The sequence below is a fragment of the Bos mutus genome, chromosome 28 (genome assembly GCF_027580195.1).
Source record: "Bos mutus isolate GX-2022 chromosome 28, NWIPB_WYAK_1.1, whole genome shotgun sequence".
In the NCBI taxonomy this organism is placed as follows: domain Eukaryota; kingdom Metazoa; phylum Chordata; class Mammalia; order Artiodactyla; family Bovidae; genus Bos; species Bos mutus.
The window spans coordinates 7910122-9063554 of NC_091644.1; the positions used below are offsets into that span (position 1 = coordinate 7910122).

At 44.6% G+C, this 1153433-nt stretch overlaps 24 protein-coding genes, 3 long non-coding RNA genes, 2 other non-coding genes and 3 pseudogenes across 74 annotated transcripts in view; 18 read left to right on the plus strand and 14 right to left on the minus strand.

Moving 5' to 3' along the window:
- The first annotated feature begins 1321 nt into the window (after nucleotides 1-1321).
- C28H10orf71 (chromosome 28 C10orf71 homolog) lies at nucleotides 1322-52589 on the plus strand. 9 transcript variants are annotated; one of them, XM_070364672.1, is made up of 4 exons: nucleotides 1429-1444; nucleotides 23950-24055; nucleotides 43073-43175; nucleotides 47471-52589. In XM_070364672.1, the coding sequence occupies exon 4, from the start codon at nucleotides 47615-47617 to the stop codon at nucleotides 51917-51919; it is 4305 nt and encodes a 1434-aa protein (XP_070220773.1). In that variant the 5' UTR covers nucleotides 1429-1444; nucleotides 23950-24055; nucleotides 43073-43175; nucleotides 47471-47614; the 3' UTR covers nucleotides 51920-52589. The 9 variants fall into 9 exon arrangements, with proteins under 9 accessions (XP_070220780.1, XP_070220773.1, XP_070220778.1 ...); XM_070364673.1 differs by lacking the exons at nucleotides 1429-1444; nucleotides 23950-24055 and adding exons at nucleotides 26096-26332; nucleotides 37858-38037; XM_070364677.1 differs by lacking the exon at nucleotides 43073-43175.
- Nucleotides 23369-26199, minus strand: LOC138986101 (uncharacterized). The gene is made up of 2 exons (XR_011462998.1): nucleotides 25536-26199; nucleotides 23369-25210 (listed from the first exon to the last, which is right to left on the minus strand). It is a non-coding gene; the product is annotated as an uncharacterized lncRNA (long non-coding RNA).
- Nucleotides 52590-77276: 24687 nt separating the features above from the next.
- On the minus strand, nucleotides 77277-110925 carry DRGX (dorsal root ganglia homeobox). The gene is made up of 6 exons (XM_005900614.2): nucleotides 110892-110925; nucleotides 106722-106819; nucleotides 105777-105878; nucleotides 102211-102389; nucleotides 102010-102122; nucleotides 77277-79460 (listed from the first exon to the last, which is right to left on the minus strand). Exons 1-6 carry the CDS (start codon nucleotides 110923-110925, stop codon nucleotides 79195-79197), a joined length of 792 nt encoding a protein of 263 aa, XP_005900676.1. The 3' UTR covers nucleotides 77277-79194.
- A 17487-nt stretch (nucleotides 110926-128412) lies between these two features.
- On the minus strand, nucleotides 128413-204621 carry ERCC6 (ERCC excision repair 6, chromatin remodeling factor). Of its 2 annotated transcripts, none has more exons than XM_070364931.1 (21): nucleotides 204506-204621; nucleotides 198825-199260; nucleotides 196930-197050; nucleotides 194980-195091; nucleotides 189225-189936; nucleotides 172749-172877; nucleotides 168572-168730; nucleotides 161527-161662; nucleotides 150973-151143; nucleotides 150293-150469; nucleotides 146820-146936; nucleotides 145522-145617; nucleotides 140932-141147; nucleotides 140373-140483; nucleotides 139765-139884; nucleotides 139120-139214; nucleotides 138624-138769; nucleotides 137841-138539; nucleotides 135672-135876; nucleotides 134982-135060; nucleotides 128413-133887 (listed from the first exon to the last, which is right to left on the minus strand). In XM_070364931.1, exons 2-21 carry the CDS (start codon nucleotides 199244-199246, stop codon nucleotides 133465-133467), a joined length of 4446 nt encoding a protein of 1481 aa, XP_070221032.1. In that variant the 5' UTR covers nucleotides 199247-199260; nucleotides 204506-204621; the 3' UTR covers nucleotides 128413-133464. The 2 variants fall into 2 exon arrangements, with proteins under 2 accessions (XP_070221032.1, XP_070221033.1); XM_070364932.1 differs by having other exon boundaries at nucleotides 198825-199256; nucleotides 204506-204605.
- A 15213-nt stretch (nucleotides 204622-219834) lies between these two features.
- On the plus strand, nucleotides 219835-219941 carry LOC138986139 (U6 spliceosomal RNA). The gene has a single exon (XR_011463040.1). It is a non-coding gene; the product is annotated as a U6 spliceosomal RNA (small nuclear RNA).
- A 21959-nt stretch (nucleotides 219942-241900) lies between these two features.
- On the plus strand, nucleotides 241901-243473 carry SLC18A3 (solute carrier family 18 member A3). Its single transcript, XM_005900628.3, is given in 2 exon segments — nucleotides 241901-243288; nucleotides 243290-243473. Coding segments are annotated over 2 exon segments (1572 nt in total).
- Nucleotides 243474-252866: 9393 nt separating this feature from the next.
- On the plus strand, nucleotides 252867-310280 carry CHAT (choline O-acetyltransferase). Its single transcript, XM_005900612.2, is given in 15 exon segments — nucleotides 252867-252932; nucleotides 263456-263576; nucleotides 263579-263646; nucleotides 264248-264366; nucleotides 265858-265911; nucleotides 269445-269625; nucleotides 272549-272726; nucleotides 290018-290187; nucleotides 292633-292733; nucleotides 293882-294010; nucleotides 296726-296848; nucleotides 299881-300025; nucleotides 300178-300240; nucleotides 304322-304459; nucleotides 307318-310280. Coding segments are annotated over 15 exon segments (1926 nt in total). The 3' UTR covers nucleotides 307588-310280.
- Nucleotides 310281-316320: 6040 nt separating this feature from the next.
- Nucleotides 316321-325635, plus strand: C28H10orf53 (chromosome 28 C10orf53 homolog). Its single transcript, XM_005900611.2, has 3 exons — nucleotides 316321-316417; nucleotides 324785-324904; nucleotides 325571-325635. Exons 1-3 carry the CDS (start codon nucleotides 316321-316323, stop codon nucleotides 325633-325635), a joined length of 282 nt encoding a protein of 93 aa, XP_005900673.1.
- Nucleotides 325636-345540: 19905 nt separating this feature from the next.
- Nucleotides 345541-362893, minus strand: OGDHL (oxoglutarate dehydrogenase L). The gene is made up of 18 exons (XM_070364481.1): nucleotides 362583-362893; nucleotides 361737-361883; nucleotides 359933-360023; nucleotides 357215-357394; nucleotides 356938-357066; nucleotides 355882-356061; nucleotides 355469-355621; nucleotides 354649-354751; nucleotides 354393-354521; nucleotides 353206-353356; nucleotides 351514-351641; nucleotides 350455-350633; nucleotides 349028-349099; nucleotides 348783-348908; nucleotides 348603-348675; nucleotides 347212-347375; nucleotides 346873-347027; nucleotides 345541-346234 (listed from the first exon to the last, which is right to left on the minus strand). Exons 1-18 carry the CDS (start codon nucleotides 362702-362704, stop codon nucleotides 346111-346113), a joined length of 2406 nt encoding a protein of 801 aa, XP_070220582.1. The 5' UTR covers nucleotides 362705-362893; the 3' UTR covers nucleotides 345541-346110.
- A 41100-nt stretch (nucleotides 362894-403993) lies between these two features.
- Nucleotides 403994-515427, minus strand: PARG (poly(ADP-ribose) glycohydrolase). Of its 2 annotated transcripts, none has more exons than XM_005900605.3 (18): nucleotides 514963-515427; nucleotides 510701-510767; nucleotides 509132-510118; nucleotides 508092-508275; nucleotides 503038-503160; nucleotides 502819-502902; nucleotides 497930-498004; nucleotides 471366-471458; nucleotides 467568-467725; nucleotides 456242-456321; nucleotides 452426-452486; nucleotides 447016-447091; nucleotides 439390-439537; nucleotides 429379-429457; nucleotides 427866-427974; nucleotides 418083-418188; nucleotides 405707-405835; nucleotides 403994-405025 (listed from the first exon to the last, which is right to left on the minus strand). In XM_005900605.3, the coding sequence occupies exons 1-18, from the start codon at nucleotides 515180-515182 to the stop codon at nucleotides 404871-404873; spliced, it is 2934 nt and encodes a 977-aa protein (XP_005900667.1). In that variant the 5' UTR covers nucleotides 515183-515427; the 3' UTR covers nucleotides 403994-404870. The 2 variants fall into 2 exon arrangements, with proteins under 2 accessions (XP_005900667.1, XP_070220693.1); XM_070364592.1 differs by lacking the exon at nucleotides 514963-515427 and adding an exon at nucleotides 514722-514859.
- Nucleotides 515428-515514: 87 nt separating this feature from the next.
- Nucleotides 515515-536314, plus strand: LOC102273731 (mitochondrial import inner membrane translocase subunit Tim23). Its single transcript, XM_005900603.3, has 7 exons — nucleotides 515515-515762; nucleotides 518414-518472; nucleotides 525881-525974; nucleotides 526197-526281; nucleotides 528717-528775; nucleotides 530462-530572; nucleotides 535812-536314. Exons 1-7 carry the CDS (start codon nucleotides 515657-515659, stop codon nucleotides 535925-535927), a joined length of 630 nt encoding a protein of 209 aa, XP_005900665.1. The 5' UTR covers nucleotides 515515-515656; the 3' UTR covers nucleotides 535928-536314.
- LOC138986153 (small nucleolar RNA SNORA74) lies at nucleotides 527988-528187 on the plus strand. Its single transcript, XR_011463053.1, has one exon. It is a non-coding gene; the product is annotated as a small nucleolar RNA SNORA74 (small nucleolar RNA).
- A 953-nt stretch (nucleotides 536315-537267) lies between the features above and the next one.
- NCOA4 (nuclear receptor coactivator 4) lies at nucleotides 537268-559803 on the minus strand. 4 transcript variants are annotated; one of them, XM_005900602.3, is made up of 10 exons: nucleotides 559678-559803; nucleotides 545044-545198; nucleotides 543687-543827; nucleotides 543419-543507; nucleotides 543011-543119; nucleotides 542367-542456; nucleotides 541690-541833; nucleotides 539695-540714; nucleotides 539155-539295; nucleotides 537268-538812 (listed from the first exon to the last, which is right to left on the minus strand). In XM_005900602.3, exons 2-10 carry the CDS (start codon nucleotides 545182-545184, stop codon nucleotides 538807-538809), a joined length of 1881 nt encoding a protein of 626 aa, XP_005900664.2. In that variant the 5' UTR covers nucleotides 545185-545198; nucleotides 559678-559803; the 3' UTR covers nucleotides 537268-538806. The 4 variants fall into 4 exon arrangements, with proteins under 4 accessions (XP_005900664.2, XP_070220694.1, XP_070220695.1 ...); XM_070364593.1 differs by having other exon boundaries at nucleotides 541690-541836; XM_070364594.1 differs by lacking the exon at nucleotides 559678-559803 and adding an exon at nucleotides 551754-551880 and having other exon boundaries at nucleotides 541690-541836.
- Nucleotides 559804-561999: 2196 nt separating this feature from the next.
- MSMB (microseminoprotein beta) lies at nucleotides 562000-609035 on the minus strand. 2 transcript variants are annotated; one of them, XM_070364738.1, is made up of 4 exons: nucleotides 608906-609035; nucleotides 568228-568324; nucleotides 566704-566809; nucleotides 562000-562257 (listed from the first exon to the last, which is right to left on the minus strand). In XM_070364738.1, the coding sequence occupies exons 1-4, from the start codon at nucleotides 608942-608944 to the stop codon at nucleotides 562128-562130; spliced, it is 372 nt and encodes a 123-aa protein (XP_070220839.1). In that variant the 5' UTR covers nucleotides 608945-609035; the 3' UTR covers nucleotides 562000-562127. The 2 variants fall into 2 exon arrangements, with proteins under 2 accessions (XP_070220839.1, XP_014335225.1); XM_014479739.2 differs by lacking the exon at nucleotides 608906-609035 and adding an exon at nucleotides 572259-572302.
- Nucleotides 609036-612017: 2982 nt separating this feature from the next.
- LOC138986129 (uncharacterized) lies at nucleotides 612018-613211 on the minus strand. Its single transcript, XR_011463024.1, has 2 exons — nucleotides 613094-613211; nucleotides 612018-612798 (listed from the first exon to the last, which is right to left on the minus strand). It is a non-coding gene; the product is annotated as an uncharacterized lncRNA (long non-coding RNA).
- A 61-nt stretch (nucleotides 613212-613272) lies between these two features.
- Nucleotides 613273-659474, plus strand: WASHC2A (WASH complex subunit 2A). 7 transcript variants are annotated; one of them, XM_070364888.1, is made up of 31 exons: nucleotides 613273-613414; nucleotides 613500-613622; nucleotides 614400-614564; nucleotides 620160-620222; nucleotides 622064-622237; nucleotides 624447-624540; nucleotides 626355-626416; nucleotides 627658-627705; nucleotides 630410-630520; nucleotides 631090-631177; nucleotides 631783-631854; nucleotides 632561-632679; nucleotides 633383-633443; nucleotides 634462-634521; nucleotides 634903-635076; nucleotides 637200-637327; nucleotides 638380-638466; nucleotides 640437-640538; nucleotides 641923-642054; nucleotides 644293-644456; nucleotides 645061-645163; nucleotides 647294-647449; nucleotides 649280-649462; nucleotides 652164-652292; nucleotides 652417-652497; nucleotides 653080-653202; nucleotides 654150-654212; nucleotides 654566-654778; nucleotides 656425-657030; nucleotides 658159-658336; nucleotides 659129-659474. In XM_070364888.1, exons 1-31 carry the CDS (start codon nucleotides 613412-613414, stop codon nucleotides 659266-659268), a joined length of 4005 nt encoding a protein of 1334 aa, XP_070220989.1. In that variant the 5' UTR covers nucleotides 613273-613411; the 3' UTR covers nucleotides 659269-659474. The 7 variants fall into 7 exon arrangements, with proteins under 7 accessions (XP_070220989.1, XP_070220990.1, XP_070220991.1 ...); XM_070364889.1 differs by having other exon boundaries at nucleotides 633386-633443; XM_070364890.1 differs by having other exon boundaries at nucleotides 626358-626416.
- A 3112-nt stretch (nucleotides 659475-662586) lies between these two features.
- On the plus strand, nucleotides 662587-715148 carry ZFAND4 (zinc finger AN1-type containing 4). Of its 7 annotated transcripts, none has more exons than XM_070364824.1 (10): nucleotides 662587-662697; nucleotides 668493-668793; nucleotides 688231-688306; nucleotides 689206-689273; nucleotides 693368-693554; nucleotides 700200-700347; nucleotides 705237-706412; nucleotides 707062-707116; nucleotides 712679-712796; nucleotides 713774-715146. In XM_070364824.1, exons 2-10 carry the CDS (start codon nucleotides 668610-668612, stop codon nucleotides 713907-713909), a joined length of 2148 nt encoding a protein of 715 aa, XP_070220925.1. In that variant the 5' UTR covers nucleotides 662587-662697; nucleotides 668493-668609; the 3' UTR covers nucleotides 713910-715146. The 7 variants fall into 7 exon arrangements, with proteins under 7 accessions (XP_070220925.1, XP_070220926.1, XP_070220928.1 ...); XM_070364825.1 differs by having other exon boundaries at nucleotides 662620-663010; nucleotides 700203-700347; nucleotides 713774-715147; XM_070364823.1 differs by having other exon boundaries at nucleotides 662621-663110.
- MARCHF8 (membrane associated ring-CH-type finger 8) lies at nucleotides 693534-839478 on the plus strand. Of its 14 annotated transcripts, XM_070364831.1 has the most exons (11): nucleotides 730482-730630; nucleotides 749235-749599; nucleotides 755122-755244; nucleotides 761694-761774; nucleotides 774781-774879; nucleotides 781853-782032; nucleotides 814276-814326; nucleotides 828840-828922; nucleotides 831408-831588; nucleotides 834857-835004; nucleotides 835850-839478. In XM_070364831.1, exons 6-11 carry the CDS (start codon nucleotides 781931-781933, stop codon nucleotides 836152-836154), a joined length of 870 nt encoding a protein of 289 aa, XP_070220932.1. In that variant the 5' UTR covers nucleotides 730482-730630; nucleotides 749235-749599; nucleotides 755122-755244; nucleotides 761694-761774; nucleotides 774781-774879; nucleotides 781853-781930; the 3' UTR covers nucleotides 836155-839478. The 14 variants fall into 14 exon arrangements, with proteins under 14 accessions (XP_070220935.1, XP_070220944.1, XP_070220938.1 ...); XM_070364830.1 differs by lacking the exon at nucleotides 774781-774879; XM_070364833.1 differs by lacking the exon at nucleotides 755122-755244.
- A 6623-nt stretch (nucleotides 839479-846101) lies between these two features.
- Nucleotides 846102-892739, minus strand: ALOX5 (arachidonate 5-lipoxygenase). Of its 2 annotated transcripts, XM_070364653.1 has the most exons (15): nucleotides 892478-892739; nucleotides 885962-886160; nucleotides 883959-884040; nucleotides 869942-870064; nucleotides 866934-867074; nucleotides 864028-864134; nucleotides 861930-862102; nucleotides 857976-858122; nucleotides 852353-852556; nucleotides 851537-851623; nucleotides 849753-849931; nucleotides 849327-849448; nucleotides 848858-848958; nucleotides 848367-848537; nucleotides 846102-847266 (listed from the first exon to the last, which is right to left on the minus strand). In XM_070364653.1, exons 1-15 carry the CDS (start codon nucleotides 892625-892627, stop codon nucleotides 847087-847089), a joined length of 2166 nt encoding a protein of 721 aa, XP_070220754.1. In that variant the 5' UTR covers nucleotides 892628-892739; the 3' UTR covers nucleotides 846102-847086. The 2 variants fall into 2 exon arrangements, with proteins under 2 accessions (XP_070220754.1, XP_070220755.1); XM_070364654.1 differs by lacking the exon at nucleotides 866934-867074 and having other exon boundaries at nucleotides 846105-847266.
- A 41803-nt stretch (nucleotides 892740-934542) lies between these two features.
- OR13A1 (olfactory receptor family 13 subfamily A member 1) lies at nucleotides 934543-935529 on the plus strand. Its single transcript, XM_005906594.1, has one exon. The coding sequence runs from the start codon at nucleotides 934543-934545 to the stop codon at nucleotides 935527-935529; it is 987 nt and encodes a 328-aa protein (XP_005906656.1).
- Nucleotides 935530-948749: 13220 nt separating this feature from the next.
- On the plus strand, nucleotides 948750-949694 carry LOC102279779 (olfactory receptor 6C75). The gene has a single exon (XM_005906598.2). The coding sequence runs from the start codon at nucleotides 948750-948752 to the stop codon at nucleotides 949692-949694; it is 945 nt and encodes a 314-aa protein (XP_005906660.1).
- A 16309-nt stretch (nucleotides 949695-966003) lies between these two features.
- Nucleotides 966004-967038, minus strand: LOC102279502 (olfactory receptor 6C74-like; annotated as a pseudogene).
- A 6226-nt stretch (nucleotides 967039-973264) lies between these two features.
- Nucleotides 973265-974230, plus strand: LOC102279217 (olfactory receptor 6C74). Its single transcript, XM_005906597.2, has one exon. It carries the CDS (start codon nucleotides 973265-973267, stop codon nucleotides 974228-974230), a length of 966 nt encoding a protein of 321 aa, XP_005906659.2.
- A 17607-nt stretch (nucleotides 974231-991837) lies between these two features.
- LOC102278932 (olfactory receptor 6C74-like) lies at nucleotides 991838-992803 on the plus strand. The gene has a single exon (XM_014481752.2). It carries the CDS (start codon nucleotides 991838-991840, stop codon nucleotides 992801-992803), a length of 966 nt encoding a protein of 321 aa, XP_014337238.2.
- An 11331-nt stretch (nucleotides 992804-1004134) lies between these two features.
- LOC102278655 (olfactory receptor 6C74-like) lies at nucleotides 1004135-1005063 on the plus strand (annotated as a pseudogene).
- Nucleotides 1005064-1013293: 8230 nt separating this feature from the next.
- Nucleotides 1013294-1014260, plus strand: LOC102278374 (olfactory receptor 2AP1-like). The gene is given in 2 exon segments (XM_014481751.2): nucleotides 1013294-1013389; nucleotides 1013391-1014260. Coding segments are annotated over 2 exon segments (966 nt in total).
- A 33331-nt stretch (nucleotides 1014261-1047591) lies between these two features.
- Nucleotides 1047592-1048487, minus strand: LOC102276956 (olfactory receptor 6C75-like; annotated as a pseudogene).
- A 30762-nt stretch (nucleotides 1048488-1079249) lies between these two features.
- On the minus strand, nucleotides 1079250-1086969 carry ZNF22 (zinc finger protein 22). 4 transcript variants are annotated; one of them, XM_070364583.1, is made up of 2 exons: nucleotides 1086947-1086969; nucleotides 1079250-1081862 (listed from the first exon to the last, which is right to left on the minus strand). In XM_070364583.1, the coding sequence occupies exon 2, from the start codon at nucleotides 1081771-1081773 to the stop codon at nucleotides 1081096-1081098; it is 678 nt and encodes a 225-aa protein (XP_070220684.1). In that variant the 5' UTR covers nucleotides 1081774-1081862; nucleotides 1086947-1086969; the 3' UTR covers nucleotides 1079250-1081095. The 4 variants fall into 4 exon arrangements, with proteins under 4 accessions (XP_070220684.1, XP_005906655.1, XP_070220682.1 ...); XM_005906593.3 differs by lacking the exon at nucleotides 1086947-1086969 and adding an exon at nucleotides 1084268-1084400; XM_070364581.1 differs by lacking the exon at nucleotides 1086947-1086969 and adding an exon at nucleotides 1084008-1084137.
- A 2458-nt stretch (nucleotides 1086970-1089427) lies between these two features.
- Nucleotides 1089428-1092143, plus strand: LOC138986131 (uncharacterized). Its single transcript, XR_011463027.1, has 4 exons — nucleotides 1089428-1089758; nucleotides 1090601-1090646; nucleotides 1091097-1091128; nucleotides 1091936-1092143. It is a non-coding gene; the product is annotated as an uncharacterized lncRNA (long non-coding RNA).
- Nucleotides 1092144-1092296: 153 nt separating this feature from the next.
- On the minus strand, nucleotides 1092297-1126419 carry RASSF4 (Ras association domain family member 4). Of its 3 annotated transcripts, none has more exons than XM_070364917.1 (11): nucleotides 1126280-1126419; nucleotides 1115657-1115750; nucleotides 1113224-1113299; nucleotides 1103845-1103978; nucleotides 1102408-1102499; nucleotides 1101350-1101507; nucleotides 1096976-1097077; nucleotides 1096655-1096706; nucleotides 1095953-1096074; nucleotides 1095032-1095129; nucleotides 1092297-1093801 (listed from the first exon to the last, which is right to left on the minus strand). In XM_070364917.1, the coding sequence occupies exons 2-11, from the start codon at nucleotides 1115716-1115718 to the stop codon at nucleotides 1093741-1093743; spliced, it is 957 nt and encodes a 318-aa protein (XP_070221018.1). In that variant the 5' UTR covers nucleotides 1115719-1115750; nucleotides 1126280-1126419; the 3' UTR covers nucleotides 1092297-1093740. The 3 variants fall into 3 exon arrangements, with proteins under 3 accessions (XP_070221018.1, XP_005906653.1, XP_005906654.1); XM_005906591.3 differs by having other exon boundaries at nucleotides 1115657-1115747; nucleotides 1126280-1126407; XM_005906592.2 differs by lacking the exons at nucleotides 1092297-1093801; nucleotides 1095032-1095129 and adding an exon at nucleotides 1095133-1095319.
- On the plus strand, nucleotides 1106530-1108013 carry DEPP1 (DEPP autophagy regulator 1). Its single transcript, XM_005906590.3, has 2 exons — nucleotides 1106530-1106795; nucleotides 1107328-1108013. Exon 2 carries the CDS (start codon nucleotides 1107355-1107357, stop codon nucleotides 1107979-1107981), a length of 627 nt encoding a protein of 208 aa, XP_005906652.2. The 5' UTR covers nucleotides 1106530-1106795; nucleotides 1107328-1107354; the 3' UTR covers nucleotides 1107982-1108013.
- An 18339-nt stretch (nucleotides 1126420-1144758) lies between the features above and the next one.
- TMEM72 (transmembrane protein 72) overlaps nucleotides 1144759-1153433 on the minus strand; it is a 20866-nt gene continuing 12191 nt past the window's right edge. Inside the window, exons 2-5 of the mRNA XM_070364687.1 lie at nucleotides 1149943-1150009; nucleotides 1148183-1148254; nucleotides 1146526-1146665; nucleotides 1144759-1145189 (exon numbers count right to left, since the gene is read on the minus strand). Coding sequence (XP_070220788.1) covers nucleotides 1144759-1145189; nucleotides 1146526-1146665; nucleotides 1148183-1148254; nucleotides 1149943-1150009 — 710 coding nt within the window. The remainder of the gene's footprint in view (nucleotides 1145190-1146525; nucleotides 1146666-1148182; nucleotides 1148255-1149942; nucleotides 1150010-1153433) is intronic.

Here is a 1153433-nt window from a genome sequence, read left to right on the forward strand (position 1 = left end):
ATTTCACTCAGCAAAGAGCATGAAACCGTGACAGCTGACCAGGCTCTGTGAGTGTCACAGTGGCCGAGAGCCAAGCTACAAATCACGCCACGTCACCACAAAAGCCAAAATAACCAGCGCCTATGTGTGGTCTGCTTACTCCAGCTGTCTTAGCTCAACCGGATCTATTGACGATTCACTAATCCAGCCAATAGCTGAGTGCTGACCCACACACTCAGCTGAGCCGGAGACAACACGAATCTGTTTCTGAGCCCTCGGCTTTGCCGGGGAGAGTCTATCATTAAAGTCTCCTTCAGAAGCAGCGGGATTTACCTGGCCTGGCCACAGGGGAGCCCTGGACAGCAGAGCCAAAGACACCCCAAAAGGTGTCTGTAAAAAGCCCCTTTTCTCAGGGTTCCTCATTTGACCCACCTGTCAATGGCCATCTCAGTAAATTTCATTCGTGACAATGAGCTGTAGTGGCTGAATGCTGGCCCCTAAAAGATACGTCTGTGTCTTAATCCCGAAACCTATGAATGTGGCCTTCTTTAGAAAAACGGTTCCTACAGGTGGAATTAAGGATTTTGTGCTAAGTAGCAAGTTCGGTAGCCCCTAAATTCAATGACAAATGCCCTTTATAAGAGAAATAGACATTTGAGCCAGAGAGAGGGGGGCAATGCAACCACATGGGTTGAAGAGATGTGTCCACAAACCAAGGAATGAGTGGGGCACTAGAAGCTAGAAGAGACAAGGAAGAGCCCTCCCCTAGAGCCTTCAGATAGAGCTACCCTGCCGACCCCTTGATTTCAGACTTCTGACCTCCAGAACTGTGAGACAATGAATGTCTGTTGTTTAAGCCACCCTGTATGTGGTCATTTGTTTGGGCAGCCGCAGGAAAGTAGCCTCTGACTGTCCAGTGTGCGTTGCTATTTGCAGGAAAATCTGTGATCTCATCCTTCAGGCCCATGAGCCCGCCGGGTCCTGCTCTGCCCTTGGCTGGAAAGGGAATCCCGAGGTTGCATCTGCCTCTTGGGTGTGGAGCTCTGGGCTGGAGCAGGATGAGAAATGGGCCTATTTATAAACGAACAGAGCCAGAGGGCGGGAGCCGGGTCAGCCGAGGGCTTCACCAAGGTCACAGACCCAGTCCCTTGGGATGGGGGCATTGCAGAGAAGGGCCAGGCTCCAGAGGAAGCAGGGGGCGGGAGCACTCAGGCCTCTCTGAGCGGTGGGGCCGTGGTCCATTTCTGAACAGCCTAACAGGAATGTCCAGCTGGCTTCCAAGTCAGATCTGGTGTCTCGGGCGAAGGGCAGGCCCAGCTGGGTGGGAGTGGATTCTTTCCCACTGCCTCATTGCCGCTCCGAGAAAGGAAGTGTGAGCGCCCGGGGCAGGCGCCCTGCACGCAGCCCATGACTGTGGGCGGTTGTGTCCTCCACGCTCCTGCGGCTCAAGGAGGATGCTGCTATGGTGAGTAAGCCTCCATGCTCCCCTCGCTTCTCGCTGTAAAGAGCACTCTCTCAGCAGGGCCAGGCTGGAGGGACTTAACCGGGTGATACTTCAGCCCCAGGCTGTCTCTTGGAGGGCAGAAAGCTGGGCAGTAGTACCAAGGATGTGGGTGGATAGGGACTCTGCCGATTAGTGGCTGAGTGGGACCAGGGTCTACTTCCAGCGTGACTGGTGCCGGGCAGAGTTGTCCAGAGGAAGTCAGAGCACACAGGCTGCCGTACCCGGCCCCTCCCACAGGCCTGGGCCTGGGGGATGCTCAGCTCCACAGCACCAGGAGTCTTAAAAGCCAGCAGAAGGCTTTCCTTTACAGCAGGAACAGCTTCTGATCCAGCTAGGATGCCTACCTCAGTCACATCTGTGACCATATCATGTCTCTTGAGTCTTGTATGTCTTTAAGCACTTCTCCCTATAAGAGTAAATTTCTGAGTAGCTATCGCAGGAAGAAGAATGGGGCAAGATTTTTCACCTGCTTGTGTTCTGAGCCACAAGCTTCAGGAAGCATTGAATCTCAGCTGCATCTTCTTCTTGCTGTGTTATTCTGGACAAGTCAGTTAACCTCCCTGAGCCTCATCTCCTAGTCTGTAATGTGGAGATAGCCCAGTCTATTTTGCTGAACTGCTGGGGAGGTTATACGAGACAGTATGTGTGACGCTCCCATCTCCATCCACAGAGCCTGGGCTCATTTCCCAGGACTTTGGACATCTTTTCTGTTTAACCTTTCCCGTCGAGAGAGTTTGTTGGAGCTTCAGAGTCCCATCCACTCCAGCTGGGCACCTGGTCACATGGAGTGATCAGCACAGCCCCATGCTGTCATGGGGACATTCATGCAGCCCACGAGGGACTTACAGGGCTCAGGTACCTGCAGCCTACAGACTCCTCCTCTACCCTCCTCCCCTGACTCTGGACTCTGGCCTCTGGCCCAGCTGCTCATGGTCAGAACATTCAGATTCCAAGCCTGAAACCAAACCTGTATCCTTTTCATTCACTTGTCAAGCCCTGTCTTTCCTGCAGAAGCCTGCCTGTGACCTTCTCAGGGTTAAGCTTATACTAAAGTAGAAACAGAACCAGCATGAGGTAGGGATTGTCTGTGGAGAAGGACTTACTGCCTCCACTACGGAGGCAAGGGGGGCTGGTCCCCGCTGCTGATGGGACCTTGGACAAGTTGCTTTTTCCTTTCAGTTTCCTCATCTTTAAAACAGGTATGTGCTGTGCTTAGTCACTCAGTTGTGTCCGACTCTGCAAAGCCGTGTACTTTAGCCTGCCAGGCTCCTCTACCATGGGGATTCTCCAGGCAAGAATACTGGAGTGGGTTACCATGCCCTCCTCCAGGGGATCTTCCCAACCCAGGGATCGAACCCAGGTCTCCCGCATTGCAGGAGGATTCTTTACTGTCTGAGCTACCAGGGAAGCCCTAAAATGGGTATAATTTTATCTAAGTCTCAGAATGACTGTAGGTTGATCGTCAACCACCTGGCCTTGCCCCTGTCATGTATGAGATGCTCCCCCTCCTCTTGTCCTGAGCCCCAATTTGCATGAGTACAGCAGTTGGCTCAGTCCCCAGATACAGAAGCAGGCTGGCTCAGGGAGGGCCCAGGACTCAGGAGACCCAAGGAATAATAAGGGGCATGATCTCCCCTTCCTGGGAGCTGACAGTCCTTGCAGAGGCTCACCAGAGGGGTCTTGCCCCCAGGAGGGGGATTACAAGGGTGAATACTCAGGCCCACAGCAGGAAATGGGGATGAGTCAACTCAGGACCCCTGAGAGGAGCCTTCTCGGACTTCATATCCATTCCCAGGAAACCCGCACACCATTCTTTTGTTAATCAGATCTGCAAAGCCGTGGACAACATGGCAACAGCACCCTTAGGAAACTCACTTGAGCCTCTTGGCTGCTCTGCCCACAAGGGGAGGTCAAGGGTGCTGCAGGAGGTTGTGTCCCCCAGACTGCAGTGAGAGGGCAGGGAAGACCTGCTTGAGGGTCTCCTCGGGAAAGGCCCGGAGCTGAGGGTGGTCGCTGGATCCACCAGCGCTGTTGAAACCTGTAGCATCTGATGGAGCGGATGCTGGGCTCAGACAGCAGGAGACCCTCGGGGCAGACGGCCGGCACCTGCCGTGCTGAGCGTCAGCCCCTTCTCTCCCGCCCTCTGGTAGGGACGGATCGGTAGATGGGTTCTGTGGGGCTGTCTCCAACCGCGACTGGGCCCGCAAAGTACAGACAGGAGAGAGCCATTGTCATCAGACAAAGAGGCCATTAAAACCAAACGTTTAAAATATGACTCCATGTATATAAAAAGATATTCAGGCAAATTAAATGCATTTAGGCCAAATGCCTGGGACAGAATCCCAGCTCCACCACCTGGAAGCCCTGTGACCCGGGGCCAAGAGCTGGTCTTCCTTAAGCCCTGGTTTCCTGGCTTCTGTGGACTGAATGGTGGCTCTCAAAAGATACGTCAACATCCTAACACCACAACTTGTGAATGTGACCTTACTTAGGAGGAATCTCTGCAGATAGAATGAAGTTAAGAATCTAGAGATTAAGAGATCATCTTAATTACCCAGGGGAGCCCTAAATCCAGTGACAAAGTCTCTGACAAGTCCCCTTTTAGAAGCACTCAGAGGAGACAGACAGACAGACAGAAAAGAGAAGGTCATATGCAGACAGAAGCAGAGATTGAAGGGATGCGGCCACAAGCCCAGAAACACCTGGAGCTGCCAGAGGCTGGTCAGGCACTTGAAGGCAGCTCAGCCCTGCCAACACCTTGAGCCCAGATTTCTGTCCTCCAGAACTGTGAGCGAATAAATATCTATTAACCCTCCCTCACCACCAGCTTGTTACAGTGACCACAGGAAGTATTCTTCAAAGAAAGAAGGTAAAGATCTGACAAGAGAGGATCAATATAGATCATGTGCATTTTTACATACAATAGAATTGTATGCAGTCATGCAAAGAAGCTGTGGACAGTCATTAAGGATGAAGCTGGTGTTGGGAATATCAAGCCGGAAAAACAGAGTACCAGAATACTAATTTGTAAATGTTTAGGAATCGAATTTTGTTTTTAAAAGTATGCCAAAACAGGAAAAATAACGTTGATCATCTCCAGGCCATGTTATACAATTTCCTTTATTTTCTTCTTTGCTATTTTCTGTATTTTCCAAATTTCTTCTCAGTGAGTGCATGCAGGATGCTGTGTTGAATCACTTCAGTCGTATCTGACTCTTTGCCACCCTGTGAACTGTAGCCTGCCAGGCTCCTCTGTCCATGGGATTCTCCAGACAAGAATACTGGAGTGGGTTGCCATTCCCTTCTCCAGGGGATCTTCCCAACCCAGGGTTGGAACCCACATCCCTTAAGTCTCCTGCCTTGAAAAGTAGCTTCTTTACCATTAAAGAAGCCACCCAGGAAGCCACCCGGGAAGCCCCTCAGTGAATATAACTTTTACTGTCAGAATATAAAGAGCCATTCTAAAATTTTCTTCCACAAATGTGACTTAGCTGTGCAAGAGCCCCCGAAGGCCCACTTTCTTTCCATCTATAATCTCATGAGAACCTTACAACAGCCCCACCATAAACTCACCTGTGATTCCATTCTGTAGGTGAGAAAACTATGCTTCAAGAGGTAAATAGTGAGTGCAGAGCCAGCCTATGGCCAGAGTTGGGAAAGGAACACAGTCGCCCTGTCTTCTGAGCCTTGTGTGAGAAGCCACACTCCCCTACCCCATCGAGACAGCCACTGCTCTGCCCTCACCTCCCTCTCAAGGCCACAGCCAGGATCTGGCCTGTCCTTCAAGTCAGAATGACTGATCAGAGTCTCAAGTGCCCTCCAGGCAGAGATAAATAACAGAGAGCTAGATCCGGGATTCCGGTTTTGTATTTTTAAATGGAAGGAGAGATAAATCATTTCTGCTAACTGTTTTTACCTGGCTGCAGGAAATGATGCATCGCCATCTTTTAAAAGAAAATTAAGCCTTTAATTCCATGGCACATGTAATAAAATGATACTTCAGCTCTCTGCCTTGAATATATGGCCCGTCGTGTCCTAATTTACTATTTCAATGCTGCCTGAAATGTTCTGAAGTTATTAATGTGGCAATATATTCAAGCACCAAACCTGGCCTTCAAATGCTGTTCAAGCGTTCAATTAATACAATGGATGGCCAGGCGGGAGCCAAAGGGGTCACATCGAGAGGGAGGCCATGCGGGTGGGGTGCACGGTCGACCCTGCTGTAGAGGCCACTGTGAGCCGGAGCGGGAGGCCATGCAGGTGGGGTGCACGGCCGACCCTGCTGTAGAGGGCTACTGTGAGCCAGAGCCCCGTTTTCTTCCTCTTGGGGGTGGAGATTATGATGCCTCACTCACAGGGCAAGGTGCCAGGTACAGATCTGTGCCTGGGTCCCCAGTGCCCCCAATGCCACTCTCTTTATTCTGATTCTCTCGTGGCCCACAGGAGAGCTGTGGTGCTTCCACACACACACCAATGCTTAGCATGTGTGCACAAGCTCACACGTGGGGCACTTCATCCCAAGACTCTGAGCAGGCACATCCCATTGCTCTTAGAAGAACAGGCCTTTATGACCAGGGAACTGCCCAATGATCCATGCAAAGATATACTGGGGGGAAGTTTCAATGGAAGATAAAGGGCAGGGGCCTGGGGGCTGCAAGGCCCGTGCTCTTCACCTTGTGCGCCTCCCTCCTCTCCTGTGAGTGTGTGGTGCTGACCGGAGAGCACGTGCTAACGTCAGCTGCCCTCACAAGCCCTGCCCACTGGCACATGGCAGAGCCACTGCACGCGAGCATCCGGATGGGACCGCTTGAATGAGAGCGCCCTTGTTCCACAGAAACTCCCGAATGGGCTCAAAAGACACTGCTGGGGTCTCTGGGGTCAGGGACTTCAGGTCTTTCAGTGGGCCCCTCAGCAGGAGCACCGGGTGCCCTGGGAGGTTCAGTGCAGCCCCACATCCTCTCCAGGGTAAATCTCATCTGTTTCAGAGACAGAGTTGGGACAGTTCATTTAGCTTTTAGCAAACTCACAAGGGGAATAATCGCAATCCTATGTCTAGAGGTGAAGATATACATGAAATTCTCCAGTGTGGACCAGATCCCTCGGCAGTGGGCAAAAACCAAGCCCCCTCTGATACTCAGAGCTGGGGGCCTGAGGGAGAGATGACAGCGATGGCTGAGACTAATTCTCTGGAGGAATCAGGGTGATACTCAGAGCTGGGGCCTGAGGGAGAGATGACAGCGATGGCTGAGACTAATTCTCTGCAGGAATCAGGGTGCTACTCAGAGCTGGGGGCCTGAGGGAGAGCTGACAGCGATGGCTGAGACTAATTTTCTGGAGGAATCAGGGCGCTGGGGCAACCAGACAAGTGAGCTGAGCAAGTTATTTAGACAACAGTAGCGCCTCTCTTGGGCTTCCCTGGCGGCTCGGACAGTAAAGAATCCACCTGCAAGGAGGGAGACCTGGGTTCCATCCTTGGGTTGGGAAGATCCCCTGGAGGAGGCCATGGCAACCCACTCCAGTATTCTTGTCTGGAGAATCCCCATGGACAGAGGAGCCTGGGAGGCTACAGTCCATGGGGTCGCAGAGTTGGATACAACTGAACGACTAAGAACGACATAGCACAGCACCTCTGTCTTGTAAGATTGCTGTAATTATGAAAATGAATCAACAATGCGATCAGTCACACAGACGTGCTCCTGTTAGCGGCGGAAACCAGCCCACTGCAGGTGGCTCCCTAAAACTTAAGCTGCTCCTGTGGCAGACAGTGGGAGTGAGCACTCGACGCCGGGAGTCCTGCTGGGGTCTCCTCTTCCTCATCACTCATATTCCAGTGCCCAGAGCCAAATTCTACCCCAAATAACCTCCCCACTCTCCTCTCCTCTCTGACCTTCCAGGCCACTTACTCCCCTCTGAACACCTACGAAGTCCTTCGACTGGCCCTGCCCCCATCTCATCCCGCAACATTCCATTTTCCATGCTGCAGTCAGAGAAATCTTTTTTACATTTATTTTCTCATTGAAGGATAGTTGATGTATAATATTACACAAGTTAAAGGTGTCCAATAAAGTAACTCACAATTTTGAAGGTTATACTCTATTTATAGCTACCGTAAAATGCTGGCTCCATTGCCCGTGTTGTACAGTACACCCTGTAGCTTATTTTATACCTCAGTCTGTACCTGTTAATCCTCTGCCCTCCATCGCCCCTCCTCCCCTCCCTCTCCCCACTGTAACCGCTAGTCTATTCTCTATGCCTGTGAGTCTCCTTTTTTTGTTCTATTCACCAGTTTATTGTATTTTCTATGTTCTACATGTCAGTGGTACCGTACAGCGTTTGTCTCTTTCTGTCCAGCGCACCTCACTCAGCATAATGCCCTCCAAGTCCTTTCATGCTGCTGCAAATGGCGACATTTCGCTTTTTATTGCTGAGTAGTTTTCCGTTGTGTGTAAGCATGTGTGTGTATGCATACATATGCCACTTCTTTATCCATTCATCTGTTGATGGACACTTACCTTGCTTCCATATCTTAGCAATTGTACATAATGCTGCCATTAAAGCGTCTTCAAATGTTTATCAGATCCTATTGGCCCTGTGGCTAAACCCACCATTGGCTTCCTATAATACTGGATAAAATGCAAACTCCATGTCTCTGGCCAGCAAGGCTCCACATGGCCTGGTCCTGTCTGCTCTCTACTCTCATCTAGACATCCCCACCCTCAAGCCCCAAGTGTAAGTTCCATGAAAGCAGAGATCCTGTCTTGTTCACAGCTGCATCCCATTGCCGGGCCCATGGTGTTTACAAAACAAATGTTTCTAGAATAAATGAAGGATTCAAAGCCAGGATTCAAACTACCTATACTGCGTTGTACCACTGGATGGGGAAACAGACACTAATAAAAATGAACCCCTTCAGTTAAGCAAATTTCAATCCCTCCTCCTAAACTGGGAGCCTGTGGAGCCCAGAAGGCTGGAGAAAAAGTTTGAACACACCCAGCCTGCATCTTCAAGGGGCCAAGACAGCCTTGGGAGAAAGTGACCCTACAGGGACCGCTGTACTCAGCTGCACAGGCTGAGGGTGGCCCAAATCGGGGATGGCACGGACACAGAGCGACGCTCCCAGGGTTCTCAGCTGGACCAGCGCAGCAGTCCTGGGCCCCTAACCTGCCGCATGAGGACTGAGCCCCCGTTGAGTCCCTCCCTCAGCCCTGCCCCTCTAACTTCAGTTGGTCTCCTCCTTAAGAATTCGCAGACCAGTAAACCCGAGGGCAATACAAGTGGTGTCCCTGGGTGAAAAGGGAGGGTGGAATGTCAGGTGTGCATCTCCTGTCTCTGCTGCATCCTGTCTGTGTGTCCTTGAGCTCATTATTTTTTGGAGCTTCAAGCTCCCAGAACACAGAGATGCTTAAAACAATTTGTCTGAGCTGAACCAGATACCTGCCTGACATGGCTGATGGAGAGATGGCAAAGCCTGTATCGTGTGGCAGAGTCTAGTTCCACCAGTGTGAGGACCTTCAACAGAAAGCACTTTCTTGTTTTCCTTTATTCGCTATAGCAGCGAGCATAAGGTTACCATGACTCTTTCCCACACATGAGGCCACTGTGGCTCAGAGGCTCAATGGTTGCCCAATTGCGCACACTGCTGGTGATGAGCCAGTGACTTACCCTGGCCCTAAAGATGGGCCCGACAGCTCCTGTGAGGCTGCTGCGTTCCCAAGGCTGTTGGGCACAGGAACCCAAGACTCTGGTCTTGAGGACTCAGCTTGCTGCCACGCTCAAGTCTGCAGGTCCAGGCGCTCTGCCCCCATCCGACTTCCCCTGCCTTCTAGTCGGCCCTATGGGGTCTGTCCCTGGGTCTACAATTTAAGGGGAGGAGGGGAGGACTTCTGAAAACAAAATCCCTGCCCCCATAACTGAGTTTAACTGAGAAGTTCCAGTCTGAAAACTTTGGACACACTGCTGACAGTCCCGATGACAGCCCAGCTGGGAGGGCAGCTATATTTAGCCACATGCTTGACCTACCATGTTATCGGGAGCAGAACCAAAATGTTGGGGAGGGAGGTAGCAGAAAACGCCTCCACCCTGTACCGCCCCAGCCGCGCAGCCTTAATGATCTGCTCAGCAAAGTTTCCTCTTTCTGAACACATGTTTTCCCCAATGTTGGGGACATTTGTGACTTGCCCAGTGCTTTGGGCCTGGAGGTAGAGGCCAAAAGCAATCAGCTCCATTTGTAGCAGGAGGAATTTCTGCACCAGGTAGTTAAGAAGCATGTTGGTTGTGGGTTACAAAGCCAAGCTTTCCTCCTGCATCCCTGGGTGCCTGCAACGATAGGAGGGAGTCCATGCCGACAGTGCTTGGGCACCGGGAAGGGGACTGAACCGTCAACAGGTGAATCTTCATCCCAGATAATCATGCTCCCCGACTCGTGGAGCTTCTGAAAAGAGTGAATGAAGCATAACGTGAAAAGCACACAGCAGAGCAAGCACCGTGCCTCCCTCTCCTCTTCCCTTGATCCTCACAACCCAACAAGCTGAGATTTAGCCAATGTATCCCCATTCTACAGACAAAGAAACTGAACGCAACACTCAGAGAAGGTGATTTGCCTAAATGCTCAGCGGGGGACTCAGCGATAGATGTGTTGCAGACACATGGATATTTCCCATCTCTAAATTTGACCTGTGTGTTCAATGGCCCAAGGAAATCAAGGCTGGGGGCAGGTGTGATGGTGCTAATTTCCCAGAAGCAGTCTTACCTCTGCTCTTTGAAGTGTCACAGAATTGGCTGGAAGCTGCTCCTGTCGGCAGCGCTGCGCGAGGCTGCTGAAAGTGCTTTTAGCACCTGATTAAAAAGGAGCCTTATTTTCCTGAGCAATTACCAGGCTCGGCTCTCATGATCTCATCCCAAAGACAAGGAAGAAAAATGATGGAAGGCTGGCCTCGAGACACTCACCCCACAGAACACTAAATGGCCTGGCCTCACCCATGTGTGGGGTATGCCAGGCACAGCATAGGCAGCAACGTCCAGAGCTGCAGGGCAGCAAGCAGGGCTCGCCACAGGGGTGGGCTCTGTCCTTTCCAGCTCCAATGGAGACACTGCACTGGCCTGCATCCGGCTGTGACCTGACTCCTGGGGGATCTGGGAATGAAGCAGAAAGAAGAAAGGAACTAGCCTTTCTTGAAGTTCTCCTGTGGGGAGGTTATCCCTTTTATATCCCCAAACAGCTGTTCCTGGGAGCCTTCTAGTCTTGAGATATTTATTATAGAAAGCAGAGACGTAGGAGGTGACTTCGTGCCCAAAAGCACACAGCCAATAGTTTAGAGAAAAAATGGATTCAAACCCATGCAGAGCTCTAAACAGCCCCTTGCATTATACCGTGCTGTCCCGTAGCATCCCTGGGCCGCCTTAAAGAGGAGCTTGGGCCCTGCGCTCACCTAGGCTTTCGCCCTCTGGTCCCAGTGTGGGTAACAGCAAGGGCGCCTCGCCCCGTGCGTGGCTGAGAACTCCTGCCCCATTTGTCCTGTAATCGTGTCACCCCAAGGGCACTGTACCCCTGGTCTAAGTTGTAACCAAGGCTGTCTCTTACACCCATAGTAGCAAGGAGCCATAAAAAGCAAATGCCCTTTGCTGCCAGAGATGTGGTCAAACAGGCAGGCTTACTCATCACTGGTAGCAGTGGAAAGCCATTTGGCAAGATGTATGCGTACAGGGCTTGATAATGTGAATCTCTTCAATCCAATAATCACACATCTGCAAATACATCTTGAGACAATAAATCCAAATAAAAAATCTTACCTATAAACATCTTCATTGTAGCATTTCCTAAAGAGCCAAATACACTGAAATTCCATGATTTGGAATATTAAGCCATTTAAAATAATATTTTAATTGCAAATTTTATTTTAAAATAATATTTGGATTGCAAGGACTACATTGTCAAAATGGCCATGCAACCCAAAGCAATCTATAGGTTTTATGTAATCTCTATCAGATTACCCATGACATCTTTCACAGAACTGGAATAAATAACTCTAAAAATTATATGGAGTCACAAAAGATCCCGAATTGCCCAAGCAATCCTGAGGAAAATGAACAAAACCAGAGACATAATCTTCCGAGACTTCAGAAAATACTGCAAAGCTGTAGTGATCAGAACAACGTGCTATTGACACAGGAACAGGCGTATGGATCAAGGGAACAGAATAGAGAGCCCAAAAGAAACCCACACACCTACGGCCAACTAATCTTCAACAGAGGAGGCCAGAATGGAAAACGGAGAAAAGACAGTATCTTCACCAAGTGCTGCGGGCAGGCTGGAGAGCTACATGTGAATCGGCGAAGCTAGAAAACCATACCCACCACACACAGAAATAAGCTCCAAATGGCTCAACTCCAGTATAAGACAGGACGCTATAGAACTCCTAGGAGAGAACACAGGCAAACGTTCTCTGACGTAAATAATAGCGATGCTTTCTTAGGTCAGTCTCCCAAAGCATTAGAAACAAAAAGCACAAACAAACAAGTGGGACCTAATCAAACATAAACTTTTGTACAGTAAAGGAAACCATAAAGAAGATGAAAAAACAATCTATGGACTGAGAGAAAATATTCACAAATGATGTGACTGAACAAATATACAAACAGCTCATACAACTCAAATAAAAAAAAATAAAAATAAAAAATCAAATTGAAAAAAAGGGCAGAAGACTTTAATAGACGTTTTTCCACAGAAGACGTACAGATGGCAAGCATGAAAAGACGTTCAACATCGCTGATTATTAGAGAAACGCAAATCAAAACCACAGTGAGGTGTCACCTCGCACAGCAGTCAGAGTGGCCCTCATTGCAAAGTCCACAGGCAGTGAACGCTGGGCAGGAGGCGCTGACGAGGGAGCCTCCAGCACTGCTGGTGGGAAGGTAGGTTGGTGCAGCCACTATGCAAACAGTATGGAAGTTCCTTAAAAAACTGGAGTTACCGTATGATCCAGCAATCCCATTCTGGGCATACATCTGGGAAAAAACACTCTAATTTGAAAAGATACATGCACCCCAATTGTGCGGGCAGCACGATTTACAATAGCCAAGAAACAGAAGCAGCCTAAAGGCCCATCAACAGATGAATGGATAAAGAAGATGTGGTCCATATATTCAATGGAATCCTACTCAGCCATAAGAAAAGAATGAAATAATGCCATTCCAGCAACATGGACACACCTAGAGATTATCATGTTAAGCAAGTCAAACAAAGACATGTATCAAATGATACCACTTATAGTTGGAATCTGAAATGTGATACAAGTGGTCTTATTTTCAAAACAGACTCACAGACATAGAAAACAAACTGTGGTTACCAGAGGGAGAAGGGGAGGACGGGTAAACTAGGAGTTTGGGATTAGCTGATACAAACTACTATTTATAAAATATAATATGCAAGCAACAAGGTCCTACCATGCAACACAGGTAACTATATTCAGTGTCTTGCAATAACATAAATCAAATATAATATGAGAAAGGAGTATAATCTGTGTATAACATAATCTCTTTGCTGTACACCAGAATCTAGCACTATATTGTGAATCAACTATACTTCAGCAAAAAATGTTTCAAAAGAATTCATAATATGGAAATAAATGCTTTTGTTACAAAGTTTAATGGCAAAAGAAAGTTAAGAAGTTGTCCAGATGGTATGATCACAGCTATGTCCAAAAAAAAAGTGAATGAATAAATAGTACATGGGACTTATGGGTAGAGGGTGGTTTTTGCTTTTGTTTTTAACAGACTTTAGTTTTAAGAGCAGTTTTCTTTCAGTTCCTACCAAGATTCAGAAAAAGGTCTAGGAATGTCCCATATACCCCTCCCAACAGGCACAGCTCCCCCATGTCAACCTCCCTGGGTGGGTTTTTTCCCCTACTTTCTTTCCCCCAGTCCTAAATTGTCAGATTGTCTGTAACGAGAAAAATAAATTCTATTAGGAAGGAAGGAAATACAAGAGGAAGTGAGGGCAGAAGGAAAGGCGAGAAGGAGCCCTCACCCCAAAGGGAGAGTGCAGATGGCTTCTCAGCCCTTTCGATTTCCAATACACCTTTTAATTGCACGAGCTGTTGGAATTTCTCACCATTTTAAGGTTGTGGCATCATTTCCCCTTTCCACATACTGCTCACAGACCATTTTAATGCTTTCTCATCCCCGAAACCACCCCTCAAACACCGAATTCAAGCCAGTCCCTGATGGATGCCTCCTCAGCTCATTCTCTGCCTCCTTGCGCCTTAGGCAACTTTTCCTATAGAAGCTGAGCTCCCCGCGACCTGGGCAGAGATTCTCTGGCTTTACCACATGCACACACACACAGATCTCCCTGGTGATGGCGAAAATACGACCTGCAGTCCCCGCCTCCTGCCAGCATGGAGTGAAATGCTGAGCCCGGGTAGGGGTCAGGCCCAGGTGTGCATGTCAGGGCCTCCAGTACCCAGAGCTATACAAGCACAGGCACTGAAGGATGAGCGGACGCCTCTGTAAGCCCATTTTCTGGCACTCTTTGAACTTTAAATTGAGACTAGATTTTTCCAGGCAGTGATGGTGGAGTTGAAGTGTTAGTCACTCACTCGTGTTCAACTCTTTGCAGCCCCCTGGACTGTAACCCGCCAGGCTTCTCTGTCCATGGAATTTTCCAGGCAAGAACAATGGAGTGGACATCCATTCCCTTCTCCAGAGGATCTTCCTGACTCAGGGATCAAACCCGGGTCTCCTGTATTGCAGGCAGATTCTTCACCACCTGGGCCACCAGGGAAGCCCTTGGTCATAGAAGGTCATGTAGCAGGTGCCAGGTATACATTTACAGAGGTGTCTCGTTGGTTGGCCCCTTAGTGCTTTTATTCATTTATTTACTCTTTCACTCTACAAATAATGCTCAGGCACAGAGTCCAGGTAGAATCCAGAGAGCCCAGCCTACAGGCTCTCTCTTGGCCAGCTCATGACCCAGCAAGTCCTTTTAGGGAGAAGCGGCCCAGCGTGGGGAAAGACAGAGGAAGATGGAAAGGGGAGCCAGGGAGACAAGAAGCCCGGACTTTCCAGGCTATTCTGGAGCAGTGGGACTGAACAGATGGAGGAAGCTCCCTGTGGGACCTTGTCCGGGGACTGACTTCCAGGAGGCCTGAGGCTGTGTTTGCTTCCCTTGGCAGCCCCCATGCTAGCACGGAGACCCAGCCTCAGTTGGCTTGTGACCTGGCCCAGTGCGTGTGTGTAAGTGCTCAGTCGCTTCAATCGTGTCCGACCCTTTGCGACCCCATGGACTACAGCCTGCCAGGCTCCTCTGTCCATGAAATTCTCCAGTCAAGATTATGGAGTGGGTTACCATGCTCTCCTCCAGGGGATCTTCCTGACCCAGGGATTGAACCAGTGTCTCCTGCATTGCAGTCAGATTCTTCACCCAGTGAGCCACCTGGGAAGCCCTGACCTGTGAGAGCAGGGGCTAATTTTACAGGAAGTACAAAAGAAAAACATAGTCTGGGCCTGGGGGTGAGTTACAAATGCAGAGGAAGCTGCCCACACCTATTGCCCCAGGGGCCCCAAGAGGAGGCCACAGCTGTGCTTACCCTTGGGTTCTGAGATGCCTCGTTTGGGGTGGACAGCTCCTCTGCACGCACACCCATCTCTTCTCTAAGCCAGCGATGGATTGTTTTCATTTCATTCCAATTGAACTGCGAGACTAAACTGGGCCCAATTTCTGATCAGCGTCATTTCTCTCAGGCTTGCTCAGGGAAGACAAAATCCATTAAACTTCTGCCTGCTCCCCTATGAGAAGCGCTGAGCTCCCCATGGCAGCAAGATGGCAGCTCTGGAAGAGAGAGACTCATTTTATGTGGATCAGTGACTGGCTTATTGTAGGTGCTTAATAAATATTCAATCATAACAATCTTAATTACTGGATTACATCATGTCTGTCTTAGGGTAGGATATAAATAAATAATGCCATAATAATAATGAGGCTCTAAAGGAGGGCTGCTCGGTTTGAGTTCCCACTTAGACGCAGGCGGTTTTAATAAATTTGGGAGGATTTCATATTTCATGAAGACATATCTGCTCACAGCAGGTAAATGTTCCTGAAGATAAGCCTTATTTAGTATTAATGCTGGCAGAACACTTGCTAGTTTACATGCTCTTCAAGGTTTAATTCAGCTCAACGTGACACCCAGTTCTCTGAGTGTTTGAGGGTGCCCAGTGGCAAAGAGGTTGATGGGCAGGGTGTTCAGGGTCCGGCCCCCCAGATGGCTTTTGGGGAAACATTGAGATGTGTTAGCCATCCCTCTCCAGCACACCCTAAGCCATCCCCTGCTCAGAATGGAGTTGCAAACAGTCCTGGCAGGTATGAAAATGATGAAGTTAGCTAGTGGCCAGCAGGAGGGCACATGCCTCGTCTGCAGGGGCAGCCCCACACATCCCGCCACCCAGTGGCGCCCGACCTTCCGTTTGAAAAGGAGTCAGAGATGCCACTGTCCCACCCCGCCTCCCAAATCTCCCAGGCTTTAAAGGCTGCTACCCAATCCAAGTGACTTTAGAGCAAAAGCCCCCTGCAGCCTTTGGGGCCCCTCTGCCCATGGGCTGCACTAGGTGACCCTGGGTCTGGAGCTGAGAGTGAGGGTGTGCAAGGAACGGTGTGTGCTGGTTCCTCCAAGAAGGCCAGGAGACAGCCAGAAAGCCCCTGGCAGGCTTGTTGGGTGCCCTAGATCTGACCCCAACTCTGTTATCTGCTGGACTCACCATTTGCCTTTCACAAGTCCCCAGGATCCCGCTCCCTCTGCAAGAAAGCAGGACATGATGAGGCTGCATCCAGAGCCCTCCTCTAAGGGCCGCATGAAGAGCCAATGCCCCGTAAACAGTAGGATAGCCCTCTGCATGCCATTCACACCAACAGAACTCCAACTAGTAGACGCCCGTTTGTGTGTGTGTGTGTGTGTGTCTGTGTGCTGAGTCGCTCAGTCACGTCCAACTCTTTGCAACCCCATGGGCTGCCAGGCACCTCTGTCCATGGAGATGCTCCAGGCAAGAATACCCATGAAGTTGTGCAAAAACCTCACAGCTCTCTGAATTTGGGCTGCTGGAAGCTTCTGGAAGCAGTAGTAGTCTTGGAGGGTTGAGACCCAAATGTCAGGTAGTGAACCTGGAGCAGACATGGTGACTTGCAGAACTGCTCATCTCAGAGCATACAGTCTGGCTCAGTCCCAGCCTCCCAAGGCACCTGAGCCAGCTCCGGTCCCACCATGGGTATCTGCTTCCCCCACTCTTCTCTAAAACTGGACAGGACGATGTGAGAGGACCACCTGTGGAGGAGCTGAGGATGGGCAGGGGTCTTGACACCTTGCATTCCCCAAAAGGAAGCCAGAGCTCTGATGGGATTACAGGTACAAGAGCTGGGCAGCCCCCGTGGTTGTGAGCATGCCCTCCTCACTCTGAGGGCCCGAGGTGACCCTCTGCAGCAATGCCTAGAAAAGGTCCTTAACATGTGCAAGGGTCCAGAAGCAGCTTTTACCCCAGAAACGGTTATCACCTCACAGCACTGGCCACTGGAGAGTGACCTCCCCAGCCCTCGGGAGAAAGTAGACAGCTCTGGGCTTTCTAGAGAAACTGCCCCTGCACTGGGATATTTTTAGCTCCACCACCCCATACATCCATTCCAGGGGTGTTAACATCACCAGTGAAATTAACCATCCACCTTGGCCAGGCAAAGGTGGCTCCAGCCGGGGGTGTGGGGCGGGGGAACGGAAAGTGTCTCACTAAAACTCTGGACTCAGGTTTCCCTGCAAGTTGGTCCGACCATAATCTCTTGTCAAAAGTAGTAACAGGTTTTCTTCACCCTGTGGCAAATCATCTCAATGAAAAATACACCATCATTTAAAAGAAAATAAAAGGAAAAATCAACACATGCACGTATTCTGCTGACAAAGCAATATTTGTTGGTTTTAGGCATCATTTTACCTATCGCTTGGCTATATATTATTTGAGAACTTTTTTCCCTGTAACTACATTTTTACAGTTTTAAAGTTTTTTCCCATGAATATATACACATTTTTACATTAATTATATAAACTCCATCTTTCTTGATTACTTAATGGAAACATGGAACCATCTGAAGTTGCTCAGCTGTGTCCAACTCTTTGCAACTCCAAGGACAGTAACCTACCAGGATCCTCTGTCCATGAGATTTTCCAGGCAAGAGCACTGGAGAGGGTTGCCATTTCCTTCTCCAGGGCATCTTCCCAACCCAGGGATCAAACCCGAGTCTCTGGAATTGCAGGCAGACGCTTTACCATCTGAGCCACCAGGGAAGCGATTGATTACTTAATACTCTTCCGTAAATATTTTCTTCTATTTTAAATGTGTTAATGTTTAAGTCTAGCCTTAGCCAATCAAACTCTAAAATTGGGCATTTGGCTGTTTCTGATGCTTTGTGTACCTGCCAATATTTGTAGAGCTGTTGGCCTCGCTAAAGCCACTTTATATCAGATAACCCTAAGTGAGGTTACCAGACAGACTGGAGTCTGAGGGACGGGCCAGGCAGGCCCAGGTGCCACCTCCTCGGCCACGTGGCTCTAGGACAGTCTCAGGTCTCGCCCTGGCTCCCGTGGAGCCTGCCAGCGTCCTCCGGCTCCCTGCTGTGTCTCTCGTCTTCACAGGAGCTCCCACCTCCCCCTCGGTTCACTCTGACCTTCTCATTCTCTCCTTCCTGCCCCAGGGAATTTCCTATTTTCTTAAAATTATGGAACATTTCAAATGTATACACAAGTTCAGAAGACAGTGTAACAAATACCCAACCCCAAAAATCTTGCTTCATATACTCCAACTCATTTCTCCATACACTGCATTACTCAGAACTAAGTCCCAGATGTCACATCATTTCATTCTTAAGTATTAGCGTGCATGCGTGCTAAGTCACTTCAGTCATATCCAACTCTTTGCAACGCTATGGACTGTCGCCTGCCAGGCTCCTCTGTCTGTGGGATTCTCCAGGCAAGAATACTGGGATGGGTTGCCACGCCCTCCTCGAGGGGATCTTCATGACCAAGGGATCAAACGCGCATCTCTTAGCATCTCTTGCGTCTTCTGCATTGGAAGGCGAGCACTTTACCACTAGTGCTACCTGGGAAGTATTAGCGTGGATCTTGCTAAATAATAAAGCTGCTTTTTTCAAATACCGTTTTCATGTCTGAAACATTAGCAGTAATTCCTGAATGACATCAAATACCCAGGAAGCATTCAGATTACCCAAGTGTCTTATAAATGTTTGCTATGGAGGGTGTGTTAGAACCAAGATCCAAAGAGCGTCTGTGCATGGCACTTAATCCCTGTGTCTCTCAGGTGTCTTATAATCATGGCTTCCACCTACTTTGATTTCAATGGCTTATTTGTTAAAGAAATTGGTCGCTTGCCCCCTGGAGTTTTCCATACCCTGGATTTTGCTGATTACTTCCTCATGGCATCATTTAACCGTTTCCGCTGTCCCTGTTATTCCTATAATCCGGTAGTTAAACCCAGAGGTAGAGATTTGTTCTGATTTAGGCTTGTTTTTGTTTGGCAAGAGCACATCATGGGTGTTGTGTGTTTATATAGGAGTCCCTCAGGGATCATTGTTTTGATCATTATTTGTCAGGGGTTTGAAAAATAATAATCTTCTAGTTCTACCCTTCCTTCTTTATTGGGGCTCCCCAGGTGGCACCAGCGGTAAAGAATCTGCCTGCCAGTGCAGGAGATGCAAGAGACAAGGGTTCAATCCCTGGGTCGGGAAGATCCCCTGGAGCAGGAAATGGCAACCCCCTCTTCTTCACTCGTCACTTGGCTCTTTGGACTACTGGGTATCGTTCACACAGGAAAGTCAGGTGAGGCACTCGGCCCTGTTCACCTTTTCAGAAGGATGAACCTGCTCTCTCCATCCTCCAAGAGGACCATGGAGGGTTGTATGAGTTATTCGGGTTTTGATTTGGGGTTTTTTTCAGTATCATTATGAGCTCATGAGTTCAAACATGCTCAGTGTTTCGATCTACCCCGGCTTCTATTTGTACTAATGTAACCTGCTCCATCTGTCGCTGTGGGAACCTCTTCAGTTGACTCCGCAGTTATTTTGATATCATCCCAGCCATCTTTCTGAGCCTGCCTGCTTTGGTGTGACCAGAGGTTTCAGACTCTTCTTACACATTTTCTGTTAAGAGAATGTGTGTCCTTTTTAATGAGCTATCTTCAGAGACAGAAATGTTGGTAAAGAGGAGAGTCATTGCTCTGATGTTGGTTATTATTTTTAGGCCTTTTAAGAAATGCTTTTCATTTTTTAAGAGAAACTATATCTTGATTTCACACTTTTGCATATTTGATTTTATAGAATTTATATTGATATCAAATAAACGTTACCAAGTTTTACTTACCATTTTGCTTTTATATTTGCAGCTCTTTTCTCTAACACTAAAAAATGACCTTGTTTTCTCATGACACTAACATACTTCCTAATTTGCTTTATCTATATCTATCTATATTTCTGAGAACAATTTAAGATTTTACTTTACAGTTGATTTTATGTTCAGGTATATCCTCCTCATGAATGTTAAAACAAACTAATGTAGTTTAAAACCATTTGAAATAATTCCCCTTAGCGAAATTATGCCCCCTACACATTAGATTCATTTTGCTCTTAATTTCTCAAGACTGCCTGTTTTAACTTTCTGGTTTAGTTTACTTCGGTCTTTAGGTAAGGTATGCGCGCGGCTGTACACGGAATCCACCAAACAAGGCAGACTCAGACACCTAGCTCCTCCTCTCATTTGCACACCTGTGCCCTCCTGTCCCCTGAGGTACCCATTTCAGTTTAGGGTTTATTCTTAAATTGTTTTCCTTTAATATAAGCAAATACATACAAATGCACATACATATTCTCTCCTGTTTGGGTAAATGGTAGCACACTTTTTTAATTTATTTATTTTAATTGGAGGCTAATTACAATATTGTAGTGGTTTTTGCCATACATTGCCATGAATCAGCCATGGATGTACATGTGTTCCCCATCCTGAACCCTGCTCCCACCTCCCTCCCCATCCCATCCCTCAGGGTCATCCCAGTGCACCAGCCCCGAGCACCCTGTCTCATGCATCAAACCTAGACTGGCAATTTGTTTCACATATGATAATATACATGTTTCAGTGCTATTCTCTCTAATTATCCCACCCTCGCCTTCTCCCACAGAGTCCAAAAGACTGTTCTATACATCTGTGTAATTTGGGGCAAGGGATTTCTCCTCTTTGACCTTGTTCTCCATCTGGAAAGAGAAGGGCATGGCTTCCTCCCAGGGTGACTGTGAGGATCAAAATACACACCCTATACAAGACAGCTAGCGATCCTAACAGTATATTCTATTAAAGCCAAAATATTCAAAGTATCACCATTTCAGCATCATCAAGATCACCAATGTCACCATCATCAATGCAATATTCAATACAGAATACTACTAAGAAGATATTTTGTGGGTTTTGGTACTAAGTCTTTGAAGTGCAGTATATATTTTACACTGACAGCATTGCTCAGTTCAGACCAGCTAGGTTTCAAGCGCTCATTAGCCACATGTGGTTGGTGGTGACTGAAGTGATGGAGGGGCTCAGGTTTGGCACACCATGGCCCAAATCCACCTGCCCCTGTTTTTGCACAGCCCTGTGAGCTAAGAGTGAGCTTCCCAGGCGGTGCCAGTGGTAAAGAACCACCATGACAAAGGAGCCTGGTGGGCTACAAGTCACAGGCTCTAGTAGCAGTAGTGAGCTGAGAGTGGATTTTATGTATCTAAAGAGGAGAGAGAACCAAAACCAGAATATTCTGTGATATGTGAAAATGACATGAAATTCAAATCTCCATGTCCATAAATAATGCTTGATTGGAATGCAACCCCACCTCTTCATCTACAAAGTGTCTCTAACTGGTCTTCATGGCTGAGTAGAGCACTAACGCGGAGAAGGCAATGGCACCCCGCTCCAGTACTCTTGCCTGGAAAATCCCATGGACAGAGGGGCCTCGTGGGCTGCAGTCCATGGGGTCGCTAGGAGTCAGACACGACTGAACGACTTTGCTTTCACTTTTCACTTTCATGCATTGGAGAAGGAAATGGCAACCCACTCCAGGGTTCTTGCCTGGAGAATCCCAGGGATGGGGGAGCCTGGTGGGCTGCCGTCTCTGGGGTCGCACAGAGTCGGACACTACTGAAGCGACTTAGCAGCAGCAGCAGAGAGCTAACAAAGGCGGTCTGATCCACAGGCTAAACACATATACTCTCTAGCCTTTTACAGAAAAAGTTTGTCAGAATGTGCTCCAGAAGCACAGCTGGAGCACAGCTCCTGACCCCTCACACTCCTCCTGACCCATTTCCAGGTCCCTCCTAGTGGCCAACCTCTCAGCTGGTCACCGTGATTTTGTTAGTGTTTGGTCATATTTTAATAAAGTGGATTTACTTCATTTCTCAGGACAGGTTCTGTTTTTTTCTTTTAAATCTTTTATTGCAAAGTCCTAAGCCAAGAGTCCCAAAGCAAAGTCCTCAAAGAGAGCTCCCAGACCATGTATCCCTCAGCTGACTTTGACAGCCACCAATCTGGCCCCCGGTTTGTCAGACAGGGGGAGCATCTCTAAGGAAGGGTCTTCAGTGACCTGGGCCAGCGGCCTGTTTTCCAGCCACGAGTTGCAAACAGGGCCCCCAATTAAATCCAGCCCTTCTGAGCTGGGCACCATTATCATGCCCCATCCCTTCACAAAGCCACTAACTCTGAGTTCCTGGTAAGGAGATCCATCTGATGAAAGGGTCTGAAGGTGAGAAGTGTCCTGCTGCCATGACACCCCATTCTGCCATCAGCCCTGAGGACACCCTTTCACTGTGCTGACACTCAGGTACAGAATCCCACAGTTAACAAAACAAATCAGTAGCCAAGGAGATGCCCTGGCCAGACTTTACTCTCTCCCCCAGAGGGAGGCAAGCAGAACAGGTGGATGGAAGGAAGCCGTGTTCCCTGTGCTTAGGCTTAAAGAGTGATTCGCTAGAGCGGCTAGGATGGCTGCAAGGGACCTACTGTCTAGACAGGTCAGAGGACAAACCCTCTTCTGCGTCCTCAGAGCCAAGCTTAGTCATGTGGCATCCAGGACCTCTGCAAGCCTCAGTTTTCTCATCTGGAAAGAGGGCACGTGAACAGTCATTACATACAGGGAGAAAAGATGCCAGACAGTGCCTGCCACACAATGGGTGCTCAGCAAGTAGAGGTTCCCCCGTCTTATCTTTCCCCAACCCTCCAGCAGGGAGCAATTTGCAGTGAAGGAACAAAATGGTGCTGGGCCCCAAGACAGAGTACAGTGGGAGGCTCATTTGCATAAGGGCTCAGAATGGTGCAGGCCACGGAGTAAAGGTTTTCTGTGTGCACCAACAGTACTATTGTGTTGTTATACGTATGATTATTAAGCTTTGCGAAAGCACCAACTTCCTGGAGACATTTATGGAAACAACTCATAAAGAAGACTGAGCACTGGTAAAGAGAGCTCAGACAAGCTGTTCAGCACAACCACATCTCGAGAGCGGAGGATCAGGGGAGCTGCCTCACATTATGTGCAGAGATGTGAACTTCAAACACCCAGAAGTGGAAACTGGCCTGAAGGACCCATTCCACATTGCCCTCCTTTACCAGCTTCTCAATGTTTCTAATTAGTACAGATGAAGAACAGAGCAGATCTGTCCCCAGATTAAGTTAGCAGCATCACGCACGTCCAGACGGGAGTGAGGCCATTTCCACCCATGCTGTCAGGCAACCAGGCAGCTCCCACGATGCTCCAGAGGTTCTGTGGAGAGTCGGAGCCAGTGAAGTCACCGCAAGGAGTGGACACCATAGCACGCCGCCTGAGGACAGCTTTATTTATGCTCTTGCAGAATGTACAAGCAGGTCTTGTTTTTCTGGATGATCAGGGAGCCGGCTCACATAGCGTTCGTGATTCTACATTTAGAATTGTGTCTTCATTCACATTCTTTCCACGCAGCTCACAGCTCCTGGACTGGGAGAGAGTGGCCACTTTGCCTGGGCCCGTCCCCTGAAAAGATGCCAGCTCCGGCTCACGCAGACCCCGCGCTCTTGGTGGAGCTTGGGCTGAGTCGTCTGGCTGTGTTTTGTGCTTGAGGTGGTCCACACCGCTGCCCCACCAGGAGTGAGCCAGACATGGGGTCTCTGGGACAAGACAGCTGGAGGCACATTTTGGGGGAAATCAGATTCTACCGTGGTCAGCTATGGTCAGCCTAGCTGGATTGGGTCCCAGGCCAAACTCCGAGAGCTCCTGCTCCCAGGACAGGCTTTTGCCACGTGAACTGCGTTTTATTGTTCTCTCTCGACCCCTCCTGCTGACGTCATTGACAGAGCTGCCAGCCACTGCCCTGCCCCCAAATGTTCCCTGAACCATCCTTACGGTTCTCTTTTCCCAATCAGCCACTCCAAGCAAACACCATCAGCACCTGCCACACAGCAAAGCTCACCACTTCTAGGATCCTAAACCAGACATGAGGTCATGTTCTCCACCTGTGAAGAATTAAAAGTAAGCTGGGGAAGAAACGTTCTGAGGAGCGGGAGGAAAGTAAGGGGCCCTGTTGAATGGTTTCAGCTCAGGTTACTCATTCCTCAAAACAAACTCCTCCTTAAAATGGGATTTAGAAATACAACTTTTCCTAAAATCCAGAACAAAATGATTTGGGGCAAAAGCAGATAGCATACAAACTGGCTGTATATTTGTTCCAATGTATAATTGTAGGGGGTGGGGGGTGGATTTAAAAAACTAGAGCATCAAATCCAGGATTTCTCAGGTATTGCTGTTGACTCCAAAGCTCTGTTTTTTAAAAAATAAGTCAATCTGAATGCTCTTTACCGAAAGATAAGTAAACGATGGTACAGATGGTTGAAGATGTGGCAAAAATCAGGGAAAAAAATAACAAGTGAATGCCTACCATTTGAGAAGCTTTGTAATATAGAAGCATGTCTGTATGAGCTTATCTGATCTTCAACCCCACAGAGCGCAGGCAATCTGTCCATCTTAGAGATGAGTAAATTGAGGCACAGAGAGGCTAAGTGATTTGGCGGAAATACAAGGGGCTGGGGCTCTAAATCCCATTTATTGTTTGGTTTGTTTTGTTTTGTTTAATGCTGGTTGATCTCTCAAATCGATTCTTTTTATCTGCCAGGTTGGCTAGCATTGATTTTGACACTCAGGGGAGGTAAGTGGGGTGGGTAGAATCAAGGGGTTCACTTTGGGTGTCCCTCAAACCATCTCTGAGTGCTGATCAGTGAGCAGGAGTCCCCACAGACAGGACCTCAAAAGACAAGTTTAGAGGCTCCCAGGAGGAGGAAGGGCTGGATCGTCCTTTCGTTGGAGGTCTTGACCACTCCATCTGCAGGGCCACGAGGAGCTGTTCTTTGTGACTCGTTTGAACTGAAGTGCATAGACCCGTCTCCCTGGGATTCTGCTACTGGTAGGTTCGAGGCTGGAGGTGGTGCCAGGCCTTGAGTTAGGGCTGAGACTGAGGTCGCTGGCTGTGAGTAATCCACCGGGGCAGGCAGGGCAGTCCACAAATAGATTCAGAGGTACAGTGCAACACAGACTTCCAAAGGCTTTGGGCATCCACAAAGCAGGACACCAGTCTGAGACCAGGCACTTCGGCCTTCCCAGGCCCCAAGGAAGGGGAGTGTGAGAAAGGATCTTGAAAAAAAGAAAGAAATTCCTACATTAAAACTCTTGTGCTCTCCCAGGGTCAGCTTGGGGGAAGGTAAATAGAACACCCAGGAACTGGCATGGTGTGAGAAAAGGCAGGGGGTTGGAAAAGGTCTGGGGGGTCTGTGGGCAGTTTGGGGAACAGGTGACCCCAGGCCAAGATAGGAAGTGGCCATGGGAAGGCAGACATAAGCCCACCTCAGGGCTGTGAGAGGCCTGCCCTCCAGAGATGAGGAAGGGAGCTCTAACCTGGCACCTGGGCCTTGCCCACAACCACATCTGCCATGGCCAGGCTCACCCAGTGGGCACTTACCTTACCTCTTCTCTGATTATTTCATATCCTTCAGCAACTCTCATCCTGAAACCCCAGGCTAGCCTTCCCCCAGCCTGCAGCCAGGCATGTTATTTTGCTCCAAAAGCACAGCCCAGGACGGTTCCTTACTCGAGGAATGCAGGCTGCGGTCCTCCGAGCCGATGATGAAACGGGCTATTTCTGCCCCGGGGCATCAGCAGGCCTCTGGGCTCTGGTTCCAAGGCACACACCACAGTGTTTATAATGTTTCCCTAAACAAATGTTTTCCTTTGCATCTTGGGAGATTTTTATTCAAATCTCAGCACTAGAACAGTATTAAAAATCAATCTGAATAGAAGTTGGAATCCTGGGTTAGGATCCGGCTAAGAGGCAAGCAATTTCTCACTCCCCAAGTTATCTATTACCCGTGGCCGATCTGGATGTAAAAATAGCTGCTGAGGCTGTTTGTTTAATCTGACTGTTACATGACACCACGCGGGTGTTGCAGTGGGGACTGTTTGCCTCTTCCCCACCAAGAACACCATTTGGTTTCCCCCGGCTGGGTCTCTATTTAGGTACGCTTCCCCAACTTCCAGTGTCTGGCCAGCTTCTGGTCACTGATTTTCCTCAGGTGGGCAGGTTTGTGAACATTAAGAGATCTGGGTCTTGCATCCATTCCCCTCTATCTCTGGGCAGTCTGGCTGACAAGGGAAGAAATTTTGGCTGCTGGGCAAAGCCAGGCTGCTGGAAGAGTCAGGGTCCTGTCCGGTTCCTGGGAGGCCCGGAGAACAAGCAGCACGACTTGCGGAGAGCAGAAGGTAGGGTCAGATGCCGGTCTGGTTCCCTCGCAGAGGCTGGGAGGCACGAGCTCCCACGGGCCGCAGGGGTGTGCGCTCTGGGCCGGCGGGGCTGGGAGGCTGCCCGCCCTGTGTCAGGGAGCTGTGCAGGGCGCTGTGAGTGGCCAGGGCCATGTCGGGGCTGAGTTTCTCCGTGTGCTGCGTGTGCTGTGGCGACGGACTGCCGTCTGGACCGTGAGGAAACAGAGGATATGGTATAGACGGGTGTGACTTGGTCCTTCTGTGCATCTGTCAGGACACGCTGCTCCCACATGGCTGAGTGGGCACAAGTCTTGGGTGTGTCCAGGGCGCTATGTTGTCAAACGGGTGCGACCTTACAGGTTCTAGGGTGGGAGCCTGGCTCTCTTGTGTCCCCCACTGCTGGGTCAGGCGGGAGCCTACTAGTAATAAAGAGGACACTTGGTCCTCAGGACCTCATGGCCCGTGGACTCCGAGCGCACGTGTGGCTTCAGCAGGGGAAGACCCCCAGGCTGCATGTTCTTCCACACCCAGGGGTCCCCAACCAGACAGGTGGGCTGGCCTGAATCTACCATCGTATCTTTTCTCCCTCATGGAGAATTGATCCTTAAGAAGAACAAAATTGAATACGTGTGTAAAGTTAAATAGACCTTAAGAAGTTATTAACCTTAAGAAATTAAGAAGGATTTTTAACACCCCCGTGGATATATTGATAATGCAGAGGGCTATGCATGGTGGATGAGGGACTATATGAGAAATCTCTGTAGTATAAATTTTGCTGAGAACCTAAAACTGCCCTAGAAAATAAAGGCCATTTTTAAAAAGACTGAATTATGAATCATTTCTTTCAACATATCTAGTCCAATTATAACAAACAATATTTGCAGTAATATTTTTTAAAACCCAAAATATAAGAGTCCTGGAGAGTAGATTAACAAATGTTTGTGTTAAACGAGGTCTAATTTTCCAGTATTTGTGCTCCCTTTACTACAGCGGTTGGTAAACCAAGGCTGTGGGCTGGGCACCTGGTTTTATAAATAAAGTTTTATTGGCACGCAGCCATACTCGTTCATTTACATAATGTCTTTGGCTGATGCCCACAACTGCCCCAGGCTGTGTGGCCAGAAAAAACTAAGCCTTTACTACGCAGCCCTTTACAGAAAATGCTTGCTGACCCCCGTTGTACCACTCCTTAAGACGGATTGTTTTCGTTCACACACAAACAGCAGTAAGCATTCCAGCTTGTCCAGCCTGTGAGCTGGACCCTGCAGAAGCAATGACTCGCTCTGGAGCTCCTTGCCCCTCCACTGGGCTCGTCTTTCCAGTCTAGCTGGTGCAGGAAATGCTCAGCTTGCCCCTGGGAGAATTAGCTTTGCTGTGGAATAAGGCCTAGGTTGAGCAGGGCAGATTGTGCTTATCGGGATGGTTTATAAATAGACACGTCCGGGTGAGCCAGGTCCAGCCTGCATCTGCCCCCTGGTCTTTGAGAGGGGAACAATTGTGCCTGCTCGCTGGTGACCAGAAGCTCATTGGGGTGGGAGTGACCATAGCCTGCTGGGAGGACAGGGGCTGATGGAATGCTGGGTCCTAACAGTATAGGAACCTGGATCCCCTGGGAGCCCAGGAGACAAAGGTGTGCAGATGAGGCGAGGGAAGGCCCGGTGGTCCTGAGGCCCCTGAGGAAGAGTATGTCCACCCTGATGTCTTTTCCCTGGGACTCCAGCAAGTGATTTGGTGTTTTTGCCTTTTGCTCCTGACCCTAAGGAAGCACAGGAGACCCTTACAGAAAGGGGAAGCCCCACGTCTGGAAATAGCCCTATTCCTCCAGCCTATGCCAGAAATCTCAGTAATTGAAACCAGCCAGCCAACAGAGCCAGGCCTGGGCCATCTTCCTCCTTGGCTTTCAGGCCTTCGCTCCATCTGCCCGGGGTTACTGGAGAGATGAAAAGGGCTTTCAGCGAAGACAGCCTTACGGAGACACAAGTGCTGACGTTTTCCCAACAGGCTACAGTGGTCTTGGTTTTATCTCTGTCTGAGAGTTTAAATCACATTTCAACAGACCCAGCCAATCTGTAGCCCTATAATGCAATCTCATGTCTCATTTCGTCAGTTGGGAAAACCCAAAACACCTCTTAGTTTCTGCTTGATCCCAGGGGTTGCAGAATGAGCTGGGGGTATGGGGAAGGAGAGGACAAGACTCATTATAAATGCACAGGTCGAGGCCCGAAAATGGAATGTGTGGAGCACTGCTGAGCTGTGTCACCTCCAATGTAGGTCATCCCCATCATTCTGGAACATTTCCTGGAGGGGGCTGCGCGAGTGAGTACTACGTGGCAGCAATGTCAAGGCTGAGATGGAGTGGGTTCTTGGCTGCCCTCGGTTCCCAGGGCTGAAGAAGGCTTGGTGCGAAGCGCATTCCCTTCTGAGGTGCGGCTGTCAGAGTGTCTACAAATGTGATTCCAAGAGGAGCCAATGGAGCCAACGAACAAATGGCTTTCTCCCCAGGACTTGCCAGACCACTCTTCTCATCGAAGGAGAAAGCAACCCTTCTGGACCACAGCCCATCAAAGCAGGGAGAGAACCTTCCGCGTAGCCTCCATTCTCAGCTCGGCTCTGAACTGCAGCCCAGAGAAGACACTGCACAGTGAGGGGCCTCTGAACCCATGGAGGTGCCCACGCCTGGCATCAGTAGGAACCCTTGGTTCCTTTGGGTCTCTGCACCTGGACACTGTTCCCTGGCCTCAGTGAGTCCCTTCTGTCCCTGAGTGGCCCCTTCCCAGGTGGGCTTCAGCTGCTGAGGACTTCAAGGCTGAGCTAAAAGAAGGGTTTCATCTTAGCCACGTCCCATCTTAAAGCCTTTACCTGAAGCTTGATGAGGGAAGAGCGGAGGGGAACCTGAGATTCGCTTGGGCAACCAGTGCTTTCTCTACTCTCTGCCCAGTCTGGAGGTCAGTTTCATGTCTCTGAGCCCTGCCTGCAATGGCCAGGTCGTGTTAGAGCTGCCGCCGGGCTTGCCCTGGCCTGGGGCGGCCTGGGCACATGCAGCACCACCAGCAATTAAGGGGCAGGAACTCAGACCCACTTGCTAAACCCACGGGCTCAGACCTGCTCCTTGCCCGCAGTGTCCCACCAAGTTCACCATAGGAATCTAGCTTCGTTACTCTGTATGCAAAATGCTTACACAGATCGCCTGGTTTTTTGTTTTGGTTTTCTGACTCATCTAGCATGCAAGATTTCCTCAGACTGGTTCCAGTGATAGCTTAGGAGACGCAGGCATAGTTTTCAGGGAAAACAACCGCCATACAAACACTGACGCTCTTAACGTTCAGCCAATAAGCATTCAGATGAGGGAACTGAGCGGTTTGCTCAGTCAGAGGAGCCAGTCAGAGGGCAAAGGTGCGAGCTGGTTCCAAGGACAGGCAAGCGTTGGGGGCTCTGGGCACTCGCTGGCTTGCTTCTCTCTCTTTCATGTCGGGGAAAGGCATTGTCCTCGTGACCTCGTGCCCCTAGCCCTGGCTTGGCGTAGATTGTACGGCGAGGAGGGTGATGAGACTGACAGTTAACCAGGTGTCAGCCGCCTCACAGACACGGATTCGCTGGGAGGCGGGTATTACGTTAGGCTCCTTTTGCAGATGAGGAAACTGAAGCAGAAAGAGGTTTTGTAATTTCCCTAGGGCCACTCACAAGCAGTACAGCCAAGAACCATGCCCCGGGAGGTCTGGCCTCAGTCCACGCCCTTCTCACTGTGTTATAGCGCCCCCGTCTGGAGGTTAGAAATGTGGCAAGCGGCATTCAGCGAGCACCTACTAGAGTCTTTCCGACAAGGCAATGGCATCCCACTCCAGTACTCTTGCCTGGAAAATCCGGTGGATGGAGGAGCCTGGAAGGCTGCAGTCCATGGGGTCGCTGAGGGTCTGACACGACTGAGCGACTTCACTTTCACTTTTCACTTTCATGCATTGGAGAAGGAAATGGCAACCCACTCCAGTGTTCTTGCCTGGAGAATCCCAGGGAAGGGGGAGCCTGGTTGGCTGCCGTCTATGGGGTCACACAGAGTCGGACACGACTGAAGTGACTTAGCAGCAACTAGAGTCTTTACATGCTGGAGCTCACCCTGAAAGCCTGTTGGCGGGTGTTAGCACCACAATGATAGATATGGAATTCCTTCTAAGGGAGGTCTCTTTCAAAAAGCCCAAGGTCTCTAGTGGTGTAAACTTCCATTTACTGAATCGTCTCTCTGTGTAGGTCTCTTCTGGGTCCTTGACACTTTTCATCTCTACCCTTCACCATCACCCACAGAGGTGAGAACAGCTGCAGAGAATGAAGGGAGGCTCAGAGAGGTGGAGGGAACTTGCCCAGGTTGCACAGCGCTGGGAAACGGGACATAGTCTGGCTCTAATCTTTCCACTCCCCTGCTGGGTGCTGAGGCTGAAGCCAGCTGGGTGCCTGCACACAGACTGGCAGCAAAGCTTCCTTCCCAACTGCCTTCAAGCAAGCACTGCCTGGAGAGACCACCCTCTTCCCACATCCTGAACCCTGCAGATGGCACTGGTCTCTGCCTGTTCTCCCCCAACAGGCAACTGTCCCTTGGAGAGGAAAGCATTTCTGATTCATCTCTGTACCCTGCATATGCACAGCCTGCCCAGAGCCAGGTCTAGAGCCAGGCAGACACAGCCCAGACGGGTCATTGACCCGCATGCACCCCAAGTGGCCCAAGAGCATAGGACTCACCAGCACAACCTCCCAGAAAGAGGTCCAACCTCCAGTCGCTCGAGGCCTAGGGCAGCAGAATTCCAAGTGTGGTCCCAAGTGTCCCTGGATGCTCTAGCCCTGCCCCAACATCCTGAGAGAGCATCTCTGGGGTGGGCCCAGAACTCTGTTTAACAAGCCCTCCAGGGCATTCTGAGAAGCAAGGGCCACTGTCTTATGAAAGAGGAGAAGAGATTCCTTGTTTATCTCAGCAAGGAGAATTCCAAGAAACTGACTTTTTCCACTTCAACTCAAGTCATTGTTTTAAATAATCCTGTCTGTCTAAAGAGCACTATTCAATTTTTTTAGAAGGATTGCCTGGATGGTAAATTCTTTATCTCACCACTCTAAGCACTTCATAAGGAATTCTGTGAAAAACAGATGCTTGTCAGTTCTGTGACTGTGTCCCCAAAGCAGAGAAGTTCCCTTTCCTTCCCTGGAAGAGCTGGTCTCACAGCTGCCACATGGGTTGGAGAAAAGACAGCTGTCACTTACCAACCAGCCATTTCCGTTCTACGTCCTAGCCTCCAGCAGGAAATGAGGAGAAGGCCAGGGACAGTGGGGCTCTGATGTGTTTGTGGGGTTGGGGAGGGGTTAGAGATTCCCAAGGGCTCTGTGGGACACCCCTCCCCCAGCCCAGATACTCATATTCCTGACACTTCAGGGGCAGGATGCTGGATGCTGGATGCTGGATGCTCCTACGGGATGGCCGTGTCCAGCAGGTGCCTTCTCTAGCTTTACTAAAGCATATGCTCTCTGGTGGGGAGAGGAGGTGCTACAAGAAAGACCTCCACCCCTTCCTACCCTGTGGGGACACCATGGCAGAGGGAGACACCCACCCCGTAACCTTTTCTACTTTGGCTGCTCAAGGAGGGCAAAACTGCTTGGCAGAGATTGGGGTCTGAATCCCAGCTCTGCCACTCCCTGGCTGTGTGATCTTGGGCAAGTTGCTCAGCCTCTCTGTTTCTTGGCTTCTACACCTCAGATTTCTTTGACACAGGTCCTATCTGACTTGGCCAGTGGTTGTGACCCCTGAGAAAGATGGTGGATGTGAACTTCATGGCAGTTAACAGGAGCTGGGTCAGCTGTGGTGGCTCTTGCAGCTCTGCTTCTCTGCCTTTGCCACCCAGCCCTGTGGCACCAATTTACAGATGGGGAAATGAAGTCTGCAGATGGTGAGGAGAGCCCTGTGCCTCTCTGCCCTCTTTGTGGTTCCAGGAGCTCTTCCTGGAGCTTCTTCTCTCTGCCCAAGCCTGGGACTCCCCTCAGGGCTGCTTTCCAGGGGTGTCCTCCCATATGGCCTGGCTCTCTTCCCAGGGGCTGGAGAGAGGATGGTTGCCTGAGGGACATCCCAATCCCAGCAAACCCACATGCCTCTTCCTCTGGGAGTCTCTGAAGCAGCCTCCTCTCTGAACAAGGCTCTCCAGAGTGGAGTTACAATTGCCCCTGTAACACCCACTTCATAGTCCATAGAGGCTTCCTCAAGGACCAGGCTGTACCTTCCCATCAGCCCCAAGGCTGAGGCTCAGATTGAGTGATTTGTCCAAAGTCTAACTGATTCCGCAGCTCTTAAGTGAACAGTCAGGTGTCCATCTACTGAAAGCCTTGCTGGGTGGCCTGCCAAAGCTGGACTCCCAGGTGGAAAGGGATGCCCAGGACAGAAGACGGGATAGAGTGACTTTGGGTCTTAAGATGAGCTCCAGGGAGCCCTGCGGGTGACAGCCAGGAGTGGGGGACTACAGGGTGCCCAGGAGTGGGGTGGGGTGGTGCCGAGCACAGTTTCTCGGCCTGAAGCAGAATCTCCTGGAGATGCCTCTTTAAATGTAGGATGCAGAGACCCTATCCCTCTCTAGCAGCCCCAGGTTCAAGCTCTGCACCACCAAGTATTAAATGTCTCTGGATTCAAGGTCTTCCTCTGTAAAAAAAGAAGCGTAATTTCTACTTTGCAGACTTGCTTCCTAATTACGTAATAAACAGGAAGCAATAATATAGTATATAAAGTGCCTATCTCATGCCAGGCCCTCTGTAAATGGGGGTTTCTTTTACTCATTCGTCCACTTGCTTAACAAATGAATGGCCCTCTGTTAGACCTAGGAGCTGTGCCGAACGAGGGAGGCAGCAGTGAAGCAGAAAGGCAAGGCCTGGCTCGTGGACCCAGCACCTGGTGGTCTTCTCCTCTCCCTAACAGTATGAATACGGTCAGACCCTAACAGTCCCTGTGTTTGGGCCTTGGATCTCTATTTCTCCATCCAAATGAGAACCTAGCATCACTATAAACAGGGCAACCCCAAACACAGCCTGATTAGGAATGATCAGATTCTGGTCTCAGTTCAGTTCAGTTCATTTCAGTCGCTCAGTCCTGTCCAACTCTTTGCGGGACAGTTTAAAAAAAAAAAAAAAACCACTACAGACTATAACTGATTATTGAGCCCTCAAATCACTTACTATGTTGCACCTAGATTTTTTTTTTTTTTTTAAATGAACGACTACTATGGAATAGGATGAAAATATCAGAGTGGTCCATGTAAGCAAAGTAAGTTTGCTTCATGAATTTTCCTTGTTTTGTATTATATGTCTCAGCTGACTGTATGCTGTAATGTAGATGTATTTCTTGCTGTGTCTTGAGGGGAAAACGAGGGAAACCTCTGCTCCTGGAACATACGCAGAGAAAGACTGCACACATTCCCCGTTGCCCAGTAGCCTGCGTGTGGGTAAAGTGCACGGGAGGGCGGCTGGGGCTCACAGGGCTCAGGGGGCCTTCTTCTGTGCAGGCAGCCCCCCGGGCTGGGGGAGGACCCGGGCCTGGGGAGTCTGGTGGCTCTGAGCATCTCGAGCAGTGGCTGCCTCAGGGGCTAATTCCATGACCATTCCTTTCCTCAGCCCACTCCAGCGCAGGAAGCTGCACACACCCCCCGACCAGGGCTGGGGGCAGAACTGAAGTTGCTGTTTATTGTCCCAGTTGCACACGCGCAGGTAGAGGTGACGCTGCTTTGGAGCAGGACCTCGCCCTGGTCTCCAGCTCCTGCTGCCCAGAAGAGCCTAGTTTACTCCTATCTTATGTCACTTCCTACCATTTCCAGAATACAGGACAGGATGTTCCTGGGAAAGGTGGAAGGAAGGGAGGGATGAACTTACAAAGGACGCTCCAAAGGCCTTACTAATGTTCTTCTCCTTTCTGTAAAGCAGTTCTCAGCCGGCAGTGATCTTGCCCCAGGGGCCTTGGCAAAGTCAGTGGTACAGAGGCTGAGAAGCCCTGTTATTAATACACAGATCATTAGCTCCATTTTACAGACAAGAAGCCTGAGGCTCACAGACTCCCTGTAAGTTAGCCAAGGTTGTAGTCAGCAAATGCAGGGTAGCAGTGGGATCTGGCCCAGATGCCAGATGGGCTCAGCATTTCAGTGGCCCCTGTATTTCTGAAAGAGCTTTATGCCCGCTTCTAGCAGCTCCCCTGCCCTGGCCTGGCAGTGGTGTGGCCCCTGGACTTTGGGTTGCATCTAGCAAGGAGGCCAGAGGGTCACTGGGCTGAGCATCAAAACCATTTCTACCAGTTTCGCGCTTCTCGTTTCTTAGCCTCTCATGGCTCCATCAACTCCCCTAAGGCCCCCTCTGGCAGTGGCTGGCACTGACCCCCCTCTCTGGGAAGGCATGAAGGAGGCAAGGGCAGAGTTGTTTAGGCTCAGGTCTCTTCTGCTCCTACTTTTACCTTTGATGGCAGCATAGTCACTCCTACAAAAGGTAAACTGGGGCACCTCTGAGCTCACAAGAGAGCCCAGTCCCCTCATCCAAGGAGCATCTGGCCACCAAGGCTGGTCCCCCAGTGTCTGCAGAGAGCTCTTAGTGGAGCCGTGCCAAAAAGCCGGCCAGTGCTGGACCTGAGCTCCTTCCCGTGGAGGGGAGGGTACAAAGACTGCACTGACCAGGAGGCTTAAGGAGTGATTCTCAGCAATGCCAGCCATCAGGAATGATCAGAAACAGTGCTTCTGTTAGCCTTTGTGGGGTGAGAGCCCTGCCTGAGGATATAAGAGCAACTGCAAATCCGATGGGAGCCTGCAGGATTCAGAGGCTCCACAAGCCCATGTTCATGCTTCATCCCAACTCTGCCTCAGATGCCAGGTCATAGCAGAAATCAGCCATGGAAAATCAGTCCATGCTACACAGCAGGGCTTTTGCCCCAGAGAGCAAAACATTGCTCTGCCCACCATGGCCACACAATCAGGAAACAGAAATGGAACTGAAAAGCAGGTTGCTGGAAGCCAGCCCATCACTTCATCGTTCTCCTCCTCTCCCTGCCTCTGCGCCTTGCCTCTCTGCTTACCTCCTACAACTAGATGGCCCCGGGTGTGTGACGCCAGGTACTGGCACCCTCCTGTCGTGGGGAGCGCTGGTTGGGTCAGACTCAATCTTCCCTGTGCCTCCAACTCCAGACATGGCCCCAGGTCTGGGCAATGCTCGGAGGTTCCTGAGGAAGCATCCCATCCAGACACAGTGGACCAGGGACCAAGGCTGGAAGCAGGAGTCAGGCTGCACTGAGTCCCAGAGAGAAAGCATCTCTGCTCCCCAGCTCTCTCCCAAGGGCAGGAGAACACCCACAGTGGCTGTGACCACAGGTCACAGCCAGCTCCTTGCACCTGGCAAGCCCAGGCGGGCTGGTTTCTTCAGTCACATCCCTGGGATCCCCTGGACTCCTACATGCTGCAGGGCTCCGAGGCCCCTGGCAAGCCCAGGCGGGCTGGTTTCTTCAGTCACATCCCTGGGATCCCCTGGACTCCTACATGCTGCAGGGCTCCGAGGCCCCTGGTGAGCCCAGGCGGGCTGGTTTCTTCAGTCACATCCCTGGGATCCCCTGGACTCCTACATGCTGCAGGGCTCCGAGGCCCCTGGCGAGCCCAGGCGGGCTGGTTTCTTCAGTCACATCCCTGGGATCCCCTGGACTCCTGCGTGCTGCAGGGCTCCGAGGCCCCTGGCGAGCCCAGGCGGGCTGGTTTCTTCAGTCACATCCCTGGGATCCCCTGGACTCCTGCGTGCTGCAGGGCTCCGAGCCCCTGTGCGTGTGATGTGATTCAGGAAGGATTTCTATGCATGCCAACTTGGCACTGCTGCTGGGGCCCCCAGTGCCAACCAACCATGTTCCTGGGGTTGGATCAAGTGGGCCCTGTCCTCTCCCAGCACTTAGAAGCCTCAGGGTTTGTGTGAGAACCCTTGGTTTTCCCAGTCTAGCCCCTAGGTTGGGCTTATTTAAGCCAGGCTGGGCCAGGATGCAAGCAGAATCCCCTACCCTGGAGTGCCAAGAGCCACACCAGTGGAGCCAAATGGTCAAACCAAGTGTGCGATGACCTGTGTGCACATCAAAGGTGCATTTTTCATGGTTAAGAGGCACTGCCCAATGGAAACCGGTCCAAGGCCGTCTAAGTGCGGCCTAGCGCCATCCCTCGGTTCGTCCAGCTCTGCAAGGAGAGGGCGCAGGTCAGCCCTGCTGGGCTGGATCTCCAGCTCTAGAACCCAGAGGAGTGAACAAGGATTGAGTGGATGGATGTGGGAACAAGGTTCAAATGTGGCTTCTGAGAGTCCATGTCGACCTCTATTAGAATACAAATGATCTTGAAGTTTCTGATGTCCAAAAGTCCAGAGGAGTTATAAGAAGAGAGCGATCGTTGCATTGGGAACTAGCTAGGGAGGAATCATCAAAAGCCAGACTGCAGGGCCCTGGAGCCAAAGGCGGGTGTGATACAGCTCCAGCGATCTGTATGGGACAAGCTACCCAGGGAGCCTCAGTTCCAGCCATAAGGAAAAAAAGAGGACAGGGAGATGGCAGTAGCGGGCCTGCCACCCCGTAGACACTTGACACAGATCTACACCCCTTTTCCAACCAGGAAGTTGATTTTGCTATGTAAAACGTAGGACATAGACAAGGACGTTCCTCTGAAACAGGAAGACTGTTGAAAAATACACAGAGAGGTCAGGAGCTTGCCCCGAGAATGGCCAGCAGGGCATTGCCCAGTGTGAAGTGGTGGAGGCTATGTGTACAACATCTGTGATTCACAAGCTGGAGGAAGCCAACTGTCATGGTTCACTATACTGAACTGCTCCTCAAGGCAACCCCGAGTCAATGTCTCAGAAAACCACCCAGAAAGAAGATCGAGAAGAATCAATTCCAACCTGTTAGGGCCTCTGGGTGTGATAAAGCCAACCCCTGTCATTTCCACTGGCTTCCTACTTCCCCCTTTACTGAAAACTGAAAACACCATTCAATTAAGGTAATTAAATCCACCCAAAGAGCTCAAGCTCAAAAACCACACTACAGGCAAGTGGTCAAACCCAGCAGCCAAGCAAACCCCAGCGGCTTCCTGTGCAATCATGGGACGGACACAAGGAGAAGGGAAGGGCCTGCCTGGCAGCCGGAGAGCAACCCTCCCAGCTCTCAAGGACCAGAGCCTCCCCAGACAGGAGGGAGCCTGTGCCAACCCGCCGAATGGTCCCTTCTGCTCCTGTTGTTGTCATGAAAAACTGGGCTGTGAAGTTCTTAGGAGGTGAACAGAATGATAAACCATCCTTTTCTCCATGGATCCTCAATTCTCCCTTGAGCTCCAGTCCAGGAGCCGGGCCACGCCCTTCTGTGCCTGAGCCCAGTGATCAGAGGGGCCAGGGCTTCATGCTGGAGAAAGTGTGGGGTGGTCAGGCGGTGAACCCGAGCTGAATCCCAATCCCAGTTCTCTTTTTTACATGCTGTGACACTGAGCAGTATCTGTACCTCTTCGTGCCTTTCTTTCTCTGCCTAGAAAATGGTGCTGATAAAGACCTGTTGAACCCATTCCATCAGGGTCACAAGAATCAAACGTGATTATGGATCCCAGAGTGTGTCCTGAACTGCAGAGTAACACGCAGCGATGAGTCATCCCAGGATTGACTCACCGGACTGGCTTCCTCTGACTGTGATCCACTTTGGGTACTAAAAGCTGGTGAGGACCTCAGGTTGCCAGATGAAAAAACAAGACGTCCAGTGCAATTTGAATTTCAGATAAATACAGGGTACCTATTTTTAACATAAACATGGGATGATTAATTTTATAGAGAAATTTGACTAATATAAAGTATGGCCCAAATATAGGACATACTTATACTAAAATATGTTCATTGTTCTATCTGAAATTCAGATTTCTCTGAGTATTCTGCATTTTCAGTTTGCTCAATCTGGCAACCCAGCCATGCCAGACCACCAACTGAGACCTCCCTTGCCGCGTCTCGACTCCAAGCCCAGCCAGGCTGGGGTCCCAGGCCCTCTGTCACTCAGCAACGGTGCGACAGGGAGTATTCCGAAGCTCTGTTATCTCAGAACTCTCAGTGTGCAGCCACGTGGAGGAGTGAGGGGCTGGGGCCTGCCGGGGGGCAGTCTGCTGGGGTTCTGTGGACCCGCCACGGCCGCTAGCCCTGAGCAGCTGCGTGCGGCAGTCTGGACCAGGGTCTGTAGGGGGCGCCAGCAGGCTCCCTTTCCCTGGCCACTTCTGTCCTCAGAGCCTGGTGGGGTGTAAGGTGGGGCTGCCTGACCCGTCAGGCCTGGGCTGGCTGTGGGCCAGGAGTCCCGTGAGAGACCAGGAGAGCGTGAGGCACCGGAGCTTTCTACTGCCTTCCCAGGCCGCACACTCGCCGCAAACCTCTGTCATCACGTCCTTCTGGCCCAAGAAGCGTACTCAGCAGCAGCAGCTGAGAGCCTTGACGAATGGCCACCGTGACACAGGCACCCTGTCAGTCAGAGAGGAACCAGCCGGGGAACTCACCCCTGAGGAGCTCAGAGCTTGGTTGGGAAGATGGATTCATATCAGATAAAGTGGAATAATGCAGTGACTTTTTTTTTTTAAGAATTCTATAAGGAATAGGGGAAGAGAGGAGGAAGTGGTCAGGAACTGGTGAATGGGGAACACAGAGACACATTCCAGGCAGAGGGACTACCGCCCCAAGGAAGTAAGCCAGGACCAACCCCGAGGAAGTAAGCCCAGGGCACCGCAGGCCTGGCGGGAACGGGAGTGAGGGAACTGCTGGCTCGCCCGCCTAGAGGGCCTTGAATGTGAGACACTCGAGAAAGAACGAGAGAGAGAAAAAATGATATCTGTGCAAAATGACTTATTCCAGTCCACAGTAGTTCCGCAGCATCATTCAGGATGATGTGGGGAAAAGCATCACTTGAGAAAACATTTTGGAAGAGTCAGAATTTAGTAACAATCATGCAAAGGCTATTTCATTGCTCACGGTGAGAAAAAGCTGATTCATGGGGATGCTCCCACAGATCTGGCTTCTTTGACATATTTTAGTTCAAAAAGATGATCCTTGCAATGAAAAGAGGACGAAACACTTCTTCAAGTACAGTTCTCCCTGCCTCTGGCTGCAGCAGCAGTGCGTGCGCGCCCCCGTCTGCTCCATGCACGTCTTCTCTGTGGTTGTATCACCTCAGCCTTTGGCCCCTCCCTGAAGGCTGAACTGGAAAACCCCACTGATGCCTTCCTGCTGGGGACCCCATTTCCCCTTTTGTGCTCTGGTGCTTCGCAGGACCCATGCCCAGCGTCCAGCATCTGCAGATGGAGTGTTAGGAGAGCAGTTCTCAGAAGTCTGTCTAGGCTCCAGGGTTGCCTGTATAAGGGCAGATGCCAATGCTCCACCTGCTGACACCCAAAATTTAGGCATCGTCTCAGCTAATGACCATTTGCAATGTGTCTGTAATCAACACCACAGTTAACGTATGCAACAATCATTTTCTGGACGCTAACCCTCCAGAGAGATTCAAAACCGTTCCCCAATGTGGAGCACTGAGTGCGGTTAGAGACTCTGACAAACAGGAAAATGGCAAAGTCGTGAAGTCACTTATTTCTCCCTGATGTAAATGCTAGCATACATTCAGCCTGAAACTCAGCCCTAACTTCACTGGCATATGCCGTGGTGTGAGTGAACACCTGCCAGCCAGCCTGTGGGCCAGCATAAGGATGATCTGCTCAGCCTGCTTCCAGCTCCCACCACAGGCAGATTTTAAATCTTTTAGGGCTTGGAATCAAAAGGAAAAATTAAAGTCACCTGGGTTCAAATTCACTAATTTGAAATTTGTGATAATTCTAGAACTACTGGACTATAAGTCACTTTCAGTAATGTCCCACTAAGCCAGTCAGTAGTGCGAATAATATCATGACAGAAGCCGAGGGATTTGCTAATTTGTAAACAGATATTTCTGTGCTATGCACTGTGCCACAAGGGGAGATAGCCTGAGAGCCAGATAGACAGGGGCCCCTGCCACAGTGAGGCGTCCAGCCTGGCAGGAAAGACAAGCGTTCCACAGTCATCCAGTTAAATACGTAATTACAATTATAATAAGTACTTCAGAGGAGAGGGGTATAGCGTGGTGCGAAAGCAGACAGCAGAGAGACTTAGCCTGAGGAATCTGCCTTATTGAAGGGGCTTGTGAGGTGGGTTCTGAAGTATGCATAGGAGTTACGCAGTTAACAGGAGAAAGGTGGAGTCAAAGAACTCTAAGCAGAGGGAACAACCTGTGCAAAGACCCTGAGGCAGGAGGTAGCATGGCATATCAAAGAAGCTGGTAAAAGTCCAGGGTGGCTGGAAAGCCAAGCATGAAGAGAAAAATAGTCCAAGATAAGAATGGAAAGGGAGACTTGTTTAAGGAGATTGATTTTCCTTCTTTCAAACTGGGAAGTCATTAGGCAGTTCTAAACTAGAGGTTGACATGAACAGGTTTGTTCTTTAAAAGCTGCTTCTGGGAGTGGTGCAGAGAATGACAATGGGCTCCTGCCATCACCAAAGGGAGACATGACAGCAGCTGAGGCCACACAGGGACCATGGCGATGGGAATCATGTGCAGCGGGTAAGAGGCCTTTCAGAGATGAGACTTGTGGGACCTGGAAATGGCTCGGTTTAGGGAAGGCATGGAAGAGGGAGAGGGAGCAGTCACAGGGAGTCAGATTTCCGGGCCCCTCAAAGGAAGAACTGGCCTGTGGAAAGGTCGTGGGTTCCATATTAAGTGTGTGAGCCTGTGGAGCTGTTCAGGGGACAGATGGAGACAGAGGCTGGGCCCAGACAGGTGACCTGGCCTGGACATGCCATCAATGCATGGAAGCTCGTGGCAACCACGAGTGTGGCTAAAATCCCCTGGTGAGCCCATCAAGGGAGAGGAGAAGAGGTCCCGGGGCCAGGTGCAGGGGAAATCCAACCGTCCAGGAGAGGAAGATAAGGGATGAACCATTAGGCTGAGATGTAAAGTATGTACATCTCCCAAATCAAGATGGGAGAGCTTCCCAGGAAGATAGTGGCCAACGGTCTTGATTGCACCTTAGAAGTTAAGTCAGATGAGGAGCCAAGTTCCCCCTTGGGCAATCCCTTGGGGAAGGGGAGACTAAAGGCAGAGTAAACGAGTCAAGGGAATAATAGGGGGTGAGGAGTCAGGAAGCATTCAAAAGAACAAATTGATTTTGAAGGCATAGACATAAATAGGAACTTACCACACCATGAATAAATATTCATTCTTGTTTCTATATATTCATCAAGGCAGATTCCAAGGCCTTGTTTACAGCATGATTTGAGAGTATGCTGTTTTGCCTCATTCGTGTTGCCTGAGGGAAACTGCACTCTTTCACCTGGAAAATGCTCTTATGAGCCAGACTTTTCAGCCACTGAGGTTGGCTTCCTTCAAACAGTCGAAAGCAGGGAGGAGGATGGTTTTGTGCTGGCCTCTGAAAAATGTGTTTCAGCAGCAATGACAGTGAGTCTGTGACCCCCAGCACGGAGCGATGGCTCCCTAAATGTCCACAGAATAAAGGGCAGCATGGCCTTCTGCACCTCTGTCTTGTCCATACGTGACATGCACTGATTTTACCCTCATCCCGAAGTTGCACCCAGGGGAAGCTGCAGACAGGAGTGTGCTCTCTAGTTAGTGACACAAATCTGAGCTTTCCAAACCACCTTAAGACCCAAGGCCACGGGTCCTGCTCAATAGAACTTCTCTCTCTCTCTCTCTCGTTTCTTTTCTGTGTCTGCTAGCCCTCCATCAAAATTCAAATTGAAGACACCCAATTCAGAGCATTGCCACAAACATTTATCCGACTTCTGTGTTGGTATGTTTGGTACATGAGAGCAAATAAGACTCCCTTCCTGGACTCATGGAATTTTCTAACTGAGGAGCGAATGAAGCAACCATCATTCCTACGACACATGGGTTATGATGGGTGACAGTATGGCATGAGCTATGGAGAAGGTGAACCCAGAGCGTGGTCAGGACACGAAGGACGGCCTCAGTGTCAGGGAGGGCGCAAGCCAGATAGTGAGCAGCACAAAGTGCCTCTGGGCATCTCCAAAGACATGCGCTCCGCAAAGTTGAGCTATCATGATTATTAATATTATTAATAAACCACTGCAGACTGGATGAATATCCAGGAGCTACAAGATGAGGACAGGCTTCTGGAAGCCCTGGTGGTCTGCATTTTTAGTGTGCACAGTGAATTTATTTTAACTAGTTCACACTTCACTCTGAATACTCTTAAAATCCTCCTGGGCAGCTTTTGGGTTCTTTTAGCTGTCAAAACAGATATCCAAATCTTCTGCCAACAATGAATTGAACACTTCTTCCTTGTGAGTGGATTCAAGTTCAACCACTCTAGTTCTCTTTACTGCAAAACCTGAGTTATTAATTCACAGGGGAAAAGGGACTTTGGGCCAATGTAACTAGCAAAAAGTGATTCACAACTAAGCCAGTCATATTAAAAATCCCAAAGGCTTGAAGCAGGTTCCTTAAGGTTTCTTGGGCCAGACACAAATTCATGATCACTGGAAGGGATATAAAACCACCTTGCCTATATTTGGAATTTTGTTGAGTTCAAATGTGAAATTAAAACTAAAATTGAAAGCCAATTGTATTACTGACATTTAAAGGTATCTTTTGCACTGAATACCTGCTTGGTTTTTTGGCCTGAGGGGTTCCAACAAGATCACTTTTCTTCTCTCTAGATGGGTAGCAATGTCAGCAAACGTCAGCGTGAAAAGAAGTTTTAAAACTACAGTTCCTAAAACGCAACAAGGCAGGCACCTGCAGCTCCCACTCCTGTAGCAGGTACGGAACTAATCCAAGAGCCGGGCCCTGGACACCTCTTCAGTTTGAGTTACTCTGCTGAAGGTTCCACCGGGTATCTGGGAGATTAGCGGGTGGGAGTGGGGAAGCTGAAGCCAACTTTATGATCATCCCATTGAACCCAGGTCAGTCAAGTAAGAGTGCAAGAAAGTATCTGAATGAAGCCAGCAAGAGGGACGTCTCTCTTCTTCCTGAGGCAGAAGGAATGTGGTTATTTTCTGAATACTCTAAATACCAGTGATCAGCTTTCGTTAACTGTTTGGAATTCTGACACAAACCCTAGATCATTTTGGGTTTTTTGGTCACATGCAATAGAAACAGAAACTAGACAAATAAATCAGAAACAGATAAGTACTAAAAGGAAATAGGAACCCTTGTAGACTCAAGGTGAAGGCTGAAGTTCCAAGCTGGGAAAGGACACAAAGAAGGTGCTGCCGCTGACAAAGATGGGCAGGGAGGCTTCATCCTTACATCGCTCCAGGAGAAAGCGTGCCATAGGCTGCCTTGGGTCTCACATGCACCCTTAGCTCTGAGAGGTCTCTGCAGGCTCCTTGACTTTCAGCCCCATGAAGACTGAAGGCCAAGAGTGGAGGAAACTTCCCAAAAGGTATCACGTGTTCTTGCTCAAAGGAGGGGATGGAAGATGAGTGTTTAAAAAATAATAAGTATCTGCTAGTAGTAGGTGGTATTTAATTGACTGGGGGTGTTTATTTAACTCTAAGATTCTAATTTGGATCCCCAAGTATCCTATTTCCGTGCTATTGTGGAAGTAGAGAAAGCCCAATGTTACTGAGTTCAGTCTTATTGAGGTCAAAACCCCAGCATTCAGGATACCAGAAGACTCCTGACTCTATTGTTAAGACCTCAAGATACAGAAAACTTGACTTACAGTGGCTGAAGCCACGGAGGGCCCCTAACTCACCCCAATAACACAGATTCCAGAGGAGGGGGTGGTTCTGGCCCAGGCTCACAGCCCTGCAGTGTCATCAAGGACTCAGGAATGTTCTTTTGTGTACCAGGTGGTCCTCAGCAAATTGACCTTGAGTCAGCATTGTTTCTCCCTCAGGGTTGCAAAGTGAACACCTCAGTGTTACAAGTTGAACTGTGTGTGTGTGCGCGCGCGCGTGTGTGTGTGTGTGTGTGTGTGAGCGCGCACTCAGTTGCTCAGTGCTGTCCAACACTCTGCAATCCCATGGACTGTAGCCTATCAGGCTCGTCTGTCCATGAAATTCTCCAGTCAAGAATACTGGAGTGGGTTGCTCTTTCCTAGTCCAGGGGATCAAACGAATACAGTTTCAGGCTTCTCGTGTGCAATAAAGCGAGAAGAAAGGGCACCAAGAGAGCGGAGACGATGGGGATCGTTCCTTTGATCAGAAAGGCAATCATTTCCCCAGACATCAGAATGCTTCCAACCCCTGTGGTCAGGAGTAGCTGTGTGGGGGTCTGAGATCATGAGCATTAGCTTCTGCAGGTTTTTGAGCCAAAGTACACAAGGGAACAGGGGATGGGGATGGGGTGAGGTAGGCCAGGTGAGGGGGCTAGGCTGCAGCTCTCCCCTTTCAAGTGCCTCCTAAACGGCACTTACTATTCTTTCTGGGGAGCAAGAGCGCAGATTTTCAAGGCACATAAGGACAGTCTTTTCCAGGGCCAGTCAGTGGCGCCTCATCAGCTCATCCAGTTTACTAGAACTTGAGGTCCTTTGCTTTCTCTGGCAGCCCCAACTCAGCCCTTTCATTCATAAAAAGAAGTCAGCCTGTCCACAAATCAGCATTAGAAGCCTACCAGAGTGCTGTGGTCCAGAGACAGGAGGAGAAACCTCCGAGGAAGGCCGGCCTCTGGGATCAGATCAGTGCGGCCGGCATGGTGGCATCGGCCATAGTGGGACACCCTGTAGGTGGCCTTCTCTGAGGAGCCAGGATGGGACTTGGGACTCCCGACCTGCGGCCCTGCCACCCTGGTGGAGCATCTTCATCCTCCATCCCTAGCAGACCTGTTCAGGCCCCGTGCTTACTGTGCAGGCCGGCCAGGCTAGCAGGGCGTGCCGCCTCTCCAGCCTCCTCTGCTAACATGAGTGGGGAGGCTGTGTGAGTGTATCACCTGGCAGCTGAGGCTCACAGCACCCTGCTGGAAGTTCACTGTCCAAATGCCCCCCACTGGAGCTCAGTCTAGGGTCCATACCTGGTATTTTATCTAACGTTTGACATACTCGCCCCGGCCCTGGCCAGGCCTGCTCTAGGCTTCGGAGGTATGTACCCCTGGTAGTGATCAGGCTCCCCGTCAGGAAGCAGCATCCTCGCGAAGAATCCAGGAGGGAATGCAATGAACCACCTCACGCATGTTAGGATGGCTACTGTAAAAAAAAACAACCACATCATCGACTCAGTGGACGTGAGTTTGAGCAAACTCCAGGAGAGAGTGAAGGACAGGGAAGCCTGGCGTGCTGCAGTCCATGGAGTCGCAAAGAGCGGGACATAACTGAGTGACTGAACAACCGCAACCACAACTATCAGGGAAAAAAAACAAAACAGAAATTGGAAAAAAAACAGAAATTGGAACTCCTGCGCACTGTTGGCAGGTGTACAAAATGACACAGCTCATGTGGAAAATAGTATAAAGACTCCTCAAAAAATTAAAACTAGAACGACCATGTGGCCCATCGATTCCATCTCTGAGTATGTGCCCCCCAAAACTGAAAGCAGGATCTTGAACAGACATTCAGACACCCATGTTCATAGCAGCATTATTCACAACAGCCAAAAACTGGAAGCAAACTCGGTGTCGACTGACAGATGAATGGATAAACAAAATGTGACATATGCATACAATGCAACGTTATCTTAAAAAGGAAGGAAATTCTGACACATGTTACAGCATGGATGACCCTTGAGGATATGATGCTAAGTGAATAAATTGGTCACAAAAAGATAAATGCTGTCCGATTCCCCTCAAATTAGGTACCTTAGAGTAGTCAAATTCGTGGATACAGATAAAAGAATGGTAGTTTCTAGGGGTTTGGGGAGAAGAGAATGGGGGTTATTATTCAGTGGGTACGGAGTTCAGTTTGCAAGATGAGAAAGTTCTGCAGATGGATGGTGGTGGTGACTGCACAACAGTATGAAAGCACGTAATACTATTGAAGCGCACACTTACAATGGTTAAGAGTGAACTCTGTGTCCTGTGTACGTCACCACAATTTTAAAAGGAAGGAGAATGTAATGAAGGGGCTATAACAGAGGTGGGGCAGAAAGGGGGAGACCCCAGGAGGTGGAGTCATTCGGGAAGTGACAGCCGGGTAAGGGCAGCAAGGAGAATCAGAGCCCGGGGAGGGGCCGTAGTTAGAGAAGACTGCAGTACTGCCCGGACCCCACCCACAGTCAGAGCAGGAAGCAAGCAGAGGGACGGAAATGCCTGGCCTGCTGGGTCCCCCTCAGTCCAGGCTCCTACCAGCACCTCCCGCTGGCCACATCCAAGGGCACGTTGGAGAGCGAAGGATCCCAGGCTGTAGGGTCTGTGCCCGCTTGGGGTGGCTCTGGGACCAGGGCAGTCAGCAAGCAGACAGTCTAGCGGCTCCTGAGCACCTGGTTCTTATAGGCTAAGCAGAGGCTGGTCAAGAAAGAAGTACATTTTATTTTAGATTGTGCTCAGGACCACAGAGGAAATAAACCAGGCACTGTGACAGGCGGCGAGGAGGAAACATGGAATGCCAGGGAAGCTCTCTGCAAAAATGACACATCTGCACTTGAGGCACTGTATTAGTCAGGGTTCTCCAGAGGAACAGAACCAATACACACATATACACATGCATAAATGCACACACACACACACACACACATATCCTATTATTTATATATATATACACACACACACACCCATGTGTATATATGTATGTATATGCACATGGAGGGAGAAGGAGCTTACTGTAAGGAGCTGGCTCGTGTCGCGATGGGCTGGCAAGTCTACTGTCTGCAGGCAGCCAACACGCTGGACCCCGAGGGGGAGCTGATGTTGCAAGTGCAGTCCAAAGCCTAGAAGTAGGATTGCCTATTGCTCAGGGCTTCTCAGCCTTGTGGACAAGGCCCACTCACATTGTGGGCCTTTAAAGCAGTATAAACTGCTTCACTGGCATTTGGCCAAAACCTGGGCATCGTGGTCCAGCCAGGCTGACACGTAAAATCAACCATCACGGGCACCCTTGCCCACCCACAGCGGCGTGTCATCTTATATGATGCCACTAAGTTGGGTATCATATTCATACCCTGCACTTCTTTCCTTTGCAGAGAAAAAGAAATTCCCACTTTGCAATTGCATCTGATCATCAGGAAGCTCTAGTTTTGTGGGAAGAGAGCTGCATCCAACCCTTCTGAAATCATCCCCAGAGGCACCCACTGGCTGACGGGGACAGGCTTGCTGGCTGGCGGACGATGCAGGGGAGCAAGAAGTGCATGGACGGCTTCAGCGACTCCTCAAGCATTGGCAGCGTGCTGGACGATGCAGACAAGGAGGTGAGCAGCCTCACGGACCGCGCGTTCCGGAGCTTGTGCATCTCAGAGGACGCATCCTTCCATGACTCTGACCTGGCCCTGTCCCCGGATATCACCCGCCAGGTGTTTGGGAATTTTCACCAGGGGACGGTGAGCCACACACACAGGAAAAGCGGCATCTGGAGTCAGTTACCATCCCAAGGCACTGAGCATGCAGGCTGGGCGGCCACATTCCAACAGCTGCCCAAGTATGTTCAAGGGGAGGAAAAGTACCCCAAAAGCAGCTCCCCACTGACACCAGCCCAGAGGCGACTGGAAGTGCCAGTTTCTGGCCTGAGGAGCAGCAACAAGCCTATTTCCAAAGTGTCATCTCTGATCAAATCTTTCGACAGGACCGAGAGCCAGCGCTGTGACAGCGGGCCTCCTACCAGCAAGCCCCCAGCTCTCAAAAATCCCCCCAAATTTGCCCCTCTTCCAGAAAGTGGCGTCAACTTCTGCTTCGATTCTGCCTTTCTGACTGTCAGGAGGGTGCCTGCCGAAGTCTCCAGCACCCATCAGGCCAGCCACCAGCCTGGCCGGAAGCACGGGGAGCAGGAAGCCCCCAAGAATCCCGAAATGGCCAGTCATGGCCCCAACAGCTTCCTCCCAACATCTGAACATGCAGCCAATTCATTCGAGCCAAAGTTCCCCTCTCCTGCCCACAAGGCGGCCACCAGTGAGCCTGGAAGGGGCCAGGAGTGGGCTCGCAAAGGGACCTTTCTCCATAGTGAGAACAGTGCTTTTGAGTCATGGAATGCCCACCAGCCGAGGCTACCCGAGAGAAAGGATGCTGCTGACGCTGTCCCAGAAAGCAAGGCTCTCAAGCGTTATGAGGACACGCCCTTGTTAAGAGAGCCCCCGGCTTCTGAGCAAAAAACCTCCCCCTGCCATGTCCGGGCCAACTGCAGTCAGGAAGAGAACAAGATGGCTGCAGGGACTCTCTCCACATCTGGAACCTGGGTGTCGAGGGATTTGGGAGCCCAGATATTTGCTATGGAAGAAAAAGCTTCCAGCTCACAGGCTGACCCTCCTCCGTTGAAACCGACCCATGCCCCCTGGAGGAAACCAAAGCCTGGCAAGGGAGGGAAAGACAATCTACAAGATGCTTCGGAAGAGAAGAAACAGACGAACTGGAGAGGCCCAGCCTTGTATACAAAGCACAATCCCCAGGTGCAGTTTCCAGAAAAGGATGCTCTTGATATGCCTGTGGAGCCCCACGAGCATTACGATCCTCCTTTCAACATCAGTAAGCTTCTGACCCCTGTCATACCCACCAAACAGGTCCTGGAGTCGTCTGACAGCCAGCCAGCGGAGATAACCCCTACACCCCCAGGACAGCTAAATGGATACCAAGAGAAGGATCCCAGTGATTGTCAGTCCCGGGACAGCTACAAATCTAAAGCCCCCAGCCTGCTGTTCAACCTCAAAGATGTGCGGAAGCGTGTGAAAAGCACATACAGTCCCTCGCCTCTCATGAAAGGCCCAGATGAGAAAACCAGAGGCAACCAAGAATCCCTGAGCAACGGCGGACTCCTTCCCAATGGGCTCGAGGAAAACCCTCCAGATGAGTTCTCTAAGGAGACACCAGATGACAGCCCTTCTGTGCCACTCACCAGTACCCAGAAGGACCCCAAAGCTGACCCTGATGCAGCCTCTGCAGACACCTACCTAACTCCCACCTCACCATCAATTATCACCAAAGCCCCCTTCTGTGTCAATGGCGAGGCTGCCAACAGGAACAACTATGAGAAGGATGATACCAATGGAGAATCAGAGATGCATGATGCCAGGCCCAGCTGGCGTTCAGACTCCAGGCAACGCCTCCGCAGGAAACATCTGTCCCTGAAGCTTTGCAGCGAAGACCCTGAGGCAGGGAAGGCTGCAGAGACCCCAAAGACCTCCGGCCTAGAGAATGGATTCTTGAGATCCATCTCTCAAGAGACAGAACCCGAGAGACAGGCAGGACTTCAGAATCCAAACTTCAACCCGAAATTCTCCCCAGGGCCCCTTTCTCCCGAGGAGGAAGATGTGTTTTATAGCGACAGCCAGTCTGATTTTATGCCAGGCCTCAAAAGTAAGGCCAAATTCAGCACCAGCTCTTCGGATCAGTCCTTTGCCTCGTTTGAGGATCAGCAGAAGACGTGGTTCGCGGAGACCCAGCAGGAAGACGGCAGGAACAACATGAATGCAGGTGACGGTTGGAAGGATGAGCAGGAGAAAGTGATGGAGGAAGATGAGCTAGAGTATGGTGCCGTGAGTAATGGGAATGCGTGCGTGGAGGAGCACAGCAAGCGGGAATCCTTGCCAGAAGAAGAAAGTTTGCCAGGAGGTAGCCCCAGGAAGGCGCCGAGGGAGGAAGCTGATTTCAGACGCACTGGGACCGGGGGAAGTAAGTCAGATACAGCTCTGCCACATGCCAGAGGCCTCGCCCCTTCACCAGGTTCCACTTCAAACAAGCACATACTCTTCGCAATTAAAGACAACACGCTGAGGGCCACCCCCGTGATCAAACCCATCATGCTGCCCCTCTTGAGGTCCGTGTCCTCGGAGTCCCCACTGGGCAGTGGCCACAAAGAAGAAGAACTGCCAAGGTCAGGCTGGGGCGGGGATGCTGGTCTCTGTGCCGCTGAGAGCCAGGAAATGCCCAGCACGCTGACACCCACCAGTGCCCGGGGCACACACGTGAAGGGGGTGGCCTGTGAGGGGCTGGAGGACCAAGAGAGGGTGCCCAGCGCCACCAGGTCGGAGGCCTCCCAGGCAGCCCCAAAGTGGCATGTTCCATCTTCTCCACTCACAGGAGAGGGCCAGGGGATGAAGCCACCCCAAAAGGCCACACAGAAAGTTACGGTGAACAACGGCAAGAGCGGTTCAACAGACCCGGTGAAGCTGGACGCTCCAAGGTGCATCCCTACCATAACTTTGCCGGAAGATGACCCAGAAGACCAGCTACCCCCACAGCAGCTGGGAGCTTTTTGGGAAGAGCAGGTGCAAGGCTTCAATAGTCACTTTTTATCTACTCCCAGAGCAGGGCCCCCGGGGAGAAGATGGGTCACCGGTGAGCTGGCGGCTTCCCCCAATGCCAGCTCCCTGGAGGAGAACAGTGCGTGCTCCCCTGCTGCCAGCAGCATTTGGGACGATGCTTCCCAGGCCCTTAGTGAGCCTGGTCTGCTGCCAGGGGAGCCTCCGCGCAGCAGCCCCTGGGCCAGCCCCAGCCCTGGCAGGGTGGCCCGGAGGGAAGACCTGACGCATGCCCTTGCGTGGGAGCCTGGCTCCGACCCCCAGCTGGAGCCATCAGCCGAAGACCTCAGGACGCTTTCTCCAAGAGGCTCACTGCTGGACGTGGCCACCAGCTCGGCTAGCCTCCTGGAGAAGCCAGAGCCTCCTGCTCAGCTGGAGAGGGCGGCTGGCAAGCCACCTGCAGTCCCGCCCAAAACAGAGAAGGCCCTGCGGCGGGCAAAGAAGCTGGCAAGCAAGAGGAGAAAGATCGACCAGCCACAGGAGAAGCATGGAGAACGCCGGGAAGAAAAGCTGAACCCTGAGGACTCAGAGCGACGGCCGCTGTCCCCCGGAGAGAGGCCCCGCCCCAGGCTCCCCGTGGTCCGCGCCCTGCCCCCTCCCGCGCACCGCCACTCGGTGTCAGCCCTTTCAGAGCCAGTCCAGAGGAGGCCTGGGGGGCCCCAGTCGCTTACACCCCAGCCCCCTTACCCTGCCACCCAGAAGGTCCTCCAGGACCCCCAGTCTGGAGAGTACTTTGTCTTCGATCTGCCGCTCCAGGTGAAAATCAAGACCTTCTATGACCCAGAGACAGGCAAATACGTCAAGGTCTCCATCCCATCCTCTGAGGGGGCCTCCCCTGAGCCAACCCCGCCGGACGCCCTTGCTGCCCCCTACGTGCTGTACCCCGGCTTCCGGCCCCTGCCCGTGACGGCTCTGATGCCCCTGCGCTGCTCCTCTCAGCTCTCTGCCCCCACCTTCCTAAGGCAGCGCCCTCACACCGCCGAGGCAGCCGGCCTCAGGCCCCAGAGCGTCCACGAGGTGGGCCTGCAGCTGGCCTCTGCGGCTCCCAGCAACCCCACCCAGCCCTCTGCAGGCCAGCGCCCCGAGGGGCCCCCCCAGAGTGCAGGGCAGGAGGGGGGAGATGCTCCAAGCCTGGGCATCATCCCCACCAACGACCTAGAGGACTTTGCCACAGAAGGCATTTCTTGAGCATCGTAGTGGACAAACCAGCCCCCGGCCCCACAACAAAACCAGAAAAGCTACTTCCCTCTCCCCCTGAACAATCACACACACACATACACACATCAACTCATACTCAGCCATTTGAGATCCCTGAAATTTGTGAGGAAGCTGGGATCCTGAGCAAACCCAACCTGAGGGGCTCGCCTCCCTGGGAGGGCGCTGCTCTGCTCACATAAAGAGTCCCTTCAGAGTTCCTGGATCCCGGACCCACTCCTCTTCCTTTCTCCCTCCCTCCCTGCCTCCCTGTCCTTCTCCCCTGACCCTGGCACCCATGTGTATCCGGCCTGATTCCTAACAAGCCTTCCCTTCAGCATCCCATCCACTCCTCCTCAAGGGCCGGCTCACAGCCTGAGCACAGCTAAGGCCCCCAGAAACGCTGTACCCCGCTGAGCCCTGGCTGGCAACACACCGCCCAGCACATCCCCTTCTAGGTCAGGTCATACAGGGCCCACCCCACCCTCGCTCAGACCCAGCAGCTCTTCCGGCTCACCTTAGGGGGGAAATGGCTGAGAAGCAACCCAAGGCAATCTTGCAGAAATATTTATTTGAATAGAATGGGTTTTCTTTACTGAAGAAACTTTCCTCTGAAGGCTATTTTCTGATCTTCTGGTAAAAAGTGAAACAAGTTTGCAGATGAGGTGTTGTCCCTGGACTCTTATCTTTCTTCTGTGGCAGAGACGGGTCTGTGCTGGTGAGTAAACAGTCATGCCCTCCAGGTTTGCCATCATGATTGGGCAGCTACCCAGGGTCTCCACTCGGAGCAGAGTGGCCTCAGCACTCACCCACCACAGTCCCGGTGTCCCTGCCTTCTCGGGCCAGGCTCTCCCCCTAGCACTGGGCAGCAAAGATGAGGGAGACCCTACCCGCCATCAAGGATGACTGGGACCCAAGTCAGGCCCTGACAGTCCCGATGTAATCACTGGTACCTGTGCCCTGTGCTCAAAAGGAGATCACACTCCTCCCGAGTCCCTCTGGGATTTGGAGGAAAGACTCTGAATCAATTCAGGGTAACAGGGTGCAGCAACCGCCTCTGCACCGCTGAGAGCAGTGAGGGTCTGTAAGCCGATGCCCACTGTGGACAACATGTTGGGAAAGAATCAGGCCAGCCTCATGGGCCTCTCCCTGGGGCTTCCACGGAAGCTTCTTAATTTTTGTGCTGTGGGAAAGACGGGGGCTAGAGTGCCTTCGTTCTCGTTTAGAAGGGGCAGCTGTCGGGACAGCTGTCGGGACAGCACTGCTCACGTCCCAGGGGACCACACAGACTGCATTGCCCTGGACCCTTTAGCAAACATGCCATTTCTAGGCTGGGAAGACGGGGAGGCCCCCAGCTCACCGTGTCCCAGACTCACACAGATACTGGGTCTTTAAACATATTCTGGGTTGTGATTTGGACTCAGAGTTTTATATACCTGCTTGTTTTCCACAAAAGTGCAATCACACCTGAATTTCATTGTGAAAATGCTCCACAAGCCCCCGGCCCCAGCCCAATGCCAGGAGCCTTGTCTACACCTGTGAGTCAGCTGGTTGGTTAGCCGGGAACTCAGGCAGGCCGTTGTCTGAGAAATCCGGTTCCCACGAGTCACTCACTGGGATGCCAGTGAAGAGAACCAAGTTGTAATCTTGGCTCTGCCAACAAATCACAAGCATGCTCTCACCTGTTTTCCGTCTTACTCAAACAGGAAAGATAGTATCTCATTTCAAAATTCTTAGGACCCAGGAAAAGAATTACCTAACAAGAGTCCCCCACTTAAAAAATAACCATAGTTACAGTAACCATGTCCCCACAAAGAAAAATGTACTTTATATAAGGAGAGTTCAAATTTGGGCACCGGGCTTCCCCAGTGGCTCAGTGGTAAAGAATCCTCCTGCAAAGCAGGAGATGTGCGAGATGCCGGTTTGATCCCTGCATTGAGAAGGTCCTCTAGCAGAGGGCACGGCAACCCACTCCAGTATTCCTGCCTGGAGACCCCCATGCACAGAGGAGACTGGCGGGCGACAGTCCGTAGGGTCAAAAGGGTTGGACACGACTGAAGCAACTGAACGCAGACACACGTTGGACTCCAGTCACTTTCTGGCCGAGGAGCAACGTGAGCAGGGCCATTGATGGAGCTGAAACCATAAAGATGGATGCTTGGAGATCAAGAGCAGCTCCCAGTCCTCTCTGCCCCTGTGGATGTAGAAGAGGAAAGCGTGTCTGCCCAAATGCAGCATCCACTCACAGATCTAGAGTAAGGATTCCTTCCTTGGGCATCTGGCCCCCCAGCAAGTCAGCTGGATGGAAGGCCTCCAGCACTCACAGCAAACGACCTAAGTTGCTTAGAAGCAGATAATGCCTCCAGAGACAGTGAGGACCAACTCATTTGCAGGTAGATTCCTTTCTGTTTCTGCGTGGGGTTGGGGGCAGTTACTGCTGCCTCCTTCCTTCCTCCCCCCATCCCTCACTCTTATCCTTTTTTATTCTTTTCTTTCCTCCCTCTCATTACATTTCCAGAGATCCTGCTCTGTGCCAGGTGCTTCACTGGGCACCAAAGATACCATGACAATGAGATCTGATCTCTGTGCCAGGGAATTCAAATCTGACAGAGAAGAAAGACAAGCCCACATGGTAAGGGATTTAGCACAGTGGTCTGAAGGGCATCTGGCTCAGCCTGGAGGGAAAAGGGGACTTTTGTGGGAATGACACCTGATCTGAGCCAGGAAGTACAAAGCAGTGCATCAGCTTATGAGGAAACAAGAATTTCCCCATCTTTGATCTACCAAACAAAGATAGACATATATTAAATACTAATCCATCTGTCTTGCCATATCAAAGTGTACTGGCTTAGCTAGTTGTTCAGGGCTTCCCTGGTGGCTCAGACGGTAAAGCATCTGCCTGCAATGTGGAGACCCAGGTTCGATTCCTAGGTCGGGAAGATCACCTGGAGAAGAAAATGGCAATCCACTCCAGCACTCTTGCCTGGACAATCCCATGGACGGAGGAGCCTGATAGGCTACAGTCCACGGGGTCGCAAAGAGTCGGACACGACTGAGCAACTTCACTTTCATTTTAGCTAGTTGTTCACTAGCATTTCTAATCAGCACGAGCACAGAACCAAGTGTAGCCTGGTAGAATAGACCTTTGCTGATATAGTTGGATGGCATCGCCGACTTGATGGACATGAGTTTGAGTAAACGCCAGGAGTTGGTGATGGACAGGGAAGCCTGGTGTGGTGCAGTCCGTGGGGTCACAGAGAGTAGGACACGACTGAGCAACTGAACTGAACTGATACGTTCATCAGCTTCTGAACTGACGCTTTGCTCACCTGAGTTGCCCAGAAAAAGCGCTATTTCTCCCAATCTGTTTACTAGCATAGTGGTGAGAATGGTGAACATGCTTACGGAAGCTGTAGGTAAAGGCCACGCCTGCGTCTTCCGTCTAGTGCGCTGCCCCTTTACGATGACGACGGCTCTTCCAGGCGTCTCCCAGGGAGGAACAAGAATGCGGAGCACTTTGAGTGAATGATCAAAGGTCCTAGGGCTCTTCAGTGGAGAATGACCAAGAGCTCACAATGTCCATCACACAGGCTGTGCCAGCCCCTGACAGAGGAGCCTGGAGCTTGGCCTCAGACCTCGCCACAAACCTACGAGAGGGACCATCATTAGCGTCACTGGCGAAAGGGAAGCAGAGCATGGAGATGTGGAGCAACTTCCCACAGTCAACAGCCACGGAGTGAGGAGCCCACTCACACGCCCACTCTCTCACCTCGGGTGAGGAGCCCACTCACACGCCCAGCTCTCACCTCGGGGTGAGGAGCCCACTCACACGCCCAGCTCTCACCTCGGGGTGAGGAGCCCACTCACACGCCCACTCTCTCACCTCGGGGTTAGGAGCCCACTCACACGCCCACTCTCTCACCTCGGGGTGAGGAGCCCACTCACATGCCCAGCTCTCACCTCGGGGTGAGGAGCCCACTCACACGCCCAGCTCTCACCTCGGGTGGGCACTCAAACCCTCAGTCATGTGTCTCTAAGTGTGGTCCACGGACCAGGAACCTCCACAAGACCAGGGCACTTGTTAGAAATCCAGAGTCTCCATCTGTATCTCCAAAAGATCCCCTAGTGATTCGTTTGCACATCAGACTTTGAGGAGTGTTAGCAGCCCCTGTTCAGCCTGGAAAGGAGAAGATTTAGGGAAACAAGTTGATGTCTTCTTGTCTTTCAATGTAACTGTGGGTGAAGGAAGAGAAAGCTACATGTCAGGGTGGGAGTTGAGGGGGTGCTGACTCACTGACTGAGAAAGGCGTCTCTAATGATGACAGCTGTCTCCACATTTGGCACGAGTATCCTGGGGAGAACTGAGCTCAGTGTCACTAGGGATGTTCAGTAGAAGCTGATGACCCCTCTCCCAAGACTGGGATGGATGCGGAAGTCAAAAGGGACCTAATGCCAGCTTTTGAGACCCCGGGTTACATGTGGGGCTGCAGCGTGCCAGTGTCATGAATCCAAAGTCTACGCAGAGGTTGGCCACATGAAAGAATGCTTTCACTCACATGAATTCTTTCAAATGAGTGAAATAATTGCATATAAATGAGGGGAGGTCAGGGCAAAATCTGGACTCTAAGCACGTGGAAAGCCTTTCGGCCCAGATAACAGACACGCTCTCGGTGGACACAACTGTCTTATGTGGTCCTTCCACATCACTGGCGTCAGTGAAGCCCCGTCTCTGTGCTTCCTTGCACTGATACCCCGTCATGCATCTGTGTTAGGAGTACATCCGAGAGCCCTCCATCCAGGGAAGTGTGATTTCAAAAGGCCTCCGCATCTGTCCTGATCCACACATGTTAACTACACTTCCACTGCCAACTTTGCCAACTTCCCAGAGGATGGATCCTCTCTGTTGGAAACCTTTTGACCAATGTTCAATGTCACTAATCACTGGGGACATTCAAATTCAAGCCATAATGTGGTGTCACTTCAGACCCATTAGGAGAGTGACTATAAAATTAAAAAAACAGAAAACAAGTGTTGGTGAGGATGTGGGGAAAACTCAAGATTTTATGTATTACTGGTGGCAATGTAAAATTGTGCAGCTGCTGTGAAGGCAGTTAAGGCAGGTCCTCAAAAAGTTAAACAGAATTACTATGTCGTCTGAAAATTTCATTCCCCTGTACGAAAGAATCAAAAGTATACAGATCTCCAAGAGATATTTGCATACCTGGATTCATAGCAGCATTATTCACATTATCCAAAAAGTGGAACCAATCCAAATGCTAGTCAACAGATGCACAAACAAAATGTGATATAGACATACAACTGAGTATTATTCAGCCTTTAAAGGGAGGGAATCCTGACGCACGCTGCTACACGGATAAACCTTGAGGACATTAAGCTGAGTACAACGAGCCACAGCACTTCATGGTCCCACCTTTATGAGGCACCCGAGTAGTCACACTCCTAGAGACAGAAAGAAGAATGCCAATTGCCAGGGACTGGGGAGGGGGTGGGAAGGGTGGGGAGCTGATGTTTAATGGGTACAGAGTTCCGGTTGGAAAAGGTCAAAAATGGCTAGAGTTGAATGGTGGTGAGTGTACTTAATGTACACTTAAAAGTGGTTAAAATGGCAAATCTTATCGTATTTAAATTTTGGAAAACAAAACCAAAAAAAAAGCTATTGAGCAGCACAAACATCCCACTAACCCTGAGGCCCCAGCGCCGGGTTGGAGTTGGCAGAGCCAGTACACATGCCTCCACAGAGGATCGAGGAAGAGGAAGCTCCGGGGCCCTGCCTCCCAAACAGGTCCTCATCTTCCTGGCTCCCACGCTCAGCAGCCCACTCAGCAGCCCACGCTTCCCCTGGTGGCTAAGCCACAGTTCCGGTCGCCATCCCTGCTGCTCTCAGTCTCCTGCCCCCAATTCAGTCAGACCCCAAATCTGTCGACTCTACCTCCAGATATCTATCAACGCATGAGCCATCTGCACCCCACCACCCCTCACCCCCACTCAGAGCCCCCTCACTGCCACCACTCCCAACACGACTCCCTTCCAAACCGCCACTCCCCTCAGGTAGCCCAAGGTCCCACCTAATACCCGAGGGCTCCCTGCTCACCCCAATAAAGAGTCGGGCTCCAGAGCAGGGTGTGCAAGGCTATCCCATGCTGCGGGACACCAGTCTTTCCGGCTTCATCTCCTGCCTGTTCCTACAGCTCCCTTGGACTCCCACCACCTTGAGCCTCTGTGAGTTGGTCATATGGGCCATTCCCAGCCCCTCTGCACACTCTTTGGCCCTGCCCACCGACCTGTGCCCAGCAGAGTGGAGTTGGTGTGTGAGTTCAAGACCAAGTCAGAGAGCACCATGCCACTTCCACAGGTCCCCTGGAATGAGCGCTCTGTGCGTCCCCAGCTCCCACAGAGCAGTCCACGTACTGGGTCACTCTGCTATCGAAAAGCCCACCCTGGCCCACATCAAGATGGCTTAGAAAGACCCTGAGATGATAACAGGAAGAGAGAGAGAGCCCCGCCCTCCTGTTTCAGCTCCAGCCTCTGGCTGTCCAAGCCAGAACCACCTTACCAAGCCATTCCCAGATTCTGGATGCACAAAACTGGGAGAGACACTGAAACAGTGAGTGCTGCCGTTGGAGGCTCCAAGTTTCAGAGTACGTATTACACAAGAGACAACTGGAGCCTCTCTCCCAGCCTCCCTTCCCTCTCCACGCTCACCCTCTCCCTGGACCCTCTGGACCCTCAGCCCTCCCCACCAACCTGCCCGTGGCCACTGCTGCCCTGGGGTCTTCCCCTAGACCCCGTCTTCTCTAGAAGGACAGCCCTGATGCCTCAGCTCCTCACCGTGCACCTCATTTTCCAAGTTCATGGCATGTTGTACTTCCCCACCACAGCCCATATTATAGTTGCCTGTCTTTCTTGCCCACCCAACCATCAGGTTTGGAGGGAGGGATCTTGCCTGTCCACATTCTCCCTGCATCCCCAGCAGCTAGCATGGTGCCAGGTCCAAGGTAGGCCACAGGTAAACATCACTGAAACTCCATGGAATTCTTCTTCAAAATTCTATAAAATATATTTTGGGAGATGCAATCAATGCCATTTTGATCTTCTTTGCTCACTTTCCAGATTGTTAATACCACCTAGAAGAGTTAAGCCACTACCACACCAGAGCAGGCATTCTTCTGCCCCTCTCCTGTGATACGGGCAGCCAAGGAAGGAGACTGTGGCCCCACAAATGGGGTCTCAGGCCCCCAAGGCCCAGGAACAGATGCTCCACAATGTAACACATAAGTCGGCATTCACATTTAGCTAATGTTCTTTGATGAGAAATTCCAGGCCTGCCAACAAAAGGGGGCCAAAAAGCTTGTCCAGGACTGACAACATCCAAAACCCAAGTCAGAACCAAGTTAATCTCTGGTCTCGTGGCGCTAAAGTGATGACATTAGACAAACCGCATTAAGTGAAAGTGGCAAGTGTTTCTGAATTCTATGTATTGATACAGGGAGCACTCGGCATCAGACCACAGTCTTCTGAAGTATTTCATCATATCTGGCTGCCAAGTGGTAAGGCCAGGTTAGTACACATGTGGGTTTAACCTGTAAGTCACCTAAAAAAAAAATCAAAGGTGCTCTCCTTCAAGACAAGAAGGATAGTTTCCGCTGGTTTTCTTTCTTCTCATTTCCCCTCAATCCAATGAAACTAACTGTAGTTCCATAGACAGAGAAACTAATATTATTACAAGAAAATTAAGTGGCTCTAAAAGGTAAACAGCATCACCACCTAAGGTGTCCACACATCCATTTTAACTCTGTAAGTAGAATTTGAAACTTATCAAGCATGGAAGAGCTTTAGAAAATTCTAGAGGAAACATTGTTTGACATCCTCACCTCTCAGTGAATTTCTCTATGAGTTTTTGAAACAAGGTAACTCTGAAGGTTGCTAGGAAGTCAAACCAGCCACGAAGAGATTTTTCATATTCCCAAAAGTTCCAACAACTTCCTTTTGAGCATGTTCTTGGGGCTTCAAAAATTTAATACTAGCTGATCCCAGCTAAGCACATTTGCTAAAGGAACCCTGACCACATTATCTTTGCTAACAGGGAATCCACCACTGAGGAGACCTTTAGGTCTTATTCTTGGCATGGCAGATGGGGAGAGGGACAGGGCAGAAGCCACCAGAAGCCAGGAGGGAAAGAGAAGCCATATTCGATCCTCTCCAAAAATGTCTATAGCATACTTGAATCTAATCTGAATCCCCCAGGCTATTGGCAGAAGATGCTAAGAGAAAGGGTTTTTCTAAGTAAAGCTGAGCTCATATTGGTGGCCTTGGTCTAAAGTAACTCTCAGTACAACTCCCTTCTCTTTGCTGCTTGAGCAGGGAATCCAGCAAATCAGAAAATATGTGTCCCTCCAAAGACGTTGGACACCTCTGTCTTCTCTTAGTACAAAACAAGGTTTTCATAGACAAAAATTAGGGTAAAATAAAATAAATAAAAATCAATAGAGTTATAATAGAGTTCAATAAATCAATTGAACTAAATTATAGTTCAATCAATTATAGTTCAATTTCATATAAAATATGAAATATTCCTATAACTGAATATCATATAGAAAGAAGTATGAATAAACTTAAACCAGACGTAGAAACACAGATGACTCTTACTGGCTAAATATTCACAGCAATAAGATCAAGCCATAGAAGGAAAACATTTAAATGAAACTGAATTAGTTATTATCAATCAAATTAGAATAAGGAGTAAATAGAGACACTTCATAACGGTGAAAAGGCCAATTAATCAAGAAGACATAATGATCCTAACTATATGAATCTAATAACAGAGCCACAGTGAAATGAGTAGCATTACCCAACAGATGGACAAAATTAAACATTCTGACAATCCCAAGTGTTACCAAGGATACAGTGCAATGAGAATCCTCACACACTGCTTGCGAGACTAGAACTTGGTACAAACACTGTGTTAGTTATCTATTACTGTATAATGAAATAACACAAAACAAAAACTTTTTAGAAAATTAGTAGTTTAAAACAACAAACCTTTATTTTCTTGTGATATTGTGGGTCAGGAATGTGGGAGTGGCTCAATGTCCCCCTTGACACTGAGTCAAGATGTCCTGTGAGCTGTATATATCTGGCCTTCCTCAGTCAAGCAGTCTGAGGGAAGATGGAAGGTGCCCACTCCCACCCCCTCCCCAGGAAAGGGGGCCCTGCAGACTTGCCAGCCACATAAGCAGAGGGGCAAACCACCACCTGTGCCCACCCCACAGAGGTACCTCTCAGGCACTGCTGACAAGAGGCCCCCATCTGTCCAGAGCTAAGGGTCAGGCCTGGAATCAGGGTTCACACGCCCACTGGCCCACTTGTAATCGAGGAAGTAGGCTTGTAACAGAAAGACCAAACACCAAAACAACAGTCTTTTGTAGAGATGAAAGCCTTTATTACAGGGAGGCCAAGCAAGGAGACAGGAGGCAAAGCTCAGCTCTGTCTCTCCCATCAGCTTTTTGAGCAGGGTATTTATCGTGAGAGTAGGGAATAGGAGGGAGTCGGAGCTAAGCACTGCCTCTTGGACGAGTAAAGGGAAGTTTCAAGAGTCCTCTGTGCGGGCATGACTGTTTTTCCTATCTGTTCATGGGACACAGTACGCATTGAGGAGGGTTCTGTGTGTTACATGTGGATTTTTAGCCTGTGACATCCAAAGTTCACTGATGGGTTATTCTGGTCCTTCAGAGCATCTGCGCAGGTGGACTGGAAGAAAGTCATTAGCAGGCTGCTTCCTCATCTGAGGTTTCTTAGGTATGCTGTAAAACAAGAGATCATGGTTAACCATCTCTCTTTTATGCTGTGGCTGTGGAGGTGCTACTTCATTTTTCCCTTGTTTCACATTTGGTGACTGAGCAGTCCACTCTGACCCTCAGTATCTTTATCTGTAAAGTGGAGACCATTCTAATTCCAGATTCCTATGATGGTAATGAAGATTGGGTACTTTAGTATGCAGAAAGCACTTAGCCCGTTGCCCAGCACCCACTACGTGCTCATCAGCCTGGTTCCCGGGACCACAGCCCCTCATTGCTTAGTAGAGGTCTGTGGGTGGCCTTACAGACTCAGGGCTTGGCAGTAGCCAGCTCCAGGATGGGTGAGGGGTCTTGCTCACCGCACCCACATCTCCCATTCCCGAATGCTGAGGATGTCATTGTTTGTGGGTTTCCTCTCACCAAGCAGGCCTGAAAAAGCTGCAAGAGGAAAACCTCCAGGAACACAGGGCCTCCTGGTACCTGGGGGACGTCTCCTGATTTTGCTGCAGCTGCAGTTCAGGCCCAAGTTTAATAAAGGATAGTTCCTAGACTGAGGGACTAAAGGGGAATTGGATTCAGTCGACAAAGCAAATGCAGCTTAATTGGAAAAAAGTTGCTCCTCCCTCCCTGTGCCAAGTCCAAGACCAGAATCCTAGAAGCGAGCCTGGTGGGAATCGTCATGGCCTCTGGGAGTGAAGGAGGGAAGGGAAGGCTTGTCTGCTTGGAGTCCTGGCACAGGCCACGGGCACAGTCAGGACGACCCGCTCCCTGAGAACAGAGGCCTGTCAGAGCCTGTCCGAAGCCCCTGCACCAAGAGGGACAGGGCTGAGGGAAGTGACAAAGCTCCCAAATGCACACAGGAAGTAACAGCCAGGAGTCTGGATATGAGCATCAGGAGGTAGACCTCCAACCACGAAGCAAAGTCCAAGGTGCCTTGCAGTCCAAAAAAGAGGTCCGGACAGCTTAACAGGCTGCAGGGCCTGCGGGCAGCCAAGCCCAGGCAGGATGGGAAGGTCACAGTCACAGCCGGGTGGAAAAACAAAGGCTGGACCTCTGCAGAGTCCATGGGGGAGCTGTCAGAAGGACAGCGGAATGAGAGCTTCCTGTCCCTGCTCAGACAGGAGACTCAGCAGCCTCTGTGGGGCCCCGGGATGAAGCTGCATCCCGGCTGGACCACCACCCCCTGGCTGGCCAGTGGGGGAGGCCACAGAGTCAGTCCGAATGCCTATGATGACAACAGATCTTTCTAAGTCGAGGAGCTTTCCTGATGTCAGTCATGGGGGAAAATGTGGGTCCTTCCAGCCACGGCCCCTGTCCCAGGGCAACCACACGAAAAATCCAGAGCCAGAGCCACCAGGCAAGCTGTTCTCAACTTCCTGACCCACTGAACCCGTGAGATGTAATAAAGCATCAGCATCTTAAGCCACTAATTTTAAGGTGATTTGTCACTCAGCAAGAGATCACCAAAACAATGGAACCTTCCAGCTGGGATCCTCTGTGCTCCACTGTGCTAGAGAGGACAGAGGAAGATGGAGTGCTCTGCTTGGGTTAAAGCAGACAGACCCCTCAGGAGGAGGTGGCTGGCCAGGAAGAGAGCAGAAAGGAAACCTGGCCGGGTACAAGCTCTGGCAGCCAGCCCTCCCTACTTCAAAGGGCTGGGCTCACTTTTTAGGAGCCTGGTGAGTGCCTTTCAGGTAGGCTATTATGATCGCCATTGTACTGAAGAAAACCCCGAAGCCAGACAGGTCAGGACACACACACACACAGAGCAGAGCTGGGATCCAAACCCCAGGTCTGTGCTCCCACAAAGCCCACTGCAAAGAGCTGCTTTTCCAACACCATGGATCCCCAAGGGAGAGCCCAGCCACACTGTTCAGCCTGCAAGTGTACGGGAAGGGTGGGGAAGGGTCCTGAAAGCAGAGCACCCCAACCTGGCTCCTCCGCTCCCTCCCCTAAGCAGAAGTAACTCCATCCATCCACAGAAACATGCTCCTCCCCACAAACCCATCCCTGCCCACCAGCCCCATCACTGAAGCCCTACACAGACCTTCAGAGGAACAAGAGGGGCTCACTTTATGGTCTGTTTAGCTCTCAGCAGTCAGACAGAGAACAGGCACAGAGATGCACCATGCCTCAGCAGGCTATACTGCAGATGACCGTCCCACAGCCTGAGGCTTAGTCTTGGGATCTGCAGGCTTTGGGCGAGGCCCAGAGGCAGAGCTGTCATCTAGGGACACTGCAACAAAAGGTCAGGCTCCCCCAAAGTCAGAAAGCTCCACTCCTGGGACCCGGGTTGGGTGGGCAGCAATAGCGAGACAGGCAATGAGGAGCCTTAGACTGCGGGGCTGTCTATGCAGCAAATGACCCTTACCCCCAGGTCTGCTACAGGGCCTCTCCCCAGCTTCCAAAGTCTCCTAAGAATGTGGGGTTAGAAGATGGTGCTGGGATTAGGCAGAGAGGGATGCTCAGAGGCTCAGAGGGTGACAGGATGCTAAGTTTCCCTAAGTGAGATAGGGGGAGAGGAAAGCATGAAGAGATCCCCAGACTCCCTTCTCCCAGAGTCCCTGGTAACGATGAAGCTGAGCTGAGCCTGCAGGTGTGTCTGAGCTAGGAAGGGAGGCAACCTAAGATGGTGGAGGCACCAGGGGACCTGGGCTGCTGGGTGAGGCGGGCCAAAGAGGGGATAGGCTCCTGCACCCACAAACCTCCTCATTCCAAATTCATCCCACCAGTAAACAGAGAGGCATCTTCCCCATAAAGAGGGATTCCAACTGCTGCCATTACTAATCACTGGCAATAAAACTGCTAAATAAAGACGGAAGACAATGATAAATCTACAGGAGGGCTGCCCAACAGAACAATTATGCTTGGGAGACAAGCATTCATTCATAGACATCATCACTAGGCATGTATTATTAATAAAATAGACATTGAGCTCAGTAGATAATGAAAGGAAAGGAGACCCCAGCCTCCCCCACCCCAATAAAGTCTCCCACCACCCCTCAACCTTGGCAATGAGCTCTATCATGAGCTCTCTGAGACTGGTGAGGCTGCCAGATGGTGCCCCGGCCTAGTGAAGGCATGCCCTCTGTTTCTTTCCATCCTGGGGACAGGCACAGATCCCTCAGTCTCCACTGCTGACTCATGCCTGGGCCCAGCTCCTCCATTCCAGGTTTCAATATCTCCCCTCCTATACGGGCTTCCCTGGTGGCTCAACGGTAAAGAATCCACCTACAATGCAGGAAAACCAGGTTCGATCCCTGGGTTGTGAAGATCCCTTGGAGAAGGAAATGGCAACCGAGTCCAGTAATCTTGCCTGGGAAATCCCACAGACAGAGGAGCCTGACAGGTTCATGGGGTCGCAAAAAGTCAGACACGAGTGAGCAACTAACACTTTCAACACTTTCACTCCAGTTGTTACATAACAAATTATCCCCAAATTGAGCAGCTTAAAACATTTACTATCTCACAATTTCATGAGTTAAGAATTGGCCCTGCTCAGGGTTGCCGTTGAGCTTCGGCCAGGGGTGCAGTCTCATCTGACGACTGCTGGGGAAGGGTCTCCCCAAGCTTGTCTGGGGGCAGGGGGCCTCTGGTCCTCCTGGCTGTTGGCCTCTCTTGGTCTCTCACCACATGGCCCTCTTCACAGGGTGGCCTCTCCATTCCCTCAGTGGCATTCCTAAGCCCCACAGTAGCAGCCCCCGAGATGGGAGCTGCCATCTTTTCATAGCCTAACCTGGGAAGCCATACCCCACAATTTCTCCTGTTCTTTTGAAACGAGTTAATGTATGCAGTCCACACTCCAGGGAAGGGGATTACACAGGAGGCAGGGATCACTGGGCTTCCCTGGTGGCTCAGATGGTAAAGAATCTGCCTGCAATGCAGGAGGCCCAGGTTTGATACCTGGGTTGGGAAATTCCTCTGGAAAAGGGAACGGCAACTGACTCCAGTATTCTTGCCTAGAGAATCCCATGGATAGAGAAGCCTGTGGGCTGCGGTCCATAGGGTCACCAACAGTCGGAACGACTGAGTGACTAAAACTTTCACTTTCAGAGATCACTGGGGGTCATTCATAAAGTGCTTGCCATACCCATCCATGTGGGAGAGTGGGTGTGGGGGGATGGTGATGAGATGGGACTGAGAGGCAGAGGGGCCTGCAGGCTCAGAGGAAGTGCAGAGCCAAAGAAGGTGAAAGGAGGAGGGAGGGAAGGAAGGAGGGAAAGGAGGGGAAATGTTTTCTCCCAAGCTGTGTTTGCATCTCCTCCAGCAGAACAACATGCTGAGAAAGTGACAAGGAATTTGGGGATACGTGTCAACCCCACACTGGCTCCTTAATTCCCCAATTAAACATAGTGATGCAGATAAAAAAATAGGGAAGGTGAAGAGGATCCTTGCAGAAAGTGGGGCAGTGACGTGTGGTCAGAAGTCCTGTTCCAGCTGTCCGGCACCTGCTCTCTTCTCTCTCAGCACTTCTCCACCCATGCCCATCACCCCTGCCCCCATGAGAAGGGGTGGCCCGTGGAGAAACAAGAGCCCAGCAAGAGAGCATCTGTTCAGGACAGGAACAAGCCAGCACAGTGTGGATGGCAGTGGGCCCCACTGCCCTCAGGCTCCATCACACTGTTGCTCTGCCTGGCTCCTGGGAGGAAGGAGGTCAGAAGGACCAGCACCGGGGTGCCAGCTCAGAATAGACCTCTAGAGAAGGAGATATGGACATTATCGAAAGCAAGAGAGTGGATGTGCCACCCATTTCCATGAGTAACTGATGACCACTTAAACTGTGAAGGAAGGGCGGAGCCGGGGCTCCAGAAACTAGCAGAGCCAGGGAGGCACACTGCCTCAGTGGGCCCCAAAGATGGGATGCAAGGATCCCAAAAGCCCTTGTAACTGCGCACACTTTCTTCCACCACCTACCCACACACCTCCAAGGGACTTTTCCTCACCATGCTGGATCAGCAGGAGAACTAGCTCAGGCAGGCTGCAAGACTGAATTAGACCCAAGTGCCAGAGGCACCAGAGGGGTGGTGTGCTGCCTGGTCCCCAGTCAGCCTCCAGCCCACTCCGCTCTACCGACGATCTCCCCGCCCTCTGCCTTCCGCCCAGGCGATGGGGAACAGGCAGGCAATGGGAAGCAGGAGGAAGCGGGGGAGGAATAATTATCACCCCAGCTCTCTTGCCAGGAGACTGCGGGGTGGCAGTGGCTGGATCCCTCTTCTGGGCACCAGTGCCCCTGCTCGTCAGTCCCCTCTAGGGGAAAGCAGAGCCCACTGGTGGCAGCGCCCTCTCGTCAGGCCCAGGGGTGGGAATGGCTCTCCACGGTTACCAGCCCTTCAGGTCGTCCACCACCTCTCGTTGGCCCTCTTTTATCACACCTACGTGCTTGAAAACAGTCCCTCTCATAAGGTCTCCTCCATCACCCATGGGAGTGTGCCAGCTGGGCCCTGACTGATGGAGATGAGCTGGAATCAGTCAAAATATGGGAGCTGATGGAGATCAGGTGGAATGATAACCAGACAGAAAAGGAGGAAGGCCTTGGGAGTGGGGGCCATGGGCTGAGCCACACGGGGTATTTGATGGCTGTGCACGAGTGTCTAGCTGCTTCAGTGGGCAGTGAAAATTCCAGGGAACTCTCTGTAACTCCATGCTTGGAATACCAGTCTGCTCACAGGGAGGGGCATGATGCCTGCAGCAGCCTTGGAGAAATGGGAAGTGGGGTGCCTGGCTCACCATGTCAGCACACAGGGAATCAAGCTGTCTGCCTTGGTGTGGGCAGGGCTGAGGAAGTCTAGAGAAGGTGCACCGTCCAATCTGCTGACCCACTTTGCTTCAGCAGGATGCTCTTCCCCTCCAACAAGGCAGGAGGGCTCACAACACCTTGGAGTTCACCAGAGAACATACCTCTGCCTGGAGACCGTAGTAGTAGGGAAGGAAGTGTAGCAAAAGGCAGAGCCGGGGCTTTGCCATCAGAGGACCCCATGTAAAAATTCCAGCCCCAACAGTCACTAGCTGCTTCACTCTGGTTGGTACTTAAACCTCTGAGCCTCACTTTTTTCAGATGGAAAATTAGAAAAACAATAGTAAATTTCGTGAGCATCAGAAATAATAAGTGAGAAGCATCTGATAGAGTGCCTGGCACATGGACAGTATCCATTAATTATCATTATTTTTATAATAAAAGATAAAGTCAACCCAACAGCCCTTCATAGTCTGATACTGCCCTGCATCTCCCATAGGGTGGAGCTGACTCTGGCTCACATGGCCTCCTGCCTGTCCTCAGCCTGTGCTCCCCAGTCTCCCTCCACCCCAGTCCTCCTTGGCTTCGCTCTTCTCACTGTGGTCTGCACTGACTCTTGACATGAAGACATCAACTTTCCCACAGGCAGAAGTTCCATCCATTATACTGAAGCCTCTAAATCAAATTTCTCATGCTAAGACTTTGGAACATCAACTGATGAATGGACAATTTAAGTTAGTCAGGGGTTTAGTATCCACATATGTATCCATACAGCAGTGTTTGTGTTATACAGACTATTGGCCTTTATTATCTTAAAAAGAAAAGTGTAATGGAGATCAAGTTGCTAAGTGGAATTAAAGCAGGAAATGATCAAAATCCTTAGGCATGCTGCCACAAACAATGCTGTGCTTTCACACTGGTGCTGACTGGGCCAGTCTGGACACTGGGTGCTCATCTGTGTAAGGAATAAACCAGTTGAAGTGCATTTGCTAAATGCTGAGAGGAAACATGAAGAGAAGCTTCTAGAGGCTAAGGGCATCAGTGGAGGAAATGCAGGCATGTGGATTGAGAACTCACTTCAGAAGAACATTCCAGAAGCAGAACCATATATGCTAATACGGAATGTTCCCCAAAATAAATACTTAAGAGAAAAAAGCAAATATCAAACAGTATGTATGATATGCTGCTACTTATATGACAGAGGATACATACATATTAATATCTCTGGACAGATAAAAAGAACCAGATTGCAGAGGGCATCTCTACATAGAGAAACCAGAGGAGGGAAGAAGATATAATTTACCCCACTTTTTTTCTTACCATGTGATTGTAGGTTATAATGATTTATATGCATAGAAAATTCATGCATCCATATGTTCTGCTTATAGCTTGCTATAGATTTCTTAGCCAAAGCAAACAGGCTGGCATTCCATCTCTTCTTGACAAATTATTCCAAAAAGTGAATGAGTCGTCACCAAAGTCAACTTCACTTCTCCTACTCAGTCCTTTCCAGAATCCCTATCAGCAAGGCTTTTGCACATTGAAAGATGTTCAACAGACTCGTGAAAAAATGTTCAACACCACTACCATTAGGGAAATGTAAATCATGAGTATGTACTCAAAAGAATTGAGAGAAGGGTCTAAAAGAGACGTTTTCACACCCATATTCATAGCAGCCATATTCACAGTAGCCAGAAAGTAGAAGCAACCCAAGTGTCCACTGATACATGGATGGATAAGCAAGACGCGGTCTGTACACAATGGAACCATGCTCAGCCTTAAAAAGGAAATAAACTCTGACACTACAGCGTGGATGAACTTTGAACACATTACGCTGGTGAAATAAGCCAGTTACAAAAGGATAAATACTGCATGATTCCACTTACACGAGATACTTTGAGTAGTCAAGCTCACAGAGACAAAGGATAGAAGGGTGGTTTCCCGGGACTAGGGGGAGAGAGAAATGGGGGGTTGTTGAATGGGCAGAGTCTCAGTCATGCAAAACGAAAACTTCTGCAGACAGTTTGCACAAGTATTATGTTAAGAATATGTGAATTTACTTAACATTACTGAACTGTACACTTAAAAAGGTTAAGATGATAAATTTCATGTTGTGTGTACTTGACTACAAGTGAAAATAAAATAAATTTCCTCTGTCTTATAAATGTCAATGTAGTTATCTGACAGAGCCCCTTAGAAGTTACGTTCAGTTCAGTTCAGTTCAGTTGCTCAGTCATGTCCGACTCTTCGCGCCCCCATGAATCGCAGCATGCCAGGCCTCCCTGTCCATCACCAAATCCCGGAGTTCAACCAGACTCACGTCCATCGAGTCAGTGATGCCATCCAGCCATCTCATCCTCTGTCATCCCCTTCTCCTCCTGCCCCCAATCCCTCCCAGCATCAGAGTCTTTTCCAATGAGTCAGCTCTTCGCATGAGGTGGCCAAAGTACTGGAGTTTCAGCTTTAGCATCAGTCCTTCCAAAGAAATCCCAGGGCTGATCTCCTTCAGAATGGACTGGTTGGATCTCCTTGCAGTCCAAGGGACTCTCAAGAGTCTTCTCTAACACCACAGTTCAAAAGCATCAATTCTTCAGCACTCACCCTTCTTCACAGTCCAACTCTCACATCCATACATGACCACAGGAAAAACCATAGCCTTGACTAGACAAACCTTTGTTGGCAAAGTAATGTCTCTTCTTTTGAATATGCTATCTAGGTTGGTCATAACTTTCCTTCCAAGGAGTAAGCATCTTTTAATTTCATAGCTGCAGTCACCATCTGCAGTGATTTTGGAGCTCCCCAAAATAAAGTCTGACACTGTTTCCACTGTTTCCCCCTCTATTTCCCATGAAGTGATGGGACCAGATGCCATGATCTTCGTTTTCTGAATGTTGAGCTTTAAGCCAACTTTTTCACTCTCCACTTTCACTTTCATCAAGAGGCTTTTTAGTTCCTCTTCACTTTCTGCCATAAGGGTGGTGTCATCTGCATATCTGAGGTTATTGATATTTCTCCCAGCAATCTTGATTCCAGCTTGTGCTTCTTCCAGTCCAGCGTTTCTCCTGATGTACTCTGCATAGAAGTTAAATAAGCAGGGTGACAATATACAGCCTTGACGTACTCCTTTTCCTATTTGGAACCAGTCTGTTGCTTCCTGACCTGCATACAGGTTTCTCAAGTTACGTTACATATAGTTAATGTTTGTTGTTTAGTAGTTAAGTCGCGTCCAACACTTTTGTGACCCGTGGACTGTAGTCTGCCAGGCTCCTCTGTCCATGGGATTTCACAGGCAAGAAAACTGGAGTGGGTTGCCATTTCCTTCTTCAGAGGATTTTCCCGACCCAATAATAGAACCCAAGTCTCCTGCTTTGCCAGGAAGAGTCTTTACCACTAAGCCATCAGAGAAACCCAGTTAATATTTACTTACTCCCTCTAGTTGGTGTTTTAAATCATGATGACTAGCACATCATGTTGAACTCTCAATTTTTAAAAAGCATATAGCCACTCTATGACCCAGATACAGAGCAGCGTGAAATGACAGGGAGCAGAGGTATAAGGGTGGGGGACAGACCGGTGGTTGCCAGGTTAGGGTTGAGGGAGTCTCTTAGGGGCGATGGTGAGTTCTGAATCTTGATTGTAGGAGATGTTTACACAAAAATATACATGTGATAAAATGCCATATCCTTCCGGATAAAAAGTCAGCATATGTAGAAACAAGTAAAACCTAAATCAGGTCTGTATTTCCGAGTACTATCCCAGTGTCAGTGTCCTGGCTTTGACCTTTGTACTAGGGTTCTGTCAACATTTTCTCTGGCGGAAGCGGTGACAGGAATGAGAAAGCTCTGTGCTGTGTTTGCAACATGCTTGTGAGTCTAAAATTATTTAATAATATAAAGATGTTTTATCTTTTCTCACGATTTTAAAACAATTTTTTTGGAGTATTGTTGCTTTACAATGTTGTATAATTTTCTGCTGTACAGCAAAGTGAGTCAGCCTTACATATCCCAATATCCCTCCTCTTGGATTTCCTTCCCACTTAGGTCGCCACAGAGCATTAGGTAGAGCTCCCTGTGCTATGCAGTAGGTTCTCATTAGCTATCTATTTTATACAAAGTGGTACATACACATATATATTTCAGTCCCAATCTCCCAATTCATCCCACTCCCTCTGACCCCCCTTGGTGTCCATAAGTTTGTTCTCTACATCTGTGTCTCTGTTTCTACTTTGCAAACAGGTTCCATCGTAGGAAAAGAAAAGGGTTTTTTAAAAATTATGTATCCAGTATTTTGAGAATGGGTGGTATTTTGTAGCTGTCCAGAAACAGAGCCTACTTTGTAAGAGGTAAGGTGCAGCTGGACCTCTGTCCACAGGACCTCCACGTGACTCAGGCAGAAACAAGGCCCGTCTACACCACACGTGGGGTGTTCTGGTTCATTGTGCTCTTGTGTCCCTTGTCCCTTCCACCTAGAGGGCTTTCTCCCTCAGCCCAGAGGGCTGTTCCACCCTCTTTGTCATCCTTTTCTGGGAGAGCTCACAGCCCTCCTGGGCAGCAGTAACCCCCGTGTGCCAGGCACAGTGCCCCCACAGCTAAGCCCCATTGTCTCCATTGACAGATGAGGACACTGAGGCTTGGAGATGACGAGGGACTTGCCAAGGTCCCACAGACAGTGGGTGGATTCAAAGCTACCCCCTAGCTGGCCTCCTGTTCCCCCTACGGGCCACCTCAGCTGCAACCTGCAGACTGGCCTCTGGCAGCAGGTGCCAGGCAAGCCGATGGCGACAGGGTGCTAATTCAGGGATGAGGGCAGAGCAGCTGTTCTCTGAGTCCTGGTGGCCTGGGGCCACGCAGCTCTTATGCTCCCCGTTAGATAAAGTGCTCCACTTAGGAGAAGCTCTCTCCCGGCTACGGGGCCATTAGCTCGCTGACTCCTGGAAAAGCCGTTTGGCCGGCACTGACAGATGTGGCCATTACACAACCACTTAGCCTCTCCCTGCCCCATCCAGACCTTTGCAGGGGGAGGGGGCCTTGAAGCAGGCAAGGCCCAGGGGAGGGTCTGCAGGATTCACTTCCTGGCCACCCACCTCCTTTCTGCTCTTAGGCTGCATTCTGCCCAGCCCACGCTGCTGCAGCAGGCGGTGGCTTCAGACAGCGCGGTTTCAATGTGCCGCAAAGGACCTTGTTATCCTGAGAGTTGTTCACAAACCGCCTTCACATGCACCGTCTCCCTTGATCCTCACCAGAACCCTATGAAGTCAAAATTAGGATAATTACTTCCTCTGTGCAGTTAAGAAATGAGACACAGGAAAGTTAAACAGCTTGCCCAAGATCACCAAGCTAATAGAAGGCCTTGACCTCAGGCCTCTGATTCCCAGATCTGTGGTGCTTCATCCACCGCACACTGCCGTGATCCTGCAGGGGTGTTCCCACGGATGCGGAGCTCAAACAGCCTCAAAGCAGGGTCTCCAGCGCCAGGGGGTAGGACAAGGGTTCTGTCTGCCTAGCAGAGGCATCAGGCCAGAGTCGCAGCTTTGCCCCTAGCAGCAACTTCCCCATTGGCAGAACCCGGGCAGCCCTTGCCCTGGAGGTACCCTGGCTTGGGTCATTTACCTCCCACGCTCTCTGGACCTTTTGTTCAAGCTGGATGAGTGCCCCCACCACCCGCGTGGTACAGCCATTTGACAGCTGGCAAACCTCCTCTTCCCTCCAGCAGCACAAGCTTCTCTGCACAGAGGTTGCTGTGACATCTGGGGCCCCCAGCTGATCCAGACCAGGGCTCCACGGCCAGAGCCGCAGCCTCAGCACTGTCTGATAGCGCATCTGGGTCCCTGACCCTGCACAACAGCCAGGATGCACCCAGCAGAGTCAAGCAGCCAGTGACCGGTGGGAGGGGTCAGTGCCCACGTCCAGAGGAAGAGCTCTAAAGAGCAATGGCCCATCTCCTGCACAGAGCAGGCTCAGAAAACAAGGAGCTTTGCTCTGCAGAGGCCGTCCTCCCAGCCCAGAGGCCCGAGAGCAGATGGCAGACAGTGGTGGCAGCAAGAGAAGGCTCAGTCCTGAGGCCCAGCCTCCAGTGACCTCTCTGACAAAGTGCAAAGAGAACACCCTGGGGTGCTGGGTATGTATGCCCTTGGATGATGCTGCCCTCCACTAAGATGCCTTGTTTTGCCCTGAAGTGACTCAGAAAAAGGTGGCTTATAAATATCTGTCCAGGTAGGGTATAGAACTTTTCTCTAAAATATCCTTCCTGGTGGTTATGAGGATAGATCCTGGTTTATCCAAACCTGTCACCATGCCTCCTGCCACAGGACTAAGGGAGCATGTGGGCCTGGCTTGTTCAGGAGGACAGCTCCTGCAAGGGAAAAGATGCTGCTCTTCACACAGACAGAAGACCCCTGGGGCCTGATGCCCCACCAGCACTGAGCTCACTACCCACCTTAGACAGCACCAAGTAGTGCTGGGACCGTGACATGAAAGTTGCTCAGTCGTGTCCAACTCTTTGTGACCCCATGGACTGAGGCCCGCCAGGTTCCTCTGTCCATGGAATTCCCCAGGCAAGAATACTGGAGTGGGTTGCCATGCCCTTCTCATGGAGATATTCCCAACTCAGGGATGGAACCTGGGTCTCCTGCATTGCAGGCGGATTCTTTACCATCTATACTACCAGGGGGTCTAAATGCTGAATCAATTCTGAGCTTTATTATCATCAGGAGGGGATTCTAGACAAGGACAGGCAGTGAGGATGGCTCAAGGGGACGCCTAGCATGTCACAGCCCCAGGATCCATGACTTTCTTGGGCACAGGGCTGGGCACACCTCCATCTTTATGTTTGTACACAAGTTCACCACCTAGGTGTTTAGCCAAGTCCCGGAGAAAGTTCATCAAATGTTGGACTCTCTGGAGTCTGGCTATGCCCAGGAGTGGAGCCCAGGAGTGGAGCCCAGAATTGGAGCTATCTTTTTTTTTAAGAGTATTATAAGTCCTTTATGGTGCCTGTCTCTAAAGAGCATAAATATCCTCCTTGAGTTTAAAGTGTCTAAATGAGTTGGTTTTTTCACATCTGAGCCCTGCTCTACTGCTGGTGTGCTCTCCAAGGAGGGGGCATATTTCCAGTGTCCACCCAGATGGCATGTCCCAGGGCAAGGCCAGGACCACGACAATTGATATCTGATAAGACCAGAGGTGGACACCCAAGCCATTCTCTTTTCCTGTCCCCTAAACAACCCACACCTGACTCAGCACCCCAGCTCTTACTCCAGGCTCCCATTCAAGCTCTGGGACCCCAAGACCCAGATGGCAAGATACATGGATGTGAGTCTGCAGAGGAGTTGGGGTTTGCCACCCCCGCTTCCTAGGAAAATCACGTGAGCTGTGGGAGAGTATGACCTCTAGGAGAAGGCACATCCTCAGGCTCTGAGAGCCAACCAACCCTGTTTCCTTCTTGAGAATATGAGGTTTTTACCCCCAAAAGGTCTTCCAACCCTTGATATGCGTGGGGCTCGGTCGAAGAAGAACTAGTGTTTACATTGCACTTCCTCTGCGCCAGGCAGCACTTAGCAGTCGATTCATGTAAACTTCAAAGAACCCTGTGAAGCTGGTACCATAATTTTTCCCACTTTACAGAGAGAACCAAAGCACAGAGAGGCTAAGGGACTTGTTTAGAGTCACACGGTCAGTAAGAGCTGGGATTCTGAACAGGTAAAACAAGCTCTTAACCACTTCAGTCAGGTTCTGAACTCACCAGAGCTCCACTCTTCCTGGTGAGGCCAGGAAACAAGAAGAGAGAGTGCGGCTCTGTGATGCGGAGTGGGGGCCCTTCTAGGTGCTCCTCTCCCAGTGGCTCCAGGCACCATCAGCGGCCCCAGTCCCTGCTGGGCGGGCCCTCTCCCAGTGGCTCCAGGCACCATCAGCAGCCCCAATCCCTGCTGGGCGGGCCCTCTCCCAGTGGCTCCAGGCACCATCAGCGGCCCCAATCCCTGCTGGGCGGGCCCTCTCCCAGTGGCTCCAGGCACCATCAGCAGCCCAGTCCCTGCTGGGCGGGCGGGCCCTTGGACAGGTAGACACGATGCAAGGGCCAAGTGTGCTAGCCAAGGGGCAGATAAAATGGGTTCAGGCTGACCTCTGCCCTGCGAGACTGGACCCAGGAGAGGGAGAAGCTGGGGTGGTATCTCCTCCCCTCCACAGGCCATCCCCACCTGGACACAGTCCATAGATGGTGAAAAACGCAAAGTAGTTACCCCAACTCTCCGCCTGTCACCTGCTTCCCTGATGGCTCAGAAGGTAAAGAATCCACCTGCAATGCAGGAGACGTGGGCTCAATCCCTGGCTTGGGAAGATCCCCTGGAGAAGAGAACAGCTACCCACTCTAGTATTCTGGCCTGGAGAATTCCATGAACTCTATAGTCCATGGGGTTGCAAACAGTTGGACACGAATGAGCAACTTTCACTTCACTCACTCACTCTACCTGTCCAACTGGCCCTCATTACACCTCCATTGTCCTCTTGGGGTCCAAAGACTGAACCCAGTTATTCTCATGAACCCATATATTCAGCCCTCTCAGGGTGACAGGCAATGAGGCCAAGCTCTCCCTCTTCCCGCTGAAGGCTACCATCCATGCAGCTTTGGAGAAGTTGCCCAAACTTGCTCTGCCTCAGTTTCCCTATCTATGAAATGGAGTAGTAATGTTTACCTTGTGAGTTGTGAGATTAAATGAACTAACTTCTGTAACGTTCCCAGACAATGAAAGGGTGGCAGAGTCTTAATAAAGGGAATTATTTATTAAGGGAGATCCTTCTACCCAACTGAGAGACCAAACACTGGGTATTCCTAATCAAGCACTAAATCTGAGAGATGGAGAAGGGAGCCCTGAGTTCCATAGGAGCCAATGTCGTATGCCCAGGCCACCTACCTCCGATTCCTTGTCACCCTCACTGGTGCTCAGGTGCCCACAGGTCATCACCCCCAACAAGACTGGGCCACTGACCCCATCATGCCTCCAGATTCCTTTCCCATAACCCAGAGAGCATTGAGGAAAACGCTTCCGAGGGCTTCAACCAACAGAGGGATACTAATAATTAATCAGTCACTCAACCCCAGGGGCTGCACCTCCTTCCCAGCTTGAGCCCAGCTTCCTTTCTAGAGTGACATTATGAAACCCTGCAGATGGGACAGCCTACAGGGGTTCCAGTGTTCCTGGGTGGCTTAGCGGTGAAGAACCCATTTGCAGTGCAGACCCGCTCCAGCAGGGTGCTCTTGCCTGGAAAACTCCATGGACCGAGGAGTCTGGCGGCCACAGAACACGGGGTCGTAAGAGTCGAACACAGCTTGGTGACTAGACAGCAGCAGGGACTCCATCAACGGCTGCCCTCACTGCTTCAGAGGGCAGTTCTCACCAGGGAGGGCCAGCGAGGGCGTCCAGTGAGGCCGTGTCCGTCCAACCATCCCTCCGTCTGTCCCAGGACACAAGAGCTGACTCCTACGTGCGCCAGAACCGGGGAGGTTCTGGCCTATACAGAGGCCTGTCTTGTCCCAGAATCTGCTAAAAGTTTTCAGAGCCGAGGCCTCTAAGCCCTCCCCTGGAAGCTCCAGAAGGACTCCATTTGCAAGCTGGCCCAAGTGGAGAAGCTCGCCTGCCCGGGCCTGTGGCCGGGGAGGCTAGGGGAAACAAAGAGAGAACCTGAGCTCTTTGTATCTTTCTTTTTAACTCTTCTAAATTTATTCAGGTATTTAAACAAACAGAAACTACAGCATGCAAGGTGATTTTCCCCTTTGTACAACAGAACTAAGTACTCCATATCTCTGCAGAGGCTTGCTGCTTTTTTTTTTCCTTTCTTTCAGTAATATCAGGCAGACTTTTCGATGTTATCCAGTTTTGCACAGTCACTAGAGTGTCGCATCATGAATTATTAAATCAGTGCTTCGTGGTAATACATAATTTCTTATCAATTATTCATGCTAATGTGTGTGTAGTTTACTTAATTGTGTTATTGACGATCAAAAGTAATTTCCTGAAAGTCCTCAAGGACACAAAATTTAATCAGCGTAACTACTTTTCAGATGCAATGCTGTTAAGTATTCTTAATTTGCTCAACAGTTCACTTATTTATGTTCCTTTCTGGAGGAAATACGAGTTTAATCAAACAATTAGATTGAAGAGTTAGTGTACATAAGGGCTTGAGCTTACATCGTTCAACGGAACATTCGTAATTACAGAGAAACGGAAGCAACTTTGCCGCTTTTTGGCAAATCGTTTCATCTTTGTACTCAACAAGCAGAATACAGCAGGAAGGACTTGATTTTTTTTTTAAGGAGACAGTGTATTTTATCAAACGCTTTGTGGTAATCAGAGAACGAGGCACAATACATTAAGAGTGTTATTTGGGGGGCTTCTGGAAGGGAAGGTAAAAAGGGGGGCAGGGTGATCTGAAGCTAGAACCTTTGATTATAATAACTGAAAGAAAAACAATCATAAAAGCAATAACGGTTTGCATGGAAACACCATGAGCAAGCCATCAGAGACTGCAACCTTTCTGGGAACAGATATCCCTGCCAGGGAGCGACAGGACCCACGTATTGCACATTTCCCCTGTGATCTCTTCAAGTTCACTGTCCACACAAGAAAAAAACAGACACGCCCAACCGAAATGGAAACTTCTAGGAGATCTGGCCCTTTGGAATTAATTCTCTGCACACCGAAAGGGAGCCCTCTTCCCCGTGCTCCACTTCTGCACATACGCCATTCTTTTTTCCTACTTCTTTTCCCTTCCATTTAAAAAAAAAAAAAAGAAGAAACAGCTAGGGAGCCCCTTCCACGTGCCAGAGACCTGCAGACAGGAAGTTCATCCAGACGCGCACTTTTCAGAGGCATTCCCGGGGGTTCGTCCTCCTCTGAGGACTCAGTGTCTCCTGGACCACAGCACTGCTTTCCAGATGGTCAGCGTCCCACCAACCTAGAGATCCAGTCCAGAGAGGCAGGGGCTGCAGGCGGGTGCTGCTGTTACGGGGCCCACACTTGCTCTGGGGCTTCAGCGTCAAGGTGGCAGCGCCAGTTCTTGGAGCTGACGGCCCGTGTGGTTGGCCAGCAGTGCCCAGTGGCAGAGCTACCACGTCCCCCCAGGGACAGGCTCTGTCCTGCTGGCACCTCCCTACTCCACAGCTTCTTACCTTCCAACCCAACCACGCCCACAGCCAGCATGGGAGAGAGGGCACTGCTGCTCGTCTTGCTGGAAGGGACAGAGCTGGCTGGGATCTCAGCAATTGCCTGGCTCTTAATGTCAGGCGGACAGTCCCATTTCATAACATAAGACTGAGCCCTGGGCATCTCTCAAAGATGACCCATGCCACAGTTCTCTGGGTTGATAAGACCTCCAAAGGCGGCCCAGGAGAGGGACAGGTAAGTGAAGGGTGAAAAACTCGCCTTCTCTCCAGACTTCTGGGCTGAGATGGAAATCCCAGGGGTCTCACCACAGAGCAGACTCTGGTGCCCACGAGTACCGTCGGGGCCTGACACCAGAGAAGCCAGGACAGAGCAGCCCCACTGGGGGGACTCCAGAGGCACTCTCCACTCACTGGGGGAGCTGTGGTGCTCGCTTCCTTTCCTGAGTCTGTGAGGAGGCCCAGGGCAGCAGGCTTCTTCCTCGCTCTTTGGAGAGTTTTCCGTGGGGGCCGAGGCTGGGAGAAGCAAGGGGGGAGGGCACGGCGGGCTTGGCTACTCGGGCCCCTCATACGCTCTTCTCGCGCTCACTCTGTTCCTTGCTGGGAGGGGTCTTGTCCTGGCTGCCGTCCGGGGGTGCCGGCTTGGCCACGGGGCTGGGGCTGCTGCTGGTGGATGGCAGGAGGTTGGCCGACTGCAGGACGGCCTCCGAGTGCTCACGAGCCTTCATGCGCAGGGCGGCCACGCTGGCCGTGCGGTTCGTCTGGCAGCCGTAGGTGGGGAGGAAGGAAAGTCCCATGGGGTCGGGGACACAGCACGAGCACAGAGGGCCCCCTGGAAGAAGGAAAAACAACAGGCTGCCATCACTGTCCACATTCCAGTCTCTCAGACTTAGGGTTGGGGTCAAGGGGTTGATTGATGCTGTTTATTTCCAAACACTTTAGGGAGAGCTGACAAGACCTCGGGATTGATAGGACAAAGGATTACTACCAGAGCATCAGGGAGAACCGACCAGCCTTGGTTCCCTTACCAACAGGTTGTGTGGCCTTAGACTAGTATCTTGACTTCTCTGAGCCTGGGCTTGTCCTTCTATGAAATGAAATGATCCCCACCTCACAGGATCATTATGAGGATCCAATGAAGTAATGCCACACGCTCCAAACTATGTGCCGAAGCATCCCCAAGGACTCACAAGGGCCCTGCAAGGATGTTTAAATTTTCAAGGGCAGGCGGAAGCCAGCCACATCTATCAGATGCCACGCCAGCTGCCACACGAGGCAGCCCACGGCTTCAGCAGGAGACCTCGCTGCACTCCTTTCAAGGATGTCATATTTCTGTGAAGCCAGATTTTGCAAACACCAGACAAATAATCCACACGGAACAGAAAATGAGGAGCAATGCCATCCAATGTGATTCCAACTTTAGAGAAATCATGCAGAGCTCACTGATGTGCTTCCCATTAGAAAATAATGGTAGCTCTTTAAGAATAAAAGAAAACTATTATTTTTCGTTCAATACATGTGTTATTTTCAAATGACTACTAAGCTTTTGGGACAGAAACACTTACTGAGTTGCTTGGACCTAACCATCTAATGAACAGAACTGCAGGTATTTTTTATAGCCCAAGAGAGACATGAAACATTAACCTGAGGTTCAAGGGACACTCAGGGCACCGTGAACTAAAGTTTGAGAAGTTCTGAAGGTCTTGGTTGGGAAAGGACTCAGTACAGGTTCAGTGTGTGGAAGGGGGCTTTGGAACAATTGTCTGTCTCCAAGGCTGCCGGCCAGCACTGCATGAAGCTCTCCAGGGCCAGGGCTGAGAGGAGACCTTTCCTTTCATGGGTCACCCTCGACTGTGCACTTAACCAGTGGCTGTCTCACGGGCGCCTGGCACTGTTCTGAGCCCTAATGACCGCTCAGCAGGAATAAGGCAGCAAGAGCACCGGATCATGGAGCACAGTTCCAGGGGAGAGGCACAGTGTAGTCCAGGCACGCTTCATGTGAAGGCAGGCAGTGGCGAGCACTATTTAAAAAGTGAATGGAGTGTGATGCTTGGTAGACAGCTGAGTGCAATGTCAAAGAAACAGGGACAGGAACACCCAGGAGAGAACATGACAGCTAGGGAGAAGACCAGAGCAGTGGCACTGAAGTGGGGACAGAAGTCACCTGCAGCAGGCATTCAGGTGACCAAAGCCAGGGCTGCAGGGGAGGACGACCGCCAAGGAGCCAAGGAGCCACCAGGGCCAGGCAGGACGCAGGAAGAGGAAGCTTCAGCAGACTTGAGTCAAGTGTCTGGAGCGTAACTTCCTTGAGGAGAGGATGGGGAGGCTGCTGTGATGATGGGGTCCCAGCTGATGGCACTCTTAGCTCAAGGTGGCCAGAGGGGAGGTGGTGAGAGATGGCCAGATTCTGGATTTATGCTCAAGGTGAGCGCCTATACACATTGCTCACAGACTGTAGGTGGAGGGTGATGGAAAAGAGAATTCACAGATGACACCTGAGTTTGAATGAATGAACGGAGGTGCCATTTCCAAGATGGGGACCAACAGAGAGAAAGGGGTGTACGTGTGTGTGTGTGCGTGCGTGTGTGTGTGCGTGTGTGTGGAGGAGGACATGGAGAAGCTAGCCATGGAATCCTGAGGTCCTAATGACCATCCAAGCTCTGCAAACAGAGCTGAACCATGCTGGCACCCCTACAAGGGCAGGCGTGGGGGCAGGAGACACACAGACCTGCCTCCAGACTGGGTGGGTGGACTCAGCTGCTGGCCTGACGTGATTTGAGAGATTTCCTGAGCCTCTGGACAGGTCAAATGGCGCCCCCCACCCACCACAGCTTCTGCCCCAGCCAGTCTGGGCCAGCTCCAGAGACTATCCCACCAGGGGAGCAGGAGATGGGAGTCAGTGCCTGTCCCTGAGGCCTGAGCCCAGGAGCAGGCAGCAAAGCCAGCCCTTCTAGGTTCCACCCACCCCTTGGCTCTTCTAAAAGTGCTCAGCAGCTTTGGAGGGAGCAGCATTGCAAACAGGGAGTAGTTTTGGACCAAAATCCACATCTGTTGAATGAATCGAAATTCCCCCCTGTGGTCTTCAAGACCCTGAGTGCTGGGGCCCCCAGTGCCCTCTCCTCGTGCTTGTCATGCGCTACCCACGCTTCCTTTCGGATGTTCAAACCACCATCACACTGAAGCCCTGCACAGGAGCTGTGCTCACGGGAGCAGGCCCTGTACGTACCAGCACCGCAGCTCTCAGCACATTGTGACTTTGTGCACCTCGGCTTTGGAGCACTCCTAGGCAGTGGGCTCTATCCCCTTTTGCAGATGAGGAAACTGAGGTGGAATAACAAGCGGCAGAGCTGGACCTCACACTAAGTCGCTCAGTCGTGTCCGACCCTGTGCGACCCCGTAGACGGCAGCCCACCAGGCTCCTCCGTCCCTGGGATTCTCCAGGCAAGAGCACTGGAGTGGGTTGCCAGTTCCTTCTCCAATGCATGAAAGTGAAAAGTGAAAGTGAAGTCGCTCAGTCGTGCCCGACTCTTAGCGACCCCATGGACTGCAGCCCCCCAGGCTCCCCGTCCCTGGGGTTCTCCAGGCAAGAACACTGGAGTGGGCGCCATCGCCTTCTCCACTAGGCAGAGGACTGGTGCCTTAACAACCATGTCCCTCTGTCTGGAGAGAGGACACACTCCTTCCCCTGTCTTGGACCCTTCATCGGGTTCTGCCTGGGAGTGAAGAGACCTTTCCTCTGACTCGGGGTTCTTGTCTCTTTTTAGGGCTCCATTTGACCGTCGTGGCCTCAGGGAGCCCCTCGGGACCTCCCGTCCAAAGCAGGTTCCCGGGTTATACTCTCCGTCAGAGCCTCATGCTCTGTCTTCACGGCACCGGCCACAAACAGCAGGTGGGTCACTAATGGTTTGGGACTGGCTTGTGGTCTGTCTGCCCCATACACCCCCAAGGGGGCCTCAATCACTACTCTGTCCCCAGCCCTTAGCACAGCACCGGAACGGGCCAGGCCTTTAGAAATAGCTGTGGCAGGCAGAAGGGAGACAGGCAGGGCCACCAGGCCTGGCACCCGCTTGCGGGATCAGCCTTCAGGAGGCAGCCTCAGCAGCATCAACCATGCCCGCAGCTGGGGCATGCCCAACCTCCTTTCCCAGGGACAGGCTTCCCTGTACTGGAGTCAGGCTTCTTTCTCTCCCCAGAAGCACATTTGGGCATCTTTCTCTTCCTCTCCAAGCCCGCTCAGAAGGAAAAGGAAACTCACCCTTACAGCGCCCACTGTGGCCCCTTGTCATCATTCTGGCCGCCCTGAGCGGAGGGCATCATTCAGCCCCACGTTCCAAGCTAGGAAACAAGGCTCCAGGAATTGCCCAGGTCCACACAGTTTATTACAGAAGGGGGCCTTCTCCTGCAGGTCGTCCCCTTCTCCTCGACTATGCTGCTGCTGCTGCTGCTGCTGCTAAGTCGCTTCAGTCGTGTCCGACTCTGTGCGACCCCATAGACGCCAGCCCACTAGGCTCCGCCGTCCCTGGGATTCTCCAGGCAAGAACACTGGAGTGGGTGGCCATTTCCTTCTCGAGTGTGATAGGAGGTTAAAATGCAGCCGTCACTTCCTGCCTCAATTTTGATGGAGGGGCCGATGCGGCAGGCAACAGATGGCGAGACGAGCGTGAGCGGATCACAAGCGCCCAGTTTACACACAGAACTCTGAGAGCCCATTCCACAACTGCACCCCCAGCTGGCTTTCGCCTGGTCGCATTTCCAGCGACAGCAGGAAGCAAACAAAAAGTTAAAGGGTTCAAATTCCACATCCTGCTGGTTCTGCTTCTCCCAGCGTGCTCACAGGCAGCCACACACTGACAGCAGTCTTGGCCTCAGTGAGACCGGGGGTCGAGATCTTGGGCTGGAACAGTGCCTGTGCCCTGAGCCCAGGGGCCACACCAAAGGCCAGGACTCACCCAGCAGGGGAGGTCTTCCTCCCCTCCAAATCCCTCCAGGGGGGAGCCAAGCAGGAAGAGAACAGAAGACGAGCACAGTGAACCCTCTCAGCAGTGGAAATACTGATGATTTTCCTTTCTGTGCCTGCTTAGAACATTTCTCATTTTTCTACAATACCTGTGCATTTCTTTTAAACACATAAGTTTGATTTTAAATTAATGTTCAAAAGAAGGAAGACTGATACTAGACCCCCACCCTCAGCACATTTGGGGAGGGGCCACGAGGGGCTGGGGGTCTGAGGGCAGCTTGACTGGGGCTGTAGGCTGCGGGGGACCCTCAAGAGGCCACAGTCCCCAGAGCCAGGCCTGGGCAGCCAACCCCATGTCAGACAAGCCCCAGAGGGGCAGGCTCAGCATATGTGTCTCGGGCTGGTTCTCGTCCCCAGCAAGGCCTTACTCTGATATGACACCAGAGAGGGCGTTGATCAGGCTATGACTCGGTGAAGAGCTCATCACCTGCGAGATGAAGAAGTGCCACTTGGACAAGACACAGCCTCCTGGATCCGCAGCCTACGCCTGCTGGTTCACGCCTGCAACAGGCAAGTCCCCACAAAAGTCACTGATAACTACGTTCCTGGCCCACAAAACCCAGATTCAGAGGTGGAAGATACAAGTTAGTTCATGGAATGGAGGGAGGGACAGAGTCTATGCGGCTTGCCCCCTTCACCCCGACACTAGACATGGGGAAACTGAGGACCGGATGAACCCAACGACTCTGGGAGACTCTGCTTATAAACGCTAAGGGCTATGCGTACAGCCTTTTTAAAAAAAAAAAAGGAAATTCCAACCTAGGCGACAACATGGATGAACCTCGAGGACATTATATTAAGGGAACTAGGACGGTCAGAAGAAACACAAATTCTGTTCGATTCCACTTGTATGAGGTACCCAGTGGAGTCACATTCGTAGAGACAGGAAGTAGAATGGTGGCTGCCAGAGGCTGAGGGGATGCGAGCGAGGGGTGGGGTGTAACAGGTGCACAGTTCAATTTGGAAAGATGACAGGGTTCTGTAGATGGATGGTGACGATGGTTGTACAATAATAAGGACATATTTAACACTTCTGAACTACACACTTAGCCGTGGTTAAGACAGAAATTTTACCATATGTGTATTTCACCACAATTAAAAATAAATTCTTCAAAACAAAACTGTAAGAGCCAAGGGAAAGTGAGGTCAAGGTCCTCGAGAGGATGAAGACCGCTCAAGACTGGGACTCCTTGTTGGCCCTCCAGTGGGTGAGGACCCCCAGTGCGTCTCAGGCCACCCACACACACATGTCCATGAGCAGCACCCTCAACCCACCCAACCCCCACACCTCTGGCCGAGGAAGCATCATGGTACGCACACCTCCCTCGAGTCCTTTCTCTGTCCCTTGACTGTACAGTACCGGTCAGGTGGGGACTCCCAAAGCAGGACATCAGACCCTGAGAGATGTGCCCAGGCCAACAAAAGTCTTTGGCATGAAGCCGTCACAGACATCTCCCTCTTTCCTCATCAACACCCCAAGTCTGGAGAGCAGCTGACTGTCTATCAAAGGCGGGCAGGGGGGGTGGCCGCCGATGCTCTTTGTGAAGTGAAAATCACTCAGTCTTCTCTGACTCTTTGCGACCCAATGGACTATATAGTCCATGGGATTCTCCAGGCCAGAATACCAGAGTGGGTAGCCTTTCCCTTCTCCAGGGGATCTTCCCAACCCAGGGATCAAACCCAGGTCTCCCGCATTGCAGGCTGAGTCTTTACCAGCTGAGCCACAAGGGATGTTCTTTGGTGGAGACACAAATGTCTGAAAGCCACACGGAGGAGTGCTGAAAAAAATGAACCACTGCAACTCACCTCCTCTCTGCTCTGCCCTGCCCTCCCTGGACGAGAACACAGAAGGCATGCCGATACAGAAGGCAGACACAGACAAGACCGAGAGAGGCCATCTGAACCAACAGACGAGCTCAAAGGCAAACACGGAAACGAATAGAGTTCAATGATATTTATCCGGGAAATGGGTAAAGTCTACGATCTGTGCCCAAAGACCCAACTGTCCAGAGGGGGATGTATCTCAGCAGTAGAGCATGTGGTCAGTATGGCTTCCCAGTAAGTTCGCTGTGACACCGTATGGTTGTGGGTTGCCTTAACAGAGGCAGAACCTGCAGAAAAAATGGAGGGTAAAGTCACAGTCAGACCGTCAGGCCAGAGGGAGGAAGCTGTAGGGAGGAGTAAAAAGTGAAAGAACGGGGCCTTTTAGGCACAGTGGACATGAGGAAACTGCGTCTCCCTGGTTTAGGGCAGAGTAGAAGCAGCAGATGGAGGGAGAGAAGGAGGGGTTTCTTTTCTTTACCATCAGTGTGGATGGTGGTCTCTCTCTGAGGGTGATGGGTTTCTGGTCATGGACACTGAAGCCCCCTTGACAGGATGTTGTAGAGAATCTTCATGCACACTATGGGCTAACAGACACATTTTTAAATCCCCTTCAACAAAAAATGAGTGGTTTTAGAATGGGATGTGAATTATAAAGCTACGTCTTCCTTCCAACTTAAACATGCTTGCAGAATTTCAACTGATTTCAATTGAACTTAAATTGTCCAAACACCAGCGTCTCCCTTAATTTCCATAACCATTTTTTAACATAGGGGAAAAAATGATTTCTACAAATAGGATCCTTTTAGACCTAACTCTTGATTTCTCCATGATTTCACAGAACCAACAGCAATGAGATTTCTCCAAGTGTTCTCCTGCCCGAACACCTTCATCAGCCTGGAGCACTGTGGACAACAGAAATAGCAAAGTATGAACGCACGCTTTGCAATGCTCAAGGCAGCAGATGACCCCATGGTCACCAGGTGAAAACCCAGACTCCAAAACATGCATTTTGCCCTCAGAAAACAGGCTCAAGGCCCTCACCACATACGTGAAGACTTCCAAATGCACGGCTAACATCACTTTTCTGTCTTACAAGGCTGCCACAAGCTAGAAAGCAATGAGACTGTTAATAGCAGAAACATTGATGGACAGTACTGAGATAAAAGACAAAAAATCTATAAAACAGCCAAAACATTCAACATGCGTGGTAATCTGGAGCCATTTAGTACAAGGCAAGCAAAGTGTCAGGCTTCAGAATGGCCTGAAGCCGTCGGTCCCTGGCCACAGGAGCCACCGCAAGGGACAATGATCGAAAGGGCTCTGCAAACCACACCAGGCCTGTGTCTGCTAGTGATGGGGTGGCGTGGAGTCAGCCACGAAAGAGACTGTCCTCCTCTTGTAATGTCAGGGTGGTAGCAGATACTTTAGCAAATGTCTGTGCCAAAACCGAGTCAGAATTATCAACATGCTATCAGATGAGAACGGTGACAGGCCACCTGGGGTCTGACAGCCAGTGGCAGCCTGCAGACGAGGAGGAAATGGGCTCTGAAGTTTGACTCCTGGTTCCACTGTTAACTGGCCATGGGACGTCACACCTCTTTCCAAGCTCCAGCTTCCTCATTTATAAGAGGTAATATATCCACCTCTATAAAGCACCTAGTACTAAGTCCTCCAACAATTAGGATTTCCATGACCACATGCAAAATCAAGGGCAAGAGTAAGTTACAGCACACAGCTTGTTCTAGTTAGCAGTTCAGTTCAGTGACCAGCGAGGAACTAGACTTGCTGTGAGCATCCCCGGGAGGACACACAGATCCTCCTCGAGATGTGTGGCTGTGCTGCGAGCATCCTCCACCCTGCCTTACACACAATCCCGACACTGCTCTCACAGCTGGGGGCTTCCCTGATGAGCCCATTCCCATCAGAGCAAAAAGTAGAATAGTTTATAGTGGGTTACCATTTCCTTCTCCAGGTAATAATAATTTATTAATAATAAATAATTAATAATAAGAATAATTTATTAAGAATAATTTATTCTGCCAACAGAATCTTGAGGAGTGAGCCAACAAACTTTAAAAGTCTCATCTTTTAATGTCTGGATTTCCATACTTGGGGCTCTAGTTTTCTTTTGCTTTTTATCTGTCAAAAACCTAAAATCATGAGTGGTATAAAAATTAAATTAGTACAAACAAAGTCATTCCCATGTGGCAGATAGCAACAAAAAATTATGAAGAAACTAACCACCCAATTCTAGAGAATTGACTGAATAAGTTATAATCACCTTATTGAATGCACTAAAGCTATGACAAAATTATATTGTAAGAGGATATTTGGTGCAAAAATACAGTAATAGTAGAATATTAAATTTTAAAAAGTAGGTTAAAAAAACAGTAGGTCAAAATTATCCCATTTTGTGTGTGTGTGTATATATATACACACACATATCTGTATATACACACACATACATATATACATAGTACATACGTGTATATGCACACGTGCAGCCATGTACCATATCAGTATAAGGTCACAGGCATGTATAGTAAATAACACAATTTAGAAATAGAAAATATTTATAAATTTAAACATTTGATTTTTTAATTCTAAATAAGCTTTAAGATACATAAATTTATTGGAGATACATATTTGTAAATGGGAAGAAAACAAATGTACCAGTAACAAACATTCATCGTGGCTGATGCTGGGTGCTAAGATTATGAATAAGCTTTATATTTTTGTGCTTTGTGTTTTGTTGTATTTTCTGCTTTTTCTAAACTGACCGAGCATTACTCTCACAACAAGTGTCTTTCTCGTGACTCCTGATTTCCCATCTCCTTTCATTCAGATGATGGGAGAGATGCTCTCCTTTAGAAGGGAGTTCCACTGAGGTTTCTAAGGAGTAAGAACTGTGTCCTCAGCACCCAGCCAAGACTCCATGGCTGCTAATGGCCTCAGTCTGCACTGGAGCTATTGACTGGCAAGCATGGAGCTGAGGCCTGGCTGTGGAGGACCCACCAGGAACATTTCATCCATTTCCTGTTTGGTGGGGATCGAAGTCAGTGATCCCTTGCATGGGATGCAACCCAACCTGCCAGCCAGCAAAGCCCCTACAAGGCCAGGACTTCTTCCCTCTCACCTACCGTAGGTGCCATCACCCAAGCCTGTGCAAGAGCCTCCTGCTCCCCAAATGCAGACTGAAAATTGTTTTGTTTGGAGAACTTACTACCTCCTGGACACTAAATTAAAACACACAATTAGATTTCCATTAAGTTACAGCAAATTCTGCTGAATTGATTTAATCGGCCTACATTGCTATATGACATCATGCTTTAAAGGCTTGGCCTGAACATAAATACTTAATGTAATAAATACAGTCTGAAGCATTTGATCTCCTCGGCAGTTTAATTGATCTACTACAGAGTCTGACAGGAAAGATTAAGTTAGTTCTGTCTCGTGTCTGCCAATAGCATATTTTCATCATATGAAGGCACAAGAACGACAATTTCGGTTACAAGTAGAGCTGTTGCACACCAATTTTTTGCTAAATGTTCATGTTAAGAGTAAGACTATTGAGCAAGTAAGTGCGCAAGTGGATTTATGAAACTTTTCATATACATATAGTTCATTTCTTTTTTGCTTCATTGCAAAGTAGAACAGGCATGTTCTGTGATTCCTAATACCAGATCCTTACAGTTTGTAAAGAGTGTGGGGTAACAGTGTTGGCAGACGCCTATAATATTTAAGCAGAGATTTTTCAGTGCCATGGCTAAGTGTGTTCACCAATAATCAAATATACAGTAGGGTCCAATTCACTCAGGTGACTTCTTTCACAGAACTCCCAAAGCGCTTTCTCCCATCTCTGTGTTACGGTTCTTATTGCCTCTTTAACAGGAGTTGTGTTTATTTTTGTACCCACCTCACCTCCCAAACTTGCAGGGTAAGAGCCTTCACCTGTCCTCACCCCACAGCCCTGATTCTAGAGCTAAAACGTCCACTCTGGATACAAAGCAAACACTCGATTACATTTGGGGGAGGGAGGGAGGAAGGGGAAGTCTGTCTTTCCGGATCTAGGAAGCACATTTTGATTCCTCAAAGTTGCCATCTCCCAGGTCCTAATCTGCCTCAAAACCCCACGAAAAGAAAAACTATGGTCACCACAAAGCTACCCAACCTGATTAATGCCCAAAATCCCCAGGTTCATTTGCCAGGTTACCCTGGGGTGGTTTAGTTGCTAAGTCATGTCTGATTCTTGCGACCCCATGGACTGTAGCCTGCCAGGCTCCTCTGTCCATGGCGTTCTCCAGGTAAGAATACTGGAGTGGGTAGCCATTTCCTTCTCCAGGGGATCTTCCTGACCCAGGAATCGAACCCAGGTCTCCTGCAGTGCAGGCAGATTCTTTACCAACTGAGCCACAAGGAAAGCCCCTACCCTGGGGGAGTAGACGCTAAATCCCTCCCCGTCAACCCCACGTGTGCACGCACTGTCCCAACATTTGTTTATTCACCCAGCAAATGCTCCCTGATGGGAGTCAGCTCAGCCAACCACTCCTTGTGCTGTGGCCCAGTCTGGGGCCAGGATTGATGTCCCGTTTCTGCTTGGATGCCATTGTGGGGGCAAGCAAATGATGACAGCACCCAGAGCCAAGAGCCCTGCTCAGCAGGGGAGCGGCGGGACAAACACTCTAGGTGGTCTGATGCCAGTGAGTGCCACCCTCCCTCCTTCCAGCAGCCCCCAGAATGGGCAACCTGCCCCCCTGCTGGCTCTGGGCATAAGCCAGGACCTCTGCTCAGCTCTGCACTCCAGGGCCCCATTGATTAGCAGGAAGGGCAAACCCATCAGCACCCATAGGAAATGGCTTCTGGAAAGTGAGTTGCAGTTTTTAAAGCCAGAGAATGACAGCAGGGGCCTGTAAAAGGAACAGAATCAATATGGGGTGTGGGGAACTGGACACTGGGGCACTTGGGTCCCTGGCCTGTCTTGCCTCTGGCAGGCACACTATGCGACCTTGGGCAGTCCTAGCCACCTCTGAGCCTCAGTTTCTCCCACTGTATCCTGGAGAAGCGGGGGTAACATACTCATCAAGGAGATTCCTTCCAAATGTTAAGTGCTGGCGTCCTCCACCCCCGTCTTCCTGACATTGGCTAGGCACAGAGGAGCTGGGGCTGACCCAACCACGTCCCCCACGAGGACAGATCACGTCTAGCCCTCGGGCGCCCTGCTGCCCCCACACCTGCACCTTTGGAAATAAGCCAGGGCTCCTGCAAGGCGGCGCTGCTTTTCTGAAGCTGCACACACGGTGGACCTTAGGCCAGGAGCCTCTCCCATTGAGCAGTCAACTCTGCAGGAAGTGGGATCCTCTGCCTAGTCAGACTTCACTACCTTCTACTCTGCACCAGCCTCTGTGTTAAGGGCAGAGGTGAATGCCTTGGAAGGATCTACAGGTGAGTCAGATAAGGACCGTGCCCTTAAAGCACTTATAGTCAGGACTGGAAAGTTAGGTGAGTTCAGAAACAAGCCTCTCAGGGCTTCCCCGGTGGTCCACTGGCTAGGACTTCCCACTCCCAATGCAGGGGGCACAGGTTTGATCCCTGGTCAGAGAACTAGATCCCACGCGCCACAACTAAATTCCCACATGCTGCAACTAAAGCCTGGTGAGGCCAAATAAATAAATAAATATTTGTTTAAATCCCAACTCACGTCACAAGGCCAGAGTATCCTCAATACCTGCGCAGTCAGTCTCCACAGAGGGCCTTCAATGAACCACGCTTCAGTGTTCACACCTGTGTGCAATTCCCTCACTTGCATCTGAGCTGGCTCTGTGAGCAGCTTCCATCAATAGAATTCAGCAAAAGTAGCACTGTGCCTGTTCTGAACGTAAGTCTTAATAAGACCTGGCATCTTCTGCTTTTATAATCTCAGAATCCAACCAACATCCAGCTCCCACCAAAGAGAGAGAGAAAGAGAAAGGCAGGGCACTCTCAGCATCCCTGCCAGGGCACCAGGCACAGAGGCCTTGCCATCCTGTATGTATCAGCCCCAGCCACCATCTGAATGCAACCTCATGAGACACTCTAGGCAAAAGCAGCAACAGAACCATCCAGCTGAGCCCAGCCCGTCCTTGGAATTGGGAGAGACAATAAAACCGCTCCCTGCAGCCGCTTTTATTATACTAAGTTGGGGGGTAAAGTAAAACAGTGTGGAAACTCGGAATAGAGGTTATCAGGGAAAAAATTTATGAGCCAATTTCTTCAGGATCGTAGACAAAAAAGCCCTAGACAGAATACCAGCCAGTCCATCTATATATAAAAAGAATAATATGTCACCTCTAATTTGGGTTAATTCCAGGAATGCACAGTTGGTTTAACATTAAACAATCAACCAATGCAATTTACTGTATTAATATTTGAGAAAGAAAAATCCTGTGGTTTTCTCAACAGCAGCAGGAAAAAGTATTCCATGAAATTCAACATCCCTTCATAGTCATGATTTTTTAAAGTAATAATTAAAATAAAACTCTTAGAAAACTAGTGCAAGAGGAAAATATCTTCGCTTGATAAAGCGTATGTTAAAAATAAAAAGGCAGACAGCGAACACGATGGTGAAACCTTGGTGAGGCTGTGAGAGCTTTCCCCTGAGATCAAGAATGAGGGCATAAAGCCAGGATCAGTCACAAAGCCCAGCTGTTGTATGATATGATTCCACTCAGTGAAATATCCGCAGTGGCAATGACAGAATGTCCACAATCTGCAGAGACAGAAATATTAGTGGTAACATGGGCCAGGGAGGGTTGGGGGTGACTGGCTGCTAAGAGGTCTGGGGTGATGAAAATTTTCTAAAGTCGATTGTGTGATGGTTTCACAACTCTTGTCTATACCAAAAAATCACTGAGTTGTTCGTTTTAATGGATGCATTGCATGGTATGTGAATTGTATTTCGATAAAGCTGTTACTGAAAAAAAGAACAAGGCAAGGATGCCTATTTTCACCACTTCTGTTCAATACCGTGCTAGAGGTTCTGGCCAGCACAGCTGGACAAGAGAGAGAAATAAGTGCAGTCTGCCCTCTCGTATCCCCAGGTCTTACATCCTCAGGTTCAACCAACCAACTGAAATCTATCCGCCAATTGGTTGAATACAGAGATGTGAAACCCTCAGATATAAAGGACCAACTGTACTCACTATATTACCACATTTTCTATAAGGGACTTGAGGATGGGCAGGTTTCAGTATGGCAGGTGGGGAAGGGCACCCTGGAACCAATCCCCGTGGATACCCAGGGACGACAGTATAAGAACTGGAAAGGGAGAGACGTATTATTGTCGTTATCTACAGATGATCTGATCATGAACAGAGAATACCACAAAAAATCGACAACTAAACCTAATTACACAGATAAATCTCCCACATATGCCGAGTCAAAGGAACCAGGCAGGAAAAAGACATCCCATGCGATTCTATTTATATGTATATACATGTACCATTCAAAAAATTCAGACTGGACAATAGCGTTTCAGAACGCCTACTCAGGTGGCTGGCAAAACCGCATTACCATTGCAGTCAGCATGACAGTTTCTTTTAGGGGGAAGGAAAGTGACATGGGAAGAACGGGGCTTCTAGGGCACAGGCAGAGCTCCAGAAGAAGGCTGGCACATGAGTGCTTAAAAGTATTCAGCAAGTTCTACATGCATATTTTCTGAATTTTCCTGATTATCATAGTTCATAACAAAATAATTTTAATTGCTTACTAAGATTGTGATTTTTCTTTAAAAATCACAACACACAGGAAAAAGTGATTAAGAGAATTAAGAGGAAAACATTTCCAGGGGCTTGAAAGAGGAAGAGGCTGCCTCCAGCTGTGAGTTTAAGCCTGATGGGGAAACACTTATTGGCCAGTAAAGCCCTCCCAGTCTCAGATTCTGGACGCTTTACCTTGGCTTGGAAGCCCAAGGGCCAAGTCGGGAGGGCACATTCTGGGGTAACTACGGGGCTTTGTTCCCAGGAAGGACATGGCCAGACCCTTTCCCAGCACTGGATGCCCTGCCCCTGGCCTCTCGCCTCATCCTCACACATGTGATACAGGCTCAGGAGGCTACTCTGCAGAATCGACTGAGCACCCACTGCATGTCAGAATACCCTCATCTGGAGGGACCCAGAGGGATGGAGCTAGGCTAGAGTTGGGACCAGGTCTGGCTGCCCCCGGGCTCCTCCACACCTGGGCCGCCCATGGGACCAGGGCCTCACCTGGAGTGGGTGGAGAGGGGAGCGTAAGAGGAGGTCAGACCTCCTTCCTCAGCTCTGCTGCGCTTCTCTCAGCTGAGGCCTGACTCCAGGGCTCCACAGACGACACAGAGCGTCCCCACAGGACTGCCTTGCCACGCAGGCGGCCCATCTTCCCCCCTGTCCCCATCTTGTTGAGGACGGTCAGCTGCGATGCCCCGCCTAGCCAGTAACAGCGACTCCATGGCTAAATTATGAAAGCTGTCCCCTGGCAGCTGTAAGGAGTTTCCACCTCACACCCAGCTCTCCAAATCACAGGCTAGATACAGCCAGGCTAAGTACACCAGGGAGAGGGCCTCCGCGGACTGTGGCCCGTCCTGCGGCCAGCACTTCCCCGGAACAAACCCAAGCACTTCCCTCGGCCATTAATAACCTCCTCTGCGTTAATGAATTGTGAACACGAGGCTGGCCATTAAGACAGTGCAGGAAAACTCTTTGTGTTGCAAAGGCTTTTTCTCTGGACACTCATTACTGTTACGCAAACCCTGGCTTCATGGGGTAGGGTCCTCCTGCCTTTTTCTTTTCTGGTTTCCATGGGACATCCAATACAGAAATACCCTCACTGCCTGCCTGGTCAGGATGGGCCCTCTCTGACCACCCCGGAGTACAAAGCACATCACTGGCTGCGTGAAACCCCAGGGAGGGAATGAGTGCCCTGACCAGCAAATCTTACCAGGGATGGGAAGGAGCCACCATCACCGCCAAAAATCAGGACAATGGGGGTTACAGGAAATAGGTGAATGTCAGCAGTAACAAGGACTCCCCACGTGGCACGAGTGTAAAGAACCCACTTGCCAAAGCAGAAGACACAAGAGATAAGCGGGTTTGAACCCTGGGTCAGGAAGATCCCCTGGAGGAGGGCATGGCAACCCACTCCAGTATTCTTGCCTGGAGAATCCCATGGACAGAGGAGCCTGGCAGGCTACAGTCCATAGGGTCGCAAAGAGTTGGACAGGACTGAAGTGACTTAGCACGTCTGCATGAAAGTGATAAAGTTCACAGAAATAGGAGAAGCTTGGAAGAAAAGACGTTTTATTGGGTCTTAGAAATATGAGTGGGACCCAGTGACTTGGAAATGAGAATGGAGGAATCCAGTTAATAATGATAGTGTTAACTCACACCTCCCACTGGTCTAGAAGCCTCAGGTATTCTAACTCATGCTCCCCCCACTTATTCCTATAAATTCAGTCCTATAATGTCAAATCCCCAAATTTACAGATGAGGAAGCAGAGGTAGAGATTCCCAGTACTTTACTCAAGATATACATGGCCAGGGACTTCCCTGGGGGGCCAGTAGTGAGAATCTGCCTTCCAGTGCAGGGGACACAGGTTCGATCCCTGGTTGGGAAACTTAAGATCTCACATGTCACAGGGTGACAAAGCCCACAAGCCACAACTAGAGAGCCTGCATGCCAAAACTAAGAGCCAATCCAGACAAATAAATCGATTAATTAAAATACATAAGTAAACTTCAATAAAAATTAAAAGATTGGCATGGCTAAAGAATGGAAGTGTGAGAATCCTCAAGGCCACCCAGAGCCCTTGCTTAAAGCTACGGGGCTAGTTGGCTGCTTGGTAATTAAAGGAGGGAACTTTCACAAGTGTGTGGTTTTCAACCACCTGGCTCTGTCACCACTGGACAGCCTCCTGGCCCCTCTGTTGGACTCAGCCCAGTGCCCACCCAGGGGCCTGCCCAGCAGAGACTACAGGCTAGTCTGCCACACCTACACACGTAGGCTCTCTGTTTAACCAGCCCACCCAGAGGGTTCATAATCTCGTGTCCTTCAAGGGAGCCAACCCCACCTCACATGCTTCCTGGGCTCCTGATTGCTTCAGCAGCCTTGCTGACCCATCTAGCTACATCTCCCCGTGAAAACCCCTCCACTCACCCCAGCGCTGAACCTGCTGAATGGCTGTCCCCAGTGCTCCAGCCCCAGAGCGGCCCCCCAGCCTCCTGGGGCCTGGCAGCAGAGCCGCCCAGCCCAGGATGTGGCAGGGGCAGGACTCCAGGAGGCCTCTGCCCTCAGCCCCTGGCCTGAGGCAAGTCCACCAAGCCAGCCCAGGGTGTACTGTGCCAGTTCTGAGCTGTGCATATTTTCCAAAGCCAGGGGTCCTTTCCAGCTTCATCTTTGTTTTCCCAGCTCTCCAGCTGCTTCTGAACCCCAGGACTCTACCCTCAACACGTCTCTCCGTGCAATGAAAATGAGGGCCTCTAATTTCCTAAGAAAACCATAATCCAGAGTTTTCTCCTACTGACTTCTCAGTCTGGGTACTAAAGCTTTGCTAAGCAGCTGGGAGACCTGTTCCCCTTCATCTTTTCTGGACCACATTCCCCCTTAATAAAAAAAATTAAAAGCAGAATCTAGACACACCGGCATGTGCTAAGCCACAGTGAAAGGGCTGCCAGCACTCAGCCCGTCCACCCATTCACGTTGGAGGCAGAGCTTGGCGACACCCCACAGCTCTGTGCTCTGGCACCCCCACCTAGCACAGTCCCTCTGTAACTAGCTCTCTGCATCCACTCTTGCTTGCCTCTTTCTCCTCCAGTGCCACCTGCTCCCGGAGGAGATAGTCAACATTCCAAGAATGCTTTTGTTCTCAGAGCACATTCAAAGCCAGTGTTTCCAGGAAAGTGAGTTCAACAGTTACTTTAAGGACCTAAGGACTTGAAGGACCAACAGCTAAAGCAACTCAGCGCGCTGCACCTTGCCAACCTCCAAGCTGCCCGCAAACACTCCTGGAGGCTCTCAGCGCGCTGCACCTTGCCAACCTCCAAGCTGCCCGCAAACACTCCTGGAGGCTCTCAGCACGCTGCGCCTTGCCAACCTCCAAGCTCCCCGCAAACACTCCTGGAGGCTCTCAGCACGCTGCGCCTTGCCAACCTCCAAGCTCCCCGCAAACACTCCTGGAGGCTCTCTCAACGTTCCCCAGGCAAAGACTGCACATCTGTCACAAGAGCACCTAGAACCAGAGGACCAAGACTCCCTACTCAGAGTCCCTCAACTTTATAGAGAATGCTCTGCAGGCAGTCAGCTCTAGAAGCACTGGCCAGGGGTGCTCCATGCGCCTCCAGGGAATTGATCCTGCCTGGGCACAAGCAGCCCGCATCCCCTCACACTTAGGGCGAGCTCTGGTGCATCCTTGGCTTGGATCCTCAGGCCCTGGTCTGGAGTCTTGGGAGTGACACCAAGAGCACCGTCCAGAGCAGGGTTGGCACAGGGCTGGCTTTAGTCCGTGGCTATACGATCCTACCAGGACCACAAAGTCTGGGGAAGGAGACACGAGCACTGGTCTGAGTCCAGAAGCTGAGATTCCCTTTGATTCCTTTCCTGGGGTCATTTGCAAGTTGCCTCCGGCCTGGAGGAGTGGGTTAGGATCTGTGGGCTGGAAGGGCTGTGGTGCTCAGCTGACAGTGGTCCTGGTCTCTGGGTGAGTCCAGACTCTCCCCCACCAGGGCTCATACCCAGTGGATTCCTAGCTGCTCTCATTTGCCAGGGAGAAGAGGTGGGGGGGGGGGTGGTCCAAAGCCCCTACAAGCAGGTGCCCACCCAAAGGAATGAATGAATACATCGTGTCTGGAGGAAAGAGCGCATCAGGACCCATGGCGATCAGCCCTGATCTGAAAGGGGAGACCTTGCTGATATAAACGACATGTGAGCAAGTGGTTTTCCTTCCTTGAACCTCAATTTCTTGTTTACGAAAAGAGGGATGGGCGTGGAAGTCCAGGTATACACCTTCTAGCGCCCACATGCATCAAGTTCCCAACATGAGGGTGCCCCCTTTTTGCCAGAAGCCCCTGAGAAGCAGAGTTCAGGGCACCAGCTTTGCCAGCACCTAGCTGCCCAGCCACCTGTGTGGGTGAACTCAGGAGAGGGAGGCTGGGGGACAGCCCAGAGGTCCTGGCCCTGAGCCAGGCCTAGAAAATTGGGATTGCTTCTCTCTTGGGTCCAGACTGGGCCACGCACTTAACTTCTGTAGCTCGAGGAATCCTGATAGAAAGAGACATTGGCTTTAAGAGTCTACAGGTCATAGGCCTCAAACCACTGAACAAACATTCCACAAAACAGTCAAGGGTTGAACCCCGGGGCATCCAGAGCCCACTTTCAGATACACACTTGTTACCCCAGGTCCTGAGGCAGAAGTGAGTCTACCAAGCACATCTCCAGGGATGGCCAAGCCCACCTGGACTGGAGCAAGGCTGTGCTGATCAGCTGACGTGGTGGAGACTTCTAGCTCAAAAAACCCCAGTGTGGCAGTGCCACCTCACAGGTCAGGCACTTTTAGAATGCGAAAGAGCCCCAGCTAGTGCCAGCTGTTACCTCAGAGCCATCCCAGCCCCACGGACCTACTGTGCTGCTCTAGAGCCTCCCTGATACATCGCTGACTCCACTGGCCTATGTGAGAACTAAATGGGACCAACCACGAGACGGTTTTAAACAGCTAGATTACTGGCATGGTTTGCTCTTCCCTCCTCCAGAAAGAAGAAAGAAAGAAGGAAAGAGGCAGAGCGCGCAGAATCGATGCTTTCGAACCGTGGTGCTGGAGAAGACTCTTGAGAGTCCCTTGGACAGTAAGATCAAACCAGTCAATCGTAAAGGAAATCAATCCTGAATACTCTTTGGAAAGACTGATGCTGAAGCTGAAGCTCCAGTACTCTGGCCACCTGACGCGAATAGCTGACTGATTGGAAAGACCCTGATGGTGGGAAAGACTGAGAGCAGGAGAAAAGGGTGACAGAGAATGAGGTGGTTGGATGGCATCACCAATTCATTTGATATGAACTTGGGCAAACTCTGGGAGACAGTGAGAGACAGAGAGAGCCTGGCATGGGCGGTCCACGGGGTTACGAAGAGTTGAACGTGACTTGGCAGCTTAACAACAGCCACCACCAGGCAGAGCACAGAAAAGGTTTTTGATAATCACTCACTTCCCTGCCTTTCCAACACAACTCAGCTTGCAGAGACTAACAAGCCAGCTGCTCAAAGAGATCAGATAGTAAGGGCCATGGCGGGTAAGGAGTAAGGATGAGCAGCGAGAGGGGAACTTTGCTGGGAAGGGCAGAACTGAGGAGAAGCTATGACTACAGGGAGAAGAACACAGAAAGCAGAGGCGGGCGGGATGCAGTAGAAGTGCCCCACAGGGAGGCAGGCCACAGGCTGGCCTGGCCAAGGATGTGCCCATTCGGCCCAAAGACTTGGAAGCCATGTTTAAAACATGCAATTGTTCTAAAAAATATCTGGATTTCCAGCTTCTCCTGAAGTTTCAGTAGTTCTGGCAACGTTGGTTCCGTATATCCATCTGCCTACCAGGGGCTGTCTTGAATGGCAGTTGACACTTGAATGGGCAAATGCTCCCCAGCCCACCCCAGCCCCACCCAGTTCTGCTGAATCTCCAGGCGCCCCTTAGCGTGATCCTTGCATAACTGCTGATGGTAGGGAAGCGTGCCTTTTCCCCACCCCTCGCTCAAAAGTGGGAGAAAGACACACAGACTGAGCAGCTTGCGTGTTTCAAAAGATCAAGAGCTCATTAGTATCTGGGGGAGCGAAGGCAAAGCCTCATGTGCTCGCTTCGCTCACTGCCTGCCTCGCTCTGTGAACGTGGAGTGTGCCGCCTGCCCCAGCACACCTCGTGTCCCTGACTGCAGCCAGGAAGGCCCTCCAGTGAGGATGCCCAGGTTCCGAGCAGGTGCCACCACAAAGCCAGGATGTGCCCTGGCATTGTGTGCACTGTGGTTCCCACCACCTCTGCAGAGCCGGCACACCCAAGCGTTCCCCTCCATCAAAGGAGAGTCTGCTTCCAGCCAGGCAAGTTCAGGGCAGGCCCCAAGGGTGTACTGGGGTGGGGGGAGTACCCACAGCAGAGGAAGAAGAGGAGGATGACAGATTCGCCTGCCCCTCCCCCCGCCCTGCTTCCTCCTGAGCTGTCCTGCGTCCCCCTCTCGCCACTGCCTTCGGCCTCTCAGGGACAGTCAGGCACTCTCTCCTGCTCCCTGCCAGCAACCTGGGCCTTTCTCCCCTCCTTCAGCCACCACAGGCCTCCACCAGGGCCTCAGCTTGCCACAGATCCCTCAAAGGCTGTCCCAGCAAAGAAATGTAGGATTCATCTTCAACTCATGAGGCTGGAGTGAGGCAAGCAGAGAATGTTGATAAAATAGTCAGTCACTCCCAGGAGCTGAGCTGGCCCTCACCAAAGTAGAGATGATTCAACAGACACAGGATTGCTCCTCTGTCTGGACAAGCTCCCTGAATGATGCCTACATCCCACTGGTAATCTCTTTCCGGAACCTCCTCGTAATTGAGACCCCCACCTTCACTCTCGGAGCCCTGTCAGTCTATTAGTCTGTGACTGTGTCCCAAGGCCACTCTGCAGAGGGCCTCTACATGGCCCCTGGAGCTGAAGGAAGCAGTAGGAGGGCACAGGTCCAGAGATGGATGGCGCTGAGCCTCATCCTCCCACACCAGGATTTGCCCAGCTGCCTGGACCACTCAGAAGTGGCTGCAGGCCTCAGGCCCCCACCTCCTACAGTGAAAAATCCCACTGTGGGAGTGCGGTATCCAGGGCCTGCAAGCTCTGGCCCTGCACCTTATCTCTCGGCACCATCCCATGAGCACCCAACATACGGGCCATTCTCCAGACAAGCCTGGATCTCCTCCCTGCTGCTCTGCATGCCTGTTCCCTGTGCCTAGAACACCCTTCTGCCCTTCTCACCCTTTAGGAGATTCCCCAGGGAGGCTCCATCATGCCCTCCTTCAGACTCCAGAAACTACATTTGCAATGCAGATTGCCACGATGTGCGTGTATGTGTGTGTGCATGCATGTGTGTGTGTGTGTGTGAGAAGAACCTGCTGGAGGGAGACCCCCCTGAGGCCAGGAAACCCCAGACCCTAAAAGAGAACTCACAGGAAACACCCCGGGGGGCCTCTCCCACTACTAAAAGGCCAGAGCCCACACCTGCACCTCTACCTCCGAGACCCACTGTGACAGACAAACCCCAACACCAACTTGCTGCCCACACCCACTCTGGGGCCCAGCCCTGCTCCCGGCCATCACAGCTGCCTGGCTTCCTCACAGAGTGGCTTTTGGGCCAAGAACTAAAAGACACTGGATGGACCCATTCATCCAGTGGGTTGCCTGAGAAACCCCCAACGGACAGTCCCACCAGAGTCCCTCTCTGTCGGCCTGACAAAAATGCCCCAGATGGTTTCCACCCTTCAAACCATAGCAGCCTTTGAAAAGAGAGCAAATCTAAGAAAACCACAGCTTTAACAGTTCAGACCTCTGACCTGGAGTAGGAAATAGCAATCCACTCCAGTATTCTTGCCTGGAAAATCCCAAGGACAGAGGAGTCTGGTGGGCTTACAGTCCATGGGGTCGCAAGAAGTCAGATATGACTGAGCACGCATGCCGATCTCTGACATCAGGAGGCCCCGGGGAAGGCTGGTGGGCGAGCTGCGTGCATGGAGAGGGTCCTCACAAGGTGGGACAATTGTCCATCGCAGGCCTCACCCATGAGCTGCAGGCTAGCACCTAACACTGATCAACTTGAAGTGGGGAAAGGAGAGGGTGGGATGAATTGAGACAGTAGCATTGGCACATACACACTGCCACGTGTCAAATAGACACGCGGCGGGAAGCTGGTGTGCATCACTGACAGCCCAGCCTGGCGCTTGGTGATGGCCTAGAGGGGTGGGGTGTGAGGAGGGCACGAGGCTCAAGAGGGAGGGGAAGTATGTATATATACAATTATGACTGATTTGCGTTGTTGTATGGCAAAACCCAACACAACGGTGTAAAGCAATTTTCCTCCAATTAAAAAAATTTTTTTTCGCTCTTTGAGGAAGACGCGGTCGCGGCTGCAGCGGACTTGTGTGCCGCCCGCTCCTGCTCCTGACTCACCGCTGTTCGCTCTCGCCGAGGAACAAGTCGGTCAGGAAGCCACGCGATTTAAAAAAAAAAAAAAAATTTTTTTTCAATTAAAAAAACATAAAATCAGTACCAATGCAGTGGCCCCTCCTGAAATAGCCACCTCTCAGCCAGTCCTTTGGCCAGCGCACTGAAACTTAATGACATTCACCTGTATTCTCAGGACATATAGAAATCAGGCAAGATAGCACGTGTGCAAGGGGATGCTGTTTGCAGCCCTGGCGGAGCCTGAGAGAAGGAGAAACAGAGCTGCACCCGCCCCAGGCGCAAGGATGGGCCAGACCAAGAACAAGCTCCACGATCCCCGGGGAGGAGGCGCAGGCCAGCCGAGTCCAGACTCACCTTTCAGGGAGGCGACGTGTGACAGGGCCTGGGCGTAGGTGGCTGTATTCAGGAGGGTTCCCGGCAAGCAAGAGGGGAAGAAAGGCCCTGTGGGACCCACAGTGCGTCCCAGGCTGGCAGAGAAAGAAAACCACAGGGTGAGTTCTCCACCCGGCGTTCCCGCCAGCCCCCGCCCCCAGGCCCGGGGTCAGCCAGCCTCACCTCTGCTGGGCCTCCAGGGCCTCCTTCTTGCTCCGGGCCTGGTCCCCCGGGGGCGGGGAGTTGAGGTTTCTCACGGGTGGAGGCGTCACCTCTGCCATGGGTTCCTTGGCTCCTGGCTCCTGGTCAGAGGCCCCTCTCTCCGTTTTCCTCCATTTGGCTCTTCGGTTCTGGAACCAAACCTGAGTCCATGAAGGAGACACACACACCCGGAGAAGGCAGAAAATCAGACAGAAGGAAGCAGAACCTAAACCCAAAGGCCTGGTCCCCATGCCTGGGCCCGTAGACACCCAACAGCAGGTGTGTGGGAGCACAGCCTCCTCTCTCCAGAGATTTAGCAAAGCGATGCTCCCTGAATTGCAGCTTCAGACCCACAGGTGGGTCGGAAAATCAGTGTAGAAAATGTGATAGGCATTTTTAAGATTTTATTTTTAATGTGGACCATTTTTAAAGTCTCTGTTGAATTTGTTTGGAGAAGGCAATGGCACTCCACTCCAGTACTCTTGCCTGGAAAATCCCATGGACCGAGGAGCCTGGTAGGCTGCAGTCCATGAGGTCGTAAAGAGTCGGACACGACTGAGCGACTTCACTTTCACTTTTCACTTTCATGCATTGGAGAAGGAAATGGCAACCCACTCCAGTGTTCTTGCCTGGAGAATCCCAGGGACAGAGGAGCCTGGTAGGAGGCTGTCTACGGGGTTGCACAGAGTCGGACACGACTGAAGCGACTTAGCAGCAGCATCGGATTTGTTATAATATTGCTTCTGTTTTATGTTTTGGTTTTTTGGCCATGAGGCATGTGGGATCTTAGCTTCCTGACCAGGGATTGAATCCACATCCCCTTGCATTGGAAGGCAAAGTCTTAACCACTGGACCACCAGGGAAGGCATTCTTAAATGAGGATCACATCACAGCAAGTATCCAAATGCACCGCCCAGAGTAAGGGTGAATTACCCTCTTGTGGAAATTCTCAGTGCATGCAAGTTCATTTATTTGATGTGGAATGTGTTTCCTACGGGGAGTAGGGGGGATTCATCATCAAAGCAGTTTGTAAAACACTGCCCTGCGGTTTCCTCCTGCAAAATACTCATTCTCTCTTCCAGCAGGTGTGGCCTGAGTGTGTCTGGACTCGTGCATGTGATTTAATCCTGACATATCATCACATCACGACAAGTACATCACTTGTGCACCGAATAGAAACACTGACTCTGGAGCTGGGTCCGGCTCAGAATCCTGGATCCCAGTGAATCTGATTCAGAATCCACTGCGATCTTTTCAGGCAGGAAGCTCTTCTACCCCCATTTTACAGATAAGAAAACTAAACACAAAGTATTTAACCTGTCCAAGATGATTCAAGTGCCATGTGGCAGATCCACAATTTGAAGCCCAGTGGCTTAGCTGGGGACCGTGATCCAAACTGTTTGGGAGTAATAATAGTGCCCCCCCCCGCCACCCGCCACAAGCATTGTTGAGAAAAGAACACGGAGCGCGGCGCCTGGCACAGAGCAATTAATCACGCAGTGCACATGGGCTGGTGTTACTGTCTGCACCATCTTCAGGTTAGGAGGCAGCTCACGATTCACCTCCTCTGAGCGCCTTCTCAGAGGCGGGTGTGGAGTTCTTCAAGCCCTGGGAACTAAGACTGTGTTTGTAGGAAAGCCTCAGGGCAGCCAGGCAGACCGGGCCCAAGGTGTCCCCAGAGGTCAGGGAAATCCTGCTGTTCTTAACTCTATGCAGCTAAACCTCTTTCCCCTCTTTCCTGGGAGATTAGTCCTGGTTTAAAAAAAAAAAAAAAAGCTTGGTAGACCTCCTCCTATTCCCCTGGGCATCCTCTCCTCCTGTCGACAGACTGGCCCAGGAGAGAGCCTGGGAGTTGAGGCTCACCCCACCTCCAAATTTTCATTCTCCTTTAACTGCGTTTCTTTCTTTTTTAATCTAGTTGGTTTTTAATTGCACATATCAGCAACCATTGAATAATGATTTTATCTATATTCTAAATTTAGGGCAGTTAAATGCAAAGCAAAATGCAGACACTTTCTGGCGTCTTAATTGAATGAAGGTCACAGCTATAACAACATTTAATTGAGCTATTTTTCATTATCATATTTTAATGACTTTGCACTGACAGTTCGCCTGCTTCTGAGGAAAGAGCATGATGGAGTCGTTTATTTCCCTATTTAGTTATTGTTTGACAACATCAGCTTCGATTAAGACCCTGCTTTATAGAACATTAATCATATTTGAATGAGCAAGGGGTATAAATGTAAACACATTTCCCTTCCCGCCAGCAAAGCCATGTCCCCACATGGAGGCTCACTAAACAAATGCTTCACAACCATCGTCTGTTTGCATAACAGCCAACAATAGCCCGAACAACAATCCCCAGCTTTAACTGTCACCGCCCCTATCTCACCCTTGCACCTTTCAGGGAGAAGTTATGATCCTGCACTTCTGAATGCTCAATAATTGTGTCATTTATCTCAATTTGCAGTTCAGTCTTTAGGCAGCTATTGGCAAGCTGGCATTAAAAAAAGAAAGGATAAACAGCATCCTGGCCAAAGGAGATTTTCATTTCCAAATAATAATCAGTTTAATTTGCCCGCATATGACCAATGATTCATGTTCAGATTTAATAATCAGGATCACATAATCTGATTATAGGGGAAATAATTTGTTTACAACCCCCAATTTACTGCTCAGAATTCCATTATCTCTCTTCAGCCATTGGTTTTTAAGAGATACTAACATGACCCAGGGGAACCGAAAGCAAACTATTATATTTCCTACAATTAGATCTTTGCATAGTCTTAACCCCAAGCCCCTACATAAAAAAGAACAGAAACAGCATGGAGGAAATCCCATAAATAAAATGAATATATAATTGTGCTCAAAGAATAGCTCTCCCGGAGAGGCGGCGCTGCGAATCTATTCCTCCTGCATTCGGGCACATCTGCTGGGCTCGACGGGCTTGTGCACTTAAATGTAATCACCATGGAGCTTCTAAAAAGAAATCCTGCTTAGAGACGGTCACCGCGGGCCACACTAGGCTCAGAGGCAGCCCTTCGATGCTGCCGTTTAAAGATTTTTAAATTGCCCATGTTCTTCACATCCACTTCACTGAAAGAGTCCACACACTGGAGAAAAGTTGGACATGATGCAATTTCTGGAAAGCAGATCCTACCCTGTTCCCATATGAAAACAGAGTTCTCTGCAATTGACCGGCCTTACCCCAGAGCGGTCAGAACTGCTTTGAGAATAGCATCTCAGCTCTTTTTTTTTTTTTTCCAAAGCAAGGAAATGGATGTGCATTGATGTAATTTAGTACCTTAGAGACGCGGACAAATTAGTGTAGAACATTATCACTAGTTAATTATGAATGACCGATTAATCAACCTAATCTAATATTCCACATTATGTTGATGTTATTAAAGTGCATCATGAAAATGACAGATAGTCTTCATTTGCTTTCTTTGGCCAAATGTGCACTCTGCAGTCATGATGTCAAAAAAAAAAAAAAAAGTTTGCCAGTTTTAATATTAGAGAGTTAAATAATTAAAACGAAGGTTTACCTGCACTCTGGCTTCTGTGAGGTTGATTTTCATGGCTAGCTCTTCTCTGGTAAAGACATCAGGGTAGTGTGTTTGGGCAAAAACTGCCTCCAGAGCTTCTAGCTGGTAAAAGGAAAAAATATTTACTGGTGAGAGGTTGCGGCTAGGTGAGAGGAAACAGAGGCATATTTCAAATTTTCTATGAGTGGTGAGGAAGTCATTTCACAGATCAAATAGGGGAGGAAGAGGAAGAAAAGAGCTCTTTGAAAAGATCCCACAGAATTCAAATTTCAACTGCGATGACTTAGGAGCGAAGACTCACTAACAACCTCAGGGCTACGCCAAGAGGTAGGAGAGAGCAGCTAAAATGTATATGCCTCTACATTTAAAGTGCAGCCTGCGGGGCTTTCACTATTGGGCTTGGAACAGCAGAAGCAACTTGCACAAGCCCTCACTGCGTCAGCTCCACGGAAGCCGCCCAGGCTTTCTGCTCCAGGGTGCTCTGGGAGAAGGACAGGTTTAAGGGCCCTGGAAACACTATGTCAAGGCTCCAGTTGTAGCCCTTCCACCGATGGACAATGATACCGTCTACAATTCCCTCAACCTCTTGGGCTTTCTCGTCTATCTGCTGGGGGTGAGAATACCTGACCTGCCTCCCTCAGGTTATTTCGAGGTTGAAATGATATTGCTACATGGCTGATGTGAACATGTCCCCGAGATTATCAGCCTGACACAAATGGGCACCAGCATCACTGCCTCTTCATTTACTATCTAGGATGACAACAAGGTCCTCTGCCCTCTCTCCAAACAGATTCCTCGACACACAAATTGTTCAGGAAAACAGAAAGATCCGGTTTAACATAATTAAGTCGGCGGCCTTATTTTAAAAGACAAAGAAGAGCTGCTCAAACTCTGAGTGTTTTGGAGGCAGGAAGTGGCTGGCTCTCAGAAGGGGGACATCATCACCTGCTGAAGAGTGAACGTGGTCCGGTTACGGCGCTGTTTTCTCCGCAGAAATCCATCGTCGAAATCTCCCGTGGAATGGTTGCCAAAGGGTGCAGTGCCTGCGGTGAGCGAACTGGGTCAGTCTGAACACAGCTCCACCCCACGGTCCTCACGCAGAGCCCCTGCTACGCACCCTCACTGGGAGACCGTGGCCTGTCCCCTCCAGACGGAACCTCGTCTGGCTACAAGTGTTTTTCTCTGCTCCTCTTTTCCACTCTCGCATGCACTGTCTCTTTCTGTCCCAGTAATCTCTGACTTTAAGCTCAACTACGCCTATTTCATAGGGTGATGGCAACCTTGCTCCCCTAGACAGCCAAGCCCACTTGTGAAATTCGGGACCCTCTGAGTCAGGAAGGGTCACTGACTTGAGATGGAGCCTTCATCAGCTTTCTGGCTCCAGCTGCATCTCTGCACCTTCAGCTCATCCCTTCTACTTCTGATCCTTTAATAGAAACCTTGAAGTTTCCCTTTTGCTCACCTGTTACTTTACTTTTCCTTGTTTCTATAAACAATAAGGATTAAAGGCTGGGAAAGGGAGAAGAAAGAAATCTCCAAGAGATTTCCCCAGCGCTCCTCTCCTAGAACTTCAAGGCATGAGCAAGAAAGAAGTTTATAAATGAATATTAATACCATTGGTCACAGCTCATCGGCGCCATAGTGGATCTGTTATATAGATGTCAATTAATAAGAAATCTGCTCTAATAGTGACTGTCCTGAATTCCAATCAGACTTCAACAGAACCATTCTCAAAGGGCATCCCAGCCTCTGGCCAGGCTCATAAAAGACCCACTGCTCCTGATTCTCTGAAAAGAAAGGCATTCTTTCCACAGTTCTCTCTGGCAGCCTCCAAAGCTCGTATTAAGCCGGAACAGAGTTTGGCCCCAAACGTGCATTCAGATCATTTTCCAAATGTGCATCATTTACTTGACAGTCCACAAAGACTTCTTAATAAAACAAATGAGCAAGTTCCCATTAGCCAATGAATGCTGTACCTGCCATGGGCTCCGGTCTCAGAACCACTGCATGCTCGGCATTAGGAGCTGACAAGTCACACCGCCCAGGCATTATCCCTCTGAAGGACCCCAGGCCCAAAGTAGCAGGGTCCTTCGGGCTTTTAAAAATTCTATGTACTAAAAGGAGTCCCTCCTACTCATTACGCTACTCCCCTCATCCTATGCCACGAGACCTCCACTCTCTGGTGAAGACTTCTCCCTCCATTGTCTCATCCAAATTGCTTTCTTCCTTGAAATCCTCAAAATATTTTTCTCTAGCTCATTGGAAACTTCAAAGAGACAGACTCTAAACAGTCTTATTCCCATTATTTTGTGGGAAACCAAATTGTCTCCTTTTAAAACAAAGCACCTGACTGGTGAGGATGAAGGGTAACCTTTAAGACTCTCCAATCACAATCAGCCTCACAAATTTCTGCTTGCTTGTCCCAAATTGTATCACAAAGTGTACATATAATATCTTTAAATGAAACCCTTTATGCCATACTGGATCCTAAAAAAGGGTGACAATTGATCAAATTAATAAGAACAAAGATTGACAACCTAATAGAAAAGAAAAAAATATGAGAACATGTTTTTTACTTAAAAATAAATAGAATGGTTGATAATATTATGAAAATTTAGACCTTTAAATAATTAAACAAAATATTTTTGCAAAAAAAAAAAATAAGATGCACAATTATAACCAGTACAGATAAAAGCCTAATGCATTTTACACGCTCTTCACCATTCGTAGGAGCACAAATAGGTAAAGACTTATTAGAGGATAATTTGACAATATCTGCCCAAAATTTTAAGTGTATATACAGGTATTTAGTCTATAAATATACTTAAAAAGTGTGCCAAAATAGAGAGAGAATATTGTTCCTGGTAACATGATAACAGAAAAAAATGGAAACAACCAAAGTGCCCAACCGTAGACATTTTCTGTGCAACATATAATGGAATACTACACAGCCGTTTAAAATAAGCCAGTAGATCTGCATACGTTAACACAGAAAAATCACCAAAACCTGTATTAAGAAGAGGAAAAACCAAGCACTGAGTGATGTGGCAGTATGATCTCAGTACAAAGAAGGCATAACGTATACAGGCAAAAATACATACATGGGGGTAAATGCAGGTAAAAACATATTTTTCTTGAATGAATCACAAGAAACCAACAATAGGGAGTATCTTTAGAAACAGAGATAGAGAAGGAGGATCTCACTTTTCAGTGTACAAGTTTCTGTTCTATTCGAATTTTCTGAGCAGGTAGATGTAGTCCTTTTTAATTTAACTTCAGCAAAATTAACTGAGAAGTGAGACTATGAGCCATGTTTGCTCTCACCTGTATGACTTTCTAGATTAATAAAAATTAAAAAGCCAATAGGCAATAATGAGATGTCAGATTCCAAAGATCTGTCCTCAGCCTTTCCATCTGCAGCAGTCACCTCCTCCCCAGCAAGACTAAACTAAAACACCCCTTTCTGTAAAGCTGGCTTTGAAACACATCTGCCAAGGAATAAAAAAGTTCTTAAAATCCCATTTCCTTTTCTTCTGGTCACGGAAATCAGAATCACCGTTGAGGTGGATGTGCCCAGATGCAGGAAAAAAAGATGAGCTGAGCCGAGGGTAGCAGCAGCTCAGTGCTCTGGGGCCACGACAGGCTGGCCAAGGCTCTCCCCAAGTGACTTCTGCAACCCACTCTGCCGGCTGGACTTTCCCCTTCAGTCACCCTGGCAGCCCACCATGCGCTAAATGCCCAAACCTCAACCATCCCACTTTAACTGGAGAGGTGAGCTGCCGAATACCAATCAGTCCAAACCCGAGATTCAGATATGCAGAAAAGGTGTGTCTACTGCAAAAGCAGAGGCTCTCCCTGCAGTCCTAGGTCAGGGGATGAATCTCTCAGACCTTTATAAAGCCCATCAGCATGGGTCCTTGGGAGTAAAAGGAGGTAAAATGCAGTCACGTGTCTGTCCTTCCCTTCTTAGGAATGCTGATCAAGCTGGCAGGGCTTCAACACTGGTCTTCCTTAGCCTGCTTTAGAAAATCTTACTGAACTCTTAAAAGCTTCTATGGAAAAAACAAAACAAACTTTCTGAAATCCCTTGCGTATGGCCCAGCTCAAGCCGGCTACTGCTGCAGGTAACCAGCGCAAGGTGAAGGAGCATGCTCTGATATTTCAGGTCCTCCACCATCTCACTACCTTTCGCCCTGCCCCATGCCTTTGATTTCTTTACCTCCAAAACTCACTCACCTCCCCCACCCCCAAATAAATCAGAGGAGTAGGTTGCCACCAAGTCTTGGTATTGCTCCCAGTTATACGTCATGAGACTACTGGTCTGAGGAAGGTGCTGTTAAAGGGCCAGAGTGTGTGGCTTTGCATTTGCCTGAGGCATTAGTAATCTCCTCAGTTTGTGGAGGGCCCACCCCTGAGGAGTCCTCAAGACTAGCCATCCAAGCTCTCCCCTTCTCACCAACTTATCCCCACCTAACAACCTACGGCAGGGGCCATGCCAAGGTTCCTGAAGGGAAATTGATTCTAAGAACTGGAGACCCTCAAAGACCCAAACCCTGGCCATGGGATGCCCATGGGAGTGGGAACTGGTTAGCATTGGGGGTCAGAAAACCAGTGAGTCACAGAGGAGGAGCCATGCCAGGGCACTTGGTGGGCAAGGCCACCAGACTCCTGAGGGCCACGTTGTCCTGGAGCAGACCTTGAGGACCCTGAGCAAGACTGCCTTGGGCAGGGAATGAGAGCAGCCTGGCAGAGGGTGGTTGGGCCATGCAGGCCGCCTAGTCCACCGTGAAAGATTGATGCAGCCCCCTGGGCAGGGGAGTCTCGATTAGAGGCGTGACACCAGCATCTGTGCTAGGAGGATCCGCCCGTCCTGGCAGGGCACATTGCCTGGGGCTGACCAGCCCAGGCAGGGATGGGGGAGGTAGGAGGCAGGTGGCCACGGGGGCGGAAGGCTGGAGCGGGATGTGGGGAGGGGTCTAGGGGGCCTGTACCCAACTGCGGGTGGCTGTGCCCCTCTCCAAGCGGGGACCTAACCTAACCAGCCCCAGCTGCCGCTTGGGCCCTTTCTGGCGGGCACCGGCTTTTTGGAGCAGCTTCGGCTCGGCGCTTACTCACCCTCTAGCTGTGGTGGACAGTGGAAATAAAACATCGCCGACGGCCAGGACTCGGGAGGGTGACCGCAGAACCGCCAAGGCACGCGTACGCGTCGATCTGGCCCGGCTGCAGAGCAAACAGCGATAGAGTCGAAGTCTCCCTCTGCCTTAGCCTCCACCCGGCCCGGGAGCGCACTGGGCGCTCCCTTCCTGGAAAACCCCCTCCCAGCGCCTTCAGCCCACTGTGGGCACTGGAGGGGAGGTGGAGTGCCGTCGCAAGCCGGAGACCCTGTGGGCAGCCCTTCCGTTCGAGTCCACCACCCGGACAGACGTCCCCCAGCCTCGGCCCCAACACCAAGCCTACGCAGTCTGGTTCCCGGCTCTCAGGGGTCCCCACCGCAATCCCTGCTCCCAAGCCACCTCCGCCGAGTCGGCGAGCGCGCCAGGGCGCACCGGGCTCGGTGTGTGGGTGGGGAGCCGCGCGTACCTCGGCGGGCGGCGGGAGAGGAAGGCCGGAGCGCGACCGCCTCTGGTCCGTTCGCCGGCTCGACTGGCAGCGGGCGGGGCTGCGCGCGGCTGGCGCCCGCAGGACCAGAAAAGTGACTCGGGAAGTGGCCAGATGTCTTGCTGTCTGTCTACAGCGCGCGCCGCAGCTCAGCACTCGCCTTTATAATCTCACGCATAATTGGCCTTAATCTGATTATTTCCAGCGCTGTCTACAGCGAGTAACTTGGATAGGTCTACTGGGCCTTACAAATGGCCCACGTGGTGTAAAAAAAAAAAAAAACCCGTCATTTCTTAGCAAACATCAGGAATGTCTTTCCTCTTTTTCTTTAGAGGGTTGAAACAATCACCACTACCACCACCCCCAAAAGGCATTATTCTCTGACCACTCCACCCCACCCCCACCCCGAGTTCCCTCTGCCTCAAACCTTTTTCTCCGCAGGAGCTTGACTTTAGGCTCCCCTTGTCAGAGGCCTGGTGACTCCCGGGCTGCGAATTGACAAAGAGCTGCTAATTGTCGCCACCGGATGGGTTTTGGGGGGACTCTTTGCACACGGCTTCCCTTTCCAAGCGACCGTACAAAAGGAAAGTTTGATTTTGTTCTCAGCAAGGGGTCCCTGAATTTATGTTCGCTTCTCCATGCAAATGATATGCGGTGGGACCCTTCGCAATTACTTTTAAAATGCATCCGAGGCAGTCACTCAGCGGAGAGAGACCGCCCTTCCCTCTGCCTGGGTGAAAATTAAACTCTAAAGTACCGGGCTGAAATTTTCAAGTCAGGGGCGCGGGATTGGATCAAATCACATAAACTGCAAAAAAAGCAAGTCTAATGGCGCATAATTGGTTCTGTAATAGCATTACACTAGGATAATAGCCCGTTACGGCCCCCTGCACTATTAAGTGCTTCCCTGGCGGAAAGCCTTTATGATATTAAAGGGGGAATATAATGATATTTTGGTTATTAAATGCGTGTAATTAATTTATGCACCACTGAAAATAAAGTTGGTATTATGACCCACTCAAGATGCATCAGAAGATGCAAGTCAGACAACTGTTGATAAGTTCTGGTGTCTGTGTTCCGTCTAGACTGCTGATTTTATTTTGGGACGATGGCTTCTTGGACAGACTGCATAAATTGAATATTTTATAAACATTCTAATGCTGTGTTCAGGATCCCTGGTGAGGCAGTAGGTCGGGTCCTGCATCGCCTGGGATCCAGCCTTGATCTTAAAGACACAGTGAGTGGGAAGCAGAAGGCCTGGGGGCCCACACATGCACACCCACCCCCAAGGAAGGTGCATCGAACTGGAGGGCAGATTGGCTGCCAGGGCCCTGGACCACCCGTGGATGGCCCTCTGAAAACCGCCAGGAAGAAGAACCAGGACGGCTTCCTCAGAGACAAATCGGGCCGCTACACTTCAGAGGCCCCTCCTGGGCTCAGCCCACCCAGGCGCAGAAAGCCGACCTCATCTCAAGGAAGAAACCACTGGAAACGCTGGCTGGATTCTGAGTGGAGACAGCCTGCAGCGCCAGCTTCACCAGGGCCACCCACTCCAGGAGTCCAGGCAACCCGCCAGCGGGGAGCATGCCTGCAGGTCTGGGCGGCGGGCGCAATAGCAAGCTGGGCTGGTGGGGTAGTGAGAGAGCCATTTCCACTCCATCCGGAAAGGGCTAGAGCCCTGAGAAGCGACCCTGTTTCAGCTCAGGCCAGGAAGCTCAGTGCGCTCTCTCTCTTTGTCTCCCTCAGAGCACCCGTGCTCTCTGGAGTTCTTTTCAAGAGTCGGAGTCTCCCCCTTGAGTGTCTGGGCCTGCCAAAAGCTCCCTCAAACTCCTACTTACCCTAGGCGGCCTCCTGCAAGCACCCTGCGCGCTTCGGAGCCGAGTGCCTGTGAAACGAGGTGAGGAAAACATCTGGGCTGGCTCCACAAGATGCTCCAAGGAGCACCTGAGTATCTGTGTAGGAACCCTAGGAACCAGGCGCCCAGCGCCGCGTTGGCCCCAAAAACCAACTAGGTCCAAGCCCATCTCAGGTCCCCATTCCTGACATCGGCCGCAGCAGTTTCCTGTCAAGGCCCAGAGATGTCCTAGGCGCTGGACAGGCTTGTCCTGGGTCTGCAGGCGGGGCGCTCCCCGAGCCTCCCTGTCGGTCAGAACCCTGGACAGCGGCACCTGTTTCCACCGGGAGGCTAAAGGACGCGACCAGTCACAGGGTCCCCTCTGCGGCCCTGTGCTCCGCGGCGGCGGGACGCACCCCGCCAAATTCTGGGTGTTGGGACCCGATCCCCATCCTCTTCTTGTCCCAAACGAGAAAGTTACTTGGGACGCTCGCTCAGTGCTCGCAGCAGGGGCCGAACTCTCCGTTCCGCAGCCCAACGCCCAGCTTCTGCCCCGCGGCGCCAGCCGGGAAGCCTCCCACGGCCGCTCTCCGTCTCCCCGGCCTTCCCAGCGTCCCGCACCCGAGCCTGGCTGTCTCCCCGCTGGGACGCTTAGCCGGGCTCCCGCAAAACACTCACCCAGAGCGGGGCTCAGAGCCAGCGGGACCCTCGGTCTCGTTTCCCCGAAGTTCCTCTCCCCCAGCCTCGAGGCCGGGCTCGTTCCTGTTGGCAAAACAGCGAATAAACAACCAACCAAGCAATCACGGAAAGTAAAGGCTACAGCAAACTTTGATGACGGCTCTTTTTTTCCTCGGATTGTCTCCGACCCTCCGGGCCGGGACCGGAAAGAGGTGACTAACACGTATTGCTACCATTTCCCTCCCCTCTAAAAAAGAGCTTCGGTAACGAAAAGGTTATTTTTTCTTAATTCTTGTGCGGTAAAATGTATTTTCCAATTAACCAAATTCACCGATCTGTCCCGCTTGGACACTCTGATAATTTACAACCTAAAAGTGTACTTTCTTTATCTAAAGACCAAGGTGACTGCTTTTAATTTTCTCTAACCTCTTTACACTTGATGTTCACCAGACTCATAATGTTAATTGGCTTCATATACGGATCATCAGTTTAATGAAGAAATAAATCCTGTGTTGCTTTATGTTTTAACAGTGATTGCTTTAATGAGGAATGTGACGTGTTCCAAAATCAAAGCTGCAGGAGACATTAGAGGGGGCTTCTATTAGGACGGGAATGCTTATTTAAAGTTAAAACCACGGGTCATATTTCAACAGATTCTATATCAGCACGGGCCTTCCTCACTCCCACCTGGGTTGCTTCTGTCTCTAGAAGGATGCAATTGTGTGGTTGGTCTTCAAAGGCTCCTTCTCTGTATTTAATACACAGCAGCCGCAGTCTTCATTCTAAGAATCATTTTCTAGTTACTAAACAAGCATGCTACCTTACCTCCTGCCCAGCAGAGCAAAGAGAAGCTGGAACAGAGTAGTGAGTCCAACTTTCAAGGTTGTTCACTTAAAAAAAATAAAATCAAGTGGGAAGACAGTACCACACACCCTAAGATTTGTGTGCAGCTGTTACAGAGCGGTGCCCCTAGCGCAGCGCATCCCTACCACTGAAAATTCAAGCCTCCACTCTTAAAAGACAGACAACTTCATCTTGGGCAGAGTGGGCAGTTGCTGACCCAGGCTCTGGCCCCTGAGAATGTCTACAGGGGACGCGCTGGGCTCCCGGCTGGGTGATGGTAGCTTTCCATCTCTGTATCAATTAATAGGAGAGTAAATCTGCTTTCTCTAATGGGTGTTTGATTTTTCTAATTTTAAGCTTGTTCTCTATGAAGAGAGAACTGTCATCACAAAAATACTGAGAGCAGCAATAAAATGCTGGAAATTGGAACATCTATACCTGGAAGCCCTAAATTGTCCTTCTGTTGAATTATGAGTTATTTTTAATTGATTCCTGGAAAGAATTCCAAATCCTTAAAAAATGTAGGGGGTTGAAACTCCAGGTCAGTGTCTCCAACATCACACATGGTATTTATTTCTTACCATTTGCTCTGTTTTAGGAAAATGGAAAAACATTTGGAGACACCACTGTCAACATCTTTTGAGTCCGGATGCATTGTGTTGGATTTGACACTTCAGCTGTACTCAGAAGAGATGTTTCCAACCTCCCTTTCAAAACCTTCTTTAGCAGAAAAAATTTCAGTAAACGCAGTTTAAAACCATAACAATGGGGTCAAGCAGATAAAAATACTTCAATTTTCAGGGAGGAAAAAAGAACAACTGAATTCCTGTTTACGAGCTTCCAAAGTGTCCGGATGATCCGTAACGTTGTTTCCCTGTTTAAATCCTTTCAAGCCTCTCAGGCGTAGCTCCCTGCGGCCACACAGCTTTCCCAAGACAGAAAGTGCAGGACGCGCGCGCTCAGCAGGGCCCACACACCCTCTGCAAATGTATTGTCATTTGTAGTTTTGGAAATGGCCAGCCAAGGAAGTTTGGTTTGCCAAACGTGATGGAATATGTGGGGGAAATAGCAGCTAATTGAAATTCCAGACGAATGGGGTACTATGAATAGGATAAACACACACACACCCATACACACACACACACACACCCATATATACACACACACACCCATATACACACACACACCCATATACACACACACACATATATACACACACACACCCATATACACACACACACACCCCCCATATACACACACACACACCCATACACACACACCCATACACACACACACACACATATACACACACACACCCATACACACACACACACCCATACACACACACACACCCACACACACACACACACACACACACACACCCGTATACACACACACACACATATACACACACACACCCATACACACACACACACCCATACACACACACACACATATATACACACACACACCCATATACACACACACACACACCCATATACACACACACACACCCATACACACACACACACACCCATATATACACACACACACCCATACACACACACACACACCCCCATACACGCACACAAACACACACACACACAACAACAAGGAAAAGACAGGCATTTTATCATCTTGGAAATTTCCCGTCATTCGTTAGTTTCACTGTCATGTGAAAGCAAGAGCAGCTGCTTAAGCACAAGCCGGCGTCCAGTAACTCCACCTGCGATGCTGCAGGACAAAGCGTGTCCCGTGTGGCTCTTGGGGCTCTCCTAGCTGGCTCCAGTCTGCCTGATCCTCACGAGGTGAGAAAGCATTGCACCCGAGGCAGGCCCGCTGCCTGAAGAGTCTGTGCGTACTTGTTGTCATTCAAGCAGGCTCCAGTCCTCAGGAGCAAGGTGAGCTTGAGCCGGTCACACGCCCTTTAAAGACCCCCATGACTTTCTACACAAAGAGGGGATAAAAACGCCTACATCAAGTTCTGGTGGGAAGATTAAAAACAGTGCTAAAGGGCTCAGGGCAGTGAAAATATTCTGTATATCACAGTGATGGACAGGTGTCACTATACTTTTGTTACAACCCAAAGACTGTACAACACCAAGAATGAGCCCTAATATGAACTCCGAGCTCTGGGTGATTATGATGAGTCAGTGTTGGTTCACTGACTGTAACATCTGATGGGGGTGCTGATAATGGGGAGGCTATGCATAGAAAATTGCTCTAAAAACACAAAGGCTATCTTGTTCAATTAAGGGGAGGAGAGAAATACTGAAAACAATGCCCAGCAGGTAACAACCACGCGTTTGCGACAACAGTTACACTATCGTTATTGTTGTCTTGCCACTACTGTGATCCACTAGGGGGCCACGTTCCTGGAGAGATGCTCCTCTGAGCTGCTCTGGAACTCAGAGATGGCACATGCCTCTTCTGGCTGTCTCTAAGATGAGCCCACCTTGGGCTGAAGCAGCACCACGGGGAGAGTCCCTCTTTGGCACCTTCTCCTACCCCATCTGCCAGTCGACCAAGCTTGTTTCCTTATATTTTTCCCTTCATGCTTCTTTGCTTGGTTTGCTGAGTATTACTCAGCACACGCCTATTAGGCTAGAAAACCTAAACCAAGGCCCTTTAAGCTATATCAGAGGTGTTTTACCTGGCCAAGAGAAATCTTTTAGAAATTCAAATTGAGTGCCTTTAGCCTGGGCGTGTCAACTCTACTTGCCTACAGCCCTCACTGTGCCACCCTACTTTCCTCCAGGTTGCCTCTCATATTTGTGTGACCCACCAGGTTCCTGCAGACATTTGACTTTCCTACCTCTGACATAAATTCTGTGAGTCTAGCATAATTTCCAGACTGTTAATGCATTCTTATCAAATATTAGGATAGGAAAGGGGTATATTGAGGAAGACAGAGTCCACAGTCCCTGGAGTTTCAGAATCTAGTTCAGTCCACTTCTGTAAACATTTATCTAGCAACCCCTCTGTGCTAGGCACAGGAGACGCAGACCTGATCTCTGGCCACAGGAGCCAATCTCTAGAGGTTTTGGATAGGAAAGGAAATGGGAGGGAGCAGGGAGAAGGGAAACTGGCACCATCTGGTACTGCTCGGAAAGGCACTGGATTCACTGGTCTTCTCTCCTCTGCCCTAGAGAGCTCTCTAGAAGGGCAGCTCTCATGGTATAGCCCACCTCCTGCTGGGGGAGGGGCTCCCAGGATGCTCCTGCATCCTTTTGCAGCTTCAGATGGAGAAGCACCCTCTCTGCCCAGAGCACACAACCGAGTCTCCCGTTGCTCCTCAGCATCCTGGCAATCACACCGGAGCCCAAGGGTCTTGACAAGGCTCAGTATCAGCCCTCAGCCTCTTGCTTCCCAATTCCTGCTTCAGGGAAAGTCTCAGGGAGCTGGACCATAGTCTGGGATATGTCCTAAAGCTGAACCTACAGGAATCAATTTCTAAGATCCCGACATCCAGGACTACTCTGCTGGATCTACTGAAGTCACTGACTTGGAGCAAAATCATTTTAGCAACATTTAGTTGTTAATTGTAGCTGGCTATTATTAAAGACATCATAATAAGTTGCTGAAAATAAAATGAAATCAATCCAAGCCTAAAATAGAAGAAAGATCTGTCTCCAAATCTAAATGATCTCACCAATAAACCTCTAGGACAAATAGCTTTCAAGGTCAACCCTTCAGTGTAAAACAGTTCTCCCCATAAGAATAAAATAACAGAGTTGCTGAACGTTAAGGGGAAGTGGGGAAGTGGCGCCTGGATGGACTGGTTGACAACAGAAGCAGGACTGGAGTCCGTCTCCCAGCCACAAGCCCTGCGCTCTTGACTGGCCCTCTTTAACAAGGCATGTTTCTCCTGAAACAAAATACAGTCAATTGTCCATGCTAAGTGTTCAGTAAATGTGTAGAATTTAATTGAAATGACTATTAAAGAGATGAAATGTTTGCAACATGAATATTAGTAAGCACAATAAAAGCTTTCTAATTTCTAATAGACTCGAATTACATAAACATCTATGGTGCAAAGGGAGTAGGTTTGTAATCACACAGACTTGGGGTTAACTTTGGCTTCTTAAACCCCTTTCTTGTCTATAAAGCAGGATTGACAATGCCTGCCTTTCAGTATCTGGCTGGCCATCAGTACATCAGAACATCAGTACCTTATTCTCTCTTGCTGTTTCTGTCTCTCTCTCTCATACACACACACACACTCACACACACACACACCCAGTAGGTGCTTCAGAACTGTGACTTCTCTGTGACATCCTTGCAAACCTGGATTTAGAGGTAGCCCCTCCTTCTCTTCTGACCAGCCCACTGCTTTCTGTGGTCAGACCCCGCCTCTTCCAACCTACTGGCCCTGCCCCCACAGCCAATTCACAGTTCCTCTCACACTCTCTGGTTCTGCCTTTGTGACTCAGCTCACCACGATCCTGCCCAGCATGGACACGCCCTGGGTGTATGGAGCAGAGCTTCTCAGCACACTCCAAGAGGAGGGCCCACTTTGCCTTCCTTCCCTCCTGCCGGCCTCATTCGGAGGGAGCCTCTCAGAGCCCATTCAGATTTCAGCATAAATATTCACTGAATGAAACTGACTGATGTCTGAGCAAGGCTGGTGCAGGCAATTCCCCCGACTCTGCCCCATCACCGATCAGCCCACAGCGCCCCACAGGCCAGCCTGGCGAGTGGCAAGCCTCAGCTTGACATACTGATACACACTGGGGACATCCTCCGTGTACCTGTCCATCCATCCGTTTCTTCATTCATTCCACAACATAGCTGTAGAGTCCCAGTCTGTGCCAGGTGCCTTCAGGGGATGCATTTGTACACAAAACCCCCAGGGACTGAGGAGGTTGCTGTGTCAGGAAAGCCTCTCATAACCACTGTAGCAGAGCTCACCAAAGTCCAGGTTCCAGTGACAGGCTGTACCCTGGAAGGACAGACCCCTGTTCCCCAAGGCTGCCCCCTCCCAGACCCCCAGCCGCATGGTCCAGAGTCCAGCCCAGAGAGGCTGAGCCCAGCTGCTGCAGGAGGGCAGCTGAGGCAGCGATGGACAGGCTCAGCTTTGCCGGGAAGTTGGGGCTCCCGCAAAGCTTCCCTGATGCCATGCTGAAGCTCCAGTTTTCCTCTTCTTCCCCTCTCACTCCTCCAGCAGTTGCTCACTGAGAGCCGTGTTGTGCAAGAGATGGCTTTTCTTTCACTATGCTTAAAATCTCTTAATTTTGTTTGTGTGATTTTTTTTCGAATATTACCTCCCCAAGTAGACTAAAAGCCTTGAAGGTAGAAAACAGGTCCGCGTGGGTCCATCATGCCATTCTCTGCCCTTAGCCCGGTGCCTAGCACCTGCCCCTAGACGTGCAATGCAGAACACATAGGAATGAGACAAGCTCTACGCTCAGGTTCAGGAGGACAAGGACGTCAGCAGAGCATGTGGCGACCAGTGCCTCTCCCTCCAGGGCTCGGCTGTGTCCTTCAGTGTTCCCTAGGATAAGCCGGGGCACAGATAAGTACCTGAATCAAGGGCCAACCAATTGTCTCCTCTTTCCTGTATCTCTTACTAATTGCTGCAGAGGGCTTTTGAATAGTCACAGGCAGTCGCTTCTGAGACAATCACGAGCAAAGTGGCCACGCCGTGCAGTTTTACAGGAGGAAAGCTCTTCTAGGCTGTTTTGCCCAACTTGACTCAAATCATTTGAGGGCTTTTCGCTCTCCCCACTTCACAACCGCAGTACTAGAATGTACATGGTGCCTCGCGTCTGAAATCCCCTGTGCTGCTTTCCAGCTCCTGAACATCATCTCCTCATCCGCAGCAGATAAATGATTTCCATCTCAGAAGAAGTGCCTTATGATGTGGTAAAAGGCTCCGTAGATGTGGTGGTGGAGCTTAGCATGTGTGAGGCCCCGGCCCTACAGAGGAGCGGGCTTGGGAATTGGGTAATAGCCTCTCTGCTTTTGCATCTTCCCCATCTCTCTCCCTGTTCCCTCCCTCCCTCCCTCTCCCTCAATGTCCTGTCTGGTCCAGCCCCTAACTGGCAAAGCCTGTGCTAAATTCTGTCCTATCTAAGGGATGCCCTGTATGCCTTAGCTATCCCAAGATTGTCTGTGTGGGCTCTGACCTCTCACCACCTTTGCCCCTTTAAGCAAGAAATAGAGTTCGGATGGGGGGGAGGTACCAGTGAAGAAATGGGGGAAGGGGAGAGGATCCTCAATTTTTAATTTCTGAAGGGGTGTCCACTTGGCTATTGTGGAGAAAGTTTTGTTGTTGTTCAACCAGAATCGATATTGGCTTTATTACGTTTGAAATGTGTAAATGATTGTCTGGAATACCACTGACCAAGGTCCACACCCTGCCTCTTTGTAACACTGGTCCCTTTACACAAAGATCATTTCTACCTGACATCTGAGGGCATCTGAACTTATAATAGATTATAAGTTTTTTTAAGTGAATAGATTTTTTTGAAGTGATAGGTTCCTTTTATTCTGCTCCTCAGAAAAAGTGTTTAAAGGAAAAATCAATGAATTGAATGTGAAGATTTTTAAAAAGCACATAAGACAATGCAATTTAAAACATCCACAATATTACAACCTAAGAGAACCATTATTAACATTTTATTGTCGAGCTTACAGATGTTTTATATGAATTTGTTTTATGTATACTTTTTAAAGAACAAAAGTGGGACCATAACATTACCTGGTTCTTACTCACTTCACAATATATTGTGAATGTCTTTCTGTGTCATTAAATGTTCTTCCACAATATCCTTAGTGGTTCTACACGCAGTCAGGATGTATGTTCAGTTGTTGGGCTAGAGACCTTTAACAGTGGCTCAAACAAGACAGTGCATTTCCCTCTCATGTGGATGTCCACTCTGCTTTGATGGCTTCCTCTCTGAAGCGGCAGGGCTCCTTTAACCTGCTTTCTCCACCATCCCTCAGGTGTGGCCCTTGTCCACATGGCCCCTCCGCATCTGCCTCACAGCCAGCAGGGAGGGTAGAGAAGGAGGGTTGGTGGCACACCCTTCACGGGAGGGCACGGACCTTCCAGCGTCTGGAAGGCACACGTGCTACTTCTGCTTGTATCCCTGTGGCCAGGAGCAGGTCTCCACCCAGCTGGCAGGGAGACATCTGTGTGCCCAGGTGAGCATCACAGGGTCTGTTATCCTGGGAGAAAGGAGAGTGAGCACTGGGGGACAGCCGTCAGCATCCGCCACAGTGCTGCTTCAGTGAGGGACTGTGGTGGGACATTCGTACAGCCACCGTTTTTCTCCTAAGATAAATTTTCCAGTAGACAAACCGCTTGAACAAGCAATAAACATACTGAAGATTCCTGAGAGTCATTCGTGCGTATTCAGTCACTGAGCTCTGTCCAACTCTTTGTGATCCCATGGTCTGTAGCCCACCAGATCCCTCTGCCCATAGGATTTCCCAGGCAAGGATGCTGGAGTGGGCTGCCGGTTCCTTCTCCAGGGCATCTCCCCGACTCAGGGATCAAACCCACATCTCCTGCAGTGGCAGGAGGATTCTTTTACCACTGAGCCACCTGGAAAGCCCGAGTCTCCTGTACTTGCTCCCAATTCTGTGAAAGCCTATGCTGCTTGGATATTTTTCCTTTTGTCTTCCCTTCTACCTTGAGCAGGCTTCCCTGGTGGCTCAGCTGGTAAAGAATCCGCCTGCAGTGCAGGAAAACTGGCTTCGATCCCTGGGTTGGGAAGATCCCCTAGGGAAGGGAAAGGCTACCCACTCCAGTATTCCGGCCTGGAGGATTCCATGAACTATATAGTCCATGGGGTCACAAAGAGTCGGGCACAACTGAGCGACTGAACTGAACTAAACTGAGCGCCTTTCACTTTCAATACCTCGAGCCCTCTTCAACCCTCATCCTTTACCAAGGAGACCAGCCCGCATGAGTGGTAGACATCAGTGACCACCACCCCAAACTGAAAACTGTAACACAAATCCCACAAGCCTGCATCAGCCCTCTCTAGTCTTGGGTGGCAACACACAAACCAGACAGGGTCTCATCACAGCCCAGAGAGTCAGATGCAAAGACACTCAGGCCATGGGACAATCTGGATGAAGACCCTAATCCCCTAAACAGACCCTTGGGAGGCTGGTTGCGGACTCAGTCAGGAAACCCAAAGCCAGGGGACACTGGGGTGGGAGCTGGAAGGTGGTGTAGGCAGGTTCTGGGAGAGGCATGAGGTCAGGGCTTTCTTTCCCAGGCTAAGGAGGAAGATAGTCACAGGTCAAATACCAGGGGAGTCAGGACTCTAGCACTCTAGCCTGCTGGCTAATTTCTCCTAGAGCAGGGGCATAAACAGTGGTCCTCAGGACTCCCCAAATCTCCTCGGCTCCCCCACCACCAGGGCTGCCACCAGCAGATGGGGCTCTGTTCACACACCGACAGAATGGCCGTACATCCTGGGTCACAGGTCAGCACTAGTGAGTTGATGAAAATGTGAGCTCAGCTTAAAAGGAGAAGAGGGGAAGTGGGAGGAAGGCAGGAAGGAGAACCTTGAGCAACCCCATCTTGGGGACCAGAAAAGGGGAAGGGGAAGGGCTCTCTCTGTCCCCAGGTGGCTCAGCCCAGTTTCCTCAGATTGGGCTGGCGAGGAAGTGTTACCCACTGGCTGAGCTTCTGAGAATGCTGCTGTTATCCTGACGTCCCGTGGCGCTGCCCCAGCCCAGAGTCGCCCCTATTGAGCCAGAGCCAACAACTTGCCACTAGGTGGCACCAAACTGCAAAGACACTCGCCCCTTCCTCTTCAGCAGGAAGTCCTGTACAGACAGCTTTCCAAGGAAGACTGGAGCCCCCGCTAATTTATCCGGGTGCTGCCTGCTCCCATCAAAGCCCTGGCACAGGGTAGGGGCTCAGAATGTGTGAATGTCTTCTGGCTGCAGGACAGACGGACAGATGGACGGATGGATGCATGGATAGAGCTGATACCCCTGCAAAAGCTGGGCATGTCTTCTCCTCCAGGTGGGCACTACAGATGAAGCTGGGATCCACCCTGGGCCTCACAGGTAGCTCTAGCTCAAGAACGGGCCTTTCCGGATGCTTCTGCCTCTGGCTCCTTCTGGGCCCACAGACTGGGCAAAGGGTCTTTATTATACAAATTGGTGGTTTACCTGCTTATGGGGAGGAGGGTGAAGGGGGTGGGAGGTTGAAGAAAAAGAGATCACTGGGAGTGTCCTAATGATCTCACCCAGGGCGGTCAGAGAAACCCCTCCTGTACCCAGTCCCCACCCCAGCCTGGCCAGCCGTCTTCCCACCTTCAAAGCTCCGGCCTTCCCATTATTCATTCCCAGCTCAAAGTCATCTCTTCAAGAGAAGACTCCCAGGACCACCACAGAACTCTCCCACACCCCCAACTCTCAGCTCTTCTCCTGCTTTAATTGCCTTCTTAGCCATCAACGCTGTGCCGTGTCTTTTGGCCCGCCTCCCTGCTAGCATGCAAGCTCAGTGGAGCATCTCAGTGTCTGGAACTGCATGTAGCAGACAGCATTCTGCTAACCAAGCAGACTCCAGCTCTTCCCCTGGTCCCCTCCCCCACCCCAGCCAGGACTCCCACCCCCAGGGAGAGCTCATTACCCCTAAGAAGTGCTCCTTTGCACAACAATAGGCAACTTCCCCTTAACTACTCTGCCGATTTAGGTCTTACATACTTGTAAGACGGTAGGTGTTGCGAGAGGGCATCAGAGGGCAGACACACTGAAACCACACTCACAGAAAACTAGTCAATCTAATCACACTAGGACCACAGCCTTGTCTAACTCAATGAAACTAAGCCATGCCCGTGGGGCCACCCAAGACGGGTGGATCATGGTGGAGAGATCTGACAGAATGCGGTCCACTGGAGAAGGGAATGGCAAACCACTTCAGTATTCTTGCCTTGAGAACCCCATGAACAGTATGAAAAGGCAAAATGATAGGATACTGAAAGAGGAACTCCCCAGGTCAGTAGGTGCCCAATATGCTACTGGAGATCCGTGGAGAAATAAGGAATGATGATAAAGCTGAAACTCCAGTACTTTGGCCACCTCATGCAAAGAGTTGACTCATTGGAAAAGACTCTGATGCTGGGAGGGATTGGGGGCAGGAGGAGAAGGGGACGACAGAGGATGAGATGGCTGGATGGCATCACTGACTCGATGGACGTGAGTCTGAGTGAACTCCGGGAGTTGGTGATGGACAGAGAGGCCTGGCGTGCTGCGATTCATGGGGTTGCAAAAAATCGGACATGACTGAGCTACTGAACGAACTGAACTGATTTTAGGTCCTACAGTCCTAGCTCTGCACCAGCACCATTGCAAACTTCATTCTCTTACAAAGTCCAGGATACACAAATCTATTTTGTTTTAATTATTGCTGTTTAATGAGCCATAGTGAGACTACGGTGAGGGTGCACGAAAGGAGATCATTTAGGAGAGGCCAGTGCGGAGGTGTTGGTGGGTGAGAGCCTTACCTGAAGTTTCATCTGCTGTCGCATGGCTGCCTCTGCCTGATGGAGAGCAGTCGCAACCCAGGACCACAGGGACAATGGGAGCTCCCACAGGCCAGGTGCCTGGCTGGCTCCCCATACTCAGAGAGGCAGCAGACAACTTTTTAAATAATTTCTGACAGTCTCAGATATTCTCAGATAAGCCTCAAACAAAAATGGCATCTTGTTTTCTCTTTTTTTTTCATTTTTGGGTGGTTAAACAGTTTCTTGTACATATATTCTGTTTGTTGCTTGGTGGCTAAGTTATGCCCCACTTTTTGCGATCCTATGGACTGCAGTCCTCAGGGCTCTGCTGTCCCTGGGATTCTCCAGGCAAGAATACGGGAGTGGGTTGTCATTTCCCTCTCCAGGGATTGAACCAGCGTCTCCTGCATTGCAAGCTTATTCCACTGCTGAGCCCCCAGGAAAGCCTATACTGCTTTACTGTAATGTATTTCTTTGGGATTTTTAGGGGGGCTCTGAGTATTCCATGCTTACTTTCCTATTGGAAGGCTCACGATTCCTACTGGAGGACTGATGATTTGTAAGAGCTGTAAATGCAGTAAGATTTTCCCCTTCTGCCTGTCATCTTGTTGTATATATTTAGTTTACTGTACGGCAGTGGCTGTCTGTCTACCCAGGACAATCCCACCTGCTCTGGGCCTTCACCTCAGTGAAGCAAGGCTGTCCTCTCACTGCCCTGGCGATGAGTCGGGGGACGCAGAACCCTCGTTCCTCCTCAAGGCATTGCTTCTCTGGCTACCCAGGAAGGGACACCCCTCCTCCCTACCCCAGGAGGACCCCATTCTCACCATCACCTACATCACTTTCTCTCCGCCCTGCACGCCCGCTCCCCTGTTTCCTAGACACTCCCTCTATTCTAGTGTTACATTTAGGCTCCTGGATCCATCAAATGTTTGTTTCTGCTTAGGAGGGAACAGGAGAAGGAAAAGACAGCCCTGGAGCAGCACTGAGAGAATTCAGGGGAAAGGAACTCTCCAGAAAAACCACACACAGAGGAGCCTGAAGGCTCCCTGCGTGACAGCTGGCCTTACTTGTCGTGTTCACCTTCTAAAGTCAGGGTCCGTCCAGGAGCGGGATGAGTGGGGACTGCTTTCAGCATCTGCCGCCCCCTCAAAGGAGCCTCTGATGGAGGATTCGGGGAGGCATTGTCAGCTGCAGAGAAGGCGGATGGGCCTTGGAAACAGCTGAGGCCTCCCTCAGGTGACACTCTGCTCTGCAGAGCCACAACTGCTCACTCACAAACTGCCCCGACCATTGCAAGAGCTGCAGCCCTGGGAGGAAGGCGCAGGTACCCCCCTCCTCCCCCTTGCGTGGGGTTTCCTGGCTCAGCCTGACCCTGGTCCTGGTCACACAAAAGCATGGAGGGGAACAGAGGCATGAGAGAGGCTTGTCTGCCCACCACCAACTACAGACAGGGGATTATTTGAAGAAAGTGGGCATGGGTGGGCTTTCATCTATTCAGTCCACAAACTGTTGCCAGGCTAGAAGGGCCCAGATATACCCAGAGGTGTCCTGCATGTCCAGGGGTGTCAGGGCATGTCCATAGCAAAACAGCAGAAGGCTCTGCAGACTTAAAGAATTCTTTCCCATTTGGATCTCCAGACAGCCAGTGTTCCCAAAGACATGTGCCTATGCAGTTGGGTTTTCCTGCACAATGATAAGCTTTTGTCTGTGATGGGGATATTGATGTTTGGGAGCTGGGGGGGCTCATGAACCAGGGTCTCTGACTGCCAAGTGGCTCTGCAGGTTCCAGCCCCACAAAAGGGGAGAGAGGAGGATAAAACCTCAGAGCCACGGAGGGACTGAGCTGGGGCACGAGGCGGTGACAGTCCCCCCCAACCTCAACTCCACCACGATGGACTGATGGAAAAACGGCCAGGCAAGACCCTGCAGGGAAAGTGATCAGGAGAGAGGGGAGGGTCAGAGTCCAGCGAGAGCTGGGGAAGGACTCTGAATGCAGCTTCTACTCCATCTGGGCCAGTGGCCAGCATACCCATGCTTTGGTCCTGCTCATTCAGGGTTTTGACTAAATCCTCAGTGTGCAAAGGGCTAGTTCCAGACAGCTTTCATCTCTAATGTCCCCCCTGCCTGTCAGAGGGGCCGTGACACTCAGGGCACTGTCAACAGAGCGCTCGCTCTCTCAGAGTGTGAAGCCATCCGCATCGTCGGGCAGGGCTGGGTGGTGCCCCAGGGGGATTCTTGCCCCTGTTGGTGTAGATGACACACAAGGGGCTCCTGTTCTTTCCTGTCCACTTCCAGTTGACCTTGCCGTAGCTGTCCTTCTGCAGCATGCCCACTTTGTTTGTAGTCAGGACCACAAAGAACAGAAAGCTGCTGGCCAAGGCCTTCTTCTAGATCCAGACAGACACCTGGAGATGCCAGGATCCGAACAGCAATCAAACAGGATGGCCCCGCAGCCTTACAGCCTGGGTCCAAACTCTGGGTCTTATTAGCAGAGTGCTTTTTCCCCCAGTGGTTAACATTCTACATGCCAGACACTTAATATTTTGCATTATCTGAAACCAGTCTTCAGAGTAATCCCATAAAGTAGGTGCTGTATTTATTCCTATCTTACATATAAAGAATCAGAGACTTAGAAATAAGCTGTGTCGAGATAAGTAAATTTAATACGGACCAGTTCCCCATAAGACAAACCAAATGAGCAAGTCATGGTTTTCTGCCTGAGCAGACCCAAGCCAGTGCATGCTTTTAATGCATGCCCCTCTCCCATGAGATACTATATTCCTTGACTGGAACCTGAAAGAGGGAACCCCATTTTCTAGGATTACAGATTACCTGGATTATAGAATCTGTCATCACACTGAGACGGGGAGGAAGCAGGGAAGGAATAGTCTGTGTCAGAACTCACAGACTTTAGCTGTTCTTACCAATATTTAGCAGATTTCTTGACTGTCTCTTATTTACAATATACCCTCAGGATTATTTCCAGAAACATTACATTTTCCAGGGAGGGGAGAGGTGTTTGTCTTCTGGAATTTCATCCACTTACAGTTCTTTTCTGGATTGCACTTCTGCACAGCCCTTCACACTGCCATTCTAGGAGTCTAAAAGATGTTTTAATGTTGGAAAATTACTGTGAACTTTACAACACTAAGAGATTTAAAGGGGAAAAACAACACAATTAAATCAATAGACGCAGAAAAAGCATTTAATAAAATTCAGCACTGGATTCAGAACTGGAAAGAGCATTTCTTTAACTGATAAAAATCATTTGCCAGGAAATAAAAGCAACCACATGTTTAATGGTAAAACTTTGGAAATTTAATCTTCAGTGTCAGGAATAAGGCAAGGATGCCGATCATTATCAAATATATTCATTATAATATTGGAAATATGTAATCTAAGTATTGAAATGAAAGAAATACAATTGTCATTACTTGTAGCTGACAAGATTGTCACATACAGGACAATTTATAGACTTACTGGATTTAATAAAAGAGTTCAGCAAGGTTGCTAAATACAAGACCAGTATGTAAAATCCAACAATACTCCAGTTCATAAACTAAAAAATGGAATATTTAAAATGTCACGATAGCAACCAAAACTGTAGAATTAGGAATAAATGTAAGATGTGCATGACCTTATAAGATGTAAGTGAAAGACACAATGGAATTATGTCTTTATAATATGTATCATAAATAGACTGACGTGTTCTATTCATAGTTGAGAAACTCAGTATCCTAAACAATCCTCCACGAGCAACCTGTACAGTCATTATAATTTCAAAAACAAGATCCAAATGTAACAAGCTGATTCCAAAACTTAGGAACAAAGGTCCAAGAAGTAAGAAATTTCTTAGAAGATGAAGGGAATCATTCTATTATATTATGATTGCCAATTATAAAGCCACAATGATTAAAACAGTGGGTTATTGGCAAAATTAAGTTAGTAGACCAATTTAACATGAGTACAAAGACCAGAAATATTCCCATAATTACATGAAAATCAGATATAATGTAGATGAAGGCTTATAAATCAGGAGGGAAAGGATGAAATATGTTTTTAAAGGTGCTAGAAAAAGTAACTATCCACATGGAGCTTACAAGAGAATTTATGAGAATGTAATCATGGCTTTAGTTAGGAAAAGGGTTCTCAAGGAAAACTAAATGAAACTGAGTTTGACTATATTTAAAAGCTTCTGTATAATATCATAAATTCTCTGTTCTAATTCTCCATTATCTTTATGTAGAAGTAAAAAAATCCCTAACAGAACAGCTAATAAATAGCTGCTGCTGCTGCTGCTAAGTCACTTCAGTCGCGTCCGACTCTGCGCGACCCCAGAGACGGCAGCCCACCAGGCTCCCCCGTCCCTGGGATTCTCCAGGCAAGAACACTGGAGTGGGCTGCCATTGCCTTCTCCAATTAAATAGCTAGGAACATTTTAGGAATAGGAATAGGAATCAACCTAATATGAACTGTGCAAGACCTTTGTGAAGAAAGTTATTAAAATCACTCTAAAAAAATGAAGCCTATCATGATACTAATGGCAAGAAGATGAAGAAGATGAAGATGAAGTCGCTCAGTGGTGTCCGACTCTGCGACCCCATGCACTGTAGCCTACCAGGCTCCTCCGTCCATGGGATTTTCCAAGCAAGAATACTTGAGTGGGTTGCCATTTCCTTCTCCAGGAGATCTTCCCGACCCAGGGATTGAACCTGGGTCTCCCACATTGTAGGCAGACGCTTTACCGTCTGAGCCACACTAACGGCAAAAATTATATTAAGTCTATTATCCTCAAACTCATGTATAAACTAATACAATCTCAATCAAAAGAGCAACACAATTTTAGTGGAACTTAACAAACTGATTCTAAGCTTCACCTGGAACAGAAAATGCGTAAGAATAAGACAACAGCAGTGAGGGAGAAGGAAAGGACGCCAGCCTGCAGACAGCCCAGAGCTGTGCGAGTCAGACGGTGACGCGTGCAGCCGAGGGAGCAGAGTCTGGACCCACTGTCCAGAAACAGGCAGGGGAACGTATGATAAATCTGGCATTCTTCAAATGCTCGGAGAAACGACTGGACTATTCAATAATAGTAGGAACAATGGCCTTTCTGCCTTAGAGGACGTCTAAGACAGAAAAGAACCTATAGTAAAACTAGGTAAACGTAACACGAATGGGTGACTCGTAAAGGAGGATCTACAAATGGAAATGTCTGTTTTATAAGGAATCAGAAAAATTGAAGTTAAAACAAGGTATTTTCAACCACAACACTGGCTAGGAAAACAAACTCCCGAGACTGACGTGGGCTACTGTTGGCAGAGTGTGGAGGAACAGTCCTTTGATGGGGTGTGAACTGAAGGAGGTAGTTCCACAACATCCATTACATTTAAAAATCCACCTAATTTGAAGTCCAGCGATTCCATGAAGGTAGAATTACACTTAGAGAAATGAAAAGGTGTCTAGCATGTGTTAAATGAGAAGTTAGTTCTTAAATAATGAGGCTGATGATAATTGCATTTTTATAAATCACATGTAAAACAAAACAAGCTGCTGTAACAAAGAGACTCCAAAAGACAGTGGTTTAAACAAGTCAGGAGTTTATTTTGCTCTTAAGTAACAGGTGAAAAGGAAGCAGTTTGAGACTGGCAGGCCAGACTCCCCATCCTCAGCACACAACGCTGACCCTCTTGTGTCACTGCTTAAGCTCTCACAGGCATGTTGGCCAGCACGAGACGGGAATGTTGAGTGAAGTGGATACACAATTCCTTATTTCAGGGCATAGTCTGGACATTCTCTTCACATCCCACTGCCTGTCACGTGGCCACATTTAACCATTCAGCAGAGTGTTAAGTGAGCAGCCTTGGTGTCCAGGTAAAAAGCAGGAGTCTTAGTAGGAAAGGAGAAGGGAAAAACGGACATTATAGCAGCAGCTGCTGCCACATGTATCTGCAAAGGCATGGAAAACAGCTTGCAAGAATACACACCAAATATAGTACTTATCTCCGGAGCAGGAGCAAGAGGAGTGGGAGGCAGAGTATTGCCTGAAATGTTTTAAACAGTGCTCGTGTTTTAACTAAGGAATTTTCCACATTTCACAAAGATTTTACAATCCTTTATTGTAGCTTAATACCAATACAACCATAGTTGTTAAAATTATGATACTTGGAGCATTTTCACCTACGTTATCTCCACCCAGAGGCATGATGACAAAGCTTACCAATGTCCACACTGAGACACAGGCAAGGCAGTGACCAGCCAGGGTCTCCGCTGCTGGTAGGGCTGAGACAGGCTGGGAGTGAAGACCATCGCCCTGTGACTGCATCATAACTTTTGCCAGCATTTTCTACTTGAAGAGAAGGCTACAAGTTCCCTTGCTCAGTAGGCTTTAGATTTTAGACAACAGAAGTATGATGCCCAAGCACTTCATACTAGTGAACAGCATCAGTACTTTAATCTGAGAACAAGAGGGATGCAATTTTCTCATAGGTTAAAGATAACAACAACAACAAAAAGAACTTCCCAGAAACAAAATTCATGAGTTTTGACTCCCTTCTGAGCCAAGTAGTTAAGTCTAGGATGTACCGACCCGTTTAAAAGTCTATTATTTCCAATGACGGCAGAATGAAGACGATAGGATCCTCTTCCTCTAATAATAAACCACTCTAAAAATTGAATGAAATGAACAAGCCAGAATCCAGAAAAAGAAGCAGAAAATCCTGCCGGGAATTATGACTCTGACTATGACATTTCCTGTCTAAAGGGAGGGAGTCCATGGAGCAAAGTTAACAAAATCTCAGAAAACAACTAAAACCCAAGTCTTCAGTCAAAGGCTTCACGTTGCCCAGTAGAGCCTCTCCTTGACTCTGAAACCCACAGCCCTCCTCCCTGAGTGGCGGAGAAGAGCACAAGAGAGCTGGGCCCCGCTGCTCACCTTCAGTATGAGCTAGACGGGAGGAAGGCAGACGCAATGCAGAGAAATCAGAAAGCGCACAAACAGCAAGCCGGAGAAAACAGCTCTAAGGAAGAAACAAACTGGACCAGGACAGATCTAGAGGACACAGGAAATCTGGTCAGTTTAGAAAACAAGACTTCAGAGCTGAGATGATAAAAGGAACAGTGAGAAGGAAAGAAAAACAAGGGTAAGAAAACACCAAGGATCGAAACGACAGCGTAACAGAACTCCAAACACACAGGCAACAGCCAGAAACAGCTGCAGATGAAAAGCAGACCTCTACAACAGTAGAGTCATGGTGAACGCAAAGGGGAAAGAGAGACGAAAAGGCCTAGACAGAAGGAGAGCAGCGAAGCCTGACAGAATGCTACCAGCGTCCTCGGAAAGGAAGACCACGAGTCACAGAAACAATGTTCGAGGTTCGCTCCCAGCACGCCAGCGGTCTGGGAGGAGACGGCGGTCACCATGTGGTGACGGCGGTCTCTCTGCGTGTGTCCGGAGTCACATTCCTGTGCACGGGCACGTGTTGGTGGTTTTATCTGTACTAACTTTTGGTTAACCTTGGGCTTTCTGTTTTTTTTTTTTTTTAAGATAACACATTTCATTTTCCTAAAACCAAGAGTCAATGTAGGAGGAAAAAGGTGTCCTTTGCTTAAAATAAAGCAACTTTAAACTGAGAAAACTATAACCTTCTGCAAATACACACCTCATCATTTATTACCAAACTATTCCATGTTTTACAAATAAAAAACTTGCCAATTTAACAGTACCTTAATGGAAGATTGTTTAAAGGCAATCGATAGGATTCAAAAGGTAACAAATTTGATCTCTTTTTTGAGTGGCCAATGATCAGTTTAAGCATCGGTATCGAGGTACCCAAACAATACTGTTAATAGCTACTGATGAACTGATTATCTGAACAGGTCTAACTGAATATAAGACATGTTTTTAGCACCAATAACAAGAATTCTTGCAGTTCTGGTCTATAAACTTCCAAGGAGTAGTAAGTAATGTGTTCCCTGATAGCATCTTCTGGGTAAAGGAACAAATGTGTTCCAAGGATTAACGGTTAGGTCCCTGATTTTGTAACATAATTTATTTGGGGGAAAAAAAAAGTCAACCCAGGTATTTTTAAAACAAGTTTTGGAGAAGAATTTCTTCTTCTCTAAAGTTTTGTTTATGAGGTAGCTATCATTCAAAGTAAACGTCAAATACAGCCAGCTTCCACTGACAAACATGATGATTAAATAATTAACGTTTTCACCGGAAAAAGTCAATTAGAAGTCCAGAAAGTAATGCTGCTCAGCAGTATTCTGGCTTGAGTTTCCAAATGCCTTCGCCAGCAGAAGTTCTATGAAAAGTGCACAGACTTCTCAAGAGTTCTCTAAAGACACAAGACTGTGATGCTGATAACTTGGACTCGAACTCCTGCAGAATCTCCCGGGTGCTGGCCTGGCCATCGGCTTGGGCCTGAAAGGCAATGAAGTTTCTCATTTCCACCAGCAGGTCATCGTGTTCTGTGCTGCAGGGCAGCGGAGCAGCGGCTTCTGGGAGGCGCCCACTTTCACTTTCTAATCGCTCTGGCAAAATCAGGTGGTTTCTAGCTCTCATTTTCGCCAACAGTGAGGACGAAGTGAGAGCCCCGGATGAAGACTCTACGTCTTCAGCTTTTCCACTAAAATGCTCCGAAACATGATCTTTTCCCTCCTTCTTCACAGTGCTGTCCTGGAGAAAGAAGACCAGTGCATGGATATATTTAGTCTCCTGTTTATGCTCCCACTTAGTTCTCCAAAGGCTCTGAGGGGCCATAAGATAACACACATGCCCAGGGTGCTGCGGCTGATGGGGGAAGAACGAGACACCGTCTGACGTAAAGGGAAAGGAGGAGAATTAAGTGTCTAAATTCACCTGCTCTTAGAGAACATTTCCTAAAAAAACCCCAAACTACACTATTTATTTCATCACTATCTTGAGTGATGAGCACAGAGGGAGGGCCAGGATTCCAGAAAACTGTCTCCAGGAGGTACGGGCTCTGCGGGCTTTTCCTGTTCTTCCTCCTAAAGTTTCCCTGATCTGGGCACCATGGGATAAGAAACAGTATCAGAGCTGTACTTCTTTTCCTTCACTTTTAGATCTTTTACTCCTGTATACCTCATGTGAGTTTCCTCAGAACAGCAGCAGAAATCTAGCTTTTCTTCGTATTCCTACTGCTAAAAGAACGTAACGTGGGAAGTCAAAAAAAGCTTCTCTACTTCTAGATGTGTTCAAATTAATCTAAAAGTAGGAATCTCAACCTCGGAGTTTTCAAATTTCATAAATAACACAACCCTTAAACAGAAAAAAAAAAAGAATTAAACAATACGAACATGGCCTATTATTTACTCTGAGAGAAGCACTCCAGGCCTTTAGGGGTTGCAGGGCAGGGAGAGACGGATGTGATGCTCAGCTTGTAAATTACAAGCAACACTCAGGTGATTTTCTAGATCTTTATTCTAGACAGCAGTGGTCCCTCGAGCTTGCACGTCACCTCCGAGTGGGGCAGGCAGTATGGGCAGCAACACCTGTCACCTACCCTGTGTGAACTTCTGGAGGACAAAACAGAGATTCTGCCACGGATCTTGGGTCAAAGGCTTTGTCTTTTCTAGGAAGTTAGCCGGCCCTTTTAAATTCACACAAAAGTGCTTCATAAATGCATGAAAGTGCATGAAATACAAATAGTAGATGTCATTATGCACCTTACATGTGGAATTGAGTGAGATTTCCATGGCAGTTCAATCAAGTGAATCTTGTGAGTGAACGCAGAAAGGCTATCAGATTACCTGGCATTTCTCCTTAGGAGATGTTGAAGAGGGACGCTGCACGGAGAAACTGGAGTTCCTCTTCTGACCGAACCTGCTCCTAAGGAAAGAGAGAGTCATAGTTGATAAAGTGTTACTTTGTGAGTTAGAGATGAGAATGCCCTTCCACACCTGAACTCTTCTTGGAGGAATTTTCTTCTGTGTGGTTATTCTCTCATAGCTGCGATGTGTCTGCTCTACCCACCTAGATTCCTACACTCTACTTTTCTGGGAAATTACTACTGCATCCCCAGGTAAGAACCACTCAATACGCTTGCTCAAGTCACAGTGGAAACCACCCTCCAATTCCAGGTAGGAAAACTCCTCCAAGAGCAGAGGAATTACTGATTGCTGAAACACAGCTAATCACCTTATTAAAGTTTAATTGCTATTCTACACCTCTATTTTATAACATCACCTCTTAAATCACCTCAAAAGAGGTTTCTCCTTTCCCCAGAAAATTAGCTCTGGAAAGGAAGGAATGAACGCAAAGAAGGTAAGACGGCAGGTGTATTTCTCTTAAGTTATGCACATCTGGCTGGGCCAATCCCTCCCTGAGGGACTTTCTCCTCCTTCAGATAAACGGCAGGAGTGTCTCCACCTGTCCCAATTTTATTCCCAGCCCAACCAGTCTGGTCTCCTCACAAGCATGTCAGGGCGGCGACCTCTTACTTTTTTCCTGCTGGTGCACCGGCAAGCGCTCTGTGGCCAGTCCACGTGGGGACACCAGACGCTGCTCCCAGACACTGCTGCCGAGACAGCCTCAGAGCTCTGAGGGCATCCTGAGCCACGCGGTTGGCCTCCGCCTCCACCAGGACATGGTCTGGACTGGCTCCGTCCATGATGGCGTCGTGCTTCATGACGCTGTGCACGCCCGCTGGCAAGAGCAAAGCGCGCCGTGAGCGTGCATTCTCAGCTCACACACGACCACGCGCACTCCTCCATCCAGGCTAGTGTGTTGTGTGTGGAGAAAAAGCCAGGAACATTTTTGGCTGCTACTCACCCACGACCACCAGGACCCACAAACTTTGACAAACGTTGCGGATCTTCACCTGCATCTCTACCCAATGAGGGATGGACTGTCAACTATCACTGCGTTGTATCATCAAAGCATAATACTTTAATCACCACACTTCCACAAGCTCTTCCCTGCTATCTAGAAAATTTTTAAGCCTTCTACTAATCTATCCTTTATTGAAGGGGGAAAATATAAAAGTATAAACAAAAATTACACAATTTCTAAACAGTAATGATCACAGAAACACTACACACCAGAAGAATTCAATAGTCATAGATGGAAAATTCATAGACCTAAATATTTATATTAATAAAAACAAAAGAACAAAAATAAGTGAACTGAATTCCAAGCCAGTTTTATAAAAATTAGGACCAAAAACATTAAAACAACAACAAAAACAAAAAGGAAGAAAGTACTGAAGATAAAACCAAAAATTACGGAGGCAGAGAACCACCATGGATCTAATTAATTAATCAAACTGACCAAAAATTACGGAGGCAGAGATCCACCATGGATCTAATTAATTAATCAAACTGACCAAAAATTACGGAGGCAGAGATCCACCATGGATCTAATTAATTAATCAAACTGGTCTATTGAAAAAAAATCAAGAAACAATCCACTGGTTTAACCTATCAAGGAACAAGGAGAGAAACAGATAATAATTGGAAATGACAAAAGGGAAATTATCTTGAAATAGTCAATTAAAAAAAATTATTACAAGAGTATTTTCTACGCCTCCATGCAAATAAACTTGAAAATTAAATGACACATAATTTCTTAAGCAAGCAGATCAGGAACTGTAGGAAAAAACAGAGAAAGTTACCAGTGAACTACCTTACAAGAAAGCACCAAGCCCAGAGGCTTTCCTTCTGAGACATTGTACGTAAGCCTGCTTTCCTGAACAGAGACCCATTCGGAGACCTTTGGTAACTCAAGACCACCACCCTGGGAACACAATGACCTGTGAGATCTGAGCAAGGCAGTCCCAGGGATGATTCAGCTGTGCAGGCTGGCCTGTCCTACAGGGTCCTGAGCAATTGTTAAATCTGTTTTCCTAATTTTTCTCCCTTTATATTAGCTATCAGCTTTCCTCATTCCAGAGTGCCTGCCTCTGGCCACGCCCCTTCCTCTCCCCATGACCTGTCACTTGACTGTCCTGTGGCTGGAAAATCAGACATATAGAGATAAATCAGATATAATCAGATACATGCAGAGAAATGTTCTATGAATATTCAGGTGGTGCAAAGCTGTCTCAAGCACTGCACCCCTCCTGCGTGTGGTCAGAAGTCAGGTCCCACTACTCACCCAAGATTCAAATTCTCCTAGGAAAGAGAGGTGAAAATGATTTTTTTAAATGTCAGCACAGGGCTCCCCTGGTGGCTCAGTGGTAGAGAGTCTGCCTGCTAACCAAGAGACAGAGATTCGATCCCTGATCCGGGAATATCCCACATGCCTTGGAGCAACAAAGCCGGTACGCCGTAACTACTGAACCTGTGCTCCGCAGCCCTCGAGCAGCAGCTACGGAAGCCCGTGCGCCCTAGAGCCGGTGCTCCTCTACAAGAGAGGCCGCTGCAGTGAGCAGCCTGCACGCCACAACGAGAGAGAAGCCCGCACAGCAAGGAAGGCCCAGCACAGCCAAACATGAATGAGCACACACAATTATTTCTGAAGCGTCGGAACACTTCAAATCTGACTTCTAGAAGGAAAAACCCTTCCAGTTGCGTGCGCATTCCGCTCTGTCAGGGATGCCTGCTCCCACAGAAGCAGCGCCTCGGCTCTCTTCCTAGCACACCCGTGGCAAGTTCGGCAAGAGGAAGTACCTGACTTTCTGAAAAGCTTCTCCAGGACGTAGTCGTCGTGGCTGTGCTCCTTGGCCTCGCTCTCAGTCGCAGGGTCTCGCCTCCGGTACTGCCTCTTCTTCACCAGGTGTGGAATTCGAGTTCCCTCAAACTTGGCGTCTCTGCGGTGCTTAGAGCTCTTCGGCTTCTGATTCGGCCTCAGGTGTTTCTCCATGGGCTCTTCTGCCACGTGATGTTTCATTTTCGACTTGTGCTTATAAAAATTATTTTCCGTTTGCTCATTCTCCCAAAGAGCTTCTCTCTGAACCTGGCAGCTTTCTCTTTTATCAGAAAGACTCTCCTTTTCATTGATGCTTTCCTCACCAGACACCCCGCACGTTCTGCTGACTCTTGGGGAATCTGAACTGTCCCCATTTCCATGGATCACTGAGGACTCCCGTGGTCTGGAGACTGCGTCTGCCTCTTCTCCAAGCCTCTCACTGCTGGTTAGACTATGAGGTGTCTGAACGGCATCATTCAGAGGAATGCCTTGGTCAGAAGTTACTGCATTCACTTCACTGACCGATGCTGCACATACCTCTTCAGATGACATGGCAGCACTTGCAGACGTCTTACAATCAGGGAACTGTTTGTCCACTGGGACACTCTGGTCTGTTCCACAGGCCTGTTGAAGTCTTCTTTTTAAATGGCGTTTGGGTGTCTGAACATCTGAACCAGTTCCTATAAAAGAGAAAAACAAGCTAATGTCATACTGCATAATCCTTACTATTTCATTACTTTAAGTTAAATTATTTCATGGAATACCTGCAAAAATAGCACTTGTTTCAGTGCTCTGGGATGTATCAGGACTGCTCAGAGTGAACAGCTCATAAAGATCATTGGACTTGAAAAATCGTCTTTGCTTTGGATCTTTCAGCACTCTATTTGTCAAAAACTGCTTGAAGATTTGTCTAAAAAGATAAAAATTAAGCTGGTATGAAACAATGTTCGGCTGCACCTCAGGATTCTAAACTTACAGCAACTGTTTATTAATAAGGTTAAAAACAGACTCAGAGACATTAAAAAAAAAAAAGCATACACAATAAGCCATCTAAGCTTATTTTAATGAGAAAGAAAAAAAACAAGAAATTATTAAAAAAAAAACATACATCTCTCAGGTTACAGCAACTACTTCAAGATTTCTTGAAGTAATACTTCTTAAAAATCCCCTGCTCCAAACCCTGGCAGCATGTCTCTCCCGCTCACACAACCACAGCCTGGAAAGCAGCTGTGGTCAAGGGGCGCAGCTGGGTGCACTGACCGGTGGTAGATCTTTTCTTCAATGGTGCCTGCGGTTAGAAGCCTGTACACCGTCACTTGCTTCTTCTGGCCAATCCTCCACGCTCGCTCCCGGGCCTACAGCAGAGAAAACCACCAAACAAAGAAAGGGAAGTCGCTTAGTCGTGTCCGACTCTTCGCGACCCCATGGACTGTAGCTTAACAGGCTCCTCTGCCCATGGGATTTTTCAGGCAAGAATACTGGAGTGGGCTGCCATTCCCTTCTCCAGGACACAGCAGAGAAATGTAACTCAACAAGGGCCCTTCTCAGCAACAAGCGCTGACTCAGAGCCCATCACTTCCTTCCACTCCCCAAATTAGAACTTTGGCTAATGAGGCTAAATACACCCAAGGGCTGCTAAGGAACACAAACAGGCAGGCGACAAAACAGACCAAGCCAGCTCTGCCTGAGACACAGTGGTGTCAGTTCCCTCCCACGTCCTTTCTTTACACAGGTCTCGTGCGGATGCTGTGGACACACTGAGAAGACCCTCCCTCCAAGCAGAAGACAAGACATAGCCAGGACGTGAGCTCTAAGCTGAGGCTAACGTGGCGTGGAGGGCTGCTCCTGAGGGTAAGCCATCAGACAGCATGTCACCAACACACTCCTTTCAGAAAATAAACAGACCTGCGTGTCTGTGCTTGGGTTCCAGTCGGGGTCATAGATGATGACGCGGTTTGCCCCCGTCAGGTTGACTCCTAGGCCACCCACCCGAGTGGTCAGAAGAAACACAAATATGGACGTGTCCTGGAGGTGAGACATATGACACTCAGTACACACACAGTCAGCCACAGCTGTTCACCTCGGCCCCACACGCTCTACACACGGAAGCCTGGCTGCAGGGCAAGCGAGGGGCCGTGCCGTAGAGACCTTTGGGAGGGGGTTGAACACCCTGGAGAAGCAGGAAGGGATGAACAATGTGCACCCCTCCCCAGGCCTGAGAGCGTGGCTGCAGGGCAAGCGAGGGGCCATGCCGTAGGGACCCGTGGTCAGTCAAGATGGCAACTCACAGCCTCTGCTTTTCACAGCAATTACATTATCAATGTCTGAAAACTGGATTTTTAAAAAGGAATACACATTCTTTGTTTAAACACATACACACATCCCAGTAACCCAGAAACGCATCTAGTCAACAGCTGCCCAATCCCAGACGTAGGCACCGCGGGCGCAGACCCCTGCTTCCGTCCCCTCTGCACAGCGCCACCACGGACTTCACGGCTCTGCTCACGTGTTACCTCATTGTATCTTGTAATCAGTGGCTGTCTGGAAGCTATCGCCGTGGTGCCATCCATCTTGAGATAAGAATACTTTTGGGCTCTGAGGAATACTTCAAGGATGTCCAGCATCTGTTTGGGAAAAGTGGTGGAGGATGTAAGAGTTTAAAAATCAAAGGTACGCCTCCATGAGTATGCGACACTCATGCAAACAGCACCACACCTTCCCCAACAGGCTTAAATTAAAAGGGGTGGATAAAGAAAACTACTACAACGGTATTTTTGGTATTTCCATACTTTTCTTACAAATTTTGTAAAAAGCAGGACATCTGAGTTCAGACAAAACTCAACCACACCCCAAAATCACATGGTAATAAGTCTCTTTTTAAAAAAGCCAACGTCTGGGCACCAACTCTAGAGAAAGATCCATCTCCTGAAGAGCTTTGCAGCTTCCACTTCAGTATCAGTGGGTGGATGTGCCTTTGGAACCATTTTAAACCATATCCTTTTTTTTTTTTTTATTATTGATCATAAGTCATAAAGAACCAACTCGCTTCTTGTACGAGGCTTGTACACGCACCTGTCTGGACTGAGAAAACAGCAACACTCGTTGGCCCTGCTTGTGCCATATTTTTAGCAAGGACTCAACAACTATCATTTTCCCAGAACGTTTCCAGTATCCAAACTGATCTTCTCCTAGTTCCTCGTCTGGAATGCCTTTAAGATTCTTGGGGCCTCCGGAAAAGAGATCAGGGTGGTTGCAGATTTTTCTTAGGGCTACGAGTCCAGAGAAAATCTATGGTACAAAAGAATTATGTCCACTCAGATCACCCCATGGAAAATAATATTCACTTGAGAAGGAAAGGAAGGAGGCTGTTCAATACATAATACAGATTAAGAAGTAATCTTTCATCAGCTTTTTAGTTTTCTCCCCACTCACAGCATATTAGGAATGGGAAGAACCTTTACACATCTTTTCCTGACAAAGTTCTCTAAAAACAAAAAGTCCTGTTGGACCAAACATATCTACTGGGGTCATATTCAATTGCTGATGATTCTCCCTCTAAAAAAAAAAGGTATGCGTATATATTCACAGTATATCAAAAATTGGTTCATATTTTAAACATAAATAAGAAATATCATACCCATTCTCAACAGAAATATGGGCTTCCCTGGTGGCTCAGATAGTAAAGAATCTGCCTGCAATGCAGGAGACCTGGGTTCAATCCCTGGGCTATAGCAAGATTCCCTGGAGAAGGGAACAGTAACTCACTCCAGTATTCTTGCCTGGAGAATTTCATGGACAGAGGAGCCTGGCAGATTCCAGTCCATGGTGTCTCAAGGAGCTGGATATGACTGAGAGGTTCCAAATAGGAAAAGGAGTACATCAAGGCTGTATATTGTCACCTTGTTTATTTAACTTATATGCAGAGTACATCATGAGAAACACTGGGCTGGTTGAAGCACAAGCTGGAATCAAGACTGCTGGGAGAAATATCAATAACCTCAGATATGCAGATGATACCACCCTTATGGCAGAAAGTGAAAGAGGAGAGTGAAAAAGTTGGCTTAAAGCTCAACATTCAGAAAACTAAGACCATGGCATCTGGTCCCATCACTTCATGGGAAATAGATGAGGAAACAGTGGACAAAGTGTCAGACTCTTATTTTGGGGGGCTCCAAAATCACTGCAGATGGTGACTGTAGCCATGAAGTTAAAAGACGCTTACTCCTTGGAAGGAAAGGTATGACCAACCTAGACAGCATATTCAAAAGCAGAGACATTACTTTGCCAACAAAGGTCCGTCTAGTCAAGGCTATGGTTTTTCTAATGGTCATGTATGGATGTGAGAGTTGGACTAATAAAGAAAGCTGAGCACTGAAGAATTGACACTTTTGAACTGTGGTGTTGGAGAAGACTCTTGAGAGTCCTTGGACTGCAAGGAGATCCAACCAGTCCATCCTAAAGGAGATCAGTCCTGGGTGTTCATTGGAAGGACTGATGTTGAAGCTGAAACTCCAATACTTTGGCCATCTGATGCAAAGAGCTGACTCATGTGAAAAGTCCCTGATGCTGGGAAAGATTGAAGGCAGGAGGAGAAGGGGACGACAGAGGATGAGGTGGTTGGATGGCATCACCTACTCGATGGACGTGAGTTTGGGTAGATTCCAGAAGTTGGTGATGGACAGGGAGGCCTGGTGTGCTGCGGTCCATGGGGTCACAGAGAGTCGGACATGACTGTGCGACTGAACTGAACTGAGTGACTAAAATTTAGGGAAATCTGCCATGTAATTTAGCAAATGCATTTAAGTATTACACTCCTAAGAACCTCACTATAAGTTCTATAGTTTACTATGTGAGTCAGAGGTTGAAGTCTATCAGAAAACATGCCACAGAAAATACACAGATGGAAACAATGTGTGGGATGGCTCACAAGAGGGCTTCGGAGCCCCAGAGTGAGAGCGCCCACCTGGCCACCCGCAAGCAAGCAGGCACCTTCTACAGCTTTCAGCCCGTAACTCAGGTCACACTCACAGTATAAAAGTTCAAATGAAAACGATAAACCACAAATTGAGCAATAATCAAAGAGTACGGTTATTCTAACTAGTAAACAGTTCAATAAATAACACATGATGTGAACAAAGCAGAAACACCGTCAGCACTGATCTTTCTTCCTTGAGATCTCTGCTGTCCAACACAGCAGGCACGAGCCACATGTGGCCACTGAGCACATGAAGTGTGGCAAGTTCAAACTAAGATATGCTAGCAATGTAAAATACCCGATTCTGAAGACTCAGTACAAAAAAAGAAGAGTAAAGTATCTCAGATATTTAAAATCTGATCACATACTAAAATGAGATTTTAGATTTGTCAGGTTAAATAAAACACATTATTAAAGCCGACTGCACCTGTTTGCTTCTCACCGTTTTTAATGTGACCATTAGAAAATTTAAAATCACACACATGGCTTGCATTCTCTCTCCACTGGACAGTGCTGATCCTACCCACCTAAGGCTTCACAACTCGGAGGCACATGAAGGTAAGTCAGGGGAGATACAGGAGAGAGGAATAATGTGAATGGCTTAACACCCCCTACAGATGCCAATGATAGATGAAATAAACTGTTAAGAGATGGTTAAAGAAAAAAATGACTTGATCTGGGGAAAAAAACCATGTAGATGTTATGGGATAAAGAAAAAAATGACTTGATCTGGAAAAAAAAACCATGTAGATATTATGGGATAAAGAAAAAAATGACTTGATCTGGAAAAAAAAACCATGTAGATATTATGGGATAAAGAAAAAAATGACTTGATCTGGAAAAAAAAACCATGTAGATGTTATGGGATAAAGAAGAAAATGACTTGATCTGGAAAAAAACCATGTAGATATTATGGGATAAAGAAGAAAATGACTTGATCTGGGGAAAAAAAACATGTAGATGTTATGGGATAAAGAAAAAAATGACTTGATTTGGAAAAAAAACATGTAGGTATTATGGGATAAAGAAAAAAATGACTTGATCTGGGGAAAAAAAACATGTAGATATTATGGGATAAAGAAAAAAAATGACTTGATCTGGAAAAAAAAAAACATGTAGATATTATGGGATAAAGAAAAAATGACAAAAAAAAAAAAAAAAAAATGACTTGATCTGGAAAAAAAACCATGCAGATGTTATGGGATAAAGAAGAAAATGACTTGATCTGGGAAAAAAAAAAAAACATGTAGATGTTATGGGATAAAGAAAAAAATGACTTGATCTGGAAAAAAAAAACATGTAGATATTATGGGATAAAGAAAAAAATGACTTGATCTGGAAAAAAAAAACATGTAGATATTATGGGATAAAGAAAAAAATGACAAAAAAAAAAAAAAAAAAAATGACTTGATCTGGGAAAAAAACCATGCAGATGTTATGGGATAAAGAAGAAAATGACTTGATCTGGGAAAAAAAAACATGTAGATGTTATGGGATAAAGAAAAAAATGACTTGATCTGGAAAAAAAAACATGTAGATATTATGGGATAAAGAAAAAAATGACTTGATCTGGGAAAAAAACATGTAGATATTATGGGATAAAGAAAAAATGACAAAAAAAAAAAAAAAAAAAAAAAAATGACTTGATCTGGGAAAAAAAAACCATGCAGATGTTATGGGATAAAGAAGAAAATGACTTGATCTGGGAAAAAAAAACATGTAGATGTTATGGGATAAAGAAAAAAATGACTTGATCTGGGGAAAAAAACATGTAGATATTATGGGATAAAGAAAAAAATGACTTGATCTGGAAAAAAAAAACATGTAGATATTATGGGATAAAGAAAAAAATGACTTGATCTGGAAAAAAAAAAACATGTAGATATTATGGGATAAAGAAAAAAATGACTTGATCTGGGGAAAAAAACATGTAGATGTTATGGGATAAAGAAAAAAATGACTTGATCTGGAAAAAAAACATGTAGATGTTATGGGACACAAGCAGTCTTGCCACCCATATTCACGTCCATCGCCTCCATGTTGGGGCGGGACAGTGGATTTCAGAGCGTCCTCTGCTCCTCAGCTGTGCCTCCAATGAGGACGAACCAAAGACTAAGGAATTTTACATGTCAAATAAATAAATAAATAAATAAAATACAGTTCACACTTTAAGATACTGAAGCACAAAGAAGCTGAAGAGTTTACATGGAGTTTCTGAGTAAAGCTGATGGTAAAATTACTATGTAGGCTTAATAAAGAGACATTTACCCACATATATTGCTGAGTATGGCCAATAACTAAAACGCTATTACTTATACAAAAATGCATAATAATAATTCTTCCTCCATGCACCCAGCAGCCCCAGGCTGCTCCCGACATTCTTCATAGGACCAGCAATCGCTGTAGGACCCCCCGTTACAGACCCCGTGGTCTAGTGCATTTTCCCACTAGACCACACAGTACTGGGTTCAAATGTAACAGTGCTGCAGTACAGATAAAAAGGCAGCTTCTCAAACTGTGTGTATCTGACTTCTGGAAGGGCTTCACAGAAGTAAAGGTTCACACGCGAATGCTTTCAAGACGGCAACAACAGTGAATCTCTGAGGAGTACTAGTCTCCTTTCCTCCCCCGTGTCCCTTGGTCCACAGTTCTTTCTCTCCAGCTTCTATTAATACTATTTGGCTGACCTGCATCTCTCCATTGAGAATCCTGTAAACTTCTTTGGAATCAATGAAATTTTGGTAGACTTTATGTTGTTCATCTGTAAGACGGCAAAATAAGACCTAGGGGGAGAATTTAAAAAAAGACTTAAAAAAATTTAACAGTACAAAATAACTAAAATAACAAAATAAACTAATCAAAACAAGCATGATGTATATAATTTTTACAATGTGCTCTTAATAAGAACAAAACAAAACAAAAATACATCTTAGAGCTGAACAATGAACAGGCCCCTCCTTCACAGCCCCTCCATTTCCGTCATCTTTCCACCTGTGATCCCCAGGCCCCATGGTCCCCACCCCACTGTCTCTGAGTCTCTGAAGCCTGGCTTCCTGCTCCCAAGGAAGCTTAGGACCAGGTCCACAGCCCTTCCCCCATGCCCGCCTCCAAGGGCTCAGACCCTCTCAGCTCACAAGCCGCTCACCCAGACTCCGCTTCAGCAAGCCCGACCAGGCTCCAAAACGTTGCTTGGCGCCCTTTTTCCTTCATTCTAAGCCACACACAAGATTACCAGACTGGTCTCTTGACACCACCACCTACCCTTCCAGCCAACTGCCCCTACTACTCCACGCCACTGCCTGTCTCAACCTCTGATTCATGTTGATGTATGGCAAAAACCATCATAATATTGTAAAGTAATCATCCTCCAATTAAAATAAATAAAAGAATTTTTTTAATCCAACAAAAACAATAAAAATAGAAACTGAACTATCATGCCTGATTTCCTAATCATCAGTCTCAAAAATAATCTATCAATACTTCTTCATCTGCCACATGTGGTTATTTTCCTTTATTTTCAGACCAACAGGTCCCTACGTGAGGTCCAGGACAATCCTTCCATCTTTGCTGCTGCTGCTGCTGCTAAGTCGCTTCAGTCGTGTCCGACTCTGTGCGACCCCAGAGACGGCAGCCCACCCGGCTCCCCCGTCCCTGGGATTCTCCAGGCAAGAACACTTCTATCTTTGCACTAGATCCAAAAACCTACTCGTCCTCATCAGGTCAGTGCTCCATGCCTTAGACGCTCCAAAGTCCAAGGGGAAAAACTCCCTGAAAGAATGTGCACAGTGGCCACCTCTTCTTGCCTTCCAGTCCCTCCTGAGCCCAGAAGGTTCGCCCGTCACAGGCAGGGGCTACAGCAGGCCCACCTGCCCTGCAGCACCAGCAACCACACCCGTTAGCCTCACCAATTCTACTGCGAAAAGCAGAAAGAATGACAGGCACATCGTGCTTTAGTAATGTTTTGATAATGCCTGGTTTTACAGACCTGTTCGTTTTTATCTGGCAAAGAAAGGCTCATTTTGACATCCGACTTCATTCTCCGCAGTAGGTATGGATTTATGGTATCTCGTAAGACACACGCACACTTATAAGCAGTTTTAACCTTTAGTAAGAGAAAAGGGAAAACAATTACTCTGTCTAAGGAATGCATTTGCTCTTACCTCACAACTGATTCCAAAGTTTAAATTCTTTTTAAAAAAAGGATGATCAATGGTTGTACAAAACTATTGGAAAATGGTTTGGAAAAATTTAAGTTCCATACACTCCAGGATACAATAGCTTTCGTAAGATGATCAGTAAAAACAAATAAACAAAAAAAACTTCTCATTAACCAAAAATGTACAAAAGAGCAACCAGGTAATTTTGTGCCCTCTTCCACCTCTATTTAATTACTGTTATATACTTAAACCCTAAAGTAGAGATTTATTCAGTGCTTGACCCCACCCCCCCCGCAGGGAAAAAACTGCTTTCAAACAAATCTCAGTTTATAATCTTATATTCTCCAATGGCCACAAAGGGGCTGCTACTTCACAAAACTGAAGATCAAACGCTAACTCTAGGGAAACGCCGCAGCAAGGGAAACAGCAGATAATAAGCAGAGATTACTGCCCACAGGAGATTCAGAGCGTAAATTCAAGGAAAGCCCTATGATCCCAGAAATGAAAGGTCACTCACTGCAGCCTAAAATGCAGCAGATGGCTCTGTAATGGATCTTGGCCACAGGAGATGGGCATTAACCGCCCAGAGAAAAACAAAGACCCACAGCACAGGAAACCACACCCCTGCCATTTACTTAAAGGCAAACAAAGACTTCAATAAATTATTGATACTTAAAAAAATCTACATAGGCTTAACAATCTACTATATACTAGTTAATGGAACAAGAAAATCTCCAACCAAAGCTTAAACAAGTTACCAGCAAAATGAATAATAAAAAGAGCTTGACCATAATATATTAATACAGAAAAATTCATGTTAAAAAATTAACATGGTAGAAAACACTTCAAAACATCCTAAGAACACCTCACTCAAGTGTGTATGTGTGCTAAATCGATTCAGTCATGTCCAACTCTTAGAACTGCTATGGATTGTAGCCCGCAGGCTCTTCTGTCCATGGGATTCTCCAGGCAAGAATACTGGAGTGGATTACCATACCCTCCTCCAGAAGATCTTCCCGACCCAGGGACCGAACCCGTTTCTCTTATGTCTCCTGCACTGGTAGGTGAGTTGCTTACCGTCTGAGCTACCCAAGAATGGCAACTATGGCATTACCGACTCGATGGACATAAGTTTGAGCAAGCTCCAGGAGTTGGTGATGGACAGGAAGCCTGGCGTGTTGCAGTCCATGGGGTCACAAAGAGTCGGACACGACTGAGTGACTGAACTGAACTGATGATCTTAAACAAAAAGGAGCAAATAATAGCAACACCCTTGCTCCCAAGGACTTTACAATCTAAAAAAGGAAAAAAGACAAGTGCACAGACTTCTGAAACAAAGACTTCAAGGAAGAAACGAGACTATTTACATCATCCCCAAGTGTCCCCCCATGACTTATCAACTATACAGAAGAAGAGGTAACTGCAAAGCGTTTAGAAATGTGGCACGCTCATCACCCTACCCAAGTAATCAGACCACCACCAACAAAGGGATAAACCCACAGCACGTGCCTCCAGATAGGAATGGAACGCTAAGAAACGTCATTTCTGGGATATTCTTGCCAATAATGTGTAACCTGATTCCAATCATGAAGAACGGAAAGACAAACCCAAGGTAAGGGACATTCCACAAAATAACAAGCCTATAGTCTTCAAAAATGTTAAGTCAAGCAGGCAAAAGAAAGATTAGAGGAACTATGTCAGATGAAAGGAAAGGGAAGAGACACGGGACTTACTGGACAACCGACACAATGTGAATGGCACACAGGTCACATAACAGAACCACGCCCCTGCTGCAGACCGCCTCCTGACTCACACTCCTGCTTACAAGGTGGTGTGACATCTCTGTCCTTAGTGAATACAACTGAAGGACACAGAGGAAGGGGTACAGTGTCTGCAACTTACTCACATGATTCAGAATAAAAAAGATAAACTTTGTGTGCGTGTGTGAGAGGTAGGGGAGAGGGTGGGAAGGAGAAATAAAGCAAATATGGCAAAATGTCAGCAAAATGCTAAAAACCAGGGAATCCGGGTGAAGAGTGTATAGGTGTTCTTTTTACAATTCTTGCAACTTTCTCTTAAGTTTGAAATTATCCCAAAATAAAAAGTTAGGAAAAAAAACAAAAATCAGGATACCTAAAGGATAATGGGGGCTCAATGGAGGAAGAGAACTCTTATAAAAGTTAACTGAAGATCAAAACTCATTTAATCTCAAAATTTTAAAGGTATTAAAATGGTTTTCGATAATCTTCCAACTTTAAAAATCTAATATTCTTTTTCTAGTTTTAATATTTCAAAATCTGTGACCACCTCTTTTGGTGGCAGGCTTTATTTCTGTCATAACCTGGCAGGTACAGGCCCCGCCTAAGGCTGTGCAGAGACTCTGCCCCCAAATGCTACAAACTGCCCTCCAGTTGGCCCCATGTTTCTGTGAGTGACAATTCCACTCTGTCAGTCAGCCAGGCCTGAAAGCTCAGGGGTCAGCTGCAGCAGAGCTCATCGGGTCTCCCCCACCCAATCTCCTTTACCAGCTTCCTTATCTGCCTCCACGTCTTGTCTGTTCTGTCTAGAAAAGGCCACCTGGGACTCTTGCTCTCCACCTTCTTTTCTCAGGACCGCCACCCACAGCCAGGTCCAGGCTCTCTTCACCCTCACTCCCAACAACTCCAGCAGGTCCCTCAAAGCCAGCCTCTCTCCCACCACTACCTGCAGCCGGAGCAGCCCTCCGAGCACAGCTGTTCCCAGCCCCCTGCTCAGACGCCTTCAGCGGCTCTTCCCTGCCTAAGCCTTTCTGCCTCCCTTCACGACCCCACTGCCGGCGTCCACAGCCTTGCTGAAACTCCCCAAGCACCTCCAGTTGCGGCAAGCATGCCTCTCCACTGCCCGGGGCCATACAGAGTACCTGCATGCAGACAGCTGCTCTAACCTAGAATGCTCCACTCTTTCCAGCCTGTTTTCCCAGCATCAGGTTAAAGGATATATGTCTTCTTAAATCTTTCCTGGTTTCCCCTTTTCTAAGCGTTTACACTACTTTATAAGATGCACTACCCCAATTTGCACCATTATATGCTGTCCAGAACGAATTCACTCGTCTCATAAACCTGACTGCTCTTGAATATTTTACGTGATTTTTTAAAAGCTCATCTGGAAAATTATGTGCTTTTGAGCAAAAATAACTGTGATTTTTATAAGCTGGGCCATTGGCCTTACATTCTGAAAGACTTGGCTACAAAGCATAGTACTTAGTAGGACTGTTTGTTTTAAGTATTAAAATGACAGAAATGTTACCTGCCCAATACATTACCTGTACCGGGGAGGCGTTTGAATACCCCCCCATGGTGATGGGGACTGAGAACTGCTCCATAAACACAGGCAGTGTACCCAGCTTTCCCGGGAAGATGAAGTCGAAGAGAGACCACAGCTCTCGCAGGTTATTCTGCATCGGTGAGCCAGACAGGATGATGCGATGAGGCGTGCGGAACTATTACAGGAAAGAAAGGACTTTTCTATTAAATTCATCTTTTAACACATGATCACCAACCCTACCCCAAAACACTCCCATGCAATCCTGTCATTTAACACAACTACATATCATTTTGGTCTCCTCTAAAATGTAGACATTTCACGCAACTTCAATTCTTCAATTACACATAGATAAAATATATATATACATAGATAATGTATATATATGGAAGAATTTTTCTTACTGTTCAAGTTGAAGACTATGGACTAGAGTTGGATGTGGTTACACTCTAACAACTGATCTATACAAGAGACATTCAATAACATAAACAATTAGAATCTGAGGAAACATGATTAAGGGTAAGAACAAAAAGTGTTCAGCTTTAAGGCAAAACATGTATTTCAAACTCCTTATGCAAAAGCACGAGGAAAGATTCCCTAAGTGTGTTATTAAAAGCAGAGAGTGTATTCTCAATGAAATATCATCCACCTGGATACCCCCCTTGTTGTAAGAGGTCACACCTGTTTGCAAGCAAGGGTGACGGCAGCATTTGGATTCCGAATTTTGTGTCCCTCATCCAAGATCACATAGTGCCAGTCATGCCTGCTGATATCATCTTGCATCAGTCGAATGTAGGAGTAAGAAGTGATCAAAATCCCGTGACAACGAGCAATGTCTCGAACTAGTTTCTCCTACAACGATGACAAAACGGCAAAGCCAGTTTTAAATAAGTTAAATGAACGTGACTGTTTTTTTCAATTCTTTTTTTTTTAATTGGAGGATAATTGCTTTACACGTTGTGTTGGTTTGTGCCATACAATGTGAATCCGCCATAATTATATATATATATACATATGTATACACATACACACACACACACATCCCCTCCTTCTTAAGCCTCCATTCCCTTCCCATCCCAAGCATGACTCTTAAAATCTACCTTTCAACCATGATACAGTCTAAGGCACTTTATAAACATGTACATAAACATAATACATACAACCTAGTTACGTACTATCACACTGGAAATCTACTTTATGTTTCATTAATCTGTAAGCTGTAAATGCTGATAATATATTCACTATTATGGGGGAAGAGAGTCAAAGAAAACCAGAAAAAGATGTAACATGTAAACACTTGCCCAAATTTTATTTTTCCAAAACATCCTTTGTGTTACTCCATATTAAACTTCCTTCCATATTAAACTGGGCTTCCCTGGTGTCTCAGACAGTAAAGAGTCTGCCCATAGTACAGGAGACCTGGGTTCGATCCCTGGGTTGGGAAGATCCCCTGGAAAAGGAAATGGCAAACCACTCCAGTATTCTTGCCTGGAAAACGCCATGGATGGAGGAGCCTGGAAGGCTACCATCCATGGGGTCACAAAGAGTCGGACACGACTGAGCAACTTCACTTTCACTTTTCACTTTCATATTAAACTTAAAACAAGGTAGATGAAAAATGATTTTTGATTTTAAAATGAAAGCAAGAAAATGAAGGAAAAGTCAAGGCAATAAGAAGGACAAACCCAGAAGCTCTAACGATGTGTAACATGGATTCAAGGAGGACAGAGCACAAGGGATTACAAGAGGTGACTTTTTAAAATGATACCAAAACCTTCTGAGAAGACTAGAGTCCATGGAGCAAAACACTGCTGAGTGCCAGGCAGACACACTGAAAAAGCCGCACACCCACATATATGCCGACTAGATGTCTGAATTCCAAAAATAAAACCAAACAAGAGAAATGCTGCAGCTTCTAATTAGAACAAAACAGATTTTTTAAAAAGATTCCCTTCAGAAGAAAAGGACTCTACCTGTGTTGAATATCTTTTCTGCAACACTAAAAATGTCAAAGAGCAAAGGGAAAATCTTTCCATAATTCTAAGGAGAAAGCAAAGATTCTGCAGTTCTGCACTGATCCAAACTAGCAGTCATGCTTGCCAGAAAAAAAGTAAATTCCACCTTCAGACAGTCAAGGACAAAAAATAAACCAGCAGGAGGTGGCCTTGCAGTGGCGTGCTACATCCAGCTGGTGCGGGGCGCCGCCACTGTGAGAACACGGTCCCTTTGCCTGGTGGGAGGAGGGAGCTGAGGACTCCACACTCTGCACCAGAGTGGACAGCAGAGCTCCCCACCCGAGGCTCAGCACACACGGGGAGCTCACAGCACCTCTGAGAAAGGACGGAGGTCCTTACCTCAACTTACCGATGACAGAACTGTGGCTTAGAGAGAGTAAATGATATTATCAGGCCACAGAGCTGGGAAGAGGTGGAGCAGGATTTGAGAGTAAAAAAAAGAAGCCAACTCCAGAGCTAGTATTAACTAAGCATTAGGCAACACTGCGGAGAAGGCAATGGCACCCCACTCCAGTGCTCTTTCCTGGAAAACCCCATGGACGGAGGAGCCAGGTGGGCTGCAGTCCATGGGGTTGCTAAGAGTCGGGCACGACTGAGCGACTTCACTTTCACTTTTCACTTTCATGCCCTGGAGAAGGAGATGGCAACCCACTCCAGTGTTCTTGCCTGGAGAATCCCAGGGACGGGGGAGCCTGGTGGGCTGCCGTCTATGGGGTCACACAGAGTCGGACACGACTGAAGCAACTTAGCAGCAGAAGCAGCAGGCAACACTTCCTCTTAATAATGAAAGAAAATATTTTTAAGGGATGATTACATGTAATATACGTACCAATCTTAAATTACTACAGCAATAATTAAACATTAAAATAGTTAAATAATTAAATGTTAAAATATTATTTTAAATACTAATGAAATGGCTAAGGATCTAAAATACAGATCCTATATATATATATATATGTATAAAATATATATATAAAGGATGTATTTTTGCATTACTGCAAGTCCAGTATAACAACCAAGAGTGAAAACAGGAGAAAAATAAGAGTGTACTAAAAAAAGAAAAATCCCTTCTCCAAGGGTAGAATGGGGTGTACACAGGTAATGAATACTGTTCAATTCTTTACCGTGACAGAAAACAGGCTAAAGTACATTTGCAAAAAACGCAAGCCCATTTGCTGATTAATAGCTGCTGCTGCCGTTCAGTCACTAAGTCATGTCCAACTCTTTGTGACCCCATGGGCTGCAGCACATTGGGCTCCTCTGTCCATGGGATTCCCCAAGCAAGAGTATTGGAGTGGCTTGCTGTTTCCTTTTCCAGGAAATCTTCCCAACCCACAGATAGAACTCGGGTCTCCAATTGGCACGCAGATTCTTTAACACTGGGAAGCCCTAATAATGGTGGTTTAGTCATGTGTCTTCGGCATAAATATCAGAAAAGAACCAGACTGTAGGACTATCAAACCACTGTAAGGCAAAGAAAGGAACAGGCAACAGACAGGTGGTTTCAGACCTAACTGGAGAAGGCGATGGCACCCAACTCCAGTGCTCTTGCCTGGAGAAATCCCGTCGACGGAGGAGCCTGGTGGCCTACAGTCCATGGGGTCGTGAAGAGTCAGACGCGACTGAGCGACTAAACTTAAAAAACTAAACTTCAGACCTGACGTTTATTTCGGGGTTGCCATGTGACAGTGGGCTGGCAGCAGTGACATCTTCCACTAGGAGAGCATGGCCAAAGCCCAGACTGGCACTGAGAATCGAGTACACGGGACGATTAAAGACATACCAAGGAAATGCAAACAAAAACCTGCGGGACACGCCACTGCTTCTCAGAATTCCACCTCAGGAGACAGAGGAAGACTAAAGGCAACTGAAAGTGCAAAAGTTAGGTACAAAGGAGCCGAGGCTCACCGTCAGTGAGCTCCTTTTGACGACTCTTAGCAGAGCCTCAGCCCACATACAGGCCCTCATTCCTCACACCCCACTGAGGCAGAAATCAAACCTAGCAGCCATAGCACGAGGTGAAAAAGGGACAGTGAGACAGTGAGATAAAAACAAAAACCAGGGACGCTTAAGGACAAAACTCGCAGAACTGATAGAGAACGCATGTAAACAGCTCTTTGAAAAGACCCCAAAAGAGAGAGACCCCTGTAAAGTCAGCCTGCAGAACGGACTGACCCGGCAACGTGGGGGACGTCAGTTACACAGAGGCAGCACACAGAAGAGCAGCCACGCAGCGTGCGATCTCACGCCGCCCGAAACCTGAGAGGACGCGCACTAAAAATAGATAAGTTACCGAAATGGACCCAAGAGAAACGAAACAAACCCATCAGACCATACTTAAAGACTTGAAAACAATGCTAAACTTTTCCCACCAGAAGTCTACTAGACCCAAGGGTTTTATAAGTGAAGTAGGTATCAACTCTGTGATTTAAATGGCCCCAAAATACAGAACAAGACTAGCAAAATACTGTCTTCAAAACCGACAGAAGCAACATACTCACATGTACTCCTCACTAGAGATTCATTGCTTTATAAATAAAAATTTAGCACTATATTAAGTGAATAAGGCATCACAGGAGCAGAATCACTAAATATTAGGAAAACCAATACAATTATTCATATAATCATACATCATATAAATTTTATAAATTCAACATCTTCAAAAATACTACCTTAATAAACAAAGAATTAGAATATTTTTTAATTCAATAGAATATAAGGGGTGTAACACTGACCAAGACAACTGTGAAAGAGGAAGAGAGAAACTGTCTTATATGAGACACACCTCAGGGCTCACCTAGAACTTCAGAGGTAAGAGCCATAACGCCTGGTGCTAGTGAAGGTTCGGCAAGTGAGAGCTGCACCACTGACATGACGCTGCTGAACCTCCTCCCCGTTCATGATGTGCAGTCCCTGCACAAGACCGCACAGAGGCCACAGGGAGTTAACCATCTCCTGACTATCTTTCTGGTACCTTATGATGAATACACTGCCCGCCACCACCCACTTCTCCCTGACCACAGTGCTATCCATGGCCTTGGGCCCCACCATGGCAGCGAGTGTCCAGCGAAGACGTGCAAGGTGTCCAGAGATACACTGTTCCACCTTGCACTCATCCCACCAGTGCTGAGATCCCACCTCTGGCTGAGTCAGAAGCCAGAGGTGATTGCAGCAGCTCCTCTGCATCTTAATTTTCCACTGGAATTCTGAGCAGGCAGCCATTGCAACTCTACCCCATCTCCCCCTCCTCCTGGGAGAGCAGGGGCTCCTAGAAACCATGAAGCAGGCAGGGTGAGGGACAGCAGCAAATGGACGCACAGCCACGTCCTATGCCGAGTTCCAGGCACGGAGCTGTGTGCACAGAAACGGGAGAGGAGAATGACGACTGTTTGGGGCCTGAAATACGGCAGAAGTGAAATCACCACTCATGTTTATAAAGTGTCCACTGCATCACAGCCGAACCCTGCCCGTGTGGGTCCACGTGTTCACGGCTTTGGAACCGCTCGCTGCTGAATTCACCAGCTCAGCACCGTCACTCCACTACACTCCAAGGAACACCACCCTGAACTGGATTCTGGACGTCCCTGTACCCCAGTTAAACAAATGGGATGCCACGCCCCCCAGTTACGCACCGCAAGGGCGATGCTTAGCTTCATGGGTATGTCTAAGAGTTGAAATTTATTTGGAAAATTCTGTGATTTAAGCTATAGCTATAGAAATACAAATTTTCTACTATATTCAGAAAGATGTATGATGATGAGGAAGAATCAAAGATGCTTTTATAAAAAAGAGTAAGAAATTTGCTGAACGTCTGCCCTGAAAATACAACCTCCACTTAACAGCCACTGGGTAAAAACACATCTAAGACTATTTGTTTTCACCTGATTCAATCTCAGAATTCTGTAACTGCCTAGACCGGAGTTTCAATAATGGTGAATTGTTGAATATTATGGAGGTCTCTATCCAAACACTTAAGACAAATCATCTCGGGCGGTTTCCAAATTAAAAGCTTGTAAAATATGTAACCTCTCCTAGTTTTTGCAATTAATAGGGTACATCTGCAATTAGCCTGACTTACTGAATGCAGCGCTGCTGTCATTAAAAGATGTCTGTGAAAGTGCTGCTGTTATTATGGAGGCTCAGGAGACCAATCCCTCCTAGAGGGCAAACAGTGGACTGGTGGAAAGCAGCAGCCATAAATCACACTGTCAGGCAGCAAGGGGAGCCAGGAGGAGCACAGGCACGTGAAGGCCATTCACAGCAAACGGCCCGGCGCTGCCCAGGAAGAGTTTACTGCACCTGTAATTAATTAAAATTTCCTTCAAGCCAAATCTTTAATAAACAAGGATTTGTGCTGACAATGAAGAAAAAAGGGCCCCGGCAAGATAATTTTACAATATCCCTTACAGAACAAGCGCAGCATCGATCATCTCTCGTATCAGGTGTGCACGCCGTCTCGAAAGTTAACAGGAACTAACATCGCTTTGTGTTATAATTTGTGTACTTGCAGCGGATCTGAAATATTTAGGATGCCTAAGGGACCACGTGGTCCTTTTCTACTTTTGTTATGTTTTCTCTCGACTCCCAGCTTTGAAAAAGCCAAGTCTTTTCATGCTAGCGTTTCAGAAAACGGGCCTTTTTAAAGAACATGCGATGGCAGTGGTGCCAGACGGCCCATCCTTGTGTGGACTCTTCTCTGGTCACACCCTGCCTTTCCCAAAAAAGAATTTTAACATTCTCTTTCACTGTATCCACTTGGAGCCAATGTACCTAGACACAGGGTGAAAAAGGTAAAGGATTGTGAATATCTTTGATAAAGCGAGTGTGAACTATCTCAAGCATAATCATACTGAATCAGTCAGAAGCATCAGAATGTCTTTTCTCAAGCACTGAGATGAAGAGGCCAGCCACACTCTGTTTTCAACACCAGGAATCACCTGGGTGAACGCTGCACGCTGGGGAGCACACTAAGTTTACTGTGCACCCGTACGAACCCAACACATTCTCAAAAGATTACTAAAAAAAATACCCATTTTCAGGAGTTCAACCAGGGCTGAGAGAAGCTGAGCAGCTTGCCAGGTCACAAAGCTATAAAATGGCAGACCCAAGACCCAAGCCCTGGCCTGGCAATTGTAACATCTAAGCCTTTAGATCTTTATGCCACTGCTGCCTTTCCTAATCCTACGGCTCTAAATACCATGAATGAATCAAAATGATCAGTCTCCTTGAATTATTAACATCAAAACTATTCCACAGTATTACCATGTCCTACAAAGCAGGGAAAGGTGAGAGAGCTTTAAAGTGACAACTGCTTCGGAATATAAGCAAAACATTTCTCACGAGACATCTTCCAACAACTTGAAAAAAGGGTACTTAATAATTAAACAAACTTTACTACACAGTGCTAAAGATGCCACCACCTGCTGTGAGTTAGTAAGTATTATAAAACTGTCTTCTTTTATTATCTTTTCATGTATTTTATTTCCCCAAGAAAATGGTTAGTTTTCCAAGCCAGTTAGAAACATAATATCCATTTTTTGCAACTCAAATAACATCACACACCTACAGTATTGTATTTAACATTCAGAAAACGAAGATCATGGCATCCGGTCCCACCACTTCATGGGAAATAGATGGGAAACAGTGGAAACAGTGTCAGACTTTATTTTTCTGGGCTCCAAAATCACTACAGACGGTGACTGCAGCCATGAAATGAAAAGACGCTTACTCCTTGGAAGGAAAGTTATGACCAACCTAGATAGCATATTCAAAAGCAGAGACATTACTTTGCCAACAAAGGTCCGTCTAGTCAAGGCTATGGTTTTTCCTGTGGTCATGTATGGATGTGAGAGTTGGACTGTGAAGAAGGCTGAGCGCTGAAGAATTGATGCTTTTGAACTGTGGTGTTGGAGAAGACTCTTGAGAGTCCCTTGGACTGCAAGGAGATCCAACCAGTCCATTCTGAAGGAGATCAGCCCTGGGATTTCTTTGGAAGGACTGATGCTAAAGCTGAAACTCCAGTACTTTGGCCACCTCATGCGAAGAGTTGACTCATTGGAAGACTCTGATGCTGGGAGGGATTGGGGGCAGGAGGAGAAGGGGACGACAGAGGATGAGATGGCTGGATAGCATCACTGACTCGATGGACGTGAGTCTCAGTGAACTCCGGGAGTTGGTGATGGACAGGGAGGCCTGGCGTGCTGCGATTCATGGAGTCGCAAAGAGTCGGACACGACTGAGCGACTGATCTGATCTGATCTAATTCAACAAATAAAGATTAATCAACTTACGTATCAAGTTTCTCTCCATTAGAAAAAGGGATCATAAAAGATAATGAGAAAAGGAAAATCCTAGATTCCCAGTAAATGAGATTTCAACTGACCATTAAGGAGATTCAGAGCCTGAAAATGTTCTTATCCGATTTGATCATTTGATTGAAAATATTGGCCACATTTTTTTTTGCATGGTTGCTGAATATTCATTTGATAATTCAAAATTATGCTGTCAACCAAAATGAATATTAACAAAGATAATACAGGATTACATGGTGAGAGAGGTGGGAAGCTAAAAGGAATTTAGGGAAGAAAAATGATAGCTAAGCTCCATGAGAAATTGCTTGATCATTTGATATCTATTTTCCAAATGAAAAACTTTAAAAAATTTCAAAGTTTAACATCTGCAAGTTACAACAAAACTTTAGAAAAATAATAATAATCTACTGAATAATAATTCTGGCATTATTACACTGTTAAGCTTCCCAAAGAGAAATTCTCTTCCCTTCCCTATTTTCTCCAGCACTGAATGTCCCTATACCAGAGTGCTGCCATTTTATTTAGACAGGACAGCCAGTGGCACAGAATGTTTCCCCATGGAAAAGAGGAATTTCAGCCTACAGGATGGAAAGGTAGACATCAAATGCTGGCTTAGAGGACAGAACAGCACTTGCAGGATTTGAAGTGTGATTAAGAAATGTAAATTCTGTTGCAATTTAACATACACCTGTAAGCCAACGAGTGTGCATGGTGGTAACAACAATCTGCACACAACAAAACACATACAAAAGGAAGCAGCAGAGCGATCAGATGCCGCTCAGTGCTTCATCCAGAAGCCAGAGCTCTGATCTCAGAAATGTTCAGAAAAAAGGAATTTTGTTTCCAGAAATGGAAACAAGGCCTGTGTGGAGGAATTAGCACATTTTCCATATGCTTTCATCACAAATAATAAACTGATACTAATATTAATAATAAACTGTGTTTCTAAGTGGATAGTATGGTTTGAAAGATACAGAAGAACACCTTTTCAATCTTTTGCATAACAGCTTACATCTTTAGGGATATGAGACACTTCATAACGGAAAAGGAACCATACAAAGAGTTAAGGGTCAGAGTCAAAACACAAGCCTCTTTACTTTTTCTCAAAACTTAAGTAAGAAACTTTCAAATTAAAGTCCTCGGTAAACCATTAAGTACTAGAAAAACTATGAACAATTATATGTATGCACGTATCTGTGCATAACCAGACATCTCAGAAGGTGCAGATCACTGTTAAAAAAAAGTGAATAATCTGTTCTTTAAGGTTTTGTTTGCCCTCCAAGCAAGTTAAGGAAGCAAGACTCATCAACAAAGGCACTGACCAATGTCAATTCTATTTCCATTCGTTAGTCAATGCATTTCATTTGCTTGAAGGCTGCTTTTCAGGCTAACAGAGGAAATACAAGTGGGCCATGATATGGTGAAGGTGTAACAGAAAAAGCACAGAAGAAAATAAAAGGATAAAGAGGAACATGTGAAAAATATGCTTTTTAAAGATATGCCATCAACTAAAGAATTCTAGTACAGGATTCTGCAATACAAAACATTAAGAAATGTCAAAAGACAAAGAAGTGAAAAAAGCAATCAAAAATATTTTACAAGGGTGATAACAAGATAGTTACAACAATTTAGTTTGACTAGAAAAATGATTGAAACTTATTCTCATGCTACTAAAAAAACCACTTTTTAAAAACTGCAGCATTTACCTCACTTCATTAATTATTTCAACTCACTTGTTTTCCATTTATCGTTTAAAATTCAGGGCAAAGTCAGCTGGTTTCAACAACAGCTAGTAAAAGCAAGATTCCACCTCACCAAACTTGAGCTACCAAATTATAGATACTCCTGTTTCACTTCTAACAAAAGCTCTGCTTACTCATCATCATGAGCAAATAGGAATTTGGAGGAAAGGGGGTCTTGGCAGAATTACAAAGACATTGGAGCTTAGTGGCTCACATGTACTTAACTCAGCAGGGTGAACACCAGCCCTCTCAGGGGCACTGCTCTCACGGGCATGCAGACCTCACTCACGAGCTACGACAATCAGCAGAGAAGGCACGAAGACCTCACTCACGAGCTACGACAATCAGCAGAGAAGAGCTCATAACAAACTGCCACTGCTCATCTACAGAGAAACCTGCAAACCCCAGTGAAAATGTGTAATTATCATCTATTCAGCTATAGGGGCACTTGGGGTACAAAAATGATGAAGACATAGTCTCCACTCTGCAGAGTTTACAGTCTAGATGATAGACAGAAATGAGAATTAAAAAAGCATAATACAAGCTATCTATGCTACCCACAGAAGAACAGATGATAAACTTCCTTTTGGATGATGTGGCTAAAACAACAAGTAAGTGAAGAAATGCCACCTTCAAAGAACAGTGATTATACTTAAATGGCAATCAAGGATTCAGAGAACAAAAAGCAACTTAATTAACTAAAAGGCAATAATACAAATAACGAAAATGTCAAAATGGCAGGCTGTTCTTTTGCTCATTAAAAACACATTTTAAAAGCATGTTAACAAATGCCTTTACTGATTAAAATACTAATTGCATTTTGTACCTACTTTCCTAAAACTGTTAAAGCCAGTAATGCCTCAAATCCAGCCAGTTAACTACTGCATAAGGCCCTTGATTTCTGGTCCCACTCAGGGTATCAGGCTTGTGTTTCACTGGACAAGAACATGTCTTGTCATCACCATGGGCTGTTAGAATGATAAAGCCTGCATTCACAACTGTTCTGAAAATACAGAGTTCTAAAATGAATCAAGAACAATCAATGCATGAAAGAAATATCAGAACATACATCTGAGAAATAAATGGATCAAAGCAAAGACTATCAGGTAAAATGGAAGGTTTTAAAACAAAAACAAGCAAAAAGGTGCTGAAGTATTGTAATGTTACCTTCTTGTGGGTAAAGGACCCGGTTTCGTGCAGAACTGCCACTCTGAATGCAGGCCACCACGTGTGAAACTCCTTCACCCACTGATGCATCACCGTTGTCGGACAGACAATGATGGTCGGACCCAACCCCTCGAACCTGCACCCAGAATGTCCAAGAGGAAAAGACAGCCGTGAATGACATATACGAATGATTAACTGCCAAAACATGAAAAAAGAAACAAACAAAACTCTACAGCTCAAAAAGGAAAATCCTACTGAGGATAAGCCCACCTGGTGAAATCCCTACAGCCCCATTCATCAATGAGTGGACGCATGTATTAAGAGGAACCACCAGCTAATGTGTTAAAAATATCATCTACAGTGAAGTAAATCAAACAAAAACTACCTAACAAGGAAACTTTTCTCTCTTCTTCTATTCCAGATTAGCGAAGGCATAAACGGTATATATCAACCTAAGTGAACATAGAATATGTTCTATCAGTTTGAAGCTTTATAGTTTATCAAGAGTTTTCACCCACAGGATTTCACTCAGTCTCACAGCCCCGGGAAGCCAGCAGGATGAGAACCCTGCAGTGTTCAGGCTGCCGAAGACTGGTGTGCCCAAGGTGCCACAGTTACCAGGAGACGGAGCGACGCCTCAAGTCAGTCTTCTGACAGCTGCAGCCCGCTTTTGCACTACAGCATGCTGTTCGCTTCTCCACGTGATACAGAACCAGTGGGTGAGCGCCAGTGACCATTTCTCCCAGAAAGCCCCAGTCAACAGAGCTCAAGCGTCACAGTGTTGTGGAAAACAGCCGAACACTACAGAGAAAGAGCCTTAGCAAGAGCCGCATCTGACCAAGCGATCCCAGGCAGACATTTGTGGACGGAGATACAAGAGCCTCAGCAAGAGTCGCTGCTGACCAGACGATCCCAGGCAGATATTTGTGGACCAGATACATGCTGCAGCGTTCTTTGCGCTGCAGAAAGAGTGGGCACTACCTGAACACCTGCAAATAAGAGACAGGCTAAACAAACCATCCTCTTTCTTTACTACTGCACAGGCAAGTAGCTAGGAGCACTGCCTGGGTCTGAACCCCAGCTCTGCACAGCTCTGGAACTTCAGTTTCTCATCTTAAAATGGGAACAACAGCCAGTTATATGAAGTTTAAATCAGTAAGTATAAAGTGCTTAGAATAGTATATACTAAATACTATTAGAGTTTCGAGGTCTTTCTAAAAACCACATAATTTATGGAATCATCCCAATTCATTTACACATAGGGAGCCAGAAAACTGGTCATTGCCACCATGTCAACATTCATCTCTCCCCCTTTTCCTTCTGAACGGAACAACTTTGTGCAGGTGCCCCCTCTTCCTTCCCAGACATGTACTTGATGGGACTCTGACCACCGTCTGGTTACGGCAAAGAGGGAAGAAGCTGGAAACACAGGTCATCTTCGGCCTGTTAGCACACAGCATTCCCCTAGAGAGGCTCGCCAGTCCATTGAGGGGTCTGGGAAGACTGGCTGGCTCATGGTGAGGAAGCACTTAGGCTCTAGGTCAGGGGTCGCGTCATCTCTTGGTCTCTCCTGCTGCATGTGAACGAGGAAACAAGAGCTCAGCAGCCACTGGCAGTTGAGTTCCTGTGCAAAGAGATCTTATGACCACAAGAAGAACTGGCCTCAGGAGAACCTGGGCTGCTTCTGATGACGCTGTGTCTACAATCTGCCTCCTTGGTAGGTTCCTAGATGTAGCACACGTTATGTAAACATTTAACCCACACTGAAGCCAGGATTCTTTCTACTGGCAGTCAAAATATCCTGATCCATAGTATACCGCAGGCACCTGACAGTCAGTGCCCTTCCGCCCTGCTTCCTGCCTGTCCACATGGAACCAACGCCCTTTTCTTGTCTCAGCCCAGACCCCACTACATCAGTGTTTCTACCACTTCACCTTCAGTCCTGCTGAGAGACGGGTGTCAGTCGGTGCAGAACATGAAACCCAAGCCAGAGTCAAACTAGTGGTGGGAACCTCTTCCATACAAGACTCACACTCGGCCACCAGCGGCAACCAGGAGCTGAGACGGACAGACACTGGGGCCTTCATGGCCTACCTCTCACTCTGCAGCAGAGTCACCGGTGCCTTCAAACTCTCATTCTCTGTCCCCTGCCTATTTCTGCCCACAAGGATGTGGAGTATCTGAAGCTACCCACTGCACAGACTCTCCCCATGCTACCATCTCACTAACCCTCACAGTTTCACTCACTCTCTTTACACTGGTAACGTGAATCTAGGTCTTCAGCCCCAGTCTCTTTTCTGAGCTCAGAAGTACCATTCGCCCAGACGTCCAACTGCCGGCTGGTCCCTCCACACAGATGTCCCCACAGCACCACACGTCACCCTCCCCTGAACTGTCCCTCCTCCCAGATTTCCTGATCCAATGGAAAGAGCTGCCACCCATGCTCCAGGCACCCTCAGTGGAAATCCAGGCCTCTGCCCACTGCTGTTCTTCACCGCATCCAACTGACAGAGTTCATGTCACACACACTTCCTCTCTGAGTCACTCTGTCTCTCCACTGCTAACACTCCCTTCTGGCCACTACCATCTCTTACCCAGGATACTGCACTTTCTAGCACCATCTTTTCAAGAAAGCACAACAGAATGCCTCATCCCTTTGCTTAAGAGCCTTTTCGTGTTTGTCCCTCACTCTTGAGACAGTCCAAACACCTCACCCTGCTGTCTGAGACCACAAGGACTGGACCTCGGGCCGCCTCTTCAGCATCACCTCTCTCCAGAGCCCTTGTCCTGACCGGCCCCTCACAGGTCCGCACTCCCCTACTAGCCCTCTTTCAGCTCTTACAAAGCGTACACTCCTCTGACCTCTCAGCCTTCACCTTGTCCCTTCCTTCCCTCTTCTTCCAGCCACACTCCACCTGTCCTTCAGCCCTCAACTTCCTCCCTTCCTGTGCCTTTCTCTCCAGGCAGGTTAAGGACCTTCCTTGGCGCATCCACACGAGTTAGGACTCCACATTAACCCTGTCATAATATATGTCTCCCTGGGGGTGTGTGTGTGTGTGTGTGTGTGTGTGCGCGTCGTGCATTTGTGTGAAGCTCCTTCACAGTACAGGGATAGCTTCTTCTTTAAATGATCTCAATGTCTAAATCACAGAAGGCAATGAAAGAATATTGGCTTTTTTAATGAAAACTTCTTTTAAAAGGTTGAAAGAAAATTATATTGAAACATTAAAAGAGATTATTTTCGAGTTGGAGATCATGGTTGACTTTTTTTTTTTGCTACAGTTCAATAAATGATTCTCAAACTTAATATTTTTTTTGTAAACTAAGCCACACAGCACTGGAAATATTCATCTGCACAACTGAAAAATACTGTGTAATTTTGTAGAAAAACAAGCCACAACCTAAATAAGGCTGACCTTTTACTCCAATGTAACAAAATACCTCCACCCATTTCTAAATCCTCCCACCTTTAGCTAGTTCCTGCCCCTGCCCCTCTGCTCCAGAGAATGGGCTCAGATCACAAGAAGCCAGGAGCTGACAGCTTCTAAAGCATTCCCAGCCATGTCTCAGCCTCCCCCCAAGGGCAGGTCCCCTCAAACTCCTTGGGGAGAGTACAGCTCTGCCCTGGCCCCTTCTGTGACAACATTCCCTAATAGGATTAAATGCAGCAACTTCTTATATCCTCCAAGAGCAATTAGAGAGCTATCAATATTCACTTACTATCTAAAATATTTAAAAACAAACTCACTTTCAAATAAACATAAGTACGTACATATGCCTTTGCACGTCACACAGCATTTATACGCCTTTTATAACATGGTCGCTGTCAACTGCTACAACATTACGTAAGGCCAACATTTTATTCTGGCTTATGGGTCGCAAAGAGTCAGACACGACTGAGCGACTGAACTGAACATCTATCTGGCATTATTATGCCCTTCAATCTCTGCCATTCTCCTAGGAAACCATGGAGGTTTTCACAGAGTGGGATCCAGGAGCAGACCTAGACTGCTGCGGAGCCTCAGAAGGGGCAGCCACACCCACCAGCAATCACACCGACTGTCCCACCCTTCCCCAGTCCTCAATACCAGTGAGACGATCTTAAGAAAGAGCTAAAGGTACTAGAGCAATTAGTACCAAGTACTAAACTGGCTACAGTTTCTTTCATCTTTGATTATCATTGATTACCTAGTAAGTTTACAAGTCAATACCTCCGTGGTCAAATATTTCAACCTGCAGGATAGAAATCTGCCCCTCATAGCCTTGAACTTATCAGGAATTACAAAGTAAAAATATTTACCTTTGAAAGTTTATTAACTTTTTCAGTCCATTTATTTGTAATTAGGAATTTCCTAAATGATATCCAAGACTTCAGAGTATTAACTAAAGTTTGCAAGGTTAACCATTTATTTCTTCTCCATCGTTAAGTTCAGGGGCCTATCACTATAATACGAATGGCAAAGAGAAAAGTATATAGTATATACGTTATGAACCGGGAAAACAGGCAGTATAGATTTTTATTAGCCCAGTAAGTACGCTTTTCCCTCTTTTTAAAAGACATTACATATAAAACACATTAAAGAAACAAAAATTAAAAACTTCTTTTTACCATTAAGTTCCTTCTTGGTATCCCAGAGACATCCATGGTTTCAGGATCATTGACCTTAAAATTACGATACTAAGACCATTCAAATAAAAGCCCCAGAATCTACAGCTTGCAAGAGTTCAGAGGAAATTTACACAGCCCATGAAGCAATGCTGGCTCATGCAGAACTTGGTTTGACTACACATCTGACCACTTCTCTTTAGGACATAAACCTAGAGAAGACTCCAAGTTCATCTAATTTCAAAGGAGGACAGACTATAAAACTGTGAGAAAAAACGTTATACAATTTGCCCTGGCACATGCACAGAGAAGGGACCAAGCTCCTCTGAACACCTCTACTCACAGAGACCAGTTGTTTGGCTGATATATAACTGCATTCTGGGAAGCCACTTCTACCAATACTATCTTAATAAAGATGATCTGGGCTATAACCCAACGTGCCACACTATTTCATTATGGAAAAAGGAGATGCACATCGACAGTTAAATGATTACAGCTGCTGCTCATTATTAGCCCACAGCTCACTCCTAGCTGGATTGTCACCACTCGAGAGAACATGTTTTAATTTTTCAATCAAAACTACACGGCAGGGATGATTTTAGGTTTCCCAGGTCTGGCATATTAGACCCCACGCAAGTTTCATGGTAACAGGAAAGGAAGGGAAGAAAAGAGATGGGAAATAAGAAAATCCCAGAAATCATTTAAGAAAAGAAAGATAGTCTTAGAAACTATCTGGAGCAGCTTGGGGCATTCTCGTCAAAACCCAACCAAAGCGAATGAGAAACGCAGAGGCGAGCCGAGCAAACGGCTTGTTTAGAGAAAGCATTTTATAAACGGTGAATTAATGATATGCCTAGGCAAGAAAACACTAAATGCCCATTTTCAACTTTGACTTTTCCATTCAGACGGAATGTTTTCACATGAAATGTAGCAGAATTTCAGTATCAGAAGAAAAAAACTCTGCTTCAACACTTTATTGTAGTAACAACAGAACATTTAATATTTAAAAATCCGCCAATATATTTTCCCCTTCCTACAACTGTGTAAGTATTTCTAAAATATCCTAAAACTTTAAGTACTGCTCATGGGATGTGTTGATCTGCTAAATTAATGAGAAGAGTAAGGAATAAAAGCAAAGCAAAAAACTCTGAAGATTAAAATAAAAAGTTCTTTACTTAACAGTTTATGGTTTGTATTTGACCCACTCCAATATTCTTGCCTGGAGAATCCCGTGGACAGAGGAGCCTGGCGGGCTACCGTCCATAGGATCGCAAAGAATCGGACACAACTGAAGCAACTTAATCCACAACACACACAACATTCCAGAAAACATTTCTCTGTTGATGAACCAGAGTGTAGACAGTCACGTTCTGCTGTGGCCGCCTTCAGGCACACTAACACTCTTGTAAAGGGGTCGTCAAATCGCATCCTGTGACTGCCTAGGGTTTCTACAACCTAAGTGTCTGGTAAATATCTTGCTGTTACTCATTAGGTAAAGCCTATTAGAATCCAAGGAGCTGTTGGATTATCTGGGTTTAAAATTAAATACTCTACATAATTCATCAAGCATTAATTGATTTACATAATTCATCTACCATTACTGATTTACAGAAAAAGTCAATTTACAGCTTAAATATGGAAATGCTCAATGGATTTCAAGATAAACTATTTCAGTCCTACCACAAAGAACAAGCATGTTTAAATGTTTATTCTTTCAGAAGATTAAAGTTTTAATAGTTTATTTGAATTCCTAAAGAAAATAAAGATTACAACCAAAAAATAGTTTTCTATCATTTTATATTTCTATTATTTAGACTTTGACTTTCAAATTTATATAAAATTCTTAAAGACTGGGAGAGTAGGGAGAAAGCATAGTGAGCAGACAAGTATGTAATGTCATTTGAAAAAAAAAAAGCAGCATCTACAAATGCTATCACGCATAATGATTATAAAAGAAATCCTCCAAAGATTCAACTTTCCCCATGAATAGACTTTGTACTTACTGTAATGCTCACCTGGTCTCCTGCCAGAACAAATATTTTAATGTAAAATTTAATAAATGGAACTAAAGGTATTATGTCTAATTTAAAATTCCATATTGTGTAAACTATTGATATTAACATAATTGAGTTTGTAAACAATCCATTTGCAGAAGCTAACCTTAGACACTGTATTGACCCAAAATATCTAGTGGGGCTCATCTGCAAAATGAAGCATCAATGCCTGGAATTCATTAGCAGTGTTACATGTTTAATTTCTCCTGCCCTACAGCTCCATTGCCTCGTAAAAATTTTCCTTTGATGTCCCCCACTAAAAGAATTAAAGGAATATTGTAATTGAAATGTCATCAATAATTCACAAGACCCTCCTCCACAGCAATACATCTGATGAAATATTAATTGAGCTCCACAGACTGACAGTCTGCAGAGGAGCACTTGCCTGTAATTTGAACCACGAGTCCTGATCTTGCTGTAGCTCAGACCTGCCAAGAAGGCAATTATCTGGATGGTCTTGCCCAATCCCATTTCGTCTCCCAGAATTCCTCCTGCCTGCTGGCAGTGCAATTCCCACAGCCACCTAACACCTGTCTGCTGGTACCTACAACAACAAACACCAACAAGAAAAAGAAAATGGCAAATGGTGGGTAATACAGATCATAACGCAAAGTACTCATGAATTAATCATTTAGCGAGGTTCTAGCACCAGTCAGAGAAGCATGCCGGATGTGTGTTTTACATGAGTATTATATTCATAAGGTCATACATTTTTGATTACCTAAAGCATAAAATCACACATTTTTCTTTACAGAACATTAACACATTTCTAATTAAACTGATAGATAGGGCAATTAGGGACTATTTCATTTCTTTTTCAACATTAGAAATAGCCTGGTAAACAAGCATAAACTTATTATCTTTTATTCAATATCCTCCTGAAAAAAAACTCAAATGTTTTTAGTTATATAAAGTTCTAATAACTTTTCTATGAAAAGATGCATTAACATTTACTTTTCCAATCTGAACAGCATAAAAAAGCAAGACAGAGAAGACTACAATTTACAGTACATACTGTTGAAAAGTCACTTGGTAATCATATTATCTTTTTATAGGAAAAATTAAATTTTAAGGCCATAAACTAGTCTAAAGAATAGGGCTAATCACAAAATTAGTACATAACAGATGAGTCTGTCATATTACTAGCAGAGGCAAGAAAAAAACAAAAACAGTTTAAAGGCTCAAAAACACAAAAGGTCTTTTAATATTCTAAAGTAGAACTTGGTTCAGTGACTTCATCATAGATACAACGGTCAGTGCTATTAAAATTTTAAATAAATAAATTTTAAGCTTGATTTTAAATTTAAATTTTAAATAAAATTTCAAATAGAAATAATACATTCCCCTCTAAAAAGAAAAGAGAGTTGGTATTTGCCCTTTCCCATCAATGGTATGTTTAATTCAATCATCTAAAAGTGAAGTTTAAAAAGGAACAAAGCAAAATGCATTTCTTAGCATGAAAGAAAGATTTAACACTATGCAATGGCATGAAGATTATCTGCCAAGTTTAAAAATCTAAAGGAAAAAGCACTTAAAAGACAATGACAGCTAAAGATCCCCCCCCCAAAGAAAATACCAAGGCTAGTGAGATGGCTACCCTAAAAGAAGGCGGTTTTGCTGTTTTACTGCCCAAATGTTTACTCTTTGCTGCACGGTATCTCTACCTAAAATCTCACGGATTTCAGTCCCTGTGAAACTAGTTTTATTTACTCTTCTCTCAGTAAGTATGTCATCATTAACTTTCCCCAGTATTTTGAAAATCAGCTGTGGAAAAAATCTAGTCCAAAAAGTTCCCCAAAAAACTGATGCACGTTGACAACCCACTACATTCCAGTCAACCAGCCCCTCTCACTGAGGCACAAAACTAGGGGCCGACCCCTCTGGGCAGAACAGGGGCCAAAACGTCCAGGCGGTCGTTCCAGTGCTTTCCCACCACACGAAGCCGTCTCCACCCCACACGGCCCCCGTCCCTCTCTGTTTGGGGCCAATCAACTGAAAGAACCTGGAGAGGGCAACCGAGAAACAAGGAGAGGAGGAAGGGTGACCAGCGCGGTATCCAGAGGGAGTCAGGTCGTCCGGATTCTAGGTGACCCACGAGAGGACGTCTCCTCATCTACAGATGTAATTTCCAAGGGCGTTCAAACAGCATCTAAAGGATGACTTAAGGAAAAACAGCGACTAGGCAGCCTTGTAAGTCACGTCACCACATGGGAATCCCAACCACACCTGGGGACACCGTGCAAAGGTGGCGGAGGACAGACCCCTTCCCGTGAGGGCCCCGGGCCGCGTCAGCGCGCTGGACGGCAGGCCCGCACCGCTGGACGGGCACTTCCGGGCCTGGGTTCTGATGCCAGCAGTGTCACTGATGGACTCAGGCTGTATTGCCCTAATTTCCTTAATAATAAAACACTGTAAAACAAGTACATACTTTAAAGGAAAGCAGGCTATGGAATTCCGTTTTCAGAACTGTTTTGAAAACATAAAAAGTTACTCTTCAGGAAAAGTTAAAGATTTTTACAAACTGCTGTAAAAGAGTAACAGAATTACTATACTCCGCTTCCCCCATGAGACTGAAGCACCACAGAAGAACCACAGATCACTGTCACACTAAGCTAAGACTGCACTTACTAGTGTGGCTAAAGATTGACTTTTGTCACGTGATTGCTAAATTACAGAGTCAAATATATTTTCTGGGCAAATTTTCAAAATAGAGTTTTAAAAGTTAACCAGGATGGTGCAGAAAATAGCACTTAAATAGGTAACAGTATCTGCTGACTCCTTTGTGTACAAATATATCCTATTAATTTCATTCCACATAGTGTGGTAAATATGGTAAAAATATATCTACAGCTTAAAATTAAATTGGCCTGGCTAAAGCTTAGTCATGAAAGAAAAATGGAGACTCTGCCAATTATAGCAGAATAAAAGAAACAGAAGTTTTGTAACATTTATGAAATATTTAAAATTCTGCTTTTGAGGTGAAAAATGAAAACAAAATACTTTCAAGGAATGTGCAATTGACACAATATTTTTTTAAACATGTATTTACATTAACTACAATAAGGTTAACAGTCAATACACTGAATTTGATACACTCTTAATAGTAAGTTTAGTTCTATTAACTGTGAAATTTCTTTTGCTAGAAACTCCCACATTTAGACAAAAATGCACATTCGACTTCATTCTTGAGGGTATTTGCCAAATCACTTAATACTCATGTAGAAGTATCCCGTCTTCATTAAGTTAATCTGTAACCTGGGTATTCCTTCCGCTAGTACAACACAGATACTATTTGGCCTGTTTCTTACTAAGAAATCACTTTAGAGAAGATGAAAAGAGTTGCCAATAAATATTATCTCTATTTATCTTTCCATAGTTAATTTTCATTTGGGAAAAGCAACAGCCAAAGTAGCCACTTCTACGGGCTATAAAACACCTCCAAAAATTACTAGAGATTCCCTACAGTTCTTTATAGTTCTGTCCAGTATAGCAACCCCACCAAGATACTTCACATCTTTAGGATTCAGCTGTCTTATATGTTTATTGGGATAAAATAACTACTCCCTCTGTCCCCTCCACCCTCAAGAGAAAAGTTAGAATTATAATAAAAGCTCTTTGAGAGGAAATATAAAAAGCAGACTCTCTTTAAGTAGACCTCTTGCACAAGTTTCAGGCATGGCTATCAGCTCAATCTATGAAGGAGATTAAACCTAAGTGTCTCAAAGAAAGACGTTTACATCCTGCACCCGACCACCAAGTGATGATACGAGAGACAGAAAGAAGCTACCTAACGCTTTAACTTCCTGCGTGCGTCAAGGAAGCGTTCCTAAAGTACCTTGTTAAGTAAATCCCAGGAGGGATGAGACTGCACACGTGGCTCAGGATTTACATTCATCACAGAGACTGTACCGGACCTCGTAGGCTACGGACACGCACCTACCACAGGGCATCCATTTATCTGCAACCCTGGGCCACTTCACACATAAAACACAGTTTCAGGTACAAACTCAGTCCTGAAGGTGTTTGCCTACATCTTGCCTTTTTATATAAGAATAACATTTACAGGAAATACTTAGATACACATTTGGTCAGCTCAAAAGTATTATATCCTTAGGTACAGTACAAGACAGTCAAAAAAATAATCTTTACAAAGTTTTTATTTCAACACAGAAGTATAAGACCTCTGCAATATTGATTTTAATAAGCAATTCTTAATTAATCTGATTTAAGAAATTAGAGATTTGGTCCCTTAAAAATGCTAAAAACAACAACAAAATAACTTGATATAAATAGCTTTTAAAGTGTTGTTTTTAGTCTGCTGATACAGGTCCACATAGATTTTTAAGTTTATAAACACACTGAATGCACACTTTAGTCAATTTATTATCATCTAATTTCAATGAACAGCATGTGGCTAAAATTTCATTTGACAGTAACCGTATTCAAAATAAACTGCTGCGAGTACCTTGAGGGCCCACAGGTAACTGTATGCAGTTCCTAAAATATTAATTTGTAACAATGGCTCGACGACAGATGTAAAGAAAGGAACACACAGCACATACTTAAAAAGCTTTTTGAACAGAAAACCCGGCATTTTAAAACCTTCGTCAAATTCAGCATCGCTTTCCTCAGAATCATCTTCAAGCCTCAGACTCTTCTCTTTGTCCTTCAGTCTCAGTTTATTCCATCTCCTACCATGAAAACAAAAATCGTATTTTCATTACTTTGGTTCCAAATCAGATTAAAATAGACAGTTCAAAGTAATACAAAGAAAAAAAAAAAAGAAAACAGACAAAATAGCACAGTCCTTTAGCTTTCTGCTGCCATCATTACCCAAAACACTGATGTTCAAGAGAAAAAAAAAAGATTATCCTTTCCCTCCTCTTTAATTCAATTCTCACTTGAATTATTATAGCTGCTCTAGAAATATTCCTGTAAGGTCTCATTTCATTATCAAAACTACTTGCTCCTCTCCCGGCATACCCTAAGGGAAAATTTCTCTGCTAGTTCCTAAGATATATGAACTTAATTCTAGAAAAGATTCAGTGGAAATTTCAATATAACCAAATTTATAGATACTAAATGTCATAGCTCCAAAATGACAATGTAAGAAAAAATAAATTTTATTTATAATTACTATTTCTGTGCTAAAGATATGATGGTCATAGGATAAAACAGTACAACATCTTGGAACATAAAGCAAGTTTTTGGTCAAAAGTACTGAGTATCAGATTCACATGTTGATTACTTAATTAGGGAGAGGCATCAACAATATAAAAGTATGGATAATGATACGACTGAGGAAAAAAAAGCATTCGCTAAATACAATCTAAGTTATAAACTCAGTTATATGATGCTTTTCAGATACGAAACAGGATGAACACTTATGCTTCAGAAGGGTGACCCCATGCGTGCATAACAGAAGAGGCGTCTGAAGGTCTGAGAGCATCAGTGACGCAGCAAGGCTACTGGCGAGGTGCAGCCGTTTAGTCAGACGGATGTTGCACCCGTGTAACTAAAATGGACGCTGCTGTCGTAGGGGAGGAAAAAAAGCCAACAGCCTCACATTCTAGTTGCTTCCAAAAATCAGGACAGCTTTTTTAGTATGCATGCAACTGACACTTTGAATCTCACAAAATGGTGGAAATGAAATAGAGCAGTAACAGAGATAAATGCCTTCCAAGTAGAAAGCTCACAGGAAGGGGATGAGAACAGCAACGCATTTAGGAAGTCATTAACCTGCTCTGACCATGCAGGACTAACAGAGAAAGTGTGAGGGAAGGTAGAGGAAAACACGAGAGGATAACACTGCACACGCAGCCCAGGCGGAAGAACGTGCTTCCCAACACCAATCACCAAACCAGCACGGAGGCCAAACACGGGGCGACAGGCAGCCCCGCGCGTAGATGCCGGAAGACCTTAGAAGCATGTCCTCTGATTAATTCCAGCCTGGTGACAATTTCAGCGCTTCAGATAAGGAAAAGAGGGGCTAGCTGAGGCTTACCTGTGATCAGCAAGAAAGAACCAGTTGGTGACCTGAAACTACTTCACAGTGCCTATAAACAAGCACTGCTGCTGATTTTCAGAGAACAGACAACAGAAGAGGCAGTGCATGGCCAAGCCTAAGAAAAGAGCCCCCACATAACCATGAAGTTTAATATGTGACTGTTTTTTATGGGAAATTTTTAATGGCCTTTTTGTGCTTAACCTCTGCAGGCAATCTCTTCCTCTCTTCAATTAGTATTTTTCTTTCTTAAAAGTCAGCACCATGCAATTCAGGAAGTACCTCTAAGTGGCTCTAACAGTCTTAGCTCCTCTTCTGAGTTGCACATTATCTACAAATTTAGGTAAGCGCAACGGCATACAGTAGTGGTTCTCAATACGGGGGGCAACCGGGGCACCCTGAGGGTGACCCCCACCCCCACCCCAGAGTAACTTGACAATGTCTGGAGACAATCTGGTTGTTACAGTGCTGGTGGGAGGGGAGACATACTATTAGTATTTAGCGGGTAGAGGCCAGGATGCTGCTAAACATCCTACCACGTCCAAGACAGTCCTCTACAACAAAATATTATCCGGTCTCAAACGTCAACAGTGCCAGGCTGAGAAAGTCTGATATAAAAGTATCCCTTACAATTAGAACTTAGAAACTAAAATGATGTATATCCATTTTCCTGATATATATGTGGCTCAGACGGTAAAGCGTCTGTCTGCAACGCAGGAGACCCGGGTTCGATCCCTGGGTTGGGAAGATCCCCTGGAGAAGGAAATGGCAGCCCACTCCAGTATTCTTGCCTGGAAAATCCCATGGATCACGGAGCCTGGTAGGCTACCGTCCATGGGGTCGCAAAGAGTCGGACACGACTGAGCGGCTTCACTTACACTTTCATACATATCTGAAATTTAGCAATCAAGCAATTTCAGATAATGAGATAGCCCTCAGTACCCAAATTCTTACTATCAGAGCTCAGAACCAAACATCTGCATAATAAAAGATATTTCTTTTTAGCAAATTTGTGGATAATACAAATTTTGAGGGGAAAAAAAAATCACAAAAACTTAAAAAAAAAAATCACAGCCACTTAAAAATACTTCATTTTGCATCTACTCAAAAATAATGTTACAGGAAGAAAAAGAAAGCACCAGATGATGCCAGCTTTATAAGTCAGGCACAGCAAGGTCATTGAATATTTTGCACACAAGAGTTTCACACCTTAAACTTCACAGACAAATGATAGATAGCTATTTCCTCAGACTAAGCCAGTTAATCTTTGTGGCTATTAAATTTCCCACCACATCACGCTGCTTCAACAGTTTCAGCTTCCTCCCTCTCACTTTCTTCTCTGAAATATATAGGCATCATGTTGCCACAGAACACACAGCACCTAGGAAACCACATAAGCCACCACAGAATGATTGCATTCCAGTGCCTTCCGCTTCATAAAGAAAGATGAAAAGAGACAAACATTTATCCAGTTTGGCTAACAGATGACTAAAGGCGGTGAGGAAGAAAATCATTATTGCCTACAAGTATTTGTATCACTGTGGAGACAAATTGCCCCAGTAGAATCGTATGCACATATTAAAGACAGGAACTCCCAGCGTTATAAACCACAGGCACGTGTGGCTCCAGCTAAGAGACTCTCCCGGTACACAGAGCAGCCTTCCTCCCGCGCAAACCACCAGGAGGCCTGACCCCCCGCCGCCCCGCCCACGCCACCAGCGCCGTTAGCAAGCACCAGCACGCGGAGCGCTAGGGGGTGGAGGGGAGCCAGACTCACCTCAGCTCCGGGAGAAACACATGTCCTCCCATCCCAGGTGCCGACAGGCTCTAAAACTGCTCTCTTCAGGGTGCTTAACTCGTGGTCCTACAGTCTGGCAGGCTGAGCGGCTGCCCAGTCTGCAGGTTTATATAAAAGGGGCTTCCGTGCTGTGAATAAAGGGGGTCTGACATGTGCCCAATGAGCACAGGCTCAAACCCTCAGGCTCAGATGGTCCAGAACCCAATCCCACTCCCATGCATTACCACCTCAGCCCTCAGCAAGCAACTTAACCTCTCTAGCATCTACATTTCCTCGTCTCTGAGATGCGGGAAGAGGGGCATCTGCGTCACTGGATTTGGGGGGGATTAAATGAGGTGCCACATATAAAGCACTTATCATAAGACAAGGGTATAATAGGTGCTCAATGAATTAATGTATTATATATAACCATATGTACTTACTGAAACCTCACACAACTCTGAGTGAACTGCCAGTGTTCACTTACAGAGGAATAAACAGAGGCATGTACAGTTCAACAAATCTGCACGAACATGCGAGAGGACTCTGCAGCAGGCACCTCTGCTCAAAAACCACGACAATCTGTCAAATGGGTGCTCAGTAAATGACTGTGAAAAGCGTGAGCACCATGAGTAAAGACTCTTAGCCATCAGAAGATATCTGCAGGAAAATGGCGATTTAAAAGTGCTATAACAGATCTGTAAATAGTTAATTGTCATGAAGTGTGGCCACCTTTTTATATGATAGTAACAACTATAGAATAACCTAAAAATGGTTGGGAGTGAGTCAAAATTAAGATCTGGACCCAGAGATGTGAAATCTTAAAAGTGGCCTCAGAAATGTCTAAATTCAATTATCTCAATAAATAAGCTAGATGAAGGATTTTAAAAGTAGAACAGGGCAGTAAATAGTCCAATATTTACATTTTTGAAAAAGTAATCACTTTTCATGTTTTCTATCCCCTCATTTTAAAAGAGTCACACATGTAAGAGTCACAGCTGTAGCCACATAAAACCAAGCGGGCCTGGTGTTCTCTGGCAGGGTTTCCAACTCCCCACACGGCTGCCATAGTCAGCCCGCTGCTGATGCTGCTGGCAGCTACTTAGAAGAGAACCCAGTAATAAACATAAACTTATAATTCTAATCAGATGCAGGCAGGGCAAATGCTCCTTGGCTTCGCCACATTCTCGCAAGAGTGAGAACCTGGCCCAGGCTGTGGGCCCTGGGGCTGATACTGCAGTAACGATCTGTCAGCAGCAGCTAGGACCCAGGGCCCGACAGACAGCAACGCTGCACAACCAGCTGAACTGCACAGGAACAGTATGTCCTTCAGTTGTAACCTACTGGCATGCCTTGTCGATGGAACCCTGAGGATACACCTGAGAAGTTAATTTCTTTTCAAAGGAGAATTTCCAGCATTTCAAGGATGTTCAAAATGCCAGAGCAGAACACAGCCAGCTGCCACCATGCTGAACCTTGAGCCCACTCACCGCTGAGCATCTGCATGCCCTGTACTGTCCCCAAGCTCCCTCCTGCAACACACACATTCATTCACACGCCTGGGGACCCTTCAGACCTCAGCCCGAGCAGCGCCTCTGGAAGAAGTCTTGCACAACCTGTCAGTGAGCTGTCCAGTCCCCCAGGTGCCTTCCTAACCACGCGCCTTGGGCACACCTGATGTCTCCACTACCGGAGTGTGAGCATCTTTTGACATCTGTATCTGTCTCCCCTGTTAGACTGGGAGCCACCTGAGGTCAGAGACGGTCTCAGTCATTTTCATATCTTTAAAGACTAGCATAACGCCCACCTCACCAGAGGCTCGATAAATGCTAAAGAAATGAATCAACAGGGTTCAGAATTGGGTGAGGAAGACCCAGGGGCAGAGAACCATGGCTTGAAAATGGTCATAAAATAGATCCCTCAGCAATGGTTCCAGAAACGTCCTGTTCTAGCTCCTGCCGCACTTCCTGCCCCTTCTACATGCATGACTCTGGGCTGTAGCCACTGCATAAACATGGCTGGGTCCGCTGCAAAGAACGGGGCTTGGCCAAGAGCGACTGCAAAGTCAGAGATGTTTAATTTAGAATTTTATAAGGAGGAAAAAAAAAAGAGAGGACGCTCATTACATTGAATGACAAAAATTTTGTAAGGTGTTTTCAATTCCTCGTTTCTGTTTTTCAGGGTTTCCCAGGGGATTCACCTTGCAACAGGACTGGTCTTTGCACACCAGCTGATGGGAAGAAATAAGGAGTCCTGAGTTTGGGTCCAAGGCTCCCAAGGACCAGGTGGGAAAGGCTGGGCAAAAGATTCAACTTTTTATGAAAGGATTCATCTCTTGGCAAAGGAAAAAAGAAGTTTACATAGCCCTAATCTATATTTACATTAACAGAAAGGAAGTAATGTTTCTAGTGTTGACACTTTCATCTTTTCTTTAATCCATACATATAATAGTCACAGCTGCAACCCAACAAAATGAGGTGAGTGTGTTACTCACTGGGACGTTTTCTAATTCCTCTAGTCCCTCAGACTCCAGTGGTAGCTACCAGAGCAGAACCAGCAAAACACAGATGCAAGCTACCCGCTGAGAAGGGGACACTGGACGTGGGCAGAGAGCGACGCTACAGGTCTGTCATTAGCAAGCGGAGGCCTGAACTTCAGAAACATCGTTTGACAACGCTGCATCTGTCTCCTCGACCACCAAAGGAGCCAAATAACAGGTTCCTACAGGACTAAGTGAAGTAATGTTTACTATATGCTTTGGAAACTATTTTTAATACTGCATACATGTCAGATACTATATCACAATTATTGGCAGATTACACAAAAAAGCAAAACTGAGAAATCTGAATTAATTGTAGGTTAAATGTGAATAGTAACAAATGTCAGGACACTGTGGAACTGCAATCTAGGGTGGGCAGGAGTTAAGCGTACCAAGTCTAGAAGATCATCACGCTACTGTGCCTGTACTATCAGCCAAGATGAAGATTATCGTGGTCACTCTGAGCACAATGTCCTACTCGCTGAGTGAAGCGAAGATGCAGAAAACCAAGCCTTACAAGGCACGAGAGAAGGATCTGGAACACTGACCTCTAAACAGAGAAAACTATAAAGAACCAGTGTAATCTTGACCCACCCACACTCAGAGCCAACGAGCAGGCTACTGGTTAGAAGAATGCCCCCTGGGCAGATGTCCAGTGCCCCTAGTGTGTTCAAAGGAGAAATAATGTTTTATTTCTCCCCAACTGTTAATAATGTACTTATATAGATATTTTATCACTAAATGGACATAATCATATTAATAAGAAATATATGAAAGTTAAGAAAAGCCTAACATTAAACAAAACTAAGTTTATAACAGCATATGCAGTATGAGATGGCAATGCATATTAAACATAATTGTTAATAGCACTTTTTACCCTGGAAAAACGTTATCTTTTTCTCGATATTTATATAAGCTCTTCCTCATGATTCTCATAGACCCTCTTACTGGCTTGATGAAATCTTACTAGAAAATGTTTTATCTAATGGACATACAAATAACAAGACTAGCTAATTTTTGTTGAGTGTCTGATATCTGCCAATGTCTCAGATATATTACCTTTTGTAATACTAACGTCACCCTTGAAGAAGGTACTGTCATTTACAGACGTGGAGATACACAGGACCTCATAGCTACTCGGCAAAACTTAGGCATTCTGACTCCATGGCCTGTGATTTGCACCCACTATGCCGTATATCCTAAAAGAAATCCAACCTTGAACATTCACCGGAAGGGCAGAAGCTGAAGCCCCAATACTTTGGCCACATAATGTGAAGAGACAACTCTGGAAAAGACTCTGATGCTGGAAAAGACTGAGGGCAGGAGGAGAAGGGGGTGACAGAGGATTAGATGGTTGGATGGCATCACCAATTCAAAGGACGTGAGTTTGCGCAAACTCTGGGAGACAGTGAAGGACAGGGAAGCCTGGTATGCTACACTCCACTGGGTCACAAAGAGTTGGACACAACTTAGCGACTGAACAACAACCAAAATGCCCCCCTAGCTGTGGACAAGCTATGTTTTGAAATTATATATACATACATATTATGTTTTAATACATAATATATTTTTTAAATTTAGAGGCAGAAAACACCCTAATAATAACAACTAAGAGTAACTGATTAAGCATGCGGGGTGCTGCTGTAAGTGTTTTCATGTATTAAACAATTTAATCCTTACAACTCTATGAGACAAATACTATTCTTAATCTCTTTTTCTTAATTAAAGAAAGGTAGGCAGGGACAGGTAAAGCAGCCTGCTCAAGATCACCAATGTGAAGGTCTTAACCTGGAGTCTGTGCCCCTGTTACATAATCTTGAGTTTCAAAAACATTTTCAAACTTGCAAAAAAAATCACCCTTTTTCTCACAGCACCAGCCAAAAAGGTCAATAATCACCTCTCTCAATGCTATACAATGAAAACACTTCTACAAGAGCAAACTAAGCTCTAAAACGTCAATTCAAATTTGTCTCAAGAAACATCAGTGTGAAAGTCTAAGGAGAGGAGAGATGGCCACTGTTTGTGTACAATAACACGATTCCCTCCACACCTTGCTGCTGTGCAGGGTGGGTCAAAACTCACTCTTCACTGGACACCTGCTAACTTACCCAAGTAACAGTGAAATCAATTTAACAGTTCTGATTACAGATAATCTGGGCTGAAAAAACACATCAGTTCAGTTAAGTCACTCAGTCGTGTCTAACTCTTTGTGATCCCCTGGACTGCAGCATGCCAGGATCCCCCGTCCATCATCAACTCCTGGAGCCTACTCAAATTCATGTCCATCGAATTGGTGATGTCATCCAACCATCTCATCCTCTGTCCTCCCCTTCTCCTCCTCCCTTCAACTTTTCTCAGCATCAGGATCTTTTCAAATGAGTCAGTTCTTCACATCAGGTGGCCAAAGTATTGGAGTTTCTGCTTTAGCATCAGTCCTTCCAAGGAATATTCAGGACTGATTTCCTTTAGGATGGACTGGTTGGATCTCCTTGCAGTTCAAGGGACTCTCAAGAGTCTTCTCCAACACCACAGTTCAAAAGCATCAATTCCTCGGTGCTCAGCTTTCTTTATCATCCAAAACTCACATCCATACATGACTACTAGCCTTGCCTAGACGGACCTTTGTTGGCAAAGTAATGTCTCTGCTTTCTAATACGCTGCCTAGGTTGGTCATAGCTTTTCTTCCAAAGAGCAAGCATCTTTTAATTTCATGGCTGCAGTCACCATTTGCAGTGATTTTGGAGCCCAAAAAAATAAAGTCTCTCCCTGTTTCCATTGTTTCCCCATCTATTTGCCATGAAGTGATGGGACCGGATGCCATGATCTTAGTTTTCTGAATGCTGAGTTTTAAGCCGTCTTCACTCTCCTCTTTCATCAAGAGGCTCTTCAGTTCTTCTTCACTTTCTGTCATAAGGGTGGTGTCATCTGCGTATCTGAGGTTAGTGATGTTTCTCCTGGCAATCTTGATTCCAGCTTGTGCTTCATCCAGCCCGGCATTTTGCATGATGTACTCTGAATATAAGTTAAATAAGCAGGGTGACAATATACAGCCTTGACATATTCCTTTCCCAATTTGGAACCAGTCTGTTGTTCCATGTCCAGTTCTAACCGTTGCTTCTTGACCTGCATACAGTTTGAACATTCTTTGGCATTGCCTTTCCTTGGGATCAGAATGAAAACTGACTTTTTCCAGTCCTGTGGCCACTGCTGAGTTTTCCAAATTTGCTGGCATATTGAGTGCAGCACTTTTATAGCATCATCTTTTAGGATCTGAAATAGCTCAACTGGAATTCCATCACATCCACTAGCTTTGTTCATAGTGATGCTTCCTAAGGCCCACTTGACTTCGCATTCCAGGATATCTGGCTCTAGGTGAGTGATCACACCATCGTGGTTATCTGGGTCGTGAAGATCTTTTTTTGTGCAGTTTTTCTGTGTATTCTTGCCACCTCTTCTTAACATCTTCTGCTTCTGCTACGTCCATACCAGTTCTGTCCTTCACTGTGCCCATCTTTGCATGAAATGTTCCCTTGGTATCTCTAATTTTCTTGAATAGATCTCTAGTCCATGCCTGAAGAACTATGGATGGAGGTTTGTGACACTATACAGGAGGCAGTGATCAAGACTATCCCCAAGAAAAAGAAAGGCAAAATGGTTGTCTGAGGTCTTACAAATAGCTGAGAAAAGAAGAGATGCTAAAGGCAAAGGGGATAAGGAAAGATATACATATTTGAATGCAGAGTTTCAAAGAATGGCAAGGAGAGATAAGAAAGCCTTCCTCAGTGATCAATGCAAAGAAATAGAGGAAAACAACAGAACGGGAAAGACTAGAGATCTCTTCAAGAAAAAACACATAATATACTTAATACCAGACACACCAGTACACAGGCACACCTTGGAGATATCACAGGTTCGGTTCCAGACCTCCACAACAAAGCAAATATTGCAATAAAGCAAGACACATGAATTCTGTGGTTTCCTAGTACATATAAAAGTTACGTTTATATTATACTGTAGTCCAGTAAGCGTGCAATAGCATTATGTCTAAAAAAGTAATGTACATACCCTAATTAAAAAATGGTTAGTTAAAAAACTGTTACCCATCATCTGAGCCTTTAGAGAGCAAAGGTCACTCATCACAGATCACCATAACAAATACAATAATGAAAGTCTGATATACTGAGAATTATAAATGTGACACAAAGATATGAAGTGAGCAAATGCTACTGGAAAAATGGTAACGGCAGACTTGCCTTGTCTTGCTTAAGGCAAGTCTATCTTCAATCCGTATTGCCTATACTAAGATGCCCATACTAAACTACAGAAAAAGCAGACTATACCTCTTACGGGAACTGTCAAATACTAGGAGGCTGAGATCATAAATTAATAAAATGAATATGCCCGCTCCAAAACTTCCAAGGAAGTCACATATTTTGCTGCTTGAAATTTACAACTGACCTTATTGCTCTGTTTTCAGTTTTAAGTTGCAAGGGCCACTAAGATCTGTAGTGACTGTGAGGGGAAAGTCACACATCATACAGTTAAATCATTCCTAATATAGGGTGAAATTTCAATATCAGGATCATTCTCCACTTATTGCAATATCCATGGAAGAAATTCTACAACAGAAGCACAGTGCATACAATTTGATTTTTAAAAATATATTCAAGGCACCAAGCTGGGTGTTTAATATAGTTTGCATTTCTGTGGTGCAATAGGTTTTCTATTTCAGACAGCTGAGAATCCCTCACAGATTAGTCTAATTTGCTAAACTGAGACACGCGGTGTTTTACTTTTCTTATCTGCCTTTTTATGGTCTATCTGGGTGGACTTAATTGGCACATCTGAGCAGATGAAATACCCTCAGTTAGGAGTCCAGATCTCACAGAGTAAATTAAGACTGATGCAGACAATTATGCACTGGAGCTGAGGATGAGAGGTGTGTGCGGAGCACAAAGCAGAATTAGTCTTCATTTGTGTCTTAGCTTCGTCATTTAAAAGAAGCCAAGATGCTCTCTATGAAACCTCCTTAAGGGAGTTAACTTTTTCTTCTCTTTAAAATATAGATTACTACAAGAAAAGAAAAAGGAAAAAAAAAAGAATAGAAGTTTATTTCTTAAGAAAGCAGTTAACTCCCAGAAACTGATGACAAGAACTGTCAATAAATAATTATAGTCTCTGGGTCAAATCTAGATAAATTTTAACCAAATTCAGATTTTTAGAGATCAAATGATTTGGGGTTTTTTTTGTTCGTTTGCTTGCTTTGTTTTTAAGGCACAAGCAAATCAGGCTCTACAATGTAATTTGGCCTTTGCCTAACTGTGACCTGAATTTAAGTGCAGTGCAAACAAAAATCTAATTGAACGATAAACATGGGACAATCACAATGCAAAGGGATTGGCTCCAGAAAAGAGGAAGAGGCTCTGTGAAGACAATAAAATGGAGACAGAGCAGCTGGGAATGTGGGAGCCACAGACTTTAGCACCATTTCAAGCCAGGGCTGGGACCTGCAGAAGGCTGAAGTTGTCCTCATCAAGCCATGGGAGAAACTGATCACTGAGGCCACACTCTTCTGGGTCCACGGCACCAGTCCACGCTGACAGGCCACTCCCTCCTGACCAAACCACCCGCAGCTCCAGCCCAAACCCAGACTTGTCACTTGCTGCTACCCTGGGCAAAAGACCTCAGCTTTCTCGGCTGGGGATCCTATCTCCTAGGGGCCATGAGGACTACAGCACTGGACCCACAGAGCCCGCAGCACTGCCAAGCGGTAAGCATGCACTAACGTCAGTCACCTTAGTCCTCATACAACCTCCTCCCCTTCCTCCTGGATGCCCCCCTTGCTCAGGCCTCCAAATTTCGAATCCAAGAGACTTTTTCCAGCATTTATCCTCCTGGCACCTGAAAATAACAACAGCCCTCCCCTTCTAGAACTAGGCATGTATACAGCCAAACCCTGCAAACCAGGGTCCAACTCACCCCTGCCACAAGCCACAGTGCTCAAGGTGGGGGGGGGGGGGAGCGGTGATGAAGACACCATTTCCCAGACAGTTTAGCCGTGTGGAGGCTGCAGGTATTCTGCAAGATTCACACAATGAATGGAGTCATCTGACTTTTTAACTCCAAGCTATTCACACTAAAATAAAGTTTAAAATGTGATAAAAGAAAAACCTTTAAGATTAAAAATGTATCAGAAACCAGTTTTATCAATGGGCACCATGACTACAGATTCGGGTTACACCACACCATGAGGAAAATTCTTTCCCCATCCACATCAGACCTGTCAAGTTTTCTAGACACCCCAACAACCTCCCCAAACCTTCAGCCGACTGACCTGGGTTTGGGGTTTGGTTTCAGTCCAGGGAGGCAGGGGTGGCCATGTCCTGCTTCTTGGCACCACCATGTGGCCGTATACAGACATTGCCCATTTCACCCAACTCCAAGTCCTGGCTTCAAACCCCAGCTCTTAACCAGTGAGATCATGGGCAAGTTGATAACTTGAAAAGGCCAAGATAAAGTGTACACCCTGCTATAATTATAACATGTGACAGATATATACGCACAGGATCAACGACTGGAATGAGGGACTTCCCCTGCAGAAACAATGATGCACTGAAGTTTGAGGGTAAATGTGGCAAGTGTTTTAACCTGCATCCTCAGTCCATATCAACATATCTGCACCACTCCACAGACCAGGCCCAGTGCTGGGACCAACTTCCTCCACAAAATCTCCCCTAAAGCCCCTCCAGCTGATGTCATTACACTCTTCACCCTCTAGGTCCCATCTGTGCCCTTGTTCCCTAAAAGACTGCAGATTCCTTGCAGGAATGGCGTCAGGCATTCATGCAGTGAGAATAAAGATGAAGCAACGGAGCTGACCTCACATCTCGACTGGGAAATGAACCGTCTACACTGGGGGAACCAGGACTGATCATCCGGCGGGGAAAGGTGCGTGTATGAAACGTGGTCTTCCAGGCCACTCTGGACTCAACCTGGGACACATCACCCAACACCGAATGCGTCTTATTTCTATTAAGTGCTTGGCCCCGGGAGATCCTAGATCCTAAAGCAATGGATTTTACGGAAGCCTTCACAACTGACAGCCATACCCTAATGGATACTTGAGTACCACAAAATTAAAATAAAAAATTATGGATGCTTTGTAAGATCTGTTAGCACTGACTTGAGTAAGAACCAACAGAATAACTGCTTCTAAGAAGTGGCCTATTCATCCCGGTACATAACCAGACCTATGAAAATCAGGGAACACCACTGAGGGGACAGCCTGCAAATGCAACAGGAGAGAAGAAAACAGGATAAAAATGTGGAAAAGGCGAAGTTCACAGACAGTACAAAAGATGGTTAAAACTTCCAAGCCTAGCCTGAAATCTTGGCTAAGTCAGAGAAAGTAGGATTGTAAGTGCTATTACCCAGATCCAGAAAATGTTAAGCTGTAGAAAAGGTCTGACAGGGTATTCCTGCTGAACATCAACTAAAACCAAAGATACCTAGTTAGGACTAACCTAGGGCTAATGAAGACATAAGACTCTCAAGCTGAGAGAACTAGGCGGGTGAGATGTCTAGGAATCATCCACTTTTACTTCCAACAGTTCAAAACAATTAGCATGGTTATAATTTAAGCCCTGTTATATAAATATATATAATTCAACACATACTTAAGTTCAAAAGGTACCTGCCCTGGACATATACTTCTAAATTCTAACCGTCAGGAAAAACTCACTTTCTATGTTGTAAACTGGGTGGTGTTGTTGCTCAGTTGCTAAGTCCTACTCTTTGCAGTCCCCACAGACTGTAGGATTCTCTGTCCGTTGGGTTCTCCTGGCAAGAATTCTCGAGTGGGTTGCCGTTTTCCTCTCCAGGGGATCTTCCCAACCCAAGGATGGAACCTGCATTTCCTGCGGTTCCTTTACCACTGAGACACCAGGGAAGCCCCATGTAAACTATATGGGGCTTTATTCTGATCATCAATCATCAAACCATGCTATTAATAAGATAAGAAATCCTAATTTTTTTCTTCACTCAAGGGGTTACCATTACAATTTCAATCTGTCTACAAAGATCAACAACAAGAAATAACAAAATATAGAGTGACTGGCAGTTTTAAAATATCCTTAATATGCTTCTCAATCCTGAGCATTTTAGTTTCTTTTAACATCCCCCAAGCCCAAGAGTACCAAGGGAGATGCAATATAAACGTTTTAATGTAGATATCTACAGTTTAACAATTATCTGCCTTAATAACTATAGCTATAAAATTTTAAGAGCTATAGTATTTTGGTGGCAATTAAGAGTTATTGACATTTCTAAAACTCATTTGAGATTCTACTGTAACTTGAGCAAAAACTGACTTTCTGATATGGCTTTGGATATAACAGTTTTACAATCTTAACATTATTAAGAAAAACTTATTGCCATGAATTTAAACCCATATTTAAAATTCAATCAAAACAAACTGCTCTTGATCAAAATACTGATATACTTAAAATACATTTAATATTGACTCAATTTAATGGCAAGAATATTCATTCCACTTACAATCAATATGGTGAGATTAACACTTTTATTAATTCTCTACAGTAGTCAAGGAAAAAATATGCCACTCACTGTTCAAGAGTATTGAGCAATACCCCTCAAACAACTTTATAAATATGGAACATGCGAGGTAACTTTAAAGTTGAAATAAGAAATGACAAATATTAAGCCACTCCTCAACCCTGTCTTGCCACGTAAGGTATTACTGCAGTGTTGAGTGTAAGGGCTCCCTTAAAGACCTGGATCTAGGTTGCAGGTACTCAAATCATTTATGAAAAGAACTATGCTCCATCTACTTCTAAAAGGTTAGGTAGGGAATATGGATATGTGGCATATCCATATGTGGCAAAAGGAATGGAGAATATCAGCAGTTCTAAACAAGAAGAAAAGAATATCAGGTTAATCTTCATTCTCCAAGGTTCAGTTCAGTTCAGTTCAGTCACTCAGTCGTGTCCGACTCTTTGCGACCCCATGAATCGCAGCACACCAGGCCTCCCTGTCCATCACCAACTCCCGGAGTTCACTCAGACTCACGTCCATGGAGTCGGTGATGCCATCCAGCCATCTCATCCTCTGTCGTCCCCTTCTCCTCCTGCCCCCAATCCCTCCCCAGCTTCAGGGTCTTTTCCAATGAGTCAACTCTTTGCATGAGGTGGCCAAAGTACTGGAGTTTCAGCTTCAGCATCAGTCCTTCCAATAAACACCCAGGACTGATCTCCTTTAGTTAGTGGGAAGCTACAAAATTACAATAAACTAGGTCTCCCTACACTGAGGAAAAAGAAAAAACTGTTGAGGATTGAGAAAAAAATATCCTGGGAGCAAATATTTTAAAAGTAATCTGGAAAAAAAAAAAAAAGTTATCTGTTAAGCAGATTCTCACACCCCCTTGAGTTTCTCAGTGCTCTTGGCAAGCCAAGTGCTGAGCCCTGAGTCACACAGCACAGTGCTCCCTGAGACACAGTGGACACTGCAGCGTGCACACTGGTCTTCTTGGTTCGCAAAAAATGTGTGGCAACAGGCAATGCCAACTCCACAGACAAACGTGTCCACCTTCCTTTTATCTTACTTACACCAGATACTGACAAAATCATGGAAATAAGAAGCCAAAGTTAGTCTCTAGCACACACAAAAAAGGCAGTGGGAAGGGTATCTGGACATGTGAAGCCCATCTCGGGCACTAGAAGGTTTAAATTCTTAAACAACGACTTTTTTAAGACAAGGAAGGAGGGATTGAGGAAAGCAATCTTATTCTTTCATACACTAAAACTTAAACTTCAGCTCTCTGGGCTTCCTGGGGGCACTAGTGTTAAAGAACCCACCTGCAAGTCCAGGAGACCTAAGAGACACAGATTCGATCCCTGGGTCGGGAAGATCCCCTGGAGGAGGGCATGGCAACCCACTCCAGTGTTCTTGCCTGGAAAATCCCATGCACAGAGGAGCCTGGTGGGCTACAGTCCACAGGGTCGCACAGAGTCAGACACGACTGAAGTGACTTAGCATGCACACACGTTCTCCTGAAATTACTTCCACCCAGCATACGCCACACAAGCCAACCTCCTCCTCCTCCCCAGCCTCGTGGCAAGGCACCCACTCTCCAAAGGCAGGCACACAGCTCCTACTTTAGTCCTTCGCATGCCTCTTGACCCAGCCTTCCCCTTAAGCTCTTCTTCTTAGACTTGCCCCCAAATCTGAATGATGACCCAGAAGTAGAAACATCTTGGGTCAGCTCCACTGAGGATTCAGGGGTTCTGATGGTTCTATCACCGACCCAATGGACATGAGTTTGGGTCAACTCTGGGAGTTGGTGATGGACAGGGAAGCCTGGAGTGCTGCGGTCCATGGGGTTGCAAACAGTCAGACACGACTAAGTGACTGAACTGAACTGATGTTCTACTGGGCTAAGGCTGCAGGAAGTCCAATCTTTGGATGAACAGGGGTCTAACACACTAAGCTAGGCCAGAACTCTTATTTATTAATAAACCTGCCACCTACAATACATGCATTGAAGAAGGAAATGGCAACCCACTCCAGTGTTCTTGCCTGGAGAATCCCAAGGATGGCGGAACCTGGTGGGCTGCCGTCTATGGGGTCGCACAGAGTCAGACACAACTGGAGCGACTTAGCAGCAGTAGCAGCATAATAAAACACGGCCCCTGTGGACTGACCTTAATCGCTGCTTATAATAGTCTTCATCTCCATCGTCTCGGCATCTCACTACTTTCCGGCCTCCTCCGGTGGCTTCAGCTTCTTCCCCAGAACTTGGAAAAAAGTCATCATCGATCTCCTGCATAGTGACTTTCTTCTGCCGTTTCCGGCGATTGAGCACCAGCCTCTGCTCCCAGTCAGAGCCTTCCCCGGGCAGGTCAGCACCCACCGTCTCTTCCAGCTCCTCCTCCGTGGGCAAGTACTCAGACTCTTCATCCTCAGAGTCCCCCTGTGCGTTTGGTCTCACATCACAATCCCAGGGTTTCCTTCCCTTTAGCAATCCGACCTGCCCCTGGAGCTGAAGAGCCCTCTTCTGGAGTTTCTTGATCTGTTTTTTCAGGCGTTTATCTGTTTTCGATACAGCTTTGCCTCTCTCATCTGGTTTGTTTTCATTGAGTGCTGAGCTCGGTTCAGAAGTGGCCGAGGCCGAAGCTTTTTTAGCTGCTCTTTTATTACAAGCTTGCTTCTTTCTTTCAAAGGACAGTTTCGCTTGATCTGCCAAATACTTTTCAAAGCCTGATGCTTCATTGAGCATTAGTTTTCTGGGCTTTTTCTCCTGCTTCTGAGGGATCTTGGTACCAAAAGGTGTCATCTGACCAGTGCGGACGAGCTCTTCCCAAGCGGTCTCCTGAGCGGGCATGAGCATGCTGCCAAGGCAGGAGGGCTCTGCTTCTGAAAAAGGGATGACAATGCATTGGGTACTAACATAAAACTTTCCAGGAGAACAACAGACATGTGTGCTACTCAACACGGAGACACACACACACACACAAAAAATCAGTGATGTACGATACTATGTATGAAGCACAGAGTGAAACCGACACACTCCGATTCAAAACAGTAACTTCTCAGTAACTTTTCCCAGAATACTGCATTATTAATATGCTTTCCGGGCATCCAAAGACAGACCCAGTCATACGTAACATACAGAGAGGGAAATTTTGCCATGTTTCCTTATCAAGGAAAGAGTAGTCCTTGAAGAAGCAACCTCCCAAGTTTGCACATCACTGCTAACACCAGCTCTGAGAGGGACTTAAATTCAAGAGACAGCAGGACTGAAAACAGAACTCCAAAGAATTAGTATGCACCTAAATAGGTTAGACATAAATGGTGGCTCTGCTCCATTCAATAGGATAGCCACCACGTGGCCATTTAAATTTACACTGAGAATTCATTTTTTTCAGTTGTACTTGCCACATTTCAAGAGCTCAGTAGCCACACGTGGCTGAAGGCTACCATGACGACCAACACAGACAGCGTTTCCACTACTGCAACCACGTCTACGGGACGGCACCACATTAGACACGCCAACTGACAGAAGGGACGCGCTGAAACTGGAGTCACGCTGTAGCGACAGGGAGCCGCCCAGAAACCACCGTCTTTCATCGGCTGAGATCGATCTGTAGCAAAATTACTACATCCATAGCCAAAACATCAACGGAAGTAAGGCTTACTGGGAAGGAAACCGTATTCTAAAACCTGTCATCTCTGCAGGCCAACAAGGCCAGCACAGTTTTCGTTAAACGGACACTAAAGGAAAACGTGCCTCAGAAAGTGCAGAAATCCTAAGTGTACAGCCCAGTAAGCTTTCAGAAAAATATACCCATACACACCTGAAGAAGGACATAGCAACCCACTCCAGTATTCTTACCTGGAGAATCCCATGGACAGAAGAGCCTGGTGGGCTACAGTCTGCAGGGTGCAAGAGTAGGACACGACTGCGCAACTGAACCACCACATACCTAGACGCTAGCATCCAGATCAGGAAGCATAAATCGCCTTTGATGGTGTCTCCCAGCTTCTAGTCCACTAGATACTGACCTGTTAACACTGCAGATAAGCTGGACCTGGCATTGAACTTGGAAATGTCTGTGCTTGTGTCTGGCTTCTTATGTTCAAAATTGTGCCTGTGAGTCATGCCTGCTGTTGAATTTGGCTGCAGTCTGTTGGTGCTCACTGCTGTTAGTGCGGTATTCTATTATATAACTCCACCACAATGTCTCCATTCTACTGTTAATGGACATGTGGGTAGTTTCCAGGTTTGGACAACTGAGAATAACGCTGCTACGAGTATTCCAGTACATGTCCTTTGCTAACGCTATGTATACAATTCTTTGGGTATATTAAGCTTTGGTAGACAACACCAAACATTTCCAAAGTGGTTCTGCCAATTTTAAGCTCTACCAGCAGTGTTTCAGAGTTTCAGCAGATCCACACCCTTGCCCTCCCATGTCAGCCATTCTGGTGGGTGTGCGGTAGAGCCGTTCCAAGGCTGTGATGTAGATTTCCCTAAGTGAACGTCTACACAGATCTGCTGATCTTTTGGGTAGCCTCTTGTAAGGAAATGCCCAAATCTTTTGCCAATTTTTGTCACAGGTGGTCTTTAAAAAGAAAAAAAAAAAGATCTCTAGGAATTCTTCATACATTCTAGACTCAAGTCCCTGGATTAACACAGACACTACAAACATTTTTTCCCATTCTGCAGCAGCTTGCCTTTTATGCGATCTTTCAGCAAACACAAGACCTTAGTTGTAATATAGTTCATTTATCAAATCTTTTCCTTTACAGTGAGCATTTTGTGTCTTGTTAAATCTTTGCCCCAAGATCATGGAAATGTTTACTTTGTTATACTATTAAAGCTTTTTTTATCCTTCACATTGGAAGAATCCATTTGGAATTTACTTTAGTGCGCTATATGATGGGCCAATCTTCACTTCATCTTCATGTGGATTAACCTGGCACACTTAACGGAAGGATGATCCTTCTCCACGGCATGCACTGAGACATGTATCATGAAACCAAGTGCCCACATGTGGGTGGGTCTGCTTGCTGGCCCTCTATCCTGCCCACTGGTGTGCTGGTCTGCCTTACGCCACGACTGCACTGCTGTCTTACTTACTGTAGCTTAGTAACGGGTCTGGATAGTTTACTCTTCTTCAAGATTGTTGTGGCTACTCCTGACCCAATGCATTTTCATATAAATGTTACCATCCGCTCACTAGTGTCATTCACCTCAGCCTGCTCTTCCTACCCTACACCCTTCCTACCCTACACCCTCTCCCTCAGAAAACTCCCTGAGGTTCATACTGGGGTGGAATGAAGCTGCAGAAGGACAGAGCTGACATCATTACAACATTGTACCTTCCATCTATAACCATGGTGTATCTCCCTCATTTGTCTTCTCTTAATTTTTCAATGACATTTTGTTGTTTTTAATGTAGAGAGCACCAAAGAAAACTACTTTTTTAAACTAAGAGTTATTGCCAGGTATTTTGATTTTGATTACAATTGCCATCTTTACTAAATTTTTATTTTTTACTTTTGCTCATATGCAGAAATATGACTGATTTTTCTATATGGACCTTGTGTTCAATGACACTGCTAAATTCACATAGAACGCCCACTGATTCTTGAAAGATATGACTTTCGATACGATGACCAATCACACATTCCATAAATAGTGATGGTTTTCTTTCTTTTCTTACATTACTACACTACAGTACAATGTAACAGGAAAGGTGATAGCAGCACCTCATATCATCCCGGATCAGAGGAGCAAAGCCAACCGTTGCAAAGTTTATCCCACCGAATTCCAGGGAAGGATTCTTTAATCAGATAATCCTCACAATGATTAAGAAATGGATCATTATGTGGAGAGCAAGGGAAAGGAAATCTCAGAAAAGCATGGGAGCAAAGAAAGGAAGGTCTACTATGCTTATGCCCATCTCAAGACAGACTTGGAAGGTTAAAGAATGCAGCCAAGGTCTATACCTGGGCAATAAAGAGCTGGGGCGCATAAAGCCCGGACGCTCTGCTCTCCTGCCTCCCCAGACAGGGCACAGAGCGCCAGGGAGAAGGGACCTGGGCAATAAAGAGCTGGGGCGCATAAAGCCCAGACGCTCTGCTCTCCTGCCTCCCCAGACAGGGCACAGAATGCCAGAGAGAAGGGACCTGGGCAATAAAGAGCTGGGGCACATAAAGCCTGGACACTCTGCCCTCCTGCCTCCCCAGACAGGGCACAGAGCGCCAGGGAGAAGGGACCTGGGCAATAAAGAGCTGGGGTGCATAAAGCCCAGACGCTCTGCTCTCCTGCCTCCCCAGACAGGGCACAGAGCGCCAGGGTGAAGGGACCTGGACGATAAAGAGCTGGGGCGCATAAAGCCCAGACGCTCTGCTCTCCCGCCTCCCCAGACAGGGCACAGAGCGCCAGGGCGAAAGGACCTGGGCGATAAAGAGCTGGGGCGCATAAAGCCCAGATGCTCTGCTCTCCTGCCTCCCCAGACAGGGCACAGAGCACCAGGGAGAAGGGAGGGAGCACAGAAAGGATGGACGAGGAACGGTGATAAGAGAGACCAGGAGCCTAAGTGCTGGCTAGAGGCCCAGTGGAAAGAGATAATAAGAAACAGGAGTTCAGAAAAAGGGAGAGGCCGTAAGTGTACAGGTGGCTAGAGAAGCCGTAGGGAAGGGGTAAGATTATTTGGGGAGACGCAGTATTATAAAAAGAGGGCTCAGCGAGAAATTCTGAGAGTAATTACTATTTAAGATAAGCCTAGAAAATCTGGTCAAAAACAACTAAATAGAAATGGCCAGAAGGCTGAAAGAAAAACCAGCAGAGAGACATGGCTCCTGAGAGGCAGGGAAGTAGCAGCTGCTATAGACAGGCCAAGCGGAGCTCTTGGATTGGGGGAAGCAACAATTACCCCTGGGCCGACTTTTACTAAACAAACAATAGGAAGCAAAAGATAACAGCAAGTTCTAGGCAGCCAGATCAAGAAACGGTTTTTTACTAACGAGAAACAACAGCATTTCAGCAGCAGGAAGCACTGGCCACAGGCCCAGTGGACCCTGTAAGACAACTCTGATAGCACAGCTAGTATTTTTTTCCGTCACCTCAGTTGAGTCTTCACAATTCTCTTGTCTCACTGAATGGAGCCAGCACAAAATGTTTGCTTGAAGGGCTTAAATCTGTATTTCAACTAGTAAATAACTGAACAGCTACCAACAATTTCTAAACACACACACACACACACTGACACTCAAGGCATTTCGTTTCAGAGCTTATGTATCTTCCCAAAAGGTTTTCCAAAAGACACCCATCCAGGGCAGTGATATAAGCAAAATCATGGCCATGAACTAAATAACCTGAATTAAGATGCCTTAACAACAGAATTGATGGTTAGAAAGCCTGTCAAAAAGGTTTCAAAAAGATTTGTAAAAGCAATTCTATGAATGCTGACTGATGATACTGGGTCAACAAAACATAATTCAATCAAGATGTTAGGTGTCTTTATGAAGTTAATTATACAAAATGTTAAGATTTCTAATTTATTAAACGTAATACTAAATGGGCACCAGGAGCCTCTATTAGGCTGAGTTAAAAATTTACTTTCATTCTCTGAAGCCCCCAAAGACTTCTAATTCGTTCCATCTCACAGTTTCTCTCTCTCTGAGCAGTCTCTATCTAAACATCAAAGAGCTGCTAAAGAAACATAGGAAAATACAAACGAGTCAGACTGGTAGACCCAGGTTAGGGTTAGAGTTAGGGTTAGGCTAGGTTCTATAGGTGTAGAGAATATAATGGCCTGCGTTTGTTTTGACACTAAGCAAATAAATGTATTTGTCCAAACACCCAGGCTGGGACTGAAGAGACACCCTCCATGGAGCAGAGGCATCAGGCGGCAGTTCGGAACAGAGACCCCATCCCCAGGACCTCACCAGCATCCTCCTCCTCCAGACCGCCGAGACCTAGTTCCACTTTCACCTCTGCTCCTCCGAGGATGGCCTGGAGTCGTTTTTGTTTTGCCGTGATCTTCTTCAGCTGTTGTTCCTTAAATGGTAAATGGTGAATACAAAAAAACAGCAGTGAAATGATTAAATACAAAAGGCAGCATCATAAAATTTTAAACATTTTAATCAAGGCCAGAATAAAAATAAAACACAATGGCCATATGTTACTATTACTACAGAGAAACTTATCTGAGTAACTGCTACTTTTCTCGAAGGAAGTAGCGTCTTCCCCCAGGCGGCACCCCGTCCCCGTCCCCCTGACCGGGTGGCACAGTCCACTACTGGTAAGCACCTAAGCCCCACATGCACTGACTGTTGACTTGGGAGGCGGCCCTGCTCTTCTTGGCGTCCCCGTCACACACTGGGTAAATCACTGCATTTGTTTCTGACCTTAGCAGCCAAAGGGCTATGAGGTCAATAGGCTTTATGGCAAAGAAACACATCAGTGTTCAAACAGTGGAAACAGTAACCCCCCTGATAACCTACCACATTTATGACTGTCCTTTATAGTACACTACTCAATCACAACATTCGAAAATAAAATCTATTTTGACAGACCCTCTTACTCTGTCCTTCCTGGGCCCCCCTTTGTTTTGTCTTCCTCCTACATCACCAGAGCTCACTATGTGGCCATTTCTAGGGACTCCCCAGTTAACTAGGCCTATGGTAGGTGGTTCTTCTTTCCAAGGTCAAGAATGTTTAAACAGCAGACATGAGCGTGGGGCGAGGGGACATCCTGATTATGGACACCATGTTGTAACGACTTGTAATTTGTTTTATCTTGCAGGTTTTTTCTCAGCAAATTCTCATTTAAAACAGCCTGTCTCTGAACAGTCTCTCTCTAAACATCAGAGAAGAGCTAAAGAAAGACAGGAGTAGACAAGCATGTTAGACTAGTACCTAAGTGCTCCTCGCTGCTCTTTGAAACTCCAACCCACCAGAAGCCCCGTATTCACACGCTCCCACAGAGGCCAGACGGTCCCGTCTGCTCTGGGGAGACCCCGGCTGCCTCACTCCACTGTAAGCAATGAGTGAGCTGCTGCTATGGAGTTAAGTGAGGAGTCAGTGTGGTGAAGACCACGAACCGTTGAGTGGAAGGCAGAAGGAGGAGCCAAGGCTAACGAGACCCCCAAAGATAAAGCCCGAACAGGCGTCGTGAGGACCCTACTCGCTGCAGGGGATCGACTGCAAGCACAAGGCCATGTGTTAGCCACCCTGGACGGCAGCAATAAGGTGATTAAAACGAGTCATTTCTACCCCCTGCCACATGTTGTCATGGAGTGTACGTAAGTTCTAAAAAATGCTCAGACTTTATAAAAACAATGTCAAAAGTAGTAGGCATTTCCCCACCCGTAAGTCCAACAACCCTAAGTGCAGCCCCGTCAGTGTAGCTGGGTGCCAACTAAGGCCAGCCTCTTAGAAGAGGGCGGGTGTGGGGTGGGGCTGGGGGCGGGCAGGGCCTCGCTGGCGGGAAAGTCAGCACAGGCATGGGCCGGGCAGGGAAAGGGCCAAGTCCACGCGAGACGAGACGGCGAGAGGCTGGCGGGCCAGAGAGGAACCTCAGCTGGGGGAGAGAGAGCGGCGACGCGAGGGAGCCCGTGAAAGCACGGGAGTGAGGCGAAAAGTCAAAACAGGGAGCTTCCTCTCAGTTGCCAAGGTGCCTGCACATGTGTGTATGTATTTTTAGAAACACTCTTTAAACCGAGGATGTTCAAGGGAAACAGCCAAAAAATTAAATGCATAAAATTTAATTCTCTATTGTAAATCTGCTCCACATCTTACAAGTACTTCTCAGAAATACTTATTTCCTAAATATTACATGAGCTTAAATAATGACTTTTTTCAAAAATCCGAGACTTGAGTGTTTTCTGGAGTCACCTTGTTATACTTCTGTCGTTTTACAGAGTCTAGTTTCCTGTTGATGTCTTTGTTGGTGGCAGCTTGAGGGCCAAGTTGTTCAATAATTTTATCAATCTGTCTTAAGGATGTGGTACATGACCTGAAAAGTAAGAGAAAATCTCTATTTTCCACTCTGGTAACATTTTTTACAGAAGAATATGAAAAGAGGAATGCTAACAACATGTCCTTTTTACTTCTCATTAACTAGACACAAGAGAAACCAAACCAGACTAACATACTCTTTCTGGCCACTAACAGAACCTGAAGAATTGTTATAAATATAAGACGACCGCTCATGCTTTTTTTTAATCTGGCTAATTTTAATCTGCTTATTCCCACTGGCAAACTGATTCATTCAGCCTATAAGCATTTTAAGTGTCTATTCAAGAGATTATGCAAAAATGATGAGCAATGTCCTTTTATATGAAAAAAAATGCATACACTTTTCTTTAAGACAATTTTTTAGAGCAGTTTTAGGTACACAGAAAAATTGAGAACGCAGTGATTTCCCATATACTCCTTGCCCCAAATACGCACAGACTACCCCATTAGCAGCAACCCAAACATGGGTTTTTAAAGCCCATTATGGGAATTTCCCAAAGTTTGGAAAAGTACTAAACATATTTAAACATTTCTTATATAAATCAGACATCTGTGACAGTATTTTTCTTTTGCATGACTAGAAGACTTACAGCTATATTATTACACTTCGTAGTACAAACAGAAAAAGCCAATTTATAATAGACTGCTCCTAAAATAAGACATAGAATTGCAACTCCCAACTTTCAAAAGACAAATTCAATATTGACACTTGTGTAATTTGCTGTCTGTATCCTTTGTGGATTTCAGCAGAAAAGACGTTATCAACGCAACTCACTGGTGGTCCTGGCACCACGTGTCACCCTCTGTCTAGCACTGGGCAGCTCATGACTCTGCAGCACCCTGCTCTGTCACCTCTGCAAGCAGTGGACACATTTCCAAGGTCCTCACACCTGAAGGTCAGACTACAACTATTGGAGAACACCTGCTGCTCAAGAGGCTCAAAGAACACACCAGAAAACTGTGAGCAGAGAACAGGCCCTTTGGGTGCCAGGAGTGCACAGCGCCCTCCGCAGGGGCAGCAGCTCCATACTCTCCCCTCCTCCTCCCGCCGCCCCAGGATGCCGCCCCACCCCTCCACCTGGCCTCCTTCTCTCCCTGCTTGCAGCACGCTCTGCTGAGCACACTGGCTATGGGGGGCAGACTGGCAATGGAGCGTGAGCTCACCCCAATCCTCTGCCCCCTCTTTCAGCCCAGGTCCAGGCCTCTCCACAACCAACGCATTCTGCTCAGCACAGCCCAGGTCCGTTTCTCCTCTAAAGCCTAAGTGAGCCTCCATGGAACTTCACCTTTCCTTAGAGAGGCAAAAGTACAGTGGAAGAAAGGAAAAGCAGGGAGGGATTTCTCACTGTTTCCAGAAATGCAAATCTGAAAAGGTACCAAAAGACTGGTCCTCGGTTCAGGAACAGGAAACTAGAAAGAAACTATAGGATGGGGGAGAGGGCCGGGGGACGTTCCTGCTATCTGGAGTGGACACATCAGATCTTCACAAACACCTCTCCTGAGAACCATCTGTGCACAAGCTTGCGAGATCTGGGCCAGAGAACAGCACTTCTCTCCAGGACATCATGTGTAAACAAGCTGCCAAGAACTGAACTGAGTAACTACTGTTTACAATGCTCCTGAGGGCTGGGGTTTAAACACAGGTCAAGGACTTACTGACTCCATTTTCTGATTAAAGGTTCTATAAATCCCCTCAATTTCTGGACTACCACGGGTATTGTCTACATTTTTCAGTCGTAAGTAAAATCAGAGAGAAGGTGGTCCACACTCACGTGAGGTCGTCCAGGACTGACCGGTACTCCTTCTCCGCCTCGGCGAGCTGGGCCACGCAGCTGGCCTCATGGATGGCGCTATCCACCTGCTGAAGCACCCCTTGCTCCAGCACATCCTGGTCGTAGACATCTACACCCAACCCCTGCAGCTCCAGGGCCTGTGCACCGGGCTCCACGGCCTGGATCTGATGTCTGTCGATGTGCAGCAGGGCTGGCCCTCTCCTGGGAAGTTCCAAGAGACACCCTTCGGTGGAAGTGGAGGGTCCATTAGCAGAGGAACAAGAGGGGAGGCTCTGCCCCAGGTCCATGTCGCCATCCTTCTCCTGCTTGATTGTCCCCTCCTCACTGCCACTGACATCCTGGCTCCGTGAACAGTCTGGCTCCTGAGTCTGACTTGAGTGGGGGATTCTTTCATTTGGCATCCTCTTCAGACTATCTAAAAGGAAAAAATTTTTCAGCAAGCCCATCAGTTATATAGAATTGTATTTATAAAGTTTAGCAAATATTTCATAATTAAAGCAGATTGATTTCTCAAAAGACCAATAATCCTCCAATTACATAAATTCAAGTTTCCAAGTATTATTTCTCTTAAAAGAGCAAAAACTATAGATCTTCTTGAGTTCTGATCATAATTAAGAAACATTCCCAACAGCAGAAGAAGAAGTGCAGTGTCATCAAGAACCCTGGGGCGCCCGGCCGAGAAAGCGGGCACAGCACCCCAGGGACGCCCGCAGTCTTCTCCAAATCAAGAACCCTGGGGCGCCCGGCCGAGAAAGCGGGCACAGCACCCCAGGGACGCCCGCAGTCTTCTCCAAATCAAGAACCCTGGGGCGCCCGGCCGGCGGGCACAGCACCCCCAGGGCGCCCGCAGTCTTCTCCAAATCAAGAACCCTGGGGCGCCCGGCCGAGAAAGCGGGCACAGCACCCCAGGGACGCCCGCAGTCTTCTCCAAATCAAGAACCCTGGGGCGCCCGGCCGAGAAAGCGGGCACAGCACCCCAGGGACGCCCGCAGTCTTCTCCAAATCAAGAACCCTGGGGCGCCCGGCCGAGAAAGCGGGCACAGCACCCCAGGGGCGCCCGCAGTCTTCTCCAAATCAAGAACCCTGGGGCGCCCGGCGAAAGCGGGCACAGCACCCCAGGGACGCCCGCAGTCTTCTCCAAATCAAGAACCCTGGGGCGCCCGGCCGAGAAAGCGGGCACAGCACCCCAGGGACGCCCGCAGTCTTCTCCAAATCAAGAACCCTGGGGCGCCCGGCTGAGAAAGCTGGCAGCCAGCACCCCAGTGACGCCCGCAGTCTTCTCCAAATCAAGAACCCTGGGGTACCCGGCTGAGAAAGCTGGCAACCAGTATCCCAAGTGATGCCTGCAGAGTCTTCTCCAAATCACGTGAAGTCACTTCACTGCTGCTTTCCAAGTGAGCCTCTTCACTGCATTATTGCACAACGGCCCGCATTAGAGCTGCATGATCAACTGTGACATACAGACCCAGTGACTTAAGAAGACAGACTTGTAGAGATTCTCTACAAATCTAACACTAGAAACTTTTAGGTTGACTATTTATTCCAATAAGTAGAAACCTCTGAAAAGAGATAATAAATAACACCACTCAAATCAGAACCTCAATTAAAAGTCTTAAAAATAACTCCATTTCAATGCATGGTATTTCTCACCAACAAGCTGGCAAAAACATGATGACTGATAATATCCACCACAGGTAAGAAAGAGCCACCTCCACATAACGTTGGTGGGAATATAAATTAGTAAAATTCTTTTGGAAGGCAGTTTAGCAATATCTACCAAGATTTAAAATGCACATTACTAGGCACTTATTCCAGAGAAATATTCATATATACATAGGCTATTTATTGTAGCATGTATAATGGTCTTAAACCAGCATTAAATACTCTCAACAGTAACAATATGAAAGCCAAATAAAATGAAAAGCCATGTCGTATGAAGGCATTTATATTGGAAAAAAATGTGTACCCACATCTGTGTGCAAGGAATGCATTCAAAATGATGTGAAGATACATACTAAACCTTTAGCGTTGGAAGGGGGAGACAGAAGGAGAAGGTAGGAATAAAGGGGAACTTTCACATTTTACAACAAGAAATGAGGAACTCCTCGAATGAAAATGAAAATATGTTTGCTATACTGCCTGTATAACTCCATCTAATAAATACTTTTAAATAGATTTAAGTGACAGCTTATCTTTTTACTTAACCGTGAATAAACTCTTTATTTCTATGGAATGTTCACAAGTTCCCCAACAAGCTCCACTCATTCCTCATTAAATAAAGTGATGCCAGTGGCCAAGCACGAGGATACAAAGATGCCAGGAACTTAGTGTCACCCTGTCCCGAGGGGCTCACTCTCCACTGGAAAAGCATGCCAGTGGGGCATGTCGATAAAAGAGGCACAGACAAGAGGCCAGGCGGACACAGAAGAAGGGACAGTGCACTGGATCTGGAGTTCAAAAAACACAGACAAAGTGAGTTCTGCACGTGACCCACGATCTGACACACATAAGGTGTTCATACATGTGGAAAGGCAGGCTCAGAGGGGAATCTAAAATAACAAGTCTGGTCTGGACAACTGAGTCACTGGTGAATTCAGTCACAAAATTTGAATCAGAAAGGAAGCAGATGGTAAGCAGCCAAAGCTGTCCGGCCAGAAGGCAGGCAGAAATATAAATCTGGGCTCTAGAGAAAATCTGGAAATATCAGCAGAGTAAACAGCCCCAGGGATCCCAAGGCACTTGACAGGGACCAGAGATTCTTTTGGAGGATAAGAAAGAGGCTAAGGTTGAAAAGGTTAAAAGTGAACAGCAGAGAAAGAAAATTCCTCTACCTGGGGCCCTTCTGATTATTTCCAGAAGAAAGGATCAGACTGGCACTCTATTACTTTCAACAGAGAGGATTCTGGCTCCGAGCCTTCATACTAGCTGGAATTTTTTCATTGTTCTTATTTGTATGTATACAAGGATTTCCTTTTCAGTTCTTAAAACATATACTAATCAATCAAAATATTAAGTAATAACTCTGTAGTGCAAAGACAAGCTTAAAATAACGATGTTTGGAGACAACGTCTAATAAGGAGTTAGGAAGGAATGGTCAAATAACAGGGCAAGTTCTAAGGAAACTCCAAAGGTTCCAGTGGATTTGGAAAGCTGATCAGTGGTTATCTTAGTAAAAGAAATCTTAGCAAAGCAAAGGGAAAAAAAAAATCAGACCGTAGAGGGATAAGAAATGAGCAGATAAGGAAATAGAGGCCTAAGGATAGGCTATGGCAGAGAGAGATCACTGGAATAATAAAGGAATTAAAGGATGGGGAAGGAAAATTTGGTCAAGAAAAACTATAGGATGAACAGCGAGTGGGGACTAGGGAGATAATCTGCAAAGAAAGCAGTATATGAGACAGCAGCAAGTACAGAAGTGAAGAGGGCACAGCACACCTGTCTCTGACTCTGGCAGGAGGATGACTCCTGATGGACCTGAACGTACAGGTGCAGAGAGAAGCTTAGGTGGACCACAGAGAAAATACTCTATAAGGCAGGAAATTGGGCATTACCTGAGTCACGGGACACAGCTGGGATGGGAGGTGGGGGAGAGTAAGAATCGGAACTAAGTAACCTGTAGAAGAGAAAAGCTGACGGGGAACGAACACTGGTGACAGGTGCGGAGGCCTACCAGAGGCTGGCTCCCCAACCAGGAACTGCCAACAACCCCAGCTTCCTCCTTCAGTAATCAGCAGTCCCAGGGGAAATGCCAATGTTGGGCATCTTCAGGGTAGAAAGGCAGATGTTGCCTGGGGGTAAAGATGCTGAGAAGACGTGCCAGAAGTCAATACAACGTGGTAAAAACAATTACTCTCCAATTAAAAATAACTTTTTTTAAAAGATGCTGAGTATTTCAAGTAACTGACCTTGGGGTCCAAGCTGGGCAGATTAGGGAAAAAAAAAAAAAAAAAAGCCAGGAGGCACTGAAGAGCGAGGAAGGAAAAGGCAGGTGAAAAGGAGAAAAGAAGGAAGAAAGGGATCAAGAAGCCACTTGGAGAATACACTAAAGGGCAAGTCTCCTGGGAATAAGAGATGAAAACCAGGAAGTTCCGGTTAGAAGGCAGAATTTCAGAAGCGAAATAAATCAGCTGACATTCAATAGATATTTACTGAGTCAATTACACCAGACAATGTACTCTGCCAAAGAGTTTCTGTCTGCATAGAACTTGGAGCTCTTGCGGATGACACATATTTTAAGAATTATACATACGTATTTACCTACATAAATACATGCACGCTTAGTTGTTCAGTCATGTCTGACTCTTTGCTCCCCCATGGACTGTAGCCGGCCAGCCCCCTCTGTCCACTGAATTTCCCAGGCAAGAATACTGGAGTAGATTCCCATTTCCTTCTCCAACATAAATAAGTATTTATACATAAATTAAACACACACAAATATAACTGTGGTAACTGCTATAGAAAAGTACAGACTTCCTATAACAAAATAACACAGGAGCCTAACTGATATTAGAGAAGTAGATGTGAGGTCAGGGACACCTCTTTGATAAACTGATATGTGAACCAGCATCTGAAGGATGAAATAACAGGCCAAAAGTGAGTATTTTGCAAACAAACAGCATGTGTGATTTCTAAGGCTGGTAAGAGTTGGTGCTATTGAAAAACTGGAAGAAGGCTGGAGCATTCTGACAAATCTTTATTGTACATGAATTACAGAGTTAAAGAAACTGATAATGACTCATTTACAGAACGTCTTCTAACACTCTGCAAGACTTAACCATCTGGAAAAACAGTATCTTCATTGTCCTCCTTTCAGAACTGGGGCGTCTGTGGGAGGCGCTGGATACTGGTTTGGAGGTTTAGTTGTATATATGCAGAACTGGGAAGGGGAAGGGGTGTACTTGAAGATGGAGCCATGGGCAAGGACCAGATCACAGGGAGCCTAGGGAAACATGAACTTGGATTTTTCTCCAAGTGTAATGGAGTGACTCTAACAGTTTCAATCAGGGTGATAATGCCATGACCCAATTTATGTTTGTAAAGACCAGCTGGACTACAGTACGGATAATGGATTGGAGGAAACAGCGCAACATGGACATGCTGGGGCCCGTACGGGTGACAAGTGACAGGAGCTTGGAACTGGTGATAGCAGTGAAGATAAGATGCTACGTGGGAAATCTTTATGCTACAGCATTTATATGCGGACTGCTCAATCCTCCTTCACATACTCCCACTTGACTATATCAACTGCCTGACTTGTTTTTACCCCGAATGTCTCGTTCAAATAACAACTCCAGTTTTAACCGAGATCAAACAGGGCCGGGCTGACCCTAATTGCGGGGGGCGGCGGGAGGCGGGGGGTGCAGGACACAGAGCCGGAAAGCTGATGCTTAGTCGCCGGCCCACCTTGCCCTCGGCGGAGCCAGGGGGCCCCCCACCCCCACCGGTCCTCCCAGGTGAGCGCTCCCGAGCAGCACTTCCGGCCGCAGGTGGGAGGGCGCGACAGCCGCGCGCCCAGCCCGAGGGCCCGCTCCTGGCCGCCCGCGCGAAAGGGCTCCATCCCGGCTGCCAGGGGTCCAGGCGGGGCTGCGGCCGCCTGGAGAGTCGGAGCGGGCCCCGGACACGTCCCGTCTGACATTCAACCAGGCCGCCAGAACACTCACCCCAGGGCCGCGCGGCCACCCGTACGGAAACGTACACGCAGCAGCCGCAATCAGCCGCCGTAGAACTTGGACTAGGACCGGGCGCGGCGCGTGCGTCTTCTACGTCGCCTGCCGCCGTAAGCACCGCCCCCAACAATGACCCGACGGCCGTGCGCGGGCGGGGCCTAGGGCGCATGCGCCGGCTGTAGGGGGTGTTTTTGAACCCGGGTGAGGCCACGTGGTTTGAGCTCGTGACACAGCCGTGCTTTTCTACCTGCGAGCCGAGTGCGGAAGTGGTCCTGGTTGCTGATCTCTGGATTGTGGCTAGCGCTTCACGCGTGGTGAAAAATACATCTTTAGTAAAGGGGATTATAAGAATTAAAAGAAGGAATAAGAATGTTTCCAGAAAAGGTAGAGAGGGATACGCAGTGTGCGGAGCGACTGTGCTGACAATTAACCATGAACCCCAAAGAGAAAGTAAGCTTGGGGAAAGGAGCTGTCTTGAGCTCCGCTCGTTCCAGTATCTGGCACGGCTGTCAGTACGTGAGGAATAGGGAGAGGGCTTATTTATCTTTGTTCCCCCTCTTACACACACACACACGCACCCCGAGTGGTGTGTGTACATAGTGGGCCTACGTCAGTGTCTTGATTGCTTTAGTCAGTCACTTAATATTTGTCCTCAGATCAAAAAGGAGGATTTTTGAGCCGGGTGACAATTCAGCTGGGAACGTTTGAAGAAACAAAAGGGTCACACACAGGTTCAGAACAAAGGGAGAAAATTGAGCTTCACCTGAGGAAGGAGTAGCCCCCTTTGGGTGGCAGCTGTCTCAAACAGCAGCAGCTTCTTTGCCCAGAGATTCCTGCTCTGGGAAAGGGTGGATTTTCCAGGGATCAGCGCCAGAGAGCCTTCTGGGAGTAAGTGACTGTGGGAAGAATCTTCCGGGTCTGAGCAGGAAAAGGGAGTGGCAAGTGTACTTGTAACACTCAGTAATAGCACTGTATCTGTCCTGTTGGCATTGCCAATCTACATATGCCTAGAGCCGTCCCACATCAAAATAACTTGTTTTCTTTTCTCAAAAGGAATAAAGAATTCTGGTCATGTCTTGACCAGACATGAAAATAGTAATGCATTAGTAAGATATTAGTTTGAATGCTTGAATGGGAGAGCAGTTTTTCCCAGGTATACAGTGGTTGCCACTTTGAGAATGAGGTCCCCTTTCTAATGTGTACTGTTTGGGTGAGCCCCTATAAATCATGCAGAATTTGGACAGGAAGCAAATGGTATACTAAGACTAGGTAGTTGGGGAGAGTTAATAACAGTGTTTACAGAGGTGTGGGCAGGATTTAGGAAAACAACTCAGGACGGGATAGTAACCCTGGGGCTAGTGAGAGGCCAGGAGCCTCTGTTGCCATCTGTTTTGGGCTAGATTGCATCCCTCATTTATTTGAAATTCTAACCCCCAGGACCTCCAAACACAGAACTGTATTTGGAGATAGGGTCTTTAAAAACCCTAAAAACTGTTAAGTTAAACTGAGGTCATTAGGGTGGGCCCTAGTCCAATGTAACTGACGTCCTTATAAGAAGAGGAGGTTAGGACAGAGAGACAGAACGAAGGCCATGGGAAGACACGGGGAGAAGATGACCATCTACAGGCCAAGGAGAGACGACTCTGAAGAAAACAACCCTGCCAACACCTTGATCTCATACTTCTGGCCTCCAGAACTGTACAAAAGTTAATTTCTGTAATTTAACACCTAGTTTGTGGTACTTTGTATGGCAGCCCTAACGAACTAATAGATACATCATCCCTGGTCCTCAAGGGATGATGGGAGGACATGGGTTCAGAAGACAGTAGCTGAGTGGAGAAGACCGCTTGACCAGAGAAATGCAACAACCTGTGGTCACTCAGCAAGGGGGAACCGGGGAGGTAAATACCCTGGCCTCACTCTCCTCCATTATTTTACCTGCTGGAGCCTCCCCTGTCAAAACCACTGAGAGGTAATTCCCTGGCAGTTCAGTGGTAAGGACGCCTCGCTTCTACTCTTGGGGGCATGGGTTCGATCCTTGTGGGGAACTGATACCACATGCTGAGTGGCACAGCCACAAGCAAAACAAAAAACACTGAGAGCCAGAGGGCAAGGAAGCCTGTTGATGCCCGTCCGTATGGACCAGTCTCTTAGAGCACAGGGCAGGGTAGAGAGAGATGCAGAATGAATCTGGAACGTCAAACGAATATGCAACATATCCCATGCAATTATAATTATCCTTTTAATATCCCTTTAATTTAGAAAATGCATGATGATTCAGAGTCACTCTTAATTCAGTAAAGCTTTTTTACATGAATTTGTATTTAGTTAATTAAAGGATCTGTATACTTTCAGTCAAGTTTCCCCTGACCTCTCTAGACAGAGAGTAGTAATAAAGTCCTATTAGAAGCAGATTTTGTTGATTCCTGTGCCCACCTGAACACACAGGACCCTTCTTTTTGTCCACATCCTTAAAAATGAAATAAGTGCACTGTAAAGGAGATATTCCCTCAGCCTTTCCGCCATATGAGGACACCACAAAAAAGGTGGTGGTCCCAGAAGTAGGCTCTCACCAGACACAGAGCCTGTTGGCATTTTGATCTTGAACTTCCCAGCTTCTAAAACTGTGAGAAATTTCTGTTGTTTGTAAGCCACCCAGTCTAAGATGTTTTGTTAGCAGCCTACATGGACACAGAATGTAATAGTGGGATTTTTAGTAACTTATTCGTAATACTCATTTACAAACTGAGATATCTAGATGTCAATCAAGACCTCTTCTTTCCTCCATATTCACTCAGTCCCTATTGGTTCTGCCTTATTGTTTTGGATTTTAATGCATTTGACTTAACAAGCACTTGTACAGCCCTGACTGGGGGCCAGGTTTTGTCCTGAGTGCTTTACAAATATTAACTCATTTAAATATGACCAGAGTCCCCCTCCCACTCCAGTGTTCTTGCCTGGAGAATCCCAGGGACCGGGGAGCCTGGTGGGCTGGCGTCTATGGGGTCGCACGGAGTTGGACTCGACTGAAGCGACTTAGCAGCAGCAGCAGCAGCAGCAGAGTCCCCCTCCTGCCTTTACTTTCTATTTAGTTATCAGTGTAAGAAACTGTCCCCCTGCCCTTACAAAGCAGAAGAGCTAAGTCGACTCTCTCTGTTAAAAATTTCAGGGTAGTGACGATGCATCAGTTTGGTTCTCCATTCCCCATAACTATGGCAGAAAAAAAATGTACTGGAGGTGCACTGAATACTGCGCAAATTTGATATATCCAAAAACAGAGGTAAAAGCGTATTGTTTAGAATTATCTTGGCAGCCACTGGAAAATACTGTTAAATGTATGTTGAATAAATGAGCTAATAAATTTAAGAACAAAGGCCATATAAAACCATATGCTTCCAATGAAAATGTATGTATATCTATATGTATGTGTGCAGTGTGTACGGTGGGGGAGCATGAGGGATGGTCTCCTTACTTTTGGTCACACCTCCACCACTGTCTCTCTCATTGATAGAGCCTCTGTGTCTCTTAATCTCAGTTTCATATATTCTGTCCAGCTTTGTTATTTTTCTGATTTTTCACAAATCCCTCCCTGATTAGTTTTGGGCATTGCCTGCTTGTTTTCCAAAACATTAGGGTCCTTTTGGTAATCTTCGGCAAACACCTTGCTCTCCAAAGCTGATGTAGAAAGAAGAGAGCCAGATGTATAAGCAGCTCTTTTACCTAAACTTCAGAAGAACATACCAGCGTGCCCTGATTTTAGTAGGCTCCACAATTTCAGTGTGATTTTTTCTCGTCAGTAACCAGCATTGTGACTGTTCTCTGTAGCTGTACATTAAGGAGATGTCTAAGGAACTTGTGGTGATTCTGAACACATGAGAAGAAAAGTTATCATTGATCTAGTCTTCGTATCAATGGAAACTGGTGACTGATTAAGAGTGTGAAGAATTTAGCGACTGTAAGAATAACCTGAGGACATGGACGTGTTCACAGAATATAAGACTCCAGCTGAAATTCGTGGAGAGAATAGACTGACATAGACCGTGTGCTGCACTGCTGCTGCTGCTGCTAAGTCGCTTCAGTCGTGTCTGACTCTGTGCGACCCCATAGTCGGAAGCCCACCAGGCTCCCCCGTCCTTGGGATTCTCCAGGCAAGAAGACTGGAGTGGGTTGCCATTTCCTTCTCCAATGCATGAAAGTGAAAGGGAAGTCACTCAGTTGTGTCCGACTCTCAGCGACCCCATGGACTACAGCCTACCAGGCTCCTCCATCCATGGGATTTTCCAGGCAAGAGTACTGGAGTGGGGTGCCATTGTGGAGCAATTTCACATATTTGTTCTTTATCAGAATAGCTCCCTCTGAGCAGCCAACTCTCAGAGAACGCTATTACACCAGTGGCCACTAGAGGAAGCAGAGCATCAACTCTGGGTTGATTTCAACGGATACATTTGCTTGAGTTGCTACAATAGTAACCAAAAGTGGAAGTCAGGGTGCTCCCTGTTCAAAAGCCAATAAAAATAGGCAAGGTTGGTGGAAAGGAAAGTTTGCTTTATTTTGGATATAGACAGCTGGCAGGGAGGGGAGAGAGGAATGAATGTGGGGGACACAGAGGTGAACAGGGCAGAATCTCTGCTCTCATGAGACTTACATAAAATCAGAGGGAGAAAACCACAAATGCTTTAAGCAAAAATATGAAATAATAAATGCTATAGGAACATGAAATAGGATAATATCTTAAGAGAGTGACTGGGATGCCCTCCTAGCCAGTGTGGAGTAGTATTCAATAGGAGACATTACAGCTGCAATCTGAATGATAGGAGGAAAGTCACCGTGTGGGATTAGGCAGGAGAGGATCCTTGACAAGAAGTAGAGGAGGGCACGTGCACGGCTGGACCACTCAGGACGCCTCTTCTCTGTGCATCCGCTGCGTGACCAGCGCCTGTTGCACCTACACCCTATTCACGTGCCTGACCTTCCTGCATACTTGCCCCAAGCCCAACCAGTGACTGTTCTTATCGAAAGGGCAGTGAGGAGCCTGCTAGTTTCTCTGGTAACCAATGATGTCACACCACAGATGTCAGTCCCCCCTGTAACTGGCAATTTCCCCTTGCCGGAGTAGAGACTGCTGCCATGACCCGTACAGTGGGGTGCCATTCCAGGACGCTGCTTCAGACATGTACACTCCCCCCAGCCATTAAACCACTGATGTCCCTGTCACTGACTCAGCTCTTTCTTTGGTCTTAAAGCTGGTCAAGCACAATCCTTGTAGGCCTGTGGGATGCAGCCCAACAGCAGGGAAACACAAACTTGGCAAATTTACACACTAGAAAATTGGGCACTGTGGCTAAAGCCATGGAAGGCAGGGGCTGGATACCTAGAGCTCTGTCAACCAGGCCTAGAATTTAGATGTTATTCCAAGTGCAAATCAAATCCACTAGAAGTTTAAGGAAGTTACATGATAAGATTTTATTTTAAAATATTTTTGTATACGGGTAGTCACAGGTGAGGGGCTAGTGGTAAAGAACCCACCTGCCAATGCAGGAGATGTAAGAGATGCAGGTTTGATCCCTGGGTTGAGAAGATCCCCTGGAGGAGGGCATGGCAACCCACTCTAGTATTCTTGCCTAGAGAATCCCAGGGACAGAGGAGCCTGATGGACTACAGTCCATAGGGTTGCAAAGAGTCGGACACGCCTGAAGTGACTTAGCACACAGCACAGTCATAGGTCAACGAAATAAAATTCTGAGTCCAGAAATAAACCCACATATCTATGGTCAGTTGATGTTCAGCACTGGTGCCAAGACCATTCAGTGGTTACCTCTTCAACAGATGGTACTGGGACTGGATTTTCACATGTAACAGAATAAAGGTGGAAGCTAAAACCAAAGCTCTTAGATGAAGACTCAAGAGGTAAATCTTCATGACCTTGGATTTGGCAATGCGTTCTTAACTATGACACCAAAAGCACAGCAATAAAAGAAAAAAATAAATCAATTGTACTTACCAAAATTAGAGATTTTTGTGCATCAAAGGACACTCTCTAGAAAGGAAAAGACCAGCCACAGAATTGGAGGAAATATTTATTTGCAAGTCTTTTATTTGATAAGGGTCTAGTTTTCAGAATAATGAACTCTTCTGAATCAACAACAAAAGGAAAGAAAAACCAGTTAAAACAAGCAAAGTACTTGAATAAACATTTCTCAAAAAACATTGGCTAAAGTTATCAGATGTGGTCTGAGTTAATATTGTCTAGAAAGAAAGCCAGTTTTCCTTCCTCCCACATTCGGGAACAGAAGAAGGACCTAAAAAAGCAATGTTAATGGTAGTGATTTTGAGGGGGATGGGGTGTATATGTACGTTGCAAGATTAAACTCCCATTTCAGCCTATTACATCCTTATTCATCCCCCCCCCCATATTTGGAGCTAGCAATATGTCTGACCCTTGGAAAGTGGAGAAGTAAATGTCTGAGTCTTTGTTCATGTGCTTCTCTCTGGGCTGTGAGTACAGTGATATTCTATAAGTCCTTATTATTTACTTCAAATTCCGGTCCTTTCCTAAAGCTTTCCCATCACCTTCAGGCTGCACCTCCTTGCTCTCTGAGTCCAGCACACTGTTCAGCAGACTGTTGTGTAACTGGCTGGGCCAGTGTCCATTTCCCCCACTGATGAAGAAATGGGCTTTCTGCTGCCCCCACCTGCTCACCCTTCCCCTCCAGAGGCACCAAATGTCACTCCCAGCCCTGTCCCCTTTCCCAGAGCTACAAGGACTATCAAGCATTTCAGATAAGGAGGTCCAGCCACTGCCTCTCAATGCATCAGCCCCTTGGGGACCCGCTGATCTCAGAGCCGTCAGTTATTGTACCAAGGTTGTACCAAGCGCTGAAGCTTTAAAAACTTGCCTCCTCCAGCCTGGCATGAGCCTCTACCCACAACCCACCTCATTTCTGCAAGGGCTGTGCTTAGAGACCCACGAATTCCTCAAGATGCTTTTTAAGACTTCCTGTTCTTTGCTGGTAAATTGTTAATCAGTTTGTGGCAGCATAAATAAAATTAGAGGGTTTAATTAAAACTAATGAACGAGTGAGTGGAGACCAGCCTGGCCGCTTTGCTCTCTGAGCCTCAGAGCAGTAAATAATGAAAATGTCACACAGCAAGTGATATATGGTTTAGCAGAAGTGAAGGGCCAGCAGAAAGGAGGCCTTAGAGAGCTCCTCCACCGGGGTGTAATTTGCAAGGAGGTGGAATCCCCATTTTGGTGTAACCTATTAACTAATTCCACAGGAACTGTTCCAGTTTTCTGGCTCTTCCCCCCTGCCCCGCACCGCCCAAAAAAGAAAGAAAACAGTAGCACGTGGGATGTCCATTCTTTGTGTAACTGTGGCGTGCTTTAATGTTCTGATCCTCCAGAAAGGGAGCAGTAGACACAAAGATGGGGCCGTACTGTGGGCGGTTAGTGGGCAGAGGTCTGGAATTCTGACTTTCTCAATGCGGAGGAAATAAAAGCGAGAAGTGTCCCACATCCTGCTTGCTTTTCTCTTTTTTAAAAAATATCTTTATTGAATTTGTTGCAATATTGCTTCTGTTTTGCGTTTTGACTTTTTTGGCCAAGAGACATGTGAGATCTTAGCTTCCTGACCAGAGTTGAACCTGCACCCCCTGCATTGGAAGGTGAAGTCCCCACCCCTGAACCACCTGGGAAGTCCATCCCACTTGCCTTTCAAGTGCTTTCCCAGCCATTCATGTAAGTGAAAAGCTGCTTGTGGTCGTTTGGGCTTAGACCTGGACTCCACTTAATCATGAAGTCCTTCTTGCACGGTTTTACTAAGGCATTTTCCAGGTATGCAATGACCATGCAGACAGGAGAAACAACCCTCCTCCCAATATCCACCTCTCTGGTATAAGAGCTGTGTCTACCTGCACTGTAGCTGGTCACCTTAGAGGTGATTCTGTGCACAGATGCAGGCATCTGATGATTCATTTTGTCCCTGAGTGGAGGCCTGCCCAAGCATAAACATGTTCAGACGAATCTGCCTTTATTATGAATTGCTTCCCTTTTATTTTATGCAGCTGGGGCTGAATCCAAACAACTGTGTGCATATGTGCAGGGAGTGGTAAGAAATATCTATTACATAAATGATGCCTCACACGGGATTCTATTTGGTATTTATGAAATGGATGGGAGGTTGACACGTGAGGTTCTGGAATGGTCTACTGGAGAGTTTCCTTCTGCTCCTGGGTCTTCTTAGCTTGGAACAATGTTTCTCCAAGTGGGGACCGATGCATACCTACCTCAGCATCATGTGCTTATTAAAAACAGGTTCCCAGGCCTCCCCCGGACCACAGAGCTGGAATTCCCAGGAGTGGGCTGGGAACAGGACTATCTTCAGCTCCATGAGACCCGACACATGATGAGAAGAGGCGCCTGGGACTTCTGGACCAGGGGAGGCCCTTTTGACTCCTTTCCCCTCAGGGATTCAGGGAACCTCTTCTCTTCCTTTGTCCTCATCCTCAGGCACCTCCCCCCACCCTGGGATTTAGCCAGCAATTCCTTTCCTTACGTTTCCCTCCACCTCCTGTTGTCTCCCTCTGTCAGCTTGGCCTATTTTGCACACCAGTATAACTATTGTGGAGTCTGGTGGTAATGTTTTCTGCAAAGTTACACAGATTTATATTTCCCACTCGAGAAATGCGGTATCTCATGTGCCCCTGTTCATAGCAGTGCTATGCACAACAGCCGGGACATGGAAACAAACTAATGTCCACTGACAAGTGCGTAGATAGAGAAGGTATGGCACATACATCCAAGGGAATACCACTCAGCCATAAGAAAGAGTGGAGCAATGCCTTTTTACAGCCACATGGACCGCTCGAGATTATCGTGGTAAGCAAAATAAGTCAGAAAGAGAATGACAAATGCATGATATCACTTAGATGTGGGATCTAAACTATGACACAAATGAATTTATCTATAAAACAGAAGCAAACACAGGGAGCAGACTTGTGGTTGCCAAAGAGGAGGGTGGGTGGGGGAGGGACAGACTGAGAGTGGAGTCAGCAGATGCAAATTACTATATATAGGATGGATAAACAACAAGACCCTACTGTGTAGCACAGGGAAATCTATCAATATCCTGAGATAAAATGTAACAGAAAAGAATATTAAAAAGAATATATATGTATGTGTAACTGAGTCAGAAATTCCTGTGCAGCAGAAATTAACACTACATTGTAAATCAACGATGCTTCCAATAAAATATTTTTTTAAAAAAGAATTGTGTTACTCTATTTGTAGTTGGCTGTCCTAGCTTGAGCCTGTATCATAAAACTGATACAGGTAGGGATGGAGGAACAAACAAAAATTAGCAGAGGTCCCAGGAAAAATCCTAATTTAACAAAACAATGTTCAAGAACAGTCTGCAAAACCCTTTCAAACAATCAGTGGCTTGAGATCACAGCTCTAAAGTTTTAAAAATCCACATTGGAGATATGGACTGTGTACCGTAGCCAGCGTGGTGTGTATTGTTTTCTGACTGAAAACAACTGAGGCTTTGGTCTAGGAGGGAAAATGTCAGGTTCAGCAAGATGCCAAAGTGGAAGCAATTTGAAAATGGTTTGGAGATCAATTCCCTGCCCAAAAGGCCTAAACAAACCCAAACCAGAGCTTTTTGCACAAACAATTAGAAATAAAAGCAAAAATTTCATCAGAGCAAAGATGTGCGCTCTCAACATATTGGCCCCTTGGTGTCATTTGAGGGAAATTAATGTGGAAGGCCAAAGAGATGGAGTCTGCATTATGCAATGCTCGGGAGACCTGCCTACTATTTTGTTCCTAGTGTAGCAGAAATAAATTCTGCCCGCAAGCCTTCAGGGAGAAATAAGACATGTGCATAAGTGAGATTAATCAGTGAAGCTAGCATCGACCTAATGAGTCATCTTTGACATCATAAAGCTTGAAAACATAAGGCTGTGGGCTGTCAGATATGTGCGTTCTCATAAGAAACCAGACAGGGCTGTGAGGTGCACGGGTGGGCAGCTCTTCAGCGTGTTGGACCCAGCAGAGAGGAAGTGATAGAAAACTGACTGCCTTGAGCCAGTTTTTCTTACAATTGTTACGTATTTATTGGCTGTATCAGGTCTTGGCTGCTGTGCCATGGCTTCCTCTAGTTGTGGAAAACCTAGGGGAGGCAGGGATGGGGGGTGCTACGCTTTAGCTGCAGGGCACGGGCTTCTCACTGCCGTAGCTTCTCTGGCTGCAGAACACAGGCTCTGGGGCCTTGAGGCTTCGGCAGTTGCAGCACGTGGGCTCAACAGCTGAGGCTTGCAGGCTCAATATTTGTGGCACACGGGCTTCGTTGCTCTGCGGCGTGTGGAATCTCCCCAGACCAGGGATCGAACCCATGTCACCTGCATTGGCAGGCATGTTCTGGACTACCAGGGAAGCTCCTGCCTTGAAGTTTTGTTGACCTACTGTGGGACTGCTTCTGTGGAGATGTGGGATGGAGTGCTGGGCTGAAGAAAAATGAAGGTTTGGGGGCTCCTGTACCTTCTCCCCACAGGAAGCCCCAGCCTTCTGGTCAAATGGAGCTTCCAGGGAGGCTGCATTCCCATCCAAACCACCCACCAGGATTTCCTGGAGTGTAGCAAACGCTTCTGAGAGACTGGGAAGAGAGGGACACAGAGAATGGGCGGGACAAGATGCCCCTGGGGTGGGACCTACAGAAGTTTCCGGGCCTGCAGCAGAGTGTTTGCAGTGGCCTCGTGTCCACCTCTGCCGCCAGCGTCCCACCCGCCTTGTCACCAGCTCCTCCTACCAGTCCAGCGTCCCACCCCTCTTGTCACCAGCTCCTCCTGGAAGTCCAGCGTCCCACCCCACTTGTCACCAGCTTCTCCTGGCAGTCCCCACCTAGACCCGGCCCCTCTTTTTGCTGTGCATCTGCACTTGCTCGCACACAGCCTTTACTTCCTTTGAACCTGACAGTCTCTTCATGTCCATCTCCTTCCACCCCCGATTATCCCCAGACTCTATCCAAGGAAAGGCTGAGGACCATGGTGCTGTCCTCACAAGTCATACTCCCTTTTAGAAGGCGGCATGTTTCATTCGGTGTCTTGGATGTCCCCATACACTTAGCTGTCAAAACGCCAGACCTCTTCCTCACGGAATCCTGGTCACCTGGCAACTCAGACCACGATTTCTCGACCCTAGCTTTGAGAGATGTCTTTAAGCGCCTCAAAAGCTGAACCCCGTCTTCCTTCTGTTGACTGATTTCATTTAGATGGTAGACAGCACGCCCCAAGGGCCCTAGAGAGTTTCTCTGTGGTTAGAGCTTCCTGAATGGAGAGCCAGGCCCCTCCACTGCCCACAGCCAGGTTCTGTGAGAGCAGCTTTCTCCCTGTAGAGACAGCCAGCATGGCACACCAGTGCTGGCACCTGGCCCACCCCAGCCCCTGGCAGCCACCGCCAGCCCTGCTGCCTGGCTTGTTACACGAGACTCAGCTGCAGCATCCAGCATCCAGGACACACAGCCACACACCTTCCCCAAGTGGCTGATCCTAAAAGTCCGCAGCAAGGACATCAGATCTGGCCCTCCTTCCTGAGTCATGCGCACATTTTCTGTCTATGCAGGCAACTGAAGGAGAGTTTCTGGGACTCTTGCTCATGACATCCACTGAGTGCCCCAAAGGGCACATGCTTTGGAGCCATGTGGCAACATGACTTCCCTGGTGTCCTGGCTCAGTCGCTGATGTGCATCCTGGCCAGTGAGTTCACAGCTTGGAGCCTTCGTTTCCTCATCTATCACTCATTCAGTGCCTGCTATGTGCCTGCACTGTTCCAGGCACTGAGGATACAGCAGCAAATAGAAAGGATCCGATCTCTACTCTCCTGGAGCCGACACGTTAGTGAAAGACAGGCGGACAATAAATGAGTAACCAAAGAACTAAATGTCAGTGGTACACGCCACACAGGAGGTCCACGTGGCAGAGGGGTTGTGGCTAGACAGGCGAGCGGGGACTTGGATAGTGCGGTCAGGGAGGGCCACTCTGAGGAGATGAGCTCTGAGATGACGTCTGATGACCCAGTGGAGGAAAGGTTGCTGAGGTCAGAATAAGTTCCACTTATTCAAGGAGCAGAAGGGCAGTGAGCACAAAGAGTGGAGGGAAGCAGGGTGACAAGTTCCAAGACAAGGGTGGGGCTGGATCACGTAGGGTCTTGTGAGCTACAGGATCCTCTGTTTAACTTTAATTCTTGTTGTAACAGAAATCCACTGGCTGATTTTCCCCAAGAGAAGGATAACAGATTTCAGTTTTCAGAACTTTGTTGTCTGTTTGCGTGTGATGAGTAGATGGTGGTGTTGGGGGGCGGGGATTGGGAGTGGGTGGCGTAGAAGTGGGTGACTATTACTGCCCAAGAAAGACTGGGATGGAAATAGTGGAGTATAACAGGGACAAATTTGGAATATGCCTCAGGAGAAAACCCAGCATATCTTGCCAGCAGATTTGATACGAGGGTTGAGGAAATTTGGGATGAGTCTAGGAGCTTTTGCTGGAGCCACTGGTTGGCTGGTGGCGCCACTTGCTGAGATGTGGAAGTCTGGAAGAGCAGCAGATATATGCATTAGGGGACGAAGCAGGGAGAATGTTTTGGCCAGGCTATATTTGAGAGACCTATTATATATGTGAGTGGAAATTCAAAGTATGCAGTTGGAGATAAGAGCCTAGAGTTGAAGAGAGAGGTCCAGGTGGAAACGTAAGTTTGGACGTCTTCAGTACCTGGATGGAACCTAAAGTCATGAGGTCAGATGAGAGCACCTTGAGGCAATATGTAAATAGAAAAGACGGACCAAGCTCTGTAGCCTATAATCTTTAAAACTCAAGCACAAGAAGCCAGTAAAGGAGACTCCCATCCCAAATGGGGTGAGCATAAATTACAGGTGTGCAATACAGTGGTTCGCAGTTTCTAAAGGTCATACATCATTTATAGTTATTATAAAATGTTGGCCGTGTTTCCCATGTTGTTCGATATATACTTACAGCTTATGTTCTGCCTAATAGTCTGTATCTCTATTCCTTTACCCCATCTTGCCCCTCCCCTCATCCCTGTCCCCCTGGTAACTGCTAGTTTGTAGTCTATATGTGCGAATCTGCTCCTTTTTTGTTACATTACTATTTTGATCTACTGTTTTAGATTATACACTTAAGTGGTACCAAGCAGCATTTACCTTTTTCCGTCTGACGTTTCACTCGGCATAACGTCCCCTAAGCCCATCCATGCCACTGCGAATGGTGAAGTCTCTTTTTCTGGCTGAGCTGTATCCCACTGTGCATGTGCGCAGCCTCCCTACCTGTTGATAGGCACTCAAGCTGCTTCCATGTCTTGGCGATTGTAAAGAACACTACTTGGAACACTGGGATGCGTGTGCATTTTAAAATGGTAAGTTTTTAAAAATATATACCCAAAGAGTGGAATTGCTGGGTCATACAGTAATTATACTTTAGTTTTCTGAGAAATCTCCATGCTGCTTCTCACCGCGGCTGCACTAACCGCCTGCGAGAGCTCGGGTCCCCCGTCCTCGCCAGCAGTCGTTGTTTGTATTCTCTTTGACGATAACCGATCCTGGCGGCTCACCTGGACCCTGTTCTGCCTTTAGTCATCTAATTATTCACGAGCCCTTACAAAATACCCCACCCACCTGCCCATCCAATAAGCGTTTGTTGATCACTCACTCTTTTCCAGATTCTATGCTTGATGCTAAGAGGTCAGAAATAATGAGAAACTCAGAATAAAACAAAACAAGATTTTGAGAGGGGATACTAAGACCCATATTTACCCTCCCACATGGAACAATAAAAAATTCAATTAAAATATATGGAACAATGGATTTCAACATATTGGACAGCAGACAAGAAAATACAGGGATTCCTGAGAAATTGAGATAAGCCCTATTATTGCCTTGGCTTGCCACCTGGAGTTTTTCAGCCCACAGTACACAGAGAACCCAAACAGAACCAGAAGACTTTATGATTTGAGAACATGGAGCTGAGAGTCTGGGGGCAACCAAGACAGAGTTCTAAGAACAGAGCACCAGAGAAAAGAGAACTACGGTGACTTACAGTGAGTCCCTTTTGAGTATTTAGCAGAGTATTCACCAGCACCTTTGTGTAAGGAAATTGCCCAAGTCTGGGAAAGGAGCCATCCAAGACTGTTAGGGGGAACCATACCCAGGGCTCACACAATGCTTGGAATAATGCCTGCTCCCACCAGGCTGACTGGAATACCTCATAATTCACAATAGAAATACTTAGGAAAATCTTGCCTCAATAAAGCAGAATAATTAACCCAAGACTGGGCACTGCTCCAGACTCACCTAACGAATCATAAATCAAAACTTAAAGGATAAAACTGTCTCCAAGTAAATTAACTTCATCCTAGAACAAAGCTCAAGAAGATTTATAACAAAAAAAATTATTCAGCACCTAACAAGTGTGACATCCGGTCAAAGATTATCAGGCATTCAAAGAGCCAGGACCCACTCCAGTGTTCTTGCCTGGAGAATCCCAGGGACAGGGGAGCCTGGTGGGCTGCTGTCTATGGAGTTGCACGGAGCTGGACACGACTGAAGCGACTTAGCAGCAGCAGCAGCAGCAGCAGCAGAGAGCCAGGGGCTTCCCAGGTGGGGCTAGTGTAGAGTCTGCCCACGAATGCAGGAGACACAAAAGATTTGGGTTCTATCCCTGAGTTGGGAAGATCCCCTGCAGTAGGACATGGCATCCCACTCCAGTATTCTTGCCTGGAAACTTCTCTGGGCAGAGGAGCCTGGCAGGCTACAGTCCATGCGGCTGTAAGAGTCAGACGTGACTGATCATGCATGACACAAAGAGGCAGGAGAACATGATCCCTGATGAGGATAAAAAGTTATTTTTAGGACTCCCCTGATGGTCCAGTGGATAAGAATCTGCCTGCCATGCAGGGGACACAGGTTCAACCCCTGGTCAAAGAGGATTCCACAAGCTATGGAGCAACTAAGCCCGTGCATCACAACTCATGAAGCCCACACGCTCTGGAGCCTGGGCTCACAGCAAAAGAAGCCACCACGATGAGAAGCCGCCGCACAGCAACCAGAGAGGAGCCGCAACTGGAGAAAGCCCAAGCGCAGCAACAAAGACCCAGTGAAACCAACAATTAATTAATTAAAAAATAAGAAAAGAGACTTATTTTAAAAAAAGACCCAAGTTAAATTCCTGAGGTGAAAACCATAATGTATAAATTGAAATATACCCTGGATGGGATTAATGGAGGAATAGACATGGTATAAAAGATTAATGAATTTGTGCTCGCTTTGGCGGCACATATATTAAAATTGGAATGATACAGAAAAGGTTAGCATGGCCCCTGCACAAGGATGACACTCAAATTCGTGAAGTGTTTCGTATTTTTACATTTCTCCAAAGAAGACATACAGATGGCTAACAAATACATGAAAAGATGCTCAACATCACTCATTATCAGAGAAATGCAAATCAAAACCACAATGAGGTACCATTTCATGCCAGTCAGAATGGCTGCGATCCAAAAGTCTACAAATAATAAATGCTGGAGAGGGTGTGGAGAAAAGGGAACCCTCTTACACTGTTGGTGGGAATACAAACTAGTACAGCCACTACGGAGAACAGTGTGGAGATTCCTTAAAAAACTGGAAATAGAACTGCCTTATGATCCAGCAATCCCACTGCTGGGCATACACACTAAGGAAACCAGAATTGAAAGAGATACGTGTACCCCAATGTTCATCGCAGCACTGTTTATAATAGCCAGGACATGGAAGCAACCTAGATGTCCATCAGCAGATGAATGGATAAGAAAGCTGTGGTAGATATACACAATGGAATATTACTCATCCATTAAAAAGAATACATTTGAATCAGTTCTAATGAGGTGGATGAAACTGGAGCCTATTATACAGAGTGAAGTAAGCCAGAAAGAAAAACACCAATACAGTATACTAACGCATATATATGGAATTTAGAAAGATGGTAACAATAACCCTGTATGCGAGACCACAAAAGAGACACAGATGTATAGAACAGTCTTTTGGACTCTGTGGGAGAAGGCGAAGGTGGGATGATTTGGGAGAATGGCATTGAAACATGTATATTATCATATGTGAAATGGATCGCCAGTCCAGGTTCGATGCATGATACAGGGTGCTCAGGGCTGGTGCACTGGGATGACCCAGCGGGATGGGGTGGGGAGGGAGGTGGGAGGGGGGTTCAGGATTGGGAACACATGTACACCCATGGCGGATCCATGTCAATATATGGCAAAACCACTACAATATTGTAAAGTAATTAGCCTCCAAAAAATTAATTAATTTAAAAAAAAAGATTAATGAATTTGTAAACATTGCAATAAATTGTACAAAATTTGAATTTTTTGAAAATGAAAACAGCATCAGTGAATTATATGACAATATGAAGTGGTCTAATACATGTATAATTGAAGGAGGAACAGGAAATATTTGAGAAATAATGGCTGAAAATTTTCTAACCTTGATGAACACTATGAACCCATATGTCTATGAAGTTTAGCAAACCCAAAGCACAAGAAACATGAAGAAATCAGCATATCATAATCAAACTGCTCAAAACCAGTGATTAAGAGCAGATCTTAAAAGCAGTCAGAGGAAAGGGACAGGTTTTATCCAGAGAAACAAAGATGAGGACGCCTGTCAATTTCTCTTTGCAGACAGTGTGGCCAGGAGCACAGCGGAGTCACAGGTTTAAAGTAAAGGCAGGCGAAACACCCATCTAGATGTCTATTCCCCACGAAAAACACCTTTCAAAAATAAAAGTGAAATAAAGACTTTTTCTGACATGAGAACTGAAAGGATTTATCATGAGCAGATCAGCAATACAAGAAATGCTAAAGGAAATCCTTCATACAGAAGTAAAATAACACCAGATAGAAATCTGAGTCTATACAAAGAATACCAAAAATGGTAACTATATGGGTAAGTGTGTAAGACGTTTCTTAATTATTTAAGCTGACTAGGAGAACGGACTTGGAGACACAGGGGTTGAGGAGCTGGAGACGAACGGAGGGAGTTGCATTGCACATATGCATGACCACGTGTAGAATGGATGGCTTCGGGGAAGCTGCTGTCCAACACAGGGAGCTCCGTTCAGTGCTCTGTGATGACCTAGAGGGGTGGGACGGGAGGATGGGAGGAAGCTCACGAGGGAGGGCATATATGTATCAGTTCAGTTCAGTCACTCAGTCGTGTCCGACTCTTTGCAACCCCATGAATCGCAGCACGCCAGGCCTCCCTGTCCATCACCAGCTCCCAGAGTTCACCCAAATTCATGTTCATCGAGTCGGTGATGCCATCCAGCCATCTCATCCTCTGTCGTCCTCTTCTCCTCCTGCCCCCAATCCCTCCCAGCATCAGAGTCTTTTCCAATGAGTCAACTCTTCGCATGAGGTGGCCAAAGTACTGGAGTTTCAGCTTCAGCATCAGTCCTTCCAATGAACACCCAGGACTGGTCTCCTTCAGAATGGACTGGTTGGATCTCCTTGCAGTCCAAGGGACTCTCAAGAGTCTTCTCCAACACCACAGTTCAAAAGCATCAATCCTATACATGTAGCTGATTCTCTTTGTTGTACAGCAGAAACTAACACAACTTTGTGAAACAACTATATTCCAATAGAAATAAATAAAAATAAAAATTTAAAAAGATAATAGTTTAAACAAAAATGAAGACAATACGTTATCAAATTTATAACATATGTAAATGTAAAAAGTGGCAACAACAGAATACAGATTGGAGAGAATACACTCTTATAAGGTTATTATACATGATGTCAGTATTTCTCCACCACGGTTAGTATTTTGGACTGCATAGTTTTTCATTGTGAGGGACTATTCCATGCATTGCAGGATTTTGGGAAGCATCCCTGTCTTCTGTCCATTAGAGGGCCCTAGTCTCTAGATCATGCTATCTTCTGAAGGACAAAATTGTCCCCAGTAGAAACCCACCTCTATATACGAAAAAGTCTAATATGACTTGAAAGTAGACTAAGTTAAGCATATATACTATAAACCCTAGGGCAACTGCTAAAATAACAAAACAAAGAGTTAATAGGCCAACAGAGAAGATAAAATTGAATATTAAAAATATTCAACCCAAAGAAAGCATGAAAAGAGTTAAAAGGGAACAAAGAACAGACAGGATACATAGAAAACAAACAGGATGATAGATTTTAACTGAATCACATCAAAAATCATATTAAATGTACATGGTTTAAACACCCAATTAAAGTCAGAGATTGTCAGACTGGATTAAAAAAGCAATACCAAAACTACATGCTGCCTGAAAGAAATGCACTTTAAATATAAATACAGAAATAGATTAAACATTAGGGTGGAAAAAAGCATACGCCATGCTAACACTAGTCAAACGAAAAAGCTGCAGTGGCTGTATCAACATCAGACAAAGAAGATTTCAGAGCAAAAATACTATCAGGGATGAAGAACGGCATTTCGTAAAGATAAAGGGTCGACCTATCAGGAGGACATAACACTCAAACGTTTATGACCCTTAACAAGGGAACTTAAAAATATATGAAGTAAAACTGATAGAACTATAATGAAAAACAGACAAATCTACATTATACTCAGACATTTCAATACTCCTCTCTCCATAATTCATAAACAAGTACACAGAAAGTAGCAACATGGCAGATATGAACGTTCTCACCAACTTGACCTGTTTCACACCTGTAGAAGGCTCCATGGAAAAGGTCTCATTTTTCTCAAGTACACATGGGACATTCACCAAGATACCCCAGGCTATGAAATACGTCTTTTACACTTATGCATATAGTTTTGAAATCACTGGATAAGCTCATGAAAGTTTCCAAAAAGTCCTGCAGTAAAATAAAACACAGTAAGAACAACAACTAACCCCCAAACCAAAACTGTTCCACTTTGTTTAATGTAGTTCAGGACCTTGCCCTTCATCCCCAATCTGAAATACCTGCAGAAAATGATGTGCCACTGCCAGAAGTCAAAGAGCTTGGAGGAATTAGAAATTAGGCAAAACAAGGTCAAATTTCAATCACTGAATAGCCTGACATTGGATGTCAGCATTTCCCCGACGCAAATAAAATAATGACGCTCCTTGCTATAAGAAGTGAAGTGAAGTCACTCAGTCGTGTCTGACTCTTTGCAATCCCATGGACTGTAGCCTACCAGGCTTCTCTGTCCATGGGATTCTCCAGGCAATAGTCCTGGATTGGATTGCCATTTCCTTCTCCAGGGGATCTTCCCAACCCAGGGATTGAACCCTGGTCTCCCACATTGTAGACAGACAATTTACCGTCTGAGCCACCAGGGAAGCCTTGCTATAAGAGATCCCAGGGAAATGCCTTATATGTAAATGCCTTATATGTTTCTCATAGTGCTGAACACAGCTGGGAACTTAATTTTCCTCTCCTGGGGACAGATGGACTGTCCGCTTGTTCTTCAGCAACGCATGCCAGACCTCCATGTGTCTTCCAAAAGAAAAGTGGTCTAGGGATCTGCTTTGAGAAAGGTAGACATCTATCTTCTGTCTCAAGTAGATGTTTGAAAGCCACTTTAAAAAAAAAAAAAAATTATAGTTGATTTGGGGCATCCCTGGTGGCTCAGACAGTAATGAATCTATCTAAAATGTAGGTGACCGGGGTTCTATTCCTGGGTTGGGAAGATCTCCTGGAGAAGGCAATGGCAACCCACTCCAGTATTCCTGCCTGGAAAATCCCATGGACAGAGAAGAGGCTGGTGGGCTACAGTTTACGGGGTTGCAAACAGTTGGACACAACTGAGTGACTAACACTTTCACTTTCCCTTTCCCTGTGCTGTATAGTAAGTCCTTATTGGTTATCTATTTTATATATCAGTTCAGTTTAGTTCAGTCACTCAGTCGTGTCCGACTCTTTGCGACCGCATGAATTGCAGCATGCCAGGCCTCCTTGTCCATCACCAACTCCCGGAGTTCACTCACTCTGTGATGCCATCCAGCCATCCCATCCTCTGACGTCCCCTCCTCCTCCTGCCTCCAATCCCTCCCAGCATCAGGGTCTTTTCCAATGAGTCAACTCTTCGCATCAGGTGGCCAAAGTACTGGAGTTTCAGCTTTAGCATCATTCCTTCCAAAGAACACCCAGGACTGATCTCCTTCAGAATGGACTGGTTGGATCTCCTTGCAGTCCAAGGGACTCTCAAGAGTCTTCTCCAACACCACAGTTCAAAAGCATCAATTCTTCGGCGCTCAGCCTTCTTCACAGTCCAACTCTCATATTCATACAAGACCACTGGAAAAACCATAGCCTTGACTAGACAGACCTTTGTTGGAAAAGTAATGTCTCTGCTTTTGAATATGCTGTCTAGGTTGGTCATAACTTTCCTTCCAAGGAGTAAGCATCTTTTAATTTCATGGCTGCAATCACCATCTGCATTGATTTTGGAGCCCCCCAAAATAAAGTCTGACACTGTTTCCACCGTTTCCCCATCTATTTCCCCGTATAGTAGTGTGCGTATGTTAATCCCAAACTCCTAAATTATACCCTCCTCCTTCTCCTTTGGTCACCATCAATGTGTTTCCTGTGTCTGTAGGTCTGTTTCTGTTTTATAAATAAGTTTCGTTTGTATCATGTTTTTTATATGCCACATATAATGAAATCCTCTTTCTTTAAAAATTCTGCTTGTTTTATTTATGGACTACTTTGAATGAATTATATATGGTAAAGCATGCATAAGTCAGTTTAGAAATCCCGCTTGCATGCTCTCTTGCTATATGCCTCAATAGATAAATTGGGGGAAATCTTTGTCTCTTTCTGCCCCAAATGTGCGATGTGTGTGCTGTGCTTAGTGCTCCAAAGAGGACGAAGGCGATGTTTCGTGACTGTCACTGTAGACACAGTGCTGCCCGGGAGAAGGTGACAGAGGTCAGCACATTCCCAGCTTTTGTTGAAACAGTTGTCCAAGAATGTTGATACCATGAGAGGGAGAACATGTCATTCTCAAGAGCAGCCAGACAGTGGCACCAAAGGCCAGTAATGGAATCATCCAGGCCAGTGTGGTCTCTGGACCAGACGCCTGTTTAGGGAACAGAGCAAAGCCCAGCTAAGACCTTGTTAGAAATACAAATCCCAAACCCAGTGAATCAGAAACTGCTGGTGGTAGGGCCCAGGACTCTGCACTTTATCAAGCTTTCCAGGGGATTCTGGTACCTGCTCAGGACACCCTGCATCCAAGCCCAGCTCAGTTTTCTCTGAAATTGGCAGGTACTATTATAGGAGTTGATTTCATGTTTCTTTATTTCACCAAACAGCTTCTGCCTAGCCAATAAACGGCTTTTTTTTCTTTAAAAAAATTTTTATTGAAGCACAGTTGACTTACAATGTGTTAGTTTCAAGTATATAGCAGTGATTCAGTTACATAGAATCGTTTAGAAACGTTACATATGTTTTTCATTATCTGCCTTCATGGTTCTTCCTTCCTAGTGGATTTTTTTACTTCTTTTTAAATTACAAAGATATGATACCACATTTACAGGAGACCTGGGAAATACAGAACAAACTTACATATAGTTCCACTGTATATTACAATTTTTTATGTAGATAAATTAAGACTTTTTAAACTGTTTATTTTTAAAGGAAATAAAAAGCGACTGACTCCATGTCAGACCTGGAAGCCTGCCGCTTTAAACCTTGTCTCCAGCTTTGACACAGGGATGGACAGGTCACAGCCTTGTGTCTACAGGAACAGCTCCCAGGCTGGCCACCTTCATCCCCTTGTCCTCCCAGCCTGGGAACTGTGACTGTCCTGTCTGCAGCTTAACCTCCTTCTCTCACCTCAATGCTTCTCACATTGGTGACCCGCAGATAGCAACTTCCCTGAATCTTGGTTCTCCTCTTGGAAAAGTACCCTGTGATCAACCCCAGGAAGCAGGATCTGCATTCCTGGGTCCTGGCCCCTCCGCACCCGGGTGCTGGCAGTCAGACCTTATACACCCTGCACCTCTCTCTTTCCATAGTCTCCCAGTTAGTAAATTAGAGGGAACATCCTGATCTGACCAGCCCTGGTTTCTCTTATGAAAGCCCGGGCAGCATTCACAGTCACACCCCACGGGGATATCACACCAGCAGTGAGTGGAGGGAGGTGATGAGATGGAGATGATACTGTCCACAGAGCCTTGGAACGAGCTCTGGGCGCAGCAGCTGAAAGAGCAGGGGCTCCAGAAGAAGACAGGCTGGAACAGTCTAGTCTTGGTGACCCCACATTGTGCAGGATCTACACAAATCACCAAGTCTTGCCAAGCCTCAATTTCTACATCTGAAATGGAAGAGCTAAAACTGCATTTCTCTCAGGCTTACTGCACTATCAAGCAATCTCTAGCATGATGTATAGTACCCACATGGCTCTCTGCATGTCTTCCCTTCCCTTAGGAAGCAATGAGCTTTCTGTGCCAAGAAGTATGTAAAAGAAGATCGCTGTCCATTTTGCCAGAGACATTTGTCAGAAGCAGAGATGACAAGCTCAGATGCTCACGGTATGCAGCGGACTAACAGAAGTTAGTGCAGTAGCCAGATGGGGCCTGTGAGAGGCTGGGGACCGCATGGCCTGTCTATATGGGGATGCTGCTGCTTGGCTAAGCGGGCTGCTGCAGGGAGAAAAAGAGGGCCCTGAGTGGTCAGTTTGTTATTTTTCGAGAGAAACCCAGTTTGACCTGCCTCCTGAGGGTAGAGAGGAGGGGCTCCACGTGCTGAGTGAGTGACAAGCTGACGCCATCAGCCTCGGAGGCCTTCCCCCTGGAACACGGAGGAGGGAAGACCATGGTTCCCAGTCAGCAGACACGACTTTGCATCTTGGCTCCAGCGCTTTCTGACCATGAGATCTTGTAGCCCACCATGTACCCCAACACAAGCCTCCTCTTGTGTGCAAGAGGTTGCAGTGTTGGGGTACATCACAAGCTTGTACCCCAACACAAGCCTCCTCTTCTTCATCTGTAAAATGGGGGCAGGTAATAACACCTGATTCACCAGTCTGTAATGGGGTTGAGTAAAACTGCATGTGGGAAAGGGCTTTGAGACTTTTCTGTTAATCAGTGATAACAAAGCCCATGGGATAAAGACCACGAGGGATGCACAATCATAGCCCAATAAAATTAGGATGGTTAACTAGGGAGGCTGCCCGCCATGGGTAGGGAGCCATGGGCATCCTACCAGGGGAGGAGCAGGGCTCCTGGGGGTTTAGGGGAAGGAAGAGCATAGGAGCACATCTAGACAAAGCGGTGTTTGACACAACCAAGTCACAGAAAGGCTGTGTGTAGCGGGCTCCTCTCTGAGAGGTGGAACCTAGGGTCCCATTTTCTTAGAAATCATAAAGGTAAGATCATATGGGATGCTGTGTCTGATAATCCCTCTCTTGGGGCCCCAACTTGGGTTGGAGATGGGACTGATTCTGAATCATAGCCACCCTCTGACCTGGGTCCTCCTGTGTCTACCAGGATGTCCCGTTCTTGCTCAGGATTCCAAACAGCCAAGTGTCTGGCCATATGGGATTTTAGGAGTCAGTTTCTTAGCATCACCTCCTCAGTGGCCTTGCAGACATGCTGTTAAGAACAGCAGTAGGTGCCCCTCCACTGCTGCGCAGGTTCAGAGACTGTTACTGGAATTAGAGAGCCTGCCCCCTCGTCCCAGATCTGCTACTTCCTACTTCTGCCGTCACGATACCTCTCAGAACCTCAGTTTGGGGATGAGTAGACCCACAATCTCTAATCTGCCATTTCAAAATCTAAGAACTAAATGCCAAGAGATGGCTTGAAACTCACGTGGCTGCAAAATCTGTCTTGACCTAACTCTGCTGCTAAGTCACGTCAGTCATGTCCGATTCTATGCGACCCCATGGACGGCAGCCCACCAGGCTCCCCCGTCCCTGGGATTCTCCAGGCAAGAACACTGGAGTGGGTTGCCATTTCCTTCTCCAGTGCATGAAAGTGAAAAGTGAAAGTGAAGTCGCTCAGTCATGTCTGACTCTTCACGACCCCATGGACTGTAGCACACCAGGCTCCTCCGTCCATGGGATTTCCCACGCAAGAGTACTGGAGTGGGGTGCCATTGCTAACTCAGTGGGTGGCAAAACCTGTCTGAACTGACATGAGCCTTTTTTCTGTTTCTTATGGTCTCTATTGATGCTCCAAAATGTTGGCTGTTCACACATTTCCCTGCAGAAAATACTGATGCATTAGATTATAGGGGGCTTTTCCGGGGTGGAGGGGCTGGAAACTTAGAAAACATGCAGTATATGCATTATCTTTTTTTTGCTAAAATAAGAAAGATTTTCAATTCCAAAACCCCCAAGGCTTTGGGGTTCAGACAAGAATTTGTGGATCACAGAGTGGCTGGGGAGTAAATGTTGCAGCTATGCGAAGTTGCTCTGGGTACAGCATGTGGCAAGTGCTGGGTGAGGGAGCCATCAGGATTGTGGCTGCATGTTGGTGGCACCCTCCTCCTCCTGCACCGCTCCCCACTCCCCTTCCCCTGGTTTCACCTACTTTCTTAGGGCACCTTTGGCTCCTTGTCCTCTCCCCAGCCTCGATGTCCCCTCTGGCCTTGCCAGTTCTGCAGCTATTCACGGGGTGAGCCCCCCTCCCAAGATAGACCAGTTATGGCCCTCCTGTCCATAAATATGCCCCAGAGCCCACCCTTCATTCACCTCAAGCCCTCAGTCAGGCTTCCAAATTCAGAGCAAGGCCAAACCAGCTCTGCTAGGCAGCTTTCTCCCTGCTTTTGCCTCCCAAAGATTGCCACATCCCGCCTCTGATGCTGAAGAACCAATTAAAAGGGGGGACCTCCCAAAGAATTCACGGTGTCACCTGTCTTTCCATCAGTCAAGAGCAGAATCCGCTTGTCCAGTTCCATGGAGCTTGATGCCTGGGTTACTCAGAACACTGGGAGGCTAGAGGCTTCTCGGCAGCTCCTCGGGTCTCCTGGGGTTTCCAGGCCTCTGGAACGAGCCATTCAGAGACTGTCTGGGCTGCTTCACTCAGGTCTGGCTGCTGGAGGACACGGCCTTGCCTTCCCAGTGAGTGAAACTGGGATGCACGTCTCCCAGCCTGGGGCCAACTGCTAAGGGAGTGTCTCCACTCGCAAGGTGTGAGCTCTGATTTTCACTAAGACAGAGCCTACCCAGGCTTCACCCTGGCAGCTTTCATTTCTGCTCAGGCCTGGTTTTGACCTACTCTCTTCTAAAGAGCTGTGGCCAGCTCTCTGCTGATGCAGACTTCCAGCCCAGTTGTCTTAAGCAGGGGAGGAGGAACTCAGGAATCAAGGCCTGAGAGCCAGAGGCTCTGAGACAGAAGGACACATACCCCCCAGGCAAAAGGGCCAGGTGACAATCTCAGTGATGGCTTGTCCCTGGATAGGCTGAAGGGCAGTCTGGACCACCAGCAACTGTGGGGACAGAGGTTAGTTAAGGTCACAGCTCAGGACACTTGGGCTGTGTCTCAGCACTTTCATAATCCCAGCAGCAGGTAGATGCCATTAACCCTCTCCCCTCCTGCTTCGCTTCTCAAAGTCACAAGTCGTTGGCTCAGCATAGCCCTTCCTTCACTACCTGGTTCTTGGATGAATCCTCCATTATGCTTCCCTTAAATACCCGCTCCACCTCTGGGCTTTACTGAAGCCTGGCTTTCTCCTGGGACAATCTCCTTCCCACCCTTCCCTTGGATTACTTCAACAGCCCCTCAAGGTACCAGTGCCTATCACCTCCAGTGCCCCACCCAGGCCACTTCCCCTCTGACACGTCCCTGTCAGAGGTACTGTGTACTCAGCCCCATGCATTGTCACTCAAACTGCAGCTGAGGCAGAGAATGTCCCGGAGGTCTCCCTTGCATTAACACTCTGCTGGGGAACGGGGTGAGTGAGATGCTCCCAGACCCCCCGAAGAGCAGAAGAGAGGTCAGGCCCCAAGAGGCACCCCATTCTTCACCACCCTCAGCTCCTCCCTCCACTCCAGCTGAGCAGTCGTTGCTGGGTCCCGGGGTCTGGGGGGCCAGGGGTAGGTTCTGGTGGGGGAGGGCATGACTTCTCTCTTTCTAGCTTACATTCAGCTCTGCACCCTCTCCTTCTTTCCCTTTCCATGTGTCTTCCTGGAACATCCATCCTAGGGAAGGGAGACAGACAGTCAACATAATCTATAAACTGTGCCTATGGTGACAGGCACATTGGAAAAAATAAAGTAACCAGGGAGAGATGAGAAGTACTCAGGTGCAATTTTAAGCAAGGTGGTCTGGGAAGGCTTCGTCATTAAGTGCAGATGGGAAGAAGACAAGGGAATAAGCACGCAGATGGACCACTTTCCAGGCAGCGAGGAGAGCAGGTGCGAAGGGCCTGAGGCAGGTGAAGCAGGCACTCGGAGGACAGGCCAGCTTTGGCCAGGATGGGGTCTAGACCAGAAGGCAGGGTGCTCACATCTAATCATCAAGGACATTAATTAAACAAGACGGCATAGTTCCCAGGTAGCTTGCTCGTTTTTTAAGGTAATAACCCTGGGTGCTGTCAGGGTGGAAAGAAGCACCCTCACAGTGGGAATGGGATCCACATCTTGCTTTTAGAAAGCCGTTTGGTTATACAAATTAAAGCACATAAAAATGATCTTACCGTTTGAACCAGTCATTCCACATCTGTGACTGTATCCTTAAGAGAAATCCCAAACACAGGGATCCTTATATTGCTCCCTTCAATTAGCCATGAAAAGCCAATTGGCTCCCTGGAGCCCTGGCACACTACCCTCTGCTGAAGACCCAGGCCTCGGGACTCCAGCACCCCACTCCCTCCGCCAGTCCCCTTGCCTGGACTCCCATCTGGAACATCTGCCTTAGAGCATGACCTTGGTCTCCTCCTCCCACTGCACAGGTTGGGGCATGCCTGCCCCACCCCCTTTTTCCATCACTAGAAGGACAGAGGCTTTGTGAGCCCTTCAACTATGCAGACGAAACCTCCACAAGGGAGGCTGGAATTTGCTCAATGTCTGGGATCAGACAAGAAGAACGTTCCAGGTCACACCGTCTGCTACCAGATGGCATCTGAGATGTTCAAGTGAGGAAATGGCATTGGTCCACCTGTCATTTATTCATTTACAAACCCACAGACAGTCCACTCTGTGCCAGCCAATGGCTTGGCCCCCAGCTGAGCCATTACAGCCCAGAGGAGATAAGGACAATCCTTATGAGGGGTGTGCACATGTGTCATAAAGAATTAGTTTGAAACTAGCTTTAAAATGGGAGTTTAATTAATAGCATCTTAATTACCTGGGAAAACAATGCTCTGGTTAGTTTCTTGATGCTCAAAGCTGATCATGCTTTTAACTGAGTCAGATGATATTCCCCACAGCCTCCGGGTACCCACATCCACATAGGGAGAGGTCCCCACACAACTGCATTTATGTCTCTGGCTATGAAGTCTCTTTGTCCCTGCCAGTGTCACCATCCACAGTTACAGGGCTATGCAGGGGATTCCCCTCCCCTACTCAGCCCACCCTGAGTCAGGACTCGCTATGGGACTTGACCTGAGTGATCAGTATGGCTGGAGTTACTGTCAGTCAGAGGTGTTTTGGGCCACCTGTCTGTGCCCCAAGGGGGCAGCTCTTTCCACCAAGATAGAAGCTTTTTATGGAAAACCTCCCAAGACATCACCAGGAGTTTGGGGTTTGGAATCCCCAACTTAGTGGCCTAGACTTTCTCCCCTTTGGGGCCCCATCTTATCACCTGTCTGCAGTACAGGCTCCCTAAGCTCTTCAGTTGTATTTTAAGGTCTTTGTGCTTCAACAAGAAAGGGTTGAACTACTCTCACTTTCCTCCCACAAATGTCTCCCCCAGAAAGCCACTCTCTGTTCCACAGTCATGGTGCCAGGTGCTGGGGACCCGGTGGGGACAGATCTGAGAGAGTCACCGCCCATGCATGAGATACACTGGCTGAATAAGTGAGCCAGTGTCAAGTTTTCAAACTGCGAGTCACCAACCTCTATTTTTCTGGTTATAAAACCAGGTTAGTGGATTGTGACCAGAATTTAACACAGAGCGGAAACAAGAGTGTGCCTGGCTTTGGAGGCTTTGGTGCACATCTGCATGTGGATGTGGCACCGACCATCCCCAGATATTTTTCTGCCTATGAGGCAACATTGTGGGCTTGGGAGACGTTAGATGGATTAAATACAGGCCAAGCTGGGGGAAGACATGCAACCAAAGCCTGGAATCCATCTTCCAAGTGCTAGGCTCAAGGTGTGTGCACACGGACCAAGGTATTCCCTGTGGTGAGGACCCTGTTTCTCAGCCTACTCTGTTGGGAAAGAAAACATGGGTGGCAGGCATCGTGGCATGTCAGGACCCTGGTGTCCGGGACAGGCAGCTCTGCGTGTGTGGCAAACAGCGCCAAGAGAAACAGCAAGAAGAGGACATGAAGTCATATACTGAGGGCCTTGAAAGTCAAGGTTACCTTTTGAACTTGGCCCTAGGAAACAGGAATTTAAAGCAGGATGACCCATTTAACAAATATCTGTTGAGTGCCTACTATAGGGAAGATTCATGTTGTAAAGAGTTGACTGTGAGAGCAGTTTGGGGGCCCGGGACCTACTGGCAATACTGAAGAGAGAGGGATCTGCTATGAGGCTACTGCAACAGTCCTAGCATGAGATAATAAGGCCAGAGGTCAGAATGTCTGGAGAAGGAGGAGACAGGTGCAGCCTCTGTATCTGGCTGGCTGGTCCCCGGTGCCCAGGGAAGGATGGTGGCCATGACTCTGCACATATGTCAAGGGCAACGAGCAGGGCTTTGGAGGTCACAGAAAAATTTCCACACCCCCCAAAAAGCACGGAAGTCACATGGTCAGATGGATAAACCCACGGGCATGAGTCAGACGGCCTTGTGACCTTGGCACATTACTCAAGCCCCTGCATTGCCAATTTATAAAATGGGGCTGGCCTAGAAGAACACTTAGCTCACAAGGGTGTTATGATATTGGAAGCTAATAACGGTAAAAGCCTTCTACTGTGTCTGGCACAGGGCCAGGGATCACACTAGGACTCCTTGCTGACCTCTCTTACATCACAGATACGCCTGGAGAAGGTGCTGGCAGACAGCCTGAGAAAGGACCAACTTCTGGCCACTCACAAGTCAGGAAAACCGGGCTGATTTTATAATACTGCTGCCCTCTCCAGCCCCCTGTTCACAACTCAGGCCCATCCCTCCCCAGTGACTTGGAGCCTCAGGGTATGTAGTATGCAAGCCTTGTGTGGTTGGCTCTCTCACCTGAGGAGGGCCCCACCATCCACACCAGAGGTCTCCAAGAGGGGAATCCATTTTCAAAGGCTTTAAGACAGATGATCTTGAAAGTGTGGCCACATTACCTGAGCACAGGGAATTTCCCTGGTTCTCTGTAAAGATGGTCACTGCATACCCATTCAGAACAATTTGCTCCAAAGCAGGTATCACCTTTGGGTTTTCACTGAGATTTTCTGTGTGCAGAGAGTGTGCTGGGTGTTGGGTGCACTCAAGCAGGCTGTGGCCCTGTGCAGCACACACCTGCAAGGAACATCCTTCCGGGGTAATCCTCCACCTTCCCTCCCTGCTGATTGCCAAGACTTCTCTGCCTTAAACCTACACGTCTCACGTCTGACAATGGACTGATCAATGCTCCCTTTTTGGATCAAGACAAGCCTCCAAACCCAGGAGAGATGGCTGGCAGTCTTCATTGATCTTCTTGGTTTTCTCAACAGAGCCACTCAGAATATAAAACACAGAGTTTCCCTTGAATATCTTTTGCCTGCCTGACTGTTCAGTCAGGGGAGATTTTCAGTGAGGCTACATTGTCAATATGCCTTAAAGCAAATCCGTTTCCTGGCTTTCCCCAGGGTATATCTGGAGTATTTTTCAGGAACACTTAAGCTTTTCTCTAAGTGTCCCTCTATCCACTCCAGGCTCAACAGAATTTTGGCACAATGAGCAAGCCTATCCTTTTTCAAAAGTGATAAACAGTTTTATTCTTCCACTGCATAGTCATCTACTGAGGGTGTTGTGTACCCAGTGCTGAGCACAACCCAGCCACCTCAGACTCATCCCACAGGGACCCACACCTTGGTAGAGAAAACAGACGTGTGAACACATCCCCATGATACAATATGACAGATACAGTGATAGAAACCTAATACTGGCCCAAGGGAAGAAGAAATCAGCTTTATTTGGAAGGTGGGACAAAGTGGCTTGATTTTGATCATAAAAGATGAGCAGAAGTCATCTAGGAAGCTAGGGAGAGGTATAAATAACAACAGCATCAACTCACTTCACAAGGAATCTCATTCCAAGAATACAAAACCCTGTGAGGCATTGTCAAGCCACCCATTTTACAGATGGTGTAAGTAGGGTTGGAGAGGTTACACAATTTGCACAAGGTTAGAGAGTCAGGAACTTGCAGAGGACAGACAACTCTGTACAGTTTTTTAAATGATGAAAACTAGATCCAGAGCATTTAAGTAAATTTACTTAAGGTTGGATAGGTGATGGAATAAGGAATCAAACCTAGGCATCATATTGAGACCACAGAGGTAGATGAATTATAGAGGACCTTTTATGTCAAGCTAAACAATTTGGACTCTTTCTCATTAAGATGAAGATGCTATGAAGGGTTTTAATTGGTGTGGCACTTTGCCACACCCACTCTGATTTATCCTGCCCAATAACTACAACTGATCATTTCTAGTAGTGAAGAAGTAGTATCAGTTACAGCCACAATGGACCTGTCCAGAATAAAGAGATATTACTTAATGAGGCTATTCTATTGAATGATGATGTTCTATTTAATCAGAACTACTACAGCTCAGGAAGAAAAAAAGACGAGGACTCTAATAGATGGGGAAGAAAACTAACAGGAAATTTACAAAAAAAAGAAAATACAAATGCTCAATAAACACATGAAAAGATGTCAATTAAAACAACTATATAATTAAAACAATAACGAACACCATTTTTATCCCCCATGAGACTGACAGAATGGAGAAAGAAAAGAGTGACTGTTAGCGAGGGTGTTGAAGGCTGTGTCCTCTGCTTCGTGAGGGTCTACGCTTCTACAGTCATTTTGGGGGGCAATTTGGAAATTTCTTTTCAAATCTAAAAAGCACACAGATTGCTCATACCTACCAAGTTGGTTTACCTCTGGGGAAAGCACCTCCAATAGAAACCCAAGGAGGTTCAATACAACATTGTCACATGTAAAAATTAAACATAACCCCAATGTCCGCCTAAGGAAAGAGCTATAAACACTGGTGTATGCTGTGCAGCAGCTAAGAAACTCATGCTATTTCTGTGTAGACTAAAGTGGATACATTGTTGAGTGGAAAAGGAGAGAACTGCAGAATGATACATATATAACAGCATTTATGTAAAAATATGTTTATTTAAATATAGAGGCTGTTTATATTACATTTTATATGAGTTCATGGATATGTATAGAAAGGGTTTAGAAAGGGCTTGGAAAATACATATTAAAAACAGTAACAGTGGTAGTATCTATGAGGTAATAGAACAAACCAGGGTTGGGAGCCAGAAAGAAACATTTATAATGCCCTAATTTCTATGAGCCATCTCTACAAGCAATTTCTATTTATGTACTATTTATGTGATTAATTTTCATTTTAATAAATGTAGAGATGGATTAATAAACCACTGACCCATCAGTTCCTATGCAAAGTCCTATGACCAGCACTCTGCTGAATGTGTACAAAGCAAAATCTTGTTATTAGATACCCAGACTCAGATCTTGCCTTCAAGAAGCTTCCAGCTGGGTGTTGGGGAAGAAGTCCAACGCCATGTGTGATAAATTCATGAAGAGGAGTAGAAGACACAACAGAATTCAAGGTGAGAGGAAAAGGAGGTCATTCACAGTAATTCAGGACTCAGGGAAGTATAAAAATCAGGCAGAGCTGGGCTGGACCAAGAGAACGTCCCGTTCAAAGTGCAGAGGTGGGAGCTCCTGTGGCCAACCGGGAAGACAGGAAGGATAGGGGCTAGGGGGAACGTGGTGGGAAGTCACGAGGCTGGGAGAAGAAGCTGGACTGTAGTCCTGGGCAGCAGGGGCCCTGCAAGGTCTGTTGGTGTCTGAGAATGTGCCAGAAACTTTACAGAGAAAAGAAGTTTGGCATCCATGCAGGAGTGAGTAGGCCGGGTTAGGAGGGAAGGGACAGGTTAGTGGGTAGCTGGCTGCCCCAGTGCAGGAGAAGATATGGTGTCTGGGCCAGGAGAAGGGGTGATCTTGATGGAGGAGGGAGATAAACCTGAGAAACTCATCGGATTGGGGTGAGAAGTGAGTGGAAGGGGCAGAGACAAAGGGGATTTTGAGGCTCTGCTTCCACTCAGTGATTTACAGGAAAGCAGGCCGGGGCAGCCCCCTCTCTGGGAGCTGTACAGAGGAGTTACGAGTCCCACACGCAGCGCAGGAACTACAACCCCTTTCTTTTCCCATTGGAGCCTAGCTATGCTGTGCACAGGCAGGTCTGGCCCCTAAGGACGGGCTGGCCAAGGGCAGGCGGGCACGTAGTCCTTCTGGCTTCCAGCCACCAGACTCACAGGCTTCCGGGAAAGGCTGACAGGGCCGCTCTGTTCCTTTGAATCTGAAAATATGTGGCTAGGGAAGCCTAAATTAATTAAGTGATGCTGAGGCCCTGAGGCCCTCCTGAGGAAGCACACAAGGGAGGGGATAGCGAGGGCAGGGTAAACTGCACCCCCACTCCCAGTACTGGAATCCAGAGAGCTCATGAGCATCACTGGAACTAAGCCTTAAGTGCTTTCTGGAGACAAAGAAATAATAAATCAGGAGCAGGTGCCCCGCCCACACGCTGCCACCACCATCAACCTGCTTCTCCACAGAAACATGGCCGTTTCACATCTCCGGGAACAGATGTCTCCATGAAGCAACAAATGGCAAGGCCCTGGAAGTGACTTGGTCCATGACCTTCTCAGAAAAGAGTCCAGGACGGACTGATGCCTGTCTCCAAAGCAGCACCCTCCACACATCATTCCCTCAGGAGTCCCCTGCCCCAAAACACACACACACACACACACCACACATCACCTGGGCACAGGTGCATTATGGCTTTCCTTTCACTTTCTCCCCAAGCTGCCATATTCCAGGACCCCCAAGTCCCTAACAAGCTCCACTATGGCTCTAGTACAGAGTGGAAAGGACTCTTTTTCCTAGCAGAATGAGGTCACAACTATAAACAATGGATAAAATGAGAAGAAAGATCATCAGTAAGAAGGCACCAATCCATACAAAGCAACAATAATTAAGCTCTCACTAAGTGTCACGCATTGAGCTAGGCCATCTCATAATCTTCATTCATCCTGGAGCAGGACAGCATGGTTGCTGAGAGCTGGATGCTGGCACTAGCCTGCATTTGAATTCTATCTTCACAACTTCTGAGCTTTCCGGCTGTGAATGAATTTCTATACCTCTGTGTCCCTACCTGTAAAAAGTTATTATGAAGGTTGACTAAAAAAGATTAAATGAATTAATGTTTGTAAAGTGCTTGAAACAGTGCCTAGCACTATATAAACACATTTATGTATCTTATAAGTAAGTTTCTTCCTTTAGTCATTCCACTTATATATCAAGTACCAGATATGTACTCTGTAGCAACAGTTACTATATCTGGTTGAGAGAAAAAGAGGGGAAAAAAACGCTTCCATTTTCTCCTACAGAACTGGATGGGAAGTTCCCTTTCGACTGCAAATCATGCTCAGATACAGGAGTCTCTGGGAAGGAATTTACTAAGAGTTCTAGTGAAGAAGCAGTCACAGGTGCAGGAAGATGGAGGGCTGGGGCCATTGTGGGAGGCTGGTTGGCGAATTGGAAAGCCAGCGCCAGCACCCTGGACAGCTCCCTGCAGGCCAGGGCCAGAATGGAGATTGCTCCCTTCCTGCCAAACCTCAGCCTCTTGCTGAGGCAAGGTGTCTTGGCCTCCCTGCTAACTCCTCCATCCTAGCCCTTGGGGCTGCTGATACATGGGTGGGGAGCCCTTCTAAGCTGGAAGCTGGGTGAGGGAGTTTGGTGTCCCTGGAGTTTCCTTAAGGAGCTTTCCTCTTCCTTCCATGGATCTTCATCTGCCCCTCTCCTTAGCGTTGCCAGGGAGAGTGTGTTTGCCTTGCACAACGAGCAGCAGAGGTGCTTTGGAAGCAGCATGAGGATCAGAAGCCTGGACCCATGGCCCCAGTTTAAATCCAGGCTCTGCTGCTGGACTCTCAGGCACATGGTCCAGCTTCGCCAAGCCCAACGTCCTCATCAATAAGACAGGCGGAATAGCACCCACACTGAACCAGGGTTGAGTAAGAGTTAAACAAAATAACATACACAACACCTCTGGCACAGAGATGTGCTTAATAAATGAGCCTGTTTCCTGCCTTAGAGGGAAGGAGGACTGGGGAATTACGCATGAGCCCAGAGATAACTTGCCGTCATGCTCAGGAATAGTCATGAATTCTATGGGCCAGAAGAGATCTGCATCTTGAAAGCCCTGGGAAAGTCACCCTTCTCTAAGATTTCATTGTTCTTTAGCCACGAAACAGAAAATTTCTGCCTTAAATTTCAAGCTCCCTTTTTCAAATCACATGAAGCAAACAATATAAATAATAATTGCTCAGTAGGTTGAAAGACTGTGCCTTTAAAAGCCTCATAATGAGAGAGTCAGAAGGAACTAGGGATCTCAAACTCAAATGACCAGAGAGCACGAGGCAGGTGACATATATTTGTGAAGCCAGCTGGAGAGAGACTGCAATGAGCTGGAGAGGGTGTGTATTGACTTATGGCTTTCAAATAAAATGTAAAATAATTATATCATACAGAGCCCTTCTATAGCACCCATTTGACCCTGAAGGCTGTGGCAAGTTAGGAGTCCCCAAACCCCTTACTTAACAGAGACCAAGGCTGGGGCCCAGAGAGAGGCTGTGACTTGCCCAAGATCATCCAGAGGCAGGCCTGTGTCCATACTGGAACTTCTTCCCTCCCTCAGACCAAGGACAGTTTGGACACTTCAGAGCCGGTGTCAGCAGCTCCTTAAGTGGAAGAATTTCTTCTCCTTCCCTGGGGTGAATGAAGAGATTGGGTGACAGGTGGCAAGGCTGCCTGCCACCTCTCACCCTGGTGTGCTGGTCTCCATCACCTCTCTCCATAGCTGTCTCAGGAAGAGAAGTTAGCTTTCCAGTGCCTTCTGGGCCTCCCACCAGCCAGGACAACTTAACCAGAGGGACTAGCTAGGAAGCCAGGGATACCCCCTGAAACTTTTATCTGCTCTTCACAAGACCCACATCTGTAAAACAAAGATAAAACAACACATTTTACAGATAATAATACCCACAGCAAGCACTTACATTACTATGTCCCAAGCATCCTAAGCAGTAGGAATCATCATCCATTTTGCAGATAAAGAAACTGAGGGACGAAGAGGGGAAGTGGTTTCCCCCTTTCCCTCTAGACACCCTAACTAGTATGTGGCAGAGCCAAGAGCCATCTCAGACCTTTGCCTCAAGTTCTTTCCACTGCATGCTGATGTCTCCTTGGGGTGGGGAGCACCGTTAGGGAAGAAGCTGAACCTAACTGTAGTGTGTTTTTGAGGCCAGAGGGATGGGAAGAATTCTCTCTGACTCTGGAAGAAAGAGACAAACTGTAATCTCAACAGCACAAATCTCCCTGCCTCCACTGACTCAGAGCCTCTCTCCCGGGCAGTCTGCAGACCAGAACATGGACTCGATGTGCCATCCACGGTCAACGCTGGGGACGCACTAGGCCCAGCGCACATTCGGGGCTGCTCACCTTGTGTGCTGAGAGCTGGGTGTCTCAGTGGGTGTGGCCCTCTTAAGATGAGCTCCCCGCTTGAGCCTCTGCTGGGAGCAAAACTGATGGTTCCTGCCTGGAAAGTGGTTGCGGCGCCCACGCGGGGTCTCTTACAGTTCCGAGGGTAGACCATGGCTACATCACTTCCTGAGCCCACCCGGGACTTGGAGGTAGCTCTAGAGACTGGAGGTGGGGGTGGGGGTGGGAAGGGGGCGGGACCTCACTGGAGGGAGGGAGGCCTTGGTGTAGTGCGGGGACATCCTGGGAGGAGTTAGAACAAGGAGGGCGTGCGGAGAGGGAAGGGAGAGGAGGCGGAGCTGGGGGACCCAGACAGTTAAAACGGAAGGGGGGAGCACTGGTGAGGAGAGGGTGGTGAGGAAAGCGGGAGGGTGGGCGGGACAGAGCTGATATTGAGGGCCTTGGGTGGGGACGAGGCGACTTCTCCCCTGCGTTCCCAAAGGTTCATGGTCAGGAATTCTCTGCTGTGGCATTCTCCCGAAGGGCCGGTCGGTCTGAACCCGGTCCAGCAATCTCTGAGCCTCCCTTCCCCGGCTTGGAAGGGGCCGGGGGGCGGAGCCAGAGAAACGGTAGGGGGAGTCTGTCGTCGGCGCCCCTCCAGTTCCCGCCCCGCAGTCCAGCTGAGAGAACAGATGGATGAAGCCGCGGCTCACCTCGGGGACTCCTTACCCGCTGTGCGCCGAGATGCAGACTGAGGAGGCGATCTGGAGCCCCTAGCTCCCCCCTCTCCCCCCGGGCCGGGGAAGCGGTAGCTGTGTGCCCCTTTCCGCGAGGAGAGACCGGACGCGGACCCCACGAGTCCTAGAACTGCTGGGGCCGAAAGCCCGCTTGTCGCGCGGCGCACCCATCCTCAGGGGCTTGGCCAGGACTCTTTCCACACCGAGACCCCTTCCTGGGCTTCCAGCCTGGGTGCATCTGGGGAGGGAAGCCCCTCCGGGCAGCGCCCCGCCCCCCGCCCCCGCCCCGCCGACGCCGCATTAGCATGAGCGACGCAAGTGGCCCGGGCACCACTCGGGGGCCGAGACTCGCCGCGTCACAGCCCCGAGTGTAAAGGGAAAAAAAAGAGTAGGCAGCGGAGGAGGAGGCAAGAGCCGACGCGAGGGGAGGGGAGAGCGGCGGGGCGAGCAAACCGCGGGCTGGCGGCAGCAGTATGCCCCTCGGCCGGCACCGGCGGCCTCTCAGCGCTGCGGGGGCGGCTCCCGGCGCGCGCGAGGCACAGCGCGCTCAGGCTCCGGTCCCGGCCCCTGGGCCAGCCCTCCTTTCCTGACTAACCCTGAGCCCAGCGGCGGCGGGCTCGGGGCTTGGTTCCGGACAGCGGCGGCGCCTCGCTGTGTAGGGTCCTTGCCTTTTCTGGCGCGCAGGGTCCCCCGAAGTTCCGCGCCTTCGTCTCTGCACTGCAGGGCGCCCGCGCCCGACCCCGGCGGCAGCGTCCTCGGAAGAGCGGCGGGGTGGGGGTGATGGAACCGGAGGCCCCGGCGGGTCAGGCCCCGGCGGCAGCCAGCAAGCTGTCGGAGGCGGTGGGCGCGGCACTGCAAGATCCCCGGCGGCAGCGGCGTTTGGTGCTGGTCATCGTGTGCGTGGCGCTATTCCTGGACAACATGTTATATATGGTCATCGTGCCCATCGTGCCCTACTACGTGCACGCGGCCAGCGAGAAGCCCACCCCGACCCCCAGCCCAACGCCGCCCACTCCGACCAATGCCAGTGCCGTCACGGTCAACACCTCAGAGCCCCCGACGGCTGCTATGCCGGCCAAGTCTATTGTGAAGCCCCAACACCCCAGGGACAACGAGGACGTGAAGATCGGGGTGCTGTTTGCCTCCAAGGCCATCCTGCAGCTGCTGGTGAACCCCCTGAGTGGGACCTTCATCGACCGCATGAGCTATGACTTGCCACTGCTTCTGGGCCTGGGCGTACTGTTCGCCTCTACGGTGATGTTTGCCTTCGCGGAGGACTACGCGACGCTCTTCGCTGCACGCAGCCTGCAGGGTCTTGGCTCAGCTTTCGCGGATACGTCTGGCATTGCCATGATTGCAGACAAGTATCCGGAGGAGCCAGAGCGCAGCCGCGCCCTGGGCTTGGCGCTGGCCTTCATCAGCTTCGGAAGCCTAGTGGCGCCGCCCTTCGGAGGGTTCCTCCACGAGTTCGCCGGAAAGTCTGCGCCCTTTCTGGTGCTCGCCGCCGTTTCGCTGTTCGACGCCCTATTGCTGCTGGTGGTGGCCAAACCCTTCTCGGCCGCGGCGCGGGCGCGAGCCAACCTGCCAGTGGGCACGCCCATCCACCGCCTCATGCTGGACCCCTACATCGCAGTGGTGGCAGGCGCGCTCACCACCTGCAACATCCCCCTCGCCTTTCTGGAGCCCACCATCGCCACGTGGATGGAACGTACGATGGCAGCATCCGAGTGGGAGGCAGGCATAGCCTGGCTGCCGGCCTTCGTGCCGCACGTGCTAGGCGTCTACCTCACCGTGCGACTGGCGGCGCGCTACCCACACCTGCAGTGGCTGTATGGCGCCTTTGGGCTGGCGGTGATCGGCGCCAGCTCGTGCCTGGTGCCTGCCTGCCGCTCCTTCGCACCGCTAGTGATCTCGCTCTGCGGCCTGTGCTTCGGCATTGCGCTAGTGGACACCGCGCTGCTGCCCACTCTCGCCTTTCTTGTGGACGTGCGCCACGTCTCGGTCTATGGCAGCGTCTACGCCATTGCCGACATCTCCTATTGCGTGGCCTATGCGCTTGGGCCCATCGTGGCGGGCCACATCGTGCACTCGCTTGGCTTTGCACAGCTTAGCCTTGGCATGGGCCTGGCCAACCTGCTCTATGCGCCCGTCCTGCTGCTGCTGCGCAACGGGCCTCCTGAAGCGCTCCCGCTCGGAGCGGGACGTGCTGCTGGATGAGCCACCGCAGGGTCTGTATGACGCTGTGCGCCTGCGGGAGCGCCCCATGTCCGACCGGGACGGCGCGCCTCGCAGCCCGCCCGGCCCCTTTGACGCCTGCGAGGAGGACGACTACGATTACTACACGCGCAGCTAGCGGCCCTGCCCCTCCCCTAGGCCACCCACCTGCTCCCCAACCCACCCCCACCCGCGAGTCAAGGGGGCTCCTCTGGGCAGCTCGGGCTCAGGGCTTGCCACCTCCAGCGAGTACGCAGCCCCTTGGCTGTCTTTATTTCCCCGGCCCGAGTCCCCTCTCTAGAATCTCTTCTGTGTCCTTTCTTTCCTCCAGCCGGGCGTGGAGCACCTAGGCACGTAAAAACTGACGTGCTTTGGGAAAAGATGAAGAGACGCGCTGGCCGCCACGTCGGGGCTCCCCGATGTAGAGCCGCGCCTCTGCCTGTCCTTCCTTGCGTTCCTTCCAGTGCCAACTGGGCCCGCTGCACCACGGTGCCTCCGGGCCGGTTCAATAAACTATATCTGTGCGAGGCCGAGTCTCTTTACTGATGGGGGTGGGCGGCCGGGCAAGGGACCAGGGAAGAACGGGAGGATGAGCTGTGCCTCTAGCCCCAATCCCAGTCTCAGTCCAGCGGGCACGCTGGAAGCCCGTGGCTCTTTTGCAACCCGGAAAAGGAGATACGGAAGAAGCGAACCCAACAAGGGCTCTCACGCACGAACACTCTGTTGCACACACCGCCCTCAGCCCGCCGCAGCCCCTCCCTCACCCAAGCCCAGCGCTGCGCTCCGGGGCGCCGCCCCGGGGAGCCAGAGAAACCGCTCCATCCGGGTGCGCTGGTCCCGCCCCTTAAGGACACACCCTGAATCAGCCACAGAGCTCTACACTAAGGCGCCCAAGCTAGCTGGTCTTCCACTCGAGACTGGCAGCCTGTCCCGTCCAGGCTCCAAGAGAGAATGGGTCCGAACTGTTACGGGCAGCCGAAGAAAAACCGGCCGTGTCTTTAAGGGCTCGGTATCTGGAAACTGCGCGTGTGGGCTGTGTGTGTGTGTGTGTGTGTGTGTGTGTGTGTTCCCTAGAGAGCTAGACTCCATCCTACGAGGAATACAGGGAACAGTTGTCGATGTGTCAACTGGTCCTGGCTGTGCAGACTTGAGTCAGGGCTGGAGAGGATGCGAGTATGTGAGCTGATACCAACCTCCACCCTCCCTGGTCCTGAGTAGAAGAAGCAAGACCCTGGGCTGTCAAAGAAGTCTCCCCACCTTGAGTGTGGGTCCCCAGAGTCCCAGGCTAGCATTTGTCCAGCATTCCCAGCCCCGCCGCCTGCTGAAGGCCACAGAGTCCCCGGATTCCGCCATGGAGAGGCTGCCGCGTTGGGGGTATGCCTGTGTGTTAGACAACGTCTGCTGGTGTCTGCACGTCTGTTCTAAGTCTGCGTGTCCAGCTCTGTGTGCGTTTGAGCAGGGTCTGTCTTTGTGGGTCTGTCTGTGTGTGCCTGCGGTGTAAAGATCTATAGGGGAGGGGGCACGCTTTGTCTAGGAAAGATGTCTGCCTCTGACTACAAGTCTTTAAGCATCCCCAGGTGTGTGTATCGCGCATATTCCTTATAGTACCAGCCGAGATAAGTGGGAACAGAAAAGGAGGGCCTGCAGTGACGGACAAACAGATTTATTAGTAGTACTACCAATGTTATTATCATTATTATATTCTAAAAGAAGTTGTAATAAGGTTTGAACCTGCCCTAGACGGTGGGGAGGGCACAGATTTACCCAGACTCAACCCTCCCCAGAGTTCTGCAGAGTCAGCCAGCCTCTGCTAGGATAAAGGGGATGGGGGAGCGCGGGGACTGGGAAGGCTGAGCTGAGGGCGATGGGCACCGGCGGAGGCGTGTTTTGACCCCTCTTCTGGGGCCTGGATTCTGGTGCCTTTCTGAAAGCTCTATCCGGGAGGCCGTCAGAGCTAGGGATTGGGGTCGGGGAGGTGGGATCCCGGAAGGCGGGAGGAGGGGGGGAGGACGGAAGATGGAGAGGGAGGGAGGCAGGGGTGGGGCTGGGGGAGGGAGGAGAAGGGAGAAAGGGGAGGGAGGAGGAACAGGATGAAAGCGGGGAGGGGACTGGCGCGGCCGGCTAGCTCGCAGCCAGTCGCGAGGCCTGGGGACCCGGCGACGTCGGAGGCTCTACCACGGACCCCGGCGGTAGCCCCAACCCCCGCACGGCTGACGCGCCCCGGAATCCCTTCCGGCTCACATTCTAGCCCCTAGTCCTGCTGGGTGCGATGAGGCGGCAGCAGAGAGGAGGAGAGCAGGAGGAGAGCAGGTGAGCAGGGCTGGGCTCCGGGAGCGGGGAGCGGGGAGCGGGAGCGCGGACCGGGAGCGGGGAGCTGAGCTTACGATCTGAGGGAGGCTGGGTCCAGGGACTGTGCCGGGGGGAGAGACCCCCAGAACCTGCGGAGTTCCCCCAGTCCCCCGGGCAGCCGCCGTCGGGGAAAACCAGGAGGATGCGGGATTCCCTGGCTCTGGTGTTTCCCCACTCGGGGTGGGGACAGGAGGACAGGGGGCTAGATGATGATGTCGAATTTAAAATGTTGTGCAAGTGAGAGTTGCGAGTTAAGATTTGAGGTAAAATGAAGGCTGCATTCCGTAAGATAGCACCTCAGAAAGCTGAGACGCTGTTCGGAAGAGGCGGTGGGGAAGGGCAGTATATACGTGATTTTGGTGAAGGGAGAATACATGCAATCAAGCACATATTTTCCCAGAGAGTTTCTACTAGTCTGGCGAAGCTTCCTGCCAGTCACCAGGATCAGTCTTCACCATGAAGGACTGTAGCAGACCCATAAAATCAGCTCCTGAAAATATTTTATCCGCAGACCTGTGGTGCCGGTCCCCCCACCCCCATTTCTGTTCTTCACCCTGGACTCCTTTCAGGGGGTGTTGAAGGTCAGCAGCTGCAGCAGCACTTGATTTAATCCTTGTGGAGGTAGATGGCAAGTGCCAGTTTGAAGTTAACAGGGCCCCCTCATGGTTATAAGTTCAACAATACTTGGGGAGACCTTTCAAGACCATTTTGTCCCACAGTACTAGGAAGGCTCATTCCTAAGTCTGGTGAAGATTTCTCTGATAAGCCACTTAATGTGCAGCTACTGGACTGGGTTTATCAACAGTAATCAAAGGGCTCTGGACCAACCTGTCTTACTCAATCTGTTATGGTCGAGGAAAAATTCCCTCTTGTAATATCTTCCCATATCTAGAGTTATGTTATTACAAACATTGATTGCATTTAGAGCTATATATTTGATCAACTGCTTCAAACCACCTAGTCATCATTATATTTATTGGTGGTTCAGTCACACATTTGGTAATGCAAGAAACAATAATCTTGTAATACAGGTAAAGTACAAATAATATAGCTAGCAGTATTATTAAAGTCATAAGTAAGAATTAAACCAAGAACTTCCATTAGGTGCAATCCAGTATATCCCCCTTTCACTTTTCACTTTCATGCATTGGAGAAGGAAATGGCAACCCACTCCAGTGTTCTTGCCTGGAGAATCCCAGGGATGGGGGAGCCTGGTGGGCTTCCGTCTATGGGGTTGCACAGAGTCGGACACGACTGAAGTGACTTAGCATTCTATTCTAATCTTTATCTTTCAAGGACGTTATATATTGGCACTATCCATAAGGCTCTTACCTGATTTTCTAATTACTAGGCTGGTTATCCTTAGTATAATTTAATTGTTCCCAAGATAAAGGTTCCCTTTAAATCTTAAATGACCACAGCCTAGTTTTAACCACATAAATCCATCCCATAATTGTGGGAGGTTTTACTCCTTGGCTGAATTTGTGCTTGTTTCTCTGATTCATCTTGAATAACTTAGAGGAAAATTCATATTTATGGCCAGTACCAGAGCAGGTATTATTAATTGACTAGGTGAGAGGATCCCACTTAGCAATATCAAGAGTAGCCTGAATGGGACTGAACTTTCTTTCTCTAAAATAAAATTTTTTAAGGCTTGTCCAGTTAGAGCTTTGGAGTGGAGAAATCCACCTAGGTAATCTACACGTGCTAGACACAGATAATTGGCCCCAACCCAGCAATTGGACTGATTTTTTAAAAACTAGCTTAGGATTGTCTCCATGATAGAAAACATTTGGTCCATACGCAAAGGTCCAAGAAGTCAAGAAAACATTATAAATGATCATACCAATCAGGTCCTGCATCTTGGGTAAGCTGTCTGCTTTTGATGCTGTCTTCTCATCCTGGTATAAGTATCTGAACATCTGAACATCCTTTTAAGGTGAGTTTGAGGTCAGCAGTCCTCTCTATAGACCAGTATGGTGTAGGGGCCTTTGCAAGTGGGAAATAATCCAAGGGTCAGTTTACCTTCAGATTCACCATACATGAGCTACTTAAAGAGTACCTGAGAAAAAGTCCTTTCATCCAGGCTGGAGAAGGTACTTTAAAGTATGTCTTGTCCAGTATATATATAATATGTATTTTATATATATGTATATAAAATGTCCAGTTTATATAATCCCCAAGATCATATCGTGGAGCATCTCATCTTCATCCAAAGATTACTGAGATAAGCTTCAGAAACAAAACTTAGAGTCTTCTTTCAACAATTCAATTAAACCTTACATTAGTATAGCATAAAGACAAGGGACTATGTGGGATGTGAGTCAGTAAATACAGACCTCCATTAACAAAACTGGGATTTAATATTCATTGAAATATAATCTTTTTATCTCCAAAGTTACCTCATTTCTACCACATATATTCCAATTAAGACTAATCTGTTGCAAAATAAGTCTGATCTCAAAGAAACTTGGCCTGATATTTAGATAACTATAATTGATCAAAAGTTTTTGCATTGTTGAAACTTTTATAAGGAGTTTCAGATTGAACTTTAAAAAACAAACCTCTCAAGGCTAGGAAAGTCACGGCAAAGACTTATCACGTGTCTCACATTACAGATCTAGGTGAACTTCTCCCTTAGCAAGGTCCCCCAAATACCTTGAGATTTTTGTACCTGTTGGTGAGGTAGCTTTCCTTATTTATCTGATAAAGTTGCTGGAAACGTAAGAGGTTACAATCTCTGGAGGGAGCAGATAGAGAAAAAAAGATAAATGTTTCAATTTTGCTTACAAAAGTATAATTTACCAAATTATTCTGAGTCCTAATTAGTTTGAGGGGAAGATTTTCCTTACCCCTGGAAAATGCAGATTCAAATTTGTAATTTTTCAGACAGAAACCGTAAACATCATAGTCATATTCAACAGTTCATGTATCCTTATGTAACTAATTTTTGTCAACAGTTTGTGAAGCTATCAGGTTTCTCTTTAGGATTTTTCAGTTTCTCACCTAGTTCAGCATTATAGTCTGAAAGTCAGAAACTTGTATTTTTCCAAAGTTCTTTCTGTTAATCTTTTTGAAGAGGCAGCATTTTGCAAAGGCACCAGAATGAAATCATAACTGTCAATAATGACAGAAGACTTAAGAAGGCACGTTTAAAGTCTGATTACAATACACAGAAACTTGGTTACTGCTCTGACAGACAACACTGTAAGATAATAACCAGAATTGTGACTGATAACATTTTAGCAGAACATACCAGATTTTAGGAAAGCTATATAATTTTTAGAAAAATTTTATTAGTAACATTTACCATTCAATATAACCTAAGAATGTTTATCAGTCATTTGACAATGCTTCCCGTGTAATTGACATACCAAATGAACACTGTTAGTTTAGTATCTCTCTTTGGGATGTTTCAGGGGCCCTTTGAAGCGTCCCAAAGTTAGCAAGAGGTCAAAAAGACTTTATTAGAATTTGATTTAGGAAGTTTGGTCAATAAATATCAAAAGAGTTTAGAACACCCAGGCAAATGGGATCATAGGTCACTTGAGAAACAATAATTACTCACTTAGCCAAAGTTACATTAGAAGACTTCAAAGGCAAATACAACAGATCACTTAAGAGGTAAAGAAACTTAAAATCTGTTATTAAAGGCAATTCAACATCTTAAGAAAAATTGTTCCATACACAAAATGCAGGGGAGAGTCAGCCCTGAATTTTCTCAGGGTCTACTTGCCACAAAGCTTCCTAATTTTATGTAGCCATCACTTAATTTGCTTATCCCAAACCTGTAAGTCAGACCTAATTCCTTTTCCCATAATGAAATGCAATTCCATTTCTCCTGCCTTCTTCACTGAAAACTCACGTTCTACTTTCCTTAAGCAACCATGAACTGTCCTTTATATTACCATTCTATAGGTTGGTGAACATAAGTACCAGTTATAATTTCTGAAAATATTTACTTTCTTGGAGAGACAATCTCAGGATGGCACCAAACATATTCATTATTAGTCCAAATATCTTTAGTTTCTCTGTAAGAGGAAGTCAGTATTCAGTAATTAATGTTTTAGTGTCTTATTTTATTTGGGAGCGAACTAGCTGTTCAATAAACTTAATTTAGCACAACTCTAAAATTTCAAGTTGTTGACGGGAGGAACTAAAATAGATAGACATTCCTAAAGCATAATTATTCTTAAGAGAGTTTATCAAAAGCTCTTATCTAATTTACATTATCTTGTCTTAAAAGTTTCTTCACATTGAGTTATTTTCCTTGCTGACAAATTTGTAACAGATATAATAAGATCTTATTTAGCTTATATTAAATCTAGGCGCAATGAAGGTATTATACTGATTATTATATTGGTGACTCTTAAGACATGTCTATATAGTTAGATCAACTAACTGAAGCATGAATACTAGGTACTAATTTAATATTTAATATTTACCAGTTCACATGAACCTGAAATTCATTTTTCTTATATTCAGAATGGTTTGATTTGTAAGCACGTACTCTTCTTTAGGCCAACTAACTGAGAGCTCATTACAAATTAACTTCAGCAATATTATCCAAAGACAAAGACACATGCTAAGATAGTATGCTTTTGCTGCAAGAAGAGGCATTGGCTTCACTGTCTCTAGGGCCCTTACCAATTTGACCTTGCCCTCCTCATCCTCTCAAAACTCCCATGGCACTAGGGCTGACTCTCCCTTGAATGTTGCTGCTTCTGCTTTGCAGTGGGTAGCCACGGGCCTATGCTTCAGGGCGCTCACCTGTCTAAGGACCTCCTAGTCCCAAGTGTTGTGGCATGGGACCCACAAGGACTCTACATTCTCTGGCAGTGCTGCCAGGAAACCCCTGGCTCCCCCACCCCTGGGCCAGAACTATCTCTCTTTCTGGATGCTCTGCTTTTGAGTTCGCTGTGCCTTGCCCCAACACCCACTCCGCCACCTTGCCCACCTGCCAGGAGCCAGCACGGGGTCCCCGCCCATGACAAGGTCATGTGGGAGGGTTCTGGTGGGCAAGGCGAGCCCTCTGGGCCTGCCTGAGCATCTACCCCAAAACCAGAATCTGTTTTACTATTTTATGACTTTCACCAACTCTTCTGACATTAACGGGGGGCTATCCCCAACCACCTTTCTCTGTAAGAAAATCAAGTTAAAACTCTAGTTAATAAGTCTCCTGGACATAATAGGAGTGTTTCAATTCAAACCCCTCTAATGACTTTCTAGCTTGCCTGACAGGTTTGTTCAGATTCACAGCCTCCCAACCACTAGAGGCACAGGAAGCTTAAGATATTCTAACAATGCAGAGCTTCTCAGAGAGTTAAAATTGTTAAAATAGAACTAGTAGAGGATTTCTTTGTTGAGCTAATGCTTGCTGCCAAGTTTCCATATCCCTTACCTACTGTGTCCCTGGGAGTGTATTGATTAATATAGTTGGTGTATAGAAATGTAAGTAGTAGCTTTAATGTTTGTAACCTTGGACCCTTGAGTTAATTTTTTTCTTGTTATAGCCCACCACACTTTTGCCCTATAGGAATGCAACTTTATCTAATGCTTTCGGAGAGTGGCGCCTGACTTTAGAATAATCACCTTTAGAGAAAAATAAGTTTTCTGAAGAAAGGGTCATAAAATGTTACCAGGCCTCCTGGCCAGATGATGTAAATCACCTAAAGCTTATGCATATGATAAGTTTGCAGAAAGAAAGCCTGGCTTCGATAAGGATCAAGGACTGCTGACCTTGCATGACTCTACCCCCGCCCCGCGCCCCCCGCCGCACCCCCCCCCGCCCCACCCCGCCATTATCCTCTATGCACAACTTAAGGTATAAAAACTACTTTGGAAAATAAAGTGTGGGCCTTGCTCATCAGGCTTTGTCTCCCCATGTCATTCTCTTTCCTTTTCTTATTCAGGCTGATTCCATGGAGCGCAGGGGCTCTCTGCATTCACTTTCCTGCCTGGGCTTCTAAGACCCACTCGAGAAGGTGCCTAAGGTGGGGCACCTTCCGCAATTCGAGAGGGCGCCTGCAGCCTACGTGAACAGAGCAAGTCCCGCGCTGGGGCTTTATTGGCTTTCTGCGTAAACCAAGGAATATCAGCCTCTTTTCTCTCCTCTATTTTCTTAACTGCAAAATTCTTTCCTTAACTCTTTATCTACTCTTTCGCTGATGCTGTCCTCCCGAGGGAATCCCTGCATCCAACCGGGGCTGGACCCTGGTACCTGCCTGAGGGTAGAATGGGCTAAGCCTTAGATCTAGGCTCCTGAGAGATAATAGGGGTTGGATGAGTGGAAACCATGGGTGGGAGCTTATGCTGAGTCAAGCTTATGCTTAGGGGCAGAGGTTGGGCCCCACTAGCCTTAAAAACTAGCTTTTGCCCCTCTTGGCCTGGCTCACTTCTACTGCACCTTCAGAATCAATCCACCTCTTCCTAGGCCTAGTCAGGTGGCCCCTAGGGCCTGGGCTGCCCAGCTTCCCTGTACCATCTCCCACAGCATTCTCATGCCACCTACATGGGGAGCCAGCAGACTTGAGACCACCTGTCACAACCCATCCAGCAGGGTCCTCCCTGCCGCGGCCACAGGCCCATCTGCAGTCAGCCTAGAGTGCCTCCTGGAGCCCAGAGACTTAGAGGACCTTGTATTCATTCATGGGCATGTGCATTCCTTGCACTCAGCCACCCAACACTGATTTTACTTCATGCCAGGCCCAGGGCTAGGGCCCAGAGGTGAGGAACTGAATATGACAGGTGCAGTCTTACCTGGAGAAGCTCACAGTCAGTGGGAAAGAGAGGCTTTAGCCCGCAAAGCAAAGGCAGAGACAGCACGAGGGCTCTGCCAGCAGCCCTGTGCATTTGGAGCCGGTTAGCCCAGCCCTGCTGCCTGCCGTGCTGCTCTGGGCTGGTAGGTCCAGGCTGGATGACCACAGTCTTGTGGAGCAGGGGCCAGCCGGAGACTCACTTCAGGTCCCACCCTCTCCTATTTGGAGCTGCAGAGAGGATGCTGTGGTCAGGGGGACTGGTCTTCCCAGTCCCAGGGAACCCTACTGATCAGAACAGGGGCAGGGGGACAGGCTGTGGGAGGTGAAGGGTCCTGTGGCAGGTCTGGGTGGCTGTTGTGTTGATGCCTGTCTGCTTCTTGGTCCCCAGGTCCACACCTCTGCGTCCACAATCAGAAGCCACCAAGATGCCCATCTGTGAAAAAGCTCCCCCTAAGATGGCGGCAAAAAGTCCAGGCAGTGAGGAGGAGCCTGTAAGTGATGTTCAGAGCCCCCTCTCTCATCCCTGCTCTCCCCATTCGCAAGCCCTTGCTTCCAGAACAGTACCGTCATGTGAGTGTATGTTCCTCGGTTCTTTGTCTCATCACAACAAAGATTTGGAGTGATGGACATTAAAGCCCTTGGCGCGTCACAGCTCTTGGGTCTTGGACAAGCCGTGTTATAGCTCTTAGGCAAATCAGTGTTACAGCTCTATTTTATTTAGAAGATAGCAGGAGAGAGAGAGAGTGAGAGAGAAAGAGAGACAGAGATAGAGCGCACGCACGCGGGAGAGAGAGAGAGTCCGTGAGAAAGCGCTTTGGCTCCTCCTTTTATATGTTTTTTCCTCCACCTGGGCCTGCCCTATGCAAATTGGGCTTAGCCAGGAGTGCTGTTTGTTCTGCCTGAAGTCTTCACTCTGGTCCTCGGACCTTCCTTTGACCTTCCTTGTCTTTTAGCCACCGCCATTTTGGACTCCTTTTCCCTATTCTACCTACCTAACATTCCCCCCTCAAGAGATGGGAGGCCCAATTCTTTGGGAATAGGGGTATCGAGATCTTTCTGGCTACTTCCTGCTGAACTGGGGTGGCGAGGGGTATTGGGCCTCCCCCTCTTGCTAGTCTCAATCCTCAGAGTCCTTATAGCGGTGTCCAAGGGTGTGTGATATTTTCCGTGGTTGGCTGTAGTTTTATATCTTTGTTGAACTGGCATTGCATGTTGTAGCTGGTTGACCTGGGCAGAGACAAAACAGGTTAGACAATTGACAGTACATGGAATAATCATAACAAGGACCAGTAGGGACATTGGTCAATTTTAAATTCACATGGCCAGAATGGCTCAAGTCCTTCCTTGTTCAGGGATCAGAAGATCTATCTCCTGTCTGTTTTGGAGTACAGTCTCTGTCAAGCTGTGTTGGCTCTTTAGAGTTATCCTGAGAAATCTTATTCCCAGAAACCAGATTTTGGGGGTGTTCGTTAGAATGGCACTCATTGGTAGTCCTGAATAGGTATCTGAGATCTCCCAGGGGCTCACAGGTGTATTGAGTGTCCTCTTCTGTTTTCTTCCATGGCTTGACTCGTAAGTAGTGAATTCAGGAGTCATGTCCTGGTACCTTGACTGCTGTGGGGGTAGACAGTATTACAGGGTAGGGGCCCTTCCATGTGGGCTGGAGTTGAGCCTTTGGGGACCCATCTTTCCAGACTTTAATTAGGACTTGAGTTCCTGGAGCATATAGTGGTGACTCTTTAGAATCTTTTGTGTCCTGGTTCATACCCCACAAGCGTATATCCTGTTGGAACTGCCCAATGGCCATGGTATAAGACTGGAGGGTCTGAACCTCTGGATCTAGGAAGAGGTCAATGACATAAACAAAAGGTCTCCCATATAGCATCTCATAAGGACTAAGACCAACTTGTTCCTTAGGGGCAATGCGGGTGCTGAGGAGAGCTATTGGTAAAGCCTCCTTCCATCCCAGGGAGGTCTCCTGGGTTATCTTTTTTTATCACTGATTTTAAGAATTGATTGGCTCTTTCTACTTTTCCTGAAGATTGAGGCCTCCAGGCACAATGGAGATAATACGTAATGCCCAATGCTTTCGAGACTCCTTGGGTGACCTTAGAAGTAGATGATGTCCCATTGTCACTTTGTAATGACCTGGGCAGACCAAATCTTGGAATGATTTCATGGAGCAGTTTTTTCACCACCTCCTCAGCCTTCTCAGTCTGGGTGATAAAGCCTTCAATCCATCCTGTGAATGATTCTATCATAACTAATAGGTATTTATACCCTTGAGAAACTGGCATCTGGGTGAAGTCCATCTGCCAGTCCTCTCCTGGGTAGGCCCCACGTCGTTGGATGGGCTGGGCCAGCTGGGGTCTTCGAGCTCCTTGAGGGTTGTTTAATTGGCAAGTGGGACAAGAGGAGACCACCTGTCTTACAGTTGTTTGGAGGCCTGTTCCTCTGAAGGACCTTCCTAGTAATCTTTGGAGGGCCTTTTCCCCTAAATGAGTGGTGGCATGTAAGGAGTTAACCAACTTCCATTGGCGGTTCCCAGGCAGAAAAAGGAGTCCCTCCTTTTGGAACCACCCCACATGATCTTCTTGAAAGTCCTCGCTCTTAGCTTTAAGAGTCTCACCTTCAGTATATGAAGGAGTTTCTGGAAAATTAGTCTGTGGAACTAAGGTGGCAATCCCTATTAGGTCATGGTTCTGTAATGCTGCAATCTTACCTGCCTGGTCAGCTGCTTGGTTCCGTCGTGCCACTTCTGTGTTCCCTTTTTGGTGTCCTTTACAGTGGGAGACTGAAACTGCAGTGGGCAGATGGACTGCCTCCAAGAGTCAAATCTGATCACCATATTTGATTGGGGACCCTCGGGTGGTCAAGTGGCCCCTTTCTTTCCAAACAGCCGCATGTGCATGTAGCACCAGAAAGGCATACTTGGAGTCAGTGTAAATGGCTATTCTTTTTCCTTTTCCCAGCTCTAAAGCTCGAGTCAGGGCTATGAGCTCAGCTAATTGGGCTGAAGTACCTGGTGGCAGAGGCTTAGCCTCTATGGTCTCAAAACTGGAGACTACTGCATACCCAGCTCTTCTTTTCCCATCCAAGACAAAGCTGCTTCCATCGGTGTGCCAGATTTCCTCAGGATTGGTCAGAGGATCTTCTGACAATCCCTCTCGGGGTTTTGTCCAGTGGTCCAAGGTTTCTAGACAAGAGTGAAAGGGGAGAGAGCCCTCGGGGGTAGGTAAGAGGGTGGCTGGGTTAAGAACCTCACAAGGGGATATAGTGAGGCCTGGATTTTCCATCAGCATTACTTGATATCTGAGGATTCTTTGATCAGACATCTATAAATGGCCTCTCCCATTTAGGAGTTGTTTTACTTGGTGGCTGGTAAAAATAGTTAGTTTGCTCCCAAAGGAGAGTTTTGAAGCATCTTCTATCACGATTGCAATAGCTGCAAGATTTCAAAGGCAGGGGGGCCAACCTCAGGAAGTTGGATCGAGCCTCTTGGATAAAGGCTGGGGCTCAGATCCCAACCTTTGAGTTAACACTCCCAAGGCTATTCCCTCTCTTTCATGGACATAAAGTTGGAATGCTTTTTCTGGGTCTGGCAACCTCAAGGCAGGTGCCTGAGTTAAGGCCTGTTTTAGTGTAGCCTCTGCCTCCTTTTGAGGAGTTCCCCACATCAGTGGGATTGAATCATCTCGTCCCTTTAAGCTTTCATATAAGGGCTGGGCAATTAGACCATAGTTGGGTACCCAGATTCTACAATAACCAGTTAGCCCCAGGAAAGCTCGCAATTGTTTTCAAGTCGTAGGGGAGGGCAACTGGAGGATTCCGTGTACCCGATCAGAGGACAGCCTCCTGGACCCGTGTGTAATCTGAACTCCCAGGTAAGTGACCTTTTTCTTGACCATCTGTGCCTTAGCATGGGAGACTTTATGTCCCCTTTCTGCCAAGAAGTTTAGAACCTGAATTGCATGTCGTTGGGCACTTTTCTCATCTGGAGAGCAGATTAGTAGGTCATCTACGTATTGTAATATTTTCCCGTTAGGTCCCAGGTCCAGATCTAGGAGATCCTGGCTAAGGGCCTGTCCAAACAGGTGGGGGCTATCTCTGAACCCCTGAGGTAATACTGTCCAAGTCATCTGTTGGTGTTTTTCTCCTGGAGCTTCCCACTCAAAGGCAAAAAGATATTGAGATTCTTTAGCCAGTGGTATGCAAAAAATGCATCTTTGAGATCCAAGACTGTAAACCACTTGGCACTGGGTGGGATTTCTCCCAAGATTACATAGGGATTGGGTACTGTGGGATGGAGGGGGACTACAGCTTCACTTATGATCCGGAGATCTTGAACCATTTGCCAGGTTCCGTCCTTTTTCTTTACTGAGAGAATTGGGATGTTACATGGGGACCAATAGCCCACAAGCAAGGACTTTATTTATTAAAGGCTGTAGTCCCTCCCGAGCCTCTCTTTTGAGAGGGTATTGTTTCCGATTAGGAAACCGAGTGGGATCTTGGAGGACAATGATGACTGGTTCAGCTTGGTGGGCTCGTCCAGGAATCCCCTGGCCCCACACCTGGGGGTTAATTTTGTCTTCCCATAGGTTTTGGTCCCTCTCTATTGAAGAAGGTGTAATGGGTTCTTCAGTAGTAACCAGGAGCTGTAGAGCTCTAGGGGCTGAAAAGCTTCCCATCACAAGGGTGGTTCCCAGTTTAGTGAGTATATCTCTTCCCAATAAGGGGGTAGGACACTCAGGGACCACCAGAAACTGGTGGGAAAATATTTGTCCATCCCAGCAACAAAGAAGTGCTCGGGTGAATCTTTTAGGAGTTGCTTTTCCTGTGGCACCCAAAATGGTACAGGTTTGGGAGGAGAAGGCTCCAGAGTAGGAGATCAAGACAGAGTAGGTAGCCCCTGTGTCAACCAAGAAATTCTCAGACCTACCTGCCACATCCAGTTGCACCCTTGGCTCCAGCCCCGTGATGGTTATCTGTGACAGCCGGCTGGCTGGAGCGGGCCGCTTCAGTCCTCTTGAACCATTGTGAGGGTAGGCTTGGCACTTGACCTTGAGGCTCTTGGGTCCCGAGGGCAGAGTGCCGCCCAGTGTCCCAGTTGATGGCATTTGTGGCAAGCCGTTCTAGGAGACTTCTCACAGTTTGGACACTCTTTGGCCTAATGCCCCGCCTGTCTACAGATCAGGCATCTGTCTCGTGCCTTGTCCTTCAAGGACTCGGGGTTTGCCATAGGGCTTCTCTGGAGGGTGGCCAGCATCTGGGCATGCCTTGTCTCTTTCTTTCTCTCCTTCTCCTGGGCCTTGGCCTCCTTCTCCTGTTCTCTGTTATAAAAGGTATTGGTGGCTGTCTGGACCATCTCATCTAAAGAGGCAGCAGGATCCTGCTGTTGTAGCTATTGTAACTTAATTCTGATATCTGATGCACATTGGGACAGGAATTTGTCCTTTAAAATCACCTGTCCCTCGTAAGAGTCTAAGTCCAGATTGGTAAACTTTTGGAGTGCCTCTTTTAGCCTCTCCAGAAAGGCAATGGGGTTCTCATCGGGCTCCTGAGTTATTGCTGAGACCCAGGCATAGCTAATTACTTTTTGTTGGGCTGCTTTCAGTCCTGCCTTCACACAGATTAGAAAATGATCTCTTTCCCAGATGTGCTCCGGGTCCTTATAATTCCAATTAGGATCGGAAGAGGGGACTGCAGTTTCCCCTACTGGGTATCTATCACTGGACATGTGGAGCCCTGTTGCATACCTCCGGGCTTCCTTTAAGACCCTGGTATGTTCAGGATCAGATAAAGTTTGACTAAATATGACCATGATGTCTTTCCACATCAAGTCAAGGGCCAAGGTAATATGTTGGAATGTATCTATATATTTACCTGGGTCATCTGTATAGCTTCCCAGGTCTTGTTTGATCTGCCTTAGTTCTAAGAGGGACAAGGGCTTATGGACCCGGGTTGGTCCGAATTCTCCTCCAGTTTCCACTAAGGGACATACTCGAGCTGGCTTTTGTGGAGGAGGTGCTCCCGGATATGGGGGCACGTTTGGGTACGAGGAAGGCGCACCAGGCAACTCGGGAGCTGTGGGAGGTGAGCCTTCACAAGGGGTTCCTTTTCTTGGTTGTCTGTGCCTAACACCATTTGCCTAGTGGGCTCACTTTTAGGGCGTACTACAATCCCATACTTAAGACAGAGTTCCTTCATATCTCTTAGTTGGAAGAAAATTCGGACATAGGGGATCTCTGTCCATTTCCCTTGTCTTTTGCAGAATAATTCTAATTGCAGGATGGTATTATAATTTAAAGTTCCATCCTCAGGCCAGTGTTCCTCGTCCCCCAGTGGATACTGTGGCCACTCATTGGCACAAAAGAATTTCAAACGACTTCTCCTTAGAGCTAGAGGGTCGAACAGCTTCCAGTTATCAAGGATGCATCTCAAGGGCATCTGTCAGGAAGTGGATTGGTTATTTCCCATCTGAAAGACAGTCATGGCAGGGAGAAAAGAAAAAGACCTCTTTCGACTTCCTTAGGGTGAGTCTTTCTGAAGTTTATCCTACCCAGAACTGCTGCAACCTGAGAGCCAGGCGTCCCCGGGCCAGGGTGCAGATCCCCAGGCAGGCTGAGGCGTGACAGCCTCCTGGGACCCCTGGGACTCGAGGATCCTCGAACAGGTTGAGGCGTGACAACCTTTTGAAGACTGATCCCTAGGCAGGTCGAGGCGGAATGACCTCCTGGGACCCCCCGGACTGGAGTTTGGGCGTCCCCAAGATCTCCAGTGTGACCAGTATTGGGTAGGATTAGGGGGTTGGATATTATAGAGTATTTCCCTCCCAAGGCCAGCTATTTTCTGGTTGTCTCTCCAGAAGATTGTAGAGGCAACCTTGTGGGTCTGGATGGGGCTCAGGAAAAGAGCATGAAACAGGAGGGAAGGGGGCAGAGCACAACCTTTGAAAGAATGACATAGCACAAGGGTATAATGTAAACCAATTAAAATCAATTGGGTCCAAGATGACAAGTCAATTCAAGTAAACCTTAATCCCCAGTCTATAAGCCAACAGACACACCCAGAGGACAGCTCAGGTGTCAGAGGCGACAGCTCCAAGGCACAAGGTCAGGAGGGAGGAGAGGGTGGTTCCCCAATGGCTGAGACAATCCTCTCATTAGCATATGAATTCCATCCCTTCACAAAACCTAGCCAGGCCTAATTCCATGGCCCCAGCCCTTGTCCTCGGCAATGGTTCACACCCTGAAGAGTGGCTTCTCTCTGGATTCTTACAAATCCACCTCTTTGTCTCTCAATGAATTTTTGCAATGAGACATCAGAGCCTGAGTTTCATTAGTTTTGGCTGGGCTTGAGTCCTGGGAGAGAGCTGAAGGACAGGAGGAAAAAGCAGTGGGAAAAACGTGCCAAGGAATCCCCTTCATAGCCCGCCAGAAAATTTGCTAAATATCTGACCGGTGCTCAGTTTCACTGGTCTGAGCCTTGGCACAGAGAAGAGAAAGGACAGAAGAACCCCCACCTGCTTGGGTAACAGCTACTGGGGCTCAGCAGATAGCGCCTTTGGGACATGCTGAGGAGTAGCCTCTCCAGAGTCCCTAATTGTGCCCCCTGCCACCTGCCTGTTCTCGGGAGGTTCGAGGAAACAAGAAACGAGATTGTAAAGGTCCCTCCAGCCATAGGAGAGAGGACCTCTTACCTTAATCAGAGGTCTTCTGGAATCTGAGACTGGGCCGCGTGAGCTTTCTGCTGAGTTCGTTTTTCGCTGTCCCGGTTTCCAGCATGATGGGCCTTTCCCTGCGCTGGGTTTCTTCACATTCTGCTTCTAGCCCAGGAGCTTCGCTGAGTTGGGCTCCTGCTGTGCTTGGCCTCTTCCGCGCGGAGGTTGTTTCAGCCAGGTTAAACCCGAGTCACGGCACCATAGATGTCACGCGAGTGTATGTTCCTCGGTTCTTTGTCTCATCACAACAAAGATTTGGAGCGACAGACATTAAAGCCCTTGGCGCATCACAGCTCTTGGGTCTTGGACAAACCGTGCTACAGCTCTTAGGCAAATCAGTGTTACAGCTCCATTTTATTTAGAAGATAGCAGGAGAGAGAGAGAGAGCGCTGGCACGTGGGGGAGAGAGAGTCCGTGATAAAGTGCTTTGGCTCCTCCTTTTATATGTTTTTCCTCCACCTGGGCCTGCCCTATGCAAATTGGGCTTAGCCAAGAGTGCTGTTTGTTCTGTCTGAAGTCTTCACTGTGGTCCTCGGACCTTCCTTTGACCTTCCTTGTCTTTTAGCCACCGCCATTTTGGACTCCTTTTCCCTATTCTACCTACCTAACAGTATTAAGTGGGACTGGCCTCCGAATCTTGCCTGGCGCCTAGCCTTGTGCTCTCCTGGGCATGAACGCCAGCTACAACCCTGCCTCTAGTTTGCTGAGGAGGCTGGGAGGGCCTGGCGGAGCTGGGAGTGTCTTCAGGGAATACGGAGGGAATGCTGACGGCTACCCCCAAAGCCAGGGAGAGTCCTTGATCTGGGCCAGGTACTCTCTTTTCTCTTGGCGCCTCCCACTCTCCAAGTTCCACTTCCAATGGCTCTGAGCCCAGTGGAATTGCCTGAGGATGAGGCTGAATTCCCTGCTCTAAGCCTTGTCGCATCGCAGCCCCTGGAGCCTTAAGGCTCCAACTTCCCCACTAGTTTGAGACAACGCCACCCTTCCCTGGGCAGGCATCCTCCTTCTGTATCATACTCACCTTCTAAAGTGAGTGTGCCACAGCTGTCTTCTTGACACCTCTTTACCCCAACCTGCACCCCAGGGCTTCATGTGAAAACTTGATCAGAACTTTCTGGCTTCTCTCTGTGAAACTGCTCATCACGTTGTCTAGACAAACAGTCTGACAAATACTTCTGTTGTCTCTCCCTTTGGACTGCGGCTGCCTTGAGAGCAGGCTCTGTCTCTCCATTGTCCCTGAGTTCAGCCCAGGACCTGGCTCATATAAATTGCCCAGAAATGTTTATTGACCTAAGATCCCAGGACCCAAAGGCCCTCCTTTGTACAAGCCCCTGTCTCTGTACCCAGGCAAAGTCAGAAATCCATGAGAGTCTGGGAAGAACCCTGAGGGGCTGAGACATTTCAGCAGAGTTCCTGCTTCATTCCGTCTTCCGCATCACTGATTCCCCAAGACCCGGGCTGAGCCACTGGCACAGCCCTGAAGAAGGGTGGCTCCAACCAGACCTGCTGCCACTTTTGCACAAGTCACCAGCTGGACTGGGCTTTCTATACGTGTTTCCCCACTCACCCACCACACGGATCCCCAAGACCCCAGGAGAGAGAAGAGGGTAGGGGCAGGGGGCTGGACCTGGCTCTCTGGGAGTGGGCTGGGCCACCTAGACTGCTGCTCAGACCCATCCTCAAGTGTTCCCCAGGGCAGCAGGAGCAGCCCATAGTTGGCAGTGCCACCCTTCTCCCTCCGCCTAGGGCAGTGAGCTCTAGAGGAACAGGCTCAGACAGGCGGATCCCCTTCTCTCATCTGCGCATGTGCTCCAGCTCACTCACACTCGCCGGGGGGGGGGTTCACCTCAGTCCCTGCAGCAGCGGGAGCAGAGCACAGGTAAGTACGCAGTGGACCCCCTTCACTGCACAGCCCAGCTGGGGTAGAAAATTCACTCCCTTTACCACCCCACAGAGGACAAACCCCGGAAAGAAGGCTGTCTGCTCTTTGCCAGCTTTGTAAAGTTTAGTCAATAATATGAAAAATCCTGGCTTCTCATTGTGACCGGCTAAGTGAGGAATAACGAGAAGGATGGATGGAAAAGGAAGCAAGGATGAGAAAGGCCGAGGAGGAAGGAGCAGGAGGGCTGTCGGTGGGGTGGGGTGGGGGGGTTATTTCAGGGCCTGACTCTGCCACTGAATGGCTGGATGACTTTGGAGTAGTCTCTTCACTCTTAGGCCCTCAGTTTCCTCACCTGAAAACTGGACAAAAATTCCTGCCCAGGCTAAGCCATAGCCCTGTTGAACACACACGATCCCATGAGTTTGTTAACTGGGAAACCCACGTCAGGAGCACGTGGGTGGGGAGTTCTACTGAGATTCTCGAGATGCTTTGGGACCCCAGGAGTTATGGGTTTTCTCTTAGCAATCCCTTTGGAGGTAGAAGGATAGTCATATCATGACATTTTATGACGTGCCTAATGGGGCCAGTTGTTCTTCTTATTTACCTGTGCCCCTCTCAGGTAGGGACTGTTGTTTAAGTCCTGTGGGTAAGGAAGCTGAAGCTTGGAGAGATTAAGAGTGGAAGAATCGCCCCCATCCCCGTCCCATACCCACATGGAGCTAAATGCCCCTCCCTGGGTTTCACAACAGGGAGGGGTTTAAGAAGGAGTCCAGTGCACGAGTCACCCTCCCATATCATGAATATCAGACTATCATGCAGAATTCTGGTCATTAAGGCAGGCAGTGAGCTATTCCTCTCTCCATCTTTCACCTGTCCAAACCCCTCCATTAGAGTCACACCCTTTGGGTCCAGAGATCAGTTGGATTGTGGAGCCCCAGCTGGGAACAGCTCCTAAACTAAGAGTGGCCAGCAGTCAGTATCAATAACAGGACTGTTTCATCTTAGACTCATTCTTAATGGTTCATAAGCACTTTCACATCCATGATCACTTTGATCTTGTAAGAAGTGGAGTTTCTTCCTCCCATTTTACAGGGGAGGAAACTGAGGCACAGAGGTAGGGGTCATTTGCCAGAGATCACACAGATGGCCAGCAGTTTGTTCTGCCTGGTGTCAGCACCAGAGTCTTCTCCTCTGCACTTGGTCCCCTGCTAGGGGCAGGGCTGAGGTGTGGGAAGAAGCAAACAGGCGTCTCCTCAGTTCACAGCCCTGCTGAGCTGAGCTCTAGAAACAGACAAGTCCCAGGATAGGGGACAGGGATGGGCAGATGGAGGTAGACACAGGGGATCAGTCTGGGGACAGACGGGGGCCACACTTAAGGTCAGGCACAAGAACCTGTGAACCTTGTCTTCCAGGGGCTGCCCAAACTCCCTGTGCCCCCACTGCAGCAGACCCTGGCCACCTACCTGCGGTGCATGCAGCACCTGGTGCCCCAGGAGCAATTCAGGAGGAGCCAGGCCATCGTGCAGCAGTTTGGGCCCCTGGCGGCCTTGGCGAGACCCTGCAGCAGAAGCTCCTAGAACGGCAGGAGAGGACTGCCAACTGGGTAAGAGCTGCTGGGGCAGCAGACGAGGAACCCATGGGGCAAGGGGCAGAAGCTAGATAAGAAGATAGAGGGATTTGGATAAGGGGCAGGTGGGTGACCGAGATGGGGCAGAGGGAGGGACAGGCATGGGAGAGACACAGAGGGATAGGAAGGGGCAAGGGTGAGAGGCTGAGAGGGGACAGATGCAGATAAAGATGGGGTTATGGGGAGAGACAGGGTACAGAGATGGCGGACAGATGGGGGCAGATGAGCACTAGGGTTGGGAGCAGCAGGGGTAGCATGAAGTCAGGGGCGAGGGATGAAAGGCAGGAATGAGACACTCATAAGATTGGGCAGGGGACATGGATAGAGCGGCACACACGCAGGATGAACACTGAGAGGGAAGAAAGGAGATGGCGTTGGAGGAAGCTGAGCGACAGGCGGGACGGCTCAGAGAGCCACAAGCTCCAGCCCGTAACTGGGGCTTAGTGTATGTTTGTGGAATGAATGAATGATCTAGTGAAGGGTCCCCGTTTCCCTTCCTGGATGCCAAGGTGGGAGTGATGTGTTCCCCAGGCAGGGTGTGTGTGGCCCCTGGGCATAATGGCACCCTCCTTGGCAGGTGTCCGAGTACTGGCTGAACGACATGTATCTCAACAATCGCCTGGCCCTGCCTGTCAACTCCAGCCCAGCTGTGATCTTTGCCCGGCAGCACTTCCAAGACACCAATGACCAGTTAAGGTGAGGACACCAGGCTCCCGGGCTCATAGCTTGGGAGTCTGCCCGGAGGAGGGGGCCTGGCCCCACCCCCAGGAAGGAGAGGCTGAAGCTTGTGCCTTGGCTGAGCTTTCTGAGGCCAAATGGCCCTGAGACAGTGGCCATCCAGGCCAAGGGGTCAAAGGAAGAGTAGGTGAGGGGCACGTGGGTAACACACACGGGGTCTTCCTCAGGTATATCTATTTGGGGTGCAGTGGGATGGGGCGGGGAGGTCATGGGCCCCAGGTGCCCCCATGGCAGTCTGGCCTGGCTGAGGTCCTGGAAGGAAATCTGTAGTCTCTTGATCCTGCCGGTGCTTGAAGCTGGGGCTTGCCACTGGGATGCGCGGCCCCAGTCTGATTCAGAGGCCTCTGCTCCCTGCAGCCCCCAGCTCTGAGCAGAGGCTCCCGGGGAGTGGGAATGGCTCCTTCCCGCCAGCCACCACCAGAGTGTCTGCCATCTGCTGCAATTTCAGAGCTCACTGAGCCGCTAGAACGGCCTATGGGTGCGCTGATGACTGCGACAGAGGGGCCATTTATGCAGGAGTGGAGCAGGGCGGAGGGTCTCTCAGAGCCAAACCCAGGTCTCTGGCCTCAAGACCAAAATGTGGCACAGCGTGGGGACAGTTCAGAGGGAGGAAATAAAAACACGAGGCAGGCTGCACCTTGGCCTCTGATCCAGGCTGGAAGACCCCCGCCCCCTCCTTCTTCACCCAGCCCAAGCAACCTGCTGGCTGGAGGGGGAGGGGGTTCGGGAGCCTTCCCCCTTCCCCTACAGCTGGGCATTCCCTGGACAAAGGAAGTATGTGGACAGATGAATGACTTCTGTATACAGTTCTCAAAATTGCGTTGAAGCAGGGTGTTTTCCTCCTGAGGCAATTAAGCCAGGTTCATTGTCCATGGGCAGTTAGGATGACAGGGTCCCGTGGTAAGGTTTTCTGGTGACTTTTTTCTAGCCGACAGCACCTGGCTTTCTTTTACATTAGCACTAAGGAGACCAAATTGCTAACTTTTCCTGGGAGATTGGATCTCCCAGAACCCTGGGATTTTGGCCCAGTCCAGTCCCAGCACAGGCGTTCCCCTGGAAGAACACCGCCCCTAATGGTCTAGCCTCCTCCTGCCTGCCCCGTGGCCTCTCCTGGCTTCCTCTCCCTCCTCCTCTCGTTCACCTTCCAATTTCCTCTCCTCCCCCAAGTTCTCTCCTCAGGACCATTTTTAGTCTGTGTTTGTGAAGGTTTGTGCAGGAAACTGACAGCCTGGGGGTAGGGATGGGGCAGCAGGAACCCTAGCTGATTACTGCACCGTTAGGGCCAGTCATCTGGTGGGTGGCCCGTGAGCATGGGAGAGACTAGAGGAGCAGGGAAGGACGGGGAGGGGGAGAGAGAAAGAGGAGGAGAGAATGAAAGAAGAAGGGGGAGAGGAGGGAGGGCCCCTGGGCCCCAGAGAGGAGACACTAAGGCCTCATCTCTTTGCGCAGGTTTGCAGCCGACCTCATCTCTGGCGTGCTCAGCTACAAGACCCTGCTGGACAGGTAGGACTGAGCCCCCCTGGGAAGGGCAGTGCCCTCTTCATCTGGCTCCTGCCACACTAGCCAAGGAGCTCGTGGAGGCAGGGACCGTGTCTTTTCTCAGCTCTGTGTTCCCGGCTTCTGTCACTGAGCAGATGACCCCCTGCACATCTCGAACATCAGAACAACCTTTTGAACTCTGACACCTACAACACATGATGTGGCAACCTGGAGTGAGTAATCACTCTGGTTACTATAGACTCCTGCGTGTCAAACGGAGATAACAACGGTGGCCGCCTCTTGGGGCTGCGCCACTGTCCTGTGAGATGATGCCTGGGAGGCTTTTGGCCCTAAGCCAGGCACAGCAGCTCTCTGTGCATTTGTGTGCTTCTGCTCCCCACCGGACCTCCCGCGCTGGGTCTCCAGGCCTTCCAGCTGCTGCCTCCCCGTGATGTTTTCTTGTTGTCTCTCCTCCTCACCAGGAGCTCTCTGCCATCCCCCAGAACTCAGTGCTGATGACCCTCCGACTGATTTCAGAGAATCTCATCCTTTACCTTGTCCGGCTGAGCAGCAGGGCGAGAATGGCCTAGGCCCCCCCCACAACTTTGTACCTGTCCGTCACTGACAGTCTAGACCCCAGACGCCCACGTGTGTGTGTGCACACTCGCGCGGACACACATACCCATACACGTCCACATGTAAGCTCCCACATCTAATCGCTGTAAGGGTTATAAAGCTAGAGCTTTATGCCATTGCTCAAGGGCCTGCTTTGGACCCTTCCTTCATTCACTCATTTATTCATCTGCCCACTTTTCTTTTTTAAAGCAATTTTTTCTAATTGGAGGAAAAGTGCCTTCCAGTATTGTTTGGTTTCTCCTATTCAACAACGCAAGTCAGCCATAATTATACGTATATCACCTCCCTCCCACTCACACCGCCCCCAGGTCGTCGCGGAGCTCCGGGCTGGGCTCCCTGTGCTCCACAGCAGCTTCTCCCCAGCTGTCTGCATGGCAGTGCGTGTATGTCTGTGCTACTCTCTCCATTCACCCCACTGTCTCCCCACCCCACTGTGCCTGTGAGTTTATCCTCTACATCTGCGTCTCTGTCCCTCCCTGCAAATAGGTTCATCAATAGCATCTTTCTAGGTTCTGTGTATATGTGTTATTACACTGAATTTGTTTTCTTTTTCTGACCGACTTCACGCTGTATAACAGGCTCTAACTTCATCCACCTCACTAGAACTGACTCAAGGTCATTCTTTTTTATTATGCCTGATAATATTCCATTGTTTCTATGTGTCACAGCTTCTTTATCCGTTCATCTGTCGATGGACATCTAGGTTGCTTCCAAGTCCTAGCTACTGTAAATAGGGCTACTGTGAACTTTGGAGTACATGTCTTTTTCAATTATAATTTTCTCAGAGTATATGCCCAATGGTGCTATTGCTGAGTCATATGATAGTTTTTTGTCCCTAGTTTTTAAACAAATCCCCATGCTGTTCTCCATAGTGGCTGTATCAATTTACATTCCCACCAGCAGTGCGAGAGGGTTCCCTTTTTTCCACATCCCCTCCAGCATTTATTGTTTGCCGATTTTTTTCACTTTTAAAATTGATGCTGGAAAGATGAAGGGAAATAAGGCCCCATCCCTGTCTTCAAAAGGTTCTCAGACTATCTAGCGAAACAGACACATAAACAGCACCAAATACAACTGCGTCCATCCTCTCTGAGCCCCTCACTCGTATCTGACCCCCTGACATCCCCACCGGGGCACCTCCTAGTCACTGCAAACTGAGTCATCCCCAGCGGACCCCTGGGCTCCCTCCCATGGCCCAGCAGGCTCTTTACCTCGTCCTGCCGTCTCAGTAAACGTGCCGCACAGCCCTGGGGTGAATCCAGGATCCTGTAAGTCACCCATGGTATCTTTCTCTCTCGCCTGCTCATCTAGTCCAAGCTCAGGGATATCACACTCCCTCCAGAACCCATACTTACACCCTCCTCTTATTCCCATCACCCTCCCCAGGCCCGTCACCTTCCCAGCAGCCCACAGCCTCCTTCCCGTGACCGGCTTCCACCTGTTCTCCACCTGGAACTGGGGCCATTATGACAGCAAAGCGGATCAGATCATGCCCCTGAGGGCTCTCACTGCCCCAAGAATGAAATGGCACCGACTTCTGCTGCCAAAGAGGCCACAGGCCTCCCCGCTTCTCTGTCCATCTCTTTACTCAGCTTTAACTGGCTTCCTTTCATCTTTGACCAGTGTTCCTCAAACAATCTGTGGTGAAGGGCCAATATATATTTTATTTAGTGAAATGTTTTTGAAAGTGAAAGTGTTAGTTGCTCAGTCTTGCCCAACTCTTTGCAACCCCATGGACTGTAACCCACCAGGCTCCTCTGTCTGTGGAATTTTCCAGGCAAGAATACTGGGGTAGGTTGCCATTTCCTACTCTAGGGGATCTTTCTGACCCAGGGATCGAATCCAAGTCTCCTGAATTGCAGGCAGTTTTTTTTCTATCTGAGCCACCAACTGAATTAGCAGAAAAACGGTATATAGATACAAGACACAAGAACTCTAGTTTCTGAAAGCTCCCCCTGGAGTCCCACAACCAGCCTATCATCAGCTGGTCATTCCAGTTCAATCTGACACCCACACTTGGAGCAGCAGGACAGTGGGATGCTCCGCCCAGCCCACCTGGGCCTCACTCTGCCCCAGCTCACCTCGTGGCTGCCTCTTGATCCCAGGGCTTGGCTTTCAAGTCTGATCCTCAGTGAGACCACCCCTGGTCGCTCCTCCTGCCCTCCCAGTTGCTGTCCCCTCACCGCATCTTGCTGCCTGCCTGCTTCTTTGCGCCCTTACATATCCCAGATCTGGGCCCCGTCAGAACAGGAAACTCAGCTCTTGTTTGCACCTGCTCCCCAGATGCTCCAATGGTGCCTGGTCCAGGAGACTGCTCAGTCACATTTGTTGGCTGAAAGGAAGGAAGAAGGGAGGGAGGAAGGGAGGGAAGAAGAGGCAGAAAGAGAGAGAGAAAAAAAAAAGGAGGAAGAGGAAGGGAGGTTGACTGTGGAGGGGAGGGTGAAACAGGAAGAGGAAAGACAGAGGGAGAGAGAGTGAGAAGGAGGAAGAAGAGGAAGTCAGGGAGGAGGAGGAAGGAAGGAAGTACCTGAGACATGCTGAGATCATAGGAGAAAGAGAGCTTTCCACCTTGAACTCAAAGGAGGCTTCTGGAAGAGCTGATGAAGGAGTAAGCTCTCAAAAGAGTGAAGGGGGTCTTCTAAACAGATCAGTTGAGTGCAGGGCTGGGTGAAGGCGTGCCAAGCAGAGCAGCAGTGGCAAAGGCCCAGAGTGGCCAGATCTGTACCTGCCCGTGTCGTGCATGAGGCTGGAGTGAGGGAGACTAATGGAGGCCGGAGAACACGAGGGTCTCCCTGGGGCGCTCCGCTACTGTAGAAAATGGGAATCTAGCTCTTGAACGGCCATCATCACGCAGTTCTGGCGTCAAGTTAGAGTAGAACCGATTTTGATTCCCAGCCTCTCTTCCCTCCCTCCCCCACCAGCCACTCCATCCCCACCGACTGTGCCAAGGGCCAGCTATCAGGGCAGCCGCTCTGTATGAAGCAATACTACGGGCTCTTCTCCTCCTACCGGCTCCCCGGCCACACCCAGGACACGCTGGTGGCCCAGAAGAGCAGTGTCATGCCCGAGCCGGAGCACGTCATTGTGGCCTGCTGCAACCAGGTAAGCGGCCCCTTGCTCCTGCAGCTTCTCGGGCCTGGGGAGGGGTGCACATTCTTCATCCCTTCCTGCCTCTCCAGGGGTTCAGCCCCCTCCCAGAGTCACACGGTGAGCTGGGCAGGGTGGCCCCGAAATGGGGTCTCCTGATTTCTGTCTGTCCCATTTCTCTCCACTGGTTGGATTTTAAGAAGGAGGAGCGTCGTCAGTCGAGATGCCTTTGGTAGGCTCCCATTTCAGTCCTGTCCAGCCAAGTCAGGTCCAATGAACTGCCTGGATGGACTGAGGGTCGTCAATGAGACCCAGCATGTCTTCAGCCCTTCCACATGCAGTCACCCAGGTCGTGGCCTTCCTGGAGACCACACACAGATGGACAGCTTACAGACTGACTGTCTGGGCATCCCCGTCCAGGTGGGCCTGGTATCTGTCATCCCATCTGATCTTAGGATGACCTTGCAGAGGAGGCCTTGGATCTCCATTTGACGCATGAGGAGACGAGACTTAGGTTAAGTGGCTTGTCCAAGGGTGAGAAGGACTCCTCCGTCTGCCCATGTCACAAGCCCACGCTCTATGCCCTGCAGCTCTGGTCCTCAGACTGGGCTCCAGAGAAACAAAAGAGCCTGTGGGGGCCCCGGGGATGCCAGACAGTGTACTTCATATACTGAGGCTCCACATAAAAATTTCATTTGATGAAAAGCTGTTTGTTTTCATTAAAATCCGTTTGTTTTCATTAAAACCCAACTTTGACACCCACCCAGGGGCTCCCCTGGTATTTTTTTCTATAGTCTTTTCTTCTTAGGTTCATTTGACATTTTCCGTCTAAATTGGGAGCCCTAAGTTTGCCAACAAAAGATGGCTGTTCCCAGGTTGGAAGCCCACCTGACACCTGGCTGGCCACAAGACAAGAAGCTTTCTCCACCTTCATTCAAAAGTCAAACCCAGAATATCCCAGCGCCCCCCCGCCCCGCCCTGCCACACACACACACACCATAGTATCCATCCCTCCCAGAAATGCTAAGACTCCCGCTGTGAACCAAACCACCTGTATGCGGCTCAGGGCGTGGGGCCAGCACACGCCAATCAGCAGAGAAGGGACCTTGACCTGGGACTGTGACTAGAACCCTTTACAATGCTGAGGCTCTAGCTGCGAAATTACTGAGTGCCGGTTCACAGGCCTCACCTACAGAGCTCACGCGAGTACACGCGTATAGGTACACATGCACGCGTGGAGCATTTTGTGTGCTGTTCTACAGAGCTCACGCGAGTACACGCGTATAGGTACACATGCACGCGTGGAGCGTTTTGTGTGCTGTTCTACAGAGCTCACGCGAGTACACGCGTATAGGTACACATGCACGCGTGGAGCATTTTGTGTGCTGTTCTACAGAGCTCACGCGAGTACACGCGTATAGGTGCACATGCACGCGTGGAGCGTTTTGTGTGCTGTTCTACAGAGCTCACGCGAGTACACGCGTATAGGTACACATGCACGCGTGGAGCATTTTGTGTGCTGTTCTACAGAGCTCACGCGAGTACACGCGTATAGGTACACATGCACGCGTGGGCGCGTTTGTGTGCTGTTCTACAGAGCTCACGCGAGTACATCGCGCGTATAGGTACATGCACGCGCGCGTGGGCGTTTTGTGTGCTGTTCTACAGACTCACGCGAGTGCGGCGTATAGGTACACATGCAGCGTGGGCGTTTTGTGTGCTGTTCTACAGAGCTCACGCGAGTACACGCGTATAGGTACACATGCACGCGTGGAGCGTTTTGTGTGCTGTTCTACAGACTCACGCGAGTACTGCGCGTATAGGTACACACATGCACGCGTGGGCGTTTTGTGTGCTGTTCTACAGAGCTCACGCAGTACATCGCGTATAGGTGCACATGCACGCGTGGAGCGTTTTGTGTGCTGTTCTACAGACTCACGCGAGTACACGCAGCGTATAGGTACACATGCACGCGTGGGCGTTTTGTGTGCTGTTCTACAGACTCACGCAGTACATCGCGGCGATAGGTACACATGCACGCGTGGAGCGTTTTGTGTGCTGTTCTACAGACTCACGCGAGTACATCGCAGATAGGTACACATGCACGCGTGGAGCGTTTTGTGTGCTGTTCTACAGAGCTCACGCGAGTACACGCGTATAGGTACACATGCACGCGTGGAGCGATTTTGTGTGCTGTTCTACAGAGCTCACGCGAGTACACGCGTATAGGTGCACATGCACGCGTGGAGCGTTTTGTGTGCTGTTCTTCCAGTTTAATCTTTCTCTGCATATTTTTTGCTGCCATTTTTTTCTCCACTCACCAGTGTGTTTGAAATCTATCCCTGTAGCTGTATCTAGAGCTAGTTCATTCCTTTTAACTGCTGGATAGACATGCATTGGACAGGTGCTCCACGTTTTACTTAACCATTCCCTTCCTGCAGAACATTTGGGCTCTCTCTACCAATTTTCTACTGCCAACAAGGTTGATATGCACATTCCTTTATATGTCTCCCAGGGCACAAGTATATGTTTCTCTAAGCCTTAGACTAAAGTATGCATTTATAAGAGCAGTTACTGAATCATCGGGCACGCACCGTTTTCAGTTTTGATTGACACAGCCCCCCAACAGCAAGCAGATGTATCAATTTCCACTCAGTTTCCCACAAACGTAATGGTTTTACATCAAATAGAACTGCAGAAAAGAAACACTCTCTTTAGTTAAGTTTAATCTGGCCTTCTTTGATCTGGGAGAGCTTGGAGTCCAGCACAGTTGACAGTGTCGGGCTGGTCCCCACACTGTGGCTCTTCTGAACCATCGATACCTTGGGAACCAGGGGCCTGAGTGCCCCCCGTCCTGCTCCCACATGGAGGCTCAGGGAAGGCCTGACGTCTAGGGCGGGCTGCCCTGAGTGAAGTCTTTGACCTGTTTCCCCCACAGTTCTTTGTCTTGGATGTTGTGATTAATTTCCGCCGTCTCAGTGAGGGGGATCTGTTCACTCAGTTGAGAAAGATAGTCAGAATGGCTTCCAACGAGGATGAACGCTTGCCTCCAATCGGCCTGCTGACGTCAGACGGGAGGAGCGAGTGGACTGAGGCCAGGACGGTCCTCATGAAAGGTTAGCAGCAGTGCCCAGCACGTCTCCATGCTCATCTCATCCTCACACCCATTGGCCTCCCTCCCTCCAGGGGTGTACCTCATCCCCATTTGCCATAGTGTGGGAAGCTCAGGCCTCCTTCCAGTCCAGGACCCAATGGCATATCCTGCAGTTGGCCTGCGGTCAGCTGAAGGCATCTTTTGTACCCTTGTAATTCATCTGACGGCATGCTGACTTTCTGGGTGAGGCTGACTAGACCCGGAATCCGAGGATGTCTGGGAGCATGGTGGGGGGCAAGGTTTTTGAGTTGAAGGAAGGCCAGCTGCAGTGAAGCAGTGGTGTTTTACTGGTGGGCAAGGAAGGTGCTCATTTCCGGGATCTGAGTTGCTGGGAGAGTTGTCAGGTAGAGGTTTGGGATGGGCCCACCTCTGGAAGGGTAGTTGGCTGCCTCCTTCACGTGATTTCTTGGTCCCAGAATTCTTCATCTTCAAGCTGATCTTATCCTTCTGGCTGCTGCTCTTAAGAAAGTTTCTAAGCTTTCCCATAAGAAATCCAGCAACAGTCTTACATTTTTCAAATAGTCCTTCTGGAAACTACTTTTCAAACCCAAAGCGAGCCCTGTTCTCAGGAACTGGGTGGAGAGTCTTGCTTTCTTGCCTACATTCCCAGAAGAAGGGTGGGACTTCTTTGAGCCTCTGTCTGCCCCTTGGGCTTTCATTCCAGCCAGGTGACCAGAGTTCTTGAGTGTCTGTAAGCTGAGGACCTGGGCTAGGCCTGGGGTGTGTAAGGGACAAAAAGGATGGAGCCCTTGGCCTTGAGCAGCCCCCTCGATAGGAATCGGGGATGGATTCAAGTACCTAGTAATGCAGTGTCTACCCACGTAAGGCAGTAGAGCCAGTAGCTACCACATAAATGCTCCAGGACTTCAGAGAGGGGAGGGAGCCCTTCTAATTGGGAGGCTTTTGAAAGGCTTTGAGGAAAGAGGTGGGAATTGAACAAAACCCTGTGACATGAGAGGGACAGGAGGGAGGGACAGTGTCCAGGCAGGCAGACCAACTGCAGGCAGAGTTAACCGCCCAGCAGGGCCATATCCGACCTGCCCAGTACCGTGAGGAGAGCAGTCTGGCCGGCAAAGATGGCTGTTCTAGACGTACCGGGAGAACGAGAAGGTGGTGGGGCTTGACCGTCCAGCAGCAGGCATGTCCTTCTCCCTAGAAAGCTCTTCTTCCAGGGCTGGCTGGCTCCTTGCACTGTTCCAAGCTCAGCTTAGGGGTTCACCCCAGACTCTCCTGGAATATCCCCCACCTCTCCCCAGCACACTCTGCCCCTTGTCCTGTTTTTCATCTTGGTTGCATTTCTTACTCTCTGAAGTCAGTTTTTTGTCTGTTTGATTCGTGCTGATTATCTGTCCCTTTCCCACACCGCCACCCAAGTCTGTAAAACCCAGGAGGACAGGGGCCTTACCTGGCTTAACTTCTGAATCTGCTGCCCCAAACACAGTTAATCCCCAGTCATGCTTGTTAAATAAAGGAATGAAGGACAGTAAGGATACTGGGCCCCAGACTTATTTCCCACTTACCACTTAATTTCCTTTCATTCAGTTGTTGGGCACCTTCCAGTGCTTGGTCTTAAATTGGAGGCTGTGTGGATCACAGGTAGGTGCCAGAGGTGACCCTGTTCTTACCAACCTAATGGCCATGTGGGAGAATTAATAAGTTATCATTTGAAAGTGAGTTAATTCCCTCAGGAGACCATGGTATAATCAAATCCTACTCTTCTCCCCTCCAGGGACAGAGACAGGCATCAGAAGAATTGCCTCTGCTTCCAGGAGGCTTCCCACTTTATTAGCAGGCCAGGCCCAAGCCATCACCCCGCACGACTGACCAGGATTGCCTTGGGGTCTGAGTGCCTGGGTGCGCTAATCGGAATTAATTTGTTAATGGCACTTGATCTGGCTTTCTGAATGGAAGTGCTGTTTCCAAAGGAAGCTGACAGAAAGGAGGAGAGTGCACCCACAGCTTCGCTCTGGAAATCTGATTTATCCAGTTAGCACTGGCTGTGTCATCTGCACAGCGGGAATCTGATCCTTCACTGAGCTCTCCTCTCTGGAGCACCCCTTCCCATGGAAGGAAAACGGGGAAACCACTTAGGAAATGATTTGAGTGTCAAAGTGAAAGATTCAGGCAGCTTGGGCTAGAGTTGAGAGTGAAGATGGAAAGATGGAAAGACATAGGTGGGGTCTAGAGAAGTTTCAAAGTGGAAGCAACAATAAGGAAAAGAGGATGAGCTTTTTTTTTTTTTAATAAGTTTATTAGAAATTTATTTCTTTTATTAGAGTATAATTTACAATATTATGTTAGTTTCTGCTGTACAACAAAAGTGAGTCAGCTATATGTATGTAATGTCTGCTCCCTCTTGAGCCTGCCTCCCACCCTCTCCATCCCAGCCCTCTGGGCCATCACAGAGCGAGAGCTGAGCTCCCTGTGCTGCGCAGCAGCTCCCACTCGCTGTCTGTCTCACATCAGAGCCTATGTACGTCAGTGCCACTCTCTTTATTCGTCCCACCCTCCTAGAAAAATGGTTCTGATGAGCCTATTTGCAGGGCAAGCATAGGGACACAGATGTAGACAGTGGACTTGTGGACACAAGGGAGCCCTCGGTTTTTGATGTGAGCCTCTGAGTAGGTGGTGGGACTGTTCACTGAGATGAGAACCAGCCGAGGATGGTTCTCAATGCTGCAGGGAGAAGTCCTCTCCCCATGTGCCAGGGAGGCGGCGCCTCGAGCCATCTAAGTAGAGACGTCAAGTTAGATCTATGTGTCTGGAGCTCAAGGGAGAGGTCGGTACAGAGATATAAATTTGAGAGCCATCAGCACAGAAGTGATATTTAAAGTCATGGACCTTGATGAGATCATCTGGAAACAGAAGATGGGGCCTTGGAGGTCAGTAGAAAAAGATGCAAAGAGGATAGAGAAAGAGCAGCCTGTGAAGTCAAGACGAAACCAGGAGATGAGTCACAAAGATCTAAGAGAGAAGGAGAGAGCCGCCAACTACGTCGGATGCTGCTGAGAACTCTCGGGAGAATTGGACAGAGAGGAGACTCTGGGCTTAGCAACCCTAAGTCAGCCATGACCTTCACCAAAGTCAGACCAGAGTACTAGACAGGGGGGAAGGTGTATGCGGGTGGAAGGCATCCCAGAGTAGGAAGAAACTGGTAATGAGACAGTCACTGAGCAGAATCAGTTAAGGGTGGATGGTTCTTTTCAGACATTTTGGTACTAGAAGGAGCAGAAAAACAGGAGTGATTGGAAGAGGATGGGGGTCAAGGGAAGTGTTTTTAGTAGGAGAGGCAAGTGCATGGAAATGATCCAGTAAGTGAAATTGTTAGTGAGGAGAGAGGAGACAAATGGAGGGCTGGGATTCTTGCAAAGGCAAAAGGAGATGGAGCACAGAGAATCAGAGACCTTTGACTGATACAGGGAAACTGAACCTGGCCTGAGGCCAGCAGAGCCATGTTGAGGGGGGTTCTGGAGGCAGAAGAGAATGTGTGATACAGCCTCATGGGAAGTGAGAAAGACAACCTGCTCAGGAAACTTGCTGAGATTCATGGACTGTATTGAGCTCATATTTGAGGGCCATACACTTTAGCATTATTTTGCAATCCCCCCTCTCCCCCACATACAACATTGAGGTGCTGAGGTTCAGGCAAGGTCAGTGAGTATAACTGAGGGAGAGAAGGCGGGTGTGGAGGGGAATGGCTACAGTGCTGGAATCTGAACTGAGTAAGCAGGTGCGTTGGTCTGCTCAGGCTGCCACAGCAACCTACTACACACCCTTGTGGGGCTTAGACAACAGCCATTCATCTTCTCCCACTTCCAGAGCCTGGAAGTCCAAGGTCAAGGTGTCAACAGAGGGGTTTCTTCTGAGGCCTTTCTCCTTGACCAGGATGGCTGTCTCCTCCCTGTATCTTTACATTTGTCTTCCCTCTATGTGCAAGGATGGCTGTGTTCTCATCTCTTTTTCTTATAAGGACACCAGTCATGTTGGATTAAGGTCCCACCCCAGTGACCTCATTTTAATTACCTGTATAAAGACCCCCATCTCCAAATATAGTCCCTGGGACAGGGGTTAGACTTCAACTTAGGGATTTTGGGGGGGGACACAGTTTAGCCCATCATAGGAGGGAAGTGAAAGATGGAGGCGGGTGGTGGAGAGTGGAAATAGGCAGTGGGGCCCAAGGGTCCTGGAGTGAGTGGTCCTCGTCAGTGAGACGAGCTGCAGTGGGAGGTGACAGTGTGTGAAGCGGGAATCAGTGTGTGAAGCGGGAGTCAGAGTGGTCAAGGTGTGGGGAGCTTGAGCTGATGCTCCAGAGGGGCTTGGGTCTTGGTAGTGATATGCCTCCAGATGTGGTGGTAGGAGTAGGTGCTGAGTTTGACTGTCAAAGGTGAGAGGTCAAAGGGCCGAGAGAGGAGGATGCCAGCCGGGCCACGCACAGGGTGTTCAGGCTACCGAAAGGATGATGGGAGTGGTGATGGTAAGGAAGAGCTTGAGCCAGGTCCTGGTGGTTGGACATTGCGAGGAGGCCAGAGGAGCACAGCAACAAGGAGGATAACGCGTGGGGGGAGGAGGAAAGCCCACCGGCTGCAGCTCCACAGAGAGAGCCGGAGGGTAGGGTGAGTCATTCAGAGCTGGGAGGGGATGCCCCCTGCCCATCTGCTGCTGGGCTGAGTGTGAGGGAAGATGACAGTCCTCGAGGAGGGGGTGCAAGGAAGTGGGCCCTCAGAGGGGGCACCCTTCAGTTGCGGCAAAGGGTGAACAGAACACTTTCAAAGAAGGTTAACAGGGCAAGGGGAGAGCCAGTCAAGCACTGTGGAGAGTCCAGGAAGGAGGAGAGGAGAGCAGGGGAGGATCGGGTCCACCCAGGGGACACTGGAGTATCAGGGCTGGGAGCGCTGGGGAGGGCGGCCGTTGTTGCAAATGACGCTCCCAGAGCGCTAACCTCTGCGAAGCCTCTCTCTCTCCTGGTTCCAGGAGAAGCTGCTGACTGTGGTGAGGCCTGGGGTCTTCCTGGCTCTCTGGAGAACCGCCGCTAACACTGGAAAATGGGTTGAGCTTTCCAGGGCATCTCAGCTGAAGTCCCAAGGTCTCTACCTCCCTTCCAGAGACGCCAGCAGAGACCAGTGCCCATGGGCACTGGGCCCAGGCTGGCATTATGCAGTAGAAAGTTTCAGCCAAGCTGAGCTCCACTTGTCCTGGTGGCTGTCTAGACCAGGAAGCCTGAGCTCAGACAAAATTCCCCCTTGAATTTCCACGGGGTCAGCTGACACCCACAGGGGCGGTTGATTGCATCAACCCGCTCTCCTTCCAGTGATGGCCCCTGATCCCCCAACCAGCTTGGCCCCCTCTGTAAGCTCCCAGGCTGCCCAGCCTGACCCTTTGCCAGGACATTGAGAGGGTGGAGCTCGCAGAGGTCCAGGAACGGCCAGTGGGATGCAGTCCACATTGAGGGACCTCCAGCGGGGAGCTGAGGGCTACAAGACCTGCGAAGACTGTCTCTGCCCCTGGGATTTGCCATCTTGCTGGGGAGACTAGAATAAATGAAATCGTCAGGACAAGAGCAGACAGGATAAAACCAAAGGGAAGGTCTCCCTTAGGAGTCCTGTGGGAATTTGGGGGCCTCACCCCTCTGCATCCTGTGCTAAGTGAGACTTGAGGCTAAACCAAGGTGGGTTGAGGTCAGTGTGGCTGGGGCTAGTTGACAATATGAGGGTCATCCAGAGAGCTCAAAAAAAAAAAAAAAAAAAAAATTCAGAAAACCAAACCGGATTCTTGGGTCCTGGTGATTTTCCAGTGGCATTGGAATGAGGCTAAGGAATTCACATTATTAAAGCACCCTCAGGTACAGTCCAGGTTGGAACCCACTTATTCAGACGTTAGCAGCCACCATGCATGGAGGTTCCCTTTATTGCTGGGCCCTGTCCTGGCTGCTTTCTGGCCCTTGCTGCTGCAAGTCTTCAGAACAGACCTGTGAGGTGAGACTTGCACCCCCACGAGCAGAGGAGGCTGTGTCTCCCACAGGTTAGGTGGAGGGTGGTGGAGCCGGGAGTGACCAGGGAACATCTGTCTCCCCAACCTGACATCTTCAGGGCCTGGCACTCGGGGGTGAGATTTGGGCCTCAGGAGGGCTGTGTGCATCCTCTCAGGACCTCCCTCCGCACCCAAAGTGAAGCTATGGCCTTCCTGAACCCGGGAGGAGCCAACACCGTTATCCTGGTCTAGAAATTTAATTAGACATCCAGCCCTGAGTCTGGAAGACTACAGCACTTGTCAATTTGCAGGAAAAGGATCGCCAGCTAGGAGATCCGCCCCTCTGCTGGCTCGCCTGCCCGGGTGCAGTGGAGCTCCTGTGAACAGACTTTGGAAGCAGATGCCTTCGTTTGCACAGTCCCGTAAATATTTATTCCCAGCAGCCAATTAGAGCTGAGCCACAGCTTTCAAGGAGGGAACTGACAGAAGGTTGCTGTGTCTGCAGAGGGCCTCTTCGGTCATGGTTTACAAGACCCACTCGGGATGGGGCGTCTTGCTCTTTAAATATTGTCATCCAGAGATAGGCAAGCCTGCTGATTTTAAAACCAATTACACATTAGCAATAACAGCCTCTCTGATTTAATTGCCCGAGAAATATCTCCTGGCTCTTGAAGCTGAATGCTGTTTTCTTTCTTTGGGCCAACCCCTCCCTCTCATAGTGGAAGCGTGAAGGCTTTCCTGGTTGACAGCAACCAGACAGGGAGAGGCCTGTGGTCCGAGGCAAGAGGTCTGGGCTTGACTGGCCCCTCGCTGAGGTTCTGGAGTCTGGCTCCTTAGGCCCAGATGGGGAGGTGGCAGCCCATCTAAGGGATGCAAAGCTGGTGTTCCGTGCCTGCTGCACAGAGGGCGATCACTAAGGATACCTCTTATTAGATTCAGGGAAACACTCTGGGGATGTTCTCCCAAGCCCAAAACCACCCTGAAAAAATCCAGTGAGCTGAAAATGGACTTGTGTGGATGGGCACTGCTCTTGCAGTCAGTGACCTCAGACTGAATGGCTATCGTCCTGGTGTGGAGCCCTGACTCTTGCTGACTCTGGGGAGCTCTTTTGCCTCCCCCAGGCTCCCCAGACGCCACATGCCCTGCATGGACACACTCCAGACTCCTCTGCTCTTTCATTTCTCCCTCTGTGCCATCTTTCTGGCCCTCACTTTCCATTTCACGGGCAGCACTGTGCTGTTTGGTTTCAAGGCAGCTGAGAGGTTGTGGGTTTTGGGTTTGTTTGTTTGTATTTCCTGCCTTTCTCCACGTACCACCCCTCCCCTAATTCTGAAATTCTGAAAGTATGATAGCTCTTTAAATCTGTCTTTGTGGGAAGGGTAGCTGGAACCCAGAGGGAAGAGCAGTTCTTGGCTACTGACTTCTTTTTTAAAAAAATTAAATTAAACTTCTTTGGAGATAATTATAGACGCACATGCACTTGTATGAAATAAACGCTTGTACCGTTCAGCCTCCCCAGCCCCACCCCGCAGGGAGTGGTAACATCTTGCAAATCTTCCAGTATCACAACCAGGACACTGAGGTTGATACAGTCAAGACAGAGAACATTTCCATCCCCACAAGGACCCCTGATGTCCCTTTACAGCTGCACCTACTTTCCCTCCAACTCCAGCCCTCCTTAATCCCTAGCAACCACTAATCCATCCTTCATTTCTAGGATGTTGTTTCAAGAATGTCATATAAATGGAATCATGCAGCATGTGACTTTCTGAGACTGGCTTTTTTGCTCAGTATAATACTCTGGAGAGACCCATCCCGGTTGTTGTATGTGTGAATAGTTCATTCTGTATTCCACACTTTGGATGTTTCAACATAAGTGATGTAACCACCCACCCATTGAAGGACGTCTGAGTTGTCTCTACTTTGTGGCTACTACAAATAAAGCTACTGTGAATACACGCATAGGTTTCTGTGTGACCCTAAGTTTTCGTTTCAAAGAAAATGTTCAGGAATGAAATTGTAGGTCATATGATATTTGCATGCTTCGTTTTACAGGAAACCGTGAAAGTGTTTTTTAGAGCGACTTTACCATTTCACTTGGAGAAGGCAGTGGCACCCCACTCCAGTACTCCTGCCTGGAAAATCCCACGGATGGAGGAGCCTGGTGGGCTGCAGTCCATGGGGTCGCTGAGGGTCAGACACGATGAGTGACTTCACTTTCACTCTTCACTTTTATGCATTGGAGAAGGAAATGGCAGCCCACTCCAGTGTTCTTGCCCGGAGAATCCCAGGGACGGGGGAGCCTGGTGGGCTGCCATCTATGGGGTCGCACAGAGTCAGACACGACTGAAGCGACTTAGCAGTAGCAACAACCATTTTACTTACCCATCAGCAATGCATGAATGATCCAGTTTCTCTTCATTGTCATTATTTTTTATTTTTTATTGCCCTCTGATAGGTGTGCAGTGATCTTATTGTTGTTGTAATTTACATTTCACTGATGACTAATGATGTTGAATATTTTTTCATGTGCTAATTTTCCCTCTATATCTCATCTTTTGGGAAATATCATTTCACGTCTTCTGCTCATTTTCTAATTGGATTGTTTGGGGCTTAGGTTTCAGGTTTTGGATTTTTTTTGCTGTCAGTTCTGAGAGCTGCTTATATATTCTTTACTAACCTTTTATTGGATATGTGGCTTTATATTTTCTCCCAATCTGAGCTTATCTTTTCATCTTCTTAACAGGGTGTTTCACTGAAGAAATGTTTTTAGTTTTGATGAAGTCCAATTTATCAGTTTTTTTCTTTTGTGGGTCATACATTTGGCAACAAGCCTAAGAATTACATGTCTAGTCCTAATATCCCAAAGATGAATTTCTCCTAAAAGTTTTATAACATTGTCCTTTTAAGCTGACAATCTATTTTGTGCTAATTTTTTGTAAGGTATCAGATTTTTATCCAAGGTTTTCAGGGAGGGGTACCTATGGATGTACAGATGTTCCAGTAATATTTGCTGAAAAAGCCATCCTTCCTCCATTAAATTACTTTTGCACCTTTGTCAAAATCAATTGGGCATATTTGTTAGTCTATTTTGGGGTTTTCTATTCTCTGCCATTGATCTATATGTTCATCTGTCTGCCAGTACTGCACGTTCTTGGCTATGTGATAAGTCTTTAAATTGGATACACTGATTCCTCCAACTTTATTCTTTTTAAAAATTGTTTTAGCTATTCTAATTCCTTTGCCTTTTCACACAGATTTTAGAATAATCTTGTCTACAGCTGCAGAAAGTCTTGCTGGGCTTTTGATGGGAGCTGGCTGAGCCTGTGTGCCAACCTGGGGAGAACTGGCATCTTCACCACACTGAGTTCTCCCATGCACGAACATGATACATCTCTCCATTTACTTAGATCTTCGATTTTTCGCACTGGGTGTCTTGTAGTTTCTTTGTATAAGCCCTGCATGCTTTTGTCACATTTACGCTGGAGAACGTGGTTCATTCCGCACGATCTGAACGACGCTGCGTTCTCACTCTCGGTCATGTCTTTGTCACTGGGTGGTTCATTCCGCACGATCTGAACGACGCTGCGCTCTCACTCTCGGTCATGTCTTTGTCACTGGGTGGTTCATTCCGCACGATCTGAACGCCGCTGCGTTCTCACTCTCGGTCATGTCTTTGTCACTGGGTGGTTCATTCCGCACGATCTGAAGACGCTGCGCTCTCACTCTCGGTCATGTCTTTGTCGCTGGGTGGTTCATTTCGCGACGATCTGAACGACGCTGCGTTCTCACTCTCGGTCATGTCTTTGTCACTGGGTGGTTCATTCCGCACGATCTGAACGACGCTGCGTTCTCACTCTCGGTCATGTCTTTGTCACTGGGTGGTTCATTCCGCACGATCTGAAGCCGCTGCGCTCTCACTCTCGGTCATGTCTTTGTCGCTGGTATTGGGTTTTTGTATGTTTACTTTATATCCTGTGAACTTCTAACTCATCTATTAGTTCTAGGTGGGGTTTTCTGGGGGTAGATTCCTTATGATTTTCTACACAGATCATGTCATATGAAAACAGGCAGTTTTTTCTTGTTGATATTTTTCTTTTTATTCCCTTTTGCCTTTTGGTGTGGCCAGAACTTCCAGTACTAGTTGAACAGCAGTGGTAAGGATGGGTATCCTTTCTTGTTCCTTATCTTAGGGGCAAGGCATACAGTCTTTTCACCCTTAAGTATATTAGCTATATGCATTTTTGTTTTGGGTAGATTCTTTTCATGAAGTTGAGGAAGTTCCACTCTATTCCTAGTTTTCTGAGATTTTATCATAATAAGATGTTGAATTTTGTAACTTGTACTTCATCAATTGATCTAATCATGTGATTTTTCAATAGCGTGTTAATACTGTGGATTACATCAGTTGATTTTCAAATACGGAATCAGGTTTGCATCCCTGGAACGAGCCCCACTTGGTCACAGTACATAGTTTTTACATGTTGCTTAATTCTATTTGCTGATACATTGTTAGCTCTCTTTGTTTCTATATTAATGAGGGTTATTTGTCTGTAGCTGGTTGTTTTTTTTTTCGTGTGTGTGGTGTGTGTGTGTGTTTATGGGTGGTGGTGGTGGTGTACCGTTTTGTCTGGTTTTGGTGTCATGGTAACACTGGGTTCCTAAAATGAATTGGGAAGTGTTCGCTGTTCTTATATTGTCTGGAAGAAATTGTATAGACTGGGGTTAATTCTCCCCTAAATGTTTGGTAGAATTCTCTAGTGAAACCTTTAGGGCCTGGAGATTTGGGTGAGGAGGGGAAACTTTAAACTTACAAATTTAATTTCCTTAATAATTACGGGGCTCTCCAAATTATTTGTTCACATTTTGTGCATGTGGTGGTTTATACTTTTTAAGTGATTACTGCATTTCATCCAAGTTGTCAAATTCATGTCTGTAGAGTGGTTCATAGTATTTTCTTAGTATCCTTTTGATGTCTGCAAGATCCATAGTGATGTCTCTGTTTAATTCCTAGTATTGTGTCTTTTCTTTCATTTTTCTTTGTTAGTCTTGCCAGGGATTTGATTGAATTTTTAAAGGAACCAGTTTTCTTTCCATTATTTTATTTTTTTCCTATTTTCAATTTCACTGATTTCTACTCTTTGTTATTCCCTTCTTCCTACTTGCTTTGGGTTTATTTTGCCTTTTTTCACTAATATTTTAAGGTGAGAGCTTATATTACTCATTTAAGTCTTCCCCCTTTTCTAATGTCAGCATTTGTGTTACACATTTCCGTCTTAACAAAGCTTTAGTTGTGTCTCATAAATTTTGATATGGTATATTTTTGTTTTCATTCATTTCAATGTTTGCTTTTTAATTTCTTTAAATTTCTTCCTTGATCCATAGATTATCTGGAAGAGTGTTGTTTACTTTCCAAATGTTTGAAAATTTTTCTTTTATTTTTCTGTTATTTAAAAGAAAAGCTTGATTCCAGTGGTCAGGGAACACATTTTTGCATGATATCAATTATTTTCAATTTGTTGAGGGTTTTCATGGCCTAAGATATGGTCTACTGTGGCATATATGTCACTGGGGCGCTTGAAGAGAAGCATTCTGCTGCTGCTGATGAAGTGTTCTGTATACATCAGTTAGATTCTGCTGGTTGATGGTGTTGCTAAGTTCTTTGATATCCTTGCTGACATTCTGTGGTTGTTCTGTTAAGTATCAAGAGAGGTGTATCCGAGTCTCCAAATTATGGATTTGTCTATTTCTTCCTTCAGTTCTGTTAATTCTAGTTTCAAAAAATAACAGAGCTATGTTTGGTTGATACACATTTAGATGTGTATACACAAGATGATGTCATCTTGACATCAAGACTGATCCATTTGTTTTATGTAATATTCCTCAATATCTCAATACCTCTTGTATCAATACCTGTCTCTGAAGTTTACCCAAATCTGATGTTAATTTGTCCACTCCTGCTTTACTTTCATTAATATTTGCTTGATACGTCTTTTTCCTTTTCCTTTCAGCCAGCTTCTATCATTATATTTGATGTGAGTTTCCTGTAGATAGAATGTAGCTTGGATATACATTTATTGGCATCCTCATAGCCTCTAGGGGCTGGGAGTGTAAAGATCACCATGAGCCATAGAGTAGAGAAGGACTGGAGAGAGGGGATGGCAGAGTTTCCTCCCAAAAGGGGCTATGATTCCTTTGCGGAGTAAAGATGCTCAGCTGCGCCTGACAAATGTTTAGAAGTTCTTAAGTATCTGAGAGGAGCCCAGCGCCTCCCTCCCCAGACTGTGTGAGGCAGGACAGTAGAAGTCTGATGTGGGTCCTTTTCCCAGGGACTAGACCAGAGAAGGCAAGTGTCCCAGAGAGGGCTGTGTGTGTGTGTGCGTGTGCACAGGCGGGTGTGCTGAGGATCGGCACCTGAGAGGTCTGCAGACCTCCCAAGGCAGAGCTGCTGTGTTCATTTTCTCTTCGCTCACCTTAGTCACAGACTGGGAACTTTCAGCCTCGAGCAGAAGCTCTAGGGTCCTCCAAGGCTCATGGCCTCTGGAATTTCTGCATCTCCAAAGTTGTCGACTCCCCAGGCGTGGGTGGCAGAGCAAGCTCCTCCTATTACTCAATTCTGACTTCTACCTATTAAGCAGGGGCTCCTTGAGGAAGATTGATTTACCACATTAAGCGAGCCTGCCTGTGCTCGATGAGGATGTCACAAGACAAACGGCTCCTGCCGTGTGCCTCCGGCCCACCGCCCCATGTTTCCATTACGCTGGGGCCAGAGTCGTGGTGGATGAGTTTGGATGTAGTTCATTCTCTGCCTTACACGATAAACTTGTCAGCGCCTGGCCGATCAGCTGCTCGTGCACAGGGAGTTCATTTGGAAGGCCACCTGGCGTCCTGGCTCTGCTGTCCTGCTCCCATTTCACTCTGTTTAATGAGCCAGGACCCAGTTCCTGTCGAGTGGTGCTGAGCTCCGGGGTCCTGCTCGACCTGCATGCAGCGGTGGTGGCTCAGCCCCTTCTCAGGGGTCCCTCTGTCTTGCCTGGAGGTGGCTGGGGCACGGATGCCCAGGGAGCTGTCCTTTTATGCCACCAGCTTCGAGCCACCCAGCTGAAAAGGAGGGTGCCCAACCCTCACTCTTCCGCCAGCGGCTGCCTCAGGCCTGCTCCCCAGGCTCTGAGCTGGACAGGCCTGCCATGGGCTTCCCAGGGAGCGGAAGCCTGCCTAGTCCACACTGCCCTTGGGGCTGTTTCATAGGCAGAGACCAAGCCTGGGCTCTCAGAGCCCACTGAGACACAGGCCGACGTGTATAGCACTGGGGCTGCCGTGGTCCCCAGGCCCAGGCCCTCCCCAAGCGGCCAGGCATCATGGACAAGCTCCACTCACCAGCCTCAGAGCCTTTTCCAGCACTGTGACTTCCTTCCTGATGTGTTCCTTCCTTCCTCTCCACTTCTCCATTGTGAATCAGACCCAGGCCTGGCCAAGGCCTCTCTGAAGTCACCAGCCACCCTGAGCCCAAGGACCCCCAGAATAACACATAGTCCAGGGCCGGCACCATGGCTGTTGGCAAGGACTCCAGTAGCAGCCAGGGTGGGGGAGTTTTGCAGAGGGTAAGGAATCCCTTTCTTGTCTCCATCTCTCCTCCACCCCTTTCATCCTATGAAACTCTCTGCCCCAAAGGGCCTGGAAGTCTGAGCTATGCCCACAGATCTCAGCCTCACCTGTCCATGCACGCTCAAGTCCATTGCCAGACACAGATACTTCCTGTGCCCACCTAAGCCAGAGAACCAGGCCCTGCTCTCTGTGAGCTCAAAGCTTGAGAGAGGGCAGCCAGATCAGGATTTTCGGGCTGGATGGTCAGTGGCTGGGGTCTGGGGCAGCTACAGGGTCCCACACTGTAAGGTCACGCATTGTGCGGTAGGAGGCAGTGTGTGTAGAGGTAACTGGTCTGGCGCTGGCTCAGGTTCTATGTGAGGCCAGCCTGGTGGAGCAAGCAGAGGGTCCTTGTCTGCCCTGGGCAGGCACCCGAGCCAGCATGTTACTGGGGTAAGGCATTCAGGGGGGCAGGAGCCCTCTGGGTTGCTCTCACCCACACGGGATGCAGGGCCCACACTGTGATAGGGTTTGGGATCTCAGGAGCATTTGATGAGTAGAGCTTTGATAGACAGAGGAGAAGGGCTCCCACCCAGGGGGTAGCCGGCATGATCTGAGGGGATGGATGTGCGCGGTATCCAGGAGCAGCAGGAGCTCCTGTGAGGTCCATGCCAGGATTCCAAGGAGGTGACCCAGTGGGGTAGCATAGGCGAGCCATGGAGTCCAGAGGGGGGTGTTGAGAAGTTTGGAGTCTATCTTGTGGGTAGTAGAAGTTGACTCAGGTTGATGAGGGTGAAGCGGTGACTGTATCACACTCAAGGGAGGAGGAATGGGAGTTTCCCACCTCCCCTCTCTCACACTGACCACCACAATGGAGTCTCATTGAACGTTCAAACCCCAGGGCTGGGACCAAAGCCTGGAAGTTGATCAGAGGAGGCAGGAAAGTCCAAGAGGCCAAGTGGAAGGTGATGAGTCACTCTGGACACATAGGGATCAAGAAGAATCTTGAACACAGAGGGCTCCCCTAATCCATATTCCAGACGAGTGTGAGGGGAGGAAGACCCAAGGCAGGGCTGGCTTGCTGGCCAGCCTCATTCCAGAGTGGAAGGCCAGCGTGAGAGACTTCTCCTTCCCCCAGGATGTGCAAGAGGAGGGAGGAAGGCGATGATAAGGACCACAGTCTCCTTTCACTGGAGGACATCTGTGGACACCTCTCGTGAACCTGGAGAACTCACCCCGGCAGAGCAGGGACTGCTCGAGTGCCCTTAGCATCTGTGTGTCCAGGAGGTGCTGCGGAGCCCCAGGGAAGGGTCTCAAGTGTTGCCTCACTCGAGGCTGCCTGTGCCAGGAGCGGGGAGCAACCCAGAGAGCCTGGGATGAGGCCAAGAGGAGGGAGGAGCAGACAGGAGCTCCTCGATGGCCCCTCCAGGCCCTTAGCTGGACACAGGAAAGGCCGGACAGGCTCCAGACGCGGTCTTCACTGGCATGTCGGCTGTGGATTCAGCTGCCCCCTGACTGGGGAAGGTGCTGCTACTCCTGGCTCAACCCGCGGGCAGGACCCGGCTGGTGAACGAAGGCTGCGGGGAGATCTGAGCCTCAGGGTGTGGAAGTCACACCTGCTCCCACACGTTCCCTGGACTTCAGGAAGGCATTTTCCAGATGACTGTGACACACGATGGGTATATTTCTTAGCTTAAGGCTCTGAAGAGAAAGAAAGCTCCAGACCTGGGGGCTGGGATGGGATGGGGGTAGGCTCTGAAAAGAGGAATTCAGACTTAGTCCCTGGGGTTCCAAAGGGAGGGGGAAGAGCCTGAGTGGAGAGGAGCAAGTGGCTGCCGAAGCAGAGGGCTGCATACCCGGGCTCAGAATTGGGGAGCACAGGAGGGCCAGGACCAGGACAGGGCTGCCCAGAGATCTGCCTTCATGCTAGGACAGGAGGGAGCTGAGAGCTGACTCAACCAACTGCCTTCTCGGAAGGATCTTCAGCCCCCAGAATGTTTCTATCTGACACAGAGAATAGCATTCGGGACAGGGACCTTAAATATCTGCCGAGACAACAGAGTTAAATAAATGGGAAGACTGTGGCAAACCAAGGCACAGCTTCTCAACTCCAGCTCATTCCTGCAGCGTGAGGACGTGGATCCAGCATAACTACACGGTATAAGATTAGTATTAGAATTGGTCACATGTGACCAAAAATCCAAAATATTAGTATCTTAAAGAAAACAGAGGTTTCTCTCTCTCTCTCCGTCTCTCTCATATATACCCAAACCGAGCCCTCCAGAGCTGAGAGATGGTTAGAGTTCTTCCATCTCACTCCGAGGATGTGGGCTGCACCCTCCTGGCCGAAAATGGAGGCTAGGGCTCTGGCCACCACACCTGTGATCCAGGCAGCAGGGTAGAGGAAGGTGGAAAAAAGAGCAAAGAGAATGTGCTCTCTGTATTTAAGGAGGTTTCTTGAAAGCTGTCAGATAGTGTTTCTAGATTTTTGTTGCCAGAACTGAGACATGATTTCCCCCAGCTGTGAGAGAAGCTAGGAAATGTAGCTTTAGTTCTGCTCATCTATGTGCCAAGCTACAGACCAGGTGTTCTATGACTGAAGTGGGTGTGGGTATTAGAATATGCCATGTAACGCTCCTTTGCCTCCATAACACGCACCCCATCTTCTCATGCATGGAAACACTGGGACTGGGGGAGGGGTGTAACCCTGCACCCCATCTAGCCCAGAGGTCAGGATGCCTGGGCGATGGCAGCCCTCACCATCGGGTCCTGATGCCCCACCGCCTGTGTGCGATGGTGCAGAAATAACAGTCACCACAATGAGGACTCCTGATTGGGAGAAAAGATATCTGGCCCCACAGTCATGGCAGCTGTGGCCATAGTCAGGTCCCACTGGGCAGGCTTTCAAACCTTCTTACACTCAGGAGAGGAATCTGCCTGGGGCAGCCCATCTGGCTGGCCCAGCTCTACTTTGGAGGGAACTCCATGCCCACTGTCCCCTGTGGAGAAGTCAGGCTCTCTTAGTGACATGTCTTTTGTACAACTCCGTGACCTTTATTTGTCCTGATGAACTCTGCATGCCTGAAACTGCCCCAGTGGGCTCATCTGGCTACAGATTCAGGGGCACACTGGCCCTTCCACCTGCCCTTTGCATAGAAACAACAGCTGGGGTGAGGGGTCACCTGCGACAGCAACACCCTCACTTCCAATTTTCATGTGAAATTGACTAATTAGAACTTTTTGGCAACTAATGTTTGAAAATCACAATTCAGGACAAATGAACTTGCCTGTGTGCCAGACGTGGCTGGCAGGTGTGAGTAAGGGGGCCACTGGATGGGGGAATTGGGGCTCCTCTGACACAAGCTGGCCTGGGAGACTAATGCATCTGGGGAAGACCCCATGCCACCCCCTTCATCTTGGCGGGCAGGACTAGTGACTGCACATCTTGGGGCGGAACTGGCTACAGTTGGAGGGCAGGACTCTTACAGGGACCCTGGGGGGTGTGCCACCCCCGGGGGGTGAAGCTCAGGACAGCAACCTGGACTTACCAGCCCACCCCCTGGAGTACAAGGGAGGGGGCTCAGGATTGGCTCAAGGTCTGGGTGTCCACGTGTATCTGTCTACGGTTTGGGTTCCGTAGAAGGGACCCCAGGCCCAGGGCTGGGCAGGTGCTGAGTCAGGCCGTGCTGGCCCACCCTGCAGACTCCACCAACCGGGACTCTCTGGATATGATTGAGCGGTGCATCTGCCTGGTGTGCCTGGATGCCCCCGGAGGCGTGGAGCTCAGTGACACCAACCGGGCGCTCCAGCTCCTCCACGGTGGAGGCTGCAGCAAGAACGGGGCCAACCGCTGGTACGACAAGTCCCTGCAGGTAAGCCTCCCCGTGGCGTGGCCAGTGGCCTGCGCCACCTCGTGCTCACGTCCAGCAGGCTCGCTCAGTGGCCTCTGCTGCCCACCCAGGGTGCGTATATGGGGCCAGAGAAACCGAGGAGATGTGCTCTTCCTGTTGGCCCCTGGATTGGCCAGAACTCTTCTCGGGAGCAAGTGGCGAAACCTAGCGCTAACTCCCTGACTTTCCTGCAGCCTGTGCTCAGCCTAGGGGGCCTCTGGGGCAGACCTGGGGCTCATTCCCCATTTTCCATCACACACTGTCAGGTGGGGGCATGCCAGGGACTCCCATCAAACCAGCCCTCAAAGCATGCATCAAGAATCACGTCTGATGCCAGAAGACAACAGTGTTTCTGAATTTCCGTCACCCTGGCCCCGACATTTCAACACACCTCCCTTCATCCCTGAGGAGTACGGCAGCCCAGCATCTCCACAGAAGAGTCATAAAATGAAACAAAGCCATTCACAGATTTCTCATTCACATGACGTCAGCCCAGAAATAAGACATTCACTTTGGCCTAGAGAAAAATACTCACAAGGATGGGGATGAAGTTCGGGCCATTCGTTCCCATCCCCCGTCCTTTTTCTCCAGCACGCTGACCCTGAATCGAACCTTGTGTATTTGTAAAGCTCCAACGCTCTCACAACGACTGCATTAAGTGGTACCCAACCATGTTTGTGTTTTGGTTTGGTATCGCTCAGGTTTCGTTTAGCTCCCACTGGTAAGCTTTTCTAGGCTGCCTCGTTTTTCTCTCTCCATCCCCTGCGTTCTGCAGGTTATCCTTTTTGTTGGTTTGCATATTGATTCTGCTATTTCTGATGAGTTCTCTCCCTGCTGTGCTGGCTATTTAGCCTCCACCAGTGGTGTTAATGGCTTGCAATCTTTCATGGAGCAGCTGCGGGAATGAAATGATATAATGGATGTACAGGGCCTGAAACATCGTAAGCTTTGGTAGTGGTTTTTAAAAGGCACTGTTTTCCACCCTTACTTTTAGTGACAGGAACAGGGAAGCACTGATGTGTGAGTGGGCACGCCCTCCCCTCCTGCCTTATGTGTGCGCACTTCTGGGCTCTTTTTTGCAGGCAGGACAGATTATCAGGGGAGCTGGAGAAGCCCAAGAAGTTCCGTGAACCTGAATGGAAAGGTTTGAGAGCAAGTCTCAGGACAGAAAGCAGAGGGCATGGCGGAGAGAGAGAGAAGAGCCTGCATGGATGGGCCTGGAGAAAACCTCTGTGGGAAGTGTGCTTGTTTGAAGAAAAGGAGTAACAATTCTGGGAGCTGGCATACAGTGAGACTGGGGGAGACTGGGGGTCAGCTCAGAGGTGTGCCTTGCCACAGTTCCCCGAAGGTCTCACACAGATTTCAGGAGCTTGTGTATTTGTTTGCTTGTTGGTTTTTTGCTTATGGATGATGGCTTAGTACCTCTGGAGTGTAATGCTGTGCTGAGGTGGACTTCAAGGCAGCCTGACTGTATTCAGGTTATGCTTTTAGAATCAAGATCTCATTCTTTTCGTGATTTCCTGCTAGGACCTTTGCACACACTGAGCATCTCCCTTTCCGAAGTCAGCTAAATCCAGCCTTTGTATAGTTAGAAAAACCATGAGTAATCTTTATAGCTCCCATGGGCCTTACATAGACTGTCTCTCTAATCCTTGTATTGATCCTGTGAACTGAGCCTTATTGGATCCATTTTAAACGAGAGCAAACTGAAGCCAGAGGTTGATACGACTTGTCAGAGCGCTCCCGGCTGGAAGGTGGTAAGCGCAGAACTGGAATCAGGGGTCCTGACTTGAAGCCCAGGGAGCAGTGAACGGGCCATCCCTGACACACCTTTCTTTCACTCCTATCAAGAGATATTTTATTTCTCCTGGGAATCTGCATGCCACCCAAATTGGGTCATCATCCTTCATTACTCATTTAGAGAAGTCATTAAGCACCTACTATGGGGTGGACACTACGTCCTGGGGATAATATCAGTGGTGGCCAACCACACAGTGTCCATCAGAACATAATCACACAAAGCAGACCCGGATGGTGGCCCTGATGTGTGCTGTGAAAGGGAAACGGGGCTAACAGGAGCCGAAGGGGCTTGCCCAGGACCTAAGGAGAGCGTGCACAGCCTCAGCGTGAGCACTTAGCAATCGCTGGGCTACCTGAGCCAGGCAGCTATGGCTCTATCTTCACTGCCCAGGGCACTACCCTCTTCTGGGAGGAGGTCACACAGTTTCGAGCTGTCTTGAGGCCCCTCTATTCTCAGGCCATGGCGACTGTGTTCTTCTCAGGAGATGATGTGCTTTGGTGTTCCTGGAGAAAAGGTCTCCCTGAGAGGTGGGGAGGTGGGAGGGATACAGGCGTCCTGACCTGGAGCCAAGCAGCTGATTTGGAATACTGACCCAGAGGCCTGCTCACTTCTCTCTGCTATTGCAGTTCGTGGTGGGCCGAGATGGCACCTGTGGCGTGGTATGTGAACACTCTCCTTTTGACGGCATCGTCTTGGTGCAGTGCACGGAGCATCTGCTCAAGCACATGTGAGTCTGGGGGCAGGGCCCCTCCTGAGCCACTGAGCAGCCACGGGAGGCAAAGCCGGACTGCCCAGCAGTGGCCAAGCTAGGCCAAGACAAATGTGGGCGGCCACTGTGGAGCTGCATCAGTCTGGCATTGTCCTAGCAAAAGACGAATTTGAAAACCAGCTTGAATGAAACATCATATGCTTTATCGATCTTGGACAGAAGGGGCAGACTGAGCAACAAGTTAGCGCAGTTAGGGCGATATTTGGCCAAGAATTCTCAGCTTTAGCGGAATATTTGCTCTGGTCCAGGGAAGCCCAGGTCGATGTCTATTGCTTGTCCAGTCAGGTGTGGGCCCACTGTTGACCCAGAATGGAGGGAGCTGCACCTGTTTCTCTCCCCTCAGCCTGGGTCTCTCTCCTTACCTTCCAAGGTCTCCAGACTGAGTACTTCTCTGTCCCTTGGATACACTGGGTCCCTTCCTCCATTCATGATTCTGCTCATTCTCTCCTCCTAGAATCTTCTCCCTGAATCTGTAAGTTCTGAATCTCTTCCATGATTTAGGGACTCTGTGCGTGCGTGCTAAGTCATGACTTAGCATGACTTCAGTCATGTCCAACTCTTTGTGACCCCATGGACTGTAGCCCACCAAGCTCCTCTGTCCATGAGATTCTCCAGGCAAGAATACTGGAGTGGGTTGCCATGCCCTCCTCCAAGGGATCTTTCCCACTCGGGGACTGAACCTGAGACTCTCATGTCTCCTGTATTGACAGGCAGGTTCTTTACCACTAGCGTCACCTGGGCTTCCCTAGAGGGACTCTCTAGGATCACTGAAAACCCACACCAGCCCTCACCGACAGGAAATCCCGATTTGCTTCTTCCATTTGCCCCCAGGTGTTTGTTTTTTTTTAAGAGTTATTGGTGTAGCATGGTCAAACAGGAAAACATGAAAAGAAATCCTGGGCTTTGCAGTCAGGTGGAACTGGATGGAACCCCAGCTCGACTGCTCACTAATTTCGGTGTCCTCTAAGAGCTTCGGTCCGTTCATCTGTGTCACAGTTGGGTGGGCACACCAAACTCCAACAGCTAAGATGACTGCCAGGCAAAGAAATAAGCTGCCCACAGCCCCCCGGCTGGCAGGCCACAGGAGTCACCCCATTGTCCCTCAGGGTGAAGACCAGCAAGAAGATTGTCCGAGCTGACTCAGTCAGCGAGCTCCCAGCACCCAGAAGGCTGAGGTGGAAGTGCTCCCCGGAAATTCAAGGCCTCTTAGCCTCCTCAGCAGAAAAACTTCAACAGTAAGGAGAACCCCAGGTCTTTGGGGGTGATGCTCCAGGGGGTATCACCATACCACTCCCCCACCCCACCAGCTGCCAAGGTGTCCTAGAAGCTTCCAAAGACCCCAGCTCCTCTGCCTCCCCTCACCCGCCTCTGCCCACCCCCCTCATGGAAATGCAGTCAAACTAAAGGGGAGTTGCACCTCTCGGGGAAATAACCTTGCCGAAGTATCCTTCATTTCCATAAAATGCAAACGTGCATCTATTTTTTTCCACAGGTTTCACCTGACTGAGCTGAGTCAAGGCGGGGAAATCATCTCCATCTTCCAGGGGAGGGGGGGTTATTTCCAACTGGTTTGAATAAGTCATTTGAATTCAGGAGATTTCAATTTGCTTGAATTTACACGGCAACTTGACAAGGGGCCTTGTTTCCCCAAGGGGAGCCCTAACGGGACCCCGCAGGAGGCCCCGGGGGGAATATGAGCCCTTGCTAGCGGTCACGAGGTGTGCTGGGTGTCATGGTCTGGCAACTAGATACGGACTTTGGCTCTTCATTCCCTCGTTGAATAAACGAGCAGGAGTGCATTCATTCATCCATTCATTCGTTCATCATGCTTGTGCAGAGCTCTGGTGTGTTCCAGGCCTCCGGTAGGGCTCTGGGGACACAGAAATCAATGTGCCACGAGTCCCGCCCTCCATACTTTGGTGGAGGAACTGGATCCCCAAAGCAAAAATGTCAGATGCAATAAGCGCCCAAACCAGAGACATGTATTTGGTCCTGAACCCACAGAGGACACTGGAGCTGAGTTCTGCCAGGAGGTAGAGCGAGGGCTTTGCAGAAATGGGCCTTGAAGGATAACTAGGAGTTCGTGGTGCCAGCAGCTGGGAAAGAGACAGGTTCATAAGATCAGGTTGTTTGGAGGCCAGCAAGTGAGAGAGTGACCAGAGCTGGGGCAATGAAGGGAAGCTGGGGTCACACTGCAGAGAGCTTCATGTCCTTACATTCTGGGGACTGGAGGCTGTGCTGCGGTGGTGCGGAACCCCTGGAGGATTCAGGCCATGGGGTTTCTGGGAACCAAGGAGCCTGTGGGGATGGCGCAGGTGAGCAGGGCAGAGCGTGGCTGGGCTCGGACACCAAGGGATGGGGAGGGTGCGTCCACAGCGAGCTGCTGGAGGTGTTGACGGACTTTCCAGGGGGAAGGAGAGAGGCCTCAGGTGTTCATCTGTAAGGGCTCGTATCTCAACCCCATGGGGCTGCTCTTGGGACATGAAGGTGAGTGAGTTGGTGGGCTGGTGAGCCCTGGGCAGAAGAAAGAGTTGGCTTATTTCAGGGCTTCAGGCAGCTGGCATGTGGTCCCAAGCGCCCAGCTTTCCTTTCTAGAGAACCAGAAGAACCAAGCAAGGCCTGTGGGTGGGGAAGCAGAAGCCGTGGGGTCCTGAGCTGCCGTGGAAGGTAGGTAGGGTCTGAGGGGCCAGGGCTTGGCCAAGAAGTTTTCCAGATGGCTGGGGTGACTGTGAGCTCAGCCTGTCCAGGGACAGTGGGTCAACAGGACAGACTGAAGGGTGAGTTCCCATGAGAACTGGGCCCTCTCCAAGTCCTGCTGGGTCCTCAGAACCTGGCATGGACCAAGCAAGAGCTGAGCTCACATGACTGGAGGAATAATTCAAGGCCAGGCAGGCAGGGAACACCGAATCCTGAGGGAGGGTGGGAGCAGGGGTCAGGGCTGCTCACCCAGGGCTCTGCACACACACACACACACACACACACACACACACACACAGACACACATATGGCTGGTGACCAGATATGGGGATTGCTACATGTTGCTCCTGCAAGCCATCAGCCCATACCCCAAACCCATTATGAAGGAGACTGGTCAATATAGTGAGGGGAAGGGAGTGGGGAGACAGGTGCTGAAGGTCTATCTCAGCGTGGACTCAGGGAATCTTCCTTCTACTTGACAGTGATTGTGGGCAGCAAAGGTCTGGGCATATCACGGGAGGCTCAGCATCGATTTCCAGGTAAAATGGATTTTCAGTCACCAACAAAGCCTGGATGAGCAGCTTTAGCTGTGGTGACTGTGGCCAGCGGCCAGGCCCCAAGCCTTTCTTCCCACAGCACAACAGGGACGAGTCTCAGTGAGAGATGCTTGCAGCCATCAGAGAAGCAGGCTTTTCCCTGAGCACGAGTCTCAGTGAGAGATGCTTGCAGCCATCAGAGAAGCAGGCTTTTCCCTGAGCACGAGTCTCAGTGAGAGATGCTTGCAGCCATCAGAGAAGCAGGCTTTTCCCTGAGCATGGGGGCTTGGCAGGTCTGGCAAGATGGCCAGGAGGCCCAGAGTCCACGGGGATGCTGGACACACTTCACACACAGGTCAAAATGCACGGCCTCCGTAGGCCTACTTCGGGGGCAGTGACTCCCTAGGACTTTGTAGGTTGTTTGCTCCTTGCCCACGCAAATGACCCTCGTGCTTCTGCATCCCTCCCTGCAGCCAGGCCCCCTCCCCACCCCCAGTACAGAACCACTGCCCTATCCAGCCGAGCCTCACCCTCAGTTCAGAGTCCCCCTTGTCGGCATGCCCTCTGCCACTTCCATACATCAAGGCCTGTCTCTGACTGTGTCCTGGACACCTTACTGCTTTGACATGGACCAGGCTCGAGAAACTTCATTAGACTCTGTAGTGAGTGCATTCTATTTTGCATGCAGTGAAAGCTTCTTTCCTTTTTCTTCCACAGAATAGTAAAGAATCTCGACTTCACCGTTTATAAGTTTGATGACTATGGGAAAACATTCATTAAGCAGCAGAAATGCAGCCCCGATGCCTTTATTCAGGTGGCCCTCCAGCTGGCCTTCTACAGGTAAGCACAGCCTGCCCAGGGGGACTGACTGATGAGCTACTCTTGGGTCTAGAAGCATCTTGGAGGGAGGGATGACTCCCTGTGAGCCTAGAGGATGGGGGTATGACCAGGGCAGGCTGCATGGAAGGACCCTGTCACCTAAAGCTGGCAAGCAATGACCCAGGGGCGCAGAGTTCATGGGGGTGGAGGGACGCAGAGCTGACAAAGGCCAGGCAGGTGGCGAGAATATCAGGTGGTTCCCTCCTGATCTCAGCCAGCCCACCTGGGGCACTGGAGCTGTGACCTGTTCCACCCAGTTTTCCTGGTCTTGACAAGGAGTTGGAAGTAGCATCCCTGCCCACCCCCTGGTGGGTCAAGTCAAACATTTGGGGCTTAACTGGTTTCCGTTGCTCATTCCCCTCGCCCCACAGCAGTTCTCCTCCATCCTCTGCCCTCCACCTCCAAGCCCCCGCCATCTAATGTTTGGTCAACTGTAGCCCGCCTTTGCAGGTCTCTGCTTCCACTCTTGTCCTCAGTAATCCTGTCTTCACGAAGCATGAACTTTGAAATATCCAAATCAGATTCCATTACCTACCACCTTGAGCCCCGCCAGTGGTTTCCCATCATGCTTAGAGCAAAGTCCAGGCTTAGAAAGGCTCTTTGTGAACCAGCCTTCCCGGGGCCCTGCCCCCAAGCTCTCTTCCACCTCCAGACCTTGGCTTTGTGCCAGTGTCTCTGCCTACCCACCTGTCACCGCCACGCTTCACACACCAGCTCCTTCCCACAGCCCAGGTCTCTGCTCAGGTGCAGCCCTCAGAGGCCACCTCGGAGCCTCACGCCACCAGCTCTCTGTCACAGCGTGCTGCGTTCTTTTTCATTCATGGCAGTTGTTATGCATGTGGGCTCCCTTGTTCATGGATTTGCTGACTTTGTTTTCTAAACTGTCTCCCCCAGGCGTGATGTTCTCAGTTATCTTGCGTGCCTGGGACAGAGTAGGCATCAGGGACTGTCAGAGCCCTGAGAAGACCCTGCAGGGGTTTTAGCCTGGGGTGGCATGGTCAGTGTGTGGTTTAGAAAAATCCCTTAAGTAGTAGCTCTGTCCTGGGGAAGAGATGCAGAGTTGGGAGTAAGAGTTGAAGGCAGGGTAGGGAGCCAAATTGGCCTTTTATGAGAGGTGAAAAATTACGCAAAATAGATCTTCCTCAAGACAGGGCTGGCTCCTGTGGGTCCCAGCATTCCAGAAGCAGCAGCTCATAAGCTAGCACAGGTGCTGTGTAGTAAAGGGCACCACACCCCCGCCAGAACCTGCTTGTGGTCTGCAGTCAGAATGGGCATAAAGTGACTTGGAGAAGGCCCTGGCACGGAGGCATCACTAATGAGTGGGTGGCATCCCAGACTCCAGTGTCCCTCGCAGGGGGTGTGACCCACGGGGAAGGCCAGAACCTGCTTGTGGTCTGCAGTCAGAATGGGCATACAGTGACCTGGAGAAGGCCCTGGCACGGAGGCATCACTAATGAGTGGGTGGCATCCCAGACTCCAATGTCCCTCGCAGGGGGTGTGACCCACGGGGAAGGGAGTGCAGCCACTCTGAGTGTCATCGGTCAGGTTGACATCACCCCCCCACACACACACAAGGACTGTGCTCACGGCCAGGCATTGGGCTATGGAAGGACCCAGCCTCTAGAACTGCAGTCAGTGCCGTTCTGACACTCAGATGGCATGTGGCTGAAATGGGCCATGAGGTCAGTGCCCTGCTCGTGCCGTGGCTGGGGACACTGCTGCCCTGGTGCTCAGCACTTCAGAGCTTCAGATCCAAATCCCAGAGGGGATGGGGACAGAGCCCCCTTCCTCTACCCTCCAGGGATCTTTGCTGTCACTGGACATGGCCAGGAATAGATGAGGCCAGAGGCTCCCAGGCTCACTGAATAGGCAAAATACCACCTGCTGCCTATGGAATGAATGCTTCGGAGTTTCAACTGTAACCAAAAAAATTTTTTAATCTGCTTCTAGATTCAGCAGAAACGCGGAAGCTGCCTAAATTGGGGCTGATAAGCTACCAGCCAGTGGTGGCGTCTACTTCTGTGCTCAGCATGGTGTTTGCTCCGAGGGGCTGTAGAGATACAGGAAATGAGCTCCCTGCCAGAGTCTTGGGCGGGGGGAAATGAGACATGAGTACAGGAAATGCCACTTTCTCGGCAAGTCATACAGTGTCAAGCACTGTACCCAGTCAGACTCTCGATTCCCCACTCCTGGAACTCACCCAGGGCGAGGGAGACTTGCCTGGAGGAGGCCAGGATACCAGGCCACCACATGCGTGTGACTTTGGGTGTCACTGCCCTTCTCTGAGTTCTGTGTCTTGCCCCTCCCTGACCCCTTAACACCAACAGCCTTACTGACTGGTGGGAAAGGTGTTTGCCAGCCTGGTGTGCAAGCCTAAGGGTGCTTGCTCAGTTCACATATCTGAGAAAGAGACTTGCCCTGACTGGCGGGGCCAGCGGTCACAGACGTGAGGAAGGAGAGACACAGCCCTGGTACCCATGGGTCACTTTGAAAGCAGCGCTGCCCCTGGATGGTGGGCCTGTGCAGCAGCTGGCACCCATGGCCACCAAGGCCCCCTCCTTGCCTCGATCCACAGTCATGCTTGAATTGTTTTTAAATAAAACAGGATTCCCTCAAGAGTGGGAATGATGAATTATTCCATGCTGTGCTATTAATCACTCACTCATTGGGTCTTGCAGAAAATTCTAGGTTTCCCACCAGATTGGGACTTTAAAAAAAAAATAATAAAAACAACTACCAGTCATGTCTCCCTTATATTTTATATCCACACAGTATCACCCTCACAGGAAAGTGTGCTCAGCTCTTCATATCAGAGGCTCCCCAGCATTCATCTTTGGGGAATCTCCTCCAGAATTCTATTAGCATTAAAATGAAAGACTGCCAAGTGAAGGCAGGACTGTAAAAATCAAGGCAGGCGAGGCTATTTTTCCTTCAGCATTTACGACTCCCTGAGAAGGCAGCACCGTCTACCGTTCCCCCTTCATCCTGTGCAGGCTCCACGGGAAACTCGTGCCCACCTACGAGAGCGCCTCCATCCGCCGGTTCCAAGAGGGACGGGTGGACAACATTCGATCGGCCACGCCGGAGGCGCTGCGTTTTGTGAAAGCCATCGCTGACCACCACACAGCCGCCGTGCCGGTAAGTCTTGCTGGCCTGAGGGGTCTCAAGGAGGTCAGTGGGGCAGCTGTGGGCCGCCTGTGGCTCAGCCCCGGGACACCCAGCTCCTTTGGCTGGTCTGTACCTGAGCAGCCTCTTAAAGCCCCGTGCACTGTGTCTCTGTCCATTTATAGGATTCAGAGAAGCTGTTGCTCCTGAAGGATGCCATCCGAGCCCAGACGGAGTACACGGTCATGGTGAGTGACCTCGCCTGAGCTCAGGACCCCCACTGTGCCCAGAGCCGGGGCCGCAGCACAGCCTCTGGGTGACAGCTGGGCCACCTCCTATGCAGCGACTTGGTGAGGCCACCTTGCCTCCAGAGCCTCCTCTTTCTTATTTTTAAAAGCTGCGTAACACAGCACTCCTGCTTTTTATGTGGATTTTACAGGAATACAATGACTGGTCTTTGAAACAACACCAGTAATAACAGCACCGACATGTAAAGCACCTTACAGCTTGTGTAAGAGAAGGCAGACCTATATGGTCTGCACAGTCTCGGGTGAGGCAGTGTTTTTTCCCCCCAGGGCTGTTTCTGCCTTCTTATTCTCCATGTATTTATTTATTTATACTGCTTGTGAATACAAAGATTTTTTTTTGCTGAAAGTTAATGGTGAAATTGAAATGGTAAGGGAAATGCTTTCCTGGGTTAGGAAAATAATATATTTTCTGGCACTGCAAAGCCATCATTTGCATACAAACCAAAAATAAGCTACTGCTTGGACTGGTGATCAATATATTAATTGTGAATCATTCTGATATAGTCTCTGAAGGATCATACAATCTATGGAAAGGAATTTACTTGGTGTTTACTCTGTTTGCTATCTATATATCTGAAAGCAAGCACAACATAGATCTGGGTTTTAGAACTAGCCAGCATAGGCTTTTCTCCAGTTCAGTTGCTAGGTCCCTGATCCATCTAAATGGGTGTCTGTTCTGTTTGGGGAAAGTCAAGCTTGCTGTCATGTCTTCTGTGGGTGTCCTTTGTTTTTCTGCTCTATGCCAGGCAAGGCGTTAGGTGCTGGCAAATAAAAAACGAAGCCCTTTCCTTGGGGAGTTCACTACGTAGTAGGGAAAAGAGGCCTTAACTGTTTCAGGAAGTAGCAGAGAACATGGAGGAGTAAGTTCCTTCCACTTGGGAAAGCCAGGTGAGCTCCCCAGAGGAAGTAGTGCTTCATCCAAGACTTAAAGCAGGAGGTGTTTGTCGGTAAACGCAGACGGGAAGGATGGCCCTAGAAGGGAGCAGCGTGCGCACAGGCAAGGGCTTACAGTTGTTACTTATCGAGCTCTCTTTCTAGTAAAACTATTGGAGGATGTAGACCACTAATGTAAGAGAATAAAACACAAAAGAGAAAATCACAGACTTAAACATCAGAAGATTCTACACCAGGAGGAGGTCGAGAACAAGGATGAGAGCAAAGGGAGGTCCCAAGCTGAGCTGTTCAGCAGACCCAGGGAACAGTCAGTCCACAGAGAAGCAAGAAGTGAAAGGAGAAATTAAACTGGTAAATTGTCTGATACATTTTTATGCATTAAGGGAAGTTTTACAGTTCTGGCTGAGGACTTACGAATCATAAATTGTAGATGCATAGAAAGATAAGCAAGTGGGAAAATCATAATTTAATCATTTACAAACTGTCAATTCTAGGGAACACAAAAAAACTGATTAAGGAAATCTAATCCTAACACACGCAGGACTCAGGACTCAGCTGTGAATACTTGCATAATTATAGCCATGTAAACACTGAATGTTGATCAAGTGACAAGGAGTTCAAATCTAACTCTGTTGGAAGCATTGGGGAGTGGAAGTATATTTGGGAAGGAGGGTATCAAAGAGCCAAGTTTCATCTTCTATAATAAGGAAATTGAAAAACGCAGTAGCAGCAGTCTAAGCATAGTATTCAGAACTAAGAAAGCCAGTTGCTAAAAGGGTTCCAAGTGATTGCTTCTGTGGAGAGGGATTCAGTGCTGGCAAAGTGACATTAAGTCTTTGGCTTATTTGGTGTTTTTTTAAACTATAAATATACAACTTTGATAATTTAAAATTTTATGAAAACTTTAGGGAAATATTCTCCAAAGCATTGCCATAGGGTTCTGCTGTGTTAACTATTTTAAGTTGGTGGAAACAACTAAATAAAAGAGATCAGGGATGGGGAGAGGAGAGCCATAAAGATGCTTTGTAGGTCCCTGGTTGGATGTGCGGGGTAAGGGACGGAGGAGGAAACCAGGAAAGCTCCATGTATCTGGCAAGTATATTTGGCAGAGGTTCTGGAGAAGGAAATCCCAAGGAAAGGAGCGGATGTGGTCCAGACACGCTGCCACGTCCCCTCAGCACCGTGTGCTTCTCCTTCCCAGTACTTACGCAGTTTGTGATCCGAGTTTATTTGTATGATTGGTTAATACGCCTCCCACCCCACCCAGGGCTCCAGGAGGCTGAGTCCGCGACTGCTTTGTGTTCCAGCAGCTTCTCAGGCACATAGTAGGCACTCAGTTCAGGTTCTTGAATGAACAGAAGACCGGATGTTGAGTCATTTTGCTCGTTACTACTCATGGCTCTGATCCAAAGAATCTGTTGAATCAACCCCAGTTGCTACAGGAACTTCAGAGATGGTGAAAACCGGGGTGGACTGGCTGCTGTACAGTGTAGCTGCTCTCACAGATCTGCACAAAGCAGTCAGTACATAGCGGCGACCTGAGAAATTAAACGCGCGTCTACTTCATAGCTGGTCTGTCTCACAGCTCTTCGCCTCTGTCCTAACGGGGCATGTCCAAAGTGAGTGGTGATTGTATAACATGTCTTTTCAGCCTATAATTAGGTGTGTTTGGAGAGACTGGGGCCCCTGAGTCATCTTTATGCATCCATTCTCACCTGAAAGAGAACAGCTGTCAAATTCCAAAACGTACCTTGTAAACCTGAACAAAGTTCACTGTGGTCGAAGATCTCCGCCTCTGTGGGGCCTTAACAGCTAAGGGGCCGTCTCATGTAACCGTGAAACCCCCAGGAATTACTCAGTTACCCTGATGTTGATCCAGAGGTTATTACAAGAGGCCAGAGGAGGGACTTCCCTGGGAGCACAGTGGATAGGAATCCACCTGCCAATGCACAGGACACGAGTTCAGTCCCTGGTCCGGGGGGATTCCACATGCTGTGGAGCAGCTAAGTCCGTGAGCCTCAACTCTGAGCCCACGTGCTGCAGCTACTGAAGCCCAGGAGCCCTGCAGCCTGTGCTCTGCAGGAGGAGAAACCACAGCAACGAGAGGCCCGCACACCACAGAGAAGAGTAGCCCCCACTCACAGCAACCAGAGAGCGCCCACAGAAAGCAGCGAAGATGCAGCATGGCCAAAAAGAAAATAAATACATTAAAAAAATTATTTTAAAAGAAAGAGGCCTCTATGTCTCCTTCAGCCCCACAAATTGCCCCAATCAAACATGTAATCTGTGCAAAACCCCTGTGCCTGCTGCACACAGCCTCCTGTGGGGAAGACAGAAAAGACTGCCCTGGCTCCACTGTCCCCTTCCAGCCACACCACCACCCCTGAGCTCCTCCTGTGTAGGAGTCTCCACTGCTATTCTCTTATCCTTTGATAAGATTTCAAGTACCTGTGACAAAAAGAAAGACCTTTTCTTCATCCAACAACCCTTGAAAATGTGAGCTGAGCCTCTGCTAAGCTGTCTAGCTCCTGTCTCAAAATTACTCTTAGATTATGAGTCCAGTTCAGTTGAATTGATTCTGAGCCTGTGAAACAGCAGCCAAGATTCGAGGACACCTCGGCACCCTCTGCCCCTCATTCCTGGGGCTCCTGCTGGAGGATGAAGTGTTGGTTGTGGTGAAAGCCCATCAGTGACAGCCTGGGGTACCCCTGCCCAGGCCTGGATGGGTTCCAGCCAGCACCTGTGCTCCTGCCCAGGTTCTGCCCCTGCAGGGGTGCCCAGGAGGGCCAAGCCAGCCCTGCTGTTTCCACTTGGAGCATGAGGGGTTATACACACTGAACCTTGGCAGGGACCATGCTGTTGGGGGGCGGGCAGTCAGACTCACTGGCTTTTAACTCGGGCATCCTCATCTAGAACCCTACCTGCTCTGGCTTATCCCGGGTGTGGAGAAATACACAAGGAGCAGAGATCATGTAGGAGTGCTTGGTCCTGGGTGGCCACCACACACGGATGTGGTCCACAGCAAGCACTGGGTGGGCAAGAGCCATCAGAGTGCCCACGAGCTTTGCAGACTAGAGAGGAGAGAAGGAGGGGAAGCCCGTGTCTCAAGTCCTGTTCTCTGTCTCAGGCCATAACAGGGATGGCCATCGACAACCACCTGCTGGGGCTGCGGGAGCTGGCCCGGGAAATGTGCAAGGAACTGCCCGAGATGTTCACGGATGAAACATACCTGATGAGCAACCGGTTTGTGCTCTCCACCAGCCAGGTACTGCCCCAGTGCAGCCAGCACCTGAGAGCATTTAGTGGAAGCAGTGGGCTTTCTCACAAGCTGAGTGATTACAGCCCACTGCTCGGAATCAGCCCGGTCCTGGCTCTGCTTCCAGTGAACTGCATGCCCTTCAGCAGAAGGACCAAAATGCTCAGAGTGCTGGTTTCCCCGTCTTCTAAATGTGCGTAATCACAAATGCCTCCTTAGCAGTGGTGGGCAGGATGGGAGAATGAATGCCTCCTTAGCAGTGGTGGGCAGGATGGGAGAATGAATGCCTCCTTAGCAGTGGTGGGCAGGATGGGAGAGCGCCCACTCTGGTGCCCTAACCACTAGGCAGGATGGGAGAGCGCCCACTCTGGTGCCCTAACCACTAGGCAGGATGGGAGAGCGCCCACTCTGGTGCCCTAACCACTAGGCAGGATGGGAGAGCGCCCACTCTGGTGCCCTAACCACTAGGCAGGATGGGAGAGCGCCCACTCTGGTGCCCTAACCACTAGGCAGGATGGGAGGCGCCCACTCTGGTGCCTAACCACTAGGCAGGATGGGAGAGCGCCCACTCTGGTGCCCTAACCACTAGGCAGGATGGGAGAGCGCCCACTCTGGTGCCCTAACCACTAGGCAGGATGGGAGAGCGCCCACTCTGGTGCCCTAACCACTAGGCAGGATGGGAGAGCGCCCACCCTGGTGCCCTAACCAGGATGGGAGGCGCCCACCCTGGTGCCCTAACCACTAGGCAGGATGGGAGGCGCCCACTCTGGTGCCCCTAACCACTAGGCAGGATGGGAGAGCGCCCACTCTGGTGCCCTAACCACTAGGCAGGATGGGAGGCGCCCACTCTGGTGCCTAACCACTAGGCAGGATGGGGAGCGCCCACTCTGGTGCCCCTAACCACTAGGCAGGATGGGAGAGCGCCCACTCTGGTGCCCTAACCACTAGGCAGGATGGGAGGCGCCCACTCTGGTGCCCTAACCACTAGGCAGGATGGGAGAGCGCCCACTCTGGTGCCCTAACCACTAGGCAGGATGGGAGAGCGCCCACTCTGGTGCCCTAACCACTAGGCAGGATGGGAGAGCGCCCACTCTGGTGCCCTAACCACTAGGCAGGATGGGAGAGCGCCCACTCTGGTGCCCTAACCACTAGGCAGGATGGGAGAGCGCCCACTCTGGTGCCTAACCACTAGGCAGGATGGGAGAGCGCCCACTCTGGTGCCCTAACCACTAGGCAGGATGGGAGAGCGCCCACTCTGGTGCCCTAACCACTAGGCAGGATGGGAGAGCGCCCACTCTGGTGCCCTAACCACTAGGCAGGATGGGAGAGCGCCCACTCTGGTGCCCTAACCACTAGGCAGGATGGGAGAGCGCCCACTCTGGTGCCCTAACCAGGATGGGAGAGCGCCCACTCTGGTGCCCTAACCACTAGGCATATTCTTTCAGTGTTGCCCGGGAGGTGGTGTCCTCTGGGCCCAGAGGCAAGTCCTGGCTCAATCAGATGCGATGATGTAGGTAGAAAGCCCAGACCCCCCGTGCTTGGCACGGACAGGGTCCTCCAAGCAGGTCACAGACCTCATCATAAGGGGCCAGTCCGGCATCTCCTAAACCAGCGCTACCGCCTTGCTCTGTTGGAGGACCGCCGACGCAAAAACAGAACACGATCTGTTAGAGAAAGGCAGCCATCTGGAAGAGAAGATACCTACCCCCCTCCCCATACCCCGCCCTCCAAACGTCAGTTTACTGAAACTCCACCTCATCTGCGAAAAGCAGAACATGGGCAAGAACAAGGGCTGATAAAGTTGTGTTTGAGGATAAGAGCCCACTCGGTAATTTCGTTTTGTCATTATGGCAGTGAGCTTGCAGCCATGAGTAAAAGAGGACAGAGCACAGCAGCATAAATTCTTCAGGAAACCATCCATGGGCACGAAGTGCCTCGGAACGCTGTATGGCCTTCGGCTGTGGCACGGCAAATTGATCTGACAATGAGGTGACTCTATTAGCAAGACTAATGGTCTGTTCTGCCCCATTAAAACGGCCAGTGTCATTTCTGAAGGCCTGAGCACACAGATCCTGTGGGCTTAAAACACACACCGCCCTGCACCTCCACAAGAGCGTGCTCCATTTCCCCTCTGAAACCAGCTAATACAATTAATTCAGGGTGTGGTGGTATTTTTTTTCTCCAACTGCAATGAACATTGATGGCTTCAATGCCTTCAGAAGCACTTTTTCTTGGCTTGTGATCTGCATTATAAAATCGCAGCCCTCTGAATTCAAAATGTATCAGGTACATAACTAAAAACTCCAGTTGATGGCAATCTCTGAGACGCCCAGTGCTGGGTAATTGTGCGTGACCAGGCTGTGGGGAGAAAAGCAGACCAGCCAGGCAATACTGACAGTAATTAAGGATGTGGGAAAAAATCGACAGAGAAGAGGAGCCAGATTTCCTCCAGTTCATAAATTACTCCCTCTGGGAAGCCATCTAACTGTTGGGTGCCACCAGGGTGCCGTTTAGTAAATTGCTCTGATTGCCTGGGTGATTCAAACAGCCCCCAGGTGAAGGAGAGATTCGGCCCAGCACCGGGTCACTCTGGGAGCTTCCAACTCCACGAGTAGCGCAGGTTTCACACCAGGGAGGGGCTTATGGCCTCCCTTCTGATTCATGCAGTTAGATGGGTTTCTTTTGATGACTCTGGCTGTGGCCATGCATGATGAAGCAGTCCGTTGATGTGCTTAATTCAGTCACACACCCAGGTGGGAAATAGTCAAAGAGAAGCAAATATCTCCTTGAGGCCCCTGGACTGCTACAACATCATGCTTTGCGCAGACTTTCAGAACAAGCAACTTCTGACCTGTCCTCTCCTCCAGGTACCCACCACCATGGAGATGTTTTGCTGCTATGGTCCCGTGGTACCCAATGGGTACGGTGCCTGCTACAACCCCCAGCCAGAGAGCATCCTTTTCTGCATCTCTAGCTTCCACAACTGCAAGGAGACATCATCAACCAAGTTTGCCAAAGCTGTGGAAGAAAGCCTTCTTGACATGAGACGCCTCTGCAGCCTGCCACTGTCTGCCACAGGCAAGCCACCGGCAACAAAGGAAAAAGTAACAAGGCCCAGTCAGGGGCACCAACCTTGATGGCTGCCACCAGCTTTCAACTCCTCAACCCAGCATTCTGCAGCTGCCAGGCCCCGCCGAACCCCTTGCTCCCAACCTTCACCCCAGCTTTCTGTAGCTTCTCTATAACTCCAGACCCAACACAGACCACATTGAGGCATCACACAAAGCTGGACTGGTAGGAGGAATGCATCCCTCATGAGGCATGGGAATTGTCATTATTTATCAAGGTGTCCTCGGGCCTGTGTGTTGGGAAATAAGACTAGCCTGGCTCTGAGGCGGCCCGGGTGAGATGTGGAAGCCACCACTGACTTCCCTCTGTAGCCACAGCAGCTCAGTATAGGTGTGTGCTTCCCAGCAGGACCTAGCATGTCCAGTGAAAGAATGAGTCACCTTATTATGTGCAATGCACCCAAATGAACCATGAAGGAAGAGGCTAACCCCAGGTCATTGCTTTGTGTCCCTTGGGGAGGAGTAGAGGGCTTTGTTTTCAGATTCAAAGCAGTCTGATCCTGGCATTCAGAGCGACCCGCCCTGAGACATGTGGTCCTGTAAGCAGTACCCACCCCTGACACACACACACACACACACACACACACACACACACACAGCCCAAGTTAATTTAAAATACAGTGATCTGGGCCTACAAACACTTTTCTCCTTTTGCCTCCCGGAAGCAGCCTTCCACTGAGTTCAGAAAATCTGGTCTGGCTATTCTGAAAGGGGAAGAAAATGGTCTGCCATTTCCCTGGAGCAGCTCTGCTCCCTGCTTTCTCCGGGGGCCTGGCAGGGCCCGGTCCACCTCCCCAGGGATCTGCCACTTGCTTTTTTTCTGGTTGCCTTCCCACTCGCCTTCACAAAAAACATGCCCTGATAGGTGATCTGCCTTTAGGAGGAGAGCAGGATGCTTCGGGGGTTTCTGCTGCTGCTGTTTACTTGTTTTGTTTCGTTCATTCTTGAGAGGCTTTTAAGAAAAGCACTGTGACATTAATTTCAGAATACGGTCTCAGTGGCCTAAGCTGGACATCCGTGGATAGCTGGGACTAAAATGCATGTGGAGGAGCCGAAATCAAAGCTCTTAACTGGCCTGGGGGCTGAGGGCACAGCTGGTGAAGAGAGGGGCTGGGAGGAGGGAATGGCTGTGCACAGAGCCAGCCCTGATGGAGGGGCCAACAGTCCACAGAACTGAGCTGAGAATGTCCGGGGAGGCAGTGCTCATGGAGGAGATGGTGAGAGGCACTTTCTGCTAGGGCATATTTTTATGGGAAAGCAACCAGAAAAATCAAAACTGCAAATAGCCAAGGCAGCTTGCTTCTGTCCAGAGGAGGTGCAGAACTGGGCTCCTATCACACTGAGTTCTGCCATGCTTCCTGTGAGTTTTCCTAAAAAAAGAAACGCCCTTTACTCCTCCCACAAAGACACGAGCCAATGACCTCCCCATCCCGCTCTGTATCACCCTCCACTGTGGCCCGGGGACCCTTAATGTGTCTCTTCTTCGGAGCACTGTGCAAGCTCTCTGCCCTTTGACTAACATAGAAGCAGGCAGGCTGAGATGGGGGAATATTTTGACCTTTGCTGGGACCTTTGATAACACAGACATCCCTAAGCTGTGAATTCCTTGAGCCAATGGTTTCAGGCTGAGAATTTCTATTGTATGATCCAGGAGATTGTGGCACTGCCCCTTCAAAACCATTGGTCTGCAGAGTCCACGCTGCTTCCCTCGCGTGTCCACCTTTCTGCTCCCCCTGGAAAAGCACAGCCCAAGAGTCCCAGGGGTGTTTGAAGAACTGCTGTCCAGCTGCTGTAAGCCGACTCAAAGCTACCTACTTGTTTCCAGCAAATGACCACGGTGGAGATCCAAGTTCTCTTCTGGTTTCTCTCCAAAAGTTTCTGGGTGGGTAGACAGCTCTGGTTTGGGGATCAAGCAGCCTCACTGGTCTTGGCCAAGAGACTTAAAAAGCCCAGAGACTCAAGTTCTTCCATCATCAAATGGGGACAAGAGCATCCCGGCCTTGTGAGCTTGTCAGGATGGTAGGTCACGTGTGTAAAGGGCCTTGCATGAGCAGGTGGGCACTGGTGCCCGCTGTCGGGATGATGTTACCCCAGCAGGCACTGTTCAGGTGATGTTTGTTTCACACTTTCTCTCAAACACTCATTCGTCAGAACCAAACACATCTGCCATTTTCTGAGCTTGGGGAAAGGGAACTGACTGTGCATTCCGATATCAACCATGTGTGGATGGCAGACGTTTGGCAGGAGGGAACAGCTCCTCTCTCCGAGGGAGGGGCTGGAAGCTGGTCTTCCCCCTCCAAGTTCAGGTGGGTACACTGAGCCTTTACATAAAGGCAGTGCTGAGCCATGGCCTTGGCCATCTCTGTGGGGACCCTGGTAAAGGAGACTGTCCCAAGAGTCCTCAGAGAGATGATGAAACTTGGAGACTCAGATTTGGGGGGACAATGATGCATAATAAAAATGTATGTGGCCACCTTACAATACTGCTAAGTTGCCAAAATATATAAAGTTGATATTTGAGTTCTATTTTTATAAAACAGTTCTAGATTTATGGCAATATGTACATGTGTATTTATAGCCTTTTGATTTTAAGTTATAGTTTTGTGCTTTAAAGAAATATATGTGTGATGAAAGAACTGTATATTGAAAGCACTATATTCAAATTATTTAAAGACTGTAAGTCTATATTCAATAAACAGTAATGCCAAGAAAGATGGCATTGGCTGCTGTTGCTGCCCAGAAATGCTATAAAAACTTGTGTAGTAAATTCTGTCAGCTGGGTCAACAATTCATTCGCCTTTGTCTGAGGTCTGACAACAGCAACTGCTGCTGCTGCTGCTGCTGCTAAGTCGCTTCAGTTGTGTCCGACTCTGTGTGACCCCATAGACGGCAGCCCACCAGGCTCCCCCGTCCCTGGGATTCTCCAGGCAAGAACACTGGAGTGGGTTGCCATTTCCTTCTCCAGTGCATGGAAGTGAAAAGTGAAAGTGAAGTCGCTCTGTTGTGTCTGACTCTTCGGACCCCATGGACTGCAGCCCACCAGGCTCCTCCGCCCATGGGATCTTCCAGGCAAGAGGACTGGAGTGGGGTGCCATCGCCCTCTCCGACAACAGCAACAGTGGATGTCTAAAACACAGGAGCTGGGAGAGAAAGAGCAGGAGAGAACTTGGTTTCTCCTAGTGTGTGGCATGTGTAGGGTGAGGGACAGAGAGGTTTCAGGGGTATTTGTGATCAGGTTGGGTATAGAGATGGGTGTCCCCACTTAAGTCTGTAAGAACATGCATGAGCAGAGTGAAGTGGAGGGAAAAGACCCGGTTTGGAGGCGGGATGCCCGAACTACAGACACAGCTCCGCTCTAACAGCAGGATGGGCTGACTCTGGGGTGTCACTTTCACCTCCCCGGCCCTCAGTTTCCTCATCTGTAAAATGGGAATATTGATATCAGCACTACCCATTTCCAGGTTGTGGCAAAATGACATAAGATAGTCATTGTTCGAAAATTTGGAAGTGATATAAAAATTCGACATTCTTATCGCAGGCTCACAAGTACATGTGCATACACCCCCTGAACCCTGCATGGCCCTGCACCCTGCACAGATATATTCCAAACTGCAAAAGCCCCTCTGCAACCCCAAGAACCCACAGAACCTGAACTGTTGTTGCTATTGTTTAGTCGCTCAGCCATGTCCAACTTGTTTCAACCCCCGTGGACTGTAGCCCACCAGACTTCTCCGTCCATGGAATTCTCCAGGCAAGAATACTGGAGTAGGTGGCCATTTCCTTTGATCCCCAACCCTGGGAATGAACCTGAGTCTCCTGAATTGGCAGGAAGATTCTTTACCTGGGAAGCCTGAACCAGAACCAAGATCCCTCCAAATAGAAGCCCAAATGCTTTCTGAAAAGCCCAACAGGAATCTTCAAGTGCATGAATTTGTGGATTGGGATGCAAAGGAGGCATTATCCAAAAAGACAATGGCTAAGAATGTTCCAGGAGCAATGAAGGGGATACGAAGGAACAGGATGAAAGTAACGTGGCTTTGCTCTTGTTGGCCCCAAAATAACCAGATGTAGGTGACAGAGAAGAGTAACAACAGGCAAGCCAACCCCCAATGAGCAAAATAATGCCCCCCCTCCTGTTCGTCTGAAGGTCCTGGAGGTGGACATGGGTACATTCAGGTAGAAATGTTAAGAGGCATCGCTCCCAGGTTCACAAGAGCAACCACAATTTTCTAAATTACACCTAAGCGGTTCCCTTGGGGACAGAGGGAGAACCAGTACGTGGCTTCCCTTTATAAACTGAGGCAGCCTCTCAGCTTCTCTGTTTCTCTGAGTCTTCCTTCCACAGCAGCCCCTTGAGTCTGCAGGGTGAACAGTGTGGCATCCTCCTATCACGAGAGAGCGCCTTTCTCAAAGCCCCGTTCACCCTCGTGTCCTAAGGACCAGCTCTCTCTTTGCTCTCTTCTACTGCTTCTTCCATCTCCTCGTGGGATTTCACTTCCTATTTCTGTTCCTTTCATGTCATTGGATCCATCTGTCCTTGGTCTCTTACATATAAGAAACTGCAAAACAGCAGGCTGAACTGATAGAGGAGGGCCCCTTCCACTATAAAAAGATACACACAAAGAGGAAAAAAAAGTTTAAACACATAGTCAAGTTCAAAACAAAGAAAATAAACCCACATTCTAGGGGGGAAAAAAAACCCGCTATCCAAAACAGAGCAGTGAGCAGGAGCTAAAGGTGTATCGGAGCAGATACAGACTCCAGCAGTCGACAGTGGTCTTCTCCACCCCTGCAAGCTGAGAGGACATAACCTCAGCCCAGCCAGGGTCAACACTGAACCAGAACCTCAGAGAGGTGTCCTAACTCTGTAAAAAGAACTAGAAGCACTCTGCCCATCAGTCCACGCGAGCACTGAGGAACCACGCTATTCACATAGGGCTGCAGATGATGGGAAAAGACATCCACAAGAACTTTCATTATAAATTTATGCTATATGTGGATGTAGAATCTGAGTCTTATCTCTAAAGCAGGAATTCCAAACCAATAATTTATTCAAATTGCCTAGGTCAGTAAGATCCAAAGGACCTCAGCAGGATCAATTACAAAACCAATTTCCACAACCCTGAACACACCAAAACCCCCATGGGGGAAAACACTCCATTAAAAATGAGGTCACGGGCAAAAAACACAAACAGCACAAGAAATGGCTTATAGGAGGGAAAGCAGCAGATAAGACAAATAGGTGAACAACACTGCAAAGGCTAGAGAAAAGAGATGACTGAGAGAGCTATGAAATAGATTCATTTAACACTGCAAAGAAATAAAATCTATGGAAAAGGGAGAGAATAGGCGGAAAGCACTATTTAAAGAGAAAATGGCTAAGAATATTCCAGAATCCAAAAAACACATCATTCTAAAACCCATGGTCAAAAAAGAAATAATAGTGGAAATTTTAAAATATTTAGAGCAAGAAAATAGAGATACCTCATATCAAGACCTCTGGGATAGGAACTTCCCTGGCAGTCCAGTGGTTAAGATGCTGTGCTTTGAATACAGAGGGCCCTGGTTCAATCCCTGGTCGGGGAACTAAAATCCCATATACCTCATGGAGTGACCAAAAGGTTTATTAAAAAATAAGATAAAATAGATGAGTAACAGGGATTTACTGTATAGCACAGGAAACTTTATTTTTTAAAAAAGCCTCTGAGATACAGCAAAAGTGATGCTTTGAGGGAAATTCATACTTGCAACAGAAAAGAGGAAAGACTCGAGACTGACGAGTTAAGATAGCTTAAAAAAGTAAGAAAAAGGATCAAACAGTAGACTCAAAGAAAGTAGAAGGAACAGTAAACTCAAAGAAAGTAATAAAGACAAAAACAGCTATCAATGAAAGAAAAAATAAGAACAACAGAGAAGCTAACCAACGGAAAAGTTGATTCTTTGAAAAGACTAACAAAATAGACAAGTCACAGGTAAAGCCAATAAAATAAAAAAAGAAGGTCAAAAATAAGTAATATTATGAATAAAAACTCACCTAACCACAATAAAGTAGACAATAAAAAAATGGCAAAAATTCATCAACCAGTTTATGTCAAAAATGTCAAAAAACATTTTTGTTTTTTGACAAAACAACTCAGATTGAAAATTTCTTAGAAAAATATAATTAAGACTGATGTAAGAAGAAATAAAATTTCTGGATAGTGCTATAATCTTAAACTGACGTGGTGATTTAAAATCTTCCCACTCAGGGGATAAATAATAAAAAATTAATAGAAATCATAAGAAATGGTTAAGGTAGCTACATAAGATCAATATGTAAAAGTCAACTTCATTTTATACAACAATAAAATCACAATGCTAAACATATGACTCAGGGAATTCCCTGGCAGTCCAGTGGTTGGAACTCTGCACTTTCACTCATGCGGATGAGTTTGATCCCTGGTCAGGGAACTAAGATTCCACAAGCTACACGGTGTGGCTCCCCCCAAAAAAGAAAAAAAAAATACATGACTTGCAGTAAATCTAACAAAATACATGCAAAACCATACACAGATAATGATAAACAACACTTAAAGGCATTGCTGCTGCTGCTGCTGCTAGGTCGCTTCAGTCGTGTCCGACTCTGTGTGATCCCACAGAAGGCATTGAGGAAGATCTAAATAAAGGAGAGGGGTGTGTGCACACACGTGCTTAGTCGCGTCTGACTCTTTGTGACCCCATATGCTGTAGCTCGCCAGGCTCCTCTGTCCATGGGATTTCTCAGGAAGAATACTGGAGTGGGTTGTCATTTCCTACTCTAAAGGATCTTCCTAACCCAAGGATCTGTCTTTTATGTCTCCTACATTTAGCAGGTGGGTGCTTTACTAGCATCATCTGGGAAGCCCCATAGGAGAGATATTTCAGTATGGTATATAGGAAGGCCTCAGAAACATTCAGTTTTCCCTAAGTTGATCTCTAGATTCAATGCAACTTCAGGAAAAATTCTCAATGGGAGAACTTCTGTTTCTGGTTACAATAGAGTAGTTTAATTCAGACTATGCCTCCTACATAAGATATCTTTAAAAACCTGGCATATATATTTTTAAAATCTTCCTAAAAATCATAAAAGAGCTAACTGGATTAGGATCAGGGAGAGGATGAGAGCGAGCATTGCACTGAGATGCTTTTTCTCTGGAGATATCTAGTGATCTTGAATAGGCAACCTAAAAGATGAGATGCAGTTTTGAGTTTGCAGTTAGGCTTCCAAAAACTGGAGTGTTAAACACCACCAAATGAATCTTGGTAAGCCACCACCCTCATTGGGCCAGGATCCAAAAAGACTGCACCACAGAAATGAGGGAAAAAATACAAATAAACCAACCTCCCCATGGACTGCAGCCCAGTTTCAGGCCATCTGGATGGCTAAGCAAATCTCAAACCCTGAAATTGTATTAAGATGATCCTGGGTTGCTGGTGCTACCAGGCCCTGGCAAGAAGTGAAAAATAAAGTCTTCCATAGAGGAAAATAACATCATGCTTGGCCTCAAATTATTTCTACAAATAAGTTTTCTAATACAGTGTCCAGTACACAATTAAAGTAAACCAAGCACTCTAGGAGACAAGACAAATCAACAGAAACTAGCAGAAATAACAATAGAAAAGGACACACAGGGTCTCCAGATAGTGGAATTCCCAAGCACAGAGTATAACACAAGTATTTTTATAATGATCAAGAAGATAACACCAGGCCTAAGAAACCTGGCAAGAAATTCAACTGTATAAAAAAGTGGCACAGCAAATTTGAAAAGGAACTAAACTAAAATTCTAGAGTTGAAAAATAAACAGCTGAAATAATGAACGAGATTGATGGGTTTCATAGCATTTAAGACACAACTGCAGAGAAAATTAATAAACTGGATTACAAGCAAAAATGAACATATGTATACACACATACACAATCCCAAATGAAGCATGGAAGAAAGAAAGAAAAATGCAGGAGAGAAGAGACCGTGAGAATAATACCGTGGGAATGCAATGGGAATGCAATGAGAATGCGTTGAGAAAGTGTAACATACATTTAACTGGAGTCTTGGAAAAGTGAGCAAAGGGGCCAGAAGCAATATGTGAAGAGATAATGGCTCAAAATTGTCCAAAAACAGATGAAAGACTTAAATTCACAGTTTTAAGAGTTCCAACAAATACCAGGCTAGAGAAATAAAAAGGCATCATACAGACCTTACAGAGGTTTCCTGTTTATACCATGTGCCTGACTTGCCTGGGAAGGTTACTTGGCCATTCCAAGCTTCTGTTTTGTAAATACAAAACATAACCTACTTCATAAGAACGGCAAAATGATTAAATGAGATAACACTGAACGTGTTAGCTTGTCGCCTGACATAAACTTTATGTAACTAGCTGTATATGTCGTTAAGTGCTATTATTTATCATTAACACTTGCCACACCAGGTTGAAATACCGTGTTTACCAGCTTGTGAGGGTTGCGAGAGCAAGTGGCTTCCGACATCACTACATTTTTCTGCACCTCAGAAGTAGGCACACAGTAGGTGCAGGCATTCAAGATTCCTCATCCCCAGTCCCCACGCCAGGCACTTGGTTGGTCATTTGGGGTGCAGGTCCTCCAGCTCCACCCACAACCTCTGTGGCCCCGCCCACCCCGCGTGACCACGCCCACCCCCGCCTAAAGCCAGAAGAGCAGTTGCCTAGCAGTGTGTATTGCGCTGTAACCCCAGCTAGAGGCCTGGCATGCCCGAGAACGCGCAGGTCATCATGCGCTATGGGCCATACAGCTCAATCGGTCTGCCAGTGGAGCACCGCACCTATCGCCTGGAGGGCCTGCTAGGTAGGCAGCCGAGCGCCAAAGGGCCATCCAACTGCCCGTGCTCAGGGGCACCCCAGGCTCTGAGCATCCGTGCAGCCTGTGCCCTCTGCCTAGACTTCCTTCCTTCCTACTTTCTCTGGAAGTCTTCCCTAAACCCCTGCTGCCTAGTGTTAAGGGAAGAACAGACATACACGGTGACCCCACTGGGTGCTGAGTAGCAAATTTCCTGAATAGAGAGATTACATGCCTTGCTTTACACATTGGGGAACTGAGGATCAGGAGTATTAAGTGACTTTTCCAAGGTCACTTGGCTGGAAAATGGCAGAGAGTCTATTCCTCGATCTTCCATCCATACAATAAGCCTTTGTTGAGCATCTTGTATTTGTTGGACACTCTTCCAGATACCGAGGACACACCGGTGAACAAGATGCAAGACCCTGAAGTGCGTGTGTCCTTGTCCGCTACTAATTGTCAGCTGTGCCATGCTTCTGATAGAGCAGCATAATCATAGTGGGACCTCCCACTGGCCGTAATTGGAGGGGAGAGGAAAGAGAACTAGACTTACTTGCCTGAATTACATTTGAGTTGAGCTTTAAAGAATGAGGAGAAGCTAACTAGGGAAAAGGAAGGAAGAGCATTCCAGGCAGTGGGACCGATGTCTGCAAAAGCTGCAAGCATGAACAAATGACCTGTGTCTTTGTTGAACTGATGGGAGGATGAGGCTAAGAGGTGGACAGAGGCCAGATCCAGCAGGCTGCATTGTGTTAGGCAGGGGAATGAGACTGTGGCTGCTGCACGCAGGACAGATTAGAGGGCCAGGAATGGAAGCAGGGAGATGAGGGGCTGCTGGGGCGGTCCAAAGGAGAGATAACAGTAGCTTGGGCCAGAACGGCCATAAAGGGGTGGTGGATTAAAGTAAAAGCATTGGTGCTCCCTAAGAGGATGGAGATGGGAGGAGCGGGTCAGGAGGATGCGCTTCAGATCCAGCCAGTGTCTGGCTAGAAAACCCCAGAGTTCACAAAAACACTGCTTGAGCTCGTAAAATCAGCATGGTTTAAGTATACAAAATGAACACACAAACATCAGTTGTAATTCTATATCTAGCAATGAACAATCTGAAAAGGAAACTAACAACTCTGTTTACAATAGCATCTAGAAGAACAGAACACATATGACCAAATTTAACCAAGGAGATGCAAATCTTATACACTGAAAGCTACAAACATTGCAAAAAGAAATGAGAGAAAATCAAAGTAAATGGGAAAATATACCATGGGCATGGATTTAAAGGCTTAATAGTGCTAAGATGACAATACTTCTCAAAGTGGTGTACAGATTCAATGCAATTCATATCAAAATCTTGGTGATGGTTTTTTTGCAGAAATGGAAAAAGTCATCCTAAAATCCATAGGTAATTTCAAGGGATTGAGACTAGCCCAAACGATCTTGAGAAAGAACAAAGTTGGAGGTATCACACTTGCTGATTTCATAACTTACTCAAAATTATAGTAATCAAAATACCATGATACTTTCATAAGGATAAACATAAAGAGCAATGGAATAGAATCCGGACAGTAAATCATCACATTTCCAGTCAATTGACTTTTGTCATGAGTGTCAGGACTATTCAATGGGCACATTTTTTATTCTTTTACAAGTTTTATGGGAAAAACTGGATGTCCACATGAATATCTTTTGAATAAAATTAGACTCTTATACTCCTTGGAAGGAAAGTTATGTCCAACCTAGATAGCATATTCAAAAGCAGAGACATTACTTTGCCAACAAAGGTTCGTCTAGTCAAGGCTATGGTTTTTCCTGTGGTCATGTATGGATGTGAGAGTTGGACTGTGAAGAAGGCTGAGCGCCGAAGAATTGATGCTTTTGAAGTGTGGTGTTGGAGAAGACTCTTGAGAGTCCCTTGGACTGCAAGGAGATCCAACCAGTCCATTCTGAAGGAGATCAGCCCTGGGATTTCTTTGGAAGGAATGATGCTAAAGCTGAAACTCCAGTACTTTGGCCACCTCATGCGAAGAGTTGACTCATTGGAAAAGACTCTGATGCTGGGAGGGATTGAGGGCAGGAGGAGAAGGGGACGACAGAGGATGAGATGACTGGATGGCATCACTGACTTGATGGACATGAGTCTGAGTGAACTCTGGGAGTTGGTGATGGACAGGGAGGCCTGGCGTGGTGCGATTCATGGGGTCGCAAAGAGTCGGACACGACTGAGCGACTGATCTGATCTGAGACTCTTATACCATATTTAAAAACTAACTCAAAACGGATCAGAGGTCTAAATTTAGAAACTAAAAAACTCTTAGAGGAAAGCTTAAGGGCAAATCTGAATGACCTTAGATTTGTCAAGCATTTCTTAAACATCAAAGCATCAGTAACAAAAGAAAAAATAGAACAATCGAACTTCATTACAATTGAAAACTTTTGTGCCTCAAAGAACAATACTAAGAAAGTAAAAAGAAAACCTAGAATGGGAGAACAGGTTTGCAAGTCATGTATCTGCAAGCAGGACCTCTCATTGTCATCGGAATGCTTGGTAGGCTTCCTAAACCAGCCTCCCTAGTGCTCACCAGTCTCTCCTGCATTTTTCCATCTCGGTTCACAGCAGAGCCATTCTTTCCGCTTAAACCAAAAGCCCTGCAGGCATCCTTCTCGCCTCCCTTTCCCTCACACCCACGTTCGTCTAGCAGCACATCCTGCTGCTTCTATCTTCAAAGCATCCTGCAGAATTCAACCCTGTCTTACCTTCCCTCCCACCACCCTCTGGCTCTTTGTCCAAACCAGTGTCAGTCATCTCCTGCCTGGGTCACTGCCCTGGCCTCCTCACTGAGTCTCCTGAGTGCCCTGTGACCACCTTGTCTGCTGTAGTCTGTTCTCAGCCCCAAAGCCAGGCGATGCCACTAAACCTGAGTGAGAGTGCGGCCCTTGCCTCCTAGAACACTGCGGTTGCTCTTAGCTCACTCAAGGGAGAAGCCAAAGGCTTACAGTGGACAGCCAGGCTCCACACGGCCTCCGTAACCTCATTTCCTCCTTTTGCTGCTTAGCCTCCCCTCCTGTTCACTCTACTCCAGCTGTACCAGCCTCCTCGCCGACCTTGAACACACCTAGCCCACTTTTACCTTGGAGCTTGGAAGTACTCTACTTGGGATGCTCTTTCTACACATTCCTGCCTGGTCTTTACTCCCTCGGCCTTCAGGTCTTTCTCGAAAGTCACCTTCATGGACAGGTGTTTCTTGAGCACCTCCATTGACAATGTCGACACTTCCCTCTGCCTCCATCTTCTTTATCTCCCTTCCCTCCTCTTTTATTTCTTCCTAGTGCTCATTAGTATCCAACATAGCAATGTTTCGCCTATTTCTCTTGTTACCCTTCTCTCCTACCAGGATTTCAGGGTAGCAGGGATTTTTGTCTGCTCTATTCTCCACTGTGTCCTGGAGTCTGAAACTGTGCCTGGATTATCTTAAGGATGGATAAATCTTAGTTAAGATGAAGCTGCATAGAGCTGAACACTGGAACCACAGAAGGTGAGGCTGTGGAGGAAACAAGGGAAGCTGGAGCTGGGCAGACCACAGGACGTGGGGCAGGGGTCCCGCTGAGCGGGAAAGACAGACAACCTGGAGGCGTAGGGTAAGATACAAATTCCAAGAGAAAATGGCGAATGGCCACCACACTGTTAGCAGGAGCTACCTTTAGAAAAAGATGAATTCATGACTGATGGAGAACATAGAAAAAGAGCGTTCTCAGAGCCCTGTGATGGGAGGGGAAGTTGGCACAGTCACTCTGAAGGGCAAGCTGGCAGTGTCCTGAAACTTAACCATACACTGTGGGATCCAGCTGCTCCATTCCTCAGTTACACAGATACATAAAAGCTCACACACACACGTGGAAGCGTGCCCAGGAGCGTTTTCTGCATTCCTTGGTCATTGTGAAAAGTTGGAAACAACCAGAAAAAGGAACGGCTGGATATATTGCGGTTCATCCATCACGTGAAGCCCACTGTGGCAGATCTGTGTATACTGACAGGCTGGATCACCACAGCACAGTGTTAAAAGAATAAAGCATACTCCTGAATTTTATCTACACTATGAGCTCGCTTCCACTGAAAAAGACAAAGAGGGGAGGAAGTATTATAAGTGATTTTTAAATTTTTGTCCTTTATTTTCTGTAATTTTTAAGGTTTTTGAGAAATCACTAGTCTGCATTACATTTATCATCTGATAAAACTGAGAGTTTAAAATACTTTTTGGCAGCCCAAGTATTCTAAGAAGCAAGAAAGGAGGTAGGTCTGAGCATCAGTCTGCTGGAAGGTTGGGGGGAAGAACTGTGTGAGTCATCAAAGGTACTGATGGGTCTTCGCCCCTGACAGTTTAAGTTCAGAAGGTGGGCTGAGGCTGCAGCAGCAGGAGGTGAGGGAGTGGGTGAAGATGAGGAAACAAACAGTCCAGGCAGCTCTTCCCACAGTAGGGGAGGGGAGGGAGTATTTTGAGAAAATTGAAGGGAGAATTTTTATGGTTGAAGGAGACTTGAGTATTGCAAGGTGTCAGCAGGTGGTTGATTTTTAAAGTTAGCTCTGTATATCCCTGAATGGTAATTTATACAATACTCTCAGCCAATATTTACTGAGGGCCAGTGACGAATTCTGAGGTGTTAACAGAAGCAAAGCAGGGAGCATCTGCTCCCCTTTCTCTGTCCAACACTCCCCCATCACTTTAGACCCAACTAACATGGTGGCATAGTGGTTAAGGAATCCACCTGCCAGTGCAGGAGACACAGGAGATGTGAGTTTGATCCCTGGGTCAGGAAGATCCTCTGGAGGAGGAAACGGCAACCGACACCAGTATTCTTGCCTGGAAAACCCATGGACAGGGGACCTTGGCAGGCTAGAGTCAATGGGGTGCACAAAGAGTCAGACAGGACTGAGCACACAGGCCCGCACATCACACCAGGCACAGAGAGGTGCCTTTGCAGACCTGTGTCTGTGACACCTGCCTTCACGTTCTGTGCGTTTCTCTAAAAATCGTAGTCCTCCATCATTTCCCGAAACCCTGCTGGCTTTGGAAATATGCCTGATCTCTCCTGAACTTACCCTGCCCTAAGCAATCTGAAACATTTAGTTCTTTCTTTTTTTACCATGAATTATAAAAGCTCAGCAAATATATCCTGACTATGGCCTCAAGACTGATGAAACTAAACCAACTCATACTTAACAAAGAGTGTTAATTTCCCTAGCCACAGTTACCCCTTGCCTGCTGTACTTAAGCCTGCCAAATGACCTGCTACAGAGACAGAGACTCAGGAGAATAGAATCCGTCCTTATTTAGCTGAGATGATCTGGGTGCCATCCTCCTGTCCCTAGTTATGCATTAACTGCACCTGTTAATGTCATCGACTTTGCATCTGTGGTGAGCAGAGGAGGGGGAGATGCCTGTTTGTCTGCCTTGACTTCCTAAATCATTTGTAGATGGCACACAGCTCCACCAGTATTGAGAAGAGGGAGGCTTTTCCATATCCCTCCAGTTCACCCAGCTCCCCCATGAAGAATGAGGTGCCACTTCAAAGAGTCAGGCTATCTGCAGGTGGCCTTAGAGCTTCTGGTTGATTTATGCTGGAGTTTAGCCACTGCCTTTGCAAAGACTTTGTTGCACAGAGTATATTTATCTGACCTTTCTTTGAATAGGCAACCATAGCAGCTCATAGGGGAAAAATGGGTCTTCCACGTAGAGAGGTGGCATTTGGATGAACCGCAGGAATCTGGTGCTTCTCTGGGTTTGATCCCTTAAGCCTGTGCTCGCTGCCCCACCGCCAGGCTCAACACACCCTGGACTGTGGACTGGTGAGAAGGGGATGGGCATCTGAGGATGAGTAGACAATGTAGACGCCGAGGTGGCTTATCCCTTTAATAAGACGCAGATTTATGTCAAAAGGGTCCTTGGAGGTGTCCAGTGCCATTATGAGTCTGTTTATTCAGTGAGCTGTATTAACAGGCCCCTCCCCGCCCCGGAGGGAGATGGATTGTGGCCAGTGAAGGAAACAGAGAGCGTTATAAGGCAAATTGAAGAGGACTGTTATGAGGACTTCTTCCTGGGAGACTTCATCTGCTCAGATATTGAGGCAGATTCCATTTTTCAGCACCACCCGCCACCTCCACAGGGTGGGTTATTTGGTAGATGAAACCCGACGTCTTAGGTATACCTTGCGTGAAAAGACTGCCACTGTTCTCATAAAACAAACCCCAAATCCAGAGGCTCATGTGGGGCTCGGCCAGATGTGCCCCGCAGAGAAAGGACCATGTCAGATCGTGGGGGGGTGGGCACGTCTTCCCAGATCTCCTACAAAGCCTCTCGTCCCTTATCCTGTAGTCACAGAGGCCAGCCCCAGACAGAACCTGCGCGCCTTTTCTCCAGAACCCCCAGGCTTGGGGGTTATTAAGATAGAGGTGGAGTGTAAGATGAGAGTGCAGAAGCTGTTTTGTTCCTGATTTTTTCCAGTCAAATTGAACTACACGTCCCAGGAGTGTCTTCAGACAATGCACAACCAGGGTCGTGAAAACCAAATTTCCTCCCCCTACCAGTTGGTAGCCTCTCCCTTTCAGGCTGTGCCCCCTCTCCGGAGCAGGCACTGCCAGGGGGCACAGGGTCCCCAGAAAGCCGTCTATAGACAGTTTTTATGTCTTTATGCCCTAGAAAATCCCTTCACTATTCCAAACTGGGCGGACAGCTTCATTTAAATAAGTCCCTGCTCCAAACTGAGTGCCTCCCTCCAAAGGGTTTAAGCATAAGACACTGAAAAAGAATGCAATAACACAAATATGCCAAAGACGTGGGTGTTCTGCAGAGAGAGATGTTAGCAGACACGAGGACAATTAGGGCCACCCCTGGGTGCCCAAGGGGTGCTATCTTGCTAATGGAGATCCTCGCTGAGTTGCTTTCTGAAGTTCCTTTCCAGAAGTGAAATTAAAATCACACAATCAAAATGTTCACAGTTGGGGCTGGATGTTCTTGAACTGATTGAAAGATGAAGAAGTGGACACGCCAGCGTTTTGAAACAGCAATTGTCTCTGTAATTAAATGCAATTAACTATCATAATGTTGGCTTTTCTCCACCTAGGCCTGATTGAGATGCTGAAACTTTGAAAAACATGCCGTCCTCCCATCTGATTTCTCTTTCTGTCCTCACCAAAATTCTCACCGACAAAGACTGCCAAATGTGGTGATTTAGTGCACAAACTCCAACATGGGGGTTATAGTGTGAAGATATCAGGACCTGGGGAGAAATGTGTTGGAGAAAACAGAGCTCCAGGCTGCCCCATGCACACCATTTCTCCTAAGCTCATACACCCTTACATTTCCATAATAAAGAATAAACTTTTTATAAAATAAATAACAATTTTCCCATAGCTTATCTCTAGGGAAGGCACTGGTGAATGTAATAGCTAAAATGCAGATTCCAAAGGGGAGAATAAAAATGTAGTCCATTAACTCTGAAAGCATTTTTTTCTCATTATTATTAAAAAGCCTAGAATATGCTAAAAGAATTTTTTTTTTAAGTTTCTCATCATCTCACCACAGAGATAACCACTGGATAGTTCCCTTTTTCCTAATATACACATATACTTTCATTACACTGAATACATATTTTTAATACATCTTAAAATGTAACCCTGATTTTTTGCTTATATTACAAATATTTTTCTTGCTATTAAAAATTCATAGACTTTTTAAAATGTCAAAATAAAATCTTATCATGTGCCTTTACCACCATTTACTTGACCATCTTCTTATTATTGGGCATGTAAGTGATTCACAGTATTTCATCATTAATAGTATATTCCGACAGAAAGGAGCTTATTGTTGTAAAAGTCTGCCTGTATTTCTGATTTTTTTTTTGTAAGTGCAATTTCCTGGATCAGAGATTAAAATCATTTTTTTAATTCTAATTTTTAAGGCATTTGAGACTTTTGACATTTACTCCCAAATTGCCCTCCAGAAAAGTGACCAACTGATATTTCCATCATCAGGATAAGAATTTACCTAATTTCCTATATCCCCTCCAACACCGAGTATCACTCAAAAACTCTTCCTAAAGAAAGCTCATATTTTCACTGAGCATGTGGCTCTGGCACAAATCACAACCCAAACCAAAATTTCTCAGGTCTCTGGCTGTGCTTCCCAGCAGAGCGGAGGGCATGTCAGGCTGTACCAGGTGGGCACCCACCAGGGATGTTGAGCTATGGCCATGAACAGCTGGAGAGCAGGCCAGCGCGGACATCCGTGAAGACATCTGCATGTCAGTCGCGGACATCCGTGAAGACATCTGCATGTCAGGTCCATCTGTCCCCATGGCACCCACATCCTTCTCCATCTTTTCCAGCTGTGTTGGCTGAAGATGGACACCAGGTCCTCCTGGAGAAGATAGAAGACTGGAATGTGGTGGAGCTCATGGTGAATGGAGAAGTTGTCTTCCGCTGCAACATCAAAGACCTGGAGTTTGGTAAACCCTTCCCGCCAGCACTTTGCTTTCTCTAGGGCACGTCCATTTCCAGTTTAGCAGTCACTGTGTTCCGCCCAGATTCAAACTGTGTTTCTTTCTCAGTTTTAAATTCTTACTCTGTCACGCACGAATGAGTGCATCCTAAACCACGCACAATAAAGGGCGTGATGCCCTGGGCTTCTTCATGGGACGTGAGAACAGAAGAGGGTTGGAAAGAAAATGAAATTTAGCTTTGGACTACAAATGGGGCCACGCGCATTTAGGGAGAATAGGTTGTTTTGTGTTGTTGCTTTTCATTTTAATAATGTGCATTTTATTATTACTTGCTTTGAAAATGGTTTTGGCTCCATTTGATTATTTTATCTAGGCTGGCTAAGACAATCAGAGTCAATATGCTGGCAGTGCATGGCATCATCAGCCACAGTCTATGGATTTCTTTGCCCCAGAGAGCTTTTGGCTTAGCAGGCTGGCATTGTGCATGCCTCACTCCGCTCAAAGTAAAAGCTTTCCCAATACACTAATACTCTATTAAAGGCTAGTTAACAGTTTACACACCTGGAACCTTCAGAAATGCTCTCCTAGTAGAAGCTGTGTGTATGTCTTCTATGACATGACATTGTAAAATATATAAAGCTGGCTAAAATAAAATTATATCTATGTCCCTAGGAGGTGACGGTAAACTAGACCCACTGTGCAGAGAGGCCAGGATAGCTGTACTAAATGCCTACTGATCTTCTCGTGGGAACAGGCATCTCGTGTCAACAGAAGAGCAGCTGCCTCCGGCCATTCTTCAGTTCAGACAAAAGCAGCCATTCCAGGCCTTGGATGCTGGGCTCAGACAAGGCAGCACCCCCGTCCTTCAGCCTGCATAGGTTTCTCACCTGGCTGCAAGGAAACAGAGCCCACAAAAGTAATAAACCTCACCATTTGCAGCATCTCTCAACCTCAACCCATAGGGAGAGTGAGCCCTCCAATATCAGGTACACATCGAGCTGAAGGAAATAATAAAATGCAATCTAATAACAAAACGCCATCCCTTGCTAATAACGCAAAGTTGCCAGAAGCATCAGAGGCTCCACTCTACAGTAAGTGAAGAGCTAGGAAGTGATAAAATTAAAGACAAGGCAGGAGGGGGATGGTGGGCGGGAGGATACTGGGCTTTGAAAGTCTGAACCAAAAGTTAATGTCAGTATTTGGAAACCTGCCTATTCCTACAGGTTGACTTCTTGCTCCCAGGGGAATAATATTCAACATGCTATATACATGCATGCTATACAATTACCTAATGGCAAATATCTAGTTATTTTCCTTTAAAACAAGCAAATGATCTCTGCCTTCTTTTGCATTAGCCAGACCCACAGGCTGGTCTGTAGAGGGCCCAAAAGAGGCCAGGAGAGAAGGGGAAAGTTGCTCCCCATTTCCTCTGGAGGAAAACAAAGTCGATGAAATTAAAGAAGAGTTTTAGCTGTGGTCAGTGCCAAGCTCAGCCATGTCAAAATGGTGTTCCTTTTCCTTTAGGCTCTATGTACCAACTGTAGCATGCATTCTTAGCTGTAGAGTAAAGGAGAGGGGAGAAATGTAGACGTTGATCTCACGATGTTAAACGTGAGCTCATGGCAAGAAAGCATCACTGAAGAAAGCCGGATGCAGAAGACTCTGGGCACTGTGTGAAAGAGAAGGGCTTTCAGGGCCTGCAACAGGCAGCAGCTGGCTCTGGGCGCACGTCCCACAGGGAGGCGGCTACCCTGCTCCCTACAGCCTCCTGCACCTGGAGAGCCATCCTCCCCATTGCTCCAGGGAACCTCAACCCCCACCTGCAGCCCAGAGCTTCAAAGGAGTCTGGGGCTCCATGAAACCACTTGGACAAGTTCTTTCTCGCATGTGATGAAATAAGGGATAGAATTTTCATTTTCAGCCCAAGCTTCACTTACCAGATTTTATTCAGAGATGATGAATCGCTTAGGACTCTGGAAATATTTAATCATCTTTCCTGTGAACCTGAGACTAAAAACAAGGCTTCCTGGTGTCTGGTGCCAGTTGTCACATGGCTTTTGTAACTCTGGATTTAGTCCCTTTTTTCTCAAAGATCCATTTAAGTGATTGTTTTCATACAAACCTTTCACTAGAAGAGAAGTACATTTTCGTTACAGTAACATGAAACAATGCAGGTAAAGCAAACTTGATAATTTTGGTTTATTTCAATCTGGGTTTCTTCCCGTTGTGTCTGGATGTTCATTAAGAGCTAGCCATACATAGGAATAGATTTCACCAATTTGGGGTCATGCCATACACATCCATTACGTATCTCTTTTTTAAACTTCAGATTTTATGTTGAACTTCCTTCCGTGTGACTGAAACATTTGCTGACTGTCTAACCATTCTATCTTGAATCAGGAAATTTCTTCCTGCTTGAATAGTGATTCCCACTTTTACTGCCAAAACTTCTTAAGGCTGGGAAATAAAACTGCAGGCTTCCCCATCTGCATTTGATGTGGTAGCTTCAGCTCCTCAGTGTTAACTGGTACAAGAGGTCCACTCTGCAGTCGCTTTGCCCTCCTCTGACACACTCCCACCCTGGTCTGTATTTGTGCTTCAGAGCAGCCTCCCCCTCCATGCACCCAACCTGCTTTCCCTTCCCCATGGCCAGAGCAGAAAGGCTGGTGAGGGGGAAATTACACAAGAGTCTAAGAGAAAAGAAAACAAGTGCAGACAGCTCCTGGGAGATACGTGTGCCCAGGATGCTGTGCTCCAATTAGATCAGAGTTACATGATACATGAATCGGCATTACCGTGAGAATCCCAGGGTTACTTCTGCGTGGTAGGCTTGGAGAGGTGGGTGGGGGGTGGGTGGAGAGAGGAGGCCTGCAGGACTATCATTTCTTCCTTTATGTGAAAGTTTTCAGCGATGGAATTTATTTTTACTTTGCTTATGCGTATGTGCGCGTGTGGGTGTGTTGGGGAGCGGGGTACTTTTCAAATAAGCATTTAAAATGAAATCAAGAATTTGGCATAGAGGTGGTCTGTCTATATAACCTAGCTCTGTCATTGATTAAGAAGAGCTTTTCCTTTGGAAATGGAATCATTTTCTGATCTAAGGAACCGTTACTTATCCTTCTCCTCTGCCTCCCTCTGCCTCCCGTCTTCAAAAGCTATCTCCCTGCAGTGACACAGGAAGCTCGGCTTGTTCCCAATTGAAGGCAAAAGTACTCCATGCTTCAACAAACTAGACATTTGGACTGCCTTTTAATGCTTTTAAAGTGCCACTTAATTAAATCACATTTAAGTTTTGTAAGACGTCGAATCAATTTCTTTCCTATTAGAACGTGTAAAGAAAGTGTCTTTTCAGACTAAAGTTATAAGCATGCTGCTGCTGCTAAGTCACTTCAGTCGTGTCCGACTCTGTGCGACCCTATAGATGGAAACCCACCAGGCTCCCCCTTCCCTGGGATTCTCCAGGCAAGAACACTGGAGTGGGTTGCCATTGCCTTCTCCAATGCATGAAAGTGAAAAGTGAAAGTGAAGTCGTTCAGTCGTGTCCAACCCTCAGTGACCCCATGGACTGCAGCCTACCAGGCTCCTCCATCCATGGGGTTTTCCAGGCAAGAGTACTGGAGTGGGGTGCCATTAGAAGCATAGAACTATCTTATTAGTCTTATAATGAAATTTGGAATTGGTAAGCTTTTTTCATCTAGCCTTAAAATTTTTTAAAGAATGGAAAATTTTTAGGAGCCACCCGGGGCTGCTTCCACCTGGCTGTACTTGCTCTTGTGGGTTCACCCTTTAAAACCTTGACAAGCAAAACTTGTCAAGAGAATTGTGTCACAGATCAGTCTCCAAGGTAAGCTGCTGGGCTGTTTGAGCAGTGAAAGATGAGAAGGACTCTGAAGGACTCCAGAGTATCCCGAACATCCTCGGAAGCAAGGTAATATCCTGGGATTTGATGCTCAAATCTCCCCACACCAAACATTCATCCCCAGCTTGTGGGCTTTGTGGCACCACGGAGGAGAATAATTCAAACGACAATGTGTGTACACCCTGTGGGTGCAAGGTTTCCAGAAGAAACACAGAGTTGGCCAGATCCAGGCAAAAGATGAGAAAATGCTGGCCCGGGTCAGTGGCAATAAGGCATGAAGAGATTTCCTCCCCACATCCTTGAACAGTTCATGATGTTGTTGTTCAGCCACTCTGTCACATCCAACTTCTTGTGACCCCGTGGACTGCAGCACGCCGGGCTTCCCTGTCCTGTTCATGGGAAAGTGTCCATTTGTGGTTACTCGTATGGTAGTGTCGGAGAAGGCAGTGGCACCCACTCCAGTCCTCTTGCCTGGAGAATCCCAGGGATGGAGGAGCCTGGTGGGCTGCAGTCCATGGGGTCGCACAGAGTCAGACACGACTGAGTGACTTCACTTTCACTTTTCACTTTCATGCATTGGAGAAGGAAATGGCAACCCGCTCCAGGGTTCTTGCCTGGAGAACCCCAGGGACAGGGGAGCCTGGTGGGCTGCCGTCTATGGGGTCGCACAGAGTCGGACATGACTGAAGTGACTTAGCAGCAGCAGCAGCAGCGTGGTAGTGTGATTGATGGCGTCAGTCCTGGATGTGAACTGAAGCTCTGAGTCTGGAGCGGAAACCCGTGTTCTCCTCCATGGGGGCCAGAGGTCACCCTGTGAAAGGACGAGCCAGGGCAGGCCAGGCTGAGTGGCACTAAGCTGGTAAAAGGAAACAGCAGAGCAAAGAGCTCAGTGACTGCCCTTGGCCCTGGCTTCCCCTCCCTGGGGCAGAGGGGCAGGACGCTGCAGAGGGTGTCGTTTCCTGATAGGAAATGTTCCTTCTCTGAGTGAGGTATTGGACTACCTTTGGCTGCATAGCTACGGATCTTTTTCAAAGTGCATGTTCCTGTTTGAGCAGTTATTCAGAAGAGGTCAAGAGCTGAGATCCAGAAGAATGGTGTCAACTCCTCTTAATGCAGGAGTAACAACTTGGGGGAAGCTCAGTCCAGCCTACATTATTAATGCCTTCAATGTATAATATTTAAGACCAAAGACTCTGACTCCAGGGATGCACTGATATTGTGGGCTCCTGTCAGCAGTATCTGGGCTCCATTCCTTGGAGTCCAGATACATACAAAAATGATTTGCCTGTATAGGCTTAGGGCTTCCCAGGTGGCCTAGTGATAACGAGCCTGCCTGCCAATGCAGGAGATATGAGACTCGGGTTTGATCCCTGGGTGGGAAGATCCCCTGGAGTAAGAAATGTCAACCTACTCCAGATGCTTATCTGGGGAATCCTGTGGACAGAGGAGCCTGGGGGACTATGGCCCATAGGCACACAAAGAGTGGGACAGGACTGAAGCAACTTAGCACACACCACACATATCCATTTAATAAAAACCCACACTTACATGATTCCAGCTTGTGGTTCATCCAGTCCAGCATTTCTCATGATGTACTCTGCATATAAGTTAAATAAGCAGGGTGACAGTATGCAGCCTTGATGTACTCCTTTCCTGATTTGGAACCAGTCTGTTGTTCCATGTCCAGTTCTAACTGTTGCTTCTTGACCTGCATTCAGATTTCTCAGGAGGCAGGTCAGGTGGTCTGGTATTCCCATCTCTCTGAATTTTCCACAGTTTGTTGTGATCCACACAGTCAAAGCCTTTGGCATAGTCAATAAAGCAGAAGTAGATGTTTTTCTGGAACTGTCTCGCTTTTTCAATGATCCAGAGGATGTTGGCAATTTGATCTCTGGTTCCTCTGCCTTTTCTAAATCCAGCTTGAACATCTGGAAGTTCACAGTTCATGTATTGTTGAAGCCTGGCTTGGAGAATTTTGAGCATTACTTTACACGTGTGAGATGAATGCAAGTGTATGGTAGTTTGAGCATTCTTTGGCATTGCCTTTCTTTGGGCTTCCTTTGTGGCTCAGCTGCTAAGAATCCACATGCAACGCAGGAGATCTGGTTCAATCCCTGGGTTGGGAAGACCCCCTGGAGAAGGGAAAGGCTACCCACTGCAGTCTTCTGGCCTGGAGAATCCCGTGGACTATACAGTCCACGGTGTCACAAAGAGTCGGACACGACTGAGCGACTTTACTTTCGCTTTGGTTCATCCTGGGGGCCCAGATGGTAAAGCGTCTGCCTGCAATGCGGGAGACCCGGCTTCCATCCTGGGTCAGGAAGTTCCCCTGGAGAAGGAAATGGTAACCCACTTCAGTATCCTTGCCTGGAAAATCCCGTGGTTGGAGGAGCCTGGCAGGCTACATACCATGGGGTCACAAAGAGTCGGACATGACTGAGCGACTTTACTTTCACATGATTAGGTCTTTTAAACTTTGGGTAAAAGCCAGTGCAAGTATCCTCACTTGGCTGGGTAGGTAGCTGATTCTAGATGGGGGGCAGGGGGAGGAGGGGGCAGGTAGGAGGGGGCAAGGAGGAGGGCAGGGAAGGGGAATGGAGAGGGCAGGCAGACCATATAGAGCTCGTGTCAGATCTCAGCCTAGTTCAACCTGCAGACATCTGTGGATTCTGCTATAGAATCCTAAGGCCCCTCTTCTCGGAGTGTAGAGGGTCTAATTGGATGCGAAATGCCTAAGCACATGTTAAAATGCATATCCCTGGGTTCCATTACTGCCAAATTAAACCAAAGCTTAGGACTGGAGTCCAGAAACTGTGGGCAAGAGCCCATAATATCAGTGCATTCCTGCAGTCAGAGGCCTTTGGTCTTAAATACCACATATTGAGGGCATCAGAAACACAGTCCAGGCTAAGCTTCCCCCAACCTGTTAGTCTTGCATGAAGAGGGTGTTGGCACTTCCCATTCTTCTGGGTCTCAGCTCTGGACCTCTCTGTATAGCCACTCAAAGAGGAACACACGCTTGACCCTCCCCAGGAGAATGAGCCCCTAGCAAGTTGAACCAATGTTACTAATATGAGTGTTTTTGAACAGGGGAACCTAGCTTAAGAACCACACCTATGATTTTTTATAAAGTGTTTCTTTTTTACTTTTTAAACTTAGAGGCACATTTCTGAACTCCTGTAACTGTTGGGCTACAGGTTATCCCCTGAATTCATTGTACTTATTCATGCCTTTTATTTCATGCCTTTTAAGTCCTATCACTGACCTAGAATTCATCATACACACAGAGCCATCTGGTATAGGATACCCCAGATTGGAAACCCCCATACTGCTCACAGTTCCTCAGCGCAAACCACATCTCTCTTTTTGCTGCCTTCCACCTCCTGGAATGCCCATGCTGTGTTCCAAAGCCCCTCTCCTTATTTCTCCTTCCTCCTCCTAGATATCCAAGCAGACTCATCACAGAATGACTTTCAGGGATTCCCTGGTGGTCCAGTGGTTAGGACTCGGCAGTTTCATTGCTGGGGCCCCACGTTTGATCCCCAAGGAACTAAGGTCTTGCAAGCAGCACGTCACAGCCAAGAAAGAAAAATCAACTCCCCTCAAGTTAATCTAGAAATGTAATGTTTGCCAGTAGGGATTTTTGGAAATAAGGAAAACTGATTATAAAGTTTACATTGAAATACGCACAAGCAACTAAATTTGATATTTGGCAAAACTAATACAATTATGTAAAGTTTAAAAATAAAATAAAATTAAAAAAAAAGTAGAACGAAAGTTGAAATTGATAGAGGAATGTAGGTTTGATAAAGGGCTTTCCAAATAAGTTAAAAAAAAATAAAGAGCACTTCTTCTAAAAATGTTTTAGAAAGCTAGATTCCTCTCACCTTTATCCCAGAATAAATTCCTGATGGAGCAAATATTTACATATAGTAAATAAAATCACAAACTTGAAATTTTTTATAAACTTGGCACAAAGAATCCCTTTCTAAGTATGAACTCAAAACCCAAAGACATAGACAAACAAATAGATAATTAACTTGATAAGAATAAAAATTTTTTGTATTTTTAAAAATGCAACTAATATCAAAACTTAAAGTACAGATAGGGAAAAGTATTTTCGACTGATACCTTTAATCTATATGGAGCTCCCCCAAATCAATAAGAAAAAGATTAACAACCGAACAGAAAAAAAGGCAAAGGACATGAAGAGATAATTCACAGAAAAGGAATTATAGATGGTCCTTAGTATAGGAAAAGATGTTTAACCTTTCTCCCAATAAGATCAATGCAAATCAAAACTGAGACAGTACATCAAAAATGGTAATAGCCCTCCAGTTGAGAAGGACGTAGGAAACAGGTGTGTGTATGTCGCTCGCAGCAGGAGAAAAATTTTTATTTTTGGCCATCCTGTGTAGCGTACGAGATCCTTATTTCTGACCAGAATCAAAACGATGCCCACTGCATTAGAAGCCTGGAGCCTTAAACACTGGACAGCTGTGGAAGTCCCACAGCGGTATAAATCAATAAAAGGTCTGCAGAGGTATCTGGCAATATTTGTGAAAATTTTAAAGCATCTTTTGATTCAATAGATTCGTCTTATCTTAAAGATATATATGTGCACATACAATTTTTTTAAATTTATTTACTTTTAATTGGAGGATAATTGCTTTACAATGTTGTGCTGGTTTCTGCCATATAACAACACGAATCAGCCATAGGTATACACATGTTCCCTCCCTCTTGGAATTCCTCCCACCTCCCACCCCATCCCACCCCTCCAGGTTGTCACAGAGCAGCAGGTTGAGCTCCCCGCACTACACAGCGACTTCCAGTGAGCCATCTATTTTACATATGGTCACACATATATCTCATTGCTACTCTCTCAGTTCGTCCCACCCTCTCCTGTCCTTGCTGTGGCCATACGTCTGTTCTCTCTGTCTGCGTGTCTATTCCTGCCCTGAAAATAGGTTCATCAGTAACATTTTTCTAGATTCCATACATATGTGCTAATATAAGGTATTGGTTTTTCTCTTTCTGACTGGCTTCACTCTGTATAACAGGCTCTCGGTTCATCCACCTCACTAGAACTGACTCAACTGTGTTCCTTTTTATGGCTGAGTAACATTCCATTGTATATACTAACATATACCACAACTTCTTTATCCATTCATCTGTTGAGGGACATCTAGGTTGCTGGCTATTGTAAATAGCGCTGCAGTGAACACTGGTGTACACGTGTCTTTTTCACTTATGCACATACAAATTTTTACACGTACAAAAAATCCTTTCAGCGTGACTTGTAGTAAGATTGCCAGCTGCCCCATGTCCACTAACAGGGGATCAGTTAAACAAACCACAGTTCACTCAAGCGATGGAAGCCTGTTCATCCTGCAAAGAAGACCGAGAGAGATCTTGGGAGCACTGCTACGGAACAAGCTCCAAGATATATTACTTAAGGCAAAAATCGCATGAAAAACATGGCTCATAAGAGTGTACATACTGTTAAAACTTGTGAAAAAAGGAGAAAGAACATATGTAGATACACTGGATCTGTAGGAAATACCAAGAAACAGGCTTGGGGTTGCCGAGGGAGAGCAATGAGAGGAAGACGGCCTCACGAGGCATGCTTTTCACTTTTTATTTGTGTATGTTAATTTGTATGTAATAACATTGAATAAAAATAACATAAATAACATTTAAAAAAATAACGCTTCTGGGTTTAGATTGACAGAGAAACCAGATCCCAACAGAGCAGAGGGTTGTTAACAACACAACAAAAAGAATCAGCTAAAAGACTCTCTGAACTAAAGAGAGAGTCTGCCTTCAGTACGTGGAGGCAAATCCAAAGATCAGTCACCTCAAGAAATGATTCCGGGACACTTGGACAACACGTGCAAAATGAATGTGATCCTGACATCACACTGTATAAAAAAATAACTCAAAATGAATGAAAGACTCATATGTAAGAACCAAACCTATAAAACCCTCAGGAGAAAACACAAGGGTAAACCCTCATGGCTCTTGGATAAGGCAATGGTTTCTTAGATATGACAGCAAAAGAACAACGAAGAAAAAAAAAAGAAATTACACTTCATCAAAACTTGAAACTTTTGTCCTTCAAAGGATGGCATCAAGAAAGTGAAAAGATAATCTATAGAAATAGGAGGAAAAAAATTTAATGATACATTTGTTAAAAGACTTGTATCTAGAATACATACAGAATTCTCACAGTTCAATAATAAAAAAACAAACAACCCAGTTTTAAAATGGAAAAAGGATCTGCATAGACATTTCTTCAAAGATGGACAAATGGCTGACACAGCATATGAAAAGCAGCTCAGTGTCATTAGCCATCATGGGAAATGGAAAATCAAAACTGCAATGACATGTCATTTACATACATCAGGCTATTGTCAAAACATCAACACATGTGGTGAGGATATAAAGAAGACAGAACCCTTGTACCCTAATGGTCAGAAGTAAAGTGGTGCAGCTACTTTGGAAAAACAGCCTGATCGTTCCTTAAAAAGTAAAGCACAGAATTACTCAGATTCCTCTCCCAAGAAAAATGAAAAGTGTTGACAAAAAATTGCCTATGATTATTCACAGCATTTATTCATAATAGCCAAAGGTTGGAAACAATCCAAATGTCCATCAGCTGATAAGTGGATAAACAAACTATGGTATATCCATACGATGGAATATTATTTGGTCATAAGAAGGAACAAAATACTGGTCCATGCTACAAGATGGAAGGACCTTGGAAATATTCATGTTCAGTGAAGTAAGCCAGTTATAAAATACCACATAATACATGATTTGATTTGTATGAAATATCCAAATAGTCAAACAGGGAAAGAAAGCAGCTTAGTGGCTGCATCAGACCCTGGAGAGACAGGGAGGGTGGAGAGAATTGAGGAGGTGATAAACTGTGAGGTTTCTTTTTGACATGATAAAAATATGCTATAATTGATCGTGGTGATGACTATGCAAGTCCATGAATATACTAAAAACCACTGAATTGTATACATTAAAATGAGTTAATTTTACGACATGTGATTATACATCTATTGTGGTTTATAAAACCATTACCAAAAAAAAGTCAGTTACCTCCTTGCTCCAAACCATTTGAACAACTTGAAAAAGAAGATACTGTCTCCATCTGCCTACAGGCGCTGCTTTTGTAAAGGTGCCCGTATCACGTATATGTGACCAACTGCATGGTGTGTATATGCCGCGTGTACACAGATTTGCACAAGCACATATACGTCAGAAATCTTGCCCAGGGTCACTTGCAATCAAGGCAAATCGATAGGAGGGAGAGTTTTATTTTTACTTTATATATTTCTATGTTGTTTGATTTTTAAAGAATCAGTATTCTCTATGTTATTAGTATACAATAAAAACAGGAAAAGGCAAAATTTGAGCTTCTTTACTGACATCTATCAATTATGGGCCCTTTGCCAAGTGCCATATGCTGTTCTAACCTCCTGTTGTACCCCATCTCCTCTCACCCTTAAAAGACCCTTATACAGCCCTACATAGCATTTTCTCTCATTGGGCAGGAAGACTGAGTCTCAGAGGAGGTAAGGGACTCAACCAGGCTCTCTCACACCGGTGAGAGGTGGCTACGTCCGAAGCTGAGCCCCTGTCCTCAGCCTAAGCATTCAGCTTCACCCCTCCCATTACTGGAATGGGACTCAAGCTATTTTTGTAATTTTCCCCAAACCGACCTCCTGAGAGTCTACTTCAACAATAATAGAGGACAGCAATAATCCTGTTAAAGTGTGCATATAAAATAAATCAGGCTTGGGCCACAAATTTCAAAGTTCACCAAAATCAAGTAACAGCCTAAATAACATCAAAGAAGGCTCATAGCAGCTGGTGATCAGGCTCCAAGGCTTGACAGATTCTTGTCTTTAAAATGTTCCAGTCAGTTAAATATTCATTAGGAATTCAGAACCGCTGGGGAAATGGGTTAAATGAGTTAAATGTACTAAAGACCATGATTCACAGAGAAAAAATATCCAGGGCTTCTTGTTGATTACCGTACTGTCTGAAGTGAGCAGGGGGCGGCGCTAAGGCCACGCGTCCCGTGGCATTTGAATAGCGTGTGCCTTCCTGGAAACTGTCTTCAGAGAGACATCTACTTCCTCTGGTTTTGAAAAATGCTTCCAAAACATCCAACAGTGTCTCGGTGGTTTTCTGTAGAAGTACAAAATAAAACTAGTCTGGTGTTTCTAACTATGTCATATAAAATGTTTCTCCGTCTGCTCCAAGCATTAGCACATTATAAGAAAGATTACTTGTTTGTGTATAACTGTGAAGGGGTTTAGAAGTGTTTCTAAACATATTTCTATACCAGTACCCGCATATTTCAATGGACATGAACTTGGGCAGACTCTGGGAGTTGGTGAAGGACAGGCCAACCGGGCGTGCTGCAGTCCACGGGGTCGCAAAGGTCAGACACGACTTGACAACTGAACAGCAACATCCCTCATATTGGCTCACCCATTATTCTAGCTGGACCATAAAGAAGGCTAGGCACCGAAGAAGTGATGCTTTTGAACTGTGGTGCCGGAGAAGACTCTTGAGAGTCCCTTGGACTGCAAGGAGATCCAACCAGTCCATCCTAAAGGAAGCCAACCCTGAACATCCATTGGAAGGACTGATGCTGAAGCTGAAATTCTAATCCTTTGGCCACCTGATGAAAAGAGTTGACTCATTTCATTGGAAAAGACCCTGATGGCTGGGAAAGACTGAGGGCAGGAGAAGGGAGCAGAGGGGATGAGATGGTTAGATAGCATCACAGACTCAACGGACATGAATTTGACCGAACTCCAGCGGATAGTGAAGGACAGGGGAGCCTGGCATGCTGCAGTCCACGGGGCTGCAAAGAGTCGGACACAACTTAGTGACTGGACACCAGAGACAGAATTACCCTGTGCGTGGTCCTCTCTCCAACCACTCTCTACGGTCTCCGTGGTCCTCTCTCCAACCACTCTCTACGGTCTCCGTGGTCCTCTCTCCAACCACTCTCTACGGTCTCCGTGGTCCTCTCTCCAACCACTCTCTACGGTCTCCGTGGTCCTCTCTCCAACCACTCTCTACGGTCTCCGTGGTCCTCTCTCCAACCACTCTCTACGGTCTCCGTGGTCCTCTCTCCAACCACTCTCTACGGTCTCCGTGGTCCTCTCTCCAACCACTCTCTACGGTCTCCGTGGTCCTCTCTCCAACCACTCTCACGGTCTCCGTGGTCCTCTCTCCAACCACTCTCTACGGTCTCCGTGGTCCTCTCTCCAACCACTCTCTACGGTCTCCGTGGTCCTCTCTCCAACCACTCTCTACGGTCTCCGTGGTCCTCTCTCCAACCACTCTCTACGGTCTCCGTGGTCCTCTCTCCAACCACTCTCTACGGTCTCCGTGGTCCTCTCTCCAACCACTCTCTACGGTCTCCGTGGTCCTCTCTCCAACCACTCTCTACGGTCTCCGTGGTCCTCTCTCCAACCACTCTCTACGGTCACATTCAGTCGCTGCTGTAACCTCCCAACATCTTTCCCAGTCCTTTCTTTGCTTAGTGCTAGATGTCAAAGCCCAGTGGTCTAATCAGGAAATTTTCGTCTTCAAATGTCTTAAGCCGAGTACAATTAGCTTAAGAAAATAGGAAGTATATTGGCTCCTCAACTGAAAACTCCATGTGCAGCTTCCAGCGTGGCTGGACTCCAGTGCTCAGTCAGCTCTGCCTCTCTTGCAATTGGTTTCTCCTGTGTTGGCTTCATGCTCACGGAAGCTGACCCAGAGTAGTGACCCGAGGGTGACCGGCTGCTCCAGGCTGGCCTTTCAGCAGCATAACAGCCCTAGTCGAAGAAAACTTTACCTCCCCAAATGCTCCAGTGGAAGCCTGAGGGCCTGACTCTCATTGGCTCAGCTTGGGTCATGTGTCCATTTCTGAATTAATCACAGTGACTTGGGTTGATTAGGCCTGGAAGACATGCACATTTCTGAAATTGAGAAGAGGAGGACCCAAGCCTATTGAAACCCAAGGGACTGTGTGTGGGAAAGAGGTTCATTTCCCAAAAGGAAAAGAGAGGACCTGTTTCCAGAATACAGAGAGACTGAGTAGCAAAAAACAAAACCCCATCAGTTGTCCCACATCTCGTGAGCATCTCCAGCAACTCATAGACCACCTCTGGTAAACCCAGCATATTTGCTCCCTGACTCTATTTCTCCAACTGGATTCCCCACAGTAATTAAAGTGATGGTCAACAACCTACTTACTCAGTTTGGAAGCGTGGGGACAGCCAATTACTCTTTCACCATCTTCTCTGTTTCTGCTTCTGAAACACTGCTGATCTGCCCTTTTCTCAACAGCGCTTCTGTCCTAGTTTGGAATTTCAATCTCTTGCCTAGACTATTTCACTAGATGCTTCTGTAATTCTATCTCCATTATCCCCTCCTGAAAACCGCTCTCTACGCTGCTGCCGAAATAACCTTTCTAAAGTATAAATCAGACCCTGTTTCTTCCCTGTGCATTTTTGGTGTGTTTGGGCTGCCTGGCATCATGCTGTGCTTGGAGATCCCCACCTTTGGGCCCTGGTGGAAGCTGAGAATTGATGGGCAGGGAACCCACACCTGGGCAATTGGATGCCTTACCCAGTCCTTGACTCTAGACCTCTTGGCATCAGGATAAAGAGAGTACAGGTACAGTGTTCTGTGGCCCCAGCTGTGGCAGCTACATCCAGTTTCCATTGGCAGCAGGGCAGTCATGCCAACCACAGGATCCAGCAATCAGTGAGGCTAGTGGCACAGGCCACCGTTTCAGTACCCATGGTCACAGAGTCCTTCCAGGTCTGTTTTCTGTGTGACTTGAGCTCTTCCTCTGGCTTGGAGTCTTGTCCCTTTTTTTTTTTTTTAAAGTCAGCCAGCTTTCTCAGCCTTTCTGGCAATTCTGTGAGCTCTCTGGCTTCCCCTCACACATTTCCTTTTGAATCTGTCTCAGCCAGAGTCAGCTCTGTGGCTCACAGCTGGGAACCAGGACTGGGACACCCCTGCATGGCTTTAAGATAAAGCCTAAACTCTTCAGCCGGGCATCAGAGTCCTTCATGATGCGGGCCTCACTCCCCTCTCCACGTGCCTGCTGTCCACTCCACAGCGCTCAGCGACCAGACCAGGCCCTCCAGGTCCGTAGGCCTTTGCCCTCCTGTTGGGCCCTGCTTCATCTGGTAGATGCTGCTGACTCAAACAGCTCCTCTTATCATCATCTTTCCGCACCACATCTCCCCAGCAGCCTGGTGGGCTCCCTCCTGCCGTCTCCCTCAGCCTTCATTCTCCACAGCCTCTGAACGAATGCCCAGCATCTTGTGTCTGTGTGTGTCTGACTCCTGAGAGGGTCATGTATGTGTGAGTGCTCAGTCGCTTCAGTCCTGTCCGACTCATTGTGACTCCACGTACTGTAGCCCGCCAGGCTCCTCTGTCTATGGGATTCTGCAGGCAAGAATACTGGAGTGGGTTGCTGCTTCCTACTCCAGGGCATCTTCCAGACCCAGACATCAATCCCGTATCTCTTATGTCTCCTGCACTGACAGATGGTTCTTTACGACTAGCGCCAAGAGGGTCATAGAGCTCCTCAAAGTGGCAGCCCTGTCATCTTCCACGTCTCTGTGCCTCCTGCCCCAGAGCCTGGCACAGTGAGTGTCACCCAGGAAGCCAGCTCCCAATAACACATTGGTCGAAACAGACGGCTCAGCTATCAGCGGTCAGCCCTTGCTGAAGGGGCAGTGTGGCATTCTCGCTTAATAAAGCATGTTGGGAAAGTATTTAAATGCCTCGGAGAAATGTGCTTAGTACAAACTGTTCCTGACAGTTTCTTAGCATCTCCCTTTGGGGAATCAGTTGACCTGCTGGAGAAAAGTATCTCTTGGGTTCTCGGGAGCTGGAACACCTCTGGGTCCATGGAGAAGAGGAGGCCTGGCTCCCCTTTGGCCGCTGTGGTGGGCAGTCTCGGGAGCTGGAACACCTCTGGGTCCGTGGAGAAGAGGAGGCCTGGCTCCCCTTTGGCCGCTGTGGTGGGCAGTGGCTGTCCACTTCTGCCGCCTCCCCTCCACCTTCTTCCAGGAGCAGCCCTGTGGTTAGGGCGTTACCTCTCCCCTACTCTTGGTTTGACTGGGATCCCAAGCTCTGCTCTGCGGCCGCTGAAACTCATATTGGCTACTCAGAGCACGACACCCTCAGGTGAGTGATGGGCTTTCTTAGGTCAGTGTGAGTTAGGTTTCCTATCACCTGGAACCAAAATGCCAGCCACCAAGCACAACACGATGCTGGGCAAGATTGAACGAGCGCGGCTCAGAGCAGCTGCGGGGCCTGTGGGAGCGGGGGCAGCTTCCTGAAACCCCAGGGATCCCCGGCCCAGCCTGAGGCCTGAATCAACTCCCTACCCCGACAGGAGCTGACTGTTGACACTCAGCTCATCCTCCTCTTGTGTGTGTGAGTTGCTCAGTCATGTCCGGCTCCTTGTCACCCCATGGACTGTACTCCACCGGGCTCCTCTGTCCATTGAATTCTCCATCTTCCTCTTAGCCACCCCCAAATAAGCCACGTGCCTAGAGGTAGCCGTGCACAAAGTCACATTTATGGACGTTTCCTTAGGGAGAGAGGAAAAGGCTTCTGTTGCCCCCAGCAAGGGTTTTCAGGTTTTCAGTCTTCATGTTTGGCTACACGGCCCTCAAAAACAACCCCCCTCCCCCCACCACCTCTCTGTCTCCTCAGGGTCTCTGCCTCCACCCTTCTGGCAGAAGCACTTTCCTGTTTTATCCTCAGACAGCAAACTCCTCCTCCTTGTCTTAATTCCAGGCCAAAAATGGGCTGCAGGCTGCTGGGCTTCCCTGGGTTAGCCGTTCTGGGCTAGGAAACTCTGCCTAGTTCTTCATGTATGTTAATGAGTTCTCAACAACCTGCCAGAGACCAAGCCTGCTAGCTGGAGCCTTAAAAACACTGTTGACCTCAAACTCGGTGCTCTGTGACAACCTGGAGGGATAGGGTGGGGAGGGAGGCAGGAGAGGGGTTCAGGATGGAGGGGACACATGTATGCCTATGGTCGATTCATACTGATAAATGGCAAAAACCATCACAATATTCTAAAGTAATTATCCTCCAGTTAAAATAAATTTTAAAATAAAAACAGATTCTGGAGAGATTAAGTTAAACATCTTAAACTAAGCCACTGGAAAAAACAAAACACTGTTGTAGAGAGTAAAGCAACTTGCCTGTTGCCACAAGGCTGCTGGGCAGTCAGGACTCAAGCCCAGTCTGCCTTCGTGACCCAGAAGAAGCTCAGAGAAGAGCATGGCCAAGCCGTGTGCCGGTGGGGACGGGGAGAGGCCGCCGAGGTGACTGGGAACACCAGGACTCACTCCATCAGACACGGAAAAGCTGTCAGAACACATTAGGGCTTTCGGCAAAGAAACAGGAATATGTGTTGTGGAGTTTTGCCTGAGGAAAATGATGTAATGGTGATATGTTTGGGGAAATCACTCCCTCTCCCAGCTTGTTCAGTTTGTCACAGTGATTGTTGCTGTTTCCCAGGGAGCTTGATTTGCTAGTAAAGTGAGGGGTGCCCACCCTGGTGTCCAGAGATGCAGCCTGGAATGTGCCCTTGGTGGTCAAAGCACATTCCTACGGGCTGTAATGTCTCAACAAAAAAATGCTCCCCAATTCCTTTACTGAACACAATGAACTTGGGCACACATATGTTTGAGAAAATGCTCTGAAGGTTGGCCAGACAGAAACGCGTGTGTCACTTACTGAAATGGGGACACAGAAAAAAAAAAAAGGCTGTTTTGTCACCAACTCAGTAAGCATGGTTCAGGGTGGAAATTCAGAGTGTGAACACTAACTCCCTCCTTAGGATTTGTGTGGCTGAGAAATTACTCAGTCCTGCAGTTCTCAGTGTTTCCATCTACAAAATGGGGGTGGTAATAACAGCTTCCTCGTGTTGCTATTATGAGGATCAAAATAAAAGAAAATAAGGAGCAGAGCCAAGATCCCAGCACACCGTGGATCTGTCTGGAAACATTCAGGATTATTATGCTTTATTATTATCTGGAGTATCTCACTGTTACTCAAAGGACATACATTACTTTTCCCATCAGAAAAAAGATGAAGTTTGGTTTTTAAGTTCCTCTGCAGAAAAGCAGAGCATCTGTTTCTTTGCCCTTTATTTTGGGTCCAGCAGTTCTGAGAAGGAAATGAGTATTTTTCACTTTGCACTTCAGCTGGAAAAGAGAGGTGATAAACAGCTTGGGAGACAGATAATTTGTGATAGAACTCAACTCTGTCCTCCAATTCTTGAGAATGCTATCTTAGTATGAAAGTCTCCTTGGGTTTTCAAAGAAACAATAACTCACATCACCTCCTATCACTTCCCACATACGAAGAAAACCCAACAAGCTCACCTAGACCCGCTCTGAGCCACCTAGTTAGACACCGAGCAACCATTGTGGATGGATCACTGTGGCAGGTGCTTGGCCATACTGCCTCACTTAACTCTCACTCACCCTTAGGAAGAAGCCTGAGTCCAGGTAGCAGTGTGGCTCATGGCACAGGGCAAGGGCACCAGACCCCATCCACTGGATGGGAACTCCAGCTAGTGACCTAAGGACCATTACTCAACCTCCCTGATCCTCAGCATTCTAACAGGCAGCGTGAAAGTAACATACATCTCAAGGCACACAGTGAGAGTGTAGAGTCTGGAGAGTCTAGAGTCTAGACAGTGGCTGGCGCAGAGAAAGTCCTTGGTAAACATTAACTGTTGCTGCTCTCGCACCTGCCTCGTGGCAGCGAGAGCAGACGCCCGTCTATCGCTTCTTCGGTTCAACGTCCGTATCCCCCTCTTCTAGAAGCCACACCCCAATTTTATTTTCTAGTTCCTCTTCCATTTATTGAGCAGAGTCTTGGACAAGTTGTCAAATTCCTCCAAGAAAGATATAGATGACCCAAGAAATGCCAATCAGATATTCTCTCCTGGAATCGAACTCCGAAGGGTATCAACAAAACTGACATGGCTTACAATGAAGGAAATCACTCAGCCCATCTCTTGATGTTTCTGTGTTGGCAATATTTGGTATTTTCTAAGCATCTGATGATTTACTCGTCTTTAATAGCTTCATAGGAGCGAGATCATCCATGCTCTCTGAAGCTATTACAGCTCACACAAAGCCTTTGCTCTGTGAGCCCCGTTTACTTCCTCGCATTAGTTATTATCTTCGTAAAGTCTGGAGCCTCATTTCACGTGTTTGGTTTTCCTCAGCTTAGCAATCTCAGCCATTGGTCCCCGCCAGCCGTGTGCAGCCTCCCTGTACCGAGAGCGAGGAGGACATGCCAATAACCCAGCTCCAGAGCATGAGGGTTCCTGTCCCAGGCCAGGGGCCTCACAGGATACATCCCACCCACTGCCACAGCCCAACTGCAGGGAAAGACCCCAGACCACTAGATCTCCACAGGGCCAGGAATAAGAGGCTATTTTCCAAGAGAAGTAGCCTTACAGACAGAGGCCAAGTAGACTTGGCGAATGACCTTCAACGTCAAGGTTCGTGAATATTCCTCATCTGTAAAATGGGCACATTCCCAGCAGGCAAAGCCATGGTAAAGGTTAAAGAATATCTAGTGAATATGTAGAACCCCCAGCAGAGGGCCCAGGACACACATACTATCAACAGCAGCTCTAATTTTTATTTTGTGTCACTTAGAATGCTCCTTTAGTGTGATTCAGTATGTACTCCAAGAAGCTGTATTCGAGCAGATGGAATTTTAACACTCTGTCCTCCAACTTCAGACTGCTCTTTCTCTTCAGGCTTCCCTACTGCAACCCCATGGCCAGTATTTCTGGGCCTGCTCCATAAGAAGATCCTCTCTTCCAGCTTTCCTGGAGGACATTTCCTTTCAACACCATCTCCTCCAGGGAGCCTTCCCTGACTCCCACAGTCCTCTGCACTTACCTCCAACATAACCCATAACTCAGGGAATTACAGTTGCCCATCAGTATTCATGGGGGATTGGTTCCAGGACCTCCCTGAAGGTACCAAACTTCACACATGCTCAAGTCCTTCATATGAAATGGTGTAGTGTTTGCATGTAACTTACACACATCCTCCCATATACTTTAGATCATCTCTAGATTACTTACAATACCCAGTAAGGTGTAAATGCCAAGAAATCATTGTAAATACAATGTAAATGCACTGTAACACAGTAGCTGGCACATGACAAATCCCAATTTTGCTTTTAGGAACTTTCTGGAATTTTTTTCCCCAAGTATTTGTGATCCATACTTGGATCCACGTGGAACCCATGGGTATGGAGAGCCAACTGTGAACTGTCTATAACGTCTTTCCTGCTGTGCTCCAAGACACGTGCTTGTTTCAGCCTGGATCCCAGCACCTAGACAGAAGTGCTCTGAGAAGGGATAAGTGGATAAATGATTTGTAGAAAGTAAAACATCCTTCCTGTGCTGCTTCTTCCTTGGCATCTTTGCAGGGATGCAAAACCAACAAAAGGCTAAAGAGTGGAGATGCCAACAGACCTGTAAACGTTGCCGATGCTCAGAGGAAAATCTGCCCACAGGAGGGTGCATCTGCCCCTTCGTGCTTAGTCTTCCTTTCTTCCCATCCTCTACCCTCCCTAATCCATCTGCCCCACCCCCAACTTTACAACAAGAAGTGACAACAGGAAGTCTCTCTCAAGCAGTTTTGAATTTCTCTGTTATTTGGTTTTCTACTTTGGTACACGGTAAATATAACCATATTTCACACAGAAGCTGACCTACCTCATTATGACAAGCCCCATAAAACAGAGCCCATATAAATCACCTGCCATGGTTTGGCTTCACCCGGCTGTCATTGCTAAAATCTCTATTTCTAAGAGCACAACAGAGAACGGTGGTTCAATCTACAGATGAACAAGCACAGGGTGAGCAGCAGCCAAGTCTGCCGGGCTGGAGAGAAACCAAAGACATGGGCTCCTCGGTAGCTGGCTGGCTGTCTGCAGAGACGTGAATGACACAGACAGACAAGCCACATGAAACCCTGGAGACCAGGGCAGCTGGAGAAACAGTCCACAGCTACAGCCCATCTATCAGACACCTCTGGCTTCTCAGCCCTAAGAGATTCTGAAATAAACGCAAAGCCCAAGATGGCTTAATACTGAAGCTGGTGGTACCTGCATTTTGGCCTCAATCACCATATGGGCAGGTTTTATCTTGGGGCTCCTGACAGTCTCTCTCCTGGACAGCACAGCCAGCCAACCCCTCACATCCCCCATGTCCCCAGGAAACCCCACAGCAAGACTCAGACAGGCTCTAAAATGTTTTGCCTTCAAAGGCCTGGAGATTGAAGGCAGTATCCAGAAACTTCTTCAGAGACACCAGATGAGTGTTCCTGTTCCCCGTGGCTGGTGCAGCTGCTGGGTCTCGGCCAACATACCTGGAGGAGGAGAGATAAGCTCAGGGGAAGGGCTGGGCTGGCTTCGCGGCTACCCTAGGACTGCATGGGGTCTATGCTTATCGTCACCCAGCTGCAGGAATGAAGAGCCTGAGGCTCCAAGGGGCTAAGTCAGTGGCCTAAGATCAAAGGTAGGAGATCTAAGACATGCAGGAGGTTCTCTAGTTGAGTTCTGGCCTCAGAACAAACACAAAGGTTTGCTCTCCATACGGCCATATTGAAGAGGATCCCTAATGGGGAAGATTCTCTGTCACTGACAGTCACAGAGCCAGCAGGGACTAGGGGGCCCAACTTCTTGGGTTTCAATACAGCCCGGAGAAGGGCAGTGGCCAGTGCCAGGTCACAAAGCAAATGGGGCAGGGCAGGCCAGGATGGGGCCCTGGCAGACACGAGGGCTGGGTGGCGGGCAGCCCCTGCACCCAGGTCAGGCCAGGATGGGGCCCTGGCAGACACGAGGGCTGGGTGGCGGGCAGCCCCTGCACCCAGGTCAGGCCAGGATGGGGCCCTGGCAGACACGAGGGCTGGGTGGCGGGCAGCCCCTGCACCCAGGTCAGGCCAGGATGGGGCCCTGGCAGACACGAGGGCTGGGTGGCGGACAGCCCCTGCACCCAGCCTTGTACCATACGGGCCGCGCCCGGCCCAGGACGGTCATGAAGCGGGGGCTGATGTAGTCGTAGTAGCCCATGTTCTTGTGCTCCTCCTGACACCACACCAGCTCCACGCCCGGGTACTTCTCTGCCTCTCGCTTGATCAGGTCGAAAGGAAACGGAGAGATCTGGGGCAGGGCAGGAAGAATGAAGGTCATAGCCAGGGGAAGGGGGGTCTGCCCACAGACAGGCCCCCCAGAGAGCAGCCACCACCCTCCTCACTGGCTCCAGCCCTGGCACGCTGCCCAGAGCCAGGGTACTGGCAATTGGGCCTTGCCCACCATGCTGAGCAGCCGAGGGGCCCAGGCGCACCTGCTCCAGGCGTGTGATGGCCACGAGCTCGTCCAGGCCCTGGCTGCTCCGCTCCTTCACCAGGTCATAGAACACCTTGCCCGTGCAGAAGATGAGCCGCCGCACCTGCCCAGGAGCCCGCGCCGCAGCCCCATCCTCAGGAATCACCCGCTGGAAACTGGTTCCTGGGGACCAGCAGGACATGGATGGGGTGTCGGCCCCCAGAGGGGCCAGAGCAGCCTGGGAATCAAGTCCACACTCCTGGCTCCTCCAGGCTCTCCTTGGCCACCGAGTCAAGCCCCAGATTTAGATCTGCAACATGAACCTCCTGAGCCAAACAACAGAACAGGAGACAGTGGACACCCTGAGACGTCCGGGGGACAGGAGTGGAGACAGCAGCTGCAGCCACGGGCAAAGCCCTGGGAGCACCAAGTTTAAAGTGATGGGGGCTGATGGGCAGAGCCCCTGGGGAGGACAGAGAAGGTGACATCACATTCCCATCTACAGAAGTGTTGTCTGTCCCAGACCTGCTCTCCAGCCAGTCATGCCCACCTCCCGCACACACTCAATTCCCCCAGTCATCAAACTGGAAAGTAAACCCTGGCATGGTTCTTCCTCCCTCAGCCCCAGAGCCCAGCTCCCAGCAGAGTCCCACAGGTTTTTCCTTCCTGATCTCATGCCAGGTGGCAGGGAAGCTATTGTGAGGTCACTGCATCCCAGGTGAGGACCCTGAGGCAGAGGGTTCACCAGCACTGAGTGTTCAGCCCACACGGTCCAGCCCAACGCCAGGGCTCTGCACTGCTGGCTCAGCCACTGGCCACATCTGAGGAGATGCCTTCACACGCGCAAGTGAGAACAAGCGCCTGCCCACGCCACTGAGGTCCCCGGACCAGCTCCCGCCCCTCCCCTACAGCCCAGGACCGTTTTCCCAGACAGCTCTGCTGTGACCAGCTTCAAGGCCCTAAATTTGCCCCCTTCATCCTCTATTGGGTCACATCTCAGTTCCAACACCAGGGCTGAGAGCTCTTGGAGGGGGTGCCAGGTGCCCAGGGCCAGTGATGCCTGTTGGACTCATGAGTGATGCCTATTGGGCTCATGAATGATGGATGAATGACTGACACTCAGCATCCCATGAACCAGGCAGAGCTGCAGCAGACCTCCAGCCTCTGAGCTCTTCCAGCGCAGCCAGGCCGGCCCTCCTGAGCAGCCACAGGGAGCTAGTGCACGCTCCTGAGCCTGGTTCTCAGCCCAAGTGACCTAGGCAGGCCCAGACATCTGGCCGCTGCACCAACCTCCCAATCCAGCTGCTGGCAGGGACTGTGTCAGAAGTTACAGGGCCAACAGAGCCACAGAAACAGAGGCTGCCCCATGGGCCCCCATCAGCCACCTCCCCAACCTGCCCAGGCACATACCGGATACCATCTGGTCAAAGCTGGACTTGGCCTCTGGGTGCCTCAGCAGAGATTTGGGTGTGAAGATGATCAGCTGGAAGGGAAACACGGTGGCTGGCTGCCGGCCTGCCCCCACTCAGCCAGGGCACCCTGCCCTTGACCCCTGCGTTATCCCAGCGATGACCAGGGTGGGTGGCTCACCGGCTTGCGGAAGGGCAGCAGGATCTGCCGGCGCAGCACGTGGAAGTAACTGGCCGGTGTGGAGCAGTTAACCACGATCCAGTTGCAGTCGTAGAGCTGTCTCACCTCAAAGTCCTGGGTGAATGCCTGGAGGGACAGGGTGCAGCTGGGAGGGGACCTGCCTGTGGTACCCATATCCTGGCCTTGCCAGGAGTAGCAGCGTGTGGCCCTGTCCTGGGGAGGGGCGGGGAGCGGGCAGTACTCACAGGGTAGGCATCTGAGTCGTCGTTGCTCATCTGCAGGAACCTCTCAGGCCTGGCTGAAGAGTGCTCTGGGCCCTGGAACAAATGCCAGATGGCCAGGCTGGCCAGAGTTCAGGGGGATTGGGGTCTGTCACAAGATACGGGGACCTGGGGCTCAGGGCAGGGTCTAGAGCGCTTCTGGAGGAGATGCCTAACTCCAGAATCTGAACCATAGAAAAAGCAAGGAATGTGGGAAGAGCAGGAAGGAGGGTCCAGCCAGAGCCAAACCGTGTGAGCACACAGGGCAGAAGGAAGAGTGAAAAGGCCAAGACGCTCTTTCTCTAGAACGTTCTGCCTTGCAGCAGTGACCATTTGCTGAGTGCTCCCTCTGTGCCGGACATGGTTCTACAGGCCTCACACACATCATTCTCTGCCCTGAAAGCAGCTCTGTGACGTAGATGAAGGTGAAGGGCGAAGACTTTAAGAAGCAACCTCAAGGTTACTCAGTCAGAAAGGGGCACTGCACACCCAGGTCTGCCTCCTCCTCCTCCCCTCACCCACGCGGCTGCTCCGCTCCATAAGACAGCAGGACACCCCACTGTCCTCCAAGCTGGCTCCCCATGGGACAGGGGTGGCTGCCCCTTGCTTAGGGGCAAAGCCCCGCGGACCCACAGCCACAGGTACCAGCCAGGCCAGCTCGGCTCCTCATCCAGCCTGGCTCCAGGTGAGAAGCCAGCTACCTCTACAACTGGGGGACCTTGGGCAGTCACAGGACTTCTCTCCTCGCATGTGAAACGGGAACAGAACCAATCTGGTGAGGATGCCACAGGATAATACATGGCATGGGAACTGCCCAGCACCATGAGACCTAGCTCTGAGCAGTGCTGATCAACCCCTGAACGTGTGACCAGTCCAAGCTGAGCAGGACATCCAGTCCAGCCAGGCAGTGACCAAGCCCCGGCCATGCTCTACCTGGTCAGGCCACACAGCCACCAGGGTGGGACCTCACGATGCGCCTCCTTCCCCTCCCCTGATGACCTGCATATCCTCCTTCTCCCCCACATATGGCCCCCCAACAACAGAGGTTCAAATCTCAGCGGCTAGCCGTGTGACCTCAGGCAGGCTATTCTACCTCTCTGTGTCTCAGCTTCCTTATCTGGCAAGTGGGAACAGGATCTGCCTCTTTAGGCTGTTGTAAGGATTGGAGGAGTTGCTACACAGAGGTTTTAAAGAGAGCTGGCACACAGCAGGCACGCGGACACGTCCGTTCCGTCTCTGACCGAGAGCAATAGTGTCATCCTCAGCGGTGCTGACACAGACCCACGGAGGCCCCACCCTGCGCCCTGTGGTTCCCAGGGGCTGGAAGGCACACGACCCCTCAACTCTGCAAGTGGCCAAGGGTCCAGCCACCCTCTTCCAGGCCAGCCACGCCCCCCTGCAGCGGCCCTCACCATGCCCTCCATGCCATGGGGCAGCAGCAGCACGATGCCATTGTGTCGCACCCACTTGGCCTGACCCGTGCTGATGAACTGGTCGATGATGCACTGGGCCGTGTTGTGGAAGTCACCAAACTGAGCCTCCCAGAGGACCAAGGCATTGGGGCTGGCCATGGCGTAGCCCAGCTCGAAACCTAAACAGAAGACACAGCGGTAGAGCCTGCCGCACGCTCTCACCAAGGGCTGGGGCTCCGGCCAGCCCAGCCCATCCTCACCCACCGTGCCTGCCCTGCCCATCCTTCCCTGGAGGCCGGAAGGTCCGGGGACTCCATGGGGCAGCTGACCACAGGCCCAGAGATGCCAACCTCAGCCCTGACCTCACATACAGCTGGCTTCAGCCTTAGCTAGACCAGGAGCCAAGTCCAAAGATACCCCGCAGAGGCCGCAGGGGCCACCTGCCAAGGAGTCCCTGCAAAATGAGCAGGGGTGCAGGGCCAGCCCCAGAGGCTGCTCCCCAGAAGGGGTGGCCAGTATCAGGGGTTCCTGCTTCCGGGAGGAGGCAGGTTCAGAGGAAGCAGGGCAGCTAAAGGCTGAGCCAAGGGAGAGTTGAGGATATAGTCTGGGGAGCCAGAGCCTAGGAAGAGCCTAGCCTGAGGACAGGGCCCCTGGGTGAGGTGGCACAGAAGACGAGGCAGGTGAGGAATGTGGAGGCGGCCAGGCCAGGAGGCTCAGGGCCAGCCAGCAGCAGTGGCCCCTAGTGGATTCAATGGGGTTTTTGTCTGGGCCCACTGATGCTACCCAGGGACAGGCTCTGGTATCCAGAGTCCCCATCCAGGCAAGACTGACCCTCAATTGGCCCTCTGAGGGCCAGATGGGACAGGACCACATCTCTGATGTAGCCTCAGGTGGAGGCCGCCCAACCACTGTCCCTCAGGGCTGTCCCATGAGCCAGGTCCACCCGGGGGCCTCCAAGCTCCTTCAGCCCCTCCCAGCTCCAGACCGTGGTCAAAACAACAAAGACAAGATGCCCTGAGGGGCCAGACCCTCTCTGAGCTGCAGGCAGTTCTGACCCACCCAGGACTCCGTACTCCGAGAGGGAGCTGTTGCACACGGTGTAGGGGGCCTGGTCAGGCCACAGGTGGTTCATCGGGACACACGTCCTCCGGTCGACGTCCTGATCGTGGAGAACGTGGTGCCGGTGGCTGGAAAGACAGACCAGGAAACGGTGGGAGGCGGCGGACTGGCCAAGACACCTGCAGCGCCCCACCGGCTGGCGGCCGCCGAGGAGAGCCAGGGCCATCCGGCCCCTCCTCTGGGCAGCCTCCCATCCCAGCAGCACCCGCCTCACACACGCCGCGAGGGTCTTGGAGCACAGACAGAAGAGTCTCAGCTTCCTACATAAGGAGGGTCCCATGAGACTAGCCATGCCAACCTCCCAGGCCCTGGGTAGAAAGAACCTGAGGCCCTAGGAAGCCATACTCCAGGGGCATTGTCCCCCTGCCCACCCTGCTAGCTCCCAGGATCACAGGAACTGCAGCACATAAGGAGGGGCCCCTGGCTGAACGCCAAGCCTCACGAGGACTGACGTGCAACGCAGGGTGCAGGGGAGCGGCCCCCTGAGCCCTGGCTGAACAGGGCCAGCGGTGATGAGGGACAAGGGAGGCACAGACAGTCTACTGAATTCTGGAAGCCACATCTCCAGGACTCACTAACATGGCAGAGACTGAGTTGAGATCCCAAACATCCGGGGTCCCAAACAGAGGGAATGTGATGGGGACAGCCAACAAGTGTAAAGTCCTCATCTGAACTCTAAACTGCAAACAAGAAAGACGGCAGTGGGGAGTGGGCTTGACAGTAGTTCAAAGGGAAACAAAAGATCTTGAGGACCATTGATGACCAGAAGACTTGACATCAACCAAGAGCTTACGCAGAGCAGTCAGCTCTGCATGCTGGCCCCATGGGGCAGAGAGGAGGCCAGGAGCTTTCAGATGGCCTGGCTATCTGATAAGTATTTCTTTGAGCTGTTCTCCATTTGCTGAACCATAGGTGTTCCAGATCTATTCAAAGGGCTCAAACAGCCAGTCAACTGTTTTAATCCCTTCTGACTCTGAAATTTTCCTTCCTTAGTTTTGAATGGTGGAGCATGAGGGCAGAGCCTAGAAATACCATGTGCGTCTCCTCAGTGAGGCACGGATGCAGCTCATTGTAGCACCTGGTCCGACAAGGAAAATCCTTTGAGGAAGTTCAGCAAAACACACAATGAGCAAATCAATCTGTGGACACTGGAGTTAACAATCACTCGAATTGCCAAGTTATTAACCTGTCATTCCTGAAACGTATCCAGCCTTCAAGCCTGGGAGGCTGATGAGGAAACAGTGATTAGGACACCAGTGAATTTAACGGAGTATGTATAGATCAATGTGTGCCAATTTCCAGTGGCCCTGGACCTGTCCTTGATTTGCCACAAGTTACTGGAGCCGTGTGGAGGCAGCTGTCCTGCCAGTGGGTGTCGGGAAAACAAAAGTGGGTCTTTCCTGCACGGTGGCCGGTGGTTTCTGTTTTTCCTCCAGACCATAACACTCAGCCAGGGATTGAAAAAAAAAAAAAAAATCAGTTCTAAGAAGCTTTCCTCTTAGCCCTCATTGAAATGATCATCCAAAGTCCCTGGGCCAACTGAGAGACCCCCAGCACAGCCGAACTCTCAGCTCTCCCCAGCGGCAAGGCTAATGCCCACGGGGCTTGGGCTCCTCCGCCCCCTAGCCTCACCTGAACGTGCCCCTCTCCACGTCCTGCCCACTGAGCCGCACGTGGATGCCCTCCTTGAGCAGGGAGCCGAAGGCCATGTACTCTGCCAGCGCCCAGTCCACCGTCCTCTTCCTGGTCATGTCTGCACGGCCCCGCAGGATTCGAGAGAGGCCTGGGGGAGGGAAGGGCCAGCCTGAGGGGCGCAGGAGCTTGGCCACCTCGCCTGGGACAGCTATGGTCCCCAGGCCCCGCACCAGGTGTGTGCATATTCATTGTGTACCCCCCCACACACAAGCCAGGGGCCTGGCAGGGCGCAGGGGACCCTCCTCCAGCCCCACCACCCCAGCCAATGCACTAGGCTGGCCCGCGCGTATGCCCCCACTGCCTCTGTCCCCGCGGGAAGGAGGAGGTGCCACTAGGTGAGCGTCAGCCACGCGCGCGTGCCACACACGCTGAGCAGGGCACATTTCTCCAATGAAACGCAGGTACTGACTTTCACTGCCTTTCAGATGAGAAGACAGGCTCAGGAGAGGAAAGTCACTCACTCTCCCTCATACAGAAGGTGCTTGGATCTGAGCCCAGGCTCCTGGCCCAGACTGGCCTGCCGTTGGCCCCACACCCACACAGACCTGCCGTGACTGCACACAGAGCTGGTGCCCCAGGACACCTGGGCTTGCCCCAGAAGTGGTGGAATCCTCTTGGAACACCCACAGCCTGCTCAGAGGGTGCACGGGGGCCCCACTACCACCACAGGGGCTCTTCAGGCTGCCTGAGTGGAGGCCACAACAGCTACAGCCAAGAAGCACAGCCAGTGGCCAGCTACTAGACCAGGGTCACCCTCTATCATCTGTCCAGTTTGGCACACTTGCCCCCCGGAATTCTAGACCCAACTGCCCCCTCCATCGGAAGCCTTTTTTTCCCCTACTCTCCTCCTGTCTGACCAAGGGGTACCCCTAACAAAGGCACTGGGGAAGCCCAAGGTGTCCGTGGAGGCCTGTGAGCAGCACTCACTGGGGAGCGTGGCACCCACATCTGTTCACCTGAAGGGTTATTATCACAGATCCCTCAAGGGCATGAGGGAAGCACAGAGAGCTCAGCTGGTCTGCCCACAGCCAAGCAGGGATGAGGCTGGGCCTCCCTGACTCCTGACACCACTTCCTTGGGGCCTGATGTCTGAGACAGTGGCCCATGCCAGACAGAAACCTCACCCACGTGGATCTTAAAGTCCTCCAGGGGCACAGAGCTGGCCACTTCACCAATGTGGGTCAGCGTGTCCTCAGGAACACCTGTGGCTGGGCACGTCATGCTCTTGGGCTCCCCATCCATGTTGAAGAAGCCTGAGAGGGCAGAGACTCTGTGACTTTTGGGAGGCAGGGGGGCCTCAGTTCCCCTGACCAGCCCATCTCCCTAGGCCTGCCTCTCCCACAGCCCCAGGGGGCTCTCAGCCACACGCCGCTCACTCACCAGGCCAGGGAGAGTCAAGCCAGTGCTTTATATGCAGGATTTTTTTATCCTTGGACTTGCCATACGCCTCCTCACAGATCCGATCATATTTGGCGATTTCTTCCTGAAATAAGAGTGAAGGCCTGGATTGAGGCAATGATGCCCTGGGCAGTCACAGGCTGAGTGACTGGTCCTTCTGACCATGTTCTAGAGGAATGGTCTTCCCCTAACCCAGAGGGACCTTGATTGATTTGATTTAGTCAATAAGTCATGTCCGACTCTTGCGACCCCATGGACAGTAGTCCGCCAGATTCCTCTGTTCATGGGATTCTCCAGGCAAGAATACTGGAGTGGGTTGCCATTCCCTTCTCCAGGGGATCTTCCCAACCCAGGAATCGAACCCGGGTCTCCTGCATTGCAGGCAGATCCTTTACCAACTGAGCTACCAGGAAGCTCAAGAGGGACCTTATGGCCAGAGTTTAAAGTCCCAGAGTTCAGGGGATCCTGGAAAGAGTCCATGGGATCGCAGTCAGCAAGGACTTGTGGGAGCCCAGGAAAGACTCACGGTCTTTGCTCTCGGAGCGCCTGAAAGAGGGAGGGCCAGCATATCCACAGAGAACACTGGGGACAACCCGGCTCAGGGCCGCCTCCCACAGGAAGCCTTCCTGGACTCCTGCCTTGGGTGGGCTTCCATGCATCGCCACACTGACTGAATCCCACCAAGTGTCTTTGGTCCTCTGTCCCCCTGGATAACTGGGGCTATCGCCAGCCCCCAGCCCTGGGCTGGTAACATCAGCAGCCCCTCCGAGTCTCGGCTCCAGCACGGTGCTGACGGGCCCACCTCAAACTCCTGCAGGGTGACTGTGCCCTCAGCGATGAGCTTGTCCGCGTACTTCTTCAGCACGGGCACCTGTCTGTGGATCTGCTTGTACATGAGAGGCTGCGTGAACATGGGCTCGTCCATCTCGTTGTGGCCACGCCGGCGGTAACAGACCTGCGGGGCAGAGGGTGCCCAGGCAGCGTGGCTGACACAGTCACTGCCACTGGGGCACACCTGGCCGGCCACACCCTTCAAACCTCAGCAGCTCTCATGGTCACCCGCCACCAAATGCTCGCCCCCAGGCCTCTGCAGAGACTGCACCCAGTGGCACCCAACCTGCTGCCCAGCCCTGACTGCTGAAGATGCTGCAGCCCTGGCGAGCTTGGCACAGCAGGGACAGCTGAGCCCACCCAGCCGGGGCCCCCCTCACCCACCAGGTCTACCACGACGTCTTTATTGAAGGTGTTCCTCCACTCGGCTGCCACGCTGCACACATATATCACAGCCTCTGGGTCGTCTGCGTTCACATGGAAGATGGGTGCATTGACCACGCGGGCCACGTCGGTGGGGTACGGGGAGGAGCGGGCCATCCGGGGGTCCGTGGTGAAGCCAATCTGCAGAAGCAGGAGGCACTGAGAGCTGGACAGCTACAGCTGCCTAGAAGGCCGGGGGTCTGGCAGCTGGGGAAGGGGTGCCTTTGCCTTGAGGTCCATCAGGCATGGCCAGGAGGTGATGGGGACATGACCAGGTAACAGTGGGTGACCTTGAAATCACGGGGACAGCAGCACCACCAGGTGAATCACACCCGCTCTTTCTCCTGCAATCGTTTGTATATAGTGGGAGCAGGGAGCCCAAGTTGGGATAGAACCCAGTCTCACCAATTACTAACTATACAACCTTGGGCCAGGCACTTAAACTCCCAAAGCCTCGGTCTCCTCATTGATTAAAAGGGCTCATTAAATTCCTACCTCACAGGGTTATACTGTGAAGATTAAATGACTTAAATGACTATGCAAATAAAGTCATTAACCCAGGGCTTTACAGGTTCAGAAGAAGAGCTGTCATTAACCACAGCTGCCTTAAAAGCAAAAGCTGTGAGAGCCGTGTTCTAAGACTGGGTCACATGGAGCTAAAGGCAGCATCTAATTTTATATGTGCAGCCTCTGGGGTAGGTGATGGTTGTACCCGTCTTCCTCTATCCCTACAGCTTTATCATATATATGTGTGTGTGTGCACACATACATGGGGATGGGGGAGAGAAGGACAGAGAGATAGATACACACAGAGACACACACACAGATGTACACTCCTCCCATTCCACAGACCAGGAAAGCAAGGCTGAGAGGTCAGGCACCTCACTGAAGGCACGCTCTGCTAAGTGGCAGAGCAGTGGGCTTAGAAGCAGGACTGTCCCTGTCTTCTCCTCAGAGTGCTGCCTGGACCAGGAACAGATACCGCTGCTGAGGCCGGCACGCAGCCCTGGCCCTCACCTGGTTGTTGACGACAACATGCACGGTACCGTTGGTGGTGTAAGAGGGCAGATCGCTCAGGTGGAAGGTCTCATAGACCACGCCCTGGCCAGCAAAGGCGGCGTCCCCGTGGACCAGGATGGACATGACCTGCAGGACAGGGTATCAGTCAGGAGGGCCCCCATGCTCCAGCCTGTGCCGCCCAGCCCCAACCCTGAACCTTGGAGTCTACCCCTCGGAGCTCACCCCTCAGGAGCCCGGCCCACAGAACCCAGGTCCTCGGGGCCCAGGAGCTCACCTTCTTGCCCTGGGCGTCCCCGCGGTAGAACTGCTCCGCCTTCGTCTTCCCCTGCACCACGGGGTCCACAGCTTCCAGGTGGGAGGGGTTGGCCACGAGCGACAGAGTGATATTCCTGTTCGTGACGCGATTGATCCGCTCGTGGTACATGCCGAGGTGATATTTGACATCTCCGGAACCCTGAAGGTTGAGGTGGCCTGTGATGAAGGTCCCCACCATCCCAGACATGCAAGTCCACAGTGGGGCTGGGACATCCCCTGGAGTCTGCTCCCTGGGAAAGTCGTGCTGTCCCTGACTCACCCCTGCATTCCTCCCCCAACCCTGGCACACGCCCTGCTTGTCCTCTAGCTGCTCTAAGAACGGCCGGCAGGTTCCCTGGGTCGTGATCCCTCATCAGAGCCCCTGCTCATTATCAGCAACCACACTCTCCGCGTGAATGATGGCAGAGTTGGGGACGGGTAAGGCAGCCTTAGGACGGGGCCAGCGACAGTGAAGGCCAAGAAACGAAGGTCAGCTCTTAACTGGAGTTAAGACCATGGGCCAGGCCTCTGGGAAAACACTGGAGCAGGACCCCTACTAAAGTCCTTTCACCAAAGTAAGCAAGAATGTTCACACAACAGACAAAAGCACAGTAGCAGGGAAACATGACATACTTTATGATCTTAGAGCGAGGAGTCTTTCCAAACAACATACAAACCTCAGAAGCCACAAAGGATAAGACGGCCAAAATCTAATATATTTGTCAAGGGGGAAGAAGATCCACGCACAGTATTAGGGGGCAAGAAAATCAAGCTGGGAAAATATTTATCACACAAATGCAAGCAAAGGGCAAACTCCTTCAATACGTAAAGCACTTTTCACCAAGACCCCAGGGAAAAATAAGCACAAGCCAGGAAAAGGAATTTACAGGAAAAGGCATACATGGTTTAAAACATGTGAGAAGACACTCACATTCATAGCAGAGAAATATGTTCAAATGCAGTCACTTCTGGACCTATCACATTGGCAAAGATGGAAAGGGTGGATGGAGTAAGGGAAGGGGGGTGTGGCCTGGGACTCGCAGCAGGCAGACTCGCCGCTGTCTGCAAGCTGTTTGGAGGGCAATTCAGTCCTGCCTCCTCAGCTTCAGCCACGACATTTCTCAGACACTATCTAGAAATGCACACACATGTGTGCAAAAACACTCATTCCACCACCTAATGCTCATCAACAAGAGACAGTGGAAACCAGAGGGGCATTATAAGCCCGGGGAGTTTGGCATGTTGTGGCGGCTCATTAAGGGAAAACAGCAAGGTGCCCAGCGGCATCTCGAGCTGCTCCCCGGCCTCTTACAAATAAAGCTGTGCTGGACGCCTATATGCGTTTGCATTGCGTGGCACATTTCTGGAATGTTCCACCTTAACATGAAAACTGACCACAGCACAGCCTCCAGGGAGCAGGAAAGCAGCCTCAGAAGGGAAACTTGCTCTCACTATGAAATCTTTTCTTCAAATGATGCTCACATTGTTTTTTCAATTAAGAAAAAAGTAAATTTGTTTAAAGAGCTCTTTGGCCAGGTTTTACAGTTCACTCACGTCATCTGTAATTGCTCACAACCTATTCTGGGACCAGGAATTTTTATCCCCATTTTACAGGAAAGCAAAGTGAGACTCAGAGAACAAAGGTGCCTGAGCAAAGTGAACACGGTGGTGGGAAGAGCGCGAGTTGGGAGCCAGCAGATGTGGATTCTAGTCCCGCTCTGGTCTAACATGCTGGATGGATGGTGGGAAGGTCGCGAGTTGGGAGCCAGCAGACGTGGATTCTGGTCCTGCTCTGGTCTAACGTGCTGGATGGATGGTGGGAAGGTCGCGAGTTGGGAGCCAGCAGATGTGGATTCTAGTCCTGCTCTGGTCTAACGTGCCGGATGGCTCTAGAGCAGTCATTTAACGTGGCTCATTTTAACAAAGCATCCTCCAGTGCTGGGTGCTGAGGCTTCGGGGTAAGGTCCCTGCCCTCACCTTGCTACCAGCCTGGATGGGAAAACAGACAGATAGACATACACACACACACACACCCACCCACACACACACACACACACCCACCCACCCACCCACCCACACCCCCGGAAAAGGCCAGAGCAGACATGGTTCTTCAGGCAAAGGGAGCACAGAGGAGGCACAGACAGCTGTCCTGCCTGGAGGACCAGGAGAGCCATCAGACGGGGTGACGGGCAGGACGTGAAAGAGACAGCGAGAGGAAGAGAAGATGGCAACGTGGCTGAGGGCCCAGCACGCACAAAATCATGGGATACGCGGCCTACATGACACGAAAACATACCAGGAAGTGGGTGAGGGTGGAAAGCTGTGCCCTCTGCTCATCAGTGGGCACAGGAAACTGTCCTGACCTCCCAACACTGTGCTGGGCAAACAAGTGAGTGAGGAGTCCTTAGAGGCAGGCAGGCAGGACTCTGGGCACAGAGACACAGCCACAGGGGCTGAACTGAGTAACTTCAGGCACTCCCCTGCACCTCTCTGGGCCTCAGTTTCCCTGGCTGGGGAGAGTAGGTTGGCCCAGATCATCCAGGATTCTCCTAGTTACCCGAGATCAGAGCACTTGGCTCCAAAGCACCTGAGGAGCCTCACACTGACCCCCCGGCCCTTCTCCCACTCTTCTGCATGGCTGCCCATCTCCCAAATACCCAGCTCTCCAGGGGCTCTGGCGCCCACACTTGGCACCCACCTCGTCCGCCGCCTCCAGCTTGGGATCAAACTGGCAGAAGATCTGCTCCAGGTCCTTGCGAATAACATTGGCCAGCACATTCAGCCTGCCTCTGGGGCCAGAGGGGATAGGGCTCTCACCTGGCACAGAGGCCACCTCCCTCCATACACCCCAGCATAACCATGCTCCCTGCCCACCTAGGACCCAGCAGGAACAGCGTGGGCACTGGGACCCCAGTCCTCTGACCCTGTCTCAATCTGCAAGGCAGGTGAGCAGCTCTGGCTGGCCAGCTGTCCCTGGCCAGCAGACACCCACACCCCTCAGACTCAGGAGGCCTTCACGAGCAGGGAGCCACCCAGCCTCATGGCCGAGTGTCCACTCACCCCCTCCCTGACCCCAAAGCTGAGCCCAACCCAGAATCTTGACCCCAACCTGCTAACGCAACGCAACCGCTCCCACACGGCTCCCCAGCCCAGCCTAGCAGCATCTTGGAGCAATATACAGAAGAGGTGACATTTCTGCCCTTAGGAGTCACCAGAGGACCTGTCCAGATGAGCTTAGGTCTGGTGGGTGGGAGGGGGCGTCCAGGGGGGCTGTGGGGAAGCAGCTAGGTCCAGGGATTCTCCAGTCCAGCCTGAACTTCCCACCATGGGGCAATATAATCAAGGGTGGACACCAGCCTGAGGCAGGCACAAGGCATGACTCAGAACTCGCTTCCCACAGCCCAACAGCAGACGCCAGCCCTAGGTCTGCACATACTCTGGTGTGACCTCCAGCCCCACAGGGCCCTGTGACAGAAGGGCAGCCCTCTTCCGGTGGGCTTCTCTCTTGTTCTGTGGAGGGAGGGCTGTGTGGACACAGGAACCAGATGAACACCCCTCAGCCCCTTTGGGGAAAGCCCTCAAGTCTCAGAGGCCCTTTCTCAACCATGGAGGCTTGGCCAAGGGCAGTCCTCCGCTCCGAGAAGCCTCCTCAGGCCAGGAGCCCGTGCAGCGCCATCACAAAGCCTCAGAGCTGCCCGACGACCCAGCACCATTCTCTCCCCACCCCCCACAGTTCTACTGAAGCCATGCCATCCTGAAACCACGGGGTCCTCTCTGCTCCCTCCAGGGCACAGAGCCTGTGAGACAAAGCCTGGACTCCTGGCAGGCCAGCCCACGGATGGGGACCCTCCTCACACTTCATCGTGATGCCCCAGTGCTGAAGCAGTAGGGTACTGGCCCCCTGTGAGCGGCTGGAAATGGGCATGGGAAATACCGAGGCTTTGCCCCTCAGACAGACAGCATGTCCTGTCCCTGCCCATTCAGCAGGACCCCTGGCCACCTTGGCTGCATTCCTCATTATCCCACAGGCTCCAGCTCAGAGGTAACTGCCCAGTGGCCAGGCCAACCTTCCAAGTCTTTATCACGGTCCCAGGGAAATGAGTGGTCAGCTAGCAGCCAGGGAAAGAGGCATCAGCTGACCTCAGAGACCTCCCACCAGGTGAGGCCAACCCAGGCCCACGTGTCCAGGCTCTGCCCTCACTTTCCTGGGCTGTGCCACTCCACAGGAACCTCAAGTAGCATGACATAGCCCCTTCTGTCATCTCAGTATTGCTGGGGATGGCGGCAGTGTGGTGAGAGAGAAACTGAGCCCAAGAGAACCCGGTTCCAGAGGCTTTGGCCACACGCTCAGCTCTTCCTGTGATGAGCAAGCCAGGGCCCAGGGACTCAGAACTTTCCAGACCCCTTTGCCTCTACCCCCAGGTCCCAACACCACCCCTACTCTGACTTTCAAAGCCTCACATCTATCTCAGAAGCACAAGGCTGAGGCAGGGAGGACCCACCTGTGGGGCATCCCCAGGATGACGTTCTCGATCCCCATCTCACTGGATTTGTCGATGATAGTCTTCAGGGCCGGGATCATGACCTCACAGCCCTCCAGGCCAAACCGCTTCTCTGAAGACCACTTCCTGGCCAGGAAGTCTTCAAACCTGCTTGGGGAGGGGAAGAAAGGGGTGGTGAGGCAGGGGCTTGTGGGGGCTATTCCTGAGGGCTTGGAGTAGGGTGCCAGGACAGAGGAAGCTACGAAGTCACATCTCTCTGCACAGTCCAGGGCCTGGCACAGACACCATGATGCCCCACCAGCAAGGAGCATAGGTCTGGGGGAGGCTGAGGCTCCTCCCAGCTTAACCAGAGGCCTCTGGCTGCACCCATTCCCGGTAACCACCTTCTCTTCCCCTGCCAGTCAAACTACTGCCACTAGCCATTCCACTCTTCTCGGCTCGCTGCCCTCCAGCACACAGGTGCCCTGGAGCCCTCTCATCATGTTCCAAAGACCTCCTCATGGCTCAATTCAAATTCCAGCCCACACGTCACTTCTCAGGGAGCCACTTTATTCCCAGCAGCTGGGTCAGGGGCTCCTCCAGGGCCCCACGGTCCTAGGCAGACCCAGCTTCACAGAAGTCCAGCTCTGCCCTACCTGCAGGAAGCCCCTGCTACACTCACTCCACGCAGGGACATCCTTATGTCACTTCCATCCTCGTTCAGTGTCATGATCTCCTGGAGCCCCACCCAGTCCTGCCTTCACTTGCCAGGTACCTCCTCATCAGCTAGGGCTTGGGATGTCTCAGACAGCGCTGGAGCAGGCCCCCCAGCCACTGGGGCTTCCAGGGAGGTGCTGGGGGCCCGACCTCATGGAGCGCACTAGCCGGGCCAGCAGGGTCCGCTTCTCCTCGCTGGAGAACTGCATCACGCCCGGGCTCTCGAACTTCTGCCGGATCCACTGGCACTGCTCAACATCGTTGATGAACATGAACTCCAGACCAATGTGCTGGCAGTACGTGCTCTGTGGGGACAGGGGAGCACTCCACGAGGAGCCAGGAAGACGACGGACAGCCTCGGGGTCTGGAACAGGAAAGGCAGTGCCCTCCCTCCCTCTAAGGCACGCTGGAGAGCTTCATCAGGTGTGCCCGACACGCCTGCCCGTGCTCACCTCCAGGCGCCTTATGATCTCCCGCAGAGAAAGGGTGTTTTCGGAGCCTCCAATAAAAGTGGTTGTGGGCAGCTGGAACTCCTTATCCAGGTCAGCCTCCTGCAGGTCGTAGAAGGCTGGGAGGCCGGTGGGGCAGAGTCAGGGCGGCAGACAGGAGAAAGGGAGGTGAGGCGCAGGTGAGCCTAGCTGCATCCCTAGACCTCCTAACAGTGCCCCAGCACCCTCCCACCATGTCCAGCCTAAAGGTCAAGGGCCCTCTGTCCACAGCACACAGGGCGTGAGAGTCAGAACCGAGCTTGCCGTCACAAGGATGGGCCTGGACAGGTGTCTCAAACTTGCTGAGTGCGTGCACCAGCTGGGGAGGATGGAGAGCCCTCCCTTGCAGGGACCCGACGCATAGATGGGCGAGGGTCAGAAGAAAGCCTCTCAGGCTGATGGCTGAGACCCGAGACCCAGGGGCACCGCAGGCTCAGTGCCCTCACTAGGCACAGGCATCAGCTGGCTCGCGTTGCCAGGGCAACAGGAGAGGGTGTTGATTCTCACCGAGTTTATCGACGGTGGTGATTAAGTCTGAGGGCACGAAGGAGTCCAGGTCCGCATCCAGGATGCCCAGGGGGTCCAGCTGGGCCACATGGTGGCCCCGGATCTGGAGAGGAGGAAAGGCCCAGGCAGACTGGAGCACAGCCGGGCAGACCCACCAAGACCGAGACTCTGGGCCCCTCACTTCCGGCTTCAGAATTTCAAGTTTCCACACTCCCAGCGCCCAGGCCTTAGCAGGCCTGTGAAACCCCAGCACAGCAACTGAGGTGGCAGGAGCTCAACTCGGTTTAAAAGTACATGGTGCAGTTTTCAGAAACAGGAAAGAATGCATACACAAAAATAATTACCATGGTACTATTAGTAATTGCAAAATTCTAAAACTTCCCAAACGTCCATCAGCAGGACGCTGACAAATGGATATGGGAAATTCATGCGGGCACAGAGTTGCTCAAAGGAATGAGGAAAATTCCTAACTGCTACAATGAGATTGTCTCCACAAAATACTCTTAAACAAAAAAGCAAATTACATAAAAATGTTTGTGATAAACTATCATCTAAGAAAGGAAAGACAAAAGTAAATATATGCACTTGCATATATTTGTATCTATTTGAATGTCTACAAATAAATGTGTGCATTAGAACAATATGTAGTAAAATAATAAAACCAAAAAATAAGAAAAATTATTACCTACAGAGAAAGGACAAAATAGGGCAGAGTGTCAGGGCTAGAAGCTAGACTTTTAAGACTATATCTTGCTTTTGGAATCTTATAAATATTTTATATCACTATAAAACAAAATTAAGAATTCTGTAAAGCAATTATCCTTCAATTAAACAATAAATAAATTTTTTAAAAACAAAATTAAGTTTTAAAAATTGAAAGTAAGATAAATGAATTAATGCATCCATTTTGTGGCACAACTATATAGAGAGGAACTATTTCAATTGACTAACAGAATGCTCCCCAAAGGCAAACAGGACTGCAGAAATAAAAAGATCATAAATTCATTTATATTACCAACCAGCAGTGGTAGTACTAGAATTGTATTCTTACCTTGTCATGTATGGATTATGAGAAAAATCAAATAAGTCATTGTATTGCATCTTTGAGAACCTCTACTTTTGATATTTTTAAAAGGAGATGGTGATATAAGATTGATGAGGTCAAAGACAAACCTTAAGTCCTATATTTGACGTGTATAGAAGCATCAGTACAAACCTATAAAGTATGGTATCTTTAAAAAAAACTACGTATTTCCTGTCTCTAACCATCAAAAGAACCCAAAAGTCATGACCAGACCAATAACAGCAAATACTCCCTCACCCCCTGGAGAACTGACTTATTAGAAATATACAAGATGAGCTCAAATCATCTTATCCTACCAAACACCACTGAGGCTGGGAATAAGGACACATTTTGAGCAACAACAAGGAGAATATCTGTAGCAGACTGAAACTCATCAAATGTGTTTAAATCCATGCATTCATATCATACTAAGAAAAAGAAGAAAAACCTTTATTTGCCATATTTGGAAGATGCTAGGGAACCAAATCATAATTTTGAAAATCCATCGATAAAAGGGAAAAAAACCAAGCACTGATCCTACCTTCCCTGTATAATTTGTACTTGAGGCCAAATGGAGCTAACAAAGGAAAATTTCTCCCCACGGAAATATTCCAGGTACCAAACAAAGACAGAATTAGACTATCACCACTTTTACGGCTCCTAATGACTTAATGCATCCAGGAAATTATCGTCCTTAGCTACTAACTGATGAAGTGCCATCACCACCAGGAAGCTGATTTGCAACAAAGAAATCAAATCTATGTTGGGTCAAGCACCTAGATATAACCACCACTTTACAGAAATTACATGGGGCAAAGGATCAGACAAAGTGATACCATGCGGATGCAATCAGCAACATCCAGACTCGAGAAAACTCTACAGGACAAACAAGGAGCACAAAAGTAACGCAGAAGGACCTGCAGAGCGGAGAACAAGAGCTTAAGAGCCATGTCAACATCACAACCGGTGGCTTTATCTGAATCTCAATTCAAATAAGCAAAAAAAAGACATCCTAAGACAAACAGGCACAAATGAATACCAATTGGGTATCTGATGACATTAAAGATTATTACTATTTTTAGCAGTGATAATGCCATTATGTATATTTGTAAAGTTTTAAAGGAGACTTTATCTCTGGAAATACATGCTGAAACGTTCAATGAATGAAATGAAATGACATCTGGGATTTGCTTCAAAATAATCAGTGGCCTGGGGGTGGAGCCGGAGGTGGGTAAGATGAAACAAGAGCAGCCCTGTAATGATGGGCTTGAGGGTTTGAGACACGATTCTTCTACATTCTATATGTTTGCAAATAAGCAGCAGCTTGGGTTTTTTTTTCAGTGCTGTATGCAGGTGAGTCAAACCGGAGCTCAGCCCCAAGCTGGCCTGTGAGGTGCTGCAGCCCACCCCATAAGTAAGTACTCACCATCAGGCAGATTTTTATCAAGCCAGTACAAGGTAACCTTCCTGAATCCAGAGACCAACCTGCTGGAAGGACCCTGGTGCTGTGATCTCAGACAACGAAAGACCACAGACCTGCTGCAGAACTGAGACTATGCTTGGAAGATAAGGCCCTCAGGCCGCACTGTGAATGATACCTTATATTTCATACAAAGTTTTATATTCCTTGTTCTTCTTTTTCAAAGTCAACAGTTAGATAGCTTCCTGCCTCTTACCCAGCCAAGACAAACATCATTACAACCAATGCTGTTTGCTCCCAAGTGGCCCACGATCCACGGGTTCTGAGGCCAATAGGGGAGCCTGATCCTGTGGACTGTCCCTCTTCCGCCCCAGCACAGCTGGCACGCCCTGGGTGGGCAGCTGCCAACCCACACAGAATGCCTCATTCAGGGGCAAGGTCCCCTTTCCATTTGCTAAGGCCTCCCTCTCCCCCCGAGTTCCTGCAGCGGCTTGTGCGACACCCTCCCACCAAGTCTCTGCCAGGATGCCCTTACCCTTCCTTCTGCATGTCTTCAAGACAAGTTTCTCTTATGAAATACCTTCGGCTGCCAATTCCCAGAGAGATCCTAAATGATTACATTTTTATGGAGTGAACACCCAGAACAGCCCTCCAATTAGTACTGTTGAGTCAAGACCAAGAATAGGGAATATCATCAGGACTCTCTGACATAGCGGGGGCCGAGCCTGGGAACCCAGCCACAGGGAGCCTAAGTCTCCAGGACAGAGCAACTGATGGGTGGGAGAGCTGCTTAATGAACTATTCATTTATTCCTTCGTTAGTTCCACACACACTAGTTAAGCACCTGCTGGACATCAGCCTTGTCCTCTTGGAATGCCCAGTCAAGAGCAGAAAACGGACATTAACAAGGATCAGTGTATTCATCTTTCATTCAACACTCACTGAAACTGATCACTCACTAAGTACCCCCCCAGGTACTGGGGCACAGTGCTGTGGGAGACAGATAACACTCCATGAGAAAGACCACAAACAAACAAACCAGTCCGCACAAAAAATGAAGGGAGATGGCAAGTGATGTGAATGGTAATGTGGCAAAGAGCAGGAGGGGGAGTCAGAGCCACCCACAGAGGGCTCGGAGAAGGGCTCCGAGGTGGCGCGGAGCTGAGCCAGTCTTCTTGTTATCAGCGCCTGCCCCACCCAGGAGCCTGCACCCCCCCAGTCACTCACCTGGTAGGCCCGGATCAGGGACTGCACAGCCAGGTGGTTTTCCACCAGTTTACTGGTCTTGGTCCGGCTGGACGCTGCCAGTCTCTTTTCAGAGACGACAGAAAGGGGCTGGGGCTGAGCCAGGCTGTAAGAGGCTTCCTCACTGGCTTTCCGGAAGAAGCTGTCCCAGGACTGGACGGGGGCAGAAACAAGAAAACAGCCCAGTTAGGGACTGAGAGTAGTTGGGACCCCAGGGGACATGGTCTTCCTTCATCACCATAGCTCTCAGGACCTTCCTAAGACCCTGTCCAGAGATCCCTCTCAACCAGCCCAGGCCCCCATCCAGAGCTCAGATCTCTCCAGGACCCAGCTTGGTAGAGGGCTGGCAGGGGAGTTATAAGTTGTGATCAAGGGGCTTCAGGCATGAAAGAGACTTCTATCCCTGGGGGAAACATGCCCTCACACACTGGGGTTAGAGGCAGCCTTTGTAGAGGACAATCTGGCAGGCAGGTCCTCAACACTTTCAATGTATGTATCTTCTGAACCAGAAATTCCACTGCCAGCAATTGATTCTACAGATGTACTTGGAACGGTGTGTGCCTACAGGTACAAGGACGTTCCCCGCAGGAGAGTTTATAAAAATGGCAGCATAAAAACAATCTAAGTGGTGATCAATATGAAACCATTTAAATAAATGGTAAATTTAGATTCTGGAAAATTATGTAGTATTTTTTAAAAAGATGCATCTATTATTATGGCTGTGGAATACTGACAAGATATGTTGTAAAGGAACAAAACAGAAGAGGATGCATGGTTTGCTACTCTTTATGCAGAAACCAAAAGCAGATGGACAAATGCACCAGCACCTCTGTCGCAGCAGAACACACGTGAAAGAGCTTTCCTTGGCATCCTCTCACACGGCACTGGTGGGAGAATTAGATGGCACACACCCTGTGGGAAGCAACTGGGCACATCCATCAAAATTATGTGTCCAGACGCCCTCTGACCCAACAACTCCACTTCGTGGAATTTATCCCATGGTGAGCTGCACACTCCTGAGGTGACGAACGCACAAGATGACGCAGTACAGCGCCAGGCATGGCAGCCAAGGCTGGAGGTGAGCCAGATGCCCGTCCTTGGGGATGCGTGTGGCCCATCCATCCAAACAGTGGAATACTACGCAGCTGGGGAAAAAACGAGGCTCTTAAGGTGCTGACACTGAAAATCTTAGAGATGCATGCTGAATGGAAAAAGCCTGCAGCAAAACGGTGGACATTGCATGTCATTTATTTGTGTAAAGGTGAGGGAAATCCAGAATTATGTTTGCAATAAGTTTATCTAAAGAAAATCTGAACAGATACAGAAGAAATTAAGAATAGACTGGGGACCAGACAGGTAGGAGTTGAGCAGATGGAATGGGAGGAAGGCTTTTCACTGTAGAACTTAATACTTTTTGTCTTGAGTCATGTGAATGTATGACTTTCCTTTGAGGACTGTGAATGGACAGAGAGCAGCTTCACTTTCTACTTCTGCCCTGGCAGCTGATTTTACTTTTTCATTTTCATTACTATTATTTTTTTTACCGTCAGTGTGTACTTATTCCACCGGCTCAATATATACATATAAACACTCACACTCCTAACAACACGACAGGGGCTACCTGGACACAGTGCAGCATGACAGAGGGGAAGGGCAGCTCTCAGAAACAGGGTGTCTTAGCAGGGCATCATCTGGGCGTCTCAAGCCAGACCCCCGACCACTGGCTGGTTCCGCAACAGCAGAGCAATGAGCTTTCCTCTCCTAATATGAGGACCAACTCTTTCACAAACGAAGACATGGTGGACCTCAGAGGCAAAGAAACTTACCCAGGGTCACTCAGCAGGCAAGTTGCTTCTCCCCACTGCCCCCTCCACAGCCCTCAGGACCTTCTCCCCCACATAGAGGGGTACCAACCTTGTGAACACTCTGGGGGTTTTCCAACCAGGCGAAGTACATCTCCTCCATATAACTGGAACCACCTCCAGCTCTGCTGCTTGCGAAGGGAGCTGGTGGCCCAGATGACCTGCTGCACCAGCTGAACCTCTGGACTCCATGTGGGGCCAGGAGCCTTGAGGCCTGTGTCCCAAGCCGGGATGGCAGCAGCCTCAGCTGACTCATCCTGGACACAGGCAATAAGAGAGAAACAAGCCACAGGACCAGGATGGAAGGAGGCTCTGGCAGCCACTTGTCCATTCACACGGCATTTAGTGGGCTTACCGGGCAGGTGACCCTGGGCTAGGTAGTACAAGACAAGTCCCTGGTGAGAGAGACAATCGGCCAGGCCCCCTAGCCACCCTGGAACTCAGGCAGGGAAGTCCTTCAAGGACTGGGTGCACCATGCCTGGTCAGGAAAACGCCAGAAGAAAGGGGTCTGGCTGAGCTGTACTATCTCAAGGCCCATGGCACTGCTGGATCTCTGGTCATTGGATCTCTGGTCATTGTGACCAAAAGTGACGAGTGACTTCCCTTGACCCCACTAAGCCACCTGCTCTTCCCCAGGAAAAATGCATGAACAATAGGCTTTCAGGAGTCTATGTCTATATGGTAGGGTGGGGTGGGGGGCCTTCCTTCCCCCCAGCCCAGAAGACAGAGATTCTAAGAGAAGAGCCTCCTCTTAGAACCTCTGTTCCTTCATAATGCCCTCCAAAACAACTGTAAGCAGAGCTCCCTTCTCTTTCCCAGCACTGCCCGAACACAGAACAGCTCCCTCTGAATACTTGCTGATGCCCTTCTGACCAGAGAATCCCAGCCTGTGAGTGGGGGGTAGCACCAGAGCCACACCACCAGGGGCCATGCAGGCATCTCAATCTCAGAAAGTGTACCTCCCTGCCTAGCTTGGCCGGAAGTCAATGCCCCTGGGGCCAGGTGTGCCCAGCCCACAGGGCACTCCCCTTCCCACCAGTTCAACCAAGTCTCCAGAAACAGCTGGCTGGACCTTCTATTTTACAAGTAGTCATGTTCCAAGGCAGGGCAGGGCACAGCCCTCCTAGCCCATCTCCTCCGCTTTTCCCTCCAAACTTACAGGAGTCAAGGGAAGGGGAGGGCGGTCTCCTTGAGTGAGGGACAGTGGGCTCCTCAGGGCAAGTCCAAACAAAGGAAAATTTAAAAGCAAAAATGCACTGCACTGCAGGGAGGAAGGAGATGGGTTCAGCCGGAACCTGAGTCCCAGGCGCCGGAAGCTCCCTTTCCACATGCTCAGCGGCCTGTCCTGCCCCACCAGCCCAGTGGCACTAGGCTTTAGCGAGGGTTGCCAGGGGCTGGCTCTTCCTGGAGTGGCACCCTCCAGGTGTTGGGTGGGGCCTCAAGGTCTGAGATCTGCGGTCAGAGGGTCAGGGTGCCAACCCCTTCTCAATCTCTAATAGCCCCTGAGACCTGGGCAAATACAGGGGTGCTGCCCCTGCCCAGACGGCCATAGGGCCTAGGCGCTACCTGCCTGGAACATCAGAAAACGCTAAACAACCCAATGCGGAAACTCTAACATCCGCACCCTAAGGCAAGAAAGCCTGACGGCAAGATACCCATGTGGGAATGAGAATAAGAGCAGAGTGAGCGAGCACTGACCTGGGGGCAGGCACTGGGCTCCTCCATCCCTTTCAACGGTCTCAAGAGGTGGGCACTCTATCGTCCCATTTTACAAATACAGAAACAGGCACAGCAAGGCTAAGCTGGCGAGTGGTGGGGCCCTGTGGTTCCGGAGCCCGTGCCCCCCTCACTGCCCAGTCATGTGTAAACACAGAGCTGCTCCTGCCAGCAACCACTCCCACTGGGAGATGGGATGGCCTGGGGCAGGGGGTGGGGGGGCAGGGGCAGGGATGAGCCTGCCTGTGTCCTGCCCAGCCCAGCGCGGGAAAGCCACGGCACATTGCTGCGGCCTTCACCCAGCCTGACAGGAGGGCAGCCAGCCAACCACCCCTGCCCCAACCCCAGCAGGGCTTGGGGATACAGGAGCCCTGGAGGTTCTGGGCACAGAGTCAACCTCGGTATCTGCAGTCAAAGTCCCAGCCTGCCCTGCCCCTCAGGTGAAAGGGAAGAGCCCAGCTCAGCCTCCAGTGGACTAACAGGCAGGTTGCTCTGGGCCGGTCTTGGTGGTCTCCTCCCTAAGGACACAGTCAGCACCATCCCCTTCCCCACCCCCAGAACAACTGCAGAATCCCTGGTTACCAAGCCTCTTTCACATAAGCCCCTATCTGGGCTGCCTCGCTGAGAACTGCTCTGCAATATGCCCATTGTAGAGATCAGTTAACAGATCCTTCCCCAGACCTGGGGAAGCTGGGCAGCAGCAGAGCCTAGACTCACCCTCCTGTCGGCCTACTATGGCACCCTGTTCTGGGAGCTGGGTGGCCTTTTCTCAGGAACACGTCCCAACCTTAGTTTACTGAACCCAAGAGAAGGTCAAGGAGGCAGACCCTGTGGTAGGAAGCAGGGCAGAAAGGGGGTGTGCTTATTTCCTTGGCAGAGCTGGAGGGCCTGAATGAAAGCCCAGGGGAGGGAAAAGGATAAAGGTAAAAGGGGCCTGTCCTAACATGCTACAGGATATGTGGGGAGGGGATGCAGGGATGGGCATCATGGTACCCTGCTGGGACCTCGTCTCATCCCCCACATTTCCCTGAGAGATGGAGAAGCAGTTCTCAGGCTGGCTGCCTCTCTCAGGGCCTGACCTGAGGCCAGTCTTGCCTCTCTCAGGGCCTCAGTTTCCCCATTTGTGAGCAGAAACCACGCTTAAAGCCGTATATAAGGGCCCTGCCCACCTCCCGCCTCCCCCCACGAGGTCCTGAGACTTCGAAGCTGCCTGCCTGTCCCACCAAGCACATGACGCTATACCATCCCTATCCCCAGCGATGTTCTCCGCAGCCCAGGTTCCTTCAGGAAGGGAAGGGCAGTAGGCCCCTCCCCAGGCCACGAAAGGCGTGGACAGTCTGCAGTCTTGGGCTACAGACCAAATGCTGATGTCTAAAACCCCACCGGTAGAGTTTCGCTCCTTTACGCAAAACGTTTCACAAGAACTGCACTCGCAGGGTTGGATGAACGCGAAGGGCTGGGGGGTGTCCTTGGGGAGGCCGCAGCCAGCCAAAGACGGAGCCAAGGTCACGCTCACTCCTCCCGCCTCACGGGGCCCCGGCTCCGGGCTGCGGCGCCCCAGGACCCGAGAGAGAGGACCGGAGGGGAGGCCCGAGAGACAGCAAGAGGAGAGGAGGCGCAGGGACCTGGAGGGGAGGGGCCGCCGCGCTCACCCGGCCGGTGGGGGTCGGCGCGGCAGCGCGATCCAGAGGCTGCGGGTCAGGGGACTGCGAGCAGATGATGCGTAGCGCAAGGTACCAATTACCTGGGTCACGAGACGCGGCGACGTGGGCTGAGCGCCTGGGAGACTCCACGCGTCTTGACGTATTTGAGGACGCCCCGCCCAGCCCTGCCCCGCCGGCGCTGTCCGCGGTGCTGAAGGCCCAGACAGGAAAGCTGCCGGGGCCAGGAAGAGAGGATCCCATTGGTCTGGGAAACTTGGCACTCTGCTGAGCCCCTGAACCCCAATGTCTTCGTTCGAACACTAAGGAGAGTGAACCAGAAGATAAACGACGGTTTGCGTATGGAAGGATAGTTTCCGTTTTGTCGTTTGTAAAACGATACTTTTAAAAGTCCCAGTCTTAGGGTTATTTTGAAGAAAAGATGAGATAAGGCATATTAAGTGCTTATCACAAAGCCTTATACAAATTTTACCCATCCACTATCCAAATTACGGAGACCTACTCTGCTTTCATCTCCTTGCTGCCTCAGTGAACACTTTCCTACCCATTCCCTTAAGAACCTGTGTGGAAATTTTTCTGGAATATTTAACAGGGTGCTGAATTGCTGGGTCATGAGTATGTGTATAACTGTGCTATGCTCAGTCGTGTCCAATTCTTTGCGACCCCATGGACTGTAGCCCAGCAAGCTCCTCTCTCCATGGAATTTACCAGGCAACAATACTGGAGTGGGTTGCCATTTCCTTCTCCAGGGTATCAAACCCACATCTGAGCCCAGGGATCAAACCCACATCTCCTCTGTCTCCTGCATTGGCAGGTGGGTTCTTTATAACTAGTACCACCTGGGAAGTCCAGGTTATGTGTATACTTAACTTGATTTGGCAGTGTTACATCACTTCTCAATTCTACATTCCCATAAACAGTGCAAGAGAATTTTTAAATCTGCATATCCCAGCCAAAACTTGGCAGTGTCTGGCCATAATTTTTGCCAGAAAAACAGACACAGTGTCACATAATTGTTTTAATCCACTTTTCTCTGATTATCAGTGACTTGTATCCCATTATCAATGACTTGTTTGTTAGTTTGGGGAGCTCCTGCTGTACTTCTCTTGGGCTTTGATCTTGTTTATACATAAGAGTTCCTGGTAGAGGAACATATTCATCTATGGTTCAAACCACCATCAACTTCCTCCTGGATTATTGCAACAGCCCCCAAACTGGTCTCCTTGCTTCCACACTTGCACCTCTGAATTTTAATCTCAACACAGTAGAGTTTCCCTGTGGGATGATTGAGGGATGCAGATATGAGGTAATTAAGCAATTGCCCATACCAATACTGGTAGGATGTCAGAATGGAGTCATATAATTAACTCTATCCTGCACCTAAAGTTCCTTTTCCAAAAAAGTTGTCCAGTTGGAGATATTTTAAGGTCCATATGGCCAAGGACCACACTGTTTAATATTATATCTCCAGCAGTTAGCATAGTGCCCAATTCATAGCACATTTTCAGTAAATACTTGTTGAATGAGTAAATGGATATTTAGTTTGGATTCTAAAGGATAAGTAAGAGTTTCTCTGATGCAGAAGGGCTGGGTTCATTTGGAGTTTTTTGATTAAAAGCACCAGAAAATTATCTGGCTAGCTTAGGAAAAAGGAACTGATGGGAAACTTGTCTAAAGAACAACTAGAATCACAGGAAAACTGGAGAATTAGTCTCAGGAAGCAGGACTGAGTCAGAAATGGACTAACTCTTCAAGGATCTTATGATGTTTAAAATTCAAATTCCAAGAAGAGAGATATTAAATGATCTGGCTTTGCCTTAAGTGAGGAAGAGGGGACCTGGAGTCAGCCATATGAAATATACCTGGATTGAGAAGCCATGCAGATGGTTCATGGGTTGCAGGTAGCACAAGAAATAGCAGTGGATACAGGGAAAGAAAAAAAATCAACACGTGTGCACAGAAGACTTCCAGCGGGAAAGTTCAGTATGCAAAGGCAGAGTGATGAGGCACTAGGGGAATGGTAACTGCCTGGATGTGTGCAGAGAACTCATGGCCTAGGCCAGGTGACACTGGGCTTTGTCTGCCACGTTAAGGGGCTTGGACTCTATTCAGTAGGGTACTGGATACCAGTAAGATTTTAAGCTGTGAGGGACATGGTCAGATTTGTTTTTTAGAAAGATTTCCGTGGCATTTGGAGGGCAAATGGAGTAGTAAAAGGTGAGAGCAAAAATCCAGGGAAGGCGCAATAATGCACTGGCTGGCAGCAGAGTTAGAGAAAGAGGGATGGATTTGAGAGGCATTCAGGAGTCAGTCCTAACGGGTTTAAAGGTTGACTGGGTGTGAGTGTTGGGGGCAAAGATAACCAATGGATTTTCTGGCTTTAGTGACTAGGTGGACAGTGGAATCTGTCAATGAACTGCAAAACAGGAGATACAGATTCAGGAGAAAGAGCAGAATACAAGTTGGAGCCTCCAATGAGCCACTGAAGAAAGAAGAAAGATTTAAAATGGGTAACTAACAAGCACACACATGGACCTCTGCTTAAGGTTATGTGGCAGGCTGGATGGGAGGGGAGTTGGGGGGAGAATGGATACATGCATGTGTACCCTGTATATGTGTGGCTGAGTCCCTTGCTGTTCACCTGAAACCATCACAACATTGTTAATTGGCCATACCCCAATATAAAATACAAAGTTTCAAAAAAAGATGAAACAGCAGGCAAGAACCAAACCCTAGCAAATCAGTAGGCTCTAGAGCCTCCCATTTGCCCACAGTTATCCTCAGAGTCACAAGAGGAAATACAGAGCCATGGAGGGGAGTTGAGTCACTGAAAGAGCTGAGGGTCAGCGAAAGATGGAAGCAGCTGCTGCAGGAGCCTTTCAGCCTAATGGATGCTCTGCTAATTGTACTGATTAAAGAAAACATTTGGGGCAATCAAGGCTCCCAGGAGGATGGTTGCCATTCTCAGAAGACTGAGAAGGTCCCAGGCCTGGCTGTGGGCTCTGCAAAGATCTTCAGAAACAGAAACCTCCCCATCCCCCTTCTGATAGAACTTGTGTGCAAGTTTGCATTTATTCTGGTATATATTCTGGTTGTATTTTTTTCTGGTTGTCTATTTATTCTGTTTATAGAATTTAAATGATACAGAAGGATTCAGAGCAAAATGTGAAAATCTCCTTTCCACCTGCCTCAGCTTCACCTTTGTCCCCCTCTGGAGATAATTACTGGCCTCAACTGGGTAAACATCATTACAAAACTGTCTATGCATTTATCCAAGTCTACTCGTACGGATACACACTTTTAAAAACATAAGATGCACCCACTAAATGACAGTTCTGCAATTTGCTTCCTTTTCCTACTGGTCTTGAGGATCTTTATTTTAATTTCAGTTCGTAGGATCACTTCCTATTTCTTAATGGGTATGCTGTATTCATTGTAGGGGTCCAGAGGGCGTGGCCGGCCTGTGCCTGCAGCTGATCTCCCAGCCCACTCATTAATCGCCACCACCGCGCCAGCAGGATGGTAGACATCTGGCGGGTGAACCACTGTCTTCCCAGATGAGCTCATGGACGCCGCTTGCGTGCTGGCCTCGCGTGGGCCAGTTGATATTAATCGGTGGGACCGGGAGCTCGGGGAGTCCCTCGCAGGATGGGGTGGGGATGGTGGGGAGGGAGGTAAGAAAGTCTTTGGGCTGGAGTCCTGAACTACCAGTAAGAGTTTTACAGAAGGTGGAGTTTAACAGATGACTTGGCGAGCAAGCGGAAGTAGCAAGAGGGAAAGAGCTAGGGCTGAGACCTTGCCTGACTGCTTAGGGGATACAGAGTCGCTTCCTGGATCGCGGGTTTTGGAGACTGTAGAGAAGGGAGGGGAGGCTGCAGTGGCACGTTAGGGCCAGACATCCCTTCCCCCACGTGTGTGGAGGGACACGATCCTAGGACAAAGCTGCACAAGAACCCAGCAGCGAGGACCGGAGACAGCCCCGCAAGATCGCTGGGGCACTGTTTGGGGCGGGCCTCGGGCTCCCCCTGGGGGTGACGCCCCGCAGTGCGCTCCAGCGACTACCCGACGTCTGGGCTGAAAAATACCCCTTCCTCATTGCCTCTTCCGGCCCTTACTCTGCACCCACCAAGCGCGCCCAGCCGGTAACGCCCCTCTAAGGAGGCTCTGAACCCGGACCTGGCATTGCAACGGACTCTCGGCTAATCAGTCTCACGTCTCTGCTAGAGCCGGCCCCACTCCACGCTCAGGATGCGTTGTAGGTCCTGGAGGTGTTTGGAGGAGGGGACAGGAAGGAGCCAGTCCCTTTTTTGAGATGGGTACCTGGGAGACAGGCCTGCGCCCACTCCTGGTGAGCTTTGTCAAGGAGTATCCCGGGAAATCCAGTCCAGGCCTCTGATGTGGGGAGACTCGGCCAACTCTGTGAGAAAGCCGTGACTCTCTCAAGAGGGGCCTGTCTCCTGTAAAATGGAGGCAATCAGCTTGAAATCCCACACAACAGGTGAGCACTTAGATATGGGGGGCTCTCACCCAAGCAGAGCCAAACAGCCCATCAAGCTTGCCCTCTTAGGGAATCAGGATGAGTACAGATATATGAGGGAGGGCTTCCTGGAAAAGAAGAAAAGACTGGTGGACTGAAGGAGCAAAGGCTTGGGGGCAAGCATGGGTCGGGCAGGTCTGCGGAGATAATTGGAGGGTGGTTCTCCTTGGCCGGGCGTCTAGTGCTCCAGAGCAGAGGTCAGAATGGAGATATCAGACAGGCCCAAGGAAAGCACCTCTAATGTTCTAGCTGACATTTGCATCCTCAAAGCTTTATTTAAGTAGGGGACATGGTCATATTTTGTTTTAATAAAAATATGTTGTTCTGGAAGGTGGTGGAGGAAACAAGGCTGAGGCAAGGAGGAAGCACCCCAATCAAGGAAAGAATAGTAAAAACCTGTGTGAACTGCAGTTGTACCTGTGGGGTCTCGGGAAGAGCCACCTGTGATGGAGTATTATGCGAGAGTGATCAGTTGCGCCAGGGCATTGAGTTCTGAGGAAGAGGAGTCAGGTGTGCATCCCAGGATCCTGGAGGGTGCCCAAGACCCCTCATGTCTCTCTGTGAGATGGTTACTGGCACGAGAAGAAGCCCTCCTGCAGGGCTGGGCCACACTATTCTTTGAGGCCAAGAGAATATTTCCTCATTACCCTTGGAAAACTAACGAGCTTAATGGAGGGAGAGACCCAAGCAGTCCCTGCTTTCATGGCGGTTTCAGAATACATAGCTGGCTGTCAGCAGGTTCACAGAGTCCTCAACCCTGTATATGCAGGAAAGACAAAACAGAAACCAAAGGAAGGGAAGAAAAAGAAATAACACTGAAGTGTTAGGGAGTCAGAAGACAGGCATTCTTAACTGAGTTGATTTTTAGAGTCAAGATTTTTTTTTTCAATTGCAATGTCGATAAATACTCTTTACAGAAATGTTTGAAAGCACAGAAAATTATAAGAAAATATTCATATCCTATCCTTTTACTCCAACTTACCCACTCAGTTGAGTTTATCATGTAGATTTTTTCTATCTTCCTTGTGTAGTTTTCAAACTTCTAATACAATCGTGGCTAGATTGTCTTCACAACTTGCAGAGTCACTTCTTAAGAATATAGGCATTTCCCATGATGTAACAGACTCTCCCAGTTCACCTTAAATGTCGCCGTGTTGAACAGGTCACCCCAATCTTGGCCTGGCAGGTTCAGTTTAATCCATGACCCCTAAACTCCAGTGTATCTACAAATTATGAATGCAGGGCCACTTGGTTTACTGGCCTTTTGCATTATAACAAGTTAAGAAACCTAGCTTCCACAACTCTCATTAATCTTTTTTTCCTGGAAAAAGATTTGGGCAACCCTAAGTGACGTGACTTAGAAACTGCAGCAGTATAATTAACTTCCAGTGGAAGCAAGGATGAAGTGTGGGCTGAGGTTAGTTAATAAAATTGGGGTAGTGTCCTTGTATGATATGAACCGTGTGGCTGTAGAGATGATGGCTCTAGGGAATAAGCAGTGCCATTATTGATTTAATAAGAAACAACTGAGCTGTTGATACATGGCTGCTGTTGTTCAGTCGTTAAGCCGTGTCTCTGTGACCCGGTGAACTGCAGCATGCCAGGCTTTCCTGGAGTTTGCTCAAACTCATGTCCATTGAGTGATGCTCTCTAACCAACTCATCCTCTGCGGTGCTCCTCTTGTTTTGCCTTCAATCTTTCCCAACATCAGGGTCTTTTCAAATGAGCTGGCTCTTTGCATCAGGTGGCCAAAGTATTGGAGCTTCAGCATCAGTTCTTCCAGTGAATAGACACATAGTTGGATACAGACTTTGTCTTATTATTTAAACCTCTGAAAAAGAAAAAGTTTGCAGCATTTTCTCACTGGTTGACTAGGAGAGGGAAGGAGGATTTGTCATTATTCAGAAAGAGGGGCTCTGCTGACCTTTAAGGAAACCTTAGGAACAGGCCTTATGTTTTAAGCTCAGAGACCCGGGAGCTCAAGTGTTCAACATCTTCTAGGAACTGGGCTCCGTTGTTGTCAATGTCCGTGTTCTTCAGGGTGGGGTCTACAAAGCAGAAGCATTGGCTTCACCTGGGAGCTTGTTAGCAGGCCCTATCCAGATCCGCTTAATCAAAATTCCTATTTAAAGAATCCCCAGGTGATACGCATATTCAATTTGAGAAGCACTGCTCTCTGTCACATCCAGATCCTCCAGCTTTTTTCCTTCAGAAAAATTAGACCCTGGGTAAGGCTGTCCGCAAAAGTGATGTTTAAAGGGGACCAACTTTGGGGCTTGACTTTTTTAAAAAATTGAAGTATAGTTGATGTACAATATTGTGCTAGTTTCACATGTACAGGAAAGTGATTCCATTGTATATATGGTACATACCTATTTTTCAAGTTCTTTTATAAATTGTAAAATGCTGAATATACTTCCCTGTGCTATACAGGAGCTCTGTGTTGTTTATCTACTTCATATAGTGTGTGTCTCGGAGAAGGCAATGGCACCCCACTCCAGCACTCTTGCCGGACAATCCCATGGACAGAGGAGCCTGGTGGGCTGCCGTCTATGGGATCACACAGAGTCGGGACACGACTGAAGCAACTTAGCAGCAGCAGTGTGTATCTATTAATCCCATACTCCTAATTTCTCACTCCCCAGTCCTCTCCCCCCCACCGCCCCATTCCCCCTTAGTAACTGTGGGTGTATTTTCTATATCTGTGGGTCTATTTCTGTTTTGTTTATAGGTTTATTTGTATAATTTTTCTTAGAGTCCACATATAATGATGTCATACGATATTTGTCTTTCTCTGTCTAGCTTATTTCACTTATTATGATGATCTCTGGGACCATCCATGTTGCTGCAGATGGCCTTATTTCATTCTGTTTGATGGCTAATATTCCACTGTGGTTATACACCACCTATTCTTTATCCCTTCATCTGTTGATGGACATTTAGGCTCCCGTGTCTTGGCTATTGTCAACAGTGCTGCAGTGAACGTTAGAGCACATGTACCTTTTCAAATTACGGTGTTCTCTGGATATATGACCAGGAGTGGGATTGCAGGATCATATGATAGCTCTATTTTTAGTTTCTTAAGGAACCTCCATACTGTTCTCCATAGTGACTGCACCAACTTACATTACCACCAACAGCATAAGAGGGTTCCCTTTTTTCCATACTCTCTGCAGCATTTATTATGTTTAGACTTTTTTATGATGGCCTTTCTGATTGCTGTGAGGTGATACCTTATTGTGGTTTTGATTTGCATTACTCTAATAATTAGTGATGTTGAGCATCTTTTCATGTGTCTTTTGCCCATCTGTACATCTTCTCTGGAGAAATGTCTATTTAGATCTTCTGCCCATTTTTTGATTGGGTTGTTTGTTTTCTTGATATTGAGCTTTAAGAACTGTTTGTATATTTTGGAAATTAATCCTTTGTTGGTTGCATCATTTGCAGGTATTTTCTCCCATTCCATATGTTGTCTTTTTCCATTTTGTTCATGGTTTCCTTTGCTGTACACAGGTTTTTATGTTTAATTAAGTGCCATTTGCTTATTTTGGGGCTTATTTCTGTCGCTGTAAGAGATGGATCCAGAAAAACATTGCTGCAGTTTATGTCAAAGAGTGTTCTGCCTATGTTATCCTCTGGGAATTTTATAGTATCCAATCTTACATTTAGGTTTTAATCCATTTCGAGTTCGTTTTTGTGTATGGCATTAGGGAATGTTCTAATCCCATTCTTTCACATGTAGTCGCCCAGTTTACCAGCACCGCTTATTGACGAGACTGTCTTTTCTCCATCGTATGTTTTTGCCTCCTTAGTTGTGATTAATTGACCACAGATGCATGGGTTTTGGAGAAGGCGATGGTGCCCACTCCAGTCCTCTTACCTGGAAAACCCCATGGACGGAGGAGCCTGGTGGGCTGCAGTCCATGGGGTCGTGAACAGTCAGACACGACTGAGCGACTTCACTTTCACTTTTCACTTTCATGCATTGGAGAAGGAAATGGCAACCCACTCCAGTGTTCGTGCCTGGAGAATTCCAGGGACGGGGGAGCCTGGTGGGCTGCCGTCTATGGGGTTGCACAGAGTCAGACACAACTGAGTGACTTAGCAGCAGCAGCAGCAGGGGTTTATTCTGGGCTTTTCTGTTTGATTGATTTATGTATCTGTTTTTGTGCCGGTTCAGGGTATTTTGGTAACTGTAGCTTTGTAGTGTATTCTGAAGTCAGGAAGCCTTATTTCTCCAGCGCCATTTCTCTTTTCCAAGATCGCTTTGGCTATTCAGGGTCTTTTGTGTTTCCCTATAAATCTTAATACTTTACGTTCTACTTCTGTGAAAAATACTATTGATAATTTTATAGGGATTGCATTGAATCTGTGGATTGCCTTGGGTAGTATAGTTATTTTAACAGAATTAATTCTTCCAGTACAAGAACATAGTATTTCTTTCTATATTATGTCATTTTTAAATTTTTCCTTAATGTCTTATAGTTTTCAGAGTACAGGTTTTTGCCTCGTTAGGTAGCTTTATTCCTTCTGATGCACTGATAAATGATTATTTCCTTAATTTGGTTTTCTTTTGTTGTCAGTGTATAGAAATGCAACAGATTTCTGTGTGTTAATTTTATATCCTGCCTCTTTACTGAATTCATCAATGAGACCTAGTGGTTTTCTGGTGACATCTTTAGGATTTTCTGTTTAGTATCATATCATCTGCCGACAGTGACAGTTTTACTTCTTCCTTTCCAATTTGGATTCCTTCTATTTTTTTCTTCTCTGATTGCTATGGCTAAACTTCCAAACTATGTTGAATAAAAATGGCGAGAGTGGACATCCTTTTCTTGTTCCTGATCTTGAGGAAATGCTTCCAGCTTTTTGCCAGAGCATGATAGCAGTGAGTTTGTCATATATGGCCTTTATTATGTTCAGGTATGTTCCCTCTGTGTCTGCTGGAGAGTTTTTATCATTAATTGATGGTGAATTTTATCAAAAGCATTTTCTGCTTATATTGAGATGAACATGTGGCTGTGTGGAGTGCTGTGTCTAGAGTCGACTGTGGCTCAGCCTGTCTGCCGCCGCGTGGGGCTGAGCTCCCTCCCTGCTGGCTGCTGGCCTGAGGGTCCCAGCGCTGGAGCCACAGGCTGTTGAGTGGAGTCAGGTCCTGGTGTCAGATGTGGCCTCCCAGAGAGCGCGTCCCAGCGAGCCCCCTGATGTCTCCACCCCGGGTCCTTGCCCTCAGAGCGAGTCGGCCATCTGCTGTGCTCCCCCACTGAGGCCCTCCCAGGCCAGCAGGTGTGTCTGGCCCATGCTCCCATGAAGTCCCTGCTCTTTTCCTGGATCTGGTGCACAGACCCAAGTGTGCCCTCGAGTGCGGAGTCTCTGGTTTCCCAGTTCCGTGGAGTGCTTGCAATCAAGCCCTGCTGGCTCTCAAAGGCAAACGCTCTGGGGGCTCTTCTTCCTGGTGCCAGACCCCCCAGGCTGTGGAGCCTGACATGGGGCTCTGAATTCTGACTCCTGGAGGAGAACTTCTGCAATGTATTATTCTCCAGTTTATGGCCCCCTCCCTGGGTGTCAGGGATGTGATTATATTGGAGCACACACCTGCTGCCATCTCGTTGTGGGTTCTTCTTTATGTCTTTGGATGTTGACTGTCTTTTTGTGTTAGATTCCAGTCTTTTTAATCGATGGTTCTTCAGCAGTTAGTTGAGACTTTAGTGTAATGAGAGGAGGTGAGCTCAAGGTCATTCCACTCCACCGTCTTGTCCAGGAAGCTGTGATTTGACATTTGATTATTAAGCAGATGAAAAACTTCACCGTGACTATATGTTCAGCAATCCCAATCTTTGGGAATATCTCCCTTTTTTTCTTTCCAAAAGGCAGTTATTTTTCTCCCAAGTGCTGCTGGGGAGTGTTCTCTACTATGACTTTTCTGGAATTTTGCATGAATATAAAAGGAGGGCTTAGCTGAGTGTGATTTACAGGCCAGCCATGTCTCCTTAGGAAAGTTTGCAACATATTTTTAGTATACATCTTTTTAAAAATTTTAATTATTGATAAGCATTTACAGCTGGCTCTGTTTCTTTTCTTTGGCTTTTCATCTTTTTAAGATGATAACATGAACCAGACCGTAACTCAGAGGGAGGGGCCAAGCTGTGATTGGAGGTAGACAGTTCCCTGGTTCAGGGCATGGTTAAAGAAACAAATCTCTGGGGAGGCTGAGGAGCTGTGCTCTTAGTTCCTTGGTGCTTAAAGGTAAACTCATCACCTCCAAACTTTTGGGAGCCCAGCCCTTCACCACAATTCATCAGTGCCTTATTGCTTCATCATGGGAGAAAAGCTGTGATAAAGGAGGAGACTGAGGACTTAATCTGAGTCCCAGAACTATCACTGAGTCAACCTGGTCTAGTCACAATGTCTAGGATATAAACTGTGGATGAAATAACCCAGTGTGAAGTATTTGTTTCACCTAGGGAGCAGGATAAAGGTGTGCACTGGTCTTATAAGATACTATTTTTAGTCATTAAGATCTGATCACTTCTGCTATGAATGGGTGGTAGATGTATGATGGCTTTTGCTTTGATGAATTATGGTTTTCTGTTTCTCAGAATGTTGTAGCTTAGCTGTGTCTGAACACTAATACCAATTTATAAGATACATGAGTCATCATGGAAGAGCTCCTCTCAGCATCCTTATCCAAAGGGTAAAGCCAAGCCTCAGCCAGACATTAGTCAGTGATTGTCAGAGGCCTGCATGCAAAATGTGAATGCCCTCTGAGTGCACGAACGTCCTCCTCTTCCTGACAAGGAGACACTCGCTTCACTGAGCGTCTGCTGTATGCCGGATAGTGTGCTACGGGCAGTGAGCCTGACATGATCTCTGACCTCAAGAGGCTCACAGTCTGTGCAGCGGAGACGCAGAAGCAAACAAGCTACTGATCGAGCATCTTACAAGGCACATCTAGTGGTAAGTGCTGGGCCCAGGGCTGAGAAGAGAGAAGTTAACGCTGGAGTTAGAGCTGCCATAAGGTGAGTCGAGTGGAAGAAGAGCAATGGAAATCCAGAGTACAGGGTGAAGTACCTGGATCCTAAAAAGGAAAAAAGAAAAATTATCTCACAGTGGCCTAAAGGGGCCTCAGAGTCCCCTGGACACCTGAAGTGTTTTGCAGGGGACTGGCCCTCACTACCAGGTCAGGAGCAAGGGCTTCCAGATGCAAGAGAGGGTGAGTAGGAGTCCTGGTTTCTGGTCTTGGCTTGAATGCTATCTGCCTATTTTCTCAGAAACTCGGGTTTCCCTATCCGACCTCTGCAAGCTTCGTTCAGGGTGGGACGTCTGTGGCTGCTTGGTATTTGAAAGAGGCGGTGAACTGTGTCACTCAGATGTGCACTGCAAGTCATCCCCCTTGTATGTTGCTGGATCACTTTATGATACAATTTAGTTTTGTTTGTTACCCATTGAGCCTAAGGCAAGCCAAAGAGAAAAAGAAAAAGGGAATGGGTTCTTTTGACACTCTTTTTAACTCTTGTTGACTAAAAACATAGTCACAACCTGCAGGTTGAGAGTTAGATGTATTCTTTGGGAATTGTGAGGACTTCAGGCCCGGGAGACAGCATCTCAAGTGACCCAGAGAGATTGCTCCACGGAGATGGGAAAAGGAGTCAAGATATACGGAAGTTTGTAACAAGGAGGGGTGGAGGCAGGCAGTCTGTTAATTAAGGAAAACCAGGTATCCGAGGAGTTTAGTGCTCTTCTTTGTATGGGAAGATGCAAGCATCTGGGCTCTCCGAAGACATTCCTTTCATGTGCATCTCAGCTGCCTGGGGCCAAATCCTGCTTGAACAATCAAGATCACTTTCCTAATTCCTCAGTTCAGTTCAGTCGCTCAGTCCTGTCTGGCTCTTTGCGACCCCATGAATCGCAGCACGCCAGGCCTCCCTGTCCATCACCAACTCCCGGAGTTCACTCAGACTCACATCCATCGAGTCAGTGATGCCATCCAGCCATCTCATCCTCTGTCGTCCCCTTCTCCTCCTGCCCCCAATCCCTCCCAGCATCAGAGTCTTTTCCAATGAGTCAACTCTTCCCATGAGGTGGCCGAAGTATTGGAGTTTCAGCTTCAACATCAGTCCTTTCAATGAACACACAGGACTGATCTCCTTTAGAAGGGACTGGTTGGATCTCTTTGCAGTCCAAGGGACTCTCAAGAGTCTTCTCCAACACTACAGTTCAAAAGCATCAATTCTTCAGCGCTCAGCTTTCTTCACAGTCCAACTATCACATCCATACATGACCACTGGAAAAACCATAGCCTTGACTAGACGGACCTTTGTTGGCAAAGTAATGTCTCTGCTTTTCAATATGCTATCTAGGTTGGTCATAACTTTCCTTCCAAGGAGTAAGCGTCTTTCAATTTCATGGCTGCAGTCACCATCTGCAGTGATTTTGGAGCCCAAAAAAATAAAGTCTGACACTGTTTCCACTGTTTCCCCATCTATTTCCCATGAGGTGGTGGGACCAGATGCTTTCTGAATGTTGAACTTTAAGCCAACTTTTTCACTCTCCACTTTCACTTTCATCAAGAGGCTTTTTAGTTCCTCTTCACTTTCTGCCATGAGGGTGGTGTCATCTCCATATCTGAGGTTATTGATATTTCTCCCGGCAATCTTGATTCCAGCTTGTGCTTCTTCCAGCCCAGCGTTTCTCATGATGTACTCTGCATATAAGTTAAATTAGCAGAGTGACAATATACAGCCTTGACGTACTCCTTTTCCTATTTGGAACCAGTCTGTTGTTCCATGTCCAGTTCTAACTGTTGCTTCCTGACCTGCATATAGGTTTCTCAAGAGGCAGATCAGGTGGTCTGGTATCCCCACCTCTTTCATAATGTTCCACAGTTTATTGTGATCCACACAGTCAAAGGCTTTGGCATAGTCAATAAAGCAGAAATAAAGGTTTTTCTGGAACTCTCTTGCTTTTTCGATGATCCAGCGGATGTTGGCAATTTGATCTCTGGTTCCTCTGCCTTTTCTAAAACCAGCCTAAACATCTGGAAGTTCACAGTTCGTGTATTGCTGAAGCCTGGTTTGGAGAATTTTGAGCATTACTTTACTAGCATGTGAGATGACAGCAATTGTGCGGTAGTTTGAGCATTCTTTGGTATTGCCTTTCTTTGGGATTGGAATGAAAACTGACCTTTTCCAATCCTGTTGCCACTGCAGAGTTTCCCAAATTTGCTGGCATATTGAGTGCAGCACTTTCACAGCATTATCTTTCAGGATTTGAAATAGCTCCACTGGAATTCCATCACCTCTACTAGCTTTGTTCATAGTGATGCTTTCTAAGGCCCAGTTGACTTCACATTCCAGGATGTCTGACTCTAGGTCAGTGATCACACCATCGTGCTTATCTTGGTCATGAAGATCTTTTTTGTACAGTTCTTCTGTGTATTCTTGCCATCTCTTCTTAATATCTTCTGCTTCTGTTAGGTCAATACCATTTCTGTCGTTTATCGAGCCCATCTTTGCATGAAATGTTCCCTTGGTAACTCTGATTTTCTTGAAGAGATCTCGAGTCTTTCCCATTCTGTTGTTTTCCTCTATTTCTTTGCATTGATCACTGAGGAAGGCTTTCTTATCTCTCCTTGCTATTCTTTGGAACTCTGCATTCAGATGCTTATATCTTTCCTTTTCTCCTTTGCTTTTCGCTTCTCTTCTTTTTACAGCTATTTGTAAGGCCTCCCCAGACAGCCATTTTGCTTTTTTGCATTTCTTTTCCATGGGGATGGTCTTGATCCCTGTCTCCTGTACAATGTCATTAACCTCCGTCCATAGTTCATCAGGCCCTCTGTCTATCAGATCTAGTCCCTTAAATCTATTTCTCACTTCCACTATATAATCATAAGGCATTTGATTTAGGTCATACCTGAATGGTCTAGTGGTTTTCCCTACTTTCTTCAATTTAAGCCTGAATTTTGCAATAAGGAGTTCATGATCTGAGCCACAGTCAGCTCCTGGTCTTGTTTTTGCTGAGTGTATAGAGCTTCTCCATCTTTGGTTGCAAAGAATATAATCAATCTGATTTCGGTGTTGACCATCTGGTGATGTCCATGTGTAGAGTCTTCTCTTGTGTGGTTGGAAGAGGGTGTTTGCTATGACCAGTGCGTTCTTTTGGCAAAACTCTATTAGCCTTTGCCCTGCTTCATTCCGTATTCCAAGGCCAAATTTGCCTGTTACTCCAGGTGTCTCTTGACTTCCTACTTTTGCATTCCAGTCCCGTATAATGAAAAGGACATCTTTTTTGGGTGTTAGTTCTAAAAGATCTTGTAGGTCTTCATAGAACCGTTCAACTTCAGCTTCTTCAGCGTTACTTGCTGGGGCATAGACTTGGATTACTGTGATATTGAATGGTTTGCCTTGGAAACGAACAGAAATCATTCTGTTGTTTTTGAGATTGCATCCAAGTACTGCATTTCAGAGTCTTTTGTTGACCATAATGGCTACTCCATTTCTTCTAAGGGATTCCTGCCCACAGTAGTAGATATAATGGTCATCTGAGTTAAATTCCTAATTCCTGCTGCTGCTGCTGCTAAGTTGCTCCAGTCGAGTCCGACTCTGTGCAACCCCATAGACGGTAGCCTAATTCCTAGTGTACCCCTAATTCCTCCTTTACCTGTAGGGTGGCGGTTGGCTGCCTCTCTGAGATTTCTTTGTTCCCCTCACCTGCTTATTGGGGAAGTGGCTGATGGCTATCAGATAGCCAGTATTGTATTGAGTTCAGAAATTTACCTTTGAAAGGCTGGAATCCCTGATGGCTGTGATATTCTTGTTTCCAGATATAGCAGGAAATATCTCATTTCACATCTTGAAGGCTTATCATGCCAGGACTACCCAATACTGTCCTGGGATGAGATCAATGAGGGCCCCTCATACTTCACAAGCCTTATACCTCCTCCATCATCCTTATCTAAAGCAAGGACGCGCATTAGTTAACTGGAGTCTGACGAGGATGACATCCAAGTCCCACTTCCATTTGATCTGAGTTATACTAACTAAGCAACGACACAAGACACAAAGCATAGGGAGTGAGGACCGAGTGTGTAAACAAGGCATTGTGGCAGTGTGATCCTGCAGGCTTTCAGCGAAAGAAGCTGCCAGCCTCATCAGCTTAATAAAGTCGGCCAGACCAGGTGGGGGTTGGCAGTGTGTGCATTGTTTCTCTGTTTTGTTTCTTGAGTTAAAAAGCAACCCACAGCCTGCGTCTGTCTTAAAAATAAAGAGAATACCAACAAAGAAAGATGTGCCAAAAAGAAAGTAGCATAAAAATCTATGAAGTGTTTGTATAAATGGAGGCGGGGAAGCTGATGTCAGTGAGGGTGACTGGGAGGAATCCTCATTCTGCAAATGCTCAGTTTCACAGTCAGCGCTGCGCTCACTCACTGCTGGGCACTCAGTCGCTGTCCTGCTGAAGCAGGAGGAGCCAGAGATCCACAAACAAGAACCAAACCCTTGGCTTCCCTGGTGGCTCAGGGGTAAAGAATCCACCCGCCAATGCAGGAGGCGCAGGTTTGATCCCTGTTCTGGGAACACCCTACATGTCGCGGAACAACTAAGCCCACGCACCACAACTTTGACCCAGCGGCCTAGAGCTCGGGAGCCTCAAGCACTGACCCCCGCGCCCTGCAGCCCGCGCGCCACACCTAGAGCAGCCCCCGCTCTCGGCGACCGGAGAAAAGCTTTCACAGCAACGCAGACCCAGCACAGCCAAAGATAAATTAATTAAAGAACCAAAGCCTGTGCTATGAGCTCTGTATTCTTACCACTTGGAGTGTTGCCATAGAGCAGCAGCATCAGTATTATCTGGGATTTTGTTAGAAATGCCACCCTGGCTTCAGAATCAGCACCTGCATTTTATCAGAAACCCCAAAGTTTTAGAAGCACTGATCTATATGGTGAGGGGCTGTGGATAGCATGGGGTTGGGAGGAGAAAGACTGGCTGAGAAGGTCAGGGAAGGCTTCCTGGAGGAAGTCACATTTGTGCCGGATCTTCTAAGATGAGTAGAACTTACTCGTTTGAAAAGAGAAGAAAGGACGGAAATTCCTAGTAGAAGAAGGGGTAGAACGAAAAAGTAGCTGACTGAGGGGAAGCTGAGCTGGAAACATAGGCTGGAATCTGATTTTGACAGTGTCTATCTGCTGTATTAAGGAACGTAGGTTTCTTTGTTTCCTAAGGATGGAAATCAAGGAAGGAGGGAGAACATTCTCCCGCCGCCGTGCTGATGTTTAATCAGCGTCAGGGTGTTCCATGCAATTAGAGCGGCTGCCTTGTTCACTGTGGGAATGTTTAGGGCAGACTAGTACCCTCCAGGTGTACTCACAGAGGGTGGCAGTTTCCATGAATTTGACAGGAAGCAGAAAAGAAAATTTCTATCTAAAGGCCCTCCTTTTTCCCCCTGAAGGCAGTAAATGCAAGGGAATGATCAATTCCTGTAAATGGTATTAAACCAAAACATATTACGGAGGGACTGGAAATTTTTCTTAGAGGCAAAGTAGCAACTGTTTAATCTTCTAAACAACCCCATGAAAAGCCAAAGCAGATAGAGAATACATGCCATACTTTGATTGAAACTCAGTGCTAGCTCAGGATCAACAATCTGGTGTTCTGATTAACAACTGTTGATCAGACCAACCGGATTTTGAATCTTTGCCCAGAGTCCTGGCTCTGGGTGTTATTACCATCCTGGTGCAGGCCTAAGCCTTCCTTTGTCTTCTAACTGGCTGGATCCTTTCAATAATGAGCCAGAGAAACCCATAGGGATTTTAAAAGTGGCAGAAAGCATTTGTTCTACTCAGCTATTATAATGATAATTGATTTCTTAAGGGTGCAAAGTAAGACAGTGCATTTGACCCACCATGGATAATTCAGGCACCTCCCACTTCATGTCCTGGCATCTGAACTTGCCTTATTGGAGCAAAGTCCCTGAGCCACTGAGACCATTAACTGGAGGGTTAAGTGTGAGAAGTAAAAAGAACAGCATTAGCAGAGAGGACTAAGTCATGCTGCAAAGTACAGAAGTGACAAAAAAAAAACAAATAAATAAATACAGGCTTCTAGTACCAGTACCCACTAGATGCTGGCACCGGGATGAATGCTTTACAGCTGCTCCCTTCTAGTTCGTTTGATAGCCATACCAGATAGCGGTCCTCGGCCTCAGTTTCGGAGGAGGAACCTGGGACTCAGTGGTGGTTGGTTGATAGGACCCCACAGCCAGGTGTTCAGAGCTTGGATTCGAGTCCAGATCAGGCTTGTTGATCACAGCCCATGACTCCCCGCTTCCTGGAGTGGGCTGTACTACCATTCAGAAGTCTGTAAGAGACTGTCACTACACTGGAACTGCAAGGAGGCATTTGGTGCCCTTGTGTTTCTGCCTCACCAGCTTCCAGAAGTGGCATGGATCCTTTAGAGAGCCACATTGTTGCAATTAAAATAGCCCAGAGAGGGTCAGGTGTGAGAAGTTCACAAATACAGGTTGGCCAGTGGCTCGTGAATGGCCTTATTTGAATAATTCTGAAGGCTCTGAGAGCTCTTGTTGGAGACAGGGTACTGGCCACAAAATCCAGTGTTAGCTGATCTTGGAGGAATGGGTTGGCAAAGAGGTACTTTGGAGGCTGAGGCTTCACAGAACACTGAAGGATGATCAGAGCCTAGAAGAATAGTTCTGCGCTAAGCTCTTCTACTGTGTCTAATCCATTGTTTAACTAATCAATTTCATTTTCTTTTTTTGTTTTGGTTTTAGTTGATTCTTTTTCTAATCTGCCTAGTCATTCCCTCGTCTGTGTTGGGCCAAAGTATAGTAATATATGCAGTGCAATTATTGGCACTTGCCCTCAAGACAGCCCTTTCGTTCCCATTTGCTTAGCATTTACTATTCCTAGATTGAATTTTAACTCACTTGGAGGAAGGCTGAAGGGATGTGGGAATTCTCAAGAACAAAAAAGTCCTTAAAAGTATGTTATATCTAGAGTATAGTTGTTTTCTTAAAATTATTTACTGCTAGATGTAGAATTCTCTGGGCCCCTTTATATCCTCAAAGACAGCAAACTCTAAAACTCCAGAACATGGAGCAAATGTTTTTTGGATTTAGTTTTACTGTTTGAAAAAGGGAGAGTTTTAGTATGTTCGTAGATACATGAAGGTACAGAGAATTACATTTCAGTAGTCAGTGAAAAAGCCTCAAGACCTCCATCATCAAGAGGCCCAGAAGCAGTAGTTGTTTAGCCCCAAACCTTGACTCTGGGCACTGAGTGCTGTCAGTAGCCCCCGCTGTTCTTAGTGACATCTTAGAGGCAGCTCAGAGCTGTGCAGTCTGGCTCCACAATCAACTCATACTTTCATTCTCTCTCTCTCTGTCTCTTTCCCTTCCCTCTCTCCCTCTTTTAAAAGAGACTTTATTTTTTAGAGCAGTTTTGGGTTTATGAAAACTTGGGTATATATACACACACATGCACTCCCTCTTCCCCAGAGTTTCCCCTCTTAACTCCTGGTATTAGTGTGGCACATTTGTGACTGGTAAGTCAATGGTGATACTATTATTAAAGTCCCCAGTTCACTTTAGTGTTCACTGTTTGTGTTTTCCGGTTCTATGGGTTTTTACAAGGGCATAATGTTATGTATCTAACATTACATTATCATATAGTCCGATCACCCTGAAAATTCCCTGTTCCAGCTTCTCGCTGCTTATCTTCCCATCTCTCTTCCCTACTCCAAACTCCTGGCAGCCACTGCTACTTTTACTATCTCTATAGTTTCACCTTTTCCAAAAGTCGTATAGTTAGAACCGAACAGTACGTGGCCTTTTCAGACTGCCTTCCTTGACTTGGCAGTGTGAATCTGACATTCTTCTATTTCTTTTTGTAGTTTGATATTTCATTTGTTTTTACCACTGAATAATATTCTACTGTATGGATGGACCACAGTCTACTCCAACTGAAGGACCTCTTGACTGCTTCCCGTTTTGACAGTCATAAATGAAGCTGCTATATACATTCATGTGCAAAATTTTCTGTGGACATAAGTTTTCGTCTCATTTGAGTAAATAGGAATGTGACTGCTAGATCATATGCTAAGACTGTTTACCTTTGTAAGAAACGGCCGAATGGTCTTCCAAAGTGGCTGTACTATTTTCCATTCCTGCTCGAAATGAGTGAGAGTTCTTTTATTTCCACATCCTTGCCAGCATCTGATATTGTTAGTGCTGTGGATTTTAACCATTGTAATACTTGCATAGTAACTCTGTTTTTTAAGTTGGATTGTTATTGTTGAGTTTTAAGTGTTTTTCATACATTTTGGAATGTATAGGTCTTTTATCAAGTGTGCGTTTCACAGATATTTACTGCCAGTCTGGCTTGTCTTTTTGCTTCCTTTCTTGTATCTTTGGCAAAGGAGAAGTTATTCGTTTTAACCAATCTTTTTTTTTATGGATGATGCTTTCGGTGTTGTATCTAAAAACTCATAACCAGTCAAGTCGCCTAGACTTTGGCATGTGTTAGCATCAAGAAATTTTAGTTTTGTGTTTTACATATAGCCTATGACCTACTTAATGTTTGTGTAAGTGTTAATTGCTTAGCTGTGTGCAACTTTTGCAGCCCCATGGACTGTAACCTTCCAGGCTCCTTGCCCATGGAATTCTCCAGGCAAGAATACTGGAGTAGGTTGCCATTCCCTTCTCCAGGGGATCTTCTCCCCCAAGGGGTCGAACCCGGGTAAGGTCTAGATTAATTTTTTTGCATATGAATGTCCAGTTTGAACACTCACTGAAAAGGCTGTCCTTTCTCCACTGATTGCCTTTGTTCTTTTGCCAAAGGTCAAGCGTCTGTATTTATGGGGTTCTGTCTCTGGGCTCTTTATTCTGTCCATTAGTCTGTCCGTCTGTGCTTAGGTCAGTCACACCGTCTTGATCACTGTACTTTCAGACTGGAAGTCAGCTCCTGCAAGCCTGCCGATGACGCTCTGCTTGTTTTGTGTTGTGTGGAATATTCTGGGTCTTTGGCCTTCCCATATAAACTTTAGAATCCGTTTGTCTGTATCCAAAAATAACCTGTTGGGATTTTGACCAAGATGACATTGAGTCTACGGATCATGAGTCTATGCGTGTGTACTGTGCCGCCCTAACAGTCCTGAGTCTTCCTCTCCGTGAGCGTGGGTTATGCCTTGACCAAGATGACATTGAGTCTACGGATCATGAGTCTATGCGTGTGTACTGTGCCGCCCTAACAGTCCTGAGTCTTCCTCTCCGTGAGCGTGGGTTATGCCTTGACCAAGATGACATTGAGTCTACGGATCATGAGTCTATGCGTGTGTACTGTGCCGCCCTAACAGTCCTGAGTCTTCCTCTCCGTGAACGTGGGTTATGCCTCCATTCGTTTATCGCCTGTGGTTTGTTTAATCGGTTTTGTAGTCTTCCTCAGATCTTGTACATGTTTTATGACTCATACTATTAATACTTTATTTTTGGAGTGCCAATGTAAACGTTGCTATATTTTAAATTTCACATTCCAACTGTTTGTTGCTGGTATATAGCAATGCAATTGACTTTTGTATATTAACTTTGTATTCTGAAAACTTAATAGCTTATTATAAAATGTTTATAATATATTAATATATAATATATATAAAATAATTCCCAGATATTATAAAAATATCCAGGAATATTTTTGTTCATCTTTGGGATTTTCTGCATTAATAATCATGTAACTGGGAACAAAATCAGTTTTATTTCTTCCTTCTCAACCTATCTATATATTTTTACTGTCGATTGCATTAGCTAGAATGCGTACTTTCAGTATAACATAGAATAGACGTGGTACGAGATCTTGCCTTATTCCTGACCTTAACAAGAGAGCATCTAGTTTCTAAACACGAAGCACAATGCTAACTGGAGAGTTTTGTAGGTTTTCTGTGTGTGTCAGGTTAAAGAAGTTCCCTTGTATCATTAATTTACTGAGAGCGTTTATCACAAATATATTTTAGATTTTGTCAAGACCATATCTACTGATATGGTCATATGACTTCTTTAGCCTTGATAGGACTACATTAATTGAAACAGCCTCGCATCCCTGAGATGAATCCCACTCAGTCATGGTGTATGATTTTTCACTATTGACATATTGGTGAATTCTATTTGCTAATACTTGTTAAGAATTTTTCTATCTTAAATCATGAGAAATACTGGTCTGTAGTTGTTTGTGTTTTTAACATCTTTGGCATCAACATAATAAAACAAATTAGGAAGTTTTCCCTCCTCTTCTGTTTCAGGAAGATATTGTATAGACATGTTAATTCTTCTTTAAACGGCTAGTAGAATTCTCCAGTGAAATGATATAGGTGTGAAGATTGCTTTGTGAGAGTTATAAAAGTACAGATTCAATTTCTGTAATATTTATATGGCTACCAAATTATACATTTTCTATTTGGTGAGTTGTAGAAGTTTGTACTTTTTGAGGAATTGCTCCATTTAGTCAGAGTTGTCAAATACATGTATAGAGTTGTAGGTGGTATTACATTATTATTTTTAAATGTCTGCAGGATCTGTAGTAATATTTCTTATTTCATTCTTGATATTAGCAATTTGAATATTTTCTTTCAGTCTTACGAGAAGTTTGTCAATATGATCAACCGTTTCAAAGAACAGCTTCTTGCTTCTTTTGTGCTTCTCAGTTTTTTTTTATCCTATTCATTTCACCTTTTTATTAATTTTTGCATTCTTCTTGAGTTTATTTGCTTTTTGTCCTTAGTTTCATGACGTAGTAGCTTAGATTGATTTTAGATCTTTTGTTTAATTGAAGTATAGTTGATTCCAGGTGTATAGCAGTGATTCAGGCATATATATATATATTTTTTTTCAGGTTATCTTCCTTTATTACTACACAATATTGAGTATAGTTCCCTCTGCTATACAGTAGGTCCTTGTTGGTTATCTATTTTATATAGTAGTGTGTATATATTTTTCATTTTCATTCTGTTAAACATTTATCTTAAAATTTTCCTTGAGACTTAACCCATTAATTATTTGGAAGTGTGCTGTTTAGTTTCTGTTTAGAAATTTTAGCTTTCTGTTTTTGATTTCTAATTGATTTGCTTGTGGCCAGAGGACACATTTTATATAATTGCAATTCTTTTAAATTTGTTGAGGTTTGTTTTCAGCCTTGTTCAGTCACTCAGCCATGACCAGCTCTTTGTGATCCCATAGACTGCAGCACACCAGGCTTCCCTCTCCTTCACTGTCTCCCAGAGTCAGTGGTGCCATCCAAGCATCTCATCCTCTGTTCCCTCTTCTCCTCCTGCCTTCAATCTTTCCCAGCATCAGGGTCTTTTCCAATAAGCCGGCTCTTTGCATCACGTGGCCAAATTATTAGAGCTTCAGCTTTAGCATCAGTCCTCCCAGTGAATATTCAGGATTGATTTCCTTTAGGATTGACTGGTTTGATCTCTTTGTAGTCCAAGAGACTCTAAAGAATGTTCTCCAGCACCACAGTTCAAAAACATCCATTCTTTGGCACCCAGTCTTCTTTATGGTCCAACTCTCACAGCACTACTGGAAAAACCATAGCTTTCACTATATGGACCTCTGTCAGCAAAGTGATGTCTCTGCTTTTTAATATGCTGTCGAAGTTAGTTATAGCATTTCTTCCAAGGAGTAAGCATATTTTAATTTCATGGCTGCAGTTACCACCTTCAGTGATTCTGGAGCCCAAGAAAGTAAAGTCTGTCACTGTTTCCATTTTCCCCCCATCTGTTTGCCACGAAGTGATGGGACTGGATGCCATGATCTTCGTTTTTTGAAAGTTGAGTTCTAAACCAGTTTTTTCACTCTCCTCTTTCAACTTCATCAAGAAGCTCTTTAGTTTCTCTTTGCTTTCTGCCATTAGGGTGGTGTCATCTGCATATCTGAAGTTACTGATACTTCTCCTGGCAGTCTTGATTCCAGCTTGAGTTTCATCCAGTCTAGCATTTCACATGATGTACTTTGCATATAAGCTGAATAAGCAGGGTGACAATATACAGCCTTGATGTGCTCCTTTCCCAATTTGGAACCAGTTCATTGCTCCACGTCCAGTTCTAATTGTTGCTTCTTGATCTGCATACAGGTCTCTCAGGAGGCAGGTAAGGTGGTCTGGTATTCCCATCTCTTGAAGAATTTTCCACAGTTTGTTGTGATCCACACAGTCAGGGGCTTTAGTGTAGTCAATGAAGCAGATGTTTTTCTGGAATTCCTTTTTCTGTGATCCAGCGAGTGTTGGTAATTTGATCTCTGGTTCCTCTGCCTTTTCTAAATCCAGCTTGTACACCTGGAAGTTCTCAGTTCAGGTACTGTTGAAGCCTGGCTTGAAGGATTTTGAGGATTATCTTGCTAGCATGTGAAATGAGTGCAATTGTATGGTACTTTGAACATTCTTTGGCACTGCCCTTCTTTGGGATTGAAATGAAAATTGACCTTTTCCAGTCCTGTGGCCACTGCTGAGTTCTCCAAATATGCTGGCGTATTGAGTGAGCGCTTTAAATAGCATCATCTTTTAGGATTTGAAATAGCTCAGCTGGAATTCCATCACCTCCACTAGCTTTGTTCATAGTAATGCTTCCTAAGGCCCACTTGACTTTGAACTCCAGGATGTCTGGCTCTAGGTGAGTGATCACACCATCCTAGTCATCTGGGTCATGAAGATCTTTTTCGTATAGTTCTGTGTATTGTTGCCACCTCTTCTTAATATCCTCTGCTTCTATTAAGTCCGTACCGTTTCTGTCCTTCATTGTGCCCACTTTGCTCAAAATGTTCCCTTGGTATCTTTAATCTTCCTGACGAGGTCTCTAGTCTTTCCCATTCTGTTGTTTTCCTCTATTTCTTTGTATTGTTCACTTAAGAAGGCTTTTTCATCTCTCCTTACTATTCTTTGGAACTCTGCTGCAGACAGGTAAATCTACAGCCTAGGTATGGGCTATCTTTGCATATATTCCCCAGGTACTTGAAAAATTCATGCATTTTGTCATTATCGAGTGTTTTATAAGTGTTTGGACCATGAGGGAATTCCCTTTGCTGATTTTCTATCAAGTTGTTTAATAAATTGTGGAGAGAGGGATTACGAAGTGATTAATTAAAATTTTATATTTGTCTATTTCATTTCTGTCAGTTTTTGCTTTACATATTTTGCATCCCTTCCTATTGCTCTGGATCTCATTAAATCCTGTGTTAAAAAAAAAACACGACACTTCAAAAAATTGGAGTGGGTAATAGGAACATGGAGCAAGTGAGATTAGCTATGAGTTGATAAATGTTGAAGATGAGCAATAATAAATATGTAGAGGTTGGCATCCCACTCCAGTACTTCTGCCTGGAGAGTCCCATGGATGGAGGAGCCTGGTAGGCTGCAGTCCATGGGGTTGCTGAGGGTCGGACACGACTGAGCGACTTCACTTTCACTTTTCACTTTCATGCATTGGAGAAGGAAATGGCAACCTGCTCCAGTGTTCTTGCCTGGAGAATCCCAGGGATGGGAGAGCCTGGTGGGCTGCTGTCTATAGGGTCGCACAGAGTCGGACACGACTGAAGTGACTTAGCAGCAGCAGAGGTTTATTACTCTCCTTTATTTTTATATGTCTGAAATTCTTCTTAAAAAGAAAAGAATTTCCTGACTACCCAGCCTGAGTTATATTACAGTCTCTTGTCTACAATATAAACTTGACAACAACAATCCCGTCTATGCTGGTCACAGTTACAGCCCGAACGCTTGAAACTCACTGGTATATGGTTGGCACCCTGATTACCGTGCTTCCTCACATATAAGATGCCACAGATATAAAGCACTTTCTGTGTGCTAATTCTTCAGTCGTGTCCACCGCTTTGTGACCCCGTGGACTGCAGCCCACCAGGCTCCTTTGTCCATGGGATTCTCCAGGCAAGAATACTGGAGTGGGTTGCCATTCCCTTCTCTAGATCTTCCTGACCCAGGGATTGAACCCAGGTCTCCTGCACTGTAGGCAGATTCTTTACCATCTGAGCCACCAGGGAAGCCTGTCAAAATACTTTAATGTTACAAAAATACTTTTATGTATCATTAAAAAATGCTGCAAGGTAAATTATAATATACTGTTTTAAAAGTACTTGGATTTCAGATGCTACAATGTGAAAAATGTTTATTTTAGAATTAATAAAATACAGTATCTGTGGAGTAAATGAATACTCTGAGGTCAAGATTCTGATGAAGAGGCTTCATACATGTTCAAGAGCAGATCAGGATATAATTTTGAGAATATTATAAATTCTACAATGAGTATATTTCTTCCTAAATACTGAAATTTTAAGCCCAACCTTATATGTGACAAATCTTAATAGAAAAAGCAACATTCTGACATGGTCTCCCATCTTTTTACCACCAAGGACCCTTTTATTATTTTATCCCCAGGATTCCCATACTTTGAAATATTTTGATACCATGTAAAAATCCTTTTTTTACTTGGTATCAAGTAAAAGCTAATTTTCATTTTTCATCTATTAAATATGCATATTCAAACTGAGGCAATGTATTAATAATTCCAGCTAAAATAAAAGAAAGCTGACCTTCTACTGACCTTGTATGGACTCATCACAGGGAAAAGTAACATTTCTATTAGGAAATCTACTTTATAGCCTCCAGTGTCTCTTTCTCAGAATCCAAGAACCAGAGACGGCAGGCACTTGAGACGACAAGGAGCTGAGTGACAGAGCCCACATTAGGTCGGCAAAGGCCAGTTAGGCAGCCTGTCTTAATGTTCTAAGTTAGCCATTTGTTTATACACCTCTCCAACAGAGAAAGCTGTGCAAGAGCGCTCAACACTGGTGATCTGACATTACCCACGGGCCTGTTCACGTTTTTGTAACGGTTAACATGAAACTTCAGTTGGTTTTTCCAGGTTTGACCTGAAACGAAGTAGTGAAAAGAAAACGCTATCTGTGGGGTTTTATCCCACTCACCCTCTCTGTGCCTCAGTTTAGATCTGAGTGCACAGGCAAGTATTCATCTTTGCATCCCTGGACAGAGCTCAGTGGCTGCCCAGAGTAAGCACTCCTAAGTAAGTGTCCACGAATATGGGAATGAATGAATTCAAGACATCTTCCCTGATTTGAGCTCTTTTGAGGGAATATGGTAACTAGGAAAAGGGAATGAAAGGAAACATGACCTCAGGAACCTGGCAAAGAAGATAAACTAGTGCAGTCAGCATTCTTTACCTTTGGAAGACTCCTTAGGCCAGTATTTCTACATGCCTAATACTGAATGTGGACTAACAAATCTACATGTGAAAATTTTAAACAAATGCCTCAGACACAGAGTATATTTTAAAAATGAGAGCATGTATGTTAAAGAGGTGTTGACAAGGGGGCCAGAATTTCTTTATTCTCTTCCTAGAAAAATCATGTAAACATTAGCACAGATCTCTCCTTATCCTGGGGCTTCCCAAATAGCTCAGTTGGTAAGGAATCCACCTGCAATGCAGGAGACCCTGGTTCAATTCCTGGGTTGGGAGGATCTCCTGGAGAAGGGATCGGCTACCCACTCTAGTGTTCTTGGGCTTCCCTTGTGTGGCTCAGCTGGTTAAGAATTTGGCTGCAGTGCGGGAGACCCAGGTTCGATCCCTGGGTTCAGAAGATCCCCTGGAGAAGAGAAAGGCTACCCACTCCAGTATTCTGGCCTGGAGGATTCCACGGACTATGAGTCAGACACGACTGAGCAACTTTCACTATCACTCCTTATCCTCAAGTTCAAAATCATCATGACCTGTTAGCCTTATCTTTAATATAGTCAGGAAAAGTAAAAACAGTTGTCATATCAACAGTTTTGGTGTCTTGTTTGAGAAACCTTCCGCTCTAAAGGCTCTGTAGATCTGTGTGAATCTGGGAAGGAGGGACTACAGGAACCCCAGTGAGCACAGAGACGAGTAGTGGGTCAGTGGATTTGGGCAGTTTGTTCTAATGGGTATCACATTAGGACACACTTCCTGCCCCCAAAGAACAGGATTAAATATCCTGAACTCAAGTTCCAGGAATGGCTGGTCTTTCCCTTCCCTCCAGACAAAGGACTGGGTCAGATCCACAGGGTTGAGAGGAGGACATACAAGCCTTCTAAATCTCTGCTTGTCTTTGAAGCAGACATCCCAGGACTCACTTCTTCCTTTGATCAAAACACACATGAACCATGAACACACAGATTGGAGAAGACGGAAGAAAACAGGTGAGAATCTATGGAGCTACCTCTCTTCCTGTTGAAGTGTTTAAGAGTCTAATCCAGTGAAGTCTTGTACCGTCGTACTCTTGGAGTGGGGCAACTTAACGTTTGGAATCCAAAGCACTGTATACTGCTTTGGAATATATTCGACATAGCAATCCTGGAGCTTGGTTAGATCTTTACAATCTCCCTTTTAAATACTGATTCTCCCTGCCTTTAATGTCACTTCAACCATCAAGAAAAGAGTTAATTCTCTGAGACTATTTAATATACCCCACTGATAACTAGTCATTCATGATGAAGAGTATGCTACATTGAGAACCTGGTAGAGATCAAGAGTGTCAAAGCTTTTGCTCTATCATATGACAAGGTAAGTCTCCTTTCAGAATGAACTCCTGGAGCTGAGATGGTAATTCCCTAATCTGGGCATCTATTAGCCCGTGGGAAAATGGGCTGAAATATACAGAGCAATGAGCACACTCCCTAATATACAACAGGTGCCCCATAAATGTTTCCTGGTCAACTATAATAGTTGGCATTTATTAAGAACTAACCATATGCCAGACCTGTGTTCATTTTATGTATAGTATTTCTCAATAGTTAAGCTATTCCAAATCCTGAAAGATGATGCTGTGAAAGTGCTGCACTCAATATGCCAGCACATTTGGAAAACTCAGCAGTGGCCACAGGACTGGAAAAGGTCAGTTTTCATTCCAACCCCAAAGAAAGGCAATGCCAAAGCATGCTCAAACTACCGCACAATTACACTCATCTCACACTAAAGTAATGCTCAAAATTCTCCAAGCCAGGCTTCAGCAATATGTGAACCATGAACTTCCTGATGTTCAAGCTGGTTTTAGAAAAGGCAGAGGAACCAGAGATCAAACTGCCAACATCCACTGGATCATAGAAAAAGCAAGAGAGTTCCAGAAAAACATCTATTTCTGCTTTATTGACTATGCCAAAGCCTTTGACTGTGTGGATCACAATAAACTGTGGAAAATTCTTCAAGAGATGGGAATACCAGACCACCTGATCTGCCTCTTGAGAAATTTGTATGCAGGTCAGGAAGCAACAGTTAGAACTGGACATGGAACAACAGACTGGTTCCAAATAGGAAAAGGAGTTCGTCAAGGCTGTATATTGTCACCCTGTTTATTTAACTTATATGCAGAGTACATCATGAGAAACGCTGGACTGGAAGAAACACAAGCTGTAATCAAGATTGCTGGGAGAAATATCAATAACCTCATATATGCAGATGACACCACCCTTATGGCAGAAAGTGAAGAAGAACTCAAAAGCCGCTAGATGAAAGTGAAAGTGGAGAGTGAAAAAGTTGGCTTAAAGCTCAACATTCAGAAAACGAAGATCTTGGCATCCGGTCCCATCACTTCATGCCAAATAGATGGAGAAACAGTGGGAACAGTGCCAGACTTTATTTTTCTGGGCTCCAAAATCACTGCAGATGGTGACTGCAGCCATGAAATTAAAAGATGCTTACTCCCCGGAAGGACAGTTATGACCAACCTAGATAGCATATTGAAAAGCAGAGACATTACTTTGCCAACAAAGGTTCGTCTAGTCAAGGCTATGGTTTTTCCTGTGGTCATGTATGGATGTGAGAGTTGGACTGTGAAGAAGGCTGAGTGCCGAAGAATTGATGCTTTTGAACTGTGGTGTTGGAGAAGACTCTTGAGAGTCCCTTGGACTTCAAGGAGATCCAACCAGTCCATTCTGAAGGAGATCAGCCCTGGGATTTCTTTGGAAGGAATGATGCTAAAGCTGAAACTCCAGTACTTTGGCCACCTCATGCGAAGAGTTGACTCATTGGAAAAGACTCTGATGCTGGGAGGGATTGGGGGCAGGAGGAGAAGGGGACGACAGAGGATGAGATGGCTGGATGGCATCACTGACTCGATGGACGGTGAGTCTGCGTGAACTCCGGGAGTTGGTGATGGACAGGGAGGCCTGGCGTGCTGAGATTCATGGGGTCGCAAAGAGTCGGACACGACTGAGTGACTGATCTGATCTGATCTCTCAATAGGTACTTATAGCCCATTTTCTAAATGAGTTAAGTAGAGCCTTCACTTTATTTAGAGAAGGTTACAATGTTAGCCAGGGATACAGTCAGCATTTGAACCCAGCTTGCTTGATTTTAAACCTCACGCCTTTTCCATGACTCCACGTTGTGTCCTTAAACCACTATTATACATTCGAGTGAGCCAGACAGAAAGTGAAAAGTGAGTGAATTATAGTAAAAACCTAAGAATTCTACACTAAAGACATCCTTTCGTGCCTCAATAGATTAAAGACGAGAAGGGCAAACAACATGAAATAAAACAATAATCCCTAATGAAAGAGAACAAAAAGGTGCTGCTAAATGTCTTAAAATAGGTATGTTAATTAGATGTCTGATTTTTTCCTTTTTATAGAAGGCCTTTGGGAACAAGGGCTTCTCTGGTGGCTCAGATGATAAAGAATCTGCCTGCAATGGGGGAGACCTGGGTTCAATCTCTGGGTTGGGAAGATCCCCAGAAGAATGGAATGGCAACCCACTCCAGTATTCTTGCCTGGAGAATCACACGGACATAGGAGCCTGGTGGGCTACAGTCCATGGGGTAGCGGAGTCGGAAATGACTGAGCGACTAATGCTTTAGGAACAAAGTAATCAGTTCTTTCCACCTCCCTCTCCACCTCAAAAAAATGGACATTAGTTCTATCTGTACATTCCAGTTGATCACACAGTCACAATTCAAGAATGTACTGAGACAAAGAAGTAGGCAGGTTTTATTCTTGAAAACCCCTCAAGAGGAGAAAGGCAGTCAGATGGCCTGGTCACCAACCTGTTCAGCATTAAGAGCTGAGTCGTAGAATGTGTGTGCTGTGATATTAGGCTCGGGGTGGGGGGGTTGTCTTACCTGGATTTAATATCTCTACCACATGAACCTCCTAAACTGTTCATGTAACATTTTAAAGAACGGTTCACTTAGTCTTGGGGCTGGATAAGAGGAAAAGAATATGGAGATAGATAAAAAGAAATGAAATATACCATGAATGCTTAACCAAAGCATAGAATGTGAAGGATTTTAGTACCAGTAGAAAAAAAGCCAGATATCTTGGACTCAGAGATGATGAAAAATCTTAAAGAACTTCATTAATGACAAGTGATGGTCTTCAGGCACTTCAGTGCCAAATTCCATTAGCATCTGTATATAAATAAAAAGAGCTGCAGATGCTGGCCAAGGCCCCTTTTTACCCTGCCAATATTAATACCAGGTGTAGGACCATCTACTTAAAACTCCTTATTAATAGGATTTGACCACCAATAGCTTTTCCTGAATTGGACAAGGAAATGGCAACCCACTCCAGTGTTCTTGCCTGGAGAATCCCAGGGACGGGGGAACCTGGTGGGCTGCCGTCTATGGGGTTACACAGAGTCGGACACGACTGAAGTGACTTAGCAGCTTAGCAGCAGCTTTTCCTGACAGTTGACTGTAAGCTAGAACTTCAATAGTATGGTTTAGAATTTCTTTAGAAATAATAAGTGCTTTTGCGATTAAACTCTGCTCTCAATTAGCACAGAACTGGCATTGGCTTTTTAACTTCTGAGAGACATTATTATTTATGCTTGTTGCCTGTTTTAAATGGACACAATTTTAAATAGAAGATTTTAAACAGAGCCCCTAATAAAGCCTAAATCTAATCATTTCCACAATTACAGTTTTATTTATATTTTATGTGCTTGCATGTAGACACACTTAAAGAAAAGAACACATATGTATATATATATATTAGATGATGTAAGAGTTTGACAAATGACTTGTTAATGAAAATTTATTAACTACATAACCTTTGAGTACCAGAGAAACTTCAATATGTACAAATCACCACGAAGTTCCCAGTTCCTAAACTTTGGTTATATGAATATGTCTCAAGCACCAAGGAACAAACAATAATCCTAATTCAAAAAAAGAAAAAGAAAAAAAATCCCAGGAAACGAGGTCCTTCGCGTGTCTTGAACCTGTTTGTTTTTAAACACCATTTGGGAAACTCTTATTCTCATATTTCCTTTCATTTGGGTCAATTTCCAAAAACAGTCAATAAAAATTGATCAGGGGAAAAGGGACAGGCAAATTACCATTACAAATAAAGGTGATATCTCAAAATAACTTTTTGAAAAGTATTCTTAAATATAAAACTCTTAACCTAGGAGATCTGTATTATTTAACAAACCCAACTCTTATTTCAAAAATCAAAAAACCTCCACCACCACAATGATAACAGGGTAGGGGTGAGAGGCTCACAGGGAGATCTGCAGCAGACTCAGTTACAGCTCCTAGGGTTCCACCACCTTCCGTGGCATCTGCTAGCTGCAGAGGTGATTTGTATATTTAGGCATCAAAAAAGACACCTGCCAGGCTGAGCACAAACTCTGATGAAATTTCACAAGAAGTCTGATGGGCAAAAGAAAGAAAAATAAAAGAATCAGGGCTGAAATAGAAAAAAAAAGAAACAAAGTATGTCTCAGTCTATGTAAGTCGGGATGGAGGAGGTGCAGATGTACTGACAGCTGCATGGGCGGAAGGGACTGCATCCTTGCCTACAAACGCGGATTATATACACATGGATATCATGTCAGTTCACACGTCACACCTTCTTGTTACACAAGTGGGGAGCGTCTAGTCACTTGGCTCCTCAGGCCCCAGTCCTTTGTCCCGGCTGGTTGGTGGTCTGTGTACAGGACTCAACTGCATGGTATATGAATGGATAAAGCTTGATGTCTGGTCCAGGGGTGGAGCAGTTTCTGCATTCTTCATTGTAATATCGTAGCAGCAGCTTATATACTTCTCCTGAAGAGCAGAAAGCCAGACCAGTTTGCACATTAAGATACGTAGATAGATAAATCGACTACAGAACACCCCAGTTCTATCCTAAATAACATTTGCTCAAATTTGGCTTTTGAAAATAGAGCATGAGGTCCATAAGCCTGGAAGGCTTTCCTGATATAAAGCTAAACATTTTGAATACCTTAAAGAAACTACTTATTAGTTCATAATTACAGCAGGCTATACATGGTACATCGTCCATGCATCCTTTTCAGAGTTCGTGGCGACTTTAATTTTACATTTAGCTCCATGACAGGAAGGCCTCCCAGGTCCAGCTGAAACACAGTAGAAGGAGCGTCTGCTGGGCTGTCTGATAAACATGCCTCAGAGTATGGCCTCTCAGGTTTTAACGTACCTTTCAATACCATCCCCTCATTCAGTTTTCCATACACACAAAAGTAAAAATGGACACCAACTCCAACATCTTGGCCTTAATTTAATAAGCTGACATACTCATTGAATATTGAGGATGAAATTTTGCTAGAAAAATAAGGTCTGCAAGCATTGTCCCTCTGAGATCTTGTCCCCCAACCCCACCGAAGTCACATTTCCATTCTTACTTATCCACTAGGATCTAACCAGAGTTAGCAAGTGCTCCTCCTGGATGGTGTACAATCCGTCTATACACCAACCATCCCTACTTACCAACAGTCAGTTTCCTCTCAGTGAGGAATGTATGCATGCTGTAAATGTCTCTCATCAGTTCTGAGTCCCCAAAGGTGAAATAAACCACATCTCGCTCAGCTACAGCAGCTGCCAGGATCTGTATTAAGGCTGAAGCACAGAGGAAAACACAGCTATATTATGACACTTCCCATCAGGATACCTTTAGTTCTTTCAGCCAGCTAAATTATAGCTGGCATGCCATAGCTATATCCTGGATTAAAGATTTATAAGCCTAATATACACGTTATTAGAAATGGCAAATAGAGGATGAATATAAATCATCTGGTTGTGTGACTTTCCAGACATGCTACTGAGAATCTCATTAAGCCACAGAATTCCCACATAAGCACCTTTGTGGGAAAACAACAGAGGAAGGTGCATCTGAAGCAGCACCCTTAAGGCGGTCAAGTGGTTTTCCCCCACTTACATTAATCTGGAACTAAAATTTGTGTTTGCTTGCTTGATTTATCTTACTACATAGTCACTGGTTTTTTGTATCAAAGGTCTGTGATTTTCCCCGACCAACGTACTTGGGAGGTTCTACTGCTTTTGTGAACTCTACAGCAAGCAGGCGTTCTCCAAATGGGTTCCAGAAGACACCCCCGTCCCTTCCACACTCCAACCTCCACCCAATCACTAGAGCATGGAGTGAACGTTACTGATAACACTGGACATAAACTCCAGTGTGCTAGCATAGGAAAATCACGGAGAAGCCCTGTCCCCAGGAATCAGAGGTACAAATCACTGAGCCTAGAGTACATTTCCAAAAACTAAATTCCTTTATAATCTTAATTTCAAAAGACAAAATTTATTTTAAATATCAAAAATGAACACAGGTACAATAAATGCCCTGTTGCTAGTAACATCTTTTCCTTCATAAAAGGGGAGGTGGGAATAGAATTAAAACACTATGGAGGATAAATATAATCAAATATAATTTTGATTTTTGAGAGCATCTTCAAAACATAAAAGCTAAGAATGGGAGTGGGGAGGAGCTTATAACTGAAAGCAAATGGAAATAAACGAGCCTAATTTTATTTCAAAGGAAAAGCACTACCGGGAAAGGAAAAGGGAAGAACGAACGTAAGAACTGGCCCAAGTAACCTATGAACACAGTATGTGGCTGAGATGCCCTCAGTCTTGGACAAGGAGGAAAGAACTGCAAACAAATCCCAGACTTTCTTTGTTAGATGTGCTTACCATAGCAGTACAGGTGAAACAATTCTGAGACTATTAATACAATTTATTTCAGGATTGAAAAAATGAGTTGATTTGTTGATGCTGCTGGGAGTTATAGTTCTCAGAATGGAAGAGGGGACATACAAACATGGAATGGGAAAGACAAAAAAGTAACTCTGTGGTTATCAATTGAAATGAAAGGCACGGTATGTACTCACGACTTTTAACTATGAACATCCGTGTGTGTTTCTATGTGTATTTCTTAGTTTTGTCTGCTGAAAGGGCCGAAAAGAAGACATCCCAGCAGCAGTTAGCACCCCTAGTGCCCAGACAGTGGTCTAATGCCATTCCCCCTGAAAGGAGCTGGATTCCTCAAGGAACACTAGATTCCACGGTTGGGACAGGGTCGGTACAAGATAAACCCAGAATGTTTTATACCAGGAAGTGAAGAAGTACTGCAAACCAGATGCGGAGAAATTGAGGACTGCTTGTCCTAAGGATATAGAAGCCAGTTTGAAGGAGCATCTATTAGCCAAATCTGGGCGAGGGAAGCACCAAAATATTATGTATAGTAGTAAGTTACAAATCATTGAAAAAATACTGAGTCCACAATGATAATACATAATAAATAAATGGAGAGGAAGGGCTCCTGCTCACGTGAGAAAGCTACAGCCTAACTGGTAAGTCTAGAGGGAGTGTTAGATATTAGAATGAGATAACCCTTTTCTGCATTCATCATGGCAAAGACCGGATCAGGCAAAGATCAATAAAGGATGCTAAACCTAAGGGAAATTTTGTCTCAAAGCGTCTTCCCACAGACCACTTATTAACTACAAGGGAGGAAAAAATATCAGTATATAACTACAGTAGAAAAATCAGATAACACCATAACTAGGTGACCAAAGTTAATGTCGCCAGTGGAGTCGGATGACCACCAAGTGCCTCTAGACAGTCACCTGTGCGCTATGCTGATCCAGAATGCACACCTCACCCTAATTATGAGGGAAGAGCAGACAAAGGCAACGAATGCTGTGTTCTTCAAACGTGTGTCATTTTCATCATAGGGGGCTAGAATGCAAAAGTAGGAAGTCAAGAAACACCTGGAGTAACAGAGAAGTTTAGCTTTTGAGTACAAAATGAAGCAGGGCAAAGGCTAACAGAGTTCTGCCATGAGAACGCGCTGTTCATCTCAAACACCCTCTTCCAACAACACAAGAGATGACTCTACACATGGACATCACCAGATGGTCAATACTGAAATCAGATTGATTATATTCTTTGCAGCTGAAGATGGAGAAGCTGTATACAGTCAGCAAAAACAAGACCGGGAGCTGACTGTGGCTCAGATGATGAACTCCTTATTGCCAAATTCAGACTTAAATTGAAGAAAGTAGGGAAAACCACTAGACCAGTCAGGTAGGACCTAAATCAAATCCCTTACACTTGTACAGTGGAAGTGAGAAACAGATTCAAAGTATTAGATCTGACAGGCGGCCTGAGGAACTGTGGGTGGAGATCTGTAACACTGTACAGGAGGTGGGGACCAAAACTCTCCCCAAGAAGAAGAAATGCAAAAGGCAAACTGGTTGCCTGAGAAGGTCTGACAAATAGCTGAGAAGAGAAGCAAAAGGCAAAGGAGAAAAGGAAAGATATATGCATCTGAATGCAGAGCTCCAAAGAATAGCAAGGAGAGATAAGAAAACCCTCCTAAGTGATCAATGCAAAGAAATAGAGGAAAACAATAAAATGGGAAAACCTAGAGATCTCTTCAAGAAAATTAGAGATACCAAGGGAACATTTCAAGCAAAGATGGGCACAATGAAGGACAGTGGCAAGAATACACAGAACTATACCAAAAAGATCCTCATGACCCAGATGACCAGGACGGTGTGATCACTCACCTAGAGCCAGACATCCTGGAGTTCAAAGTCAAGTGGGCCTTATGAAGCATCACTGCAATCAAAGCTAGTGGAGGTGATGGAATTCCAGCTGAGCTGGAATTTCAAATCCTAAAAGATGATGCCATGAAAGTGCTTCACTCAATGTGCCAGCAAATTTGGAGAACTCAGCAATGGCCACAGGTTTGGAAAAGGTCAGTTTTCATTGCAATCCCAAAGAAAGGCAACGCCAAAGAATGCTCAAAGTACTGCGCAACTGACTCATCTCACACACTAGCAAGGTAATACGCAAAATTCTCCAAGCCAGGCTTCAACAGTATGGGAACCGAGAACCCAGATGTTCAAGCTGGATTTAGAAAAGGCAGAGGAACCAGAGATCAAGTTGCCAACATCTGTTGGATCATAGAAAAAGCTAGAGTATTCCAGAAAAACATTTGCTTCTTATTCATTGACTATGCTAAAGCCTTTGTGTGGATCACAACAAATTGTGGAAAATTCTTCAAGAGATGGGAATACCAGACCACCCGACCTGCCTCCTGAGAAATCTGTATGCAGGCCAAGAAGCAACAGTTAGAACCAGACATGGAACAACAGACTGGTTCCAAATAGGAAAAGGAGTATGTCAAGGTTGTATATTGTCACCCTGCTTATTTAACTTCTATGCAGAGTACATCATGTGAAATGCTGGACTGGATGAAGCACAAACTGGAATCAAGATTGCCAGGAGAAATATCAATAACCTCAGATATGCAGATGACACCACCCTTATGGCAGAAAGCGAAGAAGAACTAAAGAAAGAGCCTCTTGATGAAAGTGAAAGAGCAGAGTGAAAAAGTTGGCTTAAAACTCAACAATCAGAAAACTAAGATCATGGCATCTGGTCCCATCACTTCATGGCAAATAGATGGGGAAACAGTGAAAGACTATTTTCTTGAGCTCCAAAATCACTGCAGCCATGAAATTAAAAGACACTTGCTCCTTGGAAGAAAAGCTATGACGAAGCTAGATAGCATATTAAAAAGCAGAGATGTTACTTTACTGACAAAGGTCCGTCTAGTCATAGCTTTGGTTTCTCCAGTAGTCATGTATGGATGTGAGAGTTGGACCATAAAGAAAGCTGAAGGCCAAAGAATTGATACTTTTGAACTGTGGTGTTGGAGAAGACTCTTGGGAGTCCCCTGGACAGCAAGGAGATCAAACTAAAATAAAAAACTTTGAACTAGTATATTTGATATGGCTGAGTATCCCCAGATTTGAGAAAGCATCTAAGATGTTATAACACATACAAGACTCTGAATACAAAAGTATTTCCTAATTTCCAAACTAATATTTATTGAGTGTGCATAACATGTGAGGCACCACGACTAGGCCTCATTCATCTTGGAGTAACTGATCCCAAAATGCAGATACATTTTAATTAAAACTGCTCAACCAACTTACGCCAACATTAAAGCTTCAGTACACTCAATTTTAAAAGGTTCCTAATTAACCTAAACTACATATAAAAATGAAAACCAATATGTTGTAATCTTCTTCTACCAAGAGGTATTTCTTATCTTTTGGTTTGAATGAAATTTATCTGTATTTTCTATTAAGAGGAGAGAAAGACCCAAAGAAAAGTCCTTCTAGTCTTGTTCTCCCCTTACATACAGAAATACTAGATCACTGGTCATTTGTCATTTATGAAAATAAAATATTAATAAGAACATTTAAAATGTATCTCCCTATAGTGTTTATTTATTTATTTTTTTCTCCCTATAGAGTTTATTTTCTAAATGCTTCACAGGCCATTCTGTCCCTGTGGATAGGCTCACAGAGTTAAGTTTCACAGACCTACCAAAAAGAGGCTGAATCCTAATAAGAGAACCAATTTACATTACATTCTTATTTCCCATCCGTTTCTGTTTGGGTCAGATGATAACAAAAGCATGTGGCAGACAAGCTCGGACTGGAGACTGAAGACCTGAGCTCAGGCCTCACTTTTCTGCTAGCTACCTAAGCTCTAGGACTTTGGCCAAGTCACTTAACTCTCTTGCCTGCATTTTCCCCATCTATGCAAAGAGGAAGTCAAATCAGATCGTCCCTAAAGACTCTTTCAGGGTATGGAATTCCATAGCCTCTATTACAGCTTTTCTTCTTGCATTGGATATTAGACTATAAATACACAGAGTAAATTTTCAGAAATATAACAATCTTGACCTTAAACCCATCAGTAATCACTAACAAAAGATCATTTTAAACAAAACTGTCTTCAGACCTGACTATATCGCCAAGGTCTTTGCGCATCTAGACAATTATGTCTCACGATTTAAGTGAACTCGCCTGCATCACAAGTTAGATGAGAATAAATCACAGACCTAATAGGATGTGTGGACTGATTCCAAGAACGATGCAAAAGCATCAAATCCCAAATTCAAGCACAACTAGGTGCCAAAATAATCACTTAAACTAACCTGCAGGGAGTTTGGTTTTAATTTTCTTTTTGGCATCAATCTTAAGCAATAAAATTTTCAAATAAGTATGAATAATCAAAAAAGGCTTCCCTGGTAGTTCAGATGGTAAAGAATCCACCTGCAATGCAGAAGGCCCAGGTTTGATCCCTGGGTCAGGAAGATACCCTGGAGAAGGGAATGGCAACTCACTCCAGTATTCTTGCCTGGAGGATTCCATGGACAGAGGAGTCTGTCGGGTTGCATTCCATGGGGTCGCAAAGCGTTGGACACGACTCAGCGACTCACACACACTACACTAATATCAAAAACCGGTCACAGTGTCATCTCAAAACAAATGAACCGAACAAAAAATGAGTAAAAGCATGGATACCTGTACACAGGTATTGTCTGAGGCCATCAACAGGTAACATCAGTAACAGCTGCTAACACAGCTCTGTACTGTAGCATGTGGAATGTTCTAGCAGCTTTTCAAGGATAAGCTCAAGATTCACAAAGATTAACTCAATCCTTACAAAAACTGAGTAAATATTAGCATTATCTCCATTTTGAAAATCAGGAAATAAGGGCATCAAAAGATTAAGCAACTTGTCTAAGGTCACACAGCCAGAAAGTGGTGGAGCTGCAATCTGAACGGGGTGGCCTGACCCAGGGCTCTCCCTCACCCACTCTGTTGGAAAGCTGCCATGCCACGCCATCCTGCTACGCTCCAAGCCAACCTACCACATGTCTGTTAGAGGAATTTCCTCAAATTGTTTATTTACATTATTTAAATACATACTAGCAGGAAGCTAGTATAGATTTGAAAGTGTTACTCATGTCCTTCTCATGAAACCCAAGTTGTTTTGTGAGGTCATGTCTTGATTACTATGAAAGCTCAAACATGTTTACCAGCCCTGGAGCATTTTGCTCACTCTTCTAGGCCAACTCTTATTTTCTAATTGGTCTTGCACTCTGGCTACTGTTTTTATTTTAAATATACGCTACGCTATGCTAAGTCACTTCAGTCGTGTCCGACTCTGTGTGACCCCATAGACGGCAGCCCACCAGGCTCTGCTGTCCCTGGGATTCTCCAGGCAAGAACACTGGAGTGGGTTGCCATTGCCTCCTCCAATGCATGAAAGTGAAAAGTGAAAGTGAAGTCGCTCAGTCGTGTCCGACTCTTAGCAACCCCATGGACTGCAGCCCTACCAGGCTCCTCCGTCCATGGGATTTTCCAGGCAAGAGTACTAGAGTGGGGTGCCATTGCCTCCTCCGATTTTAAATATATATATAAAATAAAGTATTATTGTTTACTTTTGGCTGCACTGGGTCTTTATTCCTGCATGTGGGCTTTCTCTGGTTGTGGCAAGCGGGGACTACAGCTGCAGCCCACAGGTTTCTCACTGAGGTGGCTTTTCTTGTTGCAGAGCACGGGCTCTGGAGTGCTTGGACTTCAGCAGCTGGGGCTCGCAGGCTCTAGAGCACAGGCTCAGTAGTTATGGCCCAGAGGCTTAGCTGCCCGGTGGCACATGGGATCTTCCTGGACCAGGGATCACACTTGTGTGCCCTACACTGCAAGGTGGACTCGTAACTGCTGGCCCACTAGGGAGGCCCTGGCTACTGTTTCTAACCTTGGTACCTGTGACCCTGGTGGCTCAGATGGTTAAGCGTCTGTCTACAATGTGGGAGACCCGGGTTTGATCCCTGGGTCGGAAGATCCCCTGGAGAAGGAAATGGCAACCCACTCCAGTACTATTGCCTGGAAAATCCCATGGACAGAGGAGCCTGGTAGGCTATAGTCCATGGGGTCGCAAAGAGTCGGACACGACTGAGCGACTTCACCATGTGACCCTCCCAACCACTCCCAATCCTCCAGTGGATATTATGAAAGCCTCAATCTTTGGTGCCTGAATAGTACTCACATCAAGAATTCAGCCACCATTTCTAGAGTGGCAATTTCCAAATCTAAATCTAGATACAGAGTTTGTGGCCAATACAGATGAGATTGTAAAAGCACAGACACTGAACTCTTGGGTGTCAATCCTGGTTTGAATCCTAGTCCTGCCACTTGCTACCCTTGTGACCTGAGGCTATTGACCTCGTTGCCTCAGTTACGTCACAAAGACAAAAATACCTCATACCTAGTAGGCTGTGATGAACTAATACATCTAAGGAAAGCACTTAGTACAACACAGAATGCTTTCAGCATGTTGTCTAATCACAACCACAACCACAGTACTGGTTTTTGAGGAAAATAGGCCAAATATGCATGCTGGTTCTGATTGTTAGCTGTGTTTCTTTGGGCAGTTTTATTAGCCTCTGCATAAAACCTTGGTTTCCTCATCTTAGAAATGAGGCCACAGATTGAAGGGTGACTATGCAACACTAAAGCACAGAACGCAGTATTTCTTAAACCTGGCTGGTTATCGGCAACTCCCAGAGAGTTAAAAAAAAGTTCCCAGAGCCATTTCCCAGATCCATTAACTCAGTGGTATCTCTGAAGTCCAATAATAGCCATTCCACTCTCTGCAGACAACTTGAATGCAACTTGTAAGACGTATGTACCCTGCGTTCAGTGCAGCATTGTTCACAAATATGGAGGCAACCTACGTGCTCATCAGTAGATGAGTGGATAAAGATGTGGTGTGTATATATATACAAGGAACTACTACTTGGCCATGAAAGAACAATGAAATCTTGCCCTACGCAACAACATGGATGGACCCAGACCAGTACTCTTGCCTGGAAAGTCCCACGGACGGAGGGGCCTGGTGGGCTGCAGGCCATGGGGTCGCTGGGAGTCGGCCACGACTGAGCGACTTCACTTTCACTGTTCACTTTCATGCATTGGAGAAGGAAACGGCAACCCACTCCAGGGTTCTTGCCTGGAGAACCCCAGGGACGGGGGAGCCTGGTGGGCTGCCGTCTATGGGGTCACACAGAGTCGGACACGACTGAAGCGACTTAGCAGAAGCAGCACAGTGTATTATCCTAAGTGAAATAAACCAAAGACAAATACTGTACGATTTCACTTATGGGCTGAATCTAAAAACAAAAAATATGAACAAACCTAATCAAACAGAAACAGTAACAAATACAGAGAACAGACAGGCGGCTGCCAGAAGGGAGGCGGGAGGGGGTCATGGGTATGAACGTACAGTGTAGGGAAAACAGTTGGCCGTTATGTAAGGTCTTCGCATGGTGACAGAAGACAACCAGACTTATCATGGAGATCGTTTTGAAATGTATAGAAACACAGAATCACTGTTGTGTACCAAGAACTAGCAGAGCTGTAGGCCAATCATACTTTAAAGACAAATAAAGGCACAGGGAAATATGATCAGATTTCTGGCTACCAAAGGTAGGAGGTGGGGGGAGAGCGAATTAAATGAAGGTAGCCAAAAGGTACAGACTTCAGTTACAAGATAAATAAGTACTAGGAATGTGATGTACAACATGATAAAGATAATTAACACTGCTGTACATCATAAATGAAAGTTGCAAGGGAGAATAAATCCTGAGAATTCTCATCACAAGGAAAAAAAATTGTTCTACTTCTTTAATGTTGCCTCTGTATAAGATGATGGATATTCACTAAACCTACTTGATACTAATTTCATGATGTAAGTCAAATCATTATGTTGGACATCTTCAACTTTATAGTTCTGTATGTCAATTATTTTTTAATAAAACTGGAAAAAAACATGCTCACAACAGAAATTGTTGATAATTGTGAAAATAAATTACACAATGAAAATCTTGGAATACTACCCTCAATAGTCACCAGAGCAAGCAAAACTGCAGTCTGAAAGGCTTTTTTACACCATAAAGAAAAGAAACAAAATGAACACATTTATAAAGCTTCTCAAATTGTCCATCACAAATGACCAAGGCTTGTGGCAGACCTGGCTTCTGGATTGATGATGTGAATCTACTCATTTATTTTACTTAAGAGAAAAACAGAAAAAAGTGTCTGTCATAAGATCAATAAGTCCAGAGTGAAAAACAGGTTTCCTCAAACAAATTCAGGATGATAAAGAATTTCATAAAATAAAAACCAGAAATTCTTTCTCCTACAGACATTCAAAACACTGAAACTAATAATGTGGTTTTTATTTTTGAATATGAAGAAAATGTCTGTGAAAGTCTTTAGAATAAGGAATAGAAGAAATTTTTTTAAGCGTGTCACAAAAATGTAAACACATAAAAATTAACCCTATAGGACAACAGGCTGATCACAACTCAACAGGCTGAAATAAATGAAAAAACAGAGAAAAATACCTGTAACATATGTTATTCAGTTGCTAAGTTGGATGACAGATAATTAATATTTCTTAATATACAAAGAGTTATTACAAGCCAATGAAAACCAAATCTGCTGACTAAAAGCTAAATGGGCAGATGACATGAACAAGCAATTCGCAAAACAAAAATGACCAATAAAACATATGAAAACTACTGAACCTCAGAGAAATTAAGAAGATTGAAAAAACCCTACAGTGGTGAGATCGCCTTTGCAAAGAAGACACTGTAAATTGATACTGCCTTTCAGAAGAACAGTTTGTGGTAAATATTAAAATATGTTGTATCCCTGTCCTTTGAGTCATTAATTTCACTTCTAGGAATTAACCCTAAGAAAATAATTATGTATAACATATATAATTATATATTATAGTATTGCTTATATAAAATAAAAAAAACTATGAATGGAGAATTGGTGAAATAAACAATGGCATATGAGGTACATACAACAGAATACTACGTAGCTATTAAAAACTGCGGACAGTTTTTGGTGTTGCAAGCCATCATGAGACTATAGGGCTTTCTAAAAGAGGAGGTCAGAGCATAGCATACACAGTATGATTCCACTAACGTAAAATGACTGCACGAACTGTTACAGAGAAATTCCCAAGGAGAAGGATTTGAGAAGGATTTCATCTGTATCTGTCTAGCTAAACTATCCATAGTTTAGCTATCAAGGCCAGTTGGCTGTTTTATATTTGCTTTGTTTTCTTGTTACTTTGTCAACTGTAGTATAAACAAAAAATCTGTCAGATTTTTGTCCTGGGTTCCTGGCAGGAGCTTTAAAACCTTTGCCATTTCCTGAGTCAAAGCTATGGTTTTTCCAGTGGTCATGTATGGATGTGAGAGTTGGACTATAAAGAAAGCTGAGCGCCAAAGAATTGATGCTTTTGAACTATGGTGTTGGAGAAGACTCTTGAGAGTCCCTTGAACTGCAAGGAGATCCAACCAGTCCATCCTAAAGGAAATTAGTCCTGGGTTTTCATTGGAAGGACTGATTTTGAAGCTGAAACTCCAATACTTTGGCCACCTGATGCGAAGAACTGACTCATTTGAAAAGACACGATACTGGGAAAGATTGAGGGCAGGAGAACAGGATGACGACAGAGGATGTGATGGTTGGATGTCATCACGACTCAATGGACATGGGTTTGAGTGAACTCTGGGAGTTGGTGATGGACAGGGAGGCCTGGCGTGCTGCAGTCCATGGGTCACAAAGAGTTGGACAGAACTGAGTGACTGAACTGAACTGACCTGAGTGACAGGGTATTTGTTACGCTGGTGACAGTGACTGCCAGTGGGCCTCTAACTGCTTGAGGATTGTGCTTTCAGTCACTGAACTCTAGGGAGAGGGAGAGCTGGAGCATGGCCAGTGATGGCCAATGGCACCCATGTAATGAAGCCCACATACAAACTCTGGACACCAAAGGTTGGTGGAGCTGCCTAACAAACACATTCATGTGCTGGGAAAGTTATATGTTTTGACACCACAGGGGTGGGGCACGGAAGCTCTGTATTCCGTCCCCATCTCACCCTATGTATATCCTTTGTAACACAATTGTCACAGCACCTTCCTGGGTTCTGTGAGTTCCTTAGGGGCTTGAGGGAACCTCCCCACTGGTAGCTGGCTGATCAGAGGTGCAGGTGGTCCCCGCAGGACAGCCCAGCCTCAGACTTGCAGCTGGAGCCTGAAGGAGGGGTGGTCTAGCGGAGGAGGCATGCCCGTGCCTGGTGGGGTCTGCACTGACTCCAAGAAGTGTCAGGGCTGTACTGCAGCACCCTCAGCTTGTGTCAGACCAGCTGGGCTGACACAGAATAGTAGCCATCCTAAGTAATAATATAATACTGTTTTCTATAACTGATACTCTTGAGAGGAAAAAAAATGTCATAATATGAAAAATAACCAACAGCTCCGTTGATAGGTACAAACCTGAAGTGCAAGAAATGTTCATCCTTCTGGAGCACCAAATGCCTCCTCACGCAGCTCTCCCGGGCTGCATGCCCGCACTTCACGCACCTCTATTAAAGCTCTCCTTTCTGTATGTTGCATTTGTCCATGCCTCCCTCTCATATGCTAGACCGTGAATTCCAAAGCAGGGACCACCTCTTATTCACCTTTGTATTCTCAGAACCTACCACCGTGCCTAGAGAGTGGCAGACCTGCCGTAAGTCTGGTGAATGAACGAGTCACTCAGTGAAACAGCTCTGTCCGTAAAACTCACTACCGTAAAGGGATGTGCTTGCGTGGGTGGTTTGGGTTGAAACTTCACAGTCATTTTGGCCTCTTTATTCAACTAAATGCTGTGTCTGATAGATCAAAGACATAAGTGACCTCTGCAGGGAATAAAAATACAGATTTAAAAATAAAAATACAGATTCCTGCATACATAATAAAAAAACGATTGTATCAAATATTCTTTTTCTTTTCTTTTAGATTTTTGTGGTCCCTTATTATGATAGACCAATAGAAATCTGGTTAGAAGGATTAACTCTAATCCTTAATCAAAAAACTATTATCCTTCTTATAACAACTGACTCACTCACCTTTTAGTCTAGCATCACCCCCAAAGGCACCACAGCCCCAGTTTCCTGTAGCCACTGCAGACAGGTTCTCTGAAGAAACTCCAGGACGAAGAAATCCACAGTAAGCCTGAAGGATGAAAGAAACATCAAAGCAATGTGAGTGACTAGACACTAGCAGTATTTCTGACTGATGGTCTAGGATCAGTATCCATTATCAAGCTTATGTTATCTCTCTCTCTCTCTCTCTCTCTCTCTCTCTCTCTCCCTTTTTTCCCTAGGGGCCAAAGGAGAGGGGGAAAAAAGAAAAAATCCTGGGATAACAGAAGGAAGAGAGTAAGAAATGATCAGTTCTAATTACTGATTTGCTCTGATGCTGGGCAAATCAAAGCCCCAAAGCCAATACCCCCTTAAGGGGGTCTCAGTTTTCCCCCTTCCCCAGTTCAAACAAATATAAATGAAAGTATCAGAGATATTTCAAGAATTAATGGGATTCCAGTTATGAACTATGAGGGGCTAATGGACAGAAAGGCATTTAAGACAGTGTTTTATTTGAAAACTTTTGATTATTATTTTTCATTACAGTAAAGAGTTATTACTATTATGCTTCCTCAGCACTCTCTGAATTATTGGGGCTAGATTAATAACTGTGGTTAGCTTTTAAATGTGCTTCTTGCCACTGAAACACTTAAGCGACTATATATAAAATGAGTCCCTATATATAAAAGGGACTCCTATGCCTGGCTATAAGATAACCTTTAAAATCCCTTCCAGCTCCAAGACTCTAGTTTCACAGCTGTATTTTAAGCTAGATTATTTTATTTTAAAATCTGCCAGTTACCTGCAAAAAGTACAGTATATCCTGAGGATGCTGGCTGCATATTAATTAAATGAACAGCTCATTTTATATATGAGAAGATTGCAGTTTAAGGTCCTAGAGTTTCTGATTTCCATTTCTTTGCTGTCAGGCTAGTTGGTCTTTCTGCCTCCTAAGGGTTCTTAGTTTTCTGAAACTATCAGACTATGTTAAGAGGTTTAATATAATAGCAAAGCAAATATCCCCTGGGCTTTCTCAAGTACCAAGCAAAGCCTGAAATATATCTTATGCATAATAGTAAATAAAATAAAAAGAACCATGTGTGACAGATGTTCCCAGAGAAAAACCAAGGATAAAGAAAGATGCTTCTACGAAACCCACACGTAATACTGTAAATCGCACTCTGAAGTTGCTACAAAGGTATAAAAATTTATTTGACACACTGTCTGGATGGATTAACAAGGCTATTTCTCCCACCTCCTCAAAGGCTGTAAATCCTGGCAGACGTTAATTATAAGTTGGTACCAGACCATTATTCAATGCTGTGGCACAGAGTTTCCACTAGAGCTCACAAACTACCTGTATAATCAGATGCACAGAGCTTTTGAAAATCTCTTTCAGGTCAAAACTCTCAAAGAGCTCAATTTTTCTCAGCAGATTCTTCTTGAAAGAGACAGATTCTCTGCCTTCATGCCAACAAAGGGAATAGACTTTCCATCAGAAGAGACACAACTTTGCCATTGCTTTCCTGCCCAAGTCTGCAAACATGCCCCGGTGAGGAGGGAAACTTGTTAGCCTCCTAGTTAATGTTTTCTGCTTTATGCCATCAGAACGACTTTAGTCTCTTCCAATACTGCTATCTCTACATATCTGGGCTAAACTTTCTTTAATAAGCAAAAATAGCTCAGTAAAACTAAAGCCAAAAAACAGAGAATTTGAAATATTTAGATTATCAGAAGCAAAACCTAACCAATTTTACTAAAAAAAAAAACTTGAAAAATGGCCACAACAGAAACAAACTATAAAACGGAAGTTATCCTGCATTTGTTTTGATCAAATAAAATAAAACTTTAAAAAGGTAATCAGATAGAAATTAAATGATGTAAAATAGGTAAAAGAGTAACTAATGATTAAATACAAAGTTCCTTTTTATAGAGGTCTAATTGATTTATTATATTAGTTTCAGGTATACAGCAAAGCGATTCAGTATTTTCAGATTATACTCTATTAAAAGTTATTACAAGATAATGGCTATAATTCCCTGTGCTTTCCTATTTTATGTAGTGTGTATCTCTCAATCCATAGCCCTAACATGCCCCCCCCACCCCCTTACAGAACCACTAGTTTATATCTGTGAGTCTGTTTTGCATATACATCATCTGTATTGCTTTTTAGATTCCACACGTAAATGATGCTGTGCTGTGCTTAGTCGCTCAGTCATATCCGACTCTTTGTAACCCCATGAACTGTAGCCAACCAGGCTCCTCTGTCCATGGGGATTCTCCAGGCAAGAATACTGGAGTGGGTTGCCATGCCCTCCTCCAGGGGTCTTTCCAACCCAGGGATCAAACCCAGGTCTCCTGCATTGCCGGCGGATTCTTTACCATCTGAGCCACCAGGGAAGCCCACATATAAGTGATATCATATAGTATTTGTCTTTCTCTTATTTCATCAAGCATAAATACTCTCTAGGCCCATCCACATTGCTGTAAAAGGTAGAATTTCATTCTTTTTAATGGTTGAGTAATATTTCATTGTATACATTATCCATTTATCTGATGATGGGCATGGCACTTGGGTTGCTTCCATGTCTTGGCTGTTGTTACAAAATTCTTTTATTGTGTTTAAACCGACCACTTCCAAGGTCAGAAATCAGAGAGGAGCAGCAAACTCCTCTGAGTCCCCTTTAGAGGGACAACCCTTGCTTCTCTCCATTCCCCAGTAAGGAGAGAGATCCCTCACATGTCAGAGACCAGGATGGGGCCACTAATCAGGATAATAACTGAGCTTCTTTGGTAAGAAACAAAGATCAGGTAATGACAGAGATGGCAAAAGAATTGTCAAGTTCTTTCTTCATAGGGGAATGTGCTAGGAGTTCTCAAGAGCTCCACACTGGCAGCAAATATTTCTCCACATGAGCCACAGCACTTGAGAAGATTAATCAGAGCAGTAAAAGAAACCTTGCTTATTAAACTCTCATCACAGCCTGACATTCACCATAACAGAGCTATTTATTTTTTACTAATAAACTACTTAAAAGTGGGAAAAAGAAGAAGCATTCAAACCTCAGTAAGTAGAAGATACCAATAAATATTCCTTGCTCAGAATGGGGCTTCACTGATAGCTCAGTTGGTAAAGAATCTGCCTGAAATGCAGGAGACCCCGATTCAATTCCCGGGTCGGGAAGATCTGCTGGAGAAGGGGTACGCTACCCACTCCAGTGTTCTTGGGCTTCCCTGGTGGTTCAGTTCATACAGAATCCGCCCACAATGTGGAAGACCTGGGTTCAGTCTCTGGTTTGGGAAGATCCCTGGAGAAGGGAGATGCTACCCACTCCAATATTTTGGCCTAGAGAGTTCCATGGACTATATAGTCCACGGGGTTGCAAAGAGTTGGACATGACTGAGTGAAATGAGTTTTGATGGGAAGGTAAAAAGAGAGGGAATTTTGGAATCCTGAAGGTTGCCGAGGGGAGCCTTGAGAAGCAAGTGGCAGGAGGAAAATACTGGTATCTACAATTAAAAACTAGAGCCCAGCTGGGAAGTGGTAAAAAGAGATATGGGAAGGAAGCCAAGAAATTGAAAAAGGAAACAAAGAAAACAATTTTCAAAACCTACAGGCCCAGAACTGGGCCCAGGAAATAGATGGTATTCAGGTGAATATTCTGTGCAAACATCCCTGCCACACACATGCACGAGCAGACACAAACTGAAGAACTCGGGCTGCAAAGCCAATTTTAGCCTAAGAGAATGTCACTAAATTATGCCCTTCATTATAGTGTAATACATTATACTGTTTTCTAGATTAATAATTTAATTACTGTCCTAAGGAGTTGTATATTAAGTCAATATAACATATTTGTCTAACAAACTAATACATAGTTCATACTGATAATGATTTTATGTTTCAGAATACAGTGATTTCTTAAAAATAAATATAAAAAGTGCCTAAAGGGAAGTCCCTGGTAGCCCAGTGCCTAAGACTCCACGCTCCCAATGCAGAAGGCTTGGGGGTGATCCCCGGTCAGGGACCTGACCCCACGCGCCACAAGCAAGGCCCAGGTGCTCGGTCGCTCAGTGGCGTCCAAGTCTGCAACCCCATGGCTGCAGCACGGGGTTTTAAGTGCCTTTAGAGTCTTTTAAAGGACAGAAACGGTATGAACCTGAGAGGCAGAGATATTAAGAAGAGGTGGCAACAATACATAGAAGAACTGCACAAAAAAGACCTTTACGACCCAGATAATCACGATGGTGTGATCACTCACCTAGAGCCAGACATCCTGGAGTTTGAAGTCAAGTGGGCCTTAGGGAGCATCACTACAAACAAAGCTAGTGGAGGTGATGGAATTCCAGTTGAGCTATTTCAAATCCTGAAAGATGATGCTGTGAAAGTGCTGCACTCAATATGCCAGCAAATTTGGAAAACTCAGCAATGGCCACAGGACTGGAAAAGGTCAGTTTTCATTTCAATCCCAAAGAAAGGCAATGACAAAGATTGTTCAAACTACCACACAATTGCACTCATCTCACACACTAGCAAAGTAATGCTCAAAATTCTCCAAGCCAGGCTACAACAGTATGTGAACCGTGAACTTCCAGATGTTCACGATGGATTTAGAAAAGGCAGAGGAACCAGAGATCAAATTGCCAATATGTGCTGGATCATCAAAAAAGCGAGAGTTCCAGAAAAACATCTATTTCTGCTTTATTGACTATGCCAAAGCCTTTGACTGTGTGGATCACAATAAGCTCTGGAAAATTCTTCAAGAGATGGGAATACCAGACCACCCGACCTGCCTCCTGAGAAATCTGTATGCAGGTCAAGAAGCAACAGTTAGAACTGGACATGGAACAACAGACTGGTTCCAAATCAGGAAAGGAGTATGTCAAGGCTGTATATTGTCACCCTGCTTATTTAACTTATATGCAGAGTACATCATGAGAAATGCTGGGCTGGATGAAGCACAAGCTGGAATCAAGATTGCCAAGAGAAATATCAATAACCTCAGATATGCAGATGACACCACCCTTAGGGCAGAAAGCGAAGAAGAACTAAAGAGCCTCTTATGAAAGTGGAAGAGGAGAGTGAAAAAGTTGCTTAAAACTTAACAATCAGAAAACGAAGATCATGGCATCTGGTCCCATCACTTCACGGCAATAGATGGGGAAACAATGGAAACAATGACAGACTTTACTTTTGGGGGCTCCAAAATCACTGCAGATGGTGACTGCAGCCATGAAATTAAAAGATGCTTGCTCCTTGGAAGGAAAGTTAGGACCAACCTAGACAGCATACTAAAAAGCAGGGACATTACTTTGCCAACAAAGGTTCATCTAGTCAAAGCTATGGTTTTTCCAGTAGTCATGTATGGATGTGATATCTGGACTATAAAGAAAGCTGAGCACCGAAGAATTGATGCTTCTGAACTGTGGTGTTGGAGAAGACTCTTGAGAGTCCCTTGGACTGCAAGGAGATCCAACCAGTCCATCCTAAAGGAAATCAGTCCTGAGTATTCACTGGAAGGACTGATGCTGAAGCTGAAACTCTAATACTTTGACCACTTGATGTAAAGATCTGACTCACTGGAAAGACCCTGATGCTGGGAAAGATTGAAAGCGGGAGGAAAAGGGGATGACAGAGGATGAGATGGTTGGATGGCATCACCAACTCAATGGACATGAGTTTGAGTAAACTCTGGGAGTTGGTGAAGGACAGGGAGGCCTGGCATGCTGCAGTCCAAGGGGTCGAAGAGCCAGACACGACTGAGCAACTGAACTGAACTAAAGAACCTTTTAGAAGAGAATAAAGTAATATTAAGTCTTAAAATTATCCTTAGATTCAGTAACAATTTTATAAATTTCTTCTTTGTACATTTCTTTTATTTGATTAAATAACAACTGTACAAAGATGTTTAAAGTGAAAGCGTTAGTTGCTCATTCATGTCTGATTCTTTGCGACCCCATGGACTGTAGCTTGCCAGGCTCCTCTGTCCGTGGGATTCTCCAGGCAACGATACTGGAGTGGGTAGCCATTCTCTTCTCCAAGGGATTTTCCCAACCCAGGGACTGAATGCAGGTCTCCTGCACTGCAGGCAGATTCTTTACCATCTGAGCCAGCAGGGCAGCTCCTCAAAGATGTTTACTACACTGCATATAATAGAGAACCCTGGGACCACCTATTAGTTTAGTTAAGAAACTAATAGCTAAGTCTTAGTATATCAGCTAAGTCCTCATATTCAACCCAACTAATTTTATGGCCATTAAACATATTATTATGAAGATCATTAGAAAGTTTGAAAAATAAAATTATGGATAAATTAAATAAATACAATATTTATATCACTTTTGAACACATTTATATGAAACTTAACATTTGTGTGGAAAGTCCTACAAAAATGCAAACAATTATTTGAAAGGTAAAATTATAGATGATTTTTTTGTCTTTAAAATAACTGTAACCTTAGTAAATAGATATTGCCTTTTCAAGTTGCAATATAAAATGAAAACATCATTTAGACCTTAGATTTCCCATGTGTGAAGTCAGAGATTAGATTTTATATTTCTATGGTTATTCTGATTCTATACATTGAGAAACTGAAGGGAAAACTCACTAAAAATGATACATTTTGAACCAATATTCCTGAAAAGTAAAGTAACACAGACTTCAAGAAAAAATTATAAATGATCAGATGTTGAACTTCTTTGAACTAGCAACAGCAAGGACTGCTCGGTTTTGTTAACCAAGCACTGTAACAATCCTCTCCTGAATTTGGTGATAATAACAAAAACAACAAAATCAATACATTAGTTTTTAAAAGGTAAATGGTGATTTCCTACCCAGATGGTCTCCTCACTTTGTTAAATTTCTGATCCAGACGACTCCATGGAATATATTCGTTACTTAATCTTATTGGATTGAGTCTAACACGGCTAAACACAACCTTCCACAGATGATTTCTTTCTTCCTTTGCTGAGCTATTTGCCACTTTTACAACCTGGAGTCATAAATCTTTCCAATCCAAAGACAGTTCTCCTAGAGAATGTTACCTAGCTGACCTTTCACAGGTTTAAAGCACGCTTCACAGTATTAGTCAGATGCAAGGAGTCTGACTCGTCGCTTTAAAAACCGACTCTTCTCGTCAGTCATGATGTGGGTCCAACAGGCTGGGAGGAGCCTGGGTAGAGTCAGTTGTTTCCAGAGATGATAAAGCGCTTTGTGGGACTGCCCTTCAATTGTTATCTGTTGTGTGTGTATGTCCTCAGTCGCTCAGTTTAGTCTGATTCTCTGCAACCCCATGGCCTATAGTCCACTAGGCTCCTCTGTCCATGGAATTTTCCAGGCAAGAATATAGGAGCAGATTGCTATTTCCTCCTCCAGGGGAATCTTCCCAACCCAGGGACTCAACCCACGTCTCCTACCCTGGCAGGCAGACTCGTCACCACTGCACCACCGGGGAAGCTGAGTACTGCCTAAAAGTAGCAAGCCCTCAGAGTTCAGAGACCCACACTGACTTCAGCAAGCCCCAGAGTTCAGGGACCCACACTGACTTCTGACGGGAAAACTGGTCTATTGCTTCATTTGGAGAAATGGAGTTTTTCTGATTCTGTCTAGTTTCTTTCTGGCATACAAAAAAAAAAAAAGCACTGTACAAGTTACCTCTGAAGTGATTTAATATAGAGTTCTGCTTTAAGCCTAAGTTTACAAAACACAGTGAGATGTAAAACATTTAATTTACTACGCTCTCCAAGTTGTGGTGTCATCGGTTAGCCATCGGGAATTAAAATGAGAATATTTATTTATGTCCAGGGTTATATTTGTAAAAGTGAATGATCCAGCTCCTGCAGGAAAGTATTTGTGGGAATATAAATATTATCCATAAAAAAAAGAACCTTGAAATGTGTGTTAATGTACAATAATGGTTACATACATTTCCTTTTCATACACATCTCTCTAAACTTTCCATATATTTCTTGCCATAACAAAGTACCACACAGACTATGCGAGTAAAACAACAGACATTACTTTTCTCAGTTTAGGAGACTAGAAGTTCAAGGTCAGGGTGTTAACATGCTTGGTTTCTTTTGAGACCCCTCTCCTCGGCGTGCAGACGGTCACCTGCATGTAGACCCATACATGGGATTCATTCTGTGCGCATGCACTCCTAATTTTTTTTTTTGTATGACCTAATCTCTTCTTATAAGGATACTAGATTGCATTAGGGCTCCCTGGTATCCTAGGACCCCCACACCCACTGATTATAAATGTCTTCTACTATCAATGACCATGTGACACAGTCACAAACACTTTTGATGAAAAGCTGAATATAAATCTCATTCTACTTGATATGCTATGTAATAAAAACACCATGTGCTTGGAAACAACTGCTTTAAGGCAAGGGTTTAGACAGTGAAAGCAGGCTCACGTTTAAAAGGTACCTAAAAGATATTCCTTAGTATCATGAGTCATATAAAAGAGAAATTATAACTGTTGACATATCAAAGAACAGTCTTTTTGGACACCTTTTCTGAGGAATTAAAGTAAAATGGAATCTGTATGTAAGTTCAATTTTGGAAAATAATGCATTTACTCTTCAAACTTTTTATGGGATTCCTTTGAGAACTTCAAATGTTAAAATAACCTAATTGTATATTTTAAAAATATGTTCAACAGCAAATTAGGTTCTCAAGTACACTAGGATATAAGATAGCAAATGTAATTATATTGGAAATGTCCCCTAAGTCTTAAGCATAGTAAACGCCTTTCTAGATTATTTGGTTATTTTACTGACAACAATATGAAATTACCAGGTACTTGAGCTGGGATTAGCAGAGCACCACACAGAGGCCATTCCTGTGGTCAGACCCAGGGAAAAGATGCGAAGATGATATTCTGAGGCCCACACGCCAGTCCAACAGCACTCCCAACTCCCTCCCATGGTACGCCCAGTCGGCTCTCATTACCAAAGTCTGTGTAGGGACTGGCACGTGGGAGCCATGCAAAACCACAAACCTTATCTTAATAATGAGCTTCATGACCAAATCCTATTCATGCAAGTTAAACAATGGTTTTCAGAATTGGCTCAGTCTTGGCTGTGAGAGTAATTTGAGGAACTAAAGAAAAAAGCAACAGTTTTGGTAAGGCCCTATCTACCTAGAGAATAGAATTAGAATGCTATTGTATGTTAGTTTATTTATTATGGTTAACTAGTAAAAACTTGAACTAACAATAGGTCTAGCTCATTTTTATATTTCTGTAACATAATAAAAAAATAAAATGATTACAGGAGATAAAACTAAGCACAGAAAGCCATATATTCCGTCATAAATATGTCAAATTACCAAATAAATAATTTACATGACTCTTACCAATATGAGAACAACAATGGCTTGACTTTCATGGCTTATCTGCTTTAATCCTGACAGCATACCTTGCAGAGAAGTGTCACTGGGTAGGTCTGAAAAAACTTTCAAGGTTCATTCATTTCTATATCGTTTTAAAATGATAATGTTCCAAAGCAGCTAAATGTACTTGATGAGATAAATGCATGTGTGGGGCTTAATATCAAGCAACAGTCTATCTGGCATCAGTAATCAAACAATTACAAAATGGAAAGTACATCCTGTCCAAGCTGACAGACCCATTAAATCGGGAGCGCTGTGGGCAGACGCCCTGACACTGCAGGAATTACCAGAAAGCATTAATTTCAGCATTAATAAAATGGCAGCAGAGAGACACCGCTGCCAGATGAACAAAGAAATAAGGTCACTGGCCTTGTTAAGCTCCCGTCTGATCTTCTCGGGCACAAACTGGTCGAGGTAGCGTCTGAAGTGGAGGGCGTCGATGGCGACGATCTCAGTGCTGCGCCTCTGCCAGTCGTCCCTGGGGCAGGACACGGGGGTGGGGAGGAGCGGGCAAAGGCACTCAGCAGACAAGCCCGCCAGGGCAGGGTCGGAGACCTCCAAGGGCTAATACGTTACAAACCAACCAACCAATGGCTTTATGTCTCAGCAAATCAGGAAGTCCAAGGCACACGTATTGTGGAGTACCAAGCATTAAGCAGTAAAATGAAAAGACAGACCATACTGTAAACAGATACATCATTCACAGTGAGTCTTCGAGGTTAAAAGATTTGGTGGTTAAACCAAAGGGATTTAGTTCTTTGTTTTCCCCCCATCACTAAAGACCTGGCCTTTGTATCTGGACAAGAGCTCTTTCCTCTGTTCTGGAAGAACTGCTCTAAATCACTGAGTTTGTAACATCGCCATATATTGTCCAAACACTAGTCCCAAGGAGTCAAGTGCTGTGGGAAAAAAAGTGTAACAATTCATTACAAAATTCTACCTGCTACCTTCAACTGCTGAGTGCACAAAATTATTTTTAAAAAGGCAAAGAAAACAATAACAATTTGCCTGTGGAGACAAGAAAAGTTGGATGAGATGGTGATTTTGGAAACATGAAATTCTAAATATGCATCTCTTTATGAACATGCATATAATGATATTCCCATCAATGCTTCACACTGAACAACAGCAACAGAAGCCTTCATGCTAGTCTGTAAATAATTATAAAGACTTAAAAATCCACCTTAGTGACTGTTGCAGCCATATATTTTACCCAAAACAAAGAAAGACTAGCAACTGGACTTGGGACATTACAAAGAGTAAGGCTGTATGGCTACAAGGCCGGTGGCTGATTCTTTCTGCTACAATGGCTCTTCCCACTGAAATACACACACATTTGCCACGCACACGTTTTCAATAAGAATTTGCCCCTGGGGAAGCAAAAATGTCAAAGTCTAAGAACGTATTGCAATAAGAAACCAGAGACAGCAGCAGCAAAGTTCTCCACGGGTTCTGCTCGCAACCGTTCTGTGGCATCAGGCAAACTGTCCCAGCGTAGGTTTCCCCCACTTACCTAATCTCACAGAAGTTAAGGACAACTAAAAAGGCTGTTCAAAGGCTGTAAGCTGCCATTAGAATCCACTCGAAATAAGTGTGTTGTTGGAAGTTAACCTTCAGTGGACGCTTACAATTAGCTGCAGAGACACCTGTAGAGAGTTGTGCCTTTCCTGGTCTTGGTTTAGATATTTGGCTTTTCTTTCTCTGTTCTTCTCTGAGTATACAGAGATGGTGAATCTGTTTTAACTACTAGTGAACCTGTACTATTGAATCTAAGAAGACAGTTATATTTCTCAAGTAAGAGTAGATGGAAGACAGAATGTACCAGGGTCAAGCCCACATTCCTTAGCTTTTGGCCATGTGATATAAAGTAAAACGAACTCACCTTTCGCTCCTGTCTTCATGGCTCCGGGCCCAGCGGTATGTTTCGGCATAGCCTGTGTATTCACTGTACTGCTCAGTACCTGAAACAAATAATCTGCCACTATTATTTTTCAGAAAAAACATTTCTTAAAAACTACACCTTCTAAAGGGTCTCTGTTAAGAAACACACAAACAAACAGATAAAAAACTCCACAAGTCTTAATGACTTATTATTTCACATGAAGAAAAAAATGATGCTTCCAGAAGCAACCACAATATTTAACATACAGTGAATGAATGGTCCAATCAACAAAGAAAATAAAATAGTCTGTCATATTCATTTTTCCTTTTATGAGTATATAAAGATAGTGTTTTACAAAAGACCACTGTCTTCAGTGTCTGCAATCTGATGGTAATATTTAATTTGCATTGTTGAGAAAATAAATTTTATATAAAAACATTCCCTAAGAAAAGTACCAATAAGATTAAATTTAGGATTTGCCTATCAATAGGCAAAATACTTCAAAGGGCTTTGTAAAACCAGGATATTATGCATGAGAAGACAGGAAGGGAGAAAAGCATAATTAACATCTGATAATAACAGGTACCAAGCTTGGCATTTAACACAGGCTTCTAATTCATGGGACCTGAACATATCAGCAAGGATGGTGTCTACAGTGTTCTACTAGTTAACTAAGTAAGCTCACTCCAACTTCTATGGTCAACTCAATAACTGATAAGAATCAACAAACAGTAAAATTAAAAGCTGAAAACCTTGAGCAAGACAATACTTTTTACATATAAAGAAGAGAAACAAGACAGCATTGAGAACTAAGACTAACGGCACTTTTAGTGCACTTGACTCCTGAACAACGTGAGTGTGAGCTGCGTGGGCGCCCTTACACTGTAGACTTTTTCAATGGTAAATGTTACAGTACTACACAATCTGCAGTTGACTGAATCCATAGATGTGGTCCCCTTAAGTGAAGGAAACATGTATTCGAAGGGCTAACTTGTAAGTTACCTACACAAGTAAGTTGTATGTGGATTTTACGGTGTTACTTTTGTCTTCAAAAGATATACTTCAGTGGCAAAGTGAAAGTCACTCAGTTGTATCTAACTCTTTGCGACCCCATGGACTACACAGTCCATGGAATTCTCCAGGCCAGAATACTGGAGTAGGTTCTCATGCCCTCCTCCAGGGGACCTTCCCAACCCAGGGATTGAACCCAGGTCTCCTGCATTGCAGGCAGATTCTTTACCAGCTGAGCCTTAAGGGAAGCCCAAGAATACAGGAGTGGGTAGCCTATCCCTTCTTGAGCAGATCTTCCTGACTCAGGAATCAAACTGGGGTCTCCTGCACTGCAGGTGAATTCTTTACCAACTGAGCTATCAGGGAAGCCATACTTCCATGCGGTTCCTACCAAAATGAATAAACTGAATCTAGTTATGAAAAAACACTGGGCAACCCCCATAAAGAGAGATTCTACCAAGTAACTGGCTTATATATTTTAAAAATATCAAGGTGAACAAACACAAGGTTGAGAAAGTGTCCCAGTTTAAAGAATGTGTGACAAGCGTATTCAAAGAAGAGATACATGCACCCTTACGTTCACAGCAGCACTGATTACAACAGCCAAGACGCGGACACAACCGCAGTGCTCACTGACAGATGAACTGAGAAAAGAAGACGCCCCGCCCCCAGCACACACACACTGAAACATGACTGAGCCATCAAAAGAGTGAAGTGATGTCACTTGCAGTAACACGAATGGGCCTAGAGATTATCACACCAAGCACAGCAAGACAGAAGAGAAAGACACCACACGATACCACTTATACGTGGAATATAAAACGCGGCACAAATGAACACTTTCACAAAACATAAACAGACGCAGACACAGAGGACAGGCTGTGGTTGCCAAGGGGGAGTGGGAGTAGGGGCGAGAAGGACTGAAGTTTGGGAACAGGAAAGGAAAACCATTTATAAAGTGTGGAGGAACAACAAGGTCCTTCTGTAGAGCAGAGGGAACTATATTCAATATCCCGTGACAAACCGTAATGGAAAAGGATATGAAGAGACTATATACACACACCACTTAGTCACTGTGCTGTACAAAGGAAATTAACACCATGTTAAAACTATTCAATACAATTTTTTTTTAAAAGTCAAATCTTCCCAAATTGATCTGTAGATTCAAAACAGTCTTAATTAAAATTCTAGGACTGCCCTGGTGGTGCAGTGGGTATGAATCCGCCTGCCAATACAGGGGACACAGGTTTGATCCCTGGTCTAAGAAGATTTCCACAGGCTGTGGAGCAGCTAAGCCGGTGAGTCGCAACTACTGAAGCCTGTGTGCCTAGAAGCCCTGCTCCACCATGAGAGAAGCTGCCACAGTGAGAAGCCCAGGCACCGCCACCGACGCGAGGCCCCCACACTCCACAGCTGGAGAAAGCATGCGCAAAGCCACGAGCACCCAGCGCAGCCGCAACACGGAAGAAAATAAATAAAAGTACTTTTAAAATTCTAAATAAATTCACGCGCAAAGCAACGAGCACCCAGCGCAGCCACAACACAGAAGTAAATAAATAAAATTATTTTAAAAAATTCTAAGAACCTTTTTTGTAGATAAATTCAACAAACAACTCCGAAGAAGAACAAAGCTGGAGGGCTCACACTGATTTCACAGATTATTATAAAACTACAGTAATCAAATCAGAAAGAATTTTTTAAAAAACCCTCCAAAACAAAACAAAACCCAAAACCCCGAATTAATAAACTGGACTTCAAAATTAGAAACTTTTGTTTTTCAAAAGTCATTGAAGATAATGAAAAGATTTATTTCTTATACCTGATAAAAGACTTATCTAAAATATATAAAGCACTTCCAAAACTCAAGGTAAACAACTATACCAGGGGTTGGCTCACGTTGATGTATGGCAAAAACCACCACAATATTGTAAAGTGATCAGCCTCCAACTAAAATAAAGAAATTAATTTAAAAGAAAAAAATACCCCAATTAAAACACAGGCAAAAAGATGACTTCATGTGTGTAGCCATATGTCAAAACTTACCTAATTGTACACTTTAAATATATATAATTTGTTATATGCCAATTATACTTCAATAAAACCATTAAAAATGTAATCTGTCTTCTTCACTAGACTGACAGCTTCTCAAGGGCAGGAATTATAAATTATTAATGTTTGTGCCTACATTAGCATCTTCCCCTGGAGGAGGGCATAGCAACCCACTCTCCAGTATACTGGAGAATACTCTCCAGTATTCTTGCCTGGAGAATCCCATGGACAGAGGAGCCTGGTGGGCTCAGTCCCTGGGGTCTCAAAGAGTTGGACAGGACTGAAGTGACTTATCACGCACACACAATGTAAGAATACAGAAGCAGTTGAGTAAGTACTTGCTGCATAAACATAATTAATGAGCAAAACAGGAAGTACATTGAGGTTAAAATGAATCCAGAAATACTTAATCTGGACTAAATATTATGTAATTGACATATATTTAAAAATTCATTTACCAAGAGCATGACATGGTAAGAGCTATGAGGAATCACCCAAAGTGAATCCTTAAGTAGCCTAATCTCACTGGACGTCATTTCAACATCAAAAAATCAAGCCTGCCAATAATTTTTATATTGTTTATCTCATAGAATTGCTTGGAAAACCAAATAAAACAAATTAAAAACCCTTCAATACCTTCAGTTGGTATTTGGTGTCATCAGACTTAACTTTGTAAGAGAGTAGAGATACCAAGGGATTCCCTGGTGGCTTAGCTGGTGCAGAACCTGCCTGCCAATGCGGAAGACATAAGAGACATGGGTTTGATCCCTGGATTGGGAAGATCCCCCAGAGACGGAAACGGCAACCTGCTCCAGTATTCTTGCCTGGAAAATTCTACGGACAGAGGAGCCTGGCAGTCACAGAGTGCTGGACACGACTGAGCACGCAGACACACGTGCTAGAGACGCCGAGACATCTGACTCCATTCACGAAAGGCTGGGAGAAGCCCGGTCTACTGGCCTGACTGGAAATCGAGAGACGAGAACAACCTCCTTCTGTCTTTGGCCCTGCAGTGCACAAATCTGTTCATTATTCTCAGCAATAATAATAATAATAATAATGCCTACTCTGACCTCTTAATTACAGAAAACAAACACCTGTCTTTTTAAAAGTGGTTGAAAAATATAAAGTACCAATGATCAATTTCTATTGCATTTTAGAATGGTTTCTGTCTTCTTTCCTAAGAGAAACAAAAGTTAACTTTATTTCCTTCAGGTTTGGGAAATCAAAAATGTACATACAGATGCTTTTGCTCTCAACAAATTAAATCCTGAGTTTTCTAAGTAAACACCTTTCACAACTATGTTGTTTGTTCTGAAAGACAACTGCCCTTAGCTTGTTTAAAATTTAAATTTATTGATAAACTTTTCTGAAAATGCAAAGGTAAACAGTGATAACAGCAAAGAAGAGACAAAAGTCTGAATGACCTTTGTGATAGCTCTCCCTAGGGATAGCCTTAAGACTTCATGCTCAAAGATAAATCTTCACCTAAGTTAAAAACTTAAGGAACCCATTTAAATCTTTTCAAGAGCTTATTACAACTTTATGAGTTTTAGATTTAGTAGTAAGAAAAATTCTTATTTTCTTTTACTAGTAATGAAAATTTATGATGAGAACAGCAAAAAATAATTGGAGATTAAAGAAATTCTACTTACTAATGGGTTATGCCCCTAGCAAGAAGGTTTATTCAAAAACCATCTACCCCAATTTTATTAGTATCATTAAAACAGTGGTGATTATGCAGCAGAAAGAAACTCTTGCCTTTCATTCCCATGACCAACAAAAATTAAGAAAAGCCAAACTCCAAATGAATTTGGATCTTTCCCAATGAGCTGGTGTCATTAGTAATGATGTAGGGCTGACCAACCTAGATAGCATATTCAAAAGCAGAGACATTACTTTGCCAGCAAAGGTCCGTCTAGTCAAGGGTATGGTTTTTCCAGTAATCACGTATGGATGTGAGAGTTGGACTGTGAAGAAAGCTGAGTGCCAAAGAATTGATGCTTTTGAACTGTGGTGTTGGAGAAGACTCTTGAGAGTCCCTTGGACTGCAAGGAGATCCAACCAGTCCATTCTAAAGGGGATTGGTCCTGGGTGTTCTTTGGAAGGAATGATGGTAAAGCTGAAACTCCAGTACTTTGGCCACCTCATGCGAAGAGTTGACTCATTGGAAAAGACTCTGATGCTGGGAGGGATTGGGGGCAGGAGGAGAAGGGGACGACAGAGGGTGAGATGGCTGGATGGCATCACCGACTCAATGGACGTGAGTGTGACTGAACTCCGGGAGTTGGTGTTGAACAAGGAGGCCTGGCGTGCTGCGATTCATGGGGTCACAGAGTCAGACATGACTGAGCGACTGAACTGAACTGAACTGAGGGCCGTTTTGTGGCGATGGGCACCTCTAGTGTTGCTCAATGAGAAGTACCAGTACTATGAACAAGGGGTCCACCTTTGTCCTTCTATCAGTTCTGCTGATACTCACAAAGATACAGGGACCTGTGATGTTTACGACAATGTGATTCACTAGAGGGCAGGTTTTATATTAAGCATACCAACATTCTGCTCAGTGTAAGATGTCTAGGCATCTTCTTTATGTTCTCACAGAAATATCAAAACAATATCACAGCACCACAGTAAAACCTTTTAGTACCAAAGCTATTTACTGGATGTTCTGGGGGAACATTAGGGGAAAAGCAAAGCAGGGGGAAGATCAGAGTTTTTAATTCTTCCCTCTATCCATACTTATTGAAAGGTTTTAACTCATGACTGCTCCAGGGAGAATTACAGCAAGTAGAGGAATAACACTGTCTGGATAAAAGTATTTGCCTGTTTGCATGACCTGTTTCATATTCATTTAAAAGTCTGATACCAACCAGATGCCCCACAATGATGATAAATTTAATTTATTTCCAATTTCTCAAACTCTTCTACAGATTCAGGCAGCACAGTCACAGCCATTAGCTCACTGAGCCTGGATGAATCATTGAAGGAATGGAATTGATCAGGCAGATAGATTGCAGTACATGGTTAAGAGTCTCCAAAGAAGGGAGATGGCAGAAATCCAACATCAAATAGATGATGAAATGGCCATTTCCATTAAGGGAACATCACATCACAGATATTAATTAGGAGGCACTAAAATAGAGTTAAGTGGATATGGGGAAAATGCTGAGTTGAAGTCACCCCGGGTGTCCTTAGCCTGAGGTAATTACAGATGTGAAGGTGAGTCATGGATCTGCGATTTTCCATCAATTTTACAATGGCTGCAGGTAAATTAGACCAGATATAACTCCAGAGTGATGAAGCTTTTTTAGACTGGAGAGAAACTATCCTCAAAAAAGAAAAAAAATCTAATGTTTTACTAGTCCCAGGGAAATTACATCTTTTATTTAGAGGAACATTAATGGGAAATGACAAGAGAGTACTTCTCTAGTATGACAGAAGTGAAGGAAATGAAACAATCAGCTCTGAGCTTAAATGCCCTGCACTCTAACAGATCTTTCACAAATTCATCTTTAAATATGGATGGAATATTTTGTTCTGAGTCTTCAGTTCAAACCTAGCTTAACAGCTAAAAATTAAAAATCTTTTAAGAGTATTATTTGATACACTCAAATACTGGAGACAATCACATTCCAGACCTTCAGCACCCTCTAAAACAGTCTGAGACCAATATTCAAAGTATTCATAAGCCCAACAATGAATTTACGACAGCTTAATTTTTTTTGTTCTGTACTTCCTTACACTTTGTCCCCTAATAACTTCTAACTGCATCCTTCTTCTCTGCATACATAATACACAACAAATGCAGACAACCAGTGTGTGAGTTGAGACAGTGCTGAGAATAAAAGGGTTTTATCTTTCTCTTTTAGTGCATTTTGGATCAACCTCAGAATACTGGATGAAATGCTTCAGGTTATTAACTTCAGGTTATAGCTGTGTTTCTGTCAAAGAAGAAATTTCTTTGCTGAAGTTTCATTCTAAACTTTCTACAAACTCAATCAACAATTTTTATTTTTTGCCTTACCTCACCAAAACAGCAGAATCACAAGGATATTATAAAAAATAATATAGCATTATCTAAAAGGTGTGGAATAACTTGTTGAAAGCCCTTTCACCTACAAGCACTTCTAAAAGATCAGGACACATCAGCGAAAATGACAACATAAAAACCTCACAGAATTCCTTATCCATAAAAATAATAAGAACACTGGTGAACTTGTGAGAATCATCTTTTTCTGAACTGTAGGAATTAACCAAAGGCTTGCAGCAGTCTGAGAAGTTTATTAAAGACAAATTGACTGAATATTGGTAAACACAGTAAGTTGTGTTTATCTTGATAACAAGCCTCACTCTGATCTTGAAGCTCCATGCAAGCAGGAAGAAGTGTCAACTGCCTGGTAGAGTGGTGAAGGTGAGCCCCAACAAAACCATAGAGCCCTCTGGCAAAGAATGAGTGACTTATAGGTTCTAGGCATTTAAAGAAGTCTCCGTCTAATCATTAGCTAACCGCTAATCTAACCATCCAGAGACTTTAGTGACCACACATGAAATACAGATTTCACAGTATTAGGAAAGTCACTAAACAAACAGCAACAAAAACAAACCATGAGGAAAAGAGAAAATCTGATTCCAAGAGTTGCCACATTTAAAACATGCAGTTTTCAAAAAAATTGAGACATGCAAATAAACAAGAAAGTTGGGTCCATATTCAGGGAACAAAAGTATTCATGAGTAACTGTCCCGGAGAAGCTCAGATGCTGGACTTACTAAACAGAAACTTTAAGTCCAATGTTTTAAATATGTTAAAAAAAAAAAAAAAAAACAACCTAGAGAAAATTATCTCTAAATAACTAAATGAAAATATGAGAACAATGCGTCACAAATAGAGACTCTCAATAGAGATAAGAATCAAATAGAAATTCTATAGTTGAAGAGTATAATACCTGGAATAAACATTTCACTGAAAGGATTAAAAAACAGATTAGAGATGGCAGAAGGAGGAGTCAGTGAACTCAAAGATAGTCAATTAAAATTATCCAGTTTCAGAAACAAAAAGAATGAAGAAAAATGAACAGAGTTCAGAGACCAATGGGCTATCACCAAAGGTAGCAACTAAACTCCAACTCTGGCCACCTGATGTGAAGAGATGACTGACTGGAAAAGACCCTGATGCTGGGAAAGACTGAAGGCAGGAGGAGCAGGGACGACAGAGGATGAGATGGCTGGGTGGCATCACCAACTCGATGGACCTGAGTTTGAGCAAGCTCCGAGAGTTGGTGATGGACAGGAAAGCCTGGCGTGCTGCAGTCCACGGGGTCGCAGAGTCGGACACGACTGAGCGACTGAACTGAACTGAACCAACACGTGCATAATAGGAGTCCTAGAAAGAGAGAGGAGAGAAAGGGACACAAAAAATACTTAAAGATATAATGGCCAAAAATGTACCAAATTTATATAAACATTGAAGACATTCAATGAATCCAAATAGGATAAAGTCAAAGAGATACACACATCATGGAACAGCTGCAAGACAAAGAGGAAATCCTGAAAGCAGAACATAAGGGACAAAATTTAGGTACATCCCTGTAGGCTGCCTACAAATGTATCTGAGGTAAACAGTGTGGCCCCAGAGTCTTAGTCCCGTCACATACCTCTTAGTAGAGGGACTAGCTGAGTTATACATTTGATAGAACTAACAGGAGACGGTTTTTCATCCCACTGTAATCTTTGAGAATGACAATCAACCAAATTCTTCTACACTTAGTCTGTTAGTCTGCTGCACTAATCTCAAAGTGGGAATAGACTGAAAGAGGAAATGAATCTTCTTCTGCAGAAAGAAAAAAGGCATCAGCAACTGATGGCTGGTTATGGCTTTTACATGGGAGTGTTCTGTTAGGTGGGCTTCCTAGGCGGTACAGTGGTAAAGAATCTTGCTGCCAACGCAAGAGACACAAGAAACGCAGGTTCAATCCCTGGGTCAGGAAGATCCCCTGGAGAAGGAAACGGCAACCCACTCCAGTATTCTTGCCTGGAAAATTCCATGGACAGAGGAGCCTGGTGGGCCACAGTCCACAGGGTTGCAAACAGTTGGACGCGACAAAGTACACGCTTTTAGGGACCTGAATAAAAAAGCCTTAACTTCCCTACAGTGGCTGATCAAGAGTTTCTTAAGAGTTATGAGTTAACCATCATTTTTTTTGATAGCTTATACACAAGCAAATACTCTGACACAGCAATATTACAATCTAGAGAAACTTAAGGAAAATGCTGTAAATCCTGGTAATAGGCCTGTAAGTATAAATTTGACTGTGTTTCCATCTTTTCTCCTCCCATGTTAACATAAGTCAAATAGGCACTATGATAATCATACTTTTTCTCTTCAGATTAGAAATCAGAATAAACATAAGGTCACTGATTTATTCCCTTCTGCTCACTGTTGTACTGACCCTCTTCAAACTGCACCTGTTTTCCTACTTAGTGTGTTCATACTGAAGCACAATGAGTCACTCTGGAGGTGTAATAAAAGGACAGTAATAGGATTCCTGCTCAAAGACAAATCACTATCTTTTTTTTGAGGGTACTATATCATAAAAATTTCAAACTAGAGAGTAACTGAACCATTTTTACCCTTGTTCTTCAGATAAAGAAACCAAGAAAGAAAATGCGGGGATAAAATATCTCACTCAAGATTATGAAAATGAAACAATTAAAAAAAACCAAGTATAAATTAATGAAATAAAATATTAAGACTAATTCCTTTGTTGTTCACCAGAAACTATCACAACATTGTTAATTGGCTATACCCCAATACAAAATAAAAAGTTTTTTTAAAAAAAAATATTGGGACTAATGCCCACGGAAAAGAAAAGCTATAACTGAGTGGCCTCTGGTCTTCATGATCGTCATAGACGGAGAACCATCCCATTGTCCAGATGTCTCAGAACTAACCTGTGATGATAAGACATTCATTGTGATCCAGCACCTCAGTGAAGAGCCGTGAAACAATCAACTCAGGGTTGATTAAAAAGCGGATTTCTTCTTGCACAAGTCCTGCACTGGTTACACCACCTCCAACGAAACGGTTTGCAAAATCCACCTATTTGGGAAAATGTGACATGTTAAATGCTGCTTTAAAATACCTACATTTATGATTAAGAAGTACTCCCTCTAAGCTCTGCCCTTCCTTTCCTTCCCCGTATAAATCAATCCCCAAATTATCAATCTTCCCAGGTATACTGGATTATGGTTGACTGCACTCTTTCCACTTCACTGCAGTTAGCATCTCTGAATATTTCTTTGGATTCCAAAACCTTAGAATGAACTTAGAATACAGAGCTTTTAGGCAAAAGCCTCAATGTAATCATATGGGCTCTTGTTTAGAAACCTTATTTGTGCTCCAAGGGCTACAAATCAAGGGAGGTTTTATCTGGAAAGGTTTTAAGGTCATTTCTCTACCATTCACTACTCAATTTCCGTTTATGTACTTCATATGACATAAATATAATTACACAAACATGTCTCATCTTATTGTGCTTTGCTTTATAGTACTTCACAGATATTGCAATTTTTTTTTTTTTTAAACAAACTGAATGTTTGTATCAACCCTGCGCCAAGGAAGGCTCTTGGTGCCATTTATCCAATAGCATTTGCTCACTTTGTGTCATATTTTGGTAATCCCTGCAATATTTCAAACCCTCAACCAGCAAAAAGATTATGACTTGCTGAAGACTCAGATGATGGTTGGACTTTTTTTAGCAAGAAGTACTTTTTAATTAAGGCATGTACATTTCCTTAGACATCAGTGCTACTGGACACTTAGAAGACCACAGTATAGTGTAAACATAACTTTTATAAACATTGGAAACAAAAAAATTCATGAGACTTGCTTTATTGTGATAGTCTGGAACTGAACCCATGATGTCTTCAAGGTGCATAGCCTGTACTTGTTTTATATAAAATGGCAATCAAACCCTTGTCCTTAAAGATTTGAAAAGTTTAGGAAGTAACCTTTTGTGAGTAATTTCTTTTTTTTTTTTTTTTAAAAACTTAATTTATTTTTAAATTGAAGATAGCTGCTTTACAGACTTATGTTGGATTCTGCCAAACCTTAACACGAATCAGCCATAGGTATACATATGGCCCCTCCCTCTTGAACTGCCCTCTCACCTCCCTCCCCACCCCACCTCTCTAGTCTACAGAGCCCTGGTTTGAATTCCCTGAGCCACACAGCAAATTCCCACTGGCTATCTATTTTACATATGGTAATATAAGCTTCCCTGTTACTTTCTCCATATACCCCACCCTCTCCTTCCTGCCCACCCTCCACCCGAGTCCATAAGTCTGTTCTCTATGTCTGCTTTTCCACTCGGAGAAGGCGATGGCACCCCGCTCCAGTACTCTTGCCTGGAAAATCCCATGGACAGAGGACGTTTCCACTGGTGCCCTGCAAATAATTTCATCAGGACCATCTTTCTAAATTCCATGTATATGTGTTAGTGTATGACACTTGTTTTTCTTTTTCTGACTTAGTTCACCCTGTATAATAGGCTCTAGGATGAACCTATTATACTCTATTATACACAGTATAATAACTTTTTAAGGGACAAAGATTTCTTCCTTCTAAATTTAATCACAAGCCCCAAACTGCATAAATATTACAAACTTTTTGTTTTAATACACCTAAGGGAGGAAAAATGAAGATAAAAAAAATTTAGTTTAACCAGAAATTAATACTTGAAGTTTAGTTTAAAATTACATGTAAGTTTTCCATGGAGCACCATGACGGGATCCCCAGGTTCCTACTAATAAAGGTGGGTGGGTTGGACAATCCTCAAGAGAAGGTGAACTCCAGGAGACAGAGAAGGACAGGGAAGCCCGGCTTGCTGCAGTCCACGGGGTTGCGAAGAGTTGGATATGACTTGGCAACTGAACAACAATGAGAGAAAGCAAACTCAGCCTGCCAGGATTATTTGTCTTAAACTTACTATTGTCCCCAACAGTATGCCAGGCTCTATGGGGCAACATGTAAGAAATGGCTTCTAACTCTGTCTTATTCTGTTTGAGGAGTTCTGTGTGCAGGTCAGGAAGCAACCGTTAGAACTGGACATGGAACAACAGGCTGGTTCCAAATCAGGAAAGGAGTACGTCAAGGCTGTATATTGTCACCCTTATTTAACTTATATGCAGAGTACATCATGAGATATGCTGGGCTGGAGGAAGCACAAGCTGGAATCAAGATTGCCGGGAGAAATATCAATAACCTCAGATATGCAGATGATACCACCCTTATGGCAGAAAGCAAAGAAGAACTAAAGAGCCTCTGATGAAAGTGAAAGAGGAGAGTGAAAAAGTTGGCTTAAAACTCAACAATCAGAAAACGAAGATCATGGCATCTGGTCCCATCACTTCATGGGAAATAGATGGGGAAACAGTGTCAGACTTTATTTTTGGGGGCTCCAAAATCACTGCAGATGGTGACTGCAGCCATGAAATTAAAAGACGCTTGCTCCTTGGAAGAAAAGCTTTGACCAACCTAGACAGCATATTAAAAAGCAGAGACATTACCAACAAAGGTCCATCTAGTCAAAGCTATGGTTTTTCCAGTGGTCATGTATGGATGTGAGAGTTGGACTATAAAGAAAGCTGAGCACCGAAGAATTGGTGCTTCTGAACTGTGGGGTTGGAGAAGACTCTTGAGAGTCCCTTGGACTGCAAGGAGATCTAACCAGTCAATCTTAAAGGAAATCAGTCCTGAATATTCACTGGAAGGACTGATGCTAAAGCTGAAACTCCAGTACTTTGGCCAACTGATGCAAAGAACTGACTCATTGGAAAAGACCCTGATGCTGGGGAAAATCGAAGATGGGAGGAGAAGGGACGACAGAGGATGAGATTGTTGGATGGCATCACCAACTCAATGGACATGAGTTTGAGTAAACTCCGGGAGTTGGTGGACAGGGAAGCCTGGTGTGCTGCAGTCCATGGGGTCACAAAGAGTCGGACATGACTGAGCGACTGAACTAAACTGAGATTACACATACACACCAAACTTGTGTACATACACAGTCATATACAATGAAAAATCCAGAATTCAGTAAGTAATGTAACAGAGACTTCTATACTGTATAGGAAGAACTCACTCCTGGGTCTCTTCTTTACTGTCACACTACTACCACACTCACGACACTTCTGACATCAGATGCATGGATTTCCCACAATTCTGCAACAACCAGCTGGATGTCCTACAATCCAATTCAGTTCTGACACTCTCTACCAGGAGTCAGTGAATGATCCCACAGGCTAAGGATTCAGTCCTACAAGACTGCCCCAGTTTAGATGCCAATTTCAAGCCACAGACTGACACCAGTACTTCTAATTCACCAGCTATTAATTAGAGTTCCCATTACCCCCTTCCAAGGTTTGATGACTTGCTAGAATAGCTCACAGAATTCAGGGTAACACTTTCACTTACTGATTTATTGTAAAGGATACAGATGAACAGGGCTTCCATGGTAGCTAAGATGGAAAAGAATCTGCCTGCAACATGGGAGAACAGGGTTTGATCCTGGGTGGATCCCTCCTCCCCTGGAGGAGGGCATGGCAACCCACTCCAGTATTCTTGCCTGGAGAATCCCCATGGACAGAGGAATCTGGCAGGCTACAGGCCATGGGGTTGCAAAGAGTCAGACGTGACTGAGCGACTAAGCACACACACAGATGAACAGCCGGATGTAGATACCAGGGCAAGGCACACGGGAGGGGCACAGAGATTCCACACCCTTTCCAGGCAAGTCTTCTCCCAGTACTTCCACACATTCACCAATGCCAACGCTCTCCACATCCTGTACTTCGAAAATTTTTATGGAAGCCTTCAACACATTCGCATGACCAATCATTAACTGAGTCTCTAGTTCCTCTCGCTTTCCCAGAGGATGGGAGGTGGGGCAGAAAGTCCCAAACTTATAATCATGGCTTAGTCTTTCTGGTGCCCAGACTGCATACTGAAGGTACCCAGGAGCCCACCAAGAGTTGTGTTATTAGAACAAAAGACATACTGGGAAATTTCAAGGGATTCAGACACTCTTAGTTAGGAACTGGGGTCAGAGACCAAATATTAGAACGAAAGGGATTCCCAGTGCTCTCACCTCTCAGGAGATCACAGGGTTTTAGGAGGTCGGTGCCAAAAACAGGGTGCAAAGATGAATACAAAGATTTCCTATGATTTCACATATACTTTCAGACTATCGTGTAAGATTTCTTAAAACTTGTATTCTTTAAAGCAATTATATGAAACGGTACTGTGAGGCCTATCTTACAAAAGTGAAACAAGAATATGAATTTTAAAATATTTATTATTTATTTATTTTGCTGCACTGGGTCTTAGCTACAGCATGTGGAATTCAGCTCCCTGACCTGGGATCAAACCCAGGTCTCCTGCATTGAGAGTGTGGAAGCCACAGGACCACCAGGAAATTCCCAAGAATATGAATCTTCTGACGTGTAGAAATACATGTGAAAAGAGAGAAATCAGAAGAAGATAAAGTAGTCTTCTTTCATTACACAAGAACTTAGAAAATACTGAAAAATATGACTGGACAAATTTTTGAAATAAGTCACCACAGTGAATCATATAGATTTGGGTTTATATTCTGGCATAATGAATCGAAATTAAAACTTTAGCTGATATAGAAAAATAATTTTCATTAAACTAGTCTACTGATTAGAAATAGTTACCTACTACACATAAAGTCTTTATACATTGGGTCACTCATTGCTTAAACTGTTCAATTCAAATATTAATGAAACATGCTGAGAACTATGGAATACAAAGATGAATAAGACGTGGTTCCTGATTTCATAGCAGTTATAGTCTAGATGGAAGTCAGGCACATAGTTAGAATGATAAGATGATTATCAAAGAACCTATTAGGATGTATTTTTACTTCCGAAATAATACAATTAACTCGAAGTGGAGCATGGGGAGAACAGGGGAGCGTTACAAAGGATGCAGCACTCCATTGAGAATGTCCTGGCGTTTAGGCTGAAGGAATCACTGCACAAGGACATGGGGAAACCACGTGCAAAGAGCTGTATGAATAGAATGGTAAGCAGAGTCCTTCGCCTTCGCCTGTCTGCAAAGTGCAGTATGTGGAGAGTTCAAGTTGGTAATGAGCTGGTCTGGGGGCCAAGAAATTTACACCTAATTCTGAAGATTCTGAGAAAGATTCTAAGAAAAAGAACAACTGTATCTGTGTTTTAGGAAGATAATTTAGACCAGAGTTTAAGGAATGAACTGGAAAAGTAAGAGCAGAAAGACTGGTTAGGTAAATACTGAATAGTTTAGACAAGCACTCCTAGGCCTTCGAACAGGTCAGTGGGAGGGAAATGAGACCCAGCAAAGAAATAAAATGAACAGCTCTTGAAAACTGAGAGATTGGCTAAATATCATGGTACTCAGAATAGAAATGAGAAACAAAGAAGGTCTGAGATCAGCTAAACTTAATTGTTACTGGAACAAGATACATAACTAAATTTAAAAGATAAACTCTATTCAATCTATACCGTACTTGAAAATGATAAACGAAATATAGTTAATGCGCATGCTATTGTTCATTCTTTGAATAAAAGGCCAACATTTATTACTTAAAAGGGATGCACAGAAACAAATACACTAAACTCAGTATGCCTCTGAAAGCAGGAATCTTTTAGAAAATCAAAGTTTCTACTACTTAAAAAAGTTCTTAATTAACGGCTCTCTATTATAGGTGAGAAACCTGTTCCAGTACATGAAAACAAGCACATGAGTGTTTCTTTATTTTTAGCCTTTTTCCAACTCACTTTACTTTAAAGCTACTTGTTCAGCTTACTTAGTTTCTGAATTATAACTTGATGAAAAGAGAGAAATGATAACACTCCTTAGAGAGGTTTTGTTGTTGTTGCCATTCAGCATAATGTAATTTATACGCTACACCAGGAGCTTTAGAGCACCGCAATACAATATTCCCTGATCTCCTGGGGATACATGGCATTGGTAGGGAGAAAAATAAATAGAAACCTTTATGGTATTCTTTTAATCACCAAGGTTTCACATTTCATCTATAATACATTCCAAGGAAGTGGGGAGAATCTCAGCCTTGAATGTTGCTGAATAACTCCTTGCTGAATTGTACTGGAAGGAAAGGTCAGCATTCCTGTGGTGCTAACAAGCAGTAGCTTTGTTTATTCCATGTGTATTAAGCCTCCCTCAGTTAATCCAAGATGTTAATGCAGGTAAGAACCTCGTGAAGATGGAAATGTGGGGGAAAAAGTGAGTCATTCAAAACAAATTTTAGCCCTATTTCAAAATTATTGCTTTATTATATAGAAGCAAAGGGACTTATTAAACACAAATTCTAGAAAAACTTAAGTACCGGACGAAAATTAATTCAGTTATCCTAAGTGTTTTAGTCTATAATCTTCATCACTGGATGAAGGTGATTTAAAACAAAATACAGTCTGCCTCTTTGAAAATATTAAATACAAATATGTCTAAATAAAAGGTCATTCTAAAAAGAATGTAGGCACCTACCTAAAGCATATGCATGAAATAACTAGCCAAATGGAAATCAGTCAGGTCATTTTATAATAAATATTTTAAAAAATAGTCCACATTCAAACAAACTGTCCATTATTTAATAACTGCGTTATTTAACTTCTAACCCTATATAAACATAAGGCTCTGAAGAAAAATCAGCTCTTCTCAGTATAAATGAAATGGTGTACAAGTTTCTTTCAAAGAAAATCAGGATTACAATGCTCTCATAAATAAGATAAAACACAAACATTTCATCTCTGATTAGTGATTTTTTTTTTTTTAAAGATCACTATAAAGCAAAAGGAAAGCACATGTTTGGGTTAGGTGTTACAACAATTTAAAGCTAGATACACAAAACGTTTTATTTGTTAACTCCTTTTTCCAAAAATATATTTTTAAGTAATGGCAGTGACATAGAATAATAAAAACTGAGAGATGGACAAAATTACCTGCTCTGAAACAGGACCTCAAGAGTCAGCAAGTGAGACAGCAAGCGTGTTTGGCTCACAACTGAAACTATCACATATGGGAGAGGACTTTCTTATCCATCAGCTTTAGATGTCTGCCTCCTAGACCCAAACAAGGCTGGTGGCAGAAAAACATCTCAAGCTGGTCATTATTTAGGGCAGAGCAAGAGCCTTTAAAGAAAAAAGAACACAACTGTCTGGTGACAGCTTGTCAAGACTATACCCTGGGAACTTCCTCCACTGTCAATTTACAATCTGTGTCTGAACCAAGAGGCCTGACGTTGTCCAGATCTTGGGATTTTCTGTCAAAGGCTTTTTAAAGAGGCACACGTAAGATACAGAGAAGGAACATCCGCGGATAACAGCATTACCACGGCTGTCACGGTGATCTGGTCGGTGGTTTTCTCCATTCTGCTATTATGCTTGTTTGCATTAAATCAACTTAGAAGAAAATAAACAGCTTTTCAAATTTCCTTCGCGGGCAGAAGCCTGACAAGAGTCTCCTCCCGCCCCCAACCACGGCGATTCGCCTACCTGCAGCATGCCCTGGCCGTCTCCTTCTATGGTACCTTCGTAAGTGACATGCAGTCGAGTCAAGAGTTTTTCACATCTATGATTGAAAAAGATATTTCCTCATTTATTTATTTTTTGAATCTTTTTTTTTTTAATTTAATTTTATTTTTAAACTTTACAATATGGTATTAGTTTTGCCAAATATCGAACTGAATCCGCCACAGGTACACCCTCGTTCCCCATCCTGAACCCTCCTCCCTCCTCCCTCCCCTACCCTCCCTCTGGGTCGTCCCAGTGCACCCGCCCCAAGCATCCAGTACCGTGCATCGAACCTGGACTGGCGACTCGTTTCATACATGATATTATACATGTTTCAATGCCATTCTCCCAAATCTCCCCACCCTCTCCCCCTCATTTATTTTTTTAATGGTAAGTATTTCACTATAGAAAAGTCTGACAACACAGGTTAACTAGAAAAGAAAACTGAAACTATTCCAAATCTCAAAAGTCGGAAATAGATGCTTTCTCTTCACATTCCTGGGATAGTCTCCCCCAATTTTTCTTTTCAGTATATAAATATACATATCTAAATTAAAATGGGATCATATACTGTTTTGAAAACTGGTTTGCCCCTACAAAATACCAGTTTCTCCCCTTTTATTTTTTAAAAAATATTTTTATACAATTTTTAAAGGTTACTTTCTATTTACAGTTATTAAAAAATATTGACTATATTTCCCACGTTGTAACATCCTTGGGCCTATCTAACATCCAACAGTTTGTATGTTCAACTCCCCACCCTACCCCTGCCATCACTGGTCACCACGAGTTTATTCTCTGTATCTGTGAGTCAGCTTCTTCTTTGTTATATCCAGGAGTTTATTGTATTTTTTAGATTCCACATATAACTGATATGATACAGTATTTGTCTTTGTCTGACTTATTTCACTTCTCAACATAATGCCCTCCAAATCCATCCATGCTGCTTCAAAGGGCCAGATTTTGTTCTTTGTTATGACTGAGTAGTATTCCATTGTGTGTGCGTGCATGTGCGTATCACAGCTTCTTTACCCATCATTTCCTGATGGACACTGGGTTGTTTCTGTATCCTGGCAACTGTGAACATGCTATGAACATGAGGGTGCATGTGTCTTTTCAAATAAGCTTTTGGCTTCTTTTGGATATATACCCAGGAGTGGAATTACTGGGTGATACAGTAGTTCTATTTTTAGTTTTTTGAGAAACCACCATACTATTTTCCACAGTGGCTGTACCAGTTTAAGTTTCTCCTTTTTTAAAAGTTGAAAAATTTCTCAAAATGTTTTTAAAACTCAGGATCTAAGAAATGTTATTATTATGCTAGAGTTGGCAACCTAAGGAAAAATACAGAAAAAAGTGACCCCAAAAATTATATACGATGCTCAGAGGGGCTCTATTTTCACTAGTTTGGAAATTGTGTGTGTGTGTGTGTGTGTGTGTGTGTGTGTGTAGGGAGGTGTCTTAATGACATGCTACAGAACTCCTACAGAAATCCTGATCTATGGTATTTTTTGAAACTGATAAGGTAAGCATAGTACCTGTAAGTCACAATTATTTTCTTTCCTTTTCATAAACCATGGTCACTAAGGTGAATATAGGGTTCAGATAAACTACCCCCAAATTTGGCACCCTGGCATATTGAATATTTTAAGCTGAAGAAGTTTGAGAAAATGGCAGAAGCAGAAAGGTCACTCTGACTTCCTACCCCTCGCATCCTTCTTGTGTGAAACAAGCCGTAACACTCTCACGTGAGGGACACTACCTATGCCTGGAAGAAAGGAGCATTCTTATCTCTGAAGACAAAGAAATGCCAAGAAGAATTCTAACAAGCAGACCGCGCTGTTCCCTGCAGTGTGCTATAGTCACCCCATGCTTTTTCACACACCGTATTCCTGCATGACTGTCTACTCTTCACCAAACCTAGCATAAAAAGACCTAGATCTGTTTCTTTGGGTCTTCATTTCCTCATAAAGGTTCCTGTGTCACATAAAACTAATATTAAAAATTCCTTTTTACTAATAGCAGTTGATGATGACATTTTTCTTAGATTTTTTTTCTCCTGATTATTTACTGAATAAAAATAAATAAACCATAATAGAATTCAACAGAATGTAACAGATATAAACCCCTTTCATAGCATGGCATAAACTTTTTGGAGGGGACTTGCATATTTTTAGAACAATTACATTAAAAAAAAAATAAAACAATTCAGCTGGGAAGCTCTATTTATTTATTGGGATTTGCTTTCATCCTGGTATCAATGAGTCCAAATATCTTTCTAGTAAGGCTCCAATCTGGGTTATTCATTGTAGTTCTAAAAGCTTCATCTGTACTCATTTAATCTTCACAACATCCCTATTACTATCTCCCTTCTACAGATGAGGAAACAAAAGTACAATAAGCATTTAAGTAACCTAATACTAGTAAATGAAGCAACAAAGATCTGAATCCAGAAAGCCTAAGGTCAACTATATGTTTAGAAAAATTACTTCCCAAATCTCTTGGAGAAAGTTAGTACCGTAAGTTTGATTCTTTTTAGTTTCCTTTTGGAAGGGGGGAGAAATCCTCCTTTCCTAGCTATTTTATTCCAAGGGAGATCATCTCTGAGGATACTATGGAAAAGGTAAAGAAGCATGATCCAGAAATCTCATCTGTTGTCAACTATTCTCTGTGATTCTCAATAAAATTACGAAATTGCTAGAAACTAGTTTTTTTTAATAAGCATCCTTCAACTTCCTAATAGGTTTCCCCTTCTGTCCCCAGCAAATTCTTCACACCACTGCCCCAGGAATATTATTCTGGTTCTCTGTGATTAATTAAGCCTACTAAGATATTTCGGAGAAGGCAATGGCACCCCACTCCAGTACTCTTGCCTGGAGAATCCCATGGACGGAGGAGCCTGGTGGGCTGCAGGCCATGGGGTTGCGAAGAGTCGGACACGACTGAGCGACTTCACCTTCACTTTTCACTTTCATGCATTGGAGAAGGAAATGGCAACCTACTCCAGTGTTCTTGCCTGGAGAATCCCAGGGATGAGGGAGCCTGGTGGGCTGCCGTCTATGGGGTTGCACAGAGTCAGACACGACTGAAGCGACTTAGCAGCAGCACTAAGATATTTATTGATAATCACAGGGTTAACTATAATGCCAGAAGTTTGGAACTCAGAAAAGCCTCTAGCTTCCTGGCACCCATTTAGCCCTGTACTCTTGGGAAAACCAAACAGTCCTTATCTCTTCCTCATCCTCTCTCTTCAAGTGAATGCATGTTTCTGGTTCTGTGGAATCTCGGAGATGAATTTTAATTACATTCTCCAACTCACTTATGAAGCAACTAAAACAAGAGATCAATGAAAAAAAAAAAAAAAAGTTTGAAAAGTATCAAGTTAAATTCTGCCTATCTAGGTTAAGGGGACTGTCTGGATCTTCCTTAAGGGGCAGAATTATCTTATGGACACAGCAACCTCACCAATCCCTTCACTCCCAGATGGTGTACAAACAGGTGCCCTTTGACATTAGTGCCAAACAAACCAAGAGGCAGAGGAGAGATTCTGAGCTAAATTAAAAACAACTCCTCTGAAAGATCTATAAAACCTACACCAAAGCGACATGAATAAAACATGTATTCCTATTAGAGACTAATAAAAGAGCTAAGAAAAGCAACCTTCTGTACTCTACTCTGGGCAGATAACACAGCAGATTGTTACTTTTAGTTCTAGGCACCATATTTTAAGGGCCAATTGCTTAGGGTATGTTAAGAGCAGAGTTTAAAGGGTTTACAATCCATACTACATGTGAAATGAGTAGTTTAATATGTACTTATGTGCATTGTTAGAGGTGGGGGGTGGATCAAGAAAACATTAAGATACATGAAGGAAGGTCAAATGTGAAAGAAAATCAGATTTACTGTAGCTCCAGAAAGAAGAACCAGGAATGGGATTTGGCATGGTAGGGGATTTCTGGAAGACAGACTTTTTCAATGACTTAAAGTATCGGATAATAACACAAGCAGCCCACAGTGGGAAGGGTGCAGTCCGACAGTGGATTTCCCATCCCCAGGCTACCTAGTCTCTGTCTGCTATAGGTATTACAGAGTTGACTGTTTTTAGTAGGCAGCTGGATCAGATGACTTCCTGGGTCCCTTTTATCTCTAATATGCTATGATTCCAAAATGCTGTACATGGCTCTTCCTTTCTGACTCAATTTTGTTCTTGTTTTTGTCTTTCTTTTGGTTGCTTAATCTTTTCCATTTCCCTCTGCTATAATAATATCATCTCAGCCATGCAGTCAGCCTCCTGAATTAAGTCTGTTTTTCTTTCACCTCACAAATAAACATCTTTGATGGATGAAAACACAGGAAAGTCATCTAAGCATATATACCTTTTCAACTTAATTCCTTGAACAATAACTAATTGCCTTTCATCATTAATTCCAAACAAAACAATTACAAACTATGATAAAAATCATTAGAAAGTGAAAATGAAGAGGCACTGGTTAACATGAATGCATATCCGAACTATGCCTTTAGTATGTCAGATCATGTCCTCACATGCACTGAGAAAGTAGGCCCATTCTGCTTTAAGTGCTCTGGGGATTTGTTCCAGGTTACAACTATTTCGGGGCACTAAGGAACTTACAAATCTGAATCAACTCACATTGGTTACTATTATCCTTAGCACATATAAGGAAAAAAACCCTAGGCAATTAGAAACTTCTACAAAATTGCCAATTCTCTGATGGTAAATTCTTTGGATGGTAAAGGATCTGCCTGCAATGCAGGAGACTCGGGTTCTTTCCCTGGGTCAGGAAGATCCCGTGGAGAAGGAAATAGCTACCCTCTTCACTATTCCTACCTGGAGAATCCCATGGACAGAGGAGAGCCTGGTGGGCTACAGTCCATAGGGTAGTAAAGAGTCGGACACAACTGAGCGACAAACACAAACACACAGGTGGACAGCCAAACTCCAAGATTCTTTGTCACTCAGACAAATTCTAAATAAGTACAATTTACACTTTAATTTTAAAAATGCACTAATCTTGTCCTCCAGAAAGAAAAGCCATAAAATACCAACACTAGCTATAAAACCGAGGGTAAGGAGGAATATTAGATACTGGTGTTTAATATTAGTGTCTTTCACAGAAAACTCCTAATTCTAAATAGGACTTTGTTTCAGAAGACAAAACTAAGGCAAAAGAGTAGAAGTGAAAGGGCTGCAGACTGATTCAAAAGGCATGACCTTTCTAACGATGAGAGCTGTCATCTTTTAAGAAGAAACTCCCTGGTCCTAGGGCAATCAAGAGGCTGGAAGACTATCTTTTCAGGGGCTATAAAACTGAATCCTCTCATGGTGAAAGAGTCCTAATGCTAAGATTACAGAGATTTACATTATTATTACCTTTCCCACTCTGGAAAATCTTCAAGACTCTGTCTTGTAAATGTCACCAACCCAGTGGGTTCTACAAAAGCAATAAAAAGAGAAACACATCCAAAATAAGTTTTGAGTTTGAAAAGACTATATATTTAGTAAAAGAATGGGTCTAACAAAGGCTATAAAACTAGTCAGGAAATACTAAGCCTAGTGTTGGAATACAAGAGAAGGTTGATTTAAAATAATATCCTTACAGTAGGAATTCTTTCTACAAAATAGTAAGCCCTCCCTAAGGCACAAACTACACACATAACAGCACAAGGGTAGGATGTGAGTGCTGGAGCTTTTCGGTTAAGTTTTCCAAACTGCACATACTTTAAAAAAACCGGTGGGGGGCAGACCATACTGGATACAGTTTACACAACAAAGACAAACGGAATTTTAATCTGTAGTGTCCTTTAAAAAAAAAAGTCTTAACCCTAAACCTATGGACTGGTGAATGTCAATACATTTATGCGTTTTATAATAAATATGTCTAAGATTAAAAAAGAAAATTGTTGGCACGTACTTTGAGGTGACACAGCTAAATTCAGGGCTTAGACGGTATGCAGTTGCTCTATTTATAAGGCGTCTTAGCCAGAAGGAAGAATTACTGTATTCTAAGAGGTTACAGAAGAGTGATGACATGGTTTTCAAGGAGCAATAGACATGAGAGGATCAAATGCAGTAAATTTTAGAGGATAAGATCCTTCTTTGGTAGGTTTACTTTTTTTTTTTAACTAGTGGCAAAAGCAACAAATAAATCAGCTGGCCAGAAGTAATTTGTTTGATTCAAATCAAAGAACAAACTAAGAAGGCCAGGCCATTTCTGTTTAAAAAAAGAATGCTCTTAAGCAGAGAGAGAGATGTCAGGAACTGTCAGTGACAATGCCGGTGGGGCCCCAGGCAAAGGCCGGCCGTCCTCTCACTCCTCTGGGCGACTCCACATTTCCGTGCTCTCAGCCACAACCAGCAACACCTCAAAAACCACATGGGGCAGTTACAGTAGAAAACGGAACTTTGTTAACACGAGCTACAAAATATTCTCTAGATGTCTAAGTTCCTCTAAGACAAATGGCTAGCGTGGTTAAAATCCACAAGTCACATAATTCAAACACTAGAGCAGGGACTCTAGTAATAGGAGACTAAAGTCTGTATCATCATTCAGTAATTTAGCAGAAAAATAAGAACATTAAATGGCCCTCATGTATCCTAGGAGAGACCAAGGGAATTTTAAAAAATGAACATTTCTGACAAAGCAAGAGAAAAGGCACAAGAATATGACTCTTTAGATATATATTAATAACCCCCCCAAGAAACCCTTGAGAACATGCCTATTACCTTTCCTTCATAAAAAGGCATCTTTTATACCAGAATACATTATTTTGGTTAATCAAATATTTCTCTTAATAAACTCACAGTATATACTACATACGAGTCATCACTTTGTATAAATACTCCATTTATAAGCTAGTTTTATCTAAAATTATATTGAAAATAATTCAGAAAGCTGTTTAAAATCATTCAGTCTCAAGAGCCTCACTATAATTATATAGACTGACAACCCTAAAACATTGGTCTTGATGGAACTGCATTTTATCAATTCTAAAAAGCATATTTTCATATATTAAGTTTCTGAAACTACGAATATACCTCACATAGTCAAAGGTATCTAGCCACTGCTACTGGTCTGTATCAAAGCTGAATTTTTCCAAAGAAGATGAACATCTGCTTCTGCCACCTTCTGGGAACACCACCAACTTGACATTGGTCTGAATTAAACCTTCTGTTGCAGGCTTCTACGGATCACCCTGGTAATAAGACCTCAGGTCCCAGACTTGAAGCTCAAGGTTCGTATTCTCGGGGAAGAGTTTTTGGGTGCCCTCTCCACCGAGGCTGACACCTGCAGTTTCTTGGCTGTCAGCTTTCTGCATGGCAAAGTGAATCTCTCACTTATCCTTAGGCTAAAGGTACAGATCTCTGGTGTCCCAGCTTTGGGAGAGATCTCTTGCAACTTCCTCAGCCTGAGTGTTTTTCATTCTTAGTGGTATACAATATACTGAAACTTCTTGTCATAGATCATGTCCTAGAGTTGATGAAATATGGCACTTTAAATAGGTTTCTATAGGTTCTATTCAGTAGAACTCCAGAACTTTATATATAATTATTAAATTGCAAACCTCTCTTTTATTCTACCTAGTATTTCCTTCTTAAGTCTGTAGCTTCACATCCTAAAAACCTGTAGCATATCATACCATATTTCTACAAAGAACCAAATTACCATGTACAGTGAAAAAGTCAGAAAATAAAATGTCTAATTATCATTTATTTTTTCAGCCTAATTCCCAATATTTATAATGATTTATAAATTTCTAGCTGAAAAAACAAAATTTTAGCTTTTTCCCTCAAATAATAAATCCTAAAATTTGGAAAGGCAAGTTGGCTTTTAGAGCAGACATGCATGATTTGACTTCAGGGACAGAAAAATAAACTTCAAATTATTAAGATATAGTAATGGTATTCATTTTGTTTAGATTTACAATAGCAAAAAATATACTTACTTTTCTAACAAATTAGTATAAATTTTAACTCAGTTTTACGTCTCATAAGCCCTAGTGAAGCTTCACTTTCTTTCCTGACTATTTCATTCAGTACAGGGCACAAAAGTAAAAGTGATAAGCTAAGAAATAAATAGCCCACTATTAAAGGAGCCTGTGAATTTGTCCCCAAAATATCAAAATCCTGATCACTGATTTCTTTTCCTCAACTCTGAACCATGCCCAACAGCAATACATTCAAAAGGAAAAAAATCCTAGGTACACTATGATGTGAGATAACTTACTAAGGGAAGGGTATGAGAAAAATGACCTTAAAATAATTCAGTAATATTATAATTATTACATTATTCAGTGACATTAATAATTCATAATACTTTAAGACAATCGCACAACTGGGAAGACCAGAACTAAAAAGAACTCATTTCACTGGAACAGAGTTAACCTGCTCTACTTAACAATAGCAAACTTCTAATTATTTGCAGGAAAGGGTACCCACGATAATAGCTGACATTTATTAAGCATGTAACTTCTCATTAATACTTAACTACCCTATGAAGTAAATTATTAATACTTAACTACCCTATGAAGTAAATTATCATTATTCTTTTATTTTACAGATGAGGAAACAGCCGTTTAGAGATGTTAAAAAAGACTTGTCTGTGGTCACCCCAGCTCCTAGGGTAAGAGTGGCAACACCAATCCGTTATGAGCTGGTCACTACCAGTGTTGCCTAGACATTCACCACTGCGATCTCAAGTGCTATGATTAGCCTCCGGGAAAACAAGATGCTCAAGGTCCTACAGAGGAAGACAAGACGTGAACTCGAAGCACAAACACTGTTTTACAAGAACCTCATAAGGGCACAAAGGAGGCACAAACGAGAGGGCTGCAGGAAGGCAATGAACCGGTAGCCTCTGCAAATAAACCAATTATACCAGTCAGTGTTTCTTTAAATAAAGAATACCCAAATGTATCTCCCAGTCAATATACTTTCTTTTGAAAGTACTAATTCATGAACATCCATTACCTTATGTTATGCTGGTCTAATTTCCGAGTATGTAAAACCCACACGTTTACAGTACACATTTACGTATGCACACAACATATGCATAAAGTTTAGGTTATAATATTGCATTACTAGTTTTAATGTGGTTTGGGCAGGAAAGTGTACTTTGAACACGATGTTTTTGACCTGCCTGAACTGTCCCCATCAGTGATAAAAATTACAAGAATGAAAGGAATGTACTTTTCTCTGTGACTCTTCTAAAGTAGCAGAAGAGCGTTTTAAGCTTCTCTGGTTTCCTTGATGAACGTCCTTCAAACAACCTGAAAGAGACCAGAAATAAAAGAGGGTAAAGATGATTTTAAATGCCTTAATGATTCACAAAAAACTAAATCTATATTTCTACCAAAACAAAAGAAGTAATTATTCCAGAAGACGATTCTGGAACGACAGAAAACTGGGAAATTGTCTGGACTCAAACAGCATCTGGAGAGGCCTGAAAGCGATGAGAAGCAGGCTTCCTCAAAGTCGTTCAAATCAGATGGCACTCTGTAACAACCACGTTCCTCCAGTCTGTCTTCCTGCGGGGAGAAAGCACCATCTGTCCCCTAAAGACAATCAGGCCAAGGAGTTAATGCTCATTTCCCCCACGGCAAATATTATTGGCCATAATATTACTAGGTCATTACATGATTGAACAAAATGGTATCAGGAAAAAAATCCAAAAGACTGCTTGGCGGTGGGGGGCAGCTATGACAACAGCAAGCAGGTATGACAGGATACTGGCAGACTGATCGATCCGTGGTGATTAAACAGATATGCCCTTTGTATGGTAACCGAAACACTGGCCACCCCATGTCATCCGGCTTCCAGCAACCTGGACTTGCACAACTTAATTTAGTTTTCTTTGAAATGATGTGGCACTGTTATTGGTAACACATAATGCAATTTATCCTGAGGAAAGCAAAGCAAGGCTTTGGAAGTCTATGACCTGAGTAAGTAGCTCACCAAAAGATTTCCAACACAGATGCATGCTTTCAGGCACAACAGCTAGCTTCACAAAGGTATTCAAAAATCATAAAGAAATTCTCTGGCTATAAATGATGAAGTATTAGTCATCTGCCTCTAGTCACATACTCTTGCTTTAAAACCAGAAACCCTTCAAGTAAAAGTTCACTTTAATAAGTGCCGAAATGGGTAAAATTTTCCATGGTTAGAAAAACAAGCTTATGTAACTATGCAGAGAGGGAAAAGTTAATTCTATGAGAAAATCCTATTGAGCAAATGAAATGAATTAGGAAAAGGGAAGGAAATGCAGATGTCAAATAATCCTGTTTTCAATGATCTGAAATTCTTTATTCAGGGTCAATTTCTGAGAAAACAATTTATATAAACCCTTATTTCCTGAAAAGAATGCTAAATATCAGAGAGCATTTTAACCAAATCTGAAATCTAAGTAACGTTAAATAATAGTTTGAGTGTCTATGTGATAATTTTTACTCTTCTAAAAGAAGGTATTTTCCAAAATATTTATTAAAAATACTCTTAAAAATCTAGCTGCCTGCTGGAAGAATCCATGAGAACACAGGTTTCAGTTTGGTTTCTTCTGCAATATGTCAGCCAGAATAGAGTTTGTTTAAATCAAAATGATAGTCAAAATGAAGGAGCCACTTGGCAGTTTAATTAAACATCCTGTATCAAATAAATATGATTTACTAAATGAATACCTTGGGATCCATTGCAAAATCCCTTTGCAAGGTTTATCACTTAGTAGAGGGAAGCAGGATAAATATCACTATAAAGGCAGCTTTCACCTTTTTTTTTTTAAGAGATGAATTGATGTAGTATTCAATTCAATTAAGAGGAAAAAGCTCCTCTTCCACAGAACTGTTGCATAGTGAGTGAAAATGACTACTGCCCTTAAGAAATAATTCCCCCTAACATAAAAGGCATCCCGAGCTTCAGTATGTGGTCAGTTGTTTATAAAATTACATAAAAGTTGACATACTTCATAACCATGATGACAAATTATTAACTTTAAGAGACTCTTGGGACTACAGATTTATTACCCGAGCAATATGGACGTTCCTGGAAGGATTGTATGGCTGTTATTATCACCCACTACAAACGAGCACTACTGCTTATTTCTCAGGTCCAAATCTTACAGGCACAAATCAAACAGAATCTCAACACATTCTTTTCCTTCACTGCTCTAATTTCAAATCACTGTGTAACCAAATATGCTTTCCCAGCTTTCTGATGGGGGAGTGTGTGGGGATTGAGGTCTGGGACAGAACGAGGAGGCAGAACGGCAAAGATGAGGCGGGTTTAAAGCTCTTGCATCAATTCTCAGATTGTGATTTGTAGATTTGTGCATAGCCACCTAAATAAATGAGGCAGCAAGTAAAAATAACGTAAAAACACAGGCACTCTACAGAACTGAAAGCTACCAAAGCAACGTACTATCTGAAGGACAGCGCTTGCAGGGGGAGGAAGAGACAAAAGTACCAAGGAAAGAGCCTGAGGAAGGGAGAGACAGAAAGATGGGGCTGGCAAGACGGAGCGAATAGAAAGAGCAGAGACTGGGCTGGAGACGGAGGGAGGGCATGAGAGACAGAAACTCACAGAAAAACACACTCAGAGCGACAAACACAGAAAGCAACAGAGATTCAGAGACGGAGATCTTCTCGTAATCATCAAGCACCACCCAGATGTTTTTAATTCCTCGATACTATTTTTTTTTTACTTTAGATTTTCAAGCCCAAGGCGTTTTTGGTTTTTTGGCTCTGCCACACGGCATGTAGGATCTTAGTTTCAGACCATGGCTTGAACCCGCATCCCCTGCAGCAGAAGCACAGTTTTAACCGCTGGACTGCCAGAGAAGTCCCTGGATATATACATATTTAAAGTCACACTCTGAGCCAACAGGCGTACATGTGAGAATGCACGCAAACTAGGCCATACCACCCCTCCTCATGCAGGGAAGACATTTCAGCATTTAACCGAGTAATAACTACAGACTATCAAAGGAAACAAACGGAGAAGGCCACTTAGACCTTTCGTTCTAACAAAACTTCTTATTTTCAGTAAGTCAATCAAGGGTCAGCTACGTATTAACTGTTTTTCTTTCCATACATATAAAGAAAAACATAGTTTAATGAAATCTTTCCCTGAATGGAATACTGATAACATTACTGGAATTGGATTCTAGATACACACACACACACACTCCCATGTGATTTCAAGTTAAGGATTAATCCTATTAGTATACAATAAATCAAACCCAAAGCACTACAACCTCCACTTTAAAGTGGAAGCAAATGATAATCCGGAACCCAGCCAGAAAGTCATTCTTGGTTTTGCTGTGAAGCAGTGTGCCATATGGCCCCGGCAGCATTTTCAATCCAGGGAAGAGACAGATGTAAAAGCCTCCTGGGCTGACCACTGCTGCAACCTACAATTAATCTCTGACCATCAGTTTCTAAGCAATTTCAGAAGCATCAATGCTAATCACATTGGAAGCCTTTATAAGAATGTTTAGACCCTGAAAGGCAAGCAGGGGAAAAGGTCAGGGGTGTTTAACATAACTAAACAGGGCTGGAAAAACACAACAATAAATAAAAAAGGGAAGACTTATTCAATTTATTGACGTCAGCCTTCTATCACATACTCTTACCATTTTTCTTATTCAATTAACTAGCCAGCCTTTTAAGACAAAATACACACATACACAGCTCCCAACTGGCAGAAACTATAATCATAAATAGCAACTATGGCAAAAAAGAAATCATGCCAACAACAAAATGCTCCATAATCTGCTCACCAAATGGCTCATCAAATTAGGTGCTTGATTATCCATAAGCCACAAGAAAAAGGGGGAACTATTGGTTGTTTTCATTTCTGGAGCACACTCAGAGCATCTGCTCTTGGGAGGAGGTGAGACATAATGAAACAGCACTAAGTCTGAACAGAAGACAGTGTTCAAGTCCCACTTCTGCTACTTAAACTCTTATTTGATAAAAATGCGACTGGGATGCTGTAAGCTTATTTCCTTCGTGGTCATTCTAGATTGGAAAGAATTCTTACAGATCAAGGATTATTTCTGAGGATAGTTCTGACTAGCTATGAGGTGAATTTCTGACTAGCTGTGAGGTAAAAACGGCCAACCATGCCCTGAGTTTTGAACTCCAATTACACCAGTTAACTTGGTGACATGAACTACCCTCTCTAAGCCTCCAACTCCTCATCTGAAAAATAAGAAAACAATATTGAATTTATAGCGACTGACATGAAGATTAAAAAATAATAGTACAGTCACTGGTACATGGCAGGCACTTAATAAATACTAGGTATTTGACATTTTTATGCAAAAACTTCAGATAATGCTAAGTAGAGGATAGAATAAGTCATTACATAATGCCCAGCTTAAAAAAAAAATCAACACTTATTTACATAAAACACACTGTTCTAATCCATATTCTCTTCATTAAGAAAAATGGCTCAGCCTCTTTTCCCATCAAGCCTAACATGCTGACACTCAGAGCCAACAAGCTCAGTCTTCAGGATAAATCACCATGCACAATGAAAAGAGACAACAGGATGGTGCCAAGACCAGCATTCTCCTGTCAAAAGTCTGATGACAAACAAAGATGCTTTAAAAATAAAGCATATATTAAAATTAATATAAATTCTGGTTATGGCAGCAGGAAATGAGAAGTCACAGAAGTCAAGGCTTCCTAAGACCTCCTGACTTCTACCTGTCAGTCATCCCAAACCTACAGTCCATGTTACTGCTGAGGACGGAAGGCTGTCGGCGTTGCAGCCATCAGAGGGCCCTGCGTTCTTGCGTCTCCTCTACATGCTGAATGGTCAACCGAGAGTGAGGGGAGGCAAAGATCCTGTGTTTACAGGGCTACAATCAGGAAGGAAGAAGTTACCCACACTAGCTATTTTGGAAAGGCTCAAAATCTCTGTGGGATTCTACTCTCGAAATCAAATTACAAAAACTGTCTACTCTTTTATTAACCATTTCTGAGAATTGACTTGTTCCCGTATTTAACTGATTTTTCTTCTGATTAAAAAATTAATATATGATCATTATAAAAGCAACCTGAAAACATACAGATGTGTACAAACGTGTTTATCTCACCACCCAATGGTAATCATATTTTGACTCATTTTCTTGTCAGTCCATTTTCTATGCACATACATTTATTATGTATAGGTATAAACACAAAGTATATTAAGAGATAGATATTTTAACATAATTGACATCGCAGTTTATATACAGTTTTTTATTTCTTTTAAAAACCTACAATTACTGATTCTAACCACACATAACATCTGTTCCCTTTCTTATGCTTTTTCTTGTTTTACCTAATGTGGAATGTATATTTATAGTTACCAACAGAGAACCTTAAGCTTTTCTGAGAAAAGGGCTACAAACATTTAACCAAGATATAGTACTGAAGTTATCTGTGATAAGTTTAAATACTGAATTCTTAATGAGTAAAATTTAATGTCTGGAATTTGCTTTAAAATATTCTAGGGAAAAACAAAGTTGGTTAAACAGGTGAAAAAAAGAGAAAAACCAGATACTGTTAAGTACTGAAGTTGGGTTATCTTTAAAAATACCCATAATACAGTTTAAAAATAACTTATCGAGAAAAGAGGCTTTCTGAACTGATTCACAATTCTTATCAAAAAATTTAAATCTGTTTAAATCAAAGAATCTTCTGAGAAGATTTATAACTGAAAGTTTATAACTAAGACATCAAAGGTTTATCTTAGGACTCATCAACATATATTACTAGCTGACTATTCATTCTACAGAAACAAACTCTAAGTGGTCACTGAAACGCTAATTCTAAACCATTATTAGAGCTACTTCTTACCAAAACTCAGAATAACAACTCCAAAATCACTGGGATTGTCTTTGGAATTCCAGATAGAAATTTCATAATGCATAGCATCTCTGACAGATCCTAGAGCTGACCAAACATTTATTCCAAATAAACAGGCTACTTACTCCTTGGAGAATCCTTATTACTATAATACTCTTCATGGAAATAGATAATTATATTCTGACAAAATTAAATTTCCACTTCTTTACTTACATACAAAATTTGACCATTTCCTTTTCTATATTAAAAAAGAAAATCTATGAGAGATAAATAGCTCATAACTAACAGTGAGTCTACTTGTAAAGAAAAATTCTTTAATAATTTTTCAAACAGGCACAAAAGCTATATTTAATAAACAGGTTCTTTATACAACCACAATTGCAGATACCAAGGTTCTTTGTTTTCTCCTAATCCTATCCCAAATACTAAAGAAATCAAAGGTAAAAAACGTTTAATTATACGTGGCTTAAAGATAAAACATCTCATAATTGCTAAGAATACAATGCAGTTTGAAAAGTAAAAGGCCACAGGCTGAGATCAGGCCGACGAAGCTACAGTCACAGCACACCGCCCCTAACCAGTCACTCGATCTCTCAGTGTCTCACCTATAAAGTCTACCGTCAGTTATTCAACAGGGGTTCACTGAAGGACTACAGTGCATAAGATTTTGTGAAAACAACAAAGAACAGAGCAGATAAGCTCTCTGTCCCACTGAAAGGATTAAGGAAGCAATGATAACAGGGTCAGGTGGGCGGTGCAGCAGGAAACGCAGGCCAACTCTGAAGGCACACGCCTGCCCGCACAAACCCAGGAAGCGCCCTGGGGCCTCCCCGCAGACACCCGCCAACCCGACCCACCACCACCACGCTGGCTTCTTTTCCGAAAGCCTCCCTAGCTTCACCTCCACCACTACCCTAGTCCGGCTACCGTCTCCTTCCTGTGGCATTGCAGTAGTCTCCTCCACTGTCTGGCCCCTCTCCACTCAGTTCCCCTTTGTAGTCAAAACAAACTTTGCAAAATTTAAATCGAATCAGGTGCACCGGCCCCCCTCTCCCCTATATCGAGCCCTTTAACGGCTTCCCGTTGCCTCAGGACGGCCTCCCCAGCACAGCCTCCTGGCCTCAGCTTACTTCTGCGGCCTCTCCTCTCCCTGCAGGCTGCGGCCACACTGGCGTTCTCAGCCCCTGGGCAGGCTGCGTCCAGCCCCCGTCCAGCCTCCACAGCTCCTGTTCATGCTGTGTCCCTCTGCCCAGCACGCAATCAACTTTCCTTTCTCCCTTGGTAAAAATACTCCTGCTCACTCTTTCATACTTAGTTCAAAAGTTATTTCCTCAAGGAAGGTTTTCCTTATTCGATTACATTCTTCTCTAGTACAGTGTCATAATGCTGTGCTCCTATTCTTTATAGCAGGGGTCCCCAGCCTTCTTGGCACCAGGGACCAGTTTTGTGGAAGACAGCTTTTCCACGGACCTGGTCAGGGGGATGGTTTCGGGATGACTCTCATCAGGAGCACGCAACCTAAACCCCTCACACAGGCAGTTCACAGCAGGTTTCACTCCCATGAAAACCTAACACCACCGCAGACCTAACAGGAGGTAGAGTGCAGTGACGCGTGTGATGGGGACAGGCTGCAATAGACGAAGCTGCCCTTGCTCACCTGCCTGCCGCTCACCTCCTCTGCAGCCCGCTTTCTAACGGGCCATGCACCGGAACCGGTCCGAGGCCCAGTGGGGTGGGGACGCCCGCTATACTACATAAGTACATACAGGCTACTATAGGAAGCCAGAGTAGAAGCACATCTATCCTGGCAGGACAAGAACTATCAGAAACAGGCACGTGTCAGGTAAGGTTTCAAAGAGGAGTGAAAGCCGTGTGAAGGACAGGAGGCCCAGCGATCAGCCACTGGCCGTCCCTCTCCTCGCGCCCTAGGGGCACTCAGCACACCGGAGCGCACCGCAAGCGCTCACTGTATACATGAGCTCAGCTAAAGAACGAAACACCATCCTCTCAAGAGTAGCCAAACAGTAATTTGGGAAGTCAGGCTAAAAATGTTCCCTTCACAACTGGCATTTACACAGCCAAAGAAGATAGGATATAAAATGAATACAATCTTATTGATATTTTAAAGAAACTCTCTTATTCAAATCTTTCATTATTTATTGTCTCACTCTTCCTTAGTACTGCTGTGAAAAAACTGTATGCAAAAACAGAGATTTTCATTGATATTTTAATGTCTGAAAGCATTACAAATATTGTCTAAGAATTATTACAGTATAATAAGTATTCCTGTATTCAAATGTTTTACTTTCATTTGCCAAAGAAATAAAGTAAAAGAGAATAAACATACCAAAGTGTGTTACTTTTAATAAAAATTTATATTAAGTACTAATAAGATAAATTTTAGAATTTTTTTCATCATAAGAGAGAGAAGCATTTGGGATAACTTTCTACGTCATTGCAAAGAATTGTGACCCCATTTCTCCACTGCCTTGTGGAACTGTCAGAAATGCTGTCTATATAAAGTAAGTGGCATTGGAAACAATGACACTCTATGGGAATTCCCTGGTGGGTTCAGTGGTTAGTACTTGGTGCTTTCACTGGGTTTGATCCCTGGTTGGGGAACTAAGATCCCACAAGCTGTGCAGCTTGACCAGAAAAAAGAAAAAAAAGGAAAAAGAAGAAGAAGAAACAGTGACGTTCTAGTAACACTGAGCACACCTATAAACTAGATCTGAGTCTCTAAGTACCATTCTCCAATACAAGGAGAACCAGGGTTCCTTGAGAAAATGATCGATTTTACAGTTGGGTAATAGAAAATATAGGATGAGCCTGGTACCTTATGAGGCCAGAAGGTAAAAAAAAACACTTTAATAAAAAAAAAGGTTGGGGGCTTTTTAAAAGAACACAGATGCCAACCTGAAGGAGCCCTAATGGCCAAATGGAATATTAACTCACAGAATAAAATATATGTAAATCCATTCTGATACTAAAACTGGGTAAGAAGGGATAGCTCATCTTTACAACAGAATTTCAATGAATGTAGAAGAAAAGAGAGAAATAAAAGAACCACACTAGGCAAACACTGCAGTAGTAACTGTTAGAGACGAGATCCACCAATGGACGCTAAAGATAGTGGGGGAAACACAATGAAACATTTGCACAGTCAACAAATCCTACCCCCACCCCAAGATACTCATTAATCCCAAAGAAAGAGTCTGTAACTGTACAGTGAGTGCAAGAGCCCAGCAGACACCACCTTAGTGAGGTCACTGATCGCCAGCAGTGAGACAGACCAACATCAAGAGCCCGCTGGCACGACGCACCGAAAAGGAACAACATCATCTCCTGAATTTCTGTCAAAAATGCAACGACCTCACTCCACTTGCGAAGACAACGTCAGTCAAACCCAGGTTGAAGAACACAGTACAAAATAACTGATGAGCTGTCTTTCAAAGTGTCAACATCAGGAAAGAAAAGGAAAAACTGAAGAACAGGGTAGAGGAGACGTGGAAAACTACAGCACTTACCTGCCAGGAATCCCAGACTCCCCAGGAGCTGCCTAAAGCACGGGGCAGTATGGAGCCCTGTGTATACTGTATTTTTTTCCTATACTTACACACCAAATGATAAAGTTTAATTTACAAATTAGGCACAGTTAGACATTAATGATAATAACTAATAAAAAGTAGAACAATTATAACAATATAGTAAGTTACGTGAATGTGGTCTCTTGCTTTCAAAATATCCTCTTGTGCATATTTAATGCCTTTTCCATCTTAACTAAGCACTTTCAGGCAGAGTGGCCATAACTTGTGACTCTAACAGCAAAACTAGCATGAATTTCTTTCACCTTCACAAGTCCATGCAAAGAAGCACTTTACAACTCTTCTTTGTCACATTCAAATTGCCATCATCACTACTCATGTGCTTGGGAGCCATTATTAATTAGAAAAAGGGTTACTTTAACACAGGCAAAGCAATACCTCAAGAGTTGATCTGATAACCAAGACAGTCTACTAAGTGACTAAGAGGTGGGATATCCTGGACAAGGGGATGATCCAAGTCCCAGACGGGAGGGAGTGGGACGGTACAAGATTCCAGCATGCTACTCGGAATGATGTGCAATTTAAAACTTAATGAATTTTTTATTTCTGGAATTTTCCATTTAATATTTCCAGACTGCAGTTGACTACAGGTAACTAAAACTATAGAAAGCAAGCCACAGATAAGAGGGGACTACTGTAAATGCCACGAGGGATAGTGGGAAGATTCTGGAACAGAAAAACAGCTGGAATTAAAATAAGGTCAGTTAACAGTATTATACCAATATTAATTTCCTGGCTTTGATAATTTTCCTATGGTTACATAATAACATTACAATAAAGGGAAGTTAGGTGAGTTATATACAGGAATTCTCAGTACTTTTTCTGCAACATTTTTACATGTCTAAATTAACTTGAAATAAAGTTTTTAATGAGACAACATCAAAAAGGTAAACTAAAAGAAGTTGCATTACCATGCCAACGAACTTTGAACACAAACACAGAACAGCAAACAACTCTGTCAACTTTGAGCAAAGTCGTGTAACTTTGCTCCCTGACTGCATCTCCTCTGCTCCCTGTCCTTTCTGCCCCACCCCTCAGGGGCAGGAGATGAGGGGATTACACACAGTCGTCTGGGAAAGAGGAGCATGTACTGTAACGATTTTCTGAAGGCCTGCTCCTGACACTGGGGGAAACTTCCCATTCTACTCACAGACCCCATGAAGATAATTCTCACGTGAAAAACAGAGATTGGAGGGGTGGGGGAGGGGAGGGTGTAGGAAGAAAAACAACTACATTCATTTGCCAAGAAGAGTTTACAATGTTTTTGTGTAAATCATGGAGAAAGTGATAATTTGGGGAAATGGCTACAATCTGAAATTTTATCAATATCTTCACAATATACTACTTTAAGAAAAATTTAAACATTATTTTGTCTTTTAAAAACATTACATTAATAAATTAATCAGATCTGTAAAAAGTGAAAGTCAATTTTAACTCACACTTTACAGAGTCTTCCCTGGTAGCTCAGACAGTAAAGAATCTGCCTGCAATGCAGGAGACCTGGATTCAATCCCTGGGTTGGGAAGATCCCCTGGAGAAGGGAATGGCTACCCACTTCAGTATTTTGGCCTGGAGAATCCCATGGACAGAGCAGCCTGGCAGGCTACAGTCCATGGGGTCACAAACAGTTGGACACAATTGAGCGACTTTTACTTCACTTCACTTTCACTTTACAGAAAGGTGCAGCCTTAAATTATTTCAGCATACAAGAAATATAATGTACAACAAACACCCGGTGAATAAATAATCACATCAAACAGGCATGAAGAATCCAGGGCCCTTAGAGGGGAAGGACAACCTGACAGGGTAGAAAGAACAAGGGCCTTGGAGTAAGACAGACCTGAGATCAAACGTTATCTCTGTCACTTTCTGGCTCCTGGACCCTAAGCACGTTTTGTAACGATGGATTTTAATCATTTTGCTTGCAAAGTGCCAAAAGTATCACTTAATTCATCGTACTATAAAGATTAAATTATATAATTGTAAATAAAATGTGTGGCAAATCACTCAATGCCAACCTTTTGTATTTTACTGTTAAAAAGGTGCTCTCTGAAAACATACCGATTGAAGTTAATATCTGGATAACTGGAATACTCTGATTTCATCTTGGCATTGCGTCGTGGAAACGTGCAGAAGAAAGCATTAGCTAAAAGACTGGCAATCTGTTCCTGTGACATTGTGATGGAATGATTCATCTTCTGTTTCAGGAGTGGTATTGGCTGATAGAGGAAACAAGAAATACAGACAAGAAGAGCAATAATTAGTTTAGCAATTTCAAAAGCAGAGGCACCAAATTGCATTTGCTAAATAAGGTAGAAATAATTTCAGGACACTCCTGAATCCCTAAATCAGCAATACTGTTGAAGTCAAGGGCAGTTCATTAAGGATGATTAGGAAAATGTATTTGTTTGACAAAGTGCAGATTTCTAATCAATAATAACGACAGTGAAGAGAACACAAACATTACTTGTATTAGTGACAAACAAGATTCCTTTAGCAAGTAAGAAGTAAAAACACATTACCTTGTAATGAAAAATTACAGGATGGAAGAGAAAAATGTAATGCTGAGGTTGGCTATTATTGCATATGCTAAATTTTGTTCTCATTTAAAGATTACTGGACAGACTAATTTTTCTATTTCAGTCCAAAATAAAATGATCTATGGAAAATAAATCAATAAATAAGTACTTTCCTTCTAATTCTGAATCACACTTCACATTGACAATTTAAAAGACCCAAACCTAATTTTATTAAAGCAATTAATGGAAAATGCGTATACAGACTTATTTACATATAACTTGCAACAACATAGGCATTTCCTACATAACCAAGTTAAGGAAGATGCAGGACATTTTTCCCTCAAGTTTTTTGTCTGATATGTCTTCAAGGTGTACCAAATCCAGGTTAACTTACCTTTTATTTTTAGCATATTCTACATGAGTATTGTGTTCAGTGGGTTTTATTTTAAATGTTTAAACTGTATGGTTTTAAAGACATGTTGGGAAAGCCAATTTACATATCAGCTGTTAAATTTCAAAATGCTCCAATATGATATTTAGAGGTGCTTTTCCTTCTCCCTTCAATAAGATCCAGAAAGAATCGTGGATATCTGCATTAATCTCAAAACAACAGGCAGAGAGAACTGTCCTGATCATATTACAGGAATCAACATTAATATGTACATTATTTTGAATGCTAATATGATAACTCATTAACAACATACACAATGTAACTTGCCAAAGATATATTTGGATAACAAACTGAAATGTTAACTTTCACAGCAGAGGTTTACTTTGTAGTTGAGGACAGAGGACAAGACTAAAGCGTTCTCCCCGTTAACACACTAACAGAAGGGCAAACAGTTCTAAGCCAGGAAAGAAGATGACAGCCATGAATCGGATTTTGGTTCCACCACCTGAGTTGTTATAGATTACAACTTGGGTGCTCTTGAATACATATCCCATCAAATACACCTTCTCTCTAAAGCATGAAGGAAGGAGCAGAGGAGAAAGTGATTCCTATCAACAGGCTGTGCTGTGCTGAGTCACTCAGTTGTGTCAGACTCTTTGTGACCCCATGGACTATAGCCCACAAGGCTCCTCTGTCCATGGGGATTCTCCAGGCAAGAGTACTGGAGCGGGTTGCCATGCCCTCCTCCAGGGGATCTTCCCAACCCAGGGATCAAACCCAGGTCTCCCGCTCTGCAGGCGGATTCTTTACCATCTGAGCCACCAGGGAAGCCCAAGAATACTGGAGTGGGTAGCCTATCCCTTCCTCAGGGGATCCTCCCAACCCAGGGATTGAACCAGGGTCTCCTGCATTGCAGGTGGATTCTTTACCAGCTGAGCTACTAGGGAAGCCCCCAAAACAGATTATATTCTGTCAATTATGAACTGCAGTGAATTAAAGAAGCATTTAGTTAGGCACTATGGAGAAGGAAATGACAACCCACTCCAGTATTCTTGCTTGGATAATCCCATGGACAGAGGAGCCTGGCAGGCTACAATCCATAGGTCACAAGAGTCGGACATGACTTAGCGCTATCTTTCTTTATGTTAGACCTTGGGAGACAAAGATGATCTCCCTTCAGGAAGAATATAATGTAGGGAAGGAGATATATAAAGACATAAATTACACAATAACGTGCTAAGGATGATTTGAATGATACAGGAATGATTAACTTTGGCTGGGAGAGGTAGGAAAGTCTTCACAAGGGGCAGACTCCAAGAGGTAGTGAGAAATTTTATGACCTAGGGGAAAAACCAAGGAGAAAAAGAGAAAAGAACGAACATGAAATATAAGCAAGCAAATAACTTCCAATATAAACAAGAAGAGTTGTAAAATGAACTAATGAGGTGAAATTATTGCTATGTAAAATTGGAAATGTCACAGTATAATGCTAACAAATAACGGCACACTGAAAAACACTCAACATTTGGAATCAGGTATTTGGACATGGCTTTTGGTTACCCCAAAGATTATGTTTGTGTTTTCTGGGGTGTTCCAATGACAAATTGCAATGTGTGGGACCATCCTACACCTTCAGGAACTGCTCCACCCAAATTGTCCCTAGGGCTCCTGTGGATCACCAGTGTTAGCAGAAACCTGGCTAGCATCTGTGCAGCCAAGGGGCTGGCCCTAGAAATGAAAGACAGAGGCAAACTCAAGCTACTGTTGCGAGAAATACAGGAGGACAATTATGAATAATAAACCAACAATCTCTTATAACTATCTGAAAATGCAGTCTACAAATTCTCTGATCATCCCCTTCCTTGAGAGGCAGAGTGTGAGCTAGATGTAGTGACAAAATTCTAATAAAGAAGAAAAAATAAAGTGACAGTGTGTGCCTTCAGATACAAGGTCAAAAAAGGCACTGACCCTTCCTCTCTCTCTCTTTTTGGTGGCTTTTTCTGGGAAAGTTAGCAACCATGTCATGAGGACACCCAATCAACCTCGAGTCCCATGGCAAGGAAATAAGGCCTTCTGCCAGCAGCCATGCGAGTGAGCCAACTGAGAAGTGGTTCCTCCAGCCTCAAACCTTAGGATGACTGCAGTGCTGGCCATTACCTTGACTGCAACCAGGGGAGAGCCCAAGTTAGAACCAGTCAGTTAAGCTGCTCCCAAATTCCCAACAGAATCTGAGATAATAAAATTTTCTTGCTTTAAACCACTAAATCTTGAGGTAGTTTGTTATGTAGCAATAAATAAAACAAAACAACTCAGATTCTTTCATTTAAAAGTTAAGAATGTATCACGGTTAACAGGAACAGTTTCAGTCTACAAGGTGAAAAATTCGGGAGACGGACAATGGTGAGAGTTGCATAACAATGTGAATGTACTTAGTGCCACTGAACTGTACAGTTAAATACGGTTACAACAGCATGTGTTATGTTATGTGACTTCTATCACAATAAAAAAACATTTAAAAAACACATACATAAAAAAGGAAAAAAAAGAATACGGTGAATTCATTTGCTTTACAATGGGGGAGAGAAGAGGAAGGAGTAGGTATTAACCCATTCTGCAGGTAAAATGTTCTAAATCGACTAGTGTGTTCTGAAATACTGCCGATCCTTTTTTGAAAGTTAAAGACTGTTTTAAAGACAGAAACAGAAGTGTGAGTAAGCAAACATCAACACGGTGAACGGAAGCTCAGAAATTGAATGCTGCATTTTTAATGTCCTCTCGCAGCGTTCTCTATAACCTCTAACCTTTTTCTTAGTAGAGCAAAATCATCAGACTCTGGCAAAAACTGTTTCCATCTCTCTCTTCTCTCTTTGACCTTGATAATTCGAGTTTAAACAAGATTCAATTGTGAGTCTCAAGAAAGCTACTGAGGAAGAAGTCATTTCCACCAACCTGGGTACAAATATTTGGCAGACAGAGTGCAATTTTCACCATATCAGGCAAGATGGACTGATACAAGTGTTGAGCTTCTGCTTCTTCTAGTACCTGAAAACCAATAAAATACGTTACCAGTGAATAATAACCAATGAACAAATACCTGTTTTTAAAATTAAACTACATATCTGCTTTTCAGAGGATCCCATAAAAAGGCATATTATCATCATGGAATACACACAAAAGTATAACAACAGGTACAGTAAGGAACTTATAAATTGATTTCCAAATGTATGTAATTCGCCTTAATGTCCTCTGAAAAGGAATGAAGTATCCCACATATGAAATCTCTCTCATATCACATTCACAACTAAATAAAATATTTGCAAATGAAAAGCAGTACATTCTGCCCTTGGTTACATCAACTAAAAACTATTAGCCCACCAAGAACTCTTCAGAAGCCCTCAAGCCTCTATAGCCTATAATTTAAATAACTCACCATAAAAGCCGCACATTGTTTCAGAGCAACTTTTATGTGTCAAATCTGATCTACTGATAGTAAACAAAAAGTTCCAGGTGACTCAGAATTTCCCTCTCACAGGGACCTTAGGGATAAAACCACAATTTCCATATCATAATTTGAAGTACAAGAAAAATATATTTATGGCCCATTTTTGTCTTATAATTTCCCATCTTTTCAATGCTTTAGAAATTACTTTAGCCTATTTAATCCAATTTCTCTCAAAACATCAGAGTAATTCTTTCAAAATAGTGAAAATGAAAACCCTCTTAATTTAGATATTCTATATATATATAGTCAGGATTAAACCATGTGTCTATCTGAAATCACATCTGAACTAGATAGATGAGGTCTCAGTTATAATCCAGTCTGATCCTGTCATTATTAAAGAGAAAAGAAAACTGAGGCCAAGGAGGTCACCCTCATTATCCTAGACTGGATATGTGAATTAGCAACTAAATCAGAACTAGAACCCAAGTGTTCTGGCCTATAGGCCATGGCTCTCCCCCACTTCTCTATGTTACCATGTTTGCGACTGATGAGGATATATAGACTCTTTAAAAATATCTAAAGATTCCCCTAGCTATGAGGAGCTAAACTGAAATAAATATGCATTTGTCTACCTAACAGCTACACACTGTATGTGTGTAAACAGAAAAAGTAGCAAAGATAATTTACATTCACCTTGGTTTTACAAGGAAGTTTTACTATTGAGAATTTTCTTTATACCAAAGCTTTAAAACTCAAACCTATGTGCAACTCCTTCTTTAAATTAGGATAATGGGAAACTGATACTCAAAATGAACAGAAAGATATTTACAATTCAGAGAGTGTAGGATTCAATTAATCACAGGTATATTAAAAAAACTAAGCAAGTTAAGAACACAAGACAATTATTAATTCTGGCTAAAACACAAAGTTGTACAAGAGTAGAAAAGGAATCATATCTCAGATATGAATAGTTTTTACCATCATACTAAAAAACCAGAATACTGATCTAATTGAAATGAATATTTTACGTATAGTGGAGAAATGGGAAACAGAAATAAGGCTGTGTTGGAGGTGACATGGTTAAGTAACAACAGATAAATCCAACAGATCTCTAACAGGAAGTAAACACACTAAAAAGCATAAAATAAAGGCTAAAGAGGGTTCAAAGCCTCTTCATGATAAGCCTCTTTAATGCCAATAAACGGCTTCCCAGATGGCTCAGTGGCTAAAGAATCCACTTGCAATGCAGGAGACAAGGGTTCCATTCCTGGATCAGGAAGATGCCCTGGAGAAGGGCATGGCAACCCATTCCAGTATTCTTGCCTGGGAAATCCCATGGACAGAGGAGCCTGGCAGGCCACAGTCCACAGGGTGGCAAAGAGTTGGACACAACTGAAATGACTGAGCACAAACAATGCCAATAAAAAGGAAAATTAAATTTTAAAAAGTCATACAATAGGAAGCACTCTACTGTTTTAGAATTTAAACATAAGCATTAAAGATACTTGCTTTCCTATACCTGAAGATGCATAAAATATATTAATGCATTTAAGATATTCAAATTCTTCTTATTCATAATTTATCTCTGAAAACATTTTGAAATAATCAGAGACTCACAGAAAGTTGTACAAATGACACAGAGAGGTCCAGTTTACTCTTCACCCAGTCTCCCTTAATGGCTACATTTTGGATTAACTATAACACAATATAAAGCCAGGAAACTGATACTGGTACAGTGTGTGTATAGTGTTCTCTGCTATTTTATCACACGTACATTTGCTTAACCACTATCAACATCAAGTGAGGAAGTGTCCCACTACAGCAGACGTCTCCCTCGGGCTACTAGTTTACAGCCACACCCTCCGTCCAACCATCCCTACACCCCGGGAAGCAGCACCCTGCTTTCCATCTCTGTAACTGTTGTTATACAAAGCGGATCATATGTATGTGTTCTTTAAGACTGACTTTTCCATTCACCCAGTTTAACATTCTTGAGGTCCGTTCAAGCTCACGCATGCGCCAGGAGTTAATTCCTGCTGCCGAGCAGTGTTAGGGTATGACCACACCACTTGTTTAGCCACGTTACCTACTGAGGGGCATTTTGGTGGTTTTCAGGTTCTGGCTATTACAAACAAAAGTGCCTTTTACTCTCAACCTGCCTACATACACTGTTATGTCTGGAATAATTTCTTGTAAGCAGCATATAGTGTGTCGTTTTTTTAATCCACTCTGTAAATCTCTGTCTTTTAATTGGTGAACTTCGATCATTTACATTTAATCACTGCCATGTTAGCACTTATTAATTTTTAATTTTCTTTGTATTTTACCTGCTTTCTTTTCCTTTATTCCTATGGGTTACCCAAGTATATTTTAGAATTCCATTTTTATTTATCTAAAATGTATTTGAGCACATCTCTTTGAACAGATTTTTTTTAACTTGCTGCTCTAAGTATTTCATTATATACGATTTATCACTTCTTACCTTGGTGTCAACACTTCACATGCTGCAGTACAGAAGTATTACCTTTAAGGCCGTTTACCTGGCCCCATTATAACTTTAATATTTCTTTACATACACCGAGAACCACATTTGATAGTGTTAAAAATTTTGAAAACAGCAAAACAGAAAATGTCAAACACTATTTAGAAAACTCAAGAAGAAAAGGCTACTATATTTACCGTATTTTTACTCTTTCTACTACTATTCTATCTTCTTTCTTGATATAACAAGATTCCATCTTGTATCATTTCCTTTCTCTTTCAAGAAATTCCTCTTCACATCTTTTAGGACAGATCTGTTAATGACAAATTATCTTCCTCTCCTTTGTCCTAGAACGTCACTGTTTGTCCTTTAGTCCTGAAGCATATTTTCAACGGATATACACTTCTCTGCTGACAGTTCGTTTCTCTTACTCCTTCAAAAATATTGTGTCATTTCTCTCTGGCCTCCATGTTATCTGATGAGAAATTCACTGTCATTCAGTTTTTGCCCTACAGGCAATGTGCCATTTCTTACTGAATGCTTTCAAAATTCTTTTCTTTGCCTTTAGTTGGAATAAGTTTGACTATGATATATCTTGGCATGGATTTCTTTGGGTTTCATGTAAGAGGTTTGCTCAGCTTCTTGATGCCTTTTATTAAATTGGGGAAATTTTCAGCTATTACTTCTAGTTTTCAGTTGCTATTTTTCATTATTGTTATTTTCTCAGCCCTGTCGCTTTTTTCTTCTCCCTTTCAGTACTAAAAGGCATGACTGTTAGATCTTTTTAAACAGTTCCAAAGATCCTTAAACTGCTTTTTCAGTCTATTTTTTTTTTTATGTTGTTTAGACTGAGTAATTCTTTTGCTCTTTTTCAAGCTCTCCTATTCCTTCCTCAGTCATCTCCATTCTCCACTGAGGCCATTCCACTGCATTTGTTTTAAAAAAAAAATCAGGTATTATTATTTTTCGGTTCTAAAACTTCCATTTGGTTCTTCTATATAGCTTCTATTTCTTTGCTAGGGCTGCTATTTTTTTGTTTCAAGCAGGTTTGTAATTGCTTACTGAAGGCTGCATTAAAGTCCTTGTTAGATGATTCCAGGATCTGTGTTGTCTCAGGGTTGGTGTCTGTTGATTGTCTTCACATTTTAGTTGAGGTTTTCCTGCTTCTTGGTGGAGTGATTTTTATTGAAACCTGGATATTTGGGGTATTGTTTTGAGACTTTGGATCTTTTCAAATCTGTTTTAGCAGGTCTTCTGTGACACAGGAAGGAGGAGCCAGCTCACTAGCATCAGTCAGGAGTGAAAACTCTACTGCCCTTGGTAATTTCCAGGACAGGGAGGGAAGACGCATCTTGTTACCTCTCAGGGGGATCGCTGCAGAGGGTGAGAGTTCTGGCTCCCCACGAGACCTCTGTTGATACCACTCTGGTGCCAACAGCCCCACAGACTCTAGCTGGTCAGTCTAACTCCACCTTTCAGCTATATTTAGTAGGAGGGATAAAGAGAAGTGTCTATCCAAACATTCTTAACCTAAAGACATTTAACCTTAAGTGACTAAAGAGGCTGACAGCTTCTTCTCCTTTGGGTACCTGTCCTTGTCTTTTAAAACTGACACACGAGTAGCTGCAGCCACGCTTTGCTGACCATCACAAGCTTTAAAATATCACTTATTTATGTGATGAAGCATCATTGCACAGGACTTCCTCACAACTGTCAACACTTCAGACCTATGTCTGAATGTGGCTTTGAAAATACAAATGAGATCATAAAAAATGTCACGTGAGAACGTAACCAACCCAACTAGCATTTGAGATGGAATGCATAATTTAAAAAACTAGTGTGATCTTATGCCCTCCCATATATTATTAGCATCTTCACACAGATCTTAACTTCTACAAATTGATATTTATTAATCCACATAATTTATTAATCTATACAATGCAAACCAAGATATAAGTAACAAAAAGCTTTAAAAATTTAAATCATTGCCTAACTTCAAGGGAAGTAAGAGGCTTAAATGTAAATATTTATTTATATCATATATTGTATTACTTATAACAATGATGAAGATGATTATAAAGAAATCAAGCATTTCCACGATGATCAATGGAAAGCGTCATTAAATCCCCTGCCCTCTACTGGACAGCCGCACAGATAAGCACACGTGGCAACTGTTTCTGTGTGTGCGTGCCCGTGTGTGCATGCTGCCATTTTATCCTCATCCCAAAAGCTGATTATGTACATGCATCATTCAGAGTTGATACAAAGATTTTCAAAATTATAACGCTATTCACCCATTTCCTCCTTTTATAGATCTGTTCATCCACCCAGCTGGACAGTAAACATGTAAGTGTCTATTATATGCCAGACACTGTGCCAGCACTGACAAGAGAAGTGGAAACGACGATGGGCGTGATCACTGGCCTCATGAATCTCGAAGCAGGAAGTCCTGTGCTCCTTCTGTGATCCCTCAATGCATCAGCCCTCACCTTGAAGGATAGTAATTACTGCAATTTCATCATAGTGACCGTGAAGAAGCTATCTTTCTTCCTTAGCAGATGGAAACATGGACAAACTACTCAAATAGAGTAACTGAATTTGTCAAATGTCAAAACATGATGAATGATTTAAACTTAGCAGCATACATATAGACAATAAATTTTTACTTATTTCTTCTTCCTCAGAATGCTTGATCAACTAAAATTAAATCTGTGAACTGTGCTCTAATACTAAAGACATATTCATATGCGATTAAGTACAGAACCTGGTACACAGAAAGTACTACATAAATAACAGCACAGAATTTTGAATGAGTAAGTGAAAACTGTAGCCAGTAAAACCAGAAAAATAGTGTTATTTTAAAGAAGGGGAAATTTTCCATAGATCTGCTGCTTCAGTTCATAGGAAACAGCTTTTTAATCAGTCACAAATCAACAAATATAATAAACACTTCAAGTCACACCATTTTATCTATTGATGTGTACCCAAGTAGATCCTAGTAAAAATGTTAAGTTACTAACATGCTTTAATAAACAATTTCAAAGAAGTTTATATAAGAAGTCCAGAACATGAAATTTTATTAATAATTTTTAATATAAAAAGTTTTTCATCCCAAAATCTAAACAGAGAACAGGAAAAAACTCATAGCCCTACGATCCTAAAGTTAATATAACCATTTAAGTTTTTGTTATGCTTAGGTACTTATCTACCTTCTCACACAGAAAAAATCACTTAAAAGCACATTATTCTAACAATTGTATAATTTTTTCATTAGACAAAAGAACTTTCCACTTTGCTGTAGAGTCTTCATAAACATCACCAGAAACAACACGTTTGTTTGAAAAATCATGTACTTTCACTGTAGAAAATGAATATAAACAAAAAGAAAACAAATACAACCCACAAGCCCAATATCAAGAAATATACTGCTAACATTTTGGCATATATCTTTCTAGTTTGTATTCTGTTTTCATTTATATTGTGAACATTTTCTTGTATAAATAACTATAATCCTACATCACTATTTTCAATAGCTGAATATTATTATATAATTCAGACATACCACAACTTATTTCCCTAAGTCTCTTATGACAGATTTACAGGTCGTTGCCAATTTTCCACTCTTATAATTACTATTGTAATGAATATCCTTGTACACACATCTTTCTGCCAACTATCTGAATATCTCTATAAGAGAAAATGCTATATTGAAAAGCGTAGGCTTTTTTTTTTTAAGTTTTTTGATACATGCTACCAATTTATATTCTGGTGCTGTATAAGAAAGTACTCAACTCCATATCTTACTGTGAATTCTCACATTCTTGTTTTATTTGCAATCTGATAGACTAAATTGACACCACCATTATTTTATGTTTCTTTGATTATTAATGCTGTTGTACTTTTTATCCCCATGGATACAAACCCCTGTGACGAGCCTTAACCCTTCTTTCCCATTAATTTTTTAAGTAATATGTGAATGCATTCTAGCTTACAAATGTCAAACAATGCAGATGAAGTCAAATCCCCAATTCCTATTCCTGCTGACTGTCCGAAGACATAAACAGACGCTTGTCTTCTTCCCAAACTTTGAAGCATTTCTACATATGTGCACACAGAAATTAAGATGTTACATGAACTTTTAAACTAAATGGTATACTAGAAATTTTTGCAACTTGTTTCTTACCTTAAAATAAAGTCACCTTTCCATGTAATAGAATGATAAATGCTACGCAGTATTTTCCACAGTATAGATATACAATTTTCTTAGCCATTCCCAATTGGTGATAATTGCTTTTCCAGCATTATGAAAAATATAAAACATACAGCAAAGCTAAAATAACTGCACACTGTGCTTCTGTGCTCAGTCGTGTCCGACTCTTTGCAACCCCATGGACTACAGCCCGCCAGGCTCCTCTGTCCATGGGGATTCTCCAGGCAAAAATATGGAGTGCGTTGCCATGCCCTCCTCCAGAGGATCTTCCCAACCCAGGGATCGAACCCAGGTCTCCTGCATTGCAGGCGATTCTTTACCATCTGAGCCACCAGGGAAGCAGGCACATACCTACAGGATAGCACTTATTCTGGTTTATTAAAATTATTCATTTACACGTTTTGCTCCTCTCCTTCTCTAATCTGTGACACTGCAAATGGAAGGATTGCATTTTATACACTGTGTATTCTAGTACCATGCATAAAATTTAGTACTCATTATTTGTTGAATAGAGCTGAGGAAAATTTTTAAATTACATTTTATCCTGTAAATATCAATGCAAAATAGAAAGCATAAAGATATCTGGCGAGACTGAAGCTCAAAGAAGGTCAAGCCAATTTTTCCACGTTCAAACTTAGGGGCATACACTGGGACCGGAGGACAGAGCGCTTCTTCCCAGGCTCACAGGTGAGGGTATTCTAGAGAACAGAGCACTCAGCCAAGAAACCGGAACAGAAGACTACAGTTACAGGCCGGGTCTGCATTTACTTTTTGTATGAACATAGAAAAATCCCCAAATCCTTTATTTCCTCATCCCTAATAAGGATAATTCGAACTCTGTTTAACTTACAGAGTTATGAAGGCTCAGATATAACAGTGTTTAACAAATTCTAAAGACTCATATATAGATGCAAAGTATTATTATCTAATGGGCCAGTAATTTACAACCTTTCTGGAGCCTCCTCTTTCTTTCAACACCCCCACATCAATTAACTGCCAAGTCCTGCTGATTGATCCAGCAGGGCCTCATATATTCATCGCCTCCTCTTAATCACTACTAAACTACCCTGACTCAGCCCCTCATCCAGTCTCACCAAGATTACTACAGTAATCTAACTGCCATCCTGCTGCTAGCCCACCTTCAGTTTCAGCCCAAGTACACCCCAGTGTGTCCCTGTTCCACTGGAAAGCTTTCAATGGCTTTTCCTTGCCTTTTCAGTACAGTATATCCCTGAATTAATAATCAAGCTCTCTGGCCCTAGATCCTCATCTAGTCTTACCACACACACACTCTCCCTCTCTCACAACAAAACCTTCTGTGCATTTTACATACTAGCCATTTCTGCAATTTACTCTTCTCTAGCACCTACGTGTGCTTCCACAAATATAATCTGTGCTCTGCCTAGAATACCCTTCCTACTCTAGACCTTACCTAACTTTTTTAATGTCTTGCTCAAACAGCGCCCTGCTTCAGCTTCAGCACCCTGTACCTTGACGCACCAGCTACAAGGTAACTCTCCCTCTTATAATTTAATTCTATGTTTTTTCACAAGACCCTTAAGACTTCCTGCTTTATATTATACTTATGGACATGTGTTCCAGTGCTTGTATCAAAGTTCCTTTCACACAAGACTGACACTAATTCACTATGCTAGAACACATTCACATGTAAGTTCTTGATAAAAATTTTTGTTAAATTAACTGACACTTTCTATCACAGCTAGGTAATTTTGCAAAGCTTTTCCTCTTCGTTCTCTCTACTGCCCATAAGAATCTCCCTCGCTTAGGACAAGGTCTTCTTTTTTCCTTAAGTAAATTAAACTGCATATGAACTGGGTTTTCTATAATATGCCTCAAAAAACTTACTGGAACTAATCAAGAGCTTCCCAAGTCTGAGAGGTTCATATTTCAATAATTAAAAAGAAAGAACATAAGTCAGAATTCTTAAGATCATGCAGATCCACCTATTCTTTAGGCATGGTTTTAGAATACAAAAATTAAACGTTAGAGAAAAAAATAATTATAGCACTAAAATATGTAAAGATAAAAAATCAACTGGAGAAGGTGAATATTTCCAACATTTATTTGTGTACGATTCAGGCTGACATTTTGAAGAGAAGACTGTGACAGCTTACAAGAAAACAAACTCACTCATTCCCCTTAATTTCTGAAAGCTCATGCAAGTCTGACAGGCCAACCACAGGGTGATCTCTCATGTGTATCACCCATGACAATTATGGCTTCAATAAAAATGTTCTCCAAATTTTAATAAAGCCCAATTGGTTTTCAGGAAATAGCCAGTCCAATATTTTTATATTTAAGAAGGCATACTTCACAAATTAGTGAGCTAATTTATGGACTTATAAATAAGACTTCCAGAATTTTTATCTTATGGCAACAAAAGAGGTACGAAATGAACGTGGTGGCAGAGGGCCAGGTGACCCGAAAGGCTGAGTGCTAGCAAGGGCCAGCAGCGGCCACTCCGGGGAGAGGACTGTGAGAAGCATCCTGTCTCTTGATCGCCCTTTGCTTTGGCTTCCTCTTCAAACAGCTATTAAGAGCTTCCTAAGTAATTTTCAAAATGCTATGGACTCAAATCTGAGAAGCACCGATAAAAATCACAGCTCATTACCAGTATGTGAAAAGGTTGGCTTTAAAGATAATACAGAAGAGTCTTTAAAGTATTTATCATGTAACTTACACTGGAAATAACCTGCATCTGTCCTTAACCTGCAGTTGTTTAGTATGGGACAAATCAGGCTGCTGTACACTTTTTTCCTCCCCATTAATGGCTGGCAGCAGGAGGAAAAGAGTGCTCAGCATGAGAGCCCCCTCTCATTCTTTCTCTTTCCCCACGGGAAGGAGGGGTTTATTATTACTTGCAGCAAGTAAGGAGACTATCAGGGTCTTTCCCAAAGCAGTGTCTCTATAGTCTCTTTTTATTCCTAATCTCCAATCCCATCACCAAACGCTCATCAGGCAGTAAATGGGAAAGTGAGGGTGAAGTGAGAATGAGCTCTTCTGCAGGTCTTCGCCTCAACTCTGCTTCTACTCTCCCAATCTCTGTTCTGTTTCTCAGGATAGAACTGTGCACTAGTTTCTCATTTCAGGAAACTAGCCATCAGTAGCTTAAAATTCACAGGCTTTTATAGATGGGTATGGAAAATTCCAAAACCCAGATAATCAACAACTAATTTGGGAACACAATAACTTCAGGAAGAATACTGTCATCCAGTTCTTGAAACAAAATATACCTCTGATCAAAACCAGTCACACCATTTCCTACACAAATTTCATTAGATTAAACATTAAGAATAAAATTGTGTAGGTTTATGACACATAAAGGAACTTCTCTAAACAGTTATCTCTTTTTTCATGCTAATAATAAAATGCACAAAGTGTTCTTGTCATAGGATAAAACATAATAACACATCCTCATTATCCTCTGCCTCCTAGAAGAATTTACTTCTCGAGACTGTTACGGTAAATGATTGGTCCTTAGGGAGGGATCTAAACTAACACAAGATGCTCCGGTAGGTCTTTCCCATCTCTCACTCCTGCTCCTGTACGACTACATGGCCATAACCATCCATCATTTTAGCAAACACCACCAAACCACAAGGCTATTACACACACACCAACAGATACTTTCAATACCATACAGTCACACTATTATCCATCTTTTATAGACAGGCAATCACACTCAGCATGACAAGATTTCAGAGAAATAACTGATGGTTAATATAATTTTTCTAGTCCTGAAAGCAAAATGAACTTAATTTGTCTAAGAAATATAAGTGAACAATAGTTTAGTTCTTTTACTACATTCAACAGTTTTAAATGTAATAAAAATATTTTTGAAATATTAAGAAATACTTTAAAGTTACTTATTTTTACTTCTAATTTTCAAGATAGTTCAATGATAGGTTCTCACACTCACAGTAGGAAATAATTTGCCATACCAATCAAGTAATGTGCATACATACACATAAGTAATGTGCTTAATCCTTAATTTAGCTCTTAAGTTATCCAGTATGAATTAATAGCCAATATTATAGTCCAAGGGAATCCCCCATAGTTTAGTGGTAAAGAATCCATCTGCAATGCAGGAGCTGCAGGAGGAAACGGCAACCTACTCCAGTATCCTTGCCTGAAAAACCGCATGGTCAAAGGAGCCTGGTGGGTTACAGTCCAAAGGGTAACAGAGAGTCGGACACGACTCAACAACTAAGCACACACAGGTTCTACTTCAAACTTCACTCTTTCTAATAAGGCTGAAACACATTTCCCGAAAGGCTTGAGGGCGCCCCCTGGTGGCAGACTTTGGGGAGGAAAAAAAAGGCACAAACGCCATTACAAAGAAAACATCCTTTTAAGAAACTGACCAAGTGCTACTCAACAACTCAATTATTTCAGTAACATCCAATCTAGAAAAAATTCAAAATGTGATCAAAGAATGTTGGGTAATCTCTGGAGCTTCTTACCAGTGGTGGCATACAGCTAGCAGGACTAGTAAGAAGTCAGAGGCAGAAGAAACCTTCAGGATAGTCTAGTCCAGGCAGAACAGAGCACTGTCCAAGGCGGCAGCCGCCAGCCACACACGTTGACTGAGCATGTGAAGTGCGCCTGGCGTGACTGAGCAGCCGCACTTCAAATTCTCTTTCACTGTAATTAGTTTTCACTTCAACAGTCACGTACTATAGTCTTAACAGCTATTGGCTGTTGTTTGGACAGCACAGGTCTAGTCCTACTTGCTACTCCACTCCAATGAAACAGTCACCAGAGCAATGCAAGGAAGAGTCAAAGTTCCCAAACGCATGTACAGCTGGTGGTGAAAATTCACAGGACGAAACCTGCACCTCTTTGTTTGTGGGATTTTAAATGCTCCTAATTTTAATCCATTACTTTGGGTTACTTTTTGGTAACTGCAATTCATTTGAAAATACAGATGAATTTGAAAATGGTAAAATATTCTTTTTGAAATAACTTTTGGCTTTATAGCCTATAAAAACTGAAGAAATTTGACAACTGGTACAGCATTTAGTTACAACAAATGAAATAGATTATGAACTCAGGCTCAACTCAAGCTAGACTCTAGCTTAAGTCTTAATCTAGATTCAATCTAATGAATGTTATCTAGGACATTCATTCTTTTCTTATATACAGAGAATCCTGAACTGTGGATTAGCTGCACTCAGGAATCCAACAAAGAGAAGAGCCCAGGTGATCCAGCCTCTACTTTACAGTTAGCTAAAGTTAACTTACACTGTTAGCAGTATGTTGACATTTAGTTCAAGCATATATCGAGTGTCCACTTTACCAAAGACATCATATTGTGCACTGTGAGGAATAAACACAAAGGTAGACAATGCAATTCAAGGTCTGTGTCCTCTAGAAACTTACTACATTTTAGGGTGAAAATCCCATATAAACAGAAATAAGGGCTATATGTACATGCCTCACCTTTTCTCTCTACCAACTGCCAATCTCAAATGGTCAACTATCACTTTACACAAGTAGTTTCTAAATCTTTTCAATAAAAGACGATGGCTTAGGATCCACATCTGTGTGTTTTCCTTAAATACACTGAAGTTAAGTTTAAGAAGCATTAACCGAGCATCAGCCATAAGTTAGAAAACACTAAGATGCCCTGGAAAATGTCAGCTTCATGAAGGATGCACACATTTCATAGACAGATCGTGTATTACGGGGCAAGGGCATGGGGGCAGGCACAGGTACTACTGAGCACAGAACAGGGTTTTAGGAGAGGCTGGGAGCACAGAAAAGAGTTTCCAGAGGAGGTGAAGACTGAGCTCTGTCTGGAAGCATGGATTAAGAGCAAGACAACTGTATGCCAGAGAACTACAAGCAAGTAGGAGTCATTAGAATGCCAGGTTTGGGGCAGGAAAGTAGCAAGAAATGACGCGGGAGAAATGGGGAGAGGCAAGGCCATGGAACATCATAAACATCATCCAACAGAACTGAGAACAGACGAGGTGCCACACAGGCTCTGAAGATACACGCTTCAGGGAGCTCACCGTGTGTGAGCAGCATAGAGGACGGACGTGAAGGGAACACCACTGGACAGAGAGGGGTCAGCCGGATGGCTGCTGCAGTACACCATCTGAGTCATGATGACAGCATGGGTCAGACAGCGTAACAGACAGAGAGCTGCGTCTCAAGGGGTATTTAGTAGATAAATTATGTCTTAATAGAAGGAGTGGACAGAGAGAAGGAGCTTAAGATAAAAAAGCTTTGAGTGTGCTAAGCATTAAGTGGTATTTAAAGCTCTTGGCACTGTGTTAAGTGACTGGGGCACAACAAAGAACAAATCCCAGCCTCCTTCAAGGAAGGGTAGGGGAGACCGACAAGTAAAAAGTCAGTAACAGAAGTGACAGCTACCCTGAACACTAAGAGATAAGCAAGTGTTAACCAAGCAAAAAAGGATGAGGCCAGAACAGAATGGTGACAAGTGTTTCTAAAGCCTAATTCTGTTCTGGACCTGCTAAGTTTGAGGAATGGAATAAGACTGGCTTTTCAATATCAAGTAAAACAATGAATGAAGAATTCTGAAAACCCAAAATGAAAAAATGAAAGATTCTACCTTTTAGATGGACTCAGATCTCTCAGTGAGGTGTGAAGTAGGAGCAGGTAGATAGTAGCATATGGGTCAAGATCAGAAAACAAAAATATTCAGAACCACAGAATAAAGAGGAAATACATAAAAGATGGTACAAAGAACCAAAGCCCAAGTTAAGATGCCATAATGTAAAGTCTCAGTAAGGCCCATTAATAAGATTTATGATTTATTTCCTGCATTTCTCCTTCCCTCCTTTACTTCTTCAAAGTAAAACCCTCTACTTGTCAAGAGCAAAGGAAACAGGTAAGCAGATGCCACCGGAGTTGGGAACTAGCAGAAACCAAAGGTGAAGGAGGAGCTAGATTCTAAAAGGACGCCGCAGTTGACCCTTGAACAAGCAGGAGTTAGGACTGCCAACCCTCTGCACAGTTGAAAACCTGCATATAATTTATACTTGGCGCTGCGTATCCAACTGAGCTATCAGAAAAAGAGAAGGGGATACCAGACCACCTGACCTGCCTCCTAAGAAATCTGTTTACAGGTCAAGAAGCAACAGTTAGAACTGGACATGGAACAACAGACTGGTTCCAAATCGGGAAAGGAGTACGTCAAGGCTGTATATTGTCCCTCTGCTTGTTTAACTTATATGCAGGGTACATCATGAGAAACGCTGGGCTGGAAGAAGCACCAGCTGGAATCAAGATTGCCGGGAGAAATATCAATAACCTCAGATATGCAATGACACCACCCTTATGGCAGAAAATGAAGAAAAACTAGACAGGCTCTTGATGAAAGTGCAAGAAAAGAGTGAAAAAGTTGGCTTAAAATTCAACATTCAGAAAACTTAAGATCATGGCATCTGGTCCCATCACTTCATGGCAAATAGATGGGGAAACAATGGAAACAGTGACAGACTTTATTTTTTTATTTTTTGGGGCTCCAAAATCACTGCAGATGGTGACTGAGCCATGAAATTAAAAGACACTTGCTCCTTGTAAGAAAGGTTTTGACCAACCTAGACAGCATTGCCAACAAAGGTCCGTCTAGTCTAGGCTATGGTTTTTCCTGTGGTCATGTATGGATGTGAGAGTTGGACTATAAGGAAAGCTGAGTGCCGAAGAATTGATGCTTTTGAGCTGTGGTGTTGGAGAAGACTCTTGAGAGTCCCTTGGACTGCAAGGAGATCCAACCAGTCCATCCTAAAGGAAATCAGTCCTGGGTGTTCACTGGAAGGACTGATGCTGAAGCGGAAATTCCAATACTTTGGCCACCTCATGCGAAGAGTTGACTCATTGGAAAAGACTCTGATGCTGGGAGGGATTGGTGGCAGGAAGAGAAGGGGACAACAGAGGATGAGATGGCTGGATGGCATCACCAACTCGATGGACATGAGTTTGAGCAAGCTCCAGGAGTTGGTGATGGACAGGGAAGCCTGGCGTGCTGCAGTCCATGGGGTTGCAAAGAGTCAGACACGACTGAGTGACTGAACCGAGTAGAACTGTGTATCCATGGCTCCCCCTTATCCATGGTTCTGAAATAGTACCTGCCCCTCAGCTTTTTTGCCTTGCCTGAAGGAGCTTTTCCTATTGGCAATTTTTCCTTCTCAAGTAGAACCTGTTAGAATGAAGAGAAGGAGTCATTTTTTCTCCTCAGTCCCTACTACTAAATGTCGTCAGATTCAACAGGCTGGGCAGGAAAAGATACGAAGACAGGAGAGCGTCAGTAGATTACAACCGTTTTGCTAGGTGTGTTCCATGGGACACAAGCTACAAGGGAAATCCTAAATTGCTAACACAGAAAGGCATTTTGCTTGTAAGTAAGTTTGAGGAAAATATTTAGTTAACTAAAATTAAGCAGGTTTCTCTACTGTGTGACTCCTCAGAAGTATTCCCAGTAGCAGGATATAATATGCAGCAAACTTTGCTCATTCAACCCTTTATTTGAAAGTATCAGAACAACACAACCTGGCAAACTGGCTCAGAACAAAAGAGATGCCAGCAACAGCCTTGAAAACAGCGCTACAGGAGTGAGTGAGCAGGAAACCAGGAGGCTATGGTGGGAAAGAGACGCAGAATTAATGACGCTCGAGAAGGAACTGGTCCAGGGCACAATCAGATCCGTGTGTGATCGTGGGTTAATACAAGAGAGGGTTTCACAGAGACTTGAGTCAGATTAGTGTATAGGTTACCAATGTGATTACCAAATGAAGTTGCCCAAGCTGATATCAGATAATAGGGCTGAGAGGACAAGAGGTGCCAAAAATGAACAAATAAAATTGGGAAGAGGGGATATAATCAGATGGCAAAGAATTCAAAGGAACAAAGGCAGTTGGGTATTGGTAGGTACCCTTCCTAAGTCAGTGCTTTTAAATAATGCCAGATCTAAGGCCACAGGCCAGTAAAGCCACATTTTTTTTCTTTTAAAGAAGATTTTTTCTTCTTTCTGCCTATAATTCAAATTTTTGAACTTCTTAGGCCTCTCTTGATTTGGTTAATTGGTTTCTAAGACGGTTCTGTCCCTTAATCGAATCATTTCCAGTTGACCTAAGGTGCGGGCGGTATGTTCCTCTCTAGGAGCCAAGTCAGAGGCTAGTTCTGATGGCATACAGCTTAGGGCACAGCTGAGACCTACCTCAGCCCACCTCTATAAGTCATGAGCCTGGGTTTACACAGATCTAGGTCAGGGCCAGACAATTCAACAATGGATAAGAATCAGCAATGGGGGTGAGGGGAAAAACAACTCTTTCTCTTCATTCCAGCAAGTTCCAAGTAAGAAGGAAAAACCACCAATAAGAAAAGCTCCTTCAGCCAAGGTAAAGAGTTGAGTTAAAGAACAGGCACGACGCAAGGAGAGAGGTTTGAGAATGCTGCTGGAGTAGAGCAGTAGCTCTCAAACCTTCACATCAGATGAGCTGCGGGCTGTCAAAGCAGAGACGAGTGGGCCTCACCTTCAGAATTTCTAATTCAGAAAGTTCAGGGTAAGGAAGGAGAATTTCTGTCTCAATCAAGTTCCCAAGTGGTGCTGTTGCTGCTGATTCAGGGCTCACACCTTGAGGGCCACGGCAGAGCAGGGTTCTTGGTCTTGGCACTGCTGGCCTCTGGCTGAGACAATTCTCTGTTTGGGGGCATCATGTTTACTGCAGGATGTTTAGTGGCATCTATGCCCTCTACCCACCAGAAGCCAGTAGAACCTCCCCTCAGTTGTGAGAACCAAAAATGTCTCCAGACCTGGCCAGAGGTCCCCCAGGAAGCAGATCACTCACAGGTGGGCACCACCACCACAACTGTAGTGGCTGCACAGACTGGAGCACACACAGGTCTGGAGTGAGCGGCGCCCAGGTGGGAATCCTGGCTTCAGCGCTCGAACAAAGGACTTATACTCTCTAGTCCTTGGTCTTCAGTCATTCATTTGTAAAATACAGTGTCTATATAATGGGGCATTTGTGAAAATCAAATGAAATAAAACATATTGCTTATACTGCACTTGGTACACAGTAAAGCTCTTAAAAACAAGCAGCACCACTGTCTTGACTGCAGATAACCTAGTAAGATATTGAGTAAAACAGAGGAGATTATCTACAAGGCGAACCTTGTAGAAGGGTTAATTCTAGGAGGAGACAAGGCTAAGCCTGGAATGGATAAGAGTTTGCATGTGAAGTGAAGCTGAAATGGTCTGCAGCTTAAGCAGCAGGCCAGGAAAAAGGAAAGGGTTAAAAAGGGAGACAAAAGTCAACTATGAGGAAAAGGGGCTGTGTATATGGCTGCTTGGAGAAGGCAATGGCACCCCACTCCAGTATTCTCACCTGGAAAATCCCACAGATGAAGGAGCCTGGTGGGCTGCAGTCCATGGGGTCGCTGAGGGTCGGACACGACCAAGCAACTTCACTTTCACTTTTCACTTTCATGCATTGGAGAAGGCAATGGCAACCCACTCCAGTGTTCTTGCCTGGAGAATCCCAGGGACGGGGGAGCCTGGTGGGCTGCCATCTATGAGGTCGAAGAGAGTTGGACATGACTGCAGCAAGTTAGCAGCAGCAGCAGCAGCATACGGCTGCTTAACCCAGTAAGCTGTTTTAACATTCCACTTCCAATGGAGGAAGATGCCCTGGCTTTACAGCTAGAATGTTCTGTCCACCCGAAACGCGTATGTTGAAACCTGTTCTTCCAATGTGGTAGTAATTGGGAGCTGAGGCCTTGGGGTGATTAGATCATGATGGTGAAGCCATCTTAAATGAGTTTTAGTGCCCTAGTAAAAAGAGACCCCAGGGAGCTCTCCTATTCCTTCTACACCCTGTGTGTGTGTGAAGTTGCTCAGTCATGTCCAACTCTTTGGGATCCCATGGACTGTAGCCTACCAGGCTCCTCTGTCCATGGGATTTTCCAGGCGAGAATACTGGAGTGGGTTGCCATCTTCTCCAGGGAATCTTCCTGGCCCAGGGATCGAACTCCAGTCTCCCGCATTGCAGGCCAGACGCTTTACCGTCTGAGCCACCAGGGAAGCCTTGTGAGGACACAGCAAGAAGACGGCCATCAGTGAATCAGGGAGCAGGTCCTCACCAGACACCGGATCTGCCAGCGCCTTGATCTTGCACTCACCAGCCTCCAGAACTGTGAGAAATAAATCATCCACCCAGTCTATTCTGTTACAACAATCTGAAAGAATTAAGACACTCTGTTTATTTCTGAGTTGGGCATCCCAGGGCTAAGATGGATTAGACCAATAGCACAGCTTGGTAGTCCATTTGAAAATATTCCATATTTCACTGTGGTGGAAATGGTTCTTGCAGAAATGTCTTTTTCTAGTGCTTTCCATGTAATCAAAGAGCAACTGAGGCAACAAGGTACTATGCCACTCAGTTTACTAAAAATTTCTTTAACACTGTAAAGAATAATTGCTCAAATAGCTTAGAATCTGACTGCCCCATAAAGTTAATCATTACTTGTCACTACCATAGCAATACATGATGGGTAAGCACTTTTCACAATTAGTACCACAAGTAAAACACAGAAGGAATCACTGGCCCCGTCCTCTGGAGATGCAGCCACCACACAGCTACCAGGGCCCTGAGGGCGCTGTGCCACCGCACTCAGGGACGGCGGGCCTGCCCAATCCTTCACTGCCCACTCTACTGCACTGTCTGTACAGGCTCCACGTGGGACAGGGCACAAATCTGAAAGCCAGGTTCACACTGCTTTTACTTCTTCTTATTGTTTTTATCTTCAGATAATATACACTACAAAAATCCTTTTAGTGTTAAATATGAGATCTTACATGTGTTATCAAGAGCTTAACCAAAATGAATACAGAATTTCTTTTTAATGAGCAGAAGCATAAGATGAGTAAACAATCTGAGAAGCCATCTCACAGGAAGATGGCTATGATTATAGATCAAAGTATTATGCCAAATTGCATAAAAAACAAAAACCTACCTCAGAGCTAGTAGATAGATATAAATCATGGAAGAGATTAGAACATGAAATTATCCTCACTCCTCCAACACAGTAGATTTCTGGATCATGAAATCAATGACACAGCAACATTTAAAAGCAACGGCTTCCATAGCTATTTGAACAAAGCAGGTAAGGTTGGAGTTACAGGACATTAATGTGCTAGATTAATTCCATTAGAATACAGGAGGAATTCTGCCTGAATAAATTTCACTTTTAGATGCCTGTAATTTCCATCCTCCTTGTCTCCACACACATAAATACAACAATGTTTCAAAAACACTGTGATCACTGTTTCAATGATCCAGGGCACAGAAGGCTCAACCAAGACTGATTATCCATAATAACTCAGCAAGGTGCCTAGTTCCAACTGCAGCAATTAGTTTCATGAGATGTGTACTATTTAAAATAAATCACGAATGAGACCCTCAACATATACTCCAACCCAAAAACATACAATAACCACACCAAGGGGAAAGTCCACATATTTCATAATCATATAAAATCTAATATTTTGTTGACCTGTTTAGTTCTCTTTTGGCTCCTACAGTCCTCATGAATCAAATCAACTCAAGCTGTAAAGCGATGCAGACTTTATTGATTTTAGAGACTGTGAGTCACTAAGAGAAGAAGTCCAAGAAGGTTAAGTTTCCACTGAACTCCAAAGCAGAGGTTCGAAAGCTAGACGAATAAAGACATTAGCTGTAGTCTTGTGAAATATTCAAGGCTGCTTTCATTTGATTAGGAATTTGCTAAGGGCTCTTTATGACAAATATAACAAGGACACTTTAAATCTTTTAAGCTTTGAAGAAAGGCCCAAAAATAAATTAGCTAAGAAGAATTCCATTTGGAACTGAAAGCTAAGGAGTAATATGTTTATTATATACATTCAAAAACTTACTTCTACATTACTTTAAAAAAAAAAAAGGCTATTGTGAAAGGCCACAATTTTCACTGGCTCTTGGTTAAAGAAACTTGTTCTGATTTGAAATAGTGGTTAACAACCTGGTGCCTTACCTCAGCTTTTCCAAAACTAGCCTAAAAATTAATAATGTTCCATGAAATGTTTATAGATGTTTATAGAGATTGTGGTGGGGGGACTGGGTAGGAGTGAGGGAATGGAGAGAGAAAAAACAAAACAAAAAAAATCCTCTAATATTCTTGCTCTAAAAGTTTTAATATACAAGTAAGTACTAAGTACATTTGATAAAGCTGTTACTAGGTAAGCTGTCCATAATAGTATGGCGTGCACCAGAAGGCCAAGAAGTCTGAAGACACCACTTACATACGAATGCACACGATGCCCGAGCGATGCATAAAATACAACCGCTGTGCTTTATCCTGTTAAATGACAGGTGACTCACACTAAGAGTTCTGTCTAATGTTTTCAATATATTTTATTTCAACTTTTTTATCCCATAAAAAAGATGAGTCAAAACAATTCCTTCTAGCCACTACTTTATAAATGTGAGATGACTTTTTTGGTAATCCATTTTAACACAAGCTTGTATTTGTTTTCTCTGAGTCTCTATTGTTGTTCTGTCAATAATAATTTTTAAGATCTAGGTCAAAGATGTCATTTTAGTTAAACAGCACACGTCTCAATTTTGGGGACAAAGAATTCTGATGTACTTGTTTTTTAAATGTAAAACTACACATAACTCTGAAGGAAAAGGTGACTTAGGCACACTCACGTGTATCCTTCAAAACTCAACATTACATCCATTTACTTTTTTTTTTTTTTCATTTACCTTTTCACATTAAGTAACACATAAGCAAGACTGCTTAAGTTCATTACTGATAGACTTAAACACCCTCATTTACAGGAACGAGGTTTTACACAATCTGTCTGACAAGTCAGAGGACACCAGCAGACAGGACAACACAAACTCAGCATCCGAATAACTACAGCAAAGGCAAGAGTCACACAGTCACTAAGCTGACATAGAGAATTTACTGTGTAGATATTACTTAAGATACAGACTTCATGCTGTATTTAGTAAGGAAAAAAACAGTAGCTTCCAAAGAGGAATACATTACCAGCCTAATCACAACAAAACCTTTCAACTTTAATTTTTTCCATTATATGACTTTTAAATGTCCTCTCATTCCGAAACTCTTACCCTCTCACTCTCCACTTTCAGCAGGCACATATGTAAAAAGACGAAAACAGCAGCACCCCACCCCAACCCGACTTGGTTATTTATGGCAACCTTTATGATGAACTAACACTTCAGCAACACATGAACCATGAACTTTCAGATGTTCAAGCTGGTTTTAGCAAAGGCAGAGGAACCAGAGATCAAATTGCCAACATCCGCTGGATCATGGAAAAAGCAAGAGAGTTCCAGAAAAACATCTATTTCTGCTTTATGGACTATTCCAAAGCCTTTGACTGTGTGGATAACAATAAACTGTGGAAAATTCTGAAAGAGATGGGAATACCAAACCACCTGACCTGCCTCTTGAGAAATCTACATGCAGGTCAGGAAGCAACCGTTAGAACTGCACATGGAACAACAAACTGGTTCCAAATAGGAAAAGGAGTACATCAAGGCTGTATATTGTCACCCTGCTTATTTAACTTCTATGCAGAGTACCTCATGAGAAATGCTGGGCTGGAGGAAGCACAAGCTAGAATCAAGATTGCCGGGAGAAATATCAATAACCTCAGATATGCAGATGACACCACCCTTATGGCAGAAAGTGAAGAGGAACTAAAAAGCCTCTTGATGAAAGTGAAAGAGGAGAGTGAAAAAGTTGGCTTCAAGCTCAACATTCAGAAAACGAAGATCATGGCATCCGGTCCCATCACTTCATGCCAAATAGATGGGGAAACAGTGGGAACAGTGCCAGACTTTATTTTTCTGGGCTCCAAAATCACTGCAGATGGTGACTGTAGCCATGAAATTAAAAGACGCTTCCTCCTTGGAAGGAAAGTTATGACCAACCTAGATAGCATATTCAAAAGCAGAGACATTACTTTGCCAACAAAGGTTCGTCTAGTCAAGGCTATGGTTTTTCCTGTGGCCATGTATGGATGTAAGAGTTGGACTGTGAAGAAGGCTGAGAGCTGAAGAATTGATGCTTTTGAACTGTGGTGTTGGAGAAGACTCTTGAGAGTCCCTTGGACTGCAAGGAGATCCAACCAATCCATTTGGAAGGCATCAGCCCTGGGATTTCTTTGGAAGGAATGATGCTGAAGCTGAAACTCCAGTACTTTGGCCACCTCGTGCGAAGAGTTGACTCATTGGAAAAGACTCTGATGCTGGGAGGGATTGGGGGCAAGAGGAGCAGGGGACGACAGAGGATGAGATGGCTGGATGGCATCACTGACTTGATGGACGTGAGTCTCAGTGAACTCTGGGAGTTGGTGATGGACAGGGAGGCCTGGCGTGCTGCGATTTATGGGGTCACAAAGAGTCGGACACGACTGAGCGACTGATCTGATCTGATCTGATGCAGATGACACCACCCTTATGCCAGAAAGTGAAGAGGAACTAAAGAGCTTCTTGATGAAAGTGAAAGAGGAGAGTGAAGAAGTTGGCTTAAAGCTCAACATTCAGAAAACGAAGATCATGGCATCCGGTCCCATCACTTCACGGGAAATAGATGGGGAAACAATGGAAACAGTGGCTGACTTTATTTTCCTGGGCTTCAAAATCACTGCAGATGGTGACTGCAGCCATGAAATTAAAAGACGTTTACTCCTTGGAAGGAAAGTTATGACCAACCTAAACAGCATATTAAAAAGCAGAGACATTACTTTGTCAACAAAGGTCCGTACAGTCAAGGCTATGGTTTTTCCAGTGGTCATGTATGGATGTGGGAGTTGGACTATAAAGAAAGCTGAGTGCCGAAGAATTGATGCTTTTGAACTGTGGTGTTGGAGAAGACTCTTGAGAGTCCCTTGGACTGCAAGGAGATCCAACCAGTCCATCCTAAAGGAGATCGGTCCTGGGTGTTCATTAGAAGGACTGACGTTGAAGCTGAAACTCCAATACTTTGGCCACCTGATGTGAAGAGCTGACTCATTTGAAAAGACCCTGATTTGGGGAAAGATTGAGGGCAGGAGGAGAAAGGGACAACACAGGATGAGATGGTTGGGTGGCATCACCAATTCGATGGACATGGGTTTGGGTGGACTCTGGGAGTTGGTGATAGACAGGGGGGCCTGGCATGATGCAGTTCATGGGGTCGCAAAGAGCTGGACACGACTGAGCGACTGAACTGAACACAAGTGAGAAAATCAGAGGCCTATTCATTCCTATCTTTTCTACTGCAGACATAAAACTAAAACCGGAAAAGAAGATGAAATAGTCGCTAAAACCTTAGGGTTCCTTCAACAACTATTCCATTTACTGAAAAAATTTACTATACAAACCAGTTTTAGAATTAAAGTTCTTTATTTTGAATTGACATTTACATTTACTGTGAAATATATGTTCAAAAAGTACACAGAATATATCAAATATGGACGGCCTAATGAATGATGATAAGGCAAACATACATTTTTAAGTACTGTCCAAGTCCAGAAATTGAAACCAGGACCACAGGAACAGGAGCAAATATCCCAACTCCACGCCCTCTTCAGTCACTACTACCTTAACATGCTGTGTGAGCTTCACAAGCCAATTCACTGAGAACAAAAAGAAATGGGCCACAGCTTATGTGAGGTGGGAGTATTTAAAGCACCTCGAAAATGCATTAATGGGCTCTCTGGTAGCTCAGACGGTAAAGAAGCTGCCTGCAGTGCGGGAGACCTGGGTTCAATCCCTGGGCTGGGAAGATCCCCTGGGGGAGGCCATGGCACCCCACTCCAGTATTCTCGCCTGGAGAATCCCATGGACAGAGGAGCCTGGCGGCTGTGTCCATGGGGTCACAAAAGAATCGGATATGACTGAGCGACTAAGCACAGCACAAAATGCATTAACAGAGAAACTTTCCTAATATATAGGACAGTTTGCTATACTTTGCTGTGAAAAATGCCAGCAATAAGTGTATCGATCCATTTAGAACACAAATTATAGAAGTGTTTGAATTTAATTTTGTGGAACACCACACAGGAGGGCCATAAAACACAGATTATTTTTTCCCAGCATTTCCAACAGCTGGCAGGGAGGAAGACCAACATTAGCATTCAAGATGCAAAAAAATACTAAATAACGGCCATTGCAAGTCGGTAGCGTCTAGATACTTAATTATAAATCACAAAATAACAGATTAATTTCTGTAATCCTCCCTGGTCTCTGACAAAATAAAAAAAAGCTTAGTCAATACTTCTCACTTTCATCCTAAATAAGGGCGCTCACACAGCAGGATTACCATGATTCTGGGTCTCTTATTTCTTACACTAAATACCAGCATTCATGTAATAACTATAGCATGGAATCACACTAATGACTGTTTATATTAACACCTCCTGTTCTAAGGTATATGAGCTTAAAAAACCTATTCCTTATAGAACTAGCCAAAGCAAGGTTTAACAAGATAAATGTTAACAGCCCCCAAATAAACTTAAGTGTAAAATATTAAAACTGATATGATCTTAAATTTAAAGTTCATTTTTTTTCTTAGCAAAATAAGCCTTTCAGAGTGGAATGTGATATTTAAGTAAAGAATTCCTAAATACTGTTAATGAAAAGCAAATATAACTCATTTATAATTTAAAACCTAGCCAAACACCTGTTTCCCTTCCACTCAAGACCTCCTTTTACTCCAATTCCACGCACATATATGTCTAACTGTCTAATACGTACTTCTCACTAAGCCCTGCAATCCCGAGCAATGTTACTCCTGTGAGCTGTGGCATGGTGAAGTTCTATATTACTACATCTGGAGATTTGAAGGACAGAAAAACACGCAACCGTTTAAACATCCAAGGTCTCCTGTTAAGCACACTGACAATGACAGAACAACAGCCGTAGAGAAGAGCCTTAATGTCTAGGCGTGATTCACACAAAGAGAACCCCTTCATCTCTAATACTGGACGGGCTGAGCACATGACACATCATTTGATGGAATATTATGTAACCATTAAGGCTAAAAATGACGAACTTGTGCAACATAGCTTTACGTTATTAATATTTTAAATATGCTTTTATATCTACATATAACTACAAAAATAGAAAAACTTAAATAAAGCAGAAATGAATATTTGGTACAACTGTGAGGACTCCCCCAACCCTCCCACAGGTTTACAAAGTAAATAAAACCTAGAAGGTCAAAAATGTAATAACTCCTCTCTCTCGACAACTATAAAACTATCATCAGCACCTAGCAATCGCCTCATTTTATGATCTACACTAAACACACCAAAACTTGCCACATACCACTCTTACAGGGCTGCTTCTGGGCAAGGTCACCAGATAAAAGAGAAACAACGTCCTGTCTGAGCAGACTGATTCAGAAGAGAGGAAAAATTACTTCCTTACCTCATAGCGAGGTGACAGAGGTATATTAATCCATGGCATGCTTTATTGCCATCACAAGGCATCAAATATAAGCATTACTTCCTGTCAAAACTAACAACTGTATCCAGTTTAAGGCGTAACTACATACACAAGTGAGTATAACTAGTACACTCTAAATAAGGTCTTGTGTCAGTGTCCTGGTTTTGATGCTGAATTATACTTACTTAAAGCAATCAACACTGGGGAAGACAGAATAAAGAGTAAGTGAGACCTTCCCTGTATATTTCTTTACAATTTCCTGTGAATCTATCATATCAAAACAAAATGTTAAAAAAATATATATATATACACACACACACATATATACTGCCATTCATTCAAAGTGGATAAAATCCATTCTTCTAACAATACTATCACAGTGGTATTCTTCACCGTGCTGAGAGAAGACTAAATTGCTACAGACTCCTTTGGCGAATATGATTCTATAGCATAAATCCCAGGCCATAAAAGTTGTGGCTTTTGACCTAGCCATTTAATTTCTGGGAATCACCTAAAGAAACAACATCAGATTTGGGAAAACATATATATACATTTATATACATACACATATAAAGATATTACTACAGTAAAACCAAGTAAAATTGATGCAACTTTAGGTGTTTGATATGGGAATCATTAAATTCTCAAAATCTAGGCATGAAATATTATGCAATCATTTGATAATACTGAAAATGGTACAATAATACAATAGGAAATGCATATAATGAGAGACTAAAGCACAATTAAAAATTAGCCACACAAAAGTAACAGGAAATATTTCTGATAAAAATAAAAGATGATAATGGTGTTAGTATGACAGAACTATGTGCATTTTTCTCAAACTTCTCCATTAGAGATATTATATTAGTTTCATAGTTTAAGAAATAAGCATACTTTTACCTTATCCCAGAAATCAATCAAAGCTGTAAAGTCCCATTTCTTAGAATATGCCACATTGTACTTCAGAATAGCATCCTATGGAAAAAGCATAAATAAAAAGTCATGATACAGTAAAGTGAATTATCTAGGAATAGCCTGTCTCCTTTATGAATTATTTCCAGTATATTTCTTAATGTTCGACAAGTTTCTTCCACCATTAGCTACTCCATATCAGCAGTTATGAATGAACAGAATGCATACTAATTTTTAGTATTCACTTAAGAAAACTGAGATTAGAAAGGTCAAGTAATAGAGGGGGAAATATAATTACTCTAAAACATGTACTCGAAACAGAAGCAATATAATCCAAATGGACAAAAATTGGATCTTGGGGGTTAAAACAAAGGAAATAGTAATAGCAGTGACTTTGGTCTTTACTAGGGTCACACTGCATACACAGACATGCAGTGTGCTAGCACTGAGATTCCATTAGGGGAGTAAATCAGGGGAAATCCAAAAAGGCTCCCTGGGGAAGAGAGCAATAAAGAAAAGAGACTGAGGTCAAGCTAGTGTGCCATCTACTGGTGTGATCCTCACTGTCTGAATGCTACACGCTACACCGCTTCAGTCCTGTCAGACTCTGTGGCCCTGTGGATTGGAGCCTGCAAGGCTCCTCTGTCCATAGGATTCTTCAGGCAAGAATACTGGAGTGGGTTGCCATTTCCTTCTTTTCCTTAACCCTAACTGCCTGAATAGGCGGTACTTTACCTGTGGGGTAGGCATAAGACAATCCATTAGTTACACAGAAAGAACTATTATATCGCCTGCTTCTAAATTTCTATTTGATTATATTTTATAATACATATTAAAATAATAGAGAATTTATAAAAAACCATTTATAATCGCAATATACACCTCAAGATTTTTTACTGAAGGTATATGAAGTATGAAAAACATCGTGCTAGATTATTACTATAAACCTAAACTTCCTCATCACTGAAGAAAGGTTTTAAAAGTCAACATTCTGCCAAAGAGCTTCCTGAAAAATACTTCATGTCACATCAATTATCACCAAGCATCTCGGCTAAAAGAAATGAGCCAATAAAAAAGTATATAATCTACTTCAAATAAGAAGATATCCAAGTTCCTTGAAAAAGGAAAAGTCGTCAACCATGAAATACCATGACAAGATAAACAGTTTAATTTACTCTCACAGCTATAATACATTTTCCATTAAGAAGGAAAAGATTCTAAGAATTTTTTCCCCAAAATTACTGGTATTTGATTTCAGGACCTCAAACAAAATATTAAATAGCAATGTCTGAAACAGCACACAGATGGACAATGCATATAGTGGAACAAGCTCCTGATACACTCAACAACACAGATGAATTGCAAAGATCTTCACCTAAGTGAGAGAAGCCAGACACACAAGCACACCTCACACATGATTCCATTCAAAGAAAATGCAGCCGATATTTCGTTGTTGTTGTTTTTTTTTTTTTAAGGCAGATCAACAGTTGCCCGCAGCCAGTGCAGAAAGAGGAAACGGATCACAGAGGGTAAGAAAAATCTCTGCAGGGTGACAGCAACACTCTGTATCTTGGCTGCGGTGAGAGCTTCAAGTGTATAAGCAAATGGCAAACTTAATCAAGTTACATCCTCTAAAAGGATGTACTATCTTATATGTAAATTATTCCTCAAAGTTGGTAAGGAAAAACATTCTAAATAGCATTTATACTCTAATTCTTTAATGGAGTTGTATAATTAGCATTAACTCCTAACTCATATTGACTTTACTTCAGTCTTCAAGTCTCAAAAGTCGTCCACCGGGAGGCCTCCTAATCCCCAGGAAAACCGTGTGCAGGCTAAGTCGCTTCAGTCGTGTCCAACTTCATGCAACCCTATGACTGCAGTCCACCTGGCCCCTCTGTCCACAGGGATTCTCCAGGCATGAATAATGCAGTGGCTTGCCATGCTCTCTTCCAGGGGATCCTCCTGACCCAAGAATGGAGCCCGTGTCTCTTATGCCTCCTGCATTGCCAGGCAGGTTGTTTACCACTAGCCCCACCTGGGAAGCCTGGGTGCTACTCCATACAGTACTCTTAGATGAGTGGTTTTTTTTTTTTTCAGTTCGTAATTCACAATAAATACAACTTAAAGCACAAAGAAGTCCATTCTTTGCAAATTATCAGACATATTATTCATAGAAATATTACAGTGTAAACCAACTTTTGAGGACACTGTTGCTTTTATAAACTTATAACATCTCTGCTGCTGCTAAGTCGCTTCAGTCATGTCCAGTCATGTCCAATGTGACCCCAGAGACGGCAGCCCACCAGACTTCCCCGCCCCTGGGATTCTCCAGGCAAGAACACTGGAGTGGGTTGCCATCTAACATCTCTAATCCCTCTTAATTTGACATCAAATGGCATTAAAAAAAATAGCGAAAATATTATTACATTCTATAAGAAGGATTTAATGTTTTCCCTCCCTCTCATCGTGCTTCTTCAGCAAAGGAAACAATTACCGTTAAGTAGAGAGAAGAAAATCTCGATAGATTACTCTGTTACGCTGAATCTACCGTAAAATAAACAAGAAAGGGAAATTCAGATTAATTACCCCTTTTTAAAATAATCATGGCACACTAAGGAATTGCTAAAAGAGGTGAGCAGCAATGTAATTTAGGACACTATGATTATTATGTATTTGTGTTTAAAGGAAAAATATGTAAATTCTTAAATAATCCTGTTGGTAAGGCTATTAAAGGCCCTAAATTAGTGTTTTTCATATAGAGTCTGGACAGTATTCCTGATTGGTCTGCTTGTACTTGAGAGTTTATAAATGTGGTTTTGGAATGAATCAGCTCAGTTCAGTCACTCAGTCATGTCTGATTCTGTGAACCCATGGACTGCAGCATGCCAGGTTCCCTGCCCATCACCAACTCCCGGAGCTTGCCCAAATTCATGTCCATCGAATCAGTGATGCCATCCAACCATCTATACTCTGTTGACCCCTTCTCCTCCTGCCTTCAATCTTTCCCAGCATCAGGTGGCCAAAGTATTGAGATTCAGCTTCAGCATCAGTCCTTCCAATGACTATTCAGGACTGATTTCCTTTAGGATTGACTGATTTGATCCCCTTGCAGTCCAAGGGACTCTCGAGTCTTCTCCAACACCACAGGTCAAAAGCATCAATTCTTCAGTGCTCAGCTTTCTTTATAGTCCAACTCTCACATCCATACGTAACTACTAGAAAAACCATAGCCTTGACTAGACAAATCTTTGTTGGCAAAGTAATGTCTCTGCTTTTTAATATGCTCTCTAGGTTTGTCATTGCTTTTCTTCCAAGGAGCAAGTGTCTTTTAATTACATGGCTGCAGTGAATTTAATTCATTCACTTTGGAATGAATACAAAGGCCAGAAAAACAACACACTGTAGAAACGAAAGCTGGTATTTTAAATAAAGAAGTACCTAAGATGCACTGCAGTACAGGAATGTCAAATTCTTAAAAACCTGGACCTAACGTATTTATTTGCAAGCTGATATTCTGCATAGAGACCCCCATCTTTCCCTCTACCAACATTCACCAACTCTGATAAGTTAAAAAGTAGTAAACACAAAGAATTTTTCCTTTATACAGTAAAATTTTTAAGTTTATCAGTATACTATTCTGGGGCTCAGATATGTGTTTACAAATCTGTGCGAAAAGCAAATACTGATTACAAATTGTCTTCACAGTGATAATGAACACAACTCAAATGATGGGTCAAAATGTTTAAAATGGAAAAAATCAAATTGATATAACTGGATGTAAGTATAAAGAGATTTATTTAGTTTTATGTTTGTACATATGTAATTAATATATGTTTATGTTTGTGCACGTGTAATTAACATATTAACAATAAGTAAGCTCTGGCAGACCCTGAGAATTTCTCCCATTTAAAAAAAGTAATTATAAGTCTGAGAAACACTATCCCTAAGAAATGAAATTTTCAAAATATATTATGGTACAATGTATCACAGTTTTTCATTTGAAGGGAAAACAAGAGCTAAGAAAAAAAAAAGGGAGCGATGGAAAAGGTACAGAAAGTTAAGAATAACTTGTAAGTATAAATGAAAAATCAGTATAAAATCTAAGAAACAGTACATAACAAATTAATTTCTCAAAGAGAACAAAGCCAGTTTTACAGAAGTATAAAAAATCTGTTTATAGTTGTAAAAACTTTTAAAAGCTTATATAAGGCTATAGTGCCAAAAATAAACATATACTCAAAACAATCTAATGGTTGCCCTTACGGACTTAAACGAAATATTTTTTAAATCAAAAAAATAAATTATTGCCAAAATGTAAGATTAATAAATTATGAAACTGCTAGAAGCTGTTATTAAAAGCAATAAAAAGTAAAATGTTTAATCATTAGCAAACTCAGCTTCCCTTCGGGCAAACAATGCTGAAGTCGTAATTCTTCCCTGATTTACTTTCAAAGACATTTCAGAAGCAGGGTAATTCTAAAACAAAAAGAAAAGCAAAGCCCAGGATCAAAAGAAATTGGATGGGGAATCAAGAAACAGGTCTTATTTCTGGTTCTCCAAATTATTCCGTGTGGCTCCAGGCAAGTCATTTACAACTCTCAATTCTTCTACTCATTGCCTAGAGATGGAGGAGAAACCAAGAATGTCTCTAAAAAGAGTTCCTCAGGAAGCAAGCACTTTGCATATAAATAATGCTGTTACCTAAGTCTGTTAAAGATCAAACAACATCTCTGAAGGAAAAGACCAGGGCTCATCTCTAAGAACTACATGTAAGAGACAAAAATTACAAAAGAACACACCTTCAGGTTTTGGGGTCGAACCAGGGCTCATCTCTAAGAACTACAGGTAAGAGACAAAATTACAGAAGAACGCACCTTCAGGTTCTGGGGCCGAGTGAACCTGTTGAGAAGTGCAGTCTGAATGAGTTCCCACCGGCTGCCTGCAGCTCGCTCACCATTCTTTAAGGAAAAGAAAAACACGAAGAGACTATTCCAAGTTCTCTGTAACATGGCGGAATCAGAAGCCAAACAGCAAGCATTAAAATGTCTTTCAGAGACTAAAAGAACATGAGTTCTGCTCAGTTTTGTTCTCACCTCATCTTCCACAGGGTACAAGTTTTGTTCTGAACAAGGCATCTTAACATGCTTGTTGTCCCACAAATCTTTAAAATGTGTTGGGAAAGGTTTAGGAACTTCTCCTATTCGCAAAAGATCTACCTGAAATGCAAGAAAACTGTAAGTGCATAAAAACTAGGCATATCTTCTGTAAAATAATCCAAAGAAATCAGCTGAAGTAAATGCTATAAAAATACAGACCAGCTCCTAGGCAAGAAATCTCGTTAAGTCTTTTTCAGCTTTTCCTACTCCTTACCTTTAGTTAGTTTCCAAATCATCATGTCCTGGGCACTCTACCTTCATCCCATCCAGTTCCCCGGGCCTTATTAATCCTTGACTGAATTTCTGGTAACAGCTTTCTATCCCTCTCCCTAACTCCCAACTGCTCCCAGATACATTCATCCCACATAAAACCCTTCTCCCCACTTGGGAATTATATTATCTTTCTAAAGTATCCCCAACCTTCTAATCCTATAATGGCTCCCTTCTGCCTATATAGATTCTAAATGATTCCAATTTTTAACATCCTCTTTTACCCAAAACACCATCTATTTAAACATCAACCTTCAATACTCAGCTCAATTTTCATTTCCTATAAGAAGTCTTTAAAAACTTTCTAATAGGCAGTAAGCTTCTTCTCTCATTTTATTGGCTCATCATCATACTAGAGCATACTTTTTCCCCTCCTGCACTGGACTCTAAACTTAAGAATAATAACTATATTAACTTTGTATTTTGAGTATTCACACTGAGCCAAACATGTATGTTTTTAACATGTGTTAAGTGTTTATATATGTACAGTTGATCTTTGAACAACATGGGTTTGAACTGCGCAGGTCCACTTACACAATTATCTTTTTCAATAAATACATACCACAGCACCGCACAATCAGCAGTTGACTGAATTGCTGAATGTGGAGCCTCAGATACGGAGGGCCAACTGTAAGTTATACTCGGATTTTTGATACCCAGAAGGTTGGCACCCTAACCTTCAGACTATTCAAGGGTCAACTATACACACACACACACACTGTTGCTGCTGTTCAGTTGTTAAGTCGTATCCGCCTCTGTGACCCTGTGGCCTGCAGCACACCAGGCTTCTCTGTCCTCCAACTATCTCCTGGAGTTTGTGCAAATTCACGTCCAGAGTTGGTGATGCTATCTAATCATCTCATCCTCTGCTGCCCACTTCTCCTTTTGCCTGAATGTGTATATATGCACGTGGATAAATATATACATATACATATATATATTCAAGGTTCATCCATACTATAACATGAATCAGAACTTCACTGAAGATCATCAAATAATTACACAAATAAATATAAAATTTCAACTGTAAGATGCTATGAATGAGAGGTTCATAATGCCACAAGAATCTTTCTAGACAATTTTAACTTACATGGTGAGCTTAGGGAATCCTTCTTTGAGGAAGTAGCAATTGAGCTCAACTCCAAAGGTGAAAAAGAAGTAGGAAAAGGTGAAAGACAAAAAAAAGGGAACTGCCTATGGAAGGAAAGACTGTTAAATAGGCAGCTTCATTAAAAGCCTGCAACCCAAGAGAAATAAACTTGTAGGCCTTTTATACAGGTAACCATTAAAACCACAAGTGTGTTTAAGACTACTCCAAGAGAGGAAAAAATAAGAGGACCTATGAAAAAGTCCTGGGGAACTCTAACGTTTAAGCGCCACATGTAGAAAAAAAGCGAAAAGGAATAAAGCAAGGGTTTCAGGAGGCAGGAAGAAAATCAGGAATATATGGTGTCAAAGAAGCCAAAGGATGAGAATATTCCAAGGAGGAAACAATAAGGGACGTTCAAGAGTCAAAAGTGGCTGAGACATCAATCCTCCAATCCATCAATCCATATGGGGACCCCAAAGGTGACTCTGTAAAGATCGTCCATGTAATCTAAGGTGACAAAAACAGGTACCAGTAGAGCTCCACACGTAGGGGAACATAATACGTAAGAATATACGGATCTTTGGGTGTCTGTAGTTTAAATATGTGTACGCATGTGTATAGCACATGCCTATACATGTGTTTGCCTATATGTGTGTACATGTTTGTGTGTGAGTGTGTGTTGTATGCATGAGTGCATTTACAGATAAGCATTATCGTGTCCATGCAATTTCAGATTATCTTCCATTTCTAACACTAAGTGTCAGCTTTATATTATGACTTCAATGCTGTAACTATTAATATCTGGCATCTTAGAAATGTAACTAAGGACTTCTATTTAACAACTATTAATTATACATGTAGCATACTACCACCATATTCAGGAAAAAGAATCTAGAAGAAAACACACCAAATTCTTAAACTTTTTTCATTGACCCTGTATTACTTTTGTAATAAAACTTTTATAAATTCATTGGATATTTGACAAACAGTAATTACAGAGATTAATTAATGACGGTATAAGATGCTTCAGGTTTTCTTTGTGGGCAGTGGGAGGGAGGAAGCAGGAAAAGTCAAAATATCACTTATTCCTTCTGATCAATCTTTTTTCCAAATCTTAACCATTAACATCTTGTCAGTCACTCAAGCCTTTTCTCAATTTCACACACATTATCAATGCCTCCTTTTCCCCTATCACCCATACTAGAGAATTCACAGTGTCCTGTCAATATAATCTCAAAACAATTTGCATTTATTCTTTTATATGCCCACAATTACTACCCTGTCTCAGTTATTTCCAAACTTTTTCAAAGAGCAGAACTCTTTTCTCCCTACGAATTCTAATACAAAATCATTATATTTAAATAAAAGCTATTTTAATAAATATAATTTTTAGAGTGACTTTATTCTATCAATAGCAAAGAGACCAACTGAAGAACTATGAAATTGAGAGAGATGACAGCTAAAGCTTTCATCAATCTATTTATTCTCTCATCCAATAGTAAGAAAATCCTATCCGCACACCTAAACAGCTGGCAGATGGTAACTTTTTTACACTGTTATTTTGATGTTTAAGGAAATGCTTCAAACAGCAGTAGCAAGAGAACACTGATTCTATGACCTGCACAAAAATGAGTTCTCTTGGTAAAACCTGCTGGTTAAAATATGGTATTAAGCAAAAAAACAAAAAAAAAAAAACAAAAAAAGGTATTCAGCATTTTAAAAAGTAAACACACATTAATTCTTTCACAAGACGTTTTTCATAGTTAAATATACAGTTTAGAAAAGAAATTTGAGTCAATATCAAAAGAAGCCCTGAGCCACTCTCATGAAGCACAATTTGATCATCACTGTTTGCTTCCTCTTCATCTCTTAACCGAGCTCTTTTTCCTGTTTCCAATGTATCCTCTCTTCAGTAATCCTTACATATAGCCGTCTGATCAACCTTGCCATGTATGTAGTACAACTATTGTCTGCACAGACATTTCCATGATTTCCAATTCTTATAGATTCAATTTCTTATAGACTCAGATTCTGATACCTAAAGCCCTCTACAAATGGACCCAAACTACTTTTCAAGTCTTCTCTTCCACCATTTTCCATCCAAATACTCAGTTCCAGCAAATCAACTGCTTTCCATTTGTAAAAGTTTTAAACTCCACAGCCTTTTCCTATAAAGGTTATATATCTATCTGGAATTCCCTTGCCTTACTAACTCCATTTCAGAAATTTCCTCTCATCTTTAAGAACTCAGCTCAAACTCCACCACCCTGCTCAATGTCACTTTTACCTAACCACACTAATGAATTCTGTACTTCAGAATATTTAATCACATGAAGGCGATGGCACCCCACTGCAGTCCTCTTGCCTGGAGAATCCCATGGGCGGAGGAGCCTGGTGGGCTGCAGTCCATGGGGTCGCTAGGAGTGGGACACAACTGAGCGACTTCCCTTTCACTTTTCACTTTCACGCACTGGAGAACGCAGTGGCACCCCACTCCAGTGTTCTTGCCTGGAGAATCCCAGGGACGGGGGAACCTGGTGGGCTGCCCTCTATGGGGTCGCACAGAGTTGGACGCGACTGAAGCGACTTAGCAGCAGCAGCAGCAGGCTAAGTTGTATAAGAACAGAGATTTTTTTTTAAGTAGCCCCTGTGAAATCTAGTATAGAATCTAATAAATGAGATGAATATTTAATCCTGCATGGGTTCTTTTTTTTGTTGTTTTTGTTGGCCATGCCACATGGCTTGTGGGATGTTAATTTCCTGACCAGGCATCAAACCCAGGCCCACGGCAGTGAAAGCGCTGAGTCCTCACCACTGGCGAGCCAGAGAATTCCTAAAATATGAATATTTAAAACTACTCTAAGAGTGACAGACATATTTTAAGATTGGATTACGGTAATGGTTGCCTAACTCAGTAAACTAACTAAATATAACTAAACACTTAAAATGCTCAATAAAGTTTTTGTTGTTTTTTTTTTAAAGAACCCACGAAAAGTATGAAAGAGGTTACCAGGGTGAGTGAGGAATGAGATGTTACTATTTAGTAGGCAGAGCTTATGTGCAGGAAGATGAACAATTCCCGGAGATGAACGTGGTAACGGCTGTAAACAGTGCCACTGAAATGTACACGTAAAAATGATTACGTTGGCCAACTTCACATCACGTACAGTTAACCACAGGTATTTTTAAGATGAGGTTGGTTTTAGAAATGCTGAGTTTGAGATACCTAAGGGACAGTGATGGGGATGTCTAGAAGAATCTAGAGCTCAGAAAGAGGACAAAACTGGAGAATAATTTGAGAATACTAAACAACATACAATTTTGAGTTGTAGTATCTAACATGTAGTGGGCACTCAATAAATACTGTCAATTGAATTTTTTAATTCAATAAACTTTCTTAACGCTACAGAATATTCAATACCCTCAGCAGTTAACAGTGATTCATCTTACAGATTTGTTAAGTACCGTGTTAAGTAACCTATCATTATATTTCTCTTTTCTATAAACTTCTCAGTACTTTATATACGCAGAACAGAGCAAGACTTTTTATGCACTGGTCTGTTTTTCACAAGTATCACAATAAACTGAAACTTAGCACCTTCTCTCTTTATAGGTAAGAGGTAATATCTACCCGAATAGTCACTGTGTGATTGGCAGATGGTCTCAAGGGAGGCAGCCGGATCCCACACCTTGGCATTCTCCTCATCTCCTCAATAGGAGTTCCAAGCCATTTCTTATCTGGAGAAAGGTGAGGTGGAATGTATTTAGGGATCTTCCTTTCTGTTCTTTGATGTTTCATTTCACATTGTTCTTTTCTAAGATCAAAACATATATATTCAATCACAAACCACTCACTGTTTAAATTCACTTAGATACACAAGTAAAAACACTTACCCAGAAGTTATTGTTTAAAATGTGCCAAACTTGCTCTTTCTCCTTGGTATTTAGAAAAAACAAAACAACAAAAAACCTTATAAGGCTTACAGTAAAACCCCAGAGCTTATTTTCACTAGTCTGTGGAAGGAATTTCCAAACACATGTAAATCACCTTCTGAAAAAGGGGCCTTGTAAAACAGGTACACTGCCAAACGAGTCATGGTTCAGAGTATTAGCTACTCCTTAGGACTCTAGACAAGAATTTTCAATGAAGTGAACTTACTATGGCATGCTTGCCATAAGAGATCACAAAAATTATGGAGTGGGCTTTAAGATAATTTTTATACTTACATTTTTTTGTAATCATACAAGCTGGGATTTAAATCCCAGCTTTACTCCCCACAAGTTACATAATTTCAGTGAATTTTCTAACCAATTTCAGTTTTCTCATTTGTGAAGTGAGTGCAATACCACCTGCCTGCTGTCAGAGCGTTAGAGAAAATGCATATATAGTAGCCTAAGATAACAGTAGTTACTATCGTATTTATGGTCGAATAATTCCCATAAATCTCAGAAGGAAGTTCACGAAACTAAAATCTGATTATTTACTTCTTTTCTGTTTCTGTGATTTTTAGAATTCAACATTTGAGTCTAAGTTTAAATTATGCATTATTAATTAATAAGAAAGACAACTATTTCTTGCCTTCAGTGCAAACCATAACTTTGTGAAACTCCCCCTCACAAAATTATATAACACATTACCCTACTGAAGACACTCTTGATGGTAAAAATTACCTTTTGTCCTCTGCTTTGGGCACTCTCATGAAATGATCTGTGATTTTAGAATCCTTTCTCCCATGTTGCTTAGAATTTCTGCACTCTACATTCAGGCTAGAAGTACTTCCAGGTCGTTTGGCATTCACATCATTCATTCCAGCTCGACTCTCTCCTCCTTCAAATTGGAAATGTAATCGAATCTCACCTCCCTTAGCAGAGGACCGCTTCCTCAACTCAGTGTCAGCTTCTCTTGGTTGGAACCTTGAAGGTTTATTTGCTGTTTGAGCAGAACTGCTATCTTCCTGTTCATCAAAACCTGGACTTGTCTCTTCATCTGCTTCTGAATCCTGACAACTATTTTTGGAATTATCTACATCCATTGGTGACTCAGGTTCACTTTCTTTCTCAAATGGAGGAGAATTTCCTAGACTACTTTCTTGTCTATTCAATCTGTTGGCATTTTTCAGTCCAGTACCAACATCCTCAGAGCCAGTGTCCGACAAGGGGCTCTCGGGCACCACGTCTGTCTCCTCCTGCTGACACCCTGCACAGGCTTCTGCAGGATGGCAAGCCTTGCCACACTTCTGGTGGCTTCTGGCTTCTCTGCCCTGTTCATCTTCCATCGTCTGCTTTGCATTCGCAAGCTTTACATGTGTCAAAAACTGCTGATTATCTCTACTCTCCTCACTATTTGTGTCACTGTGATCATCCTTTGGGGATGACTGATCGACATTAGCATTACTGAACTGCTCTGGTACCAGAGTTACCGCTGGAGGTTCACTTTCCAAAAGCCGTTCTGAGTGTGGCCCTTCATTCTGCCACTTACACATAGCCGCAGTCTGATGCTGCTTCAAATACTGTGTACCTTTTTCAACTGGTGACTTATCAAAACCTAGCTGAGAAACATTTTCTAATTTTTCCATGTTATGTTGATAAAAGTTATCTTTTTGTACAGAACTCATCATGGATTCTTCTCTTGTATTGTTGTTTTCTTTACTATGCAAACTGTAAAACAGAAAGAATGATACAACAGAACTTATGACACAATAGAAAGAATTTACAACACAAAAAAGTCACTTACCCAAACACATTCCTACAATATCATAGCAATAATGAAACCTGTGATTACCTGAGCATACAGCATGCCCTTTCATGACTCCACACCTGTGCACAGTTGCCTATAAAGCCCTTTTCCCAACTGTGTGCCTGGCAAACACCAGACAGAATGCAGTGTTATACTTCGTTCACCTCCCGCGCAGCCTTTCTTGCAAAGGTAAAGCTGACTGTCTGTTCTACACGCTAACTACCACTGTGCCTCGTTTATATCTTTACTGTGGCGTTGATCACACACGTAAGAAGCATGTGCTTTTGGTGTCTGTCAGCACCACTACACTGTAAGCCTCTTAAAGACAGAGACTACTGCGTTTTCATCTCTGCATCTCAAGCATACTAAACCATGCCTGGTGCACAGCATCAACGGAAATGCCAACAAAGTTGTGAAAGCAGAAAGGAGAGAAACAGCATGAAACACGACACAGCATCCATACATCACGTTACTCATCCCTCTAGATAAGCACGTTTCTGTACCTTTCTGATTCCACTGTCTTGATTCCTTTAGTGTCCATCCAACTGGTTATAGTCTTCTGTTTGAAAACTGTAAAGAAAAGAAAAATCTGTGTGCATGCATACCTTCAAAGAGAAAACACCTATAGCAGCAGATACACATGGAAGGCATTAAGCTAGATTCTGTGGATTAAAAAAAGATTAATCATTCCTTCCTCGTGCAAGCAACGGGAGAAAATACAGGAACATAAATATAAATACATTTGGCAGAGAAGAGAAAGTGACCAGACCTTAAAGAACTGGTATGGTCTAGCGGATGAGACTACAGATGCTGAAATCAGCTTGTGTGCTTAGTCGCTCATTGTCTGACTCTCTGGGACCCTTTGGACTAAACAGCCTGCCAGGCTCCTCTGTCCATGGGATTTTTCAGGCAAGAGAACGGGAGTGGGTTGCCACTTCCTTCTCCAGGGGATCTTCTGGACCTAGGGATCGAACCCACACCTCTGTGTCTCCTGCACTGCAGGCGGACTCTTCAGCTAGGTCCAAACCCTGGCTCTCCTCTGACTTCCTGTGTGTTTCGTGAAGGGCCGCTTCTCTGTGTCTCAGACTCCTCATCAGTAGACATGCAAATTAATAGTGTCTCTCTTGGGTTATTGTGAGGCTTAAATTAAGCAACAGCCATTGCAAACTGCTTACCATATGCTCAGTACATGTTACTTATTAGTTAGTAGTGGTATTAAAAGAGATCCTAAGGGAGGTCCCTGGTGGTCTACTGTTTAGGATTCGGCACTTTCACTGACCTGGCCCAGGCCAAAATAATAATAATAATAGATTTTAAAAGTAAAATGAAGTAAAAAAGACCCTGATAAGAAATTAAGATATTTCTGAGGAAAGGACTACTTTAGGGAATTGAAGAAAGTGGGATCATCTGATAAACAGTTCTTGAAGAATAAACATGCAGTCACATTAAGGGAAAAAATCAGAAGCAACAGAACCAATGGTAGAGAAATATTAAAAGAAAATATGGCTGAAAGGTCAGCAAGGAACCACAGAGATTCCTAAAAAACGCACAAAGAGAGGTACAAAATCATGTCAAAAGTCACATTCAGAGCTGTAATGCCAGAATTCAAATCTAGGAGGCTCCCAGTCAGGCAGGATACACAGCCTAGACTGCTGGTGTGAAGGGGCAAGAAGCAAGAGTCTATCGTAAGAAGCGATGAGGAAGGTACTGGTCTAGGTCAGCGGTTCCCAAACCTACTGAATCATCAGAAGGCTGACAACAAACGGATCCAAGGGCCACATCTAGACCTTCTGAATGAAAATCTGTATGTGATGATGGAGGTATGAGGGGAGGTGGATTCTGTATTTTTTTTCCCTAAAAAGTGGTTCTGATGATCAGCAAAGTTGAAGAACTGTTGGTCAAGATCCAAAACTAGTCTTGTCTTTGTAAGACTAGAGAATAAAAGCTGAGAAGTGAGAGTTATGACAGATTTCAAAATGACAGAGATTAAAAGTGACACTAAACTTTAAGCTTGAGACTTGAAGGATGGTCAGAACATTAAATGGAAATGCAGACGATAAGAGAACTGGATGTAGGGGGGAAATATGGTTGGGTCAATATGAACACACTAAATTTGAAATGCCAAAGAGATAACTAGACAGATGACCAGCAGATAGTAGCAAAAGAATTAATGGTTCAGCAAGGTACATATACCATAAATAAATGCAAGCCAAATTTATATAAACATTAGAAATTTAAGCATGCTTTTAAAATTTAATGTATTGCATATGGATTATATGTATATAACATTTTAGTATGACAGTCAAAGTGTGAGTTGCTCAGTTGTATCTAACTCTTTGTGACCCCATGGTCTATAGCCACCAAGCTCTTCTGTCCAAGGAATTCTCCAGGCAAGAGTACTAGAGTGGGTTGCCATTCCCTTCTCCAGGGGATCTTCTTGACCTAGCAATCGAACCCAGGTCTCCTGCACTGCAGGCAGATTTTTTTCCATCTGAGCCACCAGAGAAGCTCTTTCATATAAGAAAACATAAAATCTTGAACATTCTCAACTACTGTCTAAATTGCAATGTAAGAATGTAGGCAACTTAGGTCACAAGCCCTTCTTATCTACCCAAGTCCCTTCAAACACCGTAACATGAGACGCCGTCCCAGATACAGGAAAATCAATCATTTATTTATCACTGTATTTGAGTGCCATATAATTCACATTTTATACTAAATACTAATATTCTAACTAGTCAAAATCTTTTATCAGCACTTTGAAAATCGTTTCTGTCACAAAAACTGTACATATATACTTGATATTTCTTATTAAACACCACGACTTTAGTGATTTTATGAAGTTAATACTTCTACAGCAAATTAGACTTCAGAGAAAAAATTAATTCCAGTCACAAAAGAGAGAATGAACCAGTTGATTCTGAAACTTTTTCTACAGTTCCATCTTCTCTATTTAATTTCATTATATCAAACACAGCAAATATAGAAAACCCTCAAAGTACAAACCAGCAATGGGCAAAAACATCCACTTTTTGAGTCAGAATTTAAAATACCTTTCTCCATAACTGTAAAGATTTGATGGTATGATATGACTAGGTTCCTATAGCACACACGGAGCATGGCACTCTGATGACAAGGCAACTGAGCCTAAAGAGTGCAGGCAACATTTCGTAAAAAAACTATGAAGAGTGTGACAGTGCAGCTGGAGGGGAGGGCGTCTCCTGCTGTTCTGACGCTGAGAATGTGTTTCTCTCTCTGGCTCCAGGCTTCCTGCTATAATTCCTGAAGCCTGAGAACAGGGTGAAGGAGGAGAAGCAAGAGGCTGCTGCTGCTGCTGCTGCTAAGTCACTTCAGTCGTGTCCGACTCTGTGTGACCCCATAGATGGCAGCCCACCAGGCTCCTCTGTCCCTGGGATTCTCCAGGCAAGAACACTGGAGCGGGCTGCCATTTCCTTCTCCAATCCACGTATGCATGCTAAGTCGCTTCAGTCGTGTCTGACTCTATGCAGCCCCATAGACAGCAGCCCACCAGGCTCCTCTGTCCACGGAACTCTTTAAGCAAGAGTACTGGAGTGGGTTGCCATTTCCTTCTCCAACTACTGCCTGCAACCAAGTATAAATCATTATTTCCCATCTAGACTAACTCCTTAACTAGTCTTGGGCCTGCACTTCTGCTCCCTTTCAATCCATTTTTCATTTTCCACACACTAGCAACAAAGATCTTTAAAATATGTATAGTTTAGTAAATATATATTTAAAAAATATATATCCAATCAAGTCACTCCCCTATTGAAGCCTTTTAATAGTTTCTTCGGAGAAGGCGTTGGCACCCCACTCCAGTACTCTTGCCTGGAAAACCCCATGGACGGAGGAGCCTGGAAGGCTGCAGTCCATGGGGTCGCATAGTTTCTTACTGCCCTTAGAAATAAAGCTCAAAACCCTCAGCATGCCCAGTATGACCTGATCTTTGCCTCTCTCTCTGCAACCCCATCTCTCACTACTCTCCCCTGTCCACAATATTCATCAGCTGCACTCTGGGATCACTTCATTAACTTCTCTTCATCTAGCTAACCCCTCATTACTCTTCAGTCTACTCTTCTTTATAAGAATAAAATTCTTATCTTCTGGCTGGGAGATGATCTTTGAGCCCAGAAACTGGATTAGGTACACCTGACTCTACCATTAGTTCCGTTCCCTTATGAACTGGAACATCCATTACGCTTTATTATGTTGACTTCCGTAATCGTCCATTTCTCCTGATAGACTTTAGGGTCTGAACACAGAGACCAAGTAACTTTTATTCAACATTGTATGCCAGAGCCAAGTTTAATGCCAGCTAAGACTAACGGCTCTGCATCCAGGGACTAAGAATCTAAACTGAGATAAGCTACGATATTTTTTTGTAGCTTTCTTTTCATCTAGAGGCTGAAGCTTCACATCCACAATTAAACTTCCTTAACAGCAGCAGCAACGACTAAGGCAATTACTCAAACCCGAAAAAAGAAAACAGGTGGAGTATCTTACCACTTCCCGCCCGGTAAGTGACTGTTCATCAAGGTTTCTCACACCACCAATCGCCGTGGGAAAAATGCGACCCTATTCTCCCAGTAGTGGCCTTGGGGGCTCAGCAAGGGGACCTCAGAGTTCAGAGTGGTGTACACAAGACTAGAAAAGGGGGAGGAAGGTGCTGGCGTCCCTGGCTCTTGAGATGGACCAAAAAGAGGTTTGGGCCGAGGAGTACAAAGAGCTTTATTTCCCCACGTACCAAGAGAGGTGGCGCTGCCTCGGTGCTGTCCCGCCCGGCCCGGGGCGCAGCCTGACGAGGACGGCGGGACCCTGAACTGCACCGGAGCGTCCTTGGAATCGAGGACGCGCCTCTGCCTGCCGGGGAAGCTCCGGGCGTCCGAGGCGGCCGGCGGAGAAGTTGCAGCGGCGTCCCAGCGGGGTCGCTTGGTGCAGGGCTCACAGCCGGGGCCCGCACTCATGCTGGGACCCGCAGCACTGAGTCTCCGGGCCAGCCCGGGCGTAGAGCCTCATTCACTAACCCTGGGAGGGACGGACTGCGCCCCCTCCTCGGTGCCTCCCGGCACCATGCCCCCTCTGCCGCTGACTGCTTCTGCAGCTCCTGCTCTGACAGCCTCCCGAACCAGGCCCTATCCAGACGCCTGCCTTCCCTCTTCCACCGGCACCCTACCAGCCTCAGGATGAGCCGTTCTGATTCTGGCTTCGTTCACTTTCCCACCACCGGAAAGCTGCCGTCAGGTGCTTCCGGCTTCCGGGACGTACGCTGTCGCAAACCGGAAGTGTGAGGTTCAGCGAGCACCGGCGCCCGGAAGGTCAGTGTGTGAAGGAGCCGGTGCTACGCGGGTCTCCCCGCTGTTACCGAGGAGCGACGGCCGAGCAGACTATCTCGGCCTGAGGCGGCGGGGAGAAGCAGACGGGCAGTTTGCTGCGACACCATGGAGGGCGGCGGGGGTAGTGGCAACAAAACCACTGGGGGGTTGGCCGGCTTTTTCGGAGCCGGCGGAGCAGGCTACTCGCACGCGGATTTGGCTGGAGTCCCGCGTAAGTATCAGGCCTGGTCTGCGAGCATTTCTCACTGGTTCTTGCCACCACCCCACATGTGCGGTGTGTCCTGTTCTCTCTCTCTCTCTCTTCTTATTATTATTATTGCTGCGGCCGCAAGCTTCAGTACCAGTAGTGGGGCTAGTGTGTGTGCACGGCCGCATTTCCCAACACTGAACGAGTGTTTGGAGCCGTGGATCCGGAGAAGCTCTCTGCGGCTGACTTGGATCCAGGAGATACTGCATGTTTTTTCCTTTTATAGTCAGGCTTCCTGCCTTACCGTTCCTCCCACATATCGAGGCCATAGGTAACTTTTTAACACAAAGTCACATATTCTAAACCACGAAGTAGTAGCCTTCAGAGCAAAACACTCTATAATAATGCATACAGGGGAGAAAGAAATATGCGTCGAGACAAGTGGAGAAACTTGGAGGAGAACTGAACTTTTTTATAGATATGAAAAAGAAGCCAAGAAGGAATTTGGGGAAGGGAAACATTGAAGTTACAGGGTGCCGAGGCACGAACACCCTGCCTGCGCCCTCTCCTAAATACCACGAATGTGTATTCCAGATCTTTGGAACTTTCTAACTGTGGGTATTCACCTGGATGAGTAAAACGTGGACTTACAGATAGTGGGAAGTTGATGAAGGCTAAGAGCTTTATAAAACTTTTATCTTGAGACTCTTTCTACTTTTTCTTTAGGTCTTTTATGCTCAAAAACAAAAATGCTTTTAAAGTTCCTAGTGTCACCTGTGTTGAAACTGAATCTAGAACATAGTCTGCATGTAATAAGGTATAGGACATGGCTAGTTCACGCGCTTCAGAGCGCAAAGGGCCCTGCCTTGATGTGAAAGGCATTCTTACGTTAGGACTTCAAGGCGAATTAAGAGACCAAGGACTAAACACTATTCATTGAGTACTTGAGATGGAGTTTTCTGGGTGCAGGACTGCAGCAGTTATATTTTTTTAAATGACTGATGTTTTCACAGAGCTTCCATTCCATTGAAGTGAGCCAAGTAAGTAGTGGGCCAAGTAAGAAAGTGTTTCAGTTAGTGGTAAGTGTGTAAAGACAAATAGGATTTTAAGATTGGTGATGGGAGCTGCTGCTAAGTCGCCTCAGTCGTGTCCAATTCTGTGCGACCCCATAGATGGCAGCCCACCAAGCTCCCCTGTCACTGGGATTCTCCAGGCAAAAACACTGGAGTGGGTTGCCATTTCCTTCCCCAAATGGGAGCTGAAGCCCTTTAAAAATGGCCTAGGAAAAACTACTCAGGGTTGTTGACATTTGAGCTGTGACCTGAGTACCATTCAGATGTCTGAGGGGAGGTAAGTGTTTAAGGAACAGCTGTTAGGCCATTGTGTCTACAATCTACAGGGGAGGTGGTGAGGCTGGAGATACTGAGATTAGAGGGGAAGGAATGGCAGCTAATGAAGTGTTTTATAAGGAGTTTGGACTTAGTTACAAGTGTAAATGGAAGCCATTTAGATTGATTTCCTTTTCTGAAAAAAAATCACTTTAATTACCCTTTAGAAAATGAATTGGAAAGACTGGAGCAAGTAAGGAGTCCAATTAGGTAGTGATTGAACTAGGATGGTAGCAATAAAGATGGTGAGTAACAATTCAAGATAGATACTGGATATAGAACTAATAGGACTTTGAATTGATGAAAAGACCAGAGTCCTGGGTAATGGATAGATTTGAGAACAATCATCTGAGATACAGAGGATCCAAAGATTAAATTTAAAATGTGAGGCAGTTGATTTTTCCTTGATAGATTTTTCTGTCTTCAAAGGTAGTGGAATTCAAGTCTGGCCCTCGGAGAGCCCCCATTTTCCTTTGCCCTGACCCCCATCCTTCTGGTGATGACAGAATTCTCTATTAGTAAATCAACTTTGTCAGCAACTGTTAACACTTAGATCTGAAGGAATTGCCTTAAAATATTTATACACAACACATAACCCCAATGATTTTTTTTTCCCTTCATGAATTGATTTGTCTCTTGTCATTCTTTGCAATGTGTATAGTCCCTGGTGGCTCAGACAGTGAAGAATCTGCGTGCAATGCAGGAGACCCAGGTTTGATCCCTGGGTCAGGAAGATCCCCTGGAGAAGGGAATGGCACCTCCCTCCAGTATTCTTGCCTGGAGAATTCATGGACAGAGGAGCCTGGCGGGCTACAGTCCATTGTATAACAAAGAGACGGACACAACTGAGCAACTAACACACACACACACACACAATTATCAGGTATTTTTGTAGTAAAGTCGAAGGAAGTCCCAGGGACGGTGGAGCCTGATGGGCTGCCATCTATGGGGTTGCAGAGTCGGACACGACTGAAGCGACTAAGCAGCAGCAGAAGGAAATCAGCTCTCTAGATGAACTGGGCTGTGCTTCCTGCTACTTCAGTTATTTGGTCCCTGTTACTGCCTGTCCTGATGTGAGAGCCTGAAACACCAGTGTAGGATTGAGGGCGCCAGGAGGAGTCAGCCCCTAAACTGCCAGACGGAAGGAGAAGACAAGGAAAGTGGGAGAAAAATTTGCGTGCATTGTAGATCAGAATTGCAGAACACATTGAAGAGTCAAGAGCAAAATTAATGCTAAATGAAATAACTAAATTTTTATTGCAATATATTGCTTTGTTTTCTCTCTAGTAACTGGTATGAACCCTCTGTCTCCTTATTTAAATGTGGATCCACGGTATCTCGTACAGGTAAGAATTTTCTTAGTCTGGTGCTCTACGTTAGCATTTAAAAAAACAACCGCAGATACCTTGACTTAATCTGTGATCTGTGCTTCTAGAGGCGTCAAGTCTCTAGCTCTCATTCACCCTTTTTACCCCCACAAACTCCGGATTTGCCTTGCATCTCTTCCTGACATTAGCTGATTAAAGGATTGGGGGTTTGCTTGGTTTTTTGTTTTGGTTTTTCTTTTTTTTTTTAAGGTTATGATAAAATTAACAGAATTTACCGTCTCTCACTGTACTGTTGAGTGGTTGCATTCCTGATACTGTATAGCTATTACCACCTACCAGTTCCATGCTTTTCATGTTGTAAAGCTGAAACTCTGTACCCATTAAACAGTAACTCCTTTTTCCATCCTCCTCCCAGTTCCTGACAACCACCCTTCTGCTTTCTGTCTTATGATTTTTGAATACTCTGAGTACCTCAAATAAGTGGAATCATACAGTATTTATTTTTGTGTGACTGATTTAGTTCATTTAGCATAATGCCCTCAAGGCTCATATGTATTGTAGCACGTGTCAGAATCTCCTTCCTTTTCAAGGCTGCATAATACCCACTTTGCTTATCCATTCACGTGTCCTATGGACACTTGCATTGCTTCCATGTTTTAGTTGTGGGGAATCGTGCCACTGTGAATTTCGGTGTATAAATACCTTTTCTAGATCCTCATTTCAGTCCTTTTGATTATGTATCCAGAAGTAGAACTGTCCTGTCACATGGCAATCATATTTTAAATCTTTTGAGAAACGGCTACACTGTTCTCCACTGCAGCTGTACCGTTTACATTCCTACCAACAGTGCACAAGGGCTCCAGTTTCTCCACATCTCACCAACAGTTTTAGTATCTGGAATTTTTTGAGAATCATTACTAAATGACTGTGGAGTGGTGACTTCCTGTAGTTTGATTTTTGCGTCTCCCTGATGATTAGGGATGTTGAGCAACTTTTCATGCACTTACTGGCCGATTGTGTGTCTTTGGAAGAATCTCTGTTCAACTTCTTTGACCAACTTTGAATCAGTTCATTTGATTTAGGTTGTATTTAGGCGTTCTCTGTATATTCTGAGTATTAACCCCTTATAGATATATAACTTGCAAATATTTTCTCCCATTCTGTGGGTTGCCTTTTTCCTCTTGATGTTGTCTTTTGGTGCGTAAAAATTACGAAGGCCAATATTTGTGTTTTATCACTTGTTGCCTTTGGTGTCATATCCAAGAAATCATGGCTAAATGTGTTATTACAAAGCTTTTTCCCCAGTGTTTTCTTCTAAGAGTTTTACAGTTTTGGATCTTCCATTTAAGTCTTTGATCCATTTTGAGTTAATTTTTGTATGTGGTGTTAGGTAAAGATCCAACTTCACTCTTTTTCATATGGCTATCCAGTTTTTACAGTACCGTTTGCTCAAAAGACTGTCTTTTCCCCATGTAATGGCCTTAACATTCTAGCCAAAAATCATTTGACCATATGTGCAAAGGTTGATTTCTGGACTCTCTATTTTGTTCGTTGATCTGCATGTCCGTATGTATGCTAGTACCGCACCAGCATACATTCAAGCTTATTGATGATTGCAGCTTTGGTAAGTTTTGAAATCAGCAGGTGTGAGTCCTTCAGGATTGTTATTCATTTTTCAAGATTGTTTTGATTCTTTGGAGTTTGTTCAAATTCCGTATGACCTTTGAAATGGGTTCCTCTGTTTCTGCAAAAATGTCAGTTCCTGTTTTGATAGGAATTATTGAATTTGTAGATTGTTTTGGGTAATATTGACATCTTAGCAATATTAAGGCTGATTCATAAATATGGGATATGTTTTCATTTCTTTCTGTCTTTTTAAATTACTTCCAGCAAGTTTTACAGCTTTCCTTGTACAAGACTTTTACCTCCTTGGTTAAATTAATTCCTAAGTGTTTTTATTGTTTTTGATTCTGTTGTAAGTGGAAGTGTTTTCATGATCTTCTCGGGTGGTTTATTGTTTGTAGACACGCAGCTGCTCTTTTGTTGACTTTGTATCCTGTTACTTTGCTGAATTTATTTATTAGTTATAACAGGGTTTTGTGCAGTCTTTAGAATTTTCTAACATATAAGATCATCTATGAAAAAAACTTTTACTTCTTTCTTTCTAATTTGGGTGCCTTTTCATTCTTCTTTCCTAATTGCTCTGGCTAGAAATCCTAATACTGTGTTGAATAGAAGTGACCAAAAAAAAAAGAGCATCTTTGCCTTGTTCCCGTGCATTAGAGGAAGACCTTTCAGTCTGTCACCGTTGGGTGTGGTATTTGCTGTGAGCTGTTCATGTATGCCTTTTATTGTGTTGGGGTAGTTTCCTTTTATTCCTAGTTTGTTGAGGTTTTGTCCTGAAAGTATGTTGGATTTTGTGGAGTATTATTTCTGCATCAGTTGAGATGGTCGTGGGCTTTCCCCCTTCATTCTGTTAATGTGGTTTATTACACTGATGAGTTTTCATTTGTTAGGACATCCTGCATCCCAGGAATAAGTGCCACGTGGTCATGATGTATAGCCCTTTGAATATGCTGCTGGCTTTGGTTTCCTAGAATTTAGTTTTAAGATTTTGCATCAGTGTTCATAGGCGATTTTGGTCTGTAGTTTTTTGTAGTGTCTTTGTCTGGCTTTGGTATGATCATACTTGCCTCACACACAGAGTCATGAAATGTTCCAAGTATTTCCTGCACTTCAGGTTTTTGGAAAAGTTTGAGGATTGGTGTTAGGGTTTTGGAGTTTTTTGTTTTTTTCCATCTGCACTCCACAGCTTCCCCGTCCAGAGATTGAACCCAGCCCGTGGCAGTGAAAGTCTGGAATCCTAACCACTAGGCCACCAGGGAACCCCTGGATTGGGGGTTAGTTCTTTAAATGTTTGATAAAACATAACCAGTGAAGCCATCAGGTCCAGGGTTTTTCTTTGTTGTGAGATTTTTTTTTTTAATTAGTGATTCAGTCTTCTTACTCGTCTCGTTTTTTTCTGTTTCTTGGTGAGTTTTGTATTTCTAGGAATTTGTACATTTCATCAAGGACATTCAGTTTGTTGGCATACAGTTGTTAATGACAGTTTCTTATAATCCTTTTAAATTCTTTAGAATCAGTAGTGATATCCTCACATTCATTTCTGATTTCAGTAATTTATTTCATTTATCTCTGCTCTAATCTTTTATTATGGGGTCTTCCCTGATGGCTCAGCAGTAGAGAATCTGCCTGGCAGTGCAAGAGATGCGAGTCCAATCCCTGGGTTAGGAAGATCCCCTGGAGAAGGAAATGGCAATCCACTCCAGTATTCTTGCCTGGGAAATCCAAGGACAGAGGAGCCTGGTGGGCCAAAGTCCATAGGATCACAAAGGTTCGGACGTGACTGAGTGACTGACACTTTGCTTAATGTATTTTGATGGTCTGTTACTAGATAAGTAAATGTTTATAATTGTATTTTCTTGCTGTGTTGAAACTTTATTGATGTAATATCATTCTTTGTTTCTTACAAACTTTTTATTTTCTAATTGTAATACAGCCACCCTGCTCTTTTGGTTGTTATTTGCAAGGAATATCTTTTTCCATCCTTTCACTTTCAATCTTTTTGTGTCTTTGGAAGTAAAGTGAATCTGTTGTAGGCGCCATATGTATAAATGGATCACATTTCTGAGTGCATTGCGCTAATCTCTGTCTTTTGTCTAGAGAGTTGAATACACTTTAAAGTGGTTACTGCTAAGGAGAGATTTTTGTGTTTTGCTCTTCATTTTCTGTAATCTAACTTTTTTGTCTCTCCTTTCTTACATTAATAACTTCTTTTGTGTTTGATTTTTTTGTAGGGAATTGTTTAAATTCCTGTCTCATAACCTTTTTTTTTTAGTATACTCTATAGCAGTTTTCTCAAGTTATAGCACTAATTAGAACTTATACCAGTTTAACTTCACTAACATACAAAAACACTGCTCCTTTACCGACTGTCCCTGCCCCTCAATCGTTGATGTCACAGAATCGTATCTTTATACATCATGTGCTTAAAAACATGGTCTAATAACTCTTTTAAATCCTTTACAATTTTAAGTTATGCAGAAATACAAAGGTGGAGTCCAGAGCGCGCCTACAGTAGTGCGCTCTAACTGCCCGTCTCTCTGCTGTGTCACACTCTGCCCTTCCTCGGGCCGTGAGCTCCTGCCTGCGTCCTCTCGGCGCACTTTGCTGGACTCCCTTCATCGTGTCTTGCAGGGCAGGTCCAGTGGTCACAAACTCGCTCAGCTTTTATTTTTCTGGGAATTTTTAATGTCTCCTTTATTTTTGAAGGACAGGTTTATATATCAGCCCACTTGCTAGTGGCCTCCAAAGTTTCTCTTGAGAAACTGACTGATCATCTTATTGAGGATCCTTATATGTAAGTTGCTTCTCTCCTGCTACATTCAAGAATCTCTCTCTGTAGCTTTCAAAACTTTTGATTTTAATACATCCCAGTACGGGTCTCTTTGGATGTATCTTACTTGCTGTTTATTGAGTTTCTTGAATGTTCACTTGCATCTCTTTTATCAAATTTGGAAGTTTTCGGCCATTGTTTCTTCAAACATTCTCCTTCTGTGACTCTCACAGTCTGTATTTTCGTCTGCTTTGTGATATCACACAGATCCTTTAGGCTCTCTTCACTTCTATCCAGTTATATTTCCTCCTGATCCTAAGACTCAATAATTTCTATTGTTTTATAGTTGGGGATTGTCTGTTCTACCTGCTCAAATCTTTGAATCCATTTAGTGAATTTACCAGCTGCTGTTCTTTTCAGTTTCAGAACTTACTTTGGGTTTCTTTCTAGGTTTTCTTTCTGTTTCCCTTTTGTTCATACATTGTCTTGACTTTCTCCACATCTGCCTTAGGTCTTGAGCATCTTTATGACGATCATTTTAGAGTCACTTAGATCTGGCTTTCCTTTTAAAGCCTGCTCAGTCTACTCTCAGGTGTTTTTTAGGGACATTTCTGTTGATTTTTTTTTTTTCTTCCATTGAATGGCCCATACTTTCCTATTGCTTTGTATGCCTTGTGATTTTTTGTTGTTGTTGAAAACCAGACATTTCTAATAATGTGGTTAAGTCTGGAGATCAGACTCTCCTGCCTTCCCTGAGGGTTGCCTTTATTTGGTTATTGTTTGGGTTTTAATCATACAGGCTGCCTTTGTGTTGAGGGCCAGCCTGGAGTATAAGCTTAAGCTCTTCTCAGTCCTTTTCAGAGCCTACACTTTTTTCCTGGACGTGTGTTGTCTCTTTCTGATTTTTCCTTTGGATAAAATTGCTTTTGAATGTTCTAGTCTTTAACGTCTAGTTCATGAAGGAGGAAACAGTAAGAGGAGCAGCTCCCAGCTTTTCCTCAAAACCCTGGGAGTAAGGGGGGTCGGGAGGGTACATCAGCAGTGACTGCTTGCTTCGTCTATGTACTTCGCGAGCAGGACCAGAGACCAGAGCACCGATTAAGATTTACATGTAAAGCAGCAAGTAATTAGCTTTTGAACCCCATAAAAATACTGTGTGAGAAGTTACAAAATTATAAGAGATCATTAACGTGGGAATCTTTTTAATCTTAAACCAAATCAGTACATCTGAAAAAAAAATTCTTTACTACCTGAGTTTATTTTATTAGATCAGGTTATTGTTATTCAAAAGCCTATGGAAATAAGAGTGGTCCGATGAATACAAACATTTGAAATTAGGGATTATACATTTTAAGGTTTATATTAGCCTCAGTTTTTTGTTGTTTGTTTTTGTGAGGTTTTGATTTTTTGTTTGGGTTTTTTTTTTTTTTTTTCTTTTGGAGAAGTTGCTGATTCAATACAAATAAAGTTGCAAAAAAAGAAAAACTCAGTTTACAACATTAAAAGGGCTTCCCAGGTGGCACTAAGGGTAAAGAACCCACCTGCCAATTCAGGACACGCCAGAGGGTTAGGAAGATCCCCTGGAGGAGGGCATGGCAACCGACTCCAGTATTCTTGCCTGGAGAATGCCACAGACAGAGGAGCCTGGCTGGCTACAGTCCATGGGTCGCAGAGAGTCAGACATGACTGAGCTACTTAACGCGCACACACACGGCATCAAAGAGTGATTGTTAGGTGACTCAGGAGCGCAGGGTTGACGCGTTACCTGAAGAGTGAGTCAGTCATGCCGTGCACTTGCACCTGCTGATGTTGATTATGACCATCTTTTTTTTTCCCCCATTTGTATTAGGATCCATTTCTGGATCATAAATAATTATCATATTGTTTACCTCATCATGTTAAATATAGCATTCCTAAAAACCTTAAACAAGAAGCACAATTTAAAACTAAGTCATTACTTGAAAAGTCAGGAAGCACTCAGAATTTACAAATATATGTTTAATATATTTAGACATAGAATCTATTCAGGTTTGCTTATCCTTTCTCAGCAGACCATTTCTGTGTGATGAGAGGATATGCGCTTATTTATTTGTACAATTTCTGTTAAGAATTTATGCACAAGCCATCAGAGCTAGTGCAGAGGCAGTTTTCCTCATCATGAATGCATTTAGCAAAGGCCAGTGTTTGCCAAAGCGATGTTTATTTGTTGGCATTTTTTGTTAAGGGTGTGTGCTATGGTTCAGAAGCTTATTTTAGCTATTTTTATATGAAAAGCTTGGCAGAAATGTAAATGTATTTGTTTTTCATAAAAGTATTGATTGCAAAATCAATCCTGTTGTGCTCTTACAGTGATGCTTCTCAACCTAGGATTCTTGTGTGATCTTCAGGGCAGGGAGCTCATACCAAGTTTTGTGTATGCATTTACCTGAAGTAAGGTAGCTTTCCTTCTAGTAGCTTTCCAAGATTATAAAGGAATATATGCCCTCCAAACAGTTAAGAACTGTTAAAGTGGTGTTTTTCCCTTGTGTAAGTGATCCAGTCTATTGTACTTCTCTAGTTTCTGCTCATTTTTTATGATCATTTGGTCTTACATATAGTAAAATGGTGGTTGATAAATAGTATTCATAGCTGCAGAATGAGTTATTTTCTCCTTCCAGACTGGTTTTTTGTTACCTCTCATAGCTTTCAGTTTGCCTTTCTATAGAGATGGCACTCTTAAATTGTCAAATTTATCATGAAGGCAAATTACGTATAATCTATCAAACTTACATTGAGAAGCTAAATTCTGAGCAAGAATTTCTCCTAAGAACTAATGAGCATAACTGTATATGTTATGTATTTCATTTCACTTTGGTTTATATGTTGCTTTTGTTGCAGAAAGTTTTATCTTTGTTTGACGAAGTATAGTGGAGTTTTACTTAATTTACGTTTTACGTTCTGTGAAAAACTCCTTTGAAAAATTAAACACTTTGCAAGTATAATACGTGTGTTGAGGGGAGCTGAACTTGATTTTCATTATTATCCCTGTAGGATACAGATGAGTTTATTTTACCAACTGGAGCTAATAAAACCCGGGGCAGATTTGAACTGGCCTTCTTTACCATTGGAGGATGTTGTATGACAGGTTGGTATTTATATGTGGTTTTTAAATGAAGTGTCCTAAATCCAGGTAGTCAAAAGTGCTTAAAATCCAAGGCAATTAAAATAATAGCTTCAGGGTGGTTTTTAAAAAAAAAAATCATTATTTACATTTTTTCTTATTAAATAAAAATGAAAAAGAATCAAGTATAATTGCTCTTTAATATAAAGCTGAGTATTTGAATGAATTATTACTGTGATTTGCCAGGGGCTGCATTTGGGGCAATGAATGGTCTACGGCTAGGATTGAAGGAAACCCAGAACATGGCCTGGTCCAAACCAAGAAACGTACAGTAAGTCTCATGTAACGACACACTGATGCTTGAGTATTAATCTCTACTTTGTTGGCTTGATGAGCACAACCTTGAGATTACAATATTTAGAGTACTGTATAATTTTTGGTCAATTTTTTTGCTGGTGTTTTCCCTTTATTCATTATAAAAGGAATTTAGGAATCAAGTTGCTGTGTCTAAGCTTTTAGGAGTGATTTTTGAATCCGTGTCCATCAGCGGGGGCTATTCCAACCTAACTTCTCAGCTACACCTGTTCTATTTTGCAGGCCTATATTACATGCTTTTCAAATTGTTGAATTACTAGTACATTATTTGGATTGTTCAGGGCTGTGCAAAACCATAGGATGTGGTAAGTGAAGAAATAAGCACATAAGAGTAATTACTAAATCTGCTGTCATTTCATTGAATTTCTCATTGACTTCATCCTCCATTTCTGAAATGCAAAGGTGCAGAAAATTTCCATGAAATTCCTAGAACTTACATATGGTTCTGAAAGGAGTAAGATAGTCTTATCTTAGGAAACTGAAGTTTGTAGAGAAGGGAAAGTGCAAATAAAAAAGTCAGAAAGTGTACATAATGTGTATCTTCACCCTGCTTAAGAAATAAACATGACCAGTTCCTTTTGCTGTTCCTTAAATAATATGTTATTTAGCTTTTTTAAAAAAGCGTATTTTATGCTTCATATGAGCGGAAGGACACAGTATGTGTTTTTCTGTGTCTTTCTTTAAGCTCCATGTTCCTTAGCCAGCAGATGGCAGCAGGTGTGTTAGAATTAGGTCTTGGGAACCTGAAGGCCTGTCAGACTTTTCACCTTCCTGTTACTGTGTGGATCACTGCCCTTGCTTTACAAGCTCAGATCCTTGAATATTTTTGTATTTATATTCGTAATATTCAGTCTTTACTCCAGTTTTGTTTTGTTTTTACTTTTTGAATTATGGATAGTTTTGAATATATACAAAAGTAGGCAAAATAGTACAGCGAACAGCTATGAACCATAACCCAAGTTCAACAGCCATTAACCAGCAGGACCAATTGTGTCCCATCTCTTTCTTCCTTCCCATATTATTTTGAAACAAATCCCCAGCATCATATTATTAAATAACAATTGGAAGGTCTCTTAGAAAAGATAACCTTTGTTTCTTAAAACCATCATAGTTATTAAATTTTTGAGAGAGTTGAATCAGTTTGCTTTTTTAAAGTCAGATTTTTTAAATCTTATACATCGTTTTCTTTTATATACTCATTCTGATTTTTTTAGACAGAGATAGCATTTAAAACATGGAAAGATAATCAGGTTTCAGGCCAGAAAAGATCTATATAGTTTCAAAGCCCAGATTCATTACTTATTGGGATCTTGGGTAAGTTTCCCTCTTTCTGCCTTTAACCTATTGAGAGATGATTACAATGAGAAGTAAGTAAGGACCCAGTAAATGAAAGTATGTTGCCCAATCATGTTCCAAAGAACTTGGCCACTTTGCAGTGCCACCAGCAATACAGTAATGAAAATTCATAGTTTTAGAAGCTTATCACAAATGAAAATTAAGTGCTAAACTTAACATATTAGTAAGTATGTAGCAATTAACTAACAATATTTGTAATCATTACTGATTTTTTAAATAATCCTTTAGAAGTAATACAAAGTTTTGTTATTATTGAGCATTAATGTAAATGGGTTCTTTACTGCTTGTTACTGTAATTCCGTGGTTCCCAGCAGCAGTCAGCTGCCGGGACAGCCATTCCTGTGACAGCGTTACACTGCTGGGAGAGGAACGCTCTGCCCTCTCCTCCAGTTGCCTTCGCCGCTGTTCCGGTGGCGTCCGGCGCTGGTGAGGGCAGGGCTGTGCTCCCCTGAGAGTGTGCTAAGCGCGCACCCTGGCTGCTTAGTGCTGGTGTGGGAGCAGACACAGAGCGCTTTCTTCAGGTTTCTAATGAGGTGGCTTTTTCCTTCTCCGAGTATCTGTCTTCTATTTTGCTTTGTATTCCATAGTATTCCACACTTTGATTCTTCTTAATATTCTAAGAATGTACTACCCGCCACACAAACCCTAAGAAACTAATTATAAGCTAGCTCGTCTGTTATAATGTCTTTTTCTTTTTAACATAGATCGGTTTCTGTAAACTTTTTTGTAAAATACATTCCAGGATATCATTCAGACCTTTTATATATTTAGTAATTTTATGTATTTAGTAATTAGAATTTTCTTTACACATTGCCCTAAAACATTGGGAGTTTTTAACCTAACCTTCATTTATGTAAAGTAAAAGCAATCCTTATTGAATTCTAAGGAGGTGTTAAGTTTTAAAATTAAAAAAGTAAAATTAAGAAAACTTTGGATATTGTGTTTATATATTTAAAATTGATGCTATATGGTTTTTCTAAATACTAAAGAAATACTGGTTCTAAATACAGATTCTTTCTCTTTCTGCCCTGGTAGGATCTTGAACATGGTGACTAGGCAAGGGGCACTTTGGGCTAATACCCTAGGTTCTCTGGGTAAGTAGATAGCTCACTTTATAATAAATCATCATCATTACAAAGAAAGAATGTACATGTATCATGAACAATTTGATCAACTAAAATTCTGGTGCTGGGATGTTCATAATTATGTTTAAATCCACTCTGGTGAGTAGTGTAAATACTACTTAGGAAAAGATCATAAACTATTGATATATAGCAAAATACTGCCATGTACTAATACCATTCTGAATATACTCTTTGCTAAATATTTTAAACACTACATACTCTCCTATCCCATCAAGACACCAAATAAAATCATATTTTAATTCAGTGAAATCCAGATAGTTTAGCGCCAAGGCAAATATTTTTGTGTGTTAGGAAAAGTTCAAGGTTCTATCGTAGATATGAGGAGGAATCCAGCCCTCCTGATATGTTTTCCTAATAGCCCATTCATCATCCTGTTTACCTAATGAGATTTCTCAGACTAATTGCCTGAGTTGCAACAGGGCCTTTGTAGATATTGGAAATACTTGCAGTTCTAAGGAAGCTGTAATTTAGTAGCACTTAGGAACAAATGCTTTCATACTGTAGTGTTTATGAATGATTGACTCTTTTGATTATTCGTGACTCATATAAGAAGCTCACTTATGGCACTTATGCCCTCAACCAAAGTTTTCTGTATCTGAAAGTCTTTTAAGTGGTGGCAGATTAAGTAAGAGAATGTAGGTAGCTTATCAAAAGATAAGAAAAGCCTCTTGTGTGACAGGTCCTAGCCTTGTCACAGGCTTTGGAAGCAGTTTGCTTTTGGGATCCTAGTAAATGGCTACTTCCACGTGCTGCTTGTGCCCCCAGAGCCCCCCCCTCGCAGCCACCCTCCTTTGTACCGGTGCTTGGGAGACTGCTTGCATACCTCGAGTGAGCCCCTGGACGTGCTCAGTTTAGTTAACGTTCCAGAAGTATCGATTCTGAGCAAGCTGGAATGGTCAGTTACCCTGGATGTTTTCCTTATAATGTGATCAGTTATGATGTTTTGCTCAAGTTTAGTTTCAGTTAAATAAACTGAAACTGGAAAAAGAGCTTTTGTAGAAGTATAAAAACTTACAGCAGAGGAGTTGTGAGGCCAAGTTTGCTGTAATTTTGAGAAAGGGCAAGAGAAGAGGTAATGCATTCGTGGCTGTTTGGTCTTTAGAGGCATAACAGAATGGCGATTTAGGGGAAACGCTTGTTAAACTAAATAGTGCTATTGTTAGAGTTTTCACATGTGCAGAAACTAAATCTCAATTGTCTTGAAGTCGTATTTTTCTTAGAAATGCATGTGTTTTGCTTTTGTTTCTAAATTCTAAGTACAGATGTTAACAAATAAATGGAAGTGAAAAAGATATTCTTCCTGGGTCTCCGCAGTGTTACTTGCCATAAATAGCTAATAAATTTCTTTTCTTTCCAAACATTTTCTTTGCCTATCATGTGCCTGCTCTACATGTTAGTGAACGAGCTCTTCCTGCATTTTGAGTGCATAGTATTCTGTTATGTGGACAGTCTCTGAATCAGTCTCCTTTTGAAAGTCATTTGATTTGTTGCTAGGCGTTCGTTATTACAAACAGCGCTCCAGTGATCACTGTTTACATGTCTCATGATGTCTGGAGAATGCGTTTATCTGAATACGATTGCCATACTGACTTTCAGTTCATTTTTTATTCCTGATCAGCTCCATTTCCCTTGTAGCTTTGCTTTATAGTGCATTTGGTGTCATCATTGAGAAAACAAGAGGCGCAGAAGATGACCTTAACACAGTAGCAGCTGGAACCATGACAGGCATGTTGTATAAATGTACAGGTAGGTACCACTAAATGGTGAAATCGTCTCTCAATATAGTTGAAGTATGCTTTTTGGCCATACTGTAGTTTTTAAAAGAATTTTTTTTTGGTAGTATAGTGTTCTTTATATCTCACGGTTTGTGATTTTATTTTTTAATTTTCGTAAAATACACATAAAATTGACCATCCAAACTATTTAAATGTACAGTTCAATTATGTTAAGTCTATTAGCATTATTATGCAACTCCAGAACTTCTCTCGTCTTATAAAACTGAAACCCTGCCCACTAAACAACAACTCTGTCTTCCCCCTTCTGCGGCCCCTGGCAACCACCAGTCTACTTCTGTCTGTGAATTTGATTCCTTGAGGTCCCTCGTGGAAGTGGAGTGTTTTTCTTTTAGTGACTGGCTTATTTCATTTAGCATAACGTTCTCAACAGTACAGCATGTATCGGAATGTCCTTCCTTTTTAAGGCTGAATAACTCCATCCTACATATACACCACATTGTCATTCATCTGTCAGTGGACACTTGGGCTGCTCTGCCTTTGGCTACGGTGCATGATGCTGTTATGAACAGGGGACGAATAAATCCTAAGAGTTGAATCAAAATTACTTGGATGAAGATGAAATATCAAATTGTCCCTTAAGATGGAAAAGAGATGAACATGTGCTGAGTTATATGGTTCTATTCTCAGTAGTAACCACTTAATATATAACTTGTTAAACTGTGAAGTGATAATCACACACCCCAGTTCACAGGTGAGCACATTGTTGAGATGTTCTTTTTCGGAAGATCATAAAGCTAGTGACAGGCCCGGGTCTCTCTCACATTCCCGCTTTCGCCTGCATTTACGCCATAACTGTACGCCATAGCTGCCTGTTTGCGTTCTGTACTCAAGCCTCTGGAAAGTCCTTTTGTTTGATTACTTTATTATGCTTCAGACACTAAGTAATTTTTGTTCTTATGTAATTCCTCCGTCACAAACATCAAGTAGCATTTTTTGCCTCATTTTTACATTTTTTGCCTCATTTTTACTAGAAATGAGAGAGAAGTCTCTCTTACAGGATTATAAAATCTAAAATTTCATGGTATATCTGAGAGCAAGAGGCTTTTTTAATATTGAAAACGGATAGCATTTGGAATTACATCCCTAAGAACTCACAAGACTTGCAGCACGTGCGTGTTCTTACACACATCAACAGAGCTCCTGGGTACAGTAAGACAGGAAACGTCTGTTATATACATGAAAACATGGGCATAGAAAAACCTTGTTAAAAACCTGAAAATACTTTCACACTGAAAATCTTTGGGGTCAGACAAAGGAGTTTAAAACCTTAATTGGCACCACAGGGGTGGCACTCAGCCAGCAAGTGTTTAATCAGCCCAAACTGTGTTTATGAAAGATCAAAGTAAAATTTAAAGAACAGGAGATTTCGCACAAAAATCTGGAAATTTTAGCTTCTTTTGCAAAAATGGAAGACACAGGCCTCACGTTGTATGTGTCGTGACCATATTGTATGTGGTCGCAAACGGCAGGAGCTGAGTTGGGAGCTGCTACCCCGTGGGCGGACGCTGAAGCTCCAGCTCAGTGCTCACCAGTCCCTGTTTTCTTACTCAGCGTCAGCCATTACAGCATTGCCTGTGTTGGGGGCAGCCTTAAGTATAAGAATGGACTGAATTACCACCTCGTTTAAGACACATTACACATATTTTAAAGATACAAAGGGGAAGGCGGAATACTTGGGATTATCACAGGAAAAAAAATGAGAACCTAGTTTTCTGTGTCCAGGACTTCCTTGCAGGAATAGCATCTTTAACCCAGCCTGGGACATCTCCAACATAAATTATGGAAAAGAATCCTCATGGCTCAGAAGAGAAAAAGCAAAAAAGAATATTAATTGTCAGGTGACAAGTAGGGTTTCATTTTTTCAGATTTCAGTTTCCATTGCAATGTGGAACACAGGAGAGGTAAGTAATCTGCTGACCCAGAATCCCAACATTGGTTCCTAGTTCCTGGCTGCCTAGTTTAACTCAGCACATCAAAATTGCTGACAGAGGCAAAGCAGTGTCTTGTATTGATTTCTGGTTTAGACTCCACTTAAGACAAAGCACAGAATTTTGTGTGGCAGGAATTTATTTAAAAACTCCCAGATTCAAGGATTTGGAAAACAGTTTAGGTACTTCTTTAGTCTGGAGTCAGCCTAAACCATTAAGGAAAGAAGATGGATGATGGTAGCCCAGTGTCAGTATACTTAATGCTACTGAAGTGTACATTTAATAATGGTAAATTTTATGGTATGTGTATTTTATCACAATTTTAAAGAGAATTTTTTAAAAACAAGTTAAATAGTGCAGAAATTTGTTGAATTTGTAAGCTGTCTCAGTGTGTAGGTAAGGCCGTTCCTCTAAAACAAGGGCAACAGACTCCTGCTGGCCAGATGCCTGTCTCTTCACAGTTTGCAGACTAAGAATGTATTTTACATTTTAAAATAGTTAACATTTTACATGGTTATATAAGTATCTACAATATGTAGGATCGAAACAGCAAGATAAACATTCTTTAGAAACATGCAGGTAAAAAGTGCAGTTATTTTCCAGCCATTTCAAGAAAAATGTGCCGACCCCTGTGCTAAAGTAATTGTCAGTTCAGTGTGTTAGCTCTGCCAGTAATCAGCTCTATACCAAATAAACTAGGCACTTAAATATCCTGGGCCTCATTTCCCAGGTTTAGAAGAGATGACATTTGCCCTTTTTGGAAGAATTGTATACGGATCCAAAAGATAGAAGATAAAATTGTGACACATAAGCCTCATGTTTGTTTTGCTTAATAGAGATTACCCATTGGCCTCGTTTGGTTCACTGTGCTCAGAGCACGTGTGTTTGCTAATCAGCTTCCTGTACTTAGTTGGCCAAAGGTTGTTTTGTTACAGAAAGCCTAAAGCCAAGGCTTTTAAACTCTTTAACAGATCAACCAGCTGGAAAACCCTGACATTATTGGAAAGAGTTAAAACTAAAACGTAATAAAAGGCTACCCTTGAGTCAGGCTTCCCTGGTGGCTCAGCTGGTAAAGAATTCTCCTGCAGCACAGGAGACCTAGGTTCAATCCCTGGGTTGGGAAGATCCCCTGGAGAAGGGAAAGGCTACCCACTCCAGTATTCTGGCCTGGAGAATTCCATGGACTTTATTAAAGTCCACAGGGTCGCAAAGAGTTGGACATGACTGAGCAACTTTCACTTTCCCTGAGTCAGGATTACTGTGATTATTAGTAAATCATACACTACCTGTTTGGTATCTTCTTGCTAGAAACAGTTGCTCAGTTGTGCTAGAAACAATTTTTTCTTAGCCTTCAGAGAAGGCTAGTACAAAACGATGATATTTTGTACTAAAGTTGTTTCATTTTGGTATGAAAGTAGAAGGCATTCTAGGGGATAAATTGTTGAGACACTTAATATGCCACTGATGTCCCAAAGTTCTTAAATCTTTATCGTTTCCGGTTTACACTGGAGAGTCTTCTGTGTTTGTAACCTGCTTAAAGAACATTCATTACACTCAAAAAGTTTAGCTCTAATAACTGAACCATAGTGATGCTGTTCCAGATGGCATTTATTTTTCCTGGGTTTCATAGCTTATTTTTTCCATTTCTAGAAATTTGGTCTAAAGTTCATTGTCAGCCCATTTTTCAGCCACATTGAATACAGTTGCAAATTCAACTATCATGCCTAATCTTAAGTGTGGCAAAATACAGAGAGAGAAGATAGACTTGAAGGAGGTATCTCCCATTTTCTGTGATTAATTTTTACGTTTTTCATCCCCCTTCCTACATATTTGATGGCTGTTTATAGGTGATGCCTGCAGTTTCTGTTTGAGAGAGATAATTAGGGTACTTCAGAGTTGAAGCCTAAGCCAGTCAGCTATCTAAAGTCTTCAGGCTAGAGAGGCTCCTAGAGGGAGTAACCCTTTAGTCTATCACCTGAAGCCATCTGGCAGGACGTGCGTTGCAGAAATGGTTGGTCTGAAGTGTTCTAACTCAGCAGCATCACTGAATTTCATGGAATGTATTGGAGTGTAGCTAAAGGGCTTCTAATAAGGTATATCTTAACCATTGGACCTCTGCTTTCCTAACACATGACTTGAAACAAATACTCCATAGATAAATACAGACTACCTGAAGTTTGTTATCCCTACTTATTTGTGAAACTGGTAAGAGAATATCAAGTATTTCTTAAAAGCTTCTTTTACTAGATTTGGTGACTATTTTTAGGTAACTGGTTGAAACATTGTTTTTGCATTTCAAATGAAATACCTATTCCATAATCTTTTTGCACGTGAAAAAATTCTTTTAAGCAAAAATAGTTCAGTGTAATCCTAATCCTGGAATGTTTTTCAACTAGTACAACGATGCCTGGAGCTTCCCAGGTGGCTCAGGGGCAAAGAATCTGCCTGCCAAGCAGGAGGCACGGGTTTATCTGTGGGTCAGGAAGAGCCCCTGGAGAAGGAAACGGCAACCCACTCCAGTATTCTTGCCTGGAGAATCCCATGGACAGAGGAGCCTGGCAGGCTGCAGTCCTTGTGGTCGCAGCAGAGTCAGACACGACTGAGTGACTGAACGATAACATGCTGGTGCTAAGTTACGTCTTTGCTCGTTAGTGGGAGATTTTCTGAAGCATCAGAATAGGGACAGGTAATGGGAGAGTTGGTGCTTCATCAGCACCCAACTCAGAACTTGATCACAGCCATCTTATCTCCCACCACTGTCCTGAGTCTTCAAAGTTAATATTTAGAGGACCTGTGCAGAGTCCGAAGCCTGTTAATACTGTTTCCAAAGAGGGTATCGCCTTGTTTACATACCGCCTTAAATCAGTTGACCGTGCCGGTAAAGTTCTAAAAATTAGTACTAGCAGGGAATTACTGATCTGCTTGGGATTTCAATAAGAAGTATAAGGTCTTGTCCAAAAATGTCCTAGGATCAAGTCAGATTGAGAAAAGTCAAAAAACCTTGCTGATAACTGTGAAATTAAAAGTGAAAAAAGGTTGTTACTATGGATACAGAGTTTACATATAAGCAGGTGATTTAGGGGGAATCTGTTTCTACTGAATTTCAGTCTTGGTTTATTATTTTCAGACCTCATTCTCCTGCTTGGGACGAAATCTTCATAAATACGAAGAGTGCGTCTCAGCTTTACGAACCTCTGTCGCCCTCTGATGGGACAGTGTGCAGCACACGTCTGTAACGGTATTTTCTCTCTCCTCTCCCAGGTGGTCTTCGAGGGGCAGCACGAGGTGGTGTAGCAGGACTGGCGCTTACGGGCCTCTATGCTCTATATAACAACTGGGAGCACATGAAAGGCTCTGTGCTCCAACAGTCACTCTGAAGATTCTGCTAGTTTACAAACGGAGGACACTTTAGTAGTCACCCTGATCAATTTATAAGTCAGTCTGAAGGCATTTACTCTTTTATCTACAACTCATTTGAAAAACTAGAGATTCCAGCTTGCTGTGATGAAGATCATGGATGGTTGACCAGGACTGGCACTCCTTCCAGCCATTACTGAGTTGAAGACAAAACACCCTTTGGCGGCTGAGTAATGTGGTTCTCTTAAGAAGATCTCGCACCTGTTTTTGCTCCTACCCACTTCTGGAAAACCACCTAATCCCAGAATTCAGGTCTGCTTGTCAATATTGTATCGGCCACATTTGTTCATTTAATGATCCAAGACTGTAATATTGCTCTGTATTCCCAATAAAGGGTGAAAATAGAACTGAAGTCCTTACTCCAACATTAACATAATGGGTGTTTCTCCAAAGTCGCTCTTGACTTATCTCTGCTCCCATAGGGCAAAGGATGTTTCATGTTTGTGATGAAGTGAAGGGCTACTGGCAGCATTAGCAACTAGGTTAAAATTTTTCTCCAACAGAGTTGACACTAAACCACCTCCAGGTGTTTCAGGCTATTACACCACTAGTGTCCTGTGCCAGAGCAGCATTGACTCAGCCTCGCGGGGACGCCGGGAGAGACGGCACAGACTCGAGCTGAGAGTTTCTGAGGAAGCCCTGGGAAAGCTAAGGGAAGGAAGGATTAACTCAGCCTCGCGGGGACGCCGGGAGAGACGGCACAGACTCGAGCTGAGAGTTTCTGAGGAAGCCCTGGGAAAGCTAAGGGAAGGAAGGATTAACTCAGCCTCGCGGGGACGCCGGGAGAGACGGCACAGACTCGAGCTGAGAGTTTCTGAGGAAGCCCTGGGAAAGCTAAGGGAAGGAAGGATTAACTCAGCCTCGCGGGGACGCCGGGAGAGACGGCACAGACTCGAGCTGAGAGTTTCTGAGGAAGCCCTGGGAAAGCTAAAGGAAGGAAGGACAAGTTACTTGATTTCTGAGTTTGTTTTCTCATTATGAAATGAAATTAATCAAATAATGCACTCTAGGTTACATATATACATAATGAACAACTGGTGGCTATTATGATTACAGAGAAAGTAAAGTAGAGCCTTTTTGAACGCATCTGGTTAGGAATTTGGCAGAAAAGCAGTGGACAACAGCGGATAGTAATAACATACCTATTTGCTAATTCAGGAGTAATAAAACAGCATTTTATTTTAAGTGAATATAAGACCTTTTTATGTTCAAGTGTTTCTCAGCTGTACTTGTAACCCAAGGATACCACATTCATATAATTTTGTGACAAGGTATTTTACAAATACACAGGACAACTATATGGCTGTTATGCTTTTAATGAATGGAGGGAGATACAAAATGCATCAATGAAAAAGAATGGTTTACATACTCATAGCATAGTGATTAATGTTAATTTAGGGATATACAACATGTTAAACCTCAACTACAAAGTTTCCTGCAACCTAGGATAATGGAAAAGCTGCTTAAGTTTTTACCCACCACCTTTTAAAGTTCTAAATGCTATCTGGAAGAACTAAAAATAGGCTCCTTTCAGCTGTGGTTAAGAACTCTAGTGAAGCTGTATGGCAACGACACTGGGACTGAAGTTTCCCCAAAGGGGCTGTCTAGATTACCACATCACAAACTGTAAAAGTATTTCCAGTAACAGGCAAGTTGAGTGGCTTAATAGTTTAAAAGTGGAAAGCAGCTAAGATGTCTCATTTTAGAGAATTTTAAAATGTGGTATAAATACCACCTCTCTCCTACAGAGAAACTTTTTAAAGCACGGACATAACTTTAAGGATACTAAGGAAACATCGATAGTTTTCATAAAGCTTCAATAAACACCCCAAGGCACAAGTGTTCAAAACTTCCTATTCACTAAAATGTCACTGCATTACACTTATTAGAGGTATAGGTATGCTGTCTTGCAGTGAGCAGACGTTTAATTTATGCCTAGTTAAAAGCACCAGGTGTCAAGGTCAGCTTCCATTTACACAGGATGCACCAGTAACACTTAGGATAGTGAACAGTTCAAGTACTACATTTCCAACATACTTTGCTTTTTGATTAGTCGGCACTGGGGCTCTGCTGCCTGCAGTTCTTCAGAATATTTTGGAAGAGGCTAGAACTACTCTGAATATAGTCTTCAAGCAATATGGAGCCCTTCTGAAAGAGATGTTCTTTCATAATATTTAGAGAAGGAAATAAAGACAGATCTTGCAAAATCTGAATGTCTTTCAAAAGAAGAAAAATAATGTAGAATCTGGCACCTAAGCTAAAATGTTTTGTGATAAATGTCAAAAATCGCCAAGACTTTCAATATGTGTTTTGGTAAGAAAAACCACTATCCTGGCAAGGTTATGATGTAAAATACAATAGTATATTAATTAAATAGAAGAACTCACCATTAACGGAAGAAAACCCGCGATAAGGGAAGCATCCAAAGACTGCCAGTCAAAAGGTAAGTTTACTAGCTTTAGAATACATCAGCACACTTGGATTATAGAGCTATTTCATTTTTAAAACTGCAGTGTTTTAATGTACTTCTAATAACCACCCAATCTAAGGAGCCATGGAGGCTTATGAGAAAGACCTACCCACTAAGATGCATTTCTAGCACAGGGGTGAATTAATACTTCTGTAAGTAAGAACCTGAATCACCTCAGCATCAACAAATCGCCTTTTTCTTTTACACAGTAATTCATAGTTGGATGACTAATTTCTCTTCACTAGTTCGAAATTGGGGAGGAAAGGAACTACATCAGACCCAGAGACAATGATTTCGCAAGCCACAGTCACTCAGCTCATGGATTTGTGATAATCGGCAGAAAATTTGCTTGACTAGTACTTGATTCCTTCACATCTGTAAAGAAAAGTCCACATAAAAAGTCACTTCACTGTACAATTAAAAGCAAATGTCTTCCCACTTTAAAGGTCTCATTTCTCAATAAGCTATTAGAGACCATACGGGCTCCAAAAATTCTGACAGCTGCATCATGTGCAAAGGTTACTTTCAAGTATGTCCTAGTTATTTCATGGAGCAAGTTCATGTGAAACATGAAGTTTCTATGATCTCTCTTTTCCCACCTCACCTAATACACAAACCATTAACAGAAATACAGTTCGGTGAGCAAACTGAATTCATACATAAGACAAATCATAAGCAGCTAAAATTGTAATATTTGCACTAGTGACGTATACCAACCTGTAGAGGAGTTCGATACAACCACTTTTCTTTATCAACTTTAAGCTGCATACAGGCAAAGAGATCACAAACTGCTGGGAGGCCATAACGGTCTGGGGGAAAGCTGTGTTCCTCCTGTAGGGGCGAATTAAGCAATACTTCCTGCAACAAGACAAAGGGTGGGTTGCTACATGGCAGCTGGGGGGCCTGATACCAACAATTCATCTTCCAAACAGTCTAGTGTCTGTGAAGAATGATGCGCACGTTGGGCACTCTGGTAACAGAGCAAATGCGACAACTATTTTCTCTACCCCTAATCATTCCCATAAATCGCAATAAAATAGGCCAGATGGGGATTTGGGGTATAGAATATGCACACAAACTTCAGTATGAATAATCATAAATGTTCCATTCCGTTGCTAACATGGCACCAAAATTAATACTTAGGCTGTACTTAACAGTTAAGATAGTTAAGGATCTGATCTATTTATTTGCAAGGTTTGGGATTAAGAAATCTATTGAATATACTTCAAATGGTGCTTTTTTAATGTCTTGGCTCACCTTGGCCTTCTTTCGAAGTAGCCACTTGTCCTCTCCTGAGGATAACTGGCTAAGATTTCCTGTCTTCTTTGCTGGCAAGACCCAGTCAGCTGTGTTAAAGGGACACCAGGCAGTGGCCAAGGGGCTTGTGAGCTTTTGTTTGCCGGCCCTGTCCTCTGTAAGAGGCGCTTCCTTGTTAGGACATCCTTCTTTGTGTGAGGGGGTCATGAGCCACTCTGACAAGGGACTGCTCCTTAGGACTTGGAAGGAATCAGCAACTCCGGCAGCCGTCGCGTGTGGTGCCCGAGCTTGCTCTGCTGCCTCTCTTCCGGACAGAGAGAGCCACGTGTTCAGGGAATCCTTGTGTTTCCCAGGTTCAGGTTTTGGATCCACAGGCATACCATTTTTATCCTTTCCTTCTTTCTTCAGAAGCCATTTACACAGAGCTTCCTTCTCACAATTTTCATCACATACACACTCTGCAAAACTTGTACAGGGCTCATTGGCTTTGCAGACCTCCTCTACTTTATATGGGTCTTGATGGTTCTGGACAAGCCAATCCTCAGTAGTCAGGCTGGGAGTGGACAAGGGTTTCTTGGCCTCCAAGTGGTCGTTCAGGCATTTCAGATTGCCCAGGTTCTCAATCTCCACACCTTTGGGCTGGTTACCCTGACAATAGGTACAGGAATCAGACTTGACAAGCCAATCATTCACATTGTAGGACTCGTGGAACACCTGGAATAAGAGCTTAAACTTCTCACTGGTGGTTTCACAGCCGCCATTCTCAGGCTTCTCAAGCTTATGGGATTCCTGGGGAGTTACCAGCCAGTCAGAAAGATCCATCTCATCTTGATCAAGAGGCTCTAGATCTCCAACCTTTTCAATTTCCATGGAGTAAGAACTGGTAGTAGAAGAGCTGTTAGACTTTTGGAAACTTGATTTTTCAGAAACTTCTTGTTGCTGACTCTTGTGGAGCCAGTTTTCCAAACCCTTTAGGTTGCCCCAGACTTTATTCAAGAAACTGCAGGCTCTAGCAGAGGTCTACACAAGAAATACACATTATTACTTGCTAGAATATTATGACTTCCTTGAAATTCAATGATAAGAGTTCTACTTATATTTACCACACTACAAAATGTTCCTAAGTTTAAGTATACATGGCCAAAAGACATGGGATTTCTCTGAGATATTAAAATACATAATTATATTAAAACAAATTTTTTGCAGTTAAAAAAAGGCAAACTAGGAGAAAGCATTTATACCATATTTTGTAGAAAAGAGACAAGTAGTTTCTACATGTGCATTTATGAATTAAGAAGACAAAAATGAGTCATAGATATGATTAGAGAAGTCATCAAAGTTGGCTAATAAATATGAAAAATACTCAATCTCCTTAGTAACCTAAGAAACTCAAAAAATAAAATTGTTCTTTTGTGTTAAATTCAGAGAAAGAAACTTGTAAATGATTACCACTGTTAGAGATGTTTAGGGAAGAAGGTATATAAACTGGTATGGACTTTCTGGAAACCCAAATTGACAATATGTATTGAAAGCCTTAAAGGGTCTCCAGATCTATAATCTAGGAACGCAATTTCTAAGAATTTGTTCCTAAAGAACTAATCAAGAATGCATATAAATAATTATCTCCTGGACATGCAAAGGAAATTTATTTATATTCAGAAAAACTGTGAAGTTTATGGCCAATCAATGAAATACTATATATTATGAGGGATTTTATGGAAGAAATTAAATGACAGAAGTACATTCGTGCAAGTATATGTGCGCACAGACAAAGTGTTACAGTGGTAGTTTCTGCGTGTGGGACTGTGAGCTTGTGTCTCTATGTAGTTCCCTAAGCTTTTTATCTAGTGAAAAGGTGTCACTACTGTAATAGAATGTTATTCTTAAAATACATGTTTTCCAGACTAGAGCTAAAAACCAAAGACATGCTACCAGTTAATAACTAACCCATCTATTACGTCATCTATCTCAGAAACAGTAGAGGCAGCAACACACCTGACTGTTCTCCAAGGTCTGCTTGTGGTTGAGCCAGTCCTGGAGATTGGTGCTGGGTAGGTAAGGAGCCTGGTGACCAACGGCAGGTTTACTTCCAAGGAGCCACTCACTGAGAGGGGCAGCTGTGGTGCTGGACGCTGACTTCTGCTAATCACATAATACTTTGCTGCTTAACAAGGCAATGTCAAATGCAGCAGAAAGTGCCAGAAAAACAGGAGACCCAAGCTCTTTAATCTTGGCTCGGTGCTGACCCTGCACAAGTCAAATGATTTCCCTAAGCCTCCATTTCCACAACTACAAAACAAAGAGTACAGCTGGAAATCAGCTTCTCAACTCAAAACTTTTAGGATCCTATATTCACACTTCCCACACTGCCTTCAGAAGTAAATGATAAAGAGAAGGATCCCTAAGAGAACCAACCCAATCATAGAGCTAATGATAATTTCTTATGAACTAACTGATAACAATTACTTTCTTATTGAACACCTCTAAAACCTCTAAATTTCTGACATTGTCTCAAGGGAAGCATTTAATTGTATAAACTCATTTATTACCATTGTGCCTTTTTACATATAAATGATAGCCAAAAAAAAAAAAAAAAAAGTGATATAAGCAAAACCCCAAAGAAATACAAGCCAAATAAAAACTCAGTTACCAGAAACAAAATGACATTTTACCTGCTCTGGCAATGGGATATAGCCTCTCTTCTCTAAGAAGGACCCAATATTTGATGAACTAGCATGAGCCATCAAGTGCTCAGGAATTTGCTATAAGATAAAAAGGAAATTAGTTGTGTTTACTAATGTTATGCTTTCATACCAAAAAAGTGAACTTGTAATCCCTAAATTTCAAAAGTACTAAGCAAAGTGTTACAGTTCACTAGAATAAATATTCTTCACACTAAATTCAGTGACCTATGAAGTAGTTATAAAATCTGAGAATTCTCTATCTACTACATAACTATCTTCACAGAAGAAACCTTCACCAGAACTGGTAGTATTACAACTATTAACAAGACCCAAATGAGACGATACTTGACTCTATATAGACCATTCAAGCCATAAATTTCTTAAGAAATAAGTCAAAGGTATTTAAAGAGGTACAAAGATGAATTCAGAGACAATCAATCAGTCAATTAATACATTCCAAGCACTACCAGCCTAATGCTCTATAAATTCAATCAGAACATTAAGTTTCTAAAGCTTACCAAAGTCTCAAGAAAGTCCCTTTTCATAGTGAAAATGTGCTATTTTTAAGACCATGTGTCAGGCCACAGACCTGAGAAGCTCACTATGAACCCTCTGAGATGAACATTACTCACAATGGTCTTGAGAGACCCAAATGTGGTGATTGCCTGCCGCAGGGCAGTTATGTCGGCTTCAAAGAGTAACGCAGTCGAATCTTCAGGTTTGAGGGTCAGACTGCCCAATCTGGAGAAAAAAGTAAACAAAACCTGGCTATTTTAAAGAAATATCTATTTCAAATTCATCCAAAATAAAAACCAAATTGTGAGTTATTTGAAGTTTGGTTGAGTAACTCAACCAAAGATAGATGACTTAACCAGGTACCACCAAGTATGATATTAAATATTTAAAGCAAGATGATATTATCAAACGAACATTAAGTTTAACACTAAGTTAAATCCAAGTCATGCAAAGAGTTACAAAGTGACTTTTTAATACACCAAAGTCAAAGAGCTAAAATCAAAACACACAAAAAGGGTCTTTACCTCTCCAGGCAAGCTGAGACTTGATTGGCTAGGTCTTTGTTTTGGGTGCACTCCAGCTGATGAATAAGACAATTGAACTGGCCCAGTAACTAGAAGAAAAACGGAATCACAGAGCCACGATGATACAAAAGCACCAAGTGCATCCAAGTTAACAAACAGCAAATAACACTTGAGATTAGATCTTGATTTGGTCTATATTAATGCTTCATTACCGAAAAGACAGTCTCTGGAAACCAGAACGCATATTATGGCCTTGCAGTCGTCTTACCCAGTAGAGCTGCTGGACCTGCTGCTGAAGCGTCTCCTCTTTAAGCTGATAGATGAGATCTACCTGTTCATACAGCCACACCTCACGGCTTCGAAGGCATTCCAGGTGGCGACTTATGCAGCTGTGAATCTGGGCTTTGACCTAGGAAACATAAATATGTTAGCTTCATCAAAGAACAGTGTTTCCCACAGAATGGTACAGTTCTTAAATTTCTGGGGGTCACAAATCCTTCTGATTATCCAATGATGACATGTATGGAGTATCTCCCCAGAAAAATGCATGCACTTGAAATTTTGCCTATAATTTCAGGGTTGGGTGTCCCAAAGCCCACCCATGGAACAATCAAAGCCCCATGGACCCAGTTTAAGATTTTCAGTCATAAAAGCATCTTTAAGCTCGAAAACCCTCAAAACCCCTCCTTCTAAGAGGATAAGGTTTGTTTTGGGTGTCCTAAAGGAGTCAAAAGAAAATACAAGGATATGTCATGTAATACTGATTCCCCTATGTTTTCCACATAATTTGAAAACCTATAGTTTTACAAATTCATCAGTGGAATAAGACAAGAATGTAACGAACTAGCCCTTATCCCTTTTCTCACCCTACGAATAAGCAACACATTTACAGCAGGCCAATTTAATGAAGAGATGAACCACTACGTGTCAGCAGCCAGAGGACTATGAAGGTAGACAGTTTACGTAAAATTATTAGCTAAATGTTTCTGGAAGTATAAACAGTGATGCAAAAGGGGATAAATATAAAAATCCTACAGAAGAAAATCTTAATGGCTATAAATTATCCACGAGAATCCACATAAGGAACTACATTTCAAAACACCATTTTCTGTATAGTAAAATAGTATTTCAGTCATGTAATACTTGGTCTACCAACTCACCAACAGAATGCTATTAGGCCAACAGAAAGAACAGATTTTGTCTTGGCTTGCTCTTAACAACACCTTATTTACAGAACCATGCCACGCCAATACCAAATTAAGAGACAGCAGGGGACGTGGGAATGCCATCCTTTGTGCATCAGGAGCACAACTGACCAGTTCAGTGAGCTGAGCTCATCCATTTGCTACTTTAAGTTGATGGCAGTGCTCGGCACAGCCACCACACAGAGAAGCAAGCAAAAATGCAAGCTAAAACTGAATTCTGTGAGGTGGCATAGGAATTTCTAGATTCTTCTAACATCTGCTCCATTTTCCCTTTGGAATCAAAGGCACCAACATTTCAGGCAGATGATGCAAGGCATGGGATAAAAACTTTCTGGTTTGGAGAAGCCAGTCCCTTGGCTATGCTCTAACTAGACCTGTGCTAAGAGTTCAGACAAGGGAAAAGAAAAGCATACATCACACCTCTTGCAAGTTGTCTTTAATTTGCTGCTCAGCCCGGAGAACTCCACCAATAGCAAGCTCCAAGTCCCTCCGTGCATCGCAACACCTCAAAAGGGGTTCTCTGCTAGTGGAGCAGCCACTCTGGTCCTGTGAGGTACTCATTCTGCACCTTGTTCCTTTAAAAGAAAAAAAATCCAAATTGCACTATAATTACAACCAAACACCTTGCAATCATTCCCCCAAATGATTATCCAACCAACTCCCAGTTACTATTCATGACTACTTAACATTACTTCCAGCATAGGACCCGGCACACAGTATACCCTTAATAAATATAACTTGTCTATCCGCCGCAACACTCCCCCCCCCCCTACTACTGTCATCCTGCCCTATCTATCCTGGATAAATCTAAAATCAGAGATGGTTTCTAAATATTGAGAAAAAGAAGTGATCATAGTAGCCCAGCATGGATTCACTAAGCCCGGGGAATCCATGGGCTTAGATGGATTCCAAGTAATTTTTTTACTTAGAATCCAAAGTTATTTCCTTCCTGGGTAGTTTTATTAAACTGGCCCGTCAAGGCAATGCTGTAAACATGATGTATCTGGACAACAGTAAGACCTGTGACAAGGCTGTATACTACCTTTGTGGACAAAGTAAGCATGGGCGAAACAGGACAACTCAACTGAATCATAAAATTATGTTTTACAAAGTACTCAAGGATTATGGATTAAAACCAGTCTGTTAAGTTTTTAGAGGTATGCCCCTGTTTTCCCCAATTACTCAACAGTTTTCTCTAATTGCCTGGATGAAAACACAGAAGACATTAAAGCTGGAGATAACATGGGGCTGTGACAAAAACAGATTTCAAGACAATCCCTACAGAGCTGTTAAATCTTGTAAAACAAAATGCAGCTTTTGTTTTTACTTGAATGGGGGAGGACAAAATGGAAAACAATGTTTTTCAAAAAATGGAGATTTTAAAAAAATTTTTTTGAAGGACAATTGCTTTACAGAATTTTTTCTGTCAAACCTCAACATTAATCAGCCACAGGTATACATATATCCCCTCCCTTCTGAAACTCCCTCTCATTTCCTTCCCCATCCCACTCCTCTAGGTTGATACAGAGACCCTGTTTGAATTTCCTGAGCCATACAGCAAATTTCCGTTGGCTATCTATTTTACATATAGTAATGTAAGTTTCCATGTTACTCTTTCCATACATCTCCCCTCTCCTCCCCTCTCCCCATGTCCGTAAGTCTATTCTCTACGTCTGTTTCTCCCCTGTTGCCCTGTAAATAAATTCTTCAGGACCATTTTTCTAGATTTCCATATATATGCATTCAGATCAGATCAGATCAGATCAGTCGCTCAGTTGTGTCCCACTCTTTGCGACCCCATGAATCGTAGCATGCCAGGCCTCCCTGTCCATCACCAACTCCCGGAGTTCACTCAGACTCATGTCCATCGAGTCAGTGATGCCATCCAGCCATCTCATCCTCTGTCGTCCCCTTCTCCTCTTGCCCCCAATCCCTCCCAGCATCAGAGTCTTTTCCAACGAGTCAACTCTTTGCATGAGGTGGGCAGAGTACTGGAGTTTCAGCTTTAGCATCATTCCTTCCAAAGAAATCCCAGGGCTGATCTCCTTCAGAATGGACTGGTTGGATCTCCTTGCAGTCCAAGGGACTCTCAACACCACAGTTCAAAAGCATCAATTCTTCAGCGCTCAGCCTTCTTCACAGTCCAACTCTCACATCCATACATGACCACAGGAAAAACCATAGCCTTGACTAGACGAACCTTTTTTGGCAAAGTAATGTCTCTGCTTTTCAATATGCTATCTAGGTTGGTCATAACTTTCCTTCCAAGGAGTAAGCGTCTTTTAATTTCATATATGCATTAGGATACAGTATTTATAAAAGAATGGATATTTTAATTGAAAGCAAGCTTTATATGAGTTAGCAGTACACTGGATCTCAAGGAAAAAATTACTTACTGTATGACTACATTTAACCGAAAGCATAACGTTCGCCACAGGACTAATCTGTTCCACGTTTATTAGACTAATTTTGAAATTTCTCTCTGAATAACAAACTTCAGAAACAAGCATTTAGGGAAAAAAAAAAAAAATAAAGGGGCCTCAAAACCATGAAAAATTTCTCCAGGAAGAGAGGCTGTTTAGATAAGAGAAGTCTCTGGGACAACATGATTACTATCTGGAATATTTGGAGACTGTCAAATAGAATTAGACTTGTTCAGAATGACCCAAAAGGAGTAGAGAAGGATTAATAGCAGATATTTGAGGCAACATATAAAGAAATTTCCTAACAATCCTGAAGGAAATGGCCTTTGCAGAGAAGCAGGCCAGCTTTCAGGGGAACAGCAGTCTACCCAGTGCAGAGTCCTGCAAATGGCTGACGATTTCATGTGAGACGCAAGGACCTTGGCCTACGCTGCATCTTCAGGCTGAAGTTTAGGGCCAGGTGGCTAGCTAGCTGGAACCTAAGAAGAGCCAAATGCAGTGAGATTCCCCATCCTCAGAAACAAGGCAACGGGAGGAAGAAATTCAGTAGGCTGACTTCTGACCACCTCAGCAAAAGAGATTCACGTTCAGGAACTAGATTTACTAAAAATAACAAAGATTCAGGAAATTTTCTAACTTCCCCCTGCTATTTTGTTGCCACAGTCTGGTTCCCTATAATCATCTCTGAAAACAGAAGGGCTTCATTAACTGGATTCAACAGGAATCCCCTTGGAGATTTTTTTACCCCTTAAAACACCAGCTGTAGCTACTTTGCTACCTTCATTCTCACTGTAAGCTGCCCTGTTTTAAACACACCCATTAGTGTACGTACGCTCAGAGCACACAGTAGGAACCTGCAAAATGCGGGTAAAATGCTGGCTCATATTCGGAGAGCAGAATGTCACCTCATTACCACAAGTTGCTTCACTTTGCACATAAGTTACATGCAAAGCATGTTCAGCTTTCAAATATATTAAACAACTTTCACCTGTGCCTAATTTCCCACTCTTAGTTCCTCACCATTTGTGTGGAATGCCACAATGCCTAGCAGTGTAAATTTTAAGCAATAACATCAAATTAAAATGTTGCTTCACAATGTTAAAAAACCCCACAGCTCTACATCATGTGGGAAACAAATTCAAATGCATACAGTGTAGAAAAGTAGGTCTTCTCAAAGCAATCACAATACTACACTCTGCCTAATAAGAATAGAATATAGTAAAAACACACAAATTGGATTTTCCCCTTATAAGCTATGGATACAAATTAGGATGAGATTTCAAAGTTACAAAACTGATTCTCCGCCACATATTAACCCACCTTGTTTCCAAAATAAAACGAGAGTTATCCTTTAAGACAGTCACCTGGTTAGAGTAAGAGTCTTTACAAGCCTGTTTCATTCCCTTACACCCAGTCCAGGGATGTCTGTCCCTCTGCTGCCCTTGGCTCTGACCCTCCTTCCTTCCTGTGGCGCAGTCATGGGGTGGTCAGCTGCCATAGCCTAGATCCCAAGAAAGAAGCTGTGCAAGTTTGTCCTCTTGTACTGCAGTGAGGCGGAAACCCTCAGAGCTGAAATCAGGAACTCTACCACACAGGTGAATTCAAACCACAGAAGGTGAAGCCAGTCCTGAACTGTCTCATTCAAAGACACTTGTATGAGTTCTCTAAGTCCATACGGTCAATTTCAACAACTTATTTGTTTCAGGTTGGAGAGCCAGTGTAGCAAGTGTGAGGTTGAAGAGATTACTCTGAGGCCTGAGAAACCGGAATTCCAGTTATATCTGCAACCTTGAGACCCATGAGCTAGTTACTTAACTTCTCTGGGCCACAATTTCCTCTAGAAAAACGGAGACAACAGTAGCTATTAATACAAAGTGCTGCAATAAAGATAAACAGATAATACCTGCCTATAGGCACTTAACCCAAGCCCTGCACACTGCACTTTTTAACGTTTGGTTGCTTCTGTAATTAGGTTTAGCTGAGTTATAGGGACCTTCGGAATCCCTGCTGCTGCTGCTAAGTCACTTCAGTCGTGTCCGACTCTGTGTGACCCCATAGACCGCAGCCCACCAGGCTCCCTGGGATTCCCTGGCAAGAATCCCTGGGATTCTCCAGGCAAGAACACTGGAGTGGGTTGCCATTTCCTTCTCCAATACATGAAAATTGAAAAGTGAAAGTGAAGTCGTTCAGTCGTGTCCGACTCTTAGCGACCCCAGGGACTGTCGCCCATCAGGCTCCTCCGTCCATGGGATTTTCCAGGCAAGAGGACTGGAGTGGGGTGCCATCGCCTTCTCCATCAGAATCTCCACCTTTGGACTATACAAAGAAGCACCGAAACTAGAAAAGGCTCTGAAGTGACAAAGCTCAGACTCAGAATCAATTAGCCATCAATTAATGTTATGACCTTGAACTGTTTGCCCTTTTTGAACCTAATGTTCTAATTAACAAGTGAAGATAACAATATCTACCTCAGAGACTTAGTGGTCAGGGTGTGGTACTTGTTTAATAAATATAGCTCTCATCTACTCTCTCACTATATAACAGAGCAAAACGTAAGTTGTTTTTATGGCAAAAACTCAGTGGTCTAAACCCTCTAATATATTAATATACTAAGTCTACACACACGTTTCTGCCCTACTACCTTCAAAAGAGGATTGACTTTTTAAAAAAAAGTATTGCCTTAAATGTGTGGGGTGTTTTTGTTTGAGACAAGTTAAAAGTTTAAATGCTTTCTAAAACGTCCCTGCCTCTAGGATTTCTGTTCAAGGTTTTGGGGAAGGAGAGACATCAAGGGAGAAATACATACGTTCCTCACATAAATAAAGCTCCAGGAAAAACATACTTTCCTCAAAGTAGGCTCCGCCCACTCGGGCAGCCCACTAGGTCCTCCCACTGCCAGAGAACCGCCCCCACCCCACCCCTTCTCCCTGAAGACTCCCTCAAGGGCTTCCCGTGTGGCTCAGCTGGTAAAGAATCTGCGCAATGCGGGAGACCTGGGTTCCATCCCTGGGTTGGGAAGATCCCCTGGAGAAGGGAAAGGCCACCCACTCCAGTATTCGGCCTGGAGAATTCCATGGACTGTATAGTCTGTGGGGTCGCAAAGGGTCAGACACGACTGAGCAACTTTCATTTTCTTTCCTCAAAGAAGAGTTCCACAAACTATATATGCCATATTTGCACAATACTCTGCACAAATCTAGTTATGAAATCCAAAGGTCAGGGAACAATAATTGAGCAACTAAACCGCAAATGAGCTAAGTCCTAGTCATATGGTTTAACCGTAAAATTTCCAAAGAGCTATAACCCTCTTGTGACCAACACTAACCACAATTTAAAGTTAGAAAAACCTTAGGCGTCTCTGTGATGGACTAGTCTCATTACATTGATGATGCCACAAAGACCCAGAGAGTTTAAATGACCCATCTAAAGGGCCACCACAGCCGTAACATGAAGATTTGGGTTTAGAACTAGGGTTCCTAGGGTCAAGTCCTGAAGTCTCTCCTGACCAGTTTGTTCTTCCTTTAGGGCATCACCCATATATTCTTCTTATTTGCCAACAGGAGGTTAAAATCAACATTCCAACGGGTTACTACTGGAACACCTTCCATTAAGAATCTCAGTCCATTCATAATCCTCAAAAAAACCAATTTTTCTTAATCTTCTTCCTTAGATAATGCTAACAAAAATAAACAGCATGTCATGACAGGCTCAGAATAACCAAAACACTTCCAAGCATGAAAGACAGGAGCAAGAGCCCTGGGATCTTAGCTCACATCTTATCACAATCACTCTGCATCCTCTGTCTACACGAACGCTTGTATCATTTCTAACTGCGCCTTCCAGGTCTCACTGTTTGACTCCTTCCCAAATCGCTCTCCTCTCCAAAAAAAATGTCCATTTTTCATTTATATTCCTAGCATCTAAATCATTGCTAAAAGACCCATAACGTACTTATTATCTTCTGTGAATTGCTAAATTAGAATACTAATGGTCCATTTGGTTACCTCTGATGAGACAGCATATATCAGAATATTTGTACAAATTTTCAAGAAAAACATTACACTAACAGTCCACATACAATTTTACCCTGACACATTTCTTAATGGGTTCTCTCTTCCGTCAGTTTTTAAAACTAAAGTTTTTTTTTTTAATCACAAATCATTAACTCAAAGGTTATATATACGTATCTCATCCTAGCCCACAGTTTCTGAAATTCAGGATGATTCTGTTAATTTTTTAAAGCATGTAAGCAAAGGTTAACGCCTAAAGAAACGCACAAAATAAGGGAATACTAAATTCACAGCATATTTTAAGATCGTTTAACACTTCAGACCTTACTGCACTCAGATCTACCTTTATACATGTAACTATAAGCAACCAACCCCAGCACATCAACTTTCAGAAGCAATAACTGAAAACGAACCACAATATTAGTCATCACCATCTAATGCCAAGTACGGCACTTCTAGTTCAAAAGCAACAGTGACACATGCGACTTTCCAGGCTCCCCAACACTTTCTAGGAGCACAGTTGTCCGAAGAAGCCTGCGTCTGGTCCTCCCGGGAAGCCGCAGCCGCGCGTTCACTCTGTTTCAGAGCAGGTACCGGTACCGCTCAGTACGCATGCGCACAGCAGGGCCCATTCCCAGCCCACCCAGGGGAGCCCATCCGGGGGGCTCCCGCCGCGGCCCTGGGCTGCTGGACATACCTCCTCTCAATCTAGGCCCCCGGCGCGCGAGCTGCCCAGCAAGCAGGACGCTGCTTTATCCGGGACCGGGGTGAGAAAGGTCCCTGGGCCCGCGGAGAGCGCCCCGCCCCGCGACCGACGTGCGCGCTCCCGCCCGCCCGCAGGGCGCTGCCAGACGCGCTGGCGGGGCGGGACCCGAGGCTCCGCCCACTCGGGAGGCCCCCGAGGTGCCCCCGCTGCCCGAGGACGCCCCACCCCCACCCCGTCTGCCTCAAGACTCTTGGTTCCGAGTCGCTTGGGCGCCACCGCCACTGGCCACTCCGGGCGAAGCCGGCCCGCAGAGCCTCGAGGACACCAGGGGCTCCTCTCCAGCCTTTCCGCGGCCCACCTGCTCCTGCGTTTAGCCTCTGTGTCCCCCCTGATCCACACCCCAAATCGTCAAGACGTCTTTAAGGATTTTGCTGCTAATCACTACAAAGAAATAACAAAAGTGGGTCACTAAGGTTTCCGAAGTTGTTACTAGAATTCCTGGCAGAGGTTCGTGACTCCCTCTGAGATCACCACCGGCAGCCTAGCTGAGGTTCAGGTCTCGGCTTTTGTTTCAGGCTCTGACATTTCCTCACATCTGTGACACACCTCTCTACCTGTACCCCGGTGTCCCTCTGACTCTCAAACACACTCCCACATGGCCTCAGTCCAGTTATGCATGTAATGCTCATGGATGCTTTTCATTCAACAAACTGACTGAGCACCAACCAGATGCCAAGCTCTATTCTAGGTGCTGGGAATCCAGTAGTGAAATAAAAGCCCTACCTGGAGAGGCAGTGACATGGAGTAGTTAAGAGAATGAACTCTGGAGCTACACCATTTGGGTACAAAACCTGGCCCTGTCATTAGATGTTGTGTAACCTTAGGCAAGTCACTTAACCAATCTATGCCTCAGTTTCCCCATCTGTAAAATGAGGACAATAATAATGGGTCAACTCAATGAGAATTATATGAATTGGTATATAAAAAATGCTTAGGACAGTACCTGGCACACAATGAGTACTTGCCTGATGACTATCATGCTCATGGTACTCTACTTTGATGCCCTTTTCTCTGAAAATAATCCTTATAGCCTGCATAATCAGGCCAAAGACAAAATTCTATACAGCCTTGTCACACCTTTTAAATCAACTTTTTTTTACTGTAAAATACTAATTCTCATCAGGCTGTATAACTTATATCCAGGGTATATCATGCAAAATGCCAGGCTGGATGAAGCACAAGCTGGAATCAAGACTGCGGGGAGAAATATCAATAACCTCAGATATTCAGATGACACCACCCTTATGGCAGAAAGTGTAGAGGAACTGAAGAGCCTTTTGATGAAAGTGAAAGAGGAGTGAAGAAGTTGCCTTAAAACTCAATATTCAAAAAACTAACATCATGGCATCCGGTCCCATCATTTCATGGCAAATAGATGGGGAAACAATGGAAACAGTGACAGACTTTATTTTCTTGGGCTCCAAAATCACTGCAGATGGTGACTGCAGCCATGAAATTAAAAGACGCTTGCTCCTTGGAAGAAAAGCTATGACCAACCTAGACAGCATATTAAAAAGCAGAGACATTACTTTGCCAACAAAGGTCCGTCTATAGTCAAAGCTATGGTTTTTCCAACAGTCATGTATGGATGTGAGAGTTGGACTATAAAGAAAGCTGAGCGCTGAATAACTGATGCTTTTGAACTGTGGGGTTGGAGAAGAGATCCAACCAGTCCATCCTAAAGGAAATCAGTGCTGAATATTCATTGGAAGGACTGATGCTGAAGCTGAAACTCCAATACTTTGGTCACCTGATGTGAAGAACTAACTCACTGGAAAAGACCCTGATGCTGCGAAAGATTGAAGGCTGGAGGAGAAGGGGACGACAGAGGATGAGATGGTTGAATGGCATCACCAACTCGACGGACATGAGTCTGAGCAAGCTCCGGGAGTTGGTGATGGACAGGGGAGCCTGGCATGCTGCAGTCCATGGGGTCGCAAAGAGTCAGACAGGAGTGAGCAACTGAACTGACTGACTCATCTATGCATATGAAGCTACTTTCTTAACAGTTAAGAGTAAAGTGAAACCACTTGACAAAAAGCAAAGGCCAGTGGACACTGAAGACTAGGAACCTCAATTAAGCATCCCTCAGATTTCAGATGAACAGAACCTATGGATGTGCCTGCTTCATCTGTGATGCACAGTTTCTGGGGTCCTATGTCATTCACTACCAAAATTAGTGAGAAAACAATTTCTCTCTTAATTCAAAATATCTTCATTGCATAGCATATTTTGTGAAGATACAAATAAAGCCAGACATACCTCTGAATGATGAAAGTTAAAATTTGATAGCCCTTTGTACTTTAAGTCAATGGCTAGAAAGAAGCAATTCTCTGTAAAAATACGACTAATGTCAAGAACTTTCATCTCTCTTATATGCCCCTAAAATAGTTACAATGTGAATACAATAGGAAATTTGTTGACCACCACCTACATAACCAGTGGTCTCTATGCCCTCTCTGCCAGATCCTGACCAATGCCTGCTCTCCTTCACTTGAACTGAGCTGCACAGTTACTGAGAGTCAGTATTATTCTGTTTATGACAGCTTTACTTGTTACTATAATGAAGTGACTAAAGAGTATACAAATATAAAAACTGGAGGGAGAAAAAAATCATAAAAATCTAAACAAATTCCACATTCAGACACTGCAGGTAGCTTTTTTACTCCCTTAAACTTTGTTATTTGCCCTTTCATATTTATGAAATGTTTAGGTTCTAAAGGGGAAAAAGTCATAGACATTCTACCTCTCTTCTGTTTCAAGCCTTCTTCACTGTCTCCCAACAAGAGAACCATCTATTTCCTAGTAGATTAGTAGATCGTCTCATTTAAAGAGCATAAACTACAACTGTCCAATGGCTCCCCTCCTGCCTACAGGATAAAGTCCAAATTTCTCTAATAAAGTTCTGAGTCTTCTGACTTCAGCCTGACTCTCCTGCTATCTCCCCAGAGCAGCCCCCACACCGTGATCTTCTGGACAGCGGTTTCTCATGCGTAGACCTGGCTGGTTCATCTTGTCCAGTCTGGCTCTCCCAGCTCTCTCTGCCAGCAATGCCAGACCCCTCCCTTCTCCCTACCTGTCTGCTTTTCTGACTATACTTAAGTCAGAAAAGCATAGTCACCACTATTAAGCCTTTTCTGACCAAGCATCCCATTTCTCAATAGTTTTAACCTATAGAGGCTTCCCTGGTGGCTCAGACGGTAAAGAACCGCCTGCAATGCAGCAGACCCAGGTTCAATCTCTGGGTTGGGAAGATCCCTTGGAGAAGGGAATGGCAACCCAGTCCAGTATTCCTGCCTGGAGAATTCCATGGACAGAGGAGTCCATGGGGTCGCAAAGAGTCAGACACGAGTGAAGCACTGACATACACATAGAGTCAGCCCGGTGTAACGTGTAGCTTTCCAGTATGACACCTATAACACATGTTGTCCTTACTGTCGCATGTCTGCCTCCTTGGTCTGAGAGGTCCTGAGAGCAGGGGCCATGTACTGTTGGCCTGGTATCAGTACCATAGCGTTACCAACCCCCTTCATATTCCACATGCTCTACTGAACTGACCTACAGAGAATGGTGTCCCTGGAGCTGTGCAGTGCTTTAACCCTCAACTCGACAGAGGCTTAATACATATTTGATAAATGGATGGATGACTACATGAGAAATGAATGCTCAATTTCAGACCAGCCACAGGAAGTATGGTACAGTTCTGCTTTAAACGTAAGTAGTCAACTTGATGTCCCATTCAGAAAGGTTTTTCAGAAGTGGAAATGTTTCTACCATAACTGTTACTTTCTGTTTTCTTTCAAACAAGACAAAACTGGCAAGGATATTGCTACTGAAACTATGATTTTATGCTAGGCTCTTATATAAAGTGCCTTTCCTAATGCCAGAACCATCAAAGCCCAACTATACAGATTCACAAGCACGAGCTGATGTGTGAGTTAAAGGGGAAGCAGTAACTGTGTTTACAGCCATCTCTGGATTTTTTTTTTCTCTCTGATTTTACAGCACCACAGAAATTCCAGCCTACGTCACAGAAGTTTGGTAAGCTTTCAGAACTAGGGCTGTCCCCTATCTTCAACTTGAAACTTCTTGCCATAATATAGGAAGAGATGTTATTTATCTATCATCACAGTAATAATATAATTTATCCCTAATTTTATATGGTAAGTATCTTGTGGTTTTCCTGACAGAGACAAGCAAATGATAAAATATTTTCCCTCCTCTGAAGCCTAGAGGTCTAGAAATAATGCCAAATTAAAACTCAAAATATACCCAAGATCATTTTATCAAATCTATAATTGTTCAAGTATTAAAAGACTTAACTTCCTGTCTATGACCAACTGACAAGCAAAAACTTTGTAACCTACTTTGCCAGTTATCCATTCCTTCACTGAACCAAGCTGTCATGTTTCTAGAGGACTCAAGACAACGCTAGCTAAAAGGAATATTTAGCCCCAAACATACCCTCAGCCTCAAAACAGAGAATCTTGATTTCATTGCATCATCAAGCCAAGTAAAATCAGGGATGACAAGAGAATCAGGGATGGCTCAGAGAGTCAGATGAAGCATTCATGCCAGAAGTCTGTTGTTGTTGTTGTTTTAAAGGGACCCTCAAGATAACCTTTTGTTGACTTGCCAGTGAATCTATCTAATTCAAAGAGTAAGGACGACATGCCAGGATTTCAGGTAATGGTAGACTAGGTGGGAAGTTCACAAATTATGACTGTAATGTAGGATTTAGCAAGCAGAGAAGACAAGCTGAGAAGGACCATATGGCTGCTCCTCTACCTGAGAAGCGCAGAAACACTACTAAAACAGTTCAGCAGAGCAGTGGCCAGCCTGGCGCCTCACCAGCTCGGGCCGTCTGCACTGCTCGCGTCTTCTACGTGCAACAATGTGCTTAGACACACCTGTATTGAAAACAAAGCCAAACTAAAACCTGATAGCAAAATCTTAAGAGGGCCAAAGTGCAGCAAAAAGAGTAATGAGACTGCCACAGCAATCTACAGTTCCTTCAGGAAACTGAACTTAATCCCGTACTTACATACTGGTTGGTCCCTTTTAACAATTGCTTAAGACTGGCAAGCTAACTGGTACATACACAGAGATACTGAATTCACTGATTTCAGTAACACTCAGAACATGCGCTCTGATCTGGCAGCACATGCCACTGTGTATCCTTCACAGAAACACGTCTTGATTCTCTGAGACTGGGGATACTTTTTTGGAAAGAGTCAGAGATGAATACATGTAATCATTAATATGTGTATGGTATACGTGTAATACATTATTATAAAGTAACACATTAATACATGTAATTAATATATGATACAGAATTTAGAATAGTTTCTGATTACTTCTGATAAGAGAATGGCTATGCTAATAAAGGAAGACATTTTTGGTAGTTCATCAGTTAAATAAGTTACCCTCCTCAGTCTCCAGCGTTCCTGCAGAAACCTCATTGCTGCTGCCCACTCCTCCCCTGCTTGTGGCCCACTCAGCCCTGCCACAGTGGCCTCTTTGCTGCTCCTCCAGCATACCAGGAATGCCTCAGGGCACTTGCATTTTCCTCCAGATATCTGTGCCTGCTCCCCTTCTTGGTGTCATCTTCCTTATTATCCTATATAAAATAAGTCTTCCTTCCACACGCTTCCCCTTCATATATTTTAACATTATCGCCATAGTATTTATCACAATCTGACATGGAGAAACCATGTATTTTCTGATCCCACTTCAGAAAACACACTAGAAGGTACATTCCCCACAGACAGAGGCTGTCTTTCTGTTCACTGTTACACAGAGGTGCTCAGTAAACAGTTGCTGGAGGAATGGATTCAGGAAGTATTTAATATATCTATGAAGCAAGACTTTTTTTTTAACACATCATCTCATTTAGTCCTCAGAAAACTTTAAGGTACCTACATATTACAAATACAATTTTTAAAACAGGGAAACTAAGGCTTGACAAGTTTAGATGTATTACCTACAGTCACAGGCTTCCAAGTAAAAGAACCAAGATTTAATCCAAGATCTGAGCCTGTGTTCTCTAACCACACAATGGATGCTGAACGGATCATTTAAGTTATTTCTCTTACTCATTCTACAAATATTTACTGTCTACACTGACACATACTGTGATATTCCCTAGGGACACAATGGCAAACTTGGCATCTAGAGGAAAATTTGTGACACTGAGTCACCAAAAACTAAGAAAATAAGAAAACTTTGAAATCAGAGATTGAGATTTAGAAGTTCAGCAGTCACAGCAATGACTGCTCTGAATGCCTTCAAGTATGCTAACACTTACTCTGAGAGGGAAATTATCATAAAATTCTAGCCAAGAAGCTAGTGGGAGAGGAATCTGTATCAGAATCACCTATGCAGTTTTATGAAACCCCTACAGAGGCTCCTGAGATTCTGGCACAGCTAAACTGACTTTAAATAAAATGGCGGTGGGGTAGGGAGTCCGATCTAATTCTTAAGATATCTCCTCACTCTTTGAGAATCACATCTTCCTTTCCCTACATGGCTCACCATGCTTCTCTACTTTTAAAATACCTATTTGCCCAAAATAAAGTAATTGGAGAAGTTAATTTTAATACAAACACATTATCATAAAACTTGAGGATTTTCCCTAGGGACCCAAGAACAATAGAAAAGGAGGAAGAAATAAAATGTAAGATATGTTACCCTGCTAGACTTTACATATATCATCTCACTTAACAAATCTGCAAACTAGCAAACCTTCAAAGAGCAAACCAAGTGACTTGCCTCAAGGTACATGCACCACACGCCCAACTCCACTGTAGCATTTGAGTGAGTCTTCCTCAAAGACTCGAGGTTCTCTGAAGTTCAGGGCTGTCACGCTAGTACCCCAGCGCCGAAATGCGGCGCCGATGAGTGCCTGCCCCACCCCCATCCAGAAGTAACTCAACAGTCCCTACAACCATAAACATCACCAAGTCGGTAGTGGAAACAGTTACGGTGCAGCGCACCTCACCCTGATTAGAGAACACAGAACAGTATGGTGAAAAAAGCTCTGCCTCTGGGGTCGAGTATTACTCTGTGCCTTCTGCCATTCTTGATCTCACCACCCCATGTTACACCACGTGGCACGTAAGCCTCTTCACACGATTGTTGTTCCTGCCCCAATTATTTAGTTCCATGAAAATAAGGACTATGCCCGTATTTTTTTTCAGGGTCATATCCTCAACACCCTGAACATACAGGTGCTGAATTAAACAACTGTTGGTGGAGTGAAGCAACGGACTAGCAAGCCTCGCTTTTCTCATATGTAAAAAGGAGATAAGGGAGCTACCTCTCAGGATTTTGGAGAGAATTACAAGCACTGTACCGTAAATCACGGTGGGTTGGCGGATAAAGGGCGGAAAAAAACCACAATCTGTCTGTTTCCACCCAACAGGCTAGGAATGTATATACTCTGGGACCGTTCGGGAAAACAGGCCCCTCCTCGCGCCAAGAGACTTCGGCGAGAGCGAGCAAAAACTCGGAGCTGTCACTCCCGGGGCCGGGGGCAAGGCGGAAGGGCAGGCTGGCGTTGGTGGTTCCGGGCCAAGTGCGTCCAAGGACGGAGAAAGGAGGACAGGCTGGGCAGGAAGGAAGAGGTGACCCCTCAGGCCGAGAGTCGAGGGCCAGAGAAGGGAGGGCAAGCCCACGCCGGCGGGCAGGTGGAAGGTCGCCCTCTGAGCAGGCAAGTCGAGGGAGAGGCTGGCCTCCAAAAGCAGGCCCAGACAAGCCCGCGTCGGGCCGAGAAACGGCCACGACGCCCCAGGCCCTCCCGCGGCGTGAGAGCGGAAGGAGGCACGCCCGCCCCGCTGGCCACTCCGATTCTTACCACCTCCGTGTGTCGCTCTGGACGTTCAGAAGAGACCTTCCCCGAGCCGCCGCCGGCCAGACACACGCCAAGGGCCCAAAGGTAGAGTTCTCGCGAGAACACAACCTTCCTCCCACGCCTCATACCACACGTTTGACAGTCTCGCGAGATCTCAAGTCGGGGTCAGCCCAAGGTTCTCGCCTGCCCCCCAGAGGGATCAGAGTGCAGGTGCACAGGTTTTCCTGCGCCCCAGGTCAGAGTCTTTGCCAGTTTAATAGATACGGTTAAATGAAAGAAACGTTTGTCGAAGGCAAGCTCTGAAAGGACGACTATCCTAAGTGATTTTCTCATACCGGATGTCCTCACAAGGTACATATTATTATCTAGCTTTAACGCACAGATGCAAAAATAAATGTCAGAAGACACAAAAGGACGAATGGAATATGGTTCCATTTACATGAGATACCTACAGAAAAATAGAATAATGGTTTGCCAGACTTGGGGAACGGGAATTAGTGTTCGTGGATACAGAGTTTCTGTTTGGGACAATGGGAAATTCTGGATATGCGGTGTGATGATGATTGCACGGCCATGTGAATGTGCTTAATACCACACAACTGTACCCAAAAATGGCTAAAATGATACATTTTAAGTTACGTGTATTTTGCCACAATTTTTAAAAATTCAAAAAATAAATGTCAGAGCCCTATTCCAAACTACACTATCCGACTGCAAAGCATTTGTTTGTACCATATCACACACCACACAATTTTCTACACTCCGCATTCCACCACTCTGTTTGCACCACCACCACACACCTCCCCTCACAATTTGACATTATCCACATTGGAATTTTGTTTGTTTATTACCAGATGTTAAAATAAGGATCTTTGTCTTCCTTTTGAAGAAGTCCCCAGTACTATTAATAGCTGCTAACCTGCTCCTCAGATTTCCCAGGAAGATGGAAGACCATCTGAGTAGGATTTGCAAGGGAAATGATTTTGATAGAGCCTTATGCAACTCACCCAAGAATGACAAGGGGCGAGGCTACCTCAGCAGAAGGCAACAGGAAACAAAGGCAGAAGCTAAAAGGGCTGTCATGGGAGGGGATCGGAAGGGGATGCTGTTGCTGTCACTAAATTGTGTCCAACTCTTTGTGACCCCACGGACTGTAGGCGGCCAGGCCTCTTTGCCCATTGGATTTCCCAGGCAAGAATACTGGACTGGGTTGCCATTTTTTTCCCAGGGGATCTTCCCAACCCAGGGCTTGAACCCAGGTCTCCTGCGTTGCAGACAGATTCTTTATCATCTGAGTTACCAGAGAAACCAGACTGGAAAGGGAGCTACGGAGAAAGAGGAGCAGGAGGGAATGTCTAAGAAGCCCATGAAAACCCCATGAAGAAGTAAATCGTCTTGAACACTGTCAGGCAGATGAAGCCAAAATGGCATCATACTCTTAATGTTCCAGTCCCTCATTCTTTTTCGATTCAGAGGAAGATTCTGGATTAAGGCTTTTTTTTTTTTTTTTTTTTTTTTTTTGCAACTAAAAGCGACCAAGGGACTTTTTTAAAAATTATCTTCTGGTGACAAGATCCAGGACCTACCAAGAGTGTGTTTGTACAGATGGGGTGAGGGGCCAGAGGTGAAATAAAGCTCTTTACCAACTGTCCATGGATTGTCAACAGAGGACTGTTTGCTTGCTTGTGATTTGTCACATACACACACACCCAACTCTAAGCCCCAAGAGAGCAGGGGCCTGGCTCACTACTGTATCCCCAGGCCCAGAGTACTGCCGGGCACCCAGTAAGGACCTGTTGACTGAACAAATGTTCTGTTCACAGAAACAGCAAGAGACGATCAACACTGTCACCGTTTTAAGTTCCTCGGTTTTGACAACTGATACTGGAGCCCTGTACCCAAGCCATTCCCCGATGGCAAGTCAGGACTCCTGGCTTTTTCACACCCACTGGGCTGCGTGTGGCCTTGGAGGCACTTCTCCCAGGTTAACCTCAGGCAAACACGGACGCGTATGAAGGACTCAGCAGATGCTCTCTGAAGAACAGGAAGGAACAATGAGCATGGAAACCTCAGAGAAAAGAGGATTTCATCCACCAGACAGTGGGGCACTGGGACAGCAGGGCACAGATTACCAAAAGCAAGAAAAGCAGCAGCGCTCCTCTGAGTGAGGGACACACAATGATCTGTTGCAGTGGAGGGAAAATATTATAACTTTTATCAGCATTTATTTTTGTTTCCTCCTTTATCTGTTTGCATGCTTCATAATGTGTGTTATATCAATGCATACATAATTTATCAATTAAAAGTACACACATACTCAAGTGCTTGCTTAAAACATTTTTTACTAATAGGTAGGGTTATACAATCAGACTGTTAGAGGCCATAGGAGAATGAAGCCTGACCTGGGAGAAGCTGGGCCCCCAGGTGGGGAGCTCTGGGCCCATGAAAGCACGTTATAAGACCCACGCCGTGACCGTGCAGTTCTTCAGTGGGTCCTTCTTCTCCAGCACTGTGTAGGTGCAGGTCTCCTTGTTGAAGACCGCCTGGCACTTGTCTCTGTCATAACCCATAGGTATAGCTGCACTGGCATTGACAGAAGAACAACACGTGTTAGAAGGAACAGGATGCCCAGCCTCCCTGGGGGCTAACTGAGCTGGAAGCGGCCCACACTCCAGGTGTCTGGAGTGCCCCTCACCTACATAAGGGAATCTTAACATGTCACTCTCAGAAATCTGCACCCCAATACACAGGGCCTGAACTATGAGCACAGACCACCCCTGACGTCATGGCTAAATTCCATCCTGCACATACTGGACAGCAGCGAGTTCCAACAAGCCCAGAGGTCTGGACTCCCCTGAGGCCAGGTAGCCTGCTCCAGCCTGACTCTTCTTGTCCTTGCTGCTCAGGAAGCAGTCAGCAGTGCTGCTGCCTGAATGTGGGGAGGGTTAGGGTTAGTCGTCCCAGCGCTGGCAAGGGGGCCTGTTATGTCAGGAGCTATCTCAGCCAACGCGAACAATGGATCACTTCAGTCAGGGACCGTGGAGCCCACGGAGAAGCTGATGAAAACTGGAAAAGACCTCCCTGGGGAGAATCCACCCACACATTCAAGGGTGCAAACAATTTTAGGGCTCATTGCCCTCTTGAAATCCACCTGTAAACTCCAGATTTAAATTGCCCATCTTCAAAGTGCATACAAAATAGCTATCTACATGGCCTTTGTGACAACACTTCCTTCCACAAAGTGACCTTTGACTTATTTTAACAAAAGAGGACATTTCAATCCTATGCCCAAAGGGTAATATGGAAACCAAAGGGAACGCTGGAAGAAGCTTTTCCCAAGGGTGGGTGACCCAGGAAGTGGGGAGTCCAGAGCAGCCTGGGCCTGGGCCACCAACCTCAAGCTCAATTGCTTCTGGGCAGCTTCAAATCCAGACAATGTCCCTTAAAGAGTGTAGTGAGTGAAGAAATTCCCCTAGAGAAAATCTTATCAAAACATGTATCACCAAAAAAAAAAAAAAAATTCACAAGAGAAACTTCGTAGGCGGTGATATGATTGTAGGAGAAAGGGGCTGAAGACTCTGAGCAGTAGAGAAAATGTGCCAGTCTCCTCCATATGAAGCTCTGTGCTGAGTGAGACAGGCAAGGTGGCAGGAAGCAGGGAAGGGGCTCTGTGGGCTCTGACCTGAAACCAGTTTCTATCCCAGGATCGAGGGACATAACTGGTCTAGAGAAGACATTAAATGTGTTTTAAGTTAATGAGTTTAAATGAATCTCTGTGTGTGTTAGTCGCTCAGTAGTGTTCAGCTCTTTGTGACCCGTGGACTGTTGCCCGAGGCTCCTCTGTCCACGGGATTCTCCAGGCAAGAATCCTGGAGTGGTTTGCCGTTCCTTTCTCCCGGGGGTCTTCCCGACCCAGGGATCCAACCCATTTCTCTTATGTTTCCTGCATGGCAGGAGGGTTCTTTACTGACTGAGCCATGAGAGTAGCCTGAATTTATATGAAGAATCTCATTTAATTAATTAATTTTGGGGGCCTTACTTCTTGTCTTGCAGGATCTTTGTTCGCCAACCAGAAATTGAACCCAGGCCCATAGCAGCAAAAATGCCAAGTCCTAAACATTGAACCACCAGGGAACTCCCTCATTGAATTCTCATATTCACTTGATTATCCCTATTTTATGGTGAGGAAACTGAGTCTCAGAGAGGTTAAGAAACTTATGCAGAGTCACACAGCTGCTATACAAGGGAATGGAGATTCAGACTCAGTTACTCCGGCCCCAGCATCAAGGCTCTTTTCACTTCACTGTTTTCCACACTAGGTCCATGAGACCCCTAGAAAAGGATCACATTGACATGGCTGTGATGAGGCATCCCAGAGTGGGGTGGGGAGGGTCAAATCTAGTGGACGAGGATGCTTTGGCCACTGTGGAGGGGTACTCTGATGTCAGAGAGGAAAGGCTCACTGGGCTTAATCTTGCTGATGCTATCACACTCCAGAGTCACATTGACACTTGATAAAAAGACAAAAATCAGGTTTCAGGAGCACAGAATCAAGGTTCAGTTGTAATATGTGACTCACTCAAGGCAGTACCTGCAAACCTGCTTCAGGTAGCCAGACATACAGTCTCTGGATCCGATACTCCTCTTGTTCCACTTAGCACTTGGCATGGGGCATGCTCAACAAATGGATTCAGAACTTCCCAGGTACTTAAACTTCAGTAGCACTCGGGTGTTTGGAGTTAAGTCGAGTGTTTGTGCTTCTACTCCTTGGTAATAGGTATCACAAGACTCTCTGAGGCACCTATTAAAATCCAAATTGCATGGCCTCCAGTAGATCCTGACTTAGTAGGTTTCAGACGTGGGCCCCAGGAATCTGTATTTCATTAAGCTTCTCAGATGAGTCTGTGATCGGGCAAGTTTGGGGAACACTTCTTCACACTAATGCTTCTATCATCAAAGCCACTCTTGTCCTTGTGAAACACTATAGGGCCAAGACTGATGTCAAGACAACAGATGGATGGGGATGGGGAGGAGTGGAGGTGGGATGGCTGATTTGGATGCAACTGCTGAGGAAAGAGGAGAATTAGGACCAGTTTGCAGGTACTCTCTGCTTTATTGGCCCGAGTACTAGAACTTTGGCATCCAGAAGAAAACATCTGCACAAGCTTTCGAGTGACTTGAGTTAAACTTGAGCAGTGAAGCAACTTCGGGTTTAGAGTACAAGGATCACTACAGAGCATCCTTTGCTCCTCACATCCACATCCTCTGCCTGTGTTCAGAGCCATTCCTGTTCCTGCAAATTGCCACAGGCCAGGCAAGGCTGCAGGAAAGCCAGATCCCTTCTAGAACAGCTTCAGACTATTGGGTACCCTTTCCTGTTTTTAGCAACCCATATGGATATAGATATTTAATAATAAAAGTTACTATCAAAATTCAAAAATGACCTAAAAGAAATAAGTCTGAGGTAGAAGGAACCCATTAACAGATACATGGATAAACAAAATGTGATTATATATGTGTGTATATACATATATAATATTATCTATAGATATCTATGTATCCATACAGATTTTCTATAGATATCTATATATCTATATATAATATAGACATAATTCAATATATTTAAATTTATAGATAATATGTATTATTATATATTTAAATTTAATATATTTATCTGTCTAATATATATGTGATATAATATATTGAATGCAATTTTTTCCTTTTTAAAGCTGAAAAATGTTTACTGTATATATGCAGTTCTGAGACATGCTACAACATGAATGATTCTTGAGGACATTACACTGACATAAGCCAGTGTGGGTGTTCAGGATGAGCCACCCCAATATGTGCCACTTTTTCATGAAGCTTATTTTGAGCTAAAAGCAATAGTCACATTGCAGCCTCAAAAGAAACTACTGTCACCACCCCCCAACTCCCTAGGAAGTATTTAAATTGAGGATTCTTCCCACAAAAGAGTTATTACCAGAGACAAATTGTATTTAAGTGACCCCGTTTATATGTCAGGGTAAACATCTGAGCGACTGAACTGATGGAAACATCTAGTTATGAAACGGATACTCTTACTCTTTTCATCCTGTGAATGACGCTCTGTCCGTGCAAAGCCCAAGCTCCTATCTCTTTCCTTAGCACAGGATGGCATATGTAACTCATTCTACCTGCCCTTGTGCTTCTGTCTCTAAACCTCTCATGTTTGTGGGATTCCCATACATATGAAAATAAATTTGATTTTTTCCTGTTAATCAGTCTCATGTAAATTTAGTTCTTAGCCAGAAGAACCTAGGTGGGAGGAGTTTTCTTCCTTCCCAATACCAGTCGTAAAAGAACAAATACTGGACGCCTCCACCTGCTGCTGCTGCTGAGTCGCTTCAGTCGTGTCCGACTCTGTGCGACCCCATGGACTGCAGCCCGCCAGGCTCCCCCGTCCCTGGGATTCTCCAGACAAGAGCACTGGAGTGGGGACACCTCCACCTAGGGTTGTCAAATTCATAGATACAGCGTAGAACGGTGGTTGCCAGGAACTAGGGAGAGTCGGAGGTGGGGAGTTGTTGTTCAATAGGTCTGGGATTTTAGTTTGGGAAGAAGAAAGATTTCTGGAGATGGATGGTGGAGATGGTTGCACAAAATCGCAAATATACTTAATGCCACTAAAAGTTACTTTGTAAAATGGTTAAAATGGTAAATTTTATGTTATGTATATTTTACCATGATTTAAAAAAAGAAAAGAAAGAAATAGGATTGAAAACTAAACTTCCTTCAAGATGGAATTTGGGGATTTGGGGCTTTTTGTTTGTTTTTTAAATTTTTTGGCGTGGCTGCTCAGCATGTGGGATCTTAGTCCCCCAACCAGGAATCAAGTCTGAGCCCCTTGCATTGGAAGCAACAAGTCTCAACCACTGGACCACCAGGGAAGCCCCAGGATGGGGTTTTGAAAGAGGGAGCAGCTGTTCCTCAGACAGGACCCCAACAGTGGCCGCCTGCCCCTCTCAGCCCAGCTGGCTTGAGACTTACGTGTTGCAACATTCAATTCCATCATTGGAACAATGACAGCTTTCACAGTTCTCAGTCTTCCAGTCTGATTTCAGCTCGTGTGTGACTCCACTGAGATCCTTGCATCCTAAAATAATGCATGTGGCATCATCAGCAGAGTCCTAAGGTCACACAACCAGGAGAAGGACACTGGGGCTCGTTGGTACCGTCTGTACTCCACCCCACTCATAGAGAGACTCTCGGTGATTTTACAAGCATCTCAGAAAAGTACTCATATATTCATTCATGGCTAAATTCAGCACTTTCTAACTCATACTACTTATCATATTTTCCTTACAACAAGATTAAATCTATCCAGAGTTCATTTCAGAACAGACATTTCAAGACAATGTAAGCCCCTCCCTCTTTAATTAGATGGCTATTATGAGCCAAAATTCCCTGATAGCTCAGCGGGGAAGAATACACTTGCCAAACCTGAGGTAGAGAAAAAAGAAGAAAAGAGTCCACCTGCCAATGCAGGAGACGTGGGTTCAATCTCTGGGTCAGGAAGATCCCTGGAGAAGGAAATGGCAGCCCACTCCAATACGCTCGCCTGGGAAATCCCATGGACAGAGGACCCTGGCGGGCTGCAGTCCATGGGGTCACAAAAGAGCTGGACTTGACTCAGCAATCAAACAACAACAAATTATGAGCCTAGGAGTACTTAGGGTGACTTTTTCCTGCTATATTATCTCTGGATAAATGCCTCTTTTCTCCTCTTTTATTTGGTTTTCAACCCCAAAAGCACATATGAGACATCTTGGACACTTTACAAAAAAAAACCAAAAAAACAAAAAACCTGTGCCTGGGTACCAACGCAGAACAAAGAAATCAGAATCTCTGGGCATGAGGCCCAGGCTGCTGTATTTTTGGACGTCTCCTTTAGTTGGTTCAAATGTTCAATCATGAATGAGAACCACTGCTGTAAATACGCGGTGGTCCGTGGATCTCAGGTATGCTTGAGGGACCAGCAACATTAGGACCACCTGAGGTCATGAGACGTGAAGACTCTCACTCGACTCCAGGCCCACAGAATCAGAATCTGTACTTTAGTAAGAGTCCCAGAGAGTTTGCACACACATTTAGCGTTTGAGAAGTGCTGGAATAATCAAGGACTCTCAACCCTAACTGCATGTAAGAGTCAATCAAGAAGCTTCTAAATTGTAGATCCTATCCTTGAGATTCTGATTTACCTGGTTTTGAATGGGCCTGAACATTCGGAGAAAGCAGTGGCACCCCACTCCAGTACTCTTGCCTGGAAAATCCCGTGGACGGAGGAGCCTGGTAGGCTGAGTAAGCTTCAAAAATTCTCCAGGCAATTCTCATACAGCTAGGATTGAGAACCACTTTCTTATATAAATGGAATGTTGAAGTACCTCATTTTACTCCATTTATACATCTGCCCTAACCCTCTATCTCATGCAGATTTAAGGTTATTCATCTGCCAATAGTTTATATTTACTGAGATGAAATCAAATAACAAAACATTGAAAAGTCAAGACTTACCATTAGATGCGGAGCTCTCATTAGGTATGAAATAGCACTGGGCATTGCATAAAGTCACAAAGGTGGCTAAAACCACAAAGCTGAACAGAAGAGCGTTCTGTAAAGTAAAGAAGGGCCAGGGAAGAAAAATGAATGGATTCAGTTGGTAATTATTGACTGAGTGTCCTGTAGGGAGGGCCCTACTGGGCTCTGACAGGTGGTTTGAAGGTAGAGCTTCTATCTTCAGATAATCTAACAAAGAAACAAGATCTATAAAGTTACTAAAATTAACTGGGGAAGAAGCAAAATGTGAGTGAAAAGTCATAGAGCAATAATGTTAGTGTGCTATTTTACTACAGAGGAGTTCAGGAAACCCTTGTGGATAGGAGATTTTTAGCTGCTTTACAGGGCATGTATAATTTAAACGACAGAAATAAGGGATTGAAGAGAGTTTCAAGAAGATAATAGAACAATGACAAAGATAATAAAACACGACAAAGATATGAAGACAAATAAACCACAATTGGAGACTTGCTGAAGCTAATTGGGATAGTTAGAGTTCTTAGACCACAAGGCTAAGAACTTCATTTTCCAGATGATAAAGGCATTGCTGATGGCTGATGAACATATCAGCTCATCTAGGCTGATATTTGATCTGTAGAACAAAGGAAGGCATCAGGTTGCTCTTGTCATCATTTTGAGGTGAGCAAACTAAACAACTTTAAGGTGAGAATTTCCAGGAACCTTTTAAAAAGGAAGATGGGATGAGGGTACTTATTCTGTAAGTGTCTAAAATTAATTATGAGCTGATGCTACTTGAAGTAGTGTGTTGCTGATACAGAGACAAATAAATGGAACAAAATTAAAAAAAACCCAGAAAAAAATATACTTATTTATGAGTAAATATAAATATATATTATTAAAATAAATTTAGTCTTTGAAATCTGTAGAGAATGATTATTCAATAAGTGGTATTAGAACAAATGGTGAACTATTTGAGGAAGAAAAAAAGTTCATTGTCTACTTCAGTTCTCACAATAAAATACTTTCTAAAAGGATTCAAAGGTTACATGTTTACAATAAGACCATAAACTAATCACAGAAATACAGGCAAATATTCTAAGCAGAAAAGGAAAAGAAAATAAATAGGTTTAAATATGTAAAAGTTGTAACTCATAAAATTAAAAAAACAGTTACCAAATTTGGAGAACATCAATATATGAAGAGTTTCTATATATCCATGGAAAAAAGGGAAACATAGCTGAAAAATGATAGAGAAGACAAGGTGACGTTTCACACAGACAGGCACAGATGCTGATAGAAATGATGAATAAACACATGAGAAATTCCACTGACATGTAACACGAGAAATGCGACCGTAGAGACAGTAGAGTCATAATGGGATGACAAAAATAATGAGTCAATTTCTAACACCAGAGGGAAATAGAGACATAGATGGGAAGTAAAATGCACGAGGGCGGTTTGTATTAGAACAATTTTTACGGGGTGTATACGCATTCAAAGTCTTCAGACTATTTACAGCCTTTGCCTTCATCACTTCTAGTCTTTTCACTTCTAAGACTTGGTCCTAAAGAGAGGAGCACAGAGGCTATCAGCTGCTCCTCCGGGATGCTCACTGCTGTGGGAAAACAGAAATCACCGATGCTCAAGGACAGGACTGGTTTACAAGACGGAGATTCAGAAAAGACACCGGTCAACTGAGGAAGTAAGAGAAAATGAAGTGACGTGAGTAAACAATCACTGTATATCGTTAAGTGAAATACAGGTCACAAAGCAGTTTGCTTGGTGTGATTCCTACAGTGTAAAAAGATACCGAGAGAGACTGACGGTCTGTGGCACATTTTAGCAAGTCATTTTTGAGCTGAGGGATTATGACTACTTCTTCTTTGGACTCTTATTTGCTAAATTGTCCACAATGAAATGCCTTGATTTTATAATCAAAGAAATAAATGAATTCCCACAACAAACCCTCTGTACGTTTAGCTCACACCAGGACTTGAGGCTGCACCTGCTCTCCCTGTTTTCTTCTTTTGAATAATCTTCAGCTTAAGATCACTGTGGAAACCTGAATGTTTTCTAAAAAAAAAAAAAAAGCCAGACTCATTAGCAAAATTTCTGCTCTCTTCACCCAAAAAGGGGGCTACTGGAAGGGGGGAAATGACCACAGAAATCTTGAAGGTCTTGTTTCACCAACTCTCGGAACAGAGGTGTCGATGGACATGAGCCAGGGCTGTGGACCAGGGTGAGTGAGGAGAGCAGGATTCCCATGACTCCTGCGGCTCTGAGCAGAGGCCTGTGATTCAGGGACTGGAAGATGGAATCCGAACGTGGTGACACGGGGAGAACCAATTGTTCAGTTAACCAACTGACACCGTCTCAAAAATAGCTTGCCACTGGCATGCATTTTCTCTCTCTCTCTCTCTCTTCCTCTCCCTCTCTCTCCCTTCATGAAAAGAGAGGTTCCCCTACTTGGTTGGCCATCACCTGGGTTACTAATAAGGAACCCACAGTCTCAAGCTCACTGAAGGGTAGGGCCTGGGCTTTTGAATATTTACCAAATGCCCCAGGTGAGAAGCACAAGAGAAATGATCAAAACCAATGCTGCTTCAATGTGCATATGAATCCCTGGGAGAGCTTATTAAATAAAAAGCAGATTCTGATTCAGTGGAATTTAAAGAGTCCTCATTCTAGCAAGCTCCCTGACAATGCCAATACAGCTGGTCCAAGGACCACTTCTAAGCAGAGAAACCCTAAACTCCCTTCCTGCTCCCATACTCTAGTCTCCATAGCCGCTCCCTCCTTTCTCCGCTTCCTCTCCTGTCCTCAGTGAACACGGCCCCTGGCACCTGCAGGCACAGGAGATGGGGCAGCGATAAAGTTGGCATCTGTTATAGTTTCTAGATGGTGGGGCTTGGTGCCCAGCCTTGAGATGAAGCAGGCTGGTGGTGCTCCTAGAAATTGTGTCCTTTGAGCTAAGTCGCTGCGCCTTGAAGAGCCTTGTCCTGTACGAGCAAGAGTCAGGTGACTTCAGAGGGAGTCTTAGGCTGGGCAGGGGCCCTGCCAGGGCTGTAGTGTAGGGTTAAGTTCACTCTGAAGCTGGAGGAGGGGGGGTCTGAGTGGAATTGGGAGGATCCCACCATTTTTATACCATTTCCAGCTCTGTCTCAAGACCGTTTCTGAAGGACGGACGATCCTCTCCAGCCTCACTTTCTACTCCTGCCGGGGCGGGGGGCACTTCCTTCTACTTCCCTTGCACCCTAAGAGCAGCCCACTCCTTTCCCTTTTACTCATTCTACAAAAGGATACTTCGAAAAAGAAGAATTAGTTTAATTCAAGTTTAAATTAAAGACAGAGAAGGGTCTGGATGAGTCTTTACAGATTTTGATGCACATTTCCTTCTTAATACAACATGAAACAATGAAAAGGGCCTAGGGTGTTGTCCCCAAATTTCGCAGAGCATAAAAATCACCTGGGCAGCTTAAAAACCCTGGAACTCCGGCAGGCCTCGCTGCAGACCAATTAAACCAGAATATCTGGGATGAGAGTCAGGTATCAGTAGTTTTCACTGACCCCCAGGTGATTCCACTGCACAGGCAGGTTTAGGGACCACTGGCCTAGAGAGAGGGCTCAGCTGCCCCACAGGCTCCTGGTGAGATCCCTGAGGCAGCTTCTGGCCTTCCCCAGGTTCGGTTTCCTGTAAAATGACACAGTGCTGTAGCTCTGAAGTTATATTTAATTTCACAAATCACTCACTCAAAGCCAAAGAATTAAAGAATTAGAGACATATATGAAACCCAATTTAATCCCAAAATTGCTGGAAGAAATAACAGAGAACAGAAATAATGCTAAATTCACAAAGATGTTCCCAAGCTCCCAGATGCTCATCCTCCTACACACTGCATTTCAAGTATAGAAGATTCATGACCAGGTCACATTTACCCTGAATAGCACCCAGTAGAAACATCCATCACAGTTTATGAAAATAAAGGCTATACATATCTTTCTTTTCTGTATGAAACCCAGTTACCCACCATTGTGATGAGCAGGAGTCCTTGCAGGCATGTGCGTCCCGGGAAAGTCACACTGGACTTATATCGGAGACGGAGACCGCATGTTTGGCATCATTAGAAAAGATGACACGCCAAGGTCACATTCAGTGTTTACAGAGGCTTGACTATCAACAGGAAAGTATGGTTTCAGATGATTTATGAGCTGTTCATAAATCAGGTCTCCACCCCAATCATGTGTTTGCCTTTGCTGTTCCCACCCCAATATGCACTTGCCTCTGCTGTGAAAGAGCAGAGGAAGAGAACTCTCCTGAGCCTTCCCTTGTGCTGAGTGGGTGGCTAGGCACAGGGCATGTGTCTTTTTTGATTTCACACACAAAGAAATGAAGATTTACAAAGTCAGGTGTAGAAGATGGGCTTCAAGAAGGAACATAAGAATAGTTTAGTGGTCAGCCCAGCAGGCTTCCTGAGGGTGTATTGTGAGACAACAGAAATGTCCCAAGCCATTCTCCACGGCTTGAGAATACAGCACCCTTGCAGCCAGGGTTCCCTGGACAACCCAGACTTTCTAAAACCCCTCTTCAATCTGAAGCCATCACTCCTGACTACATCAGGCAAGCTTTCCTTCTCTGTGTTCAACCATAATCTTCTGAAAAGCCCTGCATGCCCAGGATGGCCTTTGGGGAGCGGCATCAAACAGAACCTTCTGGTATATTTGAGGAACTTAGCATTTTACTAGTTTGCTCGGGCTGCCATAACAAAATACTTTAGACTGGGTGGCTTAAACAACAGACATTTATTTTCCCACAATTCTGGAGGCTAGAAGTCCAAGATCAAGGCTGTTAGCAGGGTTGATTTCTACTGAAGTCTCTCTCCTGGGCTTGTAGATGGCCGTCTCCTCACTGTGGTCTTCCTTCTGTGTCCTAACCTCCTTTTCTTACAAGGATACCAGTCATATTGGATTATGGTACAGTCTAATAACGACCTTACTTTACCTCTTTAAAGGCCCCATCTTGAATACAGTCATTTCCTGAGGTACTAGGGCTTAGGATTTCAACATATGAATTTGGGGGTAACACGATTGAACCCAAAGCACCACTGTATCCCCAAATGTCCCCCTGCAGCCTGCCTCAGTGCCTAAAATTTCACCCTGGCTTTTCCTCTGCCCACAGAGGTTCACCTCTTACTTGATTGGCTCTTAGAGCTCTTCAGAGCTGGCCATGGTGATCTTTTCCAGTGCCTGCCTCTACCTCCCCTAAAATAAGTCTTACACCCCCAACACGGCTTGGGGGAGCTCTCCTTTTCCCTTGAGGGGCGACCTCCCTTCTCACCAGGGACCCCACAGGCCCCTGCACACTTCTGCTTTCTCCTCATGTGTTTAAACTGCCCGCTGCTGCCTCGGAGTTCCTGAAAGCCAGGGGCACATTTGTCATGGTTCGTGGCCCTTTGGTTTCTTTTTAAACAAGTTTGAAGAATCTCACACAATGTGAGTCCCATCACACCTAAGTAGCCTCTAGGACTTGGCATCCTGGAATCCTTGTCACAGGTGTGTGACTTCAGTTCCACAATCAGACACGCTGAGCAGGACCCCCTTTAAAGGACACAGGGTAACTGCCACTTCACAGAGTCCCCCAGGAAAGATGGCAGTGGCGGATGCTGCTCCTAGTGCGAGGTGTCCCGAGGGCAGCGTCAATGGCACGAGCGGCAGCGACTGTGAACAAAGGCAGAGGCGTCTTGCTGGAGCAGCGAGATTTAGGAGTCTACGTGGCCTCGTGGCAACCAAGCCTGTGCCTCTGGCCTCCCACAAAGCCTGTGAGCTGCCTGACGTCTTTGATAGATTTCTTTCCTACACACAGACTGCAGCACGTTTGCTGCTTGCCACTAAGAGCTCTGTGACTGATTAGCGACCATAACTTACTCCTGTCCGTGTTCCTCCCAGTGACTGACCCGATGCCTGGCACAGAGCAGTCACGCAGGATAGAACCGCACTAGGTGACTCCGGGTATTCCAGCGAAGGAAAAAGCCCCTGACGCTGTTAACCAGTGCCGTAGCTGGAAAGCGCTCACCGGCTACTCGCTAGGTGCTTCGAGGAAGGCGGTGCCTGTCTGTGTCCAGAGGGGCTGAGCTGGGGCTTCCGATGTGGAAGGGGCTTTGTGAGCAAGTATGGGGGCTGTCCACAGGGAGCGGGGAGGAGGGAGCACGGAAACAGCAGCCGGCTCTGTCCAAACCTGCCTGACAAATGTTCACTGTTTGATTGTATTTCAATTTCATAGACTAAAGGGACTTTATTTACTTATTTAATTTAGATTTTTTTACACATACATGCAATACAGTGGTAGAAACAAAGAGAACATGGAGATAAGCAAAATAAATTCTGTGAAATTAAAAAAAAAATTCTGTGGTTGTCCTGTCTGAAGAGAACTATTGTCAGCATTTTGGAAGATTTCCTTTAAGAACTCTCTAGGTATATCTATCTATCTATCTATATACCATGGATTGTAACCCGCCAGTCTCCTCTGTCCAAGGAATTCTCCAGGCAAGAATACTGGAATGGGTAGCCATTCCCTTCTCCAAGGGATCTTTCTGACCCAAGGATCGAGCCTGGGTCTCCTGCATTGCAGACAGATTCTTTACTGTTTGAGCCACCGGGGAAGCCCCAGGTATATTTTCCTTAAGGAAAGGCAAAAATCCTAAGCACTTTTCCCCAAGATAGAACATGTACATAATACTATACATAGGCTATCGAATGTCATTACAGAATCTGCTTTTCTCATGTAGCAATACTCTGACCATCTTTCATAGTAACTGTTTTAATGCCTACATTTTACTCCATAGAATGGCTGGGCTCTCATTTATGTAATCAGCCTCCTCTTGTTGAACACTGAGGCTGTTTCTGACTTTTTTTTTTAAGAATTAGGAACACCAACTTAGGAATTTTGTTTTTTAGATAAACATTTCCCCACACTTAGACCACTTTCCTTAGGATATATTCATAGAGGTAGAAATTCTGGGTTGGAAGTAGTATTATTTCATTATTTGCTAACATGAAAGGTGGGAAATGTTACTTGGTTTTAATTTACTTTTTTCTGATAATTGGCAAGATTGGATATTTTTGGTATGTTTATTTGCCAGCTGCATTTCTCCTTTTGTGGGTAGCCCATTGCCTTGTTCTTTTACCTACTTTTCTATTTTGATGGTATTTATATTTTTCTTTTGGATAAGTAAACAGGCTTTTAATATATTAAAGATATTAATATTCAGCTGTCACAAATGTTAAAATTTGTTCCTCACTTTTTTTCAGTTAGGACACTGGCTCTGGAGACTGAACTGAGGAATGAGTACTTTTCCTCATCTCTATTTTTACCTTTAATGTGGTATTTTGACATACAGAGATTTTAAGCTTTTTCTTAGATCCATCAGGTATTTACTATGCAGTCCCTGCTTTTATTTACGCATGATTAACAACCGGAAAGGTCATGAGGTTCCCTTTTGGTGGTGCACCGCATTTCAGAACATTTTGCTTTCAAATAGGTAATTGCACATATCTGATTAAAAAAAAAAAAAAAAGCTCTTTCTTTTAAGAAAAAGCCTCTCTTCCACTTGTCTCCCAGACTCTCAGTTTCTCTAGTTAGAACTGCTGGCTCGTACTGATTCCTTAAATATCCTAGATATTAAATTCCTTCCTGGAGACAGTTTACACAGACATATTTGTGTGCACTCGCCTTTTGAAACACCATTCATAGCATGTTGCACACGTTCTGCATTTTGCTTTTTCCTCTTTTCCTCTTAGTGCTCTGTTCTCTTTAATACTTGCCTAATAGAGATTTGGGGAGAAGGCAATGGCACCCCACTCCAGTACTCTTGCCCGGAAAATCCCATGGATGGAGGAGCCTGGTAGGCTGCAGTCCATGGGGTCGCTAAGAGTCAGACAGGACTGAGCGACTTCACTTTCACTTTCCACTTTCATGCCTTGGAGAAGGAAATGGCAACCCACTCCAGTGTTCTTGCCTGGAGAATCCAATGGACAGAGAAGCCTGGTAGGCTGCTATGGGGTCGCACAGAGTTGGACACGACTGAAACGACTTAGCAGCAGCAGCAGCAGCAATAGAGATTCGAGTTTGATCCCTGAGTCAGGAAGATCCCCTGGAGAAGAAAATGGCAACCCACTACAATATTCTTGCCTGGGAAATCCCATGGACAGAGGATGCTGGTGGGCTACAAATGAGCCCACGGGGTCACAAAGGAGTTGGACACAAATCTGCAACTAAATAATAATAATATCCTAAACCATCTGGCTGTAGGGTAACAAGTCTCTTATTGATGAAATCGCTATTTACGTTGCTTCCAGGTTTTACTCTTACTAACCATGCTGCTACAAACATGCCTTTGAACCCCATTCCCCTTAAAAAATAAAAAGCTTTCTATCTTTAAATAATTTAAGATTCACAAGAATTTGAGAAAACAGTACAGAGAGTTCCTGTGTATCATCAGCCAGCTTTTGCCAATGATAACATCTTAAATAACCATGGAACATTTTCAAACCAACCAGAGATCGACCTTGGTACACTGGTAACATAGTAAAACTAAACTATAACTTTATTCTGATTTTATCAGTTTTCATATGCACTTTATGGCAATTTTGTGTGTCCAACTGCCACTTAACAGCACTTCCCACCTGCCTTTCTGGGCCTTTTCTACTCGTGTTATTTTCAAAGCAGGGTGGGGACAAGTGCAGGTGCCCCAACACATGTGACATCTTACAACAGCTTTGTCCTTGCCCGAGTAACACTGGACATTGCCTAACCTTTTCACGATCGATAATCTCTACCAGATGGTTTTTATAAAGGTCCTTGATTCATTTTCTATTTATCTCTGGGTGTGCGTGTGTGAGAGAGAGAAAGAGAGAGCCTGGTATAGCAGGGAAAGTCTAGGATTCATACCACTTTAAAGATATTTCACAAATTTGTACCCTACTTTTTTCCATAAAGATGGACATGATAAATTATAAACAAATATAACATATTGGTGCAAGGGAAAAATGATTTCAACTAGTCCAGTGACTCCACAGCTGCCCGGGTGTGTGATCCTGGGCAACACGCTTGAAGGGGCGGCCCAAGTTTCCTAGGGCTGAAAAGTCAACATGGCTAAGGAAGGCATAGGATCATGCGCTCCGCAGGCAGACGGACCCAAGCTGGACTCCTGATTCCCATGTTTACTGTGTGTTCTCCAGCAAGTCACTTAACCTCTGTGTTTAACTATTCACCTAAAGGGGGACTATAATAGCACCTAGTCTGGCGAGCTGTTCTGAAAATTAAAGGGGGGAAAAGTACTAAAAGTAAAGCCAGATCACGTTCAGCGGTTTCTCATCCTGCTCAGAGTCGGGCTGGAGTCCTTCAGGGCCCGTCAGCTCCTCCCTGACCCCTGGCCCCTGGGCCCCTCCGACCTCGTCTTCCCTGCAGGGCAGTCACAGGATCCATGCCTACTGGCCTCGCCCTCCTTGCAGACCCGCAGACGCCTCTAGATCTTTACCCAAATGTCACCTTCTCTGGAGGTCCTCTCCTGAGCAGCTACAGACCATCTGCCCACAGGCCCGCCCTCATCCCTGCCTCCTGCCCCTCCCCACTTCGTTTCTCTGCCGGGCACTGACCATCTCGTCCCCTCCCCACTTCATTTCTCTGCGGGGCACTGACCATCTTGTCCCCTCCCCACCTCATTTCTCTGCCGGGCACTGACCATCTCGTCCCCTTCCCACCTCATTTCTCTGCCGGGCACTGACCATCTCAACCCTGATTCTCATTGTTGCTCCTCCCCCAGCTAGAGCATCAGCTCCTTCAGGGCTGGCGCTCTTACTCTGTTGTCTGTCTTTATTCCCAATCCTCAGGAAAGTGCCTGGCACAGAGTAGGGGCTCAACAACATGTGCTGAAGGATTCAAAAACAAAAAAGTGCTTGCCCAGTTCCTAACACCCAGATCCTGCTCTGTACATGGAGCCACAGCTGCGCTGCTGCTGCTGCATGAACTGAGAATAATGGTAACACCCAGCAGGCCTGCCGTGAGATTTAAACTGAACCATGTACGTTGGAAGGGTTGTAGACACTGTGAAGTGCTATGCAAACAGGGGAGGAGTGTTCTTATTACATGGAGAAGGCAATGGCACCCCACTCCAGTACTCTTGCTTGGAAAATCCCATGGACGGAGGAGCCTGGTGGGCTGCAGTCCATGGGGTCGCTGAGGGTTGGACACGACTGAGCGACTTCACTTTCACTTTTCACTTTCTTGCATTGGAGAAGGAAATGGCAACCCACTCCAGTGTTCTTGCCTGGAGAATCCCAGGGACTCGGGAGCCTGGTGGGCTGCCATCTATGGGGTCGCACAGAGTCGGACATGACTGAAGTGACTCAGCAGCAGCAGCAGTTCTTATTACAAGGTTGTTTATTGGTAAGCTTTCTACTCATTAGAACCTTCATTGATTGTTTGGGCTGATCCTTGGGTCTCAACAGATCACAGCCTGTCACAGAATAATCATGACAGGCAGGTTCATTTGTCCCCATCAGGGTGCAAAGCTTACTGCTCCATGTTCTGCCGGCACAACCTGCCAGGATAAATGCTTGGCGAGGGGGCACACATGCTCTCCACCTTGTTCCAGAAATGTGTGCCAGTCTCTTGCTCCACCCAAGTCACTACTGAAATCTGGGGGGCATTTGCCATGCCATCCCAGGCTCCAACTATCTGGAGATAAAATTTTCCATCACTCTCCTTTGAAATTGACTTTCTAGGCAATGAGTGTTGTGCCAGTATTTAATCTTGCTGTAATTAAAAAGGACAATGTGAAGACACTCTCCGGGGGAAGCTGGCTTGTGTGGCAGCCAGGTCTTTAAGGGGAACAGTGTCCTGGTGGGGTTGCTGTGTTCTAGGCTGTAATGCTCTGCAGAGAAAGCTGGGTCTACGGATGAAAGCCTCGCATGTTCTGGTCTGTGAACCCACAGGGTTGCACCAAACTCCCCAGAAGCCCATATATGAATGTCGACCTAACGAGGCCCCGTTATCATACTGGGTAGCACGGAATGGAAAAGGAGCTGCGTGTGTCAGGAGGCTGCCCTGTGGCAGCGCTCCAGTGGTCCAGTGAGGGGATTCCTGGCAAGATCTCTGAGTCCTCCCACTCTGCAGACGCGGACAGAAGACCCTCTCACTATCCAAAAGCCCATGAAAAAGAGCACCTGATTGGAACTCAGACATGCCGTCTGCAAACTCCACTCTCTCCTGTGTCTCACTGCATCTGTGGGCCAGTCTCTTCTTTTAGAAAATGCCGCCTGAGCAGCTGGGTGAGTGCAGAATTAGAGGGAGATTTAGACTAGAGGCTAAAACAGAAGTAAGTTCTAATCTCCTCAAGTTCTGCCCCTCCTCAAACCTGGGACAAATTTCTTAACATTTCTGATCCTTATTTTTCTCATTTATTAAGTAGAGATGATGATCTCCATCCCAAAGAATGGGCCTGAAAAAATAATGAGAAATGTGTCTAAAGTGTTCCACCCAGTGCCAAGTAAAGGGTGATGTCATCTTTTTTTAACTATAGACGTATATTTATTATTATCATTGTTATTATTTTAATTAATTTTATTTTATTTTTAAACTTAACAATATTGTATTAGTTTTGCCAAATATCGAAATGAATCCTCCACAGGTATACCTGTGTTCCCCATCCTGAACCTCCTCCTCCTCCCTCCCATACCCTCCCTCTGGGTCGTCCCAGTGCACCAGCCCCAAGCATCCAGTATCGTGCATCGAACCTGGACTGGCAACTCGTTTCATACCTGATATTATACATGTTTCAATGCCATTCTCCTGAATCTCCCCACCCTCTCCCTCTCCCACAGAGTCCATAAGACTGATCTATACATCAGTGTGTCTTTTGCTGTATAGACGTATATTTAATATACAATATTATGTTGGTCTCAGGTGTACAATATAGTATTTCAACATTTAAATACATTACAAAACGATCACCGCAATAGTCTAGTAGCCATCTGTCTTCATACAGTTCTTGGCAGTTTTATTGACCATATTCTTTGTGTTGTGTGTTATCCCCCTCTGATTTATTTATTTCATAACTGAACGTTTATGCTTACTCGCTTTCACCTGCCTCACTCGAGCCCCCACGCCCTGCCCTCTGGTGACCACTGGTCTTTTCTCTGTATCTGTGAGTCTGTTGACTTTTCCTTTGTTCATTTGTTTTGCTTTTCCATATGTTTCACTTATAAGTGAAATAATACAGTATTGGTCTTTCTCTGACTTATTTCACTTCACATAATACCCTCTAGATCCATCCATTTTGTTGCAAATGGCAAGATTTCATTCTTTTTTATGGGTGAGTAGTAATCCATTGTATACCACATCTTCTTTATCCATTCTTCTATCGATAGACACTTAGGTTGGTTCCATGTCTTGACTATTGTAAATAATGCTGCAACGAACACAGGGATGCACATATCTTTTTGAGTTAGTGCTTCATTTTCTTCAGGTAAATACTCAGGAATGGAATTGCTGGACTGCATCATGCTGCCTGCATTATAGCTCTATTTTAACTTTTTGAAGAACCTCTGTGCTGTTTTCCATGGTGCTGCACCAGCTCACGCTCCCACCCACAGCGCACGAAGCCTTCCTCTTCCGCTCCTCCTCACCAGTGCCGCTGATTTGTTTTCTTTATGATGACGACCACTCTGACAGGTGTGAGGTGGTGTCTCATTACTGTTTTGATTTGCTTTTCCCTAAAGATTAGCCTCTTTCCATATGACTGTTGGCCATCTGTATGAATTCTCTGGAAGCTTTTGCACAGCGAAGGAAACCATCAACAAAACCAAAAGGCAGCCTACTGAATGGGAGAAGATATTTGCAAACTATATATCCTGCAAGGGTTGATTTTCAAAACGTGTACATATCTCAAGCAACTCAGTTCCCAAATCCCAAATAATCATACCAAATGGGCAGAGGACCTGAGTAGGCATTTTTCCAAAGAAGACATACAGATGGCCAACAGGCACATCTTATGCTTTTTGATAATGACTGTTGCCACCAAGTAACAGCAGTTTGTTGCCTTCTCCTCCCCTGGGAATCTGGTGGCCAAGGCCTCCTCTTCTCTGGGAAGTGCTGGTGATGCCCTGCTGAGTTCTGTCTCTATAATATCCCATCTGCTTTCACACTGGGGACGGTTCCATAAGCCACAAGCATGAAAACACACCTTACTGGGAATGCACCCTTCCCAACATGTGGTCTATAGCTGGTGGTTCTAGAGAAGAGAGAAAATAGAAGCAGCTTCCTTCTATAGGTGGGTGATCTCTGTACAAGTAGGCTTTTATTTGCTAATTTCCTCTCAGAGGTAGCCTCAATGTCACATTTTATGAGACTTGTGAAATCCCATTATATTTGCTAGGTAAACACTTTTTCTGATGATCTCAAAACCTTACTTCCCTACAGTTTGGTTCTTTTCTGTAACTTCACAGATAGGCCTTTAAGAAAAGGTGGGTTAAATACTGGCACGTGTAAGAAGAGTTCTGATGCATTTATGTGATAAATATTGGCCGAGTGACTGTTTACAGTTTTCTGATCTTACAGAAACCTTCTAAGTCTCAATCCAGTATTATCTTATTTTCAGAGATACAACTTTCCTTCACTTAACCCCAGGGGAGTCGTGTTTGCTAAACTGATAGATGGCCTGTCTTTTAATAAAATTAACATAGATTCCTGCTTCCAATGGGAGAAAGATGTTGCCAAAAAACACTGCTGGCTCTTTATGTTTATGTATTGTTTTTGCCAAGTTGATTTTACAAGTGAGCCTTTAAAATGTTTTACTGTAACAAACTGTATTATATTGGTTAAACAGAAACTGTTGTAATCAGCAGCATCTCAGAACTAGAGGGACCCTCCAAGCACTGTGTGCTCTGACTTTATGGACAAGGACTGAGATTGGGAGAACCCAGTGAATAGCTGGTAAATTGCAGAGTTTCACGCACTGTCGAGGGAAATGACTGTAGTCTCAGGGAGTGGAGCAAAGGCGATAAAGAACGAAAGTGGGTCACGTCAGGTCCATCCGAAGTGTAGAAATAATAGGACCAACCTGCTTCTCTCCCACGGTGATCTCCCATCCGAGGAAACTGATAGACGGCAAAGAATAAATATACAACACTTTAAGACAAACTAAGCTTTTCTTGCTACAATCACAGCAAAGAGTGTTCAGGAGTTCCTGGTGAACAGCTATTGGTCTAATTTTTAGTTTTGGGGTGAGCCATTTTTGAAATGGAAAATACTGTATTGCCAGCAGGAATTCAGTCCTGCTGACACTTGGGATTAAGCAGATGATGATGGGAGAGAATATGCCATTCTCTAAGACGGCCTTGGGAAACCAGACTTTGAAATGCAGTCTCCATAATAGACATTGTTCTTGTAGGTAGTTTTTCACAGAGCCTCTGGAGCCAGACAAGAGTGATCAAGGCACATTTCCCACTCAGTCTCAGCCACATTCTTGTGTCTTCTAAGTTGCTGTTTCCGGGAATATGGGCTACTGTGGTTAGAGGTGTGACTTCCTCTGACTTGCCGTTTGTCACACAAACGAGGGTGGATTCCAGGGAGACGTCAGCCAGAGTGAGGTCCTCAGCACCTCACCTTCCGCTGCACCCACCGGAGCCAAACCTGGGGAGCAGCTTTACAAGTCCCAAGCCTCAGCTCTGCCCCATGAGCTGCTCAGCGTCCATAGAATCACACAGCCCACAGTGGAGGCTGCTACAAGGTGGGCACCCAGGATTAGGGCGGCCCCCATTCGCTAGTTTTCAAGGTGATCACTTATCTCCCATCTGTCACTCTGCATTCCTTCCAGAGCCTGTCCAGATTGTTTTCACTTCTCTTAAACCTCCCACCCAGCTGTGAAGCTTCCTTCACATCCAGAAGATAATCGCACAGGTAAGAGATGAGAACTGCCCACCTGCCCCTACACCGAGACCTGCACCTTCTATTCCTTTCCTTTCCCTCCAGGCCCCTTTTCTGTATCACTTTTCTGTATTACTGTCGGTATCCCACCCCACCCCCACCCCACACACACACCCCTTCCCAGGGACTTCCTCCAGCCTCCCTGGTGACAGGTGGTCGTGACGGTGCAGATGGAAAGCACCCAGCACCCGGGAGTTGCCGAGCTGCCAGCCAGGGAAAGTGTGATCCTCACCAAAGAACCATCCTCCCTGAGGGCCCACCCAGCCCCCTGTCAGTTTTCCCCTTTAGAGCCTGATACCCCACAGCTGGGAACCGGGAGGCCTAGCATGCTGCAGTCCATGGGATCGCAGAGTCGGACACCACAGGGCGGCTGAACACCCCCACCGCCACCACCCTTGGGAGGACCAGTTTCTGCGTTAGCCAGGATGCCGTCCATTAGAAAAACGAACTCAAATGAACGTAGGCCATATTTTGGGTTCGCGCGTTCAGACCAGGGGTAAACTAGCTTCTGGGTTTAGGGGATCAGACCTTGTCAGGCCTTGTGACATGAACTGTCACTCTCCAGGGACTTCACTGGCTGTCCAGGGGTTAAGACTCCCTGCCTCCACTGCAGGGGGCACGGGTTTAATCCCTGGGCAGGGAACTAAGATCCCACATGCTGCATGGCCTGGTCAAAGCAAACAAAGGAAAGAAAAAGTTTTACTCTCCAGAAATCAAAAAGATGGAGGCCGATGATAGTCCATATATTAATTTATGCCAAATGAGTATTTCCATCTATTTTAATACAATAAGATGAATTCACTGCCATTTGCCAAAAGATGCAGCAGAGGAGCCTTAAAAACCAATAGAACAGCAGGAATGTCACAGGTGTGTGTTTCCTGAACCATCCAAGGGCAATGTAAATGCCATGAGCTATGTCCGCCTTGAATAGGTGTTGAATGTGCTCGAAGCTGACAAGCCATGGACCAGGAAGATTTCTGGTGAATTAGTTGTTGGTTTTTTTCCTGTAAGGCAATTGGAACCCTTATCTGGAGGAGTGAAAAATAACAGACACAAATGAAACACTGAGAGAAAGAAATGGAGCCAAAGCAAACGTACCTGGGATTAACTCCCAGAACCTGAGAAACAAAAACAAGTTCTGTTCCGGGGAAACCGGAGACCCAGGCATCCCCAAGGAGCTCAGGAGTCTCTTCTGTCAAGTGGATTAAAGGCTATTTGGTCAAGGATCATGTGTTCACAGCTTAGAGTGACTGTGCAAAAAAGAACACGGGAACCACCGCCTCCCTGACCTTGACCAGGGCTGTCCAAAGACTGCACCCTTTGTGAAGCTGATGCTTGCCTTCTTTTGCAGATAAGGCGGTGACAGTGAGGCTCTTTGGACAGATAGCTTGTTCCTTCTTTCTGGAATAGTATTCAAAACACTGAGCCACCAATAGGACTCAAGCACTGACCCGCCAGTACAGCTGGCAGTGTGTCTGGGGGACCCTACTGTAGCAGGTGTTACAGCTTCGATTTCTGTGCCTGGTGGGGTGGAGGGGTCAGGTTCTTAGCTGAATGGAGGCACTCCGGGGTTTCGAGGCCGTAATCACTGATTTGCCAGGACACCTGAACTGGTGCTGGCCAGCATCACCAGCCTTGACGTTCTCCTACAGAGCACCTGCAAAGTAAAGCACCGCCCAGAACCAGAGAAGACAGTCAGCAACCTTCCCAGTCTTGCCATGAGCAGAACCTCCCAGAACCACCTAAGAATTGAGGGCTAAGAGGTAGGAATAGAACAGGAGCCAACGCAGCAGGCCCCTCATAACTGCTGATATGTGTCACCTCATTGAGTGCTCACTCCCATTTTACTAATAGGACAATTGAGGTTTAGAGGGATGCAGAAATCTATCTGGGGTTTTCAGGTGGTGAGAAGGAGGCAAGATCTGAACTCAGGTCTGCTGACTCAAAGCCTGTGGTCTTTTTTTTATAAACCTTTTATTTTTACATTGAAATATAGTTAATTTACAATGTGTTAATTTCTGGTGTAGAGCAAAGCGATTCATATATAGATATGTATGTGTATATATTTATTTTTCAGATTCTTTCCCATTGTATATTATTACAAGAGCAAGTCCTTGTGCTATGCAGTAGGGCCCTTGTTGTGTACTATTTTATACATAGCAGCATGTACATTTTAGTCCCAAACGCCTAACTTATTCCTCTCTTCATTCCCCTTTGGTAACCATAAGCTTGTTTTCTATGTCTGTGAGTTTCTTTCTGTTTTGTAAATAAGTTCATTTGTATAATTTTTAAAGATTCATATATTGATATAACTGTCCTTTTATGGTCTTCTTCCCACACCTGCCTGAAGGGCCCTGAAGCCGCTGGATTCAAGCAAAAAGAAACAAGCATCATGGAGCCAGAGCACCAGGATGGCAGCTGCTACCTGGATGGGGTTTTCAGGCCAGGGAAATTCACTGCCCTCTTCCTTTCCCTTCCCGCTCCCTTGACAATGGGTCTGAGCCTCCCATGGCTTTTGGCATCAGGAAATTCCAATAGATGCTAATCAGCCTAACAATTTTGGCCAAGGTTAACAACCCACATGCTTTTATTTTTATTTTTTAAATCCACCCTTCCTTATAGGCATTCCTAGGGGAATGCGTGCCTCTGAGACTTTGTTAACTAACCATGGTTAACTGACTGAAAAGCTAATTCACTATGTGACCTTGAGCAAATGGATCACTCTCCCAGGTCTCAGGTTCCTCTTTGGCGACTGAAGGGAGGTGACAAGCTCAGATGCTTCAGTGGCAAGTTAGGAAACGTGAGTGAAGTGGGTGTGGCGTTTAGATGTTAAACACAGGTTAGGAAGAGCCTTCACTTCTCTGAGTCAATTTGCATTCTGTTTCTCGTGAAATGTGTTATCACTTCCAGTTTGTCTTGCTTTATCTCAGTTTTGATGCAGACATGTGTGTAAAAGGTAGCAGGGAACTGGGCCAGTGTGATAAGTGGCTGCTGACACCCAGCTTGAGAAGACCATAGGAGTGGCAGCCTTCGTGCTGCCCAGGGAGTGTCAGAAACCCGTGACCAAAGGGCCCGCACAACTACACATCAGCCAGCTGTTTTAAGGCCTCAGGTTTAGCTTTGATTTCTGATATTTTCTGAAACTACTATTATTTTTTTTAAATAGTTTTATTTATTCATCTACGGCTGTGCTGGGTCTTTGTCCCGCATGGACTTTTCTCTAGCTGCGGGGCGCAGGGTCTGCTCTCTAGCTGTGGCGCGTGGGCTTCTCCCTGTGGCGGCCTCTCTGCTGTGCAGCAAGTGCTGGAGCACGCAGCCGCAGCAGTTGCGGCTCTTGGGCTCCAGAGCACAGGCTCAGTGGTTGTGGCACGCAGTCTGTTGCTCCAAGGCACGTGGGATCTTCCGGATCAGGATCGAACCAGTATCTCCTGCCTTGGCAGGCAGATTCTTTAGCACTGAGCCACCTGGGAAGCCCCTATTATTATTTATAAATGAAGACATAGGCCATAACCATACAAACTTAAAGTGCATGTATTTACTCTTTGGATATATTGGTCAAATACATTATCAGAAAACAAACAGGACTAATTCTAGACAGGTATTATAGACTGAACGTCTGTGCCTCCCCCCAGCGTATGTTGACGCCCTACCCCACCACTGTGATCCTCTCTTAAGGATATACCTGGCGGGTTCCACTAACTGCAAACTTGTGTATGCCAATGGCTGGGAAATTTTTAATACCAAGTGCCTTTAATGATGGCATAAAAGCAAATGGACACACACATAAAATCAAGGATGTGCATCTTTGTTTAGGCAAGAGCACACACGGAGATTCAGGTGGAGACTCACAAGTCTTAAGCAACCTAAGGCGGAATTTTGACAGTAGCAAGGGAACTTGGGAGACAATTTTCAAGCTTGTGAAGCAATTGGCTGGCTTAAATAGCAATAGTAGTTAAATTTATACAGTGCTTATGGTTTCCTTTACATTGCCTTTTTGTTTTAGCTCTGTAGTCCAATTATACTTAATCTGCAGGTGGTCATGCTGAGTGACCTTTAAAGGTACCTAGGACTTCCCTGGGGGTCTAGTGGTTAAGACTCCATGCTTCCAACACAGAGAGAGTTCTCTGGGCAGCAAACTAAGATCCTGTATGGCTAGCAACATGGCCCCCACAAAAAAGGAAAAAAAATGTGCCTAGGCTATTAGGGGCTCAAATCCAATTCTAAATTTTTCCAAAAGTAGATCTCCTCTCAAACCACTAGACTGTTCAGGTATGACCTAAATCAAATTCCTTATGATTATACAGTGGAAGTGAGAAATAGATTTAAGGGCCTAGATCTGATAGATGGAGTGCCTGATGAACTATGGAATGAGGTTCGTGACATTGTACAGGAGACAGGGATCAAGACCATCCCCATGGAAAAGAAATGCAAAAAAGCAAAATGGCTGTCTGGGGAGGCCTTACGAATAGCTGTGAAAAGAAGAGAAGTGAAAAGCAAAGGAGAAAAGGAAAGATATAAGCATCTGAATGCAGAGTTCCGAAGAATAGCGAGGAGAGATAAGAAAGCCTTCCTCAGCAATCAATGCAAAGAAATAGAGGAAAACAACAGAATGGGAAAGACTAGAGATCTCTTCAAGAAAATTAGAGATACCAAGGGAACATTTCATGCAAAGATGGGCTTGATAAAGGACAGAAATGGTATTGACCTAACAGAAGCAGAAGATATTAAGAAGAGATGGCAAGAATACACAGAAGAACTGTACAAAAAAGATCTTCACGACCCAGATAATCACGATGGTGTGATCACTGACCTACAGCCAGACATCCTGGAATGTGAAGTCAAGTGGGCCTTAGAAAGCATCACTACGAACAAAGCTAGTGGAGGTGATGGAATTCCAGTTCAGCTATTTCAAATCCTGAAAGATGATGCTGTGCAAGTGCTGCACTCAATATGCCAGCAAATTTGGAAAACTCAGCAGTGGCCACAGGACTGGAAAAGGTCAGTTTTCATTCTAATCCCAAAGAAAGGCAATGCCAAAGAATGCTCAAACTACCGCACAATTGCACTCATCTCACATGCTAGTAAAGTAATGCTCAAAATTCTCCAAGCCAGGCTTCTGCAATATGTGAACTGTGAACTTCCTGATGTTCAAGCTGGTTTTAGAAAAGGCAGGGGAACCAGAGATCAAATTGCCAACATCCGCTGGATCATCGAAAAAGCAAGAGAATTCCAGAAAAACCTCTATTTCTGCTTTATTGACTATGCCAAAGCCTTTGAATGTGTGGGTCACAATAAACTGTGGAAAATTCTTTGAGAGATGGGAATACCAGACCACCTGACCTGCCTCTTGAGAAATCTGTATGCAGGTCAGGAAGCAATAGTTCAAACTGGACATGGAACAACAGACTGGTTCCAAATAGGAAAAGGAGTACGTCAAGGCTGTATATTGTCACCCTGCTTATTTAACTTATATACAGAGTACATCATGAGAAACGCTGGACTGGAAGAAACACAAGCTGGAATCAAGATTGCCGGGAGAAATATCAATAACCTCAGATATGCAGATGACACCACCCTTATGGCAGAAAGTGAAGAGGAACTCAAAAGCCTCTTGATGAAACTTTAAGTTGGCTTAAAGCTCAACATTTAGAAAACTAAGATCATGGCATCCGGTCCCATCACTTCATGGCAAATAGACGGGGAAACAGTGGAAACAGTGTCAGACTTTATTTTTTGGGGCTCCAAAATCACTGCAGATGGTGACTGCAGCCATGAAATTAAAAGACGCTTACTCCTTGGAAGCAAAATTATGACCAACCTAGATAACTTATTCAAAAGCAGAGACATTACTTTGCCAACAAAGTCCTTGTAGTCAAGGCTATGGTTTTTCCAGTGGTCATGTATGGATGTGAGAGTTGGACTGTGAAGAAGTCTGAGAGCTAAAGAATTGATGCTTTTGAACTGTGGTGTTGGAGAAGACTCTTGAGAGTCCCTTGGACTGCAAGGAGATCCAACCAGTCCATTCTGAAGATCAGCCCTGGGATTTCTTTGGAAGGAATGGTGCTAAAGCTGAAACTCCAGTACTTTGGCCACCTCATGCGAAGAGTTGACTCATTGGAAAAGACTCTGATGCTGGGAGGGATTGGGGGCAGGAGGAGAAGGGGACGACAGGATGAGATGGCTGGATGGCATCACTGACTCGATGGGCGTGAGTCTGAGTGAACTCTGGGAGTTGGTGATGGATAGGGAGGCCTGGCGTGCTGCGATTCATGGGGTCGCAAAAAGTCGGACACGACTGAGCGACTGAACTGAACTGAACTGAGTCTGTTTCTGTTTGCATACACATTTCTTTGTATTATTTTTGAGATTCACATAAATGATATCATGAAGTATTTGTCTTTGACTTGCTTCACTAAGCATAGTATTCTCTAGATCCATTCATGTTACTGCAAATGGAAGAATTTCATTCTGTTTCTGGCTGAGTATTACTTCATTATGTATGTATACACCACGTTTTCTTTATCCATTCATCTGCTGAAGGGCATTTGGGTTGCTTCCACATGTTGGCTATTGTAAGTGGTGTTGCTCGAACATTGGGGTGCACGTATTTTTTTTCAAATTAGTGTTTTCATTTTTTAAATATGTTCCTAGGAGTGGAATTGCCATAGCACGTGAGAACTCTGTTTCATATGATAACCCCGTTTTTAGCTTTCTGAGGAACCTCTGCACTGTTTGCACTGTGAAACCACCAGTTTACATCTCCACCAACATACAGGAGGGATCCCTTTTCTCCACACCCAGGTCCACAGTCGGTTATTTGTATGCTTCATTTAACGGCCATTCTGACAGGTGGGAGGTGACAGCTTCCTGTGGTTTTGATTCCCTCATACTGATTAAAGCAATGCCCCAGATCCCACACAGATCCCACACAGAACGGAAGATGTCGCAGTCACTGGAATCACTAGAATTGAGCCCCCACTCCTGAGGTCTGCGACGGACACTGAGAAACCATTCGTAACATCCCAGGAGAAGCGAAAGCGGTATTAGATTCATTACGTCTTTATAAATGTATTTATTGTACAGTGAACATACCAAGTTGAGATGAACTTGAGGACATGGTCTTCTTTTCCCTCCAATTAAACTTACTCTGTTTGATCAGCTCACACACCATCCTCCTCACTGCTTGGTAAGCTCCCTTTCTTTCCCTCAGGCCCAGGCACTGTTCTACCAAGCCCGAACTCACACCCCATCACAAGATCTAATCCTTTATTGCTTTCCTAGTCATCTTTGTGGGAGAAGGCAATGGCACCCCACTCCAGGACTCTTGCCTGGAAAATCCCATGGACGGAGGAGCCTGGTGGGCTGCAGTCCATGGGGTCGCTAAGAGTAGGACAGGACTGAGCGACTTCACTTTCATTTTCACTTTCTTGCATTGGAGAAGGAAATGGCAACCCACCCCAGTGTTCTTGCCTGGAGAATCCCAGGGACGGGGGAGCCTGGTGGGCTGCCGTCTGTGGGGTCGCACAGAGTCGGACACGACTGAAGCGACTTGGCAGTGGCAGTCGTCTTTGTTTGCCTTTATGTCCCTTCCCACTTGCTACACTACTGGAAAAGAAAAATAAAAAGTAAATAAAGATATTTTCTTATTTGGTTTACTCAGAGGTCAAAAGTAGAGACTGATGTAGATAAATAATGATAATATTTAAGGTAGGTAAACATGAAGTCATGTGTTTATTTCTCCCAAATCAGCTGAACAATGATGGGATGGTATTGACAAATATTAGGCAATGACTTGCCCTTTCTTCCCACCCTACTCTACTTTCTGGTATCCCTCCATTGAGAGGGGGATGTTTCTTGTGGTAATTCAGAAAAAAGTGACTCAACTTTAGCATTCAACTTTTAGTTTCAAAACAGATTTTCATAACCCATGGCAGAGCCAACAGCTTTAGGAGAAAAAGGCTTTGGGGACATCAACACATTCAATTATTAGCCTGAACACTGCTGCTGCTGCTGCTAAGTCGCTTCAGTCGTGTCCGACTCTGTGTAACCCCATAGACGGCAGCCCACCAGGCTCCCCCGTCCCTGGGATTCTCCAGGCAAGAACACTGGAGTGGGTTGCCATCTCCTTCTCCAATGCATGAAAGTGAAAACTGAAAGTGAAGTCGCTCAGTTGTGTCTGACTCTGAGCGACCCCATGGACTGCAGCCCACCAGGCTCCTCCGTCCATGGGGTTTTCCAGGCAAGAGTACTGGAGTGGGCGCCATCGCCTTCTCCGAGCCTGAACACTAGGCATAGAAAATACCTAACAGCCACACAGACTGATGAAGACCCCACAGGCCTGGGGAAAAGAGAGAATTGGACAGGGGAACAATACAGTGAGTCACGGCTCCCTGATAAGAATATGTAGATACGGATCCATATGAGTCCTTGAATGGGACTTCTGTATTCTACTCGTTACACTACCTAGGGTGGGCAGCAGAGGAAATGGCGCAGGCAATGGCGTGCGTGTGTACTTAGCCACTCAGTTGTATCCCACTCTTTGTGACCCTGTGGGCTACATCCCCCAGGCTCCTCTGTCCATGGGATTTCCCAGGCAAGAATACGGGAGTGGGTTGTCATGCCGTCCTCCAGGGGGATCCTCCCAACCCAAAGAAGATTTCTTGCATCTCCTGGAATTGGCAGGTGGAGTCTTCACCACTGAGCCACTTGGGAAACCAATGGAGACCCCAAAACAGAGGCCCTCCTGGGAGGGTCCTGGAGTGGGGAAAGGAGAGCTTTGCTCACTTCTCCAGGGGTCCAGGGAGAACAGAGGAGGTCTCGGAGCATCCCCATGGGCTGGCACACGGCGACAGCACCGAGGCCCAGCACGAGTGTGCTGCCTGCTGGGCTCCAGAGCGGGGGAGGCGCACGTCTCAGAGCGTCCCGTCTACCCTCTAGAGGCCACCGGGCAGGCAGAGCGCCCCGTCCCCCCCGAGAGGCCACTGGGCAGGCGTGAGCCTTGTGCTGAGGACAAGCAGAACTCTGAGTGTGCACACAAATACTTGTGGGAACATTTCCAGATAGGTTTTCCTGTTCCGTGAGTCCTGTTGCCTGAAGTCCTTTCACTCACTGAGTCAGGGAAGAGGTGGGTACCACCTGGGACAAAGGGGTTGTTGTTCTGCTTTGGGCCTCAACGCTGGCTTCTGCTTTGGGTTCCTACCAAGACAATGATCTTGAAGACCAGGCCTGCGTCAGAGAGACTGAGTTTTTTAAGATTAGAGTAGAACGTGTCTAGCTTGTGTCTGTTGCCTCACATAGTTAAGAAGGTCTCCTTTTCAGTCTTTGTGCTGCTGCTGCTGCTGCTGCTGCTGAGTCGCTTCAGTTGTGTCCGACTCTGTGAGACCCCATAGACGGCAGCCCACCAGGCTCCCCCGTCCCTGGGATTCTCCAGGCAAGAACACTGGAGTGGGTTGCCATTTCCTTCTCCAATGCAAGAAAGTGAAAAGTGAAAGTGAAGTCGCTCAGTCGTGTCCGACTCTTATCGACCCCATGGAATGTAGCCCACCAGGTTCCTCCGTCCATGGAATTTTCCCGGCAGAAGTGCTGGAGTGGGGTGCCATCGCCTTCTCCTTTCAGTCTTTGTAGAGGAAGGGAAATGTATGTTTTTATGATGGTGATGGCTGCATGAATCTGCACAGTTGTCAAAACTAACCCCATTAGAAATGCAAAATAGAAAAATTTTCGTTGTATGTAAATTATACCCCAAAACTTATTTTAAAAAAGACACAGAATGTTGGAAATTTTCCAGCTTCCCGTGGTTAGGACTTTGTGCTTTTGTTGCCTGCAAGCTATGCAGCACTGTCCAAGAAAAAGACACAATATGCTGAGACCAGTGAATGAGAGCCAATGAAGGACAGAGTGCTATACCATCTCAAAATGGCTTATTAATTACCAAAGGAAAAATAGTAATTTTTCAATGCATACTAAGTGATACCTTTTTAACCAAATATTCAAAGTTAATTGCCAGTGATGGGGTAAGTAAGCTTCCTGCCACAATGCCCTAGGACATTCTTTTGTGGAATTCCTGTGAAAAATGCATAATGTAATTTAATCACAAGGAAATATGAGACAAATCTATTCTACAAAATAACTGGCCCCTACTCTTCAAGTATCAAGGCCATGAAAGATGAAGAAAGGCCGAGGAGTTGTTTCAAATTAAAGGCAACTAAAGAAATAAGAAACAGAGTACAATATTTGATCCTGGGCTTGAATCGGGAATATTGAGATAAGTACTAAAGTTCAAATATGGACTGTGGATTAGATATCATTAATTTGCCAATGTTAATTTTCTGATTTTGATAAATGTACTGAAGTTATACTTAATAAAATTGCCCTTGTTCTCAGGAAATTCACACAAGCATTTATAGATAAAGGGTCACGATATGCAAATTCCTCTCAGATTACTAAAAAACTGTGTGTGTGTGTGTAGAAACAGAGACAGAGAGAAGAAATGATAACACAAATGGGATGAAGCGCTTACAGTTAGGGTGAGTACAGTGAAGGGTAGTCAGGACTTTTTAGGAAAGCTCTGCTATAACTTTTCTGTAAGTGTGAAACTATGTCAAAACGAAAAGTTTTTAAAGATGTCGTCTTCATCATCAATAAGCACATGAAAAGATGTTCACCATCATTAGTCATTAGGGACTAATAACTAATCAAAACCACAATGAGATATCATTTCTTATCTAGTAGGATGGGTAAATCAAAAAGATGGAAGTTAACACATATTGTTAAGAATGTGGAAAGACTGGAACCCTCACACGTAGCCTGTGGGAAAGTAAAATGGTATAGCTTTTTTGGAAAACAGTTCCTCCGAGTCTTCAGTATAGAGCCATTATATGAGGCAGAAATACTGCTCCTAGGTATACCCCATAACAATTGAAAATAGATACTCAAGCAAATGCTTCTACACACATGCTCATAGCAGTGTTATTCTCGATAGTCAAAAAGCAGAAACAATGTGCATCAGCTGTTGAATGGGTAAAAAAGACGTGGCTTGTCCATCCAGTAAAATATAAACAGGCAATGACGAGGAACAGTACAGATTCATGTAACAAGGCTGCCTCTCAGAACACCGCTCGTTAGAAGGAGCCAGTTGCAAAAGGCCGTGTATTATATAATTCCATTTACATGAGATATCTAAAGCAAGCAAAATCACAGGGACAGAAAGCAGATTAATGGTTTCTAGGAGGTGGGAGATCAGAGGACAGTGGAATGATAGCTAAGGGGTATGGGGTTTGTCTTGGAGTATTCTAAAATTCTACATAGTTCTGAAATTGATTTTGGTAATAGTTGGACAACTCTGTGCATATACTAAAACCCAGTAAATTGTACAGTTTAAAATGGTGAATTTTGTCATTTTTGAACTATATCTCAATAAAGTTTTTACTAAGAATTAATTCTACCAAGGAATAATAAGACAACATGATTAAATGGAAATGCATGCTGTGTTCTTGACTAGAAACAGAGAAGATGTCAATTCTTCCTGTTGACTTATAAATCTATTTTTAAAATATTCACAGGATATTTTTGGTACTAGATGATTGTAATGTTCATTTAGGAAAAGAAACAAGCAACAGTAGTTCAAATAATTCTGAAAAAGAATAAGAATAGATTTAAATGGGATTTAAAAAAACTCGGAGTCTTAAACACTTGGAACCTCTTGAAACTTTTAGAAAACTAACTGGCAAGTTCTGAAAACCATGGAATGACAAGCATCTGCGAGATGCAGAGAAGAGCCAAGAAGAAAGCATCACGCTCCTTTTCTCTGTCTCTCTTAATAAGAGTCCCAACTACTTATATGGGATGTGGGCAGTCAGGATGCTGAAAGCCTCCTAAGTCAGAGCAAGAAAGACGTTAAGATAGGGAGATATTCTAATATCACAAGTGTTTATTCCTATGACCTGCTTCTGCTTCACCGTGAAGTTAGTGGTCTTTACGAGGCCAGTGATACTTTCCAAGCCTTTGTGAGCCTAATATTCTGATATTGTCTTAGTTACTGAAGACCTTAAAAGATGGTGACTGCTAAGAAGGTGTCCTAGTAAGGTAACTATCAGGGTCAGGACAACTAGCCTGAGCAAAGTGCCCACAGCGTATTGGAGTCATTCCAATACATCGTGTCAACCTCACAACAGATCTATAAGCCAAATATCATGATCCTTATGTTACAGGTGAAGAAACAAATTCTCAAAAAGATCAGGTAGCTGGTTCACGGTGATGCAGCTAGTGAGGCGGCAGACTTAACCGCTGAGCTCTACCATCCAGAAACAAAAACGTGTGACGGCCCTGGTGCTTACCTAATCAGAATCGTGTTGCAATTCGTTTGAATGTGTGGTTTTAGAGCGTAAGAGACACCTGGCAAACGCTTTAGATCCTGGTTTTATTTTGTGCAATTAGTTCAGAGTCAGACCAGAAAAGCTTGACTGTGTTTATATTCCATGCTGATACCTCATGGGATCTCTGTCAGCAATGCATACCAGAAACATTCTTGAACTGGAGCTAGGTTTCCATCAATAACTGGAGAATAGTCTAATTATCACAGAGGTTCCTGGGATATCTACCCATCGAGCACCAGGTTTCCAGGAGAGAGTATTTCTGGGGTATTTCTAGGCAGAATAGCTCTTGATGGTGAGAGAGTCAGTTCCTAGGCAGGTTGATAGGGAGTTTAGGGGTCCCCAAGGAGAGAGGGGTCTGGAATTCTCAAGGAGGAAGAAAGGACAAACCTTTTTTCTTTCTCCACATTCCTTAGGATTATATAACAATAATGTATCCTGCCTAAGGACAGTCTTTGGATTAAACCTTCTGTTATCTTAAAATGTAAATTATGGGAGTAGACCTGGTCTTTACAAGGATGTATCCTGCCTGAGGACAGTGTTACCTTAAAATGTAAATTATGGGAGTAGGTCTGATGAGGTCTTTACAACCTCCAGACATTCTTTGGATTCATTGGAGAGTACATAACTTCATTGTCAACATTAGCAAGCGGGTTCTCTTTCTACCCCCTTCTGATGCCTATGTCAGAAGCTTTCTCTATCTCCTTTATACTTTAATAAAACTTAATTACACAAAAGCTCCGAGCGATCAAGCCTCGTCTCTGGCCCCGGATTGAATTCTTCTCCAGGGGCCAAGAATCCCGGTGTATTCGCGTGATTCAACAACAACCTTTCAATGGTTGTGTGGTTAATACACTGAGGGACTGGCCCATGACCAGTGAGGAGCAGTCGACGACTGAGTCTATTATTGGAATAAACAATGACCAGGGGCACCGGCTAACTTAGAATGTGATTTCGCCAATTGCCTGATCTTGGAGGAGACAAGTGATTGTGGGCGGGCAGGTCTTTCTGGGGAAAAGCTGCCCTTCCTTGTACTCTGAATAAAGACAGGGAGAGGTATCTGGTGGGCTTTGAGAGTTCAGCTCTCCAAGAGCAGCCGCATAGATGGAGTTTGAGGTGTGTGATATTTAGTAGAGTTCAGCACCTGTGAAGAGAAGGAGACGAAAGCAGACGGGCAGAGACTGCAAAGCCTCCACCTACCTGGGGGTGCCACAGAGCAACTGCGCCATCAGCGTCCACTTCAAACCAGAATGCTCAGGGCTTTGGACTCTACTTCACCTCATTGCTGGATGAGGCTGCCCCAGGAAGGCAGCAGCCCGGGGTGATCCAAGGTCACTCTGAAAGACCAGGGACCTCGAAGCAGCTGACAGCTGGAGGCCATCGACCACACTCCCTGAAGCTGGGCAGCAGGTTCTTCCTTTATGGGGGTGGGGAGTCTGTGGTCAGTGACTTTTTCTTAAATGTCATTGCTGCAGATGCTATCAATGCTTGTTCCACATCCCTTCAGCCCACGCTTGAGTTCATCTGTAGCCCTGGGGGATTCTTCCTGTGCAGGCTCATAGCCTCTACTCTTGGCTGTTAGGGTCAGTTCACTCTCAGCTACAGACAACACACACACACACACACACACACACACACCACATGAAAGAAAAGTGTGTTTTCAGATGTCAGATTCTGAGAAATTTGGAGGCCAGAATTTGCCACAGAGCTTTGAATTCAAGGAATGGACTGGCATTGTTGAAAGAAACTGACTCATTCGAGAGAAGAATTTGTACCTGCGTTTCTTGTGAATTTCTTGTGAAAGTTTCTTGTGAAAATTCCATTATCTTATAGTTATAACCTATCTGGATGGTGACACATAGGGGCTGGCATGTTCCCAGTTTTTCAGTCGCAGTGTTAGCTTTGGGGCTTCTTAGGATAGAAATCTGAGAAAGTTACTTCTTATCGAATTACCCATGAAATACATGGGCAAACAGTATTTGATGAAAGAAGAAGGAACTTCTTTAGATGTATTGGATGTTTATATTTTGGCTTTAAATTATGGCATGTACATATTGATTCTTCCTTAATCATCAGCTCACTGTTGTCAAAGTTCAGATTAACAGTGCAAAGAGTTGCTTTGTAAAGAAAAACAGCTCTGCTGGTTTCCTGCTATAGGGCAAGTTACCCTGCTACTGGTTAAGGCCCCACAGAGACCTATACCCAACTCTGACCCTTTCAGTATCATCCTTAAGATGTTAGGCCAGGGTCTTCAACTAAAAACCGGACAAAGCTAAGTGAAATACATGATCAGTTTCATGCTTATCCCAAAAGGGATTCTAAACAAAGCTTAAAGGAGAGTCATACAATTAAGCTGATTGAATAGAATTAGCAAATCAAGATAAGGAAATAAGGCAGAAGAATTCATGGGTGTAAAAGGGCCATTGTAGCAACAATGAGAACTTGGGCAGGAGGAGGTTCCTGGTTTCCAGGGAGGCAAAAAAAAAAAAAGAAGTTACATAATTCTTCTCAGAAAGGGAGAAGCATTCCAGATTCTTAACAGTTTCCATCCTGGATTTCTAAAATTTTTAAATAACAAAAAATTTTTTGAAGGTTTTAATTTTATAAAATAGGGGCTTCCCTGGTGGCTCAGTGGTAAAGAGCCCGTCTGTAAATACAGGAGACAAGGGTTTGTCTCTGGTCTGGGAAGATCACACGTGCTGTGGAGCAACTAAGCTCGTGTGCCACAGCTACCGAAGCCTTCGCGGCCTAAGCTTGTGCTGCTCGAGAGGCCACAGCTACCGAAGCCTGCGCGGCCTAAGCTTGTGCTGCTCGAGAGGCCACAGCTACCGAAGCCTACGCGGCCTAAGCTTGTGCTGCTCGAGAGGCCACAGCTACCGAGGCCTGGGTGGCCTAAGCTTGTGCTGCTCGAGAGGCCACAGCTACTGAAGCCTGCGCGGCCTAAGCTTGTGCTGCACGAGAGGCCACAGCTACCAAAGCCTGCGCAGCCTAAGCTTGTGCTGCTCGAGAGGCCACAGCTACCGAAGCCTGCGCGGCCTAAGCTTGTGCTGCTTGAGAGGCCACTGCGACAAGGAGACTGCACACGAGAGAGCAGCCCCGCTTGCCGCAACTAGAGAAAAGGCAGTACATCAGCAAAGACCCAGTACAACCCCAAATAATAGAAAAGTAAATAAAAAGTGTTTTTTTAAAAACTCCTTGAAATCCCTTAAAAAATTTATAAAATAAATATCTCATGTGGAGCTTTATGGTGGTCCGTCATATCCAACTCTACAGCCTCATGGACTGTAGCCTGCCAGGCACCTCTGCCCGTGGGATTTTCCAGGCAAGAATGCTGCAGTGGGCTACCACGCCCTCCTCCAGGGATGTGTCCAACCCAGGGAACCCTCCTCTCTCGCATCTCCTGCCATAGCAGGTGGACTCTTTACCACTCACGCCACCTGGGAAGGCTTTACATGGCAGATTCTAATTGATTTCATTTGTATAACAGTTTTTGCAGCACAGAAGTGAATCTTGTATAATACCTGCAGATCTTATAGGGGAAAGAATATGGGTTTTAATTTTAGGAAGACCTGCTTTTAAATCCCCCCAACTCTGTTCACTATTTGGGGGATCCAGAGAAATTGTTTAATCTCTCAGAAAACAGAGATGATGGAATCTTTATTACAAGTTTGTTGTGAGGATAACATAAAATACAATGCAAAATGAACAGTATCTGGCATATGAGAGGCTGTTTACTTTCCTTGCGTCAGCATGTCCTCTTCCTCGTTCCTTCTTTCCCCCCCTGATGTATCAGTTAGACTTCTGCTGGGAAAAGGACTGCACATATAGGTGGGTACAGGAGGTGGTGCTCCCAGAGGCTGCCAGTAACAGGGCGGCTTTCTAACCCCTAGGGGTGGGAACCATTACCAGAAGCTGTCTCCATGGGAGACGGACCCCAACAGAAGCCTTTTCTAAAGGAATACAGCTAAGGCAGGGAAGGAGCCAAGGTTATAATTTAAAGTCTCTGGTCTGTTTTGAGTTAGTTTTTTTTTTTTTTTTTTTTTTTTGGCTGTTCCATGAGGCATGCAGGATCTTAGCTCCCTGACCAGGGATTGGACCCTTGTCCCTTGCGGTGGAGGCACAGAGTCTTAATCATTGTACAGCCAGATGGGTTGATTTTTGTATATAGTATAAAGTTCCACTTCATTTTTTGCATATGGATGTTCGGTTTTCCTAATACCAAATGGTAGTTTTCCCAATGCCAAAAGACTGCTCTTTCCTCATTGAATTGCGTGAACAGTCTTGTTAAAGATCACCTGGCCGTGTATATGAGGATCCATTCCCAGGCTCTCTGTTCTGTTGGTCTATACGTTTGTCCTGTGCTAACATCACACTACGTTCATTACCTCATAGACTTGTAGGAAGTTATGAAATAAACAGGTGTGAATCCTTCAACTTCGTTCTTTATCAAGATTGCTTTGCCTTTGTGGGGTCCCTTGAGAGTCCATACGAATCTTAGGATGGGTTTTTCTATTTCTAAATTGCAAATTGCAAAAAAGTCTTTGCAGTTTTCATAGGTGTTGCATTGAGTCTGTAGATTGCTTTGGGCAGCATTGTTATCTTAACAATATTAAGATAATATTAGTCCTTCAATCCATAACATAGGACATGTTTCCATTTATTTGTGTCTTCTGTAATTTCTTTCAACAGTTTTGTGTAGTTTTTAGTGTAGAAGTCTTTTGCCATTTTTTTGCATACAAGACTTTAAATTTATTTTGAAGTATTTTATTCTATTTGATATTATTATGAATGGAATTGTTTTATTAATTTCTTTGGTATTGCCCATTGTTAGTATATAAAAATGCAATTAGTTTACATGAGTTCATCTTCTATCCTGAGACTTTGCCGAATTTGTTTATTATCTCTAACAGATATTTTGTGCAATACTTAGGGATTTCTACTTTAGATAAGGAAAACATTTTCCCTTAACTCTCTTAAAGTTCCTTGCTGGGTTTGAAATAAACTAACAAAAACAGATTAACCAGAGAAAGGTGTATAAAAATTCATTTAGTATAAGTTTTATGATACAAGAGACTTTATAAGGAAACAAACAACCAAAGAAATAGAATTAAGTATATTTGTACTAGGAAAGAGTGGAAACAGTGACACGTTTTATTTTTTTGGGATCCAAAATCACTGTAGATGGTGACTGCTGCCTTGAAATTAAAAGACGTTCGCTCCTTGGAAGAAAAGTTATGACCAACCTAGACAGCATATTAAAAAGCAGAGACATTACTTTGCCAACAAAGATCCGTCTAGTCAAGGCTGTGGTTTTTCCAGTGGTAATGTATGGATGTGAGAGTTGGACTATAAAGAAAGCTGAGCACCAAAGAATTGATGCTTTGAACTCTAGTGTTGAGAAGATTCTTGAGAGTCCCTTGGACTGCAAGGAGATCCAACCAGTCCATCCTAAAGGAAATCAGTCCTCAATATTCATTGGAAGGACTGATGCTGAAGCCGAAACTCCAATACTTTGGCCACCTGATGTGAAGAACCGCCTCATTGAAAAAGACACTGATGGTGGGAAAGACTGAAGGCAGGAGGATAAGGAGACGACAGAGGATGAGATGGCTGGATGGCATCACCGACGCGATGGACATGAGTTTGAGTAAACTCCAGGAGTTGGTGAAGGACAGGGAGGCCTGGCGTGCTGCAGTCCATGGGGTCACAAAGAGTGGGACATGACTGAGCGACTGAATTGACTGACTGGTACTAGGTTTAATGAAGTTGGTAGTCATGGAGGGAAACGATAGCTTACGTAATAGGAGGTGGTTGTAGTACGCTGGAGGAGACTTAGCCAGACCTTGTCATCAGTACTCCTCTTGGCATCCTTTGGTCATCAGAGATTAGGATGTTCCTTTTTGCCGGGTATAGAGAGGGCACATATGAGAGTTTTATTATCTGTTTCAGGGGAGAAGTGGGGAAAGATCAGCGTGACGTTGCTTCTGCTGTTTTCTCAAAATTCTATAGCTTCCATTTCCCACGGTGCCATATTTTAGGGTAGCATATCCTGAGCCTCATCACTATATATAATATCATGTCATCTGCAGGGATAGTTTTGCACCTTCCTTTACATTTCAGACGCGTTTTATTTCTTTTATTGTCTAATTACTCTGTCTAGAACTTCTGTTACTGTGATGAACAGAAATGGCAAGAGCGGACATCCTTGTCTTGTTCCTGATTTTGAGGGAAAGCTCTCAGTCTTTCATTGAGCGTGATTTTAGCTGTGGGTTTTTTCCTGTATGACTTTTATTATGTTAAGGACACACACTTCTCTCGAATGTTTTCTACGCACCAAGCATTTCTAAGTGCTCTTCATGTACTATCTGCTTAATTGCGTATAACCCTGTGAAATAGGGATTGCTGCTGCGTCGCTTCAGTCGTGTCCGACTCTGTGCGACCCCAGAGACGGCAGCCCACCAGGCTCCCCCGTCCCTGGGATTCTCCAGGCAAGAACACTGGAGTGGGTTGCCATTTCCTTCTCCAATGCATGACAGTGAAAAGTGAAAGTGAAGTCGCTCAGTCGTGTCCGACTCTTAGCGATCCCATGGACTGCAGTCTACCAGGCTCCTCTGTCCATGGGATTTTCTAGGCAAAAGTACTGGAGTGGGGTGCCCTTGCCTTCAAATAAGAAAACAGACCCCCAAAATTTATTCTCTCCATAAGTGAAGTTTTTGCATGTAGTTTTTGCTTCACACATACTACATTGTATTTTTAGGAAAACAGTGAATTATTAGGATATATTAAGCATTAATTCTAAAACAAACTTTGTGGCATAATGAATCACACTGTATTGTGAATTTAGATCACTCATTCATTTATTAGATGGTGACTTACTGCAGTCCAGGAGTAGGCTCATGATTACTCTGTACTCTGAGTACTTAGTACACAATTGTAAACTGCTTGGATCCTTAAATACTTATTATCAATATTTATTAATTCCTCAGTTCAGTTCAGTTTAGTTACTCAGTCGTGTCCAACTCTTTGCAACCCCATGAATCGCAGCACACCAGGCCTCCCTGTCCATCACCAACTCCCAGAGTTCACTCAACTCATGTCCATCGAGTCGGTGATGCCATCCAGCCATCTCATCCTCTATCATCCCCTTCTCCTCCTGCCCCTAATCCCTCCCAGCATCAGAGTCTTTTCCAATTATTAATTCCTAATATGTGTAAAAATGATAAAAAATTTTTTTCCAGGTAAGAACAGCATTACCACTTTGTAACATACAATAGTTCAGTTAAATAGTCCAAGAATTCATCATTGCTTAGCTGTTAAGAACCAGCTACTTGGAGCCATATGGTCTGGATTCAAGTACAGACTCTATTACTCGTGAGCTGTGTGACCTTGAAACAATTATTTCTCTTTTCTGTGTCTCTGTTTCTTCACCCTAAAATGAGGAGTGATGCAGACAAGCCTACACTCCACAGACCGGGGACACTCTACAAAGGGCTGGCCAGCACTCTCCAGAAAAGCCAAGGCCACGAAAGGAAACCAAAGAAAGCCAGACTGAGGCACCATTCCAGATTGAGGGAGCCTAAGAGACATACAACTGAATGCAACGTGAGGTTCTGGGTGGGATGCTGGGGCAGGAAAAGGCATCGCAGGGACAAATAATAATTGGCTATATGAATATAACAACTTCCTCCTCCCCCTGGAGAGAATTCTGAGGCATGTGTTTGATCAGATCAGTTCAGTCACTCAGTCGTGTCCAACTTTTTGCGACCCCATGAATCGCAGCACGCCAGGCCTCCCTGTCCATCACCAACTCCCAGAGTTCACTCAGACTCACATCCATCAGTCAGTGATGCCATCCAGCCATCTCATCCTCTGTCGTCCCCTTCTCCTCCTGCCCCCAATCCCTCCCAGCATCAGAGTCTTTTCCAATGAGTCAACTCTTCGCATGAGGTGGCCAAAGTACTGGAGTTTCAGCTTGAGCATCATTCCTTCCAAAGAAATCCCAGGGCTGATCTCCTTCAGAATGGACTGGTTGGATCTCCTTGCAGTCCAAGGGACTCTCAAGAGTCTTCTCCAACACCACAGTTCAAAAGCATCGATTCTTCAGCGCTCATGTGTTTGAAGGGTCTTTTAAAGATTCCCTGCAGGAGCAGGCTCCAGCCACTCACCATGATAGCTTGACTTTTAACCTTCCCTTCATTGGCAGCTGCCTTCCAACCTCTGTTTGCTCACTCCCTGCCCAGAGTTCACTCTACTTTGCAATAAACTATCTGCTCCAAAGTCCTTCTCTCAAGGTCAGCTTCTAAGGGGACTGAAGCCAGGATATTTCTTTCCATCGATACGAAGCACAATGATAGCTGGAATTAATCAATGACAGTAGAGGTCTGAGGGGAGCTGGATGGGGACAGAAGAGGGGCTCCTGGGGTGTTTGCAATGGTCTGTTTCTTGATCTAAGTACCGGTTCTATGGCTTTGTTCCATCTGTGAAAATTAGTTGAGCTCTATAGCTACAATAGGTGTGCTTTTCTATAGGTATATTATAATCCAAATAATTCTGTTAGTTTTGGCACAGTGTTTTTTGTTTTTACAGTAAAGAAATGATAAAAAAAAATCTTATTTACTGGCTTGGCAGTGAAAACACGGATAATATGTTTATATTAGCTAAAACAGCCAATCATTTATATATATATATTTTTTTTCTGGTTCACATATGGTCAAAAAAGAAGAAGAAACAAAGACCAGAAAGATGGGAACTTGGGCCCAGATGGCAAAAGAGAAGATGAGAAAAAGAAGATGAAGATGGCATAGTATTCACAGATCAAGGAAGCAAGAGATAACAATAAAAGTTATTTAAACAGATGTTTTTAATCTCCCTAGGGTCCAAATAGGTCATAAAGATTCCTCTCCAGGAAGACAAAGAAAATATAATGTCTCTTAAATGTGGAATAGGAAAACAAAAACAAATCCAAACAAGCAGACAAACTTCCTCCTCAAAATGAACTCGTACCTATAAAGAATACATTGGTGGTTCCAGGGTGGAGGGTGGAGGGGTGTGAGAAGTGGGTGAAGGATGTCAAAAGGTACAAACTTCCAGTTATAAAATAAATAAGTCATGGAAATGTAATTTACAGCATGGTGACTATAATTAATAATACTTATTTTATATTTGAAAGTTTCCAAGAGTAAATCTTATCATAAAAGTACTCATCACAAGGAAAAAACTCTGTAACTATGTATGGTGATGCCGATTAAGTAGACCTACTGTGGTGATCATTTTGCAAAATACACAAACATCAAATCATTATGCCGTACACCCAAAACTAAATATACGTTGATTATATCTCAAAAATTCTTTAAAAAAACACTCTTCTCCAAAGCTTAGACGCACAGACATTCATAAGATCACCTTTATTTCTTATATTCAACAGAGAAAAATCCCTAAAATCTTTTCCTATATTCAATAAAGAAAAATTTATTTGAAGAGAAACTGCAGTCAGTGAGTCCCAGTTTATAAGGCAGTACATCTCATTTTAAAGCATCATGTTACCACCCTGTGGCTTTTTGCCAGAGGACTCAAGATTTACAGGCAAGGCCCAGAGGCTATCTTCCACCGCATGTGCCCGGAGGTGAAGCATTAAGTCCAAACCTCAAAGGAGAGTCCTCACCGTTGTTGCAGATTGTAATGAGAGGCAAGGACAGAGCTACCTGAACCAGCTCTACGAATTTTATTTTATTGTATTGAGCAACAGGATTCACAACAAAAACAAGTAGATTATATTATCATGAGATTTGGAATTATTTATCCATTACTCCTTTAAAGTATTCCTTATAGATATTAACCCTCCTTTTTTAAAAAACAGGAGATTCAGATTGACTTAAATAAACTAAATTGAATTATTTAGTGTACTGACCCTAAAACATCATTTCACGTTAAAATGTCACAGCATGGGCATGTGAACACACACACACACTCACACTCACAAAGCCACGTACCTACTTTGAGCCGATGTCTGATACTCTCCACTCCCCTAAGTAAAAAGCAAAGCTTTTGCTGAGATTTTTTAAAACATGTATTAATATTTTAGGGATTTAAGATTATGCAATAAAGATAGTCTGAAAATTACTCATGTCCAGGCCCTATCCTTATACCTGATAAAACAGACATAAGAATTAAATCTCTGGGGTCACGCCTGAGCTTGAAATCATGAGGAGGGAGTGCTTGAGAGTACAGAAACACACAGCGAGGTCCCCCAAGAAAGAGACTGACAGCGAGCCAGGACAGAGGACAAGGCCTCGGGCAACCCGAGTCCACACCCACAAGGAGGTTCTGCTGAATTCTGAAGCAGGCGGGAGAACTCTAAACCAGAATTAGTGTACAGTCAGAAGTGCCAGTGTCAGAGGAAGCCCTGAGCAAACGGAAGATGCTACACATGATCAGTAGATTATTAAAACAAGTTCATTCAGCATCTTAGCACCACAAAGAAAGACAAACTTGTGGGACCTTGTGTTTGATACTTTGGAGTTAAGTTTCCACTGTTAACTCAAGTTCAACTTATGGTTCTTTATGAGCCATAGACTATTATTCAGTGCATTGAAGAAAGTTATGTTATTTGTCAACTATTATTTCTGTAGGCATTTTTTATTTCTCCTATTTACCCAACTAAAGAAATACTGTTTTATTAAGCCAGGTGTTGAAGAGGTCTGCAAAAATGTAAGCCAATGCACTCTCTGACTAAATTGCTTTTGTGAACATATAATTAATTTTTCATGAAAATATGTAATTTATGCTGATATGCAATGAATTTATTATTGTTATAATAAATTAATAAATTTTTTAAAAAAGCAAAATAAAACCAAAGATTTATGATAAAGAACCAATTAGAAATGTTGATAATTTAAGCCCAAATTACTGAAAAGGAAAAAGTCAAATTATATTCTGAATAACAGAACAGACAAACTAAAGTGTAAATTAGCCAGCTGGGGATTAAGTTGAGAGGGTCTTACAGAATAGTACAAAGAAGAAAGGAAAATGAAAAAGTTAAGAGACATAAAGAACAGATAAGGATGACATGATATTATATATAGTGATGAGGCTCAGGATATGCTACCCTAAAATACAAGAAGACGATGAGGCAATACTTTCAACGAGCTATTGAAAAGTCACTGTCATTTAGAATTCTACACTCAGAGATAGTGTCACTTAAAAGCACAGGTGAAGAGGCATATTTTAAGCATTCAGCCTCTAAGAAAGTTCAGCACCAGCAGATTCTCACTGGAACAAGTACTCAAGGTGTACACCCACACAGGAGAAAGACTGAAGGAATCCGGAAGAAAAAGCAGTATGAAAAAAGTAATCTCAACCACTGCGTCAGCTATTCCTATAGTTTAAGACTAAGTTAGTACTGATTACCAAAAATGTTTACAAGAACAATCTAGAATTAGAATTCTGGTTGATCTCAATGGAGGATTTGGGGAGAGCGTCAGCTATTCCTATAGTTTAAGACTAAGTTAGTACTGATTACCAAAAATGTTTACAAGAACAATCTAGAATTAGAATTCTGGTTGATCTCAATGGAGGATTTGGGGAGAAGGGAAACAGCAGAAGGAAGTGAAAATGTCCTGTTTGGGACGAGTATATGCCTACTGATTAACTTTAGATTTTGTTAGGCAAGTATAACTTTCTGTGTGGATATAAAAAATTGAGTAAAAAAATAGCAATGGAATATATAAATTTCACACCAGCAGAGGAAAAAAAATGGAACAAAGAAAATTTAATCAACCCAACAGAAATCAGAAATGGGGAGGAAAAAAACAAAAGGAGACCACAGGAAATAGCAAATGCAAAGTAAGAGAACATGGTTAAATTCAAACAAACGATTGACTGTAAGAAGAAAAAAATTTAAAGTGAATTAAAAAAATGGGAGATTTGTGTGAAAAAACTATTTGAGGAAAAGGAAAATTGCCAATAAGCTAAGGAAAAGATGCTCAATCTCCCTAGTTATGAAGGAATTACAAATATATGGCACCGAGATGCCATTTTTACTGATCAGATTGCAAATATTTTAATTTTGATAATAGCACAAGTTAGTTAGGAAGTTGGACAGTTACACCCTCATAGACCACCATTGGAGGTGTATTTTGGCACAAGTTGGAGAGCAATTTAGCATATCTATTAAAATAAAAATATTTGCATATGGGTGCAAGGAAGCATAGTCAAGGATATCTAGCAGCTCGCCTTGTAACAGTGAGATATTAGAAAGAACCTAAGTAAGTGAGGTAACAACTAAATAAGCCATAGCATGTTCTTACTGCAGAATACTTCACAGTAGTTAAAAAGAATAGTTTAGCTTCTGATAGTATGGAGAGGTATATTGTGAATATTTAAAAATATGCACAATGAAAGGTACAGAATCTGTGTCCATGTGTGCAGCCAGGGACACTTAGTCACGTTTGACTTTTTGTGACCCTTTGGACTGTATCCCGCCAGGCTCCTCTATCCATGGGATTTTTCAGGCAAGACTACTTGGAGTGGTGTGCCATTTCCTCCTCTAGGGGATCTTCCTGACCTGGGGATTGAACCCAAGTCTCCTGCGTCCCCTGAATTGCAGGCGGATTCTTTACTACTGAGCCATCAGGGAAGCAGTTTACATGTGTAAAACCACATAAATAAATCCTGTATGTATAGATCAGATAGATAGATAGGTAGACACATATACATAAACACATAGAAAAAGCTCTGAAAACTTAAACATCAGATGGCATTGAAACATGTAAAATATCATGTATGAAACGAGATGCCAGTCCAGGTTCAATGCACGATACTGGATGCTTGGGGCTAGTGCACTGGGACGACCCAGAGGGATGGTATGGGGAGGGAGGAGGGAGGAGGGTTCAGGATGGGGAGCACATGTATACCTGTGATGGATTCATTTTGATATTTGGCAAAACTAATACAATTATGTAAAGTTTAAAAATAAAATAAAATTAAAAAAAAAAAAGGTCATCTCTAAGGGATGAGCTCAGATGAAGAGTGGGGTGAGCAGTACATGTTGGCTTGTGGGGAGAGTTTGGAGTGGGGTACATACCAGGGCTTTAGTCTTCTTTGTAAAGTCTGATTTTACTTTCAAAGTCTGATTATTTGCTGAATGAGTTTGATTACAGTTCTTTTCCTTCTGGACACGCTTGCCTTTGCATAGACGGCAGATCTGCTAACCTAGACTAGCTATGCATTCAGGGAATGGGCTGTGTAGGCAAGTGGCTTACCAACCTTCGCACAACAGGATGCACGCTCTCTCTCTCCTCCCTCCCTTCTACCCCACAGTACTCACCAGACGCTGGGATCTTAAGGAAGGAGAGGCGTCCGCCATACTCAGCTGTGGACTAAGGATGGTAGCACCCACTCTTGAATATGCAGGTTACTAGCACCTTGCTAAGCAAAGGCGTGTGTGTTTGTGTGTGTGTGTGTGTGTGTGTGTGTGTGTGTGTGAAAGTCGTCTTTTATATAAGCAGGCTGGAAAAATTATACTTCAGGTAAGGTTTCAGTGACACAATGAAACCGACCCAATAGTTTCTAGACTATTAAAGCTTTTCTGTGACCTCTCTTGAGCTATCCACTTTCCGAGCTCTAGCATATAATATTAAGAAAAGGGGAAATCCGGAAGCACACTCAGAACAACTCTTTATGTCACTAATTAGTATCAGGCTTACGCATTTTGCTAGTTTAAATTTGTCCCTTCTTTCCAATCAATTGCTTATAAATCCTTCTGTTTGGCAACCTGGAAAATTTAATTTGCTCTTCTAAAATGATGCTGTTGTAGAAATAAAATACTTACGAGAACATTAAATTCAAATTTCATACTGCAAAGTCTAAAGTATTTCCTCTCTAGCCCCACAGCCCTCAGAACTTTATCCATATTCTGAAACCCCAGTATTAAGTCAAAATTTGCAGAATCTATTTGGAATTTACATTTTGAATTTTTACAGTACTGCTGATTGTATTGTAATGATAGCTTACTGTGAATGATGTTGGATTCCTGATCTCCGAAGATTTAGCTTTGCTACCAGGCACCAGGCTTGATTACTCAAGAGCTTTCATGTAGCAGGGTTTTATTAAAGTATAAAAAGGGACAGAGAAAGCTTCTGACATAGACATCAGAATGGGGACAGAGGCAGTGCCCCCACTCACTAGCCTGATCAAGGCCTTATATACTTTTACCAGGCCCACTCCCACAATATACATCTTAAATTAACAAGATTAGAGCTAATAATAGAAAGGTCTTACCAGACTCACTCCCGCAACATATGTTTTAAGATAACAAGATTAGACAGAAAACCTCCTTAAGGAGAAACTTGTCCTTAGGGAGATACATTGTTATATTGACTAAGACAAAACAATGGAGAAGATAACGTTTGTACTTTTCTCCTGGAGAGCCTCAGACTCCTTTCTCCTTTTCAAGGGCTCCAGACCCCTTTCTCCTCCTTGGGGACCCTGGACTTCTTATCAACCTACCTGGGAGTGGACTCTCTCAGTACCACTGGTTCTATTTCTTTCTCTCCTTTGAAGTTCCTAATGCAGTGGCTACTGGTTACTTAACTGACTAGACTCTCAAAGTTCCTGGTGTATAAACATCATTAATGCTTGATCCCCTGAACTTGTGTTGGCTTGGTGCCTGGACAATGACTGGGCAGACCCCTCTCCTTCTCCCCTGTGGTCCAGTGGTCCAGGGGGCTGCAAGGAAAATGCGGAGTCCTGCTATGTCTGGGCCCCCCTAGCCCACAGTTCAAGAGAGGGCTACTTCAGTTTCTAAGCCTAAGCAATTTTCTTCCACTACCATGCAAAGGGTTTGACCCTAATACATTGCACTCCCACCGAAGACCCTCTACATAAATTGTAGGGCCCAGTTCCTGGCTTCCATGGGAGCCTCCCGAAGCAACACTTGGTCTCTCTCCTCTATGACAACCTTTCTTAGTGACTTTTCATATGGCACAGAGACACACTGGCTCACAAGGTTGGCCATGCAGCTGTACTGCTCACCAGGGAATTCAGCCTGGCTCTTTATTCCAACACTCTTTAGTTTGAGGAGTCTGGGCATCACCTGGGAGCTTGTCAGAAATGCAATGTCTCAGGCCCCATCTTGTACCTGTTCCTTTAGAATCCGCATTTTAGCAAGATCCCCGTGGAGACACCTCAGGACAGAAAATAAAGCTGAGAGGGTGAAATGGCATGGTGGGGCATTGAGAGACTTGGGTTAGTTGAGAAAAGACCAGGGAATAACAGAGGGACTTGGAAGTTTAAGAGGCAGCTCTGTTACAGTCCACAGTGAGAAGTCAGCAGTTTCAGTTGATAAGGTCCAGGGTGTGGGTAATTGAGGGGCTCTGAGAATTGGAATGCAGATTAAGGTACATTGAGGCCAAGCTTACCCACGTGCCCACTGAAGTTGTCCATGATGATGTCAGAGGAGACGTAAGTTTGGTAATTGGCTCGGCCCAGTTTTACCAACCAAATTCTAAAGCGGTTTTATTTATTAAAAATATTTTAAATGAACGTGAAGGAATGGCCAGGAGGTTGGTAGATGCAACTTAAAAGTGAAGTTGCTTCAAGAAAGTAAGACTAGCTATGGAGCAACGCAGTGGCTGATAGCGTGGCTCCAGGCACCGCTTGTTTACTGCTTTGTCTAAGTCACTTAACCTCTCTGTGCCTCTTATTTCCTCAACTATGATGCAAGCATCAGAGTACCTGCTTCACACAGTCATTGTGAGAATTAAATGAAGTAGTATGTATAAAGTAGTAAATTCTTAGTACTTCAAATATGTTATATATTATTATACATGAGACATTATAAAACATAATATAATGTGATACTCTATGATGAATATTTGGGAAAAGTGTGACGGTGTTAGTTTCTCAGTCATGTCCGACTCTTCGGGACATGGACTGCAGCCCACCAGGCTGCAGAATAGTGGGGTGGGTGACCATTCCCTTCTCCAGGGGATCGTCCCAATCCAGAGATGGAACCAGGCTCTCCCGCGTTACAGGCAGATTGCTTACTCTCTGAACCACCAGCGAAGCCTGGATATTTGTGCAAACTTGTAGAAAATAACTGAGGTGGTGGTGGTGGTTTAGTCGATAAGTTGTATCTGACTCTTGTGACCTCATGGACTGTAGCCTGCCAGACTCCCCCTCCATGGGATTTTCTAGGCTGGAATATTGGAGTAGGTTGCCATTTCCTTCCCCAGGGGATCTTCCCAATCGGGGATAGAACTCGGGTCTCCTGCATTGCAGGCAGATTCTTTAGGAACTGAGCTAGGAGGTAAGCCCCACCCAAATAACTGAGGAGGGGCACTCAAAACTATCCTTGGGGTAATCACTCAAGGCAAGTCTTCACTCAAGGCAAACACAAAACATAGGGCAAGAGTTTGATAAACAAAGGGCATAGAAAACACGGGAAGAGCTACGTTTAATGCTTACAGTATGGCAGGCACCCTGGTACTTCACAAATACCACATTTACCACATTTAACACCACATTCCTGAAAGACAGGTAACTGACAAGGATTAAATAACTTGCCCATGGGCACATAGGAATGGAAAGAAATTGGAATCTTCATTTTAAAAGGTAAGTTGGTCTGGCAGAAGAAGGTCTCTGCAGATGGATCTTCGGGGAAGTGTGAGGCAGAGCAGCTGAATCACTGAGCGCTCCTGGGAAGCCGGGAAAGTTGAGAATGGATTCATAGGCAGGGGTCAGATTACAAATGGATTTTGCCTGTCACACGAGAAATTTGGACTTGAATCTGAGGGCATTGCCTACGGAGTAAAGGATTTAGGGAGTAAAGGATTTTAAGGAGGCCCTACCCAGTGAGTTGAAACCGCGCATGTCCTTAAAAGCAGGAGGATAACGAGATAGATCAATCTCCAGTAAATCTGGGTTTCTGTGTGCTGATCCAGTGACAGTAAGCGGAGATGTAGCAAGGAAGAGGCGCAGCAGCCGCGAGCTCTTCTTCTGCACACATCTCCGGACGTTTAAAGCTCTTTGGATGGGTTTTCCAAGATCCTTTTGGCTCCCCTCTGAACACATCTGGTTCCCTGCGTACTTCCGGACTAATTACGCGCCGGCCACTCGGGCCCTTCAGCTGAAGCTCAACTTGACTCATGCACCCCTTCAGCGCCCCCTGGCTTCCGCAGTCTTCCTGTTTTGTTTTGGTTTTTTTTGTTTTTTCCTTTTCTAAAGTGAAACAGATTAAAAAAATTATTAAAGTATAGTTGACTTACAGTGTTTTAATTTCTGCTGTACACCAGAGTGAGGGTTATACACATACACATTCTTTTTCATATTCTTTTCCATTACGAGTTACCACAGGATATTGAATATAGTTTCCTAGGACCGCGTCGTTTATCCGTTAAATCTGTAATAGTTTGCATCTGCTAACCCCAAACTCCCAATCCATTCCTCCCCTGACCCCCTACCCCTTTGACAACCACCAGTTTGTTCTCTGCATTTGCGAGTCTGTTTCACATACAGTTCATTTGTGTCGTTTCACATACAGTTTCTGCATATAAGTGATATCATATATCTGCCTTTCTCCTTTTCTCTTAGCTCCTTCTGTAGGATCATCGCTAGATCCATGCACGTGACTCACACGCAGCCAGCTGGCGCAGCCTCCCTTCGGCGGCACGCCCCACATCCGGTCACGTGAGGGGCAGGTCACGGGGCGCTCTGGTCACGTGAGGCTGGTCACGTGCTAGGCCGCACTGCTGGGGGCTAGGCTTCCGGAGACTTTGGGGGCTCGGCGGGTGCGGTCCTGCGGCTTCGGAGCCCACCAAACTGCACAGCCGGGATGGTGAGGGCCGCGCTCTGGGTTGGGGCTGGGCCGCGTCCGCCGCCTCCCCGGAGCTCAGCCCCTCTTCTCGTCCTTCCCGCTGCAGATGAACCGGACCACCCCCGACCAGGAGCGAGCGCCGGCGTCCGAGCCCGTGTGGGAGCGTCCCTGGTCGGTGGAGGAGATCCGCAGGAGCAGCCAGAGCTGGTCGCTGGCGGCCGACGCGGGCGTGAGAGGCGGGACCCGGGACGGGAGGGGAGGGCGGGCCGTCTGGGGGTGATGCGCGGCCTGCGAGCGGAGGACATCAGTCCCAGCCCCTCTCCACCCAGTCGATCCCGCTCTGTCTCTCGTGGACTAAATAACATCCCTTCTTGCTCTCGAAAACTTCCTGGTGGCAGTCCTCAGGCACTTGGGCGGATGCCGGCCGGTTGACTTACTGCCGCCCATCGCAGGGTGGTCTCTTCCTTGTTTGGTTTTTTCAGCCAGGCGCCAGCTCCATCCTGAGAGTTAGGCTTCCACCACGCCGCAGGCTTACAGAGGCGCCTCATAGGCGACTCCCTGTTGAGACCTGGACTGAGTGGGGTGGGAGACAAACCAGTATATGAATATCGTTGAGTAAGACACCTTACGTACGCCTGGGGCCCAACAAGCTCAGAGCCGTGATTCCAAAGTCCCATTTGCGTAGGAGTTTTGGATGAGTAGTGCTTTGTTATTTTGCCTCTCGTCTGTGATCCCTGAAGAATGACAACCAAACAGCACTTTAAAATTTCTCCGGAGACGAGACAGGAAGTGTCCATTGACTCACTGCCACTGTTCTGACGAGCTTTCTCAATGGTTTTCTGTGCTGCTTGGTCTTGGTACTGTCAAAAGCAGCATCCCTTTCCCATTCCAGCACGCACACACACCAAGGTGAAAGGAAGTGGCTGCTTCTCTGTTTTGATGTGCAGAATAGATGCGTGTAATAGATGCATATTGATACTACTGTATGTGTTTCTTTTTTAAATAGCTACTACAGTTTCTACAGGAATTTTCACAACAGACTATCTCTAGGACTCATGAAATCAAGAAACAGGTGGATGGACTAATTCGGGAGACTAAAGCCACAGATTGCCGCCTGCATAATGTCTTCAATGAGTTCCTTATGTTGTCTAATACCCAGTTCATTGAAAACGTGAGTTAGTGACATCCGATTTTTAAACAAATAATACTGTTAGAAGGAGCAGTAGTCATTGATATTAAGTGACCTATTGTTAGGTTCTCTTAAATTTTGGTGTAAGTAGTACTTCTTGGTAATTGATGTTCCCTCCCTTTTTATTAGTAAAGTTTACCTGTTTTTTCAAGCCTTTGAGAAAACCTAATGATAAAAATTTCCTGATATTCCAATGTTTTCATCCATTGTTAATTCTGGAGTTGTCAGCAGTTTTGGTGAATTGCATGGCCCTCCAACAAGCCTTGTTATCCTCTATAAGGAAAGCCATACACCTGGTCTGGTCCTCTGGCACCAGCATGTTATTAATTGTATGCATTATGTTCTGTTAAGTTATATTAAAAGCATGTGTGTGTCTACTTGGACTATTCTGAACTAATGCTTTGTTATGCTGGCTGAAGCTGTGTCATAAAATCAACTCTAAACAGATTGTTGCACTTTAACCCAAGTGCAATTTTGTCGGTTTATCAAGTTTCAAAGTTTTAGATTCTAGGAACACGTAGATAAACTAGAGCCCCCTCTTAGAGAACATCACAATTTTCTGTAATAGTGTTATTCCAGAATAAAAAAGAATAAAATGTGGCTGGAGCTCCATGACTGTAGGGGAGATTATTCTAGAAGATGGAGAGGAAGCTTAGTTAAGCTGACCTGTGTTTCTCATAGAGTGACTAACTTTCTAAGTATCAGTGTTAGTTATACTGTGAAAAGAGGATTATTAAATTAGGCTATCTCCTGAGACTGTTAGATACAAAGTAATAAAAATGATTTTGAAAATTGCAAGATTATACAAAGATTTAGGATTGTTAAGAGGAGACTAAATATTGTCCTGCAGATATCTTACACAGCATGTTTGTACATTTTTAGTAACTGAGGTTGAAATGCCACTACTGGGCTTTTGGGGGAACCTGTGTGTAAAATAAAGATCTGAATAAAGGTTTTAAATATCTCTTTGCCTGTAACTTAAGATATAGCCAATCTTCTAGTTAAATCTGTAGTCATTTTCTTGTCATCTGCGCAGAACGTCCGTGCTTGGTCCTGAGCATGTTCCTGTTGGGAGAGGCAGTCTACAGGACTCTCGTCTCCGCTTTAGTAGTGTGTGTGTGGTCCTATTAGTTTTTCATCGCGCTGAATCCTGTGTCCTTTTAACTATATCTGTTGCTCTCATTCTGTACCTTTCTCGCTGGATCAGGTGCTTAGCTCTTCTCAGCAGTCAGCCTTGCAGCCCTAGAGTGGGCAAGGAGTAGAATTGGGAGCCTTCTTTTGTACCTGGTGTGCCTGTAGCACATTGATACTGGCTTGGTCCTGACTGGCACTTTGGGGGAAATGGGCATTATAAGCTTCTTTCTCTGAATAATAACCTTCAGGTCTTCTCTTTCCCCAGCTCTTCTTTTCTTTCCAAGTTTTCTTAGATTCTGAGTTTCTGATAATCTAATTTTTGTGGGAGGTTTTTTTGTTTACTTTTGTTTTTGTTGGTTATTTTTTGGTAATAGTTCATGATTTCTGTTCGCTCCTTGGATTCCCTACATCCATCTCTCTGTCTCCTTTGTCTTGTGCTTCTTCCGCTTCCAGTCTGCGGCCAAATTTCGCTCTAGACGTGCTTGTGGCCACTGCCAAGTCGAACTGGTTCCCAGACTTCCCTGTAATGCCACGTGTTACATGTTCTTTCCATTTGTGGTAGAGCGTCATGTTGTTAAAGGATGGCTAACGCTTAATAAAACTGGAGGAATCTACCTGCTGATAATACATTTGGCAGTGATTTGGCTTTGCAAATGTTTTCTTCAAACCCTGACATCAGGACTCATGTATTACAATTCGGTCTTAAATGGTGGTGCTATTTGGTTTCATGGTAGTTTATTGGAAAAATACACAAATAGGTTTTTAGGTTTTAGTAACTGACCTCAGAGGCAGCTAGTAGATTGCGAGCTGCATTATAGAGTTAGTGAAACTGAAAAGCAATCAAGACTTTTTAGGGCAAGAAAAATCAGTACCTTTAGTAAAGGCTCACGAGGGGACTCTGAGGAGGAGAAATGCTGATTAGCAGTGGCCAGTGCATCAGTGCCTTATTGGTAGGGAATACAGTTCTTGCAGCTTCATTAATCTGTTCCTTTAGGAATTTTGTCCTGAAACCTTGAGTGACCTAATTAACGACTTCTTTCATAGCACTTCCTATGACTGTAATTCTACATCTATCGATACGGTTTGATGTGTTGAACTTCTCTACTAAATCAAGCCCCACATTTTTACTAAGTGTTATGTTCTTTGGGTTCACCGTGAGCCTGATACATAGAGACTCAGTGAATATTTGCATGAATTAATGAGAGATCATAAAAGTAAAGAGGACCATGGCTGTGTATAATGTGGGAGGAAATCTCAGCCCCTTGTCAGATTTTTCTCTTAATTCCTCACCTTCACCTCTTACCTCATCTCCCCAAATGAGGAAAAGATTCTTCAAGTAGAAATATCAAAGATATTTGACAGTTGTGTGAATGGCTACCTGATTTTAAAGTGATTGAGCAACCCATGAAGCTGTGAGTTCAGTCTGAAGGGTGAGGTGAGTCAGCATTGTTTACCTGCTTGTGAACTGAGTACTTGAGACGCGTGGTCCTGCCCACCCTTAAAAGCCCCCACGGGTTTTGTGTGCTTGCTGGCTGGTTTCCCAGATGCCATGTTGGCTTTCTGAAGCCTGCTGATGTCTCGTGAGGTGTTTTTAATGACAGGCAGGAGGAAAAGGAGGGTATTGATGCTGTTCAGACCTAAGCTTGAAGCTCAGTCTTTTAAGTTAAATGGTCTTGCTATTTAAAGTCTGAAGTGACCTTGGCAGCTGTCTTGTCTTAAAGTCTCAATTTTAAGATTTATTTGCCATTTTTTGTTCATGCCTTTGAAAATTACTCCCCTAATTTCTCGTCTTTGTAGAATGATTTTTTTTTAATATGGAAAAAGAAACAGCATATGAAATTTCAGATACTAAAGAAGAGCCTCTCAAGATTTTGACATGTATATTCCAAATTCATTCCCATGCAGACATTGGACTCTAAGTTTTTCCCTTTGTTGTTGTAAGAATAATGGACACTTATAGTAGGAGAGATAAATATGTATAAAAAGTATTAAAATGTGAAAAAATTTAAGCTACAGAAGTCAACTATAATTCTACCACCCCAAATTAACCAGCCACTCAACACGTTGGCATATTTTTTTCTAATCATATGTATGTGCATAACTTTAACCTTGTCTATATGTATGTATTTGCAGCCTGCCTTTTTCTTCATGTTAGCATATTATTTTATAAGCATTTTAACACATCTGTAAGATTTACTGAACTTAATTTCTGTTTCTATTTCATTTTATGGCTACCATTATTTAACAATCCCCCATACAAAACTTTTTAAGATAAAATATTTTGTGTATGTAGGAAAGAACAGATAATAACCACAAATGCTAATAATGTGCACTGCCTTATATTAACAGATGTTAATATTTTTTTCCTCAGCTGTAAATACTTTGGGTGTGGGCTCGTTTGTTTTGCCGTCTCTTTACTCTTCTTACGTGGAGAGTATGTATATAGTCTTTGGGCGTGTATCGGTACGTGTGTGTAGTATGAGCTGGGGGTCTCCTTTGTTTCTTTTCCATATAAGGTAACTTTTATCGTGTAGGTCTTTCCCTCAGTGACATACATGTGACTGTGTGTTCTTGTAAATATAAATAGGCTCACGTGGGACTGTGCGTCTGCCTCTTACCTCTGTCTTTTATTATCTTTATCTGCTGTAGTAAGTGTCACAATCCTAAATACCAGAGATTTCTAGTAAGACTTAATAGGGCAAATCTCTGTGACTTCTCTTTATTCATAATTTTCATAGTTATCCTTGGCTTTTTTACTTCTGTGAATTTGAGGATTATCTTGCTAATTTCCCCAGAAAAGTCTACTAGTATTTTGATTGGAATTGCAGAGAGTTACAGATTTGGTGTTTGTGATTTTGAATGTAAATCTGATGCCATGAGCATCTGACTGCTTGTATTTATTTTTCTTGGAACCAAATTTCAAGAAGTAGAATTCTTGGGTTGGAATATGTGAACATTTAAAAATAACACCGTTTAATCAGATTGACCTTGGGTTAGAAGATATGAACATTTGAAAATAACATTGTCTAATCAGATTGATAGTTATTTTGAAAAGATGGGCGACCTCATTCCATTGCTGGCGAAGGTCCGGGAAGTGGGCACTGGGGTGTGTTGCCATGGCAGTGAGAGTTGTTCCACACTGAGATCTAGAAGAAGCTCTGAAGAGTAAACCAGAGTTTTGTCCTTTGGCTTCGCAATCCTGTTTTTGAGAAGCCTGTAGAAATAAATGATCCATGGCCTAAGAACTTAGTACATATTTACAGTAGCTGGTTTGCACTAGCAAAAACTGGAAATGTCCTTAATGTTCTGTAATAGAGAATTCTTGAACTAACTATAGTCAACTTCATACCATAAAATATTATGTAGATATAAAAACAATTGAGTCAAATCTATATGCGTTGACCTAGAAAGTGGTTTATGAGAATATCAAGTGAAAAAGTGGGGCAGAAGGATACGTGTCATATGAATGCAGTTTTGTTTCAAAGCTGGAAGGGCAGAAAACTGAATGTGTGCCTATGTCTGTATAAATTTGTGTAAGAGCCTTGGGAAACAAAGAGGAGCGCACACCAAACTTAATTATTCTGAGGATGAGGTTGGAGGCAGGGATGGAATTGTTTTTAAATATATCTCTTCTGCAACTATCTTTATATTGACATTTTAATTTTATTTGACATAGGGTTTACACACTATAAAATACACCCTTTTAAAAGTATAGAAGGCAGTAGATGTTAGTGTGTTCTTAGAGTTTTGTGACCATTACTAGTGTCTAATTCTAGAGCATTCTCATCACTGCACTATTTATAATGAGAATGTTTTGCTTTGGGAGTTTAGGCAACAATAAATAGTTAAAAAAAATGACAATGAGTTGCCAGAACGATGGCTCTGTATTAGAAAAGAGAAGCCGCCTGCCCAAGCTGTGTGGGCGAGTCCCACGACCGGTCTTCTGACACATCATTGGTGGGCTTGGCCTGTTTTCTTATAGATGAGGTAATAAAAATGTATCAACCATTCTAAGCAACAGGATAAAAGTAACTTAGCTTCATGGTTTCTACTGTATAAATGTGAAAGCTCTTACACCTGGTGGGTAAGTTTTGCCACTTGACACGCTCAGAGCCGCACGTCGAGGGCCTGCGCCAGTGCTCTGCCAGCGTTGGGTTAGATTAAACGAGAACATGTGAACTCTGGTTTCTTGTTAATTTTGTGACCGTGGTCAACCATGAGATTGAAGGTTTTGTTTTGTTTTCATGTTTCCTAGTCTTTTGTGTCTTTTCTTTAAACTTAATTTTGGGCAAGTTGTCTACTCTTCTCTGCTTCGCCTCAGCCATTTCTTGAATAATCGTTTCTTCTTGTCTTTGTCTTTTTAAATTGTATATTGAATTCTTACATCGTGATTGATTCCAAATGCTGTTTTGACTAAAAGCTGAACCTTGCTTCCGTGTTTAGCGTGTGTATGATGAGGAGGTGGAGGAGCCGGTGCTCAAGACTGAGGCGGAAAAACCAGAACAGGTACTTGCTTTGAATTACTCTTCTCTTGGGCTCCTTTAGAGAAGAAAAGTAGTGATTTATGATACGGCTGCTGGAGGGAGAGGGGGGCAGGGAGATGGACTTTGGGAGAAATGGGAGAAGCTGGTTTTGACAGCTCAACAATTGAACTTGTTTGTTTCTGAAATTCATTGTATTAAGAAATGTGTAGATTAAGTTCCTGATTTCTGGCTTAAGAGTAGAGCAGAGGTGGGTAGAGATTTTCTGTAAAGGACCAGGTAAGAAATATTTTGTTTGCTGGCTGCATTGATTTCTATCCTTTGCTTCTTTTTCTTCTTTTCTTCCTCTCCTGTCCCTTCCCCTTCCTCCTTTAAAAATGTAAAAACCTTTTTTACCTTGAGGGTTACTAAAAAAAAAAACCAAAACGGGCCATACTGGGCAGTAGGTGGTGAGTTCTCTGAAGATTGTGTATCCCTGTCATTTCAGGACTGTGCTGCTGCTTATTACTACCAGTTTAAGAATGAAAGTAAGAAGAAAGCCATGCTACTTGTCACTTATGAACGAGTAGACTAAGAAAGGGTACTAGCAACCAGCTACAGTTTTGCCTGTTTCTAGCCTTTAAAAATTTATTAAAAAATTTTTATTTTTAATAGATTTGCTAAACTGTTTTAAGTGTAGTAATATCTGGTTAGACCAAGTCAAGATTCAGTTTAAAGTGATAGCTATTTAGTGAATTGTCTTTAAAAAATCCACAAGCATGTTTTTGCACACTTAGTACCATGTTAGCTGTTTAACTTAGAATCAAACGTACCAGAGTGCAAAAAAGACGCAGCCAAAACGAAAAAGTGAATTAGAAGACTTCTGCACTTGGGGTAGAAGTATCAAGCACTCCTTAGGTTTTCCCTTGGCTTTCAAAGCAGCAGTGTATGGGAACTTGCAGGGTCCAGTGCTCAAGACGCCACCGACCCAGGGTAGGGGCGCGGGTTGGGGAACGAAGATCCCACGTGGTGTGTCATAAAAAGGGAAAACTGTATGGTTTGTTTCTGTAATTATATGTCAGCTTGCAGAATATTTGTGAGGAGAGGAAATGACACTAAATATATTCTGCAATACTTCCTACAACTGATGACACAGTTGAGTGTGTGAGCACTGCTGTCACAGGAAGTGGAGATGGGTGGGATCTTTTCAGCAGGTTGGTGTTGTGTACAAAGTTTTGTCGAAGTGGGGGGCATCGTTCCAGGGTAACGTACAGGATAGATTAGAGATGAAACCGACTCTCTCTTGGTTTGAAACAAGTTTATAAACTGTAATCGTCCAGTTATTTTTTTAACTGTAATTGAAAAATAACGACTCTGCCTGGAGTATTTTCTTCTAAGTCTTAACCTCCGAAATTGTCCTAAGGACCATTAACCAAGGTTAGTGGGTACAGTCATGGCCAAGCTAAAACCCTAGGCCCTTTGTTCCTTCAGAAGCAGGGAGGGAAGGTGCCCTTGATGTCTTGTGATGTGCTGTTCATTGTTCTCGGGCGCTTTTACATGGTCTACAGAGGCTGCTCCATCCCACCGTTGTGCTTTTGTTTTTGTGAATGATGAACCTGGAGTTCCAGAGCCTTCTGTAGTTTGGTGCGTGTTCAGTGCATAGACACATTTGGGACTTAACACTCCAAAGTCTGTGCTGAGGCATTCAGCAAAATCTTTGACTTTCGACATTTTAACGTTGTAAATGATTAAGAACAACATTTTTAATTAAGTTTTTTTGGTTTTGTTTGTTTTTGAGCATGAGTCTAGGCTTCAGTGAACATTCCCAGTGTTTTATTAGGGTGGTATCAATATACTGGAGATCTTACTAAAAATTACTTTTTCTAGGAAAAGACCCGGGAACAGAAAGAAGTAGATCTGATTCCTAAAGTCCAGGAGGCCGTGAACTACGGTTTACAGGTGTTGGACAGTGCGTTTGAGCAACTAGATATAAAAGCGGGAAACTCAGACTCTGAAGAAGATGATGCTAATGAGCGGCTGGAATTGATCCTTGAGCCAAAGGTAAAGACACTCAACTGCAATACTCACTGTTACACCTGTTGTGATCTGGGTCCTTGGGCGCAGAATTGTTAAGATGGGGCCTTCAGCTGTAAGAAGTGACGGTGCCACTTAGTGCTCTCATGTTGACTCCATCAGTCAGAGGGTGCTGTTCAGGAGCATCGATTGAGCACTTACTGGGTACTAGCGTGCCAAGTTGGGGGAGTACAGAGATGCAGGGCTTCATTCCTACTCTCAAGATGCTTGTCATAACCATACCAGATGGCCAGAGAAAGGCGGCAGTTACAAAAGTCACCACCATAGATGTTTTGACTTCTGCCTGGAGAAAGTAGGGTGAAGATGAGATTTGAATTGGGTTTCGAAGGATGAGGAGGCTCATGAGAGGCAGGGGTTGTTGGGAAATGGACATTCTGTAGCTTGCACAAAGAGGGACCTCAGAAGTGTTAAAAGACATGTGGGTTGTTCCAGGTTTTAGCCAGTATGAATAAAACCGCTGTGAGTGTTCATGAAGAGATTATTGGCCTGGCAGGTACTTACTGCTTTACTGTTACTTTCTCTCAGGTTGGCTCAGTAGTAAACACAAGAGGTCGCCTTACTGATTTTGAGAGTCCTTGTGACACAGCAGTGCTTTGTGAATTGGCGCATGCTGGAAAACCAGTCTCTTCTGATCGTGTATTCACCGCACGTTTCTCTTCCAGTTAGAGCTAACCCTGCCGAGCTGGGGCTGGTCCTTTAACCCTGATACGCTGTCGTCGTCTTGCCTTTTCACTGTAGGGATTTAGCAGCAGGGCTTCCCTGGTGGCTCACGCAGTAAAGAATCTGCCTGCAGTGCAGGAGACCAGGGTTCAGTCCCTGGGTTGGGAAGATCCCCTGAAGGAGGGCATGGTCACCCACTCCAGTATTCTTGCCTGGAGAATTCGTGGACAGACCTGGTGGGCTACAGTCCATGGAGTTGCAATGAATTGGACACGACTGAGTGACTAACTCACACAGCAGACCTTGGGAAATGTATTGCCTGGGTCACATTTCCTCCTTGCAAGTCTCTCACCAGTTTTTCTGTTACAGAAAGACATGGGAACAAGCCTTCTGAGTCACTGAACAGTCAGCCCAATTAGCACTTTGATTTCTTTGCACTAAATTAGTTTTTGCTGTATCTTTGACCTTTACATGAACCTTCGCAAACTTTCTGTCATTTTCCAAGGACAGAACTGTTCTCTTCTTTTCCCAGTGTCTTTTTAATAGGGAAGAGTTGTTAAAGCCAAAGGACCATGCCTCCAGGGTGGAGTGCTTTCTTGGCTCTAAATTTTTGATGTTTGTAATGGCCTGAAATGGAAGAATCTCTAACATGTACCTGTAGATAGTCTACTTCATTTTATTCTGTTGTTTGATCTTCTGATCTTATTTTACCAACTTCACTTCTCTAAATTCTACCACGTGAACCTCTGAGGGGCATTATTATTATTTTCTTTGGTTTTTTTTTTCCCCCTCCTAGATAGGTTCTTACCAGTCTGTTGGAAACATTCCTTTAGTTAATTATGTTGACCGTAGATACCTGCCCTGTAGGTGGCTGACAGTCCTCGGTAAATAGCTCTCTCTCTCTGTCCAGCCCATGCCTTCTGCCTGTGCTCCTGCCTCTGCCCGACGCAGCGTGGAGGCGGCCTACTCCATTCCCTCCCTTAGTGCCTTCTGCCTGTTTGTCCACACACCCCACTACCCACTGACTATTTGTGTTATTTCCTCCGTGTGCTTCTCCACATTTAGCACTTCGTTCTCAAGGGTCGTTGATTGGTTGATCTTTGTTCACCAAGTTGCTTTTCAGGGGAGGAAGATAGGTCACCATCATCAAAGCTTGTCAGGATTTCCAGTTTCTTTCCTTGGTCCTCCTCCTTTGGGGCATGTTGCTATGAAGTTGTGCCCCTTTCTTTGTTCAGTTACTGCTGGTAAACTTTTTACAAGCCTTTGCCATTTTTGTTAATATAATTAGGCACTTGAGAAGGGAAAGTCTTTATGAATCAGCTTTACTTTTCTATCTTTACCTAGGATTTAACTTTTTTAAAATTAGTGATTGAAAAAAAAATCCTGCTGTGTTTCTTATCCTCTTTTATTATGTAACTTTTTTGGGGTAGTCAGATGGAAGAGGATGCCAAATGGAATACCTAATTTGATTTTCAACTTAAGTATTTAACTGCCTGTTCCCTTCCATTGTTCACAGGATCTGTACATTGACCGCCCTTTACCTTATTTAATTGGGTCAAAGCTGTTCATGGAGCAGGAAGATGTTGGTCTTGGAGAGCTTTCTAGTGAAGGTACACTTTTGCACTGCATACTTTTGTTGCTTTTAACATTTATAGCTTAACTTTTTATTTAAAAATAATTTCAAACTTCACTTTAAAGTCTTAAAGTTGTAAGACTAGGACACGGAACTCTCACATACCCTTTACCCAGGTTTCCATTTGTGAATACTTCGCCATATTCGTGTATCATTCTCCCTCTCTATATATAGTATTACTTTCTCCTGAACCTACTTAGGAGACATCATGCCGCCTTACTCATGTATATGGTTGGCAGTTCATCTCCATGGGTTTTGCATCTATGTATTTAACCAACTTGGATAGAAAATATTTGGGAATAAAAAATTACAGGAAGTCCTAAAAGCAAATAGCTGCCATGCTGCACAGGCAACTGTTTACATAGCGTTTACATTGTATTAGGTGTTACAAGTAACGTGGAGACGAGTTAAGGTTGTTACAGGAGAAGGATGTGGGTTATATGTGGACACTATGCCATCTTGGTGTCTTTGTGTGTGTCTGTTGGGGAAAGGGGGTCCTGGAACCTATCCCTTGAGGGACAGCTGTATTTCTTTGTGTATTTCTAAGTATAAGAGACATTACTTTGCCAACAAAGGTCCGTCTAGTCAAGGCTATGGTTTTTCCTGTGGTCATGTATGGATGTGAGAGTTGGACTGTGAAGACGGCTGAGTGCTGAAGAATTGATGCTTTTGAACTGTGGTGTTGGAGAGGACCCTTGAGAGTCCCTTGGACCGCAAGGAGATCCAACCAGTCCATTCTGAAGGAGATCAGCCCTGGGATTTCTTTGGAAGGAATGATGCTCAAGCTGAAACTCCAGTACTTTGGCCACCTCATGGGAAGAGTTGACTCATTGGAAAAGACTCTGATGCTGGGAGGGATTGGGGGCAAGAGGAGAAGGGGACGACAGAGGATGAGATGGCTGGATGGCATCACTGACTTGATGGACGTGAGTCTGGGTGAACTCCGGGAGTTGGTGATGGACAGGGAGGCCTGGCGTGCTGCAATTCATGGGGTCGCAAAGAGTTGGACACGATTGAGCGACTGATCTGATCTGATCTGAAGAAAAAGAACTTTCTCTTACTTCGTTGCACATTCTGAATATTCATTTGCCCATCTGTCATCTTGGTTGGATGTATGTATGGGGCTTTGATGTGAGACTTTTAGTTTTTATATCCTGCTTATTAATGGAAAAAATTAATCCAAGTGGTTGCATCTTGTGAGACTTGGCAAGAGTGTTCAAGTCAAGTACACTTGACTTTTTGACCTCTTCCCCTAGTAACTTTTATATGAAATAAAGTCACCAATTGACAGGTCTCCAACAACAGTAGCAAAAAGTATGATTACCAAAGTTAGGGGATTTTACTGGATTTAATACTAGCTAGTCCTCAGTCATACTCCCATTTTTCCAGTTGTCCCAGTAATGGCCTCTGCAGTCTTTTTCTCTGGCTCAAAATCCAGTCTCCTCACTGCATGTAGTTGTCAGATCTCTCTGGTCTTTTGGTTTGATACCATTTCTCAGCCTCTTTTTGCTTTTCACAACCGTGACATCGTCAGAGAGTATAAGCCAGTTTTTTCCTTTGTAACTAATATATTTTTTTGTAACTAATAAATATCACGTGGGGAAATACTTTGAGCCTATGTAAATATTCCATTCCTCACTATAGTGAAGACACTTTAATTCCAATGAATGAGTATGGATGGTTTTATCAAAATCTTTTGATGTTGATGTATGGCGGTTTGTGATCTTGAGAAGAAATTAAGAATGTTTCCTTATGAATATTGGCTATAACCTTTATCTTTCTTCTAACCAGAAGGTTCAGTAGGCAGTGATCGTGGGAGTATCGCAGACAGTGAAGAAGAGAACGAGGAAGAGGTAAGGGCTTGCAGGTGTGTCCAGGTCATAGTGGGCAGGAAACTTACGGTGGGTTTAGCAGGCTCAGTAAATAACATATTCACGAATTAGCAATTTGTTTACAACAATCTCTTAATAGCAATAGAAGCCATGTTCTCAAGTCTTTTCCTTGGGATGGGAAGTTCCTTTTTTTCCTGTGTACAAAACCACAGAAAACTGCTTTAACCTTTTACATTACCTTAACCGTTACCCTCCCTCCTGCCTCCCCACCAAACCCTCTTCTTACCAATGTGTTTTGAGGGGGACAACTTAGATAGTTTGGTGGAATCTCTGCCTGAGATACAGTCTTTGAGTAAGTTCTATCTTTGAGTAATTCTAGGAGAAAAGTCCATATTTAAAACTTTCTTTACTCTAAAACCTTCTAGACCAGAAGCTTGCTGAAAGCGTCCACTTAAATGTTAGCTTTACTGCGACCTCTGGCATCTTCACACCCAAAGAGCCTGATCCGACTCCCTGTTCTCTGAGGCCTCAGAGTCTGCGGGCCTTGGCCTTGACGCCTGTTGTATCTGGCATTGTTCCTTTAAGTGGAATATGTGTTACTGCAAAGGGTAGGAACTCTCCGGAGGATCGTTCCTGAATGTTGGTTTCTCAAAGGCGACAGTTTTGTAGCGTGCTCCTCCCCGCTGCTGCTCCTCTGTTTGCACAATCGGTTTCCTTTCCTCCTGCCTCCAGCCCTCCCCTCAAAACACCTGATAGAAGGAAATGAACTTTGTGAAAACAGCCTTGCTTTCACTGACTGTCAGTAGCTAAATAAACCCTTTGCTTTTAGCCACTGAAGCAACTCTTTACCTAATGGCTTGTATTAAATACTGATGTTCCCTTCTTGGGCCTGATGAAGTAGTGGTTTTACTTAGAAGGAAAATAGAGAATGCAAACCAACGCAAACCAATGCAAACTAGCTTTTGATAAGTTAGTTAATTACATGTGCAACTCTTAATCCAAAGGTTAGAAATGATGGGGCAGATTGATATGAGTACATTGTCGGAGAGGTTTAAAAGAATTACAGAAGTGATATGTAACTGGAGTGGCCCTTGGTGATGTTGCCAACTCTCCACCTCATCTGCACCTTGATGCTTCAGGTGATCAGCAGTCAGTTCAGAAACCAGTCAGTGGTGGCTGCCCTAGAGACTTAGACACGACATCATTTCTGTACTTCCAAGTGGAGCCAGTGTTAATAAAACCTTTCTTTTCTCCCCAAAAAGGAGTCAGATGAAGATTTTGCCAATCATAGTGACAATGATCAAAACCGGGTAAGATGCATCTATTGAAGTGACTTTTAAATTTTAATTTAAGCATAGCATGTATAATAAATCTATATTAAAATTACTTTTGAATGACTTACGGAAAAGTAAGGATTTATTCATATTTATAGATATTCATGTTTGCTTCAAATTTTAATGTTTTTAGGCTACTTCCTTGTATATTCTCAATTTTACTTTATATTTTCTTCATTTTTCCTGGACAACAAAGAAGTAAAAAAAAATTGAGAAACAGAGCCTCTAAATAGCCCAATTACCCGTATTGAAATTTTCATATGAATTTCATCACAAGGATTTCTTTGTCGTTTTAAATCGTCTTTGTGAGTTGTTTTGTAAGCTTATGTATTTAACATACATGTATGGTACTGTCGTTGGAGAAGGCAATGGCACCCCACTCCAGTACTCTTGCCTGGAAAATCCCATGGACGGAGGAGCCTGGTGAGCTGCAGTCCATGGGGTCGCAAAGAGTCGGGCACGACTGAGCGACTTCACTTTCACTTTTCACTTTCATGCATTGGAGAAGGAAATGGCAAGCCACTCCAGTGTTCTTGCCTGGAGAATCCCAGGGACGGGGGAGCCTGGTGGGCTCCTGTCTATGGGGTTGCATAGAGTCGGACACGACTGAAGTGACTTAGCAGCAGCAGCAGCATGGTACTGTTGTAGTCTCTAAATGTGTATGGGAAATAGTTTTAAGATTTTTATTTTTGAGATAATACTACATTCAGAGTTTTCATTCCTAAAAACCCTTTGCCTCTGACCTCTTTTCTTAGAAATTAGGTGATCTAATACTACTTGATACTACTGTTTAAGAGACATTCCAGATTAACAGATGGCGTAATGATTTCCCAGAATCTCATCAGCACTGGAATTACGTATGATGTTTTCTGCTGTAGAACATGTTCAGCAGTATATTGAGATTCATCAGCACTGGAATTATGTATGAGTTTTCTGCCGTAGAATATGTTCAGCAGTATATTGAGATTCATCAGCACTGGAATTATGTATGAGTTTTCTGCCGTAGAATATGTTCAGCAGTATATTGAGACTCATCAGCACTGGAATTACGTATGATTTTTCTGCCGTAGAACATGTTCAGCAGTACATTGAGATTCATCAGCACTGGAATTATGTATGAGTTTTCTGCTGTAGAATATGTTCAGCAGTATATTGAGATTCATCAGCACTGGAATTACGTATGATTTTTCTGCCGTAGAACATGTTCAGCAGTATATTGAGATTCATCAGCACTGGAATTACGTATGATTTTTCTGCGGTAGAACATGCTCAGCAGTACATTGAGATGATTCCAGTTTGTATTTCGCTTTCCTAATTGAGAAAAAATTTTTCCACAAAAATTTCCAACTATCAATGAAAGATTCAGCACCTTTTGATGTTACTTTTGTTTTTCACTGCCGTGTGTCACAAATGTGGCTTATCTTTATGATTGTAATAGTCGGTCCTTCTGGAGAGTGTGTGTATTTTTACGCAATTTACTATTAAGATTCACTACCCTCTGACACACACCATTGCTACAAACATGGACATATTTGTAAAAGCAAAGGACAACACTTTAAATTCAGACAGTTTTTCAAATAATATGGTGATTTAAAAGCATTAGTGGAACTATTTGTATTGTTGAAAATAGACTTGTTTTGTGTGCCATTGCTAACCTCAGAGTTCAAAGGATTAAATTAGTTGAAAAAGTGATCTAAGCATAGTGATTGGCACAGTTTATTGATTTAAATGTTAAAAAATTAAAAAAACCAAACAGTTTTTATATACAATGGCTACCTTTGTAAAAATTAGAACTTAACACATAAGATTGTTTGAGTCATTTATTCTTCATATCTTTACACTGTCTAGAGGTAACTGGTGTTATCTGAAAGTAGATTATTTCCAAGTGCTGTCCTTCGCTTTCACAGGTACGCCCGTGTCCGTAGCAGTGGCGTGTGTCGGGGGCAGCGAGTTCATTCTGGGTTTATCATTCCCTGCTTTGTCGCTTGGACCGCCTTGGGTGTCTCTCCAGTTGTTACAGCTAATTCTTTTTAACTATTAATATTTTTGTTAAGATAGTAGTATACTTACTTCGGAGAAGGCAATGGCATCGCACTCCAGTACTTTTGCCTGGAAAATCCCAGGGACGGGGAAGCCTGGTGGGCTGCCGTCGCTGGGGTCGCACAGAGTCGGACACGACTGAAGCGACGTAGCAGCAGCAGCAGCAGAGAAATGAACATAAGTAAGTATGCTGCTGCTGCGGCTGCTAAGTCGCTTCAGTCGTGTCCGACTCTGTGCGACCCCAGAGACGGCAGCCCACCAGGCTTCCCCGTCCCTGGGATTCTCCAGGCAAGAACACTGCAGTGGGTTGCTGTTTCCTTCTCCAATGCATGAAAGTGAAAAGTGAAAGTGAAGTCGCTCAGTCGCGTCCGACTCTAGCGACCCCGTGGACTGCAGCACACCAGGCTCCTCTGTCCATGGGATTTTTTAGGCTAGTGGTGGACATTTTTAATATTTCATTTTTTGCTGTTGCACAGAAAATAAGTCTCGTGTATGATTTGCTCCAGCACATTTACTGCTTCGGAACTGTTGCTGCATTATTTGTTGTTCCGTTTTGAAGAAGTCTAAAGCTGAGTGGTAGTATCTTTTTGAGCTTGATGCCCGTATCTGATACTTTTAATCCGATGGTTTATGCTTTTAGCACATTGCAACGATGAGTGATGAAGAAGAGGATGATGATGGTTGCGACATTTTTGCTGACTCTGAGAAGGAGGAGGAAGATGTTGAAGACATGGAAGAAAACTCTAGGCCTGTAAGAAAGGCTTTACTTGCCATCACCAGGCGAGGGTTCAGAAACAACCCCTAGGATTCATTCCTTTCATTGTCATTTATATTTGTAACCGTCTTGTTTCGCATCATCTCACCTTTCACTTCATCACTTTGCTCAGTAATTCATTTTCACTTTCGGAATAATAGTTGAGCATCCCACATTGCCAAACAAGTACCACTTTCTTCTCCAAATATTAAGATTTTACTAGTTAGATCATTCAATATATATTCACATTCAGAGTTTCAAGATCCTAACACTCCTCCCACCAAGGACCTTGTGGTATTTTTCTTGTCTAGATCTTCGAGTTTTAAAGTTGAAGTATTAAAAAAAAATAGAGAGCATCTCCCTTTGAAGGAACACTGAGTCCTCTTTCTCAGGTGATCTGTTATAGGGTGCATATGTTTACATTTATTTAGTGAAAACATATCTTCTCATCAGTCACCTTCTTTGCCATTGTTTGGATAGTTTTGTTAGGTGTCCCCAAATAAACTACTAGTTAGTCACAAAAAATAGTACAAACAAGTGATTCCTTCGGTCTTCCCTGGCTGTAGAAAAGAAGCAGGCCTACATCATTTGCTGATGAACTGGCAGCTCGGATCAAAGGGGACGCCTCGAGCAGGATGGAAGGGGAGCGCACAGGTACGTCGCCGCCTCTGAGAGGCACTCACAGGGCGGTGGGCCGTCGGGACCCCTCTCTGGGCTGCCCTGAGGTGGGTTTCCTGTTTAATTACTAAGGCATGAAAAGCATAAATTGCAGTTCTTACCAGGTTTGCTTCATAGATTCTCTGATAAGTAAACACTGGACTGCCCCCTTCCCCAGGAAAAATGCACATACACACATCTATATATGAAGTTTCAGGGGATTAATGAATAACGGAGAGAACCATCGGCCCCGGATTAAAAATCCCTGGCTTAGTATTTACTCCTGTATTTTATTTTGACTAACAGTGTAGCATATAATATTTTCTAGTGGTTTAACAAAGTGGAAAGATATCAGAAGAAATCTTTCAGCAAGTGCAATCCTGGTATGTGTGTGACCTGCTGTCATAGCTGGACCCTTCTGCCTTAAAAAGAGGCACTTCTGAGTGTCTTCTCTGGGTAGGGTGCTGAGTGGGTGCTCTGGTGGAGCAGACACACAAAGTTGAATGTCTTGCTCTCATCTTAGGAATTGTGAGGGTGGCGGATGTGCATGAAGCTTCAGTAGAGTAGACTGAGTGTTACTAAACTGTGAAATATTCTTCAAGCCTTATCCCCAGGGGAAGCAAAACCTCAGAAGACGTTGAAAGAGAAGAAGGAAAGGAAAACTCCCTCAGATGGTAGGTCTTTCCCCTTGATCCTCTTCTTTAGGAGGCTCTTGACTCAGGAAGGGGAATATCGCTTCCGTAATTCATTAAAATGCCTCTTTTAAAGCTGACAAATGAGATCTGTCTCCGTTCACTTTTAGAAAGGATTTAACAGCATGCTTTTGGGGGTGTGGGGAGAAGTGAGTGTGGGTTAAAAATGCTTTAAAGGTTTGATTTACTGGATTTTACAGGGACCATTAGCTGTCTTTCTAGACATTTATAAACTAGGGATTGCTAGCATTTGTTTTCAGTAAGGAATATCATATCAGGCCCTTTCACGTTCAGCAGCAATGTCCATTGTATTTCCACTTGGGGCTGTGTCAGTCTCATCTCTCCTCAGTCTACCCTTCTGTCGCTCAAATTCTGGTGGGATAGGTCTTGATGGCAACTGAAGCATATACTTGCTTCAGAAGAAATGAGATGAAAGGGATCGCCTGCAGAGTTCACTCTGCTCCAGACGCTTAACAGACTTGAGAGTGGGAACCCAAAGAACCTTTTAAGGAATTCGATGGGTTTTTGTCTGAAGGCCCTCAGACCACCAGCATTCAAATAGTGCTTATTACATATGGTTAGATAAACTCCCTGCCGGTTGTGGAGGTATTGTAATGTTAATCCCCAGAACTGGAGTTCCAAACCCATCTTTAATTCTCCATGCAAAGCATTCCCTTCTGTTTGCTAGATGAAGAAGATAACTTATTCGCACCCCCGAAGCTGACAGATGAAGACTTCTCGCCGTTTGGTTCTAGAGGCGGCCTGTTCAGTGGAGGGAAGGGACTTTTTGATGATGAGGATGAGGAGGTAAGCCCGTGGTAATCAGTGAAGCTCTCCATAGCTGTGTCATGGGTTTGCAAGGAAGAAAGAACTTGCAGTTCCTTTAGTAAGGAAACAATGGCTTTTTAGTTGGAAGTTGCTTCTACTTTCATATTTTAGGAGATTTTGAACTAAGGGTCACAAAGTGAGGAAATACTGTATCTTGATGCCTTTGTTAAGTAGGGAGAGGATGTGAGAGTGTTAGTAGTGAAAAATTTACATTTACTGCTTAAGTGGTTGTTTCTTAACGGCTTTTATCATATTCTTACATGTTTGTATTTAATTTCTCTATAGACTAAATTGGGCTTCCATGATGGGTCGGTGGTAAAGAATCTGCCTGCCAATGCAGGAGATGTGGGTTTGATTCTTGGTCCAGGAAGATACCCTGGAGAAGGAAATGGCAACCCACTTCAGTATCTTTGCCTGGAAAATCCCATGGACAGAGGATCCTGGAGGGGCTACAGTCCATGTGGTCACAAAGAGCTGGACATGACTTAGCGGTTGAATAATAACAATAAGACCTAAACTGTTTCAGGGTCTGATTTCATCATAGTCTTCACTTTGGAATTGATTTTCTGTCAAGACAGTAGATGTGTATTTTTTAAACTTTATAAGACACTTTTCTTTAGAAATCTTGAAATACAGCTCCGTTTTCCTGTGCTGTTTTTGAACTGTGTTGTTTTATTATAAGCAGAGTGACCTCTTCGCAGAAGCCCCTCAGGATCGGGGAGCTCGAACCCCTGTTAATGAAGGTGAGCGTGGATTGAGGCTGACTGTGCTTCTTCGTTATAGATTTCCAGAACTGGTTCCTTCCTGTCAGGAGATGGAGCCCTTGAAGTTATCCCCAAACTTTGTTAGGCAGGAAGCTGTTACGTTCGCCTTCATCTAGTTAAAAGCGGTTCATTTGCACTAATTCGTGTCTTGCAAAAACAAAAAAGTACCATTTGTAAACCCATATCACAATTTTGTCTCTTTCATAGAGAAAGCAGAAAAAGTCAACCAGGGAAAGCATTCTGGCACTGTTGAGGACATCTTAATTTAATCAAGTTCAGTTCAAAGAAACATTTCTGCAATTCTGCATCTAAATTGGAGACCAGTACTGCCTTAGCCCAGTGTACATTAGAATAATTTGTGACATTTTTAAGCACACATATGCTATTAAAAAACTTAAAATCCGTTAGGTCTATGATAGTCTTGAGAATTGGGAATGAGTTATTTTAAGTGACCTGGTCTCCCCAGGCCAGAAGTCATCAGGTTTTGGACTACTGTGGTGCTGGCTGACCTGATTGTCTTGAGGTTTCTACTCTCCACTTGTTGGCATCTGTGACTTGCCTGCTTTCCCGCTTTCCTGTTACTGTCTTCGTTTTGGGCACTGACGTCTCAGATATTTTGCTGTTCGTTTTTTACTTGCATGTTCTCATAAACGGGATGGATGGAGTCAGAACTGTTGAGCCCTGCTTGCTCTGCTTCCGCCTTCCCCATCTGTGCTCGACATCTTCCTTGGCCTCGGCAGCCAGCCCCACTGTGATTGTCCAGAGTCTGTGATCTTCCATGGGAGTCACAGCCTAGATTGGTTTAATACCAAGAGAAAAGTCATGACGTCGGTAGAGAAGATAATACTAAGGAACTTTTAAATGGCTCTTTGAGGAAAAATTAGCTTTTGAGTCTCCTGTTAGCTCTGTGTTGTGCTGTACATATTTTAGGAAGGTGCGTTTAGCAAGGAAGGTTGCTTTCTTTGTTGAAATGTTCTCTCTCTGTTTCTCATTTTAGCATCTTCATCTTCTAAACCTGGAAAGAAAATCCCGGCAGGAGCTGTTTCTGTATTTTTAGGTATCATAACTCAGAGTTTGTTTTTGATAACTACATACTGTAGTTTTGTGTTTTTAATACTGTCCTCTTCCAAGAGCTGACTAGGGAGGAGAACAGGAAGACCTTCAGAGGGCATCCACAGAGAGCTCACTCACCTGTGTTAGCTCCTATTCCCTTAGAAACCAGCAGCCTTGGGTTTTTCCAGTCTGGGTGATCAGTTGGTTTCCCACTGTGGGACGATCTGTATCAGTAAAGGATGCACGTTGTTGGGTTCTGTTAATGTTTGTGGATGAATCGGAACTATAAGTTCTGGTGGTGGAACTGTTTTTTTTTCTTTCTGTGAAGTCAGGAAGCCCACCCACAGTGGCTCGCAGCTGGTCTGTCCTGTCCTTCCACCCACAGGGGATACTGATGTGTTTGGTGCCACCTCTGCCCCGGCACCGAGGGAGCCCCAGAAGCACGAGCGGCCCCCTCCAGGGAAAAGCGCGTACGTCCCAGCGTCGGCTGGCCTCTTCGATGATGACGACGATGACGATGACTTTTTCTCGGCATCCCGTAGCAAACCTCCCAAGACAGGTACTGCTCCAGCCTGTGTTTCAGGGAAGGTAGCTGGATGAAGAATGTTGACCTAAAAAGGCATGAAGTTCCTCTGGTTCCTCAGCTCTCGTACAGTGCTAGAGTCCCTTCTCAAGCGTTTCTGTCAGAGGCGTCTCATCTCTATTCGGTTATGGAGCCTCGGCAGTCTCTGTGTTATGGACCGATCTTTTCCTCTTTAGAAACTAATTACTAGGATTGTCTTCCTCAGAGGGAGAAAAAGCTGCTCCCCTCTAATATGATCAGGATTCTAGCTTGGACCTTCTCAGTTACCAAGAAAGTTTTAATTGTGCTTTCTTCCGGCATCCTTAGTAAACTGTATGTGAACAGACCATCTATGCCAGGTATCCAGTTCCAGCAAGCCCAGGTGACCTTGGCTTTTCTCTTCTGTGATGGAGTTTTCGGCCCCTTTACCGCTTTGGCACTGTCCTTTCTTCACCCCTCAAATCTCAGCCATTGCATTCCTGAAGTCACTCCTCTGAATCAGTTATTTAATGAGCAGATGGCTCTCCCAGGACTGTTGTAAAAATGCAGATTCCAGTTCAGTGGATTTAGGGTGGGGCCCTTGAGTCTCCGTTTCTAACAGGCTCCCTGGTGGGCAGAGATCACTGGTCCGTTTGTTGCACTTGGAGTGGCAGAGGGTTTGATTCACTGGTTTGTTTTCCGGAAGAGAAAGGTAGACACTGCTGAGGTGCACACAGTTTCCAGCTACCTGAGCAAAGAGCTCTTTCTCCTAAGGACGTGGACCAGGATGCATCGAGAAGCAGGCTGTTCGACTTTAGCTTATTTTCCAGCAATAAGTGTGGAGTAAGGACAGCAGCAGAAATGCAAGGGAAGTAATGGCCTGGTTTTAAAAAGCGTGCAGACTGGACACGTGATATGCTCACATCTAGGCTGGCTGAGAGGACAGTGAGTAAAGGCTGTACTGCTTCCCGGGGCTTGGAAGGCGTCTCACTTGTGTCATTAACTCATTTGGAATCCCAGGTAAGTGGGCGCCACTCTGCTGGGCCTGCTGCTCTCCTGGGACATTCAGGAACCAGTGCCCTCATTTCAGGGACACACACCTCACACCTCATTCAGTGACGCGGTGCTTGTGGTTGCGAAAGGTTGAAAACCACCCACATAGTCACCAGTGGGGCAAGCTACGGTCCTTCCATTTAGTGGAATTTTGTGAAGCTGTGAAAAAACGGAAGTTTATCTGTGTTGACGTGGTTAGATATTACACCCTAGGTATTTGGAAGGAAAACTGCAAATCATAAGGTTTTTTTTTAATGATGTTATTTAGAGCCATGTTTGTGAATTGCTAGAGTTAACATGTTACTATATCTTTTGTGGAAATTAGAAGTATGTGCATCAAACTCTTCCTGCTGGCCTTCCCGTTTGGGTGGGCAGGTGGAATTATGGGGCATGTTCATTATTTGATTCTGTGTAGTTCGGTGCTTTTAAAGAATTATTTATTTACGGCTGTGCTGGATCTTCCTTGCTGCTCGTGGCCTTTCCCTAGTTGTGGAGAGTGGTGTGTGGGCTTCTCATTGGGTGGCTTCTCTTGTTGGGTGCACAGGCTCTTGGGAGCACAGGCTCAGTTGTCCTGAAGCGTGTGGGATGTTCCCGGACCAGAGACAGAACCTGTGTCCCCTGCATTGGTAGGAGCATTCTTTACCCCTAGATCTTTGGGAAGTCCCTGGCTTTTTTTTTTTTTTTCTTGGCTATGCAGCTTGTGGGATCTTGGTTTTCTGCCCAAGGATTGAACCTGGGTAGCAGAAGCCAGCCCTCACTTCTCAGATTCCTAGAGCGGTTGACTTGTCAATGATCTTTCCGTAGGTCCCTCTCTGCCTCTTAGGCCAGTCCAGACCCCTCAAAGCGCGTGCCGCTGCTTGGAGAGGATGCAGGAGATAGTGAAGCTGTCTGCCCTGTGTGTTTCACTGGAGCAGCTCTCATGCCCTGTGAAAAATTCCAGCTGGTCCACTTAATATTTCTTCTGTAACTAATCGAGCAGTAACATGCTTGTTCTGTTTATTCTTTGAGAGCGAAGTTGTTTTCATCGTGGAATTCTGTGGTGGGATTTCTGACTTTGTGTAACTTTACGCCGTGGTTTCTTTCTAAAGACAAAGTCGAGTCCACTGCCGGTATCTTTGACGATGAAGAAGGAGATCTGTTCAAAGAAAGAACAGTGGCTTTGCCAGAAGCTACTGTGAATCAGACAGATGAAAACAAAGCAAGAGCAGAAACAAAGGTGAGCAGGAGGGAAGACTAAACTTAGGTGTGAATCTGTGGGGCATTTTGTTAATTCATCTGGAACCCACAGGGAGGTATTGCTTCCTTGCAAATGTACGGTGAACTTCAGATGTGTAGAGTGTTGAAAGAATACAGCAAACACCCAAGTAACTGCTACCGCCTAGAGTAAGCGGTTACTGGCTTTTACCTTCCCGAGTGGTTTAATGGGTGTGTTAGATGGACGCATTATCATGTGCAAAAGAACATTGCTTTACTTCTGTCATTCCTCCTGTGTGGATTAGCTGCGATTCTTCTGAACAGAAGAGCTTTCTCTCCCCCTTCTTTCTTGTCTTTTTAGTATCATTATAGAATCATGGATTCTCCATTCATTATCTTATAATCCATTAACGTCATTGTTTTTTTGATGCTCAGATTGACCTGTCTTTGGCTAGAGGGCTGCGTCCACCTCAGTCTTTAAGCCCTACTCGCTCCTGTCGCTTCCCTTGCTATCCTGCACAGCTCGATCTGTCCTCTTGCTGAAGCACATCTCTTGTCATGTGTTCCTATGAAACCCTGGCCTTGCTGCTGCCATCCACCTGGGTGCCAGCGTTCAGAACTCAGCAGGCTGCTACCCCAGCTCCAGCTATACACATCCCGTTTGTGCTCTGCACGCTGTGGGCAGTCGTTCCACACTGACGCCTCCAGAGGAGCCCTCTGCTTTACCTGGTTTTTCTTTTCTTTGATGGTTCCCTCTGCCCAGAATGTCCTTGCTCGAACCATGGCCCATGTCTAGGTCCCATCTGTCCTGAGAAATTTACAAGGACTGCTGCTTCCTTCTTTCCTAACATATACCAATTTTTAAATCCTTTTCCATGGTGCTTCTCTTTCTGCATTAATTCTTTATATGCACCTGATGTGCGGCCAACGGCCATGATGTTTTCATTCCTCTGGTGCGTGGCCTGGGACCTTACCTAGCAGAGAGTCAGTACATCTCCTGAACAAGTGAGTGAATGAACCCTTATTTCCAGGTTTCTGGTTTGTTAATTCTTTAATTGTTTCTTTTCAACAAAGGTTATGCTACCTTCCAGCAAAAATCTCAAGCTCTCGTCGGAAACAAAGACTCACAAAGGTTTATTTTCAGATGAGGAGGACTCTGAGGTAAGGAATTCTTTTTCTCAGTTCTGGAAATTACTTCATGGATATGACAATGGGAACTATTTCTGATTCAGGATGTCTCAGAGGTATAAGACTCAGTCAGTACTTTAGTTCTTTCTTTGAAAACAATGTTTTGAGAACACATGGCATTTAGAAAGCAATGTGCGTACAGTCCTGTCACTGTTGGGTTTAAATCCAGTGCATCTCCTAGGAGGAAAACTCAGGATGCTCGAATTTCAGGCTGTGAATTGATGTGCAGTGTAATGAGGTGCTTCTTCCAGAACAGAAGTACACACACAGCTTCGTCTTTCAGGAGGAATAGGGTATCGTATGAACAGTGGGTATCGTATGTAGTGACCCACACACTCTGTATCCCTGGAAGTAATAGACTTCCTTCACAGAAAAAGATGTGGACATGGCAGAAATTTACATGTAATTTCAGGAAATTGTGAACTCTGGGTTAGATGCTTGTGGTTTTTTTTTTATTTTTTTTAAAGCAACAGAGCTCTTTCTTTCAGTGAACTGTTGCCAGTGTGTAAAAGGCAGGAGAGGCATGGGAAGCTGGTGCTCCTCCTGTGTGGCTCTTTCTACCTAAACAGACCTATGGGGCTCTTTGGGGCCCAGGCAAAAACCACGGGGCTGAGTGTAGCTCTTTTCACTTAATGAACTCATTAGCACTGCACTGAGTAAACATTGATTCCATGATTAAAACGATTTCATCGAGAGAGTCTTTGAAACTGTGTTCTTGTCCTACTTGCCTGACTCTTACACATTGAAGATTTTCTTCCCGAGGGAATAGTTGTCCTATTTCATGTTTCTGATTCATGTAACTCAGTTTGCAGGTCTTGCTTTGCATTGTAGGCTGACATTTTACAGCATTTTGGAAGTTTCTTCATAATCTACCAGATCTTTGTCTAGTTTGCAACATTTCCTAGCTGTCATGTCAAGAGTACAAAAGATTTTAAAGTTAAAACTGAATATATATTTATTTAGAAGAAATCATATCCTACTCTCAGGAGGCATGTGAGGTGGTCTGGTAGAGACGTTACTTTGCCAACAAAGGTCCATCTAGTCAAAGCTCCGTTTTTCCAGTAGTCATGTATGCATCTGAGAGTTGGACTATAAAGAAAGCTGAGGGCCGAAGAATTGATGCTTTTGAACTGCGGTGTTGGAGAAGACTCTTGAGAGTCCCTTGGACTGCAAGGAGATCCAACCAGTCCATCTAAAGGAGATCAGTCCTGGGATTTCTTTGGAAGGAATGATGCTGAAGCTGAAACTCCAGTACTTTGGCCACCTCATGCGAAGAGTTGACTCATTGGAAAAGACTCTGATGCTGGGAGGGATTGGGGGCAGGAGGAGAAGGGGATGACAGAGGATGAGATGGTTGGATGGCATCACTGACTCAATGGACATGAGTTTGAGTAAGCTCCAGGAATTGGTGATGGACATGGAAGCCTGGCATTCTGCAGTCCATGGGATCGCAAAGAGTCGGACATGACTGAGTGACTGAACTGAACTGACTGGTATCCTACTCTTATTAGAGGAAAAAGGGGTATAACTACATTAAACAGTGTCACAGGTCCAGTAATTTGAGAATCTAGCTTCTATTTCCATTGTTACATGTGTTTATCTCTCTGATTCTCTGAACAGAAAAAGGAAGTTATTTTTTAAGCATGGTAGGAAATTGATTGGCAAAGTTCGCCCTGTCCTTTGCCATCTAGGTGGGAGAATGGAGCCTCTGGGCTCCTGTGAGGCCGCCTGGAGTCAGGTGTGGGTCTCTTCCTTCTCACCTGCACACAGCAAGGACAGAGTCTGGTGTGTGTTCCTCGAGGACTGTGACAGCCCGCTTTCCTCTCTGACAAGAGAGACCTGGATGGATGGCATCTGTTGTGCCATAAACTTCAGTATTTTATATCTGATACTTTAAAACTGATACATTTTATTAACCAGGAACTTTAATCTTGATCCAACAGGATTTGTTTTCTTGTCAAAGTGTGAGTAAGTCAAAAGATGCAAGTGTCCTGCCTAGCAAACACCGCAGCTCAGTCTTGCTTTTTGATGATGAAGATGGACAGGTAAACACTTTCTGCAACACAAGCTAATCGAGTTTTCAGTTGGTAGAAAACCATTGCTAACATGGCTGTGCATCCAGAGGCTCTTACAGTAGAACAGGGCGGCGGGAAGGCAGGCGAGCCGTCTGAGGGGCGGCGGGAAGGCAGCTGAGCCGTCTGAGGCACACGTAACACACACATCTCGGTGTTTATCTCAGTGATTCCTTTCTTAAGTTCTCAGCTGCACAGTGGGCAGCCCTTAGATTTCTTGACCCAGCTCTGTGCAAGACTTTGTAGATTGCACTTGTATAATCTGCCTTTAAGGAATAGTTTCAGGGGATGAAACCCAGTGATCTACAAGAGTGTCTCAGATGAAGTGGGAGTAGAGGGGAGAAGACAGCCATGTCCCTGCTTTGCTTTTCTTCCCCACCCTGGATGAGAGAGCCAAGTGGGGGAAAGAAATGAGAGGGAAGAAAAGCCAAGCCTTTGCTCTTACACAGAATCACGGGGAGGCTGAGCTCACGGGCTCTGTCATCAGGGCCCGTGTTCATACCGTAGGTCCCCACATGCAGATCAGGGACTTTGGGCAAGTACTGATAACAACCTTGCTGAGTCTCCTCTGGCTTAACAGTCCACAGCGTCATTGTGACGGCACAGCACCTGGCACGCAGTAAATGCGTGGTGAATGTTACTCTGTCTCGGGCATCTCCAGCGAGGGCCAGGTCATTACTCTCACGGCCTTTCCTGCCTTTGCATGATTTCCTTAAGGGCTCCCTTTATCTGAGCTTAACGCTTCAGGGCCATTCACCTGTTGTGGTATATTGTTAAGAGTGTTTTTCTGTCTAACCTGGGCTCAGGCCCTTTGATGGTTTGTTCTCTCTTCCCCAGGTATGTGTCTTTCATAAATGTAAGAGAGTAGAGAAAGCTTCCCGTTTCTTTCTTTTTATTCATTGCTCTGGTTTGTAATTCATAGAAAGAAAGGTGCAGGCTGCCGGCTGCTGCAGGGGCTGTGCTGTCCCCCTGCCTTCTGTAGGCTTTGGGCCCTCCCAGTGAGCATAGAGGGCCCCCACAGGAGGCCCAGACGGAGCCAAGTTCCTTCCTGTTTCTGTGACCTTGTCTTGTTACTCACCCTTGTGCTCCCACCCGAGTGTGCTGCCTTTGAATTCTGTTTCACTTCTATGACTGAATACAGTTAGAGAATATGGTAAGCGGTTGCTGTAGGGTTATAATAAGAGAGAAGTGGCATCTACTGGCACTGTATGATTTTTCCCCCCAAAGATGTTATATATATGTTTCACTTCACTGGAGACTTACTCTCTCATAATTTAACACAAGAGAATATCTAGTTTTTTGTTTTATGTGTTCAAAGCTGTCATACTCTTCTGACCCCCCGCTTTTTTTTTTCTAGGATAATCTTTTTGATACTCCAGCTGCTAAGAAGCAGACATCGTCTCTACTGACTCAGAGCCAAAAGAAAACAAAGCCCTCTGAGCCTCCCAAAAAGAAAGCATCTGCCTTACTGTTCAGCAGTGATGAGGAGGTGGGTGGAAATTTATCTCCTAATGGGGAGTCGGGGTTGGTTTGATGGATTTAAGAGTTACGGCTGTCCTAAACATCTTCTTTTTCTCCTTAGTGTAGATCTAGTGAAATTTGGTTACTAAAGACTGTATTCACAATATTGTCATTCTATTCTTGAAGAAAGATATTTATTATAGTACATTAACTTAAAGGTTAATCTTTTCAAAATACTTGGGCATAAAGTGAGTATGGTCCTCAAATTTATAATACATACTTATCCAAATGAATTAGGGCTTATTTCACGTTGCTGAATGATCGCTGTGTTTCACTGATCAAGGGCTGTAGCTCGACAAGGTAGGAGTGGCTTATGCTGGTTTCACTCCTTGTCTGTAAGTCTTCACAGGATTGCCATCTGGTGTCTGGAGTATATATATTGTTGGAGCCAGCGGAGAGTACAGTTTAGCAGCTGTTCAGATTTAGCAGTGTAGGAAAAGACTAAGTATAATGATGATAATAACTGTGAGCATTAAAAATCTTCTTATTTCATAATAATTACTCTGTTTTAACATTGTCGTTAAGCTTTGAGGGTAAGATACAGATAGATCAATCATAGACATGTTCAGTTTTTTGTTGAAAGAAACTTAAAATGATACAACATAATTTGCTTTTTCTACTCAAACCTGTGAACGGTGATGGATTTTCCTTTTTTTTTTTTTTTATTCTTTCTAGCATTGTTAGTGGGTTGTTCTCCCTGTGGTAATGGCCAACCATCATTTGAATTTTCTATCATATTATTGCAGTTCAGGGAAAATAAAAATACCAGCTAAAGTAGGGAGCAATAGTACCTGCAGAGGAAAGATGAACAGGCTTCCATTATAGAAAAGTAGCTTGACTTTGGCTGCCATTGAGGTCACTTGGAACCTGAGAGAGCACTGATCCCGATTCCACCCCTGGGGTTCTGAATTAACTGTTTGGGGGATGACCCGTCAGTGGAGTTTTTTGAAGCTCATTTGGGGGCTCTGGCTTGTGGCCAGTGTTGAGTCGGACTTCTTTAAGAAGCACTTCTCAAACTGTAACTTGTGAAGAAGTCACTGGATATACTGTTAATGAAGGCAGATTCTGATTCAAAAGGTCTGGAGTTAGAACTTGAGACTCTGTATAACAGCAGCTGCTGCTTTACAAAACCCACTTGGATTTGTAAAGCTCTAAACTCCAGAGACCAAAGGATCACTTAAGCAAGTGCTCAGGAGATCCTTGATTTGAAGGGGTGAGCATAGCCAGGTGGGGTTTCCTTAAATGCTTTCTGAAGGCCAGATTCAGAATTTTGTGATAAGGATTACCTGCAGATTTCATTGTGTCTTATTTATGTTGTGTGAATTTTTTTTTTTTTCTTTTAATTTGGCTGAGTTGGGTCTTATTTGCAGCATGTGGGATCTTTAGTTACAGCTTGCAGATTCTTAGTTGTGGCACATGCGGTCTAGCTTCCTGCTGCTGCTGCTGCTAAGTTGCGTCAGTTGTGTCCAACTCTGTGCGACCCTATGGGTGGCAGCCCACCAGGCTCCCCCATCCCTGGGATTCTCCAGGCAAGAACACTGGAGTGGGTTGCTGTTTCCTTCTCCAGTGCATGAAAGTGAAAAGTGAAAGTGAAGTTGCTCAGTCGTGTCCGACTCTGAGCGACCCCATGGACTGCAGCCTACCAGGCTCCTGCGTCCATGGGATTTTCCAGGCAAGAGTACTGGAGTGGGATGTCACTGCTAGCTCCCTGACCAGGGATCAAACCTGGGCTCTCTGTGTTGGGAGTCTGGAATCTTAGCCACTGCTAAGGGAAATCTCAGGGAAATCCCCTGCATGAGCTTTTTATGCATTTTTTTCCCCAGCTTACTTTGGAATTTAAAAAAATTGTAATTCAAATATCATTCTCCTCTAAAGTTGAGAGTTCTTGACTTTTTTTAAACATTCTTGTTCCTTCTCATTCCCCTTCATAATTAATTTTGTTCTCTGAAGTAGAGAAGACCCTTATCCTAACACAGGGGGAGAGAGAGTGTGGTAGGCAGTGATGGAGGGAGACGCCAGCAGCTGTGTGGGCTCCGCGGGCCTAGCTGTCTGGACTTGAGCTCACGGGAGCCGTGGACGTGGACTCGCCTCCAAAGCGGCACTTGGTTTGCACGCAGCTCAGCTTAATGAGCAGGATTGTATTTTATTTTTCAGGTTTCTTACTCGGGGTTGCCAGAGGACTTTAACATGTATTTTATCTTCTAAGGACCAGTGGCATGTTACTGACTCACAGACCAACTCCACATCTGACAAGTCTAAAGGAGAACCTAGGGACCCTGAGCCCACCCACCAGGAGGTTAAGGCCGTGAAAAAGACCAGCCTGTTTGAGGAGGATGACGAGGATGACCTGTTTGCTATTGCCAAGGACAGGTGAGATAGTCCATGTAAGAAATCATTTCGTCAGTGTCTGGTAACAGGTGAAGGTATTTGATGTGCAAGATGTCAGTTTCTGGGAGTGACATGCTGATGGTTCATCACCTGGTGATGGTCCAAACGAGAATGTCTTTGGTTTTCACTTGCACGGTATTCTCCTTTGGTACTGTGAAATGTTTTTCTTCATAGATCCTTACCTGATTTCTTCTGCTTATCTCTGCATGGCTTATGGGATCTTCATTTCCCAACCAGGGATGGAACCCATGCTCCCTGCATTGGAAGCGTGGAGTCTTAACCACTAGGCTGCCAGGGAAGCGCTCTCCCTTTTTTTTTTTTAACCTTAAAATACTGTTTTTCCTAAGTTTGTTAGGGGTTTAAGTATGATTTGTCTTTTTTTGTTTTTCTTTCCCCCCCGGGATACCCTAAAGAATGTGGAGTTTTGTCCAAGTTACTTAAGTTTGTCATTTGGATAGAAATGCAACTGTGTAAGGTCAACGATTGACTTGGTGGTATGTGGGTTCCTGTAGGTATGGCCTGGAAAGAATATTGTATTTTTAAAATCACATTTGCCTCCAGTTGGACTCTTTGTTTGTTTGTACAGCCAAAAGAAGGCCCAGAGAGCATCACTTCTGTTTGAAGATGATGCTGACAGCGGAAGCTCTCTGTTCGGCTCTCCTCCCACATCTGTTCCTCCTGCAACAACGGTATTCCTAACCTCTTAGCCCATGAAGTATCCTTGAGATGATGTTATGTGAATACTGATGGTCCCCTCAATGAGGTCCTAAAACCTAACCTTGGAGCCTGAATCTTGTGGAAAAACTCCTTTGCCTGACTTTAGAGATCTCCTGATAATGGTATTTTATAGGTGAAGTACGCGTGCAAAGCCTGGAGGAAAGCATCACACAGCCCCTTCAGTGCGAGCTGTAGGCATCCGAGTCTCAGGGAGACCAGGGAGCAGCACGGTTGCCCCCTTCCTGGGGGGGCTGCTGGGCTTAGTCCCGGAGCACGGAACTCCGCGAGCATCAGACCCGGCCAGTTAGGAGCTGCTGGGCTTAGTCCAGGAGCACGGAATTCCGCGAACATCAGAGCAGGCCAGTTAATGCACAGGTTATCCCTTACAGGAGCAGGTTTCAAGAACTAACAGTTTGGTCCTGGATTGTAATTATTCACTATTATTATTAATAGTAAACAAGTAAAAAAGGAAGGAAATTCTGACAGGCTACAGCACGGATGAAGCTTGAGGACATAGTGCTGAGTGAAATAAAGCAGTCACAAAAGGACAAATGCTGTGCGGTCGTTCTTGCGTGAGTGCTTAGGGCAGTCAGATCCATGGAACGACAAATGCTGTGTCATCGTTCTTGCGTGAGTGCTTAGGGCAGTCAGATCCATGGAAACAGTAGGACGGTGGTTACCAGGGCCTGGAGTGTGCTGGAGAGGGGAATGGGGAGTTGTTTAATGGGTAGAGAGCTTTGCAAGATGAAAAAGTTCTGGAGGTTGGTTTTATAATAATGTGGATGTACTTAATAGTGCTGAACTCTCCACTTAGAAATGATTAAGATGGTAAATTCTGTGTTTCTTTAAATCAACATTAAAGTTTTCAAACACTGGTAACGGTGTGTGATGGGGACTCCATTAGTGCCTGTGCAGTCTAAATAGCTTTCAGCAATCACATGTAAACGGCATTACACCGTGATCCCTTGAGCTGAAGAATTAGCAAGTCTTCACGTTAATTATATCAAAAGGAGTATTAAGGGGTGAGAGGATGGTGGCATTATGGTCGTGTTTGTGCCGAGCTTGTGCTGAGCCCTTACTTGGTATAAAATGCTGTGACTGGCTAGAGAAATACACTGCTTGATCTTTGAAATGAATGGATAAAGATGCATGACAGCTATCAGTGTAAGTTAAGAAGGCAGTAAAGGCCAGGCATAGATATAAATATTCTTAGCAACGAAGCAGCTGTGACTTACCAAAGGGAACGGGAAGATCTTTGTGGGTGGCACCCGAGCTGAGCCTTGCTGGGACGATGGAGGCTTGGCTTCTCTGGACAGTGGGGATCCGCTGTGGAAGAGTGGGAGTTTCCGGTAGGCGTCAGGAAGCGTGAGGGTTGAGGAGGCACAGGTAGGTGCGGGTTTAAAGCGGGGCCTGTTGATTACGTGTGAAGTGAAGTTGCTCAGTTGTGTCCGACCCTTCGTGACCCCACGGACTGTAGCTGACCAGGCTCCTCTGTCCATGGGATTTTCCAGGCAATAGTCCTGGAGTGGATTGCCATTTCCACAGTTAATACAAACTTGTGCACGTTTGGGATGGGAGACGAAGTAATATGGTAGGTGTTTTCTTTTAGCAGGTCAGCTCTGGGTGATGACATACAGCTGAAATGTGCAGGGAGGGAGGGGGGCAGAGAGGAGAGGCTGCTGAGTGTCTGGTGGCAGAGGTTACAGGCTGCTTGACGGCGTCCACGAGGGGTTAACGACACAGGAGTCAACCACAGACTCAGGGCAGAAACTGCCGGCAGGTCTGAGACAGTGGTAGTTACTGCTCCTCCCTGTTCGTGCCCCTTTCCTCTCCTGTCCTGTCTCTGCTGACCCCAATGTTTAGCTAGTAACCCTTAAGAGGAGCACACGTTTGTCTTCCTCTATACATTGCCATGCTTGTCAGGCATACTTTGCTGTCTGTCTTTAGCCATACCGTGAGCCATGCAGAATCTTGGGTCCCTGACCGGGGATCGAGCCCGTGCCCCCTGCAGTGGAGGCGCCGTGTCTTAACCACTGGGCCAGCAGGGAAGCCCCTTTCCTTTTGTTTGTTTTTGAGGATGTCATTTACTCCTCTTTTGATAGAAAAAAGAGACTGTCCCTGAAGTACCGCCTTTGCTGTTCAGCGATGAGGAAGAAAAGGCGGCTCAGTCTGGAGTGAAACCTGCAGCTAAGAAGGCTGGGAGCGCCAAGGGGACCTCAGAACTTGGGAGAACTCCTGCAGTCGAGGAGTCAGGAAAGGTGGACTCTTTTTTTCTTGTATCATCTGTTATTTTTGTCTCTCAGATGTTCTTGTAAAACCCATACATGTACGCACTTACCCTTACATTTTTCTACCACAGAAAATGATGACTCAGTTGTTGAAACTTTTGAGAACACTGAAAAGCATGAAGAAGACAATACCTGCTCTCACTGTTCCCGGAGGTCTCCAGCGCTGCTCGCGCCTTTGCTCTCTTTTCTAGGCGCGTGTGCACGCCGTGACACGCGTGTGTGCACACCGTGACGCGCGTTTCCCGGGTTATGTTACTGTCAGTGTTTTGCCTTTCTCTGTCTCAGCTCCTTTTTCCTTTTGGTTTTCTCCCTGCACATCTGTCCTTTTTGACTTACTCTGTTCTCTGGAGTCTGTTTCCCTTTGGTTTCTTTTAGTTTCCACTTGTACTTGAATCATAGTGACAGCTTTAAAAAAAAATATTAACTAAAATTCATACTTTATTCAGATTTCTTTAGTTTTTAACCTGATACACCCCCTTTTTCTCCAGGATATCACATTCACTGTGACAACTTGTAAGAAGATTTTCATTTTCATTTACCAGTCTTTGATGCTATTGCCTGTGAATTACAGAGTGGAGTAAATTGTTTCTTCTGCATTAACTTTCTTCTCCTGGGATGTCTGTCCTCTCCTATAGGAGGCCTGTGAATAAGACTGCTGGCTGCATCTGGGAATCGGCAGTTCGTTCAGTCTCTGCCTTTCTCTCACTGGTAACTTTTCTCTACTGTGTGTGATCGGCTCTCTTCTAGCGCCTACGTGAAGAAATGTCACAAACACTTTTGCTGTTGAGGCTCCGTGGGGCTACAGTGATGCAGACGTTTTCTCTGTATCTGCGTCGTTGTGTGACTTTCTCTTCTCATCACCTCCTCGTGGGCCTTTCCTGTGGTGCTGCGGCCGCTTTCTCCCTGGATTCCAGCTGCGGGTTGCACTGCTGCCTCCCTTGCTTGAAGATAAGCCCCTTGAGGGTTGGGGCCACGTTCGTTTTGCTATCCATGATATCTGTGAGAGTGCTTAGTGCGTTACCTTGCACCAAGTATCCACATTCAAACTCACATATTTTATTTAAAGAAGCTTATTTTCTTCGCGGTTTAACCATTGTGAAATTAGGATGCACCTCACAATTGATGGCATGTTTAATTAGAAGTTGTTCCTTTTTTTTTCTTGGCAGTTCATACAGGAACAGTAGTTATCCTAATCAATGGTATCTTGCCTGAAACGTGGTGCTTGTTGAATGAATGAATGCTGCATTTTACGATTATTTTAGAGATTCTTCTAGTTGCAGAGTATAGAAAAGGCTTCTACAATTTAAGTGTCCAGTTCTATCAGTTAGATTCCTCCCTTGGAGTTATGTGTTAGTTAGTTAGTAGAGAATATATAATCCATTCGCAGTGATTGGCTTTTGTGTTCTATCTGTGACTTTGAAGTTATTTCTAGCTCATGAGCAAGCTGTGTGACTCAGGGTTATAACTGATACATAATGTATCTTGGTTGGATGGAGTTATACATACAGGTTTTAAACTGTACGTATAAAAAATCATCTTTTTTGGGGGAAAAAAAATCATCTTTAATTGGAAAAATCATCTTTGATTACGAATTACCTGTTCTAGACCTTCCATTAGAGTGACTGATCAAGAATTGGCTGGAGTGTTTTGTCACCTAGGATAAGTGTGACTAGCTGTCGTGCCCTGAAACAGATATGTTAGTAACTGAATTAGTGAGGAGCTTGGTAGGCCCCACAATAGTATTTGTGTTTCCAGATATTACTCACTTTTTTCCCTTAACCTTACTATTTCCATTTTCAGGAAGGATCTTTGAATGTACCTACTCAGGAAACAGCCAAGAACTCTGATTTATTTTCTTCATCATCCCCATTGGACAAAGGAACTAAAAGTAGAACCAGAACGGTTCTTAGCTTATTTGATGAGGAAGAGGATAAAACGGAAGATCAAAGCAGCTTCCAAGCTCTGAGAAAAGCAGTAGGAAAGGTGAGCCAAAGCTGTGAAGGTTCAGGCCTTCAGAAGGACAAGAGTGTCTCATCTCACTGTCAGTTCTGAGATGTGAGCTGCTGGATCATGGAGGGCTCCGGGCTCTTCACGTTCTGGTCTCACTGTTGTTGACTGCTCTGATGGCGGCCACATGCTGCTGAGGAGGTGGGGAAGCCGGTGCCCGCCTTCACTGCTGAGGAGGTGGGGAAGCCGGTGCCCGCCTTCACTGCTGGTGAGGAGGTGGGGAAGCCGGTGCCCGCCTTCACTGCTGCTGAGGAGGTGGGGAAGCCGGTGCCCGCCTTCACTGCTGCTGAGGAGGTGGGGAAGCAGGTGCCCTCCTTCACTGCTGCTGAGGAGGTGGGGAAGCGGGTGCCCTCCTTCACTGCTGCTGAGGAGGTGGGGAAGCGGGTGCCCTCCTTCACTGCTGCTGAGGAGGTGGGGAAGCGGGTGCCCTCCTTCACTGCTGCTGAGGAGGTGGGGAAGCGGGTGCTCTCCTTCACTGCTGGTGGGGGGTGAAGTGGCGCTGCCACTTCAGACGGCAGTTTGGGGCTTCCTCAGACTCTCAAACAGCAAGGTTACCACGTGACCCAGTAGTCCCACACCTAGGTGTATATCCAAGAGAAGTGGAAACACATGCTCATGCAGAGACTCGAAGGCAATGTTCCTAACAGGTATTATTAAACAGCAAGGTTACCATGTGACCCAGCAGTCCCACACCTAGGTGTATATCCAAGAGAAGTGGAAACACACGCTCATGCAGAGACTTGAAGGCAATGTTCCTAACAGGTATTATTAAACAGCAAGGTTACCATGTGACCCAGCAGTCCCACACCTAGGTGTATATCCAAGAGAAGTGGAAACACACGCTCATGCAGAGACTCGAAGGCAATGTTCCTAACAGGTATTATTAAACAGCAAGGTTACCATGTGACCCAGCAGTCCCACACCTAGGTGTATATCCAAGAGAAGTGGAAACACACGCTCATGCAGAGACTCGAAGGTGATGTTCCTAACAGGTATTATTAAACAGCAAGGTTACCACGTGACCCAGCAGTCCCACACCCAGGTGTGTATCCAAGAGAAGTGGAAACACACGCTCATGCAGAGACTCGAAGGCAATGTTCCTAACAGGTATTATTAAACAGCAAGGTTACCATGTGACCCAGCAGTCCCACACCTAGGTGTGTATCCAAGAGAAGTGGAAACACACGTTCATGCAGAAACTTGAAGGCAGTGTTCCTAACAGGTATTATTCATAATAGCCAAAAGATGGAAACAGCTCAGATGTCCACCAGCTGATGAATGGATAGACACAGTGTGTATAGCTATTCGAGAGAATATTCTCTGGCAATAAAGAGAGTAAATTATTAACGCATGCTACAACACAGATGAACCTCGGAAGCGTGTTGAATGAAACAAGCCGGGGGCAAAAAAAACCACGTTATTATATGAATTCATTTATGTGAAATGTCCTGAATAGGCAAATCCATGGTGATAGAAAGTATTAGATGAGTGGCTCCAGCGTCTGGGGAAAGAAGTGGACAGAAGTGGAGAGTGACAGCTGGCAGGTGTGGAGGTTCTTTCTCGGATGGTGAGGATTTGCTAAACTTAGATCGTAATGGTATTTGGACAACTCTGTGAATATACTATAAACCGTTGAATTACACACTTCAGGTGAATTTTATCTCAACAGAGGTGTTAAAAAAAAAGAAAACCAGCGCTGGGCCGTAGATTGCCAGTACTTTCTGTAAATCAAACTGAGGATATAGTCCAACAACAAATGTTCTATGATTTTTTTATTACACTAGTAGGATAGCCTTGCTTATAAATGAGAGCTACACACAGTAAATGTAATAATTTGCTGTATTTTCTTGCCTTCTCTTACTGTATATGCTTTTGTATGTAGATTTCAGATATAAAACTTTTAATCTTAGTTGCTGTGTTACACTAACTTTTATGTGTAATCAATCATTAGTTAATTTTAATGAGACACATTTTGTCAGAAATGAGTGTGTGTGTTTGTTTCTATCTGTGTTTGTGATACTAAAGAATGAAGGGAAGAATTTTAGAATGTGAAGTCTGGGGCATTATAGTATCAAACCAAGTAATGTGAGTAGTAATTTGCAAATGTCAGATACCCTAGCAAACAGAAAGAACTTGTTTGGAATCTGAAGGTAATGAGGTGGAATGAGGATGGACAAAGTGGAAGGTTGGCGCATCCGCCTGTGCCCGGTATTTGGCCTAAGGTGCTGGTAAGCAGAAGTTAGGTAAATGTGCTTGACCACCTGTGAGTTTCTGCTATTAAGTCACCTGCCGTCTCTTCTTCCCTCTGGGAATGAGATAGAAAGAACTTGTTTAATTTTGTATTTTCATTCCTAAAATGTTCCTCAGTATGGAACTAGGACTAAAGATTGATGTTCAATAACAATTCAGATACCACACAAAGGTTGCAAGATCATCTTCCCAGATTACGTATGTTTTATCTGTTTTTATAAATATATTCTCCACTGTGCTGGTATCTCCTGAGTATTCTATTCTGTGCATGTGTCATTCCCTTTGTGATGGACACTCAGCTTGTGTCCAACCTTTGGACACTATAAACAGAGCCACAGGGGACATCTTTGTTGTCTAATCTTTATATCTGTGTGATTTCCTTGGATAAATCGCTGGGAGTCTGTACATGACCTTCCCTCTTTCCTAGAGTCCTGATCCTGGTACCCGCCCCAAGAGCACAGGTGTCTTTCAGGATGAAGAGCTCCTTTTTAGTCACAAGCTCCAAAAGGACAACGACCCAGATGTTGACCTTTTCTCTGGCACCAAAAAATCCAGGGTCAGTTCCAAGTGGTTCTGCACAACATAGCTTTGTTACTGTATTAACTAGCACTTCTGCCGCTCACCTGACTCTGTGAACTGGTTTTGTTTTGGATGTTGAATTTGAGTTTTGTCTGTTCTAGTTGTTAGAGCCCAGTGTTGGGAGCCTGTTTGGAGATGATGAAGACGATGATCTTTTCAGCTCTGCCAAGTCGCAGCCTTTGGTACCAGCCTTTTGTTCTCAATACTATGGCATGTGGGGAAACTTCTGGGAAAGGAAATGAATTATCCAATTGTACAGTTAAGGAAAATGCTCATAAGTAAATGAACAGCAAATGATGTGCCGATGAGGGCGTTCATGTTGTCCCCATCCTATGTTTCCTAGTTAACTAGCATTAAAGCAATAACTAACCAGGTTTTCTTACTGTGTTACAAATCTTGGGTGATTCTAAAGTTGTTCATTGAAAGACCACTGCATGTGATAGGATGGCTGAGCACTCATGCCTTTCAGGCGCAAAGTTACAAATCTGAATGTTCATCTGTGTTGTCATTTCCCGCACCCCCACCCCGCCCCTGCTTCTGCAGTAGCTTTTCTAAGGACTCTCTGTTTTCTCTTTACCATAGAGAGGATGCCGGCAAAGTCACAGTCTTCAGAAAGCTATTTCTGAAATGCTGCCTTTGTATTTGTTTGTTCAACCCTTGAGAAATGACTTAAAACTCAGAAGCCTTTTTTTTTTTTTGCATTATGACTTTTCCTTAATGTCTTATGATACTTGACAGACTTTGGGTGTTCTTTGTTTTTGAAGATCCCAGAAAAGAAGAAGGTAGTGAAAAAAGACAACTCTATTTCCTCTGTCAAGAACCAGAAACATCCTGAGTCCACTCAGGGTATCAAAGAAAAAGACATATGGAAATCGGAAACACCTCAGGTTAGAACTGATCTCTTTAAGGACTTGCGTCTCCTGTTTGCCTTATAATACAGATTAACTCCATCATGCCGCCCCAGGGTCATTCAGAGTTCTCTTTATTAAGGAAGAAATAGCGACTGGGACTGCTTCTCTTTGTTTACTGCTTCCCCAGCCCTTGCTTCTCTCTCCTCTCCTCACTGCACGGTCTTTCCATGAATCTACACTTACCATTATTATTTTTGGAGTGCCTGCAGACTCGATTCCTAGGTAGAGTGAAGATAAAATGAACGTTTTCTTCCCCTGGAACCTCATTTCTGCCTTTGGGCTACCTTGGAGTAAGACTTCATTTGAATTAAGTATCAATTGCATCCAGTTTCTTGATTCCCTCTCTGTGGCTCTTCTGAGCTTGCTGCTGTCCGGCCTCCTCAGCAGTCTTCTCTGAGGCGCTCCTTCTGAGAGCAGACCAGGACTCGACAGTGTGTCCCGGCCCTGGCTCACAGCTGTCCTGGGATACCTCACTGAGGCCTCGGTGATCTGAGCTGTGGAAATGAAGCTCCAGGACTCGCACATCTCCAGTAACTCAAGTCTCAGCTTCTTTTGCTTCTAGAACTAGTGCATTAAGCTGTGTGCGCTAATATTTACTGTGTGAGATAACCAGCGTGATAATGTTTCCAGCTGGTGCTCTAAACACTATAATTCTTACGAATCTTATTCATGATCTGTCTCTCCTTTACTCCATGTATGGTCTTAACAGCCTTCCCCTAACTCAACGGATAAGGAAGCACAAATGAAGTAATGTTCGTGAAATGTTCTGAGAGTCCAGGAAAGATTCAAATGCTTTTTCCGTTGTAGAATTACAGAAACCGATAGCTTTGTTCCATCACAAATTTATTTTCAGATATAAATGTGATCCAAGAGACACTTCTCTTTTCCCCAGTGGATTTTTAACTGAATGTAATTTCACGCAGGACTCACCAGGTCCCGCTCCACTTAAAACCAAAGAGCCATCCCCTCGGATCTGGAAAATACAAGTAATTATAACATGTCTGGAATCTTCATTGCCTGCCTTGTGGCATCTATCCACTTTTTTGGGTTTTCCTTTTTGTCAGCTGCTGCCGGTGTCTTCTCATCTCTTCCCCACCCTCTAGTCGTTGCTTCCTGTGTGCTGGGTCTGTAACACCTCTTCTTGGGCCCTGTGATGGGCACAGGTGATAGCCCTCCATCTCAACTCAGAGTGGATCAGGAGATTTCCCTGCCTTTCTCTTTCTCCTCTCATATTATATACATCATGTACACCAAGTCTTTCCTCATGTGTCACAGTAACAATAATTGACTGTTGTGTTTAAGAAAACAATACAGAGTCAGCTTCCTTTCGTTTTTTTAGGCAAATTTAGCGATCAACCCAGCAGCCTTGCTGCCTCCAGCAGCTCCCCAGATCTCTGGAATGAAGTCTGTTTTGCCAGAATCTGGTGCTCCTTCGTCGGAACCTGGGAGGATGCAGAGTCTGGACCGTGTGCCCACTCCTCCTGGGAGTGGGGAGGCTGGTGTGAGCTTTGACCTTCCAGCTCAGGCAGATACCTTACACTGTGCGAACAAGGTACTGAAGCCTCCTTTGCTTGCCTGCCTGCCTTTTTTTTTTTTTAAAGAAAAACAAACCAGAACAATTTGCATGTTTCTTCTGAATTCATCGGTAACACAGGGTCCGCTGACCTCGATTCCTCATTTGAAGGAGGCGCCTCTTCTTTCCTTCAGCCTCCTCGCCTTCCTTCCACCTCCCTAGTTCTGTGTCCACCCTTCCACCACCCACGTTTGTTATGTTTATGTTCTAACTCAGTGGCTGGCTCACCAGCTTCTGGCTGCTCCCTGGAGACCTTCTAGACACTGAGCGGATCATATCCTCACCATGTACTTCCTCTGCTGTCTCCTTACTGCTCAAAAGAGAATGTTCAAGCTCCGTGGTTTAGTATTAAAGCCATTTACAGTCTGTGCTAACTGAAGCTTCCAGCTCCCACCAGTCCCCTCACACCGTCAGTCTAAATCGAGTCCCCAGGCACCATTCCCTGAACACACATGCCCCAGTGCGATGCTGCCATCCCTTCATGCCACCTTCTGAGTCAGCAGTGCTCTTTCCTCATTGGCAACTCTGCACAGACGTCACAGCTTCTGGCATATTTCCCCTCCTGCTCCTTGTCCTGGGCTCCCTCTCTGAGATCCCATGGCAGTTATCCCATGTCACACTGTTGCGCAAGACTGTGGACTTGTGCTGCATGGACCGTGACCTCTTTGGGGGTTTACTTTTATTTTAGTTTGTTCTCTTTTTTTTCTATCCAGTCTTCCTTCTCTAAGAAGTCTTAGCTGTACTTTGAGTAAGCAGTAGTACATAGGATGACCCTGCAAACACATGCATTTTAAGTATTTTCAAAACTGTTTTCCTTACAAAAAAATAAAACATCCCTCGTTTTGTTATATTTCTGTTAGCTTTTTTGTTGTTCCTGTTAAGTTTAAATGGACTACTTCTTGAAATAATTTAGGAAATTTCCTTGAAATAGGCAAACACCATTGAGTACTTTGCCTAAAGTAGCATGTGCCTTTTTAAAACTACTTGACAGTGTATTTTGGAAAAGTATTATAAATACTGGGTTATTACTAATAAGTGATGCATATTTTGTGATTACTAATAAGTGATGCATATATTGAAAGTTCTGATTCCCAGGCCACATTATTTTTTTTTATGTGAAATATTTAAAATTGGATTTAGTGTTTGTTGACTGGAAGGAAAGAGCCCCTCTCTTTCTTCATTGTCTTAGTTCCCTGTTTCTGGAGCCTGATTTTTCATTAGCCCTCTGAGAAAGCTTAGTGCCAGAATCCCCCCGATTCTTTCCTGTTTTGAAAGATACCTGCGTTTAAACTAGGGCAGAGTAGGGCCCAGGGAGCACTGTGGGACACAGAGTGGTGTGGCCTCTAGGTAAGGGAAGCCTTATCAAACTGAACAAAAATTGTCCTCAAAAGACTCAAAAATGGGGGATACTAAAGGGTTAAGAATGACTTAGTCTTGGAGTAGTAGGAGCTATGAAATGCCTTTGGAAATCTTTAACAAATAACCTTGTCTGTATGTTACATAGTATCTTAATTGAAACAGACCAGACAACCTTACAGTATTTTGAGATGTTGGTTATTTGCTATGTTAGCTTGGAGCACCTTTTAAAAAACCATCAGATCAACATGTGGTTCTTGCCATTGCAGACCCGGGTCAAAGTGAGAGGGAAGCGCAGACCGCAGACGCGCGCAGCTCGACACCTGGCTGCCCAGGAGTCCACTGAGGCCGAGGATGTGGGTTCCCCCAGGGGATTTGTGGCACAGTTGACAGATGGTGCCACATCACCAGATGGTCGTCAGCCACCGCTGAGGGCAGCTGGTGGAGCAGAAGAAGCAGTGGCAGCTGCCACTCCAACATGGGCAGGTGGTCCTGTGCCTGGAATGAACAGAGGCCCATTTGTGAAATCTGTGGGTCAACCTCTTGAGGATGATCTGTTTGATTCTGGAGATATCTTTTCCAAGGGCATTGCATCTCAGTCCGCAGGAAGAAAAGCCAAGGTGAAGGCAGCCAGCAGCCTGGCCAACCTGGCAGAGGGAAGTAAAGACAGAAGCCCCATGTTCCCTGCTCTCGGTGAGACAGGCAGTGATGATGATCTCTTTCAGTCTATTAAACCAAAACCAGCAAAGAAAACAAATCCTTTCCCTTTCCTGGAAGATGAGGACGATCTGTTTACAGACCAGAGAGGCAAGAAGAATGGGTCAAAATCCAACAGTCAACAGGATATTATCTCAAAAGCACAAGATATATTTGAGGTAATAGGACATAAAAATACATCTTTGTGCCTGGTTCTTTGTTAAGGAAGATATCTGATTGGCTCATTCGAACCAGAGATTACATTAAAGCTGTTTTGTTGCTGCTCAGTATCTGCTTGCTTAGTAATTATACTTAAGTTTTCGTACTAATTATACTTAGGTTCTCTTATTAGGTTATCTTATTAGGGCTTCCCTGGTGGCTTAGACAGTGAAGAGTCCACCTGCAATGTGGGAGACCTGGATTTGATCCCTGGGTTAGGAAGATCCCTGGAGAAGGCAATGGCTATCCACTCCAGTATTCTGGCCTAAAGAAGTCTGTGGACTGTATAGTCCATGGGGTCGCAAAGACTCTGACACGACTGAGTGACTTTCACTTTCTTTCTCTTATTAAATAACTCTGAAACTTATTCAGAAGTGATTTTCTGTTTTGTTCTTGGCCATTACCATTGACACAGGTCTTGATTTTTATCATTTTTATACAGATGTTGCTGCAATTAGCATATATAAAATGATATCTTTACAGCTTGGATGTTTAATCTCTGGTTCTTGGGGAAACAGGCCATGGCAGGAGCTGATGATTTAACACAGACAGCAAGGCCTTGGGTGATACTCTTCAGGAGATGTTTATTGAGCATCTGGATACTGGATGTCGTTAGGCAGATGTTTATTGAGCGTCTGGATACTGCATGTCATTAGGCAGATGTTTATTGAGAATCTGGATACTGGATACACAAGGTGAACCAGGACCCATGCTCTGTTCCCCAGAGCTCTCAGGGAGGGGAACTGGATCAGACAGGGCAGTAACGTTTCCAGGTAATGTTAAGTGCCTGAAACAACCCAGGGCAGTGGGGCAGAGTGGTAGATTGGTGTGCGAGGTGCTTCTTCAGGTAGCACTGGTAGAGAAGGGCTCTCTATGCAGCTTGTGTTTTAGCTGGGACCTGGAAGAATGAAAAGGACTTTGCCAGGCAGAGATTTTGGGTAGTGCTCTCCAGACAGAGGAGCAGCTAATGTGGCTGTCACAGAACACCGTGGCAGTCGGCATTTCTTCAATTTGTTGAAATGAATGTATGTAGTAAAGAAAAAAAAACCTTGATTAAAAATTGTTTTGGTTGTTTTTTGGCTTACAAGGATGATATATTTGCTACAGAAGCAAATAAACCCTCACAAAAAACGAGAGAGAAGGAAAGAACATTTGACTCCAACTTGTTCGATGACAACATTGATATCTTTGCTGACCTAACTGTAAAACCAAAAGGAAAGTCCAAAAAGAAAGTGGAAGCTAAGTCTATATTTGACGATGATACAGGTAAGTTTGGTTTTCTGTACATGACAGAGAGAGTCATCACCGTTCAGTGACTTGATATTTCTCTCGCTGTCTTTGTCTTGACCCTTTCCTGGAAGACATTCCCTAGTCGGTTTCCTTTGACCTGCTCTATATTTCTGGGATAGACTGACGGTGGATAAGTAAATTGACTAGTCATTTTGTTGAAACCATGATTTGTTATGATGGATGTCAAGAAATTTGATAAATATCCTAAGCGGTGAAGAGCCTGGAGCTTGACTGTGAAGTCTAATTTAACTTTCATCTTATTGTGCCCCCTGCCAGTCATCCAAAGTAGGCATTAGACTGAGTTTTTGGCATTGAGATCCTGCAAATTGATGTGTTTATTCTGAAAGACTGAGATTGGATTTTTCCCTTTGCTTATTTTTAGTGCCTTTTCCTTTTAAAACCCAAAGGCAAAAGAATGTAGAGTAGAAATAAGTATAATATCACAGATGGTAAAGTCATGGGCTGGACTGGAGATTAACTTATCCTCCTGCATTTCCTCTCCTGCATGTGCACACACGGCTTTGTAGCTGAGAAAATTATACTCAGACAGAAACTATAACTTGTATGTGATCAGAAAACTTGGTTAGTAGCAGAGTCAGGACCGGCTGGAGTCTTAGAGGCTTAACCTCCTCTTAGTGGTTTTAGGTATCCTGTGCTATTATCAGACTTGAGTCTTTGCTGGTTTGTGTAGATACGTCTTAAAAGCACACATTTTCTTGCCTGTTCTGTGACTCTTTCTTTCTTTTTTTTTTTTCCCCATTTTTAAAGATGATATCTTCTCCTCTGGTATCCAGACTAAGACAACCAAATCAAAAAGTCGATCTTCACAGAAAGTGACTGAATCGAGATCTGGACAGAAGGTTTCCAACATATTTGATGATCCCTTGAATGCCTTTGGAGGCCAGTAGAGTGTACAGGGTATCTTTCAGCTACATCCTTGAGTTAATGATGCTGTCTTCTGTGCTCCTTAACTGAATTATAGAAAACAAATACTGAAACAACTTGCTCACCTCTTGCCCAGCATACTTAATATTTTTCTGTACTGGTTTTAAAATCATGCTTAATTCTGCAAACAAAAATAAATGTTTCACAGTGTTACTATTTTTTAAAACCATATTTTGATTAGCCTTGGTGGGGCCATGGGTTTAGGGTCTATTAGAGAAGAAACCTATTTGTGCCTTTCATAGGTGGGTAGAGACTCCCAGAGGAAGCAAATGCCTGACATGACCAGAAGTCTTCCCTAAATAAATGGGAGCCCTAACTTAGAGCCTGGGCACTAGATAGAAGAAGAGGATGAGAGATTATACACTTCACGTGTCTTTGTGCTAGGAGAGCAGGTTTCCTCGCATTCCACTGAATTTTGAAGAGACCTTACAGGTCTGCTACAGTGAGTTGGCAAACTACAGTCCTCTACAGTTTGTTTATTTATTTATTTCTGAAAATAGAGTTTTACTGGGAGGCAGTCATACCCATTCATTTCTCTGGGAGTTGGTGATGGGCGGTCCATGGGGTCACGAAGAGTCAGACCCAACTGAGCAACTGAACTGATGGCTGTTGCACCCGTAGTAGGTAAACGCCAGAGCTGACGGCCGCGTCAGAGACTGGACGGCTCAGAGTCCAAGGTGTGTCCTTTGTGGCCCTTTACAGAAGCAGTTTGCTGACGTTGTCATAATGCATCCGTCTCCACTCCTTGGAGCTTTGCATTATTTTTTGAAAGCAGCGGAATGAACCCAGATAATGGTAGGGAGAAATGCTGAGGATGGGAATGTCGGCTTCTAGAGCACCACTGTTCCGTAGAACTCCACATTGATGGGAATTTTCTGTAACTGTTGTCCCCTGTGGATGGCGGATACTTCTAGTCTCTCTTCCTGTGTGGTGCTCTCTCGCTCACGAGTATTCAGTCCGTAACGTGGTGCAATCTTGTAAGCAGACCCAGTTGGCTTCACCCATTCTGAAGCCACTAACTTCTTTCTTTCTTGGATACTTTATAAAGTTGAATTGAGAATTGTTTATTCTCAGGAGATTTTGTATAGCTGTCACAGATCAGCTGTTCGTCGTGCTCTGCCGAGAGAGTGACCCAGATGGTACATACTAGTTTGCTGTTCCTTTTCCCTACCCATGTAATGCATCTTCCTTCTGTGCCTTAGGGTATTTGTATTCAGAGCTACTTGTATGCTCTTGAGTCAGAGCCCAATGTGGGATCTTCCTCACTCAGTAAGCATTTGTTAGACATGTGTTTCTTTTGGAATGATAAAATCTACTGACCCACCATTAGGACTGATTCCAGGGAATTCAAGAGACAGTAAAGTTAGAAAATATGCAAATTGCTATTTTGAGATGCTTGAAAGGGAGAGGGAACTTAACACTCACTGGTTCAATGGTTGGCACTATTCCTGTTTTCAAGTGGTAAAGAATTGATCTTCCAGTGCAGGAGACCCGAGAGGTGTGGGTTTGATCCCTGGGTTGGGAAGATCCCCTGGAGGAGGAGATAGCAACCTGTTCCAGTATTCTTGCTTGGAAAATTCCAGGTACAGAGGAGCCTGGGTGGCTACAGTCCATGGGGTTGCAAAGAGTTGGACCTGGCTGAGCATGCACACACACACATACAGTCTCCATAACTCTACCAGATACAGATATTGCCCTCATTTCACAGATGAGGCAAAATGTGGAAGCAAAGTAACATAGTGGAACAAGTTTGGAGTTTTGTGTTGAGGCCTAGATTTAAATCTGCCACTTAGAACTGTTTTGAGTGTAGGCAACTTGTTTTACCTTAGTTATTTCCTTCTTTGTCATTCATGTAGGGGCCTCAGTACCAACCTTGCAGGATTGTTAAGAGAGAGAATATGCAAAGATCTTCATTAATTATCTGGCACTTGAAACTTGGTAGATGATGATGATAATGAATTGGCTTCCCGTGTTGGAACCCAAGGCTTTTTTTTTTTTTTAATTGGAGGCTAATTACAATATTGTGGTGGTTATTGCCATACATTGACATCAGCTCATTCACCTGACTCTAGCTTGTTCTCTCAGTTCTCCTGACTGAGAGGGGAGGCAGGCAGGTTTGGAAGCTAAGGTTTGATTCAGTAAGATTCACTCCATCATAGGCTGTCTACAAAGATAATAATCTTATCTTGTTCCTCAAGGAGCTCCAATCTACTCAGAATTTAAGAAGGAATCATTGGCGAGACAGCCTGAAGATGTGTGAAAGCCCCAGTACCTCCTCATAAACTTCAGTGTATTTTCAATTTTCTGAATTGTGGAGATAAATTTGTGGGTAGGTTATCAGAGAATGTGAAAGGATGGGTGACAAGGATTAGATACTGCAGTTCATTTTAGACTGGTTCCTCTGAGTCACAAGATAAGGATTAGTAAAAGCTTCTGTGAGAGGGAGACTACTTTTATTGTCAACTAACTAATCCAACTAGTAAAACAATAGGCCAGGATAGTAGGAAAACTGTAAGGGTTGGATTTAGAACACCTATGGGAAATGAGAAAAAGCAGCAATGGAGGCCATGTCAGGCTGAAAGGCTTGTGTTGTCCGTTATGGTGTACACTAAGCTCAACAGCTTGACAATTAGAAAACAGAAGGGGCTGGCTGGTTGGGCATACCCAACACTGCAGTTTAACAACCCGAAGTACCCACTCAATTTCAACTCCACACAATTCTCGGTAGGTTGGATGAGGAAAAAATCGGTAAGACCTACAGAACATGTTTTCTTTCCCCCTTGCTTTCAACCAGGCATGGCAATGGCCCCACATTTCAGATAAGGTAGGCAGGACTAGAAACATTAGGGGACAGTGAAGTGCGTGGAGAAGCATCCATTCAAGGCATGGCTCCTGGGCCGCAGTGGAAGTGCACAGGTTCTTGGAAGACCATCGACTGGGACTATGGCTTCAGCAAGTCAGGCACCTCTAAGAGCGCCTTAGGTTGGTCTTGGTAAAGGTGCTGTCCACACCCTCGTCCGGCCACAGGCCAACCCTGTTGTTCCCAGAAGGCTGTGCGACTGGTCTCCTGCCGCCCGCTTTGGCCCTCGTCAGGCGGCCACTGTTAGTAATAAAGAACATCCGGGCTTCTCCTAACCGACAACCACCACCGAACGCGAAGGCAGCCTGGGCTTCCGAGCAACCGCCGGCATCCGGCGGTCAGGTCCCGCCCCCGACCCCACTGATTGGAGGGCGACGCGAGCGTTGGCGAGCGATTGGTACGCGGTGTCACAAAGGGGCGGGGTCGCGGCGGCGGCGGCGGAGCGTTGCTCGTCGGTGCCTGCAGCAGCGTCGCTCGTGGGGCGGCGCCTCCTTAAAGACCTGCGGGCGGGCGAGCGAGTGGAAGAGAGCCGGTGAGGGCGAGCGGCCGGATGGGGAGGGCGCCCAGGGTCGCGGGCCGCTGAGTCGGGCCGCGCTGTTGCCGCTGGCCTCTTGGCTGCGCCCCCTCCGCCGCCGCTGCCCCGAAACCGGCACGGTGGGCTGCTTGGGCGGAGGAGACTGTCTCCACTTTCCGCCCCCCCGCGGGCGCGACGCGGGGTGCCCGCCCGGCCGGACAGGTGCTTCCCTGCGAGTCGCCGATTCTGACGCGGAGCCTGACCTCGGTCCTGATCGGGCCAGGGCGTGTGCGTAGCCGGAGTTTATCCTGGAGGAGCACGGGCTGCGCAGGTGACTCCGTCCTCTTCAAATGTCTACTTTGAAGGCTCGAGAAGGCTTTGGCTCCGAAGAGCTTCCCAATCCCGCTGGAAAACTGATTTCAGAGCTTAGGGTACAGATGCGTGACGTGGTTCATGTAATTCTGAAGCATATATTTAAAACTTACGGATATTTCCAGACATTAGTAAAAACAGTTCATTAAAAGTTGGTATATTTAAGGGCTGCGTAATATGCTGGATCTCTTCATGTCGGGAGAAGAGTTTAAAAGAACTGCTTTTATATGACTAATACTCTTTAGAACAGAGAGGATAAAGCTGATTTTGAGTTACTGAAATTAGTCATTCAGCACGGTCCTGCGTTACCTGTCTTTCATTTCCCTTACATCTGTGGTGATTGTATTTTAAGAACTTTTTCAGAAGACAAGAGAGAAATGTTTGCTGCCATTACTCTTAATAGCTAAGCATTTTTAAAAAAATTATTGGTAAAAATTCTGAAAGTAATTCCCACCCCCCCGCCGCATTCGTCCTTTCTTCCTCCTCTTCTGTTTTTTTTTTTTTTTTCTTTTTTAAGCTGTCCTTGTATCATGTTCCATCCTGTTTTTGATTCTTCATTGCCCCTCATTTTCCAGCATGTTAGGGTTCCATAGTAAGCTCAGTCAAGCATATTCAGCCACAACTTTCAGAAGGTGTCCTGATGCAGTGATTTCTACTACTGAGGAAAGGTATAATTATTTCTTAGAGGCATACATTTCAGTTTCGAATTTGATTACCAATCTTGCTTCTTTTTGGATGTTGGAAATTACTGCATGATTAGGACCTAGATTTGTGGCAGTGCCCTAGTACCAGGAATGCTCTTCTAAGTCGCTGTTTTTTCTTTAGACCATTATTACTGTATCCATTCTCACTGTAGATGAAGGGCTTCCAAACTTGTCTTTATGTTATCTTCTCCCATCTCCCACCCCTTGTTTATTATATTCAGGGTATTGCTGTGGAAGTCTACTGTGGTTAAAGAAATGCTTTTTATGTTTGTCTCTGAATTCCTTGGGCAGGCACTGGTCACCCATGGCTTTATTTTTCTAATGCTCAGTTTAATATTCTGACCCCTGACCTCTCTTACTACATCTCTTACTATGTAGATAAAAGTGCTCTTGGCTTTGAGGGTACAGACACTGATAATTCTGTAGTATGTTCTTATTTGATATAGCATGGTAAGTGTGTTCTTACGAATCCACATTCTATCCAAAATCATATTTTGAATCCAAAAACAGTCATTTCAGTGAGACGGAAAAAGGGGTTAGGGGTTCATTTTATACATTCATTATTTCTACAGGCCTGTGAAGATATTAAGGAAATGAGAAACACAGCCTGAGCAATATAGCCATATATTTGGCTTTTAAGTGAAAGTAACGGTCTTTTACCACTATCGCCAGCAGTAGTATTAGCACAACACTTTGTGTTATTAGGACTTCCCTGGTGGCTCAGACTGTAAAGCGTCGGCCTACGATGCGGGAGACCCAGGTTCAATCCCTGGGTCAGGAAGATACCCTGGAGAAGGAAATGGCAACCCACTCCAGTACTCTTGCTTGGAAAATCCCATGGACGGAGGATCCTGGTAGGCTGTGGTCCATGGGGTTGCAAAGAGTCGGACACGACTGAGCCACTTCGCTTTCACTTTGTGTTATTATATTTATTACTCATTATTTTGATAGTATAACAGCACTTGAAGCAGCTGTGCTGCCAGCAAAAGCTTTTCTTTCATCATATCTTCAAGACCTTTTGCAGTATATGCACAATGCAATTCAGGTTCCCTAGTTAGTTAATTATATTAAATATACTTCACTGTATTAAATATGGGCCAGAATACTGGAGTGGGTAGCCTATCTCTTCTCCAGAGGATTTTCCCAAACCAGGGATCGAACCAGGGTCTCCTGAATTGCAGGTGGATTCTTTACCAGCTGAGCCACAAGGGAAGCCCTGTATTATAGTTTTGCTCTAAAAATCAGTTGAGAGGGTGAAAATTTATTTACTTTCTCATTGAACAACCTTTTAATGTGCACCAATATGTACAAAATACTGTTTTAGGTGATGGGGCAGTAACTCCTTCCTTTAAGTAGCAAAAAAGCCATTTTAAAAATGAAACTGATTGTAATGGGTGCACTGTATTATGGGGGTCAGAGTGTGAAGGGGAGTAACCATAAAAGGTTTTGTGGACTAGCTACTATTTGAGTTGAGTCTTGAAAGGTCATAGGTGCTTGTCAAGTGGCCAGGTGTGGGGATGGCAGTGAGGAGAGGAGAGCAGGAGCAACGATATAGAGACCAATGTATTCTGAAGCTGCAGGTGCAAATGATTAGCGGAGAGACCGCCCGAGGTATTGCAGGACGGGATGAGCTATGTGTATAAATGAAGTAGGGCTTGGGAGCCTTTCTAAGGAGTCAAATCTGTAGACAGTGGGAACCCATTGTGGGGCCTTGAGCTAAGGAATAACGTGATCAGTTCTACATTTTAAAAAGATAACCGTGCTCTACATTGCATGTTATTAGCGAAATGCAAATTAAAGCAGTGAAATACCATTCCGTTCAGTTCAGTTCAGTCGCTCAGTTGTGTCCGACTCTGCCACCCCATGAATTGTAGCACGCCAGGCCTCCCGTTACATGCCTGTTAGAATGGTCGGAATCCAGATCACTGACAACATCAAAAGCTCATGAGGAAGTAGAGCAGTAGGAGCTATTCATTGCTGGTGGGAAAACAGTATAGAACAGCCACTTTGGAAGACAATTTGACAGTTTCTTAAAAATTAAACATATTTACCATAAGATCTAGCAGTTATACTCATTGGTATTTACCCCAGTAAGTCGAAAACTTAACGTCTATACAAAAACCTGCACTTGGATGTTTATAGCGGCTTTATTTATAATTGACAAAACTTGGAATCAACCAAGAGGTGTCCTTCTGTAGGTGAATGGATAAATAAACTTTGGTACATTCAGGCAGCAGAAAGGTTTTCAGTGCTCTAAAGAAGTGGGCTATATCAACCCATGGAAAAACATAGACGAAACTTAAATGCAAATCACTAAATGAAGGAAGCCAATCTGAAAAGGCTACATACTGTATGATTCCAACTGTATGACATTTAGGAAAAGGCAAAACTATGGGGATGGTGAAAAGATCAGTAGACCAGTGGTTGCCAGGGATTGAAGGGAGAGAAGGATAAAGAGGCAAAGCACAAAGGATTTTTAGGGCAGTGAAGCTGTTCTGTGTTACTATAATGATGTTACTACAATCGATAGTTTGCAAAACCAAGAGTGAACCCTAACGTGAACTGTGGGCGTTGAGTGATGCTGCTGTGTCAATGTGTTCATTGATTGTAACAAATACACTACTCTTATGTAAGTTGTTGGTAGTGAGAGGCTGTGCGTGTGTGCGGGCAAAGAGTGTATGGAAATTCTGTTGTTCAGTTGCTAAGTCGTGTCTGACTCTGCAACGCACCGACTCCCCACTCCAGGCTGTCCTGTCCTTCACTGCCTCCTGGAGTCTGCTCAAATTCATGTCCATTGAGTCTGCAATGCTATGTAACCATCGCGTCCTCTGCCACCCATTTCTCCTTTTGCCTTCAATCTTTCCCAGCATCTGGGTCTTTTCCAGGGAGTTGGCTTTTTTCATCAGGTGGCCAAAGTTTCGGAGCTTCAGCTTCCGCAACAATCCTTGCAATGAAAATTCAGGGTTGATTTGCTGTATTATTGACTGGTTTGAGCTCCTTAAAGTCCAAGGGACTCTCAAGAGTCTTCTCTAGCACCACAGTATGAAAGCATCAATTCTTTGGCGCTCAGCTTTCTGTATGGTCCAACCCTCACACCTGTACATGACTACTGGAAAACCCATTGCTTTAACTCTACAGACTTTTGTGGTAAAGTGATGTCTCTGCTTTTTAATGTGCTGTCTAGGTTTGTCATAACTTTCCTTCCAAGGAGCAAGCGTGTTCTAATTTCATGACTGCGGTCACTGTCTGCAGTGATGTTGGAGCCCAAGAAAATAAAATCTGTCACTATTTCCACTTTATCCCCTTCTGTTTGCCATGAAGTTATGGGACTGGATGCCATGATCTTAGTTTTTTGAATGTTGAGCTTCAAAACAGCTTTTTCACTCTCCTCTGTACTTGGAGACTGTACTTTCTAGGAACTCTATACTTTCTGTTTTATCTTGCTGTGAACCTAAAACTGCTCTGAAAGTAGTTTATTTAAACGGAAAACAGATTCAGGCTTTAGGCTATCTTAGGTTCATTTCCTCATTTAGTCTGAATGCGTGGTTTCACTGCAGTGCCTTCTAAAGTCAAATATTAAGTAATTTTAAAATTTTGTGTGATCTTTTCCCCTGCTTAAATATAATTAAGAATAAAATAATTTCTGAAGTATGTGATATGATACCTCAATCCAGTTTTTATTAAACTTTCCTTTTTTTTAAGAAAAGATAACTGACATTCTAGAGAATGGATCAGAATAATGAAGGGCAAGAGTCAAAGATCATAGCTAGGCTATCACAATTTCTCCATTAAGAGCTAATTATGGCCTGAACTAGGTCCTAATCAGTGAGGTTGGAGAGGGTCATGTATTATAGAAATATTAAGTTGTCCTGTTAGAATTGGTCACATCTGGATACCTTGAGGATTGTGAAAAAATATAAAATGATTCCTGGGTTTCTGGCTCAAGTGACTAGGTTAATGGTGGTGCTCTTTACCAGGACGGGGACTAGGACAAGGAGGAGGTTCGTGGACAAGATGCTTAGTTTTGGACGTGTGGGATTTCAGATGCCTGTGGAAATCATCTCTGTAGAATGGAGATATAGGTTATTAATTAAACCACATGTTTTAAAAAATAAGTGCTCTCTTACTCACATTGTTAATGAAAATTGCAGTGAGTTCAGTGATATATGCTTTGGCAAAAAAAAAAAAAAAAGTAAAAAATTTATCATTGCTTTTTTCTTCTTGATTTTTGCACTGCCCTTGTGTTCCCATTCTGTCCGCCTGGTCTTCCAGATGTTCTTCTCCCACTTGGAGGTTTTACCCATTCAGTGTGATTCAAATGTACAATGTCTATAACATTATGCTTTATGTGGGTTATAAATGTAACTTGTGTATTTCAGGAAAGGATGTGCATAACATTCAAGGTCTTGCAAATGTATACCTACATGTTGAAGTCATTGGTTTAAGTATCATTAACAAGAAGACATATAATTTGTTCAGCATGCAGTATACATAAGTAACTGCTGAGCTCTAGTAAGATAAAATATATCAAATATATCTATTCTTAATAATCTTACATTCTAACCGGTAGAGAGTGCTTTCAAAGACAATCGTGAATAGTTGACGAGTAGACATAGTAAGCACTAAAACGAATTCTGGGCTGTCTGGAAGATTGATATAAGCCAGAGTTCAGAAAATCTCTGTGGAGGACTGAGACTTTCACATGGGCTTGTTAAAAAAATTATTCTTGTTTTTTAGGTATAAAACTCAAAACATGAGCAACCATGTATATAACCAGTGTTCAAAGCTGATTTGGCTAGAACTGGAATACAGTTGCCTCCAGCATATTCCAGAGGAATTAGAAAAGTCAAAGTAATGGATAACAGGAAAGATCCTCCATTCTTCAATGAAGATAACGTGGGACCATTGTACTGCAGACTTCCTTTTTATGATACCATGGAGCTCTTCATTGAAACACTGACTGGAACTTGTTTTGAGCTGAGAGTTTCACCCTTTGAAGCTATCATTTCCGTGAAAGCGAAAATTCAAAGATTGGAAGGTACTAGTCTATTTAAAAAATTTTTAGAATATGAGGATTAAATTTGTTCTTCAAGATTGTGTAATACCTTTTTAGCTTTTCTTGTGGAGAAATGTCGACCATACATGGGTTAGAATCGGATGATGAATCCTTATATGGCCCCTCCTCCACCTCAGCAGTTACCATGAGCTGCCTTGCTTCCATTCCTGCATTTCCCCCGCTCTTCCCTTTCTACCAGATTTTTTTGAAGCAAATCCCTGGCATTATGTTAATGTGTGAAACAATATTTTAAAATGGTTTTTCAGCAGGTTATAATGATGTGCAAATTCTGCTGTAACTACCTTACAGTAATAATTTAGTGACTCTTTTTACTTTTTTACAGTGCTTTGCAAAAATTTTTTTTTTTAATGTGGAGATTTTCTGAGGAGAGTCTTTGGTGTACATTTACATAGATTTGAAGTTTCCTCAGTATAGAGGTGGAGAAGGCAATGGTACCCCACTCTAGTACTCTTGCCTGGCAAATCCCATGGATGGAGGAGCCTGGTAGGCTGCAGTCCATGGGGTCGCGAAGAGTCAGACATGACTGAGCGACTTCCCTTTCACTTTTCACTTTCATGCACTAGAGAAGGAAATGGCAACCCACTCCAGTGTTCTTGGAGAATCCCAGGGACGGGGCAGCCTGGTGGGCTGCCGTCTATGGGGTCGCACAGAGTCAGACATGACTGAAGCAACTTAGCAGCAGCAGCAGCAGCAGTATAGAGGGATACTGAATGTTGTATAATATCTCTTTTTTGACTGGTGTATTTGTGAAAAGTGTTAAGAGTTACTTTGTGTTAAAAATTAGTCTTTTTCTTTGGCAGATTTCTGAAAGAAGTGGTTTTTTGCCATTTACAGTTGAGTAAACACTAGAAAATTGTTCCATGTAACACTAAATGGGTCTTTGCATTTTGTGCCAGCTAGAAGTAGCTTATAATTTAAGGCAGAAACTAGCATTGCCCTCCAGCCCAGTTTAAGTTCAGAATTAAAGGATGAGGAGGATTGGAATTTATCTTTGTAAAGTCAAGGATATTGGTATTTGAGCTTCTGAATGATAGTTCATTTTTGACTTTGTTCTGCTTTTTTATATATATGATGTTTTAATGGTAACTTTTTAGGAGCAGGAAGATTGAAAAAAAAACAACAGCCTCTTGTGTTCTAAATAATCTCTGCATTATTTTCTAGCTTTCATGCATAATCTCTGAGCAGCTAAAGCACTCTAGAAGGAATCCTGTTTAGTTATCTTAATGTCAGAAGAGTAAATTTGGGCTTAGGGAAGATTAGGGACTCATCCAAGAGAACTCTTCACTGACAGGATTGGATAAGAGCCAAGATGTAGGAGACATTGTCAGGATAAAAGCAGTGTACTTTGTAGTTATTAGACAGTTGAATCCTAGTTTAGACATACAAAACAAATATACTTATTGAGAGATTAAATGGAGTAATGTAGAACCTCTGCTGTCTTTGCTAGGGCTGTCATAACAAAATGCCATAGAGTAGGAGGCTTAAACGACAGACATTCATTTTCTCACAGCTCCAGAAACTGCAAGTCTGAGATCAGGGCACCAGCACGCTCAGGCTCTGCTGAGGCTGTCTCCCTGACCTGCAGATAGGCTTGCTTTCAGTCCTCACACGGGCACATCTTCTTATAAGGATGCGTAAGGGCCACACCCTCATGACCTCATCTAAACCTGATAATCTCCCAGAGGTCCCATCTCCGAATGCCGTCCCTCTGGGGGCTTAGGCTTCGAGATGTAAACTTGGGGGATGCAGCTCAGCTCGCAGCACTTAGAGCAGTGGCCGTGCTCCGTGTGCTCAGCCACGCCCCCTCTGCCACCCCGTGGACTGCAGCCCGCCAGTCTCCTCTGGCCATGGGAGTTCCCAGGCAAGAATACTGGAATGGGTTGCCATTTCCTTCTCCATGGAATATTCCCGACCCAGGGATCGAACCTGAGTCTCTTGTGTCTTCTGCATTGGCAAGCAGATTCTTTAGCACTGCGCCGCCGGGGAGGAGAGACAGTCCTTATTACAGAAAACGCCGCTGTGCTCCTCACTTAGGCTGGAAGTGCCTGCAAACCAGGGTTAGTGTGCTTAGCCGTCAGAGAAGCAGCTTAGCCGTCAGAGAAGCAGCGTAGAAGACAAACTCATACCTGAGACTCACCCACCTGTGAGCAGTTCACTCAGGTACCTGGAGACGTAGGATCAACTCTCTCTGCCAGGGGAAGGAAAGGTGGGAGGCACCGCTGGTGGTCAGTAGACCTTAATTGCTGTTCCCATTCCCCACCCTGTAGCCCTCACCCCTTCTTTCCTTCCTGTTCTTTAAGCTTTGGTAACTCCTTGCAACATGTGGGCAGGGACAGTCACTCTTCTTCAGGAGGCTTCGAGAGGGATTCCTTCATGTAAAATGCATTCTAATCCTTTAGTAGGGGATCTTTCTATCCTACCCTGGACAACATTTGAGAGTAACATTTTGGACCAGTCTCCCAAGAGAGAGGAGTATGGAATGGGGCAGAGACGACACCGCTCGGCCTAGTTATTCAGGAAATAGTTGTCTGCTGCATTGCTCTTCCTGTTGGGCAGCTGTGGGAAGCTGGGAACTAGAGCATCATAGAAGAGAAGAGGGTAGATGGAGAGCACTGCAGAGAAAGGTTGAAGAAGTGTGCTGGATAGACGTGATGAGGCTTAATGAGGAAGGAGCAGTACCTACAAGGGAATCTAAATGGGCCTCGATGGGCCAGGAGCACTGAAGCCACGCTGCCTGATTCCAGATTTCCAGCTGAGTAAATTAGCCTCTCTTTACCTCAGTTGTGCTAATTAAAAGTGGGAATAATAATAATAGCTATTTCAAGGAGCTGTTCTCAGGCTCGAATGAACTGAGTGAAAAGCGCTCAGCAGAGCATCTGTGCTCTGTTAGTCTGTGGAGATAGTGCGATCCGCGCTGACCAATATAAATGCTGTGCCCTTGGGAGGAAATGCGCTTTAGTTCTGAGTTTCCGGAGAAGGGAAATTGTTTGGAGCTTATCATTACGTAGAGCAGTGATCTGTAGAGAAGAGTACGTAGTACTCAGAGGATAGGAATTGGAAAGAAAACATGTGCCAAGAAAGGTAAGAAATTATTGTCACCTGGCTTTTCATTGCCACGGCAGTGGATTCCCTGGCTTGCCATCAAGTCATTGGCATTACTGCTTCCTAACAGAGATTTCTGTTCATGGGTTAGGATTGTTGTCCTGGACAGTTTTTTGAGTAGATGGGACCATGGTAATAGTTCTGACCAGCGAGCTATGAATGGAAGTCTCCATCAGCCTGAGTCTCTGAGTGGCTATAGTGAGCAGAGCCCTCATCATGACATGCAGTAGACATGTAACTTATGCAGAAAAGAAGTTAAATGTCACTTAAACCAGTGACATTTTAGGCATGGTCTGGGGTAAGTTCAATTTAACCTACTTTATTTTGCCTCATACAGTATCAAGTAGGCATCCATTTTTTTTTTTTACTCTATAGTTATCCAAATACCACCCACTGAGCTAGCCTAGCCTCTCCTCACTAATTCAGTGCCTGTCTCTCTTCCGTTTTTGGGTGTAGACGCAACTGTCAGTCGCCTGACGGCTCTCCCCGTGCCAGTGTTGCACTGTCTCTCTGTGAGGCTTCAGGCTCCTCTAGTTTCCTTGTTTGGCCTCCTCTGTGCTCTTTGGGTTGCCCTGAGAATTCCTCCGTAGAAAGAATCTGCGTGCTGTAGCCCTTTCTGTTGTAGCCTACTGTTTTACACTAGGGTCCTGCTAGTGTGGTGGTAAGGTACTGGGGAGGGGAGACTGTCTGCTGTCTAATGATTAAATCTCAGTCTTTCAGTGGGCCTGTGTCTCTGGGGCAGAGTGTTTCTTAGCTTCTTACCTTTCCCCACCATATAATCACTTAGGTGAAAAAGCAAGAACAGAGGAGTCTGGAATCACCGAAATATCCTTGCACCAGGTGGGATCAGCCCCTAATAAAGTGAGTTGGCCTCCATTATGGAGAATACTCTGGAATTTTTCATAATGTTTATGTCCCCCTCCCTCTGCCTGAGCTGTAGGGGAATCTTTCTTGACTTCTGAGTAAGAACCTCATGGAGTTTCTAGAGATAAAACTCTCAAAAGTGTTACAGCTCCACTATGACTATGACTTCAGGGATTCCTCAGTCCCATGTTAGCCATACTCGGCCTCTACCAGATCCTGAAACTACCGTTTACATTTTCCTTCCAGCTTATGTCACTGGAGGCTTCTGCTTCAGGTAAGCAGATCTTGGCTGTAACTCTTTGGATTTTCCTATCTGTAGGTTTGGACGTGGTGGTTTGCCATCCTGCCTCATATTTCTGGTGGCTCCAAGAAAAGTTGTTTGTTGAATTTCAGTTTGTTCAACCTTTTTCTTATTGTAAGGGTGGGAGTGGCAGCTCACATGCCCTGTACATGTTTTACATAAAACTGGAAGTCTAAACTTTCTTCTAAATGTAACCATTTATGATTTAAAATTTCCTTCCAAGAACTATGTTAGCCAAATCCTACAAGTTTTCATAAGTGGAATTTTGTTGACATTAAATTCTCAGAGTTTGTTTTGCCAGAAATACTTATTTTTTACTATTTAAAAATTGTGTTAGGGGCTCTGTAGCCACAGTTATATATAGGATTGGATACATTTAATCACTTTAAAAAATAATTTATTTTAATTATAGGCTAATTACTTTACAGTACTGTGGTGGTTTTTGCCATACATCACGTGAATCAGCCATGGGTATACATGTGTCCTACCATCCTGAACCCCCCTCCCCTCTTCATCCCCACCCCACCCCTCAGAGTTGTCCCAGAGCACCAGCTTTGAATGCCCTGCTTAATGCATCGAATTTGCACTGGCCTTCTATTTCACGTGTGATAATACACATGTTTCAATGCTGTGCTCTCATACAGTCCCCCCTCTCCCTCTCCCACAGAGTCCAAAAGTCTGTTTTTACATCTGTGTCTCTTTTGCTGTCTTGCATATAGATTCGTCATTACCAATTTTTTAAAATTCCATATGTGTGTGTCAATATACTGTATTGGTGTTTTTCTTTCTGACTTACTTCACTCTGTATAATAGGCTCCAGTTTCATCCACCTCATTAGAACTGATTCAAATGCATTCTTTTTAATGGCTGAGTTAATATTCCATTGTGTATATGTACCACAGCTTTCTTATCCATTCGTCTGCTGATGGACATCTAGGTTGCTTCCATGTCCTGGCTATTACAAACAGTGCTGCGAGGAACACTGGGGTACACGTGTCTCTTTCCCTTCTGGTTTCCTCAGTGTGTATGCCCAGCAGTGGGATTGCTGGATCATAAGGCAGTTCTATGTCCAGTTTTGTAAGGAATCTCCACACTGTTCTCCATAGTGGCTGTACTAGTTTGCATTCCCACCAACAGTGTAAGAGGGTTCCCTTTTCTCCACACCCTCTCCAGCATTTATTATTTGTAGACTTTTTGATGGCAGCCATTCTGACCTGCATGAGATGGTACCTCATAGTGGTTTTGATTTGCATTTCTCTGATAATGAGTGATGTTGAGCATCTTTTCATGTGTGTGTTAGCCATCTGTATGTCTTCTTTGGAGAAATGTCTGTTTAGTTCTTTGGTCCATATTTAGATTGGGTTGTTTATTTTTCTGTTATTGAGCTGCATGAGTTGCTTGTGTATGATTTGATCACTTTTTGTAGTTTATACTCACTCCCAATATTCTGACCAATAATATAACATGTTTTCATTTGTCTCCAAGATCTAGCAAACTCTTTTACTCCACTTTTTACTGAATATGTAAATATAATTTTATATATGATACAATTTTGCATTTTGTAAAATTCACTATTTTATATTCGTTTTCTAGGGCTGCCATAAAAAGGTACCACAAACCAAGTGGCTTAAAGAAATTGTCTCATATTTTCAGAGGCTTAAAGTCCAAGATGAGGGTGTTGGTATTATTAGTTCCTTCTGAGGGCTCTGAGGGAAAATCCAGAACACGCCTTTTGCCTAGCACCTGGTGGTTTTCTGGTAGTCTTTTTTGTTCCGTAACTTGTAGAAGCATCACCCGTCTCTTTACATCTCCCTGTATATGTCTGTGTCTATCTCCAGATTTCCCCTTTTTATAATGACACCAATCATACTGAATTAGGGCCCTTCCCTAATGACTTCATCTTAACTTGATTAATTTGTGAAGACTCTCTACAAGTCAGGTCAGATGCTGAGGTTCTGAGCGTTAGGACTTAAGCATATGAACTCCTGGGGGACACAGTTCATCCCATAACTAGTCTGTGTTCGTAGTTCTGTCAGTGTTGACAGACGTTACTGTCACGTAACTCCCACCATGATCCAGGTACAGAACGGTTCCATCACCCACCAAAATTCTTTGTGCCTTTGTGGTCAACTTGCCTTCAGACCTGGTACCTGGCATCTACTGATGTGTTTTTGTCCTCATAATTTTACCTTTTCCAAAATTTCGTATAACTGTATACAATAGTATGTAACCTTTTGAGTCAGCTTTCTTTTGCTTATACATGATACACATGCATTTGAGATTTATTCATATTGTTCTGCATATCAATAGTTCATTCTTTTATGGCTGAATAGTGTTCCATTGTATGGATATCCTACACTTATTCATTCCTAAGTTGAGGGACCCTTCACTTGCTGGTGATGTTGAATAAAGCCATTTTTAAGTTTCATGACAGTTTTTTATGGGTGCATAAGTTTCCAAGCCAGGCTTCAGCAATATGTGAACTGTGAACTTCCTGATGTTCAAGCTGGTTTTAGAAAAGGCAGAGGAACCAGAGATCAAATTGCCAACATCCGCTGGATCATGGAAAAAGCAAGAGAGTTCCAGAAGAACATCTATTTCTGCTTTATTGACTATGCCAAAGCCTTTGACTGTGTGGATCACAATAAACTGGAAAATTCTGAAAGAGATGGGAATACCAGATCACCTGATCTGCCTCTTGAGAAATCTGTATGCAGGTCAGGAAGCAACAGTTAGAACTGGAGGAACAGTTAGGACATGGAACAACAGACTGGGTCCAAATAGGAAAAGGAGTACATCAAGGTTGTATATTGTCACCCTGTTTATTTAACTTCTATGCAGAGTACATCATGAGAAACGCTGGACTGGAAGAAACACAAGCTGGAATCAAGATTGCCGGGAGAAATATCAATAACCTCAGATATGCAGATGACACCACCCTTATGGCAGAAAGTGAAGAGGAACTCAAAAGCCTCTTGATGAAAGTGAAAGTGGAGAGTGAAAAAGTTGGCTTAAAGCTCAACATTCAGAAAACGAAGATCATGGCATCTGGTACCATCACTTCGTGGGAAATAGATGGAAACAGGGGAAACAGTGTCAGACATTATTTCTGGGGGCTCCAAAATCACTGCAGATAGTGACTGCAGCCATGAAATTAAAAGACGCTTACTCCTTGGAAGGAAAGTTATGACCAACCTAGGTAGCATATTGAAAAGCAGAGACATTACTTTGCCAACAAAAGTCCGTCTAGTCAAGGCTATGGTTTTTCCAGTGGTCATGTATGGATGTGAGAGTTGGACTATAAAGAAAGCTGAGCACCAAAGAATCGATGCTTTGAACTGTGGTGTTGGAGAAGACTCTTGAGAGTCCCTTGGACTGCAAGGAGATCCAACCAGTCCATCCCAAAGGAAATCAGTCCTGAATATTCATTGGAAGGACTGATGCTGAAGCTGAAACTCGAGTACTTTGGCCACGTCATGCGAAGAGTTGACTCATTGGAAAAGACTCTGATGCTGGGAGGGGTTGGGGGCAGGAGGAGAAGGGGACGACAGAGGATGAGATGGCTGGATGGCATCACTGACTCGATGAACTTGAGTTTGAGTGAACTCCAGGAGTTGGTGATGGACAGGGAGGCCTGGTGTGCTGCAATTCATGGGGTCGCAAAGAGTCGGACACGACTGAGCGACTGAACTGAACTGAAGTTTTCGTTTCACCTGGGTCAGTATTTAGGAGTAGAATTGCTGAGTTGTGTTGTAAGTGGTTTTTTAACTTAATATGAAACTGCCAGAGTTTTCCAGAGTGGCTGTACCATTTTGTATTCCTGTGAGTAGTGTCTAAAATTTCTTGTTGCTCTGTATCATCAGAACATGGTATTGTCTGGGTGTTTTTGTTTCTTTTTTGCCATTTTAATAGATCCTGGTTATATCTCATTGTGGTTTTAATTTGCGTCTCCCTAACTAATCATTTTGAGCATATTTCTATTTTCCTGTTGCTTACATCTTCTTTGGTAAAGTTTCTAGTCAATCTTTGCCCATTTTTAAAAATTAAGTTTTCTTATTATTGTGTTTTTAAAGTCCTAGTGCTTTTAAATTTTTCATATGTTTCCTTGTGTCTTCTTTGACCCCTGAAGTTTTGGAGGTACACTTTTATTTCCATACTTATGGGAATTAAAAAGTTTCATTTTATTATTAATTATGAATCTAATTGCAGGTGGTCAGTAAACAGAATATTTATGGTAAGCATGGTATTTATGTGTACAATTGTCTTTGAATCTTATAGTAACCTGGGGCTCTATAAAAATTCATGTGTGGTATAGAAGAAACAGGAAGAAAAAATCTGATGAGGTAGATTATTGACATTGCGAGTTCAGGTGTATCTAAGCAGAGTGGGAGGTTGGCTCCGATGTAAATCTTTGTTCTCTAAACCGCACAACCACTGTGTTTTTTTTTTTTTTTCCCCACCTGCTTTCTGGAATTGCAAGATGCTCTAGGATCATCTTGTGTATTTTTTGCCCTATCTTAGAACTAGCCATTTCTTCAAGAAGCTCTGGTTCCTTTTTTTGGAGTATGGTATTAAAAACCAAGATGTGGGCATGACAATTGATTTTTCAGCAACAATAATAGGAACCAGAAGACAGTGGAATATTATCTGCACAGTGCTGAGAGAAATAACAGTTTCTACTTAGAACTGAATTTAACTTCCAAGGGTGAAGACAAAATAAAGACATTTCCAAACAAAAACAAAGCTTGAATTTCCTAACAACAAATTCTTGCCAAAGGGACTTCTGAAGGATATATTTTAGAATGCAAATGATCCCTAAAGGAAGTTGATGATGCAAGATGGAATGGCATATTTTTGGGAAAATCTAAATAAACATTTACTTAAAAAAGCAGTATATGAAGGTTTGAAAAAATGGAATTAAAATCCTAGTAACTGGCATGCAAATCAAGGTGGAATTGTTCGTATCGGAAGTCATAAGGCTCTCAGCGTTGTTCATGAGGAGGATAAAGATGTGATTAGCTTTTAGACTTTATTTTGTTAAATATGATCATTTAAATTTCTAAATTCATCACTTGAGATTAGAAATAGAATTAATTTCAAAATGACAGAAGTGCCTCACCTTTTCTCATCATTCAGAATTAATACATAAAGGAGGCAAGAGATAAAGCAGAGCAATTAGAATGCACAAAATAAGGTAGTAAAAATGAATAGAAATATGTCAGTAATCCCCCTAAGGTAAAATGGATACAACTTTCTAATTGAAAAGCCATTAGCAGACTGGTTTTTTAAAAAATCATATGAAATGCTGTTTGCCAGAGACCTAATCTAAAATAAAAGGTTCTCAAAATGTTGAAACCAGAATTGAAAAAGATATATCAGGAAAATACTAACCTGAAGAAAGCTGGTGTGTCTGTATTAGTAAAGTTGTTTTGTAAAATACATTTCAAAGTTAAACATGTGAACAAGTCTTGTGGAGGGATATTCCTGGTAGTCTTGTTGATAATGTCAGAAATCTAGCAACAAGTTGAGTGACTATGCTGGAATGCATAAGTTGTGGTATATGTAAATATTGTGTCATATGGTGGGATCAAATTCTGTGAATTGACAACAAGGTAGCTTTGTACACGTGTAGCTTTGTACACGGCATGGATAAATTCAGAACAATGGTGAACTAAAAAAACAAGACAGATGAACACAGTATGATTCTACTTATATAAAGGTCAGAAAGGGGTTAAGAAAACACTATCACTGGAAGCAAAGCATTGACAAGAAGCAGAGGAATAATCATACCACGTTCAGAACAGCGATTTCCCCTGGGTGGAGTGAGGAGGACGCAGTTGCAGAGAAGCAGGAATATTTTTTTCCTTTATATCCTTCACTGGGTATAGTCAATCTTTTTTCAGTCATTCTAGTAGGTATGTAGTGATATCTCATTGTGGTTTTAATTTGCATTTCCTTAATGATTAGTGATATTGAGCATCTTCATGAACTTATTTGCCATCCTTATATATTCTTTGTTAAAGTGTCTATTCATTTCTTTTACCCATTAAAAAATGGTCGAGTTTTAAGTGTTCTTTATTCCAAATACAAGTTTTTAATCAGATACACATTTTGCTGAGATTTTTCTCCCAGACTGTGGCTTATCTCTATTCTCTTAACAGTATCTTTTGAAAAGCAAAAATGTTAATTTTGCTGAAGTCCAATTTATGGATATGAAAATGGATATCATATCTAAGAATATGTCAGTCTGAGATCACAAACAATTTCTTCTGTATTTTCCTGTAAAGGTTTACTTGCGTTGATTTTTTGTTGTTTTTGCCGCACCCCAGCAGGCAGGGCTAGTTTCCCAATCAGAGATCAGACCTGTGCTCCCAGCATTGACAGCAGAGTCTCAACCACTGGACTGCCGGGGAAGTCCCAATTACATTGATTATTAAAATATTAAACTAGCATTTCTAGAATTCCCTTTACTTGATCATATTGTATATCTTTTTAATATATTGTTGTTTGTTAAGACTGTGTCAGGATATTTGTATATTTTTTTCATGAAGAATATTGATTTTATTTTATAATGTGTTTGGTTTTGGTAGGGAAGTAGTGTCTTCATTGAATGAATTGGGGCTATTCTTTCCTTTGCAGTTTTTAGATAGAGCATAATTGGTGTTATAGCTTCAAATGTGAAGCTATCTCTAATAAATATAGGACTATTCAGATTATCTTTTTCTTCTTGAGTGAGTTTGGGTAGCTTGCGTCTTTAAAGGATTTTGTTGATCTGTTAAATTTTATTGGCATAGAGTTCATAATATTCCTTTATTCTTTCAATGTCTGTGTAGTCTGTAATGATGTTATTACCCTTTTCATTCCTAATACTGGTAATTTGCATATTATTTAACAAATTAGCCTTTATTAATTTTAGTGAATTTCTTAAAGAATCAGATTTTGTTTTGATTTTTTCCTCCTGTTTTTCTTTTTTCTATTTCATTGAATTCTGTTTTGATTTTTATTAATGTTTTGGCTTACTTTGGATTTAATTTACTCTTTTTATAATTTCTTGAGACCAAGGTTATTGATATGATTCATTTCTTCTTACGAAATATTGCTATTTAGTGCTTTGTTTCCTCCTAAGTACTACTGTCTTCTTGGTATTTCATATATTTTGATAACGTTGTGTTTTCATTTTCATTTGGTTCAAATTATTTTCTAATTTTCCTTTTGATACCTTTTTTGATCCATGGGTTATCTTGAAATATGTTGCTTAGTTTCTAAAAATTTGGAGAATTTCTAGAAATTCTTCTTACATTGGGTTATAATTTAATTCTGCGTAATTTTGATTCTTTTAAAATTTAGGAGCTTGTTCTGTGGTCCGCAATTCTGTCTATCTTGGTGAATGTTACCTGTGCACTTGGGAAGAGTCTGCATCCTGCTATTGATGTGTGCAGTGTTCTACAGATGTCAGTTAGATCAGTTTCTGTGGTAGTGTTGTATATGTTCTGTGTGTTTACTTATTCTGTCAACTCTGGGGAGAGGAGTATTGAAATCTCCAGCTAGAATTGTGGATTTATCTTTTTCTCCTTCCAGTGCTGTCAACCTCTGATTCATGTGTTTTGAAGCTCTGTAATCGAGTGCATACATTTTTCAGATTGTATGTCCTCTTGAGTTTATTGACCTCTTCATTATTGTGAGATTAAATTCTTTATCCTTGGTGATAATTTTTACCCTAAAATCCACCATATCTGATGTTAATATCATCAGTTCAGAATTTTTTGATTAGTAGTCAGCATAAAATATGTTTTTCTGTCCTTTTAATCTATTTATGTCTTTATATTTAAGATGTCTGTTTCTTGCAAGCATCATATAATTGAGTTTTGTTTTTATTTCTAGTTAATCCAATCTGTTTGCCTTTTACCTTTCAGCTTAATTTAGACCACTTCATGTATGACGACTGTAGTTGTGATTAGGTTTTAGTTCGTCACTTTATTGTCTTCTGTTTGTTCCATTTGTTCTTTATTCCCTTTTCCCTCTTTCCACATTTGTTTTGAATAAATTGAGTATTTGTTATCATTCTATTTTGTTCTCCTTTGTTGGCTTATCAATTATAACTCTTTGCCCTAATATTTTAGCTATTGGCTTTGGTGGTCTGTAATACACATCTTTACTTATTTTCTGTCTTCAAGTGATATACCATTTCACGTATCTTACAAGAACCTCACAATCGGTTGCTTTCATTTCTCCCCTGATGGCCTTTATGCTTTTACTGTCAGGCATTTTCTCTTAGGCGTGTTGTAAACTCCACAGTACACTGTTTCCTTTTGGCCTGCACCGTCTCTCGTCTTTTCGCCTGCACTGTCCACTGTCTTTTCTGAGTTCTGTCGGCAATCATTTTATCTCCTCTTCCTTTTTGGACATTTTCTGTCCTTAATTTCTGAATTCCTGATTCAGAGTACTGAATATTTCAGATGCTTTAGTATGTTTAGGGTGTGGCCTTACAGTTTTCCTTCACGGTTACTGTTCTGGGTAAAGTTTGCCCTGGTTGATAGGTGCAGAATTTCATTGTTTAGATTTTACTATTAACTCTCTGTGGATTTGTTACTTTCTCTCCTGTTGATTTTGTGATATTCAGGTATTCTACAGATCCTGTCTACTGGTGCTCCGCCAGTTAACAACGTCCAGACATTTACATGGGCGTTTTACGTCTGTTTTGTGGTGACGGTGGGGAGAGATGAGTGTCTCCAGTTCTGTGGTTATCTTTTTACTTGCAGGACTCTACGTTTTTACCCAGTGTTTCTTTTCCCCCAGAAACTGAAATTACTAATGGATGCACTTCCTTTTTTGTTTTTTGCCTCCTATAGAAGTTCCCTCAAATTGTTCGTCCTTAAAAGTCCTTTACTTGTAGGCAGTTTTCTGGTGTGAGTCCTTTTTGTAGACTTTTCAGACTTAAAATGCCTTCCTCTTCCTTGTGATGGTTTTGTATTGAACTTGTATACCGCCATTAGCATTAACTTTTCCAGTTTTTCTTGATCAGCCTTGCAGGAGCAGGAGCATAAGACTTCCCCCTCTGGGACAGAGAGATTGCCCCTTTTTATTTCCAGTCATTTTGAAGTTTAGACATTCTCAGTCTTCAAATTATGAGGGCTGAGGGCATAGTTTCTGTGTGGATTCACTTCCCTTCTTTTTGTTCTGTACTATTTTGGGAGAAAATATTGAAAGAGGGAAGCGATAGCCCACCACTGTCTTTAATTATCCATAAATGGTATTGATTCTGGGTTTATTTTATAAATGTAGATATGAACATGTTCTCAAACATACAAATATCTGTGTGAAAATTCTAAAAAAGACACAAGAAACATGTTTGAGTCATTATTATGGTTAGGTGAGGTTGTAAGTGTGGGGACCCTCCCCACCTTAATGGGAATAGTGCGCTTTTTAGAAGAGATAACCTGGGAATTCTTTTTTTCTGGGCGTGCTCATAAAGAAGAAAACGTGAGCTCACAGAAAAATGTCAGCCACCTATAAGCTAAGAGAAGTGGTTTCAGAATGAAACTTATGCTTTGATCTTGGGTTTCCCAGCCTTCAGAATTGTGAAAAAATAAATTTCTGTTGTTTAAACCACCCAGTCTGTTGTATTTTGTTACAGCAGCCTACGTAGGCCAAGACACACATGTACAGACGCACACACACTCACAGATACGTGTACACGTGTGTATTATTACAGATTTTTTTGTAACAGTAAAAAATTTGGATGTGTGAAAATATATCTTAGCAGAGGACTGGGTAAATAAAACTTACGACCGAAACACACACTGGAATATCGTCTAGTCACTGTGCACAAGGCGTATTTTCATTTATTGATACGAAAGATGTATGCAGTATTTAAGTGAAAACTTTATAAAACAGCTCAAAGTATGTTCCAGTTTTATTAAAAGGAATAAGTTTTTAAAGGAAATATACCCCAAATATTGAATATAGATTTTATTGGACTTAGGACTGCATGTAGTTTTAATTTTCTTTTGAATATTTCTGTGTTGTCTTTTTAATAAGTTGTTTTATCATAAACAAATACTTGAATTTGTAAAAAGTCCTAAAAACACTGACGGAAAAATCATATATATGGAATCTGTCTTTTGGGAAGACATGTTTGTTTAATAGGAATTAATTTTTCTGAATGTAGTTAAGAGTTGAGGCTTAAAGGCAAAGGGCCACCTTTAAAGAGGGATGCCATATTTCTCTTTGCTAAATCTGACAACCCTATATTAAAGAAATATGATTTACTTTGTATATTTGAGATTCTAAAAGTGTTCATAGTAGAAAGAACCCAAATATTTTTCAGTGTGCACATGAGGAGGTTAAGGGTCACAGAGGTTGATGACTTCCTCAAGGTCATCCAGCAACTCAGGTGGCTGTCAGGAACACAACTCAAGTCTTGCACAATTCTTGCCACCCTGTCTTGCGTGTCAACCTTCTGTATTTTTAGCTTGCTAACTGATAGCTAGATTCTGTTAATAGTGATTATAGGAGTTAATCTAAGCAGTGTTGTTACTTTGTCTTTAATCCTGTTTTAAAGTTTTTTTTCTTTAACTCAATAATGCTATACAATGTTGGTTAAATAAATAATGGTCTTACCTACCCATGGGCTTCCCTGATAGCTCAGTTGGTAAAGAATCCGGCTGCAATGCAGGAGACCCCGGTTTGATTCCTGTGTCAGGAAGATCCGCTGGAGAAGGGATAGGATACTCACTCCAGTATTCCCGGGCTTTCCTTGTGGCTCAGCTGGTAAAGAATCTGCGTGCAATGTGGGAAATCTCGGTTCGATCCCTGAGTTGGGAAGATCCCCTGGAGAAGGGAATGGCTACCCACTCCAGTATTCTTGCCTGAAGAATTCCTTGGGGTCACAGAGGCGGACATGACTGAGCGACTTTCACCTCACCTCACCTCACTACCTACCCGTATTGCTTTTATCTAGCTATGCTGGCAAAATCCTGTAATTTAGGTTGAAAAGATGACCACAGCATATTAAACACATTTTTAAAAAATATTTCTTTATTTATTTTTGGCTGTGCTGGGTCTGTGTTGCTGCTTGAGCTCTGCTCTAGTCGTGCTGAGTGGGGCCACTCTCCGGTCGTGGCCCATGGGCTTCTCATTGCAGTGGCTTCTGTTGTGGCCCATGGGCTCTGGGGCCTGTGGGCTCAGGAGTTGCAGTTCCTGGGCTCTAGAGCGCAGACTCAATAGTTACGGTGTCCTGGCTCAGCTACCCGCGGCATGTGGGATCTTTCCGGACGGGGGATCAAACCTGCCTTGTTTCCTGCATTGGCAGGCAGACTCTTTACCACTGAGCCACCAGGGAAGCACTAAGTTTTTTAAAATATTAAAGTACTTTTAACATGAAATAATTTCTAGCTTAAAAGCCTTTCCTCAGTGGCATTCTTTCTTGCTGCTGCTACTGCTAAGTCACTTCAGTCGTGTCCAACTCTGTGTGACCCCATAGACATCAGCCCACCAGGCTCTCCTACCCCTGGGATTCTCCAGGCAAGGACACTGGAGTGGGTTGCCATTTCCTTCTCCAATGCATGAAAGTGAAAAAGTGAAAGTGAAGTCGCTCAGTCGTGTCCGACTCTTAGCGAACCCTTGGACTGTAGCCTACCACGCTCCTCCATCCATGGGATTTTCCAGGCAAGCAAAAAAGTGAACTGTTCCCAGTTGGGAGATACATGTATATTCACCTCCTGAGCCCATGGGCTGTATTTCATGATCTTTTGGAACATTTAAAGAATGTTTAGTAGCCGTTCAGGACTTCACTTTCACTTTTTACTTTCATGCATTGGAGAAGGAAATGGCAACCCAGTCCAGTGTTCTTGCCTGGAGAATCCCAGGGACGGGGGAGCCTGGTGGGCTGCCATCTATGGGGTTGCACAGAGTCGGACATGACTGACGTGACTTAGCAGCAGCAGCAGCAGCAGGTCTACTAACAGGCAATACTACTTAAACATACACCCAAACAGCTACTTTTGCTTTGTGGAGACTGGCTTATCTTCAGACTGATCAGCATAAAGGTTGACTGCGGTCTCTGGAGTTAGCCTGTTGGGGCTTACATCTCTAATCCACACTCTCCAGGTGTCACTTAGTCTCTCAGTGCTTCAGTTTTAGCATTTGTGAAATATATATCGTAGTGTTGCCTGCTTCACAAGATTATTATTGTTGCAGTTAGATTATGATAATACAGGTCAAGCATTTATAACAGTGCCTAGCTTATAATAATAAAAACTAACACATATTGCACTTACTGCTATCATTCTAGTCAACTTTTTTTGTAGCATCATAAGCAAAAGTAACTTGAGAAGGCAGTATGTAAAGTATTTGGAAAAGATATTCATCAACATATCAACCATTAAATGTTCTCTTGAGTATAATGCTCACTCTGGCTAGTATAGTCTTCAGGGATTCAAATGTACAGTTTGCAGAAAAAGAAGTTTATGCTGAAGTATGGAATCTGGGCTTCCCAGGTGCTGCAGTGGTAAAGAATCCAGCTGCCAGTGCTGGAGATGCAAGAGATGCCGGTTGGATCCCTGGGTCGGGAAGACCCCCTGGAGTAGGAAATGGCAACTCACTCCAGTATTCTTGCCTGGAAAGTACAATGGACAGAGAAGCCTGGTGGGCTCCAGCCCACGGGTCCCAGAGGGTTGGGCACAACTGAGCGCATGCACACACACACTCACACGTGGGTTCTGCCTTAACACTTTTTCAGCATCACGGAGGTGTGAAGACACTGTCTTGTAGACCATAATTTTCAGCATTGAAAATTGCCCATTGTGTGCATACTTAGTTGCTCAGTCATGTCCAACTCTTCTCAAGTATTCTTGTCCAGGCAAGAATACTGGAGTGGGTAGTCATTCCTTCTCCACGGTATCTTCACGACTCAGGGATCGAACCCAGGTCTCTTGCGTTGCAGTTGTATTCTTTACCATCTGAGCCACCAAGTAAGCCTGAAAATAGTCCATAATACACTTTTTTTTCAAGATTAAATTATTCTTTACTTAGTGTTCAGACTCGGAGAAGGCAATGGCGCCCCACTCCAGTACTCTTGCCTGGAAAATCCCATGGACGGAGGATCCTGGAAGTCTGCAATCCATGAGGTTGCTGAGGGTCGGACACGACTGAGCGGCTTCACTTTCACTTTTCACTTTCATGTATTGGAGAAGGAAATGGCAACCCACTCCAGTGTTCTTGCCTGGAGAATCCCAGGGACGGGGGAGCCTGGTGGGCTGCCATTTATGGGGTCGCAGAGTCGGACACGACTGAAGCGACTTAGCAGCAGCAGCAGCAGCAGTGTTCAGACTACAAAAGGCATGTTAATATGCGATTATGGACTATAATCCCATTCAAGGTGGAAGGAATTTTCTAATATATTAATGTTTTATGGTAAATTATATTCTGTGCCCTGTTTCAAGATTATTGACTTTTCTATTTGGAAGAGGTATGAAAGATGCATCTGAATCACTAAATAATCTCACATATAAACAATCATTATTCCATGTGTACATGCTGCTCTGGGAACAGACTTTTAGAATACAAATACTTAAGGCCAAGTAAACTAAATGTTGTATTTTTAAATATAGATATAATTGACATTATATTATTTCAGAGGTATACAGCATAATGATTTGATGTTTGTATATAAAGTTGGCACCTCATACCCTCTGGTTCTGCAGGATTTAATCAATTATGGATTGAAAATATTGGGGAAAAATTACAGAAAATTGCAAAAAGCAAAACTTGAATTTACATCATTAGCAACTATTTACATAGTGTTTATATTGTATTAAGTATTGTAAGTAGTCTAGAGATGACTTAAAGTATACAGGAGGATGAGTATAAGGTTATGTACAAATTTTATATATAAGGTACTTACACATCCAGGGATTTTGGTATTTGTGGGGGACCTGGAACCAGTATCCCTCGGATACCCAGGGGCTGCTTTATTGTAAAATGATCAATGCAGTAAGTCTAGTTGATAGTTAACATCCATCACCATACAGTTACAAAAGTTTGTTTTCTTAATGATGAAAAATTTGAGGACCTACGCTTTTAGCAACTTTTAGATATACAACACACTCTTTTTTTTTTTTCTAATTTTATTTTATTTTTAAACTTTACATAATTGTATTAGTTTTGCCAAATATCAAAATGAATCCGCCACAGGTATACATGTGTTCCCCATCCCGAACCCTCCTCCCTCCTCCCTCCCCATACCATCCCTCTGGGCCGTCCCAGTGCACCAGCCCCAAGCATCCAGCATCGTGCATTGAACCTGGACTGGCATCACTCATTACCAGAGAAATGCAAATCAAAACCACTATGAGGTACCATTTCACACCAGTCAGAATGGCTGCGATCCAAAAGTCTACAAATAATAAATGCTGGAGAGGGTGTGGAGAAAAGGGAACCCTCTTACACTGTTGGTGGGAATGCAAACTAGTACAGCCACTATGGAGAACAGTGTGGAGATTCCTTAAAAAACTGGAAATAGAACTGCCTTATGATCCAGCAACCCCACTGCTGGGCATACACACTGAGGAAACCAGAAGGGAAAGAGACACGTGTACCCCAATGTTCATCGCAGCACTGTTTATAATAGCCAAGACACTCTTATTAACTGTAGTCTGCATGTTGTGCATCATATCCCCTGACTTCTCTTATTTTCTAACTTGCACTTTACACGTTTAACCCCCTTCACCCATGTTGCTCACCTTCTACTCGTAACACACTTTTAATGCTTAATATAACTAAATGAGGCCGTACTTTGCAATATTGAGAACTGTTCTCTAGGCCTTAGATCTAAACTCTTCAGAGCTGATTTCGAGATATTTTTTTAAACAACTTCCTATTCTTACACTTTGTTTCAAGGCCAGAGAGCTACTGACACATACTGTTCTCACTGTCCTTCTCTAGTGAGTGGATGGAACCGTATCTACTTTTAGCCATGCCTTTTTCCTACAATGCTGTACGTTTTAGCTAAGCAATGTCATTCAGTTTAGAGTTGTGTTTATTATTGTTTATTTAATGAAATAGATTTGTATCATACTCTTCCAAAGCTTCTATTGAAGTTTTAACCAATTTCTTTATAACCTTCCCCTAAGGTATTCCCATCTGTCAGCAGCACTTAATTTGGAATAACATGGAACTTGAAGATGATTATTGCTTGAATTATTACAAGTGAGTGTAATTGCATATCAGATGTTTTATAGATGCTCAGAATTATGACTCCATTTACCTTTGCTTTTCTTCTGAATCCTTGAATTATGTCTCGTCTTCTTCTGAATAATTCTTGGCCCTGGATCTCAGTGTAAACTCCATGCTTTAAGATGTGTTGGTTTCCATACCCATGCCACCTGGTCCTTGTCCTCTGATTCTCTGTTTCACCTTTTCACTATTTATACCAAGCTGTTGACCCCTGCATTTTTAGACTTCCTTCTTATCTTACCTTCTTTGAATATTGATTTACTCCCACCTGGCTTCACTCCTTTTCTTTGGTTTTCGCAAGTGTACTGGGTAAGGGAGTGTTGCTCTTCACGCCTCATTTTTCTTAAGCTCTCCTGATACGACACTAAGCGCCACTCTGTGCATCAGCGATTGCAGGTGTGCTCTCTGACCTTCTGTCTTTCTCCCTTCTCTCACGTAATTCTTCATTCTTTCCTAAAACAAAAAGGTCAGAGGCCATGTGGAATAGCTGGGAGAGCACTGGGCATTGGGAGCTTTGTAGACTGGCAGTTTTTCTATTTTATTAGTTAGATCTGTTATTTCTGACACTTTGGGTCTTAACAGCTTCTTTTCTTCTTAGGGCCTAACATGTGAAATGATGAGGCTAAACCACAGAGGTCCTTTTCATACTTTTTATTCATTTCATATTTAAGTCTTATGAGAACTTCATGTTTTCATTATTTATGCAAGTAAATAAGTTAACATTTTATATTTATGCACATTGCTATATCTTTTAAAAAATCATTTAGAGTAGGCACTATGCCTGATAAACCAACACATAAGTATGTGTATATTTAACACTGAATGTATTTTGATGTTTGTGGTTTTTTTTTTTGTGTGTTAATTATCCGCAGCATTTCAGACGGTTGTACCTTGAAGCTGGTTTTGGCTATGCGCGGTGGACCTATAAATACTAGTAGAGGTAGGCATATGTTCAAATTACGTATATTAAAGCCATTTGACAGTAGTAATCTTCAAGCCAGATGATGTTATAGCCTCAGTTTTTTTTTTTTAAACATGATTTATGTACATTTATGGCTTTATACAATAATAGCAAAGATTGTTCTTGTGTCTGTAAGTACATCAGCATCATCAGGCACTTTTCATTGCATTGGAGCGGGAATGCAGGATCTGCACGGGTACTAAACTCAACTGGCCAAGGGTGGGGGGTCTGTCTGCGTCTGGATGGGATGAACGTGGCCAGGCCGCCAGGCTGTCACCTAGCCTCAGGTTTTATTCAGGTGTTTTTCCCTGCTATTACGTCTTAGAAGAACCACACTTGTTTCTCTGAGCATTTTTTTTTATTTTTTAAAAATCTATTTTTATTGAAGTATAGTTGATTTACAGTGGTGTGTTAATTTTAAGTATCTAGCAAAGTGATTCAGTCATACTTATTTATATGTGTGTTTATTTGTATATGTATGTATCTTTTTTAGATTCTTTTCCTTTATAGGTTATTATATTAAGTATGCTTCCTTGTGCCATATAATAGGTCCTTCAGCATTGTTTTATAAAGCCTAAATGCACAGAGGCAGGAACTCATGTTCCAGAAAATCTCATGATTCCTCATTCAATCCAGAAAGATTTAAATGTAAACCTCACCAGTATAGGAAAGGACAGTGGGATGGTGTGGTATAAATATTACATTGTTATCCCTGTCTTCAGGTGCAGTTTACTGGTCTTGTTGCTTTTTTCAGTCCACTGAGTCTTCAACTCCTGGGGTAATGATTGTTATAGGAAATTCCAAAGACGCCTCTTAGCCTGGTTTGTGATGCATTTGGATTTTATAGATACTATCTGTTAAAGCCTTTTTTTCAGGACGTGGGTGTCTCTGAGAGTCCGTTCATTGATTCATTCAGGAAGCACATGTTGAGCATCTCCTAGATGTTCAGTGCAGTGTTCTTGGGAGAGAGTGTCCCTGCCTCATTCCAGTGCCCACAGTAGGCGTGAGGAGAATCGATGTCGCTCTAAGCGGCTGTCAGTGCTGCGGGGGCGGCAGCAGCATGACAGTGTCTGTGGGGGTAGGGTCGCGGGGCAGGAGGAGCGCCCTGGGGATGGCGGCCTGAGCAGAGGCTGGAGTAGCAGGAAAGCTCCGAGCACGGGAGGAGCTGGGAGTGCTCGCCTGTGTCCCTGACTCAGGTCTGTCACGCGAGTCCCCGCAAAGCAGAGGCGTCCGTCGCTTCCGAGAGCAGTCCTGCTCTGTAGGCCTCGTTTTGGGGAGGGTCTTTGTGTTTGATCCTTTACTAACCAGAAAATTGAATATTAAGTATTGATTCCACTGATGGCTTAATACTGCTTCCACAAGTCAGATTCCATCTCCATGCTTCCTAATTTTGATTAGAAAATAGGGTTATCACCGTCTTTTTCTTAGCTATTTCAAGAGGATTTTTTGAGATAGGTTACTGTGACTGTTGAACTCTTATGGATAAGTTAGAAAAAAACAAAGATAATAATGTGAGAGCTGATTAACTAGACTCGTAATATCAGGGACTTCCAATTAATTGGACTTAAATTGGCCCATGTGACGTCTATACTACCAATTCTGAAAGTAGTACAAAAACCCTAATGCATTTCCTGAGCCGCTACGATAGACGCGAATTTAATGACGTGTGAATTCCATTGCGTTATGTTTTCGAAGTTTGTTATTTGTGTAGAGGATTGTCTTTAAACATGGATGTTTTATTATTATTTATTATTATTATTATTTATTACCTGCTTTTTCTTACTAGGACTACAATAATATATATAAGAAAGAGTATGTGCACCACGGGTTCTGAATTTAAAATATGTGTATTTTTTAAATTTAAAGTAAGTGAAAGTTATCACTACCCTTTTGTAGTTGAGGTGTTGTCATACATTTTGCCTACAATTTCCTGTGCCTTGTTTGTAACTGAAAAAGTCAAACCCTAGAACTTGTCTTATTTGATATTTTAGATTAAGTTTTTAATAAGTTTGCCTTTATTGAGTCAGCTTTTAAAATTTAACAGCTTGCTGTTGTCTACCTCCTTTGTTTGTTTGGTTGCTAAGTTGTGTCTGACTCTGCAACTTCATGGACTCTATTTTTCACCTGCTAGTCTCCTTTCCCCATGAGGTTCTCCAGGAAAAAATACTGGAGTGGGTTACCATTTCCTTCTCCAGTTGTCTGCTTTACATCATTGAAAACTTTGTGAAAAGGAAAAACTACCCAAATCTAGAACTTTTCCATACTGTATATCAGAAACCTTATTTTTAGCTACTGAGTCTTACTTGAAATTCGTGGTTTAGAAAATATCTTTATCATGTGAATGCTAGTAATACTTAGCTTTTAAAATTGTTTTTGAATTAAACATTATCAAAGCAACCTAGAAAAGGACTTCCTTGGCAGTCCAGTGGTTTGGACTCTGCTTCCACAGCAGGGGGCATGATTTTGATCCCTGGTAGGAACTAAGATCCTGCAAGCTGCATGGCACAGCCAGAAAAGGAAAATATTTTCCTTTCTAAAACTCAATTTTATCCTAAACTATATGCATAATATTTTATACTTGATGAAACCTAAGTGATTTTTCTATTCTGGAAAAGGATGTGTGTGTGTAGACATTAAGTGCATACACAGAGTCAGTGCCAACGACTCCTGAAGATGGGCACACTCTTGGTTTAAACAAGACTTCCCTGTGGTTTTAGTAATGGCAGCGCATAGCTTTTGTTTCTTGTTAATGTAATGCGGAAAGTGTTGCATAAATACATTTTGTGTCTATGAAAGTCTTATCAAAAACAAGGTAAATCTTACTGTGTTTCTAAAGTTTCTGTGTTTTATTAATAGTGGGGTATTGAATTTAGGATATGGGGACATCATTAATGGTTAATTAGCTTCAGACTTTAATATTCATTATTGTTGTGACTTTCTAAAGGGTAGTTTAGCACTGTGATTCTGTTAATAAATGAGCTACTTGAATGAAAGTTATGGAATTTGGGAAATTGTTGCCTCTTTAAGAAAGAACAGTGTTTGTGCAACTTGACGTGAAAATGTCTTTGGGAATGAGCTCTTTTTGCTGTAGCCATTACTTAGACGCCCCGATCTGGGGTTCAGGGGCTTTTAGAACATTGAGCCTGTGAGCTAGCCACCTCTTGAGGCTTGTTCCCACCACAAGAGCAGGATCTGTGGCTGCCGTGGATGAGAGTGGCTTGAGATGATGGTAGCAATATCATTCAAGCCTGACGACTGCTCTAGATCACTGGAGCCGTGTACGCTGACGAGACACACAGATGTACACCAGAACATGTGGGGTCCTGGGTGGATGCTTTCAAGTAGCAGCATATTAATCATTACAGACAGCAATTTTTGTATAATAAGCGGCCCCCTTGTGGTCTTGAGTTACTATGTACCGAAATGGCGCCCCATTCCAGTACTCTTGCCTAGAAAACCCCATGGACAGAGGAGCCTGGAGGCTGCAGTCCATGGAGTCTCAAAGAGTTGGACACGACTGAGTGACCTCACTTTTGCTTTTTTAAAATTACCTGTCTTCACGTCAAGAAAGAACTCTGAGAAGAATCAGCCTTTATATAAAACCAGAAAGGAAAAAGGGATTCACTTCTAATTTCTAAAATATGCCTCCCAGTTGTGTGTGTGTGTTTTTTAAATCTAAAGTAAGTGGAATTTACATTAATTTTTAATTATTGATTGTTGAAACCAATATTTGAACGTATAGGGAGTGAAAGATATGAAGTGAAAGTAGTTATAGATAATTACGTCATAGAATCAGTGAATGTACACTCCAGTGGCCCAGGAAAGCCTCATGCATTTGGTTAAACCCTGTCTTTGTACATAACAACATATTTCTTTTCTCTCATATTAATACAGCATAGTAAATGTTGTACTAACTATAAAAAGACCAAAAACTTATTTGAAGAATATAATATATATGTATTGTATGCACAGGATTGTTGTTCAAATTTGACATGTTATATCCTGATGGTGTACAAAAATGCATTGAACTTGATATAAATTGAAAACTTATCTATCAGTGTTTCCATTTGTAGTTCCTCTGGAAGATCCACTTAAGGACATGGCTGAGTACATGGATTCCAGCCGAGATGAGGTCTGGGAGAAGACCTCCTGCAACAAGCAAGTTACACTTCTGGTATACCAAGAAGGAGATCAGTTGAATTTCTTCCGTGTAGTAGACAGGGGAGACGGCACTCTAACACCGTTGTCTGAATCTTTAAGGTAAAGAGGTTTCATTTACATGTCTCACTTAGGAAAGGAGAACGTCATATGATACACCCATAAACCTCAGGTTTATCTTGTGTTGTCAGGATAATCTTACTGTAGTCAAAAGATTGACTAAGTTTTATGCATTCTCCCCATCCCACCTCAGTTGTATAATTCTGAAATTGTCCTTCCTATGATTGTTAGGAGTAATTTCTAAAACTGAAGTTTCTTTATGGAGTAGGATTTTTTATAAAAATATTTGTCATTAACACTCTAAGATGCCTACTGGGTTATTGAGTTTTGTTATAATAGTATGATGTTATATCAATATAGCTATGGCATAATATAAAGGATTAAGCCTAAAGTTACTCTTTTTTCCCCCAAAATTTAACTGTTGCTTAAAGGTGGATAAATCTTTACTTCTCTAGTCCTATTTCCCTACTCTGTGAAAGGAGAGGGGGATTCCTTGGTGGGCCAGTTGTTAGGACTCAGTGTTCTCACTGACGGGGGCCCAGATTCAATCCCTGGTTTGCGAACTAAGATCCCACAAGCTGTGGGGCACAGCCTCAAAAAATGATAAATAAATAAAATAACAAATTATATAATGTATAATCCTTAAAAAAAGGAAGGAGGGTTGTTTTAAAGTCAGAAGGAAACAAAGGTACTTGGGCTAGGCAGTGGAAAAGTTAGTAAATTGGGTAAGGTAAGTTTTAAGTTTCTGTGCACTCTGCCTTACTATGATTTTTTTAACCTTATTTCACTTTAAAACATTCACTAAACATTTAACTGAACTTTTATAGTCTGTTTTTATACTACACACTAAGTTATAAAAATTATATTCCTTCCTTTATGGAACATGAAATCTGCTATAAATTGTATCTATAATATAATTTTGTTATTTGTTGTAAAAAGACATTAAAGTCTCTGGAAAAGCAAATAAGAGGGTCTTCATTTTATCTGAAAGGTGGGGAGTTAGGAATAACCTCTGAGAAAAAGTAACCTTAAAAGAGAAGTAGGACAGGCAGCGAAGGAAAGGTTACAGGAGACTAAGATTTAATCCCACAGCATTAAAGCCTAGCAGCAGTCCCACATGCACGGAGCTTAACTTGCCGTCTGGAGTCGGTCCCGTGGCTGGGGAGTCTAGGCACACAGGTTAGCCGGTGCTCTTCTCAGGCCTCTGCAAAGCTGCAGTCAAGGTGTTGGCAAAGGCGCACCCCCACCTGGACATTTCAGTGGGGAAGATAATCTGCTTTCAAGCTCATTCACTTCGTTGGCCTGTTCCTGACAGTCGTATGACTGAGGGCCCTGGTGTTTTTGCTGGCTTTTGGGTAGAGGCTGCCTTCAGTTCTCTTTTGATTAACTCAAAATCAGCTGATTTTGGAGCCTGAGTTCTATCTGAAAAATCCCTCTACTTTTGCCATATTCTGTTGAATAGAAGCAAGGCATAGGTCATGCCAGACTCGAGGTTAGGAGAATATACAGGGTGTGAGCACCTAGAATTGGGAATCAGGGAGTTCCTTTAGGATTCTGCCTCGCCTCGGTGTGTTATGTGGAAGAAAGATTATACTTACTCTGTTGGCAGAGAGCAGACATCAGGAATGGCGTTTTTTGTTGACTCTGTGTCAGAATCTGGTTAGCACTGCAAACGTGCCTTAAACATAAAAGTGGAGAAGAGGGAGCAGTGAGGCCGCGGCTTTAATCCAGCGTCTCTCGGTTTAGGCCGTGAGTAGGATTCCTTTATGCCCGTCTTGCCTTTCGCCAGTTTGCGGTTGTCTCGGTTTTCTTCCTCAGGACGTCCTCTTTGGCTCTCCTTTCCTAGAGGAGAGAATCTAAGCTCCACAGCTTGGCGTGGACGGCCTTTTACACCTGTTATCATTTTTATAGCTCCTGTTTACTATGCCATGCTTTTGTACTTCTTTTTCGTTTGCTTGAAACATCACTTACTCCTTTTACTAAGAGTAAACACAAAACTTCTATTTGTGTTTAAGACATTATCCAAATGTTATTATGGATTTCAATTAAAATTATATTATTGTTCCTCTTAATATATTCTTTGTTTCTTTTACTTTTCTCTGTAGTCACTTACCAGAATTGGACAAGGGATAGGGTGGATGAAGAAGCAGAGCAGAAAGTTCTTTTCTTACCCCGAGAGAGGCTTTCTTAACTCTTATAATAGGAGACAGCAACCATTTCTGTAAAGGGCCAGATAGTAACTATTCTAGGGTTTTCAGGCCAAGAGATGAAGTTAAGGATACCATGTAAAAGTACTTACATAACCAAATAAAACAAATTTTCACAAAATTTTTACAGACAAAATTCAAAATATAATAATTGAGTGTGTGTGTATCTAATTCAGGTCTACTAACGAGAAGAATGGAGTTCTCTTTTGTGGGAGTAATAGTTTAGTTAATTGGGGTTGAAAGCGTTACCTGTCAAAATTTGTGGAATCAGTTGTGAAAATTTATTTGTTAATATTGATCTGGAATGAGATTTTATTTATCTTGAAAAATTTGTACTTCCAAATACTGGTAGCAGTCCATGAGCACATGATTTTAACTGAGCACTTCCGTCACTAGGAAGGCATTTATAGAATACTCTTAGAGTATTTTTTGCTGTTTGCCTTTAGTGTGTGACTATGTTGCACTTCCAGTTGAACATAGGTGGAGCTTCTCAATTGCACATTTAAACAGATTTTTGAAATATGCAGGTTTCCTTTAACTTCCATGGACACTGTTGGTTCAGTGATACGTGACAGACTGAAGTATTACTGCGGAATGCCTTCTGACGAATAACACAGACAGCCGTAGGCTCTGCGTGTGCCTCGCATTTTCGTTAGCTTTGTACATTTGTTCGGCAAGGTTCTCCTGTTCTGTCAGCTGTGGCAGGTCTCACTTCTTGGGGGCTCAGACGGGAAAGAGTCTGCCTGCGGTGTAGAAAACCTGGGGTTCTTTCCCTGGGCTGGGAAGATGCCCTGGAGAAGGGAATGGCAACCCACTCCAGTATTCTTGCCTGAGAAATCCATGGAGAGAGGAGCCTGGCGGGCCACAGTCCATGGGGTCTCAAAGAGTGGGCCATGACTGAGTGACTCTCACTTTCACAGTTTCACTTCAAGCTATGCTTGGCGATTTAGCAACTTTTTTGAAAATATTCTTACCTGTGCTTATTTCATGCAGACTGTACATTGAGTCTAGTTCTTCAGTCACTTCGAATTTGGTATTGATACCCTGAATAAACAAAGACAACTGAGTAACAGGTGGCTTATATTAACTCATCAGAAGCCAAGGAAGAAAGTGGCTCATTTGCCTCCTCTTTTAACTGACTATCGATGTTGCTTCCACTGTTCTCATCTCTTCTAGAAATTGTTCTTGCCAAAAAATGGTCTTTAAACAAGTTTATTTTCTCTGGCCACATTTTTTCAACTGCTGTGTTCAACTGCTTAATTCACAATTGGTAAACATTTCCTTGTGTGGCTGGTAGACAAGCCACTCTGAAGCTCCTTTCGGCTGCACTCTCATGTTCGTTCTCACACTGTGATGATATATTCCATTTTTTATTTTCTGCTCTTTCTTATTCTTGCTTTCCTGCAAGTTGGGCATGTTGTCATGATTCCTTAATCTGATAATGTCCAAATATGTTGTTTTTCTTTAGCATACCTGTAGTGAGTGTCCTTGTATCATAAAGACAGTACTCTGCTGCTTAATTGATCGCAAAATGATCTTCCCTGGTGGCTCAGTGGTAAAGAATCCAACTGCCAAGCGGGAGACCTGGGTTCAGTCCCTGGGTAGGGAAGACCCCCTGGAGGGGAAAGTGGACCCGCTCCAGTACTCTTGCCTGGGAAGTCGAACGGACAGAGGCGCCTGAAGGGCTATAGTCCGTGGGGTTGCAGAGTCTGGCAAGACCGAGCACTCTCTGCAGTGCTTTAAAACTGCAACTTTTGAAATTCATTCTTCTCTTTGTTTTGACTTGTTGGGTATGTACTAGTAAAAAATATCATTGTACAGTGATACACATGGCACTCAAAATGCTGTTGAATTATGCCTGTGCCACTGTGATTTATAGCGCTAAGCCACAGAGCAAAGCAACGAGAGAGCCACGTACAATTTCCGTAGTAGCTGTCAACTCTGCTGTTGTAGTGCAAGAGCAGTATGTGTAACGTGTGATCGAGTGTGACTATATTCCAGTAAAACTTTATTGGACACAAATATGAATTTCACATTTTCACATTATGAAATATTATTTTGAATTTTTTTCAACTGTTTAAAGTTATAAAGACTATTCTTAGCTCATGGGTCAATAAGAAATAAGTGGTGGACTAAGTTTGATCTTGGTCTCAGTTTGCCAATTCTTGCTCTAAAAAAGAAATAGAATTATTTCATTTGATGCAACATCTAGTATCAGTCATCACTATTAATCTCAAATCTTTCCACCTTACCGCTTTTTTAAGTGGGAAGAAATAAAAGGAAGCATTGCAAAAGTTAATTAAATTCTAACTTATCTGTGAAAGTCGCATGAGGACTTGGCTTCAGGATGAACAGTATTCTTGTTGAAATAAATATTGCATTTGCACATCTCTTATTCTTTAATCATATTATTAGATTAAAAGATTTATAAAAAGTTAAATATAGCATTCAAGAAAATATTTACAGCATTTAAATATAAAGAAGGATATTCTTGGATTAAGTTGATAAATTAATGTGTTATCCTAGTTACATTTTTCCATTTAGAAAAAACTTGAGATTGGCTTCTCAGTGAATCATGAATCTGTGCGCTGCGAGAGAAAACACAATAAGGTGGTGCTTTAAAAAATCAGGTGAACTTAAAAGTGTTTTTTACCTGCTACAATGCATCCCATGAAGTGTTTCTCACGTGTGTATGTATGTGTATTCACACACACACAGAAACACAGAAACACATTGGTCTCTGTGGGAAAACGGTAAAGGGCCAGCGTTTTATTACAGGAAGAGTGAGTCAGAAACCTCTTTCAGCGTTCAATATGGATAAGTTTAAAATGCCATGAGATATAATGAGAAGTAGTTGAAGTTAAAGTATTATAAGATGAGCAAGAATAGAATATCTTGAGTCATTCCTTCCAACTCCAAGGGAGAACTGGCAGAAATCTTCACTCAGCCCTCATTTTCAGGTGTAGCTGGCCTCTGACGAGAGCCGTCACGCCCCTGAGCTCTGTCTCTCGTTTGGATAAGCATGGCGCAGTAAGGGCTGTTGCTTGGTGCCTGGGGACAGCAGGAAGCAGGGTAAAGCACCGGCTTTGGAGCCAGAGAGAGGAAGGACTTGAGTCTTAGATGCATCGTTTACGCGTTCTGATTTTACTCATGACTGAACAGAATCATCTAACTTCTCTCAGCTGCAGGCTCCTCATTTATAAAATGGGGTGTAATATCATTTCATGTAAATTCTGTGAGGATTAGAAGTATTATGTGGAAAGTGCCTGGCGATTAGGCGTTGAGTAGCGAGCAGCAGTGCTAACTTGGTCTTCTGTCATTGTGCCAGTTTTCATTTTATACTAGACGTGTCTTGTATTTAGGTGGAAATGATGGTCACAGACCAGGCAGAGGGACTGAATTGATCGTGGAGGCCCGTTCCCACCGTTACTCCTCCTGACGCCATTGCTGCTGTGTAGTGTAACTGACCCATGGTTTCAAAACGTCACCAGTTTCACATTTGGTTCCCTAAACGTGAATTTTAGGAAGGGACACATCCACTCCCAGCTTCATCTTTGCGTGATGGCAATAGTCCTTCAGAAGTGGTAGGGAATATGCCTTGCTAGGGTTGTCTTAGATTGTTTCCATTTCTTAGCAATCATGTAGAACAGGAATCTTATTAATTCTCATACTGCTTTAGCATGCATACTTTAGTTCTCCTGTAGTACACTGGACACAGTGACTAATATAAAGTCTTGCTATGCTCTATTTAAAATTTCAGTCATTCTTCAAATACACTGAGATTATGTAGCCATTTAAGTTTTCCCCTTATTGAAAAAGTTGAATGAAATTACAATTATTTGTGTTCTAGCAAACATTTATTAAATGTTTAATAAATCTAGCAAACATTTATTAAATATGTGCCAGGCATTGTGCCAGGTGCTAAGACTGGGAAGATGGAAAAAGCCCAGTATTAATACCTGCTTTCAACTTGCTCACATATAGAGGAGTAAGAGGGAAAGATAGACATGTAATAGCGGGGCAGTGTGATAGTACCCTTATACCATGGCATTATGTAGTCAGAAGGGATTCCAAATAATAAGGTGTGAATAGATGTTATTGTAATTGATCAGTAATTGGAGTGTCTTACATTTGTAATAATTTGTCATGACGTGACCAAAGTGTGTCTTTTCATTGTAAAATCTATGCTATTCTGAGTGGTTCCGTTTCCAAACAAAAGATCTTCGCTTATGGTATATTGACTTTAAAGAAAAGCTCAGTTATACTAGATTTTTGATAAAGTTAAATTATAGTATTTATCCTCATTTATTTTTTCTCATAAGAAATACATTTTTGAAGTACATTTGCCTTGAACTTCCATTGAGAAAATGAACTTATTTTATCATTAGTATCATCTATAGCTTTATATTGTACTTAAATATTTTTAGTCATTGGGCAGGTATCAGGTGCATTTCAATAGCAATTATCATTTTCTTTGCAGTAGTGGTTCTGTGTATAGTTTGTATGCTGATGAAGATGAGGAAATAGAGCCTTCTCCTTCTGGGCAACAGATAATTGAAAATTCAATAACTATGAATAAGATGAAGCTGCTGAAGGCTAAGATGGAGAACATGAATCTCAGCAAAAAGGTGAAGCTGGGCCAGGTCTTTCTTCAGTGTATCCTTGCAGGGCTCGCAGCATTGAGGTCTGTTGGTAATTGTTGGGAAAAACATTTATATAAAATGTTATTCATCTCAAGTTTCTGACCTCATTTATTGAAATATTAACTGTAAAGAATTAATTTTTTTCAGCCAGCAGTGTACTTAATGTGATAATATTGCACTCAAAATAACTCATGGCTTTAAAAAATTTCATGATTCTAGAACTAAGAAGGATAATAAAAGAGAGTCTAACCTTAATTTTGCAAGTTACTTTTTAAAATGCTGTTAATATTTACTTATTAGGGATAGGTCTGTCTGGGGTTGGTAAGGAATGTTTAGCTATCCTAGATATTGTCAGTTTTCCAAAATAATTGAATGAATTCTCTCCAGTAGTGAATGAGAGTTACAGTTTTCATGGGTTCTTACCAGTATTTGATATGGTTCTTCTGTTTTATTTTTGTCATTCTCATTGGTGTGTAGTGGCATTACATTATAGTTTTAATTTTCATTTCTCTGATTAATGAAGTTGAGCACCTTTCATATATTTATTGGGTATTTGGATATCCTTTTTTGTAAAATGTGTATTCAGTTTTTTTGCCCATTTAAAAAATTGGATTGTGTTCATTTTGCTTACTGATTTTTTTGGAGATTTTTATATATTCTGTATATTAGTTCTTTGTCATATGTATAGCACTACTCTATAACTTTGCTTTTCACTCTGTTAGTAACTTTTTCTTTATTGAAATGTACTATGTACATAAAATAAAATTCACAAGTCTTTAATATTGCTTGATGAATTTTTACATTTATATACAGTCATGTAGGTACAACTCAAATTAAAATAGGACCTGTTTTTCTCTCCACGTTTTCTTACAGCCTTTCCCAGTCAGTGCCTCCCTTTCCCTGCTCCCAGAATAACTACTGTTCTTACATGTGTCGCCACAAATTAGTTTTTACTGTTCTTGAACTTGGTACAAATGATATCGTATGTAATATACTTCCTTTTTTTGGTCTGGTTTCTTTTGGTCAACATAATACTTTTGCAATTCATCCGTTTGTTGCATGTATCGGCTCATTCTCTTTTACTGCTGTGTACTAATCCATTGTATGACTATACAGGCATACCTCGGAGATATTGCAGATTCGGTTCCAGACCGCCACAATAAAGCGAATATCACAATAAAGTGAGTCACACGAATTTCTTGGTTTCCCAGTGCATATAAAATTTATATTTACACTATACTATAGTCTGTTAAGTGTACAATAGCATTATATCTAAAAACAATGTAAATACCTTAATTGAAAATACTTATTGCTGAAAAATGCTAGCCATCATCTGAGCCTTCAGTGAGTTGTAGTAGTAACATCAAAGATCACTGATCACAGATCACCATAAGAAATATAATAATAATAATGAAAAAGCCTGAAATACTACAAGAATTACCAAAATGAGACCCAGAGATGCAAAGTGAGCAAATGCTGTTGGAAAAATGGCATCAGTATAGACTTGCTCAATGCAGGGTTGCAGCAAACCTTCAACTTGTAAAAAAGCAATATCTACAAAGTGCAATAAAACGAGATATGCCTGTACTTCGTTTATTCTTTCTCCTTTTGACATTTTTGGCTTTCGTCAACAAAGCTGCTTTGAGCATTCTTTTATACACGTCTTTGGTGGACACATGCACTCTTTTCTTTGGGGCATGTAGCTAGGAATGGATTTATAGAGAACCTCTGGGCTCTTGATTCTGTTCTATTGGCCAGTATGTCTGTCTTTATGCCAGTACCAACTTTTCTGATTTACTGAGCTTTGCAGTAGGTTTTGAAATCAGGAAATGTGAGACCTGCAACTTTGTTCTTTGTCAAGATTATTTTGACTCTTTGGATTTCCTTGTGGTCACTTGCGAATTTTAGGATGGATTATTCTATTTTTGCAAAAAAAAAAAAAATCCATTGGGATTTTTTGATAGGAATTATATTTAATCTTTAGATCCATGTGACTCATGGCTCTGAACTCCTTAGTTTACAAGTATGTAGAATATTATATATCTTTTTTATTGATTTGTAGTTTAATATCACTGTAGTCAGAGAACATACTCTAAATGATTTCAGACCTTTGAAATAAGTTGAGGATTGATTCGTGACTAAGCATATTGGTAAATGCCATTTGGAAAGACTGTAGTCTGATACTCTGTGTGTGTGTGTGTGTGTGTGTGGTGGTCTGCATATATCAGTTAGATAAGTGTTTTTTGTGTTCGATCTTCTGGAGCCTTTCTGATTTTTGTGTGTGTCTGTTTTCCATCAGTTATTGAGAGAAATTTATTAGAAATCTCTCCTTTGGTTGTGAATTTGTGTGTCTTTTCTTTTAGTATGTTTATTTTTGCTTTATATATTTTGAAACTGTCAAACTAGGTCAGATGATATAGGACAGATTTGTATGATATCCAAGGAATTACGGTATCTTCCTTGTAGTTAGTATTATAAATACTGTTATTTATTATTATAAAAATGTTTGTCTTGTAATGCACTTGTGTTAAAAGCTATTTTGTCTAATATTAGTATAGCTAAGCTAGCTTTCTTTTGATTTATATTTCTATCGTATATCCTTTCCATTTTATTACTTTTACTCCTATGTTTCTACATTTAAGAATTTTGCTTATAATCAATGGATGATGGATTTTTTTTATTATCTTTTTATTCAAACTGACAAGCTTTTCATTCTGTAACATTTAATATAATTACCAATACATGTGAATTTTTATCATCTTACTGTTTGTTTTCTATTTAAACACCTGTTTTATGTTTCTTTTTCCTCTCTTTCTTCCTTTCTTTAATCTACTTTTTGTTTTTCAGTTTTTATCCTGTTACTTTGTTATTAGTAGTTTTTTCAAATGGTTGCTCTAGAGATTATTTGTACATTCTTGACTATAGTATAATAAAAATGATTTTTATCCCTTTTCTTTTAATGCTAGAATCTTAGAACACTAACTCCAGTTACACTTAGGAACATCTTTTGTGTCGTTTTTGTCATGCATTTTAATTTACATATATTTTGAACACCTCAAGTTGTTTTATATTGCCAATATTATTTATATTTATCCACATATTTACCTTTTCTGTTGCTCTTTATTCTTTCCTGCAATTACTTGCTTCCTTTAAAGATTATTTTCCTTCTGTCTGAATCTTCTAGTGCCCTTTTTTTTTTCATTTATGACTTTTGGCAATTAAATATCTCAGTCTTTGTCTGAACCCTTACTTTGCCTTTTTTTATTTTGAAAAATGTTCAGTCCTTCAGAAATGTTATACCTGTGAACATCCATGGACATTTTACCTAGATTCAACAGTTAACATTTTTTCCACATTTGCTTTCTCTGTTTTTTTTACCTGATTCATTTGGGAGTTAGTTCCCCCTAAATATTCAGTATATAACTCCTAAGAATAGAGTCTTCTCCTATATAACTGCAATACAGTTATCATACACATAATTTATCACTGATACACATTATATAATCTATATTCATATTTCTTCATTTCTCAATAATGTATTTGCTAGCATTTTGTTTTATTTTGATTTTTTGTTCTCTCTTCAGTTTGAGATCTAATCAAGAATCATGTGCTGTATTTAGTTGTAATGTTTTCTTGGTCTGCTTTTTTATGCAGAATTATTTCTTAGCCTTTTTTTAAACATTCATGTCAAATAGTTTTGAAGTGTTGGTTAGTTTTGTAGAATATCCTCAATTTGAATTTATCTTATTGTTTCATCATGATTAGATGCAAGTCAAACATTTTTGGCTGGATATTACATTATCTACTTATTCTTATATTTCTAGGTTGGGAGTTTTGGTATTTCATCAGGTATTCCATTCTTTGTCATGCTCATATCAGTCCATATCTTAAAGATAAGTGCTAAGGCTTCATATTTTTAATTTTCAGCTTTAACCATACATCATGAATTGCTGTGACACTTCTATTAAAATCAACTATATTGGGAACCCCTAGACCACTCCTAGATTTGATGGTTGGGTTTGCTTGAAGGGCTCACAGGACTAGCATATCGTTTTACTCATGGTTAAGATTTATTTTAGCAAAGGGGTACAAAGCAAAATCAGCAAAGGGAAAAGGTGCTTGGTGGGTGAAATATAGAGGAAATCAGGTACAAACTTTCCCAATGAAGTCTCATAAAATGTATATACTTACTTTGTCTGTGAGTTTGATCAGCACATGTGGAATGTTGTCTACTAGGGAAGCTCGTTAAAGACTTTGTGCCCAGGGATTTCATTCGGAGCTCTTAATGAAGGCACCCTCTGCCTAGCATGTACCAAAATTCCAGACTCCCAGAAGAAAAGTCAATGTTCAGCATAAACCATATTGCTTGCACAAACAAATTAGGCACAATGAGTGTCTCTTACAAGTTAAGGTAGCAGGAACCTTCTTGAAATACAAGTTTCTAGAAGCCAGCCAAGGGCCAGACTTGCAAGCAGGCGTTTTCAAGGATAGCAGTTTAGGTCATGTATTAACTCTCTTCTTCAGTAGCTACCTATCCAAACACTTGACTCATCTTACTAGGAAAAGTTGTTGGGGATCTGAAATAGGTCAGCTGTGTTATATCTAATATAATCAATTTTCTTCTCAACAAAACTGACAGTCAATAGTGATGAAAAAGAAAATTGGTTTTCTTTAACATTGTTGGAAATTATACTCAATGAGGAAAGATAGCAAAATTCTTCTCAATCATAAGCTTAAGATTTTAATCTTTTTAAATATTTTAGATTGAGGTAATCCAATTGCCAATATGTAAGTAACCTTTTCTTTGATAATTTTTGTTATTGCGTGGAGAAAATGATTGTGTAAAGAATTATGTATTCATTCCTTTCTTTTAGCCTAAGAAAGCTGTCAAGGTAAAACCTCGTCCGCCCGTAGCTCCTCGACCTTGTAGTAGTTCCACAGCAGCTGCTCGCCATAGGTTGTTAAGAGTTCTTCCCCACATCGGGCAGTCTTGTTTACCTTCTCCTGGGAGCACACATCTCCCTGACTTGGCCAGCAGTGCAGTTTCCAGTTTGGCAGCTCTGCCCGCTGCTGATAGACCCGTATCATCGATCACTAGTGATCTTCTTAAGGAAGGTGAGAACTGGGAGAGTTACGCACTGTCTCACTCCAGTAGTGGCTTCAGACTACCATCTCAGATGCCTCACATGGAGTTTGAAACTGACAAAGAGCTTGCTGATGCTGTGCTCCACCTTGGATCGTCCCTGCCTCGGAGGACAAAGCACTTTCCGGGAAGTCTGTCATCTAACAACGAGGATGACACTGTTTTATTTCCAACTTCAGAAGAGTGTGTCACTGAAGAGTCACTTCCACCTGAAGTGGGTTCATCTGCTTCCATTACAGAAGGGAATGCTGGTGAACAGAGCAGTGGCGTAGGAGGCATGCGCAAGGTGAACCCAGAACCCTGTCTCATTAATGGTGATAAAGGGTCGAAAGCTAAAGAGCAGCATCTGAAACACGCTGCAAAAGTGTGGAATGGTGAATCGGTAGAGGCTTCAGTTCTCAGCCGCCGTGAATTAAGTCCTCACAAGAATAGACTCTTATCACCTCTTCGCTGTTCTGCACCAACGTCACTCCATAATTCTCTGGCGAAACCACAGAGACAGTCCAAATGTTTTGAGTCTGGGAGCCTCCAGTCTTCTGCTTCACAAAACCTGCTTCGGTCATTGGATGTTCGAAATACATGTGATTCGTCTTTCTCTAGGACTACTCGCTTTCGAGCTGTTAAAGTTGATTCAACTGGGAAAAGATCTGATATTATTTCTAAAGTTGAGGCTCGGGATATCACAGAAATGGCTAACAGGGCATCCAAAGAGCCTGTTGGTTTTGTAAATAATATAGGTTTTCTTGCTTCGCTGGCCCGGAGCGCAAGCAGAGACAGCTTACAGAGTGCACGTGGGGCAGGCAGGCTGCGGGCCTCTGGAGTTGGGCTGTCTGCAAACCTCCAGCATTTTCAGGAAGAAAGCCTTAGGAGAAGTTCTCCTCAGTTAGAAACTACAGAATTTTTTTTAGTAAGTATTTGCCTTTCAATGTGTTCTGCTAGTTATCCTTGTAGTGACTCAGGGTACTTTGTTTTTTGTTTACATGTTAAATAAAGAGGTCCAAGGTTGAATTCTTTTCATAACTTCCTCTTAAAATGTCTGTCTAGTTTATAGAAAAATTTTTGACAGTTGAATTTTAAATAATGTTTTAGTTCTAAATTTAGAATTATAATTTGAAAGTAATTTAATATAAACTATTTTTATAGTACCTTAAGATTATTTTAATTTTAAACACTTTATCATATATTTTAAAATGCTAAATATTTTAATTAATGTTTTTCCCTAATAAGAAATTTTATTTGAGCCATCAAATTTCACTCTCTTCCATCCAAGTATTAACCAGGCCTGACCTTGCCTAGCTTCCAGGCGCAGACAGGGTCAGACACATTGAGAGTCATATGGCCGTAGACAGCTGTGGCTCTCTTGAAGGTAAAGAATAAGTACGGTATTGACGGATGTGACAGCCAGGTACCAGGTTAATTTACTTAAAAACAGATTAAATAATTTAAAGTGAAAGTTCATCAACATTTTCGTCATAAAATGTAATTATTTCATGTTAGGTGATCTCCTCTGTTTTCCATTAACTCACCTGTATAGATGTTTTGTGTTTTCATTGTAGTCTGCCCGTGGTTTTGGAATGAATGGAAATAATACAACATCAGGGAAAAGAGTAGGTAAGCTACAGATAATTTTGAAAACAATATAAGGTTAATAATCATAGCATTATGCGTACTATGAATGTGAATTTTCAGAGAGTACTGAGAAGAACATTCTCTGTGGTGTATACAGAGCAAACTTCCTTAGACTTTGTTCCACTGAAGAAACGATTGAGAGAACTGACCGTAGGGCATATTTGAAGACTGAAACAGAAATTGAGGTTGAGGTCTCTATTGTCTGGAAAAGGATATGGTCTATGTGAAAAGATAAGATGAATGAAAAATTAACATGTATTTCACAATTTATCTAGTCCTGGCCACTCTAGAGCCATGTGGGGTGCAGGATGAGTTTTGAGAAAATACCCTAGAAAGGTGTTTCTTAAACTCATGGTCCAATATCAAGGACAGTAAGAGCTCCACTTGATGAACTGGTTATTTCTGGATAAAAGAAAGGGCTGGTCTCTTTGACTAGCACTTTCCTTATTAGCGTTCCTTCTACCAGTGGTGTCTTAAAGGCATACTGGCCAAACACTTGTGAAGAAGCCATCACTTCACCTTTTGTGTCCTGGTGCCCAGGCTAGGGATGGAGACTAGCACATGTGCACCGCGTTTGTAGCCCCAGCTTCTAAAGGCTACCTTACGTATTATGGTTGTCATGTGCGTTTCCTGTCTTTAAAGAGATAACTAAGGTTTGTTTCCACTACTGTACAAAGCCCAAGGTTCTAAAGTTGTAATATATCTACTTTTTTTTATTGTAATAAAATTTACTATCCTAACCATTTTTAAGTGTACAATTGAATGGTGTTAAGTACATTCACATTTTTAGCCAACCAGTATCACCATGTATCTCCAGAACTCATTTCATCAAAATGGAAAAATCTGTGCCCATTAAACTTTAACTCCTCATTACTCTGTCTCCCCAGACCCTGGCAACCACCGTTCTGTTTTCTGTCTATAATTTTAACTACTCTCGGTACCTCACATAAGTGAAATCACTCAGTATTTGTCTTTTTGTGCCTGGCTTACTTTATGTAGCATAATGTTCCCAGGGTTCACCTATGTTGTAGCATGTGTCCAAATCCCCATACTTTTTAAGCGGAACAACATTCCGTTGTGTGTATACACAGTCTCTTGCTTTTCTGTGCGTCTATGGATGGACACTTGTGTCACTTCTACAGTTTAGCTACTGTGAACAATGCTGCTACAGACACTGTACAAGTATCTCTGTGAGACTCTGATTGCAGTTCTTTGAGTGCATATCCAGCAGTGGCATTACCGGAGCATGTGGCAGTTCTGGTCTCAGTTTTTTAGGAGTTGCTGCATCTGTTTCCATAGTAGCTGTGCTGTGCCACATTCCCAGCGGCAGTGTGCAGGTTTCCAGTTTCTCTACTTTCTCACCATACTTGTTATTTTATGTTTTGTCTGATAGTGGGCATCCTAGCAGATATGAGGCGGTATCTTACTGTGATTTAGATTGGCATTTCCCTGATGACTAGTTATGTTGAGTACCTCTTAATGTGCTATTTGGAGATCTTTGGAGAAATGTGTGTTCAAATTCCTTGCCCTGGAGGCAGGAAATAAAAAAAAACACCTTGCCCATTTTTGAATTTGTGTCTTGGTTTTCTTGTCGCCATATATTCTGGATATTAATTCCTTATGTATGATTTGCAAATTTTTCTCCCATCTATAGGTCACCTTTTTACTCTGTTGATGATGTCTTGATGCTCAACAGTTTTTAATTTTCATAAAGTTCAATTTGTCTCTTTTTTTTCTTTGTTGCCTGTGCCGAGTATTGTGTTCAACAAATTGTTACCAAATCCACCGTTAATGAAGCTTTTCCTTTACGTTTTCTTCTAGAAGTTGTGTAGTTTTAGGTCTTACATTAGGTCTTTAATACATTTGAATTAATTTTTATATATGGTGTAATGTAAGGGTCCAACTTCATTCTTTTCCATGTGGATATCCAGTTTTCGGGGCTTCCCTGATAGCTCAGTTGGTAAAGAATCTGCCTGCAGTGCAGGAGAGCCCAGTTCGATTCCTGGGTCAGGGAGATCTGCTGGAGAAGGGATAGACTTCCCACCCCAGTATTCTTGGGCTTCCCTTGTGGCTCAGCTGGTAAAGAATCCGCCTGCAATGTGGGAGACCTGGGTTTGATCCCTGGGTTGGGAAGATTCCCTGGAGAAGGGAAAGGCTACCCACTCCAGTATTCTGGCCTGGAGAATTCCATGGACTGCAGTCCGTGGGGTCACAAATTTTTCATCCAGGTTTTGAGGCTATATTCATTAAAAAAAAAAACCTGTCCTTTTCCCCATCAAATGGTCTTATTAGTACCTTGTCAAAAATCATTTCATTATATATGTGAGAGTTTATTTCAGAGTTCTCTGTTGTGTTCCATTGATCTGTATGTCTGTCTGTATGCCAGTGCCATGCTGTTTTTGATTAATGTGTATCTACTTTTAATATTATAATTATTTTCCTTTGAGCATGTGTGCTAAATAGCTTCAGTTGTGTCCAACTCTTTGCGACCCCGTGGACTGTTGCCTGCCTGCCTCCTCTGTCTATGGGATTCTCCAGGCAAAAATACTGGCATGGGTTGCCATACCCTTCTCTAGGGGATCTTCCCAACCCAGGGATCAAACCTGCATCTCTTACATATCCTGCATTGGCAGAAGGTTCTTTACCACTAGCGCCACCTGGAAAGCCATAAATAGATGGCAGTTTTCTTTTGACATCTATTTAAATCTGTCTTGTACTAATCCACAGCTCAGCCTCTTGGAAGTTTGAATTGTACTTGTTCTATCTCCCTAAACTCTAATTCAAGCTACAGTGCTTTCTTCTGAAACTGCTGTTGCTGAAAAGATCTTCATAATTTTCAATCCAGTGGATGATTCTGTACACTTAACTTGATTGTTATGGCCCTTCTTCTTAGAAGAGTTTTTCTCTTTCCTTTCTTTTTTTATTCTGGGCTGTTACATTTTTGTAGCTTTTTGTTTTTGTTTCTGTTTTTTTTTTTTTAAAACTTCAGGTTTCTTTTGAACTTGTTTTACCAGCCCCTCTGCTTGTCCCCAGATATATACTCTTGATTGATTTCATTTAGGTCAAGTCATCAACTGCTACCTGCAGTTTATGATTCCCCAAACTAGAGCTGTGTAACTTTTTGCCATTTCCTTCCTGCCATACAGTAATAACAGTATCATTCTCAATTACTTAGAAGAGTTTGTGAAAATTCTGGCGTAAGTTTTGTTTAATTGACTTAAGTTTTCCATTGGTTCTCTTTGCTTTTCACTGTAAGGTCTTCCTTGGAAATCATACCCATCCTCATCATTTTAGTTATCATTTTTAGGCAGATGACTACCAAACTTGTATCACAAACACTGCCTTATTACTTCATTGCCTGACTTTTCTTTTGGGTGAATTTTTATAGATAATTGTGTTAGACCAAATATTAAAGTAGGAAGTACCAAACAAGTGCCTTAATCCAAATATCTTTATTCTCATTCTGAAAAGCAACTTTTCACATCAGCATTATTTTATTGACTTTTTCTGTTTTCATATATGTTCATTACATATTTGAGAGAAGGCTTCAGAGAAGAGTTAATGATTAGTGATATCTTCTTACTGGATAAGTAGAATGTTACTAAGTTGACAAAGTTCCTGAGCGTTTTAGAAGAGGAGGTGGCACTTGTAAATGGATCTGGTGTGTCATTCAGGGTGGGGATGATGTGGCACGTGATAGAAAATGGCCCTGGAAAGTTATAAAGGCATATTGGACACACAAGTCCTTGAATGTCAGCCCATGGAGTTTGAATTTTTCCTCTTTGTAGGAGGGAACTTACCTATTTGGGCTGGTTCCCAGCATAGAGTATGTGACTAATACTTGTTTTTTTTTCTGTAGTGGGGAGAAGGATAAATGGAAACCATTGTCATAGGAGAAGACTGCAGTTCTGTTTCTGTGCCACCTCATGCTGGTCACTACTGTGTGCTCTGTTTCTGCACATTCACAGGAGTTTGTGAATGAAAAAGGGTTGGGAAACTTAAGTACCCCAAGGAAAGAAAGACATGAAAATAATGATTACGCTGAACTAAATTTTTGTCAACAGATTTTTTTTTTTTAACTTTTGTTTAAGGAACAATATCCTAAGCCTGAATTCCAGAGATAATTGCAATTAGATGGACGTCAGAGGGTATCTGGCAGTATGCGCCTTTCCTCTGCATCCTGTGCAAATGCCTGTCTTATTTTCATTATTTAAGAAGAGGAAAGCATCCCATCACCTTGGTGAAATGTTCTTGATAACTCTTAAGTGCCCTTGAAGAAGAAAGTGCTTATTAGCTTGAGTTGCTACCTGACCACCATTAGGAGTCATAGTTAGTTTCCAGTTTGGGGCAGTTTTTTCCCCCCAGTTTTGGGCAAGATCTGGGAGTGTATTTTAGACTAGTCATAAAGCATTCATTCTATTCTGCTTGTATATACAGAACCCAATCCGGATTGTGGCAAAAGGCATGCTGCCAATTAAATGTAATTCAACGTTTTGAACCCTTGAAGGATTACTTTCAGCTGCTACATAGCATTAAGCCAGGCCTCCCAAAGCTGTTTTGGTAGAGAGTGGGCGCCATTTGCACCGACACGCCTTCCCTTTGTGTTTGCTTTGTTTGCCTTTTCCTCCTTGGCCTTTGGGGCCACCAAGCACTGGGCACTTGTACTTTTATGTAACAGCTGTGGATGACGACATTGAGCCTCTCTGCTTGTCAGTGGGGTTTCTTGGAGTTTTGCTCAGTTTTAAAAGCATTTCACTTAGTATTAAACTGATTTAATCCTTTCTCATATAATAGCAGATGTGCTCTTATATTTAAGATAAAAAGTCAACCTGTTGCTATAGCCCAGAGTTTAGTAAATATATTTTGGAACGGTTGTAGTACTGTGAAATTGAACAGTGCACCCTACAAGTCACTATTGATAATACCGTATTTTATATAATTATAATATTTTAAAAATTCAGAATGCTTTTTATTGTGAGAACTGAGTTGACCTTTGAACACTTAGAAACTTAGGGAGAAAAATACATGTCCTGTTATCTTAAAAATGAACAAATTGAAGCTTTAAAGTTAAATAATTTGCTGATGGCTCGATGCATTTAGTTTCTGTGGTATAATTAGCACCAAGAGCTCAGTTTCATGACATTCTCGTGCTCCTGCTTGGCGTGAAAGAACAGGGTGATTTTAATACATATGTTGTTCCTCAGAAGCTTCATAAATACGATTTTGAGCCAGACATTTTTCTTGATTCTCTATCAGAGTGTAGTGTACTTTAAATATACGTATTGCCTTCAGAAATAATCAGAAAGGTATTGATATGTATAAAAATGTCTTAGTCAGTAGAAATTACCATGTCTTAAGAGAAATAACAGTTGTAGTTCATCTTTATTACAGACTCTGTAAATAATTTTAGATATAAAAAAGCACAAATTGATATTTATGGCTGAGAGGTTTGCTGTGACAGGATGTGTTTAATGTTTTGTTTCTTAGTATTTCACATTTAGAATTTTATTTCTGTGTTAATCAAGGTGTCCTTTCTCTGAACAGGAGAATGTAGTCATCACCTCCCGCCTGTGAAAGCCCCTATTCAAACAAAGAAGAAAACAACAAAGCATTGTTTTCTCTGTGGAAAGAAAACTGGACTGGCTACTAGCTACGAATGCAGGCAGGTTGGCTAGCTGAAAAGTTGAGATGCTTGCTTTGTGGTGACCCAGCTTAGGGATACAATAGAAAATATTCTTTAAATTGCCGCTTCATAATATCATTTAGATGATGTTCAAATAGCACTCCTCAGCTGAACTCCTTATTGGCTGAATAAATAGCAGATAGATAGCTTACGCATTTCCAAACTCCTGAGATCCTCTCCTGCCCTTTAAAGTAGGATATATAAACCAATTGAAGAGTGTGTTCTCTTTGTCTTATGATAGATAGTCTTGGTTTTTCTTTGAATGTAGCTTGGGAGAAAGCCTCTTCCAAGATTCTATTTTAAATTGAATAAAAAGGACTAAATTTAATGTTAATGTACTGTTAATTATATGGTACACTTTTGTTTCAAAAGAGATGAATCATATGTTTACAAAAATAATGAGTTTTTCTACCAATAACTATTTAGTAGTATTGATTAATATGCTCCAAGGATGGTGTCTGCCCTTAGGTTGAGGCCAGGCATTAAGTAAAGCTGCTGCTTTTTAGAGTGTATTCTGTTCAAATAGAAACAGCTTACCTTATTGCTGAAATACTTTAAAATCCTTCCATGGCATAGTTAGGTTTTACATAATTTGATTTTCTTATAAGACTGAATTTCTCAGAAATCCACGGTTTGCCCAGGCTTGCCAGATATGAAAGAAGGCAGTGCACGTATCTATTGGCTCTCGCAGCTTTACTGCTTCATAAAGGTCTACATCCTCTTTCACTTCAGAGGAGATTCTTTATTATACACTTGGACATTCAGGGACAATTAACTTGTTCTTTTTTTTGGGGGTGCCTGTGCTTGTTTATGAGTATAAGGGAAATGTCAATTCTGAAATTGCTAAAGAGAACTGAAAGGCTCCTGTTGGACTACCTGAAGTCAAGCTTTGATCTCCCAGAGAGGAGGCTCTTACAGAAATGTGGCTATTCACATAAACTTTTTTTGTGCTTTAGATGTGGAAACAACTTCTGTGCATCTCATCGCTATGCAGAAACTCACAGCTGTACCTATGATTACAAGAGTGCAGGGAGGAGATACTTACAGGAGGCAAATCCTGTGGTTAATGCACCAAAGCTTCCAAAAATCTAACTCTTGCTCTGCGCCTAACTGTTCTGCACAAGGAGTCGTATTACAGTGACAGAAGAAATATTGTTTAGACTGCATTATTTTTGTTCGACTCCAAAAGACTTGCCAAATAACAAAAGCTTATTATGTATACTGTTGTAGAATGAGAAAGCTACTGTATTTGACACCTTTATTCTTTGGTGAATCAAAAAGTTTAAAAAGTAGTTTTAAAAACTTCATAATGATGTAGCTCTGTTATTACATGTCTTGTGTTAAGTATTTGATATTGCAATTTTACTAAACAAGTCTTCAAAAGATGCACTTTAGGAAGCTGACACTGACTGCGTAGCCAGCTTCCATGTTGTACAGAAATGAGCTGTCATATAATGGCTCTACTCAAATCTACAGTTTTTTTGTGGGGGTGGTGTGGGTGGGGATTTAAAAAAAACCCATACGTGAAAGTTCATTGAATTTACTGGCAAGTTCCTTTTTATGTCAAGCTTTTTATAAAAAAGAACATTTGGTTTTCCAGTGTGGTTTTAACACATGTATTTCTTCTGTATTCAGATTGGCATTTGGTATGTATCCATTCTACAATATAAAACACATCATGTTAATCATAGTATATCTCTCTTAAAATACTGCTTTTTGAATGGTAGTCCCACTTGTTGCCATTAAATAGAGAACCCAACTTTTCACCTTTTGAAAAGTGAGTATATTGAAAACAAAATCTCAGAGCTTGGTTTGTTTTTCTTATGTTGAGTGCTATTACCAGGAAAAATTCAAATAAATATTCAATTTCATTATGATTTTGATTTGATTATTTACAATAATTTTCTCTTATAAATACTTAAAAAATAAAACCATTTCAATAAATCAGTAATTTATTCTGCTTGGAAAAAATGACTATCAGTATAAAAGAATTCTTTTACAGTATAAGGATCCTGCTCCCCAGATGTAGCTAATACAGCATTCAAGCTTTGAGGAGGCCGCTTGCCTTATGGAAGCTTAGTTGAATCTGATGCTGAACCCTGGCAAATAGCTAACAGGCAACCCACGTGGACTCTGCAACTCTGGTCCAGCCCGGGTGGGACATGTGTGGGTGCCAGAGGCTAATACAGAAGTGAGCAAAATGCGGAGTCCTGTTATCTTTCCTCTATTTCTTGTGCTCTGCTGCTGCTGCTAAGTCACGTCAGTCGTGTCTGACTCTGTGCAACCCCAGAGACAGCAGCCCACCAGGCTCCCCCGTCCCTGGGATTCTCCAGGCAAGAACACTGGAGTGGGTTGCCATTTCCTTCTCCAATGCATGAAAGTGAAAAGTGAAAGTGAAGTCGCTCAGTCGTGTCCGACTCTTAGCGACCCCATGGACTACAGCCTACCAGGCTCCTCCGTCCATGGGATTTTCCAGGCAAGAGTACTGGAGTGGGGTGCCATCGCCTTCTCCATTCTTGTGCTCAGTTGTGTCCAATTCTTTGCAGCCACATGGACTGTAGTCCACCAGGCTCCTCTGTATATGAGACTTTTTCCAGGCAAAAATACTAGACTGGGTTGCCATTTCCTACTCCAGGGGATCTTCCTGACCCAGGGATTGAAGCAGCATCTCTTATGTCTCCTGCACTGGCAGGAAGATTTTTTACCACTGTGCCAGCTGGGAAGCCCTCTACTTCCCTCTGCTAGTAAGGGTTAATAGCATGCTTTTTAAGGGGGGCTATCTGTATAGGCTAGTGAAAAATATTTCTGTGTCGCGTAGTTCACTTTTTTTCCCTTTATCAAGACCACCTGTGCTTTAGATATTTAAAATCTTAAGAACTCTGTTATGTGGATAGGCTGCTGAAAAATGGAGCAAAACGTTTTATTCTATAGATAAAAATGAATGCTTAGGACACATTTGATATATGCTTAGTGCACTATGCTTTTTAAACCAAGACCATGCATTGTGGAAATCACTCTTGCTTTAAGTTTACCAAAGATTTTGGTCAAAGTTGAGTCTTTTTACTAATTTCTAAGTCACTGAGAAATAAACCAGTTTAATTCAAGATATTATATCATTATTGGGAAGCATTTCTTAATGTCTTAAATTCTTATGAGGAAGTGATCATAATTTTTAGAGACCTTAGATCTGTCCTTGCATTGCTAGTAAATAGAAGGCCTTACATATAGGCGCTGTTGTATTGGACAGTTTAACCATGATAAAAATAAATGCATTTATACTGTTAACTAATAAAATCTAGCTTCTGGATTTTTAAAAACAGTAAGCATTTGGTTTTAGCGGCACTAAAAATGTCTGAAAATTTTTAACTTTTAACTTGCAAATATTTCACATAGTTAAGTTTAGTGAATTTTAGTCATTCTAATATGGGAATTTTACATACTAGGATGTTTTAAAATTTTGTAAGTGTTGTGACTTATGGAGGTATTTAATTATGAAAAAGACAGGAGTTAATTTTTTGATACATATTTAATAATATGGTTTTATACCATTATGACAGATAATTCAGTCTTATATTTAGCAGTGTTTTCCAAATTATGACCCCTGTACCACTCCTGGAACATGAGATGATTTTAAGTAGTACACAGGTGAACATTTTAAGAATAATTATATATTTTTAATGTGTATCAGAAGAAAAATGTAACTCTAAGTAACAAGTAGAAAATAAATTGATATAGGTTAAGAAAGTTGATTGAAAACTGACAAGGTTACATACAGCAAAAATTGTAAAAACAGATGTGAGTGGCTGGAATTTAGGAAAAAAGGTATGTTTTCACTTTTCTTTGAAAATTATGTTAACCTTTCAAAGTGATGAAAGTAAATTACATAGTTTTAGGGAAACTATAAAAGGATGAAAAATGAAAGTAAAGATTTCACCAAATACCTCCCCAATCTCGTAATGATTTCTAATTTTATTTTTTTGGTAGTTACCATCATAACACTAGCCAAGGTAAATAGACATTATTTTTTGATACCACATTATTACAGGCAAGGAATTTAGCATGATAATACATTTTAGACTTTCACTTCCCAGTTTTTCAGTGCCTTAGTCTAGTGCTTGTACTGCCATAACAGAACACCACAGGCTGTGTGGCTTAAACCACAGAAATGAGCTTTCTCACAGTTCTGGAGGCTAGAAGTCCAGGTCAAGGTCCAGCACCGGGGGCCTCTGGTGAGCCCTCTCTCGCTGCCTTTCGGAGAGCTGCTTTCTGACATGGCCTTTCCTTAGTGTGTACACATGGAACTCTGACGTCTCTTCTCATGAAGACATACATTAATAGCATGACTTCCCTGGTGGGCCAGTGGTTAAGAATCTGCCTTACAGTGCAGGGGACACTGATCCCTCTTCAGGGAACTGAGATCCCACATCTCCGGAGCAGCTAAGCCTGTGAGCCACAATTAAGAGAGTCAGTCTGTGTACCACAACTAAGACCCATCGAATGCAAATCAGTAAATAAAAAAAAGACAATACCATGGGGTCAGAGTTTCACTCTTATGACCTCATTAATCTTAATTACTTCCTTACTCATCCTAAACCTAATACATCCTCATTGGGTTTAGGGCTTCAACATAGGAATTTGGAGGAGACACGTATTTAGCCCACAGTAGTCAGCCGAGTTTGGAGAAGGCAATGGCACCCCACTCCAGTACTCTTGCCTGGAAAATCCCATGGATGGAGGAGCCTGGTAGGCTGCAGTCCAAGGGGTCGCTGAGAGTTGGACACGACTAAGTGACTTCCTACTTTCACTTTCCACTTTCATGCATTGGAGAAGGAAATGGCAACCCACTCCACTGTTCTTGCCTGGAGAATCCCAGGGACGGGGGAACCTGGTAGGCTGCCGTCTCTGGGGTCGCACAGAGTCGGACACAACTGAAGCGATTTAGCAGCAGCAGCAGTCAGCTGAGTTACATTGAAAAAAGTGAAAATGTTAGTCCCTCAGTCTTGTCTGACTCTCTGCAACCCCATGGACTATAGCCTGCCAGTTTCTTCTGTCCATGGAATTGTCCAGGCAAGAATACTGGAGTGGGTAGCCATTTCCTCCTCCGGGGATCTTCCTGACCCAGGGATAGAACCCATATCTTCTATATTGCAGGTAGATTCTTTACCATCTGAGCCACCAGGAAAGTATTTCAAATTCACTGACTCCTCTGCAATTACCCTAGTCCATGTTACCATAGCTTTCACCTGAGCTATTGCAATAGTTTCCTGACCAAGCTCCTTGAATTTAGTTCTATGCCCTTCATGACCCATTTTATATTCTTAAACGTACTGTTCTTACAGAACCAAAAAAATTAAGCACATCAACGTCAAAATGTATCAGTGACTTGTGTTCTTTTACAAAGACTCAAATCCCAACCCTTCTTACTAGTAAGGCCTCTGTATTCCGGTTTCCATCTGCTTCTCCAGCCTCATGCTGTACTGTCTTATCCACGTTTCCTGGGATTTGCCCACACTAACTTTTAGTTTTCCTAGCTTGTTTGCCCATTAACACCTACTCTATTTTGTCAGATGCCAGCTCCATCATTACTTTCTGAAGGAAGGCTTCCCTGATCTTTAAGTCAGTACCCTTTCTCTCTTACATTAGTACTTTTGCTTCATGGAATATACCATGGTATTATTTTGACACTTGTGCTATCCTTTGAATTGCACAAGATGCCAAGTCCGTGAAGGCAGGAATTCCCTTCCTGTCCATCTATCTATCCTTGTTCCCAAGCATTGCATATTAACCCTCGTTAAATCAACTTTAAGTGATTATATAGTCTTTTCTGCTTTGCTTTTAGGTTGATTTTACATTAAAAGGCAACAAATAAGTTAAAGTATTAAATTTATAGAAATATTATTGAAGACACAAATAGTATGATATTTTTTTTCCATAATCCAGGGTTGCTAGAATGGGCTTTCCTTTAATTCCTTTCTTTTGCTCAAAAATATACATATTTTTGTCATTTTCATTCCTTTTTTGTACAGCTCATGGGGTTTGTTTCCAGTTGCTTTTCTCTTTGCTTTTATCAGATTAAGAATGTTCATGTTCTAAATCATATTGTTTGTTATGAATTCTTCATTTTTAAAAATAATTTTTTTGTTGTTTTATTTTTAAACATTTTTAAAATTTTAAATTTATTTAATTGGAGGTTAATTACTTTACAATATTGTATTGGTTTTGCCATACATCAACATGAATCTGCCATGGGTGTACACGTGTTCCCCATCCTGACCCCCCCTCCCACCTCCCTCCCCATACCATCCCTCTAGGTCATTCCAGTGCACCAGCCCCAAGCATCCTGTATCCTGCATTGAACCTGGACTGGCGATTCGTTTCTTATATGATATTATACATGTTTCAATGCCATTCTCCCAAATCATCCCACCCTCTCCCTCTCCCACAGAGTCCAAAAGACTGTTCTATACATCTGTGTCTCTTTTGCTGTCTCGCATACAGGGTTATTGTTACCCTCTTTCTAAATTCCATATATATGCATTAGTATACTGTATTGGTGTTTTTCTTTCTGACTTACTTCACTCTGTATAATAAGCTCCAGTTTCATCCACCTCATTAGAACTGATTCAAATGTATTCTTTTTAATGGCTGAGTAATCCTCCATTGTGTATATGTACCACAGCTTTCTTATCCATTCGTCTGCTGATGGACATCTAGGTTGCTTCCATGTCCTGGCTATTACAAACAGTGCTGCGATGAACACTGGGGTACACGTGTCTCTTTCCCTTCTGGTTTCCTCAGTGTGTATGCCCAGCAGTGGGATTGCTGGGTCATAAGGCAGTTCTATTTCTAGTTTTTTAAGGAATCTCCACACTGTTCTCCATAGTGGCTGTACTAGTTTGCATTCCCACCAACAGTGTAAGAGGGTTCCCTTTTCTCCACACCCTCTCCAGCATTTATTGCTTGTAGACTTTTGGATTGCAGCCATTCTGACTGGCATGAAATGGTACCTCATTGTGGTTTTGATTTGCATTTCTCTGATAATGAGTGATGTTGAGCATCTTTTCATGTGTGTGTTAGCCATCTGTATGTCTTCTTTGGAGAAATGTCTATTTAGTTCTTTGGCCCATTTTTTTGATTGGGTCGTTTATTTTTCTGGAATTGAGCTGTAGGAGTTGCTTGTATATTTTTGACATTAGTTGTTTGTCTGTTGCTTCTTTTGCTATTATTTTCTCCCATTCTGAAGGCTTTTTCACCTTGCTTATAGTTTCCTTTGTTGTGCAGAGGCTTTTAATTTTAATTAGGTCCCATTTGTTTATTTTTGCTTTTATTTCCAATATTCTGGGAGGTGGGTCATAGAGGATCCTGCTGTGATGTATGTCAGAGGGTGTTTTGCCTATGTTCTCCTCTAGGAGTTTTATAGTTTCTGGTCTTACGTTTAGATCTTTAATCCATTTTGAGTTTATTTTTGTGTATGGTCTTAGAAAGTGTTTTAGTTTCATTCTTTTACAAGTGGTTGACCAGTTTTCCCAGCACCACTTGTTAAAGAGATTGTCTTTAATCCATTGTATATTCTTGCCTCCTTTGTCAAAGATAAGGTGTCCATATGTGCGTGGATTTATCTCTGGGCTTTCTATTTTGTTCCATTGATCTATATTTCTGTCTTTGTGCCAGTACCATACTGTCTTGATAACTGTGGCTTTGTAGTAGAGCCTGAAGTCAGGTAGGTTGATTCCTCCAGTTCCATTCTTCTTTCTCAAGATTACTTTGGCTATTTGAGGTTTTTTGTATTTCCATACAAATTGTGAAATTATTTGTTCTACCTCTGTGAAAAATACTGTTGGTAGCTTGATAGGGATTTCATTGAATCTATAGATTGCTTTGAGTAGTATACTCATTCTCACTATATTGATTCTTCTGATCCATGAACATGGTGTATTTCTCCATCTATTAGTGTCCTCTTTGATTTCTTTCACCAGTGTTTTATAGTTTTCTATATATAGGTCTTTAGTTTCTTTAGGTAGACATATTCCTAAGTATTTTATTATTTTCATTGCAATGGTGAATGGAATTGTTTCCTTAATTTCTCTTTCTATTTTCTCATTATTAGTGTATAGGAATGCAAGGGATTTCTGTGTGTTGATTTTATATCCTGCAACTTTACTATATTCATTGATTAGTTCTAGTAATTTTCTGGTGGAGTCTTTAGGGTTTTCTATGTAGAGGATTATGTCATCTGCAAAACAGTGAGAGTTTTACTTCTTATTTTCCAATTTGGATTCCTTTTATTTCTTTTTCTGCTCTGATTGCTGTGGCCAAAACTTCCAAAACTATGTTGAATAGTAATGGTGAAAGTGGGCACCCTTGTCTTGTTCCTGACTTTAGGGGAAATGCTTTCAATTTTTCACCATTGAGGATAATGTTTCCTGTGGGTTTGTCATATATGGCTTTTATTATGTTGAGGTATGTTCCTTCTATTCCTGCTTTCTGGAGAGTTTTTATCATAAATGGATGTTGAATTTTGTCAAAGGCTTTCTCTGCATCTATTGAGATAATCATATGGCTTTTATTTTTCAGTTTGTTAATGTGGTGTATTACATTGATTGATTTGTGGATATTGAAGAATCCTTGCATCCCTGGGATAAAGCCCACTTGATCATGGTGTATGATCTTTTTAATGTGTTGTTGGATTCTGATTGCTAGAATTTTGTTAAGGATTTTTGCATCTATGTTCATCAGTGATATTGGCCTGTAGTTTTTTTTGTGGCATCTTTGTCAGGTTTTGGTATTAGGGTGATGGTGGCCTCATAGAATGAGTTTGGAAGTTTACCTTGCTCTGCAATTTTCTGGAAGAGTTTGAGTAGGATAGGTGTTAGCTCTTCTCTAAATTTTCTGTAGAATTCAGCTGTGAAGCCGTCTGGACCTGGGCTTTTGTTTGCTGGAAGATTTCTGATTACAGTTTCAATTTCCATGCTTGTGATGGGTCTGTTAAGATTTTCTATTTCTTCCTGGGTCAGTTTTGGAAAGTTGTACTTTTCTAAGAATTTGTCCATTTCTTCCACGTTGTCCATTTTATTGGCATATAATTGCTGATAGTAGTCTCTTATGATCCTTTGTATTTCTGTGTTGTCTGTTGTGATCTCTCCATTTTCATTTCTGATTTTATTGATTTGATTTTTCTCCCTTTGTTTCTTGATAATTTTAATTTTTTATTATTTAATTCATTCACTTTGGTCATGCCATACGTGGCTTATGGGGTCTTAGTTCCTCAACCAGGGATTGAATGAACCCTGGCCCTCAGCTTTGACAGTGAAAACACAGAAGTCCATTGGACTGCTAGGGAATTCCCTATGAATTAGTCTTGAAGACATTCTTCACATAATCATTTATTTGCCTTCTGTTTTAATTTAGCCTGTTTTATTTTGAAATCCTTTCAAATTTACAGAAAAGTTTTAAGCACAGGAAAAAAAAAATGCCCACAGTCCTTTCACTGATTCCTTAGCTGCTGATTTTTCATTTTTGTACTCTCTTTGAGTGTATATAATCATTTTCATTAGTCTTTTTCTGAGCCATTTAAGAGTAACATGCAGCATGCCCATCCAGCAATAAATATTCCAGTTTATTTCCTCTAAGGACACCCTCCTATACAACTTCCATCTAACCCTCTGAAAAAGGAAATCAGTATTGACTTTTATTTTACCATCCAGTCTTAACACACCCCATTGAAACTTCACCAATTTAGACAACAGTGTTTCTTTTCATCTCTTGTTCAGGATCCTTGAGGAACATTTCAGAGGGCCTAGGAAGAAGTAGCTTTGAGGCCTTCCTGACGTGTATAAAAGTGTCTTTCATATGCCCTCACCCTTGGCTGGGGGTTTGTCTGGTCTACCAGTCTTTTCCCTCAAAAGTTTGAAGACAGTTGGCTACTCACTTACGTATGCAGTGTTGCTGACAGAACCCTAGTGCTAGTCTAATACTTAGGTCTTGGATAGTAAGGTGGTTTGTTTTTTATTTGGTTGTTTCTGGAGACTTTACAGATTTTGTCTTAGTTTTTAGATGTCTGAAATTTCACTTGCATCAATTTTTCTTGATGTTTGATGTGTCTACTTGTTTTGAAGTCTCAACATTTTCTATAGCTCAGGGATTTAATTAAAAAAAAGTAATCTCTGCATTGCCTCTATTCTGTTATCATGATAATTCTGTTGGATGGTTTGTCCCCTAGACAAAGCCTGCATTTTTATTTTTTCCCATTTTTAACCATTTAAAAATTTAAAAACACAGAAAAGTGAATATATACAAAATACATATGGTTCAGGGACTTAACCACAGAGCAAATCACTGTGTAAACTATTGCCCACATTAAGAAATATGGAACACTGTTAGCACCCCCAAAACCAGAGTCTGCCTACTTTCTGCTTGTGCTTTCACCTAAACCTCTGACTTTACGGGGGCTCTCCCCACCACTACCTCTCTGAAAAAAGAGTTAGCTTACAGTTCCAGTTAATAATTCCTGGGTGTGACAGTGTTTAACCTACAAACTCCTTTGGAAATCCTCTAGCCTGCCTGAATAGGTTTTTCCGGCCACATGTGACTGTTCAGAGCCTCCCAACTGTGAGAGGCAGGAGATGTTCTAAACTGTCTAAACACAGATTCTTTTGAGTAGTTAAAAGATTGATTAGAAATTGTATTGGTGAATGGTTTTTCACTTGTTGGGCCATTGTTTGCTGCTCAGTTTCCATATCCCTTACCTGCTGTGTCCCTGGCAGTGTATTGATTAATATAATTGGTGTAAGTAGTAGCTTTAATGTTTGTAACCTGGGACCCTTGAGTTAATTCTTTTTCTTGTTATAGCCCAAAACACCTTTGCTCTGTAGGAATGCAACTTTATCTAATGCTTTTTTGGAGGGTGGCTCCTGACCAACCACCTTTAGAGAAAAATAAGTTTTCTGAAGAAAAGGTCTTAAAATGTTAACAGGCCTCCGGGCCAGAAGATGATGCAAATCACCGAAGCTTTTGCATATGATAAGTTTGCAGGAAGAAAGCCTGGTTTGCTGCAAGACTCTACCCCTTCCCCCATTATCCTCTATGCATAACTTAAGGTATAAAAACTACTTTGAAAAATAAAGTGCGGGCCTTGTTCACCGAAACTTGGTCTCACCATGTCGTTCTTTCTCTTACCTTCTGGCTGAATTCTTCAGCCTCTTTTCTCCACTGAATTTCCTCACTGAGCTATCCTCATTCTATTACTCTTTATATCCTTAATTAACATTTAATTAAGCAGTTGTTTCCTGATCTTCGCCTACGCCGTCTCTCCTTCGAATACCCTGGATCAGCCGGGGCTGGTCCCCGGCACCCTACCATGGCTCGAGAGCAATGACGCGCTCGCCCTCGCCACTCGCATGGAGACCCGACTTCCCTGGCGCCCCACGAGAGGCTCACTGACCTCGCCGTCGTACCTCGTGAGAAAGCGCACACTGGGGCCGCTCGAGAACAACCCGAGACTCCCCCGTCATCGCGAGATGAGGGCCCGTCTCCTGCATGGCCCCGGACCAATCTCGCGACCTCTCTCCAAACGCCTCAGGAGGCTTGACTCCCTTTAGTCCACCCAGTGAGCTCAAGAGATACCCGTCGCCAGAGAGCAGAGCGGGTTCTTTGCTTCCCCGAGATGGATGCCTGTCTCCCGGGTGTGTCTGGAATGCAACCCGAGATCCTTTCGCCCCTGGAAATTTACTGGAGATTGGACACAAAGCTAGATGAGGTCTTTTTTGCAGTCACTCGAGAGCAATGCCTTTCTCCCCGGGTGTGTCTCCCTGGGCCAACACAAGAGGCATCCCTTTTCCCCTAGAGAGGAAGAACTGGCTTCTGGACAAAAGCCTAGATGAGGTCTATTGGCCCTGCAGATCAGCCATTTCGAGTGTCTCACAATCCCCAGCTTTAGGTATTGGAGGTCGAAATGGACTTGGCAGATTTGACTTCCCTGGGCCAACACAAGAGGCATCCTGAATTCCCGAGAGGAACACGAGAATTTTCCGCACCACTTCGAGAAAAAACCACGTGGTTCCCCCTGATCTGGACAGGAGGAAGCCATTTTTGTCTACAGTGTCTCTGGGAGAGGTCCACGTTAGGTATTGGAGGTCGAAATGGCGGTCTTGGCACGCATGCGACCCTCAAGTTCGACATGAGGCCGGTCTCCCCGACAGGACCCAGGTTTCCCATCCCTCCTGTGGAGCCTGGTTTTCCGGTTCTTCCTCTGAGCCCCTTCTACCCTCCTGATCTGGACAGGAGGGTCTCCTCTTTGTCTGGAAGGGGTTCCCGACCTTCGAACTCCACCTCAGGAATGCGGTCTGACGACATTCAGATGTGGGGTGGGTGCTTCCACATTTCCGAAGGACCCGATTTCCCGTCCCCTCTTGATAAGAACCCGATGCCGGACACCAAACTTGAACTCCACCCTGTGAATGAAGTCAACACGAAGGGCAGTGATTCGCCCATGCATCGTCCGGAAAAACCCCAGGATCCAAACACAGCTCGACAAGTGGCCAGTCTCCCCGGGGACCTCGAGAGGCAAGCGGAGTTCATGCCTCAACCCAAGGAGGCCTGACTCTCCTGTCCCCAGTCTGCAGGGACCCTCTTTCAGAGTCTGAAAACCCAGAGGGACCCTGAGGATCCTGCCTCAACTGGAGCTGAGGCCCTCTTCAGAGCCACAAACCCAGTGGAGTCCCGAGAGGTCACCTCCAACAAGTCCTGACTTCCAGGGTTTCCTGCCCCATGAGAAAGCCCCCTGAAGTCACCAGGAACAAAACCAGAAAATTAACAACCTGAAAGGTCACCTGAACAAGTCCAGGATCTGAGAAGAAAGACCTGGATAGAACAGGAACAAAACGAAAAATTAAATGTGATATGAGCTTTTCGATAAACTATAAACACTAATTACACTCGAAAATATCTGCCTATGAGAGTCTTGATTGAAGGCAGAGGAGAAGGGGACGACAGAGGATAAGATGGTTGGATGGCATCACTGATTCGATGGACATGAGTTTGAGCAAGCCCCTGGAGTTGGTGATGGACACGGAAGCCCGGCGTCCTGCAGGCCACGGGGTCCCAAAGAGTCAGACACGACTGAGCCACTGAACTGAACTGAACTTACAATCGTTTCTCCAGGTGTTTTGGTTACCCGAGTTTCTATCCTGTGCTAAAATAAGTGACGACAGTGTACTGAAGAGCTGGGTCATTTCCAAATAAATTAAAGTTCTGAAACATTCACGCCTTGAAAGGACCTCCCTTTTACACAGAAACAAAAGAGATTTTTGACTATCCAATAATAGTGTCTGGCACCATCCTGACATGTGAAACGTAAGAAAGCATTTTTTTTTTTTCTTTTGTTTTGTTCTGATCTTGGGTGTGTGTGTGTGTGTGTGTGTGTGTGTGTGTGTGCGTGGTGGGGGGGGGGGCACTACTATCACTGATAGGTATGTTCACCAATCTGTCGAATGCCAATATAAAAGTCAGTTCTTGGTTGCTGAAGGGAAATGTATGACTTGGTATTAAAAGAAGGTATGTGGAATGAAATCGCATTTTCTGAAGCAAACGAGCGTGTTCTTTCTTCCAGGTGGCAGTTTCAGGATGGGAGAAGCAAAGGAATGGGTACAGAATGGGATAAGGAGGTTGTAGGGAAAGTGGACCCCCAGAAAAGAGTGTTGTGCCTAGCACAAGGTTTCTTGAGAGGTTGAACTGCCTTTGCTAATGGATTTTAAGTTTCTTTACCTCTTCCGTGATCTCTTCTAGGTTGACCTAGAACAGAAATCTTTTGTTAGCTTTGGCTAAGTGGAGAAGTATTGCTTCACGGTGACTTGTGTGATCCTACCTGACTGTTCGAAACCCTTTTGATATCTATGCACTGCTGCTGCTGCTGCTGCTGCTGCGAAGTCGTTTCAGTCGTGTCCGAGTCTGTGTGACCCCATGGACGGCAGCCCACCAGGCCCCGCAGTCCCTGGGGTTCTCTAGGCAAGAACACTGGAGTGGGTTGCCATGTCCTCCTCCAATGCATGAAAGTGAAATGTGAAAGTGAAGTCGCTCAGTCGTGCCCGACTCTGAGCGACCCCATGGACTGCAGCCTACCAGGCTCTTCCGTCCATGAGATTTTCCAGGCAAGAGTACTGGAGTGGGGTGCCATTGCCTTCTCCCATATCTATTCACAAGCCTGCCTAAATCATTGACTTCTAGCCACCTTTGGGATGCCAATGACCACCCACCCTTACCAGGCCACAGAGGAGAGAAAACACTTACCACAGGAGGTCCGGGTAAGGAACAAGGAACTAACAAGCTCGCACTAACCAGGATTCTGCAGAGGTCAACAAGAGGTCAGCAAGAGATGGGAGACTGCAGTCCAGAGGTCCTAGCAACTTCAGCACAGCAAAAAGACCAGCAACAGACCCAGCATAGTCAAAACGAATTCAATGTTACCAAAAACAAATAAATAAACGGACAGAAGTTCTTTGAACACATGACTGAGGTTAGGGGTGAGGCAGTACATGTATGTGCCAGGATACTCTTAAAGTATACTCTTAACATAGATGAGGAGAACAAGGTAGGAGGAAAACTTACTGTTTGGTTCAGGTCGCTTCTGAGCCTTTTGGGGGAACCGACCTGAAGCCAGAGTCTAGCGGAAATACACAGGCTTTGAACATCGCTGAAGACCAACATTTCCTAAGGAAAAAACGCATTGCTTAGCTCAAGGTTTGTCTGGGAAATTCTTACACATCAGGAGATGGCTCCGAGGTGGATTTCTACAAAGAACATCCATGCAAAGGACAAGCCTGCACAGCTCTGTGCACATCTGCCCCCTCCCCCCCTCACAGCCAGCAGCATTTCCAAGTGACCTCCTAAGGCCTTCGCCAAACTACAGGGGCACCTCTGGGCTTCCTGTTTCCCTCATTTTTCGGAATCTTTTCTAAAAAAAAGAAAAACAAAAAACAAATTAAAACTGAAAATCCCATTTACTCTATATTTGAAATATACCAAACAACATGTGAAAGAAAACTGTCACCAGTGTACTACAGGAAGTTCAAAATCAAGAAAGAAGAGGCAAACAGCATGATGAAACCATGGACTTTGTAATTATTAATAAAAAGACACTTAGAATCAGGAAACATAAATACCAGGGCTGGTGCTGCCTTCATAGCTTTGCGGCACCTCTGCCGGTTACTGTCCCCTCTCTGGAGGTCCCCATTATTCCTTTATAGTCATCATTCTGCTGCTTGTATAGCCACTGTATTAGAGGAAATGCCACTATAGAGTTATGTACAATTGCAGTATATCTTATATCTTGTTTGCAGTGAAACATTAAAAAACTGGAAATGGTTACATGTGTTTAACCATTTGGTGGATGGTCAGGTTTGACTGGCTCTTGGGGTAATACTGGTCATCTGGCTCAGGACTGGCCCTTTGCCCACAACTCTAGGAAAGAGTAGGCGATGCCTCTCCGGGTTTAGGCAATGGAAAGCTAGTATATTAGGAGTCCCCATCGCCACAGGCAGACTTGGAATTGTGCTCCCTTTGGAGTGAGCACCTGGTCACCCATACTTTCCTTACCAGCAAACTCCCATTCTAGGTGCAAAGACTTCTTTCCAGTTGTGCTTATAATTTCCTTGCTGGTAATCTTGTCCTCAACCCCAGTCCCTGCATGCTGAGTTGCTTCAGTCTTGTCTGCCTCTTTGTTACCCCATGGACTATAGCATGCCAGGCTCCTTGGTCCATGGGATTATCCTGGCAATAAGACTAGAGTGCGTTGCCATTTCCTCCTCCAGGGTTATTTTACCAATCCAGAGATCAAATCCACATCTCTGCACTGACAGGAGGATGCTTTACCACTGAGCCACCTGGGAAGCCCCCAACTGCAGTCCATGTGGCAAGAATCCAGACCTAGGACCTGGATATATTCAAGTTGTAAGCTCCCATTCCCTTGGGACTCTGATCTGTCCTACTAGCCTCTTGCCATAGGTCTATAATACGATTAGCATTTAATGGGCACTGGATGTGCTGGGCACTTTAAAGTGGTGTGCCAGCATTATTTTATTTCATCTTTATTCAATAGGTAGTTTCTTAGATAGATGGAGAAAGGGGATCAAATGTTAAACTGCCTACACAGTAATGGGTGAGCCAGGACTTTCCTTAGCATTCACTGCCTCTATGAGTACTGCCTAACAGATCCTTCTGGATCTACAAAGGTTCTTTGCCACTTCCTTCAGAAGGATGGCAGGGTTCCATGGCCATAGACTAGACAACTTTCTTTGCTTCCCAGATATGGTCTAGGCATAAGGAGTACCAGTGGAAGATACTGCTCTGCCTTCACGGAACATCCGCTGCCACAGGCAGCAGAAATGAGCCAAGTTGTGGCCCCTTGCCTGTTCTCCGTAGTACAGGATGGACATGCAGACGATCCATCACTATATTTTGTACTCTGGAGTGCTGCATTCTGGGTGTGTTACAAAATGAAGACGGTGTTGACCTTGTCCTACTGCCCCTGGTGGCTCAGATGGTAAAGAATCCACCTGCAGTGCCGGAGACCTGGGTTTCATCCCTGGACTAGGAAGATCCCCTGGAGGAGGGCACGGCAACCCACTCAAGTATTCTTGCCCAGAGAATCCCCATGGACAGAGGAGCCTGGTGGACTACAGTTCATGGGGTCACAGAGTAGGACGCGACTGAGCGACTCAGCACACTGCGGGTAAATGCTGACCTAGAGAATATTTTGAGTCCACTGTTGTGACCGTGTCAATTTGCTCATAGATAGCTAAGTATGCCAAGTGATCGGAAATAAATGGAGGAACATGACTATTCGATAGTTCACACCTTGACAACGGAACGACTCTGGAATATTTAGGGGTATTTGCTCACATTTTACGCATCAATTCAGTAAGAATATAAACTATGTCTTTTACCCAGTTTATAGTGAATATTATGGGAGAACCTGTCAGTGTCTCAATCTATGCTTCTGCAAAGTTTGATCTAGGAAAAACCACACTTGGTAGAAGTAGTCACTACAATCCGAGTGACTTCGCTATAATGAGGAAAGTCTGATGTGGACAGCTGCTCAGCGCCAAATCAAATATTTACTCAGATATGTTTTTACTTACATATACAAAGACTAATCATGGAAAAATTGATAATATAAAATTAAAATAAAAATCGTAAGTCCCATAAGCCATCTTCACACACACCCTTTCTATGGCGGGGGAGATGGTTGGCTGCGGACCTTCACTCCACAGTAGGGAGCAAAACCAAACAATTGTTCGTTAATGAAGCTCAAATCATCATTACTTATTCCTCTGCTCGCCGTCTGTTCGCTAGCTTTGGGTAGGTAAGGCAGTATTTTCCATTTTTCTCTCCAAGTTCCACATCTTAAAGCCGGACAGAATTCCCTCCCCCATCCAAGACACGAATAATACAAGCAGTCAGCCCTGGAGGTCACTAAACGAGGAAGCCGGGTGGTGGGAGACGTTGCTTTTCCTCGCCGGGTCGGTCAGGACGCGTCGTTCGTCGACTGGACAAACGCAGGTGATGGGGGAGCGCTGAGGGACCCTGCCGTCGCCGCAGCCGCCCGCCCCTAGAGCGCCGTCGTCGCTGGGCAACGCCTCCGCCCCACCCCGGGCGAGCACGTGACGTGTGCGTCACGTGACGGGCCGGTCGGCGTCCTCCCGCGGAGGGGTGTAAACAGGCGCTGCGGTGGCCGAGCTGCAGCGTCTGCTGCGTCCGCGTCTCCGGCATGCTCCAGGCCGGCGGGGGCGGCCCTGCCGCGAGCTCAGCGCCCACTTGAGGTAACTCCTGCGGCCTTCCGGCCGGCGTACCCCGCGCCGCGCGCAGCAGCCGGTGCCAGGCGCCGTCGAGGCCGGCCGAACTCCTGGCCCTGGCAGGGGGTGTGGCTGCCGCCCGGCGGTCCGCGACAGGTGGGCGGGTCGGGGGCGGCCGTCCAGGTCGGCGGTCCGTAGCACCCTGGGCCGGGCCCGGCGCGGAGCCGGTCGAAAGCAGGCAGCGACCCCGGGATGTGGGCTCTTCCGCCCAGGCTCTCTGGCGCCCTTGGATCCGGCCAAGCTGGGGGCCTCAGGAGCCATCGGGAAGCTGAGGGCCCAGGGCTGCCAACGTGGAGTCCCAACTGAAGCCCTGCCCGCGACGGGCTGTGAGACCTTGGGCAAGTCAGCCTCCTCTCGGCCTGAGTTCCCACATCTGTAAAATGCAAGTCTGGACTAGATGATCCTGTGAGGACCTTCCGTTTCTGACGTGTGTGATCTCGAGAGAGACCTGCATACCTTGGCAGCTGCCAGAGAGAAAGGATAGGTAGATAGTTTGTCCTTTAATGTCTGAATTTCTGTTTGACTTTCAGTTTTTCATCCGACACGATTTGGATTGTTGTTCACTAGGGTGCAGTTTTTAATAGAAAACTTAGAGAAAGTCATAGTGGTTGTATGTTACTTCCCCACCCCCACCCCCACCCCAGGCTTTTAGGAATACAACGGAACCTTCTTTCTTAAAATCTTGTTTGGGACCCTGATACGTAAAAAGCAAAATCTTTATCTGCCTACTGTCTTCCTCCCCCTTCCCCGGTTCCCACTACCCCATGAGGCCCCTAGAGATCCCAGGTTGAGAAGTGCTGTTACAGAGCGACTGTTTTATGTATTTGTTACTTTGATGGGATCCGGAAGATGACTGTAATGAGTATATGAAATTTTCTGTTTCTTCCTTTGATTTTGTCCAACTCTATGTCACGTAGTATGTTCCGCATATATAGTGGAGGAAGGCCCCAAATTTCCTAGAAAGACCTTTCTCTTTCCATCTTTTGTTGCATCCCCGTCCCGGGAAAGGAAGTGTGTTGATAGTGAGACCTCATGCCTTTTTGCTGGTTTAGCTGCTTGGGCACAGAGTGGGAATGGAGGACTTCGCGAGCCTTTTATTTGAGACCAACTGAAGGCACTAGGATATTTCCTCTGAAAAACAGGAAAGTTGGGAGAGTATAGGAACTAAAATTGTTAGAGCCATGGACTAATGTGAACACATTCCAAATTTGGAACCCTGGGGCAAGAGAATTGTGGATTGTGAGAGAATTGTGTTTGGGAGAAAAGAAGATCCTGTTTCATGTAGTGAGTGAACATAAACAGAATCTGAGGAGGTGGTGTGTAGGCACAAAGATTGCCAGGAGGATTTTTTTTTTAAGCTAAGAGAAATAGTTTCCTATTATTTTGTTGTTGTGTTGTTGTTTGTCCATTCTTTTTTTTTTTTTTTTAATTTTTTGTTTATTTACTTTTGACTGTGCCGGGTCTTCGTTGCTGCAGGTGGACTTCCTCTTGTTGCAGTGAGGGGGCGCTATGCTCTAGTTGCAGTAGGGAGCTTCGCATTGCAGTGCCTTCTCTAGTGGCGCCCAGGTTCTAGGGCGCAAGGGCTTCAGTAGGGCTTCAGCAGTTGGAGCGCGTGGGCTCGGTAGTTGCAGCCCCAGAGCTTTAGCGCAGAGGCTCAATAGTTGCGGCACTCTGGCTTAGTTGCTCTGTGTGGTATGTGGGATCTTCCCGGACCAGGGATCAAACCCGTGTCTCCTGCATTGGCAGGCGGATTCTTTACCACTGAGCCACCAGGAAACACCTCCTAATTTGTTTTGAAGACTCAAATTGGTAAGTGTATTAAAATTAACAGTTATTAAAAGTGGAAAACCATAATTGAGAGCTTGTCTCCTTGGTGCTTCAGTGAGGTGAATGAAAATTGGAGTTCTGGTGCACCATAAGTGGAACCCAAGGTGACCCTCGTATATTTGTGTTTTCTCTTTTCAAAGCAGACTCACTTCCTTGATCGTTGGCTTAAGTAGGCAAGTCACTTCCCTTCTTGGGGTCATAGTTTCTGCTACTAAGTGAGGAAATTGGACTGATTTTGGCTTCCCTTAGGGTTGCCAGATAAAATACAGAACACCCAGTTAAATTTGAATTTCAGTAAACAATGGGTAAGTTTTTAGTATAAGTATTGCATAGGACTTGCTTTACTAAAAATTCATTGTTTATGTAAAACTTAACTTGGGTCTACTGTATTTTTATTTGCTAAATCTGGCAACCTTAGGTCCAGCATTTTTGTCTTCTTTAAATTAGTTCCAGGAAGATTTTATAGATGCATAGACAGGGGTGAATTGATTCAAGCAGTCAAGACCCCTTGTTTGTTATCAGTAGCAGTGTCTGGTTCTTGAAGAATTGCACTGTTTCTAATTGGTTTCCACCCCCACCTGCCATGTAGCAATTTCCTTTCTGCCATAATCACATACTATTTAGGTTTACCTTCTTGGTGGTAAACGATTTAAATAACTGAAAGAAAAAAAAAGTTGCCAGAATTTCTAAAAGCAACAAAATTGGATCATGAAATGATATATACTGTTTTTTTCCTAGAAAAAGTACTTTACAATCCCACTTATTCTCCAGTTATCTGACTCACTTGAAGACATTTTTCCAAAGCAGTGGACTGCTCCAACAGTAAATAATCCTTCACGAAGTCCTTAGGCCTTTTGCTTTGGCAGCCTGTGAGTAAGGAAGTGACCAGCATAGGCACTGTAGACATTTAGTTTTAACTGTTTATCAGTTTTGTGTTTGTTTTATTTTGAAGATTTTCAATGTTGAAATTCTTTTTCAAGGAGTATAATTTTTAACTCTTTATTTTGAGGATGAAAAAAAAAAAAAACACAAAAAAAGCCCCGACTAGGCCTGATCTAGTTTCTCTGCTCAACTCACTCTGAAATTCCTGAAGTTTCTAATTCGTGTTTTCATTTAACAGCCAATAGCAGCAAAAGCAAGAGTGCCGCCTTTGAGCCAGGCTGAGGTGATCAGTGTTCTAGTTCTTCAGGTGCTTAATCTGATAGAGGAGTTAATCATGTGCAATCCAGGGATAATGTGATGAGGACCTTGAAGTGACACAAATGTGGAAACTGAGAGGAGGATCAGTACCCAACAGGTTAGACTGAATGGCAGAACTTCCTGGAGGAGGTGGTATTTAATCTGAGTCATGGAGGTTAAGGTGGCGTCAGGAAGACAGGCTTACAGAATTGTGGAAGGATGCTGGAAAGGGCAAGGGAATCCATCTTTTCAGTTCTACAAAGCATACACTTTGTTGGGTTGAAAATAGTTGATAATTTTGTTTACATGTAGTTTTTGATTCACTGTGATACTTGCCATCTGCGTTAAGTTTATTAGCATGGTACTGCTTCGGTGAGCATCTCTGCATTACAAAGACCTTCAGATGTCAGTGTAGCTCTTTGGGAAAATGTTTATGAAATACGTCACTCATGAAACCATATGAATGAGGAACTCACAGTGAGTTTTGAAATTTTATTTTAAATGACGTTTCAAAAAATTTTAAGGATTTTCTCTATATTTTTCTTACTTTTTAAAAAATGCAAGATTTATATTTATTAACATTAAAAGATACCTGAGATATTGTTGTATGAAAAATGTAGACCATAGACGTTTTCTCATATGTTTTCTTTATGAAAGTTTTATGGTTTTAGGTCATATATTCATATATTTAAATTTGTGACCTATTTTGGGAGGGCTGATGGAGGTGTGTGGTGTGAGGTACGGGTTTGGGTTCGTTATTTTCCTCTATGGATACACAGTTGTTTTCGTATTATTTGTTGAAAAGACCATCCTTTCCCTATTGAATTTCTCCGTTCCTTGCCTACTGAATTTCATTCCTGTCGGAAATTAGCTGCGATGCGTGTGTGTGGTTTGTTTCTAGGCTCTGTCTCCTCTTGATTTATGTCCTGGTGGCTCAGAGGTTGTCTGCCTGCAGCGTGGGAGACCTGGGTTCCATCCCTGGGGTCAGGAAGATCCCCTGGAGAAGGAAATGGCACCCTACTCCAGTATTGTCGCCTGGAGAATCCCATGGACGGAGGAGCCTGGTAGGCTGCAGTCCATGGGGTAGCAAAGAGTTGGACACGACTGAGCAACTTCACTTTCTTTCTTCCTTTCTTTATGTCAGTACTATACTGTCTGCCTTACTGTGGCTTTATGTATGGCTTGAAATTGGTCTATAAATCCTCCAACTTTGTTCATTATTTTCAAAACTGTTTCAGGTATTTTAGGTTTTATGTATTTTCATAAATATTTTAAAATCGGCTTGTTGTTTCAAAAACTTATTGGAATTTCAATTGCAATTGCCTTGAATTTCTGGATCAATTTGTAGAAAATTGCTATCTTAATAGTGAATTTCCCAATCTGTCATTTATTTAATTCTTTAATATTTTGCAACATGTTGTTTTTAGTTTTTTAGTGTATGCAGGTCCTATACATATTTTGTAAAATTTATATCTTTAATATTTTATGGTTTTTGATGTCATTATAAATGGATTTAAAAAGTAATTGTCCACTTTTTCATTGCTAATATGTAAAAATGCAATGGTTTTGTATATTCCCTCTGTGTCACACAGCATTTCTAACTTCACTGATTATTTCTGGTAGTCTTTAGGGCCGTTTTTCAGGATTGTCTATGTACGTAATCATTGAATAATGACAGCTTCACTCATTTATTTCTGCTTATTGCTTCTTGCCTTCCCTCCTGCCTTTCTCTTTTTTTCTTTTTTGCCTGAGTGGCTAAACCTGGCTAGAATCTCAAGTCCAATATGATGATAGAAGTGGTAAGCAGACATCCGTATTTTGTTCCCCGTCTGAGGAGTAAACATTCAGTCATATACATGATACAAAATAAAGTGCTAACTATAATTTTTTTAAATGTTAAATTAGGCTTAATAAAAGTTAAAAGCTTCTGTACTTTAAAATTTAAACTTTCTGTACTGTTTTAGGGCTTCCCAGGTGGCACAGTGATAAAGCATCTGCCTGCCAATGCGGGAGATGCAGGAGGCGAGGATCAGTCCCTGGGTTGGGAAGATCCCCTGGAGGAGGAAACGGCAACCCACTCCAGTATTCTTGCCTGGAGAATCCCATGCACAGAGGAGCCTTGCGGGCTACAGTCCACGGGGTCGAAAAGAGTCGGACGCTATTGAGCAACTGAACGTGTACACATGTACTGTTTTAAGACAAGGGAAACGTGCTTCAGTGGGGAACAGATATTTGCGATTCATATATCTGACAAAGAGCCTTCATCCAGTCTATGGAAAGGACCTCCATAATCAACAATGGGCTTCCCTGGTGGTTTAGTGGTAAAGAATCCACCTGCCAATGCAGGAGACATGGGTTTGATCCGTTTGAAAAGATTCCCGTGGAGAAGCAAGTGGCAACCCACTCCAGGATTGTTGCCTGGAAAATCCTATAGACACAAGATCCTGGCAGATTACAGTCCATGGGGTTGCAAAAGAGCTGGACATGACTTAGTGGCTAATCAACAACAATAATCAATAATAAGGCACACAGTGCCCAAATCACAACATTGGTAAAAGATTTGGACAGACCCTTCACGAAAGAAGACATTTAAATTTTTTGATAGGCACTTTAAAAATTCTCAACGTATCTAGTCATTTATGGAAATGCAAATAAAAATGAACAGCTGTTTGCCTACAGGAGTGGTTAACATTTGTAAGACTGACAATAGCAAGTGTTGGTCAGGATGCCGAGCAACTAAAACTTGCATAAATTGCTAGTAGGAGTGTGTGATGATACAGAAACTTTGAGTAAGTGTGGCAGTTTTCTGTTAGGTACATATACTCTGTGGTCCAGCAATTCTATCCCCGATTATAAAATAAAAACTTAATATCACAATTGACTTACACCTCAGTGTTTAGAGATCAAAACTGGAAATACGCCAAATGTCTATTAATGAATATACAAATAAAGTACTACGTAGCAGTATAAAGGGAACTATTGATAGTATAAATTTTATGCTGAACAAAAGCCCCACACAAAAGAATGCATACTGTATAATTCCATTCACGTTGATCCTAAGCCAGTAAAACGAATCTATAATGAAGCAGATTAATGATTGCTTGCAATCAGAGGTGAGGGAATTGACTGCAGAGGCACAGGAAAGAACTTTTTGTGGTAATGAAAATGTTCTGTCTGAATTTTGATTGGGTAGTTGTTACACTACATACACTTTGGTCAGAGCTTTTCCAACACTTAATATGGGTTCATTTCATGTAAAGTAATTTAATACACTTGATTTTTAAAAAGCAGGGGTCTAAACAGCATTTATAGAATAAGCAAATATATTTGTGTGTATGTAATGATTTTATTTAAAATCCTTTAATGTGTAAGCACATGGACATGAAATGTCCCGAAGCACGTCCAGATTGTTACCAGCTGTGTCTGCTGGTGGAATTTTAGGTGATTAAAAGAATGATTGGACTTGTATATATTATTTGAATTATTTTTTCAATGAACTTATCTTGACAAAAGAAAAGGAAGGATTTTTTTTTTTTTGTCTTGTAGATATTTTATTCCTGGATGATTTTGTCCTCTAAATACTGAATAAACGTTGTAATAAATCTAAACTATGTTTTAGAATTTAAACACTATTGCTCTGTAGTTAGTACCAGTTAAGACCAAAACCTCACGTTACCTTCAGTGTGCCTCGGTCTCCCCTTCCCCCCGTCCTCTTACCTCCCCGCAGACATGACGGCTGCGCTCAAGATCCGTGTTTCTCGTCTCTTTACCGCGCGCGCCTCTCTAAGCTGTGTTGTTTGTACCCGTGCACTGTGGAGCTACTGACTGGAATCACACCGCGTGCACACGTCTGCCACTCGCTTTCTTATCCTGCATAATATGACCCCACGTTCGTCCGTATTTTCACGTGTGGTTGTGGGACATTGATGTTTCACTGTTGTATTGCGTTATGTTATATGAATAGTTCACCGTTTTACCTTTATACTGTTGATGAATGAACACGTTGTTGAATTCTTTCGGGGCGTGAGCAGCGGTGATGTGAGCATTTTGTGTGTGTCTTCTGGTGCGCATGGACAAGACTTCCTCTGAACATATAATTACTTCTAACCATAGCTGCTGTGTTGTAGGGTAATGCATTTCTTCAGCTTTTCTAAAAGTATTTGTTTTTTATTGAACTCTAATGAATTACCACAAACTTTAGAGGCTTAAACCAAGACATGTTTTAATCTCATAGTTCTGTAGGTCAGAAGTGAGCTTGGCTTGCCTGGGTTGTCTGCTTTTTGTCTTAGAAGGCTGAAATCAAGTTGGGTGGGTGAGTACATGCTGAGTCGCTTCAGTTGTGTCCGACACTATGTGACCCGTGGACTGTAGCCCTCCAGGCTCCTCTGTGCCTGGGATTCTCCAGGCAAGAATACTGGAGTGAGGTGCCATGCCCTTCTCCAGGGGATCTTCCAGACCCAGGGATGGAGCCCTCTTCTCTTATGTCTCCTGCATCGGCAGGTGGGTTTTTTCCCACTGGCGCCACCTCAGAAGCCCCCAGGTGGGGTACATTTATTCGTAGTTAATTCAACTCTTCCCATACTATTAGTGGGTATTTAGCATGCTCTGATTTTTCTCTTTTAACAGTATTGCACTGACCATTCTTGTGTAAATGTCTTTGAACATTTATGGGAGTGTTCTTGTAGTATAGAAAGCTAAAAGTGGAGTTGTCTGGTGACGGGGATTGAAATTGAGTAGTGGTGGTTGTCTCAGTTTTTATTTCCTCTGCATTTCCCCAGATAATGTTGATCTTTTCCCCATTTTTTTGCCCATACTATCTATTGGCAGTCTCTTTATTTTTCTGTATTTTAAAATTAATGTTTAAATTTTTATCACAGTAATACTTGGATATTGTGTAAAAAGAGTAAGCATAAATGCTTGTAACGAAACAGTCACCTTTAGTTTTCTTGTTTGTTACGGTGGTTACCTCCATATTCCATAACTTAATGCTTATCTCACTGTTAATGATTATCAACTTTAAATGTTATGCATTGCTGTCCTGTTTTGAGAATGTGGGCGTCTTGAACTCTCCTCACTTATTTTCTCCATTTCAGTTATGGTTATAGTCCTATTTTTATTGAAATCAGTAATTAGTATTTGCTGCTGCTGCTGCTAAGTCGCTTCAGTCGTGTCTGACTCTGTGCGACCCCATAGACGGCGGCCCACCAGGCTCCCCCGTCCCTGGGATTCTCCAGACAAGAACACTGGAGTGGGTTGCCATTTCCTTCTCCAATGCATGAAAGTGAAAAATGAAAGTGAAGTCGCTCAGTTGTGTCTGACTCTTCGTGATCCCATGGACTGCAGCCTACCAGGTTCCTCCGCCCATGGGATTTTCCAGGCAAGAGTACTGGAGTGGGTTGCCATTGCCTTCTCCAATTAGTATTTAGTCACTGACAATTTTTTTTTAACTGTAGAGCCAAATTGTAGTCTGTGACTACATTTCCTTTCTTCAGTTCAGTTGCTCAGTCGTGTCCGACTCTTTGAGACCCCCATGGACTGCAGCATGCCTGGCTTCTCTGTCCATCACCAACTCCCAGAGCTTGCTCAAACTCATGTCAGTCGAGTTGGTGATGCCATCCACCCATTTCATCCTCTGTCGTCCCCTTCTCCTCCTGCCTTCAATCTTTCCCAGTATCAGGGTCTTTTCCAGTGAGTCAGTTCTTCACATCAGGTGGCCAAAGTATTGGAGCTTCAGCTTCAGCATCAGTCCTTCCAGTGAATATTCAGGACTGATTTCCTTTAGGATGGACTGGTTGGATCTCCTTGCAGTCCTAGGAACTCTCAGGAGTCTTCTCCAGGACCACAGTTCAAAAGCATCTGTTCTTCAGCACTCAGCTTTCTTTATGGTTCAACTCTCACATCCATACATGAGTAGGGGAAAAACCATAGCTTTGACTAGATGGACCTTTGTGGGCAAAGTAAAGTTATTACCTCACTTTTTTACATACATCGCATTTTTCATATACCTTCTCGTAGAAAAATTATTACTTTTAACAGATGCTGTATCACATCATCTACAATATCCCCTTTCCTGTCAGTCTCTGTACTCTTCTGGATGTTTTTCCTCGTAAAGCCTTTCATCATCTTGCTTTAATGTGAGTCTGAATTCTCTAGTCTTACTGCTCAGTCCCTGTGGGAGGCCTTTGCTCTGGGTCATTCAGTTTCTCCAGAGAATCATCTGTTCTCCCTTTGTGTATGCGTCTTGGTAGTTGAAGGCTCTTGCTCCTCACAGAATATTCCATAGACCGTCCACATTGGTATCTTCTCAGTGCTTGTTTAAGATGTAGGATCCCAGGCCACATCCTGGACCTGCATCAGAACAAGATGACTTATTTGCAGCAACATTTTTGAAGGTGCTGGCCTGTGCTATGGCAACAGCGACAATAGCAACAAAGCATTTTTTGTCATGCGAAGTCTGAGGCAAATTGGACGTAAGTCCTCCCCCTGTAGCCATGCCGCCTGACTTTGAAGATGGCAGTGGGAGAGAGCTGGAGGCGCTCAGCGAGTGTTTTAAAGGCCAGGCCTGGAGGTGGCCAGTGTCACTCTTCCCGTATTGTATCTGTCAGAGACCAGTCACGCTGACTCCAACGTGACTTTAAGTGAGACTGGCGAATGCAGTCTTCCGATTTGCCCAGGAACAGGCGACAGTGTAGTGGGTAAGTAGCACTGACTTTTCTTTAGTTGTCCATTCTGGTCCCCAAACTGTTTCATTCTCAGTTCAAAGTATAGGTGTACCTTGGACATATTGTGCGTTCGGTTCTAGACCAAGGCAATAAAGGAAATGTTGAGATAAAGCAAATGTTTTTTTTTTTGGTTTTCCAAAGCACATAAAGGTTATGTTTATGCTATACTGTAATCTGTTAAGTATGCAAGAGCATACTCATAATACTATGTCTAAAAACAATGTACATACCTTAATTTAAAAATAACCTGTCGCTAAAATGTGCTCACCATCATCTGAGCCCCCAGTGAGTCACAGTCTTTTTCCTGGTGGAGGTCTTGCCTTGGTGTTGATGGCTACAGCTGACAATGATGGAGGCACGTCTGAAGGTTGGAGCGGCTGTGGCAGTGTCTTAAAATGAGACAGCAATGAAGTTTGCCGCTTTGATCGCCTCTTCCTTCTATGGCCAGTTCTCGGTAGCATGCAGTGCAGTGTGATAACATTTCATCCACAGTAGAGCATCATTCAGAATTGGAGTCCGTCCTCGTAAACCTTTGCCACCGATTTATTAACTAAGTGTATGTAACACTGTAAATCCTGTGTTGTCATTTCAGCAGCTGAACTTCGTCTTCACCAGGAGTAGATTCCATCTCAAGATACCACTTTCTTTGCTCATGCATAAAAGTAACTCTCCCATTAAAGTTTTGTCATGCGTGTGTGCTAAGTCATTTCAGGCATGTCTCACTCTGTGGAACCCCATGGACTATAGCCTTCCAGGCTTCTCTGTCCATGGGATTTCCCAGGCAAGAATACTGGAGTGGGTTGCCATTTCCTTCTCCAGGGGATCATCCTGACTTGTGGCTCGAACCCCTGTCTCTGTGTCTCCTGCATCGGCAGGTTGGTTCTCCACCACTAGGGTCACCTGGGAAACCCATGTTAACTTCCAAACTTTCCTTAATTTTGATAAAGTTGATCTACTTCCAAATGCCCCTTAATTCTTTCCATGAATCATGAATGTTTTTTTAGTGATGTCTAGAATGATGAGATCCTTTCTAGAAGGTTTTCAGTTTAGCCCAGATGTAGCAAAGGAATCATTATCTATGGCTGTTGTAGTCTTCTGAGATGTATTTTTTAAATAATGAGATTTAAAAGTCAAAATGACTCCTTAATCTATGAGCTGCAGAATGGATGTGTTAGTGGTCGTGAAAACAACAATACAGTAATCTCATTACAGTATATCTCCCCCGGTGCTCTTGTGTAACCAAGTGTGTTGTCAGGGAGCAGTAATTTTGAAAGGGATCTCTTTTCCTGGACATTGGGTCTCAATAGTGGGCTTGAAATCTTTAGTTAACATGTTGTGAAGTGATGTGATGTCACCCAGGCTTTGTTGTTCCATTTATAGAGCACAGGCAGAGTAGACTTAGCATAATTCTTAGAGACCGTGGGATTTTCATAGTTGAGCATTGGCTTTTACTTGAAGTAACCAGCTGCAGCAGTCCGTAATAAGAATGAGTCTGTCCTCTGAAGTTCTGAAACCAGGCACTGACTTCCTCCTAGCTATGAAAGTTTTGGATAGCATCTTCTTCCAGTATAATGCTGTTTCATCTTCACTGAAAATCTCTCATTTAGTGGAGCAGCCTCATTAATTATCTGGATTAGGCTTTGGCTTAAGAAAATGTGGCTAGTTTGATCTTCTATACAGACCACTAAAACTTTCTCCATGTCAGCAGTAAAGATATTTCTAGTCGATTCAGAGTACCAGTAGCCAAACATATTTTTTGTTTTTGCTAGCAACAGCCAATAGTAAATAATAGCCAATAGAAAATAAAGTTTCATTTTCCAGTTGTTCCCCAAACAGTTTTAAAGTCATCATGTGTGTGATCTGTTTTCTGAATTATAGCCATCAACAGATTTTGTAACTATCTTTTCAGTCGCTAAAAGTGCATCATCATCTTTTCATTTTCTAATATGAAGTTTATCATTGCATATGGAGTGGTGACTAAGAAAATGCAGCTTGTTCAGGTTTTCGTTAGGATAGCACCCCGCTTCTGGTAGTGGCTTCTTTTGGGGAGGTGGCCAAAGTATCAGTTGTTTTTTATCTTTATTTTTAGCCAATATTTTACTACTACTCATAACCTGAGGCACAAGTTCTTTGGCATGTTATAGGTAAATTAGCTCATTATGTATCTATTATTTTATATACTTTTTATTATGGCTTTCTCCATCTTGCTAATTACTGTTCCCATATTTTCTGTCTTTAAAAAACAGTTGAAATCATTTTCATCTGCTTGAATGCTCTCTCCCCTCATTTGTGGCCTTGTGATTTGTCTTTTTTCTTTCCTTTTTAAAAATTTTAATTTTTCATTTTGAGATAAATGTAGGTTGATATGCAGTTGTAAGAAATAATGTAGAGAGATCCTGTTTAAGAGATCCAGTTTTCCCCAAAGTTAACAGCTTGCAAAATTTTAGTACAATATCATGACTGGGATACTGATATCTGTATAGTTCAGAGGTAGAATATGTCTGTCATCACAAGGATCCTTTATGTTATTCTTTGTAACTTCCCCTACTTTCCCTACTCCCACTGCCTTCTTAATCTCTGGCAACCTCTAACCTCTTCTCCCACTTGTATATTTTGTCTTTTCAGGGATATTCTATGAATGGAATTATGCATCGTGTGACCTTTTCAGATAGGCTCTTATTGCTCAGCATCATTCTCTGCAGATTCATCATGGTCGTTTCATGTCCAAATAGTTCTTTTTTATTCCTTTTTTATTTCCAAGTAGTATTCTGTTGATATGAATGTGCCATGGTTTGTTGAATCATTCGCCTGCTGAAGAACATCTAGTTGAATAAAGCTGTTGCTAACATTTGTGTGCAGGTTTTCCTGTAATCGTATTACTTCATTTCTCTGGTGTAAAAGTCCCGGAGCGCAATGGCTGGGCTCTAGGATGTTCACCTGTTTAAGAAGTTGCCCAAGTGTTTTCCAGAGAGAAGGTACCATTTTACATTCCTGCCAGTACTGAAGGGATGGTTCAGTTTCTCCTTATCCTTGCCCACATTTTGGTGTTGGCACCGTTTCTTGTTTTAGTAATTCTGGTAGGTATGTAATGACACTTCCTTGTGATTTTCACTTGCTTTTCCCTAATCGCAGACTTGGGCGTCACTGAGTGGCGGAACAGCAGCAGTGGCTGGTGAGAGTGAGCGTATTGTGATGTGTGTATCTGTCACTTGTGTGTTCTCTCAGCGGAAGTCTCTTCATGTCTTTTGCCCATTTACTAATTGGATTTTTGTTGTTAAGTTTTGAGAGTCCTTTATATACAATATTTTAGATACTAGTGCTTTGTCAGTGGTTTGCGAATATTTTCTCTGAGTCTGTGGCTTTCCTTTTCACCCTTTGAAGTTCAATTTATAAATTTTTCCAGTTGGGAATCATGTCTTTGGTGTCAAGTTTAATAACTGTCTAGCCCTAAATCCTAAAGATTTTTTAAAATGCTTTTTTCTCCCTAAAAGCTTTATAGTTTCAGGTTGCACATGTAAGTGAATGAACTGTTTGAGTTCAGGTGTTGAAACTTCACTTGAGGTTCACTTTTTTTTCCTTATTGCTCTGGCACTGTTTGTTGAAAAGTTATTTTTCCTTCATTGAATTGCTTAATCAAAAATCATTTGGGCATATTTGTGTGGGTCTATTCATGTGTTTGGAGAAGGCAATGGCTCCCCACTCCAGTCAGTACTCTTGCCTGGAAAATCCCATGGACGGAGGAGCCTGGTGGGCTGCAGTCCATGGGGTTGCTAAGTCGGACACAACAGAGCGACTTCACTTTCACTTTTCACTTTCATGCATTGGAGAAGGAAATGGCAACGCACTGCAGTGTTCTAGCCTGGTGAATCCCAGGGACGGGGGAGCCTGGTAGGCTGCCGTCTATGGGGTTGCACAGAGTTGGACACGACTGAAGCGACTTAGCAGCAGTAGCAGCAGCAGCATTCATGTGTTATCTATCCTGTTCCACTGAATTGTATGTCTGTCTCTCTGCCAATGCCACACAGTCTTGGTTGGGGTCGCTCTGTGTTGTCGTTCAGTAGCTAAGTTGTGTCCTACTTTTTGTGACCCTGTGGACTGCAGCATTCCTGGCTTCCCTGTCTTGCACCATCTCTTGGAGTTTGCTCAAACTCATGTCCATTGAGTCAGTGATATTATCCAGTCCTCTCATCCTCTCTTACTCACTTTTCCTCCTGCCCTCAATCTTTCCCAGCATCGAGGGAAAGGGAAATCTTTCCTGTGAGTCGGCTCTCTACATCAGGTGGCCAGAGTACTGGAGCTTTAGCTTCAGCATCAGTCCTTCCAATGAATATTCAGGGTTGATTTCCTTTAAGGTTGACTGGTTTGATCTTCTTGCAGTCCAAGGGACTCTCAAGAGTCTTCTCCAGCACCACAGTTCAAAAGCATCAGTTCTTTGGCCCTCAGCCTTCTTTATGCTCCGGCTCTTACACCTGTACATTACTGCTGGAAAAACCATAGCTTTGACTATACAGACCTTGTCTTGAATTCAGTAGACTGATTTCTCCCATTCTGTTATCTTTCAAAGGTGGTTGGCTTACCTTTTGTCTTTCCATATACATTTTAAAATATTTGTGTCTGTGTCTACAAAGTCTTTAAAAGAATTTAACAGGAATCTTCTTGAGTTAGTGTATTCATTAGGGAATAATAGACATTATTACTTTGTTGAGTCTTGTCCATGAACACAATTATTTATTACTTTTTTATTAGTCCTCTAATTTCTTTCACAAGCATTTTTTATAGTTTTCAGCATAGAAGATCTCTCTTACATTTACACCTAATACGCCATTTTTTCATGATTGTAAATGATGTTGTGTTTTTAATTTCCATGTCCTCATTTTCATTGCTAGTATTTAGAAGTACAGCTAATTTTTGTATGTTTATCTTGTATCCTGCAACTTTGCTGAATTCTGTTAACCTGGGAGGTTTTTTTTTTTTTTTTTAGTTTCCTTGGAATGTTCTGTGTAATCTGAAGATAGGTGCAGTTTTATTTGTTTCTTTCTAATCTGTGTGCCTTTTATTTCTTTTCTTGCTCTAAAGCTTTGGCTAGAACTTATGCTGCTGCTGCTGCTAAGTCGCTTCAGTCGTGTCCGACTCTGTGCGAACCCATAGATGGCAGCCCACCAGGCCCCACCGTCCCTGGGATTCTCCAGGCAAGAACACTGGAGTGGGTTGCCATTTCCTTCTCCAATGCATGAAAGTGAAAAAATAAAGTGAAGTCGCTCAGTCGTGTCCGACTCCTAGTGACCCCATGGACTGCAGCCTACCAGGCTCCTCCGTCCATGGGATTTTCCAGGCAAGAGTACTGACTGGAGTGGGTCGCCATTGCCTTCTCCCGGCTAGAACTTATAGCACTATATTAAATAAGAGTTGCCTTTTCCCCAATCTTAGGGGCAGAGCAGTGATTTTCTCATCATTAAGTGTAATGTTAGTTGTAGGTTTTTTTTTTTTTTTTTTAAATGCTCTTTTTCAAATTAAGTATGTTCTTTTTTATTCCTATTTTCTGAGACTTAAAAAAAAATCATGAACTGATGTTGAGTTCTGTCATACGCTTTTCCCTTGTTCATTGGTATCATCCTATGATTTTATTCATTAGCCTCTTAACACTGTAGATTACAGTGATTAATTAAAAAGATTTAATTGAAGTATAGTTAATACAGGGGCTTCCCTGGTGGCTCAGAGGTTAAAGTGGGAGACCCGGGTTCGTTCCCTGGGTGGGGAAGATCCCCTGGAGAAGGAAATGGCGACCCACTCCAGTATTCTTGCCTGGAGAATCCCATGGACGGAGGAGCCTGGTGGGCTACAGTCCACGGGTCGCAAAGAGTTGGACACGACTGAGCGACTTCACTTTCACTTTCACAGTTAATTTACAATGTTCTGTTACTTTCTGCTTGTGTATACTTTCTATTGTGTTACTTTCTGTATAACTGATTCACTTTGTGCAGCAAAGTGAATCAGTTATGTAGCATAGAACATATATCCAGTCTTTTGAAAGATTTCCCCATAAAGGTCATTACAGAGTGTTGAGTACAGTTCTGTGTGATATCTAGTAGGTCCTTATTGTTACTTATTCTATGCCGTCTATGGGGTCGCACAGAGTCGGACACGACTGAAGCGACTTAGCAGCAGCAGCAGCTATGTATTGTAGTGTGTATATGTCAGCCCCAAACTCCCAATTTATCCCTTCTCCTGATTAATTTTCAAAGATTGAAAAAGAATCTTGTATCCTTGGGATAAGCCTCACTTGGTCATGGTTTATAATTCTTTCTGTATTTACTGAATTCTGTTTGCTGATACCTTAAGGGTTTTTCTTTCTGTTCAGAGAACTTCCTTTAGCCATTTCATCCTTTGGGGGTACATCTGCTGGTGAAGCTGTCTCTTAGTTTACTTTTATCTCAAATGTCTTGATTTCCCCTTCCTTTATGAAGGATATTTTTATTGGATATTGGACTCTGTTGACAGTTCTTTTTTTTTCAGTACTTGAAAACTGTTGTGTCTTTCTGACCTCTCTATATTCTGATGAAATATATGCTGCCATTTAAATAATTTTTCCCTTATAGGTAAGGTGTTATTTCTGTCTCATTGCTTGCAAGGTTTTTTATCCTTTAGTGTTCAGAAGTTTAACTGTTTACATGTCTTACTGAGGATTTCTTTGAGTTTATCCTGTTTGCTCAGATGTTTGCTCAGAATCTTGAGTCTGTAAATGTATCTTTTACCAAATTTGGATATTTTCAGCCATTATTTCAAGTTCTTTTCAGCTCAGTTCTCTCCTATGACACGAATGTTAACTCTTGAGTTACAAACCCACAGGTCCCTGAGGCTCTGTTCATTTTTCTTTTGCAGTTTATCTTTCTCTTTGTCATTCAGATTGGGTAGTTTCTATTTGTCTATCTTCTGGGTTACTGCTTTTTTCTGTCTACACCATTCTGCTGAACCCATCTCTTGGTTTTTGTATTTTGGTAATTGTATTTTTCAGTTCTAAAATTTCCTTTTGGCTCTTCTTTATATCTTTGCTGAGCTCCCCCCCACCTTTTTTTTTAAACCAAGACACAGCAGTGGTAAGGAAGAAAGGGCCAGCTACTTACCCAACCTCCTCTTGACACCACCCTGATGAGGATGTTGGGATGCTTGGTTCTATCTTGGTGGGAGAAGATGTCTTATCTACCCTTGGTCTTTGCTGGCATGGGTAGTGATGTGACCACAGGTTTTTTTCCCTGTGGTTTTGTGGCTCAGTGATAAAGAATCTACCTGTCATGCAGGAGACACAGGAGACACACGTTTAATGCCTGAATCAGGAAGATCCCCTGGAAGACGGCATGCCAACTCACTCCAGTATTTTGGCCAGGAAGATTCCATGGACAGAGGAGCCTGGTGGGCTACAGTCCATAGGATCACAAAGAGTTGGATTTGACTGAAGCAGTTGAGCACAGCAAAACATGAATACACGTTTGTCTGGAGTCAGGTGGTGGTTTTCTTTTTTTTTACTTTCTAGGCTGACTCTTTCTACTCTTCTGGTTAGAAATAGCAAGGTTTTCTTGGAGCTTTTGTTCACTTCTTGATGTTTCTGGATTTGCCAATTCTTTGGCTCCAATTCTTTGGATTATATGAGGCAAAAAGAAAACTCAGGAGACTTAATAAGACGTCATTCCTTGAATCCTGAGATCCCTAGCTAGTCTGCCTTCTTTCTGCCTTTGAAAGTCTTCTGTTTGTTTTATATAAAATATGCAGAGCCTTTACTTGTCCTTATTGGAAAAGTACATTTACTGTAACTTCTGAGAAGTGTAAGCTTTTTCTTTTTAAGAAAATCCTTTTATTATTTTAATAGGATCTTGGTGGAAAAGGAACTTAACCTAAGTATTCAGTCCACACCTTTATTACTTCTTAATATTTTATTACATTTGTGTGAATTAGGCTGATTGAATATATTATTTGCTTAGAGCTTATATATTATTCATGGCACACATCTTATGTGGAAGAGCCTTTGGGAAATAATTGAGAGCATGAAGCTTTGCTTGCCGAGGGTTTCTCAAAAAGTTCCCTGTGATAAATGAGTTCCTTCTGTGTTACTCCCCAAAAAATTAGTTTGCTTCTTGGTGAATTTCTTTAGGGTAGTTGATGTAGAAGATGATACTGTAATACTGTAACCTAATTTTTAAAGTTAAAATGCCCTTTTATTTTATGCTAGGAGGCTATAAACTGTAAATCTTTAAATTTATCTTGGTTTGTTAAAAATAATTTAAATATTTTTTCAGGAATGGTATCTTTTATATTAGATTATATCAAAGCGTTAACATTTTAAAGAATCACTGGAAGTCTCAAGTTTGTTGATTCGGTTGTGGTAGTGTTAGGGGTGCTCTGGTGCTTACCCAGGTTGCATGTGGTTTAAGAATCTGGCTTCTAGAGCCAGCTTCAGTGTTTACTGGTGACCTTGGAGCTGGGTTTCTTCCATCCATAAAGTGTGAATGGTCACAATTACACTAGTTCATAAGGTGATTGTGATGATGTGAGTTGTTTTGAACTTGTGAAAACTGAAAATATTTTTCTATTTTATCATAAAACTTTAAAAAAATGTCCATTCTATTAGTAACAGCATCTAATACAACTTGATACAGTTCTGTGGAGATTAGACTTAAGAGTTAGGAAACTTGAGTTCTACTCCAAGCTTTCCTGTATAGTTGCTGGACTTTTGGCAAGCAGCCCTGCTTCATCCTTTTCTATCTTATTTTCCTCATTTATAAAAGTAGGATTGAGTTTGAACAGGTTGAGCTTTAATATTCCTTCTATTCTGTTTTTCTTTTTTGTCTCAGTGAATCATAATTGAGTTCATGCTGCTGCTGATGCTGCCAAGTCTCTTCAGTCGTCTCCGACTCTGTGCGACCCCATAGACGGCAGCCCACCAGGCTCCCCTGTCCCTGGGATTCTCCAGGCAAGAACACTGGAGTGGGTTGCCATTTCCTTCTCCAATGCATGAAAGTGAAAAGTGAAAGTGAAGTCGCTCAGTCGTGTCTGACTCTTCGCGACCCCATGGACTGCAGCCTACCAGGCTCCTCCATCCATGGGATTTTCCAGGCAAGAGTACTGGAGTGGGGTGCCATTGCTTTCTCCATCTCGCAATACTAATTGAGGGCAAAACTAATGCCTATGGATGGAAGGAGGGCTGCTCTTGTCTCAGGTAATGGACACACTTCTAACATTTATTAATACTCCTGTCCAACATTGAAATGGGCCACCTTAAGTGCTGGATGCTTCGTAACCCTACAGGGATGAAAGTCAAGGTCAGACTGGCAAATGATGTATCAGAGTCAGGTCAAAATTATTGAAGTCTCAGCCAGGGATGGTGCTGGATGAGTTCTCTAGCTTTCTGGCCTCCCATGGGTGGAAGTCATGACATGATAAAGTTGTTAAAGTAATCAAGAAAAGAGGTACTGTACTTTGCCACAGAGGTCACTAACCTTAACTGAATTATAATAATGGCATTTTATATACTAAATTCCTTTTTATCTGCAGGTTTTTGTTGTTGAAGTGCAGACTAAATACTTTTTGTTCTCAGTTTTGAAGCTGTTGCTTCTCTTAAGTCTTACGTAATTTTTGATGGTTTGTGTGGGGAAAGGAGCACTATTATTTTCTTCTCTTTGAATGATCTTTGAATGTTTGTCACTTTTAAGCTAAGCTGGGAACTGTGAGTTTGGGTTCTTAGGTCCTTGAGATAGGCAGCTAAATTTGTCACCAACTATGTGGGTGCATTGCCAACTTCTCTGGAGATGTTTACCAGTCTGGGCAATTTTGATAGTATTATCTCCTCACAGTGTCTGCTGTGAGGCAGTCTTTGAAGAAATATGTGACATGTGGCAGAGCAAGCCCTTGAGGAAGAAGAGGTATTCTTATTACTTTCATTAAATTGTAGTGTTCTTGTTCCCAAGTCCTGCAGTAGAAGTTTGGTCCAAGGGAACGACTCTGTCGCTCTGCCCTAAGCATCTGGCTGAGGAGGCTTTGTGTACATGTGTGTGTGTTTACATTTCATAAAATGCTCAAGTCTCCTTCACCCACTGTGTGTCCTGTTCCTGCTGAGCTGGGTTTAGATTGTGCTGTATTGGTGGATAAATCACTTTATGACAGGTTTCTCAACCTTAGCCCTGTTGGCATTTGGGTATGGATGATTTGTTGTGGGGACTGTCGGTGCATTTTAGAATGGTTAGCAGCTTTCTTGGCCTCTTCACACTGGATGCCAGTAACATCCCGAGAGTTAGGGCAACCAAAAATATCTCTAGGACTTTGCCAAAAGTCCCCCGAGTGGCAAAAATCACCTCAGTTGAAGATCACTGACTTAGAATGCCTCTCAGTCAGCCCTGTGCCACAGTTGAGGGCATTCCCCTCCCATCTGGTTTCTCCGTGTTGCCAGCCTTGCTCACAACCTCTTCCTCCTGACTGTGCTCTGCTCATCTCATTAGGTGGAAAGTTGCCAAGTGGAAGGTGGATTCAGTGGGGAATAGGGTGGGGCTGGAGTCAGGTGTGGCCCTGGGCAGTGGCTGAGCACTGCAGCATGCAGATGGGTGTGTTTTTTGGTGGCAGCTAATGATTAGACTCAAATGTTCTTTGATGCGAGCCTGAGATGACGATGACACGGGTGGTCCTGGCGCACAGCACTTATCAGGTTTGTGATGTCGTTATGTCTCCTGAAGCCTGCCTTGGGAGTCTGTGGAGTGTTGAAAGAAAGCACTTTTCTCCTTAATGTTTTTATTTGAAAGAAGAAAAGGAAAGAGAAGCTGCATCTTGGTGAACTTCCATATTCAATTTAGATTTCATTTTTGAGGTGACTTCAGTAGCTGGATAGAGCCAGGTTTTTTTTTTTTTAATGTGTATGAAATGAGGTGGGAGAATTTGTAAATATTAAGCAGAAGATGTTTAATGAGTGCAACTGGGGATGGTGCATTGTCCTCAAGAAATGCTGAGAGGGAGCGAGAAACAGGAAATAGCGAATGTACCACCTTGGAAGGAATGGTGGCTCTGTCTTGGGTAGGGGCAGGTGGTAAGGGGTGGGCAAGACAGACAAACTTGAGACCAGAGCAAGTGCTTGCAGTCCTTGTTTTATTAATTTTCAGACAGACAGTGTTCATAATTAGTACTTTTTCCTGGGTACTACTGATGGCTTTTTACCTAATTGGAGTCATCTTGAATGCCTGTTTTTATAAGCTTTATTCTCTTAACACTTATTGCATGCCATTTCCCATTTTTAGTACCTATTAAGGACTGCGTATTGCCTTTTATGATTATGTCTTAGTTTATTTAACCACTTCCCAGTCGCTTCACATACAGCTTATTTTAAAGAGCTTTGCTACTGGAAATACCCTCTGATGAACAATTTCGGGCGTACACCTGAACCCACAGTTCGGATGGTCTCCTTGGGATGGTGTCATGAACTGGGTGAAGTGGTTTGGATATTCTTCAGATTCTTAGATTAAATTGCTGAAGTGCATCGCTCAAAGTTTCTAATTAACATTCCCACGAGCGGGACGTTGAGTGGCCGTTTCAGGATATTCTTGCCAATGTTGGGTGTTTTAAAAAAGAAAATAATTGATTTAACAGATGGAAAACATCTCATTGTTATCTTCCTTTGCCTGTTTAAATTATTAGTGAAGTTGGCTTTTTGTTATTGTTTTTCCTTTAAAAGTACATTAGTTCCTTTTGTGAATTGGCTGCACATGTTTTTTCCCATTAATCTTTTGGGGCTGTTACTGCTTTTTTCTGATTCCTTTATACAATTTGTTTATATATTGAGGGAAGTGATCATTTGTCCTTTGTGTTTATCCAGACACTTTTCCGATTTTACAGTTGTGCCTTTTGCTTTATGTGTGACTTTTAATTTTGATATGATTTCAGATTTAGAGAAAAAGTGTAAGAGTACAAAGAACTACCACATATCCTTTACTAAGATTTACCACTTGTTAGAAATTTACCCCATTAGCTTTATCACTCTCTCTCTATGCATGTGTATAAATACATTTTTTCTGATTCATTTGAGTCTAAGTTGTGTATTTCTTAAGACCTGGGACAATCTCTTATATGACCTTATAAAAATTTAATAATTAATGCAGTACTGTTACTAATTCAGACTTCATACTGCATTTTCAGCGGTTGTCCCTGTAATGTCCTTTATTGCTCTTGTGTTCTCTGTTCAGTGTCCAGTCCAGAATGACACTGAATTTGATTGTCATGTTTCTTTAGTCTCTTTTGATTTGGAATAGTTCCTTAACCCGAATTTTTCATCCTTGACATTTGACCTTTTGGAAGACTATGGACCAGTTTTTTTATTTTTTCTTTTTCCCTCCAGAATGTTTGCCAGTTTGTGTTTCTCTGAAGTTTCCTCCTGGTTAGATTCAGGGTGTACACTGCAGACAGAATTACAGGAAAGTGATTTTATTGTTCTTAGCACAAGACGTTTGGTGCCCCCAATGCTAGTTTGTTCCAATATTGATGATGACATTGGACACTTGATTAAGTCACTATTTTCTAGATTTCTCTACTGCCAAGATACAGATTTTTCCTTTGAAGTTATTAAGTATCAAAAAGTGAAAGTGTTAATCCCTCAATGGTGTCTACTCTTTGCTACTCTGTGGACTGTAGCCTGCCAGGCTCCTCTGTCCATGGAATTCTCCAGGCAAGAACACTGGAGTGGGTAGCCATTCCCTTCTTCCTGACCCAGGGATCGAACCCGGGTCTTCCTGACCCAGGGATCGAAGCCGGGTCTCCTGTATTGCAGGCAGATTCTTTACCGACTGAGCCACCAGGGAATCCTACTCCTTTTTGAACATTCACCCACATGTTTTTGCGTCCAGTGATGATTTTAGCATCCAGTAAAGAAATACATACTTCCTTCTGTATTTATTTGGAGAAGGAAATGGCAACCCACTCCAGTACTCTTGCCTAGAAAATTCCATGGGTGGAGGAGCCTGGTGGGCTACAGTCCAAGGGGTTGCAAAGAGTCAGACACGACTGAGTGACTTCACTTCTGTATTTATTAGTTGGTATTCTGCTGCAAAGAAGAGCTTCACCCCTGTTTATTTATCTATTTGAATTATTCATAGATCTGTCCTTATTTGGGGCTTGCCTGGTGGCTCAGATGGTAAAGAATCTGCCTGCAATGCAGGAGACGTGGGTTTGATCCTTGGGTTGGGAAGATCCCCTAGAGGAGGGCATGGCAGACCACTCCAGTTTTCTTACCTGGAGAATCCTCATGGAGAGAGGATCATGATAGGCTACAGTCCATGAGGTCACAAAGAGTCGGACGCAACTGAGTGACACAGCACTTTATTATTTAGTGGCCTATAATTCACTACTCAGATTATTTTATATGTCTCCATAATTCTTTGAACATTTTTTGCTTTCTGGTGCCACAAGCTACTCTGGGCCAATTTTTTGTGCCTCAGCCCTCAAATCAAATAGCCTTGCTCCTATTAGTGGGAAGTTAGGTCCGGGTGCATGGTGCATGCACCAGTGTCATGACTTCTACTCCTGTTCTGTGGACAGAGCGAGGACATGTTTGTAGATACACATGCACACGCACACATACATTTGTGGGTTTTACTTACATATTTTAAAAACTGTCGGCTCGTATTGATACTACCCAGTGTTAATTAAGACATTCTGGTGCCCCTCCTTGTTTTGAATTGTCGTATGCTTTTGCATCTTGTTTATACACAAGGTATAAAGATATTCTCCTGTGTTTATTTCTAGGAGTTTCATAGTTTTGGCTTTAGGTTAAAATTAGGAGGTACAAACTTTCAGTTACAAAATAAATGATTCATAGGTATGAAATACACAGCGTGGGGAATATGATCAGTAATTATATAATGTCTTTGTATAGTGACATGATAACATGCTTTTCATGGTGATCGTTCTGAAACACATAGAAATATTGAGTCACTGTGTTGTGTACAGGAATCACATAGTCTTGTAGGTCAGTTACACTTCAACAGCAAACAGACTCAGAAAAAGAGAGGAGATTTGTTGTTACTGGAGGCGAGATGGGGTGGAGAGAGAAATTGGATGAAGGTAGTTGAAAGGTACAGACACTCACGTAAAAGATACTTAGGGATGTCCTGTACAACATGATAAATACAGTTAGCACTCCTATATGTTATATATGAAAGTTGTTAAGGGATTAAGTCCTAGGGGTTCTCATCACAAGGGAGGAAATGTATTTTTCTCTTTCTTTAATATTGTATCCATGTGAGATGGTGTATGTCCACTAAGCTTATTGTGGTAATGTTTCATGATGTAGGTCAAATCATTATGCTGTATACCTTAAATTTACACAGTGCTGTATGTTAATTATACCTCAGTAAGACTAGAAGAAAAAAAGAATTGCTGTGTGTACTGAACTAAAACTTTTGAAGTTTACTGTCTCATTAAAAGCTGATACTTTGAAACTGACTTGGAAAAATAGCATATTAAAAGTAAAATTCAGAGCATGAAACTTACTTTATAAATTTTGACATCAGAAGACTATTTTATTCTTCAAAGTAAATGCATCAAAAATGTAAAAAAGATTTGGGATCCATCTCAAATTATTTTTGGTTTGTGATGTCAGATAGGGGTTAAAGTTGATCATTTTTTCTATATGAACAGCCAGTTGCTTCAGCACTGTTTGTTGAAAAGGATTTCCATTTTCTTTTGAATTGCTTTTGTGCCTCCTAGGAAAATCGGGTGACAGTGTCAGTGTGAGTCTGTCCCTGGACTCTCTGTTTTGATGGATTTGTCTGTCGTGAGACCAAGACCACACTTTGATGATTACTGTGGCTTTACAATAAGTCTTGAAGTGTAAGTCCTTCAACTTACTCTTTTTTAAGATTGTTTTGGCTCTTTTACATCCTTCACATTTTCCTGTATGTTTTAGAATCAAATGGCCAATTTCTGCAAAAATATCTGTTTGGAATATGAACAGAATTCTGGGCAGAATCAGCCTCTTTACAGTAATGAATTTTCCAAATTACAAACAAGGTGTATGTCTCCATGCCCTTAGATATTTAATTTCTCTCATAAGTGTATTTCAGTTTTCAGTATATGAGACATGCATGTCTTTTGTAAAAATGATTCATAATTAATCTGCTCTTTAACATTAAGATAAAATTTTAAAATTTCATTTTCATTTTGCTGTTAGTCTGTAGAAATATATTTGGATTTTGTAGAATGACCTTGCATCCTGCAGCCTTGCTAAATTGACTTAGATTAATCTGGCTGGACTAATTTAGATTTCCTAGAAATTTCTTTGTTAGTAATTATGTTCTCTGTGAAAAGAAACAGTTTTTATACCTTCTTTTCCAATTTTTAGCCATTCTTTCTTTTCTTTGCCATATTACACTGGCTAGGAGCTTCTGTCTGTTGTTCAATAGAAGTGGTAAGAACGGGCACCCTTCCCTTGTTGCCAATCAAGTGGAAAGGGCCTCAGGATTTTACTATTAAGTGTATTATTTGCTGTAGGTGTATAGGATTAAGGAAGTTTCTCTGTGTCTAGTGTGCTGAGGTTTTTTTTTTTTTAAAACTCAGTATGGATGTTGATTTTTGTTAAGTGCTTTTGTTGCATCAGTTATTCTGTGACACGATACTGACTTTCAGATACTCATGTAACTTTATGTTCCTGGGATAAACTCCATTTGGTCATGATATATTATTATTTTTATAAGTTGCTGATTTTTCCAATAGTTTGCTAAGGATGTTTTCATCTGGGTTCATGAACTATCCTGCATTGAAGAAGGAAATGGCAGCCCACTCCAGTGTTCTTGCCTGGAGAATCCCAGGGACAGGGGCGCCTGGTGGGCTGCCGTCTATGAGGTTGCACAGAATCGGACATGACTGAAGTGACTTAGCAGCAGCAGCAGCAGCAGCATAAACTATGTTTATGATTTGTAGGTTTTTTTTTTTTTAATTTTCTTGTTTAGATTTTTCTGATAGTTTTAGGCAAAGCATGTAAATGAGGTGGGAATTATTCTCTTCCTTATTGTTTGATAGGATTCACTAGTGAAACCACTTGAGCTTTGAGTTTTCTTTTTGTAGAAGGGTAGACTAACCAGCTAATTTGTTTAACAGACGTATTGCTATTCAGATTTTTAAAGTTTCAGCATGTGTCAGTTGTGGAAAGTTGTGTTTCTCTTTTTCCATTCTCTTTACTTTAGACCGGTGTTTTTAGACTCAAAGTGTATCTCTTTGCATGTCTTGCAGGGTATGGTTGGGTCTTGATCTTTTGGTTTTTGTTTTTCTTTATCCCCATTCTGACAGTCTGTACCTTTTAATTGGAATATTTGGCCCCTTTATATTTAATGCACTGACTGATACACAGTTGATTCTCTTTATTCATGTATTCTATATCTGCAGATATAGAATAGAATCTATAAACCTACTCACTAAAATTTAATTCTGATCCCCAAATCAGTACTGACAGTGCTCTCAGCATCATTCACGGACACGCACAAAGCAGTGAAATGTTTGAGTCATCTAGTGTCCCGGCTCTGAAGTGATGCTGAGCAAGTCATACTCTACCTTCCTGTTGCATCTCTCACACTGTCCTTTTTGTGATCTCTTCAGTGCCATGATTTTCACATTTTGTAGGGTTTTTTTTGATGCTTTCACTGTTTAAAATTGCCCCTAAGCATAGTGCTGAGATGCTGCCTCGTGTTCCTAAGTAAAGAAGACTGTAGTGTGCCTTACGGAGAAAATAGGCTTGTTATTAGGCAGGCTTCCTCAGGCAGGAGTTAAAATACTATTGATCATGAGTTCAGTGTTAATGAATGAACAAAATATATTTGCTAAATAAGGTGTCTTCAAACACAAGCAAACTAACACAAGCTTATGTGTTGATGGTTGACTGAAGTGTTGTGACCAGAGGCTCCCTGGAACCTCACCTTGTATCTCCCCTAGGAGCAATGGTTCTGTGTTCACTAATTCCATGTTCCTGCCAACTTTATGGAAGATGACTGTACACAGTGAGAACTGACTAAAGTCGGGTTTAGATCTTTTATCCCCTCCCTTTTCTGTTACTCTCTTACTCCCTTACTCTACTGATTGTTTTGATATTCCATTGAATAACTTATTTTTAGTGGTTGCATTTGCAATTGCAGCATTCATCCTCAACTTAGTGCAATCTGTCCTACTCTCATAATTAATGTCTTACCAATTCTTGTAAAATAGAAGCACTTTGCAACAATGTAATCCCATTCTCGTCATGTTCACTGTGCTGTTGTTTTCATATATTTTACATAAATCTACATTGCAAGCCTCCATGTTACACTTGTTGTGCTAAGAGGAGAAAATGAGAGATAGTTCTTTGTTAATCCACATATTTCCATCTGTGTTACCCTTCTTTTCTTTTTGTAGATTCTAGTCTTTATCAGGTATCATTTGCTGGAAATAAATTTCCTTAGTTTTTGTTCATCTGGACTTCTTTATTTTGCTTGATTTTTGAAAGATATTTTTGCTGCATATGGAATTCTTTCAACATTATGGTTATCATTTCATTGTTTTCTGGCTTTTTTCTGATAGAAAGTGATAATTCATACTGTAGTTATTGTTGTCATTGTTATTGTTTCTTTCTAGGTGCTTTCAAGATTTTTCTCTTAATTTTTGATTTCCATTAGTTTCTGATGCTCAGATGCAGTTCTGTTTATATTGATCCTACATAGGGTTCTTTCCTTTTCTCCTTTGCCTTTTGCTTCTCTTCTTTTCTCAGCTATTTGTAAGGCCTCCTCAGACAACCATTTTGCCTTTTTGCATTTCTTTTTCTTGGGGATGGTCTTGATCACTGCCTCCTGTACAATGTCATGAACCTCTGTCCATGGTTCTTCAGACACTCTATCAGGTCTAATCCCTTGAATCTACTTGTCACTTCCACTGTATAATTGTAAAGAATTTGATTTAGATCATACCTGAATTATCTAGTGGTTTTTCCTACTTTCTTCAATTTAAGTCTGAATTTGGCCATAAGGAGTTCATGATCTGAGCTACAATCAGCTCCCAGTCTTGTTTTCGCTGACTGTATAGAGCTTCTCCATCTTTGGCTGCAAAGAACATAATCAGTCTGATTTTGATATTGACTATCTGGTGATGTCCATGTGTAGAGTCTTCTCTTGTGTTGTTGGAAGAGGGAGTTTGGTATAACCAGTGCATTCTCTTGGCAAAACTCTGTTAGCCTTTGCCCTGACTTTGTTTTGTATTCCAAGGCAAAATTTGCCTGTTACTCCAGGTATCTCTTAACTTCCTACTTTTGCATTCCAGTCCCCTGTGATGAAAAGGACATCTTTTTGGGGTGCTAGTTCTAGAAGGTCTTGTAGGTCTTCATCGAACCATTCAACTTCAGCTTCTTCAGCATTACTGATCAGGTACAGACTTGGATTACTGTGATATTGAATGGTTTGACTTGGAAACAAATGAGATCATTCTGTCATTTTTGAGATTGCATCTAAGTACTGCATTTCTGGATCTTTTGTTGACTATGATGGCTACTCCATTTCTTCTAAGGGTCCACAGTAGTAGATATAATGGTCATCTGAGTTAAATTCACCCATTCCAGTCCATTTTAGTCCACTGATTTCTACAGTGTTGACGTTCACTCTTGCCATCTCCTGATTGACCACTTCCAATTTGCCTTGTTCATGGACCTAACATTCCAGGTTCCTGTGCAATACTGCTCTTTATAGCATTGGACTTTACTTCCATCACCAGTCACATCCACAACTGGGTGTTGTTTTTGCTTTGGCTCATCTCTTCACTCTTTCTGGAGTTATTTCTCCACTGATCCAAAGAATTCCAGAGAATAGCAAACAACAGAAGAGTTCTTCAAAGAATAGCAGAATTCCAAAGAATAGCAAGGAGAGATAAGAAAGCCTTCCTCAGCGATCAAAATGCAAAGAAATTGGGAAAGACTAGAGATGACTTCAAGAAAATTAGAGATACCAAGGGAACACTTCATGCAAAGATGGGCTTGCTAAAGGACAGAAATGGTATGGACCTAACAGAAGCAGAAGATACTAAGAAGAGGTGACAAGAATACACAGAAGAACTGTACAAAAAAGAGCTTCACGACCAAGATAATCATGATGCTGTGATCACTGACCTAGAGCCAGACATCCTGGAATGTGAAGTAAAGTGGGCCTTAGAAAGCATCACTACGAACAAAGCTAGTGGAGGTGATGGAATTCCAGTTGAGCTATTCCAAATCCTGAAAGATGATGCTGTGCAAGTGCTGCACTCAGTATGCCAGCAAATTTGGAAAACAGCAGTGGCCACAGGACTGGAAAAGGTCAGTTTTCATTCCAATCCCAAAGAAAGGCAATGCCAAAGCATGCTCAAACTACCACACAGTTGTACTCATCTCACACGCTCGCAAAGTAATGTTCAAAATCCTCCAAGCTAGAACTTCAACAGTACATAAACCATGAACTTCCAGATGTTCAAGCTGGTTTTAGAAAAGGCAGAGGAACCAGAGATCAAATTGCCAACATCCACTGAGTCATTGAAAAAGCAAGAGAGTTCCAGAAAAATATCTACTTCTGTTTTATTGACAAAGCCTTTGACTGTGTGGATCACCACAAACTGTGGAAAATTCTTCAAGAGATGGGGATACCAGACCACCTGACGTGCCTCCTGAGAGATCTATATGCAGGTCAAGAAGCAACAGTTAGAACTGAAAATAGACTGGTTCCAAATTGGGAAAGGAGTACATCAAGGCTGTATATTGTCACCCTGCTTATTTAACTTATATGCAGAGTACATCCTGTGAAATGCTGGGCTGGAAGAAGCACAAGCTGGAATCAAGATTGCCAGGAGAAATATCAATAACCTTAGATATGCAGATGACATTACCCTTATGGCAGAAAGTGAAGAAGAACTAAAGAGCCTCTTGGTAAAAGTGAAAGAGCAGAGTGAAAAAGTTGGCTTAAAGCTCAACATTCAAAAAAATAAGATCATGGCATCCAGTCCCTCAGTTCATGGCAAATAGATGGGGAAACAATGGAAACAGTGACAGACTTTATTTTCTTGGGCTCCAAAATCACTGCAGACCGAAGCCATGAAATTAAAAGACGCTTGCTCATTGGAAGAAAAGTTATGACCAACCTAGACAGAATATTAAAAAGCAGAGACATTACTTTGCCAACAAAAGTCTGTCCAGTCAAAGCTATGGTTTTTCCAGTAATTGTGTATGGATGTGAGAGTTGGACTATAAAGAAGGCTGGGCGTCGAGGAATTGATGCTTTTGAATTGTGGTCCTGGAGAAGACTCTTGAGAGTCCCTTGGACTGCAAGGAGATCCAACCAGTCCATCCTAAAGGAAATCAGTCCTGAATATTCATTGGAAGAACTGATGCTGAAGCTGAAATTGCAATACTTTGGCCACCTGATGTGAAGAACTGACTCACTGAAAAAGACCCTGATGCTAGAAGATTGAAGGCAGGAGGAGAAAGGGATGACAGAGGATAAGATGGTTGGATGGCATCACCAATTCAATGGACATGAATTTGAGTAAGCTTTGGGAGTTGGTGGTGGGCAGAGAAGCCTGGTGTGCTGCCGTCTGTGGCATCGCAAAGAGTCAGACACAACTGAGTGATGGAAGTGAACTGAATGTAGGGTTCACTAAGTTTCTTGGGTTTATAATATAAGTCAGTGTCTTTTAATCAAATTTGGGAGGTTTACAGCTATTGGACCTCCAAAGACTTTTTCTGCTCTAGTATCATTCTCTTCGCCATCTGATCTCCAGTTATACCTATGTTATACTGCTTGATGTTATTTCACAGCTTTGTGAGAGTGTTCATTTTTCTACAGTCTTTTTTTTTTATTTTCCAGCTTGGATAATTTACATTAGTCTGTTTTTTCTAGTTTCCTAACTTTTCTATCATCTCCAAACTACTGTTAAGGTCATCCGTTAAGTTTTCATTCTTTTCAGTTCTAGGATTTTTGTTTGGTTCTGTTTCATAATTTTCATTTCTCAGTTGAGATTTCCATTCTTTAAGACCATGTTTTCTGAACTTTCTCTCAACTTACAGTGAGTAACAGATAAAAGAGGCTTATTTTTTGTTGTTAGAGCTATTCTTGTTTTCTTTTGGTTAATATTTAACATTTTAAATTCTTTTATTTTCAACTTTTTGTGTTGTTATTCATCATGTGTCTTCTGTAAGCAGTGTATAACTGGAACTATTTGTATTTTATAAAATTATCTCATAAGTTGTATTTTAATTAGCAGTTTTAAGTAAATTTTGATTGTGAGCTTTTCTTCTTATTCAGATTTAATCTGTGAGAGTCCAGAGGACCTTAACTGAAGATATTTTCCTCAAGAGACCATTTGAATACGAATTCTGCCAGGAGGTAGGGTGTACCTTTGTCATGGATAACATTGTCCACTTTCTAGAGTACAGTACTTAAGTACTCATCACAGGCACGTTTTATTCACGTGGCCTTGTGAGTGGAAGGGGCTCTAGTAATCTCTTGGTTGGCTTAGCTGTCACGGTCCTGGCTCTAACTTTGCCTTCGCTCCTTACTCCTCTGGAGCTGTCCAGTGTTCACGCCCCAGACCTGTGGAAGGTCCACAGTGTCCCTGTCACCCGAGCCACTCCCAGCTTTGTGACTCACAGCTGCTGCTTCCTGCGCTGCCTGTTCCTTGAGCCTTCATTGTTCTACAGACTCTCTGAGCAGTGCCTTTAACTCTGTATTCATAGCTCCCTTGTCCTCTGCAGTGCAGTGTGAACCACAGGCAGCGCGCTCTCCAAGCCACATTCTGTTCTCATGCTCTGTGGCTTTCTTTGGACTAAACTTAGACGTTGGTTTAGAATGAGTGGCGCCCCACCTCCTGTCCCCCCACCTCTTTGAGAGTTCCCAGACTTCTGTAAACTGGCCTTTAGCAGGACTGACCCTGTGCATAACCTCAGTCATGTGCAAAATCCCTCTTATCTTTCCTGGAGCCGTCCCAGTGCAGGCTCAGCTGGGAGTCAGGCTTTGGAAGAAAATGTATGTAAGTGATTTTAAAAGCTAGTGATTTAATCAGGGTTCATCTTTTTAAAATAGAAACACCAGAGTTACATTTAAAGTATAGTAACAGGTAGAAAAATATCAGGGATACTTTTATTTGTTGAACACTTATACTGTGGTAGATTATTTTACTAGATTTATAGTTAAGTCATTATTATTATTTTGTAGGCCTGAATAGGCATATTTAGCTAAAAGTCTGTTGAATGAGGCTTGGCACAGTGCACCTGTTAGATTGGCACTGTATACTTCCCAGCAGTCTTGCCATCCTTACTGTGGGCAGCTGGAGGACTGGTAAACCCCGTTGAACGCAGTCACCAGAGGACTGCTGCTTCTGTAGTTGGTGCTGCCTCGTTTGACTTGCTTTAGCTGTGGGCCCGCCTCTTCTGACTCCTCACTTGCATTCAGAGTGACCATGAAGCTATATTCCAGCTGTGTCCTCTCTCCACACAGGGGTTCATATGGATCTTCTGTCCATAGTCATACTTCTGACCTCTTCCATTTCCTTGAACATTTTTTTTTAAATCTGCTGTTATTCTGGTAGTAGTCCATAAAGTTTATTGTGAAAATAATTTTGCTTCATGTATAGAATAAAATAGGCAGTGGGTAGGAAGTATTAAGAATAAGCATCTTCTTTGCTGTTGGTTTATTTTTTTTCTTCCAGTTTTATTGAGGTCTAATTGGCATACAGCACTGTATAAGGTTAAGGTATACAGAAAAATGATTTGATTTACATGCATCATGAAATGATTACTACCATAACTTTGGTGAGTTTATTGCATCTTTTGTTTAAAGGGTATGCTGCTGCTGCTGCTGCTAAGTCGCTTCAGTCGTGTCCGACTCTGTGCGACCCCATAGACGGCAGCCCACTAGGCTCCGCCATCCCTGGGACTCTCCAGGCAAGAACACTGGAGTGGGTTGCCATTTCCTTCTCCAATGCAGGAAAGTGAAAAGTGAAAGGGAAGTTGCTCAGTCGTGTCCGACTCTTATCGACCCCATGGACTGCAGCCTACCAGGCTCCTCCGTCCATGGGATTTTCCAGGCAAGAATACTGGAGTAGGGTGCCATTGCCTTCTCCTTAAAGGGTATAGAGTTTCAGTTTTGGAAATTGAAAATGTTTTGGAGATCTTTTCCTGACAATGTGAATATAATTAATACTACTGAACTGTACATCTAAAATGGCTAATTTCATAAATTTTGTTACATTTTTTTCCTACAGTTAAAAAAAGAGTATCTTTTGTGGAATGTACATTTAAACGGTTAAGGGCAGAGTTCTGAATTTTTTTACCTTATCCGTTGTACTTGGTTCTATTTACTCATCCTTTACCACAGATTGAATCAACAGATTAGAGTTATTGGAGGGTCCAGAGCAGAGGAAATGTTTAGCAAACAGAATTTATAGGTGCTCAGAACATACTAGATGAGTTATTTCAGTGTGGGGTCACGCTGCCTTCCTTGTCTGCATGAAAATGCATGCTTGTCTGTGTCTTTGATTGAGATGTTTTGTGTGTCTTCCCAGAGAGAAGGGTTTTATAATGAGGTGAAAACCTCTGAGAAGTGATAGCTGACTTTAAAAGCAAATAACTATTTCCTAGTTTACATTTATATTATTTTTAAATTAGATCTTGGTTTACTTGGGCTTCCCTTGTTGCTCAGCTGGTAAAGAATCCGCCAGCAATGAGGGAGATCTGGGTTTGATCCCTGGGTTGGGAATATCCCCTGGAGAAGGGAAAGGCTAGTATTCTGGCCTGGAGAATTCCATGGACTGTATAGTCCATAGGTTTGCAAAGAGTCAGACACGACTGAGCGACTTGCACTGGGTTACTACTTTGATGATTGAAAAGTTTTTCTCACTATAGTTTTTTTCCACTGAAAAGTAATATCTAGAGGGAGAAAACTGAGTTTCAGGATCATAGAGCAAACAGTAAACTGAAGGCTTTTACATTGTACCACCCATGCAAATTAATATTAAAATTCCCAATTCTTAATAGACTTTAACCACCTTTGGGATTTACCCAGAGGAAAATGGGGCCAGAGTTACTTTTCTTTCTTTCAGCTTATGCTCTGTAATACATTATCATGCAGATCACAGTAATTAAGGCAGAAAGATTAGGAAACTGGGAGGATTCAAGGTTTAGTCATAAAGAAACACCAGTTAAATTTTCAGAAATATTTCACCCGTGCTCTATATAGAACACTGTGGGGAATGCTTAAAAGAAATGCATGGCGATCCAGAACACTGCAGGGAATGCTAAAGAAATATGTAATGGTCCAAAGAGGGTTCAGCCTTTTTGGTAGGCCAAGGGTTCTATACTGTGAGGAATGATCTGTAACTAGATAGTATTTTGTTTTAGGGTTCGCCAAAGAAACAGAACCAATAGTATATAAAAAGATAGATGGATAGAGAAAGATTCTTATTGATAGATTTTAAGAAATTGGCTCATGTGACTATAGAGGCTGCCAGGTCTAAAACCTGCACGCTAGGCTGGCAGATTGGGGAACTGAGAGAAGAGTTGAATCCGAAATTTGAGACCACAGGTCTACTGGCAAAATTCTGTCTTCTTCCAAGAGAGGCTTAGAGGGGTTTTTTGTTCTAAGGCCTTCATATGATAGATGAGTCCTACCCACATTATAGGCCCTTCCCTAGTGAGTCACACAGTAAAGAATCTGACTGCAATGCAGGAGACCTGGGTGTGATCCCTTTAGAAGGGAATGGCCACCCACTCCAGTATTCCTGCCTGGAGAATCCCATGGACAGAGGAGCCTGGCAGGCTACAGCCCATGGGGTCACAGAGTCGGACAGGACCCGTTATGGAGAGTAATATCTTTTACACAAAGTCTCTTGATTTAAATGTTAATCATATCTATGAATATACCTTCACAGAAACATCTTGAATAATATTTGACCAAATATCTGCGTACTGTGGCCTATTCAAGTTGATACATAAAATTGGCCAGCATGTATATTTAAATGTCAAACTGTAAAGAGTATTGGGTACATGTTGTGGGTGGCAAGATAGGAGTAGGGGAGCTTGTTTTGATGTTTCTTTGCTCACAGATGAGATAAATGTGAAAATGTGCTCTGAAGGCCAGGAAATTTTTGGCCTGGTGTGCAGAGTGTGTGCGACATCCCAAGAGGGTGGTAGAATGAACAAGGGTGGAGCTGACCATGGCACGGGCGGGAGAGGATTTGTCCCGGCTGGAGAGAGATTTCTTAGGTGGTGAGGCAGGCCCTGCTCTGATTCCTCTACTTTGATACTGCGTTAAGTAGAGAAGGTGCTTGCTCCAGCCTGAGATGACAGACGGCTGGAGCAGGGCTGTCTGTACCACCGGCATTATATGCTACGTTATACAGTGTAATGAGATGAGAATTCTTCTGCATAAAGCATTTCAAGTGAGATAGAGCTGCCTTAGATTTTTCTGTTATAACATGTGCCCAGAATTCTTTCTTCAGTTAGTTTAATGAATTGCTTCGAAAGATGTATGTTTGTGAATAAACATAAGATCTTCAAATGATGTGAATTGCTGCCTGTAATAATTCCAATCTTTAAGCCTTGAAATGTTTTTGGATCCATTCTGAAGTAGAAATACAGCCCAGTAACTCCCCCTTGCCCCACATTACAAATTAAGGAACATAATCAAATTTTTAGATGTAATTGGTGTAAAGACCCTTTAAAATAAAAATTCTACCAAGGAAGGTAGTTACCAGAGAGAATAGCAACAGCAGTGTCTGTGAAATAACGCACAGAACAGCGCCCGAGTGGCTCACCTCTCCGTGCCTGTGCCCCTCTGCAGTGTGGGCCTGCTTGTTTCTCCAGCCAAGTGGTGGAGTCTGTTTCCGCGCCTTTGTACCGGGCCGTGCTGGGCGGCCTGCAGTGGCCAGGGGAGCATAAGCGGGCGCGCTGCAGGCAGAGGCGCCACATGCAGCGGGCCAGCTCCTCACTGCTGCCGCCACGCTGAGAGGAGGCCCACCTGGGGGGAAGGCCCAGCCCTCCTCCTCCCTGAGCCCAGTCCCCAGCTGACCTGGGCCCAGTGCAGCAGCCCACAAGTCAGGCAAGAGCAGCAGCAGAGCTGTGCAGTCAACCCACGGGTTTGTGAGAAGTAGGAAATCCCTGCTGTTTAGGCAACTGAGGCTGGGGTAGTTTGTTATGCAGCAGTGGCAAACAGAAACATCCTGTGACTAATTGCAGGAACTCCTCTCTGTAATTCTAATTCTGGCTTCATTCCTGAGGCCTCAGGAGCCCACATTCTGGTGAGGGAGTCCCTCCAGGACAGTGTGGTGCCTGCCCAGGACGGGCTCTGGGCTGCTGCGGCCTTGGCTTCTTCTCTGTCCCCCTTTCCTCATCTGTAAGGATTAGATTTTTCCCTGCAGGACAAGCATAGAAGAGCGCTTGGAGGAACTAGAGGAAGAAGATTAGTTCTGTACTCCATTGACGGTACTTTCCATCTCTTACGTCTGTCAGACTCACACTTCTTTCTCAGAAGTGAAATGCTGCAAGAACCCCAACAAGTCTCCTCTTTTCCTTTTGTTAAGAACTACTGTTTTCAGTACCCTTGTATTTGTCCTGAAGAATGCCATGGGTATGCCTCCTTAACTTTGCTCAGGTTCAGACTCTCCTGGAAAAGTCAGACATTGGAGTCCAGGCCCCTTCCTTGTAACATCTCAGGCTCAGCTAGTTCACACACATGGTGGAGGGTTCTGCTGAGGTCTCTCTGGGTCACTGGGGAGGTCACAGATGGCATGCACTGTTTGGATCTGAGTCCTGCCTGCCCCACACTGTCTGCTGCTCACTCACCGTCAGCTTTGGCCTGCCCCTCTCTTGCTCTGTTCCTTGAGATTCTAAATTGCACATTGCCGCCTGCAGCACTCTCCTCTCCTGGCCCAGCTGTGTTTGCTCAGGACTTCCGCACCAGGCTCCCTCAGTTTTCTTGAGCGGCCCCTTCTCCTTCCGCTGGCCAGCATTTTGGGGGATACCTAGAGTCCACGCTTTCTGTCTTCTTGGCCGCCTCGTGGCTCAGATGGTAAAGAATCTGCCTGCAGCGCAGGAGAACAGGGTTCAGCCCTTGGTTCAGGAAGATCCCCTGGAGAAGGAAATGGCTACTCACTCCAGTATTCTTGCCTGGAGAATCCCAAGGACAGAGGACCCTGGCAGGCTACAGTCCATGGGGTTGCAGAGTTGGACACGACTGAGTGACTAACACTTTGTTTTCACCAGCCTTTCAGGCTGCGTGTTAGAAAATTGATCTTGAATAATCTAATAATAATAATGGAGTAGTTTAAAGATACAGCTTTAAACTGTATCTTTACAGTTTATTATTATTGTAATTATTATTGTAATTATTGTATAATTGTAATTATCATTACAATAATAATAATGGAGTAGTTTAAAGATACAGCTTTAGTTTTAAATAGTTGTAGTGGTTTAAGGTTATGTTATTATATATGTAATATATGTGTAACAATGGTTTAAGAATATATACTATAATTTTAAAATGCAGTATTTTTCTGTGACTTGTGATATATATTTGTAAATCAACTCAAAATGATAAATATCCAATTTTTGTTATAAATTGGACCTAACTTTTCAGACATGTCTTACAGTCTTGAAGTACATAAATTATTATTTTGTCAAATTTTTAATAAGTATATCCATTACTTTGGTCAGATGTCCCCCTATGCAGACAAAATTGCAGCAAAAAGCATGTTGCTATTTAATACTTAAAACTGTGGATTCTTTGTTATTGTTTGTATCCATGTCGATCATACTTCTTCTTTTCATAATAAAGCCAACAACACACCGGGTTTTGTCTTTTTCTAACAACTGTGCTACAGTGAGATGAAAAGGAAAAAACCTACATATTTTAGATTCCCCTTGTAAATTGCCACAGGCTGCTACATCTAGTGAAGTACGGCTGAGCAGCCTCAGGCAAGTTGCGTAACTTCTCTGAGCCCTTCTGGCCCTGTTGTGAGAATCAAAGGAGATAATGCGCGTGAAGCATTTACGATTTGTCAGTGCTTCATCTGTTTAGTTTTTCTCCAGCCAATTACTCTTCAGAAGTTCTATTTCTGTACTTCTCAGTTTGTTTCTCCTACCTTATCATTTTTAAGTTTTTTATTCTTTGGATTTCATTTTCTAGTTATCCTCAGCATTGCTTATTTGCTGTTCTTCATGTAACATTGAAATTATTCTTTATTACCTCTGGTCATACTCTGAATTATTCCAGAGGGTTTTATTTTATTTAACATTTCTGTCTTTAATTTTATTTCTGTGTTTATTTTTGACTGTGCTGGGTCTTCGTTGTGCGGGCTTTTCCCGAGCTGCAGTGAGCTCCAGTCTCCAGCTGCGGTGTCCGAGCATCTCACTGCGGCAGCTTCTCTTGCTGCAGGAGCACGGGCTCTGGAGTGCGCAGTCTTCGGTGGCTGCAGTGCGTGGGCTCGGCGGTTGTGGCTCGCAGGCTCGAGAGCACAGGCTTCGTAGTTTCGGCGCATGGGTTTAGTTGCTCCGTGCATGCAGGGTCTTTCTGAATCAGAGATCAAACCCCTGTCTCCTGCATTGGCAGGTGAATTCTTTCTCACTGAGAGAAGGTACCAGGGATACCCTCTAGGAGACTTTAAAACTAACAAAATCTTTTTTTTGTTTGTTTCTGAGTAAACTTCATTTAGTCTGTGGGGTGTGTTTGTGTGTTTTATCATTTTTTCCTTCACTTTCAGTAATTGCATCTGTATTTTCTGGTAGTTGCTACTTTATTCTGATGCATTTAACTTTTTAAAATGCATTTTGGTATTTTTAATAAGCTCATGGTTCTTGAAGACCATAGTGTTACACAGGCCAAGTCAGAGCTTTGTCTCAGACTGTTTTTTACTGGGTGGCATATGCAGGCCTTGCAGTGTTACTCTACCATCTTCCCTAAAATTCTCGGAACCCTGAACTTAAATTTTGATCTTAATTTCAGTAAAGAGTGGGAATAGGGTAATCTTGATGCCTTGTTACCTTTTGGTCTGGGGTGGGCATGACAGTGTCCAGATATGAGTTGCTTGTGAGAGAGCATTCTTCCCTGGTTGAGTGAGGGGAATAGGCCTTTAAGGATACTGTTAGTGAAATAGCATATTTTATGCCCTTCTTTAGTAACTTGTCACCTATTCTTCACTGTATTTCTGACTCAAAGATTGAAATTGCTAACCTGTATTTTATGAAACTTGTTTTTCTCTTTCTTAAAAGAGTTCTTATCCGCAGTTCTTAATAACTTATAATTGTAACCTTTTAGAATTATTCTTAAAAATACTTGGATTCCATTTTGAATTATTACAATTTTGGACTTAGTCTGATGTGGTCAAACTTGCACATATTTAAAGATCAGTTGTTTCTTCCCATTTGATATGAATTGTACCAGGATAAAAAATACTGAATTTTTGTGTTGTCTGAATTTCCACTGTTCTACTTGATCAGCATTTGAGACAGTAAACAGTGTTAGTTATAGTTTGAGTCATAAATGAAATTCCCAGTTAGTTCTGGCTCTTGTGGGAGAAAAGTTGATTCAGTCAATATTTACTGAATGGATATTATGTGACCACACTGGGCTAGAGAGTGCTAGTACAAGGGTGAGCAAAGTGAGATAGGACTTCTGGCTTTAGGGAGCTTACTGCCCAGTAAGGGTGAAAGTCATTAATTAAAGAATTTAACAAAAGTAAAATTCCAGTTGTGATCCTTGTTAATGAAGTAGAGGTTCTTCATCAATTCTGTAAAGCCTGTAAATGTGGATTTCCTGGGGATGTTGTTGTTATTGTTGTTTAAGTTTACATTTGACTTAGAATAACTGTCAAGACTGTTTTCCAAGGTCTCTATACCACTTCACATTCTCAAGGGCAGTATATGAGGGTTCCAGTTTCTCCACATGCTACAGTTAATATCGATGGTCTTTTTGATCATAGCCCTTCTCCGGGGGATATGTTAGGTACTCAGTCATGTCCAGCTGTTTGTATCCCCATGGACTGTAACCTGCCAGGCTCCTCTGTCCATGGGATCCTCCAGACAAGAAAACTAGAGTGGGTAGTTGTTCCCTTCTTCAGGGAATCTTCCTGAACCAGGCATCAAACCTGGGTCTCCTGCATTGCAAGTGATTCTTTACAGTCTGAACTACCAGGCAAGCTCAGGAAGGGAAGCCCAGGAGGGGTATAGTATTTTCTCATTGTGGTTTTAATTTGCAGATCATTTCATGAGCTTAGTAACTATTCATTTATCTTCTTTGGTGAAATGGCTATTAAAAACTTTTGCCCATCTTTAAATTGTGTTAAGTTGTAGGTGTTCTTTAGATATTCCAGATGCAAGTCTATCAGATAGATGATTGTTATTTTTTCCCCTAATTCATCTTTTTAGCTTTCTTGATGATGACTTTTAGAGCACAGAAGTCTTATTAAATTTGATCATCTGATTTATCAGTATTTTCCTTTCAGTAGAATGCACAGAGGTGGTCATTGAAGCCAGAGATATGGATTTGATAACTTGGGAAAAGGGAACACAGAATAAGACTAGGAGAGGGTAAAATGGAGCTTTGAGGAATCGAAAGAGTTACTGTCATGTGAGTGAGTAAATGTGTCAAGTCAAATAACATGGGCCAGAAAATGTCCTTTAGGCTTAACCGCCATGGAGATGGCTGTTGACCTTACTGTTCTGAAGCTAGATTGTGATGAGATGAAACGTGCATGGGAGGTAAAAAAAATGTCAATTTGAGTGGAGAAGAGCTCTAGGGTATAGAAGAAGAGCCCTGTTTTGCTTTAGAAAAGCAAGATAAATGGGATGATCCCAGGAGACTTATGCCTTTCTTTTTCCCTTTCTTTTTAAAATTTTCATTGAGAGAGTGAATATCCTTATTCAGTACCTAAATCATGACCCAGGTATAATACCACATTTGGTAAAAATATGTGATATGGGTAGTGTTCTGTTTGAGGTCACATGAGTCTCCTGCCTGTTTTCTGTTTATACTTTCTCTCCATTTATTTCTTCAAAGTGTTTTCAAAATGAAAAAAGTAATAAATACACACAGCTTTTTGAAAAATGTAATGGAGGCCCAAACTCTCTCATCCAGACGTCTTAGGTCAGAAGTACTTTAAACTTCAGAAATTTTCAGATTCTAGAAAGGTAATCTATACGTGGTATGTAATAGTGAGTGCTCTTATTGGGGTGATACCCATAAAACTCATTAATATTTCCTTATTGAAGTATAATACTTATACTGAGTTGCATAGGTATTAAAAGAAACTATAAATAGCTTCCTATTAGTTCAGGTCAGGTTTTGGCCCCTAAAGAGTTTAAGATTAGGTCTTAATGTTAAATAAGACCTAACACTTAATGTTAAACAAGACTTATACATTTTTTTACTAAATATAAGTAAATAGAAGCTAGCTTTGTCTTGGTATTTTTCTGAATGTTAGAAGTGTGTGTGGGAGATGCAGTACCGGCCCCTGTAATGAGCAGCAGTGGTCCTCTGCCCCACCCGCCACAGCCCTTGTCCTGCTCTGCAGAGGCAGCTCCGTATGTGTCATCGTTGCATCTTCTGACTGTTGCCTCTGTGTTTTCAAACGCTCATGCTATTTCCTGACTTATCAGTATTAGACGTTACCTCTTGACTTCCTTTTATGCCCCACCTCTCTTCTCCCTGTCCACCGGGTTTGGTTATGTCATGATGTTGTTTATGTCACTGGAATATTTACACCGTAATCAGTATTGAACTACTGTTCACTTTAGAAACAAATGATTATGCTGTCTTTCTACTGTAGTTTTGCTGTTGTTACTTTGTATTCTCACTGGTATGATCGTTATTAGACTTATCCTTAGTTCTTCTAAGATGTCCAGGGTATTATCTGTCACTCCATCTTCCCTGTTGAGACTTCTTTTGCTCTGGGGACCTGCCTCTGGACATCTTACATGCATGTGCTCCACTCTGCACCAGCGGTCTCGGGCCTGCCAGTGCAGCTACAGTCCTGGAGCTTGCGCTTTGTGCCCCTCCGAAGCTATAGTGGCTCTTTTGTGCATTCTTTCTTTTTCTTTTCCTTGCTTTAGTCCTTTATTTTGCTAGAGTACATCTTCCAGCAGTTTACCGTAAAAGGGTGCATGGGAAATTGATTACCTGGCTGTACATCTATAGGGATGTTGATTGGCTTGTTTAAATGGATTTTTAAAACTTTAGAAAGTTATCTTTATTTCCCTGAGGGTTTTTTTTTTTTTTTTTTTTTGTGCTTATGTATTATTTTGGTTCCTTCCTTCATTCTTCTCCTAAGTTTGATCAGTAAGTGAGAAAGGCCAAGAACAGGGAGCAGAGATTACATAGACTGCACTGAACTGAGTTGTGGGAGCAAGAAAATGAAGAGCACTGAAATGTTACTTAAAAAGTGGTTACGGAGGGAAAGTGAATAGGAGCATTGAAAGTATTTTCTTTCTACTTCTGTTTTTAAAGATGAGAGACCCAAAATGCACTTTGAAATTCTGTATCAGTGTAGATTTTTATAATTTTTCTACAGCATCTAGTGATATAAACTACTTGTTTTATGCATTTTGGGGGAAAACTGGTTCTGTTCCTTTGTTGACGTGAAGGAGTCTTTATAAAAAGGATGGGATGACAATATGGGGTAAATGGGGTGGCTGATAGAGTGAGGCCCCTAAATAGCCAGGTGGGGAGGATGGCAAAGAGCCCAGGTACACTTCCAGAGTTGGGGCTGCTTCTTCCCATAACTGCATAATATAATTTATTTAATTCATGAAAGGCTTGAGAGCAATGGGCAGGTTTATATGGTTGGTGGCGGGAAATTGAGGGACTTTTACAATAAATTGTCATTTAAACAGCAAAAGTGCCTGATCTCATGGTCAGATACACAGGGGCTTCCTTCACACAAGGAAATCTGTTATTAAGAGAGAACAGTCTCTTTTCCTCTGGTGGAAAGAAGTCTTTCACTATTTTGGAACGAGGTTTCTTTTATAACCATCATTAAAAGAAAAAAGCATTTACGAATAGCCCATGTTTATTATTCTTTTCTGTGTTCTGCAAAAGATAATGGTTCCTGCTGCAGACACTTTTCTGCCATAGCAACAGGGACAAACATACACTGGAAAAAAAGCAGTGTAAGCAGCAGATAGTCTCAATGCTGGGCAGAAGCTCAGATTTATTGATGGTGGACAAGTACTAACCTCCCCTTGTCTGCCATGTTAATAATGCTGTGTTCCTAGCACTGCATGTTCTGAGCCGCCATTTCTAAGGATGTATAAAGGCCATCCCATTGCAGTTGCATTTTGTGGGAAATATGTAAACTGAAAGTAGTGTGACATGGAAATATTAATAAAGGCTTGTGTTGCGAAAGTCTTAAGTCAGTCATGTTCAACTCTTTGTGACCCCATAGACTGCAGCCCATAAGGCTCCTCTGTTCATGGAATTCTCCAGGCTAGAATACTGGTGTGGGTAGCCATTACCTTCTCCAGGGGATCTTCCTGACCCAGGGATCAAACCTGGGTCTCCCACATTGCAGGCAGATTCTTTACCATCTGAGCCACCAGGGAAGTCCAATAAAGGCTTACTATGCATAAAAATATGAAAGAAAGCAGTCTTCAAAATCAGTAACTTTGCAATGAAAGTTAGATGTAATAAAACCCTGAAAAGAAAGGCAAGTGATTCCCATAATACACTATGCTGTTTTATTTTTAAGGAAAAGCACTGTGCAAAAATATTAGAGGAATTGCTGGAAAAAATCTGAAGAGAGCATAAAGCAAACACTACGGTAGTTGAAGACATTAGTGTCCTGAGAATGCGTCTTCCTACTTTATTCCTGTAGGAAAATTAGGCTTGATTTCTATGAGGTCTTCAGAAATGTATTCATCACAGAAAATGAGCCCTCTTACAGTTGTATACATTCATCAATAACATAAAGTTCTGACTGTACCGACCTATGTGGAATGACTTAAGCTTTTAACACTTTAAAAATATGTATCTAAACTATAAAAGTATTACATTGTTACTGAAAGTTTAGAAAATAGAGAAATGAAAAGTCACTAAGTATTGCCACATCATTAAACTGCTGTTAGCATTTTTGTGAATTTCTCTCCTAGTACCTAACTACATATTAATATTAAATAACAATGACAGGAATATGCTTATTTTGATTTTTAATTTAAAACTTATTTAAAACTCTAATAAGAGTTTGCTGTGTGAATATAATGGTAAGTTTTGGTTGAGATAGGTTTTTTAATAGTTAGGCATTTTCCTTTGCTTTTCCCTAAAAGGTTTTAAAATCCTGTACTGGTGTTGAGTTTGATCATTTGATTATATTAATAGCATCTAATGACATAAATGGTTGATTCTGCAGGTTTTCCTTGGAAACCAGACTCTGTTCCTGTGTCTTCAGATGTGACAATATGCTGGTGACCCCAGTGCACGCTGTGTACATGTCCTGGGTTTCCCACAGGTGTGTCAGGCTCAGTGTGCCCATGGCCAACCCTCATGCATCTCCCAGTCCTCTCTGCATTCCAGTCTTGTGAAGGCACAGCCAGAAACCAGGGACAGTTTAGACCCCTCACTAGATCATGTCAGTCCTCGTTTTCTAATGGTCTGTCTCCTCCCTCCAAGTTCTGTTCTAGGTCTGGTCTCGGTCGTTCAGTGCTGTGTGTTACACCTGGTCTCCTCACTCCTAATGCTTTTGTGTGTGTGTGTGTGTGTGCTAGCTGCTGTTCATAGGCTTCTCATTTCTTATAGGAACCATTCTTCTGATTAAAAACAGGCTTAACTTACAGTTGTTTGTTTAGAGTGCCAGTGAGGATACTGCAATTCAGCAGCTCACAATGGGGAGGAGGAGGGTGCTGCTGGAGCCTGGTACCCTGTGTGCAGGGATGCGTGGAGGCATGCAGACCCGGGGTGATCGTCTCCTGGGGGATTTGCCACTGATATCTTGTGTCTTCTCCTGGCTGCCTTCTTTGTCATCTGTGTTTGTCCCCAGCATTGCTGAAATGGGCAGAATCCTTCGCTTATCTTGACCATCTGGGAAGCACACAGAACAGCCTGATTATTAAGCCCCTCTGGTCATCTTCTGGATTGGGCCTTCCTGCCTCTGCCCTTGTAGGGATAGCACTGTCAGCCACGCTCCCCCTTGGAGTCTTGGCTGCTGGAGATCCTCAGTAAACGTCAGAAAGGATCTGAGGTCCCAATGGTGTGTATTTTGCGTCAGACTGAGGTGTAGAAGGACAGAAACTAGTAATGGAAAGACAAAGCAAATAAACTGGCCTTTGTAAAGCAGTAAGAGGCATCATTTCAACTGCTTGAAAAAGCAGACTGGAAAATATGCTGATGCGAAAAACCCTATATTTGTGTATGTGGATGTAATCTTATTTGGCTTCACAATAACTCTGTGAGCTGAGTAGAGAGTATTACCTTTCTGTTTTACAGATGAAGAAACAGCCTTTGAAATTCATCAGTTTGCCCAACATCGTGTACTTAGTATTATTATTTAATAGAATCATAACTTGAACTTAGGTTTCTGATTGCCAATTTTATGTACTCCCTGTTACCTTTCTTAAAACCAGAAGAGTGATGATAACAGTGGCCACCTCCATGTCATCAGGTAAATTACATTAGGGATAGCACAAAGGAAAAATAAAAAGCGATCTGTCTTAACCCATGTGATTTTCATATTTTTACACATTGTTACTGAGCTATGGGCGTCCGTGGTGGCTCAGATGGTAAAGAAGCTGCCTGCAATGCAGGAGACCTGAGTTTGATCCCTGTGTTGGAAAGATCCCCTGGAGAAGGGAGTGGCAACCCACTCCAATATTCTTGCCTAGAGAGTTCCGTGGACAGAGGAGCCTGACAAGCTACAGTCCATGGGGTCACAAAGAGTCGGACACAACTGAGCGACTAACACTTTCACTTTCACTTTATTGAGATATGATTCACATCCATTACAGTCTACTCATTAAATGGTACAATTCTGTGCCTTTTAGTATACTTAAGAGTTATGCAGCCATCACCATAATAATTTTTTTTGAGAGTTATGTTTTAATAGATTTTAGAACATATTGTTTGCCCTAAAAAGAAACCCTTTTAGCCATCACTGCCGCCTTCCCCTAAGTCCTTACCTCAGCCCTTGAAAGTGAAAGTGAAAGTGAAGTCTCTCAGTCGTGTCTGACTCTTTCCGACTCCATGGACTGTAGCCTACCAGGCTCCTCCCTCCATGGGGTTCTCCAGGCAAGAGGACTGGAGTGGGTTGCGATTTCCTTCTCCAGGGGATCTTCCTGACCCAGGGATCAAACCCGGGTCTCCCACATTCCAGGCAGACGCTTTAACATCTGAGCCCCCAGGGAAGCCCATAAGTAACTTTCTGTCCCTATGTTTTTACCTACTGCAGACATTTCACACAAATGCCATCCTATGATATGCGGTCCTTGTTTCATTTAGTATACTCTTTTCAAGGGCCATCCGTGTTGTAGTGTGCCCATGGTTCTTTTCAGCAAAATCTCTGCTGAAAATCAGCTGGTAGCCTTGTGTGGGTTCCCTTGTGCCTAGTTATTTTTCTTTTGCTGCTTTTAAGATTCTCTCTTTAACTTTGACATTTTAATTATAATGTGTCTTGATGTGACTCTTTTTGGATTCATCTTGTTTGAGACTCTCTTTGCCTGTGGGATCTGGATGTCTGTTTCTTCCCTAGGTTAGGGAAGTTTTTAGCCATTATGTCAAATACGTTTTCTGTCCCTGTCTTTCTGTCTTTCCCCTCTGGAACTTCCATAATGCAGATGTTAGTGCATTTTATGTTGTCCCTTGGGTCCGTTGAACTATCCTCATCTTTTAGCAATTCTTTTCTCCTTTTGCCGTTCTGTTTGGAGATCTGCACTGCCCTGTCTCCCAGGTCACCGGTCTGTTCTTCTGTGTCACTTAGCCTTCTGTTGACTCCCACTAGTGTTTTACAGCTCACTTGTGTTCTTCAGCTCTGTGTGTTCCGTTTGGAAATTTCTTATATTTTCTGTCTCATTGTGGAGTTTCTCACCGTGTTCCTCCCTTGTCCTCCCCAGTTCAGTGAGCATTTTATGACCATTGCTTTAAACTCTTTATCAAGTAAATTACTTCTTTCCCCTTCAGTAGTTTTTCCCCTAGGGTTTTACCTTTTCCCTCATTTGGAGCAGGTTCCTCTGCTTCTTCATTTGGCTTGACTCTGTGTGTGTCTGTGCACCATGTAAAGCAGCCGCCTCTCCCTGTCTCCAAGGGGTGGCTCTGGTGGGCGATGAACCTTATTGCTTACCCTTGCCCTAATTTTGGTTGTTTCTTGAGCTCTCTTTGCACTTGTTGGGGTTTGTGGGGTCCAGAAACACAGTCTTCCTATCAGCCTGAGCCTGGCGCTCAAGGGACATCCCCTGTGTAGGCTGTGCATGCCCATTGGCGCCCGTGGGGTTGTGCGGGTGGAATGGGGGTGCGTGGCTGCTCACCAACTGCAGGTATTGGTGCTGTGACTTAAACAGGGCTGTCACACGCCACTGTTAGCAGACTAGAATGAGAGTGCAAAATGGTGCCTGCCAGTGCCAGCTAGGGAGAGGGAGCCTGTAAAAACGGCATCTGCCAGCATTCCGTCCCTGGAGAGTCCCAGCAGACTTCTGCCCCTTTGACAGATGCTGTAAGATCAGTAAATGAATTTCCTTCACATGTGGTCTAAGCCCTTTAGAAACTGTTGTTCTTTGTGCTGGGTCTTGGGGTGAGTGGTTCTATTGGAGAGGAATGAAGTCTTTATTCCCTGAAGTCCTGAGTTTCTCCATAAGATAAGCCCTGTTGGTTTTCACATCCAGACATTTGGGTGAGTCTCCTCACTCTGATGCAGGACCCAAGGATTGTGGTGCCTGGGGCGGGTATAAACCCCTGCTTCTTGGGTAGAAGGTCCATTTATTTGTTTGCCTGTTGATTGATTTGTTCATTAATTTATTAAAATTTCTCTTGATTGTGCATCACCACATGAGGAGTGGGGGTTTTGGTGAGAGCATGCCTTTCCTACCCGTTTCAATGTGACCCTTTATCCTTTGTTGTGGAGCCGGTGTTCAGATAGTTCTCAGGTTCTGTTCCGAGGAATTTGTCCTCCTGTGTAGCTGTCTATTTGTTGTGTCTGTAGAAGGAAGTGAGTTTAGGATCTTCCTATGCTGCCATTTTGAACCCAACTCCACACTGGTTTGCTTACCATCTGTTTGAGGTAAGTTTTGAAATCAGGAGATATGAGTTATCCAACTTTGTTCTTTCAAGATTGTTTTGGATATTCTGGGTCCATATAACTTTTAGGATCAGCTTGTCCAGTTTCTGCAAAGAAGTCAGCAGAGTTTTCAATGGGGATTGCTTTATTTGTAGGTAAGTTTTGGGAGGATTGCCATCTTAACAATAGTAAGGCTTCTGATCCATGAACATGCTGTATTCATTCCCATATTCTCTTCAGCAATCAGTTTTTTCAGTTCAGTTCTTCTAAATAATGGGTGATCATATTAGGTGTGTTGTATTTTGCAAGGTAACTTTAGTGGAATTGAAGTCCTCATGCCTGGATTGTCAGGCATAGTGCAAAAGTTTAACTATTGCTCTTATTTAAGCATGACTTGAATTGATATAAAATGATTGTTGGAAATTATGTAAAGAAAATAGTATGAGTAATACCTGCTTTATGCTTTTCGTATGAACCTTCACATGCAAAGTGGCATGGTTTATTTTGCAGGTTGGTTTTTTAAATTATCATTTTTTATCCTAAGTATGTCTGGCATAGGACAGGGATTGCTCAGGCAAGCTTTTAGGTATAGGACCTGCAGTAGGAGTGTAGAGCAGAAGAGTAGCTTATGTGGCTGTAATGAGGGAGGTCCTGTAAAACTTTGCGATAGAATGTAAAGCACTCTCAGTTTGTGTTTCTGTGGCATACACAGTCTTCCCAGGCTTGACATGGTCAGGTACCAATGATGTAATAATGATGGTTATACCAGGAGCACCGAAGGCTACTCTTGGTATGCCATGTGGTGGGACTCCAAGGCGCGGTTAGTTTGAGTAATCGTTCTGAGGCCACATGGAGTTTGTCATCTCTCACAGAGGAATTTAATTCATTAGTATAAGACATCACAGCAGTAGGTGAGTGCCTCTTGTCTTATGTAATGTGGATACATGGATTCAGACCACTTGTTTGAGCACAGTACTCCATCTTGGGTCAGCCTCACACAAAGGCTTGAAATAGAGTGTGTGATGTATAATGTCTAGACTTTAACATTTTATATATTATTAAATATAATATCTAGACACAGGTGAAGAATCTGCCTGCAATGCTGGAGACCAGGCTTCAATCCCTAGGTTGGGAAGATCCCCTGGAAAAGGGAATGGCTACCCACTGCAGTATTTTTGCCTGGAGAATCCCATGGACAGAGGAGCCTGGCAGGTTAAAATCCATGGGGTTTCAAAGAGTCAGACACGACTGAGCCACTTTCACTTTCACTTTTTTCAATATTATCGACTCTCTTTTCCTGTTCTGTTGGTTATCAGTGATTACTTGCCAGTTATTAAACTAGGCTTTTTAAAAACAGGATATTCTTTTAGCTTATTTTCTCATGTGTGTTGATTCTGTCTGGCTTCTTGTTCTTTCCTGTTGCTTGCTGATCAGAGTCCTGTGGAAGAAGTCAATTTTGTGAGTCCTGCTGCTCTTCAGTTTGGTTAGTAACACTGTCAGAGTTGGGAGCAGCTACTCAGACACCTACCTTTGGTCCTGAGCACAGTTAGGGGAAAGGTGTAACAAATGGCTGCTTGACAAGCGTGAACTTAGGGTTATCAGGTCCTACGTTGTTCACACTCCCTGTCTACCACCCCAGCTCCAGTACATGTTTAATAAATGAAAATCCCCAAGTTAGAGATTCATTCTTTTGTATTAAGGCTTCCATCCTTTGTTAAAACTCAAGCAGCATCAAACGTTATCTTGTTAAACATTATGGATTGTTTGGATAATTTATATTTAATTGGTTTTATACACAGAGATTGATAGTTCTCAGTGTAGGCAGAGATAAAGAACATATAATTCAGTTGCTAGGCACTTTGGAGGAATGTAGGAGAAAACTAGAAAAAAGAGTTAAGGGGCTGCCTGGAATCGTGAATATAGCTTATTCAGACATGTTACTTTACCTACAGGCAGCCTTCAGTGGTTCCAGGAATGTCTGGGATGACCCTCATCTTCCCTGTAATATTCTTAGAGCTGCTAAGTCACTTCAGTCGTGTCCGACTCTATGCGACCCCAGAGACGGCAGCCCACCAGGCTCCCCCGTCTCTGGGATTCTCCAGGCAAGAACACTGGAGTGGGTTGCCATTTCCTTCTCCAATGCATGAAAGTGAAAAGTGAAAGTGAAGTCGCTCAGTCGTGTCCGACTGTTAGCGACCCCATGGACTGCAGCCTACCAGGCTCCTCCGTCCATGGGATTTTCCAGGCAAGAGTATTGGGGTGGGGTGCCATTGCCTTCTCCAAATATTCTTAGAGCAGGTTTAGCAAATCCCAGGCTCATGGGCTGAATCTAGTCTGCCACCTGTTTCTGTAAGTGAAGTTTCATTGCAATGTGACCATTCTCGTTTGTTTACTTGCTCACTATGGGTACTTTCATGTTACACTGGCAAAATTGAGTAGTTGTGACAAATAGGCCCACAGTGTATAAAATACTTGCTTCTGGCTCTCTGTAGGGGAAGTTTGCCAGTAACTGGTCTAGAGAGTCTAAACTTTCAGAAGGTTAAGCATGGATCATAGATATCTTAAACTTATTTTAGACTTCTTAACTTTCAGTCTCACCATTATATGGACTCAAGGTCTGTGGTTTTAAGGAAAGATCACTACTGATATCCACTGGTTCAAGAAAAAATGTGTAACTTCAAAAATATTATTAAAGGATGACACTGCTACATTTAAAAACTAAGTAGCCATTGGAAGATTAATATCTGGTTATGCATGTACCTGGGGGTTTCCCATGTGGCTCAGTGGTAAAGAATCCACTTACCAGTGCAGGAGACGCAGCAGACACAGGTTTGACCCCTCGGTTGGGAAGATCCTTGGTGAAGGCAGTGGTAACTCACTCAAGTGTTCTTGCCTGGGAAATTCCATGGACAGAAGAGCGTGGCAGGCTACAGTTCATGGGGTTGCAGAGAGTTGACAGGACTGTGCAGCTGAGCGTGCACACACGCATACATGTACCTGATTCACCAACTTTTTCAGGTGCTCCCGTCTTATATGAGAAAAGTGTTGCAGTTCTTCCCCCACATTTTGCAGAATATCCCCCAAATGATATTCTGTCATTTTTGAAGATGACATTGTAACTTATTTAAATAAATATGAATATAAATATAAAATACTAATCTCACTGTTGGAAATTTTAAGTGTTGCAGATCAGTTATGTCTTGTCTTCCCTTCCCTCTCTCAGCTTGAAGTCCATGGCCCAAAATGACTCTACCACTGGAGACTTTCTTCCGTAAAGAGGAAGATCAGACAGGAGGCTGGGATGAACATGCCACTGCATCAGATCTCTGCTATTCCATCCCAGGATGCCACCTCTGCTAGAGTCTACAGAAGTAAAACCAAAGAAAAGGAGAGGGAAGAACAGGTATGGAGGGAAATGCTATTTTTAGCTTCATTATTTTTGTTCTTTTTATTAAAACAGTCTAGAATAAGCTCTGATGATCCAGTTTTTTTTATAATAATTTATAAAAGCATATGGTATGAACAGTTTTACTCAGAAGACGTTGTCTTTTTGTAGGTTTCTAGGTTTCAGATTTTGCAGTCATCTCTGGTGGTAGAGTACATGGTTTCTGGATGTCATATGTTCAGTATTTTTTTTTCAACTTGCTGCAGATGCAAAAATATCTCCAAATATGTTTCCCATACTCTCTCAATTGTCATTTAAGTTAGTAGTCTTTATTTAAGGTTCAATTAAGTTAATAGCCTCTTATAATTCTTCTTAGCCCAAATGGATATTTAAATACCACTCAGTAGAATATTTCCTTGGTCTAGAGTACTTGCCTATACCAAGTTGAGGCTATTAATTCTTCATTCAATGTAGTGTTGAATGGGTACCAGATGGGAATTTCTTAGTATGTATTTATATGTGGAAGCTGTACATATTTGTGTGGAATAGAGAAAGGAAAGTGTCCAACATTGTAGCAGAGGGATGCTTTTTGCATAAAACCCTATTGCAGATTTGTTGTAGGTGGGTATTCAGTAAATACTGAATGATATGATCTATTTGATGGAATTTTTAAGATTTAAATAAGTAACATTTCCCTCATGTGCTTATTTATCATCCATATGTCTTTTTTTGTTGGGCTGTCTATTCAAATCTTCTGTCCATTTAAAAGAACCCACCAGTTTTCTTACTGTTAATTTTGAGCATTTCTAATGTCATCTAGATACATGTCCTTTGTCAGATACGTGCTTTACAAGTGTTTACTCCAAATGTTCAGATTATCTTTTCATGCTTCTGCTGGTGTCTTTCAAAGATGAGATGTTTTTAATTTTGGTCAAGTCAAATTTATTGATTTTTTTTCTTTGTTTGCATTGTACTTTTGGCATTCTATTAAGAAATTTTGGCCTAACCCAGGGTTGCAAATAATATCTTATGTGTTTTCTTCTAAAAGTCTTATTCGGTTCAGTTCAGTCGCTCAGTCGTGTCCGACTCTTTGCGACCCCATGAATCACAGCACGCCAGGCCTCCCTGTCCATCACCAACTCCCGGAGTTCACTGAGACTCACGTCCATTGAGTCAGTGATGCTATCCAGCCATCTCATCCTCTGTCGTCCCCTCCTCCTCCTGCCCCCAATCCCTCCCAGCATCAGAGTCTTTTCCAATGAGTCAGCTCTTCGCATGAGGTGGCCAAAGTACTGGAGTTTCAGCTTTAGCATCATTCCTTCCAAAGAAATCCCAGGGCTGATCTCCTTCAGAATGGACTGGTTGGATCTCCTTGCAGTCCAAGGGACTCTCAAGAGTCTTCTCCAACACCACAATTCAAAAGCATCAATTCTTCGGCGCTCAGCCTTCTTCACAGTCCAACTCTCACATCCGTACATGACCACAGGAAAAACCATAGCCTTGACTAGACGGACCTTTGTTGGCAAAGTAATGTCTTTGCATTTGAATATGCTGTCTAGGTTGGTCATAACTTTCCTTCCAAGGAGTAAGCATCTTTTAATTTCATGGCTGCGGTGATTTTGGAGCCCCAAAAATAAAGTCTGACACTGTTTCCACTGTTTCCCCATCTATTTGCCATGAAGTGATGGGACCAGATGCCATGATCTTAGTTTTCTGAATGTTGAGCTTGAAGCCAACTTTTTCACTCTCCACTTTCACTTTCATCAGTAGTTTTGGCTTTATGTGTTTATGATCTATTTTGAATTAATTTTTGTGGACTGTATGAAATATACATCCAGTATTATTTTTTTATATGAATATCCACTTGTGGCCAGTAACATCTGTTGAGTGGATTGTCTTTTCTCTACCACATTACCTTAAATCTGTTGCTTATATAGGGGTGTGCTTATTTTTGGAGTCTCCTGTTCCATTGAGGTATTTGCCCATCTTTACATCATTAGTGTCATGAACTTTCTGACTTTATAAGTCTGAAAAATCAGATAGTGTTCTTCAGCCTTGTTCTTGTTTTGCTTATTCTAGGTTTCTTGCACATTTATGTGAGTTTGAGAATCGGCTTGTCTGTTTTTACACACAAAGCTCTGCCGGGGTTTTTATTGACTCTGTAGTTCAGTTTGAGGGAGAGCTGGCATTTTGACAATGTCGAGCCTTAGCCCTGAGCCAAGGGCATCTCCTCTTCAAAGTGAAAGGGGAGCCACTCAGTCGTGCCTGACTCTGCGACCCATGGACTGTACAGTCCATTCCAGGCCAGCATACTGGAGTGGGCAGCCTTTCCCTGCTCCAGGGGATCTTCCCAGCCCAGGGATCGAACCCAGGTCTCCCGCACTGCAGGTGGATTCTTTACCAGCTGAGCCACAAAGGAAGCCCAAATTATTTAATTGCTCTCAGTGTTGTTTTGTAGATTTCAGTGTATGGTCTTTACACACCTTCTGTCAGATTTATCCCTAAGTACTCTGTAATTTTGATGCTATTGTAAATGATACTGCTTTTTAAAATTTTCATTTCCTCTTGTTCATTACAAGCACAGAGAAATAAAATAGATATTTTTGTGTCTTGATCTTATGTCTTGCAATTTTGCCAAACTCACTTATTAGTTCTAGTAAATTTTTTGTAGAGTCCACTGAATTTTCTGCATAAGCAGTGATGTCATCTGTAAATGAAGACAGTTTTATACTACGCTTTCTCTTTGGGTACCTCTCTCCATCTTTCTTCTCCTGGTGAAATCCCCAGCACTGTACTGAGCAGAAGCGGTGAGAACAGTCACCCTTGTGTTCCTTGTGACCTCAGAGGGAAGCATTCTTTCTTTCAGCACCAGATATGATGTCAGTTACATTTTTTGTAGATAATCTTCAACATATGGTTCCCTTCTGTTTCAGGTTTCCTGAGAGTTTTGATCAGTTTTTATCCTGGTAATTTGTATTTTTTCTCTTTTTTTCTTTTTCTTGATCTAGCCAGAGGTTTATCAATTTTATGGGTCTTCTTAAAGAATTGTCTTGGTGTCATAGATTTTTCTCTGTTGTCATTCTGTTTTCTGTTTCTTTCATTTCTGGTGTGGTATTTATGATTTCCTTTCCTCTGTTTCCTTTAATTTGTTATTCCTTTTCTAGCTTTTTAAGGTGGAAGTCAGGATTATTTGAGATCTTTATTTTCTATCATAGGATTTAGTGATTATAAATTCCCCAAGTTCTGTTTTCATGGCATTCCAGAAATTCTGCTATGTTGAGTTTAATTTTCATTCAGTTCAAAATACTTTCTAATCTCTCTTTTCATTTTTTCTTAGATCCATGAGTTATTTTTGAGTGTGCTGTTTAATTTCCAAATTTCCTGGACTTTCCAGAGATCTTGCTATTAATTCATCTCTAATTTAAATCCATTTTGGTCTGAAAACATATTTTGAATAACTTAAATCCTTTTAAATTTATCAAGACTTGTTTCATGGTACAGAATGTGGTCTCATTTGGTAAATATTATGTGTATACTTTAAAAGGATGTAGTTCGCTGTTGTTGGATGTTTTATTTTGGATAATTCTAATTGTTGTGTTTTTAAGTTCATTGTATGTTAGTCACTCAGTCATGTCTGACTCTGCAACCCCTGGACTGTAGCCCTAAGGCCCCTCTGTCCATGGAATTCTCTAGACAAGAATACTGGAGTGGGTTGCCATTCCCTTTCCAGGGGATCTTCCTGACCCAGGGATTGAAGCCGGGTATTCTGGATTACAGGCAGTTTCTTTACCCTCTGAACCACCAGGGTAATCTTTTCTCTTTCAATGTCTGATCTGCCATTAGCTTTTTTGTCTCAAATATGGTATAGGGTTTTAGACCATGCCTAGTTTCTTCCTAGAAATACGTTTAAATAAAGAGATGAATATACATCTTTAAAATATACCTGTCTCAAATTACTGTCTTTGGTTGGGTGTCATCCACCATGAGATCATTTGTATGGCTTCTGGAATCATCTGTCTGCTTTACCTGCAAGAGTCCCATGAGTTTTAACCTCATCCTAGAAACCAGGGCTTTTTTTGTCATCTGTTTACCTTTTTCTTGGTCCCTGGAGTGGTTTTTTTCAAACTTGTTTCCAACCATGTTTTTCCTGTCTGGCAATCAGATCTCATTGTGACAGAGTGGGGGCTATTCTAGCTTGCTCAAGTACACGCAGGGAGTCATGGCATGGGTGCAGTTTGAGAACTATATATATATATAATATACTTATTGTCTTTGAGAATGAAAAAATAAGATTAGATATTTTTCTAGTAATAGCATTATCAAACATTAAATACAAGTTTATCTGTTTGAACCATTACATTTTCTTTTAATCTACATACATAGATTTTGAAGCTTAAATGTAGATAAAATTATATACAACTATGAGGTCTGGCCATTTTAAATATTCTTAGTCAAAAGCCAGCAGTATTGGTTCTAGCTGTTTTATGTATTAGCAACTTACCTTTCCCAGCCGACTCTCACATAAGTCTTAAACTGGTAATGGTTTGCTCTTTATTTGGGGTATAGAATTGGAAGGATGTGCAGAATAACTGTAGCAGACCTCTGTGTTGTTGGCCTGTTGAGAATTTGCTAGATAAGAGTCTGTGTCACGGGGGTCAAACCAGGCGTGTAGTTTGGGCACATGGGAGTGAAGCACCGGCGGTTGGCCTCAGCGTGTTATGTGTAAATTGAGTGAAAACGGCACATGAATATATTTGCGTGGTACCAATGCAGGACTCAGTGGTTATGGTTTATCGGTTATCACTTTTCTCTTACAGATGTCCTATTAATTAAATGATTGAGAGGCAGATCATTTTTCAGATTTTCTGTCAGTAAGCCTATTGAAATAAGAAAACCACCCAAATTTGTTTTTAAATGCAGAGGTTTCAAAAAATAATATAGCTGTAGCGTCCTATAATAGTTGTTAATGACTTTTATATTTGATGTCATCAAGATAACTCCTTTATTTTACAGATGGAGAAACAGGTCTAAAGAGAAATGTCTTGCCCATGGACACTTGAATTTGTATATTTTTTTCTAGGTTATTTTACTTGCTCTTTAAAAATAGTTTCACGTGAATACAAATGCACTCCACACATTTATTTTTTTTCACTCAGTTGTGTGTCAAGCAGGTATTCACAGAATATAATACGCTGGACAGGATCCCGCCTGCACAGAGCCTGCCGTCCAGCAGGGAGACGGGAGGGCGATGCAGACTGTGACACTGCGGTGCAGCGTGCGCTGGGCGTTCCGATGGCAGCCTCCCCAGTGCGTGTGACGGGAGCTTTCCGATCTGTGATGCTGTAGCTGTGTTTTTCTTTATCTCATTTCTGCGTGGTATTTAGGGGTTCTTTTTCGGGTTTTGAGTTTGAGGACCCACATGTTTCTTTCTTTTGGAAGTTTTCCGCCCGTCATTTCCTCAACTGTTGCCTCCCTGCACCCTCTTCACTCTCTGCCTGGGGATAGAGCTCGCTGTGTCTCCCGCCATATCTCAGGGCTGGCTGTGCACGGGGCTCTGGGTGATTTCTTCACTGTCTTCTGTTCGTTGATACTCTCCTTGGCCAGGTCTAGACCTTCCATTGAGATTTTAACATCTACATGTTTTTATTTCACATATTTTCCCCATAATTTCTGGTATTTGCATTATGTTTTCTTATTTCTCATTTATCTCTGTGAACATGTAATTCAGGTTTCTTTCCTTTAGTTTTCCCAGTGTACTATGCATTTTGTGCTTATGTATAAAAACCTGAGACTCTAGATGATAAGAAAGTTCTTCATGGTTTGCAGTAAATATGCTTGATACATTACCTTCTAACAGGAGGTGTGCAGCTGTCCACTAATTACTCACTTCACATGTGGCCATTTCTACAGCATCTGAATAGGTGAAGGCACACCAAGGATTTGTTTTATTTAATTTGATGTAGTATACTTATATATACTTGGGCTTTCCGGGTGGCGCTAGTCGTAAAGAACCCGCCTGCCAATGCAGGAGACATGAGAGATTCGGGTTCTGTCCCTGGGTCAAGAAGGGCCCCTGGAGGAGGGAATGGCAACCCACTCCAATATCTTTGCCTGGAGAATGCCATGGACAGAGGAGCCTAGCGGGCTATAGCCCATGGGGTTGCAAAGAGTTGGGCACGACTAAAGCGACTTAGCACATGTATATACTTACATCGTGTTTATTCTGTACAAGGCACTGTTCTTCTAAGGGCTTTACAAAGATTAATTCATTTGGTCCTCATATGAGCCCTCTGAGGTAGGTATGGTTGTTGTCACTCTGTTTTTATGGGTGTGGCACAGAAAAATCGAGTGAGCTGCTCAGGGTTCTCTGGGTGGTGATTGGCCTGCTGTAGAATGGTATTCAGATCCAGCCCCCACACCCATGTTGTTCACTCACTTGCTCTTTGCATGCCACTCAGCCAGCTACTATCTCTTGAAGCCACACGTCCCTCGTAGTGAACCTCACCCAGCCCCACCCCCTTTGCGTCTGCACCCCTGTGGCACTTCATGAGTCCGCACTGAGCCAGTGTTAGCTACTCTGTTTACTCTGTATGTCTGAATCATGTCTTCAGTAATTTATTCATTCTTTGGAAAGTATGTAAGCACCTGTTACACGCTGGCTTTCAGTATAAATGTGGTATAAACACAGAGACACTCTCTGTGCTGCTTAAATCTCTCAAGCCGTGTGCTTCTGTCAGCCCCATCACAGCTGTGGTCCAGGACCTCACTATTTCTACTGCTGCAGCAGCCGACATACTGCTCTCCATGCTTCAGCCTGTCTCTTCCTGCCCTGGGCACTGCTGGTGGGAAAAGTGTATGCAGTTCAGTGTAGTAGGTGCCATAGTCCAGGGAAGCACCCCCGATCCAGTCTCATGGTGACAAGGAAGGTTTTTGTGGAAGAAGAAATGTCAAAGATGAGTCCTTACAAAGTAAGAGTTAGGTGAAGCTAAAGGCAGAGAGAGAGAGGTGCAAGGCCAGAACTCCTGGGGAATAGAAGAACACATGGCATGTCTGAGATACTAAGAAGAAACTCACTGTGCTGGAACTGGAAGTGTGCAGGCCAGGCCGTGAGAGAAGTCAGGAGTGGCCACGTCGCTGCTGAGGGTACCGAGATGTCAGTGCAGGTATAGAGTCCAGAGCTGAAGTTCTGTTTTAGTTAGGTGACCGTGTAGTTTGGTAAGGGAAGCTGGGGAGGAGACCACTAGTTTTAATTTGCTAAGTCATGTCCAACTCTTTGCACCCCTATGGACTGCAGCATGTCAGCCTTCTCTGTCCTTTACTGTCTCTCGCAGTTTGCTCAGACTCACGTTCATTAAGTCAGTGATGTCATCCAACCATCTTATCCTCTGTTGTCCCCTTCTCCTCTTGCTCTCAATCATTCCCAGCATCAGGGTATTTCCAGCCAGTCCGATCTTTGCATCAGGTGGCTGAAGTATTGGAGTTTCAGCTTCAGCATCAGTCCTTCCAATGAATATTCAGGACCGATTTCTTTTAGATTGGACTGGTTGGACCTCCTTGCTGTTCAAGGGATTCTCAAAAGTCTTCAGCATCACATTCAAGAGCATCAATTCTTCGGCGCTCAGCCTTCTTCACAGTCCAACTCTCATATCCAGACACAACTACTGGAAAAACCATAGCCTTGACTAGACGGACCTTTGTTGGCAAAATAATGTCTCTGCTTTTGAATATGCTATCTAGGTTGTCATAGCTTTTCTTCCAAAGAACAAACAAGTGTCTTAATTTTGTGGCTGCAGTCACCATCCACAGTGATTTTGGAATCTGAGAAAATAAAATCTGTGACTATTTCCATTGTTTCCGTATCTATCTGCCATGAACTGATGGGACCAGGTGCCATGATCTTAGTTTTTTGAATGTTGAGTTTCAAGCCAACTTTTTCACTCTCCTCTTTCACCTTCATCAAGAGGCTCTTTAGTGCCTCTTCATTTTCTGCCATTAGAATGGTATCATCTGCATATCTAAAGTTGTTGATATTTCTCCCAGTTATCTTGATTCCAGTTTGTGATTCATCCCACCCAGCATTTCACATCATGTACTCTGAATATAAATTAAATAAGCAGGGTGACAGTATACAGCCTTAATGTACTCCTTTCTCAATTTTGAACCAGTCAGTTGTTCCATGTCTGATTCAAACTGTTACTTCTTGACCCACATACAGGTTTCTCAGGAGACAGGTAAGGTGGTCTGGTTTTCCCATCTGTTATAGAAATTTCCACAGTTTGTTGTGATCTACACAGTCAAAGGCTTTAGGATAGTCAGTGAAGCGGAAGTGGATTATTTTTCTGGAATTCTCTTGCTTTTTCTGTGATCCAGTGGATGTTGGCAGTTTGATCTCTGGTTCCTCTGCCTTTTTAAAATCCAGCTTGTACATCTGGAAGTTCTCTGTTCACTTACTAAAGCGTAGCTTGAAGGATTGTGAGTATTATCTTGTTAGCATGTGAAATAAATGCAGTTATACAGTAGTTTGAACATTCTTTGGCATTGCTTTCTTTGGGATTGGAATGAAAACTGACCTTTTCCAGTCCTGTGGCCACTTCTGAGTTTCCCAAATTTGCTGGCATATTGTGTTCAGCACTTGGACAGCATCATCTTTGAAGAATTGAAACAGATCAGGTGGAATTCCCTCACCTCCACTAACTTTGTAGTAATGCTTCTGAAGGCCCTCCCCTCTTGACTTCACACTCCAGGATGTCTGACTCTAGGTGAGTGACCACACCATTGTGGTTATCCAGGTCATTAAGACATTTTTCCTACAGTTCTTTTGTATATTCTTGCCACCTCTTCTTAATCTTGTGTTGTTGGAAGAGGGTGTTTGCTATGACCAGTGTGTTCTTTTGGCAAAACTCTATTAGCCTTTGTCCTGCTTCATTCTGTACTCCAAGGCCAAATTTGCCTGTTACTCCAGGTGTTTCTTGACTTCCTACTTTTGCATTCCAGTCCCCTATAATGAAAAGGACATCTTTTTGGGGTGTTAGTTCTGGAAGGTCTTGTAGATCTTCTTAGAACCGTTCAGCTTCTTCAGCGTTACTGGTTAGGCGTAGACTTGGATTAGTGTGATATTGAATGGTTTGCCTTGGAAACAAACAGAGATCATTCTGTCATTTTTGAGATTGCATCCAAGTACTGCATTTCGGACTCTTTTGTTGACCATGATGGCCACTTCATTTCTTCTGAGGGATTCCTGCCTGCAGTAGTAGATATAACGGTCATCTGAGTTAAATTCACCCATTCCAGTCCATTTCAGTTCGCTGATTCCTAGAATGTTGATGTTCACTCTTGTCATCTCCTGTTTGACCACTTCCAATTTGCCTTGATTCATGGACCTAACATTCCAGGTTCCTATGCACTATTGCTCTTTACAGCATCAAACCTTGCTTCTATCACCAGTCACATCCACAGCTGGGTGGTGTTTTGCTTTGGCTCCATCCCTTTGTTCTTTCTGGAGTTATTTCTCTGCAGATCTCTGGTAGCATATTGGGCACCTACTGACCTGGGGAGTTCATCTTTCAGTGTCCTATCTTTTTGCCTTTTCATACTGTTCATAGGGTTCTTAAGGCAAGAATACTGAAGTATTCCATTCCCTTGGAAGTTATGACCAATCTAGACAGCATATTAAAAGCAGAGACATTACTTTGCCAACAAAGGTCCGTCTAGTCAAGGCTATGGATTTTCCAGTGGTCATGTATGGATGTGAGAGTTGGACTATAAAGAAAGCTGAGCGCAGAAGAATTGATGCTTTTGAACTGTGGTGTTGGAGAAGACTCTTGAGAGAGTCCCTTGGACTACAAGGAGATCCAACCAGTCCATCCTAAAGGAGATCAGTCCTGGGTGTTCATTGGAAGGACTGATATTGAAGCTGAAACTCCAATACTTTGGCCACCTGATGCGAAGAGCTGACTCATTGGAAAAGACCCTGATGCTGGGAAAGATTGAAGGCAAGAGGAGATGGGGACGTCAGAGGATGAGATGGCTGGATGGCATCCCTGACTCAATGCACATGGGTTTGAGTGAACTCCGGGAGTTGGTGATGGACAGGGAGGCCTGGCGTGCTGCGGTTCATGGGGTCACAAAGAGTCGGAAACAACTGAGCGACTGAACTGAACTGAACTGAACTTCTTAATCGATTCTGCTTCTGTAAGTCCTTGCCATTTCTGTCCTTTATTGTGCTCATGTTTGCATGAAATGTTTCCTTAGTATCTCTAATTTTCTTAAAGAGATCTCTAGTCTTTCCCCTTTTATTGTTTTCTCTATTTCTTTGCATTGTTTTCTTAAGAAGGCTTTTCTTATCTCTCTTTGCTATTCTCTGGAACTTTGTGTTCAGTTGGGTATGCATTTCCCTCTCTCCTTTGCCTTTTACTTCTCTTCTTTTCTCAGCTGTTTGTAAGGCCTCCTCAGACAACCACTTTGCCTTCTTTCATTTCTTTTTCTTTGGGATAGTTTTGGTTACCACCTCCTGTACAGTGTTACGGACCTCCATCCATGGTTCTTCAGGCACTCTGTCTACCATATCTAATCCCTTGAATGTGTTTGTCATCTCCACTGAATAATCATAAGGGATTTGATTTAGGTCATACCTGAATGACCTAGTGGTTTCCCCTACTTTCTTCAATTTAAGCCTGAATGTTGCAACAGGGAGCTCATTATCTGAGCCACAGTCATCTCCTGGTCTTGCTTTTGCTGACCATATAGAGCTTCTCCATCTTAGGCTGCAAAGAATATAATCACTCTGATTTTGGTACTGACCATCTGATGATGTCCATATGTGAAGTCGTCTCTAATGTTGTTGGAAGAGAGTGTTTGCTATGACCTTTGTATTCTCTTGGCAAAACTCTGTTAGCCTTTGCCCAGCTTCATTTTGTCCTCCGAGGGCAAACTTGCCAGTTACTCCAGGTATCTCTTGAATTCCTACTTTGCATTCCAATCCCCTGTGATGAAAAGGACATCTTTTTTTTTTTTTCTTTTGGTGTTAGTTCTAGAAGGTTTTGTAGATTTTCATAGAACCGTTTTGACTTCAGCTTCTTCAGCATTAGTGGTTGGGGCATAGAGTGGGATTACTGTGGTATTGAATGGTTTGCCTGGGTAAGGAACCGAGGTCATTCCATCGTTTTTGAGACTGTACCCAACTACTGCATTAGGACTCTTGTGGACTGTGAGGGCTACTCCCTTTCTTCTAAGGGATTCTTGCCCACAGTAGATATAATGGTCACCTGAATTAAATTTGCCCACGCCAGTCCATTTTAGTTGGCTGATACCTAAAATGTTGATGTTCACTCTTTCCGTTTCCTCCTGGACCATGTCCAATTTACGTTGATTCATGGACCTGACATTCCAGGTTCCTGTGAAGTATTGTTCTGCGCAGCATCGGATATTACTTTCACTACTGACTCTCCCACAGCTGAGCGTTGTTTCCGCTTTGCCCCTGGAGCTGTTTCTCCGCTCTTTGCCAGTAGCATATTGGACACCTGTCAACTTGAGGGGCTTCTCTTCCGGTGTCATATTCTTTTTGTCTTTTCATACTGTTTCTCAAGGCACGAATACTGGAGTGGTTTGCCATGCCTTTGTCCAGTGGACCTCACTTTGTCAGAAGTCTCCACCATGACCTGTCTGTCTTGGGTGACCCTGTAAGTCATGGCTCATAGAGCTTCATTGAGTTAGCAAGACTGATCCATGTGATCATTTTGGTTAGCTTTCTGTGATTGTGGTTTTTGTTGTGGAGGCTATGGAATTGTAGTTCCTGCTTCTTCTTTCTGCCCTCTGATGGATGAGGATAAGTGGCTTTTTCAGGCTTCCTGAAGGGAGGGACTGGCTATGGGGAAAATTAGGTTTTGCTCTGGTGGGTAGGGCCGTGCTCAGTAAATCTCTGATGCAATTGTCTGCTGATGGGTGAGGCTTTACTCCCTCCACATTAGTGGTTTGGCCTAACTCCAGTCCTGGAGTCTACAGGCTCTGCCTGCTCAACTCTTTGTGACCCTATGGACTGTATTCCACCAGGTTCCTCTGTCCATGGGGATTCTCCAGGGAAGAATACTGGATTGGGTTGCCATGCCCTCCACCAGAGAATCTTCCCTATCCAGGGATCAAACCCGTGTCTCTCATGTCTCCTGCACTGGCAGCTGGGTCCTTTACCACTAGCACCACCTGGGAAGCCCTGGCTCCTGTAGGCTCTGTGGTAGTGCTAAGACTGGGTGGTGATGGTCTGAACCAAGGAGGTGGTGCTGAGGGTGAGAGCAGTGAGCAGATCGCAAGGAGAGGATCAAGAGATCGGAAGGCTAGAACAACAGTGTTGGTGGCTGATAGATTGTGGTGGTCAGACAGAGGGCCAGATAGATGAGCCTCTGGCCCAGGTTAAAGGCTAACATCATTCACTTTGACAAAGGAGAGGAAGGTTAGGGGAAGGATGGTGAGTTGGGTGGCAGATGTGCAAGTATGAGGTACTTGTGGGGCGTCGAGCTGAAAATATCCAGAATTCAGTTTTGTCTGAATCTCTGGAGGAAAATCTAAGCCAGAGATAGAAACTTTAGAGTTGGTAACATATAGGCAGTAAAGGATGCCCTAGGAATAGATAAAATTTTAGAATGAAGAGCGTGAGGAGAAATCAAGGTGTGAGCGGACCCTAAGGAAGCAGAGTCACCATGTGGTATGACTGTGTCACAGACACCTGTGCTGATGGTTGCCCTTGGCGCTTGCTGCACTTCAGAGTATTTTACATCTTTCTTCCAGCCTCTTCTGCACAGAAGAGGCGCCCCTTTCATTCAGCTGTCCTTGTGCTTTGTTTGTGCGTTGTTTGTGTTTGATTGTGAACTCGGTTGACCACGTTTCAGAAGCCTGTCTGTTTTAAAGCATCAGGAGGCTACTTCTGGATTCACAGCATCTGAGTATATGTGAATAACCAGTAGTGACTGCTGTTACAAGAACATCTTAATACTATCTTTTCCCTCAGGGCTTTGGTTTTTGCATTAGGCTTAGGTCGGACACGACTGAGCGACTGAACTGAACTGAACTGAACTAGGCTGATTAAGGCATAATGCTTGTGTATTGCTAGCTGTCGTGTTAGCTCTTACAATATATAGCAGAACCACCACCCAAATTGTGAGAGATATGCGCAGGTTCATCCCTCTCTGTTCCCTGAGAGCGAAGGTCTTCTCTTCAAATGTGCTGTGTGAACCTTGGCTTTCCAGCAGGGTGCTTGTGGCCTCTCGGTGTCACTGTCTTTCTCTCTGGGTGCCAGTGGCCCTCCCATACCAACCTCCAGATGGCAGTTGTCATCCTAAATCTAACTCACAGGTGTAGAGACTAGAATATTTTACCAAATGAAGTTTGAAACTGCCTTTGAAAAAATTATTCCTTAAAGCTCAAGATAATGCTGAGAGATTTTTGAAGAAAATTTGAGCTTTAAGCCCCTTACTTAAAAAGCATTTATTAGGAAAAACAGAAAAATTGTGGGGAGACTACTTTAGGTTTAAAGAAACTAAAGAGGCATAGCAACCAAATATAATGTATAAACCTTGATGGAACCTGCTAGGAAAAATTAGTAGCCATAAGCTGAGTTTTTTAAGACAGGTGGGAAATCTGAAAATTGTCTATATTTTAGATGATAATTACAGAATTATGGCTAATAGTCTTAGATGTGAAAATGGCACGGTGGTTATAGAGGCGAATGTTCTTGTTCTTAGGACGTGCATGTACAAGTGTGTAGAGGTAACGTGTGTCTGCAGCTTACTTTCAAATGGTTCAGCAAGGAAAAGAAACAAAATGGGTGTGTGTGTGTGTCAGAGAAAGAGGAAGAAAGCAATTGTGGCAAATTCTTTAACAGTTGTTGCATCTTGTTGAAGGATAATAGGGTATTCATTATACTGTTTTTCCAGCTTTTCTGTGGATTTTTTAAATTTTCAAAATAAAAAGTTTTGGGAAATAATAGGCCATTTTCTAATATGAGTTAAAGCTAGAGTTGATAGATAATTAATAAAGCTGGTTGATGAATTATCTAATGAGTTCATAGGTATTCAGACACTTAAAAATCTGATTCCAAATGTTTTAGGATTATGGTATCATTGGTTGATATTTATGTCCAGTTGTTGAAATAGAGTTCTGTTTTTAAATTGTTTATTGCTGATCATTGATGTTTCTCATTCATCTCATTTGAATATTCAAACTGTAAGTTGTGACTAGATTGGATTTCCTCTGTGTTGTATTTGGGAGGTGTACTTCCTTTGTCTCGGTTTTCACGCTGTTGCATGTCTGTGCTTGATGTGTTCTCAGACGTGTGGCTTACTCTGTCTCTTGTTGCCCTTTCTTCTGTGATGTACTAAAGAAAAGTCTTCAAACTAGTGTGTCCAAGGCTGGGAGGCATGTGCAGTTTTTCCAAAGGGCACACAAGCATGGGTGGGCTTAAGAGGATCTGTGTTCAGATCTTCCTTTTCCACATATACTTGAGCTAAAACTACTCCTATGAGTTTGCCACCTGCGTCTCCTCCTCTACCTGAAGAAAGGAGATGCAAGTGGGAAACTCGCTTAGCAGCATTGTCCTAGGAAGTAAAGATCTCAAGCCATCAAAGGGACAGTCAGAACTACTATTTTGGGGAATCTCCTTTTACTAAATAATCAAATGACTGTGTGCCTGCCTGGTTATTTTATCTCTTCCTGTCTTATATAAACTATATTTCTGAGGCTTCAGAAGTAGGGAATGTTGGCCTATGATTGCATGTTCTGAACTCAGATACACTGTAGATACAGGTTGGTATAAAAAATAACTTCATCTCTTCCATCCCCCCAAAATGCCATTCTCCAATGAAGAGTTTTTGAGGGAGAAACCTTTAAGAGCAAAGCAAAGGAAACCTCAAGTGACAAATGACTTTTTCAAAATGGTACCGATGAACCTACTTGAGGGCAGGAGTAGAGACGGAGACGGGAGAACAGATTTGTGGACAGTGCGGGGAGTTGGAGGGGGAGGAGAGGGCGGGACGAGTTGAGAGAGTAGCACGTAAACAGCTAACGGGAAGTACTGCCTGACACCGGAAGCTCAGCCTGGTGCGCTCTGACAGCCTGAGGGGTGGGTTAGGGGAGGGACTGAGAGCAAGGTCGAAGAGGGAGGGGATGTGGTGTACTTACAGGTGATTCCTGGTGCTGTACATCAGAAGCCAGTACAGCACTGTAAAGCAATTCTCCTCCTATTAGAAATAAATTTTTAAAAATGTAACTTATTTAAAAATAGCTGATTTTTTAGCTATTCTTGGTTCTTAATTGCTCGGATGGTCATTAGTTGTAGAGCAGTGCACATTTGAACAGCTGAAGTAGCACTTGCTAGTGAAACCAGTTGTTTTAAATGTGACTGGAATATTTTCTTGTCTATACCGTTTTTCAAGATATTCCAGGTAAAATATGAGGATAAAAGTGTTTTGATATCTTTCTGATAAAATGCAAATGTCGTTTTACTTTACTGAATGTCATTCAGTAAAGTAGTTAATACCTCTTTTACTGAGCTATATTATGAAATGTCTATTTCAATTATACTTAGTTCTCATAAAATAATTTATATTTTCTACCTCCTATTAATAAAAAAAGAAATTTTATTCTCGCTGCCAGACTGATTTATTTTTATCAATGTTGTAATTACAGTAAGTTATTAGTAATTTCACCTTGTATTTGCTCCACACTCTCTCAGGTGGCAGAATGGAATTCATAGCCTACATAAATTTTAGATCATAACAGAAGCACATGACTGAGTTCTCCTGGAAGCCTGGTGATTGGCCCAAGCCTGACTCCTGCGTGACGCCCAGTTTAGAATCTAGTTCTTTTCTGAATCTTAAGTCTGACTTAACTTTGCCCAAATCACACATGTCTTCATTCATACACTTTATCCTGGCCAACACTACTTCAGCATTGACTTTTCCAGCATTGAGGAAATCTAACCTGCTGTTAATATAATTTAGATTAAAAGTGCCATGTTCTGTGTCAAGTATTCAAGGATCACTTAAATGCTTAAGAATGCTATTATTGGGAAACTGTGTTTTTTCTCTATTTAAGTGGGTTCTTTATAAACTCTCTATAATATGTATGTTCAATAGAGACTCCATTCTTCCTTTTCATTCTCCGTTCTCTTTCCCCATGGATGGGTGCTAGTGGGTAGATATGTAAAAGAGAAAAAGAGAAGCGAGCATCTCTGCCTCTGATGTGGCGTTTAAGAGATTCTGCTATGTGGTTGTTACCAGGTAGTTGCGTACCTGTCTGTATCCCATAGTGGAGTATGGATTCCTTACTGGTAGGGATGATACCTTCTTCATCAACAGAAATCCCTTGTAACTAAGGATGGTGCTATCCATGTTTGAATGAACATATACTCAATCTTTTGTGAATGATAATTGTAATTCTTACACAATATTTATATTTTCACGTTAAGAGCAGGTCAAAAAAGTATAAGATGGCAGGTGGAAAAATCTGGCAAATATTTTCTTGTTTAAACTTCCTGACAATATATCTGTTACAGCTTCCATAGCGGTGGGATTCTCAATTCTTCTGTTATAAAACTGACCCATTCTCCAGATCCCTGACAAGTTCAGTGGTTTGAAAGCTAAGTCATTTTAATTACTGTATGATGCACCCTTTATTAGAAGCATTGTGATCTAGAGCGACAATACGATACTGACGACTTAAAAAATGCTCTTGAATGTGGCATATAAAGAAGAGGGTCCTGGGTAGAAAACTACCAGTGTCTGAGGACATGGTTTCCAGCTGAGCTGGAATCAACTGACCAGGTCAGGACTGACATTATAGAGATAATGTGGAAAGGTTCCCACAGGGCACTCCCTCAGGCAACCTGTTAATAGCTGAGGAAGTCCAGTCCTCCTGAAATGCTCAGATAAGCTTATAATAAAGGTCAGAGCAAACGGGATATCTCATTCAGAGTTTTGGGCAACATTTGAGGGACCGAGTTTCGAGATTATGGGGAGTAAAAGTTCATCAGATGAAGGGTCTTCAGAGCAATGGCAGAGAATTCACCAGTCCATGAATGGGTGTTGACTGCAGGCAGGCAGGGTTATTGATACTTCCCTTTTATAATTCCTACTGCTTCAGGGATGTGTGATTGCATTTGTCTTAAGAGTTTGAAGGTCTGGGTTGGAATGTCAGTAGTAAGGAGAATACACATATCCTCAAGTGTGGACTCTGCATTCTGCCTCACTTTGGTCTCTCTTTTCTACATTTCATGATGCACCATGATCATAGAATCAAAAGTGCTCTGGGGCAGCCCCAACTGTGATGCAGAGTTCTTATGAAAACTGGAAGGACTTGCCTGACAACTGTTGCCTTGCCCTACTTCAGAATTCTTACAAAAACTTGGCCCTCCAATAATCAAGCCTTTCACCTCAACACCCAAAGGGAATCAGGATTCTTTATGAGGTACTTGGAATATGTGTGAGTCCATCACTTGTATTAACTGCCAGGGAGGCTACTGTATGGAAAAATACCTTTACCTGTATACATGTAGGTTTTAAGGTCATCAAGGATGGTTCTGTCAGTGGGAATTTTAAACCCAGCGACAGAGATATTTGAAAAGAGGATATGAGTCAAGGAATAGATGATAGTAGTTGAGAGAGTAAGAAGAAACAAAATGATAACTCAATAAATTTACTTTACAATTTAAAAAATAGAAGAAAGTGGATTGGTGACCATGGTGATGATTTTCTTAAAACCGGAGAATTAGTTTATCACATAGAATTCATGTATCACTTCACAATTCCTTGTGCTTCTCTGATGTTTTGTCATGGGGAGAATGTTGAAAACCCTTAAATAGATGTGTTACATATATTTAAGATGTGTTCCCCTAAGCCTTAGCCTACCAAGGAGGACGTGGAAAACACAGGAAACTGAATGTCACTGTGTCCCAACATCTTCCCTTGTGAAGTTTTAGCTTCTTAGAACAGTTATAGGCCCTTCTCATGAAAGTTCTCCCTTTACAATATATGCTCAGTCCCCCGTATCCGTAGGCTCCACATCTGCAAAGTCAGCCGACTTTGGATCGAAGATATTTGAGAAAAAAATTCCAGCAATTTCCCAAGAGCAAAATTGAATTTGTCACAGCTATTTACACAACACTTACATTGTTTTAGGTATCATAACTAATTTAGGGATGAGTTAAGGTATATGGAAGGGTGTATATAGACTGTATGCTATTACATATTATATAAAGAACTTGAGCATCTGTGGATTTTGATATCCGTAGAGGCCTGGAACTAACCCTCCGTGGATACAGAGGGACAGCTATATACATACTATCATTCCTGGATTAAGGAGTAGAAGAAGCCTCTAAAACCTAGGGTAGATTTGTACATGTGTGTGGTCCATAAGAAAGAGTTTTGATAACCTGGTTAAATGCTAACGAAGTCATAATCCTGCCACCAGCTGACTGACAGTCTAGGGAAAATTGGTGTCCGTGGCGTGCTTTGTTGATGCCATCACGACGGCTTCAGGGGTGGTGATGCAGCATATCAGGGACGTACGTGAAGACCCGGGTTCTGTCTTTCCATCTGCTCTAGCATGAATGCGGTTTACTTCATCTCAAGGCAGACGTGTAGTTAGTTGTCGGCCTTCACGGCTGCACATGAAAGAGCGTGTTGGTTTCTCTGAGGATGAGAAGGCATTCCCCGGGTGCCTCCTGCAGATCTTACCTCCTGAGCCAGAAGAGGGTTCTTGCCAGTCCACCTACTCCAGGACCAGAATGCTGGGGTCAGCATCCTGAGATGGTAGCTGGGGAGAGAGGAGTACTGAAGAGAACTGGGGCTCTGCTGAGGCTTCCCTGGTGGCTCAGACGGTAAAGCGTCTGCCGGCAATGCGGGAGACCTGGGTTCGATTCCTGGGTCGGGATCCCCTGGAGAAGGAAATGGCACCCCACTCCAGCACTCTTGCCTGGAAAATCCCATGGACGGAGGAGCCTGGTAGGCTACAGTCCATGGGGTCACAAAGAGTCAGACACGACTGAGCGACTTCACTTTGAGGAGGAAGAAGGGGAGGCAGGCTAATAATACTCGCTCTATTTATAATACTCATTTTATTTTAATGCTACTCTTTTGATGTCTGTTATGCCATAAGGTTTTTGAGTTGGAACTGTTTTTTTATGTGGCCATATCAGGTGTCTTTCTTTTTGTCTGAGTAGTGTAACTTCTGTTTTAAGATGACACAGTGAAGCCAAATTTCAAAATATCCATCCTTTTAGACTTAAATATGTGAACAACAAATGTATAAAACATTAGCAGAAATATGCTAGCAGCAAATTCAAAGAACACAGCTGATGGTCAGTGAGAGAAATGAAATGTTTCCACAAATTCAGAGGGTTTGGCTCAGGGCCATTCTTAGCCTCTCACTGTGAAAAGCTCTATGAGAGAAAAGCATAGTGAGAAAATCCTGTAAAATCAGTCGGGCATAGTGGGAGCGTGGCTGAGGACAGGCAGTGCGTGCTGCAGGACTCTGGGGTCTCCAGGAGACTCCCCTGGGCGCTTCTCTCACGTGACCAGACAAGCAAACTGGAGATCAGTACTTTAGATGTTGAGGCTGGGCGAGGAGAAAAGAAAGAATGACACTATACCCTGGTGCCGGTTATCTGCATCAGTAAGCCGGGAGTTAGCAGGACCCTGGACGGAAGGTAGCCTTGATAAAGTCAGTCTCTGGAGCACAGTAAGCGGAGGAAGGGGCACATGAGCCTGGGGTGACAGGGCTCCCTTATTTCACTCATGATTGGGGTGGGGTGTGCAGGGGGTTGTCAGGATTAGGAGGAAAGGGAGTGATTACAAAGGAACAACCGGATTCTGATGGGAATGAAATCTCACAAGGATTGCGGAAATTAGAGAATGTTAGACTACATCCCTGGAGAAGGCAATGGCATCCCACTCCAGTACTCTTGCCTGGAAAATCCCATGGATGGAGGAGCCTGGTAGGCTGCAGTCCATGGGGTCGCTAAGAGTCGGACAAGACTCAGCGACTTCACTTTCCCTTTTCACTTTCATGCATTGGAGAAGGAAATGGCAACCCACCCCAGTGTTCTTGCCTGGAGAATCCCAGGGACGGGGGAGCCTGGTGGGCTGCCGTCTATGGGGTCACACAGAGTCGGACACGACTGAAATGACTTAGCAGCAGCAGCAGACTGCATCCCTGGGAGAAGAGAGCAGAGTGAGGCTGCTTGGAGCCCTAGCCCCAGCTGAGCTTTTTCCTTTATCACACTCCTGAACTTCCCTTCCACCCAGCACACCCACACAAAGCTGCTAGCAGCTGAGGATGTGGCTGGGAGGGAACGGGTTCACCAGCAGAAGTGCTCCACAGAACGTCCTGTGAAGAATGTCCTGAGCCAAGCAGAAGACATGGCCAGGCCCCTGCATTCACAGTAAGGCAAAGAGAAAGGCACAGTGTCTGAGGAAAAAAGATGCAGTCTGTTCTGGAAGAAATAATAATTGCCCTTCAAAAAAGAAGAGAATTTCTGCATGAGTTTTAAGAACCTGAGTTTCATAGCACATTGGCTCGGAAATGATGATGATAATAAAATAACAGAATGAGGTGGAAAGGGGAAAATGCGGAGCCAGGGAGACTCAGAGAGAACCAGTTTGCAGAACACACAGAAGCAATTAGGAATGGAATGGCCTTCCCTAGTGGCTCCGTGATAATCACTGAGTGACTAAAAACTACATCAACTACATCAACTCCTTACAGATCATTCTTTAGGGCTTCACTGGTGGCACGGTGGTGAAGAACCCACCTACCAATGCAGAAGACACGGGTTCAGTCCCTGGTCTGGGAAGATCCCCTGGAGAAGGTAATGGAAACCCACTCCAGTATTCTTGCCTGGAGAACCCCATGGACAGAGGAGCCTGGTGGACTGTGGTCCGTGGGGTCTCAAAGAGTCGGACATGACTTACTGACTAAACAACAACAGCAAAGGAACGGAATAATCATGGCTGAAAAATTAACTTACTGACAGAGCGCAGTCTTGAGAAATTCAGTGAGTGCAGAAGGAAAAAAAAACAAAGATGGAAACAGGTGAAAATGAAGGTGTGGCCATTGGAGTTCCTGGAGACAGAGCTGAACTAGAAGTATGGGCCTTCAGTTTTTCTGTTCAAGTTCCTCTTGGAATTAGTTTTTTTTGTTGCAGAAAACTGACCACTTTAGACAGCACTCATTTGGAAATGTGTAAGCATTGACAAATGGCAAAAATGAATGTTCATGTTCTTTCTAGAAGAATACCAATGAGATGAAAGATTTATTTATAGCCTGAGAGACCAGGAAAATTCCCCTTTGAAGCAATTTGTTTCCTGGCAGTGATACTAAAAGCTCCCCTCCCCCACCACACGACGATTTTCTGGGCTTTGCAGGAACTGGTCTTTGTTAAATGTAAATCCTGACCTGCTGAGCTCAGGGCAAACTGCTTTTCCTACAACCAGAACCCGCTTTGTAGGACAGGTTCTATGGAAAAAAAATTTTGTGTGTGTGTTCTGTCAGACATCTATGGTTAATCATTGACATTTTCTACATTAAAAAAAAATCTCTCAAGTAAGTCCGGGTGATAGGTTAGCTTGAAAGAAGAGCAAACAAATCCACGAACGTTTACTTTAGTTGACCAGAATACTGAACTTTTGTGTCTTGCTTGTCACCAAGCATGGTTTAGAATCCTTACACTATAAATTGCTGTGGGGAGTAGTGGATGGTAGAGCAGAAATTGGTTGCTGGAATGGACTTGTCATGAATTATTCATTCACTACCTAGTTCCTGGGAAATCAGCTGGAGGAAGTAGTTAGTCCAGTGGATCACAGGAGTGGCATGCCGGGGCTCCAGCAAGCCCTCACAAGTCCGGCAGCAGGGACGGAGTGCTTCTGCTGGCAGCTGTGGGGCGGCAGCTGCTGTGCACCGCAGGCGGGACCAGGGAGCATGCTGCTGGCGGAGAGCTTCCCTGAGGACTCCCTGATGCTTCTTGCCAGAGATGAAGCTTCAGGTAGGAGGACTGCCCTGCTCGCAGTAGCCGGATTTCTCATCCATCTTAGGGATGCCATTAGGCCTCATGGAACAAGTCTGCAGAGAACTGGAGTTGCGCCAAGGGTGCCTCATTGGTAAGGTCGCCAGCTAGACAGGCTTAGCAGTTTATTTCCACTTTTCAAGTATGTACTTTGTTTCTGACAGAACTGTTCCTTGAAATTGTGAGAAGTATTCTTGCTTCAAATACACAAGTAAGTCTATAAGTTATAGTGTGTTTTTTAATGCTATCTTCTACTCCTGGTGTAAAAAACATGGCTTTTTAAAAAAACACGGCTTTTTTATTGACTTAATATTGGTCATGTAATTTAAAATCGTGGAACTATGGCTTTAGAAAATCATGAGAAAGACAACTTGGTTTATGATGTGAGTGACTGCAGCTGCAGGGTCCATTGTGTTTTCCAGAGGAAAAGCACCTTGGTCCTTTCTGCCGGAGCATTCATTCGGGGAAGGTCTTTTAGCTTCTCATAAGATGGAAAATGCATAAGAGATGGAACAGTGACAAAGGGCCTTTGTTCTGTCTGTTGGTATTATTGACTGTGTGTGTGTGTGTCTGCGTGCGTGCGCTGTCTCACTCTTGCGCTATCTTTCTCAGTAAGCCAGACATGTGATTTCATTTGCAGGGACGTTCTGATGTTGCCATTTGCGCGTCTGTCTTATTTTGTATGGATGCTCTGTCTGTCAACCTTGCTGAGGCTATCAAATGCTCTTGAGCTGGAGGGACAAAAATAGTAGAGATACAAAAAGTCAGTCTCCAGGAATCTGGGCCAAATGGGGTATATATATTTGATAATGAAATACTGTTTATAGTTTGAAACTCTTAAGTAAGCAAACATCCCTTAAACACATGCACTGAGAGCTCCGACACAATCAGAGAAGATCAGCAGTCTCCTTCTGCATCATTTCTTAAGCTCCACAAGAGAAAGGGATCTTTATTTTGTTCACTCATCATTCCCAAGGGCCTGGAACAGAGCAGGCACATAGTGGCTGATGAATGTGTTCCCTACGTGAGAACAGTCTATACTAAAGAATGCTTAGAATCATTCCTGCAAAGGTGGTAGTACTCACAGTGTTACAATTTCTGTAACTTTTAAAGTGATAACTAGTATTTATTATTAATCATATCTATATGGATTGTAAACTGGCATAAAATTACACATGAATTTGAGTGCATAATATTCTGAGCCAACAAAAAGAATAAACTGAAGCAACAGTTACTTACTCGAGAATTCTCAAAAACCCGGTATCAGGGAAATTGTTTTATAATAACTTTTATTAAAATGTAGTCTGAATTTTATTGATAAAGATTTTTCAGCTGACTTCAAGGATTTATGTATTTTTGGATATATAAAGAATTTTAAAATAGCAGGAATTAAAATTGTTCATTTTACTTTATATTCAAAAAATGAAAATTACTTAATGGAAAAATAGATTTGAAAAGGATTATTTTCGTCAATACATTATTAGGGATATAATCATGCCATGTTACATGTAACGTTTTAAAAGGTATTGAATTTATTTGTCTATGTCAGAGGCTTTTTAAACTATAAACCTGTTTATTCATAACTTCTAGGGTAAGTTTAAGATAGCAGTGTATGTGGTGCTGAGTGGAACTAAGCAGGGCAACTTATTCCTCATAGATAATATCACATTTGAGAGCTCCTTGTGCAATGAAAAGAAGTTATCTCTGTTAACCTCTCTCTCCTCCCCACTCCCACACAAACCCACTTTATAAAGAACAAAACTGAATCCAGAAAACCTAGATGAATGGCCCAAGAACAAATGCTTGGTTAGCTGATAGGGTTTTATGCTTGACAAACTCAGATTTTTTAGCTGCTTGTCACTTTGTTGTTGTCACAGTATACTTTAAAAAATGAAGCAGATAATCACACTGTTATGAGTTTGGACTGTATGTCACTGAAGGCAACTATTTTGCGTTACTTATTGCATTAGTCCATTTGTTGAAATACTGTTTTAGAAATTGCAGGGTTTTCACCATATTTTTTTCTGAGTTAAAATTGTAATGACTAAATGTGCCCTAAATTTTATTTTAAATTTGAATTTTTTGGTAAAATGATATTTTGTGCTGTTTTTGTTATTCCTTAAAACTGCCTAGGTTTTGCTTTTATTTTTCAGGTAGAGATTGTTGCCTAATTTTTCCAAATCCTTTTTACCAACTGTGTTAGTCTGCTTGGGCTGCCTTAATAAAACATTATGTGTATAGAGACAGAGAAGGATCTCTTTCTCTTTTCCTTCTCAAAGGGATAAGCAAAATGTGGTAAATCCAAACAATAGAATGTTATATAGCTGCAAAAAAGGATAAAGTAATCAGTGAGCTTTGACAGCATTATATCAAGTAAAAGAAACCAGACAGAAAAGGCCACATTATTTTTTGCCTGAGTCCATTTATGTAAAATCCAGAGATAGGAAGCGATAAGTGATTGTTATGGAGGGGCTTGAAAGAGAGGAGTGGGGTTTCATTTTAGGGGAATGAAAAATGTTTTAGAACTAGAGAGTGAAGGTGGTTGCTGCACGCTCCAGGTGTACTAAGTTTCACTGAATTGTGTCCTTTAGAATGGTTGGAGTGATCGTTTTTCTGTGTGTTTTACCAGATACAAAAAGAATGAAACAGATAAGATGAGCTTAAAAGCAGAAAAAATATTTCAGGAAAGGGTGAAATCATGATTCTCATGAACACATGTTAAGGAATTTATTATATTCATGTGATATGAAAGAACTAAGTTGATGCTTAAGCAGTTCAAAGAAAGAGTCAAAAGAGCATCAATTTATGTAAAGGAAATATTGAGATAATTTCAAATGGAGATAAAAACTGGTTTTTCCATGGGGGTGAGGGGTGGAAGTCAAAGTCACTCTCAGATAGGACATCTGTCAAGTATCTACAGTGTAGAAAGAATTGCACACAGCTCAATAGTTTTCAACTGAAACTCAACATTTTTTCCTTCTCTCTTTTGATAAAAAAATAAAACCTCATAGAAGAATTACTATTGATCAAAATTAAGATACTATTATATTTGGCCTAATGATTTATATATATAGGCACAATAAAAGTGTTAATGTCTCTTACAGTCCTTCTTAAGTTTGTTTTACTCTTAAGTTTTTCTAAGGAATATCAGACTGGATTTTTTAAAGCTTCATTAATTGTGGTCCTAACTGTAGGTAGCCAAGCCAAGAACTTGCTATCCAATTTCACCTACAGTACCTATAAAAATTTCTAATTTCTTGATATTTCATAAATATTTCAAGTTTTCTGGGTCTGCCAGCAAGTGGCTTTCCATTCTTATCTGTAAGGCTGGAAACCCTGTAAGCCAGTCTTCCCCAAAAGGCTTTGCATTCATGGCTCCAAGAATGTAACCTAAGTTCCTGAAATGTGCCTTGTCATATCTGATTGAATGAACACCATCCTCAAATGTGAGCTTGGTTGCAAACTCAGTGTTTCCAATTATGTCCTGGTAAGAAAGAAGACAGATTCTTATTGAAACCTATGCAGATAACTTTATGTCTACGAAAATAAGAATATGCAGTAAGAGTTTCTGAATTCTGGAGGGCTCAGACAGGAAGAATAAGATCATTGACAGGAGTTATTTTGTTTCAGTTTATGAAAGCAGAGTCTATTGAATTGTGAGTTAAAGGAAAGAGAAAGGGCTTCCTTATATATTTAGAAAATAGAACATTCAGACAATATCAAGAAAGCTTAAACAAGACTAACAATATTCCAGCAGTTCATTTAACCTTATTTGATTAATTCTTATTCCATTGACTCTTGATACGAGTTCTGGAAATCATGGCCTGGTCCACTGGTGTGGTCTCAGAGTTGTTTAAATGATGCTGTCAGAAGGCTGTGCTGAAAAGTACCTGGCAGAGTCCTTTGCAGTGAGCCTCTGACACAGCCATCTAGCCTGTAGCTGATTGCAGAGGGGCTTCAGGGAAACATCAGACTGAAATAAATAGAAAGTGTTTGTAGATGACAGAGACTTAAATGGCTCTGCTTACTCTGTTAGTGATCATTTTAAAAATGAAATATTTGATAGAATTTCTTTTAGAAAAATGTAACTGGCAGGGAAATTTGGTTATTTCTCTCACATGCAAAGCATGATAATTAAGTCAACCCCCCAGTTTTGGAGAAATAATTATAAACATAATTAACTCTGTGTTCAAAGAATGCAGTGAACAGTATATCTGGTTTATAAAAATGAGTGAGCATAAACTTTGCAGAGAAAAAAATCTTGAGATATTATAATCCTTAGACATTAACATACCATGAATACAACACAGATTTATCAGGGCTGTCAAGTAAAGAGATTCAGTAAGCCTGGAATAGGTCCTAAACTTCCTGTATATTAATGAAACTCCATAGAAAGTGTTGGGAATCCCCAACTGAAAACCTTGGCCTAGATGATGCTAGATTCAAATATTTAAAGTAGTGACCAAGTTAACATTAAAAAAACAGAAATCATGTCTGACAACAACAATATAATAGAGCATGAGTATATCTCGCTCACGAATCTCTTTTCACTCCTGACTTCTTATGGATTTCATCAGTAGTAACAAATCAAGTAAAACGAGTCTCAGTACCTCTCCCTTCATAGGATAGGGATACAAAAAAAGATACATTTTTGTCATTTTTCAGGGCCCCTTGGGAAATCTCAAAGACAGGTTTAGGAGCAAAAGATATCATGAATTTTTTTTTTTTTATGTTATATGAAAAAATTTTTATTTTTTTAATATAAATTTATTTATTTTAATTGGAGGTTAATTTTTATTGTATTTTATTTTACATTTAGGATTTGATTTTGTGTAGACAAAACCCAGAGGTTTTCAGGAGATTTGAACATTTAAAAGAGAAATCAGATCATGGGTACTTGAAAAGCAATGACTACTCATTTTAAAATTGATGATAAACATTATCCACCACTGTGAGCTTAGTCGCTTTGCGATAATTAAAGGTTCTTCTGATACAGTTGATGGTCATATTAATAAGTGTGGTTTTTTTGATATTGCATAATACAATGTGTTAATCTTGGAGATTTGCATAATTCAGTGAGCCAGTAATTTCTAAATGGCCAGTGTGTGATGTTACAGAGTCATGCATGGTTAAGATATTGTTTCAAAGAAAGATGGAGCAGTTGATTTTACTGGAGTATTAAAAGTTCATTAATACCAGAGTCTGCATCCCAGGTGATTACTGAGTTTTTATGCAGTACAAAGTAATACCATAGTTGTTTCATGGTTGTTAAAATGCATACTCCTTTTCTAACTTCATAACTGTATAACGCCAAAGAGTCTTCAGTCAAAACCATGTATCAGAGGAGATTGAATGTGCAAGTAGATTTGAGAATCCAGCTGTCTTCTATTAATTAGACAATAACAAGATTTATAAAAATGTAAAAACATGCTACTCTGCTAACTTTGTTTGGAAAAAATAGTTGGTTTTCATAGAAATGTTATTTAACTGGGTTTATTCTTGGGAGGGAGGAGGGTTCAGGATGGGGAGCATGTGATTTTTTTAAAAAAATAAAATTAAAAAAAAATAAATGAATTAAGAGATACCTATTTTTTAAATCGTCCATTTTAATTTTGAATATAGTAAATATCCATAGGTGTAATCCACGTAAACAAAAGGTTTTTGGAGTTCTCAACAGTTTTTATGTTGTGAAGGAGTCCTGAGACTAATGGTGCTGCCGTCCCCCGGGCGTGTGCCATGGGGTGTGCGTGGCATATACTGCTGCACCTGCTGTCCCCCGGGCGTGTGCCATGGGGTGTGTGTGGCATATACTGCTGCACCTGCCGTCCCCCTGGGCGTGTGCCATGGGGTGTGCGTGGCATATACTGCTGCACCTGCTGTCCCCCCGGGCGTGTGCCATGGGGTACGCGTGGCATATACTGCTGCACCTGCTGTCCCCCCGGGCGTGTGCCATGGGGTGTGCGTGGCATATACTGCTGCACCTGCTGTCCCCTCGGGCGTGTGCCATGGGGTGTGCGTGGCATATACTGCTGCACCTGCCATCCCCCGAGCGTGTGCCATGGGGTGTGCGTGGCATATACTGCTGCACCTGCCATCCCCCGGGCGTGTGCCATGGGGTGTGCGTGGCATATACTGCTGCACCTGCTGTCCCCCCGGGCGTGTGCCATGGGGTGTGCGTGGCATATACTGCTGCACCTGCTGTCCCCCCGGGCGTGTGCCATGGGGTGTGCGTGGCATATACTGCTGCACCCCTCGAGGGTGGAGCAGGGCGGGAGGCATGCTAGAGAACGGAATAGCAGCTGCATCAGGAAAGGAAAATGTGCTCCCAGAAAACATCAAGGGTGATATCTTTAGAACTGTCTTGCATATTTACCCTTAACTGCAAAATAGTTTGAGAAAGTGAGAACTTTTGATTCTGTTGCTGCTCAGAACAATGTTGGAGTTCTGCTGGAGATGATGGATTTTGGTTAGGTAGTTACCAGTGTCTTTTACACATAAACTGGGGTGTGTGTGTGTTTAATGACTTAACTGGTTGTGGTCAGAGTTTCAGGGAAGTTCTGTCATTTCACTTTTGTGCAGATTCCCCAAGACGTGCTTAGACGCCTCACTCCATGGTCTTCTTGTGAGCCCTCGGCTTCTTCCACGGTGTGTTTGGTCTCAGCAGGCTTGCGTCTTGGCTCTGCCCCAGGTCCATTTCATTGGAGTCACACATAGACTTGCAAAATCATTGACAGAACTGATTAAATTGGGAAATGTCCCATAGTTTTCAACAGAGATTCTCTTTATCTTAGTGATTTGGTAACTTCTTAACATTAACAGAACTTTGCTTTCTTATACCCTTAAACTGTTTTTCTCAAACTTGTTTATCAATCTGTTTCCTGACTGATTTATTTATTTGTATTAACTCAATTATGAGCTCACTGCCATCTTTTAAAGAGAAATTTACATTGTCAGGAGTCATGATTCACTTTTCTAAAAAATGAGTCAGATCCTATATGGATTATTCTGGCCCAGGATTTACAATCAAACTTGCATCTTAAAATGTGGCCTGGAGGCCAGCAGCCTGGGAGTCACCTGGGAGCCCATTAGAAACCCAGAATCTCAACTGTCCTCAGACCTAACAGTCTGCATTTTAGCAAGATCCCTGAGTAATTCAAACGTACCAAGTTTCGGAAGGACTGGTCTGAGAGAGGCAGCAGATGAGAAGAGGAGCTGTGTTCTGAGGAGTTTTCTTGTTTAATGTAGAGAAAAAGAGCCCACGAAGAGAGGCAGAGCTGAGAGTCAGCTGGGAGGTGTGTGGTGTGGCATCCTTCTCTGAGGAGGGAGCAGGCAGTGAGGCTCTCCTCTGAACCTGGTGGTGCCCGCTGGGCAGTCACGGAATGTGCTAGAGGCTGTGTGAAGACAGCTTGCCAGGGTTCTGTCGCTTGGGCACTGAAGCTTAGTTTCAGCCTGAGCTGCAGCGAAACGCGCTCTCTCTCTGTTATTCCTCATTCCAGTTCTTGATACTGGTGTTCGGTAAACTTTCCCTCTTCTCATCGGAAACCTGACGCTCTTTGACTGTAGGAGGGCCGGCGTCCCGCTCTGCCCGCTGGTGCGCGCGCTTCCCTGCGTCGGTCTCCTCTTCCCTAGCTGTGCGCTCCTCATGGAACGCTGCTTCAGGCGCTGCTGTGGCACTGCGGCCCCTGGTGCAGGCCTCGGAGCTGGCCTGGTTTCTGTCAGTGCCCTGTGCACGACACGGTGTTTGTATGTGGCAGTCGCGTAGTAGATAAATACGGAATGAATGAGAAACTGATGTGAATGAATCCTGGGACTTGCTTCCTTTCAGTTAGTCCAAATAAATGTAGCAATGTTTTAAAAAAACTACGGTCTACTGGAACTGAATTGTTAATTTCCTACCAAATAGTACAGAAGCAGTACCAAATACTGAGGCTTTAAACATCTGTGTCTTCCGGGGCTCTGGGGCCTGTAGAATAATGAATTGTTCTAACAAGGAAAACTGGATAAAGTTTACATCATTAAGCTTATTTCTCAAGTTCATAAGGTAAAGAGCAACTTTTAGATCTCAATCTTGATTTATAATGTTACCTAGCTTAACAGCTAGGCTCTCCCCACTCAGTACCATTCCCTATGGAATGATGAATGTTGGGAAGGTCTAGGGCATGAATTTCTGCTGCTTGGAACTTCTCTGTAGATCTCCAGACGGTGTTAAACTGGCTATTTCTTGTAAGCAGGTAATTTGATAGCGGTTATAATTGGTTTTCTGTACAAATAATACAAAGCATATGGTATCTTTGTTTTAATTTAGTAGACTAAATTAAAATTTAGTAGTAAATCGCCAGCAGATGAGCCTTTAGGTTGGATTTGCAGCAGTGTCCTGTGTGTGTCGCCAGGGCGTTCTCGACTCATGAGTGAAACTTCCATGTTTGTAGATTCACCTTGCCTGTGGATTCTCATTTTCCAGAGAAATAGATATTGGTGATATATTGCCAACACCTTCAACATTCTTTATAATTTTATTCTTTTCCTTTACAGCTAGCTAAGTGATGAGCTTAAGCCCAAGAAACAGTCCATGAAACTAAACACTTAAGAACATTGTCATACTGTATTACTTTGAAGAGATATGAACCTCTATTTGTACTCAGATTTATAAAGTAAGGGAGAATATAATAAAATTATTCCCCAAATTACACAAACACATTGCTATAAAGACAAGACAATATTGCCAAAACATGTGCTGAGTGGCAGGCTACTTGGGAGGTCTTGAAACATTTCTTCATAATCACTTTAGTGATACCAAGTGTACAGAAGCAAACTGTATGAAAGTCAAAGCAATCTGTGACTTGATGGATTGAGGGGAAGGAGAAAATCAGAATTTTCTTGGTGGCCAGCTTTCTTGAAGGAGAGCCTTAGTGGAATGGAATCAGCTCTTCCTCAAAGGAGTTTTTATATGATCCATCCGCTCCTTTGTACTTCCTTCTGATAAAAGAATTCCACCTCCGTCTCAGCATTTTGTGGTCTTTGCCGTGGGTATTGCCTGGCATGTGAACTGAATGGAGAATAGATAATCTTAAAAATACACATAAGATCGTCTCCATTTCCAGTAGTTTTCTTTTCTTTTTTTTTTAACTCATTTTATTTAGAGCAAGCCTGAGTGGATGCAGGAAAGTTACTGTATTATTTTTAAAAATCATATTTACATTTGGAACATTCTCTCTCTCTGGTTTTTTTTTTTTTTACAGTTTTATAGTGTGGAGTATTGCTGTATTCATATGCTAGGGATATCATAACAAAGTACCATAGACTGGATGGTTAAAAACAACAGGAATGTATTTTCTTATTGTTCTGGAAGTTTTAAGTCCAAGATCAAGGTGTCAACAGGTTAGGTTTTTCTTGTGGACCTCTTTCCTTAATGCGTAGATAAATGGCTGTCTTCTTCCTCTGTCTCCTGTGTTCGTATATCTGTGTCCTAATTTGCTTTTCTTATAGGGACACCAGTCATATTGCTTTAGGGCCCACCCTAATGGCCTCATTTTAGTAGTTCCTTCTTTAAAGACTTCCATCTCCAAATGTAGTCACATTCTCAGTATTTAGAGTTAGGGCATCAACATAATTGGAGGTGGGTGGGGAGGTTTGAGATTGAGAGGCATTTGGTGGGGAAGAATTTGATAAAAGGACTGTGCAGCTTGAAGGTAGGGGAGTGTGAGAGGGAGGAGACCAGCAGGACCCCGTTGTCTCTACTCCAGGAGGAGTATGCTTGAGGGAGTGGGTGTGAGCTGCGCCCCTGCAGGGCACTGGCACTTTCCAGCCAGCCTTTGTGAGGGGCTTGGGCCTTGTTTTCTTTGTCCCTGTCCTACAGCAGCTCCTCACCGCATGGACCACATCACACACAACTGGGAACACAGTTCACCCCTCTGAACCTCCTCTTGAAGGCTTCTTAAGATACGTCTTGCCCTCGTATTTTACAGTTAGCTCAAAATTCCTGTCCTTTTCTTATTAATAAGTTCCTTTAGGGAAAAGACTCTTGTTTTATTCATACTTGCCAAATTCTCCAGTGTCTAATAGCTGGCCCTGTACACAGTAGTTGGTGCACAGCAAATTCTAATTGAGGGAACAATGTGTTAGTAGAATCGTTAGGTTCAGTTACTTGTTAGCCCATTTTAATCAAAACTTGATGCCTTAGGTGAGGTAAACCTAAACCTATTTGGTTTTCTTGCAGAATGAGAAGACTTTGGGACATTCCATGAGTCATTCAAGCAACATTTCTAAGGTAGGGTGCCACTGAAATATGTTATTTTTATAGCCTGGGGTTTTTATATTCTTTTCTTTCATATTTATACCTGGTGTGTGTTTTATACTCTTTTGAAGACATAAAGATCTCAATACATGGCTTTAATCTGCTCTGGAACCGGGTTATATGTGAGGTATATAACAGTTATATTTTTCTAGGGAGGCAGTTCTGAGCATGTGTTTGAGGGGAGTGAGTAATAGGAGAAAACCCTATTTCTTCCAGTAGAAATCATTTACTTTCAGGTAAAAATTCTCAGCTATCAGAGAATCTGTCACCTCGATTAGGAATGCATTTGAGAGACAGTAACAACAGTTCTACTGACTTAAATAATCTTGGATGTATGTGGTTCTGATACAAGATGTCTGGAGGTGGATGCTTCGTGGCTGGTGTGTTGTTTCTCACAGATGTTGCCGGGGACCCAAGCTCTTTCTGCTTCCTGTGTGCCATCTTCCTTGGCACACTGTCATCCTCTTGTCTGACACCTGATGGTCTTGCGGTGGGAGCTGGACCTTAGCTGACACTCTAGCTGTGCAGTCTGTCAGCTGAGAGTGACCCTTTTCAGCCAGAAGGCACCAGCTTTCCCAGAAGCCCCACTCGGTTGCCTGACTTCTGCTTAGATCTCACTGCTGAGAACTGGATCACAGCTGGATGCCAGCGGGAACGTGGCTAGGAAAAGGAGGGCAGAGAGGGTGAATCAGCCAGCCAGCCCGATCACCTGTGGGATAGTCAGTTGGGTAGTCTGTCAGGAGTACATCGGATGCTTGGGGTGACCCCAGAGCCTACAGACAGCATCTCCCGTGCCAGTGAGCTTGTTCACGTGCCCTGCTCACCTCTCAGCCCAGACACAGGCTCCGACCCCCCGTGTCCTGCAGGCGCGTCTGGGAAGGCTCCTGGCAAGGGTGGACCCTCTCCCAGGCTGGTCAGGTGGGCAGCGTGGGGAGACCCGGCCGCGCCGCAGGCCTCGTTCTTTAGAATAAGCCACGTTATATGCCGCGTGTCCTTCTATTCAGATCACTCTGTAGTATCCTTTGGAATTAAAAGTAGAATGTAGAATGTAGAACATCCTCTAAGACATTAATCGGTCTGTTCTTAGGCATGCTTGTGATCTAACCATGACATTCTGCCACTGAGTTTTGCATAAAAAGAAAATCCATAGTGCTTAGTGTGCCTGAACAATATTTACAGAGTGCTTCTTGGTTCATTGCTGACCCGTGTGTGTGTGTAAAGTCGCTCAGTCATGTCTGACTCTTTGTGACTCCATGGACTATAGCCCGCCAGGTTCCTCTGTCTGTGAGGTTTTCCAGGCAAGAATACCAGAGTGGGTAGCAGTTTCATTCTCCAGGGGATCTTCCTGATCCAGGGATCAAACTCGCATCTCATTACGTCTCCTGTGTTGGCAAGCAGGTTGTTTACCACTGCGCCACCTAGGAAGCCTTCCCCCAGATCAGTGGGGGTGGCTTTAGCCCCCTCATATAAATGCCTTTCAGTGAATACTGTCTGCTGTCCCAGCCTCCTTTTCTTCCCTTTGCTGTTCCTTCAGCCAGGAATGCAGGAGCTGTAGAACCATGCAGTGGTGCATCGTTACTGTCAGAATAAAATGGCCAGTTTTGACCTATGACTTGTTGAAGGAGCTGTCCAAAATGTTTCTCTAGACACAACTCTGCAACAGTGTCTAGAGGAACATTTTATGGGCTTGACACAGACCTGGGGTGTGGGCCTTCTAAGCTACTTGGTGAGGGTTTTAGGGTAAGGTGAACAAAGGTTTACCAGCCATGTGACTTTGAGTAGGGATACTCCTCTGAACTTTAATTTTTTGAGGAGTAAAATTAGGATAATAATGCGACCTTCAGGCTTGTTGTGAGTCTTAGCGATAATGTTTGCCAGAAGCCGTGTGGCGGCTTCCTCAATGTTGTGAGTCAATAAATAAAGTGACTCTTGCTAAACTTGGTTCAACCCTGGAGACCTTCAGTTGATTGGATCAGGACAGTCTTCTTATTATTTCACTCCTGATTGAAGAATTGCAGGCAGGCTTTGTTTTATTGCATTTCACTTTATTACACTTTTCAAATGTTGCATTTTTTATAAATTGAAGGTTTGTGGCAACCTTGCTTCGAGGCAGTCAATCAGCACCGTTTTTCCAACAGCATTTGCTCACTTGTCTCTGTGTCACAGTTTGGTAATTCTCCAAATATTTCAAGCTTTTTCGTTACTATTATTGTATTTGTTATGGTGATCTGTGATTGGTGGTCTTTGATGTTACTACTGTGATTTGCTGAATCAAGCTCAGGTGATGGTTAGCATTTTTTAACAATAATGTATTTTTTAATTGAGGTATAGCTTCCCTGATAGCCCAGTTGGTAAAGAATCCACCTGCAATGCAGGAGACCCCGGTTCAGTTCCTGGGTCTGGAAGATCTGGAGAAGGGATAGGCTACCCACTCCAGTATTCTTGGGCTTCCCTTGTGGCTCAGATGGTAAAGAATCCGCCTGCAATGTGGGAGACCTGGGTTCCATTCCTGGGTTGGGAAGATCTCCTGGAGAAGGGAAAGGCTACCCGCTGCAGTGTACCGGCCTGGAGAATGCCATGGACTGTACAGTCTATGGGGTTGCAAAGAGTCAGACACCACTGAGCGACTTTAACTTTGTTTTTTAATTACAGTGTTACTTCAGAGTTAATGAAGAACTGTGAAAGCCCAAAGCTTTTTTTCCATAGTTCAGAAAGGAGATTTGGGCTTCTTGCATTTCAACAGCAGGAATTCCTGCACACTTCACTGGGATCAAAAGAAAACTTCAGAAGTGGGGAGTATTGTTTGCGCACACAGCTAACTTCGCAGTGATCTCAGCACGAAATTTTGTTGCAAAAGCTTCCTTAAGTATGTTGCTGCTGCTGCTAAGTCACTTCAGTCGTGTCCGACTCTGTGCAACCCCATAGACTGCAGCCCTCCAGGCTCCCCCGTCCCTGGGATTCTCCAGGCAAGAACACTGGAGTGGGTTGCCATTTCCTTCTCCAATGCATGAAAGTGAAAAGTCAAAGTGAAGTTGCTTAGTCGTGTCTGACTCTTAGCGACCCCATGGACTGCAGCCCACCAAGCCCCTCCGTTCATGGGATTTTCCAGGCAAGAGTACTGGAGTGGGGTGCCAGTGCCTTCTCTGTAAGTATGTTAGGGATGAGCAAGTTAAATGGGGCTGAAGAACAGAGGGCGGGGCTGCTATGACACTTGCTTTTGAGAATGCAGCTCTTGCTTGTTCTGTTTATAAAACAAGCCTGTTATTTGAGGCTACTTTTAGGCCAAGACATGTAAAACTCCTGTCTTCAGTGTGGCAGATATACTTAAGCAGATGCTTCCTACCCTTGAACTAGAAGATACAAGGGGAGGTCAGTCTATGGACAGGTTATGCTACCTGAGGTTTTGTTTTTGTCAAGAGACGCTTCCTGCCGACTCGGCCTGTGCCCGGGTTTCAGGCTGGCCTGTGCTCATGTCAGTCAGTCACGTGCAGTCTGCGTTACACTCCGTTTAAAAAGCTTACAAAATGTTCTTCGTTATGTCGCCTAAACTCTTATTCTGTCAACCACCACTGGTGCTGATTCTGCCCTTTGTGAACTAGAGCTCTGACAGGCAGTGGGATTTGGGAGGCTTTGTGTTGGAGAGAAGGGAGGGCGTGAGGTGGGTCTCTGCTGTCGGAGTGATGGGCAGCCTCTGACTGATGGCCATCACTCCTGGGTTACTTGGAGCGCGAGCTGGTGGGGGGATGTGCCCAGGTACTGACGTGGCCTTCCGGGGGACTCAGGTGGTCGCAGAGGTTGCTCCTGGAAGGCCTGCCATGTAAGGGTGAGGTGACCTGACTCCCTGTCCAGGGGTATTGTACCATTACTGCCCCCCACCTGCAAGCTGCTCATCACCTGGCATAAAGTACCCTCAACTGTCAGGTGTACAAGGAGGCCCAGTGTGGTGTTTAGGAGTATTACATGAATTCAGATTTTGTCTGCACATAACTCTGTGCCAGACATTATGCTTTGAATGCTGAGCTAAACAGAGGAGAGAGGAATAAGCAGATGTCCATAAAATACCTTTAGGCAGAATCATGAATGGGAAAGAAAAGGGGCTAAGGTACAAAATTATGAGGCACCAGAGTTGGAAGGGCTGCTCAGGGAAGGTCTGGCTGAGGAGGGGATGCTTACAACAGGACTTAAAGGGTTGAAAGGAGCTGGCCAGGATGGGGTTAAACTGTAGTAGAAAACTGGTTTGTCACCTCCTTGGGAAATCCAGTGCTTTAGGTAGAGATAAAAGGAAGGTATTTGCAGTCTTAGTCAGTAGGAGTGATGGCTCTCCTGGACATCCAGTTGTAGGCGCCTGTAAACCCTGGGGCCGTGTTGGCTGGGGCTGTTCCGGTGAGGACCACTGTTGGTGAGGCTTCCCGGTGGTGCTAGTGGTAAAGAACCCACCTGTCAGTGCAGGAGACAGAAGTGGGTTCGATCCCTGGGTCAGAAAGATCCCCTGGAGGAGGGCATGGCAACCCACTCCAGTATTCTTGCCTGGAGAATCCCATGGACACAGGAAACTGGCGGGCTGCTGTCCGTTGGGTCACAGAGTCAGACACGACTGAAGCGACTTGGCATGTTGTTGTTTAATCGCTAAGTCGTGACTGACTCTTTGTGACCTCATAGACTGAGCCCGCCAGTCTCCTCTGTCCATGGGATTTCCCAGCCACGAATACTGGAGTGGGTTGCCTTTGCCTTCTCCAGGGGATCTTCCAGACCCAGGGATTGGACTTGCGTCTTCTGCATGGGCAGGCAGATTCTTTACCACTGAGCCACCAGAGAAGCCCTGAGGACCACTGTACTTTGACCAGAAATCCTTTAGAGGAAGATTGGGATTCCTTGAGGAGGCTTGAATTCACTCTGTCCAAATGAAATTTTTTCAGATACAAGGCATCAGCTTAGGCCGGGTTCACTGTGGGGGCTGTGCTTCCTCGAGCCTCTGCTGACACCTCTCTGGGAGAGTTATCTGCAGGACAGTGCAGCGCCCAGACGCGGCATTAGCTTACCCCGAGGGAAGCATTCTCATTCAACTCTGGGAACTGGATTTGGTCCAGGTGACACAATTTCTTGAGCAAGTTCACGACGAGTAGTGCTTCCCACAGGGAGATGGCGGCGGCAAGCCGTCTCAAGAAGCCTGGAGCACGTGTGCCGCCTCCTCCCTGCGGCCAGGTGAGGCGACTGAGCTCCAGCAGTTTCCGAAGGCTCGTACCCAGCGGAATATTTTAGAGCTCTGCGTAATTTTATTCAAGTATCTCAAGAATCATGTGCCTGCCTCTGGTTAATCGTGTATTCCTGGGGAGAAGTCAGATTGGACATATGTAATGAACACTTAAAATTATAGCTGTTCTGTTGTTTGGCAAGCAGAGCTTGCCTAGAGCTCTTGAATATTTTCCTGTTAGTGTTGCCATTAGCTAGGAATGAGGAGGAGCAGAATGTCACATGTCAGATGTAAACACAGCCTTAGGGTGGCGACTCGCTGGCCACACACCTTGATTTGATTGTCACGATCAAGTTCTCCTTCTCTCTGTTTCTGAATACACAGTTAACCAGTGACAGACAGTTTACTCAGACCTGTGGGTTAAGTATAAGGCAGATGTGCCTTTCTCAATTTATACTGAAGAAAGCAGCTATCTCAAAGACAGTGTACTTATTTCATTCAATAGAAACAAGGAGAATGAATTGGCAGGGTTAATGGCGTCAAGAGGTGACAGCCTGCTTAATGTGTATCATGAATACCATGTAGCCTCACTTTGGGTCCTGATGACGCTCTGTGGTCAATGTCTTGCTCTTTGGCTCTCCTTTTGCCAAATTGACTGACTCTGTTTTCTCCTTCTTCCTCCGGATTTGTCACAGTTGAGTCTTTGGTTAAAGCTTTAGACCAGCAGCTTTCAGTTTTGTTCTGGACCCCCTGGCAGAATAAGGGGCCAGGCTAAAACTGGTTTCCTAATAATATGAAGACATGATTTGCTTTTGTTACTCTCGCTGTCTCACAAGTGTACAGTGGAGTTTCCAGAGTCTGAGTGGCATGCAAGATGGTATCTTCTGTCTGTCACTAGCAGCATGTGAGCTGGTAGTCTTGTGTTGGGGAGTTTCTAACCTTTGGTTGATGTAACCTACATAAACACACGCTCTTTGGGGCCCTCATTGGTTTTTCTTTTTTTCTTTCAATGTGTAAAGTGACCCTGAGACCAACTAGTTGGAGAACCTCTGTTTTAGACATATTAACAGAGATGCAGTTGCTCCAGAGTGTCCTTGTTTTATTCATTCAACGAGTGTTCATTGAACACGTCCTGTGTGCAAGGCGCCATGCAGGACTAAACAGCAGCGACTTCTGAACGAACGTGTTGTTCTGTAACATCTTCTTATAAACCTTGACAGTGCCAGGGAAGAAGTGAACAGGGTGCACAGATAGTGAATAATAGGTGTGGAAAGCCTTTTTTGGGGAGGAAGCCGAGGAAGGGCCAGTCATGCTGGGTGGGGTGTGAGAGCACCCCAGGAGGAGGCAGGAGTGGGTGAGATTCTAGGTGGAGGCTGGCGCAGAGTCGCAGAGCAGAGACGGAGGCGGGGCCTGGGATGTTGAGGCAGCAGTGGGGTTTCAGGCAGGTCTCTGAATATTCTTTTAGATTTTGGGTCAGGGAGGGCATGTGCTTAAAGAGATTACTGATTTCATTTGTTACCTAACATGTTGGCTTTAGAGGAAGAGCCTTAGTATTAAGTTTGAGTTCATCTTGTCTCCGAGTTCCTCTCAGTTGCATTTCCCAGGGCAAAGGTTTACCTGCCAGGTGAGTAGCCTGAGCAGAAACTTTTCATCCCCTGTGAGTGGACAGTGGTAGCCTGTTGGAACGGGGCAGTTCATCGCAGAAACACCTGAAAGTTCACTCTGCAGACCAGCGAGCAGCAGCTAGGAGTATAGCTGGAAGCCTTCTCCTCAGTGGGGGCTTTCCGAGAATGGTGTGTCACATTTCTGCATCTCTGATTTTATAAGACCCTCGTAGGAGCTCTATGGATTGTTGGCCTGATTTTTAAATGATTAAATTCCTGTGCCGAGTGGTGTGCTCTTGGGAGGTGGTGTGCTTAGCCAGGTGGCCCCAGAACACACACAGACTGAGGACTTTGGAGTCAAAAGCCACTGCTTTTGCTACCACCTCTGGATTTTCTCCAAGAATTTTTGGAAATAAAAATGTATTTCAGTTATATTTGAAAAGTTAAATATTTAAAAGAAGTCTGTAGTAGTAAAGGGTCCTTTTGAGTAGTAAATGACTCAGAAACCCAGCCCTTCTACCATGGTATTTCTGGTGAATTCTGTTCAGTTCAGTCGCTCCATCGTGTCCAGCTCTTTGTGATTTCATGGACTACAGCATGCCACGCTTCCCTGTCCATCACCAACTCCTGGAGCTTACTCAAACTCATGTCCTTTGAATCGGTGATGCCATGCAACCATCTCATCCTCTGTTGTCCCCTTTTCCTCCCGCATTTAATCTTTACCACTAACAGGGTCTTTTCAAATGAGTCAGTTCTTCGCATCAGGTGGCCAAAGTATTGGAGTTTCAGCTTCAGCATCAGTCCTTCCAATGAATATTCAGGATTGATTTCCTTTAGGATGGACTGGTTGGATCTTGCGGTCCAAGGGACTCTCAAGAGTTTTCTTCAGCTCCACAGTTCAAGAGCATCAATTCTTTGGTGCTCAGTTTTCCTTATAGTCCAACTCTCACATCCATACATGACTCCTGGAAAAACCACAGCTTTGACTAGACAGAGCTTTGTTGGCAAAGTAATGTCTCTGCTTTTTAATATGCTCTCTAGGTTGGTCATAGCTTTCCTTCCAAGGAGCAAGCGTCTTTTAATTTCATGGCTGAGTCACCACCTGCAGGGATTTTGGAGCCAAAAGTGAAGTCCGTCACTGTTTCCACTGTTTCCCCATCTATTTGCCATGAGGTGATGGGACCGGATGCCATCGTCTTCGTTTTCTGAATGTTGAGTTTTAAGCCAACATTTTCACTCTCCTCTTTCACTTTCATCAAGAGGCTCTTTAGTTCCTCTTCACTTTCTGCCATAAGGGTGGTGCCATCTGCATATCTGAGGTTATTGATATTTCTCCCGGCAATCTTGATTCCAGCTTGTGCTTCTTCCAGCCCAGCATTTCTCATGATGTACTCTGCATATAAATTAAATAAGCAGGGTGACAATATACAGCCTTGATGTACTCCTTTTCCTATTTAGAACCAGTCTGTTGTTCCATGTCCAGTTCTAACTGTTGCTTCTTGACCTGCATACAGATTTCTCAGGAGGCAGGTCAGGTGGTCTGGTATTCCCATCTTTTTAAGATTTTTCCAGTTTGTTGTGATCCACACAGTCAAAGGCTTTGGCATAGTCAATAAAGCAGAAATAGATGTTTTTCTGAAACTCTCTTGCTTTTTCTATGATCCAACGAATGTTGGCAATTTGATCTCTGATGACTTGGGGGTCTTTATATGGTTACAATTGGAGCTTCTGGGAATGTGAATCCATCTTTGCTCAGAAACTATTGGCTTCAATGTAATTTATTGAAAACAAGTTATATTTGCAAGTTTCCCAACAGTAGCTTAAAGACCTGCTTTGTGAGATGGGCCGTGGCAGAGCCCCTTCAGCTGCTGCTTTCCCTCTAGCAGTGCTGTGACATAGGCCCCTCATTATGCTGGGGATATATTGTTATTCACGTAATTCCAACCCTCTCTAAAAGGCCACCAAAAAAAAGAATTCAGTGTTTGTGCTACTCACCAGACAATACTGAGAGTCATTTGTAATGGAAATCATTTTAGAATTCAGTACACTCTCCTCCATGAATTCTATATTGTACATATTCTATATTGACTTTTTTAATGGTCAGTTTTAATTAATTGCTATTGAGAAAGCTCATTCTTGGCACAGCCCTTGGTCAGGAGTCAACATGTATTTATCAGAGCAGCCACAGAACTGGCCTGTCCTTTAACTGTAGATCATCTTGGAAGTTGAATACAACTGGGTGTTTATTTTTAGAAATCAAGAATCTCTCAGAATGAAACATTTCTTTTCATGGAGAAACTTCTGTGCTGAGCAGAAAGTTCGCTGAAATGCTGCCTCAGTTTGTACGTTGCAGTGTCTAAACACCAAGTGAGATGCTATTTGGTTTTATTATTTGAAGTCAGACCTGCTGAGTGGTAGTAAGGACCCGATCTCTGTCTCCTGCTTTGAGGGCAGGAGGGCAGAAGCATTTAGTAATTTCCTGAGCAGAAAGTAAAGGTAAGGTGGTCTGGTAAGCAGAATTTCTGAAGTGCCACCCCCCAACCCACCCCAAGATGTCCCACTCTGATGCCCGAAGCTTGTCAGTGTGATGAGAGATATTGCTGACAAGATCATTGTAAAGGAATCATGTGAGCTCTTAAAGGCAGAGAGCTTTCCCTGCCTGGGGGCAGAGACTAGAAGCAAGAGTGGGCTTGAAGATGGGGAAGGATGGATGGGGAATGCAGGCAGCCCCTGGCTGACAGCCAGAAAGTAAACGGGTCCTCAGTCCTAAAGCTGCTGGGAACTGCCTTCTGCCAGCGGCCTGAATGGACGTGGGAGTGCGTTCTTCCCCAGAGCCTCCGCAGAGAACGGAGGCCCTGAGCAGAGGTCCCATTGCGCTGTGGGCCAGATGACAAACTTGTGGTTTTCAGCCACTAAGTGTGTGGTAATTTGTTAACAGGATAATAACAATCTGATACAGGTGGTGAATGCCATCTTTGCAGAGGAAAAACCTCTCTCTTGGTAGCTGTCAGAACTCTTCACTTCCGAAATCTCTATGCTGACAATGTAACATGCTTTCTTAATTTAGCCATATTCTTCTAAAGGAGGAAATATACATGGCTCTTACAACATTCATTTTGATGTTTGGGTTTTTGTTTTTTGGTAGAAATACAGTAGTGCAGTGACTTGCTATACTACTATTGACATTCATGTCCAAGCCCACAAGTCATGACTTGTCAGCCCTCTGCTCCCAGACAGTTTTGTACAAACCTTTTCTTGCATATGTGTAAAGATGAATTCTTAAAAGAAGGGTTGCTGGGACACAGCACATGCATTTGTAATTCTGAGTGAAATTGCCAAATCTCCATCTTAGGGGGAGGGTTACCGGGTTGCTTTCACACAATGTGTGAGAGTGATTGTTAGCTCATACTTTTGCCAACGTGGGTATTTGATTTTTTTAAAAACTCTTGTTAATGATGAAGGCATTTCTCATTTGAGCTTTAATTTGTATTTCTCATTGTGAGAAAGGCTAAGCATCTTCTTATGTTGTAAGAGATGTCTGTATTTCCTTTCCCTTTTTTTTATTAAGTCATTGCTTGATATGCTGTAATTTGAGATCCGTTGTAAACACATGCTCTCTGTATCTCCTTCTATAGTCCTTCCTCAAGTTCCTCCTGGCTTAAAAAGCAGACAGGCCCAACAAGACCATTTCCTGTGGCCCTACACCTGGTGATGAAAATCAGGTGGACAGATTCACTTTTAGGAGAGCACAAAATGTATTAAAAATAGCTTTGCTGGTAAACGCAGAAGGGCCCAGTGAAGTTCTGCAATAGAGAAGGAGGAGGAAGTGGCCGAGAGGGAGGTTGGAAAGTAGTGTAGTAAAAGGAACAAGGGAAGGAAGTGAAGCAAAAAGCCGGTGGGGAAGGTTAAGGTGAGGGAAGGTGCAGTTGGCGTCCCGCAGGAAGGAAGTCCTCTCCAGCGCCACGTTGCTGAGTTCCTTCCAGCGACCGAGGAGGCTACGTGGAGAGTCTGTTTTGACAGGCGCCCCAGTGGTGCTTTGTCCTCTTAAAGGGAAACAGAGGTGGGGGGCATGCCAACTTCTACCAGGGATATGTGGAAAGTTTTCTGTTGGCTATAAGTGCTTGGCAGCCTTGATAAAATCATTTGGAACAGTGAGTTGATAGAAAAGCCACCATTAAGTGACTTGAGAACAGCAAAACAAACTTGTCATTCCTAAGAAATAAGAGCAACCGGGATTCAGGCCTAGACAGAATCCAGAGGTTTGTTTGGGCATAATTGATTACAACATCTGAAAAAAAGGGGATTTTTATGAAAATTTTTTTGCAGTGAGATTGCTTTACATTCTTTTTCGTGACTGGAGTGTCTCTTGTTTGAGAACCAACAAAGAACTTCAGGAACAGAGGGCTTCAGTTTTCTCAACACATTTGAATGTTCTCATTATGAACATTCACACCTCTTGTCAGTAACTGCAGAGTCGTGTGTGGCCTGATCCTCCCTCGAGGAGGGGAAAGTATGTTCCCTGTGTTGTGTGGGGCACAGTCTCCTTCTCCCTTAAGCCAGCACTGCCCCACAACCTCCCACATGTCACCCCACTCGCTGTTGCTGTCCGGAGGGGCTAGATAGCTCTTGGCTGAGCGTCTGATAGGGGAGTGCAGCCGCTTAACTTACCTAGACCCCCCTGGTCGGACCCTGGAACTGTGTTTGAAGCTGTCTTCCTCATTTCATTGTCGCCATTAAATCCTTGTGGGTAGGTTGATAGATTTTACTCAGCCTGGTATCAGCAACAAGTTGAGCTCTTGAAAGATGCTGTCACTGTGCTCGGCGATCATTCTGCAGGAGGCCTGGTCCTGACCTTCACCACGTGCTCTTCTCTAGCTGCTAATGGAAGGAATGGGGCTGTGATGGCCCCGTGAGTCTTGCTCATTTTCTTGCTCTTGAGAAGGATAAGGCATTTGTTGGTTTGTATGTATGTAAATCAACAGTTTTCCCATAACCTCCTGATCTCATAAGAACGGAGAGTTTGCCTCTGCTAGTGGGAGGCTTGCTGAGGCTTGGATATTGCCTGCTGAGAGCAGAGCATCTTGTGCTGTCCTTTTTGGGATTGGAGAGGATGGAGTGAGCGTAGGGGCACAGATAGAGGCGGCCGGAGCTGATCCTGTGTGCTGAGCAGACGGAGCCGGGTGGCAGGGCCGCTGCAAGTGCAGACACGACTGTGGGAGTCCCCGTGGCACGCCTGAGACAGGAGGCTCACGGGAAGGGTGGCGGACATCAGGGGGGTGGCAGTCTGGCCTCCTCCTCAGTGCAGGCTTTCGCTCCGCCCTGAGGCTCTTCCCTCCTGCTGCTAAGCCGTGCCCCCTTCAGGGCCTGGGATGGTGTGCCTTGTTCCCCTGGATGCCCCTTTCTCGTGTGAATTACTCGAGGTTCAGAATAGTAGTAAGAGAGCATCTGTCTTGATTTCAGCTTCCCATCTGACTCCTGCCTCCTCTCAAGGACACTGACCCTGGGAGCATCGCGTTCTGCAGATGAGACCCGACTCTCCTTTCACAGGGTCTGCCTTCTCTGCAGAATCAGACAGTATGTGTGTTTCATGAGGCTCCAGGCCTCAGCATGCAACAGGGAAGGAGATAACAAGACTTTGCCTTGCGTCTGGATGAGCACGCACTTGGCCGATCCTCACATGGGGCGGGCGCTTCCTTCTCTGCCTTAGTCTGAGCGACTCAGCTTGACCCAGCAACCTCGAGGAAGCAGATCTGAGGGCCCAGGGAGGTGTGTGAGGGCACAGGGCGCGAACCGACCTTCCTGTCCTCTGCCTTAGTCTGAGCGACTCAGCTTGACCCAGCAACCTTGAGGAAGCAGATCTGAGGGCCCAGGGAGGTGTGTGAGGGCACAGGGCGCGAACCGACCTTCCTGTCCTCCCTTCCCCCCAGGTCTGCTTGCGGAGGCTCATGCTCTACACCGTGACTGGGTTTTGGCCCCGCCTACAGATGCTGAACAAAACTGGTCACCCTCACAGATTAAAGAAGGGAGCGAGAAGTTCCAGGAGGCTGTCCATCTCAGAGTAGGGTTGGGACTGAATATCAGAGACCTGGCCGATTGTAGGAGCTAGGGACGTTAGTGTGGCCCTCCTTGGCCCATCTCCCTGTGATGTAACAGTAAAGGCTCCCTGTTCCCATTTCGGGAGAATAGAGGAGCCTCTGACAGCTGTCTGGGAGGAGGGCACAGGAGAAAGTGGGGTGTGGGCAGTGGGTAGCTCATGCAACGGGAATGTAGTAGCAAAGTGTTGAGAGCCCCCCTGAGCGCCCCCCCGACACCTCTTGTTTTAGAAAGAATCGTAACCAAGTAGTGCAAGATCATTTGGGGGAATGTCATTTTTCTGGCTCCAAATAAACGTTAGATTCTTAAGAATTTTGACCAGAAATGCTTTTAGAAAATAAATGTGGATTCTTTGGTGACTCAGAAGATATGATTGTTGAGTAATGCCACGTAATTTTGGCATACACACGTGCCATGATAACGTGTAACTTCACGGATCAAGTCAAATCCAAGGTTGACTTGGGTTTACGATGGTTTCATCTCCGTGTTGAGGAACAGGAGTCACTGTGCAATGAACACCTCAGGCAGAGCGCCGGTTCTCTCTGGTTCTGTCCAGGCTGATGCACATGCCAGGCAGGGGGGTTGGTGTTGCAAGTCAAGGGTTCCTTAGCTGCAGTGCTGGGATGAGAGCGTGCCCCGGGGGCAACACTTTGCAAGAGTGGGGCTTTCCAGAATCAAGGGACAGGGCCTGGGGCGCGTGGGGAGGACATGCTGGCTTGCTGTCAGACTGGTAACAGACTCAGTGCTGTCTCTGTGTGGCCCCTGAGGTTGCACGGAGCAGCTGCTCCCTCAGAATAGCTATCCTGAGGAGGGAAGAGCGCACTTGCCGCTGCGGGGGCCGAGGAAGCTCAGGATTCAGTCTTGATGAGGCCTCGCAGGTGCCCCGCAGGGGCTGGAGTAGATGTTGGGGGACGCCCAGAACAGTCGTCCTGCAGCCTCAGCTCAGCTGTACTCCCTGTTCTATTTCTCTCCTCTGCTTCTCTTCCCACCATGAACTTCCTCACCCTCCCGGATCTTTTCTCTAAGTTTGGCAGTTCAGGGAGTCTCCCCTCTGTGTAAGGAGCGCTGGCAGGGGCTTGGGGGTTCATGGACCCACTGCCAAGTGGTGAGGGCTGTTGTGTCCTGCCAACCTCCACAAGGATGGCCCCAGACACAGGGGTAGAGAGCGCCGGCCGGGGGAGTAAGGCCGCAGGGCACAGGATGGCCCCAGACACAGGGGTAGAGAGTGCCAGCTGGGGGAAGTAAGGCCGCAGGGAAGGCGCCTCGCGGTCCTTTTGTGTTTGCATGTACCTGTGGTGCTCGGTTTCTCGGCTTCTGTACGAGCTAATTTCAGTTTAGCTGCTTAGAAGATGAATGCCCATTGAATCCATACAAGGTGGATGCTGCTGCTCCACGCTCTCAGATATTCTTGACTATAGTTTTACCTTCATCTGAGAAAAGAAGAATGCTGCTTGTTCTGTTCTTGCCTTGGCTCGTAGGGACCTAACACGAGCACGGTTCACTGAGCCGTGGGCAGCAGCAGGCCCAGCGCCATTCAGGAGGTGGTGTTCGTGGTCCCCTGGCTCCTCCTAAACACTGACCAGAGCTGTGTATTGCAGGCTGGGGGCTCCTCGGTGGCGTCGGCTCCAGTGTCCTCCTTCCCTCGCACTTCTGTCACGCCCTCCAATCAGGACATCTGCAGGTAACACTCTGCACGCTACCGTGGCTCGTGTGCATCCTGGGGACACGCGTTAATGTCTGCAGATTCTTGATTCTCCATATGCCTCTGCTCTAAACAGTCAGCCTGGTTTTATGTGCTATGTGCTCACCAGGTTACCATGCGAGTCTCATTTCTTCACTTTGATGTCTGTTCTCTTTTAATATTGTTTTACTTTCTGTGCTTTTATCCCACTGTTCTCTGCATGCAGTTCCAGTGCAGTGTTTTCTGAGTGTTGTCACCACAGTCCCGTGCCATCTGCTGTTGTCTTGAAAGCTCCTCCCTGCCAGAGTCCTCTGACCCAAGGGCTCACTGTGACAGTTGTCTGTCAAGACACAGCGCAGGCGTCAAAGAGAAACTCCTGCGGTTCAGAGTGGGTCCAGGCCTTGAAGCCTACTAAGAATACCAGAGCCAGAAGAACGCTAAAGTTCTCAAAATCCCTAAATGATGTGGGTGAGAACGGCCGGGATGCCTTGGAAAGTTTTGACTATGTGGAGAGAACCTGCTCTGAAGGGAAATTGGTACTCCCTCAGGACCCATGTCTCAGAACCAACAGGTTCCACCAGAGAGAAAGAAGAATACTGAATCGCAAAGCCCTGGGCAGTTCCAAACATTCTTGTGTTTCATCCCTTTCTGCCAATCGTTCAGCAGCCTCAGAGGCAGGAGCCAGCAAGGGGGGCACACATGTCCTGCTTCTGGACGAGAATGTGGATGGCGAGGCCTTGTCCCGAAGCCGGAGGCTGCTGCGGTACCTGCTCTCACTCTCGCGCGGCTCGAGCAGCAGCAGCCTGCACCGTTTCCATGAGCTGGAGAGCTGTGCCAGCAGTCCGCAGCCCGCCAAGTCCTCCAGCAGGCTGGCCGGGAGCACCGGCTTCTGCTCCGATGAGATGGGTGATGACGACGTCTTTGAGGACAGCACGTCTGCAAAGCTGAGGAGCAGGCTGCTGCGGGCGCCCCTCTGCTCCGCGGAGAAGGACAGTGACCTGGACTGTCCTTCCCCCACCTCTGAAAAGGGCCCCCGCCTCTCCCCTGTGTCCACAGCAGGGGATGCCTGCAGGTTGGTTTGCCGAGAACCAGCATCCTGGCCACCTCTGCTCCCCGTAGCTCCACGGCCTCATCTTGCTTTAATATGTGAAGTTTCCGGAGAATGTATAGACAGTTGTACACAATTACAGATTAATAGTTTTTCTCCAGAGGAATAGATTATTGATTCATTTGAAAATCCAATTTCTATGACATGGGTCCCCAAGATAGTCTCATAGATGGTAAAAGATGAAGAAGCTACACATATTAAAGGCCAAGCTGACTCTTCTCAACCAAAAATAAGTAGCATTTGCATAAAGAAAGTGGAAGAAGGAATAGTACCTCCAGTCTTCCAGCTCGATGGTCTAGATGTTAAGTGCTGGCTTCCCCTCCGGGCCTCGTTTTGGCCCCCTGCTCCACCTGCAGCACCACATGTGGGGGAAGGGCTGTTCTCCAGCAGCTGCTTCCTCCCTTCTCTTTAACTTGGATGCAGCCACCTCTGCCCAGGTCCTCAGCCACTTCCCAGCTTTATCTTCCCGGGTGTAGCTTCCTTGTCAGGCCCCCAGAAGCTTTCAGAATCCCTTTTGCCGCCACTCTTAGCCTTCTTCCCCATTCTGACCTTTCCACAGCGTCCCCTCCTCAGGATCAGCTATCATCATTTCTTTCAACAGCTGGGTCAGATGCCGCCCTCATAGACACAAACAGCTGAGAGCCTGGGCTGGGCCAGAGCCCAGCTCCTTTTAGGCCAGGTATCCCTACCTGCTCTCCAGCTGCTGGAAAAGGCCCTTCTGTTTCTCAGTCTGTTCAGTTTCTTGAGGTTAGTGCCTACACCTGCTGCATGCACCCTTAGAAATAATGATTTAAATTTCTCACTCATTGCTGAGTGGTCCTGAAAAAGAAATGAAATGGAAGTATCTTATAATGGTTTTTCAGGTCCAGGAGAAGCTCTGTGGTTTCTCTATTTACTTGCTGATAGAGGACGGGAATATGTAGTGTGGTGTGTGAAGGTGAGGTCAGTGATTATAGCTAACAAGCAGTGTTCATCATTCCAAGTTCCTGGTATTTTTGAAAGGTAGAGTGTGGTTTTGTTTTACACAGGAATTTTACCTCTGATTATTTTAACGTCATAAGTTCTGGAAGATGCTTCCACATTGCCTATTAGTGAAATTCTAAAGTCTTACTGAAAATGACTGCTTTGTCATTTCTTATATCATTTTTTCCTCTCTGATGCCAAATGCCATCCAGACTTTCCATGTTGGTGCGGTAAGCTAGAAAGTCTTAGTTTGCAGTAGCTGTTTTCTTTTGTGTTTGTATGTTTTTGTGCTTATAGTCATTTTGTGATGTTTATTTCTGAACATTTTCCTTGGGCGGACTGACCTTCCACTGAAGCGTCGTCTTCCCTGTCGTGTGGCCCTGCTTGTAAGGACCGACTTTGCTTCCGCCGCAGGATCTGTCACTGTGAAGGGGATGACGAGAGCCCTCTGATCACGCCCTGCCGCTGCACAGGGAGCCTCCACTTCGTGCACCAGACCTGCCTGCAGCAGTGGATCAAGAGCTCCGACACGCGCTGCTGCGAGCTGTGCAAGTACGAGTTCATCATGGAGACCAAGCTGAAGCCGCTGAGAAAAGTGCGTGCAGGCCGCCCTCGGCAGTGGCTCAGTGCCGGGGACCAGCCCCGGCTGATCCAGGGTATTCGAAGGAGAGACGGCATAGGCGATCTATTTATTTAAATATTTATCAAAGATATAAAGAGTAATAGGATGAGGATAGCTCAGTAGGAGAATTCAGTGGAGAAAAGAGGCTGAGTAGCTTGGTTTACGCGGGAGACCAATAAAACTTCAAGACAAGAAGTTTGCACCACTTACGTAGGCCACAGGCGTCCTTCCGTTCTCCCAAAGGAGAGGAGACACTGAGGCCTTCCCGGTTGGATCTTAGAAGCCCAGGCATATTTAGCAAGCATGGCGGGTTCTGCGCTCCAGATGGAGACTCAGCCAGAATTTGGGAGAGAGAGCGACATGGGGAGACCAAGTTTCAGTGAACAAGGCCCGCACTTTATTTTCCAAAGTAGTTTTATACCTTAAGTTATGCATAGAGGATAATGGGGGAAGGAGTAGAGTCATGCAAGGACAGCAGCTCCTGGTCCTAATCAAAGCCAGGCTTTCAAACTTATCATATGCAAAAGTTCAGGTGAATTACATCATCTTCTGGCCAGGAGGCCTGTTAACATTTTAAGAAACTTATTTTTCTCTAAAGGTGATTATTCCAAAGTCAGGCACCAGCCTCCAAAAATCATTGAACAAAGCTGCATTCCTATAGGGCAAAGGTGGGGTGGGCTCAATCAAGAAAAGAATTAACTCAAGGGTCCAAGGTTACAAACATTAAAGCTACTACTTACACCAATTAATCAATACACTGCCAGGGACACAGCAGGTAAGGGATATGGAAACTTAGCAGCAAACATTGGCCCAACAAGTGAAAATCCCTTCACCAATACAATTTCTAATCAATCTTAACTACTCAAAGGAATCTGTGTTTAGACAGTTTAGAACATCTCCTGCCTCTCACAGTTGGGAGGCTCTGAACAATCACATGAGGCCGGAAAAACCTATTCAGGCAGGCTAGAGGACTTCCAAAGGAGTTTGTAGGTTGAAACACTGTCACACGCAGGAATTATTAACTGGAGCTGTAAGCTAACTCTTTTTTCAGAGAGAGGTAGTGGGGGACAGCCCCCGTAAAGTCAGAGGGGTAGGTGAAAGCACAAAGCAGAAAGTAGGCAGACTCTGCTTGAGAATTTCCAGGGGGACTCCTGAGGCTCGATCCCGCCTTTGCGTATGCCGAGCCTCCTTCCTCATGACCTTTGTCATGGGTGGAGCTCCTCACGCTGGCTCCCGGCAGTGATAGAATTCCAGTTGAGCTATTCCAGATCCTGAAAGAGGATGCTGTGGAAAGTGCTGCACTCAATATGCAATATGCCTGCTCCCGGCAGCTCAGTCTCGCAGAGATGAGCCCCTGGAGTCAGCACTTGGGACTGGGTGGGCCGAGGCTGACTTGGGTCCACTTCCTTTGGAAGTGGAGGCCAGTGTGTACATTCGTGTTACTGGTGCTGATTTCCAAGTCCCTCCTCGCAGGAAGAGGCTCTTTCTGACCGTTCAGTCATCATGTTTTCTTTTTCCTTGAATCTAAGACTGCTTGCTCGTCTGTATCAGTCGTTTGGCCCTGGATCACACACCATTCTGTGAAGTCTTAGTCAGTATTAGACTTCACGTGTGTTAACTATCCAGGCCTTGCCTCTAATTAAGACCACATTGCGGAGATGAGTGCCTCTCCTGCACGAAGCACAGCCTGATGCAGTAAATGTATTTTTATACACTTGTGACAAATATTTGCTAGATAGGAGGTGGGGGCAGATGGGAAAGAAGGGACGCATGGGCATTATGTGAAGCACAACTCTCGTCAGGCCTCGTGTCCTTGCTTTCGCTGAGAGGAGCCTCTCCGGCACTCCCCTCCTGTGTAAAGACTGGCTGCTCTATGTGTTTTTGTGCCCAGCACATGGAGAGGTTTTGTTTGGAAGAATAAAAGGCTTGTTCTTATCTCAGAACTTTAATACGTAAATTGCAGGGAGAATCACATAATCAGGTAGTAGCACTTGATGTGCCAATACAACGCTAACTTCCAGGGAGAGCGCGGGTCAGATATTCAGGAAGGAAGTGTTCGTTGTGGATTGAAATGCCGGGGAAGGAGAGTGGGGCAGCACCATAGAATGTTTGGTGTTGAAGCAGTTCTTGAAAGATCACTCGGACTTAGAGGGAAAGTGAAGGAGTCTAAAGGGCTCGCATTGTCTCCAGAGGAAAGCAGCCACCTAAAGGTGGGCGAGCATTTCAGAGAAGGACGAAGGCTGAAACTAAGTGTATCTTAGGAACTCAGGGGAGTGTTTTAGGAGGGAAACCAAGTGAAGATACGCTATCACACTGCAGCAGAAAGCAGTCTAGATGTTAGAGAAGGCAGGCCCAAGCTACTTAAAAAAAAATGCTCTTCCCCACAAAAGCCTTATCATTTATCAGGTACCTTACTCCATCCTGATCCCTCGAGCGAGTCTTAGGGCACTGTGGCCAATACAGGTGGTCCCCAAGGCTCTGCTTTCAGCTTGTCCTGCATAGAACCGTCTGGAAAGGCTGTGGCTGGGGCCAACAGGGCATGTGCAGTGCTCACACTCGTTTTTTTCTCTACCTTTTTGTGCTTTCTGCTGATTCGGAAACCAGTAAATGAAAAAGAAAATCTGGCTATTTGGAGTAAATCAATGAGCTCCTAGAGGAGATGGGACTGGGACAGACTGCTTGTGCCAGGAACTCTTAGCATCGATTTCACGGTGTTGCTGCCAAAGTAGCAGAGGACCAAAGAGTGAGCGCCCGCCGCCATCACCTCCACTCCATAGTGCCTGCCCATCTGCTAGCGTGCTGTGGTGCCATCCGCCCCCTCTTCCCCTCACTCACGCCAGTCAGCAGCTCACGGAAACAAAAGCGTGCCACCCGGGTCTTGGCCCAACATGCTGTTTTCATCTGGACCAAAACATAAAATCTTTTTATCAAGCCAGTGAATGCCTGCTTGCAGGAATAAGCAGCCAGGGGGACCGGATTGCTGGTGGTGATTCATAGATCATCTCGATCCCGGCTTCTCTTCATTGCATAGAAAGTTGGCTGTCGACAGAATACCAGAGCCTGGTACCTGGTTGAAGCCACGTGGTTTAAAGGGAATGACTCAGTGTCTGGGGAAATTCATCTAGCTTGGGTGAGGGGTAGTGGGGAGGGAAGCCAGTCTTACCATCAACAAAGCTCTCACCCCAGGGTAGCCCCTGAGGCCTGGGAGCCTGAGCCTCACGTCTGTGTGCTGTCTTTTCAGTGGGAGAAGCTGCAGATGACGTCCAGCGAGCGCAGGAAGATCATGTGCTCCGTGACCTTCCACGTCATTGCCATCACCTGTGTGGTCTGGTCCTTGTACGTGCTCATCGACCGCACTGCTGAGGAGATCAGGCAGGGGCAGGCAACAGGTACGTGGTCAGAACGAAAGGTGTGCCCAGCCAGGGTATCCTGAATGGCACAGTGGATCTTAGGATTGGGGTATTACTCCAGGTTGATTTCCAAGTCTGACCTCCAATGTCTGGGCTTCTGGAGGGAGGTATCCATTATGACGCACCGTACGTCCTTTTTGGATGTTTCTTGTGCTGTGGTGGTACTTTGTATAACCCAGTCGGGATTTCCCTGGCAATTCAGTGGTTAAGACTTTGCCTTCCAATGCAGGGGGCACAGGTTCGATCCCTGGTCAGGGAGCTAAGATCCTGCATGCCTTGTGGCCAGGAAGCAAAACATAAAGTAGAAACAGTATTGTAACAAATTCAATAAAAAGTCTTTAGAAATGGTTCATATTAAAAAAAAAAATCTTTTAAAAAAAGGAAAAAAAAAAAAAAACCCCAGTCAGGAGAGATCGAATCATGGAGAGAATTCCACGAATGCCCCTGGAAGCACAGGATGACAGGACCTGGACGAGCTCGTCCATGCCTCCTCCACAAAACTGCATTTGATGAGTTAAGAATCTGCGGCTAGGACAGGTTCAGAAACTGTGTTTTATTTATTTCACATCTTAAATAAGGTCTGAAAGTGAAAGTGAAGTTGCTCAGTCGTGTCTGACTCTTTGCGACCCCGTGGACTGCAGCCTACCAGGCTCCTCTGTCCATGGGGTTTTCCAGGCAACAGTACTGGAGTGGATTGCCATTTCCTTCTCCAGGGGATCTTCCCAAACCAGGGATTGAACCCGGGTCTCCCGCATTGTAGGCAGACGCTTCACCGTCTGAGCCACCAGGGTGCTGATAGGCTAATCGGGTTTTTTCCCTTCCAGGAATCCTAGAGTGGCCCTTTTGGACTAAGTTGGTGGTTGTGGCCATTGGTTTTACCGGTGGACTTCTATTCATGTACGTTCAGTGCAAAGTGTACGTACAGTTATGGAGGAGACTCAAGGCTTATAACAGAGTAATCTATGTCCAAAACTGTCCAGAAACAAGCAAAAGGAACATTTTTGAAAAACCTGCACTACCAGAGCCCAACTTTGAAAGTAAAGATGGACGTGGAGTCTGTCATTCCGATACGAACTCTTCTTGTTGCACAGAGCCTGAAGACACTGGAGCAGAGATCATTCACGTCTGATGGCACGGAGGCTGTAGCTCCTGGACAGCTGAGAACAGCTGAGGGAAATTGTTTACTGCCACTGTATGCATTTTCTTACGTCCTTTAATAGCATAGGCTGGGCAGGTGACTATTTTTAATGGCTTCTCTTTTTTCTAAAGCCTCCTTAGTGACTCTCCTGGAAAACCCTCATGTCAGCTGTGCCCGGCTGGGTTCTGCTTCTGCCAGCGAGTCTACAGGAAGGGAGGGTGGACGAGCCTGTGGCCCCATGATGGGGTGCTGGCTGGGTTCTGGCTCGTAGCCTTGAGCAGGATGAGAGAGCAAGATGCCAGAGCTGAGGGGAGAATGGGAGCAGGCGGCACCTGGCCCTGCCGCACCTCTTCTGGTCGGCAGGCCCCACCTCCCGCCCACTAGCTGAACTGTTGGGGAGGACCAGCCCTGCGGAGAGGCTTCTCCACCACTAAACAGGGCCCGGGGAGGCTGCCACTGCCACAGTTCCCAAGCAGACGGGCCGTGGTGCTCTGTGCGTGGTGGTGAGTGATTCACTAAGCAAAGCAAAGCACTTTACAAAAGGAGAATCTTTATTTTGTGATATGTGTGTCGCGCAGGATTGGCATTTGAAAGGACGTCTCATTTAGAAACCTTCCTTTCGTGACCCTGATTGTCTCCTTCACACTGTAATAGATCTGAAGCCCTTTTTGCCTTATATATGCTAAGAAATGTGATTCTACTCTGTGTCCATAAAAGGGACTTGTAAAGCAGAACAAACAGGTCGGAGGCATTTTTCGTAACATTTTGTGGGATGAATGGATGGTAAATGGCAGGCAGTTCGAGCGTAATCTTGTGGTTTTAAGCCTGTTTTATGACAAGTCTTCATGTCACAGGGCTGCCCTAAACGTTTCTTTTTTTTTGTCAGTCCTGAAGAAGAAGGGTTCATGAGATCTAAATGAAAGGAAGTTGAGGTATCAGAACAAAACGGAATATTTAAAACCTATTCCTTTACAGACAGAGCTCTCCGGTTTGTGCTGACTTCACACTGAAGAAGCAGGCATGTGTCGCACAGCTGGGGCGCGCGCTGAAGGCGCTTTCAGGGGCCCGTGCTCCTGGCACCTTCCGTGGGCCGCTGCCCGGGGCAGAGAGGCAGATGGGCTGCCTCTGGCTGAGGGCCAGGACTGAGCAGAGACTGCCACGGCCCACCGCGTCCCGCTCCCAGCCACAGCCCTGCCCATTTGCCGCCTTAACTGGGCTGAACCCCTGGCCCTGCTCTCAGTCCATTCTGTTGTCAGGGATTATCTCCTGTACCATTTTTTTATAAAACCAAAATCACTACCATCAAATGGCCTTTGTACCTTTAAAAAGGTCTGCTTAAAATTCTGTTTTTAAAGACCAGTTTCATCATACCAGGCAAAAGAGAGTCAACTCCAGAAAAACAGCCCAGGGAGTTCTGCAGTATGAGATGAGTGTGCCCAGGCACTTACTCTCCGGGCAGCTCTCTGGATGTCTTGGGTGGAGGCCCCGGGTCCTGCCCTCCATCCTCTGAGCCTCAGGTGTTTGATCCAGCCTGTCAAGAGTAAGGAGCAAACAGAAGACGATTCCTCTGCATTTCAGTGTGAAATGGTTTGTTTTGAAAGCCTCAGGGGAGGGCTTTGCCCTGCCATGGCTCCTCTGGCCTGGCAGGTGCTATCCAGCCATAGCTCACCCTGGAAATAGGTCCGCTCGCCCTCTCCGCCTCCCAGGCCACATCCAGCGCGTGCCTGTGCTCACTGTGCCCCAAAGTGCAATTACCTACGCCCCCTCCCAGCCTGGGGACACCAAATAGCTACAGTCTGCTCAGGAGAGCCACATCCGAGGTCTGCCTTGCCGGTGCCCTTTAGGAACTGCCCGGGCAAGGCCCCTTGTCCCTCTTGATGGCAGGTGAGTCGTCAGGGAATACTGGATTTCTGAGTGGGCACCATTCCCCTTCCCGCAGTGGAGCTCCCTGTGCTGTCCCTGAAAAGCACGGAGACTTCTGATAGAGAGGAGAGTGTGCTCAGGTGGGGGTGGCCCCAGGACATCCCAGCCAGTGTGGCTGGTGCCCCACCTGTGGCAGAGGTGGCTTCATAACCAGCACCGTTACGTTGCTCCCATGGCCCACCCAGGCTCTCACGGGAAGCGCGCTCACACCATCCCGTCACCTCCAGCCAAGCTCCTAAAGGCCTCTGCCTGTGGATGGTCAGCCCCACGTTCTCCTTTTCTTTCCTGGGTTGGCACACACACAGCTTACCCATTGCCGTTTTCTGTCCTCACAGGGTCTGTTGACCACCTTTGACCCCCAACTAATCCCCACCCCCGCCCCGCAGGGACCGACCCTGAGGTGCGAGGCCGGTGAAGCGGCGCTGTGCTGCCACCTAGTGGGGCTGTGGATCTGCCGGGCGTTGCTTTGAAGAGTTAATCATTCCCCATTTCTTCATCGTTTGGCACCTGACTGAACAAATCATAGAAACGCGGGGTAAGCTTGCAGGTCTCAGGGCCCGGAGGGCTGGAATCTGAACGCCAGGCGAGGGGGAGAGGGAAGCAGCCTGGGGTGTCGACAGCCAACCGTCTCTGACTCGGCCTCTGCTTCCCCTCAAACTATAGTTCCACTGAAGCACTTTTGTGGCTGAGTTTAAAATTTCACTGAAAATTATAAAAGATGGCTTCATCCTCCAGACCTGTACGGTCTCTTGCTTTTTTTTTTTGCTTCGGTCCACTCTTTTCAATCTTATGGGTCCAGTTTCAAAACCTGCAGCTGTGCCCTAACCTAGCTACAGACATACAGGCCCCGGGCAGCTGGGCAGGTCCGAAAGCCTCGTGTAGAGCTGCCCCCCTGACCGGTGGTCGGCCCTGGAGCCGGAGGAGGCTAGGGCACACAGGATAAAGGTCCACGATGGCGTGGATTTCGCCTGACGCAAACACACTTTTGAGATACTTTCTCTCTTGCATCTGATCTGAAGTTTGCAGCTTCTGTCTCTAGCCCAAGGAAAGACGGAAACATAGGGAAACAAAAGCGTCTGTCTTTGTTTTGAAAGTAATGAAACTGTGCAACTCATCACCTATTCAGATGCAATGTTTATAGGATGTTGATTGTTAATAAAGACCAAATTTACACTGGCATGTGTGGTGTGGTTTCTAACAGGCACTTCACACTTGAAGTTTTCCTTGACCTAGAAACTTTCTAGTTATCTAAATGTCTAGTTTTGTATCATTTTGTGTATGGTCACTGTTTCTCGGTATTACTGCTTGAATAATTCTCTGTATGGGTGGGGGGGTGTTTGTACTATACACGGAGTGTCTAATTGCAGCAATAAAGCATTTCTTTAAAAAGGAGCTTTGCCACGCAAGTGTTTTCCTGCCAGGAAGCTGGGTATTGGCAGGCACTCCAGTGGTCTGATCCCCTTTCTGGGTTCCTCTGGCTTCCGTATCAGAGAAGGTCATGCAGCCTCGGTCTGTCCCTGTGAGGGAGGCTGGATCCACCAGATGCTGGCAGTCAGTGGGGAGGAGGAGTAGGTTCTGGAGAGTGTGTGAGCATGGGAACGAAAGCTGAAGTCATTCTCACAAATGTGCGTGTTCCAAATATCTAGACTCTACTTGGACTCACCACACTGAGGAGAGCCAGACTCAAGTTCAGGGTGTGTATGGCACCATGACCATTGAAGTGGTCCATGGCTTAACTAGCCTCATTTTGTTAAATCATTGACTGATGCAGTCCAGCGGAGTGAGGAAGTGCGGCAGGGCAGGCAGCATTGCTGGTGATAGCTGAGCCTAGCTGTACTTCCTGGCTCCTGGTGAAAGGTTGTTGCTGAACCACAAAAGACGCCAGGATTCTTGGCCTCCGGAGGAGAAGAATTCAATCCAGGGCCAGAGACGGGGCTTCTTCGCTCAGAGATTTTGTGTATGTTAAAGTATAAAATAGAGAAAGCTTCTGACATAGGCATCAGAAGGGGGCAGAAAGAGTACCCCCCTGCTAGTCTTTAGCTGGATGTTATATAGCTACTAGCAGTCTGCTAATTAAAGAAAGGAAATGTCTCAAAACTCAGAGAATGGCACCAGGTGAGTCATCGGTTCAGTCGCTCAGTCGTGTCTGACTCTTTGCGACCCCATGAATCGAAGCACGCCAGGCTTCCCTATCGATCACTAACTCCTGGAGTTCACTCAAAACTCATGTCCATCGAGTCAGTGATGCCATCCAGCCATCTCATCCTCTGTCGTCCCCTTCTCCTCCTGCCCCCAATCCCTCCCAGCATCAGAGTCTTTTCGAATGAGTCAGCTCTTCACATGAGGTGGCCAAAGTACTGGAGTTTCAGCTTTAGCATCATTCCTTCCAAAGAAATCCCAGGGCTGATTTTCAGGATGGACTGGTTGGATCTCCTTGCAGTCCAAGGGACTCTCAAGAGTCTTCTCCAACACCACAGTTCAAAAGCATCAGTTCTTCGGCACTCAGCTTTCTTCACAGTCCAACTCTCACATCCATGACCACTGGAAAAACCATAGCCTGGACTAGACAGACTTTTGTTGGCAAAGTAATGTCTCTGCTTTTGAATATGCTGTCTAGGTTGGTCATAACTTTCCTTCCAAGGAGTAAGCATCTTTTAATTTCATGGCTGCAGTCACCATCTGCAGTGATTTTGGAGCCCCCCAAAATAAAGTCTGACACTGTTTCCACAGTTTCCCCATCTATTTGCCGTGAAGTGATGGGACCAGATGCCATGATCTTAGTTTTCTGAATGTTGAGCTTGAAGCCAACTTTTTCACACTCCTCTTTCACTTTCATCAAGAGGCTTTTTAGTTCCTCTTCACTTTCTGCCAAAAGGGTGGTGTCATCTGCATATCTGAGGTTATTGATATTTCTCCTGGCAATCTTGATTCCAGCTTGTGCTTCTTCCAGCCCAGCGTTTCTCATGATGTACTCTGCATATAAGTTAAATAAGCAGGGTGACAATATACAGCCTTGATGTACTCCTTTTCCTATTTGGAACCAGTCTGTTGTTCCATGTCCAGTTCTAACTGTTGCTTCCTGACCTGCATACAGATTTCTCAAGAGGCAGGTCAGGTGGTCTGGTATTCGCATCTCTTGAAGAATTTTCCACAGTTTACTGTGATCCACACAGTCAAAGGCTTTGGCATAGTCAATAAAGCAGAAATAGATGTTTTTCTGGAATTCTCTTGCTTTTTCCATGATCTAGCAGATGTTCACAATTTGATCTCTGGTTCCTCTGCCTTTTCTAAAACCAGCTTGAACATCTGGAAGTTCACAGTTCATGTATTGCTGAAGCCTGGCTTGGAGAATTTTGAGCATTACTTTGCTAGTGTGTGAGATGAGTGCAATTGTGCGGTAGTTTGAGCATGCTTTGGCATTGCCTTTCTTTGGGATTGGAATGAAAACTGACCTTTTCCAGTCCTGTGGCCACTGCTGAGTTTTCCAAATTTGCTGGCATATTGAGTGCAGCACTTTCACAGCATCGTCTTTCAGGATTTGAAACAGCTCAACTGGAATTCCATCACCTCCACTAGCTTTGTTCGTAGTGATGCTTTCTAAGGCCCACTTGACTTCACATTCCAGGATGTCTGAGTGATCACACCATCGTACTTATCTTGGTCGTGAAGCTCTTTTTTGTACAGTTCTTCTGTGTATTCTTGCCACCTCTTCTTAATATCTTCTGCCTCTGTTAGGTCCATACCATTTCTGTCCTTTATCGAGCCCATCTTTGCATGAAACGTTCCCTTGGTATCTCTAGTTTTCTTGAAGAGATCCTTAGTCTTTGTCATTCTGTTGTTTTCCTCTATTTCTTTGTGTTGATCGCTGAGGAAGGCTTTCTTATCTCGTCTTGCTATTCTTTGGAACTCTGCATTCAGATGCTTATATCTTTCCTTTTCTCCTTTGCTTTTCGCTTCTCTTCTTTTCACCGCTATTTGTAAGGCCTCCCCAGAGAGCCATTTTGCTTTTTTGCATTTCTTTTCCATGGGGATGGTCTTGATCCCTGTCTCCTGTACAATGTCACGAACCTCCGTCCATAGTTCATCAGGCACTCATCAGATCTAGTCCCTTAAATCTATTTCTCACTTCCACTGTATAATCATAAGGGATTTGATTTAGGTCATACCTGAATGATCTAGTGGTTTTCCCTACTTTTTTCAATTTAAGTCTGAATTTGGCAATAAGGAGTTCATGATCTGAGCCACAGTCAGCCCCTGGTCTTGTTTTTGTTGACTGTATAGAGCTTCTCCATCTTTGGCTGCAAAGAATATAATCAGTCTGATTTCCATGTTGACCATCTGGTGATGTCCATGTGTAGAGTCTTCTTTTTTGTTGTTGGAAGAGGGTGTTTGCTATGACCAGTGTGTTCTCTTGGCAAAACATTGTTAGCCTTTGCCCTGATTCCATACTCCAAGGCCAAATTTGCCTGTTACTCCAGATGTTTCTTGACTTCCTACTTTTGCATTCCAGTCCCCTATAATGAAAAGGACATCTTTTTTGGGTGTTCGTTCTAAAAGGTCTTATAGGTTTTCATAGAACCGTTCAACTTCAGCTTCTTCAGCATTACTTGCTGGGGCATAGACTTTGATTACTGTGATATTGAATGGTTTGCCTTGGAAACGAACAGAGATCATTCTGTCGTTTTTGAGATTGCATCCAAGTACTGCATTTCGGACTCTCTTGTTGACCATGATGGCTACTCCATTTCTTCTGAGGGATTCCTGCCCACAGTAGTAGATATAATGGTCATCTGAGTTAAACTCACCCATTCCAGTCCATTTTAGTTCGCTGATTCCTAGAATGTCAGTGTTCACTCGTCATCTCCTGTTTGACCACTTCCAATTTGCCTTGATTCATGGACCTGGCATTCCAGGTTCCTATGCAATATTGCTCTTTACAGCATCAGACCTTGCTTCTGTCACCAGTCCCATCCACAACTGGGTATTGTTTTTGCTTTGGCGCCATCCCTTCATTCTTTCTGGAGTTATTTCTCCTTTGATCTCCAGTAGCATATTGGGCACCTACCGACCTGGGGAGTTGCTTTTTCAGTGTCCTATCATTTTGCTTTTTCATACTCCTCATGGGGTTCTTAAGGCAAGAATACTGAAGTGGTTTGCCATTCCCTTCTCCAGTGGACCACATTCTGTCAGACCTCTCCACCATGACCCGCCCGTCTTGGGTGGCCCCTCATGGCATGGCTTACTTTCACTGAGTTAGACAAGCTGTGGTCCGTGTGATAAGATTGGCTAGTTTTCTGTGATTATGGTTTCAGTGTGTCTGCCCTGTGATGCCCTCTCACAACACCTACCGTCTTACTTGGGTTTCTCTTACCTTGGACGAGGGGCATCTCTTCACGGCTGCTCCAGCAAAGCGCAGCCGCTGCTCCTTACCTTGGACGAGGGGTACTCCTCACGGCTGCCCCAGTAGCTCCGCTAGGCCCTCCGCGCAGCCACCGCTCCTGGGACATGGGCTAGCTCCTCCCGGCCACGCTTCTGCGCGGCCCGTCGGCGGCGAGTCATGGCGGGGAGGGGCGGGGCGGGGCGAGGCAGGGGAGGGAAGACATAAAATGATTGATTGACGTGACTCTGAGCAAAAGCAGATTTCCATACAGATAGCCTCATTAACATAGATTAGGAGAGCAACGTATGAGTTTAACATACTGGTTTGTCAAGTTAGTTCTGAGCCCTTAGGCCGAACCGACTTGAAGACAGAGTCTGGGGTAAATGCATAGCATGTTAACATAGCTTAAGATACTCACTTCCACAAGAAAAATGCATCCTTAGCTCAAGGTTTGAGAAAAGTTAAGTTCGGGTGGAGCCAGGTGTCGTTATGGCAACAGAGTTTTAAGAGAAAGCTCTTTTTAAATTTGTACAGAGAAGGGGAAAAATACAACACTCATTTGTTTCCTCCTGCCCCTTAAGAGAGAAAAAGTGTCTAACACTCGCAGCCTATTTCCTCCGTCTGGAGACCCCTGGCCTTCCTGCCTGTTACCCTCTCGCTGGCGGGGCTTCCCTGAATAATGCCCATGTGGTGGATCCTCCAGTCTTGGGACTGCAAACCACTCCTGGGGCTGGGAGTGCTGAGGGTGGGCGCCTGGCTTCACCTGTGCTCACGAGATGAAGGGAGGGAGCCCAAGCTTGCCCCAGCATACTGTGTGGTTGAGCCAGGAGAATTGTCCCCCAAGTTCAGGGCACCACAGAGGGCTGCCAGGAGACTGGAGAGCTATGCAGCGGGGTGCTTTGCTGGTGTCCTTGCCTGACTTGGGAGAACAAGTCCCAGGAACTGAGCGCGGCTGTGGAAGCTCCTAGAGGAGAGGAGGGCCGCAGAACAGCTGAACCTGCTCAGGAGTATTCTTGCAGGAGGGACAGAGACTAGTGCCCCCTGGGCTCGCGCTCAACTGTTGGTGGGAGGGAATGTTGGGAGCCTGGAGCTGGAAGAGAAATCCGTAAGAATGTGAGGAGGGGGCTTCCCGTGAGGGGCTTCGATTCTTTGGGGACCCAATGAATTTTAGTGAGTTTGGCTGAACAGACACCAAATAAGGTCTTGTTGCAGCGAGGCTTTGAAACAACGCCAGCCCCAAGCCTCTTCGCCCTTCGATGTGAGCCACAGAATTGTTGCAGGAAGGTGGACGCCTTCCAGGGCCCGAAACTGGGCTCTTGTCTAACACTCGGAAATGAATTGTCCGAGGAGACACATGTGCTGACAAAGCAAGAGATTTTATTGGGAAAGGGCACCTGGGTGGAGAGCAGCAGGTAAGGAAACCCAGGAGAACTGCTCTGCCGCGTGGCTCGCAGTCTCCGGTTTTATGGTGATGGGATTAGTTTCCGGGTGGTCTCTGGCCAATCATTCTAATTCAGAGTCTTTCCTGGTGGCGCACGCATCGCTCATCAAGATGGATGCTAGCAGAGGGATTCTGGCAGCAGAGGGATTCTGGGAAGTAGACGGACATGCGGTGTCTCCTTTCGACCTTTCCCGAACGGTTCGTGGTGGCTCATTAGTTCCGTATTTCTTATCAGGATCTCCTGTCATAAAACAACTCATGCAAATGGTTACTATGGAGCCTGGCCAGGGTGGGCGGTTTCAGTCAGTGTGCTTCCCCTAACAGAATGATGGGTTAAGGCACACTGCTAGGGGAACCTCCAGTCCTCCAGGTCAGGGGGTGGCCACTGGTGCTCGCAGACCTGCCTTCTGTTTGATAAATACACTTATAGACACAGTCTTGTCCTTCGTGCACTTGCTGTGTTCAGCTTATTTCCTGCTACACTGTCGGATCCTTTGTCCTGGAAAGCCTACAATATTTACACGCCCCTTTATAGAAAAAGTTTGCCAACCCTTGGTCTGTGTGATTGGTGCCCCTGGAGTTGGTGCACAGCCCACGAGGTGACAGAGGCGTAGACGGCCCTCTTCTAGGGCCTGTCCTTTCTCCCAGCCTCAGAGGTGCCCAGTGACCAGTTGTCCGGCTATGCATCTCTGTTGCTGGTTCTGGAAAGAGCTGAGGTTAGTTCAGGAGTGAAAGGAAGAAGGGATAAGCCTGCTGTCCTGAGCTGAGAGCTTCCCTCGGCCCCTCAGCTGTCAGAGAAGCCTCGCCTGGCCTGCCTCGCCAAGCTCCTTCTGGGACCTGAAACGAGAGAAGCAGAGTCCAGGCTCTGTGGGGGCATCTCAGGGTCCCCTCTGCATGAAGTAGGTATCTGGAGGTCCAGTGGTCCAGGGAGCTGAGCCAGGCTCCACTTTGTTTCCCTCGTCCAGCTTCCACCCTTTCACTCAAGACACACAAAGCCAGGGTCTTGGCAGAGGGGAGCTGGCCTCACTGTGTTGCCTGGCACCACCGTTGAGGGGGTGGGGGGGCAGGGGGTAGACGGGAAAAAGACAACATAGGTTGTTGCGAGAAAAAGTAGTCTGTTACCCCCATTCTCCTACTTTCCTGTTGTTAGATGCCCTGTTACAGAACAGTGATGAGAGCAGATGGTGGGGGTGATTTTTTTTAATTCATTTTTAAATTGAAGGATAATTGCTTTACAGAGTTGTGTTGGTTTCCGCCAAACATCAGCATGAATCAGCCATTGGTATAATTTGTCCCCTCCCTCTTGAACCTCCCTCTGGCGGGGGTGATTTTGTGGATTGGTTGGTTCATAGCAACAAAAACTTGGTAACAATGTCCCTCCTGATTTTTCCTGCAAAACGTTTCTGGTCCATAAAATCTAGTCACCTGAGAGCCCTGGTCCTGGGGCTCCTTCCATAGACATAGGAACTGTCCTGAAGGAAGTGTGTTCTGAAGGAAGCGTAGGAACATTGTGGGCAAAGAAGAGAGAAAAGTACCTTTTGTCCAAATGGAATGGGGGCAGCTTTTGCCTAGATGGGATCACAAAGATTACGGCTTTTTTTGTGTGGGGAGGGGATGTGAGCTGTTTGGGGTGATTGGAACATAGCATGTTGGAGACTTGTTTTGAGCAAACTCCTTTATTTTTATGACAACCAGTTCTTAATTCTTTCAACCAGAATTTATCTGGATACCTACTGTATGCAAGAGATTGGACTAAGCATAAATAGAACAGAAGATCGTCTTCCCATTTCTCAGCAAGAACATCCACTAGTCGTCTTGCTCTTCTGGGCTGCCTACCGTGAAGCGCTGAGCTGGGCGTAAGGACTGGAAGGGGCACAGTCCTGTTCTGTGTAGGAAAGGTCCCTGCAGTCCTTACACACACTGATCAAAGTATGGCATTTGCTAAAGACTGAGGAACAAACAGGAAAATGCTCCAAAGCTGAGCTACATTGTGGTCCAATCTGGGGAGTGTTTGGTTTGAAGCCAGGAGCCTGGGTCCCTCAGGCCACTTCCCAGGAATCTGAAGGCCCACCCCTTGGTGCCCCCAGGAGCCTGCCCAACCAGGCAGGCTGCAGTCTGGGGGCCGAGCCCAGCCTCGAGCAGCTGGGCATCCTGCAATGAGACGGGCTCAGGTGGCTTCTCAGATGGCCACGCTATTGGGAATCCGGTCTGGGGACAAGTAGTAATAAGGCAGCTTCTTGTTCTTGTTGCGCTCGGCGATCACGCTGACGATGGAGTCGAGGTTCTTACGGAACCGGGCCATGGCCTCCTTTACGGGCTTCTCGACGAAATGTTCCTCTGGGTACATGCCCAGAAACAGCTGAGAGCCAGACAGACAGAGATAGGTTAACCTGTGATGAGGTGATGTAAATCGACAGGACTCGTCCCACCGCTAGAGCCAGCCTTTGGGAGTCAAGGCCTGTGCTCATCACCGCTCCCCGCATCTCCACCCTCTGCCACCTGCTGAGAGCACCCGAGTATGCTCTTGGGCTGGGGCCTCACAGATCAATGCCCCGCTGCAGGGAGGCTATAAGGACTGGTAATGGCTCAGGCAGATGTGGAGGCTGGGGTGGTCCTGGCTGTGGTGGGCATGTGGCCCAGTCCCCAGGCACGCTCCCGCCTGGTGTTGGGGCCACGGGGGCACAGGGCCAGTCTGACCTTCTCTGCAGCCCAGGTCAGCCACAGCCAGGCCCATTTGCACATTCACACCAATGTCTTCAAATTGAACCTAGGTGTATCTTTTAGAAACAAAATCCGAGAATGTTAAAATTGAAAAGTTTCATAGCCAGGGCTGGGCAGGGTGGGAGAAATGTTCTGCACTGTTGATGGGATGTTGGATTCAGCTTGTGGAGGGCCATTCAGTCTCAACAGTCTTTGACCAAGAAATTCCTCTACAAGGAATGTACTGGTTCTGTTGAACACCTGTGCTGAGACCTATGTGTGAAGATGTTAGGGGCCGACACAAAGGTCCCCAAGCAACACACGGCCAACAAATGCTGGTGGGTCTGGGGCCAGTCCAATCGGCCAGTCATTCTGGGTGGCACTGGGCTAACACCAGGGGTGGCGTCTGAGAGCCAGCTTTGGGCCTTTGGAATTAGGTTCAACAGGTTGTATGAGTATGTCTCAAAAGATACCCAGGAAACTCAGCCCTCACCTGTGGGGTGCCAGGGAGAAACCCACATGGAAGAGCTTTGCCAACAGTGGGAACAGGTTGGGTGTGCCCTTGTGGGGAGCATCACAGTGGAGCAGTGACCCCTGCTCTCCTGCCCCACCCCACTCTGAGCTCCATCCAGACTCTGGCCTGAGGACCTCACAGGTCCCTCCAGCCTTGCAAGTCAGGGTTCCTGGCCGGCAGGGGTCCAGCCTGAGCCCTGAATCATAAAACCCTGGGACTGAGGAAGGCGTTAAACCCGGCCTCACCTCATTGTCCTGGAACTGGCTCAGAGCCCATACTGCGCCCAGATGCCAGCAGGAGCGGCCGCGGTCAGGCAGCGTTTCCACAATCTGCTCGATGGTGACCACACCCTTGGCCGTCGGCGGCGGGGCTCGCATGGTTGGGGGTGCGTTGGGGATCCAGGAGCACCAGTCATACTGCAGGGACAGCCACCGACCCAGCTGGGTGCCCCTGTGGCGAGTGCAGCCCTCACCCACCTTTGCCTCCCATGCCACCTCCCCGAGCCCCCTCCTCCAACTCCAGCGGGGCTGGGGAAGCCCCCTCCCTCATACTGGCATCCGGTGCTTAGCACAGAACAGAACTCCACCGGCCACTGGGAACACCAGACTCCTGGCCCCTCCGCCCCTCCACCCCCGCTCCTGTGGAGGAAGTGGGGCGGCCCACCCAGGGCCCTCAGAAGCAGCCGAGTTGGCCCTGGCCATCTTCCACCCAGAGGGCTTGCCCCGTCCTTGCCCACCTGGCCGAAGTTCACCGCCGCATGCTGGGCTGAGGCCGTGAAGATCACCACGGTCAGGTACTCACACAGCTTCTCCTTGGTCTTGATGGACTTGGGGAAGCCTAAGGGAGAGCCCTGGGCTGGCTGAGGCCCCACCCCCAGGAAGGGCCACTCGGCCAGCAGACACCCACTCCACCCATTCAGGTCCCTGGGTGCCCACACACCAGTGTTGGGAGGGCCTGGGCATGAGCAAGACGCACTGGGAGAGCACGGCTGCTTGGCCCAGTGCTCCAGTTGCTTTTCCCCCCTTTCCTGGCTCTTGGAGAGCCCCTGGGATATCCCCATGGTGCACACTGAAGGGCAGGGGTCCCCTGGGAGCTGTGGGCTCAGCACCAGGTGCTAAGATGGAGGCCAACGGCCAGCATCACCTACAGCAATTCAGTGGCACAGGGGAGAGAGGAGAGGCCGCGGCACGGAGCGCAGTCCCCACCTGAGGCCTTCCTGCCCCGCATGCCGTACATATAAACGTCCTTCACGAAGTCCTGTAGCTCCTGGTCCTCCTCCACCACCTGGTCGCCCTCGTAGTAGATGTCCACCACCTCGGCCACGAACCTGCTCAGGAGGAGAGGCCCAGCCAAGAGTGGGTGACAGCCAGGGTCTGCAGAACTGGCCCCTGGGCCCCATCCATGACCCCGTCACTTCCTGATGTCTGGGTTCAGGTCACACTCTCCCCCAACCCCGTCCAACCTGGCACAGCCCCGTTCCCCCAGCACTGCCCCGACAATGGAGCCAGGCCCCCCGGCCCACTGAGTCAGCGGTGCAGCACCCCCGTCGTGACCCTCAGAGCCCCGCCCACTCCTCCTGCAGCCCCTCAGCTCCCGCTGCCCAGAGCTGACCCCCCAGGCCTGGAGCTCACGTCTTGATGGCCTCCCACACCAGGAGCCCGTCGTCCCGGTAGAAGTAGTAGGGAATGTCTTCCGCGTTGTCCATGCCCCGGGCCTTGATGGCCTCAGGGAAGCACAGGGAAGTGTAGGTCAGGTCCTGCATGGCCCTCTGCACCATTTGCACATGCCCACCGCCCCCGGTGGCGTTGGCCTTGAGCAGGAGGGGAGGAAGCGCTGTGAGCCAAGGTCAGTTCCTCTAGGGCCAAAGCTCAGCATGAGAAACTGCAAGGGCAGGGAGATGTCCGGGCCCACCAGAGCAAACCCATGTCCAGCGAGGTGGGGTTGGAGGGACATTTAACTCGGAGCATGCCCAGGGCAGCCCCAGGAGGAGGTTATGGGGAGGAGCCTCGTCCTGATCCAAATATGAGGGGCTGAGATGCAGGAGGGAGGGGTGAGCCCCCTACCCGAGTGGTGCAGTGAGGACGGCAGGCAGAGTGGAATCCAGGCCAGAGCAGCCCCTGCACCAGGCCTGCCCTTGTTCTGAGCACAGGCTGCCCAGGGCCGAGCATTGCTCTCAGAGACCCGATCTTTGAGCATAAGACAGGGGCATACACTGGACCCCAGGACACACACCACTCTGCCGAGAGCCTCTTGTGTGCCTAGTGAGGGCTGCTGGTCGTCATCCCAGCTGCAGATATGCTGGTACACATGCCTGCAGGCAGGCATACACGTGGCTGAGTGCTCAGGGCACAGAATCTTCCAAGGAGAACTTGGGGGCTGGGACCAGACACTGGTCCACGGTGGGCGTGTGACCCGAGCACGACCAACAGAGTTGCTCCCCGGTATTTTCTATTTGCATGGAAGATGCTGTCACGTGTGCGATTGCAAGCTTGGAGCTTGCTGTGATGTCCCCGCTCCCACTGGGGGAAGCCTGTCTGCAAAGCCCATCTCAGAGAGTGAGGCCCACACAGTTTAAAGAGAGGCAGAGTGCCAGCCAATGGGCTTGTACCCTGGGGACACTGAGTCCCGGGCCCCGTGTATGAGGCACCCTAGAGGGCAGGGGGCGCCTGGGGGCTTCGGGCCCAGCACCAGGTACTGAGGTGGAGGCCACGGGCCAGGTTGCCCAAGGGAACTTGGAGCAGGAGCTGAAGCACCCGGACGTGTCCAGGTGTGTGAGATGACACAGTCCCACTCCAGCTGTAGCGGCCTGAGATGAGTTTTGTCATTTTCCACCCAAACGGTGACCCTTGGGATGGTCTGGCTGGCTTACTAACTGGAGGTGGGAAAGGAGCAAGGTGGGGGGTATGGCTGTGGGAGGCTCCAGGCTCAGTAAGCCTCCAGAGGGGCCACAGCAAGGGGTATTGCCTGAGAGGGCGTGATGGGCGGGTGGGGACACAAGGCCCCACTGAAGGGAAGAGTGGGCTGCGAGTGCCCATGGCCTGGAGGGGAGGAAGGGTGGGAGGCTGTGCTCGGAGTGATGGGCGGCAGAGTGGGTGGGGAGATGCAGGAACCTAGTGTGGGCTGCGTGGGCAGGCAGGCAGGGTTTACACCCACATGCCAGGGGGAGGGGAGGGGAGGGGTAGGAGGAGGTGACAAGAACACCCTGGTGAAGAGGAAGACAGGGTGGACGGAAGGGGTGGATGCCAGCCAGAGAACATGGGGGCTTCACTCGAGCGCACCCAGCCTCCCACCCTTCCAGGCCTCCACGTGGTTGGTGCCTAGGGGGCTGGTCTCCGGAGAGGAAAGCCGGGCCTCAGGTCGGGTGGGGGCCGCCGAGGCTCTCTGGGCACTGGGCTGGGCGGGAGGAGGCCCTCACCTTGTCAAAGAGGCCGTACTCGCAGATGAGCTGCTCCCGGGCCTTGGTGTTGATGGCGATGGTGAACCGCACGTGTGCCACCAGGAGCTGGCGCAGCGACAGGGGCGGACCTCAGAGGGGGCCGGGGCAGGGGCTCCCGACCCGGTCTGCGCCCCCTCGGGCTCCCCAGGCCCCCAGCCCCACCCCACCCCAGTGCTCTGTGGAGGAGCGATGCCAAGGGGCACGGAGGGAGAGAAGCTGGCGTGTCGACCTGCACTGCCGCGAGCTGCTGGCTCGGCAGCCTGGGGACGACCGCTCTAATGCTCAGCAAGAATGATCGTGACGAAAATGACCATCGTCAGCGCTTACGCAGAGCCTAACTGTGCGCTGGGCACTCTGAAATTCTCTGACTGTGTCCACTGTTTCAACCCTGACAGCGATCCTAGGGGGCAGGTGTACTATCTGATCTCGGTGTTACAGATGGGGAAATGGAGGTGATCTCAGCCCGCAGCCACGCCAGCAGCCAGTGTCCGCAGGATTCAGGAGAGAGAAGGGCAGTGACCGTGGGGCTGCCCGCGGGGACCAGGCAGAGCGACACTGAACTCATTCGTCTCTTCAAACTCTGCTCCCTCCCCCAAGGCTAGCCAGAGCCAGGGAAGGCCCAGGCCCTGGCCCCAGCCTGATGTCCCAGGGCCCAGCAGGCTCTGAGCTGCTCTCTCCCTGGGGCTGCCTCCCCTCCTCCCCAGCCTCTCCCAGCCACAGTCCTGCGGGGATGTCGGTACCCCTCCTCCCTTCCTTCTGTCCTCTCCCCCCAGGTGAGGCAGGAGCTTGTTGTACCTTGAAAATGGGGTGCACGGCAGGCAGCTGGCGGTACATGGCGATGCCAAACACCTCAGACACCAGATGTGTGCGCAGAAGGTGGGTGATGGTCTGGTGGACGTGGAAGTCGCTGGAGCGCACCCAGATCTTGGCCAGGAGCCAGTCATACTTTGCATCCGAAGGGAGAAAAATGGGATTCTCTTCTCCCGGCACCTGGTTGAGCTGATACGTTACAGAAAGAGAAGGCATTGCAATATTTTGCTCCAGGCTGTAACTGTAGGAGAGCCTGGCCTCTCAGGAAATTACAGGAGAATCCAAATTTCTTCAACAGAGACTTTGAATCATGAGAGGATCACGGAGGAGGGCAGAGGCCCCAGGTTTGTAACAATTTCTCCTCCCGGCTGCATCATTTACTACCTGTGGGACCCTGGACAACTTAGCCCTTATGAACTCCAGCTTCCCTGTCGTTAACAAGGGCACGGGGTCTACTAGCCTGGCAGTTACCAGGGGAAGCAAATGGAAGGGTGCGAAGGCAGCATGGGGTGAGCCGTGGCGTGTGGAGGTGTGGGCGGTGGCCCTCCACCCGCTCCCCATCTCTCCCCTCTCTCCTGGTCCCACCCACTGCTCTGCAGCTGCTTTCTGGTCTCCTGATTTTTCCTTCCTCCGCTCTCCCCTTACATGCTGCTGCTCCCCAGACTCTGTCTGGGTGCTTCTGAATCCCCTTCTTGCCCTTGATTGATTAGACTGGTGGGGAGTGGGGGACAGCAGGGGGGACACGAACTCTGGAGCCAGATGACCTGGCTCCAATCTCTGTTCTGCCGCTGACTGTGTGCCCTGGGGCCTCGGTCCCCTTATCTGCTTAAAATGATCAGTAGGTGGACTGCCTGTCTACTCAGAGGGCTGTAGTGACAATTATGTAAATAAAGGAAGGCTTTCTGTTCTGAAACCCTGATGGCCAAATGTTTCAGAATCCAGGATTTTTAGGATTTTAGCAGTGTGTACACACCATTATGTGACAACTGTCTTCCTCACCCTGGGTCTGCAGCAACACAATATTTTACACTCAAACATGCTAATATTTCTGCTTGAAACATACACCTTTCACACTGAGTGGGAGAAAGCCTCTGAAGTATTCCCTTCTATCAGGAAGATCCCCCTGGAGGAGGAAATGGCAACCCACTCCAGTATTCTTGCCTGGAGAATTCCATGGACAGAGGAGCCTGGTGGGCTAGTCCACAGAGTCGCAAAGGGTCAGACACGACTGAGAGATCGAGCATGTGTGCACATTGGTTCAGAGCAAGCTTTGCTGCCAATGAATCTGCTACAGATTTTTTGAGAATCTAAGAGTTTTAGATTTCAGAATTGGGAGTAAGGGATTGTGGACTGTGCGGGCAAACCCTTGGGTAAACTTGGCATGTGGTTAACATCTGGCAAAACCAGCTGCTATCACGCCCCCAGCGCCCAGTGCCTGGTTCAAGACTGACTCAAAGTGCTGTTTGCTGAGTGCTTGTGTGCTGTGCCCTTGGGGGCCCTGTGGAGCCTCCCTCCTTCACAGACCCACACCTGGTCCTGGCCTCGGCATGGCTTCCTGCTGCTTGCGTAACATCTCCCACAGCGCTGCAGTGGCGTGATACCCTGAGAAAGCACCTGCAGCCAGGAATGGGGAGACAGGAAGCTCTGGCCCTGCCTGTCCCTTCCCCAAACTGCACCCCTCTCCTCCTCCATCATCCTCGGTGGAGACAAGAATCCGGGAGCATCTCAGGACTGGCATGGGTCCTGACCGCCATAGTCCCCCCTGGCAACCACAGCTAAGAGCTCATCTCACAGCTTCACCTGCTCAGGCCCTACTGCTGGTTTTTTTTTTTTTAATTGAAGAATAACTGCTTTACAGAATTTTGCTGTTTTCTGTCAAACCTCAACATGAATCAGCCATAGGTATACATACATCCCCTCCCTTTTGAACCTCCCTCCCCATCCCACCCCTCTAGGTTGATACAGAGACCCTGTTTGAGTTTCCTGAGCCCCACAGCAAACTCCCGTTGGCTATCTATTTTGCATATGGTAATGTAAGTTTCCATGTTACTCTTTCCATACATCTCACCCTCTCCTCCCCTCTCCATGTCCATAAGTCTATTCTCTATGTCTGTTTCTCCACGGTTGCCCTATAAGTAAATTCTTCAGTACCATTTTTCTAGATTCCATATATATGTGTTAGAATATGGTATTTCTCTTTCTGACTCACTTCACTCTGTATAATAGGTTCTAGGTTCATCCACCTCATTAGAATTGACTCAAATGCATTCCTTTTTATGGCTGAGTAATATTCCATTGTGTACATTTACCACAACTTCTCCATCTATTCATTTGTCGATGGGCATCTGGCTTGCTTCCATGCTCTAGCTATTGTGAACAGTGCTGCAGTGAGCAACGGGACACACGTGTCTTTTTCAAGCCTGGCTTCCTCAGGGTACATGCCTAGGAAAGGAATTGCTGGGTCATATGGTGGTTTTATTCCTAGCTTTTTAAGGAATCCACATACTGACTTCCATAGTGGCTGTATCAATTTACATTCCCACCAACAGTGTAAGAACATTCCCTTTTCTCCACACCTTTCCAGCATTTACTGTTTGTAGTCTTTTTGATGAGGGCCATTGTGACCAGTGTGAGGTCATTGTAGTTTTGATTTGCATTTCTCTAGTAATGAGCGATGTTTAGCATCTTTTCATGTGTTAGCCATCTGTATGTCTTCATTGGAGAAATGTCTTGTTTAGGTCTTTTCCCCACTTTTTGTTGGGTTGTTTGTTTTTCTGGTATTGAGTTGTATGAGCTGCTTGTATATTTTGGAAATTAATCTTTGTCAGTTGTTTCATTTGCTATTATTTTCTCCCATTCTGAGGGTTGTCTTTTCACCTTGCTTACACTTTCCTTTGCTGTACAAAAGCTTTTAAGTTTAATCAGGTCCCACTTGTTTACTTTTGTTTTTATTTCCATGACTCTAGGAGGTGGGTCATAGAGGATCTTGCTTTGATATATGTCATCGAATGTTCTGCCTATGGTTTCCTCTAAGAGTTTTATAGTTTCTGGTCTTACATTTAGGTCTTTAATCCATTTTGAATTTATCTTTGTGTATGGTGTTAGGAAGTGTTCTAATTTCATTCTTTTACATGTAGCTGTCCTGTTTTCCCAGCACCATTTATTGAAGAGGCTGTCTTTGCCCCATTATATATTCTTGCCTCCTTTGTCAAAAATAAGGTACCCATAGGTTCATGGGGTTATTTCTGGGCTTTCTATCTTGTTCCATTGGTCTATATTTCTTTTTTTGTGCCAGTACCATACTGTCTTGATGACTGTAGCTTTGTAGTATAACCTGAAGTCAGGAAGCTTGATTCTTCCAGCTCCATTCTTCTTTCTCAAGACTGCTTTGGCTATTTAGGCTCTTTTTTGTTTCCATATGAATTCTGAATTTTTTTGTTCTAGTTCTATGAAAAATGCCATTAGTATTTTGATAGGGATCAAGTTAAATCTGTAGATTGCACTTGGTAGTATAGTCATTTTAACAATATTGATTCTTCCTACCCAGGAACGTGGAATATCTCTCCATCTGTTTATGTCATATTTGATTTCTTTCATTCAGTTCAGTTCAGTCACTCAGTCATGTCCGACTCTTTGTGACCCCATGAATCGCAGCACGCCAGGCCTCCCTGTCCATCACCACCTCCCAGAGTTCACTCAAACTCATGTCCATCGAGTCGGTGATGTCATCCAGCCATCTCATCCTCTGTCGTCCCCTTCTCCTCCTGCCCCCAATCCCTCCCAGCATCAGAGTCTTTTCCAATGAGTCAACTCTTCACATCAGGTGGCCAAAGTATTGGAGTTTCAGCTTTAGCATCAGTCCTTCCAATGAACACCCAGGACTGATCTCCTTTAGGATGGACTGGTTGGATCTCCTTAGAGTCCAAGGGACTCTTAAGAGTCTTCTCCAATACCACAGTTCAAAAGCATCAATTCTTTGGTGCTCAGCTTTCTTCACAGTCCAACTCTCACATCCATACATGACCAATGGAAAAACCATAGCCTTGACTAGATGGACCTTTGTTGGCAAAGTAATGTCTTTGCTTCTTAATATGCTATCTAGGTTGGTCATAACTTTCCTTCCAAGAAGTAAGTGTCTTTTAGTTTCATGGCTGCAATCACCATCTGCAGTGATTTTGGAGCCCCCCAAAATAAAGTCTGACACTGTTTCCCCATCTATTTGCCATGAAGTGATGGGACCAGATGCCATGATCTTAGTTTTCTGAACATTGAGCTTTAGGCCAAATTTTTCACTCTCCTCTTTCACTTTCATCAAGAGGCTTTTTAGTTCCTCTTCACTTTCTGCCATAAGGGTGGTATCATCTGCATATTTTTCCCGGCAATCTTGATTCCAGCTTGTGCTTCTTCCAGCTCAGCATTTCTCATGATGTTCTCTGCATAGAAGTTAAATAAGCAGGGTGACAATATACAGCCTTGACGTACTCCTTTTCCTATTAGGAACCAGTCTAATGTTCCATGTCCAGTTCTAACTGTTGCTTCCTGGCCTGCATACAGGTTTCTCAAGAGGCAGATCAGGTGGTCTGGTATTCCCATCTCCTGAAGAATTTTCCACAGTTTATTGTGATCCACACAGTCAAAGGCTTTGGCATAGTCAATAAAGCAGAAATGGATGTTTTTCTGGAACTCTCTTGCTTTTTCCATGATCCAGAGGATGTTGGCAATTTGATCTCTGGTTCCTCTGCCTTTTCTAAAACCAGCTTGAACATCAGGAAGTTCATGGTTCACATATTGCTGAAGCCTGGCTTGGAGAATTTTGAGCATTACTTCGCTAGCGTGTGAGATGAGTGCAATTGTGCGATAGTTTGAGCATTCTTTGGCATTGCCTTTCTTTGGGATTGGAATGAAAACGACCTTTTCCAGTCCTGTGGCCACTGCTGAGCTTTCCAAATTTGCTGGCATATTGAGTGTAGCACTTTCACAGCATCATCTTTCAGGATTTGAAATAGCTCAACTGGAATTCCATCACTTCCATAGTGTCTTATAATTTCTGTGTACAGTTCTTTTGTCTCCTTAGGTAAGTTTGTTCCTAGATATTAATTATTTTTGTTGCAATGGTGAATGGGATTGATTCCTTAATTGCTCTTTCTGATTTTTCATTGTTAGTATATAGAAATGCAAGTGATTTCTGTATATTGATTTTGTATCCTGCAACTTTGCTAAATTCACTGATTAGCTCTAGTGGTTTTCTGATACTGTCTTCAGGGTTTTCTATGTCCTACTGGTGTTTTGATTTGGGGCTGGTCAGAATGCTGGAGTGGGGAGCCTGTGCCATCCCAGGGCAGGTCCTTCCCAGAGCCAGGAAGTGCTCAAGGGCATCTTGTGGAGTGGAGCCCTTTCTGCTCACTATGGTCAGCCCTCCCCAGACTGGCAGGAAGCCCTGTGTTCTCGCTTGTCCTGCCCGCCTGGCAGAGCCTTCAGCAGGAGATCCCAGGCAGCGCTGCTGCCTTTCCCTCCTGGAGGTTTGTCGGATCCACCCAGGAAATCATCCCTGAGCCCTGGCTACTGAGGATGGAGCCGCCCAGGATGAGGACTGGGCCGGGCCACCTACCTGGATGGCAATGGGGACAATCTTGTTGGCCAGATTCTTGTACAGCAAGCAGATGGGTGCGGCCAGGAACTGCAGAGTGCAGGGGTCTGTTTTGTTGGCATCGATGCCATCCAACAGTTTAAAGTCCACAATGAAGATGTTCCCTTGCTGCAGGAGGTAAGAGGAAATACATCCAAATTAGGTTCAGTCTGAGACGGACCCAGGAATCGGGCCCAGTGGGAGGGACAGGAGGTCCAGTCAACACAGTGGAGTTCAGAGCTTAGAGTTCTTGGAGTCCTCTGACTCCAAGGCTGATTGACAGAAGTTTTCATAGGCTGTGGAATAGGGCTCAGCAAGGTGAAGAAATGCCAGGGGCTCCTAACACAGTTGCTGTACCTGAGTCTGCCTGACCCTCATGAAAGGTGTTGAAAGACCATCCATGGTGACAAGAAAGAAGACAGAATTTGGATGAAATAAACGAGAGAAGTCCAACGCCAAGAATGATGCTGCGGGATTCCACTGACAAGAGCTCAGAGCTGGGCACACTCACGTGTCAGAGTCAGGACACAGGCTGCCCCTGGGAGGAGAGCTGGAAAGGCAGCAGCAGGGAGGTTCTGAGCTTCAAAAGCAGGCATCCGCCATGCCAGGAGGGGGTCGTCAGGGCTGGCGGACCCTGAGGTCTCCAGGGGAGGGTCTTCAGGGGTAAGGAGGTCTACAAGGGTGGGGGTGGGGTCTGCAGGGGTGGCGTGTGTTCTGTGTCCTGGTGAGGTTCTGGCATGGCAGGGCAACTTGGTGCTACCAAGCCATCATTGAGCTTGCTGCCACTCTTGACTCCTGTAGATATCATACTTTAATATAAAACAAAAATGCATGTGGGGAAGGTAGCAAGCTGCCCATCCCAGGTTACACCTGAGTCCCCCACGTGTTAGTCACTCAGCCGTGTCCGACTCTGTGACCCCATGGACTGTAGCCCTCCAGGCTCCTCTGTCCATGGAATTCTCCAGGCAAGAATACTGGAGTAGGTAGCCAATACCTTCTCCAGGGGATTTTCCTGATCCAGGGATCGAATCTGGGGTCTCCTTCATTGCAGGCAGATTCTTTACCATCTGAGCCACCAAGACGGAGCCTAACCTGAGGGTCATGAGGGCTCCTTTTGCAGGGCCGGGGCCTGCTCAGGACAGAGCTGGAAGAGTCTGGGTGGAGGGCAAGTGGTGCTTCTTCTAAAGCCTCTTGTGTTTTAAGCTAGAAATGGAGGCAGGGGTTGCGATCTGGCTGGGGAAGGCCGTCAAGGTATATGCAGTAGAGACCTGTCAACAGGTGCTCAAGTCAGCTGCGTGTCCATAAGCCTGCCAGCAGAGGGCGCGGGGTGACCACAGCGCACAGGCACAGGGCCCTGCGGTTGTCTGACACCAGTATGAGCTCTGAGCATCGGCCTGAGTGGCACTTGGGGCAGGAAGGGGCCAGGGTGGGGGAAAGAGGTAATGGTGCCCTTGGCCAGTCAGGGCAGAGGGAAGGTGGGGACAGGCAGCCTCCAGCAGAGAATGTGATGGTCCCTCGGGACACCTTGGCCAGAAATTGGAGACACCCAGGCCTGGTGGGTCATGGGACTGGCTGGGCTTCTGAGATGGGCTGGACAAATGGACTTTCAGAGCAGAGCGGACATCAGAGACCACTGTGCAGAAGAAATGTCTGCCAATCAACTCTTGAGCAGACCAAAGTATTTAACCTGATGTATGAGAGGCTAAAGGGAGACCCTGGGAACCTGGAGGCCTGGGATTTGGGGCTACCTATGGGGCATTTCTCTGTCATTCCAGGCCACCTCCTCTCTCTGGCTGTGATTTCATCCTTCTGAAAAGTGAGGAGTCAACCGTATCTCTCAGTTCTGATATTCTAGGTTCTGTAGAAGATATGGTGGTCTTGCTTGTCTGCTGTCCTCTCCTTTTGCCAGCATTCTCCATTCTCCTGGCTGCAGTGACTGGCTCAGGGAATTGTCTCACAACTCAAACTGGACCCACGACATTTGTTGAAAGTGTCAGGAAATAGGGACTTTTTCCTGGGGTTCAGCAGTGTTTGCTAAAATGATGGAAGGTAAGTCTGAAGCTCTTAGCGGTCATATTTACCTCCACATAAGGACACCCTCAGGAAAAAATAAATTCCAACAGCAGCAGAAAATTGATAACTGGAGAAATGATGCTAATGGATCATCTGAATCTTAGACCCAGCTAGTTCAGTCTGCTTTATGCTGTTGCCCCAGCCAAGGCACTTCTTAGACTAAATTGGTTTTAACTTGAAACCACAGAATCCTAATATAAAGTTTAAGAACTAAAACACTCTTGAAGAGTTGTGACAATGACTTGAAAGCAATAGGGGTAGAATTTACCTATTCATATTTCAAAAAAAAAATAATTGCATAGGTAAAGAAGAAAAAAAATTGGAGTTTTAGTTGGCTACAAATCTATGATCTCTGTAGATCATAAGATGCTGCCAAAGAGAGGTAGCAGAAAAGATTGTGGGGATTGAGAACTACATTGTAGGGGATGGAGCCATGTACATGTAAGAGATGGGGGATGGAGCCATGTACGCGTAAGAGAAGGGGGATGGGGCCATGTACGCGTAAGAGATGGGGGATGGGGCCGTGTATGCATAAGAGATGGGAGATGGAGCCGTGTATGCGTAGAGATGGGTGGTGCATGTCTAAGGATCCAATCAACGGTAGCTATTGGATTACTGCTTCACCCTCGAAGCCACAGCTGAGCACCAAGACCATTACTCACAGGAAAAGTGGCCACTGTGGTGGCAAGGACTCCTGAGTGGAGGCTGATCCCCCTGCTAGGGTGGCTGGCTGCTCAGTCCCTTCCAGTTCTAGGATTCTCTGACTTTCAGGGTTCAGAGCTTCTCTGACTTGAAGCTTGAAGTCAGTATCACTGAATCAATGTTACCAGGTCCAGCAATTAAGTCTACAGAGAAGCCCTGCTGTGTGTGCCTCTATGCGTGGAGGTATGTGCTGTCACCTGTCCATGTGACGAGGCAGGAGCCCTGCCTGGGGACCTTACCTGGGCAGGCGGCCCTCTGGAGTCAGGAGGGCAGGGTGTGAGGGCTAGGAGGTCTATCTTCAAATGGCACTGACCATCCCTCTCTTGCCAGGCTCCTAAGATGAGCCGAGCAAGCAACATGGGGTGCCTAGAAGCAGCAGAAAGCCCCCTAGACACCTGAGGGGCGGCTGGCAGGAGGCCTGCTCATCCTGGCTCTAGTGGGAAGGGGCCAGCTGACGAGAGACTAAGGGCCATTCCCAGAGCCTCAAGCTCCCGACATGGAGGTGGCTGACACCAAGTCCCACCAGAGGAGGAGGTTTGGACCCTTCCTGTCTCAAAACTAGATGAGTCTTGGAACTGGAGACAGCTGGTCCTGCAGATGAGGGCCAAGAAGAGAGGTGGGAAGAGGGCGAGGACAGGAGCAGACCAACACTTCTAATTAAAAAGCCAGAGTCCCAGCGGTTTTCTCCGGTTGTTTTGGTTTTGTTTTGTCCTGATGTAACATTAGCTTTTTCTCCAGTTTCTTTACCTTTGCCAGGTGGGTAACAATTGATGGTTCTGCATGTAAAGCGCCTCTCACAATACTTGACCCATAACAGGCCCTTTGTTAGAGGGAGCTCTTTTAATTATGATAGTGATACTGAAAACATTGATCTTATGCTCTCAGACCTGAGCATCGTGGAGAAATGTTACTCTCAATTTCCTCACCTATGTTGGACAAGACCATTTTCATAAATGCTCAGGAAAAGGAAGAGCCCACTTCACCAAAGGCAGCCAAGCTCACCATCAACAAGAGCCTGGAGATAGTGGCCCGGAGGCCAGCAAGCATGGGCCAGCAGGAAGTGGTTTCTGACTGACTGAGTGTGACCTGGCCATCTGAGCTGCCTCTGGCCCGGGCCACTGTCTCCAGCCGACCAGGTCCTACCTCGAGACCAGGTCCTACCTCGATCTCCTGCTCCAGGGTGAGCTGCCGCTCCAGGCTGCACTCCACCATCTCTGTGGTCACCGGCAGATTGTCTGGCAGCTTCAGACAGCGCTGGATCATCACAGGGTTGCAGCCGTTCAGGAACTGGTAGCCAAACATGAGGTCTTCCTGCCAGTGATTCATGACCCGCTCTGCGAGGAGAGAACTGCAGCTCAACCTGAGCTCTGAGCCAGGCTGAGGTCGTCCTGATACAGACCAAGGGCCAGAGTCCCAGCTGGTACTCTCTTCCAGGCGTTCACTGGACAGCCCACCATGCCAAACTTCTTGACCACTCAGTCAGGCCAGGGCACCACCCCATCCTCCCTGAGCTGGCCTTTAGTGGCTCAGAAGCAACAGAAATAGACAAATGAGACTGTATCAAATTAAAAAGCTTCTGCAAAGGAAGCAACAGAGTGAAAAGTCAACCTACAGAACAGGAGAAAAGGTTTGCAAACCACATATCCTATGGGGGCTACTCTTCAAAATATATAAGGAATTCCTACGGCTCAATAGCAAAACACCAATAACCCGATTAAAAGGGGGCAAAGGATTTGAACAGACATTTCTCTGAAAAATGTATAGAGATAGCCAGCAGGCATATGACAAAATGCTCAACATTACTAATCATCAGCAAAATGCAAATCAAACCCCCATGAGCTGCCACCTCACACCTGTCAGGACACTATTACTATCACTTTTTAAAGGCAAGTACTGGTGAGGCCGTGGAGGAGCTGGAGCCCTTGTGCAGAGTTGGTGGGAAGGCAGGATGCACAGCTGTCATGAGGAACAGTGTGGAGCTTCCTCAAAAAGGTCAAAATAGAACGACCATGTGACCCAGCAATCCTAGCTCTGGTTATTCATCCTAAAGAATTGAAATCAGGATCTTGAAGAGATATCTGCATCCCCATGTTCATTGCAGCACAATCCGTAACAGCCAATATGTGGAAACCATGTACATGCTCATTTACAGAGGGATGAAGAAAATGTGGTGTATATATCCAATGGAATACTATTCAGCATTAAAAAGAAGTATATGTGCAGTATATCACAGCATAGATGAACCTGGAGGACATTACGCTCAATGAAAAGAGCCAGTCACCAAAGGACAAATACTGCATGATTCTACTTACAGGAAAAGTCGAAATTAGTCACACTCATAGAATCAAAGAGCAGCATAGGGACTTCCCTGGCAGTCCAGTGGTTAAGATTTTGCCTTCCAGTGCGGGGAGGGGGGGAGGTATGAGTTCAATCCCTGGTCAGGGAGCTAAGATTCCCATATGCCTTATGGCCAAATAACCAAAACATAAAACAGAAACAATATTGCAAAATATTCAATAAAGACTTTTTAAATGGTCCACATTAAAAAAAAATCTTGAAAACATCTATACAGAAAGCAGCATAGCATGGTGGTGGTTGGGAGGGGCGGGGGGCTTAGTAATCCATAAGCATGGTTTCAATCAAGCAAGATGAATAGGTTCTAGAGATCTGCTGTGCAACACTGTACCTACAGAAAGAAAAAGAGCCCAGGTCCTGTGCCCAGGAAGGAGGGGGGACCGGGATGCAGGAGAAGGAGGGGAGCAGGGGGACAACCTAGGGAGGAGTCGGTGAAGGCAGCTGTTCCCTGTGCTTGCTTCCTGACTGTCTCCTAACTTTTCTGTTGCTGCATGGTCCATCCTATGCCATCCCTGGCAGGTATGCGATGCTACTGCTCTACCAAACACATCCTGGTCCAAAGGAACCCATTGTTGCTTTCATGTAAATGCTTAAAAAACCACTCTAACTCCTGCCTTTTTTTTTTTTGGTTAAGAAGCATAAAAAATGATTTACATAAAGAAAACATTCTGATATTTTCAAGACTTTTGATGGCGGAATGAGGTTGAGGGTGCTCAGCCTTGAACATCCAAGGAGTGGAAACCTCTGGCCAGGGGAGTGGTCCCCAGGAGAGGGCACTGTGTGGGTGCAGGCGGTGCCAACCTGGGGGACAGGGAGGGCCCGGACTGGAGCAGGGGGGTCAGCCCTTTCCCATGTCCAGGCAAGGCTCCCCCAGCACCACGAGAGTGCCCCAAAACACACTCACCAGAAATAGTGTTGCTGATCCTGACAAAGATTTTCTCAAAGTCGGCGAAGTCGCTCCAGGACGACTGGAACATGTGCATGAAGCGGTTGATGAACAGGTTCTCCATCCTGCAGATCGAGACATGGTGGCCCCCTCGCACGCGCTCTGGCCTCGCCTCCCCTGAGAGTCCCTTTGCACCTGGGTCTCACAGCGCCTCGAGGGGCCTTGAACCCGGGGCAGCTCCAAGGCGCAGCTGACTGGCCTTGTGGAAAGCAGGACGAAACTGGCACGCATGCCCATGTGCTTCCTCTGCACTCCCTTCAGAAGGAGCCCAGTGGCCTGCCCTCAGCAACAGTCTACAGTGCTCATGCCTCCATTCAGGCATCAGACTTGCTGCTTCCCCCTATGAAGGCAAGCTTCCAGGGACCGAGCACTGTTGTTTCCTCTGCAGCTGATCTCCTGGGTCTCCTGGATTTGGGAGGATGAGCAGTTCGGTGGAGCGTAGCCATCCTTCACCGTCTGCCTAACTCTGGCTCTCTGCCTGGTGCTGAGGAGGACACAGCTTCAAAATACTCATTACACAGGACAGCAAAGTAACCCAAGATAGGAGCTTACTAAACTCAAAAGGCGGGCTGCAGGCAACAAGGAGAGAGATCTGAGAGGCCTGAGCAACCCGGGGGACTTCCTGGAGGAGGCAGGTGTGGGATGGGTGGGGAAAGGTGGAGAAGGCAGGAAGGGTATCCCAGGCTTTCCTACGTAACCTAGGCAAGGTGCAGGACGGAGCTGTGGGAACCCTGGCCAGCGCTCACGGCGGCGGTGGCGGCCTCATTTCCCTCTCTGGCACACACAGCTGAGAATGACGAGCAGTCACCCTGCTTCCTTCCTGCCGGCCAGTCTTCCAGGGTCCAGGCCTCCCCACCGCCTCTGTCTCTTTGATCCTGAGTTGGTGGTGTTGGCATGTGTGGTCTCCCCATTTGGAGTGCCGTGTGCCCTTCTTTCTCCTCCTCCTGAGCATATGGGGTGAATGTTTCCGGAGGGCTTGACTAGTGAACCCCACTTCTCTTCTGATCTCGTGAAGCTTCCCCTTTCCCATAGGCCTGTGATGCTACTTCCACGTCGCTGATGGCAGGTTATGTACAAACACATTCACATGAAAACCTGCCTGCTGCCCACGCACCAGGAGGGTGAGGTGGGTCTGCATTGCTCTGCTGGGCCTGGGCTCTGGGCAACAGTGGGCTCAGGGTGCATGGTCATAGCATAGTCAGGGCCCGGGGTGGGGGGCCTTGCCGGTGCTCCTCCAGTGGGCTGCCTGTCCTGCCCACCCATCTTCCCCAAGGGCGCCTCCCCCAGAAAGCAGCCCTTATGGAGAGGCCCCAGCCCCCTCCTTGCATTTACTCCTGGGGCAGTGGGCTGGCGGGGACTGAGCATGTCCACAAAGATCTGGGAATCCCAGAGCCTCCTCACGCCTTCCAAGGACTGAGGTTTGGGTGTTTTGTCTGGAGTGAACCTGGCTGATGGGTACAGAGGGCTCTGAACAGCATTGTGGTGGGGGGCAGAGGGTGGGTAGGGGACACCTGTGAGCATGCAGGAGGGCAGCAAGTCCCACCGACCAAAGATGGGGACTCAGCAGACAAGCGGCAGGCTCTGGGGCCCCTCCTGGCTCTGCTGGTCCCAGGAAAGGCTTGATGCAGAAAAGGACACCCCTGCCTGAAGACTCCTGTCCGGGTCCTGCCACGGTTTAGCAAATGCTGCTCTTGTTGGTCCTGGACACCTGGAGGCCTGGGAGCCCACTCTGCTCGAGGGCAGGTCCTGGGGCCACGAGGCCAATGACCTCAGCGAGTTAGAGGAATCAGCTGCCTATGGATGGTTGATACACTGCGAGGCCTGGAATGTGCTAGAGCACAGCCTGGGCTGTGGTGGCGCACAGTAGGTGCTCAGCGCCTCGGAGCCTGAGGAGAACCCTGGTGTCACTCTGTCTATTCACCAGCAATGATCCCAGCCCTTCATGGGGAAGGGGCGCTTTTACCCACATGCTTGCTGTACGCACATGCTTGTTGCAGACTCTCCACTGCAGGCAGGCCTCCAGGAATGCCCCCAGCTAAGCTTCTACCAGCCGTGTTCCTCCTTCCTCACCCAGCACCCAGCCCTCCTCCTCCAACCCCCTTTGTTAGCTGAGCTTCCTGGGACAGGAATCCTTGTTAAGGTGGAGGACTAAACCTCTGATGCTCTCTGGTGTCTGGGTGTGGAGAGGCCTTCCCAGGCCTGTACAATCCTCCCTGCCTGGAGGATGGCCCAGCGCCACACATTGCCCTGGAAAGAGGTCTCGGACCCCGGGGCACCCTGTGGGGGATTGGGAGTGTGTCACAGCCCCACGTGGGTCACGGGTCTCCCTAGCTGGTCTCTTTGACCTTAAAACAGAAGGCTGGCACTGAACACAGGGTGGGGTGTGGTAGGACTACCCAGAGGAAGCCAGAGATCCAGGAAGAAGAGGAGTTAGGAGGAAAATTATTTGCAAGTCATCTATAGGCAAAGTATTGTTACATACTCACAGATAACTGGATATTAGGGACTTTAAAGACGTGTTAGCACACAGAGCAGAACCCGCGGCCAAAGAGGGCACACAGCCAGGTGACAGCAAGGACAGGTAATGGCGCAGTCAGGTAAAAACAGAAACAGATATAGAGACAGCCAGGCAGGACTCACATGGCGCCGCCCGCTGGCCTGGGCTGGGCACCAGCTGTGGGCCCTGCGCTGACAGAGGCGGGAGCTCCTGCTTCCTCCACCCCCTCCACCCCTTTCCTTCTTTGAACAGCTTCTCCATTTCCCATTTCATGGTTGTGCTCTTTCGGGTGGGGGGCCAAGCTTACTGAACAGGGCCAGCCCCGTTCCAGGCAGAGCAGGTGGCTCGGAGGAAACTTGCCAGTTACCCAGAATGGTGCAGAAACCGAGCTGTCCAAAGGCGGAGGTTCAAGAGGGAAGGGCCCTGAAGATCTCCTCCCTGGGTCTGTTTTCCATAGTAAACGCCGGCGAGGTTAGCTGAGGGCAGAGTGGTGCCTCGATGGAGGGAGCTGTGGGGAGGCAGGCCAGGGCCCAGGTCGGGTCAGATCAGGGACCTTCAGGTCAGTAGGGCTGCCACGTGCAGTGTGGGCAGCTTTTCCCCTCTGACCACAGAGGGGATGGACCAGAGGGCCTTGGAGCCCCAGCTCCACTGCTGGGGTCTGGACACAAGAATCCTGAGTGGGGCTGGAGTCTATATGCAAGCCCAGGCCAGGGCCAAAGAGGACAGTTGAGATGGATGCAGGTTGCCAAGCCTGGCTGAAGATCCTAGCCCCATCTCTTCCCAGAAGTGTGGTTTCAGGCAAATCCTTAACTTTCTGTGCCCAGTGTCCTCGTCCATGAAATGGGTATAATGATTGTCCCTGCCTCACAGGGCTGACATGATATACAAAAAGCACTGGTATGTAAAGTGAGTTCAACAAATATTAGTGACTAGCACCCTGGTTATCACTTACTGCTAATATTAATATTAAAGTCTGTAGCCTTAAGCTGTGGTGTTCTGGGGGGACCACTGGATAAGCTCACAATCCAGGCTATGGCACAGCACTTGCCCCCTCCTTCCTGGGGCCCTGCTGTCTAATTCACTCATCCCTTTCTTGCTTCACACTCAGTTCACCAAGGAATCTGTACGTACTGGTTCCTCTTTGCTTCCTCGCCTCTGCTGTCCCTGAGTGCTCTCCTCCAGGACACTGGGCATCACATCCTAGTCACTGTATCCACAGAGTCAGCTCTAAACTCCCCTCACCTCCCCAAAGCATCTGACAAACCAACTTCTCTTTCCTTGACACTAAAACACTGACTCCCATGGACCTCATCCCTGGTGAGGGTGCTTCAAACCCTTAGTGCTGCAGCCTCATCCCAGTAAAGGCTGGGATCCTTGCCCCATTCCCTGCACTGGCAGCCTCATTCCCACTTCCCCACACAGGCCCCCAGCTCCAGTCCTCACAGTCATGGAGTTGTCACCGCCCTGAATGCCACCCCTCTCCTCCTCCAATCAGCCTGGTGAACTCCTATACATCCTTCAAGACCCAGGTCGGGCTTCCCTCTTAGAAAGCTCTTTCCTGATGCTGCCTCCTCAGAGCTCCCTCCCTGCCTCCCGCTTCCCCAGTCTCCTTTCCTAAGGAATATCCATCACATGCCATCGCGATGAGCCGCACGCGGCTCTGCCTCCACTAGACTGTGAGCTTCTTGGACTGCTTTTGATGCGTCTCAGGCCCCCACTCCCAGGAGCTCAATAAACATTTGTCAAAGGGCGAGCAGCAGATGGCCTTCTCTGGGCCAGCTTCCACGGGGTGGAGGGAGCCCAGGGGAGCCAGCAGATGGGCCGTGACAGAGCCTCAGGTGGCAGCTCCCTGGCCAGTCTCCTTCCTGCACTCAGGAAGGAGAAGGAGGTCCCCCAGTCACCCAGAATGGAGCCACTGGAGGCCACACCCCTACAGAGTGCTAGGCCTCCCCACAGCGGCAGTGCCTGCGTGACTTCATTTCAGTCTCAACAATCCTAGCAGTTAGGCAGCATCGGCCTTACTTTATAGTCAGAGAACTTTAAAGTCAGGAAACTTAAAAACTTCTCCCAAGATGGCGCAGCTAGAATCTGAAATGGCCACTGCTTTCCAGGCTCTAGATAAGGTGACCCCTTGCTTGTAAAGGGTACTTAGAGATGAGTTAACATTTGTTATAATTTTAAGAGATTAATAGCTTCCCCCCCCTCCCCAGGGTCGCCATGAAGGTTAAAGCAGACAATTCTATGGAGAAAGCACCCATACCTACAGCCTGGCACTGACTTGGGGCGTGGTAAGCGTCAGGCCCTTATTACTTTCTTCCTCCCAGAGACGCAGGCTCAGGAAGACAGATGAACTGGGTCTCTCTGATATGAGGGGTTCCCTGCAGAGCTTGCTGGTCAGGCTGTGTGTGTCTGTGTAGGGTTTTTCTTAAATGTCCCCAGGAGCAAGACCTGGGGGTGTGGCCTCCCACCCTTTCTTTACAGAAGTGCAGAAGTTCAACCACATGAGGCAACTTCTTGAGGGGAGAAACTGTGCAACCAAGCACACGTTGCCACAGAGGCTAACTAAATGAACCTGTCTGCCTCCTGGTTACGCCAACCCAAGGTGAGGGCCCACCTGGGGAAACTCTCACCCTGGCGGTAGGGACTGGCTGGCACCAGGAGGCGCGGAAGCTCCTCAGGGCAGTCCAAGGCTTGGTCAGGGAGCACATCCATGGATTTAGGGTTTTCCAGATTTGCATGACTGGGAGAATTCCCTAAAGTGTCAGTGTAATGATTCAAAGACCCCTCCACCAGCCCCGGGGTGGGCCTGGGGCTCCATGTTGGTAACAAGCACCCGAGGAGTCTTTGAAAACCATCAGTAATTCAGCTGCCAAGAAGGAGCACAGAAGTCAGATCTCTGCCATTTATCAGCAGGAGCTATCGGGCAAATATCTGACTTCCTTCTTCTGCAGATTCCTCAACTGCAGAATGAGGTTAAGAACTGTGCCCACTTCATGGGGCTGCAGTGAAAGATGAACAGAGATGCGCGTGAGCCATCTGGCATGCAGGACCCTGCCAGTTAGGGGACAGCTTACGCCTTGTCTACCCTGGAACGGGTCCACGGGCAGACGAGGCACTCCAAGTAAAGACCCTCACTCTGGGCTGGAAACAGGTCAGTTTGGCATCTAGAGTCCTGTGCGCTGTGACTTTGTTTAGATACAGGTTCCCCGGGGATTGCGCATTCAGGATCCATGCTATGACCAAGAGGTAATCAAGTGATTTGGGACGAGTTGCTCAGCAGAGCTGCTCCCTCAGCCCAAGACCCCCATGAGGGGAGGAATGGGAGTCCCGCCTCCCATTGAGCAGCCCCAGCTGCTCAAGTTCTCGCACACTTACGCTTTGGAGTAGTTCAGAACAAAGTCCACTCCTTTCTCACTATCGAACTGGATATCTCGGGGTAAGTCCTTGTGGCATTTGGCATCGATACTCAGTGGGAAGCCAGGGTTCCACTCCATCCATCTGAGTGTGAAAGAGGAGGAGAAAAAACAGAATTCAATGTCTGGCCTCTGGACCAGCCTCTCAGGCTGAAGGCTGCCTATCAGGTGACCACGCTGTGGCTGAGTGTGCCCGGTGAGGTACTGGGATGCCTCCCACGGTCTGGTAGCCCCCCACCTTGCTGGGTCCTGAGCCTCCCAGTGGGAGGCCTGAGGTCTCCTAAACCTGAGGCTAGGCTTCCAGCAGAGGACTGGAAGGTAGGGGCATACAGAGAGCATCAGAAGACCTCATTTTTTTGAGGTGACATTCAAAGGCGATGCCCGCAGCCCAGAGCTGCCTTGCTGCTTACTGGAGTTGGAAGTGATGTAGGCTGTCCCCACATCTGACCTGGACGTTCAAGTCTCACCAGCTTGGTCAACACCCTTGTACTGTGTGTGGTGGTCAGGGGAAAGGGGACAGTGGTCATGCCTTCACACATGGGGCACAGGCAGCAGGGTGGTTGGCAAGGACCTCCAGGCACAGACAGCTGCCAATAGCGGGTTCAGACATTGCTACAGTCAAAGAGCTCCCCTCAGACACAGGCCCTGTACTCTACCCCACCAAAGTCTTTAGAGTCTGTTATCCTTGAAATTTATTCCGCAGCATTAAAATTTTTTTTTCCCATGTCTCACGGTTTGTGGGGTCTTAGTTCCCCAACAAGGGATCAAACCCAGCCCCTTGCAGTGGAAGCTCAGAGTCTTAATCACTGCACTGCCAGAGAGTTCTCTAAGTCTTTTAAAAATTTTGTTTACTACAGAAGCAAACTAAACAAAAAATCTGTTAACTTCTTTAGGGCAGGGAGAACGATCTTATACTTGTTTAAAAACAAAAATTTACATTCTGGGATTTCAGCTTTTCCATTTGTAGTCCTAATTATCTTTCCTTTTTAATCTCTCTTATGAGAAGGAAGTAAAACACTGAGTGTACAGGTCATTAAAAAGCCTTACGGCCCTTTAGTATCATGTTGCATTTTTACTGTCACAAAAATTCCCAGTGTTTTTTGAGGCGTTCTGCGCAGGTGCACAAGGGCCGAGAGGAGCTATTCCACATTCAAGGTCAGGAGGGGCGACCTCGTCCAAGGTAAGGAGCAGCGGCTGCACTTTGCTGGAGCAGCCGTGAAGAGATACCCCACGTCCAAGGTACGAGAAACCCAAGTAAGATGGTAGGTGTTGCGAGAGGGCATCAGAGGGCAGACACACTGAAACCATAATCACAGAAAACTAGCCAATCTAATCACACGGACCACAGCTTGTCTAACTCAGTGAAACTAAGCCATGCCATGTGGGGCCACCCAAGACGGGCAGGTCATGGTGGAGAGGTCTGACAGAATATGGTCCACTGGAGAAGGGAAGGGCAAATCACTTCAGTATTCTTGCCTTAAGAACCCCATGAACAGTATGAAAAAGCAAAATGATAGGATACTAAAAGAGGAACTCCCCAGGTCGGTAGGTGCCCAATATGCTACTGGAGATCAAAGGAGAAATAACTCCAGAAAGAATGAAGGGATGGCGCCAAAGCAAAAACTACCCAGCTGTGGATGTGACTGGTGATAGAAGCAAGGTCCTATGCTGTAAAGAGCAATATTGCATAAGAACCTGGAATGCCAGGTCCATGAATCAAGGCAAATTGGAAGTGATCAAACAAGAGATGGCAAAAGTGAATGTCAACATTCTAGAAATCAGCAAACTAAAATGGACTGGAATGGGTGAGTTTAACTCAGATGACCATTATATCTACTACTGCGGGCAGGAATCCCTTAGAAGAAATTGAGTAGCCATCATGGTCAACAAAAGAGTCCGAAATGCAGTACTTGGATGCAATCTCAAAAACAACAGAATGATCTCTGTTCATTTCCAAGGCAAACCATTCAATATCACAGTAATTCAAGCCTATGCCCCAACCAGTAACACTGAAGAAGCTGAAGTTGAACAGTTCTATGAAGACCTACAAGACCTTTTAGAACGAACACCCCCAAAAGATGTCCTTTTCATTATAGGGGACTGGAATGCAAAAGTAGGAAGTCAAGAAACATCTGGAGTAACAGGCAAATTTGGCCTTGGAATATGGAATGAAGCAGGGAAAGGGTTAAAAGTGTTTTGCCAAGAGAACACACTGGTCATAGCAAACACTCTCTTCCAACAACACAAGAGAAGACTCTACACATGGACATCACCAGATGGTCAACACTGAAATCAGATTGATTATATTCTTTTCAGCCAAAGATGGAGAAGCTCTATACAGTCAACAAAAACAAGACCAGGAGCTGACTGTGGCTCAGATCACGAACTCCTTATTGCCAAATTCAGACTTAAATTGAAGAAAGTATGGAAAACCACTAGACCATTCAGGTATGACCTAAATCAAATCCCTTATGATTATACAGTGGAAATGAGAAACAGATTTAAGGGACAAGATCTGATAGACAGAGTGCCTGATGAACTATGGACGGAGGTTCGTGACATTGTACAGGAGACAGGGATCCAGACCATCCCCATGGAAAAGAAATGCAAAAAAGCAAAACGGCTGTCTGAAGAGGCCTTACAAATAGCTGTGAAAAGAAGAGAAGTGAAAAGCAAAGGAGAAAAGGAAAGATATAAGCATCTGAATGCAGAGTTCCAAAGAATAGCAAGGAGAGATAAGAAAGCCTTCCTCAGCAATCAATGCAAAGAAATAGAGGAAAAGGACAGAATGGGAAAGACTAAGGATCTCTTCAAGAAAATTAGAGATACCAAGGGAACATTTCATGCAAAGATGGGCTCGATAAAGGACAGAAATGGTATGGACCTAACAGAAGCAGAAGACATTAAGAAGAGGTGGCAAGAATACACAGAAGAACTATACAAAAAAGATTTTCATGACCCAGATAATCACGATGGTGTGATCACTTACCTGGAGCCAGACATCCTGAAATGTGAAGTCAAGTGGGCCTTAGAAAGCATCACTACGAACAAAGCTAGTGGAGATGATGGAATTCCAGTTGAGCTATTTCAAATCCTGAAAGATGATGCTGTGAAAGTGCTGCATTCAATATGCCAGCAAATTTGGAAAACTCAGCAGTGGCCACAGGACTGGAAAAGGTCAGTTTTCATTCCAATCCCAAAGAAAGTCAATGCCAAAGAATGTTCAAACTACCACATAATTGCACTCATCTCATACACTAGTAAAGTAATGCTCAAAATTCTCCAAGCCAGGCTTCAGCAATATGTGAACCATGAACTTCCAGATGTTGAAGCTGGTTTTAGAAAAGGCAGAGGAACCAGAGATCAAATGGCCAACATCCACTGGATCATGGAAAAAGCAAGAGAATTCCAGAAAAACATCTATTTCTGCCTTATGGACTATGCCAAAGCCTTTGACTGTGTGGATCACAATAAACTGTGGAAAATTCTTCAAGAGATAAGAATACCAGACCATCTGACCTGCCTCTTGAGACATCTCTATGCAGATCAAGAAGCAACAGTTAGAACTGGACATGGAACAACAGACTGGTTCCAAATAGGAAAAGGAGTACGTAACGGCTGTATATTGTCACCTGCTCCTTTAACTTCTATGCAGAGTACATCATGAGAAATGCTGGGCTAGAAGAAGCACAAGCTGGAATCAAGATTGCCGGGAGAAATATCAATGACCTCAGATATGCAGATGACACCATCCTTATGGCAGAAATTGAAGAGCAACTAAAAAGCCTCTTGGTGAAAGTGAAAGAGGAGAGTGAAAAAGTTGGCTTCAAGCTCAACATTCAGAAAACTAAGATCATGGCATCTGGTCCCATCACTTCATGGCAAATAGATGGGGAAACAGTGGAAACAGTGTCAGACTTTATTTTTCTGGGCTCCAAAATCACTGCAGATGGTGACTGCAGCAATGAAATTAAAAGACGCCTACTCCTTGGAAGGAAAGTTATGACCAACCTAGACAGCATATTCAAAAGCAGAGACATTACTTTGCCAACAAAGGTCCATCTACTCAAGGCTATGATTTTTCCAGTGGTCATGTATGGATGTGAGAGTTGGACTGTGAAGAAGGCTGAGAGCTGAAGAATTGATGCTTTTGAACTGTGGTGTTGGAGAAGACTCTTGAGAGTCCCTTGGACTGCAATGAGATCCAACCAGTCCATCCGAAAGGAGACCAGTCCTGGGTGTTCATTGGAAGGACTGATGTTGAAGCTGAAACTCCCATACTTTGGCCACCTCATGTGAAGAGTTGACTCATCGGAAAGGACTCTGATGCTGGGAGGGATTGGGGGCAGGAGGAGAAGAGGACAACAGAGGATGAGATGGCTGAATGGCATCACTGACTCAATGCACATGAGTTTGGGTGAACTCTGGGAGTTGGTGATGGACAGGGAGGCCTGGCGTGCTGCGATTCATGGGGTTGCAAAGAGTCGGACACCAGTGAGTGACTAACTGAACTGTTTGTCCAGTAAGCCTCTCATTATTATCATTAGAGGTGAACAGGAAATGGATATGAGCACTCTTATAATCACTCAGGGTGCATTTGAAAAGTGTTTTCTGTTGCATAGAACCTTATATTTCCTGCTGTTGGTTTACTTACAACGTTCTCTTTTCCTAGACATTAAGGAGCCTTCTGTTTTTGTTGTTTGTATTAACACCAATGCTGGGACATTAACCAGACTAAAAATGTGGGTGAATGCACAAATATCAACCGATTTATTGATTTTTTTCCTTTGTTTTAAAAAATGATTCAAGGCATCTCCAATATATTTCTAAAACTAAGACAGTCATCTGGTAGCCCCACTGGTATTAACTACCAATTGTGGGCACATGCATGCTCAATCGCTCAGTCATGTTTGACTCTTTGCAACTCCGTGGACTGTAGTCCACCAGGCTCTTCTGTCCATGGGGTTTTTCAGGCAATAATACAGGAGTGGGTTGCTATTTCCTCCTCCAGGGGATCTTTCCGACCCAGGGATTGAACCCCCCTATCCTGTGTCTCCTGCACTGGCAAGCAAATTCTTTATCACTGTGCCACCAATTACTGTTGGTCAAGTCAATTTAAACATTACTAAACATTTTCTCTTAGGCACTGGAAGTCCAAGGGCTCTAATCAATTTTAAGAGCTTAGTGGAGCTGGATTTTTTTCAGTATGCGAGCACTGAGCCAATGAGGGGAGAGGTGCCAGGTAATGCATTCCCAGTTTTTTTAAGTGCAGAGTTTACCTGGAGCACGTTTCCTCAGGACCTCCCTGACTCCCGCTGACCCCAGCCTCCGAAATGCTTCCGCCTCGGGCAGTCATGAGACCGCAGCCTCTCGGTGCATGGAGACAGTGCAGTCTGCCAGCCAGTTTACAGCTGGCACCTGAACCAAACGCTTATGTTCCTTCCACTCAAGGCCTGGTGCCCGAGAGACCTGGCAGGCTGACCTGGGCAAGGCCCAAAGACAGCCATAGATAAGTAGGCAAAGATAAACCACACTCCATTGGGAAGACCATGTTGAACAACCAATCGGAAGGAAAAAGCAGAAAAGACATTTAATTTCTTAAAAAAGAGAGAGAGCTAGAGAGGTCTTAAGGAGATGTAATTAGAATCTAAAAAGACTTTGTGCAACCATAACACATGATTTCTGAACTGAAAATTCCATAGAAAAATGGGAAGAGAATACTAGTCACTGTGAGATCTGATCAGTCTCCTGGAAGACAAAGTCTATTCATTATCTGATTGTTGAGCACCTGTTATATGACAGGAACTGCCCTGTGCCAAATGGAAGAAACTGTAACACCGATATACACAGAAATGGAAGCCATAGAAAAAAACACAGGAGACACGGAAATTGGGTATAGAGGCTTTGATATGTGGAGAGCCAGAGTTCCAAAGGACAGAGAGTAATATCTGGAGGAGTAAAAATCAAAGAAATTGGAGAAAAACTTCCTTAAGCTGCTGTTGCTGCTAAGTCGCTTCAGTCGTGTCTGACTCTGTGCGACCCCATAGACAGCAGCCCACCAGGCTCCCCCATCCCTGGGACTCTCCAGGCAAGAACGCTGGAGTGGGTTGCCATTTCCTTCTCCAATGCATGAAAGTGAAAAGTGAAAGTGAAGTCACTCAGTCCTGTATGACTCTTAGCGACCCCATGGACTACAGCCCACCAGGCTCCTCCATCCATGGGATTTTCCAGGCAGGAGTACTGGAGTGGGGTGTCATTGCCTTCTCCGTCCTTAAGCTGAAGAGACCTCAATTTTCTGAGTAAATCCTATACAGAAAAAAATAACAAAGGAAGAAAAAGACATTCCTAGATATATTCTGATTATATTGTAAATGCCAAATAGGAGAAAGTTGGAGGAAGGAGGGGAGCAGAAGGAAGGGATATAGAGGAGGAGAGCTGCTCCTACCAACTCACAAGCTTCTGGAAAAGGAAACTAAGGAACTAGCATTAGGCTTCCTATTGGCCAGTGACGGCAGGGAGGCAGTGTCAGCTGTTTAACGCACATTGTTTAGATCATTATTTAAGCCTCTTACATCAAGTCTAGGAATTCGTGAGGGCAGGAGAAATACTTTTGTGGGGAGGGGTTGTGGGGACGAGCATGGACTGGGGCATCGCATTGCCCACTGTTTCATATATTAACTGAAAGCGCGTGTGAGCGCTCAGCTGCTCCAGTCTTCATATATTAACTGAAAGTGCGCGTGTGAGCACTCAGTGCTCCAGTCTTCATATATTAACTGAAAGTGCGCGTGTGAGCGCTCAGCTGCTCCAGTCGCGTCCAGCTCTTTGTGACGCCATGGACTGCAGTCCGGCGGGTTTCTCAGTTTGTGGGATTCTCCAGGCAAGAACACTGGAGTGGGCTGCCATGCCCTCCTCCAGGCGATCTTCCCAACTCAGGGATCTAATCTGCGTCTCCTGCCCCTCCTGTATTGCAAGAGGATTCTTTGCTGCTGAGCCACCAGGGAAGCCCCATATTAATTGAACAAGTTCAGCTAAACAGACATGATGTTAAAATGAACCATGAAGTTACTGTTTATCACAAAATAGTAGCAAATATATTGAACAAATAAATAAGCAAAGAGTGTTTATCAGAAAACAACATATTGAACAAATAAGAATATCAAAGGCATTTTCTAAAAAATTAAGACTTAGAAGGGATGTTCATCCTTGCTACTGTTCATCCTTGCTACATCATGTAAATAATGTAACTAAGAGACAAAAGTATCATCACTTTTATAACATGATCAAATAACCAGGCAATTAAAGAGACTCACTTAAATATAATTAGAACCAATAAAATAGTTCAGCAAGGTATCAATACAAAGTAAATAGTGAAAAATGAGTAATTCATCTTTATCCCAGCAATATTCATTTAAAATGGAAAACATATCCCACTTAGAATGGTAACAGCTACAGTTTCCGTTGGTATAAAGTGACTGGAAAGGTGAAAGCACTTCATGAATAAAAGTGGAAATTCCACTGAAGGACATCACATAGATCTAAGTGGGTGGACAGATGGAACATTATTAAAATGCCAGCACGGGACACATTTATTTGTAATTCAAAGCAATTCTCATCATGAAAAACTGAAAAGAACAGTGAGATAGCAAAACAACCATTCACATTTATTAGAAAGTTCTGATCACCAAAAGATGATGCTGGGTCATGGGGTAGAAAAACAGACCCAAGAAAATAGCTAATCCTATGTAGCTAACAGCTAAAACTAGCTAACACTCACCCAGTGCTTTCTGTGTGTCAAATACTCAATGTGTTTTCATAGTGTGACCTATTTCATTCAAAGCCCTAAGAGGTGGTCTTATCATTTCTTTCACTTCACAGATGGGGCAGTTGAGGCGCAAAGAGGCTGGACAGCTTTCACAGAGGCAGTAAGTGGGGCTGAGCCCAGGCATCAACTGCAGAGCTTGCGCACCCGCTTGTCACAGCAGCTCCGTGTGCCGTGGGGTCATCCCAAAGCAGCAGGAAGAAACTTATTACTTAACAAATGATACCAGAAACACTGACTCCAATTTCACATCATGTATAAAAGTACATAGCGGATGAATTAAAAGCCTAAAGTCAAGAACAAAATTATAAAAATATTAGAAAAATATGAGTACTTATGTAACCCTGGGATGGGGAGGGCCTGCTTAAGCAAAGCAGGAAACCCAAAAGTTACAAAGAAAAAGGATGCATATATTAAGAAAATAAAGAGCTAAAATCTGCGGCAAGAGCAACAGAAGATAAATGACATACATTATACATATAACAAAGGGATGCTATCCCAATATACGAAGACCCCTTTAGATTAATAATGAACTCATAGAAAAATAAAGTGTAGAAACAGGCAATTTGAACAAGAAGCAAAGCAGAGGCTAAACTCACCAGTGGTCAGAGGCATGCAGATTAAGACAGCAGTAGGCTCTTACTTCAGGATAAGGGCCTTTTGTTTTGTTAAAAATTTGAAAAATTGATGTCATCAGGCATTAGCGAAGGTATAGGTAATAGTATATTTCATATAACATTGGTGAGATTGAAAACTGCTGTAAAAGTTTGGGGAGAGAATTTTGTCATTATTTCTTAAAGTGACAAATGATGATGTGACCCAGGTATGTGAGTTCTGGAAATTAATCTGACAGTAATTCGAGCACCAGTACATCAAGATGTTTGTATGAGGTTGCTTCTTGCAGCACTGGTTTTAATACAAAATATAATCCAGTATACAAATGGGAAACAAACTGAATGTCCATCAGTAGGAGAACGGCTGAATAAACTCTGACACCGTCACATAAAGCAATAAACAGAGGCAACTTAAGGATGAGGAAAGCAGTGAGATGCTATTGCACATACATTATACTGACAAGGATGAAAATGTCTCAGGGTGTAAAGAGGGTGGATGACGTAGGGAAACGGCAACTCAGGAACAGCTCCTGGGGTGAAAACTGGCAGAAGCCCTTTGGAAAACAATAGGCAATATTTAGAAAACTTAACACGTGGTCTGCAACCCTGCGGTCCGCTCCTTTGTCTGTTCCCTGGAGCAACTCATTGAAGAAATCAGGAGCCAAGATGTATGAGGAGACTCATCGCACTGGGTTGTGACGGCCAGAAATGAAAGCCTTCCAACATGCCCACCAGCAGGGGAGTGGGGAGCATGATGGTATATTCACACGACGGTGTGCTACACATAGGCTACATGCAAGAGTACTGGAGTGGGGTGCCATTGCCTTCTCCGAAATGAATGGACGGCACCTATCAGTTGGCAGCTGTCTGCAACAGAATCACGGGGGAAGGAAAAGCAAGCCATGGAATGATTAGATTAAATGATGTAGACGAAAACCCACTGCACTCTAGTTTGCTCTGTGTGTGTGTGACTGTGCACCACACATGCGGTCACAGTGAGAGAACATGCGTGCTGCGTTATGCACTGCGTGGGCTTCTCCGTCTTCCAGCTTGGCTGAGTGAGTGAAGAGAACCAGCTGAATTTGCCAGCCTGTGATGTTCTGGAGACTATTCTTAGCTGTTAACTTTACTTTCAAACTCTTATCTGGAAGCTTGAGGGTTCATGTGAAAGAGGAACTCTAAGAATACGCAGACTGTGCAAAGTTCAGTGTTTCCTAAACGGAAACAGAGGAGGAGCTCTGAAAAGAACAGATGAGCAGAAAGAAGAAGAAAAATAATGATTAGATCTACGAAAGGAGCAGACAACCTCATCAGAATACCCTCTGCCCCCTGTCCCTGTGCGTTCGTGTGTGGTGTGTGCTCAGTCATGTCCGACTCTTTGCAACCCTATGGACTGTAGCCCACCAGGCTTCTCTAGACCCTGCCAAAGCCCCATCCCTATAAGACCAACACACCACTGAATCCACCTCTCCCTGGGGAAGGGGTGTTTCCCAAAGGAGCTTAACAGAGCCCTCCTTCTTCAGGACATTGAGGCCTACATCAAATTCTCTTGGGAACTCTTGGGTTAAAAAAGATCAACCAGGGATCATTACCCCAAAACATCTCAGAATTCTCAGTGCTTATGTGCACTGTGAACCTCCAGGAGGAGAATGTGATAAACAGTTTCCCAAACTTGTTTTACCATGGAACCCTTTTCTGGAGAGAAAGTTTGGGGACCAATGCTCCAGGGTGCATTTTGGAAAATACTGGGTTAAGACAAAATGCCTGTTATAAGAATTAACATCTTAGCCGGAATTAGTGTGGAACTGATACAATCTGCTGTCCACTCTCTTAATTGCACATAAACTCGCAGATTCTCTGCTGCTGCTTAACTCACTGTAGCATAGGACTCCTCCTTCCTTCCACAAGCACGTGGAGTACTTGCTGTGGGGGCTTTCCACTGTGGTTGAAATGGGAAGGGAAGGGGTATGAGAACAGCAATCCCCTAGGATGGGAACGGGCGGCACAGCGCTCTTGGACGATGCCTTGTGCGCTGCATCAAGCACAAAAGTCTCCAAGCTCACATGCTGCCTGAGCTGAGAGGCTTACTCACAAATATTCTACAAGTCGCAAATTCATAGATCCTTAACATTACACACGCACGCTCAGTTGCTCAGTTGTGTCCGACTCTTTGTGACCCCATGGACTGTAGCCCACCAGGCTCCTCTGTCCATGGTATTTTCCAGGCAAGAATACTGGAGTTGGTTGCCCTTTGGGTGATCTTCCTGAACCAGGGTCGAACCCACATCTCCTGTGTCTCCTGCATTGGCAGGCGTATTCTTCACCACTGTGCCACCTGGGAAACCCTTTATTCTCCCATATGTGGTACTAAAATCATAAAAGTTTCATTAAAATTTTTTTACTATGAAAAAGAATATATAAACATATGTGTGTGTGCGTGTATATATATATATGCACACACATACTCATATATGAAAAATGCACAAAACATCTGTGTAAGCAACATCCAGATCAAGAATCAGAACACTGCCAGTAGCCTCAGCCCCCCTCATGCCCACTCAACCTCCCCAATCACCTCAACTTTGTAATAATCACTTCCTGCTGCTATTTATTGTTTTACTGCTATACAAGTTTCCCTAAACAATATAATTTCAAGCCTCATGAACTGACCAGACACAGCTGCTTCTGTTCAGCACTGTGTGTGTGAGGTCTGTTCATGTTGCTCTGAGTGCCAGCAGTTCATCGCTCTTCCTTGCAGGGTGGAGTTGTCATGATTTATTCCTCTCTTCTACTGTTGATGGGCACTGGGTGGTCTCTGTTGTTTTGCTCTCATAAGTTACACTGCTGTGGCCGTCTCTGTGCATGTGTCCAGGTGCAGCTGCATACCTGGATTTGGATCCAGGAGCAGAGCTTCTGAGCCACAGGTCGTAATGTAGCTTGACTTCCATCAGGTGTTACAACACTGTGTTGTACAGAGGTTGTTTGAGTTTCCAGCCCTGTTAGCAGTGCCTGAGCCTTCCCACCCTGCACGCCTTCTTTGACCCTTGGGCCTTGTCAGGTGGTTTCAGCTCTGCCTGTGTGTGTAGTGTAGTAGTAGCAATAGCTCATTCTGATCTTTTCATTTCTCCAATTACAAATGAGGCTGAGCACCTTTTTGTATGTTGCTGTTCACATTTTGTGCAGTGACTGCAAGTGTCTTTTTATTTTTTTACTGAACTGACAATCCTCTTCTTGCAGATTTGTAGAGATCCCTGGTACACACTGAATAATAATTCTCATTCATCATTCTGTGAACTGCCTTCTCAGTCTCTTTGTGCTGTTTTGTAGGGAACAGGACTTCCTCACTTTGAAATAGGTGAGATTAGTCTTCCTTTATGGTTAGGGCATTTTGAGTCTTATTTGAAAAATCTTTTTTCCTGAGGTCATGAAGAAGAATCTTTTATGGTTTAAAAGTGTTAACAGTTTTGCCTTTAATATTTAAGCCTACTCAATCCAAAAGTAAGTTTTCTGAACACCGTGATGCAGAGTTCAGTTTAGTCTCCTTTTCCTCTCTCTCTGCCTCCTCCTTTCCATTCTGCTTGATGCTGAATAGCCCCACACCACTCACCATCAGCGCCTTTGTAATACATCAAAATGTATTTGTATCAAATATATCTACATGTGTATGACTCTTTCACTTTCCATTCTGTTTCATGGAAATGTAACTTTTTGAAGGAAAGGCGGATAGAGCTAAACATAATTTTGAGACTGGGGAATCAGTGGTCTCAATGGGGATTTCTCAACCACTGGGCAGGAGTGGGTCTCTGAGAAGCGGGGGAAGAATAAGGAGCTAAGAGATGCTTTCACAAACTAGGAAAGTTAAAAAATAAAAGATACTATTCAGCTTTGGCAAGTATTAAGTGAAATGGATGCCCACACACTGATCCTGAAAACTAGCTGAAAGATTTTTGAAAAGAAATTTGTCAACACATACTAATAATTTATACTATTTGATTTAGCAGTTTCGCTCCTGGGCATCTATCCTGAGGAAATACTTAAAAATGCACACAAAAATGGAAAGATAATAAAAGCTCCATTCACTCAGAATTCCACAAATTCCCATTAAATTATAGGCTGCATACAGCCCACTGAGCATCACTTTTCAGATGTGAACTCTTGCTCATGTGTATTATCTTTTAAAACAGTTGTACAAGGGGCTTCCACGGTGGTCCAGTGGGTAAGAGCCCACACTCCCAGTACAGAGGGCCTGGGTTCAATCCCTGGTCGGGGAACTAGACATCACAGGCTGCAACTAAGAGTTCGCATGCCACCACCAAAGATCCTGTGTGGTACTACAAAGGCCTGGCACAGCCACATAAATAAATAAAAGTGAACATGAAAAACAGCTATACTGAGATATAATTTTCTCATCCCGTAAAAATTCATCTAATGAAAGTCATCCAATAAAATTCATCCCTTAAAAACATCCAATTATAAGGTTTTCATATTTTCAGAGTTGTGCAACCATCACCATAATCTAATTTTGGAGTATTTTCACCCCCCAAAAGAAACTTTGCATCAAGCTAATAGTCATTCCCCATGACCCATTCCCAACTTTCAGCCCTAGCTGATGACTGATCTAATGTTTGTCCATAGACTTGCCTATTCTGGAAATTTCACAAAAAGAGATTCACATAACATACAGCCTTTTGTAAATAGCGTTTGGCATGTTTTTGAGACTCATCTATAGTTTAGCATGCATTCATAATTCAATGCCACTGAATGGATGTCCCAGTGCCCACTGCATTGGAAATCCAGTCTTAACCACTGGCCACCAGGGAAGTGCGTCATCTGAGTTATCTAACAGGTCGGTATACAGTTATTCATTCATTCCCTTTCATTCATTTTAATTTTTGTGAGGTTGGTATTGATGTTCCCTCTTTTCTTTCTAATTTTAATAATTTGAGCCTTCTCTTTTTTCTTGGTCTGTTTGCTAAAGATTTGTCAATTTTCTTGTGGATCATGTATCACATTTATAACTTAAGTATGATAAAGAAAAAATGAAGTAGCTCAGTCGTGTCCGACTCTTTGCGACCCCACGGACTGTAGCCTATCAGGCTCCTCTATCCATGGCATTCTCCAGGCAAGAATACTGGAGTGGGTTGCCATTTCTTTCTCCACATCTTTCCGACTCAGGGATTGAACCCGGGTCTCCCGCATTGTAGGCAGACGCTTTACCATCTAAGCCACCAGGGAAGTCATACTTTATGGTAAGTATGATAAGAAGACATAAAAAGTGAGGGGTAATCCCTACAATGGGAAGTGAGAGAATGCTGTCCCATTGCTTCCAAATGTCAATATGGTTGATTCCACATCTTTCATAACTCTTTCACCATCTCTGCTTGGAGTGGTGGTAAGGTGGAGCTTGGGTATTGAGGGGAATTGAAGGGATCTGGTGCTTTGGTCATCACATACCAACACTGATGGCTGTAAGTGGTGGGCAGAGCTATGCCTCTGAGACAGAAGAAACCATGGCTCCATGGCTGTTCGGTCTCACCAATACTCACCGATACTGCTTTTGCCGTGTCTCCAGTTCTTTGCGTCTGTGCTGCTTGAGAACATGAATTTGGTCATCACAGGCCAACTTTGCTGTGAAGAAAGCACATATGTGAAATGAGCCTAGAGAAGGACAGAAATAACATCCAGTGTTCAGGTTTCCCCCAGAAACCTGCTTGTGCCAACAGAATACGGTGCACGTTACGCGGGCCGGCTTCCAGAGTCAGGTGTGAAGAAACTGGCAGCATCCACGTTCTGCTTCTCGGAAGCCCACCACCACTTAGGAAGCATGAGTCCCCTGAGACCACCGAACTGTGAGAAGTCTAAGCTCTATGGGGAAGCCTCAAAAATGAGATGCCATGTGGAGAGTGAGAGACCGCGGAGCCCCAAAGCTCTAGCCACGTGAGAGAACCATCTTAGAAGTGGATTCTCTAGCCCTCCCCCCTCAGTGGCTGCCCACGGCTCACAGAGGAACCACCCAGCTGAGCCCTTCCCAACTTCCTGACCCCTAAGGTCATGAGCAAGATAAAATGGCTATTTAAAGCCACTAAGATTGCCACAGGGCAACGGATCAGTGAGACATGCTGGGTGGCTTCCATGTGCCCCTCCAGATCCACCCTTCATCTTGTCCTATCCCTGAGGGCCCCTGATCACTGCATCAGTGGGCTTCACTTTGGGTCAAGCCACTGGGAACCCTGGCTAGAGAGTGGAGGGCGTGGGACAGTGAGGAGAAGACATTTCTTCTCAGCCTCTCTGCAGTGTCTCCTCAGACTGTCTGCATCTCTGCTGAGGGCTATAGCTCCTCCCAAGGCAACTCTGGCTGCAGGACTCTCCCCTTCTGAATTACTCTGGCATTTTCCCTCCCCCACCCCACTAGGACTAGCAGTGCTAATGGCCTTCCACACTGGCCTATGCCTTCCAAATATCCCAGTTTGAATGTTTCTTTTTTTTTTTTTTTTTGCTGGAAAGAGATTTGGGGTCTGTGGGAAGAAGGACTAGACTATACAGCTGAGGCCTTGGGTGGCAGGGGGGCAGGAGGAAGTGGAGCTCGCAATTTCAAAACCTTGGTAGAAGAGAAGTGTCCAGTCTGTGACCTTTTCCATGGTGGCCACCCAAAGACAGAACGACTTTTGTGATCTTTTCCCTGCCATGAGGACGGAAGGTAAAAATCCTTCTTGCCCCAGTCATCTAGTTCAGAAATGCTCCTGAAATTTTCTTTCTTGAGTTAAACTCCAGGTCAGAAACAATGGGATGTGGTCTGAGGGTTTAAGAGCACCAGGCACGGATTTGAATCATGTTAGGAGGCTGGCGAGCAAGTGGGGAGGTGCATTGTTCAGAGGGGAAGCGGCCTGAGCTGACCCCACCATCTCGTCTCTCTCCTCCACCTCCAACCAAACTAGCTGTGTGTCTCTTACCAAGAATGGCCTCGTGAGGAAGCGTCAGATTGGGGTCTGCACATTTGAGGGTCTTGCATAGGAGAGCACATTTTAGGTGAGACTTCAGGTTTAATGATTGGTGACCACTGAGCGTGAGCCTTGCCCGTGATTCCTCCGAGCTGGCGCAAAGGCACTCCTGGTCACCTCCTTCCTTTCCCTGGCCTGAGTGGGATCCCTAGGAGCCCAAGCCCCACTGTGACCTCCCAGAGAGCACAGCCAAGAACTAAACTGGAGAACCATCCATCCAGGGACACGTCCTAGGCGTATGTGCTACTAGAGACCCTGGTTACCCTCTGACAAAAGTGGGGGGCTCATAATCTTCCCCTGAAGGACTGTATGGCAGAGGGGGGACATGGCTGGATGGAGCTTGGAGCCTGTCACTCCACCCTCTGAGCCCGGGACTTATCAGTACCCAGAGGAAGTCACATTTCCTGCAGGTGCATCAGGGCGCAGAGCAGGTGCTCAGCCATGGGCGGCATTGTTATTATTCCCGTGGATACAGTTCTTCGGGGATGGAGGGCCAAAAACCCTCTCATTTCCTGGAAGCCCAGGAGGTGGGCAGGAACTGAGCCGCTCACCTTGCCCATCTCTCAGGACGATCTCGCCCTCACCCGATATCCAGCGGTAGCAGGGGAACTCGATGTAATCCCCACAGGGCGTCTTCACCGTGATATACTTCAGGTACCAGTCGTCATGGAACCAGTACTTGCGCTTCTCGATTTTGATCAGTTGGATGTCACCCAGTTCTTCATCCACTGTCACATCGTAAGAATCAACCTGCGGAGGAGAAAAGGCAAATCAGAGTCTGGGAGCCCCTGAGCCTTTGTATCATGCTCAGCTCATTTAGCAGAGATGTCTGCTGATGTCTGCCCTTGGCATGGCTCTGTGCTGCGCCCTGGGTGACAGAGATGGCCGAGTCCCCCAACTCTGCCCTCGGGAGATGGAAGTGCGTAAGTGACGGCGCTGCTTGGAGGGAGACCTCCTGCTGTCTTCACAAGGCCCAGGATGGGGGAGGTGGAGTCTCCAGGCAGGAGTGCCTCCTCCAGGCCAGGCTGTGAGGGCCTCTGCAGCTGACCCCATTCACAAGGGCAGCAGGCTGCTGGCCCTGCTTCCCCACAGGGCCGGGCGAGGCAAACGTCCTTGCACACAGGGGCAACTGGCAAAGGGCTCACTGCTGCTGTGTCGATTCCACAGGCACCCTGGGAGGAGGGAAGGCTGTGCCCGTGTCTCAGATGCAGACAGTAGACTCAGTCCCACTTCCACTACTAATTGCAGAGCTGGACTTCCAGCCCAAGCCTTTCCATATGTCTCTCATTATCAGCGGGGCAGATAACTGGGTGAAAATGAGGAGGCTCCGGTGAAAGTGAAGTCACACAGATTCAAGTTGTCCCGGGGCCTCTGCAGTTCCCTGAGCCACAGTGATGCCAAAAAAATCAGATGAGTGGTTCCCACCACGTCGGAGGCATAGTGGTGGGCTGAGGCTGGCCTTGCTGTCTGTCCCAGGCCACGCGCAGCTCCTGACCCCAGAAGACGAGCTGGCACGGCGGCAGTGCTGCTGGAGGCCCTCCTCACCCTATGTGTAGCTGGGAGAGAAGGCTGGGGCTCGAACATTGCATTGGGTGTTCTTAAGACCAGCAGGTTTGGGAAGCCCCAGACTCAGTGCCATCTGAGGCACTTTCTAAGCCAGATTTCACCCATCTCTGAGGTTTTTCCTTGGCAGAACTTAAAGAGTTCTCAGTGCAATAGTGAGATAAGTAGAGGGGATGGGTGTTCATCATGCACAAGACCCTGTGCATCCCCACTTCCATGCTCACCCTCCAAACCCCAGGACACCCCTGGGAGGACTTCTTAAGAAGAGTGGGAAGTTGGGTATTTTCAGCAAACCCTCTGGCTCCGAGCACAGGGAGCTGTTTGCGTATCTTTGCTGCTGCGGATGCTAGACGCTTATGGTCAGAAAGCGGAAGCCTCTTGCCAGTTCCTTGTGGTCTGGACCTTTCCTCTCCCTCCTCCCAGCTCCTCTGGTCATCCAGCCCCTCACTGGGACTCCTTTCCCAACCTGGGGCCTGCCGCCTTCTCCCCAGGGGTCGACAATCTGTAGTATAGACAGCCCCCTCCCTGCCCAAGGCCCCACGGGCTGGGGGTCACATTCTACTGTGCACTTGTCTGTGATCCCTGCTCTCTCACGGGACACGCCGTGGGACGGGAGGGCTCTTTTGCCTGAAGGGTGGGGCATCTGGCAGAACAGATGAGCGGCTCACCTGTCAGGGACCCACCACATGGGCTGGCTACTCTGTTGCCAGAAACTATTTCTCACTGAGAACTCAACTGAGGCCAAGTGAGGCCTGCAGGCGTCTTGCTGCTGGCAGCGCAGACCCCGCAGAGGGAAGTCGACATGTGGTGAAGTGTGGTGAATCCTGGGCCCCGGGTGGCGGCTCCAGGGGAAGTGGCTTTCCTGCGGCTCCGTAGGGGTGGGGGTCGGGGGCTGCAGGTGTCTGGGGGCTGATGCAGGAAGGCTGAGGTGAAGGGGGAGAGAACAGCCACTGAGCCATGAGCATCTGAGGTGGACATTCTCAGGGACGTGGGATGGAGCCCCGGGAGCCTCTCCAGGGCTTCTCAGAGGGAGGGCCAGACGTCCAGCTGTGGGTAGTGACTGATAAAGAAGAGACGAAGTAGCTTCTTTGAGGGAAGGGAGAGCAGGGTCACCCTGTCTCGCCTATGTCACAGAAGAATGGACCCTTCAGGTCCCCCGGCCCCAGTGGCCCCTACAGGTACCTGGTGGAAGGCCCTGAGCTTCACCTGGGATGGAATCAGTGGACAGACTTACAGGGACTCAGTATGCTATCTGACGGGGAGAGGGCAGGACGGGGAGGGGGCAGGACGGGGAGGGGGCAGGACAGGCCTGCGCGTCTGGCCGGTCTCTGGCTGGCCCTGCTTTGGAGCAGTGCCCCAGGAGGTAAACGAGGGTCCGAGGAATTCAGTCCTCACTCGGGCTGTCTAGGGACAGTCTGGTGACTGGAAACTGGTTTCTGGGAGAGTTGCTGCTGGAGAGTCACAGAGGATAGAGGGGGCCTCCGGGGAGATCTCAGGGTCCTGTCCATCAAACAAAAAGTCAGGTCTTAGGAAGGAGCAAAGAGCCGGAGGTGTAATGACCTTCCTTCCTCCTCTCCCTGGGCTGGTGTGCGGATGGATACTATGCTTATTGACTCATTAACATCACACGCCCGTTCTGCACAGTCTACAGGGCCGACAGTGGATGGCAGGGTACACACTAAATACAGCTCATGTGCCTGGCCGAGCGGATGATCATCTCATTTTATAGCTGGAAACTGAGGCTCAGGCTGAGGTCAGGCAGCTACCATGCTAGTAAGTAACTGGTGGCCCCATGATCAGAACCCATACCTGTGTGATGGCCCAGTCTGGGTTCCTCTCACTTCTCCCAAAGATCGCATCACGGGAAAAGCCTTGGCCTGGGAGCCAGGTGACCTGGCTTTCAGCCCGGGTTCAAGCCCTCTATGGAGTATGAAGGTGATGTGGAGTCGGGTGGAGGACATGGAGAAGCTTCTTATGAGATGGCATTTGAGGCAGCTCTTAGGAGTTGGTAAGATTTTGGAGGTGGGCTGAGTGGAGAAGGGGAATGAGCAGGGCATTCTGAATGCGGAGAAAGGAGGTGAGGAATTCACACATGGGAGAGGGAGTCTGGTGCATGGAGTTCTTGGGGCAGAAGTGGTGGGTGCAGCAGTCGGGCACTGGAGAGAGACGTGGAGGCAGGGAAACCTGATATTCACTAGCCTCCTTTCTCAGAAGGGCCAGCTTGCTGATTTCATCCAGTTGCTCTCAACTCAACATTGAACACACAACCCTAAGGCTTTGGAATATTTCAGCAAAGTGTTAGGTGGTCAGTTTTTGTTTTGATCTTTATATCGACATTTAAAGAAAGGTTCCTTTGTCTCTGCCCCAGATTCCTGCTACAGGAAGGACAGAGAACAGTCATGATGTGGTCCAGCCTGGACTGCCTGTTGTGGAGGGGGCTAACGAGGGGCTGATGGGGGGTGGGAAGGGAGAGGAGGGGGCTGTGGAGCAGAGAGAGGGAGGTGATTAAGGGGTGGATAGGGAGAGGCTAGTGACTTAGCAGAAGCAGCAGCAGCAGGGCAGAGAGAGGGAGAAAAGGGGCAGTGGTTAGGGAGATTAAAGAAGCAAAGAACTGGGGACCTGGGAGAATCTAGGAGACAGCAGAAGGGAGAAACTGGAGCAGAAAAGATGACAGAGATTCCAGGCATTGGGGAACTGTGAGGAGAACGGAGCAGAGGAAGGAAGAGAAGGAGGAAGAAGAGGCAGAACGCAGGGAATAGATGGCGCAGAGAGGGCAGGTAAAGGATAGACTGAGGATCAGAAGGAAATATGTTCTCTTCAGATTTCCCAGGCAAGAATACTGGAGGGGTTGCTGTTTCCTTCTCCAGGGGATCTCTCCCACCCCTCCGCCGGGGATTGAACCCGAGTCTCCTGAATTGCAGGCAGATTCTTTACCATCTGAGCCAACAGGGAAGCCCTTATTCTTCACTAATATAGTCTTTCTGGGAAGGCAGTATTCTAGAATATATTCTTCATGAACATATTGTAAGAATATTCACTGAAAATATTTAAGAAGTAAAGTTGTAAGACTTGTTCACACTCACTGACTACATTCAAGGAGATATACTAAACAGCACCTATGGCCTTTTGCTTTCCTAACAGTGCTGCCAGGGAATGAAAAAGGCTCAGGTTAAGATTTCCCAGAAGTCTTCCGATCTGTGAAAGTCATCCCACCTGGACTTGAATTACTTTAAATGGACAGAGTCAAAGAAACACCAACTTGTCTTGACAGGAGAATCTCACCTGTGAAAGACTCTGATTCCCACTCCAGTCCTGAATCACTCTGCAGAACTCTGATGAGAATAACCAGTGATTTGTGACTCAATTTATTGGTGGGGGAAAAAAGCAGTCCTGTTCATTACAGGGACTGAATTTTGAGTGAGGGGAGTGTGGTGTTGACCTGACAATGACCTGGAAATGTCTGAATTGGTTGCCTGGAAAAAGTCTTTATTGTTGTTACCATTACTGTTATTACTATAATGACTGTAATGTTTTTCAGGTTAAATGGGATAGCATTATCTTCTCCACAAGTATTTCTTCTAAGATTTCTCCCTCACCTTTACCCCAAAGGGACAGATTGTCCTTAAAGAGACATTGTCTGGAGAACGAGGAAGTAGCTCAGGGCTGTGCAAGACCAAGTGTGGAGTAACTTTGCATCAACGGGAACTTTCTCAAAAGCTGATTTTTTCAAAGAGCCTTTGGAGACAGCAAGTCCCCTGCAGTGCCCCTCCTGAAGTGCCCCTTCTCACCCCAATGGAAATGTGATATGCAAATCTCTTCTGAAATTTGCTTCTGGGACTCTCACCGAGGTGTTTAATCACAATGTCATTTGAATGAATTCTCAGGGAGGGGAAATAGTGAACAGAGGGATGCTTTCATCTCTCTTCCAACACCCGTGTTCTGGTCATATCCTTATCTCCCCTCTGAGAAGCCACACCCACGTGCCCCATGCTGAACAGATGAACACACCGGTGCGTAGACACCGATGCATAGTGTGTGAAGGAGAATGGACCCCCTGAAGACAGATTATAAAGACCAAGCAGCCTGCAGCCTGTCCTCCTCACATGGTGGTGGAAGCCACAAAATAATGGAAGCAAATGATGGTGCTTCAGAAACAGCTGAGGGTATCATTACCCCAAATGGATGACTCATTAGCCCTCCTGCACCACCATCCTCTTGGCCAGGCCCCTGGTTGGGGAAATCAAACAACAGGAGGTAGTTCTTATACTCAGTGCCTAAAAACTCTTCCAGAAGGGTACTCTCTAGCCGCATAAGTATGCTGAACTTGGCTAAGTGCAGTTGGACTTACAGAGCGAGGTTCTGAGGCACCTGGGTGGGAATCAAGCCCATTCTGAGTCTGGAAAAGGAGTGAACTATTACTGGCTGACTTTAGGCTCTGCAGACCTAAAACGTGCTTCATGAATATTACCCAAGAAGTGTTTGGTTGAACCATATGAAATTGCCAGTTTTATTTGTCAAAAATAGTCAGCTATGAGTAATTCCTTTTGGTTCAACAAAATAATGAAGACATAAAAAGACAGCCTCATGAAAACTAAATCTTTACGGTCCAGTTCAGAAGTTGGGAGTGGCACAAGGGAACAGATATTTTCTGTGTACCTATAGTGTGTTGGGACTATCACCACATTTAATGAGCACTGAAGTATAATGATCATCTAATAAACCCAGTGGACTGGGCACCAGACACCTGGTGAGGACCAGTTGTGAGCACCTCTGTGCTCATAGAGAACGCTACGGGCTAGAATTCACGCCCAGGTCAGCACTGGGAATCCACTTCCGAATGAAACCTTACTGCAGCGCGTGGCACCGCAGACTAGAGGCGCAGTCGACACGGGGTCCCTTTGTTCCCTGTACTCCCAGGGCACCAGGGTTTCTGGTGAGGTGGGGAAAAGGGAAGCCCTCCTCCCTCTTCCTTCTCTGAACACTCACATTCCGGGGGGAAGTGTTCCCCGGTGTACACTCTGCTGGGAGCCAGTGAAAACCTCCAGGTTTGCAAAAATCTTCTCCTGGCCTCGGTCTCTCCTTCCCTCGCCCTGCATCCCTCTGGGAACCTGGCCTGGGAGTGTGAGCTGCCCAGGTGTGGGGACATCAGCTAGTGCCACACTGAGCCACCGGCTGGGACTCCTAGACCAACCCGAAGCCAGGACTCCTAGACTTGCACTTTATGTCTGGGGAAACTGACGCCCGGGATGGGGGCGGAGCGAGCTAGTGATCAGGCCCTGGTGGAACTCAGGTCTCTGGATCCCTAGCCCTCCTCATTCTCTCCACTGCTGAGGCGCCATCTATGGAGTCCCACGAAGTGGGCGCAATCCTTAACTGGGCAAGTGCTCAGTTAAGTGCTCAGCCCCTCGCCCCCAAGCTTGGGTCCCAGCCACCCCGATGGGTCCTGGACGCGCCCGCACCCTGCCCCGCGGCCGCCCCAGCCCGTCCCAGCCGAGCGCCCTCACCGCGCCGCGCTCGAAGTCGTTGTAGAAGGGCTTGTCCAGCAGGTGCTTCTCGCTGCAGCCCGCGGAGCCCACGAGGCTCAGGTAGATGTAGTCGTCGGTGCCCGCGAACCACTGGCTGCCGGTGGCCACGGTGACGGTGTAGGAGGGCATGGCAACGGGCAGCGGGGGCCGCGGGGCGCGGGCGCAGCCAGCACGGGGAACCTCGCGCGCCTCAGCACCTCTCCCCCCGGCTCCGCAGCTTCCTCAGTCCCAGCGCTCCGGGTCCTCGCCGCCCCCGCCCCGCCCGCCCCGCTCCCGGGACCCCCGCCCCGCCCCGCCCCCGGGACCCCCGCCCTGGGCCCGCCCCCGCTCCGCCCCCGCTCCGCCCCAACTCCGCCCCCGGGACCGCCCCGGCCCGCCCTCCCGCAGCTCTGACCCCGCCCCTGGCCCGCCCCACCCTTCCCCGCTCCCGCCTCCGCCCCGCCCCCTGCCCCGCCCCCGCAGGTCTGATCCCGCCCCCGTCCCGCCCTCCAGCAGCTCTGACCCCGCCCCGGGCCCGCCCCGCCCCCGCCCCGCTCCCGCCTCCGCCCCGCCCCCGGGCCCGCCCTCCCGCAGCTCTGACCCCGCCGGATTCGCATCAAGAGCGTCACCCATTCCTGCACCTCAAGTCCTCGACTTGGCGTGTGTTTTAGCAGTCAGGGGACTGACTGCACCTCAGCGGCTACCCCTCCTCGCTCTCTCTGTCCCTCCGTTCACTCACTCCGTTTCTCCGTCATTGTTTTCACTCTTCACCCTTCCCTCCTGCCTCGGCCTCCCTCAGTCCCGAGTTCCTGTGAGGCATTAGGGCTGGGCTCCAGGGACCCCTAGAAAAACCAGACATAGCCCCTGCTCTCACTGAGGCCCCAGGGGGAGTGGGAGGCCGCGCGACTGGGGCAGTTCTGTGATTCTTGAGAGCAGGGGTGCTCGGGGAGTCTAGGGCGGGAAGAGGAGCCCAGGTGGGGCGTCAGCAAAGCTTTTCAGGGGTGACACCTGAGTTGGTACTTTGAAACTTCCGTGGGCATGGGCTTCCTCCACAGCCTTTCTGGAATGTCACAATAGGCCGGGTGTAGGTGGGCACTGAGGGGAGTCAGGTGCCAGTCACACATCTCAGGCCTGGAGATGGTCAGTGTGTAGTGGGAGGCAGGGCAGCCAGAGAGGGAGGGAGGCCAGGACAGGAAAATTGGAATCCAGACACCTAGGAGGGTGTATGGAGGGGGCTAGCGCTCAGAAGGGTTGCAGAAGCTTCGGGGCAGGGAGGCTGGGCGTGCAATGGGACTTGTTGGAGATGGTTTGGGAGTGGAAGCATGGCCGGAAGTCTAGGGAAGATGATGTGGACTCCATAGCAAGGATGTTCCGGGAGTTAGAGCTGGTTTTGGAAAACCTGCTGCCTTGGCAGAGTTTTATTTATTCATTTATCTATTTTAATTATTTTTTAATCGGCTTTGTAACTGATGATGGGCAGAGGCCCGGAAGGGATGGTAGTAAAAGGCTTTGTGTGTTAGAGGGAAACTTCCCGAGGTGCTCAGCTTTCTAACTGCTGTGTCCTGATCTCAGAAGTCTTCTGTATTCCCCTATACCTCCCCCATGCTGCTGCTGCTGCTGCTAAGTCGCTTCAGTCGTGTCCGACTCTGTGCAACTCCATAGACGGCAGCCCGCCAGGCTCCGCCGTCCCTGGGATTCTCCAGGCAAGAATACTGGAGTGGGTTGCCATTTCCTTCTCCAATGCATGTAAGTGAAAGGTGAAAGTGAAGTCGCTCAGTCGTGTCCGACTCTTAGCGACCCCATGGACTGCAACCCACCAGGCTCCTCCGTCCATGGGATTTTCCAGGCAAGAGTACTGGAGTGGGGTGCCATCGCCTTCTCCATACCTCCCCCATACCCAACTGCAAAACTGACTGTGCTATGCATTCAGTAATGAATTGAGCTAAATTTAAAAATAAATTCATTCCACCTGAGGTGGTGGGTCCATCAAGTTGCCTGTTTTGCACAGTCACTTTTGGAGACAGGCAAAGCGGCAGGCTAAAGATAGATTTCTCATTTCTGGGAGCTGAGACTGCCTGGTGGCAAGTTCTGCTTCCTCCTCTACCTGGTAGGACCACCACTCTGGACAGAGGGAGAGAGTGAGTACCTGCCGTTGTCTACAGGTGGGAATGAGGGCAGATTTCAGTGGGACTGGCTTTATTTATCAGAGGACAAATACCAGAGGGATTCTCTGGGAATCAAATCGTAGGACATGAAAGACTGGCTACAGTTGAGATAGGGTGGATGATGATAGCACAAAAGTGGGATCCAGCCCCTGCCAGCCAAAATATGTGCTCCAGGGAACTCTGGAGAAGGTATGCAGGGTGGCTATGGAAATGTTCTTCAAATCTAAGAATAAAATGGCCATTATTTTTCTAGAAAAAAGAAATACAATATGTTTCTTGATGAAATTAATGAACTATCTTTGTAGGAAATAGAAGTTTGATACACAAAACTCATAACAATGTGCAGAAAAAGCAGTCAGTAAACACTAATTGCATTATATATTTTTACATTAAGAGCACACTGTATGTGTAATTTCCTGTCATATTTCTATTCTCCTTACTATTGTAAGATATTTTGCTATGTAGTTTCATGTCTTAAATATTTTGTCAACTGTGTAATATTTAATTATAATTATATGGATATACCATCATTCCCTCAATTAATCCATTATTATTGGGCATTTAGATTGCTTTCCTTCATAAATAATGCTGTAGTACATATTTTGTGCTTAAGACATTAAAAAAGTTTTTCTTAACATAGGGACCAAAGTGTATGAACATTTTGAAACCTTTGTAACATGTTATTAAGCTACTTCCCCAAGCACTGAGTTAATTTACACTCATGCCCTTTACTCTCACGCAGAAAATGAAATGAAATGTCTGTTTCAACAGAAACTTTGCCATCTTGGGATAGTTTCCAAAATATCTCCATCTTGTCCTTGCTGCTCTGCCCTGGCTCAGTCTTTCAACATCTTCTGTATGGATTGTAGTGACTGTGTCCTATCTAATACCTTCATCTCTAGTCTAACTGCCATCCCCAACCCCATCCCCCAATTCTCTGTAGCATAGGTGGAGTCATCTATTGCCTTACTTAAAGTCCATCGTGGTTTGCTTTTTTCCATTTGTCCCTTCCTTCCTTTCTTCTTTATTTTTACAGCTTTATTGAAATGTAATTAGCATGCCATGCATTTCACTCATTTAAAGCATATGTGTCAATGGTGTTTAGTAATGTAATGTTCAGAGAGTTCTGAGACTTTCACCACAGTCAATTTCAGAATATTTTCATCACTCCATTAGCCGTCACTTCCCATTGGTGGTGGTGGTTTAGTCGCTAAGTTGTGTCCGACTCTTGCGATCCCGTGGACTATAGCCTGTCAGGCTCCTCTGTCCATGGGATTCTCCAGACAAGAATACTGGAGTGGGTTGCCATTTCCTTCTCTCCTCCTTCTTCCAGTCAGGGCAAACAAATCTGTTTTCTATCTTTATAGATTTGCCTGTTCTGGACATTTCACATGAGTGGAATCATACAGTGTATGACCTTTTGTGACTGACTTCTTTCACTTAGTATCATTTTTTCCAGGTTGATCCATGTTGCATCATGTGTCAGCACTTTACTCCTTTTTGTTGCTGAATAATATTCCATTTTATGGATATACCAGATTGTGTTTATCTGCTCATCAGATGATGGAAATTCGAGTTAGGGCTATTGTAAATGATGGTGATATGAACACTCAAATGTTTGTGTATACATATGTTTTCATTTCTCTTCAGGAAATAACTATGAGGAGAATTGCTGGACCATTCCCCTTGACCCAGGGGGTCCAAATAACTTGATGTGTGTATCATTTTGAGGAAATGCCCGGTTGTTCTCCAAAGTGGTTGTACCATTCTGTGTTTTCATCAGCAATATACAAAGTTCCATTCTCTCCATATCCTCATCAACACATTATATTCTTGGTGAAGGGGTATCTCATTGTGGTTTTGATTTGCACTTTCCTAATTGCGAATGATGATGAGCACTTTATCTCATGCTATTGGTCACTAGTATATATTCTTTTGAGAAATACATATTTAGATCTTTGACTCATTAAAATGTTTAGCTTGTTTATCTTTTCATTATTGAGTTGTATGTGTTCATACATTGTGGATAGAAGCCCCTTATCAACTCTTATATAGACACTTTGTTGCTTTCTTTTCAGTTTTTTAAATGGTTGTATTTGAAGCACAAAAGTTTTTAATTTTAAGTAAGCCCAAGTTATATATACTTTCATTTGTTGTTTGTGACTTTAGTGCCATATCCAAGAGACTGTTGCCTATGCTAAAGTCACAAAAATTTACTCCTTTGTTTTCTTCTAACAATTGTATCATCTGAGTCTTCATTTAGGCCTATGGTCCATTTTGCTAATTTTTATGTATGGTGTAATGTAGGGATCCAAATTCATTCTTTTGCATATGACTATACAGTTGTCCTGGACTGTTGAGAAGATTCTTTCTCCACTGAATTGCCTTGGCATCTTTGTAGAAAGTGAATTCAGCATAAATGTAAGGGTTTCTTTGTAGACCATCAATTTTATTCCCTTGGCCAATATGTGTGCCTCTGCCACTGCCACACTGTGTTGGTTACTGTAACTGCATAGTGAGCTTTAAATTGAGAAGTGCGAATCTGCCCTTGTTCTTTGTTTTCCAAGAATGTTTTGCCTGCTTTGTGTCCATTGCATTTTCATATAAATTATAGGATCAACTTGTAAATTTCTGCAAAAAATAAAAGCAAACTGTAACATGATTACCACAGTCAAGCCAGTAAACACATCCCTTACTTCATTAGTTACTTTTTTTTTTGCTGCGGCAAGAACACTTAAGGTTTACTCTGTTAGCACATTTCAAGTATACAAAGCAGTATTATTAAGCATAGTCACCATGCTGTGCATTAGATGTCTAGAACTTATACATCTTATAACTGAAAGTTTGTACCCTTTGACCAACCTTTCCTGATTTTCCCTACCACTGCCCTGGGTAACTACTGCTGTACTCTCTGGCTTTAATGTGACTTTTTAAGATTCCACATAGAAGTGAAATCATACAGCATTTGCTTTCTGTGTTTAGTTTGTTCTACTTATCATGATGTTCTCTGGGTTCATCCATGTTGTCACAACTGGCAGAATTTCCTTTTTTATGGCTGAACGCTATTCCATTGGGTCTCACACACACACACATATGTATGCATATATCACATTTTCTTTATTCATTCATTCATTTGTCAAAACTTAGGTTGTTTCTGTATCTTGCTATTGTGAATAGTGCTTCAGTGAACGTTGAAGTGCAGATATCTCTTCAAGATCCTTTCATTTCCTTTGGATATATACCCAGAAGTGGGATTGCTGGATGATATGGTAATTCTATTTTTAATTTTTTGAGGGACCTCTCTACTGTTTTCTATAGTTTCTACACCAATTTACATACCAGCAATATACAAGGATTCCCTTTACTCCACATCCTGACCAACACTTATCTTTTTGATAATCCTAACAAGTGTGAGGTGGTATCTCATCGTGGCTTTGATTTGCATTTCTCTGCTAAGTGATGCTGAGCATCTTTTCATGTACCTGTTGACCGTTTGTTCATCTTTGTGCAGCTTCAGATCCTTTGCCTATTTTTAAATTGGACATTTTGTTTTGTTTTGTTTTTCTACAGAGTTGTATGAGTTCCTTGTCCCTTGTATAACTTAAAGGTTAACGAGATGGACTGTAGCCCGACAGGCTCCTCTGCCCATGGAATTCTCCAGGTGAGAATACTGGAGTGAGTTGCCTTTACCTTTTCCAGGGAATCTTCTCAACCCAGGGATCGAAGCCAGATCTTCTGCACTGTGGGCAGATTCTTTACCATCTGAGCCACCAGGGAAGCCCCTCTTATCAGATATATGGTTTACAAATATTTCTCCCATTCGGTAGGTTGCCATTTCATTTGGTTAACTGTTTCCTTTGCTGTGCAGAAGCTTTTAGTTTGATATGGTCCTATTTTATTTTCACCTCTGTTGTCCTGTGGGTGTCATATCCAGAAATCATTGCCGAGACCAATTTCCCCTATGCTTTTCCACCATGTTTTCTTCTACAGTTTTGTGACTTCACATCTTACATTTAAGTCTTTAATCCATCTTGACTTGATTTTGCATATAGTGTAAGATAAGGATCTGACTTCATTTTGCTTGTGGATATCCAGTTTTCCCAATATCATTTAATGAAGAGGCTATTCCTTCCCCATTGTGTGTTCTTTCTACCCTTTTCATGGGTTAGTTGACATGTATATACATATATACACACACACACACACACACACTATTTCTGAACTGTCTACTCTGTTCCATTGATCTGTGTCTGTTTTCATGCCAGTATCATACTGTTCTGATTACTATAACTTTGTAATATAATTTGATACCAAAAATACCTCCATATTTGCTCCTCTTTCTCAAGATTGCTTTGGCTGTTTGTGGTTCCATATGAATTTTTGGATTATTTTCTTTATTTCTGTGAAAAGTCCTATTGCAATTTTGATAGGGATTGCCTTGAATCTGTACATTATTTTGTGTAGGTTGGAAGTTAGTCCCTTATCAGATATATGTATGTATATAAATCTTCACAATTTTAATTCTTTAAATCTGAGAACATAGAATATCTTTCCATTTTTTGTGTCTTCAATTTTTTTTATTATAATCTTACAGTTTGTGGTAATCTTTTGCCTCCTTGGTTAAATTTATTAGTAGGTATTTTTTCTCTTTTGGCATCACTGTAAATGGAATTGGTTTATAATTTTATTTTCAGATTGTTTGTTGCTAGTTTATAGAAAAGCATTTGATTGATGTGTATTAATTTTGTATTCTGCAAACTTGCCAAACTTGTTTATTGATTCAAATGGCTTTGCATGTGAGTATGTGCATATTATTTTTATTCAAGATTGTGTCATGTGAGAGTAGAGATACTTTGCTTCTTATTTATCTTTCTGAATGCCTTTTATTCTTTTTTCTTGCCTAAGTGCCTTGGCCAGAATCTCCAGCACAAGACAGAATTTAAGTATTGAAAGCAAGCACCCTTGTCTTGTTCCTGATTTAATACATGTGTCTTTTAAATCAGTTAAAAGAAGAAAGGAAAAAATATATGCTTGTACTGAATTAAACTGTATTTTATAATTACCTACATAACTAAATTTACTGGTTCTCTTGGTTTTTATGGGTGGGTTCAAATTATTGTCTGACGTCACTTACTTCTTCCTGAAAAACTTGTTTTACTGTTTCTTTTAGGGTTAGCCTGCTACCTATGAAGTCTCTCTGTGAATGTCTTTATTTCACCTTCATCTTTGGAATGTAGTTTTGCTAGATATATGATTCTTTTTATTATTCTGTATAAATACATAAACTAAATTTATAATAAAAATTTTTTTATTTTATGAAAGTTTCTTTTTATTGTCATAAAACACATATAACATAAAATTTACTATCATTTGCATAATTTTTAGGTGTACAGTCAGTGGCTGTAAGTACATTATGATGTTTTGCCTCCCTCTCCAGAACTTTTTTAGCTTTCCAAATGGAAACTCTATCTATGAAACAGTTACTCTCTATCCCTCCTGTCTGTGGCCCCTGGCAGTCACCAATTTGAGGTATTCTAAGTACCTCCTGGAAGCAAATCATACAGTAGTTGTCCTTTTGTGTCTGGCTGGCTGCACTCAGCACAATGTCTAACGTGTGTTGCAGCATGTGTCAGTTCATCCCTTTTTTTAAGGCTGAACGATATTCCAGTACACCGTGTTTTGTTTATCCATTCACTGTTGATGAACATTTGGGTTGTTTTTACCTTTCGGCTATTGTGAATAATGCTGCTATGGACATTGGTGTAAAATATCTGTTCCAATCCCTGCTTTCAGTTTTTTGGGATGTATACCCAGAGTGGAGTTGCTGGATCATATGGTAATTCTGTGTTTAACTTTTTTGAGGAATCACTACTGTTTTTAACAGTGGCTGAAAGTTTTTACATTTCTACCCACAATGCACAGGGTTCTGGTTTCTGCATATCCTCACCAACAGCTGGTTTCGTAGGTGAGAGGTGGTGTTTCACTGTGGATTTGATTTGTATTTTCCTAGTGATTAGAAATTGCTAGGAAAGGAAAGGAAATTGTGATGTTAAACATGTTTTCCTGTGCTTGTTGGCCATCTGTATGTCTTGAGAGAAATTTCCATTTACGTTCTTTGCTCTACTTTGAATTGCATTGTTAAATTTTTTTTATTGTTAAGTTGTAGGAGTTCTTTATTCTGGATATTAATTCCTTATCATATATATGATGTGTAAAGAATTCTTTCATTTCATGAGTTGTCTTATCACTGTGTTAAAAACATTCTTTGATACACAGAAGTTTTGAATTTTATCTATTTATCTATCTCTATTTTTTCTTTTGTTGCCTATGCTTTTGTTGTCATATTCAATAAATCATTTGTCAGATCCAATGTCTTGAAGATTTTCTCTGTTTTTGTATAAGAGTTTTATAGTTTAAAGTCTTGAATTTTGGTCTTTGATCCTCTTTTTTTCATTTTTTGATTTATAATACTGTGTTAGTTTCATGTGTACAGTGAAGTGATTTGATTGTACATGTATACGTATATATCTATATTCTTTTTGAATTCTTTTCCTTTTAGTTTATTACAAGATAGAGTATCGTTTCCTGTGCTAGCCGTAAATCCATGTTGTTTATTTTATATATAGCCATATGCATCTGTTAATCCCATACTCCCGATTTATCCCTCTCCACACTGACCCTTTGGAAACTACAAGTTTGTTTCCTATGTGTCTTTGATCCATTTTGATTTAATTTTTGTGTGTGGTGTAGGATAAGTTTTCAACATATGCTGATATCACACTGTTTTGATTACTTTGGAATAAGAATTTAAATCAAGAATTGTGGTGCTTCCAGCTTTATTTTTCTTTTGCAAGATTATTTGGCTATTCAAGGTCCCTTGCCATTCCACATGAATTTTGGGATGGACTTTCTGTTTCTGTAAAAAAAAAAAAAAAAAACATTGTGAGGATTTTAATAGGGATTGGATTGAATGTGTACATTGTTTTGGGTAGTATTGTCATCTTAACAAGATTAACATGAGATGTTTATTTCATTTATGTGTCTCTATTTTTTTTTCAGCTGTCTCTATTTTTTTTGTAGTTTTCTGTGTACCAGTCTTTTATCTCATTGGTTAATCTTATTTCCAAGTATTTTATTCTTATTGATGTTATGGTAAATGGCATTGCTTTCTTAATTTCCTTTTTAGATAGTTCATTATTTCTTGGATATGCAACAGATTTTTGTGTGCTGATTTTTCCTGTGGTTGTATTTTTTAATATATACATTTTATTTAAGTATAGTTGATCACAGTGTTTCAGGTGCACAGCAAGGTGATTCGGTTACACAAATGCACATGTATTATTTTTGAAATTATTTTCCATCATAGGTTATTACAAGATATTGACTATAGTTTCCTATGCTATATAGCAAACCTTTGTTGCATATCTATTTTTTAATTAGAAATCCAGCATTCTATTCATACTAAATCAAACAAGTAGAATCAAAATGTCATAATTTTTTTAGTTAGGTAAAAATTCATAAGTTTTCTAAAATATATATCTTCATGACCCAGATGATCATGTTGGTGTGATCACTCACCTAGAACCAGACATCCTGGAATGTGAAGTCAAGTGGGCCTTAGGAAGCATCACTATGAACAAAGCTAGTGGAGGTGATGGAATTCCAGTTGAGCTATTTCAAATCCTGTAAGATGATGCTGTGAAACTGCTGCACTCAATATGCCAGCAAATTTGGAAAACTCAGCAGTGGCCACAGGACTGGAAAAGGTCAGTTTTCATTCCAATCCCAAAGAAAGGCAATGCCAAAGAATGCTCAAACTACTGCACAATTGCACTCATCTCACATGCTAGTAAAGTAATGCTCAAAATTCTCCAAGCCAGGCTTCAACAATACACGAACTGTGAACTTTCAGATGTTCAAGCTGGATTTAGAAAAAGGAAGAGGAACCAGAGATCAAATTGCCAACATCCTCTGGATCATCAAAAAAGCAAGAGAGTTCCAGAAAAACATCTATTTCTGCTTTATTGACTATGCCAAGCCTTTGACTGTGTGGATCACAATAAACTGTGGAAAATTCTTCAGGAGATGGAAATACCAGACCAGCTGACCTGCCCCCTGAGAAATCTGTATGCAGGTCAGAAAGCAACAGTTAGAACTGGACATGGAACAACAAACTAGTTCCAAATAGGAAAAGGAGTACGTCAAGGCTGTATATTGTCACCCTGGTTATTTAACTTATATGCAGAGAACATCATGAGAAATGCTGGGCTGGATGAAGCACAAGCTGGAATCAAGATTGCTAGGAGAAATATCAATAACTTCAGATATGCAGATGACACCACCTTTATGCCAGAAAGTGAAGAAGAACTGAAGAGCCTCTTGATGAAAGTGAAAGAGGAGAGTGAGAAAATTGGCTTAAAGCTCAACATTCAGAAAACGAAGATCATGGCATCCGGTCCTATCAGATCAGATCAGATCAGACCAGTAGCTCAGTCATGTCCGACTCTTTGCGACCCCATGAATCGCAGCACACCAGGCCTCCCTGTCCATCACCAACTCCCGGAGTTCACTCAGACTCATGTCCATCGAGTCACTGATGCCATCCAGCCATCTCATCCTCTGTCGTCCCCCTTCTCCTCCTGCCCCCAATCCCTCCCAGCATCAGAGTCTTTTCCAATCAGTCAACTCTTGAATGAGGTGGCCAAAGTACTGGAGTTTCAGCTTTAGCATCATTCCTTCCAAAGAAATCCCAGGGCTGATCTCCTTCAGAATGGACTGGTTGGATCTCCTTGCAGTCCAAGGGACTCTCAAGAGTCTTCTCCAACACCACAGTTCAAAAGCATCAATTCTTCGGGGCTCAGCCTTCTTCACAGTCCAACTCTCACATCCATACATGACCACAGGAAAAACCATACCCTTGACTAGATGGACCTTTGTTGGCAAAGTAATGTCTCTGCTTTTGAATATGCTATCCAGGTTGGTCATAACTTTCCTTCCAAGGAGTAAGTGTCTTTTAATTTCATGGCTGCAGTCACCATCTGTAGTGATTTTGGAGCCCAGAAAAATAAAGTCTGACACTGTTTCCACTGTTTCCTCATCTATTTGCCATGAAGTGATGGGACCGGATGCCATGATCTTCGTTTTCTGAATGTTGAGCTTTAAGCCAACTTTTTCACTCTCCACTTTCACTTTCATCAAGAGGCTTTTTAGTTCCTCTTCAATTTCTGCCAAAAGGGTGGTGTCATCTGCATATCTGAGGTTATTGATATTTCTCCCAGAAATCTTGATTCCAGCTTGTGTTTCTTCCAGTCCAGCGTTTCTCATGATGTACTCTGCATAGAAGTTAAATAAGCGGGGTGACAATATACAGCCTTGACGTACTCCTTTTCCTATTTGGAACCAGTCTGTTGTTCCATGTCCAGTTCTAACTGTTGCTTCCTGACCTGCATACAAATTTCTCAAGAGGCAGATCAGGTGGTCTGGTATTCCCATCTCTTTCAGCACTTCATGGCAAATAGATGGGGAAACAGTGGAAACAGTGAGAGACTTTATTTTCTTGGGATCCAAAATCACTTCAGATGGTGACTGCAGCCATGAAATTAAAAGACGCTTACTCCTTGGGAAGAAAGTTATGACCAACCTAGATAGCATATTCAAAAGCAGAGACATTACTTTATCAACAAAGGTCCGTCTAGTCAAGGCTATGGTTTTTCCAGTGGTCATGTATGGATGTAAGAGTTGGACTGTGAAGAAAGCTGAGCACCAAAGAATTGATGCTTTTGAACTGTGGTGTTGGAGAAGACTCTTGAGAGTCCCTTGGACTGCAAGGAAATCCAGCCAGTTCATCCTAAAGGAAATCAGTCCTGAATATTCATTGGAAGGACTGATGTAGAAGCTGAAACTCTAATACTTTGGCCACCTCATGCGAAGAGTTGACTCATTTGAAAAGACCCTGATGCTGGGAAAGATTGAGGGCAGGAGGAGAAGGGGATGACAGAGGATAAGATGGTTGGATGGCATCACCGACTCAATGGACATGAGTTTGAGTGAACTCCGGATTTGTGATGGACAGGGAGGCCTGGCATGCTTCAGTCCATGGGGTTGCAAAGAGTCAGACACGACTGAGTGACTGAACTGAAATGAACTGATACATATATTTGTGTAGGAAAGCTTTCTACTACACTTGATAAAAGATTGAGAACGAACATTTAAAAAAAAGAGATGGAGAAATTGGAGAACATAAACTAAATGGAAGGGGAGCACTAAATATGAAATAGAAAAAGTGAAACAAACTAGATAAAAGTAAAAGATCATCATATAGTCCAGTTGTTTTAAGACATGACTGCTCATTAGAAACATCTGGAGCTCTGGTGAAGAAAAGCAATAACTGGGCATTGTATTTTTCAAAAATTTCAGGATAATTCTGATATGTATCTAGATTTTAAAAAGTGATTACAGGTTTTCCTCTTAGATCCTAGTTTTGTTGATATAGAGTTCTATTATTTTTCTGTTGACCAATCACGATACAATGGTATTAGTGAGTAATAGTGATATAATCATGTTTATCAGTTTCACAATCAATAGCCAGACAAAAATAAAAGAAAATTACAATTGCAAGCCGTAACAGGAACATGATTAACGATTTAGGATAATTGCATACAACGTGGAGGGGGCAGTCAAGCAGAGTGATGTGGTAAGTGGAAGTGCATACATGTATCTTTTTCCATCCACCCAGTCTATGTTATTTGGTTGGTGCATTTAATCCATTTACGTTTAAGATAATTATTGATATGTATGATCCTATTACTGTTTTCTTAATTGTTTGGGGTTTATTTTCTGTAGGTCTTTTCCTTCTCTTGCGTTTTCTGTCTAGAGAAGTTCCTTTAGCATTTGTTGTAAAGCTGGTTGGGTGGTGCTGAGTTCTCTTAACTTTTGTCTGGAAAGCTCTTCATTTCTCCATCAAATCTGAAGGAGAGTCTTGCTGGGTAGAGTATTCTTGGTAGTAGGCTCTTTCTTTTCATTACTTTAAATATATCATGCCATTTCCTTCTGGCTTATAGAGTGTCTGTTGAGAAATCAGCCGATAGCCTGATGGGAGTTCCCTTGTATGTTATTTGTCATTTTTCCCTTGTTGCTTTTAATATTTTATCTCTGTCTTTAATTTTTGTCAGTTTTATTACTGTGTTCTCAATGTGTTGCTCCTTGGGTTTATCCTTTCTGGGACTCTCTGTGCTTCCTGGACTTGGTTGACTATTTCCTTTCCCATGTTCAGGAAGTTTTCAGCTATTACCTCTTCAAACATTTTCTCAGGCCCCCCCTCTCTCTCCGCTGTCTGGGACCCCTATAATGTGAATGTTGGTGCATTTAATGTTGTCCCAGAGCTCTCTTAGGCTGTCTTCATTTCATTATTTTTTTTATATTGTGTTCTGTGGCAGTGATTTCCACCATTCTGTCCTCCAGGTCATTTTCCTGTTCTTCTGTCTCAGTTGTTATGCTATTGATTCCTTCTAGTGTATTATTCCTCTGTTTGTTCTTTAGGTCTTCTAGGTCTTTGGTAAACATTTCTTGCATCTTCTCAATCTTTACCTCCATTCTTTTCCCGAGATCCTGGGTCATGTTCACTGTAATTATTCTGAATTTTTTCTGGAAGGTTGCCTGTCTTCACTTCATTTAGCTGTTTTTCTGGGGTTTTATCTTGTCCCTTTCTCTGGGACATAACTTTCTGCCTTTTTCATCATGATTAACTTTCTGTAAAATGGTTTTTGTTTTAGCCGCTGTGAGACTGTGCTTCTTGCTTCTTCTGGCTGCCCTCTGACAGATGAGGCTAAGAGGCTTGTGTAATCTTCTTGATGGGATGGACTGGTGATGGGAAAAACTGGGTCGTGCTCTGGTGGGCAGGGCCTTGCTCAGTAGAGCTTTAATCCAATTACCTGCTGAGGGACGGGATTGCACTTCCTCCCTGTAGTTGTTTGGCCTGAGGTGACCCAGTCTACTGTGCTGTGGTCCATGGGGTCGCGAAGAGTTGGACACGGCTGAGTGAATGAACTGAGCTGAACTTACGGGAGTAGTCTTTGAAACCTGCCTTTGAATTTTGTTTAAACCTAGGAAGTCTCTCCTTAACTGTCTCCTTACGTAGTTTCTCTTACACATGTCTAGTTGGTTTATGGTTTCGACTGTTCTCATAAAGCTGTCATCCTCTTCTTAATTGCTTACCACCAAAATCTCCCCTGTTTTTGAACAGAATAGGGTTGAACTTCCCCACGCTCTCTTCCAAATAAAGTTAGCCCCACTAGGGAGATGCATGGAAGTCTTTGTTGTCCTACTTCTCTGTGAGCAGATTCTCCATGCCACTGCTCTTGACCTGAGTTGGAGACAGTGGCGTACTTTTCTCAGATGGATTTCCTTATTTATGAATAAGGCAGTACCCCTTGTTCTTGTGCATCTCCAGGTATGGAACCATTCCTTTTGGCATGGAATTTCCACCCTATGAGTGATCCAGGGTGAGATCATTCAAGGTCCATTCTTCTCATTTGCTGCACCTGGGATAGAGTTTGTGTTCTAAGAGTAGAGGTTGAGTGGAAAAAAGAAGCTTCAAGACTTTTCTGCCAAGCTTGCCTGGAACAGACCTTTTGTAATGTAGAGCCAGATGAGATGAGAAATGGTGATTGTCCTTCAGGGTGAAACTGTAACTCTAGTCTGGGAACGGGTAATAGGGCAGCCCTATCTTCTTGGCCACACATTGCCAGAGTAGAATTTTGGTTTCACTGGGCTGGGTGGAAAGGAGGAAGAAAGCAGGTCAAGGCTTAAATGCCACAGACTCTCACTTCTCTTAATGAGGTCAAGATTTTCTTGGATAAATGTGTCTTCATCTGCTAAATGCCTTTAGGACAATTTCCACTCACTTTAATATTTTTTGTTTTGTTTTTAATTTTCACCAGTTATGATTGTTTCACTCTGGAGAATGTTTGTGGAGCTCTTCATGTTGTTGTTCTGGAAATATTTCTTTTTAAAAAAATATATTTTTAAAATTTTATTTTGCATCCTTACTGCCATAATCTGAAGAGTGAATTCCTTTCTCCCCCCACCCCAAATGAAATCCTATAAGGAAACAGATAAAAGAGCAGAGAATCTGGTTGAATATAAAGTGAACTAATGTTCTTGGCTTTTCTCTTATTTCATCCCTTCCCCTCACTCTTGTCCTCTAGGTCATTTATGCAAGTGCAAACACTTTGAGAATCATCTGCCTTTAAGATAAAGTATCTACTTTGTGCATTGGCCCTTCACTCTCTCTTCCTGCCTGCCTTCATCCACTCACTGCTTTACATTTCCATGTGTATCTGAAGGAATTCCTTCAGAGAAACAGAGCCAGAAGGATATGTGTACAAATGAAGAGATTTATTACAAAGATGGGCTTATGTGATTCTAAGAGCTGGGTGAGCTTGACTCTTGTGGGTCATGCTATCAGGAAGGCAGGCTGGAAACTCTCAGGCAGGTGCTGATGCAGCTGGAATTTCTGTTTTCTCAGGGAAAACTCATTTCTGTACTTAAAGCCTTTCAAAGGACTGAATCAGTTCCATCCAGATAATCCAGGATAATGTTTTCTGACATAAAGTCAGTTGATTGTAGATATTAATTATGTATTCAAAATATCTTCGTAGAAACACCTATGATTGAGTAACTGAGTACTGTAGCCCAGCCACGTTGATGAATAAAGCTGGCCTAGTCTGCTTCACCTGTTCTGTTCTTTCTTGAACACTCTACATTTTCTCGTCCCATGAAATTCTGGCACATTTCCTTCCCTTGGTAGGAAATACTCCTATTCTTCTTTGTCTCTGGATTTCCTCCTCCAAAAACGCGCTAATGTTGCTTTTTCCATGGATCCCTTCTTGACTTCCCCAGGCAGAGTTAACTGCACGTATTCTGAGTTCTCACGACTTTGGCTCTTGCCATAATCTGGCGTATTGCCTCTCCATCTTGTCAGTATTTGCTATTGTCTCCTTTCGGAGAAGGCAATGGCACCCCACTACAGCACTCTTGCCTGGAAAATCCCATGGACGGAGAAGCTTGGTGGGCTGCAGTCCATGGGGTCGCTAAGAGTCGGACACGACTGAGCGACTTCACTTTCACTTTTCACTTTCATGCATTGGAGAAGGAAATGGCAACCCACTCCAGCGTTCTTGCCTGGAGAATCCCAGGGATGGCGGAGCCTGGTGGGCTGCTGTCTGTGGGGTCGCACAGAGTCGGACACAACTGAAGTGACTTAGCAGCAGCAGCAGCCGCCATCTCCTTTAACATATTCTGAAGTATTTGAGGGCAGGGATTGTCTTATTCATGTCTTGGTCTCTAGCACAATGCCAGTCATAGAGAAAATGTAAATAATCCCTATGTAGGCTCTTACTGGAGAGCCTGAAATTTGCTAAGAAAGTATGTTGTTTTTTTTCCCCCATGATGTGCGGCATGTGGGATCTTAGTTCCCCACCCAGGGATTGAACCTACATCCCCTGTGTTGGAAGTGTGAAGTCTTAAGCACTGGACCACCAGGAAAGTTTTGGAAAGTATGGTTTTTGTGGTTGGCAGAGCAGACAGGCAGCATGAACCTAAACTCAAGAGAATAACTCTAACTTCCCCTCTAGTTGATCACATGATGCCATGAGTCATGGAGTGGAACCGGTGACACATCCACAGGAAGCCCTGCAGTGACGGCATTCCTGCAGGACAACAGCCCTGGTGCTCTAGCTGGCCAAGAGCATCACTGGGCTCGGGTCCTTTGAGCAGTCCTTTTTCTCTGGAGGATGTTTTGTAGGACCACTCTGTCTTCTGGCTCCAAATGTTTATAGCTCATTTCAATTCCTCCTGACCCATTTGCTGTTAAACAGAATAGTTAAACAGAATTAAACATTGTCTATCACTAAGCACTAAAAAGAAATGCTCATTCATTGGGGATTTAGAGAAAGAAAAAAAAAGAAGTCTTGTCCAGACATCATCCCCGCACCAGAGTCTTAGGATAGATGTCTCCAAAATTCTGACCAACTTCCCCTCAGGGTAGATATTATCAACTCCTCCAAGCCTCATTGTTTATTTGTTGCCATTTGTTCTATCCCAGGAAGAATAAGAGGGATAAAACTAAGTCTTAAGACTCATGAGTGTCTTTCTTTGTAAGGATCCTGCTGAAAGGATCCTCCAGAAAGAATGAAGGGATGGAGCCAAAGCAAAAAGAATACCCAGCTGTGGATGTGACTGCTGATAGAAGCAAGATCCGATGCTGTAAAGAGCAATATTGCATAGGAACCTGGAATGTCAGGTCCATGAATCAAGGCAAATTAGAAGTGGTCAAACAAGAGATGGCAAGAGTGAATGTCAACATACTAGGAATCAGTGAACTAAAATGGACTGGAATGGGTGAATTTAACTCAGACGACCATTATATCTATTACTGCAGGCAGGAATCCCTCAGAAGAAATGGAGTAGCCATCATGGTCAACAAAAGAGTCCGAAATGCATTACTTGGATGCAATCTCAAAAATGACAGAATGATCTCTGTTCATTTCCAAGGCAAACCATTCAATATCACAGTAATCCAAGTCTATGCCCCAACCAGTAATGTGGAAGAAGCTGAAGTTGAACGGTTCTATGAAGACTTACAAGACCTTTTAGAACTAACACCCAAAAAAGATGTCCTTTTCATTATAGGGGGCTGGAATGCAAAAGTAGGAAGTCAAGAAACACCTGGAGTAACAGGCAAATTTGGCCTTGGAATATGGAATGAAGCAGGGCAAAGACTAATAGAGTTTTGCCAAGAAAATGCACTGGTCATAACAAACACCCTCTTCCAACAACACAAGAGAAGACTCTATACATGGACATCACCAGATGGTCAACAGTGAAATCAGATTGATTATATTCTTTGCAGCCAAAGATGGAGAAGCTCTATACAGTCAGCCAAAACAAGACCAGGATCTGACTGTGGCTCAGATCATGAACTCCTTATTGCCAAATTCAGACTTAAATTGAAGAAAGTAGGGAAAACCACTAGACCATTCAGGTATGACCTAAATCAAATCCCTTATGATTATACAGTGGAAGTGAGAAATAGATTTAAGGGCCTAGATCTGATAGATAGAGTGCCTGATGAACTATGGAATGAGGTTCGTGACATTTACAGGAGACAGGGATCAAGACCATCCCCATGGAAAAGAAATGCAAAAAAGCAAAATGGCTGTCTGGGGAGGCCTTACAAATAGCTGTGAAAAGAAGAGAAGCAAAAAGCAAAGGAGAAAAGGAAAGATATAAGCATCTGAATGCAGAGTTCCAAAGAATAGCAAGAAGAGATAAGAAAGCCTTCTTCAGCAATCAATGCAAAGAAATAGAGGAAAAGAACAGAATGGGAAAGACTAAGGATCTCTTCAAGAAAATTAGAGATACCAAGGGAACATTTCATGCAAAGATGGGCTCGATAAAGGACAGAAATGGTATGGACCTAACAGAAGCAGAAGATATTAAGAAGAGATGGCAAGAATACACAGAAGAACTGTACAAAAAAGATCTTCACGACCCAAATAATCACGATGGTGTGATCACTGACCTAAAGCCAGACATCCTTGAATGTGAAGTCAAGTGGGCCTTAGGAAGCATCACTATGAACAAAGCTAGTGGAGGTGATGGAATTCCAGTTGAGCTATTTCAAATCCTGAAAGATGATGCTGTGAAAGTGCTGCACTCAATATGCCAGAAAATTTGGAAAACTCAGCAGTGGCCACAGGACTGGAAAAGGTCAGTTTTTATTCCAATCCCAAAGAAAGGCAATGCCAAAGAATGCTCAAACTACCGCAAAATTGCACTCATCTCACATGCTAGTAAAGTAATGCTCAAAATTCTCCAAGCCAGGCTTCAGCAATATGTGAACCGTGAACTTCCAGATGTTCAAGCTGGTTTTAGAAAAGGCAGAGGAACCAGAGATCAAATTGCCAACATCCACTGGATCATGGAAAAAGCAAGAGAGTTCCAGGGGCGGAGCTAAGATGGCGGAGGAATAGGACAGGGAGAACACTTTCTCTCCCACAAATTCATCAAAAGAACATTTAAACGCCAAGTAAATTCCACAAAACAACTTCTGAATGCCAGCAGAGGACATCAGGCACCCAGAAAAGCAACGCATTGTCTTCGAAAGGAGGTAGGAAAAAATATAAAAGACCAAAAAAGAGACAAAAGAGGGAGGGACGGAGCTCCGTCCTGGGAAGGGAGTCTTAAAAAGAGAGAAGTTTCCAAACACCAGGAAACATTCTCACTGCCAAGTCTGTGCTGAGCCTTGGAAGCACAGAGAGCAACATAACAGGGAGGAAAAATAAACAAACAATTAAAACCCACAGATTACGAGCCCTACGGTAACTCCCCCAGTGGAGAAGCAGCGCAGATGCCTGCATCCGCCATTAGCAAGCGGGGGCTGGGCAGGGAGGCGCAGCGCAGGCTGCATCGCTTAGAGTAAGGATCTGGCCTGAATCCCTGAGCGCTACCTGAGCAAAATAATTTGGGCTAGCAAACCAGACTGTGGGATATCTATCATGTGAAAAGCCAGCCCTAACCTAAGACACTGCCAGGCCCGCGTATGGAACAAAGGACTGTACAGAGATAGCCGGCTGCAGACCATCCCCCTCCGGTGACAGGCAGCCAGAGCCGGAAGGGGGCAATCGCAGCCCCAGAGAGACATTATCTACAAAACTGTAAGCAGGCTTCTTTGCTAACTAAAACTTCTTGGGGTTCTGGACAGTCAACATCCGCCTGAGAAGATGCACCGGTTGTACACCCAGATAACCAAGCGGCGGGGAGGCGATAAGTCGCAGCAACTGTGCTCGCCAAACACCTCATCACCTGAGCTGCTCGGACCTGGGAAGGGCACAAAACGCAGGCCCAACCGAGTCTGCACCTCTGAGGACTACCCGAGTGCCTGAACCTGAGCAGCTTGGACCTGGGAGGTGCAGGCAGCCCAGGGCCGGCCTCGGATGGCTCCTGGCGGAACAACCTAGAGCCTGAGCAGTGTGGGCAGGGAGGCTACACGCGCCATGAGCGGGGGCAGACCCAGTGTGGCTGAGGCACTGCGAGCCCACGCCAGTCTTCTTTATTTGCAGCGTCCCTCCCTCCCCACAGCGCGACTGAACAAGTGAGCCTTAAAAAAAAAAAAAAAAGGTGTCCACCACCGCCCCCTTTGTATGAGGGTGGAAACCAGACACTGAAGAGACCAGCAAACAGAAGAAGCTATAACAGACGGAACCGCCTTGGAAGCGACAGGCAATAGATTAAAACCCCGTGGTTAGTACCAACTACATAGGAAGGGGCCTATAGATCTTGAGAAATATAAGCAGGAACAAGGAACTAGCTGAAAATGAACTGAAGCCACAATACCCACAACAACATCATAGAAAGTCCTAGATATAATTTTACGATCATTCATTCTTTCTTTTTTTTTAATTAAAAAAAAAATTTAAGTCCTCTATTACTCCTTTAATTTTCACTTTTATAACCTACTATTACTTTGCAAAAAAAAAAAAGACCCTTTAAAAAAAAAAAAAAAATTCATATATATATTTTTTATAACTTTTGTGACCTTTTTTTTTTTCATCTTCTTTTTCTTTAACATTGTATTTTTGAAGTTGCAAACTCTGCTCTAGATTTTTAATTAGTTTTTTGGTATTTGTTATCAATTTTATAGCTATATTTTCTTTATAATTTTTGTGACTTTTTTTTCTCTTTCTTTTTCTTCTTCTTTTCTTTAACATTGTATTTTTGAAATTCCAAACTCTACTCTAGATTTTTTAACTTTTGCTTTTTTGGTATTTGTTATCAATTTTGTACCTATATTTTCTTTATAACTTTTTTGACTTTTTTTTTTTTTTTCTCTTTCTTTTCCTTCTTCTTTTCTTTAACATTGTATTTTTGAAGTTCCAAACTCTGCTCTAGATTTTTAATTTTAGTTTTTTGGTATTTGTTATCAATTTTATACCTATATTTTCTTTATAATTTTTGTGACTTTGTTTTTTTTTTTTTTTCTCTTTCTTTTTCTTCTTCTTTTCTTTAACATTGTATTTTTGAAATTCCAAACTCTACTCTAGATTTTAAATTTTTGCTTTTAGGTATTTGTTACCAATTTTGTACCTTTAAGAACCCAATCTTCAGTACCCATTTTTTACTAGGGAGTGAGATTACTGGCTTGACTGCTCTCTCCCTCTTCGGACTCTCCTTTTTTCCCCACCAGGTCGCCTGTGTCTCCTCCCTAACCCTTCTCTACTCTACCGAACTCCGTGAATTTCTGTGTGTTCCAGATGGTGGAGAACACTTAGGGAACTGATTACTGGCTGGATCTGTCTCTGTCCTTTTCATTCCCTCCTTTTATCCTCCTGGCCACCTCTGTCTCCTCCCTCTCCAGGAGGGAATGGCAAGACATACTTAAAGTGATGAAAGAAAATAACCTACAGCCCAGATTATTGTACCCAGCAAGGATCTCATTCAGCACCACCAAACCAGCTCTCCAACAAATACTAAAGGATATTCTCTAGACAGGAAACACAAAAACGGTGTATAAATTCAAACCCAAAACAATAAAGTAAGTGGCAATGAGATCATACTTATCAATAATTACCTTAAACGTAAATGGGTTGAATGCCCCAACCAAAAAACAAAGACTGGCTGAATGGATACAAAAATAAGACCCTTACATATGTTGTCTACAAGAACCCACCTCAAAACAGGGGACACATACAGACTGAAAGTGAAGGGCTGGAAAAAAATTTTCCATGCAAATAGAGACCAAAAGAAAGCAGGAGTAGCAATACTCATATCAGATAAAATAGACTTTAAAACAAAGGCTGTGAAAAGAGACAAAGAAGGTAACTACATAATGATCAAAGGATCAATCCAAGAAGAAGATATAACAATTATAAATATATATGCACCCAACATAGGAGCACTGCAATATATAAGACAAATACTAACACGTATGAAAGGAGAAATTAACAATAACACAATAATAGTGGGAGACTTTAATACCCCACTCACACCTATGGATAGATCAACTAAACAGAAAATTAACAAGGAAGCACAAACTTTAAACGATACAATAGACCAGTTAGACCTAATTGTTATCTATAGGACATTTTATCCCAAAACAATGAATTTCACCTTTTTCTCAAGCACACACGGAACCTTCTCCAGGATAGATCACTTCCTGGGCCATAAATCTAGCCTTGGTAAATTCAAAATAATTGAAATCATTCCAAGCTTATTTTCTGACCACAATGCAGTAAGATTAGATCTCAATTATGGAAGAAAAACTATTAAAAATTCCAACATATGGAGGCTGAACAACACGCTGCTGAATAACCAACAAATCACAGAAGAAATCAAAAAAGAAATCAAAATTTGCATAGAAATGAATGAAAATGAAAACACAACAACCCCAAACCTGTGGGACACTGTAAAAGCAGTCCTAAGGGGAAAGTTCATAGCTATACAGGCATACCTCAAGAAACAGGACAAAAGTCAAATAAATAACCTAACTCTACACCTAAAACAACTAGAAAAGGAAGAAATGAAGAACCCCAGGGTTAGTAGAAGGAAAGAAATCTTAAAAATTAGGGCAGAAATAAATGCAAAAGAAACCAAAGAGACCATAGCAAAAATCAACAAAGCCAAAAGCTGGTTCTCTGAAAGGATAAATAAAATTGACAAACCATTAGCCAGACTCATCAAGAAACAAAGGGAGAAAAATCAAATCAATGAAATTAGAAATGAAAATGGAGAGATCACAACAGACAACACAGAAATACAAAGGAGACTACTCTCAGCAATTATATGCCAATAAAATGGACAACGTGGAAGAAATGGACAAATTCTTAGAAAAGTACAACTTTCCAAAACTTGACCAGGAAGAAATAGAAAATCTTAACAGACCCATCACAAGCATGGAAATTGAAACTGTAATCAAAAATCTCCCAGCAAACAAAAGCCCAGGTCCAGACGGCTTTGCAGCTGAATTCTACCAAAAATTTAGAGAAGAGCTAACACCTCTCCTGCTCAAACTCTTCCAGAAAATTGCAGAGGAAGGGAAACTTCCAAACTCATTCTATGAGGCCACCATCACCCCAATACCAAAACCTGACAAAGATCCCACAAAAAAGAAAACTACAGGCCAATATCACTGATGAACATAGATGCAAAAATCTTTAACAAAATTCTAGCAATCAGAATCCAACAACACATTAAAAAGATCATACACCATGACCAAGTGGGCTTTATCCCAGGGATGCAAGGATTCTTCAATATCCGCAAATCAATCAATGTAATACACCACATTAACAAATTGAAAAATAAAAACCATATGATTATCTCAATAGATGCAGAGAAAGCCTTTGACAAAATTCAACATCCATTTATAATAAAAACTCTCCAGAAAGCAGGAATAGAAGGAACATACCTCAACATAATAAAAGCTATATATGACAAACCCACAGCAAACATTATCCTCAATGGTGAAACATTGAAAGCATTTCCTCTAAAGTCAGGAACAAGACAAGTGTGCCCACTTTCACGATTACTATTCAACACAGTTTTGGAAGCTTTGGCCACAGCAATCAGAGCAGAAAAAGAAATAAAAGGAATCCAAATTGGAAAAGAAGTAAAACTCTCACTGTTTGCAGATGACATGATCCTCTACATAGAAAACCCTAAAGACTCCACCAGAAAATTACTAGAACTAATCAATGACTATAGTAAAGTTGCAGGATATAAAATCAACACACAGAAATCCCTTGCATTCCTATACACTAACAATGAGAAAACAGAAAGAGAAATTAAGGAAACAATTCCATTCACCATTGCAACGGAAAGAATAAAATACTTAGGAATATATTTACCTAAAGAAACTAAAGACCTATATATAGAAAACTATAAAACACTGGTGAAAGAAATCAAAGAGGACACTAATAGATGGAGAAATATACCATGTTCATGGATTGGAAGAATCAATATAGTGAAAATAAGTATACTACCCAAAGCAATTTATAGATTCAATGCAATCCCTATCAAGCTACCAACAGTATTCTTCACAGAGCTAGAACAAATAATTTCACAATTTGTATGGAAATACAAAAAACCTCGAATAGCCAAAGCGATCTTGAGAAAGAAGAATGGAACTGGAGGAATCAACCTACCTGACTTCAGGCTCTACTACAAAGCCACAGTTATCAAGACAGTATGGTACTGGCACAAAGACAGAAATATAGATCAATGGAACAAAATAGAAAGCCCAGAGATAAATCCACGCACATATGGACACCTTATCTTTGACAAAGGAGGCAAGAATATACAATGGATTAAAGACAATCTCTTTAACAAGTGGTGCTGGGAAATCTTGTCAACCACTTGTAAAAGAATGAAACTAGAACACTTTCTAACACCATACACAAAAATAAACTCAAAATGGATTAAAGATCTAAACGTAAGACCAGAAACTATAAAACTCCTAGAGGAGAACATAGGCAAAACACTCTCTGACATACATCACAGCAGGATCCTCTATGATCCACCTCCCAGAATATTGGAAATAAAAGCAAAAATAAACAAATGGGACCTAATTAACCTTAAAAGCTTCTGCACATCAAAGGAAACTATTAGCAAGGTGAAAAGACAGCCTTCAGAATGGGAGAAAATAATAGCAAACGAAGCAACTGACAAACAACTAATCTCAAAAATATACAAGCAACTCCTACAGCTCAATTCCAGAAAAATAAATGACCCAATCAAAAAATGGGCCAAAGAACTAAATAGACATTTCTCCAAAGAAGACATACAGATGGCTAACAAACACATGAAAAGATGCTCAACATCACTCATTATCAGAGAAATGCAAATCAAAACCACTATGAGGTACCATTTCATGCCAGTCAGAATGGCTGCAATCCAAAAGTCTACAAGCAATAAATGCTGGAGAGGGTGTGGAGAAAAGGGAACACTCTTACACTGTTGGTGGGAATGCAAACTAGTACAGCCACTATGGAGAACAGTGTGGAGATTCCTTAAAAAACTGGAAATAGAACTGCCTTATGACCCAGAAGTCCCACTGCTAGGCATACACACTGAGGAAACCAGAATTGAAAGAGACACATGTACCCCAATGTTCATTGCAGCACTGTTTATAATAGCCAGGACATGGAAGCAACCTAGATGTCCATCAGCAGATGAATGGATAAGAAAGCTGTGGTACATATACACAATGGAGTATTACTCAGAGATTAAAAAGAATACATTTGAATCAGTCCTAATGAGGTGGATGAAACTGGAGCCTATTATACAGAGTGAAGTAAGCCAGAAAGAAAAACACCAATACACTATACTAATGCATATATATGGAATTTATAAAGATCGTAATAACCCTGTATATGAGACAGCAAAAGAGACACTGATGTATAGAACAGTCTTTTGGACTCTGTGGGAGAGGGAGAGGGTGGGATGATTTGGGAGAATGGCATTGAAATATGGATAATATCATATATGAAACGAATCACCAGTCCAGGTTCGATGCATGATACTGGATGCTTGGGGCTGGTGTACTGGGACGACCCAGAGGGATGGTATGGGGAGGGAGGAGGGAGGAGGATTCAGGATGGGGAACACATGTATACCTGTGGCAGATTCATTTTGATATATGGCAAAACCAATACAATATTGTAAAGTTAAATAAAATAAAATTAAAAAAAAGAAAAAGCAAGAGAGATCCAGAAAAACATCTATTTCTGCTTTATTGACTATGCCAAAACCTTTGACTGTGTGGATCACAATAAATTGTGGAAAATTCTGAAAGAGATGGGAATAACAGACCACCTGACCTGCCTCTTGAGAAATTTGTATGCAGGTCAGGAAGCAACAGTTAGAACTGGACATGGAACATTAGACTGGTTCCTAATAGGAAAAGGAGTACATCAAGGCTGTATATTGTCACCCTGTTTATTTAACTTCTATGCAGAGTACATAAGGAGAAACGCTGGGCTGGAAGAAGCACAAGCTGGAATCAAGATTGCCGGGAGAAATATCAATGACCTCAGATATGCAGATGACACCACCCTTATGGTAGAAAGTGAAGAGGAACTCAAAATCCTCTTGATGAAAGTGAAAGTGGAGAGTGAAAAAGTTGGCTTAAAGCTCAACATTCAGAAAATGAAGATCATGGCATCCGGTCCCATCACTTCATGGCAAATAGATGGGAAAACAGTGGAAACAGTGCCAGTCTTTATTTTTGGGGGGCTCCAAAATCACTGCAGATGGTGACTGCAGCCATGAAATTAAAAGACGCTTACTCCTTGGAAGGAAAGTTATGACCAACCTAGATAGCATATTCAAAAGCAGAGACATTACTTTGCCAACAAAGGTCCGTCTAGTCAAGGCTATGGTTTTTCCTGTGGTCATGTATGGATGTGAGAGTTGGACTGTGAAGAAGGCTGAGCGCCGAAGAATTGATGCTTCTGAACTGTGGTGTTGGAGAAGACTCTTGAGAGTCCCTTGGACTGCAAGGAGATCCAACCAGTCCATTCTGAAGGAGATCAACCCTGGGATTTCTTTGGAAGGAATGATGCTAAAGCTGAAACTCCAGTACTTTGGCCACCTCATGCAAAGAGTTGACTGATTGGAAAAGACTCTGATGCTGGGAGGGATTGGGGGCAGGAGGAGAAGGGGACGACAGAGGATGAGATGGCTGGATGGCATTACTGACTCGATGGACATGAGTCTGAGTGAACTCCGGGAGTTGGTGATGGACAGGGAGGCCTGGCGTGCTGTGATTCATGGGGTCGCAGAGTGGGACACGACTGAGTGACTGGACTGAACTGAACTGAACTCCCCTTCCCTCACTTTCTCCCTCTTTGTGCTTTTCAGAATAGGACCAGACTCTAGGTGATTGGTCCCTCACCTCTCCATCAAGGCTGTTAAGTAAGAAGCAGGGTGGGGAAACCCACACTGCATTCCCTTGCCTTATGCTCTCCTTTCCTAAGATTAGAGGAGGTTTACTATGTGCAGCTCAGTTTAGCTACTCTATTTATATGCTCAGAAGGAGAAGCTAATGAAGGTTTCTTCCTTCGGAACTTCTCGACTAAGTACAAAGATACATTTTGACCCATGAAGGACAAGATTCAATTAGAATTTGTGATTAGTGTGTTTTTTAAAACAGGAGAATAATTCAAATTGTGATTAGCGTGTTTTTCAAAAAAGAACAAGTCAAATTCTCAGACTGAAATGTTTCTAATTTTTTTTTTGATCCCAAGATTAGGTAATCACAGAAGACTATGTCTATGAGCTCGGATTGACAAGCATAAGAGAAATAATTTACTCCAAAAATCTGAGCACCTCTCTCTTTTCTCAGAGTCCTGCCCTAATGCCATCTGAATGGACCACAGGCTGTCTTTATCTCTTAACACCCTTATGAACTTTCTTCATTGCACTTACTTAGCACTGTCTTCTGTATCTCCCACTAGAGGCTGAGCAATATGGGATCTTAACAGTTCTGTTCACTTTCATACATGTGATCCCCATGATGACTTGTAGTGATAAGTAGGTAGGGAAAAAGGGAACTAATAATTTTTTAGGTACTCTGTGCTAAGAAATTTTACATACTCTAGCTTCAGTATTCTTTTACCTGCCCCCCCCGCATCCCCAGCAAGTAAATAAATTACTCGGTTTTACAGAGAAATAAGCCTAAATTAAAATATCCCCTGAATAGCAGTGTGTGTATGTTTGTATATATATGGATGTGTGTGATTTAAATGTCTCAAGTATGGGAGAAGTGCAATCAGTATTCAAGAAAGTTCCAAGAAATCGTAAAGAAGAAAAACCATCCTGTATGATTAAAAACCCAGTACCTGAAAGTGTCAATCATGTGTGATGTCAGCTAACCCTTACTTGGGGTTGCATGCTGCCAGGCACTGTGCTGAGCATCTTATTCAGGCAGGTACTATTCTGACCCTCATTTTACGGATGGCAAAACTGAGGTGAAGAGGGACCAAAGAGCATTCCCGGGGTCACATAGCTAGTGAGTGATGGAGCTGGGATTTGAATCTTGGCATCTAACCACAGGATCCTAGTTCTTAACCAAAGATGTGGGTGAGAAGGTAGGTGTAATTTATAAAATGAATGAAAAATAATATTTTCCTTCAAAGGATTAGACTTAGAGTTTAAATTTTTTTGATCCACAAGACTAATGATAATAGTTTCAACTAACATTTGCATAACACTTCATATAATACAGAGCATTTTCATATAACAGGACTTTATTGTGCTTCTCATGATGGCTTTGAGAGGTGGCAGAGGTGAATTCTAGTTGTTGCTCTCAGCTGACAACTGGGAAGAAGTTCAGAAGGGTGAAGTGACTTCCCCTGTAAGTCTATTCCATGAGGCAGTCATGATGGAAGGGTTCTCACCAGAAATGGAATTGACTGGTATTTGATCTTGGATTTTCTAGACTCTAGATCTGTGAGAAGATTTTTCATTTCTGTTCTTTAAGCTGCCCAATCTATGGTATTTTATATGACAGCCATAGCTGAATAATACCATATACTAATATAACACCAAATTTCGTACGATAAAACTGCAGGAAATATAAGCGCAAACAGATAAATTCAACTCATTTCTTTTAGAAACAATAAATGAATCAAGAAATATAAAATTTTGCAAAATTAAGTAAGAATGATGATAGAGTATTTATAAAAGTTACAAGAAAGATAAAATAACTAGAAATACACCTGGTAATACGTGTTCAAGATTTATACATCAAAAATCTTTAATCTTTTACTAAGAAATATGAAACAGGAGATTAAAATGGAAAGACATGGTTAATGGTTAACTCTTAGAGAGGAGGATCGATACTGTGAAAATGTCTAATCCTTTTAAATGGATTCATAAGTGTAACATCGGTAAAGCTACCGAGGTTGTATTTGAAACTACACTAGGTGATTTTAAAGTTCCTGCTGGGTAAAGATAAAGTAAGAGCCAAAACATTCTGGATACTATGTCAGTGCATATCATTTCAATACGATAAATAAAAGTTTGATAATAAAGGGGAAATAGGCAGATAAGAATTGAGAATTTCAATATAATGGTGGAAATTTGAAGGAAGATAAATACTGCATTTCAAAGCAGTAGTGAAAAGATGATTTTTTTTCAATAAATGGTTAGAATAATGGCTACCATCTTCCGATCTTAATGCTTGGCTGAATCACACTTAAAAAAAAATTTGGTAAAATATACATTATGTATATGCGTACCCTCTTAGCCATTTGTGACTATATCATTCAGTCACATTAAGTTCATCAACACTGTATGCAGCCACTGTCACCGTCCATGTCCAGAACTTTTTTGTCTTCCCAACCTGAAACTTCATACCCATTAAACAATAACTCTCCATTCCCTTCTTCTAGAACTTGATTCGGAGAAGGCAATGGCACCCCACTCCAGTACTCTTGCCTGGAAAACCCCATGGATGGAGGAGCCTAGTAGGCTGCAGTCCATGGGGTCGCTAAGAGTCAGACATGACTGAGCGACTTCACTTTCACGCATTGGAGAAGGAGATGGCAACCCACTCCAGTGTTCTTGCCTGGAGAACCCCAGGGACGGGGGAGCCTGGTGGGCTGCCTTCTATGGGGTCGCACAGAGTCGGACACGACTGAAGTGACTTAGCATAGAACTTGATTACAACAGTTTTCCTTTCTATTTTTATGAAGGTGGCTACTCTAGGTACTTTATATAACGGGAATCATAGAGTATTTGTCCTTCTGTGACTGGTTTACTTCAGCCAGCATAATGTTTTTAAAGTTCATTCATGTTGCAGCACGTGCCAGAATTCCCTTCATTTCTAAAACTAGTAATATTCCATGTACATATGCATCAAATGTTTATCCAGTCATCTATAAATGGACACCTGGCATGCTTTCAGCTTTCGGCTATTGTGAATAATGTTGCTATGGTCTTGTGTGTACAAGTATCTGTTTGAATGTTTTCTTTTGCTTCTTTTGAGTATATACCCAGAAGTGGAATTGCTGAATCGCATGATAATTCTATGCTAAAGTTTTGAGGAACTGCTGACTTACAGTTTTAGGTATAAAATAGTAGACCTCAAAATTGCTAAGTAGAAACACTATTTTTTAACATTCTAGAGTAAAGAATGCTTTTCCCAGCAAGAGAGAAAAGCCAAAACTCACAACAGGAAATATTTTTTAATTTGACTACATGAAAAGTTCAAAATTTCTATACACACAGATACACACATAGATATACACACACTAAACAAAAGCTATTTGTAGTATGTGGTAGATAATAACTTCTAAATATAGCAAGACTCCATGCAAATAATTGGGAAAAATAATAGCTATGCAAATTGAATATGTATGAAAAGCTGTTCAACCTTTCTAATTAAAGAAATAGAATATAAAGCAAGAACATATTTTTTCACTTAGCAAAGATGAAATACCAAAATAGTATGGGTGTAGTTGTAAAAACATTTCCTTGCTTGGCAATTAGGCAATATGTATCAAAACTCCTTGTCATAGAATTTTAGTTCTAAACATTTGTCTTATATTGCTATATTTATTGTCCTGTAACCACAGATTCCACAGTTGCTTAGTGATGATTTTATATTTAAATGAATTTCATCCTTACTCTTAGTATTTTTTCTTTTTTTGCCATAGCTTCTTCATTCTGAGTCCTTTATTTTGATTCATTCCTAGACAACTGCAACTTGCTGTCAGGTAGGGTGTTTTTTTTGTTGTTGTTGTTGGTAAAATAAATTCTTAACAACTGTATTGAAATATAATTGACATACAACAAACTTCGCATATTTAAAATTTACAATATGAAAAGCTCAGGCACAGGTGAAACCATCACCAGAAACAAGAAAATTAACAAATGTATTTATCACTATCAAAAGTTGCCCTATGCTTTCTCCTAATCATTCCTCATTCCTTCCCCAGGCAACCATTGATCTGCTTTCTGTTACTACAGAATAGTATACATTTTTCTAGAATTTGTATATAGATGGAATCATGTAGCATGTACCCTTTTTTCTTCACTCACTCTGGTTACTTTGAGTTTCAGCCATATAACTGCATATGCACCTGACCTGCCTCTTGAGAAACCTATATGCAGGTCAGGAAGCAAGCAGTTAGAACTGGACATGAAACAACAGACTGATTCCAAATAGGAAAAGGAGTACGTCAAGGCTGTATATTGTCACCCTGCTTCTTTAACTTCTATGCAGAGTACATCATGAGAAACTCTGGGCTGGAAGAAGCACAAGCTAGTATCAAGATTGCCGGAAGAAATATCAATAACCTCAGATATGCAGATGACACCACCCTTATGGTAGAAAGTGAAGAGGAACTAAAATGCCTCTTGGTTAAAGTGAAAGAGGAGAGTGAAAAAGTTGGCCTAAAGCTCAACATTCAGAAAACTAAGATCATGGCATCTGTTCCCATCACTTCATGGCAAATAGATGGGGAAACAGTGGGGACAGTGCCAGTCTTTATTTTTTTGGGTTCCAAAATCACTGCAGATGGTGACTGCAGCCATAAAATTAAAAGACGCTTACTCCTTGGAAGGAAAGTTATGACCAACCTAGATAGCATATTCAAAAGCAGAGACATTACTTTGCCAACAAAAGTCTGTCTTGTCAAGGCTATGGTTTTTCCAGTGGTCATGTATGGATGTGAGAGTTGGACTGTGAAGAAAGCTGAGCGCCGAAGAACTGATGCTTTTGAACTGTGGTGTTGGAGAAGACTCTTGAGAGTCCCTTGGACTGCAAGGAGATCCAACCAGTCCATTCTGAAGGAGATCAGCCCTGGGATTTCTTTGGAAGGAATGATGCTAAAGCTGAAACTCCAGTACTTTGGCCACCTCATGGGAAGAGTTGTCTCATTGGAAAAGACTCTGATGCTGGGAGGGATTGGGGGCAGGAGGAGAAGGGGACAACCAAGGATGAGATGGCTGGATGGCATCACTGACTCGATGGACGTGAGTCTGGGTGAACTCTGGGAGTTGGTGATGGACAGGGAGGCCTGGCGTGCTGCGATTCATGGGGTCGCAAAGAGTCAGACACGACTGAGTGACTGAACTGACTGACTGACTGATTGTACATTCTTTTTATTTTTGAGAGGTTTTCAATTGTATCACTGTTGTTTATCCATTTGCATGTTGATAAACATTGCAGTTTTTTTGATGGTTAGCATTTTTAGCAATAAAGTATTTTATTACTTATTTTTTAACTTTTAATTTAATTTAATTTAATTTTTTAACTTTACAATATTGTATTGGTTTTGCCATATATTAACATGAATACGCCATGGGTATACACGTGTTCCCTCCTGAACCCTCCTCCCTCCTCCCTCCCTGTACCATTCCTCTGGGTCGTCCCAGTGCACCAGCCCGAAGCATCCAGTATCGTGCATCGAACCTGGACTGGCTACTCATTTCATATATGATATTATACATGTTTCAATGCCATTCTCCCAAATCATCCCACCCTCTCCCTCTCCCACAGAGTCCAAAAGAAAAACACCAATACAGTATACTAATGCATATATATGGAATTTAGAAAGATGGTAATGATAACCCTGTATACGAGACAGCAAAAGAGACACTGATGTATAGAACTTTTAATTTTATATTGGAGTATAGTTGATGACAATGTTGTGATAGTTTCAGGTGTACAGCAAGGTGATTCAGTTACACATATACATATATCTATTCTTCTTCAAATTCTTTTCTCATTTAGTTGTTATATAATATAAAGCAGAGTTCCCTGTGCTATACAAAGGTCCTTGTTGGTTATCGGTTTCAAGTATAGCAGTGTGTAATGTCAATTTCAAACTCCCTAATTATCTCTTCCACCCGCCCTTAAACATTTAATTTTTGTTCCAGTTTTTGGCTAGTAAAATGAAGCTGCATGAACATCTATATACAAGTTTTTGTAAGGACGTACATTCTCATTTCTCTTGGGTAAATGCCCACTTGAATGGGATGGTAAGTGTTTAAGAAACTGACAAACTAACTGTCTTCCAAAGTGATTATACCATCTTCATTTTTGTCAGCAGTGTATTTTTAACACTTAGTATAGTTGTTTTAATGTTAGCCATTTAGGTGTGTATGGTTATCTCATTGTGATTTTAATCTGCTTTTTCCTAATGACATTTGCATGTTTTCATAGGCTTATTCGTATATTTTCTCTGGTGAAGTATCTGATCAAATCTCTTGTTCATTTTTTTTTTAATTCGATAGTTTTTTGTCCTACTATTGAGATTTGAGTATTCTTTTCCATTCTGTATAAAAATCCTTTACCAGGAATGTGATTTAAACATATCTTATCTCAGTCTGGGATTTAACAGTTTTTTGTTTTTCAAAGAGCAAAACTTACATAGTTTTGATGAAGCACAATTTATTAATTCTTTTTCTTTTATGGATCATACTTTTGATATTGCATTTAAGAAATCTTTGTCTAATCAAAAAAATTAAAAAACATTTTCCTGTATTTTCTTCTAGAAGTTGTATAGTTTTAGGTTTTTATACATTTGAGTCTCTGATTCATTTTGAGTTGATTTTTATATATAAAGTGTGGTATGAATCAAAGTTCATTTCTTTGCCTATAGATGTCCAGGTTATCCATACCACTTGATTGAAATGACTATCCTTTCTCTACTAAACTGCCTTTGCACATTTGGCCAAAGTCAATTATCTGTATATGTGGTGTAATTCTTCCATTCTATTGATTTATGTATTTATCTTTTCACCAATAGCACATTTTCTAAGTTGCTGAAGCTTTACAATAAGTTTTGAAGTAAGGTGGTGGTAGTTCTCTAACTTTGTTCCTTTTCAAAATTCTCTGGCAATCCTAGATTGTTTGTAGATTCGTGTACATTTTAGATCTTATTGAGAAATATCTACAAAAACAGCCTGCTGGACCTTTGATTGGGATTATTTTAATCTGTAGATCACTTTGCAGAGAATGAATCAACACTACGGAATCTTTTTTAATCCACAAATAGCATATCTCTTTGTTTTATATTTTAAGCAATATTTTGTATTTTGGTGTATATATATATTGCATGCCTTTTGTCAGATTGATTTCTATTATTTTATATATTTAGGAAAGTTATTAATTTTAATTTCTAGCTGTTCATGGCTAGCACATAGAAATACAATTAATTTGTATATACCGATCTGGTACCTGCAACACCCCTAAACTCACTTATTCATTCTAGAAGGGTTTTTATTTGCTTTTAGATCTGTAGGATTGTTTCCACATGCAGCCAACTTGTCTGTGAAGGCACATATGTTTTTGTCTTTTTCCTGGTCTTCAAAGGAAAGTATATAGTCTTTCACCATTAAGTGTGATATTAGTTGTAGGAATTTCATAGAATTCCTTTATCAGAATGAGGGTGTTTCCTTCTATTCCTTGTTTGCTGCGAGTTTTCATCACAAGTGGATGCTTCATGTATTGGATTTTGTCCGTTTTTTTTCCTGCATCTATTGAGATGGTCATGGTTTTTCTTTTTTAATTTGCTTATATGGTGAATGACACTGATTAATTTTTATTTGTTAGGACAATCCTGTGTTTCTGGGATAAACCCTACCTGGTCATGATGTACCATACTTTTAATATATTAGTAGTATTTGATTGACTAAACTTTTATTTTACTTAAAATTGTTATACCTATTGTGCTTTGGGTTTATTGAACATATTAGGTCTGTGACTTTATATTTTTCATTAAGTTTGGAGAAAATGTAGCCATTATTAATTCAAGTTTTTTACATTCTATCCTACTTTTCATCTACTTATGGGAAGTTGCTCAGTCGTGTCCGACTTATTGCGACCCCATGGACTGGAGCCCACCAGGCTCCTCCATCCATGGGATTCTCCAGGCAAGAACACTGGAGTGGGTTGCCATTTCCTTCTCCAGCAGATCTTCCTGATCCAGAGATTGAACCCTGGTCTCCCGCATTGTAGGCAGACACTTTACCGTCTGAGTAAGTCCCTTATCTACTTATGGGGTTTAATCAAATACATATTAGTTTGTGTTTTTTTTTTTTTTTTTTAATAACTAACTGTTGCACTAATCTTAGTCCCTCCCCTCCCCGATTTGTGCTTAATTTTGGTAGATTCTACTGCTAATTTTTTCAGTTCACTAATCTTTTCTCCCGTAATACCTACTATGCTGTCAATTCTATTCATTGTATTATTGATTTCTGATATTTTAGTTTACATCTCTGGAAATTAAATTTGTGTCTTTTTTTACATCTTTGTCTCCAGATGGTATGCTTTTCTCTAGCTTCTTGAACATATGGAATGTACTTTTAATTGTTTTAATATCTTTGTCTACTAATTTTTGTCATTTCTGAACTGATTTTGGTACGTTTTCTTTACTATGTAACCAAAAGTGGGGTCTGGCCGCTCATTTCTCAAAAGCCGATAAAGAGGCTAGGTTGGTGGAAGGGAAAGTTTGCTTCATTTTGGATGCCAGCAACCGGGGGATGGGTGGCTGCTGCTGCTGAGTTGCTTCAGTCGTGTCAGACTCTGTGCGACCCCATAGATGGCAGTCCACCAGGCTCCCCCGTCCCTGGGATTCTCCAGGCAAGAACACTGGAGTGGGTTGTCATTTCCTTCTCCATGCATGAAAGTGAAAAGTGAAAGTGAAGTCCCTCAGTCGTGTCTGACTCTTCGCGACCCCATGGACTGCAGCCCACCAGGCTCCTCTGTCCATGGGATTTTCCAGGCGAGAGTACTGGAGTGGGGTGCCATTGCCTTCTCTGGGGGGATGGGTGGGCACCTCTCCAAAGACTGACTCCCTGCTACTACAATCAGTGGACAAGACCTTTTATAGGCTGAGGGAGGGGGCTACCTGCAGAAACAGCATAGTCAGTTCTGACAGTCATCTTGAAGTTAGTCATCGATGGTCTGATCCGTGTCATTGTAATTGTTTTAAATACAGTTAATCTTCAGTTCCCGGGTCAGTTTGTTCCCATTTCCTTGAAGCCAGTTGGAATTGTGGCAGCTGATGTCATGGCTGTGATCTGGGCACCATGTAGCTAACTTCTTCCACCTGGTGGGTGTTTCAGTCTCTACAAGACAGCTCACAGGATATGGCTCAGAATATTATCTACAGCTCCTTGAGAAAGGACTACATGTCCTTAACTACGGTTAATGACTAAGCTATTATTATTTAGTTTTGTTGGACTGTTTTCCTTAGTTTCTGCATTTTCTTACTTCTCTGATTAAACTCATTCTTTGGCTAAAGTTTTTCCACAGACAAAAGACAGGCGGAAGACATGGAGGGCAAGGACCATAGAGTCCTGCTCCATTTCAGCAATGGGTACATTTCCCTACTTCTTGGAGTATTTGGTATGCAAATTATGACTGAGATGAGAATTATCTTAAGATTCTATGGAAATCTTTGAAAAATAACAATATTCGTAGTTTTGTTCTAGGGGAAAATTTTCCTTTCTTGGTTCTTCAGGTGGTTTTTCATAGAACCTTGACAGAGGACAGGATTCAACAAAGACTGAGGATGAAAATGCAGAAGGATTTTGAGGTGGGAAGGAGTCTCTGCTGGGATGGAATTTCTCTTCTCAGGACAATATGAGGCAAGGCCAGTAGTTGTATGGGAGGGGAAAGCAGAAGAGGAAGGACTTGAAGAGCATGAAAGGTGCTCAGGGCTATGGCTGGGTGATAAAGAATCAACCAAAAATTAAAAATTGTATTGTTTTAAGAGCTGGTCCAATCTGAGGTTAGGCAGTGGTATTGCCAGGCAGGACTGCTCGTGATGTTCTGTAGATCCCTAAGTGTGCATGAGTTTCTACACGTCTGCTTGGTCAGAAGGTTCCCCTGGCTACTGTCTCATAGCACAGATCCTGTTCTCATTTAGTTAGACATGCCGCACTTCTGCTTGACACTCTTCTCTATCAGATGGCAACTTCAGGAGGTCCTGCTTCACGTTTCATCACCCTAGGACTTGTTCTGGATCCTGCATAAGGATGTTAGAACTACTGCATTCACTTTCTTACTCTCCTCTTCTAACTTTCATTGTGGATCCATTGCTTCTCTACTTTCTTCACTTTTGCCTTCCTTCCTGAGTGACTGTCTAATCATTCGTTTTTCCTGTTTTGAACCTCTGTTTAGAGAGTAACATAAAATTCACTCTGACTGCCAGTCTGTTTGATAAATTTGCTATTTTCCATCTCCTCTTGCTTATTTGTGGCAATTGTTTATTTTATACGAAAATTTAGTCTCCTTTTTTTTGTGTGTGTACATATGACTTCCTAACTTTGACTACATTTCCCAGCTACCCTTGCAGCTAGATGAGCAACGGTACTAAATTTCTGCCAGTAGAATGTGGCCAGAAGTTATGAGTGCAACATCTTCCTTACTTGCTTAAAATAAATTACTTTCCCTAGGCTGCCTATCTTTTCCCTTACTTCAAGCTGACTTGTAGAGGTTATGGCAACTTTCATTATAGTGAAGGGGATAACAGCTTAAGAGGTTAAGAATTATTGACCTGTGGGTGCCTTAATGACTTAATCGAGCAAGGCTACCCCATCAGTCTGGAAACCACCCCATCATTCATGCACACTTCAGATTGTTGAGTGAAAGAGAAAAAGTTAGGCCACCACATATTTGGGTCTCTTCATTGTAGCAGTTTACCCTTTAACTAATACACATTTATTCCTGAATGGTAGTATATCAGTAACATCATAGAAAAGGGATTCTTTGTTTATATATCTTGATTATTATTATTATCTCTTTTTGAACATTTGAATCAGAAGTCTGAATTGGCCCTTGTATGAACAGTGATGACAGCCAAGTACCCAGCAAAGAGACACTTAATGTAATTGCTCCTTCAGGGTCCACTTAGAGAAATAACTGGGAACATCTGTCTCCAGTGTCTCCCACAGGCAGCGACAAACTTTGCTAATGAGTCACAAAGTCTTGCCAATATCAGCTTAAGTAGGGAAAGAAAGCTTTCATCCTGTCTAGACTGCCCTTGACTTAGATTACACACTGCCTCAGGGTTACCATGTTTCCAACCTTGATTGCGGTTGACAGAGAAGGGACACCTGTACTTAAAATCCACAAAGCTGAAAGAATTTTTTCACAATAATTCACAATATTCTGAAGGTGGTTCATTCTCCTCATTGTAAGTCTGCTTAGTTTGAATCATTAACAATGTAAAAGATCTAATTTTTTGTTCAGCTGATCCAGAGTCAGTAACATTTGTGGATTTCTTGCTGTGTATAAATACCACTGAATCAATAAGTGAAATAATGGAGCAAATAGTTTGACAAAACTGGCTGAGCGTTTAGGGTTTGCATTTCCATGCCTTGCTCATAATAAATTGTCATATACATGGTTGGTTGATTTTTCTTGACTTTTTTTTGACATTTGGCAAGATTGGACTCAGCAGGGCAACTAACAAATTACATAGCAAAAAATTCTAGGCTAGAATTCCAAAGCCCTGTACTGGATATCAACTTCATCACTGCTACTCTGTGTGACTAGGATACGTCACTTAGACGCCTTTGTGATTTTATAATAAATAGGTTGAACTGGGTCATCTTCAAACTAGCTTTCAGATTTAAACCTGAACATGTGAGATTTTGACATTTTCTGATTTTTAGTTTCTGTTCTTGGAATACGTTTATAATAAGAATATTTACCTTCCTATGTAATAGGACATTAGATTAATTATATGGTATCTGTGAACATCTTTAAACTCCTTCAGAGATGAAAATGATGGAAATAGTCAATTTACTCGTTGTTAGTTAAATATCTTAAAACAGTAATAACTCTCCATTTGTAAAATTAAAAATAGTAAACTGAAACTAAAAGTTCACTAAAAATAAATTGCCTTCCACAGAAAATTCAATCTACCTTTTTGCTAACCCCTGCACCCCCCAAAAAAACCTCAATGAAGTAAGTTTTTAATTTCAGGAATTCTGAGGACACTGCATACTGTTTCTTTAAAGTGATTAAATCATCCAAGATGAATTTATATTTTCATTGAAAATGGAGTGCCAAGTGGCCTGGTGAGTGTGGAAAATGACCACTGTTTAAAAGCCCTATCACCTTGCGTCTGGGGACCCATGCTGTCTGAATGTAGAATGTGTGAAAACTTGACTGCTGGTACCTGAAATCTGCTTTTCCCCTTGCATCTTTGTAATAATCTTGTGATGCTTGATGAGAATTAAAGCCAATGCCCTATGAACCTCAGGAGAGAAAAGTTTCCAGGATAGGAAATGACCGGCTGAGGTCCAACAGAGATTTTAAGGTCATTCTCACAGAGAGAGTCTTGGTGCTCTGACTCTTTGATCTTTCTGTTAATCAGTTGGATGGAGAGGTGTCCACCTGCCTTGGAAATTACAGTAAGAGGGCAATTATCTGAGAGGTCATTCGTTCTTTGAATGTGAATCAGTTTTTTTGAAACTTCCTTGTACTCAGTACCTGTTCAAAACTTCCATTTATATTGTAGTTTATTTAAATTTTTGAAATCTTGATTCTGGAGCCGAGTTCAGAGAAGGAACAGGTTTAAAGTTTCCTTCATGATTGGCTCTCTTGGTGCTCCACTGACGGTGTGTGATAGGCCTGCACACTGCTGCTCCGTGTCTGTCTCCCCCTAGGTGTGGCCACAGCATCTTGAGTCTCTGGTTTGTGGTCTGTACTGTGGAGTGACTGAAAGTGATAATTGGAGGCATCAGATGGTTAGAATCCTAGGGAAGACACTAGTGGGAAATGCAGAAACCTTGTCTAGTGACATTCATGGGGGCAAACCCAGCGCTGTTCCTTTTCAGCCTGAATCAGCTTTTCGGGCTCGTAGGAGTCCCTGGACTTAAACAGGAATCGCTCACCAGATTGGTGCAGAGCAAAAACAGTTTCAGAGGAAGCAAATATTATCTCCAGATCCTCAACACAAACTGGGCAAAAGTAGTATATATTATTTTTTTGTCCCAAGAAAAAATGAAGTAAGCTGAATCACATTGTGTTTATTATATCCACCAAGCTGGTTAACTGACAGGGTACTTTGCTGCAGAGAAGAAGAGGGTGGTGCTCCATCATTTGCATCTGCTTTGAACAGACTCCACACTAACTTAGCCTATTGCGCTGAGTCAGAGGAATTTTATTCTCATCTTGAAAAAAGCAGTTTTCACCTTACAAAGATGGTGATATGATTCAACTGTAGGTGAAATTTAGTCATTTCATGTAAACCTTTTAATGCTTCAGAGATAATTGCATTCATTGAATTTTGATAAAAAAACAGAACATTGAATTGAAAGTGAGCATCTTCCTTTAATTAACTATTTTAATGAATAAAAAGTTGAAAATAAGGAAGAAACAAATGTGGTTATACATTTCGTGTTAAACAATACAGAATGTACCCAATGTTGAGAATAGAAAGGATTCTGCTTTTGCTTATACTTGACTATGTGCTCAACTCAGTTGTGGCTAACTCTTTGCAACCCCATGCCTGTAGCCTACCAGGCTTCCCTGTCCATAGGATTTTCCAGGCAAGAATACTGGACTGGGTTGCCATTTCCTTCTCCATACTAGACTATTCTTCAACATTATTTCAACAAACATATCAGAGGGCCCACCTGTTCCATGCCAGGCATTGGGTTGAGTGCCCCAAAAGGATGCCCAGAGAGAAATGAGGCAGATATACCTACCATAGGGCAGATATTTGGATACCTTGATCACAAAGTGACTTGTAATAGACTCTACAATAGAAGTGAGTTCTGGATCCTGAAGGGCTATGAAGGAGAAAATGGTCCTTTGTTTCTAGGGAAGGGATATTTGAAAAGTGTGGGGTGCTGGTAAAAGAGCTGGCTCCTGAGAAGGAGGGCATTCCTGGCTGAGTGGGTTGCAAGGATGAATGCACAAAAGCCTGGTGTGGTTCATGCGTTGACAAGACTGGGAGCTGTGGGCGTGGTTGGGCTTTGAGGGGTGAGACCACTAGGAAGACATTGGCTGAAGAGGAGGTGGATCCAGGAGTAGCAGGTGGGAGCCTTTCCTCTGTCAGTGATGGGGAGCTACAGAAGAATTGTTAGAAAGAGAATTCCATGATATACATGCCTTTTAGAAAGGTTAGTAAATGGAAAAATCAGAAAATACAGAGCAGCAAAAACGACAGGAAATCAACTGCAATCCATCCTCACTGTTGAAATCCGAGTCCATCACTCACCAGCCGTTTTTTCCTACAGGTACGTATACAGACATGCTTTTTTAAGACTCAAAATGATCAAAAGTTGTACACACTTATTTTGAACCATTTTCGTTTATTTTCACAAGCATCAGAGTTTCATAAGCATTCTAAACCTTCATTCTGATAAGCACACTGCAATATATTATATCAATGTATCATACAGACTCATCTTTAAGAGTATAGGCTACTTTAAAATGTTCGCTATTATAAATAATGCTGTAATGACAACTTGAAGATCCTCTTATTTCTTCAGGATAAATTCCCAGAAGTGAATGTTGTGGCTCAAATGAAATATGAATTGTAAGAGGCCTATATCTTGGCACCTGTGCTAATGGTAGTCAGTATCATGCATTTCTAATTTTGCCAAATCATGGCTGATAAACAGTGGATTATTTATTTGGCATGCATTTCTTTGAGGTTGAGTGATGCTTCACGAGTTCAGTTGGACATTTTTACCTGATTTTTATGAATTGAATGTTCTACCCTTTGCCTATTGTTATATTTTTGTGTTTATCTTAACTGAGTCTTAATACATCTATTTAATATTGCTGTGCATCATGTTGGGTATGAATGAAACGGGATAGCAGCTTTCCTCACGACACCTTGCTTCTCTCTCTAGCCCCGAAATCACATGAAGCTGTGGATGGAGATTCACCTCATAGTCCCAGAAACCTCTTTCAGCCTAAGGACCATGAGTAACCAAACCCTGGTAACAAAGTTTGTCCTGCAGGGTTTCTCAGAGCACCCAGAGTACCGTGTGCTCTTGTTCAGCTGTTTCCTCTCCCTCTACTCTGTGGCACTCACAGGAAATATTCTTATCATTTTGGCTATCGCCTTCAACCCCAGGCTCCGTACCCCCATGTACTTTTTCCTCTTCAACTTGGCAACTGTGGATATTATCTGCACATCTTCCATCATGCCCAAGGCACTGGAGGGTCTAGTATTAGAGGAGAACTCCATCTCCTATGGGGGCTGCGTGGCCCAGCTGTACTTCCTCACGTGGGCTGCATCTTCCGAGCTGCTCCTCCTCTCGGTCGTGGCCTATGACCGGTGTGCAGCCATCTGCCACCCGCTGCACTACAGCACCGCGATGAGCAAGGCATTCTGTGGCACGCTGGCCGCGGGTGTGTGGGCACTGTGTGCCTTCAACACGGCCATCCACGCTGGGCTGATGCTGCGCTTGGATTTCTGTGGCCCCAATGTTGTCGCCCATTTCTTCTGTGAGGTCCCTCCTCTGCTACTTCTCTCCTGTAGCTCCACCTATGTGAACAGCATCATGATTGTCCTGGCTGATGCCTTTTATGGTATACTGAACTTCCTGATGACCATCGTGTCATATGGCTTCATCATCTCCAGCATCCTAAAGATGCGGACAGCGGAGGGGAAGAAGAAAGCCTTTTCCACCTGCTCCTCGCACCTTGTTGTGGTGTGCATGTACTATGCTGCCGTCTTCTGCGCCTACATAAGCCCTGTCTCCAGCTACAGTGCGGAGAAGAGCAAGTTGGCTGGTGTGCTATACACTATGTTGAGTCCTACTCTCAACCCCCTCATCTACACTTTGAGAAACAAGGAGGTCAAAGCAGCTTTCAGGAAGCTTTTCCCCTTCTTCAGAAATTAACCTGTGTCTTTTGAAGCTCTTCTTTGAGACTGCAGTTTAAGTGAGAATTGACCTTTCTATGAAGGGTCTGGTGAGTGAGCTTCTGGCCTGGAAAGTAAGTAAATTTGTCTCTTCTACCCAAAAGAATGGATGAGCTTCAAATTCTGGGGCCCTTAGGCTGGCTGACATGAAGACTGTGGTTGGATGTGAGCTTCCAGTATGTGGGTCTCATGGTCTGACCCCGAAGTAATGTCGTTACTAAGTTGGCAGGGAAACTAAGATTTCTGGGAGAAGAGAAGGCGCCTTGTCTTGTAGAATTACAGCTGTATGGAAATGTTTTCCTTTTTCTTTTTCTTTTGTTTGTACCATGTTCAGACTGTAAATCTTGCAACGACACCAAAACTTTAGGTGTGTGGACCTTAAAAGAGTTGGGCAGCGCGTGTGGGCCTTCTGGCACTTGGAGAATTTCCAGGCTGAAGAATTTCTTAAAGGTGACCACCTGCTCCTAAGAAACCTACTCCTGCTATCTCACCCCAAGTATTTCCTCTGGAGCCAATTAGACTTTAAAACAGTTTCTGATTCTAATGAAAACTGTTGCTGTCGTTTTTGTTTCTCCCTTTTCTTCTCAGTAACACTCAAAGTGAAACATACTATTAGGATCGTCACTTTGTTTCGACAGCTTTGCTGAGGTATAATTTATATACAAAAATGGTGCACACTACAATGCATGCAGTTTGATGAGTATGACACACACAATCTCTACTTTGTTTTGAATGTAGAAATTTCAGCTTTAAAATCTGAGCTAAGCATTTAGAAAAATGCCTGTGATTTCTTATTCTTTCTTGTCTTTGTTCTCAAATCATGAGTACCTGACATACCTCATTGACCTGGAGTGGGGACTACTGCTATGGTTTAGCTTTAAAAGTTACACAGCTTTGCAAGAAGGCAATGCTACCCTCCTATTGTTGCAGAATACTACTGCGTGGACAAATCCTCTGTGTCTAATGGGACTGAAAGATCGATTCTCTTTTTTGTGACCCATTAAAAATGATAGGAGCAAGTCATGACTATTTAGCTGAATCCTTGGGATTGAAGAAAAACACATATTTTTTGCTATTGTGTATGGAGACTGAGAGTAGAATTTGATGTTGATTTATAAGGAATGAGTTGTCCATGATTCTTCATCCAGTATTCTCATTGGCATTCAACAGAAGCACAGTGACGTGGGGCATGAAATTCAAGAATTTGATGAACCATAGGCCGACTGAGGCATTGGTACGTAGGTTGGTAGGGACTGAGTCTAATCACCTCTAATGGAATTCTGACACCCAAATAGCATGTTCAGGCCCTCAGTGGTTTCAGAGACTTTGCAATGAATCGGGCCTTGAAAACTACCACTAATGCCTCAGGGTGTTCACTGATTTTCAATACACATCAAAGAACATATGTTGTGTTTTTCATCTTGGTTGCTTATTTCCTACATTTTGTAATGGATTAAAAAGCAAATTAAATGCTTAGACACTTATTGAGTGTTTAACAGAGCATTACTCATTTGACAAAACAGCAATATGAGACCTGACTTACATCCTTAGAAAACTGGTAACCTAATTAAGAAGACACTAGTACCCATATTGATGAGTATAAAAAGAAAAGGCGTGAAGAGAGCTGCATTACAGGGTGTAGTGTAATGGTGCTGAAGATGCACAGAGATGTGTGTCGTGTAGAAAGAGCCCTGACCTGGGAGGAAGAAGATTTGGGTTCATATTCAGGCTCTTTCAGATCACTCAGTCCATCTGAGCTCTAGTTTACTTGTAAGAATAATGAGGACAATAAGTCAACCTAGAGATGGAGCCGAGACTGAATGAGAGAACTTAAGCCAAAGGTATTAAGTGCTATGTGAGTTTAAAATGTTGCTATTGATGAATGATCACCAAGGACAGGAGCGGCCAAGGAAGTCCGGATGTCACAGCTCCTCAGCCCTGCCTGTCTCAGAGTGATGTTTGCAGTGGTTGCTGGAAAGGGTGAGTGGGGGCTAAGTGGTGTGGGACCAGACAGAAAGGGGCCACTGGGCCTGCAGAGGATTTGACTGTGAAAATGACCTGGTGAGGAGAAGCAGTTGGGACGGATGAATGAGAAATCATTCAGTGGTCCCCGATGTAAAGTGGATCCTGTTTATCTCAGGAAGCCTCAGGCTCCTGAGGGACACCACCTCTACTCAGGAAAGGCCAAAAAATGGAGTTCCTTGATGGAGATGGATCAGCAACCTTTCTTTAGTCCTAGATTCTCTCCCAGCTCCCAAAGCCCATTTTCTTTCAGACCCAGTTTTGTTTTTTTTTTTTCCTGCTCTTTAAATTCAACAGGTCCATTTTTTGTTTTCAGGAAAACTTTTCACTTTCCTGTTGAGTTGAGTCCTCTGTCTTAGGTTCTGTTATCTTATCTGTCTGAGCAACTGATCCTTCTCTCTATAGCCCTTCTGGTACAGGTAGCGCATCCCTCCCTGCTGAGTGTTGTCTTGCTTGGAATTTGCCTTCTCAGAACAAATGATTCTTCTTCTTCTTCTTTTTTTTAAGCTGACCTTGCAACTGAGACTTTGTTCTTTTTGTGAGAACTGGCACCAATGTGAGAGCTTCCCAGGTGGTGCCAGTGGTAAAGGACCCACCTGCCAATGCAGGAGACATGGGTTCAATCCCTGAGTCAGGAAGATCCCCTGGAGGAGGGCATTGCAACCCACTCCAGTATCCTTGCCTGGAGAATCCAATGGACAGAGGAGCCTGTCTGGCTCTGGTCCAGAGGGTCGCAAAGAGCCGGACATGACTGAAGCAACTTAGCACACGTGCACGACACTGATGTACCTCACTTAGCTGATACAGAGAAGAGGTTCTCGTTTTCATGGGTTGTCTCTTAAAATTATTAGTCTTCGTGTTTTGATGCAGATAAACTCATGATCCCACAGGCATCCAGCAGGCAAGCCCTTTCTATGACTTCACAGTATCAGTCCTTTGAAGAGTCACAGAAAGGAACTGATAGACATTTCACTTCTTCTCTTTTCTCTGCTTTTTGTCTTCAGTGATAAACATCAGTCAGGGGAAAAGGAGACCACGTCCTTCTTTAAAATGATTCACCAACCACGAGCCCTTGCCTTTTTGGTTTCCCTGACTCAAGTGATAGGAATCGGTCTACCAGCACCAGCAACCACAAAAGGAGGGTCTGCTGATGAAAATAAGATATGGGCCTGTGGTGCATCCAGCCCCCTCTCTGTGGAGGCTGCTTCAGCATGAACTTCAGTCTTAGCCACATTCCTGACCTCTGAGCCAAGACAATATGGTAGGCGCATGGTTGTGCTTTAGGCTGGCTTTCATTTTTCTTTGGGGTTTGTCAGCCTCAACACGATGGGCATTTGAGCTGGACAATTGCTGTGGTGGTTGTCCTGTGCATTGTAGGATTTTTAGCAACAAACGGCCTCTACCACCTAGATGCCAGTAAGACAAACCCCAGTTTAAGACAATCAAGAGTGTCTTTTGAGATGCCAAATCTCCTTGGGAGGTGAGCGGGGAGGAAGAAAAATTGTCCCTGGGTGAGAACCACTGAACTACAGCCAACCAGAGATGTCCCCTCTCACACTGGAAAGATTCGTGACTGCTGCTGTGCTGCTTTTGCCACAGTGACGACTGCAGCCAACTCATATGAGAGTCTCTGTATGTCTGATCTGGGATGAGGTTCTCCCACAATTTGTCTCTGGTTTTCCAGCAATGCTGTAAGAGGCTAGGTAGCGTGGCCAAGTCACAAAATGAATGGATGTTGGAGATACGATTTGAAAGGAAGCTCCATGAATTAAGAGCATAAGCTCCTAACCACCAACATATATTATAGCTTACCACGGACTCCAGCTTCTGGTACTGTCCTTGGTTCTCACAATAAGCTGTTAAAAAGTGGCAAACCTGTTGAAGCTCCTGGCCAACCTGACCAATGGTCCTGGAAGAGCAACCTTTTTGAAAGTTTTTGGAAAATGCTACTACACTAGCCTCTGCAAAGGACACAAGATTTAGAGCCTACTAGCTTTTGTCAGATGTATTGAGTTGGTACAGTGCTGTCTGCCACTCAATTAACAGAGACAACATACCTGAGCCACTTTCCCAAATGTGGGTTTCTTAGGGCTCTGTGCAGCAGGAGCAGGCATTTGTTTACAGAGAAAGGGCACTCCACAAGACTGGAGAAGTCCTATCACAATTAATTTTCATTGCATGAAACAGATTCTTAGTTTGTCTTTTCCATTTACTCTGAGAACCCCTCTTCTCTTGGAAAAGGAGGCTGGAGGGGTTACTTTTATCAAAGGCAAGCAGAAGGTATTTGGCCCACTCTTCCTGGAAGCGGACGAAACCCAGAAGAATGGCCAGACCTTAATCCACCACTGCCAGCTAGGGTGAGCCCAGTACTCCCCTCAGAGGAGAGCTCTACCCATCCACCACAGCTGGATTGTACTATCCTGGCAGCCTGGCTAGAGCGCTCCTGGTATTTTTAGAGAATCATAGTTGGAGGAGGGGATTTGGGCTCCTGAGAACAACATTCTTTACACTGGCTCCATGTCACATTCAAGAACTAAGTCGTGATTCTGTCTTGCTTTGTTCCTTTTGAGGGGTGAGCAAGCCTCCTGCTTTTAGCATGCTGTTATTCCATGCATCTGAATTTCAACATGTTGGTGGTGTGACACCGAGTTGATCTGCCTCTGTGTGCTCCTATATGCTGTGTTTTCCTTTTTAAACACTTGTGCTCAGACTATGATTGACTAGTCAGAAAATAGAGGACTTTTAGAATGCTTCATTTTCCTGAATTGTAATGAATTATAATCCACAGAGACTCTTTTCCTTCTTTCCTTCCCTTCTTCCTTTCCTTATTTCTTTCTCTTCCTTGAATGCAGAGAGTTAACATCTTCTTCAGTTCATGAAGCATTATCATTATTCATCCATGCAAAAACTCTGTTACATTTTTTATTTATCAATATACTCAGTTTTATCCCCTTTTAGTGCATCCTTTCTCTCTTCCATATACAACCATTTTAATATAGATTAAAAAAAAATTTGTGTTCTTGTGAAAAGATATATTTGTTTTTTATGTATATATTATTAATTTGTGTAAATGATATTGTTTTATTTTTCTCATTTCTTTTTTCACTTGGCACTATTTTTAATATAGTCTTGGAAATCCATAACATAGCAATCAGAGAAGCAAAAGAAATAAAATAAATCCAAATTAGAAAAGAACAAGTAAAATTGTCACTGTTGGCAGATGACATGATACTATACATAGAAAATCCTGAAGACACCAACAGAAAACTAGAGCTTATCAATGAATTCTATAAATTTTCAGAATACAAAATTAATATACAGAAATCTGTTGCATTTCTATACACTAACAATGAAATATTAGAAAGAAAAATTAAGGAAATGATTATGTTTACCATCACATCAAAAATAATAAAATACCTAGGAATGAACCTCCCTAAGGAGGCAAAAGACCTGTACTCTGAAAATTATAAGACACTGATGAGAGAAATTGAATACAACACAGACAGAAAGATATATCATGTTCTTAGACTGGAAGAATCAACATTGTTAAAATGGCCATACAACCTAAGGCAATCTACAGATTCATGCAATCTTTATCAAAATACCGATGGCATTTTTCACAGACCTAGAAAAAAGAATTTTAAATTTTGTATGGAAACACGAAGACCCAGATTAACCAAAAAAAAAAAAAAATCTCAAAAGGGAAGAACAGAGCTGGAGAAATCACGCTCCCTGACCTCAGGCTGTTCTACAAAGCTACAATAACCAAAAGAGTATGGTACTGACACAAAAACAGACATACAGATGAATGTAATATGATAGAGAACCCATAAATAGATCCATGCACTTATGGTCAATTAATCTACAACAGTTAGAACCAGACATCAAACAACAGCCTGGTTCAGAATTGGGAAAGTACATCAAGGCTTTATTGTCACCTGCTCCTTTAACTTATATGTGTGGTACATCATGTAAAATTCAGGGCTGGATGACTCACAAGCTGGAATCAAGATTCCTGGGAGAAATATCAACAACCTCAGATTCACAGATGATACTACTCTAATGACAGAAATCAAAGAGGAACTAAAGAGTCTCTTGATGAGAGTGAAAGAGGAGAGTGAAAAAGCTGGCTCAACACTCAACATTCAGAAAACTAAGATTATGGCATTCAGTTCCATCATTCCATGGCAAATAGATGGGGAAAAAGTGGAAACAGTGGCAGATTTTATTTTCTTGGACTCCAAAATTACTGCAGATGGTGACTGCAACCACAAAAATTAAGACTCTTGCTCCTTGGAGGAAAAGCTGTGACAAATCTAGACAGCATATTAGAAAGCAGAGACATCACTTTGCTGGCAAAGGTCCATGTAGTCAAAGCTATGGCTTTTCCAATAGTCATGTATGGATGTGAGAATTGGACCATAAAGAAGGCTGAGTGATGGGAAATTGATGGTTCTGAATTGTGATGCTGGAGAAGACTCTTAAGAGTCCCTTGGGCAGCAAGGAGATCAAAGCAGTCAACCCAAAAGGAAATAAACCCTGAATATTCATTGGAAGGACTGATGCTGAAGCTGAAGCTCTACTACTTTGGCTACCAGATGCAAAGAGCCAACTCATTAGAAAAGACCCTAATGCTGGGAAAGATTGAGGGCAGGAGGAGAAGGGAGTGACTGAGGATAAGATAGTTGGATGGCATCACTGACTCAATGAACATGAGTTTGAGCAAACTCCGGGAGATAGTGAAGGACAGGGAAGCCTGGCATGCTGCAGTTTATGGGGTCGAAAAGAGTTGGACATAACTTAGCAATTGGACAAGAGTCTACAACAAAAGAAGGAATTTATAATGGAGAAAAGACAGTTTTTTCAATAAGTGGAGCTGGGAAAATGGGACAGCTACATGTAAAAGAATGAAATTGGAACATTCTCTAATATCATATACAAAAATAAACCCAAAATGAATTAAAGACCTAAATGTAAGACTGAACACTATGTAACTCTTAGAGGAAAACATAGGCAAAACACTCTTCTGACATAAATAGCAATATTTTTTGATCCATCTCCAAAAGTAAAGGAAACAAAAATAAACATATGGGACCTAAATAAAAACTTTTGCATAGTAGAGGAAACAATTGAAAAAATGAAAAGACAACCTACTGAATGGAAGAAGACACTTGCAAATTATATAACTGATATCCAACATATATAACTGCCGGGAGCCGGCGTGAGGACCTCCACCCGTGACAAAGGTCATGAGGAAGGAGGCTCGACATACGCAAAGGCAGGATCGAGCCTCAGGAGTCCCCCTGGAAATTTTCGAGTATCTACCCCCAAAACCAGAGTCTGCCTACTTTACTACTTTGTGCTCTCACCTACACCTCTTACTTTACGGGGGGCTGTCCCCCACCACCTCTTTCAGAGAAGGAGTTAACTTAGAGCTCCAGTTAATAATAATTCCTGGGTGTGATAGGAGTGTTTCAACCTACAAACTCCTCTGAAGGTTCTCTAGCCTGCCTGACAGGCTTGTCTGGCCACATGTGATTGCTCACAGCCTCCCAACCGTGAGAGGCACGAGATGCTTTAAACCTTCTAAAAACAGGTTCTTTAGAGAAGTTAGAAAACTATTAGCATAAGTATAGTGGGCTGATTAGAAATTGTGTTGGTGAAGGGTTTTTCATTTGTTGAGCCAATGTTTACTGCTAAGTCTCCACATCCCCTGCCTTTATACACATTAATGAATATATAGAATAAATAAGTATTAACCTTTGATATTAATCACATTAGACCTTAGGCTAAGCAAATTCTTTCCTTAATTAAAACCCACTACACCCTCACCCTATAGGAATGCAATTTTATCTGGTACCTTCGGAAGGTGGCGTCTATTTTAAGAATAATCACCCCTGGAGAAATAAGTGTTGACTGACTGCTGTCACAAGGAGAGGGTCATAAATTGTCAGCAGGCCCCCTGGCCAGAAGATGATGTAACACCCCTAAGACCTCTGTATACATTTGTATGAAGCACCTGACTTTAATGAAAGTCAGGACTGCTGTCCCCACGTGACTTTTTGTATAACACCTCAGTGTATAAAAACAGACCCTGGAAAATAAAAAATTGGGATCAGTTCCTCGAAATACTGGTCTCCCCATGTCGTTCTCTCTCTCAAACTCTGGCTGAGTTTCCATCTGGAGCGCGGAGCCCACCAAGCTTACTAATTTTGCCTGGGCTTCTAAGATCCGACCGGAGAGGCCTCAGTGTCTCCTCTCCTTCGGGAGAATGGAAGGACGCCTGCGGCCTACGTAAGTGGTGCAAGCTTCTTGTCTTGAAGTTTTATTGGTTTCCCGCGTAAACCAAGCTACTCAGCCTCTTTTCTCCACTGAATTTTCCTGCTGAGCTATCCTTATTCTATTACTCTTTATATCTCTAATTAATATCTAATTAAAGCCAGTGTATTCGCCGACGCCGTCTCTCCTTCAAATTTCCCTGGATCCACCGAGGCTGGACCCCGGCATATAACCAGCTCATACAACTCAACATTAGAAAATTAAACAGCCTGATTAATAAACTGGCAGAACTGAGTAGACATCTTTCCAAAGGGGAAATGACAAATAGGCCTATCTGATAACAAATAGGCTCGTGAAAAGATGGGCAACCTTGCTAATCAGAACTGAATAGACATTTTTCCAAAGGGGAAATGACAAATAGCCTATTTGATGACAAATCGCCTATTTGATGGAGAAGGCAATGGCACCCCACTCCAGTACTCTTGCCTGGAAAATCCCATGGACGGAGGAGCCTGGTAGGCTGCAGTCCATGGGGTTGCTAGGAGTTGGACACGACTGAGTGACTTCACTTTCACTTTTCACCTTCCTACATTGGAGAAGGAAATGACAACCCATTCCAGTGTTCTTGCCTGGAGAATCCCAGGGACGGGGGAGCCAGGTGGACTGCTGTCTCTGGGGTGGCACAGAGTCGGACACGACTGAAGCGACTTAGCAGCAGCAGCAGCAGCCTATTTGATGAAAAATAGGCTCATGAAAAGATGGGCAACCTTGCTAATCATCAGGGAAATGCAAATCAGAACCACAATGAGATATCATCTCACACCTGTCAAAATGGTGATCATCAAAAAGAACACAAATAACAAATGTTGGTAAGGATGTGGAGAAAAGGGAACCTTTGTACACTGTTGGTGGAAATGTACACTGGTGCGGCCACCAACGAAAACAAAACTGGTGGTTACTGGTTACCCAGCTTGAGAAAGCACCACCAGTGATCACTGTCACACAGGCTCTTTTCTGGGAATGGATCAGCTCTGCATTCTAAGGCTAAGCCTTTCCCCTGGCACTGGCCACCTCAGATTCAATACATGGAGTGAGCTTGGCCAGAGTGTTTCCTCAGCTTGGGCTGGGTCATGTGGTGAGGGAGCGTGGGAAACCTAGGGACCGCTAGGGCAGATGTCTCTCCACCCTACACTCCTCATGAGCTGAGTCTAGGATTCTCTAGCTCTTCCACCTGCCCCAGTGGTCCTCCAAGCAGCCAGGAGGGTTTGTCTCGTCCAGGTGGGACCCCAGGACTGGGGTGCGCAGTCTGGTGCTTGACCTGCCCAGTCCCCAGTGCAGATACAATCTCGCTTTCTTCTGAGTCCCCTCCCGGGAACAGAGGTCCCGACTGTCTTTGCTTCTTCTCCTGCCCAGTGACGTGTGTCTCTTTCTTTCAGTGTTGGTTGTGTAGGAGCCCTTCTGCTCGTTTCCAGTTACTTTTCCCTGGGAATTATTGTGCACAGCGATATATTCTTGATGTGCTCGTGGAGGGAAGTGAGCTCCAGGTGTTCTTACTCCGCACCTTGATCTCTCCTCTCTAGTTTTCAAATGCAGGAACATATTGTATCTCTTTATTATTTTGACCTTCTTTCCTTTTCAGTAGCTTGTGGTTTTCATGACACAAGTTCTACATGTTTTATTGGATTCACACAGAAGCGTTTCATTTCTCCTGAGTGATGGTAAGTGCTTTGTACTTCGAGTTTCGATGTCCACATGTTCCTTGCTGGTGTACAGAAATTCCTCACTCCTTTTCTCATATTTTTAGACTTCAAAGATAAAATCGTTAGATCTTTTAAAAATAGTTCCACAGGCCCATGTGGCTGTATTTAGATTTTTTTTCAGTCTATTTTCTTTTTATCGCTCCTACTGAATAATTTCTACTGTTCTATCATTTCACTGATTCCCTCCTCTTTCCCTTCCATTGTGCTGTTGAGCCCATCCATTGAATTTTTTAAAATTTTAGCTGCTGTATTTTTCAGTCCCAAAATTTTCATTTGGTTACTCTTTATGCCTTCCATTTCCTGACTGAAATTTTCTAAAAAGTTGTTTCAAGTATGTTTTTAATTTATTGTTGAAGCATTTCTCATAATGCCACTTTAAAGTCTTTGTCATGTAATTCTAGTATCTCTGTCATCTTGATACTGGTGTTGTCTTTTTTCTTTTGAGTTGAAATTGTCCTTGTTCTTGTTATGACTAGTTACTATCAACTGAAACCTAGACATTTTTTGGTATTAAGTTGTGAGACTCTAGCTCTTACTGAAATGTTTTGTTTTATTTGGTGTCTTTGACACTGCTATGACAGAATAAGGGGGAATTTTACCTTATTACGGCCACGTATAGATCCAAATTCTCCATTTGACTTTACAACTCCACATTAGTAACATAATGCAATGGGACTTTATAAACTCCAGGAGGATTATATGTAGTCCACCACTGAAGATTTTCATGGAGGGACATCCAGACCTTTGTGAGTCAATATTGTTATATTTGCATACATAGTGAAAGACTAACTATAATGTGCTTTCTATAATTTTATATTTCCAGCAATGCCCAATTAGCAGTCACCAGGGATCCTGGAGCAGCCTTGATCTCTAGAAGGTTTTGGTCTATCTTCTTCTAATGAGGTCAGGTGTGCTCACTGGTCCTAGTGGATCCTAAGTGGTGTCAAGAGACAGTCCAGTGCTAAAATATAGATGGGAAAATTCATTTCACTTTCATTGCTGCTCCCAGAGACATGTGCATTTTCCTAAAACTGGAGAGGTGGGGAGTGGTAATGCAGTTTACCTGCCCTGCAAGTCATTTTCTAGAAATTTTAGAGAAGTGTGTGTACCAGGGACCAGTTTGAGAGGAGGCTACTGTCTCCCACAATGCCCCGTAACGTTTCCCAGCAAGTGACATCTCCTGCTGGTGGTAGCTGAGGTAGGAGCAGAATGGGAGTCTGGGAAACTGGGAGCCTGCAAGGAGAGTATGATAGCTTTTTGAAATTCCTAGAGAACTCACTCCCAGATTCCAGGAGAGTGTCAAGGGCAATATGTGCTCTTCTTTCTTTCCCAGAATTTCATCAGGAAAGATTGCCATGAAACTGTCACTTTGGTTTATTCCAATTGTGGAAAACTCTGGATTCATATGAAGAAGAATGCTTAGCAGACATGATACACATGTTGAAATTTTCTCTGGGGCAAATTAGGGTTATTTCAAATACAGGTGTTTCCCTTTCTTCTTCCCTCCCTCCTTCCTTTCTAGTCTCTTTCCGTCCTTTCTTCTCTCTTGCTCTTTCCTTCCTTCCTTTCTGCCTTTCTTTCTTTTCCTTTCCTCCCTTCCTTCTGCCTAAACCAGCATCTTCCTTTGTTACAAGAGTAGAGGACAAGTCTCTGGTTACTGTTACATGTTGTTGAGTACGTGACCTTAGTGTGATTGGATGATTCTGTAATTTATTTATTTTAAACTAAAGAGAAGTCTGCTTCTCTTTAAGCTGATCTTAGATACTGGGCTGTATCAGATGGCTAGTTCAGAGATCAAAGATGAACACTAATTGCATGAGGAAGGCTCACATAAAGAAATTTATGGATTAAAGAGTGAAAGGTATTATTTTATTTAGGTAGACAATTGGAGAGAAGATGAATCAGAAAATAATTGCCAGAGTCAAAACATGCACTCTCTTTTTGTCCTCACCCTGAGTGAAAGTGTTAGTCACTCAGTCATGTTTGACTCTTTGTGACCCCCACGGACTGTAGCCTGCTAGACTCCTCTATCCATGGAATTCTTCAGGCAAGAAACTGCAGTGGGTTGCCATGTCCTTCCCCAGAGATCTTCCCAACCCAGGGATCAAATCTGGGTCCCCTGCATTGCAGGCAGGTTTATTTATTAATTTTTTTTTACCACATGAGCCACCAGGGAAGCCCCAGTTTCCCCAAATATATAAACTGAAAGGGTCAAGAAATATTGAATCTCCCCTAGACTGACCACTGTGTGCATGTTAGGTCGCTTCAGTTGTGTCTGACTCTTTGCCACCCTATGGACTGTAGCCTGCAGGGTTTCACTGTCCGTGGGATTCTCTAGGGTTGCCATGCCCTCCTCCAGAGGGTCCTCCTGATTTCGGGATTCAGGGATTCAGGAAACCTGCGTCTCTTACACCCCCTGCGTTGGCAGGTGAGTTCTTTACCATTAGCGTCCCCTGGGAAGCCTGCAGAGGGCAAAGGAAAAATTCTCCTCTTTACCAGCTAGTCTTGGGCTTCGTAGAAAATCGGCCTTGGTTGGGTCTCCAACAATCTGATCAGAGTCTGTCTGTTAACTCTTTTAATCTGACTCACTTTAGAAAGCTGCAACTCGGACCACCAGAACTTTTCCTGCAAGTGATGCTGTAAATAAAGATGTCAAATCCTAAGTATATCAAGGGGGAATTTTTTGTGTGCAGTGACAGACTCCATGACCATAAGTTTTTTTAAGGCTATAATTTTCCTTTTGCCATATTCACCTTGTAAATGCATGAAATGAGAGATATCTTACCAGGAATATGTTGCATAAGTAGATACACAACTAAAAAGACTTTTTTCTTCTTAGCAATAGACTATTTAGGAAAATGGCTAGCACTGTTAAAATGATTTTATGAAAACTTGTAGCTACATGCAGTTCTTGTTTATCCAAGATTTTAGGCTGTGTCTCTGTAAACATAATCAAAGATAGAAATCACTTATATTTACTTATTAATGGACAAAACTATACATAAAATATAATGTTTAAAATAATAAACACATCTAGTCACCATGCCTACATTATTTTACATATGTAATAAAACAAGGTTCCCCATTCCTTAGTCTTGACACTGCATAGCACAAAGTTTATCGAAGAAATGGAAAAGTCATGAATGGGGATGCAAGAAACAGGACAGCAGCTCCGGAATTCATGCTCGAGGGGTTTCCTGCTGTCCAGCACCTGGGGAAGGTCCTCTTCTCGGTGCACCTGCTGATGTATCTGGCCTCCGTCGCAGGAAACACACTCATCATCACCATCACCTGGGCTGACCATCACCTCCAGACCCCCATGTACTTCTTCCTCAGCAGTTTTTCCTTTTTAGAATGCTGTTTTACAACCACCATTATTCCTAAATTGCTGGCCATCTTTCTGTTGGGGAGGCAAAAAATTTCCTTTGCTGCCTGCATCACACAAGCCTTTGTCTTTCTTTTCCTGGGAGCAACTGTTTTCTTCCTAATGGCTGTATTATCCTTGGATCGGTACATGGCCATTTGCAAGCCTCTTTATTATCCAACCATCATGAACCCAAGGATGTGTTCCCTTCTGGTCTCTGCCTGCCTAGTTTTGGGGTTCTCCCTCATGGTGGTTCCAGTTACAAAGCTTTCTCAGTTATCCTTCTGTGGCTCCCGTGTCATTCCTCACTTCTTCTGTGATTTGGGGCCCTTGATTAATCTCTCTTGTTCTGATATCAGGTCTATTGAAATGTTGGCCTTTGGCCTTGCTTTGTTTATCCTTTCGACATCCTTCATTATAACCATCATTTCATACAGCAACATAGTCGTCACAATCCTGCATCTCCCATCAGCCAAGGAGCGACAGAAAGCTTTCTCCACCTGCTCCTCTCACTTCATTGTCCTCTCTCTGATGTATGGCAGCTGTGTCTTTATATACATGAAACCAAAGGGAACAAATCAACTCGACTCCAACAAGGGGGCTGCCCTTGTGAACACAGTGGTGACCCCACTGCTGAACCCTGTCATCTACACCCTGAGGAACAAGCAGGTCCATCAGGCTCTGAGGAATGCCCTGACCAGGGTGCGATTACAGAAATAGAACCACAGCCTCTTGGAAGGCAAATCCACCTTTTCCACCTAATGCAATCTCCCTCCTATTTCTGGAATCTCATATAGACTTGCAAATATGTTTTTTAAGGTTCTGCTTATTTCTTCTTATAATAGGGACTAGTTTGTCTTATGAATGTCCACTATTTGAAATTACTAATATTCTTCTTTATATTGGGATGAAAAATCTTTCTGGACCTTCTTCTATTCATTAGTTTTGAAATGAATTAACTTTAATTTTGGCTCTGCTGGGTCTTCATTGCTTCATGCAGACCTTCTCCAGTTATGGCGAGTGGGGGCTGCTCTCTGGTTGTGGTGTGGGCCTCTCCTTGTGGCTGTTGCAGAACACGAACTCTAGAGTGTGCAGGCGTCAGCAGCCGGGGCACGTGAGCTCAGAACTTGCAGCTCGCGCGTCCTAGAGTGCAGCCTCACTGGCTGTGGCACATGAGCTTAGATGCCCTGCAGCATGTGGAATTTTCCTGGGTCAGATATCAGATCTGTGTCCCCTGCATTGGCAGGGGGATTCTGAACAACTGGACCACCAGGGAAGTCCTATTCATTTGTTTTAGATCACTAGCATTCAATAAATTTTAATGAAGAATCCAACATACATAAATCCATTTGATGCATGTGGAATCTCAATGTTGGGAAAATGTGGCTTTAAGTATCTACTTGTGATGAGTGTAGGGGGATGGAGAGCAAAATTTGCAAATATTAAGAATATCAAATTGGTTCAGGGATAGATGTGACATAGTCACTATATTGAGTTTTGAAGTACACATATGTACATAACTGTCATAATGGCAATAAAATTACTTAAAATGACTCAGTAAAATTATTTCAATGTTGAATATGTTGTATATAAGTAGAATATAAATCTTTACAACTCTAGTTCCCACTATGATGAAAATTTATATGTCTGTAGTTGAAATTGAAAGTTCCCATTGGTTTACTGTTTTGCTAGGTTGATTTCATTACAGAAGACCTGAAGAAGAAGGAACACAGGAAGGGAAGCTACAGAACATTTAAAGAAGTTTAATCATAGATGGAAATAAGTCTAACTGTAATTGAAAATCTCATCAAATAAATCTATAACAAGGATCTATATTTATGAATGAGAGATTTGATACAATAACCTCTGGGTGTCCATTGTTAGTTCTAATGTGAAATAACACTATTTCTTCCTGATATGACACATGCAGCATGCTATAACAGAAATACAATGTGAGCATGGCAGAGAGATGATAGGATGTTTTAATGAAAGAATTACAACTGTAATTTAATTAGTCAAGATTTTGATAGGAAATGATAGATTTGGGGACAAAACAGTGAGAAAAACCCTGGAACTGGAATTTACCTAGCTTGGTTGGATGATAGCCACAATGCTTCTCTCTGACCACATTATTCTGTGACTGCAGACATAATGAAATCCCATGTGGTGAAGACTTTTGGTACATGACTATGTAAGAATTTGAAGAACAGATTTGCTCAGCTTACAGAACACATTTTTGTCCAATCTATGCATATGCACTGGCCTCCCTGGTGGCTCAGATGGTAAAGAATCTGCCTGCAGTGCGGGAGACCTGGGTTCAGTCCCTGGGTTGGGAAGATCCCTGGTTGGCCATGGCAACCCACTCCAGTATTCTTGCCTGGAGAGTCCCCATGGACAGAGGAGCCTAGTGGGCTATGGTCCATGGGGTCACAAAGAGTCAGACATGACTGAGCAACTAAACACACACACGTATGCAAAGATCCCTGTATTTTTGTGTGTAGGCATCTCTCTTTGTCTCACACTTGGGATGCTCCTTTGGCTTGAGGTATTGTGTCAACAATGATTTTTCCCAGAAAAATCAGCAACGGTAACTGTGTAGTTACTGACAGCAGGATCTCCTCACATGAGGGCATGTGGCAGAGGGGGCTGGAGGGATTGAGGGCATGCGGGGGCACAGCTAGGAGGGGCGAGCTCATGAGCCTTGTGTGCAGGGCGATGAAAGGAGGCAATGCTGGGGCCGTACACAGCCTTTAGTGCCCCAAATACATAAAGAAAACATGCAAATCAGTGACAACCCCCAGAAATAACCCTGATAAAATAAGGGTTTTGTAAAAGACCTAAGTAGACATTTTCACAAAGAAGACACATCAATGACTAACAGGTACATGAAATAATGCTCAGCATCGCTAATCAAAAGGGAAATGCAAATCAGAACTATGGTTAGATCTCATCTCACCCCTGTGAAGATGTCTGCTACAAAAATATCAAAGGACAAGGAGTGTTGATTAGGATATTGAGAAAGGGGAACTGCTGTGCACTTATAAAAAGTAATTTTATGTATTTATTTTGGCTGTGCTGGGTCTTTGTTGCTTCACAGGATTTCTCTAGCTGCAGGTAGCAGAGGCTGCTCTCTGGATGTGGTATGCAGTCTTCTCGTTGCAGTGGCTTTATTGTTATGGAAGATGGGCTCTAGGGTGTGCAGGCTTCAGTGGTTGAAGTACCTGGGCTCAGTAGCTGCAGCTCATGTGCTCTAGAGCACAGGTTCACTGGTTGTGGTGCATGGGCTTAGTTGCTCTGAGGCACATGAGTCTTCCCAGGTCATGGATCAAACATGTATTTCCTGTGCTGGCAGGTGAATTCTTTACCACTGAGCCACCAGGGAAGCCCCTGCTGTACACTTTTGATGGAGATGTAAACTGGTGAAGCCAGTGTGGAAAGTAGTAGGGAAGTTCATTAAAAAATAAAAAATAGAACTACCATATGATTTCCAAATCCTCTTGTGGGTATGTATTCAAGAAATTGAAATCCAGGCGCTTCCCTGGTGGTTTAGTGATCAAGAATCTGCCTGCAGACATGGTTTCAATCTCTGCTCTGGGAAGATCCTACATGCTGCTGAGTAACTGAGCCCATGTACCACAACTATTGAAGCCCGTGTGCCTAGAGCCTGTGCTCTGCAACGAGAGGCCACCGCAATGAGAAGCCCTCACGTTGCAATGAAGAGTAGCTCCTGCTCTTTGCAACTAGAAAAAGTTCACACACAGCAATGAAGACTCAGTGCAGCCAAGAGTAAATAAATAAGAAATTGAAATCCCGATATTGAAAAGACATCTGCACTCCCAGATTCCTTGCAACATTATTCGTAATAGTCATGATATAGAAACAACTTCTGCCCATTGAAGGATGAATGGATAAAAACACGTGGTATATACATCAGTAGAATGTTATTGAACTGTAAAAGAAGGAAATCCTAAAATATGTGACAACATGAATGGACCTAGAGAACACAGTACTGAATAAAACAAGCCAGACCCAGAAAGACAAATATGGTCTCTTTTTTAACGAGGAATCTGAAATATCCAAACTCAAAGGACAGAGAGTAGAACAGTGGTTTAAGAGGGTCTGAGGTGAGCCAGCAGAGAAGGCAATGGCACCCCACTCCAGTACTCTTGCCTGGAAAATCCCATGGACAGAGGAGCCTGGTGGGCTGCAGTCCATGGGGTCGCTAAGAGTCAGATACAACTGAGCGATTTCACTTTCACTTTTCACTTTCATGCATTGGAGAAGGAAATGGCAACCCACTCCAGTGTTCTTTCTTGGAGAATCCCAGGGATGGGGGAGCCTGGTGGGCTGCCGTCTCTGGGGTTGCACAGAGTCAGACATGACTGAAGCGACTTAGCAGCAGCAGAAGCAGAAGTGAGCCAGACAGGGGGAGGTAGGTGTCAGTCAAAATATACAAATTTCAGCACTGCAAGATGAGTAGGTTTCAGACTCTACCGTACAACATGGGCATAGTGTTATGATACTGTACTGTGTTGTTAAATTTTTGGTTAGTGGGCAGATCTTATGTTGTGTTCTAAACTACAAAAGCAAACAAAACTAAAGGGATTGGGAGAAACTTTTGGAGGTGATGTATAGATTTATGGCCTTGATTGTGATGATGGTTTCATGAGTGCATACTTATCTCCAATGTCATCAAATTGTACACATTAAGTATGCACAGATTTTAATATGTCAATCATACCTCAATATGGGGGCTTTTAAAATGCAAAGTGCACCTTCTTTTAGTCAAAACAACATGCCTCAGATGAAAATTTTATTGGATGGGATGAACAGCATATTGGACATTACAGATGACAGAATAGCAAATTTGAGAATGTAATTATAGAAAAATTTAAAAATAAAACACATACAAAAATCATTCATTTAAGTTGAAAAGAGCATCAGTGAAGTTTGGTCCTTGGAAGAAGTTATGACCAACCTAGACAGCATATTAAAAAGCAGAGACATTACTTTGCCAACAAACGTCCATCTAGTCAAGGCTATGGTTTTTCCAGTAGTCATGTATGGATGTGAGAGTTGGACTATAAAGAAAGCTGAGTGCAGAAGAATTGATGCTTTTGAACTGTGGTGTTGGAGAAGACTCTTGAGAGTCCCTTGGCTGCAAGGAGATCCAACCTGTCCATCCTAAAGGAAATCAGTCCTGGGTGTTCATTGGAGGGACTGATGTTGAAGCTGAAACTCCAATACTTTGGCCACCTGATGCGAAGAGCTGACTCATTTGAAAAGACCCTGATGCTGGGAAAGATAGAGGGCAGGAGGAGAAGGGGATGACAGAGGACAGTAAAGGGGTGACAGAAGGGGATGAGATGGTTGGATGGCATCACTGATTCAATGGACATGAGTTTGGGTAAACTCCAGGGTTGGTGATGGATAGGGAGGCCTGGCGTGCTGCGGTTCACGGGGTTGCAAAGAGTCAGACACGACTGAGTGACTGAACTGAACTGAACTGAATCCAAGAGGATGGGGCATCTCTCCATTTCCTTGAATAATCTTCAATTTTCTTTATCAATTTTTACAGTTTTCAGCTTATAAGTCTTTTACCTTCTCGGTTAAGTTTATTCCTAGGTATTTTTTTGTGTAATTTTAAATGGGATTTTTTTCTTTACTTTTTCTTTGTGATATTTTGTTCATATGAAACTGTCTAATTGTACTTTCACACACATGGTGCTGTGTGGTACTTTGTACACCCTAGGGTAATTATGACTAATTTTATTTGAAGATGCTACAAGGATAATATAGACTTTGAGAGCACATATTACTGTTTTCATTCACAATTCATGCAATCCATTCTCTGTTAATATGACAGTGTTTTGCTTCCAACAGCAACCAATGAACTTCCTTAGACTTGCGTAGTATGTGCAGCATCTATCCAACTGTATTTGTAAACTAATGAGACCTACCTAGGTATCTTTAAGGTTTGCTCATAGTCTCTGTTGCATCAACATTGATAAAAATTCCATATGTCACTTGAGTTTCCCTTTCTGACTGCAATGGTGTATATTTAAAGAAATTGAAACGTGGGTTTCAAAGAGATAACTGTACTGTTGTTCAGTGCAGCATTTTTTAATAGCTAAGCTATATAAGTAACCTAAATGTCCATCTACAGAGGAACAGATAAACAATTTGTGGCATATATATATATATATATATATATATATATATATAGTGTGATATTTTTAAGCCTTAAAAATAGAAAAAAACTCCTGTTATTTGCCACTACATGGATGTAACTGGGGGATATTATCTAAGTAAAATATTCCAGCTGCAAAAAGACAAACGCTATTTGATCTCAGATATATGTGGAATCTAATCAAACACATAGAAGCAGAAAATTGAGTGTTGGTTTTCAGAAGCAGGGGGAAGGAGAAAATAGAGAGGTATTAGTAGAGGAACAAAGTTTCAGTTACACGAAATAAAGGGGTTCTGGACAGCTGTATGACATAGAGCCCATCGTTAACAATGCTTTGTTGTCTATTTAAAATTTTTCTAAGAGGGTAGATCTTATATTAAGTGCTGTTACCATATGAGGAAAAAACAACAGCCAAGGCAAGAGGATGAAACTCTCAGAGGCGATAGATAGGTTTATGGCATTACAGTGATGACAGTTTCACAAGTGCATCCTTGTCTCCAAACACATCAAGTTGCATACATTAAATATCTACAGCTTTTCGTGTTTTAATCTTATCTCCGTGAAATGTTTTAATGTTTTAAAATTATTATTGGAATTTTTTTTTTGGTGTAAAATTAACTCAGGAATCTGTCTCAAGAAAATATTTTACATCCCCAGAATCTAATGTATTAATCCTCATATTAGAATTCGTCCTTCACTGGGTATTTATTACCTGTGGTGGGCCATGACCAGCCTGGATCCATAAATTCAATTTGAGATTTCTGTTCTTCAATTTTCTATTTGTCAGGTTCATCCTTTAATCATAGGTCTGTCTCAAGTAAATGAAAAGTACAACTGATTAAGTAAATTATTATAAAATCTTGATTAAAATCTTGGCTTACCCCTTTTTCAATAGATTTATCATGATTTGTTCCTAAAATACTAGACCTCGACAACTTCAATACATTTTCCAGTAATTCACCTCTCACAGTGGCACTTATTAATAATTTCCAGATTCTTGCAGCATCTGGAATCTACCTCCAGGATATTTTCAAATGGACTCTAGAGATTATCTAGCTCAAACTTCACATTTGATGGATAAGGTACCTGATGAGTTTTGGGAACTTGATGAGTTAGTAGGAAGCTTAGAATCCAGGCTTGTCCAAAGTTAATGATTCAGAATTTACTAATGGTCTCTGTGTATTCCATTCCCACTGTTACTTCCTAAACTATCGTTCTCTTTCTCCCAATTTCTGTAACACTCTCTGTACCCACTTTTCTACTTTGAGCTTGTCATTTCCAATCTCTTTTTAATACAACATCCATAGCTATAGCATATAATATGTAGCTAATTACAACACATGTGATTTTTTAAGAGAAAGTTTAGTACTTTTTGATTGTCAATAAGATGAAATATAAATTCTGTAACAGGACCTTCAAGATGAGTATGATCCAATCATGATGTGGGATGTATTTCGTAAAATGTATTTGTGATGATCTAAGTTCAGACATTGATTTAAAAAACAAAAGAAAAATATATCAATCTTTTTTGTGGTGTTTCTTCTGAAGGGAAAATAGGCACATTTCTACCCTGGCAAAAATGACCAACTTTTGGAAATTTCAAGCACATGGTTTATAACAGAGGGAAGAGTGAAAATTAATTAAAGGATTTGGCAATTAAAATCAGCTGTCATCAATATGTTGTATATATGGGAAGAAATACCATGATAAATGTGGTCTTGAGAACACAGAGATTTCCATTTTCCTGAGGACGAGTGAACAGATTAAGTGAGGTCTGCAAGAGACTTTTTTTTTTTTTTTTTTTAAGTGGAGTGCAGTTTATTATACCAGCGGGCCCAAGGCAGAGTCTCCTCTTGGCCAAGGACCCCGACCAGTTTTTGTGAAAACCTTATATACCTTAAGTGTACTTGCTCAAACCCACCTCCCCAAATTTCTTGAAACTAGTCTGGACAAGGTAAAAGAGAGATATGATCAAAGTTAACCCATGATTCATGTGTCACAAGACTAGATAAACAGTGGACATTAATCAATAGGACTGTGGTCATATCCCGATAAACATAATGGAATTTAGGACTTTGTTCCGTTACAGAGACAATTAGCATATTTTTTAAGGCAACGGAGAGTCCAAGTACAAGTCCTGAGGCTCTTTTATTGGGGGGTGGTCTGGTTTTCCATTGGTATGCCATTTCTATAGACACCGGGCACAAAGTTCACAGTCAATTGGGAGGGTGACCATGCGTGTAGCCTAATGTTTGCAGCCTGGCCTAAGATGGAGTCCAGCTCTGTCTGTTTCCTCCTTCAAAACCAAAGAACTCAGATGGGATTCAGACCCAGCCAAAACTCTGATTAGGACTTATTGAAGCTTAGTTCTTTTTTTTTGTTTTTAATAAATTTATTTATTTTAATTGGAGGTTAATTACTTAACAGTATTCTATTGGTTTTGCCATACATCAACATGAATCCACCACGGGTGTACATGAGTTCCCCATTGTGAACCCCTCTCCCACCTCCCTCCCCGTACCATCTCTCTGGGTCATCCCAGTGCACCAGCCCCAAGCATCCTGTATCATGCATCAAACCTGGATTGGCAATTCGTTTCATATATGATATTATACATGTTTCAATGCCATTCTCCCAAATCATCACAACCTCTCCCTCTCCCACAGAGTCCAAAAGACTGTTCTATACATCTGTGTCCTTTTGCTGTCTCACGTACAAGGTTATCATTACCATCTTTCTAAATTCCACATATATGCGTTAGTATACTGTATTGGTGTTTTTCTTTCTGGCTTACTTCACTCTGTATAATAGGCTTCAGTTTCATCCACCTCATTAGAACTGATTCAAATGTATTCTTTTTAATGGCTGAATAATACTCCATTGTGTATATGTACCATAGCTTTCCTATCCATTCATCTGCTGATGGACATCTAGGTTGCTTCCATGTCCTGGCTATCATAAACAGTGCTGCGATGAACATTGGGGTACACGTGTCTCTTGCAATTCTGGTTTCCTCGGTGTGTATGTCCAGCTGTGGGATTGCTGGGTCATAAGGCAGTTCTATTTCCAGTTTTTTAAGGAATCTCCACACTGTTCTCCATAGCGACTTTACTAGTTTGCATTCCCACCAACAGTGTAAGAGGGTTCCCTTTTCTGCACACCCACTCCAGCATTTATTGCTTGTAGACTTTTGGATCCCAGCCATTCTGACTGCCATGAAATGATACCTCATAGTGGTTTTGATTTGCATTTCTCTGATAATGAGTGATGTTGAGCATCTTTTCATGTGTTTGTTAGCCATCTGTATGTCTTCTTTGGAGAAATGTCTATTTAGTTCTTTGGCCCATTTTTTGATTGGGTCATTTATTTTTCTGGGATTGAGCTGCAGGAGTTGCTTGTATATTTTTGAGATTAGTTGTTTGTCAGTTGCTTCATTTGCTATTGTTTTCTCCCATTCTGAAGGCTGTCTTTTCACTTTGCTTATAGTTTCCTTTGTGGTGCAGAAGCTTTTAAGTTTATTTAGGTCCCATTTGTTTATTTTTGCTTTTATTTCCAATATTCTGGGAGGTGGATCATAGAGGATCCTGCTGTGATGTATGTCAGAGAGTGTTTTGCCTATGTTCTCCTCTAGGAGTTTTATAGTTTCTGGTCTTACGTTTAGATCTTTAATCCATTTTGAGTTTATTTTTGTGTATGGTGTTAGAAAGTGTTCTAGTTTCATTCTTTTACAAGTGGTTGACCAGTTTTCCCAGCACCACTTGTTAAAGAGATGGCTTTTTCTCCGTTGTATATTCTTGCCTCCTTTGTCAAAGATAAGGTGTCTGTGGGTGTGTGGGTTTATCTCTGGGCTTTCTATTTTGTTCCATTGATCTATATTTCTGTCTTTGTGCCAGTACCATACTGTCTTGATGACTGTGGCTTTGTAGTAGAGCCTGAAGTCAGGCAGGCTGATTCCTCCAGTTCCATTCTTCTTTCTCAAGATTGCTTTGGCTATTCGAGGTTTTTTGTACTTCCATACAAATTGTGAAGTTATTTGTTCTAGCTCTGTGAAAAATACCATTGGTAGCTTGATAGGGATTGCATTGAATCTATAGATTGCTTTGAGTCGTATACTCATTTTCACTATATTGATTCTTCCGATCCATGAACATGGTATATTTCTCCATCTATTAGTGTCCGCTTTGATTTCTTTCACCAGTGTTTTATAGTTTTCTATATATAGGTCTTTAGTTTCTTTAGGTAGATATATTCCTAAGTATTTTATTCTTTTCATTGCAATGCTGAATGGAATTGTTTCCTTAATTTCTCTTTGTATTTTCTCATTGTTAGTGTATAGGAATGCAAGGGATTTCTGTGTGTTGATTTTATATCCTGAAAGTTTACTATATTCATTGATTAGCTCTAGTAAAATCTGGTGGAGTCTTTAGGGTTTTCTATGCAGAGGATCATGTCATCTGCAAACAGTGAGAGTTTTACTTCTTCCTTTCCAATTTGGATTCTTTTTATTTCTTTTTCTACTCTGATTGCTGTGGCCAAAACTTCCAAAACTATGTTGAATAGTAGTGGTGAAAGTGGGCACCCTTGTCTTGCTCCTGACTTTAGGGGAAATGCTTTCAATTTTTCACCATTGAGGATAATGTTTGCTATGGGTTTGTCATATATAGCTTTTATTATGTGGAGGTATGTTCCTTCTATTCCTGCTTTCTGGAGTTTTTTTTTTTTATCATAAATGGATGTTTGTCAAAGGCTTTCTCTGCGTCTATTGAGATAATCATATGGCTTTTATTTTTCAATTTGTTAATGTGGTGTATTACATTGATTGATTTGTGGATATTGAAGAATCCTTGCATCCCTGGGATAAAGCCCACTTGGTCATGGTGTATGATCTTTTTAATGTGTTGTTGGATTCTGATTGCTAGAATTTTGTTAAGGATTTTTGCATCTATGTTCATCAGTGATATTGGCCTGTAGTTTTCTTTTTTTGTGACATCTTTGTCAAGTTTTGGTATTAGGGTGATGGTGGCCTCATAGAATGAGTTTGGAAGTTTACCTTCCTGTGCAATTTTCTGGAAGAGTTTGAGTAGGATAGGTGTCAGCTCTTCTCTAAATTTTTGGTAGAATTCAGCTGTGAAGCCGTCTGGACCTGGGCTTTTGTTTGCTGGAAGATTTCTGATTACAGTTTCAATTTCCATGCTTGTGATGCATCTGTTAAGATTTTCTATTTATTCCTGGTTCAGTTTTGGAGAGTTTTACTCTTTTAAGAATTTGTCCATTTCTTCCACGTTGTCCATTTTATTGGCATATAATTGCTGAGAGTAGTCTCTTATGATCCTTTGTATTTCTGTGTTGTCTGTTGTGATCTCTCCATTTTCCTTTCTAATTTCATTGATTTGATTTTTCTTCCTTTGTTTCTTGATGAGTCTGGCTAATGGTTTGTCAATTTTATTTATCCTTTCAGAGAACCAGCTTTTGGCTTTGTTGATTTTTGCTATGGTCTCCTTTGTTTCTTTTGCATTTCTTTCTGCCCTAATTTTTAAGATTTATTTCCTTCTACTAACCCTAGGGTTCTTCATTTCTTCCTTTTCTAGTTGCTTTAGGTGTAGAGTTAGGTTATTTATTTGACTTTTGTCCTGTTTCTTGAGGTATGCCTGTATTGCTATGAACTTTCCCCTTAGCACTGCTTTTACAGTGTCCCATAGGTTTTGGGTTGTTGTGTTTTCATTTGTATCTATGCATATTTTGATTTCTTTTTGATTTCTTCTGTGATGTGTTGGTTATTCAGCAGCGTGTTGTTCAGCCTCCATATGTTGGAATTTTTAATAGTTTTCCCCTGTAATTGAGATCTAATCTTACTGCATTGTGGTCAGAAAGGATGCTTGGAATGATTTCAATTATTTGGATTTACCAAGGCTAGATTTATGGCCCAGGATGTTATCTGTCCTGAAGAAGGTTCCATGTGCACTTGAGAAAAAGGTGAAATTCATTGTTTTGGGGTGAAATGTCCTATAGATACCAATTAGGTCTAACTGGTTTATTGTATCGTTTAAAGTTTATGCTTCCTTGTGTTTCTGTTTAGTTGATCTATCCATAGGTGTGAGTGGGGTATTAAAGTCTCTGGCCATTATTGTGTTGCTGTTAATTTCTCCGTTCATACTTGTTAGCATTTGTCTTACATATTGTGGTGCTCCTCTGTTGGGTGCATATATATTTATAATTGTTATATCTTCTTCTTGGATTGATCCTTTGATCATTATGTAGTGTCCTTCTTTGTCTCTTTTCACAGCCTTTGTTTTAAAGTCTATTTTATCTAATATGAGTATTGCTACTCCTGCTTTCTTTTGGTCTCTATTTGCATGGAAAATCTTTTTCGAGCCTTTCACTTTCAGTCTGTATATGTCCCCTGTTTTGAGGTGGGTCTCTTGTAGACAACATATATAGGGATCTTGTTTTTGTATCCATTCAGCCAGTCTTTGTCTTTTGGTTGGAGCATTCAACCCATTTACGTTTAAGGTAATTATTGATAAGTATGATCCCGTTGCCATTTGCTTTTTTGTTTTGGGTTCGAGTTTATATACCGTTTTTGTGTCTCCTGTCTAGAGAATATCCTTTAGCATTTGTTGGAGAGCTGGTTTGGTGGTGCTGAATTCTCTCAGCTTTTGCTTGTCTGTAAAGCTTTTGCTTTCTCCTTCATATTTGAATGAGATCCTTGCTGGGTACAGTAATCTGGGCTGTAGGTTATTTTCTTTCATCACTTTAAGTATGTCTTGCCATTCCCTCCTGGCTTGAGAGTTTCTATTGAAAGATCAGCTGTTATCCTTATGGGAATCCCTTGTGTGTTATTTGTTGTTTTCCCCTTGCTGCTTTTAATATTTGTTCTTTTTGTTTGATCTTTGTTAATTTGATTAATATGTGTCTTGGGGTGTTTCGCCTTGGGTTTATTCTGTTTTGGATTCTCTGGGTTTCTTGGACTTGGTTGATTATTTTCTTCCCCATTTTAGGGAAGTTTTCAACTATTATTTCCTTAAGTTATATTCTCATGGTCTTTCTTTTTGTCTTCTTCTTCTGGGACTCCTATGATTCGAATGTTGTAGCGTTTAATATTATCCTGGAGGTCTCTGAGATTGTCTTCATTTCTTTTAATTTGTTTTTCTTTTATCCTCTCTGATTCATTTATTTCTGCCATTCTATCTTCTAATTCACTAATCCTACCTTCTGCCTCTGTTATTCTACTATTTGTTGCCTCCAGAGTGTTTTTAATTTCATTTATTGCATTATTCATTATATATTGACTCTTTTTTTATTTCTTCTAGGTCCTTGTTAAACCTTTCTTGTATCTTCTCAATCCTTGTCTCCAGGCTATTTATCTGTGATTCCATTTTGATTTCAAGATTTTGGATCATTTTCACTGTCATTATTCAGAATTCTTTATCAGGTAGATTCCCTATCGCTTCCTCTTTTGTTTGGTTTGGTGGGCATTTATCCTGTTACTTTACCTGTTGCATATTTCTCTGTCTCTTCATCTTGTTTATATTCCTGAGTTTTGTGGGTCCTTTCTATATTCTGGCAGTTTGTGGAGTTCTCTTTATTGTGGAGTTTCCTCGCTGTGGGTGGGGTTTTACAGGTGGCTTGTCAAGGTTTATATCTCTCCTTTTCTCCTTTGCTTTTTGCTTATCTTCTTTTCACAGCTATTTGTAAGGCCTCCCCAGAAACCATTTTGCTTTTTTGCATTTTTTTTCTATGGGAATGGTCTTGATCCCTGTCTCCTGTACAATGTCACGAACCTCATTCCATAGTTCATCAGGCACTCTATCTATCAGATCTAGGCCCTTAAATCTATTTCTCACTTCCACTGTATAATCATAAGGGATTTGATTTAGGTCATACCTGAATGGTCTAGTGGTTTTCCCTACTTTCTTCAAATTAAGTCTGAATTTGGCAATAAGGAGTTCATGATCTGAGCCACAGTCAGATCCTGGTCTTGTTTTGGCTGACTGTATAGAGCTTCTCCATCTTTGGCTGCAAAGAATATAATCAATATGATTTCGCTGTTGACCATCTGGTGATGTCCATGTATAGAGTCTTCTCTTGTGTTGCTGGAAAAGGGTGTTTGTTATGACCAGTGCATTTTCTTGGCAAAACTCTATTAGTCTTTGCCCTGCTTCATTCCATATTCCAAGGCCAAATTTGCCTGTTACTCCAGGTGTTTCTTGACTTCCTACTTTTGCATTCCAGTCCCCTATAATGAAAAGGACATCTTTTTTGGGTGTTAGTTCTAAAAGGTCTTGTAAGTCTTCATCGAACCGTTCAACTTCAGCTTCTTCAGCGTTACTGGTTGGGGCATAGACTTGGATTACTGTGATATTGAATGGTTTGCCTTGGAAACGAACAGAGATCATTCTGTCATTTTTGAGATTGCATCCAAGTAATGCATTTCGGACTCTTTTGTTGACCATGATGGCCACTTCATTTCTTCTGAGGGATTCCTGCCCGCAGTAGTAGATATAATGGTCATCTGAGTTAAATTCACCCATTCCAGTCCATTTCAGTTCGCTGATTCCTAGAATGTCGACATTCACTCTTGCCATCTCTTGTTTGACCACTTCCAATTTGCCTTGATTCATGGACCTGACATTCCAGGTTCCTATGCAATATTGCTCTTTACAGCATCGGACCTTGCTTCTATCACCAGTCACATCCACAGCTGGGTATTGTTTTTGCTTTGGCTCCATCCCTTCATTCTTTCTGGAGTTATTTCTCCACTGATCTCCAGTAGCATATTGGAGATATGGAAAGATATAAACATCTGAATGCAGAGTTCCAAAGAATTGCAAGAAGAGATAGAAAGCCTTCTTCAGCAATCAATGCAAAGAAATAAAGGAAAACAACAGAATGGGAAAGACTAGGGATCTCTTCAAGAAAATCAGAGATACCAAAGGAACATTTCATGCAAAGATGAGCTTGATAAAGGACAGAAATGGTATGGACCTAACAGAAGCAGAAGATATTAAGAAGAGATGGCAAGAATACACAGAAGAACTGTACAAAAAAGATCTTCACGACCCAGATAATCACGATGGTGTGATCACTGACCTAGAGCCAGACATCCTGGAATGTGAAGTCAAGTGGGCCTTGGAAAGCATCACTATGAACAAAGCTAGTGGAGGTGATGGAATTCCAGTTGAGCTATTCCAAATCCTGAAAGACGATGCTGTGAAAGTGCTGCACTCAATATGCCAGCAAATTTGGAAAACTCAGCAGGGGCCACAGGACTGGAAAAGGTCAGTTTTCATTCCAATCCCAAAGAAAGGCAATGCCAAAGAATGCTCAAACTGCCGCACAATTGCACTCATCTCACATGCTAGTAAAGTAATGCTCAAAATTCTCCAAGCCAGGCTTCAGCAATACGTGAACTGTGAACTTCCTGATGTTCAAGCTGGTTTTAGAAAAGGCAGAGGAACCAGAGATAAAATTGCCAGCATCTGCTGGATCATAGAAAAAAGCAAGAGAGATCCAGAAAAACCTCTATTTCTGCTTTATTGACTATGCCAAAGCCTTTGACTGTGTGGATCACAATAAACTGTGGAAAATTCTTCAAGAGACGGGAATACCAGACCACCTGATCTGCCTCTTGAGAAATTTGTATGCAGGTCAGGAAGCAACAGTTAGAACTGGACAAGGAAGAACAGACTGGTTCCAAATAGGAAAAGGAGTTCTTCAAGGCTATATATTGTCACCCTGTTTATTTAACTTATATGCAGAGTACATCATGAGAAATGCTGGACTGGAAGAAGCACAAGCTGGAATCAAGATTTCCAGGAGAAATATTAATAATCTCAGATATGCAGATGACACCACCCTTATGACAGAAAGTGAAGAGGAACTAAAAAGCCTCTTGATGAAAGTGAAAGTGAAGAGTGAAAAAGTTGGCTTAAAGCTCAACATTCAGAAAACGAAGATCATGGCATCCAGTCCCATCACTTCATGGGAAATAGATGGGGAAACAGTGGAAACAGTGTCAGACTTTATTTTTCTGGGCCTCAAATCACTACAGATGTTGACTGCAGCCATGAAATTAAAAGACGCTTACTCCTTGGAATGAAAGTTATGACCAACCTAGATAGCATATTCAAAAGCAGAGACACTACTTTGCCAACAAAGGTTCCTCTAGTCAAGGCTATGGTTTTTCCTGTAGTCATGTATGGATGTGAGAGTTGGACTGTGAAGAAGGCTGAGCACCGAAGAATTGATGCTTTTGAACTGTGGTGTTGGAGAAGACTCTTGAGAGTCCCTTGGACTGCAAGGAAATCTAACCAGTCCATTCTGAAGGAGATCAGCCCTGGGATTTCTTTGGAAGGAATGATGCTAAAGCTGAAACTCCAGTACTTTGGCCACCTCATGCGAAGAGTTGACTCATTGGAAAGGACTCTGATGCTGGGAGGGATTGGGGGCAGGAGGAGAAGGGGACGACAGAGGATGAGATGGCTGGATGGCATCACTGACTCGATGGACGTGAGTCTGAGTGAACTCCGGGAGTTGGTGATGGACAGGGAAGCCTGGTGTGCTGGGATTCATGGGGTTGCAAAGAGTCGGACACGACTGACTGACTAATCTGATCTGATCTGTCAAGGTTTCCTGGTTAGGGAAGCTTGTGTTGGTGTTCTGGTAGGTGGAGCTGGATTTGTTCTCTCTCCTTTCGAAGACAATGGGCTGATTTTCTGGGTGCCTGATGTCCTCTGCCTGCATTCAGAAGTTGTTTTGTGGAATCTGCTCAGCATTTAAATGTTCTTTGATGTATTTGTGGGGGAGAAAGTGGTCTACCCATCCTAGTCCTCCGTCATCTTAGGACTGCCCCCAAGAGACTCTCAATTTTGAACTCTGGAATGAAGATGGATGGTTTTTAGAAGCCTTCCGCTCCAAGGCTAGGTGTTTATTTTTTTTAAGTCTTGATAGTTTCATTCTGCTCATGGTCTCCCTCAGAGCCTGGTGGGCCTGCTTGTTCCTCAGAGTGTAGGTGACAGGGTTTAGCAGGGGAGTCACCACCGTGTTCACAAGGGCAGCCTCCTTGTTGGAGTCCAGTCTGTTCACCTGCTTTGGTTTCATGTATATAAACACACAACTGCCATACATCAGAGAAAGGACAATGAGGTGAGAGGAGCAGGTGGAGAAAGCTTTCTGTTGCTCCTTGGCTCGTGGGAGTCGCAGGATTGTGATGACTATGTTCTGCATGCAGTTATGGTTATGATGAGGGGAGTCAAAAGGACACACAAAGCAAGGACAACGAGCAATGTTTCAACAGACCTGCTGTCAGAGCAGGAGAGATGGTTCGGGGTCCGAGGTCACAGAAGAAGTGAGGTATGACATGGGGGCCACAGAAGCATAACTGGGACACCATCACCACCAGACCAGCAATGAGAGTGAAGCCCAAAGCCGAGCAGGCATGACCAGGAGGCAGCAAGCCCTCGGGTTCATGATGGTCGTGTAATGAAGAGGCTTGCAAATGGCCAGGTACTGATCCAGAGACATCACTGCTATGAGGAGGAAACACACTGCTCCCAGAAATACAAAGACACAGGCTTGTAAGAAACAGGCAGCAAAGGAAATCATTTGCTTTCCTAAAAGAAAGATGACCAGCAATTTAAGAATAATAGCACTTGTGAAGCAACACTCAAAGAAAGAGAAAATACTTAGGAAAAAGTACACACGTGTCTGTAGCCTTGAATCAGCACAGATGGTGGTGACTATGACTGCATTGCCTGCAATGGACACCAGGTACACCAGAAAGTGCACCAGGTAGAGGATTTTGCCCAGGTGCTGGACAGCAGGGAAGCCCTCCAAGGTGAATTCTTGGACATTTGTCCCATTCCTCATTTCCATGGACATCTTTTCCCACTCAGCATCACCTGCTGATCCTAACCTAAAGTAAAGACATTACAATGAGCTCAAAAGTTTTAGAGAAGCATAAGAACAAGTATTTGGCTCCTCAGCAAGGAGTTAGGCACATAGCAGCGTGGCTCAGTGAATGGACTCATGACCTGGAAGAAGCTGAGTTCCATACTATTTCAATACTGAGTCCACCTTTGTAGAGACAGATCAGCTTTGGAATGTTTGTTCTCTTGTGGACTTCATTTTCACCTTCTGATGCTTGTTCGTGTTCTTAAAAGAATTAAGATAAAACATGTAACTCACTTGACATGTAATGTCCACATTTCCTATGTGTCCCTTAATGTCCAATTTCAATATTCGACTCTTAGTGACCCCATGGACTGCAGCCTGCCAGGCTCCTCCGTCCATGGGATTTTCCAGACAAGAGTACTGGAGTGGGTTGCCATTGCCTTCTCCAATTAGGGTCATTATTAGACTCTTAAATATAGTTGGATCAGTAGATGGACTTCTTGACATTTATTTATTATCCAACCCAGGGACTGTCCATGGGGTTGCAAAGAGTTGGACACTACTGAGCGACTTCACTTCACTTCACTTCACTTCCAGGGACTGAACCCAGATTTCCTGCACTGCAGGCGATTCTTTACCGTATGAGCTACCAGGGAAGCCCTTATTGACATTGGATATTTTAAAACCACTTTGTATGTTGTACAGTATTATCAGTTTATAAATAAATGCAACAGTAATAGTAACACTTCCTTTAAATATCCAATTTAAAATATACAACAAACTCTATGGTCCAAGTCATCATTTGATGAGGACTTTACCATTGCCTGATACTTTGCTGGTTGCAAAAATTCAGTATTTCTGTTTCTATCCACCATAATCATGTTAGGTATTATGTTTTCCTTACCTGTTCTTCTATAAAAGGAGAAATTGAGAATTAAGAGAGTTCCAGGGGGTTATGTCACCTAGGTGGGATTTTAGCTCTATCTTCTAGAATCCAGAGTTCTGCTGTTTCCAAAGGCTGTGACCAAAATATTTTAAAATAGGAAGAAATATATTGTTGATGATTACAAGCTTAAGTGAAAGCTTAGGTGTATTTATCTTAAATTTTCCATCATCCTGTTAGTATCATTAATTAATTGTGCATTAGTCGCTCAGTCGTGTCCGACTCTTTGCAACTCCAAGGACTATAACCTGCCAGGCTCCTCTGTTCATGAAGTGCTCCAGGCAAAAATACTGGTGTGGGTTGTCATTTCCTTCTCCAATCATTGATTAATGCTGACCAACAAAAAACACAGGCCTTAGAGATGATCTTCTTCAGAACGGTCAATTTATAGAAGAGACTGGAGGCCAGAGATATTGGGGGTTGATCAACAGCATGATATAAGTTGTAAATCCAGGATGGACTTGGCCGTTCTGAGGCTCCTGCTGGCATGTAAGTGAGATGAAGAGTAACAGCAGTTCACAAGATTGGCCAATTTACGAAGGATGGTCTGGGAACATGGCACCAGTATGGCATCGCTCATATCAATGGTCAATGAGCATTCTCTTTCTCTCTCCAGTCTCCTCAGTAAATTCTATCTATTTTGAGAGTGTTGGGCTCTATCCTGCAACATGGAGTGAATCTTTCTTTCTAACCTCTCATGGGTCAAGTTGTGAGAAGTGGTGCTCATACAACCACACTGCTCACCCCAGACTGGCAGTGCCCGCAGGGTAGTCTGGAGGAGCAACTGCATGTCTTCCATTAACTGCAGCAGGTCCTCCAAGGTACCGCTGTCTCTGAGGCCAGGAATATACTCGTCATCTCACGAGGGGTAAGGCTTTCTCCTCTCGCAGTGATTCTCTTCCACAAAATCCCATGCTTGCTCTGGGATGAGCAGAAAGTAGAGGGAAAGGAAGCTCAGTTGTCACAGCCTGTTGTCACAGAGTGAGGTGAATATGCACCCCATGTTCCCAGTGTCCCTGACCGAGGAAATCTTATTTCTCAAGCCCAGGTTCTTTCCTACCACAACAAGGCTTCACAGAGCCTTGACTGAAGTCCCAGAAAGGAGCAGAATTGAATAAAACAACCACATTCCATGGCCTACAATTCTGGGTGAGAACTTGACTCTGGGACTACTTAGGGTTCTGACAGTAGGTCTAGACTTGCCTCCCTCAGTGGGTAACAGAGCATCTGACATGCAACATTGCTGCCTCATCCTGTATCAGCTGATAGGAGCAGAGGTCTTCTTCTGAACCCAGCCCCGGCTGATGCTGAGACAAAGATTCTTATACTGAACCACATCCTTTTGCTGACATGTCTGCTCCAAGTCACCTTCTGTTACACTGGCCTCCTCCACCGTATGCTCACCTTTCCATGTGCAGAAGCCTGCTTGGTCCACTGCATTAATGTCAAGATGCTCCTGACATGCACATCCGGGGCCTCTGTGATAGTTTTCCAACAAGATTGTGTTTGGTCACCAAGCAGGATGTATTCAGCCAGTGAGTAGTGAGGAGCTGAAAGGACATGGGCCAGAAGTAAAGGCAGGGCCAGTGCCCTGGGTGCAGCCAGTTGGTCACCACTGAGAATACTAGTTATTTGCACAAACCTTATATTTATCTTCTTTGGTCTGAAATGACACTGGCTCCCATATGTTCAGAGTTCTCTGCCAACATTTTTTCAAAGAAAATGCATGACTTCATTTCCCAAGGGCTCCTAAATCCCAATTTGAATGTTGCTACTAGGTGAAGTAGAATTCCAGACTAAAATTTCTGCACGTGATGTGTATGTACACTGAGGCCGAGAATTGGAGTTTAAAAAAAAAAACAAATTTTATTGTGAGAAAGGGTTGAATTGACAGAGATGTGAGAAAGGCTTTGGGGAAATATACTGGTTACTGAGAAAGGAGATGATAGAAGTCTACTTACCCCTCTCAACCATCTTCCTGCCTCTGCCAACGTTATGATGTTATGACTCTTTTCACTGGCTATTTTTATCTGAAGAATATTTTTGTTGCCCTCCTGAATTGTCTTGAAAAAATAAGATGTCTTCCTCTTTCACACATCTTCCTCTTTCAGGAAGAAAAGGGAACACTAGTTGCTTTCTGTGACATATCTAACCTGTCCAGATTCTCCCTTTTTAAAGAATCTGTAAAGTGGGTTTCAAATTTCTTCAAGATACAGACAAGGAGAAGGAGATGCAAGACTCAAGGTGGAGAAAGCGTGACAGTGTTAGTTGTTCAGTTGTGCCTGACTCTTTGCAAGCCTGGGGACTGTAGCCCGTCAGTCTTCTCTGTCCATGGGATTCTCCAGGCAAGAATACTGGAGTGGGTAGCCATTCCCTTCTTCAGAGGATCTTCCCAACCCAGGGATAAAACCCAGTTCCCCTGCATTGCAGGCAGGTTCTTTGTCGTTTGAGCCAACAGGAAGTTGTTGCCATAGTAATCACTGGCTTGGAAGGCTACTTTTCTTACTGGGTACCTCAGTTGGGCTACTGTGGCCTGAGTGACCAATTTTTCTGTGGCCTCTGGCCTCAAAACCATAATGAGGTATCAGTTCACACATGTCAGGTCTACAAATAACAAATTTTGGAAAGGATGTGAAGAAAAGGGAACCCTCATACACTGTTGGTAGGACTGTAAATAGGTGTATCCACTATGGAAAATGGAGAAGGCAATGGCAACCCACTCCAGTACTTTTGCCTGGAAAATCCTGTGGGCGGAGGAGCCTGGTAGGCTGCAGTCCATGGGGTCGCTAGGAGTTGGACACGACTGAGCGACTTCACTTTCACTTTTCACTTTCATGCATTGAAGAAGGAAATGGCAACCCACTCCAGTGTTCTTGCCTGGAGAATCCCAGGGATAGGGGAGCCTGGTGGGCTGCCGTCTATGGGGTTGCACAGAGTCGGACACGACTAAGGCGACTTAGCAGCAGCAGCAGCAGCAACTATGAAAAACAGTATGGAGGTTCCTTAAAAAACTAAAAATAGAATGACCAAGAAAGTGGAAGTCGCTCAGTCCATGGAATTATCCAGGCCAGAATACTGGAGTGGGTAGGCTTTCCCTTCTTCAGGGGATCTTCCCAACCCAGGGATCAAACCCAATAAAGAAAATACCAGGTTAAAAAGATAAAAAAGCAAAGATAATTCTAATGTAAAAAAGAGTTTCTGTTGTTTAAGCCTTTCTTGATATATGTAATTTGTGATTCTGTAAATTTTACAACTCTAGGGCAGTTGTGCAAAATCTACATTTAAGGACTTTCACAGAGGACTGTGCAGCCTATTGAGAAAGATAGTAGATAGGCAGTGAAAGGGTAATTATAACATATGTCAGCTGGAATTTTCCATTTCCAAATATGAAGCAATTAACTGTCCTCTGGGACTCTGTTGTGATTGTAGCTCCTATTCTATTAAAAAAAAATCCCCTCTAATGAATTTGAAGGTTCCAAAGATGTGTCCATTGGACGCTGAGCATCCTCACTAGTGATGGTTAATAAGCCTGTGATAATTATATCATAAGGGCATTTGAATGTGTTCTCGCTTATGACTGCTGTGATCCTTCCCTATATAAACTGGGGTGTCTGGTTGATGGAAAAGTGACTGATAACAGGGTCATTAAACAAGAAATTGTCCATTGTTGTTTCATCTTTTTGACTCTTTTCTGGGATGGATACACATGCAAAGAAGTTTGATGTTCATGATGCATTGTAGAATGGAAATAAATATGTCCAGGTATTCCAAACACAGAAAGTGCGAGTGGATGACTGGGGCAGCTTGTTGTCTTAATGGTCCAGAATTTATCAGGTCGTCATGGGGAAAAACTATGATGTAGGTTACTCCAGAGTTTGGAAATGTGTCTTTTTAAAAAGTGGAGCCTTAGTAATTTCCATTAATTTAGGACACTAGGCATCCATTAATTTTGTATGAAGTCCAAGAAAGGTATATCTCAACTAAAAGTATTTTTTACCCTTTTTCATTAGCCTTGGAAAAACATCCTGGTTTGTTTTAAGAAGAGAAGCACATTGTTAACAAAACACTGTTTCCTGTGAGCTGCTTTGTGGTGAGTACTTGATCATGGGGCTAGCTTGCAATCTAGTAGGTCAGATATTTTAACCAGAGACTGGCTATGTTTAAGTTTCTAATGTGGATCATGCATAGTTAAAGTAATAGATCTGGCCAAAAGGAATTAAGTAAAATACAATTAAATTATGGTTACTTATTTATTCAAGCACTGACCCCTTCCCCAAAGATTATATCAATATACTTGGATTCTAGTTAGGCACCGGCATTTTTTTAAGAAAAAAAGAGAATATTCCTCTTGTGACTGCAATGAAAACAGGTTTAATTCTGTCATACTGAATACTTACAATGTGAAAAAATATTCCCAGAAAAAGGAATGTTGAAGAGTAATCTATAACTAATAGCAGAATGAAAGACTACCATTCTGCTAGTTGGTAGAGTGTGAGGGAATCTGATTCACCCATTATATATGTGTTCATTGAATCTGAATAAGCAAGCCATGAAACCATTTCCCTCTCAAATTTAGATATGGTTTCTCTAAACCCACAGACTAGGTGGTTCTGATAGTATAATATACTACCTTTATTGCTCACCCTAGGGCTTGAAAAAAGAACTCAGGCTGAACAGACTTCAGGAAAATAACAGATTTGAAACATGGTAATAAGAAAATGGCTCTTTCACATTTTCTATTTTCAAAGGGCTAGCATCAGTGCACAGGAGGGTTCCTACATTGCTTGTCTTGCTGAAGCATAGAATGAACAAACTGAGTCCATGAGATGTATTTCTGCAGGATGATAGCTTTCATTGTTAAACCATTAATTGTGTATGTGTCTGCAAAAAATCATTTTCATTTTGTGTTGTTTATCTTGTGGACTGTTATTTACAGATATTATTTTGCAAAAAAGTTAAGTGACACATTAGAATTTATTAGCAAAAACAAAAATGAATCTTTAATTTTATAATTTAATAACTATTATTATTAATATAATAATGTAATGATAATAGAATACCATTTATAGTAAAATATTTCAAAATATGAAATGATCTCATTCAAAAATGTAGCATAAAGTAGTGTTTTTATATTATTTAATAGTTGCTATCATTTATTCTTTATTCTTTTTACTTATTTAGAATTTATTAAGAATAAAGAATTTATCATCAATTCTTTATTCTTCAGTGATAGTATTTTCTGCTTCACAGACTAGGCAGAGAATGATGACAGTCAGAGACACAGAGAGAACTGTGGGGGTGAAAAATGAGTCCACCATCCAGGAGTTCGTTCTGGAGGCGTTTCCTGCTGCCCAGCACTTGGGGGGCCTCCTCTTCCTGGTGCACCTGCTCGCATACCTGGCCTCTATCATGGGAAACACAGTCATAATCCTCATCACCTGGGCTGACCATCGCCTCCAGACGCCAATGTATGTTTTGCTGAGCACTTTCTCCTTCTGTGAATGCTGTTTCATCACCACAGTCATTCCTAAACTGCTGTCCATCTTCCTTTCAGGAAGGCAAACAATTCCCTTTCCTGCTTGCCTCACACAAGCCTTTTTCTTTTTATTTATTGGAGCAGGAATTTTCTTTCTCATGGCAGTGATGTCGTTGGATCGATACCTGGCCATCTGCAAGCCTCTGCACTATGCATCCATCATGAACCTGAGGGTTAGTTTCCTCCTGGTTTTCTTGTGCTATTCCTTGTCCTTCATCTTCTTCACTGGTCTGATGCTCAAAGTTTCCCAGTTATCATTCTGTGGCCCCAATATCATCTCTCATTTCTTCTGTGACCTTGGCTCTTTAATTCATCTGTCCTGCTCTGACACCAGCTCTGTTGAAACGTATTTCTTCTTTGTTACTTCGTTTGTCATTCTACTATCCCTCATTGTAACCATCACTGCCTACAGCAACATAGTCGTCACAATCCTGCGACTCCCATCAGCCAAGGAGAGACAGAAAGCTTTCTCTACCTGCTCCTCTCACCTCATTGTCCTCTCCCTGACGTACGGCAGCTGTGTGTTTATTTATGTGAAACCGAAGCAGGTGGACAGGCTGGACTCCAACAAGGAGGCTGCCCTTGTGAACACGGTGGTGACCCCAGTGCTGAACCCTGTCATCTACACCCTGAGGAACAAGCAGGTCCACCAGGCTCTGAGGGACACACTGTCTAGGGTGAGGTTGCAGAAGTAGAGTTTGGAGGCTAAGTGGATCCTCTTGATCCTCCAGTTCAGTTTCCACCATTGGCAAAGTCTGTTCTCGAGAAGTTCTCCATATGGAGATCTATCTTGTACTACTTTTAAGCTGGATGGGTACTGTCTTATTTTGCAAATCAATACCTTTTTCTATTTGAAAATTTCACTTGTTCTCTATATTCTGCTAAAGCTATTTTGCTTGCTTTTTCTATTGATTGGTCTTAAATGAATTCAATTAAAGCAATATTGTGAAGCAACTATTATACATAAATCATAAGCTAAGAAGTCTTTAATGCAATAATAAAAATGTTGCAAGATTTTATCATTTCTATCCATGATACATTTTTATGCTCAAAGTTTATGATACCTCAGAAAAGATAGATAACCCTCCTTACCATTTGATACTCAAGGTTTGAAAATTACAGTTACAAATTACTTCTGAAAATTATATAAAGTCATAGTACAACTTACTGGTGTTTTATCATTTGAATCTACTTATGTGAATGCTCACTAGGTCTTATTCATGTCTAGTTCTTCTTCGTGTGTATTGGTTTTAGTGTACAAACAGCTCAGTGTAACTCCAGAGTTTTAGATGAGCTCTTTCGGTGTATCATCTTCCAGATGTATCAAATTTTATCAGTAACATTTTCTTTCATTCTTTCTTGAAATATAAACAAACTGAAAAGCTTTCAAATTATGTCAAGTTTATTTTTTCTGTAATTGATGTTGCCAAGTCCTAGAAGCAAAAATTGCTCAAAGGTAAGTAATCCCAGTAGCAAATTCTTTCCTCCCATCTAAGGTATTTTCAGTTTAGTGTGATATTGGGTGTAGGAGATGCCAGTGTCATCTATGTTAAGCTCATTTATGGTTAACATTTTGTGTAGCAAAAACTAATAGAAATCATAAGGAAAATGAGTGCATTAATAATAAAAAAGGGGGATCAAAATGGAGTCATTTACTGTGTTTGAAGGTTCATTGAGGAAGTGGCTCCCACCTGAAGGTAATTGGCCCTAAAGGGACATGGATTCCATCACATCTAGCACTGCATGTGCATAGCGTGCATTTGATTTTTGCTATGTCTGATGTGAGCCCATATTCCTTTTTTAGCTTGATTTTAATATTACTTCTCATTTAAGGCATAATATTATTAGGAAGAGTTTTAGATTGTCAGGAATACTGGGTGACTTAGATTTTTATGTTTGGGAGTCATTTGATAAGTTGTCCTAGGAATTACAGTCTTCCAAGGACATCTGTGCGTTTGTCTCTCACTTTTCCAAAATAGAAGTTAAATGAGTAGTTTTTGAATCTGACAAAAGTTGGGAAGTCCTGAGAGTCCTCTGTGTTGGTTTCTGTCCATTAGATAAAAGAACCAATCTTCACAGCCTAGCCCAGACTAGTGCAGGAGATGGACATCACCAATCACCCAGAATGACCCAAACCTCATCCTCCTCTAAACCAGTCTCTGCTTTAGTGTGTCCCAAGAGACTGAGGAGTGTCACCCCTATTACCCCAGCCCTAAGACAGGTAGATAGAATCCAACCTTTCCATTAACAGCTGGGAAAGTTGGGGTACTAGAAATGTTGTCCAGTTCCTTCTATATTCAAGGAGAAACTAAGAACTGATATGCTTGTCTGTTCATACTGTACTGACTGTGGGGGCAGAGCTGTGAGAGGTGATCCTTTACTCCTTAGGAGAAGCTGGAAGTTGGGAGTACTGGTCAGATTGTAAGGTGCTGTGTTAGGTTAGAACTCACAGCTTCTCCTTGTTTAAGACTGGTGTGTGTGTGGGTCCTAAAATGGCGGAGGAATAGGACGGGGAGACCACTTTCTCCCCAACAAATTCATCAAAAGAACATTTAAACGCTGAGTAAAATCCACAGAACAACTGCTGAATGCTGGCAGAGGACATCAGGCATCCAGAAAAGCAGCCCATTGTCTTCGAAAGGAGGTAGGAAAAATATAAAAGATAAAAAAAGAGACAAAAGGGGTAGGGATGGAGCTCAGTCCCAGGAAGGGAGTCTTAAAAAGAGAGAAGTTTCCAAACACCAGGAAACACTCTCACTGCCAAGTCTGTGGTGAGCCTTGGAAGCACAGAGGGCAACATAACAGGGAGGAAAAATAAGTAAATAATTAAAACCCACAGATTATGAGCCCAACGGTAACTCCCACAGTGGAGAAGCAGTGCAGTCGCCTGCACCTGCCACTAGCAAGCGGGGCCTGGGCAGGGAGGCGCTGGCTGCACTGCTTAGAGTAAGGACTGGGCCTGAATGCCCCGAGCGCTATCTGAGTGAACTAACTTGGGCTAGCAAACCAGACTGTGGGATAACTACCACGCGAAAAGCCAGCCCTAACCTAAGAACCGCCAGGCCCGCACACAGAACAAAGGACTGAACAGAGATAGCCGGCTGCAGACCATCCCCCTCCGGTGACAGGCAGCCAGAGCCAGAAGGGGGCAATCGCAGCCCCAGAGAGACATTATCTACCTAACTGCAAGCAGGCTTCTTTGCTAACTAAGACTTATTGCGGTTCTGGACAGTCATCTGCCTGAGAAGGTGCACCAGTTGTACACCCAGAAAACCGAGCGGCAGGGACGGGAGAGGTGATAAGTCGCAGTGACCGCGCTCGCCAAACACCTCATCACCCAAGCTGCTTGGAGCTGGGAAGGGCACAAAACGCAGGCCCAGTGGAATCTGTGCCTCTGAGGACTACCTGAGTGCCTGAACCTGAGTGGCTTAGACCTGGGAGGTGCACGCAGCCCAGGGCCAGCCTCGGAAGGTTCCCAGCAGAGCAACCTAGAGCCTGAGCAGTGTGGGCAGGGAGGGTACATGCGCCATGAGCAGGGGCAGGCCCAGTGTGGCTGAGACACTGCGAGCACAGGCCAGTGTTATTTGTCTGCAGCGTCCCTCCCTCCCCACAGCACGACTGAACAAGTGAGCCTAAACAAGTGTCCACCACAGCCCCCTCGTGTCAGGGCGGAAATCAGACACTGAAGAGACCAGCAAACAGAAGCCAAAACCCAGGGAACCGCCTTGGAAGTGACTGATGCAATAGATTAAAACCCTGTCGTTAGTACCGACTACATAGGAAGGGGCCTATAGATCTTGAGAAATATAAGCCGGACCAAGGAACTAGCCAAAAATGAACTGACCCCACACTGCCCACAACAACACCAGAGAAAGTCCTAGGTATATTTTTACTATTTTTATGATCATTCTTTTTTTTGGTCTCTCTCTTTCTTTTTTTAACTTCTTTTTAATTTTTAAGTCCTCTATTACTCCTTTAATTTTCATTTTTATAACCTACTATTACTTAAAAAAAAAGACTATTTTAAAAGCAAACTTCATATATATATATATATTTTAATAACTTTTGTGACTTTGTTTTTTTCCTTCTTCTTCTTCTTTTCTTTAATATTGTATTTTTTAAAATCCAACCTCTACTCTAGAATTTTAATCGTTGCTTTTTGGTATTTGTTATCAATTTTGTACCTTTAAGAACCCAATCTTCAATACCCATTTTTACTTGGGAGCGAGATTACTGGCTTGACTGTTCTCTCTCCCTTTGGACTCTCCTTTTTCTCCACTAGGTCGCCTCTGTCACGTCCCTCCCCCTTCTCTTCTCTATCCAGCTCTCTGAATCTCTGTGTGTTCCAGACGGTGGAGGACACTTAGGGAACTGATTACTGGCTGGATCTGTCTCTCTCCTTTCATTCCCCCCTATTATCCTCCTGACCACCTCTGTCTCCTTCCTCCCTCTTCTCTTCTCTGTATAACTCCATGAACATCTCTGAGCGGTCCAGACTGTGGAGTGCACATAAGGAAATGATTACTGGCTAGCTTGCTCTCTCCTCTTTTGATTCCACCTCATCTAATTTGGGTCACCTCTAACTCCCTCCTCCCTCTTCTCTTCTCCATGTAACTCTGTGAACCTCTCTGGGTGTCCCTCACTGTGGAGAAAATTTTCATCTTTAACGTAGATGTTTTATCAACAGTGCTATATATAAGGAGAAGTCTTGAGGCTACTGTAAAAATAAGACTGAAAACCAGAAGCAGGAGACTAAGTCCAAATTCTGAGAACATCAGAGAACTCCTGATTCCAGGGAACATTAATTGATAGGAGCTCATCAAATGCCTCCATACCTACACTGAAACCAAGCACCACCCAAGGGCCAACAAGTTCCAGAGAAAGACATACTATGCAAATTCTCCTGCAACACAGGAACACAGCCCTAAGCTTCAATATACAGGCTGCCCAAAATTACTTCAAAACCATTGACATCTCATAACTCTTTACTAGTCACTTCATTGCACTCCAGAGGGAAGAAATACAGCTCAACCCACCAGAACACTGACACAAGCTTCCCTAACCAAGAAACTTTGGCAAGCCACAGATACAACCCCACCCACAGCAAGGAAACTCCATAATAAAGAGAACTCCACAAACTGCCAGAATACAGAAAGCCCACCCCAAACTCAGCAATATAAACAAGATGAAAAGACAGAGGAATACCCAGCAGGTAAAGGAACAGGATAAATGCCCACCAAACCAAACAAAAGAGGAAGAGATAGGGAATCTACCTGATAAAGAATTCCGAATAATGATAGTGAAATTGATCCAAAATCTTGAAATCAAAATAGAATCACAGATAAATAGCCTGCAGACGAGGATTGAGAAGATGCAAGAAAGGTTTAACAAGGACCTAGAAGAAATAAAAAAGAGTCAATATATAATGAATAATGCAATAAATGAGATCAAAAACACTCTGGAGGCAACAAATAGGAGAATAACGGAGGCAGGAGATAGGATTAGTGAAATAGAAGATAGAATGATAAAAATAAATGAATCAGAGAGGAAAAAAGAAAAACGAATTAAAAGAAATGAGGACAATCTCAGAGACCTCCAGAACAGTGTTAAATGCCCCAACATTCGAATCATAGGAGTCCCAGAAAAAGAAGACAAAAAGAAAGACCATGAGAAAATACTTGAGGAGATAATAGTTGAAAACTTCCCTAAAATGGGGAAGGAAATAATCACCCAAGTCCAAGAAACCCAGAGAGTCCCAAACAGGATAAACCCAAGGCGAAACACCCCAAGACACATATTAACCAAATTAACAAAGATCAAACACAAAGAACAAATATTAAAAGCAGCAAGGGGAAAACAACAAATAACACACAAGGGATTCCCATCAGGATAACAGCTGATCTTTCAATAGAAACTCTTCAAGCCAGGAGGGAATGGCAAGACATACTTAAAGTGATGAAAGAAAATAACCTACAGCCCAGATTACTGTACCCAGCAAGGATCTCATTCAAATATGAAGGAGAAATCAAAAGCTTTACAGACAAGCAAAAGCTGAGAGAATTCAGCACCACCAAACCAGCTCTCCAACAAATGCTAAAGGATATTCTCTAGACAGGAAACACAAAAACGATGTATAAACTCGAACCCAAAACAAAAAAGCAAATGGCAACGGGATAATACTTATCAATAATTACCTTAAACGTAAATGGGTTGAATGCCCCAACCAAAAGACAAAGACTGGCTGAATGGATAAAAAAACAAGACCCCTATATATGTTGTCTAAAAGAGACCCATCTCAAAACAAGGGACAAATACAGACTGAAATTGAAGGGCTGGAAAAAGATTTTCCATACAAATAGAGACCAAAAGAAAGCAGGAGTAGCAATACTAATCAGATAAAATAGACTTTAAAACAAAGCCTGTGAAAAGAGACAAAGAAGGACACTACATAATGATCAAAGGATCAATCCAAGAAGAAGATATAACAATTATAAATATATATGCACCCAACAGAGGAGCCAAAAGTCATATGCCAAAGCCTTTGACTGTGTGGATCACAATAAACTGTGGAAAATTCTGAAAGAGATGGGAATACCAGAACACCTGATCTGCCTCTTGAGAAATCTGTATGCAGATCAGGAAGCAACAGTTAGAACTGGACATGGACCAACAGACTGGTTCCAAATAGGAAAAGGAGTACGTCAAGGCTGTATATTATTACCCTGCTTATTTAACTTCTATGCAGAGTACATCATGAGAAACTCTGCACTGGAAGAAACACAAGCTGGAATCAAGATTGCTGGGAGAAATATCAATAACCTCAGATATGCAGATGACACCAACCTTATGGCAGAAAGTGAAGAGGAACTCAAAAGCCTCTTGATGAAAGTGAAAGTAGATGATAAAAAAGTGAAAGTAAATGATACAATAGACCAGTTAGACCTAATTGATATCTATAGAACATTTCACCCCAAAACAATGAATTTCACCTTTTTCTCAAGTGCACACGGAACCTTCTGCAGGATAGATCACATCCTGGGCCATAAATCTAGCCTTGGTAAATTCAAAATAATTGAAATCATTCCAAGCATCTTTTCTGACCACAATGCAGTAAGATTAGATCTCAATTATGGAAGAAAAACTATTACAAATTCCAACATATGGAGGCTGAACAACACACTGCTGAATAACCAACAAATCACAAAAGAAATAAAAAAAAATCAAAATATGCATAGAAACAAATGAAAACACAACAACCCAAAACCTATGGGACACTGTAAAAGCAGTGCTAAGGGGAAAGTTCATAGCAATACAGGCATACCTCAAGAAACAAGAAAAAAGTCAAATAAATAACCTAACTCTACACCTAAAGCAACTAGAAAAGGAAGAAATGAAGAACCCCAGGGTTAGTAGAAGGAAAGAAATTTAAAAATTAGGGCAGAAATAAATGCAAAAGGAACAAAAGAGACCATAGCAAAAATCAACAAAGCCAAAAGCTGGTTCTTTGAAAGGATAGATAAAATTAACAAACCATTAGCCAGACTCATCAAGAAACAAAGGGAGAAAAATCAAATCAATAAAATTAGTAAGGAAAATGGAGAGGTCACAACAGACAACACAGAAATACAAAAGCTCATAAGAGACTACTATCAGCAATTATATGCCAATAAAATGGACAACGTGGAAGAAATGGACAATTCTTAGAAAAGTACAACTTTCCAAAATGGACCCAGGAAGAAATAGAAAATCTTAACGACGCATCACAAGCATGGAAATTGAAACTGAAATCAGAAATCTTCCAGCAAAAAACAGCCCAGGTCCAGATGGCTTACAGCTGAATTCTACCAAAAATTTAAAGAGCTGACACCTATCCTACTCAAACTCTTCCAGAAAATTGCACAGGAAGGTAAACTTCCAAACTCATTCTATGAGGCCACCATCACCCTAACACCAAAACCTGACAAAGATGTCACAAAAAAAGAAAACTACAGGCCAATAACACTGATGAACATAGATGCAAAAATCCTTAGCAAAATTCTAGCAATCAGAATCCAACAACACATTAAAAAGATCATACACCATGACCAAGTGGGCTTTATCCCAGGGATGCAAGGATTCTTCAATATCCGCAAATCAATCAGTGTAATACACCACATTAACAAATTGAAAAATAAAAGCCATATGATTGTCTCAATAGATGCAGAGAAAGTCTTTGACAAAATTCAACATCCATTTATGATAAAAGCTCTCCAGAAAGCAGGAATAGAAGGAACATACCTCCACATAATAGAAGCTATATATGACAAACCCACAGAAACATTATCCTCAATGGTGAAAAATTGAAAGCATTGCCCCTAAAGTCAGGAACAAGACAAGGGTGCCCACTCTCAGCACTACTCCATCAACATAGTTTGGGAAGTTTTGGCCACACCAATCAGAGCAGAAAAAGAAATAAAAGGAATCCAAATTGGAAAAGAAGAAGTAAAACTCTCACTGTTTGCAGATGACATGATCCTCTACATAGAAAACCCTAAAGACTCCACCAGAAAATTACTAGAGCTAATCAATGAATATAGTAAAGTTGCAGGATATAAAATCAACACACAGAAATCCCTTGCATTCCTATATACTAACAATGAGAAGATACAAAGAGAAATTAAGGAAAGAATTCCATTCACCATTGCAACGAAAAGAATAAAATACTTAGGAATATATCTTCCTAAAGAAACTAAAGACCTATATATAGAAAACTATAAAACACTAGTGAAAAGAAATCAAAGAGGACACTAATAGATGGAGAAACATACCACGTTCATGGATCAGAAGAATCAATATAGTGAAAATGAGTATGTGACTCAACGCAATCTATAGATTCAATGCAATCCCTGTCAAGCTACCAAAGGTAATTTTAACAGAGCTAGAACAAATAATTTCAAAATTTGCATGGAAATAAAAAACCTCGAATAGCCAAAGCAATCCTGAGAAAGAAGAATGGAACTGGAGGAATCAGCTTGCCTGACTTCAGGCTCCACTACAAAGCCACAGTCATCAAGACAGTATGGTACTGGCACAAAGACAGAAATATAGATCAATAGAACAAAATAGAAAGCCCAGAGATAAACCCACGCACCCACAGACACCTTATCTTGACAAAGAAGGCAAGAATATACAACGGAGAAAAAGCCATCTCTTTAACAAGTGGTGCTGGGAAAACTGGTCAACGTCTTGTAAAAAGAATGAAACTAGAACACTTTCTAACACCATACACACAAATAAATTAAAAATGCATTAAAGATCTAAACATAAGACCAGAAACTATAAAACTCTTAGAGGAGAACATAGGTAAAACGCTCTCCGACATAAATCACAGCAGGATCCTCTAGGACCCGCCTCCCAGAATATTGGAACTAAAAGCAAAAATAAACAAATAGGATCTAATTAAATTAAAAGCTTCTGCACAACAAAAGAAACTATAAACAAGGTGAAAAGACAGCCTTCAGAATGGGAGAAAATAATAGCAAATGAAGCAACTGACAAACAACTAATCTCAAAAATATACAAGCAACTGCTATTGCTGCTACTGCTAAGTCACTTCAGTCGTGGTTGACTCTGTGCAACCCCATAGGCGGCAGCCCACCAGGCTCCCCGTCCCTGAGGTTCTCCAGGCAAGAACACTGGAGTGGGTTGCCATTTCCTTCTCAATGCATGAAAGTGAAAAATCAAAGTGAAGTGTCTCAGTCGTGTCCGACTCTTCACGACAACACGAACTCCAGCCTACCAGGCTCCCTCGCCCATGGGATTTTCCAGGCAACTCCTGAAGCTCAATTCCAGAAAAATGGGCCAAAGAACTAAATAGACATTTCTCCAAAGAAGACATACAGGTGGCTAACAAACACATGAAAAGATGCTCAACATCACTCATTATCAGAGAAATGCAAATCAAAACCACAATGAGGTACCATTTCATGCCAGTCAGAATGGCTGCGATCCAAAAGTCTACAAGCAATAAATGCTGGAGAGGATGTGGAGAAAAGGGAACCTTCTTACACTGTTGGTGGGAATGCAAACTAGTACAGCCACTATGGAGAACAGTGTGGAGATTCCTTAAAAAACTGGAAATAGAACTGCCATATGACCCAGACATCCCACTGCTGGGCATACACACCAAGGAAACCAGAATTGAAAGAGACACGTGTACCCCAATGTTCATCGCAGCACTGTTTATAATAGCCAGAACATGGAAGCAACCTAGGTGTCCATCAGCGGATGAATGGATAAGAAAGCTGTGGTACATATACACAATGGAGTATTACTCAGCCATTAAAAAGAATACATTTGAATCAGTTCTAATGAGGTGGATGAAACTGGAGCCTATTATACAGAGTGAAGTAAGCCAGAAAGAAAAACACCAATACAGTATACTAACGCATATATATGGAATTTAGAAAGATGGTAACGATAACCCTGTATACGAGACAGCAAAAGAGACACTGATGTATAGAACAGTCTTATGGACTCTGTGGGAGAGGGAGAGGGAGAGGGTGGGAAGATTTAGGAGAATGGCATTGAAACATGTAAAATATCATGTATGAAACGAGATGCCAGTCCAGGTTCAATGCACGATACTGGATGCTTGGGGCTGGTGCACTGGGACGACCCAGAGGGATGGTATGGGGAGGGAGGAGGGGAAAAAAAAGAAAGAAAACAAAACAAACAAAAACAAAACAAAACAAAAAAAAAAAAGAATTAAAATTTTAAAGTTCTTTCTTTATTTTTATTGCAGTAGAGGTGATTTACAATATTACATAAATTTCATAGGTACAACATAGTTTTGACTTTAAGAAGTAACTTTCTTTATATTTTATGTATTCATTTTTGTGTTTGGCTATACTAGTCTTCGCTGTATGTGCAGGCTTTGTCTGGTTGCGGTGAGTGGTAACTACTCTTCACTGTAGTGCGTGAGATTCTTATTGCAGTGACTTTTCTTGAGGAGGAGCGCAGGATTAGTTGCTCCGAGGTATGAGGAATCTTCAAGGACCAGGGATCAAAGCTGCGTTCCCTTTGTTGGCAGGCAGATTCTTAACCACTGGAACACCGAGGAAGCCTAAGTGATTCACATTTTTAAAATATTATACACCATTTAGAGTTTTTAGTATAGTACAATGTATCATTTTTTCTGTGTTGTACAATGTATCGTTGTAGTTTATTATTTTATATAATAGTACCTACCTCATTCTTGAACCCTAGTCTTGCCCTTCCCAATTCCCTCTCCCCACTGTAACTACTAGTATTTTTTCCTATGTCTTTGAGTCTATTTTTTTTAGTTTATTTATTTTAATTAGAGGCTAATTACTTTACAACATTGTATTGGTTTTGCCATACATCAACATGAATCCACCACGGGTGTACATGTGTTCCCAATCCTGAATCCCCCTCCCATCTCCCTTCCCATACCATCCCTCTGGGTCATCCCAGTGCACAAGCCTCAAGCATCCTGTATCCTACATCAAACCTGGACTGCCGATTCATTTCTTATATGATATTATACATGTTTCAATGCCATTCTCCCAAATCATCACCCCACCCCTGCTCCCACAGAGTTCAAAAGACTGTTCTGTACATCTGTGTCTCTTTTGGTGTCTCGCATACAGGGTTATCGTTACCATCTTTCTAAATTCCATATATATGCATTAGTATACTGTATTGGTGTTTTTCTTTTTGGCTTACTTCACTCTATATAATCGGCTCCAGTTTCAACCACCTCATTAGAACTGATTCAAATGTATTCTTTTTAATGGCTGAGTAATACTCCATTGTGTATATGTACCACAGCTTTCTTATCCATTCATCCGCTGATGGACACCTAGGTTGCTTCCATGTTCTGGCTATTATAAACAGTGCTGCGATGAACATTGGGGTACACGTGTCTCTTTCAATTCTGGTTTCCTTGGTGTGTATGCCCAGCAGTGGGATGTCTGGGTCATATGGCAGTTCTATTTCCAGTTTTTTAAGGAATCTCCACACTGTTCTCCATAGTGGCTGTACTAGTTTGCATTCCCACCAACAGTGTAAGAAGGTTCCCTTTTCTCCACATCCTCTCCAGCATTTATTGCTTGTAGACTTTTGGATCGCAGCCATTCTGACTGGCATGAAATGGTACCTCATTGTGGTTTTGATTTGCATTTCTCTGATAATGAGTGATGTTGAGCATCTTTTCATGTGTTTGTTAGCCACCTGTATGTCTTCTTTGGAGAAATGTCTATTTAGTTCTTTGGCCCATTTTTCTGGAATTGAGCTTCAGGAGTTGCCTGGAAAATCCCATGGGCGTAGGAGCCTGGTAGGCTGGAGTTCGTGTTGTCGTGAAGAGTCGGACACGACTGAGACACTTCACTTTGATTTTTCACTTTCATGCATTGGAGAAGGAAATGGCAACCCACTCCAGTGTTCTTGCCTGGAGAACCTCAGGGACGGGGGAGCCTGGTGGGCTGCCGTCTATGGGGTTGCACAGAGTCAACCACGACTGAAGTGACTTAGCAGTAGCAGCAATAGCAGTTGCTTGTATATTTTTGAGATTAGTTGTTTGTCAGTTGCTTCATTTGCTATTATTTTCTCCCATTCTGAAGGCTGTCTTTTCACCTTGTTTATAGTTTCTTTTGTTGTGCAGAAGCTTTTAATTTAATTAGATCCTATTTGTTTATTTTTGCTTTTAGTTCCAATATTCTGGGAGGCGGGTCCTAGAGGATCCTGCTGTGATTTATGTCGGAGAGCGTTTTACCTATGTTCTCCTCTAAGAGTTTTATAGTTTCTGGTCTTATGTTTAGATCTTTAATGCATTTTTAATTTATTTGTGTGTATGGTGTTAGAAAGTGTTCTAGTTTCATTCTTTTACAAGACGTTGACCAGTTTTCCCAGCACCACTTGTTAAAGAGATGGCTTTTTCTCCGTTGTATATTCTTGCCTTCTTTGTCGAAGATAAGGTGTCTGTGGGTGCGTGGGTTTATCTCTGGGCTTTCTATTTTGTTCTATTGATCTATATTTCTGTCTTTGTGCCAGTACCATACTGTCTTGATGACTGTGGCTTTGTAGTGGAGCCTGAAGTCAGGCAAGCTGATTCCTCCAGTTCCATTCTTCTTTCTCAGGATTGCTTTGGCTATTCGAGGTTTTTTATTTCCATGCAAATTTTGAAATTATTTGTTCTAGCTCTGTTAAAATTACCTTTGGTAGCTTGACAGGGATTGCATTGAATCTATAGATTGCGTTGAGTCACATACTCATTTTCACTATATTGATTCTTCTGATCCATGAACGTGGTATGTTTCTCCATCTATTAGTGTCCTCTTTGATTTCTTTCACTAGTGTTTTATAGTTTTCTATATATAGGTCTTTAGTTTCTTTAGGAAGATATATTCCTAAGTATTTTATTCTTTTCGTTGCAATGGTGAATGGAATTCTTTCCTTAATTTCTCTTTGTATCTTCTCATTGTTAGTATATAGGAATGCAAGGGATTTCTGTGTGTTGATTTTATATCCTGCAACTTTACTATATTCATTGATTAGCTCTAGTAATTTTCTGGTGGAGTCTTTAGGGTTTTCTATGTAGAGGATCATGTCATCTGCAAACAGTGAGAGTTTTACTTCTTCTTTTCCAATTTGGATTCCTTTTATTTCTTTTTCTGCTCTGATTGGTGTGGCCAAAACTTCCCAAACTATGTTGATGGAGTAGTGCTGAGAGTGGGCACCCTTGTCTTGTTCCTGACTTTAGGGGCAATGCTTTCAATTTTTCACCATTGAGGATAATGTTTCTGTGGGTTTGTCATATATAGCTTCTATTATGTGGAGGTATGTTCCTTCTATTCCTGCTTTCTGGAGAGCTTTTATCATAAATGGATGTTGAATTTTGTCAAAGACTTTCTCTGCATCTATTGAGACAATCATATGGCTTTTATTTTTCAATTTGTTAATGTGGTGTATTACACTGATTGATTTGCGGATATTGAAGAATCCTTGCATCCCTGGGATAAAGCCCACTTGGTCATGGTGTATGATCTTTTTAATGTGTTGTTGGATTCTGATTGCTAGAATTTTGCTAAGGATTTTTGCATCTATGTTCATCAGTGTTATTGGCCTGTAGTTTTCTTTTTTTGTGACATCTTTGTCAGGTTTTGGTGTTAGGGTGATGGTGGCCTCATAGAATGAGTTTGGAAGTTTACCTTCCTGTGCAATTTTCTGGAAGAGTTTGAGTAGGATAGGTGTCAGCTCTTTAAATTTTTGGTAGAATTCAGCTGTAAGCCATCTGGACCTGGGCTGTTTTTTGCTGGAAGATTTCTGATTTCAGTTTCAATTTCCATGCTTGTGATGCGTCGTTAAGATTTTCTATTTCTTCCTGGGTCCATTTTGGAAAGTTGTACTTTTCTAAGAATTGTCCATTTCTTCCACGTTGTCCATTTTATTGGCATATAATTGCTGATAGTAGTCTCTTATGAGCTTTTGTATTTCTGTGTTGTCTGTTGTGACCTCTCCATTTTCCTTACTAATTTTATTGATTTGATTTTTTCCCTTTGTTTCTTGATGAGTCTGGCTAATGGTTTGTTAATTTTATCTATCCTTTCAAAGAACCAGCTTTTGGCTTTGTTGATTTTTGCTATGGTCTCTTTTGTTCCTTTTGCATTTATTTCTGCCCTAATTTTTAAATTTCTTTCCTTCTACTAACCCTGGGGTTCTTCATTTCTTCCTTTTCTAGTTGCTTTAGGTGTAGAGTTAGGTTATTTATTTGACTTTTTTCTTGTTTCTTGAGGTATGCCTGTATTGCTATGAACTTTCCCCTTAGCACTGCTTTTACAGTGTCCCATAGGTTTTGGGTTGTTGTGTTTTCATTTGTTTCTATGCATATTTTGATTTTTTTTTTTATTTTTTTTTGTGATTTGTTGGTTATTCAGCAGTGTGTTGTTCAGCCTCCATATGTTGGAATTTGTAATAGTTTTTCTTCCATAATTGAGATCTAATCTTACTGCATTGTGGTCAGAAAAGATGCTTGGAATGATTTCAATTATTTTGAATTTACCAAGGCTAGATTTATGGCCCAGGATGTGATCTATCCTGCAGAAGGTTCCGTGTGCACTTGAGAAAAAGGTGAAATTCATTGTTTTGGGGTGAAATGTTCTATAGATATCAATTAGGTCTAACTGGTCTATTGTATCATTTAAAGTAATATTCACTAGTTTCTTTCATTTTTAGAAATCACATATAAGAGAGACCAATTGGGTGCTTGTTGGTGCTTAATTGCTCAGTCGTGTCCAACTCTTTGCAACCCTTTGGACTGTAGCCCATCAGGCTCCTCTGTCCATGTGATTTTTCAGCCAAGAATACTGGAGTGGATTGCCATTTCCTCCTCCAGGGGATGTTCCATACCCAGGGATCTAGCCCACAACTCCTGTGGCTCCTGCACTGCAGGTGGATTCTTTACCTGCTGAGCCATCAGGGAAGCCCAAAAGATAACATATAGTATTTATCTTTCCCTGTCTGACTTATTTCACTAAGCATGGTGGTGGTGGTGGTTGTGGTTTAGTCTCTAAGGCAAATCTGACTCTTGACAACTTCATGAACTGTAGCTCGCCAGGATCCTCTGTCCACGGGATTTCCCAGGCAAGAATACGAGAGTGGGTTGCCATTTTCTTCTCCAGGGGATCTGTCCTGCCCAGAAGTTTAACCTGCTTCTGTTTCATTGTAGGGGTGTTTTTTTTTTTAAACCATCGAACCACCTGGGAAGTCCTATAGAGTTTACATTCTCTGTTGAAAATATCAAAAACTAGAAGTTAGCAAGAATTTTACAAAGAATACTTTGCTTGACAGTTGAAAACGTTCTTATACAACTTCACATCTTCCGAGGTGGCACAGTGGTAAAGAATCCTTCTGCCAATACAGGAAACAGGAGACACGAGTTCAATTCCTGGGTCGGGAAGATCTCCTGGAGAAGAAATGGCAACACACTCTTGTCTTCTTGCCTGGGAAGTCGCATGGAAAGAGAAGCCTGGCAGGCTACGGTCTATGGGGTCACAGAAGAGTTGGACACACCTAGGCAACTAAACAACAGGAAATTGTGCAAAATGTACCTTTGAGGATTATCAGAGGACTGTGTAGCCTATTAAAAATGAAAGTAGTATCTTACCATATGCAGTGAAGGGGTAATTATGATACATGTCAGCTGGAATTTCCTATTTCCAAATATGAAGCAATTAAATGTCATCTGAGACTCTGTTCTGATTATACTTCCATCCCATTAAGAAAAAAATCTCCTGTAATGAATTTTAAAGTTCCAGAGGTGTGTCCTTTGGACCCAATGCATCGTCACTGGTGATGATAAATAAGCCTGTGATAATTATATCATACGGGCATTTGAATGTGTTCTCGCTTAGGACTGCTGTGATCCTTACCTATATTTGGTGGGGTGACAGGTTGATTGGGCAGTGACTGATAACAGGGTCATTAAACAAGGAAATTGACCTTTGTTTTCTCTTCTTTTTGATTCTCTTCTGGGATGGATGCAAAATCAAGAAAGTTTGTTGTTCATGATGCATTGTAGAATGGAAATAAATATGTCCAGGTATTCCAAATAGTAACATCAGAAAGTGCTACTGGATGATTGGGGCAGTTTGTATTGTCTTAACGGTCCAGAATTTATCAGTCAGATTGCAGTTGAAAAAACTATGACTGTTAATCCTCCAGAGTTTGGAAGTGTATTTTTTTAATGGAGTCCTAATATTTTCCTACTAATGTAGAACATAAGGCATCCGTCAATTTTGTATTAGGTCAAAGAAAGGTATATCTCAAGTAAGAGTGTTTTTCCCCTGTTCCATTAGCCTAGGAGAATGTTACATTAGCCTGCTTTGTTTCAACAATAGAAAGAAGCACCTTGTCAAAAACACAGTTTTCTGTGAACTGCTTCGTGGTGAGTACTTGATCATGGGGCTAGCTTGCAGTCTAACAGGTCAGATATTTTAACCAGAGACTGGTATGTTAAAGTATCTGATGTGGATCCCGCATGGTTAAAGTAATGAAAAAAAGTGCTAGTCACTCAGTCATGTCCGATAGTTGGCAACACCATAGACTGGAGCCCACCAGGCTCCTCTGTCCATGAGGTTCTCCAGGCAAGAATACCAGAGTGCGTAGCCATTCCGTCTGCCATGGGATCTTCCCAACCCAGAGATCGAACCCAAGTCTCCTGCGTGGCGGATGGATTCTTTACCATCTGGGCCACCAGGTAAAGTAATAGTTTTGGCCAAAAGGAAGTAAGTAAAATACAATTAAATTATGATTTCTTATTCACTCAAGCACTGATTCACAGCAGATGCCCAGACCCCTTCCCCAGTGATTCTAGCAATATACTTAGTTTCTAATTAGGCTTTTGCATTTTTTTTAATAAAGACAAATGTTAATCTAGTGATTGCAATGAAATTCAGGTTTAATTCTGCCACACTGAATACCTCAAGTGTAAAAATTTATTCCCAGAAAAGGAATGTTGATGAGTAATCTATGACTAATTGCAGAATGGAGCACTACTATTCTGCTAGGGAGGTAGAGTGTGAGGGAAGCCAAGTCACCCAGTCACTGTGTGTTCATTGAATCTGATTAACAAGTCATGAAACCATTTCCCCCCAATTTTAGATATGGTTTCCCTTAAACCACAGACTGTGTCGTTATAATATTATAATATACTCGCTTTACTGCTCACACTGGGTCTTGAAGAAAGAACTCAGCCTGAAGAGACGTTAGGAAAACAACTGATTTGGAACACGGTAATAAGAAAGTGGCTCTTTGGCACTTTACATTTTCAAAGGGCTTGGTTCAGTGCGTAGGAGGGTTCCTACACTGCCTGTCATACCTGAAGCATAGAAATGAACACTGTGAGCCCCTGAGATGCATTTTCTGCAGGATGACGGCCTTCATTGTTAACCATAAGTTGCGGATGTGTCTATAAACAATCATTTTTATTTTGCCCTGTTTTCTTTGTAGCCAATTATTCACAGATGTTATTGTCCAGAAGAGTTAAGTGACACATTAAAAATAATTATCAAGAATAAAAAATGAATCTTAATTCATTAATAATTAATATAGATAATATAATAATGTTATAATAGTAAAATGTCATTTATAGTAAAATATTTTAAAGATATGAAATGATCCCTGCTTCACAAATACAGCTGAAATTAGTGATTATTTTATTTTTTTTAAGACTTGTCATCATTTAAATTGTTTTTTTTTTTCCAGTGATAGTATTTTCCGTTCCACAGGTTAATCAGAGAATGATGAGAGTCAGAGAATCAGGGAGAACTGTGGGGGTGAAAAATGAGTCCACCGTCCAGGAGTTCGTTCTGGAGGCGTTTCCTGTTGCCCAGCACTTGGGGGGCCTCCTCTTTCTGGTGCACCTGCTCGCATACCTGGCCTCTATCATGGGAAACGTGGTCATAATCTTCATCACCTGGGCTGACTATCACCTCCAGACGCCAATGTATGTTTTGCTGAGTACTTTCTCCTTCTGCGAATGCTGTTTCATCACCACAGTCATTCCTAAACTGCTGTCCATCTTCCTTTCAGGAAGGCAAACAATTCCCTTTCCTGCTTGCCTCACACAAGCCTTCTTCTTTTTATTTATTGGTGCAGTGATTTTCTTTCTCATGGCAGTGATGTCGTTGGATCGATACCTGGCCATCTGCAAGCCTCTGCACTATGCATCCATCATGAACCTGAGGGTTAGTTTCCTACTGATTTTCTTGTGCTATTCTTTGTCCTTCATCTTAATCACTTGTCTGATGCTCAAAGTTTCCCAGTTATCATTCTGTGGCCCCAATATCATCTCTCATTTCTTCTGTGACCTTGGCTCCTTAATTCATCTCTCTTGCTCTGACACCAGATCTGTTGAAATATATTTCTTCTTTGTTACTTCGTTTGTCATTCTATTATCCCTTGTTGTAACCATCACTGCCTACAGCAACATAGTGGTCACAATCCTGCGACTCCCATCAGCCAAGGAGCGACAGAAAGCTTTCTCCACCTGCTCCTCTCACCTCATTGTCCTCTCTCTGATGTACGGCAGCTGTGTGTTTATTTACCTGAAACCGAAGCAGGTGGACAGGCTGGACTCCAACAAGGAGGCTGCCCTTGTGAACACGGTGGTGACCCCAGTGCTGAACCCTGTCATCTACACCCTGAGGAACAAGCAGGTCCACCAGGCTCTGAGGGACACACTGTTTGGGATGAGGTTGAAGAAATAGAGCTTTGGAGGCTAAGCAGATGGGCTTGATCCTCTAGGTCAAGTTCCCACCATTGGCAAAATCTATTCTTGAGAAGCTCTCCATATAGCAATCTAGCTTGTGCTACTTTTCAGCTGGATGGGTAGTGTCTTATTTTGCAATTCAGTTCCTTCTTCTATTTGAAAATTTCATTTGTTCTCTATATTCTGCTAAAGCTATCTTCCTTTCCTTTTCTACTTATTGGGCTTAAGTAAATTAACTTCAAATAATATTTATGGAGCCAACTATTATACATAAGTCATAATATACAAAGTCATTACTGTAAAGATAAAAATGTTGCCAGATTTTATAATTTCTGTCCATGATGCATTTTTATGTGTTTTGTTTATGATATTTCAGAAAAAATAAATAGACACCCTTCTTTACCATTTGATAGTTAATGTGTGATATTCCAGAAACAAATTATTTCTGAAAAGTATATAAAGTCATAGTACAACTTAATGGTGTTTCATTATTTGAATCTACTTATGTGAATGAATCAGTTGTATTCTCACTAGTTCTTCCTTGGGTCTATTGGTTCTAGTGTACAAACAGCTCAGTGTAACTCCAGATTTTTATATGGGCTCTTTCAGTGTATCATCTTCCAGATGTATCAAATGTTTTCAATAAACTTTTCTTTATTAATTCTTTCTTGAAATATAAACAAACTGTAAAACTCTAAAAATTTGTAGTTGTTTTCCCCCCTGTAATTGATGTTGCCAAGTCCTGGAATCAACAAATTGCTCAAAGGTAGGCGATCCCAGTAGCAAATTCTTTCCTCCCATCTAAGAGGTATTTTCTCCTTAGTGTGACTTCAGGTGTAGGAGTTGCCAGTGTCCTCCATGACATTTTATGTAGCAAAAACTAATTGAACTCATAATTAGAAAAATATAAACAGAAAATGAGTGCATTAAAAATGAAAAAAGGGGATCAAAATGAACTCATTTTCTGTGTTTGAAGGTTCACTGAGGAAGTGGCTCCCACCAGAAGATAATTGGCCCTAATGGGACATAGGTCCTGTCACGTCTCATACTGCATGTGCATAATGTGCGTTTGATTTTTACCACGTCTGGTGTGAGTGTGTATTTCCTTTAGCTTGATTTGAAAATTGCTTATAAGTTAAGGCATAATCTTATTAGGAAGAATTTTACATTGTTAATAGTACTCGGTGATTCAGATTTTTATGTTTGGAAGTGACTTAATTGTGTTATCCTAGGAATTATGGTTTTCCAAGGACATCTCTGCCTTTGTCTCTCTCCTTTCCAAAATAGAAGTTAAATGAATAATTTTTAAACCTGATAAAATTTTGGAAGTCCTGAGAGTCCTCTATTTTGGTTTATGTGTATTAGATAAAAGAGCCAATCTTCACAGCCTGGAGTCCTGAACCAGGCTAGTGCAGGAGATGGACATCACCAGCCAGCCAAAATGACCCAAACCTTGTGCTCATACAAGCCACTGTCTTTGCTGTTGGTGTGTCTCAAGAGACTAAGTTTTGTCAAGCTCTATTATCTCAGCCCTGATAGAAGCCAAACCCCTTGTAGCAACTGGAAAAGTTAGGGTGCTAGAAATGTTGTCTAATTCCTTGTATTTGTAGTTGTTCAGTTGATAAGCCATGTCCGACTCTTTGCAAATCCATGGACTGCAGCACACTAGGCTTCCCTTTCATTCACTATCTCCCAGAGTTTGCTCAAACTCGTGGCCATTGCATCTGTGATGCTGTCTAACCATCTCCTCCTCTACTTCCCTCTTCTTTTCCCTTCAACCTTTTCCACCATCAACATCTTTTCCAATGAGTTGGCTCATCGCATCAGGTGGCCAAAGTATTGGAGCATCAGCTTTAGCATCAGTCCTTCCAATGAATATTCTGGGTTGATTTCCTTTAGGATTGGTTTGATCTCCTTGCATCCAAGGCTCTCAAGAGTCTTCTTCGACACTACAATTCAAAGGCATCAGTTCTTCACCGCTCAGCCTTCTTCATGGGCCAAATGTCATCCATACATGACTACTTGAAAAACCATAGCGTTGAATATACGGACCTTTGTCAGTAAAGTGATGTCTTTGCTTTTTAATATGCTGTCTATGTTTGTCTTAGCTTTCCTCCCAAAAAGGGTCTTTGAATTTCATTACTCTAGTTACTGTCTGCAGTCATTTTGGAGCCCCCCAAAATAAAATCTATCACCATTTCTATTTTTTCCACTTCTATTTGCCGTGAAGTGATGGAACCAGATGCCATGATCTTAACTTTTTAAAAAAGTTGTGTTTTAAGTCAGCTTTTTTGCTCTTCTCTTTCATCCTCATGAAAGAGGATGTCTCTTAGTGCCTCTTCACTTTATGCCATTAGAATGGTATTATCTGCATATCTGAGGTTGTTGATATTTCTTCCAGAAATCTTGATTGCAGCTTGTGATTCATCCAACCCGACATTTTACATGATATACTCTGAATATTAGGTAAATAAACAGGGTAATGATAAGCAGCCTTGTCATAATCCTTTCCCAATTTTGATCCAGTCCATTGACCATGTCCAGTTCTAACTATTGCTTCTTCACCTGCATACAGGTTTGTCAGGAGACAGGTAAGGTGGTCTGGTATTCCCATAACTGTAAGAATTTTCCATGGTTTGATCTGATCCACACAGTCAAAGGCTTTCAAGTAGTCCAGAAGCAGAAGTAGATGTTTTTCTGGAATTCCCTTGCTTTCTATATGATCCAAAAAAATGTTAGCAATTTGATCTCTGGTTCCTCTACATTTTCTAAAGCCAGCTTGTACATCTGGAAGTTCTTGGTTCATGTACTACTGAAGCCTAGCTTGAAGGATTTTGAGTATAACCTTACTCTCATGTAAAATGAGCACAATTGTCTTGAAATTTGAATGTGAGCACAATTGTCTGGAAATTTGAACGTTCTTTTGCACTGCCCTTCTTTGGGATTGGAATAAAACCTGACCTTTTCCAGTCGTCTGACCACTGTTGAGTTTTCCAAATTTGCTGGCATATTGAGTGCAGCACTTTCACAGCATCATCTTGTAGGATTTGAAATAGCTCAACTGGAATTCCATCACCTCCACTAGCTTTGTTTGTATTGGTGCTTCCTAAGGCCCACTTGACTTCACATTCCAGGATGTCTGGCTCTAGGTGAGTCACCATACCATCATGGTTATCCCAGTCATTAAGATCTGTTTTGTATAGTTCTTCTCTTTATTCTTTCCACCTCTTCTTAATCTCTTCTGCCTCTCTTAGGTCCATACCGACTGATTATATTCTTTATATTATATTCAGATTGGTTATATCTTTGCAGCTGAAGATGGAGAAGTTCTGTTCAGTCAGTAAAAACAAGATCTGTAGCTGACTGTGGCTCAAATCATCAGCTCCTTATTGCAAAATTGAGGATCAAATTAAAGAAAGGAGGGAAAACCACTTGGCCATTCAGGTATGACCTAAATCAAATCCCTTATGATTCTACAATGGAGGTGACAAATAGATTCAAGGGATTAGATCTGGTAGACAGAGTGCTTGAAGAACTATGGACAGAGGTTCATAACATTGTTCAGGAGTCAATGACCAAAGGCATCCCAAAGAAAAAGAAATTCCTTCTATATCTAGGGAGAAACTGAGAGCTGCTATATTTGCCTACTACACTCTACTGACCCAGGGGAAAGAACTGCAGGAAGTGACCCTTTACTCCTTAGAAGAAACTGAGAGCTGGGGGTTCCCTCCAGATTATAAGGTGCTGTGTTGGGTTAGAACTCACAGTCTCCTTGCCAAAGACTGGTTTGCTTTGACCCAGCCCATGTGGACCAGAATAGGTCAGAATGAATATGTTCAGGAGTTCCATCAATAACTTTAAGTCACCAGTATGATGAGTTTAAACTGTGTTTTCTGTGTATGAACCCTGTTAGCCAAGACTTTCAGACTAATAAAACTTTAGCATCCTCATGTGTTAGAAAACACAGGCATTTATTATTTTGGGATCTTTTGAGGCTATTATCTGAATATAGAATCTTAAGTTGAAACAAAAATAGGAACCTCTCCAGTCAAAATATTTCTTCTGTATTTATCAGTTTAAAATGACATCTTATTATTTTAGAGAGAAAAAAAAAAAAAACAGAACAAATTTCAAATTCTGTTAAATACATCTAGCTGAGTATGTGGCTTTGATTTGATTGATCAACTATTAGTGTTATAAACTAAAACAAGCTTTGCATGAAACAAATTGGTTGGGCAATGAGTTTGGCCACATTGAATAACTTGTTCAGACAACTAAGCCCCGTGCTTAGGTCAGTCAGTCGTGTCTGACTCTCTGCGACCCCATGGACTGTAGCTCACCAGGCTCCTCTGTCCATGGGATTCTCTAGGCAAGAGCACTGGAGTGGGTTGCCATGTCCTTCTCCAACTAAGCCCTAAAGAGCAGCAATTTCCATGATACTAAGGGAGAATTTAAGTGGAGAAAAGAAGGGAAGCTTTTCACTTTTTGCCTAGGTCCAAGAATGGATAAGAATCAGAGATATCGGTGAATTGAAAAAAAAAAAATTATGGGAAAGCACAAAGTAACTCAAGAATAAAGAGAAAATACAAATAAGTAAATAACAATTGAGAAACCTATTAGTGATCAAAAACTTCCCACAAAAAAGCTCAGGAAGACATGTCTTTACTAATGATTTCTATGAAACATTTAAGGAAGAATTAGCTCCAATTACTCACAGACTTCTAAAAATAAAGTGAAACAATCACTTTTCAGCTCTTTCCATGAGATCAGTATTACCCTGATATCAAGACTAAAGGAAAGTGTCATAAGAAAAGAAAACTACAAAGAAAGAAAACAAAACTACCCACGGATTTCTGTGATGAAAAGAGGTACATAAGAATGCCCAAGGTAATGCTGACAAGCCTAAATTAGGAACATATTACGAAGGATAACACACAATCACCAAGTGGGGTTTATCCCATAAATGCAAGGCTACTTTAACATATAAAAATCCGTCAATAGTATACACCATATTAATAAAATAAAGGGCCTCAAACACATGATGATCACAATAGATGCAGAAAAACCATTGACAAATGGAAGAATGGATGCTTTTGACCTGTGGTGTCGGAGAAGACTCTCGAGAGTCCCTTGGACTTAAAGGAGATCAAGTCAGTCCATCCTAAAGGAAATCAGTCCTGAATATTCATTGGAAGGACTGATGCTGAACCTGAAACTCCAATACTTTGGCTACCTGATGTGAAGAGCTGACTCAGTAGAAAACACCCTGATACTGGGAAAGACTGAAGGTGGGAGGAGAAGGGGACAACAGAGGATGAGATGGTTGGATGGCATCACTGACTCGATGGACATGAGTTTGAGCAAGCTCCAGGAGTTCATGATGGACAGCGAAGCCTGGCGTGCTGCAGTCCATTGTGGTCGCAGAGTCCGACACAACTGAGAGACTGAACAGAACTGAAACTTCCCATGACAAAAACATTTGGAAAACTAAATACAAAAGGGAAATTTCTCAACCTGATGAAGTGTATATATTAAAAATCACTGAATAATAGTATCTTTGACGAGGAAAGACTGAACACTTGCTCCCTAAATTCAAAAAGAAGAGGATGTCTCTATTTTACACTGTCCTAGAGGTTGTTACAAGAGCAATTAGGCAAGAAGAATAAATAAAAGGCATTCAGATTGGAAAGCAGGAATAAGATTATCTTATTCACAGATGCCATAATTTTGCACATAGAAAATTCCAGGGCATAGACAGTAAAATTTTTAGAGCTATTAAATGGGTCCAACAAAGTTTCAGAATTAAAAACTTTAAAGTTCTTTCTTTAATATTATTTTGTATTTTTTATTGCAGTATAGGTGATTTACAATATTATACAGATTTCAGAGGTACAACATAGTTTTGCATTTTTAAAAAGTAATTTTCTTTTGGTTTTATTTATTCACTTTTATTTTTGGCTACACTGGGCCTTCCTTGCTGTGTGCAGCCGTTCTCTGGTTGTGGCAGGTGGGGGGCTACTCTGCATTGTAGTGTTTGGGTTTCTTATTGGGTTTCTTATTGTGGTGGCTTCTCTTGTTGCGGAGCACAGGCTCTAGGCATGTGGGCTTCAGTATTTTTGGTGCTTAGGCTTAGTTCTCCAAGGTATGTGAAATCTCCCAAGGCCAGGGATCTAACCTGTGTCCCCTGTATTGGCAAGAGGATTCTTAACCACTGGAACACCAAGGAAGTCCTGTTGCTGCTGCTGCTGCTAAGTCTCTTCAGTCGTGTCTGACTCTGTGCGACCCTATAGACGGCAGCCCACCAGGCTCCACTGTCCCTGGGATTCTCCAGGCAAGAACACTGGAGTGGGTTGCCATTTCCTTCTCCAATGCATGAAAGTGTAAAGTGAAAGTGAAGTTGCTCAGTCATGTCCGACCCTTCGCAACCCCATGGACTGCAGCATTCCAGGCTCCTCCGCCCATGGGATTTTCCAGGGAAGAGTACTGGAGTGGGTTGTCATTGCCTTCTCCGAAGGAAGTCCTAGTGGGTCACATTTTAAAATAGTATACTCCATGTATAGTTATTTTGGCCACATTTTCTGTGCTGTACAATGCATCATTGTGGCTTACTTATTTTATACATAGTAGTCTGTGCCTCTTGTCCTCACCCCTGTCTTGCCACTCCCTACTTCCCTCTCCTCACTGGCACTACAAGTTTGTTTTCTGTATCTGTGAGTCTTTTTTTTTTTTAAATATTCACTAGTCTGTTTCATTTTTAGAGTCCACATATAAGAGATAACATATGTGTGCTTGTGTGTTCTTAGTTGCTCAGTAATGTCCAACTCTTTGCAACCCTTAGGACTGTAACCCACCAGGCTCTTCTGTACATGGGATTCTCCCCTCAAGAATCCTTGTGTGGATTTCCATTTCCTTATCTAAGGGACCTTCCTGACCCAGAGATCAGACCTGGGTCTCTCGTATTGACAGGCAACTTCTTTACCAACTGAGCCACCAGGGAAGGGGGGACACACACAAAAGCTCCTGAAAATTTCTATGAAATTTGCTTTGACTTTGAAGAGTAGTGGGGAGATATTCAGACAGATCTCCAGACAGCTACTGTATGCCCCAGTGTTGCCAGAAAATAGACTCTGGGAGGTTAGCCACCTGGCTTTCAATAGGAAGCTAGAGGCCAAAGAAAAATGGGTAACTCCTGTGTCAGCAGCCCAGCTGAGATACCCCAGGAGGAGAAGCAGCCTTCCAAAGGGTGGTTGCTACGGCAACAGCTTCTCCTCCCTGGAAGTCATGTCTCAAACTTTCTCTCCTGTGTTTTGAAGAACTCTGGCATCCACTTTACAGATTTCATTTCAAAAGAGAGAGGCTGGCCATGTTAGTATGTTGAAGAAAACACCTAGTGTTCCCTTTTCTGCCCTGAAGAGGAAGAAATTTGTGCTTCTCCTTTTTCAAAGAGATTGAGGAAGGCAACAAAAATATTCTCCAGACACAAATATCTGATGAAAAGAATCATAATGTTGGTGGAGACATGAAGAATGATTGCGTGAGGATGGCGGCTTTTCGTCGCCTTCCTCAAAATCCAGCGTCATCCCCAGAGCTGACAATACCCAGCGTGTGGTCCAGCCCTTCTCCATGACTTGCTTTATTAAACCTCAGTGCTCCGGCCTCAGTGCACACTTCCTGTGTAGATGATTTTAATCTGGACTTTCACCTCAAACAGGTAGACACATTCCAATTGGGACTTTAGGATCCCTTGGGAAATCGTCATAAATTTCTTGGACAAAACTTGGCAGAAAACAACAGGGACATCTGGGAGCCGATCACACACAGGCAACGAGAGGGAAGAGACATGCAAAGGTGGCTGGTGACGCTTGTTTCCAACAGCGATCAATTAGCTTCCCGCAGTCCTGTCTCTGCTTTCCGTCCATGTCCTTTCAGTTCCTCGTTGCTTGGTGACTAAACGCCATCGTCTGGGAAAACTGTTACGGAGACCTCAGACGTGCATGTCAGAAGCATGCGGCAGTAATACAGTGGGTCAAGGATGCTTCTCCATGTGGAAAGGTGAGCATCTGATGGAGGAGCATAGAGCAGTAGCAGTCTAGGAGCAGATGGGTTAGCACAACGTTGTGCTGCAGAAGAAGGAGACACGTCTCAGCAGCTCTCAGGGCTGAACTCAGAAGAAGCTACCTGACCCCTTAGTTGGTATAGGAGGTAGACAACAATTTTGCGTGTTCAGTTCAGTTCAGTCGCTCAGTCATGTCCTGTCGGGAGCCGCGTTAGGCATTACTGACAAAGTGGAGGCACAGCCTCAACCCCCTCTCCTCATCCCACAGGCACAGTCCCGGGATGAAGGAGTTAGCTCTTGTGATTCTGACTTGTTTATTCCTTTCTTCGGTTGAGTTGGCTGGAAAGAATGTTAAGGTGCTTATTGTTCTTGAGAGGAGCATGAGAAAGCACAAAGCCTTCTGTAGTTGTGCCCAGAAAATAATCTATAAAGTAACCATTGACATTTGTTCAAGGATCTTTACAAAGAATATTGCAGGATGAGCCTGCAGGCCATAGCTTGAGGCCATGGGAAGGATTGTTATCTGAGACCTGTTTGTGAGGGGAATGTTTATGGCAAAAGAAGTTTGCTGAGCTTAGGGTTAAGGAATAATTAAGAATAGCTAGAAGCCTTTTTAGGAGATAGTGATCTTAAGATGCTAGGGGCAAAGAGGATTTAGAAAGATAAGAAATAAACTGAGGAATGTAGCATGAGTTAATCACAAGTTAAGTATAGGACACATAAGAGGAAGTAGATAATACTAAAGCTGATTCTGAGAGAATCACTGAAGCAGAAACTCTGTTTGTAGGGCAACAATGATTTCTGGAGACAATCTGGGTGGGGGAAACTAAAAATGTCAAACCTCTGACCTAATGCTTTTGTCAAAGTATAAAAGAAAACCTGAAGCTTGAAATAAACATGTAGTCCCATACTTTGACTCAGAGGCTACATCATCCCCCACCGACCCCCCTCACCCATTCAGGCTGATTCCCTGGCTGCTGGAGCTGGACTCCAGCAATGTCTGACTCTTTGCAACCCCGTGAACCAGAGCACACCAGGCCTCCCTGTCCATCACCAACTCCTGGAGTTCACTCAAACTCACCATCGAGTTTGATGATGCCATCCAGCCATCTCGTCCTCTGTTGTCCACTTCTCCTCCTGCCCCCAATCCCACCCAGCATCAGAGTTGGCTAGGCTATTACCAACTGGGGGAGGCAGAGTCTGAACTTTCATCAGAACCCTAAGTAGTCCTGGAACCAAATTTTCACCAAGAATGGGGACAGTGAATTGTGATTGCTTTATTCTGTCTGCTCCTTTCTGGGGTTTCAGAGGTCAACGTTGAGAAGAAGCTTTGTGGTATGAAAAATTCTGCCTCTGGACCCAGGGCTCTGTCATCCAGGAGCACTGGGAGCATGGGATGTACAGTCACCCCATTTGAAGACAACAGACTGTGACCAGTGTGTTTCCTTTTCTGATCCTTTTTCCTACCCCAGAGAGATCTCTTGATTTCTTGGAAGAGAATAACTCTTGGAGGAGAATGCCCTGTTCCCCATGAAAACACTTGTGCGTGCCTGTGTCAGAAACAGTGGCCAACTGTAACAGGGACTGCTGTAACTGGGACAGAAGCAGAGGCACCTTGAGTGTCGTTCTGAGGTGAGCAGTTTGGTTGCATAAGCATCGCTTCAGAGAACTTGGCCCAAGGCAGGCTAGTCACATACACACACACACACACACACACACACACACACACACACACACTCTGACACTCCACACTGCAGACCTTCAGCTTAGTATTGAGATGCTAGAGTCAAACACTATTATCTTAGGAAAAGTGTTTTATTAAGAGGACTGAAGAGAAAGAAAAATGTTCATTGAGCTTTGGTGTAAGAGTGAGTAGGAGGCAGGTGCCAAGTTCTAGAATATTGTTCCTGTTGGGCTAATTTTATGAACTACTGTCATTCCCCATATCTCTTACCTGCCAGCATGGAGCCTCGGAAGATTGGAGTGATTCCTGGATTTATAACTTACATTATGTTGTTGAGCAACCCCCAGTGTCTCTGGTCTCCAAGTGTCTTCTGTAAAATGGTTATGCTAAAGGAGAATATCTCTAAGGCCTGTGTTGTATCACAGGTTTGTATTTCATGAAAAGGGCTTCCCTAGTGGCTCAGACAGTAAAGAATCTGCCTGCAATGCAGGAGACCTGGGTTCAATCCCTGGATTGGAAAGATCCCCTGGAGGAGGGCATGGCAACCCACTCCAGTATTCTTGCCTGGAGAATGACATGGACAAAGGAGCCTGGGGGGCTGCAGTCATGGGGTCACAATAAGTCAGACATGACTGAGCAACTAAGCACAGCACATTTCATGAAAAGATGTTAACGGAAGGGTAGAAAAAAATAAAGCTAAACTTTCACGTAAGTCTGAGAGATAATCAACAATGTATTTCTTCCTATTGAAAGATATTTTGTCACAGCATTTGGAACTAACAGGAGCTTTGGATGCTGGCAGATCTAACTGCAGTCTCAGCTATGTGATTAACTTCTCTGGAATTTCTCTAAGCCTCATTGTCTCCTTTTGGAGAAAGGCTTGGGACTATCTAGCTAACACTCTTCATTATGGTGAACAATAGTAGAAGGACTGAATCTTGATGAATAGCAAAGTAACAGACATTCATAAAGTCCTCATAAATGATAGTGGTGATGGTGTTGATTTGGACCATAGAATTTATTGTATATTTTTGAATGGATAGTCAAAAGGAATGTTAATAATATCACTGTTAAGTTCACTTATAAACTGATAATAATGTAAAACACAATGATTTATTTTATAAATGTTCAAATGTAAATAACCCCGTCTACTGGTCGTGCTGTATTTAAGAGTATATTAATGACCCTAATATTATAATTAGACTTTGAGGAACACAAAGATAACACTGATGTGACATGTCAAGTGACTTACACGCTTATTTTAACTTCATAATCACAGGAGCAGGAACAAATAGGTCCTTACATCTTCATCTTACAGAAGATGAAAGCGAAATTTTGGAAATTTAACTAACTTTTCAAAGATGACCCATGTCTCCAGGATTAGAACTCAGTGTTGAAATAGTACTGAACTCGAGTCCTACTAGTTCAAGGACAACTCACTGCAGGAGTCTGCTATCTGCCCAGTTACCTTCTGGAGGAGTCAGATAATTGATCCCATGCTCCCCTAAGACTATTTTTGCTTGTTGTAATATCTTTATTCTAGATTAAGAGCAGCAGGTGATGATACTGTGGGGGAAAAGCCTCTGGAAATGAAGAATGGGAGAAGTGTCCAAGAATTCACTTTGGAGGGCTTCCCTGCTGCCAGCACCTGGGAAAGGCCCTCGTCCTCCTGCGCCTGCCAGCACACCTGGTGTCCATTGCGGGCACTGTGGCCATGGTGCCCGTCACCTGTGCTGACGCCAAGCTACAGACACCTGTGCACTTTCTCCTCAGCATTTTCTCCCTCACTGAGTCTTGTCATAAGTGCTGTTATTCCTAAGTTGCTGGTCATCTTTCTTTTAGGCAAGCAAATGATTTCCTTTCCTGCCTGTTTCAGGCAAGCCTGTGTCTTTGTATTTCTGGGAGCAGCAGGCTTCCTCCTCATAGCAGTGATGTCTCTGGATCAGTACCTGGCCATTTGCAAGCCTCTTCATTACATGACCATCACGAACCTGAGGGCTTGCTGCCTCCTGGTCACAGCCTGCTCGGCTTTGGGTTTCACTCTTATTGCTGGTCTGGTGGTGATGGTGTCCCAGTTATCCTTCTGTGGCCCCCATGTCATACCTCACTTCTTCTGTGACCTCGGCCCCTGATCCATCTCTCCTGCTCTGACAGCAGGTCTGTTGAAAAACATTGCTCCTTGTCCTTGCTTTGTGTGTCCTTTTGACTCCCCTCATCATAAAATCACTGCATGCAGAACATAGTCATCACAATTATTGGACTCCCATCAGCCAAAGAGCGACAGAAAGCTTTCTCCACCTGCTCGTCTCACCTCATTGTCCTTCCTCTGACGTACGGCAGCTGTGTGTTTATATATGTGAAACAGAAGCAGGTGAACAGGCTGGACTGCAACAAGGAGGCTGCCCCTGTGAACATGGTGGTGACTCCACTGCTGAACCCTGTCACCTACACTCTGAGGAACAAGCAGACCCGCCAGGCTCTGAGGGAGACCGTAAGCAGAATGAAATTATCAAGGTAAAAAAGTCACACTGTCTTGGAAGTGTGAAGTGATAGCTCATTGTGGTTTTGATTTGCATTTCTCTTAATGATGTTTGAATTATTTTCATTAGTGATTTTGAGCACATTTTCATGTACTGACTATTTACTTGTATGTCTATTTGGAAAATGTTGACTAGTTTCTCTTTAAGTGAAGTATAGTTGAATCATAATGTTGTGTTAGTTTCTGGTGTACAGCAAAGCGATTCAGACATATATATATATATTCAGATTCTTTTCCATTATAGGTTCTGTTCAGTTCAGTTCAGTCACTCAGTCATGTCTGACTCTTTGTGATCTCATGAACTGCAGCACACCAGGCTTCCCTGTCCATCACCAACTCCCAGAGTTTACTCAAACTCATGTCCACAGAGTCAGTGATGCCATCCAACCATCTCATCCTCTGCCATCCCTTCTCCTTTCAGTCTTTCCCAGTATCAGGGTCTTTTCCAATGAGTCCATTCTTCAAATCAGGTGGCCAAAGTATTTGGAACTTCAGCTTCAGCCTCAGTCTTTCCAATGAATATTCAGGATTGATTATAGGTTATTATAAATTACTGAATATAGTTACTTTTACCATATCGTTGGACCTTACTGTTGATCTATTTTACATATAGTAGTATAAATCTGTTAATCCTAAACTCCTGATTCCCCCACTTTCCATTAATTAAATGTAGCCATAAGTTTGTTTTCTATGCCTGTGAGTCTGTTTCTGTTTCATAAGTAAGTTCATTTGTATAATTGTTTATGTTTCCATACATAAGTGCTATTATATGGTATTTGTTTTTCTCTGTCTGACTTAATTCATTTAGTTTGAAGTAGGTCCATCCACGTTGCCGCAAATGGCATTATTTCAATCTTTTTATGGCTGAATAATATTTCGTCACACACCCATCCACCATATCTTCTGTATCCATTTATCTATTGATGGACACTTAGATTTCTTCCATGTCTTGGCTATTGTAGACGGTACTGCTGCAAACATTGGGGTGCATGTATCTTTTCAAAATAGAGTTTTTGTCTTTTCCAGTTATATGCCCAGAGATGGGATTGCTGGATTATATGGCAACTTTATTTTAGTTTTTTAAGGAACCTTTATACTGTTCTCTATAGTGGCTTTACCAGTTTACATTCTCACCAACAGTGTAGGAGGATTCCTTTTCTCCACACTCTCTCTAGCATTTATTATTTGTAAAATTTTTTTTGAGAGGGAAATAAAGTTTATTAAAGTGGGAGACACAGAACAGCGGGCCAGCTCAAGGGAGAACCGACGTTGAACAGGGGTCCTTAGTCCACTTTCATACCCAGGATGCAAGCCGTGGGATGGGGGTCTTGCGGGTCATTTGCTGATTGGATGAGGCGCGTACACTGGGTGGGGGAGAGTAGGGCAAATACCTTCTCCCTCTGGGGTAGGAGGGGAGACAGGTTACACTGTTCCATTATAGTTACAACGTGGGGGAGGGAAGGACGATAACGGTCGGTTTTCTGTTCCTGTGTTCCAAGACGCTCCTCGGTTTTATCTGCTCTCTCGTCCTTGGCTCACCACATTCCTCCCTCTTTATTTTTAGGGCCAATTATTTGCCCCCTTTTGATACCCTGCTCATGTCTAACTATCTACCTGTTTCCCTTCTCAGGCACTTGGGAACCCAATCTCAAAGATTTGTAGACTTTTGATGATGGCCATTCTGACTGGTTGCACCTTATTGAAGTTTTGATTTGCATTTGTCTATTAATAAGTGATGTTGAGCATCTTTTCATGTGCTTGTTAGCGACCTGGATGTCTTCTTTGGAGAAATGTGTACTTAGGTCTTCTGCCAATTTATTGATTGGGTGGTCTGTTTTTTTGATATTGAGCTGTATGAGGTATTTGTATATTTTGGAGTTTCAACCCTTAGAATTCAGTTGGGTAGATGCTGAATGTATATGTGTCTGAGGAAGTTCATTGGTTGTTGCAGAAAGCATAAAAGTGTCAAATTAACAATGAATGAATTGTATGAACTGTAATGAAAATTGTGTAAAATATGTCCTCCCTAACCTATACTGTCCTTGTAACATCTTCAAAGGAAATTAGTCATAATTACCCTAGAGTGTACAAAATACCACGTAACACTACGTGAGAAAAGGTACAGTTAGATGTTTTCTTACGAACCTTGTGTCTGCTTTGAAATGCAACATCTTTGAATAAATATTTTTAATGACAAAAATCAACAATGAAAAAAAAAAATCAACAGTGAAGTATGGGGAGCACGATCAAGATGGCAGAGCAGGAGAATGCAAAACTTTACCTCCCTCCATGAGTCGATCAAAAATACATATACATGCAGAACAATGCTCACTGAAAACTGCTAACAGCTGGAGACTGACAGAAAGCCTGCTGCGGAACCAAGGCTGTCAGACAGAGCCACGTGGTGTTTCCTTGGGAGGGATCTGTGCCTCTGGAAGGGGGCTCAGTGAAGAAGGGAGATTACAAGGGCAGAGGACCTCTCTGGGGGGCTAGGAGTTCAAGCTACATGAGTGTCACTGCCCTGGGGTCTGACACATGAAGATGGGAACCCCGGGGGGCAAGAGGACTGGTGAGACTGAAAGGAGGGGTGTGGGAAGGCTAGGCTTCACTTATGAGGAGTGAGCACGTGCGTGCGTGCACACAAAACGGGGTGTAGAGGGCAGACTGAAACTGCCTGGGTGGCTGGCCTGTTTTACCTGGTCACCCTGGAATGCACCCTAACGGAGTGTAGCAACTGCTCTGGCCCCACCTGCTTCACGACGCAGCTCCACCGCAGGTTATGAATGCTTGTGCTGTTGGGGGAGAGAGGATACTTGAAAGGAATGGAAGCAGTTCAGACCCAATAGTTTTAAACAAATTTAATATCTGATATTCTGGAGTTCACCTGTGTGAGTGCTCAGTTGCTAAGTGGTGTTTGCAACCCCCTGGACTGTAGCCCACCAAATTCCTCTGTCCATGGAATTCTCCAGGCAAGAATACTGGAGTGGGTTGCCATTTCCTTCCCCAAGGGATCTTCCTGACCCAGGGATCCAACCATGTCTTCTGTGTTGCAGGCACCTAGGATGCCCTATAGAGTTCACATTCACTGTTAACAATGTACAAAAACTAGAAATTAGCAAGAGCTTTATAAAGAATACTTTGCTTGGCAACTTAAAACCTTCCTGCACAACTTCAAGGCTCCTAGGTGATGCAGTGGTAAAAAATCCCCCTGCCCATGCAGGAGATGCCAGAGACGTGGGTTCCATCCCTGAGTCAGAAAGATCCCCTGGAGTAGGAACTGGCAATCCACACCAGTATTCTTACCTGAGAAATCCTATGGATAGAAGAACTTGGCAGGCTATATGGGGTTGCAAAGAGCTGGGCGCGACTGAGCACGCATGTACCATACAACTACAAAGATCTACTTGAAATCACTGCTATAGAAAATTGAACATTTAATCTTCAAGAATTTAAGCTCCTGGAATTTCTCATTGCTCCTTCCCTTTCATCATTGCTTTGGATATATTCTTTGTCTTTTTTTAAAAAACTCATATGATTTCTACATTGAAAATCACCCAAAGCTTAAATGTGTCATTTCACCTTCTGATATCAAAAGCTGATGCATTAGAAAGACAATTTTCAGTCATTGGCAGAAAGTAGCATTAAGAGCGGAATCAGGCAAACTTGTACAATTAAAGTTTTTTTTTGTTAAAAAAAAGAAAGCAATTCACAACTGGGGTAAAATATTCTCAGTCCTGTCATGACAAGTATGTAGAATATATAATCTTTGGGGTAAAAAAGCAAACCCAAATGAATAAAAGCCCTGACAATTAAAAATGAGCAAGACTTTTTAACAGGCACTTCACAGAAAAGGATTTCTATTTGTCACAAGTATATAAAAGAAGTGTTCATCATAAGTAGTCATTAGGAAAATGTAAATCAAGATGAAATACTACTAGAATGTCTCCAGTTTTTAAAAGTTGAACTATATTTGATATTATACAAATTTCAATGCCATTCCCCCAAATCGTCCCCCACTATCCCTCTCCCACAGAGTCCAAAAGACTGTTCTGTACATCTGTGTCTCTTTTGCTGTCTCACATACAGGATTATCACACCATCTTTCTAAATTCCATATATATGCATTAGTATACTGTATTGGTGTTTTTCTTTCTGGCTTACTTCACTGTATATGGCAAAACCAATACAATACTGTAAAGTAATTAACCTCCAATTAAAATAAATAAATTTATATTTAAAAATAAATTAAAAAATAATAAAAATAAAAGTTGAACTATATTTGATATTATATATGTTTAATGTGGTCAAGTGTTGATATGTACATGTATGAATGCAATATGATTGTCATGGTAGCATTAAATAAGATCTTGATCATGTCGTGTAATCATTTCTTTTCTTTTGGTCAGAATAAATGAGATATAATCTCTTAGCACTTTTGATATTTATAATGCAACATTTCTTTTTATAATCAATATGTTAGATTTCCAGGACTTATTTATCTACTAGTTGCAAGTTTGTGCCCTTAAACAAAATCTCTCCTACATTCCCTCCCCTACCCCTCAGCAACCACTATTTTACTCTAATTTTTATGAGTTCACCTATTTTAGATTCTACATATAAGTAATATCATACAGTATTTGTCTTTCTCTGACTTGGCATGATGTCACGAAGGTCGTCCATCAATGTTGGCACAAATGGGATTTCCTTTTCCTCATAATTGAATAATATCCCATTGTATATGCATGTATATACATACATTTCCCATCTTCTTTACCAGTTCATCCCTAGCAGAAATTTAGGTTGAATCTATGTGATGGCTATTTTGAATAATAGTGCAATAAACATAGGAGTGCCAATATGTCTCCCGTATTCGGTTTTCATTTACTTTGGGTATATAATCAGAGGTCGGTTGCTCTATCATATGTTAGTTCTATTTTTAGTTTTTTGAGGAACCTCCATATTGTTTTCCATAGTGGCTGAATGAATTTACAGAAGTGCACCAATTAAATGACTTAGAGACTAAGTGTTGGTGAGAAAGTGGAGCACCTTAAATTCTCATGCATTGCTGCTGAGAGCTTAAATCCAGTTTTGGAAACTGTTTTACAGGTGTTAAGACCTGTCCTATAATTAATTCAATACTTTTACTCCAAGTTATATATTCAGGAGAAATGAATGCTATGTCTTCAAAAAGACTTTTACAAGAATATTCATAGCAGCTTTATTCATGGTAGCCCTGAACTAGAAAGGATGCAAATGCCCTTCTGTGGAGGAATGGAAAGCTCTGGCGTATACCTGTACAATGGACTACTACAAAACAATATAAAAGAGTAAATCATCCACCTAAACAGCAGGGGTAATTCCTACAGACATGTTGAGGGAAAAAGGCAGACAAAGGAATACATGCTATTTTGGATTTCTATGATTTTCAATAAACTGGCAAAAGTAAATTTTCATGATGAAATCAGTGTATTTCTTTGGTGTGGGTTATTGATTGGAAAAGGGAAAAAGCAAACTTATGAAATGAGATGGAAAAATGTCATTGCTTGATTTCAATAGAGGTTACATGACTGTTACATACACAAATTATTGATCTGTACAATTAAATTTTGTGTATTTTATCGAATGCAAGTAATAATTCAATAAATAAAATATCAGGTTAAAAAGAAAAAGGCAAAGTAATTCAAATGTAAAAAAGAGTTTCTGTTGTTTAAGCCTTTTTTAATACATGTAATTTATGATTTTTAAACTTTATAACTCTATTTGATAAATTTTCCAATTCCCTGGGTCAGGAAGATCCCCTGGAGAAGAAAATGACAACCCACTCCAGTATTCTCATCCATGAGAAATCCCATGGACAGAGGGGCCTGGCAGACTACAGTCTCTGGGTCACAAAAGAGTTGACACAACTTAGTGACTAAACAACAGCAGGGCGGTTGTGCAAAACCTGCCTTTGAGACATGCACGGAGGACTGTGCAGCCTGCTGGGAATGACAGTGGTGTGTTACCATACGCAGCGAAAGGGCAGTTATGATACATGTCGCCTGGAACTTCCCATTGCCAAATATGAAGCAATTAAATGCCCCCTGGGACTCTGTTGTGATTTTAGTTCCTATTCCATTAAAAAAACAAAAAACAAAAAACCCTCTTCTAATGAATTTGAAAGCTCCAAAGATGTGTCCATTGGGCCCAATGCATCCTCACTGGTGATGGTAAATAAGCCTGTGATAATTATACCATAAGGGCATTTGAATGTGTTCTTGCTTATGACTGCTGTGATCCTTCCCTATATGAGCTGGGGTGACTGGTTGATGGAAAAGTGACTGATAACAGGGTCATTAAATAAGGAAACTGACCTTTGTTGTCTCTTCTTTTTGACTCTCTTCTGGGATGGATGCACAACCAACCACATTTGTTGTTCAGGATGCACTGTAGAATGGAAATAATCATGTCCAGGTATTCCAAACAGAAACGCAGAAAGTGCTAGCACATGACTGGGGCAACTTGTGTTGTCTTCATGGTCCAGAATTTATCAGTCAGATTGCCATGGAAAAACTATGCCCGTTAATCCTAAAAGTTTGAAGCTTTTCTATTTTTAAATTGAACCTTAACAATTTCATACTAATTTAAGACGTAAGGCATCCATTAATTTTTTTTATTAGGTCAATGAAAAGTATATCTCAACCAAGTGTTTTTCCCACTTTCCGTTAACCTAGGAGAAAGATCCTGGTTTGTTTTAAGAAGACAGAGAAGCACATTGTGAAAGAAACACTGTTTTCCATGAGCTGCTTCATGGTGAGTACTTGACCACGGGACTAACTTGCAATCTAAAAGGTCAGATGTTTTAACCAGAGCCTTATGTTTAAGCTTCTAATGTGGACCATACATAGGTAAAGTAATAGTTTGGCCAAAAGGAATTAAATAAAATACAATCAAATTATGATTTCTTATTTACTAGAGCACTGATTTGCAGGAGATGCCCAGATGCCCAGATTGTTTCAATATACTTGGCTTACTCGGCTTCTAGTTGGGCACTGTCATTTTTTTTTTTTTTAATAAAAATAGAATGTTCCTCTAGTGATTGCAATGGAAATACAGGTTTTATTCTGCCACATGAAATACTTCCAATGTAAACAATTATTCCCAGAAAAAGGAACGTTGAAGAGTAATCTATGAAATAGTTGAGTGGCAGAGTGAAGAACTGCCATTCTGCTAGGCTGGCACAGTGTGAGGGGATTTGATCCACCCATTGAATGTGTATTCATTGGATTTGAACAACCGAGTCATGAGACCATTTCTCCCCACCTCCAGTTTTAGGTATGGTTTCTTTTAAACCCACAAGCTGTGTGGTTATGATACTATAACATACTAGCTTTACTGTTCACACTGGTAGTGCTGGTGTGTGTATGCGTACAATGTTGCTTTAGCCATGTCCGACTCTTTGTGACCCTATGGGCTGTAGCCCAACTGCCCCCTCCCACCGCCACCCGCCCCCACCTCCTCTGTCCATGGGATTCTCCAGCCAAGAATACTGGAGTAGATTGTTGTGCCCTTCTCCAGGGAATCTTCTTGACCCAGGAATCGAACCTGTATCTCTTATGTCTTCTGCATTGGCAGATGGGTTCTTTACCACTAGCACACACAGGTCTTGAAGAAAGAACTCAGGCTGAACAGACTTCAGGAAAATACCTGATTTGGAACCTGGTAGTAAGAAAACAGCTCTCTCACACCTTCTGTTACTGAAGAGTTAAAGTTAGGAGGCTTCCTACATTGCATGGCATCCCTGAAACATAGAAATTACCACTGTGACCCCATGAAAAATATTTTCTGCAGGATGACAGCCTCCACTCTTAACTGCTGTGTATGCGTCTGCAGGAGGTTTCATTTTGCATTGTTTACCTTGTGTACTATGATTCACAGATATTATTTTCCAAAAAAGTTAAGTGACACATTAAAAATTATTATAAAAAATAAAAACAAATCTTTAATTTTACCATTCAAAAATAACTTATAATTAATATAGTAATGTTATAATAGTAAAATATTTGTCATTTATTGTAAAGTAGTTTCAAAATATAAAATGATCCCTCCTTCACAAATATACCTGAAAGCAGTGTTTTTATTTTATTTTAGTTTTTTTAAAGTTGCTATCATTTAAATTCTTTATTCTTCAGTGATAGTATTTTCTGCTTCACAGATTAGGCAGAGAATGATGACAGTCAGAGACACAGAGAGAACTGTGGGGGTGAAAAATGAGTCCACCGTCCAGGAGTTCGTTCTGGAGGCGTTTCCTGCTGCCCAGCACTTGGGGGGGCCTCCTCTTCCTGGTGCACCTGCTCGCATACCTGGCCTCTATCATGGGAAACACAGTCATAATCCTCATCACCTGGGCTGACCATCGCCTCCAGACGCCAATGTATGTTTTGCTGAGCACTTTCTCCTTCTGCGAATGCTGTTTCATCACCACAGTCATTCCTAAACTGCTGTCCATCTTCCTTTCAGGAAGGCAAACAATTCCCTTTCCTGCTTGCCTCACACAAGCCTTTTTCTTTTTATTTATTGGAGCAGGAACTTTCTTTCTCATGGCAGTGATGTCATTGGATCGATACCTGGCCATCTGCAAGCCTCTGCACTATGCATCCATCATGAACCTGAGGGTTAGTTTCCTTCTGATTTTCTTGTGCTATTCCTTGTCCTTCATCTTCTTCACTGGTCTGATGCTCAGAGTTTCCCAGTTATCATTCTGTGGCCCCAATATCATCTCTCATTTCTTCTGTGACCTTGGCTCTTTAATTCATCTGTCCTGCTCTGACACCAGCTCTGTTGAAACGTATTTCTTCTTTGTTACTTCGTTTGTCATTCTACTATCCCTCATTGTAACCATCACTGCCTACAGCAACATAGTCGTCACAATCCTGCGACTCCCATCAGCCAAGGAGCGACAGAAAGCTTTCTCCACCTGCTCCTCTCACCTCATTGTCCTCTCCCTGATGTACGGCAGCTGTGTGTTTATTTACCTGAACCCAAAGCAGGTGGACAGGCTGGACTCCAACAAGGAGGCCGCCCTTGTGAACACAGTGGTGACCCCAGTGCTGAACCCTGTCATCTACACCCTGAGGAACAAGCAGGTCCACCAGGCTCTGAGGGACACACTGTCTAGGGTGAGGTGGCAGAAGTAGAGTTCGGAGGCTAAGTGGATCCTCTTGATCCTCCAGTTCAGTTTCCACCATTGGCAAAGTCTGTTCTCGAGAAGTTCTCCATATGGCAATCTATCTTGTGCTACTTTTAAGCTGGATGGGTACTGTCTTTATTCTGCAGTTCAATCTTGTACTTATGCTCAGTTGCTCAGTCATGTTGTTTGTGACCCCACGTACTGTAGCCCACCAGGCTCATCTGTCCATGGGATCTCCTGGGCAAGAATACTGGAGTAAGTTGCCATTTCCTCCTCCATGGCATCCCAACCCAGGGATCACACTTGTGTCTCCTGAGTCTCCTGCATTGGAATGCAGAGTCTTTCCCACTGGGCCACCTGTGAAGCCTTGTTCCTTTATTTGAAAATTTCATTTGTTCTCTATGTTGCTCTGATGATATCGTCCTTGATTTTCTGACTGGTCTTAGATGAATTCAAACCAAACAACATTTATGGAGCAACTATTATACATAAATCATAAGATACAATATCTTTAAGGTAATAATTCAAGTGTTGCCAATCAGATTTAATAAATGTTCATGATACATTCTGATGCTTTAATTTTCTGATACCTATGAAAAATAGATAGCACTGTTCTTTACCATTAGATATTTAGGTTAGAATTTTAAGAAACAAATTTGTTTCTGAAAACTATGAGAAGTCACAGTGCAAATTAATGTTTCTTCATTAACTGAATTTGTTTATGTAAATGAATCTGCTGTATGCTCACTGGTTCTTCTTCTCTGGGTCTACTGATGTTAGTGTCGTAACAACTCGGTGTATCTCCAGGTGGTTAAGATGAGCTCTTTAGTGTACCATCTTTGGCTGTATAAAACATTATTAAAATTTTCTTTAACTTCTTAAAACACAGACAAAAGCACATTTTTTTTTCATATTTCTGTAACTTTATTATTTATACCAGCAACTGGGAGAGTGTTTTATGGGATTTCCTAGCATAATAATTCTGGATGTTTGGTTAAAATCTACCCTGGATGAAAAGGAAATAAAAAGTGGTAACGTTAATGACATATGTAGTTACTAAATAAGTCTAGTTCATATGGTTGGCAAAACTTGTTAAAACCTGAAGATCAAAGGGGAACAATTGAGAAAATGCATGGACCTGCATTCTCTGTAGAACCTTTGGTCTACAATCCTGGGTGGTCCCCTGCCCTATTACAGGAGAGAGAGGACAATCAAGGTAAGCAAGTTTAAACCTGTGCGCTTATTTTTCTCTAACTGATGTTGCCAAGTTCTGGGTTCAACCGTTTGTTGAAAGGCATGATCCCAGTAGCAAATGCTTTCTTCCCATCCAAGAGGTATTTTCTCCTTAGTGGGATCTTAAGGTGTGGGAGCTGTTTCCCTTAACATGTCTTCCCTGTTAAGGTAAATTCTGGTTGACATTTTAGGTAGCAAAAACTAATAGGACTCAACCTTAGAAAACTTTAAAAGGAAAACAAGTGCATTAATATCTAACAAGTGGATTAAAGTGGAGTCACTTATCGTGTTTACAGGCTCACTGAGGCAGTGACTCCCGTCAGAAGACACTTGGCTCCAGTGGAGATCAGGTTCAGGCACATCTGACTGCGTGTGCATGGCCTGCTGGAACTTTATGTCTGAGTTGAGGGCATATCTTCCTTTTAGCTTGTTCTGAGAAAAAAAATTATATTTAAGGCATAATCTCATCAGGAAGAATTTTAGACTGTCAAAAGAGTGTTCGGTGATTTAGATTTTTAAGCTTGGGAACAGTTTGATTATAAGCAGTCCTATGGTTTTCCAAGGACAGGTATGTCTGTGTCACTCCTTTCTCCAAAGTAGAAATTAGGTGGGTAATTTTTGAGCCTGGTCTAAAAGTAGGGAACTCCTGAGAGTTGTGTGCATTAGATAAAAGAGCCATTTCTACTAGTCTTCACAGAGCTGATGTGGTCTAACTCACCAGTTTTCCATCTTATAGATCATGCACTTGATATCAAGCCTAAGTGCTGCCTAGTCCTAGATTCCAAAAATTCCCTCTTATACTTCCTAGAAAAATATTTTTGTGTTTTAAGTTTGTCTGTAATCCATTTGGGGTTAGTATTTGTATAAGCTGTCAGGCTTAGACTGGAGTTTTCTTTTGCCTGTGAATGTATAATTGATCCATTACCATTCGTTGAAAAATTATCCGAGGAGGAGCCAAGATGGCAGAGGAGTAGGACAGGGAGAACACTTTCTCCCCCACAAATTCATCAAAAGAGCATTTAAAAGCCGAGTAAATTCCACAAAACAATTTCTGAATGCCAGCAGAGGACATCAGGCACCCAGAAAAGCAACCCAAGTCTTCGAAAGGAGGTAGGAAAAAATATAAAAGACAAAAAAAGAGACAAAAGAGGGAGGGACGGAGCTCCGTCCTGGGAAGGGAGTCTTAAAAAGAGAGAAGTTTCCAAACATCAGGAAACCTTCTCACTGCCGAATCTGTGCCGAGCTTTGGAAGCACAGAGGGCAACATAACAGGGAGAAAAAATAAATAAACAATTAAAACTCGCAGATTGCGAGCCCTACGGTAACTCCCCAGTGGAGAAGCAGCGCAGACGCCTGCATCCGCCATTAGCAAGCGGGGGCTGGGCAGGGAGGCGCGGCGCGGGCTGCATCGCTTAGAGTAAGAATCTGGCCTGAAAACCCTGAGCACTATCTGAGCGAAATAATCTGGGCTAGCAAACCAGACTGTGGGATATCTACCACGCGAAAAGCCAGCCCCAACCTAAGACACTGCCAGGCCCGCACACGGAACAAAGGACTGAACAGAGACAGCCGGCTGCAGACCTTCCCCCTCCGGTGACAGGCAGCCAGAGCCGGAAGGGGGCAATCGCAGCCCCAGAGAGACATTATCTATAAAATAATGTAAGCAGGCTTCTTTGCTAACTAAAACTTCTTGGGGGGTCTGGACGGTCAACATCTCCCTGAGAAGGTGTGCCGGTTGTACACCTAGATAACTGAGTGGCAGGGAGGCGATAAGTCGCAGCAATCGCGCTCGCTAAACACCTCATCACCTGAGCTGCTCGGACCTGGGAAGGGCACAAAACGCAGGCCCAACCGAGTCTGCACCTCTGAGGACTACCCGAGTGCCAGAACCTGAGCGGCTTGGACCTGGGAGGTGCAGGCAGCCCAGGGCTGGCCTCGGATGGTTCCAGGCGGAGCAACCTAGAGCCTGAGCAGTGTGGGCAGGGAGGCTACACGCGCCATGAGTGGGGCAGGCCCAGTGTGGCTGAGGCACTGCGAGCACACACCAGTGTTACTTGTTTGCAGCATCCCTCCCTCCCTCCCCACAGCGCGACTGAACAAGTGAGCCTAAAAAGAAAAAAAAAAAAAAAAAGTGTCCTCCACCTTCCCCTTTATGTCAGGGCGGAAACCAGACACTGAAGAGTCCAGCAAACAGAAGAAGCTATAACAGAGGGAACTGCCTTGGAAGCTACAGGCAATAGATTAAAACCCTGTGGTTACTACTGACTACATAGGAAGGGGCCTATAGATCTTGAGAAATAAAAGTCAGACCAAGGAACTAGCCAAAAATGAGCTGAACCCACAATACTCACAACAAAACCAGAGAAAGTCCTCGATATATTTTTACTATTTTTACAATCATTCTTTCTTTTTTTTTAATTTTTTAAAAAAATTTTAAGTCATCTTTTATTCCTTTAATTTTCACTTTTATAACCTATTACTTTGCAAAAAAAAAAAAAGACCCTTTTTTTTTCTACAGCAAACTTCATATATATATATATATTTTAAATAATTTTTTGACCTTGGTTTTTTTTTCTTCTTCTTTTCTTTAGCATTGTATTTTTGAAATTCCAAACTCTACTCTAGATTTTTAATTTTAGCTTTTTGGTATTTGTTATCAATTTTGTACCTATAGTTTTTTTATAATTTCTGTGACTTTTTTTTTTTTCTTCTCTGTTTCTTTCTCTTCTTCTTTTGTATAACATTGTATATCTGAAATTCCAAACTCTACTCTAGATTTTTAACTTTTGCTTTTTGGTATTAGTTATCTATTTTGTACCTATATTTTCTTTATAATTTTCGCAACCTTGTTTGTTTTTGTTTGTTCATTTTTTCTCTCTTTCTTTTCCTTCTTCTTTTCTTTAATATCATATTTTTAAAATTCCAAACTCTACTCTAGATTTTTAATTTTTGCTTTTATGTATTTGTTACCAATTTCGTACCTTTAAGAACCCAATCTTCAGCACCCATTTTTCACTAGGGAACGAGATTACTGACTTAACTACTCTCTCTCCCTTTGGACTCTCCTTTTTCTCCACCAGGTCACCCTAACTCCTCTCTATTCTACCCAACTCTGTGAATTTCTGTGTGTTCCAGACGGTGGAGAACACTTAGGGAACTGATTACTGGCTGGATCTGTCTCCCTCCTTTTCATTCCCCCCTTTTATCCTTCTGGCCACCTCTGTCTCCTTCCTCCATCTTCTCTTCTCTGTATAACTCCGTGAACATCTCTGAGCGGTCCAGTTGTGGAGTGCACATAAGGAAGTGATTACTGGCTAGCCCACTCTCTCCACTATTGATTCCACCTCATCTCATTCAGGTCACCTCTAACTCCCTCCTCCCTCTTCTCTTCTCCATGTAACGCTGTGAACTTCTCTGGGTGACCCTCACGGTAGAGAAACTTTTCATCTTTAACGTAGATATTTTATCAATGGTGCTGTATAGAAGGAGAAGTTTTGAAACTACTGTAAAAATAAGACCAATAACTGGAAGCAGGAGGCTTAAATCCAAACCCTGACTCCAGGGAACTCCTGACTCCAAGGAACATTAACTGACAGGAGCTCATCAAACGCCTCCATACTGACACTGAAACCAAGTACCACACAAGGGCCAAGAAGTTCCAGGGCAAGACATACCAAGCAAATTCTCCAGCAACAAAGGAACACAGCCCTGAGCTTCAAGATACAGGCTGCCCAAAGTCACCCCAAAACCATAGACATCTCATAACTCATTACTGGACACTTCATTGCACTCCAGAGAGAAGAAATACAGCCCCACCCACCAGAACACTCACACAAGCTTCCTTAACCAGGAAACCTTGAAAAGCCACCTGTACAAACCCACACACAGTGAGGAAATGCCACAATAAAGGGAACTCCACAAACTGCCAGAATACAGAAAGGACACCCCAAAATCAGCAATTTAAACAAGATGAAGAGACAGAGGAATACCCAGCAGATAAAGGAACAGAATAAATGCCCACCAAACCAAACAAAAGAGGAAGAGATAGGGAATCTACCTGATAAAGAATTCTGAATAATGATAGTGAAATTGATCCAAAATCTTGAAATCAAAATGGAATCACAGATAAATAGCCTGGAGACAAGGATTGAGAAGATGCAAGAAAGGTTTAACAAGGACCTAGAAGAAATAAAAAAGAGTCAATATATAATGAATAATGCAATAAATGAAATTAAAAACACTCTGGAGGCAACAAATAGTAGAATAACGGAGGCAGGAGATAGGATTAGTGAAATAGAAGAGAGAATGATAAAAATAAATGAATCAGAGAGGAAAAAAGAAAAACTAATTAAAAGAAATGAAGACAATCTCAGAGACCTCCAGGACAATATTAAACGCTACAACATTCAAATCATAGGAGTCCCAGAAGAAGAAGACAAAAAGAAAGACCATGAGAAAATACTTGAGGAGATAATAGTTGAAAACTTCCCTAAAATGGGGAAGGAAATAATCACCCAAGTCCAAGAAAGCTAGAGAGTCCCAAACAGGATAAACCCAAGGCGAAACACCCCAAGACACATATTAACCAAATTAACAAAGATCAAACACAAAGAACAAATATTAAAAGCAGCAAGGGAAAAACAACAAATAACACACAAGGGAATTCCCATGAGGATAACAGCTGATCTTTCAATAGAAACTCTTCAAGCCAGGAGGGAATGGCAAGACATACTTAAAATGATGAAAGAAAATAACCTACAGCCCAGATTATTGTACCCAGCAAGGATCTCATTCAAGTATGAAGGAGAAATCAAAAGCTTTTCAGACAAGCAAAAGCTGAGAGAATTCAGCACCACCAAACCAGCTCTCCAACAAATACTAAAGGATATTCTCTAGACAGGAAACACAAAAAGGGTGTATAAATTTGAACCCAAAACAATAAAGTAAATGGCAACGGGATCATGCTTATCAGTAATTACCTTAAACATAAATGGGTTGAATGCCTCAACCAAAAGACAAAGACTGGCTGAATGGATACAAAAACAAGACCCCTACATATGTTGTCTACAAGAACCCACCTCAAAACAGGGGACACATACAGACTGAAAGTGAAGGGCTGGAAAAAGATTTTCCATGCAAATAGGGACCAAAAGAAAGCAGGAGTAGCAATACTCATATCAGATAAAATAGACTTTAAAACAAAGGCTGTGAAAAGAGACAAAGATGGTCACTACATAATGATCAAACGATCAATCCAAGAAGAAGATATAACAATTATAAATATATATGCACCCAACACAGGAGCACCACAGTATGTAAGACAAATGCTAACAATTATGAAAGGAGAAATTAACAATAACAATAATAGTGGGAGACTTTAATACCCCACTCACACCTATGGATAGATCAACTAAACAGAAAATTAATAAGGAAACACAAACTTTAAACGATAAAATAGACCAGTTAGACCTAATTGATATCTATAGGACATTTCATCCCAAAACAATGAATTTCACCTTTTTCTCAGGCGCACATGGAACCTTCTCCAGGATAGATCACATCCTGGGCCATAAATCTAGCCTTGGTAAATTCAAAATAATTGAAATCATTCCAAGCATCTTTTCTGACCACAATGCAGTAAGATTAGATCTCAATTACAGGAGAAAAACTATTAAAAATTCCAACATATGGAGGCTGAAGAATACGCTGCTGAATAACCAACAAATCACAGAAGAAATCAAAAAAGAAATCAAAATTTGCATAGAAACGAATGAAAATGAAAACACAACAACCCAAAACCCGTGGGACACTGTAAAAGCAGTCCTAAGGGGAAAGTTCATAGCAATACAGGCATACCTCAAGAAACAAGAAAAAAGTCAAATAAATAACCTAACTCTACACCTAAAGCAACTAGAAAAGGAAGAAATGAAGAACCCCAGGGTTAGTAGGAGGAAAGAAATTTAAAAATTAGGGCAGAAATAAATGCAAAAGGAACAAAAGAGACCATAGCAAAAATCAACAAAGCCAAAAGCTGGTTCTTTGAAAGGATAGATAAAATTGACAAACCATTAGCCAGACTTATCAAGAAACAAAGGGAGAAAAATCAAATCAATAAAATTAGTAAGGAAAATGGAGAGATCACAACAGACAACACAGAAATACAAAGAATCATAAGAGACTACTATCAGCAATTATATGCCAATAAAATGGACAACGTGGAAGAAATGGACAAATTTTTAGAAAAGTACAACTTTCCAAAACGGACCCAGGAAGAAATAGAAAATCTTAACAGACCCATCACAAGCACGAAAATTGAAACTGTAATCAAAAATCTTCCAGCAAACAAAAGCCCAGGTCCAGACGGCTTCACAGCTGAATTCTACAAAAAATTTAGAGAAGAGCTGACACCTCTCCTACTCAAACTCTCCCAGAAAATTGCACAGGAAGGTAAACTTCCAAACTCATTCTATGAGGCCACCATCACCCTAACACCAAAACCTGACAAAGATGCCACAGAAAAAGAAAACTACAGGCCAATATCACTGATGAACATAGATGCAAAAATCCTTAGCAAAATTCTAGCAATCAGAATCCAACAATACATTAAAAAGATCATACACCATGACCAAGTGGGTTTTATCCCAGGGATGCAAGGATTCTTCAATATCCACAAATCAATCAATGTAATACACTACATTAACAAATTGAAAAATAAAAGCCATATGATTATCTCAATAGATGCAGAGAAAGCCTTTGACAAAATTCAACATCCATTTATGATAAAAACTCTCCAGAAAGCAGGAATAGAAGGAACATACCTCAACATAATAAAAGCTATATATGACAAACCCACAGCAAACATTATCCTCAATGGTGAAAAATTGAAAGCATTTCCTCTAAAGTCAGGAACAAGACAAGGGTGCCCACTTTCACCATTACTATTCAACATAGTTTTGGCCACAAAAATCAGAGCAGAAAAAGAAATAAAAGGAATCCAAATTGGAAAAGGAGAAGTAAAACTCACTATTTGCAGATGACATGATCCTCTACATAGAAAACCCTAAAGACTCCACCAGAAAATTACTAGAACTAATCAATGATTATAGTAAAGTTGCAGGATATAAAATCAACACACAGAAATCCCTTGCATTCCTATACACTAATAATGAGAAAACAGAAAGAGAAATTAAGGAAACAATTCCATTCACCATTGCAATGGAAAGAATAAAATACTTAGGAATGTATCTACCTAGAGAAACTAAATACCTATACATAGAAAACTATAAAACACTGGTGAAAGAAATCAAAGAGGACACTAATAGATGGAGAAATATACCATGTTCATGGATTGGAAGAATCAATATAGTGAAAATGAGTATACTACCCAAAGCAATTTATAGATTCAATGCAATCCCTATCAAGCTACCAACAGTATTCTTCACAGAGCTAGAACAAATAACTTCACAATTTGTATGGAAATACAAAAAAACCTCAAATAGCCAAAGCTATCTTGAGAAAGAAGAATGGAACTGGAGGAATCAACCTACCTGACTTCAGGCTCTACTACAAAGCCACAGTTATCAAGACAGTATGGTACTGGCACAAAGACAGAAATATCGATCAATGGAACAAAATAGAAAGCCCAGAGATAAATCCATGCACATATGGACACCTTATCTTTGACAAAGGAGGCAAGAATATACAGTGGATTAAAGACAATCTCTTTAACAAGTGGTGCTGGGAAATCTGGTCAACCACTTGTAAAAGAATGAAACTAGAACACTTTCTAACACCATACACAAAAATAAACTCAAAATGGATTAAAGATCTAAATGTAAGACCAGAAACTATAAAACTCCTAGAGGAGAACATAGGCAAAACACTCTCCGACATACATCACAGCAGGATCCTCTATGACCCACCTCCCAGAATACTGGAAATAAAAGCAAAAATAAACAAATGGGATCTAATTAAACTTAAAACCTTCTGCACAACAAAGGAAACTATTAGCAAGGTGAAAAGGCAGCCTTCAGAATGGGAGAATATAATAGCAAATGAAGCAACTGACAAACAACTAATCTCAAAAATATACAAGCAACTCCTACAGCTCAACTCCAGAAAAATAAATGACCCAATCAAAAAATGGGCCAAAGAACTAAATAGACATTTCTCCAAAGAAGACATACAGATGGCTAACAAACACATGAAAAGATGCTCCACATCACTCATTATCAGAGAAATGCAAATCAAAACCACTATGAGGTACCATTTCACACCAGTCAGAATGGCTGCAATCGAAAAGTCTACAACCAATAAATGCTGGAGAGGGTGTGGAGAAAAGGGAACCCTCTTACACTGTTGGTGGGAATGCAAACTAGTACAGCCACTATGGAGAACAGTGTGGAGATTCCTTAAAAAACTGGAAATAGAACTGCCTTATGATCCAGCAATCCCACTGCTGGGCATACACACTGAAGAAACCAGAATTGAAAGAGACACATGTACCCCAATGTTCATTGCAGCACTGTTTATAATAGCCAGGACATGGAAGCAACCTAGATGTCCATCATCAGATGAATGGATAAGAAAGCTGTGGTACATATACACAATGGAGTATTACTCAGCCATTAAAAAGAATACATTTGAATCAGTTCTAATGAGGTGGATGAAACTGGAGCCTATTATACAGAGTGAAGTAAGCCAGAAAGAAAAACACCAATACAGTATACTAATGCATATATATGGAATTTAGAAAGATGCTAACAATAACCCTGTGTACGAGACAGCAAAAGAGACACTGATGTATAGAACAGTCTTTTGGACTCTGTGGGAGAGGGAGAGGGTGGGAAGATTTGGGAGAATGGCATTGAAACATGTATAATATCATGTATGAAACGAGTTGCCAGTCCAGGTTCGATGTACGATACTGGATGCTTGGGGCTAGTGCACTGGGACGACCCAGAGGGATGGTATGGGGAGGGAGGAGGGAGGAGGGTTCAGGATGGGGAACACATGTATACCTGTGGCAGATTCATTTTGGTATTTGGTAAAACCAATGCAATTTGTAAAGTTTAAAAATAAAAAAAAAAGAAAGAAAAATTACCCTTCTTCCATTGAACTACTTATATATCTTTGTGAAAAGTCAGTTGGGCTTATTGTTAAAGGTCTATTTCTGGTTTATCTGTTCTGTTCCACCAAGCTGTGTGTTTTTGTCTCCACCAATATCACACTGTCTTGATTCCTGTACCTACACAATAAAAATTAATACTGAATAGAGTAATCACTCCTATTTTCTTTATTTTTCAAGATTAAAAAACTTATTATATGGCCCAGGCCTTTCAATACAATTTTTAGCCTAAGTTTGTCTATGTCTACAAAAACTTTTCTGAGATTTTGTAGAAAACTGCCTAAAACCTGTTGATCAATTTGGGAAGATCCTACATCATTACTATGTTGAATCTCCCAATTCATAAAGACTGTATGTTTCCTCATTTATTTAGGCTTCTTTGATTTCTTTCATCACAGTAGTCTAGTTTTCCACACATAGATTATGTACATATTTTGTTAGATTTATACCTAAGTATTTTATTTCCTTTGGAGCTATTATAAATGGCAATGTATTTTAATTTGTTTCCACAATTTTATTGTTATTATATAAATACGTGGTTTTTCTTTTGTGTGTTGATCTTGCACCCTGTGACCATGCTGAAATCACTTATTCTAGTAATACTTTTGTAGATTGCTTAGGGTTGTCTATGTAGATATTCACATAATTTCCCAACAGAAACAGTTTTATTTCTTTCCAGTCTTCATGCATTTTGTTTCTTTTTCTTGCCTTACTGCAGTGGCTAGAACTTCCAGAGTTGTCATGTTTTCTATCTCAGAGAGGAAGCATTTAGTCTTTTAGCATTAAGTATGATGTTACCTCTATCTTTTTCATAGATTTTTTTTGTGTGTCAAGTTGAGATGGTTTCTCTCTGCCCCTAGCTTGCTGAGAATTTATCTTTGTTTATTTTTTTATCATGAACATGTGGGGAAGCATAAACCACTGCTCAACCTTGATGAAGAAGGTGCGGTTTTCCAGGTTGGCTTGAGGTTGGAGTAAGACTGGTACTGACAAAAAGTCATTTTCTATTAGGCCACTGTCTTCTCAGTCCTTTGGCTAGGGGGCACAGGCTCTTTTTATTTTGAAATATTTTTTAAAATCTACCTACTAGTGATTCTATGCTGGAGAATTCTGCTGCACCCTGTCTGGGAAATATGATAGGCAATAAAGAAACTCAGGGAAAGGACTGACATGCTGTTCTTCAAGACTGTCCCTAGGCAGTATGCCTTCTTCCTACTCTTCCAGAATCTTTCTATGGTTCTTTGTTGTGTTATGTCCAGGGTATTTTAATTAAAGAAGGAGGACTTGGGAGAAATGGGTTACTTTACCTTGGTGAAAAAGTCCTTGATGAACTTCTTATAAATCAGTTTTTCTTTTTAAGGTGAAAGACATTCCTCATGCAGAAACTCATGTAAATTTAGATAAAGGATTGATTCACAGAAGAACCTTCATATTATTGTGTGTGTGTATGTGTGTGTGCATGCATGCGTGAGAGTGCTCTGTTGCTCAGCCAAGTCCAACTCTATGTGACCCCCTGGACTGTAGCCTGCCAGGCTCCTCTGTTCATGGCATTTCCCAGGCAAGAGTACTGGAATGGGTTGCCATTCCCTTCTCCAGGGGATCTTCCCGACCCAGGGATGGAACTCCAGTCTCCTGAGTCACCTGCATTGGCACGTGGATTCTTTACCACTGAGCCACCAGGAAGCTATATTATTACTATGTACATGGGCGTGCTTGGTTGCACAGATGTGTCTCACCCTTTGTGACCCCATGGACTGTAGTCCACCAGACTCCTCTGTCCATGGGATTTTTCCAGGCAGGAATACTGGAATGGGTTGCCACTCCCTCCTCCAGGGGATCTTCCCAACCCAGGGATCGAACACGTGTCTCCTGAGTCTCCTACATTGACAAGTAGATTCTTTATCACTGAGCCACCTGGGAAGCACCTATTATGTATATAAATATGGACAAAAGTTGTGAATTTCTGACTGTACCACATGTTATAATTATTAAAGCTCTGTTTTGAAACCAGAAAAAAAGTTGTGAATTTTTGAAGAAATGAACTAGGTAATAGAAGAAAATTCAGTGTCTGATTTGAATTAGTGAGAAGTAGACCTGTAAGCAAGGACTTGAAGAGGATTAGCTTATTTGCTGGAGAAGGCGATGGCACCCCATGCCAATGCTTTTGCCTGGAGAATCCCATGGGCAGAGAAGCCTGGTGGGCTGCAGTCCATGGGGTCACAAAGAGCCAGACATGACTGAGCGACTTCCCTTTCACCTTTCACTTTCATGCATTGGAGAAGGAAATGGCAACCCACTCGAGTGTTCTTGCCTGGAGAATCCCAGGGACGGGGGAGCCTGGTGGGCTGCTGTCTACGGGGTCGCATAGAGTCGGACACGACTGAAGCGACTTGGCAGCAGTAGCAGCAGCTTATTTGAATGTTGATTCTATGATACACCAGTCAGGTGGAGAGAAAGTGACATAGTGAGAACTGTGCTTCATCAAGCCAGTTACCATTCTAGGAAACTGGAATTCAGTCTCACTGTGGCCTTCTGGGTGGTAGTATAGAACACCCTTCAGTGAAGTAGTTAATCTCCAGCATTTCTGGCTTGTCCTGTGCATGAGAAATGTACCCTCACAGCCAGAAGATAGTGCTCTGGCAGAGTCTGCAGGATTTTTGCAGTAAACCATCCGTAGGATGCCAATCAAGTTGAATACCAAGGTAATATTGGCGGGCTTCTACCACGTCTTCACTTCATCCATCACACTACTCATAGTTACTTGCCCGCCACAGTGCAAGTAAGTGTGACCTGCCTATTACCTATTCTTCAGTGTGATGGTTGGTCGTGTTAAAAAAAATAAACCAGACGTACAGTAGGAAGATAAATGTGTAAACTACGTTTCATGCTGCTGTCATTGGTCTCTGGGTCAAATAAATGTTGCATCATGTCTTTCCATGATCATCCATATTAGATTTTTCCTTCATCCTTGGCCAGCACAACTCCTGGCTTAATTTGCTTGCCTTTTAAGTTAACATAGACCTTCATACCTGAGAGCTCCGAGTCCCTACTCACCAAGTCCTTAACAGATCATGAGCATGCCTGCTGTAATTTAATTTACAACATTATTACCATGGAAATAATGAGGAACATCCTAATGAATCCTATTAGTTCCAGATATATTTCTTACTTCCTTTGTTATTTCACAGAAGCCTTGTCTCCTTGGGCTTAAAAGGCCAATTGTTATTGCTTATGTATACTAACTGTTTTTTGCATGCTAGCCTATTCAGGAGATATACAAAGTGAACTGGGTATAGTGGACCTCTTCCTGGGTTCCCTTGTAGAAGCATTCCGCGACTCCCCCATCTAGAGAAATAGAACCTCTGTTACAGTAGAGCTTAAACTTGTGATTTTTGGAGATGCAAAAATCCCCAAGTCAAAATAAGTGGCCCAATCAAAAAAATGGGCCAGACATTTGGGCCCCAAAATGGGCCAACTAAACAGACATTTCTCCAAAGAAGACATACATATGGCTAACAAACACATGAAAAGATGCTCAACATCACTCATTATCAGAGAAATGCAAATCAAAACCACAATGAGTTACCATCTCACACCAGTCAGAATGGCTGGGATCCAAAAGTCTACAAGCAATAAATGCTGGAGAGGGTGTGGAGAAAAGGGAACCCTCTTACACTGTTGGTGGGAATGCAAACTAGTACAGCCACTATGGAGAACAGTGTGGAGATTCCTTAAAAAACTGGAAATAAAACTGCCTTATGACCCAGCCATCCCACTGCTGGGCATATATACCAAGGAAACAAGAATTCAAAGAGACACATGTACCCCAATGTTCATCGCAGCACTGTTTATAATAGCCAGGACCTGGAAGCAACCTAGATGTCCATCAGCAGATGAATGGATAAGAAAGCTGTGGTACATATACACAATGGAGTATTACTCAGCCATTAAAAAGAATACATTTGAATCAGTTCTAATGAGGTGGATGAAACTGGAGCCTATTATACAGAATGAAGTAAGCCAGAAAGAAAAACACCAATACAGTATACTAACGCATATATATGGAATTTAGAAAGATGGTAACAATGATCCTGTATGTGAGACAGCAATATGTATATGTAAAGAACAGCCTTTTGGACTCTGGGAGAAGGTGAGGGTGGGATGATTTGAGAGAATAGCATTGAACATGTATATTATCATATGTGAAACAGATCGCCAGTCCAGGTTTGATGCATGAGACAGGGTGCTCAGGGCTGGCGCACTGGGATAACCTTGAGGGATGGAATGGGGAGGGAGGTGGGAGGGGGGTTTAGGATGAGAACACATGTACACCAATGGTTGATTCATGTCAATGTATGGCAAAAACCACTACAATATTGTAAAGTAGTTAGCCTCCAATTAAAATAATTAACTTAAAAAAATCCCCAAGCCAGTAAATTGATGAAATGGTAAGAATGGGCACTGCTTCTACCTCCTCGGTTTCAGATTCACACATTGTACCCTCAAGAGCCAGAATGTTACAGTGGCAAGTGGTTCCAACAGTTGTGTATGCAAGGGAGGCTGTCGTTTCCAAGCTAGCAAATGGCATAGCCTTGATTCAGAACCCGAAGTTCGCATGCTGCCTCGCATGCTGTATCTCTCCTATTGTGACCTGCTCATATCTTACCTGGTGTTGTCTCCCTAATGCACAGCTTGAGAGTCAAGAGTAAAGTGTTATCTGGGTCAAAATGAGGACTGCAGCCCAGGAGACATCATCTCAGATAGCACTGAGAAGCTGCTCCAAAGAGGCAGGGGCAAGGTCAGTATATATGTGATTTTAGTGAAGGGAGAGTACATTCAGTCAAGCACACATTTTCCCAGAAGGTTTTTGCTAGTCTAATGAAGTTTTCTGCTAATCACAGGGAACTGTCATCAGGAATTAATAGCAGGAATTAACACAACAGAGTAAAAAAATTATACTTCAGTGAAAAATCCATTATTGTCAATTAGTGTAAAATCTATGGAGAAGATAGTTATGCATAACAAGGTAAATGTAACTTTGAGAAAACAGAGATTTCATTTTCCTGGGGATGTGTAAACAGAGGTCATATGAGGTTGCCACACACTCCACCAGGAACCCTATGGACTTCTACATTGGCTGGATGAAAACACATGGTTTTCTGAAAACTTCCACTCTTTCTCTGCCATATGTATCCTTCTCGTGAGTGCAGTATTGTCTTAAAGCAAACTGTACTTTGTTTTTCATTTAGTTTTTGCTGGGAAGGAGGTAGCAGCATTTATTTTCACCCCCTTTTATTCTCTCTTCCAGATTATAGCAGCTGGAATCTGGGGAAAAAGATCTTCATGACCCAGATAATCACAATGGTATGATCACTGACCTAGAGCCAGACATCCTGGAATGTGAAGTCAAGTGGGCCTTAGAAAGCATCACTACGAACAAAGCTAGTGGAGGTGATAGAATTCCAGTTGAGCTATTCCAAATCCTGAAAGATGATGCTGTGAAAGTGCTGCACTCAATATGCCAGCAAATTTGGAAAACTCAGCAGGGGCCACAGGACTGGAAAAGGTCAGTTTTCATTCCAATCCCAAAGAAAGGCAATGCCAAAGAATGCTCAAACTACTGCAGAATTGCACTCATCTCACATGCTAGTAAAGTAATGCTCAAAATTCTCCAAGCCAGGCTTCAGCAATATGTGAACTGTGAACTTCCAGATATTCAAGCTGGTTTTAGAAAAGGCAGAGGAACCAGAGATCAAATTGCCAACATCCGCTGGATCATGGAAAAAGCAAGAGAGTTCCAGAAAAACATCTATTTCTGCTTTATTGACTATGCCAAAGCCTTTGACTGTGTGGGTCACAATAAACTGGAAAATTCTTCAAGAGATGGGACTACCAGACCACCTGACCTACCTCTTGAGAAACCTATATGCAGGTCAGGAAGCAACAGTTAGAACTGGACATGGAACAACAGACTGGTTCCAAATAGGAAAAGGAATGTGTCAAGGCTGTATATTGTCACCCTGCTTATTTAACTTCTATGCACAGTACATCATGAGAAACGCTGGGCTGGAAGAAGCACAAGCTGGAATCAAGATTGCTGGAAGAAATATCAATAACCTCAGATATGCAGATGACACCACCCTTTTGGCAGAAAGTGAAGAGGAACTAAAAAGCCTCTTGATGCAAGTGAAAGAGGAGAGTGAAAAAGTTGGCTTAAAGCTCAACATTCAGAAAATGAAGATCATGGCATCTGGTCCCATCACTTCATGGGAGATAAGTGGGGAAATGTGGAAACAGTGTCATACTTTATTTTGGGGGGCTCCAAAATCACTGCAGATGGTGATTGCAGCCATGAAATTAAAAGGCACTTACTCCTTGGAAGAGAAGTTATGACCAAGCTAGATAGCATATTGAAAAGCAGAGACATTACTTTGCCAACAAAGGTCCATCTAATCAAGGCTATGGTTTTTCCTGTGGCCATGTATGGATGTGAGAGTTGGACTGTGGAGAAAGCTGAGCACCAAAGAATTGATGCTTTTGAACTGTGATGTTGGAGAAGACTCTTGAGAGTCCCTTGGACTGCAAGGAGATCCAACCAGTCCATTCTGAAGATCAGTCCTAGGTGTTCTTTGGAAGGAATGATGCTAAAGCTGAAACTCCAATACTTTGGCCACCTGATGTGAAGAGTTGACTCACTGGAAAAGACTCCGATGCTGGGAGGGATTGGGGGCAGGAGGAAAAGGAGACAGCAGAGGATAAGATGGCTCGATGGCATCACCGACTCGATGGACGTGAGTTTGAGTGAACTCCGGGAGATGGTGATGGACAGGGAGGCCTGGCATGCTGCGATTCATGGGGTCACAGAGTCGGACACGACTGAGCGACTGAACTAACTATAACTATTTAAGGGCAGCCCTTGACATCAGGGATTTAATTCCTCTAATGAAAGGCATCATGGGATAGCTAGCAAGAAGAAGAAAGAAAAGTAAAGCCATTATTATTCCCACAGAAGTGTTTGGTATGTGGGCAGCAAGGAAAATGGTACCCAAGACTCAAGGCTGAAGCATACTGTGTGCTTGTGATACAACATTTAGCAAAATTATAAATTCCAATTAGGGCTTCCCTGTTGCTCAGCTGGTAAAGAATTTTCCTGCAATGTCGGAGACCTGGGTTTGATCCCTGTGTTGGGAAGATCCCCTTGAGAGCGGAAAGGCTACCCACTCCAGTATTCTTGCCTGGAGAATCCACAGATAGAGGAGCCTGGCGGAGTACAGTCCATGGGGTTGCAAAGAGTCGGTTGCGACTTTCACTTGACTTGATAAGCTCCAGGTAATCAGAATGCCACTAAGTCCCCAAATCAGCCACAGTGATTTTGCTAATGTACAGTCATACCATTTCAGTTAAAAAGCATTGCTGTCTTCTAGCGGCCTCAGGTAAACTTATTGATCGGATGGCACACATACATGTCTTGCTATGTACTATACATAACCGATCTAATTCTTCACTTAAAGCTGATGCTCCCTTGTGGGCTTTCTGTTTGTATGATCTACCCAGTAATGTAAATGGGGTATTAAAATGCCCTGCTATTATCATGTTGCTGTCAATTCCTCCATTTAGGTCTGTTAATAATCACTATGTGTATTTTGATGTTCCTGTGTTGGATGCACGTATATACTATAAATGTTATTTCTTTATGGACTGTCCTCTTCATTATTATATATTTTCCATCTTTGTCTCTTGTTACATTCTTTGGCTTGAAGTTTATTATGATATGAGTATGATTATAGCTGCTTTCTTTTGGCTGCTCTTTGCTTGGAGTAGCATCTTCCATACCTTCAGTTTCAGCCTGTATTTACCTTCAGAGCTGAGAAGAGTCTCCTGGAGGCAATTATCATTGGTTTTATCTTTTAATCCATCGAGCCACTCTGTGTCTTTTGATTGATGAATTAAATCCATTTACGTTTAGGATAATTGTAATATGAGAACTTAATGCTTCAATTTTGTTTTCTGATTATTCTGACAGCATTGTTTATTTTTCCTTGTGATTCTATTTGCCATTTCAGTTTGATGGTTTCTATGATGCTTTTCTCAGTTTTTTCTTTTTTCACGTTTAATGACTCTGTTCTTGATTTTTGTCTTGTCATTATCCTATATAAAAAGGTTTCAAAGATAAATTATAATAAGTCACCCACATACCAGTGAGTTCCATTCTAAGAGTGCGTTCAAAAGTCCAATTTGTTCTTAAGTTTAACAAGGTTAACCTAGGTACCCAAGTAACACAATCGGCTATATAATACTGTACTATAATAGGCTTATCAGAGAAGGCAATGGCACCACACTCCAGTACTCTTGCCTGGAGAGTCCCATGGACAGAGGAGCCTGGTAGGCTGCAGTCCGTGGGGTCACAAAGAGTCGGACACGATTGAGGGTCTTCACTTTCACTTTTCACTTTCATGCATTGGAGGAGGAAATGGCAACCCACTCCGGTGTTCTTGCCTGGGGAATCCCAGGGACAGAGGAGCCTGGTGGGCTGCCGTCTCTGGGGTCGCACAGAGTCGGACACGACTGAAGCGACTTAGCAGCAGCAGCAGCATAATAGGCTTATAAGGCTTTCTCCACAAATAATACATAACAAACAGACAAGCACAAAAAATAAAGAAAACATTTTTGATCCTAAATTATGGGACCTTGAAAAGTACAGTGGTACAGTATAACAGTTGGCATACAGGAGCTGGCATCGAGTGAACGGGCAAGAAGAGTTACTGACTGGAGGAGGGAGAGGGGATGGGAGATGGTAGAGCTGAAGGATCATCAGTAATAGGAGATGGAGGGAAAGCTGCAATTTCACTCACGCCTGTCATTGATGGCACAGGTTCTGGTTCCTTGCTGGGGTCAATTGTATCTACCCTTAATCCAGTGATGTCTGGGGAATAGCTCTTTTTTTCTCATCATAGATGACCCAGTACCATGAGACTGCATTCTAAGCAGCTGCTGTAACCTTCAAGTACCATTCTAGGCTCGGTTCCTGTGCCCCAGAAACTAGCAGTGCCTCCTCAGATAAAGAAGATCCTCCTGCCATTTCCTGCATGTGACGCTCTTTGGTTCTTCAGTTACTTCTTCTTCCTCTTGTCTCTTTTGTCCTGTCTTTGGGCTTCCAGTTCCATCTGGTTTTCATTAGTAAGTGCCACGCTCACATCTTCGGACGTCACGACTTGAAGCTTCATATGCGGGGGACTTACTGTAGTCCTTTTTCTGCTGGTAACATCTTATCTTCATCTGCCTATGCAGCTTCCGTCCTTTTTCTCCCCCTTTATCCATTTTTTTAGATTGTGAGTTCATTGCAGAGTTGAAGTATCTATTATTTTTAATGCTTTCCCCCTTTGATTTTTATGCTATAATTGTATTTAACAAACTATTCTGATATATATTTGCAATTTTCTGATTCTATCACCTACTCAAAGTTTTGTGTATCTTTGCCTTTTGTAGAAAAGCTCCTTTCAACACTCTTTGTAAGGCAAATCTAATGGCTACAAATTCTCTCAGCTTCCGTTTGTCTGGGAAAGTTTTTATACTCCATATCTGAAGAATAACTTTGCTGGATAGAACATACTTGGCTGACAGCTTTTATATTTGCAACATTTTGAATATGTCATTTTTAGATTTCTATTTTTTAATTAATTTATTTTTATTGAAGAATAATTGCTTTACAGAATTTTGTTTTCTGTCAAACCTCAGCATGAATCAGCCATAGGTATACATACATCCCCTCCCTTTGAACCTCCCTCCCATCTCCCTCCCCATCCCACCCCTCTAGGTTGATACAGAGCCCCTGTTTGAGTTCCCTGAGACATACAGCAAATTGCCGTTGGCTATCTATTTTGTATATGGTAATGTGAGTTTCCATGTTACTCTTTCTATACATCTCACCCTCTCCCCTCTCCCCATGTCCATAGATCTATTAACTATGTCTGTCTCTCCATTGCTGCTCTGTAAATAAATTCTTCAGTACCATTTTTCTAGATTCTGTATATATGCATTAGAATATGATATTTACCTTTCTCTTTCTGACTTACTTCACTCTGTGTAATAGGTTTTAGGTTCATCCACCTCATTAGAACTGACTCAAGTGTGTTCCTTTTTATGGCTAAGTAATATTCCATTATATATATATATATATCCATATATATATATATATACACATCTCACAACTTCCTTATCCATTCCTCTGTCAATGGACATTTAGGTTGCTTCCATGTTCTAACTATTGTAAATAGTGCTGCAATGAACAATGGGATACATGTGTCTCTTTCAATTTTGCTTTCCTCAGGGTATATGCCTAGGAAAGAAATTGCTAGGTCATATGGTGGTTTTATTCCTAGCTTTTTAAGGAATCCACATACTGACTTCCATAGTGGCTGTATCAATTTACATTCCCACCAACAGTGTAAGAGCATTCCCTTTTCTCCACACCTTTCCAGCATTTATTGTTTGTAGTCTTTTTGATGAGGGCCATTGTGACCAGTGTGAGGTCATTGTAGTTTTGATTTGCATTTCTCTAGTAATGAGCGACGTTTAGCATCTTTTCATGTGTTAGCCATCTGTATGTCTTCGTTGCAGAAATGTCTGTTTAGGTCTTTTCCCCATTTTTTGATTGGGTTGTTTGTTTTTCTGGTATTGAATTGTATGAGTTGCTTGTATATTTTGGAAATTAATCTTTGTCAATTGTTTCATTTGCTATTATTTTCTCCCATTCTGAGGGTTGTCTTTTCACCTTGCTTACAGTTTCCTTTGCTGTACAAAAGCTTTTAAGTTTAATCAGGTCCCACTTGTTTACTTTTGTTTTTATTTCCATGACTCTAGGAGGTGGGTCATAAAGGATCTTGCTTTGATTTATGTTATCGAGTGTTCTGCCTATGGTTTCCTCTAAGAGTTTTATAGTTTCTGGTCTTACATTTAGATCTTTAATCTATTTTGAGTTTATCTTTGTGTGTGGTGTTAGGAAATGTTCTAATTTCATTCTTTTACATGTAGCTGTCCCGTTTTCCCAGCACCATTTATTGAAGAGGTTGTCTTTGCCCCATAGTATAGTATTGCCTCCTTTGTCAAAACTAAGGTACCCATAGGTTCATGGGGTTATTTCTGGGCTTTCTATCTTGTTCCATTGGCCTATATTTCTGTTATTGTGCCAGTACCATACTGTCTTGATGACTGTAGCTTTGTAGTATAACCTGAAGTCAGGAAGCTCGATTCCTCCAGCTCCATTCTTCTTTCTCAAGACTGCTTTGGCTATTCGGGGTCTTTTGTGTTTCCATATGAATTGTGAAATTTTTTGTTCTAGTTCTGTGAAAAATACCATTGGTAATTTGATAGGGATCACATTGAATCTGTAGATTGTGTTTAGTAGTATAGTCATTTTCACAATATTGATTCTTCCTACCCAGGAACGTGGACTATCTTTCCACCTGTTTATGTCATCTTTGATTTCTTTCATTAGTGTCTTATAATTATCTGTGTACAGTTTTTTGTCTCCTTAGGTAAGTTTATTCCTACATATTTAATTCTTTTTGTTGCAGTGGTGAATGGGATTGATTCCTTAATTGGTCTTTCTAATTTTTCATTGTTAGTTAATAGAAATACAAGTGATTTCTGTGTATTGATTTTGTATCCTGCAACTTTGCTAAATTCACTGATTAGCTCTAGTAATTTTCTGATACTATCTTTAGAGTTTTCTATGTACAGTATCATGTCATCTGCAAACAGTGAGAGCTTTACTTATTCTTTTCTGATCCGGATTTATTTTATTTCTTTTCCTACTCTGATTGCTATAGCTAGGACGTCCAGAACTATGTTGAACGATAGTGGTGAAAGTGGACAGGCTCTTCTTGCTCCTGATCTTAGCGGGTGTGCTCTCAGTGTTTCACCATTGAGAATGAGGTTTGCTGTAGGCTTACCATATACGGCCTTTCTTATGTTGAGGTAGGTTCCTTCTATGCCCATTTTTTGAAGAATTTTAGTCATAAATTGGTGTTGAATTTTGTCAAAGGCTTTTTCTCCATCTATTGAGATTATCATATTTTATCTTTCAATTTGTTAATATGGTGTATCACATTGATTGATTTGAGTACATTGAAGAATCCTTCCATCCCTGGAATAAACCCAATTTGATCATGGTGTATGAGCTTTTTCATATGTTGCTGAATTCTATTTGCTAAAATTTTGTTGCAGGTTTTTGAATCTATATTCATCAGTGATATTGGCCTGTAGTTTTTTGTGTATGTGTGTGTGTTGCCTTTATCTTGTTTTGGTATCAGGGTGATGGTGGTCTCGTAGAATGAGTTTGGGAGTGTTCCTTCCTTTGCAATTTTTGGAAAGAGTTTTAGAAGGATAGGCATTAGATTTCTCTAAATGTTTGATACAATTCTGTGAAGCCATCTGGTCCTGGGCTTTTGTTTTTTGATCCCAGCTTCAATTTCAGTTTTTGTAATTGGGTTGTTCATAATTTCTATTTCTTCCAGATTCAGTTGTGGAAAATTGAACTTTTCTAAGAATCTGTGCATTTCTTCCAGGCTATCCATTTTATTGCCATAAAGTTGTTCATAATAGTCTCTTAGAGTCCTTTGTATTTCTGAATTGTCTGTTTTAACATCTCCTTTTTAATTTCTAATTTTGTTGATTTGATTCTTCTCTCTCTCTTTTTTTTTTTTTTGATGAGTCTGGCTAAATGTTTGTCAATTTTGTTTATCTTCTCAAAGAACCAGCTTTTAGTTTTAGTAATCTTTACTATTGTTTCTTTCATTTCTTTTTCATTTATTTCTGCTCTGATGTTTTTTATTTCTTTCCTTCTACTAATTTTTTTTTTGTTGTTCTTCTTCTTTTCCCAGTTGTTTTAGATGTAAAGTAAGGTTGTCTATTTGACGTTTTTCTTGTTTCTTGAGGTAGGATTGTACTGCTATAAACTTCCCTCTTAGAACTGCTTTTGCTGCATCCCATAGGTTTTGAGTTGTTGTGTTTTCATTTGTTTCTAGAAGTTTTTTTATTTCTTCAGTAACCTGTTGGTTATTTAGAAACATATTATTTAATCTCCATGTGTTTGTGTTTCTTACAGTTTTTTTTCTTGTAATTGTTATCTAGTTGTTATCTAGTCTCTCAGTGTTGTGGTCAGAGAAGATGTGTGTGAAATTGATACAATTTCAGTTTTCTTAAGTTTACTGAAGTTTGATTTGTGACCCAAGATGTGGTCTGTCCTGGATAATGTTCCATGCGCACTTGAGAAGAAGGTGTATTTTTCTGCTTTTGGATGGAATGTCCTGAAGATATCAATGAGATCCATCTCATCTAATGTATCATTTAAGACTCGTGCTTCCTTATTAATTTTCCATTTTGATGATCTGTCCATTGGTGTGAGTGGGGTGGTAAAGTCTCCTACTATTGTTGTGTTACTGTCGATGTCTCCTTTTATGTCTGTTAGTGTTTGTCTTGTGTATTGAGGTGTGCCTATGTTGGGTGCATAGATATTTCCAATTGTTATGTCTTCCTGTTGGATAGATCCCTTGATCATTATGTGGTGTCCTTCCTTAACTCTTATAATATTCTTTATTTTAAGGTCTATTTTGTCTGATATGATGATTGCTACTCCAGCTTTCTTTTGCTTCCCATTTGCATGGAACATATTTTTCCATCCTCTCACTTTCAGTCTCTTTGTGTCTTTAGGTCTGAAGTGGGTTTCTTATACATATATGGGTCTTGTTTTTGTATCCATTCAGCCAGTCTGTGTCTTTGGGTTGGAGCATTAAATCCATTTACATTTAAAGTAATTATTGATATATATGTTCCTATTGCTGTTTTCTTAATTGTTTGGGGTTGATTTTGTAGATCTTTTTTCTTCTCTTGTATTTCTTGACCACATAAGTCCCTTTCACATTTGCTGTAAAGCTGGTTTGGTGGTACTGCATTCTCTTACCTTTAGCTTGTCTGAAAAGCTTTTTATTTCTCCATCAATTTAATGAGATCCTTGCTGGGTACAGTAATCTTGGTTGTAGATTTTTCCCTTTCAGTACTTTAAATATATCCTGCCATTCCCTTCTGGCCTGCAGAATTTCTGCTGAAAGATCAGCTGTTAAGCATATGGGGTTTCCACTTGTATGTTACTTTTTGCTTTTCCCTTGTGGCTTTTAATATTCTTTCTTTGTGTTTAGTCTTGTTAGTTTGATTAGTATGTATGTTGGCATGTTTCTCCTTGGGTTTATCCTGTATGGGGCTCTTTGTGCCTCTTGAACTTGATTGACTATTTCCTTTTCCATTTTGGGGAAAATTTCAACTATAAGCTCTTCAAAATTTTTCTCATACCCTTTCTTTTTCTCTTCTTTTGGGACCCCTATAATTTCCCAGAGGTCTGTGAGTCTATCCTCAGTTCTTTTCATTCTTTTTACTTTATTCTGGTCTGCAGAAGTGATATCCACCATTTTATCTTCCAGCTCACTGATTCATTTTTCTGCTTCAGATATTCTGCTATTGATTCCTTCTAGAGTATTTTTAATTTCAGTAATTGTGTTGTTTGTCTCTGTATGTTTATTCTTTTAATTTACTTTCGTCTGTATGTTTATTCTTTAACTCTTCTTTGTTAATTGATTCTTGCATTTTCTCCATTTTGTTTCCAAGGTTTTTGATCATCTTTACTATCATTATTCTGAATTCTTTTTCAGGTAGTTTGTCTACTTCCTCTTCATTTATTTGGACTTCTGTGTTTCTAGTTTGTTCCTTCATTTGTGTAGTATTTCTCTGCTTTTTCATTATTTTTTTAAACTTACTGTGTTTGAGGTCTCCTTTTCCCAGGCTTCAAGGAAAGTTAAATTCTTTCCTTGAAGAAGTTTGAATTCTTTCTTCCTTTTGGTTTCTGCCCTCCTAAGGTTGGTCCAGTGGTTTGTGTAAGCTTTGTATACGGTCAGATTTTTGCTGAGTTTTTGTTTGCTTGTTTTTCCTCCAATGGGTAAGGCTGAGTGAGGTGGTAATCTTGTCTGCTGATGATTGGGTTAGTATTTTTGTTTTGTTTGTTGTTTAGATGAGGCATCCTGCACAGGGTGCTACTGGTGGTTGGGTGATGCCTCGTCTTGTATTCAAGTCATTTCCTTTGTGTGAGTTCTCACTATTGATATTCCCTAGGGTTAGTTCTTTGATAGTCTAGGATCTTGGAGTCAGTTCCCCCTCTTCAAAGGCTCAGGGCTTGATCTATGGTCAGGAACAAAGATTCCACAAGTGGTTTGTTATGGCATTAAGTGGGATTGAGACAATATCCAAAAACGAGAAACCAAAGATGAACCCCAGAAAAATGGCAGTTACAAAACCAGACAAATAATAATTAAAATAATGGAATATACACATATACATATACACCCATGAACAAAGTCAAAACAGTTCAAAAAAATAAAGTACAGCAAATTAGCCTGGCAGACAAAGGAAATAAAAAATTATATTTTCCAGTTAAGAACAAAACTAATGAAAGCACAAACTGGAAAACAAAACTAAAGCAAGGTGCCAAGTGGGAAATAAAGCAATGAAAACAAAACTAACAAATATTTTGATAGGAAGGAAAGAAAGAAAAGAAAGAAAGAATAGATATGCAAAGTTAAATAGAGATAGATAAAGAAGATTTAGATTTGTTAAATATTAACAGCAAGGGGAAAAGAACAGTAGGAAAAGCAAACAAAGGAATAAATGTAAAAAAAATAATAATAGGTTCAAAAAATTAAAAATTCGAATTAAAAAGAGAGAGAGAGAGAAAAAAAAAAAGGAAAACTCTACAGAACTGCAAAAGTCCAACATAGAGGCAGTGGTTTATAACAATAAAATATGTGACTGAGGAAAAAAACCTCAAAAGCTTAATTTGATTTCATAGTGCAAATAAAATTGACAACTACAACAGAGGGGGGAGGGGAAAGGGAAAAAGAAGGAAAAAAATCCAAAAGGATCTATAGAACAAGTCAAAACACAAGAATAATAAATGTTTTTCTTGAGTTACTGCTGTTAGAGTCCTTTCCCTTACTGGGAGTCACAGTCCCCCTCACCTCCCTAGGATGCCCTCCAACTTTGTGCTGATCTCTGGACCTGCTGTGGGGGCAGCTCAGATTCTAATCTGATCTTACTCTTCCTGTGTGTTCTTGCCTCCAATGTCCAGAGCTATCAGAACTAGTGCATTTTCTTTTGTGGGAGCTCTCAATGATCTTTTATATAATCTATAGATACAGAGTGGAGAAGGCAATGGCACCCCACTCCAGTACTCTTGCCTGGAAAAATCCCATTGATGGAGGACCCTGGTAGGCTGCAGTCCATGGGGTCACTAAGAGTCGGACACGACTGAGCGACTTCCCTTTCACTTTTCACTTTCATGCATTGAAGAAGGAAATGGCAACCCACTCCAGTGTTCTTGCCTGGAGAATCCCAGGGATGGCGGAGCCTGGTGGGCTGCCATCTATGGGGTCGCACAGAGTCGGACACGACTGAAGTGATTTAGCAGTAGCAGTAGATACAGAGTCTTCCTAGTTGATTGTGTGGATTTAATCTGCAGCTTGTACAGCTGGTGGGAAGGTTTGGGGTCTTCTTCCTTAGCCACACTGTGTCTGGGTTTCAACTCAGGGTTGAGACCACCTCTATATGTGGGTTGTCCACTGGGGTTTGCTCCTGAGGCTTCTCTGGAGGAATTGATTTGCCCCTGAGAGGGCCAGGTGTGGAGGTGGAACAGCTGCTTGGGTCAAAGAGGTTCTGGCAGCACCAGGTACTCAGGAGAGTTAGCAGCTAGGGCAGCAGGAAATATAGTGCTCTAGAAGGGTATGGCAACCAGTATTGGCCAATACACTCCAGTATTCTTGCCTGGAGAACCCCTCTCCCTGACAGAGAAGCCTGGCAGGCCACAGTCTACAGGGTTGCAAAGAGTCGGACACGACCAAAGCGACCCTGTGTGCACAGATGCAAGACTTTTTTTGCCTGTGGCAACTCTGCCCCAGTGAGAGTTGAGCGTAAAGGTGGCACACCTGCCTGGCTTGTGGGGACCCTGGCGGTGCCAAGTGCGCAGGGACATGGATTGCCTCTGCCTCAGGAGTTATAGCCCTATCAGAGTTTTTCTTTGAGCCTCTTGTAGCTGGTTATCCAGAGAAGGCAATGGCAGCCCACTCCAGTACTCTTGCCTGGAAAATCCCATGGATGGAGGACCCTGGTAGGCTGCAGTCCATGAGGTCGCCAAGAGTCGGACTCGACTGAGTGACTTCACTTTCACTTTTCACTTTCATGCATTGGAGAAGGAAATGGCAACCCACTCCAGTGTTCTTGCCTGGAGAATCCCAGGGACGGTGGAGCCTGGTGGGCTGCCTTCTATGGGGTTGCAGAGAGTCAGACATGACTGAAGCGACTTAGCCACAGCAGTAGTAGCTGGTGATCAGAATGCCTCTTTAACCAGTCTTTCTCTATTGCTCTGCCCATTCAGGCACTTAGTGGGCTCCCTTGCCTGGGGTCCTTCTCTGTTGTTTGGCACATCAGGCACATAGAAGGCCCCCTGACTGGGGTCCTACTCTGTAGATCAGCATGTCAGGCACTTAAAGGGGCACCCTGGCTGGGGTCCTACTCTATATTTCAGTGTGTCAGGCATTTGATGGGCCAGCCTCTCTATTGTTAAGCTGCTGATGCTGGCATGTGGGGAGAGGGAAGCTATGGTGATGGCTCCACCCCTACATGTGACTCAGCAGTACCGTTTTGCTTCCATGGCTGCCTGACTTTCCTCCACTGGCATTTCCCACCGGGATCTCCTCCCTCAAATCCCCTCAATCCATCTGTCTGTAATCAAGAGTAGCCCTTGTCCTGGGATTGCTCCACAATCCCTAAACTGCAGCGCCCAGCCGCTGCGCCTTCCAGGGGACCAGCGTTCCTGTCTGTGATGGTATGGTTGCGGCAAGGACTGTCTGATTCTCATTCCATTTAGGCTGCCACAGATCAGCTGTTTCACTCTCAGTCTTAAATGTTTCTCCTCTGACTCAGACAATTGCCCTGATTTGGGGATCAGACCCCTGCTTCAGTTCCCCCACCCATCAAGGGCTGGTCCAGTCCTACTGACACTCCTGGTTTCCTCCCCTAGTTCCTTCTTCCTACTGAGTTTTGTGTGCTTCTATATATTCTTTTCCACTGGTCAGGCACTCCTGTCCATTCTCAGCTGGTGTTCTGCATGCACTTTTGTGTCTCAAGGTGTATTCCTGATGTATCCATGGGGAGAAATGTACAGCACATCCACCTACTCCTCCGTCATCTTCTAGATTTCTATTTTTGAATTTGCTAATTCTGTCTTCCATATGGTCTGCTCTATTTTCAGAGTTTCCTAATAACTCTTTACCTCATTTATCAAGTTCTTCAGCTCCAGAAACTTTGGTTGTTTTTAGAGTTTCAGTCTCTTTGGTAAGCATTTTCTTCTTTCATTAATTTTATTCCTGAGCTCATTGAACTGCCCTTCTGAGTTTTCTTACAGCTAATTGAGTTTTTTTATGACCACTATTTTGAATTCTCTATCAGTTACATCACAATCTTCCATGACTTTAAGTTTGGTTTCTGAAGAATTGTCATCTTCTTTCTGCGATACTGTGGTACTCTGGTTTTTCACGGTGCTTAATGAGTTGTTCCTCAGCCAGTCCACATCATGCAATGAACATCAGTCTCATTTAGGCAAAGATGTGTTTGCTTTGATTCTAACAAGTCAACAGGTTGGGAATTAGAGAGCTTTCTTTTGTTTTTCAGTAGGTGGCATTATAGCACACGTTTTTGGTTTTTCTTACCTGTGCTGCCCCTGGCCATATTTGAGAATCTGCACTTTCTACCTTCCAGTGTCTATGCAGAAGTGTTGCTCATGCCCTCATTGATGCTGCTTGAGCCCCCGGGGTCTCTGGTGCCTTGGAGGGGCAAGTAGCACTGCTGCCACCTGTGTTGGCACTGGGGGCACTGGGTTGGTAACAAGAGACAAAGAAGGCTATTCCCTAATGATAAAGGAGTCAATGCGCCAAGATGACATAAAATTGTGTGTGTATGTATATATATATATATATAATGTAAATTCTATATATAACAATTATATATATACACACTACATATGTACCAAACATCGAAGCACCTAAACATATTAAGCAAATACTAACAGAACTGAGGGAGAAATAGACAATAATACAATACAAGTAGTGATTTCAACACCCCACTCTCATCATTGTGATGATCTCATCAAATTCATGCAGACTGAAAATCAACCAGGAAACATGACTTGAACCATATGCTAGATCAAATGAACCTAACATACATTTTAAAAACATTCCATCCATCCAGGCAGCAGCAGCAGAATACATATTATTCTTAAGTGTGCACAGATCATTCTCCAGGATATACCATAGATAAAAAAAAACAGGTCTTAGCAAAATTAAAGACTGAAATAATATCAAGTATATTTTCTGATCACCATTGTTTGAAACTAGAAATCAAGAACATGAGGAAAATGAGAACATCTACAAATATGTGAGAAACAACCAACATATTCCTGAACACTCATAGTCAAGGAGAAGTCAAAAGAGAAATAAAAAATATTTTGAAACAAATTGAAATGAAAACACATACCAAAACTTATGACATGTTGGGAAGGCAATTCTGAGAGGGAAATGTGTGATGGTGAATGACTATGTTGAAAAAAGAGAAAGATATCAAATAATCAACTTAACTTTACAGCTTAAGAAACTAGAAATGAATAGACTAAGTTGAAAGTCAATAGAAGGAAGGAAATAACAATGATCAAAGCTGAAATAAAGGAAATAAAAAGAATGAAAAAGTTAAGCAAAACTAAGAGCTGGTATTTTTTTTTTTTTTTGAATGATAAACAAGGGAAGTCTGGCGTGTTTGTAGTCTATGGGGTTGCAAAGAATCAGACGTGACTGAGCTACTGAACTGAACTGAAACAAGGGGAAAAGAGAGAACACTCTTCCCAGGTGGCACAGTGCTAAAGTATCTGTCTGCCAGTGTAAGAGATGCAGATTTGATCCATGGGTCTGGAAGATACCCTGTAGGAGGAAATGGCAACCCACTCCAGTACTCTTGCCTGGAAAGTTCCATGGGCAGAGGAGCCTGACAGGCTACAATCCATGGGGCTGCGAAGAGTCAGACATGACTGAGCACACACAAGCATGAGCACTTAAGTAAATTTTATTCAGCCTTAAAATAAAAAGAAGACAATCCTGCCATTTGTGACAACATGGATGTACCTGGGGACATTATTCCAAGCAAGATCAGCCAGACATGAGAAGGAGCAACACTGTATGATTTCACGTATATATGGAGCTTAATCAAATCCATAGAAGCTGAGAATAGAACAGTGATGGTCAGGGCTTGGGTGAGGGAGATAGAGGGAGGTGTTGATCAAAGGATACAAAGATTCAGTTATACGAAATAAATAATTTCTGGAGATACATGCAACATAGGGCAATCCCAGGGATGGAGGAGCCTGGTGGGCTGCCATCCATGGGGTCGCACAGAGTCGGACACGACTGAAGCGACTTAGCAGCAGCAGCAGGGCCTATGATATATAATACAGTATTGTCTATGAACAAAGATGGCAAGAAGAAGCCTTTGGAGGTGATTTGTTAGTGATGATTTCACAGATGTCTATGTCTCTCCAAACACATCAAATAACATACATTAAATATCTATAGCTTTTCTGTCAGTCATACTTCAATAAAATTATTTTAAATGTTATGAATGGAAATATCTTTGATGCAGAATTAGGTTAGGGGACTTGTCTCAATAAAATGTTGGACAGCACCAGAGTCTGGTGCATTAATCTTCACATTAGAGTTTGTCCCCATTGGGTACCACGTGTAGCTAGCAATGACCAGGCTAGATTCATAAATTAAATTTTGGCTTTCTGGGGTTCATTTTCTATTTATCAAGTTCACCATTCAATCATATCTATCTTAAGTAACATAAAGTACATCTGAATAGTTTAAGCATAATAAATTATAATCAAATCTTGATTAAACCTAAGAAGGCTTCCTGTCATTTCTTGGTTCCTCGACTTATTAATAAAATACTAAACATCAACGATGTCAATACACTTTTCAGTGGTTTCTCTCTCAGGGTGGAGCATTATTTCCATGCTCCTACAACATCTTGAGTCATTTTCAAGTTGACTTGAGATTGTCTGGCTCAGTCTCCACATTCTATGGATAACATGACTGAAGTATTTTGGGAAGTTGACCAGTTAGAGGAAGGCAGCACGAGCCTTAGAGCTCAGGGCTTCCAATGCAAACTGTTTCAGAATCTACTAGAGGTCCCTTTGCATTCCATTTCTACTGCCAGTTCCTTAAGCCAGCATTCTCTTTCTCTTGATTTCTGCAACAGTCTTTGTATCCACTTTCCTCCTTTGATCTTGGTTTTTCCAATGTCTTTTTCATACAACATGAATTTGTATGAATTTTCATACGGCTATGAATTATAATACACAGCTAATCAGAACATACCTGTGATATTTTTAGAATGCATTTGATACCTCCTCATTGTCAGTAAGATGAAATCTGAAGTTTGTAATATGACCTTCAAGGCCAAGTATGATTCAACCATGGTGTAGGACATATTTCACAAAATTCATTTGTGATTATTTAATCTCAGAGTTTGGGTTAAAAAGCAAACAAGAGAGAATAAAAACGGTATTAATCTAGAGGTATTTCCTCTGGAAATGAAACAGACACATTTCTATCCTGGAAATAAGAGCTAAAAGCATGCAAAGGATGAGAATTGAGATAACAGAAATGTTGGTTTTAGAAGAAGTTATCATTCAGAAGATAACCTTGTAGTTGACAACACAAGTCTACCAGAAAAAATTGTTTATTTTCATGAGTAACTTGAAGTAAGTTGATCAGCAAATAACTTAGATTTCATTGCCTTGTGACTTTGGAAGCGATCAAATGTGGATTAAGCACTCCTTTTCACTGATGAGCACCCCCATTCTATAGTAACAATTTTAGGATAAGAACCAATCATAAGTATACATTTTGAAACTGGTGTTGGAATAAACTATTTAGAAAATAGAAGCATTGATCAGCTGTGGAACGCTGTAGTTAATCCCCCTCCTTAGAGGATGGTCTAAGAGCTAACGCAGTTCTATTTCTTTGAGCATGAAAGTGATTCATACATATGTAGCTAAGCTATCTAAAAACAGCAATTAAGAGCACATCAGGTGCAAGCTATCGACATCCCATTATGAAGGGTACTATAACCCTTATTTCCTTGAGGTAGGCATGAAGGGCACGTAGACCTGAGCGCTGGTACTATAGTTATCCTTTTCTTTATTGTTTTAATTATATGGATGCTTGGAGGGGGTTGCCATGCCCTTCCCGACCTGAGGATCAAACCCGCGTCTCCTATGTCTCCTGCGTTGCGGGTGGATTCCTTATCCATGCAGAGCCACCTAAGATGCCCCAAATAATTGTAATTCAGTTGAATGATGTTTATGGTCAGATGGTACATATATGCTAAGTCATTTCAGTCGTGTCCAACTCTGCGACACTGTGGACTGTAGCCCAGCAGGCTACTCTGTCCGTGGCTTTCTTCAGGCAAGAATACTGGAGTGGATTGCCATTTGGGCCATATGGTAGTAAAATCAAAAGAGTATAAGTTACTAAATTTCAGAAATTTCAAAACATGGTTTATATCAGAGGGAAGAATGAAAATGTAGTAAGGTATTTTACAGTCAAAGTAAATGTCATCAGTATGTGGCATATTTAGGGAGAAAATATTCATGCACACCAAGGTGAAAAGTGGCCTTAAGAAAACAGATCTTCACGATGGGGATGAGTTAACAGAGATCAGGTAAGGTCTGCCACAGACTCCCATGACAGCTCTGGGGACTGCTACAGTGTCTGGAAGGAAGACAAATGGTTTTCTGAAGACTTCCACTCCAAGTCCATATGATTTTTTTTTATCTTGATATTTTCATCCTGAACATCATTTTTCTCAAAGCCCAGTGGACCTGCTTGTTCCTCAGAGTGTAGGTGACAGGGTTCAGCAGCAGGGTCACCACCGTGTTCACAAGGGCAGCCTCCTTGTTGGAGTCCAGCCTGTCCACCTGCCTTGGTTTCACGTATATAAACACACAGCTGCTGTACATCAGAGAGAGGACAATGAGGTGAGAGGAGCAGGTGGAGAAAGCTTTCTGTCACTCCTTGGCTGATGGGAGTCGCAGGACTGTGGCTACTATGTTGCTTACGCAATGATGGTTGTGATGAGGGATGTCAAAAGGACCCACAAAGCAAGGATAAAAGCATACATTTCAAGTTTGGTGTCAGAGAGGAGAGATGGATCAGGGGGCCAAGGTCACAGAAGAAGTAAGGGATGACTTGGGGGCTGAAGAAAGATAACTGGGACACCTTCACACCAGACCAGAAAGAACAGCGAACCCCAAAGCACAGCAGGCTGTGAACAGGAGGCAGCAAGTGCTCAGGTTCATGATGGTGGTGGAATACAGAGGCTTGTAAATGGCCAAGTATTGGCCCAAAGATAACACTGCTATGAGGAGGAAGCCTGCTGCCCCCAGAAATATTAACACAAAGGCTTGTGTGAGACAGGCGGCAAAGGAAATTGTTTGTTTGCCTAAAAGAAAGATGATCAGCAGTTTAGGAATAACTGTACTTGTGAAGCAACACTCACAGGTGTCTGTAGCCTGGAGTCAGCACAGCTGATGGTGGCTATGAGGGCACTGCCTGCAGCGGACACCAGGTGTGCCAGCGAGGGCACCAAGAAGAGGACTTTGCCCAGGTGCTGGACAGCAGGGAAGCTCTCCAAGGTGAACTCTTGGACCGTTGTCCCATTTCTCATTACCATCAACATTTCTTTCCACAGCAGCCTCATCTATGGGTCTTAGCCTACAACAGAGGCATCACAGCAAGAACAAAAGTTTTAGAGGAGCACAGGATCAAGCTCCTTAACCACCCAAGAAGGCAGCTACATGGAGGGCAAAGTAGTCCCATTCGCTGCTTATTGGATCAAAAAGACATGACTTCAACACTAGTTCAGTACTGAGTTCCGATCCCTTGAGAGATTGATGCTTTTGGAAAGTTATTAATGGTTAACATTTGTGAACTTCACTTTCACTCTATGTAAAAAGAAGACAGGATCTACAGTTCACGTACTGGTGAGAATTAAATAAAATGAAGGATGTAATTCACTTGTCATGTGATATCAATGATTCTTATGTGTTCCTCAAGGTCTAATTTTAATATTGAAATCACTAGTGTATTTTTAAATGTGGCATGATGAATAGGCAGTGTTATTCACATCTGCAAGTTATATATTTTACAGTATTACCAATTTATATTTAAATAAAGACAACAGTAGTATAACAATATTCCCTTTGAATATGCCTTTTACAATATGCAACAAATTCTATGGTTCAGATTATAAACATCATCATTGTTGAAGACTTTACTAATGCTTGGTATTATGCTGGTCACTGAAATCCAGTGTTTCTCCTGCTCTACACAATAATCTTGAGTGTTAGATTTCCCTCACTCCTTCTGCTACACAAAGGGAGTTTGAGACATAGAGAAGTTCCAGAGAGGGTAGCTCACACAGCTGGGACCTTAGCGACTTCTGTCCAAAAGCCCTTACTACTTCCAAATGCTATGAAAATAGAAACAAATCTCTTGGTGATGTCCTCTCAACCTTAAGTGAAAGTTTAGCTTTATTGATCTTAATTGTTCATCATTCAGTTAACATCATTGATGAATTACTGACCGACAGTATGACAGGTCTTAGTTTAGTATAATCATTTCACAGAACAGATTGGAGACCAGGGATGTTGGGGAACTGCTCAACAACACGGCACAAATTGTCAATCCAGGATCTGCTCTGCCCTTTTAAGTCTCCAGGCTGGCAGGTCAGAGAGCTGGGGAATGACAGCAGCTCACAGAATTAGCATCCTTAGGAAAGTGACCTGGGGACGCGGCACTCACACACTCACTTTCGCATCAAAGCTCATTCCTTCAGTCTGCTCAGTAAATCACTTCTCTCGTGATGATGCTTGGCCCTAGCATCTCAATACTAAGCTAAAGATCTGTTGTTATTTAGTCGCTCAGTCATGTCTGACTCTTTTGTGACCCCATGGACTGTAGCCCATCAGGCTCCTCTGTCCATGAGATTTCCCAGACAAGAATACTGAAGAAAAAAAAAAAAAAGGAATACTGTGGTGGGTTGCCATTTCCTTCTCCAGGGGATCTTCCCAATCCAGGGATTGAGTCCATGTCTCCTGCATTGGCAGGCAGATTCTTTACAACTGAGCTACCAGGGGAGCCCAGAGGTCTGTAGCACAGAGTAAATGTTTCTGTCCTACCTAGATAGCATATTCAAAAGCAGAGACATTACTTTGCCAACGAAGGTTCGTCTAGTCAAGGCTATGGTTTTTCCTGTGGTCATGTATGGATGTGAGAGTTGGACTGTGAAGAAGGCTGAGCACTGAAGAATTGATGCTTTTGAACTGTGGTGTTGGAGAAGACTCTTGAGAGTCCCTTGGACTGCAAAGAGATCCAACCAGTCCATTCTGAAGGAGATCAGCCCTGGGTGTTCTTTGGAAGGAATGATGCTAAAGCTGAAACTCCAGTACTTTGGCCACCTCATGCGAAGAGTTGACTCATTGGAAAAGACTCTGATGCTGGGAGGGATTGGGGGCAGGAGGAGAAGGGGACGACAGAGGATGAGATGGCTGGATGGCATGACTGACTCGATGGACGTGAGTCTGAGTGAACTCCGGGAGTTGGTGATGGACAGGGAGGCCTGGTGTGCTGAGATTCATGGGGTCGCAAAGAGTCGGACACGACTGAGCAACTGAACTGAACTGAGGGGCTAAGTTCTCTTTAGTGATGCTCACGCAACCAAACTGTTTGCTCACCCCAGAGTGACACCGCTCCCAGGGCAGCCTAAAGGTACCCCTGCTTCTGTTCCAGTTATAGTAGCTAGTCCTCAAAGCTACCATGGCCCCTGACCCAGGAACACAGGAGTCACCTCACTGGGGTGGGGGCGTTCCCTCCTGTTACAGTCATTCTCTTTCAAGAAATCAAGAACTTTCTCTGCACTGAGGAAAAAGGAGAGGAAAAGGAAACTTGTCACAGCCTGCTGCTCCAGTGTGGGGGGAGTGTGCCTCCCATGCTCTCTGTGTCCCTGGCTGGCAAAACCCAATTTCTGTAGCCCATAATTTTTTATACCACGACAAGGCTACATGGCAGCCTTGACCACTGAAACCCCAGAAAGGAGCATATGGAATAAAACAATTGCAAATTGCTGCCCCCAATTCCAAGTGAAAGCTTGATTCTAGGACTGCTTAGCATTCTGATGAAAGTTCGGGCTCCGCTTCCCTTAGTTGATAATTGCCCAGCCTAACATGAAACACTGCCATCCACCTCCTACACCAGCTAATGAGAACAGGCAGCTCCTTTTGAGTCCAGCTCTAGGAGCCGCTGAGACAAGTCTTCTGCTGAAGTACACTGTGGTCCTGGGCACCTCTGCTCCAAGACACCCTCTATTGCCTTACACTGCTCCATGATATCCTCACCTTCCCATGTGAAGAAGCATCCTTGTTCCACTGTCAACAACGAGAAGCTCCAGATGTGCAGGTCTGGGGCTCCTGTGATAGATTTCCCATAAGATTGTATTTGGGATTGTACCAAGCAAGATGGACCCAGTTGGTGAGCAGAGTGCAGGCTCTCAGACCTCATTAGCAGCCAAAGGGACAGGTTCAGAAAGTAAAGGCGGGCTGGTGCCTTGGGGACGGCTAATGGGTCACTGTGGAGAATAGGAGTTACTGGCACAGTGCTTATGCTTATCCTTCCATTGTCTGTTGTTACAATGGCTCCCAAATTGCCATGGTGTTCTCTGCCGAGATTTTCAAAGAAATTAAATGACTTAATTTCCCATGGGTTTTTAAAAGCCCAATTTGAATGTTGCTACTTATTCCAGGTAAAAGTCCAGACTACAACTTTCTACATTTTATGTGTACCCTGAAGCCAGATCACAGAGGTTAAAAGAATATATTTCGTCATGAAAAATAGCTGGCTTACTGGCTTTCATCGGGCTTTGGGGAAGATCGTTTCTGAGGAAGGAAATGTGGGGAATCCACTTTCTTCTCTCAGCTATTCGTCAAGCCTCCACCAACGTTTGAATTTTATTGGCTTTATTTGTCTGAAGAATATTTTTGTTGCCCTCCCCAACCCCTTTGAAAAAAAGGGAAGTACGTACTTCTTCTTTAGAGAAAACAAGGAAACTGTGGGTGTTTTCTGTGATATCTCTAAACTGGCCTGCCTCTCTCTTTTTAAAAGAATATATAAAGTGGATCCCTAGATTACTTCTTTTTTTTTAAAATTTTATTTTATTTTTAATCTTTACAATATTGTATTGGTTTTGCCAAATATTGAAATGAATCCGCCACAGGTATGCATGTGTTCCCCATCCTGAACCCTCCTCCCTCCTCCCTCCTCATACCATCCCTCTGGGTCATCCCAGTGCACTAGCCCCAAGCATCCAGTATCGTACATCGAACCTGGACTGGCGACTCGTTTCATACATGATATTATACATGTTTCAATGTAATTCTCCCAAATCTTCCCACCCTCTCCCTCTCCCACAGAGTCCATAAGATTGTTCTATACATCAGTGTCTCTTTTGCTGTCTCGTACACAGGGTTATTGTTAGCATCTTTCTAAATTCCATATATATGCGTTAGTATACTGTATTGGTGTTTTTCTTTCTGGCTTACTTCACTCTGTGTAATAGGCTCCAGTTTCATCCACCTCATTAGAACTGATTCAAATGTATTCTTTTTAATGGCTGAGTAATACTCCATTGTGTATATGTACCACAGCTCTCTTATCCATTCATCTGCTGATGGACATCTAGGTTGCCTCCATGTCCTGGCTATTGTAAACAGTGCTGCGATGAACATTGGGGTACACGTGTCTCTTTCCCTTCTGGTTTCCTCAGTGTGTATGCCCAGCAGTGGGATTGCTGGATCATAAGGCAGTTTTATTTCCAGTTTTTTAAGGAATCTCCACACTGTTCTCCATAGTGGCTGTACTAGTTTGCATTCCCACCAACAGTGTAAGAGGGTTCCCTTTTCTCCACACCCTCTCCAGCATTTATTGCTTATAGACTTTTGGATTGCAGCCATTCTGACTGGCGTGAAATGGTACCTCATTGTGGTTTTGATTTGCATTTCTCTGATATTGAGTGATGTTGAGCATCTTTTCATGTGTTTGTTAAAATGCAGAACAGGAAGGAAGAGATGTGAGCCCCATGGTGGAAAAACTATTGCCACAGCAACCACTGGCTTGGAAGGTTGTTTCTCTTCCTCGGCACCCTAGCTGGGTTGCTGTGGCAAGACTGGCCCATTTTTTTGTGGCCCCTGGCTTCCTGTTGAAAGCCAAGGAAGGGAACTAAACTCCCACGGTGTATCTGGAGGAAACCCTGAGGTATACAGTGTCTGTCTGCAGATCTGTTCTGCCTATGTCTTCCCTTGCTTGTCTTGATCTTACAAGGACAAGGCAAACGTTATAGAAACTTTTATGAGTATTCATGTGGGTCCCATGTTCCTACAAATAGTCAAAATCATTTTTGAAACATCCCTCCATCCACACACTTTGCTCTTAATCAAGGCTAAACCAAACCTGGATTTCATTTTCACACTTTCAGTTAGAAGGTAGGGAAAATAAAGAATAATAGATGAGTAACAGAAGCTGGAACAAATTGAGACTAGTCATAGTAATGCCCTAAGAGTCGGACACAACTGAGCGACTTCACTTTCACTTTTCACTTTCATGCATTGGAGAAGGAAATGGCAACCCACTCCAGTGTTCTTGCCTGGAGAATCCCAGGGACGGGGGAGCCTGGTGGGCTGCCATCTATGGGGTCGCACAGAGTTGGACACGACTGAAATGACTTAGCAGCAGCAGCAGCAGCAGCAGCAGCAGCAGCAAGGTTTATTTGGGCTTCCCTGGTGGCTCCCACTGGTAAAGAATCTCCCTGCAATGCAGGAGACCTGGGTTCAATGCCTGGGTGGGGAAGATCCCTCGGAGAAGGACATGGAAACCCACTCCAATAGCCTTGCCTGGAGAATCCCATGGGCAGAGGAGCCTGGTGGGCTACAGACCACGGGGTCACAAAGAGTCAAACACGACAGAGAAGCTAAGCATGCGACGCTTATTTGCATGTGCTTGTTTTAATTTTGTTTGGCACCAGCGTCATGGTTCAGGAGCACCTATCTCATCTGAGCAAGTCCCAGTGATACATGATGGTGTGAAGGTGGGAAGAGGTCTAGCATGTGGCTGGACTTAAAAAAGCTTACAACGGTAATACTCATAGAAATGGGCAAACTAACCATATGCAGGAGATGAGGGTTCAGTCCCTGCGTTGGGAAGATCCCCTGGAGAAGGAAATGGCAGTCCACTCCAGTAATCTTGCCTGTAGAATCACATGGACAGAGAGGAGCCTGGTGGGCTATAGTCCGTGGGATAGTGATGCACCGACTAAACAATAACAACAAAATTAGCTATACTATGCCTAGCTTAAGGGATAGAGCCTGGCACCAAGAAATGTTTCAAAGTTTTCTTGATCTATGTTTCACTTTTCTGGATAGCTCTCCAACAGTCAGTAATTTTTTTTGCTTTTGATGATACCTTGAGTCTCATGTATCTTTGAAGTTTTTCTGAATTCCTTGTTGTTTGAAGATTTAATTAGCCAGGTAGGGTAAAGAAAGGGGTAATTCTTAAACCTGTGTTTGTGATCATCTAAACGTGGAAGGGTGAGGCACACGCTGCTGTGTGGACTTTCCTTTACAGAGTATTGTTTTGTTTCCCAATCTGTCTGTGAGCCAGTCTTGAACAAATTAAGCTGCACCAATATTTGGGATCTAGATAATAAGAATATTTGGGGTTAAAATGTATATGATTAATGTAATCTATTCACAGAAAGGCTTTGATTTCGGGGTTTATCCCGAGTAAGAAGTCTGCATGGGCCGCCTAGGTAGCTCAGTGGTAAAGCATCTGCCTGCTAAGCAGGAGGTGCAGGTTCAACCCCTGGGTCAGGAAGATGCCTGGAGAAGGTGAGGGCAACCCACACTGGTATTCTTGCCTGGAGAATCCCATGGACAGAGGAGCCTGGTGGGCTACAGTGCAAAGTCAGATGCCACTTAGCACTGAACAACAAACAAGAAGGCTACGTAAGGACTGTAGAAAGATAAATCCTACCGACTACGATACTGTGGGAGAGGGACTGGGGGATGATGTGTTGAACAGGAAGGGCGGTTGGGATGGGAGAAAGCACTGTCAGCAGCTGAAGCCCGGGGTGAGGGTGGACTTGGTATAAGACTGATAATACTTTGAGAACCAAACTGTCTCTTCATGGAATTTCCATTAAAATAAACCAATAATCCAATCCCAAGGGGGACCCAGAACACATCAGTTCTGATCCAGTCCAGTTCAGTTCAGTTCAGTCACTCAGTTGAGTCCGACTTTTTGCAACCCCGTGGACTGCAGCATGCCAGGCTTTCCTGTCCATCACCAACTCCTGGAGATTACTCAAACTCATGTCCATCGGGTCAGTGATGCCATCCAACCATTTCATCGTCTGTTGTCCCCTTCTCCTCCTGCCTTCAATCTTTCCCAGCATCAGGGTCTTTTCAAATGAGTCAGTTCTTTGTATCAGGTGGCCAAAGTATTGAAGTTTCAGCTTCAACACAAGTCCTTCCAATGAATATTCTGGACTGATTTCCTTTAGGATAGACTGGTTGGATCTCCTTGCAGTCCAAGGGACTCTCAAACACAATTCTTTTAAAATGGGGGCAAGGTTCACATTTGTAAGTTCACGTGTCTCCTAAGATCCTCACAGTTTATCACACGATATACAGTTTTACCATTTTGGGAGGGGAACCTACTAGAAGGAAAAGATGAAAGATGTGCAATGGAGAGAGAAAATGAAGTTATATAATCCCCTTTTATAAAATGTGGTCCTTGTGACTGGGCTTGAGACATCACCTCAGCATTAACACTATATAGGTGTGTGTCATAAAGTCAGTTTCTAAAATTCTGTGAACCAGATAGATCTCTTTCCATATGTGGAACTCTGTGGATCTCAGGGTCCAGAGTTGTTTATAAAGATGTTGGGGAGATATTCCTCAGAACAATAACATAATCAAATTCTGTCTTATTTAGTCATTGCTTAAAGGCAAAGTTTCTGAAAAGAACTCTCAGAAACTAGAGGAGATGTACTAGGATTCTTCAACATCCCAATATGATTGGACTGCTCCACTTTGGGTGGAGGTAGCTATTTGCCTCTTCTCCATTACTTGGGAGGTGAGGCCAGCCCCAAAGCAGTGACAGAAAGGGGCCAGTGCTGGCGCAGCGGGGGAGCCTGTGCTCAGGATGACGGAGAGACACACTTCCAGGGCAAGCACGTGCTATGCCGTCAGAAGCCGGGCTTCTCCTGGCAGTGCCTCTCCTTTACACGTCATGTCTGAGAAGGAGAAAGACACATACAGGCAAATGTAAAGGAGCTGGCTGGGCACAGCTCTGCCTTCTCCATATATCTGTTTTAGTCTGACTCTGTTTTGAAAAAAAGGGAAATCTAATCAATCTTGGTCAATTGAAGGGGTTTTATTTCATGAGTGGCATCTCATTCATAGAAATAAAAAAAAGATGTCACGATAGCGTTGGTCCTCATGGACACTAAAGGTGGAGAAAAGTCCTAAGTTTAAGGCAATTCTAGGAATTTCAGCATCTGTGTTTTTGAATCATCTTCTAATGCTCTCTCTAAAGCACTCTAGCCACATTCTTTGTCTGCCTCTTTATGGCCTTCTACCAATGGTATTTCTATACTCTTAAAAAAAATTTTTTTTTTTTACTTTACAATATTGTATTGGTTTTGCCATACATCAACATGAATCCACCACGGGTGTACACGTGTTCCCCATCCTGAACCCCCCTCCCACCTCCCTCCCCATACCATCCCTCTGGGTCATGCACCAGCCCCAAGCTTCCTGTATCCTGCATCAAACCTGGACTGGTGATTCATTTCTTATATGATATTATACATGTTTTAATGCCATTCTTGCAAATCATCCCCGCCCCCACAGAGTCCAAAGGACTGTTCTATACATCTGTGTCTCCTTTGTTGTCTCACATACAGAATTGTCATTACCATCTTTCTAAATTCCATATATATGCATTAGTATACTGTATTGGTGTTTTTCTTTCTGGCTTACTTCACTCTATATAATTGGCTCCAGTTTCATCCACCTCATCAGAACTGATTCAAATGTATTCTTTTTAATGGTTGAGTAATACTCCATTGTGTATATGTACCACAGCTTTCTTATCCATTCATCTGCTGATGGACATCTAGGTTTCTTCCAGGTCCTGGCTATTATAAACAGTGCTGTGAATGCGTTGCTTGTTTCGGCAGTAGGTTGTCTGAGCTCCTTCTATGTTTGGAGGTTAATGTTTTGTCAGATGCGTGGTTTACAAACATTTTCTTCCGTTACTTAGGTTACTTTTTAATTTTGCTGATAGTTTCTTTTGTTATGCAGGAGCACAGCAAAAAAACTGAAATTAAAAAGTTTATTGTTTAGAAACACAATCTTCTAAAACAAAGTTGGCCCTTGAACAATATGGATTTTAACTGCACAGGTGCGCTTATTCAGGATTTTTTTTTTTCAGCAGTGAATACTACAGTACAAAATGATTTAAGATTGGTTGAATCTGTGGATGTAAAACCACGTATATGGAGAAGCCAAGTATATGGAGGGCCAATTATAAGTTATACATGGATTTTTGACTGCAAGGAGGGTCAACATCCCTAACTCCTGCATTGTTCAGAGGCCAACTATAATCATCTTTGAGCTGTGAGTATATTTTTGTGCAAAAATTAAGTGTTGTAAAACTCTTTCCGATTTTAATGTTTTATTTAATGATATTTTAATGATTAAAGTGTTCATGGTATTTATGAGTAAAGTACAAAAACTTTCCTCTGACTCTAATGTTCACATCACTTCATATCTTGTTTTCTGACTTCGAGGAAACTTTTAGAAAAATATAAGTATTTTTAGATGCCAGTGTTTCTACTGATAGTGAATTGTAGTGTATTTAAAAATATGTATTCCTTCCTATTTCTTCAGTGGCTCAGCAGTAAAGAATCTGCCTGCAATACAAGAGATGTGTGTTCGATCCCGGGGTCAGGAAGATCCTCTGGAGCAGGGCATGGCAATCCACCCCAGTACTCTTGCCTGGAGAATCCCATGGACAGAGGAGCCTGATGGGCTACAGTCCAAGGGGTCACAAAGCGCTGGACACGACTGAAGCAACTGAGTTCACTCTGCACATACCTTCCTACTCTTTATTTTCATGATGTTTAGATGGAAACGCCAATGTAGGAGCACCAGGATCAGTTTCAGTATTGCCATGGACATATTCCACTCACTCAAAATTTCTCTGCAGAAAGAACTTTTCTTATAATAGAAGTTTTGTTTAACCAGTCACCATGTCCTTCTTTCCCTTGTAGATTACAGTGATGTAGAGGAATGCTTCATAAAAAAAGACAGATTTTGTTCAGTTATAAATTCTAGTGCAGCATATAATTCTGTGTCCATCACAGGACATAGTGGTTCAGATTTCAGATTATTTATGATATTGAAATAATTGTATTATGTTAACAAAAACCAGGTTTGGCTGAATAAAAATTTATGTGATGTTAATAACTGTAAAAGCCAGCCAAGAAGTCTCAGTGGGTTATTGAAGTAATACACGGAGAAGAGCATAACGCCATATTTGTGACTTCTGATTATTAAAGGTGTGTTTGTCAAGTGCTCCCAGGACCTTTGAAGGAGGAAAACCTAGCAGAACAATGAGTGGGTTTCTATCAGAAAAGTGCCACTTGGGATAACTGCCAAAGTGCTTAGAGCAGCCACAGAGATTACTGCGCAAACCAGTAGATGGAGCAGGGAGAGAGATGGGATGAAGTCTTTGGGCATCGTCAGTCCATCTTGTTCAACATTTATGCTTTGTCCCCTCTCCCCACTCTGCCCAGCCACTTGCTAGTGACAAGTCTTCTTCCAAGCATTGTTGAGTAACCAGTTCAATAGGCCTTCACAATTTGACAGAAAATCCACATCCGGAGCACACTCTTCTTCGTCCTTCTGCCAGTGCCAGGCAATGATTAAATCAGCACTCGCGATGGTTCCCAAGTTTTGCACGCATCAGTGTCACTTGGCCTGTTAAAACACAGACTGCTGGACTACAACCCACGGGGTTCTGTTCTATAGGTGGGACCCAAGAGTTTGAATTTGTAACAAGTTATCGAGTGATATGTTGCTACTGGTGTAGAACCAATGAAATACTTCATTCCTTTGACATCATTCCACTTGTAGTAAGTGTAAGTTAGTCTTTCAAGAAGATTAGCAGTGAGAAAAATGACACTGAGGAAAAAATAAGCTGTTTTATGTCCAGGAACAAAGTGGAGTATAAGCAAATCAATGTAGTGGGAAATAAGCCTCAAGTGTGTTAGTTGCTCAGTCGTGGTCTGACTCTTTGCGACCCCATGGACTGTAGCCCGCCAGGCTCCTCTGTCTGTGGAATTCTCTAGGCAAGGATACTGGAGTGGGTAGCCATTCCCTTCTCCAGGGTTTCCTCTTGACCTAGGGATCGAACCTGGGTCTCCTGCATTGCAGGCAGATTCTTTACCATCTGAGCCACCAGAGAAGCCCTAAAGCCTTAAACTAGGGGCTTATTAAAACAGCTCTTTGTAGGAAATGGGGACAGAAAGAATGAAGAGGCAAAAGAAAGAAAAATGAACTTTACTTTTTTATTTATATTCACCTACTTTGTGTGTCAGCTGACTCTGAGATCCATGAGCAAAACCAGTTAGTGGTAGCTGTGATAGAACATTTTCAAGGAAGGGCTTCCCAGGTGGCGCTAGTGGGGAAGAATCCGCCTGCCAATGCAGGAGACACAAGTTTGATCCCTGGATAGGGAAGATATGCTGATCTAGGAAATGGCTACCCACTCCTCTATGCTTGCGGGGAGAACCCCATGGACAGAGGAGCCTGGCGGTTACAGTCCGTGAGGCTGCAGAGTTAGACATGACTAAGCATAAGCATGCATTTTCAGGGGATTCTCCTGGACTCCACAGGACTCTTGTCATCCTTGAACACCATGAGTAAGGAGCCACCAAAGGGAATTTCTCCATATATTTGAACTTATTATTTCCTGGCTTGCCAGTCACTCCAGTGATGATAAATTAGCAGAGAGTTAATTTGTTAGGGAGTACTTTTTTCACTGTTTACTTCAACTTGGAAATGTTTTCTGTGAAACTTATACCCCTCTGGGAAATCATAAAATACTCCATTCCTGCTGATGTTCTAATGAATTAATACAGGAAAGTGGTTATCAGGCATCCCCTCCCCCCACACAACCAAAACTCAGTAAGTCTGCTCTTTGAACTCAGAGCAAAGCTAGACAAAGCAGTTACAACATAAGAGGCATTAATGTCATTTAATGACACTGAGACTTAGTCCTTTGGGGGAGAAGGGAAATGAATCAGGACCAGAAGTATTCAGAAACTGGCAAGGCAGGATTGGATGTAGGTGATAAGCAGAAATAAAGAGTAAATAAGTAATTCTAGGAATTATTCCAGGTAAGTTGGAGAAAACATGTTCCACCCTATCTCTAGAGAGGCAGCTGTGCAGCTCTGAAGCAGAATGGATGGAGCAGCTATCAGACAACTCTGCAAAGTGAATAATAGCAGGAGGATTGGAGAGAAGACGAGTAAAGTGTCATCCATCAGCGGTGAATTCACCCTGTCTTTGTCCTCTGGTCCTCTTGCTGCTTACTCTATGACTCAAGTGAAATCAGCAAAAGTGAGCAGCAGAGAAGAGTAACTAAGGCCCCATGTTCCAGGATATGGAACCTAAGAGGCACTTCAAGGGAATGAAATATACTGAAGCGATTATGATGAGCCGGGAAACTCAGGAAAGAAATCCTGTTAAACTGTTAAATAATTCTAAGAATTACTCCCAAATTAAGTGTGACTAGATATGAATGATCCTAATCAGTATAATAAAGACTTTGAAAACTGAATTTCCAGGAAAATCTCTGGCAAGAACCCAGACTGCCATTGGATGGACATGTGAGACATCTGAACAGTCTGCGAAGCTTTCAAAACTGAGCTGACACTGGAATCACAGCCTATGGGAGATGGGAGGGAACTTATGGCCTGAGTTTAATCCGGTCAATTTTTTGGCAAAATAAACATATCAACATTTTTCAAAGGATTAAAAAAAAACCCTAAAGAGCCTGAAAACATGACATCCCGGTCCAAAATTACTTAGCAGATGAAGAAACTGGAAATTTTCAGTTCTCATGAGAAACAACAATCAACAGACATCAATACTGACAGGACATGGATGTTAGAATCATCTGACAAAGATTTTAAATTGGTTATTTAAAATATTCTATCAAGCAATTGAAAGCACTTTTAAAATTATTAGATAAGTAGAAGGACTCAGAAATGATGTGTAAAGAAGAATCAAATGGAAATGTTAGAACTGAAAAATATAATAACTGAAATATAAAACTCATTGAATGAGCTTAAAAACATAATGGAGATAGGTAAAATTGAAAATTTATCAATAGAAATTATCTAACCTGGAAAATAAAGAGAAAAACTATTTAAAGCAAAGCAACAGAGCCTCAGCAACCTGTAGGAAGACAACAAAAGGTGTAACATTCTTGTCATCAGAGTCCGAGGACAGCAGAAAGACTTCAGTGCTGGAAAATAGTTTATACACTTGTTTATGTTATTTGGCTGCGCTGGGCCTAGTTGCAGCATGCGGGATCTAGTTCTCTGACCAGGATTGAGCCTGGGCCCGCTGCACTGGGGCGTGGAGTCTTAGCCACTGGGACCACAGGGAAGTCCCTAAATATATTTCATTTATTTATTTTATTTGGCTGCGCTGGGTCTTAGTTGCAGCATGAGTGCTGAAAAAATATATGCCAAGATCTAATGTCTGAAAACTTCCTAAGTTTGGCAAACCACCTAAACCTACAGATGCAAGAAGCTGAACAAATCTGAAACAGAACAAGCCCACAGAAATTCCATGCTCAGATCAACCATAATCAACTACTGAAATGAAAGACAAACAAAAATCTTGAAATCACAGGAAAAGAATGGCACAGAATGTGTAGGGCAAGAACAATTTGAATGACTTAATCTTTAACCAGAAACTACAGAAGGAATTGGAATGACATTTGCTGAAAGAAAAGAACTGTTAGCTCGAAAATTTATATTTAGTAAGAAGGGCCTTAGGAATGAAGGTGAAATGAAGGTGTTTTCAGATGAAGGAAAACTAAGAGAACTTGCTGCCAGCAGATCTGTTGTAAAGGAATTGTTAAAGGAAGTTGGACAATTCCCCTTGAAGGGGAATGATACCAGAAAAAAAAAAAAATAGTACATCAGGGGTAACAGGCAAGAGAAACAGCAAATATCACGGTACATAATAGGTTATTCTATCCTTGAATTCTTTAAAATATATTTGATGATTGAAAGCAAAATATAAAACACCATCTGCAAGTTAGAAAAAAATTTAAAGACAACCATAGCATATAGGGGGTAAAAGTTGTAAGACAAAATATCAGTTGTAAGACAGTTGTAAGACAAAATGTCACTTAAGAGGTAAAGTACTAATTCTATTAGGCTGTGAAAGTTAAATATGTAAATTGTAATTTTCAAAGTATTCACCAAAAACAATCTGTACAAAGAGATACACTAAAGCACACTTTGTCAATTAAAGTAGATTAATAAAAAGATACCAATAATTCAAATAAAGGCAAAATGTGGGGAAACAAAGGAAGGGAAGACAGGAAAACCACATAAATCATATAATAAAATGGTAGACCCAAATCCAAGCATATCAATAATTACATTAAATTGAAATGACCTATACTCACCAGTGAAAAGACAGATTGTCACAAAAACACTATAAGATTCTACTTACATGAGGAATCTAGAGGAGTCATTCTCTTAGGAAAAGAAAGTAAAATAGTGGGTGCCAGGAGCTGGAAAGAAGGGAATTTTTCAATGGATATAGACTTTGAGTTTCATAAGAATAAAAATTCTACAGATCTGTTACACCATACTGTACATAGAGTTAACACTTTTGTTCACTTAAAATGGTTAAGATGGTAAATAGTATGTTTTTTTTACCACAATAAAAAGTTGAAAGTATCAGATTAATTTTAAAAATACAAACAAATAAAACATGACCAAAATGTATGTGATTTATAAGACACTAATTTCAAATATGATATCAGTAGTTATAAGCAAAAGAACAGAAAATAATATAGTATGTGGACATTCATCAAAATAATGCTGGAGTGGCTATATTAATATCAGAAAAAGGTATACTAGAAAACCAGGAAAATTACCAAGAATAAAGAGGAACATTATATACTGACAAACATTAATTCATCGAGAAGCAAAATTCCTAAATGTATGTATCAAAGAACCTCAAATGCATAGAACAAAAGGGGCAGAATTAATGAGAAATAAATCCCCAAATATAATTGGATAGTTCAAGACTCCTCTATTTATAATGAATTCAGCTAGGAAAAAGAAAGTCAGCAAGCATGTGGAAGAACGGAACACCACCATTAACTAAATAGATCCAATTGGCAATTACAGAATGCTTTTACTGGCCAAAGAGCAGAATATACATTATAAAATACTGTATCCAAAATATACAAAGAACTTATAAAACTGAACAATAATAATCTGATTAAAACTGGACAATAGATCTGAACAGATATCTCACTAAAGATTTTCAGAAAGCAAAAAATCATATGAAAAGATTTCAACATCATTCATCATTAGGGGGCTGAAAACTCAACAGTGAGTTGTGTTAAATGACTAGACCATAAACTGATAATACCAATTGCTGGTGAGGATGCAGAGTAACAGGAACTCTCATTCAGTGCTGCTGGAAATGGAAAATGGTACAGCCACTTTGGAAGATAATTTGGGAATATTTTACAGTTTGCAATACTACCATAAAATTCAGCAATTGCACTCCTGGGTATTTAATGATTTGAAAGCTATATCCACACAAAATCCAGCACATAAATGTTTATAGTAGCTTTATTCAATATTGGCAAAAACTTGAAGCAACCAACACGTCCTTGAGTGTGTCAATGCGCAAACTGTGGTATATCCATACAATGGAACACTGCTCACTAATTAAAAAAAAAGAGCCATCAAGCTATGAAAATACATGGATAAATCTTAAATGCATATTACTAAGTTAAACCCATCTGAAAAGGCTACATATTGTGTGATTCCTGTTATATGACACTCTGAATAAGACAAAACTATAAATATTATAAATGAATCAGTGGTTGCAAGGAGTCCAGGGGGAAAGTGGGAGGGATCAGTTTACCAGGTGAAGCTCAGAGGATTTCTTAGCACGGTAAAACTATTTTATATGATACTGTAAATGCAGGTACATGACAGACATATGTCAAAACTCACAGCACTTTACAGTACAAAGAATAAGTCTTGGTGTACACAAGTTAAAAATCATTAGGAGGTCAGAGTATCCCAGAACGGAATGTAGAATGTGACTAAAGAGTCTAACTGTATACAAATGCATATAAAAACTTCACAGAGGGGAAAAGCTGCTGACCTGAGAAATTGTGACGTGAGTATAATCTGTGAGGCTAAAGGCTAAAGAAACTACATAGCTCCCTACTCTAGGTGATAAAGTTGTCTGCCTCGGGGGTACGGGTTAACAATTCTGAAAACAATACATATATATAATGGAATTGAACAACTGAGTAAATGATTGGCAGATGGCAGGAGCCAGGTTATCTATTGTTGGAGTTGGAGATACAGATAATCAAGGGAAGAAAGCTAGGATGATCCATGTAGTTATGGATTAGAGTTGAAGAGATCCATATGAACTGAAGTTTAGCTTAATGAAGATATATATGGTTACACGTAGAAATATTTGTTTGTTTGGGGGTTTTAAACATGTTTCCTTAATCTGTCGGCTGAGAAGGCTTAGAAGCAGTGACACTCCAGTAGCACTGAACAGAGCTAGCCTTCCCAGATCATGGTTCCTACCACTATTTTCAATAGAAGTCACCAGGGCTCCTTGGAGAAGTGGCTGATTCTAAGATTGGTACAGGAAATATACAAGATAAGCATAGAACATCTTGTAGTGTAAGAAAAAAGGACATGCTAAAAAAAATCCCCAAATGATAGGGATATGGCAAAGGGAAACAGAAGCCAACTGAAGGAGCTCTCAAAGAACAATGCTGGAACAATCTGAGCAATGACATAAGTGAAGCAGTGTTGGATAATAAGCCACGCTTGAGACAGAAAGCATGTTTGAGAAACAGCCACTACAACTGAGTATAAACTCAGAACTGGGATGAGACTCCCCGACGGTGAAGAGCTAAAGACAAAATGGTAAGGGATACAGCTCAGAAGAGGCAACGTTCATTTGAAATACACTGGTAATCAAAACATGCAAAGTAAATAATAGATATTGAAATAGCATTTTATCTCATATTGGCCAACACTTAAAAGAACAGTAAGTGTAAGCAAAGGATATTGGAAAAAGGCCCATTCCTCTGCTGTGGATGTGTGAATTGCTACAGCCTTCGTGGATTTCTTGAAATAGAACTTGGCAGTACCTGGTGACGTTTAGAACATGCTCCAGCAATCACACTGGGAGAGCCATTCTATAAAACTTAAGGCCCGTATGTAAGAATCTACGGGCAAAGGTCTGTACCCCAGGCACAGCCTCCACACTAATAAACTGTTGATGATGATGTGTACTTGAGGCCATTGCCAGGATGAAGGCTGGTATATAGGAAATACATTTTGCAAATTAGGTATCGATATTAAAACACACAGCAATGTGGAAACACCGTGAGACTTCCACAAGAGGACCTCAGCTTTCCTGCCGTGACTGCTCACAGACCACCCTCTGCACTCCGTGTTTCCCACAGCCCAGCACCCAGTGAAGTGGCAGGAGGGACAGCAGACAGAGTGGAGAGAAGCCTGCGTATCCCCAGCCCAAAACAGATTCACCCTGGAGACCTGCCCCTGGAGCTCTGGCTCTGAAGTTTATTGATGTTTCTCTTGAGTATTAATTACTCCCAGAAAGTGTGGGTTGAGGGCCAGAAAGAAGTCTCTGGATCTTGGAGACAGAGACGGAGTCCTGGCCATGTCTTCAGGGATCCTGGGATCCAGCCATTATCTGCTTGTCTCTGCGGGCTTTGTTATCTCACCGAAGCAGGTCCTCTGTGGGCTTTGTTATCTCACAGAAGCAGGTCTCCCAGTGGGTGCTTCCAGGGAGTGCAGAGGCTCTGGGACAAGTTTTCAGGGACCATTTCTGGCCAGAGATGACTCTAGGAACCTTTGTTAAACTTCTTCTAGTAGATCAGAGACATATGGGTTCCAGGGGAATTATAGTTAAGAGAAAAGCCTACAGGCTGGAGCGAGTGCCCGCCAGGAGAAATGGAGGCCCCAAAGGACTCTGCTTGGGGAATCATTTACCTTTGTGGTAATGATGCCCCAAGTCAGTGAGCAGGCTTTTGCAAAAGCCTGATCTGCAGGGGTTAGAATGCTCGCTGCTGACTAAATGGAGATGTGTAGTGCTTATAAGGGTCTTCCTCCTTGACCCTCACCTAAACTGGATTCCTCTTAGCCCAACTCCCATGTCTCTCTACCACCTCTCTGGCAATCAGAATGCCATGGCCCTTTAAAAACAGTAAATGTTATGAAGCTAGTGTGACGAGGTGAGGTCAATAGAACCCAGCTGGAATCAACTTAAAAGACCCTGTGTCTGAACAGAGAGTCAGAAAGGTGCAGTGCATGTGAAGCAGGACGACTGAGAACACTTCTCAACTGCTTCTCATGTGCGTGTCACAGCGGCTTTGCCTCTGAAATCTCTCTTTTGTGAAGTGGACTGAAACCACAGAGGAGCCCAGCGTGCATTTGTTCCCTTTTGAAATAAAGCTGTGCTTTTGAAAGCTGGCACGTTGGGTTTTAGGCTTTCCAGGTGTGCTAATGGTAAAGAACTTGCCTGTCAATGCAGGAGATGTTAAGAGATGCAGGTTCGATCCCTGGGCTGGGAAAATCCCTTGGATAGGGCATGGCAACCCACTCCAGTATTCTTGTGTGGAGAATCCTATGGACAGAGGATCCTGGCAGGCTACAGTGAATGGTGTTGCCAAGAGTTGGACATGCCTGAAGGAACTTAGCATGCACATACACATGATCAGCTGGCTGTGCCTTCCAGTGGTCATGTATGGATGTGCAGGTTGGGTCAGAAAGAAAGCTGAGCACCGCAGAGTTAATGCTTTTGAACTGTGGTGCTGGAGAAGACTCTTGAGAGTCCCTTGGACTGCAAGGAGATCCAACCAGTCCATCCAAAAGGAAATCAGTCCTGAATATTCATTAGAAGGACTCATGCTGAAGCTGAAGCTCCAATACCATGGCCACCTGATGTGAAGAACTGACTCATTGGAAAAGACCCTGATGCTGGGAAAGACTGAAGGCAGGAGGAGAAGGGGACAACAGAAGATGAAATGGTTGGATGGTATCACCAATGCGATGGACATGAGTTTGAGCAAGCTCCGGGAGTTGGTGATGGACAGGGAAGCCTGGCATGCTGCAGTCCACGGGGTTGCAAAAAGTCGGACTCAACTGAGTGACTGAACTGAACTGATTGTTTACAAATAAAATTATTATAATTTAATAGAAAAGTAGCCTTCAAACAAGCTATAAATATTTAATAAATTAATACGTAGCAAATATAGCTTCACAAGTAAGTGTTGGTGTTTGAAGTATTTATAAAAATAGGTACTTACTTCACAATGTAACATTAAATCAATTCTATTTGAATTAAAGAGTTGAACATGGAAAATGAAACCATGGAAAGGTATGCTGTCTATTTAACTAATCTCTTAATGGCAAATGGGCTTCCCTGGTAGCTCAGACGGTACAGAATCTGCCTGCAATTGGGAGACCTGGGTTCAATCCCTGGGTTGGGAAGATTCCCTGGGGAAAGGAATGGCTACCCACTCCAGTACTCTGGCCTGGAGAATTCCATGGACAGAGGGACCTGTTGCAAAGAGTCAGACACAACTGAGTGACTTTCAGGTCACTTCACTTAATGGCAAATAAGCACAAAACTGAAGAAGGAGAAGGAAAATTAGTGAGATAATAGATTTAACTATGTAAAAATTTAAACCTCTGTATTGAAAACTACTGGGACTATATGAGAGACAGAATTAATATTATTAGCATGTAAAAAAGGTCGTCCAAGTCAGTAAGTAAAATATAAACACTCTAAAAGATGTGTTAATGCACATCTGGGCCTTTGCCATTGTATAGGCAATATCTGGATCTTGCTCTTTTAAATGATGTACAATGAGATGACTTTTTCACTTGTGTGTTATCACTTGAGTTTCTTTTGTCATTATCTTCTGCTCCTATCCTTTGACCACATTTCCTTTAGAGTGTTTATATTTTATTTACTGGCTTGGATGATCGTTTTTACATATTAATAATATCAATTCTTTCTCTCATATAGCCCCAATAGTTTTCAATATAGAGGGGTTTAAATTTTTACATAGTTAAATCTACTATCTCACTGACTTTCCTTCTCCTTCTTCAGTACCGGGGACAATGCAGACAAAGGGGGCCTGTGACCCCACATAGGGGAACTGCCCCGGGGAAATAAGGACTGTGGGGCAGCGCGCTTCTAAGAGGAAAGGGAAAGAAAAGGACTGGGACATGCCTGCTCAGTGTTTCCTTCAAAATTCACGAATAACAGGTCATTCCCAACCCATGCCTCTGTGGGAGAAGAGAGAATGAGATTGGAAGAAAGCAAATGTGTTACAATTGCAGGAGCTTTGCATGGATAGAAGCATCCGGGACTGAGAGGAAATTCCTCCTTTCAACAACAAGCAAAGCCTGTTTTTTTCAATTAATTACTCGTGTTAATTTTCTATTGCTGAGTAACAAATTATCACAAAGTTAAAAACTTAAAGCAACACACAGTAATTATCTTAAAGTTTTTTTCTTTTTGGTGGGTCAGGAGTCTGGGTACAGCTTAGCTAGATCCTCTGTATGATTCCAGTCGACGTGTTGCCTGGATTTGGTTCTCATCCAGAAACTCGACTGGTCATGTATCCACTCCCAGACTCAGTCAGGTTGTTGGCAGAATTCACTTCCTTGTCACTGTTAAGACTGAGGCCTGGCTTCTTGCTGGCTTTTAGCTAGAGGCCACTCTGAGCTCCTAAAGGTTATTTGACCAGATAATCACCATGGTGTGATCACTCAGCTAGAGCCAGACATCCTGGAATGTGAAGTCAAGTGGGCCTTAGAAAGCATCACTACAAACAAAGCTAGTGGAGATGATGGAATTCCGGTTGAGTTATTTCAAATCCTGAAAGATGATGCTGTGAAAGTGCTGCACTCAATATGCCAGCAAATTTGGAAAACTCAGCAGTGGCCACAGGACTGGAAAAGGTCAGTTTTCATTCCAATCCCCAAAAAAGGCAATGCCAAAGAATGCTCAAACTACCACACAATTGCACTCATCTCACACTCTAGTAAAGTAATGCTCAAAATTCTCCAAGCCAGGCTTCAGCAATACGTGAACCATGAACTTCCACATGTTCACGCTGGTTTTAGAAAAGGCAGAGGAACCAGAGATCAAATTGCCAACATCCACTGGATCATGGAAAAAGCAAGAGAGTTCCAGAAAAACATCTATTTCTGCTTTATTGACCATACCAAAGCCTTTGACTGTGTGGATCACAATTGTGGAAAATTCTGAAAGAGATGGGAATACCAGACCACCTGACCTACCTCTTGAGAAACCTATATGCAGGTCAGGAAGCAACAGTTAGAACTGGACATGGAACAACAGACTGGTTCCAAATAGGAAAAGGAGTACGTCAAGGCTGTACATTGTCACCCTGCTTATTTAACTTCTATGCAGAGTACATCATGAGAAATGCTGGGCTGGAAGAAGCACAAGCTGGAATTAAGATTGCCGGGAGAAATATCAGTAACCTCAGATATGCAGATGACACCATCCTTATGGCAGAAAGTGAAGAGGAACTAAAAAGCCTCTTGATGAAAGTGAAAGAGAAGAGTGAAAAAATTGGCTTAAAGCTCAACATTCAGAAAACAAAGATCATCTGGTCCCATCATTTCATGGAATATAGATGGGGAAACTGTGGAAACAGTGTCAGACTTTATTTTTTGGGGCTCCAAAATCACTGCAGATGGTGACTGCAGCCATGAAATTAAAAGATGCTTACTCCTTGGAAGGAAAGTTATGACCAACCTGGATAGCATATTCAAAAGCAGAGACATTACTTTGCCAACAAAGGTCCATCTAGTCAAGGCTATGGTTTTTCCAGTGGCCATGTATGGATGTGAGAGTTGGACTGTGTAGAAAGCTGAGTGCCGAAGAATTGATGCTTTTGAACTGTGGTGTTGGAGAAGACTCTTAAGAGTCCCTTGGACTGCAAGGAGATCCAACCAGTCCATCCTAAAGGAGATCAGTCCTGGGTGTTCATTGAAAGGACTAATGTTGAAGCTGAAACTCCAGTACTTTGGCCACCTCATGCGAAGAGTTGACTCATTGGAAAAGACCCTGATTCTGGGAGGGATTGGGGGCAGGAGAAGAAGGGGATGACAGAGGATGAGATGGCTGGATGGCATCACCAACTCAATGGACATGAGTTGAGTAAACTCCAGGAGTTGGTGATGGACAGGGAGGCCTGGCGTGCTGCGATTCATGGGGTCACAGAGTTGGACACGACTGAGCGACTGAACTGAACTGAACTCTGAGCTCTTAAAGATTGTTTGCATTTCTTTGACAGGTGGCTCTCTCTGTAGGTCCTCTCACAATGTGGCAGTTTGCTTCTTAGAAGCCAGTATGAAAAAGGAAGAAGTACTAGTAAGATAAAGCCTTGTACAATGTAATGTAATCACAAGAGTGATAACCATCATCTTTGCCATATTCTGTTGGTCACAAGCAAGTCAGAAGGGTCATCTGCACTCAAAGTTAGATCACGCAGGGCCTGAACACCAGGAGGTGAGGGTCATGTTGGCCATCTTGGAGTATACCCAGCACACTCCTGGAAAACAGGTGCTTCTTTGGAAGACAGTCTGACTAGACACTCTTACCATGTAATCCAGCAATTGTACTTCTGAGTATTTACCCAAAGAGGTTGAAAATGTATGTCTACACAAAAACACAGACATATATTTTCAACTTCGTCGGGAAGATCCCCTGGAGGAGGGCATGGCAATACACTCCAGTATTCTTGCTTGGAGAATCCCCAAGGACAGAGGAGCCTAGCAGGCTACAGTCCATAGGTCACAAAGAGTCAGACATAACTGAATTGACTTAGCACGCACCCACAGTAGAACTTACATGCAGATATCCGAAGCAGCTTTATTCATAATTGCCCAAACCTGGAAGCAACGAAGATGTCATTTAATAGGTGAATGGAAAATAAATTGTATTATATCCAGGGGAATATTATTCAGCACTAAAAAGGAATGAGCTACCAAGCCACGGAGGAATTTTAAATGCGTATTACTAAGTGAAAAGAAGCCAATCTGAATAATAGATTGATAACAGAATCTATTACATGTTGATATGAGCAATCTCAGTACCTTCCCCCTAGTTTTGCTCTGTGAACCCACAGTTGTTCTAAAGTCATAGTCTTAATTTTAAAAATGTAAATAGAAAAATTTAACAAAGCCAAAGTTAACTTTTTTGATAGATGAATAAAACGGACACATTTCTAGGAACACTGATAGATTACTAGAAAGGAAAACAGATGCAAAAATAGATTGCGAAGAAAGACTGATATCAGACTACGGCTCACTGGCAAGCATTCGTTGTTGTTTTCCAGTCTTTAAGTTCTGTCCGGCTCTGCTGCCTCACGGACTGCAGCACGCCAGGCTCCTCTGTTTTTCACTGTCTCCTGGAGTTTGCTCAAATTCATGTCCATTGTGTCTATGATGTCATCCAACCATCTCCTCCTCTGTTGTCCCTGTCTCCCCCTGCCCTCAATCTTTCCCAGCATCTTTCCCAATGAATTGGCTCTTTGAAATCAGGTGGCCAAAGTATTGGAGCTTCAGCTTCAGCATCAGTCCTTGCAATGAATATTCAGGGTTGGTTTCCTTTAGAATTGACTGGTTGGATCTCCTTGCGGTCCAAGACACTCTCAAGAGTCTTCTCCAGCTCCACAGTTTAAAAGCATCAGTTCTTTGGTGTTCAACCTTCTTCATGGTCCAAATCTCACATCCATAAATGACCACTAGAAAAACCACAGCTTTGACTGGACTGACTTTGTTTGCAAAGTGTGTCTCTGCTTCTTAATACGCTGCTAGGTTGGTCATAGCTTTCCTTCCAAGGAGCAAATGTCTTTTAATTTCATGGCTGCAGTCACCATCTGCAGTGATTTTCCAGCCCAAGAAAATAAAGTCTCTCACTGTTTCCATTGTTTCCCCACCTATTTGCCTGAAGTGATGGGACCAGATGCCATGATCTTCATTTTTTGAATGTTGAGTGTTAAGCCAGCTTTTTCACTCTCCTCTTTCACCTTCATCAAGAGGCTCTTTAGTTCCTCTTTGCTTTCTGGCATAAGGGTGGTGTCATCTACATATCCGAGATTATTGATATTTCTCCCCGCAATCTTGATTTCAGCTTGAGATTCATCCAGCCTGGCATTTTGCATGATGTACTCTGCATACAAGTTAAATAAGCAGGATGACAATATACAGCCTTGATGTACTCCTTTTCCTCTTTGAAACCAGTCTGTTTTTCCATGTCCAGTTCTGACTGTTGCTTCTTGACCTGCATACAGATTTCTCAGGAAGCAGGTAAGGTGGTCTGGAATTCCCATCTTTTTAAGAATTTTCCACAGTTTGTCGTGATCCACACAGTCAAAGGCTTTAGCACAGTCAATGAAGCAGATGTTTTTTCTGGAATTCCCTTGTTTTTTCTATGATACAACAGATACTGGCAACTTGATCTCTGGTCCCTCTGCCTTTTTAAAATCCAGCTTTACATATGGAAGTTCTTGGTTCGTGCACTGTTGAAGCCTAGCTTGAAGGATTTTGAGCGTTACCTTGCTAGCATGTGAAATGTGTGCTGTTGTGCGGTAGTTTGAACATTTTTTGGCATTGCCCTTTTTTGGGATTGGAAGGAAAATGGACATTTTCCAGTCCTGTGGCCACTGCTGGGTTTTCCAAATTTGCTGGCATATTGAGGGCAGAAACTTTAACAGCATCATTTTTTAGGATTTGAAATAGTTCTGCTGGAATTTCATCACCTCCACTAGCAGACTGGTTCCAAATAGGAAAAGGAGTTCGTCAAGGCTGTATATTGTCACCCTGTTTATTTAACTTATATGCAGAGTACATCATGAGAAACGCTGGGCTGGAAGAAACACAAACTGGAATCAAGATTGCCGGGAGAAATATCAATAACCTCAGATATGCAGATGACACCACCCTTATGGCAGAAAGTGAAGAGGAACTCAAAAGTCTCTTGATGAAAGTGAAAGTGGAAAGTGAAAAAGTTGGCTTAAAGCTCAACATTCAGAAAACGAAGATCATGGCTTCTGGTCCCACCACTTCATGGGAAATAGATGGGGAAACAGTGGAAACAGTGTCAGACTTTATTTTTCTGGGCTCCAAAATCACTGCAGACGGTGACTGCAACCATGAAATTAAAAGACACTCACTCCTTGGAAGGAAAGTTATGATCAACCTAGATAGCATATTCAAAAGCAGAGACATTACTTTGCCAACAAAGGTCCATCTAGTCAAGGCTATGGTTTTTCCTGTGGTCATGTATGGATGTGAGAGTTGGACTGTGAAGAAGGCTGAGTGCCGAAGAATTGAAGCTTTTGAACTGTGGTGTTGGAGAAGACTCTTAAGAGTCCCTTGGACTGCAAGGAGATCCAACCAGTCCATTCTGAAGGAGATCAGCCCTGGGATTTCTTTGGAAGGAATGATGCTAAAGCTGAAACTCCAGTACTTTGGCCACCTCATGCGAAGAGTTGACTCGTTGGAAAAGACTCTGATGCTGGGAGGGATTGGGGGCAAGAGGAGAAGGGGACGACAGAGGATGAGATGGCTGGATGGCATCACTGACTCGATGGACGTGAGTTTGAGTGAACTCCAGGAGTTGGTGATGGACAGGGAGGCCTGGTGTGCTGCGATTCATGGGGTCGCAAAGAGTTGGACATGAGTGAGTGACTGATCTGATATGATCTGATCTGACTAGCTTTGTTTGTAGTAATGCTCCCGAAGGCCAACTTGACTTCACTGGATTTTTCTTTAGTTGGCTAAAATCAGTTTCAGCAACTTAGAAACATAGACTCATAAATGAAACAACTGGTTTAACTGCCAAACTCATCTTTATTTGATAGATGAGCAGATTTAGGACCAGAGAGGAAAAATGAATTGCCCAAGGGCACATGGGTTTTCCACAGAAATGGATCTATAACTCAGAACTAATCATTCCAATGCAGAGGTATTTCTCTCTATTACACTGCCTCACTGCCTCTTATATTTAATAGCCCCTTTCTCCCTGCACCACCCCAGATGTACACCACCTCTGAATAAAAAGTTTCCCACATGTAGGCTCTGTGATATAACTCAGCCTTTTAGAAGTGGGGGGAAATAAAAGTACCAGGAAAAGGATGCGAGGAACAAGTTCTAGATGAGGTGGCAAGGTTATGCAGTGCAGTGCTACTTAGGACTTCGCGATACAGCGCGGGGCACGGCTCTGGGGCCGCACCGCCTATTTCCCAGCAGTTCCCCATCTCCATCTTGCTATGCAATGTAATTGGCTTCACAGTTACACGTAAACAGTAAGTATAATGCATTCACGAGGTAAAAAGTTAAAATAGTTGTGCTGAAAGGTTCACACTGTGGAGAGCAACTGTTCAGCCAACTCTAAAACGTTCCCTAACCTTAGTCCTTCAGCTGCATTCTACCCTGCACGGGTTCCAGCCTTACCTTTGAGCCTTCCTCTTGGTGGCCTCGAGCCACTGTGCTGAATGAATTTTCAGAGAATCCTTGGAAACAGTTTTTCTGAGCAGAGAAGTGTTGAAAGCCTGATGGATTTTAACAAGGAATGGGCTAAGGAAAGAATGCCAGGTGTGTAAAGGGGGAAACATAAACGAACCAAGGAGAAGGCTGTAGAGGAGCGCAAAGAAAGAGGGGAGCACAGAAAATAGCCACGATTTTCTTAAAAAACACTTTACATGGTTTACCTTCCCCAAAATAAGAACGGGACTTGCGTATATCCCTGTGCTTTGCATATATTTAATGTCTAAGTTACGGTGGAAACAGAAATGACATCCAGGTAATTTGCCTAAAATATGCTCAATTTAAAAATTAAGTTTGTATCCTCAAAGACACTTTACTAAATCCTAGCTTATTGTAAAGAGTGGCCTCAAATTTGTTAGCATTTTGAGTATGGTATTTTCAAGGGAAAATACAAGATCAATGCAGAGGCTGGTTTCCATTTTATTTCCTTTGCTGCCCTCTAGTGACCACTCCCGGTAATGTGAATAAATGAAGGCGTCCCGCGTCCCAGAAGGCGGCTTCAGGAACGCAGTGCACCCCGTGTCCTTTGCCCAGGCAGTGCCCTCATTGCCTGGAGTGCTTCTGATTGAGCCTCGGAATCTGATCTGCTGATTTGCACCAGTGTTGACACTTAACTCCTCAAGAGCACGCACTGAAAGTGTTTCTGGGCCCACTATAAAGGCAGCAGACCCCTGAAAGTGACAAGTGGAATTCAACTAAGCGCAAGCAAATAGCTATGAGGCCATCACGAAGAACAAACCCACCGCTGAACGGACGCACATCTGATTACACTGAAGCTAAACGTTCCCCGTGAGAAACGAGCCTTTTCTATAAGAGTTTGCTGCCGTGTATGTACATTGCAGCTCTTGTTACTGTATCTTTGGGACCAGTTCCTCCAAAGCCTAATTTCTAGGTCAAACAGTAAACCCATATATAAATCTGCTAGATATCGCCCAAATCCCCTCTGTAGAGGTTCCAATATTTTGTATCCCCACCAACAAAATGTGAGTTTGGCTGGTTCTCCTTAGCTTGGCCAGCAGAGCAGCATTCACACTTTTTGATAACACCAATCTGGTGGATAGAAAATGATAGATTCTTGTACTTTTGGTTTGCTTCTGTTTTGACTATTGTTTCAATCAAAGTCTAGTGAGGAAAACAAAACTACACCAAATATTTTAATATAGAAAACTAAATGCAGGTAAAACGTTAAACAAAAATTGGACTAAAAACGCAAAAAGAAAGCACGAGGAAATAGAGAAAGACTGCAAACTAAATCAGCTATATTAAAACTCTTCATATTTGGAATATATAGAGTGACTTTGGCCTTCAACTGAACCTTGACTTCTCTCCGTGACTCTTGCCCCCAGATCATCATGCTGACCTCTCTCTGACTTACCTGGTCAAACTCTGACACTTAGCCTTTTAATCTCACTGAATTTAGAGGGGTTTCTTATGTGCCACAAGATTGCCTTGAACATAAAGATATGGCTGGGAGGGTTCTCTGAGATCCGAGAAAGATCCTCATCTCAGAAGCTTTGTTCAAGTCAACAAGCCCACCCCCAATCTCTGAATTTTTAAAAATCTGTGCCTGAGATATCTCTTGAAAGACTAGAAGGCAGAATGGCACATTAAACAAGCCACTTCAATCCTGGCCCAGTTTCTCAAAAACTATGACGTGGAGTCATCAATAGCAATGTATTTTACAACAAAGATAAGACGTAAGAAAAACACTTACAACAAAGTTAATTCATGTATGCTGATGCAAAAACTCTGAATAAAACACTATCAGATTATAACGTTAATAATAAAACAGCACTAGTAACAAAATCCTATTACTTAGTAGGTATACTTTCTAGAATTTATTCAATACATTACCAAGTAAATGGGTCAAAGGAGAAAAATATCAATCACTACCTCATAAAATAATCACAAAAGATTTAATCTTGCTTATATTTAAATTTTGGAGAAGGCAACGGCACCCCACTCCAGTCCTCTTGCCTGGAAAATCCCATGGACGGAGGAGCCTGGTAGGCTGCAGACCATGGGGTCTCGAAGAGTTGGACACGACCGAGCAACTTCACTTTCACTTTTCCCTTTCATGCATTGGAGAAGGAAATGGCAACCCACTCCAGTGTTCTTGCCTGGAGAATCCCAGGGATGGGGGAGCCTGGTGGGCTGACATCTATGGGGTTGCACAGAGTCGGACACGACTGAAGCGACTTAGCAGCAGCAGCAGCATATTTAAATTTTAGACAACACTGCTATGCGTACTTGGTTTTTCTCCAAGGAACACGACCAAGAACTGTATCTCTAGTTTACATCTTTTCTCATCTTTCAGTAGCAAAATTTATGTTTCAAACGGGAGTGGATTATTTTGCACTTATTATGAAAAATGAAGCAAAACTGATTATTTTACCAGATAGGCCCCTGTACTTTATCTAAAACTGACAGAAAGAATTTCTGGGTTATGAGTTTTACTGTAGAACTCTGAATTTAAGAAACAGCTCAATACATTTTTACCTGAAAAAAAAAAAAAAAAGGAAAGGAAATGGATAGCCCCTTTCATCTCTAGGGTGGTGAAAAATCCAGGCCCAATCCTGTTTTGTAGTCCCCTCAGCACCTTGAGTTGCATCACAACCCAGGGCCTTATGTGGCACCTGGACTTCAGAGGCGCGTCCTCTAGCCTTCACCACGGCTGTGGGCAGGGTGTTCACTGTCCAGGATGACTCATCTCTTTGGCATCAGGTGAGGTGGCAGGTCCATCCCCCGTGCAATAAGGGGTCTTGCTCTTACAGGTGGGTCCTCCGGGTGCCTGTGCACCATGCTGTCACTGGTCGTCACACACACTCTGCATGAAAGAGGGATGCACACCCCTTTCTCCCGTGTCTGAAGAAAGTGTATAGGTCTCAGGACCATTTTCTAATTCCAGGGGTGATGTCAGCAACCCTGGATTTTCAGATCGCTGTGGTGACTGTGGGGATTTAGGACCATCCTCCCTGGATGAGTGTGCTGTCTGGAGGAACAGGGTAAGAAGGGATGCCTCTGGATCAGCAGCTGCACCAGGCCTGGCCTGTCTCTTCCTGCATGAGTGTGCTGTCTGGAGGAACGGGGTAAGAAGGGATGCCTCTGGATCACTGCTGCACCAGGCCTGGCCTGTCTCTTACTGGCCCAGGGCCCTGTGCGTACAGACACTCGGTCATGTCCGACTCTTTGCGACCCCATGGACTGTAGCCCACCAGGCTCCCCTGTCCATGAGATTTCCCAGGCAAGAATACTGGAGTGGGGTACCGTTTCTTTCTCTGGGGGGGGATCTTCCTGACCCAGGGATCGAACCCATGTCTCTTGCGTCTCCTGCATTGGCAGATTCTTTACCACTAGCAAGGTCCAGAGCCCCACCAGCCAAAAGATTCACTATCTGCACCCCCGCCCCCACCCCCTCCAAAGCGTGGCTCAGGGACAGAGCACTGCATCACACTGTCCTGACTCTCAGGGACACCAAATGTCAATAAGGCAGTCACTTGCTGTTCTCTGGGCGGATTCTTCTGTGCTGTGCAGCTTCCACTCCGTCGTGTACCCCTACCTCTCACCATGCCAGGCTCTCCACCTCCACCACAGCCAGCCACACACGAGCCTTGAAAAGATGGCTCAGCTGTGGTAAACGGCTAAGTACTGTGAATTTTAAAATCTGGATTTCTGGTTTCTCTTGAAAATATCAAGATGTGGCGTACCTGGGCCTGATTCTCTGCATGGCAACAACTGAGTCAGGTTATCCTTTCAGACAGGCATGCGCACTTGAGGTTACAGCGCTCTCCTCACCTCACTCGGTTACACTAGCCACCTGACCTCCACAGATTTCTAGGGTTTCTATTCCTTGAGTGTACATGCCATCCAAGAGCCCTTCCTTCTTCCCTGTACCTGATGAAAATCCTCCCAGTTTGAATGGCAATCAGATGGTATATTCATTACCTGTTTTTTACTTTCACTTAAAAATTTTTACCTTTTCTACCAGTTTTTGGTAGAAATACACATGGCCAGTACTCAACATTTTATTTTCTCAGCAGAACGACAGCACCTTCCTCCCCTGTCATGGGGCCTAAATACCGTTTGTAGCATGCATCTTTGTTTTGAAGACATACTCCCACTGCTGGTGAAAAGTTCAAACAAATCCCTCCGTCTCCCTTAGGAACTTACTAGATGGTTCTTGTCCTTTATAGCTGCACCTTTCTCTCAAGAGTACTGACTCAGTCAAAATAAAATTGAACTCACCTTTAAATCCGTGGGAGTAATACTTTTGCTGCTGACAATTTTAGATCTAATTCAATAGCTTTTCTGCGTCTGAAGACCTGATAAGTCAATCAGTAAAGTCTAAACATGTCTTTCGTAAAAGATAACTGTGATCACTTGTAAGGCATACTTTATTATGCTTTATTGCTTCAAAAAAAAAACGAAGGCTTGCGGCAGCCCTGCACCGAGTGCTTCTCAGTGCCCTTTCCCGACAGAAGGCGTTCAGTGTTTCTGGGTCATAGTTCGGCAATCCTCGCAACATTTCAAACTTTTCCATTATATCTGTTACATGACAGATGATGTTTCATGTTACTGCTATGATTCACCAAAAGCTCAGATGATGGTTAGCATTTTCAGCAATAAAGTATTTTTAATTACAGTATTCCATTGTTTTTTAGACATAATGCTATTGCAGTTAATAGACTACAATATAGTGTAAACACAACTTCACTACACACTGGGAAACCAGATGTCCTGTGGCTCACTTTCCTGCGGTATTTGCTTTACTGTGGTGCTCTAAGGCATGCCTGCACTCACACGACACTGTGAATGTCCTATCGGATCAAACTGCTGTTGACAAGGCCATCTTCCACGACTTGGCGCTCAAATACAAGGCCGTGAGGGAGGCAAAGTTCAAGTCTGAGGCAATCAAAGACAGGCAAAACAAGCAATTCTTCCCGGGCCATCTTAGATGCTGCCTCCTCATCCAAGCAACATCCCAGGGGAAAACAAACAGAAGGCAGTGATATGCAAAATACTCTTTAAAAATTTTTATGGATAACTGTCATTAATACAGCAGGATCAGATATGATCAGATATGATTATGAAAGATACAAAAAAAATCAGAAGAATGTTAGCATTTAATAGAAATTAAAACCTGAGCTGAAGGCTGATCAAAATGTTTGATACTTGGCACTGTTCTCATGAAAGATAAGAAACTTGTTTGGTCTTATAAATAAGACAGGTAACTCAGAAAAAGTTAAACTTAGATTTCAAAAAAGCTACAATGCAGTAACACTTGGCTTTTTAAAAACTTCACTATGCTACTGGCAAACATTTACGATAATCAGGGTTATATGAAGCTCTTGAAAGGGGAGGCAGGGAAGCATATAAATTGTAGATTTTTAATTTGCAAGTTGAGATTATTTTGAAGAAATAATTTGGGTTTATTCATTCATTTAGCTCTAAAAGGCTGGCTCAGCTTGTCAGAGCACGAGACAGAGCTGGAAGAAGTCAATGGACGAACATAAAGCCATCCCAACCTCTAAAGACAGGTGACACAGGGTCACACCATCACAAACGATGCATTCGCAGGGACAGGAGACCTGTGACTGACTCACTGCTCTTTGGCTTCCAGAGTATCACTTACTAAGAATTTGATGAAAAACAGGGAAATTCTCCTCTAATTACTAACTATCTATAAACAGGAGAAACGAACAAAAAAAGCTAACACAAAGTGATGTACTTCACTGACTAAAAATCTGTGAATGTGAATTCATTTTAGTATGCTGAATCTTGAGACATACTTACAAACCAATGGTTAATATACTACAAAACTTTAAAAACATAAAATCTCATCTACGACAGAACTCTAAAACTGATGGAATTAATTTCTCTCTTTTAATTATTCTTTCCAAGGAAAGTCCTGACACTGAGCAGTCACTGGAATTTCTACACTTTTACACGTCATCAAAACATGATTTTTTTTTTTGGTCAAAATGATGCAGGAAGCAATTTTGAATGAGATCAAGGAGCTTACGTTCTCTAGAAACACATTTTCTGGTTTTTGTACTGCAGGTTACATAAAAAATAAGGAAGGGTGGACTCATAATTTCTCTGATCCCAATGTCATTAAACTCCCAATGTCCTCATGCTGGGAAAGGATACAGTATTTAAGTACACTATTAAATTTAAAAAATATCTCCAGTTCTAAAAGAAACACTTTTTATGTTTTGCCCTTTCCTCAGCGGAGCCCAGCCGCTGACCTCCTCCCTTTTCCAGCTTTCCAAGACGACAGCGAGTGTGTTTTTGCCCTAAGGCTTCTGCCTCGGGTTTTCCGGGGCTTCTCCTCTTCGTGCACCTTCGTGTGCTGCCTGAGGTGTGAGCTCTGGCTGAAGCACTTGCCGCATTCACTACACTGGTAGGGCTTCTCCCCAGTGTGGGTTCTCTGATGCTGAATGAGGTGGGAACTCTGGCTGAAGCACCGGCCACACTCATCGCACTGATAGGGTTTCTCTCCAGTGTGAATCCTCTGGTGCTGAATGAGGTTCGAGCTCTGTTTAAACCTCTCCCCACACTCATCACATCTATAGGGCTTCTCCCCAGTGTGGACGCGGCGATGCTGAATGAGGTTAGAACTCTGAAAGAAGCTTTTCCCACAGTCCGCACACTTGTGGGACTTCTTTCCAGTATGGATCTTCTGGTGTTGGAAAAGAGTCGAGCTCTGACTGAAGCTCTTTTCACATTCAACACATTTATAAGGCTTTTCATCCAAGCCTCTTCTCAGTCTCCTCAAGCTTGAGTCAAATCGGACAGTCATCCCCCATCTCTGCCGCTGCCGGCCGGTTTTGCGCTGGTTCTCATAGACTTTTCCTTGGCTTGAGCTCCGAGATATACCTCCTTTAGGTTTTCCTAACCGCATGGTGAAGAGCCAAATGTATTCTTAAGACAGTCTATGTCCTTCTTCTGAACGAGTGTTCCACTTCCTAGAGCTACACAGCTCAGAATTTTCTGTATAAAAGAAAAAAAAATTATAGATGATTTGTTAATCATTCAACTTTAACACCTCTTCAGCCCATCAAAATTCATGTTTTTAAATTATGAATGTATTCAATATATATATGAAACAAAGATAATTCTATGGAAAATAATGTGCAAAATAATTCTAATAATTGCAGTGAAAGTCGCTCAGTCCTGTCCGACTCTTTGCGACCTCATGGACTATACAGTCCACAGAATTCTCCAGGCCAAAATACTGGAGTGGATAGCTGTTCCCTTCTCCAGGGGATCTTCCCAACTCAGGGATTGAACCCAGGTCTCCCACATTGCAGGCAGATTCTTTACCAGCTGAGCCAGAAGGGAAGCACAATAATTTCAGAGTCTAAACTTAATAAATACAACCAAATTTACCTTTGGAGTTCTTGTCTGTTGGGACAGGACACAAAAAAGTGATAATATATAATACAAAATTTTGTTGGGCAACAACAAATGAGTATGTAATTCTGAAAGATTAAAAAGTAGAGGCAACATAATATTTTACTGGGAATAAAAAATAGCTCCAAAAGACAATCAAAATTTGGGTAACAGATCATCATTATGTTTTAATATTTGCTCCCATATTAAGCTGATTGTCATTTATGGGTGGCTAATTAGAGTGCCCAAATTAGAAAGAAATGACGAATCATACTACTTTATTAAATATTTGTTTAGCCTTATTTGCTTAGCCATTCTACTTTCACAGCTGTGGAGGACAATTTAGTTCTAACTTTGTAGCATAAATTGTTTTGAATGTTAAGAACTATTCTATAAGGAGTGGAAAGTTTCTGTGAATCTATTCAACAAATACTGGATGAGGAGAATGTCAACAAAGAAATGTTTCATTATTGTTTCTTCTAGATTCCAATGATCCAAGAAAGGACAATTGTTTGAAAGCTTGATACAAGAGGATTTTTTTCTGGGAGGGAAAAATTTCCAAAGAACTTTATTTGACGGTGTAATGAGACAGAATAAAAGGTGGTGGTAAAACACAAGAAGAAGACAAGAAAGTAAGTTTACACGTAAAAATAGTGAGGAATTTTAAAAATACCTAAATGCTGCAAGAATCCAAATTTTCAAATAAATTAATTTCATTTAATTACTTACAAGGTTATTTAAAATTGTGGCCACAAACAAGCACAAACTCCAAATAGGTGACAAATGCGGGAGAACCTAAGACTGCAAAGGTAATACTATTATTGGAACTAATTTCCACCTCCTGTGTCAGCAAGTAGACTTTAAAATGGCAATAATCACCTTGGTCTCTGCATACAAGCTTACAAAGGATATAACTGAAAACAAAAATTATTTCACGGTTACTGCTTTTCCTTCATTATATTGTATAACTGAGACTCCAGCCCTGATAGTGCTGAGATTTTAACTGTGTATTTAACAGTTACATCTGCTGTAATTAAGGTAAGTGCCAGAAAGAGAAAACTGCCCACAACTCAAAATTAGAGAGCACTGCTCATTTCTTAACTTGGTAAATATTTGTGGAACATCTATTTCAAGGAGACATCTGTTAGGTACATGATGTTGGTGTTCAAAAATAGCTAAAATGGTAATTATATACTGAAAGAAAAACCCATATTTATTTTTCAATACTATAGAAGGCAGTTCTAGTAAGAAACTCTAATTCAGCTGGAACACTACAGACGAGGAAATCATACAGGTAGCCTGTATGGGTCACTGTGGTATCTATTTCATTCTCAGAGCAGGTTTATGGGATTATCTCCATTCTACTTCCATTTCTAAGGAAAGGGTAGGCATACTTTGGCCAGGTTCCCAGCCCCTAGAAGCCTGACCCCAGAACCTGTACTCGCAGGGGCAGAACTGACTGCAACCCCAACTTGCAATACCAAGTCCAGCGCTCCGACCGATGCTCTGCCAAACTCCATGGCAGTCGCGGGCATTAAGCTAAATTTGAGTGAATGGAACTGTTGGCCACGCGAACCAGCCTGGCTGGAATGTGCTTGCTTTCTCGCCAGTACAAACTGGGACGACAATAAAGCCGCCAGATCATCAGGAGTTAGAAATTTACATGAGTCAACGTCTGTAAATTGCTCAGAACAGCCCTGCGCCACCCAGGCGTTTATTCAATCTGTTTAATCCGCCACGCGCCTGATGGACGGCGAAAGGAATGCGGCTCAGAAGCCTGGGCCGGTCCTCCTCTGGCCTCAATTCGCCGGGACTCCGGTTAAGGCCTCCGCCCTGCCGAGGCCTCCGACTGCCGGGCCCACCCACCCGCTTCGCCCCCGGCCGCGGGGAGCCCTCGGGGCCTCCCGGGAGCGGAGGCCCGAAGCCGCGCCCCCCACGCCGTTCCCGGGCCGGCGCCGCCCAGCCGCGGCCAGCTCGCGCCCCTGCGGGCTCGGCCCACTCACCGCCGCCGCCCTCGCTCGCTTGCCCCGAGCCCTTCGCGCTGCCGGAAGTGCAGGCCGCGCGGTTAGTCTGCGCCACGCGGTCGCTCTAGGATCTTGGCGGAGTGGCCCTCTATGGTCCCGAGCCCACCGGAAAAAACCGCTCTCCGTTCCTTCCTGTCCTTTTGTTTTCGTCTCGTATCCCTCGAAAGGCGTCGTGTGGCCTCCCAGGAGCGCAAGACCTGTGGCTGTCTCCCTTTGTGGTGGAGGAGCCACCAACAGGCCGGGAGCTGCAGCCAGAGTTTCAGGGCTTTTGGACTCAACACCAGGCCGTTCGACCCCGAGACTTCCTTGTACAAATAGTAATTACTGATTATATGGAGGTACTTCTGGAGAGCCTAAACTATTCCTGATACTTTTGAGTCACCTTATTTAATTATTCCAAAAACCCCCTACAAAATGGGAACGATCATACTCTTCTTAAATTTTTTTTCCTTAAATGTTTTTATTGGAGTATGCTGCTGCTAAGTCGCTTCAGTCATGTCCGACTCTGTGCGACCCCGCAGACTGCAGCCCACCAGGCTCCCCCGTCCCTGGGATTCTCCAGGCAAGAACACTGGAGTGGTGTGCCATTGCCTTCTCCAATGCATGAAAGTGAAATCAGTCGTGTCCGGCTCTTACAGACCCCTGGACTGCAGCCTACAAGGCTCCTGCCTCCATGGGATTTTCCAGGCAAGAGTAGTGGAGTGGGGTGCCATTGTCTTCTCCTTATTGGAGTATAGTTGCTTTTTTGGAGGCTTCCCCGATGGTTCAGCGGGTAAAGAATCTGCCTGCAAAGCAGGAGACATAAGAGATGTGGGTTCAATCCCTGGGTCGGGAAGATCCCCCTGGATGAGAAAATGGCAACCCACTTAAGTATTCTTGCCTGGAAAATCCCATGGACAGAGGAGCCTGGCGGACTACAGTCCCTGGGGAAATGCAGAGTCAGACACGACTGAGGGACTAAGCACACACACGTAGCTGCTTTACAGTGTCGTGTTAATTGATCACTTATTTTACAGTTAAGGAAACCAGGGCTTAGATTAGCAGTTTGCTCAAGTTGAGACAGCATGTAAGTGGACGGCCACATACTGCAATGTGTCTTTTTGGCTCCAAGTCTGGTGATTTTCAACACACCACGTGTTTTTCTTTAGTAACGACCTCTCCTGGTTTTCATCTCTTGCAGCCAATTGCCTTCTTGTCCCACCTAGCCTGTGCTGGGTCACCTGATCCCTCCTCTTCTTCCTGGGCCCTCCCTCCTTTGCCTACAGAACACCTCCAATCTAATGGCTTCAGATACTATCTGTATGTGCTCAAGACTCTTGAACTTGTAACTCCAGTCTGAAGTTGGGATGCAGGTATTACTGAGCTCCAGACTTGTATAAACAGTTATTCAATGCCCGTCTGCATGTGTGGTATACCCCCAGATGAACTTACTGTATTCACCGAACATGTTACTTCAGCAGTCTTCATCCTGACAGTTGATGGCAACTTCAACTTTCCAGTTTCTCGGGTCAAAAATCTTGATGTCACTGTTGTCTCTTTTTTTACCCCAAACCCAATTCCAAGCCATCTATAATTCTGTTGGCTCGATCTTCAAAATATATCCCGAATTGAACCACTTTCAACACCTCCTGCTATTAGCTCCACCAAGCTCTATTACCTCCTGTCTGCAAACTATATCCAGAATTGAACCACTTTCAACACCTCCACTGCTATTAATGCTACCAGGCTGCTATTACCTCCTATCTGGATTATTGCATTGGCTTCCTCTCTGGTCTTCCTACATCTACTCACAGCCCCGGAGTGGGCCCCTGAAGAACAACTCAGATTATGTCATTCATTTTGTTCAAAATCCTCCAAAGGCTTCCTAAGTTCTCAAAAGACTGCTCTTATTAGAGCAAAAGCTCCCCATGTTTCTAGAACAAGAGCTCATGACTTCACAGGGGCACCAAAGCTGTCATGATCTATCTCCTGTTCTTTGTCATATCTGTAGTGCTCAGAAGGTAGCAGGCACTCAGCAAATATTTGCTGAATGAATGAATTTATAAGATTTCTCATTGCTCACAAAGTGCTTTTACATCTGTTCTCTGGTCATTCATCTTTATGTTTCTTAAAGTTTCTTACAGTCTCATGAAGCGGGATCCTAGTATCTGTCTTAAAGAGCAATAAAATAAGGCTGAGAGGGAAACTTGCCTGGAATACGTAGTGGGTTGATGGCCGAAGCAAGACTAGATCAAAGGTTCAGATCTCAAGATGGAGCCTTCTGCTCTGCAGATGGCAGAGCATGAAACTGTCCTGGACAGGGACTATCAACTCAGTAATCTAGATGACAGCCAGACTGTTAAGATTAAATAAGATAATGTAAGGCACTTAGCACAATGCCTAACACATAGGAAATATGAGGCATGGTTTGTTGTTGCTGAGTTGCAAAGTTTGTGACCCCATGGACTGGAGCATGCCAGGCATTGTTATTTTACTGTTAAATTATTACTACAAGTGGTTCTAGTGGCTGGATGGGAGTAGGGTATGGGACAGTGGACAAAGATAGTTTAGGTAAAGTTTCAAGAACAAAAGTGACCTGCTAGGACTGTTTGCTTTATGTGCATTAAAATAGTAAAAATCTATTCAAAAAATTTTACTAGTAAGAGAAGCGTTACTCACTCAGTTGTGTCCGACTCTTCTGCGACTCCATGGACTGTATCCTGCCAGGCTGCTCTGTCCATGGAATTCCCCAGGCAAGAATACTAGAATGAGTTGCCATGTCCTTCTCCAGGGATCTTCTCAACCCAGGGATCGAACCCAGGCCTCCTGCATTGCAGACAGATTCTTTACCGTTTGAGCTACCTGGGAAGCCCAGTTAAAACTACACATCCCACGTAATGGTGGATTAGCCCTTTTGCCTGTACCTAAACACAACTGGGCCAGCTACAGAAGGCCCAGAGGTGTGTCAACGAGAGGAGTAGAAAAGTGGATGAAGAAAGATGAATCTTAAGAGAAGAGAAGTCAGGAAATAAAGGGCTGTGGGTAGCCAAGAGTGAACAGAGGAGGAGGTGAGGATGGAGAGAGGCAAGAGATAGAAAAGGATATGGGTTGGAGAGGAGGGGGCAGAGTAAAGAAGAAAGAGAAGAAGAGAGAGAAAGCAGGCAAGGTTTTATGCTCTCGATTTGTCAGTATGATAATAGCCAACACCTACTGAGTGCTTACTAGGTTCCAGGTGCTGTTGGAAGCACTGGCAGTGCCTCATTCTGTATCCCTGTGGTGTGATTGTTCCTGAGCATTTGCTCCACCCTTCTTGAGTTTTACATCCCTGCTTAAAGCGGTGTGACTTTCACTGTCTCCTAGTGAATGACTGTCCATTCCACTGATACTAACTTTATATGAGTAGCACTGGCCAGCTGCACGTGTGTGGATGCAACGTAGAGCCCGTTCCAGAAGGAGCTGGGGTCACTGTGTCTCTGCCACCACTCTTTTTTCCCTCTGCCTCAAGAATAACATGTCCCAAGTAGTGGCTGCTCCAGGATGAGAAGACGTGTGGAGCGGAGCCACGCGAGCACACTTGGCAGCCACGTGCAGTCACGTGAACAGGCCAGAGAAATAGACGCTCTTGTTGTAACCACAGTGTTTGTTGTTACTTGTTACTACAGCAAAGCTCATACACCTTCCACAACCTTAAGGGATAAGAGTTGTTATAGCCCTGTAACAGTGGGAAAAGGGGGCATGTAGCCTGCCTACGGCCACATGTTCACGAGTGCAGACACTTTGGCCTCAGAGCCCATGCTCTTCGCCCCTACCTAGCAGTATCTGTCAAATAGAATTCCAGGTCACTTTTAAACAGAATAAATGATTAAAATTGATCACACTGGATATTACAGATCCAGTGTAAATATTTACAGATCTAGGGGATCTTCCCAACCCAGGGATTGAACCCAGGTCTCCTGCACTGCAGGCAGATTCTTTACCAGCTAAGCCACAAGGAAAGCCCGGATATTTACAAAGCAGAAAGGAAAAAGGCGGGGAAGGGAGAGGGAAGACCGTACAGTCAGGGCCGCAGAGATGGGCTGTGTTCTCCTAACAGCACATCTTTCTGAGAAAACTGGGTCAAGACAGGCCAGCTCTCTGAATGGTTAGGGCTTCTGTGGGAAACTGCTCACAGCGCGGGCCAGAGTGTCCCTGGGCCCAGTTGTATCTGAAGGGCTCATTCCAGGAAGAAGAGGCTTCTGGGCTGAGAACAGTCTTGTTTTTTTAGTATAATTGCTATACAGTGTTGTGTCACAGACAGAACCGTCTTGGCAAGACAGCTTCTTTATACTCTAGTTTTGTCCCTTGCAGACAGAGACACACCCCAGAAAGCACGGCCTCAACAGGGAGCGCTACTGCCTGGGGTCTGCCTTGGCAACAATGCAAAGGAGGCCGGTCACACGTGTGGCCCAGGGACCAAGTGTGGGAACAGGGGCCGTCTCTCTCCCACGAAGGGCCCCTGAACAATGGTTCTGCCCTCCAAGCCTGAGACTTTGCTTTCTGTTTCCTTTGGGTTCTCTGGGAAAGGAAACTCTGGGAATTCCCATTCCTGAGTTTGCAGAAAACATCTCTGTTAAAAGCTCAGCCAGGAGGGAGCAGAGTCCAAGGGCGGATCAGCAGCTGGCTTTCTCCCAGATAATCACAGCTCCTGGGGCCTGAAGACAGCCTGTGCACTTGCTGTTTTTACATTTGGAAAGGCTAGCGTCTGACCGCCTTTCCTGGGAGGGAGGAGCAGGGCGCCTGACAAACATACCCCACTGCTGCCTGCGGCTCTGGGCACCCGCTGCCCTGCAGCTGTGGGCACCTAATACCTGTGGCTCTGGGCACCCGCTGCCCTGCAGCTCTGGGCACCCGCTGTCTGCGGCTCTGGGCACCCGCTGCCTGGCAGCTCTGGGCACCTGGATCCTGCCCACACGGCACGTTGCGTATTGCGAGCTTCTCCACAATCACCTGATCTGACAGGCTAAGCCTCGTGCTTCGTTTCCCTAGGACTAAGGGGCCAGGTGTGTCCTTGGTGAACCAATGGCTTTGTTTTAACAGTGGGAAGGTCTTTAATCCATCTTCTGGTAAACATTCTAAGCTGGTAGCAAATGGTTATCACCACAGGAAAAACAAGCCTTTTTTTTTTTTAATTCCCTCTGCTCATTTGCTCTGGGCAAATTACCCTGTTTTTCCTGAGTTCAGATCTTTTGCAATCATGTTCATTTTATCTTGTGTTTATTATTTTCCCTGGTTCCTGGGGTCTGACCTGGGAAGACCGTCCTGATCTAGGAGAGGACGCTCATCACCGCAATCTTCACCTTACCTTTGGATACATTTTGTACCTGAGATACTAGTGAGTGAAGCAGGGTGTGACAAACTCTCTGAAAGCTCTAGGAGAGAGCACACGGAACTCCCACACAAGCCAGCAGGAAACTGCAGAGCCTAGGAGAAAATCTGGAATTGTGGTGTCCTGGTGAGCTGAATTAGCATCTTTTCAAATTGCCTCTGAAAAGCAAGTATCGTTGATAGAAAGCTTTGTAATCCTCAGATGGTCGTAGAAGTATGTATAGGCATACTTCGTTTTATTGTTCTTTGCAGACACTGCATTTTTTTTTAAATTGAAGGTTTGTGGCAACCTTGCATTGAATAAGTCTATTGTGCCATTTTTCCAATAGCCTTTGCTCAATTCCCTGGTGGCTCAGACGGTGAAGTGTCTGCCTACAATGCGGGAGACCTGGGTTTGATCCCTGGGTCAGGAAGATGCCCTGGAGAAGGAAATGGCAATCCACTCCAGTACTATTGCCTGGAAAATCCCATGGACAGAGGAGCCTGGTAGGACCCAGTCCATGGGGTCCCAAAGAGACGGACGCGACTGAGCGACTTCACTTTCCTCACTTCATATCTCTGTGTCACATTCTCAGAGTGTGTAATTCTCACTGCGTGGTAATGTGTGGTAATTCTCACTGCGGACAAAAAAATGTTGCATGTTGCCAGCCATTTCTGTAAACAAGAAATGTTGCCAGCTATCAAGCCATCAGTCACTGCAGCTGCTCCAAGGGTGTACCCCAAGGGGAATTCAGGATAGAGAAAAACAGGATACTGGCCCTCCATAGTTAAGATGCGTATCTAAGGAGTAATTTTAATGAAACCAGACTCTTGTATCTTCCATACACAAAGGGCAGTAAAATCATTAACTTGAGATGTCTGTTTTTTTGTGATTAGCGTTAATCTTTTGATGTTTGATTACATGTTTTTTTGTTCTGTTTTTAAGCAAAAACTTCATATCTTGTTTCCTCCCTTAACTCTTTGGAACAGTTCTTCAGAGCTGTCTAACAGGCTCTCCCATGGGGTTTGGTCCTCGGTAAGTTCCCCAAATAAAACATAACTCAGGAAGGGGGTTCAAGAGAGAGGGGACATATGTAAATCAATGCCAATTCCTGTTGATGTGTGGCAGAAATCATCACAGTATTGTAAAGTAATTATCCTCTAATTTAAAAAGAACTCGCAAATTTTAGCCTTTTTTTTTTTCAGTTGACATCGCAATTTTCAAGCCTGTCATTATTGTGTTTATAACAGTGATCTATGATCAATAATCTTTGATATCACTGTTGCAAAAGATTATGCCAAAGGCTCTGAGAATGGTTAGCAGTTCTTAGCAATAAAGTATTTTAAAATTAAGGTATGTGCATTGTTTTTTAGACACAATGCTATTGTACACTTCATAGGTGATAGTGGGGCTTAAACTCAACTTTGATATGCAGGGAAACCAAGTTGTGTGACTCACTTTATTGTGATCTTTGCTTTATTGCAGTGCTCTGGAACCAAATCTGCAATATCTCTGAGGTATGTCTGTACATTCTCCCCTTGTTAGAGATGTCTTAGCTATGTTATTCAGAAGTTAGCTTTGCTAACTTTTCTATTTCACAAGTGGCCCTTATCAAGACAGGCCTTAAATGAAGTAATATTGTAACAGCTGAAAAGAAAAAACAAAACCAACCAACCAACCAAATCCTCAAAACTGGGGAATGTTTACAGAAGGTTTCTTCATCTGACCACTTTTCATGTGTCAGGCCCTGTCTGCTCTAAGGTTAGCGGGCGTCTTCAGGCTGGAATGTCTCCCACTCTGTCTTAGGCCAGTTGGGCTCAGCCTTGGGCTCCTTCCAAGGAGCGTCACCATCTCTGCTCTGCAGATCCCCTGGCCCTCCAGGGTGTGTGGCCTGGTCTCCCGGGTAGGAGGCCTCTGAATGCAGGCTACAGCAAGACTGTCTTTGTCCCTTTGGAGCTGAGCTGGTCTGGCACCAGGCAGTGGCCCCTCGATTGCTGCTGAACGATGGTCAGCCGTTGTCCTTGACCTGAGCTTATAATATGGTCTGGGAGGCTGGTGGTGGCTTTATTCACCGTGTCCGACTCTTGTGACCCATGGACTGTAGCCCGCCAGGCTCCTCCGTCCATGGGATTTTCTAGGCAAGAGTACCAGCGTGGGTTGCCATTTCCTTCTCCAGGGGATCTTCCCAACCCAAGGACTGAACCCAGGTCTCCTGCACTGCAGGCAGATTCTTTATCGTCTGAGCCACCAGGGAAGCCCTCTGGGTAGCTGTTTCACTACTTTACTGGGAAACCCTGTTTGACCAGCTCTCTACCATCTCCTAGACCCTGTTGCCTCTCCCTGAGCCCCAGAAGATTCCTGAGGTGCTCCTGATGCTGAAACTCTGCAATTCGGGGCGACCCTAATGCTTACTGTCCAGGCTGCCCAGACCTCCTCCTCTGAGCCCTACGGCTGTCACTGTCCTCAGGCCCCACACCAATCCCAAGGATGTGCCTGGAAAAGAAGGAGTCATGTCAGCGTCAAGAGCGGTGGGCTGCGTTCAGCGTTAGCTCCTCTACCAAACTTGGCGATCGTTCTGTAGGACAAGAGTTTCAGAGGTCAAAGCAGAGGGTCAGGGTGGGCACACGCAAGCGAAAAAAAGAGCTTGGACCTAACTCCTTTGGTTCCACATGGCAACACCTTTATTGAGTACCTCGGAAACTCTGCTGACAAAGGAGACGGGAAACTGCGGCAGACCTCCCCTGGGCACCTCTGCACCTGCCTCTGTGAGCTCGGCGCCAGGTCGGGACAGTCCTGGTGTGGGGCTCACCCTGAACAGTGGGCTCAGCGGCATAGCTGCTCCCACGCTCTGCTCTTTATGGGTGCCGGTGAGGAGCTGCCGACTGAGGCAGAGCTGGAATCTCACTCAGGCTGACTTTCTGGCTTCGGGAGACTTTATAGTTTTCCCCTTTAAATCCACAATCCATGGGCCCCATGGGGAGAATCTGGTCTCGTTTGCTCTGTTTTGGACAAACACCTCACACAACTGCTGTAAACTGTTGCATAATTTTTGCAAAGGCCTTCTTGTTCATTCTAGAATTTTTCCATCAACTGGCAGGCCCAAATTGTTCTGGATTTGGCCCCAGGGGATTCAAAGCCCTTTCTCCTCAAACCGTTTTTCCCGGTGGTGGCCCTTTGATGGGAAGTATTGACGCACACCCAGAGAGGGCGGGAGGCATTCAAGTGTCCGAGGAGAGTGACGGGCGAAGCGCGGCCTCCCCAGGCCGCTGCCGGCAGTCCCTAGACAGCTCCTGGCCTCTCACCCACCCTGGAAGCATCCTTTCAAGGTCATGTGGGTCACCTCCTCAATGTGATACGATTGGCATGTTTCTTTCAGCGAGCTCCCTATAAGAGTCACTTCAGGTGTTGCTGGGAAGTGCAGGGTGAGTGCCGCCGAGAGAAGAGGGGCCGCTGGTGCGCTTATTCTTGGTCTGACCTCTGCCGGCAGGGCACTGAGCTGTGTGAGGCTCATGGAGCGACATCAGAGGCTTGAGGACATCAGAGGCTTTACCTGGCACGCCACGGCACAGTGACAGCTGGGAGCACTGCACATCCCATTCCCGATGGCAGTTCTTGCTCTTCCCAGCAGTTTCTGAGCGGCGGCATGAGGCGAGGGTGGACAGGGTCCAGTGGTTCACGTGTTTCATGAGGATAATGGCTGGTGGTTCTGCAGTAACTCTGGGCCAGGCACTGGAAAAGCAGATGGAGCCCACACCTAGAAGCAAGACCATGTTCTGCTCCCCTGATTTGGAGAGGTGTGGCATGAACAGGACTGGCCATGCCATCTAGCTCCTTAACTTGGCTCATGTCACAGCTTCAGGGCTGCTCACAGCCCAGGCCCACCTCACATGCAGACCCCACCCAGCAAGTTCCTGGGTCCTCAGGCTTAGGACTGGGCCCCTGAGTGCTCAGCTTGGAGCCAAGGGCCAGGGCCATGGGACTCATGCTAGCTAGGCAGGGGGACAGGCAGAAGCGCAGATGCTAGATTCCTCGGCCGTGTGACCAATCTGGGTGACCCGTCAGGGCCTGGCCACTGGCTCTCAGTGGGCACTGGCTGCTGGGGGCTTCGGAAGGGGCAGGCGCTGGTGGGCTACTTGGCTTCCACCAGCTGCTCCAGGCGCTGTAACATTGTCAGACGCAGGGCTTGGAACCTGGAGGGAGACACAGCCGAGAGGATTCACTGGTACCAGAGGGGACAGGGAGCGAGGAGCACAGCAAAGGAGCCCAGAGATGCTGGGCCTGGAGACCCATGGCTCCTGACCGGCTGCTTAGTGGCCAAGAAGGAAGAGCCAGGACCCACATCCTGCGAGGCCACTGGCTTCGGGGAGTAGTCAAACAGGGCTGCAGACTCTGTCAAGCTTCACAGGAGAATGCTCCTTCTATTCCAAAGAGTCTCCAGTACGGACAGGAGTGTGCTGGATTAGACGGGGCGGCAGAGGGGAGTCAGGAAGCCTGCGTCCGAGCCTGGCTCCACAATCACGTGGTGAGACTCCTTCCTCATCCCAGGCTGCTCTGCCCTCTCTGTGCACCAAGCAGACCTAGACCAGGTGACCCCCAGGTCCCTTCTCGCTACAGTGACACGGTCCCCCCGATGAGGTCTCCGCTGACTGCCTGAGCGGGGCCTGACTGTACACACAGAAGCCTTTTAAAGAGACATTCAGCCAAAAGCCAGGATTTACACAGTCCCCCGACCGCAGACTCTCACGGTGAGCGGCCTCCCTCCTTCCCTTCCTAAGAGGGACTCTGGGACCGAGTTTCCCTTGCAGAGGAAGACACAGACCATCGGGGTTTGCGACCTGACCTCACACAGCCAGGCCCTGCCAGAGCATCCCCCAGGAGCAGCAGGTGACACCCACTCACCTGCCCATTGAACTGGTCCCCTGTACTTGCCACCATCAGTGGGTACAGGCAGTCCTAACAACCGCTGATTTGGGGCAGGCTCAGCGCTCCTGCTAGCGTGAACGGGCACTTTTCAGACCAGGCTGAATGCGCACAGGCAGGCCCCCTTGGCGGCACTTTCAGGGCAGGGTTGCCAGCAGAACGCACAGCCCTGGGCCAGGGCCGGCCCGTGCTGCTGCCCAAGTCTCCTGCCCAGTTTCAGCAGCTCGTGTCCATCCCGTGATGGTGGGGCTGCCGAGGCTCGATGGGCGGCCTGGGCTGCAGGCCCCCATTTTGGCAGGCGGTCACCCCGGTCTGGTGGCACTATGGAGCAAGGGGCCGGGGGAGGTGCTGGGGAGCCAGGGTTAGCAGGCATCCCTGAACTGCGTGAGGACGCCTGGCACAGCTGCAGGGAGAGCTCTCCCAGCCACGGGCCTGGTGCTCTGACCGCAGACTTGCCCTCATGTTCCAGACCCACGACTGGCTACTTAAGTGCTGCTTACTTCATGGTCAGTTTGATTATTTCTCTTTCCTCCTCTTCTTTTAATTTTTCAACAAAACTGTCCAGCACCGGCATTTCAAACTTAATGTACTGAGCGACCTAGAAAATCCAAGAACATTTTAATGTGCTTTAAATTAGAGGCCAAAAATGTTTTCTTTTCCTTGTGGCCGATTCAGCAGGGTTTTGTCTCCAAGGAAGAGGCTGCCCGTCTTCCTCCCACCCCCCGACACAGCTCTGTGTGTACCAGGGAGGATGGAGCCCATTCTGACCCCAAAGGCAACTGTGATCCCTGGGAGGAAAGATTAAACTGAGTTTTAGGAAGACCATTCAATAGTGAGCAGAGTCACTTGGGAGTTCTCTGGGGTTGGGGTGGAGATGGTGGGAATGCCATTGTTTCTCACAATAGAATGAAACTCACTAGTCTGCAAATGGCCCGAGGGACACAGGGTCACAGGCCTTCTTCTTGAGGTCCACACCCTAAGGCCTATTCTGTGTAGCGGAGTTTGAAAATGTGCTCTTCGCCCAGTCAGGACTCAAGATGTCCTGAGACACTTGGTCCTTTCCATAAGGTGCAGTTAGACCCTAGGTACGGAGCTTTTGTTGTTGTTTTTTTTAATGTAAATAACAACAAAACACACTCCATTGAAGGAAAAGACTCTACCTGTCTGGAAAGAATGGAAAAGGCCAGGCCATGGTTTTCTAAGACCCAACTTCTTTTTCCCCTGAGCCAGCTGATGGATCTGGTGGTGGCTGATAGCAACAAGACAGGATGAAACCATCAAGACGGGATGGACTTTGTGATGGCCATGGGGGCCCTGGAAGCATTGCCCAAGGGGGCTCTGCCCAAGGTCACAGGAGTCCGCCACGCTGTCCCCCAGCCCCTCCCTCAGGAGAGGCCTTGAGATGCCGCAGCCCCACTCACATCGTGGGGGACCTCCTCGCCCAAGTCAGCTTCCATCAGGAATATCCTGGCGATCTTCTCACAGGGCCCATGCAGGATTCTGGCAATCAGTGGGTACTCACAGTCTTTTAATTTTGTACGCTCTGAAAGAGAATGTGGTAGACAAAATTCGTGGGGTGGTAGGACTGTGTCTCTTTGTTCTAGGATGGAAATGGGATGGAAGACAGATGTCCAGGGGCCCTGGCACTGCTGCCAGATGTTGTGTGATGGACACTGCCTTGATGTGGGTCGTGTCCTTCAGCGAAGGCCCAGCTCAGAGAGGAACAGTGGCTGGAGGAGCACAGCGAAGTGGACTTGGGGAGGCCAGGCCATGCAGCGCTGGACACAGGGCTGTGTGGTACAAGCTCTGCAACAGCAGGTCCCAGTGGGTGAGGGGCTTCTCATCCATCCTGAAAACCCAGACGCACAGTCCTCCCCACCTCTCACTGAACCTACTGGAGAGAGCGGCTCACCATGTGGTTCTGGTGGGATTCCGAAAGGGATGACAAGTGTGCCTGGATATAAGCCTGGGAGGGGTGCCCGTGGTGGGGGCACAGCGTGTCCCAAGGCCAGGAGGGCACCTGCCCTGTGCCCACTGCACAAGCCAGCTCAGCCCTCAGAGAAGGAGCTCAGTTGGCGAGCTTGCCAAATGGATGGGGACTTGAGTCAAAGGCAGACACTTACCCCCAGACTCATGAACGACGTAGAGTGCAAACTCACTGGGGCCGTTTTCCACCTGCACAGGTAGTGACAGGAAGTCAGACCATGGCTTTTCAAGACAGGAGAGAGAGAAAAGGACCCCTGGCAGTAACCACATCCCCAGTGCCACACACACACAAATCCCCAGGGACCACCCCCTTAAATTCCCAGAGCATTTCTCCTGCTAGCTTAGCAGAGGAAACCTCGTTCAGCCTTCTACCAGGAGTCATGGCTTTCACCAGCCCCCTCCCCAGCAAAACTGCAAACCACCAGCATCTGGGCAAGGCTGCCTAGGGCCAGACTTACTCGGAACTTGTTCAGCAGCAGAGTGAGCACCTGCAGGGTCGTCATGGTGCTGTTGACTCTCACGTTGGTCATGGACCCATAGGCAGGAGTGAACACGGAGGTCTGCACAGGAAGGGGGAGGCGGTTCAGGGGGAGGCCAGAGGAGACACAGGGCTGACACCAGGCAGGGTATGGGCATCCTGTCAGCCCGCTGGCACTGAGCAGCTTGGGACAGCAGGTGAGCCTGGGCTCTGTGATCACCTGTGTCTGTCCATCCACACAGATCCACACACAAGCTGCGCCCAGATCCAGGCATGAGCAGAGAAGCTTTGACAGCTCACATCATACAGAGGCCTCTAAGAAAGATGCCTGCAGATCTATAAGAGCCAGATTCTTTTTTCTAGGAACCAGGACCATAGGAAGCTTGGTGTGCTGCAGTGCATGGGGTCGCAAAGAATTGTGCACAACTGAGCGACTGAACATTAACCAGGGCCATGAGAGCCATTCATGAGGGGCTGGGGAACGAGTCTCTCTACTCTGTCTAGAACCAAATCACCAGTGTCTGCTGATTCTAAGGCTAAAGCTTCTCAAATCTGTCCACCTTGCTCTATTCTCCCAGCCTGCCTGCGGTGAGGCCCTGTTTATACTGCATCAGCTTCCCAACTTTTCCCCTCTAGTCTCAGCCCTTTCGACCCATTTTCCACCCTATTGCACAAAGGAACAACCTTTCAAACACTTTGCAACTCGAAGTGTGTTCTGGGCCAGCTGTGTCGCGTACAGTCTCAGCTGCCTGGTGCAGACTCCTGGATCGGCACCTGCACTTGAGGAGGATGTCCCGGGGTGCAATTGTAGGGTAAACCTCGAGCAGTACTGTATCACAGCGTGCGCCGCAGCCTAGACAGTGGCGTCCGCCGCTCCTCCCACACGCCCCCTCCCAAGCATCCCATGCTCCAGCCACACGGCTTCTGCACAGTTTCAGGGGCCCGTGATATTCTCGCAGGTATCCTGCCTTTGTTCATGAGACACCATACATGAAGTCAACCAGGGAATTTCCAGGGAATAAAGTTAAAGCTTATTAAGTCCTTAATGATCACAAATCAGGTAATAACCCTGCTAAATACTTTATATAGATTCTTTGATTTAATCCTCACAACAGTCCTTAGAAGTACATGGAGCTTGGAGAGGTTAGTAGCTCATTGGAGTCACCCATCTAGAAAGGGCGGAGCTGCCCCAAGCCTCATGCTTCACCAGGCACAGGGTCCTCCCTTCGTGTCTGACTTCCCTGTGGGCAAGCTCCTCCTTGCTTTCTGAAACTGATTCCAGTTCACACATTCCTCCTGTATGGTCCTAGCTCTGCTTTCCCCAGGACGTACTCGGGCTCAGGGTACACGAGGGCTTCGTTCAGTGTCCCCAGCTGATGTCCAAGTACTGGAGCCAGCCTCAAGCCCAGACCTGCTTTCTCCACAGTTGAGATGTAGAATGACTCTGGGTGGTACAGAAAGTCCAACTAGACTTTCGGTTTCTAAGAAATATGAAACAGAGGAGTCAGGCTATCTCTAGGAGAAGAAAGGTCATGTCAACAAGACATCGTGTTTCTTCCGCCTGAACTCTTTTCTCAAGAAGAGACCAAGCAGCTCCAAGTAGGAACAAGGGTCCCGTGGCTCCTTTCCTGTCTCTATCCACAGTGGTTTCTCCCGCCCAGGACACGCTTGAGTCCGACAGGCCGAGCACTGAAGACAGTACCAAGTTCACCCACGCTGGAAATCACGCATCACTGCTGTGAGAACTGTTGTAGAAAATAATTAAGTGGAGCAACAGTGTACAGTTCTAAGAAATAAACCCTGGAATAACAACTCCAGGAAGTTAATTCTAGGAATTTATTAGTTATTATTTTTCAATTGTTGCCTGCGACTCAAGCACTTTGTTACCTGATTTCTAAGGACACATTCTGAATGGATGTGGAGCGAGGAGCAAAAAAGGGAGCCCCTCGCTCCTTCAGCAGATGTGAATCAACTGTCCAACATGGCTAAGACACCAGTTCAAGTCCCAGAAGGTACCCAGTTTGCCTGGAAGGATGGATCCACATGTGGCAGGTAAGTCTGTGGCTGGGGAACAGCCATCCTGACTAGCGTGTCGAGTGTAGGTCTGGCTGGCTAAGAAGGGCAGGATGGCACCAAGGGATGAGAAAGGCTGTGATGAAAGCCGCGACTCTTCACTTCGGTTCATTTCAAAGGCTACAGGCTGTTCAGACTTCTCCATGTCCCCGTGATATTTGCAATGACTAATGTAAGGTTTAAAGTGCCCAACACACCTCTTAGAGGAGAGGTGAATGTACTGAAGATAAAGCCCACGATTCAGTACCTTGAGTCATAAAAACCTTTTTTTTTTTTAGGAATGTATAGAATGAGTCTACATCCATGCAAAGAATCTTTCTAAATTTTCAAATAGTCCCTTAAAGTAGCATATCAATATTTATTCAAATATTAGCAAATGGTGCTTAATTAACACTTTGCAGACTAAACCCCTTTGGAACAGTATTTAAAGAATACCCAAGTCAGGGACTTTCCTGGCAGTCCAGTGGTTAAGACTTTGCCTTCCAATGCAGGGGGCTGGGTTTGACCCCTGGGCAGGGAGCTAAGATCCCACGTACCTTGTGGCCAAAAAAACATCAAACATAAAACAGAAGCAATATGGCGACAAATTCAATAAAGACTAAAAATGGTCTACGTTAAAAAAAAAAAAGAATACCCAAGTTAGATGGTCGGTCCTTTGGGTAATCCAGACATTCTTAATCTCTGTTTAACTTCAGCCCTGTCTTCCCCTTCCCCTGTGAGGAAACTACTCTCAAATACTCTGGTTTCCTAGATTTGGGCTTCCCTGGTGGCTCAGATGGTAAAGAACCTGCCTGCAGTGCAGGAGACCCGGGTTCAATCCCTGGGCCAGAAAGATCTCTTGGAGAAGGGAATGGCTACCCACTCCAGTATTTTTGCCTGGAAAGTCGCATGGACAGAGAAGCCTGGCAGAGTATAGTCCATGGGGTCACAGAGTTGGACATGACTGAGTGACCGACACACTCAGCCTCCTAGATTTAGTGAAGATAACCTATTGTTCCTCAGTAACACTCACTGCAAAGCTAGTGTGGAGTGGAGGGAGGTCCTGATGATGGAGCAGGGGCCCTTCAGCCCGCCTTGTTGAATTCTTCATCCCCAAGTGCAGGGTACCGCAAGAGTAGTTTGAATGGCTCCGAGCAGACCTCACCTGTGTGACTGTGCTTCAGATCTGACCCAAGACCTCCCTTTGCCCAGCTCCCCATCCCATGAGTCACCCACCACCTATCAGGAAGGGCAGCTGCTGAGCCTGGAAGCCCTGGCTTCCAGCTTCGCAGCGCTGCAGGATGTGTTCTATGGCAGGACGCCCCATTCCGGGCCTCACCCACACTGCCATGGGTGCCATTTATAGTAACAATCCACTTCTCCTTTTTACAGTTGGATTTGTTTATGGAATGATGTCATCAGGGGAAGGAGATCTCTTTTTCCTGAGGTCAGTACAATACATACTTGGACAAAAGGCTAGGACAAAAGGGTAAGTGCTGGGAATCAGGAGCTGTGCGAGTTCTCTGGGACCCATCACACATGCTCCAGGGCACACCCCGACCTAGGTGGCTTAATCTACCAAGCGACAGTGACAGCAGGGTACATGACACTCCCGTGAAACAACAAACCGACCTTGGGGAGAAACCGTATAGAAAAGTGACTTGTTGAAGACAAATGTAGCATCATTCTCCAAACATTCATGCAATCTGTGAGAATGAATTGACAGTGAGCGTGTGATGGGAAAAATACAGGCTTTGTGGTCAGGAAGTGAAATGTTATTTGGGGCAAGACAATTGTCCTCCTCAGCCTGTTTCTCCATCAGGACACAGGCACAGCCTCACCTGTATACCAGGGCTGTGCATGCTAAGTCGCTTCAGTTGGGTCTGACCCTCTGCGACCCCTTGGACTGTAGCCCCCCCAGGCTTCTCTATCCATGGGATTTCCCAGGCAAGAATACTGGGGTGGGCTGCCACGCCCTCCTCCAGGGATGCAGGCTGTGTCTCATGTCTTCTGCATTGGCAGGTGGATTCTTCACCACTAGCACCGCCTGGGAAGCCTACCGGGTTTTGCTGAGGGTGAGTTCAGGCGTGACCACCGAGGGCCCCACTAGGGAAGGTCCAGGTTTTGCTGAGGGTGAGTTCAGGCGTGACCACCGAGGGCCCCACTACGGAAGGTGCGATGCGTGCATGGCGCTTGGGGCTGGTTCCCCAAGCCTGGCTTCGGGGCCCAGGGAGAGGCCGGGTGGGCCATCACCTTGTGGTTGTAAAAGTGCCCGTTGATGAGAGGCTGGGCGGGCCATCACCTTGTGGTTGTAAAAGTGCCCGTTGATGGAGAAGCGGTGCCTCCGGGTCCTCTGGGCCTCGCCAGGCGCCCGGCTCCTGGGCCGCCTCTGGATCACACAGGCCGCATCGCTCTTGGTGCGCAGCAGCTGTGGGGTCTCCTCGTCCTCCTCCACTGGCTCTGTGGCAAGAAATGGGCAAGGGGTCAGGCTCAGGACAGGGGCTGTGACAGAAGAGCCTCTGTGGCGGTGCCGCGTGAAGTGTGGCGCCCTGGGCTGCGGGAGACGGCAGTGTGAGCACTGTCCCTGTGATGGAGGCTGGGGTCCAGCCAGTGTGATACCCACTTTGCAGACAGAAAAGGTGACCCCCAGACAAGATAACCTGTGTCACCATGCCACACGGCCATAGCCTCTGGACCTCCAACTCCAGGGACCCAGAGCAGGACTTTGACAGCCCCAGCCCTGTCCTCTGGGACAAGCCCTTCACTGAGTCAAGAGGAGGTGCAGAGAGGACAGACACCCAGGCACGGATCCTGGCAGGTGGGGGAGAGATCCCAGAGGCCTGCAGGGCCAGGTGAGAGCCGTGTTCTCTGCAGATGTTCTCCTTTTCAGAAGGCAGCACGTTGCAGGGATTCAGACAACCATATCACCTCTGGAAGCCTCCGCTTCCTTGTCCTTGGGTGAGGAGTCAATAAGAATACCTTGGGCTGAAGAGAGATTTACCAGGGGCTGGGCTTCCCTGGTGGCTCATTGGTAAAGAATCTGCCTGCAGTGCAGGAATTGCAGGAGATGTGGGTTTCAGCCCTGGGTCAGGAAGATCCCCTGGAGAAGGGAATGGCAACCCACTCCAGTATTCTTGCCTGGAGAATTCTATGGACAGAGGAGCCCGGTGGGCTACATTCCATGGGGTCGCAAAGAGTCGAACACGACCAAAACAGCTTAGCGCACACGCTCTTGAAGGCAAACAAAGCCACTCTTTGCTACTCCACAAAGCTGATCTCCAGAGATGGCGGTCATGAGCCAGCCCCCCACCACCCCAGATGAGTGGGACTGGGTCGCGGGCTTCTTGAGGCCCCACCAACCTGATCTGTCTCTGGAACTCTCCTCCTGGGGCCCAGCCTGAGAACTGGGTTCCTGGGCAGTGACTCTGCCATCTTGAACAGGTGGCTCCTTCCTGAAAAGAGACAGTCATGGTGCTGAGAGGGCTGCTGGCAGAGAAGGGTAGTTCAGATCAAAGAAAAGGAAGCTGGCTGCCTCTGTGGGTCAGACACAGGCCAGAAGCAGGACAGGCCGAGTTGAGGCCAGGATTTCACACATTGTCAACGTAAAAGATAAAAACAAGAGCAAAAGGTTGCCAGTGTCTGCTGGAAGGAGAGGGAGTCTGCCCTGCAGACCTGCGTGGCCTGTTCTAAGCCCTGGGGTACGGACAGAGGGACACACACAGACCCGTGCTGGGCACCAGGCTGAGGCGGTTGGCTTCTGTGGCTGTGTGCCAAGTGGGCTCTCTGGGCTGCCTTCTGGCCCGGGGGAGGAGGGCAGCAGCACCCTCGAGGGGGCTAACCTCCAGGCCCCTGGGAAAGGTGGACTCCAAGCCAGGGCAGCCAGCGCTGGACTGGAGGAGGGATGGGTGTAATGGGAAGTAGCCATGCCGGGAAAGGAGCCTGGGAGGAGGAGACAGAGGAGCCAGGCCGGCACCGAGGGGCCTCCGAGGGGCCTTGTCTGAGGCGGCTCGTGTGACCACTTTTACCCTCCTTTCTACGGAGCCCATCCAAACTCGAAGCTCTAAGGCCCAAATCCAGTATGAGTGACTAGGGACAGCTGGAGATGAGCCAGGGGCATCGGCGTGCAGAGGGCCACGAGAGCAGCAACTTTACTTGCATTTTTGAAGGGGAAAACGTTTTGAATTTCCGACTCTTAGAAGGATTTATTATGTGTGGAAGCAAGCAAAACTCAGCAGCTTGCTGCCCGTCTTTGGGTGTGAAGTGGAAACAGGCAAACGTCTGTTAAGACAGGTAGAAAACCATTTTATCCCTATCAAAACATTCTTAATATATTCAAATAAATCTGATATAAATAAATTCAGATAAACTTGTAAAAATAAATTCTGATATTGAAATAAAAGCAGAACCGTTGGAGGCTAAACCTGTGTGTTTCAGGACAGAACAGGCTGAGAGGCTTGGCTTGCAGACAGAGGCCTCTTTCTCTTACAGACGAGGAACGTCTGAGAAGCACAAGTGGAGGTGAGGGCAGCCTGGAGGGGGTCGGGGGTGACTTGGTTGTCATGGAGAAGAACCACTTGGGGGTGAGGCTTCAGGTTGGCAGCTGAGGTCCTGGGCTGAGGCAGTCAAGGGGTGACTGACCAGGTTGAGGGTGGGTTACCCTCCCACCTCCGGCCCCAAACAGAAATGGGGCTTTCACTCAGAGACAGAGATCAACCTCCTGGCCCCGCACACTCCAAGCAGTAGCTTTAGGTTGTTGTGGAGACCACCGGGCCCCGCCCCACCCAGCGGGACACTCACGAATGGCAGCTGGACTGTCCGGGTGTCCAGGAGAGGTGCACACGCTCCCTGTCATCCTGTATCTGGAGCCGGATGGGCCGCTTCAGTCCCCAGGAAATGTTGAGGAGCCCCTCGATGATCAGAGCCCCTTCTTCCTGTGGGGACCCACACGCTCAGCCTCTCCTCTCAGAGCAGCCACACTCAGGGGTCACTGACCACCTTCACACCCCCCTCAGATGTCAGCCCCCGCCCACGGGACCCCCCTGTGCACTCAGGCCCCCAGGTGCAGCCTCTCATCCCTAGGGTCCCGTCTTCCTCTAGGGGAAGGCCCACGAATTTCTCTGTGCTCTAAGGCACGAGGCCCGGGCTGGAGAGGAAGCCTGAGGCGTGCCCTTCCACCACTCGGGAGCAGGGGCTGGGGCAGGGCGCTGAGTCAGGTGTCCCACAGGAATGCAGCTGCTGTCCGGCAGGCACGTCCACACAGTGGCAAGGAAACACGTTCCAGGGAAGCACAGCTGTGCAGACACCGGTGCGACACGGGACAGCTCTCCGTGCGGCGCTGCGCCTGCTCAGGGGGCCCACAGTCACCTGCTCCTACTGGGAATGTGCCAAGGGCACTGGATCCCATGCCCACTAGGGCTGAGCAGGACCAGCATGGTCCCCACCCCCGATTTCCAAGCTGGCCTCTTTCCTGAAGGCCAGTCTTGCCTTCCTCACCACCTGGGGTATGGCCAGTCCTGTGCCCCACTACTGGCACACACACTCAGAGTATCTGCAACAGCTCCCGGCCGGCGATCCTGACCAGCCCTAATTCTCCAAGGTCTGCAGATGGCACAGCCACTCATCTGCTGCCAAACCCTGAGGTCCTAATCAACAGAGTCCTCCAGAAGCACTCTCAGCCAGCTCCCACTTGCTCCCCGTGGGTCCTTGATTCTGTTTCTTGACCTATTTCAGGCTTCTGTCTGCACACAACCACCTCCAACTTCCCTGTGCCAAGCTAATCAAGCCCACACGTGCTCCTGGCCAGGCTGCTTTGTCTGTACCCTCAGAGCACCTGCCAGGAACCTTCTCAGCCTCACCCTTCAGCCGAGTCAGGTCTCCCCAGCTACATGCTCCTAGTCTGCTCTGATACTGGTCTTTTGGCAATGAACTTAAAACATCATTCTCCCAGTGCTCTCTCAAGCACCATTCTATTATAGATTCATCAACACCATTTCTTTCTCCTTGTTGGCACTGAAAACTGTAAGAACAGAGACCCTGTGGGAGTCTCACATCCCTGGCAACACTTATAGGGCTGTCCTGCAGTACTGATCTCATGGTAGTTAGTAACAGTTTAAAAACACCCTGCCATCCACAAAGAAAATAGTTCTCTTCTGTTCAAGGTTATCAAAAATACACATAGCTTTCTGGAACGGCCTTGCACCATTTGCTAAAAACAAGTGACAGCAACAGAAACAGCCAGAGCCGCTGACAACCACTGACGCTGCACAGAGAGGCGACTCGTGTCCCTGGAAGCAAAGACTATGGATTCAGGGAGTTAGAGGTCCCGTGAGGACAGTGAGAAAACCCAAAGTGGGAGGTGAAGGAGGTCCCCTCCTCTGCTGTGGGTTTCCTCTGATAAGATCAGAGAAAGCTGCAGGCCGGGAGGGCGTTCCCTCCATCCAGGGAAGGGGAGCTCAGGCTGGGGGCACCCCTGCTGTCTGCGCAGGGACATCAGACATGAGCCACACGAGGCAGCTGGTCCCCAGCACGGCTCAGCCCTGACCTCAGAGGCAGCAGCTCTCCCCAGCCCCTCGCTTCCCCAGACTAAGCCCCTGCATCTTTCTTCACAGTGGGGTCCCCAGAACTGTCTTTGAAGGCCTGGCCTCAGCATGTCCAGCTTCACAGACCCCGCCCCAGCCTTGCCCCAGAGCATCAGCTGGTCTGTGGCTATGGTTTTTTCCATGTTCCTCCACCCAGAGTCCGCCGTGGGGCGGGTATCTATGGATAAACATGTCTGCAGGTGGACATGAGCTGTTCCCGGTGAGCCGAGGCTCTCTCCAGCAATGTGTCAACATCTGACAGTGGTGTCTGAAGCCGAGTCTGAAAGCCAAGACCTGAACCGCATTTTGGGTGAAGGACATGATGCCTCGCTCATTGCCACGCTCTCTGTACCTAGAATAGTCACTGCTGCAGAGTGCTGGTTAGACAGTCAGGAACAAATACACAAGCCTGCTCTCATCCGACAGCTCCTCATCTGTGAAGCAGCAAGACCAGGATCCCGCAGGCTGCCCCCGGTCCCAGGGGAAGGTGGGCATAGCCCAAGGCTCAGCAAGCCCAGGGCAGCCCGGCCTCGGCCATCTCCAGGCTGAGTTCCACATTGCTGTGTCTGACGGGGTCCCTGTGGGTGCAGGCCTGGAGCTCAGCCAGGGCCAGCAGTGGGCCAGAGTGACGTGGGGTGTCGGGGTGCTGGTGTAAGGTGTACCAAAGAACGCTTCCAGGTGGAGATGGCGGAGACTGGGGCCGCTGTGGAGGTCCAGTGGAGGCCCTGGCCCTCCCGGTGCCCTGAGATGGCCAGGAGCTGAGGCTACCCCACCCCTGCCCTGTGGAGTAAACATTCCCAGAACCTCCCACGGGCGCAAACACTTGCTCCGAGCTGGCAGCTGGGCCGGACCCCGCCCGCCAAGCTGTTTTCCTCTGAGAGCTTCCTGAGCGCTGCTATTTTTGGCCCCGTGTGACAGTAATTGATTGCCGGTGGAAAGGTTTATAAAAGCAGCGGCCAGGCCCCAGGCTTGCCAGACAGCTCAGGGAGGCTTTCGCTCTGGACAGAGGCCCGGAGCGTCGTCCTCCTTGTCCCTCTCGCAGAATCTGGCTCCGGACACCGGCTCCAACTCCTCGACCCTGGGCCCTTGGCCCTGAGTTTCCTGGGCGCTTCCTGAGGACTTCCCTGCTCATCCATCTCCCCTGCTACCCCCAGACTTCCTCAGCTACAGGTAAGGGAGGGCTACTGCTCTCTGGCTTGAGGTAAAACAAAAACGCGTTGGGTATGTCTGAGGGCAGCTCTCAGCCTGGGACGTGCCCTGCTCACTGCGGGCTAGCGACCAGGATGCGGCTAACAGCGGAGGCGACAGCTGCGGAGGCTTTATATTCAGAGGCGTTTCCCCGAGGGGAACGTGCCATATGTTTTCCCAGCACCCTGGAGAGGTGTATTTATAACCCTATTTTACGGAGAAGTGGAGGCTTGGAGAGGTGACTTTGCCAAAGAACCCTGGGTCGGGAACGGCTGTCTGGTTTTGAACCCAGGTTTCCTCGGACTCCAGTCCCACAAGGACCCACAGTAATGATAGGGCCTTAAGGGATGTTAGCAGAAAGAGCCCAGGAGTTCGAGCCTGGTCTTGGATCTGCAGACTTTAAACTGCTCTCAGGCTTCTGATTCACCCAGGCGACCTCAGACGGGGGAGGGGACAGGGGAGGGGTGTCAGGATGGCCAGCAGTCTCTCACCCAAGCCCTCTGTCAACCAACAGGCTGCTGCCTCCCTGTCACCGGCAGCCATGAGGTCCCGGCTTTTGCTTTCTGTGGCCCTCCTGCCCACAATTCGGGAGACCTCGGAGGAGATGCTACCCGGAGGGGCTGGAGAGGAACCGCCCGCCTCCCCCAGCCTGGATGACTACGTGAGGTCCATTTGTCAGTTGGCACAGCCCACCTCAGTGCTGGATGAGGCTGCAGCCAGGGTGCGAACCAGCAGACCCCCCCGGCTAGCCCGTTCCTGTGCAAAGAGCTGCCCCACTGGGTCTCTACAGGACATCACCACTCGCTTCACTGGCCAGCAGCCCTCCCTGCCCAGGACTGGCACTGTGGACCCCCTGGACTGGCTCTTTGGGGAGTCTCAGGAGAAGCAGCCAAGTAAAAGGGATGTGCCAAGGAGGACTGGACCCTCCGCTGATTCCTGGGCTTCTCGCAGACAGACGGACAGTGGCAAGGCGCCAGGGACCCCCCGAGGGAGGCTGAGTGATGCCAAGGCTCCAGGACACTCTCTGCAGAGAACGTCGAGGGACTGGCACCAGTGCTCCCAGGCTTCTGGGCAACCTGGACAGGATGCGGGCTCCCCCACAAGCCCTCGCCACAGCAGCATCCTCAGAACTCTCTCTCTGCACCTCCCGGTGATCCATGAACTCTGACGCCTCCCCAATAAAGCCTTCTGTAAATAGCACACAGGTCTGCATTTCCTCCACACCTCCTCTTCCTATCCAACCGCCCCACTCCCGCCCGCAACGCAGCTGGGCACTGCCCCTGGCAGGTCTCTGGGAGGGAACCACCTCTCTGCAGGGGCTCTCTGCTTTGGCAAGTTGTAGTGAGACCCCTAGGAGAAGGCAATGGCGCCCCACTCCAGTACTCTTGCCTGGAGAATCCCATGGACAGAGGAGCCTGGTGGGCTGCAGTCCATGGGGTCGCGAAGAGTCGGACACGACGGAGCGACTTCACTTTCACTTTTCACTTTCTTGCATTGGAGAAGGAAATGGCAACCCACTCCAGTGTTCTTGCCTGGAGAATCCCAGGGACGGGGGAGCCTGCTGGGCTGCCGTCTATGGGGTCGCACAGAGTCGCACACGACTGAAGCGACTTAGCAGCAGCAGCAGCAGCAGCAGTGAGACCCCTTCTTTGAAAAACAGCCTATCCCACTTGTGGCTCTCCTAACTGGCTTATCACCTTCGGCAAGTTATTTAACATGTCTGTTCCTCAGTTTTCTCCTGGGTAAGCTGTGATTAATGAGACCTGCCTCCTAGGTTGTGCTAAAACCCGCACGCATTCAGGGGCGCAGGTTACGAGCCCACACGTGGAGCAGCTGCTGCCTCTCTGGTGGTCTCACAGGTGGGGAAACAAGGAAGGTTGGGGGAGAGGAGAAATCAAAGTCTTGGCCCTCAATGGTTTCACAGCCTAGCCCTGGACACTCCCAAGTGCCCCCACGGGGACCATGAGCAAACAGAGGGGCTCAACCAACGCAGCTGCTGTGCTTCAGGGGTCTGTCCCTGGGGCTTCCCAGGGAACCTCAGGGGTCCCTCCGTGCAAGTCCTGCTGTGGCCCCAGGAGCATTCCCCCACGCTGATGGCCAAGACAGAAGCTGCCCCGGCCAGCCTGCAGGGCACCGCACGCCAGACCACACGGTTCTGTCCCCACTCGTTCCCACCCCCCACCGCCTCACCCAGGGCCTCTCATCCGTGGGGTGAACGGCAGGGTCCAGGGACCACAGCCTCATTCCACATGTCCATGGGTGCCCCCCCCAGCCCTGGGTCCCCACAGCCTGGCAAACCTCAGTTCCCAGAGGCGTCTGGCAAGCAAGGGGGTGAGCATGAGGAACAGGGAGGGGGCAGACTGCCTTCCTCGGGGAGGAGGTCGGGCATCAGAGCAATCAGAAGACTCAGGCCCGAGGCCTGCTGCTGGGTTCTCCTGGGCCAGGCCAGGGCTGGCTGCCCTCGTCAGGGTGGGAAGGACGGACAGGCAAATGACAGAGCTGGGCCCACGGGCGGGCTCGAGGCCCGCTTCAGTTTCCCCTACCTCCTTGCTCTGCGGACCAGCAAAGGCTCTCCCTCCCTGCCTCCCTCCCTGCCTCTCTTTCGCCCTTTCTTTCCTTCAACTTTAAAATATTTACAGAAATCGCTTTGGACGTTTATGGCGCTCATCAGTCCTCTTTAATGTATGTTCTCTGAGGAGGCAGAATGTAAACCATACATTAAGAAAAAATTATTAGAATGATAATAATTTAAAATTTTAAAAGAAAACGTTTCAGACAAGTGGTTAGTTTCCTGATCTGTAAAGTGGGGACAGCAAGGCCCATCCTTCACATTCTACAGTGACTGGGGAAACAGTACAAGTGAACTCAGAGATGGATTTATGAACACACTATATACAAATTCCCAGCGGTCACGACCTGCCGTGCCTCTGGCTGGCTCACACCTCTGGGTCCCTGACCTTCTGCAGCAAATATGTGTGGAAAAGGCATTGGTTGGAACTTCCTTAGGAGGTGATGAGTAGGGCTGACCTACTAGGGGGTGTGTGGCTGGTGACGGGATGTGCTGGGCTCACTGGGCCAGCCTTACAGCGAAGCGGCAGAAATGAGGATGACGCTGCTAATCCCACCAGCTCAGAAATGACACTGCTGCATTTCGGGAGATCAGACAGGGCCCCGGAGAGCCCTGGGCTCTGGACTTCTCTGTCTAGTTCCTGGATGTAAAAGAAGCTAATGGCACCTTCAGAAGGTACCCCCTACAAAGAAAACAGAAAAGTTCTGGGGGGAGTGGTCTCCAGCAGCATCCCAAGCTCCTGAGGACAGGAGCTCCAAGCCTAACAGAAAGTGCTCCTGGTGAGGCCCTAGTGAGCAGTCTTATTCTTCTCCCACCCAGCACTGAGACAGGGAAGGGACTCGAGTGCCCCTCCCACCTGGACAGGCAGCCTGGAGCACTCAGAAACTCCCAGGGAACACGGGCCTAGTACTCACCAGGGGCCGGTGGTCTGTCAACCCCTGTCATTCCAGCCTTCAGGCCGTAGAGGAAGGGGGATCATTGTAAGGGGGAAGGGGATCCCTGGTGGAGGAAGGTCCTTCCCTTAAGCAGGATGCAGTAGCTCAGGGGCTGAGGTCCCACACTGGGTGTGATATGCACTCAGGCCACCAGGGGGAGCACTGCATCCATTTAGAGCTGAGCGCTGGGCAAGGTGGGAGGCTGGCTTTGGAAGCTGGCTGCACACCACACCCAGTGACCCCAGGGACCTAAGGCCTCTAGCTCATAATGTCAGCAGTGATGTAGCTGCCCACTGGCATTTCCTGGTGGTCCATTATTCTCTACAGGAACCAACCAGCCTGGTTAAAATGCTTTGCTATTTTTCCAAAAGACTCAGATTGCTCCTGGTTATTCCCACTTTTCATTGTAAAACAAGCAGAATTATCCTATCCGAAAGGCAAGGTTTTCAAAGAAGGAAGCTAGTGCTTCAGCCTACTGCGCTGGGAATCCTTTGCTCCTAGCCCTTTAGAAGCTGGGGGAAAGTTCATGGGGAAACGCTTGCTCCAGGTGTGGCCCCTGCCCATTGACAACTTTCATCTCTCTAAGTTCAAGGGACTGCGGATGAGACAGTGGAAGAGAAGGTGCCCCAACTGCAGTAGCCAGGCTGAGGTTGCTCCATGGCAGGCCTGGTGACCATAGGGGTGGGGAGGTACCTGATGCTGAGCACCCCGTGCTTAGCTTGGGGGTCGAGCCTGGGGATCAAAGGTAATGAACAACCCTCTGAGTCTCTAAGCTCTGGTGAGTCATCCCCAACAGAGACCTCCAAAGGTCTCCAGAGCTTAATGCTGACCATGCTATCACTGTATCATACACTTCTCTGCTCAGGTCTTGGAGCCACACCAGCATCTCTGACTTACTTCAAAGTTTTCATGGACCAGAGACTCATTTAAGAGTCTCGGTTTCTTTGTTGGAAAATGCCCCTCCTCCCTCATCAAGTTCTAGGACTACAATGAATAGAGTTGAGGCCAAGCTCCTCCTGTCTGTCCTGCCCTTGGGGCCTGCAGGGCCAGGAGAGGCCAGTCTCAGGTGGCCCTGTAGCAAGTTATGAGGACAGCGAGTCCCTGAGGCCCAGAAGGTCCCAGGTGAGCAATCTGGGGAACTGCAGAGGCCCCGACACTGGGTGTGGGTGAGTCACTCTGAGACGTGGTGATCCAGGAACCAGTCATGCATTTCAGTATTAGAACTCCCTGCCTCCCAAGCCAGTGACCTGTCTCGATGGTGGCGGTCACCTCCAAAGACATACACTCCCTCAGGCTGGCATACCTGGATGGTTAAAGCTTCAGAAGTTTCATGAAAAGTACTTTCCAGCTCCAAGGAGATCAAGGCAGACCCCCCCACCTGCTTTAGGGTTAGAAAAATGAAAATCCCTGCCTGTGGGATGTTAACTTCCTGCCTCTGGGGAACCCCAGGGGCTTCTCTTCCTGATGCAAGGTCCTCTACTCCTCCACGGGGACTGTCCCATCACACAAACAGGGCTGGGGCTTCCCAGTCCCTCTTCCCACTCAGCTGTTCCTAAAGAGGGGAATGTCCTGGGGAATCCCAAGTGCCAAGATCAAGCTCTTAAATTAGCTGTTCTCAAACTTGGCCATCACCAGAATTCCCTGGAGGAGTTGTCAAAACAGCTGGGAGGGTGAAAGAGTTTCTGATTCAGCAGGCCTGAGAAAAGGAGGGTGGGAAGCGTCTGCTGGCCCTTCTCAGACACTGATGGGCTGCAGAAAGTCCAAGAGCCAACACGATCTCAACCCTGTATTCAGTCTGTCTGTCATGTCCAGCTCTTTGTGACTGTATGGACTTCCACCCGCCATGTAGCTCCTCTGTCCGTGGCATTTTTCAGGCATGAATACTGGAATGGGTTGCCATTTCCTTGTCTAGGGATCTCAGCCGTGGTAACCCCCAAAATAAAGCTTAACCATGATCACGATAAGACTTCCCATTTGGCTTTTTCAAATGTCCCACTATCCCGACCAGGGCTCCCCTGTGAAAGATCTGGAAGTTCTGGATGGTGGTTAAGACCACCTCTACTTAATCTGCCTGGTGAGCGGCTCCCTGAGCCTTGGCCATGCTGGTCACTCCCTGGAGTTCAGCTGGTGCCCATGGGCTATGTTCGGCTTACAGACGTGCTTTGTTTAGCTCACATAGTGTTTTGAGGTTTGGAAATTCCACATGAAATTCCGGATATCTAGCTTCTTTTGAAAAATCAGAAAGAGTTTGGGTGTCCCAATCCCAGAACTCCACGCGGCTACCCTGGGCTGGATCTGACAGGCAGCGGTGGCCTGCCAGTGGGCTGATGATGTCCTGTCTCACCACGCCCACCCTGCTTTTCACGTTTGGACCTGCCTGGCCCTGTGAGCATTGTTTGGGGAGCCCTCCTCTGCTGCAAGGCTCTCCTCTTGGTTGAAAAGCAGAGAGGCTCTGCCTTTACTCCTGGATTGTTGTGAACTTGGGCAAACCAGAGCCCTGTGATGAAGGACGGGCAGAGGAAGGACTGGGCTGGGTGAAATCTCAAAGATTTCAAACCCCAGAATCCTGACCTTCACTGAGACAAAAGTCCCAGGAGGAAGGAGAAGACCCACATTTTGAAACCCATTGGCTCTGCATTCTCTTGGGGATTGTCCGACCCTCAGGACCCCTTGCAGGGACCTCAAAAGAGATAATTTTGTCCCCAACTCAGAGAATGGGAGACCTGACAGTTCATTATCCTTACTGGACACTTAAAGTGAAGGAAACATCCCTTCACTTGGTTAACAGGTATAAGGAATGGCCCTTGGTTAACAGGTATATGGCAGTTCCAAAAAAGACTGGCCGAAGTCTTTTTGGCCAGCCAGGATGAATGGTGACCTGTGGAAAAGGAGAGAAGTGGCCTCACCTCCCTGCGCCTCAGCTGGGAGCTCTTGCCCTCGTGGTAGCAGTTGTAGGTTTTCAGCAGGCTTAAGAGCTCTGACCTGAAAAGGAAAAGACACATATGTGATCTTGGGATGTGGCTGGGCCTTAGATAAAGCATTTGGCTTTGGTGGCCTCAGTTTCCTCATTTATAAAATGGGGAACATGCTTTGCCAACAATATATATTCCATTGAGAGGCTAGACTTTGCCATCAGACACATGTCTTTTAATCTTCTAGGGAATTTCACATGCCAGCACTCCTGGAAAGCCTGAGGTGGGGCCGAGAAGGAAGCAAAACTCACAGAGGGGCCCAGGTCACACTGCTGTACTTTGAGGGTGTTTGCACAATTTCACTGTTATAGATAAGAGTTCCTGACAATCTCTCTACACTTTACTTCTGAGTCACCTCCTTGGAATAAAGCACTTGGGCTTGGATAATTGGCTTTTTAAAAGCTCGCTTTTTCCCCCCATATGACTTCCTGTAAGGGTCTGGGGTGGCTGCTGTGGGAGTACCAGCACAGATGTCTGTCTCTTCTTCCTCCTGACTTTCTGGACGTGGTCAAGGGATGAGAGTGACAGCTGCGAGGGTCAGATCCTGAAGGCCCCAGGAAGGCTACTGTATCCAAACGCTTTCTCCCCAGAATAAAGGGAAAGCCACGGCTTGTGCCTTGGTCGAGGTGTGGCAGAGAGAAAGTGACTCCAGTTTGCGGCCCCCAAGCTGGGCTCTGCAGGCAGTGCAGTCCAATAGACAAGACATGAAGGCCACACACATGATTTTAAATGGCCCAGTAGCCTTATCGGGCTTCCCTGGTGGTCAGGTGGTAAAGAATCTGCCTGCCTGCCTGCACGCAGGAGATGCGCAGGAGACCCGGGTTCAATTCCTGGCTGGGGGAGACCCATTAGAGAAGGAAATGGCACCCCACTCCAGTATTCTTGCCTGGGAAATCCCATGGACAGAGGAGTCTGGTGGGCTACAGTCCATGGGGTTGCAAAAGAGTTGGACACGACTCAGGGACTAAATCACCACAGAAGTCATGTTACCAAGGAAAATAAAATAGGGGAAATTATTTTTAATAACACATTTTATTGAACCCAATATATCAAAAATATTATCATGTAATCTATTAAATAACGAGACTTTGTTCATTGTTTTATTTTGTAAGAAATGTTTGCCACTTGGAGCTCCTTTTATATTCAGTACACCCTTTCAGCCACAGGCTATGTGCTTAGCAGCCACTGTGGCTGGTGGCCCCCTGCTGGAAAGAGAGGCTCTAGAACCTCTCGGGCTGTGCTTTCACGCAAGCAATCTAGGGCCTGGATGAGCAAAACACGCTCTGCTGCTCTGGTGTGCAGCCCTGTGTGACCTGGGATGATGGGAACTGGCGAGGTTTTACAACGTAATGGTATTAACAATGCAGGATTCAATACTGCATGTCCAGTGTGCTTCTAAGTGTGTGAACACGGAATACAATTTTGTTAGAATATATTTATAGCACATAATTAATAGGATATATGTGTATATATATGCATTACACATAATAGGGCTTCCCAGGTGGCGTGAGTGGTGAAGAACCCGCCTGTCAATGCAGGAGACGTAAGAGATGGGGGTTTGATCTCTAACTGAAGCGACTTAGACTTCACGACATTAGGGTTACTATTATGACTTTTTCAAAATATTTAGTATTGTTACATTGTTCTTATTATCAAATATAAATCAGGAAACGATCTTGTAGGCAGCACTGTTTTTTTCAGGGTCTCCGGAAGAAGGATCCTAGGAGCCAGGTCCTCAGTAAAAGCTGATGCATTTTAAGGAGACTTGGTTTGCCTTCAGGACAACAGATAGGAGCTGAATAAATTTAGAAAATATTTGGACTCAGGACTCGAAATAAGAAATAAAATAAAATGAAAAACAAACAAAAAAAAAGATTTTTTCTTTAGTTCAGCAGTGAACTTGGGAAAGTTTCCGTTTTTTTTTTTTTTATCATGAGACAGACGGGGAGTAAATAAAATAAAAAGAAGCAGAATTAAATCATAATGTCAATAAAATATACTTTTTCAATAAAAACTCAACACCAGTTTTGAGGGTTCTTTCCATGAACTGTTTAACACAATATGAGTTTAGGGTTGCTCTAGTTTTTAAATAAATTAAATGTCATCTCTGCAGAGTCACAATAGGCAGTCACACTTTCCTGCCTTCCTGGGCCCTAGGGAGGTGGGGGTCAAATGCATACCTTGATCCTTGATCTCCAAAGAGAAAGACTTCAGGAAGAAGCACCCCCATCAGTGTCCCTGGGGCAGGCCCACCATCATACTTATTAAAAGTGCCCAGAATCCTTTCCCACCAAGGCCGCCCCCGGCAGGGGCGTGGCCGTGGGGAGGGCGGGCATGGAGGCCCCTCTCTGCACACAAATGACTTACTTCAGAATGGATTTGCTGTCGCTGATGGGCACGTGAGAGCTGGGGGGGCAATCTTCCTTCATCTTCTCTTGTCTGCAGACTTGGAAGTTACCTGCTAGGTAGACAAGGAAGGGCCCACAGACGGGTAAGCCAGGAGAAGCAACAGCCAGTGTGGGGCCAGAGCTTTGCTGTAGAGGCCTGAGACCACTTACTCCTACTGCACCGCATCCCGCACACCCAGGCACGGAGTGGCTGAAGTGTCAGACCCCGAGGACTTAATGGGACCCTGCGCCCACATGCGCCAGCCCGGGCAGGGCAAGGTCGGAACTACCGCTCAGCCCCTGTCCCAAACCTCTTCACAACCCCTAGGAATCAGATCACTCTCCTAAGTGTTTCAGGCTACATCCTCTTCCTTTTAAGGGCACCTTGAATGATGTCTTCCACCTCCGCTGCTCCCTCAGACCTCTAAGTCGCCCTGAGCCTTTCTTGCCCATGCCCAACGGTCCCGGGGTTCTAAGTCGCCCTGAGCCTTTCTTGCCCGTGCCCAAGGGTCCCGGGGTTCTAAGTCGCCCTGAGCCTTTCTTGCCCATGCCCAAGGGTCCCGGGGTTCTAAGTCGCCCTGAGCCTTTCTTGCCCATGCCCAAGGGTCCCGGGGTGGTTGCCCCATTGCTGCCTTTGGGGTCAGCACCCCTGGGCCAGCCCTCTTAGTGACAGGCTAATTGGTACCATGGTCACTACATGCCGGAGGCCGTTGAGAGTATTCTATGAATTATTTATTCCTGACAGTACTATTATGAGGTAAGGACTGTCGAATACTCATTTCACGGATGGGGAAACAGGGACAGAATTTCGTGCTTCACCTAAGATTCCCGGCGAGTCGACGGCAAAGTCACTGATCACAAGCATCTAGCCCCTCGACTCTGGTCTTTCAGCCCTTCTCTATACTGATCTTGACAGTGACTTAAACCCTCAGACCCTTCATTTTCTCTTTGGCGCGTGAAGTAGCTTCTGTCCTACAGGGCTGTTCATAGACTCATCCATGAAACTGTCTCTTCTCATTCACAACCTGGAAATGTTTGTGGAGCTTCCCAAACTCTCCGGGGTTCCTTTCCTGGAGGGTAAATCTAGAGCTTTCTCTATCCTGTTGGCATACTGTGCATAGATTCCCACTCTTTTCTGTCTCTGCATTATTCTGGCCAAGTGCTCTGTTATCAACGGCCCCTGCGCTTTGGGCTCTAAGCCAGCATCTCTCTCTCACACACACACACACACACACTCTAACCTCGATCCTGCTTCTGCCCCCCTTCTCCCAAGGTGCAGCTAGGAATGAGGAGTTTAGCGACCCTGGGAGGTGGCACAGACCTGGGAGGGCACACAGCATGTCTTTCACATCATGGAGTGCCTTTGGCTTCTTCTCAAAAAAAAAAAACCAGAACACTCCACATCTGTTCACACAAACCTGGTTCAGCCACATCTTCCTGATCTGTGTGCGTGCCAGTGCTACTGTGGGGCTCAGGCCCTGCTCCACTGCTGTTGCGTGGAGGACCTCGCCGCACTGTGCCCCGGGCGTTGATCCCAACTAGCCCAGCACACTGTCTCCCTGCTGGCTTGATCCTCCCACACACAGGAAGAGCCAGCCTTCTTGCGGCCACATCAGCCCTGAGCGCCGATGCTGGCGGCAGGGGACACACGGTGGGCATGGAGAAGGGGAATGATCTGGGGGTGGTGAGTTTCCCAGTGACATCAGAGTCATCCCCGAAACGCCTCCCCTCTGCCTTGGTCTGCAGTGTGGCAAACTGGCCCGCAGATGGGGAAGACTCCCAGCTGCGGCCGCAGCCAGCCCCGCCTCCATAGGGCATGGGGCATTCGCACCGTGGGGCCCTGGAGCTGGGGGCCTTCAGCAGCCTTCTCCTTGGCCTATTTCAAAATAGGGTTTCAGTTCCTCAGCACTTCAGCTCTCCTGTGGAAAAACTGACCTGCCAGCTTCTCTTTCCGGGTACTTCCGTAAATGCTACCAACACAGAAGCTGGCTTCAGCCTGGGGCAAGGCTGAGTCTCTCAGCCAACACTGTTCCTGTTCCTATTGGGTCAGTGACCCGACTGTCTTGTTTTAAGCAAGCTAATAATGGGAAGGGCTGGATTTACCCAGAAATAACCCGAGGGGCTTTTTTTCCCTCATGCCTTGCTCTGCAGCCAGCTTCTCTCTCACTCCTCCCCACTTCCTGCTCTGGAGCACAGCTGCCTGAGCTGCTCTCAGGTCCCCTAGTGGGTTCGAGGCTTTGTCCTCCCTTTGGGCTTTTATGGCCATTCTCTCTCAGAATCTAGCATCGTCCTCATCCCAGACTCTGCCCTTAGCTGTCCAGGAAGCCCTTCCCAGATCAGGCCCCTCCTCCAGCCATCAGCTCCTCTCTGGGCCAGCACCTGTGCCCCACTCTCTGTCACAGAACCTGCCTCTTGCTTTGATTCTCCCAGAAGAGCAGGAGCCTAGCATGGCAGAGATGTTATGTTTATGCCTCACCGCTTGTTTCCAGCACAGATCACAAGACTGCATGCTGCAGGAGATTCATAATGGCTGTTAAATTACTGAATGAGTACAGAAAGCCTCATGAAGTCCAACAAAGTCAACTTTCCCAGAGTTGTGTATACACAGCCGGAATAAGTCACGTAAAAGTCTCTAGGGGCCAGGGACGTGACTTGGCTGAGGGACACTGGTCAGTGGAGTCTATGGGGCTTGGGGACACATTCTTCTTCCGGCGGGGCAGCTTTTCTGGTGTTTTATGAGAAGCCAGAAATCTGGATTTTTACAGATTATAGTTCATTTTAAAGTTGGGTGACTGTGGTGGAGACAATCACTGCCCCTGGACTGACCGTGTGATAGTTCCCTTGCAGCTCCTTGCAGCCACAGGGCCATGTGACTAGCTCTGCAAATAGAAGTGCTGAGTGTCATTCCCAGGCCAGCGCATCTGGGCCAGCGTGTGGCCCGGCAGCTCTCCTGTTTCCCGCCATGGTGACCCGGAAAGCCATATAACCCAGTTAGTATAGCTTCTTGATGGTCAGCCTGGGTCCTAGAGTATCTCTGGGGACCAGAGGCCTCTGCCAATCCACAACAGATGTGGATGGGGGAAGAGAAATAAACCTCTCTGTTTCAGGGATTTGTTACTGCAGGATAATCTAGTTTATTCTAATGCAGTAAATAATTCAATTAAAATGAATATACATGTCAATGTATGGCAAAAACCACTACAATATTGTAAAGTAATTAGCCTCCAATTAAAATAAATAAATTAATTAAAAAATGAATGTGTATATATTTTTTAACTTTCCAGGTCGTGTTAGTGGTAAAGAACCAGGCTGCCAATGCAGGAGACACAAGAGATGCCTGATTTGATCCCTGGGTTTGGAAGATCCCCTGGAGGAGGGCATGGCAACCCACTTCAGTACTCTTGCCTGGAGAATCCCCATGGACAGAGGAGCCTGGTGGGCTACAGTCCATAGGGCTGCAAAGACTTGGACACGACTGAGCGACTTAGCACTCATGCATATGCATATATATGTAAAGCTTGCAGATACATGACAGTTTATAACACTTCATGCTTTCACTCTCCACAGCCTGCGAGGAATATGCCCATTTTGCTCTATTTAGTAGGGACACTTCTAAGTGGAATTCTCTTCTAAGAGAATTCTCTTCTAAACAGTGATTAGTTATTAATAGAAGATGCTTCTTAAAGTGTTCTGGGCTGGGAGCTGCTAAAAACCCATATAGCTTAAGTTGCATGCTTTTTCCTCTCTGGGTCTTGATTTTTCCATCTGTACAATGAGAATATTGATTTCCATTGAGTTAGAAATTTTCTTAGCTGTGGAACTCTTCATTCAAATGGAATATTTATGCAGATTAGATTAAAGGGGGTGTTCTGGCTGAAGGTGAGGTGGGTGGCGGGGAGCCCCCATCCATGGCTTTGTCCACATGTGTGCTCATTGCTAAGTCGTGTCCGACTCTTCGGGACCTTCATGGACTGTAGCCCACGGGGCTCCTCTGTCCATGGGATTCTCCAGGCATGAATACTGGAGTGGGTAGCCTTGCCCTCCTCCAGGGGATCTTCCATCTCTGGATAATACTGTGCTGCATGACAGAGGAGATGCTCTCCGCACTGGGCTTCTGGAATACACTTTACCCTAGAGAGCCTGCTTATTTAAAGGACACGATTAACAAGCTGAGGGACACCAGCTGGGGTTGGCAGCTCAGAGGGAATCAGGAGCAAAGTGCAGAAGGATCCTAGATGACACAGAACGAAGTGAAAGGAGAAGGTGGCTTGTTGAGTAAACAGCTTCTGTGTCAGGGAAAGAGAATGGAGGACACCATCCCAAGTAAGGGAAGGAGGGATGTGAGGAAGGCTGGCGGAAGCAACAAAGCTGCTTCCAAATTGCTGGGCGAGGCCTGAGCCTTACAGGGCGGGAGCCTCCACCCCAGGTTCTCTCTTCTTTGAGAGAACCATAAACTGCTGTGTCCTCTGACATCCATCATGTGTATGGCCTGAAGCCACTCTCATGGTCTCTGATTCTTACATGTCTCATCCTGCGACTCCCAAGTTGGCCACTCCGTCATCTCCTTGCATTCCAGACCTGAGCGCTGGGGTCACTTTAGAATTCCACTCCAAATGTCGATACTGTGTTTGTGCCTCATTTACCCGACTGGAGGTTGAGACAGGTTTCATTCCCAGGGTCTTGTCCAGTTCTCAAGTGAGCTGCACGGGTACCTACGAGGCACCCTATAGATAACGTGAATGAGAGCTTGAGAGAGCGGGGACACAGACCCAGGAAGAAAGCCAATGGAGATGTCTCTCTGTTTGGAACATGTTCCTGAAACCTCCCCTTAAACACTCGCTGTCCTCGTGCATTGGGCAGGACTTAATGAACTCCAATAGAATGTTTTTCTACCTTTTATAAAAAGCATGATCTTATCTTTCAATAAAACCCCAGGAGAAGCCTAATGCACAAACGGGCCGCTCTGGTCGAGGGTGCGGTCGGGGAGAGGGTGGGCTGGCCCGCCGCCCTGGCGCAGTCTGCAAAGTACAGAGTGAGATGCAGCTGGGCAGGCCAAGCCCTGTGGCTCTGCGGAGCCCAGCTTTCTTTGTCCTGGCTGGCTCCCCTCCCCCAGGCCCCAGGGCACACAGATCAGGCTCCACTCTTGCTTCCCTGGCTGGAGGAGGCTCTGTCCCCAATCCAAGGACTCAGGCTGCAGCCCAGGTTCCCTGTCCCCAGAGGAGGGGCCCCAGGGCAGCAAGCCAGCCATGGTTACCTGTCCCAGTGAACAGGCAGGGAATTGTTTTCGCTTTCCACTTCAGTAGCTGCTCTGCCAGCCGTGAGGAGGGGCCGTGAGGACAGTGGGCCGGCTGCCTGCCCTCCCCATTGTCCCTGGTCTTTCGTTTGGAACAAAGGCCACTGGAGGTTTTCAGCTGCCTGGTTTGGACCATCTTTCCTCTTTGGGGTTGTGGAGCCGGTTATCCTGGGAGAAGGCAGATGGCTCTTCAGGCCATCACTATAGCCCACTTCCTATGGGCCAAGGTCTGAAGCAGAAAAAGAAGGCTAATGCAGTGGTGTTTTCCTGAGGCTAAATCCACTGCATCGGAAAGCCTTTGATTTCAAGATGATGTGCTTCCCACAATGCCCCCTCTTTCATAAACTTGTGGCAACAATAGATGGTCATTGTCCTCACTTGGCAGAAGGAAAATGTTATCAGTGTGCAAATTAAAATGTGCTGAGGATGTGTGTGAAATCTGAACGCTTGGTAACCTCTGCTCTTACGTCTTATAAAATTACGAATCTGATGTTCCTCCTTGCGTGGGTGCTCAGTTGTGTCTGACTCTTTGTGACCCCACGGACTGTAGCCTACCAGCTTTCTCTGTCCATGGAGTTTTCCAGCCAAGAATACAGGAGCGGGCAAGCAGGATGAAATTTAAATATGTTAAGGACCATGACACGATGAGCCAAAGAAAAGGGACAGGGCGTGAGGGGCACGGCTGGGAGCCTCTGAGCCCAGGCTACTCAGACCAGAAGGAGGAAGGCGGTTCTCAAGAAAAGAGCAGGTGCTGGGACACTGCCATGCATTCCTGGGAAGCCCGAGGCCCCTGTTCTGCAGCCCAAGGCTACAACTTTCGATCACCAGCCAGGGCCAGCAGGAAGGTGGCAGGGAAAACAATGAACCTTTAAATGGGCCCTCGAGAGCACCTGTTAGCCAGCAAATGGCAGGAAGTTGGCCAAGGAAGAAATTGTAGTGCCTGCTGGTACCAGCTGCCCCTGATAGGGGGTCTGGCCAGACACAGGCCACTCCCAAGCAACAGATTTTTGCCAAGAGAGCCAGCTGTTGGGATGCGGGTGGTGAGCAGGAACACAGCAGCTGCAGCTCCCGTCCCCTTCCACACTGCTATCTTGGCTCTTCCTCTCTCCTCCATCTTCACCCCACCCTGGGCTTGACCACACCCTCCCCGCCCCAGCCCTGGTGGCCGGGAAGCCCACGGGGACATTGTGCAGTCCAGCTGGAGTCGGGCAGAGCAGGAGAGGCCACTGCAGAGCCACTGGCACCTCTCCTCACCACCCTCTCCTGGGTCCATCCTCTGACCCTGGCTCACCTTTACTGTATCCTCTCCTCCCCCAAGTCTTGGCCTTCCACCAGCTCTCTTGCTCAGACCATCCCAACACCCAGTCCTCCATGACACCATTGACCTTCCTCTGAAGAGCCGAGCCCTCTGCACTTAGGCAGCCTGGCCCTTCTCATAAGCTTTTTGACAGCTCCCACTTAGAGGTGGTGCTACACCCGGACTCCTGCAGCCAGATCTCCGGTTTCTGTCCTTGATTTCAGAACATGGCAACCTGGGGCAAGAAAGCACTTCCAATCCTCCTGCTCCCTCTCACATATATGTACTCCCTGGCCAAAGTCCTTACATACACCTCTTCCTCCTCAAACTGGACGCGCCCCTTGCCTATGGAAGAAGAAATCTAAGGAAACAGGAGGGCTTCCCAGGTGGCATTAGTGGTTAAGAACCTGCCTGCCAATGCAGGAGACATGAGAATTCAATCCCTAGGTAGGGAAGATCCCCTGAAGGAAGAAGCAGGAAATGGCAGCCCACTCTAGTATTCTAGCCTGGAGAATCCCATGGACAGAGGAGCCTGGTGGGCTACAGTCCATATCGTCACAAAGGGTCAGACACGACTGAGCACGCACTCATAGAAACAGGAATCCTTGCAGCCGTGCTTTTTGGGCCAAATAGCTACTCAGAATGATCACTGACCAATATCCCTCTGGCCTGGGGTTAGAGGGGCAGGCCCTCCGATTATTAAGTGCCAAGTGCTGTGGGGCAGCACTGACGCTCTCTATTGCTGCCCCCACCCCCTGCTCCCTGACGCGCCCTCCCTCCCCAGCCGGCGCTACCCACTGCACCACACCTGCGTACCGCATGCAGCTGCTGAAGGCGGCTTCCTGCAAGACTCGGTTCAGCTCAGAACCATGGGTCATGGATCCCTTTGGAGTCTCTTGAAAGCTTAACACACTCTCTACAGAAAAATGCCTGTGTGCGCGTGAGTGTGCACACATGCACACATGAGATCTGCATACCATTGCAGGGGATCGGTAAACCCTTATCCATGTGCCCCGGGATCCCTAGGTCCCAGGTTAAGAACTTCTGCTGAATGCGTCACAATAAGAAAGAGGAGGCAAGGGGGCGTCCCAGAGAGAAGGCAGGTGTGAGCTTTGCTCGGGCATTGGCTGATGATTTCAGCATGCTGCTGCATCTCTTGGGCCTCAGCTTAGCCAGGATTGTAGCCAGGCAGCTGGACAAGAGTGTCTTTAGGTCTCTTTCCAGCTCTGCAGCTATGGGGCTGTATGACACCTTCACTTCTACCCTCCAAGGTCAGGCAAGGCTGTTGTTGTTCTTGTTGGGTCACTAAAGTTGTGTTCAACTCTTTTGTGAACTCATAGATTATAGAACTCATAGATTATAGCCCACCATGCTCCTCTGTCCATGGGATTTCCCAGGCAAGAACACTGGACTGGGTTGCCATTTCCTCCTCCAGGGATTTTCCCAACCTAGGGATCGAACCTGCGTCTCTAACACCACAGGCATATTCTTTACCACTGAGCCACCTGGGAAGCCCAAGGAAAGGGGAAGGGGCTCCAAATCTCTTTCAGCAGTGCATCCTGGGGAAGGAGGTCAGAAGCCAAAAACAGGAGGGAGCCGAATGCAAGTTCCCCTTTAACAGGAGTGAGAAATCTGCCGAAGCTTCGGAAAGTGCAGCCGCTTCCCATTTGATTTTGATTTACTTTAAAACAACTTGAAAATGTTTTCTTCAGTGTATCTGTGGCAGGGTAACCACCAGCCTTTGTAAGAATCTGGATTTAGAGCTCTGCTCTGGGATTCTGATGCTGAAGCTGAAACTCCAATACTTTGGCCACCTGATGCGAAGAACTGACTCATTTGAAAAGACCCTGATGCTGGGAATGACTGAAGGCGGGAGGAGAAGGGGACGACAGAGGATGAGATGGTTGGATGTCATCACTGACTCAATGGACATCAGTTTGAGTAAGCTCTGGGAGTTGGTGATGGACAGGGAGGCCTGGCATGCTGCGGTCCATGGGGTCACAAAGAGTCGAACATGACTGAACGACTGAACTGAACTGAACTGGGATTCTGTAGCTGTGTGACCTTAGGCAAATCCCTTTCCTTCTCTGACCTTCAGATTCCTCAGCTGAATCACTGACTGCTGTGAAGGTGAATGAGGGAACAGGTAAGATGGGCTTCACCCATGATAAACAAAAGTTCCCAGCAGAAGTCTGAATGGGAGTCCAGGGCTCCAGAGGGACAGTGAGGCTCTGATACAGGAACATGGTACTCAGAGAGGATGACGGTCCTCAGCAGGAGCGTCTATGAGCCATGGTATTTGGCTGAACTCACTCGCAAAACCAGGGCCCAGTCCAGAGTGTGTTCTGTAGCTCCCATAGTCAGAGCCTCCCCTTTGAGCCTCTGCATTTATAGAACCTGAACTATAACACAGGCCTGAGTTCTGTTTATATTCTGTTGTTACGGGTCATTGTCCAGCTGACCCTGACCCAGGGGGACTCTGGACCTTTGCTCCATTCTCCAGGCCACCTGCTGGAGTCTCCTGGTGGAAATACGGCTCCACCCATCTTACTCCCTAATCCCCCACCCCTCCCCTCCCCTCATCCCCCCCACCCCCACCCTTGCTTTCACACTGACACTTTAATCTGTGGTCTCAATCTCACTTTCCCTGCAAAGTCTTGAACCACCAGCACTACGCACAGAGGGGATAATGACAAAAACTATTGAAAATGTACTGACAGCAGTGAAACACGACCCGTAACAGCTTCCGGCCAGCAATTTTTTGACCTAGGGCTAAGGCATTCATATTCTTTTTCTTCCTTCCCCTTCCTCCCCTCTCCCTCCCATCTGCCACCCCCTTCTTAGCACCTCCCACCCTGCTGGCAGCAGCTCAGGAATTACTCCAGGGAGTTGGAGGCAGGCAGATCGGCATTTTAGTTGTTGTTATTGTTTACTCATGGCTTCTGCCAACAAATCTTGATTGTGCTGTGAGCAGTTAAAGTACAGAGAAGCCTGTGAGGGTCCTTCTTGCAAGTGTAAGTGCACGGCTTTGGAGTCCAACTCGCTGTTCAGTCACTAAGTCATGTCCCACTCTGCAGCCCATGGACTGCAGCGTGCCAGGCTGCCCTCTCCTTCCCCATTTCTGGGCACAAATTCCAGACTCCCAGCCCTCACCTGTTATGACCGTACTTAATTCCTCTGTGAAGTGGGTTATTAAAGCTTTTTCAGTGTTTTAAGCAAACACTGTCACTGGCCTAGGACTAACCCTGGTGCGAGAGGTCACACACAGCCCTCCCCCAGGGCTGCGACAGATTAATAAAAAAAAAGGCATCTGTCCAGAGTGGGAAGTGCAGGACAGTCAGGAGCACGGTGCAAACAGGGTGCTGAAGTCATTGGGGGAAATGAAAGAAATCTGGCATAATAAGCCCTGGCTAAAAATTCTGACCCTATCCCTGACTCATCCGGGTAAAACCAGACAACTCTGTAACTTTTCAAGCTTCAGTTTTCTCATCTGAAGATGGGGACACTGAAAGTATCAAGGCTGTGAGAAGTGTGAGAGACATATTGTGCTAAAACTCTTAGCACAGGTCTGACAACAAGGCAAATCCTCTGTAAATAGCGATTGTGAGGCCCTACTGCTGCTATTATCTCGGTGTTCGTGGTCTTCCATTCATGAAATCTGAGGGTTGTGGCTGAGGCACTTCCAGCCTCTCCCCCCAGTTCTAAGATCAATGCTGCCAGGATATTGGCCAAGATGAAACAAGGTGGGCAAAGGTGTAGCCGGCGGCCGCGCGCGCACCTGCTTCGCTCAGGTTCTAGCTCCTTAAGTGTCCTCTCATTGGAGCAGGTGCCTGGCGCAGTGCCCACTCTCAGCGTTGGGCCCGAGGCCCAGAAAGTGCCAGGCTGGCAGAGGGAGGGGACTTAGCACGAAGCAGCCACAAGTGCCTAGACTCCAGAGCCCCTGGCTGGGAAGGTCCTGGGCTCGCGCGGTGGAGGGAGGTCGGAGCTCCGCGGACGCCCCGTGCATCACTCACCGACCACTCATCGCGCAGTGCAGAACCCGCTGCCGGTGCCTTGCCCTCGCAGTCACCCGAGATGCCTCCGCAGCGCCTACTGCCCGTCTTCCAGGACTTGGAGCGTCAGGCCCGCCCCTCCCCGCCCCTCGCCTCGCTCCGGCCAATGGCACAGCCCCGTTACTCCCTTTCCGCCCTGCCCCCAGGCTCTTCCCGCCCCTCCCCGCCTCTCGCCCAGCTCTGGCCAATGGCATCACGTCACCTTGACGGACCCGCCCAGCCTCTGGCACACCCGGGAATGTAGGGGAGGTGCCGAGGGGACTCGGGGAAGGTTTGGGGCATCGGCTGTGTGGGCTGTCCCGGGACCACCCCGAGGGCGCCTTAGGGAGACTCAAGAAGGAAGCAGCCCCGACTGGGTCGGCAGGATCAAGCATGCGGGCCAAGGTCAGGAACCCTGCTGGAATAGACACTCGGGTTTCCAACAAAGGTCGCTGTGCAAGCCCCGCAATTCCTAGTGTGCCTGTCATGAGAGAGGAGGTTATCAGTAGAACCCGAACGATGTTAGCTTTTGCTCAAGGGCCACCCGTCTGTAGTTCGGCTGCAGGGTTGGCGTTGCCTCTCAGAGCTTCACCGCCTTTAAGAAATCAGATCCTCAGATGATGAAGAGGAGACAACTTCTCTGCCAGTTACCCCGCCTGCTGCAGGAGAATTTATCTGCGCGGGGGCAGAGTGACCACGGCCTTTTGGGGAACTCGAATAGTTCAGTAATTCTGGGGTGTGGGGGTGGAAGGGATGGAGAAGGGGTTGACAAAAACAATTCCGATTGCTGTTTCATACCTCCATCCCAACCCTGACCTTGGGACTTCCCCTTCCCTCCCCCCAGCATGAATCATTTTACTTTCTTCTCAATCTGTGGTTCCTAATATTTTTAGAGTCATATGGCCAGTTTAGAATGTGATATGGACCTTTTAGAAAAATGCAGGTTCCCACATAGGCAAAAATCAGCCTGGGATTTGAGTCTATGAGCCTCTGGACCCCATTTGAGGGAGGCTGTACTAATCCTTGTTGTTAGGGCTGCTGGATATGGGGTAAAGAGATTGGGCTCTACCATCGACTTCCTGCATAACCTCGCCCTGTTGCAATGGCTCTGGGCTTCAGTTCCCCCATCTGTAAAAATCAGGGAGCTAAAGATGACCAGGCCAAGGATCTTTCAGCTCTGTCTTTGCACGATTTCATGAAGAGTAGCCCATCCTCTGCCAATTCAGGACACCCCTGTGGTCAGGGACCTCTGTTCCTGCAGAGCCCAAAGGTCTGATCACCAAAGCTGAGGACAATAATTGGGTGCTTCAGAAGTAGTTTTTTTTTTTAAAAATCTTTTCAAACAGTAAGTAAAATTCAACGTAGCCCTCAACCTCTGAGCATTCATTCATGCCCAATAGGATAAGTGGACAGAGCACCTAGGTAAAATACAATTTCCCTGGGGCTTTCCAGCACTTGCGAGTGCTGATCAAGCTGACGCTATCTTCAGGGCCAGGACTGGAGTGATGACTGGTTTTAAGGAACAGCTTGATGTGTCCTTCACTCCCACTGTGTGCCAGGCACTCTCTAGGGGCCTTACCGTGGGGATCCCACCCAACTCCTGCAACCTCCCTGGGAGTGGTTGTTACTAACCACGTTTTACATAGAACACAAGGGTCCATCCTCAAGGAGCTTCAGAAGGACAGTCACCTTTTCCCTCAGTGCTCACCAGTGCCGTCTGTATCTGGCCCCCAGATCACTCATGGTGGGTGTTGTGTAGACTCTTAGGTGCCAACCCAGTACCCACTCTCTGCTTTGGAAAAAAGAAAGAGGAGAAGAAAGGAAAAGAAAGGAAAATTCATGCAGCCACTATGGAGAACGGTAAGGAGGTTTGTCAAAAAACTAAAAATAGAGTTGCCATATGATCCAGCAATCCCACTCCTTGGCATATCAAAAAGATACATGGACCCCAGTGTTCATAGCAGCACCATTTACAATAGCCAAGACTTGGAAACAGCCTAAACATCATTGACGGATGGATAGACAAAGAAGATGTGGTAAATACATACAATGGAATATTGGAAAAGAATGAAATAATGCCATTTGCAGTTACATGGGTGGACCTAGAGATTATCATACTAAGAGATATAAATCAGAAAGAGAAAGGCAGATGTCCTATGATATCACTTATATGTAGAATCCAAACGGTGACGCAAATGAACTTATCTGCTAAACAGAAACAGACCCACAGACGTAGAGAACAGGCTTGTGCTTGCCAAAGGGGAAGGGGGATAGGGGAGGGATAAACTGGGAGTCTGGGATTAGCAGCTACACAACTACTATATCCTGCATAACATCAAGGTCCTGCTGTGGAGCACAGAGAACTACATCCAATATCCAGTGACAAGCCATAGTGGAGAAGGACAAGAAAAAGGAATATGACCGAATCACGTTGCTGTAAGCCAGAGACTAATACAACATCGTGAGTCGACAGTGCTTCAAAAAGAGTCGAGAGGCAGACAGAGCGAGAGGGGAGAGAGCAGGAGTGAGCGACGTGTTTGGGGCAGCAGAGTCCCGCTCCCTAGTACTGGTCGTGACCATTTGTGTTTTTCATGCTGTACTTACAGCTGAACAGTGTGCCATGAAATTAAGTTAGTACGCGATTTGACTAGTGTTTAAAAATAGAAAGTATCAGTGCATAGCACACAGTCAATGAAAGCTGTGTCTTACAAAGTTTGTTCACCTTGTGATTCATTTCGGTGTATTAAGCTGTTCTATAAAATACGTTTCTCACTGTGGGCCTTAGTAAAAAAGGTTGAAAGTTACTAAGTCAGTCTCGACAACCTTTTACGTAGTTTCCTCAGCTCCCTTTGAAGCTATAAGTGGTCATGTGACCCACTTTTGGGCTAAGAGATAGGGAAAACTGCTGGAGGGTGAAGACAACTTTTGCTTCCGTGATAGAAGGAGCAGATAGATTCCTCTTTTCCCTGTCCTTCTGTCTCAAATGTGGATAATGTGTAATGTCTGGAACATTAGCAACCATTTTGAGGTTATGATACAACATGCCCACATACTAAAGCTGGTGCAGCACAAAGAGAAAAGGAGTCTGGGCCTTTAGCAACATTACGGAGTTGCTGTGCAATGCCTTCACTGCTGTCTCTAGACTTCCAGGAGGATTCTTTTCTTTCTGAGCCACCAGGAAAGGCCCCCAGATAAACTACTATTTGTTTAAGCCCCAGGTTGGCAAGTCTTTTCTGTAAAGGGCCAGATATTCAATATTTTAGGCTTTGTGGGCTAAGTGATCTCTGTCACAACTACTTAATTCTGCTGTCGTGGTTTGGAAGTATCCATAGATAGCAGGCAAATCCAAGGACATTGGTGAAGTTCCAGTAAAACTGTAAACAGAACAGAAGGCAGGCCACATGTGGCCCCTGGGCTGTGGTTTGCTCGCTTTCCCTGGATGACCGTGCCCTTTTTATTGCGTCTCTGACCTCGTCTCCTCCCACTTCCCCTCCCTGTCTCTGTTCTCCTTCCCACACACCAGGCCCACTCCCACCTCGTGGAGTTGCCCTTGCTGTTCCGCAGCCTGGCAGGCTCTTCTCCCACGTATCTGCAGGACTCCTCCTTCGCCTCCTTCAGGTTTTACACACAGCTGCTCCTCTCTGCAGCCTTCCCTTGCCCACTGTCCAGAAGGCCAGTCCCTGGCCTGCACACACTACTCTCTGGCATGCTGTGCATTTCATGTCTTTATCAGGAGATCCTTGAGAGGGAGATCTTATCTGTTTCCTTAGATGCTAACTCTGCCTGTAATGTGAAGGTGTTTAATCAACATTTGGTATAGGATTGATTTTTTTTTTCCTGACTGTCAAATTCAGGTAAGAAAACAGACATAAGGAGGCTCATTACCCCATCCAAGGGGACAGAGTGAGTAAAGTCGTAGAATCTGAGTCTGCCTCCTAATTGCCCTGATGGTCGTATTTGTGCCCCCAGAGAACGAGAGTAGAACAATATCTGCCTCTGTAGGGGGCTTCCCTGATGACTCAGTGGGTGAAGAAACTGAGCGAATAAGCATGTACCTCTATTGGAAGATTGGGCTCAGGGAAGCAGGGGCCACAGAATTTTCTGGAAGACTTCTTCTCCCAGGGGATTGTCCCAATAAAGGGGGCCTTTGGGAGTCAATAAGGAAATAGGGCATTATCCTGTTATCTTGGGCAGTCTCATTTTTTATAGCATTCCTGCTTCAGAAAATCGTTAGGGAAAAAAATCTTTATTTTGTGAACAGTCCAGACTGACTTGTAAGATCCATAAAGTGTTGGAGGGAAGCACTCACAACCCAACATTTTTAGCCAAGAAGGAGCCACAGAGAATAAACTTACGTTTGACTTGTAAGTGTGGAAACATAAAGGAGCCCAAGTCTGATCAAACACATGTGATTTCTTGCATCAGATAAGGCTGCTCCTGGGGCAGTGCACTCTGCTTGGCTTTCCTTGAAGCTTCTTGGCACCATTCCAAGAAGGCGGAGAAATTACCTTCTTCCCTCTGGTGTTTTGAGAGGCAAGTCATGAAAATGCCTGGGTATAATCATATGCTGTTAAGATTCAGTTTAGATTTCTTTGAGTCTTAAAAGAAAATAGACATATATTTTAACATAAATATTAACAATGAAGATGATTGTCAAGGCCATTCTTTTAAAACAGTAAAGTGGAGTTTGAATTAAAATTACTGGGTAATTTCCTAAGGCTTTTTGTGGGTGACTTTGTATGATTTTTCCCTTTTACGTTCTCTGACAGAAGATTCTGGACAAGTGAGTTTTTAAAGCAAGTTTTCAAAAATTCTGCAGATTTTGAATGCATATCTTTGGAAAACAACTGGATGATTGTACTTGATTGAGATCAGTAAGATCTAGTTTCAAGTAGATTTTCTTTACTTTAGTGGGTTCTGTTTCATTGAACCCATTAGCAGGATGATTCCACTTACTGAATACTTCTTGTACTATTCCGTTGGTCGAATCCTTGAGTAGCAACGTCATCCCATTAATGTGCAACAGGATTTGCCAGTTTTCAGACAATGTCTCGGATAATTTGTATACCATCTACATTTCTTTCCTATATGAAATAGTTTTCATTAACTCCATTTGTTAGCATATGAGTAATAACTTCAGGTTAATATATGGAACTCTGCAACCCATTCCAGAGGCAGGCTGAGAATGAGAATTTATTCTACAGATGGACGTGAATTTCAATGATTTGCCATGTGAGAGCCTTCTTTCTCCTTAAATGGGCACACACACTTAACATATTATTTGTCCTTTAAGTTAGGCTTTGGAAAAACATCCCGTGCTACAGATCTAGTAAGTGTTAGACACTGGGTTTCTTAGAAGGATGAGAGTTTGCTTTAAAAGGTGATATATTAATTGCTCAAGATTGCTGCTGAAATTTCCTTTGGGGAAAAATAACTGCTTAGCTCAAGCCCTTTCTCCACTTGGCCCCAAGAAGAGGATGTAAATGTACCCAGAACCGCTCGAAAAACATATGTGAGGACAAGGATGGCATGAACATCTCTAGGCAGAGAGCATACTCAGGTCTGGTTGGCTGATCAGTTAAGACCTTTCTCTTCACACTCTCCTCCCTCTCTTCCTGACACTGGACATGCAGACTTTTTTTTTTTTTTTGGTTCATCCAACAGTACAAATCAGAAAGTTAGGAAGGGACATCTCTCCACGTGTCCTTGGATTCTCCCTGCCTCCCCATGCCTCCCCCAGACCTGTGTCACCTCCCCACTCACCGCATCTCATACGTTCTTCCGCCGTCTACGTGCCTCTGGAGGATGCTGACAATATGGGGTTGCTAGAAAGCTGATTATTATGAATGGATATTGTAATGATCAGGAGTTAATAAGATCTTAACAATAGGATGAAAATAACTTGCAAAGCAAAACTCCTAGACAAACTGCATTTTCATTGTAACTATAATTTTAATAATAGAAAATGACTTGAAGTTGTTTAATATTTTGATTCATTTAACAAAAAGCAAGACTGTTTACTGAACACAATGGCTGGACATGACAGAGTATAAGGGCAGGAGGATTTACCAGACAATGCGTTTCAAAGGAGAACGTCTTAATTACGGATTTCCCTCCACAGAGAGTCTGTGTTGCTTGGGAGCCAGCATCTCTATGAATAACAAAATACTGACTGATACTCAAGGCTGAGAACTAAGGAGTGTCAGGACCTTCCCTCAAGCCAGGATATTAAGCAGCCAAAGGAAGCCGAGATCTTCCAGATGAAAAATAGAGCATTTGACAAACAAGGGCCGTTTGTCCAGCTCCTGGGCTGTGAATTTCAAAGTGATCCTCCTCAGGCACTTTGGGGAGACTCCCCGGCAGAGAGAATGTGGCTGCTACTGTGTCTGGAGGGAAGAGTGGCCTCGGCTACCTTGTCTTCTAAGCACGCAGCTTCCTGAGGAATGGAAAACATCCCCAGCGGGGAAGGGGCAAGTTGGCCAGACTTGACCTGTTAACCCTGGGTTTAAAAAGATGTTTCAGCTGAATTGACCTTACCTCTGAACCTGCTATCAAAGCCACCTCTGTTTCGCCTCTGGTGTGACAGAGCTGCCCATTCCCAAGCTTCCTTCTCAAACTTTGTAAACTAAGGACCTGACTGTTTAAGAAAGGATGTGTGTGTGTGTTAATTGCTCACTCGTGTCGACTCTTTGCGACCCCATGGACGGTAGCCCCCAGATACTAGAGTGGATTGCCATTCCCTTCTCCAGAGGATCTTCCCAACCCAGGGATTGAACCCATGTCTCCTGCACTGCAAGCAGATTCTTTACCATCTGAGCCACCAGGGAAGCCCTTAAGAAAAGACAGCACTGCATAATTACTAAACTTCTTAAATTGTGTGTCCATTGGAAATTGTTTTTTTTTTTTTTCACTTTGAAAACTCTCCCTCATTGTAATAATTAAGATGTCAACCTTACACCTGGGACAGAATTAGAATGATTGTGTAATAGAGTTCTCAGGAGAAACACAGATAGGAAATTATATTATATTATATTATATTATATTATATTATATTATGTATCCTATTGTGATAGGTGGATAGAGATTTATTTATTATTGAAATTAGCTCATCTGACAGTTCCAATAAGTAATTCCTGGGGGCTGACAGGTCCAAAATCTTTTGTGCAGGCCAACTGGCTAGAGATTCATGTAAGAGTTGATGTAGCAGTCTCGAGTCTAAAATCTGCAACCAGCAGTCTGGAAACTCAGGATTTTCGTGCTACAGTCGAAGCAGAATCGTCTCTTCCTCAGGAAACTTCAGTCATTGCTCTTAAGGCATCCTTAAGGCCTTAAGATTGGCTGTGTGTGCTTGTGTGTGAGTGTGTGTTGCTCAGTCGTGTCCGACTCTTTGCAACCCCATGGACTGTAGCCCTCCAAGCTCCTCTGTCCATGGAATTCTCTAGGTCAGAATACTGGAGTGGGTAGCCATTCCCTTCTCCAGGGGATCTTCCTGACCCAGGGACGGAACCCTAGTCTCCTGCATTGCAGGCAGATTCTTTATCGCCTGAGCTACCAGGGAAGCCTCAAGATTGAATGAGACCCTACTCAGAGTCTACTGATGTAAATGTTAATCACATCTTAAAAAAAAATACCTTCACAGCAGCATCTAGACTGGTGTTTGATCAGACAGCTGGGCACCATGGCTTAGCCAAGTGGACACAGAAAATGAATCATGCCCCTCTCAGAACAGGCTCCGTGGCCAGGTGCGGCCTGGTGCTCGGAATTTCAAGACACTCTGAAATATGGCAGTGCTTCCTTTCCCAGTGATTCCCCATTTTACTGTGCCTCTATAATCTGGGGCAATTTTTGAGGAACTTTTGCCTCTCCATTGGCCTACGAAGTCTAACTGAGGGGTTGGCTGCTACTGCTAAGTCACTTCAGTCGTGTCTGACTCTGTGCGACCCCATAGACGGCAGCCCACCAGGCTTCCCCGTCCCTGGGATTCTCCAGGCAAGAACACTGCAGAGGGTTACCATTTCCCTCTCCAATGCATGAAAGTGAAAAGTGAAAGTGAAGTCGTTCAGTTGTGTCCAACTCTTCGCGACCCCATGGACTGCAGCCTACCAGGCTCCTCCGTCCATGGGAGGAGTTGGCTAGATAGTAAGTATTTTCTCATTTGTGGCCTGTGCCCTCTCTCTTGCCACTTCTCAAGCAGAAGCAGTCACAGATGACCTGTAAATGGATGGTATGGCTGTTCTGATAAAACTTTATTTACCAAAACAGGACAAGGGCCCAGTTTGGTCCGTGAGTAAAGAGAGAGGTGGGGTTGAGATAGGACATTTTCCTTATGCAAAACCTAGCAAAGGGTGTGGGCAAGTTACACTCTAGCATGGGAAGCTTTCATCTGTAAGGAACAAAACCCTAAACAAAGGGGATTTCATTATCTTACACCGGAAAAAGCCCCAGGGATGGGGGTTGCACTGATGTTTAAGTCGGGGTCTCAGAGACCTTTTCAAGGACCCGGGTTCTTTCCATCTCTGCACTCAGCCTCACACTTTTTGTTCCCCCTTACACTCGGAAACGGTTCTTATATTTCTCAGCAGTCATGACCACATTGAATGGAAGGAGAGGAAGGGAGTGATCGCTTGAGGCTCATGAGAGTAGCAAGGAAACCTTTCTGAGAAGGTATTGGGACACCCCTGCCACCTCTCACTTCTCGTTGTCCAGGAGTGGGATATGGGTGCCCTGCAGAGGACGGATCCAGGTGACGGGACCCAAGTGACCCAGCATGTGACTGGCAGAGGGGAGGAGGGTAGATCAGCTATGAAAACTCAGGCTCTACCAGCAAGCGAGGGATCAACAGTGCCCCTGGAAAGAAGTCCGTCCATGCCTGCGGTAACTGCAGAGTCACGGCAGACAAGGAGAGCCCACTGTGAGGGCAAAGTCACTGCACTGGGGTGAGTGAACTGGGTCTGAAGCGAGAAGGGAGGACAACAGCTGGAGAGAAGTTGAGGAGAGCAGTGTCCACTGTGGAGCACCTGGGAGGTGGGGAGGAAGCTCTCATAATGGGGAAAGGACCCCGGCTAGAGAAAAGTGGCCTGGCTGTGAGCACAGGCAGCTGCCCAAACCTGAGAAATGGGAAGAGCGGCCCTGGGGTCCTGAGGCTTCAAAGACTCCCACCAGCAACTGGGGGTCTTTGGCCATGGGCTCAGGGCTCAAGGGAATAAAGAGGCCTTTGGGAGGCGGTGCTGGTTGGCCTCGCTCTGCTACCTGTTTTTATAAACCCTAGAGACTGGAACACAGCAAGTTCAGGTCAGTCACTCAGTCATGTCTGACTCTTTGCAACCCCGTGGACTGAAGCATGCCAGGCCTCCCTGTCCATCACCAACTCTTGGAGCTTACTCAAGCTCATGTCCATAGAGTCAGTGATGCCATCCAACCATTTCATCCTCTGTCGTCCCCTTCTCCTCCCGGCTTCAATCTTTTCCATCATCAAGGTCTTTTCCAATGAGTCAGTTCTTCACATCAGGTGGCCAAAGTATTGGAGCTTCAGCTTCAGTCCTTCCAATGAATATTGAGGACTGATTTCCTTTAGGATGGACTGGTTGGATCTCCTCGCAGTCCAAGGGACTCTTAAGAGTCTTCTCCAACACTACAGTTCAAAGCATCAATTCTTGGGTGCTCAGCTTTCTTTATAGTCCAACTCTCACATCCATACATGACTACTGGAAAAACTATAGCTTTGACTAGATGGAACTTTGTTGGCAAAGTAATGTCTCTGCTTTTTAATATGCTGTCTAGGTTGGTCATAACTTTCCTTCCAAGGAGCAATTGTCTTTTAATTTCATGGCTGCAGTCACCATCTGCAGTGATTTTGGAGCCCAAGAAAATAAAATCTCTCACTATTTCCATTGTTTCCCCATCTATTTGCCATGAAGTGATGGGACCGGATGCCATGATCTTCGTTTTCTGAATGTTGAGTTTTAAGCCAACTTTTTCACTCTCCTCTTTCACTTTCATCAAGAGGCTCTTTAGTTCTTTTTCACTTTCTGCCATAAGGGTGGTGTCATCTGTGTATCTGAGGTTATTGATATTTCTCCTGGCAATCTTGATTCCAGCTTGTGCTTCATCCAGCCCAGCATTTCTCATGATGTACTCTGCTGCTGCTAAGTCATGTCAGTCATGTCCGACTCTGTGCAACCCCATAGACGGCAGCCCACCAGGCTCTCATCCCTTGGATTTTCCAGTCAAGAATACTCTAGTGGGTTGCCATTTCCTTCTTCAGTGCATTAAGGTGAAAAGTGAAAGTGAAGTCGCTCAGTCGTGTCCGACTCTTTGCGACCCCATGGACTGTAGCCTACCAGGCTCCTCCGTCCATGGGATTTCCCAGTCAAGAGTACTGGAGTGGGTTGCCATTGCCTTCTTCGAATGTACTCTGCATATAAGTTAAATAAACAGGGTGGTAATGTACAGCCTTGATGTACTCTTTTTCCAGTTTGGAACCAGTCTGTTGTTCCATGTCCAGTTCTAACTGTTGCTTCTTGACCTGCATACAGATTTCTCAGGAGGCAGGTCAGGTGGTCTGTTATTTCCATCTCTATAAGAAGTTTCCACGGTTTGTTGTGATCCATACAAAGGCTTTGACATAGTCAATAAAACAGAAGTAGAGTTTTCTGGAATTCTCTTGCTTTTTGGATGATCCAGTGGATGTTGGCAATTTGATCTCTGGTTCCTCTACCTTTTCTAAATCCAGCTTAAACATCTGGAAGTTCATGGTTCACATACTGTTGAAGCCTGGCTTAGAGAATTTTGAGCATTACTTTGCTAGCGTGCGAGATGAGTGCAATTGTGTGGTAGTTTGAGCATCCTTTGGCAACACAGCAAGCAGGAGCAGAAGGAGACCTGGGCCTCTGGAAGGAAACCAGAGCGTAGCCTGGGGATTGATGAATCTCTCTAAGTGTCAGAGAGCTGTTTACTTAGCTACTGCTTCCTTACTTACCTACTGCATGGAGCAGGGAAGACCCTGCTGAGGCTGCGATTCTGTCCTGAGCTTGAAGGCAGGCCATGTGGGAGGGCTTGGCATAGCTCCAGGCTCTGCTCAGGCCAATCAGCCACCAGGGAAAATCTCAAAGGTGCCAGGCCTCTGGCAAGGTGAGTAACTCAGCACTGCTTGCACCTTGAGCAGGAGTCAGGCTTTGCTCAGGCTGTGCGTTGAGGTGGGAGGGTTTAGTGCTCGGTATAGAAACTGTTCCCGGGCATGCAAACACAGGTGGAAAATGCTGTAAACACAGGCAAGGCCTCAGTGGGGAGCTGGTCTTCTGCCTCTCCCCACCCAAACTCCCTAAACTGCCCTTATCCCTCCCTGTTCCTTTCCTCCTCTCAATCCACCCCTCAGAAAAATGAGTGTCAGAGGACTCAGATGGAAAGGACCTTAGGGCTTTCTGGATAACACCCTTCTCATTCAAACCACGGGGGAGACAGGTCCAGAGGATGGGCCAAGGTCAAGGTCATGGGCTGACGAGGTCTGTGGCCAATCTAAGACGTTGTTCTCCTGAGGCTTGAAGAACCTCAGCTCTGGAGCCTACGATGAATACTGGCTCGACTGCTTTTTAGCTGTGAGCCAGTGTTTGTGTTCAGTCACTCAGTTGTGCCTGACTCTTTGTGACCGTATGGACTGAAGCACACCAGGCTTCCCTGTCCTTCAGCACCTCCTGAGCCAGTGTGCTAGTTACTAAATTCTCCGTGCTATGATTTCCCATTTGTAATGTGTAATTGTAAAGATCCTGCCTCATAGGCTTCAAGAATTAGAGAAGATGGACTTGCAGAACGTTGACTGCCCCGCACACACTCAGGCCTCACTTCTACCCATTGTTGTTGCCTTGAGCTCTTTCTACTGCACAAGAACCTTCTTTGTTGTGTATGGAGAACGTATCTTCTGGCTTCCGATTCTGATGGACTTTGCCCTGCTTCTCCTGTCCCAGAAGAGACAATGATGTACCTGGTAATACGCTGGTGCTTTTGAAGCTCAACATGAATCTCCCTTCCTAGGTCTCCCTCTGAGTTCATCTCTTGTGGAATATTGTCTGCAGTTTCATTATAATGCTTATATCCGCCTCATGTCAGCCACACATCCACCTATGGGATGAGACAGTAAGCCGGACTCATCCCTTTAGCCCAGCACTTCGCATGGTGGAGCTTAACGGATATTTGTTCCTTAAATGGCCTCTTGTCCCTAGCAACCTGATCTCTAAGTTTATACTGGTGCTGCTGGCCAAAAAGAAAGATGTAGTTCACATTGAGAAGGGGAACCCGAGACCTGGGACCTGTTAACATCTCACTGGGTCTCCTGGAAACTGAAGCGATCGTGGGCTTGTGGCAGCCTCAGCCCCACTCTGGATGGCATGCAGCCTCAGTCAGAGGCAGTTGTTTAGGGACAAATGAATCATCACAGGCATTGCCTATTTACTTTACTTGTCATCTTCTCTTTAAAGGGGAATTTGATTTGAGACTCACAAAGGCTTTCAATATCCATTAGTTAGTAAGCATTTCATTGGATGGGCTCTTGCACCTGCCTCAGTACATGTCAGAGCATGTCCACACTTCTGACACTCCCACTGCCCCAGATCTCCATTCTCTATCTTCAGAGACTCTACGAATTTCCCAGAAGATCTAGCTTTTTAAAACAAACAAACAAACCACACAGCCTATCTTTAAACTCAGTATTGGATTTTCCCTGGACTCACTTTGAAGTCTGGGCAAATATTCTTTGTTAATGTGCCCAGCTGGGCATTGCTGAGGCTTGGAGCTGGGAGAAACTTTACAATGACCTCATTTCTCAGCAGAGCCCAGTGGGACCATACTCCTGGCTTCCTGGAAGCTTCCTTTTATAAAGGCTGTTTTCACTTTTGTCATAATATGAAACTCACAGCATAATGTTCCCCTTAAATGAAACTTGGCTTCTCAGAAATCCACTTCCCTCTTGTGCAAAGGTCTTTACTAATCAATTCTTTCTTCTTCTCCTGACAATGAGAAAATAACCAGCCAGACAAATCCCACAGGAGCAGCCCTCATCCAGCCAATGGGGACACTACTTCTTTGTCTCCCAGGAATGTTAGTTTTTCCTCCCCTCTCCACGTGGCCAAACAGCTGGGTCTCCACTGACAGGGCAGCAGCTCAAATCTCCAGCTGACCCCAGGGCTTTGAGGGGAAGAGGCAGGCTGGATGACTGGCCAGTTTCAGAGAGAGGCTGACGTTCTGTGCAGGTGGTGGATGGCGCGACGTGCTCTCCCATTTGAACACACCAAATAGCACATTTCCTTTGAGAGAACAGTAAGGTGTGGATGGGGTAGACCTCCAGAAAAAGAGGTTCAAGTCTATTCCTGGGACATACATGTCATTGGCAGGGTTTGGACTGCACGCTGAGCTGAAAGGGGTAGGTGGGGCTTTGAGACAGTAACACGACGCCTGCAGAAAGACAGCTACATTTCAGCGAAGCTGACCAGGGAGCCAGCAAAAGGTTCCAGAATGGTCATAGGCACTCATGGCCTAAAAGAGGAGCGTCCAGAGGCTGGAGGTCCCTGCCAGCAACCAGGCGCTTTACCTCATTTAAATCCTTATATTAACTCTCAAGCAGTTCTTAGAGGTAGGTACTCTTATTATTTCCTTTTTCCAATTGGGGAAATGGAGGTTCAGAGGGACTCCATGAACTCTGCCCACATGGCGGGCGAGGAGCGGAGGTAGGGCTCCAGACTACACCTCGTGCGCCCGATGGCCAGCGTCCTCCCCACACACACCATGTCTTCATGGCTGTGCCACAAGCAGTTAGGAACAGGACTCAGGGACTGGCAGCATAAGGATCTCGGGGGACACTCTCCCTACAAACCAACTATTTAGCTGGGGGAAATTAAAAGTATCCATTATTTAAGATCTCTGGAAATTGTCCTAAGGGCATATAGCAAATGGAGACATGTTCATTCAAGAAAATCTATTAAATCCTGGTGAGAACAGAGAGGGTGTGTGGCATTTGAGCCACGACCCACTGGCTTACTCCCTCTCAGCTCTCTGTCTTGGATATTACTCCAGGTACCTGTAGTCCACTCTGGGCAAGGATGGCTAAATGGCTGATAACACAGGGGGGCCCTCTCCCTCCAATTCTCACTTTACATTACAGTTTTCCCTCAAGCATTTGATAAATCCACTAACCTTTCATGATAAAATCATTCAACAACTTGGAAATAGAAAGAAACTTCTTCAACCTTGTAAAGACATCTACAAAAAACTGAATTAACATCATACTTGATGGTGAAAGATTGCTTTCTCTACGACTCAGGAACAAGATAAAGATGTCTGCTTTTACTCTAGTCAATGTTGTACTGGTGGTGGTAGCTAGGAAAATCAGGCAAGAAAGAGAAAAGGCTTCAAAAGACACTTCAAGAAAGAGAAAAGGCAATCCACAGAGTAGGAGAAAATATTTGACATTTCATACCTGATAAAATTCTAGTATCCATAATATATTAAAAGCTCGTTTCTTACAATTCAAAATAAAAAGACAAATAGTCCAGTTAAAAAACGGGCAAACCATTTGGGTGGGTGTTTCTCAAAGAAGGTACAGAAATGGTCAATAATTACATGGAAACTTGCCCCAAGCCACTAGGAATTAAGTAAATGCATATCAAAACCATAATTAATGAATGACTATAATAAAAGAAATCAGACAATAACAAGTGTAGGTGAGAATATGGAGGAATCAGAACCCTCACACACTGTTGATGGGAGGGTAAAGTGATGCAGCCCCTTTGCAAGAGAGTTTGGCAGTTTCTCAAGATGTTAAACATAGATTTACCACTTAACCAAGCAATTCCACAGCTGGGTATGTATCAGGGAAATGAAAATACATGCTCACCCTAAAACTTGTACCTGAGGATGTTCACAGCAGCATTATTCATAACAGGCACAAAATGGAAACAATGAAAAGCCCGTCAGGAGATGAGTGCAAGCTGAACCTCCATATAAGAGCGTTCAGCCACGGAAGGAATAGAGTGAAACACGTGGTACGACATGGACGAACCTTGCGAACACTATGCTAAGTGACTAAAGCTAGTCACAAAAGACCACATAGCATATGATTCCGTTTGCATGGAATGTCCAAAATAGGAAAACCTAAAAAGACAGAAAGTAGATTGTGGTTGCTTAGGGTAGGAGTGGAGTAGGGTGGGGAATAATTGCTAACGAGTAACAGACGTTTTGTAGGGGTGGTGAATATGCATTATCTTAGTTTGTAGTAAACCCGATTATGAATATAACAAAGAACATTCAATTATACACTTTGGTGAATTGTATGGTACTTGAACTATATCTCAATAAACATATTTTAAAAATTAAAAAATAATCCTTTAGTACTGATGGGAGAGAGACTAGAATACTAGGTCACCCCCAACCCCACCGACCCCAGAGCATGGCTCCTCATTACTGGGGGTCTGCTTTGACTCTCTGCTGAAGCTGGAGTGTGGTGTCTGCACCCTCTCCAGGCTCAAGCCCTGGAATCTGGAGCTGCAACCTGCATTGGCCTTGCCCTGGAGACAAGCCTTGTTGATGTTCTCTCACTGTGAGGCCCCACAGCAACAAGCACTCACACTGACTTGGGTGATATGTAATCTGAAAAACACTTTCCCCATCTTTCTTGGAAGACTCTGCACCTATTCTGAGAGAAGTGCTGTTATTCCTACTTAATAGGGGAATCTGGAACCAGAGAGGTGAAGAGCTTGGCGGAAGTCAGTCAATGTGTTAAGGGCAGATTTAAGAACCACCCCCATCCCACTCCCCACCTCAGCCCAGTGCTCCACTTCCAACAGTTCCTAGACATCTACGCTACATCTGCTCTGCCTTCTGCTGAGAAAGTGGGGCAGGCTGCCGCAAGGTCAGCCCTTCTCGTCTTTGTCTCTCAGTGAGATGGAAGTCAGGACATCTTCGTAAGGACGGCAGTAGATAAGGATGCGGGTTAGTGTTTTGGACTGAGAATCAAATGGGGACGTGGTGATTGCCTGCTTTTGAGGAAGGTGCTGCTTTCTTGCCTGGTCTGTGGACAGAGATGAGGGCTCTGGGCTATTGAATGACCTCACCAAGCCTGTTTTGGAGGGGGGTGGGTCAGCAAGAAGAGTGTTGAAGAACTTTGCCTTGTTAACCTGGGTGAGCTCATGGTCACCTGAGCCCCCAATGCTCCATTCCCAGCAGATTCCCTTTCTGACTGCAGGCACCAGGAAGCCTTAGTGTGCTAGTGTTTAGTCGCTCAGTCATGTCTGACTCTTTGCAACCCCATGGACTGTAGCCTGCTAGGCTCCTCTGTTCGTGGAATTCTCCAGGCAAGAATACTGGAGTGGGTAGCCATTCCCTTCTCCAGGGGATCTTCCTGACCCAGAGATCAAATCCAGGTGTCCTGCATTGCACACAGATTCTTTACTGTCTGAATCACCAGGGAAGCCCACCAGGAGACCTAGAGGTTTCAGAATATCACCCGGACCTCCCAGTGCCCACCTCGCGGACAGTGCCATAGCAGACATTTATTAAACATCTCTTAATAAACTGAGGGGTCTGAAGGCTCTGAGATTGTGCTTCCCAGCCGCTTACTGAGACCGAGTCATGGATCTAGCTCAGCTGACTTGGGCTGGGAATGGGGCAGGAGTGTTGTGTTCCCTAGAGGCCTGTGCAGTGAGGGTGTCTCTGCCTATCACCTCTGCCCCAGCCCCCCAAGACAGGTGGGGACCATTAACCTTCCCACTTGGGCTCCCTGGGTGCACAGCAGGCCAGCCTGAGAACCCTGGCCCATTACAAATCCAGCACAATCCCTGCCTACACATACCCATGATCCATATTACTCATTCTCCCCAGACAGTGACTCCTGAAGTTCCTCCTTGGTGGCGGCTAAAGAAACAACTCTGCAGCCTCCACCTTTGAGGGCTCATGAGAGTATCCTTTCTCACTTGGTTTTACAGAAGAACTATTCCCCTCCCCGCCCCGGAAGGAGTCTACTTGTTTGGGACACTTGCTGCGTTTAGGCACCACACTGATGCCAGCTTCTGGTTGGCTATTTCCGTACATTTGTGAAATAACCTGTAGGAAATGTGGAAAAGTGTACAAGAATAAGCACATGTTTCTTACCTAAACCTCAAAGCAGGTGCTCTAAGGTTTATTCTGCAGAAGCCTAGTGTTTGCTCACACACACGAATGGGGAAGCATTATAAGGTAACTGCTCATTAATTAAGATTGCTTATGAAGAATAACACGTCTGTTCTGCCTTGCAACCACCTGAAGGACCAGAACACTTTTTAGAAATATATATTGCAGTTTCCTTAACTGAATATTTGATTCAACTTTATTTGTGCATTCTGGGTTGACTGTCATTTCCGTGGCCCTGAGGTGCAGAGCTGGGCTGTTGCCTGCCCACTCCCCTATCCTCCCTCTTTCTCCTGCTCTTTCTTCCTTCTCTCCCATTTTGAACAAGCATACATTTCTCACCTCTTCTGCTACCAGTCAGCAAGCAGGCCAGAGCCGTGTCTCCAAGCTGTGTGAGTCTGCAAGACACCACCTGTGTGGCCCCTGCACACAGCAGGCTTTTTGTCCTGTATGTTGGCATTCATGGCTGAAGACTGTCGGCTCACAGTCTCTTTTAGTTTACATCATCTGCTTGGAATCTTGAGAACCCATGTGGTGGGGATACGGGGAGCCCTCAGTGATGCTTCTGGAATGAGCATCGCTCTCCCAGCCCAGCTCTCCCTGCAGTGAGCACAGAGCTTCATTGTCTCCCTGAGTGGCTCTGTGACTTCTGCTGCCGGGCGCCAGCACCGGAGCACGCAGAGAATGCGGCCTACTGCTCGGTGCTGCTCCCACCCTGGGGGTTTGCCAGCTTGCCTTCCTTCCCCGCTTCCCGTCCTGAATACTCTCAGTTGGAGTTTGGGACCACAGCAGTCGTCAGCACCTGCCTTTGAGATGTATGAGCTGCCAGAGCACTGCTGGGCCTGCAGAGCTGAGGTGTGCCATCAGAGAGGAGCTGGGCCATGCCAGTGTAGAGTGTAGGATCCGGTGTCAGGAGCCAAAGAAGCCCCAGGACGTCTGGGCTGATGCCTTGTGTGAGGTGGGAGTGATACTGTCCTTCAGAGAAGCACCAGGACTTCTCCGGCTTGGGTCCAGGAGGGAGGAACCCGTGAGGGCTCGAGGCAGCGTGAGCATCATCTGTGCTGCCCCCACGGTCTCCACAGGACCTGTCCTGCTGCCCAGTGGCCCCAGAGGCCCAGCCACCATGAGGATGTCTGGTAACCCCTGAAGAGCTGACCGGTGAAGACTCTGAGCTCCCCCGAGGGGCCCTGGACACCAGGAAATTCCTGGAAGGACCATCTATCTATGCAGACTCCTTGCTGAGCATCCCCTAGCCTGGAAAAAGCAGCTCAGAAGAGGCCGGGGCTCGCAAGGGCAGAGAGGAAGAGTGGGGTCTAGGGGGGCGGGATGATGGGGGTGGTGTCAGAGGTGGTCTCCTCCGGCTCGCTGTCCCCATCATCCGGGCCTTCTGCCAGGGCCGGGCTGATTCGCACCACGCTGTCCTCAAACTGCACCTGCTTCTTGGCCAGCGAGCCAGCTGGCTCCAGAGGCAGCTCCGTCGGTGTGTCTGGGCGCCGGAGCGCACTGGGCTTCCTCGTCCCCTTCAGGATGCTCTTCATGTGGATGAAGAGGGAGCCAGGTCCCTCCTTGAGGGCTCCGTGGAAGGTGTAGGTCTGCTCGGTGTCCCCAGAACCGGTGGTGCTCACCACGCTGCTGGAGGGGTCTGTGTACTGCTCAGGAGGGGCCAGCACTTCTGCTGCAGGTTTGCTCTTTTTCCGCTTGCTCAGCAGGAAGTAGGCCAGACCGGTGATGATGAGCATAGAGCCTGGAAGAGATCTGGGAGGTCAGGATGCTGGACACATCCTCGAGAAAAGCCAGATGCCCACTGTCCCTGCGCAGGTGGCCTGCGCAGCCACACTTAGGCCCCCAGAGCTCCAGCCCACACACCTAACTTGTCCTCACACACCCACATCAGACCCTGTGGCAGGCTGCTGCCTGGCCAGCGGGGGATGTCAGCAGGGCCAGCCTGTGCTGGGGTCTTCACCGTGACCATTAGCCAGGAGGCCCTGTGCCTGAGGCCCTCTTGGTGCAGGAAGTGGATCCTTGTGCTGTTCCTGCCTGTCCTCCCTGCACTGTGCTCGGCCTCCCTCTCAGGGATGGCTTGCTGTGTCTGGACCTGCAATACCTTCAGCAACCTGGACTCTAGGTTGGATCAGAGCTGCCTTCTATTCCTGGGAGTGGGGACAACCTCCTTTACTACCACCTGCCTCCAGTAAACACAGGGAGTTGCAAAGTCCTTTGGGTGCAGCCGCCACAGTGTTCCCTGGCCCCTCACGCAGCCTCCAGGCCAGAGGCCCCCTGTCTCCTGCTGGGAGCCCCTCTATGTCCAGAGGAAGGCGTGAAGGTGGCTCTCCTGCCTGCCAGGGCCGGAGCCGCCTGTGTATCTCACCCTCTGTAAAGGTAGGAGGTTGTGGCTCACTCTGACCGTGGCAGTGCTGAGTCTGACTCTACTGAAGGCTGCTTGGAGTGGCCCTGAGAGGAGGCTCTGCCTTTGAACCTCGTTTCCAAAGGGGTTCAAATGCCAGGAATTTTAGATGGCATTTTAGATGGGTATTGAGGAGGGGTGCAATTTTCACAGCTAGGGAGGAGAGAGAAGTGTCCCAGCAGAAAAAGTCATCACTGAAACCCAGGAGGTAGAAGCATCCATTTCTGGCTTCTGAGGTCAGAAAACTGGGCTGGCTAGCAGGGTGAGTAGAGGGATAAGAAGAGGGGTTTGAGGGCCTTTGGGGGTCCCATTAGTGTGCCTTTCAAACCAGGCTGAGGAGTTTGGACCTGAATGGGTAGGGGCTAAGGAGGAGACACAAGGGTTTGGATGGAGAGGTGATCATCTTGCTCCCTCTGAAAGCTCAGATCACACACTGGAATTGGAGAAAAGATCAGTTCGCTTTTGTGGGTATACCCTCTGGACATTTGCAGGAAAAATGCGTTTCCTGGGATGTTCCTGCCTCTTGATCAATTCCTCATCCCTACGATCTATGCCAGGAAGAGGCCAGTGAGAGCCGGCATCACTGGAGGCCCATGAGAGGGGGTTCAGACCCTCCTGCTCAGAGCCTCCCCTCGGCCGAAGTCTGCCTGCCTCCACTACCTCCTGGAGCTCCTACCTGGGATGGTCACATGCCAGACCAGGACAGGGTGGAGGAAGCAGGCCACCGAGAGCAGCATGTAGGCCAGGAACCTCTGGAAGCAGCCCAGCCAGCGGGCCTTCTCTCTTGCTCTGTAGGCCAGGGACCCTGGTTGACACCTGCGGGGAGGAAGTCCAGGATTGGCAGGAAGTAGGGAGGCGCCCGGAAAAGCCCCCGCAATGTAAAAAGCCCTCAGAGTCTGGGGTTGGGTTCCATTATGGCAGCGTTCTCTGCAGCGGCCCCTGGTTGAAGTCCTCCCAGGACGTGAACTCCTCACTGTGGGTTTCACAGTTAGGGGCCTTGCCTGAGCCTCCAGAGGGTCTCCAACAGTTTTTCTGAAAGGCCGTGCAGCCACAGCTGTCTGGTCTAGCGGGAGGAAGCTAATGCTCTCAGGAGGCTGCAAAGGCGGTGGGAAGAGAGGAGGAGACTCAGGGGCTCCCTGAAGTCCCCAGTGTGGTGGGGACGGCGTGCAGCCCAGCGGACCCCTGGCTGGGGCAGTTGGAGGGCTGTGCGCTGTCCTCGACACAGGGGCGACCGGGCTGGAATCCAGCTGCTCCCCGCTCAAAGGGCCTTGCCTAGACCTGAGGTGGCGTGGGCCTGGAGGGGCTTCTCTGTTAACCGGCAGCAGGGACCCCACGGGCCTGGCGGTCTGATGCTGCGCAGGTTTCCTTGAGGATGCTCCCGCCAAGTTGCAGAGGAAGTCAGTGTTTGCGTTCAGCTCCACCTCCTTCACCTCTGACGTGGCCTGAAGCCGGCGTCGCACACAGCCCAGGCTTGCACGGTGTGGCGGGTTACGTGGGACCAGAGCCTTCTGCCGTGGTCCATTGGCGCCCCCTGGTGGTCATCATTTTGCTACAAACCCAGGGTGGGGATGGAGGAAGTCCAGAGAGGGTAACGCGCCCCTTAGGGTGAGGGCAGCACCCTCCCCTGCCCCCAGAAGCTGCAAGGGTCCCTTAGCAGTGGTGTTCCGCAGAAATGGGGGAAGGCTTCTGCCTCAGGGCTAGTGCCCCTGGGGGCAGCCAGTGGCCTTGCAAGATGCCAGGACAGCTGGATTGAAGCCTGGCTCCTCACGCTGACCACCTAGGGAGCCAGCCCTGTAGGTTCTGGGGACGCGACCCAGCACTGCTCCTCGGCCACACTGGCGACGGCCTCCGTGAGCTGAGCGCAGGTGCGGCCGGCGGCCTCCCCGCCCCTGCCAGCTCGGCCGTCCTCCCCACAAGTGGGCCTGGAGGCCAAGGCCTGGCCTCGTCCCTGCGTCCTGGCAGGAGGCAGAGTCAGTTCTCAAACCCAGCTCTGCGTGCTCCAAGCTGGCCTTCTGTGGGGTTCTGCCCCCGGTTGCTGGCAGGTATGGTGACCGGCTGTTTCCGGAGGATGAGGATGACTCTGCAAGGGGACTCTGGGTGGGGTCAGCCCCTGATGGATGTGTCAGTCCACTCCCTGGCTGGGGGAAGGGTAAAGGGGGCCACTGAGCCCCATGAGCCTGAGCCCAAGTCTGGGCTGGGGCTCACTGCAGGGTCGGCAGGGAGCCATCCCCCGCTGCTCCGGGAGCGGAACATTTCGCAGATGTGTGCTCGCAGGTGGAGGCCTCTGGGGTGTTTGGGACGGGGGTGTTGGGGGAGCTCCAGCGGCTACTTACTGGAAGCAGACAGACAGCAGCTGAGCCACAAAGTAGGCCCCTTCGCTCACGGAGACGGCGGCTCCTGTAAAGCTGTGTGGAGACAGGTGAGGGAGGCCAGACACGCTCTTCCCATTCCTTGGGAGCTTCCTCACAGCGCCCTGGCCTCCTGGGCTTCTGTGCATAGCTGAACAACTGACCGGGAGTTTCTTGACCGAATCCTGCCATCCAGCCAACAGCCTGGATGCCAGGCCCTGTGCTGGGCTGCGCTGGGCCTTAGCTGTGGGCGTGGGGTGGAGGCCAGGGCCCAGAGGGCGGTGAGGGACCTACAGGCCGGTGGGACCACCTTTACCCCACACTGCTGCTGGGACGCTGGCAGGCACATCCATCCACCCAGGGTCACCAGGACTGTGGGTGAGCGAGGCAGCCATGTGGACAGGAGGAAGGCCTGCTCTGCTTCTGGGCTCCGGGAGGACAGTGCACAGTGGCTGGGGACAGGCTCAGTGAGCCAGGGAGGGCCTTCGGAGCCAGGGAAAGCCACTCTGTCTGGTGGGGGCTCCAGGCTCGGGAGGCATGCAGGGAAAAATGCCATGCTCTGGGAATGCTGGAGTGACTGGGAAGGTGCTCTTGTGCTCTACAGAATGGAGTAACGGCTTAGAGGGGTGGTGACATGGGCGAGTTTGAGAAAGACTCAGAAGTTCCTGGGGTATAAACTGAGGGATAAGAAATAAGGAAGAGGCCAGAGGATGACAAAGGAGTGTGGGCTGGAGGCTGTGGGATCCACTGAAGATTGTCAGAGGGACCTAGTCTTAAGTGGCTGGAGTGGTAGAGTGGAGACGGACCGGAAGGGTAGGATGGGATTGGGAGCTGATGGGTGTGATCCATGTATTAACTGCAAACCAAGGAGGGTGCCCTGAGGAGCAGCCCTGGGGAGGGCTCCTTAGGACACAGACCAGGGCACAGTGATGCGGGCAGGTGTGGCTGCGAGCAGGTGGGGCGGGGGATGCAGCCTGGTGATGCTGCAGGCAGATGGTGGTCCCTCAAGGTGGCCTGCTGAGAAGCTGGGCTGTCAGGACCGGCGGGGAAGGGACCCCAGGCTCTCCTCACCCCGCACAGGTTTTTTTTTTTTTCCCACTAGGGGGCGTTTGCAGAGGCATCTGGCAGAAGAGAAAGGCAGAGGTTGAGAAACTAAAGGGCCCCGGGTGGATCAATCTGGGCCCTGCTGGTCTTGGGCTTGGTGATGTGGGCTGAGCTGCTTACTCCGCTGAATTCTTTTAATTTGAAAAGCAGACTGTATAATGTGCACTTCCTCTATAACTCTGTCAAAGGTAAAGGACATAACATAAATAAAACATTTAACTGTGCCTGGCATATAGAGGAGCTCAAATGGAGAGTCCTTTGAACTGATTCCCATCTCTCTAAAAAGAGAGCTTGCTTAATGTTTGCTGAATAAGGAAATGATTGATGAGATGGACAGATGGATGTATGGATGAGTAGGTGGAGGAGTGGGTGGGTGGAGAGATGGACGGGTAGGTGGAAGGGTGGGTGGATGGGGGGGTGGATGGATGGAATGCTGACTGGTTGGTTTATGGGATGATCTGTCTAAAGTCCTTCCCAAACAAGAGGATATTCCAGAAGCCCCCGATACTCCTCTCGCCTTTGGTACAGAATGGAGCTCGTGTGGGATGCGGGGAGGTGCTGCAGGTGAATCTCTGCAGAAGGATTGGGGTAAGCTGGACTAGAACATACTGGCAGGGAGGGGTTCATGCACACATACTCACAGCAGGTAGAAAGCCAGGCTCTTGAACTCTCCCCGGAGGAAGGTCTCAGTGCCCACGCCGATCAGCACTAAGGGAGGAGGAAGAGGAGGGAAGTGTGGGCCCGGGGGCTCCAGCCATGGCACTGCCTTGCGGAGGCTCCTTGGCCATGGAGTGAGCCATCTCCTGGGCACTGGGAGTCAGGGGATCTCTTCTCCATGTGGCACAGGGAGCTATGGCTGGGAAGGAGGGCAAGGAAACTTCCGGATTGGTCTCTGGGAATGGGAGGGCATTTATGCATAAGCCCAGAGGCCTTTTAATCCAGCCTCCCCAGAGAAGATGCCCGTCCTCTTCCACACTGGTCACGCTGCCACCCCGAGTGCCCCCTGAAACAGCCCACAGACAGGCCCCGAGCCCCAGGCTCCTCAGCTGTCCTCCATGTGGAGTGGCTTCAAGGGCCTTCACCATCCTGTAGACCCATGGGTGCTGTGTGTCTGGGCCTCGGCGCTTGGCCGTGGGACCTGCCCCCACCCCGTTCCCTTGCCCAGTTCGCTGTTCTTGCTGTGTTCATGGCCTCGTTCTCACTTGCTGGCTTGGCCGCTGTATTGAACACTCTTGGCTCATCGTTTTGGACCCGGTGCTGATGAAGTCCCTGGAGTTTTGCTCAGACACAAGATGCGGCTCAGCCTCGTCTCGCCTCCTCCCTTTTCTTGGCAGTTGGTGTTTGTGCTCAAATACTTGAACTCCCATTTGTCCGGGATGAATCCATCTCAGACCCAGCTCTGTGGACTTGCTGGGTCCTGGCTGTCTCCTCACTCTCATGGCTTCACTCAACCAGCCGTGGCGCCAACCCATTTGCCCGAGGAAGGACACACGCCACAGACAGCATACAGGTTGTCTGGAGACGTTCTTCCCACCGTAGTGACCCATGGATCAGATCTCTTTCTGGCCCTACCTGAGTACAGTCCATGCACCCTATTACAGTCCCTGCATCCCATGTTACAGCCCATGCACCCTACATTTCTCTCTGTAGGCTCTGATGACCCACACTGGTATTTGCAAAGTTGTGGCTTCACCTCGTCTGCCCCCCAGAGAGTGAGGGCCGGGCTGCTGCTCTTAGCTGCTGGCGTGTGGCCCTTTGTCTCTGCTGCACTGGGGGCGGCTTCCCTGGGCAGTGGTGCGTCTTCCCTCCCCTGGTGGATTCCCTGTGTAAGCTCCCATGCTTGGGCCACCTGAGCTCTCGATCCACTGCAGAAATTCTGACTTTTGACACGCAGGGTTCAGTCTCTCAGCCGCTAGCCCTCCACCCCTCACTTCGCGGTGGGATGCAGAAGTACTTTAGGGAGAAGGGGACAGAGCTCTTCCATCTAGGAAGGGGATACCAGTGTATCCTTAGGGATTGGGTTCTGGTGCGCCCTGTGCTTGAGGGCCAGGGCGGTGGAGGACACCACACCTGTGTCCTCGTCAAGTTGTAACTGACTTCTGGCTTGTCCCAGGTTAAGGGTCAGGGATACCCTGAAGCTTCATGACCCTCTGCAGTGTTAACATAACCTGTGGAGCACTCAGTGGATTACTTACAATGCGTGTACACGCTCTGCTTCCTCCCAGGGCCCCATGACTCAGGGAGTTCCACGTGCCCCCTTCTACAGAGGTGGAGATGAGGCTCAGTGACCTGTGTGGTTCTCCCAAGGACACATCTAGAAAGTGAAGGACCTACAAAACAAAACTGAGAATTCTAGCTCCAGGCAATGGACCATTTCCTGGTTTCCACTGTGGACCTGTGTGTGTGTGTGTGTGTGTGTGTGTGAGGCAGTGTGTGTGTGTGTGTGTGTGTGTGTGTGAGGCAGTGTGTGTGCGTGTGTGTGATGCAACAAATATTCATGTATTTAGTTTTCACTATGTTTTCTGTCCTGTCTCCAGCATTTGCATTTATTAACTTATTTAAGGGGCTTCCCAAGTGCCTCTAGGTCAGGAAGATCCCCTGGAGAAGAGAATGGCAAACCCACTCCAGGATTCTTGCCTGGAGAATCCCATGGACGGAGGAGCCTGGTGGAGTACAGTCCATCGGGTCACAGAGAGTCGGACACGACTGAAGCGACTTAGCGTATCACACAACTTATTTAGTCCTCACAACAGTTTTATGTGAGAGTACTCTGTTACCCTCATTTCATGTAAGAGGTGATGGAGGCGTAGAGAGTGTAAGTAAAGCCAACCAATCAGCCAGCCAGTCATGGATGTCTAAGTCAGATTCCGCATTTCAGTTTCACACTTGCCAGCTAATAGTTCTGCTGATCTCTCTGAGGACTCAGTGAGTTAATTAAAGCCAAGCACATCACAGGTGCTCAATTTCTGGCACAAGAACACAGCCCAGCCCAGGTAAGGATCTTCCCACCCAGGGCCTGGGGGAAGGGACCGTCTGCCCAAGGCGATTCTTACGGTTGTTCACCTCTGGGGTGAGGCAGGGCCTTCATTCACCTCTGTGGTCTTTGTACGTTTGCACGGGGTCCTGGTGGATGACCAGCAGATGGCAGGAGAAGGTCTTGGGAACTCAGCCCCTTTCCCTAACTTGCACCCGTTTGGCACATGGAGAGCTATTTTGATGTCTTTAAACAGAGCATCAGTAGTCAAAGGGGCATTTCAGGAACACTCTAGAGGCAGTGCTTGTTTGTAGCTTGAAAAATGAGAGTAACAGGGACTTCCCTCATGCCCTAGTGGTTAAGATTCTGCACTTCCAGTGCAGGGGGTGTGGGTTTGAGAACTGGTTGGAGAACTAAGGTCTGCCATGCTGCACGGTGAGGCCAAAAAAGAAAAAGAAAATTTAAAAAATGAGAATAACAATAGGAAAAAGAGTTGGGTTGGGTTCCTGGTTCTGAGTGGGTAATTGTGGATAGTTAACCCACGGGGCTTCCCAGGTGGCGCTAGCAATAAAGAACCCACCTGCTAACGCAGGAGACACAAGAGAGGCAGGTTCCATCCCTGGGTCGGGAAGATCCCCTGGAGGAGGCACGGCAACCCACTCCAGTATTCTTGCCTGGAGAATCCCATGGACAGAGGAGCCTGGTGGGCTAGATCCATAGGGCCACAGAGAGTCAGACATGACTGAAGAGATTTAGTGCACAGGCCCTCCCTAGCCCATCTGGTCTGGGTTTGCCGTGTGTGGAATGTGTAGAATTAGTTATATCTCCCAGAGTCGTTGCTTGGATTGGGGAAAATAATGCGTTTTGTGCTGAGAGACGTCAGGTGGTCCAGACACATGAGTTCCTTCCTCACTCTGACTCTGGCCTGTTCAGCTCTCCCAGCCTTCAGGTAGCCCATTTTGGAGCAAGGGAAGTGAGGTCACCCTTCTAAGAGCTCTCAACCAACAATAAACATGCTAGCTTTGCAAGCCCAGGGACCGAGGAATGGCCTTTGGTCGGAGGAGGAGAGCAGGGGGCCGGCGTTGGGAGCATGACCCCTCAGGCCAAGAGATCCACAGGGGATTCTCACGGGAGGCCTATAAGGCCCTTCGACACTGG

What these genes read in the sequence shown, in the direction of transcription:
- C28H10orf71 (XM_070364679.1), top strand. Translation starts at nt 47,615, where the DNA reads ATGCAGGGGAGCAAGAAGTGCATGGACGGCTTCAGCGACTCCTCAAGC.
- DRGX (XM_005900614.2), bottom strand. Translation starts at nt 110,925, where the DNA reads ATGTTTTATTTCCACTGTCCACCACAGCTAGAGG. An exon ending in CCACGTTCACTCTTCAGCAG is followed by an intron (nt 105,879 to 106,721) that starts GTGATGATGTCC and finishes TCCTTTTACCAG; the next exon opens with CTAGAAGCTCTGGAGGCAGT. An exon ending in TCACAGAAGCCAGAGTGCAG is followed by an intron (nt 102,390 to 105,776) that starts GTAAACCTTCGT and finishes TCATGGACTCAG; the next exon opens with GTTTGGTTCCAGAACCGAAG.
- ERCC6 (XM_070364931.1), bottom strand. Translation starts at nt 199,246, where the DNA reads ATGCCAAATGAAAGAATCCCCCACTCAAGTCAGACTCAGGAGCCAGAC. An exon ending in GAAGAAAAGATCTACCACCG is followed by an intron (nt 138,770 to 139,119) that starts GTCAGTGCACCC and finishes TTATCTTTTTAG; the next exon opens with ACAAATCTTCAAGCAGTTTT. An exon ending in GGTGCACCAGCAGGAAAAAA is followed by an intron (nt 135,061 to 135,671) that starts GTAAGAGGTCGC and finishes CTCTTTCCTTAG; the next exon opens with GAGCAGGTTCGGTCAGAAGA.
- C28H10orf53 (XM_005900611.2), top strand. Translation starts at nt 316,321, where the DNA reads ATGCCCGAGAACGCGCAGGTCATCATGCGCTATGGGCCATACAGCTCA. An exon ending in TCGCCTGGAGGGCCTGCTAG is followed by an intron (nt 316,418 to 324,784) that starts GTAGGCAGCCGA and finishes CATCTTTTCCAG; the next exon opens with CTGTGTTGGCTGAAGATGGA. An exon ending in CATCAAAGACCTGGAGTTTG is followed by an intron (nt 324,905 to 325,570) that starts GTAAACCCTTCC and finishes CTATGTCCCTAG; the next exon opens with GAGGTGACGGTAAACTAGAC.
- OGDHL (XM_070364481.1), bottom strand. Translation starts at nt 362,704, where the DNA reads ATGTTCATCAACGATGTTGAGCAGTGCCAGTGGATCCGGCAGAAGTTC. An exon ending in GGACTTTAAGATCCACGTGG is followed by an intron (nt 353,357 to 354,392) that starts GTGAGGTTTCTG and finishes TCCCTCCCCCAG; the next exon opens with GCCTCTCTCGAATCCTGCGG. An exon ending in TGCTGCCCTTCCGCAAGCCG is followed by an intron (nt 348,676 to 348,782) that starts GTGAGCCACCCA and finishes TTTCCCTTCCAG; the next exon opens with CTGATCATCTTCACACCCAA.
- PARG (XM_005900605.3), bottom strand. Translation starts at nt 515,182, where the DNA reads ATGAGTGCGGGCCCCGGCTGTGAGCCCTGCACCAAGCGACCCCGCTGG. An exon ending in AAGACAGTGGAATCAGAAAG is followed by an intron (nt 510,119 to 510,700) that starts GTACAGAAACGT and finishes TCTGTTTTACAG; the next exon opens with TTTGCATAGTAAAGAAAACA. An exon ending in TGAGAGGAAACTGACTGTTG is followed by an intron (nt 405,026 to 405,706) that starts GTAAGTAGGGAT and finishes TCTGCTCTTCAG; the next exon opens with GAGAAGTATATAAGCTGCTG.
- LOC102273731 (XM_005900603.3), top strand. Translation starts at nt 515,657, where the DNA reads ATGGAGGGCGGCGGGGGTAGTGGCAACAAAACCACTGGGGGGTTGGCC. An exon ending in ATCCACGGTATCTCGTACAG is followed by an intron (nt 518,473 to 525,880) that starts GTAAGAATTTTC and finishes TTATCCCTGTAG; the next exon opens with GATACAGATGAGTTTATTTT. An exon ending in TCCAAACCAAGAAACGTACA is followed by an intron (nt 526,282 to 528,716) that starts GTAAGTCTCATG and finishes CTGCCCTGGTAG; the next exon opens with GATCTTGAACATGGTGACTA.
- NCOA4 (XM_070364593.1), bottom strand. Translation starts at nt 545,184, where the DNA reads ATGAGTACCTCACAGGACCAGAGTGGCTGCTCCACTAGCAGAGAACCC. An exon ending in TTGGGTCTCTCAAGACCATT is followed by an intron (nt 542,457 to 543,010) that starts GTGAGTAATGTT and finishes TTTATCTTATAG; the next exon opens with CAAATTCCTGAGCACTTGAT. An exon ending in AGACCTTGGAGAACAGTCAG is followed by an intron (nt 540,715 to 541,689) that starts GTGTGTTGCTGC and finishes TTTCTTGTGTAG; the next exon opens with ACCTCTGCTAGAGCCTGCAG.
- MSMB (XM_070364738.1), bottom strand. Translation starts at nt 608,944, where the DNA reads ATGGCGGACGCCTCTCCTTCCTTAAGATCCCAGCGTCTG. An exon ending in TGAGAGCTCCGCATCTAATG is followed by an intron (nt 566,810 to 568,227) that starts GTAAGTCTTGAC and finishes GCATTATTTTAG; the next exon opens with GATGCAAGGATCTCAGTGGA. An exon ending in GGAATTGAATGTTGCAACAC is followed by an intron (nt 562,258 to 566,703) that starts GTAAGTCTCAAG and finishes TGTCAATGCCAG; the next exon opens with TGCAGCTATACCTATGGGTT.
- WASHC2A (XM_070364888.1), top strand. An exon ending in AGGCGGAAAAACCAGAACAG is followed by an intron (nt 620,223 to 622,063) that starts GTACTTGCTTTG and finishes TACTTTTTCTAG; the next exon opens with GAAAAGACCCGGGAACAGAA. An exon ending in CAGTCGAGGAGTCAGGAAAG is followed by an intron (nt 647,450 to 649,279) that starts GTGGACTCTTTT and finishes TTCCATTTTCAG; the next exon opens with GAAGGATCTTTGAATGTACC.
- ZFAND4 (XM_070364824.1), top strand. Translation starts at nt 668,610, where the DNA reads ATGGATAACAGGAAAGATCCTCCATTCTTCAATGAAGATAACGTGGGA. An exon ending in ACCTATAAATACTAGTAGAG is followed by an intron (nt 689,274 to 693,367) that starts GTAGGCATATGT and finishes TTCCATTTGTAG; the next exon opens with TTCCTCTGGAAGATCCACTT. An exon ending in CCGTTGTCTGAATCTTTAAG is followed by an intron (nt 693,555 to 700,199) that starts GTAAAGAGGTTT and finishes TTTTCTTTGCAG; the next exon opens with TAGTGGTTCTGTGTATAGTT.
- MARCHF8 (XM_070364843.1), top strand. Translation starts at nt 781,931, where the DNA reads ATGAACATGCCACTGCATCAGATCTCTGCTATTCCATCCCAGGATGCC. An exon ending in AAAAGGAGAGGGAAGAACAG is followed by an intron (nt 782,033 to 814,275) that starts GTATGGAGGGAA and finishes GTTTTCTTGCAG; the next exon opens with AATGAGAAGACTTTGGGACA. An exon ending in ACAGCAGGGGATGCCTGCAG is followed by an intron (nt 829,995 to 831,407) that starts GTTGGTTTGCCG and finishes CTTCCGCCGCAG; the next exon opens with GATCTGTCACTGTGAAGGGG.
- ALOX5 (XM_070364653.1), bottom strand. Translation starts at nt 892,627, where the DNA reads ATGCCCTCCTACACCGTCACCGTGGCCACCGGCAGCCAGTGGTTCGCG. An exon ending in ACGACTTCGAGCGCGGCGCG is followed by an intron (nt 886,161 to 892,477) that starts GTGAGGGCGCTC and finishes TCTCCTCCGCAG; the next exon opens with GTTGATTCTTACGATGTGAC. An exon ending in TTGTCCCCATTGCCATCCAG is followed by an intron (nt 852,557 to 857,975) that starts GTAGGTGGCCCG and finishes GTAACGTATCAG; the next exon opens with CTCAACCAGGTGCCGGGAGA.
- OR13A1 (XM_005906594.1), top strand. Translation starts at nt 934,543, where the DNA reads ATGAAGCTGTGGATGGAGATTCACCTCATAGTCCCAGAAACCTCTTTC.
- LOC102279779 (XM_005906598.2), top strand. Translation starts at nt 948,750, where the DNA reads ATGAATGGGGATGCAAGAAACAGGACAGCAGCTCCGGAATTCATGCTC.
- LOC102279217 (XM_005906597.2), top strand. Translation starts at nt 973,265, where the DNA reads ATGACAGTCAGAGACACAGAGAGAACTGTGGGGGTGAAAAATGAGTCC.
- LOC102278932 (XM_014481752.2), top strand. Translation starts at nt 991,838, where the DNA reads ATGAGAGTCAGAGAATCAGGGAGAACTGTGGGGGTGAAAAATGAGTCC.
- ZNF22 (XM_070364583.1), bottom strand. Translation starts at nt 1,081,773, where the DNA reads ATGCGGTTAGGAAAACCTAAAGGAGGTATATCTCGGAGCTCAAGCCAA.
- DEPP1 (XM_005906590.3), top strand. Translation starts at nt 1,107,355, where the DNA reads ATGAGGTCCCGGCTTTTGCTTTCTGTGGCCCTCCTGCCCACAATTCGG.
- RASSF4 (XM_070364917.1), bottom strand. Translation starts at nt 1,115,718, where the DNA reads ATGAAGGAAGATTGCCCCCCCAGCTCTCACGTGCCCATCAGCGACAGC. An exon ending in CCCAGCTGAGGCGCAGGGAG is followed by an intron (nt 1,103,979 to 1,113,223) that starts GTGAGGCCACTT and finishes GGGTCCCCACAG; the next exon opens with GAAGAAGGGGCTCTGATCAT. An exon ending in CGTCGTTCATGAGTCTGGGG is followed by an intron (nt 1,096,075 to 1,096,654) that starts GTAAGTGTCTGC and finishes ATTCTCTTTCAG; the next exon opens with AGCGTACAAAATTAAAAGAC.